This window comes from Pezoporus occidentalis, unplaced genomic scaffold (assembly GCF_034315485.1).
Source record: "Pezoporus occidentalis ecotype Australia unplaced genomic scaffold, CSIRO_AGI_Poc_V1 ctg125, whole genome shotgun sequence".
In the NCBI taxonomy this organism is placed as follows: Eukaryota; Metazoa; Chordata; class Aves; order Psittaciformes; family Psittacidae; genus Pezoporus; species Pezoporus occidentalis.
In genome coordinates this window covers 864,260-2,017,692 of record NW_026913049.1, presented here as the reverse complement: position 1 = coordinate 2,017,692, position 1,153,433 = coordinate 864,260, and the positions used below count along the sequence as shown (strand labels likewise).

Sequence of the window (1,153,433 nt, the reverse complement as noted above, 5' to 3'; positions counted from 1 at the left end):
AAATACAGTGGCTCATCTATTTATATCAATGAACCGATTTCTTCTAGCCCAAAAGAGGGGATTAATCCATGATGTAGTTTGGAAGACCCAGACAGATTAAAAATGTATCATATGACTGTGGCTCCATATAGTTGGCATGGAATTTAACAATCAGTATAGGATAGTTACATACTTTTTACTGCAAGTATATTTCTTTTGTATCTCATAAAATATAATTTAGTAAAAAACCTCTCAGAGCCTGTGCAGAAAAATGGTGCTCCACACAACTAACTGATGTGTGTGTAGTTGTGTGCAGCAGGTCACTGCCGTAGTCTGCATACAGTTCATCTGCTTTTCGCAGCCTGTTTTCTTAAGCACTGAGGAGTCAGCAGACTGGCGAGAATCTGAGAACTGTGAAGTCTGGGACAAAATGTTTTGCAACTGCAACTTGTCTTACAGCTTCAGCTTGGTGAGGAAAACACAGAGACCTGCTGACTGAACAATCAAAAAGCTGCTAAAGCTTATCTGGAAATGTTGAGTGGGTGAATTTAGTTTGTCTCTTGATGGTCCTGGTTTACAAATAAATTTTTCTAAATATTTTTTTTCCCAGATAACATTTCTCTGGGTAATTTCTTTAATGTGTTGAACATCATTACTATTTTAAACACTGATCATGTCCATAAGTTTCTTAACTTTCAATCTACTTTTGCTTTTTACATACATATTTATCCATTCCTCATTAATCCTACTTGTCAGGAACAAACTGAATACCCCAGATTCCTTTTGTGGTGTTTGTGCACATTGATACCTTGCAGAATTGCATTACATGTGGTGCATCTGGTCTCAGGGGATAAAAGGAGACCCTGAATATTTATTGAAAAGGAAATGAGCGTAACAATTCAATGCATTCATTTTCACATCATATTTCTTTGCTAGCATGATTTACAAATGCACCAACCATGCAGACGTTTTGCAAAGCTTGAACAAAAAGTATCCAACAAGATTTTCATATTGCTATTTTATTAATTACTGATTCCAGATGGGAAGTTTTCTTTAGAGAAACTGCAGATGTGCCATGATCCGTTTTATCATTTTCTAGTTTGAAATTGATTTTACTTAATTTAAATGTTTAATGAATATATTTCTTGTAGCTTTTCATGGACTGCAGCAATTTTTTATGTGCCTTAAGTTTCTTTGTTCTATGCTATTGTGTTATCTAGACCCTTCCTTACTATCATACAGTCATAGAATCAGCTAGGATGGAAAAGAACTTTAAGATCATCAAGTCCAACTGCTATCCCAGGACTGCCAACTCCACCTCTAAAACATGCTACTGCTTTCAGAATTTCCGCAGAACAAATAACAGCAAGTTTCTCAAAGCAAACTTCCTGACTACAAACCAGTAGCAATCCAGTTGAAAATACATGTTTTGTATCCTGAAGTGGAAAAGAAGTCTGTGTTAAACCAGTCTGTTTTATGGGCTGTGCCTTTACTTGTTGGAAATACTATGGAAGAAACCATTTGACTTTAACAATGCTTATAACATTGTGACATTGTGGTGTCACAGCCAGACACAATGAATCTTGTATAAGTATGTCAGCGATGTAACCTCTGAAGGGGATAATAATTTAATATTCCCAGAATTAATATGTTTAACAAGACCAAGCAATCTCTCAGACCGTGTGTTCTGCATCAGACAGCAATAGATGCCTAATACAGTGCAAAATAAGGCAAATATAAGATGAAACCTCCCTTTTTCTTTTTTTATTAAAGGTCCAGTGTATTGTATTTCAGAAGCATTTTTTGAGTCCATTACTATCCTTCTGCTTAGTGAAAACTGGTATTAATGCATTCAACTAAAAACTCAGCTGTCAGGTTATCAGTGCTTGCTGATCCTACAGACTGAGCTTCCACAAATCAGTGAGGCTGGCATTCATGGAATAAGGGTGTTTCCCTCACAGAGGTGCACTGATTGCTAGATGTGTCATTCCAGGAGCAGAGAAATATTCCAAACAGCCATGATGACTCTAAGCAAACAAAATCTACAGAAACACTACACATTTTCTATCTTGAAGACATGTCATTTTCCCCCCCAAATCAATATTGTAACAGTCCAACACTTGTATAAAGACTGGTAGCATCTATTAAGTTTTAACATCTCATATTCTAGAGTGTATATTTATCAGGGGTTTAGAAGGTAGGCTTAGCACTTTAAGAATAATTGAAGTGAATAAGACCCTGACTTTTTTGGCTAATTACTACAGCAACCACCCAATTTCCTCAAAGTGATTACGATCAGAAAAGTTACAACATAAAACTGAAGAGAAGGAATGACATGAAAATCATCTGCTCTATATCACAGCTGCTAGTTCATTCACTGAAGCCACATGCAATATAATTTTCACAAAATACAGGTAAAAGATAAATAAACACCTGACTCTTCCATCCGGTGACAGGACATGGAGTGACTACTTGTTGAGGTAGCAGGAATGATGGGTAGAACTTTGTGTCAAAGCACACCCTGGCAGATGCCACCACAACTCAGATTGTTGGATGGAGGACATATATATGCAGAATATATTTATACAAGACTTTATCTTATCCAGAATGTCAGGTAGAGCTTGTCAAATTGCTTGTGACAAACCCACCATGTAGCAGAGTTGTTTTATGTTTTCTAGATCAGCCTGTTTTCTTCCTCAAGAAATAAGTATGACTATGTTATATACACTGTATTTAATATTTAATAATTTATTTCATAGAATTAAAAACAAAAGTATGTAAACAAACTTAACCCCAGAAATCTGTTTTGTGCTTTGTGTTTTTTTTTCTGAAGTTATGATAAGCAAATAATTATCCAAGTTTGATGATATTTTGTCTTCTTTATGAATGCCCAGTGCTACTTTCAAAAAAAAAAAAAAAAGAACAATAACAGCAAGTAAATGAACAATCTTGGCCACATGTAACCACTGATGTGTGATTACAGACATGAATTTTCTCTCACAAGAGTTATGCAAAAAATCCCTTACTAATAATCCAGCATACCAAAAAATAGAAGCCATGAATGCAGAGGAACCAGAGTCACGCAGATGGGAAGGCTGGTGGTGAACAACATAACAGAGGAAAGCCCATGGTCCTTAGGTGCCACATCCTTTCATGCAACACAACATCCTTTTCCTAACTCATTTTTACTCTATTTCCAGACCAAATAGATCAGGCAAATCATCTGCAGCAAGAACACATAGAAGATATAGTGATAGAATGACAGTGAAAATACGTAAAATACAGGCCTGCCTGCAGGAGCCAGAGGGGAAAGTCTCTGATAGTTGGCGGATGCATTGCATCAGCAAACAAAAAGATGCGTCTGAGCAAAGATAATCTCAGCTTGATGTCAGTAAATACAGCATGATGTTTTCTGTGAAACACTGATGCTCTCAGACCTTGGAATTACAAGAAAAAAAAAACAACCACAAAACAACCAGTTTTAGAAGATGGAATCCCCCCAAAGAGTAATGCTGAGAAGTATTAATGCCATCTACTACTGAAGTCACTGAATAAGATGGTGCAGCATCTACTTGTAGCAAAAGAAACATAAATGCAAACCAGAATATTATTCCAGACTGGGTTATTTTAAATCTTAGAGCATTGCTAACAAGAAACTTGGGGTAGAAACTGATTTACTATAAAAGAACATGATATACATAAGTAAATCAGAGAAAACATAAATAAGAGATCATGTGGTTAATTTAGAAAACATATCTTTGGCAGATGAAGTGTTCTGAGTTACTGCTTTTAACACAGCAGGATGAAATCAGTGAGATATCGATGATTATGAATTCCAGCTTGAAGGCAGCATTACAAGACTAGTGTCCATCATGTCAGAATCTCTATATGATAAAGTCGACAGAGAAGTGAGACATGTTCAGCAGGTACTCACTACAGTGAGTCTGCTTTTAAATGCAACAAATCAGTTGGTCTCCTACCAACACATTTTTCACATGTTATGTTTTTATCTGTTTCTCAAAGGGGGCAGAAAATTGCTTGTGTTATGCTGGACAAATAACTGATAACTGTTATACAATATCATCCATAAGCATGGGCACCCTTCCTTACCAAATCATAAAATAATGTCCCTATGCATGACATTTGGTTTAAGAACTGTAGTAACATCTTTTAATATGACAGAGGCAAATCTGAATGTTAAACCAACAGGGCTGACTCAAGATTTCTAGTACTCACCAGAAAAAAACCCTTCACACCTTAAACTTATAAGTTATTGGAAACTTCACTCCTTAAACTTATATATACCACTTAAATCAAAATGAAAAGGAAATCGAAAATGTTGCAACTGTTATGAACCACATAATTCTCATGGCTGTATGTGATCACGTCAAGCTAAACAACTCATTTGTACAAATACACTTCTTCGCCTGTAAAGGCTAAATGTCGTTAATAACTATTTGATATTTTAAGACCATATCTTTGCTTTAGTTTATTTGTCACTATTTATGGTACTTGGTTATCCTTTATCCACTAGTATGTCTAAAAATCAGATCTCCAGTATAAGTACCACATACTGATTCTGTAAAATACGTCTGTTAAAGGCTTCAGTGTATCACATTCTTTACTCCTGTGATAAAATTAGGCAACAAGTGAAGATGCTTCGAACCACTTGGGCAGGATGCAGAAGTTAATATGGTATCCTGAGTGAACATGGAAGGCAAATTGAAAAGCTCTTACGTAAGTCATGAAAAGGACAAAGGGCTATTGACAATATTTTGTTACTTTATGTAATGACAGAAGGTAGACAAAGGAAAAAACCTAACTTTGATCTCACACTGATTTAATAACTGTAATTCTATTAACTATTGTTAGATTACTCTGGCTTTCTACAGCATATCTGATATCTGGTCCAACATCTCTTTACATATATATACTTTTTGGAAGTTTCATATTTTTCCACTTTCTTGGAAACTAGCAAGATATTTTCTACTTAATTCTATATAGGTTTGACTCAAATATCCTCCTACTCACTTAGAAATCAGAAAGAGTATCATATTATCTGTAGTGGGAATAGGGGCTTGATCACTAGTAGTGTTTTTATCTTTGAGCAGCTTGCCTCAGACTAGTGGGTTGGAAACACAGTATTTATCCCAAACCCACAGAACTATGTATCCTGGTTTTGTCTGGGATTGAGTTATCATCTCTTTTTTTCTTACTAGCCAGTACTGTGCTGTGTTTTGGATTTAGGACAAGAATAATGTTGATAACATACTGATGTTTTAGTTGTTGCTAAGTTCTGTTTATATTAAGTCAAGGAATTCTCAGTCTCTCAAGCTCAGCCAGTGAGGAAAGGCACAAGAAGCCATGGGTGGCGGGGAAGGGGAGCACAGCCAGTACAGTTGACCTAAACTAGCCAAAGGGGTATTCCACAGCGCAGCACATCATTCCCAGTATATAAACTGGGAGGAGTCGGCTGGAAGGGGCCAATCACTGTTGATAGGCTGTGTATTGGTCAGCAAAGGTTTATTCCTCTCTCTCTCTGGTCCCTCCCTTTCATTACTATTAGTATAATATTTTATTTTATTTCAATTTTTAAAAGTTCTTATCTCAACCCACAGGTTTTTTCTTTTTCCAGTTCTCCTCCACGTTCCACAGGTGAGGAGTGGGGGAAGCGACTGAGTGGCTGCTTGGTGTTTAGTTGGTGGTTGGGGATAAACTGTGACACTAATGAAGCTGCAATGGATTTAATGTCAGTATTTCAGTTGTACTCACTGTTGCAGTGTAGACACAGTACAAGTGGGTGTTACTCCATTTCAGATTTTTAAAACTAATTGACAATAATTAATTATATCATGTAAACCAAGGCAAACGTAGCATGACAGACCTTGTGTGAAAGTGCATAGAGAAGAATCGAATGTTTCTGACAGCAAAAAATAGTATAATGGCTGTGTGGGATCCTGTGTTATGTGTGTGTGCACATGGCTAAGTGACGGCGGCAGGAACATCCCTGACAGGCAGCAATAACGATGATCATAGAAATCTCTGTCTCTGCACAAACTGGAATCCTCAGTATAAATATCCAGGTAGGAACACATCCTTAAATTCATTCCTTCTCATCACAGACCCTACTTCTCTCCCTTCTCTTTTAGAGTGCAAAAGTCCTTCAGCACCTCCAGTCCCTGAAAACCCCAGACTTTCATTAGCCAGGACATTTTGGACAGTTTCTGAAAACTTTCTTGTGTTTCTTTGATCCAGTCCTAGTGTTCTCACCCGGGTGCTCTCATCCAGTAGCCATCTGAGCCCACCTCTTGATCAAGCCCTCCTTTGCAGAAAAAAGGCTCAGTTGTAATTTTTGACAGTGATTAAAATTAGCACTTCAGTTTCATAAATGTATCCAGGCAGCATTCTGTGGGAAGAAAAGGAGTACAGTTATGAAAGCTTGGATGTGGAGCAGTAGGCTGGATCATGGCCAGAAAAGACTATACAGAGTAATAATTTTAGAAACATGGAAAGTTTTTTGGTGGCGCAACATGTTTCCGATCTCATTCACATTTAGACAAAGGCAGAAATTACCTGTGATTAGAATTAGTAGTTGACAATAGTTATTCCATTTTTTCTTAAGGAAAGAACTAACAAAACCACTGAGTTGCAATGGTTTGATATGTTGGCTTTTTAAAAGCGAGTTTTGTGTCCTGTACTATACAGTAGGAAGGAATTCCAGGAGGCATCTTTCACACTTCCAAGAAACCAGCATTCCTTTGCTGTACAGCATACTTTGGTTTCCAAGTGATGCTCACACTAACAGCAGTGACACTGCTTAGCCATGGCACAAGTATGCTGACTTGCCCTTTTCCTGGCTTACTCAAGTGTGTCTTTGACAGTATTTCAGTGCAGAACAGAGCCAGGAAATTATAACTGTGGTGTGCGCTAGAGCACCTTTGTTAGTGCCTTCTAACCAGCTCACATAACAAGAGGTTGGTTGAACACAAGCAACTGAACATCATTCTATGAAACACTGAAAGTTTCTGGAAACTACAGGTAGAGGTTGCCACTTTCTTTGTTCCTAAATGGGTTTAGATTAGTCTGCAAGTAAGCAATACAATTGCACCTATGTTCTGCTGTACAGTGATAACCTTTATGCAAGTTATTCAGTGAAGCTGAATCATGGTACTGTGCTGTTCTGCACGGCTTCCTTTGCAGCTTTCATTGCCATGGTACCCAAGTGACTTCTAGCAGTGCATTAAGCAACGCGCCTGTCACTTGTCACACAAGTTCACTCTGTCTCTCATCCTTTCCCCTGTACAGGGAACAGGAGATTTCAGTTTCTCTTTTTCATCTTTCTGAGTGAAATATCTCAGTCACCATACTTGATTGAGTGAATGATGATGGAATAGTTTGTAACTTGCTGTCTGTAACACAACTAATTAAGAAAGCTCTAAAGTAAATAAAAGCAAAGTTCTAAGCTCCAAGCTCCATTCCACACTAAATACATCAATCCTTTTTATCCAAGAAGACAGACGTATTTTCAGATTCTGTAACAAAAAGGGCGCACAAAAGGGAAATATTAAGCAGGTAATCTTTGCAGATTTTATACCACCAGACAGAGTTACAGATTTTTTATTTCAAAAGAACAAAAGGTTAATATGCATACAAGCCAGATAATGTGGCGCGTTGACCCTGGCTGGACACCAGATGCCCACCAAAGTTGATCTATGACTCCCCTCCTCATCTGGACAGGGGAGAAAAATTGTAATAGAAGGTTCATGCATTGAGATGAGGACATGGAGAGATCACTCACCAATTGCTGTCATGGGCAAAACAGACACAACTTGGGGAAAATTAGTTTAATTTATTACATATAATCAGAGTAGGGTAATGAGAAATGAAAACTAAATCTCAAAACATCTTTCCCACAGTGGTGCAGAGGTACAGAGATTGGGAGTTGTCCCTGCCACTCCTTCCTCCTCAGGGGGAGGACTCCTCACACTCTTCCCCTGCTCCAGCGTGGGATCCTTCCCATAGGAGACAGTCCTCCATGAACTTCTGCAACGTGAGTCCCTCCCATGGGCTGCAGTTCTTCATGAACTGCTCCAGCATGTGTCCCTTCCATGGGGTGCAGTCCTTCAGGAACAGGCTGCTCCAGCATGGGTCCCTTCCATGGGGTGCAGTCCTTCAGGAACAGGCTGCTCCAGCGTGGGTCCCTTCCACGGGGTCACAAATCCTTCAGCAAACCTGCTCCAGCGCAGGCTCCTCTCTCCATGAAGCCACAGGTCCTGCAAGAAGCCTGCTCCAGTGCAGACTTCCCATGGGGTCACAGTCTCCTTTGGGCATCTCCCTGCTCTGGTGTGGGGTCCTCCCTAGCCTCCCAGGGTTGCTCCATCATGGGCCTCCATGGGCTGCAGGGGCACAGCCTGCCTCACCATGGGCTTCAGCATGGGCTGCAGTGGAATCTCTGCTTGGCTGCCTGCAGCACCTCTTCTTCTCCTTCTGCACTGATGTTGGTGTCTGCCGGACAGTTACTCTCACATATTCATTCCTCTCTCTGGCTGCAATTGCTCCTGGGTGGTAACTTTTCCCCTTCTTAGCTATGTTATTGTAGAAGCACTAGCACCATCACTGATAGTCTAACCTTTGGCTAGTGGTGGGTCTGTCTTGGAGCAAGCTGGAACTGGCTCTATGGGATATGGGGGAAGCTTCTAGCAGCTTCTCACAGAAGCCACCCCTATAACCCCCTGTTACCAAAACCTTCCCATGTAAACCCAATATAGGTTCAGAAAAAATAGTCCTTTTGTCTAGCTCTGTATGCACACTGACTTAAAACAATACCTGGATGGGAAAGACGGCAGTGAAGATCTAGTAACTTTCTAGAGCAAATACAGCTATTTCATTGTAATTTGATTTGCAATTTACATGCCTAATAAAGCACTGTAAAAATACCAATAACCATAGAAACATAGAATGATTTGGTTTGGAAAGGACCTTAAAGATTATCTAGTTCCAACCCCCCCACCACAGGCAGAGACACCTTTCACTAGACCAGGTTGCTCAAAGCCCCCTTCAGTTTAGCCTTGAACCTGCCAGGGATGGGGCAGATACTGCTTCTCTGGGCAACCTGTGCCAGTGTCTCACCACTCTCATAGTAAAGAACTTCTTCCCAATATCTAATCTGAATTTACCTTCTGTCAGTTTAAAGCCATCCCCCCCTTGCTCTGTCACTACATGCCCTTGTAAAATGTCCCTCTCCTTTAGGTACTGAAAGCTCCCCTAAGGTCTCCCCTGGAGCCTTCTCTTCTCCAGGCTGAACAAGCCCAACTCTCTCAGCCTGTCTCCACAGCAGAGGTGCTCCAGCCCTCTGATGACCTTCGCGTCCTCCTCTGGCCTTGCTCAAGCAGGTCCATGTCCTTCTTACAGTGGGGTCGCAGACCTGGACACAATTCTGCGGGTGGGGTCTCACAAGAGCAGAGTAGAGGGGCAGAATCACTTCCCTTGACCTGCTGTACATGTTCTTTTTGATGCAGCCCAGGATACGGTTAAATACAAACACTGACAGTAGTTCCAATACATGAACGTGGCTGAGGATGTGAGAGAGATTTTATCTGGATGCTTGCATTTTTAACTGCACACACTTTTAACATTTACAAAATTTAGTTTTAAATGTTCCCTTATTAAGTAGTAAGTCTATTATGTTTAATGTGAAAGATGCCTACAGGTCTCACGTTATTTCTTCAGTGCCTTACATTTTGTCCTAGAAAGGCTTGTAATTATTTTAGTATATTTAAGCTATTACAAGCTAAGCAAGTAAAATGAGAATATCATCAAAGTGCTACCAGTGAAGCAGAACTGAGAAATACAAGTGGACTGCAGAACTATTGGTGGGGGTTTTGCTATTAAGGGTGGCATTTTGCCCCGGGTCGCCTCTGGAGTTATTAAAGGTGATAAATACAAGGTGTGTGAAGCGTTTGTGAAAGGACACATGCACAGCACACAGTGCATTGCCCATCTAAACCAAAGGCAGACGACCCGTCCCGCTCCTGCCCCACAGCAGCGGACTCAGCCGCACACTCTCCCTCCTGCCTTGCTCCCAAGCACAGCTCAGCTCTTCGGACCAGGCTGTACACGAAGCGGTGGAAGGGGAGCGCTGTCCCTCTCGGCGCTGTCTGTAGAACGACCCCGCTCGGAGCACCGGCAATGCGCACCTCGGCTCGGGAGGCTGCACCGTGCAGGTGCAGGTGAGACGGTGCCACCGCGGCGGACGGGCGGTGCTGACCTCCACGTTCGTTCGGGTGCCGGGAGCCGGGGCGGGACCGGGAGGGGGCGGTGACGGCGGCGCGGAGAGGGCACAGCAGCCCCTGGGGGAGGCGGGTGGGTCCCGCCGCCCTCCCAGCGCCCGCCCAGCCGCCTGACGCGCCTCAAACTTTCCTGCGGCCGTTCGGTCTGCGCCTCGCCTCAGCGGGCGGCAGCTCTCAGGGCGGCGCGGGGCGGCAGCGCTCGGTGCAGGCACCGCCCGGCGGGGCGCGGTGGGAACCGCTACCGCGCTGCGCTGCTCCGCCGCGGGACGCAGGCTGCGAGGACACCGAGCGCCGACCGGCTCCGCGCTGCTTCCGCGCCGCGCTGAGCAGCCGCTGCGCCCCCAGCCGCGGGGCACCATGAGCCAGGCGCAGCCCTACGCCCCGCGGAAGAGCAGCTCCCCGGAGGGCGGCGCCCGGCGCAACGACAGCCAAGACTACCTGCTGCTCGACGCGGAGCCCTGCGAGGAGAGCGCCCTGCCGCCCTACGCTTTCTACCCAGTGTGAGTCCCTCCGGCCGGGACCGGCCTCCCTCCTTCCCTGCCTCCCTTCCTCCGCGGATGGCACCAGTTGGGTACATCAGCCGCTCCGAAGGAGAGGGTGCACAGTGCAGGAGTGTTCATAAATCCATAATCCTTTCATAACTTTGTTTTGTCAAAATCTTATAGCCTTGTGTGTTTTCATTAAATTTTGCTGGATAGCTGTGGTTTAGGGTGTAAGAGCATACGCAACAAAATCTAAGTGAAATAGAAATTGCAAGGGGCCCAGGAACGGCAATTTTTAACATCCAGGCCAGTTGACATTCAGTGTTGACAGTGACTCTCTGGTTACTTGTTGTCAGCAGGACTTACGTAATTACCGCTTGTTAATGCTTCTGAGAAGCTATCCCACAGAGGGGGAAATGAGTATTAAGCAGTGCAAGATGAGCCCTAAAATCTCAGGTGATTACCAGAAAATGTACACTTCGTTTGTACGAATTGTATTTTATTGCTTGACTGGTAAGTTCCAGTTGTCAATCTCTCCTAATTTTTGCTGGTTTATCTGTGAGCAAGTTAAAAGCCACTTGACAGCTACCTGGGTATAGGAAAGGAATAATAGCAACAGAAGTGGCAACACTCTCAGTGTTTGATTATTTATAAACTCAGGTATGAACAATCAGAGTTTTCAGAATTCACTGCTGTATTGCTCTTCTAAGTGTTTTTGAGAGTACTAGTTCAGTGTGCTCATGTAAGAGCACACATAATTGCACATTGGACTTAAAACTCTATATCAAAATACATGAATTTGCACATTGGACTTAAACTCCATATCAAAATACATGAAAAACCTCATGATGATTAGTTCAGAGATTGGTTCTGACTAGTGGTCTTCAACTTTGCACTAATATGGCAATTCTGAAGTTCCTCTGCTGCGTATTTATTCAGAATGGTTGTGCAGCTGTGAGAGAATGTATCTTGCAGAAGTGATTCAGAGCATTTCTTCAAACAAAATTGTCAAGGTCAGTGGGGTGCTGATGTTTTCCCTTCAGCAGTATAAGCAGGTCTTGGTCCAGTACACAAGTGTGGAGATTGCCTCTCATCCTCTTACAGTGGCTATAAGGATAGTATACATCCTAATCAAGTGGCTGTGTAGAACTAAGGGTAGCACTAAGTGCAGGAATTTATCTTCAGTTATGTCATGTCAAGCTCTTAGATGACTGATTCTGTGTACAGGTAGGTCCCTGACTCTAGAGTCCCTCCCTGATGGAAGATGCTTCCATCAGTCTGAGAGAATAAACAGAAGCTACCTGATATATGTGGTGGGTATAAATTTGAGGAATGTGCTCCTTCACAAATGTATATAATCTTTACTAAAAAGGGTACTTTAGTGGGCAGTGTTTGTTTTTTACATACACATTAAGCATGGGGAAGCTGTCCTTTGAGGCTTCTCTGAGTGTGGAAAGAAGCCACCTCATAGGTGCCCATAGACAATGGCTATACACAACTTTTATACAAGGGCTTCCTTGGCTGGCAGCGGTGAACGCAGGGAGTATAGGCTTCTCCAGGGTATGCTGATTACTAAGTACAGATTTTGAATTTTCCTGCCTAAATTCCACCTACATCATGTTTTTAGGTACATTTTGCAGATCTGTCTTTTCAGCCAGAAGTTAGTTTTACTAGTGGCCTTTGTATGGCCAAGAACAGAATCAGCTGATGTTTAGGATATACTGTTTATAATCTTTGTCATCTACATGCGGTAAGAATACTTTTCTCTACTTTATCTGAAAATCCCTAAATGACGAGTATTTCCTGATGTTACTATGGTACAGAGTACTATATGAATCTTACCTTGTATCTTTAGAATTGTAAGGTCTCTGGATATTCTGAGTATACTGCTGATGGAGGGTCTGTATGACCCCAACAGATAAATTATGTAAAACCAGTATTTTATGTGCTGTGAATGTACTTGGACTCAGCATACATGCCTTATCAAGTCTGGCCATACATGGCTTATCAGTCTTTATTCTTTAGCTACTTCTCCAGAAATGTGGCAGCTCAGGAAGCTGGTCCTGCTGTCAGATGCTATATTTTTCCTTTAAAGTCCTTGTATGTATCTCCAGTGGCCATTCGATTATGAGTCTAAAGTATGGGTTCTGTGGGTCTGTCCATTAGGAGGGAGCTCCGTGTTCCTTGAGGTTGAATGGTATGTCTGTACTTAAATGCAAGCACAAGAAAATAACCCTCCAGATTACATTAGTTGATGTATTAAAATGTTTTAACTAAAGTTACATTTCACTTGGAGTATTTTTTGGTATATATAATTGCTAGGGTGTTTTTATATTTTAAACTAAGTGGAAAATTATAGGCATCATTTGCATGGGCAAAAATGCCCCAGGAACATCTTTTTGGTGGTGATAAATGCAGAACAGTAATGCAGGGTACAGCTGGCATCCAAAAAAAGCTGAAGTGTCCCTCCTTCTGAACATTATTGAGAGGGTATCGCACTTGCTGGTGTAATATGGCATGTTACTGTCACTTGAAAAGTAGTCTGATACTGAGCAATAGTTTTTCTCAAGTGGCGATTTACTGCTAATGCTGACATTATTGCTTTTGTTGTTTATAGAACATGTTTTTCATATGTTGTTTTGTGATTGCCTTTAAGTGGTTTAGTGCCTGAATAATAACCACAATAATAGAAAACATTTAAAGAGACCTATTTCTTGTATTTGTAGCTAAAGTCCTAATCCGTCAAACTAGTTCAGTGGTATTACTCCTGAGCCTTGATATACAGCCCCTTTATAACAGCAAAAAATTGTCTGTTTAATAAAAGGCATGGAATTTGCTTTTTTTTTCCCCCCAGATGATTTTTCAGATGATTCACTAATTGCAAAGTAACAGGGTCACATTAAAGATCAGAGTTAATTGTCAGTGTTCAGCCCAGCTGGCTCGATGTTGTGTCAGTGAGTTCAGCAGTGCTGACTGGGTTATTAGGTTCAGGCTGAGACATTATGGTGTGCTTAAATATTAAGTTACCTGTAAACTGGAAAAACATTTGAAATACCGAGCTGTCAGTGCTAACTGACTCTGTGATTATGTAGCAAGAGACCCGACAGATTTACAGATATTGTTGAGGCTTTCAGTTTCAGTACTGGTGCTCAACAGGCTGCCCAGGGAAGTGGTTAGTCACAGTCCCTGGAGGTCTTTAAAAGGTTGTAGATGTGGCACTTAATTTAGTGGTGGACTTGGCAGTGCTGGGTTAATTGTTGGATCTGGTCACCTTAAAGGTGCTTTCTAAACTAAATGATTCTATATTGAATAAGTATGAATTCAGTACCACTCTTTCTGAAGAACAGCTTCATTGTGTCTGAGGTAGCTGCTAACTCTGTTGCAAGCAAGACTTCAGCAAGATACCTTGGGCTCATCAGCTATGCCAAGTCTTTTGGCAGTAAGTGAACAGAAGACTCTTACCTTTATTTGCGGTATGGTACAAAATGAAATTTTAATGTGATTTTGTGCTGAAAAATCTTGCTTTTCTTTTGAATTTTGAACCTTTGGTAGGAAAACCGCACTTCAAGATATCTGCAGAATTTGTAACTAAATGGTTTCCAAGAGGTAAGGCTACTTTTTAAGACTTGAATAATTGTGTATTAGAAATTATGTGCAAGTAAACACTTTCTTTCTGGTAGTCCTTTTCCACCTAGTCAGCAAGTCTTGCCCCTGATGTATCAAAACGTATATCGCAATCTACATGTCAGAAGATTGCCTCCTGAAGTACAAAAATGTGGATCCATTTTATTGTCTCTTGTGCAAGTATTTCATTGGCAAAAGGCCCAGTTTTGTAGGTTAAAACAGGATAGAAAGTGCATTTTCAAGTCTAACCCCAAATCTGAGTGATGTGTGGTGGGATTTGAAAGTGATAGCACTTGTATGTAAACTCGTTACTGAAAAAACATTATTGACGAACAGCTTGTCAGCTTACTAAACTAGTGAGAATACGCTAATTCAGTCAGACATCTGGTTAGATTGAAATTGGTTAAATTTGAAGGTTTTTGCCCTGTGAAAAATAAATATGTTTTCTTGTACATGTGAGGAAGGGTAATTATGCGTTAAAATGTTAGCTGTAAAGTAAATGAGGCACACAAATTATCAGATGAAAACAGAGGGGGAAAAGGGTTCTGATGTGCATAACTGCCTTCAGGCACAGATTATTCCTCAGCTTTTGTGGTTTTTCAGATCAAGTTTTTTTTGGCACTGTCGAACCCAATGCAGACTTTTAAACCATTTCTCTGTTAAATAATATCCTTAATAATTTCTTTCCTGCCTGCGGTATTACAGTTTCTGCTATTGGCATAGCATCAGTTTTATCGTCAGCCTCAACTATCTTGCTTGAAATGACCTGTAAAATTATCTTCCAGACTCTTCATTAGACATAATCTCTTCAGGGAGTACTGCGCAGCGTGGCAGCTGCGTTTCAGATTGCTCGTCTCTTTGCTGAGATGCTGTGTCCTCTGAAAATGTGTTGCAAGGGTTTTGTAAAAGGTAGAAGAGTTAGCATGAGGGAGGGGGATTATTTCCTTTTATAGCCTAGTGGATGGAACACTTTCCTATGAATTAGGACTAATGGATCTACTTCCTGCTGGGCTCAGGAAAAAAAAAATCATGTCTAGATCACTCATATTCTGGGTGACTGAATTTAATCCCCGAAGTCTTGGGTTAAAGAGCATCACCATCATTACCAAGCACCAGAAGAAATTCCAGCTTTTAGTTCCCTCTGCATTTCCTACCAGTATCTGGAAGGGAATGCTTCACTTTCAACATTAAGTGTGTCTTTAGTTCAGTTCTACTTTTTTTTTTTCCCCTGCGTAAGTTCGCTTTGGTGAAGATTTGTGAGATTTGTTGTGTTTAGTTGTTAGGCACTTTTGTATTCACTTGTTGCACTCACTAATTTGGCTGTGAGCTTCCTTTTGTGGGCTGCATTACCTGAACGATTTCCTATGCTAATACTTCATAACTGATTTTTGTTTCACCTGTTGTGGTATTTCTGTAGATTTATATCTTAACCCTTACATGGTTACTGAACAAAAGAAAGTAATCTCCCTGTGGGGCCTAATTTTATGAAACTGGAAGCTTTCCATGTAAGTAATTTGTTAAAATTTGCATGAGGAAGGTGGAGTAGTGATTAAGAAACGTGTGGGGTATGTACGGCGTACTTTTCACTGTAAATGTTAATAACAAGTGTGTTCTTTGTCGAGCACCCGCACAGCAGTATTTGTCACCACAGAAGCTGAAGGTTGTAATAACTGGCTACTTGAAGAATTCCTGCCAGCTCTCAGTGTCCCCAAATGAAGGTGACTTGGCATGGTGGGTCTACCTTCTCAAGCTGTGTTCAGACTTTCCAGCACTGCAAACATGAGCAAAAGAGAATTTTGGCAGTTAATCTGTATTCATCAAATTCTTTATAACTTGGTTTCATTCCTCAAACTGTGATGCAGTGCAAGGCAATGACTTAGTAAAGGGCTTCAATCTTAAAGTGCATAAAAGAAGTCTTACATACATGTTTGCGCACGTATTTGTGAGTATGGACACTTGCACATAGGGTCTACTCAAACTATAGGCTTAAAAGGTTTGTGCTGATAAGCAATATTTAAATGTAAGTTTTGGTAATTAAATGTGTACAAAAAGGTTAATGGTAATTAAATTACATGCAGTTTTCTCTGGAAAGGATTATCATTTTTATCTTCCAGTAGAATGGTTATTATTGGTTTAACAGTGACAATTTAAATACATAATGAAGTATACTATTTTTAGCAAAATACAAGTTATGGAATATAATGTGAAAATGACTAATTAAAGCCTGGATTTATTTTCTGTATCTGTTTCTATACAACTGTGCTATTTCATACCTTTAGTACAATCGACAGCAAAGCTCTATTGTCCCCCAAACCTAATATATTTAAATAAATGTCAAGGTCAAAAATGAAGAAAGAGGAAAAGGCAAGCATTGGCACTAGGAATGAAATGTGAGATTGGGCTGAAGAGCCCCAAGTAAGTGGAGTAACAAAGGAACTCCGTGTCAAGGACTGTCATTTTGGGTGTATTCTCTAAGCTATGTGGGAAGTGTGGATGGCTTGTTTTCTGCCAGAGCTGAATATTTTGTTTAAAAACTGTTACTAATTTGAACAAATGGCAGTGGTGTGGGTGAAAGCTTTGTCGTGGGTGGGCCATTTTCTTTTAATGTGGAATAGTAGTGATAAAATAAAAATGACAAATAGTAATAATAATAGTAATTGTAAAGAAGTAGATGGGATGCCTGCCTCTTTGTTCAGGCGTTCCTTCAGTAGTGCCCTTAGTCATACCGCTGTTAAAGTTCTGCCTTGTGCATCAGTAATTAAAACTAAAACCAACCTTGGCCGCTGCCAGCCCAGGAGAACATGACTGAGTTGCTTTTTGCCCTTAGAAATTAATTAAATACAGGTTTTGGTGTCAGATTTGTTTAATCTCTGAAGAGATTAAAGAACTGAGAGATTTTTAAAAATTATTTAGTATCTATGAGGTCTTCACATGCAGGTAGAAAGAAGGATCATGAACCAAAAAATCACGGTTGAAGCAAATTTGATTTAAAAATACCCCAGAAAACAGATCATGGATCACATTGTCTAGTGCTGCACCACTAGCAATTTTACAGAATACTCAGATTGGAGAATTTCTGTGAAACTTTGATGCATGTTACCAAATCTTGGATGAAACAGGTCAATTCTTGCAAATGGCACCTCATATTCTTTTGAGTTAAATCCTGATCTGTTGAATGTAGTGTGAGTTTTGGTGGTAACTCAAGCGTTTGTCAGGTTTATATTAGAAATTGACTCAGTTGTAAATGACCTGCAGCAGCAGCAACTGCAGCAGCCCCTTCTGACCATCTGCACAAATAGCTGTTTCAACAGATTTACTCTTGGTGTACGCCAGTAGCTGTGCATGTTGCAGATTGTAATCCCTGAGCTGCACAGACCTCACGCATTTCTAAGCAGATGCTGGTTCATTGCTGCTAATAAGGGCAAATTACTGTGGAGCCAGATGAATTGTTGCTTCGAAAAGAGGACCTGGGTTTCACCATGACACATAGGGACCCACTATGTGCAAGCAGGCAGTGTCTAATTCAGAGGTGGACAGTAACTAGCCTGAAACTGAGGAGCTATTGAAGAGACTTGGCAGCTACAGCTCTCCTGGTTCTTTCTGAAATGTTATTTTTATTCATCTTGGTTAGCTTAACTAGCAAATAAGTATTTGCCCAGCAGGCTGGCAGGTAGACTACAGACTACAGTGCTAGTTGCACTGGTGTTAGTTCAGATGGACACTTGGCAGTGCTGATTTTCTCTTGGCCCAGTCAATGTTGTGCACATTGACTGAATTTAGGAGTGATGACTGATTGTTTAGAAGCCTTTCAAAAGAGAAGATAAACTCATCTTTAAGGAGTGATTTACATTTTCTTTTCTGTTAGTTTTTTGCCTGTGGTGTGTGTGTTTCAGTTCTTCTAGACATGACTTTTGTCCCCTTTTTTAGGACAGGTAGCCAGGTCAGACTGGTGAACTTTGTTAGAACTATTGTGTGTGCATGTCTTAGGCCTGCCAAGTGGTATTAACCCAACACTTCATGCTTTTTGTAAGTCTCTTGAAGTGCATTGCAAACAGACCCATTGCACACAGTCTAGCTGTCAGCCTTCCAGCTGCTGGGTGTTTGGCAGCAGAGAGAGCAGCTCTTTCAACAGCAGTGTTTTAAATCACGGACTGTGTCAATTAAACACCTCTACAGCATGTGGCACATTGCAGGAGAACGTAAGGGCAGTGCCACCAGGAAATACTTGTAATTGAGGTGCAGCTTATGGGAAGATGCTTTGGAAACTGTCATTGCCAAGCTCAGAATAACTGTGCAATTAAGACTTGAGCCGTGAACATCACAAATACCATTTCTCTGCTGATTATGTTGTAGGGAAGTGCCCTACCTTCCCCACATACTGATGTGCATGTGAATCACACGTGGCAGAAGCACACTTACGAGTGGGAGCTTGTGATGGGGACAGTGTCTGACACGCCTGATCACTTAGCAGTGGACTCCTGCATCCCTCCCCCATGAAATAGATGAGCTTGAGAGATGTGTGTTGAGTCAGAAGGCACAGGGAGCTTAGTGCTGTGGAGGATCCCAGATATTAGTTAAAATAGGAGATTGTGTGTGTTTTGTTTTTTTCTCTAAGCATTTGCAGTATGTGCCAATGTGATACCAGAACCATCATTTTGAGATTTGTTTTTTTTTTTTTTTTTTGTAGTTCTTTCAGAAAATACTTTGAGCTTCTTTGAGAATTGTTCCTAATCAGCTGAGGGGTTTTTATGATTGAAGACTGTAAACCAATTTTCTCTTCTATTTTGCGATGCAGCAATTGATTTTTCTATATTAGTTTAGTTCTGCTCTGCTAATCTTTGGGTTTATGCATTATTTCCTTAAACTAATTTAAAATTTCAATTCTCAAGTGTTTTTTTTTTAATTTATTAATGACATATCACATTTCTATATTATCCTATTCATTTCTCAGGAGAGTTTTTGTAGAATGCTGCTCTCGTGGCTTGCTTAAATGAATCTTAAAATCTTGCTTCTACCCTTACAATACCTGAATTTGTTTGTCTCTCTGTAAGTGTAGAAATCCAAACTAAAAAAATGCAACAACTGACAACAATTGGCAACAATTGGATGGAAGTGCTGTAGTGATAACAGGAGTTAGTTAATATAATTTAATTTTCAGGTAGTAGGACTGGGATGAAACTTTCCAAGGATACGAGGTATTTTGTATGACCTTATGTATGGCAGTCTTACTTCAGGATCTTCAAAACTAAGCCATGCAACATCTAAATGTCTGGAAAGTTTGGGCAGCAATCCATGTTACTGCTCAAGTCCCAAGAGGGTTGAGAGTCTGTAACAGCCTCTTGCTGGCCAGAAAAGAATAAGGAGCAACATGGCAGACGTGGTGAAGGAAGAATAGCAGTGTCTTGACATCTAAGCAACAGATAAAACAAGCAAAAATTAGAGTGAGAGAGGAACGTAAGTTTCTGAAGATAGCAGTTTATATAATCTAAAACCTTTCCTAGAGCACTGGAACAAAAGTCAGCAATAGCAGTATCTCCAGGAGGTCTGCAGAATGAACACTGCCTGCGGTATGAACCAGTAGCAGTTAATGTTCTTCACTTTTCTGCAGAAAAAAGCCCCAAAACTTAGAGGATTAAGTCAGAAATATATTTAATCATTTAGTAACATCTGATGTGAGCACAGTGGTAGGTAAATAGTGACTAATGTGATCGTGAAATTTCAGTACTGCTTTGTATGATAAAATAATGATCTTATCTAACAAGTTGATATATAAAATATACACTGGGATTTCTTACCCCACAGCCACTTCCAATCAAGGGAAACTTGAAAAAAGAATCTTAAGACTTACAGACAGCAAGGCTAATTTCTCTAGTTTTACTAGGCTGCTTGAGGATCTTTAATGACCGGAGGTTTCCATGTTATTGATTCTTACAGCAAATCTGAAAACCAGCAGAAATTTCCCCAGTCTGTGAGTGAGAACATTGATAATGCCTTAAAGGTAAAGAATATCCTTTGTGGATTACCCAGGTTCAGTTTGTGCATGTCTCCCTGACTCAATGAGGGACAGAGGTAGCAGCCTGGCCGGGGATCGGTGTGCCTTTTCTGATCTCTGGCTGTGCATGCATGTCTTCCTGTCCCCAGAGGGTCAGAAAAGGCATGGAGGTACACAGTGAGGAAGAGGGGAAATAAGGGGACTCACTGTGCTGTGGGGGATATGGTGCAGTTCCTGTCTGGATTTCCTCATTGGAACTGGAGTGCGGGGTGGGAGGAATGGTGCATGTCCAGGTATCACTCCAAAGACAGCATGCATGCGTGCCTACAGGAAGGTGCAGGAACTCGGGAGCACTCCTAGTGGTGGTGATGTATGCTTCTGATGCTTCATGTTCCTAAGTTCCTGATTTCATGAGTCTGGAACTTCTAGATCAGGTTACAGACATTGCATATTGTGGATAAAACATAGTAAGGCTGGTAGAAACTCCATGCCCATGCATGGTTTATTTTCAAAATCTCTATACTTTAGCAAAATATCAGGAACTTTACCACTTTCTTTCGATTTAGACATGGGATTTGAGGTTATAAGGTAAAAATCTTGCTGGTACCTGCTTTCATCTCTCTCGTGGTCTTCAGGCTTTTAGTTGCTACATCCTTGACTGCTGATTTTGTGACAGGAGTGGCAGCAAATGTGGAAGAGGCTGAGAGGTTTGTCTGAAATGAAGCATTTAGCCTGACCTTCTGGTCTGGGCTCTTTCTGTAGTGCATAAAAGAGACAGGCACCTTCAGGGGCTGGCTCATCAGATCTGTTTCAGGGCTGGGTAAATCATGCTGGTGGCTAAAATGCAGAAGATTGTTGACAAATGGCAAATCTGTATTGTACAACATGCAGATGCATTGGCGCTCACTTCAGTGGGATTTGTGTTCATGTATATGTGAAGGATATTATCATCAGTCTTCAATACCCCATAATGTATATTTTGTGCTGTGTTTCATTGTGTTTGGGAACAAACTACAGAAATGTGAAATCTGCAATAGACAGTGAAAATCAGCATGTATGTCTCTGATGAAAGCTAAAATCTGGCATATGTATATTTATATAGATGAATTTTCTGACCTTTGGCTACTGAACTATACAACATTTAGATTGACTATTTCGGGGAGAATTAAGAGGGATACTCTGCATGTTAATCATCTGCACTGCATTAGTGAACAGAAGCAAGAAGAACAGGATATGTATGTAGACCCAAATGGTTTTGCCTTTTACCAGAAGTAATCTTGGTTCTAATCTTAGATTCAAATTTGAGCTAAGCAACTAGAGCATAATCTTTCATTTTCATTAGAATGTTTACTTGCAATTTGCAAAAGTATTAAACCTGACTTTTTTTTAAGTAAACCCTAAAGATAGATTCCATAAGCATCACAAAAGATTTTGCAGAACTTCAGTTCCTCTTTCCTTATTTTCCAGTTGGTTGTCGCAGGTAAAGTAGCATTGCTAGTGGTCGTGTAACTTTGTCTCAAAACAGGTTTTCCTACAGTTGAGGCTGTTTAGTAACAGTCTGTGATATTGGATCCTGTTCTTCCCTCTTGAGTTACATTCGTGGCTGTATCACCTTTAATTAATTTCATGCTTCTGCAGTCTGCATGCAGGCTAGTTCAAACTGAAGGTGAGGCTGTACCTTAGTTATAACCAGGATGTTGCTCTGCAATTATTTTAAATTTTAAAACATTAATTGCATAAAACTGGCATAAAGTTTACATAGAAAACAGGCACATTTTCTGTTCAGGAATTAATTAAGTTCTTAATTTTCAGTGTCTTGGTCACCTGAACATTCATGCAGAATGATTTTTCTCCGTTCACAAAGTATTTACACTTATACAGGTTTTTGTCTCAGGTGGCTAGAAACTCTTCCTGGAGTTTAAGGAAGGATCCTGCCCATTTGGAGACATGAGGACAGTTTTGGTGAATCTGAATTGCATGAGAGATGCAGCAGCACATTGCCTTTTCTGAGTGAGAGGTAATTTCTTTATCTGGAATTGCTCTTTTAAATGTATTAGTGTTATATTGGGAGAGGGAGAATGTTACCCCAAATACAAATTACCAGCCAGGCATCCCCTGGGCACTGGCACATTACAGCTGGCTGCTTCTTATTGTAAGAAATAAGTAACAAGATTCGGAGTGCTGAATGCTACCTGAAAATTCAAGTTCATCCTTGTGTGCAGGCTCACAACTGGACCCGGCAGCAGGGTGCTGCTTCTTGGCTTGTATGGGGTGTGAGTTGGTTCTTTTGGTGTTGGGATTCTGCCTCTCTACCTGCTGGGGTTGTGTTGCTCTTCTGTGTGGTGATAGCAAACAGTCAAGATTGTTGCAACTTTATCAGCACAATATCCCACCTGTTTGTATGAGGAAAGCATATTTTTCTGTGACACTCGTTGGGCATGTTTGCATGTTGCTGGACTTACAGCGTTTGTCCTGAACATAGGCAATGAGTTGTTAGGGGAATGTGTTCAGTTATACCCATTGGTATCACTGAATTGGCTAAAGATTCAGTGATCAATAGGATCACCTTGCCTCTTGCTCTGCTTAATAACCCCTGAGCTCAGAACTGAGATAGATGGTGGAAGAGAACAAGAAAATATCTAATGCTGCTATTATGTACATCTGAAAGTATCCATTCTGAGAATGTAAGGTGCAGTAAATACCAAATAAAAAACAAAAGCCCAAACAAAATGAAACAAACAAACAAACAAAACCACCAAAAAACCCAAGATGCTAAAAATGTTGTAACTGGAAAGAATGCTTGAAAGGAACGTAGAAAGTTAGGGATGTACAAAATGAGAATTCCTTCTTTTGCTACCTGTTTCCAATCATCAATAAACACCTTCCTAAAAATTCAAGGTAATTTCCAGAAAACAGCAAAGCCAGTTGAAGCTGCTGTACATTCCTGTGCCCTGGACCTGGATACTGCAGAGTCCCCCATCATGGGGGAGAGGGACTAAGAAACTATTTCATGACACTTTTCATATGCAGCATCCAGAGAAAAGATAAACTGTCTAAGTTAACTTTGTATCCCAGAGATTATTTCTGCATGAGGGTGTGACTCTTCGTTTCTCACACTTGTACATTTACTGCTGCTCCAGAGACTACAGAGTATAACACTTACAAGAGGATCATGGGGAAAAAAAAAAACCAACTTCTAATAAAATTGTAAGTGAATCTCTGCAAGTGAGTGTTTTATCTCCCCCTCCTCTCCCCCATCATTCTAGAGTGTTGCCTTGTACACTTGGCAAAACAGAACAATTTCATTTTTCCAATAAGGGAACACTGTGTTCCCACTTTCTCAAGTCCTATGTAAAAGTGAAAGCTGAGTAATTGTGGGATTTCTCTTCATATGTAATGTTACTGTTTTGTATCTGTATTCATGGTTAAAAGAATTACAGTTTCAGTTGGTTTATTTTGCCAAACAAGTCTTGTCAAAACTGTTTTCAGAAATACTGACCATTTACTTTTTGATCTAAAGTGTTTCAAGATGTCTGAAATAAGAATCTTTAACTTGGCTTGTTGAAGCCACCCTCAATTACATGTGAGTCGATTTGATATTAACTGCTTTTGTTTTCCCCCACATGTGACTGTATAGAGGACAGTTTAAGCTCTCTGCTGAACTCTTTTCCATAGTATGTGTGATATGACTGCCTTGGCAGTCAGCAGCATTCAGAGTGTATCTGTGTGTTTGTGTTCAGACAATGGTGTTCTCTCAGGTTCAGCCCAGGCAAGGCACTTCTGACCAAAGCTACAATTCAGTCTCCCTTCTTTAGGAAAATGTAGTTGTTCTGTGGAACACTAACAAATGCCCACATTGTTTTTTTTGTTTTGATTCACTGAATTCTCTGGGTATTAGTGTTAAGTTATAAAGGATGATGTTTCTATGTAACAAAAGTTTTAATTAAATGATAGTTCTTCTTGAGCATATTGCAAACCCAGTATAATGTGATACTAAGTAGAATTAAGTAGGAGCTATTTTCAGGTGATGTTTACGATTGCGCCATGGTGTCAAATGCTCCAAAATCTACTTTCATATGTCAGTTTGAGTAAATACCCCTTAGGAAGAATTCTTTTTTCTCGATTTCACCATGGTGAATTACTGAGTGATAAGGTATGTTTGTGTGGTGTCAAAGACCAGGTTGCAAGAAGTGTTTCAACTTGGGCAGAACAGAAATCTCAGTCCACAGTTGCTACCTCCTAGAAAAATGTCAGCAAGGTGGAGCCATTGTTCTGTCTCTTCCTTGTGTTTCTTTTTGAAGATTATGATCTTGAAGTTTCCTCAGTGTATTTTGAAACTTTTATTTTCTGCTGTGAAAGTGAACCTCTTGATTTCCATTTAGATATAATTACAGTCTTTGTCAAGTAGTTGTAAAAGCTTTCCTATGCTGTCCTATTATTACTACATAACTGGACAACGTCAATAACTAATTTTTTTTTTCAAATATACTGGCCCATGGATTTCTTTTTTTCTGTGGGATCAAAGGCAACACAATATTCAGTGGATGCCAGGGCTTTTTCCTTTCTTTTGAGGGAGGGGACAGAAGGTTCTTGAAATTTTACAGTTGTCACAGGAAAATATTCTGCAATTCCGTGGTAGCAGTAACTGTTAAAGGTCTCATTTTATGGTTTTGACCTACCAGCTTAGGTCTCTCTTTTACATTGTTCCGTTTATTGGAATTGTTTCTACACCTTAGGTCTGAGAAAGGCAATTTGTGCGGGGATTGCATGTACGACTTGAGACCAGTTTTCACTAGATATGTCCCTGAGGTTGGGATATCAAATATTTCATTTGTGCATAGCAGAGAACAATAAACATCATCATTGTTTCTTTATAAGGAAGAAGTTCTTTACTGTGAGGGTCATGAGGCAGTGGAATGGGTTGCCCAAGGAGGCAGAGAATGCTTCATCCCTGGCGGTGTTCAAGGCCAGGCTGGATGGAGTCTTGGGTGCCATGATGTAGTGTGAGGTGTCCCTGCCCATGGCAAGGGGGGTTGGAACTAGATGATCTTAAGGTCCTTTCCAACCCTAACTATTCTATGATTCTTACAAAGTAATTACTTTTTAATAACAGTAATTACAATTATTAAAAAAAAAACAAAGTAATTACTTTTTTTTTTTTATATACATTGTTTTCCTTTGGGATTTTCTTGGGGTTTTTTGTTTTTGTTTTGTTTTTTTTTTTGTCTTTTTGAGTTTTTTCTTTTTTTGATGCTGAATACATATTTCTTCAGGCTGCTTTGCAGCAGATAGCGGGTAACATCTACAGAAATAACTCTTCTTACTGGGATTCAGTTTAATGCTTTTAAATTGGTTTTAGTTTTTTTTCTGGGTAGCAGCACTCGGCTATTTGTTTTGTTTAATACCACTTTGTTTTTTAAGCACTTTTAAGGTGAATTTTATTGTATTGCCTTGGTTCTTCCATTTAATTAGTAATACATCATGTTTGCATAATGAGAATTGCTGCTTTTGAACATAGATGCATGGAACATTGCATTATTTTCCCACAAGCAGATAAGGGTAAAAAAAAAAACAAAAAACCCCAAAACTCCTGTACTGAAACTAGAATTACTGTGAAAATCGTTATTTTACTGAAGAAGGAAAAATTGGTTTAGATTTACTGTTTTCTCTGAACTTGTTAAAACCCAGAGCTGCTAGTTAACATCAGCATTTCAGCATTGGTTGAGTTACAACTGAAACTATTCTGGGTAGTTTTCAGTTTGTAGAAGAACTTGGTTACACCAACATTCATGTTGCTGATGGACACATTTCACTGTGTTACAGAATATGATGAATGAACAAATAGATAAACAAGGTCTTTAATCCATCAAATATGACTACTAGAATAATCATACCCATTACCTTTTTGGAATTGTGTATATGTATTATTGCTTGTCTGTTTTATGGGAAACAATTATTTCTAGGTTAATTGCTGTCTTTAATACAGTTATACCCTCCTCTGCTTTTTTTGTGATGCAGAGACAACTTCTTGTCTGCTCTTTCTTGGGTGCTGAGCAGAATGTGTATGTGCCGCTTCTGCAGAAGGTAGTTCTCTTGTCACCAAGCCCTAGTCACTTGCCTAATTGCAGCAGGTTCTCCTATTGTTCTTTCCTTTTCAGGCATTTATAAGACCTTTAGTGTTTTTTCCCATGCTGTGAGTAGTTCTGAGGTAGCGAGTTGTCATTTTCCTAATCAGTTGTTTACATGACTTTCATTTCATATCAGTCCCTTTTATCCACAATTGCATCTTCTCATACTTACCATATTAGTCTTGTTAGAATCATAGAATAGTTAAGGTTGGAAAGGACCTTAAGATCATCTAGTTCCAACTCCCCTTGCCATTGGCAGGGACACCTCCCACTAAACCATCTCACCCAAGGCTCTGTCCAACCTGGCCTTGAACACCTCCAGGGATGGAGCAGTCACAATTTCCCTGGGCAACCTATTCCAGTGCCTCACCACTCTTACAGTAAAGAACTTCCTCCTTGTATCCAACCTAAACTTCCCCTCCTTCAATCACAAGACATTTGTGTTCAGCATGGAGAATCCATGATGTTAAAATTCGTGTTTTTCTCCTCATGTTATTGGCAATTTTCTTCCATTCAGAACCCTCACCCATGAAGTTGACAAATATGATTAAAGCACAGTTCATTCCTATGTTCGAGTGTTAGTTCAGTTCTGACTGGAGGGCTTGCTGATCTGTCATATCCCTGTTGCAGGCTTGCTGGTCTCTGTTGTACCAGTAGGTTTTACAGATGAACCATGCAGGTGTACTTCCTCTAATTCAATAAACTGTTGTTTTTGTTTCTTCCACTCTCTTCTATCTTTACTGGCATTGCATGTGGAAATACTGAGGTGATTTTACTTGCTGCATCATTTCCCATCGAGAATTCATACTTTGCAGCTTGATGGGGTTTTATTGCCAACTCTGTGCTACAGAAAATAAGAATTATGCTACTGAAGATCTTAATTTTTTGCATCCTTTTCTTAAAAGATGCCCAGTAGTCTGTGTTTAGGACAAGCAATAAAAAATGTGAATAGCTAGAATGAATAAAGGTTTAAAACACCCAAGTGATTGTTTTATATTTAGTCATATTTAGACAATACCTTTGGCAGCATTTCTCTGACCAGGTAGCAAAGGAAGCATCTAGCTGAAATGCTGTCTTGTTAAGGCATTTTCATTGTTTCTGTCATCCTTTTCGAAATCCTTTCCAGCTCTTCTATTGGAGGTACTTTTTCTTTTTCTCTGACCTTTTTGCTGATATTGTAGCCTATTGCTTGGAACTACAGCTCTGTATAATAAGTTGTGCTAAAGGTAATGGTGAAAATTGTGTCTGACTCATGCCAGGAGAAGTAATTCATACCACTAGGAGAACAGGGAAAAGGAAGAAAAGGCAACCTTTTGAGTTTGGTCGGAACTCTGTGCTGGTGTTTCACCCCGTGCTTGAATCTCCTCATGCATTTCCTGGACTGCTGTTGGATTTAGATACATGAGTGGCTGGGATGAGCTCATTAAACTGTGCTTTGTAATACATGTTTGTTTTCCCTTCTTTTATAAACCTACCTATAATACATACATGCACTCATGTGTGTACCCTTTTTGAAAATAGATGGCATTAAATTGAATTAAAGGAAATCACTCCTTGTTAAATGACAAAGGCAATGAGAGCTCAGCAGAACTCTTGGCAACTGCAGCACTGGCTTGTGTTAGCCTGTCAGAATAGTGTCATGTTGCTCCTCATCAGCTGGAGTCCTGTGCTTAGATGGTGGCTGCACCTTACATGGGTATGAATTGTGTGAAGGCAGTCAGGAGCTGCTTCTCCCTCCCCATCACCCTTGAGGGGCATTGCAGCTTCTGAGCTAAGTAAATGTGTAGCACTGCTGCCAGAATACCATATGGCAGGGTAGCCAGAAAACATAGAAAGGGAGAAGACAGGATCATGTCTCTGTCTCAGAGGTACACAGAAGGGCTGGCCAAGGTAACCAGTCCTGTGGGATGCTGAGCAAGAGTTATTTTGCATCTAGTACATGCAGAACTGTTTTCTCTGGGTTAGTTTTTGCAATGCAGTGTGAACTGCTGCATGCCAATTCATCTCTCTTAAATTGACATCGTCTAAAGGCTTGGCCAGTTTGAGCATGAGTTTTAGGGGGAGCTGGCATGTCCTAGCATCACACCTTTTAAATACAAGCCTACGGAAGCTCTGAAGCAGTGCCCAAGCACCCACTTGTTATTGCAATAATATGGTTAAGCATGTGTTCTAGCATTTGACAAGTGATTGCAAACATAAGCAAAGCAGTTGAGTCAGACTATGGCATTTTCAAATAAAGCTCCACAGAGCTAAAGACACAAATATTTACTGCTTGAGCTCAAATCTGTTGCCTGGAAAGAAGATTCTTGGGTTTTTATGTTGAGCAGGCATACAGTTGGGAAGGCAAAAGGTGGAGTCCTGGTGAGCACGGTCACGGACAGGGCTTGTTTGCCAGCCTGAAATCAGTTTTACTTCCTCTGTTTCAGCATAGCTTGGCTAATATTTTCATACTTTGTAACAGCTGCCAAACAGAAGATGCTGTCTGTGCAACTCTCCAGGTTATTATGGCTAGAAAAAGACAGTGCTCTGTCTAGTGCTGATAGATCATTACATTAATAAGGAAAGCAGTTAAATACTGTTTAAATATTGAAAAATAAACATATGTTGAAGAGGTTGACAACTGAAGCGTAAGAGATGTAGCTAGAGCACTTTTTAAAGAGAACTGTACTAAACATGGGACTTGCACTGAAACAATTCAAATCCAGCCAAATGCCACAAAATCTAGTTTGACAAAAGCAGCAGTAGCTTTATAATGCAGACGTTAAAGTGAAGGGTGCCACAGCTGTCCATCTGGCTTTCCCCGTTTCTGTGTTCTGCTTAATCACAGATGCCAGCCAGGGAGGTATTTGTGTCTGCAGAGGCACAACCCCAGGCCTGGGAAGGGCCAGGCAGTGTTACAGAAACTGCTACATCTTCTATGGCTGTCTCTGCATATGGGGATTCCCTTCAAACAGAATAGCCATCAGTTTCTGACCAGGAAAGCATGACAGGTTTGTTATTAGTAGTTTAAAATCAGAGGGCGAGCAGGCACCCGACAACTATTAGTTTGTTTTCACAAATGTGATTATATGAGCTTAAATGGCAGCTGTGTTAGACTCTCTTTTGCTTTTGAATTCATCTGTACACAACTGGAGTAGGGAGCAGTGGCAAGTGGTATGAAAATGTAAATTATCTGTCTACCCGTAAGGTTGAACACATATGAAAGACCCTTCCAATTCAGAAAGCACTTGAGCTTGTGATTAAGTCTTCATGGTTTTAATGGAACTAAAGTGTATCCTTAAGTGAAAAACACAGAGCTTCCTTAAGTGAAAACTTTTAGTTTACAGAAGAGGAAATGGAAAGAACCCATTCTGGTATTTTACTATTTTTATGTTCCTTATGTGCTTTTAAATAATTTAAATTATGGTTCTATTTTATATTTCTTTTATGGTTTGTTTCATTGGGAAGCAATAAATCAACTTTTCTGTAGTGTTCATTTGAATAATAATGAGTCATTTAATTGAGATGATAATAACATGAGTTAGAAATTTTGTAAGACATAAAAATTTAAGTTCCAGTATTTAACATTAATGAACAGTATTCATTTATATATTAGAAAGATGGGTAGGCAGAGAGGTATTTGTTATACCTATATTGACCTAATCCATTTCTGTATGTGGATTTTATAAAGCTTGTTGTAAGGCTTTAAAGCACTTGTCAGTTTTGTAAATTTAGAAGGGGATAAAAGGACAAATTAATATGCATAAATAGAGATTGAAAGATGATTTGCACAGATAAGCAATAGGACCTTACCTGCTAAGAGGTTCTATCAACTGTAAAATGTAAGAATGAGAATTAGTTTAACACTAATGCTTTCATTTTGGTACCTGAGACAATTTAGACATGTCAGCACTGAGTAGTGGTGTTAGCTGACAGGAGAGAATCACAGTATTTCACGCCTAGTTGAAGAACAAGAATTTGAAAGTGAGTACTGCTCGCAACAGGAAGAAGAATCAGTCACTCATTTAATTTAAAGAGCAAATGAGAGTACTTAAGCACTGAGAACCTAAGTATATCTGAGGAAGTCTTTAAAAACATAGAGTGTGTCTTGGCTACAGTCAAGCTGTTGAACTTTCTACTCTCAGAACTTCAGCTGTTCTTACAGGTGACAGAGAGCATGAGAACACCAGTGCTGCAGTGTTATAGCTCTCCTGAAGTAGGCCTGAAATTTGTGGCTTATGTTACAGAGAAGCAAGTTTCAGCTTAATTTAGCCACCTAGCATCTCTTCAGTCTACTTATTGCAGGTGAACTTGATTTGACTAGGTATTGTTATACTTACTCAAGACTTTATTTTCTAGTTATAAAACATGTGCTATGTTTTCTGCAGTTCTCCAGATACTTACCAGTTATCTTCTCAGTGTGTAGGCTGAAGAAAGTCTGTGTGAATTCCTGATACATCCATGATTTGCATTCTTACTGATTAAACTGCCTTTTGTGTGTGTTGTGAGGGGTGCTATGTTTTGATTTGAGAACTTTAGCAATTTGCATTTTTAGCAGTTAATTGTGACTGGATGATTTGTAATGTGCTAAGCTACCAAAAAAACCCTTTACTACCATCCACTTTCTTTAATGACTGTTCAGATATCTTTATGGTTATCTTTAGAATTCCCGTAAATTTACAAAACAGAACTTGGCTGGGGAGCAGCTTTGTGGAAAGGGACCTGGGGGTCCTGGTGGACAGCAAGCTCAATATGAGTGAGCAGCTGTGGCAAAGAAAACCAGCAGGATGCTGGGTTACATCAACAAGGGCATCACCAGCAGACGTAAAGATGGCATCATCCCACTCTACTCAGCACTTGTCAGGCCACACCTCGGGTATGGTGTTCAGTCTTGGTCGCTGATATACAAAAAGTGTGTGGACAGGCTGGAAGAGGGCCAGAGTAGGGCTACAAGGATGGTCAAAAGACTGGGAAGCCATATGAGAAAAGGCTGATAGAGATGGGTTTGTTCAGCTTGGGGGAAAAGAAGGCTCAGAGGAGACCTTATTAAATGTTTCAGTAACTAAAAGGTGGCTACAAAGGAGATGGAGACAACGAATCATGTGGAAAAAATGAAGGGTGATGGACACAAGTTACTCCTTGGAAGATTCCAGACGGACACTAGAGGAACATTTTTCACAATGAGAACAATCAGCCATTGGAGTAATCCCTTCAGAGCTTGTGGATTCCCCCAAACTGGACGCTTTTTAAGATTCGGCTCGACAGGGTGCAGGGACACCTAGTCTTGGTTATGTTTTGCCTGGAAAGGTTGGACCATATAATCCCTGTGGTCCCTCCAACCTGGTGTTCTATGATTCTATGATACCTTAGGATAGTGGTACAGGTAATGTCATAAATGCAATTAAGTCAGACACAGATAAATGCTATGGTGATAATGGGGTGTTTATGCATGTCAGCTGGGAAAAGATCAGGAGTTTTGTAACAGCTTACACCACCTCGAGAACACCTTATTTATGGCATGGTTTGGGGGAAGGGAGCAGTGTTCAGACAAATTTTATATGGAAGGGAAACATTGAGAAACGTTTTATTTGAAGACCAAATTATTATGAACTTTAAAAAGCCATTTTTGCCATACATGCAAAGCCCTGCAAATGATAAAATTGTTTTAAAATTTTAAAGATTAGTCTTTCTGATTATGAATGCTCATTTTTAAGCATCACTTCTAGAATGAGGAACTTATTTTAAGGGCAGTTGTACCTCCTGTGAAATAAATGCTTTTGATTACTTGTATCTGATACTGGATTTATGAGATTTTTGATTTTGAGGCTTACACATGAATTTGCTAAAGTGAGCTTCAAGGTTGATAAAGTCACCTGTGTATGATTATAGCAGGAGTTTTTTTATGTGCATTCTGTCAGATTTTATCCTAAATCTGAAAATGATAAGTACGAGTATGTCAGCAGTTCAGTACTCGGCTATATTTCTTCAGTTACAAATGTAGTAACTTCAAGGAAAGCTAATGGTGACCTTCAAGTGTGAACAACACTGAAACATTCTCTATTTTGAAGTTATATCTCAAGATATATAGTAGACTTACAAGCTGTGAGTTTTCATTAACTATTTCTATACTGTGAGTTGATCTAATTTTGATTTTGGGGGTTTCAGCTCAGGGCAAATGGATATTCTTGACATTCTTATGCTAGGGCAAGTTTAGTGAGGCAGTTATTATCTGTGCTTTCTTTTTCCTAAAATGTACATTTCATTATGACCAAAATTCTTGTTTAGGGCAGGAAGGCCTCACCTCACTTGACACAATAATTAGAAATGAAATAATAATTAAATGGAATAATAATTATATGCTATGTGAAAGTACCTTTCCACATTTGACATTTGTTTAAAGTTTACAATATTTACTGCACATTGCACAGAAATGGGGACAACTTTCAATTATAATAGGTCCTACTTCTCATTCATAAGGCAATTCTGATCCTTTTACTTATGTTGGAGAGAGCCAGACCCAACATATGACCAGAGTAATACTTGGGAAATGTTTTGTTTGTTCCCTTCTTAAGATGTCAGGTAGAGGATTTCTAAATAAGCTTCTTGGAAAGTACCAGAAATACAATTGATTTCTCAGGGACTTTGGGTTTGGAAGAGGCAAAGACCCCAGAGAGGTCAGTGGCCTCTGTGAGAATCCTGAGAGTGGAGTCAAGGCATGAATGTCATGCACTGTGTGTGAAACTTGACAAATGTGCAACAGTTGTCAAATAACTTGACTCTGAACAAAGGTGAGAGAGCAAAGTGTATCTGGTAATGTTAATTACATCATTTGGTGAACTACTCAAAGGTGCTGAAGTGCTACGTTGAGGAGTCCCAAAAATTCTTAGAAGAGTGACACATATTCAGGCTGAAAATATCAAGAGAGCTATAGTGGTTTAAATGATACTACAGTAATAATTAGCACAGCTAAATTGTTATAAAACCAGTCATGGGTGTCTTGAAAGAGCAATTCTCTGATTTGAACTTTCAGCATCACCGGACATCACTTTAGTCATCACTGTCCTTAAAAAAAATAAAAATGACTTGCACTGTGTTGTACATAATATACTTGATCATTGATAATGTGATTAATTGGATCACTCAAGTTACCCAAAGGTCTATTCATAATCAGTAGAGAGAAATAATTATCTTTAGTGCACTGTTTACATCAACCTGGATGTAAAACTGTTAAGATGTCTACAGCAGTGCAAAATAGGTGAGGTGTACCCCAGGGGTTTCTGGTTCTGCCAGTTAGAGTATGAACATGTTGCCAAGCTCATGTGTCCCTTTCCATGCTGTATTCCTATGTGTATGTTATTTAGATAGCTGCATAGAAATGCAGAGCACAGCATATCTCCATGGTGGTGTAACACTCAAATGTGTACATGAGTTGTGTTTAAATTAATCTTTCAGGCAAATTACATGAAATATCTGAACTTCTGTAGATTTCTTTCTGCTTCAAAATAGGCTATTTTCATATGGGTATTGAAATGGCAAAGGGTCATGTAGGCCATCCAACTACAAGCCCATTAAAATGAGAAGCTTTTTCATCTTGAAACAAGTAGAACATGACCTATGAGAGGCACAGCTCTGCCATCTTTTACTGTATTGTGTCAGTTAAGAGGAGATATATTGAGCAATGTCTGATCCAAAATAAACTCTTCATAGCCTTTTTTTGATTATATATTTGCTTTTTGATTGTGAATCTTTGCTGACTGATTTAGTCTTTTTCTAAATACTATTAACTGTGAAATGATCCCTTTATCCCTTTATTATCTTTTTTTTTTTTTAAATAAAAGGTCAGTGAAGACTAATGCCAGCAGTACATTAACTGCTTTGGAATTCTTAAATACATCGACTGTAGCTCTCCCTTGTGGTGAAGTACTGGACCAAGACTTGTCCTGGTTCCCTGCTTCCTATTAATGTGGTTTTGGAATAATCTCTGACTATTCTTCAGGCACCTTCAAGCTGTTTGAATTTCATTTCCTGCCCCTATGCTTTCTGCTTCTATATTCTTTTTGTGTGGTTTTATTATTTCTTAGGAAACTGTCACCTTAATTTCTAGTACTTTCCTCATGTATCCAAAAAGGCCCATGGTTTGGTCAAGATCATCTGTTAACCTTTTCTTCTTTCACAACAGAAAAACATGCATTTCCTTTTTTCAAGATTTATTTACTGTTTCTTGAGATACATCCTGCTTAATCTGCTTTTTTCTTTTTTTTTTTTTATTTGCCATTATACTTCCGTCTTGTATTAAAACCATTTCCCTTTCCATTTATTTACAAGGTTCTCATTTTCCTGACTCAGGCAATTTGATCTCAATGCATAAAATTAACTTCCTGTTGTTCTTCAACTGTTTTGTAAACAAAAGAACAGATAGGTGATTGAAATGAATTTATGAAATATGATCAATAAAAAATAGGCTACATTTCAATCAGATAGAAGCTCAAAAGAAGAATTATAAGACAGTCTCTGAAAATGAAAGTTCATGTTGGTGGATTAAAAACATGCTATAAAAGGAATAGGGAAATATTACAATCATTTTTTTCCAAGGCTAACAGAAGTTTTCAATTTCTAAAGGCAATCTTTCAGTTTTTAATAGACCTATCAAATAGGAGTGATATTTCATGACTGGTGAATGGTAGATGTACTAACCCTGTTTTAAGAACAGTACACCAAGTTCTAGAAAAAAAAAAAAAAAGAAGGAAAGAATAATTAGACAAAATGAAATAAAATGCATCGTAGGGTAGTGCAAGACTATTTTTATATGACTAGAAAAGAGAAGAGTTAATTTACCAGAACTCAGTAAAGCATTTAATATAATGTCATGTAGGAAATCATTTAAGTTGGAAAAGATTGTTGTAGTTGAAGAAATTGGTTTATTGGAAGGCAACAGTGTTGAGTTCTGATTTTCAAATCTTTAACTTTTACAGTTTTTTCTTGATGTAACACCTTGCTTAGTCCAAGGGAATAGTTATTCCTTTCCTCTTTGAAGCATTACTTGCCTGAAAACCTTTTTATATAGTGGAAGTCTTCCAAGATTGAGAATAAACAACCCAGTTCCTTCAGTTTTTTCTGAAGAGCTGTTTTCTTGACTTCTACCATTTTATTGCCACATGTTTGCTGGTGATGACTGGGTCCTTATTCAATCATTTGCAAATCTCTCAGATTCATATCTCTCCTGGAAAACTGCTTTCTCTCCAGTTGGTCTCCAGCTTGTTGCATTGAGTTAATCCATCCCAGGCATAAGATTTACAATTGCCTTTGTTGCTTTTACAGACATAATGTTGAAAAATGAAGGCTATGGTGTTCCATTTGGCCCATTTCTCTAGGCTAATCTCTGAATAGCAGACGTACATTCCAGTGTATCAAACACTCCCACCATTTTGCTAAAGGTGAGCACTGTCTCATCATCTGTGTCATACATTAAACACTGTTTTCACTAGAATCATTCGTGGACAATGCAGTGTTAACCAGCTGCAGCTGGACTTTGTAGTGTTTATCACTACCTTTTGAGCCCAAACATCCTGGCAATTTTCTGCTCACATTATCACTTCCCTCTCCAAACCATATCCTGCCAATTTGTCTATCCCACCATGGGATCATGTTGAAGGCCTTGCTAAAATCAAGCTAAGTGGCAGCCCTTGGTCTATGACAGTGCAGTGCAGTCACAGAGGGCAATCAAGTTGGTCAGGTATGATGTAGCCTTTAGTAAATTGATGATGGCTGTTCCCTTTTTCTACTCATCAAGAATCAGGAGCCTTTCTGATAGGAAAAACCTTTCAAATATAGTAGAGGGCAACCTTGCAATGGTATTGACAAGCTTCCTCAACAACTTTGAATGTGGCTGATGAGATCTATTGCAGTTATGTATATCCAATTGGCCCAACTTCATCTTAAGGCAGATAATGCTTCACTCCCTGGACTCTGATAGTTGGCTTGGGGATCTTGGATTGGGATAGTTGGACTGAGGGTTAGTGACTGAGATAAAGAAAACACCGAGTACCTCAACCTTGCTCACGCCACTAGGTTCACTGTCCCATTGATGAATGTTCTCTTTAGCCTTCCTTTTTCACCACTGTATCTGTAAAAGATTTCTAGTTGTTTTTCACATCCTTTCCTAATTTTTTACCTGAGCTTATGTTTACCTAACTCCATCCCTGTGTGGTTAGGCAATATCTTTGTATTGCACTCAAATAGCTTGTTCCTTCTTCCACTATCCCTATGCTTCCTTTCTGCACCCGTGGTCAGCCAGGACTTTATTCATTCATGCTGGCCTTCTACCATGCTTGTCTGGCATTTGTTTGGAACAGCACCAAGGACTGTCTTCATACTTTGAGGAGGGTGACCTGAAGATCAACAAGTTCTCCTTGACTTACTTGCCTTCCTACAGAGTGCTGCCAAGCATGTCCCTGAATGAGCTCATGTTTGCTCTCCTGAAGTCCAAGTCTCTGGTTCTACACTTTGTCTTGCTGTCTTCTTTCAGGGTTTGAACTGTACAACCTCACAGTCCCTGCAGACAAGGGAGTTGTTGACTTTTGTATCTTTAACCAGTTCTTTATTTGTGAGAGACAAGTTCAAAAGTTTCCTGGTGTGCTTTTTGCCTAATCTGTCTAGTCTCCCAATTTCCTTCACAGTTTAGGAATTAAGAGTGTTGGAATTGTTCCCAGTTGTTGGGTTTTCATGCAGCCGCTCTGTTTTCAACAGTGAGATAGTTTATTGTAACTGAGCACAGTGGTCGTAGTTGTGGGCTACTAGATGGTATTAGTGACCTGAAACACTCAGTTTTTACTAGTGCAGACATAGCTGAGGGTTAGTCTCCGCAGCCAGCCATGCAAGCAGTTGACTAAAATTGTGAAATTTGCTGTACCAGCTAGTACCAATGAAAAGAACACATATCTTTGTCCTGTGAAAGCATATACATATATGTATAAAGAATTTCAGTCAGAAAGTTGTTCAAGATTCATGTTTTCAAATAAACAGCCTCTTTTATATGAGTATGTGCAATGTTTCATGCTAACCTAAGAGCAAGCAGCACTGCAATAAAGTGTGAGAATGTGGTAATGATAAAGTTAAGAATCTTTTCCTCCTTGAATGGATTCACATCTGAAAATTGAAGGCAGGTTTCTTGAACCTGTCTCCAAGCTGTTCCCTGAGGATTACATAACACCACTGAGATTTTGTGGTGATAGGATACAAGGACTTACACTTCTGTATAATCAATTCAAATCCACTCTGCTATCAATAATGTGGGAAAGATGCTTGCCTAACTGAAAATATGATACTTCATGGAACTTCAAGCATCTAGCTTCTAAATTATTAGTAGCCTCTTGCTCTGTATTCATTGGAAATTACTTGCCATTCTCATTTTAGTTTCACAGGTTCTATGAGCATAATGGTTTTGGCTGTCCAGAGAACATTTCATATGCATGGTATAGATGGCTTACAGTTCCCACAGAGATCCTCTGCATGGATACATATGCAATGTGGGTGCCAGGCTGGCCTGAACTTGCTCTTAGCTTGTAAATGCCATTGGCATGGCGCAGCTTCTGGGTTACGAGCTCTGCCTGAAGGCGAGTGGCTTGGACTGAACTTTGGGGTTAGCTGTGGTTACTCAGCTTTGCAGTTAGTGGAGGTTCACATCAGGCCAGCTTAGAAAGTCAGCAGAATGAATGCTTGCCTGCAGGCAAAGATTATACAAGTGCCAGAGTGTCATTTTTGATGTCCATTAATGTTTGCATCCAGGAACTTCAATAAGGCTGTTTCTACTAAGTGAGATAAAAAGAGAATCTCCAGTGACTACTAGCATATGATCTATTTTTCTACGTTATCTTAACTATAATTAAGCCACTGAACTGTCCCATATCAATAACATTGATTACAATCTTTTTCTCCCACCAAAACATTAATTTCCTAACAATTTTGTTTTGATTTTACATTTAATAACATTTTTAAGGCCTTTGTTTCTTCTTACTGCTCTATTTTCCACTCAGTTCAGTGCTTACCTTCATGAACAGGTGAACGATTACAAATTGCCTACATAGGAGGATTTAAAAGACCCAGAGGATCCCAACAGTTAAGATGAAATTGCTGTGCTATCATTTTTGGGTGGATTTTCCTCACTTTGTTTCATTTTCTAGAAAATATCTTAACATATCATTTAACAATTGTAGTCCAAGAGTGATCATTGTCGGTTGAAACTTAAGATGCTATAGATTGTTTTAATTTTTAATTCTTCAAGCCCTCCATTTACAGAATCTACAAGTTTCACATAGTCATTAGAGCAGATCCCTCCCTTTTTTTATTAGGTTACAGCTAACTTTTAATTTTAAAATAATATTTACATTTTTACATTGCAAATCATATGTCCAGAAGAAAACCCAGGTGGCTTTTTTTTTTTTTTCCTAGTAGGTTTAAATCTGAATTGATTAGAAAAGAATTAAAGAAGACTGGAGAAAAAAAGCCAGTATATTTTCTTATAGAAAGGACTTTTTTGGTTTTAGGAAAATCATCTATTCTTCTCAAATCCATCAATAGCTGCATGGCATTCTTTCCTTCTCTTTGTTTTGTTTCATTGCTTGTCCTTGGAAATATGTGAGGGAGAGGGAATCTTGTCATTCAGCTACCCATGTTTCCTGGGATATGCAAGGTTTATTATTTGTTTTGGAAACACAGGAGCTTTATTAGGGTTATTCTTGGGCACCATGCTCTCTCCACATTTTTCTTTCAGGACCAAATGTGCCTTTTTCAACTTTCTATGAGTACCCAGGAGTTTCACAGAGCACCTGCAAACAGAATCAGTAGGTACTAGGAATTGAAATGAAATTTACATTTTTATCTTCCTCATAAACTTGTTGGTCACAAAGGTACTGTTTTTTTCATATGTCTCTGAACAGCATCTCACACAATGGGTTTCTCCTCAATGAGTGGAGTCCTTAGGCTATGTCTGTACTAATAAATGAATAAATGCCAGGGAATGTTCCTAGGCAGCGGAGCTCAGTTGTCTGTACAGCTAAATTGTTAGCATGGTCCCTGATATGGTTTTGGGCTAAATCAGCTAGTGCTCCCAAATATTCCCACGCACGACTCAGGAGTTAACTCAGGTCATTGCAAATTCCCGTTAGAGTCTGAATGCTGCCACCCTGTTTTGGTAACTAACTGAGCTTAATAAAGGGTCATGCGCTGTTCGGTGCCAATTCACTTCAGTGGCCCCAGCACACCTCACTATTTAGTGCAGATACAGTCTTAGAGCTTTTCCTAATTCCCAGATGTGTGTCCCACTGATACTCTAGCTTTACGTCAGAGCAAGACCCAAGAACTCAATATTTTCTTCAGATTTTCCTCCCATGTCTTGAGGCTTCCAAAGAAAGAAAATGAGTCAGCTGGCTGGAAAGTGACCATAGCATGCACCAAACAGGTCCATGGTCTGATCAGGGCCAGGGCTTGGACGAAGGAGTGCGCAGCAGAAAACACCTGCCATTCCGTAACTCTGTAACCTTACATAACGTGTCCCATTCTGAGCATAAAACAATTATTTCAATTCTTATTTCCTGTATTAAAATGGAGGAGTCTATATCTTATTGGGAAATCACTTGTATTGCAGGAAGCCTGTCATTCTCTTCAGGACCCAGTGTACCAGAAGCAGCTCATTAGCCTTCCCTGTGATCCAGGAACTCACTGCACCTGGCATTTGGGAGCAGTAATTGTGAGTGAACCAAACTGTGGCAAGTTGAATGCAAGAGAAATTAATGAGCTTCATCCTCTCTATCTGGGATCCCATCTGTGAACATCTATATCTTAATTACAGGGCTAAAGTCACCTGCACACCTCTACCAAAAATGTGATATGCACAATTTTTTCCAAGTTTACACAGATTGACTTAAGTTTTGCATAGAGCAGCAAAGCAGAATACATTTGTCTTTGAAGAGTTGTAACTCTTGACATTGCCAAGTCAAACAGTGAAATCCCAGCCTCATTAAAGTGGGCAGCAAAGCTTCTGTTGTCTTTGATGGAGTAAGAGTTTTATTCCTGTTGGATTTTGTTGTTTTTTCTTTTTGAGGGGTGTTTTGGGTTTTTGTTAACATTGATGTTACCATAAAGTGTGGTAAGATGGCTGCTTATTTTAGCAGTGATTCATCTCTTCCAAACAGATAGTATTACTTCATCTCATCACAGGACTTTTCAGACCCTTTTTGACCATTAAAGGTCCAGACCAGTTCCCACACAAGTCAGTAATACTTGGATCAGATCCAAAGAGATGTTTGGCTTTGTCTATCTTATGCTGACATAGTACAAATGCCTGGGGAATTTTCACAGCATTTTTTGACCTTTTGCAAGAGCTTTTAGAGTGAATATCAGAAAACTATGTTTTTGAGAGGTCATTGGTTCTTGTGTAAAATTCTGGGATCCATGCTTTAGATCTAATTTTTGGCATGACTTCAAGCATAATTCTCTGCATTCTGCTTTATAGATAGAGGGGCTCAGTTTGAAAAGATAGTATGTTTCAGGTTCCAGAGTCAATGTTCTTATAGTCAGAATGATTTAAGGATGTTGGCAAGGTAAATTTTGTGTATAGATGTGATACCTTTCTTGGACCAAGTAGTGCAGACCTGAGTCAGATTATGAAAACCTCTATTTCTTCTCTGATAAGTAGTGAAGTATATGTAGGTATCTACATTTCAACCAGGCATGCTTAGCTCATTTCATAATCAGTGGTGATAAATAGGCATTTCTAATGTGCAGTTTGATTTAGACGTTTACTTGGGGTGGTGAATCATGCTGTGGAAGGGCTTATTTCTGTCCATCAGCAGTGCTGGAGGTTTGGGGTGCCGAGCTCACTTGCAGATGTCTGCATTGTGTGCATCTATATTTAGTCAAATCAATCCCATCTTATTGTGTCACACATAATGGACATGATTAGCCATTATCTCATTTTCCAAGTCAGTTCTGGTGTCAACATGAGTTACATTACAAGCCACCAGATTGTTTTCTACAGTGCTGAATGACTAATGTTTAAATTTTTTGAAGAAAAATACACCATACTGACATACATTATGTTTCCCACTAGTGGGTTTCTTCTGGAGCTTAAGTCAGAAAAATCTGGTGTAGTAATGTAGACTATGCACAACAGGAGAGAGCATGCTTAACAGAAGAGCTCCCTCCAGATCTCATTAGTGGTAGAAATGTGAATGAGTCATAGTCCTGAGTTCTTTTAGGGAGTATTTGGAAGTGCCCAGGACATTCTGCTCAGGTGTGTTGAACAGAGATTTCCTGTGGCCTAATAAATGTGTGTATGGTAGTTTTTAGCAAGGATCCTATAATGCCCTCTAATGAATAGCTTGACAAGAAAACATCAGAGAAGTTGAAGCAGAGACATACTTGTGGGGTTGCCCTTGTATTGTGTTGGCAGGTGCTCACACATGAATGCAGCTGCACAACCAGTTTTTACTCTCTGAAGTTAGACAATACTAAGGACACCTGCAAAATAATAAAAAAAGAAGTATGTAATTAAAGGAATTTCAGGTCTGGAAAGGGGATTATGTCTCCCCTGCTCTGACTCATCCTGCCACATCCCAGGCCCTGAGTAAAAGGCCATTGCAGGAGGTCGTGGCCAGGCAAGTCGTCCCGGCAGGAGATGTCATGCCTAGGGCACGTGGTTTGAATTTTGTCCCTTTATGAGCTGAGCCACAAACTGAACCTTTTGCTTTGGAAACTGAGATGATAAAACATTATCATGAGAGAACATTCTGCGAAACCTCTCAAAATCAAGCCTACGGTCACAATCATAGGAGACCTATATGCTTGCCATAAAATGGATCAAAGTAATGGGGCATATATAGAGAACCGAGTGACAGCTGTGATACTTAATGACTGGTTTTGATTGCCAGTTTGTCATCTTTCAAAGAATGTTTTTGTGACAGATGGTGCTCCTAGAGGTATAGATCAAGATCCCTCTAAGTTCTTATAAGCCTTCCTGGGTGGGGCAGCCAGCAAAATAAGAATTAGGAGGCTTTAGATGCTGTATCAGGAAATAACGGCATAACCTTTGTCATAGAATGAGTGAAATTTATTTACTTTTACGTAGTAATTTCAAAGAACTTCTGTCACATCATTGAATTTAGTGCATCTGAAATGGATGTGCCTTTTTATTCTGTGTCAAAAGGGGTTTCGGTGTATGCAATCATGACCAGATACGGGATATGCAAAGCGCTGTGCCTGCCCATCACAAAAGCAATTTCAGAAGCTCAGGAAATAGAACATAAACAGTGATATTTCACAAAGCACAGGACATTTATTAGTTCTTTACCAAGCATTTAGGGCATATTTAATCCTAGCAAAACAGGTGATTTGGGAACATTATTTAGCTTCTGATAGTGTTCAACATAAAATCACCCTAGACATAGCAATGCCTACTACCACATAAATGTAAGAGGTTGCATTTTACTCCAGATTTATTTTATTATATTTATTATTCAGTTTCTTATATTTTTGCTTTTTTAAACCCTGAGGAAAATCATACTGTTGCTTAGGGATCTGGTAACACAATGATATTGTTTCCAGAAGCAAAAGCAGACAGAAATTGATTGTTATGTTTCAGGGCTGCTAACACCAAGTCTGAGATGCTAAGACAAGGCTTATTTTTCCTTTTGAGGCACAAAAATGGCAATTTTTGGCAACTAGCTTGTGAACCCTGAAGATTAGGATTAAAATGTGTCCTTTTGATGCTGAGCAAAGTACTTAAGACATTGTCAGCTTTGTACAGGTGGGCCTGCAGAGAATCCCACGTTAATATTCAGGTTTTGCTCCATGCTTGCAGTCACTGAAACCTTTCATTTCCTTGCTAGTGAATTTCAGGACAGAAAAAGAAGTTCCCCTAGAAAGCAGGCTGCTTCATCCATTAAGTTCCGTTGGTGCTATCCCAAATCAGTGGGAAGTTTTTCCTTTGTTGTCTGGTTTTGGATTTGAGTTGCTGTTTTGAGGGAAGAAATATAGCATAAACCATTACTTTTTTGAGTGAAACAGAATTGGCTAATAGATGTAAAGCCAAATAGATGCTGGATGTCCATGTCAGTTTCAAGTTCCAGGTAGTAACATTTGCAATTGACTTTCTCCCTTGAAAGACTTAGCTGGGAGCTCAGCTGGTAGGTTTACCATCGTTTTGTGGAAGAGATAATAGGTGTAAGAAGCCTTTCCTGGGTACAAAGTTGCATGAATTTTGGCAAACTAAGGAAATAACATGTTCAGACTGCTTCCTTACACGTTACTGATGATGCCTGTGATTTCATGTGAAAATAATAACCAGAATGCTTCACCACCTGCTATTTCATTGACTTTTTTTTTGTGCTGCACACAGAGAACCTGGTTGGTAGTAGTACGGCTGTGAGTAGAACTGGTGTAATCCTGTTATGCCAGAGAGGCACTGAAGCTTCAACATGGAGCTGTATATTAGTTCTGTTTCTCGCAGTCCATTTATCCACAGCAGTTCCTATATATAAGCTTGTGCAGCATGTCTATTGGGGAGTGGCATTTCAGAGATGTGTATCATCAGATCCATAAATCTTTCACTGCTCTGGAGAAACACATTTAGACCACCTCACTAGTTACTGTACTTATGGGAATGGAGAATACAAAAGATGATTTTATTTTTCTCTATATCTCTGTAGCTGTTTGGTGGTACAGCATAAGGACTCCCTGCTCTCTTAATATGCAGAGGTGATGAGTTTGGACTGAGTACTTTCACTGACATTGAAATCCAATTAAATATTTTGTAGGGCACAAGAATTCTTCAAGTAAAACAAGGAATATAGAGTTCATAAAGAACACAAGGTGCTTTTTTTCTGTCATTGAGGAAAACTTGATTTAATGACACAAAAGAAGATGGGGGACATACAGCCAGAAAAGGCCTGATTGATAGTGCACAACCTTGGAGTGTGCATGGTCCAAGTTCAGGCCATCTCTGACACCCATGAATTTTCATTTTGCAGAGAAACATCCAAGATCATACACTGCTTCAGGAAACTGAATCTGTATTCTTGAGTAATTTCCTGACCTGAGGTCCTGGTTGTTAACTTTTTCTTAAATTTTCTCATGCTCTCCCCTATTTAAAGAACATTTTTCCCCTTTGGATCATCTGACTGCCATCTTGTCATTTTTTAAGTGCCTTAAATAATCCAGGTGCCAGTATGAGAAGTATGTTTATGAGTCAGATTTCTTACATTTTTTAACTTCTTGTCAGCATGGCTTCCTGATACAGCTGTGGAATGAGAACACAACCCTTTTAGGTCATTCAACCAATTTTTTATCGGCAAGTCCTCCTCAGAAGGCTAAGACTTCATTCAGTTTTGGTGTTCTTCTCTAAGAAAAAATCTCCAGTGAAGACTGATATTGTTGATGATGTTTCAATTATATTGTTTGATATTTGATAGTATTTATTTTGATTACTTATTTCCTGTGTTAATTAATTTAAAAATATTTTTCCTTTCCTGCTTTATTTTAGTGTGTGTTTCTCATTCTTTGTTAGTTGAAATGAATCAAAAACTTGAAAAATCTTACCCTGGAGGCAGCAGAAATGAAAGAAAATAATGTGGTTTTTGCCTTGGGATAGCTTTTTTTCCTCTAATCAGTTTGCAGTAAGTTTAGCATCCTTTCAGCAAGTTCATTATTGCTACTCTAAAGCTGTCATGATTGTTCAAGCAATTGCAATAAGCAACAATTTCAAGAGGCACAGTATGCATGAAAAGTTATGCAAAGGAATGCTGAAGAGTTAGACCATGATAAATAGACTGTTATGTTTGATCATGCAGACAAATGGAATGTAACGTATGAGACTTGCTTTCTCCCTGCTATGGCAATGAAAGACATTGATTTTCTTAGAAAAGATGAGGCTGACACAGCATATAAGCGTACTTTTGCTATTACTGACCTATCTATAAAAATGACAAACTATGAGGAAAATCTCTGGCCTAATTTTGGAAAGGTTTGTAAGATAAGTGGTTAATGACCGCTGTATAAACAGATGAATAGAGAAAAGGAAGAAATAGTACAACTTGTATATGAAGACTTGAGAACAAAGTCCCTACATTTTGTGTCTGTACATAATTCTGGCCAATTCCATACAGAATATATTGATCAGGAGAAAGGTAAAATATAATGACATTTTTTAAGAAACGTAGTAATCTTTTTGTATCTTTCTCTTCTGCTGTTTCTACTGTATTTCATCTTTTCATTTTATTCAGTCTTGAAGTTGTATTTAATTTGTTCTAAAGGTCGAAGGAGGTGATCCTGCCCCTCTGCTCTGCTCTCGTGAGACCTCACCTGCAGTATTGTGTGCAGTTCTGGTGTCCTCAACATAGAAAGGACATGGAACTGTTGGAACAAGTCCAGAGGAGGGCCACAAGGATGATCAGGGACTGGAGCACCTCCTGTATGAAGACAGGCTGAGAAAGTTGGGGCTGTTCAGCCTGGAGAAGAGAAGGCTGCGTGGAGACCTCATAACAGCCTTCCAGTATCTGAAGGGGGCCTATAGGGATGCTGGGGAGGGAATCTTCATTACAGACTGTAGTGACAGGACAAGGGGTAACGGGTTAAAACTTAAACAGGGGAAGTTAGGATTGGATATAAGGAAGAAGTTCTTTATCGTGAGGGTGGTGAGGCACTGGAATGGGTTGCCCAAGGAAGTTGTGAATGCTCCATCCCTGGCGGTGTTCGAGGCCAGGTTGGACAAAGCCTTGGGTGACATGGTTTAGTGTGAGGTGTCCTTGCCCATGGCAGGGGGATTGGAACTTGATGATCTTAAGGTTTTTTTCAACCCTAACTATTCTATGATTCTATTCTCTTCTGCATGTTTCTTCTCAGACTCTCTTGTAATGCTTGTCCTTTTTCTCCACAACCCTTTCCATTATTGTCTTATGATTTGAGAAATAGAAAACACAATAACCAAAAGCATGACGAACTCAAAAAGAATGACTTCTTCAACCACATTTTTTAACTAACTTCCTGTAGTGCCAGGGGTTGCACTGCTTTAAGGGGACACAAAAGGTGCTTCAGTAAGAAATTCATCCATTCTGAAATTAAAGGTAGACTTAAATGAATCAGTACACTTTTTTTTTTTTATGATAGCTGAACTAGTTTTTGTCCAGTGAACTTGGCTCAGATGCTTCCCATCATTATTACTTATTTATAGGTAAAATGTAATGTATTTTTAGAAAAAAAAAAAAAGCCCATTCTTTGCTTACAAGAGTTTTTTATTTAGGTCACATAAAAAGAAGGGAGTGGGGAATTTTATGCAATATACATGAAATATGAATAAGGAAATGTAGTTCTTGCTGTGTTTCTAAAGATACAGCTCTAGATTGAAGCTGCAATGAGATTTGTAGGAAGGTGAGGAGAGAGTAACAGTTATACCAACCACTGGCTTCTTTCAGCTAAATTCAGCAAAGCTCTAGGTGCTCTGAATTACTTTTTCTGCTTCCACAAATGAATTCATCTCATACTTTTTTCCTTTTAGTATTAAGTACTGGAATGTGGAATGCTTTGACTTGGGTTTTCTGAGTGGAGATCATTTGCTGTTACTTTTCTTGTGTGTGGAGTTATCAGGCATCTCTGTAGGAAGTTTTTCTTTGGGCAGCTTGGGGAGATTTTGTTTTTTGGCGTAATAAACTAAAGTTTAGACTTTGGGATGGTTCACTTTCTCTGCTTACTGCAGAAAAATACTATTCAGGGTGACCTCTAGAATCTTGAACAGTTGGACCAATGTTGAACAAGCAGTTGAATGGGTTGATTAGATACTTTCTGAAATTGTCCAATATGTTTGCTTAATATTCTTTTATCAGTGTGGTATTGAAGCATTGCACAAACTCCTAGATTAAATGACAGGACTTCTTTTTTTTTCTCATTCTCTCCTAGTTGATGTTCTACTTTATTATTTGCATGTGAGACTATCTTGCATCCACTGATTTTTTCGCTGTGTACAGAAACTGATGTACAATGAACCAGTGAAAGTCAAAGCTCAGCACTCAGCAAGGAGCACTCAAAGCCACTGGCTTCTGCTCCAGCAGACCTCTGAGTGGAGTGGCCTTGACCTGTGTTGCTCTGCTTCTTAACAGAGGGTTTCCAAGTATTTGAACCCAGTTTGATGACGCCTTGTGTGAACATAATTACCTTACTTCATCCCAGTCTATTTTTTTTTTTTAAAGTAAGTTGTGGATTTTTATTTCACCCAAACTGGCCAAAGCAGAAGTTGACTTTTTTGGGGTTTTTTTTGAAGATCAACACTCGCATGGATTTTAGGTAGATTTTGTTGTATTTGTGTTGTGAGAGAGATTTTTAGTGTAATGCAGAGAGAAATCTATTAAGCAGAACAGAGCTGGAGACAGGTAGCAGTGGTTTAGTACTCAAGTTCAGTTTAAACTTGCACAGCCTGAAGTACTTGCAGAGGTGATGTTGAATGGATTCTTTTCAGTCTCCTTTTATCTACTTCATTTCTATATGATCATGGTGATGGTAGGTGAAATGAGGAATTTGCATCAGGAAGATCCATCTGTTACCTGTCATGTTCTGATTTCTCTGCACTACCAGTAATTGTGAAAACTCAGTCAAAAAAAAACCCAAACAAACAAAAAAAACCCAAACAAACAAGCAAACAAAAAAGGAGGAAAGAAAACTGAATGCTTTAAAAGGCATAGAGAGTGAATGTATTTTTTATTAGCTTAATTAAACAATCTTCAGAAATAATTTCTTCAGTGGCTAGAAGAATAATGATTTTTGTTCCTTTTTCTCCCCCTTTTACTCTGCAGAGAAAATAGTGATTGTCTGGTCTCAATTTAATATCCATGTTATTACTTTTAAAATGGTCAGCAGTGCTAGAAGGTAACCTGCTCTTTGTACACGTTTGCTTGCTATGGGATGTGTGAATGGAAATTTGTCACTTTTGGAAATAGAACGTGAATCCAAGGTTTGTGTGGCAAGTCCATCTAGGAATGCAGCTTGTGTTCCTCCTGTGTTATTTCCAGTTTCTATGGCCATCTTTCATTCAGTTGCTGGACTGTTCAAAGGGAAAGAATTTGGAGAAACAGCTATATACAGTATATACAACTATAGTATTTTACTTTGGTAAATGTTTGTTATATGAACACTGAAGTTTCTGTGATTTGAGGAATCGGGGAATCCCTGGAAATAGGTGATATAGCTATCAAAGGTCAGGAGAGTTTGGAAACAAGAAAGCACGCCTTGTAATTTTCTGAAGTCCTTTTAAAGTACATTAAAAATGTTGCATCAGATAAGTGATACTCCTTTATGTTTTCTAAAATCCTCTGACAAGATTCCTTGCTGGAGATTATGAGCTGTGGTAATATGGTGTTGAGTGAAAGATGAAATAGGGTATTGGCTTATTCCCAGGAACCAAGGAACAGCCATAGATGGATCTTTTCATAATGGAAAGGAGCTAAGCATGGAGTAATCCAGCAGTATATTCCTGTCAGAAGGGGAATTTTATTACACTGCTGGGCTTGACTCAGAGGTGAAAGACAGCTGAAGAGTGGTCATAGCACAGAGAAGAGAGACAAACACTGTCCTACATCCTAAAAAGATTGGACCATGTGCTCTGGGAATGTAAACATACCCTTTGTATTTCAGAGAACCAGAAATGGAAATGGCAGTCGAGGTGTTTTTTTTTTTTTTTCTGAAAATATAATTTGGTTGGGATGTTGGATTTAGGGTAAAACCTCTACACTTATTTGTTACATCTGCAAGGCAAAAGAGATTTTGAGCACTGATTGCCTGGGTAAGCAGCTGTCTGTCTACCGGAGTCTGGTGTATCTCTATGCAAAGTTTGTGCAGCTTTTCCCCTGTCACATAGGGGAAATTCCCCTGTATTCCCTAGAGGATTTCAAAGTAGAGTGCCTTTTCAGGATGTTCTGGCACAGCTGATTTTAAACCGTGTAAAGTGCAGCCTACTGCTGCCCTGAAAGCTTTCATTTTACACCTAAAATCACCTAAAGCCCACAGGTCTGCGAAGAAGGGTGCTGTGTTTTTCAATTTTTGCTACAGTATTTTAGTTTTACTGTGTGTTATTCTTTCTAGGCAATTTATTACTATCTGCTGGCAGGTTTTGAATGTGGATAAAGAAGGTGACAATATTGTCTCTAATGAGTGTTGGTTTAAAAATAAATGAAGAAGTTAAGAAACTGCTTGGGGAGAAGCATTTCACAACTGAGCTTAATTATCACATATGAGAGTAAGCAGGGTTCAGTTTAAGAAAATAAAAGCTAACAGAATGAACAAGGGCTGTGGTAAAGGGAGTAAGATACAATTAAAATAACCTGAAGAGGAGCAATACTAGCAAGAGTGTCTCTGCTTTTAAAATATCTCCCCGAATGTGACAGCTTTACAAGCTGAAGTGAAATTAATCTTTAAACATGCAATCCACTGTTATCGGAAGGCTAATGCCTCAGGACCATAATAGGACATCTCTTCATATCTGAGGCATAACATAAATATATCCTTGTCCAGCACTGCTTGAGTTTTCTTTCTCCTTTCCTTTTTACTTTTTGGTCAACAATATTCAACCAGGACTTTTTCTTGTCTCTCAGTGCAGTATCCCACAGATTGACCTATTCCAGCAAGCAAAACAGAATACTCACTGATATTCTGTTACTAAAGGCTGCCAAGTTAGGTTTACCATGATTTCGCAGATTTAGGCAGTCTTTTACCCGCTGCACCTACCTACAGTGTTCAGCTGTGGTGACTACTGATGGTGTCACTTCCCTGGCCACAAACAGCCTGAAATTGCAGCTCCACAGGTATGAACTGCCCAGTTATTCCAAATTATATATCTGAGGGTTTCTGCCTTTATTTCAAGGTCGCCTGCTCCCAGCAGCGTTAAGCCTTACATGTAGTAAAGTGCTATTAAATGGGATTAAATGTACCTCACTGAAAATCCCTTGTAGTTGCATCTTGTGGCTTTTTTCTTCTAAAGGTCAAGCTATGCTATGCAAAGTATGTTTTGTACATTATTGTGCGTACTATTCAGAAGAGGGTAACTACTTTTAGAAAAAAGGTTCTGAGCTGTCAGATACTTTAAAGGACTTGAACTTCAAAGTAGGGTTGGAGAGCACGGGGGAAAATTCTCAGCTTTTTACAGTTGACTACGCTTGTAGGTAGAAGTTCATCACCAGAATCATGAGGCTTACGTCTTCTGGTGTGTGCCATAGTTGTATAAGGTTTTGCAGAGGCAAGAAATGTTGGGTGTAGAGGATGATAGATGATGGTACAGTAAATCAGAGTTGCTGCAGAGTTTATGGGCTGTTGCTGCATCATCAAGAGCTCATGCCATTGAACTTTGACATTTCAGCTCTGGAATTTGCTGATGAAGAATGGACTGCTACATTGCAATGGTTGATCTCCCTGTCTTTCTGAAACATTGTACTCAGATGTTACTGTCTTTTAAAGCTGTTTTTTTTAATATCAGACGTTGATATTTATTAGAAAGGAACCTAAATCAAGATCAGCTGTCTGAACACTTGACTTCTTCACATTCTAAAGAAAATATGTAACTCAGGCTAGTTTATAATCCTTACACTTGTTTGCACTAATCTCTTTAGTATATTTTTCTCTTGGGTGTGAAGTGATTTTATAAACATGAATCCATTAACTGTAAATTACACTGTACTAAATCAGATTCCATGTCTCTGATATATTGTGGCTTTACTCAGAGGAGCAATGCAAATGTAATCTTATCTCTAGCATGGAGACATACTTTCCTGTTGCCTAATTTGATAATCTTTATCCCTACTCAAGTTTATGTAATAAATGCTCATACAGAAAAGAATTTTTATTAAGCTACCTTATTACAGCGTGCACACAGCTATGTGATACTTCCAAGTATTAAAATTATTGGCCTAAATCCAAACCTATTCTAAATCCTGGTCAGAGAATGAGAAAAGAAACAGTCCTTTGAAGAGGTTCCTGTGCTTTTCTTGTTTATAAGGCACCTAAAAGAAAGCTGTTCACCTCTCATAGTAGGCTGAACAGCCTCAAAACCCTAGAGAGCATGCCACTGTGATGTGCTCATGGTGGGTTGACCCTGGCTGGACACAGGTGCTGACCAAAGCCACCCTGTTACTGCCCTCCTCAGCTGAACAGGGGAGAGAAAATGTAACAAAAGGCCTGTGGGTCGAGATAAGGACAGGAAGAGATCACTCATCAATTGCCATCATGAGCAGAACAAGCTTGACATGGGGAAATCAGTTTATTATCAATCAAATTTCAATAGAATAATGAGAAAATAAAACTAAATCTTAAAACACCCTTCCCTCTGTGGCAGAGGCAGCAGGGAATGGGGGTTGTGGTCCGTTCATCTCATGTTAGGTATGTACGTGGTTTTATATATTAAAAAAATATTTAAAAGGGCTGAATTACAGACCTCAGGGTATCCTGTCTCCAACAGGGGCCAAAAACAGTGTCTAAAAAAAACTATGAGGCTAGTGAAGAGAAGAAGCCGTACTTTTCTAGGAAAGCAGACTTCAGAAACTTGGTATTTACTACCAGCAGGGGATTTCTGTTTGCTGGATTTGCCCAGGTACCCCTTGAATCTATTGTTAATATTTAGCACTTCTAGCATTGCGTGGCATATTCCACATACTAACTGCAGAGTATAAGGGAGCATCTTGTCGTGGTTTAAACCCAGTCAGGTAATTCGTTCGCTCACTTCCCCCCCTTTTTCTTGCCCTCCCCCTGCTCCCGGAGGGACGGAGAGGAGAATCGAAAAGAATGCAACTCCCACGGGTTGAGATAAGAACAGTTTAGTAACTAAGGTATAACACAGATCACTACTGCTACCACCAATGATAATAATGATAAAGGAAATAACAAGGGAAGAGAATACATCATCTCACCACCAGCCAACCGATAACTCGCCCCCCCAGCCCAACCAAGCTCTGACCGATACCTCCTCCAACCCTGCCGTCGTCCGGCCCTTCCGGCTCCCAGTTACCTCCTGGGCATGACGTGCTGTGGTATGGAATACCTCTTTGGCTAGTTTGGGTCAGGTGTCCTGTCTCTGCTTCCTCCTGGCTTCCCCTCCTCCCTGGCAGAGCATGAGGCTCACAAAGTCCTTGGCCAAACCAAAACATCGCTTGTTATCAGCTCTGTTCCCGAGCTGAAAGTCAAAACATTGCACTGCACCAGCTACCAAGAAGGGGAAAAATGACTGCTACTGCTGAACCCATGACATTATCCACCCCTTATTCCATACCATTCACGTCATGCTCAGATCCCACATTTTCAATATACCATCACTCTTATCTCAGTGCATGGACCAGTCCCTATAAAGCTGCTGAGTCCATCTGGTCCATGATGTCAGGCTCCATCTCTTGTAACAGTCTTCCAGAGCAGGAGAGACTGTGTGCAGTGTTCACACTCGTGAATAACTTGGGCAATAGTGTCCATTGCTAGGTCCACCCCTTGATCATGAGGCCATCTCTGTGTTGCATCTCTGCTCTGATGGCCTGAAGTGCCATGGGCCCACCAGGCTTAAAATAATTCACTGTCCCCTTAAGCAGTTTCTGCAGCTTGTTGCTGGGGACTCCATACAGCTGCCTTCCATCTCCGACGCTTCCAAAGCACTGGAGGGGCCCAGTGGACTAGATACTTGCCCATACTGTCCCACACACCCTGCCACTCATCACTGTCCAGCCTTGGAGAAAACCTTTTGGTCCCCCTATATCCTTGTCTAACCCCAGACAAGACCCAAACCTGACTCTGCTTAACTTCTGAGATCAGACAAAATGGTTGTGGGTAAAACACAGTCTGTGTGCGTGCCAACATGCTGATCCCCACCACAATCAGCAGGCAGGTCCCAAGGACACCCAAAGGCCATTCAAAACCTTCAGAACTCTCACACGATGCTGCTGTACTTGTCACTGGGGCTGGTGTAGCTGCTGTACTTGTCACTGGGGCTGGTGTAGCTGCTGTACTTGTCACTGGGGCTGGTGTAGCTGCTGTGCTCTCCCCACCGCCAGCTTCTCTTTTCCTGAGTCCAGCTCTTCCTCCTCTGCCTTGCTGGGAAATGCTGCGTGGTCTCCTGCATCCTCCTGGGGCTCGGCGGGCGGCTTCCGGGAAACGCTCTCGGCCGTCGCGGGGCTGGGCGCGGCCGCGGGGCTCGGCTCCTCCGCGGGGCTCGGCTCCTCCGCCGCCTTCTCCCGCTGCTCGGCAGCCGCTTCCTTCCGCTCCTCGACCGCCCCGACCTCCTCCACCGGCAGCCGTCCCCTCGCGGCCTCCGGCCCCGCTCCCGCCGCCGCTTGGTCCCCGGGGCCGCTCTCCCGGGCTGGTTCGGCTGCCGCCGGCTCCCGGGGCCGCTCCCCCTCGGCTCCCCGCAGCCTCACGAAGATGGAGAGTAGGGCGAGGGCCAGGACGGTGAAGAGCAGCCGGACGGCCAGGTACAAGTCCACGGCCACGTCCGTCCCGCCCTGCTGCTGGAGCCCGTCCGTATTACAAGCCATTGCCATAAAGCACAGTGAGACAAGAACCTTAGCCCAAGCCCCATACTTGATAAACACTATCACAGCAAATACCGGCTCTACGTAAGTTACAACATTCTGAAGCTGTGAGATCAACAAGAACAACTCTGAGAGCCAATAAATCGTCATTGTGATGAGTGACTATTAATTCAGTCAGATCTGTCGTTATCTCAACCCTTCGTGCCCCACGTTGGGCGCCAAAAAGAACTGTCGTGGTTTAAACCCAGTCAGGTAATTCGTTCGCTCACTTCCCCCCCTTTTTCTTGCCCTCCCCCTGCTCCCGGAGGGACGGAGAGGAGAATCGAAAAGAATGCAACTCCCACGGGTTGAGATAAGAACAGTTTAGTAACTAAGGTATAACACAGATCACTACTGCTACCACCAATGATAATAATGATAAAGGAAATAACAAGGGAAGAGAATACATCATCTCACCACCAGCCAACCGATAACTCGCCCCCCCAGCCCGACCAAGCTCTGACCGATACCTCCTCCAACCCTGCCGTCGTCCGGCCCTTCCGGCTCCCAGTTACCGAATACCTCTTTGGCTAGTTTGGGTCAGGTGTCCTGTCTCTGCTTCCTCCTGGCTTCCCCTCCTCCCTGGCAGAGCATGAGGCTCACAAAGTCCTTGGCCAAACCAAAACATCGCTTGTTATCAGCTCTGTTCCCGAGCTGAAAGTCAAAACATTGCACTGCACCAGCTACCAAGAAGGGGAAAAATGACTGCTACTGCTGAACCCATGACACATCTCTTTTTGTTTTTTTTTTTTCCCCAAACAGGTACCTGCTGTAAATTAACTTACTACTCTATTTTCTTCAATTTTCTTTGTAGGGAATTGGTACAAGCTCTGCTTGTTCTTGGAAGAAAAAAAAAACAACAGAGAACAGGCAGTATAAGTCATCAGCTCTTCCTCCAAGTGCTATTTAAAACCATGCCTATGTGTGGTCAAAATCAAAGAAGACATGACAGAAGAAAAATACACATTGTGGAAGCACAACAATGTGTTACCAGATAGTTTTAAATATGTTGTTCTGTCAGTTCATCAACATATGCTGTCTAGAGGGAAGGTGTGCGTGTGTACGTATGTGTGTAAGTACAGCTTTACTCTTTCTAGGCTCCTGACTGTTCTCTTGGATTCTCAGTTGCAGAAGTTCAGTAGCTGCCTTAAGGTGATCCGGAGATTTGAGCAAGAGAGCTGTGCCTGAGCAGTCCTGGAGGCAGGAAGCAGATAAGGGGACCAACTGCAGGAATCCCATTTGTGAACTGTAGATAGTGAGCAGACAGTAAAGCATTAAACGCTGAGAAAATAACCTGGCTTTTCTGGACCCATAGGTTTCAACTTACTGCTTGTTTAGTGTTGACTAAAACTGAAGATAGAGTTGCTTTCAGGGTTTAATACAGACCAGCTGAAGGTCTACTATTACTGATTTAAATATGAATAATACTGATGGGTTCTGTTGATGAGGTTGTGACATGGGCAACCACAACACAGAGTGTGATAGAGAAAATCCACATGAAATTACGTTGTCTGTCCTGCTTTTTGCCTGTCTTCTAGGTCATCAATCTGTCCTCTTGATCATCATCATCTATCATCACTTGATGACTGAATACAAAATGTTGATTGAAAAAATAACACTATTTTTTACATTGTAGCCTGTTGTTCTGACTAACAGAGCTCACAGTATAAATATGAGATGAAGCAAAAGGGGGTTGTGCAGTGGACTGAGGGAGAGCAGAAGCAAACAATAGTCATACTAAACAACTTGGTAGGCGGCAAGTAGTCTTTGTGGCAGACTGGTATTACTGTAGAATCTTGTTAAGTAATGTTAGATTTCCATGCACTCCATTCTGGGTGACTGTAACTATCACTGCCACCGCAAGAATCAAGTCTCCCTCTCTCCTCACTCCCTGCCACTGATTCATGTTCTCACACCACCTCCTACCATGGGCTAGCACAAGTGTTTGCATCTGTGTGACGAGCAGTGAGAGAGCTGGGGTTAGAATAAGTTTGGGTTTTCTTTTTTTCCTTTTTCTTCTGAAATGCTATTTTTCATTTAGATAAGCTCCTTGATTGGGGTCAACCTGGAGATGCCCCTATACTTATGTCAGGATAACAAACAGCATGGTGTGAGAGTAGCAGTGAGCAGAAGGTTGGGATTGCTACTGTAAGAATGCACATAAAACAACATCCTGACCTAATTTACTAAGCAGTTAGCAAAACTGCTGCACCAGATAAATTACAAAAGTATAGGAATTAACCTGTTTAGTTGGATAGAAACCAATTTTAATCCTTTTGAGGCTAGGAAAAAAAATGTATTTGTCCCTCCATCTCTACGGGATCAACATTTTGTGCCACCAGATTTGATTTGGAGAGATGGAACACTGAACCTTGTCTGTAATTTGTACTTTGAAAGACAGTTTCTCCTTAAGAAGAGTTTTCAGCAGGGGAGTACCAAGTTCAAGTTGCTTGTATATAATAGAAGTTTGCTTTGTATCCAGTTTTAGCACTGGTACAAGTATCCAGGCTCTATTTTAAGTGTTTTTATTTATAACCAGTGGGACACAGCACTAAAGCACATACTACATGGTAGCATAACATTCCAGAGATCTATATGAGAAGTGGGGTTTGCTTTTATTTGAACTTCTCATCACTTTGTTCCTAAGGAATTCTGAGAAAATAACAAGCGTTATCTTGTTGATGTCTGCTACTTCATTACTAATGTAGTAATGTTCTGTTTATAGTAGCATGTTTGTTAAAGACAGACAGCTGTGTTTGTGTTGCAGCCGTTATATTCATTGTGATCCTTCTAACTGGACAAAGTTTTAGTTTCATTTTAAAAACCATAACCTGTTAGCTTTAGTGATTCAGTCTACAACTCATTGAGAAGAGTTTTATGAGAGTAATAATGAAAGAACAGTAATAGAAAGAAGTGACATTAAGAGAGTTATGGAAATTTCAGTGGTGGATCTCATATGAACTAGATAGACCTTTTTGTTGCACTCCTATGTAGGTAAACAAATGGATTCTAAATTGCCATCATGGATAAAGTCAGACCTTGAGTTTTAAGATTGCTAACTGCAGTAGCTTAGTAACACAGAAACCCCAGTCATAACTAATGGAAAGGAGAAGCTTGCTTGGGGCAGCCACTTACCTAGCAATTGTTATCTGTAGTAGTCTTCATGATAGCAGCAACAACTGATAGTCATTTAGTCACCTCATAATGAGGTGAGTAACAGGAGCCAGTAACAGCAGGCTGCTTGCTTAGCATTTGTACTGTATGGCATTAATAGCTCTGGAAAAGACATTGCTTGAACTGGACAGCCAGCACTTGACCAGAAGACTCATTTTCTGAAAGGGGAAATAACTTTCCAACAGAAGGAACCTCAAAAAACTGCCCTCATCAACTGCAATGACAAAGTTAGGTACTGTCTGGTAAGGGAGGAGCGAACAAGGCACATGACATTCAGATTTGCAAAGTGTGCAAGCTCAGATAGACCTACACAAATTGTTTAATCCCCAGCTCCAAAATATACAGGTACCTCTGGTACCTATGCAGAATGATTTACTTCAGCTGAAAATGGCTGTTTGCCCTGTGTTGTGTGCTTTCTCTCCATCAACCATTAAATAGCCACTGAACTCCTTTCAGTGGGAGAGAGAAAAATCTTTTACTATTTCCTGAAGAAAATGTTTGTCAGGTCATTACCCTTCCAGGTTCACATCAAGAGACATGAACTTTTCACCAGGCTGTGGGCAAGGAAATACTCTCTAAAATGAAATTGGTTTTAACTGCTTCTGTATGAAAGCATTTGCACAATATAGTCAATGATCTTGGAGGAAATACTTCTCAGCAGTATGTAAATAAAAAGCTATGACAGTCCAGGTCTCAGAAGTGCCTCCAGGGCAGTCCCAGAAGACACATCAGTTTCAACCATAATATCAGTTAACAGTCTTAAAGATGACTTATTTCATACTTGGTGTTAGATGTGCATGTTCTGATAAAAAAAAAAACCACTTGAGTAGAAATACTCTTTATTTGTACCTTTCAAGTGCTGCAAAATGAAATACTTCAGGGATGTTCATTATGGGCTTTTCTCTCTTCTAATGCAGTAAGTGTCATTGATTATTTGGAAATGTAATGTGTACAGCTGGTTGTGGCTTGTTACAGAGCTTAAAGATTCAGCCCTAGCCCTCTTTTAATTTTAGCATCAGCTTCTAAGGTTTATGGGGGAACCATAGATCCCATACCAAAGTGGATGTTATTAAGAGGCCTTTGCTACTGTCATTAAGTGGACCAAGGAATGGTCAAAAATCACCTCAGTTATAAAACGCCAGCAAAAGAAACCATATTGCTATCTGTAAAAGACAAACATCTCTCTGATGCTGTATGGGTGGTGGGCCTGCAAGCACCCCATCAGCTGTGCTAACTTCACACATGAAGGTAGTAGTGACCAGCACCTTGATTCAGTGTCCAGGCCTGTGAAATGGGTCATTATCAACCCTCCACACCCTTCATGCTTTCAGTTTGTACAGGCTCTAACTTAAACCATCAGATTCAAGGCAGGGAGTAGTCATGGTCTGTAAGTTGTTGCTAGTTTGCTGAGTGAGGCATATCTTGTGACTGCTGCGTGTGCTTTGTAGTAGTAAAAGGACATGGGACTATCATCAGCTTTAGTGACTGGTAATGGAGAACTGCAGGAGAAGCATGAATACTGAATAACATGATCTGAGGGGTTTATCTTCTCTCATGAGACAGATATGTCCCTGTTAATAATTTGCAGCATCAAATATATAGGCAATAGGACTGGGAGATGTGGACATCTTATCCAGTTCCTCTCCACCAGGCAAAGCCAGCTGTCCCCAAACCATTCCTACCACTTGTTTATCTCAGCTGTTCTTCAAGATCTCTGGTGATGGCAAACCCAAGTTGTTTTCAGATGTTTGTTTCCAGATGTTCACTGTCATCAGATTTAGAAGTTTAAGGTAATTTTTTTCTACAGCCTATCACTTTCTGTTCCTTAGCATGGCATAGAGGTTCAGACCATGTGTCTGTCTAATCTCTGATTGGACTAAATATATATTGGGTTTTTTTATATATGTCACTATTTATTTTAAATATAACAATATATATTTTTATAAAATATCTTTCAAATTATGTTGTAAACTACATATATTGTTATATTTTTGTATAGGTATATGATAAGAGTACATATATTAATCCTCTTTTCTCTGTTATATTTTTGTTGCCTACTAATACTAGACCCAAATACAGACAGATTATTCCCTTCTTTTTACACCATTGCTATACTACACCACTGTTGATCTTCCTTCAGACTTGTATATATGAAACAAAACCTACTTGTACTTTATTTCATGTCTTCTAGACCTTTGATCAGCTCTGTAGTCATTCTCTGGACTAATTGCAGTAGTTCTGTATTGTTCTTGAAGTGTGGGGCCTGTGTTGTCACAAGGCTGCATAACACCAGTATTATTTCACACCTACCCCTCCAAACCAATCTAGGCCATTTCCAGCTTTTAATGTGTGTTTACTTATTCTTACTTAGGTGCAAGCCCCTTTACTTCTTGTTTTCAAATTGCATAACATTCATTTCACATCACTTCTTGTCAGGTCCAGTCAAAATGCCAGCCTTGCTTTCCACCTGTTTTTTAGTTCCTCTCAGACTAAGTTCCTATGCAGATGTAAACCACAGAGCCTAGATTCCATCATTTAATGAATATGTTAAATAATACCAGATCTAAGTAAGATTTTCTGAGCAAATAGGTTTTATAACCTTAGATTGATAACTCGTTTTCCTACCAGCTGTGCTACCTCTTCATGATTTCAGTCTCTTTCTGCAGTTTGCTTTTTAGAGTATAATGTGTGATAGCAGCAAAAGCCTTGCTGAAGACCTCTAACATATACATGGGTCCTGCTTGGTTCACACAGCTTCTTATTCTGTCCCAGAAGACTGTTAGATTATTTCAAGAGAATTTATTCTTTGGTGTTTGGTGTTGATGGTCTTATTTGGTGTTACTGCTTATCTGATCTAGCTAACTGATCGTTATCGAAGTTAAACAACAGCATGTGAGAACCGCAGAGATGATTCAGAGGTGATTACTAATGGTTTCAGCATTGTTTCAGCTAGTTGCTCGAGTTTCAACAAGCGGTAGATACTATCTCTGGCTCACAGAGGAATCCATAATGCCTAAGTGATTTCTTGGATGTAAATGCACCACAGAGATAGCCAAATGTGTACGTTTTAACACAGAATGGTTACTAATCATTTTACTGCAAACAGTAAAATGGGATTACTGTATAATTTAGGAAAGTGTACTTGAGCATTTTTTTGTTCTGTGGCAGATTTAACTGCATGGACATAGCAGGAAATGAGAGGAGCTTTATTTAGCTCAGCAAAATGAAGGCTGAGAGAGGGTATGATTGCTATGTGTTTGTGTGTTGCAGGTAACCGTTGTCAGGAGAAGGTGCTACTTAATTTGAAATACAATTCTGGTTCCTAAACAAAAACAAACAGATAAAAATTGTGTGTTATTAAATTTAGGCTGAAAATTTGATGAAAGTTTCTAGAAAAATCGAATTCTGGATTACTCTTTCAGTGGGATTATGAGAGAAAATAGAATTCCATCAAGACAACAATTTTCTTGGAGGCAGTCTGATATTTTAATGGGAATTGTTTGAGGTGGTATCTGTTCTTGTAAGGGACTTGACTTCTTATCCTTCTGTGGTCTATGTTCCTACTAAATTATATACATTAAAGGACGCTTTAAACTCACCAAATCAGCTAGGATTCTTTTTCAAACAATGGAAAAATGTAGATGCTCCGCATGAAAATTTATGCTATTCTAGAATAAATATTAAAGGTAGATGGGAGAGTTGTCTCTCCTTATCTACAGAGTAGATCAAGATGACTAATTTATACTAGACTCCTACTGTTCCTGTAGGGGAAGTGAGATGAGTGCAGTAACGACACCCTATATAGTTCACAAAATCAACCTTACTATGAAGCAGAAAATACAGTAGAGACTGTGTGACCCCTGGTGCTCCCTGTCTTTTAATTTCTTGTTTTTAGAACTCTGTCCTGTAATATGGTATCCAAAATGATGACACTATTCCAAGCTTGGCCATGTTGGCTATTGAGTAATAACTACTAATAAGTATGGACATTTAGACCGTGTTTCCCCCAAGTGCATTAATAATCTCTTGTAATCAACAGTTGTTCTGTAGACTGGGAAGACTGAGGTTTCAAGTGGCTTTAAGATTTATGTGGCCAGAATCTGTGACAAGAGACACTAAAATGCGTATTTTTTTTGATTAAAAGATGGACTGAAAACACCTTGATGATGGTGGAATAAATGTTAAGAACATTAGGACAAAACCGGACTGAACATACCTTTGTAGATCATCAAATTCCTTTCCTTGCTCTTGGAGGCAGTCAAATACTCTTCTTAACAAACTCCTGGATTAAAATTTATTGTGTAGACCTAATTAAGCAGAAATAATAAAGCAGAACGATTTGCATTCTCTGTTACAGCTAAACGTATTTATAGTCTTGTGCTGCAAGAGCCAGTTTAATTACAGACTCATAACTTTTACTATAATTGCAGATGGGCAAAACAGGAAATTTATTTCATACATATAAAATATATTGATGAAGGGAAAATGGATTACACTGCAATTCCAGAGCACTGCATCAGACGTGCTACAGTCCAACAAACAATGCAGGAATCTTCTGTTTCATTCTGTAATAAATTCTATTCCAGAAGATGAGCTACTGTCTAGGGAATGTATGTACTTAATCTCTCATTTAAGCAATGTCCTTCTTCTAAATACAGGCAAGAAAAGAGGAAATGCTACTGGACCAAAAAGCCAATTCTAAGTATTCTTCACTAGCAATGATTACTCTTTGTTGTGATAAATCGTACTGAATGTATTCCTGCAATAGGAATATAATTGGTTTCTGTTATTTGAAAAATGAAAAAGAAAGTGTTTAATGAACTGCAGGTTTTGGCTGGTTAACTGGTTGTTAACATCTCAGGAAAAAATAATGACCATGATCCTGTTGAAGGGCTTATTTCCTTGTATGAGGATCAAATACTAGCAGAATAATTTTATACTGGATTAGTTTTGCAGGGTGCATAAAGATACGTATTTTAAATCGATGCTGTTATTGCCAGTTTAAATAAGATCTAAATCTACATTGAATGCATTTTTTTTTTTTTGAAGGTTTTTTAAAAATTATGATAGTTTTTATGAACTGAATTTATTATCTGTTCAAATGATTTCAGTATAAATTATTTAAATGATGTTTAGTTTTAAATGACTGATGCACAGATCAGGAAGAAAGAAGCAGTTGAAGCTAGGTGTGGAATTTGCCAGCATGCTGCTCAATAGGATGGTTTCTGCAGTTCAGATAATTGTGCTACTTTGTTTCAACAATTAGTTTATCCAAAACTGAGAAGCCAATGGGGAGCTAAGAAAGTTGGAAAGCCTGCTTCCAATTCCCCCAGTCACTATGCACTTTAAAAGGTGATAAGAAAGCAGCTTTGCAATGATATATACCAGCTCCCTTTGTACCATTGGATGCACAGTTTCAGGACTGTGTGTCTGTCTGGCTTAATTGTAGTGCAGGTCAGTCTTGCTTCAGTGTGGGTAGTGCTTCACTCTGCTGGGGCCCTTTGAGGCCTGGGCCCCTCACTGGTGAAATCTGAGGCAAAGAAAGCATTGAGTACCTCAGTCTCATCTGTGTCCTTGGCCTCTGAGTCCACCAGTCTGTTGAACAGTGGGTCCATGTGAATTTCCTTAGTCTTACTTTTACATACTTACTTTCAGAAGACACCTTTTGCTGGTCTTCACATCCTTTGCTACTTTAACTCCAGCTGAACTTTAAGCTTTCCTAACTCTCTGCATGCACTCGTATTGTCTCAATGTTTCTGCCAAAAGTGAGAACCAGTAGGACAAGCAGTAGAGATGTGTTATTATGAATAGAGCAGATGTGGGGAATTTAGGCTGTTTATCTTAGGCTAATATAAACATAACTTAGCTAATGTTAGGTTAATGATGCTAACCGTCTTATATGCGGTACATAATCTACAAGGAGATGGAGTTCCTGCTCTGAATCCTGGTGTCAAGGTGCCTGTTTGCTTTTACTGACTGTAAAAGTTGGAGAGATTAACCTCATTAAAACAATGTTAGTCTTTGTGAGCACTCCCCATGCTATATAAGGGATGCAGCATGGCTTTTTGGATTGCAGATATTTGCAGGAGTAGCTTTCACATACACAATCGCAACGCATACAGAAGTAATGGGAGAGAAACTGATAGAATAAGGATTGAGGGATGAAGATCCATGAAACCAGTTGAAGAAAAGCAAAAAAATATTTCTTAAAACATGATGGTTTGGATCTTCAGAATGAATTGGTGTGAAATAAGGTAGAGGGAACATGGGTGCTCTGGAGATTTCTAAGGTGAGAGATACTGCAGTGACTTTTGTTGGAAATGGTCATCACATAGTGATGCATGATAAAATTGCTCACCACCTGCTGACCAATACACAGCCTGACCCAAGCTGCGGTTGGTCCCTTGCAGATAACTCCCCCCACTTTATATACTGGGCATGACATGCTGTGGTATGGAATACCCCTTTGGCTAGTTTGGGTCAGGTGTCCTGTCTCTGCTTCCTCCTGGCTTCTTGTGCCCCTCCTCTGGCAGAGCATGAGAGACTGAAATTCCTTGGTCAGGGTAAATGATACTGCGCAACAACTAAAACATTGATCTCAGACTAAAGCCAAAACACAGCACTGCATCAGCTACTAGGAAAAAAATTAACTCTATCCCAGCCAAAACCAGGACATCATCTCTTAAGAGTTATTCAGTGCATGAATCTTAAAACCCATCAGGTTTTAAAAGCTCCCTTTACAGTTTTTTCTTTCTCATTCCCCCTCCTTCCCTGCCCTGCACTTTCTGTCTTTAGCTTCCTTCTCTTCCCTATCTCCCAGTTGATATTCACCTTACCAATGCAATCTGATATTCCATGTTTGAAAAAATCTTTCAGAAGCACGTTACTGTCCTTTAAATTATAACAACTTTCCCAACTGGTGAGTGGCAGCTGGATTCTCTGCTGCCCTATCTTCTTTTTACCATTTCGTTTCTGTTCCAATTTCATGCGTTCATTTCCAGTAAAATATTCATAGATGTATCAAAAGACTGGCCTCAATTTAGTGAATTTTAGGTTTTGATACCAGTGTTGTCACCAAAGTGTCATTTTCATTCTTTCAGTTTTCATGTTTTCTGTGAGATGTCTCCAAAGGATGTCTTTTCATCAAATATAAATATCTGGAAATAATGCATTGAAAAATTTCAACCAGCCATATACTGTATTCACCTGTGAGACATTAGCATATATCTGCACCCTCTGTATTGAACCCACAGCAGCTGAGACAGCCTTTGTGAAGATCTTGAGGAGTAAAAGAGAGTGGGATCTAACTTTATTCCATATTGTGAAATGATAGACATAGTCTAAACTAATGCTGTGAAGTTGCCATTGTAGCACGGTGTTAGTACTGTCTGCACATTGAACTATGTGACAGTTGTCAATTTTGACATTTTTTCCACAATCCATACCTGTGATTATCCTGCAACAAAACTTTTCCCTTTAGGCTGAAGACGTTAACAGCTTGAAGCATTTCCAATGCTGCAGAAGACTATGTCCCTGAAACTGAGAAGGCAGAAAGGAAATTTATACTTAAATAGAAACAATCTTGCAGAAATATCTTGTACTGCTACTCTTTGTGAAGAAATTTTGAGTCACAAAGGACTGGAGTTTTTTACTGTCATTTAAATACTCAAATTCATATTCATTAGTAAGTAAATGAATAAACTATTGCTTGTGGTTATTATTTTGTGGGAAATACTAAAAATACTGAAGTGTATTTGAGCGTATGTACGTAAAGAATCATTAAGCTACCATTCAAAATAAGAAAAAAGATGAAGTAGTGAATATTATGTAGTTTATTAGAATAATTCTAGGAGATAAAATTGCAGTTGAATTTCTGTTGAGGCTTGGGATCTTAGTTGACTGAAGTAAGAAAGTCATGAATTAAGTTTTCTTCTTGTTAAAGAGAATGTAGCATTGCTCAGCAAACAGCTTCAATACGATTCACTTCATGTTTTAATAAATAATTTCTTAATAATTAGTATAAGAGACGAGGAATGGCTGAGGGTTTAAATAGAGTAATGGACAACATTTCAGAGCTATCTTGAAGCAAGAATTGGCAGGATTTGTTGGCAAGCAGCTGAGTCGAGGAATAAATAGGCTATCAAGGCTATGAAACGTAAAAATGAAAAGGATGATGGAGATAAGGACTAGCAGCTGCCATATAATGTATTCAACATGCTTTTATCCTGTATAGATTCAGTTTATGACTGAGAATTCAATCATAGATGTCATAAAATCATCATCAGGGCTAAGAGGAGAAACCATATCGAAAATGTGAGATAGGTGCTGAATTAGTGATGGCGGTAAGGATGCTAAGAGCAAGTGAAGTCAGGCTGCCTTATTGAGGCAAAAGGTCGTTTAGAGAGCTTCCGTACTTGTGTGCCCTGTGCAATACCTCATCCCAGTGCTGACCCCTGTCGCACTGTGACTTCTCTTCACTCTGAGCTGTGACTTAGCGCCAGCCCAGACCAAGCAAAGAGCTTTGCATGAATGGCATTCTGAGGAGATGGTTGCTTTCACAAGAGCCTCCTGAGGGCCAGTGGGCTCATGCTGGGTCACTGGGACTCCTCCTGCCAGCTGAGCAGGTGTGGGCTGTTCTCACTGCATTGTGCTGTTGATACTGGCTGTCTCAGGACTGAGGCAGTCATTGCACATCATCACTATTCTCCGGGTCATCTTTGTATTTAAATTATGTATTTAAACAATGAACTTGAGAATTGATTTTTTTTTTTTAATACCCACTTCTTGTTCCAGTGAAGTCTGGCAAAGTATCTGCCAGATCTACCAAAGATGTCAGAAAGTAGTATTCATCCAGAGAAAACTTAAAAACACTGTAATGTTTTTCTTACTGCTTTTCTAGATTAAAATAGGAAGCCATTTTTCTGTGAAGTGACCATACATATCAGAGGGATGTGTGGGATACCAGATGGTGATGACAGTTTTAAATAGGGGAGTGCTGGAAAAGCAGAGAGGGGCTTCTGTGTAAACCTAAGAACCTTACTTTTGAAAATGTTAGTCTACCTATGTAGAATAAGCAGTAAAAATTGTGCAAAAGCTGTGGAGGACAAAAGAGGGAGATTGAAGTGTAATATTAAATGACGGTTGACTAAGGCTTTTTCTTCTTTCTGAAATAAAATGTGGCTGGCTGCTCATTCCAGGGCTGTGCAGTGACAGTGGTTACAAAATGCATCAAAGTCAGGGTTTCTGGTCTCTTGTCAGCATTAGAAATTTAGAGCAGATAAATGATTAAAATATTTGTCTTAATTATTATTTTAAATGGATATGCCCTTGCATAAAACAAAACTAATAATTTCTCTATTTCTACGCAGGCGAGGCAACGAGAACAGACTAGCGCTACGAAGACAGACCATTCTCCGGGAGAAGGGGAGGAGGCAGGCCAGTCGAGGGCCAGCCTATATGTTTAATGACCACTCAACAAGTCTTTCTCTGGAGGAAGAGCGCTTTTTGGATGCAGCAGAATATGGGAATATCCCAGTGATTCGCAAAATGCTGGAAGAATGTCCCTCGCTCAATGTGAATTGTGTGGACTACATGGGGCAGAACGCCTTGCAGCTGGCAGTTGCCAATGAGCACCTGGAGATCACAGAGCTTCTGTTGAAGAAGGAGAACCTGTCTCGCGTTGGGGATGCCTTGCTTTTGGCTATTAGCAAAGGTTATGTCCGGATAGTGGAAGCCATCCTAAACCATCCTGCATTTGCTGAAGGCAAGAGGCTTACATTGAGTCCTAGCCAGTCAGAGCTCCAGCATGATGACTTTTATGCATATGATGAAGATGGGACACGGTTTTCCCATGATGTTACACCGATCATTCTGGCCGCTCATTGCCATGAGTATGAGATTGTCCACACTCTGCTGAGAAAAGGAGCTCGGATCGATAGGCCACATGACTATTTCTGCAAGTGCAGTGAATGCAATCAGAAACAAAAACATGACTCTTTCAGCCATTCAAGATCCAGAATCAATGCCTATAAAGGTCTGGCCAGCCCTGCTTATCTGTCTTTGTCCAGTGAAGACCCTGTAATGACTGCCTTAGAGCTCAGCAATGAGCTGGCCGTGCTTGCCAACATTGAGAAAGAGTTTAAGGTATGTAGAGGGATACTGATTCTGACAGAAACAGAATTGGAAAATTCAATCAAAGCTCTTTCTCCCATTCCTTGAGCAGAAGGAGATCAGCATCATCTTCATAAATCAGAGAATAACGTAAAATATATAATTGTTCAATGAATGTAAAATTTCAACCTTTGGGAATGTCTTATTCCTCTGTGCTTATTATAATTTGTGCTGTTTATGTAGAATGTACGACTGAACTCATTTTCCACTTCCCATCGGGCAGAATAGTAAAGGAAGCCCTTCAAACCCATGGGTGAAGGTGGCTTAGGACAGGGGAAAGAGGAGACTGAAGTGGTACAGATTGGTCACTGATGCAAGACAAATTGCACAGTTCTGTTCAACTATTATGCTTTCTCATTATTTTCTCATAGAGTGAAAGTTTTCTCTTTGCAATGTTTTTCATTTATTCACAAAAATGACTGTAAATAGTGTCCTTCTATTCCTTCTTTAATATGCTGATTTTCTCTGTTATTTCTACTCCATCTTCCTTCTTTTACTTATTTGTACTTAGTTTTTTTTTTGTGAACTTGATGAACTTAAAGACTTCTTCAGGATAACACAAATAAATTAATAGTTGAGACCCAGAGATTCAAGGCCCCTTAGATCCTTGAAGCGTGAGTGTTCTTTGGGATGAATGTTTTGGGGCTGCTTTATTATTATGTAGATAAAATGGTGCACAGCCTACAAAATTGTTAACCACAGTTTATTTCTGTTAAGACAGTAAGAATGTAAGCTTTTTGCTCTCATAAAATGCAATGCCAGGCCTTGTGCAAACATTGGCAGTGCTTAAACTAACTTAAGTTAGCTAAAATCCATTGGACTGGGTTTTCCTTATGGGAGACTGTTGAAAAGCTGATGCTAGTATATGGTACTCCTGTGACAGAGCAAGATATGTTGACTTCACCAGGAGGAGATCAGACCCCCTCCAAAGCAGTGACGGAATAATTTCCAAATTGAGTTAGGAAGACTTTGAAGTCGTTGTGATCAATATTTAATGTTACTATTCATAGCAGTGGTACAGTTCACAAAGCCATGAACCACTCAGACAGACAAACCTAAACTGAGATGCTGCAATTCAGGATTAATTATTCCTGTCTCATGCTCATAGGTGTACCGTTGTTGCGGCACCAATCTGTTATACAAAGCTGAAATATTTCTTGGAGAGGGAAAAGACGGAGGTGGAATGTGCAAGGGGATCTTAAAGCCAGCATCTGAACAGCCAGGATAGGAGCAGAGGACAGTTTTTGTCAGTAAGATGAAATGCTGGGAAGAGCATTTAATTAGTGCAGCAGATTAATGTCTGCCCATGAAGGTCCCAGCAGAAATCCGTAGGACTTAAGTGGACTGAGATTTCATCAACTGCTTGCATGTACAGTTCAGAGAAGACTATTTAAACCACATATTCTTGTCTTTTCTCTTTAGCAGCTGCTGAAGATGTGAACAAAAGGACTTGATTAACTTAAAGGAAAGTAAATTTAGAACAAATGAGAAAAACATTTTTCATATACCATAAATGCAGCCTTTTAAGTTCACAGCTATGGTGAGATAAATAGCATGTCTGATTTGTAGGGACTCTGTAGCTCCGTTTACCACAGTTGAAGAAACACAAGCTAAAATCATCATCTGGAACAGTCAGCAGGAATTGTCCTTGAAATGTATGCTGCAGCATACAGTTGTTGCAATGAGCTGGGAGTGCAGTTATTTGTCCCTGGTCCCACCAGTGCAGGAATAGAGCACACAGGTGAGAAGAGGTGGGCTCATTCAGAGAGCAAACTTATGTAGCCTGCCTTTCAGAGTCATGAGGAGGCCCTTCCTGAGTGACTTTTGGGTTTTTGGTTCCTCTCTTGTCTCAGTTGCCTTCTTTCAAATTAGAGCTGTACTTCTTAGTGTTGTATAATGAGTTACAACAGAGATTTTGAGGTACTGTCCTTCAACAGAAACAGGAGGCTTAGACAAGAGACAGAGCAGCTCCATATTGCTGGAAGTTAATCAGCCAAGCTCTGCTGGGGATGTACATGCTCAGCATGTAGAAATAAATGGAGTGAAGGTAAATAGGAACAATCAGGAGCAGGAGCACAAGGCAACATGAAAATTTAACTCTCCCTTAATTTGAGGTTTCACCAGGAGCAGCTGACTGGCAACATAAGGTCTTTTGGGAATGTTTTTGTAGGTACTAAAATCATGTGGTTCTGGATAAATATTAAGGACCATGGAGTATGTTTATACATGCATTGATGAGAGTTGACATTTACACTATTGATAAGTGATAACTTTGACAATATCTAGACAGGCTGGGGGCTTGACTGGGAAATACCTGTCTTAAGTTCAGTGTAGACAGTACAAAGCCTTTGCAAGCAAGTTGCAGAATATGGGTACTATTGTGTTTACTGAGTGAGTCTGGGCTTGTCTGTGCTGCTGCAGGCTCAGATCCCTGCTTGCAGCAACTTATCTGAAAATTATTACTCTTGCTTTATTTCATGAGTTTCCTGCAGTTATCTGGATAGTGTGGTCCCTGCATGAAACTGTGGTTTTCATAAAAATGTGTTACACGTGTTAGGGTAATCAAGTGCAATTTTAGGGCATAGATTAGCTGGACATGCAAACTTTAGCTCCACCTAGGGTTGGCCTCAGCCATTTAAAGTATTTCAAACCTTACTTAAATGAAAATTGAACTTTGTGGTAATACACCATTTAAGTCACCTATTATATAGTGTTGATGGGGTATTTATCTGCAGGGGAGCTTCCTAGTGGGTGCCTGCAGCCAGTGGAACACATAAATCCCAGGTTTTCCTCAGAGAGAATGGAAAGGGTTAATGTTCAACTGTGATGCTGGTTGTTTTCTGACTATCTTATAAATTACTCCTCTCTCCTGTATTACACCATCATTTAATGTTAGTGATAACATTGACCATGAAACTGTGATTCATGCAAAATAGGAGATGCCATAATCAGTAGAAACCACTATTCTCTGGAATAAACTCCTCTCTTTGCCTCAACCCTCTGTAATGGTGTCATTTAGCGTTACACACCTGTTGCATTTGGTTTCAGATACAGTTTTTGCAAGTATGGTGGAAGATCATTTTTTATTGGGAGTAAGAACAAAAAAGTAGAAAATGACTTCTGCAGGAAAACTAACTGGAGAGATGTGTCAAGTGGAGTGTAAGAGTACTGTGCCAAGCAAACAGATAATTCAGGCTTCCTGAGTAATTCTGAGATCTTCAGGATTCTATCTTTTTGACATGACTAAATGTGCAGCTTTACAGGTTTGATATTATGCAGAATATTTTTATTTTGGGGGATTGTGCTCATAGTTTTTGTCATCTAAATTGTTTGCCCACCCTAGGGCTAATATCTCTACTATGTCCGTAAGGATGCAGATGATATCTGACACATGTTGTCTTGCAGAGATGTGGCTTAGAGTTTTGAGAGCGACAGCTGTGGCCCAGTGCTATTCAAAATGGATAAAAGATTTGCATTTAGTACAAAGTCCTCTGCAGCTACAATGGCAGCAGACTCTTTTATTGTTTAATGGGGTGGAATGGAAAATGTATTTTTAAATTAAGCATAGACATGTTACTGTTTGCTGCAAATTAATGCCAGTGCTGCCCCTTCATCTTTGGTGTGGCAAAATTTGGCAAAACTGTTTTTTTGGCTAAACTGTTGAAGAGCCCTGAGCCAGTGTTGCCACGTGCATGTTGTCACATGTGTGCTGTACTGCTGAATTAAAGGCTGATGCTTTTTAGAGCCTCCAGCTATACTTCAGGTGCAAACTTTCTTTCCAAGTCTCCCAGGACTGCTTTTATAATTCATTAAGTTTCTATTTGCAGTGAAGGAAAACTTGTGGAATTAATTGTGTGTCTTTGGCCATTTTCAAAACTAAGTTAAGCCAAAAAAATTCCCATGTTCCCTTGACTCACATTAATGGTGAGAGACATGGAAGACTGTGGGAGAAGGGGAACTTTCAGTGCATGTGTGACAGAGTGTATTAATAATTTTTGCTGTCACTACATATTGAAGTGGACCAAGGAGACAAAGGGCAAAAGGCAGCCAGTGCAGTAGTCTCTGCAAGTTAACACACTTGATTTCTTAGAACCAGAGTTGCCCAGATAGAGCTCCCTGACTAATGTTCAGACCCTGACAAATCCTCCTGTAGCAGTTTAAGATACTATCATCCCGTCTGTCCTCTATAACCTTCCCTGGAAGGATAAATTCTTCATAAGGAATATGTCTGAAGACAGTGACCTGTGAACTGGAGCGGTGCTGTGCACTGCCTTCAGCTGACTCTGCTGGTGACAGAGATGCTGTGCCGTGGCTGTGGTGGAGGTGTGGTGCTGGGCAGCTCTCAGCTCCCCAAAGCTCATCTGCTGTAATCTGACCAGTGAGGGCATTTCAGATCAGCTACCACCACTTGTCACGGCTGTGGCAGTATTTCACAGGAGGGGAAGCAGGTTTAGTGCATTTGCAAATGAGAAAGTAAACAAGTGAAGTTTATGAATGAATTTACTGGCTGCTAATATATATATGATACCATGTACAAACTTAAATTCAGAAGGGGTAGTTCTTCTAAGTGTGAGTGGGGATATCTGGCTTTTCTAAAAGTGCCTGTTCAGTGTTCATTCTGGTAAACGGGACTACACTCAGGCCAAAATCATATTCATCATTAAAATAAGTTGTATATGATTTTTCTTTTGAGACTACCCAAAGGCATTGGACTCCACTGGGAGTCACCTGAAATGGAAAATACTGATGAAGAGTGTGTGTGAGTGTGCATGTACAAATATGTCCTACCAGAAAATACGTGCACACCAGTATATTGCAAATATATTACACTATTTTTAGGAGTTATTTCTGAATGCCAAATTATTTTATTCCTAAATTTATTGAAAAATACTCCTATTTTCATTCGAGGTTCAAAGGTCAGATACCAGTTTGGAACAGTTCATGGTACCTAATCATACAAGGGTGCATAATTTGACTCTTACGAACAGTTTTTCTTTTTGTCTGTGAACCTTAAATACCTGCTTTTCCTTCCATTTTAAAGAGGACATTTATGTATTAAGATGACTGAACACTGAATCTTATCTTACCTGCTGCCAAACAGAAGATGATCTATTACTCTCAAAAAACATCTTTCTGTAGTCCCAGGAAGTCCAGATTTTTGTTAATCTTTCTTATTATGCTTCTGAAGAGAGGGAAAATAAATAATACATTGAAAATATGTAGCATGTCATGAAATGGTTAGTTTTAGTATTTAACTTCTCTTGTCTTTGTAGAGAAATTAAAGTTCCTTTCTCTTGTGTAACAGATCTGAGCTATCTTGCTTACATTACAGTATTAAAAAAATAAATCACTAACACTTTTATGTAGACATATAATAGTGTCTATAACTATTTGTTTGTGAATGGTTGCATCTATCTAAGTAAAGTGAAATGTAAAACTTGTATGCAGTCCTTTAATATATTAAAGTAATAAACTGGTATTGTGGTCTTGTGGGTAATAAAGCAGAAACATGCATGAAGTATAGCCTCAGCAAATAAATTAGGGTATTCTATATACTCAAAATAATGGTTTATCTTCCAGGGTGTGCATCTTCCATTCCTGCATGAAGGAAGTAATTAAAAAGAAGGGACTAAATAGAGACTAAGAGTGGGAGAAGAGGGAATGCTATGAAGAACAGACCGGAAGAGGGGAAAATGTGTCACTACAATAAAAGGATTCCTAGAAAGATACTTGGAACATAAAACAGAGACTACATGAGCAGTCCTGTATGGTGTGGGGTGGTTTGGAGGGTTTTATTTTTATTCTTTGGGAAAAATTCTACAGCAGTTTCATCTTTTTAAGACATTGTTGACACACATATGAGTAGATCTCCTGTAAGGTCTAGGCCAGGGGCAGTATGTTTGTACATAATTTTTAGCTTTAGATATCCATCTGTATCTATAGCCACCTGTCTGTCTAGCTATGTTAATCTTTTATGACCCAAACACAGCTGCAAGTAAGGGGTGGTTAATGATATGTGGATTGCAGTGATCAAAATTCTCTTTTTCTGGTTGATTTATGCCTTTTGGAAAACAGTGACTCAAAACTCGAAATAGTCATTAAAGGATGTCCTACTATATTTCTGAAAGTGGGTTTTTTTTTAACTTCCAATTGGCTCTAAAGCAAGTCTAGAGAAGTTGTTTGTAAAAGTTGATAATGTAGATGTCCAAGGTAACCAAGGTGAGACAAATCCTACTCTTTGAACGTTCAGGGGAAGCAGATGTCTGATACCAAAGTGCTGTTAATCTACCAGACAAAAAACCCAAAAACATGACCAGATGCAAACAAACTATTGATGCTTACAGATGCGTAGCTGGGATGTAGAACTATTTCTCTCATGTTAGGTCAAAACAAGAAGTTATTTTCTTTTTTCTTTTCTTTTCTAGAATGATTACAAGAAATTGTCTATGCAATGCAAGGATTTTGTAGTTGGACTCCTTGATTTGTGCAGAAATACAGAAGAAGTGGAAGCTATTTTGAATGGTGATGTAGAGATGAGCCATAATAATGGAGAACATGGTCGCCCCAGCCTTAGCCGCTTAAAACTTGCCATTAAGTATGAAGTTAAAAAAGTAAGCAATTTTGTTGACCAAGCATACATATCATGATAGTGGTATTAAATTGTGCTGTTATTAAATGTTTATGTTTTGGTAGCCTGTAACACTAGATTTTGCCCAGATAAAGTTTATGTTTAATTATCCTTAGATGGAAAATAATAGTTTGTGATGGAACACAGGGTCATTAAAATAATAGATATTTAATTAAAGGATTTACTGTTGCTGATAGCACATGCATGCTAGGATTATGCTCATCAAAAAATGTTTTCTTATACCTTGTTAGTGCTCCTCTGAATATGAGCTCGAGTTGTTGCTATTCCAGCATTCTTAATGTACTTCATATAGGTGTTATTTTAATAAAAGATTTTCTGAAAGCAATACTTTTTTGTGCTCCTTTTCTTTGTTACAGTTTGTAGCACATCCAAACTGCCAACAGCAGCTTCTTTCAATCTGGTACGAGAATTTGTCAGGTTTACGGCAACAGACCATGGCAGTGAAGTTCCTGGTTGTTCTTGCTGTTGCGGTAGGACTGCCCTTCCTTTCCATGGCTTACTGGATTGCTCCTTGCAGTAAGGTCAGTCTGTGAAATCTTGTAATGGCCTTTTACTAACTCCTGTATCATCTGTATGTAGATTCCAGTCTGGCAAGGGAGGTTGTGAATGCTCCATCCCTGGCAGTGCTCAAGGCCAGGTTGGACGAGGCCTTGGGTGATATGATTTAGTGTAGGGTGTCCCTGCCCACGGCAGGGAGTTGGAACTAGATGATCTTAAGGTCCTTTCCAACCCTAACGATTCTATGATTCTATAACTATAAATTACTTAAATAATACCGTAGAAACATGTTATTTTAATGGAATGGCTTCAAGATTGCATGTTAGGACAATCATAATTAAGACAGGTAAATGTGTTATGTTAAAGGCTGTGTATATTAAATTACAATGGCTGAGCAAGAGTTGTGTTGTAGAAATTGTAATTCAGAAACAGAGTGAAATCATTCTTTATTTCATTGTTGCTGTAGTAGGCGGATGCAAAGGATCATTTCCCATTGATTCAGATACAGGCTAAGCTCAGGCTGTGGGTTGATTCCAGTTACTTCAAAGGCAATTTTATTTTCTATTATTAAAAATTAATAGATAGAAGTCACTGAAATGTGAATGCCAGAAGTTAGAACAATCATCATCAGTTTTAACTGTTGACTTGTCAAGACAGTGCTTATACTTATCAGGAGGTTTTTAAAGCAGTAACACAGCCTCCTTTGCCTCCATTTATAATGAATGCACAGGCTGGATTTGGATGCTACCACTGTGTCTGTTTCAAATGGTATATGAAGTATGGAAAACCTTTCCACTGAAGAGGGATTACAGTCTCTGACCTTTCTTTCTGAACTTTATGTTGAATCTCAGTTTTATTTGGTCACAATCCATTTTAAATGGACACTGATGGAAAATTCCCTAGAGAATATATTAGAGAGAACAAAAGGGATCATGTAAGGTTTATTCAGTGGGTTACAGTATAGCACCTATGATTTTAGCAGGTTGAATCCTGTACACATGCGGTGATTCCAAGGGAAGAGGAAGGTTGAAAGGGAGGACTGAGCCCTTTGTGTTGTTTTGGTTTTGTTTGTTTTTTATTCTTCTCTGAGAGGGGAAAGGTGGGCCTTTTTTGTTTTGACATGCTTTTCATTTATTTCAGTCTGGACAATAAAGATCGGTTATATAATTTTCACTTCTGTGTATAGTGACTGGGATTTTTATGAATGCTTTTGTCTTACAGCATGCCTTGAGATTGAACGTACTTCAGTAATTGCTTTTCAGCTCTAGCAGTGACTTTCTATTTGTCATTTTCCTTTTTCCAATGATTTATTGTACCTTAAAGTAGTTTTGAACCATTGTGCATTCTGAAAAAAGCTATTTCAGAGTTCCTTTTTAAAGTCAAGGTTCAAAGGACAACATCCTTTAAGGTTCCACATCCTTTGTCGCTACTTAATTGTCTCATTGTGTGATATATATGTTGAATGCTTTTTGTTTCATTACGTTCTGCAAATATAAAACCTAATCCACCTTTTTTTCATTAGTTCCCACTTCTTACCTTGTGCTTCACTCATACCTCAAATTTTGCTTTTTTTGAAGACAAAAATATTCACTCTTTGATTTCAGGATAGGATGGCTCCAATATGGAACATGGTCGGTATCAGCAGAGTCTATTCTGTGTATGAATAGATGGAATTTTATAAATCTCCTCTCCTACTGAGATAAAGTACCCATTGTTTTTCCAGGTTCGGCACTGTAGGGCACAGTGACAGAAGAGTGAAAATACTCACAGTATTTGTGGGGAAAATAACAGCTTGCAGTGGAGTTATTGTGACACATTTCTTTATATTCTGATGCCATGGCTCTGAGAAAGACAAAAATATCTTTACAAGATTTGCAACATCTCAATTACCTATATAGCTGACCGGTTTTATGTTTAGGAAAATGATAACTTGAGCTTGACCCACAGGTATTGAATTGAGAGTTTCATATCTGAAAGAAAATTCATAGAAATATGCGGACAAAAACCTGCTGTTTTGAGAGGAATTCACTAGAGTCAGATGCTGAAAGGAATTAAAATTGCCCCTTATTTGGGTTTCAGCCAGCAATCCACATGGAGGCACTTAGAAGTTTTGTGACCTGTTTGCTCTGCATTTCTAATTGGTAATTTAGTGTATCAACTGACATAATTAACCCTAAACCTCTAGAATACTATTTTGTTAGATGATATTTTGAAAGAGTAAGAACTCTTTTCAGTTATCTTCAAGAATCTGTAATGTCTATGATGTTCAGCTATAATTAATAATAGAATTTAGGATTTTAGTTTTATGAATTCTTAAATAATTTACTCAGCCCCTGGCCAAGATGAAGGATCTGATTTGAAATTGAGTCTTCTTTCACTGTTCCCAGCCTCCTGAGCTGGCATTTCTTAAAAAATAACTTGGTACGTTCGTACGTGTTTTCTAGAAGCATGTTCTGAGGGTTGTACATATTCCTCTTTCACACTGTGGTAGGGGAAAAGAAATTGAATGCTATGTCCAGTATATGAGGAGCTAGGAAATGCTTTTCCTAGGAAAGTATAAGTATTATCTTTTTTGTTATCAGTCCTTTTCTCCTTTGTGACAAGTGTGCTACATAAAGTCCTATTTTATCATTTCTGTATCAATACCATACTCCATCACATTATGATAATGATTGTTTCTGCAGAGTCACAAGGGGAAATAATGTGAATCACTGACCGAGTCTTCAGTGATTTCAGGTGACCCTGTATACAGACAGATACATGTTGAAGTATCCACAGTGTAACTAGTGTATATCTTGTCCTAAACCAAACCAATCTACAAAACACTCTCCAAAACTCTATAGCAAACCAAAGACTATAGTGAAAAGGATCAGAAACCAGAAAAAAAACAAAGAAAACAAAGCCCAAACCCACTTAAGTTACAGAATGAGATTCTGAGCATTTAGAAGACCATGTCTTGATCTGCATGCCTTGGTCTGTGAAATGGGAGGAAATTTATTATGTCAAAATGCACAGTGAAAGTGTATTAAGGAGAGACTCTAGCTTATAGAAGAATCCAAACTTTCAAGGTTATGGTCTTGTTTTTACATATTATTTTTAATTTCCCTGATTCATACTTTCTGACCTGTCCCTTCTCTGTAAAGAGATTGGGAATTTTAAGTGTCATTTAAAGATTTTATTGGATCATTGTTACATGGCAATGTCATAATAGCTTCCAGCATTTGTGTTATCAGTTCAACCATAGTCAATCCTACTTCCAAGGGAGATTTTAGTACATGTACGTAAAAGACTATTTTTGTCTCTTTTGAGGGGTGGAAGGGAGGGCACTAGTAGTTCAGTCTTTTAAATTTTCTATTTTTTGAACAAGGCATATATTAACATTACTTTCTTCAGTATCTTTACTTCTTTTCTGGGTATGCCTCTTTCTGGCATCTTGTCTCCTAACCCATCTTCATTTGTGAACACAAGAATAATGCATTTAAAAGGACACTGTCAAGGTACTTTATCATTTTTCAGCTCTGCTTTATTGTGTGTTGTTTATGACTGTTCCTTCCTATCTTGAAATAAAATCTTTCCCCATGACAGTTACCTGTTCTTTTTGTGGTTCAAGCAAAATAATTGGTCGTTGAAGTTAATCTTATGAGGCTGATGCAATATTTTATCTAATAAAAGACAAATTAATTTTATTGAGTGAGAAAAGTAATGAATGGCATGGGTTTGCGAAACAATATAATAGAGAAAGAAGATCTAATTTTGTGCCTGCTAACCTTGACAGTGCTCCTTTAACAGTATCTTCTTTTTACATTTGTCTAGTTCTCTTACTGTTATCTGTATTTGAGACCTTAGAATCGCATCCTTGGCTACATCCTCTTACACTGTGTTTCTGTAAAAGCTGACTGTAAGGTCAGAAAAAATCTGACTTTGATATTGAAACAAGTGTAGCAAAAATGTGAATACAAATAACTTATCTTTCTGCTTTCCCCTCCCTTTTCCAGACCACAGATTGTTATACATTTCAGCTGAGATCCATGACACTTGCTTTCAATTCTTTCTAGGGAATTTTGGCAGAGATACTGTCTTAATCTAATATTGAAAAGTATTTTTCTGCAGCTGCTAACCAAGTGAGCAAACTGAGACTTTTACTATTAATACGGGCACTCTCAAAATAAATAATTGCTAGAAGTTCAGCCTTGTGTGAGCTTGTATAGGACTTCAATTTTTTAAGTGTCACTCTAAACCATTTTAAAGTTGTTCTTATCCGTGACATCCTGACAAATTTGAGGACATATCCATTAAAGAAGTGAGGAAGGAGATGAAGACCCTATACAGAGCTATAGATACGACTTTTTGAGGCCTCATGAATTTTTTTTTAAGGGAAAATATGTTGGGAAAACTGCACAACAATTGTGCTAAGCTGAGTATCACATCAGCCAGAAACCAGAATTTTTTAGTCATAATTCACTTCTCGCGATGATTTAATGTTTTTAGTATAAAATCTCATTGTCTTTGTTGCCATATAAAGATGACTAGCATGTAAGAAATTCAACAACTATAGTACATTTTTCCCTTGATTACCTATAACAGACATAGATGCCCCCAAATAATTACAGATTTATTTCAAAACACTGAGTTAAAAATACATGTATGGTGAAACTGGTAGATTTTCCCACTGAAAATAGTAAATAAATAGGAACTTTTAAAGGTGACCGCCAGTATGGCATCATAGTGAACAACTTTTTCCAAATGTCTGTTCCTGAATGTTACTGAAATACGTATTTATCTGTGTCACTGTTCTTTTCTATACATTTTTGAAGAAGGCAACGCAATATCCTTGTGTTTCGTAACCTCTGTTGCAGCTGGGGAGGATAATGCGTGGACCATTTATGAAGTTTGTAGCCCATGCAGCCTCTTTCACCATTTTTCTTGGTCTGCTTGTCATGAATGCAGCTGACAGATTTGATGGCACCAAACTTCGACCTAATGAAACGACAGGCAACGTAAAACAGCTATTTAGGATGAAAACATCGTGTTTCTCATGGATGGAGATGCTCATTATTTCTTGGGTAATAGGTAAAAAGTAATTTTCACTTCAATTTGTCTTGCTATGATTTCAATGAAGCTGGATCCAATTTAATCCTTTGCTATTAATTTTATGTGTAAAAATTGCAACAAAGGGAGTTTATTCATCTGACTACATTCCCACACAGGCCTTGTATTTTTTACTGGATGTCAGTGGGATTCACATGTGCCTAGCTAATCACAACCATTCAGGTTAGAGACTTAGGTGAAATCTACATTGTCTCAATATGAATATGTTCAGTTTTATGACTATCAAAGAAAAGTGTCTGTGAGTTTTCTGTTTTGTTTTAGCCAGGCTGTGTCAGCCCCCAGGGGGAAGGATTTCCATGTCATGGGCCAAGTTTTTTGTGTCCAGTTGTCTCTTTCTTTTTCTCTTATTTTGCAAGTATGCCAGCAAATTGATAGTGTGTAGCTGGATGTGTTATCGACAAAAGGGAAGACGAATATAGCCCCTGAACATTCAGTGGTAGATTTTTTTTCCCAAATTAGGGATGAAATTAATATTATGAATAGTACTCTGAGCTGACCTGTTCAATTTGGCAATGTAGTACTATTCAGCATCAGAACTTGAACCTAAGCATGTACCCTCAAAAATATTTTACCCGTCTCATTCTTATTTACAAGTCCAATACCATTTATACCAATGGACCACATATTTGTGTGGGATCTGCTTGTTAGTTAAGACAGTAATATGGAAGAGTTAAATTCAACCTAAGTAAAATCTGTTTCTATTCAAAAGCTTATTAATTTAAAATAGTTTGCTTTTATGAGCTCTGTGTGATTGAAATGGGAGCCATTTGTATGCCAGCTTATTTTTAGAGCTTTGAAAAACTGATAATCTTTATTTATTTCATCATAAAGCTATCTATAAAATAATATCATTGTGTATTATAGGAATAGCACGGCACTTAGATTTCCAAATAGTCCATAAATATCAATGTTTTCATCTGATAATAACAGAGTAAATAATAATTTCCCAATTTGAAGTTCTAGTTTTCTAATTTAATCTTTTTATTTATTTCTCTGTCATGCATAAGATGGTTTATGAAAAAAAAGGTTCAATGCATGCAGATGTAGCATTGAATTTAGTTACTGTAATTAACATTATTGTTGTTCTTATTGGAAAATGATGAAAAGTTGCTTCAGACAATTTGATAAGTGCAAAAAATAGTGACATTGTTTCAATTCATTTTTTTATTGTCTCTCTTTAGAATCCTGTAGATGTAGTTCATGACTAAATAAATTTTATCTTGAAAAGGACAAGGATTTGCTCAATAAAAAGGATACCGTAAACTAATACTGTACTCCTATATTTTATTATGAAAGGAAAATTATTAGGAATCAGATACCTGTTCCCTGTTGAAGAAGCATTAGGTCTGATTCATACTTTCATGCTGTTTTTTCACATGTATTTGCAATTGCAGTAAAAGAGACTGTACTCAAGGTATTCTGCAAATAAGGAAATGAGAGTTCTGCTATTAGTTCTAGCACTGCTATATGATCATATCAGAGCATTTCTGCTCTTCCCCTCTCCTCCTGTCTCTGTAACAGATGGTAATACTCATATCCCATTATTCCTTTTGAGAGCTTTTGTAGTTGTACAGGAAAAAAGCGATATGAAAGATTGGTTTTATTACTCACATGAGAAAGAAGGATTGGGATGTATATAAATTGGCAGGTTCAAGGATTTTAGTTTGTGTTCAAACTCCCACTGACCAAAATTGTTTTGCATTTGACTGCAACTTGGAGCATATCTTATAGAAAATAAAATATCAAATAAATGTAAAGATAAAAAACACACTCTTTTCTCTGTTCTGTCTTATACAGGCATGATATGGTCTGAATGTAAAGAAATATGGTCTCAGGGTCCAAAGGAATACCTTTTTGAGTTATGGAATATGCTTGATTTTGGTATGTTAGCAATTTTTGCAGCATCGTTCATAGCAAGGTTTATGGCATTTTGGCATGCATCCAGAGCCCAGAACTTTGTTGATGCAAATATGAAAGATCTGACAAGTCCAACACTGGAGCCCAACATAAAATACTACACCTTGGGTGAGTTAATTGTAGATGATTAAGATTTAACTAAATAAACTGATGAAGGTGAATTGATTTTCTGCCAATAATTTAGTTCTACAATATACTGCTAGATAATTCCCATCCCTTCTTCTCTTTCTCATCCCTATTATTTGATCGCAGTTCTCACAGCTCATACATTTTTTTGGGGACTGGTCTAGACATCAGGTGTTGAAATGATCTAAGATTGAAATAACCCCACTGTCATCCCCCATTTTAAATATTATTATAACCCAGGTCATTTGATCTGTTCAGTTACACAATGCTATCCTGCAAACACTTGTGTTGGTACAACTGTAAATATGATGTACTATAATGCAGGGGCAGAACTAAGCAATGAGATGCAGGAGTTTCTTAAACCCGTTTTGCCGACATAACCAATATTTGCCTTTGCTCAGAGACTTTTATATTATTTTAATAGTTCTCAATCCACTGTCTTTACCAATAAGAAATAAAAATGTTAAACTTGTGTAGAATATATGAGAAGTGTCTAGAAGCTATTTTGCCCAAATGAGCTAAAATTAAGTTCTGTTTACTGCCATCTTTGATCTTAGTTACCCATGAAGTCTGAGGTAGAGCTAACACAGGTATGCCTGCTTATGTGAAAATGTGCAGTCTTTTGCCATACAGGCATTTTCTCATTTGAATACAGTGTGTAATAGGCTTTGCAGTGAGGAGCTCAATAAACAAAACATGCACATACCTGTAAGAAACATGCAGCAGCTAACAAGGCAATGAAAATGCACCAACTGAGCCTTGTTGTGCCTAAAACCAGAGTAGTTTATTACTTTGTCAGGGTACATGAACATTGGCATTGCAGTAAATTCCTTGAAGAGTATAATTTTCTGATGTATATAAGGTCGTTTTGACTAATGCTCAGCATCACTGGGTATGAATGTATTATAAAGCTGTACAAATAACTGACTTCTTATTAAATGGTTATGTGCTAATTAGCAGCTCAAATTACCATTTTTCCAAATGGCAGCCATTGTAGTATAAAGTATTAATTTATTTTGCTGGCTTTACAGTAGAGTAAACATGGATAACAGCATTCTGGGAGTAGAGAACCTATCCCAGGTTAACCTCTTCTCTTTGCCTGAAGCACAATAGTGAACTGGATTTAAGTGTCCCACATCATCAGGCAGTGCTTTAACCTCCAGCAAGGAAGTATTCTGGAGGATATTGCTTTAGATTTCTTCCTCTGACACTTTTCTGTAAATATTTCTTTAAGTACAGGTTTGAACCTGAATTCTGTCCTCTGCAGCTGTGTTCCCTGTCAAAGACCAGTGTCACACTCATTGATCTAAAGGGTGTTCAAGTAATTTGCACAAGTGGATTAGCTTCAACAGAAGAGATTGATAGAGATGATGATAGAAAAGGTGATAGAATGAGTGTTCAGTGTGTGCCAGGAAAGGGCCATAGCTGTTTCACTATGAGTAAAAAGATGAAATAAATAGAAATAGTAGAGAAAAATTATTGTTCCCACAGGTTTAGAGTTATGGAAGGCATTTAATGATTCCAGATCCTCACATCAAAACAATTTGTTTTGGGTAGCTAAAACAAATCACATTTCTAATTTAATGTATTCAATTGACACTGTAAGGTGAATTTTACTTAAATTCTCTAGCAGGCTGGGATTCAACTCCCAGAAAGTTACCTCAGTGATCTTACAGCCCACATTTATAATCAATGGAGATCTAATCAATACAGTCAGTGGAGCAGTGAAATGTTTCTAGTGCTACCTGGCTCAATTCAGTTGGTTAAACATAAGTGATTAGCACTGTTTGACTCACCCAGGGTTTCTTCCAGTTTTGTCCAGTTGCTATTCCAAAAAGACCTCCCATAGATCTGTACAGGTATCTTGAAATGCTAACAGAAATTCTCATCTTTTGTTTCTAGCCAGAATAAACTGGGATCCATCTGATCCTCAGATCATATCTGAAGGCCTGTATGCAATTGCAGTAGTGTTAAGTTTCTCCAGAATAGCCTACATCTTACCAGCTAATGAAAGCTTTGGACCACTGCAGATATCACTTGGCAGAACTGTGAAAGACATCTTCAAGTTCATGGTGATATTTATCATGGTGTTTGTGGCTTTCATGATAGGCATGTTTAATCTCTATTCCTATTATCTGGGGGCAAAACAAAATGAAGCATTCACAACGTAAGTACAGCTGATTAAACTATGATGATTGTGGGCTGGTTTTATGGAAAAACAGTTGCTTGCATTGATGTATTAAGTTTAGTAATTATTTTATAAGATTTGTATCTCTTAAGCATTGATTAAGTAGTCATTTTCTCTCTAGTGCTTAAAGGATATATTTGAAATCAGAGCTTGAGCTTCTGATCCTAACAATACCATAATACATTGGGAAAGACAGGCTGGGAAGCTGAGATATAGTTGCCCTTTATGTGAGAGAGCAGCCAGAATGTCTCTACATTTGCCTAGGGATAGATGAAGAGCCAGTGTGAGCTTACAGGTCAGGACTAGAAGGCAGAACAGCATGGGTGAGGTTGAAGTGGATGTCTGCTACAGAATGCATGATCAGAAAGATAAAGCAGATGAGGCCTTCTTCAGACAACTGGAAGAAGACTCACACTTGCAGAATCTGGTCTTCATGGGGATTTTTAACCACCCTGATACCTGCTGGAAGGAAAGTACAGCAGGGCACAAGCAATTGAGGAGGTCTCTGGAGGACATTGACAATAACTTCCTGACACATGATCAAGGAGCTAATGTGGAGAGGAGCTTTGCGACACCTGACTTTTACAAACAAAGAAGAACAGGTTGGGTATGTGAAGGTTGGGAGCAGCTGTGGCTAACCTTGAGATTGCAGAGTTCAGGTTCCTGAGAAGAGAGAACAAGGCAAATAGCAGGACCACAACCCCAGCCTTGAGGAGAGCAGACTTTGGGATTCTTCAGGGAAGACTCTCATGGCATAAGGCCGTGAAGAGAAGGGCAGTCCAATGAAGATGACTGATTTTCAAGAATGTCTTTTCAGTGCTCAAGATTGGTCCATCTCAATGGGCAGAAAATCAAGGAGAGGTGTCAGGAGGCCTGTGTGGTTGAACAAGAGTTATAAGCTGGTTGTGATAGACCAGCTGGTTGTGATGCCAATCAGAAGGACCTTGAAAGGCTTGAGAGGTGAGCTGCAGGAACATCGTAAAGTTCAACATGGGGAAATGCCACATCCTACCCCTTAGAAGGAAGAACGCCATGCATCAGGCCAGGCTGGGGCTGACCAGCTGAAAAGCAGTTTGGCAGAAAAGGAGCCGGGCGTCCCAATGGACCATGGCAAAGCCTCCTGAGCTGCACTAGGCTCAGGACGCTCATAAAAAAACAGAAGTACCTCAGAGCCCTTCACAGATGGGCATATGTCAGATGATCTGGCAGTGCAGTCTGTAATAGCACTCCATGCACAGGGCTTGTTCCCAGGGTTGTTCAAGGATTTCAGGACACAGGCTGGGGAGCTTGTGGGACGGCATTCTGCCCGTGAGGGAGTTTGGTACGGGTAAGTCAGAGTGCAGCACAGCCCCTCCCTGCAGCACATGGGAGCAAGGCTGGTTCCTCCATCACGTGCTGCTGACATCTGTAGTTGAAGCAGACTAATCACTGCAGTGTGATACACATGAGAAAACATTTGTAATTTAGTTCAGACAATTCTGTATAGTCTTAAGGGTTAAAAAAACCCCATAAATCTAATTCCTTTTTTAAGGACTGCCTCTCAATAGTTTCCAATGGCAATAACCAAGTCCATCTTGGGAGGAGAAAATATATTCCTTTTTTTTTTTTTTTTTTTACTATTTCCTGACCTGCTCTTTTTTTTCCTCTCCACCGTAAAAATAGAAATTCTGAACTTACTGTCTTTCAGGGGTTATTTGGCATACATTTGTCATGGCTCTCCTTTCTAGATGTGATTTTAAGATAAATCACTTCAATGGAAACTCATTCTTCTGTGTGCTCTGCAGCTCTTGCCTTCTTCATTTCTGGCTGTCATGATCTTCAAGCTATTGCTGTTATGAAGTATACTCAGCCAGGAAGCAAACTTGGCTAAGAGGGAAAATAATGTTTCTTTTTTCAGTATTATTAGTTCACACAGTAGATAAAGTACCTAAAACTAAAAAACAGTAAATTCACAACTAAGAATTAGGGGGGGTTAACTTTTTTTTTTCTTAACAATAACATGATAAAATCCAAATTTTGCTTTGCAATGCTACGTCTGCATTTTTAGACGTGGGGATCTGAGATCTCTTCATCAGAGCAAGAGAAAGTATGTCTTCAAACAGGTGGAGATAGATAGGAGAAAGTACCTCAGAGGTTTGGATTTATCTTTATGTGTGCATATGTATATATATATATATAAGCTGATTAAGAGGAAATACATGTATCTAAATGAACTAACCTGAAAAAATCAGTATGCCCACACCATGGCTTATTGCCTTAACCCTGGATTGGTGGTACAGTGAGAACTCAGCTGGAGGTTTAAGGTCTGTGAGACCCATTTTTTGGAAAATGCTGATTTTGAGTCAGATCCTGTCTTCTTCCCAGTTTCAGAATGTCAGTCCTATTAATGGTGAAATAATTCAGTCTGAGTGAACTAATGGTGCAATTAAAATAACATATTTACAGGTTGATTATTTTTATTTAGATTCACATTACCAGCAAGAGCGTAGCATATAGATTAAAGTAGTTAACAAGTGAATCGTTGTAATATTCTTTTGAGAATGTGTATGTAATTCCTAAATGGAATGAGATGGTTTTATTGTCAGTCCTAAATATTAGGAATCTCACATTATGACACAGCCTGTACCTATGAAATTAGATAGTCTGCTTGTTCTGTATATCACTGTGGTAGAGTTCTACATTATGATGGAACTATTTGTACACTGTGTAAAAATGGTAACTGGCAATTTGAACAATAAGAATATACAGCTTTTCTTCAGTAACATATGTGTCTGTTCAATTTCTCCTTTCAGTGTTGAAGAAAGTTTCAAGACATTGTTCTGGGCTATATTTGGACTCTCAGAAGTTAAATCAGTTGTCATCAATTATAAACACAAATTTATTGAAAATACTGGTTATGTCCTTTATGGAGTCTATAATGTTACCATGGTCATTGTCTTACTCAACATGCTTATTGCAATGATCAACAGTTCATTCCAGGAAATTGAGGTAAAAATTCCATTTATTATGAAATATCACCACATTTACTGTTACAGCTAATTGTCAAGATCTGAAAATTTTCTTGCTCACATTTTATTTAAGAAAAATAACACATATTATTTCTCCTATATAATAGGAGAAAATACCCATTCCTCAGTACATTTATATTATAAAATACCTGGAAATTACCCTGCTGCATGTGCTTGCAATACTAAGAACTAGACTGGACTAAGAAACTGCTGTTGTACTGTGTTATGTTCCTGAAGAGGAAGGGTTATATTGTGTGACTGTGAATCTTTCATTCGCCTCAGTTGTGGTTATTACATAAATACAATTCCTAAGTAATAACAATGAGAGGGAGTAGTGCCCCTATGCTGCAGGGATGTTCTTGTTCCTGTGCCTTGATCTTGCAAGCAGGTCTATAATACATTGTATTCTTCTTTTATTTAAACAGCTGTTGCTCTAGTCCTCTGCTGTGAACAAAACTTTACAGAGTAACCAGCAGGGCTACTGAAAATCAGTATGAACTTTGCATGCCATGGAAAACAAAGGGCTAAATCGTTATCATTGCTTAGAAAAAAAGGAATCAGATCTCCAGAAGTTAGGCCATCCCAACCGTCCCCAGGGGACACCTTTGACACAAAGCAGCAGACTTAGATTTGACACCACTCTGGTCCCAGGTTCTGGTCTCTGGTTTGCGGCAGTGGTGGTGTCCAGCTTGAGCAAGAACAACATGCGTTCTTGAGGGAGGCTCAGATTCTTCTGACTCAGGAGGCCACAGAACAAGCTATCAGGTTCAGAGCAATAAAAAAACAGGCTATTATCCAAAAGTATTGTGACTGGATACAAACAGCTTCTACAAAAAGCTACAGCAATATTGCGTTATGTCCTTGAACATGAGGTCAGTCCTGTCTGCAGGAAGCCGTCTTGAACTTTATAGGTAGGAATAAAGTGAGTGTTTTGGCTGTCATTAACGTTAAACATAAACCGCTGTGATGATAGCATATTTGATTTAATTATATATTCCAGCAAGTAGAAGGAATTGGAGGAGAATCACCTGTTTTTTTATCATGTTTTAATTAACAGAGTAAATTTTTAATTTAAAGTTCCAATACTGTGTCTTCTTCACAAACCAGATTATAGACTAATTGCTACAGAAGAGACCAGTAGTGAGGTGGACTGTGAACTGGCTGAAGGAGAGAAGCCAGAGAGTTGTAGTCTATGGGGCTGAGTCTAGTTGGAGGCCTGTAACTAGTGGAGTGCCTCAAGGGTCAGTACTGGGACCGGTATTATTTAATATATTCATCAATGATTTAGATGAAGGAATTGAGTGTACTATCAGCAAGTTTGCTGATGACACTGAGCTGGGAGGAGTGGCTGACACGCCAGAAGGCTGTGCTGCCATCCAGCGAGACCTGGACGGGCTGGAGAGTTGGGCAGGGAGTAACTTGATGAAATATAACAAGGGAAAGTGTAGAGTCCTGCATCTGGGCAGGAACAACCCCAGGTTCCAGTATAGGTTGGGAAACGACCTGTTAGAGAGCAGTGTAGGGGAGAGGGACCTGGGGGTCCTAGTGAGCGACAGGATGACCATGAGCCAACACTGTGCCCTTGTGGCTAAGAAGGCCAATGGCATCCTGGGGTGTATTAGAAGGGCGGTGGTTAGTAGGTCGAGAGAGGTCCTCCTTCCCCTCTACTCTGCCCTGGTGAGACCCCATCTGGAATATTGTGTCCAGTTCTGGGCCCCTCAGTTCAAGAAGGACAGGGAGCTGCTGGAGAGAGTCCAGCGCAGGGCAACTAAGATGATTAAGGGAGTGGAGCATCTCCCTTATGAGGAAAGCCTGAGGGAGCTGGGTCTCTATAGTTTGGAGAAAAGGAGACTGAGGGGTGACCTTATAAGTGTCTATAAATATATAAAGGGGGATTGTCACGAGGATGGAGCCAGGCTCTACTCAGTGGCAAACAATGATAGGACAAGGGGTAATGGGTACAAACTGGAACACAAGAGGTTCCACTTAAACTTGAGAAGAAACTTCTTCTCAGTGAGGGTGACGGAACACTGGAACAGGCTGCCCAGGGAGGTTGTGGAGTCTCCTTCCCTGGAGACATTCAAAGCCCGCCTGGACACATTCCTGTGTAACATTATCTAGGTGTTCCTGCTCCAGCAGGGGGATTGGACTAGATGATCTTTTGAGGTCCCTTCCAATCTCTAGCATACTGTGATACTGTGATACTGTGATAAGAAATCAGAGTCTTATAGAGAGGTTTACATTTTTGTTATGTTAACATGGGATTTTTCCATTTGCAGACGTGCCAGTGTTCCAAGCAGTTTGAGTGTTGCCATGAAGCTTTAACTTGGCCATTGTACTGTGTTCTTTTAATTCAGAGCTTTTGTTCTTATCAGTGTGTTTACAAAGAGGTCTATCTCTGTGAATCCTGTATTGCAGACTGTTAGCACTCACTGTGGAGTAATCAGTGATTAAATCAAATCCACTTTGTTCTTATGTAATTGCGTTATTTTAAATGGGTTAATAAGAACAGTTCCATTCATTGAAATTCAGTTTTCACAGATTATAAACAAGTTCTTGATCTGTTTGAGATTAATTTCAGCCAATTACATTCAAAACACAAGATAAGGTTTAGCTAGAGCATCTTCAGTAGTCAAGGTGGTATTCACAGTTTATTAACAGCTATGTTTCTGTTTTACAGGATGATGCTGATGTAGAATGGAAATTTGCAAGGGCTAAACTTTGGTTTTCTTACTTTGAAGAAGGGAGAACTCTTCCAGTACCCTTCAATTTAGTGCCAAGCCCCAAATCTTTGCTTTATTTCCTACTTAGAATCAAAAAATGTATTTCTAAACCATTTCTGTGCCAAAAGAAGAGCTTTCAGGAAGATGCAGAGATGAACAAGGTAATCTTCTAATGTGTATACTGGCTGCTAATTTTAAAAAGTTTTAAGTTCATTTTTGTTGTTGACCTGTTCTCATGATTTTCCCAACACAGTCCATACTGAAGTCAGTCACTAGGTACAGACTTAAATTCTTACTTTGTTTTCATATGTATTTGTCTACATCTGCAGTCAGTTCTAAGTTTAGAAATACCATTGTAAATTTACAGTTCTTCCTGCTTCTTGTCATGGAATCAGAAAATAATTCAGGCCAGGAGGGACTTCAGAAGGTCTCTGGTCAAACCTTTTGCTCACAGCTGGATCAACTCTGAGGTCAGGCCAGGTTGCTTAGGACCTCATACAGTCAGATCTTGGAAACCTCCAAGGATGGAGACTGCACAGTCTCTCTGAGCAGCCTGTGACTGTCCCTTATGGGGAATAAGTTGCTGCTTTTACCTCTCAGTTGAATATGTCCGCTGTCTTTCCTCTTCTGTCCTGCAGCACTGTGAAGACCCCAAATCCATTCCCTCAGTGTTCCAGCCCCAGACACCTTTGTGACCCTCTGCTGAACTTGCTGCTGTTTTTTAATACCTTTTGATCTGTCCCTCAGCTCCCCTTCTCTGGTCCTTTTCTGCCAAGCTGCTCCCCAGCCATTCTCCAGCCTGTGTTATTGAAAGAGTTATTCCTTCCCATTTGTCCTTACCGAAATTCACAGGGTTCCTTCCAGCCTTGTCCTCCTGGATGACATCCCTGCCCTCAAGACTGTCAGCTCCACACTTCCTCCCCCCAGTTTGGCTTTCCAAACTTGACAGGAGTGTGCTCCAACACCTCCTCTAACGCGAACGGTTTTGTTAAAGATGTTTCAAAGGGTATGTCCTGGGACAAGACCCCTATATTACCCTCTAAGCACAAGCACCCAGCCACGATTTTGCCCGTCTAGTTGTCCACCCATCCAGGCAGTAACATCCTAATGTGGGTACAAGAATATTCTAGGATACAGTGTTAAAACTCTAGCTAAAGTCAAGGTAGATGACATCTCTAGCTCTTCCCTCATCTGCAAATGCAGTCATTTTATCTCAGAAAGCCATACAGATGATTAGATCGGTTTGACTTTTCATAAATCCACATTTACTTTTCGCAATCATAATCTGCTTTTCCATGTGTCCTGAAATGTGCTCCAAGAGTACTCAATACATCCTTTTGCCAGTTACTGAAGGGACGTTGAGTGAACTGTGTTTACAAAGGGCATCATTTTGACCTTTTTTAAAGATAGGTTTGATGTTTGTCTTCCTCCAGCCTTTTTGGGACCTCTCCCAGTATTGTCTTTCAAAGACAATGGTGTATTTGCAGGGACTTCATCTGCTCTCTCAGCATCCATCGATGCAGCCCATTGGGTCTAATGGACTTGCCTGGGTCAAGTTCTCTCAAGTAACCCCTGACTTGACCCTCTCCACAGCTGCTTGCTCTCCTTTTCGAATACCTCCACTAAGTGCAAAGACCTGATAGACTGTTGGTGAAGCCTGAGGCAAAGAATGTGCAAAGTCGCTGAGCGCTTGCTGAATCCGCTGTCAGTAAATCCCCTGCCCCACTGAGCAACAGGCCACATTTTTCTTGTTCAGTCTTGTGCTGCTATTTTAGCAGTACAAGCTCTTTGTACTGTCCTTGCAAATGTGAGCTTAAGATGAGCTTTGTCGTTCCTCACACGTCCCTCACATGCCTGGGAAGGGTTTATAAATTCCTCCTTTGTCATGGGTTGACCCTGGCTGAATGCCCACCACCCACCAAAGCTGATCTGTGACTGCCATCTTCAGCTGGACAGGGGAGAGAAAATGCAACAAAAGACTCATCTGTCAAGATGAGGACAGGTAGAGATCACTCACCAATTACCACCATGGGCAAAACAGAATTGACTTGGAAAATCAGTTTAATTTATTACTCATCAAATCAGAGCTGGGTAATGAGAAATAAAACCCAATCTTTCCCTCAGCCCTCCCTTCTTCCTGGGCTCAACTTCACTGATGAATTCTCTAACTCCTCCCTCCACAGGCAGCGCAGGGGTGGTGGGAGTTGTGGTCAGTTCATCGCACATTATCTCTGCCGCTCCTTCCTCCTCAGAGATCTCCTCATGCCCTTTCCCTGCTCCAGGGTGTGGTCCCTCCCACAGGAGACAGTCCTCCATGAACTTCTCCAGTGTGAGTCCTTCTCTCCTGTCTCTGGCTGCTGTTGCACAGTAGCTTTTTCCTCTTAAGCATGTTACTCTTGGCCAGTGGTGAGTCTGCCTTGGGGTCAGCTTGCGTTGGCTCTGTGGGATATGGGGAAGCTTCTAGCAGCTTCTCAAAGAAGCTGCCCCTATAGCTGCCCCCACTACCGAAACCTAGCCATGCAAACCCAATACAAGCCCGTTGCTGCTTCCTCTGAGAGTGCAGCTGCTTTTTATTGTGAAGCGTTCTGTTACATTTTATTTACACAAGTGCAGTAGAAGCACTTGAATTGATTCATTGCTGTATCTCATGGGCTTTTTTAAAGAGTTTGTAGTCAGTCTGGTTTTCCTTCACTGTCTTGATATGAATCAAATTAATTTCTTTAGGAGAACATGGGACATAACACATGTAGGTGGTATTTGAAGTGTAAAGACTAGCACTGTCGTAACATGTTAAGGAAGAAGAGCTTTGCAAGACAGCTGATCAGAGATAGTGAATAGGAAGTTGAACATATAGTAACATTCACACAAAAAAGAAATTACAGCTTTGTCATGGTGGCAGAACATACGTGTCCTTTATGGAAACTTTAACATGGAAGGATCTTTGTTAAAATAGGCAGTAGTCTAAGCAGAGGTCTTCTCAAGGTAAGGAGTTCTTGAGTCTGTAGTCAATAATCATTCATTATTAGACTGGGGACCAGTAAAGAATTTACATGCATCTGTCAGCGCTCTGTCACCAATGTGACAAGTGCTTTTACCATCACAGTTATCAGTTGAAGAGTAAAGAAAAGAAACTGGTTGCAGTCCTGGGGAAAAATACGGTGCCTATAACAAGCTTTTGCCTCTGGTTAAGTTCATAATAGTCTATAAAACAAACACAGATACTACAAACACTGTCGCCAAAGTCAAGATTCTTATTAACCTCAGATGTCTCGTATGTGCTACCAGTTATTTTTCTAGCATTTCACAGGTCTCACGTAATTTTTTGAGGGAAGTTTAATCCTCATGTATTTAACACTCAATGGACGCGAGACTGCATTTGCTGGAGTTTTTGATGACTCTGACATTTGCAAAACTTTTCATCAAGCTACTTGATGCCCATCAATTTCACAGCTTCCATGAGTGATAAAGACATCACTGAAAAATCATGGCTTTAAGGAGCTGCATATAAATTTCAAATTGAGTGTTGGCAAGAAACAACAAATCAAAGGGTTTTTTTTTTACTTTTTCCTAATTCACTTAATTTGTGACTTTGAAAGCACTAAGTACGTTAGAAGCTTATTTTTAATGACTTTTTAATATGAATTTTATGTGGCTGTAAAACAGATACTCTTTAAAATCTCGTTCTTACACCCTAAGGAAAGAAGCTGTATTTTTTCATTACCTTCCAAAATGATATTCAAGCCTAACAATTCATATATTAATGCTTTCTGCTCACTGCAGATTGCGGTATAGCTAATGCTAAGTGAAATGTGCTTACTCTCTAGCCAAGGAACCTATAAAAGTTTAAATCAAATAAAAAAGAAAAAAAAACAGAAAAAAGCTTTTACAGTGAAAACCATAAATAAAGCAGCTGAACCACATCTATTCATTCCTCAGCTTTTCCCTATGATTCTATGACTTGATACTACCAGAGCATTACACTTTTAATTGCCTTTTGGACCACCACATACTGTGGGGCTGACTTTATCTGAATCTATCAGATGCTGCCATCCTGCACACTTCTCAAAAGTAACGAAAATGTTTTTGTGTCACATTTTGACCCACTGTTGATGATTCGCTATTGTTGAGTCTGGTTTATGTCATTGTCTCAAAGGCATTTGCAGGCTTTTTGGGTTTTGACTTTGGACTCATCCTGTGGTGAGCTGAGAAGATTGGTGCTGCTGTGAGTGCTGAGTAAGAAGCTACTTCTGCAAAGAGCTGCTATAAACTCAATGAGCTGTGCAAAGATAAGAGATCTGGAAATACCAGACCCAAGATCTGTTGGGTGTCTCTGTGCTAGTAAATTAAATGTGACAGAGAGCTTATCTGGGCACTAAGGCAAATTCTGGAATGGCTTGCCCCTATTCAAGTAGTTTTCCTCCCAAAGTAGGGTTGCTGCAAGCTATCATCCCCAGACCACTCCATTTGCCAAACTGTGCAAAAGGAGGCAAACAGTTGCTCTCGTGCAAATCCTACTTGGGAGGACACTAAAAGAAGTTTGCCGATAGAAGTTATTGGATGGCAATGCCCAGAAATGTTAACACACACTTGAGTTTACTGATTCACCCCCAGCCTGTGGGTCTTTCTCCTGCAGAGCCTGCATTCTCTCAGTGCAAAAGCAGGAGCAGCACCAGGGTGAGTGTAAAAGCAAGAATTAGGATGTAAAGGGCAGAAGTTCTGCCCCTAAAGCCAGCTCTGCCCTCATTACCTTTGGCAGAAAATGAAGCCAGATGCCATCAGTGCTAGACAGCAGGTGATTTACATAGCTGTGTTCAAAGTGTAGCACACCAGAAACTAATTTCTTGAGACATATCTACATACAATAACTGTGAAGATGTTTTATTTCAGGCTGTTGGTTAAAACTTGCAGATTTCTTCTGTTTCAGGCTAGAACTGGTGTTTTAAAAATCAAGTGAACAAGAAACTCAAACAAGGGGAGAAATAAATGAAGAAAAAGGAAAGTTTTAAAGAAACTCTTTTGAGTTTTATTCTAGATTGAAAAGCAGCCTCATGAATTAGAAAGTTTATGGTTCAAGTGTTGCAGAACTTGTTCATCTTCCTAAGCTAAAAACTGATAGATGATGTATTTAGTACTTTTTCTTAAAACTTGGCCCTTCAGAATAGAAATAAGGAAGAACTGGTTATTGAAAGAACTTTAAACTCTCACTCAAACAATAAAAAAATGTTAACTTTTGCTTACCTGGTATAAAACAGTTTCTGAAATATTCACAAGTGATCTCTGGTTATAGGAGAACAAATTCTGAGTCCCTTCCTTCTGCCCTTCTCCTGGCATTGCAAGTTGCCAGCTGCTTCTGAAACTGGGGTTTAAGAAGTTAACAAAGTGCTCACATAACAGCTGCAGTACTTGCATTACTCTTTGATCGCATCGACTTTAAATAATGGTAGAGAAAGCAAGTTCAAAGAAGAAGGTGTTTTCTAAAAGCAGTGATCCCTGTATGCTGCACTGCTTCTTTCACACAGCTCCTGGAGGAGAGTTATTTTTGTTAGAGGTTATATCCTGGTTTTATTTGAATTGCATTTTTTCCCCTCCTGTTATTCATGTGAAAATGTTCAATAGATAGTAACTTAAAAAAAAAAAAAAGAATTCTAGTTCAGTCATCAATGTGACAGACTGAGTTTTTAGTAGTAATTTTGAGGAAAGGAAAAAGCCATAGGCATGAAGCTTAAAGAGATTGTAAAAAATTTTGTGTAAAAATGAAGTTACAATGAAATCTTGGCAATCTCTGCCACCAAGTGGCCATTCAGCGAAGTACAACAGATGTTCTGTGTTACTGCTACACTTAAGCAGGTTTAGTGGAGTGATACAAGTCTAATTTATGTGCCAACTTCCAAGGTGCTGTAGCTAAGTAAAAATAAATTATTTTGTTCAAAAAATAAAGAATATTGAAGGGTCTAACTTAAAATAAAAATACTGCAGTGTCTCTGGTTTTATAGGCTTGCTCTTTGTCACAACTAATTTCACCATGTGTTACTGATTTTGCTATTTCTAGTGAAAATCAGGTTTTAGTTAAGCACTGGATTAACTTTTGAAGTGAACCAATGTAACATAAATTTGAAACCAGTAACCAGCATGACAGATTACATTTAAAATACATAATAAAAAAAAACAAACAACACCTGAAATTAATAAATAATAAAAATAATAAAATTAAATGCAGTTGCACATTAAATGTAAACTGGTAAGTAACAGGATCATGAATAGTATCACAGCTGCAGACTAAGTCCTGCTTATTCCTCATCCAGATCAATCATGTTTTATATTTCACTTTCTTTTTAATTCTTCAAACTACTACTCATTGAACTGGACCCATTATCAATCTAAAGTAATATTAATTTCACTTTGACAGTTGCCTTTCACTCTTACTGCAGCCTGGTCATTCAGCCAGCGCCTCAGTTCACCATTTTGTGATGCTTTAGTCCTCAAAGATGTAAATCAGTCATGAAGCCTGCATTTTGCATCCTTGGTGTTTCATCAGGGAGTGATACCCTTTCAGTATATTTAGTAAAGAAGATGCTACTCAGAAATGTCAGCTGATAATTTTGTGGTCCCCGGCATGACCTGAATAACAGATTACGTTCAGCCATTAGTGCAAGTGAGTGGAAAAGCAAACACCTTGTGTATTTTGTGGTCGTGTAGGTGACATTAGATATGGGCAAGTGCTATGAAAGAAAGGAAAAGAATAATGCAGCTACCTCTCCTTCTTCCTTGACTTCTCCCACACCATGCCCTGACTCCTTCATCCATTGCCTATGAAGCTGTGGTGCACCTGTGTTGCCCTCCTCCTAATGTGGGTCCTCCTCCTCTGCAGAGGGAAAGGCTGTGAGGAGGTGTCTGCTCTGCTTTGATCATTTGAGCATGTTTAGGAGTAGGTGAGAGGCAGAATAAAGGGAGAAAACTTCCCAGTTCTCACTTTCCTGCATCAAAGTCTGAAAGGGTTTGTTTCATGAGCACTTTACCACAGTAATCGAATACTTCCCAAATTGAGTTTACAGTTAGTGTTCTGTCATATGATATATGCATGAGGTAATTTAACCATATTATGCTTCTATTTATTTTGCACTGTAAATTATGTTTCCATTTCAGCTTGGTCAAAGGAAGCAATCAAGTATAAGAAGCTCAGATGAAATCCACTTAAACAGTTTAAACAATCCTCCAAGGCAATACCAGGTAAAAAAAACAGTTTATTTTTAAATGAGATCATGTATAGAACTGGCAGACTGACAGCATGAGGACAGTGTTGCATTTATGTTAAATAATATGAATCAAGAGTAAATCCACAGACCTTATATATATAATAAATAAATGCAATTATTTAGGCATTTGCAGTACAACCAGGATATTTTTCTTCCCTTTTAGCTTATTAAATGCTACCTTTAATGTGCAACATTTTAAAGCTCTTGAAAAATGTTTTTAATTTTAGAGACAGGTTGAGTCCTCGACTGCACAGTGTGAATTAGAAAAAACAAAGTGAATCACAGAATCTTCCTGCTCCATCTGCTGAAGCTGCTTAGGTTATTGTGTCACATCTTTATACACCAATACTTCATGCACTGCAAATACCTTTCAGCCTTTATGCTGTCAGTACAGTCTGTTTATTCTTTGTTTCCCAAATAACTGTAGTGCAAACCTCTGTGTAATTAAGTATGAAGACACCCAGCACCGTCCACATAAAGCTCAGCTATTCTGGTCCAGAGGCTTCTCCTTTCCTTCCTGTAATACTGCAAAGCTGGTGGAAAGCAAGAAGCAAGACCTGCCTGGGCCAAGATCATTTGAATGCCAAAGGGTGCAGAAAATAAGTTCTTTAAGACAAAAAAGCTTTTCCCTTTGGGCAGGGTAGCTCAGCTCCACTCTTACATTGTGCAGCTTCTGCGCAAGTCTTTTCTAAATACTCTAAAACCAGCCAATTTCATTATACAGTGGCAGATATTAAGATTACAAATGTATCCCTAAATGTGAGAATGTGCGGCTTTGTGTTTGAAACATTCTTGTATTATTAGAATAAACAGTACAGCTGCTGACCCTGCAAGCATGACTGTAGTGGTGGTCTGGAATCACTAATCATGGACGATTCACTTCACAGCCACCTCTGGTGAAGTCTGTTACTGTGGAGACAAAACCAGACATATAAACATGTGTATATTTTGTGTCTTGTAATGAAAACCAGTAAGTATTGTGTTGTCATGGGTTGCATCATATGAAAATACTAAACCCAAAGTATTCTACAGAAATACAGGAAAGACAGATCCTCAGAGGTAATTAGATACCTTGATCTTACTCAAGTAATTTGAAGTAATGGGATAATCAAGGGCGGAATCCATTTTTCCTGGAATGGTGAAGTTTACATTGGAATTTCCTGGCCTAGGTTCCACTCGTTATTAGCAGAGAGGGTAGTCATTGTAATAGTGTGATTTGTTTGATTCATTTTAGTTGTCTGAGATGAACTTTGCTCTCAGGTTTGCTTTTTCTGTCCACAGAAGGAATTAAAGGTGACTACCGCAGATATGTATATTTACATTAGAAAGTAACTGTATTTGGTTAAATGATTCCCAGCTGAGATGCTTCAATGACAGTTAGAATTGTGGGGCCCATTTTCTCCAAGCTTAATGTTAGGAAAAGTTAACTTATCAAATATAATCTAAAAAAAAAAAAAAATTAAAATAAATTTATGGCAAAAGGGTTTAGCAGTTAGCGCTGCTAATCATCTTCTGGTAGCAATAAAGGCTAGATGGTTTCACCTACATGGAGATCAAAGCTGCAGAGGTCTTTATTAATCATTCTGATAGACTTCAGTATTAGATTAAGCTTCGTGAATGATAACATTTGTAAGATGTGTTTAGTTTTCTAACTTTCATGTAAATATATGTGCAGATTCATGCAGTTTAAATATGTACCATAGATGAAAGCAGAGATTTTTACATTACATTCCTTTTAACCTGGCGAGTCCTATGCTGAAATGTCTGTATGCAGCACAAGGTAAGAGAGCTCATATTTTAAAATGTCACTAGAAAGTCCAACTAAGAAAACTATCTTTCTTCTCTGCAGAAAATAATGAAGCGTCTCATTAAAAGATATGTACTGAAAGCTCAGATAGATAAGGAAAGTGATGAAGTCAATGAAGGTAAGTTGATTAATTGTATGTTTATCCTTAGCCAGAGAATCAAAACAAACTGAAGTGGCTACATATGCCACTTCAAAAATTGTTACCAAAATACTTAATCTGCCTGTCTGCTTGACAAGTTCAAGATGTAAAATTAACATGAAGTTAAGGAAGAGGTGCAGCTTTCTGTCTCTGCTCTCCCGTCAGAAACTACTAATGATCTAACCACTTCTTGTGGAAAGTGTTGCTATTTCTAATAATGACCACGCATTTCCCATGGTGAAGCTGCATTTAATGCAGCAGTTGGTTTGTGACGCTCCTGTACATATTCCCCATTGTGTGTTCTTATTGCTGATTCTTACCACTCTCTACAACTACCTGAAAGGAGGTTATAGTGAGGTGGGTGTCAGCCTCTTCTCCCAAATAACAAGGAATAGAGAAGAGGAAATGGCTCCAAGTTGCACCAGGGGAGGTTTAGATTGTAGGTTAGGAAAAATTTCTTCTCTGAAAGAGTTGTCAAGCATTGGAACAGGCTGCCCAGAGATATGGTAAAGTTACCACCCCTGGACATATTAAAAGACGTGTAGATGTGGCCCTCAGGGACATGGTTTAGTGGTGGACTTGGTACTGCTAAGTTAACAGTTGCACTCAGAGATCTTCAGTCTTTTCCAACCTAAATGATTCTGTGATTCTATGATCTCTCTTGCAGCAGAAGAGCACAGATTCCATTTAACTTATCATTTGAGTTTTGTGAACTCATGTGATCTCTCACACTTCTGCCTTCAGATTTGGTTCCTGAACTGCATTTTCATATTCCTATCCCTAAGTCACCATTCACCAATAAGCAGCAGAAATCGGCTTTTCGTGTTTCAGCAAAGAAATCCAGAGAAGGCTCTTGATTACTGTGAGATATTTGAATATGCTCATTTTTTATTGTGTTTCTTAATAGTGTGGTCTTCTAATGTCTGTTGCAGGTGAACTGAAAGAAATTAAACAGGACATCTCAAGTCTTCGATATGAACTCCTTGAGGAAAAATCTCAAAATTCTGAAGATCTGGCAGAACTTATAAGGAAACTTGGGGAAAAACTGTCAATTGACTCTAAGGAAGAAGAAAGCAAGAGATAACCTAAATGATGAAGAAATGCGACAGAACATTAACAGTTCACTTAAAGCCATATTTCTGTTTTGCTCAAGTCTAGCTCACATTTCTACAATAGATTCAGAAATTAAATCATTCCAATGCTTTATTGAAAAAAACAGAGTGGCAAATCCCCCATGTCTACGGCATGGGAGGAGATACCACTTGAGTAAAGATATTTATTCTTTACCTGCTGAAGAATACTCAATTTGAGATAATTTTAATATTCCATTTACCTCTTTTAGAATTCCAGTGGAATCTTGATAAGCCCAGTCATGAAAGATTAAAAGCATAAATCTTAACTTTTCCTACATTAACTGATTATTTTTGCAAATTTCCTTTTATAGATGTTCGTACATATATTTTAGTGAAGCAAAAGAAGAAAATTCCAGACTTCTACGTATTTATATCAGCATAAAATATTTAATTTTTCAAGCATTCCCAGCTAGCAAAAAAAAGAAAAAAAAGCTATCTGCCTTTCTTACAAATGTAATAATTTATTTGAACTTTTCCTTGAAGAGGTAGATAGCAGAATGCTCACACACTGTGTTAACACTTTTCCCTACTTATTCTTGTCACCACTGGAGTATCCTGAAAGATACCTAAGTTCCAACGGGAGTTAGCACATTAGGAAAGAAATATTTTTCACCAAGTTTATGAAAAGCTATTGCTGAGGCCTAAAGAAAAATTATTTAATCAAAAATAATTAATCCTTGAAGTTCTAATCTGCTCCAGAATTTCCAAGTTCTTCAGCTTTTATGTGTTGAACTAAAACTCCCAAACTGCAGGGTAGGGTTTGGATATAAAGCCAGTAAGAGGTTTATTTAAGGTAGAAGATGCTAAAATATTAGATGCAAGACCTCTCTCTGAATTCTGGGAATGTCATACATTGGAGACCATGTATTCCCACAGTTAAACTTGTTTAAATCCTTGAAGTTTGTTCAGATCTATTGTTAGCAAACAAAACCATGTTATTGCAAAAGTTCATGAAATATCACCTTTGGGTTTGCATCCCTTGTTCTTTTTTCCTCTGAAGAAAGCTCAGCTCTTGTGCTGTATTCCCTAAGAATCATTCAATGAAGAATCTTCCCTCCATGTTGTCAGCAGAAGCCTCCAATGCTTCCACCCTACCCACTGCAATACTTCTTCTATGCCTGTTAAACTGGTGAAGAGGTAGCCCATGCCATGCCTGTCTGGTAGGTGTGTAACTAGCCAGCTAATATGTCTGTGCAGAACAGTCAGCTAGCTTCTGTCTCTCCAGATAGATCTGGCTAAATTTTGTCCATTTTTCCTCCTCAGTTAATAGAGTAATTTGGTTTCTCTCTTCTGACACTCAGCAATTCTGGGGCTGTTAGAAAAATATATTACATTGGGGATCTCTGTTCCTCTTCAAGCCTGGTTAAAATTAGTGAAAGGGCTGTGAGAAACTGTAACAAGAACTTTAAGATTTATAATGCTCCTGTAAAAGCCTTGTATGTTTAGGAAGCAAGGCTGAAAATGGCTTGTCAGTAATTGCTTTTAAATCAGCTTTGTGAAACTTATTGTGGAATGTAACAGAATGTTTCCACTTCTCTCTTTGAGGCTGGAGGTTATTTTTTAATGGATTTAGATTAGTTTCTAGATGAATTTACTGATAGTCTGTTTTTAAAAAAATTGTTGTTGAAATCACTGTGCATTTTCAGGGAAAGAAAAAAAAAGAGTGCATTAGAACAGGTTTTGAAATCATGTGGAGACAAGTGGAGGTGGGGGGCTGTGTCCTGCCTGGAGAGCAGTGGAAACTGCTGAGGAGTTCAGCCTGCCCTGAAGGAGTGTGTCATGGTTTGTCATGGAGGAACTGCTCAGCCTTTTGCTTAGCCCATTAGTTTAGCCACAAGTGGAGTATGTGGAACAATCCATGTCCTATGGGCTGAGTTATGAACTCAGGGTTTAGAAACTTGTAAGGCTTCTTCCTCTGAGGGAGAAGGGAAATGAGATTTTCAAAGGTAGTAGAGCAGTTTGTACTAAAAACCACAGTGAGCTACCAAATAGCCAATGTCATAACGCCTTTGATCATGAGAAAGCATTACCTCATACTCTGCAGCATTTCCTGCAGTAATCTACAGGGGGTACTGCAGACTCTGAGATGACCCAACTGGCTGGTCTTCTGCAGAAGCACTCTGGGTTCCGTGTCAGATGTTGTGTGGAAAATGAAGGCAGCTGGGGTCATCTTGGGCTGGAAGGCAGCGTGACCCTAACTTCACTGCCGTTCATCTCCTGCATGGTTCCTGCCCATCTCTCTTGGCCAAGACTGGCCGCTGATTTTGAGCTCTGGGTTGAGTATTTTCCGGCTGGTTTTCTGAAGCCGTAAGAACTTACTACGGTTCTATTGAATGAGCACATTAGAGGCCATACTGCTCAAAGCAGATCTCCCACCTTTGGCAAGCTCTTCGGAAGATCTGTTGGTCAGAACTTCAGGTAACAAGGACAGTCTAAAGTCCATTTTTGGTAATTAAAAAATCTTTATTTTTTGTCTTTGCAATGTACAATTTGGATCTATGGTCCTGTGCTAGATGATGGTAAAACCCTCATAAACCCAATATAAGGAAACACATAAACACAGTTTAAGATCCAGGCACTTTTAAAGTGAAAATTTTTACTACAGAGGTAAAATCTACACTGTGAATTTGTTTAAGCCCAAATTTTGACTTACCTTTAAACTATAAGATCATCATGTATATATTGTATTTCATGAAGAAAATACATATGGATTTTTTAATTCAATGAAGATATTTTATATGTAGTTATTACTCATGGAAAAATTTGTTAAATATATTTGAAGAGGTCTATTGCCAAATGTAGTGTGACAAGCAATGTAGTATTTAAAATGAGCACAATATCAAATATATTATTCTGATAAAAAAATTAAAGGTAACAGACTAAAAACACCTTTGTGATGCATTGTATGAACACATTGGTCCTTCACTGGGAACCTTTGTCTGCTCTTGCTTGGAAGACAGCAGCGAGACAAATATGGTGAAATAATTTGCTAGCAACACTAGTACAGAAACGGTTTCACAGAAGGAATGAAGGTTTCTTCATATGTGATTAGACTTGAGGTCAAACATTTTGTCTGCTGTGACTAGTGGTGACTGATGCTAGATGTTTCAGAACATCTGTAATAGGTAACAGACATTTTGCATCCTGCATAGTTCTCCTAGTTTCTAGAAAGACAAGATTGACATAATTTTGATGAGGAAGTGTTTCCAGGGTTGGTTTTGTTTTGTTTTTGTTGTTTTTTTTTTTTTGTGAGCTATTAGCAAGATAGTCTTGCTACATAGTCAGTGTTTCCTTAAATAGTTATTTTTTTGAGCTCAGCATTTCACAGTTTCTGCAGCAGCAGCCTACACATCAAAACCAGACCTACTATGAAGAAGTATTGCCTTTATAACTTCTTTATAATTTCTGCGTATCCCTAACTATTGGGAAAAGTTCATACATCATGGAGGACTGCAGGTATTAGAAACTAATACTGCAATGCAAGCTTAAGGTACTCAAGATTTACAGTAACAGGTTCTGAGTAAGAGCTACAGGGTTTCACATATAGATCTGGATATTCCAGATTAAAATCTTCTGTATTTCACCATATTTTAGAGCACTTCCAGGCCAAGCCAATGAATCTTACTAGTTTTAGAGGTGGGATTTACAGGTTCATCTGGTTTTAGCCGTAAGGACTGCTCTATCAGAGGTCATCTAGACTTCCTTTATGTTCAGTGGATTGAAATGGTCAAAGGCATGATTTTGTTTCGTGTTATGGTAGGCAAGTATCCCAGGTAAGGCATGTAGTAGAAGGGAACATTTCATTCAAATGACTCTAAAGAAGCCTTTGCAACTGTTGCTGTTGCAATCATATAAAATGTAATGAAGTGTGAGTAATCCCAGCTTGGCAGGAATGAGCACTGCAGTACGTTTCGGAGCCATGACCCATTCCAAATGCTCATTTACTTGGAAGTGCTTGAACCAATGAGGCCTGATGTTGAGAGAAGCAGGATCTAATCTGCCTCAAGAAGAATCCAGCCCATCCCCTAGGAACTGTGGATGAGTGCAATTTTTCTTTACTCTGGGACATTATTACATTTTGTACTTCTTCATTAAGTCTAATCATTTGTAGATATAAATGAAAATACCTATTTACTGCATCTACCCCAGACATAAGAAAAACTGTACTTACTGTGAACAGGGCAACTAAATTCTTGTTACTCAACCAGAAGCTTTATGAAGTTCATAACCCATGTCTTAGTATCTTGGTGAGCATCTATATATATATATGTCTTTAAAATTTACAAAGTACAGTTTGATCTTGGCAGTACTTCAGCTATAGCAGCTGTATCATGTAATTTACTAAGAATATGTTCTCGTAACCACTGGGTCCCAAAATGCAGTTTTGACCAACGAAATCTTTTATTTGCCTCTCAGAGATTTCCCTCAAGCCTGATATTTGTAGTTGAACATTATAATTAATATGCAACATAATGTGCAACTGTGCTCATTTACAGAACAGTGAGAATTGTTTTTATGTTGAAAATTGCTCATTTTTCATGTAAGTATTTAACACTTTTTTTAATTCATTAGAAAATGCCTGGTGTATAATATTTCCAAGCATTTATGTTCCTGCTTAAATTTTAATTCGGCCTGTGGGAAATAGAACTCAAATGTAAAAGTTTGTGTTTGGAAAAATACTTGTACTTCAGGAGCTCATATCAAAAGAGAAGTTAGGTGAAGCTGAGGAGAGTACCTTAAACTCCACGCTCTTAGAAGGCCAGGGAATCCCATATGATACACTGCTCTTCCCTGGTGTGTATGACCTCGAGTAGCTCAAAATATTTCATTTGTTCTCTTGTTTCCATTGCTGCAAAACACAAGTATCCTATTCCTCTTTATATTTTTGTCACCATCCTTCATATGACAGTGTAGTAGGGATCACAGGGATCACAGTCTTCCAGTGCTTTCTGCGTCCAGTCAATTGCATTTTAGTAGCATCTGGTTTTGTTTTAACCTTTTCAATATTTTGTGGTTCAGCTCCTTGACGTTTACTCTTTGCTCCTTTAAGTGATTTTCCTGGGTTCAGCAGTAGCAGTCATTTTTTCTCCTTCTTAGTAGCTGGTGCAGCACTGTGTTTTTGACTTTCGGCCTGGGAACAGTGCCAATAACACCGATGTTTTTAGTTACTGCTCAGATGTTTAGTCTGACCAAGAGTCTCATGCTTTGCCAGGGAGGAGGGGAAGCTGGGAGGGAGCAGAGACAGTACACCTGACCCAAACTAGCCAAAGAGGTATTCCATACCACAGTACGTCATGCCCAGGATGTAAACTGAGAGTTACCTGGAAGGGCAAGATCACTGCTCACTCGGGCTGGGTATCGGTCAGCTGTATTCTCTTCCCTTGTTATTTCCTTTATCATTATTATTATTGGTGGCAGCAGCAGTGATTTGTGTTATACCTTAGTTACTGGACTGCTCTTATCTCAACCCGTGGGAGTTACATTCTTTTGATTCTCCTCCTCATCCCTTCAGGAGTGGGGGGAGGAAAGGGGGAAAGGGGTGGGAAGTGAGCGAGGACTGCGTGGCTGATTTACGACTGAGCTTAAACCACAACAGTGATGGATCTCCAATCAACGTAATTGAAAAAGATCAGATCATATATTATGCAAAGTACAGTTAAACAGATAAATTATCAATAGCAATATTTGTATGCATTTTTATGTCTGAAAACTTATATCACTTTGATATTTGATTGTGCTTTATAAACAGCAAGGAGCATATTCTGGTAGGTTTGCACATTCTGTCATAAAGGGCTTAAGTAAAAGGATAAGTAGTCCAAAATCCTTTTGACTGCAGGCTAGTGAATAGATTTTACTCTTGGATAATGAATGGATTTCTGCTAATAAATTTATTTTCCCATGACCTTTGTCAAGCCAGTTAAACTCTCTGTTCCTTAGCTTCTTCATTTATGGCAGAGGAGAATGATACTGATGTAAAAATGGTCAAATGCGTATTTTGAGGAATTTATAAAAGACAGAACTTCAATACTTTCTCAAAGGGAGAAATTTCCTTGCTTCCAGAAAAGATTCAGTAAGATATACAAGAACTCCAGTGGTGTAATCCACTTCAATACAGAAAAAAACACGTGATTTTGTGCATTGAGTGTCTTCACAGCAAAAGGCATTGCTATGGGATTATTCTTGAGAACTGCAGTTCTAAAAATTTCATTTAAAACACTTACTGAGCCAGTCCTATTTGTAGCCCAATTACTCAGTTCCAATCTCCCCCTGGTATATTAAGGCTCATGACGTACTTCTGGATGGAGAAAAGTCACTGACACAGTAAATTGTTTAAAAACCTGTATATCATGAGCAAGCCCTTCTGGCAAACAAAAAATAAGGTACAATATCAGGTTGCTATCAAACCATGTTGGTAATAAAAGATGTAAGACTACTTTGGGCAGCTATACTAGAACATGTGTGATCTCTTCTGAGGTGGTAGTTCTGTTTTTCAAAAGGAAATATTTCTCATAGAAGTGACCTTATGCTGAATTTGCCAGCATAATTTATGAGTGCTTAGGGTTTCTTCCCTCTGAAATGGACCTTGCACTTTGGTTTGCAATTTATTGGGGGAAACTAAACTGCCTGAAAAAGCCACATCCATTCATCAGAGACATCTCTCTGCTACACAGAGAGAAGTACCTACCCTACAGGAGGCTGTTAACTGTAGTACTATCAACAGTGGTAAAGCCAAGCCCTGGCTTGACCAAGAAAGATTTCTCAGTATCAGAATGGGAGGAAATAAAGATGAAATCACTCCCAAAGAGCCTAAGGTACTTTTACTGTCTGAAGTTTGCCTGTAACCACCCATGAATGTTCCACATGTCTGGTGATTTTGTATCTTCTGGGTTAGATATCCACAACGCAGATAACTCGTCAAGCCATCCAGGCTCCTCTTCCAGTCTCTGAAAACACATAGAAAATTCCAAGGCACAATTTTAGATGTCTAAAATATGCCAGCAGAATGTGCTTTCAAAATGCCTCTTTCTCTCCACTGCTCAGGCAAGTCCCACCCATTGCCATAAATCCCTTGTCATCAACATCAGTGAAATCAAGCACCAGTCACCAGCACCTTCTTCAGGGCATCCACTCAACTCAGGCTTCTATTGCCTGAATGGTGCTGCTGAGGTGTATCCTGCCTTCAAGTGGAGTCTCAGTTCCAACTCTACTCTAGTAGTAGTGACTGTCTGAAAGACAGCTTCTGACAACTTCTGAAGTGTATGGTCCACCAGACATCTCAGGAGAGTTAGATGCATAATTCCTTCTTTGCCAAAAACCATATGGTAGTGGGTGTCCACACATGAACAACAGGCAGAGAAACCATTAACAACTCACCATTAACTTAGCTGAATTGCAAACCCACATTTTTTGTAGTGCTATCCAAAATGCACACAATTACTGTCTGGATCAAAGAGAGGATTTGACGTTGCCTAGAATCTTATTTTTTCCAGTTTATGAGAATTTGATTCCCTCTTGATACACTAACACTGGTTTATGTGAGTCCAAATAACCACTATCTTGTGCTGAGTCCATCCCTGTAAATGTCTTAACTGGGTATGTAAATACATGAGGAATCATTCTCTTTCCAATAAATCAAATATTTTCACAATTTTATTTCCCAACTGTATTTCCATGTTCCCTCATCTACTCTTTTCCTAAGTAACAATGAGCTTAAAAAAATAATGTCCCGCAGCAGTGCCTTGTCCCTGCCAACATAAACTCATTATACAGTGGCCAGAGGTTTGAATTAACAAGTACTGTTAGGAAATAGATGTATTGATTTAGTAACTATTATAATATAACTTACTTATCTTTGTGCAGTAGATTTATCAATGTCATGGCTAATTGCATTAAGCACATCAGCTGTCCAGAAACCTTGCTATAAGAAAGGGAAAAAAGACAAAAAACCCACTTGTCTGAGCAAACTCAATTCTGTAAATCAGAACCACTGTCCTCATTCTTATTTCTTCTTGTTTACAGTGTGAAAGGATTTGATTATTACAAACAGGCCCTTAAAAGCCCAGTTTCTGCTGGGAGAGGTTATCCTTAGCACTGCAACGGTCTCTAAACAACTTAATATAGATAAATCACCTTCATCAGGTTGTACCTCTATAAAATTCAAACCTTATCACCTGGCTCATATTTTACCTGTACTTGCAGGCTGTGGCACAGATGAATGTGCTGGATGTCCTGATTGGGCATCAGAATGAATAAAATACATCAGCCCCTGATGGTCTGGTGGCTCACTCTATTCCTACAGCCATGAGCTTTATTTTCTCAGGAATGTGCATGTAACCTGCCTGCCAAGCGTGAACACAAGCCTTAAGCAAGCTAAAACCTGCACCCCACCTGGTTTATTTGGATGAAGGTATTTGTTAAAAAAATGCCGCAGATGGAAACAGAGCCCATGTGTACCAACAATGTTCAAGAGTATTCCTAGCTGAAGTGTATGCAGACCTGACATAGGAATAGGATGTGGCCTGAAGTCACTGTTGTAATGCCCACAGTGCTGTCATTTGACTCCATATAGCTCACTCAGGACAGATAAATACACCTAAAATCCTATAAATCATGTACAATAAGGCCTTATATCGGTTATGCAGGTGCAAGAATGACAGCAATCTAAGGGCATCAGTGCTACACAGCTATCAATGCTCATCCTTTGGGTAACATGGACCTGTGGCACCCCTTTTCTACAATGGAGTGAAAAAATACGGGAAAATGCAGTGTGATTGGAGTTAGTGCTTTCGTGAGGTCTCTCTGGCACAAGCTGACCCAGAAAACCATAGAAAATCACAAGCACAGACAACACTTCCGGCAAATGTTTTAAACAACTGGTGTTGATCTGTTTGTATTCATTTACAGTATATTTTCTTGTGTGTGACTTCTTAAACAACAACAAAAAAAAAGCATGGCACTGTTGGAGTTGCTTAATTAAAAAGCAGATCTATTATTTGAGATTCAGGCAAACTGAACTACAAAGTAAACCAAAATGCTGCTTGAACCTAATATCAACAGCACGAAGCTTTAAGGACGAAACGGGAAAAGTTCAGTGGATTCAAGACCTGCATTTTCAAGGCACCTGCAAGAGCACAATCCACCACGCTGGGGCAGTAATTCCCCGGTTTTGCTTAAAAAGCAAGTGATGGACTGACTGCGCAGCCGTTTCGAACCGGGCCCTGCGGGGCCTCATGTCACTAAGCAGTGCTGACACGGACACAAACACACAGAGTGTTTTATACAGACACACATAGGTGCAGATAAATTTATACATGTTACATACAGATTCATATAGACACATGTATATACTATATAGATGTATGTATTATATGTACACATTCATATGCCAATCAGCCTCATATTACGGTGCCTAGGGCATACAACTTTTCCTGTAAAGCAGACCATCAAAGGAAAGTATGACTGCAGTGAAACCACCCAAAAGCTACAGTTAAATGCTCTCAAAAACATTCAGACTTACAGTTAAGCACACAAGGAGAATAAGGGACAATGAACACAAGAAGGTAAATCCAGGTTAGATATTAGGAAATGTATTTTCCTGCTGGACATGCTCAAACACTGGCCCAGGCTGCTCACAGAGGTTGTAAAAAGTTGACTGGATGAAGTCTTGAGCCACCTTAACAGGATTTGGATCTACTTTGACCAGAAGGCTAGTCCAGATAATCTGTTGAGCTTGCTTCAAAACTAAGTTACTCTGTAATTCTGTAACCTTCTGGTTATATTGTGGATACTTCTATATGCCTTTACAAGCCTTGGTGATTGAAAGCGTTATCTGTACTTATCTAAAGCAACTATTTGGAATCCTGGACCAACCACGTTTGTAAAGACTCTGGTTTGTGTTCCAGTAACTGAAGGGATGTAAGAAATCTGTAGAGATGTCAACATTTTGCTTTTCCCTTGGTGAGTTTGGGAAATCTATTAATTTTTATGCATGGCTTTTAGATGTTTGATTAATCACTTCCCTCTCACCTAAATACAGCAGTTTTCCAATTTGTTTATTTTATTTTCCCAGCCAAGAAAAATAACCAAGGAACAAGCAGCCAAGAAAAAGCCCAAACTAGACAAACCAATACAGGCAAATACAGGCCCATTCTTACTTGGGAAGGCTGGAGGCTGCAGAATACAATATTCTTATGTAGCTGAAAAAATTATCTTTGTAATCTGACACAGCAGAGCTAAAAATTGCCTAGAAAATTGTCTTAACAATATCAATTCTTTATAGTTAATCAAAATGAAGCTCTATAAAAGAAGTCACACCTCAAGTATAACTCAGTATAAATGTTTTAAATCCCTGAACATGGAAACTTAAGATTTAAAATACATCTGGTGTCACTCCTAAATAGAACACTTCAAGAACGCAATGGTTTGTTCTCGATCTACTTCACCTATTGTCATAGAATCATAGAATAGCTAGGGTTGGAAAAAAAACTTAAGATCATCTAGTTCCAACCCCCCTGCCATGGGCAGGAACACCTTACGCTCAATCATATCACCCAAGGCCTTGTCCAACCTGATCTTGAACACTGCCAGGGATGGAGCATTCACAGCCTCCCTGGGCAGCCCATTCCAGTGCCTCACCACCCTAACAGGAAAGAATTTCCTTCTTATATCCAATCTAAACCTCTCCTGTTTAAGTTTTAACCCGTTACCCCTTGTCCTGTCACTACAGTCTCTAATGAAGAGTCCCCCTCCAGCATCCCTATAGGCCCCCTTCAGATACTGGAAGGCTGCTATGAGGTCTCCACGCAGCCTTCCCTCCTCCAGGCTGAACAGCTCCAACTTCCTCAGCCTGTCTTCATACGGGAGATGCTCCAGTCCCCTGATCATCCTCGTGGCCCTCCTCTGGACTTGTTCCAACAGTTCCATGTCCTTTTTATGTTGAGGACACCAGAACTGCACACAATACTCCAGGTGAGGTCTCACGAGAGCAGAGTAGAGGGGCAGGATCACCTCCTTCGACCTGCTGGTCACGCTCCTTTTGATGCAGCCCAGGATATGGTTGGCTTTCTGGGCTGCAAGTGCACACTGAAGCCGGCTTATGTTCATTTTCTCATCAACCAACACCCCCAAGTCCTTCTCTGCAGGGCTGCTCTGAATCTCTTCTCTGCCCAACCTGTAGTTGTGCCTGGGATTGCTCCGACCCAGGTGTAGGACCTTGCACTTGTCATGGTTAAACTTCATGAGGTTGGCATCAGCCCACCTCACAAGTGTGTCAAGGTCCCTCTGGATGGCATTCCTTCCCTCCAGCGTATCAACCAAACCACACAGCTTGGTGTCATCGGCAAACTTGCTGAGGGCGCACTCAATCCCACTGTCCATGTCAGCGATGAAGGTGTTGAACAAGACTGGTCCCAACACCGATCCCTGAGGGACACCACTTGTTACTGGTCTCCAGCCAGACATTGAGCCATTGACCACAACTCTTTGTGTGTGGCCATCCAGCCAGTTCTTTATCCACCGAGTAGTCCATCCATCAAATTGATGTCTCTCCAATTTAGAGACAAGGATGTTGTGTGGGACAGTGTCGAAGGCTTTGCACAAGTCCAGGTAGATGACATCAACTGCTCTACCCCTGTCCATCAGTTCTGTAGCCCCATCATAGAAGGCCACCCAATTGGTCAGGAAGGATTTCCCCATAGTGAAGCCATGCTGGCTGTCACCAAGCACCTTGTTGATTTTCATGTACCTTAGCATGCCTTCCAGGAGAATCTGCTCCAAGATTTTGCCAGGCACAGAGGTGAGATTGACTGGTCTGTAATTCCCCGGGTCATCCATTTTCCCCCTCTTGAAAATGGGGGTTATATTTCCCTTTTTCCAGTCATTGGGAACTTCCCCTGACTGCCATGATTTCTCAAATATGATGGCCAGCAGCTTAGCAACTTCATTTGCCAGCTCCTTCAGGACCCATGGATGGATCTCATCAGGACCCACGGACTTGTGCACATTCAGATTTTTAAGATGGCCTTGAACCAGTTCCTCTCCTACAGTGGGTTCAAGGTCTTCATTCTCACAGTCCCTGCATCTGCCTTTCAAGACTTGGGTGGTTTGGTCAGAGCCTTTGCCAGTGAAGGCCGAGGCAAGGAAGTCATTCAGAACCTCAGCCTTCTCCAAATCCTGTGTAGCCAGTTCTCCTGAGAGCTTCCTGAGGGGGCCTACATTCTCCCTAGTCTGTTTTTTATTTGCTATGTACTTGTAGAATCCCTTCCTGTTATCTTTAATACCTCTAGCTAAGTTTAATTGTCATATTATTCTCTTTCTAGAAACATGACTAAAAATTCTTTTTCTCTTGTTTCCTACCTTGAACCATTTTTTTTCAATAAACCCTTGGTTATCAGGGTTTGATGTTGATTTTGATGTGGCTGCCCCATCCCTCGAAGTGTTCAAGGCCAGGTTGAACAGGGCTTGGAGCAGCCTGGTTCTAGTTGAAGGTGTCCCTGTTAGTGGCAGAGGGGTTGGAACTAGATGTTCTTAAAGGTCACTAAGAACCCAAACCATTCTATGATTTTGGGATAGCTGTGAGTCTGTCAGAGTTTATTCAGGTTGGGAAAAGACAAGAGGAAGGGAAGCAGAGAACCTGATGAAGATTTACAGCAGAAGGTCAAATGACCTTTATCTGACAACAAAGGGGAAGAGCAGCTTTGGTAGGAGGCTTGCCAGACTGGTCAAGGAGGCTTTAAACTAGATGTGTCTGGGGAGGGAGGCACTATTTCATCCCAACACACCCAGTCAGTTGCCAGCACCTATAATACATGCTTGGAGTGATGTAGATATATTCCAACCACTCCAGCCAATGAGCAGGCTTCGTTTGGAACTCGGCTCAGAAGCCTCTATACAAAGGGCCGTAGCATGGGGAACAAACACGAGGAATTAGAGATGTGTGCACGTCTATGGGGATATGATATAATGGGCATCACAGAAACATGGTGGGATGGCTCCTATGACTGGAGTGTTGGAATGGAAGGTTACAGGCTCTTTAGAAAAGATAGGTGTGGCACGCGGGGAGGGGGAGTTGCCCTTTATGTTAGGGATAGGCTGGAGAGTATGGAACTCTGTGTGGGGACAGGTGAGCAGTCAACAGAGAGTTTGTGGGTCAGGGTTAAAGGGAGAACAGCAATGGGGGACATTATTGTGGGGATCTGTTACAGACTGCCTGATCAAGAGAACTGTGTGGATGAAGCACTCCATAGACAGATAGGAAAAGCCTCACGCTCGCAGGCCCTTGTCCTCATGGGGGACTTCAACCACCCTGACATCTGTTGGAGGGATGGTATGGACCCGCACAAGCAATCCAGGAGGTTCCTTGATTGTGTGGAAGACAACTTCCTTCTGCAAGTAATAGAGGAGCCAACAAGGAGAGGTGCCATGCTTGACCTTGTGCTCACCAAGAGGGAAGGGATGGTTGGGAATGTGGTGCTTCAGGGCAGCCTTGGATGCAGCCATCACGAGATGGTCGAATTCAAGCTCCTTAGGACAGTAAGAAGAGCGTGCAGCAAGCTCACTGCCCTGGACTTCAAGAGAGCAGACTTTGGCCTCTTCAGGAACCTGCTTAGTAAGGTTCCATGGGATATAGCCCTAGAGACCAGTAACAAGTGGTGTCCCTCAGGGATCAGTGTTGGGACCAGTCTTCTTCAACATCTTCATCGCTGACATGGACAGTGGGATTGAGTGCGCCCTCAGCAAGTTTGCCGATGACACCAAGCTGTGTGGTTCGGTTCATATGCTGGAGGGAAGGAATGCCATCCAGAGGGACCTTGGCACGCTTGTGAGGTGGGCTGATGCCAACCTCATGAAGTATAACCATGACAAGTGCAAGGTCCTACACCTCGGCTGGAGCAATCCCAGGCACAGCTACAGGTTGGGCAGAGAAGAGATTCAGAGCAGCCCTGCAGAGAAGGACTTGGGGGTGTTGGTTGATGAGAAAATGAACATGAGCTGGCTTCAGTGTGCACTTGCAGCCCAGAAAGCCAACCGTATCCTGGGCTGCATCAAAAGGAGCGTGACCAGCAGGTCGAAGGAGGTGATCCTGCCCTTTTACTCTGCTCTCGTGAGACCTCACCTGGAGTATTGTGTGCAGTTCTGGTGTCCTCAACGTAAAAAGGACATGGAACTGTTGGAACAAGTCCAGAGAAGGGCCACGAGGATGATCAGGGGACTGGAGCACCTCCTGTATGAAGACAGGCTGAGGAAGTTGGAGCTGTTCAGCCTGGAGGAGGGAAGGCTGCGTGGAGACCTCATAGCAGCCTTCCAGTATCTGAAGGGGGCCTATAGGGATGCTGGAGGGGGACTCTTCATTAGAGACTGTAGTGACAGGACAAGGGGTAACGGGTTAAAACTTAAACAGGAGAGGTTTAGATTGGATATAAGAAGGAAATTCTTTCCTGTTAGGGTGGTGAGGCACTGGAATGGGTTGCCCAGGGAGGCTGTGAATGCTCCATCCCTGGCAGTGTTCAAGACCAGGTTGGACAGAGCCTTGGGTGACATGGTTTAGTGTGAGTTGTCCTTGCCCATGGCAGGGGGATTGGAACTAGATGATCTTAAGGTTTTTTCCAACCCTAACTATTCTATGATTCTATGAGTTGGATTTTTTGTATTTTAATTGCCATGGATCAATTTAATAGATCATAGGTAAATGAGATATATTTTGATTCTTTCTTTTCCTTGTTCCTGGAGTTGTACTAGATTCAATCATATTTGTGTAAAAAAAAAAAAATAAAATAATTATTTACAATGACATCTGTTTTCATTCATTATTTCTTCATTAATGCAAATATTTCTTTATTCCAAAAGCCAGCCAGTGTTGCAGCCTTGCACAGGGCATGTGCTGTATTTTCCTCACTCAAAAAGGATGAAGCCAGAGGTTTCTGATAGATGCCTCTGAGTAAACGGCCTCTTTGGGCATGCATTATCTTTGAAAATGGAGTAGGGAATTTGACCCAGCAGCCCTGGAGTTCAAACCAGCTCAGGGACAGGACTCAGCCCTGGCTGCTGCCCCATGCCCAGACGGGAGAATGCCTGAGCTCCAGGGCCAGCGTTCCTTCCAGCTCTGCGCAGACATGGCTGCTGATGCTCCTTACACCAGTTCTCAGCTGCTCTGGCCTTATAGTGATTGAGCCTGCAGAGACATATGAGAATATAACCTTCGGCTCTGGCTTTTTGGCTTTCCACATTAGACCTGTTTACTGTCTCCCAAATGCCTCTCATTTCAGAATGGTCTAAAGGCTGTCTTGTTTTTACCCTTCAAACATAAAACATTCCAGCTACCTGTCCCACCATCTTGAAGCATCAAAGAAAGCCACTATCTACATTTATCAGCCTGATGTCTGGTTTCTTCTTTTGGGGCTGTCATGACTCCAATCCTGACAGGGTCATGGGAGTGGAGCTACTTGCATCTCTGGGGTTTATTCTACAGAAAAGTGATTAGATGTCCTGTCCTTGTGCCTATTCACTTCCTTCCTTTGCTCTGAGTCTTGGCAGGCTGAGGAGTGGTATGACTAAATTCACCACCAGTTTTCTATGCCTAGAAGCTAAGCTGAAACTGCTAACTACCTGGAAAAACCACAGCCATTTATTGCTGTGTTACATTTTAATACTTTTTTTTTCATAGGTAATTTTCAATAAAGCCAGGCCTGCAATCTGCACACTGCAGCTCAAAAAGGAAGAAGGGCTTTTTAGAGTTTTATTGATAATTCTTCAACCAAGTAGGTGGTTTTGGCAAACTTTGTGAGTTATCATTCCTCAGAGTTCCGTATCTAGCTGCAGATAGGATCTGTGAAATTATCTGGGATCTAAGCAGGACTTGGTAGAACAGAGTAAATACATTTCCTTGTTTACGGTTGGGAAACATTTTTGCTGAGGTTTTGTGGAGGACAGATAGGCAATAATGTTGTCTGAAAGGTCTGCACAACTGCTTCCCAAGTCCTAAGTGAAGGTGGTTGTGTGGAACAAATATATGATGAAGGACATGTCCTTCTACTGAAAAAAAAAAAGAGCAAACCAGTTTGATTGATTGAGTTTTGACAAATAACCTTCTTTAATCTACATCAGGTAGATTAAGGCATGAGTATCTTGTCACTGTATGTTCTGCCCAACACCAGTGCTCGTAAAGGAAACACTAAATCACCCCCTGCAGCTATAAACAGCAAGGCTGTAGCCCTTCTAACCCAGAGACAGTGTGTATTTGGTGCTAGGACTTTATGATGAGCAAATTAAGGTTCATTAGAAGGCTTTCACTGTTAGTATTTCATTGCAGAAAAGGTATTCTAGTTTTAAAGGAAACAGTAATCTCTACTTTGGGTTTAGCTCCATGTATGGTGCTACCACCAGCTTCTACTGTCATTAGTGCTTATATGGCTGCCTGATTTCCAGCAACAAAAAGGACACCTTTTGTGTTAGGAATGCATTGGGAAGGGGTCTGTGTGTCCTTACCTCCAAACAGGAATGGTAGCAGAGCAGTGTATGCCTGTAGGAATCCACCCATCACTGTCTGCCTAAGAGCTCCCGTTGCTCCTCCATGGACTGCTCCCAAGCAGTCCAGAAGCCCACAAGAGATCTCTGTGTTCTGGACCTACTTACTGGATATAAAAAATAGTTTTGCTTTCACATTATCACTTACTGCACTTTAAAATGAAGTTCCTGGTATTTGACCTCAGAAAGCATCAAAATGACAGTCAAGAGACTGGAGTAACAACCTGCCAGTGCTGTGTAAGCACTCAGTCTGCTTTTTCCCTGAAAATAAATAAAGTTGCTGAAATGGGAGACAGAAAGTTTCTTATCTCTCTTTTTCATCAGAAGATTTTTTTTTATTTTCCCCTCTTGACCAGCCCCATTTCCTTTTGTTTCTGTATAAGAAAGTTCAGCATCATTACTTTCTTATAAATAAATTTCTGACTACATTACTCAAATCCCTTATTGGCAAAAATTCTTATTAGTCCTCCTTTTGTTGCTAATGTATTTCTGGAAACATTTCTTAGTGTCTTCTATGGCAGTAGCCAGATTAAGTTCTAGCTGGGCTTTGGTCCTTCTAATTTTCTCCCTGCATTACCTCACAGCACGCTTGTAGTCCTTCTGAGTTGCCTTCCCCTTCTTCCAAGGGTCATAAACTTCCCTTTTTATCCTGAGTTCCAGCAAAACTCTCTGTTCAGCCAAGCCACTGTTCTCACCTGCCAGGTCATCTTTTGGCACATGGGATGGCCTGCTCCTGTTCCTTTAGATTTTCTTCCTGGAGAATGTCCAAACTTCCTGAACCCCTTTAGAACTGACTCCCAAGGGACTCTGTCAGCCAGGCTTCTAGAAAGGCCAAAAGTCTGCCCTCCAGAAGTCCAAGGTAGCACTTCTGCTGACCACCCTCCTTCTCATTTCATAGACTAATAGAATTGGTTGGAAAGGACCTTAAATATCACCTAATTCTAACCCGCCGTGATTTCAGGAGCTTTGCCCCAGATGGTTTCCAACCATCTCATCACCAACAAATACTTCTCTGTTCACAAACAAAAGGTTCAGCACCTTCCCTAGTTGGCTCCCTCACCAGATGTGTCAGGAAGTTCTCTTCCACACACTCCAGGAACCCCCTGGACTCTTTTCTCTCTGCTGTATTGCATTTCCAGGAGACATCTGGTAAGTTCAAGTCCCCCACTAGAACAAGGGCTAGTGATTGTGAGACTTCTCCCAGCTGCTTATAGAAGATGTCGTCTGCCTCTTCATTGTGGTTGGGTACTCTATAACAGACTCCCATGGTGATATCTGCCTTGTTTCTTACCCATAAACACCCAACCCTATCATCACCAACAATACCCTCTAGACAATGAAGCCACTCTCTAACATACAAGGCTATGCCACCTATCCCCTTGATTATCCCTTCTGAAGAATTTATAGGCATCCATCGCAACACTCCAGTTGTGTAAGTCATACCACCATGTTTCTGTGATGGCAACTATGTCATAGTTTTTCCTGCTGCACAATTGCTTCCAACTCCTCATGTTTGCTGCCCATGCTACACGCACTGGTGTTGATGGACTTCAGTTGGGCTGTTGATCCCACCACCTTTCTTGGGGGGATGAAGTCCTAATTCCTACATGACCATTCCCAGCTGCTTCCATGGTTTCTAACATATCAATAACCCTTGCATCTTTGCTGCCCCATGAATCTCCATCCCCTACCTCCACTGAGATGGCAGACCAAGGTATTTTACTAGCACACTCTCCCCCCAACAATAATGTGCTGCCCCCAGGCTTACCTCTTTCAAGCCTTATTTTCTCTCTTTCTCCCTTCAAATCTAGTTTAAAGCTCTTTCAATGATCCCTGCTAATTCCTGTGTGAAGTTCCTTTTCCCCTCTGAGACAGGTGTACCCTGTCTATTTGTGTCCTCTAGACCTGAAACGTCATTAAGGCATTTGGCTCACAGGATTCTGGCACTCCCAAACATGAGCTGCTGCTGCTACTTCTGTACAGACTTCATACATGGTCATGTGCTATTATAAAGGTTAAAACTAATAAAAACCAGAATTCTAGTTGTTTGGTTGGTGGGGTTTTTTTCAATCCATCACTATAAATCACAACTGAAGGGCCAGATTCAAGAGCAAATTAAATCTCCAGTCAAAATAATAATTTTTTTTGTCTTGTTGGAGATGTTATTAAAACTGACTGAGACCCATGGAATATGAAATGCTGGAACTTGTCAGAAAAATTATCATTAACTTCTCGAAACCAGCCACAGGTAATGTATTTTTAGTACTTCATAGGCTACACTTTGATCTCACTCTAAAAGAACTGCTAGACACATTGCAACTGAAAAATCAAATAGAAGCAGGTTTCTTCTGGTCTGAAACTCAAATCCTGCAATTTCTTAAAATACCGTAAAAAGTTTTCCCCAGTCAGCTCCCAGTGGCATCCATAGCATCACTTTGCCATGCCCAAAGATGGTCTGTAAATGACCCTCAATGTTATCAGTGTTCAGGGAAAAACACAGGGAGTTAAGTCTTCCCAGCACAGGGTTAAAAATGTATTTATGGATTAAACTACCTGTAGTGGTTTTCATGGAAAGTTTCAAACGCAGAAAGTTTTCAAACCAGAAAAAAAAAAAAAAAGCAGGGATGCAGACCTGCTAACATTTGCAGTGAAAAGAAACCAAGGAGGAAAGACATTTCAGTTCTTCAGCATCTCAAGGCAGACTGATTGCTGCAGACACCAGCATGGTTGAGTGCCCTGATTATGCCAGACCATGCTGGCTACCACAGCTATGGTAATCGTAGTTTCCAAACTAAAGAGTAAAACTGAATTTAGAGCCCCTGCAGGTTTAGGTACTGATGTATCTCACACCAGCTGAAAATACCTTGATGCCACAATTAGCTCAATCTGAAGTTGCCACAGTGGACCCCCTGCATGCTGCAAGAGTTTGCCTACTAGCTGGCAAGCACTATCAGGGTTTCACATGGAAAACTGCAGACTTAATGTTCCTGTGCCTGTTTCTTGTAGGTATAAGAGACACAATAGCTTGTTTTTCACTCCTGTGTTGTCTCTTAGAAATTCGCCATTGACAGTTTTATTATGTGGTCTCTCATGTCTTTCACAAGTGGAAAAGTATAGGGCTGGAATAACACAAGCAACAACCATAAAAATAGGAATAAATAATGAAGTGCAACACTGTTACAGGTCAACCATCTGGCCAAAAAGACTTGTTCAGTGTTTTTTCTGTTCTTGTTATATTGATGCTCCCAGCTATTTGCTGGGGCTAGGGAATCGCTGGCAGCTGCACCAGCAATCCCTGTCAAGCCCTGGTCAAAAAAGTCATAAGCCAGAAAGAGGGAGGTTTGTTTTCTCTGCCTGGAATTTGTTTTCTCTTCATATATTTCCTTTGGTCTTTACAGGAGGAGACATGAATATGAGTGTTTAAAGTGAAATATTGTTTTCTAGTGTTCCAGACCTCCTCTAGGATCTTTTACCAGTTCTTGTTCCACTCTGGATGAATATAAACATTACCTTTTTTGTGAAATCTATAAGGACACCCACAGGTTCCTGCAGAGTTCAGTGAAAATGTGACTGGTAAAACAACAAAATCTACTAAAAAAACTGCTCCCATGGGGTCAGGCTCCCACACGTCTGTTATGTACCGTGTGGCTGATCAGCTTTCCTTAAAATACTGTATTCTGGCAGAAAAAGACTTGCAAGTATTCTCTTCCCAAAAGCAGCCAGGAGGCACCCTTATCTTTTAACAACCCTTAGACTCAGTAGTCCAGCCCTCATCCTGAGAAGGGATCAGCTTTATAGATCTTTTGTCTCACTCTGCTTCTAAAACCTCAGATGCTGGTGGCTCCACAGCAACCATAACTCATAAACATGCTTTACTGTCCCTAAAGGTAGATTTTCTTTCTCTTTTTTTTGTGATGTAAAGTTTTCTTGATATATTTTCTGGCCATACCGTTCCAGCACAGAGAGTTAGAACAGGTGATTATGTTCCTCTTTGCCACAGACTTCTGTGTGTTTGAAGACTATTGTCATTTCAGTCATTTCAGACTAAACAATGACCCTTTCAATTGTTTTCCTTGAAAATCATGGGTTTTAAACTCTTCTCATTTGATACTTTTACTTCTGAAATTTTGTATGGTCCATACTAAACACGCCTGTCCAGCTGAGGTCCTACCAATGCAAAACAAGCTGTAGTGTGACTTTCCCTTACAAGCTCACTTTCATCTCATGCTGGTCTTTCTCTTGACAGCATGTCACAGGTGACTTTCATTTCATTCCTGATCTAGCATAAGCTCTGGATCCCTCTTTTTGGCAGAATTCCTACCTAGCCTGTTGCTTCCCAGCATGAATCTGCAGACATCTGTAGATTTCTGCTCACGTTTGAATTGAATTATATTCTATTAGGGGTATTCCCCAAATCGTTTCTGTAACTTGTGCACATGATTTTGCATTTAGCCTGCCTTCCAGCAGCTCTGCAGTTCCTGACAGCTCTGGGAAAGGGCAATTTGTAATTGAATGTTCTGCTTTTTTAAGAAGTTGTTGCCTAAGGACTTTCCTGAGTCTAAGCAAAGCTATTCTTTGATATAACAACACTGGCTTCAGCTGGGGCCTGCTGTTCCTCACCTTGTCAGGCTCAGAGCTTGCTGCATATAAATCAGGTTTTGTGAGAGGTCTCACAATGCTGCTGCCCAGTCTGACTGAGGAGATCCTCTCTTCCCTTACAAGGCTGGGGTGAGCCACTGCTGCTAACTAATTTCATACATTGTCTTTCCCAATTTTCCTGCAGTTTCTGGGAGAGATGATCTCGTACATCAAGCAGATAAAAAAAAAAAAAAAAAGCAATTGCCCCTTTCACCATAGGGGAAAATGGATAGAAGATAGTTTGCTGATAAAGTAATGATGAAAAGTAGGCAGTGGTATCAATGTCAATATAACATTTTCCTCCCTAGAGGTTGTGTGAGGTGTGCACGTATTTGTCTTGTTGTGTGCAGTATCCTCCCGTCTCATCTGCTTTTCTTCCGGGTAACAGCTGTATTTTTCAGGATGGGCACCACTATCTGGCCCCATCTAAAGCGGTTAACACTTTGCAGTGGGCTGCAGAGCCTACTGTGTGCATTGCTCCATCTCTGCGGAGCTCTCTCTGAGCTTTCATCTTTTGAATACATTTTGTAATCTTCTGCAATGTAACCTAGCCTTGCCTTGAAGCTGTATTTAGAGCCATTATTCCATCATGTTATACAGTATTTCTCTGTGCCCTCCATTCAACTTGAAGGGAACTAGCACAAGATACTTGTCTCTAACAATACTTTTCAATTGCTTTGCCCTTCTGTACACCCTGAATTTAGACCAGAAGCCCTATTAAGTTGTTACAGCTCTAGCCTGGTTAGCTTTTTACAAATCCTGATCATTTACTAGCCGAACAGACTATATGAGTATTATTACAGAAAATAAAAAGGTAATTTAAGGTATGAGATCACACAAGAAGAGCTAAATATAGCACACTGATATATTTGTTGAGGAAAAATCTTTACAGCAAATCTGGTGTTTATTCCCCTATGACACAAATTTGAGGATTTCTTATTTGGCAGCAAACTATGATCTATATGAGAATTGTCTTTTTGTCTTTTTCTGAGCATCACTGCACTAATTTCTTGATGATGTAAGGAACTGTTTTCCTCATATCCCCTCATATTCTGGGGTGTGGGTAGGAAATGGGTTTCATAGTTCAGTTTCTGTTACCTGATTGCACAGATGCTCTTTAAGAGATTTATGCTGCTTGAATAGTTACCTTTTTCCAGCTGTAATGTAAAGCACTGTCTCAGAAGTCTTCTAGGACTTTCATCTTATTGTGTCGGGAAGTGGCTATTTTTTCAGTGTGGAGGCTGACCTTGGTTTCTGTGGCCCTCTGCTTCAGCTGGTTGGCTTGGCAGGGCCACTCACAAAGCCATGTGTCATATTTGGTGTGGGTTTTGTGTGGTGTTGCCTACTAACTAGGTGTTAATTCTGTATGTTCTAAATTTTTTCTCCACTTATTTTTATGAATTACAAGCAATTAAACTTCAACTGACTCCGTGTTTGCAACAAACCCTTTGGTAAATATTCAGCTGTAAGATTATGTCTAAATTCTCCTTAGCTATTACCAGTAACAAATTCTGGCTATAACATGCCCTAACTATTAATCAATTATTTGTTTAAGGGGCTTGATTCACAATTCCTCCAGTGAAACAGCATATTAATCTTTTAGACCAAGGGTTAATTTAATTTTCTTAGAAACAAACCAAGCAGCTAAAATGTTTGTAGCAGATGCCAGATGAAGCTGCAGAGAAATACAATATTGGAGATCTCTGGGTAATGTGAGGGACTGTACTGTCATGCTTTACTACTCAGAAACACACCTCATAACTTCCAGGGAGTGAAATGTCATGAATGCAGATGTAAACGTCTATTCTCATGTAAAAGATGTATAATTTACAGAAGAGGGAAGCTGATGCAACCGTCTGTCCATGTTTCTCGACTCATTCGTACCTTGGCTGACTTAAAAAAAGCTTAGAAAAAGTACACGTGCAGCCAAAGAAAATGTAATTCTGCCACAAATGGATACTGTTTTTTGCTGTCAGGGCTATAACCAGGAGATAATTAGGTTTTATTATGCTTGATCTTTAATACTAATGCAAACTCACCGAGACTCTAGACCAGTGCTTGTGTGTGATATTTTAAAAGGAACTTTCCTTGCTATAGGTGTAGCAATAGCAGCACCTGTGCATTATGTTAATGTTGTTATGTTATAGTAAGTTATATTAAGTGCATCATGTTATATTAAGTCTGTGCATTATGAAATGCCAGAAAATAGCATCCAATTTGAACATCCAATTTGTGCTTCCATATGCCCAGTTTATAATTTTTTGGTTTGCTGGTTTTCTACTCCACCTTTTGGTCACTCTTCCAGAATTAAGCACCCTTCTCTATGGTTGTTCTCCTAAGTCTAAGTTCAAAGATGCTGTGAAATTGTATCTCTTGGATTTGGAGTTATTTCCCCGATACATTTTTGGCATCAGTGAAAACTACTTGGCTGTCTGGAAGAAGATCATTCAAAAGCTGCCTAATTAACTTATGCTCTTTTATACAATGATCAATTTAAAATATTACTTTTTGAAGTTAATTGTGTAGTCCCTGATTTATTGAAGAAAGGTACTGTGATATAGACAGACAAAGTAATCTACGAGCCCCAACACAAACATACTGTCTTGCATTGCATTCACTCAACTAGAAAATGTAATGGGAGATTTTTCCTTTAAATAACAATACCTTTTAAATGGTAGAAAATGGTAATAAAGATACCTGTGAAGAAAAGAGTTTTTATGAAAAAAGTAGCTACTAGGGAGAAATACTAAATAAGTGATCCTTGTACCATGACCCCAGGTGCTTAAAATTCTCAAGCCCTCGTTTAGCAGTATCTTCCAGCACACTGCCAGATTTCTCTAGGACAGAAGGCTGACAAGACAATAGGGAATCCATTCGCTGAGAGCAGTCTCAGCCCTTCCAGCTCTTGTTACTTCTTGGCCAGTTGGATGCTTGTTTCTATACAGTGCTACTCCAGGTAATTTAATCTGATTTTTTAGCATCAACAGATTATCTCTAGTATAGCAGTCTGCAAATACCTTAACCAGGAGAAGAAAAGTGAAAAGACAACGGCTTTCTATAGCTACATTAGCTTCAGCATGTGACATGGCAAAGATGGCATGTTCAGAAGTGTTTACTGAGGCAAATGCAACTTTGGAAATCATTTTTTATTAGAGCAGATAGATAGATACAAAATAATTTCACTTTGATAGCATGGCATGAATACTGAAACCCAGCAAACATGCCACCAAAAGCAGTGTGAATAACTTGAAAATAATTCATAGTATCAAAGTTATTAGTAAAAGTAAATGATTATTAAAAAAGAACTCAAAAATCATTTTGCTTCATGATTAGGAGAACCTACTTTTGGCTGAAGACTATGGACACATAGAAACAGGTGGCTTATATAGAGGTACTAATATTAACTTGTTCTCAGCTTTCTGCCCTAGATTTTAATGAGAAGAACACTGAACTTGGTCTACCATTTCATACCAATTAATACTGAGAAAGATAATCACAAGTTCAAGGAAAACTATATTCTCCTTTTCATGATCTCTACTGGCACACCTAATTAAGTAAATGTGTTCAGGGGTAAGGCAGATCACATTAAGAAGACTCAGTTCAGTTCCTGTAGACAAGGGACATATGATATCTCTGTTTCTGTAACAAAAGCCAAAGTCCAGGTAGGAGCTACAGAGGATCTGACAATGCACTGGTTAGTCCCCAGTCATCTTAAGTCTCTGAGCATCCCATGCGTCTAAGATTGTACAAACCTACTGCGCTACAAACAGAGAAACAATCCTACAGCCAATGAGCTGCTATGGACTGCAGAAATGCTCAACTGAAAATCCTAGAATGTAAAACAACCAGGCAAGCACTGGGAAAGAACAAGGCTCTTCTTATAGCTAGGGAAAATCTGTACGTGGTATATAGGAAAGCTGGTTTAGGTTCCTCTTCTGTCTAACTGAGTGCTTTCAACCATGTTTCCCACTCCTATACCTTAGGTATAATCTAAAATTTCAGGTAATTGGGATAAATCATAGAACTGTAGAATGATCTGGGTTGGAAAGATTCCAGTTCCAACCCCCTTCCACTAGAACAGATTGCTCAAAGCCCTGTCCAACCTGGCCTTGAACACTGCCAGGGATGTGGCAGCCACAACTTCTCTGGGCAACCTCTTCCAGTGCCTCACCACCCTCACCCTTATATTTAATATAAATATACCCTCTTTCAGTTTAAATTCATTCCCCATTGTCCTGTCGCTACATGCCCTTGTAGAAAGTCCCTCTCCAGCTCTCTTATAGACCCTCTTTAGGTATTGAAAGGCTGCTCTAAGGTCTTCCCTGAGCCTTCTCTTCTCCAGGCTGAACAAGCCCAACCCTCTCAACCTGTCTTCATAGGAGAGGTTCTCCAGCCCCCTGGTCATCTTCCCAGCCCACCTCTAGGGTCACTACAACAGGTCCATGTCCTTCTTATGTTGGGGACACCAGAGCTGGACACAGTACTGCAGGTGGGGTCTCATGAGAGCAGAGTAGAGGGGCAGGATCACCTCCTTCGACCTGCTGGTCACGGTCCTCTTGATGCAGCCCAGGATACGGTTGGCTTTCTGGGCTGTGAGCGCACACTGCCGGCTCATATACCGTTCCTCATTGACTAACATCCCCAGGTCCTTCTCTGCACGGCTGCTCTCCATCTGTTCTCCACCCAACCTGTGTTTGTGCTTGGGATTGTCCCGACCCAATTGTAGGACCCTGCGCTTGGCCTTGTTGAACTTCATGAGGTTGGCACAGGCTCTCAAGCCTGTCAAGGTCCCTCTGGATGGCATCTCTTCCTCCCAGTGTCGACCGCAGCACACAGCTTGGTGTCATCAACAAACTTGCTGAAAGCGCACTCCATCCCACTTCCCATGTCACTGACAAAGATGTTGAACAGCACCAGTCCCAATACCAGCTCCTGAGGAGCAGCACTCATCACTGGTGTCAACTGGGACATCAAGCCATTGACAACTCCTCTTTCAGTGTGACCATCCAGCCAATTCCTTATCCACCAAGCAGTTCATATGTCAAATCCATGCCTCTCCAATTTAGAGACAAGGAAGTCATGTGGGACAGTGACAAATGCTTCACACAGTCCAGGTAGAGGGTATCAGTCTCTTTTCCTTACCCACCAGTGCTGTCACCACATTGTAGAAGGCCACCAAATTTGTCAGGCGTACCCTGCCCCTAATGAACCTATGTTGGCTGTCACCAATCACCTTATTAATGAATCATTTCTATTATTTTTGTTTCACCCAGTGTAGATATCAGAGCACAAATCTACAGGGGCATTTAATTTCCACCTCCTTCTGAAATTAAATCTTCAGTAGCTTCAGAGGTTTCTCAGGATCAGTTCCATGAGTGCCTAATTCTCCCCAGGCTGACTGACTTGCAGACTACAATACCACATATTCAGGGGCCCCAGATGTTGCTCATCTCTGCGTTGGAGATAAAGGTTAGCCCTTAATCTGTCTTGTTCATTCTTTACCCACATCCATGATAAAGTTCCTGCTTCAAAACCACAGTTTGTTCTGAGGAACAATTCATTCTTCAGTGCTTGTGAAGAACTCAGTTACTGTAATAATGGATATAAAAGTGGACAGGCAGATATTACATAGCCATCTACTCAACATCACAGGGCACTGTGTACATGTTAAAAAGTGCTTTAATTTATTTGAGGGCAAAAAAGGTTGAAACTGTACCTATTGAAAATTCTATCACACATTCCTGAGAAAGAGAACTGTTTCAAAGAATCTGGGTTCACATTTGATTAGGTTAGGTTGACATGGTTTCTGGAAATCGGAGAAAAACATAGAGATCAGCTACATTGAAAGATACTTAGGAATCTCCTGGAAGAAAGTTAGACTGACAAAACCAGCAGCACGGTACTTGAAATCTCGAAAGTGGTCTGTGAGGTGTTACATTTCTCCTGACTGCAAACTTCAGTTAGCACTTTGAAAGGCTTAGAATAAAGCCAAGAAAAAAAACTTACTGGGTTTTGCTGATCTTAATTGAATGAAAAAAATGTTGAGGGAGGGATTTGCATGGATTAAGCTCAGAAACAATATATTTGCTTCTGAGACAATCTTTTTTTTTTTTTTTGAGTAATGATATAGGATTCAAAAAATTAAGCTGCAGATTGAGAATGTCTTTAGGTAAAGGTAAACATGACATAACTCGTGCCTCACAGACCTGCAAAATGAAGATCCAATAGAGTGACTAGATTTTTGACATCAGAACAACAGGCAGCCAGGCAAGAATAATTAACCATGTATTCCTTCTTGTATCAGCGGTTAAGCCTGAAAAATAAAATCTAAAAAATATCTCTGCAAAATGGTATGACACTGGTTTTGCTCCTCATCTCTTGCGGAGTACTTTAAAGGCCTTAATGAAATACAGACAAGCAATCTGCTCTGCAGCTTGACTGGTCTGGGCCCAGGTATGGCAGTATAATACCCCCAGCTATAAACATTTCCTCTAAGATAGTTGTGATCTGGAGACTTGCCTACTAGAAAATGCACCTTCTGCCTCCTTATCTCAATGCCAGTGGGTGGAGAGCTGAGGTTCCAAATTATAAGTCTTAAATCTACAGTGGGAGTAAGGCTTGAAAAAGTTAACTCAGCCCTTCTTCTACCTGATATTTTATGATTTACTTCAGGCTATCAAGAAAGACTGCACAAAAAAGTGATTTGGTCTCATGGGTCTCACCAAAGGTCTTAACCACTGAGAAGCCAAAGAATAAGACACATCTTTATTCACCTGAGACAGAAACACATCTTAACCTAAAGTTATATCAAATTGTTAAAGTACTTAAATGTTCTAATATCTTATTGTCCTGGGTTCACTTATGAAACAATCAAATCAAGGGATGTAAAAAAGCATAAATAGTTTTACATTTTCCATGCAGAAAAAAAATTAGGAAAAGGCAAAAAAGAGCACACAGCTGAATAAGTCACATGTGCCTCAATGTGATAAATCCTGTTAAACCGTGTCTTCTTGTCTTTTGTTGAACAGTGCTCGTCTCCATCACACTACTGCAGATGAATGAGGGTGAGTGTATATAAGGATAATTTAGGCACCTCACAACTTTCATTGCAGGATTTTTGAGAGACCACAAATCTTATCATAGTGTTCTCCTGTGGGTGGAAGAGACAAACATTTTTAAGGGTAAAACTTGCTTGTAAAAGTATTATTCATTGCTCCTTAGCTTATTTTATTTGGCTACTATAAGTTTTTACTGGGCAAAAACCTCTGAAGTTACTGCCAAGTGAGCAAAGCGGGTGCCCTATGGATGCCTCAGAAAGCTCATCCTCTGGCTGACAATGATGCACAGAGGCACAGTCAGGCAGCAAAACATGAATGGGGGAAACATGGTATTTAATGAGCTACAAATCTGATTTGATTACCATATTATTCTTCTTACATTTCATGTGATATAATGTGATGATTTCAAGCATTTTTCTTAGCCTTCAAATAATAAGTCCTCTGGAAGTAAAAAAAAACACCTCTAACAAACTGAAATTCACTGGAAATGTTCTCACAACAGCCCTGCGGAGAAAGACTTGGGGGTTCTGGTTGATGAGAAAATGAACATGAGCCGGCTTCAGTGTGCGCTCGCAGACCAGAAAGCCAACCGTATCCTGGGCTGCATCAAAAGGAGTGTCACCAGCAGGTCAAAGGAGGTGATCCTGCGCCTCTACTCTGCTCTCGTGAGACCTCACCTGGAGTATTGTGTGCAGTTCTGGTGTCCTCAACATAAAAAGGACATGGAACTGCTGGAACAAGTCCAGAGGAGGGCCACGAGGATGATCAGGGACTGGAGCACCTCCCTTATGAAGATAGGCTGAGAAAGCTGGGGCTGTTCAGCCTGGAGAAGAGAAGGCTGCGTGGAGACCTCATAGCAGCCCTCCAGTATATGAAGGGGGCCTACAAGAGTGCCAGAGAAGGACTTTTCATTAGGGACTGTAGTGATAGGACAAGGGGCGATGGTTAAAACTTAAACAGGGGAAGTTTAGGTTAGGTATAAGGAAGAAGTTCTTTACTGTGAGGGTGGTGAGGCACCCTCAGGAACAGGCTGCCCAAGAGAGTGTTAAATGCTCCATTCCTGGCAGTGTTCAAGACCAGGTTGGACAGAGCCTTGGCTGACATGGTTTAGTGTGAGGTGTCCCTGCCCATGGCAGGGGGGTTGGAACTCGATGATCTTAAGGCCCTTCCCAACCCAAACCATTCTGTGATTCTATGAATCTAAGTTGCTATCAGAGCACCTTGGCTTTGTCACTATGTGCAGGTGGCCATTTCCTTACCTGCTAGAAATTGCAAGAGCTGCCCTTGTGTACACAGCTGAGAGTGTGCACACATTGGTTTGAGCAATATATGATGAAGTATAGTCTGCTGCCCTCCATGAACTGCTGGAATTGCTTTGATTAGTATCTTTTTCACACAAGATGACTTCTGGGAATGCTGCCTCAGTAGCATAATGCCTTTCCTAGGGCAAGTTACCTGGTTGTACAGCTTAACGCTTCAAACAGATCGTTGACTGTAAGTTATAGCTGCAGCCTGTGCCAGAGATATAGATGAGCAAATGGAAAGTTGAAAGTTTCACAGTTTAGTCAGTTGAAGGGGTTACATTTTTGCAGGGTCCCTCACATTTGCCTCACCATATCAATGTCATATGGCTCACTAGGCAGAGACAATAATATGGTCTTGCTGGCAAATCAGTCACGTAAGCAACACATTATTTGTCTCACTGAGGACAAGTCATTTTCCAGCACCTGGGCAAAGCATCGTTACGTTTGATTCCTTGAACAAAAATGCCTAAAGACTCTTCTATTTCATGTTCAGTATTTCAAGTTTTGTGGGTTTTGGAGAGCAGTTTCATAAGAGGACTCTAAACTAGTCGAAGGTTTCAGGCTGAACTACCTGAGAGTTTTTAAAGACAGAACCCCAAGGAGATGTTGAAGCTGCCAGTACTCAGTCAGCCCTGTAACGGAAGCAGTGACTTTCACCCTAAGCACAGTCTGATAGCAGTTATTGTGGCTTGGGATCATTATGTTAATTTTCTGAGTGCTTGGGCAGGCATTATGATTTGCTGTGAAGTGGAAGGCAAAGGTGAGACAGTTTGTTGTCTTTATTCATCTCCTTGGCACAGAAGCAGAGAAAACTCGTGGTAAAAGCAACTAATATCCACAAATAGCTTTACAGCATGCCACCTGAAGAGTTAGCAAAAGAAGCTCTAGCCTCTAGCTGTTTGTTCCTCCTTCTGCACACCCTCAGATTGTCCCGCTCTTAGACTTTTACTAGTCTATTTTATTAGGAAGTAAACTGGATCACAAAAACAGATGTTTGGGGATTCTTCTTTCAGTCAAGTGCAAAGTAAAAGGAGAATCCAGTCCATAAAATACAATGACCCAATAAATGTCATGATTGTTCTAAATTCGAAATTAATAAGGGGAACAAGGCATCATGTGTAAAAATGTGCTGGCAGGGCTGAGTACAACCTAAGCCCAGTTTTCAAATATGCAAGGGTCAGAAGAAGTCCTAATGCTAGTGTTTGTCAGGAAAAAGGCAATAATGAGTAATGTAAAAAATAAACAAACAGTGGAAACACTCAGTAGTTAATCTTACTCTGACCCTGGGAAGAAGCAGTTGTATAGCATTCTAGATAAGGTACTTTCACTTACTGAGGATGACAATGGGCAATATCTATTAAAATAGCATTAAAATGGTTAGGTGTGTATATTCTTTGGCCTCCACTACTCCAAATGGAAGGTTATTCCAGATCCTCACTGGTCTTATGATCAGAAATATTATTTTAATTTGAAGACTATAGTTCTTTCTGAAGAATTTATACCTGTGTGTTCTTGTGCCAGTGCTGTCATTTAGCTTCTGTTTTCCCCAAACTGTACTTGCAAAAGCAATTCCCTCAACAAATAAAGGCAGTTCCCTTTGTTTAATTGTGTTAAAAAATTAATCCCTTCTACTTTCTGATCTATGAGAGAGTCTCTGATCCCTAGATCAGCTTCTTAACACTTTCCAGTCATGACGAAAATTCAGTTTTCATCACAGATAACTGCAGTGCCTCGTACACTGGCACACACATTTCAGCTGTTATTTCTACTCTTTAATATGCACTAGAATACCCTTTGCTTTCTATGCTATCAAAGCACATTAATGAATTAGTAAAATGTGACTGTTGTGTTCTTAAGTCCTTCCTCTTCCAATCAATATGCTTTCAGTATCCAGTGAATTTTTGCATGCTTAACTTTTCCATGCCAAATTATGTAATTTTCTGCTGGGAAACTTTCTTCTTGTCCTCAAGATACTACTTTATATATTTATCTTCCCATATTTTGATGAATCAGTCAGGACATTGGTAAAAAAATTCTAAAAGAGCTCCTTCAAGAATTTCACCATTAGTCCTCCTTAATCTTACCTTTCTGTTTGATACCCTAGTCAATAAGGTCTCTGCTTCGATTAGTTCTCATTCATTTCCTAATCTGTGCCCTGATCCAGATTAGAGGCTGTGTTTGTGGAACTGTATCATCTTGACTTCGGATAACATTACCAGACTAGTTGATTTTGATCCAGAGGATATGACGACAGTCTTCTTCTTTCCAATATTTCCTTTGAACTGCTGACTGAGATAATAAAAAAAACTCAAAGTGAGATCTAGCTGAAATTTTCCTACTTCAAGTATTTTATTTAATTCACTGTAAAACTATAACCTGTGATCTTTTAGTCCATGAGAGTAAATCAGCCAGGATTCCTCCAGAGTATAGACTCACAGAATGGTTTGTGTTGGAAGGGACCTTAAAAATCATCTAGTTCCAAACCCCTGCTATGGGCAGGGGCACCTTCCACTGGACCAGGTTGCTCAAAGCTGACTGGATCAGGAAATTTTTGAGAAATAAGAACTAACAAAGTGTGATTTGATAAGAAATATATTGTTCATGTATGATCACAGGAGTGAATCTATCTCTTACCGAAGTACATGTGTCCATATCTGTTTAATTAAACACAAGATGGCACAGTGTGATATTAGGGAAAAAAAATCAATACCAAACCATTTTCTGAAAAGGAAACAGCACTGATTCTCCTCCTTACAGTAGACACAGGCCTGTGTAGTGTAATTTAATTTAGGAAAATCCAGTGACACAAGATTACTTGAGGCATACTTCACCAATCAACTACTCTTCATAGTTAACCAGCCTCAGCTGAACTGCAGAAGTTTTAAAATACCTATCTGAAAGCCTATAAGTGAAGAGAATCAGTATGGGCTGTCTTTGATCCATTTTTAAAATTAATATATTACATGAGTTCTGTAGTTGACACACTCCGAGACTATGGTTAAATATATCCTTTGTGAAGCATTTGGCTTGGTAAGGCCAAGGCCAGAATGAAGCTCCTGCCCAGTGGCAAGAGGTGTTGAGAAACCCACCACCCTCTGTGGGAAGGCTTCATGCTTGATGAGACATAATGAGGGAGTACCATTTGAATTATTTATAAGAGCATGGAGCATGGTGTAGAGCATTGTTGTCACTTGACCAAGAACCTTACACCTCTGAAATGGTATTATTTAAGGCCTGGCATAATTTTCTCAGTGAGGGTTTCCCATAGATGCACCTTGTCTCCCTGATGGAGCCAGAGTGTGAAGGTGCGTACCTTGCGGGGTGGGAATGGGCACAGCTTTCACCTGCTGCTCAGCTCAGTTTGCCAAAGTGGAGGCTGAGAGGAGCCATTTGGAGCTGTTGCTGGCCAGGGAAGTGCCTGTGTTGCCTCAACAAGGCTGCTGAGAGCCCTGAGCACAGTCCATGCTGCAGGAGAGGGGTGGTTAAATGTAGGTGACCCTGTGAGCAGAGGGCTGGACGGAAGCTGACCTCCCACACAGAAAAACTTGGGAAAGGGTCCTTTTACTTGGTTTTGTTCCTACTCCTTCAGCACTGAGCCAGGTCTAGCTGAGGACTGCCTCCAAACATTTCTCTGCATTGCTTTGTTCCACATCTGCTGTACAGAAATTATGATGTGGGTATGCTCTACTCTCATAACAAATACCATGTCCCTTGTGCTCCTATAAAACTGTTCTGTCTTTAAGCCTAGAATCTTCAGTTACACATAGTCTTTAAAGTCCCTTTTACTAGGCAATAAAATAAAAAATTTATTAAGAAACTGCATACACAGATTTATTCAAGTGACCAAAGCGCACAGTACATTTCACAAGGAAAATATGGAACACAGTGACCTGAAAAGCTTTGTGCTGGTAGCCAGCAGATCCTCATGGCAAAACATCAGACAGAGTGGGTGTTGTTTTTTCCCCTCTGTACTGTTAATAGTTTATTACTTTTTAGCATTCCTCTCCCAAGCAATATCAGAAAGAGAAAATGATGAGTCTCAGCAATTTTGAAGTGGCATCAAATTGCTATTTCTATTACAATGGTTTCTATTAATCCTCTTTTCTGTTTTTTTTTTTTTATTATTTATTTCAATTTGTGTTCAAGTCATGCTCATGTGAACAGTGTTTGTTCAGAGGTTAGGGAAAGTGCTGAGCAATGATCTGTGCATAACTGCACAACCCTTCAAAGGCACTGTTCTCCCTTGCCACCCATCCCCACCCCAAAGTAAGCCGTGGGGAGGAAAGCTGCAATGTGCTATTGAATGTACCCACTTTTTTAGCCGCAATACTTCAGGGACAAAACTGAAATCAGCTGCCACCCCCTTTGCCATCAAATCAAGGCTAGCAGGAAGAAGTTTTGCTGGGTCTTATGGCTAATTTCTTAGTAGATGGTAGAGTGTGTGGTGAGAGGGTTTCTTATCCTCTTCGTCTCTTGTATCACTGTATTGTCTACATCACACTTTAACCCTGAAGAATTAATCTGCTGCTTTGCAGAGGATGTTCAGGAAATAAAGTTGGCAAAGAGTAAATGTCAAATGAATTCATCCCACCTACTTACCCAAGCAAGGTCAGAGACGGATGAGAAAGCAATTAATTTATATGGCCTCAGAAAACTGAGCTGCCACTATAACTCATTAGTTTAATATGTTATTTTTAATTATATTACTATAAACTGCTATATTATGAAAGTAAAGATGGTTGTAAATGCAAAGTCAAGGTACCCAAAGAGTTGAGTACCTTGGTGCATTACAAGCAGAGTTCAGTCCCGGCATTTTGACAGAAGTCCCTCAGTTTCCACAGGAACCTAAGACCTATTACTCATCTCTTTCCCAACTGCCTCTCCAACTGCATTATCAATGGAAAACACATCATTTTGAAAGCTATTTTTTCATTTGAGCCCTGCTATCCTTTAACTGTACATTACTTACATACTGCTATTACATCTGTATAATTCCATCACTATACTGCATTGTGAATTCATTCCCGAGGGCTGGCTGACTAATTCTGAGGAAGAATTTGTGGGTTTCTCCACACACAAGACATGGCACTACTACACAGGCCTTTTGCAAGGTCTTTCAAGCCTTCCTCCTGTTTCTCACTTATCAGTTTGTGTGGCCACCATGCTCCTTTTGGTGTCACAGTGAGCCTGCCAGGCTCAAGAAAGCTCTGCCCTTTGAGGTGACACACCTCAGGCTGCATCCAGAGTGGTCTTGCTATTTGAGACATTGCAAACAGCTTCCATCCTCATGCTCCCCCTTTTTCTGGCAAAATGGAGTTTCTAGAGATGTGTGCAGCATCCTGACCTTTCACAAGAGAAGACTGAAGAAGTCACTGTTTATCTGATTATCACCTGTAAAGGTGATGAAAGGCAATGGCTCCCTTATTTTGGAAAGAACACCAGCTTTATATTTTTTTGGTAAAACCTTAATATCAGTCTTGACTCATCCGCTCCTGGCTACTGACATGTACTTTTGTCTTTCCACTGCATTTTATGTAGCTATCAGATTTGTCAGCCTAATGACCTTTGGGGGATATAAACCTAATTTCTCAATGGCTGAAAAGTAGATGGTACTGCACAGATAATTAACTGTGTCTATAACACAGGATTCACGGTGAATTGAGTTCTGGGAGACATACCTAACCTCTGAATAATTTTTTAAAAAAATTTTAAGTAGTTAAAAAATTTTTACAAATGAAACAATCTTATAAAGATTTGGAAGGAGAAACTCTTGGTTTTTTCTGGTTGGTTAATTGCTTTTGTTTTGTTTTGTTTTTTTTATCTCTTGAATGGTTTCAGTTGGAACAGCGAAGTACCACAATTTTATTTACATTAAGGAAAAAAAAGACTACAACAAAAGAAAGAATATTTATTCATCATTTACCCTGGTGATATTTTTCATCATCTCTTGAAGATGTTTGCAAAATCTTTGACATTACCCAACACTGAGTTTGGGCACAACCATCCTGTTCCTATTCACTATGCACTCTGTACAGCAAAGGTCTTTGAAATAACTGTTCGTAGTTGATGCATGCATTTATTTTGATGTCTCATAAATTTTCAAATCAGTGAGTCACTTCTCCACAGATAAAAGGACTACAGATACACCATCATAATCTGAGATAAACCGGGTCTATCATCTCAGACTGTAAAAATGGCAAAGTAAAGAAGTGACATCACAGCTACACTAAATTTAAGATGACTGTGCTTTAATGTAATTTGGATATGTCAGATGCTGTACCTAAGAAGTGAATAAGATTTTTTGCTGACTTTCATAATTGCTAGTGTGCAGGCCTTTGTGTTTCAGAGCACCTTGGAGCTATTCTCTTTCCTCCTGTTCATGCGTCAACACTCGCTGCCTTCTGAACTCACCAGAATTCAGGAATGTCAGCACATCCAAATAAGCTTTAGAGGTTCAAGAGGGAGTCCTCTATACGAAAAGGGATAAGACTGATTCCCCCCAAATTCATTGCGTATATGTACCAAGTCATATGCATAGGGAAAGAACAACAGCAGCACATACTGATACATACAAATATTGAAATCAGAAAGCACACAAGAAATAGAGAATCATGTTATTGCACTACATAGATGTCTGCTACTCAGCTGCCTGAACCATGATAGACTGGGACGTTCTAGCTGTAAATGACTAGGCAGCAGAGCAGATAGCACTGGTATGCCATTGCCTAAACTGACCGTCCAAAAAAATGCATTTCAGTGCGAGAGGTCAGATAAAATGACTGAAAACTAAGGACACGGGTTATACCCCTGAGTTTTAAAAGACTTGGTTTTGGAAGGCGGAATTCTGGGAGAAGACGGCATGTAGTGTCAGTGAAACTGTCTCTGTATGGGATTGCAGTAAGACAGAAAGGTCACACAGCAGGGCTTCATGTTAAAGTCTGACTCATCTCAAAACACACATTTGATATCTGCCATGTGTAATGTAAATTTATGTACTTTATTACTGTTGTAATTTTCTAATTACTCAGGAGTCTACAAGAGGTAAAGGAGGGGGAGCTTATGTAAGTACACTTCTTTTATAAACTTGTTAAGCAAGAGAAATAAAATAAGCCATCTTGTTCTAATCTCCCTAAGCAAAGCAACACATTCATGTTGGAAAAAAAACAGACAACTACTTCAAATTAATCACTTAAGAATCTCAGAGAACAAATTGGATTTCAATTGCAGAAGTATTTTTTCTAGCATTGCTTTAATTTAGAAGGCAAGAAATAAATAAAATAAATGAAGACAAGAGTGTATGTTTGGAAATACCCCTTAATATCTCAGACTGAATTGAGGACATGTAGTGAGTCCACGAATACCTCAGTTCTCTTGTTGTACAGAGAAACTGTACATCTTATCTATAATCCATGATTTTTTCAGTAAATTAAGTTTTAAAAAGCAAATTTGTCTTTCTTTTTCTTTCCCAATAGGTGTAGAAAAGCTATTCAAGCTGAAGAAGATCATATAGCCAAGTCAACGTGCTTGACTGAATTCAGAGAAAGGCCATGAAACCAGAGCAAGGATTGAAGGATATAATATTTTTTGGCTTCTTGAAAAAAAGGTTAAGAAAAGTTTGGGATCCTACTCTGTAAGTAGAATCCATTTCCCAAGGATTACATAGGATTTTTCACCATAATTAACAGAGGCTTAACAAAATACTATTGCTAGTTGTTATAGATCAGAAATTCAGCCTAGAAATGCAGAATAAGACAAGGATGATGAATTTTCCACCACTTACCCTTTAAAATAAGGTCAGATTTTTCTGGAATACTCTTTTTTGTGGAAGAAGTTCTGTGTTTAATACATATCCACACACATATGTGTGTGCAGGTTACCAGAGATTAAATAATACTTGTTAAACTCTCTGCTAAAAACATGTTTCTAAGCTTTGGCCATTGATGTAACAACTTACACCAGTTGTTAGGATGGGGGTCTGGGAAAATTCCTTCCTCAGGTCTGAGATCTCAGGGTACTTTTGTTTTCCTCTGTGATTCAGAGGAAACGAGCAATGCACAGTTTACTTGTTTAGATGTCCCAGATTAATAGCACCCTAAGCCATAGCAACAGCACCCTATTGTCAACCAGTAGCACACACTTCTTCATCCTAGTGACTGCATTTTTTTCCTGTGTAAATCATTACAAAAGAATACAAAACTTAATGACTTAAAATTATATAGGTCATAGTAGAAGATGTAGTATTCTCTCATGGATATAAACAGTGTGTAGTGAAACATTTCTATGTGTTGTACCTAACAAGCATCAGGCAGATTTGAGTAATAAGGTTAAGAAATGCCTTATGGCATATCTTTAAGGGGCAGCATGACATTTATAGTTAAAGGAAGCCAGAACAAATATTTTTAAATTCAAATGTACATTAAGAGAAAATATAAAAATAAATGAGGGTATACTGACCCACTGTACGTTGCTGTTTTCATTGAATAAGCTACCTTGAAAAGGAATAGGAAGATTTACAGAACCAGCCATACTCACACACCAGTGACATCTTAAAATAAGTAGGTGTAGCTAAATAATAACCACTGCTCGGCCTCAAAGTAGAGTATTTGTCATTGTGCCCTAGTTCCAGTAAATCATGTTTAGGCATCACCTACTCCTAACACATTATTACTCCCCAAAAATATATTTGCTATCCTGTCTAATCATTAGCCAAGAGTCCTTGCTCTTCTATCAAATATTTTATAAAATATAATAGAATGAACTAGAAATGATAGGGTACCTGAGAGTTTTAGAAACTTTTATTACTCCGAGGGATGCGATTAATTTAAAGCACATACTTTTAAAACAGACAAAGCATTTGCATACAGCCAAAACCAGCATTGCACTTGTGAAGTTTTGTATTAACATAGACAAAATCTTCGTCTAGAGTCATATAAACATTGAATTGGCTGAGCCCATCTGGCAGGAATAGCACATTACGTAGCAAACACTGAAGATCTGAGAGGCAGCACAACGTTAGCTGTGAACAGGGGATGGTGCTGTGACTGAAAGCACTGTCAGAACTTAGGCTGAAAGAAGCCCCTGATGGTGAATCACTTATTTGAAATAATCCCTGTAGGTCCTTATGCCTTTGTCATGATCCTGGTCAGGCACAGCAAAACCTAACTAATGGGTTAACTCTCTCCTCATTCTTTTGAGAGAATTGTTCATCTGACCAGCCATAAGGTGTCTACTACAGGAACACCCTATGGGCAAACATTTTGGATGAACTGAATTACCTCCAAGTTACATTGACTGTTTATCTATCTATCTCCATCACCTACTGGGGGAGCTTAGCCACCTTGTTTACCTGCAGCCACCTACTTGCATACACACACATCTTGGTATTTTGATAACAAAATAAACCCCACCCATGCCGTTCAGTTAGAGCAGAACCAAAGTCTTATTATAACCTCAAGAGGCACTCAGAGAGGTTTGGATAAAATGTACAGTGCAGAAGTTGTCTAAAGCCTTTAGGTTTCTAAAGGGTGGAAGAGGATGCACGTGGTGTCAGGCAGGACAGGGAAGAATTAACAAGCTGGTGTGTGTGTTAAACTGTCAGTCCCTAAAAATGCAAAGCGACAAAGCAGCTAGCACTATCCAGCAGCTATTTGCAATGGATACAACCTGGGTTTATACTGTTCATCAGGAGGAAAAGAAACTAAATTCTACCATAAATCAGCAGTTTGGGCTGGGCTATATGTAGAGATGTATGTATGGTATCAGGCTGGTTTGTGAGCTGCTCAGTTCCTTTAATAACAAGACTGACTTCCTGCCTACTGTTGGGACATTTGACTTAACAAATCACTTAGCTTTCCATAGTCTCAGCTTCCATTATTTTCATTTCCTTCTGCATGACTTTCATCACTTCTACTCCAGGGTAAGGATTACACCACTATTTAGCTTATCACCATTACAGTAATTTAGAAACCCTTTCTGTAGCACAGGGGTAGCAGCTGCTCCCTCTAGTTTATCTCCCTCTGCTACACTAGCCCAGAGTATTTCATACAATGTCCAGTACAGTTTAAGTGGACAACATCCTGTATTTATAAGAATTCACCTATTGGCCATTGGTTCCACCCTGTGTTTGATTATTTATACAGAATGATAAATGACCTGCTTTACATGTGTGTTAGGTCGCTTGCCAGTCTCCCCCTCTGCTGTTTAGCTCCCACACTGAGAAAAGCTGTTGGTGATAATTCATGGTGTGTTTTCCTGGTGACTGTTCAGTGCTAACTACAAACACATGGCATTTTGCCCAGCATTTAAAGTATTTTGCTGCTGAGCCAGTCCATCAAGGGATCTTTGCCGTGCTCTACAGACATACCAGATAGAAGATCACATAACTAATGGCGAACCTCTTTGGCTGGTAAGTAGCAGGACGGCCCTATACGCCAGTCAGGCATCTCACCAGCCGTTGTGAATCTCAGGAGCAGAGGTTGCATGCAGTCCCAATGGCTGCTTGGCTGTCCACCAGCAACACCAATTTCCCACTCCCAGGGCAAGCTGTGCTGTCTACACCTCTTAGTTGTATGCAATAGCTCTTAGTCCCTGAAGGTTCTTTACTGTCCTGCACAAGAGGCACAGCTCTTGCAAGCTGCCCAACTGCAAAATACTTGAGTTCTTCTCACATTTCCTTTTCATCAGCTGCTGTCTACAAGTTGAGATGTTCTCTGACTGAGCTTGAAGCAGCACAGCTTTTTGTAAGGTGTTTCACCCATTTTGAGCAGAACTATGAAAAAGGTTTTCATTATTTTCTACTTAAATTTAATGTCACATTTTTTCAAGTTCTTAGGAGGACTTTTGTTAAAAATCCCTCACAGGATGGTTTTGTGCTGAAAACCCTAAGAGTAATAACTTCATGTAAAGCTGAAAGCACTATGCTCCAACTCAGCAACAGTCAAATCCTCCCTTATGTAATGTTGATGTTTCTCATGGTAGTAATCAAACTGCAGTCTTAATCACACTAATTTGATATTGATCACTAATCTCCTGTCTGCTTTGAATTTTTCCTAACTAACTGTTGCTTTTAGGAAGAACTGGTAAAAACAGCTTATCCAGCTGATCTCATCATAGAATAGTCAGGGTTGGAAAGGACCTTAAGATCATCAAGTTCCAGCCATGGGCAGGGATACCTCACACTAAACCATGTCACCCAAGGCTCTGTCCAGCCTGGTCTTGAACACCACCAGGGATGGAGCATTCACATGCTATTATTAATAATTAATAATACTAATAAAATTAAACTTAAATGATATTATTAATTATTTTAGTTTTACCAAGGCTGTAATCAATCAGGTATACAAACTTACATTTTTACCAGCCAAATGAATGGGGGTTTTTCAGATCTACAATAACACAAATGAATAGAGTGAGATGACTTTAATGTAGCTTTAATGTACCCATAGTTACAACTCACTTATTTTCCAGTTTTTGGAAACTTCTTAGATGATATACATATTTTCCTTATCTTTGTGTCTAAAATAGTGGGCAGGTTTTGAAACCACCTATGCATCTTATTCTGGGCACCTATTACTATTGTCTATACGTTGTTGTTTTGGCAACAGGTATACATGTACAGCCATCAGTACCAGACTTATGAAAAGCTATGTGCTTGGGAGTTTCAATGACTCAAGTGCTAGAACTTTTTCAGGGGTCAAAATTCAGCAAGACTGCTAATAACTCTTGTTTAAAGAAAAGCCTTCAAACTAAACCAGGATAGTGTAACACTTAAGTATTTTTGAGATTTCAAAGGAAAAAAACAAGTAATAAAATCTGATGAAAAATCTTCCAATTTTATGCTTATGAAACAAGCTGCTGTAGACAGATACTGGTTATGGTGGAGGTACACAAGTCACTTGGAAGAGCAGCAGATTATCTTATATATTTTTCAGACTTGTGAACAAAACTATCCAGCTCAACCAAACTCATATTTCAATAGAAACCAATGTATGTTGCCTCTAAAGAGTTTGAAAGTAGAGTAAGAATGATAACAATATCTCTTGTTCAGCAGCATTCTTAAGCACAAACTTATTTCTCATCTAAGTCAACATGACTTAAATTCATCCTTAAGTACTTGGCTGAATGGGAGCTTAAACATCTGCTTCTACAATTCTCATTCTTGCAGAGCAGTATTTATAGGGTCAGACCAACTGAAATTATGTCAGCTCACCCTCAGCTCAGTACAATTCAAGAACAGATGTATGGGCTTGATAAGATCAGTATCCTTGCTTGTGAGCTGCACCTCTCCTGGGAAGCTGGCCAGGTTGATAGCCAAGGTGGACAAACTCTTGGGCTCTCAGGGCAATTACAGCATTTCATGAAATGAGATTCACAGGTTTTCCCCAGGTGATCATTTACACAGGCCAGAGGTAACAAGTGGTTTCAGCACTAACATCTCCACTGGTGTGTAAAGATCCATTTTGCTTTCCATTGGAAAATAATATGGTTGTCTACCCAAAAGCTGCTTTAAAAATCAGAGTAATGTTGATGGTAGAGTGAACTGACAGCAAATATTCAAAGCAAATTGCTGCAGCAGGCACAGTCAAAAAGTTCTTCCTCTGGAACTGCTTTTACTGCTATTCTTCTGAGATAGCATTGGCCACTGTCAGAGACAGGATACAGGGCTGGCTGTATCTTTGACCCACTACAATTGTTCTTGTGTCCTCACAACATCCTTCCACTGCAGACAGCAATGGGCAGATACACACTGACAGTCCCCACTGAAATGAAAGCTCCTAGACCATCTGTGCCTGGAACAGTTTTTGCTGTTTCTGCAGGACTGAAGCCAACATTTGCAGCTGCTTTATAACTTCAGTAAACTTGCTGTTGCTATTCCATCACCCATGTCAGGTTCTCTTAAGAGAAAAGAAAGCTGAAACCAAAAGCAGAATTTGGAAAAGTCCTGAAACAATAATTCAAACACTTCTCCAAACCTGCACGCATGGACCACACATAAAGTTGATGTCAAACTCATTAACTTCTTGACATTTGTTTTTGTGGGGTTTTTTATTGGTACTTGTTAATAAAACATATAAAGATAACAGAAAGCATGATTAGTTCAAGCCTCCTTTGTGATACGACTGTTCCCAGGTTTTCACTGGCCCACAGTATCACATTCTTGGGAAATCACGCACGTTCACTCTTTCCTTTCTGTTTCCTCTACCACATGAAATTAGGAGTGTGCTAATCCTGCAGCCCACAGGGTAGAGCAGAGATGTGTGAGATAGCTCCAAAAAAACCAGCTCACGTACTGAAAGCACTCTATTCTTGTCATGGCAGCACCAAGCTGTGCACAGTTTGACTTAACTTTCTAGTTTTCAGTGCAAAGCCTGCCAGCATAGTCCTCAGCAGACAAATAAAAACACTTACCTGCTTCCTAAAAGTCTCAAACCATGTACAAGTACTTGAGACAAACATTGCACACACTCTGAATACATTGTTTTGCAGAATTTATCATCATAACTAGAGTTGTAGGCACAGGCATTTAAAAATGGCAGCCTTTAATCTTGCCAGCTAAACAGGAACTACGCTGTGATTTCTCAGGAACGGCCTTTGAAATAGAAAATGGGTCTTTTTCTCATTCTACCTATCATTGTAAATGGAAGAGGAAATCAGTGGCTGAGAAGAATATCTTTGCTTTACTTATGACTTTTCAGAAACAAATGTATTTTCATACTGAAGGTAATCTTTGTCATTAAAATCCCTTACATGGCAAGCATAAACAATAAACTGCAGTAAGCATTGGTTCTGGAAAGCTGCAAACACAGATTTCTCTTATAACTTTTCTACAAATGTAAAAAATCCAACACAAGAACTTCCAGGTAATGACTATATTTCTGACATATGCATAAAAATTAAACTAAGGCCAGTTCTTTTGCAAATACAGAAAAGATGCAAGTGTCCAAGTCAAGAGAAAGTTGTGTTTGGTAGTACAATAATCAATCAATCTTTTCCCTGTAATCACTTTTTCTTACTTCAGTATTTTTTTCCTGGCAAAGTCTTCACCATTCCTACATGTCTTGTTATTTCTTAATCATTACTTGGTCTTGTGCAGTCAGATTATTCTGTAAACTGCCTAGTTCTATCTTCTCCCTGCCTTGGCTTGCAACCATTTTTGACTCAGCACACATTTACCCACTGACTATGCTTCTTCAAGATATTTCACTGGCATGTTTCATGAACTACATTGTAGAAGCAATGCGCTTACCCTAGAGGTGTGAGTAGAAGCCCAGTGCTTCACTAGGTGATCATCTGCTTTCAGGGCAAAGCAAATGACTGAACCACACAGACATGCAGAAACATTGCACTGTACATTTGAAACAATCACAAAGCAAATAAAACAAAACAAAAAAAGAGAATTTAATTGAATGATTAAAAAAAGTTATCTCCTAGTCAAGAAAGAAGACAAATATCTAATTTAGATGAGGAACAACTATATTTGGACTCAGTACTTTCCTGTAAGAGGAAACAAGAGTATAATGTAACTGCCCAGGACCTCAGTGAGATAGTCTATGACTCTCACAGATCCTCTCTCTCCCCCGCAAACTCTCAAGCTCCTTTCATCCAGGAATTCTTCTCCCTCCCTTTCCAGTTGCTTCCTATTTTCCTAGTCTTGAACCAGCTGCTGCAACCACTGTCTACTCCATCTGCTATCACAGACATATGGCCCTTTTGCAGAATCAGTGTTCAGAGCAGCAGCAGCACCTTGAAGAGACCTACAGGCATATGAGAGGGGTGGCTGAGTTTACTCACATTCTTCAAAGTTAGTGTGCAGGCTACAAAAGTGCTGGTCAGGATAATATTTAAAATATATCTAATTAAAGGAAAATTAGCACAACAGATATAACATGATTTATCTTTATGGGGCTCTGTGAAGCTGCCAACTGCTATGGAAATGGTATGTATTTTATTATTACCATGGTAGGAAAAATTCACCAAAGGATGCATCCTCACACCACTGGAATGCAGGAGTCACAGACACATTCAGAGGCACTTCATGTATGCTCATCAAACTAAAATAGCACTGTGAGATATACACCATTAAAAATACCATGAATACCCTGAATAGTCTTCAGAAAACAGAAGTACTGCTGCACAGCACTGCAGCAGTTTTCTGAAGCTTTCTTAAACAGGGCTGGGCAACTTTGGCTAAGGCTCAGCCAAGGACGGGACCTGTGTTGAAGGTCATGTTTAGTAAGAGACAAAGCCTGAGGCTCCAGCAAGGGTGAGGTTGCCAAAAGGAAGGAGGGAGGGAGTCTGAACAGGAATATTTTGGGGGAACTTTTTTCAGGAGCAGTATTGTGGGTTGCAGAGTAGTGCACATTTGAGACCAGGGGCCCTTAGCCCAGGATGCCCACCACTATAGTGTTGAACAAGTTGTCAGTAATGACTTCTGTCTTTAGCCCACACCTTCCCCTGGAAACCCTGCTGCAGCCACACACCAACCGCAGCTATGGGCTTTGCCTCTGTAGCAGCTATCACCCTAACACAACCCTATGCTCAAACATAATCCTGTCAGTGACTGAGCCTTACCCCAAGACCCTCAGTCAAGTTCCCAAGAATCTTTTTGAAGTCCACCCCCTCCTTTGGCAGCCCCACTGTGGTCCACACTCTACCTATAGCCCTATGCCCCTCCCACACTTGAGCCCTATGTTTTGGGTTTCTCCTAACTCCACCTTTAACTCAACACCCCTGACTTCATTGCTCCAACCATGTTTTAATGGGACATATTATTTTTCCCACTGCTCATACCTTGCTTGAGTAATAAATTTGCAGCTTCACTCAATCAGGACTCATAGGCCTTGTCTCTCACTTATCCTAAACCTAACTCTGGCATTAAGATCTTGGCTTCAGCATAAACTTATCACAAGACTGCCAGTCAAGGCACTGTTGAAGAAGTTCCCACAAGTGATTTGACTTTGCAGTCTACCCCTTTCTTGATCAGTCCCTTTAAAACAACACTCTCCTGAAGCTGTGCATGTTATTCTTGTTATACTAATCCTAAACCAAGGCCTTGGCTTTGGCTCAGCTATATCTCAAGATCCTCTGTCATGGTCCTCTTGAATAAGCTATCAGTGTAGATTTCTCTTTTTGTTCCACCCCTTCTTGGACAGTCACCTTTGCAGCCTCACTCCAAGTGGAGGCAGAGGCTTTGTCTCTATCCAAACCCTAATTCTTAGCCTAACCATAGCCCTTGAGCTGGTCTGAACCCTACCCCAATACTATTGATACATTGCCCTGTTGTACAGGTTCTCAGGGGAGATTATTTTTGCAGCCCACCTCTCTCTTTAGCACTGACACTGCAATGAGAGCCCTAGGCATGTTCTCTCTCCTAAACCTGACAGTAAATATCTCCCTAGGTCTTGGCCTTTGGTGATCCTTAGTCATGGCCCTGTTGACCAAGGTCTCAAGGGAGATTTCTCCTGAGACCTTGCTGTAGACACCTCCTTCCTTTGCAGGCCCTTTGAATCTTGTTGCTATAATCTTACAGGTAAACCTAAATCTTGAGAACAGATGATCCTTAACACCAATCCTCCCATCACAGTCTTCACAGACTAGTTCTCAAGGGAGAAGCCTTTCTGAAGTCCACCCCTTTCTTGTAAAGCTTTTATGCATTTCTGTTAGGGTTAGAGTCAGATTTGGACTAGCGTCAGGGTCATAGTTAAGAGACGGGCAAATCCTATGGCTCCAGTTGGAGTGGGTTTGCAAACAGGATGACCAAGGGTTAAACTAAAAGAAAAAATATCCCGAGAGGTTTTTGATATTATCATAGCTGGGAATCTGGAGAAGGCTCAGCCAAGATCTAGGCAAAGGCATGGTGATAGGCTTGGGGTGAGAAGGGAGGCAAAGCCTTGCACTTGTAATGTGCAAAGGTGAAAAAATGCAGACTGGAACTTCAATTTTATTGTGGGCTGGAAGTCATGATCCACCACATGCCAGCCAAGAGCTGCTCTAGCCAGCTCTGCACCCTACAAAAGCAAAACCCACCACATGCTGAATGAGCTCCAGCCAGTCGGACACCTAGGAAGTGCCCCTCCTCACACTTAATTCAAAGGAAATGGGCAGCCAGGAAAGGCTGAAGACATGCTGCTGAGGACACTCCAGGCCAAGGGGACAAGGATACCCCTGAGGGGCTGTGGCTGTGGGTGACCAACATTAGGACAGGGATATGACTGTGGCCATGGGTGACTCATGCTGAGGCAAGGACATCCATGAGGGTCTGTGTCCATGGGCCACCCCGTGCAGAGCAGAGATGCCCATGAATCTAAATCATTTAAAAACTGCACCTTCTTACCAAGACATGTAGTCAGGTGGTTTGTCTCTAAAAAGCATAATACCTTGATGACAGCAATAAAATTACCATTCCAGAACTTTATTTCTCAAGAGCAGATTGTTTCAGATATTGTTTCAGATCCCTTACCTGGTGACACTTGCTAAAGGTGTCACCATGGCAACCTGACAAGGTCAGCATGACTGTTGCTAGGCAGCATAACACCCTGGCAGACTCCCCTCTCCTCCCCAGGTGCCTGCAAGGCCCCTGGACCTGCCACCCAGGATGCTCAGGCAGCTGTGGTGGTGGTACCCGTGCATGGAGGTGTCAGGAAATGAGAAGAAATTCCGGATGGTGCATTTTTAGATAATTACAGCACAGTCCTGGCAGGTTTATGAGCTCTGGAGGTGACAGCAGTGTGACATCAACCACTCAAGATGTGCAATAACCTGCTAAGGATGGGCTACATCAAAAACCCTGGTCCCGTTCCAAAATTGAATTTTCCCTTTTTTATTAACAGAGCATTATTAATATAGACAGGAGTGAAATGGATTATAATAAGATCCTTCAGAAAATTGTGCAAGTAGATGGGAAATGAGTATTTGCATGTAATGACAGCTTAGGGTGCCTGTAATAGGAGCAGCTGCCTATAAAAGCTGGCAGGCAGTGGAAGTGAGCATTACCAGCTGGTTTTCCCCCTGTGAAAGGCTCCACATCATTATGTTTTGTCCCAGCATCCAAGGCACTTTATAGGTGACACCTGTGACAGCAAGAGAACGCCAGAATCTTCCACTCAGGAAATTTATCCCTTTCCTACCACCTCCACCTCTAAGAGGCAATGCATGTCTTCTGCAGTTGCTGCCCTGAGGGAGTCACATATTTTGTTTGGGGTGGGTGGTTCAGGACAAACCCCATCTTACCATGCAGACAGTCTTTTCCTGTAGAAATAAGTGCAACAAGGGAAAACTTTCTCCTTCACAAACCCACTCCTGATATATCAATGTGTTCATGCTGTCTGCAATACTGTTCAAGAGCCTGTTCAGTCCTTAGTGTTTCTCACCCTAGGGCAAGCATAGAAAGGACTGCAGGAAAAGAAAGTAGTTTTCCGTTGACTGTCTGTAGTGGCTGGTGCCTGGATGATCTCTCTGACCCAGCTGAGGAAAAGTGTGCACAGGGACCTGTACCTCACAGGGCTGCAAAACCATGACTTCTCCTTTAAAGGTCCCTTCCAATCCAAACTATTCTGATTTTATGATTTCTGCCTTTCTGCTGTTGGTACTGCCATGTATTTTGCATCTCCCAAAGAACTGAGTTATGACTGTAAGGCTCAAGGTGTTCAGTTACTTTTGGATAGCGACAAATCAATAAAGAAAAAATATCCCAAAACAGAACACAGATTTTACCCATACTTCGTACGGATGAAAATCAAAAATAACATAGTGTTAAAACCATTACCACTATTTTATTAACAAACTGGAGTAGAGATTCCCCTGTTGCCCATGGTGCAGACCATGGTGGGGCAGATTATGCCCATGCAGCCCATGGAGGTCCACAGTAGGGCAAATATCCACCTGCAGGCTCCTGGCAGGACCTGTGGCCCCATGGAGAGAGGAGCCTATGCTGGAGCAGGTTTGCTGAAGGACTTGTGACCCTGCAGGGAGCCCATGCTGGAGCAGCCTGTTCCTGAAAGACTGCACCCTATGGAAGGGACCCATGCTGGAGCAGCCTGTTCCTGAAAGACTGCACCCTATGGAAGGGACCCAAGCTAGAGCAGGGGAAAAGTTTGAGGAGTCCTCCCCTGAGGAGGGAGGAGCAGCAGAGACAACATGTGATGAATTGAGCGCAACCCCCATTCCCCATCCCCTGTATCACATGGGGGGAGGAGGTAGAGAATTCGGTAGTGGAGTTAAGCCCAAGAAGAAGGGAGGGGTGGGGTGAAGGTGTTTTTAAGATTTGGGTTTATTTTGCATTGCTCTACTTTGATTTCATTGGTAAAAAATTTATTTCCCAAGTTATGTCTGTTTTGCCCTTGATGGTAATTACTCTCCCTGTTCTTATCTCATGAGACAAGACATGAGACCCATGAGCATTTCATCGTGTTTTACTCTCTCGCAGTTATAAAGCAGTGGTGGGCATCTGGTGTCCAGCCAGGGTTAACCTAACACAGTTGTTTACCTCTTTGCACTCAGACTTAGGGGGAGCGTTATCTCACAGACCAGCTGCAGGTAACAAAACTAGTGAAAATACTTTAAACCTCTTTAAGGGTGAAAATTTTATTAAAAAGGAATAACCCTGGACTGATGGTCTGAACAACTTTCAGGCACTGAAGTTGCTGTTCCACATTGGAACAGACAGACAGGCAGACATAAATTTCTGTTACCTTTGGCCTATGGTTTTCTCTGTAGACTGGATTATTTACTTTCAGTAATTGAACAACAAATGGTCTGTCTGGTACTACAGCTGAACATGTAAGATTACTGGTGATGGCATTTAGCTGGATATGTAGTTAAAAATATGCCTCTGGAAAATGAGTGTAGCTGATACATAAGCATCTTCATTAAAGCATTGTTATTTTGTAATATTATTTGGGAATTCAGAATCTATTTCATATAGAAAACACACATCATCAGTATCAATTTCCTCTTGGTTAATTAAAAGAGAAAAAAAAAAAAAGACCTGTTTTTTGTTTTTCAGGCCTGCCTCAAATTAGGCTGATACTTAGATTCTCAGTAACTGGAATTTGGAATTAAAATGTCTTTAAGGAATTAAAATGTCTCTAATCTTATATGGATTGATAAAGAATAATCAAGCAGCAGATTTTTTCCTTTATCTCGTCCCAGTCCACAGAAGAAGAGAGCTATCCATATTTTTATTTTTAATTCAAGAATGCCCTTGTAAAATATTTTAAATTAAACCCTTGGTATTGTTCAGGAGTTGGCAGGGAACAGGCAGCACAGCACAGCACAGCACAGCACAGAGAGCAGTCTCTGCAGCAAGGCAGGCATTTCCAGAAAGACCATGACTTCAGAAGCACTGATTCCTATCTCTTTGACCAAGCATATACTCTACCATCTGTGTCCACAGCTGTCGAACATCTCATGTAACCCTGAAGCACAAAGTATACATTACTCAAACTTTTAAAGAAGACAATATTCTTGAAAGATTCAGGCTTTTGCATATACACATTGTCTCTGTTTCCTGTTCTTTTAGCCAGAAATATGGTTCTCATATAGCTGAACTACTTCTCCCCTTCTAGCTAACAATCACCTGAAGAAAAAAAAAAAACCACCAAAAATCCATCCCTGTGTTCGCAACAGCACAAAGTAATCACAGCGATATTCTATTTTCTGGACAAATAATCTGCAGTTAAAAATCACAGGGTGGGGAAAAAGTGTTAGTGACTTGTTAAGAGCAACCATTTTTACATCTGTGTTTTTGCTACAGGCTGTCATGCAGAACAAGAGTGATCATTAGAGTGTATGGGCTTCATATCTAGAAAATCAGCCGCATTATCTGTATATTTTTTTGATGACTATTTAGATTATGATTCCCAGCAGATGATGCAATAAATGCTGCCACTGCAGACTGTCAGAACATGTCAGTGATGTTTTATCTTATTGAGTTGAATGTTTTAAAAGACACTCAAGTCTAGTTCACAGGGGTTTTGTCACAGAGAATGGAGAGAATGGCAAACCCCCCGAATTCTGACTAGGATAAGGACAGCTGGGCAGAAAGAAATTTCATTTGTCTGAGAGGTCAGCATCCTACAGTACACACATAAAATGCTGGAAGTCATATAAGCAGCAATCGATACCTTATATAGCTAGACTACCCAATTAAGTGTGTACTGAAGGATCACTCTCAACCTGCTGCATAAAGCTGTGAGGGAACCACAGTCCTGATGAAGTCCATCATCCTGACAAACAGCCTTGCTACACTCTGGCACTGGCAATAAAAAGCGAAACAATATGGTAACATCTGTAGTATCAGAATTTACTACATGTTTTAATTGAAGTGGTTGTGTACTGAAAAACTGACTGCGCAGTGCTGGAAAGTCCACAGCCACAAAGTGTAAAACAGCTTTAGTTTCTCACTTTTCTTACCAGTGACCACAGGATGTAGTGCTACAAACAGCAAGTTGGTGTAGAGAATAAAATCACCTTTATTCTTAATAATATACCTTGCTTTAAAAATGTAAGCTTACATTGCAGGAAAAGAAAAACTGCATTATGTCATTGATTCTGACTGCTGCCAAGGTAGGTGAGTATATATTTACAAGTACACATCATTCCCCAAGCAAAATAGCATTGGTGCATACTACCTCTGTACTATCTCACTCCAATGTGGATGTGTTAAAATAATGCACCACTGACTATATTTTATCCTTTTATTACAGTAATGCTTAGACATCTCAGATAAAATAAGACTTTCCTTGTTGGACACTGTACAAATCCAGAGCAGACTTTGGCCAAAGAGCTACTCATTATTTGGATATAATTATAGTTATTTGATATACTACATGTAACCAATTGTTACATGAGCTGCCAGTTGCTCTTACAACCATTAATCCTGGCAGGTTTTAAAAGAAACTCATTCTAAACAGGAGGTGATGATTTAATCAACTCTAATTATATGTAAGGATTAATTTAGAGGAAAGTAGTCATATACTAATTCTTTCTGCCCAATCAATTTGATTAGATGCTCTTTTGGTCAAAATGGTTCTTTCACCATCACCACAGCAAGAAGATGGAATTAACAGAGCACAATGTAATTGTGATTGAATTTTAATGTCCAGAGAAAACATTAACATGAAAAAAAAACAACAAAAAAAAATTGACAACAGACTTAAGAAAACTATTTATTTAATCTTGTATGTTCTGCCCTGAGTGCCACTTTATCCAGAGTGCATTCAAGTGCCAGGTATGTTGTTTTTTTCTAATATGAAGAAATGTCCAGGATGTTCCTCTGTATTAGTGTGTTCTGTGTCAGGTGGATTTACACCTGGCAAAGTGAAACATAGAGGACACTTCAGTGTGTGAATTTTTTTGGATAGCCTCTCCAAGGCACTTCTTTCTCCTTCTGGGACTGAACACAGAGTTAGTTTTCTCCTGGACATGGAATTCTTCTTCAGGGCCAGAGACCAGACAGTTCAATATTCAAGCAAAAGCAAACCCCTCTAAGAACAGGCATAAGGCATAGAATCCATACTATTTTAGGTCCTGTGCCATTTTATGGTCTCATAGCACAAAATCTGTTCATAATTATTATCGGTAGTATTCCTATCTTTGCTAGTCGTAATCTATTAGCAACCATATTATGGTTCCATAACATCACTGTCATTGAAAACTGCAGTGGTTCATCAGTGAGATATGCACTGCTTCCTTAAAGCCATGAGAATTAGTTTTGCATGACATGACTAAGAGAATTTCTTAGAAAAGGCACGAACTAAAGGCAAAAATGCATAACTCTGCCTGTGCTATTGTTTTGCTTTGCCGCATCATTTCTTTTCTGATTCTCTGTCACTGCCTTTTGGCAACATCTACTTTTTCCCATAATGCAGAATTCACAGATGCAGTACTCTAAATTCTCCTTTGTAAGAAAAGGAGGAGACAATAGAGACATTATCTAAAAAGACAAATTAAATGAAATTAAAAAGCACATTTCAGTGTGCTGTAAATCCCAGAGGTCAAGGACATTTTCAGTGATACAGCGCTGTAACAGCACTGCTGCAGTACAAATGCCAAAGGACAGCCCTGGGCCAGGATGTGACTTTTACAATTAAATATTAAACACACCCTCCAGCCAGTGAAACCGAAGTATAAATGAGCCTGTGGAAACCAGTGTTGAATCATCTGATGTTTTCCAAGTTCTTTATTTTACCTCTGCAAAACAGGCTAGAGTTCAGGCAATGCAAGGATGCCAGTTTAATGCAGAGCTAGAACTTAGCTTCTGTGAATGCCACAGGAAATTACCCCAAAACGTGGGGTCTGCAACTCAACAGCAGGCTCATCAGCTGGTGGATCCTCCAAGGGGGTCCATTGCTCAAGAAGCTGGATTCAGTTCTGAAACAACAAAGGGCAAACAAGAAATAGGTCTTTCCCTCTGCCTACATTCCAGTTTTAATCACTTTCTGCTAATGATTCTTAATGCTGATTTCTAGTTTGCAAAAGGGATAGCCTATTTACTGACACTGAAATCACACTTCTGAATGTAAGTACAGGGGTCAGAATATCTCTCAGAATGGATCCTCCTCTTTCTCCCTTATATTGGATCAGCTAAATAGCAGTTTTGGAAATGCCAATAGTTGTATAGCTGATTTTCTCTTAAGCTTGACTGCTTCTTAGTCAAGAACTAAGAAGCAGTTCTTCTACTACTTGAACTTCTTAGTAGCTACTACTCCTTGTATCTGTGATGTTCACAGAAAAAGTATACATGAACAGACTGATATTTTGGAATGGAGATTGGCATATGAGAATATTTTGATTCTGAGGTTTATGGCTTGGTTTCATTTTGATTTATTTTTTATCCTGTGTTTAATTCCCCCTGTTTCCCCCCCCCCCCCCCCCCAAGACCAACCCCAAACATACATATCATTGACTGCTTTCTTTTTATGAATAGAATAAATCAGAATACATAAATGCAAATACTGAAATTATGAGAAGCTAGGAAGAAGCACAAAGAAACCTGGAATGAAGGAATTAAGCATTCCAAGTTTTTATCAGGCTAACAAGGGAAAAACAAGCAGTATAGAAAATACAACTGGATAACCATTACCACAGCTGTTTTTGTGAAGGTATACTACAGCTCCACCAAAAGAATTACTAAAATTGAGAAAAATATGACTAGGAAGAGAGATGTATGATGCATGTCTATTAACCAATGAGACCATATTTGCTGGTCTTTTTTTTTTCTTGCAGTACAAGGATAAAGGGGGCATTGAATGAAACTAGAAGGACTCTCATTCAAAATGCATGGTAGTAGCTCTTTGTACAAGGAGAAATACGCCTGTGTAACTTGGGTCAGAAGAGACAGCAGATCATTAAATTTGGTATAGATTCAAGAAAATACTTATATAAATTCCTGAAAGAGAAATATAAACTATAGGTATATATCTAAATACAGCTTAAATATAGTTAGTATATAAAAAATAACACTATAATTGGATTGATCTATATCAGCTGTCACTGCTGGAAATTGCTAAATAAACATGGAAAAGCTGCAAGTGGGATGCTAGAAAACTTTTCAACACAAGCATAGCTAAGAAGTAATCGCACGATTATATCAATAGCACTAAATTGCATGACCTATTAGCTTGTGATCATCAAGCGCTTGTGATGACTGGATGACCTGAAAAAGTCCCTCTGCTCCCAGTGAAATATATCTAAGTAATTGTTACCTACGCAGTGTTGCTCTATCCTATTCAGTCATGAAGCTTGAACCTTCTACTTACCTGGCAGCACAGATGAACTAGCAGATTATCTTCTATAAAAAGAGATGCTAAAGGTGAGAGAAAATTACTTGATCTCTTTATAGAAAACGATGATAGTTTTCCAGACTATCTGTAAATTTTTAATGATGCTTTTAGTAATTTCTGAAGTTTTATTTCTGAACTCATCTCAGAAACAGTTTCCAGTGACTTTAATGTTCCATCTACATAGCACAGTTCAATTATTATGTACAGCTCAATGAAAAAATGCCATTATCAATCACTTCTGTTCTAGTGATGTAAGTAGTTGGCAATAATTACAATAAACCTAACAAGAAATCCACCACAGAATTACATTAAAGATAGCTACATTTTCAGAAGTTGAGACAGTAAACTTCTTTTAAATGACATTCCAGATGATAACAGTGGAGCAATCCACCATCCAGGGAGCTACCATGAGAATCCAAATTTTGTGCCTATGATTTTATTTCTCAAGAACTAATGTCAGCCTGGTTTTAGGTTAAAGAATTATAGTCCCCAACAGGAAACAACATAATGAAAATTTTTGGAGAAGTCTGAAGTAGCTCTTAGAAATGCCAGCATGACCTCTACAAGGCAGTAAAAATCCTCAAAATAGAACCGTTTTTTATAACTACGGGAGAAAAATTCTACCCATTTCCACTCTTGAAAGTGATAAGATGGAATAGAGAGGGGCTGGAGTATTATACTTACAAAGAACCCTCTGTAACAGCTAATATTCTGTAATAATAAGGGAGAAGAAAACCTTCCTTGTTTCTTGCCTCTCAGCAGTACATTTTCAGCTTGGTAGATTTAATTTGATCAGAACTATGCATTCTATTGGAGTGACACAAAAATGTTATTCTGAGAAAGCACCTTCACCCAGATGGACCGTGCACCAGAGTGCAAATCCTGCAGGGGACCACGATAAAAGAACATGGCACCTTCCTCTGCCTAAAAATCCTGAGGAATAGCTGGGGAGCTATGTTACTATCATTTTTGGGTCAAATATTTTAACATAACTACTTCAGCTGATAAAATCAGAAGGGCAGAATGGTACTAGAAACAGCCATGTGACAAGGAAGCAAAGATTAGGAGAAGTCATTACAGCTTGACTTTGGAGAATAGTTCCAAGTCATGGCATGCAGGAAGCTGGTGGGATGACCAAAGCTGAGATCTTCGTCATTTGGGATATCTGTGGAAGACTGTGCCTACAGGCCAAACTCTTGCAAGAAAAAGGAGAGATCTGCTTTGAATCCTTCAATGATTAAAAATCTCTAAAGCTACTTTCCCCGCTTGCCTTCAGCATAAGAATCGGAGGTAGTCTCTGAAGCTGCTCGGTTGTGTACCCATTTGGTGGTCATTTGACACTGACCTTGTCTGCCTGCAAAATGGAAATGAAAAAACCATGAAGTTTCATTCTCTGTGTCCTGTCAAAGAAAAAACATCTCCACTCACACTCAGGATGGGAATTTATTGTGATCAACTGCATATTCAACAGGAAATGGCATGCTTACAGTGTGTCTTCCTACCAACTGTGAGATCAGCCTGAATGTCCTCACAGCTCCAAAACATGCTTCTGGGTTGTCCAAAAACAAAATAACAAACACAATTTGAAGTAAACAGATAAAAGTAAACCAATAACAACACACTGCTTCATTTCAGCCCTCCATCTGACTCTAGTAAATTAAGCAAAATATACCACAGCATGATGCAGGATGGCTATTAGGTGCAGGTACAGCATCAATAGTTTCACTATGTTGGTGTCTGGGGCTGGATGTCCTGACTGTGCAGTCCATGGAATCTCTTTTAGGGTGAATCCCTAGTTCCTTACAGTGCAAAATCCACGAGTGGTTTTAGGGGCACTTCTCTCTGGCAGTCGCTCCCTCTTGGTAGCATAGAACAGGCTACTTCACATTTGGCACTGGCTGCCCTCCACCATTATCCTAACACATCTGACACCCTCAGCATGCTCTTATGCCACATCCCAAGGCATGATGTGCTCTCAGGGTCAGATAATATGAAGCAACCACTCTCACATTATTATTGACTACTGTGAACTGTAAAAAACATGCAAATAAAAATGATGTCTTAGACCCCATGCCACAGGAAAACCAGTGATGAAGGTCAAGTGGCATTCTATGGGTAAGTAAGGTATATTATACATTAAAGTATAATTTTATTTCTGATGGGACAAACACAGCAGCAGCAATATTTTCCAGCTGTCACACTGTCAGCTGTCTGGATTTTATAGTCACATTAAATGTCTATATAATCCCACTCCAGTAGAACTGCTGAACTACAGTTTCAGATATGCTATATGGCCATCATCTCCCATTTTTAATACAGCCCCTATTACAGGCAGTTTTGCAATCAAAATGCCAATAAAAATTTGCTAATATTATATGTCCTAACTTTTAATGAATGAATAAGATTTTTTTGGAGGGACTGCCTGCTAGTTTAAAGGGGAGCACAAGGGCCTGAACTAGCATGTCACTTGTATGCCTTTGTGGTTTTTTCAAAAAATGAAAACTACCTAATATTGTCAGAATAACATATATATGACATAAAAGAACATAATACAGCACTCTTTAAGGCTTTGCCATTAATGGCAAGGTCAAACATGGTACTTTTTGCTCCATTGATTCAGCAATTCATGACCCAAATGAGGTCATTGCTTATGCACAGAGCACACTTAAATCAAGGTTAGACAAGCAGGATTCTTTAGCACAAGATAGTGTGCCAGCAGATTACACAGTACTAGGAAATTTGCATTTGAAACATGCTCGATGAAGATTATTTATTTTCACAAGTGAAAAAAAAACCCAACCTGTAATTTTATCACTGTCATTAATTCTATTCATAGAAAGTATATTAATAACTAAAATGTACACCTGAAATTTCAGGGTTAGTTTACGATTAATCCTAAAACCAAGAAAACAAACAAAAACTTCTTTGTTCAGTGTTTTATAACTTGTTCACACTTTTCCAAGGTAGCTTTTATGTAATTAATTGGAGTAACTTCACAAGCAACATAAATATTCTCCCCAATCAGAATTCAATATAAAATTTAAAAGTTCCTTTTGCACACTAAAAATTTCCTACCTTAATCCTTCCATAAGCAAATAGCGTGCAGTCCTTCACATATATGCTTAAATAAATACAAGGCCATATTACAAGTTGAAGTATGACATTTAGAGACAGGAGTAATATAATATTGTCTGGTGTCAGAAAATTACTAATATGTGGTCTACTTTTTCCTAACCAAAACCAAATTGATTGTAATTCAAGGCTGATATTTCACTGAGTACAATAATTAATTGGAAGCTTTCCACCTCAATTATTTATTGAATGCTGTCAACAGCTTAGTGTGTTTAAGCTCCCAGAAGACTACTAAAGCACAAGGTCCACAGATCAAAGGCATAGTATTCAAACAATGCATGTAGTTTCTTCCAAGTATGTGAATGTTTCTTAGTTTGTGAAAAGGCATCATGGAAAATGCTAGTTTTGAGAAGTGACCTGGAAAAAAAAAAAAAGAGGAGTATCCACCAGGTACACAGGCAGGGAGATCTTAAGGAAGATGTAAAGATGCTAGAGATGTGGCCAGGTTTGGAAAGAGTTGGACAAGACACAGGACAAGTATGTGGAAACCCAAGGCTAAACCATGAATGTAAAATGGGGTCACGTCAAGAAGTTGGTAGATTGCCTTAGTTTACACTAAAAGGAAATCTGACCAATGCAGTTTATGTGACTGAAGCATACTTCTACATTTTTGCAACATTCTTTGTTTTTTACTATTCACCATAATAGCAGCCATTGATCCAAACCTGCTGAGACGATACAAGGATAGCACAGTCTAGCAACATCATTTATATTTACTTAAGTACATTGCACTGTGTCCCTGAGATCTCATTCAGTGCTCCAGGAACACAGTAATCACGTAAGAGAGCAGACTAACTGTTCATTAACTGTTTCATATCTGAAACTGTCTTGTTCTAAATGGAAAATAAATCTTTTTTGAGCTTCATTCTTTTGAATCCGCTGCCACTTTCAGCTGCAAAGCCACTCTGTTCTGCACCCCCTCTCCAGTCTTAGGCATGGGAGACACAAGGTGTGGTACTGTCTCGTTTGTAATATGACTATGTCCACACATACATGAAAAATTATAACAGTATTGGTGAGATTTTGGCTTGTTCTTAGGACCATAGGATTATACCCAGGCTTTAGGAGGTCTCTAGTCCAACTTCCTGCACAAAGCTGTTTTCTTGTTCAAATTAGGTTGTCAGGGGTTTTTGTATTCAGGTCTTAAAAATGTTTGAGGATGCAGACTGCACAATCTCACTGGGCAACCTGGTCCAGTGCCTAACTATCCTCCTTGTGAAAGGTTTTCTTTATGTCCGGTCTTTACCTCTCCTGTCTTCATTCAGAACACTGTCTTTTGTTCCCACACTGTGCATCTGAGTAATGAAACTGGGTCTGTATTCTTGGTATTCTCTTTTTTGGTGTTACAAGGCTGCCGCTAGGTTTCTCCAAAGCTTCAGGATGATCAAGCCCAGCTCCCAGCGTGCCTCCTCATGGGGCAGGTGCTCCAGCCCCACCATCTTACTTGCCTACCCTGAAGATCCTCAAGCTTCTAGAACTGTTTCAGAAGTTTTCCAAAGCTCCCAGAAGTTGTTCCCAGAAGACCAAGAAGGTGCAGAAGCAGTGCCCTGACTGCTCAGGAAAATGCAAATTCCAACAGCAAAGAGCAGCCAAACAGTGTCCCAGCCCTCCTGCACATGTCCTGCCACGTGCACCGCCACAGTGCGTGCCAGATCCCTGTTTGCAGTCGCCTAGATCTCTGCACTCCCTATGGGTCAGTTAAATAGCAAATGAAAGCAGATATTGCACCTTCCCCTTTGCACTAGGCTTGTCCCCACCACCAGGTCCCTTCTTATAAGATTAGGATGCCCTTCAGGTGCCTCCTGGCCATGGTTCACCTGGCTCCCTGGTGCCATCACCACAGCCACTCTCCTAGCCATTTTACTGACTTCTTCAGATAACAACCTAGAGCAGGACTGGAGTGATTGACACTTCTGTGTAGAGAGTTTGTAGACTCTCATGCAAAGTGCAGTGACTGCTTAGTTAAGGTGAATGCATTCATAAAATTCCTGCCCATCTAGAAATTTACCTTTTTGAAAGATTTGCTATAATTTCTATAGTTTTGTTGGATGAGCAAATTAGAGTAAAATTATTATTTTACAGATTATCTTCCAGTAGCTAATGTTCCAGACTGTGCAAATATATATTAGCCAGTATTAGTTTGTGCAGAGCATACATGCTTTCCTAAAATTTCCCACAGCCTATGTTAATCAGACTGTACCTCAAAATCATAGAATCATAGAATTGTTAGGGTTGGAAAGGACCTTAAGATCATCTAGTTCCAAACCCCCTGCCATGGGCAGCCTTCCAGTATCTGAAGGGGGCCTATAGGGATGCTGGAGAGGGACTCTTCATTAGAGACTGTAGTGACAGGACAAGGGGTAATGGGTTAAAACTTAAACAGGGGAAGTTTACATTGGATATAAGGAGGAAGTTCTTTCCTGTTAGGGTGGTGAGGCACTGGAATGGGTTGCCCAGGGAGGTTGTGAATGCTCCATCCCTGGCAGTGTTCAAGACCAGGTTGGACGAGGCCTTGGATGATATGATTTAGCGTAATGTCCAGTTTAAAAGTCTGGTGATACTTAAACAACAAACTACTTTAAATTGTTTAGGTATGTTCTCCAGAAAAGCATAAAGGAATGTCCTCCTTTTGTTTTGTTTTGTTTTCCTAATTATAAATCATACCAAAACTCTATGATATTAATCAGAAACAACAAAGAATTGGCAGTGAAACCTGCATTTTATGGACTAGCCTTAGGATCTTCTTTGCATTATACAAGTACCTTCTCTAGGTAACCTTTCCAGTTATGTGGTACCTCTTTTAATATTATTGGTAAAATAACACAAGTGTTCAGACTACATGTAAGGAAGAAATTTTTTACTGTGAGGGTGGTGAGGCACTGGCACAGGGTGCCCAGAAAAGCTGTGGCTGACCCACCCCTGGCAGGTTCAAGGCCAGGTTGGACATGGCTTTGAGCAACCTGGTCTAGTGGAACGTGTCCCTGCCCGTGGCAGGGAAGGCTGGACTAGATGACTTTTAAAGGTCCCTTCCAGCACAACCCATTCTATCATTCTGTGATTCTATGTTAACAAGTTACATCCATGCTATCACCATCTGCTTATGTTACAACACTAGTTGGAATAATTTATCGTAGCAGTTATGAAATGGGAAAAATAGTGAAGTGTGAGCAAGGTGTAAAACCCCCATGTTTATGTGCAGACACAACCCCCAAAAAGGAAAAAGATACACAGAAGAGGCAGATAGCAACATACCTACCAGTATTAGGCCGCATCAACTTGGCAGTTTTTATCTTGGTCGCTACCACTTCTCTTTCATTTCTTTGTTGGAAATGTAAGAAAAAAAAGAATGTTCCCCTCCTTTAAGAGAATCCAGAGCCCTGCCAGATTTATGATCCACCATCTCAAATACTTTTCCCACATAACTTTCCTTATCATTTCCTGCTCAGAATACCTGAGGTTTTGGAAATCACTATTAGTGCCTGGAAAATTCCACTAAATCCAAAAGCAGTTAGGGGTGGCTGCTAATTGCTGCTGTAAGCGGCCGGCTGGCTGGGTGAGAAACACACCGGCCAGAAGATCAGGTAAAAGATAAAGAAGGAACAGAAAAACAGACTTTTTCACCAACTCAGAAGAAGGTAGCAGGAGGCAAAAAATAGCGAATTCAACAGAATCACTTGTAGTGATTTGTGTCTTTGGCAGATACTGCCACTGGTGGCAAAAAACCTACTTGCAAACCTCTACTGCCTTTATTTTCCTTTCTCCTAAGTTCAGTCATGTTTTCACATTTCCCAAATGTGAAATGTCTGCTTATGAAAATGAATATGTAAAAGTGCTTTACTGTATTTTTTACAGAGGTAGTGTTTTTATTACAGCAGTTAATGAGGAGGGAAAAAAATTTTCTAAGGTCACAGGAAGACTAAATAGGGAAACAGTGAGTAACTACAAAGATACAATTGCTTGTCCATGAGAGATGGCAGATGGCACAAGGCTTATTTCTCACTGGAAAACAATACCCAGGACAACAAATGCATTGTATGAAGAAAGAAAACAAGTAATATGAGGAAGTCTTTTTCAATTTCTAAAACATATTTGAAGGGAAATTTGTCTAAAATGAAGGCAAGTCAGTTATAAGCACAGACAATTTGGTCCCTCTTAGGACCAGATCTGCTGCTCAGACCAATGCTAGAAAGGAAAACAAGTACACAACAGCTCAAATCAGGATATTAGGAAAACTCTTAATTAACTAAGCAAATACGGTGGGAATTATTGAGGCAGTCTGATATGGACGTTCACAAAAGGGGGAATTTGCACAGCAGTATGTGATGATGGAGTCTGTGAACTTTGTATGTTTGTATATGTTTGGGCTTTTAGTATGCTTTAGGGGACTCTTTCAGATAAAAGGACTACTTATATTGGGCAAACATATTCTGATGCTACTAAATGTTTTGATCATATGGGTCTCAGAGGGGCACCAGACTCATACGGGTGTGCTGGCAGACACAAGATGAAATCATGACCTGGTTAGCAGCAATCATATTGTTTTGTTTCATTCTGCTTCTTAAAATGGAGTGAAAATAAAAGTGACCTGGACTGATTGGTGCAAAAAATAGTAAAGTGGAGATGAGTGATTTGATTTCTATCTGTGCAATGCTCCATTAAGAAAACAGAATGTTTCATTGTATGTGTATTTCCTACCCCACTTCCAAAGCAGTCAGCATTGCTTTTACTTGCAAATATGTACATTTCAAATATCTATAACTTCATTTCCTACCTGGCTGTCTTATTCAATCTCTCAGTTATTGTTATCAGATCCAAAGAATATGGCAGACTAAGTTGCCATCAAGAAAAGAGAAACAGCAGCTCTGATACAGCTGAAAACACACCATATCTTGACCTAAAAAGTACCTCACGCATTTTGGTAAATAGAGTTCCTCAGAAAAGTCCCGTCTCCAAAATCATAAATATAGTCTGACAAGCTCTCAAAATCATAAACTTAAACATACTTAAACACTTATTTCTCCTTATATATGAATAAAACAAAGACATGTTGTATTTCCGGTTGGTGAAAATGAACAAGGGCATGTACCCATGCTTCTTGTGTATGTTCATGCTATGTATATGCTTATAGAGGTATCACTACATCTTATGCAGGTGTAATCAAATTAGCACAACCTATCCAGTTTGTGCCAGTAATACTGAATACAAGACAGTGATGGCTTCCAGGACAGCCAAGGGTGGTCACGCGGTACTGTTGAATATGCTAGATCTTTTCTACAATTTTTGCATGCTGTTTGCACTGAAGAGAACTAGATGAAGCCTGTTGTGTTTTTTTTTTACAGTGTAGCACTAATCGCCACACACAGCCTGACAGTGGTCTGAGGGATTAAAACATAGGAGGAGACATACCAGAGCTTTTACAGTTAATGGTACTGATACACAGGTGAGAGGGATACCTATGTGTCCTGAAACTGTAAATCCCCCTCCCTTGGCTCCGATAGTCTCCTATCCTTTCAGTTGCCAGAACTGCAATCCATGCGTGGGGCCAGTGAGTCCTGGGAGAGTATGACCTCAGGCTTCACACTGATGGAACTGGTGCTCCTCCTGCAGAATCAGGTTGCTCCAGGAGGCAGAGAATTGCATTTGCTTTGCATTGTACCTCTGCCCTTGCCCACAGATAACAAGTGAGCTGAACATCCCATCCTTAGAAGATCTGAAGGGTGGCTGTATAGCATTTTAGCTATAGCTCATAGCACACTGCATAATATGCAAAGACTAATGACACATTAAGAAAGTAAAAGCATAAAATTAACCTTAAATAATAAACATAAATCAGTATAAAGAAAAAGAAGTACCAAAGCAGGGACATACTATTTTGATCATAAAAAGTGTTTTAGGCATACTTGATTCTTACCTTTATGCCTAACTAGAGATGAGGGGAAGAACATATGTAATTGTTTTGCCATACAGCAGTCTTTTTAAGATCTGAGCTCCTGTAATAAAAAAATCTACTAACCAGGATCCTGTCACTAATCAGATGACAGGATATGAGTCAGATAAGACTCATGGAAAAGATGCTGAAAGCAGCAGTTCTTTAATTTGGTCAGATGTACAAATGGAAAAAAAACCCAATAACTTCTAATGACTCCTAACCTACCTTTCTCAGATTCAAAACTGGAAAACTTGACAGGCTTAGTTTATCTTCACAGTGTTCAAAACACCTACATATTCTCATAATTTCACACATGCAGACAAACTGCAAAACCAGCTGTGCTTAGCATTTGTTGAAATGATGGCTTCCACAGCTTCTACTGTGAGCATAATTTAGTTTATTACTTTTGTGTACAGTTCTAACCAGGTTATTTTTCAAGTACCTAACAGAATGAAGGTAATAGCAGATTGCAAAAACATTTCATCTCTAAGCTTTGGAAGGTCTGACCATTCAGAAGATGAATGTATAACCAAGGAATTGTGGAAGACAATATACATTAGCTGATACTGCACATTCTGGATTCTTGAAGAATTTGGGACATTATAGTGTAGCTTGTGCAAATCTCTAGCAAAAAAAAAGATCTTTTGGCTACACAGCAGCTGATGCGTGGCCAGTAGGTCTCAGAAATAAGCTGTCTTATAGACATGACTGAAGCAAATTATATAAAACTTGTTACACCTCTTATTTTCACTTTACTGTCAACATTTAAGTCCTTACAGATAACTCAAGATTTTATAAAGGGGAAAACACATCCTGTTTGGTAGTATGTCTACTGAGCTTTCATGTGTGCAGCCTCAGGCTGTGAAAAAAAACAGTTTTTCTGGTGGCTTCTACCATGTGCTCTTGCAAGCTAAAAGAATCTCAGTTCTCTAGTGCACAATTAGAAGCGTGCAACAGCGAAACTAGGTCATCTCTATGAAGACACAAAAATTATAAATTCTAACTATTTCCTTTGGCAAAAGAAGGGAAAAGAGAACTAAACTGCCCATTAAGCCACAAAAGGCTCTATAATATAAGCATTAAAAAGGAAAAGATGCATATATATTTCTTTACTTTAGAAAGTAACTTATAAAAATCAAATTAAAAAGGCAATAAATATTAAAAATATCAGAGAACCTATTTCTGAAGAAGTCTTATGATTTAGCATTAAAACCTTTGCCCAAACATCTATTTCTCAATCTAATATCTCAATCTAATATTTAGGAGACCTTTTTAGTGGATCTCTTTTGGAATTGTCTGTGCAATTTTTTAAAAAGAAAAACAATAATGAAATACAAATATGAGGAAGAACACCTGGTAGGATTTATAGTCATAAATATGCAAGCTATCAGGTTCATCAATCATAATTATTGTTAATAAATTTTGTGGCTCAATTCTTCCCAGGAGCTTAAGTACAGAATTTTAATTTATTACTTTCCCAGTACTTTTCCACACTGGAAAACGGAAGAGGTGTGAACTTTCCATGTCAAAGGTTGATATCTTTTTCTCATTCAACAAGGCAGGAAAGTACAGCTCTGCTAATATTCTCATTAGGCCTAATTCTCCCAGAACAAGGATCTTCAGCATCTGGAGGGCTCACAGATTCTGAAAAACACAGTGAAACAAGACCATTTTCCTGTCCAGCTCCCTTCTGCACAGTGTACATATCTACTGAGTCACTATGTCACATCTTTAATATGAGCCACCATTTGAAAAAACCCCACAACTGCTGCTTTTGCGTAGGTCAAGACAGCAGTTCTAGCACTGTGACCTGGTGCTTATTTGTGTAATTGCATTCTGTACTACCTGAAAGCTTTTTAATGTTCTGGGGAAATGGAAGATTCTTCACATCTTTTTAGAAGAATTGCTAATGCTTTGGAACATTTACTTACATTTAATTACCAGTGTATACCAGAGATAGAAACCTTCTCTGATGAGCGAAGTCCTGCATTAGTAACAGAAAGCACATTAAATGTATCAATGTACAAGAGGCATCTAAATATGTCAATATCATTTTCTGTTTTAAGATTGATTTTGTATTCATGCTTTGTTTACTCAAAACTTGGTTTTGCTTTGATTTCATACTGATGCCTGAACCGGAGCCCCACAGAGCTGGGACTACAATTCAGATATCCTTTTGGATCAGACACAGTGGCTTTGGTCATGCTTATTTTCCCTATTTGCTTGTGAAAGGGTAAATGTAACTACACACAGAAGAATTCAAGTGTTTTGTAAATAACACCATACATTATCCTGGAAATTGCAGCAATTCGTTTTCCAGAATACAGGTGACTTTTTGATAACTGTGATATCAAACACATTATCTTCTAATCATGCTTTTTATTTACCATCTGCTGGGGTAGAGCACCTTCACACAACTACACTGTTGATCGCTTTTCATTACTTAAAAATCAGGACTGAGTATCGTGTTTTGAAAAAACAGAGAAAGAGGACTGATCTGAGAAAGCAAACATGCTAAAATTGAGCAAATACAACTCATGACAGAATGGTCATACAATATAGTCTAGGGTTAAAGACTAAAGGAAAAGATGCCACTTAGCAGTAAGAAAAATGTACAGATACAAGAACAGATAGGAAGACAAGTAAGAAAAGCTTGGTTTATAATTTCTAGCCTTAAATGTTCCCTGTTTTGCCAGTAGATTTTAACCTACCCCACTGGTGTATATTGCTCATGTATTCTGAATGTGGGATTTGGGAATAGGAGGGAAACTTTTCCTAGCTCAGAGAGGAATGGTACAGTTTGGACCTCACTGGGTAGGCAGGGTAGTAGTAACATCCTTTAAATCCAAAGTAATACTTTGAGAGAGTTTAATGCATTTATTTTATATAAAAATTTCTATAAAATGGTATCATATACATGTTTATACAATATATAATTTATTAAAACATATAAAATTTAAGAATATTTTAGTATTAAAGTTATTCAACCCCCTTCACTTTTTTCTGCTGACTTCCAATAGCTCAGAATGAGTGTCCCATTCATTTAGTGATTATATTCTATTAGAAGCAGAGTTTACACACCATCTCAGACACGATTTATATATAATCTGCTTATTTGTATCTGTATGCTGACAGCAGATTTTGGGTGGTCTATTTATTGGAAATGTTGCACAAATCTAGCAGCTCTGGCTGAACATGATATTTGTTTGAATAAGTGATGAAGAACAGGATGAACAGCCTACCATAATGCACAGCCAGCCAGGCTTCTGTATCTGCAGCAGAGGCTCCCACTGGTGCCCAAAACATAATCATGGCATTGGTGTCACTGCCAGGCCTTCACTGGCTATTCATCGCTTCCTTCATACCCCTGGTAACTTGGTCCCTACCTCATCATTCATTTTTCCATGACCACTGATAATATTTTTTTAATTTTACAGCCAACAGCACTGCTGATACCACCTCAGTATGCATTTTTTTTTTGTTGTTGTCACCTTTCCCTGTGAGCATACTGGTCCCTCAAAATAAAAATGTACCTATTACGTTTTAAGCCTAAGGATGGCAGAAGAAGTCATAAGAAAATCACACCCTGCAATAACCCTGTAAAGATGCTTTATGGCCAGAATTTCAAAGCCAGCATATCTGGGATTAATTTGGGGGCAGACTGATTAATAGCTGTAGCTGGCTTCTGGGGCTGTGATTTAATTAACTTCTTCCTCTCATGTATCTACATTTCTACAACAAACTACATCATTTAAATATTTATCTTTATATATATATATATATATATGAGATTAACTAAATCGCTTTTTCTGTGAGAGGTTTTCAGAACACTTTTTGATCTGTTAAATACTTAACATAGAACTGGGGCCTCTGATCAATGACAGATACCCCTAGGGATGAACACAACACCAGCAGCTACAACTAGTAACAGAACTAATGAGGCTATTCGACAAAGGAATATTTTAGCCAGAGTTTCTCAAAATCAAGGACTAGAAAGTCTGGTCTTTACTGACATGAATACATTTCCTTTTTTGGAACTAGTATAAACCAGAAGGGACCAGGTCTTTTCATCTTCCCATGTCTAGTTATGGAACTCATCTTCAAATTGCCATTTCAGGTGGACATAAAAATAGTTTGTGTAACTTGAAGGCTTTACTCTGTGGTAAATGATGTTTTTTCAATCTGTTAAACAGCCTGGAATTTATAGCAGTTTAGTTTAGACAGCCTTCTCATCTTTAAAGATATCCAATTTAATTTAAATGGTGACCTATCTTTCATATTCCATGCAAGTTTCAATACTGATTTAATTTATAAAGGGCATGTAGTAATGTTAAATTTTAGTGATGAAATTTAATTTGCTCTCATTTGCTTAAGAAGCTGAGCAACTATCATCCCTTCACTTCTTGTTGTGTAATATTCCATGTCCAACTCAGTGCCTAGCAGGCTTGTGGCTTAACTGTGTCTCTTTTTTTATTGAATAGTGAGTAATAAATTAAAATCTGCCAAGGTCTAAATTGAGTGTTTGCATTGCAAATCTCCACTTCTGCACTCCCTGGCCATCTTTTTGCTGCTCCCTTTCCTGAGGATTTAGAGTAATTTAGCTCTTTTTGATCTGCCAAATGTGAAACACTGGTTTTACCTGGCACCTTGAAAGCAGTTTGCTATTATTTAGACAACTATCCAGACCCAAAGGTACAAATGTGAGAGTCTTCTAAGCTTCTTGGGAAACAATGACCTGGCATTTATTATCCTTAAATGACATGCTTTAAGGGATCTTTTGAACTGGAGAATTAAAGAATATTGGTCCCTTGACAGTTTTAAAGTTTAATTCCTTCACTGGAACTCATGCAGCCATGCTGATTTATGGCATTTGAGTATCTGATGCAAAATCCAGAGTCTAATATTTCAGTTCCTTAATGGTTGTCCAATTCAGAAACAATTGGCAATATTTCTAGTAGATTTTATTGTTACAGACTATCTGGATAGAAGTGCACTTTTCAAGGTGAAGGACTCCTACCTCGGTCTTTGCTTAATTTTAATACTTCAGGGCACTTTCTTTCTCATCTTAGCATTGCTGGTGCAGAATTGCCTTACACATGGACAGCTTCATAGCTAATCTTCATACACCACACCTCATCTTCACCACGTGGCTAAATCCGTCATGCACGTATCTGTCTTGTTCTCTACAAGTTATGAAAAAAAGCTATGTTGCCATACCATGAGATAATAATTTGCATTTCCTTTAACCAAGGAACTGCCATTTTCAACAGCACACTTTCAATCTGCTGTGCAGCATTTATGCAGGCCTCCTGCCTTACTCCTTAGATTCCTCTTATACCACACATCCAGTGATGAAGGAGGGTTTAACCATTAATAAACAGATTCTTTTTCTGGAAATATTAATTGAATACAAACACTATTTTGCTTAGAATTAGAAAACAGGCAAAGTAAATCTTGATCTTGATAACCATTTTCCTCAAGTGGCCCTGTATAAATCCAAAGTTATGATTTAAAATCATCCAGTGACAAAATCAAATCCATTAAATATAAAGACAGAGAACACTATAAGACATGATTTGCAAAGCCTGGCCAAGAATGCCAGCACACAGCAGAGGGAAAGATGTTTCAACATTGACAAAAATAATTGAAGAACAATTTTGCTGTTGTAATGTATTTTATGATGACACAAAACCACCAAAAGGATGTTTAGATGAAAGCTTGGTAGCAATGTAAAGCTATATATTTGATTGAGACTAAGAAATTGCTGTCCACCGTAAGAGGTTCCGTAGTTGCACATGCACAGTTTATATAATTTTTTGGAAACATATTTTCAACAAGAAAATCATTCATGCATAGATAAGTCATGAACTATTACACAAAACATTCTATCTTAATATATAAAATTCCATATTAATAAATTTACATTCTTATAGTAATGAGTAACTATAGCATAATTTGATTTAGCTGTTGTTTAATTCCATGTATTTTTAACCAATTAAACTGGTGAATTCATCAAAGAACATACTATGAGATATCAGTATTTGCTTGTGAAGGAGCCATGAAGGAAAACTGCATGATTTCTGATTTTCAAGAATTTAATGATGACGAATAATTCACTTAGTCTTTACATTCTGGACTCAAATCCAAGATAGCAATATGTCCCAGAAAAAGCAAAGAAAAGCTAAATGATGTTACAACAGGAAATTTAAATAAGTGCCATATTAAGATCTGCTGTATGCTAAGGACAGCTTATATACAGAACAATGATGACAGATTTAATGCAGAGCCCAGAGTTCCAGCCCTTTTGTTGATGAAGTCCCATGTTCTCACAGTAGAAGTTTAACTAATGCAGCTCAGTCATGTACAGAAAGTAGCTTGTTCTGACCTTCAGGTAGGCAGGATGACCAATAAAACCCTCCGAATTTTTAAACAAGCAATTCTGATACAGAAGCTGTTAAAGGTGAGCAGACGTGGAAGATATTTATGTCACTTTGAGATTTACATATTAATGTAGAACCTTTCATTTAGGAGGCTGAGCAGGCTCACATGTAATGCAACGAAGTTTCACAGCAGAGGTATAATATGGTGTAATTTAATGCACGAAGCATGCCTTGAAAGACATACTTGTGCTTCTTTCTTTCCCAGATTATATGGCAGACTACTACTTCATTACAAAATTGGATTTTGCAGAATGCTAGAACAATTTTTGAGATTTATTCTATTAGATTGATATAGCTTATATATATATATATATATAGGTTATACCATGTCAAAGGGGCATATGTATTTCAGAACAGTAAAGTTATATTTTGGAAGATTTGAATAATTGTATTGTTGAGCTCTAATGAGGAAATAAAATTATAAAGGTCCTAATCAAAGGAAGAACCCAAGAACTTTGTGACTCAAACAAAACCAAAAGAAGATTTCAAGTGACATCAAAGCAAAGCAGCGCCCTTTTTTGCTATACATAGTACTGTGGCTATTGACTTGCATGATTTTTCTAATATAAAAGTTTAACAGCACTTGGGTTTGATCCCTCTTTTGTCACCAAAGAGCAATCTGACTGAAGTCAGTTCACCTCCAGAATTGTGAAAAGACATTATGCCCACACCTGAGGACTCAGACCTCTTCAGCTAAGGCTGAATTGGGCAAATGTTGGCACCTAAGACTCCGTAAGTCATTTGACCAGCCTGCTCTGGAGTATAAACTTACCCTGCCTGTGACACTGCTTTTAAAAAGAAAGTTTACTGCACAAACACTTATGCAAGAAGCATGCAGCTAGGTACAGGTACATTGGGCTTCTCTGCTTTCCTAGAGTACATCTGTGGAAACCTGCATAGGTTGTTAGGCAGAAGCAGACAGAGCTGGACACAGAAAAACTTGGAAGACAAGAGATACAGAGTAAATAAAAATTATCTGCAACTCAGTAAGAGCCGAAGTTTTAAGACATGTTTTAGTATCTACCTAACAGTGACTGGGACGCACAGTAAGGCAAGAAACTCATGATATTTTTTACATGCTCGATATGATGCCATTTAGCCAAGTATGACACAACTGGTTAATACTCATTTCATATAAAAATATACACCTTTAACCTGAGCTGATGAAAAGAAACTACATTCAGAGGAGTTTGTGAGTACTGAAGATTCAATTTTAAGACTTCATGGGACAACCAAGTCCCTGGTGGGGGAATAAGACTGTGAGTAGAAACAGGAGTAAGAACTTGGGAATATAATAAATAGATGCAAGATTAACCCTTGCTATGACAATATGAATTTGCATAGGAAGGATGTCCTTATGGAATTAAAGTTGGTAGCAACCACTACATAAAAGGAAATCATGCCTATTTATTGTGCAGCTCAGTTCGAAGGTCAGCTCTACTTCATCCAGATTATGAACTATAAAGCGTCATAGTGAGGTTCAACCCTCACTTTATCTTTGCGTTGAATAGCATTTTTACATCAGTTTGGATCTCCAAATTTACTTGTAAATTTCCTGAGATTCTACCCAGTTATTATCTTCTTTTCTGTGATTATTTAGGACTCAACAGTTGAATCAGGATATTAGTTTTAATACTGCTAAAGAATTATTGACTACTTCTTTCTGAATTTCAGAGATGTTAACAATGGTTTAGTATCACTGGTTGTAACTTCCTACTCTACATCCAGCAAACAAGACTTGTTGCAATGCATTGACTGTCATGAATGCTAAACTACTGGGAGTTACCTCATTCCACCTAGCATTTTGATTGTCTATGTACGGCCACTTTACGTATTTTTATGAAATATGTGTTTCATATATACAGATAATTGACTACAGTATTTTATATAATTCAATCTTTATTTCTTTTTCCCTGAGGCAAGGCAGTATAGCTAAAAAAACCACTTTGAGCAAGATGGGGGGTTTGGGTAAAGATCTCCTAGCTAGGCCTTGAGTGATGCATACTGCGTGCCCTCTGACACTCCTAGGTGATGCATTCACTGAAAGCCACAAGATAGAATGCATAAGAAAGTTTTTGAGGGTGTTGCCCAGCAAACAAGGACATTCTCTGTAGAGTATAAAACCAGAAAGCATCTCTCATCTCTTTTCGTCTCACTTCTCATGCTCCTGCTTATTTTCTTCGCTACAGGCATATTACGTTCTGCAGTTCAGTAAGCGTTAGCCAAAGTATAAACAAAAAGCAATAAATAAAATTTATGACTTCTGTCCCATGAGCAGCTATCATTTTCATGAATATAACTCAATACCCATCTATTTCCCCCCTTTATGAAGATAAAAGTGTCCCTGAGCCCACTTCACCCCCATATTGATATTATCCCTGTGGCAACTTTATCACCTGGAAAGTGAGAAATAATATAGTGTGCACTGTGATTAGCTTCCTTTCCATCATCTCCTTTTATAACTCTATTGCTTTCTTTGCAGCACATGTGCTGTTTGCAGATTCCTTTGCTGCATACCTTTCTGTTCGCAGATTGAAACATTTATATCTGTTTCAAGACACCCTTGTATTAGGTAAGCCAACAATTTTGAAAGCTTTATTTTTTAATCTAATGGGTTAGCCTAAACTAATAAAACACCTGATAACATATCACAGATATTAACTATATTGTGCCATGTCCTTGCTTAGGGGAAAAGTACGTTTACAGCGCAGTCTCAAAACTATGATTTCTCTAATGTTCTAATCATTGTAGAAGAGCACATTGATACTGCATTTTAAGGGTTGAGGACTTTATTCAGACCTCTTTTGGCATCAATCTTAGACATTGCACTGCCAAAAAAACGCTATGGCTCTTAATTGGACTGCTTCAGATCATGGAAGTTTTTTATACCTTTAATAAGAAGTCATTAAGTGTCTCTGAAGAACTCCAAGAAAATGAATCTATGATTCCATGGCTCTTACCTGACTGCAGAAGCCTTATTAACTGGCTCAGATGTGAACACTTACAATTAGGCCACATCATAGAAACATGGAATGGCTTGGATTGGAAGGGACCTAAAGATCACCTAGTTCCCAGGGTGACACCTTCCATAATAAGTGCTTTCATGACTTTGCTGATAACTTCAAAATTATGATTTCTGAGAAGTGCATATTTAATATCTGCTTTCTAATGTAAATGAAATGTACCATATTAACTAGGGGCCTAAATATTTCCAGAATAGGGATGTGACCACAGAAGTACATACCTCCAAGAACTGTTAACATACCAAGAATGCGCCATTATTTGCATGACACTACTATTTTTTTACCCTCTACACGGCATGCTGAAAACACAGGGGATTTTGAACTACAGGAACTACAAATTGCAGTTACAGAGGTCTATTTTTTTTTTATTTTTTTATAAAAATGTTATTTCTGTGATAGAAGCAAAAGCCTCTCCATAGGTCAGATATAAAGAAGTTCTTTACTGTGAGGGTAGTGAGGCACTGGAACAGGCTGCCCAAAGAAGTGGTAAATGCTCCATTTGGGACAGTGTTCAAGGCCAGGTTGGACAGAGCTTTGGGCAACATGGCCCAGTGTGAGGCATCCCTGCTCATGGCGGAGGGGGTGGAATTAGATGATCTTAAGGTCCTTTCCAAGCCTAACTATTCTATGATGCTATAATTCTGTGCAAATTACTTACTTTGGGGTTTTTTGACCTTGAGCTCATAAGCTCTTTGAAGCAGATAGTCTCTCTTCCTCTTTGTTTCTAAAAAGTGAATCATGTTTTGGTTGAATCATATGCTGACCAATGATAGGACAACATTGGCAGGCATTAATTAAATGGAAAAAAAAAAAAACAACCCCAAACAAAAAAAACCCAAACATTATTTTTAACTTCTAAGCTCCTGTTCTCAAAGAGCCTGTGCAGAACAATGTTGTGGCTCACTACAGGAAAGGTCTGATTGGGCTAAAACACTAATTCAGATTTTCAAGTGTAATCATTCTGTCCTTTCCCAGGTTTAAACACTAAGTCACTAATTTTATGTCAGTGTTTATATGGAACACTCTTGACACACAAATGGAACACTTTAGTCTGAGAAATGGAACTTAGATTTTGTGGACATTCAGGCCATGCTTCAAGATTATTTTAAGGTGGTCACAGAAAAGGATTGTGATTTTGATATTGTAGTGTTTGAGCAAGCTGTGCACTTGCTTCTCATACAGCCTTTTTTCTTCTATTTAAGCCCACAAAATTAGAAATATTTTGAAGGGTCAATTAAAGTTTACTGCTTAAAGGTATACAGCTTATTGTCAGAATGGCCAAACAAATGCTCAGGAACTACTTAAACATTAAATGCAAATTAAAGCATTACAGTGAGAGTTCTCAGTATAACTCTATTGCTATTTTTTGTTGACATTTTATACAGGAATTATGCTGCAAAGTAAGACAGCTGAGAAGTTGTGTTAAGTGCAGCTTTTATTTGTCACAGTTTTTGAACAGAGCAAAAAAACAACATGAGAATAATTTCAGCTCTCAAATGTTGTATTTGCAAGTTTTAGTTCAATTGTAAAAAATATAATAGTGTCAATCAAACCTTCCAGTGTTTTACCGCTTGGGTCAAAATAGGTTTCTCCTGAAGCAGAAGTCTGTTCATACTGTTTACTGTTTGAAATGTGTATATTCAGTAAAAGCTCACTGAATATAAAAGCCCATCATCTTTAGATATGAACTGAAATTGTCAGTTTCAGTTTTAATGGCTTGTAAATGAAAATTAGGTGAGGAAATATCGTTACAGAAAAAAAAATACCTGTTTTTCTGTAATGGTGACTGCTAGACTCACAAAATTAATAAATCAAAATGAGTAAATGACAACAACACTAGAATGTCAGTAAATTTGGTAGGGTGCACTTTGAAATGCTTTTACTGAAAAACTTGCGATACCATAGCAATATCAGGGAAAGCATCCAAATAAAGTGAAAAAATATGATAGAAAAAGAAAACAAATGAATCACAGAATCGTAGAATGGTTTGGGTTGAAAGGTACCTTAAAGATCATCTAGTTCCAAGCCCCTGTCATGGGCACAGAAACCTTCCACTGGACCAGGCTGCTCAAAGCCCCATTCAACCTGGCCTTGAACACTTCCAGGGATGAGGCAGGAAGGTTACGGACAGAATAATATGAAGAAAACTTCAAAAGTTTCCAGTGAAAGTTCATAGAATTCTTGTGAAGCCTATATATATGAAAGTCCAATGCATGTTCTAAAGATAAAGAACCTAGAATTTTTTCCTTAATGACAATTCAGCATAATTATCATTATAATTTAAGAAGTGAGCATATTTGATGAGTCATAAAAATGAAACTGGGAAGGACGACATAAAACCTGGACAATATGAAATTGCTAACATTTAGAGGAATAATGCAAGTAGTAAGCATTTATATTTCTGGTGAATTTACAGGTACTTACAGTCACAGGGCCTTGTTAGTGTGGAGTTTCAGCAGACGAGTCATTAGCAGTACTGAGTTGGTTTTGTGGGAAGTACTCAATGCTGCTTTCCTTTCAGGACCCCTGCTCCTGACAGCTGCAGCTCACTACCTCTTTCAGTCCTGAAGCAGTAGTAAGGAGGCAAGCAACTGGAAGGAAACAAGTCTTTGGAGCACATTTTTCTAAAGATGCAGGCTATGAATCCTGTGTGCATTTGAGGAAGTGGAAATGAGAAAGCAAGAGAGTGGCAATAAACAGGCATTACAACTAGCTGACTAAGCATGAAAACATCAGGGGAAAACCAAAAGGATCACAGAGATGAACAGTGCTGGAGATGAACTTCGGTCTCTCCTGAGAAAAGGAAGGCTTGGGAGAAGGGGGAAAGATTGTAGCATGAAATAGCAGAAACTTGGTAGCCAGAGAAGCCCTTAAATTATTTGTTTTAATGTCATGTTTTAAGAGAACCATTTTGTTTCTCTTGAAAGTATTCTTTTAACATCAGTTCGACTAAGCTTTATAAAGACATCTTCAATTCTTGCTACTTGCTGGTCAAGCAGTTCTTTCCCCTGCAATATCAGCAGCGTAAGCCACTGCTGTTAATGAAATATTCCTATACATAACAAGTATTCTTTGACACACATCATTCCATTGAACCTCCTGAATGTATAGAGAGGTGCCTACATGACATCTAAGTTTTGAAATGTTAGGTATTACCACAAAACCACGATTCATTGAAAAAAAAAAAAAGGTATTTTCTTCTACTTCTTAATGGAATAAAGGGCAGATTCCCAAAGCAGCCTACAAGCCAGTTGTGCTTTGCCAAGAGTAACACAGAAAGTACACACCACATTGAATAAGGTTTATGTGAAGCTGCTGCTTCTATCAGCTTGCCCTGTATGATTTCTGATGTTAGCTTCCAGAACACTGAAATAATTCCAGTTATGTTTTTCTCTCCGAGAACCTGTCCTTTTCAGTCTGAATTTTTTCTTGACAGTAAAATAACAAAAGCAACTATTTTGTGGTGATCAGAGTGTTTGAAAAAACATTTGTTTTCTGAGCAGCATGTTGTATTTACAGAGCATAAACAAGCATGTAACAGCATGCATTTCTCTGTGAATCAAAAATACACTGATTCTATTCAAAGTCAAGAGGACTACTCCTACATTAAGTCGTTCTTTGATCTTTCAATATGAGTTTCTTTCCTAAGACTGCTATATAACACATATTATAGCCAGAATTGTTTTTTTTTCCAATTAGTAATTATCTTACTGAGCTGAATGGGTTCTGCCAGCATTTTACACAGAACGGCAGGCAGCAATTAGGTGGTGACAGCTTCTTGGTCAGAACTAACTTGGGCTGGATTGTAACTTGCTATATGCAGGCTGGCCAGCCAGCCACTGTAAATCAGTTCCATTTTAAATGACAAAGTAATTAAAGGAAAATACTGGAAGCAAAGAATGCCTTTTTTTCCCCTTCTTTTGTGGGGAGAAAAAAAACAAAACAAAACAACAAAATATGCTTTCTTGGCATAGAGAATACTTGGAGGTCCCTGAATGTAATTTGAAAGTGTTTTACAATGCCTTGGTTTCTTTGGTCCTGGAAAATGGATGCTATATCAGAGGGCCTTAATCCTGAAAAACTAGTGAAATGTCTGAAGGTGGCAATGAAAAACAAGTCATAAGGAAAGCTATCATCACTACACAGAAGGAAAGCTTGCTTTGCTCTCTGCTCTCCGAAACAACGACACACTCAACCTGCTTGAAGCCCGTGCCCAGCCCAGACATGCACCTCTCGGGATGGTGAAGGCTGAGGACAGCGCACCCGCACAAGACATGAGGAAAGGGACGTCAGAAAAAGGGACCAGGTGCCCCTGAGGCACAGGGACTCAGACGCGATGGGAGTGAGATGTGGACACGGCGAGTGATGGGAAGGACTGGCCGGGACAGGCGAAGCCGAGGAGCCGCTGGAAACGCTGCCGGGGAGACGCAGAGCCCGGGACCGGCTGTCCCACGGAGGCAAAGTGCAGCAGTGATCGAAGAGCGGAGCAGTGAGGGGCAAGCCGCACCCAGGAGCGGCAGCGCACCCCCTGGTAAGGGCAGCGGCGGGCAGCGGCGGGCGGCGGGGCGGGACAGGCAAAGGGGCGTGGAGCCGGCGGGCTGCGCGGACGGCGGGAGGCAGAAGAGGGAAGAGCAGAGGCGGGGGACAGCGAGCGGCATCTCCGGCCGCCGGCAGGGCAGGGGAGCGCCCCGCGTTCCCGCCCGCCGCCCCGCCCGCACACGCTCCGGTTGTTTGCCCCCCAGGCTGCACCGCCCCCGGTGCCGTTTCACTCCCCTCCCGGCGGCTGAGCCTCCCCCCAGAAGGCAGAGCCATGTGAGAGGGACCCGCGCCGCCTCCGCCGGTACGTCCGGGATGTGAACAGCCGCGCGGCCGCCCCTGGGGCAGGAGTCACGCCGGCGTCCAGCCCTGCCCCGGGCCAGCATGACCGAGGTTAAAGCCAAGGAACCCCGGCCACCGCCGCCGGCCAGAGATGGGGCGGTCCTGCTGCAGGGCCAGCCCGGCCGAGACTCCTTCCGCAGGGAAGCGGAGGCCATCGACATCTCCCTAGACGGACTGATCTACCCCAAGAACAGCGACGAGGAAGAAGAGGAGGAGGAGGAAGAGGACGAGCCGGGGCAGCAGCAGCAACGGCAGCCGGACGAGGAGCAGGACCGGGACTCCCTCTCCTACCGTCCGGCGAGCGGTTCTCTCTCGGACACGGTTCTGGACACCTTCCTGGTGCCCACAGCTCATGCCAGCTCCGCCGTGCCCTCGGCGCCCTGGTCGTTCTTCGGGGCTGAGGCGGCGGAGGCACCCGACGACGCCATGAACCGCTGCCCCTCGCAGAAAGCGGGCGAAGCCGCCCCAGGACCGCCTGCCCCCTCGCAACCCCCTCCGCGGCCCGTCCCTCTCTGGCCTGCCGACGAACCGCTGACGGCCGCCGCAAAACCGCGTCCATCGGGCCCGGGGGGCGGTGCGGAGGGTCCCGGTGCGGCTCCTAAGGGCGATGCGCGAGGTGGGGACGCGGGTCAGGAGTACCTGCATGTACCTCTGCTGCCGCTCAACTCGGCCTATCTGGCCTCGCGCACGCGGCAGCTGCTGGACGTGGCGGAGTTCGACGGCGCCGCCGCGGTGCCGCGCTCACCGCTGCCCGCCGTGGATCTGCCGGGATACAGTTACCCGCCGCCCGACGGCAAGGACGGGCACTTCGCATACGGCGACTTCCAGCCGGCTCTGAAGATCAAGGAGGAGGGGCTGGGCCTCCCCACCCCGTACCCGGGCGGCAGGGCTACCCCTGCCCCGGGCTGCGCTGACTTCCCGCAGCCCCCGCGGGCCGGGCCGGAGCCGTCGCTGGAGTGCGTCCTCTACAAGACGGAGCCCACCCTCCTCGCCGGGCCCTACGGGCCGCCGGCGGTGGTAGCGCCGCCCGACAGCCTGCCTTCCACCTCGGCCGCGCCGCCGGGCCTCTACCCGCCACTGGGTCTCAACGGGCACCAGCCCCTGGGGTTCCCGGCGGCGGTGCTGAAGGAGGGCTTGCCCCAGCTGTGCCCGCCCTATCTCGGCTACGTCCGGTAAGGGGGGCGGCAAGGGACGGTGGGCCCTTTAGCGGGGGTTCCCTCTCCGATGGGGTGGGCGGCGGCGTCTTATTGCCGGCGGGAGAGCTTCGCACCCTCACCAAGGGAGGGTGGCCCTGCCGCGGAGAAAGGGACCGGCACCCCGGGTGGTTGTACCAGGGTGAGAGGGGCCGACACCCGGAGGAGCTGAGCCGCGGGGAGAGGGGCTGTCACCCCGGGCGGCGCCTGGAAGGTGCTGAGCCAAGTCGTGCCCGGCGGACCGCCATTCGGGTTTTTAGGCGGTAACTGCAGCCGCGTTTCCGTTTTCTGCCCGGTTTGTGCATGCCCGGTCTGTGTGAAACCAGCAGAGTGTTAACTTTGCGGGCGGCACCTCCCAGAGCTTTTTAGCATCATAACGGTCCGAGAGAAACTGCGTTTTTGTCGCTGTGATGGTTCAGTGCCATCCGAAGTCTGAGCAAGCGACCACTTCTAGGGAGAGGGAGAAGTATGTTCTTCAGTCACTCCTTGCTGACAGCGAGACAGTGTTTAGAACTATGGTAATATCTCAAAAATACTGTTCCCAGCTTGGGGAAAAAAAATACAAAACAGCCCAGCTAATTTCACCCCCCCCCCAAAAAAAAGAAAAAGATGTAAACACTTGTACATTGATCTGTTAGAACAAAACAGCGTACTGTCATGCCAAGATGATGTGCATTACCTAGAAACAGATGCAAAAATATGCATATGTAATACTACAGTTTCAACTGAAATCCTTTATTTTTGTAAACGTAATGGCTAATTAGGCTAATCTGTTTCGTTTCTTTGAGAGAAATTGGGAAATAGGGTTGATGTGCTCATTAGTTAGCTACTGATGAGAATGCTGTGGCTGAATGGGAGGTAACAAATTGATTAATAAAGATTTTTCTAACTGAGGTGAAACTGAGTCATGCCCCATGTGAAAGAGGCTTTTGGAATTCATTTGACTTCTGATTATGTCTCTGCACTACTCTATGTACAGGAAAAAAATGTTAGTTTGACTTCATTCACGAGAGCTGTTCATCTGAGGAAGATGGACATCTTAACAGATAGTTTCTAAATTGTACCTTTTAAGCTAAAATAAATAAATGAATAAAATAACTGCCCTTTTTGCCTATCACTTCCCTGTTTAATGACTAGCCGAATGTTACAGATGTCCCTTTCACCCTGGTAGAGACAAACTCTTAAGCAGAAAGGCAGTTGTAGGTTTTTTCCTTGTCCCTCTGTAGCTTGATCACAAATATAAAAGGAGAGTTTTTAATGCAGAACTGATCAATAAAGGTAAGGAGTTAACTGCTGCAAAACTACATATTTAATTTCTCTTAAATCTTTTCTTTTGAAGGCCAGATACAGAAACCAGCCAAAGTTCTCAATACGGCTTTGAATCGCTACCCCAGAAGATTTGTCTCATCTGCGGTGATGAGGCTTCTGGTTGCCACTATGGAGTACTCACCTGTGGGAGTTGTAAAGTCTTCTTTAAAAGGGCAATGGAAGGTACTACATGATGCCATTGTTCCTAATTATCTGAGATATATCTTTCTAGGTACTGCTAAGGACAGACTGGTTATTTATTGATTGCTGATCTTTAAAAATATTATCACTGTAAGTCATGCTTGTTGCTTTGGTGACTGTTTAAATATTAACAGTAAATGCTGACTAAATTCTTTCATAATTGATTTTGCTAGTATTAATTCTTTTAATTTTTTTCAATTTATTATATAGTGTCTTTCCAAGTAAACGGACTTGCATAAAAATCTTGTGTATTACACAGCTTGTTTTAAAAAGTGTAAATGCTAATCAAAGGAAAATGTTGTGGGTCTTAACTAGAGATAGGCAAATAAGAATTTATTTTGGCTTTATTCTCTTTTTGAAGTCTTGGAATTTTTCTTGCTTGCAGGATACAAAATTTGGCTTCCTGAGAATTATGGAAGTTTTTCAAGTTCCACTGAACTATTTCAAGACATAATAATAATAAATGGGTTTGACTTTTGTTCCAAATATCTTTAAATTACAGAGTCAAGCTGCAGGTTTAATAAATCAGTAGCAATTTGTATGTTTATTTATTTTTTCTGGATTTTATTTTATGTCTTGTCCAATGAGATTTTAAATATGAACACAAGAGCAGACTGCTTTATACAGTTCAACTGATGAAGCAGTAAAACAAATTCTGCTACATTTTATGCTTTGTCTTCTTTTCTGGTTATTATCTGATCCTGTCAAAATGAGGATATTCAAATTTTCTGCTCCTTATCCTTATGAAAAAATCCTTGTTACAATGTATAGGATTCCTTAAAATAAAAAAAAAATTGCATTGTGTATTTTCTTATTGTGACATACAGTTTACTCCATAAAGCTGAACTTTATGGACTTTATTGGCCTTCAGGTGAAGAGGGGAATAGTAGAAAATTAAAAGCTTAGCAGAATTATGCAATTAGAATTTTCGTTTCAGTGTGCTGTTACTTTTTAAGCATATGCTCATGTTCTTCTCAGCGTAGGAGATATTTACAAAGTGGCAATGCTAGACTAGGTGGGCTGGGTGGACTTTAGAGCTGGTGCTGCATTTTCTGTAATACATTTCATGAGATTTAGGAGAAAGTCATTAGAAATGTGCATGTTCGACTGCGAGGAAAACACTCATCTCTTTAAGTCCATTATGGGAATACAGTGAAATTTCACTGTGCTAACTGGGCTCTTGTTTTGGCTTCACATATTTTTGCTATGTTTTGGGAAATCAGCCACATACTTTCATGAAGTCATGGAGCTCAAGTTTTAAGAATGAGTATATTGTAATTTATGAGCTCCATATATTAAAATAAGTTTCATTATTCACTTTTCACCTCCACAGTAATATTTTACTTTTTTATTTGAATTTGATCCTATCACTCTTGAATTTCATCTCTTTCCTAAACCAGTATCCAGTTGTGTTTGTGCCGTAGGTGAACCTGCTCAAAAACATACTTTATTATTGTTCAGCTTACCTATTTTAATGATGAATGTTAAGCAGGCATATAAATTGCTGGTAGAAACATCCTAAAGTTGTTTTCACTGATTATTTAATCAAAGCCCATGTTTGCAGAATCTTTCCAGATTAAGAATGTAGACATGCGGAGAAACAAGGCATCAACATTGCTACACAAACACAAGGCTTACATTTTACAAAGCAACTTCGTACTTCCATTTTTCAAATGATTCCAAAGACTGAGTATGGTGAGGAAGTGTGTTTTTTTAGTAAGTATGTGCAAAGAATGGACAGCTACCTCAGAAACCTGACTAAGATGTGAAAAAATAGAGGTTATCGGGTGTAATGGGAAGAAATGAGCAATGTGGGCATGAGCAAGATGAACAAGTACAGTTACCTGCTTTTGTCTAGAAAGTGCAAGTTTACAGAGAGTTCCTTAAAGAGATGGATTTCTTATTTTAGTGGAAGCATAGGATATAATTAGTGGCATTAAAATAATCCCATTTATGGATAGATAATTTGATTTAATATAGATTTAAATGACTTTTTTTATTTCTTACGAGAAATACAATTACTGTCAGAGTAAGTACTCTGACAAATTACTTTTCTGTAAGAAGAAACTATTGAAAATAAAAAAGAAAATAGCATTTAAAATTCATAGTGGCAATTGTATAAATCTGGAACATTTTTCTTATGTAAAATGTCCTCCATATTTTTTAATTGGAAATTAATTATTTACCTTTTAAAATTTTTAGTACTACTATAAATGTCATCTTTTTTATAATAATATTTTTAATAATAGTTCTTGAAAATAAGATGTAAAACTGTATGTGTAACTTCACAATCAAAACTCTACTTTTCAGACATTTTCCATAAAATACTGATCTCTATGAGAACTTAAAACATCACTGGAATTTTCTACATTTCAAGATTTTTTTTGTATGTCATGAGTTTTAAAGGGGATAGTTAACCGGGTGCACAATATAGTGGTATTGAATTTGTAGGAATATGTCTGGTTTCTGTTTATTTTAATTATTTCTGTAATCTCAGATATGTTGACTGTTTCAAATCTAGTAGCCTATATATATATTTTTTTTTTTCACAGAAATTGTCATATTCATACACCATTTTACTCTTCCCCCTGTGTGTGGAAAATACTGCACTAGTTAAATACTTTCTTTGGGATAAAACAGACCACTGCATTATCCAGAAAACTCCCATTATCCATCTCTAATATTTCTGAAATAAAACCAGCGCTTATATAAAATGCTTAGACTGAATGATAATTTAAAACTATATAGGTGAACTCTGAAATGTGTGTATACTAAGTGTGTTTTAATAGTACATTTGGATGTAACTAGTAGATACACACCTTATTGGGGATTAGAACTGTGTGAAGATCACAAAAATGAAACTGTAAATTTAGACTTACAGAATGTTTGTTGACAATGAGTTGTTACGTGATTTGGTAGATATTTTCTTGTCTTTTGGACTCTTGGCTCCCCATATGTGCCCATATATGAAAGTAAAGGAAGGTGTTAATACAATAAACGTATTTCACTGTAAGCAGAATCTTGGGGTAGCTTAAAAATGGAAGTCTTTTGGGGGGGAAATGGTAGTATAGCAGATACGGAAAATAGTTACTGCTGGAATTGAGGAGAGGGTTTCATTATACTGAAAGATCTTTAAAGCATTTAAAAAAGCCTTGTAATTTGATTTCACATGAAGTGAATCAAGAGACTAGTTAATGAGTTCTTTGTAAAAGACCAGCATAAAATGTATAACTTTTAAATGAAGAAAAAAAAGAGTTTTGTAGAAAGCCCATGCAGGATAACCATGATCAAGGTGCTTGTGTAACACTGTAAAATTTCTGTTCTCAACAGGAACCTAGTGTGTGCAGTTTTGGGATTCTGGAGTTACACTGTTCAAACATGGTTTCTTGGTGGCTTGCAGTCCTGTCTTGTTGAAAGCATCTCATTTGCAGTAGTTTTACTAATGAAAAATTAAAATTACCTAAATCCTGAAATAATTCCAAATGATGCGTTTCCTATATGAGGTCCCACTTCTCATTTTTGTTCATATTTATGCGTGCACTTTATTTATATTATTGACATCTAATGAAGAGTAATTGCTCAAACCTGAAGAGTTTGAGACCAATATAAATGCATGGTATTACAGCAGGTGGATCAGAAGCTCACTCTTTGGCTTGTTTAAATACCTGGGACCCTATTGCAAAATTGATGAAATGATTGTATAGCAGATTTGTCTAATTTTTGTATGTGCTTTAAGCTGAGGGTAACAGCTCAGTGCAGATAATGGTATCAGGGAATAAGCTCAACCATACAGGGTAGATAACATTTAACTGACAGAGTGTGAACTTTTCAGAGACCTGCGTTTGGCAAACTCTACCTGGCAGAAAGTTGGGTTTCCAAGGAGTTTTCACACTCTATATGGAGAGGCACCATGGAGGAAAGTGAAGGAATTAAAGATGAGCTACACCTACAAAGTAGGAAGGCTGACAATGACTTCAGCCAAACTTTCTGATAAAGTTTATCTGACTTGTGTTATGAATAGGCAATTTTGTGATGACAGTGTGGTGCACTGTGTAAGTAGTGAAATACTGTGAATAAGGAAAAATGCAGGGCTAAGCAGTTGTTCTTTTCCATAGCCTAAGAATGTAAAATGGCACAACATGCCAAATATTTTTAAAAATGCCAACCACTAATGGAAAATCCTCTTTGAAAACAGAGTGAAATGCAAACTATGGAGACCCTTTGGGCTGCGAAATTGATGGCAGATGTAAAAAAGTTCCTTTTTCCTCCTAACTCTGCAGGGATTTCTAATTTTTAATCCAACTTTCCAGGCTGAATCTTGGGATCAGAATTCAGTACAGCGTGTACTGTAGGTCTGATAATGGTGAAAGTTTCACAAAGTAGGAAAACATACAAACATACAAAAAACATACATACGACAAGTTGAGAGATGAAAATGCTTTTCACTTAATATAACAGATTTAATATTATTAAAACTTTTATTTTGCATATGACCAAAATGTGTTGAGGTACAATAAGGTAAGTGTGTTTCCAGATTCAAATACATGAAGTTACTTCAGTGAGGGTCCTAAAATTCAAGTGTGAAATGTCAGTTTAGTGAGAATAAAGAATTTCCATTATGAAAAGGGAAAAGAAGAAAATCTAATCTGATACATAATTGTGTATCTTCATCATACTTCTAACTTCAGAAGTGTTTGTTGTTCAGCCATTTGACAAACAATTTGGTGAACTGATCTGTGTGAGGCACAACAACGGAATGAGCTGAGATTGCATTTCTTCTGGTACTTTGGCTGTTGTGGTAACACTGGGCTTCGTACTGCTGTTATTGTGATTTACTACACTTCTTTCCAAATAGACATGGCTTAGAACATACTCAGCTGCAGAAATGTGAATTACTGAAATTTTTGGTTTAACTTTCTGTAGGATTTTAGAAGTGGTATTCAATATTACATTAAAACATCTTTTCAGGTGGAATAGAAGCCATTTCAAGTAGTATAAAGCTGCATGATTGAAAGAACACCGGCAGCTGACTGCTCAGTGTAGCTGATACTCCTCTGTTCTAACTTCACATGTGCAAAATCTGAGTAATCTTCAGTTCATTTTACAGTGAATGGAGAGAAACAGCAACTTCTAGGAAGTCATTCACTACATTAAATATTTACTTGGGATGAAAATAACAGTACCTTAACAGTACTGTTTCTCAGCACTGAGTATAAAGGAGTGTCTGGTGAGGATATGGACTGTCTGTGTTTAGTAATATGAATCTCACCCATATCATCAAGGTAGCTAATGCATTTCTGTAGTGCATAAAAGAAATACATAAAATACTTATTTCATATTACTTAAAGTATTACATATTATATATTTTTTTATACTTAAATGATGCTTAAGTACTAAGGTACTTATAAATTTGTCCTGGGTTTAGCAGTAGCTAACTTATAAGTTATGAAATGTAAGTATTTATAGTCAAACTGTTACCTGCTAAAAATAGATTTAGGTTTGATGGCCTCCATCTCCTTAAGCTGTCTATCTGTTCTACAGTACTGATGTTGCACTAATAAGAGCTGTTTCTTTAGAAACTACTGAATAGAAAGACTTAACAAATGGTATGTTAGAATCTGCCATTACGTGTAGTGCTATACAGCTGCACTTCAGTGGTTTCCTAGTTAGACCTAGTCACAGGTCCTACATTTTCACAAGTGGTTATTGCATCTGAGCACATTTCAACAATGTGGAATCTTTCGTAGCTTAAACATAGAAAGAGCTGTAAGCAGACATTGAGATCCAGAAGAATATTACCCTGTCCTTGTCCTATTGTTATTGTGCCATCTTCTCTTGTCCTCGAAGACAGTATTTTATGTGAGATTTGTTTCACCCAGCTGTAGGCATTTACAATGTGGAATATTTGGGCTAATCATTTTAAATGTCCTTTAGGGAGCAATAGGCTATTAAAGAACCAAAATTTAGACATTTGCTCAAGATAAATTGCAACCTGAAGCGCCTGTTCTTCTTTTGTGCCCAAGAAGGGATCAGAAGAACAAATGGCACTTTAATGATACACACCTGAAAGAATTGGAGTGGTTTTAAAGTAGGTTTTGTGTTCAAATCCCATGTTCTGTATTTATGAGAAATAGACCCTTTACTGACAAAAAAGCTGACCAAAAATAGTGACCAAGGAGCAGTTTTGACACAGTGCCATAAAAAAGAACTGGAAATACTGACTTGTAGAAGCCATCATCTCCTGAAAATTATTGGCTGTGGGATATTTTTTTACTGTTGTTAGTTCCCATATTTAGACTCAAAGACTTTACGTGTTAAGATGTTGCAGTGGTAAACAATTTGTGATAAACCAACAAGGTTGGTTCAAGGCAAACCAACTGCAAATCAGTATGAATTTTGCAGGATCAACAGGATCATACCTTTCAGCTCTGTCCAGAAGTGAATGAAAACAGAATAGCAATGTTGAATTGTCCTGTTTTGTTGAAATTGTAAAAACAATGTGCTCAGGTTGCTGCCTGGAGAAGAGATTTTGTCCAGAAAAAGGCAATGGTGTTGCAGGATTCACAGCAAAAGGCAGGAAGATCTTGAGCTAAGGATACAAGAGAAGGAAGGTGTGAGTCAAGGATGTTGCAAACATTGGAAGTGGTTTGTAGAAGAGAAGGAAAGCAGTGAAAGATACATGGGATTTTGAAAAAGGTTCATCCCTGCTGGAGAAACCAAATTTGTTTGGTCCTTTAAGCAGAAAAACCTGACAGAGGACTTTACGATTACGTGCTTAAACCAGCATATTGGAAGAACACCAAAAGGTTGTTGTAAGTAGAATTACATCAAAAATTACTTGTAAATCTTTTCACCAAAGCAAAATACACTATATAAAAAAAAAAAAACACACTAAGTTTGACTTAGGAATGACCATTTTATGGTTTTCCCTTCTTTTTGATCAAAACATTTTTACTCAACCCTTTTTTCCTCACATGAATTAAGGCAAAGGAATGAAAGACTAGTTTCACAAAGATGAAGGAATTAGTAGTACCTCTTGTAATCCCAAACCCCATCAGTAAGAAGGTAGTGAGGTAAGGTAGTCACCCACGGTATGAGAGCTGTGTTCATCATCTCCATTACTTGAAGCCCGTCAAACACGCCTTTCTTTCCTTGCAGCCTTGACCACCACGATGTTGGATGACTTGGGATGCAATCATTCTTTATTGTTTTTTGCTTTGAACTACATTATTATGAAGAAAGGAATTCCACATTATTTCAGCTAGAAGAGGATTCCAGGATGGAACATACTCTCAAGCTACTCTGCTGTCCACTCTTTGCCGTCTTTGGTCCATTGAATTGTACATTATTTTCTGTGAAGTGGATTTGCATCAGTAGCAGGTTTTTATACCAGTATGGACTACATAGTAGTCAGGACACCTGCTGAAGGGTTTGTAAATGAGAATTTTATTTCAATGGACAAAGGGGAGTTGGAAGCAAGTTCCCCACTATCGAGCTTTTTATAAACAGATCATAAGTGGTAAAGTCAGTGGGGAGACGTGTTTGGTTTGGGTTTTTTTTTTTTTGTTGTTTGTTTTTTTTTTTAAAGTGGTTAGAATATTATGTCTCCCTTCAGGGACTTCTTTAAGAGAAAATGTTAGCATAGAAATGAAATTGGTATTAAATTATTAAAAAACATTTGAGGGGTGTGGAATCTTGGAGACCATAATGGCCTGTAATGGCATACAGGGACACGAAGGATGTATTTTCAGTATTTCAAACTGTGCAGTAGATTCCTAGTTCTTCAGGACCGAAGCTTTTAAACCCATCTAGTGAGAGGTGAACTCAACTGGCATTTGCTATTTTGCACATTGAAAGAGTGCAAATAGACGAGTGTCACATTTAGAGCAAAAGCCAATTTTGCTGCGTTTCCCACTACTGGTGATGAGCTAGGATAGAGTGTTTGTCCTAATTATAGAAAAATTATCAGAGCAAGTGCGGAGTAATTCTTAATCTAGTATTGTTTTAGCTTGTAGAAACCAGTTTTACACAAAAGCTATATCTGTGCCTTTATGTTTAGTATAGGTATATAGGTGAAGCTGTTTTCCATTTTGTTTATTTTGAAACCATGTTTATTATTGGCTTCCACAAGAACCCCTGACCAGGAGTTCCAAATTTAGTTATGTCAAAAGAGTCATTCCTTTGGATTTTTTTTTGTTTTGTTTTTGTTTGGTTTGGTTTAAACCTATTGATTTTATTGGTACTTTTGAAAATAAGATATAAGGCATGTTGGTAGTAAAACATTGAGCAAAACCTGGAAGCTAGCACTTAGGAAACAAAAGAATTAACATTGAGAGAGATTTGGCAATCGAATAATTTGCAAAGAGATGCAATGGATATCTGCTGGTTTTAGGCAGAAGTCTAAAACTAGACTAAATATACTGTGATATGTTTTGCAAAGAACAGTCCACCAGTTGTGGGGATAGGATGATTTTATACAGAAGTATTGCCCATTTTGAGTGCTACAGGGAGGTGGAATCATATATAGGGAGAGAAAAAAAGATTGGCAAAAGTACTTGTATTTACAGGCAGGAGGAACTGAGAGTTTGCAAACAAGTGGTATAGGGGATGTGTGTGGAACTAGATGATCTTCAGGTCCTTTTCAACCTGAACTGTTCTGTGTTTCTGTGATTTTCAGTGCTTTGCTTCTGCCCAGGCTGGCAGCAGTTCAGCATAGATGCACTTACACAAATAATAACTAATCACTTGCATCTTATACCCCCAGTGCAGCTAAAGCATTATGGTTTCCATAGTTTGCATATCTGCAAGATCTCTGCAACTCATTAGTTTATTTGAATTATTTTAAGTGACTTACAGCATGTCACTCAGATAATACTGTAATTTTTGAAGATCCCTGTAAGTGCTGCTTCCAGCAGTATTTGGATTAAAATGTCTCCATGCTGGAGTATGGTCTGTGCAGCAAAACATATGATCATGTTTGTGTATGTGGACCATTGGCATTTTGACCACTTTCTCATTCAAAATTGCCATTAGTCATTATAGCACTTAAAATTGTATTTGCCTGTTTGAGTTAGAACCACCACCTTTGCTAACAGAAATGGACTTTGACAGAGATTGAGAAAAAAACTGTCCTACAAGAATCTAACGTATGAGTAACAGCTGAGATCACCTCTGTATTTTCTCCATGTTCTCAATCAAATCCAGGTTTCAAGCTGATACGTTGATATTCTGAGAGAGAGCTACTATGGGCACTTTAAAAAAGAGGTGAAAAGTAAGGGTATAGGAAACATAGCATTGGGTGAATTCTTATGAGAAACTGGCAGTTGCAGAAAGTTGCCAGATTCATATTTTTGTCAGAAACACAAATATCCATCTTCACCTTCTGACCTGTGGCCTGGTTATTAGACTACTACCTATTTTTTTCTTTTTTCTTTTTTTAATTTTGTTTTGTTTTTTTTTTCCCCTGGTTATAATAGGATACTGAATGATTAGCTACCAGTTGAGCAGGAATTTTATCTTGGTGAGGATTTTTGGATACTTTATTAGTACATGCATTTAATGTAACTAATGCTCATGTGTTGCAGCCAGTTAACATAGATGATCATAAAGACTGAGATAGCAAGTGTATTTTCAACTGAATGTTTTAGCATCCCATGAAAACATTACAAAAAGCTTCATCTAACTAAATATTGTCTGTAATTCTGAAATTAACCAAATATATGGCATGTTTTCGATTTCTTAAAACAAATGTCTTTCAAGTAGTTGCTGCCACAACATCAAACAAGTAGCAGTTTCTCAGAACTCTGCCCAATGGTAGAAATGTTTTCAGAAGTAAACGTTCACAGATTAATCTATAGATATGACATCCAGTCAGATGAATGACATTATAAGGAAAGTCCTTGACAGATGAGACTATGAAAAATAATATATATCTATAAAAAAAAATGAACCTTTGTTTTCCACATAAGCTGCAGCTGAATCAGAATGAACGGAATACACTTTGGGACGGCAGGTGTTGGGTATTGGGTAGAAGCAAGAAGAGTGGAAAACTCATATGAAGGTATAATTCAAGTGTAGGATGTGATTGGCTTGTGTAGAGTCTTGAAGACAAGGAAGTAGTTGACAGCATCAACCACTTGAAGTGACTGAGATATTATCAGTTGACATAATGTCATGGAGGGGTTGGGTGGTTAGGATTTTGGCTTTTTTTATTCTAGTATCATAGAGGCTTTATGGAAGAAATAAGCTAGGTGAAGACAGAAAAAGATTAGGTCATTGGTCATAATTAGATTCGTAAGTACAATTTATGAAGTAGTTATGAAATAATAACTTCTGAAGATCAAAGCAAATTCTTACTGTGTCTAAATTCCAATAAAAGACTTCATTTCTTCCATGGTATGTATTGAACAGAGAGATTATTTAATCCTGTCTAATTTTAAAGTCTAGAACATACAAACATTGAAGAGTAGTTTTCATAATTGTGATTCACTTACAATTTATTTTGCAAATGTTCATTCTTGGATTTATAACAAGCAGTTTGAGTTGTTACCTAATGTTGAAGTAAGTTATGTATTTCCAGTTGAAGTGGAAGCTGGATCTACTGATAACGCCTGAGTTATGAAGTTTTTAAGAGCTGTGGCTAGACTGAAATGTGTAACTCTAAATTTAAAATTCTACAATTTGATAAATAATGCATGCTATTTAAATGTGTATCAGTATAAATCAAACCACTAACTTCTGTTTTTCCAAATAATTTCCTGTTGCAGCAGGAACAGTGTTGCCCTTGCTGCCTCTACCCGAAGTCCTTAGCCTCCTCTAGCAGCTAGAGCACACGCTTGGGTGTTGGGTACGCAAACCACATCCTGATAACAAGTGTATTTTAAATACTGACATCATTCTAGAACTATAAACAGTGTTCTCTTGAGTGCTTAAAGAGACATATTTCACAATGTGGCACTGGCTTTTGTAGATCAGCATTTTTCAGAGCCATTATAGGGGAAAGTATGTACCTTGTATGCTATAGTGCTACAATGCTACAATGCCTGTAGCACTGTGACCTGCTTGTGAGCATTTACTGCCATACTGGAAATACGTAGTCCATTTTTTGGTCTTGTAATGGGCATGGGGGTTATGGGCTCAGAGAATATTGTGTAAACTCAAAAAGATTCCCTAGAAAAGAGGTCTAGAAGAGATTCCTTTCAGGGAACCAAAGAAAACCCCCAAAACCAAGACACCCACAAACAAAACTTAATCTGTGCTTAAGCATTCCTTTGTAAATTAACTACATTAAAGCATGAGAACGGTACAGTGCAGAGATAATCTGATGCTTCATAGATTTTAGTTAAACTATCAGAGTTTTTAAACTGTTGTTGCTTATCAAAAGACTGAATGCTTTTGTAGCTATTGAAGGAAAAGCAAGATGAGGGAAAACTGCACATAATCCTGAGGAAGACATGTTCAAAATAAGTGTTTTGATTTCTGGTCTGCTGCTTGAAGCAGGCCAGATTTGTATTCATTTTGTTACTTTTTGGTAATTTTCCTGTGAGAAGGAATTCAGGATTAGAATTAATGGGAGGAATTAAGTTATAATTTCTTCTGATTTCCTGCATTGCTAAGTACTTTTTAAATGCCAGGCAATGCGTGAGGCAACTGTTTTTTAAGTTGCTCTTAAAAATATGGGTAAGGAGTATATTAATTATAAAAAAATAAATGCTAGCACAGAAAAAAATGCATTGTTTCATGTACTTTAGCAGTAGCTCTCTTGTTACAGTAGAATGTTCTTTCTCCTCCATTTTCATCTCAGGATTCATTTTCAGTTTTGTCTTCTGTGGAGAAAAGTTACCGGTGAACAGTTACTCATTTTACCATGCGCAGAGAAAGGACAGAATAGGGTTATAGAAAGCTGAATAACAGCATCTGAGCAGAATAATCACCTCAGATTTGTTTGCTACTGGTGACATCAGATGGCTTAGTAATTCTGGTCTCGAAAGTAGTGAAAATTTTAAGGGTCTAGTATTGATGTTATATTTGGAGGTCCGTAACCACAATATTCCATGAGGGAATTATCCATGCTATTGGTACTTTGTAGTAGTTTCTCGTTACATAGTTTGTCCATACTTTTTTGATCCATTTTGTTGCTCTCAGAATAAATACTTTTGGTTTTCTTTTTTATGCTTTCATGCTAGGTACTGGTAAGAAACTGAAAATACAGACATGCACAGAGGATGATGTGCATAATCAAACAGATGTTGAAATTAAACCCTACAGGGTAAACCTGGGCTTAATTTGAAAGGATAAGTGAAAGTTAGCTTTTATTTCTTCTTACTTATGTGCTTAGCTTTGTTTACTTAGTCAAAATTAAAATCACAGAAATTATCAGTATCATACTAAAGCATAAGAATACATTTTTGTCATTGTCTTCAAGTGAAATTTGGAGGTATTGAAGTTTCTGTCCATAAGAATGACAGAATACCAGATGAATTTAATTTTTTGCTCTGCTGGAAGCTGATTGCATTAAAAAGATTCTATTCTAATACAGTAATGACAGGCTTTTCTGAACTGAAACCTTCAGAATTAAACAATAAACTAAGATCTAACCAAAACCAAAAAGTTACAGCCTTCTTCTAGTAATCCTTTGTGGTTCTGTTTGCTGCATCTGTTTAGTTGGCATTTCAGTAGGGCTAGTACAAAACTGCTTCTCCATCAGAGGTAATTTACTCTGCTTAAAGGGCTCTTTTCTGCAGTGCCCCAACTTCCTCATTCAGTTTTCGGTTGGAAACTCCACATGAAATTTACTTAAATTCTTTAAAATCAGGAGCAATAGCTTAAAACAAACATAGGTTGAATGAAATGAAGCGGTGTGTCCTCATGCTTGATTTACTTAAGAAATATCAATAGTACATAACTTAAGCAGTTCATTCTGTCTGCTAATTGTTTTGGTATTTCATAGGAGGGGAGTTTCACTCTGAAACAGGCCAGACAAATTGTTGTATTTAAATAGTAACACATGGTTATTTGAAAGCGTAAAATGAAGGAGACCTTTAATGGTTCAAGTAATCTTTGAATCCTCTACTTTTTGGAACATCTATTCATAGTAGTAATTTTGTTGGTTTAGAAGACCGTATTAATCCCGCTTTTCTCTTGCCTACAGGGCAGCACAACTATTTATGTGCTGGAAGAAATGACTGCATAGTTGATAAAATTCGTAGGAAGAACTGTCCAGCATGTCGCTTGAGGAAGTGCTGTCAAGCCGGTATGGTTCTGGGAGGTGAGCTGCTTTTCAAATCTGAGTCTGAAAAATGAGCAGTCAAGAACACTACCTTCAATTTGTGAAGTTTAAACCACATTGATTTCATACTGTAAAGGAAAGAATCACATTAAATATTGGGTTTGGAAGAATTACCTGATGTTTTACAACTCTGTATAATTTTTATTTAATGAGTCTGGAAATCCTGAAAGAAAAATACCTTTCTGTAAGAATCTCTCCCACTCTGCGTGCTTATAGTCATTTTCTTTCAAGGGCAGGAATTGTGTCTTTAGTTTGTGTTTATTAATAATTTTGGAACAGGAAATTAGATTTAGGAAAAACATAAAGAAGCAAATTGAGATGGACACTAAAATCAAGAATCAGTACTATCTCCTTCACTTTCCTGTTACGCTCTCTGTAATTGCTCTGAGTATGTGTCAACATGTACTGTGTTCTACCAAAGAGGGCCTGGTAGTGGTTGCCCCAACACTACAGACTTTGCATACTAGGTGTTGGCAAATCCCATCTTTGGGATCCCAACCTTTAGCTCTTGCTGCAACAGATTTGCCTTTTTTATGTGAAGTAAACCAAAACTGAGCACTGTGCCTTTGAAAACCGACAGGGAATAAATGGTTTAGGATTATGTAGTCACAGTTTTGCCATGCCAACGTGCGAGAATGATGAACATAGAATCATAGAATAATTAGGGATGGAAAGGACTATAAGATAATTCAACCCTGTATTCCTTTTATGTTTTTCACAAGAACTTTAGCTATATAAGGCTTGGGATCACCGCAAAGCTTGAAAATACGTGGCTAAGACATAAGAAATTACCTATAGGAAGATAATGGAAATAATATGTACTCAAAGGGAATGAATAAGAAAGGACATTTTCTTCCTAATATAACTTCTTCCTAACATAATTTATTCTAGTGCATCAAACATCTCTATCTCACTGTCTGCATTTTGTTTTTCATTTTTGAATGAAGAACTGGCATTATATGCTGTGCGTAACTTCATTATCCTGCTAATCTGTGTTCATAAGTTTAAATGTGTACATAGTTTTCAGACTGATATTTTGATTGCACAGCTCTATGCTTTCAGTGCCTGTAGATATATGGACTTGGAGGATTCCGCACATATGGCCATCATGTTAGCCTCTATACGTTTATTGGGGATGTGAATCAGTAGTTCCCAAACAGCGAGTGGCTGTTGTTACTTCATCTTCTGTAAGCGATAGTGCTGCAGGGGATAGCCAGCAGGATGAGAGGGAGGAGAGGCGGTGCAATGGCATATACTGTGTTCTGTGTTGCACCCCTGAGCCTCCCTAGATATTTAGTGCTGCCTCTCCTTTGAGTTGTCTTGAAACTGCATCCCTCACAGTGCTGGAGATAATGAGAGCCATCAATCTAATTGGTGTTACTGTCTCTCCCTCCTTCCTGCACCTTGGGCAGTCAGTGCTGCCTCTCAGTAAAGCAAACGGAGCTGACAAGTGTTGGTGGCAATGGACTGGGGGAAGAGGGACAAAAGCAAAAGAATACAACCTTTGGATCCTTCTCAGAGAGAAGTTGTGGTTTAGACCTGGGGTAGCAGTGCAGGAGAAAAAAGGTATTACTATGAGGGCAGAAGCTGAAACATTGTTTGCCCAGGTTTGGAAGAGGAGAAAGCTGGGGAGGCAGGGGTCCAGAGTGGGCTGTGGAAAATATGTGATAAGAGCGAGACTTGGGAAAGGAGGAGGTGGCAGATGCCTGTCTTTTAAGGTTGAGGACAACTTGTAAGGTTGTCTTGTGAGGTTTGAGCACCCTCATCTGTAAAAGATGTCTCTGCCCAAATGTAGGCCAGAAGATGGGGAAATGAAGATATAAAATTCAAAACACCAAAAAATCTCAAATTAGGCCATAATGCTCTTTCTTCTGTTACTGTCATCTTTCTTTTCCTCTTCTGCCATTTCTTATACTTCCTTTATTGTATCACATGTGGAATATTTCCTACCCATGACTTGCCATGCTGATGAACATACTGATTCATATATGGGGCTAATTTTCCCCAGGACATAAGTGTCCATAAACAAAGTTCCAGTTCATGGAAAAAACAAACAACAAAAACATAGTTAAATACATTCTTGAGCATTTTAAATGAGTAAGAATTGTCAGTATTTTAAATATTATATTTATAGTCTATTATACTTTAAGATTTTTTGTGCATTTTCTGATTTCAGCCATTCAGAACTTACATAGATATACTTTTGTTCTTTCATTCCTGCTACTTAGTTTCTTAATGCTATCCTTCAGTTACTAAATATAGACTTCCAATATTGCTTAATCAAGGTCAGAAAGACTAAGATTTTACAGGATGTTAACTATAAGATTCTAAGGATTCTTACTGCATTAATTAAACCCACTGCTGGGAGAAGTAGACTTACCTTCTGCTAAATGTTACTACTGAGTGGCAGCCATATAGCTAGAGAATATTATATTTCACTGGCAGCAGTTCCATTTTCTGACCCTGATGTCAAAGCAGTGAAATGAACCTGCATTGTTCTAAAATAAATTGTAGTCAGTTTTAAGTAAATTGTAGACTGGCAGCAAAGAGCTTTAGTAACCAATTTCACTATGTGGTCTGTTTCTTCTTTCTTAGTATATGGAAGGAAAGTATCAATTAAAGCATACATTCATAATGCCTTAATTGTTATTCTCTGAGGGACTGTTAATTGTCTTTGAGTTTTATAATCACCTACCTAGACACATTAATCTGTTCCCTTTCTAATCTTCTACCTAACAGGATAGCAGGGAGCTGGGTCAGGTTCTGGAATAAACAAATGCCTAGCTTTTTTTCTTTCAGTGAATTTGTAATTTTCCCAGGCTGGCTGTCACAGATTCCTTGTTCAGCTGTATTGCTAAATTAATGCTTTCTTCATTGTTTCAGTCAGCTTTCAGTCCACATTGCAGTGATTACATGCAGACACATTTGAATTAATTTTCAAGGTAATGCTTTCGGAGGTAGCATTAAAGGGTTTATTAAAATCAAGATCTATTACTTCTGCTTTGCTGCTTTGTTCCTTTATTTTGTATACACCCTCTTAAGGTGTGCACAGCTTATTCTCCTACGCAAGATGCAAGAGCATAGTGACCTTAAAGTCAAAGCCATAGTGTTCTGTCAAGAATAATAAATTATCGATATTTTTTCACCTGATTACAGGGTATGGAGAAGGATAGTGTGATGTTAGACTTTTACTAGAAAGCCCAGCCATTTTAAGATGAAATGTCTGTTACCAGTAATTGCTGATTGGCAGTATGGTTCTCTATGCCCAGTTAAAAGAATATTAAAATACAGAATTATATTTCAAAGAGAAAATCCTAAGGTATTTGATAATGAGATTTAGTAGATTTGATAATGAGATTTTTTTATTTTTTTTATTTCTTTATGTTTTCTAGGTACATGTACACAAACACTACTCATGCTATTTGTAATAATTGAGGGTAAGGGAACTGTGAGTACTAAGAAGCATCTTGTTTGGTTGTCTATCTTAAACTAATGAACATCTTACAAAGAGAAGGTGTGCTGTCTAAATATGCATAGACAAGTTTTAGTATTAAGGTGAATAATGGCCAGAGTGGGTTAGTGTTCTTTACACATTATAGGACTAAGTGAAGGCATTTGTTTATCTTACAGCAGGAATTTATCTGGATATTTTTGTAAGGAGCAATTGAAAACTAAGTTGTTGTCAAATATCTGTTGTTTTCTTTAGGTCCTTAAGAATTTGCATTAATTTGACGTGGTCTCCTTGTGGTGGATGGGCAAGTTTACTGTGAGTTATTAGGTGCCTCTGCAGTAGATAGGTAACAAGTGGAGTTGCTTTTCTAGTGGCTGTTAAGCAACATAATTGGAAATAAACACATAAGCAATTCTGCAAGCCGGTGTGACATTAATTCTGATACATTTAATCGCTTGGAAACATGGGTACTTATTAACTACTAACATTTCCATGTGATAAACACTCTGGTTTCTTTCTTTACTTGTTCTCTGAAGTGTAAAAGTATCTGAAGCCATTATTTCAGAGAATACCTGAAATCATTATTTATGAACTATCAAATATATTGTTCCTTCTGTTTTCCTTCATGCCTAAACAATAGTTAGTGGGAAATTCCCAGCATGTTTGAGACTATATTATGATAGAAATTGGCCCTAGGTCTCTTGTAGTGCATAAACATGCATATTTGTGATGGAATAACAGAAAATTACTTTTTAAAGCAAATTTTGGCTTTTTAGATTGTGTTCATCTGCTCAATCCTGTCTGGTTCACAAAATGATTCTGCCTCCAGTTGTGCCAGGGTGCATCAAGAATAGTTGATTTAAGTAATAGAATTCATTCTGCATAAAGTATTTAAAAATGACATAAGGAATCTTCCCATGTATTAATCTTGTTTGAAGTTATACTACCTGTGTACTACTAATGAATGTTTTGAAAAGGTCAGTTTAATTCTCTGAAGTGTACGTACTAGGTCTTCCAAAATAGAAACACTGGATTTTCATAACATTTTCTATCTTGTATGGTATGGCAACACCTGAAGAAAATGGAATAAGCATGTTCCTACATAAAGTCAATTTTGTTGAACCTTTCTGGTTTCCTGTGTAGTTTGGAAGACCAGGACTTTCCTCAGGAGGAAGGTAATAGATGAGTTTGACTATGCTAGCATCCCTGGGGTTCCTTCCATAAATGATGGAGAATGGATTCAGAGCATGTGCCTAAGTTTAGTTGTGCTTCCCTGCTACTGTGTCCTGGGGTCTCTTTGGCGCACTGGCTGCATTCTAACAGAGCAGCACTACTTTTAACTAAAATAAAAAGAAGGCAGTGAAAGATGGAGACGTCTTTGTCCCTTTTTCTAGAAGGTGGTGAGTTCCCTTGTCTAATCTGTTGCTTGTAAATAAAAGTACCATGTTTTAAAAGACAATTCAATATGCACATTATAAACGGGATCTTAGTTCAACCAAATAGATGCATACTGTTATGGTTCTATTTTCACCTCCCATACTTTCAGAGTGATTTTTGCATGTTGGCATTTTATAATGCAGTTTCTCAGTGGTTCAGCAGTCTGATAGTCATGGATTTTCTTTTCACCCAGTGAAATCTGGTGCATCTCTTTTTCTATTATTGTTAAAGTATGCAGTACCTCAATGAGTAAAAATACCTGTGTGATTTCTGGATGGTTTTTATAGCAAAACCTTCTCATTCCTTGTTATTTTCTTGAAGGTAAACTTGAAACATGTAAACTTATTTTTTTTATTTTGTTAGCAGAATGATTTACCCTTTTATTTTTTTTGCTATCACCCTGCATCTCTCTAGGTGTCCCACCATCATGTAAATCAGACCATAAGTATCAGTGTCTTCATTCCATTTTTAACCATTTTTTTCACTAAGCCAAACCTCTTTGGCAGAACTAATGATCTAACAGGGTTTCCATCACCTTTGAGGATCTGTTTAAAGGAAATCTGTTCCGTGCAGCCATTTTTTCATTGAAACTTGTAATATGGTAATATGTTACTGAGGGTTACTGTCTTTGAACCCCTGAAGATCTGATTTTCCGTGTCTGTATTATGTACTGCAAGACTGTTTCCATGGAAGAAATTCGAAGAGTTGCAACCTAGAGCTCTGTATATTTCCATAGCCATATCAGATGTAGCGTCTGTGTTTATTTTGGAAAGGCAGTTCTGTTACTTTAGTTTTCTTCAAACTGCTGCAATATGAAAGTAGGAATTACAAATACTGAGACAGAGAAATAGTTCTTCAGAAAGTGAAGTTTTTTTAAGTGTTGGCATGTGGTTTTACAGTATTTGTTGGCATTTCACTCATCCCTTGAATTGTATTTTCTTTCTGGAAAACAGGAGGAATATATTACCCTACAGATCGTCAAAACAGAATTTAGCCATGAGACTGAAACGCCTTTATGGAGCTTGAGGAAAGGAATTTCTGTGTGTAGTAATGAATTACTAGCATTTTTTGTTTCTGAGTATTAGGGAGAAAAAAGAAACAGGATCCTTAAGTTAACACTGAATAGAAGCTGAGTTTTAGAGCCAGCTGGCTCTGCTGTCAGCACATGCTAGAACAGTGGGAACTGAACCAGAAAACACTTTATGAGGTTACTGTAACCTGGAATTCATGGCAATAATTTTAATGGGTGGGTTCCGTTCATCTCTTAGTGAAGGGAGGAGGATATGGAAGTAGGAACTCTTTTTTCCATGATTATTCTTAATTATATAAATAGACAAAGAAATAAAAAGCTTACTCCAAAGACTGTTCTAGTTTCCTTGTATAGATTAAAAGTGCAATCCACCACTAATGGAGAATATTAGTGTTTATGGTTAATTCTTTTTAACAGTTCAACAATTTTCTCTTTCAGGTCGAAAATTTAAAAAGTTTAACAAAATCAAGGTTGTGAGAGCATTAGATGCTGCACTCCAGCAGCCAGCGACCCTTCAAGATGAAAGCCAGTCTCTTACCCAAAAGCTGTCCTTTTCTCCAAATCAAGAAATACAGTTTGTTCCCCCAATGATAAGTGTCTTAAGAGGCATTGAGCCAGAAGTTGTCTATGCAGGTTATGACAATACAAAACCTGAAACACCAAGTTCCTTGCTGACCAGTCTAAATCATCTTTGTGAGAGGCAACTTCTTTGTGTGGTCAAATGGTCTAAATTGCTACCAGGTAATAGCACTTCTTATATGTAGTGAATTCTAGTCAAGCAAATATGTCCTAGGATGAGCAGTCAAAAGAGGATATTATTGTCTGCCTGTTAATTAATTCTTAAAAAGTTCTAAAATGATCAAACTTCTGCTTAATCAGATAATATATCTGATCAAATTCATTTTAATAAGGGGGCACTTTTGAAGGAATGCATCTAACCATTGAAACTCACTCTGAAAATCAGTAGAAGCCTGGCGAGTTCTGGTATGTGATTGTTAGAGCAGCTTTTCCACCTCAACCCCTCCTAATCTGTTATTAATTCTTTTTGTGTTAAAAAATGCTTATATTTCTGCATAATCTTTTTTCTTCTTGAAATGAATTTTTGAAAGCAACAGAGAAAAGCTGCAATAAATAGTACCAATTCAGACTAAGCAGCTCACAAATAGACTGGTAATGAGAAGTAACTGAATGTATGAAGATCCAATTGTGGATTCCAAAAAAAAATCATGTTATGCATGTACGTGTGCTGTATGGTCATAGGGGCCTGATCCTGTGGCATATATAAAAATCAATATATCAAGCAGAAAGACTAGAAAGCACAACTTCATGTGAGCTCAGTGTGCCACTTCGCTGCTGCAGGAAAAGATAGTCCCTATCACTGCTCCTCACCATTGCAGCTTCTGCTTGTCATACCTCTTGGCTGAACTTTGGGCTATAAAACTGACAACACCTGAAAAGACAAATGCTCGAAATGCAATCTCAGAACACCTACTCAGCTGTTGTCTAAATGAAAATTATAAACTATTTTAACTTTCCATTTAATTTCCAGGATTTCGGAATTTACATATCGATGATCAGATAACCCTCATCCAGTACTCATGGATGAGTCTAATGGTTTTTGCAATGGGATGGAGATCATACAAACATGTCAGTGGTCAGATGTTGTATTTTGCACCAGATCTGATTCTAAATGAGTAAGTAGAACTGCTCTTGCATGATATGAATGATATTTTGAGCTTACTTCTGTCAGTGAGAATGTGACTTCCTTGAGGCCAAGATTTCATTCACTACTTTTTTTCTGTTTCAGAATTAACAGCAAAGTGCTCTGATCATATTAAAGTACAGTAACTTTGGGAAGTGTTTTGTGGGAATCCCAAATATTCTGCTGGCATGGCCAAACAAAAAGTTTGAATAATATTTTAGTTACCTAAGAGAAAAATCTATTAAAAATGATGCTGTTGGAAGATTTACCTGCATTCACCTGAATAAGACATGAATTAATGTTAAGAATGGGATTTCCTTTGATCATTGTTGTTTGTTTTTTGCAGATAGTTCATGTATAGACTAAATACTCAGTTTTGACACTTTCTGATGAAGCTCTGATTTTCTGAAGGCCATTTCTTGTTAGAAAATTGTAATGATTTAGCAAGAAGGAATTTTAATATCAAGGATAAAATATGTGAGACTGCTCTTTTCTTTCTTGAGGGAGAGATTGTTGGCTTAGATTTTTCTTCACTATGCTGATTAATTCTGATAATCCTCATTACAGTTTGTCAGATTTTCAGAAAAGATATATAGATAGATACAGTTTTTATACTACATGGGAGGTTTCTGTGAACAGTAAAACATTATTTAATCTTTGTTTATTTTTCCTTAATACATTTTTTAGTTATTTTTTCTTAAAATCTTAAAAGAACTACTATGAAGTGGGATGAAAGTTAAACAGTTTTCTTGCAAGACATATCTGTTTAAGGATTAAGAGGTGGATTTGCAGAAGACCTAGGTATCTGAATTTAAAATGTATAGATAGGAAAGTTCTTGTGAGTGAACTTCCTCATAGAAAATACATGGTGGAGCAGGCCATGTAGCTCCTGACCTTGTCTCTTCCAGATGATCGTAAATCACTGTGAAGTTATAGTGTAATGAATTCTTTCCTCTCCCATGTGTATTTGCTGTACAAATGGAAATACTTTGAAGGGATAAGATTGAGAAAATTTCTGACTGTATTCTGTCCCAGCATATGCTGTGATATATCTCATGATTGCATTCATAAGAAATACAAAGTCAGATGGCATTAGGCAGCAATGTCACATCTTGGGGTGTTTCCCTGTGTGTGGACCGCTGCTGCCATCTTGTGAAGAAGACTTTTTCCAGTATAGGGTTAAGATTTATGAACTCTGATTATACTCAGAGACAACTTCTTATTTGTAGCTCAAGGCCATCTACATGGAGGAGACGTACTGACAACATACATAAACTTCTTTTGGTTGTAGAACATGTCATCAGGGTCATACTGGAAATGTTATAGTTAGATGTGAAAAGTAACCAGAGCACTAAATCATAGCTGCAACTATTTATTGGGAAATAAGTTAGCTTTTAGATAAGTAAAACGTAAGGAAATTCCTTGTCTACAATGATGTCTAAGATTGTACTTTCATGATCACTTTTTAAGCAAAGGTAACTGCTAAGCACTGTCCTGGTCATGAATCCCCATGATTTCACTTAAGATGGGTCAAACACTATCTGGCTGCATTTTCCAGCAGATAAGGAAATTATATGCTTGAGAAATACCTCAGAAAAAGCCATTAATTAAAAGGTGGAGGTGATCCCTGCTCTGACTCTCCACATGGGAGTGCAGGCACTAATGCTGGAATAGTGGGAGTGCACGCCTAGAGGTGGAAGGAGATAATGGAAAATACTGACACATGGGCAACACACACTTGAGTTGTTTCATAATGACCATGAAACCACAATCCAAAGCTTGTTTCACAGCCAGTCTGTCATTTAGCAAACTGAGTTGTCGTGCTCCTTGGGAATGATGTGCTTGGTAGCATTGATTTTGGACGAAGAAAGGCAGGAGTGTTAGTTTGACAAAGGTTTTCAACTCTTAAAAAGATTTGCTGTTACTTACACTTTGCAGTGTCTCAAAACATGACTAAGAACAGCATTTAAACATACCCTGAAAACTGTTATCACTGTTCATAGATAATAATTAGGAATAGAGACTACCAGAAAGGAATAGGAAGAGAGATTTAAAGTAGATGTAGAAATAACCAGTCCATTCAGATCTAACAGGTTAAATTTCCATGTCTAAGTCATTTAAGAGCTGGTACAAGATATCAGATGTTGAACAAAGCTGAAAAAAAATTCTTTTATGATAGCAGTAACACTTTAAATAAGAAAGATACCTCAGTGCATTGAGAAAAGCCTTTTGTTTATGGAAAATATCTTCTGTTTTCATTGTTGAAGGTATTATCTGCAGTCAGTCTGGAATGCTGTATAAACTTCAGGGGTGTTGAGGGGGAAATTTAATCTTCTTCTTTTACCTAATTCATCTGGTTTGAGATGCGACTTTGTAAAATTAGCTCAAGTTACTGGATCTTCTGGTTAATGTACAATGAATTCAGTTCAGATGATTACAAACTTTGTAATGCAGTCGTGGCAGTCATTTCAGTTGAAAACTGCCTTCCCAATAAATGCATGCAAGAAAATATACTCACTATACCAACATGTTGAAAAGTAAGACTGAAGTGCTGCAAAAAAACTGTAAACAATTTTATGTATTTCCTTGTGAGGTTTATTCTGTTACTTCTTAATTTAGATAAGGCTGTACTAATGTCTAAGTTTACCTAAAATCCTTTGGTATATATTTACATGCAACATTTGTAACTGTGTCTTTAATGACATAAGTCATTACAAAATAATATCATTGCTGTTAGCAGTACAGTGTTAGACTTGCAACAAAATATTTTGATGCAGACATTTTTGCAAAACCTAAGAAGTTTTCTGTAAACTTTTAGGTTTGTCTTTGATTTCATGCTTTGACATCTTTTCAGAGAATTTGAAACTCTGTCAGTGTCTAAAAGAAAATATTAATCATTAGGGTGTTTTTAATTAATAAACCCCCTTTTTTGGTAGTTGGCATTCAGCCTTCATAATCTCTAAGGTTTGGTTTTGTTTTGTTTTTCTGGGTGGCAGTAAGATCCAAATACTAGCACATTCATTACAATTAAAAACCAGCCGTTGGTTGTAGGTACAAAAATGTCAGAATATTCATGTGTCTAAACTTTCTTCAGTTTCTGTAATGTAGTAATGAAATTGCTAACAAGGTACTTTCTTCAAACAAGCAGTACTGGAGCTGTTCCTTATTTTCATGTTGTGGTTTTTTGTTTGGTGTTTTTTTATTTCTTTTTACCTTTTCTGGGTAAGACAGAGGATGAAAGAATCATCGTTCTATTCCCTGTGCCTATCCATGTGGCAACTCCCACAGGAATTTGTCAGACTTCAAGTTAGCCAAGAAGAGTTTCTGTGTATGAAAGCGCTGTTACTCCTCAACACAAGTAGGTTCTTTGATTTCTGTTTTTTTCACTAGGAAGAGTATTGAACCATGTTGTTTAACTTGACAACTGCTAAGCTGTCTGGCTTAACCAATTAAAGCTTCTTTAGGAGGAATGTTAGTATTCCAAGGCCTACAAATATTTTTTCTAGTGTTTATAAGGAACAAATAATTTGTGATTCATTCTTGGTTCTCATTTTCAAATCAAGTGTGCAGAATTTTTGCCTGGAAGCTCTTCAGCTTAAATGACTTTATACAGATTAAAAAATTAAAACCTTAAAAGCATTAGAAATACATATTGAAAAATATTTAATAATTTGTCAGGACTCAGGGCTTTATCTTGGCCAAGAACTTAAAGCATACTTTTTCAAAAGAATTAGGGAGATGGACATGGCAAACAATATTAACATGTATTCAGCCTCTTGTAGTTATAAATAGATTAAGTTTAACACAAAGATATGGAAATGTTTTTCTTTGGTTTGTTTCTTTAGAACAAAAGCCATGGTCACTTTTAATCATACGCATTTTTTAAAGCATCCAGCATACGGCTGCATTCCACTTTAAATGGGGGATGTGGTATTTGATGAAGGTATCTTCCAACCGTTTCTAAAATACTAACGTGTACATCTGCTGAGGCCATAATTGTTAGTTGTGAATCTCCAAATGGAAAGTTTTAAAATGGTGCAGGTGCTACTAGAAATGAGAATAAGCACCTCTGAGAAATAAAATTGGAAAAATATTGAAGTTTGGTTCTCTACACACCTATGGAGTCAGAGGAGAGCTGTGCAAATCCTGCATAATGTGCTTGTTGGTTGTAAAGCATAGGAACTAAAATTTATTCCCCCTTAAGCTGTCCTTGGCTGCATGCTAAAACAACCCTTGGTCTCAACAGGGCATAAGCAGTAAAGATTAAATTTAGCTCATATGAACATTAAAAATACTAAAATAATAGCAAAAAACCATATACTCTGCTAAAGCAATAAAAATAATGTGGATGAAAATCCATCCCTGCTATAAATTCAGTTGCTTTGTTGAATTCTGAATGCATTCTTCGTTTAAACGTTTTCCATCTTATTTTCATCACAAATGAACTCCCTTGCCTATCATTTGAATCTTAGAGGGAAGTTTTAAATTCCAGTGAAATTTAGATCCATTTGTGATTTTCCAGCCATCCATTTCTGTCCCAGAATGTTCAAAGCTAAAAGAAGCATTACAATGATCCAATCCCTGTCATATATATGTACATCAGTTTAACATTATTCATCAAACTACCATTCTTTACTTACTGCATTGCACTCAGAAATTCATTTTTAGGATGATTTGTTTATATATATGCAAGAAATTAGTTATAAAGGAAAAAAAAAGAAAGTATTTCTACCTGTGCTGATGAGCTTTGCTTTTTGTTCTCTCCTGCACTTATTGTCTTGTAGGAAAAAACAGTTTGTCAGATCTTTGGGAAAAGGAACACACCTAACCGTTGTTGCTGAGACATTTAGTAGACGTTTGGTACTGTATAAATATAATTCCACAAAACTCTTCTCAAAAAAACATATAACCTCATTGTTGCTCTGAAGTGTTTTTTAAAACTACTTTTATTTCAGTCATGGTGTTCATTTTAATCCTCTTCAAATGTGAAAGTATGGCCATTTCAAGCTTTCATATACTAACAGTAAATCAAGTCTGAACTTTTAGTTTCTCATTCTGTCTTCTGTTTGATTTATTGTTTAGATGAACTCTTTTTTACTTTTTCTATCATTTTGAAGAAGCAGTAATTTACATTAAACACAACAGAATGTCAGTTTCAATACATTTCTAATTCTGAATGCCCCCCCCCAGCCTACGTGTTAACGTTATTTTTGATTTTACAGTTTTTCCATTGAGTTTGCTATGACTTAGGTGTATTCTATGTATTGTATTTGTGACAGTTTCAAAGATGTCTTGAAAGCAGAATTAGTCTTTTCAAAAGTGGACCAACATTTTTACGTTCTGCAGTTGTTCCTATTTTACAGGTCCTTGTTTACTATATGCAACATGCTGTGTTGTAGCAGTGCCCCATAAGTTCTAAATAGGGCTCCATTTTGTAGAGGCCGTGTGCAGTTGGGAAGTAGTACTATGAATAGTTCAGAAATGCCTTGATTTAAGAAAGCAGGCCTATACGAAAAAGAAATAAGCGTGTAGTAAGTTCAGTTCTAGCTCAAACACTTTCCAGACTTTGATTTAGAGGAATTGCAAAATCTTGTTGCACAAGATTTTGGCTGTGTTCTTGCCACTGAATACAAGCAGCCACATTCTTTACATATGTTCAGAGGGAAGGAACATTTGAGCTACCTGTGCTTAAGTTGCATTTGTGCATGTAACACATTGTAATTCTTCACTCAAATACATAGCTTAGTGGAACTTCTTGTGATTAAACAAGAATGTGACCATGCTTTTGCAGAATTTTAGGGAAATGGGCTATTCACTGCTGGAAGAAATCTTTTAACTTAATTCACAAAGGAAATGTAAGGGCTAAATTGCTGGTTTATAGATAAAAGCCAAGGGTATCATCCACCTAACCCTAAATTCCATCAGAATGTCTGTTGGTACGAAAAAGATTTCCTAGATGTCTGTAAATGTGCTGTTAAGACATACCCTGAGCCACCCAGGCTTTGAAAATCAAGCCATTCTTTTTCCATGACTCAGCTTTCCCCTACCATGAGTGTTCCTGCCTGTATTATTCCTCAGCACATTGTATTCTCTACAGACCAGAACCTGTGCTTTCCATTCAGACCCGTGATGTAGATGTGACAGCCACACTTTCAGATACCTCCTTTGTCTATCTGGACTTGAGAGGCCATACTGAGTCAAACTAAAATCCGACCTCATCCAGCATTTTATCTCCATCAGCCACTGAAAAAAACCTAACATGGCATTCCTAAAAGCTGGACTGTTCTTAGGTGTAGTGTAATAAATGTACTTTCCCTAGAAGCAGTCACAGTTTCTATTCTCTATTTTTATTTTTGTTTGAATCTGTTAGCAGTCAGACCCTGACTTCTGTAGCCCAGTTCAGTGCTTAGACACTTACCTTTAAAGTAAACCTGCTATTTTCTGTATGTGTGTCTCTCTCCTTCCCCTGGACACCGAGCTGTCAGAGGAGACACTGAGCAAGAGACAATCTGGGCAAACAAACGGGATTGTTTCCTCTCTTGGGCAGTCTCCTCCAAAACAGGAGACTTCTGCTTAACTCAAGTAGAACAGAGACATGAGCTTCTGCCTTGACAGTTCTCTCTGGGTTTGGGGTGATGGACTTTTACTGTTTGCCTGAAGTGTCTCCTTTCCCGTTATGTTTTTCTGAGGAACCAGACATGACTTAGGCAGCTGATTTCAGAACAAGGTCTGTGATTCCTGAACAGAGAGCAGTGTTGCTCACAGTGCGGGATTTGCTATCTAATTATGGACCAATTTTTAAATTTTTTATTTTTTTTCCCTTGAAGTCTGTTGTGGCCCTATTATTAGTCATGGTCTGATACCAGTTTGAAATGTTCTAGATACCTAGATAACTATCAGAAGATTTATTTAGCTGAGCTAGTCCCTATGACATTCTTTTAGAGTCCATGGAGAAAAATAAGCATCTCTACATTTCTTTTTAAGGATACTTCCAAAACAGTGAACATTCCATGTGCCCAAGAGCATGTTTTACTGTAGGATTAGTAGAGTGAAGAAGGATTTACATTTGATTGCCAGATGGGAATAATTTTTAGAGTTTAATTTCTTAAAGTTTTTAATTTCTTAACTGCCTCTGACAACATAAATTATAAGACTTGTGTATTACACATCACCATGCCAGGAAAGTAAAGACTAGAGCTTGCACTGTTTCCTTACAATGCCACCAGCACATACTGTCAGCAATCAGATATGATCTTATCACAGCCATTAACAGGTGTATTTCTCAGTGTTTTCTCCATATTCTCATTTTGGTCCTCATGGCTCACCTTTAAGAGAAGAGTGAGTTCAACCATTTACTCCTCCTTGCTAATCTCTCTAAAAAGTTGCTCACATGTAAGACTCCAATAGTGCAACTATCCTATTAAGAGGTCCAAACAGAAGGCCTGAACACTGGATGCTTTACTGTCTACACTACTTAATAGTTGTTAGTTCTTGACTCCATTTTGAAGTCCCGGCTCCATCTAGATCTCTCTAATGTAAATCTGCTATGAACAGACATGGACCCTCATCAGGGTAAACATAAGCCAGTTCATAACAGCTTTATTCAAGTATGGGAGTGGTTCTTTGAGCCATCTTCAGCAGTGTTGTGGTTTAACCCCAACTACCAGGGGTTTATCCACTGGACAGGTTTAACCCCTGTACTACCTATTAGGAAGAGAATTAATTCTATCACAGTCAAAACCAGGACAAGCAGACAGGTGTCTGCAGAAGCTTATGGCTATTTCTAGACATCAGCAATCAGCAGAAATGTCTGATTGTTGCTGGTATATCCCAGGACACTAACTCTGTCACTGCTTCTGGAGTAGCCTTTGAACAAGAAGAAGGACCTGAAGTATAATAATGAATTGCACTCCACAGTCTGAAATACTAGAAATTGTTCTGTACTTTAAATTTCTCCTATTGCCTTCAGAATAAATTGCAACAGAAGTGTTACTTTTTTTTTAGTTCCTTTGGAAGGTCTAAGAAGCCAAAGCCAATTTGATGAGATGAGAACAAGTTATATTAGAGAACTGGTGAAAGCAATTGGTTTGCGCCAGAAAGGCGTTGTGGCCAACTCGCAGCGTTTCTATCAGCTTACAAAACTGATGGATTCCATGCATGATGTAAGTTTACTTGTTGAAGTGGTTTGCTTTTTATGTGAGGAACTAGTATTTCTTACATGGAATTTTATGGAAAGTGGCTAGTCAGTATCTCTAAACAACAAAAGAAAACCTCTACATTTTTCATTTAATGTGTATATTTGCATGTATAGATGGCTGTATATTCGTCATGGATATATATTGTGTATATATTATATGGTAGACAAGATTTAGGAAATACGATTTAAGAAAAATGACAAGATTGAGAAATATGCACTGAATGCTACCATTTTGTTTCATTATTTCTGTAATGTAGCTAGTATAGTTTCAGGTTTTGTTAAGGGACAGCGTGTGTGTGTTTATACATGTTCATGAAAATATTTAAATAATGCAAAGAAAAGGCAATTCAAGTTGCAAAGTCAGGGTACTAAGAATTAGAGAAAGACAATCAAATTTTGCAACCTTAATTCAACTACTTTTATGAATATATTCTATGCCATTTTTTCAGTTTCTGTCTGTATTTGGGAATTGAGTCATCTTTGAGATCTCTAGTAGTAATAATACCAGAGATTAATCTGTTTTATGAGATGCATCTGAATCCTTTCCATACCTCTGAGAATTCATCATATATACTATTGGCTTAGCATCCACTGAAACTGAGGCATAACATATCGTTATAACTTCTGCTCATGTGAATATTGTTTTGTATTGGCTTGTGTATCTCTGCAAGAGAGGCAGAAAGCAGGCAAAAAGAGGACAATAGCTATGTTTTTAGCAAGCACTGGAGAAGTAGCACTGAAATAGTTTAGGAAGAATGCGTTTGAGTTTGGTGTTGATGGTGTGATGCTCACAGGAAGTTCAGGGAAGGGTGGGTCCATGCATGTTTGTGTTCTTCACTCTTCAAATCTGCATTTTATTTTAATTGTTCATGAATAAACACATTTATTCATCTAAAACCTTTAACTGTAACTAATTCCTCTTTCTGATGGGGGAAAAAAATGCACCCTTTGAGAATCCCGTTTATGGGAGTTGAGAGGTAACAATATTGATAATTTTGTGGCTCACCAGGTGGTATGGAGTCTTTCAATCCACTGCACAAACCTCTCCAGGAGCTTCTGCTATCTACAGAACTCACATTCACTATTAGCTATTGCATTGTCTCAGATACCAGCAAAACGAGAATGAGACAAGTATGAAAAACATCCTTTCAGGTTAAGGTAGAGAATTCTGAAGGTAGGATATGGAGCTTAACTTTAAGTGTTTACTGGTAGTCAGACTGCAGTTGTCACCTGGGACTGTCAGAGCTAAACCCTTCACTGGATTAGCTTTATAATGTTGATATATTTAAACAACAGAGAAACAGATAAAGCACAAAAATTTATGGATCTATATGAATATGACAAATTTTGCCAGTCACTAAAAATGATACTCAAATTCTCTAACATTGTAGGAAAACACAGTCTTGGAATAACAAGTCCTGGCCAGAATACTACTCGTAGTAGCCCTCTGCTCAAGCAACAGTTTGGATCAGTCTTGCTTAGCATAAAAGGGCTTCCTGCCTTACCTGGAGTAATAACTTGAAATCTGAGAGTCATAGCATCCAGAGGAAAATTCTGAGATTTCCTCTTCGGCTGTAGAGTCAATCTCTTAATTTCAAATGCTTAAAGTAAGATAGTCTTAGTGGTAGTGAGCGAGCCTTGCTGCAAAATATCCAGCAAGGTGATGGTGAGGGTAATGTTTGGTCTATAAAGTACCTTCATTCAAATGCCTTTTTTAGGCTGATAAAGTGATGGGAGATACAAGGTCATCACATTGGAGAGACTGTGTTGTTAAAAGTCTAAGGTAGGAGAAATAGTATGATGTTTCACAGTGTAAAGATCACAGGTCTTAAAGAAAAACTACTATAACATTGGAACTTCCGAGAGAAGGTAGAAGAGGTAAAACAGTCATAGTTCCTTTCAGGGGATGAGGGCCTGTGGTGCTTAATGTTTGTGGCATACCCAGATACGATCATAATCAGAACTGTCGAAAAGCTTGCAGACAAACAGTAAATGCTGTCCCTCAGAGCAGTGTTTGGACAGCATACAGTGATCAAGGCACTAAGATGTGCTGAATGTGAGAATAAAAGTTTGAATATTTGCTTAGTAATTGCCATTGTTCATGGTGCCTGTCATAATCGAGGATGATACCCTGTAATATCAGTAAGGCACTGTTTTTATGTGACATGTGGCTATGTTTAGTTTATGATTTTTGCCATGGGAGGATATTTTAATAGGGAATGACAAGCACCCTCATTATTGCTTCAGGAAATGACAGAGGAAGGTATATAAAGATGTCAGCTGATGGATGTATGAGATATGTGATTTGCAGCATGCTTGCCTGACTGATTACTGTTATCTTGATTTATCATGTTTGTATTTTATTAAATCCAGCTAGTGAAACAGCTCCATCTCTTCTGTCTGAACACATTTCTCCAGTCCCGTGCACTGAGTGTTGAATTCCCTGAGATGATGTCAGAGGTGATTGCTGCCCAGCTACCCAAGATTCTGGCAGGGATGGTGAAGCCTCTTCTCTTTCACAAAAAGTGAAATGTCTTTTCTCTTATCATAGAGATGATTTCTGGGTCATTTTTTTGTTTGTTTATTTTGGTCAGGATTTTGCAATGTCAAGACTTCAGTGTATTTGTCACACTTAACTCTGCCTACTGCTTTATACTTGTAACATACACAAGCCGTTTAAGCTTGATGTACATATTGTGCGTTCCTGATTCCTTAACTGCAAAAAACACAGCAGTCGTAAGAAATGTTTTGTAAACTTGGCTAGGTTGCTTTTAAGATATGTATAAGAGTGACAATGAATAGAGTTGTCAGATTTCTAAGAACAGTTATCTTAAACATTTTTTTTACATACTACACGCTCTCAAATTTCTGATATGACATGGTGTGAACTTTTTACTTTAATACACTGTGTGCACGGCTGCATGTGGGCATGTGTATAATACAGGATTTTGGAGGATTTAAAATAAATATTACCCACATTTTCTCACAGATATTTCACTTTTTATTAATTAATCTGCCTCACAGAAGTATCTTTTCAAAGTCAGCTGTCCGGGATTACATAGTTGTTGCTCACCTTCATGAGTAACTAAAGTGTTAGGCACAAAGTATCCATTCATGTTCTTGTCTGTGCTCATCCTGTGTTGAAACGCTGAGTTCAGTATGCTGTTTGCTGCACCGTTCAGTGTTGCTCTCCTTCAAAAACAGGAAAGCTTAGTAAAATTTCAGTGTATATTACAACAGAAGTAATGAGTGTGCAGACCTGCTAAGCTTTGGTTTATGTTATTTTCCTTTAAAGTTTAGCATTTACTAAAGCTTAATCACTTGGCTGTAATCCTCAATTCATCAACTTCAAAATTCTGTATTTCAGAAGCTTTAAGTAGAGATGTTTTCACTGACTACAACTCTTAATAATCTTAATGTTTTGAATTCCAATGCTGAATACTCAAACAGCTATTAACATCAAATTATAGTGAGATTAAGTGCAAAAAAGAAATTGAAAAGATGACATTTTGATACACATGAGGCTCATTTCAGTGCTGTTTAGTGGAGCTGCATATTTTATATTTTAAAGTCATGCCACTATAATTGGGGTAACTCTAAAAGAGGAATTAGACTATATTAGCTTTATACATTAAAGAAGAATGTAATGTTTTACCACAAAAATATTTGACTGAAAAAAATGTGGTGATGTTTGTTCCTTTGATGTGGATATAAAGCAGCTCATGCATTTAAGGCAGTAAATTGTGTATATATTCAAAAACCAGAGAAACAGATAAAGCACAAGAACTTATGAATCTATTAAAATACAACAAATTTTGCTAGTCAGTAAAAATTATACTGAAATTCTCCAACAGTTTAGGAAATCACAGAATCACGGAAGGGTTGAGGTTGGAAGGGACCACTGGGATTCATCTAGTCTGACCTCTCTGCTAAAGCAGGGTTGCCTACAGCACATTGCTGACTATTGTGTCCACACAGGTGTGGAATATCTCTTAGGAAGGAGACTACACAACCTCTCTGGGCAAGCTATTCCAGTGCTCAGTCAGCTTCACAGTAAAGTTCTTCCTCGTGTTCAGGTGGAATTTCCTGTGGTTTAGTTTATGCATGAAATGGCAAGTCTTAGTTGAGTACTTGCTGGCCATATGATTTTGCTCTTCTCCATTCCATGTTGGATGCATCCATCATGTGATAGCATAATGTTGATGATGTGTAGGTTCATCTTCATAGACGTAATATCCTTGTCACCTGAACGAAGTCCCGTGGGACATAAGATCAGATCAGGGTGCTCCTCATTAAAAGCACAAGTGATGTTGCTTGTTCATAAAATTTACGTTCTGTTCTTTAAAAAAACGTGTACAAGTAACAACTAAAGGTATATCTAAAGGTATCCTTACTGTTTGTTCTTTCCTAAAGCCAATGAGGAAGAAGCTACATTACAACTGGGGATAAAAATGTTTCTGAGATTCCCACATAATAGTACAAAACCCACTGTAGTTGGTGTGAAGATGTGGCCCTGGATAAAATGGTATAAGCATAACTTTGTGTTAGGTGACTAGGTTCATCATTGCTAACTGCCCAAAGACAAACAATTTATTTCATATTCAGTACAATCTGACTCCTAACTGTGATCCTTAAAGCAATTATGTTTTAATAAATAACACAAAAATCTTTATTTCTGCATCTTGAAGTTTCATTTTCTTTATTTTTCTCTGTATTTAGATTCAGTAATTGTGGACCTTAGTGTCCACTTCAGCTATTCCTCTTTTGTGTAGCAACAATATTTTCTTGCATTCTTTGTGAATTTAAGCATTGCCACATAATTTACTATTGAATAAACTATGTCACTGTTTAACAGCTGTTAACAGAAATGTCCCACACTAAATATTATTCTTCAACACCCTAACTGTGAAATTAGAAAACAGAGTAGGCAGCGTGTTTGCCCTGGACAAGCCTCCATCTGCCTTTTATTCAATCCCTGAAATTTGTTCCAAGTGGCTGCCATGTCACCATGTCCCATAAATACAGCAGATGTTTGAAGTGCTCTGTATTTGTCTCAAAGGCATAACCGAAAAGGAAGAAAAGACGCCTTTGGGGAATAGATGACAAAGGTTAAAAACATTTTTAATTTGTATTTCTTAAAGTTCTCTAACAGTAAAAATTCCCAGAACCTTATGATCATGATAAATGCACTACATAAGATAGAACACATTTGGCTAAATATGGCTGCAGTATGAAATTAAAAAACTCATTGTTTTAATTTGAGAACTTCCAGATTTGATCCCAGTTGATAAAATTGCCTTTAGTCTCTTCATCATCATTTGCTCTGGATTACATGGATACCATGAACACCGATTGAAACTCAAGATCGCTTCCTTCCTTACCTATTTGCAGGTAGTGTGCCTTTTTATCACTGCAGCAATGTCCAAAGAGCCATCAGCAAACTAGGTTTTTTCTTTCAGAGAGTATGAGGCTTTGCAGTTGCTTGCACTTCTCTGCATTAGTATTTGTTTGAAGATTAAGGTGCTTTTTGTCCTGAGCTTTACAGATAGGTCCAAATAAAACATCTTGCAGTGCTTCTCAATATACTGACCAAAGCTTAACAATTCTGGACCTTCTTAATGTTGCATTTTGCACACTAGAAATCAAGAGGTTTTGGTAGATGTACTTTTTTGTTTTCTCACATTTATGGTGTGCCTGACCACATCTGAAAGGTAAGAGACCTGTTGTACTAATTAGAAAGCTTGCTATCTTCTTCAGATTGCAGACATAACTTTTTGTCTGAGCTATCACTACAAGTTCATCTTACACTATGTAATGCAGTCCCACACCCGAGGCCAAGCCTCTCCTATTCTGTGCAGTTTAGCTATTTTTGACCCTAAAGTTTTCAGCACTGCCTTGTGCTATCACTTCAGTGAAGCAAACAAACCAGCCCATGAAGTGAACCGTTTCCTTTGGGCTCTGCTGTCGTTAGTCAGCTTTGTGGAGTCATTGCATTTATAGTTTCTAAAGACTTGTGGAGGTTGAAGTGCCTGGCAGTGGCAGCCCAGCTGTGTTTGGAGAGCTGTGACAATGCAGGGCAGAGAAGAGGAGGCCTCCAGCCCCAGAGAGCTGTTCTGCTCTTTCGCAGCAAGTTGTTCACAGCTGTACCTGCTGCGCTCAAAGAAGCACAAAAGGTCAAATGCTTGGCTCATGTTTGCAAAGATCTTACCTGGATCAACTGTACTGACCAGCCTTTAGGGAAGGGGAATGTGGCTTCCTTAGCACCTCGTTCATGTAGCCTGAGAAATTAAACCAATTTCACTGCACTTCAGAATGGTCTGGTTGTACGTGTGCATAATAAACTGGAGCTTAGGTAGCTTTGAACACTGGCTGTGCCTCCAGCTGCACTGCACTTAGGTTTTCTTGGGTAATATCTACAGTAGAGAAGCTGAGAGTTCAGTTTGCATTTTCTGACCAGTCAATGCTTCATTAGTAGCTTAGGAGCTTTTTGGTTGGTTGGTTTGTTTTCCTTTTGAAGTACAGTAACACTTCTCTTATTGGGAAAGTCAGCTGCTTTCCTGCGTTCCTACTTAAACCCAAATGCTGTCGGTGACATACCAGTAGCATGAACACTGGTTATCTTATACTGCCTACACAAACTTGAGATTAGTTTATCCCCAAAGCAGGAGGGAGCTGTATTCCAGCCATGCAGCAGTGCAAATCCACGTACACACGTCTCGCCTTACATGCCGCTTGTGGCACGCTGACCTTTCTTTCCTTCCTCTAAGCCAGCTTGCAGCCACAGAACTCACATCCAAAGCCCTCCCAGCTTTCCATGGCTCAAGAGCCTGTGTACATCCTGCCAGGCTGGACTGTCAGCGTTGCTGGATTTACTGGCTTGTACTGCTTCGTGTCATGATGACCTGACTTGAGCAGAGAGTTTGGTTTTAATTTAGTTCTCTTTTCTCTGTTGGAAGTTGAAAAGGGAAAAAAAAATTATTTTAGGTGTTTTTTATTCTAAAATTTATGAGATTTTTTTCCAATGAATGCTGTTAATTAATTAGATTGATGTTATTTGCATGCAGAATGGTACTGTAGCTTCTCGAGCTCAGCTAGAAACATGCAGTAAGAGCATGGATAACTATAACCAAGTTAAATTTTAGCTGGCTGTTTACCTTGAAGGGAAAACAATCCTCAGAAAATAAGCCTTCAGTGCTGTTGAAACTAATGCAGCAGTTGCATAACTTCAAGTACCTGAGCAGCACTGCTCTCTTGATGTATTTCTTCACTCACATTTAGGCATTTTTTTCCTGGGTTGGGCGCACAGTGCTCTGTATGATAAAGGACATCAAGGAGTGGTGAGCTTTCATTTAATTCTAATTTATCATTTAAAACTGGCAACATTTCAGTTTCATGCCAGTGTGTGGTGTGCTTATTATAAAAATACCACCACAAGTCTTCTACCCATAGATCATGGTTTTCTGACCATGAAAACTAAATTACCCTTTCACCTCAACACATACAATAGTTCTACCAATTTCACATTCAGGCATATCAGCGAGGAAGTTCTCACAGTGTCATTTAAATAGTCTCACTCTGTTGATTTTCCCACAGCTCAATTTGAATATCCACCCAGTCAGTTTAGTACTAAAATCTCTTTATGTTGAGGAAAAAGAAATACATAATTGACAGCAATCCAGAACTCTGCATGAGTGAACTCCACGACAGCGTCCTTTCAAACAAGGGGCTAGATTGGGTGAAAAGCACCTAGGGGGCATAATAAATACCTTTGCCATCAAGTCAGAAATGAGTAGGAAGAGCAGTGCAGACGGTGGTGTTATGCAGGTGAGACTTACATGAACATCACCATAGGTTGCTCGTTCCAGCTTTTAGTTTTCACATATGCCTGTTTTTCATATACTAGATAAAAAGAGAGTAATGATTTTATACTTCATACCCTGTATTATTAGTTTATGTCCAGTGTGAGACTCAAATCTGCAATACCTCCAGTTGAGAACAATGTTCTCATCATAGCGCTTGTCAAAACCCCCTGATTTATTCCAGCAGGTCGATTGTGGCTGTATGGAGTATGAGTAAGGAAAGCACCAAACAGATACAGCCGTGTGTGTTCAGAAAGGTGTGTACATGCTTTTACTTAATAGCACTTGGAAACACCCAGCTACCTGCAATCACTATATAGTTTAAAAGTAGGTTTTGTTTCATATTATACAGTGCCTGAATAAGGCTGACTGTATACTGAAATTTAATAATCCATTCCAAAACAGGGAGCTCCAAGTCATCTTATATAATCTTTGAAAACTGTAAAGCCATAAACTTTACAAACTCTCCAAAATGGACACATCTGTTTATTTAAAAGGCAGTTGATTGCAGCTATTACCAAATGTATATAAATGTAAAGTTAAAGCTATTGCTACAAATAATAGTGCACAGTGCTTTTTTTGACAGCTGAGGAGCACTGTGCATGCAGGGCTGAAATACTCAGTTTAAGATCACGCACATGCAGGCACACATGGGAATGCAGGCAAACGCTGTTACACTGGCAGCCCTGCACTTTGCTCAAGCCATGGCCAGTTCACAGTAATTTTACACAAAAGCATCAGCGCTGGGTTTGCTCTGAGAAGTGGTTGTATTTGTACATTTTGTATTTGAAATTTGCATATTCCCAACACAAGCTACGGCCAGCTTGTGTTTGACTGGGAGACAGAAACGGCCATGCTTCCTGAAGCTTTGTAATACAGGTCGTGTGTCAACTTGTCTGCTCACGAAGCAAGGTTATAAACACCTCACATTAAAAACCAGTAAAAACTCAAACCTCCAGAATTTTGAAAACAGCACTTTAGCAAGATTTTAATTTAAGTACCCTCAAAGCCTTCCCTGAAGACAGCCATTAATGTTAAGGAAAACTACATGCTAGAGAGAAGCACAACCAAAGGGTTAAGAACCTCTTGCAGTTCACGGTCTCTTGCAGTTTCTGAATTTCAGACAACTTCTACATCCCATGGCCCTCATTTGTAAAATGTTTCCTCTCCTCCCCTTCCCCTGCCTTTAACATGCTTTCTTTCCCAAGGGTCACTTGGATGTCTGAGGCATTAGCACTTTATGCAAGCTTTGTAATCCTTGCTGGAAAATTCAGTAGAAAGCCAAATAATCCTTAACTTGGAGACACACTACTTGTATTTCTCTGTATTTAACAGTTAAGATCATGGGCATAATTTACTGTTTGTTGCTACTGGTTTTATTTTCTTAAAGAAGCTTGTATGAGATTTCTGTATTTTCCTCTCATGAAGACGAGCCTGCATCTGTATATTTGTACATCTGAAATAATAGCTTTCCGGTATTTTTGTAAATGTGTTGTCTAGCTACATTGTGCCGTGTCCAATAAATTGGAGATGTGCTTACCTCGTAGTAGTATGAGAAGTGTTTAAGTCCTCAGTTACCACAAACTGGCACCGTGCTATCCCTGAACATTGCTCTACAGTCACCAGTACCAGGCTGGTGGAGCCACTTGTGTTTGCAGCCTTATGAGGCAGCAGCCAAAGGCCAATATAAATTTGATTGCTATGGCAGCTCCAGGTTAGAGACAACACATACTGCTTATTTATTGATTTTAAACCCATATGGCTGAGGGGAGGGAATTGTTTTCCATTTTGTTTTCAATTCAAACCCTCTACAAGTCTCAAAAACCAGGAAACAATAATATTTTCTTTTATGTGTTTTTTTTTTCCTTATATAGAAGGTACTGATTTTAACTAAAACTACCAACTGTCAAACTGCTAGTGTATAAACCCAGAAAAATAAGTTACATCGCATTCCTGATCTTCCATCATAAATACACACAAAGGCAGAATTTATTCAAAACTCTGACCTACAGTGCGTAGGTGCACACACAGCAGCACCAGTTAGAGATGCTGCTGTGGGAGCAGGGGCTGTGGCACTGTGCTGCCTCTCCATACCAGAAAAAGTTCATCTGAGTGGAAATGTAATTAACACAGCAAAGTACATGCTAGGCAATGATGTATTTTATAGCCAGGTTTTGAGAGTAAATTGTCCTTAGATATAACAGATGCTGTCCATGAGCTCACTGCTGTGTGTGTACTGGTAACTGGGGTTCTCTGCCAACAGTGGGATCTGATTCCTGTGGTATCAGATGCAGCATGCTGCAGGATTCCATCCATCCTGCAGTCTGCAGCTGTGGGCGAGAAGGGTCTTTTCCTGCTGCTGAAGCACAGACAAGTCATTGACTTGGCCTACTGCAACCTGTTCTTGGCTGCACCGACTGGGAACATCACCTCTGGCTTTTGAGGAATTGCATCCAGCACTTTATGGGATCCTTTTTTCACCCTTAACAGGTCCCACTTCCCACCCTGCTGCCTTCTGGCATGGTGTGCAATGAGCAAAGAGCAGGACTCACATCCCGTGAGGGCTGTGGGCACCAGGCAGAAAACCTGGGCAGTGTGATGTGCTCTTCAATGGGAGAGACCGCCGCTTTCCCCCTCTCCTTTCAGGGGAAAAACTGGCAATTCATGGCCTGGACTGGCAGTTTGAATGTCAGCCCTCGGTAAGGATGCACTTTAATGTTACCATGCTCTCCATTAACTGTGCCAATGACAATGACAGTTTTCCACATTATTTCCACGTAATACAGTACATCTGGAAAGTGGTGTTTCAGTTTTATTTCTGAATGTCCTGGTTCTTGTGAATTGATCTCTTAGACATTATCAGTACTCCATGTGCACATCATGAACAGGTTGACGGGGCTGGGTTTTACCACATAGATATTTTTTTCCAGATTAATTTAGTTTTAAAACATCCAATACAACTATACTGTTAAAGAGTAGTAGAAGGCATTCGGTCAATACAAAAATACACGATTTCTTTAAAGTGAAAGTTCTCTTGGCAGCTAGCACACAGAAGAAAATAAGTTTTTGAGACACTGGAGAACTTCAAGGCGTCAAAGGTTAGGACTGTGCTTCTACTTAAATATGCATTCACTTGAACACACCTACACTGATACCTTTATTTAGCCCCCAGTTATTTATTTATGCAATGATGTTCCTCTGGATTGAGTGGAATGAATATATATATAATGACCAGATTCAGTCTGAATGCGTACCTCTTTTGCTCGAAAATGGTTTTGTGTTTTGTGTTTTTAACAGACAAGGTAATGGAAGGGTCCAACAAGCAAAGTAAGGTTACTCATTATTTGAAATAAGATGTTTAAGCCCTTTGAGATAGAAGGTTTTGCTTTAACCTTCAGCTAATAACAGCTGGCCTAAATGAGATGTTTCTTTATTGTAACATCGCAGACTCTGTAATGATACCGATGCTACAAAGACTGACTCACCCCTGCACAGTGTAGGTGAGCTGCCATTTAAACATACTGATGAGTTCATGCCATCATCATCAGCTGTGCACAGGGGAGACAGCCCTGCTATTTTGTAATTATCTAAGTCAAAGAAATAAGCAGTGTCAGAGATCCTGCCATGCAGAAAACCATCATTTCCTTCCGCATATGTCAATAATAAAGATGCTGCAGCACTTGGGAAGGCACCAAACTGAGCCAAGGCTGAGGTGACACTATGAGGAGGTCCCCTGTCCCAAATCACTGTGCTGTAATGGGTTTTGTGTTAACACTGTTTTACTCAAACAGGATGCATCCTTCGGGGGAAGACTGACCCGAAGGAGTGCCTTGGGAGTTATGAAAAGCAAAGAGCTGTGTTTGTTCCTGCTGCATTCAGGAGAGCAGCAGTTTGTAGAGACCTTGTACTGGGTTACAGGTGTACCAAGGACAAGATGCACACAAATAACACCATGATACAGAAATACTCTTTCTTGATTTTCCCTCTGGATAAAAACTATCCAGCAAAGCTAATTCTGTTAGCTAAAATCCACAAGAATATTCACCTGAGTTTCTCGTGCTGATGCACTTACAGATATCCAGACATTTGGCTTCCCAGTTCATTTAGTCAGGAATGTTTCAGAGGATCATTTAAATAAAGATGAGAAAATGTTATTAAGGAAAGGCTTCAGCAGTGACAGAACCAAACATCTGTGTACAACTTGGTTCTGCCTTTCCCTGAAGGTAATGTTAATTGTGCTTGCTTTTTTTGCATCATCTAGATGACAGGGGAATAAGGATTGCAGAGAGAAGGACCCATTCCAAGGCAAAAAGGTGTTAGAAATCACAGTAGGAAGCTGGGTGGAACACTTGTACAGCATTCACTGCAGATTTCTCAATGAAGGGCCCAGGGAGATGCCTTATACTGAGCCTGTAACAGGACAGGCACGTCATTGTGCAGAATGACCATTTTTTTCTCATCCAAGGCAGGAACAATTTGTCATACTTACAGAAAAGAAACAGTACTTTTCAGAACCAAACATAAACATCCTCAACCGACAGCAATAGCAGGACAAACAAAAGGACTGTTTAAGCTGTGGTGTTTTGTAAGGACACATTTGCACCACTGCTGCCCAGCGGTGTCACAATTTGCACCTAAATCTCTGAGGTCTTCTGCTGTCTACCTGCTTCCTTCAGATGGTACCACCAGATGCATTTTTTGGGTGGGTTTTCCCTGCTGAGAGGCATCCTGTTTGTTTTGTGGCAATTCTGGACTCCCAGCCCCCACCACTTTCACAGCCTCCTTTTCCAGCACTTTGTGCTCAGCTTCACAGCTCGCACACACCGAAACCCTAATCTTTGTTATCTTCTTGTGAGGCCCTTGCACACAGCATTTGTTTCTTTCTAGGAACCAGCTGTATCCTGTACGCTGGCTAATTTATTAGGAGGAACACTACAGATTGACCAAGCTCAGGTTTCTTATCTTCCTTCCGCCCCAGACTGTGAATTGTCCTCTGACAGGTTTCTCATGGGGCTGCCCACCCCGCACTCTCACCTGCTTATGAAGCATGCTGACATTTCCCCAGCGACGCTGGGAGCATCTGGCCACATCTGTACCACAGAGCCCCAACACGAGCTTGTCTGGAGCCCATGCCTCCTGCTCTAAGCTGTGCTGTGCTGGGACAAGCTGCACACCCTCCATCCACCCCATCAAGTCCACCAAGGGACTCGGCCCCCTGCCCGGTAGTGGCATGGAGCTTGTGACGACCCTAGCATGAAGAGTGCCATTGCAAATCTCATTTTGAAAATGCCCCAAATCCAGATAAGCTGCATGCTTCCCTTTCAACCTTTTTGGTAAGAATACAAAAGCAATGACCATCAACAAAAATAAATCACTGATGTTTTTCTTTCAGACAAGACTCTAATCCCTTCTAAAGGCACCCGAGAGCCATTAACAGTAATTTTAAATTAAATACACCCATGCTAAGTCTAACTAATCAGCCTCTCAAATTATCCTGGCAGAAAGATGTATTCCAATTACCAAAGTACTTTCAAGTGAATTAAGACTCCTTTCTGTACTGGCTGTGAAGGTCACTCAGTGTTCCCATGAATCCCCACGTTTACATTAAAAAAGCACACCATGATCTTTGGCAAAGGCACTTGCTCTAGGTAACTTCAGCTTTTGAGCTTGTTGCCATAAATACAATAGAAAAGCAGCCAACTGTTGCAAAAGAAGCCAAGAATATCTTTTAATACTTTCTTTACGTATCAATGATTAATCCAAATTACCAGGGAAAAGCTTTACAAATGTGAAATAAATTATTAAAAGATCAAAGTGCAAATACCTTATTTACCATGTTTAGGATGTATAGAGTTCGTGTTAGAAAGAATGGTAGGTTTTGAAGGAATGAATCATACCCAGTTAATGGGAAAACAATCCCAACTGGGATCTGAACCGACTTTGCAGCCTGCTCAGTCTACACCTGCATCATTTCCTTGGGTCACTGGAATTCCTGCTCTGTAGGAGCACATGGCTCCACGGGAGGCAGGGCTGGCATGGCTGCATCCCCCCACTCGCATCCTGCTTTCCCTCAGCCAAGTGCCCATTTTTTTACCACAGCTATTCCGCAACTCACCTGCTTAACAGTCCATGTGGTACACTTATCAAGTCATAAAAGCCTGCAGAGCAGTAGATCTGCTTTTTCAAACACATGAGACTTAACCCACTATAAGGCGACGTAATGCAACCAAGTAATAAAATCTGTCTTGACTCTTTCTGGTAAGAAACAGGTGTCTCATCCGTTGGGAGTTTTCAATTTGGTGATAACAGGGTAATGCTGTGTTAGTTTAACTGGAATTTGTCTTCTTACATTTAAACACTCACTGAAATATCAAAATACAGCAAGCTGGAACATTTGTTTCCCAGAAAGAGAGAAAAAACTTAGTTATTCCATGATGCCAAATAAAATGGCCCTATAGACAATGGGAGAATGAGTGATGAGATCTATTTTCGGGCTTAGTCTAGATCCCAAACTAGTCTGTGTTCACTTCTGTAGAGCAGAGGATCTGAAAGCCAAGGAGCCCATGGGAAAGAGCAGAAAACTAATAGAAAAAAAAAAAAAGTTATTTCAGATTTTTAACAAAAAATGGGCTATCATTTTAAGTGAACTATCAAAATGCACATATTTTTCCATTTTCTCTGTCCCTGCTCACTCTGCAGAGCTGGGCATCTGTGGCAGCTCGTACCATGCCTGCTTTCATGGTCCTTGACAGGAGCCGAGGTGACTCAAGCCATAACTCATGCCAGCTGCACATGGAGCTGTCACAGTGCTGGCTGACACGGCACAGGCGCAGGCTGACAGATCTCCCTGTGTGACCCTGTGTGCCCAGGGCAGGCAGCCAGCCGTGTGGGAGCAGGACCTGTCTTTCCTGGTCCGATGCAGCAGCTTTGTGCACTGTCCAAGCCTGGCCACACAGGGAGAGGGTTAATCAGCTGGGGTGTTTCATCTTCTGGTTTAAAAAAGTTAGTTAACATCATCATCAAATCTGACTGGTTCAGGGGTATAAAAGCCTCTTGTGGAGACCCTTCAAGAGGAAGGTGCCACCTCACAGCTCCTGCCTCTGGCACAGCCAACGATGGAAATAACTCCCTCCTGAGGGCCTGAAAAGCTGCAGGTCCCTGAGGCAAAAAGCCTTGGAGAAACACTGGGAAAGGGATGCAAGGAAACTTGGAGAAACTTGCAGAAACCACTGCACTCATGATGCTTCCCTCACAGGCAGTGCTGCTGGAATCAGGTCACCAAGTCCCCCTCCGTGAGCCATCCACCCGCTAATTTTCAGAGGCAAAGACATCATGTTTTGATATACCAGGGTTGTGCTGCTTGTGACCTAACATCCAAAGTTGTCATTTTCTCTTCCCTCAAAAGCCACATCTTTGGAGAGTTCTGTATGACCAGGACAGCAGATGACATACTACTGTTCAGTACTTGTACTCACACCAATTGCTCAACATAAGGAGCAATGTCTTCTATGTAAAGCATCGTCAGGGGTGAAACACCACTCAAAAATGCAGGAAAACAGAACAAGAGTGTTATTATTTGGAAGAAAGAATCAGGCTGCATCAGAGCCCAAATCTAAAAATACTAAATAAACCACTTTGTGTAGAAAGGTTTTTATTTTGAAATCAGGTTTTGTTTTTTTTCTTTCAAAGTTTGGAAATACAGTGTAAAGTACAGCATCGAATTATGTCTGCAAGTCAGCTTATGCATGTCATGCCAGTTATTTACATGTAGCTATATACAGAGTGCAGATAATTACTGAAACCACACTACAAAATAAACAGAGAGTTCAATAACATAATTTAGTAGGACTTTATTAAATATATATAGCTATTGATTGCATATACTTTACTATTAAAATCCCATATAGTATCTAAAGTAACCCCTATAAACTCTAATACCTTCAAAATTATCATAAATATGATTAAAAACTGAAACTATCCATGTGCCCTGTTTAGCTGCTTTGCCCTCTGCTATAACAAAAACAGTGCTGAGATCATGCTGCTATCTTTTGAGTCAGAACTTTAACAATAATTCCCGATAAAACACTCGCAAAAAGCTCAGATGCAGAGTAGCCTTCAGCTGAGACACCAGCACCATTCTCTATATTTAAAATTAACAAGGGTAATCCAATGGTTTATTAAATACTGCCACATACAGGACAAGAAAAACAATGCTATAATCTTCAGTGACTGAATTACAACAGTGAATTAGTAGCTGTTTGGATACCAAGCACCATATTAAAGCAAAATGAAGCAAATGCCCAAAGCCCATGCAAAATCTTCTCCTAAAAACAGACCTCCCAACTTGCACTGAAGAGGCCAATCAACAGTCTGATTTTAGCATGAGCAGTAACTGGACGGGCTGCAGCTGTCAGGGCTGCATGACCAGAGACAGTGAGACTGAGCACTGCCTATAGCTTCATGCCTAGATGGTGTGATGAGTAATTTATATAGGGCACTCTGCTGAAAGAAAGAGTAATGCCACGCCGTATCATATATTACCTCATTAACAGAATATGCCATTTACTTCTGGGGGGATTCTGGCCAGCAACCCTCACAATAAATTGTTAAAGGTCTGTCTTTGACTTCGCTAGAGCTTTGAGAGTTTCTGTCAGTGAAGAAGGTCCACTCCAGTCCAGGGGACCTGATCCCCTACTGGGATTTCGCTTCTTGCTGCTCAATCCAATATTGCACAAACTGCTGCCTTAGGAAAAGAAGTACAAAGAACAAAATGCTTTTTAGTTTCATTATTTATTCTGATGCAATCTTATTACGTAGAAAATAACCAGTGGAGAAATGTAACAAGAAAATCCAACTGCTGTCATACAATGCTTTTTCTTTGTTTTGCTTCATTGTTCTGAACTGCTGAATTTTGCAACTTTTCTTTTCCAAACATGTCTTTCCTAAAGGCACATTACAATTCAATCCAATTACAGGCAAAGCATAAAGATTAGCACCAGCAAACATACGAAAGGAAAATAAGTTACTATCACAGAATAGCATGGCCAGCAAATCTGTGCATTTGTTTTTTACAGAAATAATTGAACAATGAACTATACAGATTAGTTAGGGATGTAAGTGATAGCTATGGTTTAATTTAAGAGTTTTGTTACATATAACTCTAAATGCCAAAATATGGCAAGGACATTTTAATACTGAACTCATAGGGATTACACAAAAAATATTTTTTCATCTTTATCATCATTAATAAAAAGTGTGAATATAAAATATTATACTTTACATATTTATCATACAATATATCGGTCCTTCACACTATTAATTTGATTCATGTTGTGCAACATGCATCAAAAGGTTTAACAAAATAAAAACATGGCTAATTACATAAGTTGTGGGTACGGAGGTTACTTCCACAGGACAAACAGCAATCACAACGTGTCATCTACCTTGAGTTCTACAGTGATATTTGGACAAAAACTGCTGCATGTTTTTAGGAAGGATAATAATAATTGAAAAATTGTGTAACCTTTGCTGGTAAATTGAAACCCAGTAAATCAGTACTATGAACTAATTTAGTTCAGCTTGCCTAATTTTCTGGTATGTCACTATCAAGATACTGTATCTTCATTTAAATGTTATATAGATTTCTGTTCCTTTACAATTACCAAAAGGGATTTTTGGTCAGGTCTGAGAGTATCATCATTAAATAAGCTTTGGTGTTGTGCTCTCCCCATTTCAATCTTTGAGTACGCGGTACTTAACTTTCCAGTTAAATGTACAGCTTCTTGTAGAGATGAACAAACTCTCTCTTAGAACGTCAAGGAAGAGCTGGAGCATCCACAACCCAGCAGTGGGATTACACAGAAAGTGCTTGTTATGTACTGCAGAAAAGAGGAAAAAGAATACCCCATAAAATATTAAAAAAGAAGAAAATCCTACTAATTGAGAGTGAGTGGTTCACTGTGATGAAGAAGGGGCATAACCTTTTTCAGATCAAAATGCCAGTTTAAAGCTAAGCCATTTCAAAATTATTTATGCGATCACCATGGCTTGTTCAGAAGAAGGGCCTGAAACAGTGTAGAGCCTTACAGAGGAAAATACAGATGTTTTGTAAGCGGCAGAATGAATGGCATCCAGTTTTTATGAAGTTCACTTCTGCAATTCAATTTTGTGTCTAATGTGAGATGAATGCATGGGAACATACAAAACACCTCCACAGGGATTCCTCCAGGTCTCTCTACAACCTTTCCCTCAGTAGGTACAGGCCCTGCTTAATCTGTAACTGAACGTTCCATTTTTACAAAGCTTTTAATGAACTTGGCATCTTTGAGTCCTCAGATCAGCTGGCTTCAAAATACAATATTGAAGAGTAGGCAGAAATACACACAGGCTGTGAGATGGCCTAATGTTGGTTTCCCCCTGCTTTTTAAATCAGGCTAGAGCAACACGAGAGCAAACATTTTCTATTTCAGCATTCCTCAAGAATTTCACAACATTTAACTGCTCCCAAGAGGTATAAGAGGTCATCAGAGGATGTTCAACAGAGGTCAGTTTGACACTGGCCCTGGTGGAATAGACAGAAGTTGGGATTTTTCCCTAGACCACTGCATTTCTCTGCCTGGGTAAGATGTATGCTCAAAGCTCTGCCTCCCTCTCTGCTGCTTTTGCCTTCAGCAGCCTTTCTCCTGGGGAGTTCACCAGAGGGAAGCCTTTTGACAACCTGCAATTTTTGGATTGTGAAATACAGCAAAAACACAACCAAAACCATGCCAATGATCTCAGGGCAGTATCAGTTTCAGGCATAGCTTACACTACAAAAACTTGGCTTGCCTTAAGACTAAAAAAGACTCAAGCTGGTGAGAAAAGACCTTCACTTCCTTTCACATCTGCTCTGGGCAAATTAGATGAGCACACGTCAGCCTTCACTGCCTGTGACAATGGCTGGAACAACCACTCAGTGCACTGAACACAGCCTGGTCTTAAGGTGAAGTGAAACATGATTTGAGACTTAATGAAACTGTTTAGAATGAAGAAAGAACCCAAAAAACTCAGTCACTAATTCCAGGGGTCTGTCCTCAACTGCCTGCAGTCAGCCTTGTCCAGAATCCCCCTCTGAGAAAAAAAATGCTAGATGATTTCTGGGAGGATGCTCTCCCAGCCTCTCTCCTTCTCTGATCACCACTTTAATTAGTGAGGAGAAGGATCCTGCAGGCTTTTGCCACCTGTCTGAACTCCAACACAGAACAGCTCTACAGAAACTACACACTACATACAAGTAAAGAAGGTTCTGATGGAACCTTCCATCCTTAAGGTGTAAAAAGAAAAAAAAAGGAAAAAAAGAAAAAGAAAAAAAGAAAAAAAGGAAAAAAAGAAAAAGAAAAAAAGAAAAAGAAAAAAAGAAGGAAAAAAAAAATTTCTATCTTAAACAAGAAAAAGATTACTGATGCTTTTAGTCCCAACAGAAGTTTAGCACTAATTCTGAAGAGTTACTAATATGGAGCTTAAACATCTTGCTTTTCAATCAGGCATGGTACATAGCCAAGTATCAGTATGTTTTTCCTCAAGATGTGCAAGAAAGATGCTCATGACTGAGAAAGCTGCTTATGGTTCTGGTTTTGTTTTGTTTTGTTTTTTAGTTTGGTTTGAGTTTTTTATTCCATCAAAGGGGAGAAATCTTTGTCAAACAGTTTGGCAGAAGTTGGGAGAAATAATACTAAATACTTCTATTGCTGGATGGAGCTTTCAGCATTCATAGCTTATAAAATTAGATACTTCACAGGCCATTTGTCTTATTTGCAATGGAAAAAGTTGAAAAAGGACTCAGCTACAGTTTATCTCTGGTTTCAAAACATGTTGCTGTTGTTCACTGCTCACTTCACATGACTACCAGTCACTCCAGAGTCAGCATCTCCTTGTTTTCTACAGATGTTGTGGTGAGAGATAATATCTTCCAGATGATGGGTATCATAGAAACAAAAGTTATTATTATGTATACCAATACAGAAAGAAGGGAATAAATCTAAGAAGCATTTGAATGAAGCATTCATTAAAAATATCACATTTTGAATGAGCATTTCTGCTCAGGCAGTGTATAAACTGATTTTATTATCAGTTGTATAAATTCTATGCCTTATTGTAATCTCAGTGACTAACAGAAGCTCAAACTTCTGATTTATGGAAAACTCATTTCTTATTTGAAATGGTTAGGACTTATTTTAGAATTAAGTTTTCTAAGAGAGAATTCTGATCACAATAGAAGCATTACTTACATTATGGAAAAAAAATACAATTTTCCATAATAAAACCCCACAGATTGCAAGAAATGTCACCGAGTGCATCGCCTCTAAATTTCACGCTCCTGTGAGCAACATCCTAGGACCTGAAAGTCTGCCGCTAAATAGCAACTTTTTTGATTTTATTGCTCTAGGGCTCCTTACCCATAAAAGAAGAACAGAACAACCTTTTGCAAACAATGGAAGTTATTTAAACAGAGTACCGTCTTCAGTACAGAAACTGTTAACTGTTTCATTACATTCTGTTCCGTTGATAGGGAGCTGTGTAACTTGCAGCTGCATTGTTCTGAAGGAAATCTACCACTCAGCTAACAGGCTGATCCCATATCTGTGTCAGATAAAAATCATAGTGCTTATTATTTGTTACCATGGATACCATGAAGATATTGCTGTCCACTAAAGATTACTAGAGGAAGACAACATAATTCTCAGGAACGAGCCCTGTTTTGCCTTCGTAAGTTGCTTTTAACCAGCCTGGTTCCACTGATGGATACACTGCAAAAAAACAGCCGGACAAAAAAAAAACAGATTTACAATTAATTAATTCTGTTAAACAACCCTATGAACCCCTAGGTTCATAGATTTATATAGATACTATTTATTTAAGAGAAATTGAAAAATCAGAGCAAAAACTGAGAACTGAAAATGGAATTACACTCTCATTTTATGGATACAGCTCGGTTTTCATATATATACTTTTTTTTTTTTTTTGACATAATAAAGACAATGTGAAACTTTTCTTACCATTAGAAAATATTGCCCCCTGTGGGAAAGACAGCTCATGACTATGTTCAGCCTTGCAGGAATACATGGCTTTTGCTTGTCTGAAAGAAAAAAAATGTAGGCTTGCAATAAATGAAATAACAAGAAAAACATGTAAAGAAATTAAACTAAACCCAGGGAAGTGTAGGATAAATCAGTTGCACAAATGCAGGATGGTAATGACTGGTTAGACAGTAGGTCAGAGGAGCAGAATCACAGCAGAAACTAACTCCAAGTTTACTGGGGTTAACAAACATGTTACTGCAGAAAAGAGACCAACATCCTACTTCGAATTTTAAGCAAAAATATGATTTATAGCCTTTAACATTATTCGTTCATTCTAGTTGAAGTTGTAACTCGAATACTGAACTGAGCATATTGCTTGAAGCAAGTGATGGACTGCCTGGAGACCATTTAAAAGTGACTTGTGACAAAATATAGTTCATCAGTCTACAGAAGAAAATCATACATAGACGATAAATATGAGACAAAAAGGAGCAACCCAGGATTTAAACAGCTTTAAACTGCAGCAAGGGAGATTTAAATTGAGTGGCTTGGTTTCAGTGGGTTTCAGCTTCAGACACCTGAATTTAGATGTCTTTAGGTAAACTACATGCCTAGCTGCATGGACACCCCAGGCCTGGCTTCTGCTACAGCAGACATGTATTTGAGTGCAATGAATGGCTCACCAGGTTCCACGGCCTGTGGAGAAACCTTCCACAAATAAATAATATCTGACATGAAGACTCCTATATGTAGACAGGTAAATTTATGTTTCTTAAATCTGTAGCTGGAAGACCCCTCTATTGTTTAGAACAGTGAAGCACCAGAAGTGCCAAGCATTGGAGAATTCCTGAATTGAAGAATTCCTATAACTAAAAGTTCATTAAGAAAACAAAGTGGCACTACACAGATACAGCTAAAAGTTAGATATATAATTATTCTATCCCAGACAAGAAGGACAGATTAGGTCATCTCTTGACACAGTTTCTAGTACTATTATTCTGCAAAGTACAAAATGAGGGACTGACCATGAAGATGAAAATTTAGAGTTCCTGCGCTTTACCTAATACCTTGATTTCAGTTTATACACTCAAAGCATTTTTTATATGTTCCATGAGATTTTTCTGAGTTTCTTTAAATTTATTGGAAGCCCACATTATATCAAGTGAAGATGAACTTTTGATTATTTCACCATTGTACGACATGCTGGGAAGTTACTGATTCACCTTAGCTTCCAGCCAGGATTTATCTCAATGACCCAGTATGTGACCTGTGGTGAAGTTTAGTGCTTTTTGCATACTTTTTGAGTGTGTATATATGCAAGAGACATGTAATCTGTTTTGCCTTTCCTCCCAAAATAGTTAGATAACAGTCGTAAATTAGGTTAGTAACACTGCCACATCACAAGCATTAGCATAAGAAGTCTATTTTATTTTGTGTATCACTGATGGGGCCATGGCACTTCACATTCAGAGTTCCATGTCTCCCTGGAGAGCCTAAGCAGGGATGGATTTCCTAAAGGGAGCAGAAAGCATCCCTCTACCCTGGCGTCATTCCCTGGTCCCAGTCAGTACTAGCACACTATCATTATCGTCATTAAATCTTTAAAAGGGTGTGAAAGTGTCTGGACATATTCCAAAGTTTTTATGTGCGAGCTTTCCAGAAATGTTTTCTCCCTCTGAAGAAAAAGCTTTTCTTATGTTTCTCTGAAGCTCATTTATGACTAGACCAAATGGCATGTTTTGCCTTCATCCGAAGAGAGCAACTGACTCATCAAGGGCTATACTCTCAGGCTGAGACTTCCAGAGGAGGTCAAGAATTTTGAGTTGTGGCCACAGTACCCAAGGATACCTTATTCTCAGGATGCTGAAAATAATTTCTAACTCTTAGTACTGTCGTTCTGGATACATCTCCACTGCTAACTAGAACAACATGAGCACTGGACTCCTGCATGTCTACTTCACTTAAATGTTAGCTTTCTTTCTGGCTGGTGTAGTCTGCTCTCTGTGCAGCATTTTTCCAAGACAGCTCCTTCGTGCCTACTGTTACGAAGAATTTGCCATCTACAGTTGACAAGTGTGAAGATAATACATACACATTTACACATAATAATCTCTATAATATATAATAAAATATACAGAGGGAGATTAGATGGCTTTACTAAAAGTAACCTATAAGCTAGAATTGAATACTTTAATCTCAAGATCATTTTTCCTCAAAGTCAATACAACAAAGAATGCTACAGGTGTTCTATTATAATGATCCAGACTGGAAAAACAGCTATTTTCTCTTGTGGTGGGTTGACCCTGGCTGGACACCAGGTGCTCACCAAAGCCTATCACTGCCCTCCTCAACTGGACAGGGGAGAGAAAAACATGATGAAAGGCCTGTGGGTCAAGATAAGGGCAGGGAGAGATCAGTCACCAGTTGCTATCATGGGCAAAAACCAGGCATGACTTGGGGAAATTAGTTTAATTTATTACCAATGAAATCAAGGTAGGGTAATGAGAAATAAAACCAAATCTTAAAAACACCTTCCTCCTGCCCCTGCCTTCTTCCTGCGTGCAACTTCTCCTTCCCTGAGTGGTGCAGGCGGATAGGGAATGGGGGCTGTGGACAGTTCATCACACATTGTCTCTGCTGCTCCTTCCTCCTCAGGGGAGGACTCCTCACACACTTCCCCTGCTCCAGCATGGGGTTCCTCCCATAGGAGATAGTCCTTCATGAGTCCCTCCCATAGGCTGCAGTTCTTCATGAACTGCTCCAGCATGGGTCCCTTCCATGGGGTGCAGTCTTTCAAGAACAGGCTGCTCCAGCATGGGTCCCTTCCGTGGGTGCAGTCCTTCAGGAACAGGCTGCTCCAGCGTGGGTCCCACACGGGGTCACAAGTCCTGCAGCAAACCTGCTCCATGTGGGATCCTCTGTCCTGTCCACAGGGTCACAAGTCCTGCCAAAAGCCTGCTTCAGCACAGGCTTCCCACACAGTCACAGCCTCCTTTGGGCATTCCCCTGCTGTGGCATGGGGCTCTGTCCAGGCTGCAGGTGGATATCTAGTCCACCGTGGACCTCCATGTCCTGCAGGGCTACAGCCTGCCTCACCATGGGCTGCATGGGGATCTCTGCTCCAGCACCTGCAGCACCTCCTCCTCCTCCTGCACGTTGGTATCTGCAAGGATGTTTCACATATTCTCACTCTCTTCTGGCTGCTGTTGCACAGCAGTTTTTCCTCCTTCTTAACTATGTTAAGCTACCGCTATCACTGATGGGTTCAGCCTTGGCCAGTGGTGGGTCCATCTTGGATCCGGCTGGCACTGGCTCTATGAGACATGGGGAAGCTTCTAGCAGCTTCTCACAGAGGCAGCCCCTGTAGCCCCACTGCTACCAAAACCTACCCATGCAAACCCAATACACCTGTGTGGCCTAATCATATATTTTAAACATATAAAACTGTAGAGTAACTGTTAACAATGAGTACAGTTCCAATAAATACAAGGTAATTGGTAATGAATTTAGTAAACCTCATTACTTAGTGGCATGACTATCAAGACAGTTTCCCGTGTTAAGAATGTGACATCTGAATAGTACTGTGACAAGAGACATATAAGGCAGTAATAGAACAGCAATATTTAAATGTGAGGCAGAATTATTTAAGTTATTCTTGAAATATGACATGTTGCTTTTAGTGTCCTTCGAAAAAGTTAAGAAAATAAATGCCATTTTATCCTATATTCTCTTCTGTCTACTGAACTCTTCCAATTTTACCCAATCCAAGTATGTTTACCTTAAAAGTAAAAAGAAGTTAAGAAACCACGGACTCTGATTTGGTCAGTTCTAGAAAAAAAAAAAAGCTTCCCAGCATTTGATATTTAGACAGATACATAAACACATGTGCGATGGTGTCAGTTTCTCTGAAGCTCATGAATTACAAGATCCTTCCCATTACCTTGCTCCTGATACAGAATAATTACATCTCAATGTTATCTACAAACTGTGTGATAGGGTAATGAGATACAGATTCTAAGAATATTTACTCATAATTCTTCAGCAACTTTCAAGCTCCTGGTTATTGCCTCCACCTTGATTTGATTACTTAGGTTTTCATAATAGTTATTACTTCAACCCTACCCAGCGAGAAGCATTAACCTTGAAAAGGGGTTGCAGGTTCTTGGGTATTTCTTTTTTGCATGTGTGTGATTATCAAAATGGACAATCTTACTTGCATGTTAATGCTGTCCTCCCTGCAAACAAGGCTGCTTCTGAAAAAACATGTGATAAGATCACCATCATTTATTATGGTTCTCTTAATATGGGGCTAACAATCTGAGAAGTGTGATTCATGTTGTTCAGTGCAGAGAGAAAAAAACAACTTCAGAAAATGGTAACCACATTTCCTAGAAGTTCCTTCTTTCCATGACTTTACTGAATAAGATTCCAGATGAGAAAAATGCACTTTACCTCTTCCTACTTTTTATTACATTTTTTTGAGCCCATAATGATAGACTTATACTAGCAGCAGAAGGATCAGATCATAAATTATTTTGCTTGTCTACATGCAGTCAACAACACCTGAGGCTCTTTTAATAATAATGATGATAACAACACCACCTGAGGCTCTTTTAATAATAATGACAATAACAACAACAAAAACAACAACAACAAAAACAACAGAAACAATAATTTTAGAAGTTTTATAAATAAGTTTTAAAACTATGCTTCTGCCCAAATGGGTTTTCAGTCTTGCAAGACAAAGAAGCCAGAAAAGGAATGACTGAGAGAAAACACACGAATCCTTCTCTCAAATGACTTATCAGTTAATAGTATTCTACAGGAAGAAGAAAGGTTTATAGAGTTCTGGAGATGGCAGACTTACAGCCAAGCTTGAGTGAGTAGAAAACACTGGTCTGGTCTGGTCAAGGCAAAATATAGCATGAAAATGAAACCAGAAGAATGACTGGGAAAGCATATTCAATCATATGGCTGGGAGGGGAGCACAGGTCCAGAGGGCTTCATACTGTCAGCCTACTCCTATTAATGTCCCAATCCATTGAGCTTGGAGATCCTGCTTCCAAGCTAGAGCCATTTACTGACATCAACTCCCCTTACTGTCATCAACTCCATTTTTCTATGTATTCTTTTCTAATGAAAATTCCTCTTCTTATAATGCATTTTCTCAGTTCAGAAGACTTGACTTTCTGTGTACCTCTGAATCAAAGTCAAGAAAACATAGAGCCAGGGATTGTGTTGGTGCATTTTGTACAGAAGCGGCAATAGAGAACTCAGACCTCACTAAGACTGTTATCTAACTGCAATATTTGTGAAAGTGGTAAGAAAACTCCTTTGCATCTTTCAAGTGCATACTAGATTACCAATAGGGACTGGCCTTAGTGTACACACTAGCTTAATACAACAGTGAGGGAGATGGATGAATAACAAACTTGGAAGTCAGGAGGGAAGGAATGGGAAGACTGAGAAGTCAAAGCAACTAGAAGTGGAAAAAGAGAGCACAGGCTGGACAGGGCATAACATTTTGGTATTCCCTGTCCAATCCTAAATATGTACTGTGGCCTCTCGTTCTCTTTTTGAGTAAAAGAAATCTCTTCAAACTGGTAGCACTATGGGGGCATGTACTCAGGCATACAAGGAGAGAAAACAGTCAGGTCAAATAACATCCCAGCATTAAAAAAGAAAAAAGGGACACAGACTCAGAGATGCTGCATTATATAAAGTCAAGAAGCAGAGTTGCAAAGACCTCTTGGAAGAAGGAATTAAGTAACACTGGGCCACAGTGGTGGCAAAGCATCAAGTGCAAAATTATCTGGTGGAACACATAGAAACATGTGAGACTGAGGTACTTTCCATCTGTCGACTGTACAAATGACCACAAGAGGGAACAGATGCTTCAAATACAAATGAAGCTACTTAGATACTGTAATATATAAGTAAGCAGTAGCTTAAAATTTCAAAACTAGTTATTTTAGCAGGGTAAATTATTCCTGCACAGAGTTCAATACTGTCTTGAGTACTCCCGGTATCAGACCAGACAGCTTAAAAACAATTACTCTGTCTTATGCTCTGTCCTGCATATACTCATTAGGTAATAGAGTTATGACCACAAACAGCCTTTCTACTGAGTGGATCAAGATTTAATTACCATGATTTCTACATACTTCAGAGCTAAAAAATGACTATCCTAAGGTTTTAAATCAGCCTTCGTGTTCATAATATGCATGAGAGGTAAACAAAAGCTGGCTTTAAATTGCAAAAATGTACTCAGACTTTAGCAGCACTGTAAGAACAGCTGAGCTGCTTATTTCTTCCTCATTTTGCCTGCTCACCTCTTATTTTCCATTCCCCTTGTTACTGTTGCTCTTCTGCCTTCTTAGGAAGTCTGAAGTAGAGGAGCTATTAAGCCGTTCAGCATTTTTGGCTTTGTTATTGGCTCTCCATACCCATTATCAAACTGCTACATTTTTTCTTTGTCAGATTTTTGCTTCTTACATGCTTTTTATATATAGATACAGGTGGCACAGGCTCTGAGCAACAGGGAAGAGTTTACAAGAAGGGAGTAATACAAAAATAAGAGTAGGAAGGTGAAATTATGCAGAACTGGTGAAGCAGTCATCACTCTGGGCTTAAGAACATTCCAGTCTCTTAATTTACATTTCCTTAGATAATTGCCCTGCTCTTTTCCTACCTTTTTCCTCCCCTGACACCCTCTTTTTTGGTCACCTTACAGTTCAAGTACTACACAAAACACGAACAGCCTTAATTCCTGTAAGCTGCTTCTCTCACACAAAATCAGTGAGCCTTTGTAGGCCCGCTTTCTCTTTCTTTCCTCTGATAGATCTGTCAGAGAGAACAGCTATATTCCACTGCCACAAGTCTCAGCATACACTGGTACTTCCCTTTACAGCTGTGCTACTTTAGATTACTACTTCTGGATTAATGGTCTGACATCCTCCCAAACCTCCCCCCAGTTTGCTTGACAGTTCAGTAAGATCCTGCTATCAGTGAGTAAAGTGATGCACAAAAACACACGTGCTGTCTCAAAGAACCTGAAATGCAGGCACAGTGGAAAAAAAAAAAGGAGACAGACTTTTTCCCACTTCCAGTTACTTGATTATCTGCTTTAATCTGTTAATAGTAAGGGGGTTAGTAACATACCTAGGAAGACACTGCTTCTGGATGAACACTTATCAGAATATTCTGAATTCATTGAATAATAAGAATGAATCAAATCCACCAAATAAATGCAACAATTGTAAAAAAGAAAAATGTAAGTAATTCCTGCTGTGCGCTGTCAAGAAGAAAAGGCCACAGTTTCTCCATACAGATATACTGGAAGGTGTGATGGCAAGGACAGAAATTCCTCATCAAGTTAACCTTGAACTTTCTAAAGCAGCTGTTATTCAAGACCTGCCTATATGAGCAAATTACCATAAAGTAACATGCTTGCTACTCTGCTGAAAGCATGTATATACGAACAGCTGCATAGAATATGTACAGCATCCTAATTTAAATCCTGTTAATTTACTCCTATAGCAGTGTTCTTAAGCAGATCAATACCCTGAGCATCTCTTACTGCAGTTCTCTCAGGTGACAGAACTGCCAGGCTGGCTGTTATTCTCTATTAGATTTAGCTTGCTTTTGGAAAAAGGATGAATTTAATAAATTGCAAAAATTTCACACGCCACATGATGATGGCCAAAAGACACAGAACAAACCTCCAACATACCTACTTCAATCTTTGAAGCCAGCAAAACAGAAAGGATTTTACAAATTGTTAAACAGTTTGAAGCACTTACCGTCCTGAAGAAACCTGCTTAAGTGAACCAGCACTTTCAAACAACTGTGCTCTTGCAGCCACTCTGAAAATAAAAACACCACCTTATTTTATACTTAATTCATTGATTAAATACACAGACTAGGTCCACTTTTAACCATTTAAAGACACAGAAACTTTTTTTCTTTTTTAATTGTTTTAATTATTCACTTAGAGAAACTGGGGAAATTCAAAAGCTGGATTTAAGTCCCTATTGAGCAGCATTCTTAAGGACATAATGTAATTTGGGCCACCAACTTCCACATGCTCCAGTGCCTTCTGAGTCAGGAAGGGAAATCTCAATACCCTGTATTTAAAATAATATTCACAGATGGCCAATAGATATATTGGAAATGCTTTTACTAACACTCTGTCACTATCATGCTGGAACTCTAAGCTGCACAGGACTCTGTTTAAGGCACAGCAGACTGTGAAATGGCTACAGTGAACCCTTCCAGTTTAAAAAGTGAAGAGATTGAATAGAGCCCTGCAGTATTTGGGGAATTTCTTGGTGCCCTGAACATCTGGAAATTACTTGCTCATGAGGACAGAGATATTCTGGCTCAAAGTCAAGATTACAGTAAAGATCTTCTGACTTTGAAGTCTGTGCTAACAGCACTGAGAAACATTGCTAACCTAAATGTCAACAGACTAAATTTTGCTTAAAACTACCCTCCTCCCAACATCAAACCAAAACCTGTTAGAAATCAGCTATTTAATATGCAGCAACTGAAGAAATTTCAGAGCAGGAGTTTGGGTTTGGTTTTTTTTTTCCCCTTTCTCCAATTTTGGACTTAAATAAAATCCAATGATCTTCCTGACATTACAGCATGGACAGTAAGAAGCATTTCTATTCCTTTAAGCACTACATTTCAGAAGAACCAGGCATAATAAAACTAATAACTTTACAAAGATATGTTTTTCCATCATAGATCTCATCTCTAGTCTAATGAAGTCAATGGGAGTCTTTTAACTCACTTCAACAGATTTTGTGCAGTGCCTCCTTTGTTTACAGTTTAATGAAGCTAGATAGAAATTTCACACACAGAGAAATATTAAAATCAAGTATTCATGGCTGCTTCTTTAACTACTTATGCACCTCTCTGGGACCACTTTATAGCAGACAAGTATACTGTAACCAGACAAATTTCCAAAGGGCCTTGATGACTTACACAGATCCTGGTCTTTGATAGCCATTACTTGATGCAGTATCTAACCTTGCTCTCCTGCACACTTTGGGAGGCAAATCAGGGTTTGGTAGAGACTTTGGTGTATCTTTGGTATCTGCTGAAGATAAACTCTGTACAGATCCACTGCAGCTTTTGTTACCTAAAGAAAACAACAAAATACAGGGAACAGTAAATGTAATTTGAAGTTGTTCGTAACATGTGTAACATGCAAAACAAAGTTTTTGTTGTTGTTGTGTTATTTCTTTTATGTAAAAGACAAAATAGGCAGAGAAAGTACTTACTAAAAGAGAAGAAACAGCCTTTCAGACAGAAAGTGAGAAGAAAAGCAGCAGCAATAAGAATGCACAAATGACATTAAAATTGTGAAAGCTAAAAATGACATTGCACTTAAATAGCTAGACAGTAGTGTCACTAAAAATTAACAGTATAAACAACATTTATAAACTAGTACACTGCATGAAATTGTAGAAAAAAGTTATGTTGGAAGGCATCTCAGGGCGTAATCTAGTCTAAATTCTGTCTCAATGCAGCATCCACTATGAAATCAGGCCTCACTGATTTGTAAGAATTAGCATTTCAGTATCCACAGACGTTTATTGCATCTTAAAAAATATTTCAGACTGAATGATCGTGCTTTGCTTAAAACAACTGCTACTGTAACTTGATAAATCAAATCTACAGCTGTACAGACTGCATTGGACACACTAGAGTCCTCTTAATGAATATAAGGCATGGCCACATGTGTCTTTAAGATGACTTATGTGTGGATTGCTGCCTTGTTTGCATATACATTCTGCAAGACAACAACTGTGTTTCTTTATTCCCAAGAACAACAGATGCTTAATAATGCTTTAAAAGCTGTTATAAGGAGATCCCCCAAAAGGAAAATACCTATATTAGTAATATTGTTAATTTATCATATAATTCTATATTATAAATGTTAATTGTAATTATCAGTCAACATTATTAATACTGTTAATATAACACTAATTCATATATGGAAGTCTTATGAAAAAGCTTGTACTATCCATGGGAGGCTGAGAGGAGAGAACATTCTTAAACTTTTAGGGATCTGCACATAGCTACATATTTAGTCCACCTGTACTTGAATTACTTATACTATTGACAGCTCAGTGGCAAACCTGGCACTCAAGTCTACTGGAGCTCACTGTTTCAGTGCTGTTAAGTTTCATAATACAAACCACTACAAATATACTGACTTCAAGGTGTTTCTTCTAAAGTAACTTCCACATAGCTTCCAATATAGTGCAATATCACCTCATGTTCTCACAGAGATACTCAGAACAGCAAGGGTTCACAGGCATTCCAGCTAACAGCATTCAGCAGAACTGTCTACATTAATAAGCTATTTTTAAGCTTCCTCTGTCTGCAAGAAGCCTTGTTCACAGGCTTATACTGGACACAGGCTCAGCTTACATGCTTTGAGGATGTTCTTTGAAGCAGCATTCCTCTTTCACTGAACAGAAAACTGGCATCCTAACTTGTGCACTGAAATAGCTTCCTAAAGCTGGGTTTTTGCACATCATGTCTATATACAGCACTATTCAGCCATAATCTTCTGTTTAAGCTAACCTACTTGTAGCACTGGATAACAAACCATGCAAGTAGGGCAGATTGAAGCAGTCATTCCATCAGCAGGGTTTCAGACATAAAAGTTCAAACAAACAAACAGGCACACCAACAAGGAGTGACAAAACTGTTATTTACTAGATATGTTAAACCTGGTGCTTTTAAATTTAACTACTAGCTTTGATCAGTATCAGTCATTGCAAGGATTCATTTCTTTGACACAGTGACAGAACATAGCTACCGACTCTTCTTATACACCAGCAATCTTCTTACAAGATGGTCTAGATGAGGAGAGTACTCTAAATTCTGAGAAACGCTGGCATCTTTTAAGCTGTTTGAACAGTACAGATAACAAACAATGGAAACATCTCAGAAACCGTTTGAAAACTGAAAGAACATACGATAAAAAAAAAGCCTAATTAATACAATGAATTAACTACTGCTTTCAGATGCAGCTCTTGTTTTTTGATGCATCACAATAAACACAGATGTCCTAAAAGACCTTGGAAATTACCTTCAGCTGATGGAATTGATCTAAGGGAAGATGCTGAAGACCTTTTCAGCCCAGAGAGACTGCAAGAACTCTTTTTGGTCAGGTCTGTTGGTGGAGAGGCATTCTCTGGTCCAGTGACAGAAGCTATACTTTGGCAGTCTGACTCCACATCTGTTTTGGTTGCATCCTCCTTTGATGAGGATTCTGGACTTGTAGTCCAGAGGCCTGAACTCTTCTGGCCATTAGAAGAAGCAGGAGAGGCAATCCATGGAATCCCTCCTGATTTCTCCCTGGGCTGCGAGGGTGTGCATTTGGTGGTGCTGTTCTGCTCAGAGGAGTGGGAAGAGAGAGATTCAATGCTGCCCATGGGAGTGCTGTCTGGGCTACTGCTGTAGGAGTCACCTAGGGAGGAGTGAGGGGTGGGAGAGAAAGAAAAATAATTTACATTTTCTAATCATGTGCATTTCTCTCATGCCATCTTTAGCTCCTTGTACCTCACTTGTCACCAAACTCATTAATCTGTGGTTTCAGAGGCAATGAGTCAAGACAAAATACCTATTTAGTTACACTGTTTCTCACATATTCTTATCTTTAACCTGGGAGAGCTGCCTTTCCTGGCTTTTTCTTTACAGCAGATGAACACAGTGGGCTACAGGCTGAACTATCTCACATAGAATTTTGCATTTTAAAAGACTTGCCAGCAATACAGACAATCCTTAGAAAATTCAACATTGTCAAAGCTGCAAGACCTTTGTGGTGAATATCTTGCTGGATTTCCATGCTAAGGCAAATGTTGTGGTTGTTGTCCTACTTACAGTCTTAAATGCATGACTTTATTGCCAGCAGGCACAAGAACTAAGTTTTAGATCAGTTACCAAGCTGCTGAGTATCTCTGCAGTCTCTGTAAGACTAGTCCAAAGTCTGTCTATAGGTGGCCTATTTTCTGTCATCATCCGTTTCCTTTACTTACAATCCCATTCCTTTACTTACAATTTGAATGCTGAACATTTGATGAATTTCTTCAGTTAGATTGGTATTAGAGAAAGTCACCTATGTACACAAGAAAATCTTTGTACTCATCTTGTTTCCAGTAATCTTTTCCAATAAAAAGTAGAAATACCCTAATTTGCTGATGATATAAAGATAGAAACATACATCAGAACTGAGGAAGGACTGGCCTATAATATAGTGATGGCTGAATTATTTTGAAGACTGGATTTAGTCTATTCTAGTCATACACTGGTTTCTAGTAGGACTTTTTCCCAAAAGCTAAGAGAGACACATTTCACAAATTTCACAGGAAGCAGAAAACGTGTATTCTTCAACAACACTGTAGTTATAAGATGTACAGCTGCTTTTCCTCCAAATGTTACAATATCCTTGGCAACAAGTGGTCAGAATCACTCAGAATACTACAGATAAGGTCAGAAATACCAGTGCCTTGCACAATGAGTGGCTTTGACAACAGTAGTGACACTGGTACAGTACTGTGAAATATTCTGTCCTCTTCTAGCCATAATTCTGGTATTCCAGATTAGATTGTCCCTCATCTTGCCCCTTTACAGACCATTAGGCCCTTGAAAATGGAAAGACTGGTTGAAGTCTGAATTTGTCAGATGCATTTTCTATAATTTTCTATCATTCCCTACCATTTGAAACCTGTAGTTCATTTTCTTTTGCCATACAGAATTCCCTAATTTCCTGCAATACAGTTAGATGTCTGTGCTTCATTTAAATGATGACTTTAACCCACCTAGTAGTTCAGAAATTGCTCCTGCCAGAAGCTAAGGCTCTCTCTTGCCTGTCTCCAGCCACACCTAGAGATACTTGGCTGGGAGAATACCTCTGCTTATGCTTCAGCCTTTCAGGCACAACTGAGATCCTAACTGGAACTTGCATAAGCAAGTGCTGAGCTTGAGCTAATAAGCAAAGCACAAGTGGAATGCTCTTTGGTCAGACATAGTTCAAATTAAGCCACCAGCACAGGATGTGTCTGAATGAAGAATCACAGAATTACAGAACGGTTTGGGTTGGAAAGGACCTTAAGATCATCTGGTTCCAACCACCCTGCCATGAACTTGTATACGTTCTGCAAAATGCTGCGCATAAATGCCCCTTTTTTATGCTGGCATTCACTCACTAGTTACACAGTGAAAAACAGTTGAAACTTGTCCAATTTGTCCTCTGGGTAATGTAATTCATGATACCTCTGTAACTTCTTACTCAAGATCCCATGCAATTCACACTGGCAATCAATATGTTGGAAGCTACTGCTCTCATTTAGTATTTGAACTCTCACTGGCAGGAATCATGTACCATAAACATATGGAAATGCAGCACCTGTGCAGGAGTATACTGAGGATACATTTCCTAACATTACAGAATTAAGAATTACAACAGATCCTCAAGAACGGATGCACCTTAACTGTGGATTAATTTACTTTAAGAGTTTTATGTAAATCTCAATAGGGTACCAAGGGACTCAGAAGTTTTTCTGGAAGTCTGTTAGAGTGTAGAACTTTTAACAACTTAATCTTTGCTAAAGTTGTAATACTTCTTACTTGTATAGCCAATAAGTAAAAAAAATGGTGGTCCGCTAGATGAAAATGAATGAAGTGAAACTTTTTAATAGCCACATCTGGATGAAAATGAATAAGCATTCTAAGCAGCAATTAATTATAAACATAATTCCCTGCTGTTAAACAGTAAGCCATATGATATGGTTCACTGTTTCTCCCCAAAACATTAGCGTTTGTTTCGATTCCAGAAAACTCCCCAGGTTTCAGTGGTTTTGGCAACTAGGCAATGGCTGGCTTTGAACCAATGACCAGTTTCATGCATGTGAAAAAGGCCAAATAATGGTCCTGACCTTGACTGAGTTACATTTATTACAGGAGGAGAGCAAAGATTCTATTTACAGTTTCTCAACCTTACTAGTCATCTTACAAGCGAATGAGATTAACTTTGTACAACAAACGTTTGAGTTTCCAAGCAGACTACATTTAGGTTAGAATACAAAGGCTACTCTAAATGACTTTTGAACACTGTATGCAATACAAGGCTTTCCTAAAAGCAAACAGCCTTTCTCATCTGAGAGAAGCAAGGAATGTGGTCACTGAACAGTGTGGCTGTGACTCAAGAGAGGTTAAAAAGCTGATGAAACCCCACCCGTTATTTTTATAATTATTGGAATACAATACCTAATGGATATTACTCAGGAAAGTTAAAGACAAGACATAAAAAGGAAGATAACCAGTCAAGAAGAACAAACTTACTGTCAGGATCTGCAAGACACGGTGTATATCTTCCTTTAGGTTTACGTGGACCTGTGGAGAGACAAATTGCTCTTGTCCTTCTTGAACTCGATCGGGACTGAGGTTGGGGTAGAGGAATATTTGGGTCTGGTGCAGTGTGAAATATCTGCATAATTTAAAAAAAAAAGGGGACAAAATGACATAAACAAAGAGGTACTCTTACACTTGCATTATTAATTCGTTTTCCTTACCACTGTGCCTGAACTTAATCCCGTAATAGTCTCAAACATCAAAAAAGAATAAATTCACAGAATACTAGCTTTGCTCTAATCTCATTTTACAATGCAAAAACCAGAATACTGAGCTGTACTTAAAATTTATACAAGTTATATAAAAGTATTTGTTTAAATCGTTTTATTTTACAGCCTTTCTTAAGAAGTGATTAACAATCTAAATTGGAAAGCACACAATAAATGCTTATAACTTCTGCCCTAGAAGTAATATATTTTTAAAAATATTATAGTTGCATTTTTTATCTGCATTCATGTGAAAGCTTTTGTATGCCATAGAAATGTGTCATAGTCATAACTTATTAGAATCCAGTTTGTATTTCAGAAAACCACTTTATTTTGCGAAAAACTCAAGTTCGATGAGGAACATCTTTATGTTTGGAGCATCTCCTCATTTTTATCTTTTACATACCACTGGTCAATTTTGTGCTTTACTGCTGCAGAAATAACTCATTTTTTTAAGGGTATCTGACTACTGTAGTCTGATACAGGGACACATGAGGTTTTAAAGAACTCTTTGCAGATAAATTTGACAAGCCTGTCAGCAAGAGCAACGCAGAAGGTCCAATAATTTTCTTGATTTTCATTTGTATCATCTGTTCTGCAATATCCAAGACACATGCAGCAGAGACCCTAAAAATCTGTTTGTAAATACTACTGCTGTGGAGGATGACCAAAGAAAAACGTATGGCCAGAAGATATGCAGGTTTTAATTTCAGATCTTTCTCACTTATTCATCCTAGTGTAGACTTTAAACTCTACTGAAAACCTCTTATGGCATTCTGTGGAAGGAAGTGGAATTCTGTGTAATGGAGATGAGGTTTTACAAAGACAGATTGCCTGAATAAGCTACTGAAGGAATAAGAAGTGTCCAATCTCCACAGGACCAAGTGTTGTAGGCTAAATACCATGCAAGGCCAAAATACATCTCCACAAGGATTTCTGGACCCTCTCTCAATAGGGCACTCCCAGAAATGGATGAAGTGAGCAATGAAAAGATACCTCTATGCCATTCACAGAAGTGGAAGAAAGGAAATACACTTCCACGGTAGAAAATACTTTAATGGATGTCTTGAAATGCTCTTGAAGTACATTAATACTGTATTAGGTATTAGTGAGTAGGATATCAATAAAAAAAAATAAATGTCTATAGACAGAGAAACAGAGCAAGGGTGATTTTGATTTTGCAGCCATGGTCTTTGTATTGAATGAGCTTGTAATCTTCTGGAGGAGAAATTCAGTGTTGGAAATCCATAATACATGTATTTTGGAGTTACAGCCAAGGAGGCTATATGTATCATACCAATTCTGAGGAGTCCCTAAGAAATAAAACTGATGATACTAAGCAGTACTGTCAGTACTTACTGACCAACCAGTGCAGGGGAACCTGGTATTGACCAGGAACTACCCCTTAGCTGAGTAATGTAAAATGGAAGAAACACAAATGTTTTTCCCTTTGTTTTGTTAGTCATGTGACAGATAATATACATCGATAAAAGATCCCCAAAATAGAATTTCTTTTGATGATCAAGAGGTCTTGACTGTTCTGCTAAGTTCTGAAATCAAGCAATTAAAATAAAATGAAATAAACCAAAATAAAATAAAATAAAATAAAAATTAAGGAGACTTTTCAGTGAATCTGGTACCTGCAATGGTAGTGACTGAAAGTAAGTTTAAGATTTCACAGATTTTCTCAAGCCCTGAAGCAGTTCTTACTCAATGTTAAAGGAAAGAGTTTGAGATGGACCTTTGCTGTAAATGATCTCTTTGGGGAAAATAAAATAAACAGATGTGCCTTTCTTCAAAGCAGAAGAGGATCTAGAGAGAGTTGAAGGTTCCAGATTATTTAGAAACTTCTAAATCACACAGATATGATGGGCACAAAACCTGTAACTAGGAATAAAAAACCTTACCTAAGATACATTATTTCTTCCTTCAGCTTTTTTACTTTTCATTTAGTATCTAAACTAAGGAAAAATGACACAATGCATGGAAATGTGGGATTCTGCTGGGGATCCATAGTGATGCTGCCTCTGAAAAGAGGAACTGACGATCATTGGGGTTTCATGGTTTTAGGAGGGAGTAGATGTTTACTGTGCACTTGGTGTATTCCCAAATGACAGAAATGGTCTGAAAGACTCTGGCCTGATGCACTCAGGGGAGAATCCATGCATTTACCCAGAGTTAACCTTCATACACTGCTAGCATGAGAGAAATTGAAGTGCTTGGAGGCAATTTATGACCTTCTCATTCTGCTTTTTGATGTAATGACACAGAGAGCTACAGAAAGCAACTGAAGATTCAGAGCAAGTCCTTCAAAGCATGGAAGATTATACCCTGTACCTTGCACAGTGACAAAAGACTTGCCAGGAACACAGACCCATAGCACGGGGTGGGAAGAAGGTATTCTTTCTATCAATGACTTTCTACAAATGCTGTTATTCTTAAGAACTTAATGATGGTAACGAAAATAAGATCTTAGTTCCACTTCACAAAACAGATAATGTCTTTCTACCTTTTCATAATGCTCTATCAGAATTTCAACGACGATATTCTGAAACTTAATGTTCATCATAGCAGCCACGGTTTCTTCTTGGGCTCTCATCAGAGTTGGTCCAAAGATAACACCAAGGTTGGATACAGTCATTAGATTTTGCTGACTGTGTAATGATACCCTTTAAATGAACACAAACAATATGCAATTAAATTGTGCTAAACTGCAATTCCAACAGGCAAAACCCCGTTAATGCTACTTCTTTAACAAGATCCCAAGTTCTCACCTCCCCTTTAAAAAATTTTTTTAAAACTTTTACTTCTACTAGAGTCAGAATATGGTGTAGTACAACAATTATATTTCCACTAAGGCTCCCATACTGCAATAACTTAATAGATAATGAGCACGTCTTTCTGGAGTAAGTGTGTGAGTTCCTGACATAATTGACAGGGAAAAGCAAATATCTTTCGAGGTCTCTACAGAATGATCCAGACCATCTAAAGTTTAGGAGTCTTCGGGTAGGCACCTATCCCTCTCTAATGATTATGCAGGAGCTTAAACACTTGACAGTGGGTTTACTGAAAACACTATGTAGTAGCAGAGGTCAACAATATACATCAGCTTCCATGTAAAGGAACGAAACTTAGTTACTGAAAGCACTGAAGTGCAATAGCATCTCTTTACTAATATCTTGAAAACGTGATCAACGGGGTCAGGGATATCACTGTTTTGGTGGTACAGATTACGTGAGATGATCATAACGACACCTTCTGGCTTTAAAATATAATAACCTTTTACTTCCGTATATTCCGTTATTGCTTACTCTACCTCTTCTGTCATTTTTCTTTTTAACGTAGAGTTCAGAAACTTAGTTTTCCCAATAATATATCAAGTAATAAAATGAAACCCATCAATCAGTAATCCTCAGTGCCCTCTTCTCTCCTTATGAATAAGATTTGCCAAATAAAAAATGTATCATCTTAAATCCTTCAAAATAACTGCCAGTGATTCCCAAGTCACAGCTGCCCTCTTGCCTCATGTCTGAGAAATATCAGGCCAAGTAAAGATTTTATAATTACATTAATGCTTAATTATAGTGAATCTGCTAACAGAATCAGTTATTGAGGCACTTATTCACACTTCTGCTATCACTGTCAAGTAGAGCCTTTCTGGCCATTTACTATATAATTAAAATAACTCTTGTACCATTTAAAATTAAGAAGCAGTAGTATCTATAAGATACTGGAAACTAGCAGGTAGGAGCAAACTATATCTTCTGTTTTCTCTGTAACAGACCTTACGTTTGGCTTAGGTGAGTAAAGGGTGGTGGGAAGACCGTTAGTATTTTAATGGAAACAGAATTTTTAATTACTCAGCTCTAGGCTTGTTAGAAAAATCTAAAAAAAACCCCAAACCCTTTGCAATGTTACTCTGCTTTGTGCTGCACAGTAACTGTTAAGGTCTCTTACACAAACATAGTCTTATAGCATAAAAGAGAAAGCAGTGTTTGTCCTGTGTTTGGGTTTCCTTGGTTACAAATTTGGTAGCTTGTTAATAAAAGGAATGGTGACTTTAATAACATTGTAACCAAAAAGGACTTTTTACAATGCATTTCAAAGACTCAATTTCTTGCAAAAGAGAAAAACCCCATGCCTACAAATGGATTATTTTGAAAGCCAATTTCCCCTGACCTAGTCTTACTGTTGCTGGGCTACTGAATAGACATAGGCCAAGATAATCATGCATTTTAGGTAGCTGTAAGGCATTCATTAAGGTGCAGTTGCTTTCTCCTCAAAATCTCTTTCTTTTGGTAATATCCTCAGTTAATTTTTGATGCTGACAAATTGCAGAATCCTGATTATCCACCTTAGCAAAGTACGGTGTTATTAAATCACACCAAAGAAAAAATATTCTTTAAATTAGACAGGTAATTTGACTAGGAACTTTTAAAAACAAAAAATTAGTTACCTATGTGAAAACAACAACACACTTCCTGTGTCTGTCTAGCTGCTGACTGAGTATATATTCATGCAGATTCACCTCTGCAAGGTGCTTTTCAGGATTTGCTGGTTTTGTTTGGTTGTTTGGTTTTAGTATGACCTACATCCCACATCATCTAGATCATATTTAATTTTGCACAGTGACACAAAAGTCAAGGTAGGCAGAGAGGTAAAGACCTTAAGACATAAACCAAGAAAAAAACACTATTATCCCTATTTTGTAACCCATAGTTATAAGGTATACAGTATTTTCACCTAGACACAAAAGCATACATAAAGAACTGAATAGTTAAAAGAAATACAGGGAAAGGATGCATAATTTGAAACTGTATTTAAAAAAAAAAGAATGAAGAAACAGGAGGCTAGTTTGCTTTGGGTTTTTTTTCCGTATTTTCCCATTTTCATAAATGAGGCACTTCATCTGCCATTTGTTCCTTGAAAAATCTGACACAGTGGTAGGAAAAAGATGAGGAAGGAAGATAACTAATACACTCAAGAGACTAATTTTGAATTCAGTCTCATTAGATTTGCTAGCATAAACACCAGCTGGCAAATTATATACAGAGAAATAAAAAGGGATGAGTTGAACGCTGGAAAGAAAAGAATGGAAAAATTTCAGTATAAAACCATAAGATTACATTTGTTGGAAATGAGAATCACATCAAAGAGAAAATAAGCAAGACTTAGAGAACAATTAAAGAAGGGAATACTGCAGGCATGTTCTTCCCTGGAAATGCATTCGTGATCACATTAGGAAAAAAGAGGACAGGAAAAGAGGTCAAGAAAGAAATGCCTGTCTATAACTGATTCTGCCTACAAATAAGTCAGTTCTACATACACATATTTCTAATTTTGGGGCTTCCAGACTAGCAGCTTTTACAGTAATCATTAATCCCTCGTTAAATGTTTTAACTTCTAGCAAGTTAGCAGTAGATGTTGTAATTTTAACTAATCAAACAACCCTGTGAGTAATGAGAGTTTTGAAACATACTTTCATCTGGTTCTCTGGGTTACCCCACGTACAAGACACAAGGTCTGCCTAACCAGTTTTTGCAATGGAAACACTCAGAGTAGCTCACTATCATGTTAGTTCTTCAGGGGCTAATGACATGAAGGGCCAAATATTATTTTTTAGAGCTAAATTCCTATCAAGGCAGTCTGCAAAGTTCTCAGAGGAAGCAAAACTGCTCCACTGTAGACAGCTTACTGCAGGCTGTGGCTCAAGCTGTGATCAGAAAAGAATTGCTGGGATGTAATGAATGGAATGAAAACAATATGTCTTCTACATATTTCAGTCATGTGGGCCTTATCTGAACAACTGATGCTTCATTATTCACATTCCCAGATCACTGGTAAATGTACAAGTATATAGCACCAGAAAGAATAATACATATTAAAAAGTATTCAACAAATACCAATGAAAACTGACCAACGATTTACTAAAATGTACATGAAAAACATTTGAGGCAGAAACAGAATAAATTATAATGTAAGAATAGTGTGGAATCATAGGTAGTGACATAGAGAGATGTAATAGAATAAAACCGTGTCTTTTTTATCTCACAGCACATGCTAAGGTAATTCAGTGAAGAAAAAAGATCATCAGTTCAAAGAAGTGCAAAATCTTCTCCATCTGACATTTAATTAATACTCACAGAAACTGGTGAAAACCCCCACACGGGGTTTGGACATTTAGGCAGATCAGAAAAGTATAAATAATAATACTTCAAATTAACACTTCCAAATGATACTACAATTCAGAGGAGTTAGGAAAATAAGCTCAAACATGAAGGACAAGTGAATTGTTCTCTGTTTCTGATAAAGTGTGGGACCTTGAGTCAGATTCAAAGCAGTGTTTTCTAACAATCTCAGCATAGTTTTAGATGTTTCTTAAATATAATTAGTGACAATTCCTGTAGTAAGTAGGAATGTGAATGAAAACACTGAGTGGGTTTACTCTATAAACACAGTTGGTCATCTTGGTGATTCTTCATGGTAGGTTGGTTTTTTTTCTGTTTCTTTGGTGAGTATTCTTGAGATATGTTGAGAACAGCATTTTAGAAATTAAATGCAATTTCAAGTGGCATTGTTTCAACACAGAGACTAGTTTAAGCAATACCGACAAATTCAAAACAGAAATAATCACATCTTACAATAATGGCAAAGAGAAAAATAAAAAAGAATTACTTGACCAAGTGCTTGATAAGGATGTCCAGCATCTCTCTGTTCTTCTCTGGTAACTTATGCACAAGTGCATGCACTGCCTCAACTCTGTAGTTCTGATCATCTGACTCTATTAAACAGAAAACAAATATTGTTGATAAATCAGAACATGTGCTAAGATGTGACTACAAATGTCACCAATGCCAATGCATGCTAGTACACACATGCATTATAAGGAGCCAAACAAAATCAGGCTTTAAAATCATGACAACAGTTTGATTATACTTCGTACAACATTCTGAAATTTGTATTTCAAGTAACTTGTCAAAAGCAGTTACCACAAATACTGGAACCAACAAAAGACTAGTAACTGAAGAGATTAAGGGTTAGAAATAATACTACTTTATTTATTACTTTACTTACTAACAGCAACAATGAAATCTTTGTGCAGCTTGAAAGTCATCAGTGGTTCTGAAAGACACCTGGTTGTAAAAAACAATATTAAAAGAACATTTAAAAAGCATTACTCAAAGTCTTTTTAAGTTTTATGGGTGTGATTATGATAGCCCTCAGCATCTGCACAATGTGTATTCACTGATGGTTGGTTACAATTAGCATATAACTTAGTCATGCACATAGTCTGAAAATTTGAATTGAAGCTGGTGTCATCATGTAGGTTAGTAAGGGAAGTTAGACTACGGCACAGAGACTGTTTTCTGGTTTCCATACTGCAGAAGTGTAATAAATACAGCTGCTTAACGTGGTAAGGTAGACTGCAAAAACAATCTTTTGCCCAATGTCCTGGGTTCAGCAGTAGCAGTCACGTTTCTCCTTCTTGGTAGCTGGTGCAGTGCAGTGTTTTGACTTTCGGCCTGGGAACAGAGCTGATAGCGATGTTTTGGTTTGGCCAAGGACTTTGTGAGCCTCATGCTCTGCCAGGGAGGAGGGGAAGCCAGGAGGAAGCAGAGACAGGACACCTGACCCAAACTGACCAAAGAGGTATTCCATACCACAGCACGTCATGCCCAGGATGTAACTGGGAGTTAGCCGGAAGGGCTGGGAGACTGCAGGGTTGGAGGAGGTATCGGTCAGAGCTTGGTCGGGCTGAGGGGGGCGAGTTATCGGTCGGCTGGTGCTGAGGTGTTGTATTCTCTTCCCTTGTTATTTCCTTTATCATTGTTATTATTGGTGGTAGCAGTAGTGATTTGTGTTATACCTTAGTTACTAAACTGTTCTTATCTCAACCCGTGGGAGTTGCATTCTTTTCTATTCTCCTCTCTGTCCCTCCGGGAGCAGGGGGAGGGCAAGAAAGGGGGGGAAGTGAGCGAACGAATTACCTGACTGGGTTTAAACCACAACACCCAAGAAAGGCAAAACCATGATGAAATCTGGGACTGAAATTCTGATCTGGGAGACCTTAGAAGAGTCATCTCTGAAAGGCAGACTGTGAATTGCCTTACTTGCTACTGCTAGCTCATGCAATTTCACAAACACAGTACATACAGTGATTTATGCTTCTGAATATGTATTATAAATGTCTTCAACCAAAGCCAGCCTTTTCTGTGAAGTGTACATTGGCATTCCACTATAAATCCTAGGCATGTTTTCCAGATTGAATAGGGATTTCTAATGCTGCCTTCTGTTACGTAACCTGTTTAGGAAATCTAGATTTTTAGAAGGCATAGAACACCCATCATCTAGATTTGATACTTTTTATTATGTTTCTTTTGAATATTGTAAATTGAGACCCATAACAAAATTCTCTTGGAAGTATCACGATCCTTGAAAATTCTGTCTCATTACCAAAAATCTTCAGAAAAAAATGACAGTGCGCGAGGGACACTGGGACACTGTGTTTGTGAAGACACCAACAGCACAGGATAAAGCCCTGTGCTTTTGCAGAGATTTTTATTCTGCTCCAACAATGATGATATGAAACCTCACGGTACACAGCTTAAGGGTTTCAGAAAAGAAAGATTGAGCACAACATGCTTTGCTGTTAACGTAGAAAATGTTAAATAAAAACATGCAATTAATTAACTTCTGCCAAATTGAGGGCTATATAAGCCATAAGTATCTTAACAAGGCAGAGAGTGTGACAAATTTTAGATTTATTATTACGGGCAATCATGGGGATATTAGGCAAGATAATAATATACTTAATTATTACCATGCTAAAATGTAATATGGTATTAATAAGCAAAAGATCAACGGGCCAGAAAAAGAATACTGAGATTTGTGTAGCTTCACACTTACCTGAGGTAGTTTTTTAGTCCACTGGTTATTGTTTTATTGTCCCAAAGTTCCATATCAATATCCATATCAGGGGGAGATTTAGGGGCTGGTAGAAATTTGAATTGTGATTGTGTTATAGTTTGACTAACACGCTAACTAGAAAAGCGACAAAACAGAAGCTAATAAGTCATTTAGCTCATGTGATTACTTAGTAGCTGGATTAACTACCAACCTGATCAATTTGAATCTTTTAATCTCTGTCAAAGTATTGATAAAAATGCATTTAGCACTCATTTAGCATCTGTAAGGTAACTATATGCGTTATATCAAAGTGTTAAGTAAGCCAAAGCCAACAGAGAATTACTAATTAGCTTAGACATTCAAACACAGGCATCAGAGAGCCCAATTAGCACGGAAAGTGAAAGACTGAAACAACTGTCTATTAAACTGAGCTATGCTGTGTTACAGTACTAAGCTCTGGAACACTTCTGAAATACACCAAATATGCAGCAATAAATAGAAGTTTAAAACTTAACAGAGAACTGTATTTTAGTAGTAATTTGCTCATGTATATCAATGATAACATGCAGAAATCAAGTACTAATGCACACAAGAAACTAGTTAGACGAGTCACTCATTTTAAGAAAGCAAACTCAATTTAGAGGCAGTAAGTGTCAAATTCAGTTCTGAGCACAGCAGTTAAGGCAAAAGGGACCACAGTGCACACACTGCATAACTGATAAACGGTCACATCAGATACTTACAAAATATGGTGTTCATCAGCTTTTGCACCTTGGAGTTTACACCACCTATTCTGTACAGCCCCAGGATTGTAATACCTACATTGGGAAAACAATGAAAATACGGCGATGCCTCCTTTGTGTATGTTTTCAAAACATCTGAATGTATACATGGAAAGTTGTACAATTAAATTCTCGAGTACTGCTTCCCTACTGAATTCTCTTCTGGGTTACTAACGAACGCATTCCACTGAATCCATACCATAGTATACATTATCCATAACTTTACATGAATAGAAAGTCATTTAGAAATGACCCAATATCCATAAGGAGATAGCTGGGAAAAGTGAAAAATGGAAAAAAAAAAAAAGCAGTCCTAAAACACATTACATGTCGACAAATTTATTTTACCTAGACTTCAGTGGAATTACTATGTGCCTGCATGGGCTTAGACCATGATCCCTTCCAATTAAGATCTGATTGACATTTATAGGAGAAATGACTGTACCCAAAATAAAAACATACACTGTATACTGCTGCAACAGTGCAGTTGAAAATGTAAATATTCTGCATAGATCCAGTGCAAAATGGAGACAGACAAGTCCCAATTTACTCATAAGTTTCAATTGCTGGGGGTTAATAGCACAGGTACTAATAAAGTTTAAAGTCTAACGTTCACAACACAGTATTTCAGTATTCCACTGATAATTTTACTATTTTTAACTGCCTTTTAAAATCAGCAGGATTTAAGTCTTCCCTCTTCCCCACTTCAAGTCTTATCATTTAAAAACTGTTCACTTTTCCTTTGAAAACAAAATTCCAAAGTCTGATCTCACATAACATAGGTGTTTTGTTTTGAAACCCCCCAAGAAAAACTCGCAAGCTCTGAGTCAGCAGTGACTCAAAAACTATATAACATTATTACCTGAGAAACTGAATTCCTGTTGAGCTCAGTGTCGCATAAAGAGACCACCCAGTTTTTGGATTAGAAGAGAGCTGCATTGTGACAGTCCAGTGCATGGACAGAGAAAGGTTACCTCTTTTTATGACATAAAAGCCATACCTCTTCATTTGGAAGGGGATAATTAAAAACCTGCTGTGAGTTGTAAGACATCACTTCATCATTACAGTGATTATTGTTCTGTTTTCCTGCTACCAAAAAATGAGTGCCTAAACATTTTTAAAAAAGAGATAAACCATGTGCAAAAAGAGTGAATAAAATGATGGGAATTATGTTTTGCAAAGAAACGTGCCAGCAGAGAGTACTGATGGCACTTTTTGGCCTTCTGTTTTCATGCCAACAACCAAAGTTGGGAGCTGAGGCTCCCTACAGTATTACCATGAGAAAGCACAGCTCAGTGCACACAAATTAAAGATGTGTGCAACTGTGTATTAAGGTGTCTAAACAACATGAAATTACAGAAAATGTTTAAAACTCCCACTTAAACAGTATGTTAAAACTGTTGTTGGAACTTCTGGCAACATTTTAAAGTGCAAAGAACTCAAATAACATGAAAAGTACAAAACAAATGAAAGACACATTCTAAAGCAAGGCTATAAAACATGTAGAATTAATCAAAGCAATATTTACGAAAAAATACCCATAATAATCTAATACATATTTAATACACACCTCTTGTTTCTACAGCATGAATGCATTTCCTCACAAAGTTGAAACCTGCTTCATTTAAGAACACTATAAAAAGAAAAAAAGGTAATTATTTTCTTATGTATGAATACACAATTCTCAGTGTTTAGCTTCACATGTTAGTCAGGAAGGACTGATACGCATTTATCCATGAGATTATGATACTTATTCTGCAACAGTATTCTCATAGATAAAACCTTTCCACTCAAAACTCCAACTTTCAAATCATTAGAGGATCATTGCAAGAAGCATATTATACTGTCTTGTTCAGAAATCAGTAGATTGTCTACACATATATGTTTGTGTCAATATATTAATATGTTAATAACATATATGTGATAATATGATACTAATGTGCACTTGTAGCCCATAAAGCCAACTGTATGCTAGGCTTCACCACCAGCAGTGTGACCAGCAGGTTGAGGAAAGCGGTCCTAGCCCTCTCCTTCAAACTCATGAGACCTCCCTGAGTACTGAGCCCAGCTCTGGAGCCCCCAACACAAGAGGGACATGAAAAGCAAGTCCAGAGGATGCCACGAAGAGGATAAGGTGGCTAAAGCACCTCTACTATGAAGACAGGCTGAGAGGTTTGGGGTTGTTCAGCCTTGAGAAGGCTCTAGTAGACTTAACTGCAGTCTTTCAGTACCTAAAAGGTGCCTGCAAGAATGCTGAAGGGCCTTTAAAACACATGTAGGTTTAGAACAAGCGGGAACAGCTTTAAACTGAAAGAGAGTAGATTTAAATTAAATATTAAGAAGAAATACTTCACTGCAAGGGTGGTGAGACACTGGTACAGATTGCCAGAGAAGCTGTGGATGCCCCATCCCTGAAAGTGTTCAAGGCCAGGTTGGACAGGAACAACCTGTTCTAGTGTGAGGCATCCTTGCCCATGGCAGGGGGGTTGGAACTAGATGAGCTTTAAGGTCCCTGAGAACCCAAACCATTCTGAATCTAATACAAGTACACACATAAATCTCATAGTATCTTTCAGTACCCTCATTTTATTACTCAGTGTATATGTAAGAGGTGCATATAGACCTAAAGCCCAAAAGATGTGATGGGCTGAGCCCAGTTGTATGAGGTACAACAAGGCAGTGCCAGGTCCTGCACTAGGTCACAACAACCCCACGCAATGCTACAGGCTTGTGGAAGAGTGGCTGGAAAGTTGCTCAGCATAACAGGACCTGGGCCTGTTGGTCAACAGCAGCTGAACATGAGCCAGCTTGTGTCCAGGCAGCCAAGAAGGCTGACAGTATCCTGCCTTGTATGAGAAATAATGTGGCCAGCAGGACTAGGGAAGTGACTGTCCCCCTGTACTGGGCACCAGTGAGGCTGCATGTTGACTCCTATGTTCAGTTATGGGCTTCTCACTGTAAGAGATACATTGAGGTGCTGAATGTGTCCCAAGAATGGCAACAAAGCTGGTGAAGGGTCTGGAGCACAAGTCTGATAAGGATCAGTTGGGGGAACTGGGGTTGTTTAGCCTGAAGAAAAGGAGGCTCAGGGGAGATCTTATCACTCTTCTACAACTACCTGAAAGGAGGTTGTAGTGAAGCGGGCGTTGGTCTCTTGACACAAGTAACAAGCAATAGGAAAAGAGAAAATGGTCTCAAATTGTACTAAGGGAGGTTTAGATTGTGTATTAGGAAATGTCTTCACCAAAAAGGTTGTCAAGCACTGCAACAGTGTGCTCAGGAGTCACCATCCCTGGAGGGATTTAAAAGACATGTAGATGTCTTTTAGTCTTACTAAACCATGCAATTTGCAGACATCGTTTAGTAGACTTGGTAGTGCTAGGTTTACAGCTGGACTTGTTCTTTTCCAACCTAAATGATTCTATTATTCTATATAAGGATATTATTTCAACATAATGGCATGCTTTTTCATTTAGAAATATAGACTACTGATAGAAACTTTCTACAGATTTGTAAAATATACTGTAGCTTCAAAGCCAATCAAATTTTCTTCCAATTTATGTTTGATAGTAACACAAAAGTTGAAGGTTTTTTCACAGTTTACATAGCTTAGGATGTGCTTTTACGTAACCCAATCATGTAATACAACAAACAGTTATTTCATAGCAATAGAATGAAAATGTAAAATAATTAATCTCTCACACACGTTATGCAGAAACCTGGACATTACAGAAATCTACCAATATTTGGTAACTATGTAAGTAAAGAACTTACTTTCTTCCTTCTTGCTAATAATGGCTGGCAGGGTGTAGATCTGTAGACAGAAAAAAAAGCAGCAAGTCAATATTTGTGCTGTAAATTCTTTACTGCCAGGTTTGTTGGTAGTTGCAACAAGCTGTGAATTAGCTTGCCTCTAGGGAAATGCCAGCCTTGCCTTTCATCTTCTCCTGATATTGAAACCCCTAGCACTCACCCAGGTTAAAGGTCCTGTGATAGGACAATCATCTAAAATGTGTTAGAAGTCAGATTTGCAGACTCCCAAATAGTCTAAAACTCAGTACAAGTACTGATCTAATTTCTGTACCGTTTCAGTCAAGCAAGGCGCTTGTAGAAACAATTTTCTGTCTCCTAAAAGCAATCAACCATTTTTTCCCCCCCTTTGATACAGGTCTGACATCACCCTCATTCAGTGACTATTTTAAGAGCACACTAATAATGGGAAGAAATTTGACTGTCTCTTAGTAGCTTTCAACACAGTTTTATGCTCTCCGCAGCGCCTTTCAAGATGGTGCTAATTGTTTACTCCATGACACTGCCCAAAAGTGTCTTTACCAGGGCAGAAACTACTGGTTCACAAATGTTATCTGAACCATCAATCATATTAGGCAACATGCTATCCTGTTAAACATTGAATATCCCAACATAAAATATTTAAAGGCTTAAATTCACTAAGAGTCCTTCTTTTCTATCTACCATAACTCTACTTGCAATAGTGTCTCACAAAGAACAGAACTGAATTTGCCTATGAATAGGCATACTAGCTTCTTTCTTTAATAGGTGTGCCACAAAACTGTTAAAGGCAAAGAAAATGAAAAAAATATCCTTACTGGTTCCTTTCCATCCATAGCTTCGAGCCAAAGTTTTCGGTTAGATTCCGAAAAAGCCTGCAGTGTGATGATTCCAGGTCTGTCAAAAACATACACTGATGTTACTGATTTCTTTTTCTCAAACAGTATCCAAAGTCAGAATCCAAATACATATTGACATGAAGTGAATACATGTAAGACAGAGAGAAGTCAGAGAAAGATGAAAGCTTCTGACACAACAAATAACTTCGAGGTAGATTTAAGAACAGGTCTGTTTTTTAAAAGTTTGGTACTGCAACATGTAATTTTAGATGCTTAGTCTCCAGCGCTACAACCCTCTAATAGGTATGAGGTACCTCCATATTGCAAGATGAGTTATACACTTGCAAATGGGATCCCATACAACCAATTTTTTACTGGGGAGGCGCTCAGGGTGGAAACAACATCAAGTCTTGAATTTAAAATTAGTTCAAATGTAATCATTATCACAGTCTTTCTGAATCTTCAGTATTCCAGTACTGTGTTTATATAAACTGGCTCACATTCTTAGTCATTACTGACATCAGTAATGGCCACTGCATTTTCTCAGGGGAAACTCGTTCTATCAACGTAACATTCAGAAGAGATGAATGTTGTCCTTGTATGTGAACTCCCACCAAATATTTCTAGGTATTTCATTGTCTATTTACCTTGCTGACTTGTACAAAAAGTCAGTACTTCCCTGCTGAATACCAAATTAATTATAAGAGTGAACTTTCCACCAGCCTGTGAAAGTCAGATCCTTACAATAATGACCTAGTAACTTTGTACTGTATTCCTGTTTTAACCTTCTGTCCAAGTTTCCAGAATGCCCATAACTTACAGGCCATGCAGATATAATCAATCAGAATGTTCAGAATGAGTAAGTAACATGTAAGAAGTGCCTGTAACTGTCTCTTTGATGAGAACTTGAAGAACTGCAGATGGAACTAATTTTTCTGTGTAGTTTTTTTGAACTGTGTATGTTCTAATAGAGTAAGGAAGACAGAAGGGACAACACTAACTCGTGAATACATTACAATGGTATCACCACAGATGTGTCTAACAAATGCAATTCTACATCAAAAGAAACAACTACCAATTTCAAATATAACCTGTCAATCCAAGCTTAGGAGGTTTCAAGTGATCAATTAGTCTCAATATTTGTTCATATCAAATTTCTACTTCTTAAACCTGAACTCACTCAGAAATCTATTCTAGCAAAATAATGTATTATATTTGAAAGCACCAAAGTAGCCTCAAAATTATCATATAAATACAGCAGTTCTGAATGGAACTTAAAATGACAGCAGCAGTCACAAGATATTTCTTAAGAAAACGACTACAAAAGTCAGTCTATTTACCATATTTTAAGGGAAAAATTAATTCAATATTTCTTTTTATTCCCAAGCTTGGAAAAAATATGTTTACAAAGTTCTGTGTACACATACTTCAAATACAGAAAAGCTGCTTTAATCTACTTTTTATAATATCCAGGAATAAGTGAAAAATAAACTAACCAATGTGCAGAAGTAATTTTCAAATAAGAAAAATTATGTGCTATCATACATTTCTGAAGGAAATATATTGGCACAGAATATGCTTATTAAGCATTTATAAAAATACATCTGATCTGTTCTTAAAAGAGGGTAGTCAGCTGTGATACAGGTGATACTAGAATTCATCTTGTATCCGCATGCAAACATAATGTACGTCAGACAACACATTCTATGTAGTAGATTTTGTTAGAAAATAGGTTTGAACAAGTAAGAACCAAGTCCTGAGAGCCTAATTTGTCTGTATACAGGCCTATTGAGAAATGTGTTCCTATTACAGGAGTAATTATTAGATATTGGTTACAAGTGTTTCGATTTTTAATTATATTCAATTTGTTAAAACAATGAAAAAAGAATCAAACCTCTCAAATACTTCAATATCGAAACAGAAACGTTTGTCAATTGAATCTGTCTTTCTCCTGATGCAAGATTTTAGCTTGAATATTTCTGGTGAGCTTGTAACGAGGCCATTCTATAAAATAAAACAAAATAGGCACAGACAGTATGCTGATACACCTTGGCTTCACATCTTAAATTTAACTGTATGAACTGTCCAAAGAACATGTCTTAAAATAGGGATTAAAATTATTTAGGAACATATACAATAACTTTTCTGTATATAAAGTAAGACTACAGTTAACAGCTTTCTGACACATACTTGTTATTTAATCACTGTATTTCAGAAAACTCCCTAAATTCAAACTTTACAAACATCTGTATATCTAATATGATTATATGTTACATGTTAGAATGAGTATTATTACAGTAATCAAATGCTGAAACAGGTTGTCCACAGAGGTGGCCATAAGGGTTTCCATCCTTGGAGATATCTAAAACCTGACTGGACACAGGCCTTGATAACATGCTTTGGTTGACCCTGCACTGAGATTAGACTAGGTGATCTACAGACCTCCTTTCCAAACATCATCCATTCTATGATTCTGTGCAAACATGATTTGATTTCTTATGCATTTGGTACCACCACATTAGAGAATTTATTCTGCAGTTTATGTATAATTTAAAATAAATATTTTTATTTAAATACTTTATTTGTCTACACTATAAAAGACATGCACTGTTTCATGCATGAAAACAGCCTTATACTATGCTCACATTTTTTCTTTTAACAATTCCTGGATGCTTAACATAAAAGATGGAATATACAGTTCATGTATGTGCAACTCACCACTTTTCCACCAGATTTTGTTTCAGCTATACTCATTGTAAATGTTTTTGTTCCTTTATCGTAAGTGCAGTAATGTTTTACCCATGTAAATCCAAGAGGTCCTAGATTGAAGAGAGATAGTATTAAAAATAATTATTTTGGCATTTTATAGCTATTTTAGTTGGAGTTAGAGAAATAAAACATAACAGCATCCACATGTAGCCTATAAAAATCAAAAACTCCCCTAATTTTTTAATTTGGACATGTTATTCAGGTATAATTTTCAGATACTGCAGCTTTATAAGGTTGGCCAACAACGTTACAGCAGACTGATTTTCTTTGGCAACTGGAAGGGTAACAGCATTATACTAGTGTAAACAGGCAGGGGACAGGAAAGTTCCTGAGGACTTTTCTGCCTAGGAAATACAGCTGAAGATTTTATCATCCCAAGTAAAGCATGAGGATTCAGTATTACATCTTTTCTCTGAGGGAAACCTCCACAGAATTGGATGAAGTCTTGAAGTCAGAGTGCATTTACCTTTACTTTCAGCGTTCTTGTCAAGGCTAACAAATGCTTTTGGTAGTTATCAGAAGAAGGCTATTCTGTTACCTTAAAAGAGTGCGTAAAATGGCACTGTCTCAGAGGCAGATTTAATCTTACGTAGAGTTTTGCTCAGGCGCTGCTGTAAACCTGTAGTGAATCTGAACACACATTAAGCTCAATGCTATTTTAAATTTCATCTATAGCCTAGGTTAGATACAGCTATTTATAGTGTGCTCTTTTCTGTGAGGACATGAAGTAAATCCTCCCAACATTTCCATAATTCTCTCCACATTCTAGACCTAAAATTAAGATATCACACAATTTTCTGGAAAAAAAAATATGTTTAATGTAGCACACAGAGAACAAGATAAGCTCCCAGATTCTTACAGACACATCTGGAGGGCTAGTGCACTGCAGAGCACAGGATAATTCAGGTTTTTGCAGTGTGACTGCTCCACCTTGGGTCATACCATGAAGGAAAAGATTGTCTTTCCTCTTGGACAGCATTACACTTCAGAGGTTGGCATTCAAATACGTCCCTTCTCTGCAGAGCCATCACAAAGGTAGGTGCCAAGGCAAATGACACACCCATATATATGTGTATATGTATAATGCAAATTCAAAATAGGAAAGGACTGGATTATATTTTCAACCCACATTTGATTTTCCAATTTCAATGGGAGTTACTCATGGCAAAAATATGATACTGATTTTTTTTCAAATTACAGTATACTAGATCTTTTAATTCTTTTTAAAATTAAAGAGCTCTAAGTAAGAAACCAACAACCAAGTATTTCAATTTATTTTTTTTAACTTAAACAGTTCGATAAAAAGGAGAGGTTTTTAAAACTGAGTAGTTTTGCTATAGATACAATGCCATTGCCTTCTAAATGCAGATTTCCATAAAGGTGTACACAACATTGTACTGGTCATGCAAATCAGATGCCTGGCAATCCAGAAATGCAGATGTGGAAATTTACACGGTCTGTTATGCTGATTAGGAGAAAGCTCTCCGATCACCAGCATTCTGCAGGAAGGTCATGCCGGGAATTGAAAAGTCAACTGGTTACCCACCCGCAGGTTCTGTTCCTATATTTTAACTTATTTTCACTTAGGAAAACAATATATATAATTACTCTGAATCAATTTTTCCTCTCATGGTGTTTCATTAACTCTTTTAGCATATATAAGAAAGATGAGCACACTCAAAGAGGGTTTAGATGCATTTAGTCACCTGTTTTTCGTTAAAAAATTGTAGCTGACACCTGTGTTGTAGCTTTATGTCCATTACTCATGACTCTCCACCTGAATGAAAACAATTCATAGCCTACTGCCATTTTTTACTTTTAAACATATTTACTATCATACAGATCAGTAACAAATACACACAGGATTTACTCTCCAGAATAGCAAACATTTAACGCAGTTGCCCATAATTTGACAAGAGTCTATAGAATGATGGTTGTAGGAAAGTAAACTGGCACAACAAGGAAATTTATAGCTAGTGTCTTCCCTACTGACACAGAGATTATAGGCCCTGTTACCCTTACTCCAAAATAAATAAATGAACAAATTTATTTTCAGTAAGAGGATGTCAAGTTGGCCTCTCACTATTTAATGAAGCACAGCATGTGCTCAATGCTCCACTCCTTTTCTGCCTCCCCCATTAGCAGAGCTTAGTGTAATTTCCACTTAAAACAGGTTCCTTTTATCATTATTACTCAATTAAAAGGCCTTTTTAAAACTTTCAGTGCTACCGAAGGTAACTATGATAAGCAGTGAGGTTTCTTTCTTTAAGCTCACATCTGGAATAAAGATTAATTTAGTTATTTGAGAAATCAATTATTTATGGCTCCATGTAGTCTCTTCAATTATCATCTAAAATGGGAGCACTGAAGAAGAGATCCTCAAAACTGAGAAAAAGCGGGATCAAGTCTGACATAAGAATTCTATATCCAGATGCCTTCCATTTATTTTTAGATTGAGAAATCAGGTGCAAAGTTGTATTTAGTATTTTTGCATAAATGTGAAACTTGCACAAGCATGTACACACTATCTCAAAATACTGCTATATACTTTTCTAGTGTCAGGATGATTTCCACAGCAACTAGAAAAATGAATAAATATATAAATCTGGGCACCCCATGCAATAATAACTCTTACTCAGGATTTTGCATGATACTTCATGTGATGTATAGTTTCAAATTCTCTCATTTGACTTTTCACATATTTCCTGGTTCTGTTTTTATTCATAACATGATGTATTGTTAGGCTTTTCCAAGTAGTTTCAGACACTTAGGACAACTTTAGTTCTGATCCTTCATTTAGTTCGTCACTTCATTCTCATGTCTCATGAACTGTATAAAACACAGGCATATTTGCAGCTATTTTGAAGCTGCCAGACTGTATTTAGAAAATTTTTCTACTTCTTACACTTCTGTTTTCCATTATGTGCATGTTCATTCATTCTTAAGGTGGCTGGGTTAGTGGAGACCCCTGGTACAAGGAGAAGTTGCTCTTGCTGGGTGAACATAGGTCCTGTTCAGGCAGAGAAAGTACAGGAGACAGCAGGGTTTGACAGATAAAGACAAAGCAGAGTGCTGGGAGCTTGCAGTTCCTGCAGCAAAGCGTGGGGCAGCCAGCCAGAGCAGAGCTTCCTACCATCCTCTAGGGTGGGCAATAGCAGGCACCTACCCACAAAGCCCCAGGGGGCAGAGGCTGAGTTGCTTACAAGTGATTTGATCCCCATTCCATCTGACCATAGCTACTCTGACTTTTCGAAAAGTCACTTATTTTTCTTTTGAACTTCTCAATCATTTGGAAAGGAGCCAGAACAGGAGTCTGCAGACATTCAAACTTGTTGCTTTGTCCGGCTAACTAGACCATTTTCTTGCCCTCACCTTTGATGCTGTGCCTTTCAAATTCAGTTAAAAAGTACATCTGTTATACTCACGTTTCTCCTGCACATACAGATAGCCTTCCATTGTCCATTGACTTGGTGGTCTGTAATCCTGGTTGGCTGATTTCATTCTCTGCATGAGTCTCTCCACTTCCTGCCTAGTGCTTTCAAAGTTATTCCGGGTCTAACACCAAGAAAAGGAAACAAACATAAAAACATGTTATCTCATGAAAGTACTAATAATGCCAAGGAGACTGGTTTGGAGACCAACAGAAGTATTTACGAGAGACATAAAGAAAAAAAAAAGGCAATAAAGAATAATACCCTTCATTGCTCTAGAAGCATAGGAATAACATAGTAATGCAGAATTCAACTGAAGCACACAACTGTAATGCAAATATAGTTGAGAACAGTAACATTCCTCCTTCTGCAGGTCACTAAACTCAGAAAGGAGGTCATTTTATATCGTTAGGTATGCTTACACACTAAGGATACAGACAGACAGGCAAAGACAGACACCAGTCTTATAGCATAACCCCAAACCTGAAGTAGTGAGTCCCACTGAACCACTTGAAGTACACTGCATAAAACACTGATCTGGGGTCAATGCCAGGCTAATGTCCCTAAACAGCTGTGCTTTCTCCACATGTAGAAAAGACAAATGTACTGTGTATCTGTATCTGCAGTAATACCACAGCTGCTGATAACTCAGAATAGGCAGGTTACTGTCATGAACATTTTTTCACATGGCTATACAAACGCAACAATTAATTATAACATAAACACACTAGGAAAGAAAGAGGTCACAAGTGACCGAACTGTGCCAAAAGCATGAAAATACTGTGTCTGTCCTAAATATCACATGTGTAACCAGGCAAAGAATTACGTACAAAGTTGGGTTATTCATATTTGCTAATATCTATATGCGTGGACATGGAGATTTTTCCTAATGAATTCAGTGAGGCCAGGGTTTCCCCTCCACATACCTAGCATGGTATAGTGGAGGAGAACTGTTAAGAGGTGTCACAGGTTTGATAATACACATTAAATCTTCTTCCTGAAGAGAAAAATTTTTACTATAGGGGATGATAAAATTCTTCTCTGAATTGTTCACATTGTACCCTTAGAGTGAAATATTAGGTCAGACCAAACTTAAGAGAAGGCATTTTGAGACCTGCAAGAGGGATATGCCATTGAAGGGAAGAATGTCCCCATTTTGAGAACTTACCTCTGTCTAGTAAGTTTTTAATTACTACTTTTAAGCAGCCAGGACATTGAATCAGATTATAGAAAACAAAGCCAAATGGACATACAAAATACACCACCTGCCAGCTGGAACAGTGGAAGTGACAACAGGTCATATTAGGACATGGTAACCTGTTAAGTGCTGCTGGTCTACCACTACTCTGCTACTCCTACAGCTGTTACTCTCTTGCTCTAACAAGTAGGAGAATTTTAAGAGGAGAAACAGCAGTTCAGATCAATTGTTCTCTAAGACCTTAACACAGAATGCAATGGAAAGGAGCATTTTTGACAGCTACAACACACAGTCTGAACACAATTTTCCCTGAGCACTGTACTCAGTTTGACTTTCCCTACATAAATTGTTGCACTTCAGACTGAGGTAGGGTGGTGCTCTGAGAGACAAGTCAGTAGACAGCCCAGCTGGCAAAAGGAAGCTGTGGATCTAGATCTAAAGCCAGAATTCAAATTTCTGTGTAACAGCATCAGATGATTTACTATACCCCACTACATCTTTACACATGTGTTTCTATAATGTATAATAAAAATACCATAATACATTATTCCTTCTGCCTAAGTTCACATCTCCCTCTACCCTGTAGTCTATTTATACGTCAAGTTGTACTTTCATCATATTTAAGAAGAGACTAAGTTTAATTATTTCTTCATTAACACTGAATTTAAAAAAATCCTTTAATAATTCTGTTTCTTTAGATATACGCATAGAAGATACTGACACATTCTGACTTACAATGCCAGTTTGGGTCTGTGCTGTGGCCTCATGCTCCTACCAGAACTTGTCACATGAAAGTAAATAAAATTCATGGGCTGAAGCACATTTTTCACATTTTTACTGAAACTGTGATGTGCGACAACACTGACACCTTGTGCCTTTATCTGAAAGACTCAGTAGCAAACCAAAACTAGCAAATACCTAATTTAAAAGGACAGGAGGCTAAGATGCACAACAGGCAGAGAACATATGAATCATAGAAACATAGAATCGTTAGGGTTGGAAAGGACCTTAAGATCATCTAGTTCCAACCCCCTGCCATGGGCAGGGACACCTTACGCTAAATCATATCACCCAAGGCCTCGTCCAACCTGATCTTGAACACTGCCAGGGATGGAGCATTCACAGCCTCCCTGGGCAACCTATTCCAGTGCCTCACCACCCTAACAGGAAAGAATTTCCTTCTTATATCCAACCTAAACTTCCTCTGTTTAAGTTTTAACCCGTTATCCCTTGTCCTATCACTACAGTCCCTAATGAAGAGTCCCTCTCCAGCATCCCTATAGGCCCCCTTCAGATACTGGAAGGCTGCTAGGAGGTCTCCATGCAGCCTTCTCTTCTCCAGGCTGAACAGCTCCAACTTCCTCAGCCTGTCTTCATACAGGAGGTGCTCCAGTCCCCTAATTGTTCTTGTGGCCCTTCTCTGGACTTGTTCCAACAGTTCCATGTCCTTTTTACGTTGAGGACACCAGAACTGCACACAATACTCCAGGTGAGGTCTCACAAGAGCAGAGTAGAGGGGCAGGATCACCTCCTTCGACCTGCTGGTCACACTCCTTTTGATGCAGCCCAGGATACGGTTGGCTTTCTGGGCTGCAAGTGCACACTGAAGCCGGCTCATGTTCATTTTCTCATCAACCAACACCCCCAAGTCCTTCTCCGCAGGGCTGCTCTGAATCTCTTCTCTGCCCAACCTGTAGCTGTGCCTGGGATTGCTCCGACTGAGGTGTACGACCTTGCACTTGGCATGGTTAAACCTCATGAGGTTGGCATCAGCCCACCTCACAAGCGTGTCAAGGTCCCTCTGGATGGCATTCCTTCCCTCCAGCGTATCAAGCAAACCACACAGCTTGGTGTCATGGGCAAACTTGCTGAGGGCGCACTCAATCCCACTGCCCATGTCAGCGACGAAGGTGTTGAACAAGACCGGTCCCAACACCGATCCCTGAGGGACACCACTCGTTACTGGTATCCAGCTGGACATTGAGCCATTGACCACAACTCTTTGTGTGCGGCCATCCAGCCAGTTCTTTATCCACCGAGTGGTCCACCCATCAAATTGATGTCTCTCCAATTTAGAGACAAGGATGTCGTGTGGGACAGTGTCGAATGCTTTGCACAAGTCCAGGTAGATGACATCAACTGCTCTACCCCTGTCCAGCAGTTCTGTAGCCCCATCATAGAAGGCCACCAAATTGGTCAGGAAGGATTTCCCCTTAGTGCAGCCATGCTGGCTGTCACCAAGCACCTTGTTGATTTTCATGTGCCTTAGCATGCCTTCCAGGAGAATCTGCGCATTTGCATTTCAATCTAAAAGGAAAAGGTTAATCATCTAGAAGGATTTGACTTATTTCCTCAAGCACTGTTTTAAATGGGTTCTATACCTACATATGAACAATGGACATAAAAGGGGATGGGGCTATGGAGGTGTGCTGCACACACTTAATTGCAGCAAAACCTGGAAGAGTGCAGTACTTGTAGGAATGAGATCTACATTAACAACACTAGAGGCAATGCCATCTTCCAACTTTGAGCTAACACGCCTCTAATAGTAAGATGCTACAGTGAAAAACATATTTTATTTTTCAGTAAAGCACAAGGAATAGCAGTTGAGCACAGTAAGGTGCTCTTGTACTCCCAATTCTGTTTCATACTCCCTAAGTTCAGTAGCCAAGACAGTACCTACAAAAGCTGATGTAGCTTCTTTGACTCTAGTGAAGCTATACAAATTTCAATTAGGTATCTTTTCTTGAAAGAATAAAATGGAAAAGAAATGGAGTCACCACAAACATACAGTATTTGGAGCAAATGATAGAGTTCTTTCACTTTTTTTTAATGAATTTGTTCTGTACTTTGACATTACTTGTCATGAAAAATGTGGCTGGTCCATTATTAACATGCTGAACTTCACGTTTTGCTTTAAATGCAAATAATAGTGGCTCTAATGCAAATGGCTAATAAAGATGCTTTGTATCTACTTACCTGTATGTCTTTGGAAGTGTAACATTTGAGTTAACATTGAAATAAATATACAGTTGTATACAGCAGTTATGAGGAGTGAAAAAGTAGGTTGATTAAATGCATCTTTATTATTTCTGAAAACTATGGAATTCTGGGGCACGGTTCATCTTGTATGGCTCAAATTCAGACCAATCTACTGCAGAAGATCCACCTGCTCAGCTGAGAGTAACTCTCTACACAACTAACAGAACATTTCTTCAGGTGGAACTCAATGCTTGTGAGAGCTGGTCACCATGGAGGAAGGCCCCACCAATTCTTTGAGGCTCCAGAGAAGAGCAAGAGAATGACTTTCTATGTATGCTTCATATACAGTGGGAAGCTAGCATAAAAAGGACAAGCTTTTTGTAGCAATCTGAGATCTTAAAGAAACAAACTGCATCATTCTGTACCAACTGGAGCATTTCTGGGACATCCAGTCACTCCAGAAGACAGGCCTCACTCTCAAGAAAGCATTTACGCAGGTAAATTTACACATTAAGAGTTCCAATAAGGTGCTCTGAGACTACTTTAATATCCCAAAATTAAATGAGCTAAAAAAAAAAATTAAAAATAATAGTGTAAATACAAATCATCCTTACGTTCTGCAAATTGAACTGCAGTTGCTGCTTGTATGGTGCAAACTCCTGAGCCAGTTCATATCCTTCATGGTAAAATGTAAATAATCCTTGAAGAAAGGCCAAGAGCTGAAAAGGTAAAATTGAGAAGTATTATATATTTTTAACATGTGCTTTTAACACTGCATGACATGAAGATACACTAACTTATAAAAAATTAGTATTGCCTGAGATAGGAAAAGGTTCTCAGCAACTGCTGCACACTTTTTCTATTCAGATGCGTATTAGAAAACAAAAACTAAGGACAGTTGATTTACTACTTGTTTTCGGCAGCGAAATATTGCAAACTACCACCAAAACCCACTCTGTGTATTAGCTCCTGGAACACTCTTAGCTTTCATTATTTGCAATAGAAAAGCTTTGCTGAGCAATCCATGGTCAGACCTTAGGAGAGAGGTTCAACAAGCTTTTCCGTCATGAAGGTGCCATTCCCATAACAATTTAATTCACTGTCCTAGTCATTTTAACCAGAATTCCAGCTGGAGTCTTTGGTGCTGTGCATTTTCTAAGTTCATGCTTTCAGAGTTCAAGGTTTTTCTTTCTTCAAAGTATTTTTTCACTTTCTTCATACTAATTGCTATGGCCTATTTTCCACAAATGAGACTCCTGAAAGTATGTTTTGGACAGCTTAATACAACACAAGGAATCCAGACTAATTCTTCCTGTCAGCTGAAGTTTGTGCAGATCCAGTTGAAAATTCTTTTTAAAGTTTCCCTTAAAAAAAGCTGAAGTAGTAAAAAGTGCAAGTAGATTTTAGCTGTTGAATTAATGTACTCCTACAATCTATTAGTTTTAAAAACCTCCTAACTTACTCTGTTCTACAAAGCATTTTGACATTACTGTGTCATCTTACCTGCTATTAAATAACAAGCATTTAAATTTTTATTATGGATTGCTGTCTTTGTATCTGTAATTTAGCTTATAAAAAAAAGAAAAGGAAAACAACAAAAAAAGAGATATTAAGTGTATGTACAAAACCAAAAGCTGTAACAACAGGACAGATTTATCTCAGTATATTACAGCCACAGGAAAGCTAAGCATTTAGGCTAAGTAACAGGCTGTCCGGGCTGCCTCCTAACTCAGTAAAAAAAAACCACAGGTATTCAAGAACATAATTCTTTTTCCTTTTTCAAACTTCTCTCTCAGGATGGGATGAATGATCCAATGCAAACATTTATCTCTCTCTGTCGACTACTGAAGTAGCCTAGACTCAGGCAACAAAAATGCCATAATTCATATTCAATGCATTTTTCCTTGTGTTACCAGTACCATAGATTATTATAAGTGAAACAGCTTAAAAATGTAGCTTTTACTGTGTTTATATTTTCTTTAAATTTACACTCAGCCCTACTCGAGGAAATGTAGTTAAATTGTTCTGCCTCCCCCATCCCTACTACTCACTATGGTGCTAAGGTAACATGCCTATTTTCAGGAGAACAGCTAAACTAATGTTTTGCAATTTTAGAACCCCATCCATTTGGCATCGCAAGGCATTCCATACCTTCCAACGAGCAAACTTCCACAGCTTGGCAGAGGAGAGATCAAGGATGCAGCACTATGGGCAGATGAGCTAACATGATAACTTGCTGCAATCAGACCTGCGTCTTGCTCTCCCCTTCCTGCTCCTCCTCTCATTCCCCATTCAGCTTTGTCACACATCCTTGCACACCACAGAATCACAGAATGGTTTGGGTTGGAAGGGACTTCTGGAGATCACCTAGTCCACCCAAGCAGGGCCACCTAGAGGGGTTACAGAGGAACATGTCCAGGTGGGTTTTGAATGTCCCCAGAGAGGCAGACTCCACAACCTCCCTGGGCAGCCTGTGCCAGCTCTGGCACTGAGCCCTTCAGTGAGCATCTCTGCCCCAGAAGCCTGCTGTTCTGCTGCATTAGTAAGCTGAAGCAGTTCAAAGTCAATAGACCATCAGTGCTAGCAGAAATAGAAGCATGAAGGCATGCCTGGTAGAAGGACTTGGCCCTTGGTTTTTTACTGGTATTGCATGATCAGATAATCTGGCCTTGGGCAGAGATGATTAAAGCCCATGGCTACCCAGTAATTTGGTCACAAAACCTGAAGAACTGAGAAGATCCTTGGGTATAACAGCCACCTTTTATGGGGCCTCTACAATGGGTGTGAATTCCTGAACCACATCCCACCACTAAACAAACGGACATGAACACAACATGGTCAAACAAAGGGCTCCACAGATTGTGGAAACAGTCTCACCTTGACCTGATCATCTGTCCACCTGAAATCACTATCTCAACTAAGGACTTAGGCCTGAAAGTCTCTTACTGGTTATTCAATTGTTCAATTCTGAGGAGGGTCCAAATACAACAATTTATCTTAAAAAGCTCCAATTACATAGATAGAGTTCTATAATTTTAAGGTTTATAACGTATTTCTAGAAACAATTACATACAAGAAAGAATACTATTTTCCTTTTTCATTAATAAAGTATAAAATAAGTAAATAAATAATAACTAAAGCTCTGGCTCCAGCTGTGCAAAGCCTGTGCTTACAGTCTAGATTCATTTACTCATCAGTGTTCTCAACTACAGCTTCTTGAGATACAGCAGCTTAACTACTCCTGTGATTACTCTGACTTGGTTCAGTCAAAGGGACATGGTTTAACTTTTACTTGTAAGCAGAGGCCTGCTGCTAAACCCTTTCAGCTAAAGAAGCAATGGAGGAGTAATGAGTGCTCAGTGAAACTGCACCAGACCAGAATGTTAGAGCACACCAAAATTACAATCAAAGAACTAGTGGGAGAAAGTATGTCAGCTTATGCCTGAATTACAGATCACTTTAAAGGTCATTTCAGGAGAGTGTACTATAAACTGTTTAAATTTCAGCTTCAATACTTAAAGAATTTTCTACCACACAAAATTATTTTACAGAGCACAGAGAAATACCGAGAAAGAAAATATTTAACACAAGATGGCAGCAAAGCTGAATTTATCAGAAAGCAAAAAAACAGCAGCAAAAAAACCCTGAGAAAAATCTGAACGCATCTTGGTTAAAGTACTTCTTATGTATTCTGGCAGTTGTTCATTGGAGAGGATCTGGCCCTGAGGTTCTCTTGGTCAAATACTCTCTGAGCACTTTGAAAAAGAGGAATAAAAGAAAAGTAAAAATACACTTTAGCAAGTCCTAAACCAGCTTATTCAAGTTCTGTGTTGAAACAGACATTGAGGATGGTATTAGCTCCTATGAGCATGTCACTAGTGGTGGAAGGAACAGGGATCAGAAAATGCCCTGTACCCAATGGGCCTGTGTTATTAAGGCATCTTCATAACCACTTCCATCAGGGCAGGTACGACCATAGCATTGCACAGAAGAGAACTAAAAGCCAAAGACTTTTGCCCTAGGCTTATGCTCACATTGGGGTTTTCTTGTTGCTGGTGTTAGAAATGGTACTACTGCTAAAGGCAGGCTCATAATTTTAAGGAGATTAATATTAAATAATGAAGAGCAATAGCCTTTTTTCCTTTCAAGAAGACTTTCAGAATGTATTTTACAGTGGTCTTCACATGTAAAGAGGTGATTTGTTCCCCCAAACATCACATACAATGCCTGATGTGTTCATATTGACACTTTTTCGTTTCAACAAGTGCTTTACAGTTACTTCATTCTGAGTAGCTACTCAGCCACATCAAGAAAGAGGTCTGAACTCCACAATACAATGCTATTCAGTAACCCAGCACCACAAGGATTTCAACACAGAACCTGAAAGAAAATCCAACCACTTCTTGAGACTTTTATTTATTTTGATGTAGAGCTGGTGACCTCAAGTCTGCCTGGTCATTTCATTCTCACAGGAAGAAGACTGTAGTTAGGTTTTGGATAGGGGAGGAATTTGACCTTTGGCCTGCAGCACATCAGCCAGAAATCTCTATCTCCCTGGTTTCATTTTTTTTTTATAAGTAGATAGCATTTATTCATCAGATTGAAGTGATTGTAGTTAATAATGTAGAAAGCCCAAGGAGAAGAAATTGACTTTAATGTCCACAGTGCATGCAATTACACCAGGGTTTGTGGTTTTGTGTTTTTCTTTTGTTTTAAACAAGCACTTCTGGTCTTTTGCGATACTTAAGGACCACCCCTCACCTTTCATATAGTTCACTCCTTAGGAACCCTGGGCCCTGATTTCTATAGGCCAAGGAAGACCTGGCACTGCTGAGGGACAAAGTGGAGCTCCAGGAAGGCGTTTACATTTCTCTCAACAAGCATAACATCCTCAGAAAGTGGTGTTGGTTTAGACTAGCCTCTCTGGGCCCACAAAGACAAAGCCAAGATGAGAGATTATTGTCACTTACTATGCTTTGCTGTTTAACTTGCTGTAGATGTTAACACTATTTTGTCTTTGAGAAAAAGTTTCAACTAATGATCTGTATGAAAAGTTTTATGCCTTGGGTTTTTTCCCTTGGAAAAAGTCAGGATCTAGGAAGATCACAAATAGGCAGCTGTCAGTTACTCACAGTAGTACAAATCAGTGACTCCTTCAAACGAGATACAAAGAACAGCAGAGAAATCCACGGCCTGAGGAGCAGCTGCAAAAGTCTACTCCAAATATTGTAATTCTCTATTCAGAGTATGAGTCACTAGCATTGTGTACCTTAAAATCTCTCCCTGCTCTTCCCCAGGAGGAAACATACTCCACTGCTAGCAATTTTTACTGTCCTACTGTCCTAGGTGCAACCCACCTGTCAATTTTTGCTAGGCTACTTCTCCCACTCAGGTTCCCAGACCATTCTTACCCTTTGGCATAGACAAACTGAAAGATGCCGGAACAAGCTCTAGCAGATAATTTGTTTTTCAAGTTCTATTCCCATGTCATGAACTTATCCTTCTTCCACACGGGCATCACAAACTTCCCCTTCACTGCATTAATAGCCTTTCTTTTATTTAGTTAAACTCTCCTTCAAAGAGTCTACTAGTAATATGTCAGACAGTTATACAGAGACATAGCATTGAGCTGATAAACTGGAGGCATAATCAGCACACACACTAGAATGCCCCACAAGCAGCAGAGCTCCTGAGGAGAAACGTCTTAATAGACAGACCACCAGGCAGCTTCTAGCATCTGAGCATTTGTAGAGCACACAAAGAAAAATGAATAATACAGCAATTCTTTTGATTTGTGATTCTAAAGTGTTTGGCTTTGTCCTTATCTACTTGCATCTAGGAGCACATGCTCATACTTCCAACATCATTTACATGAACTCTGCATTTTTAGAAAGCTTATTTTGAAGACTTCATTTTTTAATTCTTTTGTTCTCATGGTATTGCTGATGTGTATCATAATCTACTTGTATACTTTGCTTTATACTTTTATTCTAACACACTGTATGCAACAGACTAGGAACAAAAAAAAAAAAATAAGAATTTTGAGGGCTCAAAATTTTATAACTGATGTTGCAATTTAAGCTCCATTTATATCCAGACTGCTTATAGAAAAAATCCCATCTGGAGCCAGAAGACACTGTCTGCAAGGGCTGTCATTACCCAGCCACCAGAGTACCCGTACCTTCCTCTGGAACACCAAACAATGACCTGTGCATAACAAACAGCATACTGGACGAAATGCCTACTGATGTGACACAGGATGCTAACTGATCCACTCAAAAGTAAATTTTATGCACTGGATGTGTACACCTGGTGACAAGAACACCCAGGCCCACGAGACTGAGCCTACCAGTAACCTCCCCTGCTTGCTTGCCCAGTATCAACACTGGTGAATTGATAAATCGCCCTCTCATTTTAGTAATTCATAGCTGCTGCTGTGATGGCTGACAATGTGGGGACAGCTCCTGGTCAAAAGGATAAAGCTCAGTGTGTCCAGATAATATATATAAAATCAAATCTATTTTTCCTCTCTGTGTAGCACATAGAATGAAAGATGCCCTATTTTAACTATATGGAATTGCACAGTAATATTTCCCTATATACAAAGTCTTCTAAATTTAGAAAGTTTCTATTACTTTAAAGGAGCATAAAATCTCCTATACCAGGGTCAGAGCTAGGTCAGAACTGCTAGATTTTTTCCAGGATGTGAGAGTTTCACAGAAGTAGACACAGACACACTCTGGATTAAACTGTGACAGGTAGAAAAATGTTCTTATTTAGAAATCTGAGCAAAGTTTTAGTCTCTAAGATTTGGCAGCTGTATGCCATAACGATAGGATTTCTGTAAGTACTGCTTGCTGAATCCAGGTTCATTAGTTTGCATCAATGTCAAACACTCGTTATACAACACATTTTCATCTCATGGATAAGAGACATCTGAGATGTTCTTCTTGGTGACACTTGGTGTTAGAGATGTAATTCAACCTGTTTCACAGTCATGAGTGCTGTTTCAGTTAGTTACAAGGAAGCTGGAAGATGGTGAGATGGTGTGGAAGGAGAGAAAAAGTTACACCTGCCATGTTCCTATTCCACAACTGATGCTCTGCTATGCTCAATACGCTTAATGGGAAGGGGCAGATGACATTGGAAGTTCTCTGTCAAGGGCGACAGGTACTAACTAAACAGGACAATTGGCAATCTAATCCTGTATGACATGAAGAGTAGTAATACTACAACTATTCTAGAGATTCAGAACAGCCCTGCAGAGAAAGACTTGGGGGCGTTAGTCAATGAGAAACTTAACAGGAGCTGGCAGTGTGTGCTTGTACCCAGAAAGCCAACCATATCCTGGGCTGCATAAGAAGGAGCATGACCAGCAGGTCGAAGGAGGTGATCCTGCCCCTGTACTATGCTCTTGTGAGACCTCACCTGGAGTATTGTGTGCAGTGCTGGTGTCCTCAACATAAAAAGGACATGGAACTGTTGGAAAAAGTCCAGAGGAGGGCCATGAGGATGATCAGGGGACTGGAGCACCTCCTGTATGAAGACAGGCTGAGAAAGTTGGGGCTGCTCAGCCTGGGGAAGAGAAGGCTGTGTGAAGACCTCATAGCAGCCTTCCAGTACCTGAAGGGGGCCTATAGGGATGCTGGGGAGGGACTCTTCATTAGGGACTGTAGTGATAGGACAAGGGTAACGGGTTAAAATTTAAACAGGGGAAGTTTAGATTGGATATAAGGAAGAAGTTCTTTACTGTAAGGGTGGTGAGGCACTGGAATGGGTTGCCCAGGGAGGTTGTGAATGCTCCATCCCTGGCGGTGTTCAAGGCCAGGTTGGACACAGCCTTGAGTGAGATGGTTTAGTGTGAGGTGTCCTTGCCCATGGCAGGGGGGTTGGAACTTGGTGATTTTAAGGTCCTTTCCAACCTGGACTTTTCTATGATTCTGTGATTCTTTAACTATGCCACAGAAATATGCTAGCACATCATACTGAAGAAGCTTTTGGTAATGACTGACCCAGAAGATAGCCTACGGGGTGGGGGTGTGTGGAAACCCAGTCCAGGAGAAAATCCAGATCTAAATATGGATTTTGAAACAGAACTCTTTTATGCATGTTAACGTATGCTTTAGTACATGTGCAAAGTAAACTAAAGACCAGTAAGTCCACCAACAAAATCTAAACTTACCTATTCTACAGAAAAAAATTATATTTCACTTTATTTTATGTGTAACTCAGAAAAATATATATGTACACTGTCTACATGGAATATTTAAATCCAAAAGGTGGCTCAGAATTTTAGCCATGAAGCCAAGGTATTAGGAAGCATCTATTATATGTTGCACAGACACAACATTACATATTTTTCCATTAAAATGTTATGCACACTCCAAGTGGTCAGACATTTCAACTGACAGTAGATATGAAGCTCTTACATTATCCTTTAATAAACATGGAAAGTGCCCAAGCCAATATCTTAATGTCTGCATATATACAAGCCAAGATCTTAATGTCTCTCTATACACAAACAACCTGCAATCACAACTTAAAGGGAGCAACCCAGATATTTTAAACTCAATTTTCAGCTTTAAATGCATACACTCTAAAGAAAATAAACCATAAAACTTACAGGTTCTACAAATTCAAATTTCTTTTTCTCTTGTACTTCTTGAATTTTAAAAACATATTCTAATGATGCTTCATAAAAGTTTTGATGTTCTCTGTCAATCTGTGTATCTGCCTAAAAGACAAAATGAAATATAGACAACATTAATTTACTCTCATGATTGATTTAAAAACAGATTTTGTCATTAACGAGCAGATCTTCCAAAAGATTACTTTACAAGCTTCATGGTCAGTTTTCTTCGTGAAAATTAGAATACCTACTTAAAATAGCTAAACATAAGTTTAAGAAACTAGCATCACACATTTTAGTCTCATGCCTTTTCTCCACTCCTTCTTAGTTTCCTCTTTATTTTTGCACTTTAATATTCTACTTTTTAAGATACCCTAGGGGGAAACATAGAAAGGCAGCAGCAGGAAATCTCTCCCTGGTATATGGCAAGCTTAGAGAAAGAAACAGAAGAGAGGATAGGAATTAAGGATGGACAAAAAGATAATTATTTCAATTGAAAAGTTTGACTATCACATGTACTAAAATTATATCTATTTCTGAGCTTCAAATACTTTCCCCAAAAGATATTTTCTTTCTTAAACAGACTGTCTTTAACAATGACATCTTGAAACTTACTGTTTCACAATATGAGTCTCATGCTCTTGGGATATAAATATATTTAAGTCCTTAACCTCATAAATCAATTATTTTTCATGTTTTAATTTTCAAATGCCAGAACCACAAGGCAATACTTGTCAGAAGTGCCTGACTAATAGCAACCAACAGGAAGATACAGTAACAAAACAACGTCTTCTGCCTAAATAGCTAAAGAATTAATTCTTATCAGCTGATAAAGTGTAACAGGCTTTTATCCTCAATTTAAACAATCCATAGGAGAAGAACCTAACAGACAAGTAGTGTAGTATGTGGATAATGCTTAAGGAAGAGATGCAGATTTAATTTTAATTCATCTTCCTTCATAACAAATCATTTTCTCAAGCAGATTTCTTTTGGGCTGCATTAGTTAGGCTTTGGTCTTAGGTCAGAAAGAAATTCTATCAAGTATCAACAACATGAGTAACACCAGTTCAGCTAGTTTTGACATATGTCAGTTAAAATATAGCAGTATATTTCTGTATATTCCCTAGTTCAACTCTGGCACTAAAAAAAAAAATCAAATAAACGAAAATTGGAAAAGCTAGATATTGTCTTCCCTTGACAGCAAACACTAAACCAGCAAATAGACCAGTGTTTTCATATTTTTAACAATACAAATGCAAAAAAGTCAGTGTTTCCCTTCAGACAGGACTTGGCTTACAATAGTACCATATATAATTAACATTGTTTCTTTAGTCAACAACATGCTACTACCATGATTTGGCTGCACAGACTCTTTAACAACATTGATTCACTTCCCCACCACAGTGCTCCAACACTGCTTCAAAGCATGGGCCTCAATAATATGCTTCAAATGATGCAGTACTAGCATTTCCTTGCCATGCTTATAAAAACCTAATCAGGAAATATATGCAAATAACTCTCTATAGAATATGTTCAGACCATCAAACTTTAGATGCCCAATTAATATGCTCTCAATTGTACTCAAGTGAGATATGTAAAATAGCCCAAAAGGGTACGAGAACTACTCCTTGCTCATCCCAGTGCTCTTTAACCCACATAATGAGATAAGGTACCAAGAAAACTCAACATTCAATGGAACAGTGGCTTAAAAAAAGAAGTATTTTTCAGTGTGACAGCAGCAGTCAATAAAAGGTATCCCATCTCACTAAATGCATGATGCTGCCTTGAGGCGAGGACTTCCCTTCACTTGCACTAAGCCTTGCAGCCCCAGCCACCAGCCCCCTGTAGCTCTTTGCTCGTGCCCTGGCTCTGCTGTGGACTGCTCCAGCGAACTCTGTCCTGGCCACATAGGCTACAAATGGGGCTCACTGGAATCACTCTAGATGTGAGTTAACAGCAATCACTTGGATTTCAGGCATGGAATTGGTGTGCTTGGCTTTCCTTTTATTTCTGGTACAGACACAGGCCAAAAGGTACCCAGTTAACATTTTTGGTACTGATTTGCTCTTGTACGTTCTATTTATGGTGCGTCCACATCACTGATTCAGCACACCTACAGCTGTACAAAACCATGGAAGACAGAAATGACAAATTATGCCCTAAGTGCTTTATAAGCAGGGCATCCAGAAAGGCAAAAAACCTCAGCATCAGTTACAACATTTTTAAATCCAGAGACGTCATGTAAGGACACAGTGGAAAAATTTATTCTGGTTTTCCATTAGTTTATAAACTTGAGCCAAATCTGTTGTTATTCTACCACAGTTTATTAGATTCCCAGTTGTTACTTTTCACTTCAGTTGCTGTTTTTAGGCTGCAATTAACCTCATGCCTCCAGAGTAAAATATTTTATTTCTTTCATTTCTATTCTAGCATTAATTGATGATTAAGTTCACTTTTCCACATTTTGATAAGATCCCCCCCCGCAGCTGGTGCTGTCTCTAACAGAACTGCTTCTCAGCAATATACACAGTATTCAGAAAAAGTGAAAGTTGTACATATAAAACATCGACATGCAAGTGGAATAATTAAGCAATTCTACACAACTAATGTCTTATCTACAGTAATTAGTATATAGACAACTCAGGATTATAAACATTATTGCAAATTTTTAATAGCTAAGCCTCCTTTAATTGGAATTATGGTATTATTGGTAAACATGAAAAGAAATCCTACAATTTGTGACTGAGTGATGGTTACATCTTCTGTGAAAACTGAACTCAATCTGCAAATTAATCCCCATGATTTTAAAGTCACTGTCGTAAGAATAGTCTCATCAAATAATTTTTAACTACTTTTGGCACAAATCCCAAAGTGTCATTGATATCAAATTGCTGGTTTTACTGTAATTTGCCTCAAACACAAATCATAATTATTTCTACCAGCATACTGAAAAGCCCTGGAATCCTCCTGTTAAACTACATGTCTTCACTGTTTGTTTTTTCAACAGAAAAGAATTAGCCATACAGCCTCTTCAAAGCTGAAGGTGTGGACACCATTTGAGGGCATGATGCTGCAGTCTCAGAATAAGGTGAAAAAGAGGAAAAAAGCATCATTAAGGTTATCTCAGATCAGTCTCCCAGATTAAAGCCTATGTGAAACAAAAGCATTTCATCATGTCATAAATTAAAGAGCAAAAAGAAATTAACTGACTTTCAAATATTCTGCAAATACCTTATAAAAGTCACATTTTTATTGTAGTGATGTAATTCTGGTTTTGTGATCAATAAACATTAGCTGTATTTGAAATACACAAAGTTGAACACATAGAACATTGCCTTCTTAAAATATTTAAGACTTATTAAGGTCATATTAATTCCACTCAAGAATTTATATTCCCCAGAAGTGTGACCACAAGAAACCACCCCAATTTCACATTAAAAAAACACAGCAAGTCTTGAAGAGCACCAGTTTGCTACCAAGATCTCTACGCAAATGTGAAACTGGGTAAGAGTATGTTTAGTGCTTACATCTTGCAAATGAGATTCCTTCTTCTTTGCTGATAAATTTAAGTGCTTCTCTAGGATGGAATAATATTTCTCACTTTCCTTGTCAAACTTCTTCTTCCCATCCTGAAAAACAAAACATTTCTAAATAAAATATTTGACTAAATATCATAACTAACCTAAATTAAAAGAAAGAATATGTGCCAAAAGCTACTTTTGTTGGTTCCAATGTTTTTAGGGTTTATTCTGAAATAGGCCTGAAGATACTAGGAGGACTGACTCAATTATTAAACGCAAGATTAAGCAGTTTCCCATAATAAATACACATGAGGTTTTATGTAGGTGGGATCTTGCTAAGCAGACATTTAATGCAAAATAATCTTCCCCAAGTTTTGTAACTGTACCTACCTGTCACACTGTCTTCACTGAAGAAAAATACTGTGGAAGAGGTAGATGAGTATAATAAATTTGATGATGATATACGCCTACCTTTTGCATTCAAGACTAATATGCTTATTTTCCACCCATACTCTTAAAATATGAGGATGATGGAAAAACACATACATGGTTGCAATAGGAAATTCGTCCAAAAATCTGTTTCCAATAATGTTTTGATGTGTCTGAATATTTAAGCTTATTTCATTTAAAAGAGTTATCCTGCCTTTTTCCTAACCCACTCTTCTTAAGTTTTTCCCATCACAGTCAGACAATGCTCACATTTCTACCATCAGACTACTTTAATGCATGATAATTCAATAAAAGGCTACTGCTATGAGTAAATTAAGAAACACCTGATTTTCCATTATCTAATTTAGAATTCATACATCAAATTTTTTTTCAGTCTGTTACTCTGCAATTTAAATTTGAAATTTAAGAAAAAGGCAGCTTTCGCAAAAGCTTTTCCATCTCTCAAGAAGTGCCAAATTTCAGGAAATAGGAAGAGAAATTAAAGTAAATATCCATCAGATTATTATTAATGGTAAAAATAGAATTTTGAATTATAAAGTTATATATCCTCCAATTAAGAGTATCTCTCTGTCAGTGACTTTTACTACCTTAGGTAAGTCCTAAGGATTCTCTGCAATGATTGACAACTTCAATATTTTGAGAAAACAAAGAAAACTCAAGATGAACCAGTCCTGCTTACACATGTGCAAAAGCTATTAATAGTGGAAAATCCAGCTCCTGGACATAACACAGTAACATCAGGTCATCTTCAGAACTGTAGTGATTCTTTTCCTGACCCCTTTCCCCCTAGAAATAGTTATATACAAAAGCAAATAGCTAGCCTGCATTGTAACATCACCCTGTTTTTCTTTGCCATATCATGGGAAAGTGAGGTTAGTCAGAGAATTAAGAAATATGAAGAAGAATTTCATGCCACGAATGAAAACCTAACAACCAGCTGTAACAACAAACCACTTACTGATTAGCTCCAGTGACTAAAGTTTACAATGGTAATCATACTGGATTACAAAACAGTATAGATATTTCTATCCTGCAAAAAGTTCAAACATATTTAGTATAAAAAATATGCACAATTTAATGTTCTCATTACCTCAAAATAGAAATATCTTCAGAAGACATCATAAGGAAAGGAAGGCACCTGGCCCAGCAAAAATTAATTAATAACACAGAAAAATTCCCAATGCTTTCTATATTTAATTGCAGCTATGCAGATATGAAGAAAAAAGGCAAAAAAAAAATAATAAAAAAAATAGAAGCTTGCATTTTGCCTAGCAAGGGAAAATAAGCTATATGAATTATCTTCTGAAATCTTTCCCATACAACATTCTTGAAAGAGAGAGAAGGCAGGACTCATCAAATGACTGATCAGCTGAGAAATTAACCTCTGTGGGACTGAAATCATAGGTCGGTTCCACAGCCACAGTTCTATTGGGAATAATCAAGTGCCAGGTCATTATGACCAAGCAAGAACAACCTCAGTATCTCAACATCTCCTTCAGTCAGACAGAGAAATACAGTTCAGTTGATCACACACCACAGGTAAGAAGGTGTAGTTAGTTGCATACTAACTTATCTTCTCAGACAGTGATGTTAAGATGCTGAATGAAAAAGAAATAACTAGATTACTTTAAAATCCAAGTGACACTGGTAAAAAAGCCAGCATCTTGAGGAAATCCACAAGTCAAGAAAAACTCAACTGTCACAGTGAAAAGTGAAAAGAAAATTACTTCCCCACCCCCAGCGTCCATGTCACTCCAAGTTAGGAGAGGATTCTGCCTGATCGCAATATTGAAGCTTTTAGTGACAAGCGGTTGGAGTTCATTAGTAGATACCCTGTCCATGAGACTTATCTTCTTCAGAAGGTAACTTGCCATAGCCTTCAACAGTGAGGCCTGGGTGCAGATGACGCATACTACAGATCTGGGCTTGACAACATGATGGCATTTGCTTCCTCAGAGGCTGGACCAAAGGAAAGACACGTGAAGCCACAGGCAAAACTCCTGCAGGATTACCTGTGTCACACTAGGAATCACCCAGCCCAGTCAGCACCAATTCCCTCCCTAATAGATTTAGGATATGAGCAGTAGGTATTCCTCTTGCTTTGTGAACTATTTGTCTCAGAATCAAGCTGATATACAGGTGATGGATGATCCAAAGTCTAGTTAGCCACCTGAGCTCACTATAACATAACCTTTACTAACAAGAGCTGAAGAGTCTGAAGTCTAAGCTGCTTGGTAAGAGTCAGAGAAAAGGTGTGAAAATGGAACTTGTCTGTCTGAAATAGCTCCTCTCCTTGATACAGCACATCAAATGCATGTCAATATCAAGAGGGATCCATCTATGTATCTAATATGGCTCCCAATGCACCAAATCCAGCTGCTTGTATTTTGTGCTAACATCTACAACAGAACATATGAATTATGTATGGCATTACCTATTCTCTTCATAGGTATAAAGGAAAACATAGAAAGCATGTTATCTGAACAGATACAACTCCCACAAGAGCAAGAAAAAAAAATCAAATAAACTAATTCTGGTTGCAAGCCATCTTGTATCTCAGGTGATGCTTCATAACTATCTCCATGGCACTGTCCATGAGGACACACAGAATTTGAAGGCTCTCTTGGTCTTCTGCCAGCACTGCCACCCTCCTCCCAGGCTGCATCTCTCTGATGTAACAGATCTGCTCAACCACTACCTTCACAGTTTTTATACCAGCAAAGTCAAAGAGAAAATTAACAATTTGGAGCTTCCTCAATATCAGGACAACTTCAGGCCCAGGTGCAGTGTTTCCAGGGGCAGCAGATCCTCTTTCCCAGACTTTAACACAACAAAATTTCTCCCTTCAAAGCTAGCAGTGGACAAAGTAAGAAGAAAAAACTTAAGTAGACTGAAAATAAGGTTTACTTGCCAATTTTGACTGCGTTATCGTCTATGTAGTGACACTTCTGGGAATACAGCTGCAATGCCAGCAGGGCAGTGTTTCTGGCACTGTCCTGATCACTCAGGCACATTTCTGGGAAAAGGCTATAAAATACTGGCCCCAACAGGTGAGCGAGTTCCCTTCACTTGAAAGGTCCTCCGCTATGCCAGTAAACCCCACATATTTGAATGTACCAAAGCCTCTGAAAACTGCTGCTTCATAAAAAATAAGAAATAAAGATACACTCAGAAGCAGATGATTCATTTTCTGGAAGAGAAGAAACACTTCAGTTTAAGCCAAGATAACTCTCACCTTGCACACTTAGCCAGTGACTCACAGGCATACAGGCACATCCTAAGTGGAATCACAGACTTACCTCATTCTAGCCTTAGCCTTTTCTTCTGCTACACTCAAAACACTCTCTTATACACAGCTGCTGCCCAGACTAGTCATCTGAATCATGGTACCAGCAGTCTGTGCCCACAGGACTGAGAATTTTCCACATGCCAAGAGCTTTACAAAGAAGGTTTCCATGCAAAACTATCTCCCTGCAAAGGAGGAGACAGAGAATTGCTTCTGCCTCTAGATTCTACCTTGGATCAAATCCCATGGACAAAAGAGATGTGGTTGGCTAAGAAAGCTCATGCTGTACTGTTACCAGAACAGCCACCACCAGCCATGACACAAAAACATAAGGTACATCGCCATTAGGAAGATGCTCTTCCTGATCTCTGTGCACCATGTCTTTTCTTCCCTTCAGCCTTCAGCTTCCTTCCTTCCTTCCTGCAAGTAATCCTCATCCTTTCTCTTTGTCCTGGAAACTTAGCCATTTCTGTCAAAATATCAGCTAGAAACACATGAAATAATTAAGAAGGTGCAATAAAAACATCAAAACATAGAAAAAAATTACAAAATACTAATCCTTGATGTATTTTACACTGATGTAGAAGACATCAATACCTTTTGTATAGACCAAGTTCTGCAGACTCTAAGCACTATAAATGTCTCTCTATAGTTTAAACATTCCTTGGTGTGCCAGGTCAGTAAACCTTAAATCAGTTAAAATATTTACAGTTTTAAACACTTCAAATTTCTAACAATCCCATTAGGAAAGCCCTTAACCAAATGCTCAGCTTCTAGCACGTAATGGAGTCTTACTGACTTCAGTACCCTCTTGACAGTGTCAAGTCATGTAACACAAGATCCAGGTTTAATTCCTGGCTTTGTTCTCCCTGCTTAATTTTCCTCTACAGTTTTATTTCAAAACTGATCAGAAAATCTCCAAAAAGAGAAAATCATCTTTTCAGGAACAAATCTTTCTCAGGATACCACTAATTAAAGTGTGCCAGTTAGAAGTTTAACTCAAAAGATATTCTCCCATCCCTCTTGCTTTACATCAACAGCTGTGAAAAGATCTGACATCAGTTATTAAAAAGGTGACTCAGTTGGGTCAGGTGATATTTTTCCTATTCAGAAAGATTTTGATTCCATGCTGTAACTAATCACATGCATGCAATGAATCACTGACATGATTCCTATAAATTTTAACCACAAGCTGTATATTTGGATGTAAAGCAAAAAGGGGTACTATATTTTGAAGCTGACCTCTCTTTTCCAGTGGGATCATCAAGAAATCAGATTTTGTCTTGTAATGATCTAAGTTTGCCACTACTTTGTGTCCAGTATTTTATGTCAAAATTGTTATATGTATCTTCAGAATTATTACATGAGGATTTGCCATCCTTGTTTCTTTCCATTTTTTTTTCAGTTGCAATAACTTTTGGTATCATACTTATCTATTAGCATATCTTAACTCAATCTTACATCTGTCTCTAAACAAGATAATTTTACTCTTTGTCCCAGAATTCATATGTAAACTTTAACACACTAATCCTTTAAACAAAAAACCCTGTGCATTTATTTCAGATTAATTTTTAATAACAATATGCTTGTGCAACCATAAAACAAGCACACTTTGTAGGAGGTGATCTTAAAAGGATCAAGAAAGGAAAGGAAAATAGAAAACATTGCAAAAAAAAAGAAAAAGGAGAAAAAAATTCAACAAGAATCTCTTAATTAAGAAACAAGTGAACATTGTGAAACATAGCTGTGATAATTTCCCCCCCACCCAAAATTAGTACATATTTTTCTCCCCAATTCAAGATGAGATGCAGAAACTGTAGAAACTGGCACAAAAATGCAACAGTAAGACTTGAATATACATCAAGTTAGGCGCATTTGTCAGTGGAAGAAACTGAAGGCAATGGTGAACTCCACAGAGATCAATAAATCCACATCCCCTTTCCTCCTCTTTGACAAGTGCAAAAATGTTGATATAACAACACACTGGAGATGGTCCCTTCTTGGAATTTTAGACTTAAAATATATTTTTCAAAGCCACCTTTTCCATTACCTTCCAGACAAAAATTCAAAATGTATTTTTACGAAGTTACTGGAATTTTGTTTTGAGTTGTAAATTTTGGGATCATCTCTTACAAAGTAGTAGGATAAAGAAAAGTAGAACTGTAGACTAGAAAATAAACTAAGTCTTGGAAATCCTGATTTGAGCTCAGATCCTATGATTTCCTGGAAAATGTGGGACCTCAGAGTCTCACAACATCTCTTCTGAGGAGAAGAGAAATAAATTCACCTTCCATTTTATTTTGTCTGAGGTTTTGCTTAGAATTCTCATGGAGCTGGTTGGTGTGTTGGGAGAATGGTATTTTTTGCTTTGTTTTAATAAAACTGAAATTATCATAGTCATTTGAGACTCCAGACTGCATTCTGATAGATGTCTGGAGGTGGGGGGATTTCTTTTTGGTAGAGAGTTTGATTCATTATGTGAATGCTCATAGTTCAAGATAAGGCCAAAAGAGCTCTTCCAAAAGGAAAAGTGAAAAGGGAATATAAAACTCCTTCCCTCCTTCTCCCTATCAGAAATTAATGTATTGTGAGGCAATAATGTTTCTCCAAATCCATGAGAAAACTAGGAAGTTACAGGGTATCATTTGCGTATTGCTAGCAAATAACATGGAGTGGAACAAAGTTATTTTGTAGTTTATAAAGACATGATTGCCACTCAATATAAAATAGGGATAATATAGTCACAAATTATGACTTATGTTACTCATAACTGCTAGTGAAAATACTTCCAAGTTGAAGCTGAATACATCATGTAGAAAATTAAATGTCTCAACAACTATAAACCTATCTTTACTAAAATAGAACAACCATACGCAAACCATGAATATCCAGAAAAAGAGTATGGTGTAAGACACAAATAATTATAATAAAAAGAACATATTGCAACTATGAAGTGTAACAAGGCAATAAACCAGGAAGACAAGAGTGTTTAGCAGCGTTAAAGCTATGAAGATAGACATTAAAGACTGTCAGTTTAAAAAGTAACCTCAATTAAAACAAGGTAAGATATGCATAAAACTAAAACATACTTTAAATAACCCAAAACTAATTTAAGTTTAGGACTGAATTCACATCTGTGTCAAATACTGAATATACCTTCAAGAGATAATTTACTTTAAAGTTCATAAACCTCTGAAGAAAATTTCCTTTTCCCTCCTTTATGCCTTGACAGGTATCAGGTGCTTTCAAGTGTGTTTCCTGGAAGAGGAGAATCCTACAGCTGTTTCCTGATACTTCCCTATGTAATTCCATCAGATGTGAGCAGACAGAAGGTACTTACCATTAGAGACTGAAAGCAAAAAAATAAATAAAAAGCCTCACTATTTCTATGAGAGCTAAAATCCTGTTCAAATTAAGAAGTTCCTCTTAAATGAACAAATGTGTTTGTAGGATGTCATTTGTTTCTTTCCAAAACTTCTCTCTTGAAATGGAAAAATATTACAAGTTCCCAGCACTGCTGTGAAAAGACATTCAAACCTGCCAATACTGGCAGGTCGCAAAGCAGGACACATGAGACTCCCTGCTACTCAGCTGTAGAGTTGTCTGGAGTGTATTTGGCATTTGTCAATTCCAGGAGTAGCTGCTAGATGTCTGGGAATCTGTTAAATCCCTGCCCAAACAGCAGGACTGGTAAGTCTACACACGTAATCTAGTTATTTTGGTTTTAATGTCCACTGAATATGAAGGGATTTTTTTCTGGAAGATCTTAGGACTTTAGCATGTTATTGCTTAAACAATTTTAAGCAGCTCACAAAATTGGCAGAAACTGACTTTTTAAACTCTTCTCTGAAGCAGGTTTAAGATCGTTTTCTTAAGCTAAAACATCAACAGCAAGAAGGTCTCCTGCTCCTGTACAAAAGCTGTGACTTTCTTTTTTTAAATCATTTAAGGCTACATCTCCTCTTTAGGAATTAAGAAAAAAGCTTGAATTAACTCACATACTTCATCAAAAATCAAATGGAATCGACCGTTCATGTAACAAGCAATAAAGGTAGGTTAGAAATCGATAAAGCTATACATGCTGAGTAGAAAGTAAATGACAACAGAAGATACAACCCAATATTAAGTCATTGCTTACATGATAAAAGGAAAGAAGCCAAATCAGGGCACACTGCTCTTCAAAACAGTCAATCAGCAACAACACATGTTGTGATTTAGAATATTCAAAATGCTGAAGTCACTGAAGTGGCAACATTATTCATGGGAACCTGTTAGCATTAATGCTTCCAAAATGAGACTGGAGAGGAGACTTTCGAGTAGAAAGTAGTTGTATTGTGGTTTATTCATTATCTAGTTCCACAGCTACCAAAAGCTCATTATGAAAAAGTAAAACAAAAAAACTTATGTTTTTTATTGTTTCTGCTTCATTTCCATACGTACCAAAATCAGGTCATTTCAGATGACAAAGTGGGGCAAACGGAAAGAAAAGAAGGTTTACAGGAAAAAACAAACATAACACCAGGTCTGGTGGGTTGTAACCGAATCTTTGAGGCACTCAGTGCCACACATGGACTGTGCTAGCAGAAGAAAAGCAACACTGACAATGGGTTATACTGAAGTGCCCAGGTTCTGCTCATGGGAAATGGGCAGCTCCAGTTCTTGCCTCACCTTTCACATCAGCTCCTGCACAAAGCAGGGACAAATCTATCAGCTTCACCCATGTTTAGACAGATCGAAGTTGTTTTTCAAGTTCAGCAGTCATACCAACCTGTTATCCAGTGCTGCACCAGCAGTGAAAAAAGTTTGTTTTTCTTAATTCTCTAGTTCTCATACTAAGGACAGAGAAGATCGACTTGGCTCTACAGTTAGCAACATAAGTGCACAGAAATGCTAAAGATACAGTTCAGGGATGCTACAGGCAAAACAGCTTTCTAGCATGACCCCTGCACTTGACAGCAAGGCTTGCTTTCATTCTAACATTCAGAGCAGTGAATTTCTCAACTACAAAAAGAACATCCAATTTTTAAAAACACATTAGACTTGCCAGCAACTTCCCTTGGTCTCCACCATTGCCCCTTTCCTGCCCTCACTTCTTGGCTTTGTCCATCTCCTTTCCTCTCCATGGGAGGTACACTGTTGTTTCAGACTCTCCATGTCTCCTTTCCTATTTTAATTCTCTCTAATCTAAATAAAGTGTATTTCAGGAATCTCTCAGTATGACAGTAAAGTACAATGGGTATGAAGAGACCACTTCATCTGCACAGTTAGCAACTATCTTCTTGGATCTAGATGATCTTTAAAGTCCCTTCCAACCCAAACCACTCTATGATTCTCTGATTCTTTCTTTCATGCACTTGAAGAAAGTACAAAAAAGCTGCAAAGAACATAATGTCATTCAAATAAAGCAATTCTGACAGACTAGCCTAAAATGTCACATACTCACTGCTTTATTTTAAAAACAGAAGATAAAAATATCTCTTTTCTCAAGTAGTCATTTCTGTTTAAAAACACTCCTTGGGAATCTCTCTCCTGTCTATGCCAACCAATCAGCCAACACTGCAGATTTCAGCATGCCAGCAGCACGTTCCACACAGCACATGGTCCCACGCCACCTCACACGTCATCACAACGAGACCACAACGCTCAGCCAAGGAAGAACTGGAGCCTTGTTATGAGAAAGCTTTTAGATTAATACACACAACTGGAAGTTTTGCTGTTTACAGTCTGGTGTTAATGTCAGAAGTTATTCTGTTGTGTTTTGAAAGCATCTATTTTCAGAGTCCCTCTTACAACACCGATAAAGGAACACAAACTGTCACTTAGGGGTGAAGAGTTATGCCTCCCCACTGTTGCAGTTCAGCTCAACCAGACCTCTCAGTTTACTTCTTAGGGAGGGATGATCTCCTCTTCCAGACAACCGTCCGAGACCACCCCTTCTTGGCAAGCTCCACAGGAATATATTGTCCTGTGGTGGCTACTGCAGACTGAAAGATCCTGAAATAATGAAGCTGAGTAACTTAGCAGAAAGATTGTGCTCTTGGTGCTCCTGTATTAAACCTTCAAGTAATGATGCCCATCTTTTGTTACAGCACAGAAGTGACACTTTCCAGCTACACTTTGGAATAGAGCTATTTCATCCTCTCTTTGTCAAAAGCAAAATTGCTACAACAGTGAGAAAGTGCAAATCTGCATATTCTCTGGCCCCTGCAGAACCTGTTGCATAGAGAGAACAACATACTGGATGAAGGGAAACCTGTGGTGATAGAGCCAAGTGTCCCAATCAAATGATTTTCTGTCTAGAAAGGAAAATGAAAGTCCACCATATGTGTGGAGTAAAGACCCACAGACTTAACATATCTGAGTTAATGACCAAACAGATGTATTTTTATGCTGCTACCTTAAACGCGCCACAAAAGTAAGGGAAGCAATGGAGAAAGAGATTATAATTTTCCTCGAGACTCCTGAAGAAAACCCCAACATGTAATAGAATAAGATTAATGAATTAACTTATACCCATCTAAAAAGCCTCTTAAGCTTTGTTTGGCACAGCTGTGGCACTATGCAACACCCATTAGCACAACTCTGAAGTAATCCCTGCAGGGTAAGAGAATGAAGCTGCCTTTCTGAAATCATGATGAATTTGGGTTGATAAAAGATGCCAAAATTCAGGGTGGAGTTTAATTTTGAGCACAGGGGGAAGGGGAGGTAGGTGCCTCTGACTAACTGAATGGAAACCAAGACCTTGTGCAGGGAGAAGAATACTAAACCTTCTGATTCCTCCAAGTCCTTCTCTGTACCATGGGTGGCTGGCCGCTTCCTATATCTCACTTAAAACCTTCTTGAGATTCTTGAAGTGTCATCAACAACATTAAGACCTGTTTTTCTGGTGTGCAACATAATCCTCTCCAAGCTGTGGCTGACAGCAAGGCTAGAAGGGACATAACACATGAGTTAAGCTACAGCAGCCCACTGAGAATGAGAAAAGCCCTTTGTTCCAGTGTGGGTTTTTTTGTATTGTTTTTTCCTTTTAAATATTAAGTATATTTGCAAAATCCTTTGTGCTTTGAAGCACTCAATATGAAGTTCAGTACCCCTGTGACCTGGAAATAAAGTTTGGAGGTGAATGTCCTTGCCCATACTTTTAATCATGACTCAGGAGTCCAGCAGGATTCTAGGAGCTGTGAGGAGTCAGCATGCAACCCTTCTGTGATACACATAACACTGATTCTAATTAGCATGAAAAAGACCTTAATTTAATTAGAAAATATGGTGGGTTTTTGGTATTTTTATGTTCTTTCGTTGTTTTCCACTAGAAGGGCTGATACCTGCTACCTAAGTCTTGGGGGGGTTTTGTTTTTGTTTTGTTTGGTGTTTGTTTTTTTTTTTTTACCAAACATATTTATTTTTTTTAAATAAATGGTTCTTTTTGCCAACAAAAATACCCTGCATATTCACTTCAGCAATTCCATTGAATAACACATTTATTCTAAGTTTAATTCTTAGATGTTAAGGCATAATAAAGTAAAATACATTTCCTATTTACTATAGAGGACTAATTTACCTACTCTTAATTTATACCTGCTTTCTTTTGAATGTAAATTCGAATTTCATTAAAGTGAAGAAAAAAATACAGCTTCAGAACTGCTTTTAGCCAGGCAGCCAGTTAATCATACTATTTTTCAAAAAGAAAGAATGCATTTAACAGAATTTATTAAAACAGACTTTCTGCATAATATTAACTGGTTTACTCACAAGTACCTACAGTTAATGGATTGAACCAACAGTTATTAAACACTGTGTCCACAATACTTCAGTGATGAGATTTGAATTTTTGCTCTTGTTTTTTTAAAGGAATACACTGGAAATGAAACAAGATTTTAGGATTGTTCTCTTTGGGTTTTATGTTTTTTTTTTCTGTCAACTTCCAGAAGTTTCTCAGCCTTGAATGAATCAGTTACTGAACTGAAGTAAACTGCAATGAGACAGTATTTTTGCTGCATATGCAGAATGACAAGAGCTGTCCCAGGTGGATTAGCTGCTTCAAAAAACCTCTGGGTCCAGACACTCAGCCAGAGATATCTCCCACCTTAATGGATTTGGCTTTCTGCAGAAGAAAGTTTTTTGAAGCTTCCCAAATATTTCACACACAGTAGTGTAAAAGAAACAGTGGCTACACATACCATAGCACTCCAAATATTTTCTACATTTTAAAAAATAATTTTAATAGAGATTACCAAATTGATGCAGGTCTTTCACAGCTTCCTATTGCCATGAATTTATTTATTTGAGGCACTGGAATGGGTTGCCCAGGGAGGTTGTGAATGCTCCATCCCTGGCAGTGCTCAAGACCAGGTTGGATGAGGCCTTGGGTGATATGATTTAGTGTGAGGTGCCCCTGCCCATGGCAGGGGGGTTGGAACTAGATGATCTTAAGGTCCTTTCCAACCCTAACTATTCTATGATTCTATGACTGTCTGTATTTTGAGCAAAAAACAAGATGAAATAAAACCAAACCAAACCAAAACCCCAAACAGTTTTAACAATATTTAATCTGAAGAAGTTTCCAAATTTTCAAGTTTTCTTACAATTGTCACAAACAAAATTTACCATTAGAAAAAGCCTTTTTTTTAAGCTTAGCCTCCCAATTTCTCAGTTGTTGCATCTATCAATGCTACCTTAAATAGGATACCAGATTAGACAACATATTTTGCATTATTTCTCAGATAATTATCTAGGACCAAGGCCTTGGAATGAAATGTATTTATAAATGCAATTTACAACTCTTTCACATTTCATGAACTTGATCCAAAACTCAAGGATTTATACAAGTAAAAGAAAATCTAAAGAAAATTTGTACTTCTCTTCCTACCAGACATAGATCCCTAAAAGCCTCTAATATCTAAAGAGAATCCCACTTGAGCTTTTTATCTGTACAGCCTACCACTTGGTTTGCAGCTGTGTCATGACCACTGAGCAGCCTCAGTTCCTCACACTTGGTCATTTCATCTTACACTTTCTTCCTAATCCTCCAGTCCTCCTCTATCTGGGCAATGCTCCCAACACATGCAATCCCAAACTGTGTCAGCACCACCAGATGGTTTTTACCTGGTCATTAAGGAAAATAAAACAACAGATCAATCTCTAATTGCCCCTTGGGATCTTCTAATTAGTAACTTGTCCTTAACCAGACAATCTCCCCCATAAACAAAACTCACTGCCCTTTCCCCATTAGCCAGTTCCTTGGGCAAAGGGAGTTTCCTATACTAATCCCTGTCTAAACTAAATTATAATGTCTAATACAGGGTGCTTTAAAGGCCTTGCTGAAAACAAATCAGATTTGAACTGCTGCATTTCCTTGCCTGTAGAACAAGCTTCTTATCAAAAAAGCTATCAGGTAACTCTGGTAGTAAACATTTTTGGGAAACTGTTGCATTTTAACTCCAAACATTTGGACCTCATCTATCCTGGCCTCTATTTCTGCTTCCTTCCACTGGCCTCCTCCCCTCTAAGGTTCAAACTGGCATTAAAATATCACAAAACTAGTGGACACAAGTATTAAACCTTGAGTAACAGATGCTGCTTATAATGAAACACCTTCCACTGTACCTACTAGAGCAAGGTCAGCTGTTTTTCTCAGTTAAAGGACAACAAATGCTGCAATTGATTGATTAGATACCAAGGAAACCAGTTCACAAAATAGGCATTCTGGCATTTCTAGTGATCCCAGCTAAACCTCAGCTTTGACAGCTTTCTGACAGACTCCAAAAATCAGGTGATTTTTTCTTGGTTTATGATCCTCAACTTCTGGACAATCCAAATAAAACAGGGGGAGCGTGCCAGCTCCTGCCTGCCCACATCATGCGAGTATAGATATGAACAGAGATGCAGGAAAATTAATCCCAGCAGTGAACATGGATTTGTTTCCCAAGTAGAAAGGAACTCACAGCTTTGAATTAATTAAAGTAAATAATAATAAAAAATTATCCTCCTGGCCAAAATAAATAATTTTAGGAAACAAACAGATGGAACTGTAAGGAGGAAACAAAACTTGCTTTTTAAGTCTTAAAACCAAAATTGCTTCTGTTGTCTTTGATCTGATTTAAGTTGCACTAAAGGTCAACGAATATTGGAACAAATATTGCTAAATACTGTACTCAGTGGATAAAAAGAACACGAAAGTCTGGCCTTTTTGTACATCACACATCACACAGTGATCTCACCAATGTTACCAGCTGGAGACTTGCAGACCACATTGACCAAAAAAGGGAAAATGCTTCATGCCTGAAATCCTTTCCCAGTTACCTCACCCAGCTTTTGCTCGCGTTTCTGCAGTAATTGCAGAGGTCATTTCTTTAAACTCAGATGGAGTAAATCAACAGGCTACCCAATGCAAAGCTGGGTTTGTGTAGTCTCTGGAGAGAACTCAGCTTTATTTAAACTGAGTGTGTACAGAAAAGGAAGAACTGAAATATGTGCAATAAAAACAGAAGAGCGAGTAGTATAAATCGAGAAGAGCAAGTGATAGGGATTTGTGTATTGCTGGTTTGATTACAAACACTAATGTTTTATGGGGAAAGTTTCTCGATTTGTTGGGTACCTTCAGGTTTCTGAAGCGCATGTGAAGTATTAGTCTTTAATGTTACTCTTACGATGTTCCAAAACCACTTGAACTTTGCACTCTGGGTTTATGCTGTCCTTGTATTTGAAATGAAGCTTTGCAACATCAACAGGATATATTTTATCCTCCATATCATCTGTGATTTCTGTGACAGTATTTTTTGCCTAAACTTGATATAGCTTTGAATAAAGAAGAAAATACTCTCATTTGCTGTATTAGACACAGCGGTAGCATAGGCCTACAATAGTTCATCATGATAGTGAAAACCCTGAAAAGTTACTTATTAAAATAAAACAGTGATTATCACAGCAAAAACCTGTCATTAATTTATAACATTTTCTCTTTTTTTTCCTGCATGTGTGTGGCAGGGTGACGGGGTGGGGGTGGGGGGAGTGCTTGTTTTTATCTCCAGTTGAATTTCATCTGGTGTTTTAGAAAAGAAAGAAAAAATGCCAAGTAAGCACTTTTAAGCGCTCTTTCATGTAGTCTTCCCCTCACCAAAATCTGACAGTAGTACCTAGTATCATTTCTGATTATGTATATTGGTAACACAACTATCCCTTATTTTCTTTCTCCTCCATAAATTTGGAAACACAGCTTAACAAGGTACTAGAACTGATCGTTTCAAAGACAAAAGGGAGAGAATCCAGCACTCATCACTGTTTATAAAATATGGTCTGACAATGTAAGACTGATCACAAAGACCAGCTGCTTGCACCTCTAGCTACTGCTGAAATTGCCAATACAAAAAGCATATATATAATTAACCTCATGCTTCTATACCTATCTTTTACAATGTTGGTACACAAGATGTTACAATGCAAATTAACTGAAAATTCACAGCTCTAGAAATACACAATATGACACAACTATCAGCTATCCTGTGGTGTCTGCACTATTTCAATCTCTCCTTGGAGAGGAACACATACACAGAAGTTTTCTGGTTTTTTTGAGGAGAGAAGGATGGCAGACAAACTGGAGCAAGTTTGGGTCTGAAATGAATGAAATTCTATATGCTGTTGTAAGTTAATACAAGGGGTAAAACCAGCTCAAACCCGGTATTTCAGAACAAAAAGTAACAGGTGATATATGGTCCATACAGCTGGCGTGTTTAAAGAAGACCTCAAAAAAAAAAAGCGACATTCTCATTGTCCTCTGAAACTTGCATCTGAAACCCAAGCAACAAGAAAGCATCTAATTTTTATTTGGCTATCAGTTCAGATCACCCTAGAGGAGTTTAAGGAGCCAAATCTCTGTGCACACCTTCATTAACTGCAGACAAATAACAAGCAAACTCAACTCATCCCACATCTGCAAGAGTTCAGAAATACTCAAGGACTGAGTTGGGTGAACAGAAGTGGAGGTAAGTTATCTCACCACATTCTCTATTCTACTAGCATTGACTTTTGGAAAGCCCAGATTTCTACTCTTCACACTGGTCTTATTATTCCTAGCTCATACACTGCGGTTTTGTAATTACTAGAAATACATTATTAAATATAACTAATCTCTCGCTTCTTTGTATTGATTCCATTTAGTTAAAGGCCAACTGTAATTGCTTACACTGATGCAAATAAATTCAGAGGCAAATGTTTGTGTCACCATATGGGCTATGCAGGCAGTACAAATCTCTCATTTTTTGAGCCTGAGAGTTGAACTTTATGAGCAATGCAAGAAAGTAGGAGTTTATTTGACAACAATGACCCGGAAGAGCTCTCTCTCTCTCTCTCTCTAAATATATATACATATATATATAATCAGTGTATCAAGCCAGTATCCTGGGCTGCCCAAAACACACGCAACACTGCATAATAAAGTCCATTAGACACTGGAATAAGACTTAACTGAGCCAGGCTCCCTCCTGAAGTCATTCGGTACACTGTTGTGTGACCACAAAGAAGTCAAAATGATCACTATTTCCACAAATTATATAAGATGGGCAAATGTCAATATTTTATCTGGAAGTCATTTGGAAAAGAAACCAGCCATTGTGATATCCTATACAGAGAGGACTCAACCAGCCCAGACTTTCCGTTAAATACTTGATTCAGAAAAGGAAGGACTTATCTTCAATTAGATCATTAAATATGTGTTGACATCTACTGAGTGACGTAGTCAAGGGAGACATGAGCATCTGCAGAGAGCTCTGTGAACTGCCTGTGGATTTGCCTCTCTGATAAACTAGGACAGTCAATAGTACAGCAATTTAGGCTTTCAAACAGGGCTCTGCAGAGATGAATGATGCCCCGTGAACTACAGGAATATGAAACAAAATGGTAACACAAAGAACTGAACAATGCAACCAAAACCTACTGAAAACTAGAAATAATTTTGCGTTGGGACTAAATTCTGATTTGTGCAGCATGGTAAATAAACTCCCAGCCCTGCATCTCACAGCAGCATAGGGGTGGGATGAGAAGAATGCAGCTGTACACAAAAACATCTCAGAAAAATCTGACCTCAAGTTCACAGTAAAAATTCTCCGCAAACATTTACTTAGTTCCTGTGCGGAAGTAGCCTCATCTGTTTGCTACACATTCACAACAGCAGCACAAAAAGTGTAAACCCTCAGTCTCTCTTTCCAAGAGCTCTGTTCTTCTTCTGAGGTTTGCTGAGTACAGCACATGAGCAACCTCAGCTACAACATCAAAGAGAAGTATTTTTTTCTACCCATTTAACCTTACAAATGGCAGATTTCCTGGAAAAATGTACAAGCACTAATACAAGATGCAAAATGCTTTCAGATCTAGCATATTTATGTAGACAGAAGGAAATGTTACTAAACATATCTCTAACTGACCACCTCAGCCTTTACGCATTTCTCTGAGATTGTGATCAAAATAGTCACTGATAACCACTTAAGACTCCAAGTTCAGACTGAAACTAGCTCTTTTAGTCTAATGGTTCATTGCAACATCTTTTTCCCCAGTATATCTCATTTCCTGGGCTGACAGCTGGACCCTGGTATAGACAATCTGCACTAATTCTTTAACACAAATTTAACACTTAACACCAAAGAATTGGCTTAAATCACCAACTGGAGCACTTCCACCATGGAAAATCTCTGGGCAACATGAAGATGAATACTCTGCATTGCATCAGCCATGTAAAGTAGAGAGGGAAAGCAGAGACAAGTGAGAGAGTATGGCTGAAACACTCTGACTTCTTTCCATCTTTATACAATAGCCACTTGAGGGCCACTGCACCCAGATCAGCTGTGCCATCCTTGGTTAACCCAAGATGCAATGTTAGCATGAAGGCAGACACCAGAATATGAACGCAACTCCAGATGGTAAGAATGTGCAACAGCTGTAAGAGCTGTACCCTATGCATATAATCAGTCTTTAAACTCCATTTTTAAATCGTATCCTTCTCTGAAGCAAAGCTTCCAGTATAATTTACTAACACATTAATGAGGATGGCATCAAGTATGTTTGAATATAAAATACTTGTTTTCAGTCCAGCCTTCAAAACACACTGATAAACACAAATAAACATGAAATGAAAAAGAACTCTTTCCACAGCCACTTACTTTTGCTGCTCCTATTTGCTCTTTGCGAAACTTCTCCAGCGGTGCTATTAGCACATCATTAGCATTCTGGATCTGCAAAGTTAAACATAAGACATATCTTTTTAAAACAGAGTACTCGCTGGAAGTGGAGTCACTCTAACTCTGCCAATGTGCAAGACTGAAAAAATCTTGTCTGTAACATTCTGGTAAGAACATATGGGCGAGTCAAACAGTTACGTCCTCTTTACATAAAACATACAACACACATGTTCACTAGTCTACTATTGATCGCTTTCATGAAGCAATTTCTAAAGCAGTTGTAATGAATAATGTAGTAAGCTTCTCTGCGATATGTAGATGGGTTTTCTGGTATTTTACTTCCGTTCCTTCTGTCCTGCCTAGAACCAGAATAGAAAACAAAAGCTTTCAGACATGTTTTGGCAGAACAGAGAAGACAAACATAATAGTACTGACAGCACCGCCTAGAAAAGCTTGTGTATACAGAATCTGAATTTTTGACTGCTGAACCTCTTTGGCTATGTTGGACTATTTTGGCTAACAGGGGAAAAGTAAGGCAGAGAACTCTAAAATGAAAAGTGGACAATTTACAAAACACTCTAGATTCCTTCTACTTTTCCCCTGTTTTTAAACTAATCTAAGATGCCCTGCAGTTATTTCTACCACTTTAACCTAAACCAGGATTCTTAATGAATCACAGTTTTCCCCTCACAGCCTCTGTTTATTTAGTGTAAATCCAGTCCTGGGAACCCGCCTCCAAATACCATTCCCAGCAGCAACCACCCAAAATGGTCCCTAGTCATTTGGACTGGAAACACACATGCAGCAGAATACGAATGCCAGCCATGCCATTCTGCCACTCACCAAAAAACCCCTAGCATTTCACCATGTGCCTCCTAGGGACAGGCAGAATAAACAACTACATGACTTCACTGCAGAAAACTCAGAAGAAACTGAAAACTGCCAACACATCAGAAATAAAGCACAATAAAACACACTACAATATTCTATTATACTATCTACAGGCAAAATGTTAGGTTTTCTGCATTAATAGCTTTTCTTTCTCCTCACCAGCCTTTACCATACTCATCACATTCCACATCTGGGCTTTGGCAGGTTTGGAGGTCTGGGCAAAGCTAACATGTACCTAAGCCAAACGTGAATGAATACAGCTCTTGTGACTCTTCCATAACAATAATTGATAAAGCTACATTGTCAGTTGAGCACGAAAACCTCCCAAAAGGCTGTAATAATAAACATATAGAATAAACCCATTGAAACACAAGCACATTTTCTTTCCTCCCAAACCTACCATTACAATTCAAAAGACCACAGAACCACCACATCTCTCAGTAGGGCAAAGTTTCAGGAAAAACTGAGATTCTCACTGACATCCTAACATAAGAAAGTCCAAGACAGCAAAGGCAACACTTGGCATGCTCAGTGATGCAGTGATAAAAATGTGCTACATTTTAAAATAGAAACCAGGCACAGAGGATGAAGAGGAGTGCTTTCACTGCATTCAACTTCCTCTAATCGGTTCAATTGCAGCAGACTACAAAACTGTGTTACCCTCCAAGTGGACATTTTCAAACTATGCCTCAAGACTCAATACTTTATACAAGGCAAAGTGCATGCTATTCACAAAAGATAATCTATATACAAGAATCACTAGGTAGTGCAGAACTGCTACATGACGTGCTCACAGTCAGGCAGAACTGCAGTGCATACACCTGGAAACAGCAGCTGGAAGTTTTGGCAGCATGCAGAGCCTGCATATGGCTTTTGGCATATACAGGAATCACAAAGGCTTGCTGGACTCACTGGTACAGAAGTGTGGATGCATCTTTTCTTTCCTTTTCATGTACAAAAGTTTTTCTCTGCTTTTTAGATTTTTACTGTTAAAATAAATACCACCAAAATCATACTGAAATTGTAAAAAAAATTGAAAAATAAACATTTACACATTTTAAATGCCTTTTGTCAGCCAGCTTTGACAATTTATGAGGTCACTTTCTGTTGGCATAACTGAAGAATCTCAGTATGCTCTGATGGCCTTTGAGACAACATGGTGAAACATCAGTGCTGAGAAGACATTTTTGACTAGCAATCTTTTCATAGAATCATAGAATAGTTTGGGTTGGAAAGGACCTTAAGATCATCCAGTTCCAACCCCCCTGCCATGGGCAGGGACACCTTGCACTAAACCATATCACCCAGGACTCCATCCAACCTGGCCTTGAACACTGCCAGGGATGTTTTAAGCTTTTAGAAGAAAAAAATTCAACATCAACTAACATAACCTTAGTAGAAACCAAATTGTCGCTATGCTAGAAAGGGAAGACTGAAACTAAATCTGAGCATTTCCATTTTTAGGTTTCCTTAAATTTAAGTCAATGTTATTTTTTTGACTGAATTTTCCCAATTGGTTTTCTAGCCCTGAATTTGGGATAGTGAATGATATGCAGACTGTATATTCTTCATCTCCTTTTACATGGATAGATCCAGTGGATATAAACAGACACTTAACTAAAACATTGATGCAGATGCTTATTTGTTATTAAATACTAACAATACAGACACAGAAATTTTAAGCTGTTTAAGCACTAAAAGCTTTGAGCTTCACGTGACAATCTATAATGCTAAATTGCAGTAAAAAGAACAGTTAATACCTTTTGAGATTTATATTTTTATTTGTAGGGTTAAGAACTAGGTAGGTCACTGACAGAATTAAGTTAACAGGATTCCCAATTGCCAGAATAAGACAGCAACAGTATCAAGTGAGGCACTTTTGCAGCAACAGAATTAGAAATTAAATCAAGCTTATCTGAATTACATCTTTTTTCGCTCTGTATCTCCTACAAGTACTTTTCACTGCAACACAGAATTATTACACTTGCATATGGGAAATAAAACTCACTTCCCTAAAATACTGAATGACTCACAAATATTGAATGCTGACAAATATTGATTTACTTCATGTTGGTATGAGACTTCTGAAAAATACCAATTAAATTAATTCAGAGAAGGCAACAAATCTCATAGCTAAAATATTCACAGTAATACATTTCTGACGTAGAAATATATTGCTCCACTAGATAAAAAGAAAGAACTTAATCTGAAATACTTCTCTCAACTCCTGTCAGAAAAAAAACCACTTCTTTCAGTCTGCGGCCTGTATCAACAGATCCTAATCAATATAACTTTAAATATAACAGCAGACACCAAATACAGACTACAAGGCATTTATGTAACTTAGTCATGTATCAGGTTTACATGCTACAAAGAATATAAATATGCCATGATAAAACATTTGCCGTGTATTTAAGTCCTTAGTTTCTATTTTAAAAGTTAAAAAGTATAAATATCCCATAAAGTTAATAATTTGAATTTCAGTGCCTGTAGCAAATATTTTTTACAGCTTTCTATGGAAAACATTACACAGAAATCACTTATAAAACAAAAAAAAATTAATATATTCAAAGTATATCTTAATCTTAAACAAAAGATTACATCAAAAATATCCAAGCTTGTGCCAATTTTCTTTAAAGAGATCATTACCAATGCTGGTTATTTCAAGCAGAGTTGAAATTCAGATGATGGCAAAGCAGGTTCAGATTAGAAAGTTATAACTACTGACTGGTAATAACAGAGGTTGGACACTTCCATGTACAATGCGTAAGGCAATAACCACTTCAGCAAAATCCTAGTGCTTTATCAAGTGGTCTTAATACACTTACACAAGTGGATGCCAATCAAGTCTGAGAGCAGCTACATATGGCTGAATAAATTACTTTTCTCTAAGTTTTGTCAAGTGAATGCTATTTTCTATTTTTCTATATGATGCAGCTTGTGTTTAAAAGTAAAATACACATAAACTGTATGTTTAAAAATAAATTTATGCATAAAGAAACACATTCTTGAAAGCATGATGAGCCCCAGGTCTGTACCTGTACCATTTTGTGTGCTACTGGAATAGAGAAAAGCCTAGGCCCTCACTGAGGGGAATCAATCCAAGGATTACTCCCAGGACTGCACTTGGAAGTGGACAAAAAAAGAAATAAAAAAGAAGGAAAATAAATAAATAAAATCAAAGAACAAACAGTCCCTGTCATGCTAAGAAGGTTGCTGAGAGCAGTATGAAAAAAGCAAACCTTGCAAAGAGTACTGTGACTGTTTTTGTGATCGCTAACCAGACGCGACCTTGTGTCAAGAAGCTGGGTGGGGAGAACATCAAATACCAGGAGGCCCTCTTAGGCTTGTTCTCCCATTTGGTAGTTTCCTTTGCTCCTTCCAAGCAAGAAAACATTACAGTTTGCAATCACTCCATTTTGTGAGCTCAGTGGCAGGAATGAGCGAGTACACCTCATTTTAGAAATATCTGACTGCACCTTCTTTTTTTTTTTTCTTCTATTTTTAAACTATCCACTAGCATATTAAGCACGGCATGTAATTAAAAAGAATTAAAGTACTTTCATTACATCAGTACGTGAATCATTAATCAAGTGTTCATATAAACCACATTTCATTCAGTTCACACCCAACAGTTTTGAAGTTCAGGCATATGCTTTTCTAGATGTTTCCGTGTGCTCCTAAATGAGATGAAGATGAGTTCTCCTATCTCAGATGAGGGTACAAGGAGTACAAACCAAGTAACATCCCAACCACTCTCAAGCATCTTGCCTTTTTTGTAGTATCTCCATCTCCATGGCAAGCTACAACACTTATGGTACCTCAGCACTCAAAGATCCCAAGGTCCAGTACAGCTATTCATAAATATAATAACTTGATCCTCGTGGAAAGAAAGGAGGCACCAATATCCTCTGCGTCTGCAATGACTGTGAAGCAGAAGCTCCCAGAAGACAACCCTTGTGAATGACCCTGAAATCCTGGACCTTTGAGAGCACTCCGTACTAATACTGGTTAACTTCCTTTGGGGCCAAGTACCAACAGAAAAATGCAAGCTCTAAGGACTGGCATTAACAGTAGAGAAAGGAACAAAGTATTTCTGAGTTTAAGTAACAGCTCCCCCACAAAACCTTTCAGCTTTGTGTACCCTATTGAATCAGGCCATGCCCGGCCAACAGCAAGATCTGGAAGAGGACATTACCATCTCAGTGACAACACTAGTACAAATAGTCTCAGGAGCATACCAGGCAATTAACTCAGTCACTCAACATCAGACATTCACAATCTCTGCACTTGATACAGACACATAAGCTTCCCTTCCCAATAAATAGGGAGAAATAAGCACAAGATTCCTATGATCCATTTGAACACGTTTCAGACAAGATGCAACACATCATGAAATTGCCACCTTCTCTGCAATCAAGATCAGGCTTGCTTCCATGAAGATAATTCTGAGTAGATGTATAAAGCCTAAATATAACATTGCTTAGATGTTTCCAATAGAAAGTAAATGAATGTCTGAGCCACAGGGCTTGAAGTCTGCTCTTACTCAGGGGTATACCAAACCTATTTAAAGTTATATGGAATAACGCAAAGAAATCTGGGACTGGGCAGTAGACTTGCTTCTCTTTCAGCAGAACGAAGCTAGACTGGATAAACATTAAGGATAGTACAAGACTCACTTAAAGTTACTCTCAAGTTAACTTCACAATCCTAAGCTACCCAGTCTCACAAAGGTATATGACACTCCTAACATGTAACCAAACAGCAGAACTACAAATGCAATCATACTCCCAAAATGATGAATAAATTCCTAGAATACTACAACCAATGAAATAGTGGAACAACTTACTTGCTTCAGAATTTACAAGAACAAAAAAAAAACAGTCAAATACACTTTTAATTCTAAAGTGGGGTTAAACAGGGAATAAAGAAGTTAAATTTTATTACATTAGGTAATACAGAATATGGGTTATCCTTTGGAAAAAAAAAATAAAAATTTTATACTTCTTTATTTAAAATCATAGAATAGTCAGGGTTAGAAAGGACCTTAAGATCATCTAGCTCCAACCCCCCTGCCATGGGCAGGGACACCTCACACTAAACCGTGTCACCCAAGGCTCCATCCAACCTGGCCTTTAACACCGCCAGGGATGGAGCGTTCACAGCCTCCTCCCTGGGCAACCCATTCCAGGGCCTCACCACCCTTACAGTAAAGAACTTCTTCCTTATATCCAACCTAAACTTCCCCTGTTTAAGTTTTAACCCATTACCCCTTGTCCTATCGCTACAGTCTCTAATGAAGAGTCCCTCCCCAGCATCCCTATAGGTCCCCTTCAGATACTGGAAGGCTGCTAGGAGGTCTCCACGCAGCCTTCTCTTCTCCAGGCTGAACAGCCTCAACTTTCTCAGCCTATCTTCATACAGGAGGTGCTCCAGTCCCCTGATCGTCCTTGTGGCCCTTCTCTGGACTTTTTCCAACAGTTCCATGTCCTTTTTATGTTGAGGACCCCAGAACTGCACACAATACTGCAGGTGAGGTCTCACAAGAGCAGAGTAGAGGGGCAGGATCACCTCCTTTGACCTGCTGGTCACGCTCCTTTTGATGCACCCCAGGATACGGTTGGCTTTCTGGGCTGTGAGCACACAATGCCAGCTCATGTTCATTTTCTCATCAACCAACACCACCAAGTCCTTCTCCACAGGGCTGCTCTTAATTTCTTCTCTAATTAATCTTTTCTCTAATTTCCTTTTAATTAATTTCTAGCATAGTTATTACAATTATCACCAACTAATATATGTGTGAGTGCTGAAATAGGTACATCAAAACAGCTCATCTGCTATTTTGTGTGTTAAAATAGAAATCTGCCATTATACATCACTTCTCTTTATGATGGGTCTTCATTCAGTCTCAGAAATAGCATTCTGCTCTCCATCACAGAGTCCTGTGACAGCATGCTACCTCTACTACTCATACTTTCAGTCATTAATGGGTATTAAGGTGGCAGATTCATCAGCTGACTCTGGAACATGGCAGTGAACTGGAGTCTGACAGAGACAGGACTCATCCAGGGAGTTCACTGAAGCAGAGTATGGGAAACAAAAGAAAAAACAGATGTTTAGAAATCAGCAGCTCTCATCATCTGATACTTTTCACTTAACGCTGCTTCAGAAACAGGTGAACATCATTATGTTATCTAATGGCAAGGTCTTGAAGTACAGGACAAATATTTAACAGAGCTATACAGGAAGTAAGAGGTCCTACATAGGACTTCAAGCATCTCACAATCATTTTTCTTATCATGAGCCACATGGCAAGACTGGACTCGGATTTGAGATATTGTTCAGTGAATCACAAGACACATAAGGAAGGTAAAAAAGGCACTCATATGAGCATACTTGCATCACGAATTTACAGCAGCAAGTTTCACCTACATTTGAACAGTTTGTGTTTTGCATTAGGAGGCAGATTATTTCTGGCTGAAATCATCATCACAGGCAAAGGAGAATAAAGTTAGCCACAAAATTTCCATATAGTAAAAGTTTTTAAAGATGGAAAAATGGCATTTGGCATATCTAGATAACGTCTATTATCTACACGCTCATTTAATACTTTTTTAATGCTATTTCTGTTTAACTATCTTGTTCACTCAATGCATTCATTGCCTGTGATGCCTCTGGAGGGAAAAGCTAAATATCCATTCCATCTGTTTCAAATTCCACATTTGAGTATTTGCAGGAAGCTTAAAATGTCTTTGTTGCCTTATAAATATTTAAAGAGAAAATATCATTACATTTAAATTACCAGAATTATTGTTATTTTATAGTAGTTAAGTTTTAATGTTTGTATGCTAATCTGTTTTGGTCATAAACACAAGATCCTTGGGCACTGTCAGATCACTAACGCTTCAAGCGCAACTTTAAACAGCACCAAGAAGCAGCTACCCAATTCACACTGTTTGTATGTGGAACAGAAACTGTACTTATTATAATCACCTCCTACTAAATGGTGTGGTTTGACAAACTAAATTTACTGTAAAAGACATTTTAATAGCTGATGCTCAAACTGTGCTGCTGAGTGGAGAAAATGCAGCAGATGCACATGATCTATCACTCTTACTAGCAATAAAGTCAGAGGCTACAAACCTGCCACATACCCAGTGAAAAAAAATGCTTTTGATAACATGCAGTGGCAATGAGATATCTAATACATTTTATGGAGAGCCTTAAAAATTATTTACACCATATAATACAATCCATCTGCGTATAGAGAGTAGATTTGTTCTCAGAGGAACACTGCACGCCTTTCAAGCATTCTGAACTGCTGAAGTGAAATTGCTACAAACACCTGTACATTAATTCTGCTGTACATCTTCCAGGTTCACAGAACAAAGCCTTAAGAAAATGGATTACTGAAAAAAGTCGTGTTCCATAATGTCTAAATGTATGTATGCATGTATGAAGTCAGATAGTCTCTTATTTTCTCATAATTCTTTATTTTTCTGCAGATCTCAAAAGACTGTTAGATTTTTCTTTTTAGAGAGTTAATGACGAGACAGGTTAAAATGCCTCAAATATCTGACCCAAGAAAGGTCAAACAGTATCTTTTCCAGCTACCATATTCAATAGCATCTCATGAACCCAGATTACAACAGGAAAGCCATGTGGTGTTAACCTTTAAAAGTGTCTTAAAGTTTTTACTACAGACTTTTAAAATATACTCACTCTTTCATAAGATTATTATACCAAAAATGTACATTTAAAACATCTTTTAAGAGACTACATGAAAAACTATAGTTATTATCATCTATAAATAATACTGATAAAAGTGAAAATAGACTTCAAGAAAGGCAACACAATACACTTTACAAGATAAGGAAATGGAGGAATGAAAAACAGCAGCTGATAAGGATTCTAAGAAATAAAAATAAGATTTTCTAGTAATATTTAATAGTCTCAAGAAACTCATCGCTAGAGGTTGGTATCAAGACAACGAAATTCAGCTGAATTTTTAAAGGCCATGGCTAGTTTTATGACCATAAACACACACTAGTTATGTGTGTTAAACTCAAGGAAATCAGATCGTAGACCCGAAAGTGTTTGCAGAGTGAACACTTCTCTCTCCTCTCCCACTGACAGCATACAAACAGGCAAAGGAGTCCCGTATTTGTTACAATGTTAAGATACTCCCCAAAAGAAACATCTATGTACACAAGGGGTCCAAACAGATTTAGATAGGTTTTGCTTTATAATGCAGTTGAAGTGGTGGGGGAAAATTAAAAATTAATATTATTCTTAAATGACAAATTTTAAAATTTAACTTCTTCCCTACAACTTCATTTATTTTTGCCTGAAAAAAATAACAATTAAAAAAAACTGCACACCTCTTCTCATGTGTCAAGTCTCTGTTCCAAATGTCAAACTATTACAGTTACGGAATGAAGATGTAAACACTAGCATGTCATTAATTAGGCTTCAGGGGGCAATTAGGATGCAACAAATGGTAGCAAGGGAATTGTCCAGACATAGGTTTTAACAGTGCTGTTGCTGCCCTCCCACAGTAACTTCTAACAAAGTTGACTTCATTCCTCTCACAGTGTGCCTTGCCAGGAAATGGATTTGAATAAAGGGCCCTCATTAGCAATAAAAGTTTGGAGGGTGGAAGTGCTGCTTGAACTTTGCATTGCTGGCGTACAGGCAAGGAAAAGCACTTTGTTGAATTACTAACAGTGTCTGTGCAAGCCAACCCCAGCCTGCCAGTCCTACCACTGGTGTCAGCTGCTGCTCCTGGGCTCTTAGCAACAGAGGAGTAAACTTGTAGAACCCATGCACTGACACACAAGTTTTGGGTATCAGCCTTCTGTACCAATTGTCGAGTTCACAGTGGCTATTCAGACCTTCCCAGCTCCTAGGCAGGCTCTGTAAGGTGCTCTGGGAAATGCTATGCAAAGGCTGACAGAATCATGCAACAAGTATTAATGCTCAAACCTTTTTTACCTGCTTCCCATCAGCTTCTGAGAAAAAATTATCATGTTGATGATTCTTGAGTGTAGTGGTTATGGGCAAGAAAGCATCTATGAATTATTCAGGGTTGTTAAGAAATCTCACTGCTTGTAATCAAGTGCCATAAAATATTCATGTGACACCATACAATATTTATGTTTTACAACTGACAGCACCATTGATCCAATCCAAAATCGAAGAATGTTATCTACTTCAAGCAACTTATGGATCAACAGGGTTGTAAACTAAGTTTCTGTAACACTACTTTTATTAAGCCATCTTTAACTTACATTCTCAGGACACAGCTATGCATCTACAACAGGGTGCCTAGATCCACTATAGGAAATTTTCATTACAGCACAGTTCTAAGAACTGAGTTTTAAACAGGACAAGCTCCAAACCTGTCTTCATGAGTCTGTAATTTTTAACAGCTGGAGGGTTCACATGGACCACTCTTCTCGTAATTAACATAGCTACTACTGTGTTCTGAAGGCGAAAGGCAGAACTCAAGATACCTAACATTCAAAAATAATACTGAACCTAGGATGTGTGAACTCATTATAAAAATACCAAACATGCCTGGGGAGTGCCTACACAGGTACTTGTGATCACTCCTTCAGCTCAGCTACAGAGAGTTAGGAACCTGAAGGGCAAGATATATAAATCTGTTTCTGATTGATGGGGAGGATGGACTCCAATATTGTTACATTTCATTCACAGAGGAAGAGACCACTTGAAACCAGTTCTTGGCCTATAGGAAAGTAAAATATATTTATAGTCAGGCTCTAAGATGTGTTGATCCACTAGAAACCTCACACAAAAGCACGTGTAAGAAAATAACTGGGGGGCATTACATACAGTGATCACTGCAAAGTAAAATTCTAATGCAGAATGCACTGTACATTAAGGTCTTCCCCTCAATATTTTTCATTTATGTGAAAAATATTCACACGTTAACCCTTTAGGAGTTTTAAAGAGATTAACAGAACCTAATAGGAAATAAAAAGGAAAGGGGAAAAACTCAACTGACTTACCCCTTGTCATCGACTGTAAAAGCCCACTAGAGGACAATATACTGGGGTAAGTCTGCTGCACACATGGGGCTCCATATTTGTATGTCCTGTGCTTTCATTTATCTCTTCTCAGGATAAGCTAGCATTTTCTCTCACCTAAAAGTCCTTTCACACAACAAAGACCATGCATGCCACTTACTCCTTCACTGCATAAGGCCACACTTCAAAGAAGTTATGATTTCTCTGTGTTCCATATTCCTGTTTTCCCTTCAGTGGGCAAGAGCTCAGGGCATTTTTTGTCTCTACTGTCGCAATACGAGCTGGAAACTCATACTGTATTTCCCCTCTGCCTCTTAAGTCTCTCCTGTCTTTTAATCTTGCTACTTATTTGTGGCAACAGAATTATTTTCTACATAGATGAGACCATTTTATAGAGTGTTAAAGAATGCCTTTAGCTTTTAGTAATAGATGAAAAAAATCACAAAGATGACTGAAGCTGGTTTCATAACTAGAGGAGATTCACCTTTTTCTTTCTACTGTTCTTTTTTTGTTTGCTTGTTTTTCACCAATTTCTGTCAAGAAATTGTGTTGTTCGGAAGTAACTACCCTGTATCCAGAGGAGAGTGATAGAAGACAACCTGGACACAGCAGGACTTCGGACACCGTGAACTAGAGAAATCCTTAGACAAATCCTTTGCTGCCTGGATTCCACCTATACTATGTGGACACTATTTATATCACCTGAGGGAAAAATAACTACCTGGTGTTAAAAACAAACAAAAAACCTCTAGAAAAACAAGGAAAAAAAACCCACAACAAACAAACCCCACAACAGTTTGTTTTTTTGTTTTTAATTTTTCCCTTAGCAAACCCCTGAAAACATTTAGAAGGCAGACATAAAACAGCTATGGATATGTTCACAGTGGGCAGCTAATCATCTGGTAGGAGATGCCATTTCTTTTTATGGCTTATTCCATGGATTGTAACGCAGTGAAAACAATAAAGATAAAATAATCACAAGCACAATGAAGGAAAAATAGTTCAGTTGTGTGCTTGCAAGTTTGGTATTTATCTTTTTATCACTACCATCAGTACAAACAGCATATGTCTTCTGACTAGCCTGCGAATTCAAATCATAATGAAAGCAAAGGGGAACTTAAAAATGTCATTTCAGATAGCCAGGAGAAGAAAACTTTTCTGTTTTTTCCTCCCTTTATGGCTTTCCTAACAAACAAAAATAAATCCTCAGCTTGAATGTTTACATTACATATTATCAAGGGGGAAATGACTATATAAACACAGGAAACAGCATAATTGGAGCAAAGAACTAATTAAGAAAAAATAGATCAGAATCCAAGTGTACCTATGATTCACAGTATCTTTAATGGTAAGAAAGAAAAGTATTTTTTCCCCATGAAGAAAAAGGAAATACAACAAAACCAAAGCTTCTTGTACTGCGGGGAATCTTCAAGAAGTGAAGGAATCTGAAAGTTTGTGTGGCTTTATACTCTTTTCAGAAAGAAACACATGATCAGCTAATTTCTGTAACTGTTAAAGAGGTATCTTAGCAAATAAGCAACAAAGTTTACTTTGCAAAGTCCTCATCTTAAAGTCGCTATCTTAAACCTTCCCAGACACTTTCACTCTGGCTGTTAGACTTACTTAAGAGTCACCCCAAATCAGTTCCGTATGTTTATTACTTTGTCCCTTTGCCTTTCCAAATCCCGATCTGTGAATTTTGCAGCCAGGCCTGTTTCCCTCCTTGCACAAATGTCAACAAAACCTCTCCAGAGCGGAGTGACTGCCTCCTTGTGAGGTCCATTACGATGTAAAGGCAAAGCTGGAAATCAATAGAAGACTAAATAAACACTTAAATAATCTAAGTAAGAACTTTCTGACTTACTGTGAAAAGTAAAACAAATATTTTTTCATTAGCACACACTATCCCTCAAGGGATGCTGAGCTGTCAGACTCACCACAGCATTTATTTTAAAAAGCTTCATTTGTCAGAATTCCTAAACTAGCTTCATATATTCTTTCCTCAAAAAACAAAACCCCAAAACCCTGAGTGCAGGTGCCTTCTTCCTAAACAGAAGCTGGAAACACTGAGGCAGACAGACAAGCTGCTCTTTAGCAACACACTTCTAAAAGAGATCAAGAGTTTGAATGCCCAGATATCATCAGCAACTTCTGAATCCAAAAGAAGAACACCTCAAAATTTTAACTGAAACAAAACCCCCAAATGGAAGTTTAACAACGAGGGATAAAACTAACCAAATGGATAATCCAACAAAGTGGCCAAGATGCTGGCAGAAACGTTTCCTAGAGCTAGGATTTTGTTTCAAATTTTCTGAATTGCCAGAAATGGTTGTACCTGACGTAGTGGTTCCTTTTGTTTTGCGTAATACAAAGTACTTTTTCTACATTACTTTTCCCAACACTTGGCTCAGTCACAGTTTGTGCCTTAGACTCTTCTATTTTCCTTGGCAAAGTATTTCACAATGTAACTCATTGTGAGGAAGTTTTTCTGACATACAGCCTAAACTCTCTTCCAATTTCTTCCTGTCAGATGATTGCCTCTTCTCTGCTAGATGATGTAAGCAGCATACATGCTTCCCACACTAAGTAACAGAAGTTCAGCTGATAACATACAAATGGAGAAGTTAAAATTCCCTCTTTTCAGGAGCTCATGCAGAAAAAAAGGAAATGAGACGATCTGAAAGAAGCTGTATCAGATCCTGATCTCATTCTTTCATCAGCTCATTGCTTTTACACTCAACAGGTTCTGAAAATGCCCAAGTAATAGCATGAGATTAAACACACAAACACAGAAGCAGATAAGTTATACATGCATTATCTATACATATGCTTAGCTATTTACAAACTTGAATAATTACTCAAACTCTGTCGATGTTTAATATACAATGATAAGTAGTACGTGTCTTTTTTCATATACATATAAAAAAATCTGGGCTTGTAATGAGTCTATGAGACAAAATTTAGAAAGCTATTTTTTGCCTTTAAACTGCTACCAACACTGAAGTATTAATATACTTCTGCTATCACGATTTGTTTGGCTTAAAACACTGAAAAAGCTTGTAATGGACGTACAAACTACTTAATGCAATTTACAAAAATACTTTTGACATATTACTAACAGCTTCTGTAAATTAGTCAGTGTAAAAGCACAGCCATTTAACATTTGCTTATGTGCCGTGTTTGGTTCTTGATACAAGCCATCTACTATTTGCAATCTCTCTAGGACCAACAAAGCCTACCCCCAGAAAAAACAACCTGCCAGAATCACAGAATGGTTTAGGTTGGAAAGGACCTTAAAGCTCATCCAGTTCCAACCCCCCTGCCACCTCCCACTAGACCAGGTTGCTCCAAGCCCCACCCAACCTGGCCTTGAACACTGCCATGGATGGTGCAGTCACAGCTTCTTTGGGCAACTTGTGCCATCATGGCTAAAAATAAAAAAAATAAACAGGAGAAAGCTGGTGCTGAGGAAACCAGCTATTTGAAGAGATGAATATAATTCAAAGTTGTATTTTGTTTTAGCAGCTATTTCATGAATGAACATGTCCAGGCATAACGCCAAAATCAGCCGACCTGTTTGTAGTGGTACTATGCCCAGGAACTGTTAACTCCAAGAGTGGATGTATGCATCCTTTCAGGAAACATAAGCACATGTATGAACATTTAAGATACTTCTTAAGAAAGGTAGCTTAACCACAGATCTGAACTATTCAGAGATAAATGAACTTTTATAGGTACATGATCCATAGAAAAATCTTTTGGTATGTCCATACTATTGACAGCATTAACTCATTCTGTGTACAGCACTCTGGCATCCCAACCAAAATTTAGAGTACATTAGAAAGTGCAATGTAGCTTTCAGGGTGGTTCCTTACAACCACAGGAGAACATTCTGATGCTTCTTTAAAAATTCAGCATAATGATAAACAAACCAATATGAAAATACAATATATGAAGTTATGAAAAAATTAATTGATTTCATACTGTGAAATACAATTTTATAGCTGCATACATACAAAGCTTTATTGATAGCTGACACACAGAGCCTCAAATGCTTAAGAATTATGATTTAAGAGGTTCTGCCAATTGTCAGTGGTGAAAGTTCAAAACGAGCTTGTTGGGTACAGCCCACAAAATGAAGAAAGGGATGCAGGACACAGGATGACAAGACATTCAGAGCAAAAGGGCTAGCAGCAGTATCAGGTACAAGTTTCTTAGTCTTTTTTCTGTTCTAATGCAAATCTGACCAACAACAAATCAATTTAGAAAGCTCTCATTTAGCTTGTGTAAGATCTTACATCACAGTGTAAGATCCAGCTTAAGGGGAGAAAAAGGTCTAGCATGGTTTCTCTAGAGGTAGTGTTTTACTGGACAAGTATCCAAAGAAGTGGTTACAATAACCTTTAAGGCTACCAGTTTCCACGGCCCCATCATTCAAAACCTTCTGCAGGACTACACGACACGGCTTCCAGATTTCTGCTGTAATTTCCTTTTACCATCAGAAAAAAAACCCACACTCTTTCCTTGACCACAACTAGTTGTAACGGCAGGGCTGCGACAAATAATTCACCAAAAGCTAGATTTTCAGGCATTTATTTCAGTGGTCATGCCAGCTGAAGCAGAGCTCATTGATCTCACATTGCTTCTTCACGCTCTTTTTCACTTCCTCCTTTGCCCTCTGTTGTGATGCTGAAAAAAATCTGTGGCCACCTTGCTGAAAAATACCCGCTAAAAACCTGTTTGTTTTGCTTTGCTTTTAGCCAGTTTTCTGAAGTGGGCACATAGCAAATTGGCACTGCTGCCAGGAAAAACAAACAAAACTGTTAATCTTTTTCAGTCTTAGTTCAAAGTAAAAGCACTTGCTCAGGAAGATGCATTCAAGAAAGTTTGCAAAAGTAACAATAACTGGAGCTCCTACGGACATTTGAACGGAATAACAAAAGCAATCTAAGTGTTCTGCAGACCTTAAGATAACATCCTAATGAGAACACTGGAAATAAAACATCTCTGTGTGTAGCACAGCTATGGCCCATGCAGATTACACAGGTTCCCTAAGGAAAAATACCTTGGTTTCTTCTGAAAAGGTGGGGATTCTTTTGGGTGGTGTTGTTTGTTTTAAACAAAGGCATCTTTGTTCCTTCTTACCCTTCGGTACATAAAGTGCTTGTGTTGTTATCTGTTTTTAATCACATTGCCCAAGACACTGGATAAGAACAACAAACGTAAGGGTTTCAAGCTATTCTGGAGATCAGACTAAATGAAGAAAAAATCAAAAATAAACTGTAGGAATGAAGTACTTTTCCTCATACTACTGGGAGAAGTGCAGATAAATTCAGAATCCATTAAAAAAAAATAAGAAAGTTGTCAGGTAGCAGCATGGTCTGACATTATTACAGGCTAGTAATGGGCACTGAACATACCCACTGCTACCAGCAACTCCATTCCCTCCCCCTGCAGTCACAGAATAAATGCATAGAATTTCAAGGCTGTAAAGTTGGTTGATCCAGCAAAACTCATGTTCCTTCAAAACAGTCATTCAGAAGTGCAAACATCCTTCTCTTTTTCTGTGAAGACACTTGGTTAAGTGACTGTGTGGAAAGCCAAAGCGCCTACAAGATGAAATGGCAACTACCTGCATTTCTGTGAAGACCAAAACATCATTAAAATAAACACTTCCAGAATGCTACTCAATGAATGCCTCAAAACACTGTGGGAAGTTACTGTCCTGTAATGAAACATCACATGCATTGAAATACAGGGAACATGGAGTGAGTATATGAAATCAAGAACAAATTAGATTTATAAAATGAAGTACCAAGCGGCCTTCCAACTAACCCATTGTTTCGCACTATTACTGAAGGGAGGATTTCACCTCTCTATCTCTTGGTGAGATTCTTCAAAATTGGGGAATTGCAAGGAACCCCAGTTTGTGAATTCCTAACTAAAAAGTGATGCAAAGTAAAGCAAAATTTTCAGAGACTTGGCCACGTGTTATTGTTTTACTGACTGGTTTTCACCAACCACTTCCTATTCTTACTGCACCCACTGCTGATTAGTCAATTAAGGACTGCAAGGAATGTTACTAAGGCACCAAGCCAGCTCTCCAGGACACTATAAAAATCATGGGACTGTTTACAGCAAGCTGTTAGATCTTTTATTAAAATACTTCATAGACCAAAGATTAAAGACTCCCTGTAATCATTTTATACTGTAATATGGAGCAAGCATCCTAGCACCTTCCTTGTCAGGTATCCATACAGAGGTAAATGCAAATACAAGCATCCCAAACATACATAAAGCAGGAGAAACTGTAATAGTTCACTGAATCAATTATATTAATCTGCACTGTAGTACTCCTGCAACACACACTGTATTTTCTTCATTTTGGATCAGTGGATTTTCTTCATTTCCATTCTCTGCAGAAAGCTGAAAAGCAAACCCTACAAGGACACTAATTCTGAAATCCTTCTTAGTAAGACTTTGTATACTGTTTATATAAGATTTTATAGGTACCTGAATGTTAAGAAGTATTGTAAACAAGAAGCTAGAGCTAGTGAAGCCCTTTATCTCCACTCCCCTTTCCTTTCCTCTTAATAATTGTCCCAGGTCCTACACACAGTCTCTTGGCCCCATCACCACAGACAAGTGGTCCCTGTTTGATGCCAGCTAACCAGCCTACATAAACAGCTGGGATCAGTGTGACAGACCTACACTTTCACACTTCTGACTAAAAATGTTTACTACAAGAAAATAACTATGTCACAATTCTGTTCTATGATAGCTATCTTGGAAAATAGCAAAGATAGTCTCTAAAAATAGTCAGACTGCTTTCTTCCTCAACTGGTACATTTACAAGGCAACAGAATTATCTGGCACCAAGCTGAGCAGCACAGGGTGCAAAAGACCTTGCATATGCTACAGTTCTTCACTGCAGACATTCATATCAACAGGAAACAATTCACATTTTCAAGGAAAAAGAAAAAGCACAAAGAAAAGAGAAAGCTGCTAAGAAAGACAGTGCAAAATATGAACAGTAGGTTCTCTGTTGACTTCATCATCATAAACCTCTGAATATATTCTGTATTAATGGCATTATTCTGTCATATCAAAATGATTCTACAGGTACTTTGTGCAATGTTAAAGAAAACAGGGACATACATTTTCATCTCAGATGTCAACAGGTATTGACACACGTGATGTGAGATATATGAGCTGAACTAGTTTCTAGTGAGAACACTTTGATCTTTTAAATATTGTAAATAAATGATTACAATTATAAGATGATATGGATGACTTCAGGTTTTTTCTTCATTTCCACAATAACAATGAAACAAATGGTTTTAAAGAATTAAAATTATTAGAGAAATTAGAACTATACTTTAAACAAGTTAGGAATGTATCCAGGGTAAAAGTAACACTAAGAGCTTCATATGCATTCTTAGACATTACTATCTGAGAAAGTTATGGAAGCTGATGCAGTGTCATCTGGAAAAGCCAGCTAATACTCTGTACTGAGATAATCCATAATTTTATCTCCAAATTGGCCTAGTACATGTTTTTTATTTAGGGAAAGTTCAGGAATGTCCATGCCTACATACAGATGTTGGATGTTAAACTACACTAATGATAACAGAACGTGAGCTGTTTACTTTTATTACTCTGTTTTGTTTTTTTTAATTGAGCACAAATGCTAAGAAACATTCCCTGAACACGTATATTTTTGTACTCGAGTGGTGCAGGGAAAGATAGCAAACAGGATTCCTTCTAGTGCAAGACACAGCAAGAGGGAAAGCTGCATTGCGAGTTCTCCCTCAACAGGAACACACCAAAGGATCACGTTGCAGATATGCTCTCTAGGAAGCCTGCCTGAGAGAATATGCCTATCACTTCTTTATTTCATTTATCAGTTACTAGGGGTCACAGATAACATCTACAGGCATAGCTCTAATATCTTTTTGACAGCAATTATATCAAAGAAATTACTATCTTCTTGATAGTAATTCTGTCCCAGAAGGTCATCATTTTCCTTTGGTGTACTGAAATGACGGGAAGGGGCTGACAGAAAGTCAGGGCCAAAGGAATTGTTTTTCCAGCTGTATCACTTCTCCAATTATATTCACTACACAGTCACACAAACACTTGTACCAACACAACAGGGAAGACCAGGTATTTTCTTAGAGGGTCCAAGAAATACTCTACAAATACACAATTAATATGAATACAAAACCATTCTTCTAGGTGCCGCTGAACTTCCCGAATGTCGTGGTTTAAACACAGCACTGCACCAGCTACCACAAAGGAAAAAACATGACTGCTACTGCTGAACCCAGGACACCAAACTACCTCCCAGTTTTTACACTGACAATAGATGGGGCACAAATCTGGTTCTGAAAAACATTTATTAGCTGAAATTTTCTGTAGCACAATTCCTCCAACCATTCCAGAGCAGAAGATCTTATACTGCTGCAGACTACATTCTCTCTCTTCTGCAATGACTTCCAAGGGCAATAGGCAAAAGCCTGCACAAAATAGTATTACATATCCCAAAAATGAGAATTTATACTATGTTATGTAAGGTAATAAAAACTTATTTTTCTCCAGAAGAGACAAATGGAAAAATAAGCAAAACTGTTCTATAAATTGAAATAAATAAATTAGCATCTTCCACAAAAACTGAAGATTCACCCAAATTAACCATGAAGAAGGTAAAATTTACATGTCCTGAAGAGAAATATATGCATACATTGCCAGTAAATTACATTTCGAGCATCTACTTATGCTTGACAGTATCTGAGAACAGTTCCAATCTCTCTTCGCAGACTCCACAATGCGAGTCCAAACTGGAGAAACGTAGATGACTAGTGAACATGCAGCTATCTGTTAATGCAAATTTCACTTGCATAGACAAAACTTACTCTTTTCACAGTTTGGGATCTGAGACAAATTCCAGGAGGATGAAAAGGAAGCAGGAAGACAGTGAGGCTGAACATACTCTGCTAAGTTCTCCAACACTGAGACGCATCCATGGCTTGTTCAAAGATTTCCAGGAACAAGGATGAAAAGGGATGAAACAGCAACAACCAATCTCTGCACTCAGACACAGCTTTCCTCCAGTGTTGCAGATTTGGTTTTCTTCTAGAAAAGCAACTACCCTTTTAAGCATTTTGAAGTAGATGTTTTACCAAACAGGTCCTTTAGATCCCTACTTCTCTTACCTTCTAAGACAAAAGAGGATCGCTGCTGATGCACTGCCCTACTCAGCACACCTTTCCTGGCGACTCTGAGGTATGAAAAAAAATTTTCTGGTGGGGATGTACAGATCTGTCATTGATACCTCTGTCCTGCATACAGAATAAATTCCCTAGTGATGCACTCAATAACAGGAGAACAAAGGATGAGGTGTTTTTTCTTTTGTCCTTTTCACTCATTTCTCACGGTATTTGCAAATGACTCAGATCAGGAAATGGACCAGAAGAGTGACAGAAATGTTTAGTTCTATCTGAAGCAAAACTTAAGATGTTTTTTCTGGTTAGTTCTGAAGGAAGAAGGACTGACAACTGTATAAGGGAAAAAGAGAAACAACGAAAGAAGTATCTCATTTCAAGGGCTGAAGTGTTAGCCTGCTGTTGAGGACTAGTAGGTCTGATCTGCCAAAAATTTTAAAGGGTGTTGCAATATGTCATTGCAATTAATGAATCCCAGGCCCCCAAATAACACTGACTGAATTTATTGGAAGTAAAGCTACTTAAAGAGTCCTCCTTGAAGGCAGCCTCTTCTCATCCTGAACTTTCAGGTGTCTAGCCTTCCCTGTTGCCCATCTCTGTATCTTTTCTAGTCAACATAATGCTTTCAGACCAGAAATGCATAAAGTATTCAAAAGGGGGGTTCACCAAAAAGGCAGATGATTTATTTTCCATAATTTTCCCAATTATTTCTAAAATTTAGCTTGACTGCCAGTAGACATTAAGCTGACAGTCTAAAAAACAAACATACGCTAGAATCATAGAACAGTTTGGGTTGGAAGGGACCTTTAAAGGTCATCTAGTCCAACCCACCTGCAATGAGCAGGGACACGTTCTACATCAGGTTGCCAAGAACCACATCCAGCCTGGCCCCGAGTATCTCCAAGGATGGCACATCTACCACCTCTCTGGGCAACTCAGTATTTTCTTAGTTTTCGGAATTCCATTGACTAAAGACTGTTCCTTGTTCAACAGAAACCTCATTTACTTAGCAAATAGGTATTTCCAAATTATTAGTTTGATGCAAAAAATCAGGAAGTCTTTTCAAAGAAGTTAAACAATACAATACACGCTTCCTTAATTGGTCTGAAGGATATGTGCATATCATCTTAAGTGTAAAGAAAAAAAACCCCAACACCCCCAAAACAACTTTAAGGTGCTTTTAAATTAATTTAAACCAACAAAAACAAAAAAAAAAACGATGAAAAGCTGACCCTAATCACAAAGAGAAGAAACCCTCTTATTTGTGGTGGTGCTCTCTCACTTGTAGTAATATACTTTCAGAGTCTCCTGGCAGGCAGATTCCTACCAAACAGATTCATTTAAGTGCAAAAAACTGGTATGAGAGGTGAAAAGCACCAAAAACAGTTACCAAGTATATAAACCCACCATTATACATTACTTTTTTGCCATTTTAAGAGAAAGCCTACGTGAAACAAAATGCCATCTGCAAGCTCTGCAGTTTGAGGGTGCTAATGTAAATGACTTCATAATATCTCCCCTCTATACACCGAGTAATAAGCAGCACCTGTGGATAAAAGTCTGCTTATTCTTCAGATGGAATCTGTAACCCACTTCACATTATAGGGAAAAGGTTAATTCTACTCAACAACATGCTGTGTCCTTCGGTATCTGATTTTATGTACCATTCCATGGATAGCTGGCTTTAACAGTTCATTTATTTTTCTTCAAGTGCAGCTTTTGAAACTTGAATATTTTGATGCTATCCCTGGAAGCAGATAGCATCAGACCCCTTATGTGAGGGCAAATACAAAAATCACAAAGAGAACATCCAGCTAATACAAAAGAAGTCCACAACAATGAGATACTCTCTGAAGCATGAAGATCATGAGATATAAAGGGACAGATGTTAAAAAGAAAAATATTCATTGAGCATAGTACACAACTATTCACTTCAGAAGTTTTGTACCATCATATAAAGTATTTAATATTGATCAGGAATTCAAAGCAACCAAACACATGTCACTGACTGACAATGCCAGACAGAAAAGCCCTAAGACCATTTATCACTTGCCAGCAACTCATAAAAACTTGGGTAAGTAGCAAGGAATGTAAGAGTCAAGACACCTGATTCAGTTTGGAATTTAGTAAACATTCAAACTAATCAGGGAGGTACACTCAAAACAACACATTCAGTGCTTCAAATTGATAGGGAATCTCAAGGAAGAGGAAACCAGCAGCATGAACCAATTCATCTATTCTTACGTCAACACAGCATAATCCTATGAAAGGAAAAGGAATTAGTGTTTTATATCACTCCCAGCACATTTCTGTTTGTTATGAAGGTTACTAACGATATCAAATGAATAGGAAACATAAATAATGCATGAATCTCTAAATAAAAAAGCATATCACTGGTTTAACAGAAACAATGTCAATTCAGCAAGAAGGGAAGGAAATATTTTCAAGTAAGTTCCCTTGATATAGATCCAAATATTCACATGAAATTAAATTATAGCATCTCTATTGTTCCCTAATAATCACCGAGAAATAGAGGTCATTATTTTTCATTCCCTGGTGGCTTGTTCCTGAAAGTCATTGGAAGGGCACTGGGGATGAACTGACTTTTTATCCTGTTTGTGCTACTTGTAAACCCAAAAATCAGAGCTGCTTAGTTCAGTCACTTTAATGCACCATTTACCAACAGCATCATCAAATTACCAACACCATGAAATGACAGATATCAAACATGAGGCTGTATATCATAAAAAAGATGTCTTATGTCTTATGTTTCTCCTTTATTTGCATTTTAAGGGTAAATGTTTGGTGCACAGACTTCATTTTTTCTAGAAATTTTTTTAGCATCAGGAAATAAAAGACAGGATAAAAGAAACTGACTTACATTAATCACCATATTATTACTGATGCCAATAATAATGGCTGCAAAGCTTTAGACAACAGAACATTTATGTGAAACCCGGTTCTATTTAACCTTATACTGCAGTGTTTTTTCCAGTAATACTGTTCATAACATCTTGTTTCATTAGCTGCTTCTAAAGAAAACAAAACTGAGCTCCTTCTGATTCCTCATGCAAGAACAGAAGACTTGCTAAGCACTTCTCAAACTATTTCCTTGGAAAGAAATAATTTATGCATTCAGTGGGCAAGCACTCTAACAATTTCTGTGTTCATCAAAACAATAATGGTAATTATGAAGAATTTAATAAGCATCAGATGAGAAATAAATTGGTGATATTAATATATACTTTACTTTCCACATTAAAATTTCATTCATACACTTCTACACAAGTTCATAAATTAGTAATAGAAAAAACAAGGCAGGGAAATAAGACCATTAGCTGGTAACTAAAATTAACATCTGCCATTCAATACAGTATGGGCTGATACAATACTGCCTTTTACTGTTACACACTTCAAGAATTAAAAGTAAGTTGTAAATGGTATGATGAAGCCTATCCATAAGCAGTCTCAACTAGGTATTTTTCTCCAAGCCTTCCACAAAATGTCAAAAAGAATTAAAAAACAAAACAAACCAAACAACCAAAACAACAAACCAAACCAAAGCCAAAACACCAACACCTTTTCCAAATGTTCTCTTTTTATGCAGAAGCAAAAGAAATAAAATTCTTAAAGACCTGAATGCCCCATCTCAAGCTTCCCTATCAGCTCAGAACTTTTCCTAAAATCATCACTAATCTATAAACTGGTTGGCTTAATGTGCTGCCGGCAGAGAAATCAAAGTGTATGCAGAATGCTTCATACTCCCTCAGAAATGAGCAAAAAAACTTTTGAAGATTTCACAGTTAAATCACGAGTTTGTCAAGCAGAAAACTCTTATTACTAGCAATCTGTTCAGCACATAGCGTGGCATACTGATCCTCAAAAAGACCTCTGGTTTCTACAATGGCACACAGAAAACTGCAGTAAGAGAACTGGAGAACAAAACCCAAGCATCTTTGACAAAAGTGATATTTAATAGCTTAATTCCAATAATAATTAAATAAATTCCACCAACAGGCAAATCAAACTTTTCAAAAGCACAAAATTCTTAAGTTAGCTGATTTTTTCTTATTCAGAAGTTACTATTATGATAACTGTGTGTCCTCAATTCTCTCAGCATGAGCATTCAACCTGAAGAGTAAACAGACTGGAATTATTTCAAACTTAGTAAAAAGCTGGATGCAAAAAACTTTCCATCAAGAGCGGCTTTGCCACACATGAATACTATCTGCCACTTTGTTTATGATGATTTGATGGTTGCATTCTGCTGAACTTAACATAATACATAAAATATTTTTCCATGAGACTGAAATCTCACCCAAGACTCTGACCCTGCATTAGGATCCAACAGCTCAGTGTATTGGTTTTGCTTGGCAAGATTTTGGTAACGGGGTTACAGAAGTGGCTTCTGTGAGAAGCTGCTAGAAGTTTCCCGGTGTCTGCTGGAGCCAGATCCAGCTGGCTCCAAGATGGACTCACCACTGGACAGTGAGAATGGTCTTTTTTCACTTAGTAAGATTCATGGGGTTTCCCCCTTTTACTCTAATGGCCTTCCTACAACATACAAAGTAAAAATGTCACATGGGAAGATCAAATTATAAACCAGAGAGACCAGAAACTTCTAAGAGTAAAAAAAGGGAATGACTCCTCTGAGGAAAAAAAAAAACGAAAAGGAAATTACACATACATATTATGACAGATTAACCAGTTTGAAAAATAAAACATTCACCTATCCATTGTTTTTCCTTTTTCTAATAGTTAGCTCACAATAACCTTTAACCTAAACTGGAAAGCTATTAGTTTGAAACCTTGTTTAACTAAGTAATTACTAAGTTGTCTACTAAACATCTTTAAGGTGGTACTGAACAGTCACCTCACTCCACCTACCAGGAAAAAGTGTTTAGCAGGAAGCAAAAAGATTTTCACTTTTATAGGTTTAGGTGATATTAACTATGCAACTGCACCATATAAATATTTATGAAGTTACCACATTAAATACGTAAATAGAAATAGAGGGAGACCAATTCCATGGTTATTTACTCCTAGGAATAAGAGAACTTCACATACCAGCCTCTTCCTGGATTAATGTTTGCTTCAATCTGAGTCAGAAAATCCTTCCCCTCAGCTCCCTAAGCACCCATAAGATGAAGGAAATCCAGGACAGATACAGTCATTACTGGATGGATTAGAGCTAGTTAAACTTTCACAACTTTTAAAAATCCCCCTCCCAAGGTTAATCCTTCCCTCAACTTCTTCATTCATTATTGAATTCCAAGGAAGAAAAAAGTAAACTAGTTTCATTGCTTATGTAGATTTTTTTAAAAATACCTGTGTAAGAATACACGTATAATTTTGTTAACAAAGCTGCACCTGTAGATTCATCCTTATGGAAACAAAGGGAGTAATACCATAATAAAGAACAAATCTGACAAGTCTGATCTATAATGTATTCTGCAAGATTTCTCAGGGGTGATGAATATGCTTTCTGTTACCACTTGTTTATCATATTCTCAGATTTCTAGGATACATTCACTGAATGACACTAATAAGAGTATTTCATTAAATAAAAACATGGACATTTCCACTGCAAGCTCTTTGTTTATGGTTTACTTTATTGCTGTGTCTTGTGACTAACAGGCCATGATGGGTGAAAGGAAAGGTACAGCAGCACTCAAATGTTATTTTGGGATGGGGAGTGAAGAAGCAGTTTTTAAATCAATGCAATAACCATTTGGCTGAAAACCTCATTAAAAATTGCCGCAGTCTGTGGTAGCACGTTTCTGCCTTTGCAGAATTCCAAGTGATTCTTATGAAACACTTAACACCTACTACACAAATAGGAAAAAAAAAAAAAAGCACTTCAGGAGGAATAAAATGTGCTATTTTATACAAAAAGAGGCCCAATGAAACATAATATTGCAAGCAAACTTACCAGTCGTCTCCTCTCCTCTTCAACAGCAATCAGAAGCCGAGCAAACTCTTTCAGTGACTGGGCTGAAAAGAAAACAAAAAACTGGTCAGAAACATATTTTGAGACCAGAGGAGACCGTTATCTGGATTTAAGCTGTACTGATAAGATACTGTTCTTATATAGTACTTCACTAAAATGAGTATTCATTAAATGAGGCCCAGACTGAAGCAAGCAGCAGGTCAAGAGCATATAAAAGACAAAGGAAAAGAACCTGAATGTTGAGAGTCATGTGTATTTTAGAAACAAATTTTTAATCAGAACACGGCAAACTGATTTTCCACAAATGTGCAAAGATCAGTCTCAAAACAAAGAACTCAACAATCAGCAGCAAAATTTACTTTAGCAGTAGGAGCAGAAGGAAACCGAAAAGAAAATACTGAGTTATTCCTATTAAAGTGCAACAAATATTTTCAAGAACTATGCAAAGTATTCAGGTAAAAATTTGAAAGTCAACACTGTAGAAGAAATGTGTTACTTATGCCAAGTGTTTAGGTTCAGCAGCTCTTTGGCTTTAAGTTTTACAAGGACAAACTCTCAGGTAACAGACAACTGATTTATTAGCAAGCTTTGAATTCTGTTACAACTGTGAGAGTCTTTGCTCAAAACTGCCTTCAAATATACGTCAAAAGGCTATAGCAAATGTCAAGTGAAACATAATAAAAGTATTAACCCATAAAAGAGGGCAAGAAAGGGGAAAACATTAAAAAACTATTAAGGCTTCATTCTCATGTAAGCAAGTGGTGCAAATCTCTCTAGAAAAATCTATCTTCCCGTTTATATTACTTTCTCAAGGGCATATGGGTTATTCAGAATTCGGCATAACAGTTCCACAATCAAAAATGCCAAAGAAGAGTCATGAGAAGACAGCTAAGTATCTTTTTTCACTTTCTTCTGATGCATCTAGCAGCAATTGCTGCCAGTGTCAGGATGCTGAATTTCATGGTTTAAAGCTCTCACCTCAAAATGCAGATTCATAAATCCTACAGCTTCTCACAACAAACTTGATGCAATCTAAATTATCTTAGCAAGAGGAAAAAAACCCTCAAGGAAACACAACTTGCAGAATTTCTCAAAAGAACAGGCTTAGAAAAGTCTCCCCAGTTAAACAGCATACACTGCTGAGGGCATGTTAACAGAACTCTTGTCCTCCTGGCTATTTTTCCATATTCTTCAGTGTTTTTCCAGAATGTGACAGTCTCCAATAATATGGCTTCATCTTTTCCCAACTTCCTGGAAATTTTTAACAGAATAAGCACATTTTCTAGAAGATCTGCTATGTTTCAATACCTTGTAAGAGGGAACCAGTATCCGGCTTGCCTTAAGTGCCTCATCTGCATTCATGAATTGCTACTTTACTTTTGGACGATACTCAAATCTTTTTTACCCTTTATCCCACCTGGACCTTGCAGAAGTCACCCTTGCATTCTTCTTGCTCTCTTTTAACTTTTACAGCTGAAAAGCACTTCACTGTTTGCTCCAACTTCCATGTTTTCCAACTGTAATTCTAGACCTGCATATCTTGAGCTGTAAATCATTCTTTGTCGACAAATTCTTTTTTCCTCATTACTCATGAGTTTTTGTTTAGTCCAAATACACCTGGTAAGTTAAATGTCCACCCAACTGGGTCTTGAGCATTTTAGAATCAGAATCACAGAACAGTTAGGGTTGGAAAGGACCTGAAGATCATCTAGTTCCAAGCCCCCTGCCATGGGCAGGAACACCTCACATGAAACTATCTCACTCAAGGCTTTGCCCAACCTGGTCTTGAACACTGCCAGGGATGGAGCATTCACAACCTCCCTGGGCAACCCATTCCAGTGCCTCACCACCCTAACAGGAAAGAATTTCCTCCTTATATCCAACCTAAACTTCCCTGTTTAAATTTTAACCCATTACCCCTTGTGTCCTATCACTACAGTCCCTGATGAAGAGTCCATCCCCAGCATCCCTATGGGCCCCCTTCAGATACTGGAAGGCTGCTATGAGGTCTCCACGCAGCCTTCTCTTCTCCAGGCTGAACAGCCCCAACTTTCTCAGCCTATCTTCATACGGGAGGTGCTCCAGTCCCCTGATCATCCTCGTGGCCCTCCTCTGGACTTGTTCCAACAGTTCCATGTCTTTTTTTTATGTTGAGGACACCAGAACTGCACACAATACTCCAGGTGAGGTCTCACAAGAGCAGAGTAGAGGGGCAGGATCACCTCCTTCGACCTGCTGGTCACGCTCCTTTTGATGCACCCCAGGATACGGTTGGCTTTCTGGGCTGCGAGCACACACTGAAGCCGGCTCATGTTCATTTTCTCATCAACCAACATCCCAAGTCCTTCTCCGCAGGGCTGCTCTGAATCTCTTCTCTGCCCAACCTGTAGCTGTGCCTGGGATTGCTCCGACCCAGCTGTAGGACCTTGTAGGACCTTTCCTTTATTATTTTTCCTGAAGAGCACACAAACTAAAAAATTTTGCCACTTTAAGTAAAAGAAATTCTAGGTCTCCTGCACAAACTTCTGAATTCTTTGACTCGGGCTCAACAGCTGAGCCTTTCAGTTACTTACCAGCTCAGTCTTTATCAGTTACAGCTTGATAATCAAGAACATAGTTTACTATCCACTGTATTAACTCTGTCTCTTGCATTCAGCTTATAATGTCCCATCAGTCAAAATCAAGTAAAGAAATAAGAGGTGGACTGGTTAATTTACCCGATAAGAAATTTGTTAAGCATTACATTCAAGAATAATTATGTAACCATTGCAAAATCCTAAAAACTAAATAAACAATGAGCCCAACTATTTCATATTTTCACACCAATACCCCCAAGTTTAACAACTATCCTTACCTGTTGAAACCAGGACAGAGCCAGTTCATCCATTGCACATGTGGCAGGGTGATTCTTTACCCATCATTAAGAAAATGTTAATCTTTTCAAATAAACTAGATAAACATATTGTTTGAGTTTGATTACCTATTCAGGGAATTAGGATACACTTCGGAGAAACAGCTGACTTTCTAGTAAAGCCAGCAAGAGAAACAGTTTCCAGATTATTTCAGTGAAATAACTGGTGATTTTTAACTGCAAGAAGATGTATTACTGCAGTCGAATGTTATAACTCCATTCCTTTTCCTTTTTTCCACTTTTTTTTACTTTGAAGTCACTCAATGACAGAATAATTTCAAATTTCAAAAAGAAATGGTCATACCAAGCACCATCATACCAGATACCAACCTACTGAAATTTCAATTTTCCCTACCCACATCAAGCCTTATGGTCCTCTTCACTTTGGTTCCTGATCACATCATTAAAACCATCCTTAAATACAACAAAGGGTCATGATTTTATTTTCTTCATCATCTGCAACGAGCAAGTTAGCACTTCACACCTTTCAGCAACCAAGCACGAATACTGCCACTTCCCAGCCACAAAGTATGGACAGGACTGAATCTAAATCAAATGAAAAGGGTGTGGGACTGGCAGGCAAAAGCAACACAGTTGTGGAAAAAAACAAATCAAATCCCCTCTGGTCAGGTAATACTCAGTATTTTATGAGCAAAAAGATAATAAATGAAGAAAAGCAAGAATCAGAAACCTCACAGAAGGATGGCATGGAACTGTGAGAAGGAGGCAAGAACAATCTAGTAAGAGAAGCTCCTGATTAACCTTCCTAACCTTCCTCCTTCAAGGCAGAAACAGATTTTTAGTTTCAAAGTTGAAATTTTTGCTTAGGATTTAAGTAAATCCAAGATGGAAAGAGGAAGAAGTACTAAAACGGCATGTGCAAATCAAAATTTTCTTCAACATTTAGCCCTAGTACAAAAGTACTAAGTATATCACATATACAGTGCCTCAGCCAAAGATACAAAAGCTGTCTCCATCTTCTCTTCCACATGGTTTCACCTTTGGGGGATTATAATGACAAAGTTTCACTAAGAACACAAAACCTACACTCTAAACACTAAGACAAACTGTTCCCCTGATCCCAGAGACACCTTCATTGCAGAAACACTGCAATCCTGACTGCATCTCCACTGTTCCATGCCTAACACCCACCACATCCATCCTTTTTGCAACAGTAGGTGCCCACAAAGTCATGGACCATCCCTTCCCATCTCAGGAGGTTCACAGGGAGAACAAGTGAATCATGTAGTGCAGACCATAAGCAAGGATGCACAGCCAGTACACAGACAGAGCTCAGCAACACTGATGTCTCTGGTGACCCCAGCGGTTATTCTGTCCTTGCAATGGCACCACATAACATCAAAAAGCCACTTTACCACCAGCAGCTCTCCTACAACACCAATGAGTAGGGCAGTACTTCTGAATCCTTCATGTTATTACATCCTTCTTCCCATACAACCCCCACTCAGTGTGACCTCATTAAAAGCCAGGGTCTGTCCCTAGAGAACTTCATCTGTGCTTGATGCTGCAGCAGGACTGGTGGCGAAGACAAGGCAAGGCAGCCTGTTCTCCTCTTTTCACAGTGTACACTTTTCCCTTCTTCCTTCCCTCTTTTCCCACAGTCCTGCTCTGGCTGCAGAGTGGTGACAGCCCCACCTCACTTGGGGCCTGGGCTGGGAGAACAGATGGGTACATAGTTTTGCATAGTTAAAATACAGAAGATTTAAAAATCAGAAACATTTGTGTCAGATGTGGCCCTCTGCGCTGTCAGGAAGCCCAGAAATTACACATAGCCCTCACAATCTTTTCTTACTAATGCTGTAACAACTTTTTTTTTTTCCCTCCCCTTCTTTTTAATTAGGATACAGAAAGAAGAATTAAAGTGAACTTTCTAAATACAAAAGGGGGCGAGGGAAGGAAGAGTCAAGTATTTTACAAGCGGAAATGTCATGGGAATGTGCTGATAAGAAGCAAATTCTGAAAACATAGCAATAACATAAAGGACAGTATGAAACCTAACTTACATTAAATACAGTGGAGTTCTTAATTATTTTCAAGAAGCATGATTGTTATTGATGAGCCATTAAGTAATACAAAGTCCTGCCTTAATACATTATTACAAGCCATTAGGAGATACTAGCTTACAAAATCCAAATAGTTTTACAGTCTGCTTTTTAATGAAGGGCTACTCAAAGGAGCTCTAAGATACACTTAGCATCATGATGAAACTGATGTCTATGACAAGCAACACCCAACAAACAAAACCAATGGTATATGTACCCAGCTGTATACTTGCAGTCTCATTCACCACAATTAAAAGCAGGTCAACAGCTGTTTTCCCAGGAGTGTTCCCAACCCAGCAACAATTTGCTGCAAAATTTCCCTAATTCAGGAGAAATAGCTCCCAGTACTAAAAAAAACAACCAAATTAAACACCCTTTTTATTTTTAAGTTAAATCTTTTAAATCATTTGCTTTGTAAGGAAGCAAATATTTCAAACATATGGTATAGCTCCACAAACAACTATATTAGTATAATCAAAAGAGAACTGTAGCACTAAGTAAACGAGGGAGAAATGAAAAAGGTTTAAAAACCCCTCATTTAGCTGAAATCCTAGGATGCATTATTAATATTATGCCTCATTTATGCTCTAGAATTCTGGTATACTGCATTGAAGTCAACACAGTGGTTCCTAGGAAAAAAACATTTGCTTAATAGAATCACAGAATGGTTTGGGTTGGAACCCTCTTGCCATGGGCAGGGACACTTCATACTCTAGACCACATCGCTCAAGGCTCTGTACAGCCTGGCCTTGAACACCGCCAGGGATGGAGCATTCACAGCTTCCTTGGGCAACCCATTCCAGTGCCTCACCGCCCTTACAGTAAAGAACTTCTTCCTTATATCCAATCTAAACTTCCCCTGCTTAAGTTTTAACCCATTACCCCTTGTGTCCTATCACTACAGTCCCTCATGAAGTGTTCCTCTTCAGCATCCTTGCAGGCCCCTTCAGATACTGGATGGCTGCTAGGAGGTCTCCACGCAGCCTTCTCTTCTCCAGGCTGAACAACCCCAACTTTCTCAGCCTGTCTTCATACGGGAGGTGCTCCAGTCCCCTGATCATCCTTGTGGCCCTCCTCTGGACTTGTTCCAACAGCTCCATGTCTTTTTTTATGTTGAGGACACCAGAACTGCACACAATACTCCAAGTGAGGTCTCACAAGAGCAGAGTAGAGGGGCAGGATCACCTCCTTCAACCTGCTGGTCACCCCCCCAAAAAAAAGCCCAACCTTGAAACTTTTTTTTTTCAATAAACTATATAAAGTTCTTGTTACACTTGTGTAGAGAATCCATCACCTTGAAACAGCATGCCTATGTTACCGAAGCTACTCTACCAACAATTAGTTCAATTCTAAAGTGTACAGTGTTATACCGCGCTCCTGAATGTTACATACAATAGGTATGACACCATTTATGTTTTATTGGAAAAGTAAAGCAACATATTTAAAACCTAGAAGTGGTATTATATAACCAATACTTAATTCAAAGACGTAAAGCCAAGCTTGGAAGGTAATGTCCAACCTGACATGGCATGGAAAGTTACTGTGGAAGACAGAATAAAAATAAATGCTCATTTCTGTGAAATGGACTGTTAGTTTAATTTACACTTAAAATCCATAGGCGATTTTAAATCCTCTGAAGGACACTAAACAACACTTTATAGCATTCCAAGCAGGTATCAGCATGACCTTCAGATACCTAAATGCCAGCATGGAAAAAAATATACAATGATCAAAGGGCTGGAGCATCTCTCCTGTGAAGACAGGCTGATTTGGGGTTGTTCAGCCTGGAGAAGCAAAGCCTTCAAGGGAGACCTTAGGGCATCTTCCAGTACTTAATGGGCAGCTACAAGAAAGCTGAAATGGGTTTTTTTCCAAGGGCATGCAGTAAAAGGACAAGGGGCAATGGCTTTAAACTGAACAAAGAGAGATTTAGGTTAGGTATCAGAAAGAAATTCTTTACTGTGAGGATGGTGAAGCACCGGAACAGGTTGCCCAAAGAAGCTGTGGCAGTGTTCAAGGCCAGGTTGGATAGGGTTCTGAGCAATCTGGTCGGTGAAAGGTGGCTCTGCCTACAGCAGGGAGGTTGGAACTAGCTGGTTTTTAAAGTCCCTTCCAACCCAAACCATTCTATGATTCTATACATATGAAATGTCATTTGTCTTCTTGCTGTATAAGAAGTTGGGTATCTTGCTGTATAAGAAGCAAAAAATGCACAAGCCTGCAGAGATTTCATTACTGGGGAAATGCCAGGACTGTGATGTACACTGCTCCCAATACACTCTGGGAAGAAGGTCAGTCAAGCCTCTCTCCAGAACTGGTCGTATCTAGCATAGAAGTTACAGCAGGCTCTGAATTCATGCTTGAACTTTATGAACTTCAACTAAAGCCTCCAAGTGAGTTTCTCCCACAAAGTAACAGATTACAAGATTAGAATTCAAGATAGACCTAAGACCCATAAGGAAATTTCCAACTTGTTTACTAGACCCAGTGATAAAGCAGAAAAAGTGTGAGACCATGAGTGCTGGGAGATCTGGGAAAAGAGACTTTATTTTCCAGGTCTAAAATGAAAGAAAATATATCACAGTTACTAATTTACAGATCTATTCTAGAGTTTTTAATAAGTAGCATTATCTGCAACCACAAATGATTTTTCAAGCAGTTCTTCAAAAAAGCTTAACATCAAATCAAATTTCCCCCCTTCTTTCTGTGGCTTTAAGCCTATGGGGTGGGGGAGGAATGGGACTAGGGGAGCAACAGATGGTTTCCTGATCAGACAGAAACATCACAAATTTCAGATTAACACCGCTAACACAAATGCTGGAATAAAGAGACAACAATCTGCTTTCTCAGTATTTTCTACCTAACAAGAATTTTGGGTGTCATAAAAGCTATCTATATTATATCTGTAGTGTATATCAGAATATATTGTATGTATACTACGCGCATGTGCACATATATATACACATATGCACACATATACACCATAAGTCGCTTTCCTCACTTTCCAAGTGGCAGCTTTTGTGGAGAAGCTTCAGTGTGGAACACTGAGCTGAGTACTGTAAGTAAGGTTTACTGGGAAAGCAGAAGAGAAGACAAAATAAGAGGAAATCAGTGCAGGATTTGAAACCATTGTTTTTCTTACCCATTTCATTCCTTTCTAGATTTCCTTCTCAAGTTATTAGATGAAACAGAGTAACAGCTTTCTGCTGTTTAGGTTTCATGGAATATTGCTTAGGTATTTATGTAAATTCCTGTCTGTAAACTAACAGCGTATCAGATGAGTTTTAAATTTAAGATGATTATTGCTGTCAAAAGATAAATCATGTTAGAAGACTCTATTGTGGAAAATGAAGTTAGAATATCAAGATAATGCTTCATTTCTTCATGGGGTTTCAGTCTCGTTTAAATCTGGAAAATTAATTTTGGATGAGCTCCCTTATCCTCCATTTGGTTTCTCTTAATTGCCTAATCTGGGTATCAGATTTTATGGATCTGTAATAAAGACCTCATGGACTCTTCTAGTCCATGTTTACATTTAACACAACCTCATAACAACAGGAAAAGAACCTTCCTGTAATAGAATGAAATGTACTTCTGATAGTAAAAGACACGGGCTGAAGCAAAGACTCAACTATATGGGGTTTAAAACTGCATGGAAATACCATGACACTCTCATATTGACAGCAAATTCTGCCAGGAGACAGTAGTTTAAATTCACAGCCCAAATAACCACAAATTTCCTTGAAGACTTCCACCATGAGAAGGTACACGAAGGTAAAAGCAACTCTGTCTGGTCTGTACTGCTCTTACAACAGTATCAAGACATACTTAAAGCAGGCAAAGTGAAGCAATTCTGGACTCAATAAATGAAAATTCTTACTTTTTGCTCCACAATTAATCTGGTAAGTATACTCTCCAAGGGCTTAATCCACATCTTTTTTATCAATGAGTACCATAATCTTCCAGATTTTGAAGAAATTTCTACCTAATCCAGACTGAACTTTTAACTCTGATGAACTAAAAAACTAAAAACTCCATCCAATTTCAAGGATGCCTTATCCTGACTTAACACAGACATGCTGATAAGAAAAATAGATAGTAGGTATTGTTTAAGTGTTAGATCCTCCCAGGAAGCACAACTTCCAGTGGTAATTTTGTGTCCTATGGCAATTCCCACCTTGAACTGTGAGGAAAGGAGCTTTGCCAATTTTTTTTTATTCTTGAAAATAAGTGTGCTACCTTACAAAAATAAATCCAAACTTTCCAAAAAAACCCATTATACATCAGGAAGGAAAAGCATGATAAGAGACAAAGAGACACTGATGAAAAATTCCTGGTTTAAAACTTCTGCAAAGAGATTACAGAAATCAGGCAGCAAGAAAAATGACAAGACTTTAATGTCTATGTTTCAATGACTACGATACCTTTATTCAAATATGATCACATCTTCCACTATACACTAGCAAGCAGAGAACTTTATCAGAGCACAGCTACTGAAATCTATGTAACTAAAGTAATGAAACAAAACCCAAAGCTTTTCTCTACTTCATTGTAGCTAAAGCACTGTAAGTGCACTGATACTTTGTCCTCTGCATCACGATTTGGAGCATATTAGCTCTTTACAGGATTAGGACAGGGAGATGGTAATAACTGCTCCAAACTCCCCAAGAAAACAAAACTGATAATGAACAGATCCAGTAACAGTCTCCCCAGCTGACCCCCGGGGGTTATGGCACTCAATCCCAACGTGGTTTTAGGGACTGCTCCCCATGAACAGATTCCCATGAAAAGCTCTTCCTTCGCTGGCCATATACCAGGCACATGCGATTCCCCTGACCAGTCTAGGTTCTGTCACACTATAAAGGCAGGACAGACCAGCAGAAGAGGCCAGTGAGTTCCACAGTAATAATGGAACCTCCTGCCTGAGCATACATGTGCCTTAAAGCACAGACCAATATGTAAACCATGTAAGGGAGCAAATAAAAATCTGAGCTTAATCAAAGGCCAAAGCTTTACAAGACGTGCTTTCAAGTACAATATAATATGTACATACCATATCAGGCAACTGGAATTTTAACCCCAAAGTATTTTAATCTTGCAAAAGTTAATGAGCAAATACAGCAAGGTATTTTCTGAAGGTATTTTTCTAAACCTTCTAAATGTAAACCATGAAATGTAGGGCCACTTGCAGGAGTAAAAATCCTTTTCCCTGTTACGGAACTTTATTGAAGCAAACCTTTGCAGCATAGGTATCTAAATCCAGTTACAAACAGTATCATACTCAAGAATTCTTTGGTATAAAAAGTAGCTATTGTGCCACAAATATTTAAACAAACAAATATAAGCCTTATGCAAATGTTAATACTTTCAGCCAAGACATTTGCACTTTCCACTCTACTTCTTTTCACAAAAATCTACAAAAAAAGCTACATGTTTATACAAACTAAGGCTTGCAAGAAAGTCACGTTATCTAAGATTTCCAGATTCACTGTCAGCGCTTGTCAAACACAATACTCGGAGAGATAACCTTAAGACATGCAATGTTACACAATTTAAATAAATCCAATTACTTCAGTTAATACCAGTAAATTGCCACGACCTTGTCGTGGTTTAAACCCAGTCAGGTAATTCGTTCACTCACTTCAGGGATTGCAACTCCCACGGGTTGAGATAAGAACAGTTTAGTAACTAAGGTATAACACAAATCACTACTGCTACCACCAATGATAATAATGATAAAGGAAATAACAAGGGAAGAGAATACATCATCTCACCACCAGCCAACCGATAACTCGCCCCCCAGGCCCAACCAAGCTCCGACCGATACCTCCTCCAACCCTGCAGTCTCCCAGCCCTTCCGGCTAACTCCCAGTTACATCCTGAGCATGACGTGCTGTGGTTTGGAATACCTCTTTGGTCAGTTTGGGTCAGGTGTCCTGTCTCTGCTTCCTCCTGGCTTCCCTTCCTCCCTGGCAGAGCATGAGGCTCACAAAGTCCTTGGCCAAACCAAAACATCGCTTGTTATCAGCTCTGTTCCCGAGCTGAAAGTCAAAACACTGCACTACACCAGCTACCAAGAAGAAGAAAAAATGACTGCTACTGCTGAACCCAGGACAACCTCTTCATGCAGAACCTCACAAAGCAAAGGCAAGTAGAAAATTCTAAATGGATCAAACAAGGGCAGAACATTTCCTAGAGTCCTGAAAGACTTTTAAAGTTTATAATGGCTGTCTATCGCACCGTATGTTAGTAAAAACAAAATAAACCTACAGAAAACAGTTTTTCAAATACCTCCACCATACTTTTAACAGTTCATATTAAAAAAAATCTGCAATGTATCTACCCTGTGTCAGAATTACCCTGCTCTGATTATAAAAGTAGCTAATATTTTGAAAATATATAATTCAATATGGAAATTTAGCTACCTTCTGCAGCAGGAGTTCTTCAACCCAACAGTTTTCAAATACAAGACTAGAAAAGCTGCAGCAGAAAAAGCCCACTCTAGACTTCTATTACTCTATAGCATGTATCCCAAAACGCAGCATCACAAAATGATAGCAGAAACATTTTAAATCTTCTAAGCAATTTCTTCTATTTTATTAGGAATATGGGACTGAATGGATCACCCTGGCCACCACTTTCTCTCACAGAGCACTATATCAAAACCTTCCACAAATGAGTACATCACTTTTCTTGTCTCTCCCCTGCCTTTACACTTCTGTGAAGGACTGGGGGCTTTTGGGACTACTCACAAAAAAAATCTTTTCTTTTCACCATGTTCTCACAGAAAAAGGAGGTACCATTTCTAGACAAGTGGCCATTAAGAAATACTGCATCTCCATGCCACTGCAAAATAGGGTTTAAAATTATCATATTCAGTAAATAGAAATCAGCCTCTGATGGAGCCACAATGCCAGCAACCCTGGGGCTGAGCTCCATAGCAGCATAGCTCAGCAGGGTGTAGGGAAAATTATTCAACACATGATCTTTTGTCCAACAGGTACAAAGTGATCTTTAAAGTGTTTCTGGAGACCTACTTTGACACCCTAGGAGCCTGAACTGGTGCCCACTGAAACTAACAGCATAACTTCCTATACAGTGAAAGTCCACTTAATACCATTAATCGTTACCTTAACTAAATTAACCGTTAACCTTTGACTTGGACAGATCAGACTTCTCAGGAGTTGACTGATACCCAACCCCACTAGAAAGAATCACAGTATAAACTGACTACGAACACAGATCTTTCATTCTGAGAAAACAATGGCTACTTGATGCTCAAGTTTCTTGAACAGCTGAATAACAAGACAATGTGGGAAATAACATATTGTATGTTGCCCAGTGGTTAAGCTGCAAAAGTAATATTCAATCCTAGCATTCCATAAACAACGAAGTTAGAATTATGACTACATTCCATGCTTGCCAATCCACAATTCTTCAGAGGCATATCCATATTTTAAATGAAAGGAAAAAACCCTGATATTTCAATCTTTCCAGCTGTACAAACCTTATTTGTGTGTGGCTCTTTGCAGGTGCTGAATTAGCAGAAATAAAAGCAATGTGTTCAGAATACAACCGAGAGTCATTATTACTGTTTATCTGATTTGTAAAATTTAGTGCATTTATTATGTGAATGGCAAAACACTTTAATTAAGAAAAATATCGTCAAATACTTAAACAAATATTAGGTTTGCCATAATTGCTTTGTTGAATTTAGGCCTACAAAGGGATCAAGGACTTCCTGTGCTTAAAACTCTAATCTCTACTAAGGATTTTCATTTTAGAAAGTACAAATCCTTCATCTTATTTGCTCAAACCTGCAGATGAATATCTCAAAGCTGAGCTGATCAAACCACTACCTGTTTCTGAAAACAAGTGCTTGTTGCCCAGGAGATATACTAACTTGACAGCTCTAAAATGTTACGCTCTTTTACCAGAAGTTTATGATATGCAGCAACAGTACATATCACTTATTTTCAAACCAACTCTGTAAGACAATTCTCTAGTCCTCAGACCGTCTCCCCACACGCATTCATACTTCCACTGAGATACCCAACTCTAGAAACAACAAAGCTAAGTGAGAAAGGAGGGAAGAAGAAGCATGTTGAAGTCACAGAATGAGAACAATAAACTAGAATGCATCTAGGCTACGCTGGACAGGGCCTTGAGCAACCTCATCTACTGGGAAGTGTCCCTGCCCACAGCAGGGAGGTTGGAACTAGATGAACGTAAGGTTCTTTCCAGCCCAAGCCATTCTATGATTCTATGATATAAAAGTCCAAAAGACCAAACTATTAATGATGGACAAAACAGATACTTCATCTTCATCCATGAGTGGCATGGACTTGCTTTCTCATCTACTCAGCTGCTCAGATCAAATGGTGACTCATTTAATCTCCTAACCAGAATGCACCAGGACAAACCAAAGCTACTGCTGTCTACTGCCTGTCTCGATTACTTCCTGTAAACAGTATCTGCTCCAAGGCAAGTGGCAGTCTGAGACACCAAACTTTGCAGTCCAATAAAACGAACTAGCATGAATTTTGGACTCCTGTAGAACACCAGGTTGTAAACTGAAGTGACTCAGGAGATCTCTTACTACTTCCAGCTACTTCTGCCATGGAGGGAGGGGTAAGACAGACAGTAACTGCATCAGCCACCCCAATCTGTTTTTTTTCTATTTGAATAAGCATCTTAAGGTAAACAGGGAATGAAACATGCAAATTCTAACAACCTTCTGATATGTATCTTGGAGAAGAAAAAACCAGGTCTGTGTTGTTGATCGTATTCAACCTTTCTCTCCTGCACAGATAAAACCCTATTGCAACATCACTGTACTTCCTCCTTTGTCAGCCTCATTTGACCTTCCACAGCAAGGACAAGGGCTTTGGGCTGGTCCAACAGAATACCAGCCTTCTCTTTCTGGTGCAGGTACTGTTCTGAAGCCTCCATGAGATCCTAGCACCAGCATAAAATCACTCATTTCTTTTTCTTGCAATCAAGATAAAATAGTGCTCCGGAAACAGGTGGCTTTTGTTTAAAGATGCAACAGGAATTAAAAAAATAATGGTAGGTGCAGATTTAACAGATTTTAAACAAATACTTTAGGCATTTCACACCCTGATTGTGCTGAGTTCCTCCCATAATTTGTTACTATTTAACTTCCGTAGAGAAAATTATTCCAACAGGAATACCAAAAGATTCAGAAAGTAAGCTTACAAGTAGCTTATGCAAAGTTGCTTTGAAGGTCATCTAAGAAGTTAATCTTAAAATTCATTCTTCCTACAGGATGAAAAGCAGCTGGCAAATGTAAGCAGGTAATTACTGTGGAAAAACAAAACACAGTCTTTCTATGCAAATTCACTCTCAGTTGCAAATAGCTTTCTACCTTAATTCAGGACTCAGCCATTCCCCACCCATCAAAAAAAAAACGCCTTTGGTAAATATGCTTGTCTCTAATATGTTCCACAAGGTCAACAAACTCAAGCACTACAAAGTTACTGGGATGTTGCCTATGCTAAAAAAAAAATCCACCCCCAGAATTACACCCTCAAGGTGGTATCAAAATCCTCCTTTCTGCTTGGTTTGGATGAGGCAGTAGGAGAGCTGAGCCACTGGAATTCAAGTTAGATCTATTTGGTATTTGGTAATTCCATTCAGAAACCTGGTTACGAATGAGAATTCGATCCAAAACAGGTAGAATATTAAAACTAAAACCAACTTCCTTGAACATCAAAGCTAACCTCAAGTAATTAAGGAGATGACCTGTAAGATACCTAAGTGATTCAGACTGTAAAAGGCTCTAGCATTTAATTTATAATTCCAAAACAGCCAGGCAGATTCAAAAAAACACTACACACTACAAACAATAGAGATACAGCGGCTTGAAATCATGACTAGCCTAACAGCTACTTTCTGAGGTTCTTGATTAGGCTCCAAATGGCTCCAAGAGTCTCCTAACTTGGAGACTGCAGTGTCTACAGACTGATTTGTGAAGATTTGCTTTGACATACTTCAGTCAGTCATAAAGCTCTTATAAATTCTTGCTGTTTCTTCTTCATTTTAACAGAGCATTGCATACACAGTTTGTACCATTAACAAAAAAGAAAGGAATTTAACATCTCTTTAATGCCAATTAACCTCTCACATCATTGGGGGGGGGGGGGTGGAGGGGGAAGAGAAACTTACTTATTTTTTCCTCTTATTTAGGTTTTCTTATATACAAATTTCCAAAGACAGATCTATTTGCTGCTTTGAAAGACAGGATGCTTGCCTTCCGACAGGCTCTCCAAGAGGGTAGAGCAGCTGCTAGCTCAGAAGCACTGTGCACGTGGATGCCCAGTACAAGCGATAAAGACAACTGAGATTCTGGCATCACTGCTCAACTCAAACGAGAGCTTTATGAACACAGCAGTGGACTAACAGACAACTACTATTAAAGGTTTACCTTTCTTTTATTCTGCTGATGGGTTTTTGGGGGGCGGGGGGGGTGGGTTTTTTAGGGGTCATCTGGTTTGGTTTTTTGTGTTTGCTTGGGGTTTTTTTAAAAGCTCTTTCCCCCCTGTACATTTTAGTTGATTTCTCAAACAAAAGTTCAACTCGAAACATCTTGGGTGAGATGGTTTAGTGTGAGGTGTCCCTGCCTATGGCAGGGGGGTTGGAACTGGATGATCCTAAGGTCCTTTCCAACCCTAGCTATTCTATGATTTTATGAAACTAACTGCTGTATATAACCTGATTGCCTGGTATGAGTTAACAGCTCCGTAGATGGCTGGTTGCTAGACATTTTAATAATCCCGTGAACAACTTGAAATGCGAGTCAGCAAAGATCACATGAGCCACAACTGCTAGCAGCAAGAGAAACAGTCAGTTCCCACAAGCAAAGGTACCACATTTTAGAACTTCTAATCTATTTCTTGTGGCTCAATTAATAATGATTTCATAGATCATAATACTCTTATTGCATTCCTAAATCAAGCATCTGGTGCAACCTGGAACATCTGTCATAATATAATTCTCTTCAGGGAAAAATAAACAATAATTCAAACCCAGCAGTGACAGAGTGAAATACACACGCCTTTCAGGGCTTTTTCCTAAATAGAGCTCACTAATAGATACTAAAGTAAAATGCCAGAATATCAGAATGCATCTGTTTGTCTTGGTTTCTTTGAATTCTGAAGAGCATGGTCTTACACTGCTTATATTAAAGCTCACTGATCTATAGTTAGCCATAATACAAAAGAGACAAGAACTTGTTAAAGAAAGAAGAAAGGATTCCATTCAGTTAAGTAATAACATTTATTGCTTTCATCTCTATTAACCACAATCCACATAGTGCAAAAGAAAAGATGATAAATCCAGGGAGATTGCTGGAATCAGGTGACAGAACCTCGATAATACTAGGAAAGGAGGAGCTGGGCAGACCTTGTCCTTGCAAAATTTATGCCTGCACAGTGCTTACTGAGGAAAAAGACACTTATTCATTAAAAAACAGTTTTGCACCTACCCCATCTATGTAACATTTGTTACCGTTAAGGTTCAAAATATGTAAAAATCATGCATCTATTTTAAACAAACGCTCACTAAGGATGTCAAATGACTGACACCTCCTTTACATTCATTCATTATCAATAGAAAGTACTTAATCTTTGTGCAAAATATTAACTGCAAAGGGGGGTGACAGTAACTGTGCACAAGGTGGTATGTCCAATAAAGTCAATGGCAGTGTTGTCTCTGCCTATCTCAGACCAAGGAAAGCACAGTTGTTAGTAAGATGGGGGAAGTAACTCAATGCTCTCTCAGAGAAAGGGTAAGATACATCAAACCTTCAGTGCTATGCCTTTTTAGTCACTCATCTTAATTTTGCTTTGAAGATGCCACTTTCTGCATAACTTTTCAATTGCACAAAGAAATTACAGCTTGGCTGAATCACATGCAATTGGAGCTAATATCCATGCTGAACGATCAATTAGCATGGCCCCATCAAATATCATGGCCCTTGCATTGCTGCATATCACATGCTGTCACATGCATTTCAAAACAGAGGAAGAGACAACATTGGCAATTGTTACTAGCTGCTTATTTTTTAATGAGAGCAGCTAGTAAAGCTGGGGAACACTGTTTCCCAAACCCAATTTGCTGGCAAATATCTGTAAATCTGAAAAAGCTTCTGAAGCATGAATACTTTGATTTTCACAGTTTAGAAAAAGAAATGAAGTTTGTGGATTATTTGAGGAACAAGACAGTCTGCTTTTTAAGAAAGTAAAGGGAATAGCTTACAAACCATGCAAAGAATGTCTTGATCTAAACTGGGCATGCTATATCTGAAAGTGGTTATGTAAATGAATCTGGGTAACTTGCAACCACATGGAAAGATTAGCTAAAATGCATTATACAGCCACAAAAAAAAACAGAGATTTTTCAAAGAACACCACTTCTATGAAAAAAATAAATATTTGTAAATAAAAAGAAACTAAAAAAAAAAAATATCAAAGGAATTAAAAGAAAAAATACATCACTAGATCAAAATAAATATCACAGACACTATCATAATTCTGCTTGAGTGCGTCACAGAACTTAACAGAAATGACTTCTCATGTATTTTGTGTAATGGGTGTGTTGGAATAAGTGAGTTGTATAAAGAGAGCATCTAAAAAGGCACAGGTTACAGGAAATGCAAATAGAACTGAATGCCGTTAGTAGAGCTCACATTGACAAGAAAAGCAAAAATAATTATGTTGTACTTAGCTACTGAACAAGACCTTCAAGTCTAGTACTGCTTCAAAAAATGTTCATAGAGCTGTCAGTTCCAAATACTTATTATTGGTAAGCAGAAATAAATAAATACCCCCCCCCAAATCATTTATATTTCAATTTTGAAAAAAGTTTAAACTTTTTTTTTTTAACAGAAATAATCACATGACAGAAGAAGCTTTATTCAGAGTGAATTTCCAAAGCTAAATTGGATTAGGGTAGATTTCCATTGCTAAGCTTAAAAGAGAAATGTATTTTTAAATTCTTCAGAATATAGTTCCTGAATGAAGATCTTTTGTATACAGTGGTTTTGTACAAAATTTATCAAGTCAGAGCATCACTGCACAGACAGCAGGATTCTTCTTTATAAAGCTGTCTTTGATGATAAGCAAACATTTAGCTTGCTGGGGCATGTTAAAGATATGGATAAATTCTAGGTCACTGCTCTAAGGAGATCAAAAAATTGAGCCTTACCATATAGAAGCGCACAGTATCATTCAAGTTGTTAGACTTGAATTTGATTCCTGTCAGTTTACCTTTTACTCTTACAAGCTTCTTTGATGTACATGACAATCCATCAGGCAATGTGTGCTTTAGAAGCTAGAAATCCCTTCTTTGAAGCTTTAAGTGAAATAAATCAGCTGTCAAGCTTCAGGAACTCTGTTTTTTCCTAAGTAGATTTAAATGCCTGCTTAATGTTCAAACCATAAAATGTCTTTTCTTTGCTACATTTAGGTTGCAAGTAAAATGAAAGTTGTCTTTGTCCCCAGTCACCTCATTTTAAATGCAAACCCCTGGATCTTTAAAAAAGTTATTGACCAAATGCAAGATATTTCACTGAGATAGCACAGATTTAGTTAAATGCATAAAATATGTACAAACTAACAGCCAAGAAACAAAACGCAGAATGCCAAAGAGCACACACAACCCATTTATTTTTTGCCTCTTTCCAAGCTTAATATACCTGAAGAATGTATGGAGTTTCAAGTCTGAGCAGCAGCAGCTCAGATTGGTTTCTCCCCCTTACTTCTGTACGCCAGTAAATGTCCCCTCCCACCCCTCTGCCAAAGTTTAATGGAAGAGAGTGACCAAATTCCAACCACCTTTGTTCACAGTCTCCTGACTATCACAGCGTTGTGGGGTCAGAACAGGGCAAACCATGCCAGTGAAAGCTAGCAGCTCAGACTTTTGGTCTATGACTTATAATTCAGGAAATGGTACATATTGAAGGGAGAAGAGACTTGAAAATAGGTTATAATAAGAGATATGCATGGAAGAACCTAAATCTGAGTTTCCTCTCTGCCTTAGGCAGATCTTTTAAATAATACTAACAAGTCCTTTGTTCCCTCTTGGACTGCCAAATTACTTAATTTTAGGAACTACTACTCTTCAAAAACTGTCTGCCTGCCTCTCAGATGTTTTGGGAGAGACATGGCAGCCATGTGGTATGTAAGGCTCATGACACAGAATTTAGCCATTCCGAAGACAGATTATAATCCAAGTTTCTCACCAACAGGAGTTACAGCTCTCCAGCTGCTGTGCTAGTGCCCTAATGCATCTACATTATTATGTAATTACATTAGTAATTGCAACTACAGCAATGCTTTGAAGGAAAGAGAGGCTTAATTTCTGAATCTTGGAAATGTTTCCAGGAATAGTTTGCTAAGGGAAGAATATTTTGACAATATTAGAGACTTACACTCAAGATGAGCTGTTCAATTCTGCTAATGCAGAAGTTCTGGGTATGCACAGAGGCAGAACATTAAGCAGCTAGCAAATTTTTGTGCCAAAAGTTCAGGGAACTATATACTTAGGAATGCACAAGTTATAAAGAACATACTAATGTGTTTTAGCCCCTTAAATATTTCCTGTGTCTTACTAGGCACTTCAGTGTTTTGTGCAGATCTATGTTATTTCATAGGCAACTCGTGTACCTTTTTGTATCTCACTGAAAACTGGCTGCAAATGAAACACAAGAGCAGAATTTAGACGATTCACAGTTGAATCAGTTGATGGACTACTGCTGAATACTTTTCTCTACCAAGCTATGGCATAAAGATGTAATTTTTTGACATGTATTTTTCAAGTCTTGTATGACTTCTACTTACTGAAGTTTTTCGATTTTTGTTACAAGCTCCATTTAAAAAACCAAAAACAAATCAAAACCTGTGAACTGCCCCACTATATTTGTGATATTATATGCAATATGTAAGAAACAATACGTTACTGCAACCAGAGCACATAAAGTACTTACCAATATTAATTTCATCATCAGTTTCAGCATCTCCAATACACTCAAACTGGAAATCTTGTAAAGACTGTGAAAATTTTTGCACTGCCATGGATAAATCTAGAATTCAAGAACAAGGGTGGGGGGGGGGGGGGGGGGAGAGAAGAAAATCAGAATTACTGTACTACAACTTCACTAGAACAAGGCTTCATGCATTTCTGCATGAATCATTTTTTCTCTTTACAGAGTTTCCTTCCTAGTACATTTTTGGACAGTAACTTCATTCAAAAATCGCCATTACCATTTCAAAAGCAAAGTACTAGAGATATTCCAGAAACCTATGAAACACACTGATAGTCAACTTCAAACATTAATAAAGGTAATACGGTAACAACTGAAGAACTGTTATAATTCTTGAAAAAAGATGAAATTAGCATATGAAATAAATGTCTAGTGGTAAAGTGCGTATGTAAGTAGACATGTTTAAAATAGGGCAAGATTAGCTTGCAGATTAAAATAAAGCTCATGACAGTTCATTTCATGAACATGAACAGTATCAAAATAATATATTCTAACTGGTCTAATACTCTAAAACACTATACAGTATTACCTAAAAGCTGTGTAAAAAGAAATTAAAGTGAGAAAAAAATAAACACAAGTGCTTGGCAATCAACCATGTTATCCATGGATTATGAGCATTATTCTCACTTGAATTACACAGAGCGGACTTCTGGATCAGAGAAATGTCAAAGTAACCCAAACTTCATAGCATAAAATTTGATCAGAATTGTACACATTCCAAAAAAAATAATAAGTAACATCACTAATACAGAATATTAGGGGAACCACATGAAACTATTATTTTCTTTTTGGGGCACACTATTGGCAAATGCAGAGATGAATGTGATAATGAATGAACTCAGTCAATATTTAAACCCACTACCCAGCCCAGCCCAGATAAGACCAGGCAAACAGCAACAATTCTCTGTGTCATAGAGGATGTATCTACAGTATCTATTCTGAAGCTGCAAAAACTGGCAATTAGGATTCTGATATCTGCTAAATCTAATCAAAGGTCACAGTAGAGATAAATTAGGAACAAAAGGCAAGTCATAAATTCTGTTTTAAAAGCAATATGCATCTGTCTCCTTTCCTGGGAACACTCAAAAAACGTCTGGACATGGTCCAGGGCAACCAGCTCTGGGTGGCCCTGCTTGAGCAGGGGAGTTGAATCAGATGACGTCCAGGGGTCCCTCCCCACCTCAGATATGCTGCAAGTCTATGATTTCCTTAACCTTCTCTTACTGTAAAGCCATAAACACTCATTTGCTCAAGGGTGGACACAAAATTAGAAGGCTCACGTTTTTCCTGTCAGAAATAAAACCCAGCATATAAACAAACAAATAGGCCTAATGCTCTAAATCAAGACACACACACACAAAGTGTGATTTAAACTTGAGCAATCTCAAACAGTAAGAACCACCCACTATCCTAAATGAGGTATGGGTTGAAAATCTGTCAAAGATCTCCAAGAATCCACACAATAAGATGACTAATTTCTTTATTTTTCAATTAAAGGTAACCACAATCATGTGACAGAATCTCTACCAGGATTTTGTCCTACCACTGTATTTACTCAGTGCCTGCTGCTTTCATATTTTTACATGCAGCTGCAGAGTACATCAGTCCAACAAGAGAACCAGCAGTCTTTAGGAAATAGACCTGAACAGATTTTCTTTTGTATTAGTAAAGAATTCCATGTGTTTATCTGATACATAACTAGGTTATAAAGGATTAGGTAAACAAAATCTGTATCTTTTTGATTAAAAGCATGTAAAACAGGAAAGAACGCTCCCCAAAATTACTGCATCCTTACTGAACATTTCCTACTGTGCTGTAAATGAAGACTGTATTATTAAATGCATTACCAAATTAGATTCTAAACACAAAGTGTTTCCTACTCTTTGCGTACATGAAAAAAATAGATCTTCAGAAGATGAACCACTCCATTTTATGCAAATACAGTAGCATCTTTGGTATCTAAGTAACTGATTGCTCTACAGCTGTTAGAAAGACAAACTTTAATTTGTTCACAGCAGGATGCTTTCTGTTTAAAGGAAAGAAACAACAGTTTTATTATTGGCTCTTCCAGCAAGTTACTACACTGGGTACTAAACCCTTCTATGAAATTGCTGCATACCAACTGATGTCAAAACCAATATGGCCCTTAAGTTGATCGAATGAAAAATATTCTATATTGCAAGTACACTGAAATGTAAAAATTCTCTCTCACTAAAAGGAATACAGATTTATTTCCTCTGGACAATCTAATAGCTGCCCACAATGGCCAGCATCTCTGTGAACGTGAAAGGAAATGAGGAAGCGTGGACTCTCCCCTATCACTCTTCAACACGTGCAGGGCTCAGTGGAACAAATGTCAAGGGAAAGGAAAACAAATGATAAAAATATCCAAGGTGGAGTCTCCATTTTATATCCTGGATTAGTCATACACAGATGCTCTTTCACTGTGTCAGCAAATCATACCGTGTTAATGCTTTTATGTTTTGAACCTGGAGGAGGCACCTAAGAAATAGTGGGTCTAAAAAATGTACTTAAGAATTACAGAGCTCATAGCTTGATAAAAATGTCCAGAATTACAACATTTGGAGACTTCTGCCTCTAATATCCTAATAGCTTGAAAGTATTAGAAGACACTGTATTATACCATATTCTGTTATTCTGTGACAGTAAGGTTAAGGTGTTCAGTGTAGCAAGGAATAAAATGAAGTTCCAGGGCCAGATGCTTCCTGTGACACTAATTTACAGGTTCTGTATAAAGTTAATTTTACCTGAAAAATATAAAAAATATTCTACAGAAAATTCCAGCTTACTTGGACAGCTGTCTAGAGGCTGTACAGAAGTTACTCTGTAAGGATTCAAAGCTCAACATCGTAGTTGAACCACCAACACTGGACCAAGCAGTGCCATTAGTTATATTCATCAATTTCTTTCTTAGAAGCATCATCACTTTACTTGATTACAGAATTCATCTAGTCCCAAAAAGGACTAGCTGTGCAATAAGCAGGCCTTCTTTAAGAGATAAAAAAATTCAAAACTGAATTAAATCAGATTTAGGAGCAACCACCTCTTCAATTAAGAGGAGGCAAGTGGTATCACTAGGATCTTACCTTGTCTGGACAAAAAGGAAAAATGATAAGAACAGACACATGGAGCAGAGACCTTGTCCAGCTTTACAAGATGTCATTTATCACTGTATGTCCCAGAATCTGAATGTCCCCAAGAGCCCTGAATACATCCTGCTCCTTCCAGATGTAGGAAGGTAAATCACCACACCAAACAAATCAACTTTTTATCATATGCAAGATACGTGGCATTACAAAAGTCACTCTTAATTAAGCTTATAGCATAAACATTTTGATAGTCATATCCTCTTTTCATGGAGTACACAAACTAGGATATTCCACTTAGCTAAGGACAGAAATTCTCTTCCAAGCCGAGTCAACTTACCTTCTAAGTTACTATAAAAACTTGATCAGCTTTATTGACTGACAGTGTAAGTCTACCGTCCAGGAAAGGATGGCTACTCAAAAAATCTCTGTAATACCATAAGTACTGTTACCCCTGCTCTTCTGCAGGCACTCAAATAGAGGAATCTCTCTGGGTACCAACAAAAGAGTTAAAAGGCACCCCATTATTCCTCAGTTGCCAGAGGGCTGAATTTCTAACCAACAATTCTGTCAGCATTTATTTTCTAACAGTGTTCACCTGCACCTTTTGTTCCCTTTTTTCCCCCAGGAGGGTTCAGTTCAGTTTTGCAGTGAAGCATATAGTCAAAAGAAGCCATCTACACACTACTCGCAGTCAGTGGAAGGAGATAACTGGGACAGAATTGCCTGTTTTAGTTAAGAGCTGAAGCAACTTAACTGGCCAGCAAGATTTTTTTCTGTGGAGCTCCGATAGGGGAAGTACTAAAAGAAGCATACTACAGTGTGACCGGAAACAATAAAAGGATAATTGCAGCTTAACCACAAGAAAGTAATATAACAGCAGTATTAAATACGGATATATATAATACCAACCATCGGCATTATAATGCTAATGCAAGAACAATGAAAATCGTCATCCATTCAGGAAAGTCACAGGGGAATCAGGAAACATGTTACTCTATTGTATCTCTTCCTGAAGTTCTACATTTTTTATCCATCTGCTTCACACATATTTACCCAATAAAATATGGAAGAAAACTCTAACCTAGAAGTCATTTTTGTTTAAGAATCATTTTGTTTTAAACTGCTAAAAGAGAGGATTTGATCTCAACTGTAATTTATTATTTTAGGCTTCAGATAGGGCCTTACATACTGTATATAGGATGATAAAAACATGATGCAGTCCCTCTGTATTACTAGAATTGTTCTAGAACAACTTTCTTGTCCTAGATTTGTTAAACACATCATAAAACAAATTCTTACATGGAGCCTTGAGGAGTAGGAGCAATAAAACAATGAAACGATAGATGCTATTACCTGAAAACTGAAGAACAAGTATATTAGTTTTGGCACAGCCCACCACAATAAGGATCAAGCTCTACAGATAAGGAAACTTGACAAGATTTCTACAAGTTAGTGAGCACAAGGAACTTTTTTTGGTCTGTGTAGGAAGGCTGCTGTTTGTTATTGCCAGTCTGATGGCTGGGTTAACAGAAGAAAGCCCAAGCTTTTGGTAGGAGACAAACAAGCTCCAAAAGCAGAAACTTTATGTACTTGCAAAGGCCCATATCTTTACCCTAGTAATAGCCTGCAAGAAACTGTTCTTAGCAAATACATCAAAGCTAAAGTCTTTCCACTTGTTTACTTACAAAGATGACTTAATTAGCAAATGGAGTTCCAATAACCAACACTTTTCCCTACTGTTGTCAATCATCCTGGAAAAGCTTAGTATTATTCACTGGGTTAATAAAGAAAAACAGCACTTGAAACCTAGTGAGAAGATTAAACATGTCCAAATGAACTCCTGAGCGCTAGCTGGAATGCAGTAAATGGGACTTCAAACAACAAACGCTCTGGCTAAAATAGAACAGCAGCGTATCTGGTGATCTGACACAATGCTAGTTATTACTGTATGGCTTCAAAGAGAGCAGAGGCAAAGGGGCAATGGCTGAGCTGGCAGGATATTAGAGGTAATTCTTCAGTCAGCTGAATTTCAGGACAGTTGAAGACTGGAAAGGAGACCATGTTCAGTCTCTGGTGTTTCAAACCTTCAGGCAGTTTGATTCCACTACCAGATATGACTAGATGCATTGTAGTGCCATGTTTGATGAGCTATCTTATTTAGTCATGCACAGACATACAGGTTTATTAAAACCAAAAAAACTCAACAAAACAGAGCGTTAAGGAGCTGTAATATGACAATAAAACAGCAGAAAATGCACAATATTGCCAGAGTACTTGACAAAACAGCATGTTAAAATGCAGAGAACCATTTATCTAGTTCATTGACTTTTACTCCTCAGTACCTGAAAATGAGTTACCATTGTGGTTTTCAGTAATTGCTTTACAAGTAAATTTATTTTCTTGATTTATTTCTTAAGCAACTCTCATAAACATTTTTTTTAGTTATCTAAACACTTGAAAAAGTAGATTTATAATGGAGACGTTATTATTGTGAAACATCAGCTACGAGCATGATTTGCAGAATTCCTACTGCACCAAATGACAGAAGCAAGGAAACACTTAAAAATTCATACAAGTGAAAAGGGGCTTTCAGTGTTTCATACACAAATCTGTAAAATGATATTTAGCCAGAAAAATACTTGAGATACATGTCTCCTTAAACACACACTTCACAACACACTTCTTTACTGTGAAGATGAACCAGGAACTGCCTTGGTTTTGCTATTTTATATAAGAACGAGCTTCACAGAGGCAAAGCTATATCAGTAGCCAGAAATAAGCTGGAGGAACAAGAACATCCCACTGAGAAGCACTGAACTTCAACAGCTTCTGTGTTTGCTACAGTCAATTTGATTGTAACTAGAAAATGTCACAGTGGGACATCTTTTTCCACATCATAGACTGTAAACACAGCAGCTGGCAGTACAGTTACAGTTTGTCAGTATGAATGATTAAGCAGTTAAAAGAAGTGATCATACAAGATTGTGTATATCACTACACTACAGATTTCTTTGTGTCTTAAGGACTTTCTCATTAAAAATATCAGCTCCACAGCTGTTGATATTAATTCAGAAAACAGCATCAATTCCCATTTTCTTCACATGTTTTTGCCTCTTTTTACTCTTCATCACTCACTACTCCTTTAAAATGAAAAGTAAATGAAAAGCAACAGCTGTAGGTAACTGTCACATACAGAAAATCTTCCAGTTCCATAATGTATATGATGGCAAGCAGCACAAACAAGGGGACCTGTAAAGGACTTGCACATTAGCCCAAAACAGCAACGCTGAGCATGGAGATGCTGGCACATACCGCACTACTGCAGTTAATTCCCTCAGCTGTACATGAAAGGAATTCTGGGGTTTGCTGCCAGAACAGGTAACCCCAACTTAATAAAATATCACCACCATAACACGTGCCTGTATCACCTGTAGTTAGAAAGCAATTTAAAATTCATGTTAACATGCCTTTTAAACATGCACAAAAATCTGCATAGTTAGATGACACTGCTTCTGCCACCTTCGGTTTCGAATGGCTTTCAATACTAAGAGTCTTTCCTTCCATACTTGATTCACAGCTTATACCACCGCATGCAATAATGAACATGGCACTTCTGCTTTTAGAGGTCTATTGGATAAAATTATTCACATACATTATTATTATTGACTTCTCAGCTGTATTCATTTGTGGATTTTTTTTCCTATGACAATCAGAAAAGTTAAAGGAAAAAAAAAAAAGAAAAAATTCTCCTCTTCTGAGGAGAAATAAAACAATTCTCCTCTTCATTGCTTTTTTTCCAAATTTCTGCAGAAGAATTTCATTTGGCAAAACACAGGGCAAGCCGGCACAGAGGAGAAGCTGTCTGCAGCAGCAGATGGAGCTAATGCTGGCCACTTGCCATAATGCCTTCTAAAGAAGCCACAAGAAAAAACCACAAGGGAACACAGAGTCCAGTGCCAAAGATTTTGCAGCACAAGGGTCACTGCTCTGTATTGACACAGTCTTTCATTGTTACTATCAATGAACTCTTTATCCCTTTAATTTGCTAGCTTCATTGGTGTGTATTCTTTGCCAACTTGCTATTCATGGATCAATAATAAGCAGCTAAAATAAACAACCCTCTACCCCAACAATTCCACATTACTTTTCCACCTTAGGCTCAATGTTTTGCTCTTAATTTCAAGGAAGCTAATTTCTTTCCCAGTCTCCAGGGAAAGGACATCAGCAGAATATATCAACATGTGGCCCATGCATTGTTGCATTCCTCTGGGGTTAAATAAGGCACGATAGCAGTTTGAAATTTTTCAGTGTCATTTTCTAACTCATTAATATTTCCATGAGAAAACTGCACAATTTACTTTCTCATTCTAGTTAGTACTGAGAAATCCCCTTGATCAAATGCAACAAAATCCCCACTTCCTTAACACTATGATGCAAAAGCTACTGAAAAGTCCCTACCTTCTACAAACTTTGTAGCTACTCATACCAACATTTTTAAGTCTCAACTTCCTTAATGTTAGAAACCTGTACAGTACTTCGGATATTCTTAGTCTTTCTCTATGGTTAAGCATCAAGTTCGATACATTCTTGAAGACACCCCAGGAAAAGAACACTGATGTCTCATGTGAAGGGGATGGTTTTAGGCCACATCAGGATGCTTACTGGATAAAATCACACTCAAACTTTCCCAAAACGTAAATGTTGAACCACATAATGCTACAGTCAAAAGACAACACTGGTTATATTCCATCCCTTCTTTCACCATTCCCCTTCTTTCTCCACCTCACTGTCTGCAGATGTGGAAGACCAACCTTCTTCACACAATTAGAACAGAAAGAAGTGAATTTTAGTTTAGTATGCAAATCTGTAAAATCTATACATTAACTCCTTTTGACTTGGCAGAATTATAACTACACAAAAGAATGAAAACGCAACTAGAATGCACACCCTATAGCCATCAATGTGGAGGATACCACATGGTAAGTACTGCACATCTGCTTATCTAAAGTTAATGGCACACCTATAACTTCATACTTCTGCCATATTAAGTGGTGTCATTGTATTTTACTTCAGTACTCCCACATTCTTCTATGTTATTCCTCACTACCTTGTTGCTACAAAAATCCTTCCTCAATATTTTAGTTTATAAGACTTTTCAACAACAGTGCTGCATTTGATTAGAAAGCAAACTGACTGTGCAGGGTATTACTAGGGTCTAAACCTTCCAATCATCAGCCATAATCACAGAATTAATGCAACAATAAAACCTTTCCAAATGACTTGGTTTACAAATCACATGGTTAAAAACAGAATAGAATTTTTTTCCTTTGCTACCAATTGTAATTTAAAAATTGTTTTCCACAAGCATGGCTAGAAGTTGCAGAAAGCATTCAGTTTCAGTTCACTTTCAAAATAATGAAGATTGGCTGTAGGGTATAACAGTACTATTTCTAGCATATTATTACATTTTTTTAAAGTTACACTCAGTCAAAATATTTCTGTACAATGCCAGTTTTGCAGATATGCTTATTTTCATTCAGTAAGCTTTTTGGCAAAGATCCACAGCAAGGACTCCAGTATTTCAAATACTGGAATATTCCAGTATTTCTCCTCAGAAGAGAATAAATCTCCGGAAATAAGCACACTTCACTCCTTACCTGCCTCCTTGATTAAAGACTTATCTGGCATTCAAATTGCTTACTTCAGCCAAGGGCTGTATACCATTCTTTTCCTAAGCCTGCTGCCTTTCAGTACACTTTGCTACACTTTACAGGCAGATGCAGCTTGCTGGTCTCTGACTTGCTATGCACGCTAAAAGAGTCCAGGGTCATGGTGGCACACAAGATGTTGTAGCTGAGCCACATTAATCTTTTGTTCACATAGTCTTCATCATACACTAATTCTCACACTACAAAAGGATATTAACAGTAACACTGGCGAGAGCCTTGTGCAACATCTCAAGTCAGTGTAATTCAAGGCTGTGCTAAAATCGCAGATGTTAAGTGTGCAATCTCTTTCAGATGTCTGCATTACTAATGCAGATAGCACACCAAGGTATCCAATTCAAGGGCACAAAGCCATGTGGAACTGTTTAAAAAAGGGAGGACAGCCTTTATGAATGCAGTGTTTGACGTTGGCCAAATACAATTAATTTCAGGTTTGTTTCAACAGTCACTGAATGAGACACAATTTAAAGCAGCAGTCTTTGTGTAGGATTATACAGAAATCCTAAGCACTGGAAAAAGACAGAATGCCAACTTTTTTGCCCTGCACTTTTTTCTCCTCCCCACCCACCCCCCTTTTTCTCTTTTTTGTTAGATTTCCATATCTTCTGTATCATTTTACTTTACCTTCTCCACAGTTTTCTACCACTCCATTACCCGTCCTAGTTTCTTAAACTTTCTTCCCTGCAAATTTGCTTTGACCCTCAACATCCTTTCTCTTGCTCCTTCTGGGGATTTTAAACACTCCTTCACTATCTTCCACATTCCTCCCCCACTCCACTGATGTTTATTTCCCAGCCTGTTCCAGGGAGCTGGGTCCACAGCCCTGTCTTCCCAAATCTATTTCATTGAAGCAGGGTTTATCAGGCTTGCTGTGTCATTTCTCACTCCTCCTGGCACATCCCAGAGACAGCAATCAGTGAGCAGGCAGAGGAGCACCACAAAAAAAAAGGACAGAGAAACTAAGAGCAGATGTTGCCAGAGGTTGAAAAAGCAGTGACTTCCTGTCTGGCAACCAAGGAGCTGCCAGAAAAAACATGGGAATTCCCAGATTTCTAGTGCAACGTAAGGTATTAGTGCATCAGTCTTTTAGTAGTACTTGAAAATACAGGGATTTTTCAGTTTGCTCTTAATCTTACAGTGCATGCAGAGAAATTGTAAAAATGCATGTGGCTATTTACAGGCAGTGAAACACAAAGCAATATATGATAATACAGTTTCATAATATAATCAAAGCCTGTTGCAATGCATTCATAAGGAGCCACAGTTAGGACTATTTGGGCAAAATCAGTTCTGTGCTGCACAGGTGTACATGCAAATGAAATGCAATTTCCCCTCTACTACCCTACCCAATTGGGGGGGGGGGGGAAGAACAGGGTTAGACAGTTCTGGTATGAATTGGGAGCTATTAAGAAACTGCTTGCAGGAAAAAGAACAAATCACTGCATCAACTATTATGCAGATCTTTAGCTGTAAAAATTCCTGCAATATATCCTTAAATGTTTTTGTGTGCCATGATTTTTACATTAAATAGATCCCCCTATTTGCTGCTCAGAGGAGGATCGTTCACACTGGCCTATGCTGGACAGCGGGGGAGGGATGAAAGGAATGAAAGCAGTTATCAAGGCATTTGTAAGTAGTGAGCTCTTGGAACAACATTAGAGTTGAGGGTCATGGGAAACAGAAGCTTTGCTCACCCTTCTTCCTGGCAAAGTTTTCTGCACTTGGGCAACAAAGTAAAATGTTTTGTAAGAACAGAAGGAGGAGGAGAGGGAAAAAAAAATTAAAATGTGTATATTTAGCTCATTAAAAAAAAAGTTACTACCACTTTGCTTTAAAGGAAATGAAACACTTTCTATATGAAATTCTTTCAGGCTCTTAGAGCTCAGGAATACAACACTTGATTAAGTTCCTTTGATCAGACAACTAATATCACAGTCCCATGAACTTCAGTATTGCACTTAACAGGATTGCGTGGGTTTTTTCCCTAAAACAGATGCACACAGACGTAAGTAAGATTTGTTTATAGAGTCAGAAATGCACTCCCAGACAAGGAGGACAAAACTGAGACCCCAAATCTAGCAGGATTTTGTCCAGTGAAGTCAAATGGCACAAAAAATGTTTTTACCAAATTTGGCCTAAAGGAGTTGCTTGCACTCTGTCTTATCGTAGAGCTACTTCTCACTATTTAGGGAGAATGGGAAAATGGATACCAAACACCGCAGTTTTATATAGTAAATGACCTTAATATACCAGTTAAACTCTCTTCTGCCTTTGAAATATGAAAGGAATTTGGAAAATGAGAAATGAGAGCCACAAAAGCACTTAAAAGTCTTAAAGACACACTTCAGAGGATTTAAATTAAATCACTTGCAGAATCCTGAACTCAAAAATCTGTTACCAAAATACCTACATTTTAATAATGGGGAGGAACCAGTCAAATGAAATATGCTTCATTAAATAATAACGAAATGCACAACTTCTAATCTGTTTCACCAGGTGAGCTCCTGTTTGTGCAGCTCAGAAACCAAGCATTCAAGGAGTTCAAAATTAACTCCAATTTGCATATGACTATTTCCTTAATAGTCATGAAATAGTTTTACATGTGAAGAACAACTTCATATGATTATTTCTTTTTGGAGGGTTTCTTTCGCTCTCTGGCTGAATGCAATAAAACTGGAAAGTATGTAAGAGTAAAAAAAAAAAAGCCTATTTCAGTAACAGGCTCTTCTGATTTTACAGGAAACAGAAAATTCACATTCATTTTGTTGGACCCCTTTACTTAATTAACTTCTCAGACTAAAATAAGGAACTTTGATGATCTGCTGAAGTCTGCCTAGGTTTTTTTAAGTCAAATAACTTATAAGAAGGAACAACTAGGCTTCTACAAACTTAATCTACTGGTTTGGGGTTTGTTTGGTTTTTTTTTTTTAATTTTAATTCTCTGGGATTTTATTCTATTTTCCTGTCAGAAGAAGATTTAGGAACATATGACAACATCCTCTTGTTATCTTCCCGGCAGAGTGATATCCTTTAATTAATAATCTTACCATCCATTAGTACTAGTAGTGTTTATGTTACAGCATGTGTAATGAGTTCTCAACTAATTATTATCACTCACAAATGAGACCTTGTCATTAAAACAGATAAATAATAACTAGGTTGTTTTATTACTCTATATTCATGTCTGGTCAAGAAACAAACTGAATGTTAGTAATTATCTGAAACTGGATAAAATGAACAGAAATAAATACCATTAATGTCACTCCATCAATCCATCAGGTGCCTGAATTTAAACATTACATACAGATTTTGTCTTATTCCTCGATGCCATCCTAAAGTACCTGGGAAAGCTACAGGGAAATGAGACACAGGTAAATGGTAAGACAACAATAAGAAAATCTCGCTTACAGAAACACAGTCATCAGCCTGAAAAAACAACTGGGGAGCCTTACAAGTTTTACAGAATCACAAGCAGTACAGAAATGGTGGCTGTCTGTTCCACAGTGGAAACAAAAAGCTATCTAACATAGCAAGAAGCAAGCTCAAATCAAAGAAAAAAAGATGTTTTTTCTTAAAATGTGTAATTAAATTGTGAAGATCCCTGCCACCAGATGCTGTGGGTATGAAAAATGTGGGTTCAAGAAAGGACTACACAAGTTCACAGAAGAAAAAGCCACTGACAGCTATTAAAGACACAGCCCCTTCCTCAGGAAATCTTCAAGCCCCAAACCACCAGAAGCAGCGGAAGCATCACTACATTCTGCCTACTCTTATTCTAACTATTAATACTAACTGTTCTATGATTCTATGATTCTCTACCCTGAGCAGTCAGTGCTGCGTGTGAGAGAAAAAAAAACACATCTCAGCACAGCACCCACTCTTATCTAGAGACAGGATACAGAGTTGGGCTTGTTCAGCTCTGGAGAAGGGAAGACTCCAGGGAGACCTTGGAGCAGCCCTTCAGTACCTAAAAAGGGGCCTACAAGAAAGCTGGAGAGGGACTATTTACAGGCACATGTAGTCACAGGACAAGGGGGAATGGCTTTAAACTGAAAGATGGGAGATTCAGATTACATATTAGGAAGAAATTCTTTATTGTAAGGGTGGTGAGGCCCTGGCACAGGTTGCCCAGAGAAGCTGCGGATGTCCCATCCCTGGAATTGTTTAAAGCCAGGTGGGATGGGGCTTTGGGCAACCTGGTCTAGTGGAAGGTATTCCTGTCCATGGAAGAGGGGCTGGAACTGGATGAGCTTTAAGGTCCCTCCCAACCCAAACCATTCTTTGATATAGCATCAGGTAAGCCTCAGGTCTGACCTCGCACAGATGTTCTTATGGTCTTTTAGGACCATTTAGACAAGTATGTTTTGCAACAGCTTGAACGACTCAAGACACCATAAGCTGAACACCACCATCTGCTAGCAAGACGTTCTCTTTTTCATAACTAAGCACACTTCAGTCACCTACCTAGGTCACCTATTTTAGCAACAGACAACAATGAAGGAGAAGGAGCTGAGTTAATGCTGCAAAATTAAGGCTCATGAAGATGTTCTACCTTGCTGGTTGAACCACAGGAGATGTGCTCCAGGGGATGAGTGATAATAGGTACATGGAAGCTCTATCATCTTTAACTGCTTCAGAGCCAGAAGAGGTGGACCACTATGCCTTCAATCATATTAAAAGGTTGTCATTCTTCCAGCAAGGGCTTGTTTAGTGATTTGTGCTTTAAGGTACGCTAGGTGTAATTTTTAACAGTAGAAATAACTGCATTAGCTGACAAAAGTTGGTTTAAGTTACCAAATGCCTGTAATTGATTATACAGCTTTGCTTCTTCCACACTCTGTGCTTGCACAAACATATTATCTTCATGTTCTGCCTTCAAAACTTTTCCTGACTTAGTTCTTAACATGAGGGCAGTCACTAAGTGGACAACTATGCAATACTTGTTTTTTCCTCAGTTCAGCATTGTTCTCTCCTCTTGTCCTCCTACTATTGCTTACTGCATACCATCCAAGTCCTGTAATGAACACAGAATTATCTCAGCCTTCATGCAAGCCAAGTCTAAAAGACAGTAAAATAAGGATATTTCTAAGTCATAGGCAACACCAATACCCTCTGTGACAGATGGAACTGCTGAAAGCGAGACTGCCTAAGGCCACACACCAAAGTAGTGATTAGGCAGACCCTTGTGGTTCCCCACTTCATGCCCATTATTACAGATGCCATCCCTTCAGACCAGGAGATGCTAACCAGAGCTGGAAAGAATGCAGCTCCTCACACTTCTCTCTCCCCGCAAAAGCTGCAATTTTTTTTCTTCCAAGGGGACATAATTTAAAAAGAAAAATAAAGTTTTACATTAAAATGAGAGAAAAAATAATGATTTCAATAAAAATAACAACAAAAAAAACCCAGCAGTACAACCTTGTTTTGATCCATTTAACATAGCCCCTACAGAATTACCAGTTACTCCAGCTGCAGCAGTTAGCACTGTGTATCTGTTTCAAGTCAGTCTCCACAAAAATGAGAACACACCACACACAAGCATGTTTGCTTACTTAACAGTCACTTGCTAAACTTTAGTTCAAGCATCTGTAAGAAAAAAAAAAACAACAAACAACAACAAAAGACAACTGAAACAAAACCAGGACAGAACAATAAAGGTTTGCATAATTAAATTCTCATGTTTCTTAACTGGTACAGTTTACATCTGAATAACTTTAATACAGGGGGTTTGCACATAAAATGTTTCCATTAGTTTTAAGGTGTTGCAGAATTTTGTTTGTATTTCGCAAAATCATGTTAACTCCCACTAACAAAGATTTCAATCTAACCTCAAGAATCAATATTCAGAGGAATACTGAAGTGACAGAAAATAGTGAGGAGCATTGCTTGCTTGTAAGTTCTACTGGTTTTCTCCAGCAGAAATGGGAAAAACTCCTTGAAATATACAAAACAGGACTGAAATAGCTGACAACACAGCTTTTGGAAAATAACCACCCATTCTTTTTCCACACAGGATGCAAAAGTCAACAATGAGTCCGTATGTGAATAATTCATTGGGAGGATGAAGTTAAAAAGTAGAAATGCTCCAAGACTATACCAGTTCATTGTTATTAAGTATTCATAAAGCAAAATTTGGTGTTTAACCCTAGGACTGTATTTTTATCCAAAGACTTACTGCAAAATGCCCGATATCACCATAACATCTCTTTCCCTCCAGCACACTGTAAGAAGCTGCACTTGAAGCTCAAGCTTTGCATTGTTCACAGTTTGTGAGTGGGTGGGTTTCCATTGCAGCACACTGTCCTCTACATTTTCTCAATGAAAAGTTGCTTAAAGGAGTTGCAGACTGCATTTCAGAAGCCCAGCAGTACTTCACATATTGGGTTCTCTATTCTCCATTTAATACAAGTGGGAAGATTTCCATGAAGTTATACTTTTTGTAAAAACATAGGAAATCTTAGCAAGATAAAAACCAAAGAAGTTCTGCAACTGAATGCAATTCTGAAACCATTTATTATTTTTAAAACAGAATAGGAATTCTCTATAGGGAAAAAAAATAATTAGTTGATCTAGGCAACACTTGTTGTTTTCAATGAGCAATATGAACCAAAGGGGCAGTACAAATGCACTGTAGTACAGTAGTCTGGATTTTGGACATTGCTTTTCCAATGCAATTTGTGTTCTTTTCATAAGCATGCAAAATACTTAACTGCAATGGAGGGTCCTTTCAGAACTCAATGTATATTGACTGTAATCCTGCTGCATGTCCAGGGGAACACGTAAGAAAATATGAATCAACAAACAGCCCATTATCTTTGAACTACTCAAAGAAACTGCACAAGTAGCCAAGTAAAACTTCCCAAAACATTCATGTGAGCTTCCCTTACATAAGTAAATAGAACACACTAAAATATCATCTGCAAGAGGAGCAAAACACAGCACACAGCAGTTATTTTTAAATTATTTTAAATTCTTTCATTTAAAATTACAGCATCCAATAAGCAGATGGTTTTAGGTATTTCATTATGTGCAAAGCAGTATGCATTTTGTCCAAAGAAGTCAATTCTATTTGGTTAATTTTTTCTGAATTCCAGACCTCCAATCTACACATTGTCAAAAGAGAGACCATAATGGCTCCTGCTGACTGTTACAATAGGTCACCTATTAAGGACTGTGATTCTCTAGTGCCATAAACATACAATGTATCATAGTATCTCTTACCACACCAATTACTCATGAAGGCAGGCTTGCTAAATCCTTTTACAAGAACCTTTCAATACAAAACAATACTCTTAGGACCCACTTTGCACAGGGAAAAAAAAACAGAGCACTGATAAAATCAGCTACCTCAGTGGAAGCTGGTCACATTCCTTACTTAGCAGCCAAAGAGCTAATAAGTTTAACTTTTATATCATACCCTCAAGCTAAATATCTAAAATCATCTTGTGTGTTCTGCCATCAATTTTCATAATGGCTGCAAGATAAAATAAAGAAATATAAACTGGGTAAAGGCTGTGCTCAAAATTAGTCTGGGAAGCAGCAATCACTAATAACATGGGTGAGAGAACAAATATGAAGTTTGACATAAATAGCCTCATTCAGCATTATTTTCCTATTGGTTTTGGAGGCCACCAAGCTACATATACAGTTACTAAGAAAAGGAGCACCAGCTCAATCAAATAAAAGCTAGGTCTTACAGTGCCAGATTCTCACTGACACCAAGGTCACCCTTTCTTTTTTCCTTCATTCCTTCCTCCTCCTATTGATAACATAAAAACTTACACTTCTTTTCCCTTAAAGAAAAACAAAATCCAACAACCCTCAGAAGTTCTGCCTTAGCAGCAAAATATAGTGAAGTTTTCAGCTTAAACAGTCTTCTTAAACTGCGTTTTAGCAGCTGACCGACTGCCTACACGGCTGCCTACTTTGCTAGCTGGTATACAGCTTCCCACGATATACCTAACAAAATTATTTTAAAGTTCATGGGTTTGTATTACTGAATGAAAAAACAGAACGTGTTTCTGGGTGTAATAGTCAGATTCTGTTCTTCATCATCTCTCCATAGGGAAGCAAAGCATAATTCTTGACAGAATTTTGGCTTCTTAAGGCTTACAGGGTGAAGCTCTGATAACATTCAAGTGGATGTGTAAATGATCATTGTAAGAAAAATTCAGTAAGAGTACCTTTACTGCACACTAGTCTAAAACAGTACATTTACCTGAGTATCTCCTTATCATTATCACCTGCATGACTGCAGCAGGGCCTGGTCGAACTCTTCCTGATAAAACTTATCACTGACACAAGTTATTTTAAAATTAAATGCAGAAGGCTATGAAACACAGACAACATTCAAGGTAACAAAAGATAACCTGAAAAATACAAGATGCTGGCTTTTTCTTTCAGTAAGAACTGTACAGTAACAGAATGACAGACCTAGCACTAATAAACACTGGAAATGAAGACTGCTGAAACAAACTCATAGACACTAGAGGCAGTTACGGTCTGCATTAAATTGTGCTACACAGAAAATTTGTTTACTACCTGGCCTTTAAAAATCAGCATTTGTTCACTTAATTAAGCATTGCAGGAATCTGTATGCACTATGACAGAACATTTTTACAATATAATTTTGTATTTATGTTTTTTCCCTTCCTGAACCCCTCCCACACCACCTTTTCAAATATTTCTCCACTTTCAATGTTAGCACCGGCACCAAGTTTCTCTCTGCAACTTCTGGAAAACACAGTGTTAGTCCAAAACTCCCCAATACACAAAGGGGACAATATTAGTTTTCCATGCTATGATCATCTTACCAAAAACCTACCCGACTGAACAACAGCTATTCACAGTAGCCATTTTTACTGACCTCATTTGAATGCAGAATTTACAGAGTAGACTGCCCCTTCTGCAGCATTCAGTTTAATAAAAAAAAAACAACATCAGAACTGTGAACCATCTATGGCAGGCAGGTTGGAAATAAATGATTCTTAAGGTCTCTTCCATCACAAACCATTCTATGACCTGATTCTATGAATTGGAAACAGGAAGATCCCTCAGACAACACATACTAATGACTCCAAAATCACTTCTCCCTTCATGTTATCCTTTCATACATTTGCAGACAGCTACCAAGACACTCTCAAGCTTTATTAAGGAACTGCAGAGGGAAGGAGAAGGAAATGCTTCCTGTCTGTGGGCTATTATTTTTTTAATAAGAGTCCAAAAACCTCAAAAACAGTTTTAGGGTTAAGTATTTGTTTCAATATAGCATTTTGATGAATAGTACAGAATGACAAGAGAAAGGTGGCTGTATAGGGCTCTCACACTCCCATTCAGCAGAAAAGATGCCTGACAACAGCTTCAAAAAAATCACACATAACTTTCTTTAAAATATTTCAGAAGTTGGAATTGATATTGTCAGGAACTGTTTCTATTCATCGTCAAAACCAAAAAAAACAATCCCTCAGTATCAGAACCAGTCAAACCCAGACTAAGACATTAATGAAGACTACTCCCTGACACAGACAAGGGGTGCTTGCACGACAGCTTTCTGAGTTGAGATAGATATTTCTGAAAAAATTCATTCTAGTGAGAATTCCAAAGCTTTTAGCTCTTGTTCTTCCATATTTCTGATATTTCATTAGCAACCTAAATAATCCTCATAATATTTTTAAATCCAAACAAATCCTTTCATTTAAGAATCAAGGCAGGGCACTAGTAGAGCTGCAGGGAGGGAAGAGCCGAAGACTCTAAAAGCTTCAGTTCTGGGAAGTACTGAAATCAGGGAAGTGCATATTCCTGCTGAGAGTATTCATTTTGAAAGAAACACATGAGGATATTGGCTTTAAGCCAGTAAAATATTCAGTGATCTGGAATCTCACGGGATAGACCTACCAAACTGGTCTCGCAACTGCCAGTGAAGGAAAAGGCAGCAACAAGTACTGAGCTCAGTTGCAGCTTCTTATAACGGAACCAAACTTTAGTAGATTTTCTGTATTATCACTACTGACACTTCACTTTCATGCCACTTCATTCCTTTCTGGATCTCAGAAGAACCCTACTATTTATCAGAGCCACCAGAAAATCTGGAGATCAGATTGGAAAAAGGCTGTTAATGCCGAGCAACATATTTTGTTGCTGATATAGCTGTTTATAATCAGCTTTCATTTTTTCCTTTCTTGAAAAGCAGAAGGATGTCACAACCTCAAATGTCAGGGAAGTAAGGAGAAGGAAAACTGAATGTAAGCAGCAGACATTAATGAGCATAGAAAAAATTAATTACATCCACATATTGATGAGATTTACATTAGCTTTAATACTTTAGAAAGATCTTGGAATCACTGTAGGCAGCTCTTTCAGAATGCCAACTCAACAATCAGCACAGTCAAAACGTTAAGGCTCAGTAGAGAAATCAAGCACAAAGCCAAAAATAGCATTCTTTGATGCATTCACACCTTGAATGTACCACGAAGTTTCCTGCAATCCATCTCGGAAAGGGAACGGTTACCGTGAAGGCAGCACAAAGAAGGTTCACAAAGGACAACCAGAGGGACAGCTTTGATTCTTTGATTATTTAAAAGCAGAAGCTAACTGGAATAGAAATTCTCAGAGTAGCTGGGGAACAAAACCTGCAGGGAAGAAAGAAAAGGGTCTTTAAAAGAAAAAAAAAAAAAAGAAAAAAGGGAAATACAACCCCATATGAATAGGACAAGCAATGCACACAGACACATAGGCAACAGTTAAAACAAAAACTGCCATCATTCAGATAAAATAACCAAGCAGCAAGGATTCCACAAAGGTGAACCATGCACACTTAAATTGTGAACCCCTCTGCTTGCTATCACAGTCTGCTGTGGAGCCCAACAGGACACCTGGATTCAAACCCAGGTTAGATAAAGCAGTTTCTGGAAAGGGGTTATTTGCGGACACTTTGGGGAACTTCAGCAGAAGGCTACCACAATTTAGAGGTTCTCCTCATCTGACTTATTTTAGAAGCTAAGTACCTCTGTGTGTCACCAGCTGGTCAGTTCTATTCTATTTTCGTCTGAAGGCAAAGTGCATGGCTCTACTAAGAGTGCAGTACTTGTATTTCAATAATAATAGGACTTAATTATTAAACTGCATTAATTTGATTCACAGGGAAACAATCAGGTTTTGCAGAAATAAAAAGGCTGTTGATTTTTCTCACTTTAAAGTTTTCCTTTAAAAAAAAAACAAAACAAAACAACAACAACAAAAAACCAACCAACCAAACAAACAAAAAAAAAAACACAACAAACCAACAGGGGAAAACATCAGCTTTCCATATAGTTGTCATTCTTTTAGAAGCAGAAACTAGTTCATGGAGAGACCAAATTTCATATAGTAGCTGTAGATCTCTCAAATAGTAAAACCACAATAAATCCCTCCTCCAAGATTTCTCAGCAAGGCACAAATACAATCCTTACATTGGAATGAGTAAGAACAACACACTTGTAATGAAGTTTAACAAAACAGTATGATAAAACTTCTGTTAGCATGACATACAGCAGTTTGACAAGTTCTACTGCCATGATAAGTCTTATCTGAATAATCTGTTAAAAAAAAAAGATGCTGAGCTCCTATGCTTAAAAAAGTACTTTCTAAGATCTCTCTCCTACACTAAAAAAATATGCCTTTTCTGAAGTACCCAAATCAATTTCAAACTTGATAAAGTATTTAACACATTTATAGAAAATAATGTTTCCTTATTTTAAACTAAAGCCATACACAGAAACTGAGATGGAAGTTATATTTCCCATTATATATAACTGCTGCTTAAATTACTCAACACCTGCATATGTACAGTAAAAGAGCATGCAAAATTACTATCTTTACAAAGATGGGCAGAAGCTAAAGAAGATAAATGCCCCAAAATCACAGGCTTTATTTTACTGTGGAACAACTAAGACAAAAGGAAAGCAGGAATTGAGCACTCAACTGGTCTAATCTTTATATCTGCCAAGAATCCAGACGTGGGATTTGATACATAGAAACTCAAACTGCCACTGGTACAGAATCTCATAGTCCTGTCCCTATTCACTGTACTCAGCCCCTCCTGCATACCCCACAAAGGGGAATAATAAAAAAATAAATTAAAAGATGAGTCACTTAACATGCTTAAAAATAAGCAAAAAAAAAAAAAACACCAACAAACTTGTAAAAACCATCACCCTCAAGCCACTAAAGCAGTGACCCCCAATCCACCAGTGCACATTTGTAAAAGAAGTATCACTGTCTGTATTTCATTCCATTTGTACAAATATATCACTGTTTGTCATTTCAATTTACAAAGGGACAAGAGAAGCGTTTCTCAAAATATTATGAAATTCCTTTGGGTGAATTAAACCTTCAAGAAAACATTGCAAGATTGATGCTTCATCCAGCCACCCAGTACTCAGTGCTTCATAGTGACTCCTTAAGACAAGTGACAAAGTAGGCATGAATGTGAGTTTTTATTGTTAAACAGTCTTATAGTCTCAAGGTGTATTTAGAACTGTAGCTTCTCACAGAAGACAAATCAAAGAGACTCTGGAGTGCCAGTGACAAAAGGAATTGTGACAGCATAATGTGTTATTTTACTGATAAATGACTTGAAAACTGTCAGAAAACTGGTGTAAAAAAAGATGTGATTCGCAACATTATTTCTGTAAATTTAAGATGATTACCACACCCAGGGAGACTTGGGATATGCTACATTAGGAGACAACAGTAAAAGAATCGAATCAACAAAACAGAGAATTACATCATTGCTGTGCTGTGACAACGTAAATAAGAATACTCACATTTTTAACCTGCTGTATTTTAACCTCATAGAGAAGGCACTAAACAGAAAAAGCAGTATTATGTGCAGTTATCAATGTTGTACAATAATATAAAACCCAGAAGTTTTTCAGTTCGTATGGAAGCAAAGGAACTGAGTGGATCCTGTGAATTTGCATGTTGAGTTTACTCTCTTGGAGTGTGGGGGTGGGGGGGGGGTAAATGACAAACTTGTACTTGACCTGTCAAAAAATCTGTATGTTTTTCACTTCACAACGGAACTTGAACAAAGAAATGCTAAACTAATGGATTAAACATGGCCTTAACACCTTTGGCTTCAATACTGCAACCTGAGGATGAACAAAAGGTGCCAAGACTTAGACGAGCATCCTCTCAGCTTGCTTCTCCACAGGAAATGTGTTCTGTCATACAGGTGAGTGTACAGATGATGGCATCTTCAACAAGCTAAGTAGCAGAAGTTACAGCTTTAAGTGCAAACTCAAAAGTCCTGCATGAGTGTATCCAGAAATCTCTCAGCATACAAAGAAGATTTGGCTATGTAAACAGGAAATGTATTGCTGTGCCTACATCCCTCTTCATAAAACAAAATCTTTTGGATTTCTCATTTGACCTTAGGCTCCCAAAAGAGTGTGAAGATGCAGCAGCTCTAAGCTCACACAGCAAAAAGCCAACCACACTGACTGTATTTGTGAGAAAACTTCAGTAAGTCTATTGCCAAGCCCTACATCTATGCCTACAAGAATTTGCTTGGAGACACACTTCTTTGTTTTTACATCAGTTTATCTATTTTCCAATAAAAACAGTCATGTTAGTAGATGGCAAAGCAACGTAGATACAAGTACTATGAGAATTCAAAGATGCTTGAAATACTTCAGACAATCTATTTCTCAACAGGCTAACAAAGACAAGCTTGTAACCCCACTTTCCTAACATTAAAGATCTTTCAAAAACGTTAAGTTTGCTGTCTTTACATACCTGTAGCACAGCAGCTTGAACTGAACATATTTATTTAGTGTCTGTACATATAGAAATAAAGGTAGTATTACCATCCTCAACTGTTTAGTTTTGTTTCAGTGTATATTTGTACGTGCATGTGTAAACACTAAAAAGCCATCCAGTATAGCATTCAAAACTAATATAAGGAAAAGAATAGAACAGGGGAAAAAACAAAGACCAAAAACAGGGGGAAACAAACAAAACACAACACAACACACAACACCAAAAATCACACACCAAAAACACCCCCTCAAGATGGCTATTACAGCATAAAACCTCAATTTCAAATCACAATCACAACATCAAAGGAGAGTAGCAGAAAGAACTGAGGCATCAATTTGAAGAATTTTAAAACATGACAAACACTAAACCATAAAATGTCTTTAGGATGTATTCTTCCCACATTTCAAAGCTCCACATACATATGTATATTCTGTCTACAAAGGGCCAGAGGACCTCATCTACTCCATCTTCCTGGTTGGGTGGCCTGTAGCAGACTCCCACTATAACGTCACCTGTCCCTGCCCTCCCTTTAATCCTGACCCATAAGGTCAGAGTCAACTACTTTTCCATTCCTAGGTAGAGTTCCATGCACTCCAGCTGGTTAGACATAAAAGGCAACACCCCCTCCTCATTTCCCTGCCTGTCCTCCCTGAACAGCCTGTATCCTTCCATGCCAACACTCCAGTCACAGAGGCCATCCCATCGTATCTCCAAGACGACAGTAAGACCATAGCCCTACAGGTGTGCTCATGTCTCTAATTCCTCTTGTTTATACCCCACGCTATGTGAGTTTGCGTAGAGGCAAGTAAGTTGGGCCCCAGATGAAGCCAACTTACTGGCTGAAGTAGTTGGAAATCATTTGTGCTGCTCTTCTCTGCTGACCTACGATTCCTCTTAATGGTCAGGGCATCTCTTGCTGCCACAGGCATCAAACTGGTGAGAGTGAGATGGATTGAGGTTCCCCTCATAACTTTTAATTTTCTCTTTGGATTAAGCAATTGCAAAAAACATATGTTTTATGGTGCTTGTGGTTTCCAAGGAGCTTGAGCATTTTCGTACGTTCTTCATACGTTCAAAGGGTCATCTCCAGCCATTCACTATTTTTCAGCATTCTCCTGAAAACAAGCAGCAGGGTCAGACTCAACACCCATAAATGCAACAAATACAATATCCATAAAAACCTTCAACTTATATTTGCAGAGATCATATATTCCTGGCATCTGTCAGTCTGCAAGCCCATGTTCAGCTTATGAAGTGTACTCATCTGCCCCCTCCACCAACCTCCTCCTTTCACAGTGTTAACTGCCCTGTAGGCATGACACATTCATTATTTCTAACTTGTTGAAGATGTCCCTGAACAGATTATGCAAGGGCAACAAGAAGGGACATCTGCTGTGATTCTAACAATGTTATTTTCAACTCTCAACAAAGAAAATCACATTTTTCAACACAGAAGTCTCACCATACTTTTTTTAAAAAAGAAGCAGCAGCAAGAGAATTCCCTCTAAAACTAGAGCAAAGCCCTGGCATTTGACAAGGAGAAACTATCTTGAAAAACTGAAATACATTCATTCAGTTGTACTGAATTACATCAACAATTCATGAAGTAAAGGTGACATACCCTAACATCCAATCTGTACAATATATCCAGTTAGTATTTCCTAGATGGAGATTCATTAATAAGAAAACATCTCTTCAGGCATTCATGATGCTTACAGAACTGCACTATTTTGTTTTACCAGCGGGCTTGAACAATACTATGCTGAAACTGGAAGGCAAAAAGATAAAGAAGGGGGGGAAGGGAGAGTAATACTAGCCATATTATGTTCCAGTAAAAGTACAGGCACATTTTTAAGCAAAAATTAATATTCCCAAAGATTATTTTAAACGCACATATTCTGTTGTGGCTTAAACCAAGACCTGTTAAACTGGAACTGTTATCAGTGGAAAGTAGAAATTCTTTCCCTCAGGCCTGTTTTGAACTACTGGACCTCTGCCTGGTCTGCTCCATCTGGCTTCTCCAAGCCCCTCAAATAGAGAATCCAAACCAGAAGATACTGTGAAATGCTAAACCTCAACTCTTGAAAGCCCTGACTAACAACTATTAATAAGCCTTTTGTGTGAATAACACATACCACGACACAAGATTCTTCTCTAGGTACACAGAACAGACTAAAATCTTTATTATAAACCAACTATATTTTTATTGAAGAGCAATTAGATCATTTTTGTCTATGCTAAAACACTTTCTGCCTAAGAACAAATGTATAATACTTAAGAACGAACGCACGCATTTTTACACATACGTGTTGGTTTTAGCTGTAGTAGTCTCTCAAACGTTCTTACAATTTCTGCTTTTCCCCAGAATAAGGGGACTTCACCTCTCCGAAAGTAAAGCTCAAGTCTTACCTATTCCAAAGTCTCCCAGAAGATAACCTCCATAGGTCTCTAGCTTCCCTGTGTATGTAGGTTAACTAGTCCCTCATAAGAGGGACAAGGAAGTGTATTTCAATTTTTCCTTCAAGTATCAGTATACAGCTTGTTTTAACGCTAGTGGTAGCGTTAGACATGAAAAGGTTCAAAACCAGAACTTTTCTTTCAAACAGATAACCTCAGACTCAGAGCAATGTTTTTCAAAGCTGCAAGTTCGTCCTATGTGCTTCCTGCAACTTGTAAATCATTTTAGCCATAGAGTGAAAATAATCACCCCTTTACAATGTTAGTGGATTTAAAGTAACAGTTTATACAAATCATGCATCCCAAGGAAGCTGAGTACTTGCCTCCTCCCTCCACTCTTCCTTGTCATTTGTAAACAAAAGGTTAAAGGCAAATAAGGAGGACAGAAAAGGGTCAAAAGATGCAAGGAATGGACTTAAAGTGAACTGTAAACCTTCTGAACAACACAGTTGCACTGTTCCTACACCCTTGATTGCATCTAGGTAATTTAGGAAGGCTGCTGAACACCAACACACACTACCATAACACTGTAAATCTGTCTGGTCTTCATTTAAATATGACCTGCACTTCTAAGAACTGCAGCTTTAAAGAACTGATCCACACATGTTTACACTAACATTCAGCCACTTCTTGAAATGAATCAAATGGCAGGAAGAAAAAACATTCATCCAGTTACGCCTTCTTCTGCACTTCAGTCAGCAGAGGACTCAGCTGACTCAAAAAGAAAATGTCTTTGCCATGAAACCCTACCCTATGTATCAGTTGTTATACTAAGAATTTCTGCTCTTTTTGCATGTCAGTGAGACAGGAGCAAGGGTGAGAACTTGAGGAAAACGAGTGAAGACTGTTTTTATATTTGGTAATTTTCTAGAAGCAACCAGGTTCTTGCCTTGGTATTTTCTGCAGAAAGCAGGACAAGGTCATCATAACAAATTATATCCTTAATAGAAGAGTAAACAAGTCAGCTGAGTGCTCACCTCATGTAAGATTACAAATGAGTTGCAAGCCTTAGAACTTTTGAATAACTCATTCTCCTGTTTCTTTCCTTTCATAAATTCACTTTTCCCCATCAACAACAATTCTCCAACAGTCATCAAATTGCCTGGATGGCAGCTGCTAGGTAGAAGAGAAAACAAAAAGTGTCTCTTCCAAAGACAGAAATACTAGAAGTACTTGGAGAAAAACTGTATTGGGTTTACATGGCAAGGTTTTGGTAGTGAGGGGAGAAGGGCTGAGAAGACACCAGGAGCTGCCCACGTCTGACACAGATCGCCCCAGCAAGCTCCAAGTAAGATCTGCTGCTACTCAAAGCTGAGCCTATCACTGAATCTGGTGGCACCTCTGTGATAGAACATTTAAGAAAGGTTAAAAACCACTGTGCAGCAGCTGGGAGAGAGGAGTGAGAAAACAGTAGAGCAGTGCAGACACCAAGACCCAAGGAGGAGGGGAGTAGGTGCTCCAGGCACCGGAGCAGAGATGCCCCTATAAGCCTGTAGAGAAGACCATGGGGAAACAGTTGTCTGCCTGGAGACTGTGAAGCACTATGATGGAGCAGACATCCACACTGCAGCTCATGGAGGACCCCACAACGCCCTCAAGGGAGCTGCAGCCTGTAGAAAGCCCATGCAGGAGCAGGCTATAGGCAGGATCTGCAGCCTCAGGAGAAAAATATGCACAGGAACAGGTTTACTGGCAGGAGCTGTGGCATATGGGGAACCCGCACTGAAGCACTATGCTCCTTAAGGACCGTAGCCTATGGAAATGACCCAGGCTGAATCATCTAGTGAAGGACTGTACCAAGTGGGAAGGGCCCCATGCTGGAGCAGTGGAAGAGAATGAAGAGGAAGGAGCAGCAGAGACAAAGTGTTGTGGATGGACTGCAACCCCCATTTCCCATCCCCCTGCACTGCTGAAGAGGAGGAGGTAGAAGAGTTAAGAGGGAAGAAGTGATGGGGAAAGGTGGTTTTAGTTGTGTTTTCACTTCTCATTATTCTACCGTGTTATTAATTGGCAGTAAATTACATAAATTTCTCCAATCTGGTCTGTTGCCCACAATGGTAATTGGGAAGCAACGTCCCTATCCTTATCCTCAATTCACAAGCTTTTCATCTTACTTTCTCCCGTGTGGTGCTAAGGAGTGTTGGTGTGAGAGTGGCTGGGTGGGCACCTGACAGCCAGCCAAGGTCAACCCAACACAAGAGAACCCCTCAGAAGTCACCTCGCTGGTTCCCAAACAATAAGACTGTAACAGAAGAAAAATGCAACTTGACTCCCTGGAAGCTTGTACATTAACTTCAGCCACAGTTTGGTGTGTTAAGCTGCAACTGCCATCAATGTCCTGTCCCTATTCATTCTCCTGTTCACCAGCTTCTACAGTCACTTCCACTCCCAGGTTCCTCTGTGCTCTGTTCCAGAGGAGCACTTTCACAACTGTATAACAAACCAAATCAGGAAACTGGGACACATGGAAAATGATTCAGCAAATATTTGCAGTTAGTTCAGCTTCCTGATCCAGTAGAGTATACAGCTGAGCAAACAGCAATGATAATACCACTTACAGGATAGAAAGAGGTGGAAAAAAGGAAGGGGCAGGCTCTGAAGGTTTTTTCTTTGTTTAGCAATAGAGCTGGCTTAAAACTACAGCAAAATGCTGTGTCAGATAGATGCTTTCCAGTAACCTCCTTTGGTCAGAAATTCTGGGAGAACTACTGGACAGCTCAATCACTCTTTACAGAAAGGACAAAGGTGCTAGAACAGGAGATACAAGAATTCAAGATTACTGCACAATTAGTGTGACATCCAGTAGACAATACCGATGTCCACAGTTCTCAAATAAAAGGGTGAAAAGGCAAATTCACATTCCAGTTCGCCTGACACCCCGTAAGCCTTGCTTTCTACATGGGCTTGTTTTAGTGAGGGATTGGCCTAGACCATGGTAAGTAGAGTTTCATAAACAGGTAACTTGACAAAATCCTGTCTCACAAATTAACTGAAGTAATCATATGCTCATTCAGTTTAAAAATCAAACAGAAGAACAACAGAAAGAAAGAAACCTGTAACAAGAGTTCCACAGTTCAGAAAAGTAATTAAGGGAACCTGAACAGATGTGACATATAGATGTGACTGTACACAGAGAAACTGCCAAGGTACAGCGTGTGTTGCACAAAATGCACAAAACACAACAACATAGGGGCTGACTGAAATGATACAGAGATGCAAGCAGGGGATCATGGACTAGAGATGAGGAGGGCGGAGAGAAGATGATGGAGAATGGAATCAGTATTCAACTATACCTGCATATTGGTGGATTTTAAGCAGTTAAAGTAACCAGGTTTGGTACCAGAAACTAGTGGAACTCCAATAGCACAAGAGCTAAGTCAGCTACTAATGTGGTGCTGTGGCACTCTTGCAGCCACCATTTTGTGCAGTCAAAGCCAAACCAAAGTAGAATTTAAAGAGTAAGGAGAAATAGCTTTTTAAACTATAAAAACCAAAAGGCAACACTATGCTAAGAAGGCCAACGCACGGTAAAGATGACTCAGACACAGCATAAGATTAAAGTGTGATCCCAACTAAATTTAATATTGAACCTCAGTTTTCAACAATGCTACCAGTGTGAGAACAGCAGGAGAAAATCATATGAATGAGTACATTAAAAATGTAAAATTCTCTCTCTGCTACACAAATAACAAGAAAAAAAGAGCTCCATAAACCCAAACAGGGGTTAGGACAGATACAATTTAACACTAAAATTGAAACACATAAAAACACAAGACTTGGTATCCAGGATTTTCAAACTGGTCAAACCAAGCAGTCTGCTCTCATAAATATAGGCATATATTTGCTGTGTTAAGAAACAAAGACACTGATCTGAAACAAATGCTCCATTAGGTTGACCTCAAAATCAAGCAATTATTTAGAACACTGTTTGGAGGAAAGAACAAATACAATCTTAGAAACTGATAGAAAATAGGGTAAAAGGCAACACAGATTTATCAAAGGTAAATTTTATCAGGTAAGTGGATATCTCTTACACATCGCAAAAAATTGACAAAAAATAAATAAAAAACCCCAAACAAAACAAACACCAAAAATAAAACACCTAAACATAAAACCACAACAGATCTAATCAACTAGACACCAGTAAAGCACATGATATCAAGCTACAGCGGCAGTTTAACTACTGACATAGAACACTGGACTCTCACCTATGAAAAGGAGAGGAAGAGTGAAAAGAAAAAAGCAAGGGGTAAATATGTTTGAGACATCCTCCCCTACAGGAAACCAAAAGGAAGAAAACAATGTTTTCTTAAAGGACAAAAGGCAAAGAATAATTAAAATAAGAGACTTATCAGTCCTTGTAATTATGCAGGATCAAATCACAGAATCACAGTATACCAGGTTGGAAGGAACCTCAAGGAACTTTCTTGGCAAAAGAAATAGAGTCTTCTTATTACTGGTTTATTTTTCATTATGTTAATTTGACTTAAAGGCTCTTTACAAAAGAAAAATAATCCTGTTGCTGATACCTGCTTTCATTAACATACTATCAGTGAACAAGAGTACGTCTGCAAACAGACACTACAATGGGCATCTGATATGCAAACCTCTCTTCTTTAAGCAACCTGCAAAAAATCAAACAATATCAATACCAAAGCCAACTATATGACCTAGGCATTGCAGTACCTTGTATCCTGCTTTGAATATTAAGCTAAAAGAAGGTGAGATTTCTGAAGACATATAGAAGTTCCATACTATTTTCCCATGCCTGAATTATGCCAAGCAAAACACCAGCTCCAGTGCATCAACATTTTGTTTAAGCTTTTGCTGTTCCGTGAAATACAAGTTTGCACAATTCAGGACACAGAATTGATTTAAATTTTAACTTCCAGCTGATTTGAAAAAACTAGACTGTAACATAGCCCAGAGTTCATAATGTGCTGTGAAATATCTTTCTAAAAAAGTAATTTACACTCTACAGGGTGCCAATGAGAGGTTAGGTTACTGCCCAACAGTACTTCAATCTCATATTAAACTGAAGTAAAGTAGCTCGACCTTCCTCCATGTTAATATTTACTTCACTGCTACTGCTTATAACATCCCAGGACATTTTCACCTCTAATCATAAACTTGTGGAATCCATAGCAACACATAGTCAGAAGACGATAATAAACACTGATTTCCTTTAATGACTGATGTTCTCACACAATCTGATATGGAAAGATCAAACTCTTAAATGTTGTTATACTACTTCTGTTTCCTTCACTTTTACTTCTAATCTCCTGAACACTTAAAAGCAAATTCAAAACTGCTTAGAAAAGAGCTAGAAAGAAACCAGAGAAGCACTTGAGAGTATGAGAACAGCTTGTTCAGTCTAGCAAAAGGCATGATTACTCCCCAAGCAAATCCAAGTAAACAACAGTACAGAAATGTTGAGCGAAAGGAAAATGAGCATAAACAAGTTTTAGTTTCCAGATTGAATTTTTTTTTAATGAGTTACTCAACCCTCAGAGTAACAAGGTTCTAGAACGGCCTTCTAGCTGAAACAGGATAAAAGCTGAAAAGGATAAAGACTTTTTTAAATAGAGTTTGACAAGTAGGGATTACATAATGTAACGTTAGCAGGAGATTGAATTTAACACAGGAAATTCATGATACACAATTCTCCTATATTCCAAACTTATTTCTAATTACCATTGTGAGACTATAGGAAAAATAGGAAGGCAAAGACATAGAACTGCTTTACATACCATTCAGTAGAAAGGACTGTATTGTCCTCTGGATTTTTCAGAGAGGACAAAATTATTTACTATTACAGGAAACTGCAAATTGCTGTAGCACTTCTGCTCACAAAAACCCAAGAGAACAGTACAACTTCAGTGACTACAGCATCATATTTTCCATTGTAGTAAAGACAATATTAATGAAGCAGCTGGTCTTTTATTAATAGAATTCATTTATCTTATTCATAATAAATGAAACACATAGTGGACAACAAGCCAACTGGCCCATTAAGGAACAGATCAAATTTGACCTTTCCAGAAATCACTCTGAGAGTTTGAAAATCCTGATTTTAAAAATGGTACAACATTTTTAAAGCAGAGACATCATTTCATATGGCATTTGAAACTCAAACCCACCCCACTGGTAACCTGATACAATCCAATTACAAAACTTCTTTAAAGAATACCTGCTTAAATACTAAGGCACAAGAACACCCATGCTGAGTCATCCAAGGACTTTGTTAACAAAACAGTAATATGCTGTTGTTACTGACAGCATGGGAATTCACTTGCAGGGATTCTTGGTTCAAAATTGCGCATCACATGATGGACAGAAAACAGTCCACTCTGTAACAGCCCACTACATACTACTATTTGTTTTCTCCATACATGTTTGGCTAAAGATAATATGATACAGTCTGCAGCTGCTTTAAATACTAGAGGAAGCAATTAAGCTCCTTCTCTGAACAAGAACCAGCTTATTGCTGGTATCTGCATGAAAGGCTGAACCCTGTTGAATTGCTTTTAAAAGTTCCATCCATAATCCATAGATAATTCAGACATCAGCAGAAGCTGAGCAGGACAGCACAAACGCCTATCAGAAGTAACAGAACAGTGAGGAAGCAAATGACTTCAAAACATTAAGGCAAATTACTAGGGTTCAACTTCCTTTTAGTGGAAAACTTTTTTCCCATTTGGCAATAGAATCACAGATTTTAGAGACTAAGAAATGTAACATGTTGTAGCGCCCTGCCTCTCACCCAATCCTAACATGAAAGGTAAGTTACGCATTTTTGTATTTTATGACTAAAAAGACTCAAAAGTAATAAATTTTCAAAGGCAATATGAGTTATTTCTGAAATTCCCACTAGTAAGCTATACTTTTATCATTCCATGTTTGACATCATAGTATCACATGAGGAACATGAAGAATCAATTGTTTTACTCAGAATCTGTATTAATAGCAGAGAATGACTGCTATCAAACTTTGGTGGTTATTATTCAAAGAACTCAGCCCTGCTCCAGTCAGAATCTGGAAAAGACATTGTAAAGATAAAAGCTCATGAAAATAATGTGAAGCCAAGATATCTGGGAAAATGCATTTCTTTGGAAAAATATAAGAGGGCGGGGTACATAGAAAAAAAGATTCCCAAGAGAGATAACAAGATCATAGGTTCTTCTGCAGGCTTTTTTTTTCTCCAGCCAGCTACACCTCCCCCCCCCCCCCCCCCCCCCCCCCCGGATTTCCATGCACATACGCAGGTTCATCACCGTCCCATTATAAGTAGGTTTTTGAGACAAGAAAGTTATCCTTGAAAACTATATGCCAAAACAGTTTCAAGATAATCTTTTCTGTATGGAATTTCTATAAAACTCTGTTAAAAAACACCCCCTCAGACCCTCCCCTCACAAAAGATGGCATTTCCATCTTGTGCCTGTTTCTCTGTTTCTCCATGCATTTAAGTAGTAAAATAAAACTACTAATGACTTCTACTAAATAAAAATTCCTAAATATATTTGTTAAATCTTATATTACACTACAGCTTTGCATTACTGTTTGCATCATATTAAAACACCTTAAAAGGTACAGCATTACTTAAAACAGCTGCAAATCCACTGAATTTTGAACCATTTAAACCAAAATTTACATAGTTCCCATCTCTGAATACACAAACTTGGTGCTAAAATAGGACTTAGATGGAGCAAGAAGGCCTCAAAAATCAGAGGGGAAGACTGAAGGGATTTGCACAGCAATAAGCCACGAGATCACCTGTAGAAGATGCATGTTACTTTTTGGGATTGTTTAATACAATATTCATTGACTCTAGCAAAACAGTAGGCCTATTATGGAAATCAAAAACATGTAAGTAATTCTATAATGAAATTTCCCATATAATGTATATGACAATGCCCTAGAATAGGTTGAGTTTTAACAAGGCAACTACAAAGAAATTACAAAGTACACTACTGGCAAAAAGTACAACAGACTTGATGTTTTTATTGAAAAGAAGCTGGAATCAATGAGAAGAAAAAATTCCAGTTTCAACATCCAGCTACAGATGGATCTCACTATATGAAGCATTTAAGCATATGCATTTTAAACATGCATCTGAAAGAGCTATTAAATTAGGTGCCCAAAAAAAGTTATCGAAGCAACAGTTACCTAATCATCAAGATGGCCAGTTGCAACAGGAGATCATTTTTTCTAAAAAGTCTGTTTGTTTTTTTTTCAAATTCGTAAGTTAACAGCAAAGGAATCATCCCCTCCAGGTGCACCAGAGAAAACTATGTGCTGCTATTTAATTGTGGCTACACAGAGAGTTAAACCTCTGTCGAAAGATAACTTTTTAATGTAACAGGAACACCCATTATATGCATAAGCTTAAGCCTTTCAAGAGTTAGTAGGGTATTTAGTACCTCAGTTAATTTCAAAACAAAAATATAGTCTCTCAGTGCAAATACTAATTGCAGGACAAGGCTGAAGTTGGCACAATAGCCATACAAATGTAACGCTAACACTTGACTACACTAGAGCATATAACCTGACCTTTTCTGAGGTACTCCCAGAGTCTTACATATTTAGGAGAAGCAAAATGTCAACTACCGGTTCATGGAACACAGTATTACAGCTCTGGAAACAGTTTGGAAAGCAGCACTCTTCAGAATGAACCACGTTAAAATAGTATACGAACTTCTCTTGGGATCACTCCAATTAAAAAGCAAAATGTTTGTATACTAAATTAATTGTATTTGTTCTACCCTCAATTTATGTGCAATCTCATCAGGTTCTGATGTTACTGCATTTTTATAGTAACTTCTTACATACTGGATTATGCACAAATAAGTATTTTGTAACTTCTGTAATACAGAAGTTTAATTCCATCTGAAAAAAACATGCACTGTAGTCCCATATTATATATGAGATACTAAATGTATGTAACTTTTAAAGATTATAGTATTTTCTAACTGTGTTAAGTCAGCTTCACTGTCTCTTCTCTAAACATGGTCAGGAAGGACATGTTCCAAAATTCATTTCCACTGAAGCTCTGCAGCAAAGCCCGGATTTTTCACTCACAACAGAACTGATCCTCCAAAAGTGATATGTAAATGAAAAATCCTATCACCTAAAGAGATAAAACACGGTCAATAACGCGTGCTTCTCTTCAGAGCTCATAGGTTATTAAATATTCAAAGATCAAATCATAAGAGTTCATCACTGTAATCAACTACTTACTCCACTGCTTGATTAGATTTTTCATTGACAATTTAAAAGAATTAAAGAAAAACAATAAAGCCTTGCACACGTATTTTACACTCCACTGATTTTAAAGCTGAGTAGGAGTAGCTAGTGTGCTTTAACAAGTCAGAAGTTCTCTACTTTAAGAAATACACAATAGTACTACTTGCCATAAGAAGTACACTGTCCTTGTAGCATCTGCACCAGCCTGGACAGCATACATCCAGGATTTCTATTTTCGTTTAGAAAAAAAACAGACATTTTCCTAGTTGTCCTAATACAGGAACTAAGGAAGTATTTTTGTGAAAGGTATGGTCAAGAAACTAAGGGATTTGAAATGAACAAAAGGAGAAATATTTCTTACTACAAATCAGACCTTATTTTCCTAAAGCTAAAATACACTATAGCACACAGCATTTTAATTCAATAAGCATTGTGTCAAACATTTGACAAAAAGTTTGAAAAATCAGGAAAACTTGCAAGTTAAGTAGTCATTACTTAAGACAGAAACAGTGCTGCTCCTTGAAGAGTAAGAGAATTGGTAAACATGTAGATACAGGGTCTAAATCTAGCAAGAACTCACAAGTATTCTTCACGAAAATAATGGGATTACTCCAGAATCAATTTGTAAATGACTTCTCAAGAACAACACTCCTTCTACAGCAGTCTTTGACAACTTATAATGAAAGCTGTATTTGTTTATTATTTGATCAGGAACAAAACCCAGTCAATTTCCAGTGCTAGTCCAGGCCAACAAAACATCCAAGTAGTATCCTAAACCTGTCATTACTATTTGCATGCACCATCTTATAGCACCAGTTTGCAATAGTACAGTTTTATAACTTACACTTTTACTACTTAAAACAAGCTCAAACTTCCTGTTCTATGGAGAATACTTTTTAGCAAAGAGAAAGTATAACTAAAGAACAAAATGCTTCGCTTTGGAAAGAAAATGCACCACTGAGGTTTTAGCCATACACACACATTTTCTATGTATTCTATCGTCACATATTCTGTGGGCACGAATACAGGAATTTATTGAATTTAACACAAATTCATATAAGATGCTAGATTTGTATCCATCTACTCACTAAATCTGAGATTAATCCAGAAAAACATGCACTTATTACCAAAAAAGTCATACAGCATAAATACAATGCTGTAAATAAATCATCTACAGTTGATGCATAAACAAGCACAATTAACGTTATATTCTGCTGCTGGACAAACAAAACCTTCACGTATCGACCTCTTGTCCCACGTAAAGGGACAAACTTTGGGTTTAGACTCCCAGTTAGCGTCAGTTCGGTTACTTATGAGCTAATGAGCTTGAAGCAACACCTGTTCTCTGTCCACATAGAGCAGTGCTTGCTACCCTTCACCCTACAAAAAGCAGCATACCCTGTCAATGTGGCTGATACTCTTCAGGATTAGAGTGATTCTTTTCCTTGAATATCTCATGTTGCAGCACAAGAGCTGTAAAGTACTTCTCTGCTCTATCTGAAGGAAAGTTCTGACCGGCCAACAAGAGAGCTCCGAAATTAAGTCCTTAAAGACAAGCAGTAGACACGGCGTTACAGAACAGGAGGGCAAGCCGCGACTAGTAATGCTCATGGCAATTCCTAGTTTTCGCTTTATGCTCTTCAAAGCATGAGGGCCGTTTTCACACCCCGGGAAGCTGTCAGTGCTCAACTCACAGAGCTTTAAGGGCACGAGCTGTTCACACCTATCCTTCAGAACCTTTCAAAATACATAGAAGTTACTTTACTACATGAAGACGGGGGAGGGGAGGATGTGAGGTGTGCGTGAGATATAAACTGTTCATATAAATTCACTTCAGTGTCTTGCTCTGCCCGTTTACAGTCACTTTCATTATCTGAAGATACCCACTTAGCAGCCAACGTCCCAGAACGAGTTCCCACGGCCATTTCCAGCCCTCAACGCCGAAGCTGGGCTCTTGCCCGCTCCCCGCTGCCCCCGTCGGGGCGGGCGCGGCCGGTCCCGCCGGCCAGGGTAGGGCCCCGCGCCGCCCCCGCTCCCCCGGGAAACCCACCCAGTCCCGCCGCAGGCCAGGCGAGGCGACGCGAGGCAAAGCGGCTGGGAAAGCGTGCGAGGCGCTGCGCAGCGGCGGCCGGCAGGGGAGCCCGCCCGCTCCCGGCGCCCATTCAAACAAAAGAAGCCCCTTCTCCTGCCCGCCGCACCCAGCGCCCCCGCCCGACTCACTTCGCAGGGCTCCGATGAGGAGACTGCCGTCCTTAATCAGCTCCTTGATGAACTTGTTCGTCCTCTCCAGCTCGATCTCGTGACACTTCAGGCGCTCCCTGAAATCCGGGCTGTCCAAATAGGAGTCGCTGAATTCCAACGTGGGCAGCCCCATGGCAGCGGCCGCAGCCCCCCGGCCGGCGGTGAAGGGGCGAGCGGCTGAGGGAGGGCCGCGCCGATGGACGGCGCCGGAGACAGAGGGGAGAGCGGGGAAGAGCAGAGACGAGGCGCAGCTGCCGCTCCCCACTCCGCCTCCCAGAAGAGGCTCCGGACTCTGAGAGGCACCAGCCCCTCAGCACCCGAGGCAGACTGATCGCGGATGCGTAGCGCTCCAGTCGCTGTCACCCAGCTACATGCTGTCCGCGGGCTCCCAGCGCCTCCGCCGCTTCCGGCAGCGTTCCCTCTTCCTCTGTCTCCAGCTCTAACTTCAGTGTGAACCTCCCCCGGCCCAGCCGAGCAAACCCTCCTCCCGGCCCGGCATGCTCGCACGCCGGGGCCGCGTCCCCGGCAGTGCCCGCCCCTCGATCGCCACCGCCCCCATCCGCGCTCTGCCCTCCAGCGGCTGCGTGGCTGTGTTCTTTGCGGCCTGGCCTGGCCGGGCACAAGGTGACGCGGTGGGTTTGTCGGGGCTAGCGCTCGCCTCCTCCGTTGCATGGGGCTTCGCGAGTGCCAGAGGAAGGCAAGGGAAGGAAGTTCCTCCTCAGGGATGTCGTAGAGCGGGTGCTTGGAGCCGGTTTATGCCAGAGGCCGATTTGGAGGAGAGCAGCCCTGCCACAGCTGGAGGAGCAGCGGGTGCGTGGGGTTGGGGCAGCCAGCCGAAGCGTGCCTGCGCTGCCAGGGGATCTTCGGGGGCACCCCGGCACGGCTGCGGTCGCTGCCTGATGTGCGAGTACCGGGGCTGTGGCAGGTTAGAGATCCCCTAACGGGATAGCCAGAACAGAAAGCACTGAAGTATAAAGGATGAGGAGAGAAGAAGGTGGAAGCCAAGGAAATACAAAATACAGGGACATCAATGTTCTGCTGTGGCACCTGGTTGTTGTGAGGGCCAAATCCGTCCTAATGAGGAGCGTCAAGAAACGGCAAGCCCAGTTACTACCAGCCAAGTTGTGTGTTTCCAAGTACGTGAGTGGGCTTGTCTCCGTAAACAGAAGCACTTGGGATGATGACTGTCTGTTTATCTGGTGTGTTTTCCAGACACAGAGTGTCAGTGCACAAGTATGTATACAACTGTACTACTGGGTTTGAGGAAAGCTGTCTGTAAACACACCTTCAAGTCAGCAATAACTGCATTGGAAACAACCATCAAGGGTGGCCATAAAAATAATTGTGCTTCAGGATCGCCCACCTCTTGCCAAAAATTGCTTTCAATAAGGTGTTGGTGCTTCTCTGTGCACTGTGCACATGCTACTGCCAAAGCATTCATGGCCTCCATATTTACACAGTTTAACGTGCAAGTGGGGAAAGGCTCAAAGCTGCTGTATGTGCTGTGTTCCTTGACTCTGTTTGTGCTCTTCACAATTCTTAAACCATTCGTCAAAACTTGCTGCTTTGTATTCATAGTAGAGTTTTGTGAGTGTCTGAAATGCAGAGAAGAGGCTGCAGTTTCCAACCATATGGCCTGCAGAATTTGTTGAAGTGCAAAAATAGTAATTCTCTGGTTTTACAAGGCTGACACTTCCTGCCCACAGAATCTCAGAGCTAGCTGTCAATGTTGATATTAATAGATCCATGGAAGAGTCTTAATTCACAAAACTCTGCTCATCAACATGTTGCCTGAGACAAATTATTTTTCCAGTAATAGAAAGAATAAGACTGGAAAGGGCTGCTGCATTAACAAGTTTATTTCCTTGCTTTTTCAGGCAGTAGCATGTAATCTCACTCATAAGCTAATAAACCTCATTTAAAATCCAGTTGAACTACTGAAGGATGATCCAAATAGAATTTATATGATTATTAAAAACGTAATTTTCCACCTACATGTATTCACAGGGTAATTTTAGGCACACTTGTTCTTCCTTTAGTGTCATCTGTAGCTGAAAATAGTCTCTGTCTTCTACCATGTTTATTGTTTGATGTGGTTCTAGAATGCAATAATGACATCTCTGGCCCTTCTTTATGACAGCTTAATAAATGAAAGCTTTTTGTCATAAAATAAATCATTAATTTCCTTCCTCATTCTCATAGTTCTTGTCTAGATCTCTCTGAGTTTGATTTTTTTATTTCTTGATTGTAGTTTACTGAAATTACATGCAAGACCTTATTCAGCCATGCTACCAACTGCCACTTAACACCTTAGTGGAGGTTGTATTTGGCAGTTTCATGGCAAAATTATTTCTGTGGCTTTGCTAAGGTACTCAGATCTTTCTTTTCCTTTGTTTTCAACCAGCAGATTCCAAAGTTAGAGCAGAAATATTTGTTGATCCCAAAACCATGTACTTAGCATTTTAGTTCAGAACAATTATTCTGGTAATAACCAGGATGACTCATTTCATAAACTATAATATTCTCATCTTCAGAAGTTCCATAACCACATCACTGCTTTTGGTATCAGGATCGTGAATGGAAAATTAATGAAACCAGTACTCAGCCACATTTACTAAGAACTTACCTCCAGCCTGACATCCTCTCTACAAATAACTTAGCATTATACATTAACTAGTTCTGTATGTTTTTCAGAATAATTCAGTCTTTTTTAGATGAACTGAGAATTGCCCAGCATACAGTGTATCCAATATGTAAAAATCTGACTAGTTCACATGTACTGCCGTTCCCTTCTCTCAGAAAAAGCTTTCATTTTTAAGGAAATAGATTTGTGACCAATGATCTTTTTTTCATAAAGCAGTATGTGAGCAGATGTACACCCAGTCCTGCATTATCTTCCAATGTTGAAGAAAAGGTTTAGAGTTAACCTGTGAGCTTATGACTGCATCTGGAGGAGGGTCTGGTAAAAAAATGATTTGGCACACCCACAGAGAGGTTAACAACAAAGTCTACATGAAAAGATAAGTTTTAGTATGTGTTTTGTGTTTCTTGAAAACCAACAGTATGCTGGAAGAGGGGACCTATACTGAATGGCAACTCATTCAGACACCTAGGTAGGCAAAAGGCTCTAGTAAAAGATTTAGCCTGATGTTACCACTGGCTGTGAAGAGATGAATGAAAAATTAGATGCTCTTTTTTTTTTTTCTAAACCCTGGGGAGCTTTGTCCTGTTTCATCCATCTTTATGTTTATTATTCTAAACTTATCCTAAAATCTTACATGTTAATGAGGTCAATTATTATAGATTTCTCCTTCATCTTAAATGTAAACACTGAACTGTAATTTCCAATCAATAGCCCAGCTCTGACACTGGAAGGTGCCTGGGGAATATTCTTTCACAGTCCTGCTAGCCAGATTGCCTGGGAAGAGGAAAGGAGAGGTGTGTAAGGGTCCTGCTTACTGCAGTGCATGTCCCCTACTCTTACAATGGAAAAATGGCTACACATGCAGTTCTTCAATGTTATGGCTCTGTGTTGCTCCTTTAGATGCTATTAATTTAGCAGTTCAACAGAGACAAGAATCCTGAGTGTCTGTTACCCAGAGGGAAATATTTTACAGTGAGACTCTGCCAACTTCCTTGTAATTTCTTCTGCTTCAATATATACAATTATGGGAAAATTACTTCTAGAGCTGTGTGGCATAGCTCTGAAAAATGCTGCTTTCCCTTGAGAGAGTGGGATTATAGGCAAAAAGAATGCAAGGACACTGATGCTTACAGCCACTTGAACTGCTCAAGGGTACAAGATTAGCTCTGTACCTGTATCGCACAGAGTATATTAAAAGCGTAGAAAACCCCACTCAAACAATTATTTACAGAGTATTTTAATTTGTTTTAGCTTCCCCAAAGATCTTGGTTTATCTCAGGTTCCCACAGGTTTCTTGCTGGGAATTTGCAAGATTCCTGGTCACTTGCTAGATAAATGCTATTAAAAGTTTTCAGATTCTCCTTGTTAAATTAAGATTCTAGATGCTAAGTTTAAATTGGCTAGCAGTGGTAAATTAAATAATAATAATAATAATAATAAAATAGAAATGAAGCGAGGAAGTAAGTCTAAATTTCATAATTCCTTGTATGTATAAACTGAAAGTGATATTGCTCTCTGAGTACAATCTCCATTTTGTAAACTGATTGTTAAATGATGTAACTGCCAGTGAGTTCTGTTTGGTTTGTTGTTTGGGTTTTTTTTACAGCACGTTAACATTGTCAGAGGAGGAATGTAGCTAGCCAAAATCATAGTTTAGAAGCCAAACCATGTAATTTAGTATGTAATTTAGTATGTATGGATCACATTATCCTAAGATACTGGTCTCTCTGCACAAAGGTCTACTCACATGTGCATCCCTATCAGTGTTTCCCATTGTAGTCAATAATTACAGATCAGTAATATTTTTGAAAAATATGTTAGTCTTTTTAATACGTGAGCAAGCTCTAAGTGGTTTGGAGATACTTCAAACAGCAAAGTTCAAAGCTGAAATTAAAAATCATGTTTAGTGACTCTCATGCTGTGTTTGCTTCAGCCTCCTGGGTACTTCTTTGTTGAATCTGAATATTCCGTAACTGGCTCTGGTTCTACCTTCTGGTATGCTCAGAAATTTACCTAAGGAAGTAGGTGTCTAAAACCACATGATAATGTTATGCTTAGACAAGCAGCTCCCAAATCCCAGATGGGATTGATGCAGTACAAGTAACTGAAGAGGAAGGCTAGTCAGTGTTCTACAGGAAGCAGTAGATGCGACAGCTTAAAAATCACAGCAAGATAATGACAACTGCCAGTTTCATTTATATATCTTAGTAGCTAAAACATTTGCCTATGGAGTGGGACAGCTGAATGTTTGGTACCTGCAGACCTAATTCACATTGTCCACCTCTAGAAGGGTGAAACTTATGCAATGCCTTGCCTCACATTTCTTCTTGACAGCATTAGGGAGTTCCACTCAGCATGAGAAGTCTTAGGATCAATATCCATGACTGTTTGCTACAGAGAAGTATTTTCATGCTTTAGTTCTCACTCCGGAAGCAACGCATCTGAGAAGTAGTTGTAACATCTTTACTGAAATTTGATTCACGTGTTCTTTGCTTGGATTCTGTTATAGCCTCTTGGCTATATTATCCTGTAAGTAACTTAGATACTTTTATTTGCTGTAGTTTATTGGACATAAGTAACTAAACAGTGGGACTCTAAAAATCATTATCAAGGTGAAAAGCAAGAAACTCAGTTTTAACATTGGTATCCAAAATTATTCTTTCACATCCAGAATCCATGAGTGGATGCCATCCTTACTAACCTTATCACTTCAAATATGAAAGAAGAAACAGACTATAGGCAGATGTAAGCAAAATTTGATCTGTGCTAGAACTTTACATGATGTTTGCATCAAAGTGGCTGTCTTGTTTCCTGCAGACTGTATAGAAATTGTGAGACAGGAATAATGGAGGATATTTGAAGGAAGCTCATTCACTTTGGAAGGTCATGGTAGAAGGGATGCCATGTGAAGCTTAGCAAGAGAGGGAAGGTGGACATCTCTGCAGTCTTCTTTATTGTGTTTCCCTCCACTGTATGGAAACTAGATAGCAATTGCAGCTGTACTGTGTAGCAACAGATATCAGGAGGTGACAACTAGTAGAGGGTCACACATAAAGTCTTTGCAATACTGCTTGGTTTTCAGGAGCAGAACCAGATCTATAAATGCAGGGCAGTGAGACGGCATAATTTTCTACAGCTAGTAGTTTCATGGTATGATTTGCAGGTGCGCAAGATCTTTGAAGGAAAGGATGTTATTGATTACTAACTAATCTTCATACCTCACTATTTGCCAGTTTGAAGTAGAAATTGTAACCTCACTGTTTAACTCCATGGGAAAGGAGACTAGTCTATTCTTGCTATGTCTGTCAGTAAGATACAGCACAAAAGTCAGTAGGGTCAAGAGCTCCTGGATGTATCACATTGGTTGCTGTTCACTGGAAGACTGAGGTCCTCGCATTCAGTACTCTGTGGCATGTAATCTGTATTTAGATAGGCTCAGCAAATAACTGGGGAAAAAGATCTGAAAGTCTTTTCTGATGCAGCGTCATCTGTTTTTTTTTTCTGGGAGCGTTGGGATCTTCTAGGTCCACCCTAGCAGGGCAAGTGTGAGAAATGAGCTGACTACAGTAACTACTCTGGACAGTGGGCTCTTGTAGCAAGGAGGGTAGGCCCATCACTAATACATCGCTGTGTGGACAGAACACAGCTGAAATGCCCATCCAAAAGGCAAGTCTTACAAGCCTTTTGGCAGCCATAAAGCAGAGAAAGCATTTTACCATGTAAAAGGCTGGATTCAGTTCCAAAAGATAAATCTGGACTTGGCCAAGTTAAACACTGCAATAGAGATGTTGGATGACACATGAACTGGTTTACCAAAAATGATCTCTCCCCTGAAAACTAATTACAGAAAAGTTTAATTAGAAAGTAGTGCAATTCAAGATTGAGAAAATACCGAACAGATGCTATTTTGAACTAATTGTTATTTTTTTATTCATGTAAATATGTGTTTATGGAGGTAGACAAACCAGAAACTAAATAATTTTTTCTGCTGAATGCCTTTCTAACTCTGTTACCTAAAACTCTGTTTTTGTGCATGTGGGGAAGTGCCTAGGTCTTGATAGGACTAAGTAGTTTTGAGTTTATGAGTTCTGATTGAATCCAGGAAAAAAGTATTCTTTATGGCACATGCGGGCAGAATAATTTCTGTGTCTGGTGATTCAAGTTTATAAGGACATGTTCTAGTTTCATTCTTCTGTAAAACCAGTCAAACAATTTATGTGAAAGCCATTGAGTAGTGGCCCTAGGGTGAAAGACACAGGCTATGACTGTGGGAGTCTAGGGTTGGGTTTAGAACAAAATACGTGCAGTGAAATATATTTTTCTTCTTACAGGGAAACTGAGACAGATTAATGGGCCAGAAGCAAGTTACTTCCATAAACTTATCTACAGTTGGGAGTTTACTAAAATACCTGTCATAGAATAACAGTGTCCCCTTGAGGATTTATAGCAAAATGATCACACTAAAATAAATTAGGGATACCTGTTTCAGTAAATCTTAAAATGCATAAAAGATATGTAGTGCAAAATTAAACTCCCCAGGAATATTTTAGCTAAATATATTCTTATTCATTCTTTATATGGGAACTGTGTTTTTAGCATTTTTTTCCATTTACTGTATAATTGATAACCCCTATGACATGGATTTTCCCCTTCTTCTTCTGAAATATATGGAAATTTATAATTTCCATATATCATTTCCAAGATACTGAAGTGTTTACTGCTAAAAGTAGGAAAGTCCTTCTTGTTTTAGTATCAAACCAAATCAAATAGTAAGTGAAGTCTGTTTTTCATGGCTCCATCTATGAATGCACAATAGATCTTCATGTGAACAAGGGAAATGTGCACTTTCTTTGAACTCTGTCCTTTTCTCATCGGTGTTTCATTTTTTTTTAATTCATAATGTTTTCATTACATTAAGGGAACAACAGGGTAGCCCTCCTGTAGATAGTGGAATAGCTACGTTTCCTTGTACTGTAATCTACAGGGTAACTTATTTTGTTTCAGTTTGAGTCCTGTTGGTTTTGCATTTCTTAAAAAAACCTCTCACACACGTTGTTGTAGCTGCTTTTTCTTACTAGCAGTTTAATAGTGTATAACCTGAAGTGTGTTGATAGACAAGTATATCACAAATATGTTAAAAAATAAACACATCTAAAAACTATTAATTTAGGCTGTTATAGCTAACCTGGGGAATTTTTCATTTAGTGGATAAGGTGTCAGAATGGAAAATATTGTGGAAGCATTGAAATTAAGTTTCATATGATTAAAACAATCCAGATATCATTTTTCATATCAGTAACTTAAAATTAAGCATTACACAATGATAAACCCATATTTGGGAGGAGAGAGAAGATACTTGTTTAAATGTCCTCAACATATTATACACATGGCTCACAAAACTATCTGATGTTGCTCAGAGCCATGGGAAATTAAGTTGCAACTGAAGTTGCTGCTGATCTATTTTTCTATTCAATGTAGAGTTGCTCACATGTGGTCCTTGTCTTGCATCGTAATTATTAAATTATACTGGCTGGAGACAACTACCTCAGGGAGCAGATGCTCCTAATCTAGAATTCTAAAATTAAATTAGACATTGATGAAGGGTATGTATTTTGTTGCTTTCTCCTCCTAGTATTGGAAAAGAATAATTGTGTAATTTTTTTCATTGTAATGACTCTCCCTTCCTGCTTTTCCCCATGTTTTTAATGCATAAAAATACAGAAATTTAATGCTAGAGAGGATCAAGGTGACCATACAGTATAAATTTCTGTACCTGAACCCCCCTGAGAAAGAATTCAACTGCCTGTTAATGTTCTTAATAAGGATATTTTCTTTGTTTCTTCAGATAGTACCTTCTGGAGTTTTACCACCCTGCTGAAAAGCTTCTCCAACCTTAATCTTTGCTGTCAATAGTATGTCTTCTTTTTCTTCTCCCTTGGACATGAAGAACATTGGTTATGGTCCTTCTTCCAGAGATTTTTACCATCTTCTTTTATGAGCCAAACAAACTCACTGCCTTTTGTTCTTTTTTTTTTTTTTCTCAAAACCTCACCCTCTTTTTAAAAACTCTTGCTCTTTTTTCAAAATCAGAAATATTTCTAGATTTTTCCTAAACATGGAGGTTCCTAAACTAAACAGTTTCCTATGCAAACTCACCAAATCTGAATTTGTAGTATGGGTTATCATTTTCATTATTGCATCTTAGAATGAGATAGCTCTTTTGAAGAGCATCACTGTATAAACCACTCTAACTGAACTTATTTGTCCCCACCATCTAGCTAAATATGTTTTACTTTGTATTTTATTTTCTTACAATTGCATGTTGTTTTGTTCATTTATTTGGTCTAAACCCAGTGAGATGAAGCAAGTTACCTTACTGATTTGTTAAAAACAATTTTAAATTCTTATCTTCTCACCAACAGTATTTTCTGTTTCATGAGGACAAATTTCAGTGAATGAAAATTGGAATCTGGAAAGATCTCTTTGGGAGTTGTGCAATGTTCTCCCAGCATGACAGGGAGCTACTGAAAACTGCTTGTTTGAAGGTGAGTTTTTCCAACTGCTTTATACCCTTCAGATGCTAAGTCTCATTAGGCTTGTGCTTTAGGATGCCAGAGCAGACCAACATTAAAAAATTTTGCTAGTTGCAAAGTTTATTGCACGTTGTTATTTACTAGGCCACTTAAGCTGTTACAAGAAGAAACTGAACAGGCTGAATAGCTTTTGTGCTTGATAAATGCATGCCAGTGGTTTAGTATTCCATCTTCTAGGTATTTAAACATTCTCAGCATCTTTTGTTTCTCAACAATGTCCTTACTATTCACTTTGTCTTCCTGTCCTTATGACCCTTTATGCCACATATTGGTATGTTCTTGGTCTCTTATGTTCATCCTGGCTTTCAGTTTTTGTACTATTTCATTCTTCACTGTTTAAAATTATTGAAGAGCTCTCAATGCAGCCATAGTGGTCTCTGCTACTTCCACTATCTGTCTTTTGCAGTGGAATAGTTTGGTTTACAAAACAATCTTTAAGTAACCCCACCTGTACTCCTTTCTTCACATTCTTTCAGAAAATGACTTTACTTACTATTTGCTGAAAACTGCTTTTCTGAAGACTCGTACCCTATTCGTCTGCTTTTGCAATCTTTGTTTCATTAGAATAACAGCATTTGTCTTTTTATGATTACCTCCTGAAGATAATTCTTTATTGTTTTCCAGGAGTCAGAACCGTATCTAAAAGAAATACTACTATGAAGGCAGAGACAACTTTCTAATATAAAATGTGTTCTTTATATGTTCAAAGTATGTAACAGATTTGTTATCCAGTTTACAAAATATTTTTTAGTACACTTTAAGCAAAAATAAAATTATTTCTATTAAATTTATAGCTGAAATAAGGTGCAAGGTTCTGCAGGTGTATTGAAAACTGGTCTGTGGTTCCAATGAATAGGTCACCTAGGGAAAAAAAAGGGCCTGAAGAGAGTTATTTATTCAGTAAATGGAAGTGCAATATTGTAGACTTGTCCAAAACCAGGATAAGGATCAACTGTTCAAATAGAAGTTTTACATAAATATTGAAGTTATAGCTGATTCATAAGCTGAACTTGAATTAGCAATGTTACATTGTTGCAAAAACACATTTTGTAGCAGCTCCATTATAAAATAAGCTCTGGGCTGGACTACACTGTTCTCTTAGATGGGGTGTTTCAAGAAGGATGTGGTCTAAGTGGAGAGGGATAAGCAGGGAGCAGTGGTATTGATCAGAGATCTAGGGAATGAGAGGAAATGTTGAAAGAAGTTTGTGTGTGTTGTATACAGAGAATACTGAGGGGTGATACAAGACTAGTTTAAAGAGAATGGAGTATCTGTTTTGCATATGCAGTTTAGACAGACAAAAGGTAATTGGCTTAAATTGCAGTGTGAGAGGTTCAGGTTAGACTAGGAAAAATGGCTAGTGATAAGGATACTTAAATGTTGGAATGCCCTTATTTATTCTTAAAAGCTATAAATAATGGAAAGCTTGCATTTGTTCCTAGAAAATTTTCTAGTCCATCCTTGCCCCTATGTAATACCAATTGTGTGTAAAGTAGAAAATCTCCCAAGGTTCTGCCTATCTCCTGTTTTTCAGGCTTGATCTGTAGATCACATCTTTCTCTGAATTGTCCCATTTTCTCTCTTACTGATAGCTCCTAGTCATGGGAGAATTTATGATATTCCTTGAGAAGTGAAAACATAATTGAAAGCCTAACATTTGTGTTGCAAGGCTGTGAGATCATAGCCATCCACATTTCTATCTAGCTTTTCAAAGAGTAAGCTTTATTAGGCCTTACTGAAAGCCTACTGAAATCACTGGAAGTTATGACTTTTTTTCAGTGAGCCTTGAATCTAATCATTTTAGCTTTATTAAACATCTGTTACTTCTGCCTTGTCATTCTATCCCCAAATACTCACAGAGTAATACCTGCATCTCTTTCATCCAAGTATTTTAAGTTGCTGTAGATGAAGAATTTTCTGTGGCTTGAAACTCTGTAAGGATGGGTAGTTGCTGTGGCAGAGAGAGGTTTCCACTGATTTCTCAAAGTGAACGTTTAATCTTATGTATCTAGAACAAACGAGTATGTTTCCTCCTCCTACACCCTTGCCGCTTCAAAGAGAAGTCCCAGTGTGCTTGAAAAAAAATGCTGTTCAGTTTTTCTTTGTTTCTGCATCTCAATCTGATGCAAAGGAGAAGTAACCCTGATTTGGAGGAAAAGCCCTGCTGAGCTTTGAGTTGTGTTCACAGCTCATGAGAAGACTGGTAGGATTTTGTGCAGCTGGGTTGTTTCACAATAACAAATTATATCTGTCTTTTCAAGAAAACATTTGGAAGCATTACCATTATCTATTTATTTAGAAGTTTGGGAAATTATAAAGCCACAATCACATATGTAACTGAACTCTTCCCTATTGTGCATGTATCTAGCTGAAAAGTTTTTTAATAGTTTAAAAAAAAATTTAGGTTTTTATTCTGCACTACGCTTGCAAGCTTGTAGTGTAATTACCAGTGTGTCTTTGACTTATGCAACACAAATATTTTTAATGGCTTTTTTATCCTAGGCTCATGTCTGGAAATCTCTTAGAAGCTACAGTATAATACGTTCAGATGTCTTTTATGAGGATTGTACAGCTTTAAAGGCTCTATTTTGAAAGCCAGACTGCTGTGCTTTGATAGTATCTGTCATGTAGGATGTTAGAAAAAAGCAGACTGGCTGTAGTAGGTAGTCAGCTTGCACAGATACAGCTTTGCCTTATCAGTGCTATGAGAAGGTAAAGTGCCATACCGAAAGAGCTGAGGCAAGAGACTTAAATGACTTGTTCAAGGTCTCACTGGAAGCCTGTGACACAGCATGGAGCTGACTCAAGTCTCTTGAGTTCAGTTTTAGAGCTATGGCTTCACAATCAGGTTTTTCACTTGTTCTGATGGGCAGTTCTGTGAAGTTAGTGATTGTGTGAACATGATTCTGTGTGAAGAGATTAGTACTAGGGATAAGTTGTATAATTCTCACTCATGTGCTCAAAGAAACTAATGTAATTCTTTTTTAATGGAGAACAGGTTCTATTTTATGAAGAACATGATTGCATAAAGCAGAAACAAAGAACCATAACCATATAGTATTGTGATAACAGAAATGTGGAAAACCAGATTGAGGTCTGAGTGAAACAGAAATGCCCAGGATGGAAAAACATCCTCCAGGCAGTAGCAGAATCTTCCAACCATATAATTCATGTCTTCTCAAAAGACAGTGTAGCCTTATGGCTTCAGATTGCTTAGGCAGAGAGGCAGGACAGAGTCTAAGCAGAACCAGAGGTGGACATATGCCAGACGAAGAGTATTTCTCATCCAAAAATCAAGTGAAAATGTGCCAATCATCTGCAGCGCTTCTGCCAACAGGCTGTCTTCCTCCCTTAATCCAAAGAGAAGGCCTGTCTCTGGGTTCTAACATGCAGCGATACCCTAGACTTGATCTCTGGTGCTATGTGATGTGGAACAGAAAATGTCAGTTGGTAACTTTGTAGGCAGAAGTAGGTTACATCACCTACCCATTTATAAAGAAAGTCATTAAAGATAAGTTAATTCATGTTGGGAAATTTTTCCTCCCATCCCACAAACATTATACTTAAACATCTTCACCTGAGTTATGATCTCTATAATGCTAGGATTCATTCTCTGAATTGGAGGCCTTAAGTGTGGGGAACAGAATGCTGAGTCAGCAGAATCTTCACACACCTGTGGATCTCTTGCTTTCTAGCTATTACCTTTCTCACTTTACTCCACTTCTTCATATATCACTGCCCTCTCTATGATTAGTGTTGTTTCACAACTGGATCTTTAGCTTTGGTGGATATTGTTTTTCCATGTGTATTTGTGTCTTAACCGTAATTTAATTCACATCTAGAATAATTGGAATTATGATATCTGCTTTTACTTTGGAGTAGGTCTTCAGCTCTCCTTAGGCAAACTAAGGAGACTTAAACTTCTATTTCTGTATCTGTTTATGTTGCTTGCCTATAATCTCTTTATTCTCACTTCTATTCAACAGTATCTATTAACTATTCCAGTGAAGGATTGACTCCCTGTTGCGAATGTGCGTGCAATGCTTATTGTAAGGGAATTGCTGTGGGTGCTATAACTACATAAGCAAACAACAACCCTTGATCTAATTCATCTGCTTCATCATATATTTACAAAACAACTCATTCTCCTGGAATTGGTTTAATCAAGCTAGTGTTTATCTCATGAAGGATAAATGTTGTGGTGATTCAAACTGCAACTACCATTTAAAATGCAGAAGTAACTACTTGTGCTCAGATTAGTATTTTATATAAAAATTCTGAAGACTAAGTGGACACAAATGTCCCCATACCACCTTTCGAAAGTTTTCATACTGAAGAAGAATTCTCAGACTTTGCTGGGGTAAAGCAAGCAACTGAGCTATCACAGAGTCATAGAATCATAGAATTATTTGGATTAAAGCTCATTGAGTTCAAAATCCCTGCCATGGGTGGGGGCGCCTTTCACTAGACCAGATTGCTCCAAGCCCCGTCCAAACTGAGCTTGAACACTGCCAGGGATGGGGCAGCCACAACCTCTGTGGGCAACCTGTGCCAGCAACTCACCACCCTCAGACTGAAGACTTTTTTCCTAATAGCTAATCTAAATCTACCCTCTTTCAGTATAAGAGTTTAAGTTATTAAAGTATTAATCCTGTGTGAAGTTTATGGACTTCTTTTCAGGATGCCTAATACATCACATGTTAAATACAAGAAAATTGCTTCAGTGGCTGTGAAAGCAGTGTACGGGACATGATGAAGCACAAGTAAAAGTCAAATCCCCTTGTGCAGGATGTGTAGAGATCTGTCTGTGTGCTGTGGTGAGCTTCAGGAAGATGTGAGAGTTGTGTTAGGGAGAGATGGGGTTAACAGTTTAGAGCTGTTTTAAGTTGAGTACAGCACGGGAGTCTGGATACCCTTACTTTTCAGAAAATATACTGTCAGTTTGAACTGACATTACCTAAGAAATGCAAAAAAAGAAATTTAGGCTTTTCTTATTTACTTTTATGAAAGGACTAGTTTTACTGTGTTGGTACAGCATTTGTTTTGGTCTGTATCTGTTACACAAGTCTACAGTGCAGTACACAAGTGCAGTTCATGTGGCATCAAAGCTGAGCTGCAGTCACCTCTACGGAAAGGGCCAGTTCAGTGCTCTTCTCCATCCAGGGCTGCATGAGTCTGCCCTTGCCTTTGTCCTTGCCTTTGTCTTACCCCAGGGGATCAGGGAGGACACATTAACACAGAAGTAAACCTACAAAAATGTTACAACTCCCAGGAAATGAGGGGAAATGAAATAAAGTCAGACTACTCTAATGCATTAGCTCAGCTGAACCATAGGTCTGTGTGGTTAAAAAACACATGACTGATTATTTCCGTAAGGGTTAGCACAGAAGGAACCGTAGGGCTGCTTTGCCATGCCAGTTGATAGTCTCGGTATGTGCAGAAACCAAACCAGAGAGCCACAGAAAATTTTACTGAAAGCAACTTAAGCGCTAATATAGGCAAGAGGTTTGAAGTCTGTGCTATAGGACTTTTGTACATCAAAATACTCGGTTGGGCATGTTCTGATTTAAGACCATAGGGAACTTCATTGGTAATATGTAGGTTCCTTCTGCATTACATGTAAGCTTTTACATTAGTTTTCCAAAAATGGCATACATAGATACTTCAGTTTTGCATTTGAAGAATCATGTGATTTTATATCTCTGGGGAGTTTGCTGTGTCAGCCGTGACAATCACTATAAAGAATCACTATGTTGAAAGTAGTTTAAATGTCATTGCTATTTTGACAGTTATTTGTCAAATTCAGTGTTTCAGGTAAGTCCTTTCTTACAGCTGTTAGCATTTTCTCACTTACTTAAATTTAAGGAAATAGTTCTGAGCCAGCAGTGTGCCCAGGTGGCCAAGATGCCAATGGCATCCTGGCCTATATCAGAAACAGTGTGGCCAGCAGGACTAAGGAAGTGATCGTCCATCCCTCTTTACTTGGCACTGGTGAGGCCACACCTCAAATCCTGTGTTCAGTTCTGGGCCCCTCACTACAAGAAAGTCATTGAGGTGCTGGAGCAGGTCCTGAGGAGGACAAAGGAGCTGGTGAAGGGTCTGGAGCTCGAGTCTGATAAGGAGCAGCTGAGGGAACTCAGTTTGTTTAGCCTGGAGTAAAGGAGGCTCAAGGGGTACCTTATCGCTTTCTACAACTACCTATAAGGAGGCAGTAGTGAAGTGGAGGTTGGTCTCTTCTCCCAGGTAACAAGCAATATGACAAGAGAAGACCTCAAACTGCACCAGAGGAGGTTTAGATTGGATATTAGGAAAAATTTCTTCCTCAAAATGGTTGTCAAGCACTGGAAAACGCTTCCTAGGGATGTGGTGAAGTCACCATCCCTGGAGGTTTTTAAAAAAGGTGTAGATGTGTCGCTTAGGGACATGGTTTAGTGGTGGACTTGGCAGTGCTGGGTTAATGGTTGGGCATCAGTGATGTTGAAGATTTTTTCAACCTAAATGACTCTATGATTCTATGAAATTGCAGTATTTGTAGGGAGTTTTTATGGACATTTGTAAATGTTTTTGTAATATTACCCCCATCAAGAGCTTCCTCAATGCAGTGAATGTCCCACCTTCCCGGGATATTAACAGACAATGGATTTTTTTTCATGTAAGTGTACACCACCTACTAGAAAAAATGCATGTTTATCACATTTTCTGACATGTATCAAACAATTCAGGAAAAAGGGGCCACCACAACAAAGAAAGAAGTTTTCTTAGTGTACTGCTCATGTGATCTCTACCATGGAAAACTAAAAGGATAGAACCATAAAACTAAAACACGCCACAAAATAAACCCCTATGTCTAGCAACAGGTCTTTCAGATGTCTTCACTAACAGATTTTTGTAGCTCTAGAAAATAAGCAATGTGGGAAAGCAAATAAGCTTTACGCAGATTTGTATTTCATGGGGTTTCATTCTGAAAGCTCTGCTGATTCAGCTACCAAACCTGTAATATGTTACAGTAATTGTATATGAAGTTGCTGCTGTGCTGGCATGATTTTGCTACTCTTGGTTTATGGGCTTAACATTTTGTGTTTTCTTTGGTATCCTATGCTATGTTTAATCTAAAGCACTCCTACAGAGAGAGAGAGAGAATCCAGCTAGAGGTCTGTGTATTCATACAGTCCTCAAGTACCACTGCCAGTTTGGTAACACTCTCAGACCTTGAACTTCTGTGTACTCAGTGTCTGTGTAGGCTATTTGCCTTACATCTGCAATACACTGACACAGGCTACTTTTGACTGCCTCTTGCTGCCACCTCATATTGGGAGTTTCTTATCTTTAATCATCACTTAAGCAGTCTTATCTGCTTGCTATCTCATGAAGTGAGCAATCTTGGGCCTCACCATTTACATGGGAGGCTGCCAAGAAGTCTGACTCACTTAAGAAATGCAAGACTTTTTAGCTTGTTTTTATGGCCTTTATTACTGTAATATCTTCAGAATTTCCAACTTTGATTTCCAATTTATGTATTTTCCCACAACAAGCAAGGGGTGGAGATTCCTCATTTGATTTATTCCTCTGCCTCCTTGGCATGGTAGACGGAAATGTTGGTGAATCAAAATAGGATGGTTTGGATTTCCTGTTGAAGTAGATGGTGACTGCATTCTCTGCTGAAAGTGTTAGAATTAGGAGCCTCATGGTTTGAAACCTTTATTATTCATTCCTGAGAGATATAGAATCTTTTTGATTCATCTGAATGCACACTCTTAGGGAACACAACCTTTACACATAGTTATTTGATTTTAAAGTGATTTTAAGTTTTCCCTTGCATCCTGTTTTCGTTTATAAGATACATTTTACATAGAAATTAAGTACCTTCTGCAGTCCAGCTCCCAAAAGATTTGGATACACAACTGTACAAAGGTGCCCTGACAGCCCTCCAAGGTCCAGAGTTCATCCCACGTCTCCCAGCACTCACTGCAGAGTTGGGCAGGCACATGCCTTGCTGAATCTAAGACCTCCAGCTCTAGCCCCAATTTGCAACCGTAACTATTCTATGATTCTATGATTCGATGTTCATAGTGGCTGCTTCCCCTCCTCACATATAGTCAAAGAGCCTCATGCCCACCTTCCTTACATCCCCTGACTCTTTAGCTGGTGGGAAGACATATATATCCCCTCACACCAAAACACTGTGAAGGTTGCTATGAAGCTCAAGTCCTCCAGCAATCTGTAATTACAAAGCCAGGAAGGATGACCCTGACTGCCAACAGGGCCGCAAACACTGGTAGGAATTCTGAAGAAAACGGCTGTGCTATTAGAGTGAGCTATGAGGCATTTGGAACAAAATGCAGATGTGATCTAAATGGGAGTAGCTTGATCTTCTTCATCCATCTGGAGGCTGTGCTGGATTTCTAGTAGGAAGTGATAGTCTGATTTCCCTGAGGACATGCTTTGTGGGTAAATACCTGTCCTTGTCCTTGTATTCCTGTACACCCATGTTTTGATAAAATCTCTATCCAGGACTCACACTTGTGAGGATCCAGATTGCCAAGGAAGGCAGGTGCCTGCTGGCAGAACTGGTACACCCTGGTATTAAAGCATTCACATCAACAATAACAACACAGTTGCATCCTGAGATACATCATGCGGGTTGGCAATACTTGGTGACCTCAACACCTCTCTGGCATCAGAGTTTGAACGTTGAATGATGATCCTGCTGATGCCTGTGTGGTGTTTGAAGACCCAGGAGCTGGATAGTTGTCAGTCCCTCTCTCTCTCTATGGTAAGATGCTAGAGGAACACCGATAAGAAAATGGATCTTTGGCCAAATTCTTGTACCCATCCCTATGTCAGTCACTGCTATACCCAGCGTACCTATTACTGTGAATACCTTTCAAAAACATATACGTGCCCTATTCATGGAGTGAATTTGACATGCAGAACAGTTGCTGCCATTTCAACAGCAAAGTCCCTTGAAGTTGAAGTGTCCATGACATGCCATGACAACTCTTTATACTTCCTTTTTCATCCCTCTGGAAGTTGCTTTTGACAATTTTATTTTTTTTTTTTTCTTGGAGATTCATGGTTTCTGCTCTCCCTCCTGAAGTTCTTTGGCTGAAAAGAACCAGCAAATGCAATGTAAGCCCACTAGCCTGCCTATGAATTTCTAAACCTGTCTATTCTACCTTTAACCTATTTTCCTCAAAAATTTTACTTATATCCAAAATTCTTAACTCTAAAGTCCAAACACATTGTTTGTTCCCTTCTCAGATTAGAAGAACTTCTTTTCCCATCAACACAGACACACACAGACACCTTCTCAGAAGACCTTTGTTCCATAAAGTCCTCCGCTTGCTCTGATTTGAACTGATGCCTTTGTGGCAGTTACTCAGGTCCTCTGAAGCAGTCTCATTCAGGTTTAACAAAACAGGTGTCTGTTACTCTTTTACTAACCACGGGGTAAAGGACATCTGTAAATCCCTCATCATGTTTTCCAACCACTGATGTGAGACACCAATGCACAATTCCAGTTGGCAATATCTGCAGGCAGATAAGAGGACATAAATCAGGGCATATTGCCATTATTTCCCTAAAGTATCATTGCCTAAAACCTGAGTGGGAGGGAACCAGGGCATCAATATTAGCTACTGTTTTCAGAATTGAGAGGCTAGGATAAGCTCATCAATTTAGTTCTTTAAAATTATACTTTAATTTATAAATTAGAAGTGTATTTGGTGCATACACTGAAGAGACTAGAGCCAAGCAACCTGTCCTTAATAGTTGCAAGTCTTCTAGTGATTGTGCAGCCGTCTTTTGTACTTTAATTTGACATGATACAAATATCAGTGTCTTGAGAGAACTAATATACCTTAACTGTCCTGACAAGCCTTATCTGGGACCTTCACCAATAGATGCAGCTCATTGGTATAGGAGGTCATGTTAAGCTCATGGCTGGGCAGCCAGTTCTTGTCTGAGTTGTGTTGTAGGTTATGGTCTTCTGGGTAGATTCAGACCTACCTTTTAGTCTTGTCTCCACTCTGGTGCTGTCTCTGCTGCTTCTGATCACGATATCTGGATAGACCATGCTGCGTGTGGGACTGCTATGCAGGCATAGCAGGAATATGCCCAGGTTGTTAAGGATGCTGTCTGTACCACGGTCACCCTTGACTCCTACTTACCCCCTCCAACAGGTTCAGCCTGGTCTTGCTGTTCCCTACCAATGAGGGGTGGCTGCAGCTCAGCTCCTGGCATTGCAGAAGAGCAGATATGAAAGAAGCACAGCCAAGTGTGGGCAGGAGAGTGGGACAGTCCCTCTCACTGGCATCCAGGAGTTAAGCTGCATTGGATGTGAGCTGAGCTTACATCTGAGAGATCTTTCTCCTACAACAATCACTTTTCTAAGGTTTAGCTTCAGAAAACCAGTATTTCATCCAGTGCTTTGAACTTTGTTGTCTCTTGTTACTGGAAGTAACTGAAAATCCAGAGTGAGTTTCTGGTGCTGGTGATTTAAGAGCACAGTGCAGGCATAGCTTTGAAAATATTGTCAAAGTTTAGGTGGAGTTTGAACGTGACCTTAAGCAGGTTCCTCATTTATTCAGATCACCCTGGGAGAAAAGCATAATTGATTTCCACCCACTCTCCCCCTCTTCCTCTGTCCACCTTTCCCCCAGTCAGTCATGTATACTTTTAAGTAGCCATTTGACTTTTTTCTAATTTTTTTTCTCTGCCATTATTACAATTTTCTTTTCATTAGATCAGTATCACTCTGCTCATTTGACGGGAATTTCCTCCAGGAGTGTACCTTGCCAAAAGTAGTATTATTCCATGACAGATTTACATGAGAACAGGTTTTTCAGGTTCTTGGTGGTAAACTGTATAGAAATATGTAGACTGGAAAAATACACTTTTCTGAACAAAACTCGGCAAGGTCACAAACTCTTTTTTATATAGCTACTTTCACCTCACCAAACAATTGCCAACCAGCAGTGCAACCAAGAAGCGTGGCCAACATACAGTTGTTATGGTTTCAGAGCCTTTTATTTCCCTGGAGGTGTGCTGCACATCTGATATTAAATGGTTGTTTAAATTACTAATATGATGAGAACTTGAAATATTATGTTGTTTCTTTTCCAGAAAGTAGGTGGGAAGTGTGTGTGTGAACCCAACAGTTTTACTGAAGTAAAGAAAGTTAGCAACTTGAATTCTATTCTTCTCCAGAATAATACTTTGTGGGAATTCATGTTTGGTACTGTTGCTTAAATTGTGAATGATCCTGAATATGTGCTTCTGACAGGGTGGCTTATAGAGTGGAAGGTGACAGCCACAGAGAAGTCCGTCATATGATTTCTACCTCTTAAAAGACTAAAGGAGGGATATGATGAATGGCTAAACCATTGGCTAAACCTTGTCCCATGACAGGGGGATAGAACTAGATGCTCTTAAGGCCCTTTTCAATCCTGACCATTCTATGATTCTACCAATTTACTAGTGAAGTCCCTTCTTTGTCTTCACTCTGAGCTTGTGGAAACTGCAGTGGAAGCTCTGTCTTTCACCCTTACTAACTAGTGGAAGCAGTTAATTAGGGCACAATTGTGGCTGACTGCTGAGCCTGTAGCTTGAGACTCCAAACAGACTGTATAAAGTTGCACGAGCACCATTAGTAGAACTGTAAGCTGAAATCAAGGCATATAACTAAATAGCCACATTTGAAAAGCCCAGCTGGTGTAATTGAGCATGTAATTAGGCAAACAGATTTGGATGTACACATGTTAAAACCGTCCAGTATGGCTGCTTTTTTAGCACTTGTTCCCATTTGTGCTAACTTGTAGAAGTTGGGGAATTAAACATTATCATATTTATTAAAATCATATTTTCAGGTGTTTTTTAAGAACCACCTCTGAAACTCACAATATTTTACTAAAGAACTGTACCATTTTAAAAAATATAATGTGGTTTTAATCAACCAATATGTAGAACCAGTTTTAACCTGATAAATAATCTCACAGTTTAAGAATAGTTAATTAAACGGTTAATATTATTGGAATAAGGATTTTGCTCACTAAAATGAAATCTTTCATCCATTAACTTCTGTGCAGATATTCCCCCTTCTTTTTAAGTATATTCCTCATAAAGTTTTAATGTGCCTATGCATTTAATTTTCTGCACATTATTTTTACAGTACTTTAGTGTTGCACAATAAACAAGTTTGTAAACATAGCTCTCAAGAAAGTAAATGTTGCATATGACATTTTACTCAAATACTGTGGACCTAATATTTATGTTGAAAATTCCACAATTTGTGCTCAGATACTTAACACGGTTCTCAAACATGCATTCCTCCAACATAAGTGAACTACTGCTTCTGACATAAATGCTAATCTTTTCGGTTTTGTATTCACATAACTCGGTCCTGAAATGCCCTCTGCTGGGCACAGTCTGTAGGCAGTCAGCAAAGCAAAAGTACTTAGCTTGGGAAAACATGTGAAATATGTGACATCATCTAGCACAGTTTCTGGATTTTGAAGGAATTCCTTATTAAATTTATGTAGATTTTATGACTGTGTAATATGGAACAATTTAAAAGGGAAAAAATTGGCTGTTCCTAGTTAGAATTGAAGATGTTTCTAATAGAAAAAAAAATATTTTATTTTACTTGAATTAAAACACTTTTAGTTGGCATCATCTCTTTTTCCCCCACTCCAGGACACAAGTAACATTGTATTACAGAAGGTAATAGGTGTACTGGGAAAAAATGTCACGTTCTAATACACTGTTACTCTAAAATTGTGAAACAACCAGAAGCCAAATATGTAACATAAAATTGTCGCTAGGGCAGAGTAAAGAGTTTCACCAGTGATGTTTGCTGATCTCTCAGAGTTGCCTTCCCTTACCCGGTCTGATAATAACTTAGAAGCAGAAGGGGTTGATCTAAATTGCTTTGTGTTGTGTTTTGTGCTGGAGCAATGGGCCCAGAGAGTAGAAGATGATAGACCATAAAGTGTTCGTTTTGAATATGTGCACAGTGATGGTGTACTGCTTCCTAATATGAAAAGACATCACCATTAAAAAAAACTTTCTGATTTTTTTTAAAGTTCTAAACATGGAAAGTGATTGACCTATTTGAAGTGTAAAATATTGTGGCTTTTATTTTCTCAAAGCCCCTCTATTAAAAAACATACGAACATATACACATTAATCTTTTCCTTCATAGTCTTATAGATAGTCAGAACAAAGTTAAATTTTCCTTGTCAAGGAGAATATTGGCACAGGCTCTAGGAACTTTGATAATTCTTACCATTAGAGTAAGATCCTGCTTCTTTTAAGACAAGACAAAAGCATTCAGAAAGTTAAACAGATGAACAGCATATTTGGATTGTTGTTCCATTTCTGTTGTTCATTCTGGTAACCATGGCTCTGGGAATGCATAGACACTGTTCAGCATCCTGATAAACTTATAATCATCAGATTTTTTAAAAAGTACTGCATTTAGATATATCTCTGGTTCATGGAAGTATCTTTTTGTGATGCTTTCATGTGACTTTTTTTATATGTCTGTTTTGTAAGCCTCACTGATGTCTGTAGAACTGTAACTGGGCTTTGAACTGCAATGTAGCACCAATTTAGTTTTAACTTCTGTTGTAACAGTGTCAAGTCTCTATGTTTTGTTCTGGTTTGAGGTTTTTTGGCATGATGGTACTCATCTTTGAGGATGGTGACATGGTGGTTGTAATTACAGAAACCACATCTTTTAAGCCTCTTAGTGACAGAGTGAAAATTACAGATCTAGAATAGTAGCTGCATTGAGTAGTATTCCATTCTCATGTTAAATGGTCCACCAGTTCAGTCTCATTTCCAGTATACCAATTCTAGCGATTTATAGCAGGCTCATGCATTGCTGTTGTATGCTCCTAGTATGGTTATTGTTCAGTTATAGGCATTTTTGGAGGGATAAATTCTGTCTTTAAAATTTGACAGCTTCTATAAACACTAGAAAATAAGAAACGTATCATTTTTTACTGCAGACAACGAACAGCACAAATATCTGTACTTAGGTGTAAACGCTGGCCTTGTCTGAATCTCCAGAGCTTTCAGGATCCAAAACTGTTGGTGACTACTACATTTTGTATTTTCTTGAAAGAATATGTACTACTCTTGTGGTTGAATTTGAAGGAAATCAATAGGGCTTCATGACTGCTGAAATACTACTTTGTGTATTTGAGTTAAGAGGAATACTAATGTGGCATTTTCAGATTGATGAAAAAATGGCTGGTGGGAGGCACTTAACTCTTTACCAAAGAAAGTACTATGCTTTGTTGACATATATGGCAGAAATGGTAGTAGATGTGAAGAGAGAAAATGGGAGTAGAAAAACAGAGGGAAAAAGTGAAAATACCAGTGTTCTAGGTCTTCTCAGTCAGCTAGTAGAAAGTATTTCTTTTAACTATGGAGCTCAGTCCTCACAGTAGCTTGCATGGATGCAGAGAGAGAACTATTGGGGATGCTGTTTCCAACAATGTTCATATTACTGCATCCTGTTTTATTCTTATGGACTCCCATGATAAGACAGAGAAATCAAAACCTTTTTTTTTTAAACTTTCACAAAAGATCCTTCAAAAATCCTAAAGTGTGGGCATTTGAATTAGTTTTATCTGCCTTGGTATGAAACTGAATTTATGATTAAATGATACTTTAATTATCTCTGAGATGATCCTGTTGTATTGTCTCCAAAACCATATCACCCTTTTGGTTGATTTTGGAACTGTGTGTGAGTAAAATGAAAGCAGATAAAAATTTAATCTTGAATGAGGTGTGCCAGGCTTAAGTTTTCTTTTTCTTGCATTTTCTTTGTGAATAGGTACTGAATATAATCTAGACTTCTCTTGTAAATTATTCACAGATAAAAATTAACTTGTTATCCACAAAATCCTGTTATTGTTCCAGAAAAAGAAGTTAGACAGTATATCTATATGGCCGTGCTAATAAAAAATTGCTTGACTTAATCTAGATATTTTAGATGCATGGGTTTGTGTTACATGTATTAATGTTTTAACCTCTCACTTGCAACAGTTACCTTTCTTCTCCCATACAGGTAGTCAAAGCAAGGCTACTTACCAAGCCTTCTGGAAAGAATAACAAGAAGAAAGTTCAACTCCAGCTGGAGTAATAGTCTGTCTTTAACATTCTCTAGCCAAGGCCATCAACTGTAAAGTGCTTAGCAACATTTTTCAATTTATTGACCATAAAAATCTTCCTTCTCTGGGGGAAACTTGAGCAATGATGGGAACAGTGGTCTGCAGACCAAATAGAGAACCATCTTGAGTGAATTTGCAGTGGGTTAACCACAAGAACCACACCATTCAGTGAAATAAAATCTAAAATTTATTTAAGCAGTCTGGCTATAACAGGTCCTTGCCCTTGTGTTCCAGCTGTGGCTGGTGCCATGGACTTAGAGGAACAGGATGCTCAGTCTGACTCATCTGTGTGCTCATATACTGGCTGGTGGCCTGTCACTTACCTGTAGCTCTTCCACCTTTTTTTACAGTCCTGGATATTTTTGGGTGCCCCTTGCTAGGACTGTTGTTTTCATTATTGCTTTTGATAGCATCTTGAGCTACACAGTCTTGGGACAATCTCTTTGACAATCCCCATGCCTAAAGCTGATTAGTAGTCATTATTTGGGTCCCTGTCAACTTCTGGCATCCATTCCACTCCAATTATGTTACAAAACCTTAATTTTTTTGGTCAGCAATTGGTTCATCCTTTGATAAGATGATGTAAATAAAAATTAGGCGTGTTATGATGCTTCACATGTGAGCTTCTAATGTACAGTTACGTGAAATCATTGCTATCTCATTGCTTTCTCCTGCCTGGGTCTATCACTGTCTATGAGTGCACAGATAAGCCAGTAAGCAGTTTTAAAAATGTTTCTATAAATTAGTAAGGCTGTTCTTACAAGATAACTAATGCAGCTCTGTAGTCATGTGCTCTAATCTTTAGGCACATATTCCATCCCTTTCCAGTAATCTCACTACTACTTTTGCATCATGTACATCACAGACCTCATTAAGATCATGCCTTTAATATTTGATTATTGTTAAAACAAGTAAGACATATTTCCATAACAAATGAGGGCTACAGATTTTATCAGCATAACGTTATTTATTTAAGTATCCCACTTTATAATGTACTTAAAGACTGTTTGTGTTACTTAGGCCAACAGTAGTTGCACTGCTTTTGTATTTGTGAGAGCCAGACACTAGGATTTTTCCAGGCATCATCAAAATGTTGGTCTGCTACAGCTCAGAAAGAATTCAGACTCACAGAAACAAGTAAATTGGGAGTTATCCTTCTTGGGGTTTATAGAATCATAGAATAGTTAGGGTTGGAAAGGACCTTAAGATCACCTAGTTCCACCCCCCCTGCTGTAAGCAGGGACACCTCACACTAAACCATGTCACCCAAGGCTCTGTCCAACCTGACCTTGAACACTGCCAGGGATGGAGCGTTCAGAGCTTCCTTGGGCAACCCAGTCCAGTGTCTCACCACCCTTACAGTAAAGAACTTCCTCCTTATATCCAATCTAAACTTCCTCTGTTTAATTTTAAACCCGTTACCCCTTGTTCTGTCACTACAATCCCTAAAGAAGAGTCCCTACCCAGCATCCTCCTAGGTCCCCTTCAGATACTGGAAGGCTGCTATGAGGTCTCCATGCAGCCTTCTCTTCTCCAGGCTGAACAGCCCTAACTTTCTCAGCCTATCTTCATATGTGAGGTACTCCAGTCTTATTGACTGTAAGTCCTTATGATGTGATTGAACTAATAGTCTAGTACTGTCAGCTTGTCACTGATCACATTTTGTGGTAACCTTGTCCAGAACTCTGTGTATCGAACACAAGCTTCCACTTGTTACTGCTTTGTGTTTCCTCAATGTATTAATCAAAATTGGAACTTTTTTGTTATATTCATGTAACTCAGTATGCAAAATCTGCTTTAGCTGCTTAACAACATTATACAAGAAGTATTGGTATTTGTACTGTCGTCTTTTAAGATCCAGTAACTTATCAAATCTCTTTAGATACAAACCCTGGACTGCTGTATGTTTACTTGGAACCCATTTTTTTTCTCCTCCTTCAGGAGTCTAAATATGGAGTTTTCTCATGGGAAAAAAGTAACCAGGACTTTGACATTTGGGTACATAAAAATAGATAATCTATGTTTTGGAGCCATTAATTCATCATGATTAATAGGGAATGTGCTAGAAATTACACACTTATGTCATGCATGTTTTCTTTGTGCATGCATGTAGCAACATAATCTACTCTTAGAATTTTAACTCCTGACTTTTGACCCATCCTAGGGTCAGAAACAGATTTTTGTCCAGGTGAACATTCATTAGTAGTGAAGACATTTAAACTAAACTGCACCCTCAGCAAATTTGCCGATGACGCCAAGCTGTGTGGTTCGGTTGATACGCTGGAGGGAAGGAATGCCATCCAGAGGGACCTTGACACACTTGTGAGGTGGGCTGATGCCAACCTCATGAAGTTTAACCATGCCAAGTGCAAGATCCTACACCTGGGTGGGAGCAATCCCAGGCACAGCTCCAGGTTGGGCAGAGAAGAGATTCAGAGCAGCCCTGTGGAGAAGGACTTGGGGGTGTTGGTCGATGAGAAAATAAACATGAGCCGTCAGTGTGCGCTTGCAGCCCAGAAAGCCAACTGTATCTTGGGCTGCATCAAAAGGAGCGTGACCAGCAGGTCGAAGGAGGTGATCCTGCCCCTCTACTGTGCTCTCGTGAGACCTCACCTGGAGTATTGTGTGCAGTTCTGGTGTCCTCAACATAAAAAGGACATGGAACTGTTGGAACAAGTCCAGAGGAGGGCCACGAGGATGATCAGGGGACTGGAGCACCTCCTATATGAAGATAGGCTGAGGAAGTTGGGGCTGTTCAGCCTGGAGAAGAGAAGGCTGCATGGAGACCTCATAGCAGCCTTCCAGCACCTGAAGGGGACCTACAGGGGTGCTGGGGAGGGACTCTTCATTAGGAACTGTAGTGATAGGACAAGGGGTAGCAGGTTCAAACCCATATACCATATACCTCATAAAAACTGTATTTTTCTTCTGATAAGAATAATAGAACTGACAAACTTACCCTAAGAAGTTCCTCCACACAGAAGGACTGATAGTTAATATTTGGTGTTTTGACAAGATGATAGTGAATTCAGTTCTCTTCTAAGTAATAATTAAAAAAAAACAACTATGGCCAGTCTGAATAAAGAATGTGCCTTTCAGCTTGATATCTGAGATTTAGAAAACATCTAGTATTGTGATACTTGCTGTAAAATCTCAGTGGCTGCCAGGAGATCTTTTGTTCATCTTTAAGAACTCTGAATAGCAATTTTGCTTTAGAAATATTTAGAAAATAGAAATTTTTGCTTTTCTGCTCACCCCTGCTTTAGTCACCAGATCTAACACCATCTTGCTGATTAGGTGAGACTTGGAAATTTTATACCTTGTGTGGTGGCTTGAATTTGGCTGGCTCCCAGGTGCCAGCCAAGCCACTGTATCACTCACCTTCCTCAAGAGCACAGGGAAAGAATAAGAGATAAAAAAGGTTATGGTCAGGAAAAAGGGAGATCACTCACCATTTATCATCACAGGCAAAACAGACTCAACTTGGGGAAAATCACACTAATTTGTTGCCAGTTAAAATAAAGTAGGATAGTGAGAAACAAAGACAAAAAAATAACCAGCTCTTCCCCCCATCCATCCCTTCTCCCCAGTTTCAACTTTAATGCTGATTCTTCTGCCTTCTTCCCCCAAGTGGTGCAGGTGGATGGGGAATGGGCCTTTTGGTCAGTTTATAATGCTTCACTTCTGCCACTCCTTCCTCCTCACAGCCTTTCCCTGTTCCAGCATGGGGTCTGTTCCATGAGATATAGTCCTTCATGAACTTCTCCAACATGGGTCCTTTCTACAGGGTGCAGTCCTTCAGGAGCAGACTGCTTCGGTGTAGGTCCCCCATGGGCCACAAGTCCTACCAGAAAACCTGCTCCTCCCCAAGTGCTCCTCCCCAGATTCTGCAGTTCCTGCCAGGAGCCTGCACTGGTGTGGGCTCTCCATTGGGTGCAGCTTCCTTCAGGGCATCTTCACCTGCTCTGGTGTGGGGTTCTCCCTGGGCTGCAGGTGGGTGTCTGATCCACCACAGATCTCCATGGGCTGCAGGGGCACAGCCTGTCTCATCATGGGCTGCATCACAGGCTGCAGGGGAATCTCTGCTCAAGTGGCTGGAGCAGCTCCTCCTCCTCCCCTCCTCCTGCACTGACATTGGCCTGCAGGAATGTATCTGTCACACATTCTCCCTCCTCTAAATACGTTATCCCAGAGGTGCTACCACCATCACTGATAGGCTCATCCTTGGCCAGCATTAGGTCTGTCTTGAAGCTGGCTAGAACCGGCTCTGTCAGACATGGGGAAAGCTCTTCATGTCTTGTCACAGAGGTCACATCTGCAGTCCCCCCACTACCAAAACCTTGCCATAAGTCCAGTATATCTTTTATCTTATTAAAAGGATGTGGAATACTGCAATTCCTTCTAAATGGTTATAAAGACCCATATAATTCCTCAATGTTTGTTGTTTTAAGAAAGTGCTACTGCTTTCTCCTCCAAAATAGCACTTCTAATGAAGATAATATTTCCTGTTTTCACTGACAGTAGCCTATACAGCATATAAATAATGATAAGACTAAGAATGATTTTTTTATAGCTGAAAATTGATTTTACCACTTTGTCTCCTACATTAATGGTGGTATAATTACTTTTTTTCATAGCTCTTCTCACACATATTTTTTTTTCCAAGTTGAGTTAAATTTCTCTTTAACTTGAAATGGTTTATGTTTTGGAACCTTCCTTACCTAGACCTCCAGAAATCTTTGTTATACAGATCAGTGCCGTATATAAGTTTTTTAAAGAGTTTTTTCTCTCTTCGAAGAATGCTTGTTTTTTTCCGTTTAGGCAGAAGCTGTTTAGAAGTCATAGAAAATGGAGTAAAGTCTTTCTCCTATTACTAAATTTCCTATTTTAATGCACATAAAGACTGATATGTTAATAAGGCATCGGAAAATTTCCTGGGTTTTGTACAGCTGTAAGTCAGCAATACATGTGGAAATGTGGAAAATTGGGAAAATGTACAGCAGACAATGTTTGCTAATCTTCTTTATACAAAATATTTCCTCCAATTTATCCACTTTAATGGATGCAGTGTAAGTAAATACTCAATGAAGGATGACACCACTTCTCTTATGGAAAGATATTTTACAACAGTGATTCCAGTAATGAACCTGAATGTCCTACACATTACATACCACGATTCTTCTGTTTCCTAGTTGCTAATGCTTTGCTGAGAGAGATAAAGCTGAAATTTACACTCTCATTTTTATACACTTCATTTGTATACCGCTCCTTTGCTTCTGTCACAAGGCAAAAAGCAAAGAAAATAATTTCCACTGCTTGTGACTTTTAAAAATGGAAAAGGACTTTCCTTTGTGACAACAAATCTGACATGACTGCGCCTTCATCATAGCACCACATAATTACAGACTGTTGTAGGATACTACTGGGAGCAGTGTGGATCTGTCTTTACTCTCCCTCAATCAGGTATTTGTACACACTGAGAAGATTCCCTTGAGCCTTCTCTTCTCCAGGCAGAGCAGGCCCAGCTCTCTCAACCTTTCCTCATATGACAGGTTCTCCAAGCCCTTAATCACCTTTGTGGCCCTTTGCTGGAGTCTCTCCAGTATGTCTATGTCTCTGGTACTGGAGAGCACAGCACTGGGCACAGTGCTCCAGACGTGTCTCTGTTGCTGAGCAGTTAGGAAGGATCATTTCCCTCAACCTGCTGTAATGCTCTTTGTAATGTAGCTCAGTTGGTGCCTTTGCCATGAGGGCACACTGCTGGCTCATGGTCAGCTTGGCGTACACAGAACCCCCAGGTCTTTTTCTTCCAAGCTGCTTTCCAGCTGGTCAGCCCTGGTGCCTGCGGTTGTTCTTCCCCAGGGGAGGACTTAGCATTTCCCTGTGTTGAACTTCAGTGAGCACATTTCTCCAGCTTTTTGTTATCCCTCTGAATGGCAGCACACCCATCTCATCTATCAGTCACTCCTCATAGTTTTGGATCACCTGCAAATGTGCTGGGGCTGCACTGTATCTCATCATCCTGATAAAGATGTTAGACAGTACTGACCCCTAGGCCACGCCAGTAGTGACTGGCCTCCAGCTGGACTTCATCCCGTATTTATTCAAGACTGTTCACAGCCCAAGTTCATCAAATAAATTCTACTTCTAGTAACATGCATTTTAATGAAGATGAATAATGAGCCATTCTAGGAAACATGTCCTGCAGGAGTAGATTTGCTGTGAGGAACAGAGGGAATTTCTCCCTTCATCCTCATTACCACAGCTTGCTGCAACACGACCAATTCAGGTAAACTGGCAGAACAGCTACCCTGTGTTTGTACACATTTTCCTCCTCCTTAGATGACTTTAGGACCTCTTTTGTATTTCAGTAACATTTTTCTAAGATACTCCCCTATTGATATGTCTTCAGGAGATGTTTTACTGTGATGCCTTACTTTGATGCTTAAAATCCCTGGGATGGCAACAGCCTCTTGTGCGGTACAGGAAAAGTTCCAGCCTGTGGCTGTTGTCCTTTTTAACTTCCTTTATATGGGTTGTGATTAAATGAAGGCTTTTGTGTTAGTGTCTGCTACATGGACTTGTTTTGCAAATTCCTGTCCTTTTTAAAAAAGATCTGTAAATATTTTCAACATCTTTTTATATTTGAACTTTAAAAAATAAGGACTGTAAAGCTAGGAAATCCTACTTATTATTTCAAAAGTAGTGTTTGTCTCTGGAAAGGCAAAACTATTTTATTTTCTTGCATGGGTCATGGATTGAATGGATTTCATCTCTTTTTGGCAGCTGATTTCTTTTTTGAATGGTCTTCCTCTTTTTTTCTTTTTTTTTTTTTAATATAATCCACATACTTTTGCTTTATGCATTGGAATCCTGGCTCTTCCTTCGTGTCACATTTAATAAAAAGTTTGTGGTGGTGTTTTCTTTTTTTTTTTTTTCACTTTTCTTCCCTTGGATATGCATTTTCCAGTGGAGGTCTAAAAGCATCCATTGTGTCTGTCTCTCACAATTTTGGTAACCTCGACATCTAATTTTCAACTTGATTTATAAGCTGTGCAGTTGGTAGTGAATTTATGGTTATTGCCTCTTTTAGACAATGTATTTTTGATTTATCTTGCAAAGTTCTCATTTTCAGAAATTGAGCTTTTTTTTTTTAAAGATCCTTCATATTGCAAAGAAAATTAACACTTTCCTTCTAAAGCAAGATGTTTATGGAACAATTCATCCTGTCCTTTCAGTGAAAGTACAAGTGATCAATACTTTGATATGTTGTTCTACTTTTTGTTAGTTTCTGCACTTTTCAGTTTTTATGCCTGAGGAAAGACCTTACATTTGAAAGTTCTCTGCTTTTTTTTCAGGTCTGTTATCAGTACTAAGTTTGTCTTCTTCAAAATTAACTTTTTCATTGGGTTTTTCTGTGATGAAGTCAAGGCTTTTTTGTTTTCTTGATTTATAACCTTGTTTATTTACTGACCTGCTAAGAAGTGGCTGGCCTTACTGCTGGCCTAAAATCTTTCACTAATTCCAGTCTCTTTCTTATGGTTCAGAGAGACCAGTGTTAGTGTTTTCCTCTCTTTGATACTGGAATAGCTGCCATAAATCTGTTGACAGATTAGTGGATATTTCCCTATCAGTTAGAGAAGAGCATGTCTTTTCTTCCTTTTTTTTCTTTTTTTCATTTTCTTCTTTTTTCAGAAACAGCAAGTTATTGCTTCCAGAAACTTCAGAATGTAGAATAAATCATCAATACAAGATTTTTTAAAGTTTTTGTTTTTTTTTTCCATTATGAATACTTCAGATAAATCCCAGTAGACCTGGAGCAAATGAAGGTATTGACTTTTAGAGGTTAGTTATTTGCTAATTAGCTCTTAATAAGTAATAGATCTTCTCTTCCAGTATATAGGTAACGTGCTTTGATAGTTCAGGGAGCACACTGAGACAAGTTGTTCAACCTGAATGATGTCATTACTGAATTGCAGTGAAGCTAGTCAAAGATTTTCAGGTGTAATTCTTTTCTTTTAACAATGTACCTGCATCTTACAGACATTAAAATTTTTAGTCAGGAGTGAAAATTTTAAAATATTTTGTAAAAAACAACAGAGAAGTGGAGGTGTTCAGTAAGAATCTAATGGCACAAAAATTATTTGGTTTTCCATTAAGAAATTGTTCCATTTTGTGAATTATATATGAGGCTGCAATCAGGAAAATGTTTTGAATTTCCTGCTTGAAAATGTTTTGACCAAACTAAATTGAGAAGTTTTTATGGAGAATTATACTTGCAATATATACTTGCAAAAAATATACCTATTGCATAACATGCATCTCAATGTTTGAAATAAGTAAGAGTGTATCAGGACTCTCTCCTACATAATTGAAAGAACTGGTAAGAAATTTGCTATTATAATGACTAAGAATTATGGAAATACAAACCAAGAACGACCTTGTTTTTTAATTTAAAATCAAATTTGTGCATTTCAGATAGATTTGGGAGCATTTTCAATACACTGAGACTAAAACAACTGATGCAAAGAATGGATTGCATTTGGGGTGATCTGCTTGTTAATCAGTGCTCAGTACAGTAGGAGGATGGATAGAAGTGGAAGTTGCTTGCTGACTCAACCAAAGTTCCTCTGGTGGTAATGTTCTCCCAGGTAAAGGGCAAATTATCTTTTAAATGAATTAAATTAAAAGCTATGGCATGCTTTTATGTGCCTCCTCTTAGTATGCAAATTAATAATTTCACATAATTTTGCCTAAGTTCAAATGGTAAGTGTTGTACTTACTGTATCAGTTGCAGAAATTGAATGAAACCAGGTACTACAGCTTGGTTTTTAAGTTTGGACCACTTCAGGGAAAAATGCAAGCACTTGCACTGACTTAACTCCTTTTGACCCACCTTTCCACAATCTCCAGTTCTTCCTGTACGTGAAGAAAGCAAAGAAGGAAATTTCACTCTCAGACTCTGTGTACACTATGGACATGTTGGCCAATACAGCTAATAACCAGATATTCAGTAAACCCATTTTATCACTACTGACACCAATTTGCTGGTCCAAGGTCCACATTTTTCTCTTCTCATATGAGTTTTGGCAGAAATTTTTCCATCTAACACCATGAAGTTCATAAATTGAAAATTCCTCAATTCTAGCCTGCTGTTTTGCTCTGAGGAACAGGACAGTCACATAAACAGGCAAAGCACGGAGAAGCTGACAGACATGAGATTCAGCAGGGCAAACTTAAGTGCTCTTCTAAAACCAGTCTGAAATCATCATTAATCATACTGGTCGCTAAGCCAGTATAAGTAACTGGTTACAATTTATTACTCATTTTAACAGAAAAGGTGAACTTTTCTGTGCTTTCCTCTGTATGGTTCTTTGCACACAAAGTAATCCAGTCTCAGCTAGAAATGTTCCTTAGTAGATTAGAAAAGAGAGACAGCAGGAGGTTTTAAAATGTTAAAATGAATATATTTCAGTTGTTCCACCCTCCTCTTCATATTCTTCAGATTGCAAAGGTATTCTTTCATTAGAAATATATCCCTTGCTTCTATGATAAAACTAATGGCAGTTATTTCTTTTCTAAGGGATACTCTACACTCTATGCAAACAGGCAAAAGAAAATCAAAGTAGATCTCCAGATTATCCATTCCTCTACAACTGATTACTAAAAGCACACACTGGCTCTACCAAAACTGAATTTTGGAGCATTTCTGTGGACCAGCTGCATTGCCTCCTAATGCTTACCAATGCTTTGAGGATCTCACCAATCAAAATTACACTGAACACTTACAAAATAAAATTGCCAATAGAAACTTGTTGTGTGGTCTTATTGTTCCTCCCTTGCTCACTGTAGAACTGGAGAGCAATAATTTTTTTCCATCTCTAATTTATTGCAGTCATCTGGGGACTAATTTATACTAATCAAGTCCTTTGAAGACGAAAAATGCAATACTTTGATTTTATGGATGTCGATTTCAACTTTATGGATGTAGGTTTAGAGGCCTTCACTTCTCAAGGACTTGCACATCACAAAATTCAGGATGCCATTTACCTAAATGCTTGGTTTATGCTATTTTTTTATTCAAAGTAAAGATTACTTTTGAGGACTTGTATTTCAGTGCATAAATTTAAATAAACTTGAGATTAAAACTGGAATTCTAGGAAATGTATGCCATTTCAGTTCTGTTGATTCTGAGTCTTTCTGTTGCATGCTTTTTTATTTAGTTCTTCAAGTAAACACAAAAAATAGAAGTGTTCAATATTGGTTTTTGAAATAAATACCTGTCTCCTCAATTTAATGCAATTTTCATTTAGTTCAAGGAGAAATTTCACAATGGGCATTTAATTAGATCCTGACGCACCCTTTGCATCAGCAAAATATGTTACGTGAAAATGAGGAGGTATATCTTCAAGTCAAGATAAATGATAGAAAACATTTTGTACCTGAAGGTGCTCGCTGGTTCAGCTGATCCCAGAAAGAAAGGCGCTCAGGGTTTTTAAGGTATCACTAACAGAGTTATTTATTAGAGTTAACAGTAGAAGAAGACAATAGGATAGGTAATCTTGTGTCCCCTTAGTGCTTGAAACCCTGTGCAATGTAGCATTGAATGGGCCTTCATCTCCCCTGCACTGTGCCGTGCGGACCCCATTCATCAAAGAGATCATCCCCTTTTGGTTCTTTGAGCTACTCCTTGTTTTCTTATGAGAGAACAACTGTAGTCATCATTTCTACTGTCATACAGGAGGGGTGTTTGCATGAGAACTGTTGCTGCACAGTTAAACAAAAACAAGGCCACTACTGAGCAGGAGCTGCCCACAGGCTCCTCTGTTAAAATCAGCCAGTTGTGTTTGTCCTGCAGCCAAAATTTGTGCAGCACAGGCCAGAGGGCTGGGCTGGTCATGCATGTATGTGGTTGTGCCATATACAATGGTTGAGCAGTCAGGACCACTACAGCAGTCCCTAATGATATTTCGCAAAGTAAGTTATATTTTAAAATTGAGTAAGGATGCGTTGATACCTCTGAACTTCAAAAGGCTTTTATTTTTCTCCATATAAGGGATAACAGTATAAATGAGGTTCCAAATGGGAAATCCCAGGGAAGCTGCTTGAACTCCTTGTTAAGTCCACAAGCAATTTGTTAGGTAAATAAACTCTAAGTGTTCTGAAATCTTTTATACAAGTACAAGGTGATTTGTAAAGTTAAAGACTGCTAGTAAATTGGTATCACAGAGCTGGTAAAACACAGCATGTAGGACCAACTTCAGTATAACTGCTGTGACATGGATGCAATTACTATATTTTACATTTCAAAAGCAAAAGAGAAAGAACCAGGCAGAGAAAGCAGCTAAAATGAAGTGAATGAAATATAGTTAGAGCCCTATTATTGCGTTTTATTTTTTTTCCTGGCTTTTAAAATTGCAGCAATGGGGGGTCATTCTTTGCCCTCCCATAACAAAATATTGGAAGTAAAATTATAGCTATTAATGAAAAACAGTGGATATTAGCATAGAGTGGATAGTTAATGGTATATCCAGGAAATAAGGAGTAGAATGCAAAAGTAATAGTGCAATGAACACTTTCCTATATCGGAAAGAGTGTGGGCTGAAGATGCACTTTAATATGCAAAGTACATTCCATTAGTTGTTTCTTCTCTAATAAAAAGGCATACCAGTGTGTATATCTGTCTGTGTAAAATCACAGTTTATCTTACGGTGAGACCCTATCACCAGGCCTTCTTGTACTGTGAGGTTCCCCCTTAATTCTGTTCTGTGAATTCTTATCTAAAATCTGTCGTATGTACAAGATATTTTCTTTGCTGCATAGAAATAATTCCTATCATGTACTCTCTCTCCATCATTTCAGTCATGCAGAAGCAAGAGGTCTGGGGGTGTGACATTAATGTGTTGGTTTTTGCGCTACTCACTGCAAGTAAATTACATTAAGTTGTTATGTATTCTGCATAGGGTTCTCTATTGTGCTCCATAACCCAAGGACAAGAAGACCACTGTTAACTGTCCAAACACTTCTCTGTACTTGAGGTGGATATAGTGAACATTTCTCTCTTTTCTCTTCCTTTTATTCTGTATATAACACATAAGCAAAAAATTGGTTTTCCTTTTAACTTCTGTAGTACTTTTAATAATATGTCTCCTTCTGGGAGATTTTCAATTTTCAATACTATATGCTAAGAGCAAAAAGAAAATTTGAATTAAAGATAGGGAATTTGGCCTTTAAAATTATTTTTTAAGCAAACCTGGTATTAACTGTTAAGATTCCATCTTGTCGACTTAATACATTTCCCTGTTGATGCCCTCATGTACTTGCATGTTACAGTCAAAATAGGTAAATTCACTTAATTCTCATGTTCCTTGTCTCCTAAGGTTGTGAAGGTTATGATGAGTTTTGATTTGAAGAAGTCCTCATTAGACTTTCGTGTTTTAATTTTGGTTTAGGATGGCTGACTGGTTTTGTTCCTTCCTTGTATGTTGGTTAAGCTGTTACTTCACAGAACTATTTTACTGGCCACGTCTTCTGTGTTCCTCGTGTGGAGCAACACAATCCTGTTGTTGTGTCTAAGTAGGATTTTTCTTACAATTAAGTGGGTGGCAATGGCAATCAGGAAAGATGTGTTCTTGACACCACTTGACATTACGTTGAACCATTTGCTTAAGCCTGGGCTTAGTTTGAGTGTGTATGCTTAACCTGGTGTAATATCTAAAGTCTTAATGATGTTAATTATTTATTGACATATTATTATATTTTACTATGTTCTGTAATGAATTGCAATTAAGGTGATGACATGCATTTTCAAACCTAATAAGTTTACGGTAAGAGCTTTTTGCTGTTTGCTTCATCCTTTTGCATTTGTGCTTGGAACTGGTGTCTTGTAAGCGTATGATCTTCTGGGTAAGAGCACTGCCTGCTACTTCACCTCTCACAACTTCAACCTATCAGTACACTTCATCAGTCAAACTCATTGTTAATGTTTATTAGCTTATTACTGTTCCATTTGGTTTTACTGAGTCAAACTTCCTTCCTTCATAAATCACTGAAAAAAACATATTTTTTTTTAAGAGGGGTTTTGTCATACTTGTGTGTGAAGTGACCATGTTATAATCTGCGTACGTCCTTTGTGTTAGGTTTGCAACTATGCTGTCACTTTTTATTATGCTGGGTTTTGTAGTGTCATATTTGTGCAAGTCATTTATTATTTTCATCTTTTCTTGTGACTGTAATCTTTCTGGGGCTTGTTAAGAGTTCTTCAATTGTTACTCTCTTTACTCTTTTTTTCTTTATCTGAGGTAAAGAAAGCTTTTCAAGGTTTTGGGGAAAAGAGTTATTGAGCTGTGACATAAACTTGTTTAGTGATGAATCTTTATATCATGTTGATTATATAGCTTCTTAATTTCCCTGTTATTTCTCAAAATTAAGTAAAAAAAAAAAGAAAAAAAAAAAGAAGGTGCTTGACAAATGTCTGTCTTCTCCTTTATGCAAGTTTTAGATCTTCTTGTTGGGAACATTATTACAATTGTTGTAATCTATGGTAACCCCATGCAGAAGATAAACCATATCATGTTAATGGTGATTTCTTTCAATCCAAATGCTTCATCTCTCTTAATTATCCTTTAATTTCTTTGAAAATTGCTTTTGTTTTCTATCGGCTTTCTTTTATAGTGGAAAATTTATTTTTCTTATGTTATATTTTTAATCATGTTGCACATAAATTACCATCACTTCCAGATGTTTAGAGGGACAGATTTAAGGTTCCTTCAAGTGTCTAGAGCATTATTGCTTTTCTTGAGGCTACTGATAATTTTGGGGTGAATGCATGGGAAGAGTGCTCTCTCAACTGTAAGCCTGATGTGAACCACAACTTTCATTAGTGCTCTACTATTTTGATTTTGAAAATGTGTGTCCATTTTCCTTCTGTTTATATTTATCTCTCTTGACAGAAGTCTCTCATTGCTGGCCTTAATATTCGAGGGAATTTTGTCAGACCAAGTTTGTAGGGAATTGTAGAATTAACCTTTGATCTCAGCTTTGTGTCATCTCTTACTGTATAGCATTGTATAATTACTGTTTTTATGTAGTGTGTTTAAAACCTGGCTCAGAGCAAGTGCTGTTAATTGACATTTCATATATCAGCAATTTTTTTTTGCTTTAGAAGTCATAATAAATGCTACTTGTTTTGAGTGCTAATCCTCTGGCTTCCTTGAATATTTTATGACTCTTTTTATTCTTAAATTGCTTTTTGTCTGCTTCTGGCCATTGGCATGTGCTTATTACAGTGATTTCAAATTACATTCATCAAATGCTTTTAGCACAGAATTGTATTGTTGCTGTTATGGTTGCTGTTCCAGAAATCTATTTTCACAGTTTGTTACACCTTAATAAAGAGGTTTTTGGAGTCCTGGCATTCCAATTAGCAGTGCTTGCCAAGAAGAGTAGGTTGCTTGGTATGCATTGTTTTTAAGGCATAATTTGCTATATTTCTGTAACTTCTATTTTATTTTTTTTTTTACAAATGACCTGTAGCACAACTCCAACCTGAATAACCGATGCATTAATTTTAACTTTACCTTAGGATCAAATCAGCCCTATCTATGAGATAGAACCCCTATAGGCAAAAATTAGAAGTGTCATTAGGATTTGCACCAGAGTACATCCAGAGAAAAAATGCACTATCTCATTTTTAAATATTTTTAAAATATCCTGGTGATTTTTTCTTTTGTTTTTCTACTTTTTACTGTAATTATATTTATGTTTTAAGTCTTAAACTCAAACTGGTCTTCAAAACCAGTGCCAGTGCAGCTACGCTGCCTTTTCAGCTTCCCAGTCCTGCTGCCAGCTAAGTACTCACTTGTTATGTAGCTCAACTGCTCTAACTTTCATATTGTTATCTGCTGAGTAGTGTGGTTATTTCTTCTTTGCTTCAGACATGTCTTATAAACTCTCAGAATTGCCAATTGCTGGGATTCCTACAACACAGGGAAAAAAGAAAAAAATACCCTCTGGTCTAACACAGGGTGAGCAATCATTTCCTTAAAAATCCTGCTTCTCTAATTCCACATACTGTATTGGGAATTTCAGATATGTCCTGGATTGAGCTCCAGGAAAAAGAGGCCTAAAGTGGAACAACTTAAATTCATGAGTTTCATTGGATTTCCCCCTTCTTCATGTTTGGGTGGAAGCAAAGCCATACCCTGATGTTTTGAAAGTAATGCAAAATGGGAGTTCAATAAAGGATCTTTCCTCTTGGCCACCAGTGTTTATAAACCCCCTGTTTCCCAAGTATTTTCCATTTTGCTTGTTCATGTCTTAGATTGGACAACCCCAATGGTGGAGCAGAAATCAAAGTGTCAACTTTAAAAGACTGAGTCCTTATGAGATACATACGTTTATATTTTGGGGTGCTAAAATGTTCAGACTGGTCAGGTAGTTTTATAACTTGCTCCTTGGGGACAAATAAATCAGTAAGAGAGCACTTATAAAAGCACTTCGAAGTAGGTAAGACCATAAAAAGGTGGATAGCTAGTTTTAGCATTTTATGTATTTTACGATAAACTTTTAATATTTTCTGTTCGTTTAAGTTATTTTGAAAAATACCCATTTCACTTGTCTTGCTGTTGCTTATTTTAGTTTAGTGACCTGATTGTATGAAAAAATGGAAATAAGAACTCCCGATTTAACAATTTTTAAGAAGAAATATTGCCCAAAAAGACTAAGCCTGAAGCATTTGCATGTGCACTCAAACAAAAAGAAATAGAAGAAGATAACCTTGTGAGGGAAAGCTTTGCAATCTGAAGCAATTAGATGGGTTAATGACTTCTGATCTAGGGACATCTTCTGACATGATTAATTTGACTGTGTGTTAGCAATGCTAGAAAATGCACCATGAATAAAGTATATACATTTTGAATGGTGTTGACTTAGGCTGTTTACCATTTTAATCCACTAGTAGTTGGTTTTCCTAATTATCTTGTGCATAATATTAAATACTCTACTTGCTGAAATAGCTGAACTTCATAAAATTTAACATATGCAGCATCTAGTGTGTGTAATATCTTGAAGATTTAATTGTATGCATTTAGAGAAGTGGATATTGTATTTAACTATGGAGAGGGTAATAGTAAACCTGGGTGCATTCCAAACAGATATTCTTGCTTATGAAAATGTAGGACAGTTGTGGTGTGAGGAGCCACAATTTAATGAGTTGCAATCCTGTTTCTTCTAGGTAGGCTCCTCAAATCTACCATGCTGTAAGAGTTTTGAAAAGATTTTCTGTGCCATGTCTTATCTTTCTAACTGTTTCATACTGGACTACAGAAGACAAATCTGATGTTTCAGTTGAAGTCTTCATGACGAGGCAAATTAAAAAGATGGCTTTCACCAGAGATTCTTGTAGAGATCCACGGTCCTCATCAGTTTACAGGTTTTGAAAGCTTTGCTTAAGTAGTGGCTGACCTGAATCCTTTTCTATGTTAAGGAAATTCTGGTACCTTTGAAGAAACGAATTTTAGTAGCTAAATTATGAAGACATAGGGCAGTATTCTGTAAGTCAGATTTCTTGCACAGTATTCATAGGATCATAGAATCATAGAATAGTTAGGGTTGGAAAGGACCTTAAGATCATCAAGTTCCAACCCCCCCTGCCATTGGCACAGACACCTCACACTAAACCATGTCACCCAAGGCTCCGCCCAACCTGGCCTTGAACACTGCCAGGGATGGAGCATTCACAACTTCCTTGGACAGCCCATTCCAGTGCCTCACCACCCTCATAGTAAAGAACTTCCTCCTTATATCCAATCCAAACTTCCTCTGTTTAAGTTTGAACCCACTACCCCTTGCCCTATCACTACAGTCCCTAAAGAACAGTCCCTCCCCAGCATCCTCGTAGGCCCCCTTCAGGTACTGGAAGGCTGCTATGAGGTCTTGTCCTGGGTTCAGCAGTAGCAGTCATGTTTCTCTTTCTTGGTAGCTGGTGCAGTGCAGTGTTTTGACTTTTGGCCTGGGAACAGAGCTGATAACAATGATGTTTTGGTTTGGCCAAGGACTTTGTGAGCCTCATGCTCTGCCAGGGAGGAGGGGAAGCCAGGAGGAAGCAGAGACAGGACACCTGACCCAAACTGACCAAAGAGGTATTCCAAACCACAGCACGTCATGCCCAGGATGTAACTGGGAGTGAGCTGGAAGGGCTGGGAGACTGCGGGGTTGGAGGAGGTATTGATCAGAGCTTGGTCGGGCTGAGGGGCCGAGTTATCAGTTGGCTGGTGGTGAGATGTTGTATTCTCTTCCCTTGTTATTTCCTTTATCATTATTATTATTGGTGGTAGCAGTAGTGATTTGTGTTATACCTTAGTTACTAAACTGTTCTTATCTCAACCCGTGGGAGTTGCATTCTTTTCGATTCTCCTCTCCGTCCCTCTGGGAGTAGGGGGAGGGAAAGAACGGGGAGAGTGAGTGAACGAGCCCTTTGCCTGGTTTTAAACCACGACAGGTCTCCATGCAGCCTTCTCTTCTCCAGGCTGAACAGCCCCAACTTTCTCAGCCTATCTTCATACGGGAAGTACTCCAGTCCCTGATCATCCTCATGGCCTCCTCTGGACTTGTTCCAACAGTTCCATGTCTTTTTTATGTTGAGGACACCAGAACTGCACACAATACTCCAGGTGAGGTCTCACAAGAGCAGAGTAGAGGGGCAGGATCACCTCCTTCAACCTGCTGGTCACGCTCCTTTTGATGCAGCCCAGGATATGGTTGGCTTTCTGGGCTGCAAGCGCACACTGAAGCCAGCTCATGTTCATTTTCTCATCAACCAACACCCCCAAGTCCTTCTCTGCAGGGCTGCTCTGAATCTCTTCTCTGCCCAACCTGTAGCTGTGCCTGGGATTGCTCTGACCCAGGTGTAGGACCTTGCACTTGGCATGGTTAAACTTCATGAGGTTGGCATCAGCCCACCTCACAAGCGTGTTCCCTCTGGATGGCATTCCTTCCCTCCAGCGTATCAACCGAACCACACAGCTTGGTGTCATTAGGGCGCACTCAATCCTACTGTCCATGTCAGCGATGAAGATGTTGAGCAAGACTGGTCCCAACACTGATCCCTGAGGGACACCACTCGTTACTGGTCTCCAGCTGGACATTGAGCCATTGACCACAACTCTTTGCTTATGGCCATCCAGCCAGTTCTTTATCCACCGAGTGGTCCATCCATCAAATTGATGTCTCTCTAATTTAGAGACAAGGATGTCGTGTGGGACAGTTTTGAATGCTTTGCACAATTCCAGGTAGATTATGTCAACTGCTCTACACCTTCCATCAGTTCTGCAGTCCCATTGTAGAAGGCCACCAATTTGATCAGGCAGGATTTCCCCTTAGTGAAGCCATGCTGGCTGTCACCAAGCACCTTGTTGTTTTTCATGGTGACTTAGCATGCCTTCCAGGAGAATCTGCTCCAAGATTTTGCCTGGCACAGAGGTGAGACTGACTGGTCTGTAATTCCCTGGGTCATCCATTTTCCCCTTCTTGAAAATGGGGGTTTGTCCTGGGTTCAGCAGTAGCAGTCATGTTTTAGTCTTTCTTGGTAGCTGGTGCAGTGCAGTGTTTTGACTTTCGGCCTGGGAACAGAGCTGATAACAATGATGTTTTGGTTTGGCCAAGGACTTCGTGAGCCTCATGCTCTGCCAGGGAGGAGGGGAAGCCAGGAGGAAGCAGAGACAGGACACCTGACCCAAACTGACCAAAGAGGTATTCCATACCACAGCACATCATGCCCAGGATGCAACTGGGAGTTAGCCAGAAGGGCTGTGAGACTGCAGGGTTGGAGGAGGTATCGGTCGGTGCTTGGTTGGGCTGAGGGGGGCAAGTTATCGGTCGGTTGGTGCTGAGGTGTTGTATTCTCTTCCCTTGTTATTTCCTTTATCATTATTTTCATTGGTGGTAGCAGTCGTGATCTGTGTTATACCTTAGTTACTAAACTGTTCTTAACCTGTGGGAGTTGCATTTTTTTTTTCCGATTCTCCTCTCCGTCCCTCCGGGAGTAGGGGGAGGGAAAGAAGGGGGGAAGTGAGTGAACGAGTTACCTGACTGGGTTTAAACCACGACAGGGTTATATTTCCCTTTTACCAGTTCTTTTTCCAATTCCAATTGCCCTTAACAAAAATACAGATTCAGTTTTCGTAATTGCTTTTTTAGGACTTACAAAAGATATTCTTTCCATGGGAAATAGTTCATGCAAAGACCATCATTAACTAGTACTTGTAATTAAAGAACTTCAGTATTCAGGGCCAATAACCAAACAAGCCTGTTTGATCTGCAGAACATAAGCCTTCAAAAGCTTTTTCCTTTCAAAAAAAGGCTGTTCTTTCTCAAAGACAGATAAGCCTCAAAGTATCTGTGAGCATAGCCTACAGACAGAATCACTTCATAAAAACTGGCTTGCTATGAACTTACTGGTTGCTGTATGGTTGAAGATGCAGATAGATCTCAGTTAACAATATAATATTCAAAGACAAGACTGAGGACCACCAAGATTCACTAAGGACCAATTTGGTATTAATTGGTGTAAATGTTCTATGATGGTGTAAATCAGCACATTCACTGAAATTATTGTTCAGGATCTGATTGTCTTCCTTTCAGCTATACCATTATGCTATGACCTAGTTATTTTATGGTTTGTGTCCTAGCAGACTTCATGGCACCTTTCTTCGACAGAGTATTATTCATACAGAACTCCAGATTCCTCCTAATTATATTTTGATTAAGTTATCAAAAATATGTAAAGAGCAAATCATTGTTCTCAACCTGCAGTCATGTTCCATTAAAAGTTAGGGGAATCGGAACCCATGGAATGATTGCTACTAAGATATTTGCTTATGATGAAAATACCTGCAGTGCATAGAGCCACAACAAACCAGAAATAGAAGTGACCTTTTTATTAATGTTGCCAAGAGTAACATTCAAAGCACTCACAACAGGCACATAAATGATCACATATTGCATTATTGGGGAATTCCAATATTAGATTCCAATATGAAATTCCAATATTATGGTCCAACTCTCTGCAAAATGAAGATAGTCTTTATCAGATGAATCGGTTTCCTGTTTCTTTTTTTAAACTCTCTCTTTTTGCCGAGCAGCCTGCCAAGTTCTGAACACTAAAAATTCCTGTATCTTTTGCTAAAAATGCTTTTTCCTGCCTTTCCAATATTAATCAGAATAAGGAGTTTACTGTAAGTTAGCCTTGGTTAGCCTTATTTTCCTTTTTAATTATCTAACAACCATTGATCCTTTCAATATTACAGCCTTCAAACCAGCTTTAAACTGTGGTTTAAAAATTCCTTTAGGATGAATTCTGCTGGCATAAAAATTGGATTGTCAAAATATCTCTGCCATGTACTTCAGATTCACAAGTCTCAGGAAGTTTCAATGTATGCCAAAGCTGTTTGGCAGTATGTGTTGCCTTCTATTTAAAGTAATCATGTTACCTTATCTGGCTTATAAATGACTGTTTCCAAAACTATGAATATACTTACTACTCTAAGATTATGCAAAGTTTGTATCTATAGCCTTGCTTCTTGTGTGTATAAAATGATGACAAAAAAACAAGAAGAAAATGTGAAAACTAATCTGACTACCTTCTGGATGGGACTGATCATTTGAACCTCTCTTTCCTCCATTAAAAAAGAAGAGTATGAATAATTAGGGAAAGACAGTACAGGCAATCCTCTCGAAAATGTCATAGACTGTTCCCACCTGCTTAGACTGAGTTGAATGGGATCACAACTGGTATTTTAAAACAAAAGTTGTGATCAGGGATTTGATTAGCCCAAGAGCTGGGTTTCTGAGTTTGGGTGTTTGTTGGGTCTTTTTTCCACCTTGCAATGGGCCTTGTTGAACTTAATGAGCTCCACATGGTCCCACTCCTCAAGCCTGTCAAAGTCCCTCTGGATGGCGTCCTTTTCCTCAAGTATATCAACTGCACCACTTGGTGCAAACTTGTTGAGAGTGCACTCAAATCTGATTATGTATATATCCCATAATTAGAATTTCTTATTGCAAATATACTTTACAAATGTTTATTTTCCCCAAACTGTGTGTTTAGATTCCTTTTTTCATATTTTATTTTGCTGCAAATCACATTTTCATAATTGGCCAATTTTCTGAAGTATCTTCAGAAAAGCGATAGTTGTCTGAATATTTTTCTCAAAGTATTATGGACTGTTAATTTAAACCTGTTCAATAAATGTTTTCACAACTTTCGTTTAATCATCTGGGTATTCTCTGGCAGCATTATGTGATAGTGTTATTCAGTAGAGCAAATTTAACACTGAATTGTTAATGGAATACAGAACATGCGTAAAACACTAGAAAAAAATGTATCTTTTATGTATAATTCTTTTTTTAACTTTATAATGAGCTTTAGTCACATCTGACGTGTCAAGTAAATAGAATAGCATAAAGTAAAATGATAGAAATGTAAACTTGAGAGTGTAATAAGAGCTGTATGCTAATTATTATGTTACATTAACATAAGCTTGAATTTTAAGATTCATAATTTTCTCAAGTTCTTAGGTGATACCCTGATTTAACAGAACATTAAATCAGTGAAATAGCTCCATTGATTTAAGAAATATGAAATAAGGCCTGTACCAAGTTGACATCTTTTATAAGTAGCTGATATTTTGTGTTAAGGAATGAAAGAAAGAACTTATTTTAAATCTCCATAGATACATGGCAGAGAAAGAAAATGAAAAACTATAATAATTTCTTTTGCCTCACTCTTGATCTGACAAGTAACACTTTCTGTCAGCTTCCTCAAGAAAGTACTTGAAGCAAGAAAAGTTACGTTGCATCAGATGCAACATAAAAAAGTCATAAAAAATGTCTATTGAATTTCTTTTAGCAATATAGCTATACTTCTTTAATTGTAAGGAAAACAAGCACATTTTAATTGTGTGCATTAACATATGTCTATTCCTACAATATTTTATAATTTCTAATTAATTTTCATATTTAGCACTTCATTAAAAATTTGAAGACGTTTAAAATGGAAAAGGAACCTTTCTATTTTGATTAATAATTGCTTAAGAGGCTTCTGCTAAATGTGTTTTTACAGTGTTTGATTTAACTTATCTACGGTAGATGAGATGGAACATGCTCAGTCAACATTGCCTAGCCCTTACCAAATTTGGATTAAGATATATTCCTCATTTCCTTCTTTTCCTTGGATGCTAGCTGCAGCAGGAATTTATGATGGAAACCCTTTGGAAAGAATGGGAATGCATTTTATAAATTATAAATTTAAGTATGCAGTGGGGACATGCTGTATTTCCTCAGAGATAGCAGCTGGTCTTTGACCTTGAATGGATGCTGTAGGAAGTCTAGTGTCCTGTGCAGGCCGTAGGTCTGTGGCACAAGTAGTCTGCCTGCAGCTCTGCTTGTTCATGGACCTTGGATGTATATCATAGCCTTGTCTCTAGGTGTTTCTCTGGGTTGGTCTGCTGCTTTTACTGACTGAACTTTTCATATCAACCTTGGACCACATTTAGTGCTTGATTTAGTCACAGAATCATAGAATGGTTAGGGTTGGAAAGGACCTTAACATCATCTAGTTCCAGCCCTCCAGACTGTATCTGAAGTGCACTTCATTAGTGAAGAAACTTGCTAATGTATTAATAATTTATTAATAAATAATTTATTGCCTATTTAGGTCTTGTGTGATTGTGTCCTGATCAGTGATAGCACGGCTCTGACCCTCAGCTCTTGGGTTGTTTTCCTTCAGGGAAGAGCACTGCTTTTGCTTGCTCCTCAAAAGAAACCCACTGAAGAGACCTAGGTGTTGGTGTAATAATATCTAGCACAGCGGTGGTGTCCAAATGTCCTCGTTGGGGTCACGAACATGAAGTTCTGAGCACAGACACTGAAATGCTCCATGTAACAGAGTTTATCAGCTGTATATAGACAGTATAGAAGTGTCCAGTGTGTAAAAAATGAAAGCTGATTCCTCAAAGTCACCTCAGATTAAAGTCAGATGAAGAATTCATGGAAGTTGTACTTTATCCACTGGGTCACGTTGCTTCCCTTGGAAATGCATATTGTGAGAAACAAGAAAATTACGTTATTCAGTGAGTGGCTACTTTAAAAGTGTTTGAAATACATTAGTGACAGAATTGTGTTTAAAAGCATCAGTTTCTGTTTTACCTGCAGCATTTACACAATCAGTGCTTGTCTGCCTGGATAATTAAAGAAGTGTTAATTGTACCAATTAAGAAGTGCGAATGTGATTTATTGCTCTTTGTTACTTTCCAGGTCAGAGGAGCTGCGATAGGAAAATACATATCCGGCAATCTAAAGACAGTTTAAACTAAAATAGTTCTTTGCAATTTTGGCATTTAATTAAAAGCTTTAAAGTTTAATTAAAAAGTTAAATCATTTGTCTATTCCTGTGGAAAAAAACACAAAAAAAAAGAACCACAAAAAAAAAAAAAAAACAACAAACCAAAACCCAATCCCAGTACTTTTGTGTTTGGAACAATTATGTAACATAAAGCACAGTGAGACAAGTGTATTATTTTCTGATATGAAGCTATAGCATTTTTCATGCACAACAGCACAACACAAAAATGTATTCAGGGTACTAGAAGCAAACAGATGTATTGTTCCTTTAAGCACCGTGTGAGAGTAAGTTCTAATCTTAAAGGATGTTTTTTTCTTGAGTATAGTATAAAGACAGAAACCCCTTTTTAGCATTGTAAAAATAATGAAGAGTAAAAATTAAGTCTTTTCTATTATACTTTAAACTTTCAAAATAACAACCTTTTGCATTTATCTAGTGGTGATAAACACGCCACCAAACCTCAGGGAATACTAAAGAGTGAGACATCAGTGGCAACTGTTTAATCAGCTGTCTTTCTGAGGTCGTGTTTTAAACAATACTAAGTAGTAGGACTTAAAATTTGGAAATATGGGATTTCATCTCATAACTTGCATCTGTCTTTTTGAAAGGGCTGGCAAATAAAGTAACAGACTTGTGAATGTCTTAGGAATTCAGAAATGCTCAGAATAAATACAGTTGGGAGTAGAAGTAAATAAACTGTGTCTGGAAGCAAATAATTGCCTACTCAACAATCCCTTTTGAGTATAACAGGAGCTGCTAGATATTATTGAAAAGAATTCTGTTCTTTAGGCATATAGACAGGAACAAAGTTCCTACAGTCTTCTTTTTATTACTGTGTCAAGTGAGGCACTGTTCATTTTTATAAATATCCTTTCTCTGGAGTGTCTTCCAACTGAGATCCAATTGTCAGTTAACTGTTTTAAATTACTCAGACTAGCACACTGCAAGACAATTCTACTCTAAATGGGACTAGTCCAAATTGTAGACCCACAACTAGAACAGACCCATGCACAGTTGCTTGGTGCAGTCCTTGCAAGTAATATAAATTTACTGGGCTGTACGAGACAAGTTCAGCTGGTTGAAAAACATTAACTCGCATATTGTTATCCTCTGTGCCAACTCCAGTTTTGGTCTCACAGTTCAAAAAGGTTGTGAAGAACCTGAAGAGCTCTAGCAGATGGCCATTGAGATGGCTTGGGCCTAGAGCACCTCTTATGAAGAGAGGGTGGAGGATCTTTACTATAGTGAAAAGGAGGCTCAAAAGCAATATAGTATCTGCCTAGAACTATTGGAAATGTGGTGTCAAGGATGACAGAGATAAATTTTTCTTGGTGGTGCCAGATGGTGTAACAAACTGAAATGGCTATGAATCGAGGTTTTAGAAATTCAGGATGACCTTCAGGGAAACAAATATCTAGGAGACTGATGGAGCAGTGGAACAGGTTACCCAGTTGTGAGCCCAAGATCACTGATGTCGCCTGGTCATGGGGACTGGACTCCTAACCTAAGCAGTGTAGATAAAATGCCTGATAGAGTGCCTAGTCATTGTAATAGTGTGTGCTAGGGACCACTTCTGGTAGACAACATGGACATGACTGATCCAGATTTAGTTCCTTCTACTGTATGTAACTTTCCAGTACCATCCCATCAGGCTGTATGCTCCTGGCCTGTCCTGGCTGTCATCATGTCCTCGTGCCATACTCCGTTGCAATCAGCGCATAACCTCGCTTTCATCTTATAGAAACATTAATTGATCAGTTGTCACACAACCTCCATTTATTTTGAACTGACACCCTCCCAGCCACCCCTCAACAATAAAAATAATTTCTTCTTGTCAGAGGGACTCCACGAAGTTTCATCGGAGACCTAGAGCCAAATGTGATGTAGCCAGGCTGTGCCACTGGCAGTGTCAGAGATCAGTCCCTGATACACTTTTTTTTTTAATTAGGATGCACATCATCACTGGTAAGATTCTGGAATACTGTACAAAAGGTTTACATATGATTCCTGCTATTTCCAGTCTTTTCTACATTATATTAGGAGGTACTTCATTCCCTTTTGCTATTTGAATTCCTTATGTTCTGACTGTACAGCTAGAGTACCTTAAGACTATTTGAACAAACCCTTATACCTGCAAATAGCTGTTCCTTGAGCATTTTAAACTCAGTCTAATATGTTTTTTCGCTATTGGATGGGGCATGTGATAAAGTTCCCAAAGTAGAGCCTTCTTCATTTTTTCTGTGCTAGATTTCTCCATTTATAAAATAGGGTAATTCCTTTTACCTTCTTCAAATGACATTATGAAAATGTAATTTTATTAAGAACTCTATGTAATATCATTAACAAATATAGAAGCATTTGACAAGAAAGATTTTTTCAGAGCAATGGTTGAGTCATCTGTAGTAATATGGCAAGACAGTATATACTCATGTAACATTCAAGAGAAATTAATTAAGTAATCACTGATAAAGTTTGGGAGGAAAAAAGTGAATTAGGACTGATAACAACAACGTTAATTGTGGCATATTCTAATTTTTAAATCAAGGTTATTAACCTTTATAACATTTACAAATGTAGTTTTGAGAACATAAAAACCATGTGCCTTTCACTTTTGTTGGAACGTAGCACAGGTATTTCTCCATGGTCTATTTATTTTTTTTTGTATTGTTCAGGCTGAGTGTAGAAGAAACCACATAAATTGCATGGGATGTGCATACCTCAACTTGTAGAGTGTATTTATTAGACTGTACTTCAAAAAAATAATAGTCTTGCACTAGTGGAAATAAAGGGTAGAGTAACCAATGCTGATGATTACTTTTATATGCAAAAGAGTAGAATCTACTCTGATGTTTTTTACTATGAAATGCTATGAATAGACTGTAAAATGTAGCTCTTCTTAGGTGCTGTGACAATAGTTCTCTTATGTGAAAGTAGTTGTAAAAATCTGAAACATGCCTTACTATGTGTGAGCTATAACAATGAGTTTGGATTTATACAGCAGTTCAAGAGTGCGTACATTTTATAGATGTTATAACAGAAAAATGTATGAGGCAAAAATGAATCACCCGCTTAATTTCATCTACTGTCAACATCAAGAATAAAGTGTTGTTTTAAAATATTGTTCTTCCCTGTAAAATCTGTGACTAAATGACTGAAGTTATTTTTATATATGCCTAATCTTAATTTCTATGCCTTTTTAAAGCAGGTTAATTATATTCATGGACCTTTATCACATTATTCACTTGGAAGGCCTTGATCATCCAAGATAAGTACTGTATTCAAATGTAAAATTACATTATTAAGTCTTAAAGCTCTAAAAATATATGTGAGTTATAATATGAGGGTTTTTTGTTAGTTAGAAATAACTTATCCAGCACTGAGGTAGACTTTGCGCTCTATTGCATAGTTCAAACACAGTTTTTCATAAAAAGCTGATAATGAAAACAGTGCTGGGAATTTCAATATACAGATTATTTTCCTAGGAGTTACATTTAAGAGACTCTTTCTCAGTCTGTTACCTAAGAATAATCCAAGTTAAACGTGTTTGGACACAGTGTAGATCATTCTATAGGTTAAATACTTCCTTTACCTGCACGGCATTCCACAGATTTTTTGCAAGACAAATTTAGTCCAGGGAAGTTCAGAATTCCTTTCTGTTAGATAAAAAATGACTATGCCCGGATCTCTGTGTAATGGCTTTAAGCTGAAAGGGGGTAGATCCAGATTAGATGTAAAGAAGATATTATTTACCATGAGGGTGGTGTGACACTGGCACAAGTTGCCCGCAAAAGCTGTGGCTGCCCCATCGCTGGCAGTATTCAAGGCCAGGTTGGAAGGGGTTTGGAGCAACTCAGTCTAGTGTGAGGTGTTGCTTCACATGGCAAGGGGCTTGGAACTAGGTGATCCTTATGGTCTCTTCCAACTCAAACTGTTCTATGGTTCTATGATTCTATGAAAATAGGATGCCAATTTTCCTATTCCATGTAATAGTTTATGTACTTGTCAGGTTATATGCTAAGCCCTGGGGAATTAAAAAAGCTGATGTGTAATAAGAAACTCACTGAACTTCCAGTTACAAGATCAGACACAATAGTTCCTTTAGCGTCATAATCTGTGTGAAATTTGGTGGTGTTTCATCATCTCTGTTGATTACATGTCTGTATGTTCAGACAGTAGCATGGATACGTTCCTTCAATTTCTCCTCTAAAGAGCAGGTGCCTCTTCAAAGGAGAGACTGCACAAGGTTGTCTGCACAGGTTGGTACATGTGTCTTACCTGACCCTCAAGGTAAAATGGTGGGCACTCATAGGAGAGCTAAGGTTGCAGCTCCAGTAGAGGGAGGTGCACTGTCTACAGTGGTGCTGGCTGATGCCTTCACCTAGACAGAGCTGCTGCGTGGAGAGGCTGCCGTGCAGACCTGGGGCTGCAGGAGGTGCCCAGACCTTCCTCCTGGAGCAGGGATGTGCAGACCTGCTTGGAAAAGGTGTGCCCAGGTAGAGGACCTCCTGCAGTGGCTGGCTGAGCTGTAGGAGACAGCGAGGCTACAAAGCATCAATGAGGCTGAGAAGCAGCTGGACACTGTTGTTCCAAGCACAGCCTGCAGTGCAGCCACAGCTTGCAGCCAAGCAACTAAAAACTCCCCCAGCAGCACACATGGAAGAAAGGTGGGGGCAATAACATAGGGGAATGGAAGCTTGCAATGGCTTGGACCTGTAAGAGAGACTCCACCCAAAGCCAGAGGTGGCCTTGCAGAAGTGATTCCCCCCTGCTCTGCAGGAAAGTGATGAAAGGTCAGCCACAGCAGATGAAGAACAGGTTAAGTACTGCAGCCTACTCTGCACCATGGATAACAACACGTTAAACAAGGAAAAGGTCATGGGGAATAGCTGTAGGTGACTCGCTTTCAAGAGGTACGGAGGCATCCATTTGCTGGCCTGATGCGCTCTCTAGATGTGTGCTGTCTACCAGGGGCTCACATCAAAGATGTTGCCAAGAGACTACCTCATACAGCCCACTGACTATTATGCACTACTGTTGTTTCACGTGGGTACCACAGATATGGCCAGAAATAACGTAAGGACGATCAAGAAGGATTACAGAGCCCTAGGAGTGGCCGTCAAGGACTCTGGAGCACAGGTAGTCTTTTCATCAATCCTCCCATTCAAAGGGAAGGGGTTGGAAAGGGTCATAGAAACATATAATAGTTAGGGTTGGAAAGGACCTTAAGATCATCTACTTCCAAGTCCCTTGCCATGGACACCTTCCACTAAACCATGCCACCCAAGGCTCCGTCCAACCTGGCCTTGAACACCACCAGGGATGGAGCATTCACAACTTCCCTGGGCAACCCATTCCAGTCCCTCACCACCCTTACAGTAAAGAATTTCTTCCTTATATCCAATCTAAACTTCTCCTGTTTAAGTTTGAACCCATTACCCCTTGTCCTATCACTACAGTCCCCAGTGAAGATTCCCTCTCCAGCATCCCTATAGGCCCCCTTCAGATACTGGAAGGCTGCTATGAGGTCTCCACGCAGCCTTCTCTTCTCCAGGCTGAACAGCCCCAACTTTCTCAGCCTAGGTCAGTTGAATCTGGGAAATCAACAAATGGTTGCAGGACCTGGTGCCACATCCACAGGTTTGGCTACACAGACCATGGAACTCACCTTGAGAAGCCTGGTCTGCTGGGGGCTGATGGCATCCACCTCTCAGAGAAAGGGAAGAGTGTCTTCGGTCATGGGCTTGCCAAGCTGGTGAAGAGGGCTATTAACTGTTCAGCCTGGAGAAGAGAAGGCTGCGTGGAGACCTCAGAGCAGTCTTCCAGTAGCTGAAGGGAGCCTAGGAGGATGCTGGGGATGGACTCTTCATTAGGGACTGTAGTGATAGGACAAGGGGTAATGGGTTAAAAGTTAAACAGGGGGAGTTTAGATTGGCTATAAGGAGGAAGTTCTTTACTGTAAGGGTGGTGCAATACTAGAATGGGTTGCCCAAGGAAGAGGTAAATGCTCCGTCCCTGGCAGCGTTCAAGGCCAGGTTGGACAGAGCCTTGGGTGACATGGTTTAGTGTGATGTGTCCCTGCCCATGGCAGGGGGATTGGAACTAGATGATCTTAAGGTCCTTTCTGACCCTAACTATTCTATGATTCTATGAACTGAAGTTGCTGGCGGAGGGCAGCCTCAATCCATCCCAGTCCTACCAGTCTGATGCTGGTATCAGTAGGAGATGCCTAGACCCTGGAGAGGTATCACAGGTCAGCAAGGTTGTAACAAGATGATCTTTAAGGTACCTTCCCACCATAACTATTCTATGATTCTGTTTTCAGTAGACTGCATTGACCTACTGGGGCAAAGCTATTAAAATTTTAATTTAAAAGAACGACCTAAATTAGAATGAAAGCCATATGAATACTCTTTTTCTAACCAAATCCAATATATAAAATCATTATTAGCATAGGGTAGAGTAGCATATCTTCCTATTAAAACAGAAATAAGAAATAACTTCCTTTTGGAAAGACAAGCTCCAGGCTTTACATGCATTTTGTGAATTGCTGTTTGTTGTTGGTATTTGTGTTTGTTGTTTTTTTTCTGCATTGTGACTCACAGTTAGAATAAATATATGTTTTGCATGCTGTGTTCTTTATTGCACACTCAGCTTCCTAATAATAGATAATACACCAGGATAATAATGCTAATGTACCAACATTAACACATTCTATGTAGGTGCAATTAACCATCTATGCAGATGGGCTATCAAACTACTGTTTGCATGACTTGTGTAAACAGATATCTTATAGGCTAAAATAGCCTTAGCTCAGGTTAACAATGACAAAGCAATCTTCTTAGCCATTTGCTCTCATAACAGTGTTTGGGCATGTGGAGCAAACACTAAAATGGGTTGTGTTATTAAGGGCTGGGACAGCATGAAAGGAAGAATATAGGGGGTTTCAGGGAATTGTAGGCCAAATTACCGGCAATTCTTTTGTGCATCCAACACTTAGGATACCTCCAGAAGGTAACAAGATAGACAAAGGATAGTAGGATGTGTAAGAGCATAGAAGAGAAACATGCCTTTGTCTTTGCTGCTGCTATTAGTGTTCCCAGTAACTAGCATATCTCATTTTTCATAGGATGAAATAGATGATTAAATTGCTTGAAATTTCCCATATCTTAGGCTCAAACAGGCACTCAAATAAAGAAATTATGCCATTTCTATATGGTGCTTGTGTTTATGTTGTTGGTTGTGCAAGTTTCTGTGCTGTATTTTTGATGCCCATTTTTGAAAGCTAATGCATGTAGTCATGATGTGTCTGTTAAACTGTATTTTATAGTATCATAGAATAGTCAGAGTTGGAAAGGACCTTAAGATCATCAAGTTATAACCCCCCTGCAATGGGCAGGGACACCTCACAGTAAACCATGTCACCCAAGGCTCTGTCTAATCTGGCCTTGAACACTGCCAGGGATGGAGCATTTACCATTTCTTTTTCTTCCAGTGCCTCACCACCCTTACAGTAAAGAACTTCTTCCTTATATCTCACATGAACTTCCCCTGTTTAAGTTTAAACCCATCACCCTTTGTCCAATTGCTACAGTCCCTAATGAAGTCCCTCTCTGGCATCCTTGTAGGCCCCCTTCAGATACTGGAAGGCTGCTCTGAGGTCTCCATGCAGCCTTCCCTTCTCCAGGATGAACAGCACCAACTTTCTTGGCCTGAGGCTAAGTACATCTTCCTATAGGAGGTACTCAAGCTCCCTTATCATACTCATGGCCCTCCTCTGGACTTGTTCCAACAAATATTATTTTGAAATAAGCAGAAGAAATAATGAAGGGAACAAGTTCAAAATACTTTTTTTTTTCTTTTTTTTTTTTTTCTTTTGAATTTAGAACTGTTTCCTCACAACATTTTGGTGACAGGGAAATGAAGGCAAGATTTAAGAATTTATTGGTGTCCTGGCTTCAGCAGTAGCAGTAATTTTTCTCCTTCTTAGTAGCTGGTGCAGTGCTGTGTTTTTGACTTTCTGGGAACAGCACTGATAACACCGATGTTTTTAGTTGCTGCTCAGTAATGTTTACTCTGACCAAGGACTTTCTGAGCCTCATGCTCTGTCAGGGAGGAGGGGAAGCTGGGAGGAAGCAGAGACAGGACACCTGACCCAAACTAACCAAAGAGGTATTCCATACCACAGCACGTCATGCCCAGTATATAAACTGGGGGCAGTTACATGGACGGGTGAGGTCATTGCTCGGGTTGGTCTGGGTATCGGTCAGTGGGTGGTGAGCAGTTGTATTCTCTTCCCTTGTTATTTCCCTTTATCATTATTATCATTGGTGGCAGCAGCAGTGATTTGTGTTATACCTTGTTTACTGGACTGCTCTTATCTCAACCCGTGGGAGTTACATTCTTTCCATTCTCCTCCCTATCCCTCCAGGAGCAGGGGGGGAAGGGGGGGGGGAGGAAGCGAGTGGCTATGTGGCTGGGTTGCCAACTGGACTTAAACCACGACAACTGGCAAAAATAAGTAAGAATAGCAAAGAGTCTGCTAAGGGAGTAAAGCATTCAGTGCTAAACTTAAGCAGTAAATAAGTGGCAATAGATGCAAAAAGTCACTGCTGTGTGCCACAATGAATTGAAGTATGAGTTACATTTAATATATGTACCACTTCTTAAGTACAATTGAGTGTAGAAAAAGTTCTAGTCTTTCTCAAGAATTCAGTAGTTGCTTAATAAAGAAGAATTTATTATGGATTTTCCTGTGAAATTACCAATACTGTTATGTGCTGGAGTTAGAATAGCAGATTAGATGGATTGTTTGTTTAATTTAGCCTGCTACTGCTTCTGCTCTTTAAGCTCTACATTTCTTTTTCTATCAAGTTCAACCTCAAACACTCTATACCAATGTTACATAGCTATTTCAAGCTGAAGTGTGAGATGTAAAGTAAATAATCACAAGCTGCAGTTCTCTTTCTTTTCAAGAAAGAATTTCTCACCACCATCTTCTTGGACTTTACATCCATGAATAAGGTCAGTTGAAGTCAGAGTATTAGTAGAATACACTTAGCAGGAAGCACCCTGATGGATTTCATGGTCTTTTGTTATTTGAATGTTGTGACTTAGTAAGCTTTTTGTGTCTGTGTCTACAGTAGCTATTTTATCCTGTTTTTCCTTTTTAATTACAGTAATGAAACACAATTACTTTAAGTAAGATTTTTAAAATGCATTTAAATATATAATATTTTAATAGTTCTAATCAAGAATGCATTAGGACTTCAATCCTACGGAAATACGCATCATCCTTCAGTGTTACTTCTTTGTTTTCTGTAATACCAGATAAAAGGTAACAGCAGCCTGTATTAGACAGGAGAGAATACAAATGCAGTAAGGTATCCTGACCCCAGGATATACTATTAAGGTTTAATTAATATTATTCATATTAATTACATTAATATTGCTTTAATATTAATGAAAGCAAATAGTATCCGGAATATTTTTGCTTAGTTATTCCTTGAAAACCCCAATAAGGCTTTATGTGGTTTAACTCCAGGAGGCAGCTAAGCCCCCAACAGCCACTTGCTAACACTCCTTCCCGTGAGATGAGGGCAAGAACCAGAAGGGCAAAAGTGAGGAAAGTGTGGGTTTAGTTCAAAAGGCAAAGCAACAGCTATGTGCACAAGCAAAGCAAAATAAGGAATTTGTTCACTGCCTCCCATCAGCAGGCAGGTGTTCAGCCATCTCCAGGAAAGAAGGGCTACATCATGCGCAACGGTAACTTGGGGAGATTAATGCCATCATTCGGAACATCCTCACTTCCTTCTTCTTCTCCAGCTTTATATGCTGAGCATGATGCCGTATGGTATGGGACATTCCTTTGATCAGTTGGGGTCAGATGTCCTGGCTGTGTCCCCTCCCAACAACTTGTGCAGCCCCAGCCTACTACTGCTGGGGTGGGATGAGGAGCAGAAAAGGCCTTGACTCTGTGTAAATGCTGCTCAGCAAATGGCTAAAACATCCCTGTGTTATCAAGAAATCCTAAACGTAGCCCCATACTAGCTACTGTGAATAAAATTAACTCAATCACAGCCAAACCAGTACAATTCTGTATGTGAAAAAAATAGCAAAATACCCTTTCCTCAGGCCACAGCTTGCTTTCTTTCCTGATGCTAGTCTTTGTAACATACAGGTGATGGATGCCTTCTGCTGTAATGCTGCTAAAAGGTCAGGTGGTGCCTCATGGCCTCCTTGAAGGCCCTGGTCAGCTACTTACTGCTAGATGTAGATAAAACGTTGAGCCTGCAGTATATTCTGTGCTTTGTACTTTTTAATTGCTTCTGGGAAGGAAGATGTGTTCACCCAGAGTGTATCTACAGCTCTCAGAATAAGCAGTGATATTACTGTTAGGTTTCTTAATTATGATATAGGTTGTAATCAGTACATATAAATTGGCCTCAAAACTTCTGCTTTTCCTAGACAACACACATTTTCTGCATCCTTTTCTGGAATGACTTCTTCCTTCTCCTTCCTGATTTCCCTGAAAATGTTAAGGATTCTCTTTCAAATTACCTGGAGGAAAAAAAAAAAAGATTGTCTATTTTAACAACAGTTTTGTTCCAAGGGTAACCCATGTTTGGGTGTCTGAGAGGTGCAGAGTTTCTTTTCATGTTTATAACGCAATGATTGATGTGAAAAATTGTGTTTATAATGGTTGATTCACTGTTTACACTGCTCTTATAAAATTCAGCAGTCATTCTGGTAGGGCATCATTGTTAAAGAAAGTGTTTAAACACCTGATTAACATTAAATTATACCTTTGCCTCTCCAAGTTGTTGAGGGAATAGCTGAAATGTCTTGATAGCCTATAAATAAACATGTGGGGGACAAAAGATTTCTGTCAGTGGAAGTCTTTTTAATCTGTAAACTAAAAGTGTAACAAAATCCCACAGCTGGAAGCTAGGTACAGACAAATCCTGACTTTAAAATAGTAAGGACGGTTAATCATTGAAATTCCTAGGGATGAGGGGGTACTCTGTCACTTGTAATCTTCAGATCAGCATTGGATAGCTTTCTAAAACAAAAGCTTGGATTTAGCTGAAAACTCTGGGCTCGATGCAAGAAATCCAGTAGTGGTCAGGCTACTTTGTAATTTCCATTTTTCCTTAATTTAATTTAAGGGATGTAATCAAAGCTAAATGGATGCTTCAGTATCTTTGGGGTGGAGGGTGGATAGAGAAGGAGGTAAGCATAAAGTTTTGAGTATTTCTTCTGAATAAAATCTTGTTCTGGTACGGGCAAAAACTGTCTATGCTGTTGTACAATTGTCAGCATAACCTTCTGAATCATACATTGATGCTGACACTACCATCACCCGTGCTCTAATGAATTTTCCTTTTGACTTTGTTAACTGTACTGTTTTGCTTCTCAGACATGGGGACTGTAGCTGCAGCTAGTTTTATTACAAACGAACCAAGGTCAGACATGGTTTCAGTAAAGCTCAGCAGCATATTCTTTCCATGTTTAGTAAATTGTTCACTCTTTTCAATATTTTATAATTTGTTTTTAAATTATATATTGAACACAATTTGTAAAGATCCATCAGACAGCTAGAAACTCACACTGGGCACTTTCCATTTTTTATAAGACAGGTTTGGAAGGGGGGAATACAGCTACGCTGCAGTGGTCTTATGATCGAATTGAATGGTGGTGGAGGAAAGAGGTAACTGAAGTTACTAAGAAATAGTCATAGAAAAGAGACACAGAACACTGGGAGGGGGGGTATGATGAAAATAAATGAGACACTGGCAGCAAAATTGGGTAGTAATGAGACACCTGGAAATGGAAAAGGCTTATCAATGCCATATCATTTCATTCCATATGTATTTTTCTGGATATATAACCCAATATACTCTCCAATATAATTTTAAACATTAAATTATGCTTCCATCTTTTTCTGAAAATATAAGTACATTACCCCTTAAACAATATGATTAATTTTTGCCATTTAATGACCCGTGTGATATTTATAAACCATTTCATAACAAGATTCATAGCAATCACCCTGCAGTAATTCTTCTCACAGCATCTCCATCATTATGTCAACAGTATCTGAAGGGGGGCTATAGGGATGCTGGGGAGGGACTCTTCATTAGGGACTGTAGTGGCAGGACAAGGGGTAATGGGTTCAAACTTAAACGGGGGAAGTTTAGATTGGATATATGGAAGAAGTTCTTTACTGTAAGGGTAGTGAGGAGCTGGAATGGGTTGCCCAGGGAGGTTGTGAATGCTCCATCCCTGGTGGTTTTCAAGTCCAGGCTGGACAGAGCCTTGGGTGACATGGTTTAGTGTGAGGTGTCCTTGCCCATGGCAGGGGGTATTGGAAGTAGATGATCTTAAGGTCCTTTCCAACCGTAACTATTCCATGATTCTATCAGTCTATGAAGCCAAAGACAAAACAAAAAGATATCTGTAAAAGCTGCTCTGAAGTAGGTATGATCCAGTAAATTAAATGGTTTGAATTGAGCAGTACTTCTGTATATGCCTGCCTGTTCCTCAGCTCTAAAATGAGTTAACAGTATTGTCAGAGCTCATAAAGTGAACATTGACACATCAAAGACTGTTACACGCTCAGATGTAGCAATAATGAGAGCCAGATAAGTGGGTAGGCTCTGATTGTATGAGAATGCATGCTTGTCTAGAGTCAGAGGATGCATGCTATGTTAATGACTTTAATGGGATGCGCCTGAGTGCATGGCTGCTTTGGACATCAGCTCTGAACCCATCATAGTGACAGTTCAATGACAGAATTCAGGCACTGAAATACTCCAAGGAAGAAACAAGCTGCTTTTGGTGATCTGTGTTATCCATCTATGTTATCCATTTGGATGATCTTAGTTAGCCATTGCAGGGCTTTTTCATTTTTTTAGCCATTTGCATTTACAATGAAACTCACTAAATATATTAAAAGTACAAATTAGAGAGTTTTAAAAAGTTGTAACTTTTCTATCATTTTATATCAGTTTATTGCAAACTTCTTAAATTATTAATTCATTAACAATTTAATTTTATACAAGCTTCTAAACATCTGAACTTTGGTGCTTGATGTATGGACTTTTGTTTGTGATATAAAGTAACATAGTCATTCCTGCAGAATGTCACACTTTTATTGTTAAACACTGTGAAAATATAATTTTAAAGGGTGTTTTAGAAACACAGAGGACAAATTTGCACAAAAATTTTGCTTATAAAGTAAATTCTTGTAACTCTGCTTGAAGGAAGGTTTTTTTTTTTTTTGGGGGGGGGGGGAAGCCAGTACTTTGATCATACTGATGTTTACTGTGTTCTATCCCACTTTTTAGTGCTGAAACTGATGAGAAAATAGTTTTAGATTAACTTAATGCACACGGTTAGATTCTAAGAGTATTTGCAAGTTGCTACCCTAAACATCATTATACAAAGAAATTTATAGGGAAAGAAAGACTTTCCCTTGATGTATAAAGTGATTTTCCCTTACTGAAAGGCATGTTGTTTGAATAATTCTAGATCACATTCAGAGCCTGTTTGTAACATTATATATTACTCTATAATAAATTCATTGGAAGATTCATAATACATATTCCCAAGTCACTTAAAGTTATTTGAGAATCTGAAAGTGTGTTATATTTGATCTGCCTATGAACAGTGAAAAGCATTTCTTGAAACTGGGAATATTCAGGTTCAGTGTTAGAAATCTGTCACTCATATATGACCGAAGGAACCAGCCTAATTTTAGGGGAGTGAGCACTAGCATGGTCCATTTATTTCAGCTGTAGTAACTCTTAAACTAAGGTCAAAGATCTACTAACATGAATTAGCTTCCATTAGGAAGCTACACTATACATTACTTATGCTCTGATTTTATCTGAATGTCAAACATCAGATCTTCACCTCCTTTTCACCTTTAACTTCTTTTGTTATTTAATCACAAATCATTCATTCATTCCCTTGCAGGGGAAAATCCTATTACCTTTCACTTGTATTGTAATTTTAACAAATAATGGAGTCTGAAACCAAGGTATTGTTTTTGGAGGAAGAGTCACTGAGTGGGTTCATACCACTAAGCTCATCATATTTAGACATCCAAAGTCTAAATATCTGTAACTGAATTAGTTGTCCAGGCACTCTTTCTATACAAAAGAAAGATAAGAGCATCTTTAAAGAGACAAACCACCTGGCTAGTTTCCATCTACTGTAGCAGGAGGTCATATCCTCCTTTTTTTTCTCCATTGTAAGAAAAGTTCAGAAAATTCTCACAGCTTTAGATGTCTACAGTATGAAAGTGCAAAGTTTGGTGACATGACTTTTGATTGTTGTGTCTGAGAAATGCTACTTTCAGATGTATATACTTTCTTACAGAAATGGTTTTTAAATTAGATCTTTATAGAGGATAGTGTTTAATAGTCTTCTAACCAAAGACAATTATGAATGTTCTTCAGTTGTTTGTAACGTTATGAAACTGTGGTATTTCAGGTTACGTAGCACCTAAATATTGTCCTAGCTATTTCTTTATGCCTTAGCTAATTCTTCTGAGTAATGAGAATTGAGAGGTCAGGAGGGTAAAGTAGAAAAATGGATAAACATTATCTTTAAAAATGAACACGAAGAAGAGTGCATAGTGTTTCAGTGAGCAGGTTACTAAGCCAGCGACAGTGAGTCATTCTGTGGAAGAAGTGAGAACACCTGTGTATAGATTCCGGATTTTAAGATGAAGCATAGGAGAAGTTGGCTTCTGCTCTTCAATGTAGTAGTTCTCTTCAAATACTCTTTAAATACAGTAATTTTGAAATGTAATAGATATTTTTGTAGCATAATAGGTATTTCAAAACAGCTTTTGAGTCACTAGAATCAGGTGCATGACAATTAAGAACAAAAAAATCAGTGTTCAGCTGCTACATCAAATCAGCTGAGGTTTTTCTCAGATTATTTTGTACCAGGTGTCCATGGCAATGTGCTGGCAACAAAGGGCTGCAGGGGCCTCTTTGGGAATAGCTGGTTCCATCAGCTCCAATAGCTGGGTCCACTGGCTCCAACAGACCCACTACAGGGCACAGCTGAGCCCATCAGACAGATGGTTGTGCCTCTAGGAAAACTTACTTATGAAAGGGCAAACCACTGCATGGTGGTGTAAGGGGTGAGAAAAAATGGAAGTGAAATATACCTGCAGACAACAGGGTCAGTGTAGAAGGAGGGGAGGAGGTGCTCAAAGCACTGAAGCAGAGATTCCCCTGCAGCCTGTGGTGCAGACCACGGTGAGGCAAGCTCATGGAAGTCCATGGTGCAGCAGATATCCACCTTCAGCCCATTAAGAACCCCACACTGGAGCAGGGGAAAAGCATGAGGAGGATGTAGTAGCAGAGAGGAGCTATTTCAAAGCAACCACAGGCCCACATCCCCTATGCTGCTCAGACAAGAGTAAGGTAGTAAGGGGATGTGGGGAGGTGGTGTTTTAATTTGTTTCTCACTGCCAAAATCTATTTTAGTTGGCAAGAATTACATTATTTTGTCTCAAGTTCCCCCAACCCTAAGAATTCTTCAGCAGGAAAGAGCAATATTAATTGTGACAAAACAGAAGATTACTTCTATTGTTATGTCAAAAGATGAGATACTGGATAGGAAGATGATGGTAAAAAAAAAGGGAGAAAAGATAAAACCATCAAAAAGCCAAAGCATAAAATTGTACCAAATTTAACAGAAAGGAGCAGACTGGTGAAAATAATGCCATGCTGTAAATGAGATTTTTTTATTTTTTTATTTTTTTTCTTAAAGCAGCTGAAACAGCTTATTTGTATCACAGGACTGCTGAGCAGGAGCAGCACTTCTGAGCAGTCCTGGCTGTCCTCTAAACTACTAATACTACCTTTTCTTGTCAGTTTGTCACAGAAAGTTCATTTTTAATTGTTTCCCCATCCTTCTACAATGTCTTTTTCCTCCATTGATTTGAGATCAATTTGGCAGTTGGTCTGCTGATTCCTACAAGGCCAAATCTATGGCAAAAAAGCATTTTAATTATCTCTTTTGAATCAGTGAACTGGCAGGAGGTTGTTCAACTTGTCTCCTTATTTCTGTGAGTGATCCATCTTTACTTGCCAAAGGACTGGTGTAAGTCTCTTGAGACACCTACTCTCAAGTCAGTCAATACGCTGCCTCATTGCTTTCTTAAATCTACCATACACTTTGTACCTTTCAACAAGATTGATAGGGCACGAGCATGATAGTTTTGGACTTTGACTGTTCTTGAGGGCTATAAAAAAAAGGAAACAACAGCCTATTATGTTCACCTCTTCTGTGTGTAAATACATAGAAGCAGAAAAAGACGAATGTCTACAATGCAAATATATATGCATATATTTCTATGTGAGTGGAAAGCTGACTGTGCAGTGACTTCATTTGTGGGACCTAGATATTTACCTGTTGAGCTGCAGCAGACTAGGTTGTCTGATTTAAAGATCAGCACTTGAAAACATGAGCTTACTCTTTGTTCTAATGTGAATTTCCTAGGTGACCTTAGGTAAATAACTTTTGGTATGAATTCTTGGGTGTAGATAGCTAAATAAAAGGCTGACTTAGAGGTGTGGGTTTTGCTCCCAAAAGCAGTGGGAGATTTGGTAATATAAGTGACAAGACTACTTAAATGATGGCTAAATACATGTACATGTGTCAGTTTTAAATTGTTAGCTTTACGTCTCTGTGCTTCTTGTTCATTAGCTTTCCCCTCAGTGTATGGGCTTGTATGTCAAATATCATGCAGTCCAACAAGTAAGGAACTATGCATAGATTTAACTGAAAATAAGATCAGGGATCTCTCCCTGGGATCATCAAAGCTTCAGACTTTCATATTTACAGCTCAGTATGTTCCTACGTGTTTCCTACACTGTTGCCATTGAACTTGAACTACGGCAACTCAAGTGCTCCTACTCTCATACTTTTTTTAAAATAGCCTCTGGTTTTTGCCTCTTTCCCCAACAAAATCTCCTCTCTGCTTTGCAGACTCTTTTGTAGGGATTCCTATCTAGTAGGAATTATCCATCAAACTCTCCCTCAGATTTCCTATTTCATTGCAAGTCAGAGGTTTTTTAGCATTCTGCAGTAGGGTAAGAGGTCAGGCAGTCCTCCCCAGAGAGGTGCGTTGATTCTAATCCTTTCACCCTGATCCATGCCATTCTCCTTTCATGGGAAGAAAGGTCTGCCAAAAAGTCTGCAGTTCCCAAAATAAGCAGTTGTTTTCAGTTGCTGTGATATATAATGTATAAAATTGAAAACAATAACTTCTTAAACATCTAATGCATACAAAACTGGAGCTATGAAAGAGCTGCTGCATCAATGCAAAAATGGAAAAATTTATAAAGACATAGTCTTAATTCTCTATAAACTCACAATTATTGCTTGTATCAACATTGTGACAACTGTATCTGAGCAACATTTTTTTCGAGGCAGTAATGTGATCTCTGGTAATTGGTCTTGAACAGGTATAGATGTGGTGATTTAAGATGTTATCACTGCAGTTGTCCGGTTTGCTTTTCTGCCAGAGAAGACTAGGTACATAGCAGAGCAAACTGAATGGATTCAGATTTTCCAGTTCACAGTCTTAATATCTGAACAGAAACCAGCTTCACCTGCTAAGTCTGCTACCGCTTGCCAATAAGAGCATGAGATCCTTGCCTCAAATGCCATGAGGAAAAAACATCAGTTTGGTTTGTGGAAGTGTAATAGTGACACGACCAGTGACCACAAACCATTAAGGCCTAATCTGTGTGTGAAGCAGTCTTGTAGGATTCATAGCTAGAAGCCATCTCATGCATTGACTTCAGTGCAGATGTAGTAGGCATAAATTTGGTACTCCAGGAGCGTTTTTGTATTTGGGATGCTAAAATATTGATGTTTCTACTATGAGGACTTAAGGTCTACTAAGTACTGTAATTGAACCTCCCTAGCTTGACAGTTAGGCTCACAGTAAAAGGAGTATTTATAGGTAATGAAAAAAAAAAATGTTATCTTACATTTCATGCAGCAATAGTTACACTTACAATGAACTTTCAAAACATTGTGAATGGTGAGCTATTACACCCTCTAATTTTTGAGCATGAAAACAAGATAAATGTATTCATTTTCTTTTGGCATTGCCTCCAAAAACAAGCATAGACAAATTATCTTTAAATCTCTCTCCAAGTGCATTCTGGATATTCTAATTTTTTTACAGTATGGTTGAACCATAATTTTTCAGTAATGAAATATAAAGAAACTGGCTTTCTGTAACAGTTGTCCGACAGACCAAACTGCAGCAGATTATGGGCTGGCAGATGTGGGCTCATAGGCAGGTCTGCATCACATACTTACAATATGCTTGCTTTTGTGTCCTCATTTGAAGCTAGATTCACAGAGAAACAACTGATATAATTCCTAATTAATCAGGCTGATTTATTTAGAACAAGGAGATTGTTCAGAAAGATGATTAACCACATTGACAGGATTAGGACAAAAAGCCCTCTTGCTCTACAGAGAAATCTCTCTGAGCTACCATAATATGTGGCCAAATTGGGAAATTTGCTTGTTTTGATTGTACAGCAGATATTTGCATGCCCTGCAGATTGACACTTTACTGATTTTCTTTCATATATTGCAAAAAATCAATGAAAATCTGCATTGCACATTGTCTCTCTCATAGCATCAAACCTCTTGGGTGTGCCTCAGGTCCTTCAACAAGGCTCTGGGTTAGGAAAATGGACTTCTGTTGAAAACACAAAGTTAACTTCAGAAACATGAAATACGCACAGACAGATTTAAGGATCTGCTGATACACTTAAATATGTCATATATTGTAGTACACTGTGGTAGACATGATGTAATCCTGCTGCCTGAAAGCTATATATTTTTCATATCTTTCTCACAACAATTTCTCATACCAGGCCATCTTTTTTTTTAACGTAAAAGAAGTATTATCACATATTTCACATGTACAGCCTGCAAGTTAAAAATACAAAGACTTGTGATTCAGCACCAATGTGAGTCTTTGTGTGCCTAGACTTTAGAAGACAAAGTTAAATCCGGGGTCCCCTTATCCGTAGTCTCCATGTCTGTAATTTTTCAGGTCTCTAATTCTTATTTGCTGGGGTTAACTGTCAATTAAGAATTAAGAATCTTAATTCTCAGTATATTTGTGAACAAAACTTTTTGGTTAAATCTGTGTATTTTTCACTCGTAAGAAAGGAAGCCTATCACCACGTGCACATTTGATAGGACTCCACTTAAGCAAGTATCTATAACTTGATCATCTCTAAGTGCATTGCTTAATTATTGCTTTGGAGTAATTTGTACTTTAAAATTAAGGAATAGAAACTCTGCTGTCTCATTCTTGCGCTTACGTGACTTAACCTCTCTTTTTAATTCTAGTTGGCAAAAAGCAGATTAAAAAAATGTTTTGCCATTCATTTTTTATAAGTCTTGCAATAAAACCTGGAGGTCTTTATAGTGGAAGAGTATTTGTTGATACTGTTGGACTGTTCAAGTTTGACGTCTGTGATTGTTTTTATGACCAAAGTGTAGATTGTATTCCATAGCATGCAATAGTATAAATTAATTTAGGTTTATATTCAATATGTATTAAAGCTTTCATTCAATACATGTTAAAGGTTTGATTGCTCTACTATTGAAAGTCAAAAGTTTAGCTTAAATTCCAATTGTTGCTAAGGATTTTTTTCCCGAAAGTAACAAGTTTTAATTGTTTAGATAAATAATTTTACGGCAGTAAAATTATGCTGTGATATTTCTGTTTTAATAGAAAGTTATTTTGGAAAATACCACATTAATATGGGTTTCCTATGCCTGGATACTTCTGTCATGTGGTAGATGACTTGATGCATTTTGTGGAGTCTTACAAGATGTACCCAAATACTTAGACTTCTCATGAATGCAGTGAAGTTATTTAGTAGTAACTGGAATCCTAATAACTCAGCTTCTTTGCAAATGTTAAACTAATGTGAACCCTGACCACATTTTCATATCATGTGCTTTCATTTCATCTGGGAAAGCCTGTGAGTGATGTGTTCAGTCTAAAGGTTTTTCTATGGTTTACAAAGATTTTATCCCAGTCAGGAAGAGAAAATATTACTTTCTGACTTTTAATTCCAACAGCAGGAGAATTTTGTACAAGAGATGCAGTGTGCATAGCTGTAAGGCTTACTTGATTATTCCTTCTGTATTTATATTTCTCCCTCTACCCCAATAAAAAATGTAGGGCCTGCCAGTGAGCACATTCCTTTGTGAACACCTGTGCCTTTCACAGCATCATGGAAAAGACTCCACTCTCCCTAGAACTTAACGTAAACCAACTAGCTTTCTGCAGAAAACGGCCACCTTGCCTATCATTCACTTAAATCCTAACACAGTAGGAAAAGAATGAAAATCTTCTTCTTAAGTTTTAACTTTTGCAAAACTGGGTAGTTGGGTAATTCCCACACAGGTGGTGCTATTTCTCTGCGAAGTGCAGTGTGCTTATCTGTGAGGCTGTTAGAGTCATGAGTGCTGAATATTGAATTTTATTTGGAAGTCTGTGGGCTGATTCCCCCTATGTTTGTGTGTGTGTGTTTTAGAAAATAGCATCTTCTGGAAGACAGTGCATTTCTGGCAATGATTTTTCTTCTGCAAAAGTTGTTTTGCAGTTGAAGCAAAAATGTATATCAATGTATGTCACTGAGGCTGAGATGCCTGCCTGGATATATATCTGGTTGTGGCACAGGAAGGTTTTATTTGTTTTGTGAAGTGGAGAATATAGATGAAGCTTGCACAGAAAAACCTGTTACAATCTTTGCCCTCTGTTCAGTGGGATGGATAGTCTGTTCCTTTTATGTGTCAGGAGGCAGCGGTACCTGGGAGCACCAGTGCCTGTGGACAACATCAGAGATCACTTTTTCCTCTTTTGCAAACAAGTTTAAAGGAAAAGCATGTTTCCCTGAAATGTAATCTCCTCCAGCCCCTGGGGCAATAGAGGTTTGCTGTACTTTCATACAGCTTACTATATAAAACCTACAGTATCATTTATACATGAAGAAGCTGATTTCTGCATGTTTAGTTTTCAAAACATTGGAACAATTCACCTTGGTCTTAACAGACTAAAGGAGGCACAGCTCCAGGCATTATCATCAAGGCTCAATTTAGCTTCCTAGGAAATTCTCAAAACATGTTCAGAGGAGCCCAGCAGGTGTGAAGTGCTTCTCTCTCACTGGCTTTCCTTGGTTTTACTCAGAAAGTTTTCTTTCTTGTCTGAAAGAAGCCCTGAGAAATCTTCATGCAGTGTGAGGGTGGTATATTGAGAACTTGGTGTGTTTCTGTTTTATGGATGCCCATCATCTGTTTCAGGCCATAAAGTGTAACTCTTGTTAGAACTACTTTAAAATGAATGGCAATTATTTTTCATCAGAAGTGTAAGAAATACTAAGACATACATATCAGCATGGGGATAAAGAGAGAAAAAAAGTTGACTAGTAAAGTATTCTAAGTTGACCAGGCATGAGCAGGACCTCACAAATGGAAACAGGTAAATATTAGCAAGGCTACAATGCTAAAAACCATGATTGGAATTAGGGCACCAGCCTCACTGATAACTTCCCAGGATTTAAATTTCAAAGGATTTCAGCTTTTTAGTTCTCCGTTCAGAGGTATGTGACTATCAGCAGACAGCACTTATCTGTAATGTGCAAATAGATTTCTATAGAAAATAGGAAAACTGAGGGTATTGTGGTCAGTTTGTAACACTTCTCTCTAATGCTTCTTCCTCCTTATGCTTTCCCTGCTCCACTGCAGGGTGTCCATCACGAACTTCTCCAGCAAGGGTACTTCCCATGGTCTGCAGTTCTTCAAGAACTGCTCCAGTGTGGGTTCTTTCTATGGGGTGCAGTCATTCAGGAATGGACTGCTCCTGAGTGGGCTCCTCTCCATGGTCCACAGTTCCTGCCAGAAAACCTCTTGTGTGGGCTGTCCATGGACAACAGCTTCCTTCAGGGCATGTCTGCCTGCTCCAGCATGGGCTTCTCTGTGTGCTGCAGTGTGGATATCTGTTCCACTGTGGACCAACATGAGCTGCAGGGGGATAGCCTGTATCACAGTGGTCTCCTACTACAGGGAAGTCTCTGCTCTGGCACCTGAAGCACCTCTTCCCCCTCCTCCTTTGACCTTGGTGTCTGCAGAGTTGTTTCTCTCACATTTTATCATTCCTCTTTCCCAGCTGCTCACAGCAGTTTTAAATATCACAGCAACCTTAAATATTTTACCACAGAGGCACCACCAGCATTGCTGGTGCACTCAGCCTTGGGCAGCAGCAGGTCCAGCTTGGAGCTGACTGGAACTGGCTCTGTCCAACATATGGGCAGCTCCTGGTATCTTCTCACAAAGCATATCCCTGCTCCCAAAGCCTTGCCATGTAAGCCCAATACACAGAACTCACTTTCATACAATTTAATCAGATGAGAAACTAAGATACAGAAGATGAGTCATAAATATTTTTATGATAAAGCTCCCAATTTTTAACTTCCATTAAACCCTTGACATTTTATTTTGTGAAATTCTTTTATGATTGCTAATGTCTTTAATGTCTATTTGCCATTTTCCTGCAGTCTGACTTGTGCAAATTTATTTCTCTGTCCGTAATTTCCACTTCTACTTACTTAGTGCAAAGACTGTGAAACATAGCAGGTTATTTTAGAGATCCACTGTTCAGTTTGTGAATGTGATTGGCCTGGTTATGAGTGAAAAGAAGGATATGGCTCTCCTGAGGTAAAGTGTTATCAAATGTCCATTTACAAGTTGTGGAAATATAAATCTTCATCTAATTTTCTAATAATCATAATGAATGATCAGGAGAAACCTTGATTCATTTCACAAGTGCACAAATGGGAAGTGGAGGATGAATAGTCAGAAAATGTGGTTAAGGGACATACATATACTATAAATAAAAGCATTAAAATTATATTGGAGTAATATGTCTATACTTGTTGCTGGGCTTTACTTATAAGGTGATTTATTTCTCAGATGTTGCACTGCCTTTATGCTTATGCATGGGGAAAAGCAGAGAGAGAAGAGGTATTCAGATGAATGAATTACAGGTACTGTATTCATCTTCACTGGTGATTCAAATCCATCTGTGAATGCCTATTTGAAATAAATGCTCTTTTCATGTTATTGTGGGCTTTCTAACCTGCCTCGTGTGTACATTTTGTTCTGACACTAGCAATTAAAATAGATTGCAATCACTGAAATTCTGACTACAGAAACAAGCTACTATAAAATAAGTTATTTGGTAGATACAGCTATTAGATATTGACTCCTGTTGTTCATGGTTTTAACACATAGCACCTTATGACCTACAGTAACAAAAGTCCATTTTATTTATGCATAAGCTATCTGGCAGCTATTATTGGGCAACAGAGCTCATGTGAGTAATTCTCACCCAGTGGCTATTGTCCTGTACCTTTCCAGCTAAGCTGATGTTATGGTAATGTCCTCATACTACCACAGTAATTTATTTGTATAACCAAATCAATGTTTCTCCTCCATCCTTCTTTAGGTTCGCTTACCTTTTTCTCTCTTCACAGTGACATTGTTGTCTCCCCCATTTATGTGTTCTTTTGTGCCCCACAGCTACACATGTGCATGCCCTCTCCCTCTTCTCAGATTTTTTGTTTTCATTATTGCATCTTTAATTGTGTCTAGTAATCATTTATATTTTTTTCTGGTTTGTTGAGCATACAGCACTTTCCAGAAAAGAACGCAGAACAGTAAGTAAGAAACTGAAAAATAGCTAATCTTAACTAGCTGGTTTGGGGTTATTCTCCTGTGAAATCCACCCTGCCTGTAACAATCACCCAGGATACAATATCCATTCATTACAGATTCTGTCACACCGAGTCCTCATTAAGATAATTTTTTTAAGGTTTTTCTCTGGAACAGCATCCCTAAGTGTCTCTCAGTGTAGTGTTGTGCTTGCTGCCCTTAGGTTTGCTCTGATGATGTGGTCAAAAGTCAGACCTCTGTCTGATGTTGGAAGTAGACAAGAAATTGCCTTTTTTGATCCAAATTACATGAGAGAGACAGGGAAAGGCTAAAACCCCTGATAGATTTCTCTGACAACTTGAGTGTCTAGGGCAGACAGCACATGATGAAGTTGCCATTAACCGATGAACCCGAACCTGGAGTGATCAATTTACTCATCTTTTCCAGGTGTCTGAAAAAATTAGGAAAAAAAAAAAAAAAGGGGTATGTGCTCATCTTATCTGCCACAATTACTGTCCTGGGCAAGAACAGATTGGAATTCTATGAGCTTGCAAAACATAAATGCGATGGGACTGCAGTTTCTCTGTGTTATATCTCTTCCCAGACTCCATCAGGAGCTGTGACAGTATGGTACAATTATACATAGAATCATAAGTGAAAAGTCATTTAATCTTTGCTCAAGTCTACATTTTGTCCCTACTGGAGATAAAGACAGATGTATTACAATTCTGTGCAACACAATATGCCATATAAACCAGCATGTTTCTTAAATGTTGCTTCATATTTTCTTGTTTTGGGCCTGAGATTTGCATGAAGTTTTAGTGTGGTTGACTGGTAGTCCTTAATTTCTGTTTTAATTGTAATTACATTGGGTACTCTGTTAAAAGTGTGACAGAGACTTTTAATCCAATTTCTCAAATCCTTGCCTTTATCTGTTTTGTTTTGGGTTAGTTGTTTTTTTTTCCAGTAAAAATGGTGTTTTCCATGGTGTGTTCCAGAATGGGTAATGATTGTGTAAATGCTGTGTTAAAAATCTTATGAAAAACCGTTGTTGCATGTAATGGCCTTTGACATCTGAAAAACAACTGATTAAGTCTGTGATGTAGAACTAAGGTTAAGGGTTTGATTATTTTACCCAAGAATAGCTGAAGTATTCATGTGATTGCTATTAATTAGAACTGAACCTACTCTTTCAGGTCAAAATGACAAGTTCAAATATTAGAATAAAAAAGCCAACTTATTGGTAAGATGGTGGTAACCCATGGGGTTTTCAAAGGACACACATCAGGATTTCACAAAAATGAGTGTGTTATAAGGACATCCTGGCTTTAAATATGAAACAATAGCTTTTTGATCTTTTGTGTGTGTGCATGTGTGTGTGCAAGAGTTTCTTTTTGCTGTCACATATTTATCTTTGTCCAGCTGCAGATGCTTTTTTGATGCTTTCTTCCAGATCCTGGTAAGTAAACGTCTTTCATTTCACACTCCTGTGTGCTAGCTAGTCCCCCTGGATGTTTCTGCATGCCCTTTTGACTTTATTTTAGGACTTGGTGTTTAAGCTTTTGTTTCATCTTTTTCTGCTCTCCGGAGAGGCTTGGTTGCTTTTCTTTCTCTCAGTATCTTTGTACTCATCATCTCTAGTCCCTGTGGCATTTGCTAGACCTGATAAGGCACTATTTCTGTAGAGTTATTATGTGGGATTTGGAAATGTATCATCACAAAACACAATAATGAAGCTGGATGTTTAATGCTTTTTACACAGACAGCAGTTGGCTTCACGTTGTTTTCTACAAAATTAAAAAGCAAAATGTTAACACAGAAAACAGGAAAATACAGCAGTGGATTACCAGAATAACACAGAACCACCTCAATTTTAGGTCTATATTCCTGGTATGGGAAAGATTAATTGAAAGGTAATTATAGGTAATTGTCTGTGTTGTTTATGTGTGGAAATTAGATCTTGTCTCTTCATGAGTGCAATAACAACCAAGTGACATATCTGTTTTCTCTATTTTCCCTTACATATCCAAGTAAGTACCTCTTCAAAACAGCAGCTAATACTTAACACAGTGTGGACCAACTATTGCCCCTGCAGCCTTACAAACAAAACATGCTGCATTTTGTCATATTTCTGTATTGACTGTTTTCCAGACCTTTGTACTGTGGACCAGTTCTATTCCTTGGTTTTATTGTGAGAACAGTCTTACAGTCTACCTGAGCCCCACAAAAACTTGAAAAGTTGTTGTACTGTAGTGGAAAATTATCCCAGTGTATCCTGAGTGTGCTTGCTTGGAAAAGGGAAGGGCTTCAGTTCATCTTGTATAGAGAAGAGCCTGACTTTAATTCAATGGGTGTAGTGATTAATAGTTCTTTGTGCCTCTTGAAATAGCCATATAACCAGGAGTAAGAGCCCTGGAAGCCGGATGAAAAAGGAGGCAAAGGGGAATTTGATTCTGCTGGATGAGCTCACAGGGCAAAGATTGGTCTGTAGAAAATTAGGTTAGGCATTTTTTACTTTGGACTAGGTCTAGTCTGGCCACGTGGCCTGTATATGTACTGCTGGAGGGAGCATATTTGTGTGAGTCCTGGAGTGCAAATTCTGCTTTAGTCACATCTGAAGGGAGTTTAATTTGTGAGGTTTGAGACAGCTCCGAGGTGAGAACTGAAGAGCATTAAATCAGCATGATCAGGAGATTCACTTCACTTCATTCCTAATCCAGATTAAAATGTAGGTATCCTCTTAGACTCTGAAATAAGGTGGTCTGGGTTGTCATGGTGTTGGCTAATTTCTGCAGGTTATGGTGCACGTATTATATATGAGATGGCCTGGATCTAAAGACATACCTTTATCTCTGTTTTGATTCTATGAAGCAAAATAAGACAGCCTCAGAGCAACTGCAGTGTCAATTCTAAATAACACCAGTAAATGAATTTTGATATGAATTATTTAAATTACAGTCCTGTAAATAGAACCCAGAGTGTAAAAAATAGAAATATAATTGGGTCTAGCCAAGCAAACATCAAGATTTGATACTTATTCATCTGCCTGAAGAATTGGAATTGGTGTTTTGAGTTGTTTTAATAGTGGATAAAGATCAGCCTCTCAAAGAACATCAATACAAATGGAGCAAGACAGCAGTCATGTCAGAGACCTTAACACAGAGGTTAATTTAAATAATAAGGAAACCTCCACTTCTTACTTTAGCTTTGGAAATTGTACAAAACTTAAATTTTAATTTTATTTTAATACTACTCAGTTCATGAGTTTTAAGTAGCAGAGAATTTAGAAATTAATTTTTGGATTTGCAGGTTTTTTTTTTATGGATGAAAAGAGGAACCTTGGGAACCCACATGTAACTATAAAAGTGAATTTCAACAGCTTTTACCATATTGTAAATTGTTTCAAATAATATTTTCTTATTTTTTCAATATTTTACATTGTCGTGGTTTAAACCCAGTCAGGTAATTAGTTCGCTCACTTCCCCCCCTTTCTTGCCCTCCCCCTGCTCTCGGAGGGACGGAGAGGAGAATCGCAACTCTTGAGATAAGAACAGTTTAGTAACTAAGGTATAACACAAATCACTACTGCTGCCGCCAATGATAATAATGATAAGGGAAATAGCAAGGGAAGAGAATACATCATCTCACCACCAGCCGACCGATAACTCGCCCCCCCCAGCCTGACCAAGCTCTGACCGATACCTCCTCTAACCCTGCAGTCTCCCAGCCCTTCCTGGTAACTCCCAGTTACCTCCTGGGCATGATGTGCTGTGGTATGGAATACCTCTTTGGTCAGTTTGGGTCAGGTGTCCTGTCTCTGCTTCCTCCTGGCTTCCCCTCCTCCCTGGCAGAGCATGAGGCTCACAAAGTCCTTGGCCAAACCAAAACATCCTTGTTATCAGCTCTGTTCCCGAGCTGAAAGTCAAAACACAGCACTGCACCAGCTACCAAGAAGGAGAAAAATGACTGCTACTGCTGAACCCAGGACAGCACAATTCTCTCCTGAAACCTCTGGGTTAAGCAAAATTATATGGATTTCAGAAATTTAAATGGAACTAGAAGACCAATGGATTAAATTATGCAGTACAAATATATATCCAAGTGCAACACATAATACGGCAAAGCACGTGAATGCTACTGACTTATCTTTTTACAAAATTAGTTTCCTGGGACTACATCTCGCTGACATCAGAAACATCAGCACTGTGAAATGCAAGTGCATCATGCATTTTTATGATCGTATTTGTCATAATCAGTGCTTAGTTCTGGCTCCTTTGAGAAAGGGCTGGTCTATATTTGTGGTGATTTTTGATTTTTTCTTCCTGGTTTGTTCACTCACTCTTTACTACTGCATGGGACATACTTGTTTTGTATGAGAGATCGAAGATGGTTGTCTGCTTGGACTGTAGACCTAATTAATTTCTGACAGCAAGGCCATTGTGATGTTGAACACAAAGAGACCACATGTTATTGTTGAGGAAAATAACAATATATTTACTGAGCCAGGTCCCAGTGCTGTGAATCAGAGTTTTAGTGTATCGGCATTTTCCAATTCTTCCCTTCAGTTTTTATTCTACAGACTCAACTTTGATGAGCTCCTGACAGGAAGCCACAGCTGGTGGAGAAAAACATAACATGGCAGAAATCTTGGTTTGAGTTGAGTAGTAACACTTAACTGTAGCTTAGATGGGAATGATAATGTAATGTAAAAGTGGAATCAGACAAAGCAATGGAAAACTCAGAATATTATTTGATGCATGGTGACTTACAGGCAACTATTTTATTACCATTAGCCACAAATAAAGAAAGATTAAGCAAAATGATACCTTACCATTATTTAAATATATGCAACTATCTTGCAGGTAGAATCTCCTTAATTTAGCTTTAAATAAATTTTAAATTATTTTTTCTAGGGCAGATATCCCCATGTCAATAATTGCTTGGTGACATTTCTAATCTTGCCTCTAGGTACTATTTTGTTGCTATCATTTTGTGAGGAAACAGATTTTCTGTGATGAACGGTGGAAATGCATAAATTCAAACACATAGGCAGATTTTGTCTCTAATCCTTGAATAAAGTCTTTGCTAGAATCTTTCACATCTAAAGATAGGTGCAATAATGTCTCCATAATAGGGACTTTTTAATGGCTGTTTAAAAAAAAATCACATATTTAACATTTTAAATAATCAATAATTCAAATTTTAGTATTTCTTGTTAGTATTTATTAATCTATAACATTTTCATATCTTCAAATCACTATTTATGTATATTTTTAGTCTTGTGTAGAAGCAAGATAACTGTCATCCTGTGTAAGAATTGCATTTTTATAGGTATAAATAAGAAAAATGATGTCAACAGGTAGCAGTTTAGAGTATGCAGTGTCACTAATAGGGTTCATAGGATTCATTAGAAATGTCATGCCTCAAAAGTGGCTCCTCATATGTGATTTCAGCTCCACTAAAATAAAAGCCTCTGGCATGACATTCTGCAGCTGTGTAACAATATTCAGTAAGACTATAAACGTTTAAGATTGGAAAAAAAAGAGGATGTTATGCCAATAACTGTTTTTTATATTTGTAGGATGAATAAAAATCTTTTTAGGCCTGTGCATAATTCATTTTTTTCCTTCCTTAATGAAGTGTTTTGTTTGATGAGAAGGAATTGCATTTAATCTTCCCCCATAAATATTACTTTGACTGATTTTCAAAATCTTTTAATGAAAAAATACTTTATTATACTTAAAACCTGCTGAAATTAAACATCTTCATTGTGTGTTGTATATGTCTATTTTGCTGAATCTGTGAAGTTTTTGTAGATGTTGTGGTTTAACTGTAGTAAAAGGCAGCTAAGCACCATATAGCTACTCACCCACACTCCCTCATGGAGATGGGGAAGAGAATCGGAAGGGCAAGTGTGAGAATCTCATGGGTTGAGAAAACGACAGTTTAATAGGAAAAGAAAAATATGGGCATACAAGCAAGGCAAAATAAGGAAATCATTCACCACTTCCCATGGTCAGGCAGGTGTTGAGCCATCTCCAGGAAAGCAGGGCTACATCATCTGTCACGGTTACTTGGAAAGACAAAAGCCGTCGCTCTGAATGTCTCCCCCTTCCTTCTTCTTTCCCCAGCTTTTTCTGCTGAGCATGACATCATACAGTATGGGGCATCCCTTTGGTCAGCTGGGGTCAGATGTCCTGGCTGTGTCCCCTTCCAGCAACCTGTGCATCCCCAGCCTACTCCCTGGTGGGGTAAGGACAAGAAAAGGCCTTGACTGTGTAAGCACTGCTCAGCAGTAACTAAAACATCCCTGTGTTATCAGCACTGTTTTCACCATGAATCCAAAACATAGCCCCATACCAGGTACTATGGAGAAAATTAACTCTATCCTAGCCCAAACCAGCACAGTAGGCACAACAGTAATTTTTCACTGTGCTCAAATCTTTGTGAGTGTCCTCATGTTTGTGCCTTTCTCCCGGTAAAGCGCCTAAAAGCAGTTTGTGTCATTGGATCTGTGGCCTTTTCACTGTGTTGCTAGAGGCTTCAGCAATGGAAGTGACTGAGAGAATAGAATAAAATGCAACTCTGCACTCTTTTCCACTGTTGCATTAGAAGGCTGCGGGCTGCCCAGCCTTTAGTTAAAGACAATGTATGCGTAATGGGGCAGGTGCCTGCTGAACAAGCGCTCCCAGATTTCTCAATGGTGCAATTCAGGTATGTGGAATCTTCTGTGCCTGTGGCACTCCAGAATTTATCTAGCAATCCGTGTGCTATCACGTTCCTTGTCAGTGATAATAAAACCTGTCTTGCCTATAGAGCATTTCCTAATGAAGCATGGAAGGCGATACAAGTAAAGCCTCTGTGCCTTGGTGATCATTCAGTAAATCACAATCATAAAAGGCAAGGAGGTAGTTTGATTTAAACATAGAGAATTCAAGGCTTCTATTCTGCTGTCACTAATGCAGTAATTCCATGTATATGCAAAGATCCCTTTATGCTTCAAGTTGTTAATTTAATGCTGCCATGTAATGAATAATGCAATACTATTGTAAAAAACAGCGTAAATATTGCCACAATGTCAGGCAAATTGCTTCAGGCTGACCAGGTTTACTCATGCCAGACTTCATTAAATTCTTGGGTTTCCCCATCTCTAATCTTGATGTATTTATACATACTTAGATTATTAGCTGTATTGTGCTTTTTGTGATATTTTAATGAGAGCTTTTTTTTTTGCATTATTTTCCTCAATTCAATGTACTTCATAGAAATATGTCAAAACTAACTGTAAATATGAAGGTACCTGCATAATGCTCCTGATTTCTTATGTATGGAGTTAGAGGTCTTAGAATTCCTGGCGGTATTTATAAAATTTAAGCAAACCTATTTCCAGTACATCAGCTGACTAGCTATGGCATTCCTATCTTTCAGAGAAATGGAAAGTATTTTCCAAAGTCTGATGGGTGCACAGTGAAAGCAAATCACAGTGTAGGGGTGCTACAACCATTTTCCCTTCTGTCAGTTCCATAGTAGTCTGCTCTGATAGATCATAGACTCATAGAATGGTTTGGGTTGGAAGGGACCGTAAAGCTCATCCAGTTCCAACCCACCTGCCACAGGCAGGGACACCTTCCGCTAGAGCAGCTTGCTCCAAGCCCCGTCCAGCCTGGCCTTGAGCACTGCCAGGGATGGGGCAGCCACAGCTTCTCTGGGCAGCCTGTGCCAGAGCCTCACCACGCTCACAGGGAAGAACTTCTTCCTAATATCTAATCTAAATCTACCCTCTGTCAGTTTAAATCTATTCCCCCGTGTCCTAGCCCTACCTGTCCTTGTAAAAAGTCCTTGTCCAGATTTCTTGTAGGCTCCCTGTGGGAACTGGAAGCTGCTCTAAGGTCTCCCTGGTCTCTTCCCCAGGCTGAGCAGCCCCAACTCTCTCAGCCTGACCTCATCAGAGAGGTCCTCCAGCCCTCTGCGCATCTTTGTGGCCCTTCTCTTGACTCGCTTCAATAGGTCCATGTCCTTTTTACCTTGTGGGCCCCACCACTGGGCACAGGCCTGCATGGGGGTCTCATGAGAGTGAAGTAGATGGGGAGAATCACCTCCCTCGACCTGCTGGTCATGCAGGGCTTTTTTTGCTCTTTAGACTTTCAAGCCCATAAAAAGTGGGAAGAATTATCAATTGCACTGAAATATGATGAAAGGCTTTAAGAACAACAATTTAATTTTGTATTTATAAGAAATATAAACTGAATCCCCAAATGATTAGAATAAGATTCGTCCTGTCAGGAGATTGTTCCTGGAGAGTGCTTCTTATGAGTGCATTTTTGATTCCTGAACTTCCATCCTTAGGTGTTTTTGGAAGGTAAGTAATAATGAAGAATTTTTATATATACTCTGTATTTTTCATTGTTACACAAGCTCTTGTCTCAGGAGATCTGTACAGGACGCTAATGGAGTGTTAGTAGAAATGGAGAACCCACGCAGTGTGAATAATGATCTCTGGTTTTGGCCCATGTTCTGAAAGAAACCTTGCAGCTTTGTGTACTTTCAGCTGAGGGAAATCTTTCTGAGAACACAACTTTACCTTTGGGTATATTGGTACCATTTGGCTGCTAGGTTGTCTTGGCCTGGTGCAAAATCACTGTCTGTAGGGCTTAGGAAAGGACAGAAGGATTTAGAGAGCAAATGAGTAGTACAGGCTACCTTGTATCGGCTTCAGTGCATTCTTCTATGCTGTATACTGCTGGAGAAGAGCAATGGATGTCATCTTTGCTTGTGACAACTCTTTCCTGAAATATAATGACTAGAAGTCACCAGCACACTGGAATAGCACAGCCATAAAGCTCACCCTGTTGGGTTTAGTTTATCACATGGTTTGTCTGGCTCTTGTTCTCCCTGGCAGATGCAGACAGCCACTTTTTCAAGAGGGAAATGCTCTTCTACAGTGATTTCTCTGAGCCTTTAGGAACCGTGCTTTTAGCTGGTTTACTCATCAGTGGTTATAGGAGCTACTTTGAGGGGTAATCCTCAGTGCTTGTTGGGATGCCAAGTCCCAAAGAAAAGATGTGAAAGATCCGGAGAAGAGATTTTAAGTCTTCTAATTTAATTTAAGATTTACTGCCTGCTAGGAGAGGAAAGCAAAAGACATTGTCTGAACATGCTTTAAAACCTCTTTTTTTTTCTGTCTTGAGGCATAACTTTTTGTCTGCTTAACAACAGTGGGACATGTAGGAGGTTTGACTCTGTCTCTCACTGATGTTGGTAAGCTCATCCTTCAAAAGCTTGGCTTTCATATTAGCCTGGGCTGCTGTTTGAATATGTGACACATCATCGTCACCTGCTGATTTCCAAAACTTGTTTAGTTGAATGCTTTCTTTAACAAAAGGAACCTGTATTCACTGGCAGTGGCTTAACTTGTCTCTGTTTGAAGTAGATGGGATTCATAGAAAAGGATAAGAACTCTTTCAGAATATTCTCATACATTTTCTGTGAGAGACAGACAAAAAAATTTGGTAGTTAAACAAAACTCAAGCTGTTTAAACTCATTTGAGCTAATGCCACCTACCCCTCACCTCTGAGCTTGTGTATGCTTATACATACATATATGTATTTTGACCATTTACTTAGAGCTAATGCTGCTTTTTTGCAGACTTATCTCTTGCAGAGTGGTATTCTAGTTCTGATAATATTTGAATTAAATGAAGGCTGTTCCCTTAGCAACTGCAAGCTCAATAATCTTAAAATGCAATGGGAATAAAGACAGTAACTAATATTTCCTGAACATCTGGGGTTTGTGAAAAATTCCTTTTCATAAATCTCGTAAATGGTCTTCGGCTGAATAAAGGGTGGGTTTTAAAATGATGTGTTATTATTTTGATGTGCAGTATAATTTGTTTACTTGGATTGGGATGTCCTGCCACTTTGCTGCTGAGTATACTGAGAAAAATTGTGAAAGTCAATTTAATTTTTTCTCCTATTTATTTGTGATTTATGTTTGGGTTTTAAACAGCTCCTTATATCTGAAGCCATTCACTTTAGACATAACTGCTTATATTAGGCTTATATGGTAGCTTCATTCTCTTTCCTCAGTTTCTATTAATTTATATGAAAACGGTGTTTACATTGCTTGGAGGCCACATCCAAAAAGAAATAATTCCGTGTTTTGAAGCATGGTGATTGGAACTGTGAACTCTTCTTTGATTTCCAAGCTCTTTGGACATGTAGTGAATCTTACTGTATCGTTTGCAAAAAGGCCCTTGAAATAAAGCCTTGGTTTTGTTGTTCTTTGATACTTGTGCAAAAGAAATAATTATGAAACAGATCAGTTTAGGGGAGAGGTTTCCTCTGACTCCCAGACTGTTGGTCAGCTGGACATTGCTTGGCTTTCTGCCTCCTGGAAGGATAAGACAAAGGTCCATCTGTTGCTTGTTCTAGTAAAACGTGGCCAAGGCAATGGTTGGCCTGTTTTTTCCTGTGTCACAAAATCCCGGTAAGTTCTCACTGGAGGTAAAAATTGGTCAAAATATCATGATGCAATGCATTAACTGTCTGTAATTGATTTTTTACTATTAAATAATTTTTACAAGATAGGTTCAAGCTACAAAACGCTTGAAAAACTTACAGGTAGAACTTACTGAGGAATCTGTTTGGGATAGCTGAAAGGCTGCTGAAAGGACAATGACAGTACTATTGTGCTATAAAACTAATGCCAGTAATTACTATATGTCAATATGTTACATTCTCTAGGAATAGAATAAGAAGAAAATATGGTATACTGATACTTTAGAGAGATAAGAGCTGTTATATACCAAGCTGCTCTGAGTTTATTCTTTTGGAAGCAGGTAAATAATGCACAATTAGAACAGAGATGATGAGGATACCTGTGCTCTTGTTCCTGGAAAATTTCAGTCCCTGTCTCAGAAAATTCTCAAAGCTTATTTGTCATGAGCAGTGAGCTCAGCTTTTATGGTAGAAAGGTTATTTTGGAGATTGTTGTGTTTTTTTTCCCCTCCTGAGAAATACAGCTCCTCACTACAATTTTTCCTCAGAAGTGTTGGATTTCTTTTTAAATATAAACATATACATGCACACAGTGGACCCAGGTGATCTGTCATCTGGAAAATAAAGACCAAAAGCATTAAAATAACCTGAGATTCTGGGGAAACATAGTATAGAAGTGTTAGAGCAGTTCAGATGTGTACTCCAAAGGACTGAGAGTTTCACGCCTATGCATATTGCTTTATTGCAGTCTAGGTGGAATATTACAAAGCTGGGAGAAGGAAGAGACAGGGGCTACCAGCCAGCTTAGATTGGAAACTGCTGTGTGAGAGGCTGTCTCTTGGCAAAGAAAGTTAATAGTCTGATAGATCCAGATTTTCTTAAGTGATATTAAATTGGGAGTTTCACAACAATAAGTACTAGCATTATGTTGCTGATGGGTCTGCGATAGATGACATGAATGTAAGCAAAAGCTGTTTCATAGAAACTGACATAAGACAATTAATTTATTATACTCTGAAAAATTTTTATCTTCATTAGGCTGCAAAACGGTCCCAGTTAGAATAATTTTCACTTATTAAATGAAAAATGAGAAAGCATTCATATATCTGAATGACTAAATGTAGAAGCAGAATAATACTCTCTTTAGTAAAGTGTTGCTGTTGAATACCATCAACTGTAATAACTGTGCCCATAACAATAATCTGCCCTACTGATCATTAACTTCACAATGAGTAACAGTGCTGCTTTATCTAATGGACCTGCAGGTAATTGTTGTTTCCTTTACTAATTACATTAGGGAAATGAGACCTGTTAGCACTGAAATGGCTTGAAAGACTTAAGCAAACCTTTCTGAAGGGTAAAATGCCTGGCTATTTTTCTTTTACTTTCTGTCCTAAGTTTTTTATTATTCCCCCACTGTTCTAATTACTGAGAAACATCTTTTTTGTCCCTTAAATAGTTGAACCTTGGACATATCATATGCTTTAGTATTCCGGGAAGTTCCTCCAAATGATTAGAATATACTGCTTGTGAAAACATAAGACTTAATTCTTCCTATCTGCGCTATTAACATTGAGAGTCATGGAACAATAGCTTAATTCCTTTGTAAAAATGTGCCATGGGTAGTACACATTATGCAGAGGGGCTTTTTCAGCAAACGCCAGCCTGCTCTGCTTAGATGATCAGAAGGAAAAAAAAGTCCTTGCAAAATTAGACTTCCTTATGATTTGGATTTGTTAATTTCCCAAAGATGAGGAAATTCACAAGCAAAGGGTAGAAACTCAAGAATCAGAATGTATGTTTAAGGGGAGGGAAAATCAGTAAAATAAATTTCCAGAAAGTCTCTCAGTTCAGTTACCATCTGTATCAGGGCAAATGGCAGAATCCTACTTTCTGAGAAAGTGTCTTACGATAGTCCGTGATGTCAATGAGCCAAAGCTCCAAAGCCAAACCACAAAAAAATATCCAAGCGCTTACTTTGCAACTGTGAAATACCCAGTAGCAGAAAGGAGAGCAGAACTCATCTTTCTAAGGCACAGTTTAATTATGGAGGAAGTTATTCTACCACATAATGAGAGGGCCACCTCTTGGAAAAAGAGCACTGACCACAAAGGTCTGCTGGTATTATAATTGAAACAAAGCAAGCTTCTTTTCCACATTAGTGATAATTTTGGTGCAAAAGGAGATCTTGATTTTATCTTGCAATTTATAAAGATTTTAATTTGAATGAATAGGTCATCTGTTAGTATTTTCATTTATCACCTGTTGTCCTTCCATGCCCTGAAAAAAACAATCATTTTAATTAATCTGTGGTCTCTCAAAGCTCCTTCTGCTAACCCAAATGAACATTCAGTCACTGCTCTCACCTTGCCTTGGTCTAAAACTGCTACAGTCTGCCAATTATTTTCTTAAGGACAATAATGCATCTTTTCTTTTTCTTATATCAGGTGTCCAGAAGGCAATTTAAATTCAAAATAGGATCATTATTAAATCTAGTTTATTAGAATTGACTTACCTGTACGTTTTGAAGAGCTCTGTTTTTCAAAAAACTTGTCTTTGTACGAAATTGAGCTAAAATTTTTTTAACTTGAAAAGTAATTGCAGGAGAAATGAAATAAAAGATTTGACTAAGCATATAGCCAAGGAATTAAAAAATTGATAAAATGTCTGACTGTATGTGTAAATTAAACAGCATGGGACTGGCAAGGCTCATTTTAAGGTCTAAGATCTAATGAGCATCAGATTCTGAGGTAAATATTGCAATATACTTGTGGGAATGAATAAATGCACAGCACTCAAATTGCATTACATATAAATACATCCTCTTTTACAAAAGTGACACACAGAAAAGTATGTGTATTTTGAAGTAGGGCATTATTCAGTCAGTCGGTATTGCCTCTGGTTTTCCTAAGAATAGATTGTGATCCTTATGCCTCAGAAAGTAAAATACCTTACAAGGTATTTATTTTATATATCCTTATTACTTACAAGGTAAAATAATCCTTTACAGAGACTATGCTATAATCAGATTTGGCTAGTTCTCAGATAAGATGCAATTTCCCCCCCCTGTTTTCATGACAGAGTTGTGGAGAAGTGTTTTTATATTCTGCTTGGGCAACCTAGAAATATTTCTTTGCCCCCTCCTCTATCTTGTGTCTGTTCTTGTCGTGAATATTACTATCAGATTTCTGTCTTCTTATATGGAAACTGGTGAAGGTAAGCTCAGCAGGACACTTCACTCAGGGGTAAGTTCTTCCTATGCTATTCATTGAGAAATAGCTATACCAACCAAGAACATCATAGCATGAATTTCTATCAATCTGTCATAAATTTGCAATTTCACATGTTTTACACAATAATTTCAAGATTCCATACCTTCTCAATGTGCCAGCAGGATTTGATGTTACAGAAAGCTACATGTTCAAAGGAGATGTGGAAAGGAACAAAAAGACCAGAAAATAAATCCCTGTGCCGTGAATTTCCAGGATTCTGCCTTAAGCAGGATCATGTTTTCCTTATCGACACAGGTAACTCCTTCACTCCTTAAACCACCCAGGAATAAAACTAGCAGATCTTGAACAGTTAGGAGAGAAGAAGTAGTTTTTTATTTTTATTTTTTTTATTTTTAATGGAAATGAACATTACACTGATTTTATATGCTAGAATCGTGTTTGCTGTTACGTATGCATAAGGATTACTTGCACCCAGTTTTATGATATGTACTTGGGAACTTTTCAAGGTCAGTGTGAAAGATGCTGTAAGTATAAAACAGAATTTAAAATTATTCTTCTGTGTGAAAAATCGTCTCTGCCTAATATGGATTCATTGTTAGTCAGGATTGGGCCTTACTTGAAATCTGGCATTTCCTTTGGAGTAAAACTGCTTTTCAAGTTAATAACAATGCAGTGATACACAAATCACAGCTTATTTTACATATCTTTTTGAATAATCCACTTTTTCAGTAGAATTGTTTCTGTATACCTGGAGTGCACTTATAATAGGAACACTTATAAATGATGCTGAGTATATTGCCTTATAAATTTTGTCACATCCAGCAAAATTATTAATATTTTACAAGGATTATACCATTAAGACATACTTTCATGGAATGAAAAGGTTATGAAAATGAAATGTCACACACTATGATTTTGCCTTAAAGATCCTAGTCATTTACACAGCACTGTAGAATGGTAGTATAAAAGAGAGCAGTCTTTCTTTTTGATAGGCTTTGTTCAGGAGCCAGAGTTTCACATTTCATGCAGCATGTTATGTATGGAAATCACTTGGAAAAGGTCACCATCTATCCTAGTCACTTCTTGTTCAATTATGCACTGTAATATCATGCATTAAGCAATGCTGTTTTAAAGTAATTCAAGGAAAGATAAGAAACCTTAATGACAATACATCAACTGATATTTATTTAGGTCATAAGACATGCGCATGCCTCGTGTGCTTGACAATGAATGGGAATTGTGTATACAACTACTACATCACAGAAAAAGAAGTTTTAAACTCCTCCTTCTTCACTGCTGTAATATATCTGGGAGCCCTTGGACTGAAATACAGACACAACAAAACTGAACGGAAAGCTCATTTCAGCTAGAATATATCCAACTTAACTGAAAAATAAAATGGCTAATATGCCTATTCTGAATTTAGATACCAGAGAGAAGCAGCAGCCTCAATGTGCAAGACTTGCCCACATTATTACTGAGTGTTGGAACGAAGAAATTATTTCAGCTTAATAACATAATGGGTGTTCTAGAAGTTACAGGTTCATACAAGCTAAGGACAAAAGAAGCCGTGAGCATTTTAGAATCTATTCTGTAACTTCACTTTGGAAAACTCAAACCTGAGACATGCCAAATTATACAGAAAACTGATTAGAATACTTTTGGAAAGCCTGAAGTGAAATGGTCTTCTTTTGTGCAGTGGAAAATTAAATTTCTTAAAGTGTTGGAGGTTAAGAATTTTTATTGCTTGCTTTGATTATATTCTTTTTTTCAGTTTGTTGAGTTTTATACATACCTTCATGAGCATCAGACTGTCAGCTTTATGTGATGTTGCAATACAGTTTGTTTATTAATATATATTGACTTTTTCCTTTAAGGTAACTATCTCACTGGTGGATTCTTTCACTCTCCAGGTATAATTATTTTTTCCACCTCTGCTTCTGCTGAGTTCTTTACAAGCATTCAAGTAAAAAAATACCATTTAGGGGAATAGGTAAAATTGTAGAATCAATTTTAATCTTAAACCTGCCCCACAGTTTTTGTAGCCTCAGCTCTTTAAAATATTTTAACATTTCAAATGTAATGAATGCTTTTGTGCATATACAGAGAGTTTTTTGTTTGGTTTTGTTTGGTTTTTTGTTTGTTTGGTTTCTTGGGTTGGTTGGTTGGTTTTTTATTCAGTGGCAGCTTTTCATGGTTTTGGACACTTTTATGAATGTAAACTAAATAAGGAGTAGTGTAACACATCTCCCTTTTGTATATCTGCATCATGTAAACAAGAATATAATTAGGTTATACGTAGGCCATTCTGAGATATTCTAATTGGGCAATCAGAGAAACTGCTGTTCAAGCAACACATCTGAAGCTATTTCCCAGGGTTGTGATGGAGGTATAAACCTTCAAAGATATTATAAATTATGAAAATTGAACCCTTCAAAACAGGTTCAGTAGACACAAACCTTTGAAACCCACCTCCACAGTATGCTTTAAGGTAGAGTGGACAATTTATACCCAGAGCAGGTGATGCAAGGCTATGCAGGGGCTATACAGTTAAGGTGGAAGTGGCTGCTCCTCAGCAGTTGCTCAGGTTAGTGCTGTTACTGAGGTGTCGTGGTTTAAACCCAGTCAGGCAACTCGTTCACTCACTCCCCCCCTTCTTGCCCTCCCCCTACTCCCGGAGGGATGGAGAGGAGAATCGAAAAGAATGCAACTTCCATGGGTTGAGATAAGAACAGTTTAGTAACTAAGGTATAACACAAATCACTACTGCTACCACCAATAATAACAATGATAAAGGAAATAACAAGGGAAGAGAATACAACACCTCAGCACCAGCCGACAGATAACTCACCCCCAGCCCGACCAAGCACGGGCCGATACCTCCTCCAGCCCTGCAGTCCCAGCCCTTCTGGGTTGGGTAACTCCCAGTTACATCCTGGGCATGACATGCTGTGGTATGGAATACCTCTTTGGTCAGTTTGGGTCAGGCGTCCTGTCTCTGCTTCCTCCCGGCTTCCCCTCCTCCCTGGCAGAGCATGAGGCTCACAAAGTCCTTGGCCAAACCAAAACATCATTGTTATCAGCTCTGTTCCCAGGCCAAAAGTCAAAACACTGCACTGCACCAGCTACCAAGAAGGAAAAACATGACTGCTACTGCTGAACCCAGGACATGAGGGTAGGAATAAAGGTCAGGGTTTTGTTTTCAGTCCAGTTACTGGTTGGTGAAGAAGTCTTTACCTTTCAGGCATGGAAGAGGCCATGAACACAGGGAGCCTTTTATTGGCATCTTCTTCCTATGATCAACAGTTTTGTGTGAGATGTAATGGCAAAGAGGGCAGGAGAGCTGGCAGGCAGGATCCCATAGGAATCTTGTGTGTCTTCTATTATATTTAATAATGCAAGGATGGACAAGAAACATTTCAAATTCACCAGATAGGAAATTTTTTAAGTTAATTCCTTCTTTGGTTGAAATTTTTTTTTTTTTTCTGGCCCTTCTGCATCTATGCTAGCTTGAGAGGGTATTTCTCTCCCTTCTGATTTTCCATGTACCTCTCTGTAAGCTGTGCCTCATTTAAATTTATAGGGTAAGTAGAATATATGAGTTGCTTGTTTTCCCTAGTCAGTTAATTCAAGATTTCTGTCTTAAATTTAAGAATTTAAATAGAATTTATTTTTGGCTCAACTCTCTTGGGCTTAAGTGAACCCATACAGATGCAAGATGGAAGAAACACCCAAATGCAGCATTACTGACCCAGTCTGAGATGATGATGCAAGACCCTGCAGTCCAGGAGGAGCGTTGCCCAAAGTTCAGTCAATTCTGACAGGCACAGCAGCCTTCTGCAAAGCTCCCCCCACCCCAGTTTATTTTTGTGGCTGAATGGGATATTTATGTTGTATTGGACAAGCTAATATGCTAAAAATACGGAACAATACACTAAAGCACAGTCCTAATTGGAATGGAAGCTAAGGAACTACAAAGAGTAGCTGAATCACTCGTTTTTCAAGTGTAGATACTCTGTGCTCTAATGGTATTAGCGTTTCAAGTTACCTCTCGTGTATTCAAATATCCTCCATTTTTTTAATCTAGAGGATCATCTGATGTATTTAATTTCTGGATGTAGCTGCAGCCCAGTTAATTGAAGTATACCATGCCTCTAAAAACTTCCAGAGTAGAGCATAGAGACTCCAAAGTGACTAGGTTGCTTAATTGTTACTCAGCAACAGCTTTACTGAGGCTGGTTTATCTCAGCTATCATGCTTGAAGCATCTGGGACCACTAAAAAGGAATCATATTTTTTTAAATGGAATAAGCCAAACATACATTTTATGTGAAAACACCCACAACAGTTTGAAAAATATAATTCATTTTCTTATAAACAGAAATGCAGAAGTTTAAAATGAAAATGTCAGTCATCAGATCTAAAAAGATGTCTTCCTATTTAAGTAAGCTGCAAGCCCAATGCAAAGCACACCAAGGCTTGTATCAATTCTTAAAAAGTGCTAGTGAGAGCTGAATGCCAAATAGCTTCCCAGGAGGCATGTTATGCTAATCACTATGGCAATCAGTTATTTATCATTCTTGCAGACATGTATTTTCCATTTACGCTAACTGGGTGGTTGATTGGATTTTGTTCATTAAATGGGCAGAGTAAAAACTGGTCTTATAAACTGCTGTTCAAGTTAATTAGTGAGTATGTGTGTACTCAGAAGCAGAAAACTAAGTTTTCAAATTATAACCTACATCAATCAGGCATCTTTTCTACATTATACCAAAATAATTCCACTTAGTGTATTCAGCATAAAAGGGAAAGTAAAAATGCTGCATTTTCATTTCCCCTGTTCTCTGATGGTCTGGCAGTAAATGTGATGTAGTTACTCATAAAAGAGAAAGAACAGATACTTGCTTCTGCTCTGCTGTCTTACCTAAAACTCTTCCAGGCTCTGTCTTTCTTAAGAAACAGTGCAAGGATAGGGAGATCCTTAGTAGGATTTTGTGTTCATTCATCTACAGTCTTTAGTTAATTATTAGCAGGTAACAGAGATGGCCTGCAAGCACTACCCTGAGGTTACAAGCTAATCAGTAATAATAAAACAGTAATGATTTAAAGGAAATGACTGGTGGAAATGCTATGCTTTGATTCTGGAGATCCAGTTTCAGCTCCTACATTTTATGTCCTTGTGGGAAGGATGGTTTCATTGGGTACGTTCACAAGTTTCCCATGCACACTTCTGAGTTTCCCTATGTAAAACTGAGGCAGAAGTGTTTTTTATTCTGTCTACTGCAAATAATTTAAAGATCCAGCTGGGGGGTCCACAGATCTCAAATACCTCTCTTCTTTCTAACTTGTATCACGTGTCTCAGAGTAGATTTGACTGCTGTGGCCTTCGGAATAGGGGGTATACCGTATTCTGAAATGGCATCTTTTCAATATTGGAGCTTTCTGTGTGAACAGTTATGTATTCATTGGACAGATAAACTGGGATCTTTAACTTTTCATGTAAAGCACTTGGGTTCCACTGTTTCCAAACAGAAAGATGAAGAGGTCTGGGAGTCAGTCTTTCACAGACCTTTGTAAAGCTTTGTCTATTGCATAGGGAAGAATAACAGGAGAACAAGTTGGGGTGTGATAGCTTCCTACCCCATTGTCCACTTGTGTTCAAACTGAGAAGTCTTAGTCCTTTTAGCCTTTCCCAGGGCGGCAGAGGTTGTAGATGATAACCTTGATTATTTTAACTGTCTTTCTCTTATGTCCTTTTGAGCTATGGAGACCTCAAGTGCAACACAGTACCAGTACTGTGACAAACCCAAAGTTCTGTCACGTAACTGTTGTTTCCTCTTGTTCTTATTAACCTTCCTGATGGGACCCAACTTTTACATTCTAGCAGCTGCTATGTGGTGATATGATGAGCCAGGAGTTTCTGACTGCCTTTGAGATTATTCTAAATCCCCTTTCTGGAGTTTCACCTGTCAGTTCCACATTCTCCATGAAGTTAGTATGGTTTAGATTACCTTCACCTGACTTTTGTTGGCATTCAAACATACCCATTGCCTTTTTCCTCCCTCACTCTGTTTTGTGCAGTTCTGTTGGAGTGCTCTAATATAATCTGCCATTTAATTACCTGAAAGTGCTTAATATCATCATAATTTTGAGATTGAGGTGTCCAAAGGAGGTATAAGGTGTCCAGACATCTCTCATCTTACTTCTGAGCTCTGTAAACTTGGCAATGTCAACCACAAAACAGACAGAAAGCTTGTTGCTCCCTTTTCCTGGCTGGCATTCCTCCTCTATATAACCTTGCCAAGAGCCTTGTGAAAAGCTGTGGCAATACAGATCCTATTTTACTGAAATTTAAGAAATTATGGTGGGGGTGCAGGGGAACAGACTTCCCAACCCAATATCATCTGTATGGAGAGGGTTATGTGAGTCAATGTAATTTTTGGGTTTGGTTTGTTTACTGGTCTATACAAGAAGATCTTCTGGCTTTTGGGGCTTTCCCTGCTCCATATTCTTCTCTCCGTTTTTAGCTGTTTACAGTGTCTTAACAGGTGTACTCTGTGACTCGACGTAAGAAAGTGTTCAGCAGCAATTTAAGAACAGGAATGCCTCACCACCTTGCTGTTGTTCATGAAGGTAAATTTTTTCTTAGTGGAGGAAAGAGTTGTGGGAATAGCTCTGCCTTGAGCAGAGTATGTTTGCCAACATGCTGTCACACCATGGTTTAATGCACTGCAGATCTCTTGTGCTGAAGGACTTTCAGTGTCGTAGTTCTTAGTAAATCAGAAACTTCCATGGAATGTGTAGGTCGAATAAAAAATGATCCAAAAGGAAAGACTGTCATTCTGCAGAGGAAACTTGCAGAGATCCAGCAATATTCAAGCCATTAATGATCTAGAAATCTGATGTGGGGTTTGTTTCCTTTTTTGCCACTGCAAGCCTGTTTCTCATGCTGCAATAATACATTCAGCCAGCAACTTCGCAGCTTTATCTTCTGCATTTAATGGCCAAAGCTTTTCTGAAGAGCATTAAAGACTGATATTTTCCCTTATGGTTACTCTGGTTACTCAAATCCTTTTTTTTAATGAGAAATCTGTAGTGATAAAATTCCTTTCACTTCCCATTGTAAAGTGTGGGATTAGCTTCTATTTCCCTGAGAATGCCAGAAAGTGTAGACAGATAGCAACCTTACACAGTAGATTTTCAGATAGTAGTTCTTAGGGTAATCTTGTGCAATCATTCCCAGATGCAGAAAAATGCTTCCTCTGCTTTACGTCTGAAAGGGAAAAGTCTTATCCTTTCTGACAGCTTGTTGGAAAGCAAACAGTGCTCGGGCAAGAGGCTGGGTGAACTCCAGGTCATCCTTATGGGGAACTGTGCCCAAGGATTTCCCCTTCTTTTTGTCTCTCCTCTCCTGCACTCCCTATACACATGTACACTTCGGCACTTTGTCACAGGATAGGGCAGGGGGAAGAAGAGGCTGCCCACAGACTGTAGGACAGGGTGAAGTGCTACTTTTTCATCTCTGTAATGGGGCAGGAGAGACATTCTGTACTGCATTCAGTACTGCAGGTGATTTGTATTTTCCTAATATGACTTAATGTAAATGTAATATAAGCAGAAAACTTCAACAATTTGCTTTAGTCTTCTCCATGTTAGAAAAGAACTAATACCAGACTTATGCATTACCTTTACTGATCATCTGACAGCCTATGCAATACCATCCGGTGGTCACAGCAGAGTGGGAATTCAGTGTTTTCACATAAATCACATGTGAAACTTGTAATTTGAACAAAAATACATATAAAATATCATCAGCTAGAATAACTCCCACCAAAATAATGATGTATTTGGGTGTATATATTACTCAAAAATAAGAGATACTGAGTTATACAAAACTAAGGAACTGACTTAAGGCTTCTGCTCTAAGTCAGTCACTACACATGGTGAAGTATTTAAAGAATATCAGGGACATAATGTTTTAATATCCTGTCTTACAAAGTCCTTTTTGTAGAAAATAAGAGATGGTGTTATTATGAAATGGAAATGCTTGCTCAGCCAGGCATCAGAGCAGTGCAGCTTAGAGTAAAATTGTACTTGCTAAAGCTTTGACCCACATATGCTTCAAATACTCTCAGTATCTTTTTATTCACATGTTCTGTTGTTGAAAGGAAATCGATACATTTTCCCCATCTTATTTTCTGAACGAAATAAAAATATGCTGAATACCTTTATTTGTGATTAACATGTATAGAGCCTGCCTTTGCTATTCATCTTGAGAACTCTATCTTTCAGGAAGACTCTCATGTTTTTATTCTATATTTTTTAAAATGAAAAGAAAAACCATACCAAAAAGGAGGATATTTTTCACTAGCCAGACATATATATTTCATGATAATAAAAGATGAGCCAAGAGTATCACAGATTTCTTTATCAGTTTCTTCTGATGACTAAGTAGGTTTTTATACAAGCTGGGGTGCTTAGTTAGAAGTCTGACAACAGAAAAGGAGCTCTTGAAGGAAGAATAGCTGTACATCTAAACATCTGTGCCAGTGTGCTTAAGCAGTTGACGCCTGTAATAATAATGTACGAATTTCCATATATCTGATATTCCCAGTATATTTCAATATGCACACTTCTCCATGTCAGCAAAACCAGGTCATTACAGTTTTCTGTGACATTCAGAACTAATTTAATGCAAGTCCTGATATAATACGCTACGTAGGCCATATTCATTTTGTAATTGAAGTCTCAGTTCAAATGATGATGTGCCAATTTATTTTTATTTTCAAAATGGGCTTTTTGACTTCGTAATGTGTTGCAAAGTCATTCACCCCCATAAATATGCATTTTATAAAGAAGTGACTGGGGATTATTAAAATCACAAATAAAACAAACAAACAAAAAATATTTGTTATAATTGGCTCATCCATTATTATACTTTTCCACCACAATTTGATGTGTATTTTTGAAAGCTTTTTTGTTGTGATTTGTCACACAGAGTATTTCAAATGTAAGACAAAGCAACTAAACATTTTAACTGAATATGAAATGGCTAGACCATGCTTATGTACCTGCACAGCCATGGGGTATTGGTAACACTTGAAAGAATGTCATAGACACCAGAGAGTTCCCAGGAACTATGTATTACATCGGTACATAGAGGATTGCCCTCGGTGGCTTCTTTGTAAAGCAGCTCTTTTTAATGGTTTTGTTGTTGGTTTTTTCCTTCAGTGCAGAGAGCTTTTATCTCAGAAGCCGATTTGCAGACTTATTTTGCATTTTTTGTTAGGCAGAGTTTCATGTTGAGAGCTCCAGCCTTCTTGCACCTTCCTCTTATTTAATTATAAGAATAATATCAACACAGGGAAACCAGCGCATATGTTAAATTAGCAGGACGCCAAAAATTATGTAATTTTACTGGCTCCATTGTCCACATTCACTGTGCAGATACATGATTTTCTTGAAAGTTTTGTTATTGCTTCTGGAATCCAAAATATTTGTGTCACCCTGTCCTCTATGAATATAATTCAGGAGCTGACAGGAGATAAGATAAAAGTCAATAAAAAGAGAATTATTTATTAAAAAGATCTAATGTTACAAGAACAGTACACAGGAACTATTATATTACTGTGTCTTCCACATTGTATATACCATTATATATAGCATATATACAGATTGTATACAATATATCTAACATTTTTTTTATGGGCCATGACACTATCTTTTTTCTTAGTCTACGAAACAAAGTTTCTTTCTAATTATTTTTTTCCAAACAGATCTTGTGGAATTATACAAAAATACAGTCTCCTCAGTGACGCCAGACTGCACTATTACAATCTTTTACATGAAGAAGGAAAGAGCTTTCCTTTGCAACTAAAAAAAGGGTATGTCATGATAAAGAATCTTCTTCTACAAAGTAACAAATAGGTAATACATAGATACTTAAACATTTAAAACATGTTTATTAATATATTTAAGATGCAAAATACATATTCTGTTGATGTTGAATATAAAACATACCCCTTTTTTTGTCCCTGTAATACAACTACATTATCTGATGGTATGTTCAATATTTCTATCTGTATCTTGATACTAGAGAATGAGATAGATATGTCTAGATGCAGCTCTATCTCCTTATCAGACTTTTGTTCTCCATATAAAGCATAGCCATTTATTGTATTCAGAAAGCTGTTAAACCAAAATGCCACTATCAGTGACTAACATTTTTGAATACTCTGAAATAAACTGCATTGGCAAGCAACTGTATAAAAAATAGAGGAAATTATGCTTAACTAATTTATAAAATAGCCATTTTGATTTTTGGTTCATCACTTTATTCTTGTTTATTTTAACCTTTTGAAAAATCATGGTTTGCTGATGCAAGTTCTTTGCACAGTAGCAGTGCTGCTACTTTACAAGTGACAGCAGGTGGGTATTTCTATGAGTTTGCTCAAGGTACATTCCACCTTCCTTTCTTTGATCTCAAAGGCTTTTCCAGAAGCAGAGATGCAGAAGGTCTCCTTTTGTCTCTATCTATAGTCTTTGCTCAGCTATTTGTCCTGCCTTTGTTTTCCTAGCAATGTGGTGATTAAGTAAGTTTAAAACCTTCTTTTTTAGAAAATTATTTAAAATATTAGTGGGTAATAAAGATTTGAGTTGAACCATCTCTGAAAAATTTTACTGATAAAATACTCAAAAGAAAAAAGATCAGTCAGCTTTTTACCTACCAAGCACTCAATCTGAGTTGTGCCTTCTTGGCTACTATTTTAAAGCTGCTAAGAAAGGGCACAGTTAGAGAATTTTAGACCCAGAACCCATCAACCCAAATAGATTTGCTTCAAAACTTTTAGAGGGATGGACAGCCGGTAGAACTATGCTGTTAGGACATGCTTGTTGAACAATTTTGACTTGCTTTTTCCAAGGCAAGGGAATGTTCATCCTAGGCATGATCTCTAGATACATGGTGGTAAAACACCCTCCCTCATAACACTGTGCACACTACCATAGCTGTACAAACTCACATGCCACATATCCTGGGGATTATTTTGATTCATGTGCCAATATGTGAAAAGGTCTTCCAATGTAGAAAAATTGTTCATGTTGTCTACCAAGTGAAAAATTGGTACAGCAAAAAGTGGGGATTAAAACTGACAGCGCAAAGTCACTACAAGAGTAATATCTAGTGAGCTACAGAAATAGAGCCAATTAGCTAAATAACTGGAATGATGCCCAGTAGCACTTAGCCAAGTATTTTTTTCGGACACAGCATTCTCCAATATATATCCTACTTGAGCCTGTATATATGTGAACGATTACATTTCAAACAATGTTAATATTCTCTCCATAATATGCTTTCATACATACTTCAACTTGATTATCAAATACATAAAGCACAGAATGTTACTAAAAATGGACCCAGAGGAAAACAAAAAGTTACAACTGAGAAGCGGTTGGAAAAAGTAGGTTTATCTCCTTGCATTGCTTTATTTGTGTTCTTAGCAGCCTAATGTTTAAGTTCCCAGTGTTTTCATTGTCATATGCATTATGAATTTTTATTGGCTATTGAAAATAAATATTTGATTCATTTAACATCAAATCATGTGGGATTTGATAAAAACCAGACTGTTTCTGTTTAATCATTTTCCATTTACCTTGCAATAAAATAAATGGCTTTTCTGCTCCATTTTGTTACTTTCTGGGTGTGCTGTCTAGTATTTTATTGAGATTCTTTTTATTAATTAAATACATAACCATAAACAATTTTTGTTAAATAGATAATCAACAAATTATTTCTACTTTTGCAGTGGTCTGTGTATCTAAACTATTATTTTTCTCTAATCAGTATGAACTACCAGCCATAGGGGATGCAAGAAAAGTATTTGACAAAGCTGTATCAAACTGTGTTCTATATTTTAAAAAGTCTTTTTTTTCCAAACCAAACAGATGTACTGTACTAGACACCACTAATGATACATGACTGGGGTCACCAAAATAGAGCGTATTAAAAAAGTAAAGTACCTTTGACAGAAATTATCTTTGCTTACAAAAGTTTATTACATACAATCTGCATATTTTTGGGCCAAGAAGTGTCCCCTCCCCAGAGGACTTTTACAAATAAAGAAGAGAAAAAAACCTGATGAATTATTGACCGTGTCTCCAACGCTCCTCTAAGTGCACCACAGGCTTTTCTATGGGTCTTTAAGCATTAGCTTGGGTTTCCAGTTACTCCACAGACATAAAACTCCATCCCTTGGTGTCATCAAGGTAAAGCAAAAAAATAACAACAACAACAAAATCTGCAGTCTTCACCATGAAGCTGAAGGAACCATCAATGCCAAAATCAGTGTTACCGAGGATGAGGATGTAGACAACGCATGTAAGGTGGATTGAGCACTTGTTACTTTCCCTCCTAAAATTAAAAGTGAAGGAACAATGAATAGGACGTTCCAAAATGGTATGTGATTTTATGCCTTAATCCTCAAAAAGTATTAGACTGCATAAGATGCCCTGAGTCACAAACACAAATCTTCCTGGAACAAGGAATCAAAGCTAGCCCTTGCTCTTGATGTTTATCCAGAGGAAAATGTGGTCTTTTGCTCAGCCCAGTGATGTTATTAGATCATAACAGTCCTTTAAAAAGCCGTGCTAATGGTAATTGTGCTATGGGCTGGTGCTGGCAACAGATTGCAGGGAAGGGAACCAGACTGGGTTTCTTTGGACAACAGTTGTTCCAAGTGGAAGTGATCTGTTGTGTGTAATCTAATCAAAAATACCAGGTTAGAGGGAATGGAAGGTTTTGCGTCCTAGAATTATGGCTCAAAAGATATATGAAACCATGAAACTCCATATTCCATGGAGGAAGGATTGGTGCCTTCTGCATTCTGATGATAGCCCTGCATCTAGTTTGTGACTAGAGTAGAGCTGAAATTCAGGTGAAGATTGAAGTTTCAGGCACACACTTTTTGGATAGTTGTCCTTAAGGACTCCTAAAAAGCAATGTTTGGTAGAATTTTAAAGTGTTAGCAGAAAGTTAGAATTAAGACGCTTCGCTATGTTTAGGCAAAAGACAATGTTATTTTCTGGTTCTTGCCACTAGTCCTTCCATCCCTTTCTTACCTGTGTAATACTGATACTTTAAATTCTTTCAGTATATTGCAGTAACTGAGGAAATAGAAGCTAGACATCATAATTAACATCATAATAATACCTTAATAATTTAATAAAATAATATCTACTCAATTGAGTCAGTGGAACCTATAGAGAAATTCAGCTTATTCTAAAGCAGGCTAACTAAATGCATGCCATTTTAGCTGTGTTAAATAGTACACCTCTGGCCTCTGACTAGTGGTCCAGAATGATATGTGTATCCTCTAAGTCTCACATAGTATCTGCCAGTTCTGTGCAAATGTTTGGGATACCATAGGGTGTCCTGATGTGCCTCTGTCCAACTATTTAAATTCAGAAGATCAGCTGAATTGTTGTCTAAGGCTCCACTGTTGGTCTGTATGGATTACATCTCAGCTGACTATAATGCTATTTGAGACACCTAGTACATGTGCAGACATCTACAGCTCTGTTTGGTTTGTACATGTTATCCTAGAAAGAGAGAAGTTTCTTGTAAATCCTCTGCTTTGTTTATCAGCCCCACATGAATGCCTCAGATGCTCTTGAGCATTTGAAATGGCACTAGATGCTTTTGTTTCAGCATAGAGCTGAAGACTGATTAATGATTTCATCTAATAGCTAGAGAATTGTGAGAATGTTTTTTGATTTTTGGGTGCTTGTTTGTTTTTCTTTTTTTCAGGTAGAGAATAATAGAATTAATGAGCATTGCTATAATCACCACTCTTCCTAATATAAGTGTAGCCTTACCTGCAAGAGATGGAACTCTGATCTGGGGACTTGCAGTCCCATCTCCTCCTTCACTGACAGCACAGACCTCAATGATGTAGACACCAACATCGGGAAGAAGCACCACTGCAGAGGTTTTCTGTGTTTCTATAACTTGACTGTTGCTCTGGCCTTCTTGCCTAAATAATACCTATGTCAATAAAGTAGATGGTTATAATGGTCTTTTGAGTTATATCCCAGACATTTTGTGTAGATAGCGCAGTCAGTGAAATGTGAACTGTTTCATAAAGTTTTCTTGACAACAGCCATGTGCTGTTCTTCCCTCTCCCCAATGATTTCAAAACATTAATAGTAAAGTATATTATCAATTAATGAATGTGAAAGGACATTGATTATGACCCAGACCAAAGATACAGCATTTGCCCTCTCCAACATTAGGTGTTTCACATGGTTTTCTAAAATATTTCTTCAAAATGCATTTGGGGTTCTGATTCAAATTCTTATCCCCAAGCTCAAGTAGGTATTCGTGGTTTTGGCTTAAGAATCCAACTTTAAATGTAAAGAAAATGCCAGAAATAACGTCCTTACTGTGTTTACCTCGGCTAAGTTAGCTGAGATTAGCTCAGATCTGTCCCTGCATCTCCAGTGAAACTCAGTGCAAGCTTATAGCACATGGGAGGAAAGCAAGTGAGCATATGCCTGTCTTTTTGGGTCTGTGTAAGAGTTTCTGTTCCCAGGCAATACTGAAAAGGTCAGAGGGGTGTAAAAAATCCAAAGCAGTCAACTTTTCAGAATCTTAACTATTCATAACTTTTTCAGAATCTCAACTATTCTGATAAAGGTTAGTGCAGCTTCTGGTTTATGTGAACTATTTTACACTTTCTTGTTGATATTTTCTGATGTATCAGAGGGAACGTCAAACTGTAGTCTATAGAAAGGATTGTATATATGCTTCAACTTCTCACCCCCCAAAAAAATTCAAAATCATTCTGCTGTGATTTAAAAGATGAAAGTGAATTCCGTTATTATTATTTGATATTTAAGAGCTAATCTGGATTTTACTCTTTAAAACTTCAGAACTTTAAATGCCAGATGTTACCATCCAAATTGTTGAACACCACCAACATGATCACAAAACAAACTGAATTATTTGTGTTTCTGCTCTGTAAAAATATTAATTTTAATGTCATTTTAATATGCCTTATTCTTTCGCATTTCTCTAAATCCTACTGCAAACACAGTTAAATTGAAGTGTTAGTAGGAATTTCATTGCAGGCTGGTCTTATTAATAGCCACTTCTGAGTCAGACATGATGATCTGATCCTCTCAGATAGAGTTTACTCAGTTTATAATCACTAGTTGAAAATCACAACACAGAAAATGTTGGGACAATTTGCTCTTTTCAGTTTTATTTATTGCTTTTCATGGTGAAAACTGATTGCAGACAGTCTGTATAACCTACTTGATTTACAGAGAGAAACAAGAAAGAGGTAAAAAGCCAACAAGGAAGAGGAATTTTTGGAAGAGAGAAAGGTGAGCAAGGGAGGGAAGCACTGACCTTGTATCCCTTTACATCAGATTCATTAGCTAGAGATTTCACTGGCTCCCACCCAAGAGAAACATGAGAGCCATCCTGTATCCACATAACATTGCCTGGTGCTTGGCTGGGAGCTGAGAAGAAAAAAATAGCATGTACATAAATACATTTTATAGGTAATTTCTTGAAAATCAAAATAGACTACCTATTAATGTAACATATATGTAACATATAATGTAATCTTTCATTACATTTACAACTGGTTGTGTTAGGAAGGTCCCAGCTCTAGCAAGAATACTTAATGATTTTTTTTTTGGTATCATAATTGTCATGTAATAGATTGTGGTGTATCTACTCTGCCCATCCCATAAGCTCTGTGGAGCTTATGAACTTGAACTCTTTGCCCTTCCTTCTTTATGAAAAATGCCTTGTTTTCTATGAATATAAACTTTTTTATGAATGCAAAGTCATTTGAATTTATGTCTAAATGTTAAAGCAAAGCCATGAATCATTCCTGATTATTATTCACTCTTACTAAAGAAAAAAAAACAACTTATATAGACCCTTATTAAAGGAAAACTGAAGAGGGCAGAGGTTGATCCCTGACTTCTCCCTTTGAGCAAAGGTACTGAGATCACTTACGGGACTTCTTGGTTGCTGCCTGCACAGCAGTGCTAGGTGGTCCATACCCTGCAGCATTGTACGCCCTCACTGTTAGATGATATAATGTGTTTCCTTCTAATCCTGTCAGGAGAATGGATGACTCATTTCCCTCAGTTTTGACCTTTTCTGCTGCTTCTTCCTGCTCCATGTCCTTCCAGTAACCAACCTGCCAACAAGGAACCAAATGAAGGGTTAATATAGGCACCTGGGAAGGGCCAGATGCTTGTACTTGTTGTCCTGTGGAGAGTCATTTTGCCATTTATGTTTTTTGTCTGATCATAAGGCCCTTTTTAAACCTGTGGGATTTGCAGCCTAACCTCAGAGCCAAGCAAAGCTTACATCTCCAAAATGGCAAGACTCAGAATATCACAGTATTACCTGAAGCTCATTGAATTGCTGTGCACTGGCACGAGAACATCTAAGTAAAGTCAGAAAAGATGAACATTTCAGAGAATTCATGGAAAGCTCAACCTCTGCTATGTCACCAGAATATCTACGTTTACCCTGGAGAGCTGTGACCACATCAGTTAAGAAATGTTGTGAGCAATATTCCTTTCCTGGTCTTTTGCAACTGAGAGCCATGAGATTGCCTATCAGCGTAATGAATAGGAAGTGACAGAACACCAAAGGGAATCTTTCATTCATCTGAAAAATCTTATATGAAGAAAAAAGAAGGAAGTGGATTCAGTTTTAGTTCTTGAATAGAAACAGGTTTCAAAACTTGTGTTTCAAAACACAATTTTGATATTTTTATGCCCTTCCTTTTCAGGCATAAACCCCCTATAAATGATCTTTGGTGGTTCTTAGTCCATATTTCTGATACCTGCACTCATAATCTCAAAGGGGGTATAGACCTGAGCTAGGAATTTGACTAGTCTCTTTCCTCAGGGACTAGGTATTTGCCGGGCATAACTGGAAAAAAGCAGTGCTGTATCTTTTTAATGTATCTAGGTGACTTACTCAAGTAAGGTAGTTCTCATGGGGCCCTATTTTCCTTAACAGGAGATGTCACTAATGTACCATTCAAAGACCTCTATTCAGCTTACCATTATTCATACTGAGACCTGCTTGCATTTATTCCACATTTTGACCTTTTCTGTGAAGTTGCTTATTTCATAATAAGTTATTCATATTATATCTGGATTACTTTTCCACTGAGAAAAAGGTCATGGACAATAGAGCACTCCTGCAAATGTATCCCCCAAAAAATGGCAAACCTTAAAAAACAAGGGGTTCATAGGGAAATAAGATCAATGAGTACTATGCTGACCTTTTATAATTACACTAGGACTTCTATTAATAAAAAATAAAATCTAGAAAGACCTGGCTGCAAAAAATGCACATTTGAGGTCATATATTCACTTGAATAAAGTGGCTTTGTTAATTTTGATCAACGGTGTATCAGTTTGTGCTAATTCAAAGTCTACTCTTTCAGTTGTAAAATTCATATAAGTATCTGTCTTTTTGTGTGTGTGTGCCTGCATTATCTCATGTTTAAATGCAGCTGCTTTAATTCTTAGATTAAGTACAGCTCAGAAAACTAATCTATCTATAGTCACCACTTGTTGAAATGTATAACTCACTGAAAGATTGACCAACCCTACTAGTATCTGAAGTAATACCTAGTTACAGCTTTCTTGAAAGGAAAAAAGAATGAACAACCATTTATTCACACACTAGGACTGAATGCTTATTATCCCTTGATTGGTCAGATTCTTTTCATTTTACTTGCAATTCATCTTTACAAACTTAACACTACATTGATGAGAGCTACGTGTACAAACAGGTAGTGAGAGACAAAGTGAGGTGTCCTGGAGACCCTATCATCCATCAACTGAAGTCTGCTGAGGATCCAATGGGGAAGTGGTCAGAAAGGAAAAGATACTTGCCCAGGGTTTCACAGGTGGACAGTAGCAGGGATGGAAATGTAACTAAAGTAGTGAAATGCTGGTTCTAGAAAGCCAGAAGCACAGCTGTAGGTAGCTTAATAGGTCTCATTATTTATTCACAGGGCACACCATGTCTCATGTGAATGCAATGTACAACACAGTAGATAATCCCCAGCTTTTGCATGGAAGCTTATTTGCATAAAGAAGTTGTGAAAAACTGATTCTCCAAATATTGGTGTTAGGACTATATAGGTATTAAAGCCTGATGAGAGTGGAAAAAAACATAACTCAGCCCTCTTGATATTTCTCTCCCATTTGGAAATGCACTGCACCACTGCTTATATGGCATACTAATATACTAATTATATTTTGCACATGTTAAATCTGCAAAAATAACCATGTGATATTCCCTACCAGTTCTGCTGTACCACATGGCAAAGGGATATTCTTAGGGGAATTGATACATGGTATCAAGCACTAAAAGCATGAAATGCAATTAGTCAATGCTTCTATTTCAATTTCTTCTGTACTTCAAAGCCCTTACATATTTGGTCCCTGCTTTTAAAAATCCTCTTAAAGTTTTGCCAGGTGAGTTTGTACTTTGATCTTAAAATATGCATTTCCCTTTCTTTCATAACGCAACATCCATTTGTTGCATGGACTAAAGGAAAAACTGGTTATTAAAAAAGAACTCAGATAACTGTTGACTGAGGTCAATGGTGGGGGAACTTTGAACTGGAGAGAAAGCAATAGTGTTTAAACAACTGACTAGAGGAGATGCAGGAACGTGCAGCCTGCTTTGTCTTAACTGTCGGTTAAGCAATTGTTAAATCATCATGTTAAAAATTTGTTTCTGTGTAAAATTTTTCTGCCTATAATGTTTACAGACCACTTCATGAAGTTTAACCATGCCAAGTGCAAGGTCCTACAGCTGGGTCAGAGCAATCCCAGGCACAGCTACAGGTTGGGCAGAGAAGAGATTCAGAGCAGCCCTGCAGAGAAGGACTTGTTCTATGAGAAAATGAACATGAGCCGGCTTCAGTGTGCTCTTGCAGCCCAGAAAGCCAACCGTATCCTGGGGTGCATCAAAAGAAGCGTGACCAGCAGGTCGAAGGAGGTGATCCTGCCCTTCTACTCTGCTCTCGTGAGAAATCACTTGGAGTTTTGTGTGCAGTTCTGGTGTCCTCAACATAAAAAGGACATAGAACTGTTGGAACAAGTCCAGAGAATGGCCACGAGGATGATCAGGGGACTGGAGCACCTCCTGTATGAAGATAGGCTGAGAAAGTTGGGGCTGTTCAGCCTGGAGAAGAGAAGGCTGTGTGGAGACCTCATAGCAGCCTTCCAGTATCTGAAGGGGGCCTATAAAGATGCTGGAGAGGGACTCTTCATTAGGACAAGGGGTAACGGGTTAAAACTTAAACAGGATAAGGAAGAAGTTCTTTCTTGTAAGGGTGGTGAGTCACTGGAATGCATTGCCCAGGGAAGTTGTGAATGCTCCATCACTGATGGTGTTCCAGGCCTGTTTGGACAAAGCCTTGGGTGACATGGTTTAATGTGAGGTGTCCCTGCCCATAGCAGGGGGGTTGGAACTTGATGATCTTAAGGTCCTTTCCAACCCTAACTATTCTATGATTCTATGAAAACAAAACAAACCCACACCAAAATTTCAGTAGACGTATCTTTCTCTTCCAGTGTAAAATATACAACATATATCTAAGAAACAGCAAAAAACTTGAATATTTCTCTTTGAAAAGGCAGAATATGATATAAACAAATTATTATGTCAAGTAATCCTCTCTGAAAGTGGCATTCAAGATTTTCTACTTTTCAAATTTTTTTGTTGCAACTTGATCTTTTGATTAGGTGAGTCAAGCTCATATGCCTTGGGGGAGTTCCACTGAAAAAGACATGAGCTTTGTGATGTATACTTAAGTATTAGCCTTGGTTTTCTGGAAAAGAAAAAAGAAAAGAAAAAGACCTTGTCTTCCAGCCAGGAGTTCTTTCTCTTTCCCTTCACTACCAGTATGAGTGACAAAGAAAATATTGCCTAGGGCTAAAACAGATTTTATAACCTTCAGGTTATGGATCCTAAACTTTAAGTATGAAATACACACTGCATTTTTCTAGCATTCTGACAAAGTTTTCAAACCACTTCTACTTTATCAGAGTGTAGCTAGCATATATTTAGTCAGGCTGGGCAGACAGCTGACAAACCTGTACTAAAGTCAGGAATAATACGTGCTTTGGAAGATGCAAAGGAGTACAGGAAACCTTGCATAAAACTCATGTGACATAACAGTTAACATCGCCTTTCAGAGATGACAACATGAAATTGGTTAAGTTACTTTGCCTTTCATTACTCCTTAGCACAAAGTGCAAACAGGGCTGGAGTGAAAGTGGGTCACTGTGAACTTGTCCATATGTAGTAAATATTCTGTCACTTTTGCAGATTAGAGCCCAAACATTCAATTGGTAAAAAAAAATATGCCCCCACCCTCCCTTTTATACTGCTGTTGCTAAAAGGCCAGGAAATGTGAAGACCATGTAGGAGGTTGTCACTGCTGTGGTGACCACAGGCAGAATACAAATTGAGACATGAAAACAGAGTGGCTAGTCAGATTATTTTGCATTCAATTTGAATCTAAGGCAAGATTTTGCTTGCAGTCCACAATAAGATATGATTGTTAAAATAAAATTCACTCATCTTTTTATCAAAGTCACTGTATTTCTGTATGTTATTTATTTGCTATTTATAGATTAAGGGAGTATTTCAAGCTATTTTATGCACTGTTCCACATATGATAAAACTTTCATAATCAGTTTTTAAATTAAAATAGTGTTCACAGAAGCTGAAGAAAGCAAATTGTATGGAAAGCATAAAACTTGTTCTTTGGGGGAGGCAATTTAACCCCAGTTCTCACTATACAAGGTCCTTCCTTTCTGCCCTGAGAGCGTGCTTTAAAGAGAAACTGTCAGTATGTTAGCAAAATCTGTCTCACAGTGTGGACTTAGTGTTCCTAAGTGAATACTGTAACAAACTGACTCACTATACTGATCCTGTAAGTCGCTATCTCCTTTTTCTTGAAATCCTCCCAAAAAATGGAACTAAAAAGATCTAGCAATACTGTCCTCAGATGGTGTTCTGTCCTGCTGAATGATGCAGAGGAGCAGCATTTACCTTTTTTTTAAATTGAGTAAGGGTTGCTCTGTTCATAATTCTTCCTGGGAATGAGGACAGAGAAGAGCAAACTACTCCCTGAAAAATCTGTCTGTCAGAAAGCAGGCAGAGAAATTCTGGCTAAATGAACAAAGAGGGAAAACGTGGGGCAGGGGAGAAAGCACCCTCCTCTCCCAGATAAAATTAGTACCTCTGAAGGCTCAATACACGCATGGACAAGGTAGAAAGGAAGTGTTCTTCTATATATATTTCATTTTTTGTTCTATCAACTGCAGGTCCCTGGCTTGAAGTATTTATTCTGTAATCTTCATGCTAAAATCCTAAAATTGGTGTACAGCAAGGTTCAATGTTAATAACCCCTGCTGTATCAATAACAATTTCCAATTTCATATCTAAGAAGTCCATGAGAGACACAGAGACAACAGATAGTGTTGGTGTCAGAGTATGCTGAACTCCATAGGTTTAGACACTTTTCAAATCAGGAAGACCACCTCTGATACAAAGACAGTAAATCTGGGCAGCAATATGGGAACATCTAAGTATAAGAGGCTACTGCAACCAGGTTAAAAAATGCTGACTGTGTCTAAACTGTGGGCAAATTTGCTTTCCTGGTCATGACTGTCCAGCCTGAGGGTGTGCTGGAGGTCGTGGTGACTGATGCTGCCCAAGCACCTACATTTCCTTCCTAAGGCCATAAGTGATGGTCATCAGCCCCCAGCTCTTGTCCAGACATGCTGCAAGGGAGACACTCCACACTAGTAGGTCACAAGACATCTTCAAACATTCATTTGATTGGTATCTGCCACAGAGCTACACATTTATCTTATCATTGTTACTATAGAGAATCAGGAAAGAGTCAGCACTCTCTAAGGGACTAAAGCAAGTCAAACAACCTGCACCCCAAAATCAGTAAATTGAGTCTAGCTGAGATACTTCATGAGAATCAGACAGCCTGAACCACAAGGTCAGGATGGGTTGTAGTGGCCCCAAAGTATAGCTTTAGTCCTAAATATGATCTGTTCCTGGAGGTTTGGATTGTAAATTGAATCCAAAGCTACAAATGGATCCAAAAGTGTGAGGAAGTCCACTGCCATGGCAGGTTCTCTTTTCCCATCTCAGGAAGAGCTGTCTGCTAGTAAGCTTTATTGAGCTTGAGCTTGAGTGTGGCAGCTGCTTCCCATCCTGACGTTGACCTCTTATGATCTGCCCAGCAGATGTCCTCCATCCCCTGCGGCATGAGAGCACATGGATGGCAGAGGTTCTTTCCTTGCTCTGTGTCGACTGCCCTCAGTAAATAACAAGTTTGAACTGGTCACTTAGAGATGGAAACAGTCAATACCTAATCTTCCCAGCCTGAGGGGAAGATTACCCAGATACCCAGAAAGAGGTATGCCGGGTCACTTGAAGTTCTTTCTGCTCTTTCTGAAGTATCAAAGAGATGTTATAAGAACTGGTGTTGAACAGTTTTGAAGCACAAATAAATAAAATATGTTCTGGTGCTACAGCTGTGACCGATGTTCTACAGCTAGTCATATGTATGCTAAACTGAGCATAATTTCTATTGAAGTTTCACTACTGCACATGTTAGCAGACTGCAATGTTAGCAAAAGCAACAAGACTTCTCATTATGATATTCTGTGTTCATACCTCAAATCCCTGTGGTCTTCCTAGACTTTCTTTAATATGTTTCCACGCAACAAGAATCTCTGATACAGACAAACTTGTAGCTGTGACATCGATGGGAGCAGCAGTGGGTTCTGTATTAAGAAAAATTGAAACAATAAACCTCCACTGTAACAGCTTGTATTTATCAAAACCACTCCATCTGAAACTGTCATTTACTTACTTTATTCTACCTTAATACTCACAAGAAGATATGACACTTACGGGGAACATGAAAAAGTGAACAAGATTAAGAGATTATTATTGTTGTATTTCTTTATTTGTCATGCTACATCAGGATCTCATCACTGATAACGGGTGCAGCAAACTGACAGAGTCAGTTGCCTATGATTTAAAAAAAACAAACCCTTAATATCTGTAGATGCCCCTCCCTCCACACACCCGTTTCATAGCCCTTGATCAGCCTAACTTCAGCAGTAAATGGAACATTCATTTTCTGTCTTTTTAGTGCAATTCTGTCAGCTCAGGATGAGCAATACCTTGCTAGGGTGTTCAGTCAGTCCTGCTCCAGGGTTATACTGAGTCAGAAGTGACACCCAGAGATGTAGTGAAAAAGGAATTTTTAAGGGTACATTATTATGACCTTGAAGTCACAGGCAATAGTGTTTGGGGCATGCCATCTTCTCTCTGCTGTGAAGCATTTACTGGTTTAGGTGTGGGATGCACACTTTTCTAAGCAAGGTGTTAGGATTTGTACCTCTGATTACCTTTGTTGTTACCATTGTCCCTATGTCCATGTTTCTATCTCCATGATATTCATAGGACACTCTGCAGTCCTGACCTCCTGCTTATCTGTACCAGAGGACCCTCCCTACCCGCCAACCAGGGCACGTGTCCATCAGGTATGTCCAGGGTGCACACTGGAGGCTTAGGGCTGCAGAATGCTTTCAGTATCACACCTGCCCAGCAGTACTGCCAAAGGCACATTTTACTGTCATATCTCTGAACATTTTACAGAGGTCCAACTTTTTTCAGTGGCTAGAAAGTTGGGTAAATGTATACAGAGATTGGCCATGACAGGCCGTTGGGAATACCACGAGTTAGAGCATTGGGAGTGAAGAGAGTCCAAAAAATTGTCACATATAAAACTCTGACACAAGGAAATCTTTTGAATCTTTTGCTTTATTACCTAAATATTACTGAAAATTTCCTCAAGTCAATTTGTGAGACAGGACTTGAACACAGACAGTGGAGCACACAATAGCAGCATTTCTCCACCGGTCTGGTGTATTCCGCTTGCTCAGCAAAAATCTGAGTTCACATTCCCCTGCAGTCACAGAACCTGTGATTTCTTCCTAAGCCTAATGTTCCTCACTACATTTCCAATGTGTTGATCTGCTCTTGAAGGGCAGGCACAGGTCTTGGCTTTTATGATATAAGGAAGCATATCAAAGAGCTTTGTAAAAAAAAATTTTTTTGGGGGGGCTCATTTAACAGGGTTGCAGTAAAAGAGTTTCCTTACAGAACAGCCCTAGTTAACATGACACATTTTTCTTAGTGATCAAACTGCCTTTGAGTAAGATGCTCAAGATCAGTTTTGACTCATTAGCTACCATCCTTTCTCTGATCATATTGCAGGCATTGCTCTGCCCTACACTTTTTCTCTGACATGGCTTGTACAAATTTTCCATCCTTTCTGTTGTCAGGTTCTTAATGTTTGCAGTTCTTTTTGATCTTTTTATTTACTTCTAAAGAAAAGAATCATTTCTGATGTGTTACAAAATCATGTTCACCAACAATAAGTATTACTAATAAGTATAAAATGTATATGGAACTTTTCAGGCAGCAAAGAATAAAAAAACTCTCCAGGAATAAGTGAAATGTTCTTCTGAATTCAATACTGAATGAATTGTGCTATGAAGAAATATTTTCCTCATCCTATGATTTTCTGTTCAATACTTACACCCTGCTTTCTATTTTATGTACTACTAAGATTTGCGTGGCAAAAGCTGTTTTCTAGTTTTTGTATTATTGAAGCAATTACCTTGTTGTCAGAAAAGATTGCAGTGGGATAAATAATTTGCGATGTACAGAAAATGTTGGTTGGCAGCCTTTACACTTTCTATAAATGTAGATACCATTTCCTCTTCACAGCATTCACTAAGGGTGGTTTATGTATTGCTTAGAATAGAAAAACAGAGTATTTTCCGATACTTTTAAAAACTGTTTTCAAAAAACGGAGCAGAAATAGTTTTTTGGGAGTTTATGCGAAGAAAATGCATTTCTTACATATCCAGAAATTATTCACTGCAATTTTACTGATATTAGATCTGGAGAATGTAAGTGTTCAGCAAAAGAAGAGAAATTATATATTTAGGAATAACGTATATTATGACTGTCTGAAAGTTTATGGAGACTAAATGGCATTTTTTATTGATTTAGGTAAGATGAGGACCATATAGTTTCTGATCATATAATACAATCTGTGGTTCACTCCAATGTCATGCTTTATTCCGTGTGTCTAAAACTAATCATAAGTTTGACAGGTTCATTAGTTTTTTCTATAATGGTCACTGATGTTATAATCATATTTTTTTCTTAGTGTCTTGGCATTATGCTAAATCTATAGGTGTCTGCCTGAGGTCATACTGCTTGGAATAAAAAAAAAAAAGAGCCAACATCTTTAATGGTCCCTTTAATATTCCCTGATTGAATTAAAGATGCAGCATGGCAAGTTTTCAAAAGGCTATGTGCAATGTCTACAAAACACTGTCTTTCCATGTGCTCAGGGAACATGTTCAATCTGTGTGGTTTTGGGTTGGTTATAATAAAGCAGGACAAGATATTATACTTAACTGCATTGGTCTAAAGTTCAGAGGGAGAACCCTGAATTTTGATACTGGCAAATAAGGGAAAGAAGCCAAACAAGGGAAAGAAGCTCTCATTGTGTTCTCCCTATTTCAGACAGTAAACAGATTTGTTTTTCTGAAATATTCATCCTTAAAAATTTCCACATGACCTAGCTTAAAAAAGAATTCCAAGAGCCTATTCAAGTTTATGTTGTTTAACTCTTCTGTGGAACAGAGCATTGGTCAGGACACACCATCCAATCACTTAATATCCATTCACTTCTCATTTTGAGTATAAAAACGATTTTTACATGCTTCCCTAATTCAAAATCTGAGCTCTCTGAAGCTAAGAACCTCAGCCTGGGTAATTGCATTATGATTCCAGGTAGTTCCACATAGTTGAGATTTTGGGACTTCAGCCAGGACCCATGTCTGCAATAATTCCTTTCTGTGGAAAAATCCACAAAAGAGATCTATTAGAAGGAAAACCATGAGGAGTTATCCCTCTGTGTCAACTTGTAGGTAAAGAAAGTGGTGGCATTTTCTTCCTTTCTGGAGATAGCAATAGGGACTATCTTGCAAATCAGGAGACTTCCAGTAAACTGTTTCTATTCCTGAGAATTGCCAAGAGACGTTCTGTTCAGCTCCACCCCTTGGCCTGTTTGCTGTGCATCCCTGGTTTGTGGACTCCACCACATCTGTGGTGGCATTGCTACCTGCAGGGTAAGACTTTCTCTGGAATCTTGTGCTAGAAAGAGAAAAGATGTTCGATTTCCAAAACACCAAAAATGAGATGACTCATTGCTTCCTGGACCAGAAACAAAGAACTTCTTCTTCTCCCTTTTCTTCAAGTAATTTCTATTTTCATCTTCTTTCTCAGTGTCTTTGCAGAGGACTTTAAAACAGACTGAAATAAGAAGGGGTGAGAAATGAGCTTGCAGTCAAGCAGTGATCTGGCCTGCAGTGCTGACCTCTGCTCTGGACCTCTTTTATTTAGTGGTGAAATGACCTTACTTGTCAGGTTGAACTTCTGAAGCCTACTCCTGTAATGTTGATCTGTGGTGGTGTGGTCCCCTGCCTCGTCTTTTGTTTCGTAACTCTGCTCAAGCGACAGCCATCAGTGGTTGTGCTGACAGATGTGTCTGTGTTGTGATGGCCACATCCAGCTCAGTCTGAGGGGGACAATAACAAAGGCCAAGGGCAATCTGAAAATTGTGTACCATGTCCCACCCTGTGCTGGTCAAGCGCCAAAGGGGTATGCAAACACGACTGAGGGTCAACCATTTTACTCCATAAATAGTGGACAGCCCAGGGTCCATTGAGCAATCCTGCATGGCAGGCGGCTGCACACCGGGGTCTCTCCTTGAACAGAGACACTTCTCAAGGCTACTCCTTGAGATTGAGAGATTCCTTGCCACAACGGATTCTTGACTAGTGATTAATAGCATGCTAAACTTTGAAATCTTAGCTAAGTGATACAAAGGATTGATTGTAGATGTATAATCCTTTAGACATAAACTGCTGACTAAGTCTGAGGCTAAGTCTGGATCTATCTGCATCTAGTCTTCTGTGTGAGAGCTTAGAAAGCAAGGGGGTCCTTTCTGAAACTTGTAATTCAGAGGGAGGCTTTTGCTGAAAGTTTTGTCTGACCCTGTCCTCCATGCATAAAGAACCAAGTGTATTTTGCCACTGAATCTTGTTAAATCACTGTTGCATTTACTATAAAACTTTTTTAAACTGCTGCTTTATATCAGTAAATACGTCGTTGCTTTTTATGAGTGAATTGCATTATTCCATCCATGATATACTCTCCTGCACGCTTGCTCTCAGTAAAAAACCTACTGTGGCTGTCCCTTCTCCATGGAATAACCCAGATTTATTATACATTGGAGTGTGATGTGGGATAAAGATCTGCCTTATTCCATGAAGGCTGCACCAGCATGTTACCTACACATGGCTTCCTGACCTTAGCACGTGGGTAGAAGCTGGACAAGCAGGCTAATAAAGTTCATGGTTTGTTAGATTTAATGTTCAGGAGTGTTGCCATTTTCATGACTATAAATGGCCATTTCCACCAAGAGACATGGCAGCCAGAGTTATCCTGAGCAGGTGAGGAGGGGATGTACCTATCATATTGATTGAACATCTGACTTCCCATGGCGACTAGTGGCATTAATCAAATGAATGTTCAATAAACTTTTGCATGTCAGGATTGTGATTTCATTCTTTGAAAAATCAGTGGAGACAGCCCTAGCTGGATTTTTACAGGTTCTCTCCAGATGGATCAGCTGTCAGAAACAGGAAATAATCCGCTGAATTTTACAGTTAATATGCTGATTAATTTTACAGTTAATATGCTGGTTAATTTTCAGGTTCACCTAAACCTCAAGCAGCTAAGATTCAGCTATGAAGTGAACTACAATTCCCTTCATGAATGTAAAAGTTTAATTAAAGACATGGAGGCTGTACTTAAAATTGTGTAATTGCATATACCTTCCTTTAAATGAAAAGGACAGGGTAATTTATGTGTTTGTTTAAATAAGTAAATAAGGGCTCAGGGTGAAAAGTGAGGAGAGATGGACCTAACCAGAACAATCCTTCAATTTCTAGTGTCTTGTTTAATATCACATCATCCACTAGCTGGGCTTATACAGGACTTCTTAGAGTCATAAAGGAACAAAATTGCAAAGACTGTTACATGTCTCTGCCTTTCAGGTAACCAAGATCTTTGGTTCTCCATTATCTCAATGAGTACAAATCCATCCAAAGCAAGAACAAAAGCTCTGTGCAGTATCATTACATCTTGTATGTATTACAGAAGTGCATTGGGAGTCCCTTATGAGGTATTAAACAGGAAGACTGAGAGTCTTAAGGCTTTACCTTGTACTGCTCAGGGCTATCTATTTCATATCGAGAAGTTTTTAGTAGTATTTACTACACTGTTTATCAAAATTATAGAAGGTTCAATTTTTGTGAAGATCATATCGTCAGGTGCCTGAAGGAGAAGACAGATACTGAAATTAACAGAACTGATTCTGTATCACCCATGGTGGCAATCATTAAAGAAAAAACTTTATAAAAGACCTAACTCATCTTGAAACCAGTTCGGTACTCTCCCTCGCAGAAGCTTATTTCGATTTCCTTTTGTATTCTCACCTATTTCTATACCACATGTATTCTAATTAATATTTATTCTTGTACTGATAGGCTGTATCTATACAGTCTATACAGTCTTTAGTGTGAGGTGTCCCTGCCCATGGCAGGGATTGGAATTTGATGATCTTAAGGTCCTTTCCAACCCTAACTATTCTATGATTCTATACTTGTTAACTAAATAGGGACAGAGAGACAAGGAACCAGCCTGAGCATGGACATACAGTTGTCCATAACATTAAATAATAGCATGAACTGCTGTGAAGTATTGACTCTGGACCAAAATATGCTCAGGAATATACTGATGCCTGGGCAGGGATGGTTTCCAGGAGGTATATGAATGCAGCCACAGTCTGGAGAGTGACAGTGTTCAACTGTGCAGATCTGAACTATTATTGGCCAGTTGGAGTCAAGGATAAAGAATATCTGTCTTATTTGCCTTCTTTATTTATTTATTTTATATTTTATTTGTTCTTTACCTTTAAAATCTTTTCATCGTTCTTAATAATTTCCCTGATTTGCAGATAGCATCTTACCCAAACTCAGCCCTTTTTTTTTTTTTTTTTTTAAACTAGGTCAAAATAAGCAAGTTTTTCTGGTTTCTACTCAGTTGCTGATGATCCTATTAGTCCTCTGAACCTGTATCATCTTGAGTTCTTTGTTCATCATGAGCAACTAGAACTGTTGATAAGATTTTAGCTAAGCTTTATGGTAGTCTTATCAGAATGATGCCCTGATTCACATTAAAACCTTTGTGTCTTTCTTATGTGTAAGTTCTAGCTGTTGGGTTCCCATTTTGTATGGATTGGCTTATTACTACTCCTTATGTACTTGATGCAGCACTCATATGTTATTCATATTCCTTTTCTCTAGTCATCCAATTGACATTTTTCCTGTGTGCTGTTCAGATCCTTCCCTGTATTTGCAGTGCATCCTAAGGTTGCAGTAACAGCAGTATCATAACCAGCTTTCCTATTGGCATTATGAATATTAAACATATATGATCTAAAAATGGTCTTTAAGGAATTTTGCTATTAACTTTCCAAGCCTTTTGCAAGTCTGGTGGTAAATGTTTTTGTTTTTTTTTTTGGGGGGGGGGGAATTCTTTTGTTGTTTTTTTTTTTTTTTTTCCCTGTGTTCTGAAATATTTGGGTTATTTTCTTAATAAAGTAACTGTGTTGTTTTTTTTTTTTTTTTCCAACTGTTCCTTGTTTACATTATTTTGGGATAGAAAAGATCCTGCCCCAGGTCCTTGAGCACATGAAAATACCAGAAGTTTTCACTACAGGTGTAAAAATTTGCAGATTTTCTCATTCTTATTATCTATCCTACATATATCACCTTATTTATTAAAAATAAATGATAAAGTAATTCATTATTGTTCATCTGTTCCTTGATTATCTTTAATATCAGTAACTTACACACTTCACATCATGTCCTGCTTTATATACCTGCCTAACTTTTAAAGAATATTTTTTTCAGCTTATTTTTTGTAGACTTTATTAAGTGTACTTTTTACTTATTATGAATACCTCTAGTAGGTACACCTCTAGATCCTCAGATATAATGTACTGCCTCAGAAATGTACCATTTCTTACAGTATAAACTTTAGGTAGATTTTACACCTTTGGCTCAGAGACTTTCCAAAACACTTTCATGTCTAGTCTCAACTGCTAATTCGAGTTTATTAAGTAATATTCTGATTAATTTGTTATGATCAGCTTTTCCATAGTGTCTTACTTATTCATCAAAACAAGACTATAGCACCTTTATTTCCTCTTAGTCAGTACTGGATAAAGAATCTGATAACTATCACAGCAGAACACAAGGTCATTAGTTTTATTTACTAGCCAAACTACCCTGAGCAGCTAAATTCTCTCATAAATGAAGGTGTCCTGTAATAATTATCTACAATTAGAAAGGTCTTTCTCAGCATCCAAATTGATCAGGGCAATCAGCAACTGACCTCTACTTTGACTCCCAGTTTCTGAAATGCCCTTTTCTGAAATGACATAGAACCCAAGGATATTCTTTTTTATCCAAACACTGGTATTCTATTTCCTGATCTGTTATCACATCATCAGCATGCTATGACATCCAGCCATTTTTACTTTCTTTTCTATCCTATGTAGTTTATACTTTGTCTAGTCACGCTTGCTAAAGCAAGCCTACCAGACATTATTCTTATCAGTACAGCCTTTTTCATCTTCTTGCAAGTACGCTTTCACAGTCTCATATTTTCTTTTCCATTGCTATATTTCCAATTTTTCCAGTTTTCCTCTTCCAGTGAATTAAAACCACACATAGAGATTCCATATGATTTCCCTGACACTGAAAGCTTGTATTAGTAGTCTTGGCATTCTTAGCCACTCAGTATTTAAATGGAATGTAGTCATCAAGAAAAAATCTCCAAAGAATATATAAATGTGAAAACAAACAGTACCTAACACTGCTTTTGTTAATGGTTTTATTTTCAGTAACTTATGCCTTTACAATTTTCATTCTCTATGGATCACACTCATCTGTGCCTGCACAGCAGTGCTTTGTTTCAGTACACTCTAGCATGAGCCTGATACCATTCTTTTCCTGGCAGAGAGTACAGTCAGAAGACTTGTCCCTGCTGTTTATGATCCTTTTCAGTGTTAGATTTGCACATTGCAGCCTTTCTTCTGGCAGGCAGCCTAGCTTGCTGTGCTCCCCATGTGTTCTGGTGTCTCTTTCTATTAAAGGGTTCCTTCATGAAAGGTTCAGGCTTGTCTTTCCCTGGTGCTTTAACATGTCTGTTGTGTCCTTCTGCTTTCTTACTGAAGATAATTGCACATCTTTTTTTTTCCTATCCTGCATCTTCTGTATATCATCCTCATTCCCTGTTCAGAACTGGTCCTTCGCTCTTGTTATCTCTTTTACTTCACTAAAACTTCTGACCTCCGCTTTTCTTCTTCTCTCCTTGATTGTTCGCTTTCTTCCTTTGCTAAGGTCTCCAGGGAAGGTCCCTTCCAGCTTTTCTACTGCATTAAGCTATCTTTTCCAGAGGGTCACATTTGCCTTTTTTCCTCCTGAATTATCTAACTAGCTTTGTACAACAGAATGCGTCTCCATTCTGTTCTCTATTCTTCAGTTCTCTATTCTTCTGCGTCTTTAGCTCCTGGATAATCTCTCCCATGAGGTGTATCTTAGTGATGTTTCCTATGAAGTCAAAAGGCCAATGAAGGAAAAGACATGTCTTAAACCAACTATAGCCAGCCATATTTTTTTCCCCACTTTAAGTCTGGGTTATCACCATCCTTGATCCTTCAGTAACGATTTGTGTCATATTATCTTCTAAATATCTGACTTAGAGACAGAGGTAAAAGTGTTAGCCTCTCTATTTACTTATGAAAAAGTGCTCAGTGTTTGGCTCATGTTTTCTGAGGTTGTTTTTTAAGCCTCTTGCCCCAGTCAGAGACTCTTTATAAACAGAGGGAAGCCAGTTGTGTTCAGAGAGGGAAACATTTTATTCAATACCACCTCCCAAGCTGCTTGCCTAGGCACAGCTCAGCACCACCATGAATGGGCTCTCAATGTAGATCAGAGCATACAATATGTAGTCACAGTCATACAAAAAAGAGAGAATTTTTTCCTTGTCCAGAACCTGTCCTATGGAAACTCTTGGTTTTATCCTGTGTGCACAGGCAACAGGTTTTAGATTTCCTTACACAAATGAGCTATGCCAGTAAACAACTCCAGATCCATCTGTAGGTGTGGGAAACGTTTTAATATGAACTATAAAGTTTCCTTAACTTTTAATAGTTTTATCCTAGGCCTTTATTCTAGATGTTTGCAGAGGAGTGAATTGAGTGTATTATGAAAAGCAAGTAAACTCAGGGTTTGCTAGATCAGCCCTAGGACCATAATATATTGTACTGTCAATCTTTATTTAATATCTCCTCTTCAACAGAAATCATTGGGAAAAAGTACCTTCAGTTGTTTAGCTTCTTAAGTGTGAAAGTCCATGCCTCCTTCAAAACAAGCTCCCCCTTTTCTTATATATAGCAAGCTGAAATGTCTATTGTCCTCAGTGTCCATACTGCCAAGAACTTGGGTATAATAAACTCTTTTGTCACTCCTTTAAATTTCCAGTGTATCACCTAGGGTTATTCTGGAGAAAAGCTTTTTATAAATTAATTTAGCACTGTATTGTCACAGCATCCCATATTTTTTCCTCAAATGAAAGTCTTAGAAAATATTTAGCCCCATACAATTCCTCTTACCAAAGGGAAGTCTAATGTACAGACACACACAAAGACTGAATTAGCAAAGTTATGATGGGTAGGTACTTTCAAGTAACCAAACTATAATCAGGAAACTTGTTTTCTAGAGACAGCCTCTGAGAGTGTCAAAGGTTAATTTTAATAATTCTATTAACTTAATTTGTAAAGTTCATATTTTTAAAATAAATGTTAGAAAAAACAATATATATATATATATATATATATATATATATATATTACTGATTATGCCTTCTCCAGTCTTGTCCAAAAAACAAGCTAAGGACTACTTAGTACAATTACGTATTCAACTTTTTTTAAAATAGCTTTTGCTATTTAAAAGAAATCCATTAAGGTTTTGTCTCCCCTTGCAAAACTCTGTCTTTACTGAACTTTCTGATTAGAGTATGAAATTTTTAAATAATAAAAGCATCACCACTGGTATCACAAGATCATTTTCCATTGAGGAACATCAATGAGGGATGTCAGCTGTAAAATTTCCAAGTTGTAAGGGGCAATTTTTACATTTTAAAGTGTAATTGTTTTCAAAGTAATATGAACGCTTAGTAATGCTGATCCAAACAGTGGAACACAAACAAATTACTGGAACTGCTTTTAGCAAAAACAGCATTTCCAACCTCTGTAATTACTATGAGAGAAGAGCAGTATATAATCTCTACTTCATCATGGCTCCAAAATGACACATTTATTGTAGGCTAATATAAAATAACATTTAATGGTTTCCAGCTTCACATGAAATGCAATTATCTTGACACTACATTTTTGTAGATATATTATGAAATTCATCCCATCCATCTGTACTTACTCTTTTAACAGGAGACATTGGGATAACTCAAAGATGGCATAGTAAAGAAGAACTGAAGTATATGACTTGCAGTAATGGAACTGCTAAAATGTTCCCATGGATAACATTTATTTACCATTTTTGTGTATGGAAATTTCCAAACACTGGCCTCTGTTAATAGTCAATACAGAACAACTCCTTTTGCTAGTATAAATTTGATTTGTTTTGTTTTGTCTGGGTTTTTTATTTTTCTTGTTTTTTGCTTTTTTTTGTTTGCTATTTTTTTACAAAATCCTGTTGAGTGTCATACCAAGCTAAAACAGAAATTTTCAAGAAATATAAGAAATATTTTTCATTTGTTCTTCTGAACTATTACAGCAATTCACATTGAATATTTGGACATTAATACAAATTCAGAACTTTTATACTAATTAACTAAAAAGAGAAAACAATAGAAAAAATAAAATAAGAAAAAAAATTGTACTCTGCAATTTTTGCTGTTCATTAACCAGGTAATGAACATTGATATGTGAATTTATTTAGTCTTTGAGCTGTTCTCTGATTAACTCATCAAAAATTATCATGAACTGCAGAAACATTAGAAAACATCAGCCCTTCTTTGCTCATTGTTAGAGCAGCCCATCTTAAAGTTAAGACTTCAGATTTCATATTAGGGATGAAATTTCATTAAAACTTTTGTTTTTTTGATTAGGACTGATGTGTCTTGATGTCTTTTCCTAACCTTTCTCACTTGTTTTCTGGGGAACCTTGGCAAATCAGTTCATCTCCTTCTCTGCAAAGCATGCTTAATGTTATATAGCACTTCTTCAAAGAATTTTGAAACTGAAGATTGAAAAAGCATAGTATAACAGAACACATTATATAAAAAATAGCTTAGTATAGTCCATAGTATACAAGTTAACTTCATGTTGAACTGACCTCCTTCAGCTGAGCAGATGACCACAATAGGGCTGAAGGGACCATCTCCTTTGTTGTTGTAAACACCAACCTTCACCTCAAAAGGAGTCAGAGGTGGCACACTTTCATCTCTGTAGATGAACTTTGAGGCGTCTGAAGATGTCACCATTTTTTCCTTCCAGCCACGTGTTCCATTGGGTCTGAAGGCCACAATATATCCAAATCCTTGTCCATTCTGAAACTCTTCGGACACTGGCTAAAAAAATAAAGTTCAGGTAATGATCAGATTTACAAAGAAGCCACAGAGTGGTTGCCCATAATCTGGCTGCTTGTGCGAGAATGATCCCTTACAGTTGCATTATAGGATTTTACTCTTCCACTAGGAGAGTTGCTGCTGTTTATAGTTATAGACTATAAAGCAAATCTGCTCTATCAGTTGTTTCAGCTAGCTGGTGTAGGAGAAGGCAAATATGCCAACGGAATACAGCCTTTTAAGATGTCCTAAAATTCACCATTTTAAGCAGTTAGAATTCTGTGTGTTTCTTACTATCTGAATCTCTCCTAAAGTTGGCTAGGCTAAAATGTTTATCATTAAAATCCCATGTCCTTATTTGATGTAATTGTTCTTGGGTTTATACGTATGTATATGGTACATGTACATTTTCTGAATCTGAAACTTTATAATGAATCTAGAAGTTTTGAAAAGTCCTCAAGAAAAGTCTCTGTTCTCCTGCATCATTTACGATTAGCAGAGAAAGCAATTCCTGCAGTTGCCCACTAATGCAGTCACGCATCTGCGTTTTATCTTGTATCACAAATATCTTCCCAAAATAAAGGTCTATTTCAAGTCTTTAGTTTTATATTCTTACTAAATGCTTAAACCAAATAATTCTCAAGTTAAAAAACAAAAACAAAACCAAAAAGCACAAAACAGCTACAAGGCTTTCCCTCTATTCCCATAGCTATTATTTCATCTAATGTAGCATCTACATAAGATCCAGAAAAATAAAATCAACCCAAGCAGTAGGCCAGGAAGAAAAGATTTAATAATTAGCACAGCTATTGAGCTGCTACTATAGTGTCCTCTACTCAAACCACATGAAAATGCACATTGCTTCAAAACTTTAGAACATATTTAGAGAACAGTATTTTGTGTACATGTCCTGCCAAGATTTGATGTAAGGAAACCCCAGTACACTACTCTTTACTTTGCTCTCAAGAAGTAAACATGAAACAAAGCCTTTAATCAGAAAATTCCCTTACCTCCCATGCTATTACTAATTCATGTCGCCTTCCACTTCTGCCACTTACATTAGCTGGAGGTGTCTTTGGAACTGTGAGCAAAAAGGAAAAACAAAAAAAAAACAAAGCTAAACAAAACAAAATGTCCAAGTTATTAAAGTTTTCCCCATAGTAATAAGTTGCTGCAGCAGATATAAGGCTGTTAAATCAGAACAGAAATAACAAACATAGCAGTCTGTGGTCAAGAAAATTTGCTCCAGTTTCATTTCAGAGCTACAGTCAAGCTGGTAAACTCAAACAAAGCATCAGCTAAGAAGACAAATAATACTGAAAAAAAGCTGCTTAAGTAGGATGCCTTCTGCAGCTTAGTCAGAATTTTAATATACAGATCATCTAAGAGGCAAACCAGGAACTATCGTGATAATATTTGTATTTTTTGAATAGACAACTCAAAAACAAATGTCAGGGAAGAGCTTGACATATTTCAGACTTCAAGTAAAGTCTTAGGCCACAAATGGTATGTCTCTACTGTTTCCAGGTCATTAGGGATTTTGAATGTCAGTTCTTGCAAATCTTTCTTGTATGCTTTATCAGGAAGGCAATTTTCAGAAATTTTAAAGTAACCATGCTTAAACATCCTCTATCATTTCTTTCATAGGGCTGGAATCAGTACTACACAGTTCTTTAAAACTGAGGCTACAATTATGGTTTTAAAAGCACCTATGAGCAGCTGATGAAATTCTTTAAAAGTAATTATAATTATCACCAACAGTGTGAATTTGGTTATCATATTTTGCAAAACTAAAAATCTTAATTGTTCCACTGGAGTTGTATGATTTCTTTTATCTTACTTAGTGCTTTCCAAATGATTAATGTTTTGATTTCATTTGCTTTCTTTATTTGATTAAATATGTCCTAAGTGAAAAACTTTTCTTCTTTACAGCAGTACATAGGTCATTGGTAGAAACACACTGTGAGGCATTAACTGAGAAAGAGTGTTCTCTTTAGCTGATTTATTGTGTAGCACAGTGCCTTTGAACTATACAAAGAAAAATACATTTAAATAAATGTTCAGTACTCTTTATTTTCCATGTTGATCATTAACAAATTAAGATCAATGAAAGTGTAGTTTTTACTAGATCCTGGAAGTTCACATAAAATTTCAGAATTCATTTGTGTATTATCTGTTTGAACTCTGAACTCCCCTTTAAAGAACCTAAGTCCTATTCTGTTTTATTACATAAATGTTGCAGACCCACAAAGCTTATGAATTGCTTCTGATTTACATTTTATCTGTGTTCTTTTCCTTCCTTAATTTAATAAATAAACAAAAATAATCAGTGTGCAACACTGGGATGAATGTTCTACAGTGAAAAGATGCAGATGAAGAATCATCTGTCAGTTATTTAACAAGCAAAAATTGTGAGGCCATCTCTAATGGAGCATATTTAAACCTTGTGTAGCACCCATTTTTCTCTTGCCTTTTAAGAGATTTTTTGGGGGTAAGTTATAAAGATAAAGTTATAAAGATGAAGTTTTTATGTAGGTGCCATGTTCCTGATGAGAGAGTATGCTGTACTCCTTTGAAGCACACAACATGATGGGCTTATTTAACCTGCAGTGTCCTCCTTCTAGAGTTTTCTTATTAACAGTTTTGCAGACTGAAGACCTATTTAAATGAATAAATGTTACAAGAATAAAACTGTCAAAACGATGGATTTCTTTTGCACCAAACTAAAATGTACATTCACACAGTGAAACTCTCTCAAATGAATAACCATTAAAAGAATAAATGTGTCAAAGGAATAAATTTCCTCTGCACTGCACCAAAGCAGATTATACACACTTAGAGGAGGACATTTGGAAATAAGTAACTATTAAGAGAAGAAAACTATTAAAAGAAAACAGTTTTTGCAAGGCACTGAGCTTACATACTAGCAAACCTTTCAGCAGCATCACCTTTATATCAGTGCTATATCTGAATTTACTTATTCATAGCCTACGTTTATTGCCATGCAATTAGTGACTTTCCAGTCTTTAAGTTGTTAATTCTCAGAAGTGACACTCATGGAGATGCACTTGCACCAAAGCATGATGACTAAACTTGGCTCCTGGACAGGATCCATTGAGCCTGGGGAATGAGGACATTAGGAACTCTTTTCTTTAATGTTTATCAAAGCTGAGAAATTCAGTATCATTTCTTCTGGATAAATACACCCCAATTAGTAGCAAAGAGCTCTTTGTGTATTAGTATGTCTCATTTAACAAGAAGATGAGAGAACATCACCAACTGGAAAATGAATGTTTCCTTTGCTTAAAACTGGTCCTTAGGATCATAAAATGTGACTATGCTTAGCTTGATCCTATGCCTGTGATTCTGATCAAACCCTTCTCATAAGCCCCTTTGTCAGCTACCTATTCTCACCTGTCTCCTGTTTTATTCTTAGACCATAAGCTCTTTGGGATCAGGTCATCTCCTATTTTTATTTGTTTCTGCAACGACTTGCAATGCTGGGAGTTAAAATCCAGGTCTCTTTGTTGTTCCGGTAATGAGAACAACAAATAGTCACTAAAACCTGTGCTCTGAAAGACACAGTTACCAGATGTAGGTCAAAGTAAATAATGGTGTATGCCGGCACAAGCTGATGTTGAAACATCCACTTGAGACAAACAAACAAAAATCTTGAAATGACTCTGCCAGGAGTTTGATTTAAACAGAAACAGCAGGGTTTTTTTTTTATTGTGTTTACATTTTCATGGAAGTACTGTGATATGCTGAAAATGAAAGTGAAATTAAACACTATTAAAACTTATAACCCCTACACCAAACAAAAAAAACCTTCAAAATTTTGTCTAAGAGCAGGCACAAAGAATGTAGCCCTCAGCAGTCCTATGGAGCATTTGACAATATGCTTAAACTATTAATGAAGGAAAGGTGATATGGAAAGGTAAAGCTTATATATGAAGCTGAGGCAAGTTGTTTAATAATTCAGGCATATCTTATGCATGAAAAACTGTGGTGTTTGTTTAGGACAAAATGTACGCACAGAACTAGTGCTGCTGAGGGCTTTGTGTATGGGAGCAGTGGTTATAAAGTGCCGAAAAGTGCCGATAATGCCACCTACGTGTAAAATTCAAACTGTACCTGTTTTTAAAACACAAATGGCTATATTTCATTCATTATAATGTCAGAATGAAATATATAACAATTTTCAATATTTTGCCCAAAAGCAAGTACCCAAAATCTTTGATTGAGCTCATCTTTACGGTCTACCAGAACCCACAGTTTTCATTGATAAATAAAAATAAGGGCAGAGTGAAGAGAGGGAAACTTTTAGAACTAGTTTAAACACAAGCAGAGAGCAGTTTTCAAAATATTGGACACAGTGGAATGCTTGAAGGGAAGCTAACATCCACCCCAAATAGTCATGGTTTCATAGCTATGATATTAACTACCACTTCCAAAATCTTACCCAAACCTTACGAATTTCAAAGTACAAATGGAGTTTGAAAACTAGCTCTCTTAGTTGTGGATAATGTATGGTTTAGAAGGAAAGGGTTTGTTGCAGCACTTCTTTGTGTGAGGACCAAAGCAACAGCACATTCATCAGTATTTTCATAGAATCATAGAATCACAGAATTGTTAGGGTTGGAAAGGACCTTAAGACCATCTAGTTCCAACCCCACTGCCGTGGGCAGGGACACCTTACGCTAAATCATATCACCCAAGGCCATTTTCTTCTCAGTTCTTTTCCTTTCTATATAGATTTTATATATATGTGTGTGTGTGTGTGTATCTGTCTCCTATTTGTATCTCCTGCAGTACACATCTGGAAAACAGGGATGATAAGTGAAAACCCTTTCAATGTGTGAAGGCCAGCCCTCAAGTTCACACCCTCCCACGAAACATTTCACATCTCATCTGTTCAGGAATGCAAAACGTGCTAGCATCTCAGAAGTGGATAATACACTCTATTCAACTAGTGGAAAACAGGGATGCCCCAACTGGTCTCAGGATCTGCATTTCCTTTCTCACTTCATCTGTGTTTTTAATATTAGTAGTTTAGTAGGGGACAGAATTCAGATCTATTCACTGATAATCCTGTCATGTGTCATCTGTGTCTGAACAGCCTCCAGATCCCCACATATAGGACTGAAATCTCAAAAGCTATTATATATATGCCAGAAAACCAATTCCTTAGCCTTCCTGTTATTCTTTTGGCATCACACACATTTTGATTGTTTGCCAATATATAGTGCATATTATATTGAGCCTGCAATAGTATGCATTAGCAGCCTATTGTTTCTAAATATACCCATGCAATCATGGGTATATCCTCCTTTGTTTTTCTCTATGGAAAAGCACATTTTCTAGTAGCCCATGTAATCATCTCCAAATGTCACATATACAGGAGGTTATTAATTATTTTTTTAAGAGCAAAAAATACTTATGACAATGGGAAAAGCTGAAGCTTCTTTTATACAGGTCACAAACAAAGAGAGCACCACTCCCAGCAACAGAAAAACCCTAAAACAAAATCAGTCTAAACCAGGTATCTTTCTTTTTTTTTTTTTCCCCTGGACAGAGGCCTTTCCTGTTACACTATGAAGAATTTCTAGCTGAAAGTAAGTGCAACATAATGGAAAATAAGAACTTATTAAAGATAAAGCCTGAGTATAACCTGTTACTAATAGAGTGCACTACATCATTGTTACCTTGTAAAATCAAGTTTGCATGCATGATTAGCAGGTTAAACTTTGATTCTACTCAATTTCTCTCTCCCCATGTTTTCCCATGAATAGATAATGTAATTGATGCTTTGCCCCAGGCTTCAAATGACCGACTGCCTTAGTGGAATGCCAGACATGTTTAAATTCATGTTATTGGCTCTTTTCACCTTGTAGACCTGTAAAATATGTATCAAGGCTAGAACTGACAGAAATGCAGCAGCTGGCTAAAAGTTAGATGTGCCAGAAAATTGCAGTATTATCCATTCTGATGAAAGTAGCTATGAAAAGCAATCATGTTAACTAAATACGAACTAAGTAATAAGATTAGAATTTAATTAGAAAATTAAAGCAAGTGGAAACCTGTTTATTATTCTGTTGATTTCCTTATAGCATCCCTAGTATTGTTTTCATGGGTATTTTTAGATAATGGTCTAATATGAAATGTTGCTCTCATCATGGGGAAGAAGTGATAAAGTAAGCGAGGTGTGGGGAGAGAAAAAGCCTTCAGTCTCCAGTCAAATTAGCTTGTGCCATTAAATTAAAGATGACAATTTCCACTTAAGTATAAAATACGGGAAGCAGAATCACAGATTTGCTGCCTCTGTGGGTTGTCTACACAGTTATCATTCAGCCTGGTGGATCTCAACTCTCATTTAAGCATGAGACACAGTCACCTTCTCCACTGGGGGACTGGTATTTCTGGAATTTTACCCAGTGCAGGGCAGCCTACCTGTTTTCACTTGTGGGGCACATCTGTGATCACTGAAAATAGCCAGGTTGCTCTGCCTGGTTCGTAAGTAGAGAGACTGATGCCATGTTCTTTCTGAAATATGTCCTTTCAAGTATATGTCTTTTACAACTTGAAAGCTATGGTATTAGAACTGGATCCCATCTTAACAGAGATTTTCCCTGGAAGCCTTCAGATAAAAATAGCTATTAGAGGCATTCTTAAAAATAATGGATGACTGGGTGCACCAAGACAGATATTAATGTGCTAATCTGGAAAACCAGATATGAAATCCAGAGAAAACTATTATTAGATTTCCTGTTGGCATCTGAAAACTATACCAAGGGTGATAATTCACACAGTCTCTGTCTCAGAGGAGAGAGCCAAACAGGATCTGCACTTTGGGAATATCTGAAGATCAGGAAAAAGTGGCTACTTTTTTATTTTATTTTTTTAGCAAAAAAATGCTTCTGCTGAAACATGTCATGATTCTATGATTCTATGAAGTCATTTCAAAAGTGCCATAAAAATAATAAGCAGCATGCTCTTTTGCAGAGAACTGTATGTGTAACAAGTTGATTGTTTTTTTGTTTTTTTTTATTAATGGTTCTTTGTTTAAAGCAGAGTCCATTGTGTTCTGACTTCACAGCTCTTTGCAGATTCTAAAAAACTGGGCAATTATGTCTTATTGTAACTCCCATCTTCTCATTCCCTCTATAGAATATTGAACCTACCTTTTCTACAAAAAAAAACAAAACACCAAAATAACCAACGGAAACCCCCAAACCATTCAGAACTGAAACAGAAACCAAATCTTTTCTTACAGAAAGTCTTTTGAAATTGAGGTGATGGCTACAAACTTCTGCTGTTCCATGCCGTGTTAAGCAGGCACACCAAATAAATTCAGTTTCAATTTCTCTGAAGGCTGTTGAGTTGTTTTACTGGCAGCTGTCTGGATTTCAATGTCATACTACAAAATGCTCCCTTCTAAAATGACATTTTGCAGCTGTAAATCTGGTAGCAAAAAGCTATTCCTAACTGGGAAGCTGAAAGTGCAAGTAAGCAACTAGTGTGCCATTTTTCCTATTTGAACTAATGTGTTGCTGATTTATTATTCAGGAAGGCCTATATTGTTATCAGCTACATTGCTGTTTATCAGGAGGACCCCCACATACTGGAGTGCAGATCATTGCCACTTGAGTTTAAAACTGTTCCTTCTGGTAGCAGCAATAGTGGAGTATTACCCAGAAATTAATACCAAACACTGAGTGAAAATACACTGTACATTGCATGCTTTGTCTGTCCCAGGATTACTATTTCATGAATAACGTATGAAGATAGGCTGAGAAAGCTGGGGCTGTTCAGCCTGGAGAAGAGAAGGCTGCGTGGAGACCTCCTAGCAGCCTTCCAGTATCTGAAGGGGGCCTATAGGGATGCTGGGGAGGGACTCTTCATTAGAGACTGTAGTGACAGGACAAGGGGTAATGGGTTAAAACTTAAACAGGGGAAGTTTATATTGGATATAAAGAGGAAGTTCTTTACTGTAAGGGTGGTGAAACACTGGAATGGGTTGCCCAGGGAAGAGGTGAATGCTCCATCCCTGGTAGTGTTAAAGGCCAGGTTGGACAGAGCCTTGGGTGATGTGGTTTAGTGTGAGGTGTCCCTGCCCATGGCAGGAGGGTTGGAACTAGATGATCTTAAGGTCCTTTCCAACCCTAACTATTCTATGATTCTATGATTCTAATTCATTTTTACAGAGGTGAAGTTGCAGTGATTGTCCAAAGGAATGCTAAAAATGGATGTGCATGAAGACAACTTTCATTAGTGTTGTAGGAATGTGTTTTAGTAAATACAGCCTTTGTTCAATAAACACTGGGAAAGAAAAAGAAGAAACCTCAAAAACATGACAGCTAGAGGAAATCTGACATTTTCAAACCTCAGTTTATGATAAGAACATTCACTCACAAGTTAAATATATCTGTCTGATTGAAATCCTGAACCATCCTTTCAAACACAGGGAACATATTCATATATGTGAAAAAAAATAATCCCTATTACAGGATAACATAATCCCTATTCCAGGATAAACTTTTTCCAGAATATTTTTGTTCCCTGTGATAAGTACCCCCTGAATAAATAGTCATTCAAAAATTTGGGTCTAGAAGTATTTTCACTTCCAATGAAACATGGAACAAAATCAAGAAAAGAAAAATGGTAGTGAAATATAAGAGTTTTTTTTTGAAAATCATTTGAGATGAAAGTAGCTGGTGGTTTTTATTTCATTTCCCTTTCCTTCTTTTCTTACAGAACAACATGAGTAGCATCTGAATTTTCTGCTATATAGTTACCAAGTTTCACACTGTGGGGAGCTTTCAGAAGATGAGGAGGATAGTTGGAAAGAAAGCATGCTTCCACATGCATGAAGGGGAATCAAATCACTTCAGTGCAGTTAGGTGATTGCACAGTGAAATTTAATATCAGCCAGCAACTACACAGTTATTTGTAGTAAAAAAAAAAAGTCTTAATACAACTGAAGATAGGTTTGTTAGACTTCATCTGAAACAGCGCAGCCAGTTCTGGGTGCCACAATGAGAAAGACATTGATTGACTAGAGGAGGTTCACAGGAGGCCACTGGAATGGTGGGACTGGAGCATTTGCCTTGTGAGGAAAGGCTGGGGAAGCTGGTTCAGACTTGTTCAGCCTTGAGCGGAGATGGCTTTGGGGGTGCTAACAGTAGCTCCCAGTGCCTATGGGGAGGTCACTGAGGAGACAGAGATGGGGTCTGCACAGTGGTGCAGGGTGGGACAGTGGGAGAGCAAGAGACAGTGGTCATAAGTTGATATATGGGGATCTCCAGCTGGATATATTGAAATTAAAATCACAATGAGATTAGTTAACTGCTTGCACAGGTTGTCCAGAAAGGATGTGCAATCTCCCTCCTTGGAGGTTACAAAGACAACACTGGACAAAGCCCTGAACAATCTGCTCTGAAGCCAGTTTACCCAGCTTTGAGCAGAAGGCTGGACTAGAGATCTCCCAAGATCCCTTCCAGCCCTGATTATTCAGTCAATTCTGTGGTCCTGTCTAAGAAAACCAGCCTGAAAATTCTGCTGTGAATGTGAATGGCATATACACAGACTGGTGAACTATGGAGCTGAGGCACAGGATTAACATACTTTAAAGGATAAGAATTTTATTTCAGAATGCGAGAGGTGGACACATTTTGGCATTGCTACTTGTAAGTCTTACAATCTGCCTTAATGAGAAGAAAGAGTGCAACACAACTGCTGTATTTGTCCAGAATATTCACAACTACAAAATCAATCACACTTTCAAATTCAAGTGGAATCTTTGAATTTGGCACTCTTCTATTAGGTATGATCAACAAAATACTTACAAATTATTCATCTGAAGAAACATCAAAATCAAATCAAAACTCTCTAGGCCTCCTAAATAACAAAGAATAAAGAATAATCTGAAAGTCTTCTGAGATGCAGTTCTCTTTTGAGGCTTTATTCAAACCCTCTCTCTATCTCATTCTGCCTCTTAAACTGTGTTTCTCAAGCTGCCTAAGGATATTTCTCAGATTCCCAATCCCTCTTTTTGTCTCTTCATTCTGCCCAAGTTACTTACAATGATTGCAAGCTTTGTGAGACCACTGCAATTTTCCTGAGTCCCAAATAGGATGCAAAACATTTTTCCCGGGCTCTCACAGTACTATCCCAGTTAGAAAGACAATGAAATTTTTTTAAATGCAGTAACAATTTATGGTAGAGTGTGCATGACAAAGAAACACTTAGAGCACAAGATACTTCATATTAAGCTGCTTTCCATGACTTTCCCCTCTTGCTGAAAAAAACTCTGTGCACCTTCAAGTAAAGAAGTTATGAAAAATAAGGAGGGAAAGAATGCTCAGAAGCAGTTGTTTGAAGAGACTGAAAGCCTACAGCTGAAAAGCAGTGGAAGCCTGCTACAGGGCAGGCAGCAATAGCTTAAGCGTAAACCAGATGAAAAGTAAAGTAGTCTGGATGGAGTAAGACAGCAGAAAATGGGTTTATTTGACATTTTTGTTTACTATCAAAATAATAATTTAAATAATATATTATTTAAAATAATTAAACATTATTCCTGTAATTAAAACAAAATGGCTCCTCATTACAAAAAATATCACCCTGGAGCAGTGATTACTGAACACACAGAGGCGTACCAGGGAGAAGGGTATAGGCCTATTATTATATATTTAAATATAAAAGTTCTTGTTTCTGATAGTCCTAGAAAATTAACTTTTTTATCCTCTTCTTACCTGCTTCATTGGTTCTGATCACTCGCGATGGTGTACTTGGGTCTCCAGTCCCAATTTTGTTGGTTGCTACAACTCTGAACTCATACTCCACCCAAGGGTTCAGTTCAACAGCCATAGCAGACTCCATGTCACCACTTATCACATCTGGAACTGGAGACAGTAAAGAAATGTGTAGTTCACTCAAAAATCTGAGGCTCACATGCAAGTGTCTCAATGGCAAGTGGACTCTGATATAATATTGCCATTAGAAATGATAAACATCAAGGATCTAATATGTCATAAATCACAGCTAGGTTTTTGGCACTGTGGTACTCCTGAAAAGACACAGATTGAAAGATATAGGGGAGAGCTTTCTACTTATTCACAGATGCAGCATGGCAGGTGTCTTTGTGTTGTCCTTTCAGAGCTGTTGCTAAGTAACATAAAAGGAATGAAGAAAGAAAGAAAAAAACAATCAGTGCTTTTAATTTGTCATTGTTCTATCTGTCCCTGCAGTTGCCAGTGATTATTATTGTGATGAGCAGGAGTTTTGAACAGTTTAGTTGCTCTGTTTGAAAGTTTTTCTCACCTGTTTTTACTGTCTGCCAGCCAAGAGAAAATGGACTGCGTGCTTGCAGGTTGTAGAGGGAGATAGGGCTGTGATTGTCTGCCCCAGGACTCCAGGAGAGTGTTGCTGTTGTGTCTGAAATTTCCTCCACTATTACAACCCCTGGGGGACCAGGAGGACCTAGAAATAAAATGGAATAATCAAACAGACTACACCATCATCGCAGAGGAGCAGTAATAGTAGAGGAGATGCATTCTGTAGGGACTCCCTGGAGTTCAATATCCGTGAAATACAAGGGTTAAAATACAACTACATCACAGAGGTACCTCATTTCCATGATTTCTGCTGGTAAACTGTGATTGTTTCTACTGTTTAAATGCTGCATGGATGAGTATCAATTAACTTGTCAGAGTGACAGTGGAAGAACTAGAAATAGAAACAGATTAAAAAAAAGATAAATCCTCCAATCCTCCATTATAATTGTTCTGAACCTGAAATTAAAGGAAAAAATGAGGAACTTTAAAAGAAGCATGCAGGTTAGACTGAACAGTTGCAGTCACATCTTCTGTGTGAATATTGTCAGCATTTCCTTGTCAGCAGGAAAGACAAATAGTGATCAAAATGAAGCACAGGTGGATTGCTTCTTGAAGAACAATAATATTGGTAATAACTGAATCAAGAATGCAGCATTCATCCTTCTCAAATTCACTCATTCAGGGAAACCTCCTGAATTACTATCCTGCTGGAAGTACAGCTGTTTTGATTCAACTCTTTGATTTAAAGCTATTAAAACAAAAACAAAACCCAGACCCAAATATTTTGAAGGCAGAGAGCTACTATGGGTCCATTAAAAACAAGCAAAAAAACCCACAACTTCTCACTTTAAAGAAATTAAAGGATTATTTATTCTACTTAGATGAACCAAATGAGAATATGCTAATCACCATTTGTACAGGCCATGTAACTCATCCAATAAGTGAGGCATGTGGTAACAACCATGACTTTGCAAATTAAAATGTGGCTGTAATGTCCCATTCCCACCCCAATTTTCTTCAGTTCTTTCTGATATTGATATTACTGGTGTTATAAAACATTGTTCATTTGCACTTGCCAAGCTAAATCAGTGGCAAGGTTCTCCTGGTTCAGGATCCTCTTCCACAGTTGCTGTAATCAGATGTTTAGGGGAAAATGCGCATCTCTGTCATGGGTAAAAGCAGAATAAACATCTTTCTTCTGGTTTCTTTCATGTAGAAGCCTATATAAGTACTGAAGGGCAGGACTTAAAACTGCTGTAGTTTTAATGTTAATATTATTAATAGCTATATTTATTTATGAAAAATCTGGATTCTCTTAGCATCCAAAATCCTTCTGATTCTTTTCCGTCCTGTTGTTGAAGGCTGAAGTTTTGCTTCTGCTCCTACAGAGATGGTGGACTGTGGAATCAGAAATGCGCTACTGGAAACTTTCTCCCAGAATGAAACTGCAGGAAGGGTGGTGATAGAAACAGCTTTAGTAATAGAAAGCAACTGCTGTTACATTTCCGTAGAAGCCCAATGCTGCTTGCATGTAGCATGAGCTGTAGTGGAACAGACCCTTTGTATACCTCTGTTGCCACAAGCCGTGATGAGTGGTGCAGTCCCACTTGCTGAACTGTCAGAGCTTAGCAACTGCAAATCACGGTGGCAAAAACTCAGGTCTGGTGCAGCTGTAGCTAGGATTTCTGCATCATTGAGCTCAGCATTATTATATTTTAGTGCTATTTCATTCAATCAAATCTTTTGGTGGCTAAAATCCTTAGTTCATGAGTAGAAGCAAGTTTATCTAAAAACAAAGGCTAAGAATCCCCATTAACAGAAATATTCTTAGTTCCTGTGATTTTTTTGCCATTTGCAGCTGCAAGCAGCTTTATATTTCCTCTGATATGCCTTCAACAAAAGCATGTTTACATGAACTGTGATAACAGTATGATCAGAGTTTTGTAATAGCTGGGCTCAGTAGCTTCAGAATTGAAAGAGACACTGAATCCTTTAAATGAGAAAGCAATTTACATTAGCCACTTTGCCTCTCTTTGTTTGACAGTGATCTACAAACAATTGACATTAAAATGTTGGAAATGCATGGTGTTTAGAAATAACAACAATAACAACAAAGACAAATCAATGTTTGAAATTCAAGGGATTCAATTCCTTCCATCCCTGGAATGGAAGGAATTCAGTGAAGTCTAGTATTATGGATGTATAATGGAAAAAGACTGGCTCCATCACACGCTGCAATTGCTTCACAGAAGCCCAGGAAACAAGTTTTTCCACTTCCGTGGATGGTGGTGAGCAGCTTCAGTGCTGGGAGTCTCTTCTCTTCGCTTGCTTTGAGTGCTATCAGACTTGACGTTGATGCTGTAGATGCCTTTGGACACCTTGTGACTCTTGGCCTTCTGGATTCCCATCTTCATTTGCAGTTGAAATGACTTGTTTTTCTTCCCAGGAGTAAACGTGTCCTCTGCACTCCTGCCTTCCTGCCAAGTGTTTGCTGTTCTTTGATGGGAAGCCTTTGATGGGAAGGTCAGGCCTTCATCTCAGAATAGCAAGTCCTGGGGCTAATTTAATAAAATAGGGTGATCTTCAATCTCCATCACCTATTGTTTCAGGCTATCTGTTGATGTAGGAAAATATTAGTGAAATTTTTATTTGTAGCCATGAGGGAAAGTTTAAAGGAAAGCTGGGATCTTGATACAATCATATGCTTTTACTGGGTTGGAGCCCTAGGCCTAGAATTATATCTTGGTCCCAAGCACAAACAAGATTAAAGGGAAATACTTTTTTACTTTTTGTCTACAACACTATTTTTCCCATGCACACTGAATGTTGTTAAAGAGTTTCTAGCCACTGTATTAGAGGCAAAAGAACAAGCATCTTGCTTATATTAAAGGATCTAAAGTATACATACACAGACATCTCCTGCTAAATTCTCAATACATTTTGTTTTCGGAGTTCTTTCATGTTTTTTAAACCTTTTAAGTGCATTCCTAGGCATGACAATGTGTCATTATGCTTTCTGAGATGTGCGCTCTGACACAGCCTGCAGGATGACTGCTAAAAAGCATTTTCATTTCCAACAGCAGGCATTCTTGAAAGCAGATTAATAAAGGACAAAAGCCTTGGTGATGACAAATGTATGACAGTTAGCCAGGACCTGAGTGCTATGCAGATGTCACTCATTTTTGTAGAAATCTCATTAAATTTTATGCTTGGATGTAATCATTCATTGTGTCAGCCTGATGGCTAATGCAGAGAAGCTTTTCTCCCAAGGGCTGTGTTATTGTTCAGGATCTCTAAAACAATTTTTATTTGAGAATAGCCAATTGAGGAACAAATGCACAGCCTGCTCAAATGCTTCTCTGGAAACTACACAGAAAATGACTGGTCATAAATGCACTACAGGGCAGTCGACCTTCATAGAGAAGACATTTGGGGCTGTGATAGGCTCTTATGTGGCTCTCAGAGCACTGGAAACCCAGCATCAAGGATATTAACCAGTTACCTTCTTTCAGAGCAATTCCATAGATTGATGCTTCATTTCAGGACATGTGTGACTGCATTTTGGCAAACTTGTTTTATGTGCCTTTCTATTGTTGGAATGATCATCCTGAGAGGTCCTTTAGACTACTTGCCATGGTGCAATGTTAATGTGAAAGTTCTTGAAAGATGATTACCGACAATTGCCTTAGCCAGTCAGTGAGGCAGTGCACTTTCCTGTGAATCCCAGAATGTGTGCTGCAGAACATGTGCTACTCCACCGCTGCCTGACCAGGTTAATTCTTACTTTTACCAAACAACTAAAAGCTTGAAATGTAACAGCTCAAGAACACAGATTTCTTGACCTGAAGATTTTGCTTTCTGAATTATGAAGTGTACTGACTTGTCATCAAGAAGATGAAACGTCAAGAAAAAAAGGAAGAGGCAGGAACTTCAGAATAACTGAAAGGGTGCTTGACAAAACGGGTGCTTGACTGTTGTTGCATAAATCCCTGTTGATGTGCCCACCTATGGCAGACGTGTCTGCACACGGAGGGGAAAAAGAGTACAGAGAGAAAGTTCAGTGTATAGTAAATGTGATAGGCACTATGGCTTTAGTGGATATACCGTATCCCCAGTCCCTCCACATGTGGTGTACCTGAGTAGTTTCTGTAAGATAGCTACATGAGGGTCCTGGGCAGATGGAAAGATTATACCCCAACCAGCAGCAGGAGAGACATGGAGGTTAAACTCAGGGTTGAAAGGAAAGAAAGAGAAGATACTGATATTCTAGCCTGAATAGTCTTGACTCATTCAAGGGATGAGGGTCAGGAGAAATCCATGGTGTCCTGCCTGAGAAGACCTTTCATAGTAAATGTATCATGCTTTGCTCCTTTGCCCTGATAACTTCTCTGCCTTGTACAAACCTAAAAATAGAGGATTTGTACAAGACAACTTAGAGAGCTGCTGACTGTTGTGAGCTTAGATGCCAGACCAGAACCTCTAAACTGGATCTTTGAACAGTGGGAGTTGTGACTTGACACAAAATGGATGGACAGTGCAGCAAACATGAACTGAAATTTCACCTCAGGAGGAAAAGCACCAGTAGCCTATGAATTGTATTGTGAATGGCATACCTAGTAGGTCCCAGACAGAGCAAGACCCTGAGTTTTAGACATGTCTCTTTCAATGGCAGGCTCTGCTGACTACCTTTAGCACTTTAGGGCATCACTTGCCAGAAGTTCCAATTCTGATGTGTGCTGCCCCCTTTCCTCTTTGCAGTCACAGTGCAGGCATCAGCACTCCCAGCACTGCATCAGTCTCTCAGGCACTGAGTTTGTGAACATCGCATCCGATTTGTACTTTTGTAATTGTTTCTAGGCACTTTTTGACTGAAGTTACAGATATGAGTTAAGTTGAGGTTTCTAAAAAGTTTCTTAGAACAAAGGCTTTTTTTAAAACTCCTAGAAAACCCCACAATTTTTTAAAGATATGAATCTCTTTCCCTTTCACACCATTGAAGATATTATAAAAAAGGTCCTGTTACAAGATGAGATTGCTGGAAATGTTTTGGTCTGGAGACTGTAGCTTAAAGGGCTGACACTCCATCTACAGTAACATATTATTTCGCAGTATTTTGTAAATGTTTAAGCTATACTGATATGCTGAATAGGGCCAAAGCACAGATCTGAACACACTCTATTATGTCGTCAGCCAGTCGCTATTGTAATTTTGACGCTGTATGGTTATGACTTTCCCTGCCAATGCCTTGGCACATTTAATTGATTACCCTGGGCTGGGGCAGATCCCAGGAGGCAGCATGTCATGCATAACCTGTTCTGAGAAGAGTGGGGGAAGGGGAATGCAGCTGTGTGGATGGGAACTCTGCTGTACCTATAGGTCTCAGGGAGCAGTAAACTATTATGGACATATTCTTTGAGTCCAATTAATGGGGTGTGTGCTTAGGGCATCTTCCTGGCCTCTGCTGCAGCGCAAATGTAATTTCAAAGACCAGCAAGAATATGCTGACCTTGTTTACGTTCCATTTAATAATGTTGTGTTTGATGGCCTTTAAACCTAAGTGCTTGTCTTTAAGTTTTATTGGCAATATCACAATTGAAAAGAGCAGTGTGGTCAACCTAACCAGCAGTTCCTGCTTTATATTTGCTCCAGGTCAGTGGAGTTCAGAGGAAACATTACTTCTCCAAAAATATATCATGCTAGTGGATTTCTTGCTTAGACTGGTAGTTTTGCCAGTCTACAAGATGTATAGTTTTAACCTCTTTTTTATTTTTAGACCACAAAATGTGTGCTCTTAAACCACAGATTGTAGTCACACAGGCTTTCATCCCTTCACACTACACAAGTGCTCTCTGCTCAAGATCTTAAAGATTCCAGGCAGCTGTTTGATCTTGAAGTTCATTTTACTTACAGGATGTATGTACAGTGATCTAGTTAGCTTTTAGTGCACAGTCTTACAATACATGTTATACATCCTAGAGGCAGGTTGATATTTAGCTTATTTTAAGGAATCTTCCTGCCATGAATGTTGTACTAATATTTGTATGGTTCAAAGGATTTTAATTAGCTTTGTATATTCTAATAAATTTCCAGGAGCGTACAACACTGATACAAAGAATTAAGAAGAATGGACATTATTTTTTTCTTCATCTAGAAAAGCGTAAAGTCTATTAACATTCATAACAGTAGAAAACACATTTTGAGCATTAAGAGTGTAAAAGATAGCGCAAACTGCAGCGAAAAAACTGTCACTAAAATACACAGAAAATATCTGCCATCTAAATATACTAAAATCATTCAGTATAGCCCAATGAGATAGTATTTGAAACAAAATTAACTGTGTTAGTTTTTAGAGATCCCAGGTCTATTTCTAACATGACTAAGACCACTAAATTATTTATCTCCTAAACAATATTTTATGATATATATGTAAGATATGAAATCATTTCTATAAATATTGTAATAAAATAAATACTAAAAGTACTAGATGTGCTGGAAGTCTTTTATATGATCATTGAATATAAGGAAACATGCAGAAATATTTTTTCTTTTTTTTTTTTTTTATTTTACCTCTTTTTGTTACAGAAGATGGCTCTTTTTGTTATTTATCATCTCAAATTAAAAAAATGAACAAACTGCCTGGCTACTGCATTACTTTAGTTTGCTTGCAAAGAGCTAGTGGTCTTTTTGTTTGCTATGCTTTCATAGACTTAGTTACCTTGTAGCGTCAACCTTTGCTACAGGTTACAGTTCACACTATTTACACTGCAGAAAGTCAAACACCAAATGAGTAATTCTGGGACTAGTACCCTTTGATCCTTTGCAAAACCAGGGATAAGGCTGCAGTGTAACTGGAACAAATGGATCAATCTGAAAGACAGTTTGGTAATTTGGAGGCAGCCTGGCTTATCCATACACTGGTTTAAGGCAATGTTTAATGCAGCATCTGTTTGAGTAGCATGTAATCAATGCTGCTTACTCTTTTGCCTATAATGTATTGTAAATCAGATTTGCAAGAATAATTTACAGACAGGACTTAAGTGATGGAATTCATTTGATGACTTAAAGTTACTAAACCCAGTAATTTATTATGATAAAAATCTTTCATTTGATTAAATAAATATTAAAATACTGGACACTTGGTACTATTGATTAGGCACTGAAGCTTTGACAGATATATAAAAAAACCTTTAAGTTCACAACCTTCTATTCCTAATTTGGTCCTGATGATCTTAACACTAATGCGATGCAGGAAAGGGATAACTCTGAAAAATAACCTACACCGGTGTTTGTGGCACCACTATCATCACTAGCAATATAGAGATTTATCTAGGAAAAATCCCTTGGTTCTAAATGTTTGAAGCACTGTCCCAGCCACATTAGACAACAGTATCATGGTAAATTTTGCAGTGATCCTCTAATCTGCAGGAAACTGCTGTTCTCAGAAAATGCTGCTGCACCAGGAGTCCTACCCACCTCAGTGCAGGTAAAAGGGATCTCTGCTCTTTACAGCCTACAGAGGAGCCTCACACTGGTCTTTGTGAAAGCATGTTAGACTCTCATGTGACATTCCCGACTCAAACTGTTTTTCTTTGTTGAACTGTACAGATGCTTTTCTAAGCCATACCTCCAAACTTGCAGGAGAAACAGCAAGGAATTTAAACCAACTGTTTTTTTGTAGGAAATGTTATACTAACACTTTTCCTTATTGCAGTCTTTGGGAAACCGATGATTCAAATGAGTTCATTAGAAACTGTGTGTTTCAAGAGCAAAGGAACACTTTCTGCCAAAAGCAGATGTAAGAAGTAGCCTTCTGCTCTTAGCTATGGGTTCTGCTGGTGTTCTTCAAAATCCCCATCGATGAGTAACAGATTTTGTACTGATGAATTAAATAAACACAAAGTGAAAAGCACTGTTGACCTTTTTCTAATGTAGCTGATTAGACCCCATAATGTAATACAGGTTAGCCCCTTCACAGTGTCTACCTTTTTTATGCAGAAGCATTTGGTGCATTAAATGTCTTTACAGTGAAACATGGTAGAAGATCAGAATCACAAAAATATCCTCTGTAATGATAATTTGAATGTACAGATTGCTTCAAATTTCTGCAACATAATGGGGAAATAAGAATATAATGAGCCCTTTTTGGAAGATAGGCTTTAAAAATCAAATTAACTTACCAAGGAGGCCCTGTCTTCAGGTAACTTGACATATTGCTGACTACAAGATCACCTGAGACATCTGTGAGATGCAAGTCTCCTGGCTGGTCCTTGGGTGTTTGGTAACCGTGTTTGTGATCATATCATTAGTGTCAGAACACGACATGCATATTTATCTTGTATTAGAGCATTCTGCTTTAGTAACCACTTCTTTGTGAGAAATCAGTATAGAAACAGCTCGACTACTGCTGTGCCAATGATAGATGGAAAACCAGCCAAGCTGAAACATTCTGCTATTCTGCTCCTCTGCTATTTAGTATTCACTGAAAGCTGAAGATCTGTGTGGATAAATAAAGGCTGGTAGCCAGGCAAAGCATGTGACATGGGAAAACTATTCTTGGACTGATGTCAGGAACAGGAATGACATTCATAAAAAAACATAAATCAATTTTTTTTTCTTAAATGGCTGATGACTTCATGTGCTGGGGAAAACATTTACTGACTGTGTAGCGAGTATCCACATTCTCCTGTAAGCATCCTTGTTTGCATGGCAAACAGCTGTTCTGCACATATTTTCCTTGGGTGAGCAAACAGAAGTGAAATAAGGCAGTAGCTTGGGTGTCAGGAATGTGAGTCCATAGCTGTGATTTTACTTATTTATTTATTTATTTATTTATATTCACTCACTCCACTAAAACTATTTCTTTGACTATCAGACATACATAATTCCTACTATGGGATTCCACTGAAGTAGGACATTTGTGCAGGCCTCTTGCCAGAACAGTTGCCACCCTATGTGAAAAGCTATTTTCTCTTCTGGATGTCCTTGAGCTGTATCAATCTGCCCTATGTGGCTTCTTATGCTGCTATGAGCTGTGGTGACTGCTTTACAGGAAATCTTATCGTAGCATTTAAGGCTTTTCCACTGTCTGTCATTTTCCTGCTGGAGGGCAAATCCGGTGTGGAGGACCCATGCCTGTTATTTAGCTTTTCCTTTTCCCAGTACACACTTCAAGGTATTAGCTTCAGCTGCTGACAGTGATTCCTCTGAGGACTACGTTAATTTTTTGGGCACAAGTAAACTCAGTGGAAGAAGCAAATATTTAGGTTGCTGGAGATACCCTAACTTGTGCCCTACACTGTCAAGCCCTCAGTGTCTCCTGACTTCTGTGCTCCTAGCTACTCTGCCTCAGAAAGAGGATTGAACACATCTTGATCCTACCTAATGTACTGCCTGCAGGTATAGAATTTCCTCGAGGACAGACAAGTGTGATATCAAGGCTGGGTCAGAGACAGCTAAGAAGAGGTATCCTACCTCATAGATGAGCAGCGCAGTTACCAAGCTAAGCCTTTGAGCTGGATCCTCTCTCATCCTACCCTTATTCAGAGAGTGAAGGGTGCAGAGACTCTGGGGACTTCCATAGAGTCAGGGAGCTCGGATGAATAAAAGATTGTAACTTATTTTTTTAGGTAGCTAATAATAAGAACATGTTGTGATGATGAATAGCAAAGAATTTTGTGGAAGTATAATTTGGAGAGGAAGTGTTTTGCAAGTTAGTTAGTAGCCTACCTGAATCTAAACAGATGATGTCAGTTATGTCAGGACAGCAGATCTCTGAAGGCCACTTCTGACAGATGAGACTTCTGAAATAATACTTCTAATTCACAACCCATTCAAAGATTCTAATGCAAGACACATAGCCTGGAAAGCCTGACAGGTCCAGCTGCCAGGAGAACATCTCTTCCTAATGGAATCTGCATTATTGGTAGCATTAGAAAAATTAAATAGAAATGTAAAAATAAATAACTTGGGCTGGAAAAACAGCCTTTAAGGAGCAGAGAAATTAATATGGGCTATTAAAAAGTCATTTCTTACTTTAATATACAGAATTTAATCATATTTTCAAAACACTAAGAAAAGTATTTAGGTTTTGTTTTGATTAGTAGATGTGCACAGGACTTGAATCTACGTTTTGACCAAATATGATATACAGTATACTTTCATATATAGTCTTGAAGTATTCCTGAAAGAGATTAATTAAATAATAATAATTATGGAAATAATATTAGACATGTATTTCACTGCAACTTACCTAAAATCAAGAACCGCAAGGTAGTAAACTTGAAAATGGCTTGAAAATGGAAAATGGTTTTAAAAAAATCTATAACCTATTGTAGGAAGTTGCAGAATAGAAACTTACAGCTGCCTAATTTCTTTTGCTGTTCACACACGCACACACACACACATACACACATGTAGCAAATTCATAAGTCTTCTTACACCATTAATTGCCTTCTTGTAAGTAATTAGACTCAAAATATTTGAGATTTACTTTAATTAATTCTCTGTTCTTTAAGTTGCCTTTCACTGGTGACATTTTTGTAATTCAGCTTCTACTGTATGATGCAGAGCAAAGAACAAAGGCAAAAATAGTGACGCAGCTCTCTGGCATATATGAAGGGATGTTCCAATAGAGCAACCAGCAAGAATGGTTTCAAAAAGATACATATGGTTTAAGAATACTCCATTCTTTGTCCACAGTAACTGATACTGAGACATTGCACTTGCTTGAAAATGCAGTGGTGAATGTCTGCTGAAGATCAGCATGTTAGTTATACACAACAGGAGTCTGCAAAGAGTTTGTTTCTCTTTCCTCCATCTGAAGAGGCTGCAGCAAGTCATAGTCGTCTTCCAAGCCAATTGTAATAAAGTTCTGGAAATCTGTCCTTTGACTTAAAAATAATCCACCAGCTGAATACATAATTCAGTATAAATTTAGTCATTTTACTAATGGCAATAATTCTGATATTCATTAATGTCTAAAGGAGGGAAAATCAGATTATTTTAATTATTCTGTATATCCAACTTATTTTCTGTAGAAATGGTGTAAGCAGAATGCTGAGTAAAAATTACAATGATATATTAAAAATACCATATGAACCTTACAATATAACTAATGATTAAAATGCTGTTGTATGCTGGTATGATATCAGCATTCCAGACTGTCATTTTCTGCAGAGGCAAAAAGAGAGAAAGGTCAGACAAGAATGCACTGAAACTTCGCTTATATTGGTACTTCTAAGAGTTCATAACAAAGCTCCTGCTAGCTCAGTTTGGCCACGTGCTGTAACATTTAAAACATGAAGATGTTTTGAAATACGCTTAAAATGAAATTATTTTACCTAGAAACTATACTGGAAAGAAAGAATATAGCTTTGGATTTCAGTGGCAATTTGTTTTCTTCATAGATGATGATTTCCTCTGTCGGGTCAAATTCTTCAGAGTTTATTGAAATATTTATTGAAATTGCTGCTGCTGGTCTCTTTTCCTAAGTAAAGTCCAGTATATCCAAAACCGAAACCTAAACAAACTTGAAAGGTTCCGCAATCTGGAATCATCACACAGTGTCAAACTGCAGACTACTGAATGCAATCTATATACTGAGATAGGGGGAGAAAAAAGTATTAGACACCAAAATGAAAATGAAATGCCTGCAACAGTATAAGAAGAGATAAATTAAATTCTAAATATTTTGGATTTTTTAAATGCTGAAGTCTATAAAGAGTAATTATTAGCAACTCTGCACTGAATGTGCATTAGACTTTCTGCAATACAAAACAAAACCATTTTTTAGTGAAAGAAATACTGACACTGTAGGATCTTATTGCCCTTTTTTGCATAAGTTTCACAGATATCTTAAGGAAATTAACTACTTCAGCAAACCAACTGCATCCTATAATTTCATGAAAACTGAATTTTACATCAGGAAAAAAGCAGTCACACAGTTTAAAGCATTTTGTGGAAGCGATGTAAATATTTCTTACTGTATCCTATAACTATCCGATTGTAGAAACAAGAATTTAAATTCCATTATAAAGCAGTTTTAGTTTTCATTTCATCAGCAAGGTGGCACGGTAATGAGACACCCACATATATACATTCTGATTCTGCTTACAACACCCTTTGTTTTTAATCTCAAATCTCTTCCTCAGAATAGCATTTATTTCTACATCAAATGTAATGAACTCATTTATATAACCTGCATTTTTTTAGAAAATAATCCTGTAGCCCATTTGCAGTGTCCTAACTCATAGTAAGCATTAAAGCTGAGATTGCTTTGCTTCTCCATCAAGCCTCCAGCGGTCTGAGAGGTAAAGGTAACACGCAAGCTCCTGCATAACCCACGAGGATGAATCAGATTTCATAAGGCAGCTGAAATCACATTATATGCCTGTGTCGAGGCAACTGAATACCACCATCCCAATAGTGCCATAGCTCACAGAAATCTGATGGTCTTCAAAGTGACTTCATGGAAATTTTTAACAGCTACTTTCATCAAAATGTGAAGAGCCCTGCGGTCAGCCAGAAACATTCTTTACATTTAAAGCATATATTTGTCCTAAAAATGATGGATATGGACATATCTAATCTAAGAATATGGATGAATGTGGCAGAATAAGTATTTTTAAAATATTATCTCAAAATAGTTTTGATTATTTTTTTTTAATCTGGAGTTTTTCAAATGTTAATAAAATATCTACCTTATTTTTTTCACAAAATGTAAATCCATGGTAAGCCCAACTAGCTGTGCTACCGAACAGGGACCCATTTATCTGGAAATTGCAGGACCCACTGGTTGTAATGCCAGTAAGTGGACTGTAAGTCCTCAAGTCCCATGAGGCACTGAACACACATGTGTATGCACACGCAAGCAGAATGCAAAAAATACTCTGCTTAATGGAATGTACATTATGATGCTAATGCTCTCCTTTATGGTAAACTTTGTTGCTTATTGTAAGCAAATTGGTGTCGCAGATATGATCTGTGATCCTGCAGGACAATGACTTTGCATTCCTGTGTATAATCAAAAATGTTAAATGACAGGTAAAGCAACAGATTGAAAGACTGGGTCTAAAGATACAGTAAAAATTTGCCGGTGACAACTCCATGCGTGAAAAAAAACACCAAAGCCCTGTCATATTATGGGGCTTTTTGTTCATTGTTCATATCTATCATTCTATATATATCATATATGCATATATCATATATCTATCATGCAGCATCAAAATGCTGCATGATCCCATCTCTTAGGGATTGAATGAATATCCCTAAGCTCTTAAACCTGAGAGAATGGCTTAACCATAAGATGAAAAGAATCACAGAAAATAGCACAAAACTCACCACATCTACCTTACCATGTGAATAATTGTCTACATTTTAACTGATCCAGTATACCTTTTGTGCAATTACCTCTCTTAATACTGTATGTCCACTAATGAGCTGTCCCTTGTTTCTCATTGCCATGTCTGCAGGTCAGTGTATGGTGAAACTAATTTCAAAGACAGGAAGTTAATCACAACTGTTTTTAATAATATAAAACCTGAAGATTAATGCGTAGCACAGGTGTCCCTGAAGCCCTCATATTTAAATTTCCTCATACAATAGTTTCTGGTGATTGCGTTTTCAGGTGGCACTGCAAGCATACTCACCCCTAACAAGTAGCTCCGTCTCATCTGACACGGTGTCTGCTGTCGTCTGAACCCTGCAGCCGTATCTCCCAGCATGCATCAGGAGGATGTTTCTGATCATTAAATCTGCAGAGGATGCTTGCTGAAACAGGGATGAAGTGCCAGTTTAAAATTCAGTAAATCTGTGTTCAAGGTAGTGAGGGAGTTTTGCACAGTGTGAGGAACTCATCATTGCAGCTTTCATCTTAAAAATGTATGCGCCCTAATACTCTCTTTCAAGGATTATCAGAACACTGCATTTATACAATTATTAATAGGGATTAAAGAACAGGATTTCAGGTTTTTAATAACTTTGACTTCGCTTAAAACACCCTGTGCATATTTGCATGCTCAAAGAAAATTATCCCAAACTAGTACAAAGAAATTCATTAAGGAGATGAACAGAAATATTTTAGACACAATCCTTGGTATTAAAAAAGCCCTCTTAGAAATGAAGGGTTCTTTCTTCTTCTTCCTCTTCCCTACAGTGCAGTGACATTTCAAGAATGTTTTGCTAGCGCAATGAAATTAAGGTAACTTGATAATTTCTTTTTTTTTTATTAACATAGAGGAAATTAATACTAAATATGATTGAATATGAACAGATTCACATTTTTCCTGTTGAAATCTGTTATATACCAAAATCTGTCTTAGGCAAACCCTGAATGAGTGTACACAGAGAATCAGTTCAATTTTTTTTTAGTATTCCAGCCAACAGTAATTACAAGCTCCCAAAGTTATGAGCAGAAAAGAACGGAAAAGTCAAACTGCCTTTTAAAGCAGTAATATTGGATTTCACTTGTACAAAATCACTGCTATATCCAAACCGAATGGAGTCAATATATCTCACTTAATCAGATTCAGAACCCAAGTCCATAGATATTGTTGATTTAATGTAGTCACTACTCAGGGAAAGAACAGGTAAGTGAGAACAGAAGTCACCAGGACCGCATGGTGTAGCAATTACAATTTACTTTCTCAATTCTGCATCCTAAAAATGCTTGCGACATTTTTGATTTAAGGTAAGCAGTTATAATTTTAGCAAATTACTGTAAAGTATTTTTGTTCTTTTCAAAGCATTTTTGTTACTCTTAATAGTAAGAGTAAATGGAAATAATTTTACTGTTTTAAAATTACAAATGGAAATAACTTTAATGGAAATTAAAATGGAAATAACTTTAATGTATTAACTGAGTGTAGACAATGTCCTGCAAATATCTCAAAATTATCTTATTATTGCTACTTTCCACAATATGTGAAACTAAAATGTTAAGTTTTTTCAGCATAAATGTACAGTTTGAATAACATTATATTACACATTCCACATAACATTTGTATAATATAATTATGGACTATATAATACACAACCTACGATATATAATGCATATTTTTAATAATTACAAAACCCAATATAGTTTATAATGTATAACAGTATATTATAAATAATATTGTATTATATAAACCACTATTATATTATTCTGCTATTAACCATTATCTAGAGCTTATATAATACTATGTATATATAAAATATATATAAAAATATGTAGTATATAGTATAATCTGGTATAATGTAATAAATATAGTAGGATATTACGTATGACATTATATATTTCTATAGTTAATTATATTTACCATATACCCTATATTGCATTTTATATGTTACATATTAATACTTGATTACTACACAGCTAATATAGTATAATACAAATTAATGTATGATACGTATTATATACAAATGGCTATAGGCAACTCGTTTGTGTTTTACTTTAAGAAACATTTATTGAGTATTGGCATTTCCCTTCTCAGATCTATCTGTCTATCTATCCATCTATCTATCTATCTATCTATCTATCTATCTATCTATCTATCTATCTATCCATCTGTTTTTATTTTGCTAATCAAGCAGTCTTTCCTGTGTAATAATATTCCTGTGCAGTAGCTCTAATTTGAGCAGTTTCAATCCTGAATTAGTAGGACTGTTCCCTGCATTCAAAATAAATTCTTTAAATGCTGTACAAGTTGATACTTCTCAAGCAGTGCTGCAAATATGTCATTGACTTCATCTAGATTCATATTTGCCTTTTTTGGCACATACTTATTCTGTGCTTAGGTAGATAAAATTAGAACTTTATCCTTAATCATTTAAAAGTTACAAGCTTGCACTTTATAACCAGTTGTCCATATGTACATGACCTTGTTCTTTAAAGTATTACATTTCTTGTCTGTCCCCATGTGTCATTTTCATCATCTGCTCTATTGGTAACATGTCTGATTTTTTGTACCACACAATTGTCATTTGCATACTTCTATCTCTTATGCCAAGCTCATCAAAGACAAGATGAATTAGGATTTGTTCCAAGATCCAATCTTATATATATATATATTTTTTTTTTCCTTTCTCGGCAGAAGAATTCCCTTTCATCACATCCCTGGCATTCCTTCTTCAGCCAATCTTCTCTTCATTTGCATCTTTGGAACTGAATTTATCGTAATTTTCAATGCAGCACTAAGGCAAAATCTTCGCTGAAGTATATTCACATCCAAAGAAGGGAAAGACAGGTGAGACATCAAGTGGGCCATCGAGACCATAGGGAATGTGTGAAGATCTAAAAGACTTGATCCATTGCACCTTTGGATCTAAAAGTGTGAATTCAAAGGTAGTATTTTGCCTTCTGAAGTGGCCTTGTTAATATGATGCTGCTGGAGGGAAGATACTCAGACTAGTCAGGGTATAGTGAAATTCCTGTATTCTTGCTCTGGCATATCAGAAATCACACCAGTGGAAAACAATATCTGAGTACTTTACATTTCTAAATGTAAAAGAAGAGCACACACTCTTATCAGGAGTCAACTTCAGGATACAAGTTCTTTTGTAGTTGTCCAGCATTGCAGCATTTATTAGCCATTGAAACATGGGCTGCTCAAGATGATTAGTAATTCTGGTACAAAGCCTCAGCTATTACAAGGATAACACCAGAATCAGTCCACATTTGTCCCCTCTCAAGGGTAATTTACATTTAATGTGGGTTTTGTTGTTAAGTGGGAGGAAAAGCATAATGGATAGCAACTGTCTGGTTTCATTGCTCAGGAGCTGTTAAAAATCTTGGCTGTCACTATCTTCAAAAGGGTTCATGACTGTGTGAATCCTAATTTTCTTATCAGGAAAATATGTATGCATTTCATCTCTACACCTTTGTAACTGGGCAGACAAGCAGCAATTGAAAGAATCATTGCTGTAAGTGGAGAGCAGTGCAGTACAATAGAGCCCCATGAAACACATTTATTACAGCACAACAGGATGTGCAGCCGGCATTGTTTAGGATGTCTGAGTGGAAATAAATTAATCTCACTGTGTTTAATACAAATGGATATATGCTCTGATTTCTGATCATGGGAAAGAAGACATTTTACCTTCTATTTAGATAAGTAGGATCTATGTTTGACCTCGACCTCTATGGTAATTTTTATTTGCTGTTCAGTGGTATTTATAAAGTGGTCTTTATTAATTTTACAGACTTTTCCAGGTCTTGGAAGACAGATAATTTCGTTGATCAATTTATGCTGCAATACAAGGTTCAAGGCCACAAGAGGGCCTGGGGTGTTAAACTGGTGTGCTGGTCTTCCTGGTTTTAAGAAAATCTCCACACCATGTCATTGCAGCTGCTGCTTAAACTTGAGCAATTGTCAGTTTTAAAGAAACCCCAACTGCTAAGCAGGAATGCAGCAGACACTTCATGAAGAAAAGTATCTAAGATCAGAAACCTCATCTTTTGCTTTTAGTCTTCTCTCAGTGGAAAAAGACATAATACTTCAGTAGAAGCAGAGACATGCCCTCCCCTTTGGGGAAGACAAAACCTGGGTGACATGGATGCAATCGGTGTAGAAAGATCTCTCATCTAGACTAAAAGCCTGGTGTATCAGCAACTATGTGGTCTCAATGACATTCAAAGCTGAAATAAGAGGTGTTTACATATAAATTTCAACTTTGTTAAGTGTATGTTTTTAAAAGCTGCTTTTTAATCCACTAATTTCACGCTCTTCTCTGACAGGCTGCATTTTGCAATAACCGCACTAGTTCCAAGCAGCATTTTATTAGAAAAATCTATGTTCCTTGGTCTCTGAATATCATGTATTATCCATTCAGCAAAGTATCAAAAGTATTTATATTTGTTCAGTATAAACTTCTTCTGTGTGGAATATATTTTGTAATTTACCGAAGCTAAGTCCTAAAACAAAACAATATAAAAGAACACAAAACAGGTTTAACAACCAACTTCTAATGAGTTTAAGGAAAGCTAAATGTAACCTTCAAGGCCAGCATCAGCTATGGATTTAGTGTAATAATGAACACATTTCTGGTCTTCATTAAGCAGTGAATAAATAATAATACAGCTATCAATGCTATCTGTCATGACTAATGGTTCTCTCTAGGACCACAGATTATTGTCTAATTCATATTATGCTAACATGTATCCCATTCATCAGCTTCTGAGTGGCTCCAGTGCTGAGTGCTGTGTCAATCTATTGTTCTCTCTGCTCCAGCATGGAAAGTTGTTGAGGTCATAGTAGTGTGTGCAATGTATTTTATTAGCCTCACTTGTAAGGTGTTTTGCTTGAAGTAATTTTAAACAAGAATTGGTGCCACCTATACATAGCATTTGCGGAGATACCTCCCCAAATTTAAAAAGGTTCCAAGAGGCACATAGTATGCATACTTTGCTCAATGAGAATCACCTTTTGCACCCACTGCCCTAGTGATGGCCATTTGCAGAAGGGGGAAAAAAACCCTAACATGCAGAGGTTACTGTTATTAATATGCCTTCAGCCATCTCACATCCCCACAGAGAAATTGTATGTGGATTTTTTCCTTTCCATTTCATAAATCCTAAGAGGTTGTGAGTTACTTTGGAGTAGAATAACTTTTACATGTGGTTCTTCAAGTGAAGAGAATTACACTTATTCTTCCCATGAGAGTCAGTTCATTATCTCGAGACAGTTGCTAGGAAACCTCCCTGTTAATCTGTCCATTCATTTACTTATTTTTTATCTCTAAACCAAAGTGGTTGGTTCAGTATCCAGCCTTTTCTTTTGAAGTCTTTACACAAGAAAAATCTATAATCTGCCAGCATTTGAACTGGAGCTCACAGTTACACCATAGCACATTTTTTTATCATCTAGTAAGTCTCTTGTTTACTCCCCCTACCTCTTCCATGGAAGAATTAAACATTGGTTTGATTATTACACAGTTCACCACATATGTTCAAACTACAGGATCACATGTGGAAAATACACATGAAGCCAAGGAGCCTTAAATCATTCTGTTTTCATTATATCAATCCTAGCTTTCATTAATATAATTTTGCTCATTTCCCACATTGAACGTCATATTTCCCTTCCACACTCCAACTGCAGTTCTGTGAATGAAGCTCTGATTATCTTGAAAAGAGAGACAAAAAGGCAAGGAAGTTCAAAATACTGAGTAGTCAAAAGAGATAATGTGGTGGTTTGCAGCTCCCAGCTTCCGCACTGCAAAGACCTGGAGTCTAGAAGGGCTGCCTATTATTGTACCTATGACTCGGGTTGGGAACTCAACCTGGACAACATGCAGTGAAAATTGCCTTTCTGCTTGGTAAGAATATGTCTAAAAAAGACTGAGACTATTATAAATGATCATGATTCAACAAAAGCATAAATCATGGCAAAAAAAAAAAAAGAAAAGAAAAGACTGGGCAAACACTGACTGCCAGTGCAGGAAGACTTTTATGATGAAAGTCTTTACTATGGACCACAGGGGTACCGAGGCTTGCTGGCTGTCATTTAAATCTCTTGATAATGAGAGGTGAAGATGCTTTCCTACAAAGTGGTTTCTATACAGTGGTTTCTATACAGAAGAGAATGCTTGAGAGGTTGAAAGCTTGAAAAGTACCAAAACTTTTTGAAAGGTCATATTCTGTATAAACTGATAACAGTAATACAATGGTCACTAATTAAATGTGATTTAAATCTGATTCTAAACATGAAAGACCTGGATTGTTGATGCTATCTTATTCATCTTAAATGATTATTTAAAATATATGAGTTTTTACAGATAACACACAAGTTAGGTTAACTCCTGACTAGCACATGTTATTTAGCAAAATACCCTTTAGTAATGAAATTTAGACAGATTAAATCGAAAAAAAAAAAGATTTCACACTTAGGATCTTGATTGTTTGACATATTTGATTAGCAATGGAGTTGTTTTTTGGTGAATTTATCTGAAGCAAACTAATTATATTACAGAATAGCCTCATAGAAATGTTATCTTTGTACATTATGATGGATTGTTGGCTTCAAGCCAACTTCTGTTCATAATATATTCAGGACAATTTAAGTGACATTTTATGCAAATTCTCAGTTTTGAACACATCAGCCACTTGCCTGTTTACTCTTTATGATGTTTACAAATCGCAAATATTTAATCTGTTAAAAAGCAGCAGATCTCTGTTGATATAGTGATAATGGAAAATCATATTCTGATTTCTGTCTTTTAATCATATAAGCACAGTTGGAACAAAGAAGATAAAATTTTTGGTATCTTTTTTATTGTGATTAATGTCATGTGGTACTATTATAATGGTAGTGTCCAGGCTGACACAGGTTCACTGAGGGATACCTGGTAATACACCAGTTGCATTTTCCCCATGTGTAAGAATTAAGATGATTTAAAAGCTTTCAGGTTTTTGGATCAATCAGAATTTTCCAGGGGATGTGTGAGCCCTTCCAGTGGCAGCATTTTTGAGCATTTTGAATAAAGAATGCTAGAATAATGAAAACATTTGGTTTGGGTGAGCACTGGTTGTTGGCAACAGATGCCAGGGAGTCTGGGGTGTTAGGAGTGGATAGGGAGGACTTTAAGGTGTAACTTGAATTGCTGCAAATGACTGATTCATTTTATTGAGAGAAGGCAGAGGAAGAGCTGAAATTAAATGAGTATCAAACGTTAGAGAGCATGTCACGTACTGGGGTAGTTTTGTGAAATCTATGGATTAAGGAAAACATAGAAAAATTAATGAAAATGGGAAGGAAAGGGAAAAAAGATGGGATATAAAATGGCAAGCTTCAGGATGGAGAGGCCCACTACACTCATGTTACTGAATTAATGTTCTGTATCTGAATTGTTTTTACCATAAGAAAAAAAGGAAGAAAGACTGAACAATACGTGGTACCTGTGCCTTGTTCAAAGATGCAGCAAGAGGGAAAAAGAGCATCAAGCTACACATACGATTTGAGTGGAAAGCTGGTGACAGGGATGAGTGAAAATGGCAGAAACGAAAGCAAAACTCATATGGGACACGTGCCATTTTGAGAAGACATTAAAACAGGAAGAATGACAAGCAGACACGTGATTAGGATTTCATTAGTGAAATCCTAAATTTCATTAGTTTTGAGCCAGTGGGAGCTTTGTCCGATGTGACCCCACCACAGGAACACAATTGGAGTTTGCAGCTGCAAGGCCACGAGAACAAAACAAGAAGATCAGCAGGATAAGAACTTCAAGGGAGTGCTACAACAGCACAGGAGAAAGGTTGCAATGCTGCAAGTGAAAAAAGGACAGCAGGGGTATAAATGGAAGGCTTTAGCATTAGGAAGGCAGATATTGATCAGGCATTCAAACAATTGGCTGTGCTGTTATTACACAGGTTAACACTGTGCCAAGCAGTTAAAAGACCCATCAGCTGCAAACAAACAGGAAAAAATGGATTGTCATGAAAAGTCTTCTATTTATTCCAAGATATTTTTCTTTAGAATTCTTCTTGTAAACAATGAATGGTACAAAATAGCTTAATAGAATAAACTGGTATAAAAAGAAATAATTTTTTTATAATAATTGGTATTCAGGAATGTTGAGATTTTCCAAAATGCTCATCTATCTCCCCTCTCCAAAGTAAAATTAAGTAGAGGAGGTGTTACTTATCATCTCTCTCCCTTGCTCTCTATTCATAGCCAAAGCCACAAGCACTTGAGTACACCAGTTTTATGTGCAATTTTGTTTCTGGGAAATGTCCAGCATGTTCCATTCTAACACAGTGTGCAGGTAGGTCTATAAATTCAATCAGTTCACTGGGAGTGTTTATATCCCGGAAGCAACCTATGGTAAAGTTCATTATTAGACTGTGGCCTTCATTGTGTTCAGGTTTTGGTTTGTAGTTACTAGTTAAAAAAACACACATTTCAAAGTATTTTGACCAGAAGTCTTTATTCCATTTTGTACCTTCCCTAGTTTAAGACAAATCTGTGTTACCAAAAGAAAAGTTGTTTTTTTTTTATTTTTTTTATTTTGAAACTGCTTCTGATTACTAGAATATTTAACTGCTGTAGCGTGCAAATGGGCAAAACGTGGTAATGAGCATGGGGCTGAAATACCTGGAGATCTGAGCTGACAGTGATGGCTGTGTTCAGCCTCTTCCATCAGGAGGGAAGTATTGTGACAAACAATGAAGCAAATTAATAGTGATGAGGTTGATATAGCAGTCTTACCCTGAATAGAAAAGCACATATCTTCTACAAGACTTGTGAATATCGCTGTTTTCCTCAGTGTGGGGAGGAAGAAGGGTGTTAAATAAACCACCTATTTTATTAGCTTTATTTAATGTCAAATAAAAAGGAAAGACATTAATATTAACAGCCTGCTGTTTTAATTGATTCCATGTAGCATAGAACTTAGTGCAGCCTAGTTAGAAATTGCTTATTAAATTTTAATCTTAACTTTTAAAACATGATCAAAGTACTTCAACAAGCTAAGGAGATACTTGAAAATGTAAGGAAAGGTGAAAAGTTATGCTCTTTCACAGGTTCTATGGTATCAGATTGAAGTCTCCAGTGCTAGAGAGTAGTTAAAGTACTGGGTGGTCTGTATCTACTGGTCTTTTCTAAGTGAAACCGCAGATTGCAATTCAATTCCATGTGGAAAAATGACCACTGTAAAATATAACATGACAAGTTGTGCTTATTGCTTCCCACGGTGGCAGTTTAAGTTAAGATCAAAGACCAAGAAGATATTGAGACTAAATCACTTTTTTTAGTCTGAAAGGTACTCACGGAGGTGAAGGTGAGGGACACTAAGAGCAATGCTGCTGCTTACCGATCTGTGGATAACCACAATAAATCATTTTTCTTGGCTGCCATGAAAACAGTATTGGCTTTCAAACACAGAGTTGGAATGATGGTAGCTGAATGAAAACCTCCTTACAAAATAAGATGTCTTAAGCTAGAAAAGGGATACCCATAGGACAAAATTAAGTTAGTGGAGATCTTAGAATAAGAAAATTCTACAGGACTTCTGGATTTGGCACAACAGACAGAAAATCAAAGTTAACCTAATAAAAGCAAGCAGGTCTATATTTTCTGTGCTCAAGTACTAACTGTTGATAAAACAAAATCTTAGTAATTCAGGCTTCCATGCAAAATTGCCCCTCACAGAACCTAAAATGTTATCAAGACTTTTGGTAGACAAAGCAAGACTTTCTAAGTGCCAGAAGACTCTGGGCATATGCAACCCTTTGCATTACTGTTCTGCTATAAAGTAAGCATATTGTGTAGTTAAGCACACACAGCCTTTGGGATGCTTTCCTTTCATAGAGTGCAGTCTACAGCTATCACTGCAATGGAGTTCGGTCTCTTTTCCTTAATATTCCTCTCATGCACAGTTTTGTTCTACTTGACATCCTTTCCACACTTCTCCTTTTGTCAGGCAAGTCCCTGAAGTACCTAAATTGCCACAGGTACTAAATCCTTGATAGCTCAGTAAATAACAGCGAAAATGCCTTCAATTTGTATAAAAATTAGTTCACAGTATGAAAAATGGTAAAGGCTGCAGATGTAATTTATAAGCAAGGAAAGCAATATGTATTATTAGGAGGAGCTTTTCCTTTTAATTGCATTTGCTGGGGAGTGTGCTATTTTAGCAAATGGAAATTTATCTACAGCCCAAATAAATGTTACTTTAATGATAGCTTTTATAACACTGCATTAAGCATCAAAATGTTCATCATACTTAACACCTGCGTGTCCCACAGTGCGAGTATGAGCAAAGCAACCAGTGGTGAAAGGTTGACAATGGTTTTGTTATTAACAAAACTCGTTCAAAGAATGTTCAATTTGTCAGTCTTTCAAACAAGTAAACAAAACCCAAAGAAACCTGAACATTATTTTTATCTGATGAAGTGTCAGTGCTTGCAGAACAAAACAGATGTATAACTTCATGCACAGAAGGGATATTATTTATCTTAAGTGTCCTGCATAAAAAAAGCATTTTGTTCAGGATTAGCTCATGCAATTAAAACATATTTCATCCAGAAATTCAAAATAAGGGATATAAATGGAATTCTATCAGATTTCAAATTTTCTTCAAGTTCCTTTTTTCTGCGTTCTTAAACCTGTGTCTTTATCATATTGTGTATCACTCCTTTGAAATAGGGTACATGATTGGAAGAATAGAAGAGTTTCATTTTATCTTGCTTTCCCTTAGCACTTGATCATGCTTTAGTTTTTAATGAAGTAAAGAAATACATTTTCATCCTTGTGATTAATTTCACATACTTACGTGGATAATGGAAATGATAATGAGATACAATTGACAACATTCCACAAATGAGTAGTTATGGGAATTATAGAGGTTTTGTGTACAAAAAAATAAATAAAAATCCTGTAATACCACAATTGCTACTTTTGAGTTTTGCATCTCTCAACTGATTCATCTTTATTTTAGGACAATGTAAAAATCAAGATATGCCTTTTGGTGAATGGAAATCTACATATATTTTAACTGCTACTTTTCAAAGAGGGGGAAGGATGTGTCATATTATGTTTCCAACAGCATTCATAAAAGCGGGTCATGTTTTGTTAGCTCTGTTCTGAAAAGGAGTGTTCCCCCCCCCCCCCCCCCCCGGCTGTAACAGAAATGCCTTGACTCTTAAATGAGTTAGGAATGTAAGTAAATTTAGCATGGCCTGACCATCTCTTGTATGAGCAATCTTATAAAGGCAAATGTAGATTGCCCAGTCTAAAAATATAAGGGTCTTATGCTTCATTTTGGTATTTCTTTAGAGCTGCACAGATTTCACTATTTCAGCACTGGTTTAACAGTGACAAGGTAGGAACTAATTTTGTAATATTTTGCAAAATATGCAATGCCTTCTCTTCAGCCTGATTTTATTTTTTTATTTCAAAGTTTGCTATTTGTAAAAAAATATTTTTTAGGAAAAAAAGAAAAATTTCTTGGTGTGTCTCTAAAAAGAAGGATGCCATACATTTATGTAGAGAGCCTGACAGCAGAATGGCTGCAGGACAAAGGCCACGAAACTGTGCAACTAGTCAAGATCTAGGCCGAAGAACACAGCAGCAACTGTGTGGTCAATGGTTGCTCAAGGACAGGATGTATGCTTGCTGAGATAGCGCAACGGTAATGCTTGAGCAAGATTGAAACATATTGAAACAAGAAGCGGTCGCGATTATTTAGAAACCCCTGCGTTAGCACAAACTAACCAATGATTTTATTGTACCCTAGCAGAAATTGTATCTAACACTGAGACTATAAAAATGGCTGTATTTTGCTAAATAAACGAGACTTGCTGACCATGATAGCATGAGGCTTGTCTCCCGCGACTCCGACACATTTACTTAATAACTTTTTTTTTTTTAATCCGCTTAGTCATTTAGACATTGAGCATTGACTTTCACGAGTGGTTAATACCATTTTCACCTAGTCAAGGAGCAGTGACTCTTTAGCAACAAAGGGAGAAGGAAGTCCTAAACTCATGCTAAAACAGCTGGTTAAACCTACTAGGTTTTGGCAAAATTTTAGTTGTAACAATGACAACGGCATATCAGGACAATAAACAAATCGGCAATTTCAGTGAGTTTTGCATGAATATTTGTCTGAAAATAGTCATAGTATGTCATCTACCAGGTTCTCCCTTTGGATGAGTCTTACTTCTATCAGTTTGAGGGCTTTCTCTTGAAGAAATGAAATTAACAAATGAAAAATCTACAAAGTCCTGTTTTCACGAAAGGAATGAAATTACATTAAATTAGCTTTACTTTAATTAATTACTTTGAAAATTTCCTAGTCCGAGGATTTTTCCCACCGATTAAAAATTCTCTTCGGCTCAGAAGATGCTGAAATGCACTGAAGGAGCCATGTAAGACAGTTCAGATAGGTTTCCTTCCTATATATTTAGTGATGGATTTTGAGTATTGGACTTCCTCGGATGAAGATAAGTACAGCAAGAACCTTCAAACTAAGATACACCTGACTAATGTTTTTCAACTGAAAACTTGTTGAAGTAAAACTAAATTAAAAAAAAACAAAAACAATGTTATAACTTCCATAGAGGTAAGCGGAAGAATAAATTTACTGCAGCTGACAAGGTTTTTAATGCTAAGATACCTTCAGTACATTGTACTCATATTAGATACATTAAATTTTAAAATTTCCTGATCTTTGTGAGCTTCATTTTTTTTTCTGTTAACATAGCATGAACATTTGATTTACATTTCATTAGTGGGAAGATTGAGTTAAATGACTGTAGATTCTATCTCCAAACCTGTTCACACTATGAGATTTCTTTCTACTAAGAAAAGTTCAAACCATTTTGCATTCAACAGCCAAAGCTGAATTACTTTATCATGCTATTTGGTCAGATTGTTTTTGAATCTAGGGGTAATATTTGAAATTGGTATGCGTATTTTTTCCATATGATTCTTATTGACTTAAATAATGACTACCCAGCTAGAACTTACCTCATGCAGGGCAGTTGGAAAATTAAGTACACTGCTATTCAGGTATTAAAATATATACTAGGCAGATAAAAGCATTGGGAGGTGAAGGCATTCCAACAGCCATTTTATCTGTGAGAAAGACATCAATGCTTATAGCCGCATCCTTTCTGTATCAAAATCAGCAGAATATTGTAAATAAGGAGAATTACATTCAAACTTCTTTCTGTTCCCTCACAAAGATCATCAGATGCCTCACTAATAATAGGATGTATAACTTTACATTCAATATCGTCTTGATTAGAACTACTTGCAGTAATTCTAGTGACCTGCAGTTTGCACCTCCTCCAGGTAGTATTTCTTTCCAACCATTAAAGAAACCAGTTATATTTCAATTTGGTCAGAATTTGATAAATGGGAGACATGTAAAAGCATGCAACTTTCTATCAGTTCACTGCATACAGATGCCGAACGCATGGTCACTTACTGCCTTGATGCTTTCAAAGTGTCCACCTTCTTTTTCAAAGTCAATTGGCTGCCCATTGAGTGTCCAATAGAAAGTGACATCTAGTGTGCTGTCATGAAGGGCTTTGCAACTGAGGACAATGCTTTCTCCAACCGTTAACTCTATCTTCTTGGGAGTCAGCTCTATTCTTGTAGGTTCTTAAAATATAGATGGATTAGGAACACTTAGATGAAAGTCTAGTTATAATACAAGGTGAAAATAATATGATTGAGTTCAGTTTAGTCTACTAAGAGCTTACATTTACTGTTTGTTTCAAATACATTGTGTCAAATACTGAAATATATTCATAATGCACACATGGCGGTGGTGAACGGAAGGTACAGGAAGCAGTAAGGCAGGATCCTAAACACAATCTATAGGAGTTCTGAGATGCATTAATTAATTGATTTTATGAGACTCAGAAAAAGTCAGAAAAAGCACCTGGAATTTTGTGATTGCATGAAGATCTCAGTTTTGTTACTTAAAATAGAAAAAGGTGCTTCCAGGCACACTAAATATAGGAAGAAGCTTGAAAAATAAAGTCAGAAGACTTGAACACCTAAAATAAAACCTCTGATCATATAAGAATTTATCTGAAAAGTGTCAAAAATGTGGTTTAGAAATGTACTGCAACTCACTGTTTCGATTTTTATCACTGTCCTAAAGAACTACTTTGCCTTAGATTTATATTTGATACAATTATTGCTTCAATCCTAATCTTTGCTCCCATGCAGGAAGAGGTAGGAATAAGCTAAAATATGTTAAAAGGGATATTGATTCTTTTACATATAGAATTATTTATAACCTTAGTGATTCATTATATATACTAATACTTCTGACATATAACTGTGAGACAGCAGGTGGGGTTTGCTTTCTGTTGCAGGAATAGGATGTTTGATCAGATGGAGGTTAGCGCCCCCAGCTTGTTAAAAATACTTTATTCTGCCTGTACAGTGTTGCTCTATGGTTGGCAGGGGATATTAAGCAATAATGAAATGTTGGTAAGGAGAAATCATCATTATCATTATTTTTTTCATACCTTTAACAGATACTGATGCAATGATTTCTGCAGATCCAAATACATTTACACCTTGGCATGAGTACCGACCTTCATCAGACTTGGAAGCGTTAAGGATTCGCAGGCTCCCATGTGGAAGTATAGTTATTCTGAAAAGGATAAATACATAAATACATAGAATCATAGAATCATAGAATAGTTAGGGTTGGAAAGGACCTTAAGATCATCTAGTTCCAACCCCCCTGCCATGGGCAGGGACACCTCACTTTAAACCATGTCATCCAAGGCTCTGTCCAACCTGGCCTTGAACACCACCAGGGATGGAGCATTCACAGCTTCCCTGGGCAACCCATTCCAGTGCCTCACCACCCTGCACCCAGCTCACTCATCTCCCATATTTCTTATGGAAGATACAAATATATTTCCCATACTAGCAGCCAAATTCCATGATGATATCTTTTAGAGCTAATAAATAGGATTAAGGACTGCTGCCTCTGTAGCAATGGATGATAATTGGATTCTATTCTGTTTCAAAAAGGTTCTAATAAACCTATTTTACTCCTTCTCCTTCCTTAATTCAAAACGTTTCGGGGAAGCAACAGTGGATTAGTATCCTTTGACACTTATCAGTGGTGAATTTTAATGAACATTTTTGTAAAAAGTAAAAAAGGTGATTCTTCATAATTTGTCTTTAAAGTTTTGCTGCTATATTAGTGTCAAATCACATTTCAGTATCAAGAGCAGGTTACTTAATTTAGACAAAAATGACCTTAAAAATTAAATCTGAGAAGAATGGGAAGCAAAATGTAAAAGAGGACAAGGAAAAAAAATACATAAAATTAATTGTATCTTGTCTAAATATGATTTATGGCATCACTATACAGTGTAGCATAGGGGCTTACATAGCTCTGCTTTATTGTAGCTCAGCTTTTATTTTTTCCTTGAGTCTTGTATGATTTCGGCTCCACTACATCTCTAGGTAAGTAACCTCACTGAAGCATACTCGTAAGAAATGTTCTTCAATCATTTGCTTTAGGAGTTTCAGACTTTGGTTTTGTTTACACAGTATTAATCCTAAAGATCATGAAGCTACATAGAAGTGAAAATTAAAACATTTTTTCTGTTCTAAAATGACAAACCCCTGAATTTATTATATGTTAAACCTGCAGCCCTGGAAGACAGTTAAATAATCATTGCTCCTTTCTGACAGAGAACTACAATCCTAAAAGGAACATGGCAACTCTTAACAGGGCATTTAAACAAAGCCCTGCTTGCAAATGTTGTACATCCTTTCCCAGGCTGGGTAGTGGTTCTGGCTTTCTCAAAGTACTTGGAAGATGTAGGCTGGAAGCCCTTTGGCAGGCATGGACACTGAAACACCTCTCTCTGTGTTAGAGAAAGAGTCTTAACTAAGTAGATGGGTGGCTCTTCCCCAGTGATGGATGGATTTTTAAGGTATACCTCTCCAGAGACGGCTTTCTATACGTCAATGTAGTGACTGCTAGCACTCCTTCTGCTGGGAGTCCCCTATTGAGTCTATGATCAGAAATCATGCAGGGTACGATGCTGTTGTTTACTCTTGAGAAGTATTTAACCAGGAGTAAGGTGCTTTGATCATCCTGATTAACAGGTCTGGGTTGGGCATTTCAGCAGCCAAAAAAAGGAATTTCCTTTCTAGGCTAGACATGTTAAAATGCAAAGATGTTACCTTTGATTTAAACCAGGAGTGATTTACCAGAGGCTTAAGATTAAATAATGTGCCAAACTAAATCACTAATATGAGACTGCATTCCCCCCCCCCCCCCGGAAAAAGAAAAATACCTCCATTCTCTAACTCTGTGAAAAAATGGTGCTTTATTATCTGAGGTTTATAAACATTGTGGTGGAGATAACAGAATTTCATTCCAGTGAAAAATGTACTTCTATTCACTTCAGATGTGAAACCATTCACTGCTTTCAGCAGAGAGACAGAAAAAAATAATAGCTTCAAAAGTGAATGGGGCAGAGGAAGGACATGTCAGCTCTCGAATTCCCTAGTGCAATCTGATGATGTATCTCCCATCTTGCCCTAAACAAATACATATCAGTACTTCAGTCACATTATTTTTCTAAAAATAATTTCATAGAAAACATAGTCGCATTAAGAAAATGCCTCTGTATCAGAGTTCTGAAGTATTGGGATTTTTTTTCCAACAAACAAGAAAGGCTGAAATTTTGTTATAATATGTCACACCTTACAACGATCTGCTTTAGGAACTGACAGGAATGTAAGTCCTTTCTTTCCTTTTGGTGCAAGTTTTGTTTTCCTATCAATATGCTCTTTGATCAATGCTCTGAGGACACCGTATCATTAGTATGACAATATCCTTTGCAGAACAGTAATAGTTTTCATCAATATGCTGTCAGCATCAGACAAATGAAAGGACATCCCTACAATGTTTACAAATTATAAAAGCTTATACGCAGCATAAGTCCTGATATAAGACTGTTTTTCATTCTGAGCTTGGAGGAAAAGAAATTCAGATGCATATGGAAGATTATCTAATTAATCTTATACATATTATCAGCTACATTTCTATTTCGCTAAAAGCTCTTGCTATCCATGAGGAAAAGAGTAATCTCTCAATCAAAGGATTTGCAAACACATTTGCTGGTGAATTATTTGGCTCAGAAATTAATACTTTCCTTAAAATGCCTCACATTCATCTGTTCTTTCTTTGTGTGTTTGGGAAAAAAGCCAGAGGCTGGTTATGATGGAAACTGAAATGATTTATTTATTCACATAACACTTGCTGCACACAGCAGGAACATAGACTTCTCCTCCTTCCTGCCAATATCTCTCAGTCACAGAGAGACCACCTGCATCGTATGCCTGCATATTTTAATAAGAAAATACCATAGCAAAAGGGTTTTTAGCTTCACAAACAAAAGGTAAGCAGAGACAAGAAAAGGGGGTGGGATAGAATTAGGGATAATTAAAGAAAAAAATCCTACATTTTTGTTTATTAGAAACTGAGGGAAAGATGATGATAGATGAATGGATAGAGAAAGGATGGAGAGAGTCACCAAGGTGATAGTTAGGCAATTACCATATTTAAGAAAAACTTGTTATAATCTCATATAGAGATAGATGTTGCCCATCCAAGGACTCTCAGAAAAGAGGCACACGACCTTAGTGTCTCTACAGAAAACTGTCTCTAGTATCATGGAGAAAAAGAGATGAGTGCTACTGTCTTGGAGTCAATAAGCATGTTGGCTTAAGATCACTAGCAAAAAAGATTCCCGCAGGAATTATTAGGAAAGAACAATCGAGTTATGACAGCAAATTGACATGGGATAAAATTCAACGTAACTAAAGTATATGGAACCAGATCAAATTGTTATAACAATTAATAAGAAGAAACATTTTCTAGAGAAAATGAATTCAGATTTGATCTTCCATGGGTTTCGAGCATGGTTTTCATGCTGAAATTTGCATGCCTGGTTAAACAGGTTTCACACAGAAATTTAAGATGGTTAAGAAAGAGGTTGAATAGAAGAGAAAAAATAATTTTTGGAAGAGAAATTGTCCTTTGTGCTATTATCTTTCTTCTTTTTTCGTAATGACCAGGATGCAAAAAGAAATTTGATGAAATAATCAGTTCATTGACACAGCAAGATCAGCATATCAAACAGGAGGGCTTTGATGACACTGAACACCAGACTATAGAAAAGCACTGATTGTGGCTGTGTACTAACAGTACCATGCGGCAAAGGCAAATGCAACAGTGTATATCAGATAACAACCTGCAGCAATTTTAATTATGAATGAATTAATTCATAAGGTGCTGAGGAACCATAATGTGGGATATAAGACCATTTTGATTAAGAGTATTCAGTATGCATCCCAATTGAGCTGGCACTCAGGAGGGTCATCAGGATGACCAGAGAGGAAAGAAAACCTTTGGTTCTAGAGGCTGTTTGTAGGGTGAAAGCCAAGGTGTCTGCAAGTGAGATGAGTTTCTACTTTACATATTAATTCATGGATCTTTTCAGTAGCCAGTAAAAAAGTTTAAATGTCTGATTCCCACTACATTCAGATATTTCAACCTGAAACTAAATTTCACCTGAAATCTTGACTTACTCAGATGTGCCTGTTATGACCTGACATGACTGAGGGGCAAAATCCCAGCTGGTTTTCCCATCAAGAGTGTGACTTGGAAATTAAGTTCCCAATTGTCCCCACTTGTGGCTTTGGTTTGTAAAATGAAGCAGTCTGAGCACAAGAACTTCAGCTGACACTAAATTGTGAGGGATGCTTTAGGAAAGCATTGGTTTTCAGCTACAAATATACATCCAGTATGTTGAATGGGACTAGAACTATTCCAAAGAGAAATGCAGAATTAGACAATGTGGACAGTTTCAAGTTTTTGCTTCTTCTATGAACCCATACTACGTGCTCATATAGAAATAGCTGTAAGGTATCCAAGACAGCTGGACTGGGCTGACAAATGTGACACAAGACCTGTGAGAGGACCTAATCACTTGCAGCTGAGACACAGATGTTTGCAGCAGGTGTTAAATGTGACTCTCTGAAGCCTAGATGTGAGCCAGGATGGTACTGTAGGGCTCTCAAAGGGTGGCACGAGTTTGTGTGGGTAGCTGACTCAAGCCCATAGTGCAATGTTAGAGGCAGTCTAAAGAATTATGGGATATAAAGTCTGCTAATGATGGTGGTGGTGAGCATCAAGTGTGCTGCTGGTCTTTGAAAACCTCTCAGAAATAAATTAACCATAAGCTTCACTGAATACTTTATGCCCATGAAGCTATTGTTAAAACCAGATTAATAGTGAAAAAAGCTACATTGAAAATGAATTTGAATTTGAAAGTATATCAGATATCTGTGTGTATTATATTTTGGAAATTCTTATTAGTGGTATTTCTATAATGCTCTTTTTGTTAATGACAGCATAACCCAGTGAACTAGGTTGAGAATTTTTACAAAGCCATAGAAGCATGAATAAGAGTGTAAATTTTCTTCTTTAAGGCTTGAGGATTGGATTTAGAATGACATTGGGAGGCTGCAAAATACTCAGTAATTATTGTTTTCACATGATATTTCCAAGTATTTATTTTCACTATAAAAATATTTGCAATCTACTCAAAGCTATTGTTCAGCAGTAACACATAAAATTGGAAACATTCTTAATACATTTGTTTAAATAAAAATGCTTTAGCTCACAAAGATCAGTCATATCATCAATTTTGTTCTTCTTTTACCGTTGAATTACATACCAGGGAGAGTAGTTCCCTGACAAAGAATGTGCTGTTTTATCTGAAAGGATTAAAGTTTATACTGTTTGAATATGGGATGGTGATGTGAACAGAAAGGTGTTCTCTGAGACCAAGTTCTTTGATGGTGTTTGGAAGTCAGAAATGCCTTCTCTTAATCAGTGTTGACTGAGAGGTAAGAAAAAGTGCTGATGAAGATGAACATTAACCTGAATCAGAATGGAAGCTCCCTGTAAATGAGAATGACAAAATTCAGGTTCCTTTGGGCTCTATGTGATTCAGAGAAGAAGACTGGGTAGAATAGGATAGTTAGGAGCTATTCATATGGGGATTTTGGCAGGATTTAAAGAAGTGTCCTTTATTTTACAGTATTTTGGTTAAAAAGAAGCAAGTTTTTTCCTTTCTGCTGTTTTATGCACAGAAAGCTTGTGAGAGTGACCACAATCTTCGGCTTTATTTTGAGTGGAAGGATAAAGAAATAGGAAATACTGTCATCATTGTTTTGATATAAAAAAAGGGAGGTTTATTCTGCCTGCCATATTATTGTGATTATTTTCTCTTTTATTAATTCTTGAAGATAAATGAAAACTATTAATAGGCCAGATACTTTCACTGCTCTACTGTCTTATAGGCAAAATATTAATTCATAAATTTCTGGTCCCACCCACCACAGGTCTCAGATATTATTTACAGACAGCAGAGGACATAGTGGTTTAGATGGTGAAAAATCTCATCTCTCCTTATCACCAGGGACAATTTTACCTTGACCCACCAGGGCAAGGATGTGCATTTGTTGTCCCTATCACATGTAAAATCTGTGAACAAAGACTTCCATCAAGATACAGATAATGAGAAGGGGAAACTCTAATTTTCAGTCTGTTGCATAGGGATGCTCACAAATAAATATCTTGATGCTGTGGCTAGAAATGGTTTAAAACTGCTGCAGTGGACCCTGCAGTCTTGATGCTGAAGGAGCTGAGCAGTTAAGGCAGGAAATGTTACAATTGTTACACAACCTTCAGGATTTTACTGAAGTCTTGGAGCAGAGGAGTTACACAGTGTCTGGATGTTAATAAAAATGAATACCAGGCAGCTTACACCTGGAGCTCTTTAAATAGCAATTATAGAGTAAAAAAAACCCAGAAGTCAATTGTGTGGCCATTTTTGGTGGGGGGGGGGGGGGAAGAATTAGTAATCTGTAGTTTGATGAGGCAATACATATGTTTATTTTTCTCAGTTATCTATTTATTTATATATTTATTTTTACGTTGTCTTTCAGACTACAGTAAATTGTTATAGGACTTTAAAAAATAGAGCAATCAGGGAAGCACTGAGGTTACTTAAAAGCTTTCCAAACTTTAACACCTAGTAAATGGGTAAAAGAAAAGTGTAATTTATTGAAGTGATTAGAAATTTTCCCCTTGAAATTGTTTTGTGTGCATCCTGGAAAAAAAAAAGAACTTTAAAGATGCAAATTAGGAGAAGCTACACTGACTCATTTAGCCTGTGGCCTCTCGCAGTGTTCTGATTTGAGCAATCTCTTCATTAAACATTAGCTTGGGTATGGGATTTCAGTATCCTTTAATGCAGATTACAAAGAATCAGGACATGTATTTGTAAATAGTTGAAACCTTTATTTCTCCATGAATGGCTGTAGGCTCTCTCATTTCCCCTTGTTTTCTCTTGTTCCTCTACAATAGGTGTACAAGCATCTAACTTATGAAGAAAATGGATATGAGTTATTGCTATAGTAAAATGCAGAATGCCATCCACTTCATATGCATATTTTATATTATCACCCTAGATAGAATAATTTTATTTAAATATTATTGACCTAATTAGAAACAAGATTATGCTTGGCCATGTCCCTTGGCAAAGCATAAATTTATTTGGATTTTCTTCAGATTTTCTAACATTTATAATGGCGCAATTCTTATATGCATAGGAATATGCTAAGACTTATCATTAAAGTACTGCAAACTACTTCTAGCTCTATTTAAGCTAATCTATGCAAACTGTCTTAGGGCAGTCTTTTTTCAAGGGAGCTGAAACCAGGTCTCTCATTTTGTCCTTGTCGTTTGCTGCACAGTAACATTTGTGCATGAAAATACACACCTATGCAAATATAATTTCAAGTGGCTGACACTAAAAGTCAGTTTTTGTTATCAAATGTGGCTTCTGCTCTAAGCACAGGCAATAAGTATGATTTCTGCAGTGCTGCTGAGCAGTAAAGGCTGGACGCTATCAACATGTCAGAATTAACATGGTCTCTTGGAGTGCTGTTTAATGTGTATGAGTAGGCAGGTCATTATTCGTTTAAACGGTGCTTCATATTAATGCCTTATTCAGACCAGTACGTCAGCACATAGTTTGCTTTAAAAACTCTGCTAATAACATTAATGTCAATAATGATACAAAGGTCCTAAAATTTAAATATCTGCTAAGGTCTGAAATTGAATCAGAGCCTAACTGCTAATGGGACAGAGGATCAAATGAATAATCTATTGCCTACAGAAATTAAACAAACAAAAAGACTTAAATTACTCTAGATTTTCTCTGGTACACTCAAGTAAGAAACATCAACTGCTACCTTTTGAAAATTTAGCATCACTTTGTTAATTGGCACCTTGTCATTCTGCCCAGCTATTTTGATTCAAAATGTGCTTGGTCTTGCATAAAGTAAAAAGCTAAAACAGTTCCTCAGACGATATTTCAGGGTAAGTATCCCAGAGAGTAGGAAAGACTATTTAAGATTTTTTCTGCTCTGCACTGTAGTCCAAAAGTACTTTTAAAAGCTTTTATAAAATCCATTTGTTTTAGGACAGTATATCTCTAAACATGTTGAAATTATGCAGAAATTATGAAAATATTCTTTTGTACTTTTACAATCCATATTATACTCTTGATCCATTTAAAATTAAAAATATTTTAATATATTACTATTTTAATAATTAAATTTGTTTCCCTTTTTTTTGCACACTATTTCAATGCCAGAAATATTCTGCTGGGTTCCTTGCTTTTCAAGGAAAAGTCTTTTATCACAGTTGTGTTTTTTTTTTCCATGTTCCTAAGTGACAGTAATGAATTATTAACTTATTCTGTTTTCCTCAGAAGCTTTAGAAATAATAAAGTGCTTGTAGTACTTTGTAATTCCCTCAGGAAAAGAAAAATACATGGAAAAACTTTAGTTACTTCAAGATATTTCCATGTTTCACTTGCTAGCTAGAAAAGCAATATCAGTACTTGAAGGAAGACTTGATATTCGAGAAGTAAAGTTCAAACAGACCAGGTGCTCAGGGGGGCAGAACTTTAGCTAGTTGTACAATGACATGATTTCACAGAATCATAGAATAGTTAGGGTCCATTCTGTGATTCCATGGAAATTTCTATTTTCCAAGAAAAGGACCTTCAGATCACCTAGTTCCAAACCCCTGCCATGGGCAGGGACACCTCACAGTAGACCAGGTTGCTCAAGGCCCTGTCCAACCTTGCCTTGAACACTGCCGGGGATGAAGCTTTCACAGCCTCCTTGTGTATCCAGTTCTATTGCCTCACTGGAACTCATTCAACTACATGGATTTATTTTTATTTTTACTAAGCTAAGACACAGCTCAAAATGGCCAAACTATGCTGTGCTTAAGGTGTTAACATGAACTTCAGCAGTATGAACAGCAGAAACTTTAATTTTATTGAAATGAGATTCTTGTAAATTTAAGACCGTTAATTAGATGTTTACATGGGAAGTTTTCATATGCTCAGGGCAACAGTTAAAGCATTATTATTGTAAGCTCTGTAACAACGTCCAGTCAAATTGACTATAGCAACATTACTAGAATATTAACTGCAAGTGGTATTTCCATGTAACACAGCAATGAATTTCAATCTTACCCACCTACCTGTAAAATTATATTGCTAGAGGCACTGCTCTAATGTGAATAGAATTGTTGTGTCAGTGTAAAATAACTCACCCCCAACACAAGAGGGACATGGAGCTCTTGGAGTCCAGAGGAGGCCACAAAGGTGATCAGAGGGCTGGAGCATCTCTCCTATGAAATCAGGCTGAGAGAGCTGGGCTTATTCAGCCTGGAGAAGAGAAGGCTCAGGGGACACCTTAGAGCAGTTTCCAGTACCTAAAGGGGCCTACAGGAATACTGGATAGGGACTTTTACAAGGATATATAGGGATAGAACAAGGGGGAATGATTTTAAATTTAAAGAGGGTAGATTTAAATTAGATACAAGAAAGAAATTCTTTACTGCAAGAATGGTGAGACACCGGAACAGGTTACCCAGAGAAGCTGTGGCTGCCCAATCCCTGGCAGTGTTCAAGGCCAGGTTGGATGGGGCTTGGAGCAACCCGGCCTAGTGGGAGGTGTCCCCACCCATAGCAAGGAAGTTGGAACTGGATGATCTTTAAGATCCCTTCGAATCCAAACCATTCTCTGATTCTAAGAAAAATTACTTCTGAAAATGAGAAAATAATAGTTTGATCATGTGAGGTTTAGATTATTTTAGCTCTTGAACTGGTGTCTGTGGAATTGTAGCATTGAGAAGCTTGTTAGACCGTATGCAACAAATATTGCATGGATTAGCATAGTGATAAAAATTATAGGATAATATAATTCTCTGTGTTTTGTAGTAAGAGGTCCCTGCCAACTCTCTGGTTATTCAAATCAGAGATCATCATGCCGTGAGCAGTAGGGGCATTCCTTACTTGTTTGTTCAGTTCTGCAATAATTCTGAGTTTACTCTTGGAAATTCCATCACTTCTTTCTTCTATTATCTCCACTGACAGTTAGATCTATCAGGAAAGATCTAAATGATCTGTAACTACATCCAGAAAGAAAGCAAAGGATAGAGGCAAAAAGCTGTCTCATGGCTACATTTTGTTTCTCAACTACTTCATACTTTGAAACAGGAGCTTTTAATTGGATAAATCTGTGTGATAGAACAGACTTCACAAAAAGTGTGAGAAGTGAATGTACACACCTGACAAACAACCTTCCCTCTCTAGTCCCATGACGCTGCTCTAATGTAGCTGTGATATAGTGACAGTAGCTATAGATTTCTACTTTGTTTGCATCCAACACACTTCCTGACTGCATCCTCTATGGGTGGTGTGCTTAAGAGCCAGTAGCTCCTGAGAACATGTGGTTGCCTGTTAAGACAAGCTGAGAATTCAGAAACCTGCATTATAAATAGCAGTGCAGACTAAAAGCTGTGCTGTTTCTGCAACACATACAAAATTACCACAGGAATATCTGATCTGGAAGACAGATTTCCTAGAATGCTACCTTGTTTCTTATCATCGACAATTTTCTCTTTGTTTCTCTTGTGATAGCAAACCCACAGGTTAATGATTATACTGACAGGGTCTTGGAATCTTTACACCTTTTTTTTTTTTTTGGGTGGGGATGTTAGAAAATATATCCAACTAAACTGTAAAGCTGACTAAGCTACCTTAGCTTCCTGATATGTGAAAGCCAGTGTGACCTGTGGATGGAGACATCTTGCATGATGGAGAGACAATCAGTTGAGATGCAGTTTAAAAGCATTGGCTCAGCTCAAAAATATTTCTAGACCATAGGAATTGTAAATGGGATTTTGACCATAACTAACTAGGGTATTATTGACACCAGTTTTCAGGTCAGTTGAATCCACTTTGCAGTCTCAAAAAGAATCTGGTACCATGGCTGGAAAACTAGGTAAAACAATCTATTTTATTCTAGTGTCAAAAGATGAAATACAGTCTTCTAACTGAGAAAAGGTAGTTAAAAAGTCATCTGCTCCCTTCAGAGAACTTCATGGCCACTAAGGGTGAAAAGGGTACAAAGTTCTTACTGATTGATCTATTGATTAGGGTTGTTTGAACCTTAAAAGCTTTAGTTTGCTTTGGAATACCTTTCACTTTAGCCACAACTGAAAAGATCTTGATTACAAGATGTAAGAACAGTTCAGTAGGAAGTGCTTCTTTTTAAAGCTGACATATCTATCTACAGCTGTATCACTGTGCATGAAAGAGAACAGATGGAATTACCCCAGTGACATAAGTTATGTGAAATAGAGCATCAGACACAATGTAATAATGATACAAGGAAAAAAACAATCAGTGACACTATCTGTGCTACTTCTGCCAGGCTACTCTTAAAGATGGTTCTCGTTTTAGACTGGCTTGCTCCATCATGCACAATGAGATGGTCACAGACCTCTTTGGGAGAAACAGTATATGCAAAATAGGGTGCCCTCAGGCTCAGCTCATTCCTTTATGCACAAACCGTCCATGCACAGCCTCTACCCCATTTCTCTCAGTGTCTGAATTGCTTTTGTGACGACAGCAAGTTGTGATAGGCACATGGTCCAGAGAGGACTATGGAGCCAGTGAGAGCCAGTGAGGAGCACCTGGGGAGAAGATCCAGTTACTTATGCCATGATGCTGGATGACCACATCATTTCGCAGATTTGTATTGCTCTTGTATTGTGCTTCCTGCTGACAGCCACAAGCTCTCTGATGGGTAGCACGTAGTACCCCTGAGCTCATACTTATTTAGCATGGTATGTCTGAGTGCACAGCATTACATCATGCAGGCGAGACCACATACTTGCAGATGATACAGAGGCCAGTTGTGGATTGCTAATTTCAAGATATAAGATGTCATGGTTGCAGTGCCACACTGCATTGCAGAGGATCCCACACTGGTCTAGGGGCAGCAGTGAATTGTGTGGCATTAGCTCTGTCATACCTTCAGACTGGTGGCACAGCAGCTGTGCAATCATTACAAGGTCTCTGCTGCTGTAATTGTAACGGAAAATGCTAACGTAAAAAGCTGGGCCTATTTTCCTATTTGGGAGAGTCAAAGCAATACTAGGGAGTTCATGTAGTACACAACTCCAAGACTTCCTGGCTCTCTTCATATCAACAGCCTCAATATATACGCACCTTCTCTCACCAGCACTGAAACAAAAACAAAATACTTCTTAAATGACACAACCTTCCCCATTTTCCTAAATTCTATTTGCTTTGTTCAACCTTTTTTACCCTTAATCTTTCTTCCCTAAATCTCTTTCCCAGCATATGGCCTTCTTAACTGTTGCCTCACCTCTATTCTTCCCTAACCTTACCTACAAAGTGCATTATCAATGATATTGGCGTGGAGCTAGGAACATAGAGTATAGAACACAGGATGAAAAAGTTACTATGTCACTTGGGATAACCCACTGCCAGACATGCAGTTGTGCCCTATATTTATACAGACAGATTAATCTGAAAAATCCATTTTATAAGCTCCCTTCTCAGGATAGTGGAGTACTGAATAAATGGAGACCTCTCTGCTAACTATATAAGCACATCTCACTTTTGCACACAGTATTTTCTATAGCTATTCAAAAGTACTTTGATCTCTTTTTAATGACTTTACTTGTATCCTCTGCATCTACTAGACCAGGTGACATCTTCCCAGGGACCTGGCAAGGCTAAGCTAGTATTTAAAGCCAGTAGTGTGAATTTGTCCTTACAGCAGATAGTGACAGATGGCATCAGTTTTGCCTGTCATTTTGTAGTTCACTATGTAGGTATCTCTCCTTCTCTCTCTTCTGAGGTCTGAGAACAAACACAGTCAGGAATCACAGGCGATGAAAAGAAAGTGATTTTTCATAGGGATAGAGAGGACTACATAGAGATTTCTTGAAACCTGATGAAAGATTACTGAACTAAGAGCAAACCTGAAGGGATGGATGAGCCTTCCAAGGACACAGTGATGGGGATAATCTGTTTATAGCTTCACTATTCTGTCTCCAAGTTTGTTTCATTTAAAAAATGTTCCTTGATTTTATTTCACTTCTATGAAAACATAGCTCCTATGGTTCAAAGACTTTTGGTGCTTTAGAGGTGCTCACTTTGATTTGAAGTTGCAGACATCCTCAAAACCATGGCTGCCTCATGCTCCTGTCACATTTATATGGATTCCTGCTGAATGGAGATTACTTTGAAATTGGAACCTTTGCAGTGCTCTTATATATAGTTTACTGGATATGATTATAATGTTATTTATGAGCTGCACAGAAGTAGAAGACTAAAAAGCATTAAAATGACATTTCTTTTAATTCAAGATTTCACACTTCCTTTCAGGGACAATCAGCAAAAGCACATTATTTTATTTACTGCTTTTACTGAAAATGGAAAACTAAACTGCCATTTAGCAGCAGGGCTGTGGAAAGGAACATGGGAAGGATGGAGTCTGCTACAAAGATGAGGTAAAACCATTAATTTGAGAAAGGGTCGTAGTTTAGAAACTAATAAAATGGGGGGATTGGCCTAGATAGGGCGTAACACGTGATCCCCAGAATATCTGTATATTTAAGGTGTTGCTTGACAGCTTCCAAGATCACATATACACTTTTATTTAGCACTTCAACCTCTGGGCTTATCTTTATTGTGGAGGTATTTTGATTTAGAACTTCAAATATCGAATCTAATGATATTTTTATTCAGATACAAACTGTTGGTGTGAATTGGGAGACAACTAGAGAAAATTAGCTCAATTCAGTATCCTTTTATAATTCGGTAATATTACCTTTTTGTGCCTTTTAGCACTAATCTTCCACAGCTATCCCTCATACTCAGAAAAGGGGCCTTTCAGTACTTAAAAGGTGATTATAAGAAAGATGGGGGAAGACTTTTTAATAGGGTCTGTAGTGATAGAACAAGGAGTAATGGTTTTAAAGTAACAACAGGCAGATTCAGACTAGTTATAGGGAAGAAACTTTTTACAATGAATATGCTGAAATACTGAAACATGCTGCCCAGAGAGATGGTGAATGTGCCATCCCTGGAGACATTCAAAGGCAGGTTGCACAGGGCTCTGAGCACCCTGATCTACCTGAAGATAGAATCACAGAATCGTTTAGGTTGCAAAAGACCTTTAATATCATTAAGTCCAAGAATAAACAATGGTTGGATGATGTCCCTGCTCATTTCTGGAGGGTTGGACTAGATGACCTTTAAAGGTCTCTTCCAATACAAACCATTTTATGATTCTATGAAAATAGGAGCAGTTAGTGGAAAAGAAGAAAACTGACTTAATTTATGATAAAAGGCTATGGGTTCTGTCTCATACAAAGACACAACGATTGCAGAATGCTCAGCAATCAGAGTGTTGCTACTTTTGTAATCCAAGCAGGAAGATACATTTTATGCCTGGAGTCTGAAGCTGAATAAATGGACAGCCTTCCTCCTCAGTTGTTCAGCTGTGACACAAGCAGTAAATAAATCAGTTTGTTAATTAGCTGGTCTTACTGCCAAACATGAAAAAAGTATGGATTTGCAGTAATTATTGCAATGGGGACATTAGTGATCACAATACCTGTGTGAAGAGTTTGGGACCTCTGAGTCATTTATGAACTGTGGTACATTGACTGCTCTTTCACCGACACCTGTTCCTTCCTAATTAGGATTTGCATCTAAAAGCTTTTCTTGGTCAGGCTCGAATTAGTTGTATTTATAATTTGTCTCTCCACATTTGGTATTTATTTAATCAACAAAATAATGATTGTCTAAATTATTAAGCATGTCTTACCTCAAGGCTTGCTAACTGTTAAACAAATGAATTCATTAAGAGGGAGATTATTGCCAGCCTTGCAAAGATATGCAAATATCAGTGAAACTTTCTTATTACCTTCCAAGCAATTTCTTGCAAGGACCAGGCACTTTTGTGAGTTTTGCACAAGGAGGACAGCAGACATTAGAAAAGAGTGGGGAAGGACAATTTGGGATGGAGAAGGTGACAGAGGTTCTTTTGCAGCCTGTGCATCCTCAGGAGGAATTCAAGCTGTCTTCTGAACTACTCTGAAATTTGGGCACTATGATTCAGAAGTTACAATCAGGTTTCAAACTAAGTAGAGCATCAATGACTAAGTAGTATTGAAATTATCAAAGAAGAAAATACTACACACTGGAGCCCTTAGGAAATAATATAATAAAAAAATAAAAACCAAAGGGTGAGATGAAAGATTTGTGCTCCTATTGGACTATAAAGGAACCTTATTGCTGCAAGCTAATAACACATATTCTATAGTTATTTTAACCTCAAAATGAGAATGTTTATGTGGTCAATATTACACATCATTAAAAAAGGAAGCCCACAATTAACATGACAGGAAGTGGTTTCGAATCAAGATATAGGTTTAATCCCACTAGACATTTTTCTTAACATAAAAAGGACATGGAACTGTTGGAACAAGTCCAGAGAAGGGCCACGAGGATGATCAAGGTACTGGAGCACCTCCCGTATGAAGACAGGCTGAGGAAGTTGGGGCTGTTCAGCCTGGAGAAGAGAAGGCTGCGTGGAGACCTCATAGCAGCCTTCCAGTATCTGAAGGGGGCCTACAGGGATGCTGGAGAGGGACTCTTCATTAGGACTGTAGTGATAGGACAAGGGGTAATGGGTTCAAACTTAAACAGGGGAAGTTTAGATTGGATATAAGGAGGAAGTTCTTTACTATGAGGGTGGTGAGGCACCGGAATGGGTTGCCCAAAGAAGGGGTAAATGCTCCATCCCTGGCAGTGTTCAAGGCCAGGTTGTACAGAGCCTTGGGCAACATGGTCTAGTGTGAGGCATTCCTGCCCACAGCAGAGGGTTGGAACTAGATGATCTTAAGGCCTTTTCCAACCCTAACTATTCAATGATTCTATGATACAGTGCTTGAAATCTTGGTCAGTCTCAGCTACACTTTAATTCTCACAATTGTGTGATTCCTCAAGTTTTTATTTTTTCTTCTTTTTTAGCTTAGCTTTAATCGAATTCTAATTCTTTTCCCTTTAAAAATGGAATCATCTAACTCTAAGAATACTTCCAGAAGGCTAACCTTTCCTGGAACACACATTACTTACCAAACATTTGCTTCTGCTTTGCTTCTGCTTTGACTATAGAAATCTAACCAGGCTGTAAGCAGGACAGAAGTCCAACAGATCACTGAAGACATTGATTTCCATGCTCAACTTTTGGTGTAGATACATTATAAAGGAAATTTATGGCTGATGCTCTCCCTAAATTTCAAATCCAATCATAATTCACTAGCTCCCTACTTCATTCTTCATTATCGCATGAAAAATGTAGACCAAGAAATTATTGGCTGCAACACTGGCCTTGCACCACATTCTTAGCCATGATGGCAGAAATGTACATTTAAAATAAAAGTTAGACTAATTTCCTTTCCATGTATGCAATAATTTGCATGTCAGAAAAAGAGACAATATTCTAAAATAATATTCTAGTATCAGATGGTTAAGGTTTAGATGATATTCAGGTATTCTAGAGACAACATTCTGGTAGCTAACTCTGTAGAATTAGCCCAGCCTAATTTGCTACAGAATGTTACTTTTCCCCCTCCCTAGACTTCCAGAACTCCATGGGATTTGAAAATATAAAGAGGGTATATTTTGAACTGAATACATAAAAACATGGTTTTAATATTCAACTTTCTACATTGCTGGACATTTAAAAAATGTAAAATATCTATGATCTTGAGCACTCTGAGACCTAAACTACTGTTTCGGTATTTGGTCAAAGTACTCACTGTGAGAATGGCATGAATGGAGAAGAGTAAATTTTGGGATCAAAAATAGGGACTTTAAAAATTAATTTGACAGGGATTATCTGACTAAGCTTTGTAGCAAGTCACAAAATCAACTTCCAAATTAATGCCAAGCCTAACCTCCTCCTCTTTACAGCTTATTTTACAGATCAATATTCCTATGCATGGAAATTTGTTTAAATAATTCATAGCTGCTTGAATAGAATTGCTGAACTGCTAGTGGAGTATTATTTTCATGTGCAAAAGGTCACCCACTGGGCAAAACCTACCATCTTCATCAGAAAATATAAAACATTAGGAATTTTAAAGGATTCCATTTAGATTAAGCCTGTGTTCACTGAAATTTAGAGATTGAGTCTTGTTTCATTCAAGGCAATATGCTTCTCTAATTACTTTATTATAGAAGTACCATTTCCATCTTTGTAAATGTCAAGTGAATTAATCACCATGTCTAAACAATGAGTATCTTGGCAATTAAATAATGACTTGCATTTCACTGTATGTTACACTACTTCTTGGTCTTCATGTTGGGACACTAGCCATAAGATTTCACTTAATTTGATTTAATTAATAGGAAACTGTTAAAATGAAATTCACAAATACAGAAATTCAGTTTGAATTTTCAATGCCTGATCAAAGATAGCTAATACATAGATAACTGCACTTGGAAACAGATCTACTTAAAAAAGAAACAGGGTGGACTGCTAAAAATACCTTGCACAGCAGGACTATATTTAACCCGAATTTGCTATTTTCAGGTCTGTAACTTATGGAGGAACTGTGTATTTTTTTTTTTAAACAGATTTAAGAACTCTTTCTATTCCTAGTGTCACTGGATCTTACACTGTCATTCCACAATCACTCTGGATAATTTTCCATCATAACTTTGAACCAAAGAATGTCATTTCCATCCAATTAACCTAAATTCAATATTAAGAGTTTATGACCATCTTATGTTTTTATGGAAGTTGGGGCTGTTCAGCCTGGAGAAGAGAAGGCTGCTTGGAGACCTCATAGCAGCCTTCCAGTATCTGAAGGGGGCCTACAGGGATGCTGGAGAGGGACTCTTCATTAGAGACTGTAGTGATAGGGCAAGGGGTAACAGGTTCAAACTTAAACAGGGGAAGTTTAGATTGGATATAAGGAGGAAATTCTTTACTGTAAGGGTGGTGAGGGACTGGAATGGGTTGCCCAGGGAGGTTGTGAATGCTCCATCCCTGGCAGTGCTCAAGACCAGGTTGGACGAAGCCTTGGGTGACATGGTTTAGTGTGAGGTGTCCTTGCCCATGGCAGGGGGGTTGGAACTAGGTGATCTTAAGGTCCTTTCCAACCCTAACTCTTCTGTGATTCTATGATTCTATTGGCTTTCCAATGGCATGGGAGGGCAGATGACTTAATTCACACAAAGTAGTAAACTTTAAGGGTTTTTTTTGTTTGTTTTTTTAAGCAATTGTGAATCAGCAGATTGCTTTTTTTGGCTTCAGGGTTATTTCACAGCACTTCAGCATGTTTGCTTTCAGAGAAAGCAGTCTATAATGATATTTACTTTCTTGTGGGTTACAGACATAGGACAAGTTTCTGCAAAGCAACAGAATTTCACCAGTGTAGGATAGTGATTCCACAGAGTAAGCTCTGTCACTTTCCAGTGCATTTGACAGACCTTCTAATTAACAGAATAGATTTGAACTCAATGCATTGTAGAGAGAGAAATTACCCATGTCACAGCACAAGAATTTGGATGTATACATGTATTATTTAAAATCAGTATGTTAACACAGAAGAGAAATTATTTAATTTTAACATACTAATAGAATTTCCCCCTAATGCATGCTTTTCAGGTTTGATGTAAGATTAAGAGGAAAGTCTTCTCAGTAATAGCTGAAATATCTTAATTCATAAATGCAATAACTGCTTCCAATTTTTCTTTTATCTACCTGTCTTTAACACAGAGCCTTCCTCAGTTTCAAACTGGTAAAACACTGATAATTAAATCACTGGAGTAACATCATTTTTTTATCATGACAAGTTCAATATTGCAATTCTACTATAAAACAGTTTGACATGCAAAATGTCTGCACTATGTACCATGAAGATGCAGTCAGAATGAAGTGCGGTGGGTAGTGTAGTGATAATGGATTTATCTGAGTGCTACAGACTACTCTGTGTTCCTCTCTGGTACTGGACAATTACCCTGTTAAAGAATATAAAAACTTAGTTCTGGGTTGTTGACATGGACACTTGATTACTTTGATATTTTGGAAAGCTCTGCTTCCAGCCCCCACAGTATTTAGTTTTTTAATTTATATCTAAGAGAATTCCTCTTAATGTAAAATATTTTCCCTCTGACCCTGCTCATTCTGTCAAAACTGGTAAGACTACATCTGTAGTTTAGCCAGACCACATGCATGGCATCCTGTTTCTATTTAATACTCCTGAATGATAGTAGAGCTTGAAGTCAGCAAGCTCTGACTGGAAAAACTACTGATGGAAAAACATTATGATCTTCATGTTCTTTGCTGTCATTCTACCAAATAGAGAATCCTGTGAATGTAGATCACATATTTACTGCTATCCATCATGGGATAACTATGGTATCACCTGGGTTCTATTTAACCATAGCTTCTTGTAATAACTACTAATGTGAAACAATTCAACAGCTGATAAATGTGCAGAAACCCATGAATTTGGGAATTCAAGAAAGACAAAACTTGTAGCAGCTGGCTGTAGCTTTAGGACATCTGAAAAAAGTAATCTGATTTTCAACTCTATACTTTGGCTAAAAAGGATAGCCCTTTTCCTTTCCCTTGCCTTATTTCCATCTTTAGACCTTCATTGTGCAGCAACTCTGGAGTAATTCATGCAATAACTAAGAATTTCCTTCAATGCTTTCGTAGTTATTTGATTAAAAAAATATTGGGTTTTCTTACTTTTAATTAATGTATTATAGGTAACAGACAAAGCCATCCACTTTCTCACTTAAACAAAATTTTACACCCTCTATTATAAAAAGAGAAGGAAGATAGAGATGGGATTTATTGTCATACCTAGTTTTAAATGTATTATCTCTATAAAGCACTGAAGCATTTTGATTCCAAATTCAAGCTCAAAATAAAAGGAAAAGAAAATGTTTTCTCCAAAATTCCAATGTCTTCAATGCACAGATGAATAACAGCTGTACTATTGGATAAGAAATAAAAAATGACACTGTAAGAAACTGATGAAGTATATGCTCAAATGTGAAAATAGAAGTCTCATCTTCATTTATTATTTTGAATAAAAAAAGCCTCAGATTCACTGACTAAGAGCCCTAATCCAAATTCCCAACAGCAGTGGATTTTGGCAGATCCAGCTGAGTAAACTGAATATATCGTTTCTATAAAGTTAACTCAGTTAACAGAGAAATCTGTGGGTAAAGAACAGTATATCTGTAACTGCACAGATAACAGTGACAAGTCACATAGTGAAATCAAATAAATCACGAGCAGTAATGAACAAAGGACTAAATCTTATAGCACTTTAAGCAAAGTGGATGAGATGACATTATGTTAGACATAATTAAACTAAACCCAAACAAATGACCATGAACCCAAAAGGTTGATGCTAATAACAACATGCTATGAAAAGAACAGGTGCAGAAATATCAGGAAAAGGTACCGATTGCTTGTAGATTGAATCTTTACAAAGCATTCATTAGCAAATGTGAGATTTTTCTCTTTTTCTTTCTCACTTTCTGTAATTTCTAAATCTAAACATGTATTTAAGTATCACAGGGCTCTTCAAAAAGAGAACACTTCTCAAATGTTGACAATTAATGAAAATTCTATTATCATTCATTATCAAAAAACCAAGACAAAGCTGGATGCCTAAGTTTTTTGGTCTATAAAATACACAAGTTCACCTGTATTAATTTTTGTTCTGAAGCCTCAGAAATTAGAACATGTATGTTACAAATTTGTGTAGCAACTTAAATTCCTCCTGATATGTAAAGTTAAATCCCACCCAACATGAGTTGACTGGATTTTTTGTGATAGCCGTCATGCAGCCACATATATAAAAAGAGGATGGGGGGGTGGGGAAATGAAAATGGAAAAGGGAAAGGAAGGTCCAAGGCTGCCTTTGGTCCTTTCAACCGTTTATCTTCTCTTCAAGATTTGGGAACATATGTTCCCGTCTCAGTAGTGCAGGTTGCCCATATTTTTTCAACACCACACTTGTGGCACAGACCCAGAGAAAGCTTAGGGATATTATGCACAACCAGTGACTGCTTGCTTCTCCTTGCTGCCATGTGAATTCAAGGGAAGGTTCCCTTGCCATGTGCTATTGTGCTGAAGACAGGTGGCCCCAAACCCTTTGAACCAGCAGGTAATGGCAACACTCATGGAACAGCAACCACCACTGTAATCCCATGATACTTCATGTTTTGTTTTATTAGTTATTTCTAGTAGTTTACCTTTTGCATTTTACTTGTCTCCATTAACACTGACAGAAGAAATCTAAAACCTGAAGCCCAGGTGTGATTTGTTCTGTACTCAGTGGGAGTTACCGGTCAAAATTTTGCACACTAGTGCAAGCTCATGATGATGTATCAGATGAAAGCTACTCCTGTAAAACCAACACTAGTATTCTTAAACTTTAGGATGGAAAAAGAATATCCTTCTTTCCCTTTTGAAACTTATTTCATGTTTGACTGCCACTGGGAGGGTGCAACTCTACCTCTGAATCCATGGGTACTGCCTTCTTCAGGTTGAAAAACATTTCAGATACAAAAGAAATGGGCAGTTTGAAGTTCAGGAAGGAGTGGTGGGCTGAAACGAAGAATCTTTGAGCAAGCCAAAGACTGCTCACAGATAGCTAGACAGATGGGCAGACTGGTATTTATACTGTACTATATGTACCTGTAAATATGAAGAAGATTAAAAAAAGTGTGGGGGCCCTCTATGAGAACTGTGAGAGCAGCTGTCCAAACTTGGTACTTATTCATGAAACTAATGCGAGTGCCTTAGTGCTGGCATATCTTGAAACTTTCTCTGACTTTTGATACTAAAAATGATAGAGAAAGCGCACTGTTACTAGCTCCCTCACCAGCCAGTGATGTTGGTATGAATGCTCCACTATCTAGGTGTGAATCCTCTCACTTGAACTTTCTGCCTCTCACCACCCTCAAAAAAGATTGCCTAAAACACTGAATTCAGATATTTTTCTTTTCACAGTGTTCTTACACAGTGCAGAAGTCTGCAACTTTTGCCAGAGCTACCATTATACAGTGTGTTGCTGGAAACAGCACATGCTGTCCAAAAGCAAACCAGAAAGAACTTAATTTCTCAACTTGTGATGTCAGGGAAATACTTTTTGTAAATTCCAATGAGTTTACAGAGTTCTTTCCCAATGACAAATCCACAAAATATGAAAAAGAGCATAGCCTCAGGCTCCTGAGAGGCATAACAGAATCTCAGCCTGTAGAAGTTTTGAGCGGTATACATATAATATAAGCTAATGGAGGGAGAGGGGAAGCAGAAGTAGTTTTATCCTACTGTATTTGCAGTAACTTTAAAAAATAATGCCATTTATCTTTGGACTAGCACTAGATGTAGACAATATTTAAGATAAGATTTTTAAATGGTCTTATGAAATAATTAAAAAATCCTCACAGAAAAATTTGAATAATCCACACAATTTGGCACTATCAGTAACAGCAATAGGAACATGATACCCTTAGTATTCGTATACGACTCAATCCAACTGACAAGGGAAAAATTACTTCTCTTCTAACATGTCTAAATCCTTGATGAACATCAGATAATATTACAATACATTCCTTGTTATTCCAGTCACAAAAGTTGAAGGAGTGAGGCTCAGCACATACAGGACAATGCTGCCAGCTCCACTGCTTTAAGAAGATAACTGGTAGATGACAATCTAAAACAAGAGTTTATCTCTAATGGTAGTGTTCAATAGATGCTTTAGAAAAGCAAAGAAATCTATCACAGTCTATTTCTAAAATCCACATTAGAGATTAAGGCTGAAAGCTCTTTTAAGTTAATAAATATGTTCTTACAATTTGGATATTATTATACAATTAAATATCTAATCCTTCACTGAATCTTGTTATAACCTTAGCTTCAGTGATAGTCTATTGTGATAAACTCTATGATTATAATATCTGGAATGGGACTAATTTACCACACATGACAATGGGCATAGTTAGAAACTGATTTTTCATCACAAAAGATAACTATACCAAAATGCATTCTGAATGCAACTAAACAGCTTGGACTGAAATATTTTGACTCCACTTTTGTACGTACAGCCAGAATTAGAAAGTTTCTAGGAATCTCAAAAATTACATTGCCAGTAAATTTATATATAGATGTTTATCTAGACACATTTGTGTGCATGGGTTTTATGAAACAACTTTTTGAAGTAAAGAGAAATTGAATCATTCAGTGTTTTTGATAACAAATCAAAGACAAGGACATTAGCCAGGTGGTCATGCTTATAGATCTTTAATGGCAGTTTAGTGCACATTCATTGTTGGTGAGGCATTTCATGCAGAGAAAATCTATATCCCAACAGTAGTTGGAGGACTGGACAGCTGAAGTGAAAAATGATAGATGTTGAGCTAAATGTTTAATGACCTCATAAGTACCTACTTATTTGGTCAGCTCTGCTGTCTTCCTTGGAAGTCAAGGGACAGAAGAAATAATAAACATTAACACTGCAGCCTCAATTTGGGCATTTTTTGCTGGTGAAATTTTGCTCACTATTGCATGCAAAATTTGTTCGGGACTGTTGAATCAAGATGTCAGCAGCCAATGCATTTTGTGTCAGACTCAATATCGTGTTAATTCTAGGAAGAGTTCCTCTCAGCTTCTCTGTATGTTCCAGACACTCTACTTCACACTGAATCTTGATTTCTTTATCTTCGGTGTGGGGCAGTTTAGATACAGTATCGCCAAGTAAATTCTACCTACATTCAGAGGGGCCTAATGAGATTTCTCTAGCTCACACAGTCTAGCCTTTTGGGATTGTTTCCTTGCGCTTGGTTGCTTAAATTCTTATGTTCCTATCAGTGAGGCACTGTCCTGGGTTCAGCAGTAGCAGTCATTTTTCCCCTTCTTGGTAGCTGGTGCAGTGCAGTGTTTTGACTTTCAGCTCGGGAACAGAGCTGATAACAAGGATGTTTTGGTTTGGCCAAGGACTTTGTGAGCCTCATGCTCTGCCAGGGAGGAGGGGAAGCCAGGAGGAAGCAGAGACAGGACACCTGACCCAAACTGACCAAAGAGGTATTCCATACCACAGCACTTCATGCCCAGGATGTAACTGGGAGTTAGCCGGAAGGGCTGGGGGACTGCAGGGTTGGAGGAGGTATCGGTCAGAGCTTGGTCGGGCTGGGGGGGCGAGTTATCGGTCGGCTGGTGGTGAGATGATGTATTCTCTTCCCTTGCCTTGTTATTTCCTTTATCATTATTATCATTGGTGGTAGCAGCAGTGATCTGTGTTATACCTCAGTTACTAAACTGTTCTTATCTCAACCCGTGGGAGTTGCATTCTTTTTGACTCTCCTCTCCGTCCCTCCGAGAGCAGGGGGAGGGCAAGAAAGGGGGGGGGAAGTGAGCGAACGAATTACCTGACTGGGTTTAAACCACGACAGGCACAAAGCCGATATTGCCATTATGAGCTCCAGCTATGGGAATTCAGCTCCACAGTTCTTAAAAGGTCTGGACCACAGGCAGAACACAACTTCATCTGTCTGTTATGTGGATGAATCCTTGCTTATGTTTCATTTGGCCCTGTTAAACACAGGACATGAGTGTTCCAGTCTTTCTGAAACTCTCAGTCTGAGTGTGCTGGCTGGCATCTATATTTTACTCCTACACAAACCTTCTTTTGAGTCACTTCTACTGAGCTTGGTTCCTTTATAGCTGTTTTTTTTTTCCTTTATCACCAGTATGTTATTCTGAGATAATTTTTTTTTTGGCTTATCTAATTGCTTCCCTCGTTTAACTGTGGTTATGACTTAGGCTTTCAAATATAACCTAATGGATTTTGTGAAATAATACAAAACCTTTTATCATGGATCGTTCATTTTGACCCCACCGTCTACAGTACACTGGTTCATTTTTTAATCTCTAAGATTTGTCTTCCTGTAATGTGATGTAGGTAAAATCAGTGAAGAATATAGTAATTATCTTCATTTGAATGTGTACATTAATGACTGATAATTTATTCTTGTTCAGTAGCAGCAAATGCGTATAGCTGACATTAAAAGCCTACATTATTGCATTAAATCTGTGATTTTTTCACAAAAACCTCATTATATTCCTGTGTATTCCACCTAGAAGGTTTAGATTTATTATTTATGAATTTGATTTCTCCTTCAACATAAAATATTAAGAGTAGATCTATAAGCCACTGAGGGAAAAAAATTCATTTTCATCCAAGATATACATAATAGTAAAAAAAAACCTACAAAACCAATCAAAATCAGTGGCAAAATCTACTTTTTGCTTTGAGGGCTGAAAACGTTTCTTATTTTGCAGCAAGAACTTTAAAAAGAAACATATTTAGCTAGTTTTATCTAGCCACTAAATTATTAAATTGCTCCGACTGACAGCTAAAAGCATCATTTTTCAAGGCTTCTCAGTTTCCCACTTCTGTTATCAAGGTCATGGAGTGGATTTTGCTGCTGCTTGTTATTCTTCAGAAACACAGTGATTGCCTGATGCATAAAATCAGAAGAATGACAGGTACAAAGAGTCAGACCTTCGCAAATGTGTATGTACTTCATTTAGTGAGGATATCAGCTATCCCCAAGGCTCAGATGACTGCGATGGAATTTGCCTTTGATCCAAAGTGAAGAATTGAGAGGACTTAAAAGCAGCATGCATCAGTGCTGTCTTCCTGTCTGAAACTGCCACTCCAGCTTTCACATTCACACTAATTGACAAAGATCGTGAAACGTTTGACTGGTGTCTCCCAGTCTACAAAGAAGAGAATTAAACAGTGCTTTCTGTTAAATACTTCGTGGTAAAAAGTAAGACATTATGGGAAAAGAAGGTCTGACTCCTTTATACCCTATGCTATGTGTCTAGCAGCTCCATTTCTGCTTTATCAAATTTAATTCATCTGCTTACAGAGGTACAAAGGGGCAAACCTTGTAAAAGAAGAATTAACTTAATCATATTCAAATGGAACTCAATTATAGACTTCAACATTTATGCTCATCATGCTCATGCAGGCAGCCTGAGCTCACATCTGCCCCTGTCACACCAAGCTGTTGCACTGTACAGCAAAATCAGTGTCACATACTGCTGTGCACTGCTGGTGGGTTCTGCACCAGTAACTACACTAAACACTATTAATGCACATGCAAATGCTTATGAAAGTAATTGTACATCTATGGCTTTGCATGGAAGGGATTAAAGTAGAATAAACTTAGGAGGCCCTGTCTGATCTTGCCCTCTGTTTCACATGCCTACACTTCTGCAGATTTGTAGGGTACCACACTGAGGTCTCTTATCTGCACTGTGTCAGAGGGCTATTGATCCAAACAGTATCAATTATGTCAAAAGTAATTATGCATTCTGTAATTATGCAAGGAGAGATGCAAGAAGAGAGTTGCAATTAGAAATAATCTTACAGTAATCTCAATAACAGATTTATTAGTATGTATTGGTATTATTAATATATATTTTTGCCATACAGTACTCAAGACTAACCTTCTCTAGCAATAGAAACCAGTGGCTTAATTGCCTTTAATATACTTACAGCGAGGGTTTAACTTTTTATAACACATTAGATTGCTCATTGCCTAAGACTTCCTTTCAGGAGCATTTAACTATAGGGTTTACAGGTCTGTGATTTCAATTATAGCCATAAAATACTGGAACAAAATAGTTCTGGAAAAATATCTAATGCCAAAATCTTTTATGAACTCTCTTCAGAAGAATAAATTGATAAGAATATTTATTTTTATCGTATCACCTCTCATAATGCACTTCAAAAAGACAGAAACAAACTGTTCTATCCATCCTCAACTGCCATCAGGCAATTTTGAGAATGATAAAATATGACATTAATGTGATTAATGCATGCATTTTGTAAACAAAAGAATTAAAAATAAACCTGAGTATTAGTTAAAATTCATGGTAATTGCAAACCTTCATTACACTGCACAGCTGAGGACATTAGATAAAAGTCTTAAGAACAGCTTGCTTTTCAATCAAACTCCTGCTATTGAATGTCTTGTAAACAGTAATTTATTAATAACTTGCAGAATAATTTCTAATGTCCAAAAATCTCTTCAAAAATTAAGATAGTCTATTTTCCTTTGGTTTTGTTTTTTTTTTTGTTAAATGTAAGAGTGGCAGAGGTGCTGGCTGGTACGAAGTGCTATATTTCAATGGAGAAAGAGAATTTGGAAATGGTTACTGTTCCCAAGAAAACTGGTAACATCAAAATCAAAAATTCAGAAGCAACCTTGTTGCGACACTGCTTTAGCATAATGAAAACTGGCAGAGAAGTATCTGTTGTATTTTAGAGCCTGAGTGGAGAGATTTCCCTGCTACCTCTGATTGATACCGGAGATCCATCACTCCTCAGTACAGAGGCTGAGCATGGCTTATGTATTTTACTGGTATCTTATTCCATCTTTATTTGACAAGGGGTAAGACAAACACAGCCACATATGAACATGCTACTAAACTTGAAAGATGGCTCTGTGTTTTTTAGGATTTTGTGTTGTCTATTGACTATTTAAGATGAATAAATTACGACAATTCAATAATTTTGAATGGGCAACTTAGCCCTAATCCGTTCATATCACACCAGTGCATGGTGTCCTCTCCTACATCATATGAAGTTAACACCTTCACATACTCTTCCACTGTCATTTGGACAGCAATCACATGTGGCACTATTTATTACCCTTAAATAGTAGCTAGGAGTTTGCTAGAGAAGTTGGAAGTATGAGCATTTCTCAGTCTTGAACAAAACAAGTCTGAATTTGGATAGTGGTGCTGCTACTGCAGCCTGCAGATCTCCTCCAAAATAATGGTTAATTCCTTATTTCTGAATTTCACTAACTCTTTTTAGACTTGTGGGATATTTAGGTAGAGAAAGAAGAGAACAGTGATTTTACTTTAACAGGTTACACTTATAAGAATGACACTGGAGTTCTGCAAAATGTTTTCACATTATGCAGACAAATAACTTTTGGAAAGAATTCAGAAAAAAGTTTCCATGTGAATCAAGATGCAGGGAAAGCTTTATATATTGAAAACTCAGAGTTCCATCTGCTTGGTTATTTTAAGAGACTTATTTCATAAATCTTTTGGGGGCTAGTGAATGCTAGATCCCAAAGGGCTTCATAACCTAGAAGAGAAATGGATTAAAAGTGCAAATAGCAAGAAGCTAAGAACAAACAAATTAAAATTAGAAGAATACATTTCAAACTGTGAAAGATATCATTTGCTGGAAGAAAATCCCCCAAACTATCAAGGAAAGAGCTGGTTATCCATCTTTTTATGTATTTGTATTAAATATAGGTTCCTTTTTAAAAGAAGATATCCTATATTCAAACATTCTATTTGGCAGGGAATTAGAAGGATCTGAGGTATAAAGCAATATAGGCTAGGTTATTTAGCTGCCCATTACAGTTCTAACCTCTATAAAAGCAAGAAATATTCATCTATTGTGTTCTTTCAGGCTCTTTTCACTAGCACTGACAAAGAAGCATATGCTTGTCTGCCATTAGGTGTTAACACTGCATTCAGCAACACACTTCATGACACAACAAATTTAAGACCATTTAGCAGTGTTTCTGAGGTAGCAGAGATTATAATTCCTTGGATCTGATAGTCGCTATCTACCTGTATAGTAAATAGCTCTTTTGATATATTACAACGTACAGTAAGATCTGTTTGGTGTTTTAAATTTTCAGAAAAGCAGATCTATACTGAGCTGGTAAAAGCTCTTCATTCTGTATTTCTTTGCAGTAAATCAAAGCAATACTCAACACAGTAACTATACCTGATGTCAATATGTTTTGCCTTCGTACATAAAGGTATAGTATGATAAAATTTACTGAATACACTAATTCAGTCAATCTAATATTTGGTTATATAGAAAAAATACATCTAATAAAAAACAATACAAGAAGATTGCACGTGATAACTAACACAGCCATTTCACTACAAGAACAACATGTGAGAAGGTTAATCAACCTTTCCATAGTTTGGAGTGAGGTAACTGAAGACATTGGAGTTGTATTTATACCAGGCCTGAAGGTGGTCATTAATAATAAAGCATTTGCAGATTTTCTGACTGATGGAAAGATAATACAGTTGTGTCTACTCCTGTTTCTTATATGCATTGTGGAAGATTCTTATATTTAGGTAGTGAGAACATATACAGCATTTAAAGGAAAGGCAATATACATTCAAGTATTTCTGGAACATATTTCATTCTCATATCAGTGGAAACAACTGTTTATCTTTTGACTGAACCAAAAATAAGTATAGGCAGAAGATGTAATACTAGAAAGCTAATTAACCCATGTATCAAAAATACTAATAATGCTATGAAACATGCCTTCATGTGTATTTGCATCCATGCAGTTCGTAACTATAAGAGTACTTGTACACAAATGGAAAATTTTCACTTGATCATACATGATGGGGCATGACGGGTTCAGATGGCACTGGGCACTTCATCTCTTCTGTTGCAGAACTGTGCCGTTCCGGAGTGAAATATTTTTCTTGACACTTGTATGCATTTTTTTTTGCACAGATTAAGATGTCTGCACACTGTATGAAGGGAAGAGGCAAGGTTCACAGACGTATTTGGCTTCTTTCAGTATAAGCTGAAGTGAAGTATCAAATGCATAAAGTTTAGTGCAGTTTTCATTTTAGTAAGAGGAAGAGCTGTGCACAGACCCACCACACACAAGAAATCCCCTGTCAGTCAAAGACATGAGGGGAGACAGTTAAGACTTGCTCACTTGCCCTGAAAAATGTGCCACAAGGGCACAAGTGTGCTGCTTCAGAACATGTGCAGAGCTGGTCAGGGGAGAAATGAGAAATTTTGTCATGCTATTTTCAGAATAGGAAACACAGGAAAAGATAATCAGGAAAAAAGCATCAACCTGTAACCGCAACAAAGCTGCGCATGAAAGGCAATGCCAGTGTTTTGCCAATGTAAGAAACAGAAAACAAGGATTACTCATGAATGCTGCTACTTAGAACTCCCCATGTTGTTTTCTAATAAGCTTGTTGTAATAATTCATAACAGTGCAAGGTCCAGAAGCTACAGAAGAATGTTTTATCCTTTATAGAAGATGAGTAAGTGGACAGATTTAAGGCTAATATGTTACCCAATTCTAAGTTTACTTATTGCATTTACAGTTACTATTATAGCTTTGAATATAGATAAAATCAGGCAGGAACAATCCTAGCATATTAACTCACAAATTAGGGCAAAAAACTCAGCTATTAGAACAGAGCTCTAAATTACCTTAGTATCCCACATGATTTCAATATAAGCAATTTTTAAATCTGCTCAGATATATTTCTTTTTTCTGCAACATTTAAAAAAAGAATAATTAGGGACAGACTTGTCTTAGAGTTCAGAAAAATAGGAATTTTCTGCCACACATCCTGGTATAAGGTTGCACTAGAAACACTTGAATCACTTGAAAATAAATACCTTTAAGATAAAATTAATACTTTCAAAACCTCTTTTTAATTACAGTAATAAAAAATGTGGAGTCTCAGTAGTTTTTATCTGGCTCAAAAAAACATACTGCCATAGTCTTTTTCATCATATTTTTTCCAATAAAAAGTACATGTAGGCACATTAATGAAATTCTGTAAATACAATCTCAAGACTAAGTTTTATTTTGATGACACTCTCACAAACTCAGTTTATTCCACTGGGGCAATATGAAGGCCCATTATTTTTTTCCCCAGATTTTTGCTAATGATTTTATTATTTATTGAAAAGTAATTTTCAAAAGTGCATCAAAGTACTGTGACAGCCTGATCTACTCCGTGATTGCTTTGACCAGGAGTGACTGGGATTTGTGACCTTCCAGGGTCCCTTCCAACCTGAATGAGGCTCTTATGAATGGTTAATCCTGAAAGCCTCTGCAGGGTGAACTGGAAACATTAGTCCTGTCCTACTAGACAAGATGAGGAATCCAAAGTGTTAAGTCACCTAGGTTAATAGCAGTCCTTGTCAAAGTCAGGTTTTAGTCCCCAAAGTTCCTCTCTCTTCAGAGAGAAGACGCACTGACATTTTAAGAATGTTTTATATAAAAATCGAAGAAATTAAGATCATTTCAGACAATTATCCAGAAGTTTTGATCTCTACTGAGTGGAAAGTTTGGAAGTGTATTGAAAAAGAAGTAATGATAAAAGACTCTTGTAAGGTCAAGGTTCAGAGAGACATGGAAGCACAGTGAGTTGACAACCGCCTTTTGCTGGAGTTCTGTTCCTAAATTTAGGTTGATTTTCTGTGGCGGAATTCATGAGACTAGTAGAAAGGTACACACCTTCTCCCCTCCTTTATGAGATTATCAGACAACCAGTGCATGGGGCATTTCACCAACACCTAATCTAGCATATACCTGGTTTATTAACCTTTATCTTTTCAGTTTAAGAGTGCCTGTCTATGATTCTCATGTATGCTGTTTCTGGTGTATATTGGTTGCTCAAGAAAAAAAAAAAATCTTTGTTGATAAACTTGGCTCAGTTAGGAGAAAAACAATCTCCAAATTATAATCAAAGTATTCTAAACCCTTAAATAAACAAATTTACACTCTGGTTTGGTCTGTAGATAGTCAATCCCCACTTAACCAAGTTAACAGTTGTGCAAATTTTCAGCACAATTTTATCTTGTGATTATATGCAGTTCTAAGCATTAATAGAAGGAAGGGAATGTAAACAAAAAGAAGCTAAACCACCAAAACAAAAATCCAAACAAAAATCCATTAATTCCATACTAAGGTATGAACCCATATCCAGAGGAGAAATTGAACATGAATATGAATATCCAGTGCATAGCTGGACTTGGGCCAGGAAATTTATACCAGTGCCAAATCAATTAGAGGTTGCAGGTGTCCAGAATCAATTGAAACAAATTGTTACATATCAGGCATTAGGTACCTGCAGAAAAAGTATCTGGAGAAAAGCAGAAAAGAAAGTAAAAATAAAAAAAGTATTTTGTTTATAGTGAAATGTTGAAAAGTAGCACAAAATAAATGTCAGAAATAAATTTGTACGTTGTTTGGCAGTTTTTATCATAAAATCTAAGATCTGTTTGAAGGTCTCAAAGTACATTAAAATGAGCTTAATTTTTAGAAAATTATTTATACCAAGTTACCTTGTTGTATCTGATGTTTATACTTCCTGCGTTTAAGTTTAAAGCTAACAGACACTAAAATAACCTGGATTCTGTATTGCACAGACAGAAGCTTTCGTGCAGGTAAATAAATATTTGACTTATACGTGAAAGTACAAAGAACATAAATTCATAGGAACAAATATTTAAGCATCTTAAATGTCAGAAACAGTATAAGTGATACTATGTAAATATGTATGAACATTTTTCAATATTATTCTTTGTCAATAAAAAATGTTAATTTCTGAAATCACATCAAAGAGTTCTACTGTCAGAAAAAATTCTGTCCTATAAAAATCCCTATAAAACCATGAAAATCCAATAACAAAACCAACCAATGGTTTTCCTAAATCTTCAAAAAAATGATTGGACAAAGTCAACTTCTACATCCACAAACTTCCAAGGACAATAACGTTGCAATGCATATGACACAAGTCATAGTAATGCTGTTTTCACTGAAATGGGAGACTTTCAAAACTAAAAATGTTGGTGAAATGTACCAGTTTCCAGTGGTCCAAAGCTGTATCTGAACATCAAATCCATCAGAACCTTGCTTCTTACTTTTTCTGAAGCTACATTAAAACTTAAACTGTAACTAAAAAAAGATAAAAGAAAAGCAGATAAAATTCCAGGAAGATGGAAGAGAGAAACAGAGAAAAAACATAACTCCAGACACTTGTCCCACTGCTATAAATACAGTGGGATGAAGAAAATAATATTAAGGAGTGAATAAAACTGGTTCTGTAAGCTTGCAGCCATGAAAGTGAAGGTCTGTTTGAGTAATTGGGGCACGAAAGTCATTACAATTTGGAATGCTCTTCAAATAGAAAGATATTAGGTCTGTGCCCAGGACCTGATGTGCACTTATTTTCACTGAAAAACTGCATCTGGTGGTGAGATCTTGCAGATGGGATATGTCTTATCCAGTCTTGGTCTACACTACGTCTTGTTCTCTCTCCTTACAGTGAGTGGACAGAAATAAGCGTATCAGGGGATAATTCACATCACTAGTCTTGGATGGGTATTTTGGCCTGTGTGCAGCACTCTGACCAGCTCTTGCTTTAACGCGTACCAAAAGAACAGATGACTAGCTTAGAGAAAGAACCGATCTCCTGGATTGCTAAAGCCTGCTGTGAATCAAAATCTCAGTCACTGCTGAGAAAGGGAAAACAAAACCTGTTTTGCCCAAAGAGGAGTTGAGGAAACAGAATAGTCAGGGGCATTGTAGTTCCTGTGCTGAGAGTGTCACACCTGTAGGAGTTGTGGTGACCATTAAGCTCATGAGATTACTTCTCAATATAGCCATTTATAGTGTTTATGAATGCAGAAGGGACATCTGCTACACAAGGCATTGGAGAAAAACAACAAAAGAATTTAATGGAGAGGAGATGAACAAGATTTGTGTTGTGTACAGGAGCAGAGGATGAGAGAAAAAGACACTGGAGTCAAGGAAAATGAGGTGGCACTAGCTACAACACTCCTAACGTTCATGAAAGCATCTCAAAACAGAGTGTGAAACTTGATGTGCTTTGTTTCTGAATTGCATGCAGGGATGGGACAGGTCTTTAAACTCCCTCTGGCTTTTCCTGTATAGTACATTACTTATGCAGTCCCTTCTGCCTGACAGAAGTGACAAATGTAGTTACCTGTGCTATCTTGAAGAGGAGAAGGGCTGAGAAGAAAGCATTGTGAAAAGAGAGCTACCAAAAGCAATATCTCTAGTCAATAAACTATTAGCAATGAACTTCTTTAGTTACCTGTGCTACAAATCAAGAGCCCAGCTTTTGAACTGGCTTTTCAAGTAACTTTAACTAAAAATACATGCACTTGTAAAACAAGGGGATGACAGCTGAGAATGTGAGAAATTTGTAAAAGAGATGAGGAAGCGAAGGCTAACAACTCACCGGAATAAAGCAACAGTTAATAGACATTCTCACTGAATTGGTTTATTCAAGACACAAAATACTAGAAACCTTGTGACTGGGAACATGACTCTGGCCAACTTGGGCTTTGTAAAGCATTTATGAGTTTCATTGGCTTCTAGGTTTCTGGTTTGAAAGAAGAAATGTTACATGACTCAATCCTGGGTACCACAGGGTCTTGAGTTACATCTTCATTTTTCTGCTAGTTTGTTTCATGCAGCTCCCATTTACACAGCATCTGTTTCTTAGGGCTTGATTTGGCCTCAGATCTTGTCCTCCAAATCAAAGCTTCTTATTGTTTTTAGAGGCAACACACATAAAGGCAGATAGAGAATAAACCTGCACCATAGTTACAACATGTGCCTGAAGATTTTTAATAAAATGTTGCAGACTAAAATGACTGTTCTCATATACCAACATTAATGTGGTAAATGTCTCCCATGACCCTTTCCTTGTCTATAAATCACAAACTATGAAGATATGCCAGGGTGATCAGATCAGTCAGTAGATGTCTAATTAAGTGTACAGTTTTTCAAGCTGCTATTGATAAACAAACAGAAGTGATTTTTATCTTGCAGTAGAAAATTAGAGTCTAGAAGAAGGTTTAAAAATTAGATTAAGATATAATTTTTCTGGATTAAAATTTAATCAAGAAATGCACTGAAAAAACACATCTCAAATTCTACCCTTTTTTATGAACATTGTTTAGCATTTAAAGAGGATCTTCAGCATGTGACAAAGAAAATATTGCTGCTGTTTTCATGTGTCATATTGAGTCTCAGTCTCACTAACACTACTAATAATACTTCAAAGTCTTTTATTATGCTATGTTTGCATCTCATGACAAGCAATATGTCCTGGGAAAAACTGCAAGTGCCAACTTTTCTATATGGAAAATATAAGCTTTTCATCTTAACTTCTGGAATTTAAAAAATGAATTGTATTTCTTCTACAAAGATTGAAACCTGCTTGCATAATCATCAGTCGTTGTACCAACTTGCATTCTTATCTGGGAATTGCATGTGCTCAAGCATTGCCTAGCACAATGGATGCTAAGACAACATTCATACCAAATGTGCTGTTTGCACACGTTTGGTAGCTGAATTGTTATAACAAAAAAAAGTTCTTCAGAAAGAATAAATGCAATTTTATTTGTTCCTTTCCATTCAATTTTCTGCCTTTGTTTGGATTATTAAATAGCCTTTTATGAAATTGTTGATCTCAATTCAGATGTTAGTAGATGAATTTAAAAGACTATGGATCAGTTCAGGTTATGTTCCAGCACCTTTCGGTTACAAACTGATGGACCCGTGGAATGACATGTAAGGTGGCTGTTCAACATTTGTGATCCCTGATTTCACCTGAATTCAATTTGCATCTTCTTTGATCTTTCTCTCATGGCTTTGAATAATTTGCATACATTGAAATATAACACATTTTCTCTCAATAGATGTAGGACAGAAATCCCCTGGGATAGTTTTAAACACTAAAAATAATCAGCTTGGATAATATTCAGTCAGACATATCAGTTTCTTCATCATGTTGTGCGCTCAGCCTATGAATCTTTTAATGGAGATCTGATATTTCCTGCAAAATGAAAAAGATGCCAGTTTGCAGTGCTTTAACTGTTTCTCATTTTGGCCTTCTCTGGTGGCAGCTCTTTCCTCACGGTCAGTTTACTTCTAAGAATGTGACAAGAATGGCAGCTTGTAATTTGTCAAGACTCTTTGAGACTTCCTTTAGTTGCTTCAGTAAGTTTATGCCTATTCACAGAGTCCCTTGTGTAGAATCCTTCCTATTAATCAAAATCCTCCACTTGCTAAGTGCAAAATCCAACTTAACAGTACATTGATAATAATGCCGCAGAGTAATCTACCACAGAGCTCCACAGAGTGCTGTTAAAAACTCAGGGCATCAATACTCGTTTTTTAAATCACCTTGCTATGAGAGCGATAGCAGCTGCAGAGACATTTTTAAACTTCCATAATGTGCATTAAAAGCATGGCAGGTGTTTCTTGCTTCCTACCAAGGTTTAACATAATACTAAAGAACATTAAACTGCAATCTAGAATAAGTTCCTATCTTCAACATTTAAGGAGAAAGGAAACTGCTTCTGAAGCCCAGAATCAAGAGCTTTAAACCAGAGTACATTTTCCTGCACTTTGTGTTCATTAAAGAGCCACTTCTACTATTGGATGACCTATTCTTGATCAGTCTTAACATTCTTTTATCCTGTACTCCATTTTTTAGTTGAAATATGCATTGTGAAAATGTGAATGAAAACCTTGCAGTTTGAATATTATCACAGAAATGCATCAGTAATTAAATTGTTAATTTTGTACTAAAGTGAAAGCTCTGCTGGTTCAATGCATGATATCAATTTTGCCATCAAATATTTCCTTTAAAGATGCTTGAAAGTATAATTAGTTACATAGTTTTGATACCTTACAAAAGTATCTACCTAATTTTCTTTTGGTTTCCCCATAAAAGTTAAGCAGAATCTTGAAATAATTATCCAGAGGGTCCAGAGTACATAGAAATCCTCTTCCAGTCTACCCTCCAGTGGTTCTCTTACCCAAGCTCTTCCCAGATGGGGCTGATGGGGCAGTCTGTCTGTCTGCAGCCTGCTTGCTCTCATAAAATCTGACCCTTTGTTATTCTGCTCACAACATAGTGCAGACGGGTAATTTAAGAACTACTGGAAGCCCTGAACAGAGAGAAATTTAATTGTCAATATTACATTCTGATAATGCTTAAGTACTGAAAATATTATTATTAGAAATAATAGACATCTTAGAGGTCATTTCTTTCAATTTGATCAATTAAAGGAGTCTGTAAGTCTGAAGCAGTTGCAGGAAGAATCAAATTTGGGTTTGAGCAGATAACTTTGAAAATGCCTCCTAAAATTATGTCACAGTTGAAGACAGCAGTTTGGATTTAGTAATAAATACTAATCATGGTTAATGCAATTAATCCTGAACATGACAGAGCAATGACTCTTTCTCCCACATTACTTTTTTACTGCCTCCAGCATTCTGGAAACAGGACTTGGGAGCAAAGTGACTTTGTTTACAGATGAAACCTTGGGAAGCCACTAACAGGACAAAGGACCCAAATGTACAGAAAACTGATTTTTATTATTTTAAAGGTTGCAAAAATTATAGGGAATTTGTTCTCAAGCAAAGGGGAAAACTTACTTGTGGGAAAGGGCTCCAAAACTAAACTGGATAAATAAACAGACTGAAACTTATCACAGAAATTGGAAAAGAGGCTATGATGGAGGGGAAAGGGAATATAGAGAAAAGTAAACAGCTTTGCTATGCACTGAAAACTGTATAATGCATTGCATAGGGAATTAAAGTAGGGAGAAAGAACAGCTGTTTGGGTCATTTGAAAGGAAAACAAAATTAAGTCTCTAAACTACAGTACTTTCTCAATTAATGTCCCTGAAATCATGTTGAATACAATGACTCAAAGTATTAAAATGTGTGTTAGTCTGAATAAAAGAGCCCTCAGAATATAGGACACAATACCCAAAATTATCTGTCACATTTTCTCAGCTGACCTCACATCACAAATAAGCTAACTGCATGTACTACTAGGGCACATGCCTGGCTTTGAAGAGAAACATGTCCATGGAAAGAAAGGCAACGGAAGACTGGTCCTCTGAAAACGAAACCAGATGGTACATAGAGGTAAACAGAAACACCTTGTTTGTATAGTTACAAAACTGATGAGCTGACAAGGGGAACAGAACTTCCTCTCTGCTGTAGTCTAGAGAAGAGCTACTAGCAAGGTAAAGCTACCCACCACTAGGCCATTTCTGCTATCAAACACTTTGAGACCAAACAGATGGAGGGCAGTTCAAGACTTCTGGATATAGGCAATTAAACTTTTTATGTGTTCACAAAGCTGAATGAATGGTGCAAATTCCATGTAACTGTGATAAAAAGGGACACAATAATTCCCATGTGTGAGTTCAACTTCAAAAAACAAAAAAAATGCACACAAAAATCACTACACACCCACAAAAAAAAAGTGACAGATAGGGCTAAATTAAAATAGATTAATTACAGAATTAAAGGTTAGACAATTGAGAACACAATTGGCAAGTGACACTGTCCCCAGTTTTATTGTCTGACCTATGTACAGTCAGTTTTATTACACAGTTCTCTACACTATGGGGTCCTGTTGGAAGGGTCTGTATTAGTTTGCTTCAATATTATGTTTATGCAGTGACATTTTTTTCATTAGTATCTTACAGAAAATTACATTAAAAAAGACAGGAAACCCCTTGCTAAGGAATAAATGAATTTTAATAAATAAAGATTAACTGACTGCTGTAGTTGCAAGTATTTCTTTTTATAAGGGTTAGTATTAGACACAAGGGATTCTCTTTGATACAAAATCTGGATTCTACTTTCTGATATATGCTTTTATCTGAGTGTCACATGAAAGTGAAATTGAGCCACAATGCAGAAGCAAACAGGCAGAAATGATGTCTTAAAGAAAAAAACGCATGTGCTTAAATTGAAAAGTCTGAATCATGAGCCTTTTAACTTGACATTAGAGTTTAGCAACCACTGTGTATTAACGCAATATCAAGAAGTATGTACAATATCCCTGAGTTGGATAACATTGGACAACAAAGAATCATTAAATTGGCCTTGATCCTGAGAAGAGACACAGAATGAAAACTTCAAGCACAACAACACAACTGCAATAATACTCTTTGTCTTCCATGTGAAAGCAGGGAAATGCTGAAAAACTGATTCAAGACAGAATCACCACGAAGGGCAATATGGTGATAAAAACTTCAACAGATATACCATCCTGAATGCTGCTGTAGTTCTTGAAGTACTAGGCATTTTAAGTCCCCAGAAATACTACTTTTCATCTGAAGGATCTTCAGTACAGAGATAAAGTATATGGTGCAGTTTATGGCTAATAACCATTAAACCCAAGAACTCACAGTGAAAACCAGCATCTTTGCTGTCACATAACCCAGGCAATGTAAACACAGAGGATCTTTTACTTCTGTTTTTACCTAGAAAAAAATGCAGTAAGTATTCCCATTAAAAGGTTGTGACAGCAAAATTAGTGCATGGTGTGCTCTGAGACACGGAATGCTCAGAGTTTATGACACATGAAATCAGAATGAGGAGAAATACCAGAAGAAGGAGATAGGCTGAGAAAGATCTGTCTGCAGCTACAATGATGTCAGTCATAGAGTCTGAACCATTTAGCATAGATTCTTCTGAATCCAGTCATGGTCTAAGGTAAATTAAATGTACATCAACATTAGGGGGGAGGCAGTTTGTTTCTTTTTTTAATAATAAGTCTTTACTAACTAGCTCCTCATGGATTCACATTTTGCTTTGGAGTGATGACTGAAAGACTTGGATTTGGCATTGTTAGTAAGGTATGTAAGGATTCATTCACAGCAAAGAGGTACCAATGATGTAAAAAGGAAACTTTAGAAAGCTGCTGATAAAAAAAAAAAAAAGGAATGAAAAAGTAATCATCTCAAAGTTGTGTATTACTGTATCAGGAAAAACAGGCCTGTCAATAAGAGAGAAATTTGAGGATGTTAATTTCTGTAGGTGGAGGAATAAGGAATTATGAAGATAGGCTGGAATTATCTGTAGAGTTGTTTGAGTTGTTTTTCTAGCCTGGAACCTATTTTTGCATTTTTTGGTGAGGGGATTGCCATCTTTTGATTTTTACTAGACAAGAAGTTTTGAGTTTTTGGATTATGGTAGAATTCCAGCAAGCTACAGAAAACCTTTTCAGTTCTAACTCAAAAACATTAAGAGGTGATGTTCCACGGGGGAAATGGTTTCTTAAAATAATACAAAAATATATTATCACTAAGTATATGTCACTTGGCCAAGTAGTGACAAATGAACTACACCAGAGGAGGTTCATAGGGCTACGTAGCTGCTGTACATACTGAGTGGTAAAGAAAATTTAGAAAAGGAAGGGGATATTGATATGAAATTGCAAAAATACAATGATAAATATATGAGTAATTCATATTTCAATTCATAAATCAAAAGTCTGAGATTCCTCTGAATAGTGATAATTGTTCTTGCCAAAGAATCTGAGAACACTGAAAGAGGTTGTTCCTACAAAAAAAAACACAAAAAACAACAAAAAAGGACAACTGAAAGGTCTTTCTGCTCTGTGTTTTCAGAACTTAGTAAACTGAAAAGCTTATGGAAGCTACATCAAACACTTAGCAGCTTCAGAAGGTGTATGTCTTTGATTCCTACATAAGCATACTTCCACCATACATATCACCTTTTTATACTGGTAGTATACCATATCATCATTTTCAGACAGTATTAGACTATGTAATGAGGGGGTTTTATGCATTGTGACCTTAAGTCACACATATAAAAATAACACACTTTTATCATAGATCTTCCTGAGTTTTTAACTAGTAACTGTAGAATTTTAATTCTTATTCAATGGCTTTAGCACAGTTAATTTAATGACACTGTGGTAAAATTTAAGTTACACATTCCCACCTTTAGGTTCCTGCGAACATAGGCAAAGAGGTCACAGCCAACGAGCATAATATAAAAAGCATATTGGTGACTATACAGAGATGACAGGCTAAGGTGGCAGGGGTAGAAAAAAAAATGTAGTATTATATGAGGTCCAGTGAAGTGCTACAGATATTAATGTTGGTGTAGTTTTATTAAATATTTTTAATAATCTGTTAAACATAGAATATTAATTAACTTGGAAGCTATTATTTGTGAAAGTTTAAAAACAGAAACTATAGAGATATTTTTTAAAAGGGGTTTTGAAAGAAGAAAGTGGAACGGAAGGGCAAGGGTTAGGAACAGTAGCTGTATATAGCCACTGAAAAGAAAACAAGAAATACAGGAATCTTCTATGTACATATCTGAAATATACTTCTATGGAAGTCAATAACATTAGATTAACTTGATTTTCACTGGTGCTAGTGAACTGCCATGGCAAAACTGGTGTTATACACAACTAGATCATATCAGAAAAAATTCTCTCACAGTGGTAAATGGGTTTACAGTTTGTAAGCAGTGATGGATCATTCGTGCTGCTCTCTTTTATAAGTATTCTGAAATTCTTGCTTCCTCTCTACCATTTGTTAAGAAGAAATATACTGAAGCCAGCACAACTGTTTCCATCCTATTAAAAGCTCTTAGCCTTTAAAACATGCTGGCAGTGCGTGGACAGCCTAGCAGGAATGGCTTTTTGCATGCACAAACTACTAAAAGGTTTAAGGACTACCTGGGGACAGCTACTTGATGCAGGCTAAAATCCAGCAAGGGACTAACTGCTTAACAACATAGCTGGTTGCATCCCAGTGCAATCCCAGGCAGCGTTAAAAAGCAGCTTTTAATTTAGTCGTGCAGGTAAATCATCTGCCCTAACTGGTGTATCACCCATACAGGCAGAATAAGGGGAAACTTGCTTTTTGTGCTGTCCTAGACATTCCTCTGCTCTAAGAACCTCTCTTGGTCCATGGCCAGCCACTCCAGTCCTTTCTGGGTGGCTCTGGCTCATGCATGTCTGCATCTGTGTGACCAACTGGCAAGGGAAATGATCTAACAAAAAACCAGCCTTGGGAAATAAGGGACTATCTTTCAGATCCCTAAATCTTTTCATTGTAAAGCAAGAGTTCTGAGATGAGGGAAGGAAGTTTCAGCAATTTAATTTTGTCCCTGAAACCAGACCTGACTGAACTCATAAGTAGCAAAAAATCAAATCTCTTGCCTAAGGTCCACAAAGCAGGAATGACTGTTTCTTTAATCACATTCTCTGCAAGAGGACATCCATAAAGACTAAGACTTGTTTAGGAGCATGGACAAAATCACTGTGTTGTCAAAACTCATGTTGTGTAATATGATCAATTAGTAAAACAGTGCTGCTTTTGAACAAAGATCCTGTTTTGTGAAGGGATGATCTTGTCATTTGTTTTTACTATTTTGTCAAGGTTATTATTGTTTCCTCTTTCTATTTTGTAACCAGATCTGTAATTCCCATTATGAGCCTGCCACAGCTAAATTAGACCATGATTTATGCAAAAATTGAAAAGAAGTGACTTGTGGAACTCTCACAGGAAGACAAGAGTTTCTGTCATGAAGTTTTTTTAATGTCCTCAGCAGTTTCTATCTTCACTACTTTTTTGATCATTAAATTGCCACTTGGGAATCTGGGGATCAGCTGGTGGCATGAAGTTAAGTGTTTAAATTCCCAAGAATTTTAAATTAAGTTTCTATTAAGGACAAATTATGCTGAAAGTCATAGTCTGAAGAGCCTTAAGCAAAGAAAAACCTTTAGGCGACTGATGACTTGTCATATTCTGCCTGTGTGCTGCAAAAACAGGCAGCCATTTATAACAGCAAAGAAGCAAATCATGGTTAGAATCAGAATTCATGAACTATTTGCTCAAGTGATAATTACTTGTGTAAGCAGATATTCAAGGCATATGTAGAAGATCAAATATCTTGTGGTTGTTAACAACTTTAAAAGGTTGAGTTCCTCAGCTTTTTTTTTTCAGTAGGGCTGTAGGATATATATCTGTATATATATGGGATACCTAACAGTTCAGTAACTGAGAAAACAAGCAAGAAATACAGCTCTATAGAAATACCAAAACACTGAGTCATACAGGGTGGGACTCAGCTCCTGAAGTGGTCCAAAACCTCCACATGGGCTTGGTGGATACTTCAGAGTAATTACTTGAGACTGACAAAGCAGCTGGCAGCCAGGGAGGTTATTGTAATGAACCCTGTATCTGTTTTTACACAATTAAATGCTATTTGAACTGAAAATTGGCAAGATATGGCAGAACTTCCTCAAATATCAACTCAATGAGTAAATAGAATGACTTTCTAACATAATGTATAGTTCAGTGATATGTTACCTAAACATACACATCTTTATTGGTATTTAGCATTATTCCCCTAAAAAGAGTCAGCAATTGTCTAAATAGCTGTATAGCAGTATATAAAGCACCGTATTAAGGAGAAATAATAGGAAGTATTGTCCTGAATACCATTCCTGGGAAGAAAGACTGAGATGCTTCAGTTCCGAGAAATCATTTTGGATCCTGTAAATAACAATTCCCTTGAATATAATCACAGGATGAATTTGGTAGTCTATGGGAAATGTTATTTGTCAAACTAATTTGTTAAACTGGTATGTGGCCATTTTCTTTGGTTATTTAGCTGGGGTCACAAAATAAAATCTTCAAACTGCTTAATAATCTGCTCCTATAGTTGGGTTAATTCTCAAGGTCTTTCTTTATTACCAGGAAAAGAAATAAATATAGTGCTTTCACCAAAAAGTGGAAGGGCTGAGCTATTGTGACTGATCACACAGATGAAGAAAAGCTTGTGCCAGATGCAAGTTGAGCCTGGTGCAAATTAGGGACCAACATACAATTGTCACAATTGTTACAGAGTAATCTACCATCCATTTGTCCTGGTTTCAGCTGTAACAGTTATTTTTTCTTCCTAGTAGCTGGTGCAGTGCTGTGTTTTGGCTTCAGTTTGAAAACAATACTGATAACACACCGATGTTTTAGTTGTTGCTCAGTATCCTGATCAAGGACTTTTCAGTCTCTCATGTTCTGCCAGTGAGGAGGAGCGCATGAATGCAGGAGGGAGAAGACACAGGACACCTGACCCAAACTAGCCAAAGGGGTATTCCATACCACAGCACATCATGCCCAGTATATGAACAAGGGGGCGTCACCAAGAAGGGACCTATTGCTGCTTGGGTTGGGCTGGCTATCGGCTGGAGGGTGGTAGCAGTTGCATTGTGCCTCATTTGTGGTTTTTGAGCTTTAATTTCTTTTCTTGTTTCCTACTATTATTATTATTATTGTTTGTATTCTTTCTATTATCAATATTGTTTACATTATTTTAGTTACTAAACTGTTCTTATCTCAGCCTTCACACTGCACAGGTTTCAGTTTAAACAACCATTACATACAAGTTAGATGGAACTGAAATTCTTATGAAAAGTTACTACCATGATTATGGAAAAACATATAAGACGTACTTCTGTTACATGTGAATACGTGTTCCCATTTAAAAGCAACATGCACTAACTGAAGCATTTTATATAATTGAATAAAAAATTTACCTCCAAACTGAAATATTTTTTCTTTTTTTCTCCTTTGAAACACCCTTCTTTTTTCTTTTCTCCTTTGATTGTCTTTTTTTTCATAGCAACTGAGCTAAAATGCCATTAAAATTAAAAAGGGCAAGAAGGAGGACCCGGGTAACTATAGACCGGTCAGCCTCACCTCCATCCCTGGGAAAGTGATGGAACACCTTGTCCTTGGTGCCATCTTAAAGCATATCAAGGATAAGAGGGTTATGAGGGGCAGTCAACATGGCTTCACCAGGGGGAAATCATGTTTGACCAATCTCTTAGCCTTTTATGAGGAAATAACACGGTGGATGGATGATGGCAGAGCGGTGGATGTGGTCTACCTTGACTTCAGCAAAGCCTTTGACACAGTCTCTCACAGCATCCTCACGGCTAAATTGAGGAAGTGTGGACTGGATGACCAGGTAGTGAGGTGGACTGCGAACTGGCTGAAGGAGAGAAGCCAGAGAGTTGTAGTCTATGGGGCTGAGTCTAGTTGGAGGCCTGTAACTAGTGGAGTGCCTCAAGGGTCAGTACTGGGACCAGTATTATTTAATATATTCATCAATGATTTAGATGAGGGAATTGAGTGTACCATCAGCAAGTTTGCTGATGACACTAAGCTGGGAGGAGTGGCTGACACGCCAGAAGGCTGTGCTGCCATCCAGCGAGACCTGGACAGGCTGGAGAGTTGGGCAGGGAATAACGGGATGAAATATAACAAGGGAAAGTGTAGAGTCCTGCATCTGGGCAGGAACAACCCCAGGTTCCAGTATAGGTTTTGACGACCTGCTAGAGAGCAGTGTAGGGGAGAGGGACCTGGGGGTCCTATATTGAGCCAACACTGTGCCCTTGTGGCTAAGAAGGCCAATGGCATCCTGGGGTGTATTAGAAGGGCGGTGGTTAGTTGGTCGAGAGAGGTCCTCCTTCCCCTCTACTCTGCCCTGGTGAGACCCCATCTGGAATATTGTGTCCAGTTCTGGGCCCCTCAGTTCAAAAGTGCTGAGAGTCCAGCGCAGGGCAACCAAGATGATTAAGGGAGTGAATATGGGTCTTTATAGTTTAGAGAAGAGGAGACTGAGGGGTGACCTTATAAGTGTCTATAAATATATAAAGGGGGAGTGTCTACTTTAGGACAAGGGGTAATGGGTGCAGGAACACAAGAGGTTTTAAACTTGAGAAGGAACTTCTTCTCAGTTGACGGAACACTGGAACAGGCTGCCCAGGGAGGTTGTGGAGTCTCCTTCCCTGGAGACATTCAAAGCCCGCCTGGACACATTCCTGTGTAACGTTATCTAGGTGTTCCTGCTCTGGCAGGGGGATTGGACTAGATGATCTTTTGAGGTCCCTTCCAATCTCCAGCATACTGTGATACTGTGATACTGTGAAAATACGAACTTACAATGGAAACACTGACAGATCCTTAAATATAGTAGAGTGAAGAATAAAACTGTAATAAGAGCCTGTCAAAACTGAAAATGAAGGAGTCTGAGAGACCAGAGGAATATTAAAACATGTCCATTTCTATGTTTTTGAATGATGATATTTTTAGATTTAAGTGCTCTATGAGTTTCCACTAATTGCATAGCAAAGTGTGACAGATGGAATATGTAGGTATACAGGAAAACTACTTTAGCTCAGATTTCAGTATTAACCTAAAGGTAGGTAAAAGGCAATAGTTTCAGGCTTCCCTGTGTCTCTGTCTAGCAACACTATAGCAATCCTGTATTAGTATTTGGAATTTAATGTTCCTATACCAGATGTCTTTCTTCTCTCTGGCTTCCTTCACAGCTGTTGAATGTTAGAGAAACATAACTGAAAGAACACAAAATGTTGCAAACAGGTAAAGGCAAAACTTCACAGGCTGAGTTCACTGCCTCATGTACTATGTTACACACAGCTCAAACACTTTGTCCCCTCCAGTGAATTTATCCTTGGTTTAGTACCTACAGACAATGATTCTTAAAGGGCATTATTTAGTGTCTTCCTGTTCTTCATAGGTCAATGTGCAACTTGAAGTCTTATATCCACAGGCCTACAAAATCATGATTTCCTTGTTAATATTTCTCCATGTTTTTAATGCCTGATAGCTTCACAAATATTTGTCTTCCTATTTTCAGTGTCCACTTTTTTGATATGTGATATTTAAAGACTGACTGTCAGAGCTCATACTATTAACATCCAGTACTTCATTGTTCGATGTGCAGCTCCTACAGGCTTCTCTATTGGCTGCACAGGCACACGTTACTGTGTGAATGAAGAACATGTCAAGGCGGCAGTAACTTTGCTACACAGCACTAAACAGCAGGCAAGTTTTGTATGAGTAACAGCTCCATTCTATGAATTTTAGTGTCCAAGAAGGTTTGTGGCAAACCTGAACAGAGAATGTAACATGTCATGGAATAAATATTGATACTTTACTATATGGCCATATTTATTATAGATAAGAGCCTCCCAGCTGATCAACACACTGATCAACTAATACACACTCTGATGGGAAGGAATAAGGAGACAGCTAAACTCTTCTCAGTGGTGCCCAGTGACAGAAGATGCAATAGGTACAACTGACATAAAGGTTATCCTTGGAGGCACTAAAAACTTTACTGGACACAACCTTGACCAAGCTGTTCTAGCTGACCTGATCTGAATAGCGGGGTTGAACCAGATGGTATCCAGAGGTCCATGCCATCCTCAGCTGTTCCATGACTCCTTGACATCATATGGAATAAAAAGATTTTACCAGCTGGCAATCAATAAAAAAGCAACCACGACGTATACTGCAGGAATAAGGATTTTAAGGTTTGTATCCTGGCCAAATCCAGGCCAGGCTATTGCACTCAAACTATTTAAAATTCCCTCTGCTGATTAACCTGACCAAAATTAAGTACAAGGAAGAAGTTATTTACTGTGAGAAATGTGAGACACTGGCGCAGGTTGCCCAGAGAAGTTGTGGCTGTCCCATCACTGGCAGTGTTCAAGGCCAGGTTGGACAGGGCTTTGAGCAACCTGATCTAATGGAAGGTGTCCCTGCCCATGTCAGGGTGTTTGGAACTGGATGATCTTTAAGGTCTCTTCCAACCCAAACTATTCTATGATTCTGTGAGGTTTTCTTCATCCTACCTCCAGAACCCTTCAAACAGAAATTGAATGCAGGGAACTAACTATAGGAAAAGCGGCTGCATTGAAGTGGCAGGTGTAGTATTGTTACCATTTGTCTTCCTCACAGAAATGTTTAAAACATTGAGGTCCTGAGGAAGAGTTAACCTTTGACCTGGGTGGATGAATATAAGCAATTGTACAATGGACAGAGACTGGCACTGCTGTTCTGCTCACGGTGGTCTATTGTGAATATGACCTTCAGAGACTGCTAATGTTCTGCAAAGCTTATTCTGGCAGAAGGAGAAAGTTTAGGCTGTGCCATATGGAAAGGGAGCAGTCAATAAATGCAGAGCTAGATTATCAGTGCATACATGTATGTTTAGACATCACTGAATTTAGGGGGTTTTTTAGACTACATATTAATCCACACACAAATTCAGATATACAAGAAATGTTGATAAAATAGGTATTATTATTAGATAAGCTTCAAAACGAAAAGGAACAAAAGCAAAATAAAGCAGCACAGAATTAGCACTATGAAAATCCCGTGTCCTCAGTTACCTATTTGTTGGTTTAATTGTGCCTTTTTCTTTTTTTTTTTTTTAATTTCTTGGTGGTCTGAATGGAGAAGAAAAACCAAAGACTGAACAGAACTCTTTGCACTGCTAGAGCACTTTTGATTGATTTTATTTTAACTATAATTAATGGATATGGAAATAATGAGTTAAGAGTGAAAAGTCAATATAATTTTAATGAGAAAATATTTTAGAAGCAGAAGAAAGAAAAGAACAGATGAGCAAAGACTTATAATGCTTTTTAATACCTAATACCTATGACTCTTCAAGCATATCTGTTTAAACATCAGCTTTAGTCACTACTATTGGATAATCTATACAAGAAATGCAGATGGCTTTAAGAAATCAATGAAAACAGGGATTACAGTTTATGGATTAATGGCTAACAAAAAAATGTGCATGATTAGAAAATACCTGCATTTATGGAAGCCTGAAAACAGGGACTGAAATAATTTATAAAAAATGTTTGTCCAGAATTTAATCATTGACTTTATTAGCATTGCTCATTATTTATATCGATGTAACTGACAGCAGACTCCAGTTTATTCTACTGCGTATTATAAAGTTTACTGTCTACATAAAATAATAATAACTATCACTTTTGTTGTCTTCTTTTAGCTTGATATTATATAAGTTTAATGAAATATTTAATTGAAAAGTCTTCACTCTCTGATCTGAATTGTCTGGGTCTGAGTCTTGTTTAGAAGTTGAGGCTAATATAGTAAATGAGTGGTTGATTACAAATTAAGAAGTATCTGATTGGAATATTTCAGAAATCTCACAAAAATGTTAGTCAATCACCATCTTGCGCAAGGGCCCAACTCTTCCTATTTAGGATCTAAATCAAAGTTTCATCAAAACATTTTATTACAAACCATAGACTTACTTTTTCAGACTTGGATTCCAATCTAATACACCTCTCTATAAAATAAAGACTACTTATGAGCTAAAAAATTCAAAAATTACTTACAAAATTCTTATGGACTAAAGACCTTGATGTTCAAATCAATAACCAGAGTATAGTTTATTGCAGGCTTCCACAAATGGCTCACAGTCATCTATAAGTCTTTGAGGTACTATAGTCCAGGGAAAAGTGGTTAGTAAAGATAGTTAATTTTAATTATTATGAGATGACTAATGAAATGTGCAGCTTAAATACAGTTTTGTACCTACACAATTCCCATTGCTGTTGTGCTCAGGTGTGTTCTAATTCCAATTCCAATTAGAACATTAGTATAGCAATAGGTTTTTTCCCTCCTCTTAACTTTCAGGTGAAAATACTGATGAACTTACATTTGTTTAAATGCATTAACAACACACAACGATATATGAAAGAGACTTGAATTTTACATGTAGTTCCTTTCAAATGCTGATAGTGATCACTAAATGTCCTATATCAGTAAGCTTCACAGACTATGCCTTGTTCTTTGGAAGTTTTAATCATCTGCATATTAGTTCTCCAGTAGCATATATTTTATTTAATTAAAATGTGGCTTTTGCAGTGGGCCTTGATCTTTACATCTGGTTGCTAGAATGAATTGTGAATACCTTGGAATCTTTATTAAATAAGTATGTTTCTATAGGAATAATCTCATTAAATTTAAAACATTTATGAGACTGTAACACCCAGAATGATACTTTTTGACAGCTAATAGTTGTGAATATCCAACTTTTTTTGCTCTATTTTATAGACCTACCGCTCATTCAGAATACAGTTCAAAAGAGCTGTTATGATATACAAGTTATAGGTATATATTGTTATAATATTCCAAGTGGAATCAAATGATCTGACTGCTTAGAATAATGACTGCCCACCAGGGAAAGCAAACCTAGCATAGACAGTGTGTATATGGATAATTTGTTCAAAGGCAAAAGCAGACCAAGAGATGGAGCGCATGAAGACTCCTTCCACAATTATGTTGCCAAGTGCCTTTAGGCTTCTGAATTAATTTGAAACATTTGAGGCTTTCAGACTGCATCATATTCCATATGCTAGAGTCAAGGTCTGACTGCAGTAAAAACTGTACTGAACTCAGCCTCCTGCTCAGTAACAAATGGAAATTCACTTCAGGTACTTCTGTCAACTAGCTTTTGGTTGGAAGAACACCTAAGGAGGCAAAACAGCTTGAAAGAGGTAGGTGACAGCAGACCCACTTAGTCAAATGGAGTTTCTTCTTCTCTGTAGAGGGGAAGATCTCTTTTGTGTTGACCCTTCTCTAAGAGATATAGATAAATGAAGCAAATTCTTTTTCTGGGCTGGCAGACTTAGCAAAAATATAACATGCACTTGGTACAAGCGTTCTAGAAGCAGAATAAGCTGTGGCAGAAATAAAAAGATATATTCTGCTGTTCTATCCTTGCCCTTCCTTTTCATTTATTCAAAATGCCTTTTTTTTTCCTTTTTCCCCCCCCCAAATTTCTGATGGCTTAGCATTCCATGCAAACTCATCACATGACAGATCCTTATTTCTTTTTTCTGGGATTTTTATCAGCAGTCTATGAAGAATGCCCATTTTAAAAGTATTTACATGTGCTCATCATGTCACATTATTCCTTTTTAAAAATGTTTTACAGAGTTCCTTTCCCATGTTTCCTTGCCAGAGTGACCAAAACATGGAAACATACATACTGCCTCTATTGGTTTACATTTCATTTCCCAAAATCGCAATAGGCTTCCTCATCTCCTCTTCAAACAAATTCTATTTTAAATGCCATTTGTTTAAAGCACACTGTATGTAGAGGTAAAACTGAGTTACACTGAAACTGATATTCCCCTCTCCCCACCCCTCTATAAACAGTAGATGCAGAGGAACTGCTCTAAATGACACAAGATACTCTCTGAACAACAGGCTAAAAATTAAGTTGAATACAACCCAAATATTTTCAAATATCTGAAACAGTTCAGCCAGCTTTTTATCTTCCATATTTCATGTCATGAAGTGAAAACAGTTAACTCTGTAGCCACAAAACAGAGACATCAGTCTTACAATATTTGATATCAGAATCTTTGTAATATCATTCTGTCATCTTGTCAATATGTACTATACAACTCATACCTGTTAGCAAAATGTTGTATATAATGCTGTTTTGCTCTGTCCTCCTCCCTCTCAACCCAATGTGGCATGAAATGTTACCCATTTTTCCTTCTCAGAACAAAAAAAATTATGTCATGAGATGAAAATAAAACTCACCTGAATGAAATGGTTTTAGCAGCTAAGAAGTATAGATGCACTCTACTGCTTGCATCTGTATTGCACAAACGAACAAACAGGACTTGCTTTTATCTTTTTGACTAATGTCATACAGGTCACTTTAAATGGTTCAGTCACATACATTACCAGAAAGAAGATTGCTCTGTGTACTTAAAGACTATGTGCAGGGTGGCAAAACTAGTCTAGTGTACAGACATGCAATCTTGTAAAGTGCCATTACAGCTGGCAGTAGTAACCTGTAGGGCTTAGAGTAAGTAAGTTTAATGTACAGAGCCGGACAGACCTGATTTAATTAAACATATCCTGTTAAACAGATGTGCTGCTGAGTACAGAAATTACTTTTATAATTAAATCCTATAATGAAATCATATTTTTTCTTCTCTCAATCATTTTAAAGCTATTCTTAGATTTGCATTGCGATCAAGCTGCAAATGTGCCTTATTAAAATTATTTCAAATTAATAAGCACATTTGATATTTTATGCAGTCCTGACTAGTTCAGCCTCTATGCTTTTGATAGTGTACATGTAACTGAAGCATTTCTGAAATTAGTAACAGAAAATAGAGAAAAACCCCAAAATAATAACAGTTTTCATTTCTCTACATCTCCAAAGAATTTTAGGATTCTTCATTTCAATATTGTGGAAATAATAAAGTCACTACTGTCAGACGAATCAGCTTGACAGAATTATTATTTCATACCCATGCTAACATATGCATGTTCTTGTCACTTGTATTTTCATATCCTACCACAGAATCAAACACACAAACACAGTATTTAGTTTACTGAACAGGCATCTGACCTCTTACTCTCCCTTATTGCTTTGTCTCCTTTCTTCCAAGTGATAGTTGGCTTTGGAGAGGCTTGTGGCTTGCACTCAATGAGAACTTCTTGGCCCTTGGTAATAATTATTGTTTTCCTCATTTGATTGAGTGGGAAAGTGGGAGCTGAAGCTGTTAAAAAGAAGTGTGTTAACTCTACACAAAACAATCACAGTTTCCTTTTTCATTAAATTTTAATAGAAGATTAGAATAATAACTTTGATTTGGAGGAAATTATTACACTGCGGATTTGATGTAATTTTACAAAATATTTAAAAACAAGCAGGAGCCAAGACTAGGTGACAGATCTACAACTTAATCCAGTTATGAATTAGTGAGATGTCCCTTACATCAGAACCAAAGTAAGATCGCTTATGAAATTCAACAACTTTAGAAATTAAATACTATAGCTGATTTAGCTACTCTTTTTTCCAAGTGTTCGGATTTCATGGACAACTTCTTAGAAGTAACTAGTTCAAAATGAAAAGTCTAAATTCCACAACTATACCAAATGCACTCTCTAGAGTTAATTCTGATAAAAACTATTACTTAGAGGAATTTTATTGTTTTTTTTTTATTGCACAGTATTCTTCTGAAAACTTTCAATTGAAAAGTGACAACACAGTAAAGGATATTTAACTATGTCTTGTTCTTAGCATTTCACTTTTCAAGAAGTCCCACTGATCACAATACATGATAAACGTATTATAAAATTACAATACGTAACACACATGTCCCAAAATGACACTAATTACTGTGATTTCACATGAAGAAAGGACTGTTGTTCTCAAGTAATCTCATTTGTCTGTGTTTTTCTTAGACCTGTTTTGCAAAACCAAAGCCCCCTCTGTAACTACCTCAGCTACAGATAAAGGAACATATGACACCCCATTGCCTCAAAAAGGTAGAAATTTTCTACTGTTACTTTGGGTAATTTTCATACCAGAGCTATTTATATGGGTAGTTTATTTTGTTATTTTCCCTTTAATAATCCAGAAAATCAAACAGAACTGCTTCTTTAATACAACAGAATGGTTAAAATTTAACAAGGGTACAATTTTACAAGTGACAAAACCAAAGGCTGATTTTACTGCAGCAACATACAATGTCCATTTCCAGTAACAGAGAAAGTGTATAACTGCCTGTTTCATAATATATGTAAAAAAACTAACAAGAAAATCTTGCAAGCAACAGGGACCGACTGAATCACAAATGACAAAGGAAAGTGATGGAAAGAGAGCAACCACTGTCAGTGGGTTTTAATATGGCTAGACAGAAATATTTGAAGAGCTATCAGTGAAATTCTAAAGTTGGCCAGCTGGCAAATAATGGAAATCTTCTAGACAGATTCTTCTTCAGAAGAACCAAATCTTGGCTCATATGTAGTATTATTGTTTCAGTAAATTCAGATTTCTTATTCATTTGGGAGTTTACATGAATGATTCTAGATGCAGGTTTTGAAATATGCAAGGTTTGAACAGTGCAGAGACCTCTAATATCTGATTTGGCCACTGAATTACTCTGACAGATACGTGTCTTCCAGCTATACAGCACTTTAACAAAGATCATGAGACTCTTACAAGTCTCCCTCACTTAACCCTGGGGAAGTCTTCTTATCACTATTGTCTAATTGTATGCTACCATAGTTTGCTTTTAGTTTGCTTTAAGAAAAACTACAGTGTTCAAAAGACATGCTTCAAGTTTTCTTCCTTAAGCCCCACTTCAAATTTTTAATACCAAAATTTTTACTATATTTCGAGGTAGCACTATGTAGTGTATTTGCTTTCCTATGGATGATATTAGCTGAAGTATGTCATTTCCAGTATTCAATCAGTCCTGAGGACTTCATAGAAAATTTTTAAATTTTTAAAATTGAGATCATAATTAATTGCCTTTGAATAACAGCCTTGGTAGAAATAACTTAATTTTAACAGAGACTAAAATACATTTCTTTTCTCTAAGTTTCCTCTCTTCACTTATTTTTGAGGGGCTAAAAACTATTTTTCATTTATTTGAACTGGAATGCCTTATATGAGAATTTTTCACAAAATGTAACCAAGTCAATTATTTATGTAAAAAAAAGATAAAATCAGTTAATAGAAGGATCTGTGTGCTCTTGGGCAATAAAGGACCCACTGATATATAAATAAGAAAGAGTAAAAAGGAGCCCACTTTCATTGCTGTGCTCCATTTGGACTGGCAGAAGCTGTTCCTTATTAAAACAGACCAAGAACAAGTATAATTATCCAAGGGAAAAGAAATAATGGTCTGTTCTCTTTCAATAATACTCACCTAAAATCTTCAGCTCCGCACTGGCATAAATGGTACCATACTTATTTTCTGCTAAGCACTGATACATTCCAGCATCTGAGACATTCACACTGTGGATCACCAGAACACCATTAACCATCTCAATCCTGTTCTGTAATAGAATAGTAATAAAAAAAAAATCTATAAAAGCAAACAAGCACTGGAAATTTGCTGTGCTATTTGCTTCAGGCAAAGCGACAAAAGACATTATTAAGCTAAAATAAAACTGAGCAACAAATTTCCTTGGGATTCCCTTTTTTTTTTTTTTGTATAAGGAATGACAAGGATAAAGCAGATGGGGGAAGGAAGAAAAAAAAATAATCCAAAAATATTTAAAAATAAACATTTCTCAGTGCAAATTCACCATCTCCAAGGCCCACTTCTGTCTGTTTGCTTGCTAGTCTACTATTAACCTTACATGATTTTTGAAAGCAGTTCATCCTGGGAACTTTAATGAGACAAGAAGCCAGTTGTGGGTGTCACATATCTGATGATCTTCACATCTCTCGCAAATGTTTGGTTTCAGTCACTGTATTACATTCATAAATATATATGTGTAAGATTTTTCACATGAATAAGAGTGAAAGGGCCTAATTGTCTTCATCATTAGTGCAAATTCATTATTTTAAAATTCCACTAGCAGAAAACAGTTACCACAGCTGGAAGAGAAGGGCATTGAAAGCTGTTTAAGGAAATGTATACTTCACGAGCTGTATAATTTGAACTGCTATAAAATATCTCTAGATTTCATTATTGCAATTGTTGGAGGTTTAATCAAAAATTGATAAAGAATAAAGTGTATGGGAATGCAGAGGACACTGTGAAAACAAATTCTCTCTGTTAAAAGCCCCCGGTTTAACTGAAATTTAATTTGAAATTTCAGAGCCTGTTGCAACTAACAGTTTGCCAGAAAGAACAGATATTGAAATTGCTTCAATTTCAGGACTAATAACTCCATCTATGGAGGCAGAAATGGATAAAGGCATATAACCTTATTTTCAGTGCCTCACAACTTGAAAAGTAAGCTGTGATTGTTTCCTTTCTCATTGTCTGCATAATCAGTTGATTTTCACAAATGGAAGTGGCATTCACTGAAAAGGAAATCATTACATCTTTTATATTCATAAATCCTTTCTGTGAATTCATTTCCAAATGAAGACATTGTCTCCCAGAATTGAACAGCTTTATTTTAATCTGGAAAAATAAATAAATCTACAAAACTTTTATCTACTGTAAATAATTTGACACTATAAAAATGTAAAGGTGTTAGGCAAAAACCCACATGATGTGGGCTGACCTGTTGACAATTCAGTAAGAGAAAAATGAACAAAATGAAATAAAAGACAGCATTGCCATGTGTGTTCTTTTAGAAAGAAATGAGAATTTTATTTAGACCTAATTCTAAAATACATTAGTAGTTGACTGTAGTTAAAGACTTCGCATTCTAGGATTTTTATATGGAGCATTTGAATGGTCTTGATGACGAGTCCTGTTATAGGGAATTCATGGAGTTGGAAACAGATGAAAATAAAAAAGTCATTGTACCTTTTATATTAGCTTGAAGTGTTTTGAGAAGTAGGATCATGCACAAGCAAAATGTGGTAAATCTCATAATAACATGACATGACATGACATAACAGCATAACATAACATAACCTACATTGGGGAAATATGAAGGAATGTGATTCAGCAAATAAAGCACTTTTTTGAGTTGCTACTATCTATTTATTAAAAATAAAAAAAAGGGCACAGTAACATTTTCTAAAAAAGAAAATAGTATAATAGCATTACCTAAAGGAAAGAAAGGAAGAAACAAACATACAGGAGATTGCTTAGATGTGTATTACAGTACAATGGCAGATTCTGCTTCAGACACAACCCAGAAGGTTCCACCTCCCAAAGATTCCTGAACTACAGAAAATTACTGATGAATGCAATTTTACATCGCTTGAGATGGTTCAGAGGGGACATCCATAGAAACGTTGTCTCTATACTAACACTTAAGAAACTAACAAACACAGAAAACAGTAATTTCTAAAGTGCTTTTCGTTACTTTCTTTAACAGGCTTTATCTGAATAAAAGAGAAACATGCAACATACTGGTGACTCCTTGTCTAATGTACCTGTGGCCAGAGAGGAACTCCATTTTTCAGCCACTGATATGTGGGCCTTGGCTTTCCAGTGGCTTTACATTCCCATCGAAGCTGATCTCCACTGTCTAATTGAGTATCATTAAGTTTCTCCACCCAATGTGGGTAGGCTGCAAGAAAAAATACCATACTATATACAAAGGGTATAAACTGTAAGTCTCTAGCTGATGTGCAAAAACCTAATCAATTAAAAAGCTTAAATTACGGCCTTTATAAAGTTTTGTTTACTCTGAGAATGAAGCACATTTAAATAAACAGCCAAAACCAAAAGTTATAAAATTAACAAAATTCCATAACTTTACAGGAAATGCTGTAATGGCACAAGGAAGTGAGCAGTATCATGTCAAGGAATAAAAATATTTTTCATTTCATAAAGTTCAGTGGATTAAATTACAGTACTATCTATTCATGCATTAATTATTACTGCATTTCAGAGCATTTGCTTGGTAGTCACAATAGCGTATTTAGTAACTTTTCAAGACCTAAGCTATTTAAATTTTGGAAAGTAGGCCAGTCATCACAGACTTTGTTTCATGCAGTTTTCTCAGTTTACTAGGAAATCACGATTTATTCAGCTAGGAATAACTGGGCATGTGGTAAGGTATTTGCACATAGTTTTGTTAAAGTGTCTTGAGTTGAAATCCATTTGAAAATGCTTGCAATGTTTTAAAGCACAGAACCCATGAGATTTTTAGCATTCATCAGAAACATGTACTACACAATAAAACAACTAGTCTTTTTTAAAGGTAAACAGTTGGCAGGTATGTATGTGATCATTAGTATCATCTAAATTTCATGTAATAATCTATTAAAAAACAGATCTTTAATGCAGCAGCTGATCAGACAGCTATATGTAGAATCTTATAAGGTTGGAACACTTTGTATGACTCGTTGAGGAACTGAGCATTCATATGCAGGAATAAAACTGTATGTTTAAAAGCCATCTTTTGTTTTTTCACACTGTAGCCATATTGATTTTTACAGCAAAGACAATGATAAATGAAATTGATTAATGATATTAAGTGTTGAGCTGTGGGTTTTTTTAGTTAGCAAAGAATAAATAGCTAAAAGGTCTTCATTGCTAAAAGAATGTAAAATTCTGCTTGGTATGAATAGAAGTCCAGATCTGTCACAACGAAATCTCTGCTTCAAACATCAGATAATTGATAATGTACTTAAACATGGAGAAATGAGTGTAAAAATAAATCTTTGAATCTAGCTGGCTTTTGACAGGTCACCAATCAAAGACGTGAGAAGATATGAAAAGGCATGACAGGTGACTAACTGCTTCTAGCTTACATTTTGTGCATGCATGATAAAGAAAGTGAAGGAGGTGTCTATTATTCCTAAGCAGAGAATCGTCTGCTTCAGAGTCCCTGATGAGACAGTTGTCAGAAGCTGGAAACAGTAGAAGAATCACTCATATCCCTTTTAATAGAGGAAAACAGAGATAAGAGTGACTGAATCTCACTCCCAAACCCAAGACCAAAACCATCTGCTCCCATATTATTCTTATTACAGTCAAGGCAATGCATGACATGCTCCATATGTGCTCCACTGCACTGAGTTACTTGATTATTAAATTATATCAAAGGGTCCCATGAAATCCTCAGAAGCAGCTTGCAGCAGTCCCTGCTCACTTTTTGTCTACTAATTGTCCTAAAAATATAACCCTATTGCATATTTGATGCTATTGTTTTATTTTTGATGTTTTTGGTATGCACAAAAGGAGCATGCTAAGAAGTAATTGTTTCCTTTGAAAATGAATACGCTAATAAGATTCTGGAAGATGTGACAGTTCAATGAGTAACTAAAAAACCATAGAAGTTATCCAGCGGTGCCACAAAATCATGAAGTTTCAAAGAGGTGCTAAATAGTTCCAATGTATATTTCATTCTTTTTATTATTTTGATTTTCTGATAATTCTACCAAATGACCCAGAGCATATCTAGTTTCATTTTACATGTTGAATTTGATCTCATCATGAACCAGAGCATTCAGAACAAGTCAGCAACTGCTTTCTCTTAAATAAAACTGTTTTTTCCCAGCCTGGCTGCAGAACTGTTCTCCTTACTACACAACTGTCATTCCCTACCCTCTGTCTTGATAGCATAGTCATAGCACAGGTTTTCCTCTGTAACCACATACTTGCAAATAACAGTGCTATGACAGATTGGTATTAGCAACCTTTTTCATTAGTTGGGGTATTTCTACCCTGTATTTTCTCGTACAACCTAAATGGCCTTTGGATTCACAGATTCCCACACCTTTGAGAAAAAGGTAGCAAAGCAATAGGTAGATGTAGCAGGGATAGAGTTAAATGCATGACTGAGATAAATATTTTCATAGCTATTGGGTTTCCTTTTCCCCCTCTATGTGCTCTTTTGCCACAAAGGGCTCCGTCTCTGCTCATATGGTCACTTTTCATAACATCGTAATGCTTAAAAAAGTGAAACTTGGTGCAAAAATTCTAACTGATATACATGCAGGCAAAGAAAACTTCATTCCATGACTGCACTTAATTTTAATTAGAACATATCAATTCTAAGAAGCATTTAAACAGATTTCAAATGTCACATGTTTCTTTTTTCCTTTTTATAAATTCAACATTTACTTTGGGGAAAAAAAATGCGTGTTTGCCTGGGTTTTATCTGTCCAGCAAAGAGTTTTGGGTGAACGTAAGAATAGAAGCATGCGTTTCTTTATTCAGTAATCTTTATGGATATCGTGCCACAGCTTTACACAGCACTCCTGAGATTTTAAAATCACTGTCCAATCCTTGATTTATTTTATGCTGCATTTCTGCACCTGTTTATTCAAGGATGTCAAAATGTTTTACAAACATAAATTGGCAATAAATCTGCAAGCTTACAGGCCAGTTTTTACACCCTCTGTGCAAAATGAAATTCAGATGCAGAAAACTCAGCCTCCTGTCTCAAATTATTCATCAACATTTTGACTGAGAGAAAATTGAGGACAAAATTTTCAAAGAGAAATGAATTCAGACAGCGTCCTAAAATGTGAGTGAGTACAGAGCTTGGGGTGAAAAAAAGAGAAGTTTTCTGGACACAAAGCTAATTGGGAACTATATAGGAGGAGAAGAATAGGAAATTATTACAGTGAGAAAGATAAGATAGCAAATTTAACCTAAAGGTGCAATTCTGACTACAGAAATCTCTTCCTCTCAAGCCAGGGGGTAACCTGTAGTGGCACCAGTGGATTTTATTCCATACGGATTTCATAAGGAAGTGATTTTTTTTTATTTTTATTTTTTTTAAATCAGAATGGTCCATTGCACTGCATCACAGAATGCTCCTGCCCTCAGCTTGTTCCACTCTCTGTTATGGCAAACCTTCCCTCCTGCTGTAGCAGCAGTTCAGCTCATGGGGCACTACTGTGAGCAGGATCAGGGAACTGATACAGCCAAAAAGAAAAAAGCCAAAAAAGTGTTTTTCTGGTCTGCTTCATATCCCCACTGGCTGCTCAGTTGGCACTAGTGAGTAGGTAGCACAGAAAAAAACCCAAAAGGTTAAGACTGAGAGAGGGGCAGGAATTGCACAGAACAGCTCCTACCATTGGGAAAAGGCTACTAGCCAGGATTTGTGGTGCAACTGTAATTACAAAACGTTAACGGCTAATTTCTCCACCCAAGTTTTAATTGTTGTTCTCTCTTTTATTAATCAATTTGAGCTTGAAGAAAATTTAATCAAAACTTACAAGATGAACACTTCACCTGGGGAAAAATCACACCTCACAAAATAGGTTGCAATGCATATGAGGATGTCTTGCATTGTCAATATTATGTTTTTAATGACTGTCATTTCTACAGTTGAATTGCCATAAAATGCTGAGACTACAACTATCTGAAATTGTCAGCATCCGAAATACCACTTTCTGAACATCCATAGTGTCAGCTGCATCAGGCAGCCATGGTATATCTGGATTGCAGCAGCAGGTAAGAAATGAAAAAAAAACACTGGTTTGTTATTAAATGTGATCAGACAGCCAGACTGGGTGTCTTGGGCTGTCTCCAAAATCCTCTGTGGTGACTCAGATCAGATGCAGCAGATGAAATGAAGAAGATTCAAAACAGACAGTGAATGAGTTCCTACAGATATGCAGATAGTGGGACTGCAGTATGACACAGCTGGTCCTCCAGCCTGCTCTGAAATTTTACAAGAATCCCCTGGAAAGAAATGATGGCCTACATCTGAATTTTGGAGTCAAAATAATCGTTGTGTCCTGGAGGAATAGGATGTCAGTGAAAAGAAAATGAGCTTAAAGGTAAATAATTCATGTTGACTGTTGTTACGAACAAGAGGTAGGGCAGGAAATGCTGTTTCAGGTAATGCCCCTGAATCTTGCCATATCAGCTGTCAGCAAAGGAAAATGAGAATCTTTGAAAGTAACATATGGCTAAACTTTGTGCTGCTAAAAACCTTCCTACCCAAACTCTCTTACATCCCTGGAAAGCGTTGCCGAGATAAGTAGGCCAGTGAGACACTAATGCTCTCTTCAGGAGCGCTGAAGGCTGCAAGAGGCTCACTGGGGAGTATTTAATCTCAAGGCCAAGAAAAGGCACTTTTAAGGGGTTAGTAACAGTTTGTGTTTCTGCTGTACTGGAGGTCACTGCTGGTCTCTTCCATCTGAAAGCCCTCTGATGCCTGCTCTGACCTTACTCCCTGTTAATGCATATAGGTGAAACTCTGACTCAGATCTGGTTTTGGCTTATCTCTAAGACAGTCTAAATTATAATAATAGACTTAAGAGAAACTTAATAACATATTAGTCTCACATATCTGTTAATCAGAGGAATGAGACAATCTGAAGTGGACCCCCTTTCTATATTGTTAAAGAAGTTCTAATATTTTTGCAGAAAATGCCAACTAGCACAAGTTTCACACTATTCATAACGGCAGTGACAGCAAAAAATATAATTTTGACAATGGTGGAGAAGTAAAAATATGTATTTACACTTGGACAGAGTAGAACAAAATGGGTTTTTATGTTGAAAATGTTTTCTATGGACTCCTAGTTTGTGTATCACCTTTATTTCTTCTCAGAACAAAAATGTGTCCAGGCTAATGAGGGAGGCAGAGTTGTTTAGAACTCTACATAATGTTGCTGTGATATTATGCCACAGGTCTGCAGGGTGGTCTTGAGAAAATAAATTCATTTTTTAGCATCTTAGTTTCTGTCTTGAACAGCACCTTTTATATTCCTTTAACTCTGAAAGAGGGAGGCAAAGATAGCACTAGAAAACAGCTGGTAAGTGTGTGAGCTGGGATACACCTAATAAAACATTATTATTTTTTAATTTAGACATTTTAAGAAATGTTGTTGAAAAAGACCATGTATGCAGCTAGATTCCCCAGCCCCAGGTCCCTAGAAGGACCTACTCTACTTCCAGGGAAGTAATTGATGATAGGAATTTGTAATACCAAACAAGTATCACTGGGATACTGGCATAGGAGGAAGCATCAAATAGTTCTTGGGCTTTGACTGCTGTTTTCAGCAAAAACCTTATAAAAACTTTGCTGCCAGTGCAGTATAGATGGCATGTCCAAAATGAAAGGTGCAAACTACCATCTTTGTCATCAAATATTTTTCCCACCTTATGCAAAAAAAATTGAAGACAAAAAAACCTGCCTTTGGCTTTAGATGGATGAGAACCAAAAGCAAGGAGAGAATCACCATTCAGAGATATGCTGATACTCACTAAAACCAAGGGACTAAGATAAAGGCACTGGAAAGCTGGAGGAGACAGGAAAATTGATTATGGACCTGGAAATATTGACATATGTGGAAAATAAACCAAATATATGATGCCAGCCTACGGTTATTTGATGAAAATGTGTAACAAAGAGAACTGTGTACAGTTAGTAATGGGGAGAAAGCACTAGGAGCATTGGACTGGGATCAAGAAAAGAAAAATAAAATTGATTAACAGGAGAGACTCCTTCTTAAAGGTATCTATTAGCCTGAGGTCATGTCTGAACTGCAGCAGTTGGAATTCCACTAACTGTGATATTTAAGGCCAGAAAACAATTCAGTCTGAAAGATTCACTGCATGACCTCCTGCAGTAGACCTTTCTTCTTAAGTATTTAAGCTAGTAGGATTCACGGAATGATAGCAATTGGAGCAGCTTTAATTGATAAGAAGTATGTGGGTCTCAACCACACATTCAATGAGGGAAACTGGGTTGTAAGTATTCAATCTGATGCATTTTTTTATGCCTACTCACAAAACTTTTAGAAAGACCAATCTTAGAGAGAAAATGTTCAGCACTTTCTGAAAAACAGAACCTTCAGATACTGCGCATGCCTAGATTGAGAATTTTCTACAAAATCAGAAGCAGTTCTCCAAGCTCCAAGATAAATCATGTTCAGGTTGCATGTCACTGTTATATATCATAACAGGAGGAAAAAAATGGACTTTTAAAATTATAGTGATACTCTTTTTAAAAAAATCCTATAAAACCCCATAAACATCAAGTATGAAATTGTATTTAAGACAGTTCTTTGAGAGAATCAACTTTGTTTATATCTCACCTTAATGCATTACTAAGAAATAAAAATATATATCTTAATACAATAATAATTTTAGTTTAGAAGAATGATATTTTGTTTCTGCTGGACCTTAGCATCCTTCATACGTAGTTAAAGCCTTAAACGTGGACAAAGCATTACTGCAAAGTACTTTGTGCAGTTACACTTACTGTACACTTGTAGCTGTCCTCTGAAGACATTTCTTCCACGAGAGTTTTCAGCCTTACATTCATACATTCCCGCATCCTCTAGCTGCACATTAGGTATTTCAAGCACAGCTTGGGATTTTCTCAGGCGGGCTTTACTTGGATTATGACCATTAACTTTCTTCCAAGAGATTGTTGGAACAGGGCTGAAATATTTAATAAAATTATTGTTAGCACACTTCCACTATGGAGAATATAGATTCTGCTAGCTGGTAGTTTAAACACTTAATAATCTAAGTAGCAATAAAATATAACCACAATTAAGGTTCATATAATGCTTGATATACCTCGCTTTCTGTAGGGAATCCCTACTAAATGGTTTGCTACATGGAATGACTCTTTCATCCACAAGGGAGGACAAATTTTTATTGAGATCAAATAAATCACTTGAAATACTCTCTCTAGATCTTCTTTACAAGTCTATGTTTTACTCCTGAACACTTACACTCAATAGGGAAAAGAAAATAACAACTTCAAAATCTGGATGAATTTAGCAAATTCCAACACATCTCAATTTTCCTGCAATGAAATTGCAGTTCAGGAGATCAGTAAGTGATAATGTCTATGTAGGTGGGGGATTTCAGTACCGCTCTATCTTGGATAAATGAAGGTAACCAAAAGTTTGCAATCCTTTTCTGCAATATTAAGTTACAAAACTGGTTGTGTATGAAGTATGTATGCACTACTGCTTCTGACTCACAGCATTATATGCCTGCTTGTGGGAGTGAAAGGGCTTTTCATTGTGGTTTGCTATTCCACAGTGGTCTGTATCTTTCATACTGAGGGAAGAAATGGATTAAATGTTGTTTGCACTCATTCAATTTTCTTTTCCAGCCCAAGCACTCATCATTCATTGTGCACCTATTGGGCTTATCGGTATAGATATACATTTGTGTAAATATGGCAGATGCTTAAGTGGGAAGGGAAAAAAAAAAAAGAAGAGAAAGTGTAACTGATACTTAAAAAAAAAGAAAAATGTTTATTGCTTTAAAGTTTGAGCTTACATTTAAACACAGCTGGATCTTGAGGCAATTTAGGCGGGGAAATAGCACAAATTCAAATTTCTATTAATTTCTGTCATAATTTGCTAACTTCCTCTTACTGTAACTACATGAAGTTGCATTAAAAAATCACCTTTCTCAAAGAATTTAAGGGTTTGAGACACACAAATACAGACATGGCAACCAACCATGGGAAAAGCTCTAGCTATTCTTCAGAAAGTTAAAATCAGGTTGTGAGACTGCAACTGTTCTCACAATTCCAGACAAAATGCTCCAAATTCCTGTACTTTACAGAGATTCAGAAATTTCCCAGGCTTGTAGTTGGAGGTCAGAATGTTTCTCTAATCTTGTTTCCCGAATATCACAAATAACTGAATTTCATTGAGCCTATTAACATAATTACCTTCACAAAGTCAATTTATAGTCACATATAGAATGGTATACACTACTTATTTGAATATATGAGGAGGCAAACATCATTTCCCTTATCAGTTTGCTGTACTGATTAGTTCACCTGACAAAAGATACTTTTAAACTCAAATTTTAATTTTAATAATTTTAATAATTTTATAATTAAATTTTAATACTTTCTTGCTGACATAGAAAATTTTGGTGTCCTGTAGGTTTGGTGTGAGGACTTCTCTGTGCAGGTTGTATGGGCCTTATTTAAAAATTTTGCTTCCTATTAGAAATTATTTTACATAATTTTCAGCTAGACAATTAAAATAACTCCCCATTCTTATTTCACACAAGTACTTCAACTGTTCAGCTCTAAATATGAGGTATTAACAGGGTATTTCTGTCTCTGATGCACTAAAAACCTTACTGTCTTCAGCCCTACCACTTACGATATTCATGTCACATTCATGGCTACTATACCTTGACAGTATATATTAGTAGTAGCACAAATAACAATATTGGTTTCTTTTTTCCTCCCATTTATTAGTTCTCATATTTTATTTCTAATTGCACATTTGATATTCAGATTTATAGCCCTTCTGGAGATTTTGTAAGTAAGTCTGGTTTTTGCTTTGTGTTCCGCTGTAAGTGCAAATTCCTTATACGCCTGTTCTCTTTCTATGCAGAATATAATTATGTCATGATTGCTGGCTGCAAAACAAACCATGGCCAAGCAAGTGTTTTATTAGTCATTATCAATCACAACACAAGCCCACAGCAGGAACTCTACGCTGGTACAGTGCAATGGTACTCAGCAACTGCTGTTTTATGAATGAGACAGACAGATGTGCAGGTACACTTTATTTGGCAACATAAGGGTTCCATACTTGCTGCCCATTGTTGTTTATTTGTCCTTCAGCCCTACTTTCAGAAACATTAGTGACAAAAATTCTTTTGCTGTATTGTCATGGAAGAAAACTGGTTCTGCTGAATAGAACTGGTAAGTGGAATTTTTTCATAGCCTATATTTCTGAGAAATAATGAACATATTATAAACTGTGAAAATTGTCTCATTTAGCTGCTATGAGATTATTCTGAAAATCAAGTATTTAGAAAATTTCTTTTAAATTGCATTTAACTATTTTTTTTTTTAATTTGCTTTTGTGTCTGCCTCAGGAAGTAAATGTGTATAACATGGAAAATACAATGGAAACTTGTTCTCTGAGTCATTAAGAAACATAATTTAAAAAAAAAATCACTTTTTTCTTCATCAGTATGAGGTAGTAAGTGGTTTTTCAAAGAGATAAAGTTACTTTAGCCATGTAAATTTAATGATCTCAAAGGAAAGTATTTCCAAACTGCAAATCACTATCCACCGACAACTTGTAGTTCTGTTTAATGAAGCTTATTTTCCCTGCATAAGTTACAACTGAGACATGAATTTTACATCTGAAATAAAAATGTATCTATACCTACTTCTCCTCTGTAACTGTGTGAGAATAAAATGAAATATATCTGACTGAGGATGTGAAAGAATAAAATTGTGTGGCTGTTCTAGAAAACTCATAAAATCCACCATAAAAACTAACTAAAGTATGCATATATTTTTAATACTTTCCAAATGATCCACAGTTTTTTAAAAAATAGAGTAACAGCAGAAGTATCTCTAACATTAATATGAGTTTAATGCAATATGCATAATTTTTAACTTATAATCATTATAATCCATTTTATTTTGGTCTCAGCGGGCATCTATGGGAATGGAGTTTCCTTGTTTATTATGACTCTGTTAACATTCAAACCCTTGGAGTAATTTGATTCAAGTTTCAACTGAGTTCAAAGATAAGATTTTCAGATTTCTCCTTACTTTTGAAAAGAATCTGTTGAATACTACTGGTAAATCTTTGCACCATTGAGAAAAAACACCTCTGCTTGATTCCAGAAATATCATCGTTAAACATGTAAGTTCTGAGAGGTCACTGGTGACTATGATAAACATTACTGTGGGTTTATTCACTTCAAAGAAAATATGAGTTATAGTTTCACATTTACATATAGAAAATATTCTAAGTGCCCATTTTCGTAAGTATATTATTTTGGATAAGTGCTTTTGACTTTGTTTGGACTTCTACACAAGTTTCACTGGAAATAAAAATCATTTAAAAAAAAAAAACTGTTGAAAGCAATTTTATATATTTATTTATTTCACCTGAAAAATAATTTATTAGATCTATAAAGAATTTGTTTATTTCCAGAAAATGGTGAGGCGGAAATGAGAGTAAAGCCTGAATTTTAAAATACCTTTTTCATGGATCGCAGTTCCTAGTTTTTCAGCAGTATCTTAAATACAAATGTATAGGTTACTTTTTCTATATTTGGGTGGTAAAAATGGATGTGCTTTTTTGAAATATTTTACCTTCTACTGTAATTTCAATTTCTTTCCACACTATTTCTCTTCACTGTGCATCAGTGTTCTGAGCTGTGCCTTCAAACCCACAGGTTCACATCATAACGTATCTTGAAAACCAAATCATGCCTGTGTATTTGACACTAGGAAGAAAACCTTTCTCCTTATGCCCTCCAGCCTTGCATCCCAGTTAAATATATTGTAATTATTATAGAATAATTATATAGGATTAAAATGTCAAGGAGTATCATGAAATTCTCTCCATCACATACTTTCCAGAAATGACCATCAGCTATTCACACAACTCTACCTTTAGAATGTTCCATATAAATCAGTTAGGGTAAGCTGCAGAGATTTAGGAGACAAGATAATAACTTTTCCTTTTATTTCATTATTAAAAGACAGTTAGTATTCATGAAATATAGCAGCAGTGAGTACTGGTGATTTAAGAATAGAAATAGGAGGAAATGATGATGAGTTTGAAGCCTGTGTGCAGGAACAAGTCTAGGTCTGCAAGTCCCACCAACACATCTATTACTGTACTAAAAAGATACGATGCATGTATCAGTGTCACATACTAATGTAGATATGCTTTCTCTGCTGGCTTGTTCTTTATGGCACAGAGCAAGGACAGTGTGCCTGCTTGGCTTCATGTCATTTTCTCCACACTTCATGTCCTAACACAGAGCACCTCTAACATCTAAAACAATGCTATGGATAATGATTTGTTACCTATAATGATTCATTATTCATAGTGAATTATACTGCAAAAGATTTCCTCTGCTGACTTATCAGAGCCTAAAGCAATTACTTCAAGCTTTTTCCAAATTCTTAAATTCAAGTTAATAGTGAACACAAGAGTCATCTGATTCCAATGTAATCAATCAAGAGAACAGGAGATTCACAATAGGTGAGGTATTGACTTCACAAGTCATGAGTAAAGGAAAAAAGCTACTCCGCAGTCTTTGGTTTCTCCATTTGAAACTTAGAAAAATGTTATTTACTCTTAATAAAATCATAACAGCTTAGCTGTTATTGATGAAAAATTTAGTAGAAAATACTTGAACATCTCCTCCTTTTGATTCAGTGCTGGACACATTGCAAAATTCCATATTACCTTTATGTCATTGTTCTATAGCAGATGCTATATTGTGGGATGGAAGAGATGTTGAGCTACTACAACTATTAAATAAGGACACAAGTGAGCTTTGTTTTTAACTCCACCATTCAGTGATCCTTTTTTTTTTTCTAGTCTCTGTATGACATCCTACATCAGTTTGCTGGCCAGTGTCACTCTGAAATAAGTGGACATTCTTCTGGAAAGTATTAAAGACATAACAAATAATAGCCTGTGATTTGATCAAGGCTGTTGAGAAGATAATCTGAAGGAATTTGAAAAGCAAAATATATACATGACATCTGCTGTGTTAGTATGGAGGATAATATATATTCATATGGATAACACATGTTCATATGGACTCTCAGATCCACAATACTACAGTACAACAGTGTTTACTTTCCCTGTGTAAAGCTATTTTATAACTGGCCATCTCTCATGTCATTTTGCTCCTTTCCTAACTTTGTCGAGGCATAATTTCTGTAGCTGGCACATTAATTGAGAATTTCCTAAATCTGCTGTACAGATATGGCTAATGCCTGTGTAGACATAATTCCAGAGGGCTAGTTACAATGATTCCAGGACTTCCAGAAAAAAAAAGGTCTGCCACCAATCATAATGTAAACCCAGGTTGGGGTGTGCAGGACACCTTTGAACAATCTGGTCGGCTGCTGATCTGAAACTGCTGATCAGCTACAGATTTTGAAGACAGGGAGAGCAATGATTCTGGAAGTGCTGGATTTAAAGCTCTTGTACCACATACTATTATATGCATTTATTTCTTTGTGGGAATTCCTGAAGAGAAATACAACAATGTTAACTATGGGGCCTACCATTGACAATTGACAGAATATGTTTCCTCCTGATCCTCTCTACCTCTGGCACAGACAGAAAGCTTACATATGTGTGGCATTTCACCACATGGACTCAAGTTGATGCAGAGACTTAAATCCCCATTTATTACCACCAAGCCCTTCTCATCCCCTTGTTCGGTACTTTCCCAACCTGCACATACATACAATGTTCAATCTCATTGGCCCCTGTAAAACTCTCCAGGTAACTAGTCCAATCACAATGCTGCAGACCCTCTCACAACCCCCACATCCTCTGGCCTCCAACTGAGATTCTAGCCACAGCTACATCCTGGCCCATCCTCCCAAGCCTTGCTTGTTGACCTTTCCTGTCCTTCAGTGGTCCAACTCATCGCCCCAGGGCTTGTCAAGGACCAAGGCCTCAGTGCTCATTCCCAAACTCTTTTTCATGCAAATCTTATCGCCATCACTCCCCATGCATATGTGCTTCTGGACTGTAAATTCAGAGTGAAAAAAGAACAAAACACTCGTCCACCTTTGAACCTAAAGCAAAACTACCTGAATTACTGAACAAAGTTTGTAGTAGCATTAAAAGTCTTCTTTGATGGCTGTGAGAGAAAGAAAGGGATTGGTAATACTGCTTCTTCAAAAATTACATTCTACTGACAGAGATTTGCAGTTTGGTGGGTTTATTTCCCCACTTTCAACATGACATATGGTAAAAACAATTAATTCTTATTTTTTAGATGTACACAAGAAGCATTTAGTCAGAACAAGGCATAACATGGCCTGGTAGTGCTTCTTGAGATTTACCAAAGAATCTTTATTACATTGCATGAATGACTGCAATATTTGTAGCAGCATTATGAAATCTATGCAAGAACAAGCCCACTTCAAGGAAGGCAGAAATCAATCCAGCCTGAAAAATAAGAACAAAATCCAATCCTGGTCTAGCACTTTATGACATAAATTCTTATTCAGTATGAGCTAAAAATGAACTTTAGATTGATGAAAGTCTTAGAAAGATTTATTTGACATAAACAATATATGCTATCAAAAGAGAAAGAAAAAAAAAACCCTCCTGGTTCTATTTCTGTCTTACATAAACAAACTCAGCTTGAAGATGCCATGTTCATGTTTAAAAAGGTTCTTTCCTCCCATCACAAATTTATTTCCAGAGGAAAAGAGATCCCTGCCTACAATGCTGACAAATGCTGTTCTACTGAGATTGTTCATCTCCTTCTTGGAATTGTTTTGTTATCAGTTGTTTAACAGTAGGATTCACAGCTTCCAGGTTTGGCACTTGATGGTGTTAACTTTTGTTAATGAGTTCCTAAAGTAAGAAGAGGAGTGAAGGGACATGGAGGAACATGATTTTTTGTCCTACGGGATTTAGAAACGTATATTTCTATACCAGTTTTTGTCTAAACCTTGCAGTCTGATTTTGGGCAAATTATCCTATCGTAATACCCTATGCCACAGTTTCCTGCTTTTAAAAAGAGAAAGCAGCCATTTTAAGTGTCTGTGACCTGAAGATGAAAAATAGAACATCATGATAAGAATTGTTTTTGAGGGTGAAGGCAAATTACTACCCCTGGACTTCTACATTGAGAATTTGCTTAATACTCAACAATACTAAGATGCTAGCAGTCCTTGTTCCCCTAGTAATCCTCCTGTATGTAAAAAAAAAAAACACTGAATATTTGAATCCATAGTTTCAACAAGGAATTGGATGTATAGCATCTAGAATGATTTGCTCCATTTAATGCACACCGGGGATCTTGGCACATCATTAAATTGCGAGTACCATGATACATTTAAAAGACAAGTCTAAATTAGCTTCCTTTTTGCCAGCAAATTGAATATTAAATCTGGTTAGAATTTCTCAAACCTCCAACCCTGCATTTATCAATGTAGTAATTCATCATGTCCTTTCATATTCTGTTTTGACCCGCAGCTCCGTGTAGGGGATAACAACGTATGTGCTACTTTCACCAGGATTCAGTGGAAATGAGGGCTGTTAATGTGCTCTGAATGTCCTTACTATAGAATCATGTTATCTGTAATCTCAAAGCTGCTTCTGTGTGTCACTATTATTGTGGGAAGAGGCAAGAACTGTTCTGTGTTCATGGAAAAGTACAAGGAGGCTTAATCATTTCTGAAAGACAATACCTAGAAAGGAGAAGCTGGTGGGGATAAATGGCCATTCCATGAGGTATCTGTATACTTAGCAAAGAGGCACTCATTCCCTGAGGCTTTTCATACAGTTGTCCAAGATAAAAAAACAGTTTATACTTGGGGAGAAAGCTGTGCTTGTGCCAGTCACTGAATTTAAGCAAAGGTCAATCACAGTATGTCATGTATGGAGGGGAAATGTCTTCAGATAAAGTAGTTGCTTTCAGATGGATTGAATTAAAAAAAATCTTTTCTCTCTGTTCTGCAAATCCTGCATGACACTCAGGATGCAAACCTTTCACAAAACATTCTATATTTCTCTGATACTATGATTCAGCGTCTCTTGACTGCCACAAAACTGAAAAGATTTGCTGACATATCCCAAAGAAATGCCCAACAGGACTGTCATACCTGGCCCTGAAAACAGTGAAGCCTGTTTTATATCACAGATGTTAATACCATTTTGTGTGTATATATATATATATGTAACAGTATGACTCATGTTATATTCCCTTATATGCATGCAATAATACTCAGCTGCTTCTTGCCACCTAGACCACTCACTCATCTCAATGCCCCTGAGATGCAGAGTAGGACAGAACTCAATTTTAAGTTTGTTTTAAACTGTGCATTTGGTCTGCTACTCTTTAACATGCTACCAGGGCTGGAGGGAAAGGTGAATTCATAGATTTGTATTCAAAAGATTTATGTCAGAAAAGAACTTGATCTCAAAATAGAAATCCTCATGAGACCTTTTTTTTAATGGTGGATTAGTGGGAAGGAGTCAAGTTATGGGAAGATTTTGTCAGGTTCTCTTGTCACTTCATAGCAGAAGATGCTGCCTGCAAGGTCTGAAAGCAAGAATAATCCTGCTGTCTACAGCCAAAACCCAAATACTGGTTCTGAAACATCCTGGAACAGTATAAATTAGGCAATATTTGATTAGCCAAAAGCAGCCAACAAAAGGATTAAAGTCAGGGAGAAAGATAGAAAACCTGGGTCATAGCTTTAACTTGCAGACTGAAAGAAAAAGTCTTATTTCACAAATCTGAAGAGCAGAAAGAGTAAAGTTTTGTCCTTTGCAGGTAAGAAACGATATGGTGTAATGCTGGAAACTTGCATTCACTATGTTGAGGGACCAGATGGCTAACTGCATGTGTAGAGAACTGTGCAACCTGGACCTGTGACTCATTATAGGATTATTGTTTGTGAATTTTGTGTTGCTGGCAAAAGTCACATACAGCTGAGTTTCAGAAGAAGAAAAGAAAGGAACCAGGCACTATAAATCCTTTGACCAAAGATGTACTTCCTGGATGCCTTTAACCCTCCTTCTTTTCTGAAATTACTCTCTTCCTCATTACATGATTTGGCAAACACTGACCAGACCTCACGGAAACATCCAACGTGTCTTTGCAAAGTCTGTCTTTTTACACCTTCAAAAAGATTTGCAATATCTAGAAGCCTTCTTCATAGCCATTACCCTATGGCATCGTCTTAATGATCAAAACCAGGAAAAATAACTTCTTCAGATACCTCATGTAGTATTCCAACATTATAGTCAGGTGCCCTTCACCAGATCATAAAGATTTTTTTTGTATCACCACACTGACGTTTGCTTAAATATAATATTCACTTATCCATTTTTTGCTTTAATCTTTGTATATTTCAAAATCTTCATTAAACTCTCTCTACATGTACATAATCTTCAATGAAAATATTGATAGTGGCATACAATAAATGATAGCATTTATAATAGAAGCCTGAAGCACAATTTAAAAAATCTATTAAAAGACAATCAAGTCAAGGAGATAAGTTAAAATTCTATACTCTACGGATCTAAAACGTTGAGATATTTATTAATCAGAATTGAGTCGGTTTCTTGTTTCAAGATATTTTAGAATATTTTCTAGACTACAAGTCAATAAATTTCATTCACTTCCGTGACCTAAATGTACGCAACTTCACCTTATTTGTTTTTACTTTATTTTATGCTATTTTATTTTATATTATTTTATTTTGAAAGCCAGAATTAAAAATGTACTATCAGCTGAGTTCTTGCAAGTCATATTACAGATGGGATGAATGTTTATGACTGAGCTACAAATCTCATCAGAAGTTTACAACAGAATGATTAAAGCAACTTTAATGTAACAGCATGAACGATGCTTCTATCATGACAGCCTCATCATAATTCAGTAATAAAAGTAAGTCAATATCTCTATTTTATTCTTAACTAAAAATATTTCATAATATAAGAATAGTCTTGATACTAGTAAAGTGAAACACCCTAGCATTTAGAAAGAATATCAATATACTGTGTAGATGTTATTTTACAGAAATAGCACTCTCAAAAATACAGAAAACCAAGCATATAGGTTAGTAAGAAAAATTGTCTGTCAGCACTGTTCTCCATCGACTCTTTTGATTAAAATCTCTAGGTGTCACCTACATGTTTAAAAAAATAATCATAATGAAAAAAAGGATGCATAAAATGTAGTTGTTTTTTTTTTTTTTTTTTAGCAAAACAATCCTTTTAGTAGTCTACATGGCCCAGGGATCCTATTTTAGAAGCAAAGACGAAAGCTTTGATAACCTACAAGCACAGCAATAGCCCACATCCTTTAGTTTGTTCTAATGAGAAATAAAATAAGATTACTCACTCAAAATTGGCTGTTGGCACTATCATAATACAAACTGTATATACTCTTTTTCTTCTGGCTGGAGCCAGAAAACCTTAGCAGTATGAAGTTTATAAGCAGAAGAAAATAGAAGCTGCTGTATGGTGTGATGCACAACCAAAAATGCAGTGAGGAAAATGCTGAAGTGTGAGGGTCAGGTAGGGTGTGTGCATTATATATGATTTGACATTAAAAAATCTGTGTGAAAGAATGGGTGTAGAAGAACTACTTGAAAGGGAAACAAAGAGTCAACCTAGAGTTATATGTCAGAAAAAAAAAAAAAATAAAAGGAAAAACAGAGTGATAGAGTTCTGACACTTCCGTTTTCTTGCTTTTGTCTGACAGAAAGGGTTTGTGCTCAATGACTGTAACTTACAGTTTTTCATGTGAGCTTTGACAAACCAGTCCTGTATCATTGTTCAAGCTATGAAAACTTGTTCACTTTGAGGCTCTTACTAAAGCCATATATTTCCATCCTTGCCTACTTTTAAGTTCCACATTAAAATAATAGTCTAAAATCACTTAGGAGATAACTATACTCCAAGGTCAGGAAGTATTAAAGTATGCTTGGATGGCCTTCACTGGAAATGCTTGATTAATGAATATATCACGTGGTGGAGGACTTAAAAGTCCTTTTAAAAGTGTTATTTTCATATCTTTCTAATGAGGAGCTAAATGAAGACATCAGAATTCTTCCATTTAAAAAAGTACATGCAGAAAAGGAATGAAAGAATTAACCAGCTGCCTCCAGATATTCTTGGGAGCAAAGTCAGTAAAATTTTAGAGAAAATTAAAATGACATCCTGCTGTCACAGAAGGCAGTACCCGACAAATTGTATTTCTGCAGCAGGAAAAGCCAGCAATGCTTTGAATTGTGCAAGAGTGTCAGATGGAGAAATGATGGCTTCTTCACCAAAATTTACCCAAAGAACAAAGTCATGATCTGTCTTCTTGATTTACATAATAAACTTAATTTCTGACATTAAAATAATGGACTTGTTGGAAAAACAGGTTTATTGAGCTACAAAGAATAACCTCACTATCAGTAAGCTCATTTATGTGTTTTATAAAAATAAATTGGCTTTTTTTAAATAACAGAAGCCACAAGCAGTGAAAATCATGTTACTCAAAAGCAAATATTACCATACTGCTGGTTAGATTTATATATTTTTAATGTAGATGTTTTGAATTCTTCTATTCAGTAAGTTTTAAAGGAAATATTTTTCTCCTTTTTAAAATGATATCTTGCCTTATCAATGCTTAATGTAAATCTTAATCAGGATTTAACAATTATGTAAATCTGTTTTTATGCGAAAAAGAAGATATTAATACTTTGCTATTTCCAGTAGGTTTTGTGTTTTAATTATTCTTTTTTTAATAAATATGTTCCTCTGTCATGTTAGAAAACAAACAAGAATTCAAGTGTTCCTGTTAAAAAAGGACATAATTAAATGGGTGGCAGAAAATGAGAAAATGCATTGGTATATATAACTGTATATATTCGTACGTATATGAAACGTATCTTTTTTAATAACAATTGAAACACAAGTTATCAAGTGGATGTGACAGTGGATATGGCTGCAAAAACAACTTTTCCACAAAAGAGGGCCACCATAAATATCCATCACAAATCACAAACATCACTAATTGCAAAATGTACACTCTGATATCTAATACAATAATTATTTTCTTTTGACTCCTCTCTTTATCATGTCTTCTGCTATACCTCAGCAGTAAATCATGGATGCATGCAGGGATTTCTTAGCCAATGACTGATGCTCACTATAAGCAGCAACATCTAAGACAAATAACATTGTTTTGAGAGATTTCACTCTTGCATTACTTCGAATTCTTTAGCAACAACAATGCCTATTTGTAAGTGGCATCAGTAACATAATATTTTCACTTGTAAGGGGACCAACTACATATTGTTTGGATCAGAATAAAATCCTTCTCAGAGAATTTCTGTCTGTCAAGCAATTAAGACATTTGTTTTTAGTTTGAAGACAAAAGCTGCACAGGTCCAATTTATTTAATTCCTACAGACATACTGACTGGCAGTTTTAAATAAACGCCATTAATAAATCATTAATCTGTAACTAAAGACTACTCTCTTTCTGGAATATTTGCCAAATGTCTACTTCAGGAAATCTCACTGGAACATCTGTCATTCTCACAATTACAGTGGAGAGAAAAGAGTGTTTCAGACAGCTAAATTAAAGCATGAGAAAACCAGAAGCACACTGGGTTTGAGACTGTAACAACTTTTGTGTAATTTACAGGAAGAATTAAAACCACCAGATCTCAAAATGCTAAATAAAGAATGAACAAATTAGTGCTGATTCAGTTAGGTAATGGCAGTGTAACAAGGAAGATCCTTATAAGCTATCAGGAATAAGAGATGACAACAAAAAAAATACAATTATGAAAATGTATGGGAAAGCTGATGCATTTTTACCTCAGCCTCCAGGTTTCAAATGAGGCCTGAAATGTCATTCATGTAATTATTACCATATCAGGTTGAAAGCAATTTCAACTCAGCTGATTTGATTGTTTGTTAATGGCTGTGAAAGATAAGGAATGTGCATGGTAAAAATAGCTGCCCATTACAGTAGCAGCAAATGGGGTCAATTTACTAGATAACCTTAAATCCCTTGATGGTTCAGGTGTTTTTGTTTTGTTTTTTGTTTATTAAAGGTTAATGCTAAATATGAACTTGGAAAAAAGCTAATCAAAGCCTTTCTGTTAACCTTCACCTTCCTTATGTGGCTGTGTAAATAGTGACTGACTGGTTTTGACAGTACTAAATCTCAGGATGCTGATGATGGAAGGTATCCGTAGCTGCATTTCTTGTCTGTCAGTTACGGTTATGAAGGACATGTGGCATGCTTCCTCTTCACTAGAAAGTAACAGTTGACTTGTAATCTGTCAGCTACTAGAATTTAATTCCAGCAAAATGAGGAAAATAAGAACTAACACACTGGTTACTGCTTCAGCAGTAGCCAAGAGCCTAAAACGTCCTGGTTGCCAGCTATTGACCTGGCAGAAAATTGGTTAGTGTCACTGACAGTAGAGAGCCTGGAGCTACCAGCCTCTGCAGAACAGCCCTTTTCCTCGTATATTTCAGGGAATCTCTCTATTTATTGCTTTGCTGTCCTCTCTCGTGTATCTCTTTCCTTTTCTTTACCATATATAACACAAAATACAAGTTTTACCCTACAGAAGTTCTCTCACATTTGTTTTCTAAGCTACTGCTTACATTTAAGTTGTGAATGAATTTGCAAAAGCCACTGTTACTCTCTAATGGCTCCTGATATGTGGGCTATGGTCTCCCACCTTTTATTTGGTCTGCTTTGGCTATGTTCCATCTCTCCCTCAACTTCACTAGGCCTAAACAAATGCAATTCAAATACTTTCTCAGAATTTCTCTGTAATTCTTCATTAACACTTTCTGTTGACCTGCTCACTGAGAATATCCGGATATTGGTCAAACAGGAAAAACAGGCAAGAAGGAAAGCAAGTTTAAGACATGTATCATCCAGCCAGTAAATAAGACCTGTTAACAGAAAAATCTGAACAAAAATATCCAGCAACACATGAAGGTCAAAAATACTATAAAAACATTTTTAAAGTCCTCTTGGGTAGTAGAGTCAGGCTTTGTATATGTGCTTTGGAAATCCAGACCTGCTGAGCAAGCTGGAGTGGTGATCCTCTGAAAACAGACTGTTGCTTCAGAACTCCTTTCCTCTTATGCTTTGCTCCTACTAAGGTAAGTAAGAAGAACTGGCATGTAAGATATGCTACTCCTTGGGCTAAACTGATTTGTGAAGTTCCTCCACAGGAGTTACAAAGACAAATCATTCCACTATTTCTTAATAAAAGCCAGGCTGTAAGAAACCTGTATATATGCCTTGATTAGCTGTGATCTACGAAACCAAGCAGGATATATGATATTGAGCAGCATGACTTTGTGGGGTGCAGGAGATGTACAAAAGGAACACCACTATTAAAAAAAAACTGAAAAGAATTCAATACAGTGAGATTTCTTTCAGTACACACACCCCCACATAGAATTTAATAGTGTGTTTTGGAAAAAAAAACGAACCCTTTCTATTTTTGTATATGTCTCTAGTGAAACATCACTAATGGAACATCTGGTTTTAGCTACGTATATGTACAGAAGGAAGAATAATTTCTTTCTGTTTAACTGTATACTAGCTTTCCAAACCTTACTTTTGGCAGTGATAATAACAGTAACTGCCACAACAAAACTGATATATTATCAATTTCAGCCTATATTCTGTAATCTGAATAATGAAATAATTTATATGAAATAGCAAAGAAGTATTTCTAAAACCTTTCTCTCCCTAAATTGATTTATCAATAAACATATAAAACCTCCTTTGACAAGAAAATTAAATACCTGTTCTCTAGTAGTGCTATTAGGTCAGGTAGAAACAAGAGAATTGGCACTGCTACAAAGTGTATTAGGACATGTTTAAAACATTGCACTTTTATCTTCATATATAAGCTACTAACTTGGGAAGAAAAAAACAAAAAACTCATCTTGTTTATTCTCCAACTATAATATTTTGGCGGAATAAACTCTCATTTACTGATTTATGGTATTGCAGTGATTAAAATGGGTGAGTCTGGTAATTTTTTCTCAAAGAAAAACCCACCAACTTTCCTCTTTTTGTTACAAGAGTATTACTTTTCATTTTGACACAGTCTTTTAACTTGAATGAATTACTGCCCACAGAAATGGCTGGGAAGGGAATTAATAATTGGCTATTTAGTCAACTGGTTACTTTGTGCAGTAAGAACTGTTTGTGATAATGAAATCCAGCAAAATAATGAAACCACAAATTAGGCATGTCAAATCTTAATAAACAACGATGTCTAATTATCACAGAATCTGTACTTACTTGCCAAGTGCAAAACACTCCATCTTAACAGTAGTTCCCCTTGCAGCTGTAACTGTGTAAGGAAAATGGACTTCAATTTTTGGTTCATACTCCCCCATCACACCTGGAAAATAAGGAATGTTTAGAATATGAAATATCATCAGTTTTCTACTTGCTGAGATAATCACAGGAAAACGCCGTGGCTTGCTTTTTGAACCTTCCCAGCAGTAAAGCTTGTAACTGACGGAGATAGCCTTGTTTCCTCTGATATGCTCTGCTCGGGTCCAGTACATATTCTAAAATGCTCTTCAGAGTTACCAGCAGCACAACAGTGAGCTTAAGGAAAAGGATTTGTTTTTTCAAACACGGGTTAATGTTTACATTTTGAAAGTTTAAAGCAGGCAAACCATTTGAAAGGGGCAAGAATTTCCAGAGACCAAAGCTTTGTTTACTAGTGCAGTCATATTTATGACAAATAACATCATCATGCTGTAGTCAACTGAGGACCTTCTAAACTCAGCAAGAAAAATTCAACTGATGTAACAGCATTTGTGTAAGCAGATACAAACACAGATATGCAAACACATACAAAGTCCAGTTATTCATTTCCAGTTACCTTTTAATTCAGATGATTAATTTTATCAGGACAACACAGTACCATAAGACAGAACTAGAAAAACATTTAGGAATGAGAAAAAATATATAAACTGAAATCAATATAGTTATCTTGAATTTGCTGTGGAGTGACTGACAGCTTTGGAGAATCACAAGAGTTTAGGAAATGAGAAATTACCAGGGAAGGGAGACAGGTTTTTTAAGGAGAGGTGAGAGGTTTGTATCTGATGCATCTTAGAGGAAATGTCACGATTGACTTGGCAGGAGAATATGACTCTAACAGCGCTGTTCAGTTAGACAGAAGATGGGCTACTGAGCTAAGTGATGCTCAGGAACTAAAAGCAACATTAAATAAACTAAAAGTTGTTCAGATTTTTAGATGAGGAAAACTGAATAAAATTTGGCTTGTGGACACAGCAGCAACAAGACAAGTCTATCCTGAATCTATAAAAATCAGTCAAGAGTCTCCAAAGAATTCTAGAGCAAGCGATTAAGAGAGCAAAAGAAAGACAACAGATATCTTATTCAAGAAAGAGAAAGGAAGAACATGGAAGTAGAAGAATATGAGAAATGCAGCTCAGAGAAGACCAGCTGGCAGAAAAAGATGGAAAACAACCCATAGAGAAAACAACCCATTAGAGAAAAAAATAATATAGAAGGCTGAAAAGGTAAACATATATTTATAGCTCTTCAACTATTTCATATGGACTCAGGAGTTTACAGTGGGGCTGTGCTGTCTTCATCCTGTTGCTCCACAGGCTCCTGCAGCTTGCCTCTGAGAGGAAGTCTGAACTATATGCATTTAACCATGTCTTTGGGGGCTTAACTTGAGTTAGAAAATCTGAATGTGTCTGCCGTGAATCAAACAATGGAAGTAGAAAGCACAAAATGCTTTTAGTTCAAATAATGCAATTCCATAAATAATGTGGCTTTATAAGTAGCAGATTTCTTTTTCTAAAAAACATAATCATGCAAGTATTACATGTACTAGCAGTAGTAACACAATTATCCTAGAAAACATGACTAAATCAATTTTTTTGACATTGCTTTGTGAACTTGTGGAAGAATACTCCCTGTTGTTTGAAAAGACAAATTCTGAAACAACTCTGGCATTAAAGCTTAAAAGGCTTTTTTTTTTTGGTAGAAAAAACAAAATTAACCTTTGTGTCCTGGGTATTAAAATAAAGTCAGGGCATCAACCAAATTGTAGTGAATTGCCATTTTCCCTAGACTTGATGGAAATCTTTCCTAGTCTAATCTGTCATAAAAATTTTATTCCCATAGGCTTGTACTGTGTCAATAAATTACATTATTTAATTACACTCCTTGCGACTCCTTTTACTGTTTCTGGCCTTTTTTTTTTTTTGGTGTGTGATTATGAATACCAGTTTCTGATTCATCTCAGTTGAATCATTCATTTTATACAATATCTGTCATATACCCTTTTAGCTGTGCCTTTTATAGACTGAAAAATCCCAGACTATTAATCCTTCCTTAAAGTGAACCTTTAATAAACTTGCAATCATTCCTAGTGCCTATATTGCACCATTTCAAATTTCATTCTATCATTTTGAGAAGGGAAGACGAGAACCGCACAGCAATAATGAAGCTGTAGATCTTTCTATCACATTTTTGCTTCTTCTCCTGTTGTTTTTGTTTGTTTCTTATTGTTTTCATCATAATTCATTTCTATTTGCCTTTTTTGCACTTGAGCTGATGTTCATTCACAATGGCACCCTAATTACCAATAACATATAATAAAGGTATTTATACTTCTAGGTTTGGGTGTTACATAGATTTGTACTGGGTGACATTATTTATCACCTATCCACTCTATTATTGTGATAGCCTTTTGCAGCTCTTCACAGTTAAAGTTTAATCAGCCTTAATAATTTTATATCAACAAACTTTTCTACTTCTGTGTTCATTTCCTTTCCAGATCATTTATGTGTTGAATGCTGAAGTACCAGAAAAAGAACTAGATGGTTAGTTGGTCCTTTCCAACCCTAGTTATTCTATGATTCTATGATTCTATTTTGTGGCTTCACTGGCTAACTCCCTGTTCTCTAAAATGATCAGATGCTCCTAAAACAGGTGAACTTTTTTTCCCCATGTGTTGTTAATTCAAAATGGGGCTGCCCTTCAACCCTTCTGAGAATTTCATTTCATTGACAGCCTTTGATGAGTGACCTTCTCAAGAGCTATTTGAAACAAAAGTACACAGAATTAACTTGACCATTCCTGTTCATATTCTCCAATACTTTTCAGGAAAGTTGCATATTGATTGAAGCGTGACCTCTCTTTTTAAAAGCTGTCTTTATGGTATATGACTATCTGGTAAGACAGATTACTACATGGGTATGTGACAAATACAATCCCCCTAATTGTACTTTTCTGTGCTTTTTTTTAACAAGACACAGAAGTCAGACTTACTAGTCTGTAGTTCCTCAGATGTTCCTAGGAGTCTCTTTAAAACACCCCCACCCCTTTTCTACCTACACTCCTATGCCTGAGGCCAAGCGAAGGAAAATGGTCCATTTTGCTTCCTTCTGTATGAGCTTGGCCTTGGGGATTTTTTTAATATTTGTAATGTCAATATTTCAGCTAAAATCTCATCTATTAAATCTTCAGTTAGGAGAACTTCAAACTTGATAGAGAAACCTCCTTAAGTTCCCTTGTAGTGAACACTACTGAAAACAGTTCATTTACATTTTGCGGTGAAGTCTTACACTCCTGAGGTGCTCCTTTTAAATCTCTGGCATCTGTTGACTGGGCATACTTGCTGACACATTTTGTGATTCAATGGATTTAAACAAAGGGGGGTTTATTTTCCTTTGTGTAAGGCTCTGTTCCTAAAAATTGCTGTGTTGATTTGTAGTATACTATTAAACATTTGCCTTTTTAGCCTTGAAAAAAAAAATGCATTTTGGAAATAGAAATAAGGTATTCTTGAGTTTAAATTAATACAGTATTTATGAATACATCTGAGGAACAATATTATCTTTCAGCTCTTATGCTTTTTACTTACATTAACTCTCTTTAGTAGGTGCAATTTGTACAAGTATTGAATGATATTCAAGAGCCATGCCATAATTTCATATTCCTAATGAAATTCTGATCTACTAAAGCTTTGTACCACGTCCTGTTCTTCTGGGTTATTGTTACATTAGCAAGTGACATGCCTGCAGCAACTGGCCAAAAAAATGAAGAAAAATTACTGAGCAATTCCTTGGTGTCCCTATGAAAATTAGGAAACAAAAGTCTATTATTGCAAAGAGATATTTTTCATCCTTATTATTTATGATATTTGAGACCAAGGAGCCTATTAAAGCTGCATAGACATCAAGAGAATTACAAAGGCCTTAACCTTCCCACATTATAGTATAATTGCTTTGCTATGCCGCTGTACCTCCAGGATCTTTATCTTTTCCAGTTTCTGTTATGGTCACTAAAAGTCAGTAATGGTAAAACAATCACCATCTGCATTTTCATCAAGACTTCTGTTCATTTGTATCGGGTGCTAAAAGGAACCTGAACTTTTAAGAACTACCAAGGCATTGAGTTATGTGCAACAGAATCAATCTCTCTCAGACTTAATATACATGACTCTCTTTCAGAGGTTTGGCTAAGGCCATAAAAAATTCTCTCAGTCATTTTTTATTTTCAGTTATCAAACATGAATTACAACAACAAATAAAACTGATCAGCAAAGAATAGAAACATAATATATGATTTTTAAGTGGCTAACAAATCATAGAGCTCATGTGGTCTGAGCACTGTAGAACGGGGAGCCTCCCTCAATGCTCCTGTGCTGTGTCGTCCCATGAAGATATTTCATTTTGGACAACCTTTTCCTTTCCTAGAGATGACTCCCATGATTCAATCTTCCTTAGGCTTCTTTAGTTAGTTTATTGCACTCCTTATTTTACAAGCTGTGCTTTTCAGCTGAGTACAGATGTGGGTAGTGCTGAATTTGTGATTGGTATGAAGCACTGCTTCAAAATCCAACTTACCAGATCTTGAATTTTCTGGGATGAAATAAAGGGCTAAAAGTCAAATTTTCTTGTTTAAGTAAATCTTGGCCCTGGGTTTTATTCTGAAACAATTCCACCTTACATTTCCTAGTTTTTGTGTGTCTGCCCTTTCAGTGCCTGTGAGGACAGCTCGCCTCATGCCTGTCTAGCCAGGGTCTTCCCCGGCTAGGTGAAGCTCAACTGAGACAAAATACCTTTCTGCTGTATCTCTAATTACTGAAAAAGGCACTGATTCAAATTACTCAAATTATCCCAGGACCAAACACAGCTAGACCTGATTAGAATTAATGGTTTGTTAGTCACATGGGCAGAAATGGTTACAAATATTTATAGAAGAGTTGATTTCCCTATTTGGTCCTTCAGACATTTTTTTACAATCATGAAAATATCATAGAGCGATTCTCCACAAATCACATATTCTCCAACCCAGCTAAGAAAAAATATTAATAAAATCAGATTTAATTTTAATAAGTGGTTTCATTTAAGTTGTTCCTCTGACTTGGCTGCAAACCTGTGTTTTGAGTTCAAATCTCTACTGTGCAAAGTGTCCTATGAACCCTTTGCTATGTTGTTGTCTGCATTTTAGTTTTCTATCAAAAAATGGAATTATAGATTCATAGAACAGTTAGACTCGGAAAGGACCTTATGCTTATCAAGTTCCAACCCCCCTGACATGGGCAGGGACACCTCCCATTAGACCAGGATGCTCAAAGCTCTGTCCAGCCTGGCCTTGAACACTGCCAAGGCTGGAACATCCAGTTTTCTTGGGCAACCTGTGCCAGTGCCTCACCACCCCCACAGAGAAGAACTTCTTCCTTTTACCTAACCTAAATCTTCCCTGTTTGAAGCTATTACCTTTTATCCTATCACTACAGTCCCTGATGAAGAGTCCCACTCCAGCATCATTATAGGTCCCATTTAGGTACTGGAAGGCTACTATGAAGTCTCCACACAGCTTCTCTTCTCCAGGCTGAATAGCCCCAATTTTCTCAGCCTGTCTTCACATGGGAGGTGCTCAAGCCCCCTGATCATCCTCATGGCCTCCTCCAGACTTGCTCCAAGTTTCATATTTTCTTATGTTGGGGACACCATAACTGAACGCCTACTGGGGTCTCACTAGAGATGATATATTTCACTATATCACAACAACGTGACAAACACAGATTGTGAGATGCTCACATACCCCTAGAATAAATGTAATAAAATTTCAAACATTTACAGATATTGCTACAGCTAAAACTACTCTATTTCCTTTTGGCCATTTAATGGAAATAGAGAATGGAATAAAGTAGCAAGATCACTTTCTGACTGCCAGTCCTTTCAGCTAAGAACAAGCAAATAAGCTACAGACAGGATATCAGTCATTATCACTTTGAAAAGGACTGCTCTACTTCTTCGTTTAGCCTGCCATTCCATGACTTTTACAGCTCAGATGAAGAGTGTAGAAAAATTGTGAATCAAGAAGACAAGAAAAAAATTGTGAGTCAAGAAGACTTCTTGCTTTCATGGGGAAAAAATATCAGATGGCTGAGAAATCATGACATCATCTTACTCCAGTTTACTCCAACTGTGTGCAGAGGATAATGCTTCTGTTCCATTAGTCTTCCATATATGTTAACTACCCCTTTAATCTCCCAGAACATGAGCTTCCATGACAGCTCCTTAAACCCTTTCAGCTAAAATGATTTGGGTTTGTTCCAAACTGATTTAAGTAATAGGACTTTAACTTACTTCAGAAACTAATTTTGAATGGAACAGGTTACAGGGAATACTTGAATAAGTGACTGGTAAGCTTTTAAGACACTAGCTAGAAAAGAGTATAGGATTCTGGGTCAAACATCATTAGAGAGCTAGAGAAAATGAAAGCCAAAGTTTTCTTGTACTTAAGAGAAAGATTAGGCACAATTTTATACTTACCATTATTTTATTAGCAAATAGTAAAACCCTTGTAGCTCAGTGATTAAGAATGTTTGCCTGAGAGCTTTGGGTGAAGTCCCTGAGCTAAATCAGATGGTGGAGGAACGTTAATCTGATTCTCTTAAAGCCTGGATACTGCTCTAATCACAAAATTATTGGGGATTCATATTAGTTTGGATGTTCCTTTCAGTTTCTGGGAAAACTCTCAAGGAGTGATGAACTTGTCCTGCTGCGTAAGAAATTCATATTAGAAATTGAGTTTCCTATCACATTGTAATTATGAACTATTGTGTGAATATTTATATCCAAACCTAAGAAAAGTTTGACAAAGAAATGATGGCAGGCATGTTAATGAATAAATTCTTCTCCTATCAAGAACTTGTGATGCAAACTAGGGTTCTATATGGTATGGGTCTTTTTGTGACAAATGAATATTTAACATTTTCCCTGAAGATCTGCACCATTAAATGTCTCCAAATATTTTTGTGAAGAAAGACCCCTGAGTACACACATTCACAATGACAGTAAATTCACAACACAAACCAAATTAATTCAAATATAATGATGATACACACCATTATATCCTGACTGCAGCAGAAATTTTCAATGCATTGGGAGGAATTTATTGACTCACTTGCCATTAACCTCATTCTAAGTGGAAGGACCAGCACCTGCTCCAAGTCTCTAAAAATTTACAATGGGAATGGCTGTGTTATGATAACAGCCAACAGAATTCCTTTCATTTAGAGATCTCTTAGTCAAGTTTTGAGCTATAAATTTACCCTTTGAAAAGCCCTAAAGATGATCATGTGAAACTGCATTGTGCAATACACTGAACAGTAAAGTACCAACGTTTTCACATTACTCAGAGAGCAAATCACATACACTAGATGGAAATTCTAGAATCTGTCCTAATATTAAAGAAAATTTAGTAATTCATAATATATCACAAGAAGGGGACAAACCTTTAGTTTACAACTAGGGGATAAGATGTTTATGCATTTCTAATTATGAAGTTATAAATGTAGAAGGTCCCGCTTAACCAAACAAAATGATTAAAATTTAAACAAAACTTTCCTCTTCCCACTTTAAAATTCATCTATATATTTGCCGTGTTTTAACATAAGCCAGCAATACCACCCAGACACTCACTGTATCAGCTACTAGGGGGAAAATTAACTCTGAGCAAAAACCAGAACTGTATTATACTGCATTTCACTAGTCCAGCAGTTACTCTCTGAACTCTATTTAGAAAGCCCTTTATAGTAACAGTATTCTGATCTTGAAATACTTTAAAATTAGTTATTTATGACTAATAAATGTTATGTATGTTTGCAATATATACATAAGAGCTTTCTACCTGTCTTAAACAGTAAATACAACTAAAAGCACTTAATTTTCGGTTTTAAGTGGTTGTGTTATGACTGAAGGGAACTGGGGCAAATCTTAAGGACATAAAAGTAATGAGGTAATCTCAGAATAAGCAATGAAGGGTGCAGCAATGTTCTCTCTAGTTCTTTGAATGAGTGGCCAGAATAGTCTACAGTTTGGGCTGCAAGATCTCTGTTTTCCTGTGTTTGAAAACATCAAGCAGACAGTAAGTATGACCAAGGTTGCTGGCTCTCCCTATGTAAAGGAGTCTTTATTGAGCCATAACCTAGACTTCAATCCATAAAATTTCTCACATATGTGTAATATAGAAACTAAGCTCTTCTATAAACCCAACACATGGCATGAAATCGAACTTCATCCCTTGGATATTTGGAGATGAGTGAGGGCATCTGAACAACTTGTGTATACAACATTCCAGTATGAAGATTTATGCAGATATAGTTGTATGGAAACTTGATAACTTGAACATTTTCAGACTATGTATATAGATAATTTCTCTGAGCGCCCATACACATAAACAAAAATCAGGATTCCTCATATTAGACCACACGTGTTGCTGAGAGGCCCAAAATTATAATCAATAAAAGCTGAAAGAACTAGCACTGCTTTTTTTTTTTTTTTTTTTTTTTAACAGAGGAGGAGACTGCGTTGAACTTGGCACAAGAAACCTGCAGCAGATTTTTCTGGGGCATTATTGGCCAATGGTTATTTTTGCCTACTTTTCATCCAGGTCAGGTTCATAAAAGCTATTTATTTAATCTAAATTATTAAGAGGAGCACCTGATTTTCATGGGGTTTTTAATTATCTTCCTGATGGCACGTTCACATTTTTCAAACTTCATTTCTCCTACAGTAAATGACATAATTGTTTGCACTTCAAATATGACCTTAAAACTCCATTTTTCTTGTAACGTGCATCATTCTTCTACAGGATGAAAACAAAATATCCCCTTTTCAGTTAGGTACTAAAAGTGTCAAAATTATTGCGGTATCCAAGAAAGAATTTTTCATTTGTTTCCGATCAATTAGGACACAAAGCAGTGTTGCTCTAACTGTCATTGTTACCTAATTAACTGGAAAGAGCTTCCTATATGGGAAATGTTTTCCGGTTGAGACTCCTCATATAGCCAGGAAAATACAAGAACCTATTATTTCCTCAATAAGAGAGATCAAGCCAACACTAACATTTCTCTTCCATTAACAAAAGCTATTAAAATACCCCTTTTTTTTAGACACAACAACAACAAGTCATCCTTGTTATAAGCTTACCGCAGTCCTAACCTCAAGCAAAATGTCTACTGTTCACAGTTAATTTATTTTACTATGTTGACAAAAACACCAAACTGACAATTTATTCTTAGAGACTGTAGTGATAGGACAAGGGATAATGGGTTAAAACTTAAACAGGGGAAGTTTACATTGGATATAAGGAGGAAATTCTTTCCTGTTAGGGTGGTGAGGCACTGGAATGGGTTGCCCAGGGAGGTTGTGAATGCTCCACCCCTGGCAGTGTTCAAGACCAGGTTGGACGAGGCCTTGGGTGATATGGTTTAGTGTGAGGTGTCCCTGCCCATGGCAGGGGGGTTGGAGCTAGATGATCTTAAGGTCCTTTCCAAACCTAACTATTCTATGATTCTATGATTTGAACATTATGCCTTACAGGATTGCAAAGCAAGCAGTCACTTGTGAACTTCTATTTAAGATCCTCAGACAGTAAGACACAAAACATTAGTTATGACCATTCTTAATAATTTAAAACCATCTGCAAATATAAAGGTTATTTTCATTATCAATGCTCCATCCCTGGCAGTGTTGAAGGGCAGCCTTAGGTGACATGGTCTGGGGTGAGGTGTCCCTGCCATTGTCGGGGGGTTGGAATTAGATGATCTTAAGGTCCTTTCCAACCCTAACTATTCTGTGATTCTGTTCTATGATTTGCTGAAACTTTAATTTGGTCACCATTAGTTATAACATTAACACCACACTCTGTCTGAAATCTTAATAGCTACCATTTGATGCAACATCATTCCCAATCCTGAACTGAATTGAGAGGAATAATTTCTTCTTGAGCTCATTTATTTTATGCTTTGAAGCAAAACCAAGAATCTTCCCCCCTCCAATTTTATGTCTTTGTTTAATCCTGCCTTTCATCCTATTATTTTTGACAACTGTGTAGTGGGATCTAAGCACAAGAGCCAGAATGAAACAGATGAAGTGTTTCTTCAGAATACCTGTAACCCTTGAAGGATATATTTTTATTAGAGAAGCAAAGACTGTGGGAAATCTTTTATTTTCAGTTTCATTATGACCCATCATTAAAACACCTTACTACAATTTTAGTGGAGAAACAACATATTTACCACAAGAGTAATAGCTGTGCAAGGACATTGGCAATTTATCAGCCTTCCCCCTAAAGCAGACCTTGCGTACTTTGACGCCTCTGTCAGTGCTATCCGTCTTTGTATACAGCTAGAGATCAAACTTGATTTTGCAAAGACAGTTTGGCTCTGCTTAAAAACAAATCAAAGTAGGATCATTTCAGGTTTACATTCTGTCCTGCAGCATTAGGAGGAGATCCCACAGTTTCTAGCCAATCTTGCATGTTTTTTATAGATTTGAACAATTATTTTATAAGATGTGACTGGACACTTAAAAGTGTAAGTTAATTGTAATATAACCCACACAAATGATGCAGTGTACAAGGTCAGAAACTCCAGAAAAGCTGGCAGGATTAAGTCAGAGCTGTGTAAGTCTTTTCAGCTCTCATTACAATATGGGTATGGTTTGTGTCTTCTAGAATTCAGCTCCATATGAATAAACATATTAGAAGACAAAGCTAGTAATGCAAGTACTAAAGAAAAGATCTATGCATTTCTGGAAGGGGAAAACTGGCAGACTATAAACGTTAGGGTTAATCTTTAAGTGCATCTTTTTAATGTTAGTTATCAGTTAATTAACAACTGTCAGCATTCTTTGGGGGTGAAAATAGCCTGTGTCTGTGGAACTGTTGATTTTGCCCTATCTTTATTTGCATGTATTACTTAATAACTAACCATCCCATGCTGGTCCTTTTTATTGATTAATTTCCACAACTGGGGAAATTTCTATGATTTCTCCCAAACTTTTTTTTTAATGCTGGGAAAGAGATCTTTAGATAACCCAGTAATGTCCAAAAAACATATCTCCGAGTTCAACCTGAATAAACACATGCAGAGCACATTCCATCATGGAAAAGTAGAAATTAGCATCCTTAATTCTTTAAGAACTATACATTTTATCATTATGTGAGACTATTAATCACATAGAATTAATCAATAGTATTAGGACAGACAAGATTCAGATTGGACAAATATGATGACATGGAAAAAAATTTGAAGGTGGTCTGCATTCAGTTATGTGAGTATATGTCTGGTTAGATACACCGACCTCTGTTGAGGTATTAACTACTTCGGTATAATGGAACACAGTAGAAAATGCCCTCTGATGTCTGACACTGTACAGGGTTTTGTTTGTTTTCCTGGAAACTTCACTGCAGCAAAGCACTAGGCAGTATCTACATGGAGATAAAATGAAGTATTACTTAATTCTCATCTGCACAGTAATAATGTTAAAGTTAATATCCTTTCAAGAGAAATAAAAATATATATATATATATAAAAGGAAGAAAAACTGGAATGAAATTGTGTGAACTTGAAACAACTGCCTTATATAATCAAGCATCAAATGTTTTATACTCTCTAGGTTTCTATTTCCTAAATTTGAAGAGGCTTTCTGTTGGTTTTTATTAGTCAAGATAATTTGCTGCTCCCAATCAGCATCCAAGCCTGCAAAGATCCATTTTAACAACCTGTGTATTATTTGTAAGCAGTTATTAAATAAATCTTCGAAGTTTCTAATACATTATAAAGGCACTTAATGAAATTATGAGTAAGTTTTTTTTCATGTTAAAACTTTTTCTCTCCTCAGCTAGAATTTTAGAGTGTTTTTATAACCCAACTTGAAGCAAAATTGAGTTGTACAAAATGACTGATTGTCAAGGACATCTGAACAAATGAGGTATTCATTTTATTCGGAATCCATTGAAGGATTTCTTGATGTTTTTATTTAATGTGCTTCATATCACGGAGCTAAGTTCCTCTTTGAGACACATACAAAAGAAATAGAAGATTAATAAAAGCCCAGGAAGTTCCTACATTTTTGCAGTTTGACAGAAAGCCTTAATTTCATTTGGTTTCTTCCCCATAGATAGAGACCAATGTTGGTATAAGAGTGTTTTTTGTCACAAGCTGCCCAGTCTCCTGGGTACAGGTACTCTTTCGATATCAAAATCAGTAAATGACAATAAGTATATGAAGTTGAATTTTGAGTTAGATACATATGTCCATATGAGAATACAGACTATATGAACAGCTTTATTTATATTGTGGCTTTTGGAAAAGCTGTTTAAAAACACACGCTCTTCCTGTGGCTTCTGACAAATCTGTTTCCTACTTTTTAAATAATAAAAAAAGCTTAAAAAGCCATATTCAAAATCATGTAACTCAGCAACATAGTTTCAAACAAATTTTCAGCTGCTTAGATATTCTTAATTTCTCCCTTATTAGGGTCCATCCTCAGCTGTTTCTTTCTCCACAAATTACTCTAATTTTCTTTAACTTTACTGGGCACTTCTTTTCAGCAGCTATATTATCCCTTATTTTGGAGTATAATGTATATGTATTTTAAAAATTTTGTCATCACCCTTTTTTATCTGCCAATGAACAAGGCAATATAACCTAAAGCAATTTCTATCACAAAGAAAAGGCACGCTAGCATTACTGGAACTTTTATATTAGTTTTGAAGATGCCCATGTTATTGCATTCTGTGGAGGACGTAGAACTTCCTAAGATGGCAGAGGTCATAAATCATAAATATTATTTTGCAACCAGAATTTTCCTGAATGTTTTTTCTTGGTAGGTTTGTGGAGACTGCAAAGTTAGGCAGACAATCTGGGTCTCTTCACCGAGAAACCTGCTCGGTCATATAGGAAAGCAAGCAGTCTACTAAGAAATACTAAAGAACTTCGTTGGAATAAAGGGGCTTTTCAGAGATTCCAACAGGTAAAAATTAAGGCATGGAAGCCTGGTAGAAATTATACATGTGAAAAAAATGAACTGTGAAACTGTTGAGGAGCAGTTCATCCATGCACAAATGCCTCCCCAATACTCCAGCGCAGATCAGAAGGCTGGATTATGACAGTTATATGACAGCCAGCCGTGAAACATGAATTTGCTTGAGGCTGGTATATACTACCCACTTGACATTTAGAAAAATCTGTGCAGTTTTCCTTCACAGATTGTGTTTCTTAGCTCAGAGATTTAGACTGCTACCTTTATTCTTATTTACTCTATTTCTTAAACTGCATTGTGTGCCTATGTACTCTTAGTATGATATGGATATTTACTTGTTGAATTTCTGCACAAAGCTGGACCAAATAGAAGCATATCTAGTCAATCTTGCTGTTTGTTTGTTTTAAATCAGTAAAACTAAACACTTGAAACTCAATAATTAGCATAGGTACTAAGCCAGCAAAAGAAAATAGTAAATGATACAGTAAAATATTCAGCTTTTTGCTGCAGAGGCTGCATGCTGTGCAGAGAGAAATTTCAACTTATTATCATGAACATTAACTTAATTCCATTCTAATCTGTGAAGACATTTTTTACTTAACTCTGTTAAACTAAGAAGTCATCTGTGTTTATAAGCAGTTTCTACAGCATAGGACCAACCTTGTTTCTAGAAAAAGGTATAGGCAAGACAAAAGGCTCAAAGTCTCTTTCCTTTCTCTACAGTCCATGATCAATCTCTCTGATTTATGCAAGTATGAATTCACATATGCTGAACTGCTGAAATGTATTTCTGAAGAACTAGAAACCATCACTAAATGTGGAACATCTTGGAAAAAGGAAAATATAGACATGGAATTATTAATTATTACTCTCAAAAATAACATTATTTTGACAGAAAAAAAAAACCAAAGGCAATTATATTGCAATAAATATGAATCTTTTAGCTGCAAAAGAGCAAATAACACAATCGTCTCTATAGGCAGATATTCTGAAAGAATTGGAGTTACATATCATTTATATTGAAATGTCACACTGTTCCATAAGAAATATTAGTGCAAGGTATTTTCTTTTGATTTGGGGTGTGTGGGGGGGAATCCTAAGACACTTCTCAATAATAAGATTTAGGTATTTATTTACAGAAAAAAATACTGCATTTCTATGCCTTGATGAAATCCCAAACTACCTGGGTAACTATTATTATAATCAAAGCTATTGCAATGCTCTTGCTGGTACTTAATCAGTGTATTGAACTGCTGTGTTGAAGTGTTACATGTCTTTAGTGCAGCAACAGGTAAAGTTTTAAGCAATACAACCTCAGCTCAGCTGTCTAACCATGTGTGCCTTGTGTCATCTGAGATGCATGAATGCACTTCCTGGCATCCTGCTGCTGATCTGTATGCCCTGTGTGGTATCTGCCAGCCCCCCTGTGGATGTCTCAGGTGTCTCAGTGTGGCAGGGGCCACCTGTGTTGAGGCAACTGAACAGAGCCCTAAAGAAACAGACATTACTGCTTCTCTCTGTCAATGACAGAGCACCAGAATAGCAAGGAGTAACTGTTCTAAATGAAATACATCAGGAGGTGTGAGATTGCACCTCAGCCTTCAGAGGTCTAAATATTCTCACAACTGTTAGATGTTTTAAAAGAAACTGTCTCTATGAGCACCTTTCCTTTGCTGGTTGCTGCAGTAAATGCATGCATATATTGAAAAACAATAAAATCATGGTTCTTAAATTAAATAGAATATTTTTGGCTTAGTATTTTTACTTTTCCATATGGTACTCAGAAATAATGCCTTTCTTACCATCATTTCTCAGTGTCAGAGGTGTAGGAGGACTCAAAACTCTGGCATTTGTCACTGTGTTTTTTACCAGGCATATATAACTGCCAACATCAGATGTTTGCACCTTGGAGATGTAGAGATTGCCTGTCTCCTGAGAGATGAAGCGTCTGCTGTCTTCTGTCACAAAAGATGGGAATTCATTAAATACCCAGCTATAGATGATCTCTAAAAGAACAGAGAGAAAAAAAAAAAGTGATAATTATGGAAACAAGACTCTGTCATGTTAACGGATACACCCAATAAATAAAGTTAATTAATTTTATTGACATAGTCTAGGAAAAAAAAAAGCTTTAAACGTTTTATTTAATTTAAAATTGAAGAGATTTATTTTTTTTTTCCTCCCCTTGGAATTTTGCAACTAGCATAAACACCAAGTCCACCACTTTCCTGGGAAGAAATATTTAGTTCAGAAAAAAATAATTAAATTATTTGATTGAATCAGAGAACATTCATAAAATATTAGATAATTCCCTTTTTTAATCATTCAGGTCAAGCCAAAAATAATATAAAAAGCATTCTTGTCTCTACTCGTTCAGATTTGCAGTGAAATATATCAAGATGCTTCCTATAGTGCTAGGGATGACTTTGGCAACTATGTGCATAAAGAGGTTTTATTCTGAACATCCGCTTTTTAAAATCAGCAGATTCTAATAACTGCTTAACATTTTTTTATTAGTCATATTACTCCACTACACTTCTGTCTTCTACATCTGCTTCTCTGAAGAACCTCAGAACCCTTCCTATATGCAGCTAAGTCCCTACAATCAATGAATAATTCCTTAAACCAAAGCTACCAATTGCTTCACCTCATAATCTGACGGATCAAAGTCATTTTCAAAAATGGTAATTAATCAGTCATTTTTAAAAATGGTAATTAAAGCCAGTAGCCTGGTTTTTATTTTTATCCCATGAATCATTTTGTTCGCCTGAAAAGTTTTTCCCTTTATACTCATAATAATTAGTTGAGAAAAAAATATTATTTCCTATTATTCTATATGAGGTCACATCATGATTTATTAAAAACCTAGACACATTAATATCTCAGCATTAGAAGTATCAGTAAAGTTAATGAGATTCTGATTTAGCAGGGAATTCCTTTCAGGGAATTATTCATGTGGATTTCCACCAATTCAGACTTTAAAGGCGTAACCTTAAATATACTTTTATGCATGCTGTTCTCCTTTCAATCTTATCTTTCACTGATTCATTTTGTCTTTACACTTTAAAAATATATCCTTCACTAATTAAATTGGCACATTTGCTATAAGGAATTTCTTCCATAATCTCCCCCATGATAGTTTTTACAGAATAGACTCCAAAATCACAAAAGCCAAAGCTAGTTCAGTATATAAAGTTTTTACTGATGCTCCAAAACTTTATTGCAAAGTGCTCCACTCATATAGCAAGTTCCAAGTTTTTAGGTTCAGAATTCTTAGGTGACTACTCTCAGCTTCTGCAGCAACATGAAGGCAGTAATTGCACCTATGTCAGCCTGGTTCCCTCATACTTTTATCCCCACTACAGTCAAAATGTTTTCTTCATATAAAGTTAGTTGGAAAATGAAAGGGTCAAAGGAATGAGAGGAATCACCTCAAAAATTATTTTTTTTTCTGTGTCTTTTTCTGCTAATGATGGAAGAGGAACTGGTATAGCTGTTCGCAGTACAGGAAGTGTGAAATACATTAACAGCCTAGTTAAATATATGCCATAGCCAGGAGTGTGCTTTGACTGGAACAGTACAGAAAGCAGCAGAAGTTCCAACTGATCTGTTCTTTCAATCCTTACATTGTACTGTTCCCTCATACAGTGGTCAGAAAGTAAGAGCAAAGCACAATAACTGTTTTTTAACCAATATAAGACAACAGTTAATTAGATCACAACAGTGATGCAGAGATGCAGGATGTTCTGGATTAATCCTGAAGAAGTTCTATCTAGTTTTTAAGTCAGATGAAAATTTTCTCATGAAAAAATGATGGAATTAGTACAAAAACAGCTATGTTAAAGGACTAACAATATTTACCTGACAGTAGAGGAAGACTTCTCTGAAACAGGGGAATTAAGCTGCACACACTGACTTTTTGCTTGAAAACTTTTTCAGAGCTAATTGTAATTCTGAGAGGTTACACAAAACCCTGAGGAATTCAGGGCTCACAGAGAGTCCCCAGGTGTTCAAAAGTTCCAAAAGCAAAATACTAGTTAGCCCCCAAAATTTCATTGCCACTTTTGCTATCATGCCTTACCTAGTAGAAATGATTCATGGCTGCATAAAATTCTACAAAGTGACAACGAACATACAAGTTCAAGGCAAATGCATAGGCTTTAACTGAAGACACCTGTTACCAATCCAGATGGAAAGTAATCAGCCTTACTAGTTGCTCTGGCTTAAAAGTAGTTCAAACCAAATGCAAAGTAGTCATCATTGTGGGTTCATTGGTAGCTCATGTAGAATAGAATTTTCTCCACTTGTAGCCTAAAAACCATATGAAGTTAATCATTCGTTTATTAATTACAAATACTCCTAAGGAACAGATTTCAAGTTGTTATTTGTGCAGACCTACACCATCTGCGTTTTGTCCAGACAAAAGTGTTAACAGTTTACTTTTACATCATTGTCAGTGCATTGACATTGAAGGAATTACTCCTGTTTTTCATTTCTAAACAGCAACACTCTGAGAATACATTTTTTAAATACTTAGAGACTTCGCATCTGAATGCTCAGCTCTGGAATTGGTCTGGAATTCTGCACCTTTTTTTTGAAAGTGAAAAGCCCCTTACACACTTTATGAAGTTCCTTTCCTATTAGACCTGGTTAATTAGTTCAGCCAATTGTTAAATATGATTTTTAAGGTTATGTCCATACAGCATACGTAGGCTTCAGTGGAAATATCTTAGAGAAACTCTGCAATTTCCAATGCATTCTATGCAGAACAGTCAGAAACAACCACAGCTGGCTTGGGATCTGGGGTCCCAACAGTCTTTAGCTGACAGAAATAGATGGATGATCTTGTTATTTTACAAAAGAGTGTTAAAAGAATGACTGCAATCATGGGAAAATGGGTATACCTTGACATTGACCCGTTGCACAAAAGGCACACACTTATAGATTTGAAGCCGTAGCAGAGGATGGAACATGCACTGGTGTTTGTACTCTGTGGCTCTGACTGTTCCCAGTTTATATGCCAGCAAAATTAAAACCACAGAATTCATACTGAAGGCTGTCCAAGTACAAAACCTGGGGGGTCGCTTTGTTTTGGTTTGTTTTGGTTTGTTTTTTGTTTTCTTCTGGTAGTATTGTGAATAAGAGAATACCCAAATAATTGCAATGATGTATAAAAATATAACTAATAAAGAATGATGGAGAATCAAGATTTAAAACATTGATGTCTATTATAGACAAGTCTGTCATTTACAGCACACGGTCAAATATTCTGAATCAACAATGAACATAGTTACATGACACAAGTCCCACAGCAGTTCATCACAGGAGCGCATGTTAGCTACAAGAAGAGAAGCTTGCCTTTAAATATTACCTGAAACCCCACTCTACCAAAATAGTAAACTGCTGAGTAAACATTTTGAATTTCAGAACAAGAAGACTAAGACCAGACGACACTAGTCCTATTTGTACACAGCTCACTGCAGTTATCACTGAACTACTTCAAGCCTGTATTTTCATATAATGGTTTATGTTAAAATATTTTAGAATCAGTGACATTTGGCTAAGCACAAAGAACATAACAGAAAACTAAATTCCAGAGATGCGTCTCAAGCCTGACAGGTAAACAAATGATCCGCAAGAGATTTTGAAGCTAAAAAGTCAGCGCTACTAAAATCTAAATGAGACAAACTGCAACTGTAAAATCAGAAAGAAATTACTCTAGATGTGAACCTTCTGAGGTCATCTCCTTTTGAGAAAAAACTGATTAGATTGTTTCTCCATGCTGTGCTCTTTCTGCTTTCAATAAGGGAAAAAGTTGAAATGAAAATAGGTAACTAAATACTGCAGTATACAGAAGTTTGGAATATCTTTACAAAACATATGCTGAGTTTATTTTCTATTCTTATGCCCAGCTAGCTATTGTATTTTTCATGTGACACGTATGCCAAAACCACACAGACGATGCAGAGACCTTCTTGGAAATTGCAGTTGACTGCCAACACAAAAGGAACTTTTATGCAGATACTATTCACCAACGCAAACAGAAACAGAGCGTAAAAAGCCAAAGAAATTATGAATATAGAAGTAGTTATAAATTGGAATTCTCATGTGGCTTGGCCTGAAGGACTCTTCTGCTGGGAAGTTCTGTCTTGGTGTAAAAACTATTTAAGTAGTTTTGGTAACTGCAAAACTGGTATTTCTCTTTATGAATGACCAGCCTTGTTTACAGAAGAATGTCTCCAAGGAGCTTTGTATATATTTTCTGAAGGTCATTCAGAAAGCTTTCCAAATGTCCAACTGTTTCTGTGTTTTATTAAGTACTTTTTAGTGGATTGTGTAGGTGAAAATCTGGGTCACTTGGTGATAAAGTAGTGAGACGAGACCATCTATCTCCTGCCAAAATGAATTTATAGTGTGAAATCTTGTTTACTGTAATTTCTTAAATGATTTTTGTAGATCTATTTTCTCTGTTTAACATCACAAATTTCTGACCTGTCATAATGTGAAGTACTTCCCATAATGGATGAAGCTGGCATGCTGGCATACTGACATATCAGCATTTTTGTTAGTGCTGTATTGTGTTTCTGGAAATACCATTCTGATGCAGAAAATGTCAGTACTATGGTAATGCAAAAGTCTTTCTGTCACTGTCGGTCATTAAGAAATAAACCCTCAAGTATTGTAAGGAGAGCTGTGCTGGAATCAGTCAAATAGCACCAAATATTCACTCCTGTGTTTGTTAGGGCCTGAATGTTTCCCAGATTTGCTTCAGGGCTTTTTTTTTCTAAGAAATCGCTTGTTTCAGCCATTTAACATGAGATCTCTGGACAGCCTTTTCATCAGTGTTTTGAGATAAGTGGTATTCCGGGTGGCAAGCAAAGTCATAGCAAGAAAATTGCCACAGAAACTCCCTTAAGGCCAACTAAAACTTAAATGTACGGTCAATACAGTGGTTAAATATTTCATCAATGTCATCAAATCCTGCAAACACGTATCCCATAATTGTGTTTTCTGCAGAGTTATGGTGTTTGTACAAGAAACAAGACTGGTTTGCATATTCTATTTGTGATGCAGTGGGAGATATAGTATTACATCTTCTACAGTATCCTGTTGGGAAAATACATTCCTCTTCCTCTGTTTAGGATTTCCTCTGATTACTCCAATTCCACAAGATGGCAGTACTTGATGAATAAATGGCACTGATGCCCAATGACATCCAAAATCTGAGATAATCTGGGATTTTTAGCAACTCTGAAGAAGTTGCTTCTTTTCTTTTTTTTTCTTTTTTTTAATATATATATAAAAAAGCAGCAAAACTGGCACTCGTAATCACAGGCTGAATTTACTACAAATAGCTAAAAATCATGAAATTTGCATGTTGGCTTTGCTTCACCATTCAGAAATATTCTGTTTACACAAAATGAATTAGCAAGAAAACTATACACCTAGAACTTCCATGATGAAAATATGAAAACTTTTTTATCTCAAGCCCAGTTTTCACCTTTATCATCACTGTCACTGTTTGGATATTGTGTGCACCAGCCACAGAATTAGGGTGCAATATGTAGTACCCTCTAATGATGGAGAATGCTTCACATTCAGAGGGGAAAAGGCTTCTTTTTATCGAAGATGAATGATAGCAATGGATTGTTCCTCCAGCCTCCCACCATGGCCAGATAAATAATTTTGGTACATTTCTTTCTGCTGCTGTGGGTTATTATCAGTACTCATTAATCCTCCAAGAAAATACTTAATGAAGATAATTTTTTTGTTGCATTGTAATGCATGCACATACAGCAAACAGATATTGACAATTTATCAGCTAGCAATGAAACTGCTTCTTTTCTGCTCTGGGGGCTCAGTATCTAATGCTCACTTACCTGAAACACAATTCACCCAATCAATACAGTCTCATTAGTACATCTGACATGTATGAAAAGTAGCCAGTCATTGAAACATGTAAAGACTGATGAAATATCTTTCTCATAGATATGTTCTTTAAAGAAAGCACATAGCATATAGCAAAAATATGGCTTCTGGGAAAAGATGCTAGATTATTAAGCATATTTGAGTTCATTGCCATGATTTCCATATTTAAAAAAAAATAAAAACCTGTTCCAGAAAGAATCAAAATATTGTGATCAAACAGAACTCAAAACCACATGAGTTTATTGAGGCCCTTCTTTTGCTCTCAGGGAAGATCAGATATTCTCAGCCAAGTCTTTAAAAATGTCCAGTGACTTTTTCCTAAATTTAGATCCTCAGAATAATCTATTTCATTGCTCAGTTAATACATTGACAATTTTCATTAATATTTGTGCTATATTTTTTTAATACTGTTTATTACTTATTCAACTTACTGTACAGAGAGTATAGAAAATGCTTTGTTGATGACCTATATTAAACTTTTACAGTTACAATGGAAGACCATTATCCTTGTGTGTACCAGGCTTCTGTTTTCAGGGCCAGATCAGCCAAATCTCTTCAACTTTTCCATAACAGTCATGATTTCAAATGCTCTACTTAGTTTTATTGTCATCTCAACTGCTTTTCTACAGTGGCCAATGTGCAGGATGAGTCATTTGTAAACTGTGATTTTGGTAACTTATTATTAGAACCTTTTGTAGTGACGCAAATGTGTTGAATGTACAGTAATACAAGTTGATTGTTTCTTAATTTGAATGAACAAGAATTCTATGGTAATGACAAACTATTGGACTCATATGAGAAGTGTGGAATTGGAAAAATAGTGAGAATATTGTTTAAGGCTCAGAAAAACACATTGATGCCTAGAATAATTATAAGGAGGAATTATTTTCTCTGGTAAAGTGTTCAACAGAATTTAAAGTTCTGTGTTTTTTTTTCCTTTTTCTCTTTTTCACACTCTATATCTTTCTTTTTCTCTGATGATGCTAAGATGCTGGATTTTCTCTACCTTTTAATGGCACTGATGTGATAGTTACTACAGCATGGTCTACCTCTTAGCTAAGTTTGCTGCAGGGGTGAGTACAATGAAAAGCCATACCCCAAAGCACTGTTACCTGCAGTGAACACCAGAATCCTGTACCAAGCGAGCTGCTGCATGACATGGAAATTTCATTTTATGATTTTTGAATTAGATTAATGCATTTAACAGATTAATGCATTTAATAGATTAATACACTTCAAAGGTATAAGTAGCACATTCATAAAAAAAAAAACCAAACCCAAAACCACACCGAAACCTCAAATTAATGACAGGATGTTCATCCTTCAAATCTGTCAATTTCAAAGACTTATGTTATCTTTTCCATCTGAGAGATACAAAATCTCGCAGCCCTAGCTTTCCTCTACTCATCATTAAGCAACAGGTCTGTTAAGCAGGTTCTGTAATTTAGCTGAAAATACTAGTACTCCAGTTATCAGACTATCAGTCTCTCAGGGAGTTTATGTGTATGGTTTAGTTTGCTTTTTTTGTGCTTCCACGAAAGAAAACAGATTTGTCACTTAATGTCACACAATGCCAGGAAGGATTAATAGCAGCAGAAATACCTATTTTAAAAGATGCAATTTCAGGTTTCTGGATGTAGAAATGAAAATAAAAGGGTAATGCAGTTCTAGTTTATACTTCAGAACACTATCTTTTCTAACAGCCTTCACCATTCTTCACATGCAGTTGTTGTCATAGGAATTATATCGTATTGGCAAAAAATGAATACTCGGGGTCCATAGAGTTGCCTTTGAATGGCTGCACATACTGAACTTCAGATACACGCCACTGCTTCTCTGCTTTGTATTTTCTTGGTGGCAGGCATTTTAATTCAAATTTAAAGGCTTTTGTTGAGTCTATCTGCAGGTCAATGTTTGGTGAATTCCATATGGCACAATATGATTGATGGATCTTCCTTCGGCCTGCTCCTTTGCTCCTATGGTATTTATTATCCTAAGATCTCAAATCAAGGCCAGTACCATTATCGTCACTTTCATATAATAAAACTGAAGAAGATGCAACTGACTTCCCATCAGTCAAAAATCAGGCCATATTTAAAGTGACAGACTACTTTTTTCACTTTCATTAAAAAATAACTCAAAGTGCAGATGAAGAAAAAGATATGTCACATTAGCAAACTGCCCTAGAATGCTGATAACGGTATTCAACCATGTTGTACAAATAAATCACTAGAAATAACCTCAGCAACAATAAATAATTTAAAATTTAGAAATGTACAGACTCTTAAACGTTTCACATATAGACAACACACTGTTAAGTCCCTGTGTACATTGCTCTGCACTACTGAAAACCCAGTGAACTGCTTCCATCCATCTTCTACTTTTCACATAATTGTTATTTTGAGATAATACACAGCCTTCTGTTGTCTTACTTTCAGCCTAGGGCAGTGTCCCATGATTATAGTCTCTCCTTCTCAATTGCTTAGCAAGAGCAAAGTGACACCTGCTGTATCAGTTTATATATACATAAGAGAAATATTCTTGAAGTAATGCCAACATCAGGCAATTCTGCTCCCTTTATGTACACGCTTAGTTTTAGGAAGATTAACTATGTTTCTCAAACCCCTTTCTCTTTTAGGCTTGAAGCATGATGCTGTGAAGTCAAAAGAACTTGTCTGTTATCAGGGTAATTTTAGCCTTTTCTTGAAATTTTCTATGATGTAGATCACCCTCTGTTACCCTCAATAAAATTGGTAGTACTCCTTCCTTCCATCTTCATTTGGCACAGCTGAAAATGGACTCTTCAGGATTGAACTACATGGTAGTTTGCTAAACTCCTAATGGGACTTAGTGTGGCAGGAAAAGCCACATTAAGACAAGCCCTTCATCGGATCATCTCTCTCCTTCTTTTATTTCTCCCTTCTTCATGAATTTGTATCCCTGCAGTCTCCAATAGAAGACTTTCATAATTATTGAAAGAGGAAATACCATGAAAATTAACACTTCAATAAACCAATAAATGAAATGAGAATTTCCACTTACAGATTCTCCACTCTAGGGTAATAGCATCAACACAACAGGAATTGTATTAGCTGGTTAATGAAGTCATCAGCTGAGATTTTAACAATATTGGAGCACAGCAGAAGAACACAGGAGATAGAAGTGGGCAAACAAATTATCAGAATTAAGTGTGGTATTGATTATTACATTGTTAAAAAGATGGCATTGTGATAAAAAAGAAGTCACTTCTCCACTCTTACTGCTCAGGAAAATATCTTTTGTTGTCAGAAGATAAAGGATGCACTTCTACTGCTACACAGGGCTCGGATTCATCTGTAATCGTTCAGATTTTTGTCCTGTACTCTATGATATTATGCTTCTTTCTATGCAGTCATTTTCTCCTTGAAAAATCCAAGCAATGGCCTTTAATATATTCACTGTTAAGTCATAACTACCTTCATGCCTGTTACAATTGTACTGGGTAGGACAAAAGAACCTAAGTACAGCCAGATATATTATTTCTAAACAATTTCTATTTTCCCCTTTGAAAAAGAAAAATGAAAGCTAGATATCCCAACTAGAATTGATTTTAGAGCACTTCATTTATTTAGAACAATCTTCATGAACTTTTTAAATGAAAATCTATGTTTCATTAAGCATGGTATCACCTCAAATGGCTGTAAGTTTACTTTTATATCATACTTATAAAATAAGGAATAACTGACTTTATTACATAGGGAAACTTGGTAATGGCATCTTACAGAGCTCAGATCAGTTCAGTTCTAAGCCTCCTCCTGAATCAAGAACAGACCGACCTAACATTTTCAGTAGTCATGTCTACCAGAATCACCACTGAATTAAGTCAATCATGCCTAGTCTGGTAAGAGTTACAATTTCTGAAAACTCCATTGTTTTCAGCATCTTTTTTATCCTTTAATATTTTGCCACAGTGGTAATGGAGGGAAAAAGCTGGACTCCAGACCCTTGGAAATAAATCCTTTCTCATCTATTCCTCCTTCTTGTCTTTCCTCTTGTTTCAGCTATGTGATCAGTATTTTATTTCTGGCTTCTTTTCCCTAGTTACATTGATTAATATGTGCGCTCTTGTTCTATTTTTTTTCTGTGGTGTGAAGTGGATAGGTAATTGGGATTAATTAGGAATTTTCTATCTGAAACAAAATGGGCTTTCTGACATTTAACTAACTGACATATTTGTAAAATGGTATTGTTCCAGCCACTAACTTGGTAAAACACCAGAAATAAACAGCAAATGGATTCTAATAGGAAGGTCAATGAGAGGGTCAATTTTGCAAAAGCCCTGTACCTCTGTGACTGTAACTGCTTAAAACTGTTAATGTTGGGTTCCTGCTATTTTAGAAGTTATGTAGTCTTCACCACAGAAAAAGTTTCTGACACTTTAATTGCTACCTTTACAATACTAGTTCCAAAAATGTGGTTGAGATACCATGAATATAGACTTCTGTTAAACCTGGCAGGACAATGCTGTCTTGTTTAATCATTAGACTGAGAAGCTCCTGATTGTTATGCGTATTTTGCTGGGACATCTATGTAACAGGCTGGTAACTTGTCTCTAGGAAAGAGCAGCTTGCCCACTCCAGAAACTTTTCATCATTACTGTCCCATTTGTCAAACTGTAGAGTAATAGCCACACAGGCAACAGAGCACGATCCTGAGCACCAACATGCTCAATGCATTTTCTAGCTTAATGTATCTCCTGTGCTTCCTCCCCCTTCTCCTGGTATCTCTTTTCACTTTAATTCTCCTGAACCAGCAGTTGAGATAATATTTGTTGACAACAGTGTGGCTGTGAAACTACAGGACACGTCCCTTAAGCAGAGCCCTGTCAGGGCTGCCCCTTCATCCAACACTGTGCACTGCCTTAATTGGCCAAGGTCAACCAGCTTTCTTTCACTACATTTTCATAGTCCCTGAGGGGAAGAACAGCTCCAGTGAGTGTCTAAGGACACAGAACTGCCAGTTTCTGGTGTAGCTTAGCACACTTTTTAAAGGAATTACTGGTGTTTTTAAGGGGGTCATAACATTTTGAAAAGTGGTTTTTAGAAATAGAAAATTACATGTTCTTTGGGAGAATTTACTACAGCTGGACCAGTTACACATTTCTGTCTAGTTATTACTTTTCAAATTATTTTTAAAGAAGCAGAAAATAAGAGAAAATCTAGACTTCTATGTTAACAAAGTTCAAATTGATAATAATTATTTTTCTATTTCTACTACATAGACATTGCCTAGAATTTGGGGCATAAACAGGTCATCAAAATGTGCTTAAAATCTAATAACAACACATTGTCAAAAGACTGGGAGTACTTCCTTATTGGCAAACATAGCTTGTAACAATGCTACCCTACAGAAAATTCTTTCATTCAGAAACTCTTAAATTTCATAGCCTCAGATGCATGCCTTCAACAAGATTGAGGAAGGAAACTCCATAAAGTGCTCCAGGGAAGTCAGCAGCAAAATTACTGGTCATGTATTGAGTAATGAAAAGAGCATAGAAGGAAAAAACAGTTAATTGTGCATTCTATGATGCTATAATGAAAACTACAGGCACAGTCATCAATCAGTTACACAGATAAAGAATACAGATTCCTCTGCTGAGCTGTATCAGAGGCCATGGATGTTCACTTTAATGACAGCACATATGGGAATCAGTATTACAGACAAGAAAATTTTAAAAGCAGTCTACTAAAAGTGATAGAGGATCCAAGAGGGAAACATCTTCCAGGGAAAAATGTGGGTGAAGAGATGAGATGACCTATGGAATTAACCCAGAATTAGGATAGGAATATAGAGTTTAAAGGACTGTGAACCTATCTTCTAACAACTCTTTTTTTCCTCTCCTATTGAAAAGCAAAGTACACAAGCTTCATTAGCATTCAAGTCAAATAAACACAAAAATATAGTAAAAATGAAGAGGGAAGTACATGAACCCTCCAACTCTTGACAGTTAACTCATTCTGTTGATACACGTGCCTGTCAAAATAGTGTTTTTAAAATATTTTATATGCACATTATGATAATGTATAAGTTATGGACATGTAAAGAAATGAAAGAGAAGCTGTGCTATCTTGTCTTCTTTGTATGATCTATTCAGATTTTATTAAAGAAACTTCTATTCAGCACTTATTCCTTAAATGGCCTGTTTCTGTAGCTCAGCATCATGCTCTCACAATGAATTGAAATGAATAAAAAGCAATCTCATGCAATTACAAGAGATCAAAACATGGTTAAAATGAGTGTCCTGTATGTCGTCATATAGATCCCTTTACTACAGATCACCTGTTTGTTAAGTCTAGGACACATATTTAGCTTCCATTTTAACATTAATGTAACTCTTACGGAAAAAAACAAACAAACAAACAAAAACAAACACCTAACACCCAAAAAACCAAAACAAAAAACCACCAAAAAACCAAACTTCACTGTTCCTCTAAATCTCAATTCTGCTAGTAGGAGAAGGATCAGGGTACTGGACAGTTCTACCTTCCCAGCAAGCTCAGCAGTTAGGACACAGTAGTTATATCCAGTGAATGCGGAATGTTCTATTTGCTATCACCAGTTTCATACATGCTCACCTCTACAAACTTCTAATAGAAGGTACTGACTGATTAATAAGTTCTGTTTAAATTAAGAGAGAATCATGGCTGGAGACATGACCTGTCCAGCTGTTGTTCTCATAATACTGTGGGTGGCCAGTGCTTTGATAGCAAGTAAAACAGTCCTCCTTACTTTCATGGTGAGAGAGAAATATGACTTTTACCTACACGTCGGTCTTTCCTGGAAGCAAATTATATAGCTTTCTATGCTAAAGTTGATTTGCAAAGTCAGATTTGAAAAACTATACCACAGAAAAAACCTGGATGTTACTTTGCTGTTTAATACATACAGAATCATACTGATATCACAAATCATGGTCAGGAAGAAATATTCACCTATAGTGACAGGTTAACGTGATGAACTAGCATTCAGCCATGTCTAGAGAGAGATGGCGAGGTCTGAGTTCACACAGGTTTCCTATGATTCCGAAGAAGCTGATAATGGCTAGAACCACATAAATACATAAACTCTCTACTGTTGTGTACTGAAATGCCACTGTCAGGTGCCTGGATCCTGGGATTTAATCCACAGCTTTAAGATAACCTTGTAACCTTCATATACATAAAGTTAGACATCTGTGAATTACATTCACAAAAGCCAGCTTTGTGAATGGAGAGCCAGAGGGTATATAAATGTCTTCAAAACAGAATTTGCTGTGCCCTGCATGCAAAATTGCCCTGAGCAAATTGTCTGTAAACAAACTAATGAGCATACTGAGGGCAGTCCAGCCCAAATATAACAATCTTGTTATCATAACTGTCTACTCCTAATAATTCTGTACCTGAATGAGGTCATTCAGAGCCTGTCTTGTTATTCCTATGTATATTTTATGGAGTATGGACCTAGCCAAGGGAGTTCTAGCTACAGAGCTACCGCACATCAGTTGAACTTACTTTCCTACTTGTAGCGAAGCTGCAGTCCAAAGCTGCAGTTTTAAAGCAAACTCAGATTCCTTTTGCAGACCCTGAGCAGTGAGAAGTGATTGGTTTGTGTTTACTTCCAAAGCAGGTTTCTGTGTATGTCAGAGCTCAGAACAACCTAAAAATACATTATTTGACATGACTTTGTCCAACTAATATGAGGACTAGGACAGTTGTATAGGGAGCAGAACAGGAAAAACCTGCTAGACCTTTGTAGTAAGAGTTTTATTTCAGCAGCTTCCCAGTTTAGCAACACACTATTCAAACAGCCAGAACATGGATGTCTTCCCAGACATGCACAGGAAGGACCGTGATCCCCGTAGCACTGTCATTGATCATCTCTGATGAAGCACTTCTCATGAAATCTAGACTTTTATAATACTAAAGAGGGGGCCTAAAACATGCAGCCTCTAATACAGTTCCTAAACAGGGTAAGATCTTCATCCTTCAGAAAGAAATAAAAGTTATGGTTTAACATCTGTAGCGATGTTACATGTTGTGGAAAATTATGTGGCAGTGCTCCCTCCAGACGGCAGCATCCCTTTGAGATGGAAGGGAGCACACATCTGCCTTCCCCTGCAAACATCATTACTGTTCTCATTCTAACACTGGGAATCATTGTTCTCTATTAAGCTTATACTGAAAGCTTTGAATAAAAGCCTTAAAAAGCTCAGCTGAAGTACTAATTCTGAGGGAAATATGCAAATCTGGATGAAATATTCCATTTATTTTTAATCTCACTGTGGTAAACCTTGTAATTAAGATGATTAAATGACTGAATAAACCCCTATATTTACATCCTTTAAAATACCGCAAAGAAAAGCCATAATCCTGTTTACAGAAAAAAGCAGTAGAGGCCTTTTAAAATGGAGACATCAAACAAAACTTTTATTTAAGCAGCTGGTAACTAATGAACCTCCTGCTTAGCAAGTGTACCAAGAGTTAACCTCTAGGAAACCCATCTTAGAGAGAAAACTAATGTGGGGTGAAGAAGAATCAAATGTTATGTTTATGGAAGGAAAAAAAAAAAGGATAAAATGTTATGCTTGTGGATGATTGAGTTATCCATGATTAATATATTTCATAAGGGACAACTTAAGGATTTGTAACAAAAAAAAAGATTAGTGGAAAAACTTCTGGATTAGACACATTTAAATGATACAGGACTCACAATGAAGTCAGAGGCAGCATTGTTTTTGGAGTGATGGTCCAAGAAAAGCAGGAGGTGAGAACCCTCTGGTGCCTGTTTGTCATAAGGAATCTGCACAAAATCCTTTTCATTTAACATATTTTCCTTCACTGTTCTGAAGAAGTATCCCTTTAAAACTCCCTTGCTTTGCTGCTCAGGTATTTCTTATCAAAGACGACAATAACTTAACAAATTCATTTATTAAAACCTAGAAATAATTCTCTCATCTGAATATGCACTGCAAATATTCTGAATATATTTCAGGTGCACTTCTCCTCTCTTACCCCCCCTCCCCCCCCCCCCCCCCCCCCCCCATCTTATTTCTTCGTAAAATATTTGGACAGCAATCTAATGAAAACCTACGTGAATAATCTATACGTATCACAAGTTTGGGTTTGGGTGTTTTTTGCTTATTGCACTACCTCTTGATAATATGTGACAGCACCAGTAAACAGAAATCAAGTCTCTATACACATAAAACTTGTTTTCTGATTAAGTTCCTGCCAAAAGAAATTAGTGTAGCATTTTTTCAGTCAGTGGTGCTTTTTAAAGACTTTCAGATTTTTCTAGAATTGTGTTCTGTAAGAATGGAATGCAGGTTTTATTCAGCAAAAGTATTTACTTTATCTTTCATTTGAAAACATGTTAATAAACCCATATCTCTTAATACAGTGTTCTTTCACTAAATCATCTTTCTTTTCCCACAATGTTTTGCTAAAAGGTCTCAATACTGAAATTCTTAGGCAAGTTTATAACTAGTTATTGACTTTAGAGAGTGAGAAATGGGATTTTGTTGAAGGACAAATTACTTACGAGGTTGTGGGGAGATTAGGTTTGATACTGTATCATGGATTTATCTCCTGGGATATGTAAGTGAAAATTATTTCTAAAAGTGCTGATCAATGTGAAAAAAAACGCAATATAGGGTAGCTTGTGGTGTTCAGCCACAAAAAAATTCTCTATCATCAAAAACACTCCCATAACTCATGGTGTTGTTAATGTTAGATGTTCACACATTTTGAACATACTTTGAATAGTCTCTAGCTTAGATATATCCACCACAGTTGTTTAGTATTCACTTGAAAGTCTGTCTCCTAGGTGATTTTAAGGGTCAAACTTCTTAGGACTAATTAGAAAACAATGCCATCTAGACATAGAAACTAAAACGAAATATCCAGAAGTTAAAAAAAAATAACAAGAAAATTAAAAGATGTATTTTAGATGTCCCTGCACATAAATCCTTGAAGTTTCTCTGCACTGAAAAAGACTTTTGTAGCTGGAAAAGAAGTTCCATGTTCGTTGCTTAATTTCAGAACTGAACTCACATACTTCCCCCTTAACATTCCGATTTTCTCCAAAATTATTTTTCCCAAACTGACTCTGATCTGGAAGTAATTTTTCATTAGTGTCTTGTACCATATTGCCAGAGCTTCATGGAATGATTTATTCTTGAAACATCACCTGATGTGGAATTTTTTGGAAGGCCCATGGAGGTAGCTCTTCCCTTTCCCAGGAGACTCCAGCCACTATACTGATACCGCTTGCAGTAGATTTGGTGGCTTACTGAAGAAAATGAAAGGTACTATTTTTTCACCATGAAAGGCAATGTGTGTGTTACAGGAAAACACTGCATTGGAATCTGTCTAAATATAAGTTTAAAAGCATAATTTTAGCAAAAAAATATGTAAACAGTTTGACGACATGTAAGGTGCATTTTGTGGAATGACTGCTGTTAAAAGGTATATGACTACTCACTATTGATGCTCATCTATCCTTACATTCTCAGTTTGTTTGGGGAATCAAATTCAGCTCTTTTTCTGCCTATGTCTTTCCCCTCTCAGTTTACTTATCATAATCAAGCCTTAATGCCATGCATTCAGTCCCACCACACAGAGATTGTAGTGTCAAGTTCAGAAACAAAAACTATAAAAAGAGAATGTACTCAGAAGAGAGAAAAGCAGAGAGATGTCCAGAAGGTAACAAGCCTTAATTACATTGATAATTGTCATCACTCCAGAATAAATGGAAACAAAAAATTTCTCTAACAGAAACTCAGAGATTTTCATTTCTGCAGCTCTTCCATCTTCAATGTAACCTTCTTTTAGGGCTCAAATTTGGAGTAAGAAAATCTTCCCTCAGTACAGATCTTGTTTCCCAGAGAGGAAAAGGATAGGCTATACTGCATCCTTTGAAAACCAAGATATTCTGGCTAGCATTGTCTCTCCAGGGGCTATATGGTATGCAAATATAAAGACATACTCAGCTATCTGCAGACACTGAAGCAGTGACAATTTAAAAAGCAAAATGTAACCTCTCTAGAATATCTACAATTTTATTTGGGAATCCAGAGGCATTTTGTGGGATTTATGATATTTTTGACTTCTGTCAATGATGCAGTTGTACTGCCAACCAAGCTATACAGCAAGAAACAGCAACTAAAATCACATCTGTACCACAGAAAACAAAAGACAATTTATATTCAACAACAGTATCTTGGCACTGACATTTGGAATAACTTCTGAAGGCTTCTACACTCTAAAAGAAATCTGTGACTGCAAGGCAGCATATTCACCATAGGTGGCATGGAGACTGTTTTATACTGGGAATAAGACAATCTTGTAACAGAAATTCTGCTGTTATTAGGTGTTGTTTGCAGTACATGGGCTTTAATTACTCCTTTGGTACCAAAAACTGTCAGCAGAGTGCTGGGCATTTAGTTTCATAAGTTCCAGAATTAAACACACCTTGTAACCAAATTACGGAGCATCCAATAATGAGCAAAATTTAAAGGACCAGCGTGCATACAAGCTGCAGCCTACTGTACCTGGTGAATGAAGTGGAGGGGAGCACATCAGAACAACTCCTTGACCTTCACGTACAGAGACAGCACTTCTTGTCCGGCCGCTAAAATTCCCCAGATCTATCAAAAGAACAGAGCAATTTAGTTACATAACAAAGATTCTAAATTTTGTGGTTACTGTGACTTACATTTTATTTCCTCTTGTAAAGCTGACAGTTCCTTTTTTCATACCTTAATCTATAATAGAAGGGCCTTTAAAAAATAAATCTATTTCCATCACAAAAAAATTCCATGTTGCATCAGCAATGTATTACTCTTTTCAGTGCACTTAGATCCAGTATCAAAGGAAAAGCAGCAGACAATACATATACCATTTACAGAAAAAATTAATAGTGCTCTTTTTTTTTTTTTCCCATATCCTGTTTGGTTTTTATCACCAGTAGGAATGATTCATACTCTGCAAAAAAAAAGAAAAGTCAAGCAAACACCTTGGCCAACATCCAGACTGATGATGTTGCTAATGTCATTTGGACACTGCATGGCACATTGTGATGAGAAGAACAGAGAATCAACTGCATTGGATCTAACCCCAATTCTAGTCTATAGCACATTCACTCCTTTTGAATATTTCATTCTGGTTTCTTCAATGTTATAAACACAATTCAGTTGTGGGAAAATTTATTTTCCCTCTAAAAGTTTCCTTCCAGTGGGGGAATAAGGAACATACAATCATAGAATAATTAGGGTTGGAAAGACCTTAAGATCATCTAGTTCCAAACCGCCTGCCATGGGCAGGGACACCTCACATTAAACCATGTCACCCAAGGCTTTGTCCAACATGGCCCTGAACACTGCCAGGGATTGAGCATTCACAACTTCCTTGGGCAACCCATTCCAGTGCCTCACCACCCTCAGAGTAAAGAACCTTCTCCTTATATCCAATCTAACTTCCCCTGTTTAAGTTTTCACCCCTTACCCCTTGTCCTGTCACTACAGTCCCTAATGAGGAGTGCCTCCCCAGCATCCCTATAGGCCCCCTTCAGATACTGGGAGGCTGCTAGGAGGTCTCCATGCAGCCTTCTCTTCTCCAGGCTGAACAGCCCCAACTTCCTCAGCCTCTTCATACAGGAGGTGCTCCAGTCCCCTGAACATCCTCGTGGCCCTTCTCTGGACTTGTTCCAACAGTTCCATGTCCTTTTTATGTTAAGGACCCCAGAAATGCACACAATACTCCAGGTGAGGTCTCAGGAGAGCAGAGTAGAGGGGCAGGATCACCTCCTTCGACCTGCTGGTCACGCTCCTTTTGATGCAGCCCTGGATACAGTTGGCTTTCTGGGCTGTGGGCACACACTGCCTGCTCATGTTCATTTTCTCATCCACCAACACCCCGAAGCCCTTCAACATTTCACTTTTCATACAAAAAAATTTGTATGAGGCTGTGGAGCACTGCTATGAACAGTTTATTGTACTTAAAGCCTCTCAACCAGTCGATCTGATTACTCTTTTTACCTCAGGGAACACTGAACCTGGATTCACATTTGAGGTAGATAGCTATGCTCTAGCCTGTGTTATCTGTAGCAGAACAGATAGGACAGCTCAGTTCTGCCATCAAACTGGTGCCTTTATCCATTCCTCAGTGCCAGTAATGCCATTTAAAGCCGCTATTCAATAAGGGTTTTTTCAGGCATTTCTCCTTATGTGGATGGATCAAGGTGAAAAGAGGTGCAATAAGGGTACCCAGTGACACCTTTGAAAAGGACACAGAAGCTTCAGTATGCACTAGATCCCAAATATGAATCAATGGGACCAGTGGGTGCATCTCTCATTGACATTTAATGAACTACAGCCATACATTTTAATTTCTGCATATAGACCAAGGTGCTGGTATGAGCCAGACAACATCAAACAGTCAGAATTGTTACATTCTTAACTGCACTCAATTGACTGTTCTCTGTCAGATTCTGAAAATCACATTTCTAAAGCATGACTTGAATATAGTTGGAAGCCTAAAATTTCAATGTATCTAAATTTATGTTGGTTTTAGACAAAATTAATTAGTGTTCTGATTTCAACAGCAGATACCATGTTTGAATAGATAAAAGGTGGATGGGCTTTAGCAGAATTTTAACAAATAATAGGGCAACTTTCCCAAATCCTGCCAAATTTTGCTAGGCAATAGTTAATGAAATATTGTATTGCACTTTAAAATAATGGGTTATAATAAATAATAAATAATAAATAATAAATAATAAATCTGGTGTAATTCCACTTACAATGCCACCTAATGTTACTTGATAGTAGATTCTGCAGAGATGTAACATTATTTTATGTTTAGAAAGTAGTGACCTGGTATATCCCTGCATAAAGAGTTTTTTCTTGATAGGAGAACAGCTTTGAAGGAAAAGTTACCCTAGTTAAGAATGCCTGGATTTTCCTTGCATGCAACTTTGGGTCTACAAATTTATGTATGCTTGTGTTAAGTCTTGTATATTTCTAAAAGGAAGTTGATCTATGAGCCAATATTGTATGCAGCCTATTAAGAAACCAATGTTTAGCTTTTATTTAATGCACAGTTTAGGAATACAATAATCCTTTTTAATGCATTGTTGCTGAGTCCTTCTAAAAATGGTGTGTCCCCTTGATTTTCTTCACGGTCATTTTTTCAGGCAAGAATGACACTAAATTATTATAAAATTGTTCTTGTAGTCTTCCTTCTCAAGAAAATATGATAAATCTTTTCTATACGGGTGTCCTAAAACATGAAATTAGACTTACTCCTCAAATGCCTTCAAACCTCCAGACTATGCACAAACAAACCTCAGTGAATTTAAAATGTGGCTAGAATTTGAACTGATGTGCCATGTTTTCAACATGTTTTGAGAAGATACTCTGAAACCAGAATAACACCTCTATGAGAAACACATAGACCATTTCTTTCTCTGTTGGAATAGGTATTAACAGAGCAGTAATTCCACAGCCTTTGGAGGAAAAGAAGAATCTATGTTGCAGACATCAGAAAAAGAGCTTTAATACTAGTGGCTATCTGAAACCCATACTGCATATCTGCTATATGCATTATAAAAGTAGATACATTTATTTAAAATAATAATTTGGATCAGAGAATCAAATAGCTGAATAAATGAAAATATCATGAGTTCAATAGTAAAAAGTCATACTAGTGTAAGGAGAGATTCTTTGCAATTTACATAGAGGGACAAGGAAGCAATCTTTTCTGCTTCTAAAAAAGTCTCTGAGATTTTATTTCACAGACTGTTTCTGCAATTTCTTTTAAGCCTGAAAATAATTAATCAGAATTTGCAGAAATACACTTATTTTTGAAAAAAAAAGTACTACAGTCTTTTGATTTTAATTCCAAAGTAAATTTGAAATATTGATTTCTTTTCTAAAACCTTTGATTTTGGAAAATGCACATTATTTTCTTGAAAAAATCTTATAATTTACATATATCTGCAGTAGCATAACATATTTTACTTTTAATGTAGAATCTTCTGTCTCCTAGGGCTATTTGTTTTCATCTTTTATATAAAGTTTTTACTGCCTGTGATACACAACATGGAAGCCTGCCAACACAAAAGAAGGGAAATCTGTGACATCTAAATTGTAACTCCTATAGGCAGAAGTAAAGTTTTCTAATTTTTGCTATTTTTAACTCATGTAAATAAATGTGATTTTCCAATTAGCTATAGCAAACTTGGGACTTTTTTTCCTGTTTCCTGTTTTGTATGAGTACCGTGATGGGCAAATACTCTTTTTTTTTTTTTTTCTTTTTTTTCCTCCAAACAAGAAAACAAAGATATTTTTATTTAAAAATAAAAGTACTATGTATGACTCAAGTTTCTATTTGTTCAAGCCAATTAATTTCAAACTAAAGAAGAAAGGTAACAAACAGGTTTTATTTGGCTATCTGTGGGTTCCGAATTGGATTTCTTGTTAATATACAGTGAAAGAAAGGATTAACAGGTACAAAAGCAAGGATTTAGATGTCAAATGACTGAATGTAGGAAAGCTTAAAAGGAAGGAAAGGTGAAGGATCATGCCTGCAGTTCCCCCACATTAAAATATTAAGTCCAATATGGAAAAAAATCAAATGAAAGGGAAATGAAATTCATTTCCTGTAAATCTCAGATGTCTCATATCTCACTATATTGAAAAAAAAGAAGAAAGCAAGCTACTAAAAAGAGCATCCAGAACCCTATCTTTTACTTTTAAAACTATAAAAAAATAATAAAAGAAAGGGTGGACAGCTTTGGTTGGGACTGTAACCTCTCAGTAGTGCTGGCCATCAGCTCAGGGTTCTTGCATTATAGACCTGTAACGTGTATGACATGTCAGACAGCCTCACACAGAATGAATCTATCCTTCATATTATCATGTATATGGGTTACTGATAAGAAAATGCCTTTTTGTACTCCATAGGTGTTCATCCTCTGCCCTGAAAGATTTGAATTTATTTACTCTTATCATAGTGCTAGGGGCAAAGATGATAATGCCTATTATGTTATTTTCAAAGCAGTTCCTGGGGTTTTAGCTACATCTCTTCAAGCACAGGCTTGACCATTTTCAAAATGTACAGTTAAGTGTCAGTTACCGTATCTAATGTAAAGATAGTATTAGCAATATATATGCAAAACATGCAAAGAACATTTAGCATGGAGTGTGTGTGGCAGGAGTAGCACAACTGTCTTTATTGCTAAAAATAATTTTATTCAACAAATATTATACAGTGTCACTAGAGTACAACCTGCGACATAGGAGTGGTCTCCACTATGAAAGGGAAACAGTAAAGAATTTACAGAGCTAGTGTTTCAGACCATTTCAGAAGGTCATACTACCTCTGCCAAGTATTATGTCTGTCTCTCACAGTAGTGTGGGCATCACCATTATTCTGAAATGAGCTGAAGCATAGGTTTCTCTCAGCACACGTATGTACATAGTGACGCGCACTGCAGAAGAATGACACCCAGCACCACAAGAGTATCAGTTTAAATAAGACTCAACAGAAAACAAAACACCTCTGCAGACGGTGAAAGATATAATGGAAAATAAATGAGGAAAACTCTCAAGGCAGTCAAAGCAACAGGAAAGCTTTGGAGGACTAAAAACAAAATAAATAATCAAATAAAGGGGAAAAATTCTGCCGCTGACAGAAGGACTTTTACAGAAGTTCAAGCAGTTTTTACCAATTAATGGCCTTCCAATTCACCTTCACTGTAGTGCGCCTTTTTGGCATGCACAGGAAGGATCATTCAGTCTCTGTGTTCCTCAGTTGGCTGCAGCTGATGGTAGCTGTGAAGTGGCAGGGTTTTGTGACCCAGGCAATAGTCCACTGATGATTGCCATGAAATTAGGATAAAATTAAAAATAAGAAACAGATCTGGGTTTTGTTTTAGGCAATTATTGCTTGGTAAATTAGCACAGAAGCTGTGGAAGGCTCTGTAGTTCATTATCAATGCCTTAAACCAGTCAATTCACTTTCAAAGTAGAAATTAGATTGCTGCAGAACAATGTCCTCTGCCAGCCCAAATCTATGAGTTTAAACTATTTTATGTGCAGATTTATGACAGAGTTTAAAATGGATATTGTCTGATATGTATTAGAATGTTTAAAGACATATGTTGAAGATATCTAAAGATAAGTATAAAGCAGGCAATATTCTTTCTGATAAGGTAAAAATAGCTCTACACAAGGTAAAATTCTTCTGTCAGGCCAAGGACAAACTTATTCATTGCATTGTCACTATAGAGCAGGTAGCCTTCCTCTTCTTGCATCTGAAAGACAGGACTAAGAAATAGACCTTGAGCTGGAACTGCAGCTCTCCAAAAAGGGTAAGATTCACAGGTAAAAGAATACCATAATAAACACGTTTTTCAAAATTCCATTATACCCTAAATCAAAAACATGTTTTGACTGTACAGTCTAAACAAAGGTAAAAATAAATGTTGTGTTTAATATCCCATAAACACAAGCTATAGAAGAATGAAAGATAGATTTTAAAAACAAATTATGTGTGATTGTACAGAGAACGTTTCAATTGGATGAATTAAATGCAATATTCACAGGATATCAAGATGTCCAAAGAAATTAATAGATCATTTTTATTGACATACACTAATAGAAAAATGAGATTAACTAGGTGGAGCCATACTATTAGAATCACTTATTGAACCTAAGAGTAACTTAATAAAGACGTTAACTAGAAAGGGTGTGAAAAGAAGCTCAGACATAAAGATTTCTGCCATGACAGAATCATTGTCTCACCACAGTTACTAGGAAAAGCATACATCTTGAACTTTTAAAAATCACATTACCATATGACTTTTATGTGACAAAGTAAGGGCAAGATTCAAGTACTTTTGAATGTATCAAGCTTATTATCACTGTTGCTGTTATTATTACAAGAAATCTTTAGAATCCTTCACAGATCATCAGTCTGACATGACCTGAAAAAAGTCATTTCTTTTCTCAAAGAAGTTAAAAGAAGTTCCTATGCAGTTATGTAATGAGACATAACAGGACAGCACAACAGGAAGAGCGAGAGTACAGAGAAGCAGTGATATATTTTAAGCATGTATATCAGCCACCCTATGTCTCTACATCTGCAGCGCCACAAGAGTTTTAAAGAAAGGGGATGGTTGGACATGTTTTCAAAGATGAAAAGAGCACAGGAGAAAGTTTAAATAGTCCTGTTGGAAATCGTAAAAGATGAAGAAAACAAAAGATACTATATTTTCTTATATTCAGATCAACACCTTCCAGAATCTTTCTTAGATACTACAAAGAAGATAAGAAAAAGATAAGTCATAAAGGGATCTTTGAACAATGGTGGTCCTTGTGCATGTTCTTGTAAAAAGAAAATAATTTTCTTTTTGCCCTGCTGTCAACATGAACTATAAGGTATACACTATTCATTAGCCCTGAACTAAATTTGCACTATGAAATGGAGTAGTTAAATGAAGGAACATTGATTTTTTTCTGCCCTTAATGACATTTTTATATATATCGTTTTCATACATTATAACAATTAAAACTTACATAGTCTACTGCAGTCAGTATTATCCTGTTTATTGCCCGTCTTCATCATGCTGTTTATGTCTAGCTGTTCTATCTTGTAAGTAGAGAACATCTTTCTTGTACTTTCTACATTTCCTATCCCAGAGAAGTCACAAATCTGTAAATGTGGCTAATGCTACCAAAATACGATTTTTTATAGTAACAATTAACTATTCTGGTGATAACAAGAAATACATAGAACTCTTTCCTAAAATTATTTATTTATTCATGCATGAAATCTGGTATAAGAATTGTTTTATTTTTATTTTCCTTCACAAAATAATTATTAATTTTAATTAAATTATTAATTATTAAAACACTACAACTTTTTCCAAAAGGTGAAAAATAGGAGTTGCCTCTATTTACTATGCCATACTTGTTAAATGGGAATAGTACTTTTCATTTAAAATATTCACTACCTGTGATCCTACATAGAATTTATAGAAAATATAAATTGATATGCTTCTTTCACAGTTTTCTCTTGACCAGCTACTCATTTTTTATATAATCTAATGGTTCATGGAAAGGTGTTTCATGAGTCGCATGTGTATTAGGATCTTTGAAGAAGTTTTTATTTTATTACACCTAGTTTCAGTAGCATCAGTGAATACCATCATTATCATCAATAAAGCCTAATTCTTGATGAAGAAAGGGAAACTGCAGATATCAAAAACTAAATTTCAGTAGGATTTCTGCACTCATACATCCCGAAGTACTGGATCAAAGTGAAATAGAAGGAGAAATACTTGTAGAATAAAATAACAAGATTATGTTGAAAATTATGGAGCTATATGATTCAGCTTGCCATGTTAATTGTACAAGAACTGGGATGTTTGTAGTTACAGTTGTTGATGGCTACAGTTAATTAGCTACAATAATTCTGTGTCTGTCAGGTTTCATCTATTCTCACAAGCATTATTTCAGCATGCTTCTTAGCTGTCTTTCCTATCTTCTACTGCAATATTAATGCAAAACACAGAAGCAACTGGAAATATTATAGTTATGACTTTTTCATCCTTTCCCTTCATTCATGATCTGTCACTTAGAAGCAACAGCTAAAACCAAACAAATAAACAAAAAACCTCAAGTTACAAATGAAAGATTTTCAAATATAGTTGCCATATATTTAATCACCAAACTAAAGTAGGTCAGTAGATGGTACTATTTCCAGAGCTTCTGAGTAAACAGATTTTCATCTCAGTAATATATGCAATGTATTCTTTTGTAAACACATTGTTTTACATAATGTTATCTGCATTTTGAGAAACACACATTTCTATTTGCATGCTTTTTAATACACCTTCCTGGCACTGAGTCTTATACTAACCTGCATAAATTCTGTGGACATGACATTGATAACTCTACTTTCTTACTTTTTCTTTGTACTTATGAATGCTTCTTCCCTTTTTCTTATGTGCTTCTTTAGTCACTTTTTCAGTTAAATTAATTCCAAATATTCAAGTATATTAAAACACCATTTCATTTTATTCGACTTTCTTCAATGAGATGTGATGTTTCCTTCCTTTAATTAGTGTCTAAAGTTAGCAATGCCAGTTGGGATTTTACATAATTAAACAAGGAATGACTAGCACAGTACAGTTTCTTATCATATGATGTCATATAAAATTGTGAATAACTAATCTCTTCTAAAATCACTATATAGGTGTTGTGTTTCGTAGGACTCTCATCTTGTAACAATAATACAGTGAAAAAAGCTTTTCTGACCACTTTGTGTGATCAAGTAATGAAGGATAACATATTCTGCATATCATTAAGATCATGCATGTTTGAGTCTAAAACATTGCTTTTGTATGTTTAATACTTCAAGATCATGGGATCCAGTCCAAAAGAGAACATAATGCTTAATTTCTGCATGCAGAGGACAATGTTGCAAACACATAGACTCAAGGATCCTCTCTCCTACATCTCTTAAGTTCCAAATCTGGCTTTGCCAAAGCTGGAATTTATCACATGAAATGGTATTGCAGGAGTCTACACGAAGGCTGGGAAGATGATCAGAGGGCTCCTTGTTACTGACTTTTCTTTTCCTGATTTAATTATATTTTAAATAAATGGAGGTTTTGTGTCAGAATTGCAAGTTATATATGAGTGAGCTAGGAGAAATATGTGAGAACAGCTGTTCAGATCTAAGGCTTGGACTTCTGGCATGGGTGTCCACGTTCAGTTACAGCCGGAGGCTTGCAGACACCTTTTCCATGAGGTATGACAAACAAAATTCTGACTTAACTCTAGACAAATCATTTTGCAATGCTGACTTTTCACTAGACTAATGTGTATAAATGCCTCCATACTTCACTTGCAGTCTGTCATCAGAAAAGAAGGTCATAATCTCCCAGAAATTATTTATTTGCTGTTCTCCAAGAGCTGTAGTGCCCAATATGACCTAGAAGTCAATTGTCACAAGATAACTAAGTGCTTGGACACATCCAAGGAGTAAATCTGGAAGACCTTGCTCTTAGCTGAATAGCTCAATTGGAAATGAAAGCCTTACAAACACAGAGTGTTTCCCAGGTAGCAGGTGGTTCTTACATATGATCCCAGGTAATGTTTTTGATATGGCAGTTTGTATTGGAACACGTTAATCTGCTTAATATCAAGGTGATATCAGACACTGCAAATCACAGTTTAGGATATGAGCATGTAATTGAACAAGTAAGAGTCATCAAAGTTAAATAAATTGTCTCCAGCTTTCTAATGCTATTCTTCTATGCTATATGTTTTCTAATTCAGCCATGTGCTAGCATCAGAGAGCTTGTTTAGCATGCAGTTTTACCTTTTCCTCCTCCTCTCCCCTCTGCTCTCCTTTCTCTTTTTACTTGAGATTGTTATGCTTCTCACCAAAATGATATCCTACCTAAGATATCAATATAAGAAACTGAATTAAGGCACAGATAACATCAGTAGTACTACACAACCTGCCATGTAGTGACAGGCTGGACAGCAGAAGTAATCAGGAGTCTTTATTTTCAGAATTTAGGCAGCAATCCTTCAGTAGTTTGTCTGACCATTTAAATTCCTTTATCATTTGTCACAATTATGTATTATTGCCTTTTGATCAATACAAATATAAGTAAAATATGTTTCCTGAACTAATTATTTAGATGCTACACATTATGGGTTTCTTTAAGCAATTTAATAATTGCTTCTCTTTCTAACTGACCAACTGACCTTCCTAGAAAATTACTGCCACGCATGACAGTGGCACAGTATGCAACAGTGGCACAGAATTCTGATACTGAAGCTAAACTAAGCACAATCAAAGCTTTAAAAACTGTTGGTTTGAAAGTTATGGATAATTTGGTAGTATTACTAATGCAGCAGGGAAGAAGAGCAGGACAGCTTCTCTTCCCATAAGGACTGCTACCCTTGTAACCTACAAAGGAGTATCAAATGTTGGACCATGCTATCCAAGCCTGCAGCCACACCTAATTATAGTAACATGAAATCCTTTAAAATAAAAAGTCATCTGAACATGTTTACAGGACAAGTCTAGGTGTCCTACCAAAGAACCATACTTTCTCCTACATTGCAACTACATTGCAGCCTTAAAGCCATGACTGACTTTAATCACAGGCCCATATTTCGACAAAGCTTTGCTACAAGGAAACACTGGGCTTCATGGTACAGGTATTGAAGAATGTGACCAAAATCAACCACTGAGAAGTTAAAAAAAAAAAAAAATCAAGCTGGAGAAATTTTGGACTTGAATTCATGAATTCCCCAGATCATAGGAAAACCTGTTAGACAAATCAGACCTGTTAAGAACTGGCCTTGTAGGAAGGCACAATAAAGCAGCTGGAACAGGTATTCAGAGAGAATCAGGCATAAGAGAGGACATGGGAGAAAAACATAAAAAAAAAAAAATAAATCCAGCTATTTCCAAAATATGGTGTGCATTCGGTAAAGCACAGTAAATACATAATATGCTTTTACCAGGAAGGACAAAATCAAAGCATCTGCATGATGGAGTTAAAAATTCACCTCAGAAAATCCAAAGTGGCAACATGCTGAAAATGCCTGATTTTATACTGAAGTGGAACAAATAATTAGAAGCTGTGAAATGAAGACTACGAAGGTCAATGGTCAGATGTTAGTATTATGTAATGATGTAAAGAATTATTTGGATATTAATGAATATCAAAGGGAAAATTACGGGGAAAAAAAAAATCACAGATTAAGTACTAACAGAACAATTTCTGCAGTAATATTGCCAGATGATCACTGAATGGTTTAGAGCAAGCAGATCAGTAACCTCAGAGGTGCTGAAAGAATTGTTCCTGAATATAAGATATTAATTTGCAAACAACCTGACACAGCCAAAGAACCTAACAAAAAAGAATAGGCGAAATTCTGCATATGTGAGTCTTCAATATTTCAGGAGTATTTTGTTCACAGCTTGTTTATCCCCACACCAGTGAGTTATAGGGTTTTTTAACCAAAAGAGGGCTTGAGTTTTTGGTGTCTGAAATTCAGGTCCTTTGAAAATTTCTCTGTCATGTAAGTATGATACAATGTTCTGATGCCATACTTGTAAAGGGAGGCTGACAAATCTGAAAGGCTTTAGGGAAAAAATATGAGACTAATTTGTATTACAGAAAACATCTTATGGTGATAAATGCCTAAAGCCTAAGAAAAAATATTTTGATTAAGCTAAAGGTGAGAAAAGGAAACAGACTTTTTCATCATTTTCTTTTTTAAAGGAAAATATCTGAGCTTCTGAATCAATCTCCTAGTGAGTCTAGCTGATCCTACAAATAGACATTACATGATTAAGTTCACTCCTAGAAATAATCCACTTGAAGTCAGTACACTGAAATGATTTAAATACATGCATAAATGTTTGTATACACTGGAATATGATTTGTAATATAGATTTTATGCATAGATTGTTTACACAAAAAATAATAGCAAGTTAAGAGACACTCTTAGAATAAAGGAGAAAAAAGATGAAGGCCTTTCTGTGATGTGTGCACAGAAAAATGGTACCAGACTATTGCAGTGCAATCACTTTAACACAGCTGAAGCAATCTCATATGAGGACTGATGTTTAAGGACATGATACCTGAACACCTGAAAAGAATAGCAGCAAAGTACCTTAATATAAAGTATTTTGTTTAAGTCATTGTAACCCATTTTACATATTTTGCACTCTAAGGAGATGAAAGGAGATTTTTGTTACTGTAATTGCAAATTATTGACAAGAACTACAGTGGTAGCATACATTCATTTTATCTAAGAAGGCAATTACTACTAATTATTACATGCCTCCAGCTAACAATACAAGCATGGATTGTAGGTTAAAATTAACTGTGAATAAGCTAATTCCAAGTAAAATACCATGTTAGAATATTTCCAGTTAGTGATTCAGATAAGGTCATACCACAAATGTTTATGGTCTACTAAATATGAATCAAATTTAAGCAAACCTAAAATGAATGGCAGTATGACTAAGTAATGGTGAGGAGATTCATGTGCGATTATACTTCATAGAAGCATAGAATCATAGAATAGCAAGGGTTGGAAAGGACCTTAAGATCACCTAGGTCCAGCCCCCCTGCCATGGGCAGGGACACCTCACACTAAACCATGTCATCCAAGGCTTCGCAGAACCTGTCCTTGAACACTGCCAGGGATGGAGCATTCACAGCCTCCCTGGGCAACCCATTCCAGTGCCTCACCACCATAACAGGAAAGAATTTCCTTCTTATATCCAATCTAAACTTCCCCTGTTTAAGTTTGAACCCACTACGCCTTGTCCTGTCACTACAATCCCCAAATGAAGAGTCCATCCCCAGCATCCCTATAGGCCCCCTTCAGATACTGGAAGGCTGCTAGGAGGTCTCCATGCAGCCTTCTCTTCTCCAGGCTGAACAGCTCCAACTTCCTCAGCCTATCTTCATACGGGAGGTGCTCCAGTCCCCTGATCATCCTCGTGGCCTTTCTCTGGACTTGTTCCAACAGTTCCATGTCCTTTTTATGTTGAGGACACCAGAACTGCACACAGTACTCCAGGTGACGTCTCACAAGAGCAGAGTAGAGGGGCAGGATCACCTCCTTCGACCTGCTGGTCACGCTGCTTTTGATGCAGCCCAGGATACTGCTGGCTTTCTGGGCTGCAAGCTCACACTGCTGGCTCATGCTCATTTTCTCACCAACCAACACCCCCAAGTCCTTCTCCGCAGGGCTGCTCTGAATCTCTTCTCTGCCCAACCTGTAGCTGTGCTTGGGATTGCTCCGACCCAGGTGTACGACCTTGCACTTGGCATGGTTAAACTTCATGAGGTTGGCATTAGCCCACCTCACAAGTGTGTCGAGGTCCCTCTGGATGGCATTCCTTCCCTCCAGCGTATCAACCGAACCACACAGCTTGGTGTCATGGGCAAACTTGCTGAGGGCGCACTCAATCCCACTGTCCATGTCAGTGACAAAGATGTTAAACAAGACCGGTCCCAACACTGATCCCTGAGGGACACCACTCATTACTGGTCTCCAGCCGGACATTGAGCCATTGACCACAACTCTTTGTGTGCGGCCATCCAGCCAGTGGTCCAGTTTATCCACTGAGTGTTCCATCCATCAAATTGATGTCTCTCCATTTTAGAGACAAGGATGTCATGCACGACAGTGTCGAATGCTTTGCACAAGTCCAGGTAGATGACATCAACTGCTCTACCCCTGTCCAGCAGTTCTGGAGCCCCATCATAGAAGGCCACCCAATTGGTCAGGCAGGATTTCCCCTTAGTGAAGCCATGCTGGCTGTCACCAAGCACCTTGTTGTTTTTCATGTGCCTTAGCATGCCATCCAGGAGAATCTGCTCCAAGATTTTGCCAGGCACAGAGGTGAGACTGACTGGTCTGTAATTCCCCGGGTCATCCATTTTCCCCTTCTTGAAAATGGGGGTTATATTTCCCTTTTCCCAGTCATCGGGAACTTCCCCTGACTGCCATGATTTCTCAAATATGATGGCCAGCAGCTTGGCAACTTCATTTGCCAGCTCCTTCAGGACCCACGGATGGATTTCATCAGGTCCCATGGACTTGTGTGCATTCAGATTTTTAAGATGGTCTCGAACTAGATCCTCTACTACAGTGGGCCAAAGGTCTTTATTCTCACAGTCCCTGCGTCTGCCTTCCAAGACTTGGGTGGTGTGGTCAGACCCTTTGCCAGTGAAGACCAAGGCAAAGAAGTCATTCAGAACCTCAGCCTTCGCCAAATCCTGTGTAGCCAGTTCTCCTGAGAGCTTCCTGAGGGGGCCTACGTTCTCCCTTGCCTGTTTTTTATTTGCTGTGTACCTGAAGAATCCCTTCCTGTTATCCTTAATATCCCTAGCCAAGTTTAATTCTAACTGGGCTTTAGCTTTCCTAACCTGGTCCCTAGCCTCCTGGACAGCATCCCTGTACTCTTCCCAGGCCTTCTGTCCTTGCTGCCACCTTTTATAAGCCTCTTTTTTCCTTTGAATTTTCCTCAGGAGCTCCTTATCCATCCAAAGAGGTCTCCTGGCCCTCCTGCTGCACTTCCTTCTGGTTGGGATGCAACACTCCTGAGCTTGTAACAGGTGATCCTTGAATATCAACCAAGAGTCTTGGGACCCCCTACCCTCTAGGGCTATATCCCATGGAACCTTACGAAGCAGGTTCCTGAAGAGGCCAAAGTCTGCTCTCTTGAAGCCCAGGGCAGTGAGCTTGCTGCATGCTCTTCTCACTGTCCTGAGGATCTCGAATTTGACCATCTCATGATCGCTGCATCCAAGGCTGCTTTGGACAGTCACATTTCCAACGAGCCCTTCCCTGTTGGTGAGCATGAGGTCAAGCATGGCACCTCTCCATGTCGGCTCCTCTATTACTTGCAGAAGGAAGTTGTCTTCCAGACAATCGAGGAATCTCCTGGATTGCTTGTGCGGGTCCATACCATCCCTCCAACAGATGTCAGGGTGGTTGAAGTCTCCCATGAGAACAAGGGCCTGCGAGCGTGAGGCTTTCCCTATCTGTCTATAGAGTGCTTCATCCACAGAGTCCTCTTGATCAGGCAGTCTGTAACAGATCCCCACAGTAATGTCCCCCATTACTGTTCTCCCTTTAACCCTGACCCACAAACTCTCTGTGGATTGCTCACCTGTCCCCACACAGAGTTCCATACTCTCCAGCCTATCCCTAACATAAATAGCAACTTCCCCTCCCTGTCTGCTGGGCCTGTCTTTTCTAAAGAGCCTGTAACCTTCCATTCCAACAGTCCTGTCATAGAAGCCATCCCACCATGTTTCTGTGATGCCCATTATATCATACCCCCATAGACGTGCGCACATCTCTAATTCCTCTTGCTTGTTCCCCATGCTACGGGCATTTGTATAGAGGCATCTGAGCCGAGTTCCAAATGAAGCTGGCTCATTTGCTGGAGTGGCTGGAATATCTCTGCACTGCTCTGAGCATTTATTATAGGTGCTGGCAACTGACTGGGTGTGTTGGGATGGAATGATGCCCCCTCCCCCAACACATCTAATTTAAAGCTTTCTTGACCAGCCTGGCAAGCCTCCTACCAAAACTGCTCTTCCCCTTAGACCAGCTCCACCAGCCTCTAATAGACCTGGCCTCCCAGATCAAGTCCCATGTTCTAGACACCCAAACCCCTGACTATGGCACCACCCTTCTAACCATTTATTAACCTGGACAATCCACTTAGCCTTTTTAAGGTCCTGCCCTTTATCCTGGAGAATTGACAAAAAGACAATCTAAGCTCCAGAGCCCCTAACCACCTCTCCCAGGGCTCTGTAGTCCTTCTTTATGTTCTCCAGGATACTGCTATCTTTATCACTAGCACCCACATGGATCACTAGAATTGTGTAACAGTCAGTGGGAATTACTAGAGCAGACACCCTCTCTGCAACATCCCTGATCTGTGCCTCTGGTAGGCAATACCCTTGAGACTGGGTCAGGCCGACAGATGGGTGCCTCTGTGCCTTTCAAAGCAGAGTCCCCTACCACTATGACCAGCCACTTTTTCCTGGCAGCACCAGTAGAGATCTTCTTTACCAGTGCATCAGCCGGTTGTTCATGGTGTGAGTGTGTTTCCTTGTTAGCCCCCTGCAGGACAGCAAAGCGGTTCTGCGTAGGGACAACAGATTTAGGAGGAAGCCCCTTGCTTTTAATTGCCCTTTTCCTCCTTTTTCTGTTTTTTTTTTTTTTTTTTTTTTTTGTTTTGTTTTTTTTTTTTTTTTTTTTTTTTTTTTTTTGTCACTAATTCCCAGCTTCCCAGGTTAACGGCCTCCTTCTTTCCTTCATGAGCTAGAGGGGAGGCTTGAGGCCCCTGCACGGTTTGGGCCAGGAGCAAGCATCCCTGCTTCCTCTCAGCTACCCTGAGATCATGCAGCCTATTAACAGGCTCCCTGTTGCAGGAGGACCTCCACCGAGTGCAGCCCTGCCCATTGCGCACCCTCCCCTCACCAGACCAGTGCAGGCACTCTCTGCACCCCGAGCTCTGCGCTGCAGCCTCCCCTCTCATCGGCTCTGTCTGGGTGCCTCTGCTGCCACCGCCGGGCAGCCAGAGCAGAGCTCCCGGACCGGGCCCTGCTCACACGCCGAGCGCTCACCATCCCGCCCGCCTGCCCGCGCAAACGGCCTTGACCCGCTCTGGTCGCTCGCGCTCCCTGGGGCAGGTTTTTAACCAATCAGGGCTGGTGCTGTTCCTCCTGGCTCCGCCCCTGTGAGTCAGCTGATCGCATCAGCTGAGCTGCCGGCTCCTGGGCAGGTTCTGTCGAGGACTTGAGGCTCCCTCGGTGCCTCTCGCCGCTCTGAGTTGAGGCTCCTGGACGCTGAGATTGCCCCCGCTCCAGTGTTGAAGGTGTCCTCTCTCGAGCTGCTCACCTCAGCAATTCAAGGTATCAGTATATTGTTAATGCTGAGAAACCCTTTTTAAATTGATTTGATGCAAGTGATTTTGAATGTAATAGAACAACATTTTAAATTTTTATCCCTGTTATTTGAGAATTTTTCTTTTGCTTGGACTATATATTATTTATTTCTTTATAACACATCACCACAAAAGCATTATTTGTGTCCTATTTTTTTTCTTAGTGTGGGTTCCCTTGCCTGATAGCTCCATCTGAGCCAGTCATCCTTATCTTCCTTTAAAGACAATTCAAAGATGGAGACGCTTCAAGGCGTCATTTGACTTATTTTAGATGTGAATTTGACATGAATGTATTTCATCCTAGTACTGCTGTAGATTCAGTAGGGAATCTAAGCAAATAGATCAGTTGCAGGTGACTATAGTGTAGATATATCTGACATTAAAGAAGAATGAATAAAGCGCATTTAAAGGCACTTCACAATTTCCTTGATCTTCAGTTGATTTCTTAATATCATTATTTTGTCCACGGTGCCTTGATAAAACTGAGTAGAAGATGGCAAAGGGTTCCTTTCATAATAAATAATAAAAGGCAATTTTAAAATCCCTTAACTGTGTGGCCATTTGTTAGTGAAGAAACAGTTTTTTTTTTATCTTACCAGTACAGCAGATAACTAAATCATTTTTAAAAGGTACACAAACAATTTTGAAATAGAGGCCTCTAACATCATAGAATTTCTTATTGTGACACCGATTGTATTGAAAGATACTGTTCCTGAAGGACAAAGATTATAGCCTTTCATTATATTTTCTCTCCTCTGTCCAGCTGGGAAGGTGGAGTAATAAAGCAGCTTGGTGGGAACCTGGTGTCCAGCCAGGGTAAACCCACCACAGTGTTTCACTACTTCACTTAACCTCACTATCTTATTATTTAACATGAGATTGCACTGCAGTATTGTCTGAGGTTCAAATGTCTTGTTAAGTAGTATGAAATCTCTGCTTGTTTGAATACACTCTTACTGCTCATCTATTAGAAAGAAATTGTTTTGCAGTGATTTCTGACCAACAATCCTTTACTCCTAAGTAGGTCATGAAGAGATGTTACAGAAATATGTAACTGGTAAACAGAGGCCTATTGCTTTTAAAAGGATTTGAATTAAACTCTTGAAGGTGAAGGTGCAAGGCAGTCTACAGCAATCTGTGAGAGATGGCACAAATTAATGCTCTGAAATTTAGAAATAACTATTATAGAAAAAAAAAAACACCAAAAAACCAAAACCAAACATTGATAATTGCAGAGTCAAGAAACCAAAGGCAAAAAGAAGTATAATGTAAAATAATGTGAGAATGGAAAATCATATAATACAGTGACCTTTCATCAGGAAACAGAAATCAGTTCTTTCAAGAAGTTTAGTTTGAAAATTATTAATCTTAATGCATAATAAGGTCAAGTCCAGAGCACAAACATTACGGATTCACTGAAAAATAAACCAACACCCATTTATGCCAAAAATGTATGTTTTGTTCATTAGTTTGACATTACTTTTGTTTATCCCAGTTTTGATTTAGTTCCATTGTTTTCTAGTTAACGGTTTTGTCTTGGTTACTGGGATCACTGGAAAAAATAAATTAATTTTTATTTTCTCTACAGGTTTTGTTTTGTTTTGGTTTTTTTTAAGATTAGTTTTGTACTGCAGTCAAGTTGTCCAGAAAACTTGCGAATCTTTCCTGAAGCATTTTGTAGGCAAAGACAGTGACTGGTCAGTCTCATTAGATATTACAGACACTGCTTTTCAGTAGAGCTGGCATAGATGCTCATGGCACAGTGCCTGTAGAGAAGGAATGTTCAATACATCAGCTATGAAGGGAATGCAAACTTTATTTGCCTCCAGCAGACTGCTCAATAGCTGTTTGGTAAAACAGTAAAACAGCTGTTGTCCTGCCTTTTTCGTCTATGTCATATGCAACCTCCAGAATCAATGACTTCATGTAATCTCTGGTGAAAAGGGAAAAAACAAGCAAACAACAAAGAAACATGGAAAAAAAAAAACAACCCCAAAAAGACAAACAAGCAAACAAAAAAACAACCCAAAGAAGGTGTTTAAATGGTGTTTGGTCAATGAGAAAATGAACATGAGCCAGCAGTGTGCGCTTGCAGCCCAGAAAACCAACCATATCCTGGGCTGCATCAAAAGGAGTGTGACCAGCAGGTCAAAGGAGGTGATCCTGCCCCTTTACTCTGCTCTTGTGAGACCTTACTTGAAGTATCGTGTGCAGTTCTGGTGTCCTCAACATAAAAAGGACATGGAACTGTTGGAACAAGTCCAGAGGAGGGCCACGAGAATGATCAGGGGACTGGAGCACCTCCCGTATGAAGATAGGCTGAGAAGGTTGGGGCTGTTCAGCCTTGAGAAGAGAAGGCTGCATGGCGACCTCATAGCAGCCTTCTGGTATCTGAAGGGGGCCTATTGGGGTGCTGGGAAGAAAGTCTTCATTAGGGACGGTAGTGATAGGACAAGCGGTAACAGATTCAAACTTAAACAGGGGAAGTTTAGATTGGATATCAGGAAGAAATTCTTTACTGTTATGGTGGTGAGGCACTGGAATGGGCTGCCCAGGGATGTTGTGAATGCTCCATCCCTAGCAGTGTTCAAGGAGGGGTTGGACAGAGCTGTGGGTGACATGGTTTAGTGTGAGGTGTCCTTGCCCATGGCAGGGGGGTTGGAACTTGATGATCTTAAGGTCCTTTCCAACCCTAACTATTCTATGATTCTTTGATTCTAAATATTTAAATGAATTTTGGTTAAAGGCAAGTGTGTATTTCTCAGCTAGCCTTGTCCTAGGCATCCATCTTATCTCTGGCATGAAAAGTCTCAAGTAAAGGTTCACAGATCTTACTGTGTCCTTGCTTTTTATCTGTATTTGTAATGTAAGGAAAAGGGTGATGTGTTAAAGGGTACAAAGAATATGCATGTATTCGAGAACATGTTCGAAGTTTGTTTTACACTGGAGTCTACACTAGTCAATTACATCAACAACAAGAAAATGCATATTTTTTTGCAAGCATTCTAAGAGCTGTGGTATGTAAGTGGTTGGCACACGCCTTTACTATGGATTGATGGTTTTTTGGTTCTGTGCTTTCTGAATGACAAGCCTTTTAGGAGCTCTCATTCAAGCTGATGCTGAAACTGTTTTGTTTTGGTTTGTTTTTCTCATTTGCTTATGCAATATGAATATTTTCATGGAGCAGCAAATTCCAGCAAGCTTTCACATGAGTCTTAAAGACGTGAGTTTTCTACAGATGAATTCTATCCCATAAATGGCCTCAAACTGCTTAGCTAGTCATGGAAGGTCCAGCTCAGTATGTCTTCAGATCTGAAAGAAAAGTGTGGCTCACAGCAGCAAAAACTAGTGGAACAATGTAGGACATTCCTCTTCTCTCCAGAAAGAGCAGGACATCCTCTGTAGGGCAAATCACAGTCTTATGGCTAACATATGAATGCAAAGCAGTTTAACTACAGTGGACTAAAATATTTTCCGTTTTCTCCATACTCTATCTTTCAGCACAGAAATTTGCCTATAATTTCTGTATAATGTATGAATTTTCCACAAAATGTGCCTGTTGTTAATAGTTGAATCACAGAAACAGTATCAAAAGGGGGACATTTGCAATTCCTCTGCAATTATTAATGTAAGGCACTTCTGAAGAATAAATGCAATAAATAATTGCAATTCATTAGGTTCCCCTCTATGTTCTCTTATCCCTCCAACCTTGTCTGTGGCATTCATCTGTTCTTACACTTTAAGTGAAAGATAGCATGTGTAGGAGGAGAATCTTACGATCCAGATGCTATGTAGCAACAATGATCAGGAGGTGCTTAGTATTGGAGAACACGCTCTCCTGAGATGATAGATATCAGGGTTTAGAAGAGGAAAATCAGGAGGAATCTGACTGCTTTTGGTTTGAGCCAGGATAAGAAGAGGGTTTGTGCCACATCTGTAGATGGCTTGATGGACCTGCTTTCATCTTTTTGTCCCTCACCATGGAATGATAGCTGCTGAAGCCAGAGCTTTCATTGCAGTTTGACCTTCAAATGCCACAGTGCCACAAAACCAGATGATGCAAGTCTCAGTTTGTAGCTGTTTCTTTCCTGTTACATCATATAAGTTCATAAGCCTGTCTTTCATTTTTCCAGGGCACATGTAAAGCCAGTATTTTAAAATTAAATTTGATATTTCTTGAGGATACTTTATGTCTGCTACCTGTTAACTATACATTCAGCCAAATTCTGTGAATCCAAAGGACAGCTTGTCATTTAGATACTCTGTCATATCAATAAGCTCATGATACTGGGGGGGAAATCCTTACTGTTCTCATGCTATATTTTGACTTTTTCCCCTAAATAAATATCAGTTGCTGAAATACCTAAACTAGCAGCAAAATCCCCTTAGTAATAAGTTAAAAAATCTAAAGCTAGATGTTTAACATTCTGTTTTATGTTCTTTCTACATTCAAGAACTCAAGGCATCCTTAAATGAATTTTCTATATATAAGTCAATGCAGATCGGTTTCCTTGTGCTTTTGTTATCTAAATAGGCAAAGCCTAGAGATGCAGAAGGTTAATATGGAATATAAATATTTTCTAACAGCCTAATGCTGTGCAAAGCATAGTGTATAATGTAGATAAAAATGTACTTGATGAAAAGTGCTGGTGATAAAATAAACTAAAATTATTAGCCTGTTGAAACTGTAGATGAAAGGGGTCAAATTAATCCCTTGTATCATTCCATTAACATCACAGTGTATCACAAAGGGTAAATTTAACAACAGTATATTCAGCTGAGAACTGAATGGTATTTATCACTTTATGACTCTACTTTTGTGTCAGAATCAGTATCACTGAAAAGCAGCAAGAGAGTATAAAACGCCCATCGTATGTGAATGATACATACATATGGAATGCTTATAATGGGGAAAATATTCTCAGAGAATAATAATTTACGCACACAAAAATACTTTCTGGGTTTCAGATCTGAGTGCCAGCCAGACGCGTTACTGCAAAGGGACTCAGCTGATCACCAGTCTGTCCAGATTCAGCCACTGCTCTTAAACCCACATAAAGTGAATCTTGCTATGTAGTGTACAGAAACCAGTACACTGCAGGTCTACATCAAAACCAGGCTTTGTACAGGGGGATTAAAAGGGTTTCTATGGGCATCCTGGCTGGAGAACAGTTCTGCATTTTCTGTTAGGTAGAAGTACACTGACAAGAAGATCGTAAGTTTTTCTGTGAAATAACTTCTGTGTTCAAACACTCTCTCAACAAAAACAGTGCTTAAAATACGTGGCTATATAAAAGTATCCAATCAGAATTAGTACTACAGAGGAAAACCACTCGAGCTGTTGCTCTGAGCAGTACGCGCCTATGAGACACAGCAGGTTTTGACCTTCAGAAGCTGGAAATACAGAAGAGCTTTACCTTGTCCATAGGCATGGCTCCGGCTTCAATCTGCACATGGCAGCAGAATGTAAGAATCCATACCTGCATACTCACAAAAATAAACCACCAAACTGTATTTTCCATCCACCTTGGAAAGAGAAATTATATCCATATTTTTCCCTGGCTTTTACCACTGTGTGTGTACAGTTATGAGAAGGAGCTCAAGCACATATCCATCTTTTATTGTTTTGTCCTCATACAAAAGAAAAACAACAGCTTAAGCTGAAGCTACATCTTCTGCACTGTTTTCCTGTTTGGAGTACATACAATAGGTGTGGATGGCCAAATGTGACTCAGAGGTATCCAGCTTACTATTGTAAATTTATTTGAATTCAGACTTGGAACTGCTGCCTGACGTTGAGGCAAGAATCTTTTCTCCTCCATAAAACTGTCACAGCATAATTTAGGTCAGAAGGGACCTCTGGAGATCATTTACAGCCCTCTGATAAAGGCAGGATCAACTTTGATCAGGCTGTCCTGCCTGATCAGGTTTTGAATCTCTCCAAGCAACCTCTTTGCCAGAAGAGTAGAGTCAGCAAACTGCCACTTGGGGCCGGAAAATTTAGGACTAAAGTGTAGGGAAAATAATAAATTACTAGTAAATTTGGTTAGGTGAATGATCACTTCATGTCTAAATGTCTGAATTTGTTTTATATGGTTAGACATAGCAAGGTTAGTACAATGATTGTCGCAGAGAATAGATCAGGCATTTCGTATGTAGTTGACTGGAGAAGAGAAAATGTGCGAAAGTCAATTTCAGATATCCCATGAGTAAAAAAGATGGTATGTCAAAGTCAAGCAGCTAATCAGACTACATACCCTAAGGTATACCAATAAATCAAGTTGTCATGAATGCTCCTAATGAACCACCATTTGTGAAAGTTTTACCTTTACTGTCTTCAGCTATTATTCAGCAAGTGAATAACTGCCATATTACCCTCAACAGAAAATGCAAGAGTCAAAAACATTAAAGGAAATTTTTAAACAGTGGTAAATATAGAAATGACCATTGCAACAATCTACTGCAACTCCTGTGTAACATGAACTATAGGATTTCTCTAAATGGTGTTTAAAATAGACATGTCTTCCAGGAGGGGAAAAAAAAAAAAAAAAGAAAAAGAGAAAAATCAGAGAAAAATAGCATTAATTTCTTAGCCAAGTTCTTCCAGTGGTTGTTTTTTCTCCCTGTGAAATTCCAGCTTATTCCAAGTTATAAAAATACCTTTAAGTTTCAAATGCTGAATTTTCTTTTTCACTTTACATATTCTGTGGTTTGGATCTCCCTCACATTACATGTTCTTGATGTGCTTCTCAGTCTTGCAGTCTGACCCTATTATCTAGCTCAACTACTGCTTTATAAAACCTTGGACAAACATGATCCATTGGGCAGTGCAGAGACAGTTAATAGCATAAAGAGATGGCAAGTAAGGCAGTCCTATATAAAATGGTATTAAGCACAAAGGTCTGGGGATAATGACTTACCCACAAGTTTCAAATCTATACATCTATGTAGATATGTATATATATGTATACATGTGTGTGTATTTATACTTGTATTTATCAATTAGATATAAGCATATGATTGTATTTTAAATACATGTGTGTGTGTGTATATATATATCTACAAACATGGCTGTTGTGACATTTCATTTGCTGAATAGCAATGATTTCAACAGGGAGACTGTCCATGCTACTCTCAGCTCACACTGTTAGATCAAGACCTATGTGCATACAACATGAAATACAAAAGAAAAGCAGTAAACTGCCAATTTTAGACTATCTAATAAATTACAGCACAGCTAAAAAAGTGGTGTTACACCATTGTAAAAATCTGCTACAGGTAGGTTGAAAAAGATGAGTTCAGACTTGTGAGGAGCTGCAGGGAAGTGAATAAAATGCCACAAGTCCTATGATTACTACAGAGAGGCGAATTACCAGCTTCTTGCATTCTTTTAAGGAAGAGTTTGTGAGATAAGGAGCTGAAGATCCGGGGGAAAAAATCCACTGGTATAAAACCAGAAAACATTAAGTTGTGCAAATTCATGCAAATAGAATGAGGGTTCATACTCCTTATGATTATCAGAGCTTTCTTTCTCATGATAGTTATGACAACAATGCATAGCAGTTCAGGATGAAAGGAAAACTACTGCAAAGTACATTCACAGACTGCCTAGCATTACTTTAATGCTCCCAATACTGCTATATTTATTGAATACCTGAAGAAAAGTGCAGTATGAACTGACATTGCTTGAAAGAATGAACAGCTAAGAGTTATATAAGAATAGGGCTTTTGTTGTTAATTGGGGTTACTAGAAACATTTTTTCCTCAAGCTTCCTTTAATATTTTCTGGTGCTTCTGAATATGAATGTAAAGAGTGACAGAAGTGGGAAAGAATCATAATGTGGCAGAGAAATGATGCAACTTTTTCTCTCGAGTCATATTTGTAAGTGTATGTGGAAGCAGAGTGCCTGCTTCTTTAAGGATATCTCAAGGACCTTTTTCAGTACAGAAAGGGATAACAAGAAAAGCTATAAGCCATAAACAAAACATACAGGGCAGTGATAAGTACCAGACCTGGTCAGACACATTAGTTGATGAGGGCAAATGAAATGGTGAGAACATTTATTCCAGCAAGGTTATCTTATGGGGGACCTTGTCAACTGGGAAACTAAAGGAAAAAGGGGGCCTGCTCTAACAGGTCCAAGTAATTGTTGTGCTGGGGGCCCCAGAGCTGGATGCGTTTCTCCCAATGGGGGTCTCGTGAGCGCAGAGTAGTGGGGGAGAATCACCTCCTTCAATCTCCTTACCATGCATGGCTTTCTGGGTTGCAAGTGTACATTGCCAGCTCATGTACAATTTTCCATCTACCGATCAAGTTTGCTAATGACACTAAACTGGGAGGTACTGTTGACTCACTTGAGGGACAAGAGGCCTTGAAGAGGGATCTAGACAGATTGGAGCATTATAATAATCAATGGTGTGAAATTTAACGAGACCAAATGCAGATTCTGTATCTGGGACAGACAAATGCCAGGCAGAAGTGCAAACATGGAGAGGAGTGGTGTTCAAGGCCAGGTTGGACAAAGCCTTAGGTGGCATTGTTTTTTGGGAGGTGTCCCTGCCCATAGCAGGGGGGTTGGAACTAGATGATCTTAAGGTCCTTTTCAACCTTAACTATTCTATGATTCTATGATCCTAAGATCAGCCATGCAGAAAGGGATCTGGGGATGCTGGCTGACCAGCAGACTCAATACAAGTAGGCAACGTGCTCTGGCAGCCAAGAGGACAAACTGCATCCTGGGGTGCATCAAACACAGTATGACCTGCTGGTCAAAAGAGGTGATTTTTCTGCTGTGTTCAGCATTGGTGTGGCCTCACCTTGAATACTGTGTTTAGTTCTGGGCTCCACAATTTAAGAGAGATGAGAAAGTCCTTGAATGCATCCAGAGGAAGGCAAAAAAAAAAAAAAAAAAAACAACTGGTGAAAGAGTTGGAAAGAATGTTCTGTGAGGAGCAGCAGACTTTGGGTTTGTCTAGCTTGGAAAGAAGGAGTCTGAGAGGCTACATCATTGTGCCCTACAGCTTCCTGAGGAGGGTAAGTGCTGAACTCTTCTCTCTGGTATCCAGGAAGCATGGAGACAGTTCACAGCTGGGCTAGGGGAGAGCCATACTGAACATCAGAAACATTTTACTGAGATGGCAGTCAAAGAGTTTTATTTTTGTGAGTCTTACATTCCTCCAGCCAACTCTAGCTTCAACTTCATTGTAAAATATTTACACTATTTTCCTTTAAATAAAATATACTGTAGTGCTATCTGCTTACTGAGCCTGAGATTACCACACCTTCAACCCCTTTTTGTCTTAATGTGCACTCATGAGATGAGAATGATGAGGTAGCATCCACGAGTTTCCATGGGAACAGAAAAGAAAAATATGATTTATGTAAACTAAAAATGTCTCCTTTTACCAAGTAAACTATGCAAAGAACCTGCACAAAAGTAAATAGAAGTTTTATAAATCAAACCTTAAGTGCCTAAATGCATTCCCATTTCAAGCAGTAATTTGAGGAGTCGAAGCAGAAAAACTGTCTTTGCAACCATTATAATTCAAACACTGAAACTTGTAAACCTTTTATTATAGACTTTTTTCAAAATTCCTATACTTAATGGAAAAGTAAAGTATTTCTACTTCTTTGTCCTGTCAGAGAGGTACAAACAGTGAATGCAATGTTACTCCCTGTAGGTACTTTACCTGTAGGCTATGTCCATAAAATACAGCAAAAAATACCATTTTTGTAATTATTTCAAACTAAATTTCAGGTATTGAATCATGTAAATCTGTCGCAACCTGAATGTTTATTCACAAAGTGATGTGGACCTTAGAGAACTCTGATCAAGTCAGCAAATGAGACCCTTCTAATTGCAAAACAATCCATAAATACAAATTCCAGATTACATGTCCCATAGATGTGAAAAACACAGATCACATTGAGGTATGAGATGCTTACTAATGATTTAGTTGGGAACCAGCTGTCAAGATGTTGCCTATTGGATTTCATATTGAAAATCAATGTGTATGGTTCCAGCTGTGTCCTCACAGAGACAATAATTTTTATCACTGAAGAGTGTGAAATGTGTTTAATATACAGATTACCTGTACTTAAACCTCTGCTTATTTATTTGCTTTCTACCAGCAATTTCTGACAGCAAATGACTTAAATGAAAAAATAAAAATAAAAATTAAGATAATATGGATATGCAGATAACCAAGGTGAGCAGTTATTTGAAAAAGCTTTTTCAGAAAGCCACGTTACTGAAGGGAAGTAAGTTTCTGTGATATCTGGTTTCCTCTTCTGGAGTTCTACAGCAATTCTGTTTTTTTTTCAGTTCAGGATCAAAGTCTCATAGAACTATTTTAACCTCACTGATTTATGAAATCAGTGCTTTCCAGCTACTTTGTGACATTGTTACAGTATTGGCCAATGTGTGCCAACACTGTGGTGCTCACAATGAGCAGTATATCAAAACTTAACATGACTTTGCAGGTCACAAACCGTTAATTCCCCAAAAGGTGACCCAATTTGTCATACAAAATGACTGCCTGATTGAACTAACTCCCATATAAATATTTCATCTCAGTATTAAGGTAGATTTGTGCAAAACCAGATGCAGAATATTCTGGAACCTAAAACATTTACAAAATGTGGACTTTTCTTCCAGCATATTGCAGCACTGACCTAGTTTGCATGCATTTTCTTAGCAACCACAGACATATCATTAGTCTTTCCTTAAAAGATATAAATCATAATTACAATATGAAAACAGTGTGAGTTAAAGTGGGTGAAAGCATTTTAAGACCATTAATAGTGCAAGCATAGAGCTATAGGACAGACACCATTTACAGATTTTTCAGCTGCTAAATCACAGTCTCTTGCTTTTAGAAAGGCCTGGGTATATGTTTTTACATCAGTGACTGATGCGCTTGCCTTGAGTTTCATTAATTGAGATAAGAATAAACAAGAACATAGATGCAATGTACTAGAAAACCCATCATATTTCAGGATACTCAGTAACATTAAAATAAAATAAAAAAAAAGAATGAAACTTGGCAGCCCTGACTAACTGAAGTAGAGGGGGAAAGCTTGTCTATTTAAAAAATAGAAACCATTACGTACTTTACCTATCTCCAAATATTTCTGTAGGAAGCAAAAGGACTGCAAAGCAAGCTTATTAGATAGGGTTGTGAACAATTTATTGGATATACAAAACAACTGATGTGAGGATTCATTATTATTTTCAAATAGAATGACTCCTAAAACAAGGGATGAGCAATTTTAGGCACTGTTATGCATCTAAATGTATTACCTAGAAAAATGCGTACTCTCCAAAAAATAGTTTATCTGGGAGGGATCTCTCTATCTTTCTCTGTATACCATGTAATTTCTTCACACGAACACTGTGTTACTATAGAAAATAATATATAACTGCTTTGACAACACATGATTAAAAAGCCTACAGGAAAGATGGAGAGGGACTCTTTATCAGGGAGTGCAGTGATAAGGCAAGGCATAGTGGTTTGAAGCAGAGAGAGGGTAGATTTAGATTAGATATTAATCATATTCTTTACTGTGAGGTTGATGACGCACTGGCACAGGTTACCCAAGCAGATGTGTATGTTCCGTCCCTTGAAAGTGTTCAGGGCTAGGCTGGAGAGGGCCTTGAGTAACCTGTTCTAATGGAAGGCGTTCCTGTCTGTGGCAGGGGGTTGGAACTGTATGAGCTTTAAGACCCTTTCCAACCCAAACCATTCTATGATTCTATGATCCTATGATCCTATGATCCTATGATCCTATGATAGGATTGTATCAAGTCTTTAAAAGACACAATTTTCATTATTGTTATTACCCCAATTCATAGAATCATAGAATGTCTTGAGTTGGAAGGTACCAATAAGGATCACTGAGTCCAACTCCCAAGATTTATTTTATTGAAATTTAAGTAAATATCCTATTTAAATCAGATAAGGTACCTGTGGTACTATGAAAGTTAACACTTGAATTTCATTCCCTTTGCTTCAAGTCTGAAAAATGTTTATACATGCTTTAGATCATAGAATCATAGAATAGTTAGGGTTGGAAAGGACCTTAAGATCATCTAGTTCCAACCCCCCTGCCATGGGCAGGGACATCTCCCAATAAACCATGCCTCCCAAGGCTCTGTCCAACCTACATCTATGTCATTTATAAAGACTAAGTTGAGTTTGCTTCCAAATAATGTGGGAATCATTTCTTATGCTAGTTTAATATCTTTCTTTAAAGGTCTTTGTAAAGCATGTTTTTTTTTTTTTTCCCATTATTGGCCTAATACAAATTTCATTTAAAACCATCAAAAGAATCCACAGATTTTAGATCTGGATAGTTTTTCCATTGTCTCTTCCATTTATAGCATTTTTGACTCTATCCTCTTTTATTTACCTATTTTCCCCAGAGGAAAAATATATCTGTGTGCTATGGTCACATACTTAGGAGCACATATGAAGCAACAGCAAGTAAAGATAAAGTTCTGGGCTGCGAGTAAGTCTCACTTTAGGTTTACGAGACTAAGCATGATGACTTTATCATCAGGTAGGTACATTAAACAAAGATGATTTTCTGGCTGTGGATCAGGTACTTTAAGGAGAAGCTGTATAGAAGAGCTTGGGTTAAGAAAGGGAGGGAATTTGCAATGCAACACTGGCAGTTTCACTACAACTTCATTTGTGGCCTCACCTCCCTCAAAAGATTATTTTTGCATAACTCTACTTCAGCAATTAAATAACTGTAACGTAATATTAAAGACTTCGTGACAGCTTTTAGAAAAAAATAGTAAGATTGTTGTAATGGCATTTCAGTTTCTGTATTACAAGTGTCTTGTAATTTTGCAAATTTATCAGTACAGAAATATTATCTAAGAACAGTCTTAGGCATAGAAATTGTAATTTAGGCTTTTTTTTTTTTAGCAATACTAAGTCCAATTTTTACAATGTCTGAGTATGTATTACATATACATATGAATTACATATATTTTTAGTACAATACAATGCCCAACTTTAAGTACTCAAATGCTGTGGTAAAAAATATTTATTTCACTGTAATAGGATTTTCTTAACCAATGTATATGTAACAATTTGACATTATTAAAAAACACTTATTTCATTGACTCCAAAACATAATGCTTTGGAATTTTATTGTGAAAAACATAATGGAAAAGATCAAATTTGTATTTAAAAAACATGAAGTGTTTAAATCTGCTGTGGAGCTAGTATCTGAGTTTTTAAACATCCTTTGTTCACGCAGTATACAACTTTGGACATTTCAGAGAACTCTGAACAAAATATGAAGCAAAGGTCTTTACCCTGAATGCAGTCCCAGTAACTTAGGGTGAACTGCTGGCAATTGTGTTTTGCACGATAAAGTACTTAAAGGACTGGCTTCTCTGTTGAGATTGCCATAAGGCAGTCTCAAATTGAGAATACTTAGTATCTTTTGTTCAGCTAGCTATGATTTTCTTACCAATATTCTAGTTCAACTTTTATATTCAGTGACAGATTTTATCTAAGATGCTTCCATTTTATCAGACATTAATGAGGTAACAATAGTTTTAACAGTCAATTAAAAACTAAGAGATGGCACTTCCCAGTATTATATTAGTAGACATTATCAGACCTTATAGAACCAGCAGTGGAACAAAGAAAAACCTTAGAAGAATTGTTATTCATATACACATTTTGATATGGCTACTGATGATCATAAATTAAGATTTTTTATATTATGCTCCAGTTTAGAGAGAGCAATAGCCTTCCATTTGTAAACTGTAAAGGAACACAGTAGACAAGGTCAGGAAACAATGAAGACAGTAGCACACTAAGATGGCAGTGGAATTCAGAAGATTTGACTGAACAAAGACTGTCTTAAATCTCAAAATCTAATCTTGCAGTCTAGATCACAGTTAATTGCTATTATATTAATGGGTGAGAGAGATGGTTGAGACCTCATAGTAAATGGCAAATGGCAAATGCCTTTCTGGGCAGAAATTTATCCAGGAGCACCTGTTTCATTATAGTGTGTTCTGCAATAATGATTTAATCATTTAAAAGAGAAAGTACTAGCTACTGAATTATCAGTAGAACTTCATACTCAACATACTGTAACAGTTTGCCATTCAAAGCCTTGACCCATTTTGCTTATGAGAGTTAATGGAGTCGGAATTTAAGTTATTTACCCTCTAGATATATAGAATTTTCTAATTAAAAAAAAAAAAAACAAAAGAACATTCTGCCAATGGATATTTGTACTGTTAAGAACTCCATCCATTATTGGAAACACAACAGGTAGCAAATACAGTGAATAAGATGGCCAACACTTTCTGTTAGAAGATCCTGTTTCAATTACTGCCAGTTTTAATTAAAACATAACTAAATGTTCATTTATTCTCCTAAGGATGCAGAAAGTTAAGGTTGGAAAAATCATTTTATAAAAGGTATTGAATAAGGACAGAGAAAGGAACTGAGGTTAGGAACCTGGAAGTGGAAAATGTGAGAGAGAGTAACTGCAGACAATGAAATAAAATGAGCAGAGAGGCTAAAAAAGAGCTAGAAAGATGTCACTTGTTTTTAGTCAGAGATGATTTCAGCATCTGAAGAAACCACAAATGGGATCAGCGGCATAATAGATAGTAGGAGAAAGAGCAGAAACCAAATGCAGGATTAAGATATGACTGATACAAAGGCTGAGAAAAAGAAATGGTCAGAGTGATGAACAGAAAAGTGATCAATTCTGGCTCCACTATGCATATGGGAAAAGCAGCTCTTCCTGAGTTCAGGCACAGCTCCCCAAATTACTGAATATTTTATATTAATCTCTTATGTCTTAGTTTTCCATTTATAAAAAGGAGATAGTAATAACTACTCCCTTCACAGGGACATTGTATAAATAAATGTATTAATGTTCGTGAAGCACTTGGATGCTGTAATGATGAGCACTATAAAAAGCTTCTGAGAAAATTAGTTTTGTCTTTAGAGTAGGTTTTGAATATTCTGAATTAATGAAGGTGGCCCTGTGTACTGAACAATAGCAAACAGAACACTGGTTGGTAAGACTGCAGTGTTTTTTCTGTGACCTGAAGGAGTTTAGTTTAATGTAAAAAAACAAAAAAAGTGATTGTGTGACAACTCTGTATTGTAAGACTCTTGTACGCAAGGGGAAATGGAAATTGTTTAGACAATGACAAAGCCCTCCTCCCATTTCTTTGGATGTTTGGCTTTGCAGTTCAGATAAAATTCAGTGTGATATTTAATGCGTAGTTAGACACACAGTATGTAAGTTTTTGACTGAATGTATTGCCTTTAAATTAGTGTGGTGTATGGAGTGGGTAGATGGGTGTGCTCAGGATTAACATATTAATAGAATCCTAAGGGCATTTTTACATATTTCCATGCTTGATGAGATCTAGGGCTGAAACCAAATTAAAGAGTTTGGTCGGTTTGGAGTTTTCTTTTTTATCATTATAATTGTTTAGCTGTGGGTGTTTGTATATGGAGACAATTGACAGTATGTTTTATAGAGATGATTTGCTCCTTTTTATATATGTGCCATGTTCTAGGAAACCAACTTTTGCTATCTGACTTTCAAATCCAGTATAGAAGAAGTTATGAATCTCTGTGTCCTGGTGTGCAGATGTAGCACATCTACCCAATCTCTCTGAATTCAAGACTATCATGCTTGGGGACTTGATGCTATCTTCACATGGTGGTCATCAGAGGATTCTTTTGATGTTATCATTACCCCTGGTGAGGAATTTTTGTTACAGCTTTTTTTTGTTTTATTTTTATCCTCAAAATAATTACAAGAAACAATGCAAAATGACAGTGATATTGTCACGTTCATGACTTAGAGTGCAAAATAGCACAAATAAAATGTATTGCTCTTGAAGCTGAGAATACAGCTTCTATGTTGATAACACTTCCCAGCTGTGTAGCATTAGATAATTCCCTGGAACTGACACTGTTCTGAAGTTATATCACTGAAGTACTAAACTTTATGAACAGAATTCAGGGATGTTGTAGGAGCCTCATATCAACTAGTACATTTTGAGTGTGGATTTACTTTTACCAGTCTTGTCTTCTCCCATCCCTAAAAAGAATGCTTATCTTTCTGGTATCTCACACTTCATATGGCTTTAAAGCTATTCTGTCCTTAGAGAAAATTAAAGAAAGGCAACCACAGAACTTAAATTCCATCCCATCATCTTTTCTTATTAATTCTTATTAAGATAGCTGAAAAACTTATCTGGATTTCTTTTAATTTCCTTTGTCCATATAACTCGGCTTTGACTTCTGTTAATTCTCTTTATCCTTATGTTTCACAGCCTTCCAGATGTTTTCTCTGATGATCAATCATCTCCTTCATTCAATGTAGTCTTTTCTTAAACTTAATATCTCCTCTGAATTGTCATTACCTCAGCTAGAACTCAACTCTTTTCTAGAAGCTTTCCCACCTAAGCTCCAAACTTTTATATTCAGTGCTGTTCCTTAGTAGGTCAGCTTAAATGCCTTGTCCACTTTTGTAACCCTCCTAGCCTTGTGCCATCATAAGTACTTGTGCACCTGTGTTTATGAATGGAAGATTAACCTGTCAGACAAGTTTTTTTCTCAACCAGATCAGAAGCTTCTCAGGAAAGCCACAATATAGCTGTGTCAGGATAATGGAGGGAGCACAGTGAGGGCAGGAATGCTATGGCAGCACCACAAATACCATGCAAAAAATTTCAAGTAAAACTACACGTTTAATTTGAAAGAAGGTAGATACTGTTCACCACAATCTGCAACAGCTGCAAGGCTGTAAATAGACAGATGATCTGGTAATTGGCAGAAGTTAATCTGAGTTTGAACTTGCAAATGAAATTTTGAAAGTGTTTTCTGGTCTTTGCACAGAATCCTTCAGCCTTTTAAAATTCCTCCTATCTCCTATTTAGTTACTCTTAATTATTGTCATCTATATTTAAATGTCAAGGCTAATGGTTCATTAGCATGATAGATTAGATTGTGAAAGAGGTAAATAGGTTATAGTCAGGTTAAACACCAGCCTTCCAGTCCTGCAGAGAAATGCAGAAAGCTAAAATGAGAAGTCAGTAAATGCACTATGCATCTTTAAATGATTGCTGTAATTACATTTCAAACTGTGTCTCCCTACATGACTGATTTCTATTAATAATTCCACAGAACACAAAATATAAAATGTATTGTTTAAAGTACATTTTCAGAGTTAAAGACTGAGAAGAACTTAAACCTCAGAATACTTTTTTGGCATCAAAACTTATGTAGCAATAAATGAACTTGACAAGATTAATAAATCTCATTTCCATTTGAATACTTTGAAATAATCATAACTTTTTTGGTGTTTGATGGATACAAAGATCAATGAGGTTGAAGCTATGCTTTTGTGCAATTCAAATGGAATGAGATAATAAATGTTGCTTAACAGAGTACATCCAGAATTGATACTCATTTCTGAAGCTACTAAGTTATTATAATGGGAATCAAATTTGCACTGTATTGATGTATAGTGCCTAATTAGGGATCTGACCGCAACTTTTCAAGCTGACTTCATTCTAATACTACCATGCAAAAGAATAAACACTTCTGGGTTGCTGCTTTAGATCTTGAGTTTTGCTCTCAGCTTTGTCAAAATGCCCCTCTCAGGCTGAAGTAATATGTGATTTCACCACAGAGAATTCAAGTGGATGAAGCAAAGGAAAGTGTTAATTGTTTGTTAGGACATATGTGGAGTAACCAGACTCTTAGTAAACAAGGGATGTCTAAAATCTTTGCCTTATAAAATATCTCTGAAACACGGTGCTTCTTACTACCGTCTTCCTGTATTTCTGAGTGCCACCCTTAAGAAAGACTTCACGTGTAGCTGGGATTCTTAAGACTTAGTGTCCTGTCTTAAGATGTCTGTCCCATATATTTTATAACCATATATTTTATAATTAAGATGCAGACTGAGAATTAAGGAAGGATGGATACAGACTAGACTAAAATATATATAGCTTTGTTTAGTGCTTTTCAGCATTAAAACTTTTCATAATTTTCTTCACATAGTAGAAGTCATGAAATTACAATATTTCATACAGCTATGGCATGTCTGAAGCACATATTAAAAATGCAATGTATGCATCTCCCCTAGTATTCTGAGGACTCTCAATTCAAGATACTCAGACTTTCTCTGTACTAATACAGTAAAAAATCTCCTGTACTGGACTTTCTTCAAAGACACTGTCACAGTGTTAGAAGTATCCACGGGATTCTTTGGTAGGACCACAGCCTTCTCCAAGACAATTCTTGTCACATTTCGGATGTTAGCCAGGGTGACGGGCCATTTCCAAAAGACTCCATGTCTTGAGGGATAAAAGTTTACCGGTATGGATATGGACCTATCCACATGATTTATTCTCAGTGCTAGGGAACATTTAATTTACTAGCCTAGACACAGAACTCCTTTTGGAACTGACAAGATACTCATTTGAGGCAGCGGAGAGAAGATAAAAGAGAATTTCCCCATCTTTCTCCTGTTTTCAATGAAAGAAAGCATTTGCTGTTGTCAGTAGGAAAGAACTGGGATTCCTCTGCTCTTTAACTGATCTAATACAGGGGCAAGGCAATTGGTCTGGATGTCGTCTTCACAATTTTAGGTGACCTCTCAAATGCTGATTTAATTTATTTCTCCAGACATGCTTTCAGGATTAGATAAAAGATTCACCTATGTAAAGCAAGGTTGAAGGGAGATTTTCATCAAAAATTCACCATAGCCACAAAGATGAACCCATATCTATCTTTTTTACCAGGAAAGCTTCTTTGAGAACTGCTGGATTAAAGGACTTGTAATGACTTCTGCTATTTTTAAGGCATGAAGTTTATTATTCTAAGCTATTTATTCACTTTAAGAAAGAAAAGATCAAGAAATGAATTGCAGAAGGCTTAATTACGCCTATTATGTGTCTGTCACAATGACAATATGGTAACTAATTCAGACAGACTGTTTCAAGTCTTGCTTTAGAAATTCTCATGTTTAACAACAACAAAGAATTTAAGCATGTGCTTAATTTTAAGCATGTTCATCATCCTATCAACTTCAAAAAGAGTATGCAAATATTTTAAAATTAAATACTTTGCTAGACTAGGGCCCAAGTTCCTGGTACATTGCACCACCGAACTCAGTTGTATAAACTGAATGTTTCTATAAGCAGATTAATATCAGTACAGCTAAAATTTAAATGACTTGGTTTTTCCAAAGTTGAAATTAAACAAAAAGTTCTAATTTGACTCAAAACTTCATTTTTTACTAATTTTAAATTAAAAAAAAACATATATACCCATCTTATCTTTCATTTTAAAATTCTTTCTGATTCTTAACAAAAGAAAGGGCTAGATTTGCAGAACTGTAATGTAGATATGTCCAAGTCTTTGAACATTTAACTGGCAAACTGTGGCCTGGGGGGCGGTTGATCCATGTCACTGAAAACCTTAGCCTTGAAATCTGTTTTTTAAGAAAGATCTCATAAAATCTTGTGAAAATGCCCCAACTCGAACAAATAAATAATGGAACAGTTAGGAAGCAGAGTCTCCACATCTGAACTAGAAGTCAGATCCCTTCCTTCAGGAAGATAACACAATTTCTTCATTCTTTATTTACATGAAAGTCTTTGTGGAGTGTGACAAAAAATCATATTAACATCAGGTTCACTGAATTATATCCTTCAATTAATAAACTATTTATGAATATAAAATGCAACCAGTCCTACATAATATTAATTTCTCCTGGCACATACCCCTGGGTTGAAGGTGTCTCTTAAGCATTCATTTCCTAAAATCAGCAACTTGAAATTATGCAGAAAAAACCCTAAAAGTTTTATAGTGTAAATTACTATTGCAGCTATAGCTATTCTTAACCAACTAGTAACATTATTCATATCGCTTTGATAGTTTCAGAGCATAGCGATTTAGGCTGTATTACAGGATGATCAGGGATGTTTTTGAAAATGAAAGTATGACTAGTTGCATTCTGATTTCTTTTCCCACTTCAGCTGGTTCTCATCTTTTACAGTATTTAATACTGTTTCGCTTTATGGTTTAGAAAAAAAATGTTGATATTGTAACATGATAAAACATTTTGTTACAGTGCATATTCTGGAATTAATGTAAGAAATTAAGTTTTTTCCTGTACAACCCCACTAAGGGTTGTAATTAGATAAAGTCTTTATAAATAAATACTAGGAAATTAGGAAGTAAACTTAACAAGATGTCCAGGAAGCATGATAGCAAGAAAAAAAAATGGATCATTAAGCTTATTTCTTAAGGAGCCAAATTTGCTTACAGGCTGTCAGAAGTGTGCTGTGATGGAACAAGCAATGCACAGGCTGTCTCCTCAGAAAACTGTTGATTTATATGTCTGCATCATGGCTGACTTCTTATTCAGTACATCACTGGAAAGTCATGGTAGCTTATCAATTGGAAAAGGACATTCAAATTGTAGCTAATCAATAACATTCTCTGTAGATTAAATAAGAAAATAGATTGAATAGAAAAGAGGAAAATAATACAAAGAAGCCAGTGACAATCAGATTAATAAAAATGAAGTGATGTGTTCCATAAATGATAGGTGAGAAGTTATTTTCCCCTAACACTTCTCTATTTTTTTTAGCCCAGACAGTAAATATCATAGACATGGTAGTCTTCTGAAAGGTTAAATAATCCACAGAGAAAAGTAATTCTGTTTTGTGTCCTAATGGAATACAGAGTTTGGACATGTGGCAAAGGTAAGCACAAAATACATCCAATGTTGTAGCCAAAGTTGTACCACACTGCTCCAAAGCTAGGCTGTGGAACCCAGAACAATAATATGCAGGCAGGTAGATTCAGTCAGTTAGTAAACCGTACTTTTTCCAGTCTCCCATGTTCAAGTCACTTATCCTTTTTTAGCTCACGTACAGATGCCGAAGTAGCAAACACTGAGAAATTAATATTAAAGTTTAATTTTGAAATTCTCCTTTTAGCTTACCCAAATTTCTAGCAGGAATGAGAGGAAATGAGAAACCAAACTAAAACAATGTAACAAGGTATGTGTACTTAATACCTAAGTTACTTCATAAAACTCTTACACTTTGTTATTAAGTTTCGTACCCTCAAAACATTTTTGATGTTATGCACTCCTATAAAATTACTAGATGTTGAACAAAGTTGGGTTTTTGCTTGCAGCAACTATAAGTTTACTGTTTTTTTTTATTTGGCTGATGCTCTTCCCTTCATATATGCGCATTTTTTCATAATGCAGTAAAAGGTTAAGCTAGAAGAACTATGTTTCTGATTTCTATTTCCATTAACTGCAGAATCTTTAAAGAGGTGTTTGGGATTTGAATAACTCTTCCATAGAGATAGCCACACCCAGAAATACAAAATTCATTAATGTTAAGATGGGCTAAAGGAATTCAGTAATTATCTCTCTAATGTTCTCACATTTTAATGAGCTGATTAGAATCTTAAGAAAATATTCTTTGCATGTGAACTATTACTTGTTTGTGAAGTGTAAATCACATTTGAAACTACTGATAGCTTTTTATCTTTACAACAGCCTGTTAAGTCCAAATGTGTGAAATGTGACTTTAAACATATGATTTTTGTAATAAAGAATTGGGGCTTTGAGCAACCTTATCTAGTGTCCAGGGAAGGTGTCCTTGCCCATTGCGGGGGGGGGGGGGGGGGGGGGTTGGGGGGGGGGTTGGGGGGCTGAAACTAGATGATCTTTAAGGTCAATTCCAACCCAAAGCATTCTATGGTTCTATGTAATTATTCTCATCAGGGAAAAGTGGCAAAGGAAGTAAGAATAAGTAATTCTGATTTGCTTGACATTTTGTCAGTGTTAACTCTGGGCATTTTATTCCCAATTTTTCTGCATAAAATTCTATTCAAGACGAAAGGAATTCCTGGCCAATAGGTGCTTTTATTGGAAAACATATTTCTCCTCAGCTTCTGTTATATCATGGGGTTTTAATTTCTCTTTCCCCCTTTATTAAAATAGCATTAAAAAGCACTACCTTGGGCAGTGCAAAGAAGAGGAAAAAAAGAGAACTTTTTTTGAGTTTAGATCTTCATAAATATGTGCTATGATAGTTTTAAATTTCATTGAGAGTGCATATAGCTGGGCTTTCCACTTTGCTCCATAAAAATAACCAGTGACACTGGAGGCTATTTCAAAAGTTATATCTCCAGTCATGTATAAAAGAATTTCATTTTCTATCTCTTTCAAATACACTGTATAAGTATTTCAAAGTTCTATTTTAATTATGCACACATTCAAATACTGTAATGCACAAACATTTATACTCGTAATGCACCATCAGTGCTCAACTGCATGATAATGGCCATAGCAACTGAACTTTTGGCCATGCAATTGTGCAAAAACTAAGAGCCAGTGCAAGAAACCTTCTTCTTTTTCAAGTTTTGAGATATTTTGCATGGGCACTTTATGGCACATGTTTTTCCTGTAAGACTGTCAAAGGCCTTGTTTAATGGTCCCTCTTGTTTCCTTTCTTGCTGTATGGCATTTCTCTCTTTAATTAGAAGAACAACTCTTTGAGCTGTAAAGATGTAGCTATTTTCCACAGCAGTAAAGAGCATTCAAGCAGGTCCAGGAGCTTAATTTTTTAAATTTTTCTGTGAAAGTAGTAAGTTTCTTAGTTTCTGGAATCTGTGGCTTTCAGTGAAAAAAGGGGAACTGCTGTTATGCGTAGCTTTGTTCTCAGAATCAGAAATGCCTTGGTTTATCCTTGGGATTATAAGTTACCCTTCAAGCCATTAGAGCCCAGCAAAATTGCAGGGCACCAAATGCTTTAATTACTTTAAGGTTAGGAGCTTTCCTTACAAAAATATTTTTCAGTGCTTTACTTTCTGTCTTAGTGAAAATAACTGGAAACATACTAACATGCAAGCCTGCTGTTAAAAAGCAATACTTCACTATGAGGGTGGTGAGACACTGGCACAGGTTGCCCAGAGAAGCTGTGGCTGCCCCATCCCTGGCAGTGTTCAGGGTCAGGTAGGACAGGGCCCTGAGCAACCTGGTCAAGTGGAAGGTGTCCCTGCCCATGGCAGAGGTTTGAAACTAGATGATCTTTAATATCCCTTCTAACCAAAAACATTATTTGATTCTAAGATTCAATGATTGTATGAATGCTATAAAATGCCCTACTTGAGCTATACTGAAGTTTTACCTTGCAGTATTTTTTCACAGCCATGACATTTAAAAATTTATTATATTTCAGGGTAATGTAAGCTAATTTTTGTCTGGTGCATCTCTACCTATCTACATAATGCTTTAGAGCTCAATGCTAATTACTTAATAAATGTAGACTGATCTAAAGACCATTTAATTGTATACTGCCTCATCCAAGGTTGATTTCAGTTAATTAATGAATTTCAATGCAAGAAAAAGAGAAAAGAGTTATTAATAAATGAGATGTATGTATATGTGCATGTGTATATATGTTAAAATATCTTAATATGGAAAATTTCCTCATTTATTTCCTCATTTATTTCAGAAAGATTGTGATTACATACATCTAGTTTTCCTAGATAAGAAGAGGTATCAAAACCATTATGTTTTAAATCATAAAAACATCTTTCATGCTGTAAATATTCCCTTTAAGAATCAGAAAAGCACATTTTAGTTTCCTAAAGGAAATAAAACAGTATTAGCACTTTGGGAACCAGCATAAATTTTATATCACCCAAGATAACAGAATGAAGGTATTACATTCTTTTCTTCAAGAAAATTTATCTGAACTTTCTGGTCAAACTCAATGTCAAACTCACAGCTGAAATCACAATGAAAATCTTTATTTTAAATTTACTTTGGATCTGGCTTACTAAAACTTTTCTGTGGTACAAGCGTCTCTTCTCACAAGTTCTGTGGCATTGTTAGCAACACCTCAGCGTTTCCAGCTAGCATTCATCCATTAACCTTCTGAGAAACTTTCATTACAGTTTCCAAGTAAATACTTTAATGAAGAGAAATGACATTCAAGCCTTTATAAAGTTACAACTTTGATACCTGCAAAAGCAGCTGTGCAGGCTAGCGATAATTTAAAAATCCAATAAAAACAAACTCTGCTTCATCAGGGACTGTAGCGATAGGACAAGGGGTAATGGGTTCAAACTTAAACAGGGGAAGTTCAGGTTAGACATGAGGAATAAGTTCTTTACTGTGAGGGTAGTGAGGCACTGGAACAGGTTGCTCAAAGAAGTGGTAATTGCTCCATCCCTGGCTGGACAGACCCTTGGGCGACATGATCTAGTGTGTGCTACTGAAACTAATAAACCTTCGGTTATTTGAACTCATGCTCTTACTTTCTCAGTTTTCTTTTATTTTTTCAGCTGAAGGTCAAATGGCCACCTGTTAGCCATGCTCCTGAAATGGGAACAGAAATCTGAGACTCAGAGCCCTGGAACTATCTATATCTACCAGTTGTCAGGTCCTCTAAACAAGCGACTTGTTTTACCATCGTTTTCTTGTCTAAAAGATAATATGTAGCAGAATTTTCTCAGAGCTACAGCTAAGGCTGAGGTTCAATAATGCTGTGATGAGACCACTGTTGTGATGTTAGAGGTTTTAAATGTACTACTCTGGGATGAAGAAACTTAGAGGAATGTCAGTAGTGCTCCCAGCTCAGAAGTGGGTGGTTAGTTCCATGTTCTTGCTAACAAATATCTTGACAGGATCTGCATCAGATAACACTAAAGCTATAGCTTTGAGAGGTCTGACTTTAGTGGGAAGGTGTAGATTAGTGGAGAATCTCAGACCCCACACTATCTCTGCTGAATTATCCATGCCATCATGTGTGTTAGTAGACATGCAGGTAGGCAACTTTTCCTTAACCCCACTGTTTTCCAGTTGTAATTATATGAAGATCTGCCTCATTTTTCTTGGTAATGTCCTATTTTCACCAGGAATTAAGAAATTAGGATGGAGTTTATTTTGCATCTCTCCAAAACACCTCATGGTGGGTTTTGCCTACATAATGCACTAAAATGGTATTACCTCCCTTCTTGTAAAGTGCTGGAAGTAAGTCAGGGTTAGAAGTAGAATATCTGATATTCTGGCAAGTTTTTCTTTATAATATGTTTGAAAAAGAGCATGCTATCTATAGACCATACCATTTACTTGGGATCATGAATTGTTGATAGCTTCTGTAAGGTATGCTGTGGTAAATTATTTCAAAGGCATTGATATGACATGTCTAGTTTCCATTAACTAAAAAAAAATAAATCTCAGTCTCATAATGAAATGTATGCATGATATGTCTGCATAAACATGGTCATAAAACGTGCACATTTATATACATATATACATACAAAACTACGCTCATAGTTAAAGTTGCAGACTCTCCTACAGAAACAGATGCAGTTTATCCCACTCTAAGTTTACAGTTCTTTCTCCTGCTCAGACAGTGTGGCAAAATGATAAACATTTCAGGAAACGAGTGAAAGATATCTTAGCAGAGTGTTCCTTATCAAAGGATAACATTTGGGATCATCTATTACAGTTATTTTCCCTGATACTGTTCTATTTTAAAAGTAAGAAGGACACAGAACAGCACTCGTTCCCGCTAAGAATTTTATTTCTAATTTAGATATCCTAGCCCAACAAAGTCAGTGGACAGTGTAACGTCTGTAATGTATTCAAATTACAATTTAGGCCCTTATCAAGCAATGTAAAGATCTGATTTATCCATGTTAAAAAAAAAAAAAATGTTACTCACATGCAAACTGTAGAACAGCTTCTCTGCTTAAAATACTGCCAAACATGTTGGTGGTTAAACACTGATACTGTCCAGAATCCTTCATTTCACTGGGGTTATTGATCATCAGACTTCCTTCTATTAAACTGTAGCGATAATCACTTTCAATGTCAATTTCAGTTCCATTTCGAAGCCATCTTAGGAAAAAAGAGAGAAATTACTTAAGTAATTTATGGCCAAAGGAAGGCATCCAGCTTAGTAGACAAAACCTGACAGCCCCAGTTGTTATAAGGATGACAGCTACTTAAAGATATCCTGGGAAGGAACCCATTTCTTTGGCAGAGCTTTGGATGGAGACTTTCCACAAAATATGCCTGACAAAGGTTTTTCTGAAAAAAACCCCAATCCACAAGTAAAAATGGATCTTCTGGCCCTGAAAAGAAAGTGTATACTTTGTTTTGCCTGTGCCGAATCAAATTAGTAACCTCTTCTTTTTCTTTCCCCGCCCTCCTGAAAATGCTATCATCCACAAAGGCTTCAGACTTGAAACCCACATAGCAAATTGCTTGAAAGAGTCCAGCGCAGAGCTACAAAGATGATTAAGGGAATGGAACATCTCTCTTATGAGGAGAGGCTGAGGGAGCTGGGACTCTTTAGCTTGGAGAAGAGGAGAATGAGGGGTGACCTCATCAATGTTTACAAATATGTAAAGGGTGAGTGTCAGGATGATGGAGCTAGGTTTTTTTCAGTGATGTCCAGTGATAGGACAAGGGGCAGTGGGTGTAAACTGGAGCATAGGAGGTTCCATGTGAACATCAGGAAAAATTTCTTTACTGTGAGAGTGACAGATCACTGGAACAGGTTGCCCAGGGGGGTTGTGGAGTCTCCTACATTGGAGATATTCAAGGCCCGCCTGGACAAGTTCCTGTGTGATGCACTCTAGGTTACCCTGCTCTTGCAGGAGGGTTGGACTAGATGATCTTTTGAGGTCCCTTCCAACCCTTAGGATTCTGTGATTTTGTGAAATGCATCCTTCATGTCAAAAATAGGACTTCTACTGTGCTTATGATAATGAATGTTTCAATTCATATTCTAACATTAAAGCCTTAGGTTCAGATGAGGTTAGAGTTAACAGAACTGTCTACACTATACTGCGCTATATGAAGGCAAAGAACGCTTCTTTTCCAGTCTTCCAGCATTTGCTCTTCTAGGCTCAAGAAAGGAAAAAAACTGATTTAAATACAGACAGAAGAACAAGGACTATGAAGAGCAGGGAGGTAGATTTATGTACACAGGCTGCTGTGAAACAAAGGAAATTGGCAATGGACAAAGGCAAAATAATATCAGATGGAATAAGCATACACAAAATTCAGAGAAGACTGGGACATGCGAGACTGGAATTTGCTGGTGGTTGGTCAAGGGTAATGCCTGGCAACTACCAGGTAAATGGAAACTAAGATGAGGAGTTGGCAGAAATACTAAGTTTGAGAGGTGTTTGGGAGTGAAATGAGAAGCCTAAACAATAGTGACAGTGATGGGAGTGAACATGTGGTAGAAAAAGCCAGGCTGTAAGAAACATACTAGAAAGTATCACATCTGAGCCAAAGTACTGAATAATTCTCGAATGAACACTTGTTTTTCTGAGGTTTCAGAAATGGAGACCTAAGTCTCACAGTTTTGCTGCTGTGTGAGTGCATTTGGGGTTTTGGTTATTTTATTTTATTTTTTCCCCTGGATAGTCTCTGCCAAAAAGCCTCACCCCTCTCATTCATCTCCAAAGACTGAAATAACAAACCCTGCTATAGTCCACTGGCTGCAAGAAAAAAGATTTTGTGTGGTAGGTTAATAGACTCCAGTACTATGCAATAACCTCTGGGGAGGGGTGCAATATATCAAATAAAGCATAATAATCCATCTAAGAAGACTTTTTAGATTGGCTTTCATGTCAAACTGTATAGAACATGAAGCTGTTAAAAGAATGCAAAGAAGAGATAAGCAGTGTAAACAGGTACGGCGCAGCTATTGTGGTACACAGGCATTTGCTTCATTGCTAGTTTGCAGTCATTCTACAGTTTCAAAACTGCCTCCAGAAATTGACAGGCACTTTGCCAGAGTTCAGCAAAGGGAAGAACTTTGCAACATCTAGACTCCAGAGGCAACCTTAATGAAGTAAAATGATTATCAGTTCAACCTACCTTGTTAACATTCATGGTGAGTGAGGTACAAACAGAACTCAGCTAAAGCAGCTCTGAATTTTTCTTAATCCACAGGTGGGAATTGTCAGAATTAAGACAAACTATGAAACTATTATTTGTCCCTTTTTTTATGATTGGACTTTTAATCACAGGAGACCCCTGTTTCATTTAGTGTAAGAAACGAAACACTGTTGACATTACATTGCAAAGGATATTAGGGAAATGTCTGTAGGATTTACTACATTGTTAAAGAGATTCATATATTCATATAAGGAACTTCTGATCTTGAACAATTTATTAATGAGTTAAGATTTTGAATGAAACAAAGAAATTTTAACTTTTACATATATATATGAAATAAAAAAGCAAAATCAAAAATAAATATGAAATAAAAAAGCAAAAATTGATCAAAAAATTATGGGAGATTTAGATAAGGAAAAAGTAAAAACTACAGTCTGGCATTTCCAAATAGGAGCTGACACAAAATTCAATTCCTTTAATTAGCTTTCTTCAGTATTTTCATTTTCAGTTAAATTGAATGTAAAAATACATTTTTGTAATGATACCCCAAAACTCTGGATCTTGATGACTATCTGTCTATGTATCTTGGGGTCTATCATGGGTGATTGTATTCCTTGCATATAATCTAAGCATGTAACAGAAACAGCAACACTGAATTGCGTGACATGTTTTCTTCTATGTACCCTGACTGATCTGGGAGGACAGAATCCCAAATACAATACTTAAAAGGTAACAAGATGATAGGGAAAATCAGCTACATTTTTTCTCGAAGGCAAGTGACAGATAACATTTCAAAATGCTCCATTTTGGCTTAGGCAGACAGAAAATAATCTAAAAATATTTTTCAACTGTCTTTTTTATGAGGAAATGATGCTGACAAAAAATTCTAATCAGCTTGAATGTGTTATATATACATGTATATATTATACATAAAATAGGAAACATGGTGTTTCACAGGCAGTGAAAGCAGTGTAGTGAAGCAGCATCTCAGGGAATTCTGCGCCTGCCTTTAACTCAGTAACACTGCTGAGATCCCACAGGAACCTTGTGAATGTCTGTATTCCTCATCAAAGGTCTCAGTTATGCTCTTCGCTGTACAGTTCCTGACTTCTGATATTAAAGTATGATTTGCAGAAATGCTGAGCAAATGGAATGGAATCAGTTTATTACAGGGAGTTATTCCCTAAATTAATGCATCTTGATACTTTAATGAATGAAACTCAAGAAATTATGTTTTTCTTTTATTTTAGAGTCGAACTTCAACAAGATGAAAAAAACTGTTTCCAAGGAAGAAGAAAATCTTAAATGATGTGACCATTCACCACTCTGTTAAAATGTCATATCCTAGCAAAAAAAAAGAATTTGTAAACTGGTTTCATAAGTTACACGTACTAAGGAAATTAATTACAATGGCAAAGACAATTTAAGTTTGGAATTTTTAAGTGCTTTATACATTCTTTTAATGTAGCTTAAAAGAAAAAAATGTTGTGCTTTGGTTGGTTTGTGGTTTTTTTTTTTCTGAAAATAATTCTTAGCAGCATGGACCTCACAGCCCATATGAATAAATATCTCTATTGTCCTGTGCTTGTAGATAACAGGGTCTTGGGTGATATCTTTTCACTATCTCACGTGCCAAAGGTTAGGCAGAGACATACAACAAACCTTTGCCTATCTATAGACTTTTTTGAGGCTAAATTTCCTCTGCACCTGCCCTGAGAATAGTAAATTCCTCACAAAGTAATTTATCTCTCTTTTCCCTTCTTCTGAATGGCAGTGTGTACTGCATATGCTGCACAGACAAATGACAGCAACTTAAGGAGGAGAAGTTAAACGGTGCTGTTAGAATTAGGCCGTTTGGGTCAAAGCTTTCCTTGCATGAACAGCAGTCAGGAAATTTTGTTTGTAAGGCAGCTGACATCAATGATCTCTGGAGAACTGAAGGAATGGATATCACCAAATCATAAAACAGCCCGGGTTGAAAGGGACCTCAAAAGATCATTTGGGCCAACATTTCATGGGAAAGGGAGGCTAGATGAGATTATCTAGCACTTTGTTCAATTACATCTTCAAAATGTCCAGTGACTCTGTCAAGTCCCTGAGGAGGTTGTTCCAGTGAATGACTGTTCTTACAGAAAAAATTTCTTTCTTGAGATGAGACCTCTCTTGCCTTCTCCATGTGGCCTCTTGTGAAAAGAGAGCCTCTTTGTAGCTGCCCTTTAAAATACACTGAAAGTCTTTATTTGTTAACTGCATTCCATTGGAAAAATGCAAAAAAAACCCAGTTGGACCAAGAGAGAAAGGAGAAGACATAGGCCCTCCAAAGAAAATCTCCACAAGAATAAGGTTGTCTGGGAGGGCTGAACATAAGGTTTCCCTCTTTTGGTGGGAACTTATGACTTGTCCCCATGGTTGTGTTATTTTTAATGGACTGATAAGACAGTGTGAGGAAATAATAGAGATTTTTTTTTTATTCAACAAGCAATAAATATATAATAGAAATTTCACAAGGAATGTCAATAAGGAAGAATACAACATTGCTTTTATCCTACAAAGTGGGGAGTGTATGTAATTTCAGTTTGAAAAATTTCTGATTGCTCATTCCTAATCCCATGTTACATGTTTTAGTCATGCCTGCACTGCTTGAGAAAGTTGTGCCATGAATCACATCCATTTAATCATAGCATCATAGAATAGTTAGGGTTGGAAAGGACCTTAAGATCATCTAGTTCCAACCCCCCTGCCATGGGCAGGGACACCTCACACTAAACCATGTTACCCAAGGCTCTGTCCAACCCCTCCTTGAACACTGCCAGGGATGGAGCATTCACAGTTTCCCTGGGCAACCCATTCCAGTGCCTCACCACCCTTACAGTAAAAGACTTCCTCCTTATATCCAATCTAAACTTCCCCTGTTTAAGTTTGAACCCGTTACCCCTTGTCCTATCACTACTGTCCCTAATGAAGACTTCCTTCCCAGCACCCCAGTAGGCCCCCTTCAGGTGCCGGAAGGCTGCTATGAGGTCTCCATGCAGCCTTCTCTTCTCCAGGCTGAACAGCCCCAACTTTCTCAGCCTATCTTCATACGGGAGGTGCTCCAGTCCCCTGATCATCCTCGTGGCCCTCCTCTGGACTTGTTCCAACAGTTCCATGTCCTTTTTATGTTGAGGACATCAGAACTGCACACAATACTCCAGGTGATGTCTCACAAGAGCAGAGTAGAGGGGCAGGATCACCTCCTTCGACCTGCTGGTCACGCTCCTTTTGATGCAGCCCTGGATACGGTTGGCTTTCTGGGCTGCGAGTGCACACTGCTGGCTCATGTTCATTTTCTCATTGACCAACACCCCCAGGTCCTTCTCCACAGGACTCCTCTGAATCTCTTTTCTGCCCAGCCTGTAGCTGTGCCTGGGATTGCTCCACCCAAATGACACACATCTGTTTAAAAGAGGCAGATTCAGTGCTGTTATGGTAGGGATATCTAAAAATAGTTCTGCCTCTGAATTTCTTCCAGCTATAGAAATGTAAGTTCTGTGATTCAAGTAAGTCTAAGGAGAATCCATCCAGAATGCTAAAGACTCCACAAATGAATTAGTTTTAATAGGTAAAAAATAAAATGCAGAAATTATGATTGTCACATATGACAAAACATACTGATAAGAATCCTGATGTTCCCTTTATAAGGGAAGAATGACTGTATGAGAAAAGATAAAGTGTATAGGGAAATAATATTCAACCATGTGCTCCCCCAGTCCTCCTACATCACTTGTAATTTGTATAAAATATGAGTAGAGTCTGATATAGCAAATGGGTTAGGTGACTTCAGCATATTGTTCCCACCTGCAAGTGGGCATCATTAATAAACTGAACTCGCAGACTCATAGATGCATTATAACAGATCCATATAGTAGCTATCTGAGAAATAAGACTCTGTATGAAAAATTAGGCAACAGGCAGTGGTTGCAAAGAAATAAAATGATGGACTTGTGGATGAAAAGACACCAGATTTGGCTCAGCCATGGTATCCTGTATTGCATAGTCATGTCATTTAATGTACCTGTTCTTTACTGCTCTCCTTATAAAATGGGGCAGTATTTCATATCTTTATAGATGTTCAGAAAAAAAAAATCAATTAAAGATTTTGGTCTTGTTGGTTGTTACAGACACAAGTAAAAAAAATGGACAAAAGGAGTCCTTCCACATGGATAGATAGGATGACAGAGAACATAATTTGTAACTTCACATACTGCTTTGCTTTTATTCACTACCACTTCTTTCTTATTCAGAATCAGAAGAAGCATTTAATCAGGAAAGCCATTTGTGTCACAGAACATTTTCTGTTGTGTTGTTCTCCAAAGCACATTGAACCTCAGAGTGGGATTGCAGAGGCTAATATTCTGAAAACTAACAAAAAATAATTCTAAAACAAGTACCTGTATGTGGGAGTAGGATTTCCACGAGCTTGACAATTCAGAAATACTTTCTTCTCCTCAGAATCAGTTGGAAAAATCACGTCACCTGGCTCTTGTACAAACACTGGCCCATAATCAACACTTTCTGTGGAAACAGAAGTGATACAGTTTAGGAAGTCTGAATAAATGTAAATGTATTACAGCTTTTATAAAATGGGATTAAAGTATGAAAAATTATTATTGTTTTCCAGAGGTTCATATCACATTATTTCAGATGCTATATTAAAAAGCAATAGTTAAAAGAAAAAAAAATATATAAGGAAGAAATATTACTAAGTCAACAATAAAACAGATACCATTGTTTAAGTATTCATCATGCCTTAAAATGGCTTCGTTATCAGACATATTTTGGCCTGCAGTTTAATGAGCAGCTATAGTGAATTAATCCAGCAAGAGGAGTTAACTGCTTATAGAAAGCAAGGTAAACAAAAATCTTTTTGCTGCTTGCAGCAGCTTATCTCACAAAAGGCTTTATGTAAAGCAGTTGCTAAGAAAAATCACTTGTAAAATTAATGGCAGCAACTGGTGGCTACTGTTAAATAATATATATCAATATCTGACATTTCATTTTCCTCCACTGTCTTCTCTAATTTTGGCATGTATCTATATCTTCATGTGAACTCACATTTCTGAACAAGAAAAGCTAGGCAGACCCACAGAATACATCTGTGATTCCAATTCATTCATGTTGCAAAGAGAGAAGTGTAACCTTCATAAAGTAAAAGGCTGCAGGGTTAGCATTCCTGATCACGGAGGTCTGAATAACTAAAATGCTCACTGTGCACTAGAAGACTGAAATTTTAATCAACTTAGACTTGTTCCTAACTTTCAGATAACTTAGTCCCATACTGCAAATTTAGAGCACTAGTCTAATGATTTGGGTGAGGTCACATAGTTACATTGTTTTACTACTTGCCATTAAACATATGGGAACAGGGTTTTCTCTGTCAGTTTTATGGTTTCATATGTTCACATCACAAAAGTTCTCCAAATGGCACTGAGGGCAGCATGACACATTTAGCAGTTTATAACCTCTTGTTATATTTATGCTACCAATATCAGCTTGAAGTGAGAAAGTCACACCTGAAGACTTTAGAGTTTGGTCATAGACTCATAAAAATTATTTACTGTTTTGCTCCAATGACACGAAACAACTTCAAAAACATCTTATGGGCTCACAGTTTTGGGAACAGTGACTTTTTTCACACTGCTAATAGTTTCAGAAATACTGAGTGCACAGGATAAGGTGCACAGGACTTGAGTCTTGGGTTTTGGTGCAGGGAAAAAAGGTCTTGGAGTCTGAAAAAGGATGAGAAACATGGGAGACATAGGCTATAGGGTGTTAATTCTGAGATGCAAATTTCCATGTCCTTAAATTCTGTGAAATTTTGGATTTCTCTATTATTATAGAAGCAGTGAAAAGATGACATGAAAACCCATTATGCTATTTATCTGTCCTTTTTAGGGACTGTACACTCATTATACACTTGGGGTTTTTTTCTTCTTACAATGTTATTCAAATGAGGTTTTGAAAATACCTTTATTTTCAGGTATATATAATTCTACTAAAACTGATTCAAATAATTAGCCTGTAAATTCATACAGACAGAAAGAGTAGCAGCAATTGGTCGTTTATGTTTTGCGTCATTTTCAAGCTTATTAGCCCTTTTTGTAATACTGTGTGAAAGTGTGGATTGCTGTTCTGCATATTTACATTACTTCCATGTTTATTACTGTAGTTGGGTATATTGGAAGAAATAAGTTTTCTGGGACAAATACCTGATTTATTTAAAAAAGCCCAACCACAATAACTGACTTCAGATATGTGCTTATATTATCAAAGTTAAAATAGCTCCAGTACTATGTTTTGAGCACTACAGCTCAGGCTTCCACAGGGGCACTGGAATCAGCAGGAAAAAGAAAGGAAAATGTGGACGCAAAAACATTGTATAGATTATTTCTGACAATTTGTTTATCTGCTTCTTATATGGCACAAAAGAAAATACTAATGAATGTAGGTGCAAATAACCAGAGCTCTCATCAGTCTAGAATCTAGAAAAACCACGAATTACTGAATAAATTAAAAACTAAATCATAGGTTTATATTGGATGTTTTCACATGCAGATTAGTAGATGTATGGCTAGAGTGTATATTCATGAAAATTAATGATTTCTATCTTCTCTCTAGATTTTATCTTCTCCCACAGAGTCATTCTGTAGATATATTATAAAGTTACAGTCTATGATTGCTGGAAAGAGAAGAAAAAGATGCAATTCTAGGAAGGTGCTACTGTCACTAGCAGTACAGCTATTTTTTTCTACCTGTCCTACAGTTTTTCTACCTTTTCTACAGTAATACTGAAATACTGTTGCACTTCCTTTTGGAAAAATAACCTGAATTCTTTAGGTGGATGCTTGCATTTTTAATGGTAGTGCCCAAATGGATATTTGTGCTATATGGAGTAAGAAGAACAGGCTTTACTTCTGCTGCATCAAAAAAGAAGCATAAACAGCAGGTCGAGAGAATGATTCTCCCCCTCTGCTCCACTATAGTGAAACCCTACCTGGAGTACTCTGTGCAGCTCTGGGGCTCCCAATATAAAAAGGTCATGGATCTTTCGGAGCAAGTCCAGAGGAGGGTCATGAAGATGGCCAGAGGGCTGGATAACCTCCCCTTTGAAATCAGGCTGAGAGAACTGGGCTTATTCAGCCTGGACAAGAGAAGGCTCCAAGGATACTTATAAAGGGGGGCTATGAGAAATCTAAAGAGGGAAGTTTTACAAGGGCATGTAGTGACAGGACAAGGGAGGATGCTGTAAACTGAAAGAGGGCAGATTTAGATTAGATATTAAGAAGAAATTCTTTCCTGTGAGAGTAGTGAGGCACAGTTGCCCAGAGAAGCTGTGGCTGCCCCATCCCTGGCAGTGTTCAGGGCCAGACTGGACAGCGCTTTAAGCAACCAGGAAAAGTTTTGGTACAGGGAAAAGTCTATGGAAAGGTGTCCCTACCCATAGAAGGAGGATTGGAACTAGGTCATCTTCAGGGTCCCTTCCAACCCAGACCATTCAATGATTCTGTGATTCTATGTATCAGCTCAGTGAACAAAAACATAAAAGAGAAAGTTCAGAAAGTTAAGCACATGCAAGTTGTTCCTAAAGAATGAAAAGATGCACTTAGCTGCTTATCTGCATTTCACAAGGAGATTTAATAGCAAAGATTATTTAGAGACTCAGAAGCAACATAATAATATGTCCATCGGTTTGTAGCTAAATGGACTAAATGAATTCTTAGATCACCTGTATGGCAACAGTATAATTAAAGAAAATACATTTTTTAGACACCAAAGAACTTGATGAAAAGATAAAATTATATGTTTATAAATTATTGGGCTTAATAAAAGGCTGATTAAATAAAATGCAATGGGGTGTGGTATGTGATATGGAAGAAGACATAACAGATCACCTAATGATACCATCTTCATTTAAACAAAACTGCAGTGGCAGTCTTGAAACTGAAAGGGGGCATGATAGCTGATAGAATGTTGGTGGTGACTGTATCCCAGGTGATGGAATGTTGGTGGTGGCCATTCCGTTCCACAGGGGTTGGTAGCCCAGATACCAGGACGGGCGCGTAAAGGGCTGCGGGGTGACAAGGGCCAGACCCGCCTGGAGGAGAGCAGGTGGGTGAGCCAGGGCTGAGGTGAGAGGGCAGGAGGAAGGCAGGGAGGGGAGGGCCGGGCTGCTGGGCCCGGGCAGGGAGGCAGCGGCTGCCCCATGGGCGGCAGATGGCGGCTGCTCCTCCTTTCACTTCCAGAGCCAGAAGCTCACACAAGGACAGGACCGGAAGAGGGCGCACTCCTGAGTTAAGTCTTGGCGTGTGGCAGGGCCCTGCGCAGGGGTTGCGCGTGGTGAGCAGTGGCGGTTGCTCTGCAGTTCTCTTCTCTTCTGCAGCCACAGGCACTCAGCGGGACAGGATCAGACCTTGGCGTGCTCCGGTCCTCATCCTCTCGAGCAGAGAGACTTGCTGCCTTCCACAAGGACACTGACACAAAGTTAAGTGATGGAGTCTGGCAGAAGCCTGGGCGGGGGTTCCCCATGTGAACAAGGGGGGCTGATGCCATTTCTGGCCATTTCAGGTGCAAGTCCAGACAGGAAATGGAAAAACCATTGTGAACCCCTATGCACAGCTATAAAAAGAGTGTTTAAGTGCCTTCTACAAAGGACACTGACAGAAAGTTAAGTCATCGAGCCCGCAGAGCCCTGGGTAGGGGTTCCCCATGTGAACAAGGGTGGCTGATGCCATTTCTTGTCCTGCCATTTCAGGTGAAAGCCCTGACATAGAAGAGACCAACCATGATGCACTCCTGTCCTCATCCACACAGTCAGAGAGTCACTTCCTTCGATGGAGGACGCTGAAAGAAAGTTAAGTCAGCGTCACCTGCAGAGCCCTGAGCAGGGGTTACCCATGTGAGTGACTGTTGCTGCTGCTTAGTTTGCTGTCCTGCCTTTTACTATTGCAGGCCCAGCCCAGGAGAGGACCAGAGAGTGGCGCACTCTTCTCCTCCACCACACTGCCAGAGATGAAATGCCTTCCACAAGGACTAAGAGCAAAGAGAAGTCGTTCACTTTGGCAGAGCCCTGGGCAGGGCTTCTCTCCTTGGAAAAATCTGATAAGTAAGGCAGAGTTTCCTCTTCTGCCTTTTGCAGATGCAGGCCCAGACAATCAGAGGACCTGACAATGGGACACTCTTCTCCTCCACCACACTGCCAGAGATTAAATGCCTTCCAGAAGGACAGCGACCAAAGATAAGTCATTCACTTTTTCAGAGCCATGGGCAGGCCTAGCCAAAGTGAGTCAAGGTGTCTGATGTCTTCATTCTTTTCCTGTCTTTAACAGCTGCAACCCCAAGAGGGAATGGACCAGACCATGATGCACTCCTGTCCTCATCCACACAGTCAGAGAGTCGCTTCCTTCGATGGAGGACGTTGAAACAAAGTTAAGTCACCGAGACCTGCAGAGCCCTGAGCAGGAGCTACCCATGTAAGTGACTGTTGCTGCTGCTGCTTAGTTTGCTGTTCTGCCTTTTACAGTTCCAGGCTGAGACAAGGACAGGACCAAAGAATGGCGCACACTTCTCCTCCACCACACTGCCAGAGATTAAATGCCTTCCACAAGGACAAAGACCAAAGATAAGTCGTTCACTTCGGCAGAGCCATGGGCAGGGCTTCTCTGCTTGGGGAAGTCTGGTAGGTAACGCATAGTTTCTTCTTCTGCCTTTTGCAGATGCAGGCCCAGACAAGGACAGGACCTGACAATGGCGCACTCTTCTCCTCCACCACACTGCCAGAGATTAAATGCCTTCCACAAGGACAAAGACCAAAGATGCAATTGGGTGTGGTATGTGATGCCTACGAAGGCATAACAGATCTCCTAATGATCCCATCTTTATTTAAATGGCAGTGACAGTCTTGGAACTGAAAATCTGAAGTGATCTATGACCCCTTGTTATGGTTTAAATCCACCTGGTAACTTAGCACCATGCAGCCGCTCACTCACTCTCTCTTTCCCACCTCCGGGGCAGGACGGGAAGGAGAATCAAAAGAATGCAGACCCTGCGGTTTGACATAAGAACAGTTTAATAACTAGAGTACAATACAGTACTTATAATAATTAGCTGAAGAACAAGGAGAGAGATATAAAACTAAAGAGGAAAAGAAAAAAAACCCAATACAATAAGCACAAGTGATGCACAAGACAATTGCTCACCACCCGCTTACCGTACCTAGCCTGACCTGATTGGTTGCTTCTGTGTAACCTGCCTTTTTATATACTGGGCACAGCATGCTGTAGTATGAAATAATAGTTAATACTAGCAATTAGTAGTTAACTAGTAATAGGATGGCTTGTTCACGTCAGGTGTTCTGTTTCTGTTCCCTCCCGGCTTCTTCTGCCCCTGTTAAAGGTAATGGAAAGTCCTGGACTCTTCCCAAATTGATCTGGAACAGCACTGAAGGCTCCACTCTATTCTTTTTTCTATGCGAGGAGCTTAAAAGTACATTGAAATGTTGGGACTTGAGAACATTTCCCAGAAGCCAGCGCACACTTTGCTAACGTTGCTGTTTCACAGTGGGATGAGGCTCTGGAATGCAGACCTCATTGCTCTTCCCCTAACACAGATAATGGAGGTGAAGCCAGGTTGCAAGGCATGCAGAGAGTCAGTGTGTGAGGCTGCAGATATTGGAGACTAGTCAGTCATGGAGCCAGGACTGAGGAGTGAATTGGACTGAATGATGATCCCACAGCCTGAAATCCCTGAAACTCACCAATGTGAATAGTCACCCTAAATGTAAGTCATTAATCCATTTCCTAGAGCAAATTAAAAAAAAAAAAAAAAAAAAGTTCATGTGCATAGCACCACTCATAATACAGATTTTTCTAACATTCCAGGATAAAAGTCTTAAATTTCAAGAAAAGGTTTAATAGAATTTGGCCTGTCTTTTACTATCTTACCAACTTATCAGCTGTTATTTTATGTAACAATTACTAACGAACTGTTTTTGTCATTTTCGCATCAAAGAAGACACTTAAGGGACCATAATCTTAATTTATAATTTGAAACATTCAGTTCAGTGGTAAATGAATGGAGCTGATATTCAGCATTCGGATAAATGGCGTCAAATTTCTCCTGTAAATACCATTGCTGCTTCACAATTTTCAATTTGCCAATACTGTTTAGACTCTCCAGTAACACCATGTCTTCTTTACCCTTTACACTTCCTGTATTGTTTATAAGGTAGAGAGATGCTCCCTGAGAGAATAATGTGCAGATTAAAATCTGAAGTGCTTGGGGAAAATGTATCTAATGATTAGTATGGGATTTAATCATTCTTCTGAAGAACAGGTGATTCTCGTCTGTCACTTCTTTTAGGGGCTGGAGATTATAAGAAGGTGGCAACTGAAAAGTAAGCATGGGTTAAAAGTTCACTTTTCAGTAACTTTGGTGTCCTTGCCAAGTTTGGTAGGCTACCTGATTCAGGAATTCCAAGCTGTATCTACATTAATAACAGCAGCAAATGCTTAGGAGAGCTTGATGTCCTTCTGCTTGAGGACTTCCAGTCTGAAGTGGGCAACCACATGAATTTCACCTGATTACAGCCAGGAATTTCTTAATTTGTCTTTTAAGAATATTGCACCACTTATTAAACACATAGTGACCAAAAAAAAACCCAACAAAACCCACACCTAGGATACCATTCTTCAGCATACAGTGTAACTGCACATTGAGTATTATTTAGAGAGATAGTTCATGTGTCCTTTTACAAACTAGGCTGAAGGACTGCTCAGTTATGTTCAGGAAACCTAACATCAGCTCTGGTTATTAGACCCAGGTCTAATCAAGTGCATCAGTCTGCTCCTTCTGATGAAAATTTTCCTGGAAAAAATAAATCTCTGGGTCATACCACAGTTTGACCAAACACAGTTGTAGCAGTATTTTCTTTGAGATCTTATTATCCTAGTTTCATGAGTAAGCAAGGTGAGAGTTAGATCTTTAGATGACAGTAGATAAGGATGGTTGCCAAGGAAAAAAAAAGGGTGCATGATTATAAAGTCCTCTTGAGCAGCTCTATACACATGAGCTATTCTATGGAAGCAAACAGGCTTATATATGTGTTAAAATCTCTAAAGGGTTAGAAACACTAACCATCTGAGAACCATATACCAGAAGATTTCATAAGCTAAAATGACCACCACTCACCCCTTATATCTGCAGTACACACACGCTCCAAACTGCATTACTGCAGTACATAACCTACTGAGGCAGGTTAACCTTGGGTGGCTGCCAGTTACCCACCAGCCACTCAATCACTCCTCCAGGACAGAAACAGGATGAAAAAGCTCCTGCGTAGCGATAAATAGAGGGAGATCCCTTACAAGTTGCTGTCATAGGCAAAACAGGCTTCAGGCTTGGGAAAACTTATTTCCAGTTTAAATAGACAAAAGACAAAAACTAAAGCCACCCCTTCACCACCTATTCCAGACTTAACTTCCCTCATCCGCTTTGCTTCCTCCCAGCCATAGAGCTGCCGTGTCTGACACAGGATCTGTGTATGAGAGGTCTCTGAAGTGGCCTCTTAGGATTAGGCCTGACATCTCAGGATATCTGAAGTGCACTGGAGAACGAACTTGGAGCACATTAACTAATCTGTAGTGTTCCTAACAAACAGATAAATCCTCACTGTCACTAGCAGGTCTCCACTGTGCCTGAGACCCCAAGCAGAGGAGACCAGTGCAGTGCCGTGCTCCCACCAGCCCTGACCTGTCCTGGTATAGTGGCTACCGCCCATGTGAGTCTCCTCGCAGCACCTGAAGTGACAAAATGCAGACCCCAGGACCATGCTCTGTGCAGCCAGGTGTGAGCAAAGTGTTCATGCATGGAGACGGCCTCATCCACACAGTCAGAGAGTCCACTTCCTTCTACAAAGGACACTGACACAAAGATAAGTCTTTGAGCCTGCAGAGCCCTGAGCAGGGGCTACCCATGTGAGTGACTGTTGCTGCTGCTTAGTTTGCTGTCCTGCCTTTTACTATTGCAGGCCCAGACCAGGACAGGACCAAAGAATGGCGCACACTTCTCCTCCACCATACTGCCAGAGAATAAATGTCTTCCGCAAGGACAAAGACCAGAGATAAGTCATTCACTTTAGCAGAGCCCTGGGCAGGCCTCGCCATGGTTGAGTCAGGGTGTCTGATGTCTTCATTCTTTTCCTGCCTTTAACAGCTGCAAAGCTGACAGGGAATGGACTAGAAAATGGTGAACTCCTGTCCTCATCCACACAGCCAGAGAGTCACTTCCTTCTGCAGAGTATACTGGCGCAAAGTTAAGGCATTGAGGCTGGCAGAGCTCTGGCCAGATGTTCCACATGAGAACAAGGATGGCTGATGCCATTTCTTGTCCTTCCTTCTGCCATTTCAGCTGCAAGTGCAGACAGGGAATGGACCAACCATCGTGCACCCCCCTACGCAGCTACACCGACAGAGTTTAAATGCCTTCTACAAAGGACACTGACACAAAGACAAGTCATCGAGCCTGCAGAGCCCTGGGCAAGGGTTGCCCATGTGAACAAGGGTGGCTGATGCCATTTCTTGTCCTGCCATTTCAGGTGAAAGCCCTGACATAGAAGGGACCAACCATGGTGCACTCCTATCCTCAGCAGCGCACCACATATTAAATCTCTTCCACAGAGACACTGACACAAAGGTAAGTCACTGAGGCTGGCAGAGGCATAGTCAGGCCTAGGCGAGGTGAGTCCGGCTGTCTGCTATCTACATTCTTTTCCTGTCCTTAACAGCTGCAACCCCAACAGGGAATGGACCAGAGCATGGTGCACTTCTGTCCTCATCCACAGAGTCCTTCTACGGAGGACACTGACACAAAGTTAAGTCGCCGAGACCTGCAGAGCCCTGAGCAGGGGTTACCCATGTGAGTGACTGTTGCTGCTGCTTAGTTTGCTGTCCTGCCTTTTACTATTGCAGGCCCAGACCAGGAGAGGACCAGAGAATGGCGCACTCTTCTCCTCCACCACACTGCCAGAGATTAAATGCCTTCCACAAGGACAAAGACCAAAGATAAGTCATTCAGTCTGGCAGAGACCTGGGCAAGGCTTCTCCTTGGGGAACTCTGATGGGTAACGCATAGTTTCTTCTTCTGCCTTTTGCAGATGCAGGCCCAGACAAGGACAGGACCTGACAATTGCGCACTCTTCTGCTCCATCAGTATTTCCAGAGATTAAATGCCTTCCAGAAGGACAAAGACCAAAGATAAGTCATTCACTCCGGCAGAGCCATTGGCAGGACTCGCCATAGTGAGTCAGGCTGTCTGATGTCTACATTCTCATCCTGTCTTTAACAGCTGCAACCCCAACAGGGAATGGACCAGAGCATGGTGCACTCCTGTCCTCATCCACACAGTCACAGAGTCACTTCCTTCTACAGAGGACACTGACACAAAGTTAAGTCAGCGAGACCTGCAGAGCCCTGAGCAGGGGCTACCCATGTGAGTGACTGTTGCTGCTGCTTAGTTTGCCGTCCTGCCTTTTACAATTGCAGGCCCAGACCAAGAGAGGACCAGAGAATGGCGCACTCTTCTCCTCCACCACACTGCCAGAGATGAAATGCCTTCCAGAAAGACAAAGACCAAAGATAAGTCATTCACTCTGGCAGAGTTATGGGCAGGCCTGGCCATGGTGAGTCAGGGTGTCTGATGTCTTCATTCTTTTCCTGCCTTTAACAGCTCCAACCCGACAGGGAATGGACTAGAAAATGGTGGACTCCTGTCACCATCCACATAGCCAGAGAGTCACTTCCTTCTATGGAGGACACTAAGTTATGTCAATGAGGCTGGCAGAGCTTTGGGCAGACGTTCCACATGTGAACAAGGATGGCTGATGCCATTTCTTGTCCTTCCTTCTGCCATTTCAGCTGCAAGTGCAGACAGGGAATGGACCAACCATCGTGCACCCCCCTACGCAGCTACAGCGACAGAGTTTAAATGCCTTCTACAAAGGACACTGACACAAAGATAAGTCATCGAGCCTGCAGAGCCCTGGGCAAGGGTTGCCCATGTGAACAAGGGTGGCTGATGCCATTTCTTGTCCTGCCATTTCAGGTGAAAGCCCTGACATAGAAGGGACCAACCATGGTGCACTCCTATCCTCAGCAGCGCACCACATATTAAATCTCTTCCACAGAGACACTGACACAAAGGTAAGTCACTGAGGCTGGCAGAGGCATAGTCAGGCCTAGGCGAGGTGAGTCCGGCTGTCTGCTATCTACATTCTTTTCCTGTCTTTAACAGCTGCAACCCCAACAGGGAATGGACCAGACCATGATGCACTCCTGTCCTCATCCACACAGTCAGAGAGTCACTTCCTTCGATGGAGGACACTGAAAGAAAGTTAAGTCAGCGTCACCTGCAGAGCCCTGAGCAGGGGTTACCCATGTGAGTGACTGTTGCTGCTGCTTAGTTTGCTGTCCTGCCTTTTACTATTGCAGGCCCAGCCCAGGAGAGGACCAGAGAATGGCGCACTCTTCTCCTCCACCACACTGCCAGAGATTAAATGCCTTCCACAAGGACTAAGAGCAAAGAGAAGTCATTCACTTTGGCAGAGCCCTGGGCAGGGCTTCTCTCCTTGGAAAAATCTGATAAGTAAGGCAGAGTTTCCTCTTCTGCCTTTTGCAGATGCAGGCCCAGACAATCAGAGGACCTGACAATGGGACACTCTTCTCCTCCACCACACTGCCAGAGATTAAATGCCTTCCACAAGGACAAGGACCAAAGATAAGTCGTTCACTTTTGCAGAGCCATGGGCAGGCCTACCCAAGGTGAGTCAAGGTGTCTGATGTCTTCATTCTTTTCCTGTCTTTAACAGCTGCAAAGCCGACAGGGAATGGACTAGAAAATGGTGGACTCCTGTCCTCATCCACACAGCCAGGGAGTCACTTCTTTCTAAGGAGGACACTGACACAAAGTTAAGGCACCGAGACCTGCGGAGCCCTGAGCAGGGGTTACCCATGTGAGTGACTGTTGCTGCTGCTTAGTTTGCTGTCCTGCCTTTTACTATTGCAGGCCCAGACCAGGAGAGGACCAGAGAATGGCGCACTCTTCTCCTCCACCACACTGCCAGAGATGAAATGCCTTCCAGAAAGACAAAGACCAAAGATAAGTCATTCACTCTGGCAGAGTTATGGGCAGGCCTGGCCATGGTGAGTCAGGGTGTCTGATGTCTTCATTCTTTTCCTGCCTTTAACAGCTCCAACCCGACAGGGAATGGACTAGAAAATGGTGGACTCCTGTCACCATCCACATAGCCAGAGAGTCACTTCCTTCTATGGAGGACACTAAGTTATGTCAATGAGGCTGGCAGAGCTTTGGGCAGACGTTCCACATGTGAACAAGGATGGCTGATGCCATTTCTTGTCCTTCCTTCTGCCATTTCAGCTGCAAGTGCAGACAGGGAATGGACCAACCATCGTGCACCTCTCTACACAGCTACACCAACAGAGTTTAAATGCCTTCTACAAAGGACACTGACACAAAGATAAGTCATCGAGCCTGCAGAGCCCTGGGCAAGGGTTGCCCATGTGAACAAGGGTGGCTGATGCCATTTCTTGTCCTGCCATTTCAGGTGAAAGCCCTGACATAGAAGGGACCAACCATGGTGCACTCCTATCCTCAGCAGCGCACCACATATTAAATCTCTTCCACAGAGACACTGACACAAAGGTAAGTCACTGAGGCTGGCAGAGGCATAGTCAGGCCTAGGCGAGGTGAGTCCGGCTGTCTATCTACATTCTTATCCTGTCTTTAACAGCTGCAACCCCAACAGGGAATTGACCAGAGCATGGTGCACTCCTGTCCTCATCCACAGAGTCCTTCTACGGAGGACACTGACACAAAGTTAAGTCACCGAGACCTGCAGAGCCCTGAGCAGGGGATACCCATGTGAGTGACTGTCGTTGCTGCTTAGTTTGCTGTCCTGCCTTTTCCAATTGCAGGCCCAGAGAAGGACAGGACCCGACAATGGTGCACTCTTCTCCTCCAGCACACTGCCAGAGATTAAATGCCTTCCACAAGGACAAAGACCAAAGATAAGTCATTCAGTCTGGCAGAGACCTGGGCAAGGCTTCTCGTTGGGGAACTCTGATGGGTAACGCATAGTTTCTTCTTCTGCCTTTTGCAGATGCATGGCCAGACATGGACAGCACCTGGCAGTGGCGCCCCCTTCTCCTCCAGCACACTGCCAGAGATTAAATGCCTTCCACAAGGACAAAGACCAAAGATAAGTCATTCAGTCTGGCAGAGACCTGGGCAAGCTCTAGCCATCAGGCTGTCTGATGTCTACATTCTTATCCTGTCTTTAACAGCTGCAACCCCAACAGGGAATGGATCACACCATGGTGCGCTCCTGGCTTCATCCACACAGTCAGAGAGTCACTTCCTTCTACGGAGGACACTGACACAAAGTTAAGTCGCCGAGACCTGCAGAGCCCTGAGCAGGGGTTACCCATGTGAGTGACTGTTGCTGCTGCTTAGTTTGCCGTCCTGCCTTTTCCAATTGCAGGCCCAGAGGAGGATAGGACCCGACAATGGTGCACTCTTCTCCTCCAGCACACTGCCAGAGATTAAATGCCTTCCACAAGGACATAGAGAAAGATAAGTCATTTACTCTGGCAGAGACCTGGGCAAGGCTTCTCCTTGGGGAACTCTGATGGGTAACGCATAGTTTCTTCTTCTGCCTTTTGCAGATGCAGGCCAAGACAAGGACAGGACCGGACAATTGCGCACTCTTCTCCTCCAGCACACTGCCAGAGATTAAATGCCTTCCACAAGGACATAGAGAAAGATAAGTCATTTACTCTGGCAGAGACCTGGGCAAGGCTTCTCCTTGGGAAACTCTGATGGGTAACGCATAGTTTCTTCTTCTGCCTTTTGCAGATGCAGGCCAAGACAAGGACAGGACCGGACAATTGCGCACTCTTCTCCTCCATCAGTATTTCCAGAGATTAAATGACTTCCAGAAGGACAAAGACCAAAGATAAGTCATTCACTCCTGCAGAGCCATGGGCAGGACTCGACCATGCTGAGTCAGGCTGTCTGATGTCTACATTCTTATCCTGTCTTTAACAGCTGCAACCCCAACAGGGAATTGACCAGAGCATGGTGCACTCCTGTCCTCATCCACAGAGTCCTTCTACGTAGGACAGTGACAGAAAGTTAAGTCGCTGAGACCTGCAGAGCCCTGAGCAGGGGATACCCATGTGAGTGACTGTTGCTGCTGCTTAGTTTGCTGTCCTGCCTTTTACTATTGCAGGCCCAGACCAGGAGAGGACCAGAGAATGGCCGCACTCTTCTCCTCCACCACACTGCCAGAGATTAAATGCCTTCCACAAGGACAAAGACCAAAGATAAGTCATTCACTCTGGCAGAGCCCTGGGCAGGGCTTCTTTCCTTGGAAAAATCTGATAGGTAACGCATAGTTTCTTCTTCTGCCTTTTGCACATGCAGGCCCAGACAAGCACAGGACCTGACAATGGGACACTCTTCTCCTCCACCACACTGCCAGAGATTAAATGCCTTCCACAAGGACAAGGACCAAAGATAAGTCGTTCACTTTTGCAGAGCCATGGGCAGGCCTAGCCAAAGTGAGTCAAGATGTCTGATGTCTTCATTCTTTTCCTGTCTTTAACAGCTGCAACCCCAAGAGGGAATGGACCAGACCATGATGCACTCCTGTCCTCATCCACACAGTCAGAGAGTCCACTTCCTTCTACAGAGGACACTGACACAAAGTTAAGTCAGCGAGACCTGCAGAGCCCTGAGCAGGGGCTACCCATGTGAGTGACTGTTGCTGCTGCTTAGTTTGCCGTCCTGCCTTTTACAATTGCAGCCCCAGACCAAGAGAGGACCAGAGAATGGCGCACTCTTCTCCTCCACCACACTGCCAGAGATGAAATGCCTTCCAGAAAGACAAAGACCAAAGATAAGTCATTCACTCTGGCAGAGTTATGGGCAGGCCTGGCCATGGTGAGTCAGGGTGTCTGATGTCTTCATTCTTTTCCTGCCTTTAACAGCTCCAACCCGACAGGGAATGGACTAGAAAATGGTGGACTCCTGTCACCATCCACATAGCCAGAGAGTCACTTCCTTCTATGGAGGACACTAAGTTATGTCAATGAGGCTGGCAGAGCTTTGGGCAGACGTTCCACATGTGAACAAGGATGGCTGATGCCATTTCTTGTCCTTCCTTCTGCCATTTCAGCTGCAAGTGCAGACAGGGAATGGACCAACCATCGTGCACCCCCCTACGCAGCTACACCGACAGAGTTTAAATGCCTTCTACAAAGGACACTGACACAAAGACAAGTCATCGAGCCTGCAGAGCCCTGGGCAAGGGTTGCCCATGTGAACAAGGGTGGCTGATGCCATTTCTTGTCCTGCCATTTCAGGTGAAAGCCCTGACATAGAAGGGACCAACCATGGTGCACTCCTATCCTCAGCAGCGCACCACATATTAAATCTCTTCCACAGAGACACTGACACAAAGGTAAGTCACTGAGGCTGGCAGAGGCATAGTCAGGCCTAGGCGAGGTGAGTCCGGCTGTCTGCTATCTACATTCTTTTCCTGTCCTTAACAGCTGCAACCCCAACAGGGAATGGACCAGACCATCATGCACTCCTGTCCTCATCCACACAGTCAGAGAGTCACTTCCTTCGATGGAGGACGCTGAAAGAAAGTTAAGTCAGCGTCACCTGCAGAGCCCTGAGCAGGGGTTACCCATGTGAGTGACTGTTGCTGCTGCTTAGTTTGCTGTCCTGCCTTTTACTATTGCAGGCCCAGCCCAGGAGAGGACCAGAGAATGGCGCACTCTTCTCCTCCACCACACTGCCAGAGATTAAATGCCTTCCACAAGGACTAAGAGCAAAGAGAAGTCATTCACTTTGGCAGAGCCCTGGGCAGGGCTTCTCTCCTTGGAAAAATCTGATAAGTAAGGCAGAGTTTCCTCTTCTGCCTTTTGCAGATGCAGGCCCAGACAATCAGAGGACCTGACAATGGGACACTCTTCTCCTCCATCACACTGCCAGAGATTAAATGCCTTCCAGAAGGACAGCGACCAAAGATAAGTCATTCACTTTTTCAGAGCCATGGGCAGGCCTAGCCAAAGTGAGTCAAGGTGTCTGATGTCTTCATTCTTTTCCTGTCTTTAACAGCTGCAACCCCAAGAGGGAATGGACCAGACCATGATGCACTCCTGTCCTCATCCACACAGTCAGAGAGTCCACTTCCTTCTACAGAGGACACTGACACAAAGTTAAGTCAGCGAGACCTGCAGAGCCCTGAGCAGGGGCTACCCATGTGAGTGACTGTTGCTGCTGCTTAGTTTGCCGTCCTGCCTTTTACAATTGCAGCCCCAGAGCAAGAGAGGACCAGAGAATGGCGCACTCTTCTCCTCCACCACACTGCCAGAGATGAAATGCCTTCCAGAAAGACAAAGACCAAAGATAAGTCATTCACTCTGGCAGAGTTATGGGCAGGCCTGGCCATGGTGAGTCAGGGTGTCTGATCTTTTCCTGCCTTTAACAGCTCCAACCCGACAGGGAATGGACTAGAAAATGGTGGACTCCTGTCACCATCCACATAGCCAGAGAGTCACTTCCTTCTATGGAGGACACTAAGTTATGTCAATGAGGCTGGCAGAGCTTTGGGCAGACGTTCCACATGTGAACAAGGATGGCTGATGCCATTTCTTGTCCTTCCTTCTGCCATTTCAGCTGCAAGTGCAGACAGGGAATGGACCAACCATCGTGCACCCCCCTACGCAGCTACACCGACAGAGTTTAAATGCCTTCTACAAAGGACACTGACACAAAGACAAGTCATCGAGCCTGCAGAGCCCTGGGCAAGGGTTGCCCATGTGAACAAGGGTGGCTGATGCCATTTCTTGTCCTGCCATTTCAGGTGAAAGCCCTGACATAGAAGGGACCAACCATGGTGCACTCCTATCCTCAGCAGCGCACCACATATTAAATCTCTTCCACAGAGACACTGACACAAAGGTAAGTCACTGAGGCTGGCAGAGGCATAGTCAGGCCTAGGCGAGGTGAGTCCGGCTGTCTGCTATCTACATTCTTTTCCTGTCCTTAACAGCTGCAACCCCAACAGGGAATGGACCAGACCATCATGCACTCCTGTCCTCATCCACACAGTCAGAGAGTCACTTCCTTCGATGGAGGACACTGAAAGAAAGTTAAGTCAGCGTCACCTGCAGAGCCCTGAGCAGGGGTTACCCATGTGAGTGACTGTTGCTGCTGCTTAGTTTGCTGTCCTGCCTTTTACTATTGCAGGCCCAGCCCAGGAGAGGACCAGAGAATGGCGCACTCTTCTCCTCCACCACACTGCCAGAGATTAAATGCCTTCCACAAGGACTAAGAGCAAAGAGAAGTCGTTCACTTTGGCAGAGCCCTGGGCAGGGCTTCTCTCCTTGGAAAAATCTGATAAGTAAGGCAGAGTTTCCTCTTCTGCCTTTTGCAGATGCAGGCCCAGACAATCACAGGACCTGACAGGGACACTCTTCTCCTCCACCACACTGCCAGAGATTAAATGCCTTCCAGAAGGACAGCGACCAAAGATAAGTCATTCACTTTTTCAGAGCCATGGGCAGGCCTAGCCAAAGTGAGTCAAGGTGTCTGATGTCTTCATTCTTTTCCTGTCTTTAACAGCTGCAACCCCAAGAGGGAATGGACCAGACCATGATGCACTCCTGTCCTCATCCACACAGTCAGAGAGTCCACTTCCTTCTACAGAGGACACTGACACAAAGTTAAGTCAGCGAGACCTGCAGAGCCCTGAGCAGGGGCTACCCATGTGAGTGACTGTTGCTGCTGCTTAGTTTGCCGTCCTGCCTTTTACAATTGCAGCCCCAGACCAAGAGAGGACCAGAGAATGGCGCACTCTTCTCCTCCACCACACTGCCAGAGATGAAATGCCTTCCAGAAAGACAAAGACCAAAGATAAGTCATGGGTGTCTGATGTCTTCATTCTTTTCCTGCCTTTAACAGCTCCAACCCGACAGGGAATGGACTAGAAAATGGTGGACTCCTGTCACCATCCACATAGCCAGAGAGTCACTTCCTTCTATGGAGGACACTAAGTTATGTCAATGAGGCTGGCAGAGCTTTGGGCAGACGTTCCACATGTGAACAAGGATGGCTGATGCCATTTCTTGTCCTTCCTTCTGCCATTTCAGCTGCAAGTGCAGACAGGGAATGGACCAACCATCGTGCACCCCCCTACGCAGCTACACCGACAGAGTTTAAATGCCTTCTACAAAGGACACTGACACAAAGACAAGTCATCGAGCCTGCAGAGCCCTGGGCAAGGGTTGCCCATGTGAACAAGGGTGGCTGATGCCATTTCTTGTCCTGCCATTTCAGGTGAAAGCCCTGACATAGAAGGGACCAACCATGGTGCACTCCTATCCTCAGCAGCGCACCACATATTAAATCTCTTCCACAGAGACACTGACACAAAGGTAAGTCACTGAGGCTGTCCTCCTCAGCTCAGCTAGAGAGTCACTTCCTTCTACGGAGGACATTGAAATAAAGTTAAGTCATCGAGCCTGCAGAGCTCAGGACAAGGGTTGCCCACACAAAGGTAAGTCCCCTGCTTTTTGCAGATGCACCCCCAGAGAAGGACAATGAAACACCATGGTGCACTCCTGTCCCCACCCACAAAGCCAGAGTCACTTCCTTCTATGGAGAACACTGACACAAAGTTATGTCATCGATCCTGGCAAAGCCCTGGGCAGGGGCTGCTCATGTTTACAGTAGTAAACTGCCATACAGTTTGTTGTCGTGCTTTTTGCAATTGCAGACTGTTGTGGTTTAAACCCTAGCCAGACAGCTTGTTCACTCACTCCCAGTGAGTGGTGCCAGGCTGAGAGCAGTCGAGGGCTCCCCCCCCAGGCTCTCCCCTTCCCTGCTCCCAGAGAACGGGGAGGAGGATTGAAAGAGTGCAACTCCCATGGGTTGAGACAAGAACAGTCCAGCAACCAATGTGCAACACAAATCACCACCATTACCACCAATGACAACAATGATAAGAGAAAATAACAAGGGAAGAGAATACGATACCACCGGCCAAGAAACGAGTCCGACTCAGAAGCCTGTGTCGTTCCGGGTAACTCCCAGTTACCCCCCACCCAAGGCATGACGTGCTGTGGTATGGAATACCTCTTTGGCTAGCCTGGGTCAGGCACCCCGTCTCTGCTTCCTCCCGGCTTCTCCTCCTGGCAGAGCATGAGCCTCACAAAGTCCTTGGTCAGGGTAAACATCACTTAGCAAGAACCGAAAACATCGGTATCACCAGCACTGTTCCCAGGCTGGAAGTGAAAACACAGCACTGCACCAGCTAACACGAAGGAGAAAAATGACTGCTACTGCTGAACCCAGGACACAGACCTAAGCAAGGAGAGAACGGGACTGTGGCATGGACATTTCCTTTTCTCCAAAGGTGCTCAGCTGTGCATTTTTCTAGTTTTCTACAAAGGCCTTGACGTAAGGACAAGGAAGCACAGCAAACCTCAGCCTGATGTGCAACAAGGTTCCACAGGCATCCTGAGTCTCCCTTAATCCAGGGACTGTGTCACAAGGGGAGGTCCATGTTACTTGCCCTGTCGGTGTGAAACTGTCCTGAAATGAATTTTTCTGATTCACAAACCTTTGACTGGTGCTTCTGCTGTGTGTCATCTTTCAGGGGAATTATCCTATGCCTTTTGTTTGTTGTCATTATTTCCTCCATGTATTGAATGTATATATATTTTTATATGTTCACTCACATGCTATTTTTATACCCACAGACACATTTTCATACACATATATTTTCTTATCCCTTCTTCTGTCCAAAAGCATGATGTTTGTTGTCTCCCACTTTTTAACTAACAGTCACCCACACTCTTAAACAGGACATTCCAGTTTGAGATTTCATTGAATGATTTGAACTACATACCTTATTATTTCCTTCTAACTTCGGCAAGAAGCATAAAAGAGAGTAATTTTCAACATACATATTAAGGTCATGTATATTTTGATTTACTATTTTAATTTCTCAAGGGAAATATTTCTGTTCCTCGTGCAGGCTTTTATTTGAAACAACCATCTTTCTACATACTTAATTGCCACGAGACAGGTGATTTACTATACAGTGGCACATACGTTTTGGGGATTACAGGTATGCATTGCAACCATGCAAGGTAACAGGTAGCCTGTGGTTTATTTATAAATTTTTCAGTTGCCATTTTCAATCTGAACAATATAAAGCACTCTCATTATGATTTAATATTTAAACTATTTAATAGAATATTGTGAAATTATTGCTCAGAAATGCAATGATATGGAAAACATTCAAAATATTGGTAAAATCCCTCTTCTTGAATTCTTGATTATTCTTGATAGCAGTACTCAAATATTCTTTGAATTATAAAATTCTCCTTGCAGTACATTTGCACTTCTGAAATACCAGAATATATGAATTCTTAGTAAAAAGTATTTAAATCCTCATGGGAATGGAAATTGGAATCTGTGTAATCTTAGACAGTAGACAAAATGTGGTTTCTCTGTTACGTACACTTTCAATCTCTCCCTCAATTATTGATTAAAGATTATAAAATGTTCTTTAGTTCTTCTTGCTGAGCAATGAAAATACCATGAGAACAAATTGTAGACAAGAATGTTTCCTGTACTTTTAATTCTGTAGTAACTGAAATAGTGTCATTCATCAACACACAGCTCTCTTGCCGCAATACTTGATATAATTCCAGGTCAATACACTATGAATGAGAATGAATTCCTGGACCACAGAGATGGGCAGGAAGGAACTATTACACTGTTCAAAAACCTGTGTTTAAACTGGATTAACAATATTATTTTTAGTGTCTGATAACTCTGTGTGCTGTACATTTTAAGAATAACATACATAAGGTACTTGTAAAAGTTTTCTTAATATTTATAAAAATATAACTGTCTGCAGAAGGAAAGGGTGTAGCAAATTCTACACTGCACTGGTCACTTCCATCAAATGTCATTAGTATAATTTGACGCTATCTCCAATGTTGCAGTACCAGTCAAGCTAAGTGACTGTCAGAAATAGTCTTCTTGTGCCATTTTCTCAATCTGAGGTTTTGGTGGGAGGAAACAGCTCCGTTCACTCTAGTATTTTCACCCAGCAGACGAGGTATCTGAGGGGATATGCTCAGGCAGCATGTGAATATGGGGTAAGGAGATACTCCTCCAAGTGTTCCCCCTTCACATGCTCATGTCTCTTTAGAAACACATTTTTACTGCTGGTGATACTGGTGGATGGCTTTGCTTATCCCTCTTAAGGTGGACTAGAGAGATCTTCAGACAAACCATTTGTTTTCAGCTGTTATTCTGACATAGTGAGAAAATTTGTCCAAATGGCAGTTGGAAAAAAGGGTGATGGCAGTTCTCCTTTGAAAGCAGAGCAACTCAGCAAAATTTAAACAGACAGGTTGTCAGGACTGGGAACACAATTTTCTTATCTCCCTACTTTTTTTTTTTTTCTCCCCCATTTGTCAAAGGCTTGTTGAACTCATTAAGATGATGGAACTATTTTCTAAAGGAAAGCTACAAGATGCTGTAAAATGGTAGGACTTCTAAAGCAGCCTAAAATGAAGGGAGACAAACAGATCACAAAGATACGCCTTGGATTATGCATACAGACCTACTGAGGGAGGCACAAACTTGACATATCACAGACAAAACAATATCTCAATGATCTGTCAGTCCTGGGTATTAATACATTCAGGATACATTAAGAAAGCTTTAGGAGTTGCTGATAAGGTGATACATGCTGTCAAAACACCCATATCAACAGAATTTCTTAAAGAAAGTTGTTTAATTTCAAATTGTTCCTACAGAGTGAAAGACACATTTCGGTAAAGGTGGATCACGTTTTAGTGCTACTCATTATAAAAACAGTTTTTGAATGTGTTTCTTTCTTGATTTATTTACAGTTTGTACTTGTATGATATTGTGGTGATGACTCTAAAGTGTCTTCTGGTTAACTTCTGTTACAAACAGTTTAACATGTTAAGTCTATTCAGAAAATATTTTATATATATAATTAATTACCTTGCATTCAAAGAAAACATACCGTTTTCTTCAACTAAAAGCTAGAAACCCTTTTTTTTTAGCTTAAACACTGAGAAAATGTATTAACTTCAGTACTAATATTGATTTTACAAGCAGGTTCTACAATATAAGCTTTCACTTAGCACCTAAGAAATAAAGAATGTCTATCCATTTTAATATATCTATATATCTATAATCTGTCAAAACAGAAAATTTCCATTAATATAATGAAAAAAAAGCCCACTTATTTATCACAGCAAAATATGTTCTAATGTTTACAGATGTGTGTAACAGATTTTAAGATTAACAAAGGTGGCTACAATCAGTAATTATTTTGCACAGAAGCAGATACACATATATATGTAAATACGGATATTTATAAGAAATGAATTTTTAGTATTTATTTAATCTTAAAACTATGCTTCAATTAAACTTAATAAATAAGTAATAAATAATAAACTTAGGACACTTTCCTTTCAACAAGTAAATTCCAGCAGATACACATGCCTTGAGGTATGTACATTGATCCTAGTATGATGCATGCTGGAACAGCATACAATACATGAATGACTTTGTCTGCAAAGCAGATAAAATTATTTTCATAATTTTTCAACTTTCTTTTCTGAAGCAGATATGTTTATTTGCTTATTAGGCAAGATAGGAAAATTTTTTTTTCCATTGCTTGAAAATGCTTTCTCTGTTCTGTGGCCTGAAACAAACATATCTCTTCTAAACTTAGATTGCATTATCTAAACTGCATGCCACATTAATCAATATGACCCAATATTCTTTAGCAATAAAATAGTTTTTAGTAGTTTGTGTCTTTAATTCAGACTGGTAAGTGCTGAATCTAGTCGATGGTGGGGAATCAGAAATTCTCATTCAATAAAAATTAGATTCAGATTTTCCACAAATTTGAGGATCATTGATTCAAATACTTTCAGTAGTGAATTGGACCCCGTTTGTTATTCTCTTTTAAAAGATATCAAACCAAAGATAGAAGGATAAAAAGTCTTTATTCAAGGTTAAGTTCAATTATCTTTACTGTGGCATTTCTAAAAGTTTTTTGAAGAGTAAGAAAGTATAAGAGTTCTCAGTTTTATGATGCTTCAAGAGTATTTCATGAATAATTCACACTTCCTATGTACATCTTTTAGTCATGACTTTACAAGTTGATACATAGCTTGAAGAGGACTGTATTGCCTTAACTGCATGTTTATGCTAAATAATTCCATGCAGTTTAAATTCAGTAATGAGCTACAGCATAGTTCTTTTAATTTTAGAAATCATTAAAAACATGCTGCATTGACAGTGCAAATTAAATGGCATAAAGTCAGTATAAAAGGACCTTTCTTGGAAGCTATATCAGGCCTCTGAGCATGTCTGCTGGGAAATTAGTTGAAGAGTCGCTTGTGAACCTGTATACTGAGGCAGCTTGTTTTTTTTCTTATGGCAAACGTGTCTCCTGAGCATATACCATTTATTAGATGTTTGAATTATTCAAGTTCTCAGTATAAATTATGTTTCCCCCTCTCCTGTTAATGTCCTCTCACTTGTAGCAGTGGTGACCTCATGACCACACATGATCACAGGGTGATGCAGAATTTCCTCATTTACTAGGCCCTGGCTAATAGACACAACCACTTAACCCTACCACTTACCACATACCAGTTGTAGGAAGCTAACCAGAATATCATACAGTCAAGAGCTCTATAAACTGAAAAAAAAAAAAAAAAAAAAGCCTTAAGGCCAAATCAAACCCAAGGAATTTACTAATTTAAGTAAGTGGAGTGCCAGGTGATTGGGATCATGAACCTACTCTTCTACATATCAAATACATCTTCTCAAAGTTATTAACAGAATTGAGAAAGGTTTTGAAAATCACCTGCATTCAGCTCCCATAGCAGATGTGTTCTTGCACTCTTGGATGATGCAGATTATCCTGCCATGAGGCCTCAGTCCTACCACACCAGAAATATACTCGTCCTCTCTAGGTTCTGTTTCGTACTTGTGCTTGTGCCATGCCAGTGTTTCAGATAATCAAGGGCTTTTAAAATATTACTCAGGTGTCTCAGATTTATCTGTTTCTACAACTGTCTACACAGACTTGTAAGTCTCCTGAGACAGTTCATGCAGTCCATGGAAGAAAGAGTTGAAGTCCCCCTCTTTTAAGTCATGTACTCTGGTCACTGGGGTTTATGAGTTAATGGCCCAGTTCAGATTTTGTCTCCAGTTAGTTTCTCCACTACCAGCTGCAAAATAGGAGCAGCTTAACTGCAGAGGTGGAGCGTGACCTCTATGTTTTGAAAAGACTCATGATTGATGACCTGTATCAGGTATAATCTTAGCATATTGCCTAAAAATGCCAAGGATTTACGTGATGGAATGTGCATCCTGAGCATCCCTATTCCATATCCAATTTTCTTAGAGTGAGATGGGCATAAAGTTTTCTGAGCCCTCTCAAAGTAAGGATTTAAGCATAATAGTCAAACAGCGGTAAACCGTCTTTATGGCAGCTGTTGTCTTGTTCGGTTTTGTTTGGTTGGTTTTTTTTGGGTTGTTTTTTTTTTTTGTTTTTTTTTTCAAGAAAACATGATGGAAAAACAGAGTTACTTGATGAGAAGATGCTTTATAGTTACAGCTTGTACTATATTATTCATAAATTCTGTACTCTTTTTTTGCATTGCAGCTGCTGATTTCTTCTCCTTCAGTTTCTGGATGTTTGTGGTGTTGAAGACCAGGGTAATACACTGGTTCTAATCTAACTTTGATTTTCACCTGCACAGATCAGGTTGGCTGGGAGGAGTTATCAGTGTCTGGTGCACGGGCGATAACTGAGTTTAGTCTAGTCACGGCTTACAAAGAATATTGCAAAGGAAGGACACATGTAGAAGCCTGCTCCTGTTCCAGAAATTCTGTCAAACAGAATTTATCTGCTTACATTATTCAAATAATTTGTTTCTGTTCAAAAAACCACATGCATACACCATTAGCTTCCAATACATGCAAGGTACCTTCCAGGGAAAAAACAAAACCAGACTTTACTGAGAGAAGCAGTAGTCCTGTAATCACAGTCATTATAGTGCACAAATGCTGTTGATCTGTGAGGTATTAATCACAAGTATTTTGTGTTACCTCCTCAGACTATTATTATTTAAATATCCTCTAACCTCTTTCTTCCACCCTCTCCTACTTTCCTCTTTTCACTTTCTTTTTCTTTCTACCTTTCTTTGTACAAAATTCATACAAAAATTATCACTAAAGATGCAGGTATCACAAATGTGGTTTCTTTAATTGTAACCAGACATGAGAAAACGTGTATTGTTACTATGAATTACTGCATCTAAAGGTAAATGATACCATAACACAAGGGTCTGTCTATCCACGCATGCATCTGTGTGCATGCATGACTGAGTTGAAATCACAGAGCAGGTAATTAAAAGTAGTCTTATAAAATTTATTATTCATGGTTAATTTACATTACTATCATCCATGATAGAATAAGAAAAATTCCAAAGAAAAATATTTTGTTTAAAAAAGGGACCTACATTTTACTAGATGAAAGTCTGCTGTCATGGAATTTCAAACTCCTGGTTTACTATTTTCATGTAGCAAAACCTATATAAAACTCTTCTGCATAAGAATCTTTAAGGAAGTTTTAACTGATGACTTTAAAGCTAGTCTGAATAATCTAAAGGGAAATTATGTCTGCAAATTACTGAAGTAATTTGTTTCTGTTCTTTCTGCTTTTGAAAAATGTTTCAAAGATTCAGAGAGGGAAACTAGACTTACCATCATGTTTGAAGGCCTCTGAAAAGTGGTAGAGATTTGTTGGGGAGTGATAATGTTGTGCAGCTCCTCTCCAGGCTGGTGAAGATACACTTCCTATTGAAGGACTGCTTAATCGTGGTCTGTTCTTTGAATTAAATGAGGGTAAAGATGAACTACCAGATTTGAGTCTTAGTATAGCAGCATATGAAGTGGGCAGACCAGGAACAGCTTCTGAATATTCTGAAAAAAAATCCCCGAAGTGAACACTGAATAAAGATAAAATCTATCGCTTTTCAAAAGAATATTTAGCTATGCAGAAGAAAACTTCTATTTGTAAAAGAAGTGTCAGAGTCACCCCAGACTCCATGAGGGACTCCACTTCTAAACAGAACTGAGTAACAGCACGGAACTCCAATACAGAAAATTCCCCTGCAGTTTCAACACAATATAAAAATCAGGCTTATTATATTTGTAACCTATGGCAATATGAGTTTTCAATCTCAGTTCTATTTCTATGACCCTAAGTCACTAGTAAAAGTATCTGTCCAGCCACCATCTATCCTTCACATCACCTCTCCTACCTTTTAGAAGAGGCTGGAATTCAGCAAAAGCAGATGACTGTTATTTTAAAATCAGTGGTTTCATCTCTGTAAACTCTAAATATACAGATTTTTGATGATGCTATATCTAATTTAAAATTTGGATTTAAATACAAGTTTTACTTATCACACTAAATGCTTAGTGCAGAACAGACATCTTTGTGAACAGAACAGGAAGACATTGCCTGGGGAATATGGATACAGGAAAGGGATGAGACTCTCTCTAACACAGTCTACATCAGAGGATAGAAATGTTTGGTGGTGAATGTTGCAACCCCAGTGGCAGGAAAGCTGATTAGTTGGGCACTGTAGAGCTCCTCACATCCTTACAGCTCATATCCTCTGATATCCCCAGGATTGCTGATACCCTCCATGGAAATACTGCAGGAAAATTTGGAAATGGGCAGACTGGGACACAGTCTTGTTTTTCTCACATGGAGCTGGGATGCAGCCAGCTTGCAGCTGGTAACAAGGATGCAAGACAACATGCAAAGGACTCTTGCTTTGTAAAAACAGCACAACAGCTCTGTCTTTTAATGAAACACATATCCTTCTGCTTCTAACCCAAGGTGAACAAATGACCTGTAATCCACATGACATGGATAAGCAAGCAGAAAGGAAAGACTAAATTAAAAAGTGTGGTGTTACAGAACTATTCCTGTGCAATTCTAACAGTGATACACACTCTGGTTTACAGGATCCATTTCTATGTGGTTCTGTTTGGGGCTTTTTTTGTTTCTTTTTTTTTTTTTTAAGTGAGAGCAATGGTGATTGCTGTTGGGAGGACATTCCTCCAGTGCACAGACAGACATAGAAGAAATACACACTGGAATAAATTTTGCTTTACAATTAAAACAAACAAAAAAAAAAAAGCAGACTTGCCTTTGGTCCAAACTTTACAACAAAGCATAATAAACCTTAATAGGATTTCCAAAGGAAACATGACTGCAATCACAGATATAATGAATGTACTGTTCCTTCAGTATTTTCTGCAGATACAGGCACTTTTCTATTTTCAGCATGATATTTTAGCTCTCTGCTATTTGCCCTACAGCAAAGGACATGGATGTGGGAAAACTTTATGTCAGTACTTTTTCAGCAAATGATAAATACTTTGTGTGACTGAAATATGGTATTATTAGGCTGTTAAATACACTATATATGTATCAGTACTAAAACTCTAATATCTCAAGAACTTTTAAACTATGTAGTCCACTTGTTAACAACAGAGTATAGTTCCTTAGGTGATGTTCCTGAGTACATCAGCTAGTCTAGCTTGAGAAGATGCAAATAATTATTCTTATTTCATTGGAAAAATTACAAAACACTCTCCCTTGCTGGGTATGCAGAAAGACTTCTTGTCCAACCTAGATTGTCTGAGCCTTATATTGTTTCTTTTGTAAAGAAATGGAGATTAACAATCAGAAATTTAACACATATAATCCCGATTATATTAGATAGACCATTTACTATAGCATGTATGTTCCTATCTCCTGTATTGTCATCTTGGAAGGTGGGTGGAACAAGCACACAACTCTGCATGTTTCTATATGAACATATTACATGATAATTTTTCCTTTGTTTCAACAGCTAAACTTTTCATTTCTGAAAAGTTTTCATTTCTCCCAAACTGAGGACAAAACGCAGCCAGGCCCCTGCTCCTCTAGGGAGTCTGACACTTAGCTCTCCTCCTTGCTGTGTCTCTCATTCTCTGCTATCTCCACCTGCTTCTGTAAGTCTCTTAGATGATCTTGCTCACAGGAGAGGAACATCCTTCTACCAAATATCTCACCCAGAAAACAAGTTAAGACAAAACAGCTGCCCTCCTCCCTGCTGCCCAGAAGAGAAACAAAAAGTAATTATAAAACATCAAAAATTGAATCCTCCATTACACTTAATTCATATACCACCAGGCCAAACTGTAGATAACACACACATGGGAGAGCAAAATAAACATTAATCCTTCCAAAATTTTACTATGCAACACCTTTTATTGTTTTTAATTGGAAGGGCATGCCAGCTGATGAGATGATACATACTACAGTTCCTGGTAAGTTTGAGCTAACAAGTATTCCTAACCTAATTAGCTTGAGATCAGACCTTATGTCATTAGGGTGAGTGCCTGGAACAGATTCCAGGCTGAAGAACGCAGCTGGAGAGGAAAGAGGTTTGAGGAAGTGTGGGAGCCAGACAGATGGGGAGGGCTAAGCACTACGTGGTATTGGAAAAAGGAGAAAATACAATGGCAAGACTCGCTCCAAGCTGCCTAAATTTTAACAACACACCATGTTGCTAGACAAAACTAAATAGAAGCCACACTGAAATCTCCAGTGGCATGCAGCCTCCCTTTCTGCAGAAGTTTGAATCAAATTGCAGTTTTTGCTAACGTAATATTTCTTATTTTTAGGCTATGACTCTCCGGTTTCTTTGATAGATAACACAGTAAGCTACTCCAGTAAATAGGATTCAAAAACCCTGAAATAGTTTTGACAACTTCTTTTCGCTAACATAGTATGTGTAGGCAGCTTGGTGAAATGAACTTGCTCTGCGCTGCCTCATCAAGTCAAGAAGACTGTAATTCTTCTCCCACTTGAAAAAAAATGTTTTCAAATTCTTTGTTATCCAGTTGAATGGGGAACACTTGGTCCACAGAGGTAAATCCAGGGCTTTAAAGAACAAAAGAATCAACATGATTTCAGGTGGCACAGACGATAAAGTACATCAGATGGGAAGAAAAAGAAGGGAAGGATACAAAAGCCACCTTACATGGTGAAAAGGTCCTGCAGTAATGGCAGTATTACCCAGGCTGGTTTCTGACCTTTCGTGGTATAACTGTTGTTTAGCTGGGGTTAGTGATCTATGTGAAATTTCACCCTGACTCTGGTTCCTGTCATGCTCATGGGGGAACTATCTGAGTAAAGTTTCTCTTGTAAGACATAACTGGAAATAGTTAATAAATTATACGTAAGCAAATATTTTGTGGTTTACTGAAAGCCTGTAGCCTGTTATCATTACAGATAACTAAAGCAGAAATCAATGCTTACCTGAAAACAAAACCTACTTCCTAATCCAAACATTTGCTTCCGGAGATTTAGGCTTCTTAACTGTCTCGTTGCAATGGCTTAATTAGAATATATTTTCATTGGAGTACTATTTACAATAAAATTATTCCTTTAATTTGGTTTGGATTAGACTTTCGAGACTTAATTTTGAGAATAAATTCATTTCCATTATTTAAGTACATAGTTAAATTGCTGGAGAGTAGCTGTTGCTCTCTAATGTGCTTTTTTTAGCTTTACCAATCTACCCCTAAAATCCTTGAGAAATTCCATCAAAGAGCTATGGGTAGCTGCTGCACTTTAGCTCGTCAATGAAATTATATTTTTCCTAGCCTTATTCTTAGAAATAATTTAAGTATTTGGGATAAAACATCGGAAGTTTCTCAGCTACAAGCAGACACAGATAAGGAATATATAGGCCCAAATGCTAAAGTTATTAAGCTACTAGAAGCCAGCCACAATAAAATTAGCAGCTTGGATTAGCCTTCACAGTTCTTGCACTAGAACTACCAGATTTATAGGCATTTTAACAACAGTATGACAGTTTTAAGATAGACTGTATTTTTTTTTTCTTCCAAGTGAACATTTTCTTAAATGTGATTTTCAACAGCAAACTATGATTTTAATTATTTTGGGTAACTTTTTAATGAATCTGTGTCAACTGATTAAATTATTCATTTATTTTTTATTATTTCCAGCACACAACACTCCTCAGCCTTGGTCAGATTCAACACAATGAGGAAAAACAGTGCCACAGGTAATAGAGAAACTCATCTACTGATTACTGAGGTTATGTTCTTTTAGAAAAAAAAAACTCAAAAATATTAATTTCAAGATCATTTGAAAGAAGCTTACTCCTATAACTTGTAATAGCTATGTCAGGTTAAATTCAACTTCATTTCATGTGTGCTGTGGGAAAGCTAAGCTGACTCTGACAGAAAGGGGATCTTTTCCCAAAGGATGGCATATGCAATATATACATAATAATTAGGTAAAGCCTCTGGGTACAAACATAAGGCAGACATGCTATCTGTTATATTTTATCTGGCAGATATTTTTCAAAAAGCACAACGTATGTCAACATGGCTCCACTTGTGGTACTATGTAATCTGACAAAAATATATTCTTTCTTCAAACAGGGAATGATACAAGGCAAATTCACTGAATCCATCCCCAAACCTTCTTTGAAAACTGTCTTTGTATTGTTTGAAATCTATGGAGAATAAAGGATTCTGACTCTTGGGGTGTTGTTTTGTTTTCCTTCATTCTTTTTTTTTCCAGCAACTCCTGGTCAGTTACTAACTCATTGACATTTCTCATCTATCTAATTAAAATGTATTCTACCTTATAATACTTGCAAATGTGACCTTCATTTGTGTATTTTTGCTAGCTAGTATGTTTAATCAAATGTCACATGTCACTAAGAATGCTAACCCTCTTTTCTTCAATTGTAACTTTTAATTATAATGTTTCAGTGGACGTGTTCAGTCTTCTATGCTTATAAAAATATGTGCCTTCATTCTGTGAGGTGGATTGTATCACTGTTGCTCCTCAATTTTTTAAACAGAAATACATTATTTGCTTTGTTCTGTGCATGCACACCTGTTTCATTTTAGAGTGCTCAATGACATACAGCCTGGCAATCACTTCAGAGAGACACTAGAACAGTAGGAAACAGTTGATCATGTGTCCATCCAGGGCATCTTCTTATGAGAACTAGGATTACTACTAAAACACAGCCAAATGTCAATAAATTATGTTTTCCTGATGAAATGAGATTAAATTGAGGGGAAAAGAATAATAAAGAAAACCCGAACCTTTTAAAACCAAACAAACGTAACAAAAATAAAGAAAAAAAGTGGATGCCAGCAGATTTTTATGAAAACTGGTTAGTGCATCTGATCCACCTCTGCACACCTCCTGATCTGTGTGGTTTAGTTTATGTGTCAGAGATTTCATTTGAAAGATGCTATTATGTCCCAATTATTACTCAAATAAAAGTCAGTGCGACAACATATTCAGAAAATGATCAACGCCAAACCAAAATAATTAAAAAGCTTGAAAACTTCACTGGGAACCTAATTTTAAACTTCTGGAGTCTGGATGTCTACATATGAGCTAGTGAGCCTGGGTTCACTTTACAGGTAGTGAAGAGGAAGAGGAACACGGCATATAATGTGATGGACATGCTCAATGAATGCCTACTTTTTGCCACAGACTTTAAGAGGAAAATAAGGTGAGTAGATGAAATGTCAATATTTCAACATGTTCAGATGTCCATTGTCTTAGTCCTTTCATCATACATCATTCAAGCTTCAGTTGTGGGTTTTCTGCTCAAAATGTCCAGTTGTTCTGTGGAGGAGTGAGGATCCAGAGATTTGAACTGTTTTCCAAAGAAGCAGGGGGGGATGATTTAGAAGCTAGAATTTCTCGAGGAACATAAAGTCTTCATCAACCTTTTTCTCCACAGATCTGACAGTATGGGAAAGGGAGGAAAAATAACCTATATAAGATGGCCTTTCCTGGGGGAAAAAAAATATTTTGGCCAAAATAAGTAAACCTTCAATCAAAAAAAATTGTTCTGTTGAAGTTTTCAGTAGTTCAGTGTTCAAGGAAGATTCACAATAATATAATTTGAAAATCTAAAAAAAAATAGCCACTGCCTTTACAAAATTTGGTTTTCTCTTAGAAATCTGGTCCTTAAAGGCATCAAATTTCAGAACATAGACTCCTATGGACAGATATGAATTAAAAAATAGAGATATATTTTGTTTTCCTTTAAAGTTACAAAGGCAAAGTGCTTTGAAGACTTAAAGCTTTGACTGAAAGATTGTAAAGAATATTTCCAGTAGCTAATAGCAAATGAATCAGCATCTCTGGTATATTATACCGTTAGAGGTAATTTAAATGTCATGAATTTTTATGAGGAATTATTTTGAATAAGATAAAGATGCTTTTGTAGAGTTAGTTTTTGCCTCCCTTCCTAGTGAAAAAAATATTTATTTTCTATCTTACTTCCACTTCATACTCATAATGCAGAGAACAGATGACTCAATATATGGCCAATTATTCCCACTTTGCATCCAACGTTCACCAGATCAAGCAGAATATACTTTAAAATATAATACTTTCAGCTACAGAATGCTTACAAATGCAGTAACAAAAATAGTAAATGTAATAATATATTTCAATTATGGAAGAACATTTGTCCAAAGTAAAGTAATTTTATACTGAGAAAAGTTTTGAGGTTATTGTCATAATTTTTCTCCAAAACTTTTAATACTTTCTCTTTCAAAACATGATAATATAATACACAGATTACTACTAGTTAAGGTATGTTTCTGCCATAGCAGTCTTCCAACACAGCAATTATGTTCAGTAAGTGCCTTGTACCTTTATTCAATTCACTGAAGTCATGTAATAAAACGTGCTTTTCAGATATAAAAGCCATAAAACTCATTAAATTACTGAAGGAAATTTTAACTCCAAATAATATCAACAAAACTTTATAATTCAGCATATTCCATCTAGCTGAATATTTATTACTTCTTTTTTGCACTCTTTAAGGCCACCAATGTGTCTGAGACTTTACCAATGTGTGGAATTCTTCTGCCTGTTTGTCTAATAAAAAGGAGGTTTAGGTCAGCTTTGTCTGAGAGAATAACACTTAGAGAAGATAGAATTGGTAGCTGAGGGCATCACTATTCTCAAGAAAGACAATGTAGAAATTCGTTTCTGCATATTTTGTGATATTTTGCCTGAAGTGCTGCTTACTAGGTGCAATTTGTAGACGTATACGAACAAGTGCCCTAAAACTCCTAAGTGGTTTTTGCTTGTCAATTTTTAGATATGCTTCATTGTCCTACTTCGTCAGGTACTTTTCATACAATATTTTCCAGCTCAGACATGACATGTATTCTCTAGCAGGAAAAGTATGGAGTATTACTAATGTGAGATCCATAGATTAGCCTATGCTGCATGCTTTTAATTGAAATCTTAACTTATTTTCCCCATGGCTGATGATCATCAGAGTGAGCTGTCAATTCTGAATGTGAAGACAGAACCAAGTACCAAAGGTCAACTATTTCAGCACAAATCAATTAAAGTAATTAGATAGATAGAAATTCTTATTTACAGCCCTTCCTTCATACAACGATATGCATATAAATGTAAGGTGGCCAATAATAAACAGATCAATCCACAGCAAAGGGGGAATTTGTAATAGACATTATTAATTCAAAACACTTGATTAAATTATTAATACTATAATGAAAACTGAAACAGTCAAAATCTTAATAATCAGTATGTGAAGGAAACTACCTGCTGATTTTCTTGGCAGTGGAAATGTGTATGCATTTGTAAAGCCGTGTTTTTTTAAGTGATCAGATAGCTACTTGGCTGGAAAAAACATAAGCTAGAATGTTGCTCACTTTTCAGAAAGTTTCTGAACCATATCCTGAACTAACTTGAAAATATAAGTTTATCAGCTGCTGCTCAAACACAAGCTGTGGTACTGCCTTAAAACTACCAGATGTATCTTTCAAGAGCCACATTTGTTCTTTTTCCTACATCATTCAAACAAGGGATTACCTTCCCATAAATATTTTTATTATCATCGTCTTGTATTCCTGAAAACACGCTTTTTGGTGATGCCAAAGGTGCCCACAGGCCAGCTGGATAGTTGGTGTGAGAGCTGTTAATGCTCCATATGTGCTCACTCATCAGACTTCTTCTTTGGTCTGCCTTACACGGTAACCTTGCTTGTGAGGACTATGTGTCTCTGCTTGTGCATTTAGCTGCCAGTAAAACAAGAATCTCTGCAACCATGGATCATACCCCAGCTGCCACCAGGCAGCTTACCAGCCACGCTTCCCCAAGCCTGTAGCTTTGCATGGGGTTGTTATCACAAAATCCTTACCACTAAAATGCAGGCTTACTAACAAAATACTGAAAACAAAAAAAGTTAGTGGAGTATATGGATATGAATGAAAAATGTGTTCATTTGAAAAAAAGGAGGCTACTGCTTCAGGCTCACTTCACCAGGCAGAGCTTTCACCAAGGGATAAGCACACTTGACTATTCAAACAGCTTCCCTCTCTTCAAACCTACGTGGATAGAAGAAGCTGAAAGGCAAGAGAAATTAGCTACTTATTTAAGAGAAACCACTGGAAATAATATTAAAAGCATGTTATTACTTTTTATACATCATAATAAGTGTAGGCATCTTTTCATCTTTGGATGAAAGAATCTGTGGCACTTTTCATCAAACCATGAACAATAAAATTGGAAGGGTTTCTTGAAGCAGTGAAAGATAAACACAAGTTTCTGAGAACATATCATGTGTTAGTAAGACAGAAAAGCTAGAACTTGACTGGTTTATGTAATACACAAATTAAGATTAGTTTGGAGAGGTAACAGCTGTACAGTGTATGACTCATTTACAGAATTTTGTGAAACTTTTATTATAAGTGAAAGTCCATAGTTTGAAAGCTGTACAAGTAAATAGATCAAATTAGCATTCAATGCAGAGAGCACAAGAGGGAGAAATTCTATCAGTGCTTAATTAAAATAATCCGCTAAAGTCTGTCAATTAACATTTGTTTTTTGAGAAGGATAAATTTTACTTTGACACAGAAATTTGTGCATAAGCTTTTGATTAACACAGATACATTTATGATTCACAGCTGAAGTAATGCGTTCTTTAAATTGCAAAGTTAATTAAATGTTATCTTGGATAATGTGAGTTTTTCTGTTCCCTGTGATACACATTCTCACGTTATTGCAATTCTGTGTTTATGTGTTCAGTGGAAGCAGACAGTCTTTAATCCCCTTTAAAATACCTATCTCCCAGTTCAAAGCATTATATTTTTTTGAGGCAGCTAATGTATTCTTCCCTGCCCTTGGGTCCTTCTCTAGCTCTCTGTGGCTTGCTTTAGTATTCACTAAATATTTTACAGTGCACTCTGCACCTTGGCTTGCATCTTTGAGACCTTTATGTGGCTTAGTCTTCCCTTAGGAATCCTATGAATTGATCACTGGATGTATTGTCGGTGTAAACAGCTACTGCTGGCAATTAAACAATCCTTACACGCAGTGAAATTTCTTCTTGTGCTCTGGACAAATAAACTGGCAAAGCATTTCTTACAGATCTTTGAGATTTAAAGTGGCACATAAGTCCGTAGACTGTTAAGCAGGGTAAGATTTTATGTTGTTTCTGAAGTGTTTTCAAAACTAGTAAAGCAATTTTAAAAGAAACCACCTTGTTTTAATAGTCATTATTCCACTGTCCTTCTGCATGGAAACAACAGTTCCGTGAAAAGGCACATGCCAAACCTCATCTTGTTTTCTTTGTCTGACATGTACTAACAAAGGTGAATACAAAAACTTTTTAAAACATCTAAAATTCTTTCAGTGTTTGCAGTGAAATAAATTAGAGTGAACTGTGCAGGGATTTGTATTAGCATAGGGTAAATCTGTAACACAAACAATCGGCACAGTTTTCCTAAATCATGAATAACTTTGTTGTGCTTAATATTCCACAGCCTCTTCAGGCGATTCTTAATTCTTCTCTGTGTTCATAGTGGTTGTTTTTAACCACAGGGTCTGGTGCCTGCTTTTGTGTATTTCCAGCTATAAGCCTATTCTGGAGACGTCCCTTGCATTTGTGAATTCAAAGGAAAGCCATCAAAAGGATGCAGCATACAGACAGACTAGCAGCTCCTTGAGGGACACAAATTTAAGCTGCTCGTACAGTCCTTTATGATGGAAAAAAGAGACACGATATATTTTATCTCCGAAAAAGTGTGAATTATTTAAAAAAAATAAGAATATTGAGAAATTTCTCTAATGCAACTGTTTTGTTACTCAGACAAAGCAGAAAGTGCAGTTTAATAAGGAAAGGAGCTACCTAGTGGTTTACTAAGCTTTAGAAACATAATTTTAATTTTCAAGTTCAGCAATTGATTTTATGTGTTTGAGACAAAAAAAGTAAAATTAAAAGGGTTCAAATTTAAACAGGGGAAAATCAAATTAGATATAAGGAAGAAGTTCTTTACTGTGAGGGTGGTGAGGCACTGGAATGGTTGCCCAGGGAAGTTGTGAATGCTCCATCCCTAGCAGTGTTCAAGGCCAGATTGGACAGAGCCTTGGATGAGATAGTTTAGTGTGAGGTGTCCCTGTCCATGTCAGGGCGGTTGGAACTGGAGGATCTTAAGGTCCTTTCCAACCCTAACTATTCTATGATTCTATGACTTGATGAAGTAGAAGCCACACTCCGAAAAGACCTAACTTTAGAAAAATGATGCCATATAAAGGTGAATAAAAGGTCTTTTAAGTTATGACAAGTTGAAATAGTAAAGTAACATTTATGGTTCTGTTTGCATACACAGAGATAAGCTTCAAAGTCTGATTAATTACTGAAAGTAAGAAAGGGCAGAAAATTGACTATTAACTCAAGACAATACTTAAAAATATTTGGTAATATTTTTTTAAAGCAATACAGATGTCCAGAATTTAGTCCCATTTTCAGAAAATGATTTAAGCACATAGAGTCTCATCCTAAAGCACTGCTTTGTATACAGTGGGCTCAGGACTCAGGAGATTTCTCCATCCTAGTCTCCTGGAGCCAGGTTGGTGTGGTCCTCCAACACCGGGTCCATGCACTATAACATGGCTGATTATTTGTCCCTAGAAAAAACAAACACTTCCAAACTACACAGTCAGTGTTGTACATCAGTGAACCAACACAAATGGGGCAAGGGCAGCACCTGTACAACAGCAGAAATGACATTAACCTCACTTAGGAAAACAGTTTGGAATAGCATCTAATGAGAAGCTAATGGGGAATGAGACATGAAGGGGCAAGGCACGACAAGATCACTGTACTAGGAAGTTGCCCTTTTTATCACAAATGGTTGAGGTTGTAAGAGAACTCTGGATGCCATCTTGTCTAAAACCTCTGCTACAGCAGGGCCACCTTCAGCTGATTGCTCAGGACCATGTCCAAATGGCTTTTCAATGTCTTGAAGGAGACACACTCTCAGGACCCTGTACTTGGCTACCCCCACAGTAAAAAAATTCTTCCTGATGTTCAGAGGGAAATTACTGTGTTTCAGTTTGGGCCCATTGCCTCTGGTCCTGGCACTGGGCATCAATGAAGAGGGCCTGGCTCCATATACTTTGTACCTTCCTCCAGGTATTCCTAGACTGATGAAATCCCCCAAGCCTTCCCTACTCCAGGCTGAACAGTACCAGCTCTCTCAGCCTTTTCTCATAGAAGAGATAACCCAAAACCGTCACCATCTTCCTGGCACTTTGTAGACGTCTGTCCAGCTTACCCATGTCTCTTGTACTAAGGAGTCCAGACCTGGACACATTATTTCAGCTGTGGCCTCAGCAGTGCTGAGGGCAGGGATCTCCTCCCTCTACCTGCTGGCAATGCTTTGCCTGATGCAGCCCAGGATACCACCAGACTTCTTTGTGGTAAGGACCCATTTGCTGCCTCATGCTCAACCCAGTGTCCACCAAGAACCCCTGGTCCTTTTCTGCTGAGCTGCTTTCCAACTGGATGCCCCCGCCGCATATGGGGCAGTGGTACCTTAACTGAAAGTCTACATTTCTCAGGTCTTCAGAGAATTCAGTAAGAACATGCAGATAGATTTGAAGCACAATCTTATGGTACACACATGTATACAGAATACTTTGCTGTCAAAGATCAAAAGCATGGGTGTTTTGTGTAATGGAATTTAACAGAAATGAGTTTTTCACCGTGTAGTATTATTAACTAATGTTAGAAGCTTAATTAGCTGCTTAATATTAGCTGCTTTGAAGTGGGCTGACCCCCAATATAAACTGGTGCTTGGGGTTGTTCTTCCCTTCGTTGAGACTATGCATTCTAAATGTAGCTTTTGGGAACATTACTTTTATTCTTAGTGGAAATCAATGGCACCTATGTACCTCAATCAGTTTAGAAGTTGGACTTTGATCAGCCTCAGGCTATTTATGGTCATTTTACCTTGCAATATCTTTCAGAAAATTGAAAGATCCATTTTATAGGTGTCATAAATGTCAGTAGCATATAGGTGTCATATACATTTATGACAATTTATCATTATTATTATTAAATATATATATATTGACAGTATAATAAAGTTAACCTCTCTGAGCAAACTGGACAAGATACTGTATAGATTTCCACTGACTGAGTATAATAGTTAAGAGATAAGAAGGCAAATACTAAATAAGTTACACAAAACATTTGGAAGTTTATAATTCCTTTACATATTAAACATGCAACTAAAAGATCTCAGTATTAAACAGAGACCTTACAACTTTGTCTCACACGGTGTTTGAAGGAGGATGGGGATCTGAAGTCTCAAATAGAGATTCATGGTCAAAATGATTTGAAAATATCGTAATTCAGACCCACAAAATGTCCTGTAACATCATCCCACCCAGCAGTGGGCAGTCACACACCTCTCTGTCAATGACTTATTACAGCCCCAAAGAAATTATCCTGAATGATTTGCCTCGTCTTTTCATAGTCATCAGGAAATTTCTTATTAAGAATTAGCAAGAAGAAATAAATGATACAATAATAAAGATAGAATCAAAGCATGATTTCTTATTATTAACAGCAACAAGAAGTCTGGAAAGAAAATTATAGCAGCAAGGAACACTATAGCAAATTTGAACACAGCATTCTAATAAAACATGTAAATGTGTTAGTGCCATCTATGTGGGGGAAAAATCATCTGCAAGTATTGGCACTGTAACAGATGTAATGCGATTACAGTTGGAACCAGCACTGAAATACCATGACGGACAAATTTAGTCCCCATATGTACATCAAGTGAATAAGCAATGAAAACATAAAATGCATCAGAGAAAAATCAGCACAACTGATTTTAAAAGTCGCCACAAAGGACTTTTCTAAGGCAATCAGAAACATCTATTACATTTCCAAGTAGCATTAGTTTGCCAAACACTTAGGGGAGTACACATGGGCAACAGTAAGAAAAGACTTGTCATGCCTTGAATTGTTACGGCTTTATTGCTGATTTCCATTTCCAGAAAATATTTGCCATTTTATAGACATGGAATACAGCAGGAATTCTTAAGAAGATTTTGAAATCAATCAAGGCTGTCTAAAATGTAGATACCTTTCCATGAGAATTTATAATAGTTCTTTTTGCTACTATGTAATTTAGTACTGTCATATAAGTAAATTTTTAAGTATGAATAACACAAAACAGAAAGATTTATTCTAAGTCATCTAGTTGGTATACGGAACTTCACTGTAAACACAGTTAGTGTGACTGTTTTGAAGCCTGAGGTTATAGCTTTCATTTCAAAAACCTCTCTATAAAGAAAAGATATTGAATCAATAAGTCTTGTCATTTCAAGGGAATTTGCATTCCACGAGTTTTATCTTCCCATCTATGGTTTTGCATTACCAAATGACAATGAATGTGCATCATGACAATAGAGAAAATATCTTTGCTTACCTGAAATTTCCCTTACTTTGAAATAAGTCCATATAACTCTTATTCTGGGAGGTTTCAGCCAGAGTAGCACAGAGGCAGAAAAGACTTATCAGTCATCAGTAAGAAGGGCATATTTTGGGATATCCTTCCAGGCACATGGCTTCCAAAGCCAAAATATTTCTACCCAGTTTTGGTGGAAAATAGCTTGAGGGAAATAACCATATTTACCAAAGAAGCAAATGGGGAATTCAATGTACTGATAGGACAAGGGGTAGTAGTTTTAAACTGAGAGAAGGAAGACTCAGATTAGAGAAAAGGAAGAAATTCTTTACTGTGAGGGTGGTGAGACACTGGTACAGGGTGCCCAGAGAAGTTGTTCCCTGGCAGTGTTCAAGGCCAGGTTGGACAGGGCTTGGAGCAAGCTGCTCTAGTGGAAGGTGTCCCTTCCTGGGGCAGGGGGACAGAACTAGATAATCTTTAAGGTCCCTTCCAAACCAAGCCATTCTGTGATTCTATGAACATACCAAAACATTTTTAGCTTAGTGTCCATCTCTATCTCAAAAAGTAGGTTGGATTTGTGGACCTCATGAGTCAATAAAGTCAACTTCATATAATTCTAATTTATTTGCCTTCAGACTGGACTCCACAGTTCTGTGACAATGGAACCTCCAACATGTTGCAAAACCAGGTCACACAGGGCACCATTCTGGCACTTTGGCCTCCTAATTTAGCAAGGGAAAACTGTTTCTATTACATACTTATGGCATGTGTGTAACTTAGAATTGGTAGTGTGTACTAAACAGACAGAGATTTCTGTTTCAAGTCCTTTGAACATTTACACAGCCCATAGGTAAATTTCAGAATTGTCGCCATCCCTTTGTGTCTTCAGATTTCAGAATTTTGCAATCTCCTAGAGCAAGGTTTTCATTCCAAGGTCAAACAACGTTTTAAATGTCTAAGTTGGCTTCCAAGAGGCGTATGGACTCGTCCTAGGCACACTTGCAAAATTGTGCTCTTGTCTGAAGGAAGTTTACATTTTTGACAGTTATTATTTTAATATTTGATTCTTAAAGCCTATTTGAACTGCTGGCCTTCCTGTCCTACAGGGAAATACCATAGGAGCACATCTGCAAGGATTAGAGTACATTTTTGGCCTCATGTGTTTTGCATTAATTTCACATCCCTTCCATATAAATGAGCAGATCTGGGTCCTGAGGATTATCTCCCTATAGCCTTCCATGAGGACGAAAAACAAAACCTTTGAAATTTTATTATTCATTTGTTTACACTTTTATAAACTCCAGAGGCAGCAAACTTGAGCAGAGAAATAAATGGCTGTCAAAATATTTTAGGGCATGCGGTCCTCTCATTGTTCCCAAGGCTGAACTTATTTGTCCCCCTTCTTCCAATTTACCACCAAGAGGCTCTCTCAAAGGAGGAAAGGGCTTCTCAAAAGCTCTGATCCTTGTTGCTGTACGGGATCTGTGTGGATCAAATATTTCTATGCTTCTGCTTTTAGCTGTCAGCATGGAATACACATGGAGTTTCTGAAAGCTATAGCAAGTGACAGCAGGGGAGGGCTATTTCTTTCAAAAGTCTTGAGAAAAACTGATGCTGGATTTCTCCATTCTCCAATCTTTGTTTTCTGTCAATGAGCTTCTGCGAAGCAGAAAGTTAGTGAGAATAAACTTTGTGGGTTGACGTGCACAGCAAAATCAAGGGCATCCATCCATTCCATGTGCTGTGTAATTCCATTTACATTACTCAACTTTTTCGATCTTCACCATCTCTCCAAAAGAAAAAGCAAGAAGACCCTTTGAAATTAAAAATTGTTCTTGGCTCTGCCTAAGCTCTGAGGTTTGAAAATTCAACTTTTAAAATGGAAGAGTTTAAAAAAAAAAAATAGAATCATAGACTCATAGAATCATAGTTTCTTACATTTCTATTAATTATTAGCCAGTGGAACCATATTTGAAGGCAAATCCTCTGCAGAAAATGTGGAATTTTAAACTCCAATATTACTTTTTTTTTTTTATCCACATACATTCCCCATAGATGACTGACACCAAACAGCACTGGAACCAGGCAAAGAAAAAGAATAAACAAACACAGGAGAGAAACTGTCAGATTTCAGGTTATGGAAGATACGTAGGCTTAAGAAGAAAATGAAAGTGACTCAGTTGTTTCTCTTTACTCCTGGCAATGGGGTAGAGCAGAAGGGAATATTGAAGGTGCAAAGAGAATCATAAAGACTGACACAATGAAACCAATGAAGTTAAAAGAATCATAGCATATTGCTGATAGTAGTAAGGACTGTTGATAGGAATAAGGATTAAAAACTGTCTAGTTCCATTTTTCTGTCACTGGTAGAAACAGAAACAGGGAAAAAATACACAGTGAGTAGCTTAATATTCCTGGAGCTAGTAAAGATGCATCCAGACCAAAACCAGAGGTGAGATGAAGAATTCTAAAAATAATCAAAACCTTACACCAGCAAGTCCACTGCATGGCACTTGACCACAACATCTGTTTTTTTTGTAGAATCAGAACTGCCTATTACATTATTGATGAACACTCACTAACACAGCAAAACCAAATATCAGCTGCTGCTATTACTTTAACCTCTAAAAAGAGATGGCTCAGACTAAAAAAATAGCACCAACTCTCTTGTGCTTAGTCATTTAAAACACTGCTTGACCTTTGAGTGAAAATCTTGCTCTAGGAGACTGCAAAATTCTGAAATCTGAATACACAAAGCGATGGTGACAATTCTGAAATTTACCTATGGGCTGTGTAAATGTTCAGAGGCCTCAAACCAGAAATCTCTGTTTAAAAGAGAACACCAATTCTTCAGTATAGAGATTGCAGAGGAAAAGCAAGGTCTCTTACTTATGTACTCTGCTATGTTTGTAGTAGGATTTTCCATCACCTTCTTAGACAATTCTCTTTGCAAAGATTTCTGCACCAAGTTATTTATAGACTTACACTGAGATAGCTGTGGTTACAGCAACCACTTGGCTACTGAGTTGATTAAGAGCACAAATGACCAGTGATGACCTTTACTATCTCTGGGAACTTATTTCTGTAGAGCCTATAAAATAAAACACACAGCCTATAAAATAAAACATTGCAATTCCTGCCCACCAATCTCCTTTCTCTAATCACTATCTATGAAACCCTGTGGCAGGGGTTTGGAACTAGATGATCTTTAAATGTCCCTCCCAGCCCAACCCATTCTATGATTCTAGAAGTAGAAGATGATCAGATTCAAGGACTTCTGACCAGATGGGCGGATCCTAAAGAAGAATCACACATGACACTATTGGCTATCACAGACTTACAGGAAAAAAAAGCACTAATCAGTGCTAATATAGCTGGGGATTTTGGCATATATACTAGGGTCTTCTAGACACCACACTAGTAGTCCCAGGCAAAAACTGAGGGCCAGTATGATGTAGAAGAAGTCTATACAAAGCCACCCCATTTTTAACAGAAGTTATTTGAAGGCATCATTAAGTGCTCTGAAATAACAAGCTTTTGAGTTCATGAACACCAGCTGATAGCTCTTCAAGCATGCATGGGGTATGGGATAAACATTCTGCTGAAAGGATAGCATAACTAAAATCTTTACATTGTTTAGTGTAAATTTATTCTAGCTTCATTTTCCATGCTATAGGAAAAGAGATTTTGTGTTTTACTGTTCAAATGCAATCAGAGATTGTCTTCTACAGTTATGCTGCAGGTCTTCAGTTCTATTGGTAGTAATCCATACGGCTCAGGGTTTAGTAAAGTTATGTGTTTGTCAGTAGTACCAATGTTCCTGAAGAGTAACAGCCCAATAGATCACAGGACATGGTTTTTCATTTCCTCTGGTCTGTTCCTGCAAGTCAGGTTTTAGACGCTGTAAAGAGAATATTGAGAACTTGCTGTGGCAATACAGGTTCAAGCTTGAAAAGATAAAATAAAAGGAAATAGTTTGCAGTAAATAAATCTTGAAACTTTCCCTTTCAGTGTATGAATTGTAGCAGGTAGGGCTGTCATCATGTAAGAAGTTGTTCACAAAAAACAAGAACAACTTTTCTTTGGAAAATGTTCCTAAGAAAGAATGTAACAGATTGCATCTAGAAGACAAAAGTTTGTACCGTATTACTCAGCTTGCCACTAAAAGTTCACCTGATTTTACTGCAGGTATTTTCTGAGTGCTTTTTTGTTTGTTTGTTTGTTTGGATTTTTTGTTGTTGCTGCTGTTGTTGTTGCTGTTCTTTTGTTCTGTTTTTAAAAATACTGTTCTATCAGAAAATATCTACTTATCAAAGTGGAAAAAAATGCAAGAACACATCCATTTGGACAGATGTTTTACTGAAATAACTTCTTAAAGAAAGAGAGAGAAAAGCATCCTAAAATGCCCAGAAACTTAGCTATATATGGCATTCATATGAGTTGTTGAGATACATATTCATATCTCTGTTCTTCTCAATTTTCAGATAAATACTTGGTAAGCATAAAAGACAGATTCTAGAAGTCCACAGTGAGAGCATTTCCATGTGCCATAGGAGTCACTGGTTAGAGGGCCTGCTCCAATTTATATTTTGTTATTTACAGAGGTAATGGGAACATAAAGAAAGACGACTGGGAGTCCACTTATAAACTACCCTGGTATTTAGGAAACTCATCTGTGGTTGGGAAGATCAAAGATCAGACTGGAAAAGCATAAACTGAATCCAAGGCACATCCTCAATCATTTTAAACACTTCAGTTACTGAGTATTACCAGAGTGGACTTCCCACTTGGTTTTGATCTCAGATTCCTTTTCAAAGACAGTCAGGCAGTGCATGTCCTCCTCTTAATATAACAATGTCTAAGAAATGCTTATTTCTATTCTTTCTAAAATGAGACCTATTAAAAGCATTTATTCCACTCAGGCACCTACTTTGAGATGAAAACACCCGTATCTCAAACAACTGCTGTACATGTTAAAGTAAAGGTCTGGTGGTACAGGATTTTGTAGAGGGTGGTAGAGGCTACTAAATCCACACAAACCTAGTGTTTACACAAAATGTACCTTCCTTTTGTAGAAAAGACTTCCACCTTGCTGGACTGATGTGTACCTGCTGTGAACTTCCAAACCTCTTCAGAGCTTTCTGATTTTAGCAAGGGTTTTTTGCCTACAGGTCATGTAATAGACTAACGGTTTATGGCACTGCTCTGGAAGGGGCTGATTGACACCAGCGTGTTTCTGACTCCCATGTTGATAAGGTTCTTTCACAGGCAAAGAGAAGTCTCCAGCCACCAAGCACCAACAGCAGTCACCAAGGACCAGAATTTTTCTCAGCCATAAAGATAAGCTGAAGGTATTTGAAACATGCTGTCTTAAAGCAACATTTTTTAAACTGTAGTTAGATATTAATGGCATTATATTTAAGCAGCATAGAGAAATGAAAATATAAATAAGCAAATATTCGTCTCATACAGAATACTGTTAACTATATCGTTCTGAATTAAAAACATATATAAATACCTTAAACATATGGTTTTGTGAGATGGCACTACAAGAGCATGTTACAACAGGGATAACAGCATCAAAATGCTAAATAAATATAATGATCAAAGCATCCTTTTTCAGCCTTGTACTATCTGCAAAAATCTAGTTTATGATTTTTATTTTTTTTGCACTTTTCCTTGTTCAGTCCACTGTATGAAACAGAATTTTCTTCACTGTCTCAGATGCTGCTCATTTCCCAGTTAAACACGTTATTACTCCACATGCCCACATAACATCATTTTCACATCACAGTTGCACTTTAGTCACTAATGATTTTGAATTCACCAACTTCAAAACAAAACAAAACAGAGTACATTTGTGTGTTTTTGAACACAAGATTTTTACAGTCCTTAGAAAATAGAAAGGAAGTAATTTACTTCTGATAGCTTCCAAAATCAGAAGCAGTTGCACCTTATGACTCAAGCAGATTGTACTGAAATTGTTTCAGGCTATTATAACACTTGTAAGTGGGCAAACTGCACAGAAAGGACTTTGAGAAAGATTTATCCCACTGCAGGCCTGTTTCACTAGTGCAACTGTGACAGCTTGATGTCACACAGAATTAACAGAAACTTCTTTTCTTTTCCTGGATGCATAATAGTTTTGAGGGTTTAATGAGTTATTTGTTTGGTAAAATATTAGAAGTCATGATAATATTGAAATAATTAAACACTTCCATCTCTTCCAAATGGGTTTTGTTTCAGTAGGACATAAAGTGACCTTTCACAAGCCAGCAGTAATCCTAACGTGTAAACCGATGATAAAGCTGTTAAAATAAAAAGGCCAAGTATAGTGTTTCCAAATGAAAATGCAAATCCTTTTTTAAAGTCAGTGGAAGAAAGCCTGATTGTCCCTGAACAATTGCTGTACAGCACTCTGGGGTGAGCGTACCCGTTGTTACACAAAGGTGCAGCAGTCTTCACTCAGCTTACAGCTTTATGATCTTGTATCATCTTTGTGCCTGTTGCAGAGATCTTACAGCCATACTGTCTTTTTCTGCTCTAACAGGGATCCTCCTACACTGAAACGGTCCTTCTAATATCAGCTAAATTAGTATTATAAGAAATTGCTCCTCCTAACTCTTAACTGTATACCAGGCATTCCAGAGCTGGTCCAGAATAAAATATTGTAATATGCTTTATTTTACAGAAACACTCATATTTAAAGATAAGTTTAATAGAAAATAATATCCTAGACCAGGGGGCTTATTATCTTATAGATAAAAAACATAAGGCGCTACATTAAATAATAAATGGACAGGGGGTTGAGGTTTTTAACAATGTAAATAGACGTCAATCCCTTGTACTCAACAGCGCTTATTTATACCAAGGGAAATTATATTCCTTCTAGGTCTTGTGATTTTCAGGTTTTTAATTTTGTAAACTTTTCTTTGTTTCAGCAATATTGTTGTTAGTATTTTACATTAGAAAGACATGTAATCCAAGTTTAGCTCCATCCTAGGACATACACTCCAGTCTGCCTATATAAAAATGAGGAAAATTCTCTATAAAGAGCTGATTTCTTTCTTTCCCTCCTTATAGAATATCAGTTAAACTACTTGGAAAGATTGATGCTCCATCCCTGGAAGGGTTCAAGCCCTACCTGGAAAAGGCTTTGAGGAACCTGGTCTAGTGAAAGGTGTCCCTGGCAGGGAGTGTTTTATCTACAGTGAAATGTGAATTTCTGTGTTGTAACTCTTCCTGAAGGAGGAAGGGAAAGAGGGAAGATAACTCCTGGCTCTGTGTGCCAGCTCATAATACGGACCAGTTGTCTACTAGCAGATTTATGCCATGTTTGGTTTTCTAGTCATGATTCGGGCAGCCTATCCTCCTTTCTCTTCTATAATAATTTCCTTCATATTAGATGATTCTGTAACATTTTTGACAAATTAAACTTGTTTCAAAAGTGTTGAATGGAGAGTGTCTCTGAAGTGGAACGTGATGACGGCCAAGCAGCATAAACCAGGACCAATGTCAAAATGCTAGGGCAGGTGTAGTCTTCTGTATTGGAAACACTGCAGAGAGATGGGCAACCTCCTGGAGACTGGTAAAATTCCTCATGTAAATTTGACAAAAGGTTGGCATTTCAGGGAAGAAGCTTTCCATTAAAAAAAAAAAAAAAAAAAAGAAAAGAAAAGGAAAAAAAAAAAAAAACGAAAAAAATAAATCCTTCCTAACTGTTTTCAGAGCACCTGATCATGCTAAAAAGAGCATTTTGGCTAGACAGGCAAGTAAAGAGTATGGAAGGTTAAAATATGGTGATTTTATAGTTAAAGTTATTATAGCTGTTCTTCAGGTGATGGTTTGCTCACTGAGAGTTTAAAATTGATCAGTGGTTGTTTTAAAAAGAAAAATAAATGTGGTAGGAATTTGAGCACCTGTATTTTGCTTGCAAGTCTGCTTTATGTGAAAAACTTTTCATAAATTCTACAGTGAGTAAAAATGCAAACCCAGAAAATTGCTTGAAACCTACTCTCAATTCTAATGCTTTTAAAAAATAAAAATATACTGTGACAATGAACTTGCTAGAGCTGTGTTTTTATATTTTTAAAATATGCTTTAAAATCTGCTTTGAAGGAACTCATTCCTCTGCTTACATAATTTAAGGTTTTTGTATTACTTTGTGTGACATGCATGAGGCGAATGAAAAGTTTAGCATTAGACAGTCTGAATAATACAAGTACAACACAATTTGCATAAATTGACCATTTTCAGGATTGACAGCAAGCAGGCAAAATGAGAAATTATATATTCCTGTCAAAGTCATATGCTCAGAAATAACACACAAAACTTAGGAATCTTTATAAAATTGCTTATTATAAATTACAGAAACAAGACAGATTAATGACCAAAGAGAGTCCTCAAGAGACCTTATCATCCAATATATGCTTGATATGTTTGTATGACCTACCACTTACATAACACAGTATTGCTTTAAGGTAAAATAAGCAATTTGGAATAAAAGCTTTAACCTTACAGCTATTTAAACAAAACGATACAAACATAACATCTGTCTTGCCTTTCCACAATCTTTACATAGCAAGAGCTCTGCTCTTGTAAAACTACGCCACAAATACAGCAAATTTTCAACGTATATTTCCCAAGTTCACATCTATAATAATCCTCCTGAAGAAGAGGTGATCCTAGCAATAGGACAAGGGGTAATGGGTTTAAACTTAAGTAGGGTAAGTTCACGTTAGATATAAGGAAGAAGTTCTTTACTGTGAGGGCAGTGAGGAACTGGAACAAGCTACTCAAAGTGGTAAATGCTCCATTCCTGTCAGTGTTCAAGGCCAGGTTGGACAGAGTCTTGGGAGGTGTCCCTGCCCATGGCAGGGTGTTGGAACTAGATGATCTTAAGGTCCTTTCCAACCCTAACTATTCTATGATTCTTTGTGTCTAGCAAAGTGACATCTGTTTCATCACACTGACAGACCGGTTGTTTTTCTTTTTCTTGGAAAGCCAATTACAATTATACTTATCAAATCATAGAATGGTTGAAGTTGGAACGGACCTTAAGATCACCTAGTTCCAACCCCTCTGAACGTGATCCTTGTCTTGGATGTAATTTGTAATACAGTGAAAGGTTCATACCTCAGTATGGGATGATCTGTGGAAGGATGTACAGAAAAGTGAAAGAATTTCTGTGATGTCACAGAGCTTGGACTTCAGAAGATGAGGATTACTTGATATATCAGCAGGGGTAACGATAACTTCAATAAGAAGTTATCTTTATATAAGATCCTGTAGAAGTAAGTAAAAAGGAGTACATCTCCTTTAAAAAGGAGTAAATGTCCCTTGTGTGGGACATCGGAATGAAGGCATCTTGCAGAAGACAAAAGAATTTGAGACAGAAGAGAAAGAAGACATCAATAGCACAGATAATTCACCTGTGAAAACACAAAAATTTTTCCTGAGTATTCACATACTCCCTGAATCTCTTGTGTTTAGGAAAATTTTCTTATGGACTTCAATTTCAGGAAGATGCAATGAATTTACTTTTCTTCAGTGTTGGCAGTGTTAGACTGTGGTGGGCAGAGGAAGGGAGGAGGGCATCCTCACTGCTCAGATGCAGCCCTCAATATTATGTGAGTGTGTAGGCTGCACATTATATGCAATTGAGAAGTAATAACTGTGAATCAAATACATATTCTTTGCTGTGTATTGGACAGGTGAAATGAAAAGTGTAAGAAGAATGAGTTTTTCAAGACTACTTAGAGCAGAGTGTTCAAGGAATCCAGGATGACACTTCAGTATTTCATTTAGATAATAAGTTAAGGTTTTCCTAAGTTCAAGTATAATGCATTGAATCTTGTCACATTATAAAAAACAAAAGAGTCTTCTGAAGTAAGCAGAGAAGTCATTATCATTATGTTAGCACTGAAAAGTTCGAGTAGTTCTTGTATTATGTATTATGCAAACTACACACCCTGGGGCTGTGCAGATGCATTTATAAAACAGCTATTGTTTCCTATCATTTTATTCTGATTGGAACCTAGAGATCCATGAACAGTCTCAGGAATACAGTATTGCATAAGAAGCTTACCTCTTACTTTTATTTGTGAGTTAGGTAATATGTAGGCAAAATTGGTCTCTAAAAGAGAATGTCTCATTATTTCTTTGCTTGTGAGGAATATGTGCCTTTGCTACTCTGAGGTGTGATTCAGTGATGAAATTTCTGGAGGGATGCAGTTCAGGAAGTGCATGCCCCCTGACTCCCTTCAGAAGATCTCTTTGCAAGTAACCAACCTATCCGTATTTTCAGGGCTAATAAAAGACACTGGACAAGAGAAGTAAGAATGTCACTAAGCCTGAACTCATACAGTATATGAGACTCAGCTTTATCACTTCATGCATTTTTTTCAACTACTGCCAACTGCAAAACAAAAGCAGTAATTTTGTACTTTGGAGGAAATAAAAGCAACTGTGTTTAAGTCATGTAATTTTTTCAAGGTTTTTTGTTTGAAATCCATTTATGTTTTCAAAAGGAGACTTGCCATTAGCAAGCATTTTTTATCAGGCTAATGTCATCCTTGTTATTTAAAATGTTACACTAGGTACAAACATGATTAATATTTATTCAGAAGCCTATTACTAGTACTTTGGGGCATCAATAACCTACCCTCTGCAATTTTATTGAGTCAACAGATATCCTTCTATATTTAAAGCTAGTAATTTCAAGTATGTGTGTATAGAAGGGGTTGATTCTTTGAAATTACGCTTGTAACTGGCTCTGAATTTTTCAATATAGTTTTTATTGAATAATGAATTATTTTATTGAATAATTCAAATATCTATGTCATATTAAATTAGCATCACTATGTGCTGCAGTCTCTTACCAATATGCAGGAAATAACATTTCTGATTTAAAAAGACACAGTAACCTGAACTGCTTTATAAAAATGAGGCTTAACTCCAAATACACACTTTCTTAAACAAGCATTGGCCCTTTTTTCCTCAAAATCTAGACATTTGGCAAAATGGATAAACCTTACCGGACTAATTTTAGAGTTGAAGCAGAATAAATGGCCTTCAAAATATTCACACACTTCTCCATAATCAATGATTTGAATATTGAGGGTCCTCAATGAGACCAGAAGCCACTGCTAGTGCCAAATATGCATACTTTAGTGGCTATTCAATGAACAGCTTAAGAAATGAGCAAAACCAATACTAATCCAACAACCAATGAAGAAATAACACAGATTTGCCAGTTAGAAACAAGACTTTTTTTTCAAAGTTTCTAAGATTAATCATACTACATGGAAGTCTCCCTTCATTAGTTTTCCATTTTGGGGTGGGGAGGATGCTAGCTCAATACTGTTAAACTGAGTATGGACAAGCAATAGCATAAAAGACTGTAACTTCACTTACCGGAGGAACTAAAAAGAAGAAAGTGCAATAAGCTTTAGAATGGTATTGCACTTTTTCTCAAGAATTACCTACTGCTAATATAAAATCATTGTCCTTAGTGTCCTAGCATTGCCTTGCAGAATTTTTCATGGCTTTTTTTCCAATTTTCAGCACCAACAGTTTCTGCAAAAAAGTGTTTAAATACAGTCTATGATCAGCACTAAATACTGAAATAATGACTAGGTTTTATGGTTAATTCTATAGATGTGAAAATCCATTAGTCCCTCTCGGCTTCAGCTTCAGCATTTGTAACATGGTGATAATTTTTTTTTTTATTTCATAAGAAAGTGTGTTAACCTCCATTAATCTCTAAGGAAAAATAAATAAAATGTCTTCCACATTGAGAATAAATGTATGCTTAATCCCTGGATCAAATATCAAAACCAAACCAATGTAGTTTACTCTATTTTGGGCTCTGCTGAGACCAGTTTAAACACAGAGTGAAAAATAATCTGTTTTCAACCATAAATACAGCAGTTCTTAAATTGTTATTTCTCAATTTTTGGCTTCACAAATGTTTGCAGACTGCACTAAACAAGGTGCTAAGGATACCATCTACATCACAAATGGGGCAGGCTTAATGTTGTTTATGACCCACTGTACATATTACATAGATTTCAAAGAGCTGCAATACAGTTTGTTGTGGAAGTATGCTTACTTTCATTGCATCAGCTTTAAAGACCTGATCAGCAAATTATTATATGCATAAGAATAACTTACAGCCTATAGTCCATCCCACAGCGGGAAGTTTTCTTCTTACAAAGAAACTGTAGAACTCTGTGCTGGTAACCTACAGTCATGCTCAGCCATCTGTCCCTGTGGTGCCGAGTTTGGGGGTCCACATGGGAAAATAATTAAAATCTTGGGAGTACTGGGAATAATGATTTACACCCTTAGACCTCTTGAAGCAGGTGTGCAGCCTGCTGTTGAAGTTAATTACCAACCATTACCAGCAAAGCTGGCATATTGCCACTATTCTAAAAGTATATTTTTCTCCTGAAAAAACTCTTCATTTCAGTCTTCTTCCCATTTATGTATGTATGTCCCAGATTTCAAATTAACCTTCAAATAACAGTATACTCTAGATAATTACTAGTTCAGAAAGCATTTAGAAACACCAAACTGGGCAAAAAAAGCCCAGTACCTTAATGCTTTATTCAGTTACCTTTGCTAGTAGCCATCATGAACTAACTGGACAACTAAAATATTCAGTTCAAGTACTGGTATTTACAAAGTGCATTAACAGTTTTGTATACATAAGTATAAATTAAATTATAGCAATAAGATTCAAAAATCAATGTAGACTTAAGTCTTTTGTTTCAGGCCCTGTTACTGGGACAACGTTACTAGCTGGCACACCACAGTTCATACTGCAACATGATACTTCAGGATCAGACGTGCTGGCATACTATACACAGTGGACAGATTTGGGGGTTCTTGTGGCATCATGGCAGATCTGGTACTGGTAAATCTTGTCCCACTTATACGAATATCAGAGAAACATACAAAATTCTCAAATTTTATGATAAAAACAATTCAGAGAAGAAAGTGACTGAAACTTGGTTATGACATCACTTTCTTACAGTGATGTTCAGAAAATATATAGCAAAAATAACCTAATTAGCTATTTTAATTTTAAACCCATTAGGGAACTCCAAACGGGGAAGTGTCAAACTGTTCTAGGTTACCATTTGCTTTGATCAAAATTCCACCCTCAAATGCATCTTTGCATCTCCGTGTACTTTTGAGGGAACTGTAAATGCTACCTGCAACGTGGGAATTATAGATACGTGGGGAATTCAGAAAACTACATTTCCTGATAAACAGTGCATCCCCTGTAATATTACAAACACTTGAACTCACAACACATCACTCCCACAGGAAAAAAGTAGTAGGATGGAATTCACACAATGAAATGCAGGTGCCTACACTATGCAAGTCATTCAGAGATGTTTTACAGCAAATGAAGAAAAATAAATCTATCTCAGGTGAACAGCATAACTAATTTCCCACCAAAGTGGATGAATTCTAGTCTTAATATGCCCTTCCTTCTTCCCCCGGACTATGAGCAGAACTGAAAGTGACTAGTCAAGAAGCAGAAACAGAAAGATGAGTAAAATAGATCCCATATAACCTATCTAGTTCTGAAATCAGAAGAAAAATATGAGGCTTTGTCCCTTTTTTAAAAAAAGAAAACAAAAACCAAATCATGAATTGTGCTTAAAACTGGCATCTAAGTCAAAAGATATTTTTTAAAAATATCTTCATTCTTTATAAACTAGCGTTAGATTGTGTTTAATTTCATAAAGGGATTCTTGACAGTGATAAGTTTATGCAGCTCTGATTATATGCTTTTAGTCATGATAATAAAAAGAAACCACTTCCAAAATTACCTCTCCATCAGATTCAAAAATGCTTTAGTAGTATCCATCAGACCAGACCATTTTAGAGGAAAAAAATGTTCTCACTCTTTTGATGTTTCTAGAGAATATAGCATTAGGATTGTAATATAAAACGGTAAGAACTGATATAATGCACACAACGGCTACAATAACAAAAGTAATGTTGGCATAGCTTGTTAAAATACTCTTGGTAAACTTTGTGCTCTTTTTAAAAACAAAAGGAGAGCTTTCTGTGCAATGTGAATTTTATTAAAGCAAATGGAACAGCAAGGCTAATATAATACTATATCATTTTGACAGGTCCTGAAAGACCAAGAAAAAAATAAATAGAAAAAATATTTAAAGATGGTCTTTGGGGGTTCAGAAATGTCTACAGTATAACATTTTCAAAATGTAGCTCCTTGAAGCACACACGAGATCTTATTTCTCCATCAGTACCAAATATATAAAGCATGTTACTCCATACTACTCTGATTAATGTATATGTAATATACATAAAGCCAAATAATGTATTTAATGTTCATAGAAAAGCACAGTGTAAGGATATGTGGAAGTTGAGAATATCTGTTTTATGAAGGTCACCTAATCAAGGACCTCTGCAGTGCAGAAAGGCATAATATGTAAAGGGAAAGCAACAAACAAGAGCAGTCAGGAGCACAAATGTGATTGATAAGACACAGGGTAAGATATGATGTCAAAGACCAAAGTCTCCAGCTAGTAACTGATGGGCCACTAAGAAGCTCCAGCCACAGCTTTGGAGAAGGTCACCTAGACTTCACAGCTGATAAAAATGGGCATAGAAGAGGGACAGGAGGACCTGTTTGCTAGCAAGCCCTAAGCTGGACCAGCAGGTGACGAGGAGGACTCTTCATGTCCATGTCAGCACCCCCTTGCATTCTCTCTATTTGCATGTGTGTGAATCTGTGGTAGACCTTCAACCTTGCTACTGGTTGTACCTGCAAAGGGGGAAACACCAGCAGTGTCCATTGCCCCGGGATGAACTCCAATGGCCAGGCAGGGGGAAACCCCCCAACTCCAGAGCTGACAGAGACCCCGGCCATGTGCAACACTCCTTAACATGGAGGAACACAATACTGTATGATCAGAATTTTCAGAAGTAAGTTTGGAAAAAAAAGTACATAAAAAAAAAAGCCAGAAAACAAGTGAAACTATTTTTTAAACATATAACGCTGTCCGTGAAGATATCAGCTCTCCTTTAGTTAAGTGAAACTGCAATCTCTCCTAAGTATAGCCTTTAACAAAACAGCTATTGTACACTTAAGAGACAGTTTCAGTGTCTTGAGAGGCTCCACTGAATCACAGGTCACTTGTATCCTACTGATGCACCTTTCTGGAGTGGCTTATTTTTCAGATGTACAAAATTCAAAGCCCTATTTAGAGAACAATACTGTTCTGAATGGCAATGGTAAAGAGAGAAAAGATGACGATTTTGTTTCATTCAGCTTCACTTAGAAACTGGCATGGAAACGGACAACATCTCTGTGCATATTGTTCTATTAAAGCCTACTGAATTTAATTTATTATGCATATCTAACACATTCAGATCATAGTTGATTGAATACACACACACACCTTTACATGACTTAATCAAGTATTAAACTGAGACATATAGTTCTGTGTCTGCAGGTTCTCTTGCTCTGTCAGTGTACATAATTGCAAGACTAACATTTATGTTCAAGGGTGTTAGAAGAATGGTCTGAGGTTACAGCTGCTTCAGAAACAGGAGAATCATATATTTCTTTAATCACAATTGTTACAAAACTAGATTGCATTAATGGATTAAAAAACTAGGTCTGTCCTGTTAGTCTATAATTTTAACTTGTTAGCTCTTACAAAGACAAAAAATAGTCAGGTTTTAGATTTTTTAATTCCCCAGTGTCGTGGTTTAAACCCAGTCAGGTAATTTGTTCGCTCACTTCCCCCCCTTTCTTGCCCTCCCCCTGCTCTCGGAGGGACGGAGAGGAGAATTGAAAAGAATGCAACTCCCACGGGTTGAGATAACAACAGTTTAGTAACTAAGGTACAACACAAATCACTACTGCTACCACCAATAATAACAATGATAAAGGAAATAACAAGGGAAGAGAATACAACACCTCAGCACCAGCCAACCGATAACTCACCCCCCAAGCCCGACCAAGCTTCGACCAATACCTCCTCCAACCCTGCAGTCCCCCAGCCCTTCCGGCTAACTCTCAGTTACATCCTGGGCATGACGTGCTGTGGTATGGAATACCTCTTTGGCTAGCTTGGGTCAGGTGTCCTGTCTCTGCTTCCTCCTGGCTTCCCCTCCTCCCTGGCAGAGCATGAGGCTCACAAAGTCCTTGGCCAAACCAAAACATTGCTATCAGCTCTGTTCCCAGGCCGAAAGTCAAAACACTGCACTGCACCAGCTACCAAGAAGGAGAAACATGACTGCTACTGCTGAACCCAGGACACCCAGTGATATATTTTGGTTACAACAGCTGCTGCTGCAGACCTACAGGCTGGCAGTAAAGAGGCCAAAAGCACCATGGTCTGTAGGAAAAGTGACAAAGCCAAAAGTTTCAGAAAAGCAGTTTCCCCCTCTACTCGGCAGTTGCAAGAACTCATTTGGACAGTGTCCAGCTCCTGACCCTCCACTAAAAGAAAGACTGCAACCGACTGGGATTGTTCAGCCTGAAGCAGAGAAAGCCTTTGGGGGGAACTAGCACCAGTCGTACTGCCTGTGCATGATATTTGAGGAGATGGAGCCAGGCTTTTCCTAGTGGTGCTGGGTGGGACAATACACATAAACTGGTAATACAGTTCCAACTGGGTACAGGGAGAAACTTTTTCCCAATGAGGAAGGTGCAGCAGTGACACAGGTTGCCCTAAAATACTGTACAGTCTCTGTCCTTGGAGGCTATCAAGACTTGACTGGAAAAAACTTGGCTTGTCCCTATAGCTGACCTCCTGTGAGCAGGAGGCTTGTCTGGAGACCTCCTGAGATATCTTTCAGCCTGGTTGATTCTGTGGTTTGGTGACGACACTTAACTCTCTATTGTTTGCAGCATCAGTCATGCTTTCACCAGGTTAGTGCCATACCTGCCCACTGTTCACATCCATTTGTAGCTACTGATGAAATTACACATGGATATTACTTAAGCAGTTATTCCATCCTTTTTTTTAAAAAAAAAACCCATCATATTGATTATGAGTGTTGGAGTGTTTTAAAAAATACAGTCTGTTATTTCTGCCGGCATGTCCAAAGTTGATCCTCACTGAGATCAGTAGGCAATCCTTTAACGATCTGAAAGAGGAGGATCAAGTCTACAATAACTTGTAAAACCTGGATTCACTGCTTTTAAATACTCCTTTTTTTTTTATCCTCACCTAAAGTGCAACACTTAAAGCTGTACGTAGCAGACAGTACTCTCACTAGCAGTGGCCACACAAGTTTTGCTACTGCAGTGAGAAAACACAGCAGAGTACCAGGTGAAGTGAACGAAAATGCAGGTGCAGGTGCAAGCTTTGTCACCTCAGCTTTTATTAAAATAACTTAGCATTGGATATTTTAATCCCAGGACAGGAGAACAAGTGGCAGAGCAGATCAACAGTGGGAATGATGCAGGTGTGTGTTCTGTGCACTCAGCTTTTTGAACAGTGTTAGTGGTTAGCAGGCTGACATGGAAAGGACAACAGATAATGTGACTGCAGAAAATACTGCATTGCCTTTTATTATGCAGTGATGTAAAGAAAAGCACAGAGCTAGCGGAATACTTAAAGAATCTTAGGCAGGCAGTATTTTGGGGTTGAAGAGAAACCAAAGCTACCTGTGAATAAGATGAATAGCTTCAAATTTCTTGGCTTACTGATTCAGTTTCCAGTCTGGAAATGGATTCTTCTATTTGGTGAGTCAGCCTGAACAGGAGGCTCATATTGTTCTCAGGACTGGTTCCCTCTGGTCAAATTTCTATAGCTTATTAATTAAGACTTCTTCAGGCAGAGGAGCAAATACAGGAGAGCTTGATGATAATGGAATTCATGTGGAAATGCAGGAGTCTGGATTCTTTTCAATACCAGGTTCAACACAAAGATTTTGTCATGTAGCACAGTTTCTCACTTATTCAAGGAATTCTGAAATCATTTGTGTTTTTTTTACATTCACGTAATGTTCTTCATCAGAATTTAACAATTTAAGAGCAAAATATAGCACTTCTATTTTCTCTTTTCAAGCTCCCTGATGATGGGCAGTGTACAGGCTATTCTTCTATGCAGTCTGAGGAGTAGTTTCTCAGCATGCTGTAGGTAGTTTGGGGGACTAAACATACAATTCTTTCTGCTTGCTTGCTGCAAACCTTCAGGATCCTTTAGTACACCAAATTACTCTTTCCTTTATCTCCAGCTAAAGCCAAGTATTTCTATATTGAAAGTCCAAGGTAAAACTGTTACTTGAAAGTGGTTTATAAGGCATTCAGAGGATACTGTCGGTAAAAACATTTTTCCTGCTGAAGAAGCAGTCTTTGAATTGATCCCTTTTATTCCAAAGATTTTTCATAGGCAATAGTAAACCCTCTCATGTATGACTCTGCTTGCTTGACAATTAAATAGCATATATTTAGAATTATAATTGTTCTGCAGATTGCCTAGTTTGGTTAAGCTGCCTTATATGTAATTTGAAGAAAATGAATGCAATAAATTGAAATAAGTGCTAGAAGTCTTCATATTTTTCATACAAATTAAGGCAGTCACTGTATGAAAAGTCCTTTAATAATTAAAACTTAAAATTTAAAACTTTAAACCACCTCTTTTGGTTTTTTTTCCTCTGCTTCCAACAGTGGTTAACACTGGTTTGATACTAATAACTTCATTTATCATGCTCTGCAGGTAAAGTGATGTCAAACCAGAGGAAGAATTTCCATGGTCAGCTCTCAGTAAGTAAACAGCCAAAAGATATTAGAGAAGAAAACAAAATTACCTTTATGTGCAATTAAACACTGTCATTAAAGACAGTTAAGAGCATGTTTAATCACACTGTAAGCCTAGCTCTCTATGGAAATACCACCACATGCACCTAACTAATTGGGAGTGGTCTGTTACTTTGCTGTGATCTGAAATCCAACACTGATCAGAGACCTGACAGCTCTTAACATCACCATGGATTATTTCAGCTTTTAAGTACCAAAAGGTAGTCAACTATGGATGGATGTTTAATCAAGTATGAATAAATGGGGAGGGATGTCTAGCTGCATGGGAGGGACATAAAATATGTATTTCATAGTAATATATATGTAAATTATAAGGTTGTGTTTTCACTTACCTATGATTAGATCTGAATACCTTGTGTAGTTGTCACTGTTTGTTACATTAGGCAGACAGTCGACACTTCTGCTGACTAAGGATCTTTGGGTGATAAATTCCTTGCAGGAGTTATTTGTTCTGAATTTGTAAAATGCCTAAACCAACAGGCTCTTAGGCACTGTTATATTATTGACAAATACAATGTTATACCCCTCCCTCGTATTTTACGCCAGTGAATGCATAGGGCTGAATGGCTTTTGCTGGTTTTCGTTTATTTCTATTGCCTAAGAGAAATTAAACCCTCAAAGCAGCACTTCTCTAGGGGATTAATGTACTTCTTAGGTAAAGCATTTGACCTCAGGACTTACAGCATATTTCTTATTCTTCTCTGTGTGTCTCTGGAGGGTGTTCAGCAGTTATCCAGCTGTAAGGTATATGATTTGTCTTGATGCATTTTGCCTCTTTTTGTGACATACTTTGAAACATTAGCAGCAATTTGTGACCAATAATGGGATATCTTTCATATAAAGGTTTGCAAAATATAAGCAAAAATAAATCCAAACAGCTCCCTCAAATTGTGATGGACTTGTAATATAAAGATAAAATAGTGTTTAGGAAAATTTAAAAACAGACTACTACTGTTATACATAATTTAGTGCACTTTACAAACTGCAACTTCAAAATTTTATCAGTTGCATTTGCAATCTATGGCACAATCCACTGCTTTTTCAACTAGGGCATATGTAATGCATAAGCAAGTGTCGTTTCCCAATAGATTTTTTTATGTCTAGCATTTCTGTATATTTAAACTGTACCCTTGAAATTATGCTGCTGAATATATACATAATCATCAACTGGCACTAAATTTTTAAACAAGCATTTGCTTTTCTCTGCTGTTGCAATAATCTCATTTTTATCCCTATAATTTTAAACCTTTAAACCAAGTTAACATTTACTGAGTAACTGACAGACCTGAAGGACTACTAGAAGTTCTGAAAACAGAAGCATTCTATGTTTTCTGTCACCCTGCATATGCATTTGAATGGGAAAGATCTTTAAAGGGAAATTGTGCATAAATAAAATGGTTTCAAAAATTCTGTTTATACAGCCTGAATCTTTTATGTAAAATTCTGAATTCACTTAACACTCCAGATTACACCTGGAGTACCTGTCTCTTCTCCACTGCCTCCCTACCTCCTCTGGGCACCCAAATTCCAAGACACACAAACCAACAATGAAAGGTCAACAAAGATGCCACTGAAATGTAGCTGCTCTAAAACATATGTTTTCCTCATTAGAAAGTATGGAGCAATCAGGCTGTAAATCATCAGAACAGCAGTTTCATCTGCCAAGAAGCTATGAGCACCAAACAGGGACTCTTCAGGCACCCACCCAACAGAAAGTCTGGAAAGTTGTAAGGGCAGGGACTGTGCCCATCAATCCCACCAGTCAGCCAGAGCTGCCTCTACCAAACAGCTATGAGACAAATGCTGGTTGTCTGAATGCAGACAGACCCTGACACACCCCCACGGAATAAGGAGTTAGATTAAGGAGCAGTGCATTAGGAAAATAATAAACTTGCTACTCTCTTGTAGTTCCTTTAAGTAAATCATCATCAAGATTTAGCAATTCTGTGCAAAGCCTATTTGCTTGCAGCTGTACACTTTTAACTCTGCTGCTGGCCCACTAAACCAAAGACATCTTTTAAGAGAACGAGACATCTTTTTCCGAGAAAAAAAAACCCTCTTCTTGGACTTTACTGCAAATCCCAAGCATTAGTGCCGAAATTGTATTAAGGTCTACAGGGAGTTGAATACAAATTCTGCCTTTTCAAACTATGAGGCATGAAGTATAGTATCAGTTGCCTTTCCAGACTCAAGAAACTTGAAACTCTGGGATTCAGTGTTCTGGATCTTTGGCTAGTAGTCTACTGATCACATGGAAAGTGTTTTATCCTAGGATGTAATTAGTAAAATGACAATACTAAGGCAATTTCTAGGCCACCTGAGCTCACTGGAGTTACTCCAGATTGAAGAAGTTTCATTGTAAAATATAATTTAACCCTTAATGTATGACTAATGTTATGAACCTAAATTCCTGCAGATTTTCTCATTTAAGCTTTCACTTGAAATGACGAAAAATGAATAAAGTTAATACAATCATATTCTTTCACCAGTCCTTCCAGAATATGTCATTTGCCAGGTTCTGTCTTCAATACATTCTGTGCTCTATAGATTTTCAGGTATATCAGAACAAAGAAAAAGGACTTGCCCATAAAAAAGAAATGTAAACTAGTTTTGAATGCACATCATGCTTTTTCATCTTTGACAGCAGCAGTATTTCAGAAGATACCAGATATGAGGTGTTTATGGCAGGTGCATTACTACTTAGAAACTAATCTCACACACATGGCTGTTAACGTGAAATATGGATTTTAATAATCCAGCTTGGTGAGATATGTGAGCTTGCCTGGTGGGGATGTGATTAGCCACAGTCTGCAAGATTAATTGAGATACACAGCACAAGATTACATTTAGTGAACTCCAAGCCTGTCTGATTATGCAAGAGACCACTTAGTTAAGGCTGCATCTTTACAGATATAAAACCAGATAAATCACAACCTCTGCTGTGACAGGAGTCAGAATAGAGACTGTTTAAGTCAGTGAGTCCAGTGAAACAATCATCAAAGTAAAATATCCAGATATTTTGTAAGCAGGGAAAATAAAACGCTAAGGACAAGAAAAATACCCCATGTAGTTCAAACAGAGCAAACAAAGAAAAAACCCAAAACTAAACAGATAAAGAATGAGATTTTAAATGCCTGCCATCATCATTATTTTAAACTAATGGCATGAAATATACATTTTGTTTAAGCATGGCAATATTCATCCAGGAGACTACTGTTTTTTAATGGCAATTTCCTTTTTGGTTTATAGCAAAGTCTGAAATGCCATCAAGATCAGCACTACAAGAGATACCAGCTTGAAGGATTAGATGACTTCAGAATGGCACTGTATGGAAAACTTTCAGTAGTTTTAATCCAGTTCCATTATTTTTCCATAATGAGTGTTTCTTCCAACCTGCCACTTTGCTGAAAACACCAATTTGTAATGCAGAAACAAAATGCACAGGGCGTTACTTGCAGACAAAAGTGAAGTCTGGGCCCAATGCCTTTTCCCACAGGCTATCAGTAATTCAGATAAATTACCTACTCACTCCTTGACTCACTTTTCCTATCTGCGAACTCATTAGCAGCCAACAGAGATACTGAAGGGTATTCAGATACTATTGTTTTACTTTTAAAGCCACACGAGCACATGTGGAGAGTGCTTTCAAACTGATTGTTAGACCCGGCAATAACTTCAGCAGACCAAGTCTCAACAAAACACAGTCTTTCACATAAAAGTTTGATTTTCTTTACATGCTGCTAATTCTTCTGGTCGGTACGTGGGCTTCTAGCTGCAAAACTGGTAACTTCTGGAGTCATCTAACAGGTATTTTCTGCTCATTCTCCCAAATCACAGCAAGCCTAGATTTCCATATACTATACAAGATGTGTGTATGTGTACACATATACAAACACAGAGAAACACTACAGCAGTAACATGCAAAGTAAATGGACACTGAACTCACTTTTACTCCAGTTCACCAATTACATCATGCAAACCTCAGATTTAGCAATCCTCTACAGTGTCCCAGTCTCATATTCAGTGCTATAGCACAGTTTCCAGTACTTCATCGTTTTTGCCTTCCTCAAGCTGCATCTCCTGAAGCTCTTCGGGACACTTTATCCTCACTTCAGGTCACTAAATAAGCTGATAAAAGTAAAATGGAAGAGACAGCCACTGGAGAAAGGTTGAAGGACAATGATCAAATTTCAGACTTTGTCACTTTATTTCCAGCTGATAACTGGCCACCAGCAAGAAAAAGCAGAAACCTGAAACACCCGCAAACAATTGTGCCAGAATACATTGTGAAGAAGGGACCCACACGTGTTTACCCTAGGATTAAGCTTTTATATCTGCATGTTCTTACTGAATTTTCTGAAGACCTGCGTAAGACTTTCAGCTAAAGTACCACTGCCCTATATGCTGAGGAGGCATCCTGTTGGAAACCAGCTCAGTAGAAAAGGACTTCGGAGTCTTGGTGAACACTGAGCTGAGCATGAGGCAGCAAATGGGTCCTTACCACAGAGAAGACCAGTAGCATCCTGGGCTGCATCAGGCAAAGCATTGCCAGCAGGTAGAGGAAGGAGATCCCCACCCTCAACACAGATGAGGCCACAGCTGAAATAATGTGTCCAGGTCTGGGCTCCCCATTATGAAAGACATGGCAGACCAGACAGAGTTCTACAAAGCGCCAGGAAGATGCTGATGTGTTTGGGTTATCTCTCCTATGAGGAAGGGCTGAGAGCCGGTACTGTTCAGTCTGCAGAAGGGAAGGCTCAGGTGGGTCTTATCGATGCCTATAAATACCTGGAAGGAGGGTTCAAAGAGGCCAGAGCTTCTCTTCTTTGATCCCCAGTGCCAGGACCAGAGGCAATGGGCCCAAAATGAAACACAGGAGTTTGTTTCCCTTTGAACATCAGGAAACACATTTTTACTGTGAGGGTGACAAAGTACAGGGTCCTCAGAGTCTCCCTCCGTGGAGACACTGAAAAGTCATTTGGACATGGTCCTGAGCAACCAGCTGCAGGTGACCCTGCTGTAGCAGAAGGTTTGGACCAGATAACATCCAGAGTTCCTTTTGAACCTCAACCATTCTGGGATTCTCTGAAGGTCTTATTATAACTGGAAGAAAGTGACAGTATGAGCATGTATCCTTTAATTAAAGTAACAGATGCTGTACTGATGAGGTAGATTCTAACATGCCATGCGTTTTCTTCTGGCTTCTATTAAAAAGGTCAGCCAAAGTAGTTATATCAAATACATCTTTGCTTTACATTAAAGGACAGGATTCTCGGGCACCTAGAAGTAATGTTTCATGGGCCAATAATTAATTATTTTTTTTTCTTTTCATAGATCACCACAGTTTTTTGAAGCTGGATGTTTAAAATTCAAACCAAATAGTTCACCCATCAGTAAGTCATATACAGACAATTAAAATACCTTTTAATTTTAGTGATGTTTTGCTGACTACTTTGAAAAAAACTGGTCAAGTTTGAAAATTGTGTGTATAGAATAAGAAGAATGTAGGCTGTAATATTACTGTGCCGGTCAATGAAAGAGCTCTTACAGTTCACAAACATTCCATCAATTACTACATATAAGCAAACAAAAATATTTGGTTTGTATTTTATCCCTTAGAAAGTATTACTTGAATATCTATCCAATGTTAACATAGGCTTTACATTTGCAAGATTAAATTATGTATCCTTCACTTCCATTTATATATCCTTATTTCTAGAAAGTCTGTAGATCCAATACACGCTGTTTTTATTTTGATATCCTAAGCATTCTTTACAGTACATTGACAGGCACTCTGAAGAAGGTACACATAATCCAATTACACCTAAGTTATGCTTTTTCTTATGTGTATGTTCAATTTAATTCATAGACCAAATGCTTAATTAAATGACAAATATGAATTACAACATATAGTAACTACAATAGGTCTCGTTTCTGAACAATAAACTGTGAAATTAGAAAAGGAAGAAGTTATATATTCTATTAATAATGAAAGGGGAAGAATAAGTAAGATGCTCTTTATTAATTTTGTCCTGTTTGACTGACATAATCTTGTATGGAGAAGCTTTCTGTTTCTACTTGACCATTTGATTTATACAGTATGCTTTAAAATACCACTAACAAAGAACACCATTACTTTCATTTAGCGTTTGACGTATCCTTTTAATTTTTATTTTAATTTTGTACTTGAGAATCAACTGTATTCAGCGTTTGAGAAATCACATTTCATACATATGCTGTACTCCTTCATACTATATAGGTATGATTTTTGTAAAGCCCCTTTACATTGTCAGTAATACAGAGTTACACTGAAGGAAGATGGGTAGAAAATCAGAAAAAAAACCAAACAAAACAGGCTAGAAGAGACCTTAGTTTCATTTGAAAAAAAAGAAAGATTTTACAGAGCAATTTATTGTTGCTTTTCCTGTCTGCTCAATTGCAAAATACCATTTTCTTTGTTCCTTCTCTGAATATTTATATATATATATATATGGAGAGAGAGTTACTTCTTTTTAACTTGCTACTCCTTGCTAGTTGTTTCTGATTTTATGCTGTATTCTACTGATTCTGCCCACGTATACATTTTTATACTTATCATAATGTACTATGCGCATTTTCACATACTACACGCTTTTTGTGTTAGAGATCAATGAAGAAAAAGCTCACGAATGAGCAAGTTGGGGTTTATTGCACATCCTATTATTTCTCTGCATAAGCATAATTTTGAAATTTTGGTTGTGTGGATTTGCATCACTGCTTTAGTCCTTCAGGCTTTTTTTTTCTGATAAGACCTGTACTCTGGCTATATTGAAGGATGCTATAGTGAAGTTCAGTGTCATTACTTTATTGCTCTTCCCCTGTTTTTTCCATAATAATCATGAACTCACCCAGTTCCTGATCACCTTACCCAAGATGCCTTCTACCCTCACATTCTCCACAAATTCCTCTGCGTTTACAAAGCCTAGAAGCACTCTGTTGTGAAGTTCTCTTCACAGCAAAATGCAGGAAGTTGCTGTAAAGATTTCACAGTTTTAAAGATTTTAGTTCTGTAACTCAGGTTTCTCATCAGATATTCACCATTGCCACTAATCTCTTGCTTCTAACAGTCCCACTATCTAGTCACAAAACCCCTCATTAAGCCCCCTGGTAGGTACCTCTAATAAAAGTCCACCATGATTAAATGTTTGCTTATATCTATTCTATTATTGACAGACTCTTTTAACAGATATATTTTCCTATGTTCCTTATAAATCTGAGAACATCAACATACATCTTTCACATGTAGGGCAACACTACCTCTCTTTTCTCTCTGTGTGTCTCTACTACAAAAGAAAAAACACAACCTAAATCTGTATCCATATTACTGCCATGAGAATTATCGCAAGTCCCTGTCACACCAAGCAAGTTACAAGTTAAGCTTGTAACTTTTCTATATTAAGAATCTCAGCTTGTTTCTTCTCTATCTTTACAGCAGATGCACACACGTACACACACATGCATGCACAGACAGCTTCTCCCCAAACTGCTACTTCCTCATCATGTGTGTGTCTCTGCTGTCTGAAATTTTCTTGAAATTATGAGAATTTTTGAACTTTCTGGATTGGGACAAAAGAAGGGAAAAAATCTGAATTAAAGCAACAAGCTATAGAAAATTATGATGCTGCAGGTATTTCATTTGAAATATGCCTGGATCCTGAGGATTCAGTGAATTTATAATGCCTGCTTCAGGTGATTCTTACAGCACAAAATAAAAAGAGAGGAAAGGAAGTGTGGCCTTATATATATCTGAAAATTCAAAGACTAATAAAAAAACTCTATATAGATTCAGTGCAGGTTTGGATGAAAAACAGGAAGAGTAACAGATCAATAAGGATGTTCCACACACAACTGGAAGACTTCAAGATGAAAGATTTAACTCAGGCACCTATGTTAAGTTTTTGAAACAAATCTACAAAATACAAAAATAAAACTTACCCCACACAGTACTTGGTCTATGGTTAATGCAACTTTATAAGGAAGCTAAAATTAAGTCTAAGAGAACGAAAAATATACAGGTTACTTGACTAGAGTCTGATTACTGACACAGGTTATAATTTCAGTAATCAAAGCACCTGTCAATGTACTCTGTCAGAAGCATGATTTTTTTTTTTTATACAAATACATTTATTTATTTATTTATTTATTAGCAATGGAACACAGAGAAGGGAGGAACTTTTGGTTTAGATATTCCATGTGTGCTGCAGTCCTGCAACCATTAACTTATTCATCTGTGGCTCCATCCCAGCAGTGACGGCTGCTCAATACAGCAGTGCCCACTTGGTGCTGACTCCTGCTAAAGGGAGAGGTACATACTGCTGCAATGAAGTCATTTCACTCTGTTGGGCTTTGCTCATCTAAACTTGAGGATTAATGACCCGATGGACTATCATGCAACAGAGAGGACAGAGAGATTTTGCACATGCTGGGCTAGTGGCGTTCTCAGGGACATGCACTGCAGGGAGCTATGGGTGCATTTACATGCAACAGACCTCAGTTGAGTGTGGCAGAGAAATTGATAGATCTGTCTGGGACCAATGAAGAAAAGCGACAAGTGAGTTCCTCTCAAGAGAAAGACATTTCTGGGGCTCCGCAAGTGATGAACTTTGAGTAGTCATGGTGGAAATACAAGACAGGGAAGATTCAAGTCTCCATTCAGGGAGCAGATTCAGGGATTTCTATGGGTATGTTTCTACCTCCTCAAAGAGACGAGCTTCGGAGAGAACTAAAGTGTTAAAGGGATTGATATGTATTATAATATTAAGTCTACTTCATATGTTTTTGAAATAGGCTACATTATCTATATAAATAAAGACTAGTGCACAGTTCAGAGGTATTCTATTTATTATAAATAAGATAATTTGGAGATAATTATTTGCCTGGGCTGCTTGACAGCAGTCTGTTGAAATGGCATCTGTTTCCTATGGATAACTTTCACACCAAAAATTAAAAATTAAAAGAAGTGTGTTCTCTGTTGTTGCTGTTGTTTTGGTTTGCTGTTGGTTGGGTTTGGGTATTTTTTTGGTAGTGAGAAAAAAAAAAAAAAAAAAGGAAAGAACAAGGTTCAGCCAAAAAATAAGTTTTGTTATTCACTGAATAAATGAGCTTCTGAAAAGTATGTCTGTTCATGGACAAAGCAAGGTGATTCTATTGTGATCTAATTACAAATAAGGTTTATAAGTAACTGCAGTACCTTGTGTTGATGTTTTGAGCATCGAGCAACGTACATTATTATTATGTGAAATACAACCACTTTTTTAAATTCACAGTTTTAGTGAACATGTGGATTTTATCAGAATATTGGAAATTCATGTGTTGCAAAACTGTTAAAAATATAGGTGGTGACATGAGAAACTACACAGGTAAAATTCACAAGAACTAAAGCATACTGCTTCAGTTGTAAAATACAGAGACACCTAAACTGGGGGTGGGGTGGGGGTGGGGTGTGGAAGTGGCCTTCAACTTTGAGGAACTAAACTGGTGAAAGTCCTTGAAAGTCCAGGGCATCAAATCGTCAGCAATATGACAGAGTAGCCCAGGTGGGGCAAGAAGTAATGGTTTTAAACCGAAAGAGGGTAGATTCAGACTAGGTATAAGGAAGAGATGTTTTATGATGAGGGTGGTGGAAACACAAACAGGTTGCCCAGAGAAGTGGTAGATGTCCCACGCCACTTCAGGTTAGACAGAGTCTGAGCAACCTGATCTAGCAAAAGGTGTCTCCGGCAGGAGGGCTTGACTAGATGACCTTTAAAGGTCCTTTCCAACCCAAACCATTCTGGGTCTACATTCTCAGATAAATTATCCAAATATATAGGTGTGTAAAAACAGATATTTAGAAGACTTTCAGTAATGTCTCAGCTACATGGCTCTAGTGATTTTACATCATATAACTAACTGAAATTACCACTAAGCAAGTTTGAAAACCCATTTTATGTTATGTTTTAAATAATTTGCCAACTATTTGATAACTCAGTAATCCTTTTTAGAAAATAAGACAATTATTTAGCTGTTTCTTGCATTGATGAAAGAGATTTAAACACACGGATCACAAGGTAAATTTTCCATTCATCCAACTTCTTACATAAATTCAGTATGCATGCAGATGAAGAGAGCAAATCAACTTTCTTCTCTTGTTATATCAGCATAGTGGACCATCACATCAGCCTTTACAAACATTACATGACCTACTTCAAGCTTGAAAATTACAACAGAATGCTTGTCTTAAATCCCAAGTTTTGAGTTCTTTTAAACAAAGTTCCAGAAAACGTATAGGACTGTAAATCATAGAGATATCAAGCTTTAATGTAGAAAAGGTGGCAGGAAAAAATTGCATCCTTCATTTCTCAAATATTGTTTTGTATTGAAAATGTAATGGAAGTGTTAATAATACAGGAGAGAGAATCATTCAGAGAACCAAAACTGAGACATATGCAAGCAGAGATTTCTTAATGTAGAGGGTTGTCTAGGCAAATAAATTATACATGCAAACATTAATTAATGGACTATGTGCCCTTAGTGAACATTTTCTGCAAAGCAACTGAAAACTTTGTGTTGCCAATTAATTCTAGTTTAGGCTGGTAAGAAATTTAAGTGTTAAATGCTCATTCAATACTGCATACAATAGACAGATAATCTAAAAAGCATTTAAGAAGACTAGTGACATGTTTTGGGAGGGGGTTTTATTACCATTTTCAGTTAGTTGCTTACAACAATTATAGTCTTTGTTACGAAATATGGACATCCTTAACCACATTTTTTTCCATATCACTTTTTTTTTTTGTATGAGGCATATTGTATTTAGCTAGATTTTTCCAAAGTGATAGAAATAGCCCCACCTGAATAAAAGTAATATATACCATAATCATATACTGTAATTATAGATCTAGAAATAGCTTTAAGTAGTAATGGATGTACCCAGAAATGAGTTCATTGTCAAGTGACATATTTTTTCAGTCACTTGCGGTAAGCACTAATCCATTGCTTTCTCACTTTCCACTTTTTACAAGCTTATACTGAAATAGATTTCCCAGTGAGATTCATATCTCTCTGAGTGCTATTCACACTGTTATTCACTGTAAATATCTCCAGCAGCCCTATTAACTTTAATGCATTACCTCTTCTTCTATTTATTGCAACTTAATGAATGCATAACAATTTTAGTTTAGGACACCATTAACAGGATAGATTTTCCAAGCTCCTGTAGCTCAGCAGATGTACTATCATAAATTACCACAAAGCTATGTGCTTTTTTATGATGGTCATAAGACAAAATTATTAGAAAACCATTTTTTTTCCCTCCTACAGACTTGGCATTCAGGAAGGCTACAGGTTTAGTAAAAGCATCATATCTGTATGTACCCGCATATGTGGAACATATGCTGATACAACCAGCATATGTTCCACAAGCAACCAGGTTTTAATCAGAAATGAGGACATAAAAACAGGCCCACAGCATTCTTTGAGGTAGGCCAAAGAGACAAGAATTCAGAGGATATAGTATCAGATACCAGAGAGCTACTCGTGCCTGACAATTGAGTCTATTTAAATTCTATTCGTAACAGGAGTTCTTCCTCTTCCTTACTATTTGGAACAACACTCAATAAAAATGAGGCATATCTTGGAGGGTTTGTTGAGGGCCTATGCGAGCAAATGAAATTATGCTTGTGTCATTCTCTTCACATCTATAAAGATAAAACAATGAAACAGAAATGACTGAGTGGATTTCAGGGAAATTTTGATGTATAAAATGTTTCCTGAATCCCTCCCACACTTGAAAGCAATGCATGAACCCCTAGACAGTAGTTTAAGTAGTTGTAATATGCACTTGGGTAATTCATGGAAATCCTACATATAAAGTGTTAGTATGACAAACAAATCAGTTTGCTTTGATCTAATTTCAGACTATCAAAAATACTAACCCGGCTGCAAGATCCAGATTATATACCCTACAGACATCAAAATAAGCTAAAAGAAAAAGAAATACCAAGAAAGAACATTACTTCCTAGTGCAAAATGGTGACCAATGGGTAATCATTTATATGCTTAAAATTTGTGCTATGTGGAAATAAAAAATATAAATTAAATGAAAAAAAAATGTATAGTATTAGTTTTGCATACTCAACAAAGTAAAAATAGCTATCTGGAACTGAAGCTCAGTTACACCCAAGGAATGTTTCTGGAGTTGATATTGACCTGCTGAAGAAGTTGTGATATCCTTAGAAACCATAGAGAAAAATGAAACATTTCTCCCAGCAAAGTTGAATTCTGTCAGTAAAATGACCAGTCACAAAATCACAGAATGGTTTGGGTTGGAATGAACCTTAAAGATCATCCAGTTCCAACCCCCCTGCCATGCACAGGGACATCTTCCATTAGGTCAGGTTGCTCAAAGCCCCATCCAACCTGGCCTTGAACACTGCCAGGGACAAGGCAGCCACAGCTTCTATGGGCAACCTGTGCCAGGGTCTCACCACCCTCATAGTAAATATTCCTAATATCTAATCTAAATCTCCCCTATTGTCAGTTTAAAGTCATTACCTCTTGTTCTTTCACTACATGCTCTTGTAAAAAGTCCCTCTCCAGATTTCTTTCTTTCATTGACCTGTTTGAAATATATTGCAAGATACAGCCAAACCTGAAGTCTTGAGGTTTTCACATTTTTCAGTGCTTGTTTTTATGTGTCTAGTACAAAATATTTCTTAGAATTCCCTGTTGTAGTTCAATGTGTCCACACAACACTTGTGATCTGGAATGCTTGCCTTAGGCATGGTTCTTGAATCATGCTATTTTATGTGTATGTAAAACCTTGTGATATCTGAAATAAGCTCAATCGTTACATCAAAATATCCTGAAAATGTTCTTTTTGTTTTTTGTCCCTTTTTTGAAAAATGATGGTTTAAGACTGAGATACTCAAACTTCTGAAAATGCTTGGACACGTCAGCTTGATGAAACAGAGCAAACAGCCTGCCTGCCATCGAACAGATGTTTCCTTCTCATTACTATTTCTTGGAATATACTGTGATTAATAGATCAAGAGTGCAATTAAGAAGAGTCTCACATTTACTTAAGATTATTAAATTTTGTCACAGGATAAATGCATACACTTACTATATTCTTAAAACCCTGCTCCAGAAACTATCTTTCATAAACAAGCAAAGTTTAGCTTCCTTGCTGTTAGCTGGATGATGAACTAACAGTTCAATACTACCTGTATTTCTCCAGAAATCACAGAGAGAAACACAAGAACATATCATACCTTCTGTTCTCAATCAGATATCAGAAATGCTATGGAAACCACTACATTTATTTCTGACTAAAAGTTCATATGTGAGCAGTTATTTCATGTTTTGCATTTTGCATTGATCACAGCGTGTTAGCAGCTGGAAACTCTTGCAACATGACTCTTTTAAATGAGACATACATATTCCATGTTACATTCAGTGAGATATGTGAAGCTGCATGGAGTAAATTTCCAGGAACCATCTTTAAAGCATGTCATCAGCTTTACAATGCATGTCATCAGCTCTTCTTTGTGTAGCATACAATGATGGTAAGGGCATCATCACAAGAGTGCTAAATCAGGGCTGAGGCATCCTGGAAGTGGTTTGGGTTTTTTAATATTTTCTCAAGGGAAAAGTACCTTGTAAACATGCCAAACAAGTTAAACTGCGTTCTACTTTGTAATAAAGGTAAAGCTAAACACAGCAACATTTATAATTCTTTTTAATTTGGTGCCCACAGATTTTCCCTTGGTTTAATTTATGTAGCTTTCTTTGTGTTTATATATGCATATATAATCTCTCATGTACATGTACACATTGTGTAGAGTGTGTGGAACCTTAGAAATTACACCATCTAATCAATCTCTTTCTGGTAACTAAGGAAAGACTAGAGAAACCTTTAATTCTGTTCATTTACTTAATTCTACTGAAAACATAATGGGATAATTTTTCAATGTAGTTCAGCATGTTTCATGCATGAGTAATAACCATTAAATCAAATTATTCTTGTTTATACCTTAAAAATAATATTCTGGGTGAAACAGCAACATAAAGATTTATTGGGTTTTAATTTCTTCTTCTGCAAGGAATACTTCTGTAAAAAAATTGTAACTTTTCTTTTAAACAGGAATTTCTAGAGGTACATGAGCCCTTGTATTACTGCCTTCCAATATTATGCAGTATGCGGACATTTTGCTGTGTGTATTAGTACTGTTGTATCTGCCTGAGTAACAGTTACACACAAGTTATACTGTGAGTCCTGCATTTGCAACCACTAATTAAGTTAATGTTAAAAAAGTCCATCGCAGCTTTAGAATTACTTAAGTTTTCCTGGGTTTAGTGCTCGTGTATAGATCAGTATACAGCCTTAGCTAGACATACGTGTACTCTGGATCTGGAAGGATCAGTAGCACAGCTAGGGAGGAGTCACTGCTGAACTCAGGAATATCCTGGACCATTTGCAGAGAGCACTCAAAATAGCAAGCTGACAACCTGTGCTCCCCAGCACCACACCATAACATGGAATACTGGAGAAGAAACAAGAAAGGAAAGAGAATGGGTAATCCTCATCTAGCACCGAGAAGTAAGATAAATGAGGTTTCATGTAAACATGTGATGGCCAAGCTCTTGGCTGGAAAAGTGAAACTGAGTGTGGGAAAGGGCTAAGGGATAAGATATCGATAACTGTAATTTAGAAAAATATCATTTTTTTCAATCACAGAAAGCACCATTTCTGAAGTTGATCAAATAATAATAACTTAAAACCAAAAAATAAGAGAGCGAGAGACATAATTTCCTGTCAGTTCTTCTGGCACCTTTTTTTTTATTCAACAAATGCTGAAAATGTAAGTTGTTGTATAATCAGTTATGCTTTTTTTTTAAGCGGGAATGATCACTATGAATAACAAGAGAAATGTATTCAAATATTAGTGGATTAATGTTTTCTTGATAGGAAATTAAGGAATATACATAAATATTTTTTGTTCTATGAAGTGTGGGATTAGCATAGCAGAGCTATTAAGAGTGATCTTATATATCAGCATTTGACTTGAATTCAAAACATCTGGATGGGTTCCTAGGTGTTATTCATAATACTATCAGAGATGTAATCCTAGATTTAGCACATATTTTCCCATTACTCTTGGTTTTCTTCGTAGACAATAGAGGCAGACATCCTTGTGTTTGCATCCTACTTCTTCACAATATTTCCTCTGAAGTCTCTTTTGGGACATATTAACTACAAAGTTTCACCAGAATTCCCTGCCCCTGTATACTAAATATGTATTATCCTGCACAAATGATGCGCTAGACTATGCCGCACGTAAGAGAACATCAGTTTGCAAATGAACTTAAGTTCCCATGGTAAGTGTATTTAATGAAGAAGCCTCAGTTATTGAATAAATACTCATTTCTCTAAAGGTATTTATGACTGCTGTCCAACTTAATGGTGACCTAGCAAATTGCATGACTACCATCCAGGGAAGGTGTTCTCCTGAAAGAGCAGAAATATGCAACAGAAGTACAGAAATAACTGAAGAACAAGGTGCTTACAATCGAATGCTTCATTGGAGCCCAAAGTAGCCTGCAATAAGTCTGTTCTAATGATTTAATTCAGCCCTTCAGCATGCAGGTGTATCTGTTCTATCATCTAGAGGACATGCAAATCACTAACACATGCAAAGAAGGAGCTGATGTTACAACATGTGCACCTGTGATTTAGAAGGCAAATCAAGGCCTTAGAACAGTAGGATACAAAAATTACTATAAACTCCATTTGACTTAGAAATCAGAAGGCTTGCTGTATATTACACGATACTGCAGTGCTTGTATTCTGTATCTCACCAAAAGTTTAAAACCAACTACAAGCAAAAATCTCCACACTGAGGTTTATAAACAATCCCTGATATTCATAATTTATGACTCATTTATGCACAATTGTCAAGATAATTTTGCTAGAGCAGAGAGATGGGGTTATGTCAAGAGACAGTGGCTGACTACTTGCCTTCTCTTTGAGTTAGCATTTCAGATTTGGAAACGCTAAACCACTTACAGCGAAGTAAATTACTGACAGTACTTCATGTTTTCATCCTTTCACTCTAAAATTAATTACTTTGCAGACGCTTTACAGAATTTTGGTTTGCCTTTCTTTGTATGGCAGTGTATTCACATATAAAGAGGAATGACAGATTGAAACTAGGAAATTGCTTTCATTTTCCTCCCATACTACTAAATAACCTGTCTTCTGAATATCAGGCTAAAAGGTCAATAACTAATTTAGGATCCTGTTTCTATAATTCTTGAGATGAGCAAGCCTTGACTTCAGGTGAGATGGTCTTGTGATTGAAACCTTTTTTAATGTGAGAAAAAGCAGAGGATTTTGCCTCATGCTTTAAAGCAATCACTGAAAAATTCACAGTGCAGGTTTTATTTTATTTTATTTTACTTTACTTTATTTTATTTTATTTTTCCCTTTTTTTCTGAAAATCTGTTTTCTGTACATTCCTGCAAAATTCCTGGAGCAGTTGACACAGGTTTGACACAGTTCTCTGAGCTATAGCACTTTTCAAGTGGCTGTCTTTGTATATATGAGTAGTAAAAAAAAAAACTCCTCAAAGAATGAGCTTGAGCTTGACCATTCTGGATCATCCACACTGTTTTAACTGCCCAAACATCCAATGCTCTGGGCATACAACTTTGAACTTCATACCCCACCTCTGATACTGGCAACCCAGCTACCTCTCAACACATCTGCTGGTGAAAGAGCTAGCTGTAACCATTTTTCCCTTTGGTCAAATGACCAAATGCTGACATTTGTCCTCCTATCTTAGAATAATCTCTGATACACTTTTAACATTTTAGACATAGCTTTTAAGCTTACTTATCTGGAATAGGATCTACACCCTATTAAGTCTCAGGTTTTTCTTTGTCTGAGTAGGTTGCATTAGATCAGTGAAAAGCCATAATCTATCTGTCCTTTAGTCCTTTCACAGGTGTGAGACCTACCAGGTTCCCACAGTTTCAGTGCTATAGGCACACAAGTTTGAAGTTCATTCATATAAAATGTACATTTAGCTTTCTACAGTAAATAATTTATTCCTTCTTTAGCAAAAGATGGGCATCCAAAGAAGAGAGCAAAATCACATGTATGTATCTGTATTTTCCCCTTCTTCCTACAGTCTTGAGAATTTGAGGGGGCTGAAGGTCAGACCATTCCTTGGAATTTCAGGGTATTTTGTTGCACATGCCTTTTCTTTCACATCAAGGTGTACTCATCTCGCTCCTGCAATCAAGTTTGTTCTTTTGTTAAGCAAAACTTCTGTTGAAATTAACCTCTGCTGCTTTTCTTTGCTACTTTTTACGCATCTCAGTAAATGCTGGTGGAATTCTGTAGAGATGTTTGTTTTGTTGGTGTTTGTTTGTTTGTTTGTGGGTTTGTTGTTTTCTGTGTGTTGTTTTGGGGTTTTTTTAATAGTTGTAATAGAACCAGCAACTTGTAATCCATGTTTTTCCTGAGGGACTTTCCACCCCACCCCTCTCTCTTTTTTCAACCAGGAAGTTTTTGTTGGTGCTTTAGTTTGTGTTGCTGCCTTAGTTTAACTGTTGTTTGGCCACCGTTCAGTCCATCAGGTTAACAGCTGATGCTGTTTGTTCTGCAGCTTCATCTACACAAGCAGATTGATTTCTGCTAGAGAATTTGCCAGCTTGTGATGGACTTACCTAATAGCCCTTGCAGCACTCAGTAGTACAGTGTTTTTAGCAGTTAAGTAGCATTCTTCAGTGATACACAGGCAGATACCCCTAACTGTCCCAGCAGCTGTATTAAAATATATATCTTCCTGATTGTAGGAATGTGACTTACTGTGTGAATATGTGATGTATTTATCACAATATCATATATGCCTGTTATTTAAGAGTCTATCTCACTACAGCATGCATTTTAAGTTCACAAATTCCCTTTTACAGAGTCTTCCTTTTCTTCCTCCTTAACCTACACAACCTCCACAACCTCCACATTCTCTCAAATGCTACAAATACATACTGAACAAATATTTACAGAATTTCAAGCTTATTCTAACTGCCCTTAAAAAAGCTAATTTGTTATACCTAGTATACAGAAAGTTACTGTTTCAGTTTTAATATACAAAACAGAGCAAAGAAGGAGGCTGAAAACTATAGCAAGACACTGCTCAATGACATTTTAATGGATATAGGCATACAGCAATCTGAAAAATGTTCTTTGCTGTGCACTCCTATGCCATTGGCCTTTAGGAAAGAAGGATGTCTTCTGATCTCTTTCTCATTCTGTCTCTGACTTTGTGTGACCTTTGCCAAGACACATTAGTTGAGTGTGCAACATCCATAAAATTAGTAAACTATTGCTTTAATTGCTCTCTTGAGGCTTGTGAAGCTTAATTAGTGAATTTTATCAATTTTTTCTAGACTCACAAATGCAAAATCCTATAAGGACAAAGTTTTATTGTCACTTTTCCTTTGGGAAACGATTTTCTTAGAGCTGTGGGAGATAATTAGTCACATTTTGCAGGCTGTGCTGTAGCTAAACCCACCATTTATCTCTTATACAATATGAGCAATACTTGCTCTCACGAGTTTGACAAAATCAGATGTGGGCGCTGGGTTTCTGACTTGGCCTTTTCCTGCCCTTCCACAATTTGAAAACTGTTAGGATGTTAGCAATTGTTCCATTTCCTTTTGTTTTCAAATGATGATATATTTTCTCATTTCTAGAAAACTTCTCATATTGGATGTTTAGGAAGTATATTTTCCCCAATTCCTTGCGATTGATCACAGTTGTAGCCACAGAAAATCTAGTTTTTCTCAAAATACTTGGAATAGCTACAAACCATTTTTTCTAAAAGATCTTGTAATTTAAATAAAATAATTTGTTCTGAGTTTTCTTGTACAGGCTGTGACTGATGGCATTAAGCCTACCTCAAGCTGCCTCTCAGCTGGCCTCATGCAAATGGACCGATCCTTTTTTGAGCAGCCAATGCCACCTTCCTTCTTCTGAGGAAGAGTACATCAACCATCTGAAAGTCAGCTTTCTTTAGTGGAATTACAGTTGCCTGACTCCTTTAGGGGCATTAGTAAAGGCATTAAGTCACTTCTGGAAAGTTTATCTTATGAGCCAGATTTTTTAAAGTAGGTGTATGAATGTGTATGCATTTACATCTGTCATGGTTTTATTCTCCTGATGTCTCTGTCTACTTTATTAAAATTTTTGAATTTTCTACCTTAATGTTTATCTAAGTTGCATGACAATTTATTTTTTTTTCAGACAGATCCACTTAGTCAGAGAAAACCATCAGGTTACAAAAACTTTTTTCATTGTCTAGCTGTTTTTTTAAAACATTTAAAACATATTCCCAAAGTTGCTTGTCAATCTCAATTCTAGTCATTTTCTTTCTTGATAGCTGTCCAGGTAGTTTAAATCTTTTACTGCATTTAAGATCTGTGCACTGAGGAACTAAACTAATTGCTCACAAAAATCCTTATCCATGTGAACATACTCATTTAACAGCAACCTCAGTTACAGTTCCCATGTTCTTCTCCCATTTTACTATCACATACAGCCTGTCAGCAGGTCTAGTTTCTAGGTAACTTGAAGAAAGGGCTTCCATTGCTCATAAACTGTGCCATGCCTCCTTCTTCACCAGCCAGTCCTACCTAGACAAGCAGTACTATTTATGTTGCTGTTCTTGTCATGTGACTTCACCAAATTTCTGTTATACTAGCTAAGTCGTGTATGTGATCATAATCATAAGATTCTGTTTACATTTCTTGCATTAATAAATATTCATATAAGATGCTAATCAATTTTATTTACCACACACTTTATTCTACCTCTAGTTATGATACGAATAATCTTCTCACCTTTGGATCACAGACCTTCTGCCAGGTTGACTAAAAATGTAGTAAGAATAATGCTGTGACCTAATTTAAAGTTCTCAGCAGGTCACCATGGAAAGGCTGTCTGGTTCTGCTCTCCTTCATGAGGCAGCTATCACTCAGCAAGCTTGTGGAACTTCACCCTGAGGTATAGGAAGTCACTATCTGGAAATACCACCAACACAGATAGATGATAGGCCTTCACTGCCGGGATAACCCTGTCCCTTCTGGAGCCTCAACTTTCACCTAAGAAAACTAACAATTATGCTATCCATGCCTGGAGGATCCAACTCTAGCAGTATTTGTAGTACCTCTTCAAAAGAGAATCATGGAGTAGTGGCTTGCGTGAAGGCCACAGCATACTTGCAGTAACAGCTTAAACTTGGTCTCCCTATACCTGCTCTGCCTCACAGACTAGCAACCAGAGCAACATGGCATCCCCAGAGTTCACTACTATTTCTCACCAAGAGATCTGGGCATCCTGAAGAGAGTGGCTCTGAGATAAGATTTTATATCTAGGGCCTTACTTATTTGTGAAAACATGCCATGGACTTTCAAAAGTGTATCCTGACACAAGAAACCATGACAGCAAGGAATTCCTCTCACTTTCTTTGGTAGTCCAAACTATAATCAAGTGACGTATTTTGAATTTTTCATTAGATCTTTAACACTCCTAAGAGTTCATTAAAAACAAGCGGCAAGTGAAAAACACTGTAAATGGCACCAGTATGGTAAGCCTCAAAACAAGCCAAACTTATGCTGGTGGCATGAAACATTTCAGCAGTTCTGATGTATTGAAGGCAGTTTGTTTTCCTCCTGATGTCTATACAGCATTATGAACAAAATGGCCAGACCCTACAAAGGGCCAACAGGGCTTAGTCCTCTTTATTGTCCACTCAACATTTACCTGCAGTGGCATAATAAACATTCAGGAGCTGTCCTATCAAGTGAAGCAACATATAAAAGGGAACATGTGTACTCATCATATGTAACCAAAATTCCAGTGCCATGACAGATAAGATGTACAAATTAATTTTGACTCATAGAGAACATCCACTACAGAGATTCAGGTATTGCAGTGTGTTCTCTCTCAAAAATAAATATGCTTCATATTTTTATAATAAGAAATGGCAATTTGTGGAGTGGGTGAAAACAGTGTTCTGATTAGGCAGTGCAAACCAAAATGTAATACATGCTGCACTTCATTCCTGAAGTTCTTACTTGAACCCTACAGTGAGTCATAGCTAATTGTAGAGTATCTTTTTTTTTTCCTTCCATTAACATGGTTCTTTGAATATTGCAGGTTTGAAAATGTTTCACCTGATGCTAGGAAAAAGCTTACCAAATATTAACATAAAATATTTTAATATAAAACAAAAATAATGAACTATGCAATCTAATTTATCTACAGAGTTTATATTTTTCAGAGTAGACAGGTGTTTATTGAATCTAGCTGGTTTATTCATGTAACCACAGAAAGAATGGTCTCAGCCCACTGCACAGAACAAAGGGACTAAGAGAGTGAATTACTGTGGACCTATGTGAAAAAATGTGTTCCCATCATCTTGATTTCTTCTTCTACTGAATATTTATTCATGCATCTCATCCTAGTGAGAGAAAACAAGAGGGAAGCAATTTGAAATATGTTATCCACCTCTTGCATACTCTTCTTTTCCTTGTTCTCTGCACACAAACAGTATTAAATTCCACCTGAACAAGGATCCACAGAAAAACAAATTCAGATTTAGATAAAAGTGCTCAACTGTGTTTGGAAATGTCTCCATCAGAAAGTGGCAGCATAGTTGTTTGCACATTTTGTGCTGATAGATGACGTTACTGGCATCCTAAAGAGTCGCATTTTCATAAGGCTGAAGTAAAGTGCTTTATGTTGATAACCTTTTAAATGGGAAGCAACGTAGTACAGCCTTTCTCTCCCCATTTAGTTTGTAACTGTCATCACCTCCTGACAATTCCAGTTTACCTTTCAGCATTGTAAGATAAAAATGAATTCTATACTTCTCTGGTTTATTGTGTTGTGGTTTTGTTTTTTTCCCAAAAAATTGATTTCTTTTTCAGCACATTTATATGAAATGATACTCCAAAGCAATAAGGCAGTAAGTCTAAGAGGTGGGCAAATTTTATTGTTTTCTTTTTTATATGTTTCTCTTAACTTGATAATGTTAAATGTCAGTAGCAGGTGCTTGTTTGAATCAGTGCTAGTGAGTTTGACTAATGCTTTACAATTTAGGCATGGCTTTTGAAAATATTGCTGAATACTGTTTGCCTGTCTAAACTAATGAATGTTATGGTTATATGGTTATTTGCCATCTCCATCAGTACAGTTAATGTTAAGAATTCTTTCCAAGTACCTTTCTTCTGGGGAAAAACTCCAATCAAAGTAGTACTGAAAACACTGTGGCAAGCCTCCTCTACAGCATCTCTTGCAGTGTTGCTCTCACTGTTGTAACTGATGGGCAACATTTCTTCCTAAAGTATTCTTAATATATTCAAAAGCTTGTAGCTGTACGAGACTATTTTGACTCAATTCACCTCTTACTGATAGTCAGTGATAATCATCAATACAATGTTGCAAAGCAACATGACAATTTTTGACAAACTTCTGAGGTTTTTCAAAATCAAGGTTTTTTCTTATTTTTTCGTTGTTTTTTTTTTTCTTTTTTTTTTTTTGTTGTGTTTTGGTTTTTTTTAAAAATTTTACTCTAAGATGAAACAGAGACAGTCATGGCAACCCCTGCCTGCAGGGTATGTAGACAAGACAGATGTGGTTTCAGCTTTCTGATCCATGTTAGTAAGAAAAAGACTGTGAACAAAACCCCTCATCGTCATGGAAGCATCACAGCTGCTACATTATAGGATAAATATCATATGGGTGATATAACACAGTTTCTCCTGATGGTTTTCTATTTTGTCTAAACCTGATTACGCTGGGACATGATAAAGATAACAGGAAGGGATTAAAGTGTCCTGGGTTCAGCAGTAGCAGTCATTTTTTCCCTTCTTGGTAGCTGGTGCAGTGCAATGTTTTGACTTTCAGCTCGGGGACAGAGCTGATAACACCAAGGACTTTGTGAGCCTCATGCTCTGCCAGGGAGGAGGGGAAGCCAGGAGGAAGCAGAGACAGGACACCTGACCCAAACTGACCAAAGAGGTATTCCATACCACAGCACGTCATGCCCAGGATGTAACTGGGAGTTAGCCGGAAGGGCGGGGAGACTGCAGGGTTGGAGGAGGTATCGGTCGGAGCTTGGTCGGGCTGAGGGGGGGCAAGTTACTGAGGTGTTGTATTCTCTTCCCTTGTTATTTCCTTTATCATTATTATCATTGGTGGTAGCAGTAGTGATTTGTGTTATACCTTAGTTACTAAACTGTTCTTATCTCAACCCGTGGGAGTTGCATTCTTTTCGATTCTCCTCTCCGTCCCTCCGAGAGCAGGGGGAGGGCAAGAAAGGGGGGGAAGTGAGCAAACGAATTACCTGACTGGGTTTAAATCACGACAGATTAAAGATAACAGGAAGGGATTCCATAGGTACATCACAAATAAAAGACAGATTAGGAAAAACATGGGCCCTCTCTAGAAGCTATCAGGAGAACTGGCTACACAGGACTGGGAGAAGGCTTCCTTTGAGGTTCTCAATGACTGCTTTGCCTCGGTCTTCACTGCCAAAGGCTCTGACCGCACCACACAAGTTTTAGAAGGCAGATGCAGGGACTGTGAGAATTAAGAAGATGGGCCCACTGTAGGAGAGGATCTGGTTCGAGACCATCTTAAGAACCTGAATGCACACAAGTCCATGGGACCTGATGAAATCCATCCGCGGGTCCTGGAGGAGCTGGCAAATGAAGTTGCTAAGCCACTGTCCATCATATTTGAGAAATCGTGGTAGTCAGGGGAAGTTCCCGATGACTGGAAAAAGGGAAATATCACCCCCATTTTCAAGAAGGGAGAAAATGGATGACCCAGGGAACTGCAGAACAGTCAGACTCACCTCCGTGCCTGGCAAAATCTCAGAGCAGATTCTCCTGGATGGCATGCTAAGACACATGAAAAACAACAAGGTGCTTGGTGACAGCCAGCATGGCTTCACTAAGGGGAAATCCTGCCTGACCAGCTTGGTGGCCATCTATGATGGGGCTACGGAACTGCTGGACAGGGGTAGAGCAGTTGATGTCATCTACCTGGACTTGTGCAAAGCATTCGACACTGTCGTGTATGTCTCTAAAATGGAGAGACATCAATTTGATGGATGGACCACTTGGTGGATAAAGAACTGGCTGGATGGCCGCACACAAAGAGTTGTGGTCAATGGCTCAATGTCCAGCTGGAGACCAGTAACGAGTGGTGTCTCTCAGGGATCGGTGTTGGGACCGGTCTTGTTTAACATCTTTGTCGCTGACATGGACAGTGGGATTGAGTGCGCCCTCAGCAAGTTTGCCGATGACACCAAGCTGTGTGGTTCGGTTGATATGCTGGAGGGAAGGAATGCCATCCAGAGGGACCTTGACACGCTTGTGAGGTGGCCTGATGCCAACCTCATGAAGTTTAACCATGCCAAGTGCAAGGTCCTACACCTGGGTCGGAGGAACCCCAGGCACAGCTACAGGTTGGGCAGAGAAGAGATTCAAAGCAGCCCTGTGGAGAAGGACTTGGGGATGTTGGTTGATGAGAAAATGAACATGAGCCAGCAGTGTGCGCTCACAGTCCAGAATGCCAACCGTATCCTGGGCTGCATCAAAAGCAGCATGACCAGCAGGTTGAAGGAGGTGATCCTGCCCCTCTACTCTGCTCTCGTGAGACATCACTTAGAGTATTGTGTGCAGTTCTGGTGTCCTCAACATGGAACTGTTGGAACAAGTCCAGAGGAGGGCCACAAGGATGATCAGGGGACTGGAGCACCTCCCGCATGAATATAGGCTGAGAGAATTAGGGCTGTTCAGCCTGGAGAAGAGAAGGCTGCATGGAGACCTCCTAGCAGCCTTCCAGTATCTGAAGGGCGGCTATTAAGGATGCTGGGGAGGAACTCTTCATTAGGGACTGTAGTGATAGGACAAGGGGTAGTGGGTTCAAACTTAAACAGGAGAAGTTTAGATTGGATATAAGGAAGTAAGGAAGATGTTCTTTCTTGTAAGGGTGGTGAGGCACTGGAACGGGTTGCCCAGGGAAGTTGTGAATGCTCCATCCCTGGCAGTGTTCAAGGCCAGGTTGGACAGAGCCTTGGGTGACATGGTTTAATGTGAGGTGTCCCTACCCATGGCAGGGGTGTTTGAACTAGATGATCTTAAGGTCCTTTCCAACCCTAACTATTCTATGATTCCTTGAAACAGAGATATTCCAGAATGAATATTACTGAGTAGATTACTAGCCAGTTTTTGTGAAACTTGAAATCAAACATAGTAAATTTGTCTCCCACAGATCATTTCGATGCTTTAATAGTGTTTCACTTGATATTTCATTCTCTGGCCTGTACATTTTAAGCTTAGTTTTCATTCTGATCTATACTATTCATTGCAGAACCCAGTAATTGTTTATGAACTGAAATTGTCATTTACTCTCCAATAAAGCTGGTTGCTAAGAAGGAAGCTTTAATCTCTTCAAAATAGAGACTTTTGTGCTGTCCAGCACACACACACACGCGCACACACACACACACACACACACAAATATAGTTGCAATAATTCATTTAGATTAAATGGCTCTGAAGAATTTCCAGAAATTTCTGTACAAAATGCAAGGAAGCAATCTTTAAAGCTGATGCCCTGAACTTTTCATGAACAGGAAGGAGAAACACTTGTCTAGAACAAGGGGCTATGAAATCCAGCTGACCAAGTACAAAACCTTTTATCGTAAGAAATTCCATACAGAGGAATGGCCCTTTATTCTTGGTGTAAGAGATTTGCCAGTGCATCTGGATACAGTTATCTTCCTCTGGCTTGGGATGGCGCAATAAACTGTCCTCTGAGTGGTGCTGAATCAGCTCTCTCTTGTGAAATGAAACAATAAGCAAGAAATAGGCTCCTGTCCTTTATTAATTAGAAAATATTCAAACTGCTTTTTGTACCTGGGGAGCACAAGAACTCCCATCTACCACCTCTGACAGGGCTGCCCTAAACAGTGTGGCAAAAATGTGCAGGATGAAGATATCTCAATCTCTGTTGCTACAGATGATCCAACTGATATGGGATATTCCATTGTTGCTCAAGGATAGGGAACGACTTCCTTGCTTAGTCACTGGGGATCACTCTGCGGAGGGAGGAGACCAGAGAAAAGTTAAGTTCTAGTCTATCTCATAACCATTTTAATTACTACAGCTTTACTTTTCCTGCTTCATGAAAGGCTGGCATTACATCTACCTGGGAGATCAGGCCTGAATTCTTCAGCTCAGGCTCCACAGGAAAGGAATACCTCACTGAAGAGTCATTATGAGGCTGTGATGTGAGTTTTTCACTGCTCCGTTTCACAGTGTGGGTGTTGAGTGCACGTCTACTGGCACAAACTTAGGCACCAGGGTAACATGCAATAGAAAGTAGATGGCACCCAGAGTCTAAGTATTCACAAGCTCAGGCAAAAGCTGATCTGGCATTTTAAGATTTTTTTTTTTATATTGGGTACCCACAAACTATTATAAAGGGACTCTGAAGAACGTCACATTCCTTCCTCTATTTTAAAAAACACCCACACATTATAAATGCATGAAGATATGCACTGTCCATATTGGTATAAACAAAACCAAAGTAACTGCTTTTAGCTGCAAAAATTCCTTGCTATGTTATCACCAAGATCAAAAATCAATACTGAAAAATGAACTCAGCAAAACTAAATGAACTGTGCAAGTGATGTGGACATGCTCTGCAAACTTTCCTTATGCTGGTTTTAACCCCTTAAGCTATCAGATGACTGCTACATAAGGGAAGAAGTGCAGTTATATGAGTAGCTTGCATAAGATGTTTTAGTGCAATTCATTAGCACAGCTTTCAAGGTAAATCTCATCATGAAGTTTCCCAGGTACATTCTGATCACTATGATAAAGGATGATATCTATTCAAAGATGGATTGAAATACATGGTACTTTAAGGATTTGCTTCAAATATCAACAAAGGAAAATCACATTTGACCATTCAGAAATTACTATATATACTTTACTGGCATATAGGTATTTAATTTCAATTTTTGGTGCATTCTATCTACTTTTTTTTTTTTCATTAAGCACTTTAGATGCTTTTGTTCTGCAGTTTACTAAATTATGGTGTTCCAAACAGATTTATTAAAGTGATCAAACCAATATATCATAATACAATTTTCTAAGACTGACTGATTCAAATAGGCTGCTGACTAAGACTGCCAGAAAACAATAAATGTTCAAGATTACTCAGAATGTTAATGTGAATTTTGCCTTCTGTCCCCTTAGCATTAATTAAAATTATAACAGATTCTTTCATCCTCTTCATCATTACAGCTTAAACAGCTTCTGACTGACATCTCAGCTGACTTATTTTCTTTCCTAAGGAAATAACCTCCTAAGTTTTCACATATGCCAGCCTGGCCACAGATCTAGACAGTAATTTTTCTTCACATTATTTAGAAGTTTAAACAGTGCTGATGGACAGAAGGAACTGAGAATTCTCACTACGTCCAAGGACAACTTTTTCATTCATTCATTCCTTATACACTTGAGAACTTGGACCTTAATGAAAAGTAAAGAGTAGATGTATGAATCACCTAAATCGTTATAGAAACAATGGCAATTGAGGATAAGGATAAAAGTACTAGTTCTGATGTTAAAAATGTATGGTAAACTGGTAATATTATGAAGTAGGTAGCATTAAGTGCAATTTATTACATCAAATTCTATTTAGAAGTGCACAAAAATTATATCTGATAATGTATTTTTCAACCAAAATCTGTTCTGCAGCAGAATCATGTCATGTGATTCATCAACAAGCTAAAGGGAAGGGATGTCATCCAGAGGAACCTTGACAGGCTGGGCCTGTGTGAACAAGAGGGATAAGTGTAAGGTCCCACACCTGGGCTGGCACAATCCCAAGCACAGATAGAAGCTGGGCAGAGAATGGATTGAGAGAAGCCATGAGAAGGACTTGGGGGTGTTGTTTGATCAGAAGCTCAACATGACACTCATCCTGTTGGAGTAAGCTCAGAGGAAGGCCACGAGGATGATCAGGGGGCTGGAGCACCTCCTGTATGAAGACAGGCTGAGAAAACTGGGGCTGTTCAGCCTGGAGAAGAGAAGCTGCATGGAGACCTCATAGCAGCCTTCCGGTACCTGAAGGGGACCTACAAGGATGCCAGAGACTCTTCATCAGGGACTGTAGTGGGTAATGGCTTCAAAGGGGTAATGAGGTCAGTGGGATATTTAGATTAAAGAAGAAATTATTTAGTATGAGGGTACTGAGGCACTGGCACAGGTTGCCCAGAGAAGCTGTGGCTGCCCCATCCCTGGCAGTGTTTAAGGCCAGGCTGGATGGTGCTTTGAGCAACCTGGTCTAGTGGAAAGTGCCCTTGCCCAAGTCAGGAACTAGATGATCTTTGAGGTCCCTTCCAACCCAACCCATTCTATAATTCTATGTACCGTTATTGCTTCTATGATGCAATTCAGCCAATATATGTAACATGTCAGAAGCATTCCATACGCCATTTCACTCCTAACTAATGATTAGAAATACACCCAAGAGGGGGGTTACCCATCAGGTGTTAGTCTTTGATTCTGAGGACTTTTCCAGACCAGTCCCAGGGCAGATTGCAGTTTACAGGACTTTTTCAATACATGCTGTTAAACTGTACATCAGCTTTCATAGTTTGATACACTATGAAAACATGCCATCCAATTCCAAATATTGTGTAGGTGTCTTGTTTTTCTTTATGAAAACAGGCCAAGTGTTTTAAGAATAGGTTTTTAGTTCTCACATTACTCCTTCTTTCTCTCTCTGCTGTCTGCTCTATCATCTTTCTAAGTGCCAGGACAATTCTTACAGTGAAACCAGTAAAGTGCCTGTTTTTTTTTAATGCAGTTTTATAACAAAAACAAAGGCCTTAATACTTTCGGAAACACGATAAAAGTTGTACTTAGGACAATTCATTTATTTCTTTTATACTGGCTACTGGAAAATAAAAAGTCATTCTTTGATTAGATGGACTGGGAATAAAGCAATGGTCACTACATGAATTAATAGATACTGAGGTATATGGCTCCAGAAAAGCTCCTTTATATCACAAAAATAACACGGAAAGATCTTCACAGATCTTTCTCTCATTCTTTTGTGCTGCATGGATTAGGTATGTTTGTGTGTTTCTGTTCTAGGATTCCCAGCATTCAGAAATGCCTCCCTGCTTCAACATCACCACAATACTTAACCATTTTCTAGAAGCAGAAACAAGTAGAAAGAGGAAAAGTAATTTTTAATTTTTCATCCTCTCTTAAGGCTATTTCTCCCTTTTCATGTTCTCGAGTAAGACAAAAGTTCTTTTTCTAAAATAAAACACCAAAAAAAAAAGGAGAAAAAATATTTAAGGTTTTCATTTGAGATATTTTTTCATCTGTGGCTTTTGCACTTGTAAAGACTCAGTACAAGTGACTGCAGTTAACTGAAATCTTCAAGCCCCTAATTAACAACTTGAGAGAAATAGCAAAACTGGCAATCACAGAAGTTATGCACATATTCCTTCAATTAGCAGTGAAACACTTATCCTTATCAGCAACACTGTCATTTGTACAGCTTCCTGCCTCCTCATCTATTTTCACAGCAACACTGGACACATCTGATGCTGAAGAAAGATCAAAATCTGAACAGTTGTCAGTTTGCAGAGTCTCCAGCCTCTGCATGAGTGCTGCCACTCTGCCAAGGCCATGCCTAAATACTAGTTATAACAAGGAAGACATGCATATTTTGTTGCATTAGTTGCTACCAATTTTCCCAATTATTGTGGCTAGCACTATTGATTCTGACATCAAAATGAACAAATTGGACAGGACAAAGCACTAGAAAATCTCTGTCTAATTATATACATGCTCTAAACAACACTTCCAACAGTAATAACCATGCCCTTATCATTATTGCTACATATTCAAAATCCCAACTACGGAAAATAACTTTTCCTTATGTTTACTGTGTTACAGAGGTGAGCACTCGAGAGAGGACGCCTTCAACACTGGAGCGGGGGGGAGATCAGCGTCCAGGAGCCTCAACTCGGCTGCAAGAGCCACCGAGGGAGCCTCAAATCCTCGACAGGACCTGCCCAGGAGCCGGCAGCTCAGCTGATGCGATCAGCTGACTCACAGGGGCGGAGCCAGGAGGAACAGCACCAGCCCTGATTGGTTAAAAACCTGCCCCAGGGAGCACGAGCGACCAGAGCGGGTCAAGGCCGTTTGAGCGGGCAGGCGGGCGGGATGGTGAGCACTCGGCGTGTGAGCAGGGCCCGGTCCGGGAGCTCTGCTCTGGCTGCCCCGGCGGTGGCAGCGTAGGCACCCAGACAGAGCCGATGAGAGGGGAGGCTGCAGCGCAGAGCTCGGGGTGCAGAGAGTGCCTGCACTGGTCTGGTGAGGGGAGGGTGCGCAATGGGCAGGGCTGCACTCGGTGGAGGTCCTCCTGCAACAGGGAGCCTGTTAATAGGCTGCATGATCTCAGGGTAGCTGAGAGGAAGCAGGGATGCTTGCTCCTGGCCCAAACCGTGCAGGGGCCTCAAGCCTCCCCTCTAGCTCATGAAGGAAAGAAGGAGGCCGTTAACCTGGGAAGCTGGGAATTAGTGACAAAAAAGAAAAAAACAAACAAAAAAAAAAACAAAACAAACACACAAAAAAAAAAAAAAAACAGAAAAAGGAGGAAAAGGGCAATTAAAAGCAAGGGGATTCCTCCTAAATCTGTTGTCCCTACACAGAACCGCTTTGCTGTCCTGCAGGGGGCTAACAAGGAAACACACACCATGAACAACCGGCTGATGCACTGGTAAAGAAGATCTCTACTGGTGCTGCCAGGAAAAAGTGGCTGGTCATAGTGGTAGGGGACTCTGCTTTGAAAGGTACGGAGGCACCCATCTGTCGGCCTGACCCAGTCTCAAGGGTATTGCCTACCAGAGGCACAGATCAGGGATGTTGCAGAGAGGGTGTCTGCTCTAGTAATTCCCACTGACTGTTACACAATTCTAGTGATCCATGTGGGTGCTAGTGAAAAGATAGCAGTATCCTGGAGAACATAAAGAAGGACTACAGAGCCCTGGGAGAGGTGGTTAGGGGCTCTGGAGCTTAGATTGTCTTTTTGTCAATTCTCCAGGATAAAGGGCAGGACCTTAAAAAGGCTAGGTGGATTGGCCAGGTTAATAAATGGTTAGAAAGGTGGTGCCATAGTCAGGGGTTTGGGTATCTAGAACATGGGACTTGATCTGAGAGGCCACGTCTATTAGAGGCTGGTGGAGCTGGTCTGACAACGAAGGGGAGGAGCAGTTTTGGTAGGAGGCTTGCCACGCTGGTCAAGAAAACTTTAAATTAGATGTGTTGGGGGAGGGGGCATCATTCCATCCCAACACACCCAGTCAGTTGCCAGCACCTATAATAAATGCTCAGAGCAGTGCAGAGATATTCCAGCCACTCCAGCAAATGAGCCAGCTTCATTCGGAACTCGGCTCAGATGCCTCTATACAAATGCCCGTAGCATGGGGAACAAGCAAGAGGAATTAGAGATGTGTGCACGTCTATGGGGGTATGATATAATGGGCATCACAGAAACATGGTGGGATGTCTCCTATGACTGGAGTGTTGGAATGGAAGGTTACAGGCTCTTTAGAAAAGACAGGCCCAGCAGACAGGGAGGGGAAGTTGCTATTTATGTTAGGGATAGGCTGGAGAGTATGGAACTCTGTGTGGGGACAGGTGAGCAATCCACAGAGAGTTTGTGGGTCAGGGTTAAAGGGAGAACAGTAATGGGGGACATTACTGTGGGGATCTGTTACAGACTGCCTGATCAAGAGGACTCTCTGGATGAAGCACTCTATAGACAGATAGGGAAAGCCTCACGCTCGCAGGCCCTTGTTCTCATGGGTGACTTCAACCACCCTGACATCTGTTGGAGGGATGGTATGGACCCGCACAAGCAATCCAGGAGATTCCTCGATTGTCTGGAAGACAACTTCCTTCTGCAAGTAATAGAGGAGCCGACATGGAGAGGTGCCATGCTTGACCTCGTGCTCACAAACACGGGAAGGGCTCGTTGGAAATGTGACTGTCCAAAGCAGCCTTGGATGCAGCGATCATGAGATGGTCAAATTCGAGATCCTCAGGACAGTGAGAAGAGCGTGCAGCAAGCTCACTGCCCTGGACTTCAAGAGAGCAGACTTTGGCCTCTTCAGGAACCTGCTTTGTAAGGTTCCATGGGATATAGCCCTAGAGGGTAGGGGGTCCCAAGACTCTTGGTTGGTATTCAAGGATCACCTGTTACAAGCTCAGGAGTGTTGCATCCCAACCAGAAGGAAGTGCAGCAGGAGGGCCAGGAGACCTCTTTGGATGGATAAGGAGCTCCTGAGGAAAATTCAATTGAGAAAAGAGGCTTATAAAGGGGGAAGCAAGGACAGGCGGCTGGGAAGAGTACAGGGATGTTGTCCAGGAAGCTAGGGACCAGGTTAGGAAAGCTAAAGCCCAGTTAGAATTAAACTTGGCTAGGGATATTAAGGATAACAGGAAGGGATTCTTCAGGTACATAGCAAATAAAAGCAGACTAGGAACAACGTAGGGCCCCTCAGGAAGCTGTCGGGAGAACTGGCTACACAGGATTTGGAGAGGGCTGAGGTTCTGAATGACTTCTTTGCCTCAGTCTTCACTGGCAAAGGCTCTGACCACACCACACAAGTCTTAGAAGGCAGATGCAGGGACTGTGAGAATTAAGAACTTGGGCCCACTGTAGGAGAGGATCTGGTTCAAGACCATCTTAAGAACATGAATGCACACAAGTCCATGGGACCTGATGAAATCCATCCGTGGGTCCTGAAGGAGCTGGCAAATGAAGTTGCTAAGCCACTGTCCATCATATTTGAGAAATCATGGTAGTCAGGTGAAGTTCCCGATGACTGGAAAAAAGGAAATATCACCCCCATTTTCAAGAAGGGGAAAATGGATGACGCAGGGAACTAGAGACCAGTCAGTCTCACCTCCGTGCCTGGCAAAATCTTGGAGCAGATTCTCCTGGATGGCATGCTAAGGCACATGAAAAACAACAAGGTGCTTGGTGACAGCCAGCATGGCTTCACTAAGGGGAAATCCTGCCTGAACAATTTGGTGGCCTTCTATGATGGGGCTATGGTACTGATGGACAGGGGTAGAGCAGTTGATGTCATCTATTTGGACTTGTGCAAAGCATTTGACACTGTCGTGCATGACATCCTTGTCTCTAAAATGGAGAGACATCAATTTGATGGATGGACCACTCGGTGGATAAAGAACTGGCTGGATGGCCACACACAAAGAGTTGTGGTCAATGGCTCAGTGTCCAGCTGGAGACCAGTAACGAGTGGTGTCCCTCAGGGACCGGTGTTGGGACCGGTCTTGTTTAACATCTTTGTCGCTGACATGGGCAGTGGGATTGAGTATGCCCTCAGCAAGTTTGCTGATGACACCAAGCTGTGTGGTTCGGTTGATACCCTGGAGGGAAGGAATGCCATTCAGAGGGACCTTGACACGCTTGTGAGGTGGGCTGATGCCAACCTCATGAAGTTTAATCATGCCAAGTGCAAGGTCCTACACCTGGGTCGGAGGAACCCCAGGCACAGCTACAGGTTGGGCAGAGAAGAGATTCAAAGCAGCCCTGTGGAGAAGGACTTGGGGGTGTTGGTCGATGAGAAAATGAACATGAGCCAGCAGTGTGCGCTCGCAGTCCAGAATGCCAATGGTATCCTGGGCTGCATCAAAAGCAGCATGACCAGCAGGTTGAAGGAGGTGATCCTGCCCCTCTACTCTGCTCTCGTGAGACATCACTTGGAGTATTGTGTGTCCTCAACATAAAAAGGACATGGAACTGTTGGAACAAGTCCAGAGGAGGGCCACAAGGATGATCAGGGGACTGGAGCACCTCCCGCATGAAGATAGGCTGAGAGAATTGGGGCTGTTCAGCCTGGAGAAGAGAGGGCTGCATGGAGACCTCATAGCAGCCTTCCAGTATCTGAAGGGGGGCTATAAGGATGCTGGAGAGGGACTCTTCATTAGGGACTGTAGTGATAGGACAAGGGGTAGTGGGTTCAATCTTAAACAGGAGAAGTTTAGATTGGATATAAGGAAGAAGTTCTTTCCTGTTATGGTGGTGAGGCACTGGAATAGGTTGCCCAGGGAAGTTGTGAATGTTCCATCCCTGGCAGTGTTCAAGGCCAGGTTGGACAGAGCCTTGGGTGACATGGTTTAATGTGAGGTGTCCCTGCCCATGGCAGGGGTGTTCGAACTAGATGATCTTAAGGTCCTTTCCAACCCTAACTATTCTATGATTCTATGATTCTACTGTCTACTCACTCACGCCCATTTTAAGCTCTTCAATGTCTGGGATGATTTTTTTACCTCTCAGTGTTCAAAACCTGAGTTTGAAATTTGCAGTCTCTTAAATGCATAAATTTCTCCCAGCAAATTTCAAGAATAAGAACAGCGAAAGCCCAAAATTAGAGGAAAAACATCCAGAAAATACATCTTCATGTTTTTCCTATGACTGATATTCAGTGTACCTAACTGTTGTCTTCTCCATCACTTCTTTTTGTAATGCCCCCCTCATATACTGTAAAATACTCCTGTAAAAAACCTACTCCCTTGCAGACTTACCTCTAGCATTGCAACTTACAGGTCAGGTGTGACAGCTGCATCTAATACTTTGCATTTTCTTTCTGGATCATATTTGCCCCTTTTTTTCCCTATTTTTGTTTAGACATTCTGATCATCTGCCAATGTCTCCCAAGCTGATGGCATTTTAATGACAGCTTTATATTTGGAAACCAATGCAACAGAAATGAGGGTTGTACAAGTAAAAGAAAGGAACAACACATCTAGAGATAGAACATATAGAAGGACGTATGTCTGCTGCATTACAGTGGAAAACAAAACAACAACAACAGCAAAAACAAAAAACCCTACCTAAACCCTTAGAGAAAGAAAATGGTGAAAAATTCAACTGGAAACTATCTTGTCCTCAGACCTCTTCTAATTACACAATGATTTTTGATTTTTGAAGTGAAAAGCCACAGTAATCATGACAGGGATGAGAATTAGAATACTTGATTATATAAATGCATTAGAAGGGGAACTGGTCATTAGAGTGACTAGGACAGCTACAGGGGTGTATTTTTCTGGCTTTTACATATACCACCATGCACTGGAAAGATGAAACTCATGATAGTTCTTAATTCTTAGAGATAAAAAGATAAATGTAAAAGCTTCCTTTCGAGTGTTTTATTGCATGTCTCTGTTACCTGAAGTTTTAATTAAATGCAATTTCTCTCTTTGTCTACATCACTTTCAGGACTGAGGCTAAGGAGAAAATTGTGACTTTTCATACAAATACAGATAATATCATTAGTTTCCTGAAACAAACAAAGAAAATGTCCTGTGTATATTTTACTTCTGCATAAATCCATCCAAAGTAGTTTCAAGTAGTGATATTCAGTGCTGCCCTGTTCCCCTTGGTATTTCATAGAATCATAGAATAGTTAGGGTTAGAAAAGAGCTTACAATCATCTCTTTCCAACCCCCCTGCCATGGGCAGGGACACCTCATCCTAGTCCATGTCACCCAAGACCCCATTCAACCTGGCCTTGAACACTGCCAGGGATGAAGCATTTATCACTTCTTTGGGCAACCTGTTCCAGTTTGCCCATACTCTTTACATATAGATGAAAGGACTTTAGCCTGCCTTCTGGAAGGAGACTGTTATCAGTTAACATCTATGGAAACTGCTTCATGGAGAGCAAAAGAAACCTGGAAACGCAAGAGCTGAGTCTATATTCTTATCCTTTTACGATTTTTGTGTTTGGTTTTTTTTTGCTCAGAAAAAAAACCAGATTTCCAAAGAGTTTAGAGGTTAAACTACCTTATTAAATTAGGTAAGACTAGGCTAGTCAGTAGAATTCTATTCTTATAATATAGTTCCATGAATTCCGTGAAAGATGCTGTAGTCCAAAGACAGGAGCATTAGGCACCAAAATCCTATGCACATGCGAAGAGCTACTACATTTCAGCAGTGGATTAAGTTACCTCTGAGTACTTTTCATACAGGCACAATCAGTCTCTAAGCACATTTAGGACCCTCCATCATGAAATGCCCTTTACAAATGTAAGTTTATACTAATATGTAAACAGTATCAGAGTTATTCTACGAACTGCAAAGTGGCATATGAAATAGACTCAGAAATGAATCATTGTATATCACAGACAAAACTGCCTGCATACAAGTAGTTTATGACAAATATTTTGCACAATAAGCTTCTTGCAGTTTAAGCCCAGCTGGTAGCTCAAGACAAAGCTTCATCCATGAAAGAAGGTTGATTTGTATACATAAACAGACACACATGTTCACATACTGCAGACAGGGACACTAAAACACAGGTATATTGGAAATAACTGACTGAAGAAGTAAACTATCTATCAGTCACATTTCATTCATAGAAGAAATGCCTTATTAATTTAAAATTAAACAAGAAGCACAATATTAAGGAATAGACTAGTCTTGTTTTGTAAGTCTCTAGTTGATTTTCAAGCACTTAATTTTGGGGGTAGTGAAGGGTAGCAAAAGCAGTAGAAACGCTGTGTTTTTTTTCATTTGTGAATGCAGAGAGATTTTTTTAAATGGACATTCCAGAACCAACCTTGTTTTGCTGTCAAGTCTGGTCCTACCATCCAGATTCATACCACCCAACTCCAGCCACTTGACCCACTTCAAAATGTAGTAACTACAGTTCCTCTTTCAGGTCAGGGACAAGAAAGCACTCCAGAAAGCAGTATTGCTTCCTGAGGGCTAATCCAAAGCAACCAAACCTGATTCTTCATGTCACAGTCTCCTTATGGCTGTACTCATAGCATTTTTACCAGTGAGAGGCAGGAAAGGGAAGTGACGCCCCATTAATGCCCAGTTGTAAAAGTGCAGTGCAACTCACCAGCTAATTTCAGCTAAGGACTGGATTGGGCATGTCAAGACAAGACCCATGAGAGCTTTCCCAGATGGTTTTCTCCTACATCTGTAGATTTAGCCTAGACAAAAGCCCCTCTCCTCTGTGATACAAGTCCCATGTGTCAGACCAAGCAGAGAATGTAAAGTTGTACTGCCCAGTAGCCACATGCAGCCCAACAGTTAGTTCTGTCCAGCTCTGACCTGGCTTTCAGAGAGACAAGTAAGTCTGTAAATGCTAAACGATCTAACAAATAGTAATAGTTCACCTCATCTTTTATCTATAGGCTTTAGAAAAAGGTAACTACACTATTAAAATGTCAAGATGTTTGTTGATATTAACAAGGCCAAAAATAGATTTTTTAAAATGTGAAAAATGAGGGCAGCAGAATGTAATAGGATCTCTGATGACCTGAAAAAAGCCCATTTACTGTTCTTTTGCTGTGTACTAGAACAGGCCAAATAAAGCTAATTTATCTCCGAAACAGCAAACTGCTTTTTAGTAAATGGCCCACAAGGGGGAAATAAAAACATTAGAGAATCTTTGACATGGTAAATAATTAAGAGACTGGTCAAAATCTTGATAGAAAGTCCCATCGCCTGCAAATTACAAGACTCAAGGGTACTCCTGCAGAAAAGGAAATGTACAGTAACACAGGAAATGACTCAAGTGACAAGTCCAACACAACATTAAATATTAAGTAACAGCAAGCCCCAAAAGAAGGGAACTTTACATCATGATCTGATTTAGGCCCTGTATCATGGGTACTTATACATGTTAATGATTCAAGGGATGAGTTCAAATAAAAAAACAACAGTGTAATAACTTTAAAAAGGAAGTACATTAATATGTCATATATATGGTAATAACCTCTTAAATTAACCAATTAAGACATAAAAGACATAAATGGATATCATAATTAAGTATTCTATAAGCCATTGTCTAAAAAATATTCAATGTTTTTCCTTCATTTGATGAAACTTTAGAGGCAGTAGACCATACTAAAATATTTTTATTTCACTGAGCTACAGTAACTCCTGAGAAAGAGTGATTCCCAAGCGCTATGGTGATTTTCACCAAAACCACCTTTGCTTTTAGTAATCCAAGACCTGTGCTGCTCTACCTCAGTCACATATCTCCCTCTCAACTGCAACAGCCCAATGGGACCCAGTTCTCCATATAAAATGCCAGTTCAATGAAATCAGTGAAAATTGTGTCATAAAAAACGAGGTAACATACGTTAGGCAAAGACAAAACAAGATTTTCAGAATGTCAGTTATTCTACAGTGTAAATGTAAAACAGTATTTTGAGTTATTCTAAAAATCAAATAAATGTAACAAATTGTAATCAGCTCTACTAGGTTGCCCTACATTAAAATGTAACCTCAAAATAATCTTATTATTGCGCTCATTCCAGCAAGTAATCCTTTTCTGTTTTTTCTTATTTCCTTATCCATTACACTCATGTTACAGCTCTTTGCACCTACAAGCAGCTTAATGTAAATTATGAATAAAGCCATTACTTAAGACATCACACTAACCTTGTATCTTGAGATAGCAGAACATATTTACACCTACAGAAGGCAGACAGTGTCTGCTGATGCACTGCAGACTTGCTAATATCCCAGGTTTGAGCAGCTGCTAATCTCCACTTTACACCAAAGTGCATGACAATCTTCTATGAACAAGTATTGCTCTGTGACTAATTTAAAGCTAGAGACTCTTCGACCACTTGTAAATAAGCCATGACGAAACAGTGGTTACAAATTGTGAACAACTATTATTCTCAGCAAGCTTTGGCTTATTAAAGAGGTAGAGATGACCATTTTTGTGTGCTGTCCTAACTTTTTTCAGATGGTGACAGTGAGCTTTGCGCTATACAAAATTCAGACCTGAAAAGGACCCTGTTAAGAGACATTAAATTCAGATATTGAGGGGTATCCTTTACATGTGCTGGCTAATCTTATTACAAATTCAGGGTGAAGTGTCATGAACAAACATGATTTCAGAATAGCAAGGTGCTATAATAGAGAAATCAATAGTTTAACAATGCCCCTTTGGCCAATTGGAATCGATGGACTTGGCAGAACATTTAGCAGGTGCACTAAGAAATAGGAACCAAAGCATCAGAACAGGAAAACAGTTTGAAGCACAGGAATAACGATGATGAGGAAAAAAATAGAATGAGGAGAAAGCAGTAATACAGACTGTTATGCACATTACTTTAAGAAAGGAGCTTCATTTTTCCAAAGTCCAGAAATATCAAAATGACCTGAAAACCTAGGTTACATTTTCAAGCTAATTGAGGACAAAAATCTCACATAAATTTCAGAGAAAAAAAATGACCTAGTAAGCAAGTACAAGAATATCCCTCTGACCCTCTAAATCTTTCCCTGCTCTTTCAGGATTTACTAATTAAAACACACAGTGCTCACAAAGCAACATTATTTCCAGACTGCAAACAAACCTGAAAGTAATTGTACAGGGGAGATGAGTTCTATATGTATGTGTTTGCACATCTGTATGTGACAAACAGTGGTTTCTAAAGTACCTATGTCAGGTATTCTTGCATCCTATATGGAATAACGCTGGTGTCCTGGGTTCAGCAGTAGCAGTCATTTTTCTCCTTCTTGGTAGCTGGTGCAGTGCAGTGTTTTGACTTTTGGCCTGGGAACAGAACTGATAACAATGATGTTTTGGTTTGGCCAAGGACTTTGTGAGCCTCATGCTCTGCCAGGGAGGAGGGAAAGCCGGGAGGAAGCAGAGACAGGACGCCTGACCCAAACTGACCAAAGAGATATTCCATACCACAGCATGTCATGCCCAGGAGGTAACTGAGAGTTACCCAGAAGGGCTAGTCTGCAGGGTTGGAGGAGGTATCAGTTGGTGATTGGTCGGGCTGGGGGGGCGAGTTATCGGTCGGCTGGTGGTGAGATGTTGCATTCTCTTCCCTTGTTATTTCCTTTATCATTGTTGTCGTTGGTGGTAGCGGTGGTGATTTGTGTTATACCTTAGTTGCTGGACTGTTCTTATCTCAACCCGTAGGAGTTGCATTCTTTCGATTCTTCTCCCCATCCCTCCGGGAGCGGGGAAGGGGAGAGCCCCCTGGGGGGTGGGCACGCAGGCCTTGATTGCTTCCAGCCCAGCACCACTCACTGGGAGTGAGCGAACAAGCTGTCTGGCTAGGTTTAAACCATGACAACTGGGCAACCAGACAGGCTGTGGCAGAAAATAACGGAAGTCCTGGTGGGTGACAAATTACCCAGGAGCCAACAGTGTGTCAAAAAAGCCCAACAGCCTCCTGGGCTGTATTAGGCAGAGCATAGCCCTATCCATCCTTCCTCTCTGATGAGACCTGGTAAGACACATCTGGAGGGCCATGTCCTGTGCTACACTATCCAGCGCAAGAGAGACATGGACATACTAATGTGAGTCCAGAGAAGGGCCACGGAGGCGATTAAAGGCTTCAAGAACCTATCTGTCGAGGAGAGTCTGAGAGAGCTGAGTCCACTCAGTTTGAACACAAGTAGCTGAAAAGGAAACCTTGCTGTTATCCACAACTACCTGATAAGAAGAGATGTCGCCAGACTTCTCAAAGGTGCATAGCGATGAAAGGAAACAAACACAAGTTGGAAGGTAAGAAATTTGCACTGGATACAAAGAAAAAAAAAAGTTACCATGAGAGTGGCCAAATACTGGATTGGAACATGTTTCCCAGGGAGGCTGTGGGATGTCTGGTTTTGGAAGTCTTCAAGATTCTAATGGACATAGTCCTAACTTAGCATCTTGGTATAATTATCCCTGCTTTGAGCAGATAGGTAGACTAGACTAATTCTTGAGGCCCTCTCCAATTTCAGTTGTTCTGTGACTCTACTGTTCTCTTTTGTCTCTGCATTTTCACTCGCGAGCCTTTTTAAAAATCTAAAAGAAAGCAACCAACCAGAAAACAACATATGCTGTAAAATGAAAAAGCAACCTATGGCAAAATGATTAAAAATCTTTGGCACATTTGGAATTGTTACTTGAGCTACTGGTATCTGTATTCAAATTACTAAACCACAGAAAAATGTGTGTCACACAGGGGTCATACTTTGAAAACAGCCCTTGGTGATGGTGGTTTTCCAGGTGCGCAGAGCTCTCTGACTTGTGTTTAGCAGCCACCCGTGACAATCACCTAATGAAACGAATTTCTGCAAACTGTGTTTTTGAAATGATTTAAAACAGAAGAGGAAACCTGGCCAGAACAGATCTGAATTTTCACTCCAAAGCCTCTCTCTCTCCATTTTTCTAAAAAATTATGTAGTGTCAAGGAGACAATAAAGACTTTGTTCCATCAGTGTCATTGAACAATTGACCAGTATTGTGTGCATTCTGTGATTATGTTCAGTGGGTTTACACCGAGATTTTAATGATCGCATCTTCTCTTCCTGGGGAAATTCCTTTGGCAACCGATCAAGAAAATGCCAAGGCCTGCAAAATAAACATCCTCTTCTGTTACTGTGTCAAAATATAAGAAAATGTTGAATATTTATTATGAATCAGTACAGCACTGATCTAAGTTATGATAGTGATTTATATAGCTCTTAGTATACTCTAAAAGAACACTTACAGCAGCAGTGGAACTCCAAGCGAAGTTCTTTATTTATCTAAGTTCCTGAGAAAAAAATTGTTTGCACTATCAAGCAAGTACATTTATTTTAGCAGTACTTTTATAGTCTACAGAGGGCATTACAGTCCATCGTCTGACTACCGTCCAGAATATATTCTTTTTGTACAAGTGCTGTGAAATAAAGCTTTTAAGCCTGCTATTTTGTTTGGTTTCCTTTTTAAAGGACAGTTGAGAATTATCAAGTAGAGAGGGGCTGAATTAGAAATCCAAGCTGTCCTTGTAGAATCATAGAATAGTTAGGGTTGGAAAGGACCTTAAGATCATCAAGTTCCAACCCCCCTGCCATGGGCAGGGACACCTCACACTAAACCATATCACCCAAGGCTTCGTCCAATCTGGTCTTGAACACTGCCGGGGCGGAGCATTCACAGCCTCCCTGGGCAGCCTATTACGGTGCCTCACCACCCTAACAGGAAAGAATTTCCTCCTTATATCCAATCTAAACTTATGACTAAGAACAATGTATTAATTAAAGACCAAGTCATCTGTATTTCTGTAGCAGCAAGAGATTGCTATGTTAAGGTACTATGATACTGTATAACAATGTCACAATACTGATACTTTCATCTCTTTTTGATGGGTCATAGTGTCATTACAAAGGATGTGTAACACAGCATCACACTAAATCAGCCACATAAACCTATATAACTCTTGGCAAACTTTGTGACACCATTTGTGTTGTAAAAGCCATCCTACTGAAAGCACAATGGGTCTGGTCCATGAGCTGGTTTTGGCTGGAATAGAGTCAATTTTCTTCATAGTAGATGTCATGGGACTGTGTTTTGGATTTGTGCTGAGAACAGTGTTGATAATACAGGGATGTTTAAGTTACCACTGAGCAGTGCTTACACAGAGTCAAGGCCTTTTCCGGACACAGTAGGGAGAGCTGGCCCTGACTGACCAAATGGATATTCCATTCCATAGGATGCTATGCTCAGAATATAAAGCTGGAGGAAGAAGAAGGAAGGGGAAAACAATCAGAGTGATGGCATTTGTCTTCCCAAACCATTATTACCTGTGATGGAGCTCTGCTTTCCTGGAGATGGCTGAGCACCTGTCTGCTGATGGGAAGCGCTAAATTAATTCCTTGGTTTACTTTGCTTGTGCATGTGGCTTTTGATTTACCTGTTAAACTCTCTTTATCTCAACCCATAAGTTTTCTCACTTTTGCTATTCTGATTCTCTCCCCAATCCCAATATGGGAGGAGTGAGTGAGCAGCTGTGTGGGACTTCGTTGCTGGCTAAAGTTAAGCCATGATGGTCCATTACAAGGGAGATTATTTTATGTGTTTAAAACTCTTGCATGTCTGTAAAACACTGAGATATTTTAGTTAAAACTTACTGAAATTAGAAAACATACACAAAATATGCCAAAAAATTTCACAAGAAAAACAAACTAAAACATATGCACACAAATACACACACTTATACACTCTAAAAGTCTAGCTAAAAGTCATTAATGGAAACTATACTTGAAAGATACAGAGGAAATGGAAATGAACTTTTTTTCCGTTATAAAATAAGCTGCAGAAAAAATGGATAAATTTGTATTCTGTGATTAATATTGTTAATTTACAGATGCAGAATTTATTTTCCTTCCCATTCCTCTTGCTAAAAAGGTCCAAAGGATCAACATGTATTTTTACCATTTCTTCAGGAAGAGTCCAAGAACAATGTAGATAGACACCTGTGTAAATTGGTTTCTTTTATTTCTTCTTTCTGAACTCTGTTGAACAAGTAAAAAATAAATGTAAATGAGGAAGGAAAGAGGCCAGAGTTCCTCTACGTTCCACTGGGAATGTGAAAAACACGATGCTGTTGATATATCTGCTGTTGTATTTAGTGCAAACAAATCTCCAAAGAGTTTTTGTTTCACAAACAGCAAACTGTTGCAAGCCTCAGTTAATTCACTCTGCATAACAGTACTTCTAAATTCATACAAGGTTCCTTTCTGCTTTCTCAAGCTAAGCACTTAGAGACCCCAGAGCAAGACAGGAAAAAATAACTGCTGCATGCATTAGAAAGTACACAGTTACGAAGCCTCAGTCTGTAGAATTACTAAGCTTTTTAGTATTCTATTTTACTCTCAGTACAAGACATTTTACAAGCGTCGAAGCCAACAAGTCAAATGGGTTGACTTACTTGGCTAATACAGCAGTATTAGGAAACATGTTTTGTCTAATAAGGAGGTAGTAAGAAAATGTATGAAGAAAGAGGATGGAAAGACTAACAGAGAAGAAAATGGTAAAAAGTTGCTACACCAAATCTATCATATGTAGAGGTCAACTAACAAAAAGAAAAAAGGTTTTCTCACTTTGCTTGGCAGAAGAAACATCTCTCTTAACTAGCGAACTTAATGCCCAACCTCTGCTGACATCTCTGAGAGCAGAGAAAGGCCCTTAGAAAGAAATTAATATCAGTAGAAGATGAAGACCTGAGGCATAAGGAAGATGAAACCATAGCAAAATGGGTCTATTGTTTGCATCCTTCTATTAAAGAAAACAGCCTTGGCATCTGATTGATGCTTCTTGGTAAACTCATTACTGTCTACATTGATTTTTGAAGCCTTCGATTATCTTATTAACCTGCTCCAGTACTGATTAACTAATTCACAGAATAGCTGAAGTTTGAAGGGACCTCCAGTGGTCATCTGGTTCCACCCCCATACTAGACCAGGGCTATCTAGAGGTGGTTGCCCAGGACCATGTCCAGACAGATTCTGAATGTCTCAAAAGAAGGAGAACCCACAAACTCACTGGGCAACCTGTGCCACTGCTTGTTCATCCTCACAATGAAAAAGTGCTTCTTGATGTTCAGAGGGCACCTGTGTGCATTGCCTCTTCTCTTACTGGGAACCACTAAAAAGAGCCTGGCTCTATCCTCTCTGCACCCTGTCTTCAAGTATTTACAGACATCGATAAGATCCCCCTGAGCCTACTCTTCTCCAGGCTGAACAGTCCCAGCTATCTCAGCCTTTTTGCATAGGAGAGATACTCCACAGTCCTTTATTGGACTTTCTTCAGTATGTCCATGTCCCTCTTGTATTGTGGAGTCCAGAACTGGACACAGCACTCCAGTTGTGGCTTCACCAGTGTGGGTAATGTGCCCAGTGCCTCTCAGGGTACCACTGGCCTTCTTTGCGGTAAGGGGAACTTACTACAACCCACTGCTGGCTTATGTTGAACCTGGTGTCCACCAGGACTCCCAGGTCCTCTTCTGCCAAGCTGACTTCCAGGTAGGTGGTTCTCAGCACATGCTGAGAGGGGTTGTTCCCCCCTAATTGCAGGACTTTGCATTTTTCTTTCTTGAACTTCATGAAGTTCCTGTCAGCCCATTTCTCCAGCCTGCCAAGGTCCCTCTAGATGGCAGCATGACCATCTCAGCCACTCCTTCCGGTTTTGTGTCCACAAAAAACTTGCTAAGGGTTCCCTTTGTGAAGATGTAGAATGGGATTGAACCTAATGGTGATCCTTGGGGTAGACCACTAGTTACTGGACCCCAACCAGACATTGCACTGTTGATCACCACTGTCTGGGCCTGGCCATTCATCCAGTTTTCAGTCCATCTCACTGTCTGCTCCTTCAACCCGTACATTAACAATTTGCCTGTGAGGATCTCACGGGAAGCCTCACTGAAGTCAAGGTAAACAATACACACTGCTTTCCCCTCATCTACCAAGCTAGTAGAAGGTTCCTAAGATTTCATAATTGAACGTTATCAAGGTGTTCAAGCACGACTTTCCCTTGGTGAATTCATGCTGACTACTCTTGATCACCTTCATCTCCTTCATGTGCCTGGAAATTGTTTCTAGGATTAGTTGCTGTACCCCGTACACCCCTAGGGATCGAGGTGAGACCAACTGACTTGTAGTTCCCTTTTTTCTTCTGGCCCTTTCAGAAGATGGGATTGACATCTGCTTTCCTTCAGAGATCAAATTATGGTTACCTTGTAGACTATCAATTGGTCAAAACAGGCACCAGTTAAGCTTTCACCGTGGATCTTAATCTCTCAGGAGTGTTATTTTTGTCTTTCTTGATAATACACAGGGGACAGACTCTTAATTTCATGTGCCTGAATTAGATGCCTGGTATAGGTAGTAAGAATACATCCACTTATTTCCAAACCTCTTAAATAGAAGGATGATAAGCAAATATATGTATACTAGTTTTATGAAGCAACAAATATCTACATACTGTTTGAGATAATGTTTTTAATAATTAAATCTCAAAAATCCAACTGTTCCTCCTTTAATTAGAAAGCAAATAAAACCAAACCCTATAGACTTCAGTCAGCATCATTTCTGAATAGGGCTTCTGTTTGGAAAATAGATTGATTTTGTTTGTATTTTACAGTTAAACATAGCAGAGCTACAGTTTTACAAGGTAGCTGCAAAACATCTCGTAGAAATGAAATCTCTGTATCTTCACAGATGAGATAATTAGAATTTCATAGTTTGATGATTGAGAGTGTACTATTCTAAATATTTCCTTAGTGTTTTGAAAAAATTACATTTCCACATGATCTGTGTGGAATTTTATACTTGTATCTATTATGAATTCAGGGAAGTACCAAAGAACTTACTCTCTAGTCATACTCTATGGCTTTAATTTCATTAAAACAAATTCATTGCAAGCTAGTTTACTGGTAAGACAGCAGGGTGTCGTAAATTTTATTTTAACTGTTTGGAATGTATGATACAACAAAATTGAAAAAAAACCCCACCTCCTACTGTTTTGAATGTTCTGCTATTACATTTACTTGCTGAATCTCACTTGCCAGTGGGGGGAAAAAAAAACATAAATTAGTCAAAGTTTTAAAAAGCTCAGGAAAAGGCAACAGAATTAGGTGTGAGCAGTGATCAGGCACAAATCCATGTTACAGAAATCTGCACTAACACATTTGTATAAGATAGATGGATTTAATCTTGCAAAAAAAGAACACTGTAACTAACATGCATAACTTATGAGACTCAACTCACTCTCTCATCAGTAGAAAGTGAGCCATTTCCACGAGGCTATTCAGCTTATCCAAGGTCTGATGCAGACTCTATTGAAGAACCAGGACTTATTTAAAAATAGTTTGCTTTTTTTCTTTTATTTTTAAGGGGAAAGAGTGGTACCTAAAATTCATACACCTGCAGAGCAAAGATCAAAGAATAGTTAGTAGAATCTGCTAGTACAAGGATGTTAGTAGTATCTGCTAGTACAAGGATCTAAGAAAAATGTCTCTAGCTGGCTCCACTTGAGAATCACAGGGATGTTCTTTGGGCCTGTTTGAGGGAATAGAGAGATTGGAACAGTTGATTTGACTGACACTTTTTTGCAGCTGCAGGAACTATAGGTCAAAATTCTCCAGCTTGTTTTGAAAGTCCAGATAAAACTGTATATGATTATTTACTCCTACCTTTATTAATTTATGACATCTGTTTTTTTTTTTTTCCAAAGAAGCTCAGAGAGATGTCTTGAAATAGGTTATACCAACATCTCTAAGTACCATAACGTCCAATTTTCTGACTTTTCTCAGCACATAATACTTCAATGCAGTCCCTGAAATTTATTCTAACTTCAGTTAAAAGCAAGAATAAAGGGAATATAGACTTACTGCTAGTAGAATGGGGTGTAGCATGTGAGGGACATGCAGAGACATCTCTACTGACAAATCCTAGAAGTTACACGAGGGAGGAATTTTTTAAACAACAAATTATTTCCTAATATGACAAGGGAGGCCATGCATTTCCTTATGAGCTAAAACATAAAATAGCTGCATAGGTCAAGCACAAAAATTATTAAATAGCATATGCACATAAATCGATAAATCCCATTAAAAGCAATCCCTATTTGCATTTTGGCCTGTTTGACACCATTAAGATGAAGCTGCTAATCTATTAATTTCATCAATATCTAATACTCTGAGATTAGAAATAAGAGAGACTAATTGTAAACTAATTAACAGAAAACTTTGCCTGCTGGCATAATCATATGTTGTTAATCTAAAATTTGACTTAAGATCTTGCTGTATTATTATATCAAGAACATAGGGGCTTGTTTATTTTAGCTAGCATGTGGCCTTGAGTGTTAATCATCTCCAAGTGTGTGATACTTGGAATTCATAATAAAAGCTTAAAACCAAAGGTAAGTGTTTATCCATTTGCAATTTAAATTTAGGGTGGAGGAAAACTGCTACTAGCATCACTGCTTGCCATGGTCATGTCTCCCCTGCCAAAACAAAGCAACTTCCACACTAACAAAACCAACTCTGCAATGAATAAAACACATACTCTGGGTTCAACTGCAAGAAGTTTTATAATTATGTCCACCCACTCCCTAAAATAATAGACTTTTAAAGACATGACAATCCTTTTACAACATTGTAGTAACCTGGGCAGACAATGTAACACACTGGATAATCTTTCACAACCAGAGCAAAGACAAGTTTCAAGGGTCCCAACAAGAAATGAACTTATATCAATTTCTACTTTTTGTATTAGTTTGTGTTTGTGTGTGTGTGTGTGTGTGTGTTGGTTACTCTTAGACAAATTAGGCCAATGCTAGACAAATTTACTTCAAAAAGAATTATGAGAATATCATGATCAGAACCCTGGAAAGCAGGTTTGATGAATGTCTCTGCAGATACATTAAAATTCTTTGTGGATTTAGAAACAGGACATAGAGCTACTTTTAATTCTTTATTTCATGCCACAACATCTTCATTAATATCATGCTGGGACTAGAACTAGTTTTTTTAATTTTACAATTTCTCATTTCTTAAACATCAAGAAAATACCACAAACACTGATTAATTCTCTCTTTAGTAAAACTTATCTCCCTTGAGCCAGTCTGATAAATTACTTACATCTTTATGTACTTGACACAGATGAATATCTCTATTTGATACCTCCAAATATTGTAGGTATTACAAGCCTTTTAGAATATTCAGCAGCACTGCCTACATAGTTGAATAAAACAAAATGGAGCTTCCCCAGCCAGCTGTTGTAGAAGGAAAACTGACTGGATGTGTTTAAGTAAGAGGAAAAAGAGAAATTTCTTCAACAGTTCACAAGAGCAGATACAACAAAAATGTACCAGGAAGACTCTGGTTGAAAACGAGTAGACTTTGTAGAAAGGTATATGCTTTATCTCTAGTTGGAAGATTAATTACTAATTTAAGATTAACTTTTTCATTGACATGAGCTATGTAAAAATGGCAATAATTAAGAAAAGTTCAATAGAGAACTCTATAATTTATAACAAAACACACTTTATCAAAGTGGAAACTCAATAATTTCCTTCTTTAATTACTACTGAGAATTAGAAATATTAGTAATTGTCACTATCTTAAGTCAGAAAATAATTAATTTAATGATTGCTAAAGTATTTTGCTTGTTATAAAATTCTCATCATAGGTATTCTAAAACCTTAGCAGCAAACATAAGAACAGACCAGAAGAAACCTAGAAGTAAAGAAGACCTTGTGAGTTACCTAAAAGGCTATTGAACTCAATGAGTGGTTTCTATATATAATACACATTAAAAAGCTACATTTTTGCTTTAGATCTCCCGCTTTTTCTTTTTTTTTTTTTTTTTAAGGAATTTATCCTTCTTAATTGCTATGGAAGATCTTTATAAAAACAAAGCAGTTGTAATAATTGAGAGGCACAGAAATGCTGTTATTACTTTCAATTATTATATCCTGTGTTAAGCTCTATTCTTTCCTGTTACAGTCTGGAGAACTAAAGTGGTGACAGATATAACAAAACTACACAAGCAGAAAAATATACTACTCTGAACTATATTTTAGACAAAATTTAAATATTCTGATAAATTCCAGAAAGCAACTGTAAGTATAAATGCGGGTTTATGTAACTGTAGTATAACCTTTTCACTTCTCACCTTCTGCCCATCTGTGACAGAAGCAGATTTAGAACAGATCATCACAACCTTGCTTTATAATATACTAGCACAAATTAGTTATGAAGGCAAAAAGTAATTTTTTTACTCTACCATTTCAGCATATTTGCATTATACTTTTTAATGTTGTTATTTTTTGCATTCTAAGATCCTGTGAGAAAGGTTTTCCACTCAACTTTTTGAACAGGTTAGTGCTTTAATGGCAAGCGAACAACAGAGAGTTAGAGAATATTCACACCACTTGCTTTAGTCATCTAGATCAAGGGCCTCATTTAAGGGTAGTTTCTACAGGCATTAGAGAAAAGCAGCACCTCCAAATAGGGATTCAGAACTGCTAAGTTACACCAGTACTAATGTCAGGAGATATCGATGAGTATACTCAACTTTTCTTTCTGAAATCTGCTGACTCCGTGATCCACTGTTCTTTTTTTAAGCACTTCAAAAATCAGTGCTAATTTTCAGTGACACTGCATCCTTTTTCAGATGATCAGACTATATTCTTTCCTTATCTGGCTTGCTTAAATCACAGGCTCAGCTAGAATGTCTATGTTCACCTTTCTTCCCGGGCAAGATGAGAATGCTATCACTCACAATGTTACCGGGAGTTTAAATGCTATTAGCTGCAATTCTGTGCTGAGCAAAGATGATACTGTTAATGGCTGTGTGGTGAGCCATAGCAAACCACCTACAGCTCTGTACTGAGCTAAATTGATACTACCTGTAGTGCCATGACTCAAACAGTCCTTTTCACAGTTGCACACCATATTAAGGGCAAACGGTAGAGGCATAGGCCATGGTGCACTCACCACAGGGCTCACACCCCAGTGGATATCAACAGTACCTGTTTAACCACTGAGCACATGAGCTGAGGCAGTGCTGCCAAGTTAAAAACATTAAAAACTACACACACCCCTCACTCACCCACCACAGAACCACACAGAAATCCCAACCAAAACCAACTCTGGTAGACTAACAAAATACTAGATAAAACCCTTCTACTTGAATGCCCAACATTACGGTTAATAAACTAAACCAAGGTTAGTAAACTACAACCACTACTGAAAGCAGCCTCAGTACATAGCACAGCTAGTCATGCTGAATAAAAGCCAAAATCACAGGATATGTTCTTCAGTATTATCAGCATTTTCACACTAGTGCACTTAATAGGGAAAATCCTAGCTATCAAAGCAGTGCAGTGAGCAAAGCAGTTACCTAGTCACGCTGCTGTACAGAGCTCAATAAACTCTGCCTCCCACAGTCTTAGCACTGAACAATATATGCACATTTCATGCTTTTTGACAGGAGGGAAACTTATTTTTCACATTTTATTTTCATTCCATTTAGGATACAGATTTAGTTACACTACAGTTAGAAATTGCTCTTGCTAAACTGCTAGCAGGCATTTAAACACAGCTATAGGGTAGACAAGTGCATTTTTAAGTTTGGAACAGCAAGAGATTCACTCATAGCTACCTTTGTTCATATGTTCACATACATATGAAGTGTATTTATTAATTATTTGATAAGATATGCGACCTCTCCACATCAGCCAGCTTGCCTCCAATGTGAAAAAATTAACAGACTTAATTTTTACATAACTTATTAATTTTTGGAAGTATATACCAGGTTCTCAACACAGAGGTTTATGCCTCCTTTTTTGGTGTGGCTCCAAAAGGAGCAGTGTTTTCAAATGGTACTAAGACCTTTTACATGATCAGCGGATAAATAAACGGAGAAACAAAACCACATGAGCTTTTTTAGCACATGAAGACTTCTTCAGGTATGATACAGGCAACAAGCATTAACTTCATATTAGACAAGATTGTGTGGTTTTCCCTACTGCCACTACTCAGACGGGAAAGTCTGAAAGAAAAAAAGAAGTACCACCTAGGGAGCAGAGGAGAGTATTTGCAAGGAGACAGGTTATCTCATCACTAACTCTAACACAGGTAATTATCATATAGAGAGAAGCTATAGATTTTAGCTATGAGAGGAAAATCACATCATTGCAGAAAGTTTATAACGTTAATAAATATGTGACTTTTCATTCCAGCACAACAATGAGTTTAGCTCCCTGGATCATTTTCAAAGCTGTTTTATACACATTCTGATTTTTTTTTTTTTCCCAAAAGTTAAACAAATACTTTTGTCTTTTATTATCTAAATTTATTCAGTCCATGGTAGCAATTTGATTTCCCTCGTATAGTTTCTGTGATGTTATTTGCTGTAACAATGTTTTGCATTTGAATGAGGAGGGAGGTTTCCTTTACTCCAAATGTGTAGTCTGTGGTTTGTCAGTTCAATGTCTTGTCACCAGTACGTTTGACCATACAGATAAGAACCTGAAGAGATCCCCATACACACTTTACTTGGCAGTGTATCATCTGAAGACTCCTGACTGGAAAGTTCAACCAAATTAAAATAAACTCTGACAGCCTCAAGGACACAGGGAACTTTTCCAATAATACACTTGCTACTGTTTGAATTGAACAGTGAGAAATAAATGCATACAGACCCCTTACATTTGGGTTTGGTTTTGTTTTCAGGAACTTGACATAAAGAGCATCATTTTTCTCAGCCAGTTAGAGTAACAGCAATTAGAAGAAAGAACGTCTTTCATACTGCTGTATTGTACTTTTGTAGGCAGAAGGCAACCTGTAAACTGGACTCGATACGGAGGTTTAAGCTTGGCATTTGTTAGGGTTAAAAGGTTTAGGTGCTATTGCTTGAAATAGGAAGTGGATATGGATGAACAATATGGTTATTCTTCTATCTTGCTAATCTGGTTGAATGGAAATATGGTTGTATGTAAAGCCAGACAGATTCACAAACAAATCGGCCTGATAATTTGGTATCACATTGATAAACTTTTAACCAGCCCTATGGAGGAGAGCTATAAAGAGCTTGCTATTCTCTCCATGAAGCCCCAGCTGGAAAGATTCAAAACAAGGGAAAACAAACCATAGGGATTCATGCAATCCAAAATTATTTAGAAGGCAACCCAGTATTCTGTTCTAACACAGGCACATACACACACACACACATTCATTCATATCCACCATAGAGTTGCTATTAGAAACTTGATAAAACATTTAATTTTTAAAGTTAATTAATTTTTCTTTCTTACTTGAAGCAGTGTCATATCTACCAGCTCTCCTAGCAGAACTGTTCCAATATTGTCTTAACCTCATTACTAGAAAACCATATCTAATTTCGAAGCTGAATTTGTTATCATTTCAAAGGGTTCACTGCCTTTTTATTGCATTCCTGTTAAAAAGGCCAGGCTAACACTTAAGAAACATTGTTCTAGCCTCTAATGACTTTTTGAAATTAAGTTAATAACTTATTTTGTTATGCATTTGTTATATCGGTAGTGCTGCACTGAAATCGGAAATTTCAGTGCTTCATTATGAGCTAAATATTCCTTACACATGCCTGGCACTAGAGGAGAACAGTCTTAGTTGCTTGTTGAGACTGAGTGTTATTGTTATTATTACTTTTGATCAGAGGAAGTGGTCATCTAGAAACACACTTCGGGAAAACAACAGTCACTTGTACCAGCAAACTAATTACAAATACTTCTACAAAAGCCTCATCACTGTTGCAATGTGTCTCAAAACTGCTGAATTCCCAGTACTGTGGATGAAAGCACCAGAGGTTCCTGGGGATGAGGACTTCTGCTGAAGTGTCACCCACTGCAGTAGTTAGAAAAGTTAAAACATGCAATATGTGGAGAAAGTAGCAAGAACTGCTTTTATCTTTCTGGCAGCAGCAGGAAACAGGCTTTATGAATTAAACCAGTGGTTCCTGAGTGCTGCCTTTAGTTGGCAGATGCTGTCTTTCCCTGGGCTGCAGAGAGCTGAAAGGCTGTCCCCCGCAGTCCTGTTCAGCTAAGCTTTTGGCTGAATGTAAGTATTTTCTGCATTAGCCGAGAGGCAGTTTCGGTGGTTTGTTCCAGTGATTACTTCAAGCTATTCTCTACACAGACTCTATGACCTTGTTTAGAGTGGCTACAAATTTCAGCATAACTTTGGGTTAAAAAAAAAGCAACATTTATCAAATAGAACAGATTGACTGTCCTAGTAACCAAAGTGGTCTATTAAATATTAACTGCGTGAGCCTCTCTTACTGACAGTATAGAGATGTATTGCCTTGCCACATACGGTACTAACTGGAGGTGCTGGATGTAAAGGTAAAGTTCATGAACATACTCAGGAACAAATAATGCAATTCACCACCTGTTCTTATTGCTAAAGACATTCTAAGTTAGGAAGCAGCTTGGGGGTCAGGGATCTTTTCCCCTGCACTCCATGGCAGAAACATTTTCCCTAACATGTGCCTGACTGTGCTGAGCCATCCCACAGCCAGGATGAAGGGATGTCCCAATGAAGTAGCATTCATAGTCTACCCATAGTCTGGGCACTTCTCACTGACACAAAATCCAAACCTTTTTTTCATATCTGCCACTGCTATGTGTATAGAGTAGCTGTTCAGAAACACGCTTTCTCTCTGTGTTCTGTAATCACCCAACAACTTGAAAGATATGTAACTTCATATCCTTAGTATTAGAAATCACCCTGTTTCAGTGCAGAATTCCAGAAAGTAATTCTGATTCAACTGGTTTAAGCTACCTTCTACCATCATCTATCTCTGCCCACTGACTATATAAGGAAGGAGAGCAATAATTCCCAGACTCAGACATTTCAGGTTAAACATTCAAGCTAAGGGAGATGAATCTGGAATGCACACTTGTTGGTTTGTCCACCTCTTCATGACAGCTTCTTAGCAGCAGACTTCTCACTGCTAGAAGGAATTTAAAAAGATGCTTTTATAGCTTTATTACAGTTTTCCTTACTAGATCATTCTCTTTCTGTTAGCCCATAAAACTAAAGAGGCAGTCTGAAATCTCTAAGAAGTAAAAAATAAAATATCAGGGAAAACAAGCAAAACAGAATGGCTCATTCCATATTGTACTCTGAAATAAGTGCTAGGTTAAAGCAGTGCTATAGACATTGAGCATCCTTAGCTTCAAATGATGGAGTTTTGAATTAAAATTTTTAACCACAAAGATGAAGAGGATGAACAAACACTTTAATCTAAACAGTTATAAACTGGTAATACTGATTGACATTTTGACTCCAGGTCAAGGTGAAACTCCAGGAGTATGTCAGAACTGAATTCCAACAGCATGTCATCTCCAATATCATTCAAAAAATATGAAAAGAAGTAGTAGAGCTATTATCCTATTACATAATCTTGAAATCTACAGATATTTCTGAACTGCGAGACAGAAAGGTAAAATCATTATCTTGACACAAAAGCATTGCTTCATTATATTTTGTGTAACTCTATCAGTAAAAAAATGTGATTCAGTTTCATATATAATATAATAAAAATCATTTTAAAAGGATCAGGTGGCAATAGGCTGACTCTAAAACAGTTTGTCTAATGCAGACTTATACACCAAATAAGAGGAAACACAAAAATATGGACAGATCTGCAGGTTAAGGTTTCTCCAGATTGATGGTAACAATAGAATGACTGGAATTTATTTTTCAATGGGTATTACATTTTTTTTTTTTTTCTGGAGGAAGCAGATTTGTCATCCCAGTTCCAAACTGGAGCTAATCTAAATTGTCCAGTTTGCTGGACAACTGTATGAATGGTAAGAGCTGTTAGGAGGTAGGAACTTTCTAATGACTAAATCTAGGTTAAACTGAGGAATTATAATTAGGTTGTTAATTAAAGTATGTTGTAGTATGGCAGTGATATTAGCAGATATATTACTATGGTTATGTCATGAAATATCAGTTTAATTCTGGTATGCATGAGAATGTTTTTCTTCTAATTATGCTCACATTTACTGTGGTCTTAGACATGAAAAGGCTAAGACCATAGGCCCTTCATGTTAAAAGAAAGGTGTTGCCTAACATTTGGTATCCTGCAAGTTGAAGCATAGCATATCAGCATATGAACATATCATTACAAAGCCCCATCTAGGTATAAAAACCTAAAGCATTTATTTCAGAAATAGTTAAATGTAGGAAAAAAGACCCCCAAAACCTCACATGCAAACATGAAGAAGGTTTTCTCATAAAAATACTTCCTTATGTGCATACTTAAAGTGCCTTTCTTCATGACAACATTTCCAGTATGTAACAGTCCTGATTGCTTAACATGAAACACACTTCAGCATTATGGCAGTGGAAAATCATTTTTACCTTCTTTTGAGTTAAGAATTATACAAAGTGCAACACTGAGTAGATAAGTGCTTTCCTCCCCAGTTCAATTAAGCACCAAATCAAGGAGTAAGAATGCAAGTAGCAGTCTACTTTGGATTTCCGCACTGAGACAAACTGTTCTTTTGCTTTGCAGTTATCTGTAAACACAGTATTTCTGGATGGGCTCTAAAAGGGTTAAGTGCATTCCAACTTTTCCATTTTACTTGGAAGACAGAGAATGTGAAAGTCCCCAGGCACTAGTACTTATCTACATCTCTGTCTCAGGGTTTTTATGCTCAGCTATCAAAAGCAACAAAGTTGCATGGTACTTCCTATGCTGTCAGCAATGCAGGCCTGGGGGGAAGGTGGATAATTGTATAGGCTTATCAGTGGTAAACACTGGTCATTCATGTGTTCATCATTCATTTGGCAGAGAAGCAACCTTTCACATACTGTCCGCTCTGACATAGGGAGGACATTGTCTAAAAGGAGCAGGAATAAAACTCAGACATAGTCCTGGCACTCAGAGTGATATGCATATTTTCTATGGTTTGTTTAATGAGTTTATGAACCTTAGGCTATGAATTTTAATCCTGGCAGTGGCTGCTGGAATTCTAAAAGTCACATATTGAGTAGGTTTGAGATGCACTTTGGAAGATGCTAAGTGCAGATGATTGAAACAGTTCCTAAAAGCCTGCAGGCAGCCAGATGGAGAGGGATGGACATAATAAAAGACAGGAAGCACCTCATATAACTGCCAGCTGTAGGTCAACACTAGACAGGACACTTGTATTTGTTCCACATATGCTCTCTTGCTGAAGAGCATTTTTAGTAAGTGTCCACTCATATCATACTGTAGCAAGCAACTATTCAGAAAAAGTCACACTGTTTTTAACTTTAGGCACCATACTGAGGGGTGCAGAGGGAAAAAAAAACCAACACTATTTAGGGAGTCTTTGCTTGGTAGTGAAAATATTTTATGTGAAAAGTAACGAACAGTACATAGAAATGAGGTTTAAGGGCAAGTGTTTACTACTCAGTGCTATGAGCAGTGACCACTGGGTCCCAGAGGTACTGCCTCTACCTTGTGAAGCCTTGCTACTTGCATTATAGCCAGAATTTCATTGATGCCATGAATTGTGAAGTCCTACAGAGAAAATGAGTCTTGCTTTTGACCTGATTAACATGAAGTAGATAATAACTTAGAAGTAGACAAATGGGCAGGGGAACAAAAAGGCGTAATGGGTATATATTAGATTAAAACAGAATCAGAACTCTAAAAATGCCACTCACTCTACTATGGAAACTTTAGCATATACTTAAACTTTGAAACATCTTGTCACAGGAAGCAATAATTATTAAAAAGAATGACAGGAGCCCTACTCTCAAGCTGGCTTTTGTCTTATATCTGCAAATAAAAGCTGTAGTTTTACTTTTTCTATTAACCGTGAGCCCATAATCTGATGTGATTTTGTTCTGTTTTAAAAATACACCTCTTCCTAAATCACAAGAGACATGCTGATTTGTCTTATTCCAATGTTAGGGAGTGCTGTTATAAAACAACACCTTTCAGTAATATTCAATTCCAGGTTCTTTGAGAAATTGTTTCAAGAAAACCTCAGCAACTCTAGACAAAGAAAATATTATCTGCTTAGCAGTTAGTATCATGAAGCAAAAATAGACTTTACTATACACATAAGAGCAGACTGCAAAGTGATTATGGGGAACCAGGAAAGTAAAACCCCTGGAACATAATCCCAGCCCCATTGTACATAGGACATTGTGGTCCAGATCATAAAATTCTGATTATGCATGAGAAACACACAGGTGACCAAATCATCCAGAAGACAAAGTTGCTGATGTCATACGCTTATAATTCTGTGGCTTTCCACTGAAAAATCATACTTACACTGGTTAAAACACCCTGAACATACAATTTTTAACTATTTATTTATTTATATGTATATATAACATATATATGTGTATATATATGTATATAAACTCTCAAGAAAGTTAAAAATCACCAACAGATTAAATTCTGACAGACTTGATTTAAATTTAAGCTGGCCACCTCTGAAGTCACTTTGGGTATTATTGTAAACAAATTGGATATGAAAGCCTCCTCTGAATTTCAGATTAGGAGTTTGGCCCTTGGTAACCTGTTCCCATACAGCTTGAGGTCTTTCCCTACAGGAAAGCCTCATGGGAAAGAGAAAAAAAAAAAGTACGTTTTCCAACAGTCAGTTCAGAAGTGAGGCAGACACTAAATCTAAAACGGCAGCTTGGTTCTTCAACTCCAATTTGGCTTGAAGAGCAGTAATACATCGTAATAAAAGAAGGCATATATTATCAATCTTAAGACCTTCTTTGCATCTGCTAAGTAGCAGTATTGCATAAATGTGAAGTTTATCCGAATGCAAATACATAAATGTGATCTGAAGTCCCAAAGTATCTTTTGCTTACACTAAAATAAAGTGACATAATTCAGTTCTCAGCCTGTATTCAGAAAATATTTTTTTTCTCCACCCAAAACTTACTTCCCACATAACTTAAGTACACTTGCATACATTCATGTGTAAGCAAAACCTGAAATACCAGGGTCAGCTTTAAGATAAAAATGATATAAAAATATAGTCCGCACAAACTATATAGGTCATCTATTCTCTTCTTGGATGATTTCCCTCACCACTGCAAAATCAATTCAACAGTGTAGTACTGTCTTCCAAACACTGGCTGCTGCTAAGAGTGATTCCATGATCTGATGATTTAATGGATAAGTGCTGAATTTTAACGCAGCTCAAGACAACAGGAATTGAATGAACTTTATCTTACTGAAGCAGCATCAATATATCTATTGCTCCATTGTTAAGATGAGTGCACTCAGACATCTAACTTCCTAGGCTGCCTTGAATTGCATCAACTGTAGGAACTATTTGCCATTGTAAACATGTTTTACTGAGTGCTTTAACATAAAAGCAGCTCCAAATGTAGAATGATATAATCAAATGTGAAAGGTATGGAGACAGTAAATTACCAGTTACACAGATGATCTAATTAAAAATAACTTCAAACCCAATTTTGTTATCTTTTGTTAATTTCAGCTCTTACAGCATTACATTTTGCAATGAATTGCTATTAATGAAATCATCACAAAATAATTTTTGTGTATGAGAAAAATATATGTATCAGATTATATTCAACACCATATGAAAACAAATACTGCAGTTAAAAATTATTTCTTACAGAAGTCTAAATCCACTCCAGCAATATGGAATAAATGTTTGCAAATCCTAGAGAATCACAAATTGCAATGAAATGTGAAAAGAGGAATGCTTTAAAAAATCATCAGATCCTCTAAAGCCTTTGCAAGATGTTGGTTTAATGTATGTAACTAAATGATGGCCATGATAAACAGCTGAAACTCATTCCTATATATGCAATATTAGTATATAGAATTGTCAGTGTATGAAATGTGTCTCAGAAATTTTGCAATATGTTATCGTGTAGTACAGAGATAGATAATGGTATTTGGAGCAAAATCTACTACTTCGAGTTATTCTGTTTAACAGCAGTTGAGAGTAAAGAGATTTTTAGCTATGTGAAACCAACTGCAGGTTCTGGTACATTAATTTCACAGTGTAATACCTTCTGCCAGTTGTTGGCTTTAACTCTCATATTTGCTAAGTAGAAGGTATCACTCCTAACAAGAAATTCTAGATTTGAATTTCTGAACTGCTTCAGAATTTTTCATCAAAGTTCTAGGAAATTGCAACAATAAAAATATTATTTTCAACTTAAAAAAAATAAAAATACATTAATAGATGGTGGTGGTAAGACACTGCTACTAGAATCAACAAAATAAAAATCTTAACAGCATGGATCATGTGCCTCATAACACAAGACAAAAAAGAAAAATATTGCCTGTTCACAAGTAATGGATTTAGATAATTTGAGATAATGAAGCTCTATGAGGAAAACCAGACGGCATCAGACTATTTCATGTATGCATCTAAAGCATCTCCATTGATATTCACAGGCACTTTCCTTTATTAAATTCCCGTGTTCAATATCACAGTTTTGTAACAAAATATTTTGTTTACTTGACTTTTACTAAATTTCATCTTGTGACGACACAAAAACCAGTAAGTTTTGGGAGAATTTAAGAAAAGAGTAGCTTAGTAACTGTTGAGAAACAGTATAATGGGCAGCATTAAGAAAATGGGGCAGCCAAAAGAGATCAATTAGAGACAATGTGCTATCAGATTACAAAAATTCTCATGTGAAAAGCCTAAATGATTGTCTATTAACTCATTTTATTATTTGCAAAGGTAAAGACAACTAAGCTAATGCCAAGAGAAAAACCTGCAAAAGAAATACACTTACTTCATGGACAGAAATCATAATGACCAATAAAAAAAACATACACATAATTAAGAAAAAAACAGATAACCTAATAGGTAGTTTCCAAAACCAGAACAGGATCCTGAAGTGAAACATTCTGCAGCAGTTAGTCTTAGGAAAGCACTGTGCTAATTAATGAATAATCTTCCAATTTTATTTTCTTTTTTTTTCAGTGAAGTTTTTGTTGCCTTTTCAAATTAGGTACATAGCTATCCTCTCTTTTAAATGTTTTTCAGATTTATGTACAAATTAAAAGCAGATGGACAGCACTTCTAAATCATCTCTTAATCTAAATTTTCACAATTTCACCACTTAGGGAAATAGTTTTAATAGTGATGTTGCTCTTCTCTGGCATGCTTTTACATCTTCCTATTTCTGTTCGCAGTTAAAAGCCTTGAAACAACACACACAATTTTCTTGGGTTTGTTTTGATTTACCTGAAAGACAGCCAGTGAGTGACAGAAACAGAAACAGTTTCCATGACAACCACATCCTTGGTCGTAAAGGTCCCTCTTTGTGTGGTTGTTAGCAATGTTGACGTTTCTTCATTAAAGCTTAGCCTAGTGAGACAAAGACAAATCTCTGTCAGGAAAATTAAAAATATCTTGCAATAGTATGATAGACAACTCAGGAGACAAAGCTGGTCGTAGTGCAATTAAAAGTCCAGTTCCAAAGAACTTGGTTTGCACAGCGGCAGGTAGCCTGACAGATACTCACAGGGATCTCGCTTCCGTAGTTACCTGTGTTAATAGCTGAAATGTTCGTAGCAGTGCTTTATGTATATATGTATATAGATATCACCCAAATGCTCTATGTGGATTGAAGCTTTGAATCTCAGAAAAAAGCAGAACTTAGACAGAAGATAGCAGCAAACATATTCAAAGCATATAGGTTGGCATGCATTCATCTGCTCCTGAAAGCAGTATGTTGATGTTTGGTATAAAGCATTTTAAAAATCCCAAACTAAAATAATTTGCTCTAGGAAAATTCAAGCATTTTTACTACTTGCAAATTGGCTGAAATATATTCTGGTTTCTTCCAGTTTGCTTTCGTGTAAGGATTTGAAAAAAAACGCCATTTATACAGAACAGATTATTCCTACTCTACATCAGAATTTAGTTTTCTATTTGTCCATGATTTGTACATACATCTTGGCACACTACATCTTGACGACTGTGTTATCAGGTATCACTTTAACAATATCAGTAACTTATCACACCAGGGCTTAAAAATTTTGTGTTTAAATGACTGAAAACTCAATCTAAAATATGAGAAGGTTCAGCTGATTTTGTATGGACATGAGTGTACTTCTGTTCTTAGACTCAAAAATCATCAAGCTGCAAACATAAAATTCATCTCCAAGACTTAATTAGCCATCTCTGTTTAGGAAACCTTTGAGATCCTCTTCTTTAAACCCAAGGAATCTTTAACCCTTAGAGGTCATGATCCACAGCTACAAGAACAATCCAATCGGACAGAACAATGAGACAAAGACAACTTTGCTTTGTTCCCCTATCAGCCCCCTTTGAGGGATAACGTGATTACTACAGGTTATAATCAGTTCAGTTACATGCCACAGGTGCTGGTTTGGGGGTCCTGTCCTGTATGTTAGAAAATTCACAGTTATGTTTAAGAGGTAAAGCTCAACACAGTTGACAAAAGAAAAAAAAATCATAATGTAAGAGTAGGTTCCTGATGGATTATTCCATTTCAACTGCTCTCTGAGCATCTCTATTTGCAACCTATTTTGACAGCCTTTCCTTCATATATAGAAAGGCACACAGTGTGAACACAAGACGACAGCAGCTGTTTATGTTGCTGGTAGTTATTCCTGCAACAATCTAAAGGTGCAGCTTGTCAGCTTTCATTTATTACAGCACAGCAGGTACAGTTTCCAACACAGATAAAAATTCCCATTTATGATCATACTTCCTTCCAGGTAATGCAGACCAGGCAAACTTAATATCAAGTATACACTCTAATATAAGTGTCTCTGAAAGAGAACATAACAATCTGGTAGTGAAGTAACTTTACACATAGTGCCTGTACCTCATCTAAAAATCCACAGGAAACCTCCTCAATTAATTATTAATGTCAGCTGCCTTTGTTTTTCACTTCAGTGATAATCTGGTTTCGGTCACTGTGTTCCTTTGGTTAGTGAATTCTCTTGTTCAGCATTCTTTGCCTTTGGGAAATAAGTATTTTCATTAATATTTAATTTTTTCCCTTATGGCCATATCTGTTAAAGAGGGTAAAGCACAGCTTCCCTCCCTCCCCCAACAGTACCCCTGAACTTTATTACTCTCTTCTTTCTCTTTTCCTTCTTCTCTTCAGCTGCTTTTATAATAGTACAAAATAGAAATTATGCTAACTCGGTGATTTCTGTGTTGCATGAACAGGAAAAAATATACCAAGGTTTCCAGCAGTGAAGTGTGAGATTGTTGTTCTTAGCATTAGTTTTAGATGTTATTGTGCCTGTTGCATCAGACTTTTCAAAAACAGTATCAAAGGATGTGATTAGTAGAGCAGAAAGGTGTCAATCAATGGGAACATCAAAATGCAAGACGCACTTATATGCATTTATCTTTGTATTCTTCAAACATAATGATTTTAAGATCTCTGGGAAAAGGGATGTCTTTTTAATGAAAGATTCATTAAAGAAACAGAGTTACAAGAACTTGTGCCAGATAAGGAGCTTAATATCTATCTCACATATATACATACTTAACTATTATAGATAAATATCTATAACAGTTTCTATATGACCATCCTTAACTGTGACCTACATAACCTGACTCTATTAATGTAAAACAACTTGAGCCCTGTTACCCAGGCATATTAAAATGTAAAAGCAGAACACAATGACAGAGAGATGCTCTGAATTAACTCCTGAATGTGGGACACTGACCTTCTTATTATGGTATTTGTTGCATAAATATATTGGCTATTTCAGTAGGAAAATAACAAAACAACATAGGGGAAAATATATCCCTGCATACCTTTTTAAATATCTATCTCAAAAACTTGACTATTATCACCATGAAAGGATCTTGCATGTTTACTTGTACTTTTGATGTATTTCTTGAATCTTCTGGGATACTTGGCAAATATTTTACTGGCCATGCAGACAAACAGCATAGCAACATAGGTTTATTGTACATCTAAGAACAGAGGAGCACAGTTTGTACAGTCTGTCAAAGACAATTGCATATATTGCATATATTGTGCTACTACATGGCATGCAGGATAATCACAAAAGTGCTTTCTAGGAAATAATACAGGCAAGAGCATGAAGGTGCTATATTTAATAAATATAGACCTATAGTCTAATTTCTACTTTAGATTTAATGAAGGGATGAACACTGGGCTGTACTGTCAATGGCTGTCATCTGATTTTTGGATGACTGGGCTCTCACTTTATAGAGAATCTTGGGTGAAGACTTCCTTACTGCTTATAGCAAAAAGACCAAAGCTGCACTAAAGCAATTAAAAACAAAATCTTCTTTCTTAAACAGAAAAAAAAATTATTATTGCTTTAAAAGCAGTTAATAGATATTCTCTTAGATCTGGTAAGAATGCTCTCATTCCTAAACCTGGCTCATTCTTAAAGCTTAAGGGCATACATATACAAACAGTATTCAGTTGTTCTTGATTTGAAAATCTTGTTAACTTTCTGGATTATTTCCCAGCCGTATCTCCATCCCAGAATGAGAAGTATTTCAAAACAAGCACTTACATTTTAATCCTAAGAATACAGAACAAAATACACAGTCATGAATACTCCGATATATATGCCAGTGCAAAAGAATACAGCTGAAGATGCTTCTCAAAACAACTATAAAATAATTTCAAATGAACAGTAACTATTTCCCCTTCCCCAAAATAGATTTGGACCTCCAAAAATCCAACTGACTTCTTTGGAACAGTTTGTTTGCTTCATTGGTAATTCAGTGCAAGAAAATAAAATTAAGTTGTCCAGAATATAAATAGTCCCATAGATTTCTTTTGCATAGTGCATGATTTGACAAAGCTCTACAGTCTAGATTTTAAAAGTAAGGATGGAATGTATACAATTTCTGAGGGTTTTTTTCCTGGTTTCTTCACAAAATATGCAAAATCAGTAAGCTTTTTTTTTTAAATAATGAATTTTATGTAAAAATCAGTGATCCAAAATAAAGGTGATGTATAGTGATATAATTTCTCTAAGAAATTCAACTTCTTCTGCACGAAGAATTAGCAAATTCCACATGGTACTATCCATAGTCCTTTCTTTTCCCCAGAATGTCTGCCAAATTGCTTTGAAATTTCTTTAATTCTGTGTACTGGTTATAGACAACTTATTAAAACATTCACCAGTCAGTATTTTTTAATGAATTGCTTTGGTTGGATTTTGTCTCGTGGTTCTGAATCCCAACAGAATTTTGGAAGAATGCAATGTTGTCAACACTAATGTACAAGAGACTTAAACTAATGTAATGTTTCTAATAATAGTACCTATTATCATTACTTTTTTTCTAGCACATATGATAAACAGATATGTAGCTACAAAGATTTGTTCTTTTTCTTAATTAAAATAGTTAAGAAGTGAAGATTTTTACCATAGATACTGTGATACTGATATCAAAGTTCTTTCTTCCATTATCACTACCTAATTTTTCTTTCCCATCATATGAATATTTATCAGTTTTGCTCTACCAATATGAAAGGGATGATTACTTAAATTCACATCCTCTCTTCAAGCAGTGTAGCACGTCTTTATCTCTACAGTGACTATAGTGCTTAGAAGAAAGCATATGACTTGTTTCAAAAAGAAAAAGCGCTCACTGATGTATTTCTTTTTCCTATATCAATATATACGAGAGGAAAGCCTAAGTCACTGGCACTTCACAGTATTTAATTTTTTCTTTCCTTTAGAAAAAGAACACACTCAGAGGTAATGAAGAAATAATACCAGTAATAAGCAATTCTGATATTCTGCATGGATTTGAAAGATCAAAAACTGAAGAAATTAGGAGATTAATGGAAAGAAAAACACAGCATATGCTACAATGAACAGATATGTGGTTTTAGATAATGTTTCTAGGAAATTCTTATCTTCATATTTAGTTAGTGGAGGACGTTGGTCTAAGGTGCAACTAAACTGCCAATAAGATTCCTCAAGGTGGCAAACCTATAAAATCAATGCAATGAGCTAAGTATCACTGACTAGGCTTTCCCATAAAAGGCTTTTGGAAAAAGACAGAGGTCTTACTTAAAAACAGTTTAAAACACTGAAATGAAGCCTTCTATTCAACACCGAAGTCCGGGTGTCTTCCTGCACAACCTTTACTTCAGTCAGGGCTTGGAATACCTGAATCGAACTGCTGCAGTCAGCAGGTCAGCATGTCTTTCTTGCTCCCATGAGTATCAGACCTGGTTAGAGTCTTCAGAAGAGCAAAGGTTCAGATGCTACAAAGTCCATCATGAACAGAGGAGATAGTTTGGATGGAAATTTTTTGAAAGAGAGTCGAGAGTTCCCTGATGATTTATTTACATATAAAGTTAACTACCAGACCATGATTATGACAAACACTGGGTATACGGAATATAAATAACCTCTATTAAGCTCATGTTTCTGCTTGTTTTCAATAAAGAATCAATTTGCTCAGTCCAATGTCTTTTTGGCAATACTATTTACAAAATGGTTTAAATTAAATAAAAACATATTAAGTTAATATTTGATAAAAGTCATACCACAGACACTTTTACAATGAAGTATCAGTGGATTTTGATATAGGACAAATGAAAGTGAAATGATATTAAGCCAATGTAAACAGCAAGGCATCTTGTAGCATTGATTATCACCCCAAGGGAAGATCATTTATTTTCAAGTTTTAATAACAGTCCAACCTATTGTAAAGAAAATTTAATAAAGCACAAGTTTAGCAGTTTCATAAAACAATTTCTGAGTTGGCTTATGAACACTTAATTTACTGCTACCAATATTAAAAGTTTATTCTGCAATGGAACTTTTCCTTGTCAGGTTCCTCCTGGCAAGCCACCAGGACTTTCAGTATCTAAATTAATATTTTATAAGGTGTTTTTTTAATTCATGATGTTAATATAGCTTTCAAAGGTACCAGTCAAATTCTAGGAAGAAGCATAGAATGCTACTGTTCAAAAGAAGCAAACTGGCTATTTCTGAACTGTGGATCAATCAGATTTTCTAAATTGGTGAATGAGCATCTCAACTACTGCTCTGAACTGAAAACCAAAACAAAATATTTGACTGCAAATGCTGAATAAGAATCTCAAAATGCCTACGAGTCCAAGAGGTTCTGAATTATTCAGATGAACTAAACCTGTTTTGAAAACTGTGCACAGTACCTATAAGAAATTAATACTGTATTAAACATTGATTATTTTCTATTAATTGAATATATTTGTAAAGACATATTCAAAAAACAAGGTTTTGAACAGAAGATGCAGAATGTCTGCCCTCCCAACACATGCATATCAATCTTGTGATGAAAGCAAGGAAATTATAACATTTCAGCCAATTGACTGAATTTTCATAGTGTTTAATATTACTTTTTTACCAAGTCATCTGCTACTGAGTGTAGTTGAGATTAACAAAGTAATTTGACCATGAAGGCTGGTTTAGTGCTGAATCATTTCAGGTATCATTCAATGTTACTTGCTAGAGGAGCTAAGTCCTCTTTGGGATTCCTACTGCAAATCAGACATAAAAATGTCATCAGCATGTTCAGGGAAACGAGAAGATGGCAGAAATAGTTCTCAGCTTCTCTAAACTAGCAATGGTGAGGTGCTGCTATTTGCCCACATTCATTTGAATATAGCATGAAAAAATCAGAGTACTGCTTTGCAAGTCAAGAGTTTCAGGATATACCTGTAGGCACTGGGTGCTTAGAAGGGATACAATCCTGGATTCCTGTGCTACTCCCAAGCACTAAGGCAGCTCTGACATGCTGCTCCCACTGTAAGGAGTGGACATGTTCTTTGGTGAGTAACAGCCTATTGGACAAAGCCTTGTGAGAAGGAAAGTGATGGTATTAATTCTGGGTTCTTTGGGTTTTTTCCCCCCATCTGTCAGACTGACAGTTACTAAACTTTAACTCACATTTCAGAGAAGCAGCTGCTGGCAACGAAGCAGTCTGAAAAGCCCTGCTTAGGTATATGAATAAGCACTGCAACACTGACCTCATCAGCATGATTTTCCAGTTTCTTAAAGCCTGAACTGGAAGTAAATAGATTTCCTCACAACTACCACAGTTGTTCTTTTATTAACTTTATAAATGGTTATTTCTTCAAATCCCAGAAACCTTTATGCCAGTCATGTACTTGTGTCAATATTCATTAGAAGGAAGTAGTAGGAAATAAAGAATAAAGAGAAAAATTATGTGTAATTTGACACTTTAGAAATTAGTTATGTAAGCTCTCTTGTTAGTAAAAGAAGAGAAATAGACAACCTGAAGGAAAATGTATTCAAACCATTTTTGACAGCTATTTTAGAGTGAAATGAACAACCTTTTTCTTTTGGCTTACTGTGATGGAAACCTGATTTCAGCAGAAGCCCAGACAGCTACCCTAAATTACTCAATTAACTTTCGACACATCTTTTAACCACCTCCAGGTGTGGTGATTCCACCACTTCTCTGGGCAGCCTGTTCTAAACAAAACATCCTGCTTTTGAAATATGAGGCATCTTTCTGTATTGTTATACTGTTACTTGAGAAAGAATAAAGCATATGTTGTCCAAGTCGAGATGATCTACGTATACAGACACCATGACAAAGGTACATCACTATTTTACAAAGATTTTGCATAAGCACAAATGTTTCATTACTTATGTATTCAGATGAGAGGATTTGCCACAAAAAACATGAAACAGGTCAAAAAGATTACATCTTCAATTCAAGATAGGATAAAAGTTTCCTAAGCTTAAGAGACACAAGTCACTTTAGACGCTCCTGGAAACAAGTCTTAATACTGAGTCTATTTTTAAAATATATACCTAAGTCAATCTCAAACTATCCAGATTAGTAAGAAAAAAGGTACAAAATATTATTTGCTGTATTTAAATGGTTGGACTAGACTATCTCATTAGAACTAATAGTTGTCACATTGCAGGCTAGCAAAGAATTTAGTTAATATACAGTAAAAAGACATTGCATTTGGAATTTAGCCGCTAGAGCTATAGATGAAGATGTAGAATTTGAAAATGCATCAGTAAAAACAAAATCAGTTTGGAGAAGATATTTAAAACACCTGGTTGTTTTTCTGAAACAGTTATCATGGTTTAAATGCTAATAATTTTGTTCTTAGCTATTTTCCACTGAAACACTGCGATACATTTTTAAACTGCCATACTGAAGAATATTAATGATGCAACAAATTGACTGGTTCTACAAAGATGTATCAGGCTTTTTTATGAGCATATTTAATTGAACATGTTTCTTAAGTTTCTAATTACAACCAGTACTAAAAGTGTCTAGATGCTGGAGGATGCATTTTTATGTTTAAACATTCCTCGTTATTATTCCTTATATGGCAGATAGTTCACTAAGATATAATGATAGGATATTAAAGTGGAATAGAGATCTCATTATTAAAACAGAAGCTTGTCTTAATATTAAGGAAAAAAAATAAATAACTCTAAGTGGAATAAGCACCTCTTCATTTTCTTTCACAAACCTCATTTTTATTATGAGCTAAATGTCAGAGACATAAAAATGTAACTGGTAGCATGATCCCATTCAGGAAGGTTTGTATCTGTTTTCATACTGTATTAAACATTCTTTTTTCCCCCAAAGATATTAAGCCAGTGAACTTTACTAAGGGATCAAATTTCAACCACATGTATTTTAGCCTATCTGAGGGTGGATTGTTTATATTTTAAGAGTAAGATATGACTGCAGTCAAATAACATCTCTTCCTGTATTTTAACTCAGTATTAGGGCAGACACCAATTATGAAATTGTGCTGTCAGGTTACCCTCTAAGGGCAGTCACACACTTCACGTTTTCAGTGGCAAATTGAATTTGACATTTAATTTGAAGCCCAGGATACCATAATGTAAAACCTGCAGTATTAGTGATAAAGCAGGAGGGCAGACATCGTGGCTGCCTCTTTTAAATAGCCCTCTCCAAATTACCACTGTCTTCATTATTTTCTATGGGAGTTTTTTTCCTGATATTTAAAGGAAAATTCCAGGAAATATTTAGAATCACAGTGGCTCACAACTACAGCATTTCAGGAGCCTTTATAGATTCAAATAAATGATATACTATAAATTTCATCTATACATGCTATCCAGACTTCCTGTCATTTTTGAGTTTAGAACTATCCTTATATAGCATAAATCTTAGTAGCTGGTGGTGCTGACACTTTCTCATTTATTTTTTCTTTGGAAGATAATTTCATTTTAAAGACAATGTGCTAATAGTGGTTTCAAGCCTTTATGGACTGAAGGTTCATTTCTTGCAGAGATTTCTGTTCAGGTAGGTAGCCCTTCCTTGAATGCACTTCAGAGTAAAATATCAGAATGTAGTACTTTTAAGAAGCAGTTATAATTGCTCTTTGCTTGACAGAATAAACAAAAAATGTCATAACGTGGAAGTGCAGAGGCTAGTTTGGTACAGATACAAATGGAATTAAAAAAACTAGGACAGTTCCTTGTTCCTGTAAGCTGTAATCATACAACAGCCACGAATTAAGCTATGAAATGAGTACTAGCTCAGAATCAGCCTCAGAGGCTGGCTCTAGTTGTAGATGTTGTGGTTTAAGCCCAGCTGCCACGCATCCTGCTCGCTCACTCGCCCCCTTTCTTCCCCCACACTGCCCCCCTCCACCCCCTTCCCGGAGGGATGGGGAGGAGAAAGAAAAGAATGTAACTGCTACGGGCTGAGATAAGAGCAGTCCAGTAACTAAGGGATAACACAAACCACTGCTGCCACCAATAATAATAATGATAAGGGAAATAACAAGGTGTTGTAGTTTAAACCCAGTCAGACAGCTCGTTCACTCACTTCCCCCCCTTTTCTTGCCCTCCCCCTGCTCCTGGAGGGACGGAGAGGAGAATCTAAAAGAATGCAACTCCCACAGGTGGAGGTAAGAACAGTTTAGTAGCTAAGGTATAACACAAATCACTACTGCTACCACCAATAATAATAATGATAAAGGAAATAACAAGGGAAGAGAATACAACACCTCACCATCAGCTGACCAATAAATCGCCTGCCCCCCCCAGCCCGACCAAGCACCGACCAATACCTCCTCCAACCACGCAGTCCCAGCCCTTCTGGGTAACTCTCAGTTACTCCCAGTTACCTCCTGGGCATGACGTGCTGTGGTATGGAATACTTCTTTGGTCAGTTTGGGTCAGGTGTCCTGTCTCTGGTTCCTCCCGGCCTCCCTTCTCCCTGGCAGAGCATGAGGCTCACAAGGTCTTTGGTCAGACTAAAACATTGGTGTTATCAACTCTGTTCCCAGTCTGAAAATCAAAACACAGCGCTGCACTGGCTACTAAGAAGGAGAAAAAATGACTGCTACTGCTGAACCCAGGTCACAAGGGAAGAGAATACAACTGCTCACCACCCGCTGACTGATACTCAGCCCAACCGAGCAGTGATCTCGCCCTTTTGGGTAACTGCCCCCAGTTCTACATCATGGATATGACATGCTGTGGTATGGAATACCTCTTTGGCTAGTTTGGGTCAGGTGTCCTGTCTCTGCTTCTTCAGGGCTTCCCCTCCTCCTTTGCAGAGCATGAGACTCAGAAAGTCCTTGGTCAGACTAAACATGACTTAGCAACAACTAAAAACATCGGTGTTATCAGTGCTGTTCCCAGGCTGAAAGTCAAAAACACAGCACTGCACCAGCTACTAAGAAGGAGAAAAATGACTGCTACTGCTGAACCCAGGACAGTAGAATACTACATTAACTAACAGTGGATCTCAGTGTTATGGTGTCTTTGTACACAAATAAAATCCAGACCAAATAGGAGCATAATTCTCTGGAATTATCCATCCTACACAACACATTTGTATCTAACTCAGCATAACATGAATTTTGCATAAACTGGCACTATCTGATTTGTATTAAAGGCTGCAAGACCAAGTTATTTCCTATTCCTTTTCTGCCATTTATGCATTCTGTTTCAAGTGGCTGCAGTGGGTTTCATACAATTTTTGTACAGTTGGTATCCTAAAATGGAGTTTACTGTCATGAAGATCAATAGCTTTAGCACTTCTTTGAGAGAACCATTTCCCTAATTATACCAAGAAGTTGTCACAGTTCTCTAAGGAGAACTGGAAGGATATTTCTTAATTTCTTTTTCCTCATTCATTGTTTTTTATTTCTGAAATAGTTTCTGAAATTATTCCATAATGTAAAATTAATGTACAGCTCCTGGAATAATAGTTTATGGAATAATTTACTTACTTTTTTTTCCAGAGAGCAATGTCACTGACTGTGTTGACAGCCCTTATTTCCATTGATCTCCACCAGCCCTTTTCCTATTAGAGCTTGCCTTGTAAAAATGTGTCGCTTTTCTTTAGCTTGTGAACTCAGGGTGGTTGTAGGCTGCGTTTAATGACAGAGGACAATTTCTTTCTTATTTATTTTCTCTATTGCCATTCATGAAGGCAGAGAATTTAGAATTCAGAAGAAAGAACAAACTATACACAGCTTAAAGTTTTCAGCAGGGCATTTTCTTAGCTGTGTAAGATGTTTCACTTTGGTAAATTGACCTTGTCTATAAAATACAAACTAAGGGAGACAATTCAGCAAAATGCAATGGAACATAATGAAGTATCTATGTATCTTTTGCTGTAAGTATGCTGAAATTCTGCTTGTGCACCAAGCAAAAATCAGCTGGTTAAATACAAGCCTGGTGCTACTGGATGCTCTGGTACATACTGGACAAATGCTGGCGAGTCTTATTAATTACCCAGAGAAGTATCTATCTGGGCAGAGTTTTCAGTCACTTGTTCGACAGGGAGTGAAGTATCAGGCCCATAACTGCACCTGCTTAAGATGATTTTCTGTGCTTGTGAGAGGTATGTTGAATGATGCCTGCTTTTAAAGTTTAGCCATTTCCTTGCAAGAGACAGGAATCCCTTGGCACAGTCCTGATTAGTGGTTGTATAGGAACCAAGGTGGAATAGAGGTAGGCATTGAATGTGCTTTTCTTCCCTCACTGATAATTAGTTGGAATTGTGCTTTACAATTCAATTTCTAACCCCTGCTGCAAACAAGAATAGATGGATGGCTAATGGGCAGAGTGACACTTGTATATGAAAATGGATGCTGTCTCAGGATGCCTTGTCATCTTCCTGTTCTTCACTAGAGGTTTCATGCAAAGCAGCACAGGGAGAGAAGATGTCAAGAAGACACAGATTATGTAGAATAAGTCCTTAAAAATAGTCTGGTAATGCCTTTTGTTAACTGTGATTTTATACTTCCTGTTCTTCTTGACTCTTCCCTTAGATTCTAGTTATATGAGTTTATCCATAAAAAATATGATCTATCTGTACAGCTTAGTATTGTGACAGGTCCTACCTTAGAAATATCTGAGCAATTGGAAAAAGATAATAATCCCTGGCATATTCACATCTTTTCTTTCTATTTTCCACATTATGTTGAAATAGTTAAAAAAAACCAAAAGAATAAGGATGTAATTAAGTATGATTTTGTAAATTTCTATGGCAAATGGAGAAGCATGTATTGTTCTTGCTTTGAACCTTGTTTCTAGGTGTGAATAGCATATTACTTGCAGTCTTTCTATTTACGGGACTCCTTGGTCCCATAAGATTACCTATTAAAGGGCCAAATCTTTATGTTACTCAGAGTAATAAACGACATACATAAATAATTACATTAATTAATCTGTTTTTAAATTAAACTGATTTTCTAAATTGAACCAGACTTAAACAAGGACAAAGGGACATTAGAAATATGATAATGTAGCTAATTATACAGGAAAGCAGTCATGTGTTATCTTGGCCTATTTCCAGTAAACTGAAAGAGATCCTTCACTTCAGTACGAAAAGTGTAAAATAAAAGATATTCTCCCAGCTAAGCAAAGTCCAAAGATAAAAACACACAAAAGAGTTCAAAACAAATGGGTAGGAAAATCTTATTTATAACATTTTTTTTTTCTTTTTTTTTTTTCAGTAAAGAAGACTTCACAATGCACACAGTGGGGAAAAAACTCTAACCTGAAAATATTGCCACTTATTTTATCATACCTCTGTTTACATCTTGTTAGTATTTCAGAAAATTTAGCTCATGGATGTACAATTAAAAAGAATTTCAGTTTCAAATTTACACTTAGATCTGCAGGTATCTTCTGACAATTTATTCACTATGAAGGAATACATTAGGAAACCAAACTAGGCTACACTCATTCAAAGTGCCTATAACAGTAATGCAGACATAAAAAAAATTAGTTAATACAAACATTACAGCTAAAAGTGGATATTATAATCTGATTTGAACGAACTTACATAAACTCCAGGGTGGAAAATGTTTCTTGTACCAGAGAAGACTCATGACTTTCAGAAAAGACATAGTGCACCTCTATTACAATGGATTAAATTATGATATAATTAATCCATTTAGTAAAAATAATTAATTTCCTCACTATAGTCTTTGGTCATAAACAAATTGGGGTGAGGGGAAGTTTGGTAACAGGAGGCAGCAGCTGATGAGAAATGTAGAGCCTGGTTTCTTAGCTTTCCTGAGAAGGCGGAAGATAGACATTCCTTCACAGCCATCCACTCCGTATCAACAAAATTTAGTCTGATTATTCTGATCTCTGGGGGACAGAGGGAAGGAATCTCCCCTTCCTTCTGATGGTTTGAGGACACTCTAAACATAGCAGAAGTGCCACAGTTTCAAGGAGGATCAGCCAGTATTTTCAGTGTTGCAGAAAAAGCAGTGAATAAGGAAAACAAAATAACCCTATGAGGTGAATTCAGGGAAGGGGACATTACACTGTAAAAGTAACCTAAAGATCAGAGGAGAACCGATGTTTACTTTAATTATTTTTTATTTTAATTTACTGATTTTTTTCAGCTGTTCCTATACAATGTAAATTGTATGTCCTCATCAGTGCCTTATTAAAGATAGACCATGGCACTCTGCCCCCAAATAAGTTCTGTTTTCATAGCAGAAGCAGATTAAATAGTACAAATCCAAAAATAAATCAGCTGTGTCTCCCATTCCTATACACACCACTGTAGCGCATCTTACCTCCAACTGTCCTTGTCCATTTGCCTCTATGGGTCAATCTTTGCCCTTGTTGGTTTGCATATAATATACTAAAACTTAACGAAGCATGTGTTGCCTCACTGTTTAGTATCTCTCCCTTTTTATCCTTCCACAAAGAAAACATAAAATTCGGAGAAATCCTTTTCTCCTTCATGAATGCTCTATTTTTGTTATTCCCTATCACCAATCCAAAAAGATAGAAATAAATTAAAAAAAGAAAGATAGATCAGTCCCACCTCCTTTCTGTGGGCATTTTTATCAAAGCCTCCCTCTCAGATAATCAAGGACAGGATTGAAAATTCTCTCTAGCACACTATTTCCTGCTGTTGCCTCAGCTAATTTCTCTTGGCTACTGCCCACTAACAACAACTCCAACCAACCACTGGCAACAACAGCTTCCAAGTTGACAAAATCAATTTTCATTTTGGACAATATTTATGAGAACAATAATGCCCCTTTTCAACCTTTGTCTGTCAAAGAAAAAGGAGATTATTTCATTGTTCATACAATTCGAAGGTGGAGTCCTTTTGACAATGCAACAGGAAATATAACACATTGTTTCAGATATACACTGTAAAGTCATAATAATTACAATTGCCTAACATCAATTTTTTTTACAGCTCGGTTTATACAGTGGTTTAAAATCAGGTACATATATACATTCAATTAAGTCTTACCTTATTGTCTTGCACACTGACAAATTTAACTTGGAAAGACTTTTCTCAGACGTAAACATTTCAGATTAATGTCCAGAATGATCAACTAATATGATCTTTATAAAAATATTATATTCCATAGAATTTTTTTTTCTTCTACTTTTACTGTTTTTTCCCTAAAAAGTGAAGATAGTAATTCTGAATTTTGTTTGATTTACCGTTTGTTGGGATTTTTTTCCCAAAAATTTAGGCCTTTATGGAAAATAAAGCTATAAATGTTATTTTTTGTGTTGTATGCCAATAAGAGCTTTGAGACACATATCAAGAATAGCCTTAAGACTTAAATCTCATTTTTAAGGTTGAATACATTACTTTTCATTTCTAAAAATTCCATGATACAAAGACTTCCCAGAAATTTTTGCATGGTCCTTTAAAAAAATAATTAATGCACTAAAAAGCAGTATTTGTATGTACAGAATATGTGCAACATGTTCTACCCACTAATTTGAAGTAAAGAGCCAGAAGAGTAAAAATAATTTGTGTGTTTTTTAAGGAACAAATAATATTACATGCAAGTAAAAATATCTCTTTTTCTATATGTGAAGTTACTCATACATTTTACTTTTTTAAAGACAAACTTGTCACATAGATATGTAAACTTCAAATATTGGAAAGATTAAGACATGCTTAAAGATAAATGATGTATTTGAATACTTAGCTGTACATCAGTGCTTTGGCATACCGAATTGCAAAGTAAACAGTAGGCAATTCAGGAAGGCTTTAGTATGAAAACACAGCCATAAGAAGCAAGAAAACAAGAAATATGCCACTATAAAAGAAGGCACTTAAAACACAATTACTTGACTTTGAATCTTATGTACCTTTAATAGAGGTTCAACTGAGCAGTCATGACCTTAAACTAAATAAATTCCTCTGTCTACCTGTTTAGCCTTTTTGAAAATGAGACAGAAAGAGTTAAAGAGATTATATCACTCATCTTTCTCCTTCAGGAGCAATTTTGATTACAAAAGACAGTCTATAGAAAGTCACTGGATATGTTTATCGCTGGGTACACCCCTTGACAGTTGTAAACCTGTTGTCTTTAAGGTTCGAACTACTGTTATTTTCTACCTTGTTTGCAAGATATAAATCTGTTAATGAAACACATCAATGTTGCTGGTGTTATTTTCAATTTTAACAAAAGACAGCTGTTCAAACACAGATTTCTCTCTGAGCCCACAGTTTTTGGTTGTTGTAGTTACTGAAAATATGGGTGGACTATAAAAAGATTTCCTCAATACTAAATAAAGTGAAATACAGAGACAGAAATTTAACTTAAACAAGAAGTTTTAGAATAATTTATCCTTCATCTGGTACAAATTCAGGTGCACAAATATGTATTTCTTTCCTTTAAAAATAAAATTTTAGTTTAGCTTCGTAACTTTCCAAGAGAAATTAATCCAACATAATTCCAGTTAAAGGTGCCTATTTAAGAGAATCCACAAAGCAGTATGATGCAGTTCAAGCCAAAATCACTTTACTTAACATGGTGAAATGTACAAAGCAGCTCTAATAATTAGTGATAACAAGGACATATATAGTCTAAATTTAATTGGAGACTATGTGGGTATTTGGCCATATCATGATTAGGTTTTGTAATCAGTGTAATGGATCATCAGAGTTTTGAATGCTAGCACTCAAACTAACACAAATAACTTTTACTGTTTCATGTGTTTAATCTTGCCAGAAGCTTAACTGGGTTTGCTTTTCCTACATAGAAAACTAGGAGACTATCTATTTCTCTGTTAGCTTTTAGACTTTATAGATACATCCTTCTAAAGAGATAGAATACAGTTGATGGAGTTGTTATTAAAAAAAGGTTAAAATAAAACAACTAATTAAATTCACCAGACAATCCAAGTTAAATCATACAAATAATCCAGTAAAAATCATACAAAGACTTCTGTGTGGTACGGGAAAAAAAGGAATAAGAAGTTCAAATGACAGGAGAGCCAAAGTATTTCACTGGGTGCCAGATCCAAAACCTTCTTCTTTGAAGCTTGCTTTCAATAACTAAATCAGGTAATTTACTTATTTATGAATAAACTATTGTAACAATCCTCAAGAACATATTGTATTGATTATCTTCATTAACACTGAGTGGTTCCAAACTGCCATTAAGATGTATTTTAAAGTATGTGAGAGACAGGAACTAATTTTTTGTTAGCAATCTTAACTACCCACTCACACCACCATGTCTGAACAATGTCTTTTCTATTAAGAATCATAGAACGGTTTGGGTTGGAAGGGACCTTAAAGATCATCTAGTTCAACCATGCTGCCATGGGCAGGGACAGCTTCCACTAGACCAGGTTGCTCAAAGCCTCATCCAACCTGGAAAGAATGCCAAGGCTTTTCTTCATCTTGGGTCAAAACAAACCCTTGCTTAAAAATATTCAAGCTTTCATTTAAAATTAATATTGCCTTAGGTGGCTGCCTAGCTTTCCTACTTCTTTCCCACAAACCGTAAGATTTTCTCCATTTTATCAAAAACTCCAGTTTCATTTTTCCTCTCAATAGGGAGCGGTTTAGAGACGCAAAAAGTTTTACTGGTTTTCTGGCTGCTTTGGCCAGATCTCCTCATTCTTAACCAGAAGCAAGTCTAATTTGGGCACTTCCTCTTCTTCACTAACTACAATAAGCTCTTTCTTAATTCTTGGAAAAACTGATACCTGCTACTAATCGCAGCATCACAAGCTCCTACTTTGAAAAGCATTTCATAAACCATGTACCTCAACAGGAACAATTAAAGAGAAACAAATCAAGATAGCCATTAGAAAGAAATCATAGTATTCTCCTATATTCTGTTCTTCTCAGTATTTTAGTTTGTTTGTTTGTTTTTTTTTCCCCTAATTAAGAGCAACCATGGGGTGTTAGGGATAGATTTTGCAGTCCATGCCACTGTTTGGGATGTTTTTTCTCTCTGCTTATCCTTCAGCAATAAATGAGATGAAAATCACATTAGATGAGGAAAGCATAAGGAAATAAAGGGAAACTGAAAAGGCTGAATTAAAATAAAACAAAGCAACTTCAAATGTTATTTTTGCCTACAGTTTTACATGGGCTTTTGTCACTAAAAAGCATGAGGAAACCAGTTGCAAATACAACTTCTGGAAGGAAACAAAACCAGAAGCGATGAATCTTGAGCAATTCCGTCCACCACTGTGGAGTCACAGAAAGCAAAAGTTTTCACAACTGCTGTACACATACAGTACTGTGTGTGAACAGATACTTCTACACATCTTCCACTGCAGGGCTTCAAACACCAGCAACAGCAGCTGAGAAAAGCTGCATGTGTAGCCTGGGAAACTTGTGATGCTGCCACATTAACTACCATTAGCAGAACTGTAGATGATTCTGTCCTTTTAAGCAAACACCCAGTGGAGGGCTGAATTTTAACTTGAGAAAATTCTACCTCAAATTGAGATAATACTATATTTTATATTAAAGGGACAAGAAAAATAATTTATTTACTGCACTACGGTATCAATATTCAAGTTGTGAATACACAATCCAGTTGTGAAAACAAACCCTGAGCAGCCACCTACATAAATGGACCCCACTGCATAATTAGCATTGCAGAAGTGTACTCAGCACCACCTTACAGCATTATACTTTAACTGAACATCTCTAATACATTTCCAATACACTAACTAGGCACATTCTTTTCTCTCTGAAGAATCAGAAATGGTTGTATGGCTTTTCCTGAAGCTCTACACACATTTCTCTGATTGCAAGTTTGAGAAGCTGCAGTCCATCGTCAGTTTCTGTGAAAGTTAAAAACTACTGAAAATCCTAAAATGAAACAAAAATACTGCTCAGCAGCCTTAAAGAGGGAACAACAGCAATCAAGCACACTACTTAATCACTAATTTATGTATCTAACCATAGAAATGCCAAAATGTATACTGCAGCTAGAAAAGCTAGATGACTGTTACCAGAACTAGATTATTTACTGTTATCATAACTTGGTACAGAGAGTGCATTGGAAAATATTTATTGGAAAGCTGTCTTGCATGGAGAACTTTCCAAATAGAAAGAGAAGTTCCTCATTTTTGCAGTTATGACTAACCAGGACTTTTTATTTTTATCCAGGGCTTTTTATTTTTAAATTGTCAAAGAAGACCAAGACAAATGAACAAGACAAAATTTAAGACTTAGAAAGCAAAACCAAACCATGGAATAGTCAGTTTTGATAAAGAATCTTTTCATTTAGAGATAAATAATATCAGTAGATTCTTTGAATATTACAAATAAATGACAAATTACAAAAATAGAATATGCAAACTATAGGATATCTAAACCAGAATTCTAGATTCCCATGTAGGGTCTGTAGTATTTTCATTACAAAGTAAAGAGATAAAGGGTTTATTTGAATGACAGTGTAAATAGTACTTTTCTAGTACAGTTATTTATGAGTGAGTAAGGACTCAAGCAATCCACCAATGAAATTGGCAACAGGAAATACCCAGATGATGATAGTGGAAGAAGAAGAGCTGCAATACTTGGAACAGTACAGTTGTCTCCAGTCTTAGAAACAGTTTGCCACAAGTGCCTTTTTACAATAGAATATGAAGGATTTATAAAGATGCTTGTGAAACAACTTTTTTATGGATACAGCTGACACGGATCTATTACTGACAACTAGCAAAACAACAGACTGATACTAAACATTTGTAAATCTATCTGAAAAATGAAACAAAAAAACCCCAACAAGCTAGATGTTTTTTATGAAAGTTTGTATAACACAAATATCCAAAACCCAGTGGAGTTTTAAACAAGGAACATCAAACAATCTGCTACAGCTAAGAGTCACCAGGAGAAGGAATTAATATTTTGGCATTTAGATCAACGGTGTTTTCATATTACATTTTTTTAAAGAAAATTAGTTCTTGATTACTGAAAGTCTGGAAAAGAATAAACAAGTAAAACATTTCAGAATGTCACTGTTGAAGGTTATTGAAACTAATTAAATTTTTATTATAGAAGTTTGGGATTTTATTAATCTTCTGTCAATTAATGTATCATTACATTTTACTGCATTCACAATAAAGTACTGACATATCTACCATTTAAGAATCGGCAGTCATGTTCTTCATATTGTTAGGATGTCAACTGTCAAGATTAAAAACGCATCCAAAAAGTGTAATCGTTTATTTTGCCTGTTTTCTAAATATTGTAAAACAGAACCATGTTCGAATACCATGTTTCCTGGAAAGGCAAGATGGAGACACAGAATCTGCAGAACAGATTATTAACTGGAGTTGCCAACAAGTGTGAAAATACATGTTTAATAATAACCAAACTTTCCTCATTTATTAGTTCATTCTTTTTTCTTCTCAACATCACATGTTCAGTTCTCCAGCATTTATGACTTATGCACACTTTGCAAGGGCCATGGGTAGTCTTATTTGAGATGTGGAAATCCTCAGAGAAAGTGCTGAATAGTTGCTTGGTTGTTGCTGAGAGTAAAATGATAAGGAAAATAAAAATTTCTTTCAGATTTCAGTGTTGCATCCCAACTAGAAGGAAGTGCAGCAGGAGGGCCAGGAGACCTCCTTGGATGGATAAGGAGTTCCTGAGGAAAATTCAATTGAGAAAAGAGGCTTATAATAAGCGGAAGCAAGGACAGGTGGCATGGGAAGAGTACAGGGATGTTGTCCGAGAAGCTAGGGACCAGGTTAGGAAAGCTAAGGCCCAGTTAGAATTAAACTTAGCTAGAGGTATTAAAGATAACAGGAAGGGATTCTACGGGTACATAGCAAATAAAAAACAGACTAGGGAGAATGTAGGCCCCCTCAGGAAGCTCTCGGGAGAACTGGCCACACAGAATCTGGAGAAGGCTGAGGTTCTTAATGACTTCTTTGCCTCGGTCTTCACTGGCAAGTGCTCTGACCAAACCACCCAAGTCTTGGAAGGCAGATTCAGGGACCGTGAGAATGAAGACTGTGTGCCTACTGTAGGAGAGGAATTGGTTAACATTAAGAATGCAGACTGCCAAAGGAGAGCTTGATTTTACTCTTCCTTTTGGAATGTCTGTCAGCTAAAAAGGTCAGCTGAAAACTAAAGTTACCCTTCTGAATTTATTTGTGAACTCATAATAAGAAAAGTCAAATGAAATATTTTCCTGCTCTAATCTATCTGCTATCAGATTTTATTTTTAAGTGATTACTAGTTATATTAACTTTTTGATATAAAGCTAATTATATGAAGACGTTTATGTTCCTTTAAACCATTTTTATGTTGAACAAGAGTCATATTGTTCCCTTAGAAAGGAGTGAATTTAGAATTTCAGCTAGACTGATATCAAACATTTCAAGCAATAAAATGAATTGTATGAATCATAAGTTTTATGTCATTCAAGATTATCTCAACTATAGGCAGAAGCAATGCTTCCCTGGAAATATGAAATTTGAGTGGTGTAGCCATGCAAGCAATTGGGATCAGAGAGAGTTGTAGTGTAAAACTGACGAGCACTTTGTGTCAGAACAATGAGTAAGATGCCTAGTAGTATATCAAAATATTGTCCAATGTATACAGAAGTTCTGTATCATAAACATGTGGAGCAGCAATTTTTCAAGCATGGCATTACAAGGCACATAACGTGCACTAAACGGAGGGTTTGCATGTGTGTTTAGTAAAGGAATAACACAATTATCTAATTTGTAATGTACAAGATGTCACATAATAAGAGAACCCAGGGTGTATGCCTTTAAGGATTATAGGATGCAAATAGCATAAAGAACCCCTCTCCAGCATTCTTGTAGGCCCCCTTTAAGTCCTGGAGGCTGCTATAAGAGACACCTTGATCATTATTCACTTCTTACGACCAACCAGGCAGGCTGCAGATAAATGGCATTCTTTTTATTTCCTTATTTTGTCTTATAGCTGGTTTTACCATTCCAGAATAATCTCTCGAATTCTCAGTTTAATATGTCGGTAGCAATACTATCCAATAAATTGCTAAAGCTTCATTATTTCTCCCTCTATTTTCTAGAACTCCAGATGGCTGAATTTGAAAACCAGGTAGGTTTTGCCATCCTATTTACAGTCATCAAGTCCTCTCCTCTCTTTACGATTTGGCAAAAGGAAAAGGTGCATTCACTTGAATCAGAGTAAAGTATGTGCCCGTTTCTAGAACTACACATTCTACTTAAAAAGAGTGAAACCCATGAATTAATATATTTCTGTGTATAGGTATTTCCAATTTCATGTTTCAAAAAGAAACCAGGAAAAAGCTGTTGTTCTTGACATTTCCTATATACATAGAAATTTTGGACAAAGGTATAATGAAAAAATAAAGAAGCTGGCAAATCAAGTAAAAAAAGACCTGAATGTCATAGAGTCTGATTTTTGGGTCTTTCATCTAATGCAACTTTAAAAGCTTAAAGCCATGGTTCTTTCAAATTAAAACCATATCTTTCTAAAAAGAGAGATTTCTATAGTGATTTATAAAAGAGAAAAAAAAGTCACACTGATTTAATGAAGAAACTGATTATTTTTCAAAGAAATTGTTACTTTTCACTTGATACTTTAAACCTTGAATTACTTGTCTCATGGATGGTTGTACAGCCTCCCAATGATTTTGTATTTGCACTGTGATCCAGGAATACAGGCTAGCAAATTCAAACATTGGTAGTGGCACAATGTTACCGCAGGAACTTCATAACGAGGTTGGATCTTGAGTAAATATCCCTACCCTTTCATAGGTTTCTGATGTGGAAGTCTTAACATTTAAAATTACTCCTCAGGCAACTTCCACTATTATCACTAATATAGTAGCTTTTGAAAAGGATAACCTAATTTTTCTGTCGACAATTTTGCATCTAACAGGCAGTCACACAATTAATCAATTGTACCTTGTATGAACTTTCCTTAAACTGTATGAAATTGAATTCTTGATCCAAAATAAGAGCTCCCAGTCAAATTGCTTAGATCAGACAGAATTCAAAAATAGATCTGACAGACTTCGTCCTGTCCTTTTAGGTTCCCTCCACAGTATACCAAATGATCAATTCTCACTTGCCCTGCAGTAGCTCAGAGAAGGGTGGAGGTGAGCTGGGGCAGAGCAAAGGAGTTGCATGTCAGGTTTTACAGATGTCCTCCTTTTCTAAAGTACTGCTAGTAGGTAACACTGAAAGTTGTCACAGCAAAAGGTATGGAAACAGCTAACTTCAGAAAATTCCACTGAGCAGGAATAGGATTTCCTCATGCTTTTTTTTCAGGCTTTTACACAGTAAAATTCCAACAGCATCATACAGAGTGTTGATTGCTTTTCCCTGAAACTGCCCATTGCCTCAGATCTGAAATTTCCACGTCTTAAGCCTTGCTTTAAAGGTCAGACCTAGTCTTTATTATTCACTCATCAAACTGTGATAGGAAGCAAATTACTTTGAGTCTTCCAGAACTTTTTTTAATATTAGGAACAGCAGCATAGTAGTTCTGCTTTAAAAACTGCACTTGTCTCAGTGAAGGGCTTTAGAGGTGCCATGAGGAATGCTTTTACTTTCATCACTGAGACATGGAAAATCATTTGGAAAGTTCTCTAAGTGACTCACATGGCTTATTGCCGACAGCATCTGCAAAGGCGCTGATAAGAACAATGCCTAAGTTAAACTGGCATTACTGTATTTGAGAGGTTTTCCTGAGTTGCACATGGTTAACAAGCAGCCTGACAAAGTGGGAGCACAAATGCCTTTCTTCCATGTGGCAGGGATGGAGAACATTTCTTCTGACTGGCATCAGTCCAAATATTAATTACTTCCAGAGGATAACCCTATGATTGTAATAGGTTCAATGCACAAAAGCTATCCTTCAATTTATGATTTTGCGGGGGAGAGGAGTACTGGGGTAAAAAGTGATCAAGCATCAGGTACAGGAACTAATACAATCTTTCCTGCCTGTTTAAAGAGCTGTAAATCTCTTTTTAAGCACGTATGCAAGTAACTCCCTCCCCCCCACCCAATCTCTATGAGAGATATCCAGTCCCTGAATATTGTTACTTTATCTTGTACATGAAAAAAAAAAAGAAATAGTTATATTACACTGTCAATCTTAACACTACACTTTTTATTTTGTCTCTTAAGGGGAATTGAGGGTATAATCAAGTATGATTTGGCCTCTTCTGGAACTTACTGTTTCTGTAAGTGACTTCATGGTATTAGATCCTAGGACTGAAGATAATGAAGAATACTAGTTTATATTGAATCAATTTCTTTCAATTAAGCAAAAGGGAAAACAGTTCAGAGTATGCCCCATCATGACTAGATGTTTTCTGTAAATGGCTATGATTAAGAGCTAAAAATCTTTCATTTTTAGTTACACTTTACAATCTGGTATAATGGAAATGTAAAATGGAAATAAAATTACTTTACTTGCTGAGGTTAGTCTATATGTTTACTGCTTATTCTACTAAGTCAGTTGTAGGTACTGACCCCACTGAATCAACTGCCATGCAAAATGAGTTAATGCCATACATATCAATTCCCTATAATAGTACAGCTAAAGAGTAAATCACTGAAACATTTCCAAGAACAGAGAATAATTAACCAAACCTTAGAAGAGTTAACACAATGCTGTTATGGCTTTTATGTCTAAAGATAAAAGAACTGTTTCCTTTTCACATCCACCTCCTGCAGATTTAAGTTTTTGTTTTACAAGCTGAAATGAAAGTTGATAGTGTTAAACTTACAAATCCACTAATGTATGCATATGACTGCTGTTCTAAGGGTGACTTTGGCCCTTAAATTTTAGTAGTTTTTCCAAGATGTTAATGTTTTTAAAATTTTCCTACTAATGAAATTTTTTTTCTGGAAGGAGCCCAATGTGTATTTTAGTGATGAACAAACAGAATTCAACTGGGAAATTACAGAACTTTCTGATTTTTATCCAAAGCACCTTCCTGAGAATTGAAGTGATTTCCTTTCACAAAAGATTAGCTGATAGTCAACTTCATCAAAGCATTTGCTTACTAGTACAAAACATTCACACAAAGCAATTTCTGTAATAAGTCCATGAAAGAAAGTAAAGATTAACATTTTCAGCAACCTGAAGGAAGCATTGGGCTATGTTTATTTGATAACTGTCTGAAAGAAATAACGTACAATACAAAACCCATGTTACATGCATTGGTTTAGGATTTGTATTCTTGCTTTGTGGGAGTGGGAAATTACTATTAGGACTACAGAGATGGTGTCATTCTTGACACTTTCTATAAGCTAGTAGCTGTCAAAAAATAACGGTCCACCTACCTGCCAGCTTGTTATTTAAACACTTAAAATTAATTCCCTCTCTTTGCTGTTGCAGAACAGTTGCTTCACAGACTAAATCTTCCCTTAAACATAAATGACAACTTTAGGAAATAAGGTAATGTTCTCCTTACAGAAGATTCAGGGTGCATAATAGAACTAAGAACCATAAAACCATTAATCAATAAATTTGAGTCTATTACTACAGGATGTTTAGAGTTGAAGCATATACTAAGAGAATGTTTTGTTCATGGAACACAAAGGTTTTATAATGTGCATAAGAATAAAATCTTCACATTATCTAATAGGCATTCTACAAACAAGAATTGAACAAGGTATTGTTCAGCATTACAAATGAAAAAATACTTAAGGTGAGTAATTTCTGTCTGTTAGACCATGAATAGAATCAGAGCTTCACAGAATGGTTGAGGTTGGAAGGGACTGTCTAGGTCATGTAGTACAATCTCCCTGCCCAAGCACATTTCTTAGGACTGTGTTCAGATGGCTTCTGAGTATCTCCAGGAAAGGAGACTCTACAGGCTGAGCACTACTTAGCAACAACTAAATATCAGGGTGTTATCAGTATTATTCCCAGACTAAATCCAAACCACAGCACTGTATGAGCTACTACAAAGAAAATTAACTCTATCCCATCTGGAAACAGGACAAAACTTTATGATAAATATTTTAAAATACAGTTCTATCTGAAAGTTGAAAATGTAGCTCCTTTTTATTACAGGAGAAGACACACAGCATTGCTTCTACATGAAATATATCTGCACAGGTGATGATGGATAGGAATTTAGTGTATGCACGGCAAGCAGAAAAGCAGCATGAACTTATGGCTTCTAGATAAGAGTCAACTCATGACTTTGTGTTTATCTAAATATATCCATAGGTATATTACAAGTGGGATTACAGGTAACACAAGTTAATATCAGAGTAGGCATTTCTATTTTACTGGTAGTATAGCTAGACACATAAAACATAAAACTGTGTGGCTTGCTTTGGGAAGTTTGCATTATTACTTAGGAAACCTACGAATGAATGAGCTTCAGCTCTGCAGGGTTTTGTACTGTATTGGTCTAGTTTTACTGTATTTAAAGTTTTCATTTACTATGCTGTTATCTCACTACAGATGTGGGAGAAACGTGCACAAAACTCTGCAATATCTTTATGAAACACATCACAGCTAGGAAGAATAGCTCTGGAAATTGTCATGTTAGTTCCCTTAGTCACTACCTCCAGATTCAAAACACAAAAATGTAATAATTTTATCTTCTAATTTATCTTACAGACATACAAAGTAATGTGAAATAATTCTAAAGCCCCTCCTCAGACAGGCAGTGCCACCTGTCTCCATATCCAGACATTTTAAGCTTGCCACCTTCCTCACAGACATTTTTTGTATTGCACGCAGTATTATGCTATCAATATAGATGTGTCACAAAGAAAAGTTTGTGGAGACAGAGCCTTAGAAGAAGAGGAAACATAAGACAAAATCAATAAAACAAATCAGACCCACAGTATTGTTCATCCTCTTCCTGCTTATATTTTGTTTACCAAGCCCTCAGCAGTATTTTACTGTAAACTATTTTTCTGCAGTTGCTCTAGCGTAATACATGAAGTGTTCAGAAACTAGATCTAGCTCCAAAACTTAAAGGGTATATGAGTCTTGCTTCTTCACTGGGGAAAAGGGGAAGGAAGAATATGAGGACTACACCCCACAGAAGGGATCCATGCTGGAGCAGTCTTGTTCTTATTTCTCATTATCCTACTCATTTATTAATTGGCAATTAATGCAATTAATTTTTCCCATGTCCAATCTGTCTTGCCCATGACTGGAATTGATAACTAATCTCTCCCTGTCCTTATCTTGATCCAAGAGATTTTCATTTTATTTTGTCCCCACACATCTTGTTGAGGAGGGAAGTGATAGAGTGGTTTGGTGGGCACCTGGTGGCCAGCCAAGGTGTACCCACCATTTACAAATTGATTGTATACAAAAGTAAGAATGAATGGTAAGGAAAAAAATAAAAAAAAACCCACTGCTTCCCCATTGAGGTTACAACAGTGTTTCCTGTGAATGACAATTGCTTTAATTAAAAAGTCACAAGTAAATAAATAAGTCTAAGCATAGATGAAGAATGAAGACAAAATCAGGGCAGAAAGTCATGGAATAGAAGAAACTAAAGCATATGTACTTTCGTATCACCCAGAAGTTTTCCTCAGTTTCTCATCTAAAAGAGTAATCAACAGCAGAATCTTAAGGAGGGCTTCAGAGCAGGGTGTGGAAAGAGTGGTCTCAAACCTGGTGTGAAAGATTAAGGTAATGCAACAAACAGTACTAACATTTCTAAGCACCAGGGTAGATGACTAAGGGGAATATCTAAAATACATTTAATTTGAACATGGCACAGATCAAAACCCAGATCGAGAACAAAACATATCAGGAGGATAATGTAACTTAAAGAAAGTTAGGCACCTCTACTGATCTCTGGAGTAAGCACTCTTAAGAGCATGTTCCTGTAGCATTAGTTGATGCTTTCTAGATATACTTTTCTAGCTACACTTGCTGTGGACATCCCTAGTATCAATGACAACTCCTGTATTTTGATTTTAAAGTATGTATAAGATTTCACTAACACAAAAGGTACTTGTTAATGTACAGAAATCGTAGCTGTCTAGAACAGAAGAAATCTGTACTTGTCTCCTGATGCACAAAAATAACATGACAGTAACAGGATTAAGTCACCGACATGAATCACCAGTATTTTTGGGATGATGTTTCAGGCTAAAATTAATTTTATAAAAAAACCCAAACTAAATCACACAAACTCTCCCCCTTATCAGGTCTGGTTTTGAAATAGGCATCTAGAGACAGCTCAGCTCATGTTTTCAATCAAATCCCTCCCTAATGTGATACATCTCTTTAGCTTACTTTTCACAGCCAGCTTTAGCTTGCAAACATTAGCTGAAATAGCCTTTACATGTAGGAGGCGCAGACTTAAAAGTAACAATGCATGTTTGATGCTTGAAAAGTGTTAACAGGATAATGGCTACATATAGGAGAAAATAAATGTGCTAGCTGCCACTCTGAAGTGATCTATTCCTTGCTTATGTCCTCTGAGGCCACAATGACTCAAATTTATCCTCAGGAGAACGATGAATATTTACTTCACTGCAATAAATCAATCTCAAAAGCCAATGAAATACACTGGCATGAATTTGTCATACTATCTGTTTGGTCTGCTTACTAACTCCAAAATTTTCAGCAGCTCTATCACTAGATTACCAGGACCTGGTAAGTCAGATATGACTCCTCTTGTCTGTACATTTACCTGAAGTGTAGCTGTTGCATCAGAAAGCATACAACTTTTGCTTCCTTTACAGTTAACATCTTTTTTTTTATATGAACATGAACCTCAATATTGTGTGTTTGTCCCAAATGGATTATACATTCAGTTTGGAAATCATGCTTAAGATGATTTTTTTCATCAAATTCTACCTGATTAGGTATGTAAAAAAAAACAACTTTAAGATCCATTCATATCCACTGCTATCTTTTACTACGTCTGTTACTCTTTGTTCAGTGCTCTCTCATTCACTTCTCAAAGGCTACACAGCTACATCAAATGTTAAGGAATTTTCTCCAGACTTAATATGATCAGCTTCAGTCCCACATCCATTTGCAACCTTAATTTCCCAACTTAAGGCACTGGAACCACATAACTATCACTAATAACATCTCTCCATCTGCCCTTAGATAGAACAAAAAATATCCTTGAGGTGAAGTCATCACAAGCTTTATACATCTAATCTTTTGAAGTTGTCATCCGATTCATTTCTATTAGATCTGCCAATTAACTGCTAGCTCCCCCACTGGTTGCGCCTATATCCATGCCTAAAGGTATTACTAAACGTTGCCGCTCTTTTCTTTAGAAACTGTGGCTCTTTCCGTGGTAAAAACACGTTCTCTTAACTGAGGCATGTTAAAGGATCTTCCTTTAGGAGAAAAAAAAACATAAATTGCACATATTTTTTCTTCCCGCCCTTACCACTAGGCTTCTTAACCCATATTTATTTTCTTCCAAAGCAAAAATTCTGAACACAGTTCGTTTTTCTTCCATTTCTACCTTTTCTGGAAAGTATGCCTACTGCCACCTCCATTATATTGCTGAACTCAGTCCCTACTTTCATGATGACTTTGTTGCCATTCTTATTAATTCCCACGGAAGTGCTGCAGCCATTGCATTATTTATATTTTCCATGCATCCCTACTTCAGGGAACAACAAAATTATACATCCTGATTATCACTCTACTCTAAGGCAGTATCAACCTCTCGAACGAAATGAGGCAAAAGTAAAGGAAATAAATAACTATGGAATAGGTAAATGAAAACTAAAGATGAGTATATTAAATAACAAATAATTTAAAAGTTGTAGATAAAAGTCTCATCTAAAGGGTTTTTTTAAAGGTCTCATCTAAAGGGCCTCATCTAAAAGGTTTTTGAACACTTTCAGGGACACTGATTGCACTCTTTCCTGGAAAGACTCTTCCTATAACTGATTGCCCTCTCTGTGAAGAACTTTTTCCTAATATCCAGCCTAAACCTCAACCGGCACAGCTTGAGGCTGCTACCTCTTGTGCTATTGTTTGTTACTTGGGAAAAGAGACTGACCCCCACCTCAGTACAACCTGCTTTCAGGTAGTTGTAAAGAGCAATAAGGTCTCCCCTGAGCCCTGAGCCCTCTCCTCTCCAGACTGAACACCCCCAGGTCCCTCAGCCGTTCCTTGCAAGACTTGCTCTCCAGACCCTTCACCACCTTTGCTGGACCCACTCCAGCACCTCAATGTCTCTCTTGCAGTTAGGGGCCAGGAACTGAACACAGGATTTGAGGTGCAGCCTCACCAGTGCCCAGTACAGGGTTAGGATCATTTAGTCCTGCTGGCCACACTATTGATCATACAAGACAGAATGCTGTCAGCCTTCATGGCTGTCTGGGTACAAGCTGGCTCATGTTCAGTGGCCATCAATCAGCATTCCCAGGTCCTTTTCCACTGAGCAGCTTTCCAGCCACTCTTCCCCAAGCCTGTAGTGTTGCATGGGGTTGTTGTGGCCCAAGAGGAGGATCCAGCACTTTGCCTTCTTGAACCTCACACCCTTGGCCACAGCCCATCCAGCCAGCCTGTGCAGATCCCTCTGCAGAGCCTTCCTACCCTCCAGCAGAACAATACTCCCAGCCAACTTGGTGTCATCTGCAAATTTACTGAGGATGCACACAATACCCTCATTCAGATCATCAATGAAGATATTAAACAATACTGGCCCTAACACTGACCCCTGAGGGACATCACTAGCGACCGGTCACCAACTAGATGTGATGCCATTTGCCACCATTCTTTGGGCTTGGCCATCCCATGGCTTATTCTTTTCTATCTTAGTTCAACTTGGAAAACTCAGTACCATGTTTCCTGGTTTCCAGTTGCTAAAATGTCAGAACACAAAATAGCACACATGATCCTCATTCCTCTTGCAGAAGCAGTTGTGAAATACAAACTTATGAGAGTGGTCAGAAACAAAAAAAAACCCAATAAGGATAATTTTTCCATCACTGGGAATGGCAAACCTGCATTTCAGCTCCTGGTCTGTAGATTGTTTCTAGATTGAACTCAATGGATATTTAATACAAAAATATTCCAGTAATCCGAAGTGCAGAAATGGGGAATGAAGTCTTCTCACTGCAAAGATATCTAACAGGAGAAGCTCATGCTCAGCTCTGTGTTTAATGACAGAAGGAGAGCTTACCAAGATGTTATCAGAGTAATGACCAGTTCTGAGTTGTGATGAAAGGCAGTTGTCTGAGAGAAAGGAGGAGGACTGCAGCTTAAAAACAAACAAAAAACGTTTGTCTATTTAGCAGATTTCACTGTGGTCTTGAAAGCTGTTTTGAACTGAATTGTGAGCATGAACTTCAGAACATTTTCTGCATACAGGGCAACTGGATCTTTTACAATTTTTTAGGTCACAACAATCATTTATTAGATCATTTTCTATGGAAACTGAAAGGTAAATGCTATGCAATGGCTTTTCACTTTAAATAAGCTTTCTGACCTGCTGTCGAATTTAAGTACCGAAATTGTTTAAATCCTGTATGTCCCACATAGGCACTACAGCAGGCAGCCTGTTCTTACACTACAGCTTATTCTGCTTTTTCTTCTCTTCTCCCAGATTATATAGCTAAAATAGACCTTTCTAAGGATAAACCTGTTTTGATGAGTTTACTGATTTTATCAATCCCAATATTTCTTTATATATGTCATATCTATTTATACCATTTTACAAAACCAATGATGCAAACAGTTCTTTTTCTAGCATTTCTCACAGAAAACAGTTATGTTATATTCTGTTTAGCATTTGATATGGTGAAACATGAATTTCATATTATGCAACCATGAAAATGCAAACTGTGTCAGTATTGCTTTCTTAAGACTATATTTTAAAATAGCCATCTAAAGCCAACTACATTAGCATTTACCTTTTGGAAATAAAACAACAGGTATCTACTCTCTCTGAAAATTTGGTGAGATTTTGTTCTATTACCTTTGTAAAAACTAAACCATGCAGTCTGTATTCAAATTTAGTCCAACTGACAATGTTGGATATTTTAATATATTGGGGGGGGAGGGGTAGTAGTGGGGGGTGTGGGGGGTGTGGGGGGGAGATGTCTTTGTTTTGTTTTTGTGAAGAAATGCAATTATTTTTACACTATACTATCAGCTAATAAATGGCTTGGAGCTATAGAATGTTTCATGTTATCCTAATGTCGTGGTTTAAACCCAGTCAGGTAATTCGTTCACTCACTTCCCCCCCTTTTCTTGCCCTCCCCCTGCTCTCGGAGGGACGGAGAGGAGAATCGAAAAGAATGCAACTCCCACGGGTTGAGATAAGAACAGTTTAGTAACTAAGGTATAACACAAATCACTACTGCTACCACCAATGATAATAATGATAAAGGAAATAACAAGGGAAGAGAATACATCATCTCACCACCAGCCGACCGATAACTCGCCCCCCCCCAGCCCGACCAAGCTCTGACCGATACCTCCTCAAACCCCGCAGTCTCCCAGCCCTTCCGGCTAACTCCCAGTTACATCCTGGGCATGACGTGCTGTGGTATGGAATACCTCTTTGGTCAGTTTGGGTCAGGTGTCCTGTCTCTGCTTCCTCCTGGCTTCCCCTCCTCCCTGGCAGAGCATGAGGCTCACAAAGTCCTTGGCCAAACCAAAACATCCTTGTTATCAGCTCTGTTCCCGAGCTGAAAGTCAAAACACTGCACTGCACCAGCTACCAAGAAGGAGAAAAATGACTGCTACTGCTGAAACCAGGACACCTAATAAAACAAGTTTTATATGTGATAACATGTTTAGCTCATTCGTTTTCTTATAAAAGCAGACATTTTATTTAACAGGATTGGTACTGGTTTGCTACCCAGTCTCATTTACTGCTTTGATTTCTTGCCCTCAAGTGCTGTTTTTCTTACTGGCCTCAGCCTCGTTCAAGGCTCAGTCATTCTCAAAGGATCTACCCTGTGACCCACTGATCTTAGTTTCCCCTCTTCCCTGCATTGAATCACTATGTTCTCCCTTTGTAGGAACAGAAGGCTGTGTAGCACACACTAAGAAATCAGAGAAGAGAAACATGAGCCTGCTGTATAAAAAGGATTCTTACTCTTTCTGTGGGATTCTGTAGTTGCTAACATGATTCTTTCTGTTATCCTAAAGTAAAAGAGCTTTACTGAGCTTTTGCTAGCTCACAAAGGTGATAAACTTCTTTCTCGGGAAATCTGCCCCTCAACAGTCATTGTTCAAAAACTGTGTCTCTTCCCTATTCTCCATTCCGGAATGTTATCTTACAAGCCATCCTTTCCCACGGTAAAGTTAATCCCTGGAGACAAGAATAAATTTGTACACTGTAATGAAGTAGCAACAGCCAAGTACTTTAGCTGAACAGTGGTACAGGAATGAGCACATTGCATAGGAACCAAATCCAGCCAAGAGCTTCATCACCCCATCTTCATCTTCAAGTGTATGAAAAACCTGGTGAAGGAATAAAGGATCAACTTGGTCATAGGAGAGCAGAAGCTGGACAGCTACATGGTGACATAATCCAGTGAGATAAGAAAATTTATCAGTACAGTTCAGAGTAGTCCCTGCCCACCAATATTTTGCTTTTCCCAGTCTCTGCCTATTTTTCCTTCAGTGTTCTCTATTATTTCCAGTTCCAATTTCTTCCTGCACTTTCTCCTCTACCCTTCAGTCTTTCCCAGTTCTTTTCCACTAACTCTTAGGGTGCCATCCTATTACTTAAGGAGGCTTCTTCAGCTTCGCTACCCCATGTTGATAGTCAGTTGATACCCGGATACATCAAGCCTATACACATTACCCTTACTGTTTTTCAAGTTCAGCCTCCAAATGGCACCAATTCATATATCATGTTCATTATCATAAAAATGTTTGCTTTCTTCAATGTACTGGAGTGATGCTTTATGGAAAATATCCCTGGCATCCATCGACATTTGTTTACTTATCAACTGTTTGTGGATGCCTTGCTAGAAGGTTCAGGCTGTACTTTAGCATATCCAAAGTCAATATTGTTGCTGACAGAATTTCATTAATAAGTCCTTCTAAGATGTAAATTTGATTTGATTTAATTATGAAGGCTGAGAATTTTAGGTACCCCACAGTGAGCGATAGCAGTCAATGGGAATCACAGTGACTTGGCAATGAGGGGAGGAGACCCCTTAGGAGACAATGGTTGTTATCAAGTCTGTTGGTAATAAGCACTGCTAGTAATGTAGATTTCACTAAACTGATCTGGCAAGTACAGGAAATGCCAGTCCTGGAGAATTGAAGAGTGCTATGTCATCCCTGGAGTTTCATGTATTTCATCCACACTGTCAGGACAAGCAGGGAGACCCTCCATCAGGGTGAAGCCACAAAGATAGAAGAGTGTTGGTTCAGAATATTTCTTCTGTTTTGCGAAATAGTACTAGGACAGGCCCCTATCAAGCACCAATAAATAAATTGCTTACTCAGAGATTTGAATGCTGGTAAAAACCATTAAAATATCATTCACATGATATTTTAATGGTTTTTACCAGCATTACCATTTACCAGCAGTAAAAACCATTAAAATATCATTCACATGATATTTAAAGATATCATTCACATATACCCTTGAAAAAAAAAACCTCATTAACCTTCTTTAAAAACCAAACATCTTGCCCTTGATGCAATTATAAACTAGAAGAAGTATTAATAAAACCAGAAATTTTCCATTGGAGTCAAGATGTACCCTGTGGTCAGTCTAAGGACGGTACACAGCAGGGGCTTGTCTGTTTCTTTCAAAGCATGATAGAGGCTTCAGCTGATATCAAAGGAAGAGTCTTGCTATTAAAATAGCTTAACTACAATGTCCAGTGATATTTTCCTAATCCTTCCATTTGTATAAATCTGTTGAGTAATAAAAAGCTTGCAGTATGCACTGAATGCAAGAGTAGCTATTCTCAGTTAAATCCAAGATGTCAACAAGAGACTATCATCTATTCAAATTGGAAGGAATTACTGATCTAAAAATAAAATAAAATAAAAAAAAATCAGAAATTGTTCTGAATACCATGATTCCCCTCAACTTCACCTTTAAAACTGGATTTACATTTATACTGACTAGGTCACAGCTTTGAAGTCTGCAGTCTAAAAACATGAAATGCATAGCAAAATGTACTAAGAAGCCCACCCCAAACAACAAGGGGCTTTTTTACAATATCCACCCTGAAGTTCTCCATTTGGTTTTCTGTGTTCATTGTTACCAGGAGGCTAGAATGCTTAATAGTAATCAGAATATCTAGATCTGTATCAGCTGCTGTTTGTGTATTGATTTAAAACAGAGTTTTAGACAAAGCCAATTTCCATAATCTAATTTTGAAGTGACAAAAGAAGATGAGATTTAATGATTAGAACTGCAAGATAATCATAGAATCATAGAGTTGTAGAATCATAAAATGGTTAGGGTTGGAAAGGATCTTAACATCATCTCGTTAGAACCCCCCATGCCTGCTTTAAAGGTGCAACTTCACTTACTCATATACAATATCAAGTCCTAAATGTACAATTGAACAAGCAGACACGAATGAGATCTGACAAAATAACACTGTCTCTGTGTGTGCTAAAAGTACCTGAAGCTAATTTTCTGGAAAAGACTAGGTATCACTATCCCTATACTATCTCTTATTTTATGGAAAGGACAAGTTATTAATATTGCAATTAAATTTCCTTTTTCTTTTCACACTTGAGGTTACTTTTTTTTTCCATTATGCGTTTCCCTCTAGTTTATTACAGAAAAGCAGTGACTGTCATTCCATGTATCAAGTCTCAATACTGAAAAAATATCAACACCTGATCTACAGTGCAATCTTTTGCTCACAATTTTAACATGGACATACTTGTGTATTTTGCCTTCTCTTGTATTATTACTCATACTCAGGGAAAACACCTGTCAGACATTTACTCTGTATCTTTTTCTTTTTTTTTTTCAGAATGCTCCTCAAACTTCTTAAACAGTTATTATTACTGAAGGCATGCAAACAGATTACCACAGGATCAAAAGGACGCAGCCATTCCTCCTGCTAGGAATGCTGCCTGCCTCCACCAGTCTACATTGTCTTGTCTTACGGTCCATGTTCTTCCCCAGAATGAAATTCTCTTATTATTCTCACTTCTTACACTATTTATTTTCTTTAGGACTCTTACTGCTATCAGTACGGATATAGAGAGTTATTCCCCTCCACAAAAAATTGAATCCAGTAAATCCAAGTCTTCCAATAGCTGGCTTTGTACCAAATGACTGTTTTGTAGCAGTAACTTTTGCAAGAGCAATGGATAGAAATTAATTTCAGTAAACTCTGATTTTCCTCTGTCCTTGGTATATTAAGACTAGTTGTCTAGAACGTCAGGTATTTTGGTTATTAAAGCATCTTTTTTTTTGACTCCTGTCTTTCCTAATGAACTGTCAAGTCATCTGTTCTGCTCATAGTCATGATTTATAAACCATAACTGATGGTGATATTTTATGACATGCATTTACCTAATTTGGATGCTATTTCCATCTAGCAATCTTACCAGTATGTACTGTATGGTACTGGTAGACCAACAAAGACTTTGCAGTGTTAAATCAATGTTTTAAATTCATTAGAAAAATGTGCATTTCATATTTATTTTTTTAAAAAAGCAACCCAGTCCTTTCCTGTAAGTGTACACAAGAATATTCAAGGCTGAATTTTTCCACTACAAAATCTGTGCCGCCACACTAAATAAACTGCATGAGAAGAAAGTAATTATCAAGAAATCAGTCATCTATGGGAACGAAGAATATAGTTAAAGCCTCTTGACTCATGAACACTAATCTTAATTCTGAACAAGAGCAAGCAAGCTGTCACATTAGACATTTTTAATCATTTTAATATAATTATTTATCAATATCATCATGCACTTTACAAGAGCAGCCCATAAATCACTAAAAGTATGATGTTATAATAAAACCTGTTCTTAAATTCTTTCAGATAACTTAAAATGGTTTGTTTCTCTCTTGACATATGCAAACTTTGGTAAAGTTTACTTTATATTCCTATTATAATTGGAAGTGCACGTATGTGTCTGACAATGAGACGATGCTTCTTTAATTTCATGAAAATAAAAGGTGTCAAGAAAAAAGGAAAAGGCAGAAAGCTTTCAACTGTCAGTTGTTCTAAGCTTACGTTAGTTACACGAAGTATAGACCAAGGCATTGGGAGCCTTGGTTGGACGAGGCCTTGGGTGATATGATTTAGCGTAAGGTGTCCCTGCCCACAGCAGGGGGGTTGGAACTAGATGATCTTAAGGTCCTTTCCAACCCTAACGATTCTATGATTCTATTCTATGATTCTTTAATATTTTACAGATGGCTTAGTTTAAAACTTTTAAAACTCGTTTGTGGACAATTAATCAGTGTCATAACATAATTCTGATTTGGGGGTTTATATTAAGTGCTTTTACTGGTACTTAATAATTTATCAAATTGTATTGTCAAAAAAAAACGTAGAAGTCTTATTTGGATATGGCTGTTTCTAACACGTAGAGTCAGCCAAAAATTGACTCACTCCTACATATTATGCTAACAGCATCTTAACCTAGTTTTGACTATGTTTTACTAAAAAATCAACACAGACAGAAAAAAAAATAGTTACAATGTATCCTCACATTGATGACACAGCAAAACGCTAATACTTCTGCCAATGGAAGGTTTTGTTATAGTGAAATCTACATTGATAGGACACTTAGAAATGTTAGCACCTGCCAAACTTAGCACTTTGAGCAATATAGTCTCACCATGCTTCCATAATGTTATACAGATCTGTGATTGACAGCAACTGCAACAAAATAATTTATATAAAATAAATATAAATGGCCTCTACAGTTCAGGATACTTTAGTCCTATAGCTAGAATCTGAAAGAAATACTCTTAGCCAAAATGCTGCTGAATTAGCATTTTCTTAGAGGCTTGTGAGAAAATACAGGTCTATCAATGACATGCATCACCACTTCAAATGAGCTGTGGAATCCAATAAAACAAGTATGCAGACTCCACATACTTGGAAGTAGGCACAAAAAAATTGTAATTTCTCATGATTTCATGCCATGGATTTTTCATTATTATGACATTTTTGGCACTCCTGAAATTGAAAATCTAGTAAGTAAATAGACTAACACTTAAAATAGCTTAGTAGGAGGGGAAAATGACTTAGGAGGGCTGAGTATCAGGTGTGACATATTACTTGCACCATGAAGTTCTCTTTCAGTGGCAGAAGTACCATCACAGCCTGTCATACTATGCCAAGATGTAGAACCTATGCAAATGTGCATGAAAGGACACAGGGCAAAATCAAGGAGCTCTGATAAATCATAGAATGGTTTCGGTTGGAAAGGACCTTAAGATCATCAAGTTCCAACACCCCTGCCATGGGCAGGGACATCTCACATTAGACCATGTCATCCAAGGCTCTGTCCAACCTGAACTTGTACACAGCCAGGGACGGAGCATGCACAGCTTCCTTGGGCAACCCCTTCCAGTGCCTCATCACTCTTACAGTAAAGAACTTCCTCTTATAAGGGCAGTTTAACGTATTGCTGCCCTGATGTGGATGTCCTGCCTAATGACAGAAACTTCCATTCTTGTAAGAATGAACTGCATGTCCTGGTCTAGCAATCGCACAAACCCCATCTTTTCATTGCCAGTTTAAATTAATGCTTCAGAATGCAAACCAAAAAAGCTAGAACATGTTTTCTTTTCATCACCTCCTCCACAGAGGCAGTACATTTGAGTAGGAAAAAGGCAGGAGAGCTGGAGATAGATGTGTCATATTAGCTTAGCAAGATTCACTAGGGAATGTGTATCAAAACCCAAAGCATTTTGTATTAAAGGGTGGCCAGCACTGATAAGGAGGAAGAAGCAAAATATTGTTTTAATTTGCTTAGCAAAGGTGACAAAGAATGTACACTGTTTTCTGGATGACCAAGATACAGACAGACCACTGTGTTAGTACATCTGAAAAAACAAAACAAAACAAAAGTCTCTTTGGAGGCTGAGAAATTATTACCTGGTACTTTCCTGAAAGATACTTCCTATGAAAAACATTGCACACATATAGATACAGTCTATTCTGGCAGCACTCCTGAATGCAAAACAGATCCCTGCACATGCACAATGTTTTCAATAATTTAGGACTGATAAGCATTTGCATGATTCATCAATTTAGGCATTCATCATGTCATTTTTCCTCATACTGATGTAATTCTGGGGCTACAGAATTAAAACAATTCCCATTTATTCCATAAGCACTTGTTTCTTCCTATTAACTTGGTCCTCCTGCAAGTGAGTTATAATTTCTAGATTACTTTTTTTCTCATAAAATGAAAAGTGTAATTCATTTCTTCTTTTATTATCTTTGCAGAGAAATATGTAGACTGTACAATTTTGCCAAAAAAATCTTAAAATTGAAACTTAGATGGAATCCTGACTGTGCTGAAATCAAATGCAAAGGCAAATTTGATCCTTATCTTGTGGCACATATGTTTTTCATCTAAGATTACCAAAAAATGAAATAGCTTACAAAACTTCCTTTTCAAAACAGAAGCCTTCACTGAATGTTTCTGTTTTGATAAAATTCTAGTTATATTACCTTGAAACTACTCTTCTACAAAACGTTTAGATAATATTATTAACATTAATGTGAAAGAATTCTGAAAGAAACAACCTATAGAAATACAGTAGAATAATAAAAAATATGGTACACACAGAGATGAGAGAAGAATAAACAGTTTCAAAACCGAAGTAATTAATTTAGTGCACTAAGAATAATGCAATATTTCAGACATCAGAATTGAAACACTTGCCTTGGACAAAAGAAAAAAAATTCTCGTTATCACTAACTAATGAAAATAACCTACTTTTTGCCTGTGATGGCATTTATGGTGGTTATTCTCCAAAGCCCATAATGATTAGCATACTTTTTGTTCTAATATGGACTATTTCTTTAGCTTTGGAATACCATGTGATTTTTAAATGCATTTTATAAGTTGTATGAAAGCCACACTTTACTTCCCCTTCTCCTCCACCCCCCAAATCTCAAAATATTGTTGCTTGGTTAATCTCAAGTAACTGAAATAATACAGATTTTGGAAATATATTAGAACATAAAATATTGGCTAAACATAAATGAGAAGATGTCACAAGAATAAGTAAATATGAAAAATTTTCTTTTTTATCTGGAATTTCTGTATTTAGCACAAGAGGAAAAATCTTGCCTGAAGCCTCACCTCTTGCGGCATCATAGGTCTGTCCAAATCAACACAGTCTGTATAGTTCATAGATCAGTATAAGTATTCTAATTTTTTTCCCTCCCAAAACAGCTTGATTACTGGTTATAAATTGCAGCAATTTTGTTTTTCAAGTCAGGATACAGAAACATTAGGAAAATAATGAGAATTCACTATGTAGGATAGCAGATACTTTCACTATTAGAATACTCAGTGGAATAAAGAAACAGAAATTGAAGACGTTGCACTGTCACAGCTTAGGCCAAGAACTTGATTTAGGCCACAAACCACATACAGTAATCAAAAAACTGTCTCCTTGTTCTGACCAAACCCAGCCATTTTATCAAACTCTAACTGTACGAATAGCTTATGAAAATAAAAATGAATCAAACAAAACATTTTTTATCAGAATATTCAAATTATGGTTCTTGTTCTTCCAGTTTTCTCTTTTAATTCTTCCTCCACTGAAAACCATAAAAAGGCAAGATTACAAGCAGAGTTGATATGGTCTGTTTTAAGGATAGCAACTGAGATATGATCTTTGTAACAACGTTATGATGTCTCTTGAAACCCATGCTTAGAAACATGACAGAGATTTCAGATATAAAAACTTCCAACAATTCTGTTCATGAGGGAGAAATTTCTAAATATAATTATCTTTTCTCCTTAGGCTTAACCCCCAAAGATAACCACAGTATTTAAAATGCATTTTTAATATTGACATTTAAGATTAAATACAAACATGTTTAAACATATACCTGATATACCAAATGCATCAGTTCAAAAGATACAAGCCTAGGTGTGTTTGTGCTTTCTGAATTCATTTTGTTTGTATCAGATTATTTCAAGCCTTTAGCAGTACCTTTACTTTAGAAGATTTTTCTCCTTGTTAGAACCTAGCTGTTCTTTAAATAGTTCCTAGAAAGCCATTTCAATTTAATTTCCATTTTCACTGAATTAATTACACCTCCTGTGCAGAAAGCATGACGCGTAAGAGTGAAAAAGAATTCTAGTCCCCCAGTATTGCAGAGAAGAACATTGTAATATCACTTTCCTGAACTTGACAGGCCCAGCTCTCAAGTATGATCTTTTGTTCACACTATTGAGATTGGAAAGACTTGCCACTCCTTAATGGCTAAGGACCATTGCATTTATTGTGCAATATTACCGGATATATCCTTTGCATTGTCAAGTATTTCTTCCTCTCGTAAGAGCTCTTTTTACCTTATTCCTCTTCTGAACAGAAACACACACTCATAGGTAGTATTCCATGCAAAGTTTTAACAATATCTGTCAACACTGCATCAGTATTTCATCATTGCTACTGAAAATATTTTGCTCAATACATAATATCATACTAATCTCTTTCTCAGTCACATCAGATAGACAGCTCACAGCCAGTCACTGTACTACTAAATAACAAATAATTTCCTCTTAGGTTTCAAGACCTGAATTCCAAATTTATGAAATAATTATTTACTTTTTTTTTTTTTTTTTTTTTACGATTTCCTTGAGTGTTCTCTCTTTCCGGAAATTAGATAATATCAGGGAATTGAAAGTCTACATGGTTTTGTCAAGCAAAATTTTCCCTGATATTCAAAGCACAGCTGGACTTCTGACTACCATTCACAGAAGCTAGAGTATAATTTGTTCATGAGAGCTTCTTACTGTGTGTACAAGGTGTTGTAAGTAGACTGTACTAGCCAGTACTACAGAAACTACTTTTCATTTCAACTTCCAGCAGTTTGTGGTTTTAAAACCAGCAGAGATCCTATTTCAAACATCAGAGCATTGAATAAAGTGTGACTTTTGCAATTCTTGGACAAAACAAAACAAAAAAATCAACAAAATTTGTGTCATCTCTTACTCAGCTCAGTCTATGAACAGCCGTTATTCATATTTTGCACTATGTAACTCAAATTTCTAACTACTTGATTCACAGGACTAAAGCTTCACAACAGATATTAACAAAAATGAAGGACTAGTATAAAAAAAAAAACAAACTTTAAAGAGACTAAAGTCCACTGTGAACAATTCTGTGATCATCTCAGGAGCATGACATCAGATAAATAAATCTTATTACTGAAATTAATTCTATACAGCACCTTCTCACTATAAAAATACAAGACAAGGCTAGTACAAGTCCTCATTAAATAATGGATTTACTATGTTGTGTACTCTTTAAACTTACTGTGCTCAAGGAATTGGCTGGCTCAGAAGACCATCAGATCTTTTATTTCATTGGCAGTGAACAGATTAGTACAGAATGCTCACTTCTGACTTTAAAATAGACAGACAGATGGATGCTAACTGACATACTGCTTCATATGTTGCCAGTAAAACTTTGCTGGAATAAGGAGATTAAGAGCAGAGAGCAAAACCAATAGTTTCTTCAAAAGTTATATATGTATTCCTCCATGTAAATTCCAGTAGTACATTGACAAAAAGTATAACAACAACTAACATGAAAAGTGTAACTAAGCAAAAAGCTGTTCCCCATAAAATCACTGATAACACATAATGTTTAGTTAGCAACTACTAACATAAGGGTTCTCAATGGAAACTTAATAATATATCTAAAGCCAAAATAAATAATTAAATGACAAGCTTTGGCACCCCATTTGTTACATTAATTCTATGTTATCTAATTTAGAATACATTAATAGCATATACCATCAAATTAAAAATAGACATTATTAATACCATTAAAATTTAGTAAGACTTGTAGAAGTGCATCAGCTTTATTATAAAAAATCTATTTAAAAAAATACAGACCAAAAAATGGTAAAAGTCACAAAATATTACAACATCCACAACGTTTTAATTTGATGTGCTGTATAGGTAAAATGCCATTTTTAATAAAAAGAATGCAAATTAAATTGCTTCAGGAGGTCTGTTGAAATCCAGATAAAGTAATCTGATACTCTAGAATTCAGGTTAAAGATTAAAAATTATGAGAGTGCAGGAAAAAATAAAGCCAGTAGTGTATGATTTATTGAGTTAAAGATTTACATTAGTGAAATAAGGGCTTAGGCCCTAAAAAAACAAACAAACAAAAAATTCAATTATTTAGATGCAGAAATGCATGCTGTTCATATAAACCAAGACTTCATTAACCTTCATCTCTTTAGAAAGGACACAAACTTGAAAGCTATGGTGTTGTGTGAATAAAAGCAAAAAAAATAAGTATTTTGTGAACAAAACCAAACAAAAAACCAGAACCAAAGACAACCAGGTTAATGAACAAAACCAGTATTTCAGAAAAGTCAGGTTTTCTTCCTACTCAAACCCCAGAAAATACATATTCTGAATTAGGATGCAATACCACACAATTTAAACATAATTATCAAAATAAACTCCAGAATACATGACTACTCCTTACAGATAAATGAAAAGGTTTTAAGAATACTTCCACTGCGTTGGTGGAATTCAGACTTTATAAGCACGTGGTACATTCATTTAATGCAGTCTGCTTGCAGAATAGGAGAAAGTCCAGACACTCAAAGAAAAGTTAAACAGTATGTTCTAAACTGAGTTTTATACAATCATAAAATCATAGAATCTTTTTAGTTGGAAGAGACCTTAGAATCACAGAATTGTAGAATAGTTAGGGTTGGAAAGGACCTTAAGATCATCAAGTTCCAAGCCCCCTGCCATGGGCAGGGACGCCTCCTACTAAACCATGACACCCAAGGCTCTGTCCAACCTGGCTCTGAGCACCACCAGGGATCAGCACTCACAGCTTCCTTAGGCAACCCATTCCAGTGCCTCACCACTCTAACAGTGAAGAATTTCTTCCATATATCCAATCTAAACTTCCCCTGTTTAAGTTTGAACCCCTTACCCCTTGTCCTATCGCTACAGTCCCTAATGAATAGTCCACCCCTAGCATCCCTATAGGCCCCCTTCAGATACTGGAAGGCTGCTATGAGGTCTCCATGCAGCCTTCTCTTCTCCAGGCTGAACAGCCCCAACTTCCTCAGCCTGTTGTCATATGGGAGGTGCTCCAGTCCCCTGATCATCCTCATGGCCCTCCTCTGCACTTGCTCTAACATCTCCATGTCCTTTTTATGTTGAGGACACCAGAACTGCACACAATACTCCAGGTGAGGTCTCACGAGAGCAGAGTAGAGGGGCAGGATCACCTCCTTCGAGCTGCTGGTCACTCTTCTTTTGATGCAGCCCAGGATACGGTTGGCTTTCTGGGCAGCGAGCGCACACTGCTGGCTCATGTTCATTTTCTCATCAGCCAACACCCCCAAGTCCTTCTCCACAGGGCTGCTCTGAATCTCTTCTCTGCCCAACCTGTAGCTGTGCCTGGGATTGTTCCGACCCAGGTGTAGGATCTTGCACTTGTCATGGTTAAACTTAATGAGGTTGGCATCAGCCCACCTCACAAGTGTGTCAAGGTCCCTCTGGATGGCATTCCTTGCCTCCAGCGTGTCAACCAAACCACACAGCTTGGTGTCATTGGCAAACCTTTAAGATCATTGAGTCGAATGAATCGCCAATCTAGCACTGCCAAGTCCACCACTAAACCATGTCCCTAAGTGCCACATCTACACATATGTCAAATGCCTCCACCGCTTCCCCGGGCAGCCTGTCCCAATGCTTGACAACCCTCCTGGTGAAGAAATTCTTCCTAATATCCAATCTAAACCTCCCCTGGTGCAACTTGAGCACATTTTCTCTTGTTCTATCACTAGTTAATTGGGAGACTATACCAACACCCTCCTCATCCCATCCTCCTTTCAGGCAGCTGTCGAGAGTGATAATGTCCCCCCTGAGCCTTCTCCAGACTGAACACCCCCAGGTCCCTCAGCCGTTCCTTGCAAGACTTGTTCTCCAGACCCTTCACCAGCTTTGTTGCCCTTCTCTGGACCTGCTCCAGTACCTCAACGTCTCTCTTGTAGTTAAGGACCAAAAACTGAACACAGCATTCGAGGTGCAGCCTCACTAGTCCCCCCACATACAGGGGGATGATCACTTCCTTAGTCCTGCTGGCCACACTACTGCTCATAAAAGCCAGGATGCTGTTGACTGTCTTGGCTGCCTGGGCACAAGTTGGCTCATTTGCAGTGGCTGCCAATCAGCACCCCCGGGTCCTTTTCCGCCCAGCAGCTTTCCAGTCATTCTTCCCCATGTCTGGAGTGTTGCATGGGGTTGTTGTGATCCAAGTGCAGGACCCAGCACTGAACCTTGTTGAACCTCATACCACTGGCCACAGCCCATCAATCCAGTCTGTCCAAATGCCTGTGCAGAGCTTTCGCACCCTCAAGCAGAACAATACTCCCACCTAACTTGGTGTCACCTGCAAACATACTAAGGGTGCACCTGACCCCTTGTCCAGATCATTAACAGTTATTAAACAGAACTGGCCCCAGTACTGAGCCTTGGGAAACACTACTTGTGACAGGCCACCAGCTCCATTCACCACCACTCTTTGGGCCTGGACATTCATTTTTTTCCCAGCAAATATGATACACATCCAGTCCATGAGCAGCCAGCTTCTCTAGGTGAATACTAGAGGAAACAGTTTCAAAGGCTTTAATAAAGTCTAGGCAGACAACATCCAACATTATGACTAATAATGATAAACTCTCAGATGTGCATTAGTTTTAAGAAGACTACTAAGCAATTATAGTTGTGATATTAATATCTAATTGTCTTTCCACATATTTTTGGTCCAGTTTTGGATGGGAAAACTATTTGATTTCTGCAGATGGTAATTTTTTTTCGAGGGGTAGGGTATACCAGGCCTATGCAACAGGGGAAAAAAAGTCACTTAAGTACAAGCATCCTGAACCAAGAACTTGTCAACTTGTAGTCAAATAAAGATATTTAAATCTAAAATGAATAAAGTAGTATACAACTTATCAAAAAATATACAGCAGGGAAAATTCTCTAGTAGCAAGGACTGAAACAATAAGCAATGTATTTGTCTGCCATTCGTATCTCTATCATTCTAAAGAATAAAAGATTGTATTGGCAAGTTAAAGATCCCCACACCATCAGAAAACTCAACAATGTATTTTAAATGGTTGAAAGGCGAATTCACGTTAGCTCAGCAGAGGCACTGTTTAGTTAATTCAGTTCCATATTGCAAAAAGTCTCTGTACAGAACAAATACCTTAGACCTGGCATGATTACTAAGGCAGTCTGGTTTTCTGCACTATTCCAAGACCAATCATTTTGCAGCCATTCTGTATCAATTGTCATAGGTCATTTCTCATCCTTAAGTAGGTTCATTTTCATTCCTGGTACATTAGGTACTGTTTCAACCTCAATCTGAATTGCTTTTTAATAAGATAAATAATCATAAGAAATAATTACCCAGTATTTAAGCTGATTTGTAGCTGTAGCTGTGAGGCTGCAAGATTACCAGGAATATTACATACATATTTCTGTTCCTTCTATCTGAGAGAACAAATGGGTTTAAATTCAAACTTGGACTAAGAGACAGGAAATTCCAAATTTTCTCAGTTTTAATTTTAAATACCTCACTTATCCACAAGAAAATGATTCAGTATTTCTTGTTCAGTTCTCTCATCTATTGGTATCTATTTACACTGTGTTAATACCTAAAGACTCTGATCAAAGTATGAAAAAGCTGAGTGAATACCTAGAGCCAGATATCCTGCCCAATACAGCACCAATTACACCTACTTAATTTTTAACAAGCGCTTGTCTAATCTGTTGTTAATCTTTGCTTTAGTAGTGGATGCTTTGCAACTGCCTGAAGTGATTTACTCAATCTGCAATTAGAAACTTTTCCTTTTTGGACTATCTACATCCTAATCCCTGCAACCTGAGCTGCAACATCTCATCTCATTCACTTTGCATATAGAGAAATGGTGTTTACTTCTCTGTGCCATAGTTTTTTATGTTTTGGAATGTTAATGTCCCATGTGAGTTCTATCTTTTTCCAGGTAAACAGCCTTAGGTAGGTTAATCTATTTTCACAGATAAATTCACTAGGACTTTGACCACTTTCATTGCTTTTCCTTAGATAATCCGATAACTGTACATATTTCTTAATCTGTCACACATGAAACATTAGGATTTTCTTAAAATGAGACCTACTATTGCAGAGTTTAGCAGAAAGATTGTTTCAAATGTTTTTCTATATGCCTGCCCTGTCCTAAACCTCCTGATTGTACATACCAGAATAGTGGTTTTTAAACAGTAACATGACATTTATGTTTCATTTTCACCTTGTTATCTCTTGAGCCATTTCTAGGCAGCCCCTACAAAGGCAGTTGCTCTCGAATCTGTGAATTCATGTCCTTATGCAAAATAGTATTTTGAGTTGATACATGTTGGCACAGCTACAGGTTGGGCAGAGAAGAGATTCAGAGCAGCCCTGCAGAGGACTTGGGGTTGTTGATCGATGAGAAAATGAACGTGAGCCGGCAGTGTGCGCTCGCAGCCCAGAAAGCCAACTGTATCCTGGGGTGCATCAAAAGGAGTGTGACCAGCAGGTTGAAGGAGGTGATCCCGCCCCTCTACTCTGCTCTTGGAGACCTCACCTGGAGTATTGTGTACAGTTCTGGTGTCCTCAACATAAAAAGGACATGGAACTGTTGGAGCAAGTCCAGAGGAGGGCCATGAGAATGCTCAGGGGAGTGGAGCACCTCCTGTATGAAGATAGACTGAGAAAGTTGGGGCTGTTCAGCCTGGAGAAGAGAAGGCTGTGTGGAGACCTCATAGCAGCCTTCCAGTATCTGAAGGGGGCCTATAGGGATGTTGGGGAGGGACTCTTCATTACGGACTGTAGTGATAGGACAAGGGGTAAGGGGTTCAAACTTAAACAGGGGAAGTTAGATTGGATATAAGGAAGTTGTTTACTGTGAGGGTGGTGAGACATTGGAATGGGTTGCCCAAGGAAGTTGTGAATGCTTCATCCCTGGCGGTGTTCAAGGCCAGGCTGGACAGAGCCTTGGGCAACATGGTTTAGTCGGAGGTGTCCCTGCCCATGGCAGGGGGGTTGGAACCCAATGATCTTAAGGTCCTTTCCAACCCTAACTATTCTATCATTCTATGTTGATTTGTATCTTTTTCTCCCCTGGGTGGTTTCTCCAGTTTGTCAGGGTAATTTCAAATTCTGCATCTTCCAATGTGCTGCATTCCAATGTGGTAGATGTGATCTACAGTTTAACATGGAACACTCTGTTCAATCATTAGTTCCTTAACAAAAACAGCAACTAGAAGCAGGCCTTGAATAATCATTTTGAGGTTCAACAAAACAGACTTAGAGCACTCTTCATACCTTATTAATTATTACTGGCAGTTATTCTTTTAGTGTAGTTTTCTATCTAATTTTGCATTCACTACCGAGTCCTATGCAGACCTTTTTTAGATTCCTTTGAGAAACCTGAGCACAAAATCAGAATCTTAACAGCCCCTCTTTATCCACGGGAACACCTAACAATGCTGTATAATGATTATAAAATCTACAGTTAGATTTGTATGACAAAACTTGCTCTTCACTGATCTCACTGGCAGCCATACACCTCCTTATTACCTATCAGGGGCTTAAAATGTGATTATTTATTCCAGAATATTTTCTTGTGATAAAGATTTACTTTTTCTAGTTCTCTTCTCCATACAACACTGCCATTATTCCAAAGATTTTAAAAATTAAGTAAAATAATTCTAGGAGTTCCTTTATTTTAAATATATTGACAAACAAAAACGTCAACCTTCGATTTATTGGGCTACATGAAAACTGAGGCTATTCAAGGATCCACATTGTGACAGGATTAGGCAGAAGATTCTTTTTTCAGACTGAAATCTCATTAAAGGATATGAAAGTAAAGATTAGTGATCAATTCTCAGTGTGGAAAAGAGTCAGCAGTGGCATCCCCAAGAGCTGAAAATGCCCAGCAGGTTCAAATAGCAATTAGAAAAATTCATGGACCACATCTCCAGGAACAGATATTAAAATGTATCTTTTCAGATGTATGCTTTAATACCTCTAAAACAATGACTATGGATGCTGGAGAAGAGAAACAGATTATAGAAGTTATACTGTATAAAGCCATGAAGGCCATGAAGAGACATTATATATCTTTCAAAATATAAGCTAGAAGTTATGAAATATGACCAGCAGGAGCCAGGTCAAAAAGCAAATAAAGGATAGTGCTTTTTTCTAGGCAGTGCGACTATGTTTGCTGGATGTCATTGATCCTAGTTTATATAGACAAAGGAAAGACAGGAGTAGAGCAGGGAATTGAGATCTGCAGATTGTTGCTAAGTACATAAGAATTTCCTGAGATAAATGTGATTTCTGAGCTGAAAGGGATTGGTAGGTAAAAGATTTTAAGGAAAAATACCCATCTGCACTGTTCAAACCCTACTATAGGAATGCACTTTGGTCAGTGTTAGGGACAATGTATAGAAAAATATTTTCCACGAATAACCATTCTTGGTCTTTTCCTCCCTTCAGTAACATCCTGAGCCACTGCTGTAAGTGAAGTTAATGTTGTTTCCCTGCTTTCTAAATTTCTAGCAAGGCTTCCGACCTGCCTGAAAGACAGTTTGCATCTGTGAAAGCTAGACAAAGTGGGAGGTAATAAAGATTGACAGAGGGAATTGTCTAAGGTTTTGGTTAAGTCTGCAAAAGCTGTCTCAATTAAGGAAGCTCATTAGCTACTTAACAAAAAGGTTCGCTACTGGAGGCCCTAAGTAGATCAAACACTGTTAGTGGCTTTTCAGATTGTACTATGGAAAGAAGCATTTTTCATCTGATGCTGACCTTTGGATTATGGTCTACCATACTAGAGGAAAATCCTTGCACAAGAATACTCTGGTTTATTAAGGACTGTTCAGAAACCACAATATTAATGCAGGAGACATAAAAATGAAACAGTCTCTGATGCTTTCTCATTCCAAAAATAAATCTGGCTGCATATTGAACTTCATCTCAATACCTAGTCTTGTACAAAATCAGATAGCACTTCCTTCCATTAGACTCTGGGTCAGTTCTGCTTCAGCTACATGTGAGGTTAATGATGAGAGAGATGTGTATCTCAATGGAGAGCTGGTTTGGAGTCCTGAAGAGTTTATAATTTCTAAAAATACCTCCCAGAACAAGCTAGGTTAAATAACATCCTTTTAAGAACTAGAAATTGTCTCTTGAGTTCAAAGGTTTAGATGTTCAATTGGGATCTGTGAGAGCTAGTTCAAGTCTGTTTTCCCAAGTGCTATTTGAGGAAGTTTAGTAGGTTTCTTTCACGCTTTTACCACTCCAGTGGTACCCACTCTGGTTCTATTGTTACATGTCTTGTAAAAGAAGACAACTCTTGTTAACAAAGAATGGAAGTTTAACAAAATACATTTTCTTTTACTGACAATCATTCTGGGTGAAAAAATCCTGACCTGTGGAATTAGATGCTGATATGAAATATACTTCCTAACACCATTATGTATCATGAATGGTGGAGTCTCCAAATTTTGGCCTGTGCAGTAGAATTTAGCTTAATAAGCTGCATTATACTGTATGAGAGGATGTAGTTAATTGAAGTTCTGTTCAGGCACATGCAGAGTTGAAAATTATTCCCAGCTGTAGTTTTATGTGCACAGGAGAACATCTCTGGCCATGCTGTACTCTGAGGAGACAGAAGTGGAATCCTTCTGTCAGAGCAGCATTTGCTTCAAGTATTCTTCCCATCCCACCTGTATCTTCCCAGTCTCAGAGGCAGAAGCACACAAGCTATGGGCTTCTTTCAGCATCTTATATTTGGGATAAGAAAAGTTACTAAGTTACTGATGAGGAATCTTAACCAGTTATGTTCCAGTATATTTCCTAACAGAAAAAGTCAATGAGATAATTTATTCTATTTAACAGAATTAGAGTGGTCTTTAAAAATGTAATTCACTGGTTCTTCTATGTTCAATTAAAAAAAACAATAAATAAAATCAAAGTTTTTCCAGCACACACTCTCGTATTTGTCTTATTTTATGCAAACATGTAGTGGATCCTTTTATACTACTCATTAACTGAATTATTTTTAGCATGACTGTGTTTCTGCTGTTCATATCCAATTCTAGCACATACTCCAAGTACAAATGGAAAGAACGCACTTCAGGTTTTCACTGAAACTAAATATTTGCAAAAAAGGTGGAAAGTTTTTAAAAGTTCCATGATCCCACTGAGGTAATAGCAAGTGTCACAATTATTCAGCATTTCAAACAAAACCAGAAAATACTAATTTACAAGCAAGTTCATTGAACATATCCTGACCCTAAACCCATAGTTAATTGCATCTACCATTCTCGTTCTTTGTTTTAGTTGTCTGGCCCTTAGAACACAGACTTTAAAGACAACAGAAAAATTGCATTTGACCTAGATGTGTTAAATATTTAAAAGTTCATAAAGCACTTTGAAAAAATAATTCTCTTCATATTTCTTAGATTTTATTGGTGTCAGCTATGCCTAACCATCTTGTATTAGGAAACAGTCAGGACTTAAAATAAGATGTCCAGCATTAACCTTTTTACCTAATGAAACATCAGTACAGCTCAATTGCTCATGGCACTGTCCTCAGTCATTTAATTCACTTTGTATCTGCACTCAAGAGAAAGAAGAGCAATACTTTCTGCCACTCTGACTATGAAGTAATTCACCTCATCTTGTGAGGGATTAAGAGGTAAGGCAGTTTCATGCCTTAAGTTTTCAATCTCTTTCTACAAATGTGCTGACAATACAGTTTCCACATTCCCATTTTCATCTCATGATCAAAGCTGCATTCCTATTGGTTAAGAAAAATGCATCTCTGCACGCATAATTTCAAGCCCAAATTCTTAATAATCAAAAAGAAAAAGAAAGATAGGAACACAATTTACGGCTATACATTGCCAATATACTAGAGTCCTTAAGTTAAAGTTTTCTCAAAAACTGCCCAGCTTCTGATTAATATTCCAGCAGAACTCCCACAGAAACACTGCCCCACTCATGTTGAGCACTATTCAGGCATACACATTCCTGTTCTAAGGAGCTCACAGTTTAATTTCAAGCAAGAAATTGAATAGCAACAATGGAGACCAATGGAGACCAATAAACTAAACTCAAGCAGCTATTGAAGACAAGGTAAAAAACATGAGTGAAACATGGAATATTTTCCTCCTTTAGGAGGTTAATAAAGAAAATTTGCTTCTGTCCCATGAAAGTACCTATCAATACACAGTTCTCCTTTTATTTTCCTAAAACCTTTATGTTTTCTACTTGTCCACACTGTGATAGTCTTATAATAGTGGTTCATCCACTCAAACGAAAAGTGACTAACTCTAACTGCCTTGAAGGAGCAGCAAGAAACCTCTTAGGAGCAGCCAACTGAGCATCCGGTACATTCAGCCACAGTTAGTTAACCAGCAACAACTTCCCTTCAGTTACATGCAGTTTTGGTGAACCTACCTCATTTCCACATCATTAACTTCCAAAATTCTTTTCTTCCCACTGTCACTCACCATGAACTCTTCTGTGTTTTTCTGTCAAATCCAATATTTTCTCCAGCAGTCGTGCTCTGCCTATCTCAGAACAACCTCAGACCTTGCTTCTTCTAAAGAGCCTTTCTCATTTCCATCGGTCTTTCTGAGTAGTTTGGGCAGTACCTTGGAAATTGCTCACCATCATTATTCTAAGTTCACCCCAAAAGTGTGCAGCATCCCATAATCCCAGGCATGATAAGCAGAGCCAATTTTACTGGTTTACTTACAGGAGCAAGATACAATGCTTTGCTTGCCCAGGCAGCAGTATTATTGTGCCAAACACCAAGCAGTAAATGGCTGGCAGTGCTCTGAAGCATGGGGCTTTATCTCCTGTAAATAGGATTAGCAAATGAAAATATGTATTCTAGTTTCATACAGCATGATTATCAGCAAACCAGTGCATTCTTGTGATGTCCCATTCAGCTCTATTTTCAGATGAGTACTAAGACAACTTTTGTTAACCTCTTCTGTGAAAAAAATAAAAAAAATTAAAAGAATTCTAACGTTTAATATGTTCAATTGCAGATTCAGACTATAAATTTAGATCACTTGTTTAGTAAGAATAATAGAAATATCTCAGTCATCATAATTTTTCCTATTAGAGAATGTCTGTCATAGAATCACTGCAAATAACAAAGCATCTTAATGAATTAAATATATAGCCACTCATTACACCATTTGAAATACTGTGTGCTTCCAGTTTTAAGGTATCCATTTTATATAAATGCATTTTGAAGAACAAAAGGAAATACCACTCCACAGGTTTTTCTTCATGACTCTCCCAAAGTAGATTCACCTTCTCATGTTAATTCAATGCCAGTTCAAGAGGACTGTATTTGCCTTCATGGTATATCTCTGAACAGGCTCATGAAAATTTATCATGTAATCTCATCCTGAAGCAACATGAAAAAACTTCCCTGAACTGTTTCCATATTTACTGTAAGTCCATTCTCATTACAAATTACTTAGTTTTATTTGCAATCCAAAATGTACTGTAATACACTTATGCACAAAAAACCCAACTTTCTGAACTTTCACTGAACAGCAACAGCAAAATTACCAGCCTGAGCATGGATTATTTGAGTTGATTCTACATAACGGTTGAAATGTTCAAAGACTTAGTTTCCAAAGAACGGGTGGCATTTACTGTCTTTGGGACATAGTTCCTGTTAAATGTATGAGGGAAATACTAACTCCATAGCCAGAATTTGCATTTACCTGTACAGCAGTCAGAAATAAAGACATCAGGTTGCACAGAATATAAATCTTTTATCTGTATTGGTGAAGAGTAAAGTCAGGACCCAGATTTTAGGAAAGCAAACCTCCAGCTGTTCAAGAAGTTAGTTAATTGGACACCCTGGGAAACTGCCCTCAGGGACAAGGGAGCCTAACAGAGCTGGCAGATCTTTAAGAACACTTTCCAGAGAGCACAAGAGCTCTTGATCTATGGGTGTAAGAAATCAGGAAAGAAGGGCAAGAGACTGGTATGGCTGAGTGGAGACCTACTGGTCAAACTAAAGGACAAGAAGGAAATGCACAGGCAGGGGAAGGAGGGACAGGTATCCTAAAGTAAAGAGTAAAGGGATGCTGCCTGGCTGTGTAGGCATAGGGTCAGGAAGGCTGAAGCACGGCTGGAGCTGAACTTGGCAAGGGACACAAAGAATAATAATAACTTCTTCAGGTATGTCAGCCAGAAAAGAAAGGTCAAAGAAAGAGCAACCCCTGAGTAGAAAGACTGGCAAGCTGGTAACGACAGTTGAGAAGTGTGAGGTACTCCACAACATTTAGCCTCAGTCTTCACTGGCAGCCTCTCTTACCACAGCTCTGGGGTGGATGGACGGCAAAATGGGGACCAGGGGAGTACAGTCCTTCTCACTGTAAGAGGTCAGGCTCATCACCACCTGAGGAACTTGAACACACATAAGTCTATGGAACCTGGCGAGGTACATCCCAAAGTCCTGTGGGAATTCGCTGAGGTAGTGCATTTTATTCAACAGTTTCTTCTTCATAATCAATTAACATGAATCACCCTTCTAATGTTCCTCCATTGGCAAAATTGAGTCATGTACATCTAAATAGCAAAAACAACTTCTTGTTATGTACAAAATCATAAATATTTGTACCCATGATGAAAAATATCAAAATACTTTAAGCAACATAGTGTCTCCCTTCCTCCTTCAATAGTTACAAAGGAAAAAATATTGCATATTGTGTCTTCTGATCTTTCCTTAGAATTTGCAGAGTAAAAGCAAAACATTCCTTTTCAGTGCAACTGAGCAATACAATACTGAAACTGTCACCTAATAGATTAGACAATTGCTGCCTTTATTACAGACAGTGTTGTACTGACAGGACTAGAAAGCTGTATACTAATCAATTGCATTCTAAGGTGTACTGCTGTCCAGTCATTAGCCAGGTGGAAGTAATTTCCAGTACTGACATACAATAGGATCTAAAGACACAGGGCAAAAATCCAAGATAGTAAAGCCATTGGTTTAAACAATTAACAGACACAGGGGAACAAAGACAGCTCCAAACCGATGCAGACATTCACAAAGGGAAACTCTTTTCAAAGCCTGCAATTAGAAAATTTTCTGTTAAAGGATTGTCACAGTAACACCCTTCTTTTGGAGGAAGAAAAACTAGAGATGGGTTTTAGCATATTTAACAGCCATCTAATTTTACATAATCACATCATTTGAAATACCACTACAAAGAAAGAAGCAGCTAAATACATGCAAATTCTCTTTATTAATTCTCCCTTCTAAAATATCTGTCCTGGTCTCTACCCTCCTCCCCTTTCTTTCTTCACCCTAGCAATGATTTCTGCCTCTCACAGATTTGATTGCTCTGATGACCTCAATCAAAAGGCAATTATCCAGCGAGGATGGAAGGTAATTATTCCCATCAAGGAGAGATTGAATGCACCTGAATAGACAGCTGTAGTCCTTCCAGGGATTACATTATGACTATAGAAATTACCTCCATTAAATTGTGATGCATGCCAAATTTATGATAAAAAGTTGATTTGTTTGCAGGACAACTACTTTTCCAGTTTCACCCAACACTCACTCTAAGGCAAGCGCAACAGGCAATTTTAAGCTTCTTTAGTATGTAAGTGACAACTGTCAGCATGCAACCATCTGGTCAGGAGCAAATATGACATAAAACCAGGAAAGGGAATTGAAGCTCCAGATAGATGTACATTCCATAATTCATAACAGAGCCAAAAGCATGGATATTTTAGCCCAAGCTTGCCAAAATCCTGCTGTAGACACAAAAGTATTCGGACAATAAACAGGAGTTAAAGAAAAAAGGGTAAGGCTCAGCAAAAAAGTAAGTTTACTCAACTTATTTACCTTTAACCTTAGATGGGAAAATATTTAATTCTAGAAAAGAAAAAAATGTAAAATCTTAAGTTATTATGAAAGTTTTATACTTCAATATTTTACAATGTCCTGTTTTTGAAAGAGGCTGACAACCTACCTGCTGTCAAACTGCTGAGGATTTAGAAGTCCTCAGACTTATAAGATACATCTTAAATGATAAGCCTTTTTCAGAAATCCTGGATAAGGACTCTAATCACTGTAATCACTACACATGCCAAAATTTTGCCTTCCTCAGTGTCCTGGGTTCAGCAGTAGCAGTCATGTTTCTCCTTCTTGGTAGCTGGTGCAGTGCAGTGCTTTGACTTTCAGCTCGGGAACAGAGCTGATAACAAGAATGTTTTGGTTTGGCCAAGGACTTTGTGAGCCTCATGCTCTGCCAGGGAGGAGGGGAAGCCAGGAGGAAGCAGAGACAGGACACCTGACCCAAACTGACCAAAGAGGTATTCCATACCACAGCACGTCATGCCCAGGAGGTAACTGGGAGTGAGCTGGAAGGGCTGGGAGACTGCGGGGTTGGAGGAGGTATCGGTCAGTGCTTGGTCGGCCTGAGGGGGGGCGAGTTATCGGTCAGCTGGTGGTGAGATGATGTATTCTCTTCCCTTGTTATTTCCTTTATCGTTATTATCATTGGTGGTAGCAGTAGTGATTTGTGTTATACCTTAGTTACTAAACTGTTCTTATCTCAACCCGTGGGAGTTGCATTCTTTTCGATTCTCCTCTCCGTCCCTCCGAGAGCAGGGGGAGGGCAAGAAAAGGGGAGGAAGTGAGCGAACGAATTACCTGACTGGGTTTAAACCACGACAGTTCTTTCCATGATGTTCAAAGTTCATTCTCTGTTGGGATGATGGCTGGAGGGAAGTCAGGGCCAGTCGCTGGTGACCTGGAGACATCTAGTTGATGGGCTATAAAAGCATTACACAGCAGGCAACAGCATACAATTGAGTTCACTGGCTGTTTTCCCCTAAAATCAAATCCCCTTGAGGTATACATCGGACTTCCCCATCTTCCTGCATTACCCACCAAGTATATCCAGGTCCCTGAGCAAAAGCAATCCCACGAGTGGGTTTGCCTTATCCACCCCTTACTCCATACCATTCACGTCATGCTCAGATCCCACATTTTCAATATACCATCACTTTTATCTTAGTGCATGGACCAGTCCCTATAAAGCTGCTGAGTCCATCTGGTCCATGATGTCAGTCTCCATCTCTTGTAACAGTCCATCAGAGCAGAGATGCAACATAGAAATGGACTCATGATCAAGGGGTGGACTTAACAATGGACACTATTGACCTAGTTATTCACGAGTGTGAACACTGCACACAGTCTCTCCTGCTCTGGAAGACTGTTACAAGAGATGGAGCCTGACATCATGGACCAGATGGACACATCAGCTTTATAGGGACTGGTCCATGCACTAAGATAAAAGTGATGGTCTATTGAAAATGTGGGATCTGAGCATGACGTGAATGGTATGGAATAAGGGGTGGATAAGCTCGGCTCGGCCGCGGGGCTCGGCTCCTCCGCGGGGCTCGGCTCTTCCGCGGGGCTCGGCTCCTCCGCCGCCTTCTCCCGCTGCTCGGCAGCCGCCTCCTTCCTCTCCCCGACCGCCCCGACCTCCTCCACCGGCAGCCGTCCCCTCGCGGCCTCCGGCCCCGCTCCCGCCGCCGCTTGGTCCCCGGGGCCGCTCTCCCGGGCCGCTTCGGCTGCCGCCGGCTCCCGGGGCCGCTCCCCCTCGGCTCCCCGCAGCCTCACGAAGATGGAGAGTAGGGTGAGGGCCAGGACGGTGAAGAGCAGCCGGACGGCCAGGTAGAAGTCCACGGCCACGTCCGTCCCGCCCTGCTGCTGGAGCCCGCCCGTATTACAAGCCATTGCCATAAAGCACAGTGAGACAAGAACCTTAGCCCAAGCCCCATACTTGATAAACACTAACACAGCAAATACCGGCTCTACGTAAGTTACAACATTCTGAAGCTGTGAGATCAACAAGAACAACTCTGAGAGCCAATAAATCAGCATTGTGACGAGCTACTATTAATCTGGTCAGATCTGTCGTTATCTCAACCCCTCGATGCCCCACGTTGGGCGCCAAAAAGAACTGTCGTGGTTTAAACCCAGTCAGGTAATTCGTTCACTCACTTCCCCCCCTTTTCTTGCCCTCCCCCTGCTCTCGGAGGGACGGAGAGGAGAATCGAAAAGAATGCAACTCCCACAGGTTGAGATAAGAACAGTTTAGTAACTAAGGTATAACACAGATCACTACTGCTACCACCAATGATAATAACGATAAAGGAAATAACAAGGGAAGAGAATACATCATCTCACCACCAGCCGACCGATAACTCGCTCCCCCTCAGCCCGACCAAGCACCGATCGATACCTCCTCCAACCCCGCAGTCTCCCAGCCCTTCCAGCTCACTCCCAGTTACCTCCTGGGCATGACGTGCTGTGGTATGGAATACCTCTTTGGACAGTTTGGGTCAGGTGTCCTGTCTCTGCTTCCTCCTGGCTCCCCCTCCTCCCTGGCAGAGCATGAGGCTCACAAAGTCCTTGGCCAAACCAAAATATTCTTGTTATCAGCTCTGTTTCCGAGCTGAAAGTCAAAGCACTGCACTGCACCAGCTACCAAGAAGGAGAAACATGACTGCTACTGCTGAACCCAGGACACTCAGGCAGAGCTATATGATGGAGAAATGGGATATCTAACATAGAAAATATCAAATTTCAGTAGATTTGGATATACCTCTATAAGCAATCTAGAAGTGATCAGACACTTGAGAATCACAGTAAAACTGGGACCAGCTGGAGATGGTGTTTGCTCTGAATTAAAAGGGACTATTTCCCTTAGCAATGCTTCCCTCCTAAAAGGTGCAAAGCACAGGAGGCTGCATCAGAATGTATTTTACTCATTTGCTTGTGAATAATAAGGAATTTTAATGGGCAATCAGCCAATAAACATATTGTTACATTTTATTAGAGGTAATTTTTCTGCATAGGCTACATCTGTAAATCCTGTATTTTAATGCATGCAGAATATGTAAATCTTACTGTTCAAATGCTAATAAATTGTCATAAATCTCAGCAGTAAGGTCATACAATGTAGTATTAATTATGTACATGGCATATTTAATTTAGAAATGGGGAATTTTATAATGTAATCTTACATCCCTTCATTCTTGGAAGTATACTATATAGTCCCGTTGATTTACTAATTTTAAATTTATCATTTTTCATTTATCAACTTCCAGGATGCTAATGTTTCCAAAACTATTTGCATTGATATTACCTCGAAGTGTATCACACAACACCCTCTTTTAATGTGTAGTCCAAAAGAACCAAATACTTTTCTCAGCATCTTCAACTTTTCACCATCATCCCTATCTTCTCTCTATAGTTCACTGAAATATGAGAGGAGGAGGGAGTAAAGTGTGAAAAAAAAAAAAAAGGCAAAAAAAAAAAAAAAAGCTGAGAACAGAAGGGGGCAAGTATTTGCCCTGCTTATTTCAAAATTCATTTTTTGCTTTCCAAAGTAAGAGACAGATGAATTTCCAGCCTCCAAATGATATCTGTTCAGTTCAACTGTATTTTCTTTTGCAACACGTTTTACTGCTTTCTTTTTTTTCTCCTTGAGGGTTACAGACAGTTTAAAGTACAGTCAAAGTTCACTTCCTTAAGCCTTTTTTTACCACTGACTAAACATACACAAAGTCCTGGTTTGGCTTCACTTCTTTTTTATCACTACTCAGACCTGTGTGGTGGTTTCTATCTTGAAAGTCTCAATGATAAATGTCAGTACATACATAAAATAACTTCTCTTTTTCTGTGAAAATAATAGCAGAAATGCACTGTAGTTTGGGATCTCTACTGACCAGTACTTTCTTAAGTTTGTGCATCAGATACGGATGAAAGAAAACACAGAACTGTATTTTTCTTCCCAGACAACTTTTGATACATATATGACTTCTATTAAAATTATCTTCAGATTCATAATTGTTTATGTCAATTTATGATTTAATTATGGTCAAACTGTTTCTAGATATTGTGACACACTATTGGGTATTTCAGAGAACATGGGGGAACTGTGCACTTAACGAGGCCAGCTTGACAGGTTTCTGGATTTGCCTTACTCTTCAGTGAAGAACATGTTATTGGTGGGTTATCCTAAGATCATCCTTACCTCCATCTAGGTTAAAGAAAAATGCAAATTAAAGAAGTTATTCAAAACATCTAAAATAGCTGACAGTTACAAACAAAGAGAAAACTGGCACTAAATGTACTTGCATATGATTAAAAAAAAAAAATCCATTAATCTAGCAGATATGATGTAGACTTCCCCAGCATCAGTGTATTATATTTTTTCCCCATGACTTATACCCCAATTTTTCTCTGAAAGAAAAATCTTTCTTGGTAAGACAGAATTGGGTTTGGAATTAATTTCCATTTTGGAGCTCTCAAGTGAGTCTAGAGAGATGTAATCTCTTTTTCTAAAATTAGTTTACTTCAACTTTCATTCCAGCAATAGTCTGACCATCCATCTGAATCAAAATAAGCTTTCTTTCACTTCTTTAGAAACACAAACTTCTTCTTAGACCAGACCAGTTCTCATACCTGACAGGCAAATTACCCATTCCTTGACTCAGTGAAGTGAAGTTACAAATCTATCTCTTTCTCTTAGGGTGACTCAGGGTGACTTTTTACATTACCCAAATTGCATCAGAACCCAGGCCCTTGGCTGATAGCAGCAGTAAAATAGATTCTTCCCTTTCCTTTCTTGAGAACTTGTCTAAGGTGACTTGAAGAGAAGCTTTTATTTTTGGGTTAGATAGACAGGTCCTTTTCCAAACAATATGCTGATTGAACTTACTCAACTGTGAATATTATTAAATATGATAGAAAGGAGACAACAGTGTCTGTGTAGGAGAGAGTGAAAAAGGGGTGGAATAATTCTTCATGGCAGCAGCCTGCTATTAGTTGGACTATGTACAGTGATGACACCCGGAGCACAAATGCTGTTGTATAAGGTACCTTCTCCATGAAATCTTGCATGTCTACATTGATGAAAAAAAACCCAAATGGGTTACAAGATTCACTACTGGTTCTTCACAAAGACACTGAAACTAATGTAATTAGCCTTTCTGGCGTGACAATAGGCCTGGGAATATCAAACCCCAGCCCCAACATCCCTCCTAGGAAGATATTGTAACACATAGCCTTTCTAGTCAAAACCTTTCTAACCTCTTGCAGTTTGCCAGTGAGGATCACCTTTTCCCTTATTGCTTTTAAGCACTGAGGAAAGCTAGTTTGCAAACAGAAGAGTAATATGAATAGCTGCTGCAGCAAGAAACAGTGCAGTAAGAGGTTATCAATTTGGAGCAGACAGACAAATTGTGCCCTGGGCGTCTGGTTATCTGCTACCACACCCACTTCTTCATTGATGCACGAAGTTGAATATTCAGTTTGTTGCTGCAAAACAGTAACCGAGGTGTCTTGGGTAATCTAAACAACTGAATTAGTCATGGTCATCCTCTACTAATTATAGTTATGCACGAACTCCTGTTGATTTGCCAGTAAATTTACTAATAAGTATGGAATACAACTTCTGTGCAGAGACTAGCTTAAGGGTAAATCAGAATAAGGTCACTTACAGTAAACAGTACATTACCTGGTAGCACCAAACTTATCAATTTTATATTCGCAAGAACTGCTGATAAGAAAATTTTATGGCATGCTGTGATACACAACTTTAAATTATTCTGTTAACCACTCACACTGTATATGCCTTAGAAGAGATTCAGCTGCATCTTTAAAGGTTTGTACAATCAAATATTCCTTTAAAGAGCTATACAAAATGTACAATACTCTAGAAAATACATCTGTAGAAATCATGAAAGCACATAAATCATTCAAAATGAGATATTAACAGATAAAGAGGCAAAAATTTGTAATAATTTACACCATCAGTAAACAAAGCCCAAATTACCATTTTAAGAGTCCTAGTTTTGTTTCTGATCACTACTAAGCAGAGATAAATGGGGGGGGGGGGGGAGGGAGAAGAGGAAAACACATCAGCAGGTAAGCTCTGTTGAATCTGTAGAAGTTAGTAAGAGAAATGCGGATTTTCTACCATGCTTTCTATATTAACACGTATGTTCTTTTGGGACTGTAATATGAGACTGTTAAAATACATGATGCTGCTCCATATTCATTGCGTCTCTAATAATAAACAGTGATGAATGACTGCAAATATCTATTGCTGAAGTGGATGAGAGATGGATATAAAGAAACATGCCAAGGAGGTATATTTTAAAGGCAGTATATTGTAAAGGCAGTATGTGATTGTAGTATGCAAAGCCAGTATGAGATTGTAATATGCGCAAAACCTATTATATAAGGAATGCCCACATCACTCATGCTCTATTTTGCAGACCAGCACACATTTTAAAGTTCCTAGTAAGGGGAACTTTGCTGACTGTTACCCAGGGAGGGGATTTCAAGCAGCCCTTTTTGAAAAAAAAAAAAAACAAAAACCAAAAAGATGAACCAACGCATTTTTATAGCTTTATTACCTGCATTAGAAACTGACAGACTTAAATTATGGAGAGTACAGTATAAAAAGCAGACTTCTTAGAAATATATTAATTTCTTGCTAGGGAGACCATCTGTAGCAGGAGATTAATCTTCAAATTCAGTCTCTCTCAGCTTAACTCTGAAGAAGCTAATACAGACGAGTGCTAAATGGAAGGAAGGTGTCAAGAGTTTGACTACCAGACATAATTCACTGGTATATACCAATCATGGTTTATACTAATCTGTTTTCAGTCTGGTTTTCTTTGCTCTGAAAGCAGTTAAGAAAGCTAGTGAAGCCTGACTTTAGATGTACAGCAAGCACACAGCCCACCTGACCCAGCCAGCTCCTCTCTTGCCTCATCTTCCTTATCTGCATGGTCCTCTTCCTGTCTCCAGATACCTGCTTTTTTTGACTACTATAGAAAGTATTTTACCAGACATTATTAAAAAATGATGTAACTTCAGAGCTGAATGGTAATTTAAATAAAAAACATATTTCATGCACGTTATTCAGAATAACTTAGCGAATCTGTGCCTTCTCCAGTTGCATTAATTCTGGTACTGATGCGACTCTGCAACCTCGTTCCTTCTGGTAACCTCAGAGAAAACTCACCTGAAAGCCAGCAGTTTTCTGCAAGGTTAGTGTGCCAAAACGCCTCAGGAAAAGGGCTGAGGAGTTGAAAGGGAGGTGGCAGGACTGCACACAAGCAGGGAAGGAGGAGGGACAGCAGGTAGCTCTAAGCTGAGTTTAGGCTGCAGGGAAGCCTCAGGCTTCCAGTGCCACATTTCTGCAGAGGAGAGGACACAGGCAGGACAAAAAGTATTTTACTTATCTTTGGTTGTGTTGGAAATGAATTTAAGACTAAAGTGGCTTAAGAAATTTTGATGGTTAATGAACTGATATGTCTCATGGCTGCTAATAATTTCTAGGGTTTGTCCTCACCCCAACGGCACCCAGACGTGCTTTCCAGTATCCGTCTGTCGGATTTTGTCTGTAACAACCAGAACTGATAAATATGTAGCGATCCCAAAACTACTCCCTGCCACATAGCCTTAGTGTAGCAACAGCAGTCACCAAAGGTATGGATAGAGGGTATGCTAGGTGTCAGCAGCAGAGACAGCTGGGTTACTGTATCGGAAAACTCAGCATGCCCTGAGCACAGGGTGACCCACACTGAGGGACATTCAGCCTCAGAAAGTGCAGCATCAGGGCATGATAATTCTCATGTTTTACAATAAGATAAGGAAAATAATACATATAATATAATATAGTACAGATGTATGGATGTCATCTCCCATCACAGAGGTTTTACCCACATCTTCTGCTTTGAATTTCTTACTGGAGAAGTCTGTGGAAATTAAGGATAAGTACAGAACTGCCATACCAAAAATTCTGATCCATCATTATATACATTTCAACATAGAATCATAGAATCATAAAGTGCACTTTCTCCTAAATAATTAATTGATTTCTGTGGACAGATACTATTTTTTTTTAGAGAAAGTTCTACAAATAGTGTAATGACACTTTTTTTTATTCTGACAAACATTTTAAAAATTAGCAAAAAATCCACATTATATTTGAATCTACATACATGGAAACTGCATTCAGAATAAATGTTCTATCTTTTCTCTCTAAATACCTGCTTACTTGATGTGGTAAATGAATTAAATGTTCTACCGAACACCATTAAAAAAGGACTGATGTAACTGTAGAATTGTGTGCAAACTCAAAAAAATACTTATTTCACACCCATTTCATGAATACCAAATAGCTTAAAGATGTCAGCTGTAGCCATAACAACACAGAAATAATGCACAAATGTTTTCTTGGTTGAATGTACTTACGCAAAAATATTAACTAGCACTGTCAAATGAACACATTTAAATATCTTGGAAAAAATCAAACAGAAAACTAAGTATCAAAAAAATTTTTGTTTTACAGGAAGAAAACTGAATCCAGCCTATTTATCCAAAGCTCTTTGTCCTCAAAATCATGTCTCCACAAACATTGTACCATCATCTTTTTTGCAGCATTCTTATCGTATTGGTGCAGGTTAAGATAAAGCAGTCTGTGCTCAGTCTATCACTGTAGGTAGTGGTTTGCTCACCAGATGTATTGAACAGATTGTATAAAACCCACATCCTACCTAAATTTCTCCCAGTGAAGCATTTGTGTTTTGTTTTTTTTTTTATCTCCACTTAGAATTTTCACTAAATTCTGATGAACATTAATGTTGAATGTTCTTCCAAGTTTCTCTAGAGCTGGCTAATGAGTTCTGCTAAACTAACTAAAAGAAACAATGTCGTCACAGACAAATGACAGGATCTGGTAAACCTTATCTCCTGTTGAAGCTCTCTAAATAATGCTATCAATACTCAACATTCATTTTGTCTGCCTACATATTATCATATATATCCTATACCACTGTCACACCTTTCCACCCTGTAATTAATTTTGTTTGTAGTTCCCTCCCTTCAATTACCTTTGGGAAGAGAAACACAAGACTGATTTTCTTCCCACCCCAAAGAAAACAAATTGAAGAAAACAAACACCCTCTATGTGGACTAAGCCTACTTGTCTTAAACAGGAAGGCATTGGGATAGCAGAGGAAAAAAGACCTTGTTAAATTAATCATTTAAGTGATATATATCCAGAGAAGTATCTGAAGGGGGCCTATAAGGATGCTGGGGAGGGACTCTTCATTAGGGACTGTAGTGATAGGACAAGTGGTAACGGGTTCAAACTTAAACAGGGGAAGTTTAGATTGGATATAAGGAGGAATTTCTTTACTGTGAGGGTGGTGAAGCACTGGAGTGGGTTGCCCAAGGAAGTCGTGAACGCTCCATCCCTGGTGATGTTCAAGGCCGGGTTGGACAGAGCCTTGAGTGACATGGTTTAGTGTGAGGTGTCCCTGCTCATGGCAGGGGGGCTGGAAGTAGATGATCTTAAGGTCCTTTCCAGCCCTAACTATTCTGTGATTCTATTCTATGATTTTAAGACACATATGAAGAACTTCAAGACTCCTGGCTTGGCCAGAGACAGTAAGGAATAGCAGTATGCTTACACTGGACTGGCCATTTTTACCCCCATTTTCTCTATTTTCCCAAATCTGTTTCTCCTAATTTTCTTTGAACCCCACCCCCTCCTTTCCGTTTCTTCAGCCCTTCCTTTAGACATCTCACAGGTTTTATTATTTCGACAATCCCCTTAAAAATTCCCATAACAAAATTTATGCAATTCTGCAAAACTCTCAAATATCCCATAGTAAATTTGCTCTTACCCATGAGACCCACAACGGTCTTGTTTCCTCTCTTTTATCAGTGATGAAGCTCTGGCTGAAGCTCTCTCAAGCTGTGTTCCACTGATCCTGTAGTGTCTTGGCCTTTGCTATTGCTTCTGTTACCTCGTAATCACTTAAGTTTCTATAGCTAGATGTTTAACTTATTACTTCTGATTCTTGTTATTGTTTTTTAAGTTACATTGCCATTAGCCAGGTATCATCACAGTCCAGATGTCCTTACATTTCAGGTGTCCACATACTTTTTACCATCCACATGTCCTTATAGTCTAAATTTTTCAAAGACAGAAACACCTGAATTAAGGGGTTATGACAACTGTTATTCAGAAGCCTCAAAACAACAAGACTCTGACTGGGCAGAATGGTAACCCTACTTCCTGGATTATTTTCAAATTTACAGTGAGCTACCCTTCAAAATCACCATAAATATTGAAAGATGGGAGAAATACACTGGTTTAGACTTCCAGTCAATGAAAACATTTTGCTACTGATACACTGAGGCCTTTGTCCACCACACAATGAATATTACCAATCTTTCCTTGCTTTCACCCTACTATTACAGTGTTGGCTTATTAACAGTAAAGAAGAACAACTTTATTCTCTGCGTACAACTTTATTCTCTGTGTATTCAGCTGTGAAGTATGTGCGATAGTGGAGCCCTGGTCCATGACTGCTACTGCCTCACCAATAGGAATAATAAAAAGACAGTATCACAGAACATGTCTATAGAGAACAGCTGAACTTCCCTCTGCAGCCTCAGCCTTTGGCTGCTGATACCTCTCTCCAGTAATCTGCTGCCCTTATTAATTGCACCACTTCAATTTCCTGCATTAAGGCTCCCCCAGGTAAAGACCCTATCTTTTTCTATCTAGTGTAGGAGGGTTACTCTCCGCTAGGCCACTACAACACAAATAATAAAACCCAACAAATATGAAAATGTTGTTCAGCTTTTTCTGGCAAGACCATATGTCACAACTTAGTAAAATGTCAGGGTTTCCACAGGTCACAATGTTGTTATTGATGTTGTTTGCATTACACAATAAAGCACATAGATTCAGAGTTTAATGATTCTAGCAGAATGCACAAAATATTTTCCCTAATGACCATGTAAGAAAAGATTTTCTGTGTAAAGGTAACATTCCATCATCAGTACAAAAAGTTCATAATACAGTTTAAAAACTCCCAACAGAATCAGAACACTTGATTCCAAGTTCTATAAAGCGAACCCTTACTTTCCTTACTTGCGTTAAAGTTGAATCATTCTGAACAACAAACGAAGCCTGAGGAGTATGGATGTCTCCAGCTTTTAGTGACATGCCTTTGAGGAGTTATGCCTCATCATTCCTCACTAGACAAAATCTTCCAGGGTTTTCAAGGACAGCTCTGAAGAGAGCTTGTTGCAATATTCTAGCCCAAAGGCACAGAGCACTATGGGCAGGTTTCTGTCCATTAACATCTTTAAATATTTCAGAAATTAAAATGGCTATAGAAATGTGATGTCAGAACTATTTCACTATGAGGCATTGTGAATGTACACTTTGATGTTACTAAATTTTACCAGAGATGTCATCTCTAAGAGAGACCAAGGAAAAATTGCCTATAATCTTAAACTGAATATTTCTGATATAGGGAGACTATCTTAAGTTTCTATAGCAATTGTAGATATGGAAAAGAGGTAGGGCAATCAAATTCAAGACTGAAAATGGGAAGAAAAATAGACAAGGAAACCCAGTTGATGCTGTTACAAGGCATACATAATTCTGACAGAAAAACCCATTTAGAAAGTGTGCTAATCTGCACGACGCACTTTCTGAAATTGTTTGGGGTTTCTTTATTAATTCCACAACACTACACAGCAAATTCAGTGAAAGGACTAAACGAAGTTATGTAGCATCAATTATTTATCAGATGTATATTCATTGTTTAATTACAATACAAGCTTTTTATTTCTTTCTTACTTTAAGTTTCTTTAAATAATTTAGATGTTTGGGTGTTCGTAGAAAGGGGATATAAGGAATGTGATGCCTTACAACACTTAAACCCTCATAAAATTATTTTTCTTTAAGCATTTCTGAGATTTTTGAGGAAAAAAAGCAAACAAATAAGCAGGCGAGCAAACAAATAGAATGTCTGTTCCCAGGTCCAGTTGAATACATCCAAATTAAAGAAATCCTAATAAAATAAAACAAAATACAAATTTACAACAAAGCCAAAGTCACCTCAAATTATTATTGACTATTTATTTAGTTTTTATACAACTCAAAATGAGAACCAAAGTAAAATTAGTAACATATTCTAGGAATTAATGAGATAATTGGAAATCAAAAAAAAAATCAGAAAATGAAAAAAAAATCTTTCTTAAAGTATTCAAAATCAGTTTTTTCACCTTTTTTTTTTTGTAGATCTTTATTGACACCACTTTCTAAGTAAAAATAATCCTGAATGTTCACTTAGACAGTAAGCTACACAGAGGAATAACTCTGTAATTGAAATTATTCATCTAAGACATATGCTAAGGCATAGCAGCCTGCTCAGATGGAAGTGATGCAAACTCCTGTCTACATCATCTAATTATCATCAATTTGTGTTCAAATGTTACACCTATAGAATCACTTAGTGATATATGTGTTGACTTTTTGCATGACAATTTTAAGAAACAGATTTAGGAAAAGAATATGAAGAACAACAACCAAAAATGAAAAACAAGCAAATGCATCCATGACATATTTCAGATATATGCTAAAAGGTTTAAGAAATTAAGTTATTTCTGGCTAGGAAATCTTACTGTAAGGAAAACATAATTCATAAACAGTTGTAACCAAATTTGCTGTTTCTTTATTTTATAATGCCTTCCGAGATAACACTGATTTAGCATATGATTGTGAATATGAGTAGGGTTGTTAAGCCATTTATACTACATACAAAAACTTCTGTCTTCCATTACATATTGTGAAGCACGAATTCCAAGTAAGGAAGACATACTGATAAATAACAAACTTAGCTTTTTGAGGACTCCTGAGAATTTATTTTTTCTCCTTCCTGAATAGTTTTTAAACTCGGAGAATGTTGAGATACTGAGAAAAGTCCAGTGTATCACAATCTCTCTGTGTGAACCCTTTATCTGGTAGTGGGAAAAAAACACCCTTCTCTCGTAAGATACTGTTTGCAAAAGATTCTTGGGTAATTCTACAGCTTTAAGCAGTTTGTTTAACCACAAAACATTAATGAAATGCAACCTAAATAAAATGTACCTTTCTTTGATTTCTATAATGTCCAAACCTCATAGCAGCTTTCCAGTATCTGAAGGGGGCCTATAAGGATGCTGGAGAGGTACCCTTCATTAGGGATGGTAGTGGTAGGACAAGCTGTAAGGGGTTCAAACTTAAACAGGGGAAGTTTAGATTGGATATAAGGAAGAAGTTCTTTACTGTAAGGGTGGTGAGGCACTGGAATGGGTTGCCCAAAGAAGTTGTGAATGTTCCATCCCTGTCAGTGCTCAAGGCCATGCTGGATGGAGTCTTGGGTGACATGGTCTAGTGTGAGGCATCCCTGCCCATGGCAGGGGAGTTGGAACCAACCCTAACTGTTCTAAGGTTCTGTGATTTTATATCTTGACAGAAATTAAATGTAGCACTGTATTGATTTTTTTTTTTAATCAGAAAAAGACCTAAGATAGGTTTTACAGTTTTTGTAAGTAGTATACAATTTATATAATAATGCTTATTTTCTAAAAATAATTGTCATAATGTTACAAGCCTATTAATTGCCTTTTCTCATAATTTTCATATTTTGCTGCCATAACTGGCTACAAGTTTTTCCTCACCTGCTAAATTATCCAGTGACAGCTTTGAGAGAACCCTTTTGAAATAAAAAATAGTCAATTGAATTTGACTAACTAGGGGTTAAACAGCATTATAACAGCTATTTTTGAAATCAAACTGTAGTTTGATTTTAGAAGTCATCAGACTTTTGGTCTGGATCAAGCACTGTTCTTATTAATGTGATTTTATTAAGAAATCATTAAGGAATTGCTAAATGAAACCTCACATCATGACTGGCAAAAAGTCATTTAAGTTTCTAATCATAATCTGTTCAAACTCCTAGGGGCAAACAGTGGTTCGTGATTTATAATATTTTCTTGCAATATCACTGAAGAACACTTCTATAAACTTCCTTTTAGGTATGTCCTATTTCTGATCTTTCAGATGTTTCCAGGGGAAAATTAATTTAATTGAATGAAGGATGGCTATGTTTAATGATATTATTGCTAAATTTAATCTTCTGAAGTACTTTAGATTTCATGAGCTTTTTTTAAAGTACTAGAGAAATTTGCTACTAAATTGGACACATAATTCAACAACATATGACAAAAGCCAGAAAAGTATTAAGGTTAAGGAAATTCCAGATTAGATCTCAAAAACTTACCTCTGTTTTTACAGGATGATTATTATGTGGTATCTGACTATTTAAAAGTGTATGAAGATCTTCAGTGTGTCTTTAGAAATATTATTTAATCTGTATCAGCAATAGAACTATCCAAAGCAGGGGTTTTGAGAATCTGTGTTAGCTGAAATGGTATTTTTCATTAAAAATTATTATTTATGTATAAATTAATCATTAATTGCTCTGTAGACCTTCTGAACTAAAGTTCCAGGCAGTTGACTGGAATTTGCAGTAATCTTATTCTTTTCAGTTCTACACTTCTGTGATTCAAGTCTTCCTGGTTTAAAATAAATATTATGCTCATACTTAAAGGTGAAGTAGGACAGGCTGGCCTAAACTTACCAGAACAAAAGAAGAGAAATAGAAGTGTAAAGACAATGTTCTGGATGAAATTGTATTAAAATAATAATATTTAATGATGGTGCTTCAGCTTCTGTGTTGTCTATACCCAACTCATCACAACTTTGAAGCTAGAAAATCAGCAAAATGGCCTTTAGCTTTCCCTTTTCCCATTCTGTAAACACAAGCAGTATACAAACATCACAATGTCTTGCAATCATCACCTCGTCAGCTCATGTCATTTTCTTTATGTCCAAATGATAGAAAAATCCCATATTCCACAAGGAAAAAAAACAAAACAAAACCTGGTCAAACAACAACCCCCCAAATAACAACCAAACAAATAAACAAGAAAAAACAACAAAAGTGGGTGGCATGGTTTAGTGGGAGGTGTCCCTGCCCATGGCAGGGGTGTAGAACTAGATGATCTTAAGGTTCTTTTCCAACCTTAACTATTCTATTATTCTATGAAAAGACCACCCACTCTATTATGGGATATTTTTTTCTTTTTCCACTTAAACATAAGGTTATGACACTGAAGTGCTTCATAAGCTTTTCATCTCTGCATAAATGGGTGCCTAAATACCTTTTCAGATTTGTCCCTATATACCCCACCCCTAACTTAAGGGATCCTTTGATGTCCGGCAGTTCCAGTGCTGTCTGCATTCACAGAGCTGAAAACAGCTTCTGTTTTCAAGATTTCCTGTGCACATCTAGGTAAAGGTTGTCTCAACAATTAAAAGACCTGAAGCAGTACCCTCTGCTAATGCAATCTTCCTTACTCAGACTCAGTAGGACTCTTTGTTTTAGTATCAGTTCTGCCAAAATTGTTGAACACACTTGCCTACTAAGAAAGATGCACAGCAATGAGATCATTAACCCTTTACTACTTTAACTTTCCTCAAAATGCTCCAGAAGTGTAAGCTTCCAAAGCATATTATGATTCAAACTAAAGTTGGTCTTGAGAGGCAGAAGAACACGTTTCCCTGCATCCTGGCTCTGAAGTCAGCCAGAGCAAACTCAGCCTACTGGTAGACATCACCTATGTACCACACTACATGTGTACTACTATCACACTACTATCAGTGTGTGGTTTTCAGCTTCAGCATGAAAAATCTCCATCCTAATTTTGTCAGCTTTAAGAACACAAGTTATAAAAGCAATCCCGTTGTTAGCTGTAGAACAGTTTGGTATGTAGGCTTGTATTTTAGGAATGCTTTGCAAGAAGCTCTGCACAAGTGCTCAGCAGAGGGCATTTCACTTGGTATCACCTATGAAACCATCACACCAATTATTCCTTTCTTTACATCTGCAATTTACTTAGGTAAGATTGTTTACAACATAGTTACATCTCCAGGCACATTTTCCAAGAAGTATTTAGGATGCTCGCATTTAATCATTACCTATTCGCCTCAAATATTAAGTGTCTCTCCTCAAACAGAGATTATAATAAATAGAAGAATGTCAGATAAAAAACCTTCCACCCTTCTGAGAGTAAGAAGGACAGACTGTCTCAGTTTAATATATGTATAATTTTCTTTTCTGCCATGGGAACTGAAAGAATGACTAGAAAATTCTATTATCTAGCAATATCCCATTAACCCGGTTGAATAGAGCCAAGTTCTCCCTTGTTCTTTTAACACTGTTTCCTGAAGAATAAATTTAAGTATTTCACTTTTTCATATAAGGAATTAACATATATGATAAAGAATCAGGGCCAGCACCTGGGAACTGTGGCATTTATGCAGGTCTCCAAGGTTCCCAGAATCATAATTACCACTCCTGAAGATATATCCTTGTTGGCAAGTTATACTCTGAAAAAGCCTGCCTGAGTAAAATGAGTGTTTTAAAACAACCTGGATTCAATATTTGAGCAGTTACAGAAAATTAAAAGAATACTTGAAGACACTAATCTTTCTCAAGTGTACAACATTAAATACAGTGCTCTCGGACCTTGGAGGGTTTGGGAGGAGGCGGTATTTTACCACACTGCATGGTTCACAGGAGAAAATGCAGGCTCTCCAGAGGTTGAACAATCAAACAATTATTAGTTTTAATGTAAACTTGCCTAAATCAGTGCCAGGAGGAACAAAAGTCTTGGCAGATTCTTATAAAAGATATGAAGTAGAAGGAGAAAGGAAAGAAGGAAAGAGAAAAGAGAAATAGGATCACCATCCCATGGATCTACTGGCACCTTCTTGGTTAGCGAGTGTAAATGGTCCTTTCACTAGTGGTCCTTGTGGTCAGTTGAATCTGCTGGGGTACAGAGTGGAGGGGTGCATGCCAGATGGCTGCAGAACCGCTGCCTTTCTATAGGGTCAGGCTCTCTTGGAACCCTTCCACAAATGCATTTGCAACAAGGACCAAAGACACAGTCTCCCACAGCATCCTCACAGCTAAATTGAGGAAGTGTGGACTGGATGATCAGGTAGTGAGGTGGACTGCGAACTGGCTGAAGGAGAGAAGCCAGAGAGTTGTAGTCTATGGGGCTGAGTCTAGTTGGAGGCCTGTAACTAGTGGAGTGCCTCAAGGGTTCAGTACTGGGACCAGTATTATTTAATATATTCATCAAGTTCCACCCGGAAGCCCGTGAACACCCAGTCACCCCCCACCCCGGGCATGACGTGCTGTGGTATGGAATTTAGCCTGGGTCAGGCGCCCCGTCTCTGCTTCCTCCCGGCTTCCCCTCCTCCCTGGCAGAGCATGAGCCTCACAAAGTCCTTGGTCAGGGTAAACATCACTTAGATGAAAACATCGGTATCACCAACACTGTTCTCAGGCTGGAAGTCAAAACACAGCACTGTACCAGCTACCACAAAGGAAAAAAAAGCATGACTGCTACTGCTGAACCCAGGACAGAGGCCTGTAACTAGTGGAGTGCCTCAAGTTTGCTATTATTTAATATATTCATCAACGATTTAGACACTTTGCTGATGACACTAAGCTGGAGGAGTGGCTGACACGCCAGAAGGCTGTGCTGCCATCCAGCAAGACCTGGACAGGCTGGAGAGTTGGGCAGGGAATAATTTGATGAAATATAACAAGGGAAAGTGTAGAGTCCTGCATCTGGGCAGGAACAACCCCAGGTTCCAGTATAGGTTGGGAAACGACTTGTTAGAGAGCAGTGTAGGGGAGAGGGACCTGGGGGTCCTAGTGGACGGCAGGATGACCATGAGCCAACACTGTGCCCTTGTGGCTAAGAAGGCCAATGGCATCCTGGGGTGTATTAGAAGGGCGGTGGTTAGTAGGTCGAGAGAGGTCCTCCTTCCCCTCTACTCTGCCCTGGTGAGACCCCATCTGGAATATTGTGTCCAGTTCTGGGCCTCTCAGTTCAAGAAGGACAGGGAGCTGCTGGAGAGAGTCCAGCGCAGGGCAACAAAGATGATTAAGGGAGTGGAGCATCTCCCTTATGAGGAAAGACTGAGGGAGCTGGGTCTCTATAGTTTGGAGGAGACTGAGGTGTGACCTTATAAGTGTCTATAAATATATAAAGGGGGAGTGTCACGAGGATGGAGCCAGGCTCTACTCAGTGGCAAACAATGATAGGACAAGGGGTAATGGGTACAAACTGGAACACAAGAGGTTCCACTTAAACTTGAGAAGAAACTTCTTCTCAGTGAGGGTGACGGAACACTGGAACAGCCTGCCCAGGGAGGTTGTGGAGTCTCCTTCCCTGGAGACATTCAAAACCCGCCTGGACACATTCCTGTGTAACATTATCTAGGTGTTCCTGCTCCAGCAGGGGGATTGGACTAGATGATCTTTTGAGGTCCCTTCCAATCTCTAGCATACTGTGATACTGTGATACTGTGATACTGTGAGATGCAGACCCAGTTCGCGCTGTGCCATGACAGACACCGCAGTGTCTGTCACTTTGTCTCCAGGCAGTTTCTTGCCGGGGCAGTTGACCTTTGAGGCCTCAGGGCAGACACCACAGGAAAGCATCCCCCAGCTTGGTGGAGCTGATCCCTGCTCAACCCCTCTATCAACAACAAGCTGCCAATTCCTTTTGTCTTTTGCCTTGTCTAGAGGCAAGCACAGAAAGGGTTTCTTGGCAATCACAGAAGCACTCTTTTATTCTATAAGAAAGTCCCTCATTCAGTGATTTTCCAGCTTGGGAAACTATAATTTCCTATAATTATTTCATTGCCACTGGTGCACTGACTGACACTTTGGCATTAGCAGTATTACATGCTCTTTTAAAGGGTCACCATCACCAATTCCAGTCTAGGCTGGATAGACTGACATGACAGTAACAGGACAGAAAGGTTACTTCTTAAACACATTAGCCCTGACACTCAGCACTATCTAACTAAACCAAAATCTGACAGTTTTTGGTGTGGAATTCCTTCAGATTTAAAAGTGGACTAATGATCTAATTAATTCATGCTGCTTAGAAACATCATAGTTTCAAGAATGAGCACTCTAATGAGTTTGTGTCTTAATACTTCCATAACTGTCTTAAGAAATACCTTAGGGAAAATTAAAAAATGGCCAGTGCATTTCAAACCTTTGTATTGAACCAGTGACCTGTGAGCTCAAGGGTTTATGTATGCTTCCATATGAACTGCTTCCCTTCTGGAAAAAGCCCCTCTGGGTGCTTTCTACTGGCTCTGGAAATGATCTGTAGATACTTCTTTTTGATAGGGACTCAAGGAAAGAAGTGGAGGCAGAGGCACATCTCCTCCCAGACTGCCTGTTGGTCTTGTTCAAGAGTGGATCCAGAAACCACAATTTATCCCCTTTCGCAGCAGAGGCTGAAACATTTTTAAAAGAAGGTTTTCCGTGAAAAAATAATCCATGTAGTGTCATAGCACTGGTGACAGAATAAGGATATTTGCACTCAGCTTCATGCAAATTTTTGATCTTTCAGATTCTATTTTCACAGGAGGATGACATAAATAAGTGACACTTTTTTGAGCAGGACCTTTCTAACATCTTGTTTATGTAACACTCAGCAATAAGCAGAACGGGAGCACCGTCATTACTTTTCAGATTATTTGATTTCTGCAGAATCTCCTGTGACTCTCCACCGTCATCTCTACCTATAAAGTCGTGTACACTGACTCCTGTTCTTTTCAGGATCTTATAAATGGATTATTATTTCTGAATTGAGAACCTGAGTACAGGGTAATATTTGTATGAATAGCACTAAGATGTAAGGGCAATATGTAGACATACTCAGGCTATCAAACAAACATAAAAAATCAACTGACAAGAATCAGGATATAAAAATATTTCCACCTAATGAAAAGGAAATTTTTACTTGTACATTTTGTGATGAATATTCTAACATTTATACCTTTATCAAGTTTAACTATCATGTTAGTTACCAAGATACCAGAGAATAATGGTACTCTTAGCTAGAGAAAAAGGCAAAAGTACATTTACAGTTGCAACTGACATAATATTAAAAGAAAATCCTAGGAGGGAGCCATGAAAAGGCATTTCAGACAATAGAAGTTACTAGTGGAACAACTCTGTATAGTTTGTTCAGGCATACAAATTTCATTGAAATAATTGTGATATTAGAGAGATTAAAAACATTTGAAAGATTTTTAAAAAATTAATTTGATTCTTAGAAGGTAGATGAAAAATTCACCTTTCTTAGATTACGAAGAAATACGTGCCATAGCAATTATAAAGTAAGAAGACAGATAAACAAAAGTAATGATGATGTGCAGTTTTAAACTGAGAGTTTGGGCAAGGAGCAATCTGGTCTGCTGATGACCTGTTTCAAGCCTTGGAACGCTAGAAAGTCCAGGGTCATGGAACAAAGTTGATGTGGCAATAAAAAGTTTCATCTGGATTAATCAAGTAATTACCAATCTATCAACTGCATGCTGATCTGAAAAATAACAGGCAGGGCTCAATTAATAAAGAAGGACAAGGCCATGCTAACTGGCATGAATTATACAAAAGCACTGATGGTGTTCTTAATAATTAAAGGAAAGCAATTAATCCAAATCGTCATGTATTTATGGAAAGTAGATCTTAACTTAGATCTTAGTTATCTTGGGAGGATCTTTCTTTTATGCAGTCATAAATTTGGCTGATAAAAACAACAGTGCTGATACAGTATGCTTAGATTTAAAAAAAATCTTATTTGATACCCCAACTACTCAAATTATATTGTTCTTATTTTCTACTCAAAATGTAAAGTATCCTGAATGCTGAAATCCATGGAACACTGATTAATTGATAATGTAAGCAGAAAGAATTGGCTGTTACTAGTATGATTGTCTACTGGGCTCTCAGATACCCAGTCATGCTTAATACTTACTTTACATGATCTAAAAATTACCTTAAAAAATCTAGTCCTAACAAATAAGATTTGAAAATTGCACAATAACCAGACAAGTAATCCTTGATTACCACGAGTCAGAAAAAAAGCAAAACAGCTGCTCCCCATACTTGTAGGATTGGAAGATTCTGAATAACTTCAAAATCAAACTACCAGAACCTGAAGTCACAGGCAAAATAATAATAATGCAAAAAAGCTCTGGTGGGTAAAAAAATAAATATTGAGGTATATGTCAGTTCTCTTACACAAGTGTCATGATTCAAACCCAGCCAGACAGCTTGTTCACTCACTCCCCCCCCCCATTCTTGCCCTCCCCCTACTCCCAGAGGGACGGAGAGGAGAATCGAAAAGAATGCAACTCCCACGGGTTGAGATAAGAACAGTTTAGTAACTAAGGTATAACACAGATCACTACTGCTGCCACCAATGATAATAATGATAAAGGAAATAACAAGGGAAGAGAATGCAACACCTCACCACCAGCCAACCAATAACTCGCTCCCCCAGCCTGACCAAGCACCAACCGATACCTCCTTCAACCCCACAGTCTACCAGCCCTTCCAGGTAACTCTCAGTTACCTCCTGGGCATGACGTGCTGTGGTATGGAATACCTCTTTGGTCAGTTTGGGTCAGGTGTCCTGTCTCTGCTTCCTCCTGGCTTCCCCTCCTCCCTGGCAGAGCATGAGGCTCACAAAGTCCTTGGCCAAACCAAAACATCGCTATCAGCTCTGTTCCCAGGCCAAAAGTCAAAACACAGCACTGCACCAGCTACCAAGAAGGAGAAAAATGACTGCTACTGCTGAACCCAGGACAACAAATCTTACTTGAATCCTGTGGGTTAAATGTTGAGGTACAGAGAATGTCGGAAAGCTGTCAGAAAAGCACTGTTACTGATTTAAAAGTTTGGATATTATGCCTTCTAGAGAAAAAATTGAATCCTTATACAAATGGAATAGTTAAAGGTGGCCTGTCCAGGATTAAGCTACATTTAGAATACAGAGTAGTCAAATGGAGCATTTTATATACTAACAACTTGTCACAAAATCAAATTAAAGCTGGAAATTCTTAGGCTAAAGTAAGTACCCACTTAATACTCTAAGAGATTAAGCACTGGATCAGCTTTACCACAGCATCTTTATCAACAAACATATTTTGGTTTAAGACTTGAATTTTTTGTCCCAGATATTTGCTATAGAGATTTTAGAAGTCTATTGCCTGATTTAGAGAAATAAGACTAGGTAATTGCAACAGTTCTTTTGGTATTATTTAAGAATACTAGCTCACTCTATAGCTTAAACATAGTTCTCATTGCTAATTTCTCTGAAACAGTGAAAGATGCATGCCTTATAAAAATGGGATAGTTTCCATGATGATATTCTACATTACAGAATTCAAATAGTTAGGGAGTGAACAGAGCAGCTTATTTGCAGCTACCATTGATGTTGGTTTCAGTTTACTTTCTTATCAAAATTACATCTGTTCTAACAGCCTCGTTTATTGCAGTGAGAGCTGCTTTTCAGTTTTCCCTTTTTTCAGATCGAAGTTAAAAAAAAACTGTAGAGTACATACATATGCTGGAATGTATTCTCTTGTTGTTTTTTTTTTTAATTATCATGGATTCTCAAAAGTATCCCTGTTAAGTAAATACAGGGATGAAAAAAAAATTTACATGTTTGGAGACATGTTGTATATAGCCAGTATCTTCTCATTCATTCGATATACAAGCTGCATAAACTTTTTCTGAAATATTGCAGTACCAGAAAGACAGTTATTTGAATTGGATATATATTTAAGGATCTGATCCTTGATACATGTCTGTCATCTCCAAAACCTCTAACATGAAAACAAAACCCCACAGGCTTCTATTCATGGTATTTGAATTGTCAAGATTTCTTAAAGGAGACAATAAATTGACACACTAATAAACAGTACACAAATAATTGTATGGAGCAGTTCAAGATTGGTTTTGAGTATGTGTTAAGAGAAAGCTATAGAAACCTTCTCAGCAGGTTGAAACTTGTTGATCTGATTTCTACTTTCATAATCCTTTAAGGGTCATTATATTTTGCTGATACCATTCCCTGGTCCTCACTCATTCAAATTCTATGTATCCATTAATATCCGCACTACAGGTTCATCTCTGGAAATCTGTGTTTTCATCTTCACAAAATAGATAGAATTACTTATAAAGCTGCAAAGTACTTTGTAGTTACCCATACTTACATCACATTTTCACTTATCAAATTGATACTGGCCCAGTGACATGAATGCACATATTTTCTGCACGAGAAAAGAAATAATGTGCTAATGAAACGTGTAGATTATAGCACTTCATGTCCTCATGTTAGATGAGAAGAATTCAAGGCCAGTGGCAGTGTTTTGGAATTATGGATGTGGATACTTTAGACTGGAGAAAAATAAAGGATATTCTGAGGTACATTGAACTTATGAATTATAAGCACTTTAACATTTATTGTACTCTATCTATTATTGACTACAAAGTTACTTAAAATCTGATAATTTTTATATGTTCGTGTTTGGGACTAAATCCTGAAGTTCTAATTCAGGAAAAAATATTTATATGACCTTTTAATTTTTTTCCCCTTAGAACCAGAGTCACTCATAACATGTATCTGTGAAAAACTAATGCATTACCTTCAAAATAAATGGGGGATGTGGGGTTATTTCTTCGAAGCTAAATGTCACCAAATACTAAGGAGTATCATGATTCTTGGGTAATATGTTGTCTATTTGGTTTTGTCCATCCTGGAACCTATGAGCAGACAAAAGTACTTTAACCTAGCTTCCATACATGGGTATCAAAGTGAAATCAAAATGGAGCCTTGAGAATCTAATGATTTCTCCCGGCCCTTAATTCAGCCAAATTCTGCAAATGGTTCCCTTGGTATTGATTTAATCAGAAGAAAAGAAAAGGCTTTGAATTCAAACACGCAAAGGTGAATCAGTGCTTGCTGAAATACACTGATCTTCTCTATTAATGATCAGAGAATAGAGCAAATACTCTTTCTCTTCCCAATATCTCCTTGGCAATGTATCCAGATCTCGTCAAGGCTATATAAGGCTGTATATTTCCAGCTACACCTTCACTTCCAAATGGTCAAGCTACACCATCATCTTGGCACCATTGCTGCTCATTCCATAATGCACTGCAATTTAAATGAAGTTTATTATCGATGCCAATTCAGTTTATATAAAACATTTTACTTCTATTGTTTTACAGCAGCAACAGTATTTCAAGGCAATCAATACAGGGCTCTTTGTCTGTGTCACAGAAATAAACCTCAAATATGTAGGCATCTGAAATGCACAAAATATCTCTGCCAGAGCTATCCTTTATAACAGAAGGCCACTAATTTTTAAGGTATTTCAGGCCAATCCTAATGAAGTATCAGCGCAATCCTCCCTCTCCTCCTCCTTCCTCTCCGCCCGTGTTCATCAAAATTAGCAAAAGGAGTTCTGTAAGGCTTTTACATCATTTCTTTGAAGTTAACTACTTTTCTGATTATTTGGTATTTGATATCATGAAATAACCTTCACCAGCTCTCCCACTTCTGTTGACCGAATTCTGCTAACCCCTGGTGGTACATGAACGATGTTGTAAATTAAATTTGACACCTCTGTTGACTGATTCATTGAAAAAACAAAAAAGCAAGCACCACTGATTTCCTAAACATTATTTTTGTATGTGGAAAAAGAAAAATCCACCCTTATTTTTCTAACAACTAAAATTCTATTCAGACAAAATTATTTCCTCTTATGATGATTGGAAGTATGGTACAGCTTGCTTATGTGCCACTTTACTATTGAAGTGGCTCATTGCTTTGAATAAACACTAATTTGTTGAAACTGCTCATAGTGTTTGGCCATTCAAGACACAATTTTACATGTTTGTGATGTTACTATGTTCTTCTGTTGTTTTTCTGAAATTTATCCTAAGTAATTCAGGAAGCTTTATTGCTGAAATTAACAGAAAAGATCGTTTGTCTTGTGCTAAACCTCAAACTGTTACAATCATAAAAATCAGAAATACTAGCACATCTATCTCGTGTACCTGGGACTTATGAGAAGTGTGTTGTCCAGGTGCCATAAGCGCTCTTTGCTCATTCTTCTGAAAACATCTATAAATTTTATCTTTTATAAATCTCTGCATTGTCAGTCCACACATGGCCAGATATGTTAGGTCTCAGCAGCTATATACTCTGGGGACTCAGCATGTTTCATTTAACACAGCCTATATCCACCACTCATATTGAATCTTGTCTTTGTGGAGAAAGCAAGATTTTTTTCTCCAAATCCTTCTTCCAGGGCTAAGGACTATAATGGAACTTGGCACAAAACAAATAAGGAAGACTGTATTTTTCTATAGTCAATAAGAAAGGAAAGAAGAAACAACTTTCTGATATATGGAAAAAACAGGAAAAAGACAGACAAAATTGAGGATGGAGCAAAGGGGCAAACATGAGTAGCAGAAAGAAGAAAAAGAGAACATTTTTCGCAGCCTGTCAAAACCTTCTGAAGAAAAAAGTGAACTACAAAGCTTCCCTAGAGGTAAGCACAAAACAAATGACTACTTTCCAGTATCTATCACTTACATGCATCCCTTGGTATAGTACTTTTGAAAATCCCAGTCTGAAGATGAACAGGAAATTAAGATCACAAGAAAATACCATAAAAAAATAAAAAATCAAATAAAATCTCAACTAATACAAACCAACACTTTTGTCCTTCTCCAGTCTCCAACCCTCACTAATCAAACAAAAATGCATCACAAGTATGTCAAATTGAAAGAAAAAAGGTAAAATGTGCCATGACTATACATGACCTGAAATTACCCTGGAATATGCAGCCATTCTGATACAGATTTTAGTTACATGATCACACAGTATTTCCCACAGGATCCCTACCTCATTTAGGCATCTTGTACTGGAAATCGACAGTATTCTGCTTCAGACAGCTGAAGTTCAATTTGCAGGGGTCCTAAGTGTTGACAGTTGAAACTGAAATCAGTGGGAGCTCTGTTCTGAATCAAAGATTTGTGAAAGTGCTAGGAAAACTGGGAAAAAAAAGTCAGCCTCTTAGCTTCTGGGGTAGGGCATTTACTGCTTCGTGCACTTATTTGCTTCTTATAAAACAGACTAGGTAGGTCTAGTATAGGACAGTTAGGTCTAGGTAAGTCTCCACAATTTACTGGGTATTTTTTTGTTTTTGTTTTGTTTTTTTGTTTTTAAGACAATCACTAAATTGCCTGTATTTAAACATCACATAGAAGTGACTACAGTTGACCACCGTGGATGTAAGCAATTTCCTTAGCGGCCTTTTGTCTATATGATACATGGTCACTACCCTTTTGGAGCTAAGCACATGTACACCACAGTAGTAATTTTCTCCACAGATAAAATGTTGACTGTTCAGGTTTAAGAGAACAGTATTAATAAATTACAGACCCATACAACAGTTTTCATTGGAAGAGAAATTTAAAGGTCATCCAGTCCAACTTTCCTGCTGTGGGCAGGGACATCTTTTACTAGGTCAGGTTGCTCAAAGCCCCATCTAACCTGACCGTAAACACTTCCAGGGATGGGCCACCCACAACTTCTCTGGGCAACCTGTTCCAGAGTCTGACCATAGTAAGAGTTTCTTCCTTATGTCCAATATAAATCAACTCTCTTTTAGTTTGAAAACTGTTGCCCCTTGTCTTGTTACTATGACCCCTGGTAAAAAGTCTTAATCTTTCTGATAAGCCCCCTTTAACTACTTAAATGGCCACAATAATGTGGAGCCTTCTTTTCTCCAGCCTCGACAACTCTGTCAGCTTTTCTTCACAGGAGAGGTATTCCAGCCCTCTGCTCATTTTCAGGGCTGTCCTCTAAACTTGCTCAAACACATCTGTCTTGAGCTGGGGACACCAGAGCAGGGTGCAGTACTACATGTGGGGCCTCACAAGGGCAAAGTAGAGCAGCAGATTCACCTCTCTCAACCTGCTGGCCACATTTTTTTAAAGAAGCCCAGGACACAATCGGATTTCTGGGCTGCAACTGAACATTGCCAGCTGATTCATCCACTAGCACCCCCCAAGTCCTTCTTAGCAGGGCTGCTCTAAATCCCTTTATCCCGCAGCCTGTATTAATACTGGGGATTGCCCCAGCCCAGGTGCACAGTCTTGCACATGGACTTGTTGAACTCTGTGAGGTTCACATAGATCCACTCCTCAAGCCTGTGAAGGCTTAGGATAGTACCTTTTCACTGAAGTGTATCAACAACAGCACTCAGCTTGGTGTCACCTGAAAACTTGCTGAGGGTGCAATTAATCCCCCAGCCTTATGTCATTAGTAAAGTTTCTGAACAATATGGGTCCTGATATGGATCCCTACAGACACCACTAGCTACTGATCTCCACTTGGATATTGAGCCATTGACTGTAACTCTTTGGACATAGCCATGCAGCCAATATCTTATTCATTAAATAGTCCATTAGTCAAACTTGTATCTCTTAAATTCAGATATAAGGATGTTGTGGGTTCCATGTCAAAGTCTTACAGATGTAAGCATACGTGCACTTGTTACTACTCCTCACTTCCACCAATTTAGCTCCAGCTATGCTGTAGCTCTCCTGATCCCATCCTTACACTCCTGGCAGTATCCCCATATTCTTCCTAGAATACATGTCCCTGCTTGAACTGTGTATGGATTTTCCTCTTATGTTTCAGTTTGACCGAGACATTATTTTTTCGCCATGCTGGTCTCCTGCCTTATCATCTTTACAGTCTAAGCAGAGTTAACTTTCCAGAATGTGTATTGTTTGTAACAGTGTGACATTATCTACAACAGACATTTTCTGTTTGCCTTTGTGACAAAACCCTTAAGTCTTATTTAGGGAAATAAAAAATATAAAAGATCAATGTACCAGACAGCCCTGTCAACATCAAGTAGTAGCTCAGACACAAAGATAAAAGCATTAATGAGCTAAGGCACATGAAAAACAACAAGGTGCTTCGTGACAGCCAGCATGGCTTCACTAAGGGGAAATCCTGCCTGACCAATTTGGTGGCCTTCTATGATGGAGCTACAGAACTGCTGGACAGGGGTAGAGCAGTTGATGTCATCTACCTGGACTTGTGTAAAGCATTCGACACTGTCCCATACGACATCCTTGTCTCTAAATTGGAGAGACATCAATTTGATGGATGGACCACTTGGTGGATAAAGAACTGGCTGGGTGGCCTCACGCAAAGAGTTGTGGTCAATGGCTCAATGTCCGGCTGGAGACCAGTAATGAGTGGTGTCCCTCAGGGATCAGTGTTGGGACCGGTCTTGTTTAACATCTTTGTCGCTGACATGGACAGTGGGATTGAGTGCGCCCTCAGCAAATTTGCCGATGACACCAAGCTGTGTGATTCAGTTGATACCCTGTAGGGAAGGAATGCCATCCAGAGGGACCTTGACATGCTTGTGAGGTGGCCTGATGCCAACCTCATGAAGTTTAACCATGCCAAGTGCAAGTTCCTACAGCTGGGTCGGAGCAACCCCAGGCACAGCTACAGGTTGGGCAGAGAAGAGATTCAGAGCAGCCCTGAGGAGGACTTCAGGGTGTTGGTAGATGAGAAAATGAACATGAGCCGGCTTCAGTGTGCGCTTGCAGCCCAGAAAGCCAACTGTATCCTGGGCTGCATCAAAAAAAGCATGACCAGGAAGGTTGAAGGAGGTGATCCTGCCCCTCTACTCTGCTCTTGTGAGACCTCACCTGGAGTATTGTGTGCAGTTCTGGTGTCCTCAACATAAAAAGGACATGGAACTGTTGGTGCAAGTCCAGAGGAGGGCCATGAGGATGATCAGGGGACTGGAGCACCTCCCCTATGACGACGGGCTGAGTAAGTTGGGGCTGTTCAGCCTGGAGAAGAGAAGGCTGCGTGGAGACCTCATAGCAGCCCTCCAGCATCTGAAGGGGGCCTATAGGGATGCTGGGGAGGAACGCTTCATTAGTGACTGTAGTGATAGGACAAGGGGTAACGGGTTCAAACTTAAACAGGGGAAAGTTTAGATTGGATATAAGGAAGATGTTCTTTGCTGTTATGGTGGTGAGACATTGGAATGGGTTGCCTAAGGAAGTTGTGAATGCCCCATCCCTGGTGACGTTCAAAGCCAGGTTGGACAGAGCCTTGGGTGACATGGTTTAGTGTGAGGTGTCCCTGCGCATGGCAGGGGCGTTGGAACTAGGTGATCTTAAGGTCCTTTCCAACACTACTTATTCTCTGATTCTGTGATTCTATGATTCAATTAAAACATGAAACTGCTGTTTATAATCTTCCATAAGCACATGTCACAGTCATTAATACTACGAGGAAATTCAAAGGTGTCTGCTTTGTTTCTTGGAAAATAGAAATTTTTTCAACTTACGTATGTTCTAAATAAAAAATAAATCATTCAATTTTACAACAAATCCAGCAAGTATTCTAGAGGACCTGAAACTGCTTTTCAGTGCCATTTTTGCCTAGGAGATCTATGCAAATACATAGGTCTGCTTGAGAGAAATTTTGCTGAGCTTTTTTAGACAACAAAACAAATATGAGACTGATTTGGAAAGGTCTATAACAGTTTTTAAATTCCTTCCCAGAACACTTAATGCAAGAGCTGCAGGATGTCTATTCTCTAAGCCATAACATACGACTGTTTATCTTTGCCTATTCATAGGAAGGGCAGCACAATTTTCAAATACGCTAAAACCTCCTGAAAAATCCTGAACATTAAAATACATTGTTCAAATCTTTCACAGATTAATTTTGCCTACTTGACGGTCTGAGAAAGATGAAAATAAATGCTAAAAATTCCTACAGGCTTCTGCCAGCTTTGGCCCAACAAGGAAAAGAGAATTCTCTAGCCTAAAGCAAGCTGTCAAGACTTTTAGCTTTTCTAAAAACACCTAAAAATACTGTAGAGGGAAGAAGGATATGTTAGTGACAATGAGCTTTGCAAAGTTTTTGGCAAGCCTTATAATAAAGAAGGTGAGTATAGAGAGCCAGTATCTTCCCTCTCTCTTCATGTGGTAACTGAGGCAGAGAGACTCCATGCTATGAAGTGGTCTCCCCTTCATTTTCACATTATTTTCTCTCTTTTTTTTTGCACACCCTCCGTTAGCTGTAATTTGGTTATTTCCACCATCTATTAAAGTGGGCAGAATGGTGATAATTGCCGATCAACAACTTTCCTGTGACTTTCAGGCAGAAAATAAGTTCAAATGTTTTTTCAAGCAATGACAATTAATTTGGCTAGTTGTTCATTTCTGCTAAATACTTAACAGCATACAATATGCAGGTTTCTAAATAATTTATGAGATTTTTTAATGATCAGGATCATAACTAGGTACTCTATTTTTGTATCAAGGTAATAAAAACTTTGAAAAGCATATTAAAATTCTAAACACTGCATTTATATATTAATGTTTTATAAACAAAAATTAAAGACTGTTTATTCAAATTCCATTAGTGAAAGAGAATTATGAAATAAATGAGAATTAAATTTTGTCTCTTAGGCAAAGTTCTACACAGACGATACTCAAATTTATATGATCCGTATATTGATGTACTTCTATTAACTTCCATAGGTTTCTCTGAAATGTCCACCTTTTGAGAAAAAAGGAGAATGAAACTCAGTCTAGGCAGAAGAAGCAGGTGATAATCATCTGAAAAAAGGTTCCAGAGACTGCAACTTTACACTTTTTTCAGTCAAGACAATGTCAAAAGTCCCAAGGATCAAGGGGGAGGGAGTAACCAACCATTTCTTTCTGCTTCAACAGATCTAGTAAATTATATGTTTGTTTGTACACATAGGAAGTCTTGATCTGTAAACCGACCTCAATATCTGCAAGTACCTCTTGACTTCTTTTGTGCATACCTTTTCAATTTTTGCTTTTGAAGATCCTATTCAGAGTTAAATTTCAAAACTTCTCAATACAAGGAAAATTTTATTTAATTGTACGGATATTATACCTTGAACTGGATTTTGTTTTCATACTTTCAGGTTTGTGAAGATCTGAGGTAGAGAGGACAGGACTAGCAAGGGAATCTGATGTCTGTGATTCATCTAATCACAAATTTTAAGTAAATGGCAGTAGAAATAAACTACAAATATGAAAGCTCAAGTTGCAACCTGTATGTTATCTGATTTTCAACAGATTAATCTGCTATGAAAAGTAAAATTGTTCTCTAAGCTTTGCAAACTTATCAGGATGTCCTGCAAATCTACAGGACTTACTAATCAATTAGGGCATTCGTTTTCTCTCAAAATTAAGCTTACTTTCTTACAAGTCATAATTTCAGATTATGCCATTCTAGAAGTTATACACTTCTCTGAAAATATCTTACACCATTCTGAAGTGTTTCTATAGTGCTTCAAAGATCATATTTAATTTAAAATAACACAAACATAGGCATTGGTTTGAATACTGATTTTAATGTAAGCACTATCAATCCATTTACTAGGCCAATTCTTAAACATTCTAAATTCAGATGTCATTTGATACCACTTGTACTGATTGACCAGGTAGGTGTTCTGCTATTTAAAAGTGCAAGAAAACATAATTCAGGTAATTTATCTTCCTATGTATTATGTGATTAAATCCTTAAAACAAATTTCTGAACTAGATTATTTATTTTTGTCAAGTAAATTTAAAATTCTTCCTACACAAGGCCTCAAAATTTGAGATACCCTTGATTTTACTTTTTTTTTCTTTAACAGTGAATGCACTGTCTTTTTCTGAATGGTATCTGTCAATAGCCCAATATGATAGCTTTCAAACAGTCATTATTGTTCATAACAGTCATTATCATCTATTCTATGATTTTATGATTACCTGAAGATGAAGAACTTCTGTTATCACTTAGCAACTCTGCGCAATATTTTGCCCCCTCCTTCCCCATTATTATGGACACAATGTATCTAGGACAAAAAATGCTTAGAGAAAAACTGTTCCTGCAATGAGATGTTTTGACACAAAAATCTTTTCTCATCGAAGATGAAAAGCACCTTGTCATTCATTTCTAATTCCAGCTTCCATTCTGTCAGTACAGAAAGATGTCAACTCCCCATGGTGATGTCATAAATTGACACAAAACTACATTGGACTTCGTCAACTCTTGGTGTTTGCCAAGATCAGTCACTGCCAGCATCGATACAAACTGATAAAGGGAATTTATAATAACAAGTGTTAATTACATTTAAAGTCAAGAAAAGGGCATTAGGCTTTCTGATTTCAATACTTGCTGAATCATCTTCTAAAACAATGAAAAAACTTCATTTCATATTCTTGTTCTGAAATGTTAAGACATCAAACTGCAAAGGCAACAGTGATTTCACACTCCAGGAATCAGTTTGAAAAGATTTAAAGTTATGAAAGATTAAAATGAACTATTTAGTGTTCTGCAATTAGTGTTAACATCAAGGCTAGAACTACAAGTGGGGAAATAGCTGAACAGAAGTGGTAACCATTTGAGAATGCAAAGCCTTTGAAAAATTCTAATTCTGGCCAAAACAGCATTACACAATCTAATTCAAACTTCAGATACACTCATATTAGCATATATCAGGAGAAGAGATAAATAAATCCCCCTCATTAGTTCTACTTAAAATGGTGGCTCTTATTAATTTTCTTAAAGTAAAAATACTTGTGATTCAGTATAAGCTACAAGTTTATTTTACATCTTATTAGGAATTATTTACAATACAATACAATATGGTCAAGATAACCACCATAGCAGAAACTTTAGAGCACTTGACATAATAGTCCAGTTGGTGCTCTTGGTAATTTCAAGATGTTGTAATTTAGAAGTTCAATTATTATAAAGTCTCCAAATTATTAAACAACATAACATAGATAAGAAACATTACTGAATTACCTGGGGATCATATTTTTTTCATATAATAAAAAAATCATAGAATACCATGTTGGAAGGGACCTCAAGGGTCACCTGGTCCAACCTTTTGTGGCAAAAGCAAGATCTAGACAAGATGGCCCAGATGGCCATTCAGATGGCACCCTGTCCATCTGAATCATAGAAGTGTCCAACAATAGGCAATCCACCAATTCCCTGTGAAGATTATTCCAACAGCTGATCATTCTCATTGTGAAAAATTTCCTGTTGTGCTCAATCAGACTCTCCCCAGGAGTTTTTGCCTTTCTTAATGTCAAGGACGTAACTTTTCTCAAGGAGAGCATGAAATACTATATAGCTTCTAATACCTTGCTCTGAATTAAGAATTGGATTTCCCTTTTCTTGAGCTAAGGCTATTAGTCTCTTTTTAGATATGTATTCTCCATTTTATAGAAAACCACCCTTGGGAAAACTTATTCCAAACGGTTATGAAAGCATAATGTTGAAAGAAATATAAAGTGGGGTAAAATCAAATCCTTACTAAAGGATCACAGTTTTAAGAGACACTCCCTGTGAATTATTATTCTACTTTCTACCTAAAGAATTAATTTTCTTTAACAAGAAAATCAAACTAAAATGCACAAAATGTATTGGATCTGTTACATGGATTATGAGAATAGCACCGAAGAAGTCCCATTTTATTGTACAGATATATAAAAGAAATACCTAGGTTTCTTCAACAGATAGACACGTATGTGTATATGTATGGAAAATACTCTGCAGTGTCTGATTTATATATACCTCACAAGATGGACATCAGATTATGAATAGTTTATAACATGTAATTGCCACGGAACAAGAGACTGCTAACTTGTACATGGGACACGGGAGACAACTGCATGTAATCTCAGGGTCTTTTTTGTTTTTTTTGTTAGTATTCTGCAGGTTTATTACATTAGTTTCACAGACTATTCTTCTGGCAAGGATTCAAGGTGAATCCACCCTCCCAGTGCTCATGTGGATCTGCAGTGCAGGAGGGTGTCCTTGTTGAACAGTCACCTCTAGGGTGGTAGAGTGGGTTGAGATGTGGGTTGTCAATAGACTCCTGCTGTGAATCTCTGCTTTTGAAATTCACTGCAGTGGTCTCATCACTACTGTTGGTATTCCGGTGCTTTGAAGCTGTCCAGTTGGCAGCTTCAGTGAAGCAACTATTGTTGATAGCTGCAGGGGACCCAATGTAGACAGCTATTTATCAATAATTAAAATACATGCAGCAGAATATTTGCTACTGTTGTAATCTTAGGTTGCATACTTATTACAGAGGTTAAGTGCTACAAAACCAGTGCTTATGTCCAATAAAGAATCAAATATATTTTTTGAGAATGGACTATTCCAAGCAGCCTGTGTAAGATAAGAGTCTGACCTTAGCTGGATTTTCAAGAGTTTGACAGAAACAGAAAAAAACTAACTCATATTCTGAAAAAAAAAAAAAAACAAACAAAAAACCCCAAACTAACTTGTATTCAAAAAGTTCAAGCCAAAATTTCCAAATGATCCATAAACAATTAGAAGAAACTTTCCGAAAGATTTTTCATATTTTATAGCAATGATAAAGTGACAATGCACACTACGAGAAAGCACTATTAAATTCACTTTCTGATGTTTCTTCAAAGCAAGCTATCTCTAGACCTAAGCAAAATCAGGAATATTCATAAGGCACATGCAGTACTTCAATTAGATTTCATTATTCACACAGTCACTAAAAACAAAAGTTTGCTTTGTGTCATCCTCTGGAGATACCTCTGGAGATGCCCTGAAACTTCAGTTTGTAATCATGGCTTTGAAATGAGGGGATGGCACAATATGAAGATAACCTTGAATTTCATATTTCATATAAATAAAGAACTAATACAAAGAAAACTTGAGGAAGGAGGGAAGAAGAATGAAGTTTTCACAAACACGGCTCTTCTCATGTCACGTATACCTGATGCATACATAAAGGGAAACCTTTGCTGACAAACTGTAGCAGTTATGAACAAACAACACCACAGGCACCATGAACATGTTGCTGGTCCAAATAGCAGTGAAAATACCATTAGAATAAAAATAAAGTTTTATTATCTCACAACACTGATTCTGGTTTGTGAGTGTAAATGCAGCATATTGATTTTTCTAATCTTTGCAAACAAGCAACTCAACCAAGTTATATTTCATTTTAAAAAATAAACACAGTTATCACCTTAATTAAAATCTTGAACTTTCCAAAGCACTTCTGTTCTACCAATGCTAACCAACTGCAAAACTGTATTAAATAGACTTCTTTCATTTTTAAACTTCTCACAAATTACCATAGACACTAAGTACTAGAACTTCCTATTTAAAAACATCATGATTTTTTAATTAGTTTTGTTAAAAAAAGAAGACTCCCAGAGAGATGCGGAGTGCAGCTGCACCTCAGCTGTGAAGAGAATTGACAAGAAATATATATGAATTTTCCTTCTCATCCAAAATGATCAATAGTGGTCATGAATTCCAGGGTAGATAGTCTCTTGTTGCAGAGGTTATAAAACTGGTCACTGATTGTATTACAGGAAATGGAAACCTATCAACTAGAACTAATGTAGGACACTGAACTCCCTTTTCCACCTTCATAAATTGGTATTGAAAAGAACTGGCAAGTTCTACCTTTGAAACTCTTCTAAGATGAACAATAAGTCAATGTAAAGATTATTCTAGGAAGTGAAACAAGGGTATGGATTACTCTAGGAAGTGAAAGAGAGTGGCAGAACAGTTCCTGAGAATCACTCTTGTGAACTCAGGCATGTATTTTGTTTTCTGAACTAAAACAATCATCAGTGTTAACTTAAACATATGACTCTTACCAAGACTTTTTATAGCATCAAAGCTCTGAAGCCACATCATTTTTATGTGTCATATAAGAAGAAAACAGTCATACCTCTGGCAGTTTCTGGCCAAAAGCAAGGCTCTTTAAGGGTTAGTTCAGCTAATGCAAGCACAGTAAAAGAACTTTGCTTTTCATCTAGTAGGTAGGGCATTAATATAACCTGTGGAAATGTCATATTTTGCCCTTAGTGTTAAGGTCCTGAAGGAGGCACCATTCCTTTTTATCAGGACATTAGTCTTGATATTGAACCACATTTGTCTTCTGGATTAGACAAGGAGTCTGAGTAGGTTTTGAGGTGTAGAGGAGCGGAGAGGCAAAGTAGCAGTGGTGTGTTTGATGAAAATTAAAATGATAGAGAATAAAAAAGAAACACTGACTAAAAACCTAAATGAAATTAGCTCCATGGTTAAGTGGAAATTCAGTGGGAAGGTCAACAGAGCCTACTTTTCTCAGCTGTGCTTGTATCTTGTTTTAGGTGCCTGAACTTTCATAGCCTTCAAACATAAAGTGCTATGTTAAATATGACATAGTTCATTCCATAAAAATTCTGAAGGCAATGACCATTTCATTGAGCAAGATCTTTCCAAAGCTCAGGATAAAACTTCACTGAGGCATTAGTATTACAAGGAATCCTTGTAGCTTATAAGGACAGAATAATAAATTGTCTTTTTGAATGTATTCTATAGTGAGAATTGGCTTATTCCTTGTAAAAAAATTCAAGTGTCACTTTTTTTCAAATAAATCTTAAAAGAAAATTTGTGAACAATTTATTTATAGATTGGGGGTAGTGTCAGAAAACACAAAAAATCTCTTCAAAATCAAGAGAAATTAGGAATATGGAATGCAAGCTCTTAGTCTCTTTCCCTCACCACAATTTAATCTTCTGCTGAAATTTAACTGATACCAAACCAAAGTAACTGATTGCAAAGGTTATCTGGCAGTCCTTACCACAGAAATGCCATTGTTTTACTCTGATATATCTAAAATACCATTTAGGCCAGAGTGAGATGGGGTGAAGATTCTTTCCACAAGTCCAAGTAGGTTGAAGTTTCTAAAGGGCAATTTCTGTTAAAACTAAATAGACATTATAAGCATTTGCTTTACCAAATGCAGTCAGATTAAAAGCTTTTACATTACTCTGCTAATATAGAAAACGCTGGACACATCACCTGCTTTTCAGTGCTCTTAGTCACATTAACCTATTATAAATTTATATAGTTCAAAACAGAATTATATTAGATGATCCTTAATTAATGTTTTATGTATTTTTAAAAGGCAATTTTAGACATAAGGAGGGTTACATTAGTCACATACAGATATTCTAAAGTCAGCTGCAGTGTTTTAAAGGTGCTGTTAACTCTGTAACCGCTGAAAAACTTTGGGTTTTTGAAACAAACCAAATACATCCCACAAACTGAAAGATGTGTAAATGTACAAACGTTCTGTTTGAATTTAGTAAGGTCAGTAGAGTCGACCATCTATCTATTATCTGTTTGAGGTTTTTTACTAAAACTAAAATTGCCCTCAAGAGAAGACAAGTATTTAATTTCAAAATGTACACATGTAGTTGCATAAACAATTGTATTTGATTTCTTGTTGGGTTCAAATCTCCAAATACCTTGTCAAACATGCTATCCATACTTCCTAAAGAAAAACTGTACTAAATCAAGTTCGGGATTTTTTTATTATTCTTCAAAAGAAAATATCGGCTAGATATTTATTAGTCAATTCTTGAGCTACATACAACTACTTTTACAATGTATGGCATGTTTCAGTATTTGACAGAAAAATAAGTAAAAATAAAATAAAAAATAAATAAAATGGTTTCTCACATCTCAAAGCACAAATGACACTAAATACCAATTCCATTCCAGAGTAAATATACTTGGTTAACACAATGACTTAAAGGAATGATTTGTTTCCCAAGATGCAGTAAATCTGCCATTTGTTTAACTATTGGTAATCACTGTATTTGAATTACATAAAGAACATGGAAATTAGAGGAAAGAGAAACAGATGCAAATTGGTTATCACAATGCAAATATGCTGTAATGAATTCTCTATCCTATGCAAGCAGCATCATCCCCAGCAGCCTACTTTGTTCTTAAACCAGTGAATATATATATACACACATAGATGCTTAAGACTGACTTGAAGTCAAAACATTTACAGAAAAGTCTTTCAAGCTGCTTCAGTGTGGCTCTAAGAGCCCACAAAACAATATGCACTGCTTCTTATTTCCTGATCATGGTGTTAGGATTTCCCTCACACTCATTTTCAGCAGGTTCAGAGCCCTCCAACAAACCTACCTGCACTCTGCAGCCCAGTGACTTGGTGGGCTCTTCCCACCCTTGCAGAGTAGAAACAGAAATCTGGTACAGAAGCAGCAGAAGACAGAAATGGGGAGGTGGGACAGCTCCCATGCATGGTGTCCACATGCTTTCCTAGCCATAGGTACCAGTAGCTGTGAGTGGCAACAGGACAGCATGTAAAGCCATGTGAATTTGCTGTGTAAGCCATTCACATGGCTTACACAGCAACAGTCCAAATTTTTTTCCAAACACTGACAACCCTAGAGAGGAAGACAGCCAACCTGTTAGATTAAACAGTAAACAAGGGATTCCCAAGAGTTTCTGGAAACAATGAAGTGTGCTTGAAAAGAAGTACAAAAAGACCATGGCACTTTGAGAATGTCAGTTGCCCTTCTGTAATTGCACTCTCTGCCTAGAGGTTGGCAGAGCTTCCTAACCATTAGGGCCACAGGGAACCACATGCAGACAGGGCACTGGTGGTGCAGGTTGGAATGCAGGACCCACATCTCCAGTGTGGGAGCTGTCTCAGCAGTGGGTGGGTCATGCAGGCACAAGCAAATCCAGAGCACCCAGGTAACTGCAAGTGTGTCAGATTCACACTGCCAGGGATTAGTTATAAAAGGCTGTTTAGAAAATTAAAGGTGTTTCTTACAATTTCATTGTAAGAAACAATTGTAAGAAACAAATGTAAGAAACATTGTAAGAAACAATTTCATTGTCTAGCATTGTGGTTTATCTTCCGTATTGTTGATATTAATTGTTGTTAATTATGTGTCATTAAAAAAATCAATAAACCGCTTGGAAACATTTTATTTAAGCCACCATGAGTTGTGCTGGTTTTCTGTCCAACATTGGTATAGATAGTCTTCGTGCACAAAGAACATGTCTTCAAACAAGCTCTAAATGTATGGCAGAGAAGAAACATCCATGAGCCAGAAATGTTAAGCAGAAGCTTTCAATAGTGGACTGAATTGTGGTAAAAAAATGAAGGTTGCTGGTATCAGGATATTGCAATAGAAGTGGCAAATATAAATATGTATTAGTAGATATATAGTATGGATGGGTCAGAAGGTGACTACAGTCTTTGGCCATAGGTATTGTCCCTTTAAGTAGGTGATGGCTTTAACAGCTAAACAAGATTTAGATTAGGCCAGTTGATTGAGGTATGTCAATTGAGAGTAACTGCTCTTTGACAAAACACCAAATGATGAGAAATGCAAGAACTGTGCAATTCTGTTTTGCTAGCTGTAAGAATGTAATTTCCTCAACACTTTGTAATAAAAGAGTTATAAGGAATGCATAATACAAACAGCCTGTACTCTGAAGAATACTATTTCACACTAAACAGGTCATATTTATTAAGGTTTACAGAGTTACAACATAAAATCATGTTAAAAGTTCTCTGTATACCCCATTTTGCAAAACCTTAACACAATGACTTCTGTGACACTGTAGAATGTTGCCAAATGAAGTTTGACATGTGATACTGGGCCTATTCACCCTAACTGGGCATCCTAGGTTCCGTTTACTGACAGACACCCTGGGGATGATTTAGATGTTGGTTGAATTGAACTAGATCCTGTTATTTCTTTCCACTGATTACAGTCAGACTCAGCAATGAGGCTCACAATGTGCCTTAGGCCTGCAGTAAAATGTATGGAAGAAGAACAACTTCTTTTTTTGGTTTATCTTCCTAAAAATTAGTGTCTTGGACTGGTTGTTACATGAATGACAAGTTTAATATAAGCAAAGTTAAACATAATTAAAGAAGTCATGATCTCTAATTCATGCATGCATTTCTAACCTTGTACAACTGGAATTGAAAAATGCACACTCATTTGTAAATTGTGTAGTTCTTATACAACTTACAATGTATACGTTATTGGCTAAATAGACACTACTGCATATGCATCTGTTAATTCAGTTGCTAAGATCAGTACAGTTGCATTTATTTTAATGTGCAAGTTCCAGACTCTCGTTTAACTGAACATTCATTTGTCTGGAAGACTGAATTTTTGTGGGCTCTAATTTGTTATGGAAAATGAATGCACTGTGCAAGAAAAACACACATTTCTTCTTCATCAGCCAAATTACTTTTAAATTTAGCAGCATGACTGATTACTTATGTATGACAGTTGCTACATTTTCAGATAGGACCATTTCATAGTTACTTATACTGAGGTCTAAAAAATTACTGAGATTTGTATTTACCATGAAAATCTATAAAGAAAAAAATAAACTATATTGATAGATTTCATGCAAGCATAAAAATACTAATGAAAAGCATTTGGGTTTAAAGCTGAGTCATTCTTCATCCTCAGTTGAACTATTACTCTTTTGCTATGTTCACAAACAAGTCTTTTGTATGAAGTATGATCGGATTTTTAATAATGCTGATGACTTGGTAGAAACTCAGTAGGATAATGACACATGGTAATTTTCCTTTCTTCAAAAGGGAAAATAAAAATAAGTAATATCATCAGTGTTTAAAAATCTCTTATTCTTCTGCTGCTCAATTATATTTTCTATAGGAAAAACAAAGACCAAAGTGGATATTCAAGCCTAGCTACTAATAATCCAGTTTACTTCTCACACATTTATATTCCCTGTACAATCTAGAAGGTTATTTAGTCAGCATCAATGCTATGGATTTTACTTAATTGTTAAAAACAGAGAAATAATGTTAGCCCCTTTGATTTTTTTTCAGCTACATCTGTCTCACTAGGCTTTTAATATTATTTTAAGTTTATGCAATTTTATGCAATAAGTTTTTTTTTGTCTCTCATCGCCACATCATTCTAGTGAGTTAAAAGGCTGCAATATGTGTCATGCCTTCTATTTGCTAAATGGTTTGGGAGATTATTTGACTGGAACAGCTGTCCATCTTCTTTTCACCTTTCCTTCCCTTTCCTTCCTCTTCCCTTCCCATCCCTTCCCTTTCGAAATTATCATGGATAGAAATACATACAAATTCTTGAGGGATGGGACTAGTATGGATATATCACAGTACTGTAGATACAAGTAAAATGCTCAGAGGGTAGACTTGAAACTGAACTCAAAGACCATTAACAGAAGTTTGTGTAGCCCATTTTATCTTTACTAAAAGCTCCAGAACAGCTATCACCAAAAATGATGACTTACCTAAAGAAGAATGAGCTATATCCACTGTATTTATATCTTTAACAACTCCTTCACAATAGGATGTTATCTCTAAAGGGAAGCAGGTAAGAAGTATGGAGAATGTTTTAACATACCACACCACAGAGTCCAGTTTATCATGCTACTGAAGATTCATTCACCTTATATACAGAATTTGAGAAGCCCCCCACCTTTCTTTTCGTAAATTTGAAAATGGAAAGATTTCTTTCACTTTGAATAAATCAAACAATTCTTTAGCTCACATTCACTACAGAAATCTAAGCAAAGTTTTCCCTCAGTTTGAAATTAGTTTGCCAAGGAACTGCTGCCATTTCGTTCGACTCTACTTAGGTGTCTTGAAACTTTATACGTCTCTACAAATCAATGTTTAAAGAAGGGTTTCAGTTTAAACTAATTAACTTGAAGTGAAGGATTTTCAGTATCTAATTCTGGAAACTGAATTTTGCTGCATAAAATATCTTAAGCGCTGACTACGATTACAGCTATGACATTTAGATGCTGAATTTTACATGCTAGAAATAGTAATTTACCTAAATTTATTTTTATATTGAACTAGTCCTCATAAACAATTCAAGTACATTCTATAAAAGACTTCTTGCACTTTAAATCAGTTAATACATTACTTCTATTCACTTATTGTATTTAAAAAGTTATGCTGTTTTGTTTTTTTTTTGCCTTCCATTTGTGAAATAGCTTTCTAAAAAGACAGTGGCATTGACAGGCTGGCAAAAATGTGGATAGAGTCTCAAAAGCTTTGTTCTACAGCATTCAGGGATACCTTTTTCTCTACTGCAGGCAGTCACACAAAAACTTTCTTGAAATCCGGAACACATAAAGCCTACCAGGTAACACTTCTGTCAGGAGTGTTTTTTTACTATATGTGCTTCCTTCTACATTTTATTATTTAGTAAATAAATCAGTTATTTGTCTCACCAATAATGTTAAGACCTTGTGGTCATAGCGGTTTTATTCATCCATCTAGATGTTAATGCTTTGTCACATAATTATGTCAGACTATTCTGAGTGATAACCAATCTACTTATTTTTTTCTTAAATGAATGCAGGCTGCAAATTTCACTTGCCATGTACAAATAAATAAATCCCTAAATGTAACATCTGAACTGGGATGATTTTTAAATGCATATTCAATTACAATATGTTTGAGGCAACAAAATCAAAATTAAATTCTACTTCTTGTATTTCAAGAACTTAAATCCCAGATTTCCTAGTAACATTTTGTGAAAAGCTGTGGAACAACAACAAATTATACACTAATAACTACTTCTAATAAGAGGCAAAAGGGATAAACCCAAAGCTTTCTTATATAGGAAATATGGGAAATAAAAAAAGATAATAAACTTGGAGGGATGTGTAAAACTGTATTTTTCTTTTCCCAAATCACTCATAGAAAGTTAATTTATATCAGTTTCTTAAGGAGCTCCTCAGGATTTTCACTATCTTGAAAGTCACTACTCTGATTATTGCCATCTCGATCTGAGAACCAGGTTGGTTTCCTGGGAAACAAGAGGTGTATGCATGTTCACCTGGCATCAAGCAGCATGAGTTGAAGCAGCCCTATTCAGCTGTTTCATTTCTAAATAGGAACTGGGACAGTCCCACCCATTTTAAAACAAGTAAACAGGGATAACTTTCACATCAGTTAAAAGCTGTTCTATTTGCTCTCTTTTGATCAGAGAACATGATGTTTACAGGAAACTGTAGCTGTGTAAATATCACTAAAAGAAGCAACTGAAGAATTCCCCTACATAATCAAATTAGATCATTGTGGTTCTTACCTTATCTCTTACCTCCTTCTAATGTTTCTGAATTCAGGAATTTTTAACAGGAGTTATGTAAGAAATTTTGCATCCCTTTGGATATATTTGTCTGAAGGCCAAATCCTACTTTTGGTACCCCAGCAAAAGTCTGATTCATGTTACTGTAAATTAAAGTTGGTTTCAAATCAGAAAAAAAATACAATTCAGTCATGTTTCTGAATCTCATCTTCTGAGATAAAGAACGTATTGTCTCCCACTCCTCTGAGAACTTCCAAAACTAGAATCCTACATTTGGTTTGGGGCCACTCAGTGCAAGAAAGGTGGTGACCAAGTGGAGGGGGTATGAGGGGAGGACACAGAAATGGTGGGAATAGTTACTTGTTCCATGAGGACAGCCTGGAGGAGCTGGGCTTGTTTAGCCTGGAGCAGAGACTGCATTGAGGGACACTTAACAGCATGCCCCCCCCCAGTGCCTATTAGGAAGTCATTGAAAAGACAGAGCCAGACTCTTCACAGCAGCTCAGGTTGGGAAGATGAGAATCCACGTGTACAATTTGAAATGAGAGATGTTCAGCCTGAATATAAGGAGGGGCTTTATCATCGTAAGGAGAGTCAGGCAGTGACACAAGCTGAGAGGTTGCACAACCTCTGTCCTTGGATGATTTCAATACCCAGCTGGGCGAAGACCTAAGATGGTCTGACCTCAGAGCTGACCTGCCATGAGCAGGAGATTGGACTGAAGACTGCCTGAGGTCTTTTTTCCATCTGAACAATATAATTTTATGAAATTTGCTTCTTATACAGAGCTACTTAATTTTACCGGATTAGGTATTTATCTGGTTTAGTTCATGTGACAGAAAATCCAGGCAAACATCAGTTACAAGAAGTAATTTTACAGTTGCGCAATCAATAAATCTGAAGCCTATGCTTCAAAAAACCCTGGCACAACCCCATTAAAAGACATGAAAAACAAGGTAAGAGCCAATTATGTGTGACTGCCAAGTTCATTAACGTTAACTAACAAGACTGTTGACTTCTAAAATTGCTTGTGTCAGGTGGCAATGACAAACTTGACAAGACAGTACTTGCAAAATGTCATTAAATATTTTGCATCTCATTTCTATCAATATCAAATATTAGATCAAGACAATAACAATGTTCATATGAATTTGAAAGAACTAATTACACAGCTGCTTTAGAAACCCCACCACATATGAGATTATAAGTATGACAATAACTTTCATTCTGAGGACTTTAAATAGGGAAAATGCTCCTGCTATAAGTAATAAATAGCAACAATTATTATAATGACAACAAATAATACTGAGCTTTGGCTCTTCTCATCCTGTCAAAGCAGAAGTAATTATTGTTCCCCCAAAACTGCTGATAAAGGAGTTTGCTGCATATTAGGGATGTTTAATGCTTATTTTCAGAGTGTCTCTCTAATACTATGTGGGCTTTTAATTTTTGTGTGAGGCTATGGATTTTGTTCTATTTTCTTCAAAACATTGCAAAAATCAAAAATATATACCATTTGCTAAGACCTCTTCTCCAGTTTACAGTCCAGAAAACTAATCTTTCAAAGAGGTGTTCTATTTTGCATTTGTCCCCTAGAACCCTTCCAGAAAAATCTGCATGTTATGAGAATAAAACTAGTTTTAAGCTGTGGATATTTGTAAGACTTGAGATATGGATGTAGATTCAGGTTAGAAAATGTGAGACAAAAATTGAAGTGTGTTGACAGCCTCTTTATCCCTCCTTCTGGTCATGTAAAAAGCAGCATGGTATAAGCATCCTTATGGCATTTTAGTTTTTTTTTTCCTAGTCTAGGGAGACAAAACAAAACATCAAATATAAACATATGTTTTACAAATACTTCTGAAAACTTGAAATGTGTACGAATGTCATATAAAACCAGATACATGCATGCTTATATAAAGTTATTCTGAAATTTTGTGCTTGTATTAACCAGATAATGAAAATCCCACATGAGACTTAAGCTCATAAAATGGCTTTTTATTATCAGCTTCAATCCATCATTTTTCTGTTCTGAATAAAAATAGAGAAAAATATAAGTATCTTCCAAAACTGTCTCTACTTCAGTGATTTCTTCAGCTGGCTATCACCCAGATATTTGAATTCCATATAAAATAGTGAGCCATCTTAAAGATTCAGACGCTTATAGCTGTCAATATTTGTATTCACTACATATAAAGAATGTATGGCTAACAACATCAGATTTTCTCCTGCTCATTTCTTAGTTCAAGATGGGTTACTGTGTGATATCTTCCCCAACGTTCATCTGCCTGCATCTGTCCCCATTGTAAATGAGTGGATGCCTTGTGGCTAATCTCACCCTTGCTGTTGGGAGACAGTGCTTCAATGGGTATAGCTGGACCTGCCACAGCCAGGTTTTGAGACTGGGTTTCATATTCACTATGTGGAAAGCAAGCATATTTGGTCTTCATGAAAATTTTAGAGCTGTTTTAACAAACAGTGGAACCTGCTTGGACCTCAGTGGTTTGACAAGCCTGACGCATTGCTGTTTTCCTGAAGAGCATGGTGCCTCCCCAAAATCAGACAAGAGGGTTGGTAAGGCTCTACTCCACTTAGTTTGGCAAAAGTAGCTAATCATTCAGCAGTGGCAAGTGGCATTCCTGGTGAAGTGGCTCTGCATGCAGTTCACTTGTGTTCACACTGGGATTTCTAATGCTATCGATTCACTGCAGGAATCTTCACTGTTTCAAAAATTAAAGCATGCTTTGTGGCTTAGTGTGTTAGGAAAGCCAATCTCATAGCAAGCTGCCACAGCAAGTAGAGGTCTTGCTGCCTTGAAATTTCCCCATCTAATAAACTGGTTTAACCACAGACTGAAACAAAACAAACCAAAACAAAGAAAACAAAAAGCAAAACAGAACAAAAAAAAAACCAAAACATTTTCTACTGGCTCAACCAGTTATGCATCGACTGTACAACCCATAGATAGGCGACAGGGAAGAGAGGGTAGAAAAAAGAGAACTGAACCTTATGTTTCACAGTGATTTGTTGTTGGTTAGGCTCTGCTATAATGTCAGACTTAACTGAAGTAACTATATTAGGAAAAAACCCTTTTCTTCTTTAGATCATACTGAGGTTTATAAAAATGGCTTCTTGTAGGAGAGAGATTTATAGCAGATCAGAAACCCAAACACATGCAGTTAGTTAAAATTGTATTTCTACTCTCCACATTCTGCTATAACAGAAGGCAGTGAACCACTATTAATATGTTAGACATTAGAATCTTATTAGTCCTTAGTGAACTGCAAACGTATATGTCACCATTTAATCCCTCAAATTATGTATTTAGAAAATATTTGAATACTTCAGGACTATAACAGGACTTCAGATGTTAACCTGAAGACTTTTTTGTTTTAATATTAACATCAAGTCAATTTTATAGCATTATAACATTTGTACATCTATCTAGCAGCAAAATATGAGTTCATCACAATTAAAATTAAGCAGTTTGATATAAAATTGAAGTGTTAAAGTAAATAATTTCAAGTTCTAAACCCTCTGATACTCTAATTAATTTTATTGTAAATGCATAGGAAGGAAAGAGTGGGTTCATTACAGCCACTTCAGGCCTAGAAAACATGAATCTTTCCAGTTAGAATACAAGCATGCCCTTTGGTAACAAGATACTAGGCATGTAAGCCCCAAACCTTTCAAATGTTCTTTTTAAATTAGTGTGGTGCAATTAATCCTGCTACTACATGTGATAGCTCTCATGATGCCCCAGCCTTGAGAATTGTTACTTATGTGAAGAGAGTCAGTGGCTAGCAGAGCTGCTGCTGCACTGCAAATCTTTACATTCAGCAGGCAAAACTTTTTACATAATATTGAAATCTGAGCCCTTCACATGTGACACAGACTTAGAAAGAAACCTTTTCTGATTTCATAGAACTATAGAATATTTTTAGTTGGAAAGGACCTTAAAATCATCTAGTTCCAACCCCCTTCCATGGGCAGGGACACCTCACTTTAGCCCATGTTGCCCAAGGCTCTGTCCAGCCTGACCTTGAACTGGCAGGGATGGAGCATTTACCGCTTCTTTGGGCAACCTGTTCAGGTGTCTTATCACCCTCACAGTAAAGAACTTCAAACAGATTTGATGACATCTTCCCACTGTAGTATTTCTAATTCTATAATCTATAATCAAGGGAAAGCTATGCAGGTGACTTAGATGCTCAGTGCCAGCTTGAACATCAGTCCTAAGTTAGGAAACACCTGGGAAGAGTAACTCAGTCACTGGTGTCTGGTAAATGGCCTTTGATAATACTCTTAACCTCATTTTTGCGTTGATTCGGAGCAAGTATGATGTATCTAGCTTTCTAGAGGAACTTAATTGTAGTTTAATGTCAAAAATCACATGCTGGCTCTGATCTCAAGCTTCCTGGTTCTCAGAAAGTTATGTTATGAGATTGAATGCCATTATATGCTCAGCTGGTGAGACTTTCTCCTTAGCAACCTCCTAAGCGCATGCAGCCCCAAAGAAATCACAATTCCTAGGAAAAAGCTACATTCATCACCTTCAGAGCCACAGCTATTTCTCTTTTGGCAAGGAGAGAGTTAGTGTGGATAGCTTTAGCTGGCTATGTGCTGAAAAAAACAACCTTGTTAGATTGGGGGAACTATCCCCATGGAACGTGAATTGGCAGAAGGCCAGAGTCTGCAAGGAAGATCCAAAACAAGCTGCAACAGAGCAGCAACCCAGATCTGAAGTATCAATTTTCAAAATAATCGAATCATTACTAAGGGCATGAACTACTCAGTAATACTTTCTTTTTTTTCCCTTTTTTTTTCTTTTCCTTTTCCTTATAATAACCGTAAGAACTGAATTCAATAAACACTTTTTTTCACCCATAGTTCTGAGTGAATGGAATTTCTGGCAGCTACCCAAACAGGTCAGCATGAGCAGGATAATGTGGCAATCTGTTATCATTAGCTCTGTTGGAAAGGTTCTGAAGACACTAGAGAGAATTAAATGACCCGGAAAACTCAGTCTATGGAAAAGTCTATTGTACTCATCTCCGTTATTTCCACCTCTATGCATCACTGGAACAGTGGAACAACATGATTTGCAGTGGTGACAAATATAAAGGTCATTTCTCTGTTTTTCTTTTATCCAGCATGAGCTATTTAAGGATTGTTAAGTTTCCACACACAGAAAATTACTAACTCATGTCAGGTTCTTCCATTCTTCCAGTATGTTAGTGTACTGAAATCATCATACTGAAATCATCAACATAGAGTTGTCTTTTTGAAAATCACTGCCACTTTTGTTCCTGTGCATCACTGTTACAATTGTCAGAATTTCAGATTGCCTAGACCAACAATACTCTAAACACTCTGTATTTCCCATTTTAGCAACTGTTTTCTATAACTGGTGAATTTTTTTTCCAGCAAAATTTGAAAGAAAGACCAGTTCTAAAAGACCAATTAAATGTAATCACTATGCCAAAGACCGTATGGAAAAGACAAATATTATAAAAAGACTGACATTGCCTATTCAAAAGAATATGCATCAGAGAAATTTCATTTATGTAAGTTTTGCTGCTGTTGTTCTGAATTTATCTGAGTGATTAACATAAAATTGAGAATGAGACTTTGACATGCACTAGCTATTCTAATTTGACAGTTGTGTACAAAAGTATTATTCCTGGGAAATCCAACAAAAGATAAGCCCACAGAAATGAAAGAACAAAAATAGGGGAATTAGCAGAATCTTAGGGGAGAAAAAAAAAAAAAAGGATTAAAGCATTCCCAGTTTCAGAGCTGAGGAAAAATTGTGTAGTCAGGGGAGCTCAGTGTTTTCCCTAAACCTTTTTTATTTCACACTGTGGACTTACTGAGATATTGAGGACATGTAGTATCAAAGATAATTGTTTTCAGGGCATATTCATCACCAGTAAAATAAGCAGAGGCATAAAATTGTGCCAGACCATCTTCCTTCATTATAAATGTTGAACAAAACACACCATGATGTGTGGTTCACCGTAAATTTATGTTATTTTTTTACATGGGAATTTCTACAAGTGAACACTAACATTTATTAGTAATGAACCACATGGATTTAAGAAACAGACACAAGACTCAGTTCTGCTCTATTGCAAGAAAGGATGAAGTTAACATCATGTGCAAAGGTGGGCAGGCCAGAAGTTAGTTCGTAAATGTTCCTGGCGTATTTGTCAAAATTGGACTGTCAAAAGCCTCCAGCCTAAAGACTAAGAAAATTCTGACATACTGTATACATAATTATTCAGCCTATAAATAGATATTAATTTGAGAAACAGAAATACGTAAGAAGTTAAATTCTCAAACAAAATTTTTAGTTAAATTTATCTTTTCTGCTCTTTGCAAAGAAAAAGGGGAGATTTTTCATTTATAGCTTGGGAAAAAAATTTTCCTCTTCTCTCCTCCTACTAAGTCTTGATCCTCAAAGACATTGAAGCCATTTCTTTGGTGCCAGAATACCTGCATAGCATGCATTCAGAGTCCAATTTTTTTTTTTTTTAATATAAAGAAATTCTTCCAATACTCCTGCTACTCTAATGAGGTTTGTACAGAGAAAACACGTTAAAATCCACCTGCCAGTCTTCCCTATGCTTTTAGTGGTTGCAATACATTGTCAAGAGCAGGAAAATGAGTTAAACTGTGTTATATTTAAAATGACACTGTGAATCTACTCATATCAAGTTCATCAGTTCTAATTCACTTATGTGTGTTCGGAGGTCACAGTCTGTCTCATTCATTACAATGGCTTGCTTGTTTTCTGATATGATTCTCAATTAGCCGGGTAGGCAGGTAAAACATCTGACATCCAACAATGAACTATATGCTTCCAAATATGTTTGCACAGCCACATGTTACACTTTAGCAAGCTCTTTAAGTTGACCTATTAATAAACCATAGTTTGAGGTTGAGAATAAAGACTCAACTCAAAAATTAATTAGAGGTGTTCTGAACTACATGATCATAAGTCATTTAGCTATTAAATAATGAAGCACACCAGTTAACAGATAACTGCAGACATTTATCCATCTTATTTTCATCTGTGCTGTATTCATGATAAATTTAAAGTGAATATCCACCGTTCATCTGGATAATGAATGTCAGATTCAAATGACTCTTACCTGCAGCTGCTATATCACACTGGTTTGTATCACAATAGGCTCTAAATGGGCACACCATTACTCACATTCATCTGCTTCATTAATACAGATTTGTATTTATTTGAATATTCTAATAAAACATGTATTTAGTTAAAAAAAACACTTAATATTAGTTGGGAACAAACTCTTGACTGCTTAAAAGGGGCACTATCCTTTATCGTTAGTTTTGCCTTCACAAGAACTTACTTGTGATTTCAGATTCCTGTAACAAACCCTCCATATACTAGAACTAGACCAAACCACACTGAAATACCTAGGAGGTTTGAAATACAATAAGACTTTTCTATATAGTCTTGTCTACAGAGTTTTCAGGGCTAAGAAGACGCTATTAAACATGAAAAAAAAACATCTTTAAAAAGCTTTTCAGTGCATCCAGGTTAAGAGCATATTGTAGTGACAATTTTAAAATATTTACAGGAAGTGGTAAGCACTTTCAAGACAGATCTTTCTACAAAACAATGTTAAAAAACTTAGCAGTATTATCCAGAAAACTAGATTTTATTTTTCAATCTATGTTTCATTTATAAACTTATTCAGGCTAAACAGCTGGTAAGACCTTCTGTGTTTGATTTTAATTTTTTAAACTAATACATGCAAGCAATAAGGTCATAAACATGTTCCAAAAGCAGTTCAGTTTAAATATCCACTACCTTAACTCTGTTATTTGCTGTAAAGAAGTTGTCCTTCAAATCAGAAATGATCTCCACAGGCTAGGTCTTGTATGAATGAAAGCCGATGATACTCAGGAGCTGAACCAAATCAAAATATATAAAGACTCTTTTTCAGTAATCTGTGGGGGAAAAAAAAAAAAGAAAAGAAGTTACATGCACGTGTAGTCCTACATTTGAAGTTTGAGATCACTCAAAACTTCTTGTATGTGGAGATCTCTTCATTTGACTCTCATATTCAATTCCTTGTATGTTTCATGACATGCAGAGTTTACTGGCTGTATGAATTAAATCTTAGATACCTGTCTTGTTTCAGAATGGATATAAAATTCAAAAGTGCTTTGCTTTATGCTGGTAGAGGAAAAAATGCTATTTCATACAACAACAACAACAACAAAAGTAGAAGTAAAGAGTCCTTTTTTATCTGCTACCCTATAAAGAAAAGATAGTACTGAGAAGAATGGAAAAGTTACAAGTTTACATGATTAGCATTTTTTATTTATGTAACTCATCTATAATGGAATGATATAATATAATCTCTGTTGTTTGAATTTAAACAACCTTATAAGCATTTTTCTAAAGATGTTTTTCCATATTATTATTTTTTTAAGGTGACCTTTTCTGGGTGATATTTTGTCTTGGTTTTGGCTGGGATAAAATTAATTTTCTTCCTAGCAGCCAGCGCAATACTATGTTTTGGCTTTACTATGAAAACAATATTGGTAACTTTGGTGTTTTAGTAGTGCTCAGTAGTATTTATTCTAAGTCATGGACTTTAGAATTTTCCATGCTCTAACAACAAAAAGGAACACGAGAATGTGGGAGGGAGCACAGCCAGGACAGCTGTTCTGAGCTAGCCAGAGGGTATTCCATAGGACATCATGTTCAGTATATAAACTGGGGGAAATTAGCTGAAAGCCGCCACCAATTGCTGCTAAGGGATGTGATGGGCATCAGTCAGCAGGTGCTGAGCAATTGTATTGTGCATGACTTATATTTCTCGGGTTTTATTCCACTTCCCCCCACATGATGATGATGCAGCATTATTTTAATTATTAACCTATTCTTCTCTCAATCCACTGGTTTTACTTCATATCCAATTCTCTTCCTTGGGAGGGGTTAGGGGGCAGAGTGAGTAAGTGGCTGCTTAGTTGCAAGCTGGTGTTAAACTAAGACATGTAATCACAACTTTCTTGATTACTTTAGAATCATAGAATTTGTGTTCAAATTACTCATTTGAAATTATGGTAGAGTCATGCATCACCATTTAGCTTATTACCCTTAAAGGTACAAATTCTTTAAAATAATGATTGTTTGAACTATCCAATTATCAACTTAAATTGGCAACAGAAAGATCACAACACTTTTAGTAAACTTGAACAGTTACTAACATCCTTAATTAAAAAAAAAACCAAACAAACAAACAAAAAAATCCTCCAAACAAAAAAGCACTGTTGTTGTGATGTTGTGTGAGCTTTTGGTTTAATTAACTTTCACGTGAAGTCTGAAATCCAGTCTTTTGCCTGAAGAAGTCTTTATTAGCCAAACAGCAAACACAGTTATATCATCTTAAAACTTATCCTTTTTTTTTCTCCACTTTTTCTTGTATCTAACCTATGTTCTCAGATGCTGCTTCCCTTGACTTTCACAATACTTCATTCTGACTTAATGAGTCACAAGAATGTCCTTCTGTTACAAATTACTCTGTAGTTAAGCTATTTTCCTGGGAATCAGTCAGCAGCTGGGAGTACATCTATTAAATAATTTTAGGCTTAGTAAAAGCTAAACAATTAAATAAAAGCCAATTAGCTGTCCTAGTCAGACCTGTGTATATAACTGCCAGGAAACAGATTAGGTGTCTAAAGTTCTGCTACCAAAGGCACTGTGGTAGAACTAACTACCAATTTCATAGCTGATGCACTTGAGAATTCTGAACAATCTTTCCTCACTGTACTGGCCTTGAAGTTTGAAATAAAGAATTTATCTAAACCTTGCCTTTGGAAAGGCACTGAATTAGAGATGGGAGACTAGTTTTGACTTACATTGCATATTAAATACATATATATATATATGTGTATGTATATCTCAGTGCAAGGGAGAAATACTGATGCTTTTCTCATTAACTTTCTGTAGACCAGCCTAGTGAATCAGAATTTGCCTAAGTAGTATTACAGCTAAATCCCTTACTGCTTGAATGATTCAAAGCTGCATCTGCAGTCCAGCAACCATTTAGATTTGTGAAGCAGAGGAAGATACTCCGCTCACCCTTCTGTCAGGGTTGGCTTAAGTTGTAGAAAACAGTGAAATTTTATAAAGATTATGAAGAGAAAGACTACAAAAAAAAAAAAAACACCCAAAACAACAGTGATGAAGCCATTGTATGGGAAGAGAGACAATTAGATCTGACTTATCATTCCCTTACAGTATTTGTATGGGTTTTAGTCATTAATGAAAATAATCTATGTAAGTAAGTGTCTATGTGAGTAAGCCTAAAAGCACACACACAAAAAAGATGCTTCTTCCAGTCTTTTTGTTGTCCAAGTGACCAAGTTGTAAAAATTCATGTTCTAATAAGCCTTCAAAATTGTATTTCATGGCACACCTTTGCCACCTTTAGTAAGGAATGTCATCCCTCCCTCTTATCTTTTAAGCACTTTTCTGTTAGCAACCATTTAGAGACACATTCTGCAAGGCATGAACCATTACCCGTCTTTGAGAGGAAAAGCTTCAGCTGCCACCTTTGACATAAACACTCCCACACAAACACTATTTATTGCACTTGACAAAATGTGAGCTTCTCCATTCAGCACCTGGGTGTTACAGACCTCAGCCATTAAGCATCTCAACTTATCTGTAAGGTAAAAAAGGCACTAGATTCTGCTCTGAATGGAATGGATTCTATAGACCAGTGAATAAGATACTGCCTCAACTATTAAAGGAGTATGGTCTTTCTACTAACTCTGCAAGACCTCAAGACTTGACAGGTTTTCTTTGTCTGAACTTGTTTTACCTGGTTAAACTTTGCTGTAGCCAGTGGAGCTGCAGCAGCAATTTTCAAAATGACTAGGTAACAAGATCCATTTCATTTTGTTTGTGCTCATCCTTGTATGGTACAATTGTCATGTAAGTAATAGTAACAAGTAGTTATTCTGTGTATTCTGTATATAATATTTATGACTGTAACAAAATGGCATAGCATAGAAGAATATATCCATGGTATGACAAAAGTGACCTTGAAAGCAGGATGTAGTGTAGAAAGGGGCAGGCACAGAACCATAAGAGAAAGGACACAACTGATGATGGAGACCCAAGGGCTATAATCACCCCACTGGCCAGCTAAGAAGGTACAGACCTGGCAAAATCAGCTTTTCAGGCAACAAAGAGAACAAAGAACATGTATCTAACATATGTAAAGTGCACCATGAATAGTACATCCAGATAATGTACACACTTGAAAACCAGTTAACAAACAGCAGGCTGTGAGCATGTTGATAAATATATGAAAATGTCCCTGTGTAAGACTTAGATGAGGAGTAATAAATCATCCATGAGTCTCACCAAAGGATTCAGGATGCTGAAATCTAGCTATACCCTCTCCCCATGCTGAACCAGAAGATGCTGGAAAATCAAACTTAACACCATAAAAGTGGTAAATATCAGGACTTGGTGTATGGAAGTGTCAACTTCTTATGCAACAGTATTATTCCCTCTATTTTCTATTTCTTTTTTTCTGTAATAATATGAACCAAACTAATGAGAAATCTTCAAGTAGAGAGGATTTAAATGATACTAGCAAATTATCAAATTTGCATACAAGGTGTGTTTCTTTACTGGCCATAAAAATATCTTGAGCATAAAAATATTCCACTTCCCCACAGCACCTTTTGGAACTAATTCCTAGATGTTATTAAGCTGATCAGTCATTTGCCTGCTGGGTTTACGGCCACCTGTGAAAGGAAGACATTGCCCTTAGGAATCATGTCATCCTGTGGTGTTTCATATATACATATATATATATAAATGCTGTTTGCTGCAATGCCTTTTCTTTTTTTCTATTTAGTGGAAATTAGAAACAGATAGAAATTCACTGTTGAAACAATGCCAAATAACTTACCTTAGGTATGATTTGCACCTAAATTTTTTGTTTCCTTGAGTTTCTCTTAATAGAAACAGAGGTATTTATCCATGAACTCTTCGAGTATGTGTGTGCACTGTATAAGCTCTTACTGTGTATTCGTACATATCCATATGCCTATATATTGATATTTGTTATTTTTAGAGTGATTTAACATGAAGGAAAAAGAATAACTCATCTGGGTTTGTTGTTTGTTGTTTGTTGTTTTTTGTTTTTTTTCCTAATAATGGTCACAGATTTAATTAAAAAAAATCCTTTGTTTTTGAACTAAAATAAATCTGTATTATTTTTAGTTTTGATCTGAATGTCAAAAAATAATTGTGAAAAAAAGGTTGCACAATAACACAGAAGTATGATGCATTAAAAGGAAAAATACCATACTTTATTCAAACTTCTTATTAGATAGAAACATCTGCAGATTCATGAATTCCACAGAAGGTGGCCTAGCCATTAGGTTTCAGTAGCTGAAAGAAACAATAAATCACAGCTTTTACATTTACAGCCCATTACACCCAAAGGTCTAAAACCTTTCTGTGGTTATTTGCAAGGCTCAGAGTACTCCTGCTGCAGAGTCTTATACTTCCCAACTTTCTGTAATTAATAGATGTTCTATTGTAGACTGAACAGGAAATTAGAGTAGAAGAGGGGTGTAAAATCAGTATCCACAGAAAGGCTGTACAGGAAGGCTGTGAAGAATAGCTCACTATAGGGCTATGCGACTTTCAGTGAACCTCCGACAAGACAGGTTACATTCTGATTAATGACCGTTAAAGAATCAGTGAATTTTTGTATGTTAGAAAGGGGAAGCACTAATAAAGTTATTAAATGGTGGAAGGGCAAGGGGTGTGGGGGGTGGTGGTGGTTGGGGGGAGATAGAGAGGGAATAGGTTTGGGAAGATGATTGATTGAGACCTGATATACTTAGCTAGAAAAAATAGTCTGAAAGATGTATAGATCTTTCTCCCACTTTTGACCTCTCACAGGACAGTTAAGCCCTTTTAAAGCTTCAGTCAGTGTAGAAGCTCAATACCCTTCAATCCTATCCTTAAAATATCCTGGCAATTGACTTCCCCTTCTGCATTTATTAAACAAATCTATTACTTCTGATGCAGAACGGTTCAGAAAAATAGCTACCTTTTGCTCATCTGCCTATTCAGAATTCCACTTTTCTTGCAGGGGCTAAATCAGAGCTTCCTCCCACTTCATTTAGCCTTTTCCCTGTTATGGCAATGGGCCCACGGTTTCTATCTAACTTGAAAATGTGTCTGAGCAACATCAGCTTCTCTAAGAAATGTAATGCCCCCTACATTGCAGTGGAGGAAACTCCAGTCATCTTTTAGACAGATGAAGTGGGTCTCACTATCTATGCCTGTACTACAGGCTAGAGGTTCCTGCTGTGCAACTGGCTACCTGGTGACTGCAAGGCAGACAACACCATCCTCAGCAAATATAGCTGCCATTAAAATCACAGACAATTTTGTTCCTAAATATCTCCTGGGAGGCCTTGTACTGTAGGTTGCACTGAAGAATATGCTTGCTATAAAAACCACAAGTATTTCCACTGTGTATGGTGCATTGCAAGACTGCTTTTAAATTCTTAGTGCAATGTTTTCCATTTAGCATCTTTTTCTGCTGCTTTCCTGCTTCAGTCTATTTCTGATATTGTACAGTCTTCACAGGTGAAGATTAAAAAGGGAATATGAGAAAAGACACAGAAGGTAGGTATACAAGGAAAACTTGAAGGCAAAAAAATTGCTTCTCAGGCTCCTTATCAAGTGTACTGGTCGTGACGCAGGTTGTCATACTTCTACCCAAGCCTTTAAAAAAAAAACAAAACAAAACCCAAAGAAAACCCCCAAAACTGTTTAAACATGACTACTCCATGAGTTAGTCATTTCTCCCATTTCACATTATCCTTTAATTCCTGCTTTGAATTTATTCATATAGGATTCAATCTTATAATACGTGACTTAATGAAACAGAACCAAGGATATCTACTGATTTATTCTAAGTGTGAAAGCATTTCTGTACTTGTATGAAGAGCAATAGTTTTGGTCAGCTCAAGAGAAGCTGAGTCTAATTCTGACCTTAAATGAAGAAGAAAATGTTTCCACTTAGAAACTAAAAGCCAAGTCCTGCAGTGGTGAAGAAACTGTTATTTACAAGCACAAAGCAAGCAGGCACAAGGGAATGATATATACCATATAGTGAGTGGCAGGTTATGATCCTCAGAGTGATTTTCAGCCTGTTCACTGTAGTTAATAGACTTGACTGCTAGAAAAATGTTTACAAGTCTATGAATCTAAGAATTTCTTCCAAACATATGCATGCTATGTGGAGTTCAATAATTAAAAAACTCCATAATTTCTTAATAAAGTTTTAGACTGGTAGACAGAAAGAGAAAATGTTAGCAAAGTCTTTATATACATATATAGCAGTAAGTCCATTTTTTAATTTAAATGATGCCTTGATATTTACAAGTACTTTTGTATCGTCTGCTGACACACACCTTTCTTCTGCAAGCTTCAGATACAGTAGGAATGAACACAGAGCAGTCCTTCTTCTCCTCTGCATATAATAAAATTACGGTGACTGTAGTATCTGTAACACCTAGCACTGGTCTTGTGTGCAGTATATCACAATTTTTTTACAATAGAGGTAAATGTCCGTTTTCAGAAGGGAAAGCATGGAGAGATGAACTGTCAAGTGAAAGGTTAAAAGCAGCCAATGCCAAGAAAGATGAAGGCTATAATAAGCATTTCCAGCAAATGGTAGAGTTCTGTAATGGAAGAATCCAATGGCTTATATGCAGAATTTGAAAGAACAAAATTCTACATCAGAAAACAGTTCCTAGCCTTATACATGAAGCTTTGAGGACACAAACTCAGCTCTAAAAGAAGGCCATTTGCCCAGTGGGCAGATGTAATATTACCGAGTGCACAGGTGTAATATTCTGATTTCTGTTTCTCTAGCATCATCAGAGAAGCTTGTAGAAGGTTAATAACATAGTGCTGTGTGATTTAGTTTGGGATTGTACTCCATATTGTAACTAATGCAATAACTTTCTGATGTCAGCAGCCAGAATGGTAGCCTGGTTAGAGAGGGGAAAATCACTAACACAAGAAACCACATCAGTCTGGGAACTGTGAGCATTAGAACTAGGCCTTGGGACGAGAAACATCCTTGAAAAACCTCTCTGAAGTACAGGTGGGGAACCTAGAAACTGATGAGATCCTGGGATACCATCATTAACTGCAAAACACAAGAAAATGTAATGCAACTTACTGTCTGGGAAAATAGAACTGGGCTGAAAGAAACATCAGCACCTACAGGCTGTTTCAGGTGAAGAGCAGACATTAACAGCATCCATTGATTGCTCAAAATGATGGTGTCCTATGCCCTTTTATGACTTTACAATATGAAAATTCCATTGATATGTTGGAGGGAAGGAATGCCATCCAGAGGGACCCTGACACACTTGTGAGGTGGGCTGATGCCAACCTCATGAAGTTTAACCATGACAAGTGCAAGGTCCTACACATGGGTCGGAGCAATCCCAGGCACAGCTACAGGTTGGGCAGAGAAGAGATTCAGAGCAGCCCTGCAAAGAAGGACTTGGGGGTGTTGGTTGATGAGAAAATGAACGTGAGCCAGCAGTGTGCGCTCGCTGCCCAGAAAGCCAACCGTGTCCTGGGGTGCATCAAAAGGAGTGTGACCAGCAGGTCGAAGGGGGGGATCCTGCCCCTCTACTCTGCTCTCGTGAGACCTCACCTGGAGTATTGTGTGCAGTTCTGGTGTCCTCAACATAAAAAGGACATGGAACTGTTGGAACAAGTCCAGAGGAGGGCCACGAGGATGATCAGGGGACTGGAGCACCTCCTATATAAAGATAGGCTGGGAAAGTTGGGGCTGCTCAGCCTGAAGAAGAGAGGGCTGCGTGGAGACCTCATAGCACCCTTCCAAGTATCTGAAGGGGGCCTACAAGGATGCTGGGGAGGGACTCTTCATTAGGAACTGTAGTGATAGGACAAGGGGTAACGGGTTCAAACTTAAACAGGGGAAGTTTAGATTGGATATATGGAAGAAATTCTTTCCTGTCAGGGTGGTGAGGCACTGGAATGGGTTGTCCAGGGAGGTTGTGAATGCTCCATCCCTGGTGGTGTTCAAGGTCAGGCTGGACAGGGCCTTGGGTGACACTATTTAGTGTGAGGTGTCCCTGACCATAGCAGGGGGATGGGAACGAGATGATCTTAAGGTCCTTTCCAACCGAAACCTTTCTATGATTCTATGATTCTATGAAAAGGGCTTAGTTTTCATTCAAAGCGGAACCACTCTCCCGGAGAACTTCCTATGTTGTATGTACTTTTACTTTCTTAAACAAGTTGAACTCCATACAAACTTTCTATGAGACCTTGGACTCTCACTGGGGCTGGCCTGCTGACTCCAGCCTCCTGATGTGAATCATTTTTAAAGTGAAACTTTGTCTGTTACCGTATTGGTCCTGCTCTGGGCCCTCTTTTGGGATTTGTTCAGTTTGTGCTTCCACCTCTGGGATGACTGAGTCCCTTTCGATGGCTGGTTTATCCTTCGCTTTGGGATGGTTTGGTCCTTTCAAAAATCTGTGTAATTCACTTGAGACCGGTATCACATAATCATGCAAGTAGTCTATCATAAGCATCTGCTGTTATATTAGTGAGAAGTTGCCTCGCTAATGATAAATTTGTATTAACCTGTAATAGTTATTGTTTGTTATTAGATTGATTGTTGCTATTTGATTGGTTGCTGCTGTTATTGACTACTGCCATATTATTTATCGATACTATACTATTTATTGCTGATAGTGATTTTTAATACCTGGAGATAGATACATAGACACACACTTTATTAATCATTTGTATGAAAAGCCTCCATCTTTTTGTGCATTACAGTATTCCACAAACCCATGGTAACCATCTGTATACACACACAGGCTGGCAAACCCTTTAGGCCATGACACTTAGTTACTAAAATTTAGTCTTACGCTTCTTTCATGCATGTGGTCTTGCGTAGTGTAATCTCCCCTAAGTGCCCTGTCATGCAGCTAGGCTTGCTCCAGTGCAATAAAACACGTGCACATTGATGGGGCAAGGAAACTGTGAGCAAGTTCATTGTCTAAGGGTGTTATCAAATTCCACTCCAACTTGATCTTCATGTTTGCAAACAGGGGTGTATTGCTGAACCTTTCTATCAGAGATGATGCTTCTTCTGGCACTGCTGCTGCATCACTGTCAATAAAATAATACCTTTGGAAACAGCACACTGTCATTGCTGGTTGCCAGTGCAAGTAATCTTCTCATGATAAAACTCCTCTGAGAAAAACTTCTGTTATATCTGTTTGCTTGGTTTCTTTTTTAATTGTGTCAAAGTACTTATTTTCAAGTCTCGTTAACAGGATGCTTTCTTTCACCTTTATAACCACAGATGATATTTCACAGATTTATGTCACTTTCTAGGAGGAAAGAAAGGATTATGACTAATTTTTCAATTTTTTTTTTTTTTTTTTTTCCCCCACAAGGTACCCAATAACGTGCATCAGTGTGCAGTGAAGAAGACTGACTGAATCTTGTTTATCGTAAGTCCTGGCAAATAGCCACAGCCTAGCAAACTGAGACTAATCATTAGCTGGGTTATTTCCATCTGGTGTTGTTTGTAATGCTTTTCCAGTACATGTAACTTAATAATAATAACATGGCTGAGTAAATGCCTCATTCTATAACACAAGTAATCCTAAAAAGTTACATAAACATTTCCAATCAACAGACCTTGTGAAGTCTATTCTTTTCTATTTGCAGATAGGGAAATCAAGGAGCAGTATTTTTTAAGGTAATATTTTTTTTAAAGATACTTGAAATCATCTGGGTTTTTAAGATGTTGACTTTGAATCACTTTAATGCTATCCTGATTTGTGAATATGTCAAGCACTTGTGGCTCACTGCCTTCACTCTCACACTGCTGTTCTGTGTTGAGTGCCTCTCAGAACAAAACTCTGTGGTAGGTAACAAAACGAAGACACCCAAACTTTGTGCAGATCCTTGTAAATTTGGACCTCCTAAATAATTTATACAAACTCAAGCAGTGAGTCACTGTTTACACAGTAAAAGAAATTAAGTCTCCTGCCTGTCTATGTACTTTACTTTGGAAACATGCCGGTTCCCAGATAGCAGTTACTCCAATTAGAGAAGAATGGTCCATTAAAGCTACAAGGAAAATAGCATTACTTAATCAGTCACTACAAGAGAAAAGTAGTGCAGGTGTAAAGATCAGATGATACACAGTGCCTGTAACTAAAAAAAACAGTAAGGACAAAAGGTAACTTAACTGTTTTCCAAGCCAGCGGAAAGTACTGAGGTGTAGCATCATGATAACTGCAGAGTGAAGAGGGCTCAGCTGCCAATAGTGGCTACTGTGGCTTTGCTATGTCATTCAGAGCATTTTCTGCTCAAGCTACTGTAAAAGTAAGTTACACCAGGATCTGACACATAGCTGCTACAGTTCTGTGCAAGTTAAGTATAGGTGGGGTGAATAAGATAAAAATCAGGGATACAGGGCCAATCAATTTAAGGAAGATCAGCAGAGTACATTTCTTTGTTTATGAAAAGGATGTTCAGGGGAGAGATATGTACTTTGATTGTCCTAAACATAGTAAAATTCATTTCTAAAAATATCAGTTCAGTTAAAGACATGTTGAAATTGTGTTAGACAATGTGTGCTGGTCCACACCAGAGAAACTGGATCTGTTTGGATCAGATCCCAGGTTTATAACTATTAAAGGATGTATTCTGAAGACATTCATTTGGATTAAAAATGTTACCGCAACACACATGAATGTCTGCACATATATATCCCTTTTATTGCTTTCTTATTGGGAACCCAGCTGATTGGACTAATGACTGAAGCCCCCTCCATCACCCTGAGACCATTAGATGCCCACTGCTGTCCTCTTGCTCTCCTTCCCATATTGCCTGGTGCTTCAAATCTCAGTTAGGCTGCAACTAGTGCAACTGTCTGTCCCAGAAAGCCCATTAGACTTTTATTTCTCCGTATTGCTGGTGTTCTTAATATCTTCCTTTTTGCTTTCCTTCCCTTTCTTCATTTGCCCTTCTCTTGCTTCTCCATCAACCTTAGAAATTTACCTCTGATAAAAGGTTAAGGTAAAATGGAGGGGATGGACTACTGCTATGCCTAATCAATAATTCTTCCCAGATTCATATGGCAGTGTATGGCTCAGCTAAGTACATGCCAGCATTTTTATTATTATTATTTATTTTTTTATTTTTTCATTTTTTAAAACCCTCTCAGTGGTTTTCAAATCAATAATAGTCTTCTTATTAGTTCTGGAACACTCTTGACTATTTGGACTGGTTTGGTGTGTTACTGAAAAAGTCATGATGTTACTAGTCCATGGAGAAATAGGATCAAGTAAAAAGGCCTCACTAGCTCATCTTGTGACACAAGTCATAACATTGTTTATAATATTAATCTGCTAGCAACATAGAAACCACTCAGGGAGCTAAAGGCCAGTCAGTCTCACTTAGATCTCTGGAAGATAATGGAACAACTAATGCTGGAAGCCATTTCCAGCTACATGAAGGACTAGAAAATCATCAGGAATAGTCAGTATAACTTCACCAAAGGGAGGTCGTGTTAGACCAAACCACTAAAACTCTGTAATGAAATGACTGGCTTGATAGAGGTGGGGAGAGCAGTGGGTATTTTCTACCTGGACTTCAGTAACACCTTTGACACTGTCTCCCAGAAGATCCTCACAGACAAGCTCTTGATGTTTGGGCTGAATGAGCAGACATTCAGGTGGACTGAAAACTGGCTGAATAGCCAAGCCTGGAGGATGTTGATCAGTATTGTAGTATCTAGTTGGATGGAGGTGAAAAACTGGCAGTGTACCCCAGGAGTCAGTAGTGGGTCCAGTCCATTTTAACACCTTCATTAATGATTTGTATGATGGGACAGAGTGTACTCCCGGCAAGTTTGCAGATGACACAATACCAAGAGGTCATGCTGCCATCCTGAGGGACTTTGACAGACTGAAGAAATGGTCTGACCCCATGAACCTCATGAAGTTCAAGAAGAGAATGTGCCAAATCCTGTACCTGGAGGGGAACAACCCCAGGCACCAACAAATGCTGGGGACTGCATAGCTGTAAAGCAGCTTGGCGAAAAGGACCTGGAGGTCCTGGTGCACACCAGGATTATTATGGGCCAGCAGCCAGTCCTTATCACAGAGAAAGCCAATGGTATCCTGGGCTGCATTAGACAAATTATTGCCAACAGGTGGAGGGAGAAGGTCTTTTATAGTGTATTAGAAACCTTAGTGCAATTTAGACAAGTGTATTTTTCAATATTTCCTGAGTAGTTCTTTAACGGACTCACTGGCAGGGTAGCCTGAGAAGTAGAAAAGGCCTTGACTCTGTGTAAGCCGTGCACCAGCAATAATTAAACCATCCCTGTGTCATCAACACTGTTCATCAAAAATCGAAAGTTTGGCACTATACCAGCTAGTATGAAGAAATAAAACTCTATCCCAACCCAAACCCACTACAATCAGTTAACCCAATGTTTTTTTAGGCTTCTGTACGGTTAACAAAGGCAAAGTAGGGAGTAATTTACAATAGGAACTAGTGCAGCCCAGTACAATAAGATCAGTATAAGAAAGTGTTAGTTGAGGTCCGTACATGAATATGAATAGCCACATATGGCACATGGTGTTTACCACGGAGTAAGCTAGTCTGTCCTGAACATCTCTACCACACATGTGCTTTGAAGCTCTTCAAAAGACTGACTGCTGGTCCTTGTGTTCCAGTTATGAGCTAGAGAGTCTTTGCTGCACTCCTGGAGTGGAATTCCCATTCTATGTCATTAAAAAGAAATCTGTTTGGTATATACCAAAACTGCATTGCAAAGCACAGAGACAGACACAGAGAAGAAGGATGGGCAGAGTATTTTGTATTTAAATCAAAACTGCACTAGAGCTTTGGATTAAAATACTGATGTGTTGTTCCCTTTTCCCTCTCTTCCTCTTCCCTTTGTTTTTCATTTCCCCTCCCATTTTACCCTTCTCCTCTCCTCTCCTCTCCTCTCCTCTCCTCTCCTCAACAGGGGACCTCTCATGACAGACATTTCCTGGAGAATTATCTCCTGAGTAGAGAGAGAGCTGCTAACATAGAACACTATATCATGTTTAACAATTATCATCAATATTTATAACACTTTTATGTACAACATGTTGAGTCACATTAGCAGACAGGAATGAAACCTACATAGATTCATTGGAAAAATTGTGAAGCAGCAGCAGGTCATCAGCTTAAAATTCCAGTTGCATCCCTCTTGAAAAGAATTGCCTCTTTAACCAGTTCATTTTTTTTGAATAACAGACTCACTGGCTTTTGAAAATGTCATCCTGTTACTCCAGATACATGAGTACAAAATTTTCCAAATTTTTCTTTTGACTTTGGAAAGAATGAAGAATGGAGAAATAAGTTCTATTTTGTTTTGAATATGCTTGAGTGTGAGGTGGGGGAACTAACATTTAATTGATTATTGGACCTGGCTAATTTTCTAGTTAAGTTTGGCATGAGAACACTGAAGAAAGCACTGTAAAATGAAAAGACAATTGTATGAAAGGGCTCATAGAGCTGCAACAATTACTACATTTATGTAAGCAATACAAATATTTGCAGCATGTTAATTTCAGCATGTAAAACTGGAATGCATCTGCCCCTAGACAAAATTGTCAGAAGCCACCTCAGCAAACTACTGTTCCTTATATCCATTCTTGTCTTTAACTTTTTTAAAGAAAGACAATGATCCTTCATTTTTTTGCACAGGATTAGCACATACCTTTTTCTTTCTCCTATGTAAATGAAGAAGCATTTTCTTGTGAAAAATTAACATAATTTGAATTTATGTAGGCAATATGTAATAGTTAGAAAGTGAGCAGAGACAGAAGTTTGTTAAGGTGTGTGCTCATACAGGTACAAAACTAAAAAAAAAAAGATCTATAGCTATTTCTCAACTGAAAATTATTAATAATAAAAGGAAGGAAAAAGCTATACTAAAGGTCTTTCTGTACAGGTCTTTCTACAAACCCCAACTAACTATTAATCATTGAAAAAAATGAAGCTTTTCTTGAGAAAACATTTCATCTGTACATGCCATGACTTTTTCTGTTAATGAGCATTTTTCTAAAATCACTATTATTTAAATAAACATATTATTTATTCTCACAAACAAAAAATATAGTATTATACGAATTTTCATTATTGCAACAAACAGTACATAAAACAGTACCACACAGGTTACTAGGTAGCTAACAATAGCTGTGGGCTGAGTCAGCGAATGATGCTGTGTTCAGAAAGGGATGACCTTCTTCTTGTCTTAAGGAAACATTTTAGTTACAGATTTTAGCAAATAACAACAACTTAATACACACATACTAAGTTAAATGGTAGTAGTTAACAATTTCAAATACATTTTAAAAGGGCAATTGATTTTGGTATTCCTTTAAAAGCAATCTAAACTTTTTACTACTTTCTTCTATTAACCCTGACTGAATTAAGATCTTTTCATTATCCTGGAGATGAAGTAGTATCAGGATATTCTTTGGATGGAATATAACACAAATGGATGAAAACGTGATTTGTTCAACATTAACCCCATCAGGCTATATTATGATTACTGTGACCTTTGTAATGTGTGAAGAATTGCTCTTTTTTTCTACTTACTGTACTTGTATAAATAGAACTAACTGGAATTTGGATATCATCCATATTCAGCACTGCATGTGTACTGTGAATATAACTGCAAATCTACTAGATTCAAAGCATGCATTTTGTTTTGACCAAGCTAGTTCTAATCCTAAAGCATGCTTCTTCAGCCTTGTTACATACATGAATCATCTTTCACTCTGTCAGTTGCCGTATGTAATTCTCTGAATTCCTAATACTTCCTTTCCTTAGATTCTCTGTGGGCAGAGATGTTAAAAATACATATAGTATCATAAAATTCTTTAATGTTTTAAATATGCATCATATGTCTGTTACCTATCTTTTTTTCTTTCAGAATGTCCTGAGATTATTTTAAGTAATGGTTTGGTTTTGTGTTGGTTTTTTTTTTTTTAATTAATAGCAGACTACTAAGACTGAGATTAAATTTTATATGGCTACACATTCTTAATAAAACATTTTTATATTTAGACAGGTACTCTTAACATTGTATTTAATTTGCTACTTTTTATGCATTTATTTCTTCAGCTGTGTTTGAAAGTCAAAAGGAAAGAAAAACAAATTAGATCTCTCAAATCCTGACCCTTCAATCATAGCCAATCAAGGTACATAATGAATTCCTCTGTTCTGATAGCAACTGAGTTGAAGGGTGGTTTGTAATATCCGCTTCATAGTTTTTTAACTCAGTTTCAAAACACTTCAGAAAAAAAGGGAAAGTCTTAAAAAAAAATATTTTCCAGTTAACCAAAACAAATAGACTTGGTTATTTTTATGGGAGGTTTTAGAAATTAATATATGTTTAAAGATGGTGACAGCATTATATCCTGACAGATATATATCCTGAGCTCCACTGAGGAAACTGGTCATATGACCATTTTTAGTCTATAAAGGGAAATACACTTCATTAGAGCAAGCTCAGTGTATATATAAGCTGACAGTTATCTGAAACATAAATTTTGAGGTTTAAGTCCATGGAAAACAAAAAACTCAAGTACAAAGTCACTTCTGAGTTTCAAGAAATTGTAGGAACATTAGCTAAGCTCAGTTTTTCAATTAGGTGAAATCTTAATAGCTTGTAATACTTATTTTCTTCAAATTTCTTGAAACTGCAGAACTTTGCCTATGGCAGTAAATGTGCCAGTTTTTAGGTTAAAGGGATTTGCAAAGACAAAGAAAATGCAAGTAGTAGTAGAAAGTCACAGTGTTTAAAACTGGCAATTGTGAAAACCTAAATATAGACCCAGTGCATTTATCAATGCTAGAACTTTATAGCAAAGCAGATGTATTTCTTTCACAATCTTCTATAGTCATCTACCTGTTCATACACCTATTCTCTCCCTCTTTCTTTGTATTTCTTGTAAGACTCTGAACCAGTATTCATTGCCTTATAAAATGACTGTACTGTAAAAGTTTTTGTGGATTCAGCTAATGAACTGATTCCTCTGGAATTTTAATTCCCTTTAATATTTTCAGAAATAACCTAGAATTCCACTGCAGTATGTGTTTTCAGACAAAACCACTGTAGAGGAAAAGCTTGAGGGTATTCTTATAAATTTAATGATGACATTACAAAACAATGTAAAGAAAATGGGACTAAAGCACTACTTTAAACAAAAGCATTCTACTAAATTCTGAAACAAAGTTATTTCAGTGTAATTCCTAAGAAAGCTAAACCAAACAAAGCTGATATTTGAAATGCAAATGATGAGGTTTGGAAATTAAAGCTTTTGGAGTAAGAATTACATCTTAAATTTCCTGTTCCGTCATACAGGCCCTTTGGTAAATCAAGACAGACCTGATATCTATGGACCTGTCATATTTAGCTAGAGTATTGAAAGTGCAAATCTCACATGTGATGTTAGTATCTAGTCTGTTCAAACTTCAAGACCTATTTGGTGGTATCTTGTTAATTCCTAATGGGAGATAAACAGCTTTGAGAGGCTGAAGTTAGTCCTTGTTTTAGCAGCAGATTGGAAAAGATGATCTCCCTTCAAACCTAATTTTTCACCTGACTCTGCTAAACATCCTTGTGACACTTTTCCCTACTTCTAAGTCTTTTACTGAGTTTGTATAATACACAAGCCATAATTCATAAACTAACCCCATAACACAGATAATCACAAAATCAGGTGAGTGTATCATTATGATGTTATTAAATGACTTGAAATCAGTCTCAGCTTTTGCAGCTTGACAGGGATGCATCAGAAGTGTGACCAGTAGGTCAAAGCAGGTGATTCTAACCCTCTGATCTGCTCATGAGATCCCACCTGTGTACAGTTCTGGTTTCCCCAACATAAGAAAGACATAGAACTGTTGGAGCAAGTACAGAGAAGGGCCATGAAGATTTTAAAGGGGTTGGAGCACCTCCCATATGAAAACAGGCTAAGAAAATTGGGGCTATTCAGCCTAGAGAAGACTGCATGGAGACCTCAAAGCAGCCTTCCAGTATCTGAAGGGGGCCTACAAGGATGCTGGGGAGGGACTCTTCATCAGGGACTGCAGTGATAGGACAAGGGGTAATGGATTAAAACTTAAACAGGAGAGAGTCAGGTTAGATATAAGGAAGAAGTTCTTTACTGTGAGGATGGTAAGGCACTGGAACAGGTTGTCCAAGGAAGTTGTGATAGTACATCTTTGGAAGTGTTCAAGGCCAAGTTGGACAGAGCCTTGGGTGACATGGTCTAGTGGGAGATGTCCCTGACCATGGCAGGGCGGTTGGAACTAGATCATCTTGGGATCCTTTCCAACCCTAACTATTCTCTGATTCTGTGATTCTGTGATTCTGTGATTCTATGACTATATATCAGATTTCTGCGGTAAATTATTTCTTAGCTATATTAAATTACACCTTATGCTGCATGTCAGTAGACATCTTTGCACCCAGCCATTAATATTGGTGTGTTAAGGGCTGTAGCATTCCATGATATGTGAGGAAAAATAGTTTTTGAGTTTCAGTTAACTCTTTCTTCTGCTCTCTCAGATATGCTTTGGTCAACAGCTCTGTTTTAATAGGTGTTATGTACATTCACTGAACTGAATAGGGGATAGCAGCAATTACTGGTACTTCAATAATAAAGCACAGGCTAAAGCTGAAATGGGTATGTGTAAAAATATATTCGGATTGGATTTCCTGAAAATTAATTGCAAATGGGGTTATGGGAAAAAATAATAAAATCACTTTCTTGTGATTTCCTTAAATTCAGGAAAAATAGAAGGATGTTAGCTTCCATACACAACGGAATGTTAGTGACTCCAATTCTATTTTGAATGTAGTCTTATAAAAACAGCAATCATATTAAGTACACATATCTCTAGTATATCTGTGCACTTCATCTTCTTTTTAAAGCACATAGAAACATGCCTTTTGTTTATGATGAAAAATATGACAGTGTGACATTTTATTTAACTACAAAGTCTGATGTGTTTAATAGCACAAATTTGGCCTCCAACTTGATAGTTCTGTCTCTTATAATCAATGGTTAGACTCGAGGGCACCAACTTGGTCATCAAGATCAATATTGGAAAAAATATAGCTTGTCAAGGCCTCTTGGCCCCTTATTGATTTAAGGAGGGTACTGCAGAGAATTTAATAATGATGTTACAGCTGTTGGCCAACAAACAGAAGCTTCTTTCATTGATTTCAGTACAGGCAGATGAATAACACAAAAATACAATTACCCTAGACACTGGAGTAAGACTTGTTACAGAGCTTCTGAAGCATGTATTTGGGAAGTGTGGTGGTTCATGGAAGAACTTTCTGGCAGACTAATTTGGATTCATATTTGAAAGAATACAGATTGCTGAAACTGAGTCAAGAGGATTTTTAGATTCCTTTAAGAAAGTATACTAATTTTGCCAACCTGGACAAACCCACCTAGTTTTTCTAAGATTACATGAAGGGGTATTTGATGTGAAGATGATTCCCTCCCACATTTTTATCTCAATTTAATGTAATTTAAAAAAAAAAAAAGGTATCTTGAAAAAGACTTCCATTTTTCTTGGTAACCCTTTCTGTATTCTGTCTCTTGCAATGCCTCCTCCTCAAACTGAAAACGTCAGGTGTTATTCCAGTACTGTAGTTTTAAACAAATAAACCCCTGTCATTTACTCCTACTCACTGGGAAATTTAAATTATCATGTTTGAACCTTTTTGTAAATACAATAGGTTTCACAGAGACTAGGAAGGTCGGATTTCTTCATTTACCTTTAGTGATTAGAAACTGCTTGGAAAGAAAGTTCCCCATGGGTCAAAGAGCACTTCAAAGATAAAAGAAATGCCTCTTAAGTTTTATATTTATTTAGAATTTATTCCTTTTTATTATTATAAGAGGAACTAATTAACATTAGCATGAGTGGTTAGAGAATCCCCTTTAGCCCTCTGATGGAAATAGGAAAAACCCTGCATCTCGTTGTACCACTGTTATTTTCACATGTAATATTTACCTCAGTTGTCACTGTCCTTATACTATGACAAATGGAACTTTTTAAAGACTTGGAAATACTTTCTAATATTTTAAAATTATTAATATGTATAATACTTTAATTGTAACAATTTAAAATAGAAGCATAAACTGTGCTATAAAATACTGAAAAATAATTATATTCACTGAATGCTTCCTACGACACATGAAAAATTCTGCACCAAAAGAAAGGTAAGGGCAGGAGGAAGGAAGCAGAAGAGTTTTCCTAGCTTTTTTTTTAGAGACAAAACCCTTCCATCTCAGAAACAGAGAACCAACCAAGTTTTCTCTGGTTTTAAAGCAACAGCCACATATTTGTGTCAGTGAACTTGTGGATGGGAATGTACTGCTACTAGTTCCCACCTACTGAACCTGTTCTCCATCCCCTCAGAAATGCAGAAAATCTCTAAGGATTTGCATTTTCTATTATCTGCAGACACCAAAATACTGAGAGCAGCAGAAGCTAAGGCCCAGAGGGGCAGGGGGAAGACATGCCATTCAGTCCTGTCAGTCCCTACAGGCAAACTGCTATCAGCAGAAGAAAGTTCCCACAAGTTCTCCAAGGCTCTAACCCCTAGAGTGTGGACTGGAACAATGCTGGAACGTGCTCATAGGGAGCTTTTACTTTTGTAGTGCTCATACGGAGCTTTTACTTTTGTAGTGCTCATACCCTTGCCAACAGTTTATGTTTAGAACCAGCCTCAATATACTTTGAACACCATGCTGAGTTTAGTTTTCACTTGTCTATTTCTTATGATGTCACGTTGTCATTATGCTTACAAGGCAGGGGCAAGCAGCTGTATAGCTGGTGACTGTTTAGATTATTCTAGAGTTTGCTTTGTTTAATAAGCCATATTCATTTGCTGGAATTCAGAGTCCTATGTGTTATAAAGAGCAAGTTGTGTTTAATTTAGTCACATAGAATTGAGATACCACTTGGATACCTAGTTCAGCATAGCCTAATCTTACTAAAAAAACCTTTTGCATAACAAAAGGAAAAATTATAAGAATGTGGCTTTCACTCTATTCCTTCCAGTCGCACCTGAAAAAGCAGCAACATTTTCTAGCCAACTACTGAACATGACACCTATGGGTCCCTAATGAATTAATTATCTTCTAGTAGAATTTATTTCTTGTTTTGCTACATGGAATTGTGAATTCAAGGTCTCCACTTATCTCTCTCTGCCTTCTATGTCTATTACTCTTTTAAGATGTATTGTTATTGCCTCATGTACCTGGAGGGCAAAACAGCAATCCGGCTTTCATTATACTGAGGATTATCCAATCCAGTAAGGATAGTGTTTGATGAACAACTTAATAGCAGTGCTGGCCTAAGCAGCTTTGTATTCCCCTCATCCTCCCCTGGTGTAGCCCTTGGATGCTCATCCTGGCCTCTGTTCTGAACACTTGGAAACTGTGAGTGCAGGGAGTGTGCAAACTGGAGATCGACTCTGCCTATGATAAGCCTATCAACATAAGCCTGTCAACATTCTCACCAAGTATAGAACGATGTCTGATGCCACTGACTATATGAATTCTGGTATAAGGCAAAGAAAACGGGATGAAATGCTACCCTGACTCTTTTTCCTATTTTCTGTGTTGGGCAACATGAATAAGAATATGCAGATGCTTTTCTGATCTTGATAGACATTTTTTCACCAGTTTAAAAACAAACTTCCCTCTTTTTATTTCCTGCTATCCCACATATTTTTCAAGGTAATTGGTAAAGTCTTGCAGCTTCAACACCAGTCACCATTTCTCCTCTGCTAGTCATTTGCCTGGTTTTGAGATGATACCTAGTTTTGGTAGTCAGGTGCATCTGACTTTCCCCGTTAGCTCTCACATTTCTCTGTAATCAATTTCCCTCTTTACTCAACAAGTCAGCCTATCTGCCTAATACAACATTCTCTTTGTTATGACAAAGAAGGACAAGTTAGACATGGATTTTCAGTTAGAAATGCAGATGCCATTTCAGCATAAAGAAAGAAAAGACAAAACAGAAAGAGTTAACAAGAAGAAAAAATTGTTGAAGACCAAGGAACGAGTCTAGAGAGAAAACGTGGAAATACCTGAATATTGATTTTTTTTTCAGAACTTTTTGTCTCTCATTTATTACTTACAGCATGTGGCAGATTAATGAGAAGTCATATGATTTAAATACTGTGGCTAAATTACAACTAATGTATAGGGGAGAAACAGAAGTAATAATCAAAAAACACTGAAAAATTATAAATGTTCAGCATTGATTATTTTAATACAGGAGAAGCTAAAAGTAGGAGGAAGAGACAAAATGAAGAAAAATGCACATTAACTATTAGGGTAGAAATTTTTCCAAGCATTAAATATTTTCCATTATGGAACAATCAATACCTTCTGGGAAGCTGAATATGCTGCTTCTTTGAAGCATCTACATTTTCCTTGGAAAAGCTGTAAAACTATATAGATAATTATGCTAGTCACAGGTCAATCAATCTAAAAAAACTAAGAAATTAAATATCTATTCTAGGGAACCTAAGAATGACATTCTGAATGCTGCACACACCAGGAAGAAGCTTGGAAGATATTCTAAAGATTTATCAGCTATTATTTGCTAATGAACATATTCTGAATTGCTGCTTAATATTAATACATGAGGATCAACACCAGAAAAATCCCAGAGAAAGTTAATATAGTTTTAATCACATTACTTTTGTAATGGGTATTAATTAGTCTTCAAAATGGTTATTTGTTAGCAAAGCCATCTGTATCCCATTAAATACCATTGTATTGTAACCAATAAAAGCCCACAGATTTTGTACTGACCTGGCAGTCTGGAACTGTCAATCTTTTGTTTTGGCTGAGCTTATTTTTTTACCTTGTTTTAGCTATAACAACAGTTTTCTAGCAGTCAGGTTATTAGTTATTCCTGTCTGGTTTTTTTAGTTGTGAGGTTCACACATCACAAGGCTATAACAACCCTTGTAGTGAATAAATATTAAACATTAGCCCAGGGAAACATAATCATATTGATGATAATCAGTGCTGGGGAAACCTACTATGTAACTTCAGTAGGTAATGGCTGAAAACAGCCAAACTTAAGACGGAAAGAAATGAAGACAGATCAAGCCAAGCAATCTATGTTGTAAAAGTGCATTATAAAATAAACAGTACAGACAGTTTAATAGATAAAGCAAAAGCTGTGCATGCAAGAAAAGCAAAATAAGAAATTAATTCACCATTTCTCAGGAGCAGGAAGATGTTCAGCCATCTCCAGGAAAGCAGATAGCCATCACACATAGTGGTTACTTGGGAAGACCAACACTCTAACTCCAAATGTCCCTCCTGCTTCCTCCTTCTTCCCCCAGCTTTTATTGCTGAGCATGATATCATAAAGTATGGGATATCCCTTTAGTCAGTTGGGGTCAGGTGTCCTGGCTGTGTCCCCTCCCAGGTGCTTGTGCACCCCCAGACTACTCGATGGCAGGGCAGTGTGAGAAGCAGAAAAGGCTTTGACTCTGTGTAAGCAATACTCAGCAGTAACTAAAACATCCCTGTATTGCCAACGCTGTTTTGGTCACAAATCCAAAACCCAGCACCATACGGGCTACTATAAAGAAAATTAACTATATCCCAGCCCAAACCAGTATATATTAAAATGAAATTCAGGAAGTTAGTTACCATGAAAAAAATCTAGATTCTTGATTACTAGACTTTAACTCCACAAAGGAACAGCTAGACAGGATGAGACCAAAGCTTTATCTAGCCCAGTAAACTGCAGAAAAATGACTCAATAATACAGACTTAGAAATAAGGCAAAACTATTGTAGAATCTTGACAGCTTCCAGGAATCTTTGATGCAGAGAACTTTCATCAGAATTTGTCCTTACAATCTGCTACATATGAAAGGCTAAAGTATACATAAATATTTTATAATATTATCCATAATAAGGGATGAATGTCTGAAGACAGAATGGAAATCATTCCTTGCTTAAAAATAGATCTTCTGCATTGCATCTTCAATATTTTGCACCTAAGATCACATAATAGCATGTGAAGATGTCATCTGAATGATAGCAATTGCCTGAACATTAGTGTTAACATATTTGCACAATCACAGCCCAATTCAGCACATATTCATTGCTATTTATCTCCATTCTGTAGTTTCACCTGCTTTTTCTTAGGTATGAATAAATCATTAGAACAGATGGCAAAGGCTTACCAACAAAAGGCACTGTCATTCTCAGCATAAGCCCACCATACTTAGTCAACATATATTTGCTAAAGCAAAACAGTGCTTCTGTGTTTTGGGAATGTATTCTGTTAGAATTGCTGATCATATTATTTTAACAATTAACTTAAAAGGGAACTATTCACTCATTCAATGAACTACATCTTTTCACTACAATCTTTAGTTAATTATAGATGGCTTGTTCTGATTACTTTCATTTCTTTGAAGGCTATGCACACACATACCACACACATACAATTTCATATCCTGTGGCGAGGATTCATTGTAAAGCAGCCAGATCTTGAAGATGAAACATTATTGAAATGCAGTGAGACTATTAGTCAAAGATCTTACTGATGTATGATTGCTTATGAATGTGTTTAGCTGCAGCTCAGCCTAAGAATCCTACAGTTGTTAAAACTTCATGTCAGCATAGCAAAGTCAAGAGTAAATGAAGGTATTTCCTGCAGTCCTTTCTTTCTGTAAACAATATGAATGGTGTAAACTGATCTAAGCAATAATGATAAAAGGTTTTTTTTTCACTGCATTTCCTTATTAGAGCTCACACTGTAACCACCCATATAGTATAAAAATGTAGATATAAAAACTAAAAAATATAAGGGTAGCATAAACAAAAATAAAGATTGAAATAGTAGCCTTTACTTTACCCCTGAACTGTCAGATTTCATTTCTGTCCTTTTCACTCTTTGTTCATGATTGCTATTTCTCTCAGATTGTAAAAAGATACAAGCCTGGAGAATGTATTTTTTATTTAGAATCAATTTTCTGTTTACATTTAGGTCCTCCTATGTCCTGTTCAAGTCACCAGCTGAATATGATCCAGAAATCATGGCGTGTTAGTGAAGCAGAACATACTAACCTTGTTTTATACCGATGTGCATTCTGCACAATAATACACTCTTCTACACTTGTAACAGACAACTTAGACATCAAAACTATAAGAATAGTCCATGAGGAAAAAGGTCTGGGCACGTATCTTTAATCCTACCTTGCCATAAAGAGAAAGGAATAAAACATTTGCAAAACTCGCTTTCAGGGTTACTTTAGATCTGATGTAGTGTGAGTTGATGCAGAGATAAAACCTTTGAGCTTTGCAATTTGCTGTTTAATATAACCTATAAAAACACAGTGCACCCTTTAAGTGTTAACCATTCTGGGACCTCACAGCCTAGATTATAATGAAATGGACATTATTTAATTACCTCCAAGTGACATATTTCTGAAATCTGTGAACTGCATAAACAAATTTTGACTAGGATTAATGCTATTAAAGAAAAAAAAAAGAAAAAATCCTTCTGATATAAAAGTTTTAACATAACTTTTTGAAGCCTTCTGAAGTGAATTTAGTGAAAACCAAAGTTAGAGATCTGACAGTCCTAGAGGTCAAACTGATAAAAAGAATAAAAAAATCCTAATTAGGATGTTGCATTAATCAGATTGAGGCACTGTATTTCCACAAACCCCAGTATTATGATTCTACTAAGTGAAATGACATTGATACACTTGTACGAATCAAAACCACACAACAAATAATGTAAGTGTCCCATATGCAGTGAAAACACTGATGAGGAAAACATCTGAGCAAAACAGAGTATAAAAATCTAAAGTTCTTTCATGAACACATAAATGGGTAGCTGTTATTTATTATGTCCTCAGACATTCTACCACTGTATTACCTGGCAGTTCAAAACCTTTTAACGAATCTCAGTGTTACAGAAGGTTTCATCTGAAAACCAATAAAGACTATCAAATTATAAGTATGACCTCTTCTATAACATAGGCACTGTAATTTAACCCAGTTACTCTTGCAATGAATGCAAGAGCTTTTATTGTTATGAAGCAAGACTTTCCTTCAGGAGCTGAAGAATCTATCACTCCTGATATCTGATCAATTATTAAAGGAGTATGCTATATTTCTAGCTAGAATTACTCTTGATTTAAATTCCACATATTGGCTCTCATTACCCCTCTCTTAGCAAAATTAAAGAATCTTTTCGCATTCATTATTTTTCTCCCCATGAAAGCATGACTCCAGGAAATGCTGAAAAATGTGCTTGGCTAAATTGCACTAAGACTTTTAATACACTATAAATGTGGTTTAATGATAGTATAATCTTACACAAAATGCTTATGAGTACTGAACAGTTACTTGCAGATACCTGACCAGTTAACTACCCATAATCATTTGGCTCATTTACTTACATAGCAATTATTTTATTTTAAGCAGAAATATCAAAAGACAAAAGATTAAAGCCGCTTATTCTAACCATTCAAATATTCACCTTTACCTGTGTGGAAGATTTTTGGATGTAATTCCCCTATGAAGACAAGCTGAGAAAGTTGGGGCTGTTCAGCCTGGAGAAGAGAAGGCTGTGTGGAGACCTCATAGCAGCCTTCCAGTATCTGAAGGGAGGGGCTACAGGGATGCTGGGGATGGACTGTTCATTAGGGACTGTAGTGAAAGGATGAGAGGTAATGGGTTAAAACTTAAACAGGGGAAGTTTAGACTGGATATAAGAAGGAAGTTCTTTCCTGTTAGGGTGGTGAGGCACTGGAATGAGTTGCCCAGGGAGGTTGTGAATGCTCCATCCCTGACGGTGTTCAAGGCCAGGTTGGATGAAGCCTTGGCTGACATGGTTTAGTGTGAGGTGTCCCTGCCCATGGCAGGGGGGCTGGAACTAGATGATCTTAAGGTCCTTTCTAACCCTAACTATTCTATGATTCTATGATTCTATGTATGTGATCATAGTTCATGAGTGTGTGTGTTTCTGTGTGTGGCTCTGTTTAATTCATGTTCATATGTCCGTTTCCTTTCTCCCCCATCCTATGGTCAGTACTCACCAAACAAAACATATAAGTAGAAATCTCAATGTTACCAAGAAATCAGATATTTTGTCAAAATGAAAGTTCCTAAAGTGAAAAGAGGAGAAAGGCTTTGTCAGTGAACCTAATGAGAGAATCTATGGAAGAAATGTGTGGTGGAGATTTTTTCTTGACTGGGCTTCAAATAATCCAATGGGTACAATGATGTTACAAATGTTTCAGCAACAAGAAGAATAGTCAGCCTCAGTTAATGCCTTGGTAGATATGCTTAAGTTTGTACAGGACACAGATAAGTGGGAAATAGCCTTCACTGATTCTGCTGCTCAAAGAATTACTTTTTCTTTGGATTCCTTTTCATTCCTGGTCTGAGTTTATATTCTTAGGGATTGATTAGTGTGGAGAGCACACTAGTTATGTCAGCATGAGGTTTACTGGTTGAACTCCTTTACACTTGATCCACTAAATCCTAGACCAAGGATAGATTTTTCAGCATTTTTTTCTTGCTTTCCAAAGCAGTAAAAACTAAAATAGTAAAGAGACTGTACATTGTGCAGTGTCTGGGGACTACAGCTGTCAGGCTAGGAATCTCCTTTCAGTTTTACTGACCCTGTTGTTCAAGCAAGCAGTTGCACTGTGGAACACAGTACTTAGTCTAGACCTGTGTTGCAAAGATGCAGCTTCCGGACCCTGATTCACCCTGACACAGACATATGCAGCATAAGGGCTATACCACACACCTGTTGCACTTACAAGAGGTTAGTTAAACTCACCTTGGAGAAAAAGATGAGAAAATTATGTTTTACAGCAGATTTAATAATTATTGATTCTGGAATTTAGCTGAATAAGGATGCTTCCATTGCAGTTTGTTTAAATGCTTCTTGCTGTTGCTGCTGGCTTTTAACCTGACTCTGCACATGTTGAAATTGATCACCTTATTTAAACTGCTTGAGAGTTTGAGCCCAGGTAAGGTTCGACAGAAAAAAAAAAAAAATTACTGCTCATCTCTACAAATGCCTGCAGACTATTAGGATTTATAAAATTCCATTGCCAAGATAATGTGCAGGTTAAACCGTGGTGTACTGAATTATTCATAACCAAACAGCACTCTCTGGAAGGGTATCATGTTTACAAACCACACATTTTAGAATTAGGCCAAATCAGCAACCGCATTTCTGTGTGCTATATATAATGAGGCAAAATTGATGGTAGACTGATTAAGAGACCCCAAGCTGACTGTGAATATAAAAGTGATTTGTTCAGCTGATTGAAGGAAGAAAGCCAATGGCTTTAAGCACTTCATCCAGCTAGTCAGAAAAATACTACCAAGATCATGGAAGCAAACAGCTGTTTCACTCACTCTCTGGGCCAGGAAAAGGTCTTCAGTAAAACATACTTAAAGCTGTGGCACTCAATTGCTTTATTTCAGACTTCTGTTATTCTGCTTTATAATCTTGGTAGAAATGATACTTCCAATTTATCAATATTTGTGTTTCTCAAGCAGTCCAAGAGCCATGCTCCAAAATTAACTGCCTTTTTTTTTTTTTAATTTTTCAATAAAACATTACTATTTGAATGGAAACATAATGTTCACTTAAGTAAATACAGGAGTGAAATTTCCCACCCAAAAGACACCATAAAAATGGATTCTAAAGTTTGCCTATTATGCTGAACAATATTCTGTCATAATTTATTTGTCCATCTCCTGCCTTTCACTTTTACACTGCAAAGTTATGTGTAGAACATGATTACATATGTTACATATAAAAAGCTATTGTATCATAGAATCACAGAATAGTTAGGGTTGGAAAGGACGATCATCAAGTTTCAACCCCCCTGCCATGGGCAGGGACACCTCACAGTAAATAGTGTCACCCAAGGCTCTGTCCAGCCTGGCCTTGAACACCACCAGGGATGGAGCATTCACAACCTCCCTGGGCAACCCATTCCAGTGCCTCACCACCCTGACAGTAAAGAATTTTTTCCTTATACCCAATCTAAACTTTCCCTGTTTAAGTTTTAAGCCATTGCCCTTTGTCCTATCACTACAGTCACTAGTGAAGAGTCCCTCTTTGGCATGCCTATAGCTCCCCTTCAGATACTGGAAGGCTGCTATGAGGTCTCCACGCAGCCTTCTCTTCTCCAGGCTGAACAGCCCCAACTTTCTCAGCCTATCTTCATACAGGAGCTGCTCCAGTCCCCTGATCATCCTCATGGCCCTTCTCTGGACTTGTTCCAACAGTTCCATGTCCTTTTTATGTTGAGGACACCAGAACTGCACACAATACTCCAGGTGAGGTCTCAGAAGAGCAGAGTAGACGGGCAGGATCACCTCCTTCCACCTTCTGGTCATGCTTCTTTTGATGCAGCCCAGGATACGGTTGGCTTTCTGGGCAGCGAGCGCACACTGCCTGCTCATGTTCATTTTCTTATCAACCAACACCCCCAAGTCCTTCTTTGCAGGGCTGCTCTGAATCTCTTCTCTGCCCAACCTGTAGCTGTGCCTGGGATTGCTCTGACCCATGTGTAGGACCTTGCACTTGTCATGGTTAAACTTCATGAGGTTGGCATCAGCCCACCTCACAAGCATGTCAAGGTCCCTCTGGATGGTATTCCTTCCCTTCAGTGTATCAACCAAATATATAAACAATATATATACAAGAAACAAAATGTATAAGTAAAGACTGGGGTTTTCTTGTTTTGGGGATTTGTTTGTTTTTTTTTGCTACAGTTGTAGTAATGAATCCCTTCGGAGCATTACCTTTACCTGCTTTTGAAATGGATTTACACCAGTAAATATCTACCATGTTCTTAGGGATAAATTTGCGCAACAGCATAAAGAAAATAACTAACATAAAAAAACCTTTCAAACATTTTCAAAGTACTGTATGTTTCAAAGACTTTAAAAGTACTGTATGTTTCACATTCTCCTTTGTATTTGGAATTTGGGATAAAAGAGGTTTTTCTTTTTTTTTTAAGCCAGTATTCTATCAGCTATGTGTTGCCTATGTTTTATGAAAGTACCCACTGCCATGAAAGTATCTGATATTGTACTGTAAAAAAATATACATATCTAGCCACTGGAAGATTGGCATAAACATTAATGAAATTTATGAGTGCCAAAAATTTTTATAAAAATTCCAAAGTTGGAAAGGAATGATTTCATTAGCAGAATGCAACTAGCTTCTCCCCACCCCCACCCCCCATCATAAAAGTCTTGCTGCAATGGAAATCCATTTCAGAAACACTTTCAAAGGAGCTATCCTCTACGTTTTCCTTTTCTCTTACAGGTTACCTTTTCTATGCTGCTTTACACTTTTATAAATGAGAAAGCAATGTTTTGGTCATTTGTTTCCTTGTTTTTCCAAATCACAGACTCTCTACTACATCACATATTTTTTCATCATCATTTTGCTGTTTCCACCTCTATTAAAGTGCATCTTTGCACTCCATTTCATTAAATATATATATAGTACATATAACTGAAAAAGGGAGCAAGTAATCACACATTTTCTTTTTCTGATACGGGTTTATTTCCACTATGGTTTTTACTTTTCAGTTGTTTCCGTTCCTCTCAGGTCCTTCCATGCAACTTATGCTTTCCCTAAGCTTCCAGTCAAGATGCTATCCATTATTTATTAAGTCATCCTTTCTACGCTAAAGTTTTTTTTTTTTAGTTACCCCACATCTCCATTCATCTACTCTCAGTGAAGGTATTACTGATAGTATATTATACAATGCAAAAACACTGGTGGGGGGAACACCCCTGGAAGAATGAAAATTCATAAGAAGAAGTTTTATGTCTAAGGAATAACACTTTTCAAGGTTAAACTTCAAACTCTCAGTAGAACAACAGCAGCAATTAACTGTTCCACAGTGCTTCATGCATAGCCCTGAAAGGACTTCTTATAAGTTTGTTTCAATTTTTCTTAGGAAAATTTACATATCATAAAAGCAGCTGCAGAAGTAATAAAATTTTGGACCACGACATCTTCTCGTGGCTTTTGATAATAAGGTTACTACATAATTCAAAGTAATTTTTTTTTAAACATGGATTTCATATACACAAAATGTTAATCTATGCTTCACTTTAACTTGTGAATGCCATTTGACATTAGTTTGTTGTTATTTTTATTACTTGATTTACTATACTACTTCTGCATATTTTTTCATCATGAGCAATGAATAATGTCAATTTCAATGTTTCAATATACATAGTATGTCACAATAATTTTCCAGATAGGCATACATAGCTTTTATGTGAACTTTCATCTACCAAGACCAACAAGACAGATTTTGTTCAACTCTCTGGAAATACAGGAAAACCACCTACTTAGTATAAAAATTACATTGAAACAAGCAGCCTACCTGTGTTTTCAGAATATTTAAATTAAATTCAGTTCAATTAAACTGAATTCCAATGGGGCAGAACACAATTATGAAGTATGTCAAGTTCTTTCCTCTTTATTTCTATTCATTTGTTTGCTTCTTTAGGTCTTTAAAATTCTTAGGTAGCAGCTTGGTTTAGGTAACAAGAACGTAAAACCAGATATCCTGACTTGAAAGACATCCTTGTCTCTAAACTGGAGAGACATAAATGTGATGGATGGACCACCTGGTGGATAAAGAATTGGTTGGATGACCGCATGCAGAGAGCTGCAGTCAACACCTCAATGTCCAAATGGAGACCAGTAACGAGTGGTGTCCCTCAGGGATCAGTATTGGGACTGATCCTGTTCAACATCTATGTCAGTGACATGGACAGAGCGATTGAGCGCACCCTCAGCAAGTTTGCTGATGACACCAAGCTGTGTGGTTCGGTTGATACGCTGGAGGGAAGGAATGCCATCCAGAGGGACCTTGACATGCTTGTGAGTTGGGCTGATGCCAGCCTCATGAAGTTTAACCAAGCCAAGTACAAGGTCCTACACCTGGGTCGGAGCAATCCCAGGCACAGCTACAGGTTGGGCAGAGAAGAGATTCAGAGCAGCCCTGCAGAGAAGGACTTGGGGGTGTTGGTCGATGACAAAATGAACATGAGCCAGCTTCAGTGTGCGCTGGCAGCCCAGAAAGCCAACCGTGTCCTGGACTGCTTCAAAAGAAGCATGACCAGAAGGTGGAAGGAGGTGATCCTGCCCCTCTACTCTGCTCTCGTGAGACCTCACCTGGAGTACTGTGTGCAGTTCTGGTATCTTCAACATAAGAAGGATGTGGAGCTGTTGGAGCAAGTCCAGAGAAGGGCCACGAGAACGATCAGGGGACTGGAGCACCTCCTGTATGGAGACAGGCTGAGAAAGTTGGGGCTGTTCAGCCTGGAGAAGGCTGCATGGAGACCTCATAGCAGCCTTCCAGTATCTGAAGGGGGCCTGGTAGGATGCTGGGAGCTATTTTTCATTAGTGACTGTAGTGACAGGACAAGGGGTAATGGGCTCAAACAGCAATAGTGGAAGTTGAGGTTAGACATAAGAAAGAAGTTCCTTACTGAGAGGGTGGTGATGCACTGGAACAGGTTGCCCAAGGAAGTGGCAAATGCTCCTTCTCTGGAAGTGTTCAAGACCAGGTTGGACAGAGCCATGGGCAACATTGTCTAGGGTGAAGCATCGCTGACCATGGCAGGAGGGGTGGAATTAGGTGATCTTAAGGTCCTTTCCGATCCAAACCATTCTACTATCCTATGATTCTATCACATCTTTAACTTAAGATCCCTGATAAAATTAATTTTCCTGTGAACATAAAATTGTTTCATTAAAGGATTAGCTTTGATATTAAATGAGATTTTAACTTGCTGTGTGTGTGCTTCATAGTGTCACAATGCTGTATTTCCATGTGTGATAAACACATAAATGTATTGGCTTTCGCAAATCATAGGTGTGGTTATGTGGATATAAGTGTACGAGTTTACAATAGCAGAAACAAAACACGCTAAAGACACAAGACTAGACAACAAGTTAAAAAGGTTCAGATCTCTTGATCAAAATGGAGTCACATAGCAAAAGAATTTGTAAAGCTTAAAGGGGGGTGGGGGGTGGGGGTTGAAGCTTGATATAAGGAAAGCTGGTGCCTGGAAAACATAAAGTACTTTTTAATTTAACTTAGGTTGTAGAAAGAGAACAATGTTTATGTTGTAAGTCTGTGGAATGTAGTGGCCCCACTAAACATGAGTTAATTGTTTCACACTAGTCTTCTAAAGTAGTTCTAAAGAGCCATGTTTGTGTTGTAAGTCTGTGGTGAGATAACAGGATTTAGTGGCCCCACTAAACATGAATGAGTTACTTCACACCATCCTTCTACTTATCAGTTAGTTTGAGACAGAGCCTCCCAAGCATCTGCTAGCTTGGGATACTCCTTGTCTGCCCATCCTGCAATAAATTTTGCAGGAAGGTCACACTGTTTTAAATCTTTGCTAGTTATCAGAATAATTACAGATATAGCTGGTTATGTGATTACTGGGGGGTCCAACTGTGCCAAAGGTGAAAAGTACACTGTGAGGAAGACTGCTTACTTCATCTTGAAGACCCCTACTCAAAAGAGGAAGGCTGTTTACTTCATCCTCAAGACCCTTGCCCACAATCACCACAGAGCAGTGTGCAGACACCAAGAGGAGGAGACTTATGAAAATAAATTCTTGAAGCTAGTTATAATATCCCCCGCCTATATGAGGGAATTATGAATATGTATGTAACTAATGTAATAGTGAAAGTATATAAACCTGTAACAAATGCTAATCACTTGTGCATCTGGCTACGGTCATACGCCCAGCACTGTTGCTTTTGCTTTAATGACTTTGTCCCTCAATAAAACCTTGTTATCTTGTTCAGAGGAGTGAGTTCGTATTTCACACATGAAAGACAATAGTTCCTACTTCAGAAGAGTGAATAGATTTGAAGTCAAGATATTGAGACTAATTAGGTGAATGTGGATTGTCATTACTTATGGTGTTTGCTGTCTCTCCAGGCAGCAATTAATTAATTTATTTATTCAGTTTGTGGAAAAAAAAAAAACAAACAAAAAACTACCAAAGGAACCCAAACCCCAAACCCAAAAACCTAACAAAACTCCCTAAAGAAACAAACCCAAACAAACAAGGATTATTTTTATGCAGAATAAAAATGCATGACAAAAGCTCATCATTCTTTATGAAACTGAAATTTTGCTTTCTAACCAGGAATAGAATGAAATATTGTTATTGATAATGACTGCTGAGAGATTCAGATGTGCTTCAAAATTAGACCAAAGACCATGCATCATAAATAAGATTTTTTTTTTTAGCATTTTTGGCAAGTTCAAGTGAATGAATAAATACAAAAAGGTCCTGCTATAAACTGTCATTAATTTGCAGAACACTGATGAGTTTAATGAAGTTTTTCTCATTTAAAGCCATCTTACTATCTGGCCAAGGGTTTTGCACATGTTACAAGTACACTGAAATGTTTTGTTCAATATCTTTAATTTAGCACAGCTCCTTAAGGTTGCAGTCATCACAAAGAAATAGGAATATGTTCAACTTCATCTGGAATTGCAATTAGGAGGTATTATTAAATGCTAGTGATTCACAAAATAGTATGTTCAAGGACGTATTTTTAACATGAAAATGTTACAATGAAAGGAATGCTCAATTCCGTTATGACAGGTATGACCACAGCACTATGAGGCACTGATATCTATTTCTGTAAATCCAGAATTAAAGGTTCAGAAATATACTCCATTTATTAGCTAACAAGTAGATATGTCAATCCTAAATCTTCTATGATTATTACATGCTCTATCCTTTACATCCTGCTGAAATCTTTTCCTTTATAATATGTGCAAAGCTACTCTATTAGGTGAAACTTTTATCTGCTGAACGGAAAGGAGATATTAGGAAAAGCCAACGATTCAGTTATTTAAAGGAAACTAGTTCTTTTTATATGCCTGTTATGTGCATGGGAAAGGTCTGTAGAAGGTAAAGTCATCATAAGGACAGTTTTGGGAAAGGGAAGTATTTCCTCTCAGCATGCCTGTCATGGTTTAAGCCCAGTCAGCCACGCAGCTCACCCGCTCACTCCCCCTCCTTCCACCCCCTTCCCCACCCCACCCCCACTTCTGGAAGGATGGGGAGGAAAATAGAAAGAATGCAACTCCCACGGGTTGAGATAAGAGCAGTCCAGTAACTAAGGTATAACACAAATCACTACTGATGCCACCAATAATAATAATGATAAGGGAAATAACAAGGGAAGAGAATACAGCTGCTCACCACCCGCCGAACGATACCCAGCCCCACCGAGCAGTGATCTTGCCCTTCCACATAACTGTCCCCAGTTCTACATCCTGGGCATGACGTGCTGTGGTATGGAATACCTCTTTGGCTAGTTTGGGTCAGGTGTCCTGTCTCTGTTTCCTCAGGGCTTCCCCTCCTCCCTGGCAGAGCATGAGAATCACAAAGCCTTGGTCAGACTAAAAATGACTTAGCAACAACTAAAAACATTGGTGATATCAGTGCTCTTCCCAGGCCGAAAGTTAAAACCGCAGCACTGCACCGACTACTAAGGAGAAAAATGACTGCTACTGCTGAACCCAGGACAATGCCCAAGGTCATTTCAGCTGAACATAGTCAAAACTGAACTGTTGAGATGTTGTCCAGAACCTTCTCTATTTTCAGGTACCGTTGTCCTTGCCATTAAAATATAGATAGTGCAAAAGCACAAGTCTGGGGAAAACCTTGAAGTTTATCTGGGTGTTTTTCTGACCATAATTTCTATTTTATTTCCTTTTATCTCGCTTTGAATATCAAGCATTACCCACTGCAGTCTTCTAAATATGCCCTTTAGTCTAATGTTCCCTGAAAGCAATGCATTTGTTTATTGACCTAAGTCCTTACTTCAACCATGTCTGTCCTTACAAAAGACATATTTTTTCCAACTTTGTTTCCTTTTGTAGTAGCGCAGAATAATAACATCAACTTTGCTTTTTCTTTTATTAACATATAATAATAATAGACAGTAATAGCACAGATACTAACAGCACAATAATAACAACAGATATGCAGCCTAATACACTGCAGGCTGAAGACTATTAAAGACTTTAACTAAAATAAGATGGATTATGGCAGCATTGGTTTTCAAATAGAAGTATTTGTGAAGGATTCAATGACATCAGGCTGAATAGTGGACAGCCCCATGTAATTAGTTTGATACTTTCAATTATTTGTTATAGTTTCTGTTCTGGTTTGGTTACTTGACAGCTTTGTAAAGGTTGAAATCAAGAAAGTCAACATTAAGTGGATTCTATATTACACGTTCAAATTACGTCCTCAAAAAGGTACTTCAGCATTTCATCCTGGCACAGTTCAGAAATCTTCATGACTTCTACATAAAAAGGTCTATTTCATCTAAGATTTCAATTATAAAAGTACAATGTAGACTGATCATGCTTATAATAAGAGATTTGAAATTACACTTGATTTTTTTATATCTCTTAAGAGAATATTTATGAGGGAAGAATGGTACATAAACAATCTAACTTGGAAATCTGGCCATACTGTGATCCACCCAGAGGGTGTACCTTCCCTGGACTTCCCTGAATCACCCTGTGGAAAGCCTCATTTTTGTCTTCTGACTCTAGAAGAATCCTGGCTATTCTATATTCCCCAAATAGATGTTTAATGTCAAATTTTAACATGGAAATGAATAGAAGAGCAACACAAACACTACTAATACATGAAAAAAAAACAAACAACTGTGCTCCATTGACTAGAATGCCAAAGAAATACCTTCAAAAAAAGACTAATGGTGAAGGTATGCCATATACTCTAACAGGCACTTGAAATATACCTATGGTAAAGAAACAGTTAAAAGCAAAAAATGTAATAAAGATATCAGGATGTGATACTTTTTAGTTTCGTAATTCAAGAAAATAATAATTCAAGGGGCAATGCCTGGAAAATTACTGTAGAATATACAGTAATTCTTAAAGTGTGTCTAAAATCAAGAAGGAATTTGGTGGAGCTTTTTAATCTTCTTATTTTTCTAGAATGACTGAACGTTCATTTGCTTTTATCAAGAAAAAGAGCTAGAAGCTAGTGAAGTACCAATGAAACATTAACAATGGTGAATAATACAAATATGAACAGAAGGAAAGAACAGAAAAGCAATTATGAGAGAGTACTTCTTGGAGGAGTTCAAGAGACTCTTGCTCTCTTACTTCTGAGGAAAAGACTGATGAAAGAGAGCATACACTGATTCTTTGAGTGAAGGGAAACCTCCTTCTGTAAGAGATGCTACAGATCATTGTTCACTGTTTCCAAGTGTCTATTTAAATAAAAGGTATTTGAAAATTTATATCAACTAGTAATTGCCTGTTTTCAGCTCCCCTTGCTAAGTCAATGAATGCTCTGCTCAAACACTGATCAACTTCTTCCTTCTTGACCTCCTCCTAGATCCTGCTCATAAGGAGAGCTTGTGGACCATCATCATTTACAGCTTATTACAAAATCCACTTACACCTCTCAAGTTGAAAGCTTCTCCGTATTAATTCTTTGCCAAGGAAAATCTCTGATTAATTCTGACCACCAGAAGCACTTCCTTAATGAGATAGCTATCAGAGCTAAATACACTGATGGCTCGTAATAGCCTGTGCCTCATACTGAGATTGACTCCTTGCTACCTGCAAATATAACATTGTTGAAACTGAACAGTCAAGAATTTTCTAAGCCTATAGAAGCTTTTCAGAACCTTTTGTTCCTATGGAGCTTAGGGAGTAAAAATGCAGGGGGAAGAATAAGGAGTTGAAAAAATAATTCTGTAGATTCAAGATGTGCCTTTAGATTACTTTTGCCAGTGCATTCAGCAATAAGGCACAACATATTCAGTCTTCACAGTGTAGTTTTTCTATAGTCTATGTATTGCAGACCCTAAGGGGGTGTTAGTAGTTATCATGGAGATGATCACGTCTCTCTTTTTCCACTGCGAAGGAAGATATTCATATATTATTCACATAAACATATGTAAAAAAATAATTCATACACCTCTTTACAGTATTATTCTGTTGTTTTCACAGATTTCAAATCAGTCCCATTTGTAAATAGCAACTTGTTCCTACACTTCATCTGAGAACAGAACAAAATGTTACCTCAAGTATCCCTAGAACCCTTCAGTGCGCTGCCATTTTTTCTTCCTTCCCATTTAATTGAAAAGCTTATGTATGGTTTAAAATATTTGGTGGTGCACACAACAGGCTGTAAAACAAAAGCATGTAACTTCAAACTTGCTGAATCCAGCCACTGGAGCCCAGCAACGTCCGGCTAACTTCACCCTGGCATAATCACAGACAGAAAGAGAAATTTTAATTATTTTTAAGCAAAGCTCATTTTCTTATCTCTCTAGCCTGAAATACAGTCACCTCTATCTAGCTACCTATCTGGATGACCTATATGTATTTCGTTATTCTATTATAGAGATCAGATATTCTTAGCACATACCTTATGATTTAATTAACAAATTATTGAGCACTGTAAAGCTGACCTTCACCACCTCATATGTAAAGAATTCTCTTTTTATAATTGCCCTTTTTAAACACAGAACATTATAAGTCTATGATGTTATGAATCAGCAAAAGACACAAAAAACCTGTCAACTTGGGAAGGCCTGGGGAAAACAGAAAAAATCAAGGCACTTCAGTACAAATCCTTCTGAAATTCCCAGGGCTTGGTCTCCAGACAGGCCATACCGTGAACTTTGCTCAGTTATCAATGCTGATGAATCAAAGTATATGAACGTGTGATACAAGATGTTGTTGTTGTTTCAACATTAGTAGACACATAAGAGAACGAAGACAGACTGAAGACAGACTAACAGGAGAGCTTGCCAGATCTCTGTGGCAGAACTGCTGAGATAATCAGGTACAGACCTAGAGGAGACAAACGTGAAAACTATGGAAATGAAACAGTGATGGACTTTGGGTGATTTCAATTCCTTGAATTAAATATGAGTCAAAGAAAAAGCTTCCATGTCAAGTTAGAGAGCATCATGTTTCTGAAGATTTATTGAAAAAGCAAAATTTTTTAGGCAATTGAAATGTAAATGTTAGACGTATTTTAAACTCACATCGTTAGAAGATCTCTGGTTATAGGAAAGAAATGGCTGATATACAGAACCAGTTTACATAGAAAAAATAAACCTGTGGCCTTTACATTTATATCTGAACCAGACCCTGTGCAAAGTATTGATTATTCCAGAGTTAATAATTTATGTAATATTGATATAGTAACTCAAAACTCTTTGGTCTCTGAAACTTTGAGGAGGGATGGGAGTGAAAGTATACAGGGAAAGACAGGTCCAGTGGTCCTGCCTGCAAACAAAAAGGGGAAAATAATTGTACCAAAAAGTATTTATATACAAAGGTAAGAACTGAAAGCTCATGCGCATCTCACTGTTATTGCTTACTTTGAAGATCCTAAGAAAAGTCTAAGAAAATATAAATCACAATAGGTGACTATTATCTATGCTGCACACATGTAGGTTTGTTTATGACTCTGGGAATTAAGGTATGTAAGTATTCATTTCTGGTTTAGAATACCTGCTTTGCTGTAAAACTGACACCTGCATGGTATTTATAAAAAGAAACACAATAGAATGCATCTTGACTTTCTCTCACACAGTAGAGGTAGGCAAAGCATTAAAAATCAAGCAGAACATTATTAGAGACAGTAAGGCAGATGTGTGGGTTTTCAAAATATTTTTGTCTACTAGACTACTATTGTGATATTTTCCATTTCTACAAGCAACAGCAACAGAGAGAATAAAACACTAGAAAAGATGATAAATCAGTAGTTTTACCATTCAAGAAAAACAGTCTCATTCAAGAAAGAAAACTCCTACTGTGATAAAAAAGCTGACAAGTCCATCCTATTTTTGTTTCTATTTTCAAACACTATTTCATTGCATATTTTTTTATGTAGAAGTTAGGTATCACATGCAGACTGAATATCCTTGTTATCACTCAAAATATGTTGAGAAATTCCAAATTAAACCAACCCATTTCACCAGTTAAATTAACAAAAAGAGTAAATAGACCAAGCTGCAAATAAGTCTGTGGTAAGTTTACTTAAGGAAAGTACCCCTGAAGGCATATTTGGATAGATCTGAGTTTTAAGGATGCTCATATGTTCTTTTAGGTCCCAGTGGATACTTTAGTAAAGCAGAAAAAATTCAGATTGTGGGTGAGATATTGGCCAGCTACTGGAAGTTCATGACTCTGTATATTGTCCCATAATTGAAAGTTTATGGCTTTGCTTTAGAGCAAAAAGAGAGATTGTGTAAGTATCTCCATTTTTCTGCAATCCTGTTTACTAAAAAGATTTAAAGTAAATCCAAATAACTTATTTCTCTTCTTTGTCTGTTCTCCTTAAACAGTATTTGAGCAAGTAATCTTTACTGCTACAGATGCACGTGACTGCTAAAACCAATAGGATGCTGCTTTTGTGTGGGGTTTGCCATATAATTTATAACAGTAGGGAAAAGCAAACCTGAAAACTGACTGCAAACTCATTAAAACCTCATAAATAGATCAATAGGGGAGAGAAGAATAAAAAAGAAAGGCAGTTTCAAATACTTTTTGATTTTAGGGTTAGATCATGTTTTGAATGAAAGAGATAAGGTAGCTTTTACATCATAATTAAACACTGTCTTCCACAATTATTTCAATTTGACATATTCTTAATTTGCTGTATCTCATGGTGCATATTTCCTACTGAACCTGGCAGCATTCTTGGAAAAGGAGAAGTTATATAGGTCAGAAAAATGGGAGGATATAATGCTGTTACATATCTGTCATTCAGTTCTACAACGAGCCTCATGAGACAGTACTTCTGACAGCAAATCCTGTCAAAATAAGACTCCTGAATAAATAATATGAAGTCTGTTCTGTGAGATTTTGCCCAGGAAAAAAAAAATATTCCCTATAAATTTAATTTATATCCACTGCATTGGCAAAAGTTAAAAAGAATACTTGTAAAACTTCATCTCAGAAATCTCTCATTAAGAAAATTCCAGGCAACTAGATAAATCAGTATCCTGTCAAATAAATAAATAAACAAACAAACAAATAAATAAATAAACAAATTCTCTGTTAAGGTCAATTGATTAGTGGTTGGCAATTAAAAAAATGCGCTGTTTCAAAGTTATTTTCTATTACAGTCATCATAAATAAAATCTTAAGTTACTAGGTATGTTCTGACTTATACTTCCTACCATAAAATATGTATTTTATGACTCCCCTAAACAGCTACAAAACTCACATCAGTTCACAGAAATTAGGCTAATATACATTACCCTTTGAATATACATCACGCTCTGAAATTCACAGTGCCCATGATAATAAAGGTTAAAAAAACAGCACCTGGTGCTGCAGAGGGTTGTCCCACTGCCTCAAGACCTGAACACTCCCAGGCAAATGTTTGTCTAACCTGTAGCTGAAGTCTGTTATTTTGCCTAGCTTCAGTCCTTATCTGTAGCCAAGTTTCGTAAGAGAATACATCTGCACAGTTTCAAAAAGAACGTTGTCAGAAATTGAAGCCTACATAAGAAATAAACCAAATCACCATTGTGAGAGGTTCTATTCTAGATGCACAGGTCAATTTTGACTGTAATTTCCATTTTGCCAGTGTAAGACTCAGTGTTATATTTGTCTTAATGGTTTGCATAAGAAATGGCTTTAGTTTACAAAAACTGGGTTCAAATATACTTTGGGACTTTTATTTTGTATTTCAGATCACTAATTTAGCCTCGTCTAGCTTGGATTTCAAACTGTGCACATCACTACAATCATCTAAATCTGGTCCCCAAAGCCAAAATTGCTTGCCGTCTCCTCAGTCATCATCATTAAGCTGTAGCCATGAAACTACCAGAGCTTTGTTTTAATGAGCTACATTTCTTGTTCTAACAAACCTCAGCATCAGTTCTTATCTCAGTGCCATGGAAGAAACAATGCTGCTGAAGGTTTTTGTTTTCTCTTTTACGTTCTACTCTATTCCCTATTACCAGTTCGTAAGGGCAAATTACGTTCTTTGTTTTTTAATTTTACTGCATCACAACATAATAGTGACACCTATTCTGCAATCAGAAGCCAGGGCTGCATGTTCAGTTAAAAGTAACTGGTGTAACTCTAGTTACTCGCATAGTTTAATATCAGATACAAAACCCCAGTGATAGCCACTAGATCAGAAAACACAGCAGAGTCCAGCCAGAGCAACACTGACCTTTTTTTTTCCTTTGAAATAATGCAGCTAAGAAACAAGTATTTTATGTTTAAAAAGGATTATTTTAATATAGCAGTTTCCCTGAAAGTATCTCATTAGACACACAAATTTATAATGACATTATCAAAATATCTTCACTAGAGAAATAATATAGACCACCGCAGTGAATTAACACACTTGAATAAGAAATGTGCTGCTGTCTGCTGCACAGAAAAACAGTTGAATTTGGCTGTATCTGTCAGATCAAATCATAGCTACTAAAAGCATTCACTTTCCTGATATGAACAGAGCAGACAAAGAAACTTGCTTGGAGAAGACATTATCCCAAGGATAAATGGAGTTAAAGATGAAGACACTGAGGAGCAGGATACCACTGAGCAGATGCTAGGTGATGGCAGGAATTAGGGATGATCATGGCAGAAATACTGCAATCACTTTGAGACCTAATCACTGTGAGACAGGGTGCCAGAAACATGGGAGAATGTAAACAGGGGTAATCAGGAGTGAGAAAGAGAAATGGCTGGCTGTTGTTGGCTATATTGAAACAGTTGTTTATGAATGACTGTCAGATTTAGAGCAGCAAGAAATGACTGAAAGACACTGAGAATTTTCATAAATACTCAATTTTTACAGGACAAAGATCTGGATTCTTGGAACCCTTCTGACAGTGGAGTATAGAAAATGATCCTTGACTGAATTATGAAGGCCTGTAGTAGGACACACGCCAATGACTGCATCATTTCTCAGGCCATATCTTCCAAATCTCATCTCTAATATAAAGACAAGTCTGCTTATACTGGAATTTGTTTTGACAGTTCAACTATTCCTGCTTCAATTTACACTTTCAATTTTAAGTCAAAAATCCCATTTGATTTAATTGTTATGAACAGCCACACATAAATCACTCAGTAAAACACTGAAGATGCATCTTTAGATGAAGGTTTGCATCACTGAATTTTGCTGAGGAACTCAAGACCAGAACTGGACCGTGGGTGTTCTATGGACCTATTGACCTATGGGATCTATGCATCTGTGGGAGTGAAGACACATCCACCAGGAGATTTCCTCAGTTGATTCCCACTACAGAATTCCATGAAGATGCACCTTTTTTCCATTCATTTACAGTGTAGCACTGGGCTTGTTTGTAGATCTAGAGAGAAGAAGGGGTTTGACTGCATTGTGGTGCCACTAGGTAGGTGAAGCCCACTGTGAGACAACCACTACATGCAGTGTTCCTGCACTAGATCCTTTCAGCCTTCAGTCAGCAAGTCAGCAATCAGAAGTTATCTACAGCTATTAGAGATTGTCTACATAGCCTGAAACATATCCATCATGCTGACACATGTTCCTTTCTGCACCTGTGATGGTAGAATTCAGGTATAGCTTTGGGTGCTATATGTAGGCACTTGCACATACAATAGATGTCTGGGTCCTCTACAAACAGGTGCCAGGGCTGGTCAGCCAAGTGTTTAAGTGTGATCCAAGCACTGACTTTGTAGCCTTATGAATGTTTCTGCTGTTTACATTGGGCATTTGGGTTCATCTGAGACTCTCTAGTGAATCCCAATAGGCCTTCAGATGCCTCTCCCAGCAGGCATTTGGGTGCAACTCCCTGTGTCCTATCTGCCAGCCCCATAGAAGTCTGCAGTGGATAGATATCTGGGCATCATGTGTCCAACGACAGCAGACACATCTTTATGGCCAATCATGCTTTAGATTTGCACCATTGGAGGTCACAGTTTAGGTATGTCGATCATTAACAAATCCCAGTCCTGGATCTAGGCACATTAGAAGCCAAGTAAGCCTCAAGTCCAATTGATGTCAAGAGGAAAGGAAAACAAAGAATAAAAAGCTGGGATAAATTAAATTTTCAAGTAGTCCTTCTTTTGAGGAACGGAATTTGTAGAATTGAATACATACTACACAGACCAAACTGAGTAGATGATAGAGAACTTTAAGGTATTCTTCAGGAGGTGTCAGCAGGTCTAATTTTAAAAGGGCAGGTCAGACTGTACCACTAAGCTTTTATTTCCTCCATAAGAAGGTTAATACAGTTTTAAAACATAGGAAAAGAAAGAACATGCTGTAACCTTTTATCCTTGCCTTTAATCTGACACTAACAAAACCCAAGGAAATGCAGCCTGCCACCTCCTCTCACATCACCACATGCTGCTGTGTGCCTGGAGTTCCCAGAAAGTTATCAGTTGCAGACACATGCAGATGGGTGGACAGATGCTCCCAGGAGACAGACGTACACACCAGTACCCACACACTGCACAGGAAATAAGAAATTAAGCCTCAGGAGAGCACTGACATTGAAAAGAAAGAAAAAAAGGTTGCTCTCTTATGATTTAAATATCAATTGATATTGTCAGTGTTGTTAATTGTCCAGTTATTTGGACTGAAGTCTTCATTGTGCCCAAAAAATTCTGCTTAGGGCAACAGCAGAGTTCTGCTACTCCAGTGATAATATTGCCATAAAGATCCCACCTGTATCTCCTCATGAAAATTATCCCATCTATTTGGTGAGATAGGAGATAAGGACATTTCTCCTGTGGAGACATCACTGCTGGGCTGGGGATTGGGAGAAACGACTTGGTATGGAGGAGAAAGAAGCTGCTTTTCATTGGCAAAATGATTGTTTCTGTGGGCCATTTGGTATGTATCAGGACTAGAAGTTCTGGCAGGATAAAGCTGTCAGATGCTAAAGAGAAAAAAGACAGAAGGCTCTTGAAGTGATTAAAAGACTGCAAAAGGCTTGCTATGTTTGAAGGAGCTCCCTTGAAGTCAAGCCATACTGTTTACAGCAGGAGTCCTGGGGTGGAGTAGAATGGTTTTATAGGGTTTGAAGGCCAGCATGATTTGAAGGCAAAGAAGCAAGGTGAGATCTAACTCACAGATAATTACTGCTTTTTGTCCTTTTCCCCCTTGTTGAGTGCTTTTTAAAAAAATAGTGCCACAAATTTCAGTAAGTATTTTAGACTAATTCTAACCTTCTTAAACTCTTAGTTTAATGGCAATTATAAGACTATACACAGTAATGCAACCTGCTGACTGGACTCCTGCCCTGCCAACCCACACCTGGAAGGAAAAAAACAGAGGCACTAATAGGCACATAGGGAAGTATTAGCAGATACTTTTGTGGGAAAAAATGGTGAAGCCATTTCCCACCATGCCTATTAGCACATTCTTTATCTCTTGCCTATTACAGAACAGTGTCTTTTTGTTGCTCTCTACTGGACCTGGGCATATATGCATTTTAATAACTTCAGGCTAATAATACCGAGACAAGTAGAAACAAAACAAAGATTCAGTTAAGAGACTTCAGTAATATTTAGGAAACCTTACTACGTAGTATTTATTCAGCTCGTTTAACTTTCATTCACTTACATAAATGCTAGAAATAAAATACAGAAAACCCATTAATATGTATTGATTCATAAGATTATTTTAACAAAAAGTAGTTTCTTGCAACTAACTTCTTGTGATTTGTCTGTACATACTCAGTAGGAAAGTAGAATAGTCCATCTTACCCAAGCTTTTGGCAATTTCACCTCTTCTGCTGAGAAAGATCCCAGCTGACTGACTGAAGTACAGGATGTGTGGAATATTTGAAATGCTGCAGTCCTTACTAATACAGGGATGAAAATGAAGAACTTTTACAGCATGAACAAAATTAGAGCTAAGAAATTTTATTCTTAATTTCTACAATCATCTTGAGTATTGTGAAAATGAGAAAGAACAAATAAAATCATCACATCTGAGTTTTCATTTTTCTAGCATTACAAATGGAGATCTGAGGTCAATGCCAATCAGGCAAGCAGGATGAGTTAACTGCTTAGAACAAGTAACTTACTACAGTAGCTGATAATGTTTCCATTTTTTAAACGCCTAGAAGTTTACCACACCAGTGTTAACACTGAAAAATGTGTCTGGTTCCTTTTATCAAAACATAATAAATATTTTACATACTTGTCGATTGTAAGTAGACCACATACAGTAAACTTAAGCTATAAGCCCATGCTTTCTCCCATAGCTTGCAGCATTATTTTACACAAATCTTAGAATTATGCTATTATACACTAACAATCAGATAGATGAATATAAATAAGATTACTTTAGTTGCTTCTCATCATCTTCAGATAACATGAAATTAAATAATAATAAAAAAAAAGTAGAATGAGTTTCTACAGGATTACCAATGTGATGTCATGTCTAGAAATTTCATTACACTCAGCTATGGCCATCCCCAGCCACATTCCTGCATATATCTGAACAAACATAAAAGTAGACATCAGCAGGCAATGCCATGAGAACGGAAGTGTTCAGTTCTTTCTTTTTCCTGTAATAGAATACGCGTGAAAAAGATCCATATTTTCCAGCACTCCCCAATACACTCACTGACTGCAGTTTATTTCAGCAGGTAAACAAAATGTCACAAGTTCTCAACTATGAAAAAGAATTTCTTGACATTTTAAAGACAGATACTTTTTATTTCTTATTATGATATTTTCTCATTCCACTATCTGCATGCAATAGTTTTAAAAACTATCTTCATTACATACAGACTTAGAAGCAGATTAAAGGACATATAACTGATAGCAAAAAAGAGAATTCCAATCCAGCCGAGCTTCCAGTCTCAGGTCTGAAGCTACAGCCAATCAAGCTTTAAAAAGCTTCTTGCACTCTTTCTCTCAGATTTATTTTTCTTTATAAGTCTATTTGTTTTCACATACAGAAGTAGTCAGTGTCAGGACTACGTTTACTTCAGTGGCATCCCTCTCTTTTTGCCACTGCCTTGAAAGGGTTTTGCAAATACATGTAGATTTTAGAAAATTAAAAATGTTATTTATGTCTCCGTATTGGGTTTACATGGCAATGTTGGCTTTTTTGGGGGGGAGTGGTGGTGCAGCGATGGCTTCTGTGAGAAGACACCAGGAGCTGCCCACACGTCAGACACAGCTGGAAGAAATGCTTCAGAGCAGCTGTGAGAGAGTGAGAAAATGTGAGACAAACACCCCTGAAGACAGCCAGGTCAATGAAGAAGGAGGTGGTGCTCCAGGCACCAGAGCAGGGACTTGCCTGCAGACGGTGGAGAAGCCTATGAGGAAGCAATTTGTACCCCTGCAGCCCATGGAGTACCGCATCAGAGATCACTAAGAAAATATCGCAGTGGAAAGCATCACTCTACATGTGCTGTTTCTTATATTGTACTACTGAACTTTTATTGGCTACACCATACAGACTTACATGGACCTTAGGTGTAACACTGGCTTCACTTTCAATCTTATTCTGCTAGGGAAAGTGACAGTTTGCTTCAGAAATCTTAGAAGTCTTAGCATTTTCAGAAGCCTTAAGAAGACATATTAGACCTCAAACAGAAGGGTTAAGCTAAAGATAGAAATTTCCATTAAAGTTTCTTTGGGAAGCACTGCACAGAATGTTTGGGGAAAAGATTTTTTTCCTTAAGAACTGCTAAAACAGTTATCTGTAAGTAAATTAGATCTCATTTCTGAAAGATTATATTTAACATTTTTTAAACTGCTTAAGTAACTGGTAACTGAAGTGCACAACACCCTTAACAGACTTTGATATCAATTATGAGAACTAAAAGCACTCAGTACAGGCTCAGATACAGAAATAAAACCACTTATTTGACACAGTTTTTACATCAGAATATAGTAAGGACTTTTTATATGACTCTCTAGGTTTTAATTGAATGACATTAGAGACCTTAATGTAATAGAATATTATAATAAAACAAGATGGGTACTAATATAAATGTACATTAACTCATTTGCTAATGATCAACATCAGCCACAGGACAGCTGCCAGCAGTTTCATGTTCTTTCATCAAAAGGGAGACAGAGCCTATTTAAATGTTTTAATTGTTGGGAAAGAAATGGATTTGCTTTTATCCAATCAATATTACTTTGACCAAGAATCAAACTGACAAGGCTTCCCCTACTGAAGTAAGTAGGGGCTGTAATTAAATTCCATTCTATAGTTTAAGCAAAGCATAAGCAGAGAAGGAGCATGTAAAGGCTACTTTTCATTTGGTCTGTGTATATTGGTTGTATGTTCTTAGGAGCAAATCATAAATTAAACTGCAGATACCTTAACATTTTACTTTATGTCAAACTAGGCATCAAAATAAAACCACAGATATGTACTGGTCCCATCTATTACAGTATGTATTTCTATTTTGAATTATCACAAAATGGGAGGCTCTGCATGATCTTTTATATTACAGTGACACAGTACGTAAAAGGGCATCCTTCTATTTCCTCAGAAACCATCATTAGTACTAAATAGACTCCCTTTGAATATTTCTTTAGAAGAGTACTGCACAAAAAGGAGACACTGCAGAATAACAATGGGTTCCATTTAATTGGTGCAACCCTTCCCCCCACCTATCAGCAGAACAACTCAACATTCATTCTGAGGCAGAGGAGTTATTAAAGCATTTCCAGTGATATTTTCAAAGGGAATTTTCCTTTTCTCTTATTACCTCTTTAAATCTAAATCATTGGGTTAGAAAGGGAGGCCAAAGGGATGGAAAAGAAAAAAAAACAACAAAAGCTTAATTCCTAAGAAATTGTTGAAAATGATGTCATGAAATCAAAGAGCGCTTTGGTATAAAGATCTTCAGAAGCGAAAATATACTTTAAGCAAAAGACTTAGAATACAAAGTCTTTCTGTAAGTGGCAACACCTTGGATCACTTGGCCTGGAGCTTCTGTCATTTCAGTCTCCTGATGTGGTGCTATTCCAGTTTATTTTCCTCAGGCTGCTTTGCTCACTAAGGCAAGTAATTAGAGTAGCAAATAAGAGAGCCAGAGTCCCAAATTAACTTTCAATATTATCATCTTGTTGCTAGTGGCTAAAACAATGTTAACATTGATAAATCTATATACCTTCATGACAAACAGCTATTAAAATAAATGATTTAGTAAAAGTTATCTTCAGCAACCTTGTTCTAAAATATGCTCTTTTTGTGCAAATTAAATGGCATACAAAATGATTAGCAGGTTCCCCTGGTTAAATATTCTTAATTGCTCAGTGGTTCAGTCCACATGTGTTTCACCCACAGCATCTCTTATGTCATTAAGAGTCTCCAACTTGTGGCATGCTAGCAAGTTTTCTTTTAACATTAACAGTTTTCAAAGATTAGCTGTTAATTCTTAAGGTGCTGCGCACATTAGCAAAAAATAAGATCTTTTTTGACTTAAGAGTGTATTTTCTTTATTCCTCAAAATGTGAGAGAAATTACAGTGTTTTTTTCAGCTTCTAAATGGATTTTTGCAAAATCAAAATGTTAATTCACTAGTTGGATAAAAAAACCCATACATACAAGAGTATATTAAATTTAATGTTTATCACTACGTACAATACACTATTTCATATACAAAATTGATTTAAACAACCAAAAATGTTATGAACATAATTTTTGAATTCTGTTTCATAGTTGAGTTGAAACATTCACTATTTATTCTGCTTTACAGAATAGCAGCCTGAGTGTTCTCTGCTTCTCCCTTTTTTAGCCTGCTGTCTGGGTAAGTGACCAAAATGAAGCTTTGATGAGCATGTAGCATATAGATCATGCTACAGAAGATAATTTTTTTAAACTGAAATACTGAATTGTTTAATTTTAAATAGTCTAAAATATGAAATATAGCGCTTAAAAATACTAAAGAAGCTGCATTCTACATATCAGGACTTATTTTTCTTTCCGAGAAGATTTTGAACATTTAGTTATCTCTTTAAAAATTAAAATTGAATGAAGAAGTAAAACTTTTAATTTCATTAAAAAAAAATCACTGTTTTGATCATCTTGCCAAATATCCTTCTCATAATTTTGCTTTCCAGGAAAGGTAAAATTGTGTTCAAGTGTCATCTCAGAACAAAACACTAACATTATAGAAAATTGCTTCCTTCCTACAGCTATTTGCACTTATGTTGAAAAATAATATATGTTGGAAATCTTACGATATTGCATAAAAGCTGAATAAACAGTCTCTTTTTCCCTCAATGATCTCAGTAAGATGTCAGAATCACGCAAAACAAAATGTCTTTGATTTCCTGATATACAAATTTTCTAAGAGAATCCTAATCTTTTGCTAACTCTTTCTCCAGGAACAAACCACAATATCCAGTTTACAGTCTTTAGGCTGTTTAGCGCTGTTTTTGCCTGCCTCAGCCATAGTATGGACAGTTCTGGTTTCTGGTTTTCAGAGTAGTTTTCCTTCCAGATGTGTCCTTTGAAAATGGGGAAATGAGCAACCAACAAAGTCAGCTCCACCAATCGCAGCTAAGTTTTTTAGTGTCAGGTCCCCTGTCAGAACAAGATCTGTACAGGTAAGCACAGTGCTTTTTCCTTTTTGCATCTGTTCTGTAACACCAGTTCTAAAAACAACTTTACATGGAAAAAACCCTATTTGTTTACTAAGTGTTCTGTGACATTGCATTTAATTAACATTGTGTTATGCTTACTCTGGAGCAGTCATAATTTATTTTAGTAATTAGAAGATCAAGATTTCATGCTTTTATTTGAGCGCTACTTCCATTTCAATAACTCACATTTAAATATTTTGTCAGCTATATTAGACAGAGCTAGCCAGGGAGATGCTAAACATGCTGTCATATTATAACATGGTTATCACAGACTTTACAAGGGTTCTATGGGCCATGGCACTACTCTTCTCATGCGTGAGAGAGATCTGAGAGAACTGAAGAGTTGTAAAGGTTGGATTACCTGTCAGGCAAGCCTGGGACTATCAGGCAGTGATGCATGGGAATACAGTACTGCACAGAAATTATTCACTGCCTATGTGTTTTTCTATCTAACTCAGCCCACTAAAGATTGGTGCAGTCTTGCCACATGCAGACATTTTCCCAGTATAGATCCGACAGTAAAGAAGCATTCTTAGTAAAAACACCTATTCCCACTTGATGGTGGCAGTGTCTAGACCAGGTCACTTCCTGTTTGTATCTATTACCCAGCGTACCAATAATTTTCTCATGATTTAATGTTTTTGATAGATGATTGTAAAGCTTCTAGAACAATAAGCATATATAATAAGGGTGAAGAAAACATCAGCTTCCTGAGAAAGGAGGTTGCAGAACCAAACATGAGTACTTTCATATTCAAGGTTAACAAAGACCACGGTGTGCTGCTTCAGCACTCAAATCTTTTACACATGGGAAAAAAATCAGGGTTTAAGTGTTACATGAAATTTAGCTAGTGAACCATTTATACCCTTTCTGAGGCTACATTTTTTTTTTTTTTTTTAACTTAAAGAGCCAGGGGTTTTAATTTCCATATTAAACACTTCGTGTATGTGTCAGTGCTTCATCATGAGCAATAGAATTGTCTATCATATGTAACCGATACCAGAACGAATCTGTATCTGCATTTCCATAAATACAGCCTTTTTAAACTAGTTTATAGGGTATGATTCCTGGGGTTAGCAAGGTTAGCTACAGATCTTCAGTTAGGAACAGACAGTTGCAGCATATCGTAGTCAAATTTAAATAACAATCTAACATCAAAAAGCCACCCCACCTCTAATTTTTTCCCTCCGACATCAGCTACAACATAATCTTGCTTACCCTACTGTTCTTCATTCAAGTGCTAATTTCACATAGACCAAATCTTAAGTTTCCCATTTTTTCTCAGATATCATATGACATATGCTTTTCTTCATCATTAGCATTGAGTTTGATAGCTTACTAGATTGCATCATGATGTTCTTTTAATTGGATGATTACAGATATGCCCCAGGCAAGTTACTAGGCTAACATCTGATGATTTAGCAAAGTGATCTGATTTTATTTATTTATTTTACTTCTGGCTGAAACACTTTCAGTGCTTAAAGTGTAATGCCTCTGTAGAAGCAGCCTAGATTCAGAACTTCAGGGTATTTGCACTAGCGGTAATGAGGGATGCCTTGAGCCATGGGAAAACAACATGGGTTTTAATGTACATGCCTAAGTGTTGTGCTAGGTGTCTAACTTTAAAAAGTGCAGCTTAAATATTTATGAAATGCCATTGTTAATTTTGAATTGAGTAACACCTTATTATCTTTCATAGAGAAATCTGCAAGGTCTGCAGTCAAGTTCCTCTGCTGAGTTGCGCGATTGCAGATGTTGGTTTGGTTCTCCTGGGTGAAAGGGTTCAAACTACAACAAAGCTTTTTCAAATGAAAATTTAATTGAAATTATAACCAGTCCATGGGGGATAGTTCAAATTGGGTTAATACAGTCAGAAGATAGTGATTTAGGATGATGGGTTCAGAGCTTGTAACAGATAATTTCCTTGATTTATTTGGTATTTCCTTGTAAACTATACAGGTCTCCACATCCAGGCTATGCCTGTAAAATTAGTATTGAATGTGTCTTTTTACGTTTCAACTCTCAAGACATAGGATACTCCAGAACAAGTATACTGCTGAACTTCTCTCCCCCTCCTCCATCCTTTATTAAAAAGGAATTTCTACAGTAAAGTCTGTAGGAAATGCAGTGAGCATAGATTTATAAACAGGCTTAATCACATGCTACAATGAGGAGAGAGGTATTGCATCCACATTTCAAAAAGTGACATGAATGTTCTGTAAATGCATACTCTGATATGAGCAGAAATTTTAAGTAGCATAGCCAAAAATGAATCTATAGCCTTTTGGCTGGAAGAAAATGTCCATCAACTCAGTCCCTGTAAGGATGAAAATTGCTGGACTGATACTATTAAGTTTTGTTTGATTTGAATGAATAATTATTTTGTGCCAATACATTACTGATTACATAGACATTTCACCTATACTCTTCTTTATTTCATTTGATTACAATTCTTTCCCCATAGACAAACCTGTCTATGAGGCAAATACGCTTGGCTGAATAGTAGGGAATGTTTAGATAAGGTACCAATGGCTGGAGGGCAACTGCAATATTTAGCAATTACATGTACAATACACCATGCCCCAGTGGGATTCCTGCTGAGAATGTGCTTTGCATTGTGTAGAAACAAGCAAGGACAGAAAAAAGCCACAAATATTCACATTAGACAGTTTAATGTTGGAGACTATCTCACAGCGTAGGTTTAAAATAATAGAAACCAGTGGAGTAAGAACTCTGAGAAGAACCTGAGACAGCTGTTTCCTGAGGAGCAGAAACCTTTCTGTGCAATTAATGGCGTCTGTTACTTCTGCACTACTAGCTCCATATTGTTTCCTCTCTCCAGACCTGAAGGAGAAAAATAATGCCTTTCTAGTCAAAATGGAAAAAAAAAAAAAAACAAAAACAAACAAACAACAACCCCTCTTTGACTTGTGTCAATAACAGGAATCCTGCTTATTCCAAGTTCTACCATGGTTACTTGGCCATCCAAATAGCATTAAAAAAAAACATTATCACATTTTCAAAGAACAACCTTGTATCTGGGCTATGCAGTGTGGAGCATCAAGAAAATGGCAGAAAAATTTTAGCCACCTGAGTTAGACAGAAAATTAGCCCTTTGAAAAGGACTTGTCTGGACTCTTGCTACCATTATGAAAGGCACATTTAGTGAAATAAATAAACTGGTTATTAGTTGCACATAAGAGGTCAGCACAGACTCAATGTAAAACACAGCTGCTAAACAGAAAACAAGTTCCGCAAAGGGTATTAGGTTGATGACCCCATTACAGCTAATGGCCTTGAACACCTCTCAGTTTAACACTTCTAAACCTGTTCTGAAGCACTGCTCTGTTTTTTGTTTAATTCTCAAGATTCTTACATGCTTTAGTATAAAAGACAAGAATCAGTATCTCAAGGCTGCTTAAATTTAACCATATTCATTTATTTCAGTATTTCCTATGGACACTGGAATCAGGAATCTCAGCTATGGTATTTGAAATATCCATATGAAATGGAATATATGATTTTATGATGACACAGAATTCACTTTGAAGGTATAGTGATTATTCACAGTTCAATAAATATCCCAGCATCTTTGTATGATTAACATATGGTTAACTGAGCATTTCTCCTTATTTGATTGTAATTTCTTTACTGTCTACCTTCTATTAGTTCTTTTTAAAATTCTGTCTTCTTTGCAGTTTCAGCTGAAAGTTTTGCTCGAGTGCCCTTAATCTAGCTCCCGAACACACCCCAAAACGCTAGCTGGAATTTCGTAACAACTGCAATTTATGTTAGCTTGACTGTCATGGGAGCTGGGCTGAATCTTTAGTGCTGTAGTGAAAGACAGAAGCTGAAATTACAATTCCTGGGGTGCTGAACCTAATCATTTTGTTCTGCTTATTCAGACAAGTTCTACTCAAGCAACCTGACTATGTAGCGGAGCTGGCCAAGCAGCAGCCTACATCAGGCCCAGAGGATGAGTTAATCTATGCCCCTGAAACAGAACAGCAAAACTTGCAGGTTAGAAATGGAAGAAGAGATCCATCAGAATTCCTGCCCCTCTGAAATAGCTCCCAAGCAAGAAAAAAAGAAAGCAAGAGAAGAGATAGGACATGGTAAGAGTTTCACAGGGCACATGGCAGTACAGGGATCTTCACAAGCTGGTGGAGAATTATAGTGACATTGCCCCTGTGTGATCAAAAATAGGAGGCCAAATTGTAGTGGAGTGTGGGGAAAGAGAAAAAAGAGTGTTGAGAGAGACAATTCACTTAATCAAGGACTAGCGCAAGGCGCTGGAAGCCATTTATTTCTTGCAAACACTGCAATGAGGACTGCATAGAGGCATACAAAGCCTGTAGACAGATAGGTGGACTCATATAACTGTGGTTACAATATGACATACATACAGATGACAGGTTCACAGCATCACAAAGAATTAGACTTCATCACTTTAATGTTCATCTCTAAATAGAAAGCTGTGTTGCTGTCCCAATCCCAATTGTATAGACACTGGTACAAAGATGCTAGGAAGGATCTACAATAAACACTCTTCCTTCAAATATACATCAGTGCATATATATATATATAAATATATATATTAAGGATTTTACCATTAGGTGGAAGGCACAGCACAACACAACCTTTTAAGATCTTTATTGTCATATTCCACCAAAGCCACAACTTGCACTACTTGTAAATGTTGGGTTTTTTTTCCAAATTGAAGGAAAAAAGTATTAAAAATAAACATTTTGTCAGTTCAGAGAGGTCTCCTCTCAAGACCCCACCAATAGACAACTTACATACAATTAATATGGCTGAAGTGCAAAGAGCAAAATTCTCTTGCCTTATTCTTGACAGTAATACTTTTTAAACTGGTACGAATGAGCTGTGAATTTAGGCTGCAGCCATGTGAGTCTGATCTCTAAACAAGTCTAATTAGCTACCTAGGCAGTAAAGACAAATTAGCAGAAAGTTCAGACTTTGTCTTATTCAAAACAAATGATTAGTTCTGCATTTTCTGTAAGATTTTGATGAAGACAGTGAAGTACTGTTGCAGGTAGCAAGGCTAGTTTGTACCGAGTTGACTTACGTAAACACTTTAAAAGTCTCTCTTCTGTGTCATTTTTTAGTCTCCAATTCTTATGTGCAACTTCTTATATTGCTAGTACTGCATGAGATTGGAAAGGGGAAAATTCCCTATTCAGTTCTGCAGCAGACTGTATAAATTCCTTTTATTATGTAGTTATTGTCACTGCTGCCTTCTGTCTGAGGTTTTCTCTACTGTTTGTGTGTCTTCTTAAAGAGCCACAGAAACACATGAAAATGAAACACCAAGAATCTTGTGAGCTATGTTTCTAATTATAGTTCCTCACTCTGTTAGCATTTGTATCTGATTGGAGTCAACCTGAGGTCTGGCATCATTTCCATGGACAGTTTGTGCATTTCATGTTGGATTACTGATGCTGAGCTGATGTTGAGACCAATGTTTTATTCCGCTGTCTGAAGACGGCTGCCTTAACCACTTAGCTACAGAGTTAATTTTACAGCTGTTTGTCCTTCTTTTGTCCTCCAGGCTCTTGTGTTGCCTCCTACACAGAGGTTCAGCTTGAAGAAAGATGAAACAGATGCCTAAGTCTAGAAGTGATGTCATGGTTTAAACCCAGCTGGTAACAGCACCACACAGCCGCTGACTCTTTCCCCCCATCTATCCCTGGGCGATGGAGGGGGACAGATGGGCGAGATAGGGATGAGAATTGAATGTAAAACCCGTGGGTTAAGAGAGAAACAGTTTAATAACTAAAGTACAGTATACTACTACTACAAACGATAATAATAATGAAAAGAGAAATAACAAGAGAAGAAAATATAAAACCAAAAGGGAAAAAAGGAAAAAAAACAACAATAAACACAAGTGATGCCCAACACAATTGCTCACCACCTGCTGACTGAATATCCATTCTGACTCAAGCAGTGCTAGGTGCCTTCTGGGTAACTCCCTCCCAGCTTATATACTAGGCATGACATGCTGTGGTATGGAATACCCTTTTGGTTAGTTTGGGTCAGGTGTCCTGGCTCTGCTTCCTCCTGGCTTTTGTACTCCTCCTCACTGGCAGAGCATGAGAGACTGAAAAGCCCTTGATCGGAGTAAGTGCTACTGAGCAGCAAATGAAACATCGGTGTGTTATCAGCATTGTTCTCAGACTAAAGCCAAAACACAGCACTGTACCAGCTACTAGGAAGAAAATTAATTCTATCCCAGCCCAAATCAAACTACTTACAAGTAGTAAGATTTCAGAAGCTATTTTGCCTTTGAGGCTACAAAAAGCCTGAAGTCTCAAGTCTCCCTCCTATCTGCAGTTTAGAGAACTGTTCTTTGGACTTGAAGCAAAAAATAAGCAGTGTTATCAATGTCTCCTCCTTTTCTGGTACTTTTAACAAAAAATGATAGTGTTACTGTATCAGGTAATGGATTTAATTATGCCGGTATGAGATACATTTATAAAACCTGTTGAAGACTTTTACATAAAAGCCTTGTCACAAATAGTGCATCCATCAAAGGACTTAAAATCTGAGATACTTGTGAATAAGCTTTAGAGGAAATATGTGCAGAATAGTTAACTTGACAGATTCTTGGATATCTACAGTGATAGAATTTTAAATAACTAAGCAAATGCTATAGCAGAAATGGATAAGCTACAAAGTCTCAAATAGTTACACAGACCTGTGGATTTTATCTTGGACTTAACTGGCAAAATCTTAAATAAATATCACGTTGCACTTCATATTTTTGACATAAATCCAAGCCTTATATTCTATGTCTGTATTGAAAACTTAGTCCTTCTCACCTTTTGATTATTTTTGACTGGGTAGGTGTATTCCTGGACCAAATTTATAACTACACTATGTGTTTGGACTGCTTTCACCCATTCTTTGTGGTCAGGTGTTCTGGCATTACACAGGAAAATATATATCTGTGTAGATGCCACAGGCCATCTAAGCTGCACATTGGTCCAACAAGGTTTTATGAATAAATCTGGACTTAATTACACTGATTTGATTATCCAAGGCTTAAACTAAGTGCAATTCTTCCAAGTGAATAAGAGAAAAGAGAAGAAAAGATCTTTCTGTGGAGGTAAAAAAAAAACACAGTTGTTTCTAGATCTGTTATCATGACAGTTTTGCAGTCTTGTCAGAACCTTTTAGGAAGAGCTGTGAATCCAGCCTATTTGTATGGTCAAAGCTCAGAAAACAGTTTTGGTCAGCTTTGGCGCAGTTCATTGCAGCTGGGAGTTCATCTTTGATTAATAAGAAAATCTGCCATGCTCAACTAGACCAGAGGTTTGGAACAGAAACACAGCTTTGATGTTACCTCTGTAGAATGAAGAATTACAGGCATAGCAACAGGAGACTGACCTCTTCTGAATAATTGATGGCCAGATTATCCCTACAGACTTTTGGTTCATATATTTTAGACAAACAATACTTTTGATCATTTGAATTTATGGACGCAAGTAAAATCTTTTGTCAGACAGGTGAGACATAAATAAAAGCAACCTCAGTAGTTCAGTTCATATGTCAATTCACACTCATTAGAATCTTATTCTAAAATGCCGTGAGGAGCTGTGCAACAGAAACTTCGACTGGAAGAGGTTTTAAGGTGACTATGTCTATATGTTACCACTGAATAATGGTGACACAAGCGGAGTACAAAGTTACTGAATAGAAAAAAATCAGATCTCCAGGGTGACAATAATAACAAAGATATATGAGTAAATCTCCCCACTGTACCCCTCTAGATCCACAGAAGTCTTTTTATTCCTTCCTCAATAAGACCTTAGTTCACATCTGTCCCCTGGTCTTCTCTAGGGTTGCCCTGTAGCTCCCTATGCTGTATCTTTGTGCTTTCTCTGCATTTTGTCTTGGTTTAAGCCCAGCTGGTAACTCAGACCTGCACAGTCACTCACTCACTCGCCCTTTTTTTCCCCTCTCCAGCAGGGATAGGGAGAAAAATCAAAAGAATGTAAACCCCACGGGTTAATAGAAGAACAGTCCAGTAACTAAAGTATAACACAAGACTACTACTACTAGTAATAATGATAACGGAAATAACAAGGGAAGAGAATATACAACAAAAGGGGAAAAAAACTGCAAAACAATAAACACAATTAATGAGAAATACAGTTGTTCACCACCCGCAGACCAACCCAGGCACTGGCCCTTCCAGATAACTCCCCGCAGTTTATATACTGGGCATGATGTGCTGTGGTATGGAATACCCCTTTGGATAGTTTGGATCAGGTGTCCTGTCTCTGCTTCCTCCTGGCTTCTGTGCTCCTCCTCACTGGCAGAACATGAGAGACTGAAAAGTCCTTGATTGGGGTGCTACTGAGCAGCAAAGGAAACATCGGTGTGTTATCAGCATTGTTCTCAGACTAAAGCCAAAACACAGCACTGCACAAGCTACTAAGGAAAAGAAAAATAACTGTTACAGCTGAACCCAGGACAATTTTCATTGTGCTCTTTTCTTCTTCCTGCACATCTCACCTTGCATTTGACAAATCCCCCAAGCCACTTATGAACTTCTAAATGTTTTCAGGAAGGAGCAATCCCTGCCTCCTTTAGTTGGGTTTCATCTGACCCTGGTAGCAGGCTGCCTTCCTCTCCACAGACCACTCTGTCTTAACAGAACAAAATAGGGCATACCCTAGCACATACTGCACAGTGAACAAACAAATAAATCACTCACTGTAAACTACTACAGTGGCTGGTCTTCACTGGTCAGTGTTTATTCCCCCACTCAAAGAGCAAGAATATGACCTCTGCAAATAAGCTGCTGGCAGTATGATAACTCTTTTACCACCTTTGAAAGAGATCGACAAACTCGGAGACCTTTGAAGGCTAAACTGCTAATCTCTAGTCTTTCAAAAAAGGGATCTGTGTCCCCACAAATCCGTAATTTCCCCAGAACATCAGTGGTTTCAGAAAGTTTTCTATTCTGCAGATTTTTTTCCAAAAGCATTTTGGATAAGTGTTACTGATTTTTCTCCTTCCCTTTCTCCCTTTTGTCTTTGACAACCCTTGACATTTACCATCCAAATAATTAATTTTCTCCTTTATTTTTTTTTAATAAAACCATAATAATTTACTTACCTTTCAAATTACAAAAATTAGGAACAAATACTCGCCTCTGAATTTCTCTGCCTTTATCTGTTTGTAGTACAAGGTTACTTAAGTGTATGTCTTTGACTGTCTTACTTAATGCCAGAGCCATTATTATTTCCTTCCTTTTTAGCTGATGCACATATTCAGCTAAAAATCAATTGTGTGCCACATCCGCAAACATGCCCTCAGTCTTACTTCCTCTCATTTATATTATGCACTCTTTGCTTGGATAGTTAAACTTCCATTAATACCACTCAGGACATCTCAACATTCTTTTTTAAAGTTCTATCATTTCACAGTCCAATTGCCATCTCTGGCAAGATGACCTACATAATGTTCATAGAGCTATTTCTCCTACAAATATAACCTCAGTCTATAATGTCCCTTCACTTTTAATTTCATAAATAGATTTTCATAGCTCTCTCAAATGCAGCTCCAAGTTTTTTCTCTTGGATAAGGTTAGGAAAGCTAAAGCCCTGACAAAATTTAATCTAGCCAGGGAAGTCAAGGGCAACAAGAAAAGCTTTTATAAGTATGTTAGTGATAAAAGGAAGAAAAGGGAAAATGTCCGCCTTCTCCAGAAGGAAACGGCACCCGGGACATGAAGACCCTGAGGTACTCAAAGACTTTTTTGCCTCAGTCTTCACCAGCAAGTGCTCCAGCCACACTGTCAAAGTCCAATGCAAAGGCAGGGACTGGGAAAATGAAGGCCTGCCCACTGTAAGAGAAGATCAGGTCTGAGATCATATAAGGAATATGGAGGTGCGCAAATCCATGGGACCTGATGAGATGCATCCTTAGGTCCTGAGGGAACTAGCAAATGAAGTGACTAAGCCACTATGCATCGTATCTGAGAAGTTGTGGAAGAGATAGTGAAGTTCCCCCTGACTTGAAAAGGGGAAACATAATCCCTCCTCTAAATTATGTTAAGGCACATGGGGAAAAAAGGAGTTGATTGTTGACAACCAACACAGGCTCATTAAGGGCAAATCGTGCCTGACTAATTTGGTAGCCTTCTATGATGGGGTTACAGCACTGGTGGATAAGGGAAAAGTTACTGACATCATCTTCCAGAACTTGTGCAACGCATCTGACACTGTCCCATATGGCATCCTTGTCTCTAAACTGGAGAGGCATGAATTTGACAGATGGACTACTGGGTAGATAAGGACATGGCTGGATGGTCACAATCACTTTGTTACTGTCAACAGCCCAATGTCCAAGTGGAGACCAGTGACAAGTGGTGTCCCTCACAGGTTGGTACTGGGACCAGAAATGTTTAAGATATTTCCCAGCAATACGGGCAGTGGGACGGATGCACCCTCAGAAAGTCCACTGACAATACCAAGTTGTGTGGTGTGGTTGACACACTGAAGGGAAGGGATGCTATTCAGAAGGTCCTTGACACATTTGGGAAGTGGGCCAATGAGAACGTAAAGAAGTTCAACAAGGCCAAGTGCAAAGTCCTGCACCTGGGTCAGGGCAATCCCAAGCACAAACACACGCTGGGTTGAGACTGGATTGAGAGAGCCCTGAGAAGAAGGACTTGGGGATGTTGGCTCTCAACAGGCTCAACATGAACCAACAACGTGCACTTGCAGCCAGAAAGCCAACCATATGCTGGGCTGCATCAAGAGGTGCATGGCCAGCAGGCTGAAGATGATTCTGTCCCTCTATTCGACTCTCATGAGACCCCACCTGCAGTCCTGTGTTCAGCTCTGGGGCCTTCAACACAAGAAGGACATGGACATGCTTAAGTAAGTCCAGAGGACCACAAAGATGATCAGAGGGCTGGAGACCATCTCCTGTGAACACAGGCAGAGAGAATTGGGCTTGGTCAGCCTAGAGAAGAGAAGGCTCAGGGGAGTATTGAATCCTAAAGGAATAAATTCTGTATATTAGTATCTGCCTATCCTCCTTTGAGTATATCAGGAATACCCCCAGGTGTAAAAGGCTACAATCAATGTTTTACTTTACTTGAATTAAAAGAGATTTTTTTTTTCTTAAATTGCACCTTCTTTTCATTCTTATTATCACTGACACAATTTTAAAATTATTTTCTGAAAATGTAAATAAAACCAATAATTGAACAAACACTGTGATTTTGCTTAGTGTTAGATATGCTCAGTTTTCATTTAAAACATATAGATGCCTTTCAGTTCCTCTAGGAAACAGAAGAGATGGGCTTTACAGCTGCAGTCAAAGCAAAAGTAATCTACAAGTTATTATTTCTGTCACTTGCCAAACAAGCACTGTAAATGATTAGTAATTTAACATTCAACAAAATTCTTGTTTCTTTGCCTAAGTATGGCTGCATTCTCATTGTCTCTCACATTCTTAACTTTAACTCAACCAGTTATGGGGATAGTTAGTTCTTGTTACTGTGTTCTGAGTAAGAAGAATCCTGTGCAACCTCAGCAAATAGTGTCTGTCAGACATTTATATTTCTGGAAATAGCACCGGTTTCTTTGATAGTAGGTAAAGCAAGGATTCCTTTAAAAATCACAGGCTTCTAGATGCAGCTGGTGCCTCAGTGGAGATTAGGAAGCCAAGTATGTTTGGGAAAGCAAATTGAAAAACATAGATTGTATTATTTAAAAAGTCATTTCTTATTTCTCTTACTCTTCTATCCACAAAACTTTCCTTCTTCTCTTCTGAAGTCCAGAACAACCAACATTGTTGTTCTATATATAGAACATATATATAAATATGAATTTTGTGCTGAAAGGGTTGCTGTTAAATGCATCTTTAACAAATTCCCTTCTATTTAATAATTTTGCAACATTGAGAGCTGTTACACAGTAAAATTACGAGTCTGGAAAAAATGCCAAGCGAGGCTTCTGTTTTTTTTTGTATGTAATAGCTTTTTAATTACTAGAAACTGGAATTTTCCCAGCAGTCCAGAAAAAAAAAAAATCAATTAAAAATAATAAAAAAGAGAGGAGGAGAGATTGAGCCTACATTATGCTATTAATAAAAAGACTTACTGAAAAGGTTATTACTTTTGCTATGATTTTGAAATCTTGAAGAAGGTGATCCTCACCTTCTACTCGACCCTGGTGTGTCCACATCTGGAGTACTGTGTTCAGTTCTGGGCTCCTCAGTATAAGAAAGACAAGAGCTACCAGAAAGGGTCCAGTGGAGGGCCACAAGGATGATCAGGAGTTTGGCACATCTTTCTTGTGAGGGATTGCGGGAGCTGGGCTTGTTTAGTCTAGAGAAGACAGAGGGGATCTAATTAATGCATATAAGTATCTCAAAGGAGGGTGCCAGTAGCAATGGCCATAAACTAAAACACAAGAAGTTTTACCTCAACTGAAGGCAGAGCACTGTAACAGGCTGCCCAGGGAGTCTGTGAGCCTCCCTCTCTGAAGATATTAAAAACCCACATGGATGTGTTTCTATATAAGCTGCTCTAGGGGGCCCTGCTTTGGCAGGGGGGGTCAGACTAGATGATCCCTTCCATTCTTAATGATTCTGTGATTCTGTAAAATTATAATAGAGGTAGGTGGTGTGAAGGTTGAGTTTAGACAAACCTCTGTCATTGATATATTTCCACTCTGGTAAATATTTTTCCCTGTTCCATAATATTTCAAAGTAAGTAGAGACTGTATATTGCCCATTAGAGGCAAGAACAACATCTGAAAGAAAGTTTTTGCTTTATTTCTTCATATTTTTTGAATCAGTGACTGACAGAAAAAAATGTAGCATTGACTGTTCATATCAGCCAAAGCATCTACTTTCTTAAATGAAAGAACCTTTCAATCACTTGCTATTTCTAAGTGATATGCTGTACATGTTATTAAGGAAACAGACAGTACACTTCTGATGCAATGAATTGCAGAATAAATGATCTAGTGCATGCAAGATACTTTCTTTATATATCTTTGATGCCATAAAACACGGCATAAGCTCCAATAACATCACCCACACTCCTTGCTCTTAATAGTGGTGCCAATTGCTAAAGAAAGTGGGTAGGTAATGTCATGAGGGTTTCTTAAAGCTTAATTCCTTGTAAGCCTTTGCTGTAGCCTGGGGACACTAGTGATGGATGCAGATTTTAGCTCTTAAACTGAATATGAAAACAGTACCATACAAGACTTGCTTAGGGTGAGTTCAAAGATAACTTTACTCACTGGGTACTCAGTAGTACTACAGGAAAGTCAAAAACTGGGCTGTGGCGCTTGTTATGTACCAAATTTGACAGCTGTGCAGTTTGGATTTACACAGGCACCTCCCACTCATTTTTGGAATGGCTAAAACAAGAGCTGGACAAAGCACTGGCATACAAGTTTATGACATAATAAATTGAGAACAACCTGAGATTTATTAACTGGGCAACAAACGTATGTGCTGCATTTTTGAGAATAGGATTATAATTCACAGGTTTATCATCCAAGTCACCAATTATTATATTAAACCATGTATATTATTTAGAAATTTCTTGTTCTTTGTTTGACGCTAATGTTTGTATTGGTGGGAAATGTTGTTATGTGTATGCACAGAACAAGTACAACTGAACTAGGTAATGTCAGAACTAAGTGCTGTTCACAGTGTACACCTAACTGGAAAGCACTCAACCCCTGGGAACACAAGTTCACCTTCACTTCCGATACTCTATCGCATCCTGTAATATTTTTGGGTTTTGTTTGGACCTGTCAGATTGGTGCTGATACCCCTGAAAAAAGTCACATAATTAAATTTCAAACAGGGATATGATTTTGAATCAGAACATTTTAATACAGTTAAAGAATTTAATTACTTTTAGATCCTGCTACTAGCTTAGATCAGGGCTGCTGCATTTTGGTTAAATCAGGGTTCACACTGCAGATCTAACTATAGCTGTAAAACCAAAATCAACAGCTGTTCTCTGTGATTCCAGTCAGGACTAGTTCCCAGGGGTGACTGGTGTGGATTATAGCAACAAATAGCCACCCTGTATCAGACGCATTTACACACAAACTTTTGGTCACAAACAACTTTCTGAAGCAAGCTTCACATATAGCTCTGTTATCTAGACTGAACACATCTTTTGTACTTAACCTTCATCATTAAAGCTGGCATATTTCACTGTATGGAGCCACAGGGTGGCTTTTTTTGCAGTACAAATTTGGCAGAAGATGTTAGACCATATCAACTCAACATATTGAGAAGAACTCTTATCTTGTATCTCATAGAGCCAAATGTAGAATTCAAAGGCTCACTTTAGAAAGACTTGATGGAGAAAAACACACTAAAAAGTAGAAAGAGGGTAATTTCCATATTACGATATATCATCTCTCTAATTTTATGAAACAAGTAGATTTTACTTCTGAAAAAAAAAAAATTAAAAAGAAAAAAACAAAACCCAAACAAAAAAAAAAAAAAACAAACAAAAAACCAGAAACAGATCCATGAAACTAGTTCCTTTTTTGTAACTCCTCAGTGGATGAAACTTGCTTTGACAACATATGCCTTATTGAAAAAATCCAGGTAACAAACCCACACCACTATTTAAAGTTCCTGGGTCATAAAAGCTTGTGTGACACCTTTAGAGGAAAATTCAATTTAGATAATTAAATGCTGTCAATTTAAAATTCTCTCTGCTTACCCAGCTAAGATTATGCTTTTATATTATGAAAACTTCTCCTATTATGAAAACTGTTCTTTACTAATGCTCTGCGAAATAGCTGTCCAGTGAAAACAACAAAATATAAGACCCTATGTACAGCTTTATTGTGTTTAATGCAGGCTTCTACTAAATGTACAGGTGCTGTATTGCATATATTGCAGGTGCTATATTGCATATAGCTATGTATATGTTTGTGTGCATATTATATGAATATACATTTATAGCTGCCCTTAGTGATAAAAAAGAGGAAGATTTTAATGAATGTTGATTTTGTCAAAGAATAAAAGATTTCTATGTTATTTCAGTTCAAAGAATGAACAATTGTGTAGCTACAGTTTCAGAAGGAACAGTCTACATTACTGCTTTAAATGTTCTCACATTGTCTGAAACTTGCCAAGGTCTTAAAAAAAATACTGAAAAATTGATCCTGGCTCATGTTTTCATTGGTTTCACTTGAAATATTAATTGCTGTTATAATTGGGTGCTGACTTTGTTGTTAAGGTAATGTAAATGTGTAGGTTTATGCAATTGTTACTTGAATTCTAATACTCCAGGACAAACTGAAAAACAAACATTGTTTTTCTGTTGCTTTCCTGTAATATAAACTTTAAATAACAGTAAACAAAACAAAACAAAACAAAAAAAAAGAGAAGCATCTTCAGCTCTGTCTTAAATTCCCCACGTTTCCTGTTGGTACTACACTGTTTATAATTATTTGAAGCACTGGTGGGTAATACTATGCAACCAATTTAATAATTAGTGGTAATTTAATAATTTAATAATTGCTCTCTCTTACATTAAAAAAAAAAAAATCAAAAGCTGGGTTTACTTCATAAGCAAAATATCTGTTGGGCTCATACTGTAGACTGAATAATACCAGATACACTAAAGCATTAGAGCCATATTGACTATAACGGTTTGTGAAACACAGAATAACTCTGTTTAAGAGAATTCTATGTCTAAACCCATAAATTCCTTAATTATGAAAGCCACAAAACATTGTGCATCCATTTTGGGGAAAATCTACTGCAACCAAAAAAATAATCTGGAATTTGCCTTGTGATGATGTTTGCTTTTTAGAAGTTAGGGTCATCTGGTGCAAAAGTCATATGTGTATTAAGCCAGTGTTCAGAGGAAGCTAGATAATTAGTGTACTGCTGATGTTTTTTTTCCCAAGGCAATACTACTGTTAATTATAGTTTCTGTTTATGAATTAGAAGAAATTATATTTATAAATCAGAACAATTCATGATTCACTGCACCAGAGCAACACTCATCAGCTATTTAACTTTGAGGTGTCAGACTGGGGTTTAGCTCATTCTTCCTCACATAAAATCCATTTAATCAAGCTTTAATCTTGAAACCAAGACTACAAACCCTTAATAACACAAAGTAGTCATATGTAGAAAATACATGTAGAACAGCCAAATTCAAAGATCACAGGGAAGCCCAAAATGATGTGACTCAAACTCTGGGAAGTTATCACACACACACACCCCCCCCCCGCACACACCCCCACCATAATAAGTATTAAAAAATACCACCATAAGTAGTGAATTACTACAAATTATTATTTTCTTTATGTAGTAAAAATTTTAGTTCCATGTATGATGCAGAGAATTGTTTTGACTAAGCTACACAATTGGCTTCATTTTATGTCAAAGTAAAACAAATGCCATAATTTTCTTTTGTGTCGTGTATTAAAAACTTCATTTCCATGTTTAAAGCAGAGAAGTGTTTGACTTAACTATATAACTGGCCTAATTTTATGTCAAAGTAAAACAAATGCAGTAATTTCTCATCAGAAATGAAAATAATTTTTATTGTGCCAGCTCAAACTCTAAACTCATTAAGAAAAAATTGGGAAAAAAAAAAAATCTACCCTCTTGAGATTTTCAGTGAAACCCAGTATTAATTTAAAAATTAGTACTGGTCATTTCAGTAGTAAAACTTCTGACTGAACAAGAGAAGTGGTCCAATATAAAAAGAATTTTAAATCCCCACCATAATGATGTCTATTCCTTTATTTTCTTTTTCTTTCTTTCTTTTTCTTTCTTTCTTTCCTTTCCTTTCCTTCCTTTCTTTCCTTCCTTTCCTTTCTTTCTTTCCTTTCTTTCTTTCCTTCCTCTCTTTCCTTTCTTTCTTTCCTTTCCTTCCTTCCTCCCTCCCTCCTTCCCTCCCTCCTCCCTCCGTCCCTCCCTTCCTTCTACCCTTCCTTCCTTCTTTCTTCCTTCCTCCCTCCCTCCCTCCCTTCCTTCCTTCTTCTTTCTTTCTTTCAGAAATACTTACAATCAGAATAGTATAGTTAAAGTACAATGATCAATTAAGCTGCTTGATATCTTTGCAGGGATTTTCATTTTTTTTAGTGTATATACCTCTACTGGTGCATTTCATCCTTATTTCAAAGTCTAAAATAAGTCAGATGACTTGCCTCCTGGAAGTGCTACTCTCTCTCAGTTTCTTCAGCTCCCCAAAAAAAACAGTCTAGATGAACACAGGTTTCTACACTCTTAATGTCTAAAATTAGGTGAGATAAATGATGCATGAAGCACTCAAGCAGCTCTTGCCAGTTTGGAGATATGTAGGTAACAGAATATGTTATATTACATAATGCTATTTAAAAATGTGTTCAAGTCCTCAAAACGTTACTGTAATTTATATCTTTAATCATGTCAGACAACATCATCACTGTCAAAATCAAGTTGGAAAACTCGCTAGCAGGCTTTTCATAGTTCCTGAAAATGATTCTGACTCTTCACAGAGAGTTCAGAAAGCCCATCAGCCTTTGGAAGCCACTGAGAGGATGAATTTATTCTCCAGTACACTTTTGGTGATCTTCAAATCTGAGATGATCAAAAGTTCAGGAAATCTTCAAGATGTTACATATTCTGTGTGTTTCCTTCCTGTTTACTTAGTTTTCCAAGATCAGTCTTTGAGGTCTTTGGTCAAGTCCAGAGCATCAAGCGGAGTGAGCTACAAGGCATGGATGTCAGTGTCAAAACTCCCACCTTTAACAAAAATAAGACTAGAGCTGGCAGTGCTGGCTTATCAAACAATTTTCCATCTAGTGTCTGTCTGTATTTATAGTGACACTTTCACTCCTCAATATGTCATGGAAGCAGCCATAATTAATATATATGTATATTAGAGAAACACCAGTGTAAGGCTAAATACTCATATACTGCTTCCCATACATTTGTACTGTTTGTGAGCATCCTCCTGAGACAATTGCCCCTTATAGAATCATAGCATAGTTAGGGTTGGAAAGGTCCTTAAGATCATCTAGTTCCAAACCCCCTGCCATGGACAGGGACACCTCACACTAAACCATGTCACCCAAGGCTCTGTCTTACCCAGCCTTGAACCCCTCCAGGGATGGAGCATTCACAACTTCCTTGGGCAACCCATTCCAGTGCCCCACTACCCTTACAGTTTCGTACCCTCATCATAGAAGGCCACCAAATTGGTCAGGCAGGATTAAACATACACAGTACTATAAACAATAACACTCTGTCCCACTCTTGATAGGCTAACCTGTACTGGAGGAAAGGGACTTAGGTGAGGTGTTAGTGGCAATGTGCTTTGGCCATAATATTTATTATGCTAGGGATAACCCAGATCTCTTTGGTAATAGAATTAAAATGTTAATTTTAATTAGCACTAAACATGAAATTGTTAAATTAATCTAAAATTTAGAAGAAATGGATGTTATGATTTGAGGTAGAAGAATTAGCCACTAACTTTGATGAATACTCAGAACATATTAATACTGGAATATTCATCACGTGTAAATGTATTACACATGATGCTGCAAGTATATTTGCAACAGCAGCACTCAACTATCCATATTCTGCAAATGTATACAGATGGATTTGCAGAGTATTGCATGAGTAAAAAATAAAATTATTCTGAAAGTTTAAATTATGTAACTTTAATTTTAGTTGATGCTTGTTTATTTTCCATTTACTTGGAGTTCTATGATTCATGAAACTGGCATTTGGTTCACACAGTAATACTTTTTGTACTTTATGAGAAATCAATTAAATTATGATTTAGACCTTGCAGGGAGCTAATGGATAGCAATTTAAAGGAACTATTGCTGTGCTTCAAGTAACATCAAGAATCTTATTCTGCCTAAATAATTTTTGTGTTCCTACTCTTTAAGAGGCTATTAGAAAGTGTTCCTGACATTGTCTTATGCTGTGTATCTGCAGAATTCCACCCCATTGCTTCTGATCCAGATGTTTCATATTGGTTACTGTAGCATTTAAGAGACAAGACGACGCCGTTATACAAAGGTAGTGTAGCTTCATTTGTTTAGGAAAAAAAAACAAACAAATCTAAACCAACAGATTCTAAACTGAAAATCTACGGAAATCAGGATTAAAAAAATTTAAAATAAAAAAAAAAATTGCCACATTCAAACTCAGTCTGGAATAATTGTGTATCTGAAGGTATTCAATATGCAAAAAGCTACTGTGATCTAAATGGATCCAAAAGCTACACAGAAAAAAAACGCTTATGATTACATCTTAGTACTTACAGTGCAATAAGCAGCACTTCAAATGCAGCAGGACAGGGATACTGAGGTGCTTTAGATGCAAAGCACTACTTTGGTGACTCAAAGCAGCCATAAACCTCACATATGGATTCATGAGCCTTAACATACCAGTGAATTTGACCTTTCTGAATATTAAGCTGTTGCATGTCACAGTTTATTTGCTATTTAAACTTAGTTGTGAGAAATTTAAGCATTTAGTGTGATTTGCATTTTTCTTCACTTGAATTGGGATTGGATTTATTTTAGTATCATAGAATTATAGAATAGTTAGGGTTGGAAAGGACCTTAAGTTCATCAAGTTCCAACCCCCCTGCCATGGGCAGGGACACCTCACACTAAACCATATCACTCCAGGCCTCGTCCAACCTGGTCTTGAACGCTGCCAGGGATGGAGCATTCACAACCTCCCTGGGCAACCCATTCCAGTGTCTCACCACCCTGACAGGAAAGAAGTTCCTCCTTATATCCAATCTAAACTTCCCCTTGTCCTATCACTACAGTCCCTAATGAAGAGTCCATCCCCAGCATCCCTATAGGTCCCCTTCAGATACTGGAAGGCTGCTAGGAGGTCTCCACGCAGCCTTCTCTTCTCCAGGCTGAACAGCCCCAACTTTCTCAGCCTGTCTCCATACAGGAGGTGCTCCAGTCCCCTGATCATTCTCGTGGCCCTTCTCTGGACTTGTTCCAACAGTTTCATGTTTTTTTTATGTTGAGGACACCAGAACTGCACACAATACTCCAGGTGAGGTCTTGCGAGAGTAAAGGGGCAGGATCACCTCCTTCGACCTGCTGGTCACGCTCCTTTTGATGCAGCCCAGGATATGGTTGGCTTTCTGGGCTGCAAGCGCACACTGCCTGCTCATGTTCATATTCTCATCAACCAACACCCCCAAGTCCTTCTCCACAGGGCTGCTCTGAATCTCTTCTCTGCCCACCCTGTAGCTGTGCCTGGGATTGCTCCGACCCAGCTGTAGGACCTTGCACTTTTCATGGTTAAACCTCATGAGGCTGGCATATGCCCACCTCACAAGTGTGTCAAGGTCCCTCTGGATGGCATTCCTTCCCTCCAGCGTATCAACCGAACCACACAGCTTGGTGTCATCGGCAAATTTGCTGAGGGCGCACTCAATCCCACTGTCCATGTCAGCGACAAAGATGTTAAACAAGACCGGTCCCAACACTGGTCCCTGAGGGACACCACTCATTACTGGTCTCCAGCCGGACACTGAGCCATTGACCACAACTCTTTGTGTGCAGCCATCCAGCCAGTTCTTTATCCACCAAGTGGTCCATCCATCAAATTGATGTCGCTCCAATTTAGAGACAAGGATGTCATGCACGACAGTGTCGAACGCTTTGCACAAGTCCAGGTAGATGACATCAACTGCTCTACCCCTGTCCACCAGTTCTGTAGCCCCATCACAGAAGGCCACCCAATTGGTCAGGCAGGATTTCCCCTTAGTGAAGCCATGCTGGCTGTCACCAAGCACCTTGTTGTTTTTCATGTGCCTTAGCATGCCTTCCAGGAGAATCTGCTCCAAAATTTTGCCAGGCACGGAGGTGAGACTGACTGGTCTCTAGTTCCCTGCGTCATCCATTTTCCCCTTCTTGAAAATGGGGGTTATATTTCCCTTTTTCCAGTCATCGGGAATTTCACCTGACTGCCATGATTTCTCAAATATGATGGCCAGTGGCTTCGCAACTTCATTTGCCAGCTCCTTCAGGACCCGCGGATGGATTTCATCAGGTCCCATGGACTTGTGCACATTCAGATTTTTAAAATGGTCTCAAACCAGATCCTCTCCTACAGTGGGCCCAAGGTCTTCAATCTCACAGTCCCTGCGTCTGCCTTCCAAGACTTGGGTGGTGTGGTCAGACCCTTTCCCAGTGAAGACTGAGGCAAAGAAGTCATTGGGAACCTCAGCCTTCTCCAAATCCTGTGTAGCCAGTTCTCCCGAGAGCTTCCTGAGGCACCCTATGATCTCCCTAGTCCGTTTTTTATTTGCTATGTACCTGAAGAATCCTTTCCTGTTATCCTTAATATCCCTAGTGAAGTTTAATTCTAACTGGGCCTTACCTTTCCTAACCTGGTCCCTAGTTTCCCGGACAACATCCCTGTACTCTTTCCAGGTTGCCTGTCCTTGCTTCCATTTTTATAAGCCTCTTTTTTCATTTGAATTTTCCTCAGCAATTTTGAGTTACTGCAACATATGTATAGCAGGAACAATGGAACAAAGGCACCTGGTGCCTCGTTTGCTGAATACAAAAGCAAACCCAACATAAAAAACAAAGCAGTCAACTTACACCTTAACACTTTTAGGGGTATAGCATAAAGTAGATGATTAATTTTTCTCCTGAATAAATTCTTCCCTATCTCATGACTGGTAATGTGAACACTCCAGAAAGACTATGAAGGAAGAGACCTTGATTAGATGTCTATTTGGAGTTTCTTCCACTGCTACATGATTGCTGTTGCTTTGCAAGTCTATTTCTGTTGGCATTGTATGTGGCCATTATTATTTTTTCTTAGTGTTATAGTCCATTGCTAGCTTACTTTCATCTTCCACCTACAAGAATCTAAATCTTAGTATCTGGCTACTGTAACAAAAAAATACACCATGTGATATGTATGAATATTCCGGTTGATGATCCTTTCAAAATTAAATGTGCTCTTTAAAACAGTATCTAAGAAGGTATGATCATGAGCACTGACTTTACTTCATCATGCCTGGGCACAGGTAAGCAGAAAGTATGAGACCATAACCAAGTCTGCTGAGTCCCAGTTAGCAATACAAGTGGAAATGTGGAATCCATAACCAGCAGGTACCCTTGGTTTCTGTATGACAACACAAATGAGTGGCAGCATGATTCACAGCTCACCCCCTCATTTTCTGGAGTAAAGATAAACATCTGCTGCATTGAAAATGTGAATTTATCTAAGATATACCAATAGAAAAAAACCTTTTGAGAATTCTTGACTCTCTCTAAATGGTTAGTTTTGTACTGTGTTGTTCTGAGTAATAATTATTTACCTTCTCTCTGGAAAAGAGGACCTTTTACTAATAGGCTTCACACTGCATGTTGACATTTCAGGAGGTTGCAATATTAGTTCTATCATTCAGAGCCATGAATTATTGATTCACCTACACTATTCTCCTTCAAACTACTGAGCTACTCACTATTGTACTGATGCAAATAGCTAATAAATAAGCAGAATGTAAAATTACTTTATTCAGCTTTAAAAAGACTATCGTAAACTTTTAGTAGAGCCTGCACTATAAGGAGTGCTAGCCAGGTAGTAAATTTTGTTTGCAGCTTTCAGGCTTAATGCACGAGTCTGCCATCTCTAAATTAGTTTCAGCATCATATATCATGGAGATTATACATTCATTTGTGAGGTAAAAATGCTGCTGTTCTTCCAGCAGTTCTTTACCACCTTTGCATTCTCAAACCTCAGTGTGCTGCTTCCAGGCTGTCCTTCACCTTCCCTTTATTTACTACAGGATGTAATTATTTGAACAAATCAGGAAAGATTATGGCAATACGTGGAGCTGGGCCATGGAGAGAAGTTTGGGGTACTGTTTGTTTTGCAAGAAAATGTTTGTTATTAAGATTAATATCTTATATTGACAAAGTGAGATAATAATAGATAGTCTAAACCATTGCCCCTGACATTAGCTTTTAAATGCACGTACAGTCTGCTGTAAAGGCTGGGAAAATTATACAGGAGATTTCAGATATTCCACAAGAGCTGTACAGTATGCTGTTACAACAGCTTCAAAATACAGATAACCTAAAAAACTTTGATTGTAAATCATCCTGCTACAGTGGGGATTTTTTCACTGAAAACCTCAAAAGAGGTCTTAGTGAGCTCATCCTGTTCACTTTTGTTTACTGGGCATAGAAATTAAATGTTTTTCTTTTGCTGCAGGAACTATAATAGACTGACTACTGAGATCCTGATACAGTGTGTGCAATACAAAGATAATCACAAGGATGGAAGGCAGTACTGGAATATTTCCCTGTTGTCCAAACTCACATGGAAAAATAGCAAAAAGCAGTGATTAGTTACACCTGGACCATTTTCTCTGAAGATAGTCATTATGCTATAGCACATTTAAGACTTTTTCTGATGCGAGTGTTTTCCAGTCTCTTTAGATCCTCCATAGACTTTTTTTTTTTCTACTTTACTACATGGAAATAAAATTACTGTAGAGATCATGATCAGACGTTTTGCCTCCTGGAATTAGGGTCCTTAAACAGATTCTACCTACCTGAGTTTCCAAAAACCAAGTAAGTAAAGCCATACCTGCTCAGTAATTTGGAAAGACCTGCAAGGAAACATGTACAAAACATTCAAAATTCCTTTGTTCGAGTTTCTAGGAAAGTACATGCGTCCCACAGAATTTAGCTGCGCAACTCCTGGCACTATAGGGATGTCTAGGAGAAGCCAGAAGTACTGAGATAAAAGAGCTGACAGTGGACATATTTACTCAAAGGGGGTTTCACAGCTTAAGCTGCAGTCCTTGCGGCATCAGCAGGTGGTTGTCATACCTGAAATAGTCACTTCAGAGTGAGCTCAGTGTCTCTAAAGTATACTCCAGCCATTCCTGTGACCACAGTGCTGTAGTACTTTTGTTTTTATCCATTGCGCCAAGTTTTGATGATTTGTTTGAACTGGTAGGGATAAAAAAAAACCCAAACCACAACCAAAACCCCTCATCCCTCATCCCTAGTTCTTAGGTGCCCTAATTACTTCAGATGACATGATTCTTCCAGAACACTTTTACAATAGCTTTTAGAGCTCTGTACAGCACACAGATGAAAGACAAATGTATAGGTAATAATTAATTTACACTTTTTAGAAGTATGAAATGCCTCAATAGATGCCACAAAGCGTTTTGGTATGGTGTAGGCTCACTTAAAAGTCATAAGAAATGTAATCTAAAATCTTTCAAGTAGGAAATTCTGGTGGTTTGCTTTTTCACTGGCATAATTCCAACCTGTAACTTCTCTTGTTCCAGTCTTGATCATTAGCCAACTTCTCAAGAGAGCATTCCACATACTCAGCCTCAGTTATTCATAAACACAAACTGAGATGGGTGTCAGTTAAACAAAAACTGTCATGTAAACATGGTTATGCATAGAAACATAGATTGTATGTAGGAACATAGTATAGAAAATTAAGTGCACAAGTAACACAAGGGTTTTCTCAAATATTTAGGTACCGTTACATGGTATTTATCCTACTGCTGACATACAGGGGAAAAAAATAAGGATTTTCTTGTGCAGTATGTGATATTTTTTGCCATTTTTATAAAAATCACTCTCAAGAGAAATGGGAAGAAAGTAAGATAAACCCTGCTTTAATTCTGCACTTTGGGAAAAAAAAACACCCAATACAAAAACCAAAACCAAAAAAAAACAGAAAACCCTCAACACACTAAGTATATGTAGAACATTTTGAGCCTCATTATGAAACTTCCTTTCTATTTTTAATTCTCATAATTTGCTTGAATTTCATAAGGTGCTCTGGAGTTGAGCCAGTAAAGAATGCAATCACATGCTTTGCTTTGAACACACGCAATTTCTTCTGCATGTAGTGTCTTTGAGATACATTTGAAAATCACTTTCACAGAGAGTCAGTGCAAACCTATGTAGTTGTTGCATGCGTGGTCACTTTGCGCAGGCAAAGAGACAGCAAAGCCAGTACCACCATTGGCTCCACAGCCCACACAAGCTGTTAGGCCCCTGGACGCTTTGATCTCTGACTGAAGTGCCCAAGTCACCAAGATTATAATAAGTAAAAATAATGTTTGTTTGCCATGTGAAAAATCAGAATTTATGTAAGGTTTTACATTAGAACCAAGTATCTCTGATCACAATGATTCCATAATACCTGCAAGTACAATTAACATTTTCTGAAAAGAAAGAGGAAAAAGCTCATAATATCATGTAAAATACTGAAATACATACAGTCGACATACTGGAATTTTAAATTACCCTGTCCTTGTAGAAAAGTGTAATCAAGAAGTGGATTTATGCTTCTTCTGAAGTTCAAAAATTTTCAAAGAAAGAACAGAACTATAGCTCAGAAACAGTGCTGGATTTCAGTATGAGACAAGACAAATTATTCCATATAAATACTTAGATAAAATGCACAGACCAACCCAAAAGGTAGGGATACCTTAAATTTAGGCCATAATTATCAAAGTACATAATAGGTTTAAAATACAGCTAGATTTTTTTAAGATGGGAAATTAAGCCAAAGTAGGAAGGTGAAATTACATCAGACTTAATTGAAACCACAAGCCTAAAGCAAATATACATTAATATGAAAAAGTTTCACAACAGATTGCATTTCTTAGACTTCCAAAGTGCTATTCAGTTTAACAGAAAAGGTATTTTGAATAACTTCAGTGTGGAAATTCACTTTAATTACTTGCTGAATTTATCATATATTCACCTGTAAGTGAAATACTTGAGTCAGATTGTGTATAACAGGACTTCAAATAGGTACTTCAAATCTGCATACAGGCCCTTAGTAAAAATCGTCCTTGGTGGAAATAATGATCTTCACCTTTTTCATTAAGGAACAAAAAAATCTATTCACATTCCATCTATTAAGTAATGAGAATGCAACATCTAGTTGTTTTTGCTACACACGATAAAAAAGTGCATTTGAAGTCAGATGATTGTGGTATTTTTCTCTTTGAGTCTAGAGGTTGTTGGTCTTTTTTTTCTCTTTTTTTTTTTTTTAAGTTCAGTTACCTATCTGTCCCTAAACCCATGCTTTGCACACATTTTAGGCCAGTTTCTCAATTTTGGATCAGAAAAGCCTTTCTAGAACTATATGCAGCACAGTTCATGAGGATCTTACATGGTTTGCTCAAGACTTTTTACAAATAATGAGGTCTTAATGACTTATTAACCACCTTCAAGTAGCATGTCCTAGGACAATTTGTTTTTTACAGGGAAAACTATGTAAATTTAGCAGTCACTTCTTGGTTAAATATACCAAGGGAGTTGACCCTTTGTCATCCCATTGACTTCAGCAGGCTCATAACCACAACAGAAGCCAACACCTTCTATAACAATTCACAAAGAAGAAAGGACTTAAGTTAACTAACTTTCATTTTGAAACACTGTAATTCCTTATGTTAGAAAAGATGCTTTTCAGAAGGGCAATTTGTTGGTATACAGTTGGCACCAGTATTTGTGTTCTGCTTTTGTTAACATGCAACTAAAGAAGAAGAATGTAAAAGTTATGGGATAGCAACTGAGTCCTTTCAGAAAATTAGGACAAAAACAACAAACAAGCAAAAACCCCCCAGCACTTTGTTGACATTGATAAAGCAGGTATGACAGAGGTAAAAAGATGCTGAGTTTCAATCAGTATTTTATTCCTGATGGATTGGAAGTGTTTTCACTCACTCCCCCCTCCTCATCCCTTCCCAATCTACCCACTTTACACCCCCCATCCCCCCCCCCCCCCCCCGGCGGCAACCTGTTCAGTAGAACCATGTTTTAGAGAGCATTTCATAGTAATTTCTACAATAATAATCAGCACACTCCGTGCTGATGGTTAATCCTTTGGGTATTAATTCAGCTTTATCACAAAGCAGACAGAGTATCTGTATTCATCTCACTGCACTTAACATATTACCAAAATTAAGGTCTCTATAGGCAAAAACAGCTTTATCTCAAAACAGCGAAGCTTAGTTGATGCAAAAGTAAACACAGTGTTTATTGCAACCACTTCAGTAAACAGAACAAGAATGTGCATTCAGTACTTACTTAAATAAAGTGAATCATCTGAATCATTTGAAGAGTACGTGCTCTCCAGTTCTGCTGTTTATTTATATATTTTATATTCTGCAAATCTATGTTGGCATATAGAAAGTTCAGTTTCATACTAAAATAGCCTCTGATACTTGGGTCTTTTAAAAATTACAGTCCAATATCCTATTAAAGCATACTTTTTTATACAGCATATTAAATTTCAAAAAACTATCAACTAACTGAAAACATTTTCTCAGCTGTAATTAAGATGATTCTACAACTTTAAAAAGACTATTACTATTATTGAAAATAAAAATATAAACGAACTAACCACAATCATTGAAAGAAACCAATTTTTAGTCATGGATTTGGTAATGCAGACCACTGTCCTTGTTTAAATGCGTTTCAAGATGTTCACTGCAAAAGAGCGGATTTACATAGCCATATGCTCTATTACAAAATGTAACATATACGGGGTGACCAAAGTCATGTTACTTTCCTCAGACTCACTGGAAAGAGTGACTAAAATCACCATGAAACACTGACTGAATAGGTAAAAACATGCCAGAGTTTATACTGGAAAGCTATGATGTGGCAAACAGGTTCATTGTTCCATTACGTATTATTAAGCATTCACAGGCTTGCAAGGCTTTTCACCAACACACCCACCACAAGACTGACAGAAATGAATAAATAAATGTAGCAGATGCTATGCTGATATCATGATCAGTTACCTGTATTAAAGGGGTCACTTGGAATGTGGTCAAATGCTAGACCTGTCCCAGCTCCTCCTTAGCATATAGCATTCCCATTACCAATCCACTACGGCAGAAGGACAGTGACAGCTTTGCTGGGCAAAATTCAGCGTCTATGATACAATTATTGTGCTACTGATTACTTTAGACTTTGGCGAGTTAATCCTTAGGGTATGAATTTACTGCTCTGACTGCACAAAATAGATCCTAGTGCTTTACCCCTTTGAGGGTTTTCCTTGTAATTATTCCATATGGCACCACCAGTAAGGTTTTCCTGTGCATTTTTCCCAGATTTTAGGATATTTTCAAGTCGATCAGCTACAGAAAAGAACTACACTGCTTTTGAGCACTGCAAAATACAGCAATTCTCTTTTTCAAAGACGCTATATTCAATTTTGAAGAATCTTCCTTACTTCAAAAAGTCTTTCTGAAAGGAAGTTCTAAGATGTTATTATGACGAAACATAATTCTCATTTTGATTCTGCAGAATTCTGGTTTTTGATTCTTGCCCTCTACGCCTATGTCATTAGCCTCACCAGCAGTTCTGTGTTCAGCTCTGGGGCCCCTAACACAAGAAGGACTTGGACCTGCTCGAGTAAGTCCAGAGGAGGCCATGAAGAGGACCAGAGGGCTGGAGCACCTTCTGCTATGAAGAAAGGCTGAGAGAGTTCAGCCTGGAGAAGAAAAGGCTCTAGGGAAACCTTACAGCAGCCTTACAGTATCTACAGGAGGCCTACAAGAAATCTGGAGAGGGGCTTTTTACAAGGGTACAGGATGGGGGGGTGTTCTAGACTCACAAAGAGCAGATTTAGATTAGCTATAGGAAGACATTCTTTACCATGTGTTCCAAGGCAAAGCTGGATGGGGCTTTGAGAAACCTGGTCTAATGGAAGGTGTCCTTGCCCATGACAGAGGGGGTGTATGATCTTTAAGGTCTCTTCCAACCCAGAGTGTTCTATGATTCTATACATACCAATATAGGTACGTTTATCAATATGTATTATGAGTAAAAATAAAATAAAAAAATATTGAACCAGGCTTTCTCAACAAGTCTGAATGCTCCAATATTTTATTTTTTTTTAAACTAAATTTGGGAAAAACCCCAACTAACCCACTCTGGTAAATGAAGTATACTGATCCCACCATAGTTTTATGTCCTAAAGTTTTTTTCATTACAATTGATATCTACTTGGATTGAGTGTCAACTTTAAAAGTAAAAAATACTATCCACTAAGAAGCAAAAGCAATCAACATAAATTGACAATCAATCTCCAAAGCTGAAAACTCCAAGACAAAGATGGTACCCACTATGTACTAACCACCAGTTAACCTTGAGTTTGACATATTTATTCTATTTCCTTCTCTGTTACAGTGTCTTATTTCAGTGCTACATTTCTTTGTGAGTAAGGGAAAAGTGAGGAACAGAGAAAAAACACTTTCAAGACGTCTTTGTCAAGATCTTTCTTAAAAGAGTCCTAAATGAGCTAATTAAGCTGGGGAGATAGGGCAGTATTGTCGTGGATTAAAAGGTGTCTAGCAGCAAAACGTCAAAGTTTGCAATTGAATAACCATTTTTCCCTGTGATAAAGGTCACCGGTGTGCATCTTAAAGTCAGAGAAAGAGTATACTAATTTATCTTATTTATATTATATTAAAAGAGAGCTGAGAAGCAACATTTTGTAATGAGATTGGTTAGATTTTTGAGGACGGGTAAAGAATTCACACCCACAAAACTGGCAAATAAGCAAACTAAATGTTTTAAACTAAATGTTTAACTGAAGAAATTGACCTCCGCATCATTTCAGAAAAGGCAGTTAAGATCTCTCTGCAAATTATAAACAGTAATGATAAAAGACACTTAAATAAGATGTTTAAAAATAAATAAGATAATGAGCAATCTGGAGCATATGTTAATCCCTCCCTAGGAATCAGTGCTGCAGACTCATTTGGCTGTGTTACCTGAAGTAGCCATAAGACTCTTCTTACAGAAGAACTAGAGGAATACAGAGAAAAGCAATGAGGCTGCTGAAGGCATGGAGCTCTTGTGCAAAAAGGACCAGTGTGATAAGAACTGTGATAATACAGAGTAGTTATATTGTAATTATTTTTTTAAGTATATAAATATAATTATTATTACATTGGTTGAATTGCATAGCTGTGTTTATTACTGTTATTATCACTGAATGGAGTTCATGAAAGTCACTTTATGATTATACATATACAAGCCTGGATGGAATTTCACAGATTCTTGTCTGACCACTTTGAAAGACTTGTGCTGCTTTCTTTTCAGGCTGCAAACTAGTTCCTTCAGGTTTACCTACTGCTGACAAGCTTTTGATAATACTGCTTATTTGCTCTTTGTGGCTTATCTGAGCTGTTCCTTCCTTTCACACATCAGAACATTGTTGTGCTGATGAACGTAAGCAGCCCCTTTGATCTGTGGGCATTTTTAAAAGTAGTCAGTAAAAACTGCATAGCAGTTAACTAGTGATTCGTTTTTTGAAATTTTCTTCTTTAAAGCAAAGCAGTGCTTTAGAGAAATAATCTCCCTCAATTTATGTTTTTAATTAGAATTTACCAATATTCCTTAACATTGTCATTGCGAACTGCACTGGGCTGTTATGAAAAAAAGTCATAAACACGGAAAGTAATTTATTGTTGCCATTGTCTGCAGTGTTTCAAAGTGGCATTTATTTAACTAAACATAGCTATCTGCATGTCTGCATCTAAGCTAGCAATTTTTGTATCCCTTTGTAGACAAGAAAGAGAAAAAGACACTTCTTAGGTGGGAATTATATAATCTTGAAGAAGACATCCAAATTCCATCAAATGCATGCAGCTATAAAAGCTCTCCCCTCACTATAAAGGGAATCTGATTAGCAATGTCTGCTTGGCTCAGACATTGATGGCTACACTGCACATGTCTAAGATGAGGTGAGATAAATCCCTGGTTTCTGCTTTCCTCTCACCTCCGGGCTTTTTCATTTGAGTATCATGTCAATACATTGCCTGTACCTCTGATTCCAAAGCCTTGGTAGTCCTTCCTGAATTTCATATTGCTTGAAACTGGCATTTCAAGCAGTGGCTTAAGAAGCTGCTAAAAAACAACTTTGGCCTTAAGGCATCAAAAATAATTCCCTCTCAATATTCACTGAAGAAAATGAATGCCAAATCCAAATTCTGATCTGTTACGTGATTGAAACAATACAGGCTGCCTGGACAGCCATGAGCTCTCTCTTACAAAACACTGAGGTGGCGCTTTAATAATCAGAAAAAAAAACAAAACATTTTCATGCCTGAGTGACATTACTTTGCTGCATTTGCCCCTCAAGTCCTTTGAAAGAAAAAAAAAAGTTTCTCAATGCCTTCGAGCTATGATTGGATCAGAATTTATAATGCTTAGGGCATGATGAATTTAAAGAAAAATTGATGCACAATTTAAAAGTATAGTGATAAGAAAAACTATGTGATTATTCTATACAAGTAAATCCATCTTAAAACACAGTAAATACACTTAAATATACAACTGTATCTCAGTCATCTACCTAGCTGCAAACATAATTAACTTATGGATCAGTAATTTTGAAACTCTCAGTTTGAGATAAGTGAATGCACTCTTCAGACAAAAATAAGCTGAACTATCCTCAAATATTCAAAGTGTTACCTTGTGAGTATATCTACTATGTGACACTAGCTGCAGGAAGGAGCATGAGAAAAATAATAGTCTGATATAGTCAGGACAGTCTGTTCCTCAGTGGGTATTTTCTTCATCTCTGTAAGAGACTGCCTTAAACCTCGAAATAAATAACTTGATATACCTTCCAAAGTTGTGATAATTATGATAATTCTGTTAGGTATCTGTAGATATCTACACCACTGCCCACTTCTCTTCTGGATCATCTTCAAGTTGACAGGACCGAATGATAGAGTGGAATTGATTAAATTCCTAAAAGCTAAATTTTGCTCAAAGCATGCTGTCTTCCTCCACGGTTTCCTCCTTATAACAGGTTATTCTCATATGTTTCAATTTTAAAACATTCTACAGTGGTAGCCACTTAATTCAATGAGATTCAACAATAAATCATCTGAACAACTTATGATTATAAGCACAGAACTGTAGGGAAGGAAAAAAAAATACGAAACAGAATATTACTTCTCTCGGCATCATTATTATAAACTTTTATTTACCTGACTCCAATAATAATAAGTACAATTTCACAATGGGAGAGAATACACTTCTTTCCAAGGTGAAGGAAGTAGACTTCTGTTTATCACACTCTAAAAGTCTTATCCACCTCATTGTTTTAAATCCATGAAAGAAATTAATATAAAGCTGATCCCTTGAGAATGGAAACGCATTACCTTTACTACAATCACTAACAAACTTAGATTAATTCATATAGGACAACCTAAATTGATAATAAATGAATCCACTGAAATCACTTTCCTACTTTAATAATGCAACAATAGAGATGTACTACACTAGAATGTCTTGATATCCACAAAAACCTTGCCTGGCCAGAACTGAGCAGCTATCCCTGTTTTAGAAAGGATTTTCAGGACAATTTAAACAACATGTATGTCCTGAAACAGTACTCACACAGAGCAAAACAGAGTTGACCTGGGGAAATTAGTTCAATTTGTCACCAATCAAATCAGGGTAGCATAATGAGAAATAAAAACTAAATCTTAAAACCACCTTCCCCCCATCCCTCCCTTTTTCCCAGGCTCAACTTCACTTCCAATTTCTCTACCTCCTCCCACTCAGCAGTACAGGGGAATGGGGTTGCGGTCAGTTCATCACATGTTGTCTCTGCTGCTCCTTCCTCCTTAGTGGAGGACTCACACTCTTACCCTGCTCCAGTGTGGGGTCCCTCTCACAGGGGACAGTCCTCCATGAACTTCTCCAGTGTGAACCCTTCCCATGTGCTGCAGTTCTTCACAAACAGCTCCAGTGTGGGTCACTTCCATGGGGTGCGTCCTTCAGGAACAGGCTGCTCCAGCGTGGGTACCCTGTGGGGTCACAAGTCCTGCAGCAAACCTGCTCCAGTGTGGACTCGTCTTTCCAGAGTGCCACAGATCCTGCAAGAAGCCTGCTTCACCGCAGGCTCCTTCAGGCATCCCCCTGCTCCAGCGTGGGGTCTTTTCTGGGCTGCAGGTGGATCTCTGTCCACCATGGACCTAAATGGGCTGCAGGGCACAGCCTGCCTCACCATGGGCTGCACCATGGGTTACAAGGGAATCTGCTCTTCAGCACCTGCAGCACCTTCTCTCTTCCTTCTACACTGACCTTGGTGTTTGCAGGGATGTTTCTCTCATATTGTCTCACTCCTCTTCCCATCTGCTGTTGTGCATAACCTTTTTCCCCCTTCTTAACTATGTTATCCCAGAGGTACTACCACTGATAGATGGGCTCAGCCTTGGCCAGTGATGGCTCTGTTCTGTAGCTGGCTGGCATTGGCTCTATTGGACATGAGGGAAGTTTCTGCCATCTCACAGAAGCCACTCCTGTAGCCCCTCTGAAATCAAAACCTTGCCACACAAACACAGTACAGAATGAAAGATACAGGCTGTCCAAATGCGCATGAGCTTACTACAGTGAGTAGATTAAAAGTAGAAAAAATGGACAAATTTGAAATAGGAGAGTGGAAAGAATATGTGAAACATTTCTAAAAATTTCAAAATAATTTACCTGTATGCAAAATCTCAAAAACTTCTGAAGAATGTTTTAGGCAATTTCTTTTAAATTAAAAACTATCATTTAACTACAGATTTCAAGCCTGAAGGCAACAGAATCACAGGTATACATGCACAGCATGTGAGGAAAATACTGGAACTCTGGGGAAAAAAAGAAATGCACTTCTGTAGGCTTTTGATCCCTACTGTGATTTAAAAAAATTGCTCACGGCAAAAAATGTAAATTACGTGCTACTTAATCGGTAAGCAAAGAAAAAGTACACAAACTACTCTTCTCCTTTTCAATCTTCACACATCTTCAATTCATGTGTATTCTGCTAAGTTTTCTGGAAGGCATGTCCAATGCATGCAGTTAGTGCTACGGATGATTGTGAAGTGTGCGTGGAGATAGTTTCTGTTATACTGCTTTTTTTCACTTTTCCCAAGATCACTTTATACAAACTGCATATATCTATTTTTTTATATAACTTTTAATGGCTGTTTTTGGTAATAGCATCATTCATATAAGTTACTGGCTAGTCACTGTTCCTCATCTTCTGGAAACAAAAAATGGTGCAGAAAAATTCAGTAGGGTGATTTGCAAGTGCTGATGTTTCTAGTGACAAGAATTTAACAAAAGAAGGTTATTTCAGTGCCCAAACTGGAATGACTTAAGGTATGTCTATACGAAGGTACCATTGCTCTGCTCATATCCCACGCTGGATATAAGCCATCTCCAGTACGGAAACTACACGACAATGCTGTGAAACACTAAGTCCCAGAGAACATACCCTGACTCTCCTCAGGAATAAACAACTCAAGTCTGGTGACTTAACTTGCATCATCACATAGCATTTTGTTATTTTAAAACACTGGTAAGTCACATCCACATTTCTCCTTAGCTGATTGTATTATTAGTAACTTCTGGTTTCCAAGTCTGCGGAAAATATTGCAGCACCTTGGTAGTTAAACTGTGTGGTCTCAATCAAACCTGAAGTAAATCAACAAAGAAAAAAAGATCTCTTCTGCGGTGCTTCTTTTTCTTTACAGTGCAGTCATGCTTTAGCTTCCTTAGTAAAGTCAGTGCTTCCTACTCAATGTATTTCTGCCATCTATAGTATAACTGAATTGAGAACAGCTCTTCCAATTTTGCCAACAGGACTCCTTTTTAAGGGGCAAAGGGCTGAGAAGGAATGAATTTTCACCCTTCCCTCATCTTTCTTCCACAAAAAAAAAACCAAATGAAACACAGTGGAAGAAGTGATTTGTTCATTAGCGTTTAGTAGACCATTTGTGCAGCCTGAAAACAAATTCCTCTTTCCACTGTTTGATGTGCTTTCCATGAGGCCAGGGAGGTGAGGGACAGCTTTTACCTCTAATAGCTTAAATGAGGTCACAAGGAGCAGACTAGCAGTTGAAAAATAGACAATCTGCTTGAGGAGAAAAAGGAAAGAGCTCCTTGAATTCCCAGTAACATCAATGCCCTGCAGGAATTAATTAGAGTGGCTGTGTTGCCTGTGTTTGTTGAGATTTTCTCTCCCTCTGTGACATGACTTCTCTTGACACTATTGCACCACGCACATGCGTTAATGCATTTTCATCATGCTTTACTTTTTTGCCTTCCAAAACCATCTAGATTCTGCAATTGCAAAATCCCTAAAAGCTTTGAAGACCAGTTCTTCTCCTAAAAGTAACTCCAGCAAAAAGCATTTCAGTATTTCTTGTCCCTTGATGATATGCCTATTATCTCTGCTCCATTTGCAATCAAAACAACCTCCTTCAAAAAAATCTCCCAAACCAACATTCCCTAAAATCTTACTTGGTATCAAACAGGATTTGTATATGCTTAGGTCTCTATAATCCTGCAGCACTATACTGCCATCTTTTTCAGGTTGGGCTCTCACTCAGAGGTGCTTTGTTTCCTCACTGCATCCATGAATTTAGATTTTGCAGTACTGGATCAGATCAAAGAGTCATCAAGCTTAATACACTTCCTTCAACAGCATGAAGTAGTTCTAGAAAGTGAAAAAACTCCTGATTTTCATAGGGGATGATGTGACATTATAGATCTTATCTTGAGCTGTAACTAGAAATCAGCTGAAATCTGGAAGTATGACATTATAAATTCATCCTGAAACTTATACAGAAAGTTTTCATAACACAAGATGTTCTTTTATTCAGTCTCAGTCCTTTTTTGAGACTTGTAAAAATTACTTGCCTTCAAAGGCTGCTGTTTTCAAAGAATTATTATCCATGTTTTATTGAGAAAGCATAACAGTCACCTTCTTAAAAAAAAATATTGACAACAATGATTAAAGTACACTAAAAGCATTCATAGATAATATGAGCTATAAGAATTTATAAGGCCTCTGTAGGGCAGGATAGGATTTCTACATGATTTTGATAAATTAAAGAAATGGCTCAAAACCAAGAAGACAAAATTCAATAAAGAAAGATGTAAAGTACTGTTGCTAGAAAGGAGGAAAAAATTGCACAGCTACAGTGAAGAATAACTGTTTAGCAGTGATATGATACAAAAGGATGTGGGAGTCACGATGGATCATAAACTGAATATGAGTCAGTAATGCCCCACAGTTACAGGAAAAAAAGTAACTCAATCTGGTTTTTTTGTAACAGCAATTACTTATATAATAAGGCAGAGAGATATATAATGCAAATTACAAAATTGTAGTTGACCCTTGTGAAGCCCCAGATTGAGGACTATTTTAGATTGCAATGACACCACACTTCAGTAAAGATGTAAAAAATGGAAAGGACAGAGAAAAACAAGCAGGTTAAAAAAAGGCTTAGAAAAAGTGTCCAGTAGAAATGCTTGAAGAAACTGATTTTTTTTTTTTTATTTTTAAGAAAAGGTTCAAGGAGACATAAATACAGTGTTCCAACTTATAAAATACTTTAAAGCAAAGAAAATGAAAAAGAATTCTCCATTTTACCTGGGCTCAGCGAATATTGTATGAAAATGTTGCTTTCATTTTCAGTAAAGATTTCTCTATAGGAGAAAATTCTATGGTGACAAGAGTGCTTGAACAGGACTTACATACATCTTACAAAATCTCTTAGAGGTTTTTAAGATTCGAATCTAGGTTGAAAATATGCACTCCTTCCCTATCTGATTAAGGCAGCCAATATACATAAAGAAATTATAAAAATAAACAGGTAAGCTTTAGCAAGCTGGAAAATATTATTATATTTTATATTCATAATTTTTATATATCTCCATATAAGATATTTTCCTTATATCTTATAGCATGAGTTCTGTGGAAGCAAAATCAAATTGCAAAAAGAAAAACAAATCCAAACCCTCAAAGATTACTAATTTCATTGAAAGCAGTCACTACAGTAGTGTCAGCCTCTGATAATACCAGCAGTACTTCTCCAATACTTCTTCAGACTCTTCCATTACTTGACTTTCACTGCAAGCAAGGTTTCACTGAGGGCATCCAGTATTAGTCATTATATTTTATTACTTTGACTTATGCTAATATAAAAAGGTCTTCACCGGTGTGCATTTTCCATATTCACTAGGGACAGGACAAGAATAAATGAGCTTAGCAGAGACTGGGTTTAATATTAGGAAAATATTGATAATTATACAGATAATTAAATGCTGAAAGCAATGACTCAAGGAAGCCAAGGAATCTAGTTTTTACTTGAGCAAAGGGAGGAAAAGTCAGACCCTGGATGGTGAAGTTTATGAGGACTGCACAGATTCGCTGTATGTCCACAACTTTGTTTCCATGAATAATCTATGAAACATAGAACCTACAGGACCAGAGAAAAATAGGCTTGGTAGGTAGCTCAAAAAAAAAAATAATGTTTATTTCATAGCAGAATAGCCTGTAGTTGTATACTTTCTATCATTGGTTTATCTAAACTGTTCTTAAAAACCTCCAGCAATAGGGATCCTGCAACCTCCTTAGGCAAGCTATTCTCATGTTCATACTCTTAAACCAGCATATGTACAAATCCCTACAGATGCAGACTAAATGACAGTATCCAAAGCCAAGTGAAGCAAAACAGGCAGAGAATGGAGGAAATATTGCTATCAGCAACTTCTGATGTTATTATTTGATGCAGTTGGTACTTTGGAAATGTTACAGATAGCAGAAGTTATTGGCATATTTCCCTCAATCCTTGTTTTACTAAATCATGAATCCCACACATGGGAATAATTTAATCAGCATAAAACTGTAGAAACCTAATTTACTGTCTGATCAAACTCATTACTACAGAAAGGAATCATAGTGAGTGGGCAGACTGTCCAGGCCATGAATATAAGATTGGCCAGTATCTGGTATCCTGCATACCAAGCCTCCTAAAGAAAACACAGAAATGCAACCTTCTGCAAGAATGCACAATTTTTAAAAGTTCACTATTTTTTTCCATTTCTGTTTCCACTTGAGAGCAATAATCTCTCATTAGTGGGTGATGAAACAAAAAAATAACAGAAAAAGATATATAAACAAAAATCCATTTGCCTTCAAAATATGCTAAGTTAGCTAAATATAATTCATGTTGCACAAGTGATGAAAATGAGTGTCAGCAGCATATCGATATGGTCATTTGTGTTGGTGTTTGCTTTTTTGTGCTGATGTTAAAAAACACATCTGCTTGAAACAGATGCACTGTAATACTTCTTTTAACTGAATCCTGCAGTGTACCATAGAATCATAGAATAGTCTGAGTTGGAAGGGACCTTAAAGCTGTTGTCATCATATTAGGCAGGGGACACCTTCCACTAAACCAGGTTGCTCCAAGACCTGTCCAGCTTGGCCTTGAACACTGCCAGAGGCAGCCACAGCTTCTCTGGGCAGAATGTATCAGCGCCTCAGCACCCTCACAGGAAAGAACTTCTTCCTTATATTTAGCATCTGTCTGTGGACAGAAGAGCCAATAAGCAAAATGACCCTTTTCATATTTCACAGCATCAAGAGAATTTTCTTTCCAGAGTGTGATTTTTTGAATATGAAGCGTAAAGTGCAATACTATCACTGACCTGGATTTTACAAGTAACTTGATACCCATGTATTAATATCATATGTGCTAATAAAATAAGTGTTAAAAACAGATGTTTTTTTCTTCAATTATTTTTACTTGTATCCTACATAGCTGAAGGTTTACTGCATGCATACATAACTGCATTTTAATAATCTCATTTTAATTGAATTTCACTTCATTGAACCAAATAAACCTCACAATATCTAACTGCTTAAAAGAAAAATCAGTCTTACATATCCAGTGATTTCTTTCTTTCATTCTTTCTTTCTTCTCAACCTACAGCCAGACAAACTGAAGTAGGGAAAAACAGAACCAGGATACAAATAGGCCATGTGTCTTCTCATGTTATTATGAAATTACAGCAAATTTCTGTTACACTAATATTTAGCACAGCCATACAAAATTTTACTGTAAGTAAACATAATGCATCTTTCGAAACTACATGGTAACCAGGGACAACATTCTTGCTGAAGTTTATTAGTCACCAAAACGATTTCAAATTCTGGCAAAAACTCATCCTAGCAGAAGAGCATGACATGCTATTCTAAACAAATACAAAAACTCAGAACTTTTTTAATTAGTATATCTATTGGCTTATATTAAAACATGGTGTTTTTTTTCCTAATTGTTGTTAAAGCTGAATCCACTGCTACTGTTTCTGGCAGCTCAGGAAAATCTCAACTGCAAAACAACAAGAGTTGTTTTGATTGTTTGAAAGACAAAAGAGAATTATTGGGGTTTTCCCACCCTATTTCTTAATACCTTTATTAAATAGATCCAATAGCTGAGATACTATTATCTATTACACCAACAAATATTTAAGTATTCTTGATATTTCCTAGAAGCTGTAGAGCAAGATCCCAATATAAGAAGTCCTGAACACATACAGAGATTATGTCGCTGGCTAGCATGACTACTAATATTATCATATTTGTAGCAAGGGTAATACTTGCTTAAAAAGGTTAAAAAGAGAGACATGGTATGATATTTTCAGAGGCCTGGTCTGGCCACTGGATCTGCATGAGTCGAACACGCTGAATGCCATAAGGTTCACACACTAATCCATGGATGTCTGGAGAGGTAGACAATCTAATAACCTACAGATTTCCTGGTGCCTAAATAAACAGATTTGAATACAAAATAGGATATAATGCACACAGTATACACATATGTTAAAAAAAAAAAATCCAAAACACAGCAACATGTACTTTCTCTGATTTGCAAAACAGTCCTCTGCAAAAACTTTAACAGGTGTTTTATTTTCAGGTATCAGTAACTCAGATTTGCTTTTAAAGTCTTCTAGAAACCCTTTCAAGTATCTAACATTTTAGTCCCGGCATTTAATTTTACACCTTCTTCTCCATTCTCTTTCAGAAGAAAAGGGTGTCTAAGAATTTAAGAACAGAAAGAATCATTTAAGTTGATTCAGTGTTTACAAGGCAATTATGTTTCACACTGATATATCTTTAGGAGGTTTAAAAAAACTAAAAGTCTTAAATAATGAGACGATTAGATGATATAAACCTAGCTGATTTTAGTGGTCAATTTTTAACCTAAACAGTGTAGATAAACTACTATACTCTGGGCATGGTTAGCAAAATACAACAAAGAAGCATCTGCACAACTACCAAAAACTTCTTCATTCTTTGCTATATCCTTGAACTGTAGGTGAGAATATCTTCTGATATTTTGGAAGAAAAAGAATACAAGAAATAGAAGGTGTAGTGAATTTTGCATCTGTAAAAAAACCAAGTAAACAAACAATCAGAAATCTCTTTCCTAAAGCTTTGAAGGATGTGTTTGGCTGTATTAAAATAAAGTTTAAAGAACACAATAATATTGTTATAAGCAATCTGTTCTCTCCCCACCCCCTGGAGACAGAGGGTGAAGAGAAAACTCAGAAGATCATATACTTCAAGGCCAGAAGGCAAAGCTATGAGTATCCAAACCAGCATATTGAAAAAAAATGCAATGTGAAATTCATTATAACCTTTCTTCTCAAATAAATAACTATCTAAAATTCTTTAGAGTCTCCAGATATTCTAAATGTCATAGTTATTCTAGGGAGATGAAAGTAACTACCTAAAACAAAAGCAATATAGTGTACTTTGCTTTAGATTACTTTATGAGAAGAACCAGCTATCACTTTCTGACATATATAAATAATAACTTAAATGCAAAGCATTCTGAAAAAAAAGAAAGATGTTATCTAAGAACATTTTCTCAATTATATGAAAAACTAGCAACCTTACTCATGGCTGCTTTCATGTTCTCCTGGTTACCTTGTATCATGTGGTGAAATCTTTTCCACAATCCAGGGAAAGTTAAGCATTTCTATCAGTGTGCTGATTTTGGCTGGGATAGTTAATTTTCTTAACTGTTGTAGCTAGCATGGGGCTATGTTTTGGATTTCTGCTGAAAACAGTGTTGATAACACAAAGATGTTTTCATTATACTGAGCAGTGCTTACACAGCATCAAGGCCTTTTTTGCTCCTCACATCACTCCCCCAGCGAGCAGGCTGGGGATGCACAGGGAGCTGGGAGGAAGCACAGTCATGAAAGCTGACCTCAACTGACCCAAGGGATGTCTCATACCATAAGACATCCTGCTCAGCATGTCAATATGGGTGAAGAAGACGGAATCGGGGGATACTTGGAGTGAGGGCATTTGTCTTCTCATTTACATGACAGAGCCCCACTTTCCTGGAGATTGCTAAACAATTGCCTGCTGATGGGAAGCATTGAATGAATTCGTTGTTTTTTTTTTTTGCTTTGATTGCATGAGTAACTTTAGCTTCACCTAACTAAATGACTTTACCTCAATCCATGAGTTTCCTTACTTTTACTCAATTCTTTCCCCCATCCCACTGGTGCCAAGTGACTTACTGACTGTGTAGGGCTTACCTGCCAGCTGAGGTTAAACTGCAACAACCAGTACTGGAAATTATGGTGATTAAACTTTCAGAAATACTTGGGAATGAAGCAAAAACAAAACAAGAAAACCCCAACAAACAAAACTTGATGGAGTTTATTTTGTGGGGGGTTTTTTGTGTTTTGATTATTTTTTTTTAAGAAAAACCTACCACTGTGTATGAAAAAGCCTGTTTTCTTTCTTTCTTTTAATATCCTTTGTGAGATAAGCTAAACAACACCTGCTACATTAAAAAAGAATTTTCTTACAGACCCAGAACCTCCTTACAGGCTATTTCCCAGGCTGCAGAAGATCTGCTTTGAGTTGGATTGCCCTTTTGAAAAAAATGCCATGCATCATTGTTAGCTTAGAGTCAAAATGAATCACGTTTCCTTCAAGAATGTTTAATTCAGTTATAAGAGGAAAACTACTAATCATAGAATCATAGAATGGTTTGGATTGGAAAGGACCTTCAAAGTTCATCTAATCCAAACCCCCTGCAATGAGCAGGCACATCTTCAGGTAGATCAGGTTGCCCAGAACCACATCCAGCCTGTCCTGAATCTCACCAGGGATGGCACATCCACCACCTCTCTGGGCAACCTCTGCCAGTGTTTTACCACCTTCTTTATAAAGGTTCCTCCATCCAGCCTGAATCTCCCCTCTTTTTGTCTAAAATGATTACCCCTCAGGCGCTGCTGAAATTATGCAGGTTTTAGGTATTTGTTCACCTATGCTATGAGCTATTAATATTTGGAGTAAATTAAATCATTCAGCTTGTATTTTTTTGTTTTCCCCTAATTTAAAAAAAAAATCTTTGTGATAGATTATAGAAGTAATAAAGATAGCTAGAACATCAATTTCTGCCATGGATTGTTAATGTTATGTCTACATTAAGGACTGGTTAAATGTATACTCTTTTCAACAAGGTTAACAGACCTGAATACTTAAGTCACTGAATTTCACTACTAGGAGTTACGAGTATGGCCCCAAGTACTGTTATCTGACTGCTTCATGTTCTGTCTCTGGAGGGTTACTTTTTCTCAGTTTTGCACTTCCTAGCTGTATTCTATGCTACAGTTATTAAAATTCATCTACAAGGCAGGTCTTTCAGAAATGTTAGCCTATGATTGATGTACACCATTGAACATTTTTTAATTCCTATTTGTTGCTCCAGGATACTGGTTAACAAGTTATTTCACAAGATGATTCCAGTGTGGTATACTTTCAAGGAACAAAATATTGTTGCCAAGATGTATGTAGTTTTGAATATGAATTTGTGAACCTCAAATGTCTGGAGTTGATTAGGAGAAAACCTATAAGTCTGGCAGACTGCCCTGTATCAGATAGATGAATTTTCCGCTTGACACATGTCAATCTTTTGTATAACTGTTTCCACATTTAGATCTTAATTGTCCCTTCTGCTTCCCATTTCTATCTTTGCATTTGCATTTACTTATAACAAATGTGATAGTGATGAACAACAGAACTCTTTGAATAAGTACCCACCAATGAATGCCCACAATTGGATGGAAAGTAAGTACAACGAAGGCTACAGTTTTGAATGGCTTATCCATAAAAAATAAAGAGTGTACAGAAAAGCTTCTGTCCTATATAGAGTATATTCCTCCTATTAACTTTAATGTATCTCATGTTAACACTTCATACAAATCTGTGATAGCAATGCTTTTTTTCTTTTTAGGTAAAATGAAAAATATGGAATTTTAGTGTTTCCTTGTTATCTTCAATGAATTATGTTAAATGGAGACATTTAAATGAATTGACCCATTAAACTTATGTCTGTGCTAACTGGCCTCACAGGCTGGGTGATGGGACAGGTCATGCAGCCATCTGCATTTAACTCATTTTAAAGTTTGCTTTGACATTTACTTTTATGCTTCAGGTGCTGTGATTAAATAGAAATGATGAATGAGTGCTGCAAATGACTACTCAATTGTCTAGGGTACAATGTTACCACTTCTCCAGCATGACCTCTAACTAATTTTCTCCATCACTTTCTCTGTTGATTTGTTCAGAGTAGTCATTTCTGACTCGCAGATATTTCCAAATCCCCACAATTTCCTCCCTGTTCAGCTATTTCTCCCTCCGCACAGAGTTTCCATTCGCTTTTTTAATCAAGCACGATGTAATTGTGAAAGGTGTTAGAGTTCCTATGAGCATTAGATACTGAGGTATTGCCTGTTTCAACTGCTGTGGGACAAATTTGTATAAGCTTATGCTAGACATACACAGGTTAGATGTCTAACACCAGAGCTCCTCAGCTGTGCTTCCCTTATAAACAAGAGAGAGACATAATCACTTCTGTATACAATTTGTCTTATTATAGATTGAGAGTTATTGTGATCTGTAAATGCTTTTTTCCTATGAGTGACCATCAGGGGAACAAATAATTATTAGATTGGGTACAGACATTAAACGTTCAGTGAGCAGATCTGATGTATGCTTATGTCCGGTCAGAGTGTAAGATAGCCTTACTCTTTCCAGATTCTTGTAGATACAAAATACTAGCGATTTTATCAGCTGGATTAATTTCAGATTAATTTAGTTCCCCCCCCAAAAAAGGGAAGGAAAGATGATACAATAATATCAAAGTGATTAACATTCTGTTCCTCATTGCAAAAGAAAGGAAATTATCAAGAGCCTCACAGACATGTAATTACAGAGCTACTGTACAATATGCCTGGTTTTCTTGTTTTCTTTTTTGGTAGAATGAAAACTGGTTTGATTTTAATTCCACTTATACAGCCAGCCGGTTGTTCAAGCTATGGCCACACCTTTCATATAATTGCACTGCAAATGGCAGTATTTAAGGATATCCTGAGCCTAAAGTTGGCCATACTGTGGACAAGTTGGCCATGTTTAGCCTTCTAGCCAGTCTGAACTCAGCCTGAGCCCTTGCTACCAAACCATCCTGATTTATGCCTCATGGTATCCAAACACAATAATGAGTGATTTCCAATGACTTCAAGGTAGGACGTGGTTTTTTCCCAGCTCTATGACATCAAAACCACAAAAAAGAAAATAAATTTGATCCTTGGGAATGTTCTCTATTCCACCTGAAACTGAGTTTTTTCCTTTGGTAAGTCTGGCCATCCCGTAAACAGTTCTTGCATGTTCCCATGTCCAGCCAGCAGTTAGGATTTTTCATGAAGAAAAAGTCAAGAGTCTAAAACACAAACACTTAGACGGTCACTTTATAAAGAAGTAAGGAAACCTTCCTGCATAGAATTGGGTGAGACTCTTGAAAAGTTTAAACAGAAGGCTGCATAGGTGAGCAAAATGAGCAAACTGGATTTAAAGACTATAGAATGGCCACTGAAGAGATTCTTTATTCCAACACTCTCTGTTTTTCCTCTTTCAGAAAATCAGTGATTCTTTCTTCATTGGCAATGGAATTTATCTTCTGATTTGTGGTAAAAAAATTTAAAAGAGCTCTTGAGAGAATATTTAAAATCCTTGAATAACTCATTATGACACTTCTTTTTACTTTTTATTTCCTAAATAAACTTCACAACTGACTGTAATTCAAATCCAAGAACGGATTTTGAGTAATTATCTTCCATTGTGCCATGAGTAAACACTTTAGATTCTATTTAAGGTGTGCATACACTCTTTACAATGAATTCTGGAAGACAAACACGGAAAAAGCATTTTAAATGGTCTCTGAGTGACTGCATTATTAGCATGTATAGTAAATTTCTAAGGACTGGTCTTCAAAAATGGGTTGTGAAAAGAAGCTATTCAGCATTAAACAATTTTTAATTTCCTATGGTATTACTAAATTTTTATTTCTTCTACTATGTTCTGCTGATTCAATGAAGATCATTATTGCTATTACAATTTTAAAATCATTCCAGATAAAAGGGACATTATCAATGGATTACACAGACTCACATATTACTTGTAGTTTTTCATCTGACAGTGTGACTTATTTATCACATTTGACAATTGAATTAACTTTACAAAAATCAATATATTATTTTGTATTTCTGGCTACTTGGTACTCAGAACTATGTCAGAGAAAACTATACTATATTTCTTTATTTTGGAAAGAAGTCTTCTACTCAGCCACCAACTTTGTTCTGTGACAGGAATGACTTCCGTTTCATATCCTTTAGTATTCAGAAAAAGCTGGTCTTCAATCAGAAACTTGTCAAAAACAAGTCAAAATGTCTTTAAGGAATATGACCAATTCTAAATTAATTCAAAACACTTGAGTTTCGTAGTAGATTATATGGGGCAAAGACAGTTGTCTTTGTCATGACTATTTTGTCCGGTCAGCAACAACATAGTCAAGTTGGGGCTGTTCAGCCTGGAGAAGAGAAGGCCACATGGTGACCTCATAGCAGCCTTCCAAGGGGCCTACAAGGATGCCGGAGAGGGACTCTTTATCAGGGATTGTAGTGGTAGGACAAGGGGTAATGGGTTCAAACTTAAACAGGGGAAGTTCAGGTTAGATATAAGGAAGAAGTTCTTTACTGTGAGGATGGTGAGGCACTGGAATGGGTTGCCCAAAGAAGCAGTGAATGCTCCATCCCTGGTGGTGTTCAAGGTCAGGCTGGACAGAGCCTTGGGTGACATGGTTTAGTGTGAGGTGTCCCTGCCCATGGCAGGAGGGTTGGAACCTGATGATCTTAAGGTCCTTTCCAACCCAAACTATTCTGTGATTCAATGATTCTATGAAATCTAACCAGGATCAAAATTTCATTTTGAGGTACATATATTTCTCAGAAGACATGAATACCATGAACTTTATAAAGCAAGAAAAACTTAGCAAGATTCTAGCTTGTAGCTTGCATGTAAAGCCTTCATCTAAGCACCACATTTCCAGACCAGTAAAATCTGGAGCCTACAAAGATTCTGTAATCCAAGCACCACATATCCAGCGTGTGTTTAGGACAGATGGATAGTAGGGTGGCTACAATAGTTGATTAAATAGGCAACAGTATTAAAACCATTCCAAATACAGCTTTTAGGGAAATATCTACACACTGATATTCTGTTTAGATTATTGCATTTATCTACATAATCGTGGCCAAAGCTGTTGATATGACCCAGTTTTGCACTTCTATCCTTCCAGCTGGATATTTTCAGTAATACATTCTTCAATCTGATTCTTAAATCTGTAGTAAATGGTTAAATTCTCTGATAAATCTAAAAGTCTTACTGAGTTTCATGATGCATGCTTGTCTTTTCATGTAAAAAGGTTAATGTGAATAAGAGACCTGCATACTCGGAGGGAAATTGTGCAGAACCTTTGTTGAATTTCTGTTTGAATAAACCCATATCCAATTCTCAGCGCTGTAAATGGGATTTTACTGCAAAGTGCTTGTATGTGTCTGCTAATCTACCCTAAATACAATTCAGGACTTTAGCTACTTCTGCCTGTAAAGAATCAAACATTAAAAGAGAGGTTTTTGATTGGCATTTTTCTGTTTGGGGATTAGGAAATCTATGATCAGAGGAACATTTCTGATCTTTCTTACTTCCCCTTTCCTCCCCGCCTCAGCAAAAGAGTTGAGTAGCCAAAATGGGGAGAAGCAATGCTAAGTAATTCTTTACTTATGATGCCTGTTACCCGTGAGGTAGAAGTGATCACATGTCATCTTTCCTCCAATCACTAATGTGTGTTTAGTTGTTTCCTGATGCAAAGTATGCATGTCTTTGAGGGCTGGTACACTTATAAAATCTTTGCAGAAACTTCCTGTTCATTTAATCTTTATCTATCCCCTCCTTAAGTGCATTTGGTACTGATATTTGGGGTACTTTACGTTTAGGGGTACTTTATGTTTAAGGGCAATGAGAATCTAGATGGCAGTGTTTTCTGTTTCCTGGTGAAATGATATGTACAGCTGTGCACCAACAGCATATGGCGGGCATTTAAGCCTGTAGCATTTTACAATACTGCTGACTGGCTTAGCACATATGTTGAACAATGAAAAGATATTTCTGTTTGAACCTGCAGCGAAAAAAATGCTTCTAATTTTTTGAAGTATTGTCACACATGAGATTTATCTAAGAAGAAGAAGTATAATCCTGAGAGATATGTTCCTTCAAGTCCTACTGAATATTTGAGATAATACCTCAGTATCCCATGGATGACATTTTTACAAGCAATACAGACGTGGGAAACAGCATGGATGCCTTTGCTCTGTCTTTGCCTAAGAAGAGGTAAACTCTTAGGAAGAATAGTTCTGTCTCTGTAGCGAAAGTTAAATATAAAACCTTATTCTGAATCTGGGAAAGTAGCGTAAGGCAAATGCTGCAGGAGATGGGTAGCAAGTATTGTCAAGGCATATTGGCACAACCAGAGATGAAAGCAGAATACCTAAGCATCAGTTTGAGTGCAGAATGTCTGTGCTAGCACTCGGAGCATACAAAGATAACTTTGAAGTGCAGTGTCTACTAATCTGTTCTCAACTTCCTGACAAACTGCAGGCATTCTCAAAAAAGTTATCATCCAAACCGAAACAACCCTAATCCCCTAACAAAAAAAAAAAAAAACAACCTCAACAAAGCTTCCCAAGTTACGCATTTGTCATTCAGAGGCCTGAATTTATTAGTGACGGTGTCACAGCCACTTGACTCTCTCTGGAGGACCTTAAAGTATATTATATTTTATGCAAAACATGAATTCCCCAAAGTCAACAACACAACGAAATCCTATACTCCTCCTTTTGATATGTCAGCTACACTGTTTCATACCTGTAACCAAGTCTTTGTTTTGATGCCATGATGTAACATGATGGCATAATAATGAGAAAATGGAGGACAGTGGAGAAACTATTAAGTAACTTCTTTACAGTCTTTCTGATAATATTACAGCATAACTACAGTAATTTCATTCTACATCTAATGGACTTTTTGAATAGTTCACCTTGTTTTCTTCTGTCTCCAGGAGCCCAGAGAGATACTCAGAATTGTCTTCATTACCTTTCTGAGACATTATGCTGCCTCATCTTGCAGAGATGAGCATCACCCGAGGCTCTCATGGCTCATAAGACCAATGCCTCTTGTTGAGAGGCTCATTGCACAGAGGCGAGAGGTGACTGGATGTCTCTGTACAGCTCTTTCTCAACAGCCCTTCACAAAAGAGAAGATTCATCTTAGGCTAATGAAAAGGCCATTGACTTGAATTAGAGACTTCTTACACATGTCGTTATACAGTTTCAGCACTAGAAATTAAAAGGCAACAGCTTTGCAATATTAAAAAGAAATAACAGCTACAGTGCTGCCAGTAGCCAAGACAGGTGCAAGCGTACGGCCAGAACCTGAACACTGCTGTTTCTGAAAGACCTAAAAGTGAATCTGAAAGGTGTGAAAATACTAACTGTGAAGTGGGAAGTATCTTTAGAGGCTGTAGTTGGACATTTTGATCTGTGTATTTGTCTGATAATTGCATCTCATACTGAGGTCTGGAAAGATTACATCAATACAAAGTATGATCTTAAAATTGCAGCTGCACAAGATATCATTTTAAAGTTGTTTAATATCTGTACATCTACAGCTGTGCTCATAAGCCTGAAGTTCTGTATCAAATAGGTGGCGCGACAGAAATAAATGTGCAATTCACAGTACTGAATTATAATTCAGTTGCAAAAAGAGAATGCTATATTCTGTTTCCTTGAAATAACTATGAAAATCAGTTCAGTTGAGGAACACAACTTGTCATGGCTAGCTAGTCAGGCTGGCAGAACTCAAGGCGCTGGAAAAAGCCTTCCTCATGCCCACTTTCTACTTAACCTGTTAAGTAAGATGTGCTCAGGTTTTGATGTGACATCTTGAAGCAGAAAGCAGCACAGGGATGAACACGGTATATTGCTGACATATTTACAAAGGAATCAGATCTCAGTGTTTCTGATCAGCTCTTTTTGCTTTTTTTTGCTTTCGCTTTCGACTGCAATCAGCTAACTCACATTAACTTCCTTTCTTTCTTTTTCTTTTTAAATTTGGCTACTTGGGGATGATAAAAAAATTAAAAAAAAAAAAATCACCCATTAGCTAAAAGATACCAAGTTCTATTTTTTGTGCCAAGTATAACCACTATGTAAAAGCTTATGTAAGAAACAGAAAGTAAGGCTGGTATTGCATCCTTGTTTAGCTACTATATATTGATATGATCTACCTTCCGGTATATTGATATAACATTCCCTGTGTTGAATTCATTCAAGTCTAGAACTTCCAAACCACAACGAAGAAAAGGACATAAAATTTACAGTAATTTCAGAACAAGTAACGGGGAGGTTTTTTTAAACAATTTTGAAGACTGCAGTTTATGCCTCCACCTCTGAGAGGCCATCTTATTTACAGCTTTAAAATAAAAGTAGATGTCAGGTCAGTTGTAAGACACAATGCACACCAATAATGACAGATTTTTGTATAATTTTGAAGAATAATAACTGGGACCTGTGAGCTCAAAATAAAATGCTTGCATTTCAAACAATGCCTTAAATGGCATGAAAGGGGAGCAGGAACCTGTTTCATGTCAGTGGTCTTTCATGTTTATTCAGAGAAGTTGCTGCTGCTTGCATTTTGTTCAATTTTTCTTACGTGCATACTGCTTCGTGGCTATAGAAACAGCAAACAAAACTAGTCTGCTACTTTTAAACCTATTATTCAGATGTTTTAATCTTTATTTTCCTTCCCTCCTTCCTTCCCTCCCTCCCTCCTTCCTTCCTTCTTTCCTTCTTTCCTTCTTTCCTTCCGTCCTCCATCCCTTCCTTGCTCCCTCCCTCCCTTCCTCCCTCCTTTCTCTTCTCTTCCCTTCTTCCCTCCCTCCTTCCTTCATCTCTTTCTCTCTCTTTTCTCCCCCTTATGTTACTTCCTTGCTCATTTCTCTGCTCACTTCTCTGATCTGAAGCTTTGAAGGTGCAGAGCAGAGGGGTGCAGCTCTGAAGGTGGGGAGTAGAGGCATTTTATTGTTATAATTTTAGTGCAATATTATTTTAGGGAAGATTAAAAAAGAATCAAAAAAGCACCTTCTATAATAATGCTTTAAATTTCCATAGTGGACAAGTCAGATTTCTTCTGGGGAAGATCTGATTTCTCAGGTGAGTCCATGAGCAAGCAAAGCACAGTCCTTGCTAACAGCTAATGGAAGGAGAGAGGACCAGAATAGATCAGGTGTGGGAGACTGGGGGTGCCAAAGCTGTGCCACAGTGCAGCATGCCAAGTAAACAACTTGGTCTTCTCCATGAACTGCTAATTTTCTAACAATTGAAACAACAGTATACACAGTGGTGTCAGTAATCTCACAGTTATGGGAATTATCCCATGATCTAATAAGATTAAACAAGAATTTTGCTGTTAACTATTTTATCCTCTTTGAAGAAAATGTTCTTATGTTATCGCCTTAGTAAATCTTTCAAGATGTTGCTTTTATTGTCTTTTTCTTAGGTAGAAGTGTAAGTGTACACATCATTTCATAAAACATGCTGAATGACTAATGCCAGTCTCAAAGAATTTGCAACGGAAATAAAAAAGATATCAAGAACAACTGTTCAGAAAAAAGATGAGGCAATGTCAGGGGAAAAAACTAAAAGAAAAAAAACAGAAACATAGGATGGTTAGGCAAAGAAGAGGACTCTAAGTATTTTATAATGAATTCCAGTACTGTTGTATAAAAACACTGCTGATGCAGAAGCAGTCATATCTAAACTCAGAGCTCTGCTGCACAGTGTAGGGGTGCTGTGATAAGCAGCACATGTGGCTCATGGGGTGGATGGGTGCCTGCATAGATCTCGCACTTCTGCCCTGTGCCCAGCCTCACTAACAGAAAACAACAGAGGAGAATACTTCTGAAATGAAATATGTACTTCAGACAGTAACAGCTGCGCTGTGCCATTGCCATGGATGTCCATTACCTAGCTATCAACTGTAGCTCTGAAATTACAGGGGAAATGTTTTCCAACAGCCCTGCCCTTAGGACTGTCCCCAGACACAAATCCCTATGGCTCCTGCCAGTAATTGCCCATATGATTCTGAAAGGTCAAGGATTTCTATTTTTCTTACAGCACCTGGATTTCCTGCTGTTATAATAATAACTTGGGTCTATTTTGAACCTCTAAATCTGGTTCATACTTCAGGTGCTCATAAGAAGGACTAGGTTGAAGCTTTCAGTATTTTGGTCTTAGACTTGATGTGAGGACTTCCTCCAGGTCTGTAGACACAGAGCATCCAGGCATCCCTGCCCCAGAGTTTTTCAAGTAATTATATTTAATTTTCATTGAACACTTGGCTAGTGCTCAGTGTTGGCTACATTTTTCCAAGCTTCCAAAATAGTCATCAGGATATCTGAAATACCAAAGTACCATCACTTCTGAAAAAAAAAAGAAAAAAAAAAAAAAAAGAGCTTTTTCAATTCCTGTTGAACTTGGATAAAACACTCGGTGGATAAAGAACTGGCTGGAGGGGCAAACAAAAACAGTTGTGGTCAATGGCTCAATGTCTGGCTGGAGACCAGTAACAAGTGGCGTCCCTCAGGGATCGGTGTTGGGACCGGTCTTGTTTAACATCCTCTTCGCTGACATGGACAGTGGGATTGAGTGCGCCCTCAGCAAGTTTGCCGATGACACCAAGCTGTGTGGTTTGGTTGATATGCTGGAGGGAAGGAATGCCATCCAGAGGGACCTTGACACACTTGTGAGGTGGGCTGATGCCAACCTCATGAAGTTTAACCATGACAAGTGCAAGGTCCTACACCTGGGTCGGAGCAATCCCAGGCACAGCTACAGGTTGGGCAGAGAAGAGATTCAGAGCAGCCCTGCAGAGAAGGACTTGGGGGTGTTGGTTGATGAGAAAATGAACATGAGCTGGCTTCAGTGTGCACTTGCAGCCCAGAAAGCCAATCGTATGCTGGGCTGCATCAAAAGCAGCGTGACTAGCAGGTCAAAGGAGGTGATCCTGCCCCTCTACTCTGCTCTTGTGAGACCTCACCTGGAGTATTGTGTGCAGTTCTGGTGTCCTCAACATAACTTCTTACTGCGCAGGTCATGCCTGCATCGTTCTCCAGACACATCAGTCTCAGTCTGTGGCAAGTTTGCTGGTGACACCAAGCTGTGTGGTTTGGTTGATACGCTGGAGGGAAGGAATGCCATCCAGAGGGACCTTGACACGCTTGTGAGGTGGGCTGATGCCAACCTCATGAAGTTTAACCATGCCAAGTGCAAGGTCCTACAGCTGGGTCAGAGCAATCCCAGGCACAGCTACAGGCTGGGCAGAGAAGAGATTCAGAGCAGCCCTGTGGAGAAGGACATGAGAAAATGAACATGAGCTGCGCTTGCAGCCCAGAAAGCCAACTGTATCCTGGGCTGCATCAAAAGGAGCATGACCAGCAGGTCGAAGGAGGTGATCCTGCCCCTCTACTCTGCTCTCCTGAGATCTCACTTGGAGTATTGTGTGCAGTTCGGGTGTCCTCAACATAAAAAGGACATGGGACTGTTGGAACAAGTCCAGAGGAGGGCCACGAGGATGATCAGGGGACTGGAGCACCTCCTGTATGAAGACAGGCTGAGAGAATTGGGGCTGTTCAGCCTGGAGAAGAGAAGGCTGCGTGGAGACCTCATAGCAGCCTTCCAGTATCTGAAGGGGGCCTATAGGGATGCTGGAGAGGGACTCTTCATTAGAGACTGTAGTGACAGGACAAGGGGTAATGGGGAAGTTTAGGTTGGATATAAGAAGGAAATTCTTTCCTGTAAGGGTGGTGAGGCACCGGAATAGGTTGCCCAGGGAGGTTGTGAATGCTCCATCCCTGGCAGTGTTCAAGGCCAGGTTGGACGAGGCCTTGGGTGATATGATTTAGGGTAAGGTGTCCCTGCCCACGGCAGAGGGTTTGGAACTAGATGATCTTAAGGTCCTTTCCAACCCTAATGATTCTATGATTCTATGATTCTTAAATATACATACCTGTCACATTACTTCGAGCCAGGGCACAGTTAATCACAATTAAACAGAAGTATAAATATTTCTTTCAGTGAAAAGTATCTGTTTATATCATATTTTTTATAGCAATAGTTATAGAAATCTAGTTGTTTGGGGAAAAAAAAATAAAAAATCTGTATTTTTAACATGAAGGACCTCAATAAAAAGAAACTGACTTTCTGCTTATTTTCATATGTGTAATATTTCGTGCCAGATGTAGCTGTTGCTATGCATTGTCCTGGGTTCAGCAGTAGCAGTCATTTTTCTCCTTCTTAGTAACTGGTGCAGTGCTGTGTTTTTGATTTTCAGCCTGGGAACAGAGCTGGTAACACCGATGTTTTTAGTTGCTGCTCAGCAAAGTCTGGTCTGACCAAGGACTTTGTGAGCCTCATGCTCTGCCAGGGAGGAGGGGAAGCCGGGAAGAAGCAGAAACAGGACACCTGACCCAAACTGACCAAAGGGGTATTCCATACCACAGCACATCATGCCCACTATATAAACTGGGGGCAGTTACCCAGAAGGACTAGATCACTTCTGTGGTCGGGCTGGGTATCGGTCAGTGGGTGGTGAGTGGTTGTATTCTCTTCCCTTGTTATTTCCCTTATCATTATTATTGGTGGTAGCAGCAGTGATTTGTGTTATACCTTAGTTACTGGACTGTTCTTATCTCAACCCGTGGGAGTTACACTCTTTCGATTCTCCTCCCCATCCCTCTGGGAGCAGGGGGAGGAAGCAGGGGTGGTGAAGGAGTGAGCGAGCGGCTGCGTGGCTGAGTTGCCAGCTGGGCTTAAACCATGACATGTATACGTACTACATTTTGGCTATAATTCAGACTTTCAGAGAAGGGAGAGAGTGAAAGTCCCAGCTCCCTTTAGTCTGTCTATATCTTAATACAAGTGTTGAAATAGGTACTAATCCAACCCAAACCCATTTATTCAATATGAAGCACATCTACTTGTATAAATTAGGCAGCAACTTTGTGTTTTAATTGAATACACAGAGAAGTCTGTTGGGGCAGCATGACAGCTCTGCAGAACCTGTTCAGCTAAGCAAGAGAGCTTGCTCTGAGTGTTCTGTAACTGGGTCTCTGTGCAAAATGTAAAGGGGAAATTATGGAATTTGATTAGAATTAAATGTTAATTACTCAATAATATTGAAGAAAAATCATCTGTAGTACTTAAGCTTGTTACCTATGTAAAAGTCATAAAGGAGGTCTACTTATTAAGAGATTTAATTAAGCAAACACGTCTTCATGCCAAAGTCAGCTTTCCAGTCTTACGGAATAACAGTCCAATGATTCTGCTGGGTGTACTTAGCTGGTTTGTTGTTCAGTTTTAAGTCTCTATTCATTCAAGGAGTCAAGAATGCACCAAAGAGATTTAATCTAACTTATTAGGATTTAAATTTAGGTGCATGCGAAATATCCTGCTAAAGTAAGAACTACATAGTGTAACCAGTGTGATAGCTGTGGTTACAGTTCACCCTTAATTTTAAGCAGTTGCTTGAACCATATATATTTCAAATTGGATAACGGACTTGCTATCTAATTAAGAAACTTATATGACTTCACTACTGTAATATCTGAGCACCTCGTAATCTTGAATCTCAGAGGGAATATCATTAATTCCATTGTAGAACTAAGGTATAGTGAGACTGGAGGTGAGACTAAATACATGTCTTGCACATTTGAAAGAAATCATAGCCAGCCTTACATGCCAAAAATCCTTGTAGAGTATTTTATAAGAATTAGAAGCCAAGAAAGGGATTCACAAAACCCATCAACCAAGTCACCACAAACAGTCAAAGAAGGAATGACATTCGCTGATTGCATACTGAAACCAAATTTCTGAGAAAACAATACACTGACATTGTATGTAAAAGGGGCCATATTCAGCAGCCTTGAAGCACTGTCAGAATGACAGTGGCTGAGGGGCTATCATGGGAGACAGTTCAAACCATAGAACCATAGAATAGTTAGGGTTGGAAAGAACCTTAAGATTATCTAGTTCTAACCCCCCTGCCATGGGCAGGGACACCTCACATTAAACCGTATCACCCAAGGCCTTGTCCAACCTGGTCTTGAACACTGCCAGGGATGGAGCATTCAGAACCTCCCTGGGCAACCCATTCCAGTGCCTCACCACCCTAAAAATCAGTGAGATTTGAGTTCAGACAAGGGTAGGGATTTGAATTTCTACTCCAGTGAGAATATAATCATATGACTAAAGGAATGAAGAAAAATGTACCTATGCCTCTTTCTTTCAAAAACTCATATCTACAAAGTGAGGTCTTATCAAGAATAAGGAAGGACTAATATTTGTAACACAGGAACCACCAGCTTTGTGGAGATATGATTTTTGTGGCTGAATGTATCAGCCACAATAGAGGAGCCTGGGGACATCACTGATACAGGTAACATGCAGACAGAAGGGCCAGTCTTGGAGAACTCACGGATTAGACAACAGCAAAACTTTCTGAATGTAAAAAGGTGGCTCAAAATTGTGTTTTATTAGTCTAGCCTTGAATGACCTTACACAGATCTCCCAGTTCTCAGATTGCTAGCAAAGTTCCTAGACATTTGGGAGATTTAAACAGAGACATGACAATTACCACACTGACTCAGACCCAAGCTTAATCTAAGGTACTAGGATTTGTCAAGTACAGACTTTTTTAGTTTAGAAAATTTTTAGTTTATAAACTTTTTAGTTTCCAGAAATCTTCATATGAATAGAACCTGGCTATTTGTCAAAACCTTCCACCATTCAGCTCTAATGCCACAATTGTTTATCAGCATGATGTAAAGCAACTACAGGGTTTAAAAAGGTATAACAAGCTTGGAGGCTTTACTGGGAGGGATTATTTGCTTGATAGACTTCCTGCACAAGTTAAAAACAGACACTTACATGACAATGACATTATTGATCCTTATCAGCCATATCAAAGAGAAAAATAAGCTGTTCTGAAAACAGTTATTTCTAAACTATTTCATACTGTAAGTAATGTCATGGCTCATCCATTTCTCATTAACAGAATAGTTTGGAGAAAATGTTTTATACAGGCAGAGTGAATTGAAGGAGCAAATTAAAGAAATAGATCGAGTCCCAGAGTAAATTATATCAGGACTGATATCAATGAAGTCAATCATATTTATGCATATACTTAAATGTTTTGGTGAATCGAGGGTTAAAGCAACACACTGCAGGATAAATAGCCAATACAAGTAGCTTTAATTCTACCTGAAAATAAGAAGAGTAAATTTTTGAAAATACTCTGATTCAACTAAGATGTCAAACACTTCAAATCTAAAATGCAGCTCTTCATTCATAGATAAATAACTGGATACCTTGAGGCCAAATGATGCTCACCTTGATGAAGATATTTTTATTCCAAAAAAAAAAAAAAAAATTGGAAAAGTTTATCGTTGTGTGAGCAGAAGCCTTTAGTTTCTGCTATATAGATCTTCCAAAGTCCAAAGTTAACTGTTCTTTGGAAGTCACACCTACTGATTTTTGCTAAGAAAATTCATGCATAGCTGTTGCAGACAGCCAGCACCATGGGGCTGCAGGAACTGTTCTCATAATATTGTTTAAAATATCTCACATAGACTCTGCCATAGAATCCTGGTACCTGCAATATGAAAACTTGGATTTGATCATCAAATACTCAACTTCAAGTTAAAAAAAAAAACAAACAAACAAAACAGTGCAAACCTCTGTTTATGAGGAAAATACAAAGAAACAATCAACACAAAAAAATACCCCCAAAGAAAGAAGTAACCAGCAACCCCACCCTCCCCCCCACATTTAGGAAGAACAAGACGGTAAGAGAAGTCTACTATGGAAAGACCTCTACACATCAGATCAGTAGCACCTTGTTTAGCTTCTGTCTGATATTTTTTCTTAATTAATTTTTTTTTAATCCTTTCCCCATGTAAGGACATGCATCTTTTTAGTTATACATGAACAGTGCCTATTGCTGTGAAATGGAGGTATGAGGGATATTAAATATTAGTTGCATTGAAAATTATTTTAGGTAATCTATAGACATTAATCCATTGAAGAGGGCTTCAGCTACCAAATGAGAGATCCAGACTCCCTTAAAGGGTTAGTGTACAAATTTTAATACCCTCTTAGTTGTCAGGAATTAAAAGAGGAAATGGAAATATTGATTTTTGCTGAGAGGTCTATTAAAAAAAGGAGAGTATTACAGTTCTAGTTTGTATTTCCATTAAAAAAAAAAAAAGGCACTTGGGGAAGACTAAATATGATAGGGCTATTAAATAATAAAACTACTAGACAAGTAAATATTCCTTAGAGAAGTTCACCACACCAAACAATATCAGAAGCTGTATTTGCACATTTTTTTCACTAGTGCTCTTCTACTTCAGAAACAGGAGGATATTCTACCTGGCTTGTATATAACAGCAAAAAACATATTACTAATGTGCATAGTTTTGACTCTGAAGCTAAGCCAAAACACATCACATGTTCAGTATACCATTCTGTATTCATGGTTTAATCAGAAAAAAATACTTTAATGCTGCCTAATTTACACCCAACAAACTTTTCAGTCCTGCTTGTCTTATTTTCAAGATGACAATTTATTATTTTCCCCCAATGGTTAAGATATGCTAATTAAATAAAAATTCTGTTATAAAACAGTAGATAACAACCACATCTGAGGTATTTTTACTTATTTTTAAATACGTCTTCTAATAGTTCTATGACGACAAGTACATGTTTTCTTCAGATTTTAAATAAATGAACTTGACATTTCTTACTTCTTTACTCTTGCATGGCATTGATGCTGAGGATTTATGTCAGTTTAGCTACTGGCACCCTTACATTTTTCAGTCGTGCAGCTACTTTGTCTGGTTTCAAGTCTCTTACCCACAAATTGACTTCCTCTACAAGACTAGTCTCTTTTATTCTAGTCCTGACTTTCTCTAGTTACTATTCATTTTTAAAGTGGGTTCCTTTTAATTTTTAAAACATACACTACATTGTTGAATTACTTGGAAATGTGCTCCAGTATCATGGCAAGAAGTTGCCTAAATGACTTTATACCCACTATTCAAGTTGCTCTATCATTTCTGCTGTATTACCTGCAGTCAGAATATTTGAAAGACAATGCTGACAACTGTTGTTTTTTTTTTTTTTTATTGGTGTATTATAAGGTCTTTTATGTTTTCTTCTATAAATTTCATATATTTTTCATCTTACTTTCACTTGTGAAATACATCAGAAAATACTTTGGATATTTAAATGAATACTTTTTATGAACCTTAAACTCTTAGAAAATGAATGAGTTCCTTCTTTTTCAGCTATACATACTCCTTATTTTTTCATTAAGAATATTCATACACACACAGAAATCACTTCAAAGAGTTTAAATGATTCAACTATCATGAGTAATAACAACAGGACAGAAAAACGTGTGTCATCTGGAAGTCAGTATGACTGGAAATACTAAGTATGATAATTAAATAGTCTTCTTGCTGAGGAAAACTAAATATGCCAAAAATATAATGCTTATAAAATTTACATATAAATACATGTATGCATGCATAAATGTATGTGTGCATCATGTTTAATAATCTCTCCTGATCTTTTCTTTTAGTTATTTAACTAAAAATGAAAATCTGTACACAAGGCTAGCTGGTACATAGCTTAGTTAAGTGCATCTTTTCAAACTACTACACTGTTCTAGATATTTTTCTCTGGAGATCTCAGTAACACTTCTCTAAGCTCACTGATATTCACATCTTAAAGGTGGAAAAAGTGAAGGTCAGAAAGGTTAAAAGCCTGCCTGAGGTAATAGAGTTGGTCGATCCCAAACCTAGGATTAGAATCTATAGCTCACAGTTGCATCCCTGTACACCATTTTCTGCTGGAAGATAGATTTCCCACTGGAAAAGATCCCAAACCTCACTGTAACACAAAGCCACCGACATCCCCCACCCCCAAACTACTAAAAATCTCAAGATATTTTTTGGCTTTCTACACTTGATTTGTATTAATCTGTAACAATGGACAAATGAAGTAATTGTAAAACGTATGAATCTTAGCCCAGAACCTGAAATTAACTGATAAATAAATAATACCAAATATTTATGTGAATTTCAATTAAGAGTAAGAAACTGCTGTGAAGCTAGACTTAAAAAAATAGGAGGGAAGGAGATGAAGTGTAATCAGGACACCTCTTTACTTCCTCTAAGGCAGAGAAATGACAGAAAAATTGCTGAAGGAAAGAACTGCGTCAGGAAAGGAGTCTGAATAAAATGCTGAGGATGAAGCAAGAAAGTACATAATGAAGTAGTACACAGAGCAGAAAAAAAAACTAAACAAGAGCTGTGGTGAGTTCCAGTTTCTTCAAGAGACCTAAGTCAAAAATTGTGAAGTTCCCATCCCATTCATAGTGTGGAGCTTTTCAGGAACTCTGCACTGAAGTAGTAGTGCATCCAAGCATGTGGCTTGCAAAGGTACCACGGCCATTTCCAGGAGAGATTGTTGGACCTGGAAAATTCTATGGGCTTGTACTGACCTCTAGTGATCAACAGTGTCCTCTGGTGACTGTACCCCAAAGGGCACAGTCCCTGTCACATGCTCCACCTTCAAGGAATGACCTCATTTGGCAATGCTGCTGTTATGCTTCTTATGTATTACGAATAACAAAATGGTTGGAAATTGACGCTAAAGGTCATTAGAATATTTTATGCTTCATCTTGTTACCTTCTAGATTCTCTTCTCTCATGCCTAAAACGACAGGATGAAAAAGAACTTTGCTTACAATTGCTGTGGAAAGGGAAGAATCATGGTGCCTCTGAACAGTGCCGCATGCTCTGAAGGCTACAGCATTGGTATTCAGACCTGTAGCTAAACTATAAGTTGTAGAGTTGAACATACTAAGTAAAGAATTTCTTGTAGCAAAAGAGGTAGTGTGGTTGAATACAGAGTGCTAGTGTCTACAATGCTACTCATTCTGTCCTCTCAATTATTACGAGAACACCTTCACTTAGTCTTATTCCAAAAATATATTTATCTTGTGCTACTGACTTCACCACCTTTCTGTGCTTCTGACATATGCAACATCTGTCAGAATACTATTCATTTTGACATCTTCCATCATTAGGTAATGAAAGCACTTCAGTTTTAATGTGGATGTGATGAAAAACTGCACAGGAAATTAATCTAGCTAATGTATTAGTTTTAGCACTAGCACCTAAGTCGTATTTGAAGGACGTGTAGACTCAGGGACATCTGGTTTTGTATCACCGTTAAAATACTTTAGTAAATTGATAAGCAGCTTTAGCACACACTTGTATCAGGGAAAAAATGTATTAGCACATGCATTGGACCATGGCACTTCTGAGACGTCTTGCAATATAGACGATAAAGAATAAAGTAATATCATTTGAAGGCATGCTAAGTAAATATAGCTATCGCTGTATAGGATCATAGAATCATAGAATAGTCAGGGTTGGGTAATATGACTACTTTGAAGTGTATTACAGGTAACAGTAATGCTTTTCTGAACTAATCAAGGTAATAATTAATGTGATTATATATATTAGTATAAACTCTGAAAATTCAGATGGATTGCTATGGTCAATAATTTAAAGGACTTATTCAGATTTCACATGCACAGCATTACTATAAAAAATCAATATAAAATTAAAGTGGCCGAGTTTTTATCAAACACTTCTAATTCTTGCTGCTTCTTACTTGTCAGGAAAAAACAGAACAGCACCGTTTGCTTCGAATCACAGAGTCACAGAATAGTTAGGGTTGGAAAGGACCTTAAGATTATCTATTTCCAACCTCCCTGCCATGGGCAGGGACACCTCCCACAAAACCATATCACGCAAGGCCTCGTCCAACCTGGCCTTGAACACTGCCAGGGATGGAGCATTCACAACTTCCCTGGGCAACCCACTCCAGTGCCTCACCGCCCTCACAGTAAAGAAATTCTTCCTTATATCCAATCTAAAGTTCCCCTGTTTAAGTTTTAACCCATTACCCCTTGTCCCATCACTACAGTCCCTAATGAAGAGTCCCTCCCCAGCATCCCTATAGGCCCCCTTCAGATACTGGAAGGCTGCTATGAGGTCTCCACGCAGCCTTCTCTTCTCCAGGCTGAACAGCCCCAACTTTCTCAGCCTATCTTCATACAGGAGGTGCTCCAGTCCCCTGATCATCCTCATGGCCTTCCTCTGGACTTGTTCCAACAGTTCCATGTCCTTTTCATGTTGAGGACACCAGAACTGTACACCATACTCCAAGTGAGGTCTCACGAGAACTGGGTAGAGGGGCAGGATCACCTCCTTTGACCTACTCCTTTTGATGCAGCCCAGGATATGGTTGGCTTTCTGGGCTGTAACCACACACTGAAGCCGGCTCATGTTAAGGTTCTCATCGACCAACACCCCAAGTACTTCTCCGCAGGGAAATTCTTTTTTTTTTTTTTGAAAACAAAGAAATAAATATTAAATTCTCAAGCATTCAAAATATTTTTACTATTGCTATAAAAATTCTAAAATTAAAAAATAAATTTAAATAATACTGATTTCTTGATCCTGTTTATTCATCTCCAGTGATTTGTGTGGTCTTTCTCTAATCTATTTATGTATATCCATCTAACACTATACATTATTCACTATACATGTAAGATGATATATGCATACATGCACACACACACACACACATTCCTTTTTAAGAAGAGAAATACTGAGTCACCAAAAAAAGAGCAGGAAAACCAGAATGTGTTTACATTGTGGGATGAAAGATTTGATTATGGTAAGATGAATCAAGTCTGGATATTTGTAAAATGTTTTAATGTGCTTTAAAAATACTGTTTTATATGCTTTAGTTTTATACAACCTATGTGACTTTGATGTGGATCATGAAAAGCTTTTGATGATAAAGATACCAGTTGATAGTAGTGCTCAAGATGAACATGGTGATTATCATAGCAGAGAAACTTATACTCTAATCAGTGTTTTGAGGCAACAGTTTATGAGAGCACTTTACCTCTGTGTTTAGACCTAGCAATTAGCACATTTTGTATGTAAATCATTCACCTTCTTGTATGTCTCTTCAAGGCATCCCCTACCACAAGATGCAACCAGTCTTGACCAGGAGATACAAAAGGCAGCTCAAGTCAACAGGATCTGACTGTGAGCTCAGAACCTTAGAGCTGTATGTCATGATCAGCAGTCCTTAGCAATGTCCCTTCTGGAAAAGCAACGTCCTATAGTGGAAATACTGGACTAGAAATTAAAAGACATGGGTGTTAATTTTTTCCATCTGCCATTTTTCTCATATGTACTTAGATAATGGTGAATTTAATCTGACCAGATGCAGAAAACCTTCCCTTAGCCTTGGACTACAGTTAACAGAGGTGAATGGACACTTTTAGTTAGCAGTTGATCTCATTCTCATGTAGAATATTAAGCATGGGGGTCTGAATCATGCCTTTCACATATCTAGAGTTAGTTTCTTTCTGTTAATAATGAAAATAGCAAAGAGTAGCAACCTCGACATGTATGCCTACATTACAGGTATAAAGACATCAGAGATTAAATCTATTTTACAATTTTGTTTTGTTTTGTTTCTCTGTGAAATGGGATGGTAACATTCTGCTTCTACTTTTCTTTGTCCTGGATAATTTATCTATGCAAAACTGTTATTTGACATGAATGGTCACTGCATCCTACACAAGGTAATGCTAACATTGGCTGGTATCTCAGGAATTACTGCAAGACAGGTAAGTAGTCAGGCCTGCTCAGTGTCCCATATTATATAAAAGTAAAACTTAGACACACAGATTTGAGAATTCAAACATGATTTTGTTCACTATTTCTTTTAGCCTGTATTTTATAAAATATAAGGATGGTTTCCTAAACATATGGTTTATGACGTACAGTATTATTTGGCCATTTTCACACTAAGAAAGAAATTATGTAGAATATTTTTAACAATATTAAGCTAAGAATTTTGTTTACATTGAATTTAATAGCTGGAAAGCTATGGCTGAAAAATTATTTTATGCATTTATTTTGCATAAATTACATGACTAAAAATAACATAATCTTAGTGTTTAAGATACACTTTTCCTGTGTCTATAATGCAAGGTCTCATAAAGATTGCATTTAGAATGAAAACCAAATACTACTACAACTAATGCCAGTGGCCAGAAGTCCTCTTCAGGAATGGGAAAAGGGTAAACCAAGAGGACATCTTTACATCTTTTCACACAGCAATCTTTAATGGGGAAGAAATCAAGCAGAGCCTTTCAAACCAGAGGAAGGCATTCAAATATAGAACTGGGAAGTATTTCACTCCACTCAGGTTCATTTTTAAACAATGACAGCCAGGTACTGTTTTTAACATGTTGGGGAAAGGCTCTGCACTATCATATTATAATATAATTGTAAATAAAAGCATACAATTGTGTAAAATACAGTTACATGACCATACAATAAGCATCAAATCTAAGTGGGAGGCTAGAGACCTAGACTGTCACCAAAGAAAGGTCGGTTAGTCATGGGCAAAATTACTAAGAGTCTTTAAAGAGATGCCTTATTACTTTTCATTCTCATTAGTATTTACCTAATTGGAATTTAAGGTCTCTGGGGCAAGGGGTAATATAAACTCACTGTGAATATTCTGATAGAACAGGATCACAACCTCTATTAGTACATCTCAGTGCTGTGTGAATACGCATAACATTGTAGACAAAAAACAAACAAACAAAAAACCCCACAAACCATCATTTGAATACTTTGCATCTATTATTAACATATTTTTTAAAAAAGTCTCAGAGTTTTCTAATGGCTACACATCTGTGAGTCAACTCCATATTTCTCCAGTTATCCTCACAGAGAAAGTGGCTCTCTATGACTTTTCACTCCATATTACTGATACTAAAAAAACCCGAGTACTTATGATGTAAAACTTAAAGGAAGCTTCTTACAAAATACAAAGAAATAAAACCTTCTCTTTACGAAATTCTCTGTCTTCATCTGCCTTTTAAACTTTCTAAGTTCAAAAACTTCATTCTTGTCCCAGTCAATAAATCCGTCAATCTAAACTGGAGTCCTTCACTGGGCCTACCTAAGAAATCAAGACTCAAGCAGTTATTTGGAGTTATTTCCTTCTCAGTCATCACTGGTCTCCAAATAGATAACCAGCTCAATTTGTGAGATTCAACCTGTTTTACTTCACTTGCTCTCTTCATTTATCCTTTAATGCAAAAATCACTATCTAATCTCTGAATACGAATAATCACAATTGTTAGAGTACAGATGATATGACTCAGATTTAATTCTTAATCAGTATTTTTGTGCCCAATCTTTTATGTTTAGCAAAGCCTCACTAATCAATAGGAGCCAGCAACTACTATAAAAGAATCAAAGCTGTTTCTCACAGGTCTCAGTCAAGGTTCAGGTACAATTGTGCACTTTCACATTATTAGAACTCTGATTTTAACAAATATTATAAAGCACCTTTATTGTTTTTCTCAAATTCAGAATTATTGAATAACTGAAATAAAACTTCTAAAAATAAATGTAGTATAGACCTTAGGATTTAGAATCTTCGCTTACTGCATTTCAGCTTTATCCTCAGCCTCCTTATTTCACTAACTCCCTAACTTGATGAGTTTGGATTGTTTTATGTGTCCAGCTTGCTCCCAAAGGTTGGAATGAGTGCATGTTTTTAGGGTTTAAATTCTTGCACTGAATTACTGACTCTAATAAACCTTCTTAAGTTGACCATCAGCTCACTCGTGCTCAGAGCTTTTATTTCTGCACTTAAATTGTGATTTAGAAAAAATAAAAACGCTGCCTGGATATTACAGGTCTCGAGTTTCCCCTTGTCTCTACAGTTTGGTTAACTGAGTCTCGATTATTCAGAAATACACTTCTCTCTTAGAAATACTTGATAGGTGCCTTCTTCAAACTAAGGTTTGTTCTTCGTTTGGAGGGAAAAAATATCTGATAGTTCTTGCCTTCATGGACATCACCCAGACTTCCCAGTTAATCACAGATTTTACAAGTTCTTCTTACTGCTCTTTCAAAAAGATGTTAGAATACTCTGAGTTATACTGAGTAAATTTTCCTGCCCAAATCTAAATAAATAAATAATGTCCAACATACTTCCAACACTTTTACCATGACCATCTCACCTCCCTTCCACATGAGATTCAGTGTTCCTTTCCTAGCTAATTGGACACATCAGTATTTTTTTTCCTCACCCTTTCCACAGTTTCCTAACCAATATTCCATGACAGGCTTGCAAGTATTGAAGCATATTATGTATAATTTGTCTTTTGAAAGGGCTAGAGTTGATCCAGGGCAATTTAATTAAAAACATACACTAATATATTTTAAATTATCCTTGAACTGTAACTGCAGTATGCTTTTAGAGTTTCATTAGGAGTAAATAGACAGGCCTACTTGCAGTCAAGAAAACTTGACTAATTCTACTGAATATGTGAGGAGTTAGCTTCCATTTGCAACTGTCTGTGGTTCAGAAAATGGAGCCTCTCAAAATCCTGCTTTCTCCTTTCAGTTTCACATACAGCCCTGAGGAATAGTCAGCCTATCCAAATGTATAAACTAGTTAAGCACTAATTGCTCAAAACATGATGCTGTGAGCAATAAAGTGGCACAATGATGTCAAAACCAGCTGTGTAATTACAAATTTGTACATTGCTCTTAATAAAAACACCCAAAGTACTTGAAATCAGCTCATGTTTTTAAAACATATCTGGGATATGAGGAATGTATACCAAAATAAAAAGTAGTATGCATTTCCAGTTTACTTAAATAGTTAATATAAATATCACCATCTACTGGCAGAAGAAAATACGTAGCAGTGTTCACAAGCTTGTAGAATCAATAAAGACACAAATGGATTCCAGCTGACACAGCTCTTAAAAACTTGCAGAAATACCATTGACTTCTTTGCTGCCTGGCAATGTCCACATAATTTTCTTAAGTTGCTATGTGGAACTTGCAGAGCAGCTTCACCACACTTCAGCAAAATCACCGTGTGTGATCAAGAGGCTCATCCTCAATTAGGAAGAATAATCATAAATTGATTTTACAGGAAGCTGTTTCATACTTGATATGCTCTCTGATTCATATGAAAAGAACCACATTTTATTGTTGTGGTTTGTTTTTATAGTGATAGTGGTTGCAAAACATTCCTCATATTAGTGCAAACTTTTACTACTTTCTGTTTTTTCACAGGTAAGTATATCTCTAACTTTGATGTGGAAATATTGCTGAGAAAGGAATTCTCCTATTTTTTCAAACGTGAGGCTAATTTGCTTGGTAATGGAAATGGGGGTGAAATGTTAAAAGAGGGAAAGCCTGGGTTTTTATTTGCCTTTTTGTATCCGAGTTCTTAATTTGCTCCTTTGTGTGCTCAGGTTTTTGTGTAATCCTGAAGGCTAAGCTTTTTGTAATTTTGATAAAAGCTCAGAGTTTCTTGTTCTCAGTTGCCTTGAGGAACTGCAGCTTTAAGTAAAACATTAAATAGCACAAGTCTTGTCTTGAAATTGTGAGAGTTTGCAAGACTGAGATTGCAGAAATCAAATCTTGACCTGATTTGAGCTGAGACAAGTAAAATAGTCATGAATAGAAAGATACCAACAGAAAGTGAAACAGCAGAGTCTTATCATAGTTTTGATAACAGAAAATAAGAAAGAAACAAAGGAAAAAAACTAAAATTGAGAAGCTAGCAAATAGAGGAATGGAAATACAGTATGTAGAAAACAGTGGTAGTGAAGTAGGTTTTAGAGGAAAGATCAATAACCTGGGAGACATACAAATGTCCCCTCTCAAACAAAAAATGAAAAATCAGGGAGGGCAATGTCATAAAAGTTAGCAAAGAGCAGGATGTGAAAGTAAAAGTATTGATGGGCCAAGAAAGACTGGGAAGAGTAAAGATGAGATGGAGGATTAGGAATTTGGCCAGAATCTACAGATCACTGTAGATTTGAGCAAGATTCGTCCAAACAGATGCAACAGCTTAGAAAGCATATTTGAAATAAGGTAGGACCCAGCCAATAATTCAGCCTGTTCATGCATTATTATAGACTGGTCTCTTTCAACTGGTTTAATACCATAAGATAACTACTTTGTACTAGTAGACATCCTAGCAAAAAGTAGGAACTGGTGTTGTTGACAATAGCTCTTGCCACCATGCTACTGATCATGTAGCACTACTGGAAAACAGGTGACTTGGCAAAATCTCTGCTTTAGATGAAGCTAGTTATGAAGGAAGACTGAGATGGTATCTTCAAGGACAGTAACACAAGCAGTAGTTCTTTGTGCTGTGGATAGAAGAGATGGCATATTCTGTAGATAGTACATAAGGAGTGAGCTGAAAGCTTTCAGAAAGATACATAAAACAATGTCAGCAGTTCAGAAGGGCTAAGGGATTGAAAAATAAGGTTTTTCTTTTTATGCCATTAATCACCCTTAAATTGCAAGGCCACTTTTCCACAAATTTGAACCTTGCCTTTAATGCTTTCAAACGCAGAGCACAGCCTGTGCTCAAGGAAGATAATAAGCAGAGCTAAATGCCTATGCTTGGAATTTGTCTTAAGGTGAGGTCTTAAGGCGACGTCTTAAGGCATTGGTACAGAGTAGATTTCTGCATCTCCAAGACCTCACTTATTTTTCTGTGCTGTTGGATATACATTGTGCTCTATTTTCCCCTTCACCCCCCTCTCTCCATTCTTTTGGTAACCATCTCTATTTTTGCTTCTTTAGCCAGAGGAGCACTTTGGAACATCAGAGCTTGTAGCAGATTCTTCCTGACAACTGCATTAGTACTAAATGGCCCAAGATCAGGCTGTCTAATGGGACTGACAAACACATCGCTAGTCTTTTTGGCAAAGAGGTCAGCAGATGTTTTCACAACACTCAATAAAAATATACAAAAATATCCTATCATCTAGAAAATAAAAAAGCTTTGTATTTTGTTCTTTTGAACAAATTCTCTGTTCTATATTGCACAAAACTGAGGATCATAATCTTACTATCAATTAGCTGCTGATGGTGTCTAATTTTATTTACAAAGCTGTCTTTGAGAAAATAAGAATTTGGAAAGACTCATCACAATCCCAGCTTGATGTCTAAGGTAATTGGCAAATAAAATGTCATTCCTTACAAAGCAGGACAGGGGAAAAGAATTCAATATCTCATGCATTAAAAGCCACCTTTTCCCTATTTCAGAGAGGAGTTATTGGATGTAGAAGTCAGAAAAAAAGCGACCACTATAAATCTGAATTTTTATTTTTCCAAGCTGTACAGTGAAAACATCATAAAAACCCCACTGACATGTTCAGGGCACAATTCTGCATAACATCAGCAGTCCTATAGGGCCTTAGTTGTTACTCCTTAAGGACAAGCTCTTCTTTCTGTAGCACATTAATCACAATCCCTAGCACATTTCCATACTGTTCCTGACAACAGGTAATAAGTTATGATATCTAGTTCCCCAATTAGGACTGAAGCACAGAAGTGATGCACATTACTTTGAATTCCCATTGTAACCCATAAGCCTATATGTGCCCTGCCTGTGTCCTGCCCAATGTTTTCACTGCAATCTGGAATGAATCAACTAATTTTCCAGCCAGAGAAACCCAGGCATGGAGGGGAGACATTCCCACCTGATTTTTGCCTTGACAGTAGGTTTAGACATAACTTGCTTAAGCTATTTGGCTCTAAAAAATTGATTCAAACTAAGGCAGTTATATACATTTAGGTATACAGCTTTATAGGTCAGTAATATAGTCAGGGATATCTCAGACTCATACCCTGGAATCTTTTTGTAGAGTTTGGAGACAAATAGAAATCTAAAATAGTTCAGGTTAATCGAACTCTAGAAATGCCTAAGTCATGATGAGATCAGTCGTGTCACACAAGTGGCTGTTTCTCCTCCCTGACTCTAAAAAGTCAAAATGATGTCTACCTCAGCCAAATATTCATACTAAGGAAGGATGTTTCAAGTTAGGTGAGATTAATCTCACACATGGAGGCTAACAAATAGCTTTTAAAGTATGTTAAGTGGTTTACAATGCAGACAGGGATCACAGTGTGATTTCCCAATATATTTAGATGCTTTGGCACTTTTGAAAACCTCACTAGCTGTCTATCTGCACTTTTCAGTACTTACATATGTCTACCAAGTTTCCCCATGGAAATTCTCCATGGACTTACTTCCACAGAAAAGTCAAATGAAGATGAGAGTCCTCAGAACCAAAGACAAACAAATTGCATCATCACACATAGACACACACAAAGAGAAAGTAAGGGTCTTAAGGACTGGGCTTCCAATCCTACCCATACCACAATATGCTCAGCACCTGTTAGGACCAAGTGGCTGTCTAAAAATCTAAAAACTGGGGATTTTTCCTAAATGCAATCTTCTACAAGGCAAACTGAGAAATGTGCTGAGTAGGAAGTTTTCCTGTAAACATGTTTCATTCCCACAATTTCCCAACCCTAAGACTAACCAAAAACTGTTCTATGAAATCTGGGAGTCAGCCAAAGGCAGTATTATGTGTTTCATACTTATTGTTTCTAACATAGCACAGAAATGAAAATAAACAAAAAGCTCATCTACTATAAATACATTGTCTATTCCAAAAAATAAGTTTCAGATGACAAAAAAAAAAACAAAAAACTTGTAAGCACGTATCAATGCTTATTAGAATAGCAGCATATGCATGCAATATAATCTGCCACAAACATGTTCTTCTTTTTTGTTTGGCTTGTTGTTTTGTTTTGTTTTTTCAGACTGAAACCTCTTGTCTTACCAGGAAAATATCCAACACCATTAAAACCAGAAATATATTTCTGCAATATTCCGGACAGACATTTTTTTTTTTAGTACATGAAACAAATAAGTGAATAGATGTGTCAAGTGGCTACCCTGCACGTTTTTTAATGCTGGCTTCTCTGGAAGCCCCTTAGATGCTGTAGACTTTTAGACTCCTTCACCAGTGTTAATCGACCAATATGATGGATGATTGGAAGACACAGTAAAGGGCTATTCTAGATGTCTGTATTGACTATAATATACAGTCATAATCTTTTCACTCTTAGTACAATGCCATTTTAAATATGTTTTGTACTACTTAAAGCTCAAAATAAATTTGTAAATGTGACATTGTTCTGCTCATTCTTCTAACTGCAGTCATAGTAAATTAATCATACAGCGTGTAATGGAAAATATTAGCTAGTGTCCAAACATTAACTGCTTGACATTAGTCAGCTGCGTGCCATTAATATTCTTATTAAGTGCCATGAAGGGTTGGTTGAATGGGCATGAATGGCCTTTAAAGATGCAGACGAAGAAAATGGTTGCAAATACACAGTTCTTCCAATAGAAAATATGTATTTATATAGCTTAAAGAGTAATTTATCTTCAAGGGAGAGTAACAGTTACAAAATGTAACACACCACTCTTTCTTACACTGGGGGATGTGACATGACATTTCCTATATTTTTAATGGGAATTACATCTATAAAACTTGTGATAGGAAGACATGGCTTTACTGCAATTAGCACATGCATACACACACAGATCCTATAAATTTAAGATCCGAGTTTCAACATTTGACACCATTTTCTGTAAAAGCTTAGCTATTTCTGTCAGATTCTCCCAACACTTGTGGGCTTTGCAGGTTATGACTCCTGCACAGTGTTAAAAAGCTCCTCTGTTATAAAAAGAATAAAGGTTTTGATGATTAATTACCAGTAGTCACCTGCTGTATTACTACGTGGATGAGAACACTAATGTGGCAATCATCACTGCAGTCTTCTGAATAAAATAACCATAAAATGCATAAAATCAGACATGCACAGAGTGAATCACCAGTGGAAAAGTATGTCTATTGCCTCTGTGAGGTATATGATCAAAATGATCATCTAGACAGAGCCACCAACTCAGCAGAGCATGAAAGCTGGAAAAGCAAAAAAGCCAGATGTGCACAGAGCTAAGACTGACAAAAGAGCTAAGACTGCAAAGATAGAAGGCCCAATTATAACATTCTCATAAAGGTGTAACTACCTGTCAATCAGTTTTGTCTGCTTCTACTACTTCAAAGTCTCTAAGGAAACAACCAACTAAAAATGGTCAAAATGAGCTAATGTGTTAATTGCAGTGGGGATCAAGGCTAAAGCTACAGTAATTCAAGATAAAGCTAAGAAACAACCTTTGTAGCGACAATAAATCTGTGTAGTCTTTTTATTTTGTCCCAAGATGCCTAATAACTGAATACTGAAATCTGGCTACAGAAATAGCTTCTTTTGACAGATGCATTTCTCTATAGCTGAGTTGCAGACTATATAACCTTGGCTCTTTCTTGTGCATCGCCACATTTTGCATGTGGGACAACAGTAGCAGATAATCACAGCCACTCTGCTGAAAGGTGAGTTCATATTATGAACAGTCTTATACTGCAAATGCCAGGAGCTGATGTAGGCAGAACAAGAGGAAGGACAGTGGAGCCTAAGGAGCTCCTGTCTGTTGGACCTGCTCATTATCCACCTCTCCTTTTGACAGGAGTGGGCAAAGCATTAGCATTCTTAGAGGAAAGTTTCACCATTGGGGTGGAGGAATAGTGTTTAAAAGGCACAGAAAACATTTATTTTCCTACTACCGAGAACTAAGTTATCACAGGAAACACCTTCTTTTTTGTATTGCAAAGGCAAACTTTTAGAATGAACAAAATATAATTTTTCATCCACAAAACCAGGCTGGTGCCATTGTTTTTTTGTTTTTGTTTGCTTGTTTTTCTTTTTTCCATGAGGCCTTGCTTCATTCAACAGATGGGGTGGATAGAATGTAGGAATGACCAGCTGTTCACTTTTCCTTTATATCCTCTTATGCTCATCACTCACTGTATGACCTTTACATTACATACCGTACGTCATCCAAACCATGCACTAAGCTCCTAATAAATATTTGCTTCCTCAGTCTTATACTACAGCCATGAAACCTCTGATTCTGCAAACACTGGCAAGTTACCTTGTCTATCATTACATCTCCCTTACAAAAAAACTCCCAGAGCCCAGGATTTTATGCCTGGGAAGCCAGAGTCAAGGAACCTTGGTGGGAGTCATAAAAAGAAACTGAATTCTGTTGAGGCCAGAATTGTGAGTAAGGAACAGGAAATATTTTTTCCTATTTTCTAAAATGCAAAAACTGTTTTCATTGCGTCAGTGATTTTTTTCAGTTGGGGGGGGGGAGGATGGGAGAATGCGACAGGAAGAGATTTTGAGAGGGAGAGAGAGGGAGAAAATAAACAAAAATAATCAAAGCTTTATGACTAATCCTGCTTAGATATAGAGGGGCTATGTTTAACCCCTCGTATCTTCTAAGCCTCCAAATAGAAATAATTAAATGTGTTAAGTAATTAAGTATTTAATTACTTGAATGTGTTAACTTAAAGACACTGTGTTCCTATGGTGTGCTATTTTCTTTCACTTCTGTAGACATCTCTCTTGTAAATGAGAAAACTTGTCAGAAGCTGCACTGAAGCCTACTCACTCTTACAAAAGGTTTCATCCAAAGAAAACAATTTTACAAAAGGTTCCCAAAAACTCTGCTTGTGACAAGTACCTCATGGAGCTGTTCACACAGCCCTGTCATAACTGTTGAGCAGAAGAGCTCAACTGGCAACAGAAATATCTTGAACAAAGCCTTACTTGGAGTACTGTGTCCAGTTCTGGGCTCCCCAGTACAAGAGAGACACATAGCTCCTGGAGCAAGTACAGCACAGGGCTACTGCAGTGATTAAGGGTCTGCAGCATCTCTCACCTGAGGACAGTCTGAGGGAGCTGGGCCTGTTCAGCTCAGAGACGAGAAGGCTCCAGGGGGAATCTGATCAACATGTATAACCTCCAAAAGGAGGGTGTCAAGAGGATGGGGCCAGACTTGTTCTTGGTGGTGCCAGCCAACAGGACAAGAGGCAGCAGACACAAACCACAGTTCAGCCTGAACATGAGGAAGAACTTTACTGTGAAGGTGACTGAGCATTGGAAGAGGTTGCCCAGAGAGGCTGCAGAGTCTCCTTTCCTGAAGATATACAAGCGCTGCCTGCGCACAAGTAATGTGTTCCAAGTGACCCTGCGTGAGCAGGGAGGCTGAACTACATAACCTTCAGTGGTCCCTTCCAACCTCAAACATTCTCTGATTCTGTGAAAAACACTCTGCGTATGATAATAACATAAAATATTCAACAGTGATTCATATGGAATGATTAGACTGCGCCATAGTTTCCTGTGAAATTCAGTAATTGTGACTGGTGTGAATCAAGGAGGACAGAACAGATCCAGATCAGTTACAGACAGCAGCAACATGTGGAGGTGACAAATACTGCTTTATCCCACACACTGGAATTATTCCTTTTCCCATTTGTCCCAGCTACCTGAGGCTTCAGTATCCAGCTAAGGATGAAGGTAAATTTCTTTTGCCTTTGAGGAAAATAGGTGCACTTTAATATTCCTACATATTCCCACCTCGTTAATAGACATTGTGAATCTTACTTTCAGCTTGTTTAGAAAGGGCACATAACAGTGCTGTTAATAATAGTTTAACACTAACAAAAAACAACTTTTAGATTTGGTGTGCAGTGTACAGGAAAACAATCTCACTGAACAAGGATCTAAATAGCAAGACTTGTACTCACAGTATTGACTGAAAATCTATGGAAAAGAAATTGGGTAGGTCTTGTTCAACTGGTCTTAGGTCCACATCTCAAGCTGCTTACACAGGTTTGAGTTTTCAGCAATGTTTAATTGAATTCCTGAGAGGTTTGCATGTCCTGAGATTACAGAATTTATCCATGATGTACTAAGGCACATGCTTAATTTTTAAATCTAGCCATGTTCAGCAGAACAGTCCACTGACAACTAGATTTGAGCTCACGGTTAAAATTAAGCATATGCTGAAATGACCTATATGGCACTTATATTACAATGCAGTGCCTGAAAGCATGAAAAGTAATTATGTATTAGTGGGTAATACTTGCACAGCCATTTCTAAGACGCTTAGGGTAAGGTCCCTTTAAATCAGTGCAGGATCACTAAAGAAAGTATTTAGTCAAAATTACTCATTCACTATGGTAAGCTAATATATTTTTGCAATTTAGACACTTCTCTGAAAACAGATGTCTGTATATTGATCCTACAATCAATCACTTCTTAGCAGAAATCACCAAGTTTGTCAGTCCATCATACACACAGATACATATGAATAAACGTATAAATGCACTTTCACACAATATAGCATAAACAGACACTGCCCAAGCATCCATTCATGAGGGCCACCCCACCATATCTTTTTCTCCATAGCAAAGTGCTGGTACCAGAAGCCAAGATACGTCTAAGCCACAAAAGATGAAAGCTAGATCCTCAATTTAGCACAGACAGAAGACAACCATTCCCTCTCTCAGTGGCGATGCCAAAGCAGAATACATGATACTTTAGCCCCACATAAGTTAATCAAGCTGTTATATAATCAGAATGATCTAGGACAGTTTCCTAGACTTAAGGTTTACAATAGAATAAGACCCAGTTTGCACTGTCTTCAGCCATTTTGTCACAGAAATCCAAAATAGGCTTGGGAGGCTGAAGATGGAGACACAAGCAATGCACAGCACATGCTCCCACCGCTTTTATTCATGATTACTGCAGAGACAAAGCATTTGTTTTTAGAAAAGAGCAAGTGGGGTTTGGTCTCCCCCTCCCCTAATACTTATATTTTTGACCAAGATACAGATGGGATGAGCAGGAAGTTTGAGGAATTCCTGAATAAACTTGCCTTTACAAGAATAAAATAATCTTTCTGCCCAAACTAGCAAACTCAATCAACTATCATCTTAGCTTTTCTGCTGGCAGAGCCTGTACCTCTGAAGTCCTACCTATTAATCTCCAATCAGCATGTTTCACATAGATTATTCTGAATTTTATCTCATTCTTTTGAGGTTACTCTATATTATAGGGCAATAACTGTGCAATCTGATGGATGATCAATTGACTCTTGAGTTCCACTCCAATTTCAAAACCATGTGCTAGCTGAAATGTTAAACCAGTTGTATAATCAATGTTTGAAAAAAGGAATCGTGACATTACTATAAACCACAAAATTAAGGCAATTGCCAATTAAGAAGTAAATTAGGTTGAGAAGGAGAAACAAAATGGATTAAAAATAAGTCATCAATAAAGAGCTTAAAAAATCAGAAGACTCACTGACATTTCAAAAATTATCAATGAAAGTACCAAATAGCTCACAGTCAAACACTGGAATATCAGATTGAAAGAATGGTGGTATTAGAATAAATTTGCATTTACCTTCCCTAGACTTCACATTGTTTATATAAGTTTAAATACTGATTTACAGACATAGTCATGCTTCTGCTTTATGTCAGTCCCTTTAAACCAGTAACTGGGATGCTATCACAGTGGCAACTACAAATTCAGACAGCAATAATTAGAAATGAGAATGTATATGGAAAAATATAAGAGTATATTTTAAGATGCATTTTGATTTTACAGGGTTCATACCCTTTAGACTTTATGTTCTATAGTTGTTCAGGCATTTAAAATTTATATGGACAGATGTTAACAGAAGGACATTGTTCATCTCCAAAGTTCAAGCGCTGGATGAGAAAAATTTCAACTTGCATAGTCAGTCATGTGGCTGAAAGCTGATACTTTGTTAGCTTCCATATGATATTGATTTTGTGCTCTTATGGACTGTCCTCTAACTAATTAATATATTTATCTAACTGATTTACAGAGACCTTTGACTGGAAGCATTTATTTATGTGCTTAGATAAGAGCACATAAATAGGCCTTGACACAATAAATTGGACTTGACACAAACCTAGAATTAAACTCTTCACAGAATCAAAACAGAATATTTCTATGACAGTTATTTATAACAAAAAAAAAAAAAAAGGAGAAATTGCAAATTAAGATTATTTTCATTAGAAATATCTGAACCAGAGTAATAGTAGATTTTTTTTTGTCTACAAATAACTCAATAGAGAACTTAAATTGTTATTTTGAATTATTTCAAAGACTTTCTGATCAGTTTGCATCTAGCATGACACCAATAAAAAATTGAATTATAAGGATAAATTATTGTGCAGAAATTATTTTTCAGTCTTAGCAATACATCAAGAAAATTTACACATACAAATATCTAGCACAAAACACATTTAGTGCTTTGGAAAGCAATTACAATGCAAATTTTCTTATATGAGCTTTTAATTAAGGCATCTCAGCTTCTTCATAAATCTTTGGGGGGAAAAACCTCAAACCAAACCCATTAAAAAAAAGGTCATATACTTCTATAGACAGGTTAAAGCTTTCAGAGCAACTAAAAAACTTAAAAGCTGAATTCCAGAACCTTTTTTCTCAACATGGGACTCTGTCATGGAGAGAAAATTCTGAAAAAGGTACAGATTTCCAGAGCTGTAAAATTATGTGAGCTGACATGAACTGCAATACTTTCTTGCTTCCCATATGAAATCCTGCAGGTGGATTATTGATTCATTTGGTTTCTCATGGGCAGCACTTCTCAAATCTTTCAGTTACAGGATAAAAATGAAGATAGTTAATTTCAATCAAAAAAGGTACAGCTGTGACTGAATATACATTTTTCTAGCAATTCTAACTGTCAGATCTAGCAAAATGAAGAAAGGAAGCAACAAGCTCATGCTCTGCCAAATGCACAACTACAGCAAGGAAAAAAACATGTAGAAATATGCATATTTGGGTGAATGTGTCTCAGAGTTTCTGCTTTTACATAGCTGGTATGAAGCACTTTAATGGAACATAAGTTTTACTTCCTAAAGTTCAAGAAGGTTTAAACGTTTCTTAAATTAGGCAGCCAAAATCATTAATCTCCTAAGAAAACTTTGGCAAAACACTGAATTCATATTGACACAAGGACTAGGAGACAGCAGACTCCATTAATGAAACCATTCTTCTTCTCTGATGGTTTTGCTCTTTCTCCCTGAAATCAGCAGGGCAACACTGAGTTTACCACAAGTGCAGAGAAAGATGTAACGTTTTAGGATAGGAACAAACAGGTATTGATAAGTACTGAGTCAAGCTTGAATCTAAACATGAACTCAGTCTGCTTTCCAGGTTCAGGTAAGCTGAAGCTCTCCTCCCAAACCTAACTCTGATGGTCCTATGCTTATTGCTTGAGGAAGAGCTTAGCTCAGGTTGCAGCACTCAGTGCACCACTGAAGACCCAGACCCAACTGTGACAGTGGAAGAATGTCCTCGTGTGCCCACAGCCATCCCTTTGCTACAGCAGGAGTGATTCACTAGAAGCAGCAAGGTCTTACAAGGCAGTGTGATATCAGTTTGGAGGAGACTCTGTGTCACTCCTTTGACTTTCTATACCTTGGTGACAGAGCAGACAGCTTGCTTACCTTATGGAGAAGGAAATCAATGATTGTGACGTACCTGTTATTCATCAGATATTACAAAGGCATGTATCGAAATGACTACAAATAAAAGGATGTTTCCTTTTCAACATTTACTATAAGAAACGATTGGTCAGGACAAGTACAATTTGGTGCAATTTGGTTTCCACAAACACATTCAGGACATTTTTTTCACTCACAATACAGCTGATTCTCACACCTATTTACTGAGAAACTGCACTCTGCAAACATTCCCAGCAGGACAAGTAAGCTCCTATTTATGCAACAAAAGCAAGAATGGCAGTATTTGACTATTTTCATTTCTTTACATCACCAGTTTTATGGTCTATAACCTTCACAGCATTTTGCTTTCACACTGTACATCAGCATTTCAAGCAGAACCAGAACAAATGCTTAAGCACTGAGATTCAGTAAGGTTTCTATCCTATTTGATACACTACATCATTAAAACATTAAATCAAGTATATTGTGCCCTAATAGGTAAATTGGTTTCCTTCCAACCCAAACCATTCTATGATTCTATGAAAAAGTGTCTTAATCTACACCTCTAATATACATAAACTAATCCAACTATGGTATTCAAATAAAGAGGTCTAATGCTTGATTCAGGGTTCTGTTACATTGTGTTGTGCATATTTTACACATCTTACGCTTTCAAAAACAAACTTGCATTTCTGAAGTTGCTCAAATCTAATTTGTTACTGATTTGTATTTAAGTTTCATTGCCATATTCATCAGGTTGTAACATAAAAGATTTTCAACACCTCAGAAAATTAAACTATACACTTAGGCATGGGTATAAAACCAACTGTTAGATAATCAAAATGTAGGCCTCTCTCTTTATGTACAGCTATACCACAGAATAATGGAATCATAGAACGGTTTGGATTGGAAGGGACCTTAAAGATCATCTAGTTCCATCCCCCCTGCCATGGGCAATGACACCTTCCATTAGACCAGGTTTCTCAAGGCTCTGTCCAACCTTGCCTTAAACACTTCCAGGAATGGAGCATTCACATACCACGACATTCAGCATACCTATACTGCCACGTATACAATGTACTTGCAAGTATGTATAGGTATTTGTGTATATATGTATGCAGCTTCTCCACCTACAAAGTGGGGGCAATTATTCTTTCTTTACAAGTATCATGAGGCTTAGCTTAATAATTTCTGGCAATTGGTATGAGATACTCTTAATGAATAACTACAAGTACGTGGTAAGGTTAATTATTCCGCTATGACAGAAATCAATCACTGTTAAATCCTTTCTAGCTAGATAATGAGGCAATCTTAATTTTTTTGATTTGGCTAAACTGACTTGACAGTCACATTGCTACCATATGCTGGAAACCCAGGAGACTCTCATGGAGATTACAGTGTAGCTCACAGAAAGTCCCTGTGCTCCAAAGGACTGAAAGACTAAAAAATAAACTGGCAGTATTTAATTCATTTTTTGGTATGCTTCCATTTGAATCAGCAGTTTTACTCTAGAAAATTATTTAATACCCTAACCATGGCAAAGAATAAGCCCATGGCTTTCCTCATGAATTATTGTTGTGATGATAAAAATAATCATTGACGTGACAGCTTAAAATAACAACAAAAAAAAATTATTTCATAACCCAAACCTTAACCCTTGACTGTAACAGTAGTTCTTCCATTAAGATTCAGAACTTGTTGATTTTTTTTTAATCTATTATTTATCGCATTTGTGTATTATATCAAAGTAGGCATGTAAGGAAGGATATTTAAATTGGTATGTGAAGAAGACTAGCAAATGAAGAGTGGTTTGTGTGGCTCAAAAACCTACATACACTTGAATGTTTAGATCTCTCCTATGCAGGCAATATACTAGTACTTGTCTTTTATTAAAAATTCAATTTACTGATTCTACCGCTGTCTATTAATGACCAGAAACATGCAGCAGTATTGAGTGGTGTTCATGGATGGCTGGATAACGAAGCCTCTTCCAGGGGTGGAATACAGACTTTCATACAACGGGATGTTCAAGCCTTCACATCATTAGCGGAGTTTTAGACCATATGCTGCCAAGCTCAAAGGTAGCCAGGCTGAGCTTTCTGTGTCAAACTCATTATCTTGCAAAACAAATGTAGTCTCATGCTTTCTGGAGACAGATGAAAGTCTCGGCTTTCAGTCAGGATCTGGTTTGTTCATAATTAGGATCTATAACAGTGCAGAATACTGCCTTTTTTTTACGAAACAACTTTTTTTCCTTATTGAATCAAGTATCTTTCAAGTTTCTCTCTCATTCTTGACATTTTATTGCCAGCAATTACATGTATACAGGAGTTCTAACAGTAAGGAGAAACCTCCCTGGAAGGCAGTTGTTTTTATCTGATTTGCCATTACAGAGTGTTTGAATTTCTCACTGCATGCTCTCAGCATAAAATAGTTACAAATTCATGAAAAATTCAGTTGTGCACTGTTAGTTGAATGTTTTAATAGGAAAATATGATGGCCTAGGAAATGGAGAAGGATACCCCATGTCCACAACTGGGCACTTCTTCCTCCCCAGCGCTTCTATTGCTTGTTACTACCACTAGTTTTTCTTGTTTATTGCCTCTGATCCTCCCTACCTTCCCTTGTATTTCTCTCTTGTTTTATTAATCATACTATATTAACTTCACATCAAAGGTCAGTTCCATCTCAATAGGCCAGAGATAAAGCTAACTTGGCAAACAGCATTCCCCATAGGAACCATAAGCAGTTTTCAAGGCTGTGATTGTTTGTATACAGAAATGAATAGACAAATATTTCCTGCTGATAAAACTCTGAGAGTTTTCTTTTTTCTTAGCTGATAAACTGAGAGTTTTCTTTTTTCTTATGTTTGTCCTAATTAAGGCTGCCATCCTTAGCAGTGTAAGTCATCATTAACCAGCAGCAACAGGAAATTCTTCATACTATGACTAAGTGGACTAACACAATCTCAGGATTTTATCAGATAATTTTACTGGTTTGATATCTAAGAAGTGATATCTTTAGCCCCAGAATTTTATAAAGTACTCTATGTTAAAAAAAAATATATATTTAATGAGACATAAACTTCCATGTATTTGAACCATCAAGGAAAATAATTCTTAGGAGCCTAAGCAGTTCAGCACTACAAGACTTGAAAGAAATATAACTAACTTACATATTCTGGATCTCACCATTCTTTCACACAAAGCCTGGGGCAGAGAACTGAACTTGACTTTCACAGTCCCAGTCAGGGACCTGATGCCACTTGCTGGACACGTTCTAACTAGACATTTCTTTAATTCAGACCATTTCATGCCCACCATATACAAAAAAACTCAAGTTCATGCATAAGCAAATTCTGTGCTAACCATGCATGGGCCAGCTCCTTATGCTTAGCGAAATCTGTGTAATTCAGTGTCACAAGAGGTTATAAAATGTGTTGGCATATTTTTTGAAGGGATGTCTGTGAATAATTTAATTTATGAATATAAATGGAGCCAAGTGTTTTTAAAGGTAAAGTTTATGAAAGGCTGGATAATCTCCTCAAGCTCTTACTGTAATCAGTGGAGAGACAATCTCCTCCAGAGGATATCAGAATAGGCACTTTTCTCTGTGCTAACTCCAGAAGGTGCCAGGGAAAATTAGGTTTGCAATGACAGAATAAATCTCATGAACAATTAAGACTAACTCTATGGTGAACTCTAAAATGCCAAGACAGAGTTCTTGTGCGCTTCTATTACTTAACTACTGCAGTAGCAGAACGCAAACTGGGCTGGGTAGATACAGTTATAGCCATACAGCAAAATAAAACAAACTCTAAAGCCAAAATTCAACTTGACGTGAAGCCTTCCAGCATGCAGGATGCTTTCACACTTTTTTAGATGCAGTCCCTCTGGAAGTCAAAGAGTAGTTTCTGCCTAAAAAGCATATATGTTATATACAATGATGTTCTTATTTCAAGAAGGTTTGTGGCTTTCAATCATATAATCAAATCCCAGAACAGTTTGGGTTGGAAGGGACTTTCAAAGGTCAACTAGTCCAATCCCTGCATTGAGCAATTTTGTTTTGTTCAACACCCCAAAAATTCAACACCCCAAAAAGTTAGTGTAATCTCAGGAAATTACCATTTTCATCATGTGCGTTTCCTACCTCTTACTAGTCCTAAGTAATCAGACCTCCTGGCAGAAACCCATGCTGGAAAGTAACAGAAATGAAAGATTTTGTTTTGGTGCTTGCTGGATAAAGAATCCTTCATTGCAAACACAATATGCAAAAAAAAAAGTTAATGATATTAGGTTGTAACTATACTTCATCTTAATAACTGAAAGAGAAAAAAAGATTGAAAAAAACACAATGTGTAATGCAAAAAAAAAAAATGCATGGAGAAGTGATCTTCAGTGACTTCTGATATTACACATGGTTGTAACTATACTTCACCTTAATAACTGAAAGAGAAAAAAAGATTCTTGGAGAAAAAAAAAAAGAACCTGGAGCCATGCACACTGGGTGGCAAGGATGAGGAATCAGGTGTGACTTGTTGGCTTAAACAGATAATAGTAAATCTTCTCTAGCAGTGAGACAGCTAGTGATGTCTGGTGATAGTTGTCTCTGATACCGCAGCTCTATATAAGATTCATCTAATACAGTTTGTTGAAAGGGGCCTCTAGAGTTCACCTGATCTAGTCTATTCCTCTCAGAGAAGGGCCAGCCTCAAAGTTTGAGCAGGTTTCACAATATTACAGCCACTTAAGTGTTAGGTATGTCCAACAATGGGGATTATGCAACTTTCCAATGAAACCTGTTCCAGTACTCAATCACCCACACTATGAATAGTATTGTCCTTTACATATAACCAGAACTCCTGTTGCTGCAAGACATGCAACACTGTCTCTTGCCCTTTCGCTGTCACCTCTGAGAAGAGCTTCTGTCAAGTCTATAACCACCATTATGAAGTAAGTAAGACAGCAACCACATCAACTCCTCTCAGCCTTCTCCAAGTTGAATAAACCTCTGTTCTCTTAATTTTTTCATCATATGCAGAATGCTGGGTTCCCAATGGAGAGGAAATCCTTAATGTGGAGTCTTCCTAAACTTCATCCATAAATCATTCCATGAACAGAGTGAATTATAGACCAGTTCTAGAAGAGATTTGTACACCGTACCTTTCTACAAGACTCAGTCATCCAGACTTCATATGCAAGGAGTATACTTGCTTCATCAATTATCTTTTCATTCAAGCTATAAAGCAAACAGCTCTCTTGCTTCTTAAAAGTAACCTGAGAGTTGCAAACTATAGTAATTAAAACACATCCACTACATAGAAAAAGATTTCAGAAGGGTTTGTTTTGTTTTTTTTTTACACTGTAAAACTATTGAACAAAATCCCACTGTGTTAATAGTAAAACAAAGGTAGAATTAACAGGGTTTTATGTAACGTGTAGAGATCCTTAATTTATTTTTTCCAAGTGAAGTTATTCTAACTTTGCCTAAGAGTTGCAGACAGCTTGATATGTAGGATTTCGTTATTTGGGGAGGAATAGTGAGGAGGGTGATCATTTTGTGAGCTTACTTCATTTGTTTACATGTTCTACATCAAATTTATAACTTTAGAAGCTGATATAATTAAAAAAGTTAACCAGTTAAAGTTAATAAAAAAGATCAGTTAGAATCAGTTAAAGTTAATAAAGTCAATCAGTTTTCTCAAAAAGTCTCAGCTTTCTAGGAAGTTGTACAGTAAGTGTCTTTAAATATAGAACATTAGGGAGAAATATTGTTCTCTGTTATCTGTCACAGTGTCTCTTGAAAGCTTTGATCTAAAAGGCCTTTGCTTTTATGGTTAAGAAAAAAAAAAGAGTTTGCAAGAAATGGTGCCATTTGATGATCTCTGACACACAAATGCTGTTTCAAAGAAGCCTTGTATAGAAAACAAAAATACTTTAAAATGCCACCTCTAACAGGCTTCTGAAAGAGCACATATTTCAAGTCTGAAGAACGAAACTGTTTTTCCTCATATAAACATTCATTTAGGTCCCACTCCCACACAGCACTGACTCCTTCAATAAAGAGTATGACTCATATTATTTCTGGTGAAGGATATAGACTTTTCTTTCTGGTACTAAACATCAGACAGGCATCAGAACTACGAAGTTATTAACTAAGATTTATCACAAACTAGTATCCACTGACTTCAGTTCAGTTGTTACTGAGCTCTCCACCTCCTTTCTGGGTGCCAGACAAGTTTTTATTGTAAATATAAACCCACTAACGTCATTTGCTACCTTAAAAAACACATTTTAAGTCACCTATATTGTCTTATCTAAAACATTTATCAGTTAAATGAAATCAAGGAAAAAAAATAGCAAATCTCTTCCTTCTTAGGCAACTTCCAGAAACTTTTAGTTCTCTTTCACATTTTCGGAGTGCCTCCCTCTTCCACACTTACCAGCTTTTCAAGCAGACACCTAGCTGTTAGCCTACACCCTGAAGAGCAGGATGCTGAGACACCTCTTTCTATTCTTGTAACAGCATGACTCATACCCTCTGATTTACTCCACTATCACTCTGTCACAAACACTTCTGTAATGATCTCATCAAAGTTGGGTTTTTTTTTTCTTGTAAGACACAAAAACTGATTAATAAATATTCAGTTGTAAGTTTCTAGGCAATCTCTCAGAGTGGGAAGACAAGATACATAGTTATTTATAGTACCTGAACCATATTTCTGAGAGAAACACTCCTAGAATGGTGTATCTATCCTACAAAGAAGTGAATACATAATATATCAGTGCTACTACTCTCACAGGCAGACAGTTCTACATTTATTTTGCTAAAAAAGGAAAAACACGTACAACCATTTCCAGGCATGTAAAGACCCAGTCTTAGGTGCTTTGAGGACTAGGAGTACCACAGCTGTTACTTAATCTAAGGTCTCTGAATGAAACTGAATTGCTGGCTTATGGCAAATGAGCATTGCATGTGAATAAACTGACTGTGATGCATCAGTGACTGAAAACCAACAAAATGACAGAAAAAATGTTAGACATAAAACAGTGACCTGGGGGACTCAGATGGAGAGTTACGCCTAATTAAAGTAAGTGGAGTCAAATAACTCACACAATTCAAACAAAACCATCTGTTAGGAAACTAAGCAACTGAAAAAAACACTTCTTATTACAGAGTTTTAGGAGTAATTCACTTCAGGCAGGTTAACTGTGTTTGTCATGTAACTCCCAGGCATTTTTCCATGCTTTGATAATAGCAAGGCATCTGTGGGATACTTAAATACAAAATGCCTTGAAACAAAGACATTTAAGCCCTTCCTGGAGAGTCAGTTGTGGTTATGCCTGTGTTCTTAGCATAGAAGCGCAGATCGAAATAGGAAAAAGTCATCTTTTCCTTGAATCCTGCTGCCTCGCTTCTTTCACTGAAAGTTGTTTCATCTAAAATGGGAAAAGGACTACATTACAACATATCCAACTGAGAATGCTTAGGTTCAAGTCATGCTTTGAAAGTTCCACGTTGGGGGTAGGAAATTCACTGTTCAGGTTTTCATTCACCTTTCTTTTAGACTTTTCTTTTTTTTTCTTCCTTCTTCACAGGTACACTGATGCAAACTCCTGCAAGGCAGACATCAGCCTTATAGCATGTAAGTAGCTGATTCACTGAGGCACAGTGGAGCCTCTCCATTGACTTTAAAAATCTTACAAAGAAATAAGAAACTTCCTTTTTGTGATAGCTTCCCCCTTTCAGGCAAAAATAATATGGGACAGGGAAGAGGCAGGCAATGTGTGATGGTTTTCATCTGGAATATTCTCCTTAAATTATTTTTATTCATTCTTAAAAAAATAAAATGATTAAATATTCCCCTCCTTTCTTTCTCTGTGATTGATGCTCAAGAACATTGCAGAAGCATATTTAACAACACTGGATTTATTTATACAAATCTGAAAGAAGGTAAGTGCTTATACCCAAATTAACTCCTTATCCGTGGTTACATAAGTAGGAAGTACCAGATGACTACACTTGCTTTGTTACTGGAAAGCTCAATAAAAGTAATGTAGAGTTCATACAGTGAATCATTTTTAGATTTACCTGAGTAGAAGAACATTTGCAAGCTAAAAAAAAAAAAAGAAGAAACTTGTATTTATTTATATTATAGGGCACAAACACCTTATATATATATATATATATATATAAAGTGATTTGTGTGGTCTTTATAAGAGTTAATTTCCTTACAAGGAGACTGGAACTTATATCTTCTTATTTCTGTTAATAAGAATACTTTCTTTTTTTTTCTTCTCCCTGTGTTAGCCATGGAGTTAATCACATATCTGTTAAACATTATATGAACACAAATAAAAAGAAGACACTCAAAATAAAATCTTAAAAGCAAAATCGTTTAGGGCTGTCACTGAACAAAGGAGAACTAAAGACTGGAAAAAGTTTTTGCTTTATGATAGGGTTGTTTTGTTTTTAATGCAGTTTGAGGAGATTTTGGTCATATCTCTTTATCCTCTCTTTACAAAATTGCAAAGTCTTTTTGATTACCCAACAATAATCTTCTAATCTGGTATTATTAAAACAGTGTTTCACACTATATTTTTCTCAGCAGACTTTTCTCTCTTCTGGTTTGAATAGACCTCTGGAGAGAAAGTTTGAATATTTTTGTGTAATTCACTTTAGAAATAGCCTAATTTTCAGTACCATAGGACCTGGAGGAAATCTAGATTTTTGTGATGATATTATTTCAGGAATGTTCATTGCTAATCATTTCCCTTTTTCTATTTAATAGAAAAAAACATGTGATGTGGTCTTTAATGCTGAATAGCCTAAGACAACTGGCTGAAACTGTGCCAAAGAGCTAAATTAACTGGTTCGTTATTGCAACAATATCTTGCCATTAAATATATATATGCAGGCTTTTTCAGCTCTTATCTTCTAAAATTTACGGTTAATTCCCTCAAATTTAAAAACAGGAGTTAAGGGTTTGTGTCAAAGCCTCGTATTTTTCAGTTTTTTCATAGTCTTTGGACTAGAGATCAGTTGTATTAAACAAGTGCCATGTATAGTACACATACATACAGTGTTAGCTCAAAGCAAAACTACACAACAAATATGCATTTTGATCTAGATCACTCTGGTAACTCTCTCAGAGATGAGCTGGCACAGAGCACACAGGGTGAGGTGGTGTGGAGTGCTTAGCCAACATGCCTGACCTCATGCCGTTCACATCAAAATCTCTGCATGACTCTGAGACACAAGATACAGCCAGCAAACTGCACGCAAAGTCAAAGGCATGAGCAGCTGTGAGAGAAGTTTCTACATGAAAGAAACATGGGAGTATGTGGAAGTTATGGTTCAGCTATTCTGCATTACTTAATTAATTCAATTAACTGAAATTTCACCAAATAAATACAAACCAGGCGTTAAAATACTACATAAACATGTCTAGAGGTGGTGAAAATAGGAACCATGTTCCTATGCAGCAATTAACAATTGACATGATTTCTTTCAGCCAAGACATCTCTTTTCTGTGCTAGATGTGGAGAATATTCAGGACAGGAGTTGCTTCTGTTGACTTTTTTTCTGAATAAAAAAATCACTTGTAAGAGAGCTCCAAACTCCTTGTAAGTTCTCCCTTTAGTTGTAAGTTATACATGATGAGAGATTTGCATACAGTGGGAAAAAATCTGCTGTATCAAACTGATGTAGCAAGAATGAAATGAAATTCAGAGACTCAAGACTTCAAGCTTAGCTTCATAATAGCTATCTGTACAATTCTTTTTTTCTTCCAAAATTATAATTCTGAAACAATTTGCTTCAAAAGAAGTAAAATACTTCATTGAAATACCTTTATTTTTTTCATAGTTCTCTGAAACAAAATAAACTGTCCTGATAGGTATCATTTAAAATCATCTATGTGTTCAACTTCATTTTGGGTATCACACTGTTAAGAGAAATATGTCTACTGATGTTTCTCATATTCCTAGTTTTCATCTTCTCTGACACATACAGAGTTGTATTTCTCATGAAATGGCACTGAAGTTGTATTTCTATCAGGAGATCTACAGCATGCTCTTGAGAGATACAGAATTTCTGCTGGCCGTAAGGGATAAATTAAAACAATGAAAAAAAGAAATATGAAAACACCCCAAACTGCAAATACCTCACAGTTTTCATACGGCAAAGCACTGATAAGAAAATTCAGTCTTAGATCTTTTGATGTTCCAAAATCAAATACTCTGCACCGGTTAAAAACCATGAAATGTTCCAGGGTTTAACTGGTCACCATATGACATTTGGATTTTTCTCAGACTTTTTTTCTCACTAACAATTTCATTTTGATAAAACTGCAGCTTCCTTTGGGTAAACAAACAAACAAAATAAAAAAAAAACCAAAAAACCACGTTTGTGATATTTGATTCATAGCTAGTTACCTTGGTAGCATTTTACATCTATTTTGTGTAACTAGTACAGGCTGGCAGAGGAGTCTATGTAAAGTGTATAACAATCTAGCTCTATTAATAAGAACATGAATTTTAGTAGGAATGCCAAGAATCAAGCTTCTTTTCTTCAACAGGCTATTATATTATGGAAATGTGTTTTCTAGCTGTTGTGCCTGTCTAGACTGCTATCAGCAGCTTGTATTTGTTATGAAAGCCTGCAGCTGGTCCGTGCAAAGTTTGCTGTTTTGCAGCCCATCTGCTCAGAAGAGGAGATCTGTAACACTGCCCAGTTTGGAGTAACGCTCCCTTATCATTGTAGTTGCAGTTTCTAAATAGAATTGTGAAATAATGATGGTTACTTTCTACTTTTAGATCCCAGTAAATTAACTCCTGTCTGGGCAGATGGCTATCTGGCTGGTGAAACCAGAGACAAGTGAGAATCAAGCAAACCAGGCTGAGCAATAGGATCCTTCCATTTCTGTGGCTTGCTTGATCCCTGTAGTCCCACCAAAACTGTGATGCTGAATGCTCCCAGGAGATGAGAAGGTGTCAGTGAAGCTAAGCAAAGTGTGAACAAATGGACACGTTAAATGCAGGAGACAAAAATAGAAGCCTTGGAACTTTGTGCACTATACACATCTAATGTGCTATGATGTTCCCAGGATTTGCTGAACTTGATCTTAACTTTAGGCAAAATTTTAGTTAACAAGTCCAACACATGTTTTAGCAGCAGTCAATTGCTGTGTTGCTAGTAGAAATTATAGAAAACCCACATATACACTGCCCTTAGTTTTTACTGACAGTAGTAGAATTACCATTTTTCCATTAGCTACTTATTATTTAATATTCTGAAGGGGAAAAAATCGACTGCAGCTTATTTAGATGAATTCTTTTATGGATATAAAAGTGGTTAAGGAGCCACTTTCTGAATGACCAAAATCAGCAAAATTATTTATATTGGTTTACATTTAGCTTGCTGTCTTGGGATTTCAATTTACTCGTACTGATATCAATTACAACTAATTTAAAAAGGAACTGCGAAACATTACTGAACTTATGTAACAGATGTCAGTAATAAAAAGGCTGTCATTTTTAGGTGCAGTTTCAGTAATGGGGCCCTGCAGTGGTTCACCTGTACTTATTCAAACTCCTGTTGACCTGGGAGAGTAAGATGCTGATAAGAGCCAGCACAAATGGTGTAATATTGATTAGCAATACTGATTAGTGTCAAGTAGAAACATATGAGTCTCTTGCATGGATTACTCTTGGCTACCTTGTGTGCCACTGTGGCTTTTTCCTTTGTCGTGCCTCTTGCCTGATTAGCTGTGATTTCTGGCACCTGCTTCTGCCTTCTTATCCCTGTGATCATTTGCTTTCTGCTACAACTCTCGCTTGCTGCTGATCACATGCTCTCTTAGAACCATAGAATCACAGACTCAGCTAGGTTGGAAAAGACCTTTAAGATCACCAAGTCCAACCATTACCCCAGGACTGCTTGCTTCTGATCACATTCTCTACACAGATTCTTAGCCTGGGAGTACCCCTAAACTTCTCTGTCTCATAACTTTTTAATCCAACCCTGTGGACTTGGTGCAGGTTTCTATTATGATGAACCTGGTAAAAGCAGGTTATGGTGTACAATGATAAATCAGGAGAAGCCAAAGAGAGATATTTCAAATCCAGAAATATACTGTATACTAGTGATTTATTTTTTAATGCTTTTAAACTCAGTATTTTGGAAATTTTAGAATGGAATAAAGCTCATGAAATATTACTGTATCATGCATAATATAGAACTTAAAGTAAGGTATTATTAGATTCTTTCTTAGATTAATCCAGTTTGCATGGGAAATATGTGTATTACTCTCTTTAGGATTGTATCGCTAGAATAGATAGTCTACCTACACCACATAGAACCTGACCTGGGTAAACTCTGCTCCCACATATGGTATTCCTGGGGCCTTTTGATGTAACTGGTTTTTTGTATGTGTATGTTTTCAAAGTGTCTAAAAAACAGCAAAGGCTGAGTTGTCACCCACAAAAACATTGCTTCTACAGCATGATGCTAAATACATGTCTCACGCCCTGGGGCAGGATAAAAGGTTATGCAAAACTATATGAAAATATGAGGGCAGTGTGAGTAGTGTTGAATTGTGTTGGAAGATAAAACCACAGAGCACGGCTAAGACCAGAAACATTTGCAGTAGTACTTAGAAAAGAATAAAGTGGCAGTCATCAAACCATAGCAAAATCAGAACAGGGAACACAGCTCACCTTTCTAGTCCTCTGAATGATATGCTTTGCAGGAAATTAGGAAAAAAGCAAACCCTTTTCTAGTCAAGGAACTTACATTCTTTCTGGTCTTTGCTATTCTGTGGAAAAGGGGAAAATGAAGAGAAGTCACCTCAAATACTTTCCCTTGATTTACATTCCCTGGACAGGCAGGAACTGACCTTAATTTGGCTAGTTGTGTATTGATTAGGACTGAATCCAATTAAGACACAATCTGCTGGGGGTGGTGCAAGAGAAAATATAATATTGATTAAAAAATAAAATAAGCCTCCTCTCTCTCCTGACTGCCTTAGTTCATAATTAGCCTTCCCATCTAGCTTTCCCTCTACATGTTATGTAGCTGTCAGTCTGGCAGGAAGCTTGATCATAAGAATGCAATTAGAAATTTCAAATTAGCAGTCAAGCATAGACAAGGAATGGGGGAATCTGCATCATGCCCAGTATGTGGTTTGATTGAAACATGATTGCAGTAATGTGAGTTAAATATTTTTAATTCAGCATAAAAAAAAATCACTGCTATTACAATTATGCTACAGTTTTGCATTACATTTTTTATATGCAGGATGACCATGAGAACCACCTGATATACAGCAGCACAAATAGGACAATTTTCCACCTAAAATGTAAATCAGAAAGGGCTAGTTCTGTCCACTGTGGGAATACTTTACAAAGAAAGCCTTAAAACACAAACTTGGCCAACACCGGCTCTCTCAGAACTGTGGATAGGATGTGACTCAGAAGGGGTAACTAACATTCCCCTCCATCCCTCTTCATGCTCTTTTAGAAATGGTGTTCAGTACCGCAGTAAAAGATCAGATGGTAATGGGACAACACCAAGATCTTCCCAAGCAAAGCCAAGTTTTTTTAAAAGGTGATGGCAACAGTGACACAGTGTTTGTATCAAAAAGAGGGATTTTTTTTTATATATATATATGAAGAACAGAGAAGCAGTTCAAATTTTACTTCATCAGAAAGTATTTGAAATTGGTTACTGTGGTAAAGGGGAAAAGACGCAGGTGGTTAACAGTTTGTATGAGTCCAGAGAAAGACTGATGATATGAACTTGTATTAATTTTGCTCAATTTTTATTTGAGACTATCAGCATTTGGTTTAGGATTTACAAGATTGCAATGTTCTAATTTAAGAATTGTCGTATTTATTCTGGCCGTTACTTAATTTTAAGTGAATTTCAAAAGCTTTTTACAAAGGCCCCTTTTTTTTTTTACAGAAGAAAAAAGAAGTAGCAAATTTGGTGTATTTTCTGAGAGAAAAATGTGTTTGAACTGACACATTAAAACCGTGACTTATTTAATCATGAGCTCTTTACAATGATCATTCACTGAGTAATGAGCACAAAACCCCACAGTAAACATCTTCAGCTGGTGTGTACTAGCATAGCACCACCAAGTTCACTGAGGTGATGTTCTTCAATTCTCTGATAAGATCTGGTTCAAGCTAAAAGTTCAATAAGCTTTTATTTCCAATGACCATTTAATAGATTGCTGCATTTCCAGCAATAGATTCCATGTGTTTCCATCATAACTCAGTGTTTCAAAGGAATTGTTCAGTGTTACGTGGTCTTGCTAAAGGACTTAAAGCCAATAGCTCACCTTCAGATCAGTAAAAGAGAAGTAAACTGCCTTCGTCTGAGAGGAAATGGTAGTGGAGGCAAACCAGACAGGAGCTCAAATGGAGTGTGGGAGAGGAAATCTGAATTTCAGAGCATCTGCTGGGGCTTATGCATTGCTGCAGAGCATGTTTGGCCTTGTGAGCACAGAAGAAAAGCTACCTCTTCATAAAGAGCTTTCAGACATGCAGATTTTTTTTCCCATTTTGGGAAAGCAGGCGGCCAGAAGAAAATTTAAAAAAGACAAAAACGAAAAAAAAAAAACAACCAACCAACCAAAAAAAAACCAAACCCACAAAAACTCACCTGAGCAGAAGGAAAACCAACTGATGTAGTAAAGTTAAAGCTCTTCTTTGCATTTGGCAAATGTTGTTTACCATCCAACCATTTGTCCAAATAGCAATGGACAAAATCACGTAACAGCAGCTACAAAACATGCCGAGTGGGAATAGTGTGAGGGGAGTAGGGATGCCACTATAGTTCTGAACAAGGGAATCCGCCACAGAAAGCTGAAGTTTTACTGATTGGGAGCTCTCTCTCATCTAGACAACATCACAGTGATGTTACCATGTTTCTGAAATTAAAATATAACTGGACTCAGAGGGAGGATGCCCAGTCCCTGTTTGCAATCACACATCAGAGCTCTGAAATATTCTGATTCAAACCCCTTGTCAGGAAGACATTCGGTACTTACGCAGTACTTTTCAGTATGCTAGGGGCTTCTGGTGGCAGGAAAATGACACCCAACCCCACTCCCCAAAATAAAAAATAATTTAAAAAAAAAATTCTTTTTCATTTAATCAAAGCTGGCATTTCCTATTTTACATTTTTTCCCATTACTGCAGGGGTTCCAGAGTTCTTTTAAAAACGGCATACATTTTGTCTTGCATTTTAAGAGAGAAACATCTTAGGGTTTCTACTCCTGCCTTGTACTGCAGACCACTTCTTCAGACCTAGTGATTCAGAAGAGGTAAAAGCTCTGTATCTGCAGATAGCACTTGCAGCACTTTCCTGTTCCTTTAGTCCTTTAGTCAAAATTGTTGGGTCTTCCTTAAAACTGTGATACCAGAGACAATAAGGATCTCCTTTGAGGGGCAAGTAATGAAATCCACTGTCAAATTCACATGAAAAATTTCCTAAAGATTCTGCTGTGCTCCACTTAACAATGTTGTTAGCATGCCATTAGAAGAAAATTTTTACCTTTGAGGTTAGCTGTTAACCTTCTTTATGGAAATTAGCAAAGAAGAAAAAAAACATCTTGCCTTTTTAATTCCTACCCTCACTTAGATCTAAGAAAAAAGGGACACCAACATCAGCAGGTAGGAACAGAGTGTAGTACACAGCACCACAAATATTTTTCTAGAAAAATCCAACAGGAAAATATACACCTGTAAGATCTGAGAAAAGAAAAATATAGATAAATGTACTGTTACTGTTGAAGATCTAATTAAGAAATTAATTATTTGGTTTGTGTGCAGTGACACAAATCCTGAAAAAAAAAGGTGGAAAAACAAAAGCCAGCTTCGGTATGTCAGAGTTTAATGTTGAGGACAAGGGTTTAAAAAAGTGTGAGTTCCTTTTCTATTGAAAAGGATAAGCAGTAAATTCAGTAAGGTGAAAAATTACCCTAAAGAAACTTCAAAATGAGTTACAAATCAAACACAAACCAATATCTTATGTTGGAGATATTTTTGAAGCAGAAACTGAAAAAAAAAGAACCCCAGCATCAACAAAAACAAAAAGAAGAGAAAAATGCTGATCTTAACATACATTTAGATATTTTTGAATGCTCACACTCACAGTTTGCAAGAGCATCTAGGTTTGTTTTTTGGTTTGGTTTGGTTTTGTTTGTTTTGGGTTTTTTTGTTTGTTTTTGTTGGTTTTTTTTTGTTTTATTAAACAATGTTTACTAAGAGTTTATGATTTATTACAAGTAGTAATTCTGGATCAAAGGTATGTTTCCATATTTGAAAATGCTCAGGGGCTTGGAGCCATGCTAATGTTTTACCAAACAGCCTCACAGAAAGATGTGCAGTATGAGATCTAGCTGGTTAAATTATTTCACAGAAGTGTTAGTCAAATCTTTGCTCTCTGGTGCAATCTACGGTTATAAATACAGATTCGTATCTATATCCATAGATATGTGAGAATGAAATTGGGAATTTGGTGTTTCTCGCACTAGCTTGGGTTTACTTAGGACATCCTCTTACAGAATTAATTATCACTAGTGATTTGTCAGCTTTTCAGACCTTTTAATTTAAAGCTGTTTAGATGCCAGTGTCCTTAGTGGCTGAAGTAGCTCTATAACTGTCTGGGATGGCAATAGCAGCAGCTCTTACTTTTTACAGGACCTATGTATGGTTCCTTGGACACACCCTCTTCTTTTGACCAACAGAATTTCCTGACTGCAGTTGAGGATTTTCACCTTCGACTGTTTACAGATAACAATCATAGAATCACAGAATAGTCTGGGTTGAAGGGACCTTCAAAGGTGCAATAATCTGGAACAACAGCAAACACAGAATGTAGTGAAGAGGGATGGCAAGGCAGGGCTAACTGTTGGAGCAGAAGAGAAGGTAAAATGCCCAGAGGTTGCATGTGACTGCCACAGCTCCTGAAAAACTAACATGATGCACCAGGGGCAGCTTTTCATGGTTCAATATGAATGGTGCCTCCCGGCACATCCTCCAAGTCCCCAGCGCCTAGTGCAACTCCCTGAGGCTGGGACAAAAGCAGCCTCACCTCGGAAATACTCTGTGGTTGAAACACTGAGTCAACAGCTGAAGCTGTAGGAAGAGGTGAGCAAACTGAATGCCATCAGCAAAGGATCAACATGGGATCAGTGGGTCCTTTGGCAGAATTTGAACTCCAGATTGCATGGAAGGAGGTGCAGGCAGAAGTTGCATCTGAACAAACAGAGGATGCCAGGAAGGGGAAAGACAGAAGCTTGGAAGTCTGGGGACAGGGGGAAAGCTGCTTCCCACTTTGCAGCTGTGCATTTACAGAGTAGTTTTTAATGACCTGGTGAAAGGCAAGCAGGATCAAGTTTTCACACAGCATAGAGGGGAGACATCTGAGTTTTGAGTTGGGTTTGGACCCAATAATTTCCAAAAGTCTCTTCTACCCTACACTGTTCTATTCAAGAATTCTACATTAGTATCTTTGAAATCTCAGAACTGCAGGCACAAATCAATACTCAGGATCATTTGCAGGAAGGTTAGTGTATCCTACGAGCTGGATTCAACTGATTGTGGCACTATCAACATCCCTGGAAGAACTGAGCTTCATGTTTCCATAATCCATCACCCACTTTCCTTTGTCACTTAGCACATGTGACCATCCTCAAGACTGATTTTTCCAATCATATTCTCTGATGTTGCATGATGTATCTCACCACTCCAACAACTGTATTTATTATATTCTGCTCCCTTTTTATATTAAAGAACTATAGACTGCTTGGATTATTACAATACTGTGAGTTTGGAGCAATCACAATGTTGTTTCTAAATTCTTTGTATACCACCAGTAATACTTCGAAAACAATTTGAATTTTCTTTCATTTCGTGCCTTGCAAGTGGTTAAATGATTAAAATTACTGTAGATCTTAAATATCATAGCTTCAATCACTGATGTTTATTCAGAATCCATAAAAAGCATCTAAGGAGGAAATATTTCTACTTTTCATTTCACAGCAGCCTGTAGAATGGACTATTCTGAAAATATTTTAAAGCAACCTCAGTATTACATTAAACAGCAACCATGCCCCCATAATTCAAAATGGGTTTTTGCTTATTCCCATACTCCAGATTCTGTGAGAATTTCCTCATAGGAGGTAAGGTATGCCTGATTTTTCCCATCTGATGCTATACATCAGATATCCCCAGGGACATTCTCTGTATTACCCGAAAACAAGAAGGAAAATAAAGCTACCTGGTCTGTAGGACTCGGGGTTCATCAGATAGCCTATGAGTCATCTGTTCTGGTAATGGCATCAATCCATCTTGCTTGATGCTCTGACAGTTTATACCTGTTCAAATCCACAATCTTCAGAAGAGTTAATCCTCATTTAATATGACAAGAATTCAGAATGCATGTCAAATCAATCAACTCTATATTAAGGAAGTAAAACTTCTATTTTGACTTCACTGTTCCTATTTAGTCAGATCATGTATTTGCTGTTATATATATATTTTGCAACTACTAAAAGATACACTCAATACCTTTTTTTTTTATGCCAGCATAACATGAAAAAATGCATAAAAATGAGCAGCAAATAGAAATGAACAAGGATGCTTGAATGAGTGAAATTATTTTTTCTCCATTTTGAATTTTCAGTTAAAGGGATGATTTCATTTCTCATAAACTGTATTTTCCAACAGAATAATATTTAGCTGTAGAATTTCAATCAGCTACAGTAATAAAATTTTGAAGATTTAAACATCTTTTTAACTACTTACTAAAAATTAAATATTTGGGGATAATTTTTGTCTCTTGGAAAAAATACATGTTCCTGCCACTGAAACCAAACCATTTTTATTATAAGCAACATATTTGCATGGAAATGAACAGATTTTTATTCAAAGCAGCATATTTTTGCTAATTCCAATATCTTTTATCCAAACCCAATTATTTTTCAAAACCAATGTGCGTTAATTTGTTTCAAGATGCTTTTTATCAAGTTCTTTGTTTCACAGTCTGATACATTCAACTAAACTAGCAGGTATTATTTGTAGAACAAATGAATTTTCACTAAACCCACTGAAAGTTAACTTAAATGTATGCAAATTCTTTTAGCAAATTTAAAAAATAGGTTGAATTTTAAAGTTATATTAATGTCTTATTTTCAGAAGACATTAGATCAGTTTTAATGAATTCACATTTACTAGTTGTAATAGTCATTTATAGTGATCACAAACATATATCCAGGGGTTGGGTGAGAAGCAACAGAACTATTTCATTTAGAAAAAAAAGAAAAAAGGCAGGGGGGAGGGGCAAAAGAAAGAAAAGAAAAAAGGATTATTTATTCTTCTCACTGCAGAATTGTAAATTATTACAAAATTGCCTACTAAAATAAGCAGGTAATAAGCATGATTCTGCTCAGACTGAGGCAGAGAAGAGACTTTCTGAGCACCTGCTTGGTTATTTGGAGTAGTGTGTGGGTTTTCCTAATCACAGACTAATTATATAATTCAGGTCCAAAGGGTCTTCAGAAGATCTCCAGTCCAACATCCTGCATGGCGCACGGTACCCCACAAGAGCTGACCAGGTTGTTCTGGGCCTTGTACAGCTGGGTTTTGAAAAACCTGCAAAAATAGACTGTACAACTTCCCTGGGCAAATTGTGGCACTGCCCAACTGCCCTCATGGGGAAAAGCTTCTTATGATAGATTCCGTTTGTCACTCAAACGTCTGTTTATAGTGTCACACACACACAGTATCACAGTATGCTAGAGATTGGAAGGGACCTCGAAAGATCATCTAGTCCAATCCCCCTGCCGGAGCAGGAACACCTAGATAAGGTTACACAGGAATGTGTCCAGGCGGGCTTTGAATGTCTCCAGGGAAGGAGACTCCACAACCTCCCTGGGCAGCCTGTTCCAGTGTTCCGTCACCCTCACTGAGAAGAAGTTTCTTCTCAAGTTTAAGTGGAACCTCTTGTGTTCCAGTTTGTACCCATTACCCCTTGTCCTATCATTGTTTGCCACTGAGTAGAGCCTGGCTCCATCCTTGTGACACTCCCCCTTTATATATTTATAGACACTTATAAGGTCACCCCTCAGTCTCCTCTTCTCCAAACTATAGAGACCCAGCTCCCTCAGCTTTTCCTCATAAGGGAGATGCTCCACTCCCTTAATCATCTTTGTTGCCCTGCGCTGGACTCTCTCCAGCAGCTCCCTGTCCTTCTTGAACTGAGGGGCCCAGAACTGGACACAATATTCCAGATGGGGTCTCACCAGGGCAGAGTAGAGGGGAAGGAGGACCTCTCTCGACCTACTAACCACCGCCCTTCTAACACACCCCAGGATGCCATTGGCCTTCTTAGCCACAAGGGCACAGTGTCCATTGGTTTTTGTCTTCCTGCCCCACACAGCTGAGATTAGCCCAGCTTTGATGGGCCCTCCTTGATGACAAGGGATATCTGCATAGGCATGGGCTGTTTTGTCTTGCCTGAGGCATCTCTGCTCCAGGCTGAACAAACCCAGCTCCCCCCTCCTCTTCTCACAGGGCTGTAATTTTGTCTTGATTTGCTGCTCTCACTCTAAGTCTGCGAGAAGCTCTCCCACCTTCCATATTGCACAGCTCCAGATGCACAGCTGGAACACTGAACAGATGTGGCTTTTAGAAGCAACAGTTATAAACAAGCCAAAACTATACAAAGACCTTTCTGGGAAAGGGATGGGGGAAACTGACAAAAATCCTGTATTTAGTGCCTGGAGGATTTAGATAAATAAAAGCAATGCTAAGACTCACCTCATTCAGCTCATTTACTCAGGCTTTCTGATTGATATACAAACATTTGTCCACACACAGACAATTCACTGTTAAATACAATTATTTTTTTATCTCTGTGCTTGTTTTGACAGCACTGAGTATATATTTGTCTATCCTCAGTTTCAATATCATCTACTTTTCCTTCCTTTTTCTGACTTCCTCCTTGATCCTATTTATTGTGTCCCCTGATCATTTCCTTTGTATAAATATATCATTGTATAAATTCATCTTTGTATCTTAAATTATACAAATTTATCCTTTGCACCCCAACTTTGTAATATTTCCAAGAGACAAGGATTTTGTCTAAAAATTATCTCTCCTTACTCCTTATATTTTTTTCTGTACACAGTCAAGAGTAGTTGATTGTTGGATGTCCCTTTCATCAGAACTGCCCTGCCCTGCCCTGCCCTGCCCTATCCTATCCTATCCTATCCTATCCTATCCTATCCTATCCTATCCTATCCTATCCTATCCTATCCTATCCTATCCTATCCTAATCCTATCCTATCCTATCATCCTATCCTATCCTATCCTATCCTATCCTATCCTATCCTATCCTATCCTATCCTATCCTATCCTATCCTATCCTATCCTATCCTTTCTTCTAGTTGCCTCCTTCAGACTATGAAAAAAACAGTATCTTTGTATTTCTGACCAGTTAGTTATATGCTTGTCACAGCTACCTTTCTAAGCTGTCCCAATATACTCCTCTTCTACCTCTGCATTTTAAGTTTATATGTTAATATATATAATCACATTCCTGAAGCTCATCGCATACATAATTTTTCTATGAAAACTGACCCCTAAAAATTATTAGACATACTGAAATAAAATTTTAAACGTATTCCACACTTTTGTACAGCAGTACCATAGGGATACCAGTTAAAGTGGAAGAGATTATAGAATTACTTAATTTCTGCAGATTTTTATAATATTTCCATATTAGTCTGCTTTTATTAACAAATTCACCAAGTGATAATCCAAATATAGCTTTCTAGGTTGTTCTGATGATTCTCTGTATAGATATTCTAAAGTCAGTGATGATTTTAAACATGTATGGATGCAGTGAAGGCATTGTTCTTTACAATTATTATCTAAGTCTTGATCCTGCAAACACTTCAGCATGGCAGCAGCTGAGTAGTGGCTGACTGTGCTCAAAAGAACTAATTATTCATCTTATTCCCATTCCAGTTCTTTTCATATAATCACAAACAGAGACACTTTATATTTTCAGGAAAACATGGAGGTAACTAATCTAAGACCAAATATTTCAAAGTTTCAGTAACCTGAAAAAGGAAACATAACCATAATACAGATTGAATTCCCTTAAGAATGCTTTCTTACCATTTGATCTAATAGATAAAAGTCCTCTGCTCTAGAAATAGCTGCATTTTTCTATCAATAGAACTATTTTAATAAACAACTGCAGTTCATGGAAAATTTCAATTATCAGATTTGGATATATGGTCAAAGTAAAAAGAGAGATATCAGATGATTGTGATAAAATGTACCAAAAAAAAAACAAGTTTTAATTCATTGAAATTTCTGAAAGCACTTTTAATCCATGGAAGTGTAGTCAGATCTAAGATTTATAGTCATAAATGTGCCAAAAGCATGTAGTTCTGTCTGAATTACATTTTACAGGCCCTTATCTCGGGTTGTAAGACACATGTCAAAAGGATCGCCACACAAAAAGTGCCGTTGTACAAGAGTTTCATCTATACTTCCTTGTTGAAAAGTCATAATAAATGTCAGTAGTGCTACACCCTACAGTCACACAGCTTTAATATTCCAAATCATGATCATGAAGACATAAGAAAAAGAAATAATAAAAAAAAAAAGTAAAGGATGATGTTTAAAATACCTTCAGTGCAAGCTAAAATTTTAGAAATAAAAACTTGCCTACTGGAAAATGCCATTAAAGAATATAGACATGAAGTGTAATAAGGAAAGAGAAAAATATAATAAAGTGAGACTTCACCAGAATGAGATAGAACAATTTAGTAACTAGGTTTTTACCACACTTGCTCAGAGATTTTCTCCCTCTTTTGTTTTCAATTCCATTCATGAAAATACAGAACTGAAAATATGTAATAAAGGCTAAAGTTGTCATAATCCATGACAGCAACATAGTTTTTTGTAGTGAGGGGAACTGTGTTACTGAGGAATGAGAGAAAATGGAGAGAACTGTAATGTCTGTCAAATTTTAACTGTAAACAGTTTTGCTAAAGGGCAAGGATTCAAAAACTACTTAGATTTGGTTAAGAACATCTCCTTTCCTTTGTAATAGATATCCCTGATCAAGGAGAATTATAATAATCGCTATACTATCTGTAAATGGTCTCATATAAAGCAACACTGGCTTTTTTAGAATATATTTTGAATTTTTACCTCAGCTTCTAAATTTGCGAACTATTCTATTCTTATTACAAAAGTTATCTAATACAAAAATTCAAGTTCTGACAAACTGTTTAGCCTCTAACACTTTTTATTTTGGGGGCTGGTTTCATTTTGACAAACTGGAAGAGTAATTGGCCAGCTGACTGCAATTCACAGTAGAGTTCTGATTTTCCTCTGATTCCAAACCTGAACCAAATGTTCAAATGCTTTCCTTCTCAGTGCAGCATAACAAAACAAAAGTGATAGTGTAGTCCAAGCCCAAAATATATTCAAGTGATGCTGCCCATATGTGATTCTTCTTAGGGTGTATCAGAAGAAGTGAATTGATAGGACTTCATAAATTATTTATATGGAAACTGATGGTGGTGGTGACAGTGAAGATTCAGAAACATACATATATACCTGAATCAAAGATGGAAGAGATGACCTCCTGATGTCCAATCCAGCCTCAGTTATCCTATGATACCATAACTATTTCTTTTTTAATATGAGAACATAGAGATACTGTGCCACATCACTGACATCTGATTTTACTGATTTTTTTTTTTTTTTTTGCTTTCCAGAAATACCCAGTACCTTACAGGACTGTGCCTTTCACCTCAAAATAATAATAATAAAATTCCTTCAAAACCAAGTGATTTTTCTTTACGACGTTTTTTGCCTCACTTATCAAGAAGAGCAACATTTATGTAGGTGAATATTATCAGGTGTGTGCAGTGATTTTTGCCACAAAATATCACAGTAAACAAATAGATGAAACTTGAGAAATCCTCTTTATTATAACAGTCTCTGTGGTTTTCATTTATTGAACTAGGATTCACTTCAGTTACACTACTATGTTTATTGTTTCACAGTTGATTTTAAAGTGCTACACTTCTAAGAAACACTAACAAACAGGGTGGAGAACATTATGGACAGAGAGGAGGTTTATGGGAGGATTTATTTTCTTGACATGATAGCTTTTTTTTTTCCTTGTTTTGTTCCATTCAATAGGAATACAAAAATATACACATTCATTCATTAACATTATGAAAGCATTAAAAAATCTGTAGGTAGCAACATATTTTTTACATTTGTAATTCAGTCACCTGGTATTTACAGCTAAATGACATAAGAGAGAATTCAGTGTATTTTTCTGGCTATATACTTTTCTCTTATTCCACATCTTTCCCTTCAGCACACATATACAATATAGGCAGTGTGTACTCACAGACACCAAGAGGAAGTGATGGAGAGGAAAGGTAAATCGTGCTCTCTTCATAACTTTTTCAAATATTCTTAGCGCAGCGGTGATACCATGCAATCCAGGTGGGGTGAAGCTTTGTACCACCTCCTCCTCTACACCAAGCTGGAAGACTGCTCACCTGAGCTCCAGCTCCAGAAGTTTATTGTCTGGGTTTTAGTCGCAAGGTTAGATTCTAGACAGCTCCTGAGGTAGGTAGGCACTGCGACTTTTACTTTCTGTATAGCAGACAAATGTGTTTAATAGCAATCTGCTTCTGACTTTCCAGCAACTTGATGTGTTGTGATTATATTTACACATACTACTGTATCACACCAGTGTGATAGGTTCAATAATAGGTCCGATATGCCTGACATTAGACTGGTACTATGTGATATCAGAGGTAAGGTAAGAGGTAAGAAATGGATTCTCTCCTTTAAACCAGAAAAAGGGAAATACTCTATGCAATCAAAGTCACTTGTTGTACCAGTCAAGATCCTCAGAAAAGGCTATTGTGTAAATTCCAGTGAATGCAGGAATTTATGCAGAATGACTGAAGCTTATTTCTTTAGACTGATAATACAAGTGGAAGGTTTGGAAGTTTCTGAATCATAGCCCTCTATATAAATGAATAGACACTAAGAAAAATATTTGCAAACATGACACTGACAGCATATTTTCATTAACATGCAAAACACCTTGCATCAAATGTATCAGCATTGCTATCTAAGAACAAACAATTCTCCTGCTTGCAGGTGACTGATAAGACCAGTTCCAGTTTCCAATGAAATCAATCACAAGTCTCCTGCTAGCTTCAGTGGGATATGGATGATGTCCGCAGTGCATCATGCCATTCAACTTTTATTATAATTCCATAGCCTTTGTTAGTTAAAATACATGACTTCTGAAAATGCAAGCTGCAGCGAAGTCTCCATCTTGGTCCCTCTAAAGATGTTAACATACACCTTTAGGCACACCCCAGATGCCTTAAGCTAAGTAAAATCTTAGCTCTTGGTTTCACACTATAAAATCTTCTGATACTCATGATCAGGTCTCCTGAGTGTGAAACAAAAGTAAGTTACAAGGAGCTCTGTAACTGCCTAGGCAGCACTCAATTCCTACTTGGAACATCTGTAAAAAAAAAAATTATTGGATCTGTGGAATAGAGGAAAATAAATAAAAGAGATAACTCCCTCCTGAGAGTGCAGAGAAAATACAACTACAAAATACACACAAGACAGTGGTTTATAAGGGTAAGGAACTGTATTAGAGGATAACAGACTTCTGCAGTTTATAAAATGCAGAGCTGTGCATATGGAACAAATACTTGTTTTAGCTTAGATAATATCTGGGTTAATATCAAGTAGCTGTAATTAAGATACTACAGCTAAATTAGTTCTTAAAAGTGAGGATGAGGAAACTCTCCTCTTTTATGTCTTTTATGATCTCACCTACTCAGTTAATATACCTTGTCATTTCATAACAATGTATAAAGTTATTACTGATAAACTGTATAGCATCAAGAAACAGACGAAGTAACAGATCTTTTAGGATTTCCGCAGTTATAGTACAAATGTAAGAATTATTTAGGAATAAAATTCAAATCTACGTCATAAATTAGAAAAAAATGTTCTTAATGTTGTTAGTTTTGCTGTCAAATACAGATAGTTAAAATTTTTTGATATAACAGCCTTGTTTCAAAATGTAGTTTTGTTAAAAATGAAATTGAATAATGTTGATTTCGATAAAATTTTAATCTGGGGAAAAGTTAAAAAGAATCATTTAAGCTTTTCTGGTTTGTTCTCAAAATACTGAACAACTTTGTTATGCTAACAGTTACATTTCATTTTTATTATTTGTTGCATTTCAGCCTCTACAGTGATGCATTAATTTTAGTGATTGCATGTATACAATACTATAAACATTATGTAAGTACCAGAATGTGCTGTGATACTAAAGGAGAGTAACTTACTTTATTGAAACACAAAAAGATCAAACGTTCAACATCTGACAGAAATTGTGGAAAAAATCTTTTTTTTTGTGAAAAACTTTATCTTGTATCAAAATGCTGCATTTTGCCATTAAATCAAAATTCCAAATACCGCTAATTTTGGTAAACCTTCCAGGAAACTCATTATATTACTGAGTTCACAACATGACTTCTGTGATTCTTTTAAATGCAAAACAATGTAAAGGATTTGACAAAGTGACACGTTGCATTGCTCTTGAACAAAGTGACATGCTCTTAAGAAACTAATAAGTGAGATTATATGCATACTGGAGAAAGCATAAGCATATGAGAAAGAATAAAGACCCAAAGAAAACACCATTGCCAGTGGTTTAAAACAACTGACCAAGAGGACACTTATTTTAAGCAAATCCTTGATCTTCTTTCCTTCTCAGTGAAGACAAATAGATTGGTTTAGAAAATGGAGCTGGACTAGTGCGTAAGAACAGAGCAACTTACTTAGTCATGGTCCTGCTTTTGCATGCCCTCTAAATTACAAATCATAAATCCCCAGTCACAGTTGGAGAGAAATTTTAAAAGCCTCCTACAAATTAGGTTAACATATAGGAGAAAATCATATTCAGGAATGCCTACCAGCTGTTATGCTGCATTAGATGTGCTCCACCAGGACAAGCCTAGTTCATCCAAGAGGAATCCAGCTTGGTTTCTCCAAGCCTGCTCTGTGATGCGAACCAAAGCAGAGTTAGGGCAGATGATAAGGAGATTCAGTTCAAAAGTGTACTTGAGATGAATGAAAATGCTGTAGGTGTATCCTCCATCTCTGGGTCAGCCACAATCCACACAGAGAATGCTCAGCAAAGAAGTTAAAGCTATCGCCATGTTTTATGTCTCTCAGCATGGGAAAAGTGACAGCACTGCACAGCTTATGGAAAAGTTAGCCTAGATGCTACCAGAAGAGAAAACGTCAGCTTTTTTTTGCATATGTAACACTGGGCTCTGAGCATATAAAAAACTTATGAAAACTTTTCTATACTTCTGTCTGCTTGCCAAAATATTTACTGCTGAAATACATGTTTCTCAGAGCACAAAAAAGGAATTATGCATGGCAAGGTAAGGCATACCAGTGATAGAATATCTAGGAGCAACTGAATTGGCTGATTTCCCACAATTCTGGGATTTTAGGAAAAGGCATGAGTTGCAGCTGTTATTACCATACTGAGATGAGAGCCTTTGCTCAATTGCTTGTGGCATCTGAACCAGACAGATTTGGTATTAAGAGAAGTTTTAGTTCTATATACAGCAGGTATATAAAATATTAACAAGCTTGGCTGTCTTAAATAAAAAATAATTAGCAGTATCCATTTTCTTCATGGCAGATCTCAGTTTTGTTGTTATGCTGCCTGACTTATTAAGACTTCAATAGTCCAAATGATAATTTAGTATATATTTTCCTTCCAGTTGTATTAACAGTTAATGAAAACCTTCTGATCATTCACTGAATATTTGTATCACAGGAGATGGATCGTTACATCTTGATTTTTTTTCTAGTCTGAAAAGAATGCATATTAACATTTTAAAATATGCACATTAATTCAAGCATGTTGTACAAATATCTTTCTCCCAGGCAGAACCATCTGGCAAAGACAACCAAACTTTCATTTTTTTTTATTACAGATATATATGCATGCATGTAGGTAACAAAAATATGTAACTATATACATATTTCAGGGATTGCTCAATTGCCATAAAGAAGGAAGGATTTTCAAAAAAGTTTAGGAGAAACTTAAAACAAATCTCTTCAGTTTATTGATGTGTTACTGGAGATGATGATCAGAATGTGAATTATTCATAACCCAGAACTGTCAGAACTTAACTGTAAATACCTGAGGGGATATCTACTCAAAGCAGATAGTTTTGGGGTGTTCACATTTCAGCATGACATTACCAAGAATCATGAACAGTAAGTTGCCTATGATGCTAAATTTGGTGTAGAAGAATATAGAAATGTTTTTCATAAGAAAAAGTTTGACTAGAAGAAGTAGCGTTTCTGTGACTTTCACAGATAAAAGATGAAGAAATGTAGAAAGGGAATTTCTGGGTGAGACTTCATAGTTGGATAGGTAGTTTGACGTATCAAAAGATCATTATTCCATTCTAACATCAATATCTAGTGATACACAAATCCCCGATAATCCTACTATGGTCAACTATTTTATTACACTTGGAACTGAAAATTTCATTTCATTATTTGGTTGCTGAATCATACAATCATAGAATCAACTAGGTTAGAAAAGATCTATAGGTTATCAAGTCTAATCACTATTCCAGGACTGCCAAGTCCTTCACTAAATCGTATCACTAAAAATGCTTATTTAACTATTAACACACCCCACCCCCACCTCCATTTTGTATTTTGACCATTTAAACCCTGTTTTATTTTTCTTCATGTCTTTTGTTGTGATTAGGAGTTTCTAGTTGGCACTCAAAAGGCTTCCTTACTCCTCACCATGTTTGAGGATAAGCTTTTTTTTTTTTTTTTCCCAGGTTCAGTACAGGTTTTAATTTTACACAGACCATCACCTCAAAGGATAAACTGCAGTGCAATGAGATTAGCACACAGTAAAGGTCTTCACCCAGAAACATTGCAACATAAGCTGTTATGGCTGAAGGAGGTAAAAGACAAAGAGAATGGTCTATTACTCAGATGGTGAAGGCATGGCAGGAGAAGGAATTTGCAGACACTTCTAAAAAGAAGGGAGACAAGGATTCCTGGGCTATTTAAAATGAAGTATGACAAGTCCGCCCCCTGAGGTTTGCAGTGTAAATTCAGCACAGATACGAGAGAATCAACTCAAACTAGTGATAGATTAGGAAAGGCACAATGCAAATGTTAAGGTCTAAATGGGAACTGTCTTGTCAGGACTTCAGCTCAATGCCAGTGCATTCCAAGTCTTAATACCCATATTACACTTCGTGATCGTTCCATTTTCTGTTTAAGAAGACTATATGGTAAAATTGTGTCATACTATCCATTTCTTTGAGTTGATTTGTGCATGGACATCTCAGGATTGTGAAAATTTCTGGTGAAAAACCTCAGCTTCCTTTCCTTCTCAATCTATACAACCAACAACTTTGCTGTATTCTGGTCACTAGAGTTATTCTAATTTACATCAATCAGGATTTATATCTAAAAATAGTTATTCTAATTTAGAGTTATTCTAATTTACATCAATCAGTATTTATAGCTAACTCTTTTACCAACCACTTCATGCAAGTAATGTGGATATTCATTTCACCTAACTCCAGAAATCTAACCTTATTCATCTGTATCTATGCAGGTCACCCTAGACCCCCATTACAAAGAACAGAAAAAAGATCAGTCACTTTTAGGATGCAACTCATCTAATTTGCTTTCAACATCTACCTTAAGGTGAGATTGATTATGCCTTAATAATGCATATAAGGAAGGTCGAAAGTGTCTAGATTAAATGAAGACATTCACATTCTACAAGTTGTATTTTATTAGATTTATCTCTGTCTTAGTTTATCTCTTCCTTACAAGTGTTAGATGAAACAGAAGTGCTATGGGGAGAAATCAATGCCATTTTGAAACAAAGTACACCAACAGGGTTTGAGTCCATGTGTTTATCACCTTCGCTTTACATTTTGATCTCATGAAAGGACCAGAATTAAATGACCTTTTAATTCAGGACTTGTCTGTCCCTCAGTTTTCTATTGCTTTAACATCCCAAGTAGAATTTGTAAATGTAATGTGCATGGATTCTGTTGTGATAAACCTCAGAAAGACTGCTGTTTTCTCATATGGTACCTTAAGAAAGATTGCTTCTGTGAAAAGTAAAATAGCTTTTCTGCCTAGAGATGGTGAAGAAGTATACTTATGATCCTGTTTCTGACTGCAGTAGGACATGCTCTGTTATCATTTACCAAAGTTTAAATAAGAAAAAATAAAATAAAATAAAAAAAAAATCCTTTTTCTGAGGCACAGATGGAATATCCAGCTACGTCTGTTCTTTGGGAAGCCACACCTCTGTTTGGGCTCAAGTTCACCAAAGTTATCTGGATCAGTCACATTCATGTTATAAACGCAAGTATTAGCATCTTTCCTGTATCAGTTACATCACGCCTTGCTTCAAAAGCAATGAACACCAATTACCCAGCAGTAACACACAAATTCTTAAAGTTCACCTAGTTCTAATCACCATTCCATGGGTGGAATGGAACCATCTTGCCTACTTTGACACCTCTACTTTGACACCTCTGCTTCCAGTCTAACCTTGTTCCTCAGGTTTCTTCTCTAATTAATGGAAAGGAAGACACAAAATCAGAACTGTTATACCTCTCTCAGAACTTGAGGCCATGAGGTAGCGTGGGAGAAATGGTAAGGAGATGGTTTAAGACCATTCTCCTTTTTTTACTGCCTGACGCAACATCGTACTGGTGTCCCTTGCTCCAGTTTTTCTGCACTAACCATGCCTGTTGGCTTACTTGATACTCATGCCACAGTGTGAGCCCCACAGTGTGGACGTAATGTAAGATTTTAAATTTACGTTTGGAGTTCTAAGAATCTGTTATTTACCTATTCAAGCATGAATAAGACATTGTATTTTAAGAGATTATTAGTGAAAAAATATTAGTAACTAGAATACATTCAAATGAAGTAATGGTGGTTTAAACCATCATTCCTGATTCATATATCATAGAATCATAGAATAGTTGCGGTTGGAAAGGACCTTAAGATCATCTAGTTCCATCCTCCCTGCCATGGGCAGGGACACCAGCCATATCATTCAGGTAAGAAGAACTCATGCTATCTGGTTCAAACTATGAATTGTCAAATGAATATTAACCAGGGTAAAATATGACCTGTTTTACTGTGTCCTAAATGCAGTCCATATTGTTGCTCCTGGTGCTATTATTTCTGAAACATTAGACAAAAGTACAGGTAAAATGATGATTTTATTATACCAATCATTTATAGTTCTGTTAGAAACTCTACTAGTGTCTCCTCTAAGACCTTTCTACCTATTACAGATTAATGATCTTCAAATTACCTGCCTTATAGCTACTTATTTCAATTTAACTCTCTTTATTTACACCCACTGGAACAATTAATTATACTGGGTTTGTGTTTACCAGCCAAACACAGAATTTCACTTCTAGTTTGGACTGGCTATAGACAAAACTTACAAATATTTTCCCGTGAGATGTGTAACAAAGACTGTCAGACTTTGTAATTCATCACTGAATGGATGAACTTACTGGCATGATTCAAAGATATCTACAAAGACAGCATTTTTAAATTTGTTCTACTTTATTGTAAGAATGAAACTAAAAGATCAAAGCATCAAAAGGATGATTTTTCAGAAGTATAAAGTAACATTAAATTATAGATTACAAGAAGGTACATTGCTGCTATTGACTGGATTTGATTGTCACCTTTGTAAGCTTAGGCATCAAGGGAACATTTTGCAGGATTCTTACTGAAGCAATGGTATATTAAAAGCATAACTCAAGCTATACCTTATCTTATTGCTTCACAATGTTGAATTACATCCCCTACCCCCGCAGTGTACCCTTATGTGGGCAATATCTAAATAGCAATGAAATATTAAAGATTATATTACCACTGTGATTCCTAGTATTAAAAAAAAAAAACAAAAACACAATCCAGACAAAAGTAAATAAAAAATTACATACAATAACTGAAATCTGATGCATCAAAATCTGTGTGATACTTCTATACCAAGTTATTTAATTCCCTGCAGTCATATGCGCTAATTTCAGTAGTGGGTTTAACAGTAGTAAGGAACTTTAACAAAAGTGAGTTTTAAAATTGATTTTTCTTTTATTCAATTAATAAAATTCTGTATATATTATATTATAATTTCTTCAGTAGTGCCTTTACCTAGATGTTCTTTCTTATTCGTTACAGATGTGGATAATTTTGCTAATTATCAGCAAACTGTATTTTAACTGTCTACAGTAGAGCCTAGCTAGTTTTCACAAAATAAAGACTTGCCCATAAAATGAGACAGTTGCCTCGTAACACAAAGTACTCATCTTGAGCCAGTAAATCAAAATAATTTTTAAAGTAAAATAATCTGGTGTCCTAACACTCTTTTTCCCCAGTGTAACAGGGGAAAAACAAACTAAAACCAAAATCTGATCTTGGGTATTTATAACAGTATAGTATATCAGAGTAAGTTGGTCCACTATATCTGTTCTTTGACAGATAAATAAAGGTTCACCAATAATCCATATTAGATGCTCAAAATTTACACAACTGACACATCCTTTCAAAATAGTATGTTTTATTAGCAGGGACTGAATTTAAGTCAGTCCATGCTGACTTATAAATTAGTTGAGCTCTCTCAAATGGACTCAAAAGGTTGGATGAAAAGACAGAACAGAGAAAATTAGGGAAGAACTACCTGAGAAACAGAAAGTACTGCAAACAAACACAATGGTCTGAGGTTTCAATGAAAGTTCAAAGCCAGGAGGCATCAGTCATTTAGATACTTTCAAAGAATATACCAAAAGAGTTGCCTGGAAAAATAGAAGCTAGCCTGACATGCAAAATCCTAAAACATAGGCTGCTGCAGAAGAAAAATGAGTAAAGGTTAAACACATTGAATTCTCAAATCCCAGATCCTGAACAGGACAAAATAAGACTTTCAGATATCCATTAGCATTTCAGACACATTCCTTTTCAAACATCTTTTGTAAAATTAGCTTACCTATGAAACAAATCCACAAAATCTGCTCACATTTATCTTTTCATATTCTGGTGACATTATGCTGCTGAATGCACACTAGCTGTTCTTATAAATGGGATTAATGATTGCTCAAATTAGAAGTCTTATTTGGAATCAACTCATGACCTTGTTGCACAAGATTTCTCACAGAACATATTTTTGGAAAAAGGACTGTTGCTTTTTGCTTAATACATGTCAGCAAACAAACTGATTTATTTATTTTAGGAATACTGCAAGGTTTGTTTTTTCTTTTCTTTTTTTTTTTTTTTCATGGTCATGCACCATTCATTTTTGTTGAAAATGAGGATAAATGAGACCTTGGGAAATACTTCCTTCTGCACACACACTCTTAGTAGTCTAAATTCCATTTTCAAGTACTAAAAGAAACTTTTACAGGTGTTTCTAAGGTTAGAAATAACTGTATCTCAGCTACTCAGTGTACTTTCCATGTACTTTTCCTTGTCCTACAGCATCCCACACAACATGCGATGTAATGTGACATAGCTTACCTTAATAAAAGTGTAATGACACTGAGCTTTTAATGGGCAATAGAAATCATATTTCCATGGAAACTGAATGTGGAACACATGATTTATAATGAGTACTTACTGTCTGGTAACTACTGATTTATCAAAACTCTGAAGTTCCTAAATGCCCACATCCCTTTCTAAGCTTGTAAATGCAAGGCTATTTTCTTTTTTTTTTTTTTTTTCTTTTTAACATATCAGCAAGTTAACAGCCTGGCTCCTCCCTACTTCAATGGAAGTGTGACAATGACCTCAATGAACAAGGGGAAATCAATGCAACAGACTTCAATTAGTTACTAATGCATCAAGGTGCTGTTGGGAGTAGTCTTATACCCTTCTGGTATTACAGGATAGATGTGAATGTAGTACTAGGTTTCAAGAGTTTGGGTTGTTGCGCTGTCAAACAGATGTAGAGGGGGATGGAACGAAACACATTCAGGAGATGGCGTGAGTACATGCTAGAGCTTGTCTCCTGTAGGAAGTGGAGTTTAAAAAAACTTTTGAGAAACAGTCCAAAAGGCCTCACATGTTTGACATACATAATATGATGTACCCAGTTTGAATAATCATCAAGATTCATGCTCTGGACTGTGATCTGCATCCTGATTCTCCTGTCCAGGCCAAACCTTACAGCTACTGAACCCCTGCTTAAAGAAATGTGGTTATGCAAGTGACGAATATTTCTGCAAATCAGTTTAAGAACCTATTAACATCTTTACTGGCTTGGTAAATCTGGCTCTTAGAAAACTTCGTACCACTGAAACTCACTTAACAAGTGGGCTTCTTGTAACTGGGGCTGATAGTTAATGACATTTAGGGCCTGAGTTAAATAAATAGCCTCTGATGACCTGCATCCATGGGTCTGAGTAGCAGCGCTTTGTTGGGGGAAACAAAACCAAGTGTCTTTACATTTTGAACTTCAAGCATTCAGACATGCACATCACCTCTTGGGAAACAAACAAATATATCCTTCCAACCTCTGAAAAGGTTGTGTGTCCATATTCACATTCGCAGTAGTTTATCTCCAAGATAGTGTTTTGATCTGGTTTGATATTGAGCTTGTGCATCTCTAACAAGGAAATGTTTTAATACTGTTATAACCCTTGTACTCTCTCTTCATGCTGCAGTTTAACATAGCAGATGCAATGGACTGAAGTATCTGTGTTTTGAACACAGAGAAAAAAAAAAAAAATCTATAAAGTCCAGTGAAAGGATGAGAGGCAATGGGCGTAAATTAAAATACAACAAATTCCATTTAAACATAAAAACCCACCTTTTCTACTGTAATGGTGGTCAAACACTGAAACAGGTTCCCCAGAGAGGCTGTGGAGTCTTCACACTTGGTGGTACTCAAAACCCAGCTGGATGCAGCTTGGGCAACCTGCTGTAGGTGACCCTGCTCTCAGCAGGGAGTTGGACCAGAAAATCTCCAGACACCTTTCCCCCACAGCCATTCTGATTCTGTGGTTCTATGAAGTATTCATACATAAGCTTACCTAAGTTTCTTCCTGCCCCAGTGCAGCAGCATATAGTTTGGTCTTGATAAGAGTACAGCATACATGAGATTTTGAAGGACAAGTAGCCCGTGAAAGAAATTAAGGCTTTTCCTAGAAAATCTCTATGGTTAAACCAGTCAAGCACACCAAAAGCAACATATGAGAAGTGATCACTGATGTGTGGAAGTCCATGTCAATCATGAAAGCAACATCCCAAACATTTGCACACATGCTATCAACATCTGGCAATTCAGAATCACCTTTAAATGTAATGCTGTAATAGAAAGTTCAGTAATGAAGGCCTGTCTTTTGGAACTGGAGATTCCAGTAACCTCTGGAAGGTGTCATTGCATACAGAATACAGAAATCCTATCAAGTTCTATGTAGCATTCTGAAATATGTAAAAAAGCACTTACATTTCTTCACAAAAGGGAAAGCATACTCTGTATCCATTATAGTTTTCATGTTCAAATACAAGAGGAGCTTGCGAGTAATTTCAAGCAATTCCTAAATAAATAATCAGTGAAGACTCTTACCGTGTTGCAACACTGAATGAGAAGTGGAAACAGTAAGAAAATCCTGAACAAAATAACTCAGTAAATATTGAGAAATATAAAAAGGGAAGTTTCACCAATGAGAGCAACGCAACTGTGTCTAACTGAAGCATGACATGAGAAAATATTAAAATGGAAAGTCTTTTAAAGCCAGTGTGTCTTTAAACCCAAATACTGAAAATGAAAAGTGAGAATCTGAGGGCAGCAAGAGCTCCAACTCTGAAATTGAAACTGAAAAGAGACAACCCAGAGGCAAAATTCATTCAAACCCTGATGATCAGTCTGAAAGAATAGAGCCCAAGGGTAAAAAACATTCAGGCCCTGGCAGTAAATTTGAAAGGAGAGAGCTTTAGGGCAGGAATTGCTTAGGTCTTAACAATGAACTGGGATGGACAGATCCTCAGGACAGCCCTCACTCAGGACACAGTACTGGCAAGGTAAGGATTTAGCATGGGACTGTGCACATCCTACAGCCTCTGATAATGAGCCTCATTGAACCTCTGTTATATTCTAGTCATTACCAAATACTGAATTTAAATGAATGCATTGCACTGCATACTAAAGGGTCTGGAATTAGAATGGAGTGAGTGAAAAAACAGGAAAGTCAACAGAGCTAGTCCAAGGATATATTACAGCTTCAGACTGCAAATCCAAACTATCACTTTACATTAGCAAAACTGACTGGTCAAAGAGCTTGCCTAATGTGAGATGTGTCTAATCAAATGGTGTTGCTTTTTTCCAAGATATTTAATCTTTGCAGTAAAACTGAACACAAGTCATTTTCTCTACACAACACACAAACCATATAACTGCATTTGTTTTGTTTTGTCTTACTAGTATATGTTCTGTAGTGGCTGATGCACTTTAATTTTTAAGGGAACAAATGGAATAAAATGTTTTCCAGTAAGAGGTAAAGATGGAAAAGAGTTTTGTAAAGCTGCAGTTTTTCAAAGGGAAAAAAATCTCTCTTAGTAAATCTTTGCAAGTGCTCTTCCTTTCTAAGAAGTAATGCACTTTGAAATCTGTAAATGAAACCTTCAGGATCATACCCAGACTGCCTAAGCTAGATATTCTGTTATCTGAAAGAGAGATATTTCTTCTCTATTGCACAGTCCTGACTTTCTAAATCAGGATCCTAGAATTCATAGGTAAGGCAGTTGAGCGAAAGAAGCACCCCAGAGGTCCCCAGAAAGCAACTCAGAACCCTGGCAGTGGTCAACTGCTGTGAAGACTCAGTTTAAGAAAGGAGATTTTGGAGCTGGGCTCCCTGAAGTCCGTTGTGTTCAGACAGGTAGAATCTAATGTCATAAACACCCACTGACAGCTACTGATAATCAAAGCATAAGCTCTGGAATAAACCTGAAGAACTGAAAAATGGTATGATATCTCTTTAAATGCATAATTACTTTCAGTGCATGCATCTTATTCTATACAGAATCAGGATTTATTCCTTTTTTGTTTTCTCTTTTTTGTTTTCTTTCTTTTTTTTTTTTTCTTTTTTCTTTCCTTTTTTTTTCTTTTCTCTTTTATTTCCTTAAAAAATAACTTTAATTAAAAGCATGTCCACACTTCAGAGGCCAACTGCAACTACTTTTAAGCTATACAGGGGTTTGTCATAATTCCAAACATATGCTGAGTGTGCTACTCCTTTATACAAAGTTATAAGCTTTCAAATCTTTATCTCAACTCTCATTGTTCTCAAATTATTTTAGGTTTTAATTTAGAAATGGAAGGACTTCTAGATTTTTCCCATGTCCACAGATTCTTTCATCTTTTAATGAGGTAGTATTTGATGCCTCTTATTGGGAATGTCTGACTGTTCTGCTTTACAGCAATTCTTTTATATTCAAGAATTATGAAAGTAATCATGCCCTGTAGGAATATGTCCCACTTCAGCTAGTGATATGGTTCTCATATTTCCAATTTACATGTTTTATATTAATGACTGTTTACTCTGCTGTATAATAAAACGGGAAGTTATCAGTCGAGCTAATTCATTACATAGTACTTTATTTCTGAGATTTACAGTCGTTCCATGTACAAGACACAAAGTAAGCAATTACAATAAGCATATATCTGTCAAGATATAAGAAAACACTGAAATTACCTAAAACAGTGTTTGAAAAGACATTTATCACCATACCGTTTGACAGACTTTAAAATAATATATTTGTATCTGAAACTGATTATTAAAAAAAGTAAAAGGGGGAAACTGAAGAAAGCAATTTTATGCAGCATGTTTAATTTTTATTATAATGCGGATTTCATTCACTTATACAATTTGCTCAGCACTGACTTCAGCATTTAACTGAAGATCAGACTGAATGATGTTGCCTGTTCTCCAACACTACTCAATAAATATCCTTGAACGTACATTTCACCACTTTTATTTCTTAGTATATGAAAAAAAAAAGAGTATCTTTCTCCTTCAGAAAAGTCAAGATCTGGTCTTCGGTCTTCGGAGTCTTAACAGGTTAATTGTAAGCAGAACAATCAATGCCTACCTAACAAAGGAACAAAATCCATCTAGAAAGGGAATTATCATCTACCTGTTGCTTTCTCCAGCTTGTAGTGCTGTCTCAGATTAAAGCAGAAGGAGAAAACAGGGACTGTTTAGAAACACTGAGATAAGCATTTGGAACAGAAAAAGATTCCCAGTTGAAGATGGTTATCATTGCCTAGTTAATACACAGATACTACTTTAAATGACAAAACTTAAATATAAGCAGAGACTTCCCTCAAATGCTACCTCCTCTATTACCTGTTTTATTTTTGTCATCATTTGCAGTGATTAAAAATATGTAAATACTTTAGCTAGGGTATAGGATGACACATTAAGGCTTTTAAAGGGAAACTAGTGAATTATAGTTTATAGAACTGTAAATTAAATAACAATTTAAAACTGGTAGAATTCATTTAATCCATGTGTATATGGCTGAAATACTGAAAGAGCCACACAAGTGGACAGCATCGTCCACACATGAAGAGTTTGAGTTACGAAGATGTCTGTGTTCATCAAAATTGTTGGTAGCGTTCACCTTTTCAATATTCAGGTCCTTAGCTGAAGTCAGTGAAACTGGGCTTTGTTGCACAGTTCACAATATTAAAAAAGAAAAGTTTTAATATTGTTATGATTCTTTTTACAGAGTATATATGTATTTTCATATGGATTTCCTTGATTATTTCTCTTAAATACTACTCCCAAATTGAATTGCTATACTCTATAACTCACTGTGTTTTATAAGGAAAAAGAAACTAGTCAATCCTTCAGTGTATGTGCATTTATCTCTTATAGGATTCTGCTGTACTGCTGAACTCCCAGAAATATGTATCTATTAAGATTTTATTAAATTGTTTAATTATTTTTATATTTTTTGTTTAAGTTATGCGATCATCTCTTTTCCTCTTCTTAAAGGCAAATAATGAATGTGCTTCTGCAAAGGGAACATTTTGAAAGGCAGATTATACTGCAGCCTTAAAAATATCAGTAACTAATACTGCACTGATGCATTATGAAAGTACTGAAAATAGCTGATTATTATTTAACAAAGAAAAAGATATTTCTGAGCATGGACAACTTCATGCTCCCTCTTTTATAGAAGAAGCTGATCTAATAAAAGACTTCAAAGCTTTAGCATTACTGTATGAGAAATGTTATGCTTATTTCTTTAGTCAACAAAGCAAAATAATAGAAGAACCCTGAAATTTGCTACTGTGATGCAAAATATTTTCAAGATATAATAACTCATTTTTTTAGTTCAAAGTCTGAGGCGTTCTGCCACATATCAGACCTATAGTCATGATTCTGAAATTTAGCTTGTCTAACTAAATGCATTTGACTTCAATAGAAATTATATATGTGAATTCATTTCAGCATCAGGTCTTCCTTGTAGTCTAGGTCATCTTCCATTCAATCTACAAAGCAGTGTAAACAGCCTGAAACATCTTAGGAAGTATAGTCTGTAGTTGTGCATTTACTGTAAAATCTTCTGGGCAAAATGAAAGACTTGAAGAGAGTTTTTCTGAAAATGACTTTACATACACAATTTTATTATGCTTCTGAATTACAGATATCACAGTCCACTCCTGTGTGATTCATGAGCCTGTAATTGCAAGCAAAACGAGAATATCATAGAACAGTTAGGGTCACAGAAAGGACCTTACGATCATCTAGTTCCAACCCCCATGCCATGGGCAGTGACACCTCGCACTAAACCATATCAACCAAGGCTCTGTCCAACCTGGCCTTGAATACTGCCAGGGATGGAGCATCCACAACTTCCTTGGGCAACCTATTCCAGTGCCTCACCACCCTTACAGTAAAGAACTTCTTCCTTATATCCAATCTTCGACCTGCTGGTCACGTTCCTTTTGATGCAGCCCAGGATACGGTTGGCTTTCTGGGCTGCAAGCGCACACTGCCTGCTCATGTTCATTTTCTCATCGACCAGCACCTCCAAGTCCTTCTCTGCAGGGCTGCTCTGAATCTCTTCTCTGCCCAACCTCTATCTGTGCCTGGGATTGCTCTGACCCAGGTGTAGGACCTTGCACTTGGCATGGTTAAACTTCATGAGGTTGGCATCAGCCCACCTCACAAGTGTGTCAAGGTCCCTCTGGATGGCATTCCTTCCCTCCAGGGTATCAACCGAACCACACAGCTTGGTGTCATCAGCAAACTTGCTGAGGGCGCACTCAATCCCACTGTCCATGTCACCAACAAAGATGTTGAACAAGACCGGTCCCAACACCGATCCCTGAGAGACACCACTCGTTACTGGTCTCCAGCCGGACATTGAGCCATTGACCACAACTCTTTGTGTGCGGCCATCCAGCCAGTTCTTTATCCACCGAGTGGTCCACCTATCAAATTGATGTCTCTCCAATTTAGAGACAAGGATGTCGTGTGGGACAGTGTCAAACACTTTGCACAAGTCCAGGTAGATGGTGTCAACTGCTCTACTCCTGTCCATCAGTTCTGTAGCCCCATCATAGAAGGCCACCAAATTGGTCAGGCAGGATTTCCCCTCAGTGAAGCCATGCTGGCTGTCACCAAGCACCTTGTTGATTTTCATGCCTTCCAGGAGAATCTGCTCCAAGATTTTGCCAAGCACGGAGGTGAGACTGACTGGTCTGTAATGCCCCGGGTCATCCATTTTCCGCTTCTCGAAAATGGGGGTTATATTTCCCTTTTTCCAGTTGTCAGGAACTTCACCTGACTGCCATGATTTCTCAAATACAATGGCCAGGGGCTTAGTAACTTCATTTGCCAGCTCCTTCAGGACCTGCGGATGGATTTCATCAGGTCCTATGGACTTGTGTATGTTCAGGTTCTTAAGATGGTCTCGAACCAGATCCTCTCCTACAGTGGGCCCAAGGTCTTCATTCTCACAGTCCCTGCGTCTGCCTTCCAAGACTTGGGTGGTGTGGTCAGAGCATTTACCAGTGAAGACTGAGGCAAAGAAGTCATTAAGAACCTCAGCCTTCTCCAAATCCAGGGTAGCCAGTTCTCCTGATAGCTTTTGGAGAGGGCCCACATTGTCCCTAGTCTGTCTTTTGTTTGCAACGTACCTACAGAATCCCTTCCTGTTACCTTTAACATCCCTCACCAAGTTTAATTCTAACTTGGCCTTAGCTTTCCTAACCTGGTCCCTAGCTTCCCGGACAACATCCCTGTATTCTTCCCAGACTGCCTGTCCTTGATGTAAGTATACATACACAATTATTCAAAACTGTACAGAACTTAATCCTAAAAAAACCCACCTTTTTAAAAGCTAAATCTAAAATTCTAAATATAATGCTGATTTGGTTATACTGCATATGACAAGTAAATTGGGAACCAAGAGCTTTTGTTTGAAGACTTAAAGGTGGTATATTCTTTTCCTTCTTTATTTATCTTTAGATAATAAACCCCTGTGTAGTTGTTAATGAAACACAAAGAAAATATTTTTTAAATTAGAAAAAATGTTTTCACTTAATTTAGTAAGATGTGAAACCTTTCATTCGTCTTTTCTTTGCTTACATGGGTACTTTCTCTGCATATATCTCAGAACTCATGAGACTTCATTTAGGAAGATTTACAGTGTTGAAGTATCCACTTAAAAATGTAAAATACAAAAGGAAATACAACAGGACAGAAAAAAAAATTAAAAAGCAATTTTTTTATGGGTCATTTTTCAAATTCTGAATTCAACCCTTGTAAGTGAACACTGAAATCTATATCATAAAATTTCAGAAGAAATATAGTTCACAACATATTGAAAACAGTTTACCACCTTGAAGAAGAACATGCTCTTCTTTTGTCTTCTCTCCTGCTTTTGAGAAAATAGATCTGTACACAAAACACTGCACTGCCTTGACAAACGAAGCAACATTTGACATGAATTCATGAACAGAAATCAGCCTTAGTGCCAGCATTCACAATATAGCACATGCTAACATTCAGCATTAATATATGGAATTAAAGTCTAATGAACTCACTGGGAGTATTTCCACTGAGTTCAGTGAGCTGTGGATCAAGACCATGGCGTACGTCTTGGTATGCTTCTCACCAGGCTTTGTATCAAGCATGACAGAGAGCAGGCGATGTAACTCTACCTGCATTTGAACATCACCAGTTCAGTATTGCAAATGTGTGTATGACTTTTCTCTAGCTGTAGTCACTGAAGACTTTAAAAATGGGTAACTGCAATATTTGTTTCACAGGCAGCAAGGCCCAGGCTCTCCAAACTCCCACAGCAAGTGTGTTGTAGACTCCATCTCTCCTTGGTGTGCACAGGCTGTTCCTTCTTCCCCTGCTACAGTGTTTCCACCGTAACACTGGAAAATTAACAAATTAATCCGCACTTAAAAAGTCCTCTGTTTGAGGATACCTAGAATGGCCACAGAACTACTAGAAAGGTTTAAACCTTGTGACCTTAGAGCAAAGCATCTCGCATATTTTTGTTTACATGTATTCAGTAAAACCTCCTTGGAACTCAGGATAAAGAGTCTGAAGAGATCTATGCAACTGCTTTGCACAGATCTGCTGTGTAACTATAAATTCCACTCTTTTTTAATTGATTAAGAATTAACGTAAAGTATGAGGTCATTCTAATGGTGGCATCAAACAAGTGGGCTGACGGAGATGGCTGCAAAGCACATACAGATGCTGGAGTTTATCATATGAATATAAAGCGTTAAAAGGAAGCACCAACGGACAAAAGCAGATGAATGTTAAGACATCCAGAATGGACTGCACTCCCTTGCAAATTATTATAATTGTTGTGGTGAAATTTCAAAACTGACATAGTAACTGCCTACAGCTGGTTAATTAAATACTTCCCAGATCCTTACCAGCTGAACTGACCACTAGCTTTCCTTCTGTACCTTCCTGTCTGTACTGTAAGAAATAAAAACTAGATGAAGGACACATGCTGGGACACAGCAACCCCTCTCATGCTGTAGGTTAAATTAAATATTGTAATAAAGTTGCAATAAATTGAGTAATATTTTATTAAATGTATTGTTTTACGCTGTATCAGCTGCTCCTATTTAAAACATAAAGTGGAAAGACATCATCTGCCTCTGAAGGAAGACAAAGTGACATGCTGATAGCTTAGACTTTGTTAAAGCCAGTCAATTTATGTTTCGTATTTGATTTTGGGTTTTGGAACCTAGCCATACAGTCTCACCAAATAATCTCAGATCTTCCTGAATTCTCATTTTCTTTCATGAAGGAATACTAAGTAAAACCAATTAAAAAAATTACATGCCTCCCAATTCCTCCAAAGATATATATCACTTACATTGATGTTACCATATGATTTATAAAAAATAGATATCATGACTTTGTTCACTGTCCTTTCCTTATCACAATAACTGCACAAAGTTACCTTGCAGTTACAAACTGCAACTGTGGTGCCATGTCCCATGGGCTACCTAGACACTTGGGTGATGGATCTCAATGCTGAAGTTACAGCTCAGAAACCACCTACCTAACAGAAAGGCAAATGCAAAGAAGCCTGTCACTCCTCAGGCCTCTTGCCTTCTCCCACAGCTCTCTGACAACATCTTTAGTAAAGAGTATCACCACCCACTTTACTTCCCTGTCCAAGTTCCTCCTTGTTTCCTGCCTCAACATTTCACCACGCACATGCAGATTAAAGATCTTTAACCTTGATTCAAGGGCAAGGATGTTATAATTTTCCTTCCTTCTTCCATGAAAGATGTCAGTCATTTCTGAGCAAAAGTCCCAGGGGAAAATTCTCATGCTGCTGCAAAAAAAAAAAAAAAAGACTAGGGCACATAACTCAAATCGTATTAATTAGTGAGCAACACAGTGGCCTTACCTCATTTTTAAAGTCATTTATTGCTCTTTCTCCTGTTGAGCATCTTTCTCCTTAAGCAAAAACTCGAAGTTTTTTATTTACAGTCCAATTCAGTTACTGTGGAATCACTGCATAGTGAATGAACCCAACACCTCATGAAAATAATGTAGCATACATCAAGATGTGGTGGTTTATGCCAGTCCAACTTCTGGTAGTGTTTTCACTGACTTGCAGGATTTATTCTTTTTTTTGGCATTCAGCAGCAGCAGAGAGAGTGCTAAAGTAGAGTGTTTGCAAATTAAATGGAAAAATCTGAGGAACACTCATCTTCTCTTGAAACATTCTTGTGTAGGGGGAAATGAAGATTTGCATGCATCTGTATTAGATAGAAATGATTGGGCAGAGAATAATCTCCCTACATGAATTTTAAAGCTTTCCGACACCCACATTTCTAACTGGTTTAGTACAACTGCTTCACAGATAATGCACTATGTTTAACTCTTACTAGAACACCTGCTTCATGATGCTCAATCTTGACATTAGAAAATTAATTAAAATATATTAAATTCATAATACTCCATCATTCTGTGTAATGCAACATTTAGTGCTGAAGAGCAGCTATTGAATGACACTTCTGGTGAATGGAGCCAGAATGTCTGGTCATTAGATGATAGCAGCAATATTTTAGGTAGTAAACAGATGTCAAATGAATTCATCAATAAAAAAATCTGCACAACAGGATCTAAACTCAGTCTTTTAAAGCATCAGTAATTTAATTATGCTTTCCATACAAAAAGAACAAACTTACATTTTTTACTCGGAATGACCTTGGTTTTCGAGTGCAAAACGACAAAGCAAAGATGAGGGGAAAACATTCAAGGAAGCCTCCAAAACCAGCACAGTTCCTCCTTCCCTTGTGATGGACTGTAGAACCTTCCTGTAACACACTGGCCATCATCTTCTGGGCCAGCAGTACACAGAAAACGATGTTGCTACAGTGACATCCAATCCAAATGCACAAAACCCATTTCTGTTTTCACGATGCTCATAAATGAGAAGATTGGATGGAATGAACTAGTATATGTCTGTAACTGAAAGAACATAATGTAATTAGGCTACACTGTCTCCTTTTCCATGTTGTTACTTGTTTTACTTTCACCCTTCCTATTTAATCCAGAAATTAAAATAAAATGAAAGCACATGGGCTTGTTTGAATTCCAGTACTATTCCAGATGTTTTGCTTTATCTTTGGCAATCAGTAATAATTACGAAAAATGGAGCCTCAAATTTGGAATGCCAGTTTTCTAAAAAGCATACAGAGTTCTGAGTTACACAGAACAGAGTTCAACAGAATTCAGGCCGTGTAGCCTGGAATACCTTATACACTTTCCTTGTACTTCTGTTGGAAAAAAAAAATTAAATAATTATCTAATCTTTTTGTCTTCTCAGAGTGATTCTCCAAACATATTTTCCTATGTGTTTGGGTTTTTGAGTATAGTGACATCTTTCCTCAACATGCTTTCAGATGCTGAATCCTACAGAAAGAAATGTATTTCTTATCTCTGTATAAATGAAGTCCTCTATAAATGCTGGAAAAGCCCCCCTATTCATGTAATTTTCTCTGGATTATCATACAGATATCATTCTTTTCCATACAGTACATGTGATTTCATTTTTAGGAGCATAAAATGCTCTGGGGTTCATGTTAAACACACCTCGCTTCAGTCATCTCCTACCTTCCAGTTCTTCACTATTTTCCAAGACAAATGCTAAGGAATAGTGCCTGAAAAATACTTTTTAGTATTAAATGCTGTTTCAGAGAGAAAAAAAAAAGTTAAGGGTTAGTTTTTGTGTTTTTTTTTGTTTTTGGTTTGTGGTGGTTTTTTTTTCAGGAAAAGTGTTTATTTGATTTATATCTAAAAAAAAAAAAAAGTAATTTTATTTCTTATTCCTTTTTTCTTCAAAACTGTACTTAAAAAATTAATTAAACCCCAAACCAGTCTGTCCTGACTGACCTGACACATGCATTTTTATAGTTTTAGATCGCTAGTGGCTAAGGTAAAAAATAAAAGGGTAAGAATGCTCAAGGGTAGGAATATGGTTTTGACATTTCAGATTTCTGAAGAAATGGAGGAAGATTTCCCTTTCACCTCTACAAGTTGTTTTATTTCCCGTTAGTCTTTTCATAGCTACCCAGAGGTGGCAGCTTGGGAGCAGATAAACCACTGCAGCCCAGTGAAGGGGGGGACAAACACTAGCTTACCATATTGGCCAGCTAGGTTAAAAAGCTAGTACTCGGGCAGCATGGAGCTCTGGCTATATTTGTCTTCTCCCTATGCTCTTTGAGGTGATTTGTACTCTTTGAGAAAAATATCTACACAGTGACCAATTTTTCCTTATCCTTTCAGAGAAAACAGGAGTGCTTTTCCCTTGACATCCCAAACTCCCAATACTGTCAATGTGACTCATCAGAAACTTGGCCAGAGAAAATTATACTGATCTTTCCCCCTTCCTTTCCCCCCTTGTCCCGTGTCCCCCCCCCTCTTTTTTCTCTTCTCTCTGGATTCACTTGGTATTCTCTTGCTGTATAATAGGCTGACCTACTTCTTTCCATTTAACATACTTTTAATAGTTTCATCATGTATAGTCAAATAATTCTTGATGTCAAATCTATCAGTGTTGCTCTTCATCAATGTAAAACTCTCTTTGGCTCTTCTATAATTATACTGATTCTGCCTTCTTGTCAGCTACTCTTCACACTATTTCAATATCACCTTCATGATCCAGCTTATAATTTCTATTTGCTTTAATACTGTTAAGCAAGATAATGCATACTTTATCAGTTTGAACTTCCTGGTGTGGTTAGTGTTTATAATGTAATTCTGAACAAATTGCCCATTGTGTAAGGGGAACAGAATGTCACTAAAAAGGGATGCTTTTAGCTGTGGTTTTCCAGTTATGACCGTGCTACCTACAATCACACTTAAAAAAGAGTGTAGGCAAGCTGGCTAGGGACAAGGTGATCTGTGAAAGGGTAATCTATTAGAGGACAGAACTGCAGTTTTTCACTTGGTAAGTGCAGTTCTTCACTTTCATCTTTCCTTATTAGTTCTAAATCAAATGGAGCTGGAATTGCAGATAAACTGAATCAAACAGGGTTGGACCATAGAGACTTAAGGTTCAGGATGGAATGCTTGGATCCACTGCTGGCTGTTTCATTATTTTCTGTTTAGCAGATGCTGCAGTGGCAGCAGAACTAAGGACTCCTCAGTGATTCAATTATTAGCAGCAATGAAGCTTTCTCTAGCGTGTGCTCTGCCTCCATTCAGCAGAGAGCATCTAATTCCTCTCTGAACAATCAGGGACCACTAACTACTCCATGCCAACACACCTGTGCTTTTGCATTCCCCCCAGCTCCTCATGAAGATGAATCCACAACTCACGCTTGGGAAGTGGCTCTAACCACAGAGATAGTCCAGTAATGAAATTCATCCTCCTGCATTTTAACAGAATGAGTGTTACACTTTAATTTTAAAACCAGAACTGTCAAAAGTGATATGCATTGTGAATGACTGTGTCAAATTCTGGTGCCCCTGGTCAGATATAGGACTTGTCTCTGACATCACTGATTGCTTTTGGCACACTCTAGAAATCTGCATGCTGAACATATAGATTTTAATTGGCTTCTTGCTGGTGCTTAACTCTCTTGCTCTACACAGTGAGACAAAGTGCTAAAAAAGGTTTCTAGACCATATTCTGGTAGTTGAAAGTGCTGATAGTGATATATGATACCTTTAATAAACTTATTAATTAGTCCATTTTTCCATAGATTCACATTCCAGTGTAGACTGCATACAGCATGCTGGGAAAAATACTAAAATAGAAAGAGGCCCAGTATGCCACTTCATTATACTCATTGCCTGGACATTCCCTGCAGTAATTATCCTCTGGATTTTCAAATAAATTTTTAATTTTCACCTACACCTTCACTAAAAAAAAATACTTTAAAAGTAGCAACCATGCTATAGACACCTATTTTTTTATTCCTGTTGATTTCTGAAATTACTATGATGGGAGGGTGAAGGATGTGTCAACTAAACTAGCAATCAACTTTTACTGACTGTCTATGGCCAACATCTGGTACTGACTGAGGCTTGCACAGCTTTTCATATTCCCAGAAGCCTTTTGAATAGTAAGAGCTGATGGTTTGACACATTCACTTCCTCCTGCAGCTGGGTCCAGACCTGCTGACATTTGCAAAATGGACAAAATGCCCACAGTTTTCACAAGCTCCACATGCAGTATCATTACTAAAGTTACTCTGCATGGCTATTGTTGACATTTAGATGTTGGCTTTAACTATTCAAAGCCAGTGGCTTATGCACAATGATTCAAAAAATCCCCTAGTGCGCATCAACATAATTCACTGCTGTGTGAAGGAGGAGTGTGCAATAGTGTGAATACCTGCATGTATGTGTAAATAAATCCGTCTCTTCTCAGTCCCTGTAGTGATGTAGTGGTCCTGTAGCTGATGCTGTGAAGCAGGAAATCCGATTATACTTCACTTAGTGTGCATAACTAAAAATGTTATTATTGGTCATAAAATTATCCAGTCCTTTAAAAACTCAAATCTATGAACTATATGACTGTATTCTTCAGCCTGACTTCACACTGTTTGAGGATGTGCTTCCTTTAATTTGTTTTATTATGCAGGCCTCATTTTGGTGTGAGAGAAGGTTGAAATTTTCATTGTAAAGTGTGTGGGAATTTGAGCTCAGGCAAACTTCTTCCATTCCTGTGACTGAGCACAGCTTTCACATACACTATATCCCATTTCCCAAGTCAAAACACCACCACAACAACATCTGTTTTCCAAATGTGTCCTAAAATGAAATGTCACTGCTTTGATGAACAGCTTCTACAGCAAAAGTGTGTGACCAAATGACAACAGACCACTGTTCACACAAAAAATGAGCATAATAAAATGACACTGAACAGCAAAATCCTATGTCATTAAAACATTTAAAAACAAAACAAGCCACCAAACAAATCCCCATTAAAACAAATAAATCTCATTATCTTTTAAAACCTTAAGCAGGTATACAGATTCATCAACAGGACAAACAAGGTAGATAAGAGTTAACCAAGATCATCACTACTTACATTGCTGTGAATTCCTCTCATAAAACTTCAGTTCAAAGGGAGAAACTCACTCACAGCCGCACAGTAGGCAGGCTGCAAACCACAGAGGTTTCAATAGCAAGGCATTTTGATTCAGCCCAAAGCTCTCCTGTGTCTTCATACACTAGCTGGAGGAATATTTTGTGCCCACTAAAATCAATTGTTTTCCCCCAAATTCAGCACCTTGGCAATATGAGCCCTGACATGACTTAGTACAATTTTCCCAGAAATATTCCCTGAACATTAACTTCCATAAATGTATTTCAGGGTGCAAGTCCTTGAGGATGCACACACAAAATAGTTTATTTGTATTTGGAGAGAGGAAAATATTGTTATGTTTGTGACTCTCCCCATGCTGCGACAAACTTAATGGTACAGTAAAAAACACATTAATCAAAAGTTCAAGTCATATTTTTATACACTAATAGCAGAGGTTACGAATAACACAAACAAAATACCAACTGAGATTGAGTACTTGCAAACCAACTGCTTCCTAGCTGGTCAGCCTCCTGTACTGCTAAGACATATCTCAGAAATCACAGGCAACAATCACAGTTCAGAATTTTTTGAATTTTGCTTACAATTCTGGAAAAAAAAAACAAAACCAAAACCAAAACCCAAACACACCAGCTTTCCCTGGGCACTCATACACACATATATGTGAAATTACTGTTTGAAATACAAATGCACTGGACTTGTCCATCTTGGGTACTCAAAAGATCATTTTCTCCCCTCCTTGATTCACCCCTCATCTAGTACAGGTCCTGCAAAAGTGATGCAAATTGCTATTCCAAAAGACGAGTACCTTATTTGCTACAAAAAGCTGTTACCCTTTTTTTTTCCAGTCAGCCACGAACACTAAATATCACACAAGAAATCTGCTTATTCTGGAAGCTCATGGATTTTATTACCTTGGTAACAAAGTGATCTGTTCAAACTGGCTTTTGCTGCTGGTTTTAGAGGTTTCTGTGTAACGGAAAAAGCCATGAAGAGCAGAAGAATAGGTAACTGACCCCTTTCCTTATGCTTGCATCAGTTTCTACAGATGGGAGAACGGACATACTGTGAAAATGAGGTCCCTGGTTGCTCAGAACCAGTAATTAGTAGTTGAACTGGATTAAAAATAGAGTCTTCAGGTTTGTGATAGTCACTAATAAAATCCCAGTAAAGAATGGAATTTTACTTTCAATATATCAAGAGAATATTTTGAATCTGGACAACAAAAACAATTGTAAAGAAACAAAATGTTTGAACAAAGTGTTTACATTTTCACATCCATCTTCAGATTTTTGTTAACAAGCATCCAAATGTTGCCATTTATGCTTGTTATAAATAAATGAAAAAAAAATCAAATCACTTCATATAGAAGCTCCTGTAAGTCTCCCTTTTTCTTAGATGATTTTGGTGTTTTATTGATTGCTTCCAAAGGAGAAAAAAAATAGTGATGGTGACACATACATCTAATGTTTCAGTGTTGCTGCATTGGTGTGTGTCACTGACAGGTGAAAAGCCTCTCAGCCCAGCATGAGGATGAGATGGAGGCAGTTTCGCCCAAGCCACAGCCTGTATCCATCACTTAAAAGCACACTTCCAGGAAACTTTTTCTACTCATATGGCAAAGGACTTGAAGCATGGTTTTTAAAACGTTGACAGCAGCAAGCTCTACTGCAAAAAACAACTGAAGCCTGATCTTTCTCTGGAAAATAACCCTACACAAATGGCACAGCGGGGATCCATATTAATAATTGCAGAGTGCCTTTTGTAGCAAACGCAACAAGTTGGCAGGCAGTTTTGTGGGGTTTCTGTCAACCCTGCATATTAGGTATGAAATATGAAAACTGGGCAAGGCTCTCTCCAAGTATGACTGTCATTAGTAAAAGTGTTGGATGTGAAAACTGCCCTGAGTTGTAGCTCAGGAGCCTCATTGTGGGCTGCAGTAATAAGAGCTAATTGATCGAAGTGGGCACAGTGAGAAAACATTGTAGACATTTCTGAGTGGTACAGCAGCCAGAAAATAATATTCACCAGTCACACATGTACTGGTTGCATCTCCACCTAGTCTCCAGAAAAAAAAAAAAAAATAATGGAAAAGTGATTTTCTGAATATTTTATGCTGTTGAGAGTGAATTACATTTGACTGAGTCAAAAACCTTGTTTAAAATTAGTATTTATTTATTTATTGGTGACCTTATAAGTGTCTATAAATATATAAAGGGGGAGTGTCACGAGGATGGAGCCAGGCTCTACTCAGTGGCAAACAATGATAGGACAAGGGGTAATGGGTGCAAACTGGAACACAAGAGGTTCCACTTAAACTTGAGAAGAAACTTCTTCTCAGTGAGGGTGACGGAACACTGGAACAGGCTGCCCAGGGAGGTTGTGGAGTCTCCTTCCCTGGAGACATTCAAAACCCGCCTGGACACATTCCTGTGTAACATTATCTAGGTGTTCCTGCTCCGGCAGGGGGATTGGACTAGATGATCTTTCGAGGTCCCTTCCAATCTCTAGCATACTGTGATACTGTGATACTGTGATTTATCATCAGATTGTCGATATTTTTGTGCTTTGAAAACAAGAAAAAAGAGAAGAAGCATTCTGGTTTACAAGACAAACCACAGAACTGAAGAGATTTTTTAAGGTTAAGGAGTATGCTTTTTAAATGTTTCAGACAAAAATACAAAATTCCTTTAACACCAAATGTAATATTCCATGGTATAAAGTAAAGATTAGGTGTAATGAGCATCCCCTTCTTAAAGGTATGTGTTCAGGACTTCACCTAAAATTAACTAAATTGCAGTCAAAGTTGTTTTTAAGTATACGTGCAGTTTAAGATTGTGTATGAAGTTGCTCAGATCATGCATGTATGGCTCCCGAAGTCAAAACTCCAACCTAGCGCTGGCTTTCAGCACACACAGCACATAAGCTTTGTGTACTCTGCAGGCAGTCTGGGTTTTCTTTTCCCCAGACTATCAATACTAATGAGAAAAAGCCAGTAAATTTTACTAAGAAGGATATTTTTTAGCTTTTCTTGCCCTGAATATACAAAGAAATGAGAATAAGTCACTACCTGAGATTTAAATTTGCATGAGACAGTTATCTCCTGTAGGATTTCATATGGAACTCTAGCTTAGTATAGTTAGTTATTGAGCTGCATTAAACTGCACTCTATCAGCTCCTCTGTGGGTTTTTTTACCACTCCTTTTCCAAAAACTTCTAAATTTTCATAGCCTCTTTTTTAGCACTTGTTTTAGGTCTTCTTCCATTTCCTGCAACCCTTGCTAGTTGAAAGTGGTTATGGGAGCCTACCTCTGCTCACAACTCGGCTTTCTTGCCCAGTCTGTTGCTGTAACCTGGCACCTGGCAAGAATTGATTGGTCACTGAGCTCAAAACATTAAATATTTAAAGTGGCACCACACCATTCATAAAGTGAAATGTAAAGTGTTTGTTTACTCTCTGCTAATTATTTTAGTCCAAGCAGGCAGACTCAACTGTCTACATTATTAATTAAACCTCTAAGAATGAGCTAAGGACAGGAAATGTTCTTCTCTGCTGTAACAGTGATAAAGCATAAGCTGTGATTCTCTTTTTGTCCAAACTGCACAAATACAAAGCTAAACAAATCATATCACTCCCTATTTTCAAATGGCTTGAATAGAAGTTTACTAGTTATGAAATCCCAGATTATGAACGTCTTTAGGAAGTATAACTACTGTTACTAATTTACTGTTGAGGCTACCTGCTGAATCTAGCAGCAAAGATTCATGGTCTCTAAAATAGTGTGCTTTAAAACATATTAATTCGAAGGTTACCTTAAAGGAAAAAAATTAAGGTTTCCCCAAAGGCCATGCAACAACATTGTATGATGATCCACATGCAACTTCTACAAGTGATCTATTTCTTGATAACTGTATCTTTGCTATAGAAGTATCATATAAACACTAATTGTTGGGCTTTGCGATCAGGACCTCTGTACAGTGATGGAAACCACAACAATTAATTGTTTTGATATAAAGTGCAACAGTTTCATTGCACAGCTTGAATAAATGCAAGATTCTTAAACTGGACTTTTCAATGATGATAATAAATTCTGTTCCATTCTGTCAAACTTTCACACAGTGGTCGAGTACCGATTTGCAATTTAGAAACTGAAACACTCAAAATTCTAATTTTTGTTAGACACAGGGGGACAAATCCAAAGGGAATGGAAGAGATTAGTTATAGCATGCAAAGAGGCAGGATAGATGTAAGCACACACATCTTTGAACTGCAACTTTTGAGTGTCACAGAATATAAAGCCTACCACTCTGCTGTGTGTCTCTGCAGGACTCTGGAGCCTAATTATAGAGCTGTATGAAAAAGTTCTGCTTGTCAGCAGAACTGGCAAGGGAAAAAAAAAATCCACATTTTTGCACATTCACAGAAGAATAAAATATTTAGGCAGAAAATCATCATTGCTGCAGATGGACACTTACTGACCAAAAATGGGTAATTTTTGTGCAGCCCTGCTTGTCGCTAGCATGGCCAGAATACATATGGTATCAGACTTAAAATCCAGCCTAGAATTTCTCTGTCACTGAAAGTGGCCAGGTATGCTTCATAGGATAGTAGGAGTTGAGGGCTGCAGGTGGGGGAGCCATCTCAAAATGAGCAGGCAGGTCAGCACGGAATTTAGCTCTGCATGGTCTTGGGGCCTTCTGAGCAAGGCTTAGCCCCAAAAGCCCAATTGCAATTACAAGGCAAATGTAAGGATATGTCCATATCATGGCAATGGAGAAAGACAATGAGAAGTGTAAGCGATGTGCATAAACTTAAAAAAAGCAGCAGTCAGCAGTTGCTAGTAGCCAATGTGGTCAACTGCCTTTCACTGTATTTAAAGACACACTCTCTAAATGCATGCTTTGAGTGAGAGCAAATATAGATATAAAAGAGCTACTCTATACTCAGAACATGTCATAAGGATTTCTATGGTATTTTTAGGATAAATACAACTTGACAGCATAATAAGCACAAGACCTCTGATTCCCAGCTGTGTTCAGGTTACAGTCTCTACCCAGTGTATCAAGAAACTTCAATAACCCAAACCGGTGTTCTCTGTGTGTGGTGTTGGACCCTCCATCTCGCTAAAAGAAGAGTTTTCCCATTTGTATTTCAGGTCTGTGACACAGAAGAGGAATAATTTATGTGGAATTTCCCCTTCTCCCCCCACTTATTAATGAGCAGAGAAAAGGTGATTCATGACCACATGGTCCCCATCATTCCTGTACTATCCAACCCATGTTTACAGCCTCTCAGTGAAAAGCCTGGCTCTTAAACTCAACCTGTAGTGACCCGTGCTTTCAGCTCTGGGCAAGTGTTTTTCCCTTAAGCTTGTTAAATGTGGTGTGAATTTTATGTAAAAGTGCCTTTTTCTTATTTCTTTTTTCTTTCTTTTCCCTCAACATCATCTAATTTGGCAGTCCTTGGAGTGCCATAGAGTCTCTTTAATGTAACTCAAGCCACAAGGACTCCGACTTCACTGCATTAACAAAATACATTTATTTGCTGCCTTTATACATGGCAATGGGAGTGATAGAAGGGTTGTGTTTTCAATACTTCCCTCATCTCCTTCTTTGTCTTACACTGGCAGTAAAATCCAAATTACAGAAAAGGCAAATCAAGCATACAAATTGCGAAAACTAATTTCATGCAAGATAACATGGGAAAATCTCAGGTGATGACTAAAACAAAGAAAAATGGCAATAAAATAGACTGCATTAACAAAAAACTTATAACTAAAGTCACAAAATTCAGAAATATTTTTATACACTAGTAACTAATAAATTCCAAATAAAAATTAATACCAATAAAAGCAATTAAAATCTCCTATGACAGGACCTTCTGTCCATAGTCTACAAGTTTCTATTGACTGAACTGTTAGCCTGTTTTCTTACAGAAGGAAAAAGGATTTCTTCCTATATCATTGAGGTGTCGTTAAATCTGTTGTATGGTATAAAGAAGCAAGGTAACACTATTTCCAGTGTTCTTGATCCTGGAAGTTAGTTTTGTTTAGATTAATTTTTATTTTCAAGTCAATGGATAGAGTTTTTCTCAGCCACTTCAAAGAACAGCATTAGGCCAAATAAAAGGTAAACCTTTGTATTTGCTTTGCTCTGCTTCCTCATCACAATGCTATAATAAAACCAGAAATAATAACAGAAACTCCAAAATCACTGCCTTGCATATAGCTGTTTATAGTCTGTTTCTTTCACTGACAAAATATTCCAGATCTTATTATACCACCTACAGGTAGTTTTTAGATAAATACTTGGGATCCCCTAAGCTGCTTAGTTACGCTCCTGTAGACTGTAAAAAGAAAGCACTCCCATTACAGTTTCTGGAGAGTTTCTCACAACCCTCATTCTTTTGACTTTAAACCAGTCTCCACAATGCAGCCTGCTATCTTGTCTGAATTCTGACGTAACACATGAAACTAGCACACTGCTGTTGAAATAGACAGTATTTTTAGTAAATATTAAGTGTTCAATTCACCATAATTTCTAAAATGCCAATGTCACATATGAATACATGTCATTATTTTCTGTTGAAGCAAAATAACCAAAAAACTATGATAGTTTCCTTTTTGTCTCATACCTTATTCACATTTGCAGATCCTATAATCCTATATAATCATGCACACATTGTTTATAATTTCAACATATTTTTGCATCTTTGAAAGAAATCCTTAGCAAATTCCTTTACATTCCTTTACAACTAAAGTCATGACGTTGCAAAGGATATATTTTGCAAAGACTGACAGCGCAGGAATCTTGACAGTAACTTATGAACAGTTAATGAAAACTTACAGAGATGATAGCAGATTTTTGAACAAGTAACTTCTGGCGGTAAATGACCTTTTAAGCGTATAATCTTTAGTACTTTTATACACAATGTTTCTCAGCTTGCTTAACCTTTATTTGTTTTCTACAAAAGGGCTTTGCTTTTTTAAGGTCTTGATCAATCAGTCTAACTGTCTTGCTTCTAGTTTGCAAGGTACTTCTTGCAAGAATTTATGCAAGAATTTAATCCAAATTCCACTGAATTATGCTGCTTTGATGCTGCATATTTTCTCCTGTTGTTGATTAATATGCCTCTTGTGCAAACATCTTCCTCCTACCTGATGCCTCCAGTAATGTCTCAATTTGTTGCTGATGACATTCAAATTTCCTCAAGAGATGCCTCGTGAAGTCACAAACAGAGGATTATGCCCATCAGTGAATGACTCAGGCACAAAGTGATTGATAAGGCAAATAAGTACTTAGATGTTAGCAATCAGTCAGTTGTGATATGCAAGGGGGAAAACAAGACTGCAGACATTTCAGCTATATATCATGTTTTCCAAATTATCTCTTTGTGTGTGGATGGTCCTCTTTAGTATATTACTCTCCCTTGGTATCTGATCTGTTCTATGTCTTCAATTATGCCTCTTATCAAAGTCATGTAACAGTCTTTCTCGGTTTGAAGCCCAACCTGCACCCCCTAAATCCAGGCAGAGGAAATACTACACAACTGATTTTGAATTGAGAAGCTGTGCACACACGCATCAAAGCGATGCTATGACATCAGAGAAGTCATGGCTTTATTCCCAGACTCCCTGAGTTTTATGTAAGCAATATAACATGACACTGCACAAGTTATAGTCAAGTAAGCACATTCTGAGCATCTTGCATAGCATGAAACTGAGAAATCAAGAACTTGTATCACCTCAGAATTGCAGGAGTCAAAGACCGAACAAAGAACACAGCCATGGCACAGGAGTGAGTACATTACCTGCTTTAACTCATGATTTTTGGATTGACAAAAACAATTAAAAAGTTTTAACAAGGAGAATATATCTTCTAATACAATCTCATGCAGAAGTCCATATACTTGTTTTTCACAAGATTTGATCTGCATGAGATTTTGGAAAGCTGAAGACTGAATTAATTCAGAAAAGATGTCTAAGATGTATGCATTTCAGAAGTAATTGTGGACTGCTGGTACAGTCTTCAGACAAATCTGCAAGACATTTTACAGCACGTATGTGTGATCATTACACGTCATAGTGTTGCAGATTGTATCTTGGTTTTTTTTCTGTTGTGGGAGGTGATCTTGAAGAAATCTGTATATGATCATGGTAGCATGGCTGTGAAACACAGATATCTTCCCTTAGATGTAAGCTTTTCAAAGGTCACAAAGAACAGCCAAAAGGGAAGAGCTTTTGAGCTAAGACATACGTTCTCTGATTCAGGGACCATTTTGTGTTCACAGCTCCTAGTACAATGCAATCTTGATTTATGATTACAGTGCCTAGTTGCTATGATGATGATAATGATAAAGTTTATAATGGAGTCAGAGGACCTTGCTAATAAAGCAACAAATCTTCCAGGACAATCAGAGTTCTAATCTAAATACTATTTAGTATGGACTTGTGATGTGAATTAAGACAGTTGGGCAACTGCATTTTAAAGTGACATAAGCATTTTTGTAAATATATGTAAATAGATGCATGTATAAGTGATGCTGTATTAGAAAAATCTACAATTTATATATACAATTGGTCAACTGTACAGCAACTGTAACATAAATAGTAGGTACAGATCTACGTCTGATTTTTTTTCAATTTTGAAAGTGTGCATATGCAACCTTTGATACAAAGTTTAATATCATTAACTTGGTCCACAAAGTGGATTATGTAAGTATAATATTCCAGGCAGTGAATGCTTGCAGAAAAGAAATCAGTAAGCATAGAAAAAATAAACTTGACTTAAACATTTAAGTGTCTCTATGTCCAGCACTTCAAATGCTAGTCTGAAATACAAACATATTTTTGTTTGCTAGGCATACTGAAATTTCTATAGACGAACAAGACAGCTCATGAAATTTTTAGTATTTTCTGTTCCATCCATTTGAGAATCTGTCCACCTTGTCCCCTGTCCAAGCCATCACATGAATAAATGCAAAGATAAATGGCTACATCACAGTGATATGAACATGACAAAGCTGAATGACTCTGCCAAACTAACAGAGCTGAATGTCACAAGTGTTCCAGCATGTCCAGAATGTGTCTTTTTCTTTTTTTTTTTTTTCTGAATGACTCTAATACTAAGCTTTTGGAAAATGTTCTGTGTGAGAACCATCTCAGAAGAAGAGGTGAAATATATATACCGTGAATTTATTGACTAATTTTCAGGAGGTTTTGCTCATCACACTCCAGGTCTCTGGGGAGACATGCAAATAACTCAGAGGAGATAGCATACAAAAGACTGTGCAGTAAGCTAATGGGGATAAATGGTCATCTTTCAGAAGTGATAATGCATGTGTACTTAAACAAGTACCAAGTAACCACCTTTTCAAAAGTAAATCTCTGTTAAGCTCCTTGCCAATTACTATGTTTTAAAGCACATTTTTGGTGGGGATTATTGCAACAAGCACACCTAGATATGTCTTTTTATGGCTAAGCAAGAATTGCAACTTTTCAAGTTTAGCACCCAAATGTATTCTCAAAATAATATTATGAGGCTGTTACGCTGTTAGATTAGTTTCTTCAGATACTATGACCACAAAGTCTTTCTTACTTCCCTGCCTATCTGCATAGCTAGAACTCTTCATTGAATGCATTGCTACAGCAGGCTGGTTACAATCTATAGCAAGAATGTTACAGCCACAGCACAATGTCCCTCACGTATTTAATAAAGACTATAAAACCCATAAAAATACAACAGGGTTCATGAATTCTATAAAAGTGATGCCATTTGGTAAGGGAAGAAACCCATAAGACTGATCTGATACTACATCATCTAGAAAGCCATACATTTAGTCTTTATCAAAATGATTTGCAGTCTAGGAGTCCCATTGGACATGTAGCAAATCTTAAACTTTTGGCTATTAAAACCTGAGAATTTCACTCACGAGGAGGCTGAAGTCACATTCCCTGTGTATTGAATGGAAAGTTGTGATCCTCTACCCCTCTCGGTAACTGCAATGAACTACCTTCAATGTTTGTCTGCTTTTAGTTCCAGCAGCAAAAGGTTCTCCAAAGATATCATCATGTTTTAACTCAATTTACAATAAAACCTTTAAGAGCATACTGAAAAAGGAAACTCCCCGAAGACGTTTCTGATGGATGGAAAGAGTTTGATGCATTTTCTATTTCTAGGTATGGCAATGGAGAAGGGTTATCAATTTTTCCCGAGAATGACATGTGAGTTTGGTCCTGAAAGAGATGTAAAGAGGTAAACTATGGTGTTGGTAACTACTGTATGACAGGATGAATTGCACTGTCATTCTGACATAACCTTATGGCTCTGTAAACTTAGAACTAGCCTGAGTGGATGACAACACAGAATAAGTATGGGCATGTGTGATCAAGAACATCAGCTGTAACATGGATGGCAATTCTAAAGCTTTATTATATTCACAGCATACAGAACCTGACATCATCTTCCCTTGTTATATATCTACTTGCACCTAAAACTTGATCTGTGGCCTTTATAAAGTACAGTGAAAAATCATCCTGAACTCTCCTCCTTCCACTAACTAGAAAGTGTTACTGTTGCTTCTATTCCAGCTTGCAAAGACACAGGATCGTTTCTCTCATGTATGGTATATGTGTGTGTATAAACACAGATATACATGACGCTTTGAAATCTTAAATATAAGTAAAATCAGAACATATTTATCTTCGAAAATTTTAACAATTTTGTGTTTTGTTTCTTTTTTAAAGGCACTGGCCCCTAATGTAGTGTTACTGATCAGAACTGCTCAGAAGATAAAGCTCTGTAGGGACTCCATCACTTCCAGACAGAGCATTTTCCCCCTGTAAAGTGCTAAGTTGTTAATACAGAGTGTAACAGACCCTGAAAAATGCATCACAGAGCCTATGCACAGAAGGACGAAGATAAATTCTGCGAAACACCTAACAATAAAATATTCACAAGCAAACATATATTTGACATTGATTCTCAGGAATTAAGAGTGCAGTATAAACTGTGGTGCATTTCAGTTTAGTATCTTACAGTATGGGAAATTGTTTAAATGATTGAGGTGGTTATGAGACTGAGAGAAAGTACAATGCAGAAGCAGTTAGCAGGAACATATGGAGGGAGCAGACCAACAGTGGCAAATTATGCAGTGAATTCAGAGGAGCTAAGATCTTTGTTGCAGGCTACATGCAGAAAGAAAAATGTAATTCAGAAGAACCATTTTTTTTTCAATGCCACTGAACCAATCACTTCAGATGATTCAATGCTACCCCCTTGACATGTACATTCTTCTAGTTTTCCATGATGTCTTTAATAAAAAGTTGCATAAATACTTAAAACATAATTCCTATTATTAACCTAATCAGAAAACTTTCAGTATACTGAATCTTTTCAGCAGAACAGATTTTCCTGTATTGCTAGCAAATCAGATTTATTCTTTTTGAACATGCCTGCCAGCTTTATAACAAGCAAGAAAGAAAACTGGATCTCAGACTCTCACTGAAAGCCTCATAGTTTTAACTTCCTCCTTTCATCTAGAGCTCTTTACCTTTACTGACACCCTCTGGTCCCTATCTCTAAGTCAGGTTTGAATTCATTCCAGCACTCCTTCCAAAACTTACTTTCCAAATCGATAATTGCAGAGCACAGAACACTGGACATTTTCTGAAGCCCCCATAAATCGTATCACTGATTCCCCAATAGTTTACCATGTCAGCAACTTATTCAGGGGACTCAAACAAATTTGCCAGTCATGACCTTCCTTTATTGAATCTGTGCTGACGATCCTCTAAGTTACGCATTTCTTAAAGTTGCCCTTTATTATTTCCTAACAGCAGAGTTTTTAATCACATCTTTTATCTTAGCTGCTAGGATATTTTTCCTCAAAATCTGTTTTCAAAGATTCTTTCTTTCAAGTTCTCAGCTATTAATTCAGCCAGATTTTTGCTGTTTTCATTCTTAATACATCTGCCCTCATATAAAATGAAGATTCTTTCCCCTGACATTTTAACCTAGAATTCAAAGTATGACTTTCAGTTTCATATTGACCGACAAACCTAACATCTACTCTCTTAGTCTCCAACCCATCTGTAGCTATCTTCATGCTCTGCTAGTTCTGACTTTTTCATGGCCATCTGCCTTATAAGAGTAAGAAAAAGAAGTGCATGTTGAATACTCCACTTTCAAAACTATTTAGCTGTTACCACCTACAAGTATGCTTAACACTTCCTCCTTTCCTTGCATGTCTGTTGCCTTCCAATACCTTTTTTTCTTAACCACATCTCTTAATCACTCACATAGTTAAAAGTATATTGCCACAGAGGGCCACTGTACGTGAAATAATCCTCACTTACCATAGTTCATGTCTCAGTTTTCTCTCTTCCTTTAGTGTACCTCACTAGTAAACAAGTATCTTCCCACCCAACAAGATAGAAATATGAAGAGGTTTTTCCTTGAAACTTTGCAGATAAATGCTAAAGTAATTAAAAACAATTTATGAAAATATATTTTTACAAATTCTAATAGTTATTTTGATAGCACTTTAAAATAATGGCCCAATTATTGCTAATTCTTTTGATATCCACTGTAATAATATTAATCATCATGAACTGATCTTGCATTAGTATTGATTACCATAAAGTACTTCTGAAGGAGTTCTACTATAACTCAACAGGAATTAATTGCACTTTTATTAATTGGAAAATGTCATCCAAATTTTAATTATCAGGAATCCCCTTTAGCTTTTGGGTAACAGTGAGCTTGTAATTTATTTGTACTTTCAAACTTTAGGGTCTCATCCAAAGCTCACTGAAGACTAGGGGAATGCTGTAACTCCTTAGAAAAATTTGGGGTCAGGTCCTTCATCAAAAAAAACACTACTGAAAATGTGGCATTCATGGAAAGTATTACTTTTTAACGTAAAAAAAAAAAAAATCCAGCTTCGCAAAAACTTCAAATTTCTGAAATACTGCAACACAGAAAACTTTGGTGCTAAACAGTCACATTATACCACCTTGTATAAGTTCTGTTCTATGAAGTTCCTCAGTGTTCAACAAGAATGGAACTAAACACCTGAAGGAGTACAAATAAAGTAACGGATGCAGATTTTTCTTTACTGAGATAGAGATTCTTAAAACCACAGTTTCATTATTTGTTTCACAGAAATAACTCAGTCCATCTTCTCACCAGCTCACAGGCATTCCACACAGTCTTATGCACTGTCCTCGCATCCGAGAGGGAAAATCATTGCATCTTTATGTAATTCTATCTCCTCTGCCTGTCAGCAGAGAACAGTCCATGCACCGTACTTCTCTAATTCAGAAGATAATTGTTTATCCCAAAGCCAAGTACCATTCTGAACTCCTTAACAACACAACTTTTAGTGCAGCACTATAAACTTAACACGCCAGGTTATTTTCTGTTTCCCCCTAAAGCACTGGCACGATAGCTCTCCCAAACATAAAAAATTAGCACATTAAAACAGGCATTCTTTCTCTGAAGTATGTGTTTGTTCTAAAAGCCTCACATTTCTCCTCATAACTCATTCACTGCAGTAGTTTGCTAGCTAGTTAAATGACAAGAAGCATGCAGTACATCACAGTAATTTCTGCTTCAACTTTTCTGCTCAATTATGACAACAATTTCAGCGTAAGATTCAAAACAAAAAGCAAAACACATAAACCTGCAGTAGGAGCCCAAAAATGGGATCTCTCACCATTGCTGGCTTCGCAGCAGACTGCTCGCAGAGATGCTGCGATGGATATTGCAACAAATAAACCGCGCACACACACTCCAAAGTCTAACCAGGGAAATCAGTGCCTGGCTTGGGGAATGGCAAACACACTTACCGCTGCTGTGGCACCGGCTCTCTCTCGCCCTGACTCTCAGTCTCTCTCTCCCATTCTCCTGACAGCCTCAAATACAGCAGTCCCTTACGGTGCTGAGCCTGTGGGGAGCAGAGAATTGCAGAGTTGGGGTTTTTCGCTTGTTTTTTTTTCTCTTTTAACCATCCAGAGGTAGTTCTCCAGACCCGACCGCCTCTCCTCCTCTGCGCCTCGCCTCACTCACTGATGGAGAGCCCAGGTGAAGGCATCCGCGCCGACAGCCCCTCCCGGCCCCACAGTCCCCCCTCCCGCGGGGGGACCGAGGCACCTCCCCCGGCTGCTCCCGGGGGGCGGTGGAGGTTCTGCCCGCCCCTGGCTGGACGCGTGTGGATGGATGTGCGGTGTGTATGTGTATTTATGAGTGTGTCACCTCACACCCCCGCCCGCCCTAGGGCTAGCCCCTACCCCTAAGCGCACAAGCCCCCCCCCGCCTTCCCTTCTCCTCCTCCCTCTCCCCTTCCTCCTCCTCTTGCTCCTCGCAGCCTGCCTCACGGAATTTTTCCTCTTCTCCACTCTGCCCCGGAGCGTGAAAGCAAGAGGGCGAGTTGCCGAGAGCTCTCCTCTGATCTGCTACTCCTCCCTAACCCAAGCCACCAGCTTTTCCCAGAAGCCAGTTTCTGCTACATCCTGTCCTTCCCGCCCCCTTCCCTATCCTTCTTCCAGGTAGATTTTTAAAGATTATTTTTTTTCCTTTAAATGTATTTTATGCCCCTCCAGTGGTGATGACCCTCCCTACCCGGCGCCCTGCAGTCGGGGCCAGCGCCGGAGCCGCGGCTGCACCGCACCACACGGCACCCGCGCGCGGCTGCTGTAACTCGGAAAACATCGGGGCAGCAAGCGCGGGGACGGCAGCTGCAACGCCCCGATGCCGGCAGCCCCTTCCCTTCTCTTCCCCATCACCCATCCGCGTTTAACCGCACACCGCTTCCACAGCTCACAGAGCGATCCAGCTCTGGCGGACCGCTCCTCGCCGATGCTCATACCCTGCCCCGCCTCCGCACCCCCCACAGCCCTCCGAAACACCGCCCCTGCGGCCGCTGCGCGCCTGGCCCCGCGCGGCTGGCTCGGGCGCGGAGCCCTGGGCAACGCCGGTGGCGCCGCGCATTCAATTCGCCTTTCTCGCGTTCTCGGCCCCCTTGTGCTCATTCACACATAGTGCGCGCTCCCGCGCTCTATGGCTACCCTCGGGATTCGGAATGGTTTACACCCTTTTTTTTCTTTTCTTTTCTTTTCTTTTCTTTTCTTTTCTTTTCTTTTCTTTTCTTTTCTTTTCTTTTCTTTTCTTTTCTTTTCTTTTCTTTTCTTTTCTTTTCTTTTCTTTTCTTTTTTCTTTTCTTTTCTTTTCTTTTCTTTCTTCTTTTTTTTCTTTCTTTTTTTCTTTTCTTTTCTTTTCTTTTCTTTTCTTTTCTTTCTTTTTCTTTTTCTTTTTTCTTTTCTTTTCCTTTTCTCTTTTCTTTTTTTCCTTTTCTTTTTCCTTTTCTTTTTTTCTTTTTCTTTTCTTTTTCTTTTTTCTTTTCTTTTTTTTTCTTTTTTCCTTTTCTTTTTTTCTTTTCTCCTTTCCTTTTCTTTTTTCTTTTCTTTTTTCTTTTCCTTTTTTCTTTTTTCTTTTCTTTTTTCTCTTTTCTTTTTTCTTTTACTTTTCTCTTTTTTTTCTTTTTCTTTTCTCTTTCTCTTTTCTTTTCTTTTTTTTTTCTTTTTCCTTTTCTTTTCTTTTCTTTTCTTTTCTTTTCTTTTCTTTTCTTTTCTTTTCTTTTCTTTTCTTTTCTTTTCTTTTCTTTCTTTTCCTTTTTTTCCTTTTTTTCTTTCTTCTTTGTCTTTTCTTTTTTCTTTTCTCATTTTTTCTTTTTTTCTTTCTTTTTTCTTCTTTTTTCTTTTTTTTCTTTTTTCTCTTTTTCTTTTTCTTTTCTTTTTCCTCTTTTTTTTCTGTTCTTTTTCCTTTTTTCTTTCTTTTTTCTTTTTTCCTTCTTTTTTTTTCTTTTTTCTTTTTTCTAGTTATTTTTTTTCTTCTCTTTTCTTGTCTTTTTTTTTTTTCTTTTCTTTTTCTTCCATTTAGTCTCTCCTCTCATCTGTCCCCCTATCCCTCTCCTCTCTCCTCTCCTCTCCTCTCCTCTCCTCTCCTCTCCTCTCCTTTTTTCCTATGGCCATGACAACTTTCTGCTTTAACATTTAATTCTTCTCCACCCTTCTATGATTTTATTTCCTTGGCCTATTTTTTTTTTCCTTCCACAAGTAATTAGGTCTCTTTTTTTCTGCATTAACTAACTGTTGTCTAGTTCCCATTCCCTGAGATTTTCCTCTGCTTCTGTGATTGCAATTGGTTATGCTTTCCAAACCAATGTGGTGTAATAATACGTGTGCACACATTATTGTTTTGTCTTTCTACTTGTATTTATTTGTTTCTCCTATTTTCTGACTAATTTGTAGAAACTGTCCTTTCACTGTTTTGGATTCACGAGGAAGAGGAATAGTTTAATTTTGGAATTTGCTGGGAGTCCTTGCACAACTCTAGTCCTAAATCTTGGCAATACTAATATGAGGTTTTTTTCTCAGTGTCCTTTGCTTGTCTTTTGTGTTGAAGCCTCTAGCAAGATAAGTTATCAATGATGAGGGACACGGTTTTATAAGCTTTTGCAGTCTTGTACACTATATGGAAATCTGTCAGAGGATTTACAGCTCAACATCATGTTGAGTGAATTCTGCCTAGTAATATCACTGAGAATGAGCTGACAAAAAAGCCCCTCACTTTCAATTCCTTTTCTCATTTTTCTAAGTTTGTAAATTTCTCTTCCTTCATCACTGTCTACCTCTGCCTTAACTAGTAAAAATGTGAGAATGAACACATGGTTAGAAATTGACTTTGCACACACTATCCCATATGGACACAGGAGAAAATTGTCTGCACAACTGTGGATGCGCCTCTAGGTGTACTTCTGTTGGGCAAGTAATGTTGCATCTTGACATAGCAAAGTTTCTCTTCATTGACTCAATTTGCAGAAAATGATCATATGGTCATTATTTCCAGTGTTACTAGGTTACAAGACAGCATTTAATCAGAAGCCAGGAATAGTGACTGCATTAATTCTGATGTTATGAATAACTTATGAGGCTACATTTCTCAATATTTCCAAAATGAATGTTAAAGCCAGAAGCATTTATGCTAGTAAAGGTATTTTTTTTGCATACTGCAATGATTTATGACAATAGTGAGGAATTACTTGTGAAGAGGTGACTTTCACTGCTTACTTGTTTTTACAGGTAGTGATGGAATTAGAAGAAATGCAGTTATAAAAACTTGACTTTACGGCTTTTATCTTCCCTTGTGAAGTTACAGATTAGGGTTATTTTTAAAGACTACTATAAGGCACAGATGCTATAGCCATTGGACTATATTATTTTTGCTTTTAGCTCACTTTTACTTAGAGTTCTTGTCAAAGTACACATTTATTTTGAATGGCAACTTTTGCTTTCTTCTTCATTATTTCACATCAGCAATAAGCCTACAATATATCTTTACCTTTTCCTTTAATATAATCAGGAGTGGAACGTATATTTGTCTGTATCATCTTTATTTTTCTTTGACAGAGAAATGACATACAGCTTTTTAAAATTTTATTTGTGTGTATCCTTTGCCAGGTCAGTTTCTGTTCTGGTTTTACTCCATCACTGTAAGATCATGAACTCTTTTATGGCATATATGTTCAATGCTTAAGGCATAGTCAGTGAATTATACTCACTCCTCTGTTATTTATCACTGCTATAGACTTGAAGTCAACCTAGCTGCATTTTGTGTATCTATCTGATCTAGTTGTCTAACCATTTTTGTATAAAGGCCTTAATCTCTCTATCTCAGTGTTCCCAGTGGGCAAGCAAACAGATGCAGCACATCTGCAGTCTGAGTTGTTTCTGAGCTCTTCTCGTATTTGTTTTGTACATCTTTCGATTCACTCTCTCTTCTTCTTTTAAGCAGAGCATAATGTACTCTTTTTCTTTGCCACATGGAGAGCTATCTGAGCAATACCATTATTATTATTTAGATATTTCACTGTTCTTTCTTACGCAATTGCAGACTATAAATTAATGACAGGGAGTGAATTTTGAAGAAAATAATTGGCTGCACAAATTTCTCCCCCATGTCTGTGTCTGCAAGAGCACTGGGGTTGTAGCTCTAGAGTAGCATGAGAGCTTCTCTGTCTCTTCTCCTCCCCGGTTTTAATGAGAAGTTCCTTCAGGTACTGGAGGACAGTATTTCATAAATGCTAGTTTTTGAAAAGTATGCATTGGCCCTGTTCTAGTACATAACTGTATAATTTTAGTGGCAACCATTATGTTTTGTCCTCCCCTAGAACATCTGGGTAGACTCATTCAGCTCCTCATGGCTGCATAATTAGAGTTATAAGAAAATTTTGTAGGGGGAAAAGCAGAATTATGTGTAAATGTGACACATAATTCTTCAGCCTTCGGCAAGCAGCAGAAGATTCAAAGCCTAGCATGCAAGCTTTCAGTTATAGCATATAATTAACAAACTGGAGTCGCTAGCAATGGGAAGAAGTCGTTGCATAAAATAAATGAAAAAGACCAACCTCTGGGGACTTGAGCCTCCTAATTTTTCGGAAGTGCAGACGGATGACAGCTGGTCCAACATAAAGACTGGGAGAAAGATAACCTATTTGTAAAAGTTATGAAGCAGCAGAATAAAATATGTTCTGTATCACAACTTTATATCATGCCACAATGGTCTTTTTGATTCTGTAAAAGAAACCTGTAAACTGAATGTTTCACTGAACCATGGTCTAAGTAAGAGAGGGTGACAGAGCTAAACTGCAGTTAGCCAAGCACCTCAAGGATGGTGACGCCATTCTGTTCCTTCAAAGACAACCCCAGTGTAAACTTCTGCTGCTGCCTGAAGAAAAAATAAGCTGTGAACTAAGTATCTGGATATATCTAGGTATAGGCAATATGTTACTACCAGAACAATATTCATCAAAGGGCAAACTAGCAATGAAGTGGTATTCAGTTATTAACAGAAGGGGAGAGGATGGGAGTTACCTTTTCTCTGCAGAAGACATAGCCACTGGGAGAGCCATAGGGAAGCAACAGATGTGAATATCTTAGCCTTATACCGAAACCATTTATATGCTTATTCTTCACTGTTACTGGCTTTATAAGGAACTGGTCCAAAGGAAACCAGAGGAGCAGGTTCTTAAAAACAAGTCTTCTGGCTACTGAGAGAAGGATAAACTGACCATCAGAGACGGTTTGTCCAACTTTTCTATGTGTGCTTCATGCAAGTTTAATATAGTTTTGTAGTTTCAGAGGTAGAATAAAGACCAGAAGGGATTTGCAGATTCCTATTCTCTCCTGGCTTTCCCAACCTTGTGAGAGACATATACAGAACATCTGTTATGAGATACGATGCATTGCTTTCGATGCTATGTTACAACTGTACTAGTTAGTATGCTGGGAAAAGCAAAACCATAATTTTCCTCATTCCTTCCAGCTTGATCTTCACCATATGCACAGGAAGTATCTAGTATCCCCTGGAGACTGTTTTTTACCTTCTGCAAACATGGAGCAAAGTTTCTACTGCACATAGGAGCAAAATGCTCAGAGGGGTAGAGAGTGGAGAAAGATCTATTTACCACTGCAGCTATCCCATGGTGGCATGAGCTGTTCAGATAGCAAACTAGTTTGGCGATATGGTGAGTCATAATTCTCAAAGTAGAGAAAAACTAAAAGGGAAATGAGAGGTTCTCTGAGCACCACAGAATTTTAGAAGAACAACCCATAATTATGCCTGAATGTCCCATCAGCAAAGAAAATGGGATAGTAACAAAGATAAATCCCACTATCCTCCAAACCCACATCTCAAAAGAGCCAAGAGCACAAAGGATGAAAAGACTGCCCTCCATTCAATTACAGAATGGTCAGTCCATGACTTTTGAATTCACACAGGGGTAGATACTAAATTTAGTATCATATTTCATTAACTCATATTTCAATAACTAAATATAGGTGTCCTGATTTTTTCAAAGATGTTGAACAATTTCTGATTCCTCTGATTATTTTTGTCAATACTTAAGAAAAAAAACAGGCTTTTTGATTATCTAACAGAGCTACACAGAATTCTGCCCTTATAAGCCAGGGCATTACAGTCTACTTTGTAAAGTATTTGATGTTACCATTGTGCCTCCTGACAAGGGAGGATGCTGCAAAAGAAAATAATTTCCCTGTGTCTTCCTGTTAATGAAGCACATGAGGAGCAGAATTCCTGTGGCTCTAAGTGTCCAGTAACAAATGCTTTTTTTTCTTTTTTTCCTTCATTCTCACCCTCCCACCCCAAATTCCAACAGAAATGCACTAAAAGAGGAGGTTTGATGTGGGAAGCATCTTTTGTCTCTGTGAAGGAATTAAGAGGAAGATGAAATTCCTGTAGTTTTTGGATCCCCATTGCCTTCTGGAATAGTATTTCAGGGTCACACAAAGAAAAAAGGCGATCTCTGGAATAGAATCCTATGTACAATGCAATAAATTATGTAATGCGTAATTAAAATTATCCCCAAGAAACCTAGATGAAAAAAACACCCTATATGAAAATAATACTGAAAAAGAAAGCTAGAATGAGGTTATTTCTTCAAGTACAACTGGAACAACCTGCTTGACTCCTACAGCAACATGTCAAGTACCTGATAAATCTAGGTATGTAAAAATGGCATTAATTTCATAAAATAAATTGATTTAATAATAAATTTTGTTGATGGTGACTTGGCAGGTGAAAGCACAAATGAAGATCACTTTGAAACCTTTAAATGTTTTCTGAAGACAGTATCATTATCTGATGATCTTTCATCTTAAAAACCAAAAACTGAATAAATTGAACTGAGGTTATAACATAATGTCCTGGGTTCAGCAGTAGCAGTCATGTTTCTCCTTCTTGGTAGCTGGTGCAGTGCAGTGTTTTGACTTTCAGCTCGGGAACAGAGCTGATAACAAGAATGTTTTGGTTTGGCCAAGGACTTTGTGAGCCTTATGCTCTGCCAGGGAGGAGGGGGAGCCAGGAGGAAGCAGAGACAGGACACCTGACCCAAACTGACCAAAGAGGTATTCCAGACCACAGCACATCATGCCCAGGAGGTAACTGGGAGTTAGCCGGAAGGGCTGGGAGACTGCAGGGTTGGAGGAGGTACCAGTCAGAGCTTGGTCGGGCTGGGGGGGGCGAGTTATCGGTCGGCTGGTGGTGAGATGATGTATTCTCTTCCCTTGTTATTTTCCCTTATCATTGTTTTAGCTGATAGTAGCGGTGGTGATTTGTTGCTGGACTGTTCTTGTCTCGGCCCGTGGGGGTTGCGCTCTCTCGGTGTTCCTCCCCGTTCCTCCGGGGGCGGGGAGGGGGAGGGCCCCGGTAGGGGGGGGGACACGGACCTCGATTGTTGTCGGCTCGGCGCCACTCGCTGGGAGTGAGTGAACGAGTTACCTGACTGGGTTTAAACCACGACAGTTCTTTTTGGCGCCCAACGTGGGGCTCGGCTCTTCCGCGGGGCTCGGACACTCGAGGACACACGGACACACGGACAATCGAGGTCCGTGCCCCCCCCCCACCGGGGCCCTCCCCCTCCCCGCCCCCGGAGGAACGGGGAGGAGCACCGAGAGAGCGCAACCCCCACGGGCCGAGACAAGAACAGTCCAGCAACAAATCACCGCCGCTACTATCAGCTAAAACAACGACACATATCATTTATAAAATATACACATGGATTTCAGTGTAACCCACAGAACATTAATTATAGCACTTATTTCACAGCTGTTCTATGAAAGCTCAAATAAAATGTGTCCACAATTAAAACTGAGTATATACTGACTTTATTAACTTAACAGCTGCACCAATAACCAATGCCAAGGAACATACCCTACTTTGTTAATGTTTTGATACCATCTGCAACAATCAAAACTATTAGGTTTTAAAGCGGATGATATCTTACAAGTATTGTGATCACAGCTACCGCAATACGCTTACACATGCTACTAAAGTGAATTGATCTATTCCAATGGAAGTTCAAGGGTTATGTGCTGCAAGACAATTTCCTAAACACAAGTGTGTTTGCCAGAGAAACTCTTCAGAAACAGAAACTCTTAGTGGCTTCTTTTCAATTCTCATGTTCTCAAACATGAATTTCTCATGTGTCTAAACAAACAAATATTCAAATTTTGACCAAAAGTCAGGGAGGTAATTGAAGAAACGCAGGAAATTTCTATGCTAACAATTACATTTTAATATTCTGACAGTGCAACTCTGTAACATCAAGCCATATTTCAGTGTGTAACTTCCAGCTTTAAAACGGAAAAAGAAAAAAAAAAACACAAAAGAAACAAACATTACATCATACAGAATCACAAAGACATTCGAGCGAATGTATTAGATTTTTAAATCTGCTTCACAAACTCTTTTAACACAAAAGACTCTTCTTCTGTGGTCATAATTTAGGACTTGTGCAGCTTTCACAGCTATAATTCTTTTGTTCCTTATATTACTCTTCCCAGAGTTCATTTCCTTGTTTATGAATTGCACTGTCTTACCCATCTTCAACTTTCTTGCGCTCCTTCTCTCAGGTTTCTTGTCCCACTCTGCTCCTTCCCAAAACAGTTATCTCTTGTCATGTTGCCTCAGATGTTGCAATGCTTTTTTCTTATTTTCTTCACTTCTGTGTCACTTGAGTACAACCAAAAAAATACCTTAAAGCTCTAGGAAACTAACCTATTACTTCACAGGTTCACATCCAGTGGCACACATCAACTGGCATTGAAATTCGGGAAGAGTCTTCCTTGGTCTTTGTAATTGTGGCCTGGACCAGACTTGGTCATTCTCCGGGTCTGAAACTTGTTCAAAGAAGTCAAAGCTCTGAGTTGGAAGGCAGAAATTGTGATTAATATTTCTGTCAAACCTTTGGGACTTTTCAGCCTACTATGGAGGGACATTTTTCAGGGGAAAAACTGAGTTTTATCACTGGGATGGTATCAAACATGTGTCTGGCTTAAAAAAAAAAAAAAAAAAAAAGTTAAAAGGACAAGCTGTTATTGTAACTGCGATTTTGTTACAGTTTCATCAGTGAAAGTATTTTTCAGTTTGCTTCTGTTCAGAAACGGCTGAATCATTTCTGCTGAAACATTTGTAAAAAAAATAAATCATCTGCCTGACAGACACCCAGTGGAGAAGATTTCAATCCAAATGTAAAACTTGGTCAAAGTTAAAAGGAGCTTCAATCAAAATCTTCTAATAAGAAGTATCAAGCAAGAATAACTCCAAAGAAACAACCAGCTCCATCTCTAATAAAATCTTTTTGTATTAAATTATCAGCTATGTTATTAGTAATGAAAGTGAATATTAAGCATCTGTCTGTTTTCCTTTCAACATGTTAACATAAGGAATATAATGGCTTTTAAAAAGTTCTCTTATGTTAGTCCTCCTTGTAAAAGATGCGACAGGCTGGATAAGGGTTTAATTTTTCACACACAGCCATATGTGTTCCTTCAAACAGGAATGGCCATCCAGCTGGATGGATAGCTGCTTTGCTGCTTGTCTCTAGAGGCTAGTGGCTGAGTTAGGTGGCATCCTCTGAAGAGAGGAATTGCAGGTCCTAAGGGACAATCGAAATGCCAAGGCAGACAAGATTATAGGAACTTTCATTCATTTCTCCAAATCAAATGGGGAGGCATGGAGGCAGGGATGGATGGATGGGGAGGGATGGAGACAGACATAGTCAGCATGGAGTGTGGTAAAGGCTTCTGAGAGCAAGCTCACAAAGGGGCTCAAGGACATAGAAACCAGTTATTATAGCCAACATGGGATTTGTCCTTGAAAAGGCAGTGTTCTGCAAGAACATGACAGAAAATGGGGATGTTTTACTTGGTGGTTTGATTTTGGTTGGGGTTTTTGTGTGTGTGTGTGTGTTTTGGCTTAGGTTTTGTTTGTGTGGGGTTATTTTTATTATTGTTCTCACTTCCTATTATTTTACAAAAAGCTATCTTCTAGTTTATATTTCCATAAAAAGCAAGGTTTTGAGCTTCAGTATGCATTGGTGCTTTTGGAGGGTGACTCTCGCTATAAGGAATTGGAAAGACTGATCCATCTGAGATCTACCTTAAAGTTCCACCTCAGAAGATTTATTAAAAAAAAAAAAAAAGCTACTTTTACTCTGTACTAAGCTACTTCTGAACAATTAGGCAAAGGATGTGTTCGGTGTGCAGCAGGGTTTCAATTATTGTTCTGAAACATCAGTCAGTTAGTGTAAAGCACCTTTACTGTAGGAAAGATTGGAAACGGAGTTATGGAATTAACTAAAAACTGTTCTAGAGAATCCGTATTAACATAGGATTAAGGTGTTGACAAATATATTTCTGGTTTTAATTGAACAGACTGAAAGCAAAACTGTTTATATGTGAAAGATACTGTAGCAGATGTATAGCCAAGTACCATTTAGTGAAATTTAAAGATTGATGACAAGATGTAAGAAATTGTTTTTTTAGCATACTAATAGCATAATTTAAAAGCAGAAGAAATTTGTTTGGAATTAAATTGTATACTCTGAATTTGCACTAAAAAAATTTTGGGCCCCTCAAAAAGTTTTATTTTCTTAGGGACAGTATTATTTTAATTGAATAATAAACTCAGAAATAGTGTTTTTCAAAGCATTCTGGTCTGTTGTCTGTGTAGCAGATTCAGACCGTTGATAGACTGACTCATCCTGCTCATATTAGGTACATAATGCATGTTACATAAATGGCATAATTTTTTTTACTGTGCTTCATGGATTTTAACATGCACTTACAATGTCATGATACTGTGAGAAGCAGCTGTAAAAAATGCCATCTTGCTGCTTTGTATTTATGCTATGAGTTCCATAGTAGTTCTGAAGGACTGAAGGAGTGTTAGCTGCCACTGTTGCTACCTCAGGATGGTGTGTCTTTCTACCCAACACATCCTCCTTCTCAACCAGTGCCCATTAGTTGTCTCCAGGGATTACTGACAATTTCCTTGATGTTGTGTGAGAGCTGCTGTTGCCCACTTAGAATGACTGCAACAGTGGCAATGACTGAAAGGTGTGTGTCTTGGCTGTTAAATATATTTAATAACAACATGCCATTTTCTGTCATCTCTGGTACCTTGAGGAGAGCCATATTTTCTGCACATGTCCATTTATGGTAACTTTTTGTCAGTGTGACTGAAGGTTCATAGTTCCAACAGTGGGTCCACATTGTCCATTTATATCTGCATATATAGAACAGGAGCAGTGAAATGTATAGGATTGCTCATCATGTTTCCTGTGTGCCTGCCAGGAATTAAATTACATTGATCAGGAATACTAAGGTGCCAATAAAAAGCAAAATTGTGGTAGACAGTAAGGAATTAGTCACACCTAAATCTCTTAGGTTTTTTTTTTAAGTTGTAGTGTGAATCTAATTTGATTATATTTCGAAATCAATCAATATGCACAGTCTGGAATATGTGTAATATCACTAGTTATTGGAATGGGGAGAGGGTTGATTTTTGGCATTCACACTGGGTTTTTCACATTCACACTGGATTTTTCAAAGTACCTAAAACTTTTATGGATTATTTCCCTCATAACCTGCAAAGAAGACTATTAATTGCTCTGAAAAGAAGATTATTAATATTTCTGAAATTGTGTAAAGTAACATGGAAATCAGCCAACTGCACAGCACAGCTTATGCACTTATGCAGGACCTTATAAGAATTTCCTTGGAGCTCAAAAATGACTCACATTCATTTTGCTAGCTTTTAAACAAGGCCTCTAATTGCCTTAAAAATCAGTTAATAAAATTCATGTATACTGTAAACATTTATACTTGCTGTATTGGAAAAGGACTACTTCATTGTGCATTGATATCCTTGTATCAGTATTGGTCACAAAAACATGGATTAAACAAATAAGAGGATCTGCAAGTTTCTGGGATAGCTTTAATTCTCCCAATTCCATGAAGCACCTCCTCCAATTTCTGCAGTTTTATGCAGGGAGGAAGCTGAAATTACACTCTGAAACTGCAGCACATTTCAAGTCTATAAAATCTCAGTGACTGATCAGTCATATCTCTAATGGCTTGTAGTTAAAGCCCTGAACCAGTTTTCATGAGATCTGGATTCAATTTCTTGCCCTGCTATAAACCTGTTGGACGGCCCCGGACCAGTGATTTGGTTTTCCAGTTCTTCATACTTGCTTTTCCTTACTTTCTAAGAATATAGATTATATTTTCTGAGCTGGAAGTCTGAGTAGCAATAACTCCTGTTATGTATTCCTAGGAGTGTTTAATGTAAATGTCTGATTTTCAGTATTAGTTAAGAATAGGGTCTCTAGATATCTGTTTCAGGTATGGGGCTTTTTTAACGTTCTTTCACGAGGAGTTGCAGACGTCTTTGTTAACTGACACCTAGGAATAATGCTTTAGCTGTTGAAATAATTATGCAATTGATTTAATAAACTAAATGTATCAGAATATATTTGGTTTGAATTACATTTCTACACATGAATGTTAATTAAAATTTATTGCTACTGATAATAACATTATTAACATGTATACAGTGTACAGTTAATAGGAACATAAGTAGAGGCAATTAGTGGAATTAGGTGGTTTTCCTACGAAGAAAGAATATCCCAAATGGTAATTGCTTATATTTGTACATTCTCTGCAGATATCACTAATAGCATCATTAAATCCATATAGCACCACTTTAGAAACATTAAATGGATTTATTGTTTGGGGACCTGATATGGATTCCACTACTTATTTTTCTTAATTGTGTATGCCTGTCCATAGAGTTGGGCATTTTTGTGTGGCAGTCATGACCTGACTTTGTGTTTTGCATCGCAGGAAGTAAATTAATGTATGGGGAAGTTTATTGCTCCCAAATTATTGCTTTTCAGGTGCTTCTGAAGCATTTGATGTCTTATTAAATGCGAACTATGTAAGTATGCATGTTCAGATAAATTTTCTCAGAAATTTAATTTTGGCACCACTTGTGTTTTGTGCACATTCATTTTACCATGTGTGGTATCATGGCTGGGTGCTAGAAACTCTGGCAAGAATGGGTAAGTGGAAGAAGAAAATTTTCTGCTTCCCAGAAGATCAAGTGAAGCCAACACTTTCTCTTCTCCTTTCTACTGGGGAACTAGTGAAGGACTTTGGTGGCTGAGAATGCTCTTAAGGTACCTTCGTTTTACCCTGTGGTGTACACTGGGAAGCTGTGCAGCCCATAGTCCTGTCTATCCAGAATACAATGCAACCATACCAAAACCCCTGAAAATCCCAGTCTTTCCTTCTCTTTTAGTGATATCTGAATACAGTTTTACAAGGATTAATTCTTCTGACACTTCTGTGAGACAAATATAGTAAATAAGTTTACAGAGGGAAATGCCATGACAGGAGAGTTAAAAGTTTTCCCTAGAGGTGTTACACTCTGTGTGAGACAATTTGCATATTAGCAAGCCCGACTGCCAAACCCTGCACTTGGAGCACAAGTCCAAAAACTCATTGAAATTTAGCTGTTTATTTTGAATAATGTAAATATTGTGTTATTGCAATAAAGTTGAATTACCTGTGTTGTCATCTCTTGGGCAGAAAGGTGTAGGAGATGTGTGCTGTATAAACCCTTCTATGGATAATCAGGAATAAAAATCAATGCTGGAAAAATTAGGTGTATGTGATTAAGGAACCTAAACATGGCATTATATCACATGAATGGTCACCTTGTACTGATAAAGCAAGTTGACTGATTAAAGTCAATGTTAGGCAGGCACTATGCTAACACAAAGAGGAAACAAGAATCAATATTGAAATTACTGAAATTTATATATTATCAATGTGCCTTTATATGCCTGAGTCTTGTACTCCTGGATAGACAAGGAGAGGTGTTGACAAGTATTTGCGTTTAAATTCACCTGGCCAGCATGCATTTGGGACAGTCAAGTGTTAGACAGGTTGATGATGTCTGGAGAAGTGTCTTTCAGTACTGGGGCTTTCAGAAGATGATGGTTTATATGTATGCTATAAAACAGTTTTGTAGGGACATCCTGCTCTCATTGGTAAAATAAGATTAAAAAACAAGAAAACGTGTAGGGGGTGGAAGAGAACTTGATACATAAACAACATGAACTGAAATATCATTTAAACTGCAGACAGTCGATGTAGTGACGCATGTAAAAACACTGAAAATGGTGGTAAAAATTCTCAAAATGTTATCTGCAATGTACATCCCCTCAGCTTTTTCTCTTTTTGACCTCCTCAGGTGCCATTTCTATGACTTACTGTAAATGGATGCCATGGAAATCCTGCCAATGCCATTTCAAAAATTTGCAGTGGGGGAATAGTGGCTTAGGCGCATGCTTCCATTCAGGAGCTAATTCCCTTCTCAGTGGTCAGTGCCTGGCTTCACTGTTTGAAAATCCTCACCTCTACAACCAGGAAAGCAAAAACTAACCTGGGAATTTGAACAGGAGTGCTCAATGTTGACTGAGGCACAAGGCACAGAGTGTGTGAGAACATGAGAAATTAAAGCAGGAATGATCCTTTATACACAAAAGCATATTGCACAGAGCATCATGAGGAGCAATAAATGTACTAACCAGGTCTGGAAGATTAAATCTTCCTCAGTATCAGTATAAGCTATTCTTTTGGGGAATCTGGCTATACTTTGCACAAGACCTCCTTTCCCCAATTCCTTTCTGAGGAGTGAGAGGGTTAGTCATGATACAGCCTATTATTCTCAGGTCTGTAACAGTGTTACCTGTGTGATACCTGGTTTAAGTGGCTTGCAAACAAGCTATATTGAGAGATACCTACTGTCGCTCACTTTCCCATTGACCTGCAGTTTATTTTATTACTGCTCCCACAGATTAATAACATAAACCACATGTTGTAGTGGGCATTTCTAGAGGACATTTCAAATAAATCACATTAATTAACTGCTGAATATACAAATATTATGAAATCATATGACATTGTGTACCCTCATTTTTAACATACAAGAAAGTTTAAAAAATATAGTTAAAGTCACCTTGGATTTAATTACAGAAAAATAAAATCAAAAAAATAGATCAAAAAAAGGTGTTCTCACAAATTTATCATTACTTTTCTTTACGGAGAGCAAGGTTGAAAATAATTACTGCCTGTCTAAAATATGCCTTCTAAAGAAAGAATACAACATTTAAATAATTGTATTCTTAGTAGTGGAATCTACAGAAAAAATATAGATTACTGAAATATTTTTACTACTTTTGAAAGATAATTATGTAATTGTATAATGAATGACATATCTAACAGGCAAGGTAGGGGCTGTACATAGGAAAGTCTAAAATATGTTACTTTTATGTTCCATATAGCTGTAGCCTGTTCTGATATCTGAAAAAAAATATGGTATAATAAAATGTCACATTTTTTAATATCTATTGTTAACTTTTCTTAAAATATACAAAGAATGTTGAAGAATGCAGACATAAAACAAGTCAAATCATAAATCTAATTTTTTACATATTGATGCCTAAATCTAATCCGTGATACATCTGTGCCTACTTTCTGATTTTAATGCACTATGAATAAAGAAGTAAGAAATCTTTACTGTCAGTGTTGTTGTATTAGTATATTAATATAGTTAAAAACAAAATATGGCTGACAACACATCTCTGTTCTCATCAGTCTCACTTCTGCCACTGTAGGTCTGTCACATAATGAATGGCATATGGGCAAACAGCTGAATTGTAACTGGGTGCATCAGACTGCTCCAGGTCTGCCAATAGCTGGATGGGGATGTTGACTTTGTAGAATACTAGAATGGCTTGGATTGGAAAGGACCTTAAAGATCACCTAGTTCCAAACCCTGCAATGGGCAAGGTTTATTTTAGTTCAGTAAGTTGGGAGTGTATACAGTATGCTGGCGCTGCTTCCTTGGCAAGTGTGATCCAAGCACCCTGCCATGTATACAGTGTTCTGGGAATATACTGTCAGTACTGCCACATTTCTCAATCACATGGAAATATCCATATTCTTCAAAATGTACAACTATGTGTGGAAGTTAACACTTTTGCAAGAATGTACTTGATGCCAATATGAATTACTAAATGGCAAGCCATGTATGCATTATTTATGGTACAAGAAAAGATGAATGAGTCTGGAAAAAAACAGTAAAAACATGGAAGCTGAACACCAGAGAAAGTGCACTGATTAAAAATTAAGAATCTGTACTCTCCTAGTCCTCCAAATGCAGACAGCATACAAGCCCGGTGCTAGTCTCTTGTCTGCTTGTACAGGCTTTGGGTGTCCAAAAGGGTGTTAGAAATTGTTTACCATGTAAACAGTAAAAAGAAAATTAACCATGCTTTGTTTCCGGCCTTCTATGTTCATTTTCTTTTCCACAGTCTACTTCTCTAATCTGTTTTTTGCCACTGCTTTGGTTTTCTCTATTGTTTGCCTTCTCTGTGAAAAAATGCAGAATCTTCTAAAATTGCCACTCCCTCCTGTGCTTTCATTCCCAGAGAATATTAATACTTTTCCACCTGCTGTCACATCACTGAACAGTCCTTGTAAACTGTGGTGTGATCAAAACTGGATGGGAGTTGGCTTTCCCAAACCAGCCTCTGTTCTTGTCACTTTCTTTTGTGTATCAGTGCCATCTGCCTGGCACCTGGAGTTCAGCACTGGGGACAGCTCCTGAATCACAGCCATGTCCCCGACACTAACTTGCTTTGCGATCTTCAGAGATGACAGAATGTCCTGGGTTCAGCAGTAGCAGTCATTTTTCTCCTTCGTGGTAGCTGGTGCAGTTTTGACTTCCAGCCTGGGAACAGGGTTGGTGATACCGATGCTTTCGGTTGTTGCTAAGTGATGTTTACCCTGACCAAGGACTTTGTGAGGCTCATGCTCTGCCAGGGAGGAGGGGAAGCCGGGAGGAAGCAGAGACGAGGCGCCTGACCCGGCCTAGCCAAAGAGGTATTCCATACCACAGCACGTCATGCCTTGGGTGGGGGGTAACTGGGAGTTACCCGGAAGGACACGGGCTTCCGGGTGGGACTCGTTTCTTGGCGAGTGGTATTGTATTCTCTTCCCTTGTTATTTTCTCTTATCACTGTTGTCGTTGGTGGTAGCAGTGGTGATTTGTGTTGTACATTGGTTGCTGGACTGTTCTTGTCTCAACCTGTGGGAGTTGCAGTCGTTCGATTCTCCTTCCCATCCCTCACGGGAATGGGGAAGGGGTGAGCCTGGAGGGGGGGGAGGGGGTCCTCTATTGCTCTCAGCCAGGCACCACTCACTGGGAGTGAGTGCACAAGCTGTCTGGCTAGGGTATAAACCACGACACAGAACAATGCAAGAATTGTTCTTTCAATAAATAATTCAAGCATTCAGACTGGAATTCAAGCACTCATGGATCTGCTGCAAAATGCTACATCCACCATTCCACCAAAAAAAGAAGGCAAAATGCTGTATTTAAAGTAACAGAGCCAGCTTTGTACTAGTTTCTTGGTAAGCACTGGCAGTTTCAGTTCTCATCCTCCAGTGGCTGCCTATTTCCTAGGGCAGTCCTTTTAACACATTTGTTTATGCCTAGGTTTTTCAATCGGCAAAATGAATTTATCTATCCTGCAGGACTATGAAATTAAATTACTACATAAAAATAGTAGATGTAAGTTTTTATACAAGAGGAAACATTCTTATCCTTGTCCCCATCCCCCTTATTATGCTCATCCTTATCCTCATTCATATGAATATTATTCATCTCTTCTTTCGGTTATACTGTGCAAAGATATTACTTTTTCCCTCCTTCAAATTTACATCCCCTTTTTTTCCTAGCCCAGTCCGTTTCTGCACACAGCTCCCTTCCTTTCTATGTGAGAGTTGCAATAACCTCTTCTGTAACAAGTTATCTTGTCATTTTATCTCTTGCTATAAAGCATTTTGAGAGGCTTTGTATGAAAGATGCTGTATGAAAATGAATTGAATTTTACTGTTTTAGCCTGAAGCAGGTGTTGCACTGCAAGATGATTCCCCTCCTCTCTTCTAGAGTTAGATTGTCATCTTTTTAAACAGATTTTATATTTGTGTTGGTTTTTAAGTTTTATTTATCAATTCAGCACACAAAACAACTTGGATTTAGCAGTTTTCAAAAACATCCTTTTTAGTAAGGCTCTACTCCCATAAAAGAAAATAAAAGTTAAACCAAAACAGAACCCTGAGAATAATGGACCTGCAGAATCCAGTTGCCCCAACAGAGATCTCACAATGAGTCTGTGAGTCACAACACAGTTGAAATGACACACATGAAAAAGGCCCAGTTAGCGACAGTCCCAAACACAGGACCTTTCTTCAGTACATGGATCTGTACAGTTTGGGTTTTTTTTTTTTTTGATTTTCAGCTCTGAGACTTTAGAATCACCTGAGGACAAATTCTGTCATGTATTAAATAAATCAACAGTTTGTTTCTCCCTCCTAGTTGCATATTTATGAGGTAGTAATAGTGTTGGAATCTTCTGTGGGACCATCTGAGTAAGCAAATGAATATGAATCCAGGGACCTCTGTATAAGATTTTGTGACTCTAAAGCTTTGTGCTGGACTAGGCAAAATGAATACAAATGCTTCAGTCTAGTGCCCACAGCATCATCAGTGCTTGTTAATGGACAGCCTCTGGCTCTTCAAGTCACCCAACCAAAAAGGTCTGAAAGGACATTGCTCACCCTTCTGTTCACATCAGTAGGTTGGATTCTGACATATGGAGAGAGAAGCTCACATTTTGATTACTCAGACTAAACTTGCTGCATGGATGAAACTGGAACCTGCAAACAGGAAAGTATGACTTCATTGAAGTCAGTATAAGCTTTACCATGGACTTCAGTGGAGACTGTATTTCATCCCTGTTTATCAGTGCTTTCAGGAGTAAGAGTATTCACGGAATGGAGAGGAATCCCTTACAAACAGGATCCAGCAGACAGTTCTGCACAAGCTTTTTTTTCCATCAGAATGAGTGTCCGCCAGTTGCAGACCAGTGGAAAAGAGCAAACCTGAAAAATCAGTGGAAAACTCAACCTTCTGAGGGATTAAGAACAAGAAAACAGGCAAATTCAAAGGAACTGTACAAGGAAAATGAATTAGTGACACTTGTGGAAGAAAGCTGACAATTCTGGTTACATGCTGTCTGCTCTGCTATATGAATCTTCTTCCTATCCCCTTATCTTTAAAGACTTTCTTCCTTTAAAAAACCCATATCCCTTCCACTTATATCTCACTTAGAATCATGATAATTCTTTATAATACACTGTAATAGTATGATTTGTTTCCATGTTAAATAATTGTGCAATCACAAATGCAGGATTATAGCTTTAGACAGGGGATGTGAGGATTAATGCTTATAGTAATCTAATATACAGACACGAGGCAATATGCACTGATGGATTTCTGCAAAACCATGCAAGGTACAAATTCTTAAACAAAGCTGTCATGGGGATTTACTTACCCCTTTAAAATTCCTGTGAATGCATTTTTTTTATTTTTGTGCTTCTGTATGTTTGGTAAAGTTGAATAACAGCAACCCTCAAAAATACCCAGTTTACTGTGTAACTACCACATGGATAGGTTTACCTACTATTACCCATGATAAGTTGGTGCCACTCATTCTCTCATAGAAAGAATATGGTGTAGTGGGTGTGACAAACTAATCTGAGGTTGGCAGTGGCCTGTTCTTGCTAAATAATGTCTTCTTCAGGACTCCACTCTGTATCGTCTTTACTGGTTTACTTATTTCAGATGGTCTTCAATTACTCACAAAGCATATAAATGTGTAGAGAGGGATCTATTCCAACAAATTCTCCAAATTTGGGTGTTCGGTTAGATCTTATGTCTCCTTAGGCTCTCTACATAGAAAATAGTGAGAAATAACAAAATGCCCTGCACAACTTCATCATTCTCCAATAACTGTACAGAAAGATTGTGTTAATTGGCTACTGCTCCTTTCTGAGGTAAGAGGAGCTTCTTAGAAAGTTGATAAACTCAAGAAAGATTAAACCCATCATCACTCAATATCAGACTTAGACTTCTAAATTTAAATCTGTGAAAATGGTGCCTTTTGGGTATCCTTATCTCTTCTGAAATCCTGAAAAGAAAATATCTGATACTGGATTGGAAAGGGCAGGGGTAACTTAGCAATCCATCTTTTCATTTTGGTTAAAAGGTCAGCATACTAAGCAGAAGCTTCTGGAATGTGTCTTGTCCTTTCTCCCTTCTGTTTCCTACCAATAAGAAAAAAATCTTCCTTTCCTTCAAGAATAAACGTGTTCCCTTTGAGGAAAAGTGTTTTTCAGGCTCAGCACATCAAAACAGTTTAAATTAGGTCTCTGGACAAGCTTCAATTCTATGTCTCAGTTGGGACTGATCTTGCTGCTTATCTAAAGCCTTTAAATCATTACAGAACTGTTTAACATGGTTTGTCTGAAAGACTGCTGATCTCAGCAGTCTTTCAACCAGGTGTTGCCAAGGTGTTTTTCCCACTCTTTATGAGTAAAAGCATCTGGGAAATCTAGATTTGAACAGTTTTCCTCATTTTTCCCCTGACATCAATCACAAAGAATATCTATATCACTTTTAAGGAAGATCTCTGCTTTCTAAAGGAATCAATATTATTTCAAGTTTCATTCATGTAATAATAAGATCATAGAATCATAGAATCGTAGAATAGTTAGAGTTGGGAGTTGGCAAGGACCTGAAGATAATCTGGTTCCAACCCCCCTACCATGGGCAGGGACACCTCACACTAAACCATGTTACCCAAGGCTCTGTCCAACCCCGCCTTGAACACTGCCAGGGATGGAGCATTCACAGCTTCCCTGGGCAACCCATTCCAGTGCCTCACCACCCTCACAGTAAAGAACTTCTTCCTTATATCCAGTCTAAACTTCCCCTGTTTAAGTTTTAACCCGTTACCCCTTGTCCTATCACTACAGTCCCTAATGAAGAGTCCCTCCCCAGCACCCTTATAGGCCCCCTTCAGATGCCGGAAGGCTGCTATGAGGTCTCCGTGCAGCCTTCTCTTCTCCAGGCTGAACAGCCCCAACTTCCTCAGCCTATCTTCATACAGGAGCTGCTCCAGTCCCCTGATCATCCTCGTGGCCCTCCTCTGGACTTGTTCCACCAGTTCCATGTCCTTTTTATGTTGAGGACACCAGAACTGCACACAATACTCCAGGTGAGATCTCAGAAGAGCAGAGTAGAGGGGCAGGATCACCTCCTTCAATCTGCTGGTCACTCTTCTTTTGATGCAGCCCAGGATACAGTTGGCTTTCTGGGCTGCAAACACACACTGAAGCCGGCTCATGTTCAGTTTCTCTACCATTATAAGGGTAAAGATCCATAGGTTTTACTATTTGCTGAATGATCAAAGGTGTGAAAGGGGTTGAAAACCAATAGCATCTCTGTTGTACCTATTAGGGAGATAAACCATATATTACTGGGATTTTTCTGCATCTTCTCAGATTAGGGCACTCAATGCAGCTTTTTCACAATGCAGGGAATTGTCTGGAAAACTGAAAGGGTAACAACTTCCCTACTGTTCCCAATGAAAGAGAGCTATGGAGAGAGAAAACTTATGGTGAGTTATCTGAAATGTAGTGAAAATAAGTATTGCTTTAAAATGATAGGAGGAAAGCAACTGGAGAGGCAGAATGAGAAACAGATATATTGGTACTTGGATGCATGCCTGAGGTCTTTCCAACAGCAGCATCTCCATGTGAGAAAATTTGTATTTTGCATTATAAAAATGTGCTAAACTGTCACATGTTGTTATCATTCTTCCTCAGGAACAATACGAGGATATGTACTTTCAGCATATTCTGTTTGTGCAGTTTTGCACTATTAAATTTTTTGTGACAATCAGCAATATTCTTCAGGAGAAATCTTTGGGAGAAGGATTGCTCCCTTTCCTAATGAGTATGAGATAACAGTACAAAGAGCCCTAAATAAACAGGCAAATAGAGCACAAAGACCGCTATATTAATCCTAATCAGGTAAGTGGACTTGCTAATGGTCCAGTTATTAACCTGAGACACATAATACTTAGATTTCATTTGTCATTCAACTGCACTGTTTTATCTGACCCCTGTTTTTCAATGGAAGACAGTCATGGACACTAAAGATGGCTCAAACCAGGAGTCCTTTTTTCACAGGGTGACAGAAAGGTTGAGGTTGGAAATGACTGCTGAAGGTCGTCTGGTCGTCTATTCTAACTTCCCTGTTCACCTAAAGCACTTTACTCAGGATTGTGTCCAATGGCTCTTGCATATCTCCAGGGAAGGAGGCTCCACAACTTCTCTGGGAAACCTATTCCAATGCTTAATCATCCTTACAGTAAAGAAGTTCTTCTTCAGGTTCAGGTGCAACTTCCTGTGTTTTAGTTTGCGCCCATTGCCTCTCATCCTATACCCTGGTGTCCTGGGTTCAGCAGTAGCAGTCATTTTTCTCCTTCTTGGTAGCTGGTGCAGTGCTGTGTTTTGACTTTCGGCCTGGGAACAGAGCTGATAACAATGATGTTTTGATTTGGCCAAGGACTTTGTGAGCCTCATGCTCTGCCAGGGAGGAGGGGAAGCAGGGAGGAAGCAGAGACAGGACACCTGACCCAAACTGACCAAAGAGGTATTCCATACCACAGCACGTCATGCCCAGGATGTAACTGGGAGTTAGCCGGAAGGGCGGGGAGTATGCAGGGTTGGAGGAGGTATCAGTTGGTGATTGGTTGGGCTTGGGGGGGCGAGTTATCAGTTGGCTGGTGGTGAGGTATTGTATTCTCTTCCCTTGTTATTTCCTTTATCATTATTATCATTGGTGGTAGCAGTAGTGATGTGTGTTATACCTTAGTTACTAAACTGTTCTTATCTCAACCTGTGGGAGTTGCATTCTTTTCGATTCTCCTCTCTGTCCCCCTGGGAGTAGGGGGAGGGCAAGAAGAGGGGGGGAAGTGAGTGAACAAGCTGTCTGGCTGGGTTTAAACCACGACACCTGGCACCACTGAGAAGAGTCTGGCCCCATCTTCTTGACACGGTCCTTTCAGAGGGAGACTTCTCATCTCTAGGTTGAACAGGCACAGCTCCCTTATCCTTTCCTCAGATGAGAGATGTTGCAGATCCTTATACATTCTCGTATTCCTTTGCTGGACTTGCCCCAGGAGCTCCATGTATGTCTTGTACTGGGGAGCCCAGAACTGGACACAATACTCAATATGAGGCCTCACCAGGGCTGAGTAAAAATGAGGATTACTTCCCTTGACCTGCTGGCAATGCTCTTCCTAAGACAGTCCAGGATACCAATGGCCTTCTTGGCCACAAGGACACATTGCTGGCTCATGGAAAACTTCCTGTCCAGAAGCACTCCCAGGTCCTTCTCCTCAGAACTACTTTTCAGAAGATGAGCCCCCCAGCCTCTACTGGTGCATGGGGTTATTCCCCCCATGTGCAGGACCCTGCAATTGCCTTTATTGAATTTCGAATTATTCCTCTCTGCCCATCTCTCTGGCCTGTCCAGATCCTTCTGTGTAACAGCACAGCACTCTGGGGTATCAGGCACTCTTCTTATATTTGTGTAATCAGAAAATTTGCTGAGAAGGTACTCTATCCCTTCATTCAAGTTGCTAATGAATAAATTCAACAATACTGGACCCAGTATTGACCCTTGTGACCTTTGGGGGATACCACTAGTTGCAGGTCTCCAGCTAAACTCTGTGTCACTGACCACAACCCTCTAAGACCTGCCATTCTCAATCCACAACAAATAGTCAATAGTCTGCCATTCTCAATACACATCATAGTCAATAGTCTGTTAGAACATTCTGCCTTCCTCCCTCCCTCTCTCCTCCCCCCCCCACCACTTAACCAAAGGGAATCATTATTTGTTCTCAAATTATCCTGTTCTATTGCAAAAAATATGTTTGAATTTCTGATGATAGACCCTTTGGCATATGTATATTTTTCATTCAGGTTTGTCAGAAGGTCTTCTTTCTAAGAATATACTACTAGCAGCAGAGAAAGTAGAGGAAAATCATGAGTGTGTCTATCTATATCCTGCATTTATTTTAGGAAACACAATTGCAAAATGAAGATCAGAAGGTACAATCCTACAAGGTACCAAGTACCTGAAGCATCTGTCTCAGCTAATGGGTGCGTATCCAGAAATTATTCTTCATATGTATCCTTGAATCACTGAGGAGCTGGGTTTCATTCTCCTCAGTAGACAAAGGCAGGATATATACAGATCCACAAAATCATGAATTGAAGCTGGAACACGTCTCTGAAGATCGTCTAGTCTGACCCTCTGTTCAAATCAGGGTCCTCTAAAAGCAGGCTGCTCAGGGCTCTGTCCAGGTGGGTTTTGAAAACATCCAGAGATGAAGGCTTCACAGTGTCTCTGGGAGCCCATTTGATTGTTTGAACACCCTCACAGTAAAATAAGGTTTGTTTGCATATTTGTTTTGCTTGCTGTACCCCAACCCTGTTTATGAGTTGTCTAAATGGAAGTCTTACTACTGCAATTTACGATTAATGTGGACCAAAGGTGGGAGACGTGATTCAGGAGGAAAACCCTTCTTTGTGGATGTGCATTCACTGCCCGTATTTATGGCACCAGTTTTAAATTTGTGATGGTTCTTTCCAGGAGAACAGAAAGAGTACATAACAAACTGGGGCTCCAGGAGTTCCATGTCAGTAGTCACCCTCTTTCTCCTTTCCTCACATAATGAGATTTTCATAGAAAGAAAAACTCAGGCATGTAGGCCAGGTGTCTGTTGATCATATCTTCTATCTCTATGTTTTGGGGAAAAGAAGGCACTCCAGCCTGCACGTGCAAATCACTTAGAAGTGGCCAAAGGGAGTACTGACAGTTCTAGAGGTATTTTATAAGTTCAGAGGACTGCAGGTGCTGGCTTGTCCTTGCTGTGGCAAATGGTTTGGTGCTGACTAAGACTCCAGAGGTCACTTACAGTTTGCCCTCAAAATATGAGTTAAAAAATTGTTTCACCTGCAATCTAAGCCATTTTCAAAAAGATTTATGCTCTAAATCAACTGTAAAGCATGGCACCTTTTGTTAGAAAAGCTAAAAGCACTTGAAGTACATTTTGCTTTCTCTCTCAGATTTAAAACAAAAAACCTTCTTGTTTTACAATGTAGCCCTTTTGGCCTCAATTTAGTTTTGGGTTTGAGGGGGTTTGGGGTTTTTTTTTTGGTTGGTTGGCTTTTTTTTGACTGGTTTCAATCTGACAGATTTCAACATTTGCACAAAAAGCAAGCAAGCAAAACTTACAGATTGGAGAGAAGTGGGAAGAAACAATTATTCCAGCATTCTCCTCTTTCATCTCAATGGTTCTTTAAAACCCATAGCTGTATATATGCTTATGAATATGCATATTTATAATATATAGAAAAATAAAAATTTGGAACTGGAGAATTTATTCTGGAAGGCTTCATTTTTTTTTTGAAAATTCATGAAGTTTGTAGGTCATCCCAGTGCACAGTATTCAAGGTTTTGAAATTTCAGAATCTTCCAGATGATGGAGAATTCCCTTACCTACACTGGTTTTGCTTGATAGCAGAGTATCAGATGTTCCTTAGCACCCCCAACATTAACAAAACGTGTGAATAAGGGAAGACTTAAGATACGCATTGATTTATTCTGGTTAAAAGACAAAATTACATGCACACAAAATATCTTAGAAGGGGTGTGAATTTAAAGGAGATTTATGCAGATAGGTGGATCAGTCCAAGTCTGTGGGTCTTCTAGTTTGAAGGGAGATTGGGTGCAAAAGGTTTATAGAGAGTCATGGTTGCACGAAACATTATTCTAGATCTAAAAACAGTGAACCTGTTTGTCAACTAGACGAACATAATTTGTAAGTATTTAATTATTTTTGTTATCTGAGTTAAAAATCAGGTATTAAATAATGTCAGCTCTCTTTCAGTCTCCAATTAGTGGAGAATTAACTACTCAGGGAAAATGACGAAGTTTTTCTTACTTTCTTCCCATGCTTCCCTTCCAGACTGATAGTGGCCATAAAGAAGCTGTTGGGTAAAGCTGAACTTAGCAGTCAAATCAGAGCTATTTAAAATGTTCAGAATCTGGAAGTCTGCTCTGTTTCCCAAATTTACATGGAAAGAGACACTTCGAAAATAACCCTGTATCTTTGTTGTGGCATTTTTTCTGCAGCTGAACGTCATTATCAGATAGAAACATCCTTTCCCTACAAGTTCTTGTCAATGCCATGATGTCACCAGCAGTGACTGCATTATTGCATTATTGCAAACATAGGTGATATGTGAAATGTGTTCTCATAAGGGTAAATGCTTATGAATACAGGCATAGCTGTTCTGAACATATGCTGTATATCCAAAGGAATCTGTGACGAGTATCTCCCAGGTGATAATTGCATAAAGGAGTCTCTGCTCTGAAAGGAACAGCTCCATCACTGATGCTAAAGAATATAAAAAGCTGTTAATGATACTTTATGCTGACATAGCACCTTTTTTCTAAAAATATCAGGCATTGTACCAATGTCAGTGAGCTTCTCTGAGCATCCTTTCCTTGGAAAGCCTCAGAGGCAAGAACCTAGCAGAGAAAGAGGTGTATCAAGCTCTCAAATTGACCAGCAGTTTTTGAATCCACTTCTGCCTCCAGAATGGGCAGGGGCTTTTCTGAAATCATGCTTTTCAGGTACCTTATAATGATAGTGTCTTTTACTCTAAAAGGCACAAGAATGCTTCAGGAGAAAAATATATAGTGAAAAATTACAATGGAATTTTAGAAAGATTTTTCACATTCTGCCTGAATAAAACAATGCTGTACCAGGCCTGAGCTTGAGTCCAAGACATCATGGAAAAACTCTCCATTGGGATATCAGAAAACTATAGTGAGTTTGAAAAGAATGATGAGACATGGACATTGTTGCCCAGTTGATCACAGGATTGGATGCCAAAGAGAGACATATGTCCCCTTTAAGTATGACTGAGGTATACTGTAAATTCAGTGTTATCAGCAGTCATATTGCAGTTTTTTTCCTTTTCTAGCCACAGTTCGTGTAGTTGTAAGCTTACTTAAAATTCTCAGCATTCTTTTAAAAAAGGAAAAGCCAGATAATGTGGCTCAGATGCATGTTATAATCTCAGTATTCATGATAAGAGAGCATAAAAATCCAATTTATATTACCATCTTAGTTTTTAACCTCTTTACTGTTCTGGAAAGATGTTGGCTGTAGGTGATGAAAATCACATTGCTGCAATACGTACAGATAAAATGAGACTTTTGGAGATATAAATTAATCCACTATTCTCCTTCTACAAATAATTTAGAATTAGTCCCTTTCTAACTGAGGTAGGACTGATCCTCGATCTGGTGTAGTAAATGGCATGTCCCTGCAGTTTTGGCTGAAAAAAAGACTTCACAAAGGTCTCAGGAAAGACAGAGAAAGAAGGATTTCTCCTTTCTTTCCTGCCTTCATGCCTTCCTCCTTCCCCTTTCATTTTCAGACAGTGACTTAAACTTATTGCTGGGGGGAAGTTTACCAAGCTATTTGGGTTTCATTTATTCGAAGATCACAACCACACACTTGGCTTTGCGCTATTACACTTCTTATTCTGCTCTTGCTTTTCGTAGCTCTCTGCTGTTGCTCTTCCCTACCTCCTGCAGCTGTGTCACAGCCAGAACAAAAGCCACATTTTCAACCCAGCACAAACCAGATGTGCCTAAGGAGAGCAGTATTACCTAAATCAGTGCTACTGATCTATTATTTTCAAAGTTATCAGTAGCTGAGATAGCTTGTCTGTATCTGTGATTTCTACCCTTATTGACTACCTTAGCAATGAGGCTAAACAAGTAAGCTTAATTTTTTCCCTACACTTCCACGACTTCCTTTTTTCCAGTGTGTGCTTGGTGCTTTCAGGAATACCTTTATTCTTGGCAGAGAACTGGCTTTGCTCACCTTTTAAAAAATTAGATGGAAAAAAAAACCCACAAAAAAAACAACCCAAAACCAAAGAAACCCACCCTCATTCTCAATCCTTATCCTAATCCTATTTTTGTAATATTTTTCAGACTTCAGCTCTTTGTCCTTCCTGTTTCCTGCGCATCAGTGTTCTGCACAGTGGCCAAATATCTGATGTCTGTAATGATTGCACATGCAGGGTAAACATATCATCCCTAGTTCTAATATACATTTTTTTATACTTAGTAGTTCACATGCCCAAGTTTTTGAGAATTTACTTTTTTTAACTTTTTGCCTTGTGTAGTTAATATTGAAGAATTTCGCAAAGACTTTCCGTGAATTCTTCATTGAAAATTGCATAGAAGTTTTCTCCTGGTTATTTTTAGAATTGACAGATTTGAACTTAACTGCTCAGGATATAATTCGTCTGTGGATTTATAGACCTTTGTCTTATCTTCCAGACAGCATATCCTTGATAGATGTTGAAGTTTTGAGGTTTGCTATCAGCTGCATTCTTTATTTTTATTGCAATACTTCAACTTTGGAAGTTCTCAGAGACAGCCTTTCAAAACAGAAAAAAAAATAGCTTATTCAGTTTTCAAAATATAAAGTAACAAACATTTTCTACATAATCTTTTAAAGACCACAGCTATTAAATTGTCCCTTTATTTTCTTCCAAGGTTTCTGTTAAGCTGTCAAACTCTTTTTAGGCTTTCTATCATCCTTTTTAAACTCAATGCTTTTTGTGTGTGAAAGGAAGAGATGATCAACTTTTTAAAGAAAAAAAATGAAAGCCTTTGAAAGTACAATGCAAACCTATTTGTGTGATAGCAGGATCTCAAATTGTAAGCTTGCCAGAGTCCACACTTTGAGAGTCTCTAGTTTTCAGTGACAAATGCAAAGTTCTTCTGCCTTGGAGGTTTCTGGGTAATACCTGCGTTGAGCTACAGCTAGTATTGCTCCACTTGTGAAACTTTTCTTCCAGGTTTTACCCAGCTTGCAGAAAGGGATGGGACTGTTTCCGTAACTTATTAAAACTCCTGCAACATCAACTGTGTTGGTATTGTAGGCTTTTTACACACTTTTGATAAGAAATTAGCTCTTCTGTGGAATCTTTCTATCTCTCCCTCTTGCTCTGCTGGGGTTGGCTAATGTTCTTTTTGAGTTGGAGTTCTGCAGAGTTCCATAATTCAGGAAAAAATGGGGAAAAGAGTATGGATGGAGGACCCAACTGCAACAGGAGAGTCCAGAATATCACCTTAGATGAAGTTGGTGCCATAACCCTTGTTTTATCGAATACAAAACCTACTTCATCTGGGATTCTAGCCCTCACTGTCTTCAAAAAGTAAAAATTGATACTTTTTAAAAGAATATCAGGAAGTTCAAAGTACTATATATTTCTAAATATGCTTCTATTTTCTTTATAATATTAATCATAAAGATTTTCTAATAATGTTTTGTCTTAGAGTATAGAAACACACTAACACATGTGGGAAGAGAAGAAGAAACAGAATATCAAGTTGGCTAAGGAAAACATTTCCATCCTGGTAAAAATAAAAAAGAATTTTATAGTAGAATTAAAAAATCAGTGAAAATCATTGATGTGGCAACAACAACAAAATTACAAATATATGTCTGTGTCTGCAGGGTTGTTTAAACTGGGGACGGGGGAAGAAGGGAGAAGGGGAGAGTGGAAGGTAAAACCAACAAGGTAAATAAGTTGCAAATTTTCAAAGAGACATTACCTTTGTTTCAATTTTTTTCTTCCATTTTTATATAAAGTTAAGGGTATTTGAAAAAAAATTGAATATTTTATTTTGGTTTGACCTGAATGATTTACTTGTTCAAAGCATGTTTCTGCCTGTTTAGAGCACAATACATTATTCACAACTCAGTACTGTGGATTGTACTTCAAAAACAGGTCTACATTGGGATTTCACAAGATTTGCTCAAAAAATACAGATCAAATTAAGAAGGATTTTTTTAAAAAAAACCCTACATAACAATAGACATGTTGACCTCTGGGAACAGGCAGTTCATTTTCTAAAAGTAATTCAGATACTCAAGGTACCTTGTTCAGGATACTGAGGTATGGCAGAAAGGCTGTAAAACCTGGTTAAAACTCAACGGGGGGGTTAGCAGAATGTGGCACTATAATATAACAAATATAGTAATAATAAATATTACTATATTTGTTTTTTTTTCAGACAGATCTGAATGTTAATTAACTCTCAGTGCTCTATGTTTCATCATTTTTTTTTCAAGTGCTATTCATGTGTTTATTCCCACAGACCTGAATAGACTGAAGATGGTATAAAAATGAATTCTTAGGTGCCATGTTAAGTATATAGAACACTGTTTATAAAATGAGGGTATTGTCAGCTGCACTCACTGAAATGACTGATCAAAATCAATCAGAGTTCACGGCTGGAAACTACAAACTCAGTCCCAACACTGGGACTGGCTTCAGATCAGAAATAGTTTGGGTTTCTCTGTGCTCAGTCTCAGGCTTACCTCATAGTCCTGAGATTCCTAGAATCAGAAAAAGAAGTAGAAAAAGTAACAACGTAAGAAGGCAATCAGAACATTGCTGTCAGATCAATATTAATTTTATTAATAGGGTCATTCCCTTACTACTTCCAAATATTGAATTACAAAAATCAAAGCTTAAATGAACTTTTCATGTGAAAGTTTGCGTTCTGTGCTAATACATTCAATGTGGAATTAAAATTACGGTCTTTTTGCAGATTGTTTTTTATAAGAACTATTTATATTTATGTCAAAATTGCAATTTAGGTGCCTTGAAAAATTTAAAGGCAGCTGTAGTCATGTAAAAATTAAATATCTTTAACCCTAAACTACCTATGAAGCTGCCCTCATCAAACTCCCTATTGAATAAGAAATCTGTCAAAGAGCAGTACAGAGATGCCCTATTTTCTCCTTTTCTAAGAAAGGCCTGGATAATTTAATCTGTCTTTTAACTTTTATCAGCTATAAAGAAAGCCAACATTTGGCTTTTTTTTTCGGGCTGCTCCTAATGCACCATAGCTTTCTTTCATAATGACTCAGGCTAAAGCTTTATTCCACAGAAATTATTTAACAGACCTCAAAACTAAAGCTCAAATGCTGTTGTGAATTTGCTGACAATTCAACATATTCAGCAACTGTAGGAAGTCTATTCAGATCAACCACTTTAATCCTATCACATTTAATGTCTCCTCATTAGGAAACTGAAAGAAAAAGTCTTTTGTTCTAAACAGAAAGCTCTGAAACATGCTTCGTATTAAATATGTATGTATATATGCCATGTATATGTCGTATAAATTTGATGTATATGTATTATGTATATTTATTATGTGTTATGTATAATGTATATGTATTATGGGTATGTTTATGCATATGGATATGTGTATGTACACACACATATAGAAAGGTGAAATCAAGAAAATTGAAAATATTAAGTATGTCCCATAAATAAAACAAAAGTGTATTTCATTAATCACTGACTTTCAGGCTCAGGAAATAAAGTTGCAAATACGTAAAGCTGTAAGATCTTTCTCTGTTTTAAAGGTCTCTGAATGATGGAAAATGGTAACTGTTGTGTTGATTGCTATTCTCCCTTCACTTGCGCATTTAAATTCAGTTATATTATACCTGTCTGTACTTGCTACTTGAAATAAGAACATCTTCTGTGCTTTACGGACAGGGAGAAAGGTTAGCAGAAAGAAACGTGACTAGCTTTTCAGTGCACACACAGCCAAATCAAGAACTGACTTTAGATTTGTTTTCCTAGTGCCATCTCTACGAGACCTTCAATCCTATCTTTGATTTAACTTTCTTTTATACTTTCCCATGCACCTGCTGTTCAATATCAGGGGTTCAGATTCTACAGAATGACAAGGTGAGCATACAAATGTGCAAGGTTGTAGATGTAACCAAGATAATTAAAATGGAGAGGCACGCTCAGCATATCTTTACTTTTTTTCTTCATAGATGATGACTTTCTTGCCTTTAAAATTAAAAGGTACTATATAGTATTCCTACTGTAATTAATTGATGAATACATTCTCCCCTCCAGAGTTTCTTCTTTGCCTAGAAACCTACCACTAGGCAACCTAAATATGTATATTTAAAATATGAAAAAGAATAAAGAGACATAGAAAGGGGGGAGGAGGGGCATCTAGCTGATATGTGCAATTTGCAGTATTTGTATTCTGAACTTATTCTTCCAACCTCGCTTGAAATCCTAGAGGAATTGGGTGCTTCAGTTAAAACTGACCTTAGGCAGTTTCAACTCACATGATGATTGTTTGCTCAGAAGTTCACTAAAAGTCTATTTGACTGTGTCAGCATTACAGGAGGTCGTATTTTTTCAAAGATGACCTGTCCTTGAATATTTTTTGCAATTTATTGGACAGAAATAAGCTCTCTATCAATATCAACCATGTACCTACTATTTTCACATTTCTCTTGATTTTTTTTTGTGTTGTTTATCATGATTTCTTGAAGATTTTACAAGACAATGACACATTTTTTTCTCAATAGAGTGCTATATGGCCTTTGTTATAGTATAGCAAAACTGTGATGGATTGTAGTATCTTATTACATTCTCATATTTTTAATTTTGCAGTGTGAAGATACGGGACTTGCAGAGCAGCACGTAATTACTATTTATAAAATAACAAGAAATTTTAAGTAGGATATAGGCCCATTGTGCTGGAACCTCAACATGTTTGTCATGGGATTTCACTTTAGCTGAAGTTTGAAAATGTGAGATAATCAACCAAAGAATGAAACTATGCAAAAAATTATAAAAAAAACCAAACCAACCAACCAACCATCCAAAAAAAAAAAAAACCACCCCAAAAACCCCAAACAACCCCAAAAAAGCCAAACCCCACAAACAAAACAAACAAACAAACAAATAAATAAAGAAAAAAAAGTATAATCAGATTCTGGTGTAGAATAATCTGTATTTCTTTTTTGGCAAAAGCTGAGTGATTGTTCTGATAGACATATTTGATCCTATGAAAAGTACTTCTTTTGTCAAGAATGTACAATAGTACAGAGGTAGGAAAACTGTTGCAATATAAACGTTGGTAAGTTGAAATCTGAAGGCATTTCTTAGCTAACCTTCTGAGGCTACATCATTAAGCCTGAGTAATACTATATTCTTTCTTTTTTTTTCTTTTCAATAAAGTCTATTTTTTCAAAATTCTCTGTGTCAAAGTCCCAGATTCAGAAACCCTAGAAAGCTAGTCTCTGTGTTAGAAGCACAACAGTGCTTTTGGTGGGATGCTGAGGAATTAGGCAAGAAATAAAATCTGAATTTTATTGGTACTTTGACTGAAGAGAACTGTTACTGTGAAATATGTCAAGATTTAAGAACCACTGGCTGGTTAAAAAATGTTTCATTATAATTTTTCCAACCAACTGTGCTACTTAGGCATTTTTTATGAGGATGGGACAGGGAACCAGATGGGGGGAGGGGAGAAGGAGGGAGGGAGACGGTAAGAAAACGAAATTAAACTTTTTTCCTTGAAGAAATGGAACACTGAGGTGTCCAGAAAAGGTAATATCTATTTTTCTAACACCCTGATGCAACACTCTCTCAAAACTTCTACATTTATTATTGGCTCTACTTCAAGTATCATTATAGAATGTACATTTAAAGAATCACAAGCAAACATGTTTGGAAGGACTTTTTTTTTTAATCAACCACAGCATACTCATTTCCATAGGAAAAAATATAGTAAAAAAGTCTTTCAGCTATGTATTCAAAAATTCTGCCTCTTGCAGAATTTATCCTTTATCTCAAAAAGTTTAGAGCAAGAGTGACACAAGATCCATAGAACAAGACCTT

The 1,153,433-nt window shown here is 38.0% G+C and overlaps 4 protein-coding genes and 2 long non-coding RNA genes across 15 annotated transcripts; 3 read left to right on the top strand and 3 right to left on the bottom strand.

Annotated features, from left to right (window-relative positions):
- The first annotated feature begins 10,454 nt into the window (after positions 1-10,454).
- On the top strand, positions 10,455-101,916 carry TRPC6 (transient receptor potential cation channel subfamily C member 6). The gene is made up of 12 exons (XM_062607755.1): positions 10,455-10,768; positions 66,588-67,362; positions 73,815-74,000; positions 74,395-74,559; positions 79,393-79,606; positions 81,443-81,670; positions 83,591-83,855; positions 86,669-86,864; positions 89,565-89,768; positions 96,751-96,834; positions 98,710-98,785; positions 99,739-101,916. Exons 1-12 carry the CDS (start codon positions 10,626-10,628, stop codon positions 99,888-99,890), a joined length of 2,688 nt encoding a protein of 895 aa, XP_062463739.1. The 5' UTR covers positions 10,455-10,625; the 3' UTR covers positions 99,891-101,916.
- On the bottom strand, positions 19,036-21,216 carry LOC134158095 (uncharacterized). The gene is made up of 2 exons (XR_009962586.1): positions 20,574-21,216; positions 19,036-19,783 (listed from the first exon to the last, which is right to left on the bottom strand). It is a non-coding gene; the product is annotated as an uncharacterized LOC134158095 (long non-coding RNA).
- A 75,480-nt stretch (positions 101,917-177,396) lies between the features above and the next one.
- PGR (progesterone receptor) lies at positions 177,397-214,128 on the top strand. 2 transcript variants are annotated; one of them, XM_062607754.1, is made up of 8 exons: positions 177,397-178,816; positions 180,177-180,328; positions 193,497-193,613; positions 199,991-200,293; positions 201,102-201,246; positions 204,482-204,612; positions 206,039-206,114; positions 209,259-209,387. In XM_062607754.1, exons 1-7 carry the CDS (start codon positions 177,687-177,689, stop codon positions 206,080-206,082), a joined length of 2,022 nt encoding a protein of 673 aa, XP_062463738.1. In that variant the 5' UTR covers positions 177,397-177,686; the 3' UTR covers positions 206,083-206,114; positions 209,259-209,387. The 2 variants fall into 2 exon arrangements, with proteins under 2 accessions (XP_062463738.1, XP_062463737.1); XM_062607753.1 differs by lacking the exon at positions 206,039-206,114 and adding an exon at positions 211,825-214,128 and having other exon boundaries at positions 177,401-178,816; positions 209,259-209,416.
- Positions 214,129-229,365: 15,237 nt separating this feature from the next.
- ARHGAP42 (Rho GTPase activating protein 42) lies at positions 229,366-383,019 on the bottom strand. 2 transcript variants are annotated; one of them, XM_062607756.1, is made up of 24 exons: positions 382,473-383,017; positions 345,860-345,955; positions 325,861-325,922; positions 299,744-299,815; positions 281,864-281,965; positions 278,331-278,441; positions 270,322-270,426; positions 265,522-265,651; positions 262,046-262,146; positions 261,222-261,331; positions 259,307-259,385; positions 258,474-258,513; positions 256,270-256,332; positions 254,661-254,735; positions 253,918-254,002; positions 252,085-252,143; positions 251,686-251,791; positions 247,520-247,679; positions 244,736-244,880; positions 241,482-241,862; positions 239,360-239,516; positions 238,171-238,233; positions 230,345-230,424; positions 229,366-230,095 (listed from the first exon to the last, which is right to left on the bottom strand). In XM_062607756.1, exons 1-24 carry the CDS (start codon positions 382,624-382,626, stop codon positions 230,007-230,009), a joined length of 2,625 nt encoding a protein of 874 aa, XP_062463740.1. In that variant the 5' UTR covers positions 382,627-383,017; the 3' UTR covers positions 229,366-230,006. The 2 variants fall into 2 exon arrangements, with proteins under 2 accessions (XP_062463740.1, XP_062463741.1); XM_062607757.1 differs by lacking the exon at positions 238,171-238,233 and having other exon boundaries at positions 382,473-383,019.
- A 94,355-nt stretch (positions 383,020-477,374) lies between these two features.
- Positions 477,375-1,119,896, bottom strand: CNTN5 (contactin 5). Of its 8 annotated transcripts, XM_062607746.1 has the most exons (25): positions 1,119,537-1,119,892; positions 954,905-954,973; positions 821,994-822,116; positions 728,320-728,538; positions 702,780-702,903; positions 696,155-696,330; positions 653,396-653,491; positions 635,700-635,903; positions 620,852-620,954; positions 605,299-605,480; positions 598,553-598,689; positions 596,412-596,541; positions 594,101-594,251; positions 542,099-542,226; positions 541,042-541,217; positions 527,778-527,898; positions 514,118-514,276; positions 513,550-513,699; positions 503,809-503,879; positions 502,567-502,801; positions 490,598-490,707; positions 483,860-484,046; positions 483,239-483,351; positions 481,702-481,870; positions 477,375-480,238 (listed from the first exon to the last, which is right to left on the bottom strand). In XM_062607746.1, exons 3-25 carry the CDS (start codon positions 822,046-822,048, stop codon positions 480,135-480,137), a joined length of 3,300 nt encoding a protein of 1,099 aa, XP_062463730.1. In that variant the 5' UTR covers positions 822,049-822,116; positions 954,905-954,973; positions 1,119,537-1,119,892; the 3' UTR covers positions 477,375-480,134. The 8 variants fall into 8 exon arrangements, with proteins under 8 accessions (XP_062463730.1, XP_062463729.1, XP_062463735.1 ...); XM_062607745.1 differs by lacking the exon at positions 954,905-954,973; XM_062607751.1 differs by lacking the exon at positions 728,320-728,538 and having other exon boundaries at positions 1,119,537-1,119,889.
- On the top strand, positions 589,683-603,041 carry LOC134158098 (uncharacterized). The gene is made up of 3 exons (XR_009962587.1): positions 589,683-589,884; positions 602,409-602,534; positions 602,634-603,041. It is a non-coding gene; the product is annotated as an uncharacterized LOC134158098 (long non-coding RNA).
- Positions 1,119,897-1,153,433: the final 33,537 nt, after the last annotated feature.

Excerpts from the sequence above, each read along its gene's own strand:
- TRPC6 (XM_062607755.1), top strand. The coding sequence starts at position 10,626 with ATGAGCCAGGCGCAGCCCTACGCCCCGCGGAAGAGCAGCTCCCCGGAG. Across the intron at positions 74,560-79,392 it reads GGATTGCTCCTTGCAGTAAG|CTGGGGAGGATAATGCGTGG; the intron begins GTCAGTCTGTGA and ends CCTCTGTTGCAG. Across the intron at positions 98,786-99,738 it reads AAGTGATGAAGTCAATGAAG|GTGAACTGAAAGAAATTAAA; the intron begins GTAAGTTGATTA and ends TGTCTGTTGCAG.
- PGR (XM_062607753.1), top strand. The coding sequence starts at position 177,687 with ATGACCGAGGTTAAAGCCAAGGAACCCCGGCCACCGCCGCCGGCCAGA. Across the intron at positions 200,294-201,101 it reads ATGGTCTAAATTGCTACCAG|GATTTCGGAATTTACATATC; the intron begins GTAATAGCACTT and ends TTTAATTTCCAG. Across the intron at positions 204,613-209,258 it reads GCTGTTACTCCTCAACACAA|TTCCTTTGGAAGGTCTAAGA; the intron begins GTAGGTTCTTTG and ends CTTTTTTTTTAG.
- ARHGAP42 (XM_062607756.1), bottom strand. The coding sequence starts at position 382,626 with ATGGGGCTGCCCACGTTGGAATTCAGCGACTCCTATTTGGACAGCCCG. Across the intron at positions 325,923-345,859 it reads TGATGATGAAATTAATATTG|CCCAGTCACTGAAAGAGTTT; the intron begins GTAAGTACTTTA and ends TTTTCTTTTCAG. Across the intron at positions 281,966-299,743 it reads AGCAAATAGGAGCAGCAAAA|GATGGGAAGAAGAAGTTTGA; the intron begins GTAAGTGGCTGT and ends TTTGTTTTTCAG.
- CNTN5 (XM_062607746.1), bottom strand. The coding sequence starts at position 822,048 with ATGTGGTTGTCATGGAAACTGTTTCTGTTTCTGTCACTCACTGGCTGT. Across the intron at positions 653,492-696,154 it reads AGCTGTTCTACAGTTTGCAT|ATCTGGGGAATTTTAGCGGC; the intron begins GTGAGTAACATT and ends TTCTTTTGATAG. Across the intron at positions 490,708-502,566 it reads CATCTGCTCAGCTGAAGGAG|AACCCACTGCTGCTCCCATC; the intron begins GTCAGTTCAACA and ends TTCTTAATACAG.